This window comes from Prionailurus viverrinus, chromosome D1, assembly GCF_022837055.1.
Source record: "Prionailurus viverrinus isolate Anna chromosome D1, UM_Priviv_1.0, whole genome shotgun sequence".
Lineage (NCBI taxonomy): Eukaryota > Metazoa > Chordata > Mammalia > Carnivora > Felidae > Prionailurus > Prionailurus viverrinus.
Genome location: NC_062570.1, coordinates 94790803 through 95944235, shown reverse-complemented (window position 1 = coordinate 95944235; position 1153433 = coordinate 94790803). Strand labels below are relative to the sequence as shown.

General features: G+C 38.3%; 2 long non-coding RNA genes and 1 pseudogene across 2 annotated transcripts; 1 reads left to right on the top strand and 2 right to left on the bottom strand.

The window, feature by feature from the left end:
• Positions 1-181499: 181499 nt before the first annotated feature.
• Positions 181500-1144649, top strand: LOC125147045 (uncharacterized). The gene is made up of 8 exons (XR_007144977.1): positions 181500-181549; positions 202220-202355; positions 330287-330449; positions 422120-422183; positions 479409-479481; positions 904523-904666; positions 914427-914560; positions 1144492-1144649. It is a non-coding gene; the product is annotated as an uncharacterized LOC125147045 (long non-coding RNA).
• Positions 616892-618908, bottom strand: LOC125147046 (uncharacterized). The gene is made up of 3 exons (XR_007144978.1): positions 618791-618908; positions 618131-618316; positions 616892-617083 (listed from the first exon to the last, which is right to left on the bottom strand). It is a non-coding gene; the product is annotated as an uncharacterized LOC125147046 (long non-coding RNA).
• LOC125147044 (L-lactate dehydrogenase B chain-like) lies at positions 684031-685037 on the bottom strand (annotated as a pseudogene).
• Positions 1144650-1153433: the final 8784 nt, after the last annotated feature.

The following is a 1153433-nucleotide window of genomic DNA, read 5'->3' as shown; positions in this document are numbered from 1 at the left end:
AGCTCTTGGTGGTATTGGAGGTACTGATAGGCAATTTCTTATTTTCTCCTAGGGCACTCAGTCTGGTGAGGTAGAGAGATATGCAAACAAATAAGTGACAGGTGATTTTTAGAACTGCTTATAAATATGGAGGCTGCCTATTTCACTGGCTTCTAAAATGCTCTGGGCAGCACAGAGTTTGAGCGTTCCCTTAAGTGTATAAGAATTCCTTGAGAAAAGAGCCAGCACAAGTCCTGAACTGCCTGAGCACTGGGCTGGTTCAGTCAGCAGAGGTGTCACAGCCACAGAGACCTAACCCTTGAAGCCCTTTAAGTCCTTCATCTTTTTCTGAGTAGACTTTGTATCACCCCTGTAACGTTGCCCCACACCCTCCTGCTGAGGAACCTGGCACAGCTGGAAGCTCAGCTGAGCATCTGTTTCTGGAAACTCAAAATTATCTTTATGGCCAGAAAGTGCCAAGCATGGCTCAATGTGATTTCTATTTACTTTTGGGTATTTGACAATCCCAAATTCCGCTCAGCTGTCTTCTGTCACATTTGGAATAATATCTCTTATAAAGTCATGGTCTTTAAAAGGTAGTTTATTCCAGCTTGTTATGCAGTGTCTTTGATGTTTCTGTAAGTGAGAAAGGGTGGGCAGACACACAATGGGAGCTGCTTGAGGCTTCAGGCTATGACAGAGCCCTGACTGGCTGGCTCCAGTTCCACTTGTCACAGTTCCACTTGTTCCACTTGTCACTGCTTCCCTTCCACTATAAATGGAGGCAGAATCATGTGGTTAAGTATGTGAACTCTGACTAAGACTGGATCCAAATCCTGGCTCAACTACTTAGTGATGGGGTTAAATTGCTTAAGCATTTTGTGTTTTAATTTCTCAACTGGTACAGTGAAGGTAATGAAAGTAACAATTCATAGCGTTGTTGCTAAGATCATATGAGTTAATGTGTATAAGTGCTTACATGCATGTCATCCACACTCTAAGGCTAAGTAAATGTCACTGTAATTATTAATAACAACAAAAACTCTTATTACTAGTGGTACTATTACACTCAGCAACGGTTCTAAAACCTAACAGCTTCCCTGCATTACCTTATATTGCCATTTACCTGGAGATTCTGATTATGGGATGCCCAGGAATCCATAAATTTAATTAATTAATTATTTAATGATTTATTGTCAAATTGGTTTCCATACAACACCCAGTGCTCATCCCAACAGGTGCGCCTTCCTCAATGCCCATCATCCACTTTCCCCACCCCCACCCCCCATCAACCCTCGGTTTGTTCTCAATATTTAAGAGTCTCTTATGGTTTTCCTCCTCCCTCACTAACTTTTTTTTTCCCCTTCCCCTCCCCCATGGTCTTCTGTTAAGTTTCTCAGGATCCACATATGAGTGAAAACATATGATATCTGTCTTTCTCTGCCCGACTTATTTCACTTAGCGTAACACTCTCCAGTTCCATCCATGTGGCCACAAAAGGCCAGATTTCATTCTTTCTCATTGCCAAGTAGTATTCCATTGTATATATAAACCACATCTTCTTTATCCATTCACCAGTTAATGGACATTTAGGCTCTTTCCATAATTTGGCTATTGTTAAAACTACTGCTATAAACAAGTGCCCCTATGCATCAGAACTCCTGTATCCCTTGGGTAAATTCCTAGCAGTGCTATTGCTGGGTCATAGGGTAGATCTATTTTTAATTTTTTGAGGAACCTCCACACTGTTTTCCAGAGTGGCTGCACCAGTTTGCATTCCCACCAACAGTGCAAGAGGGTTCCTGTTTCTCCACATCCTCGCCAGCATCTATAGTCTCCTGATTGTTTATTTTAGGCACTCTGACCGGTGTGAGGTGATATCTCAGTGTGGTTTTGATTTGTATTTCCCTGATGAGGAGTGACGTTGAGCATCTTTTTATGTGCCTGTTGGCCATCTGGCCACTTCTTTAGAGAAGTGTCTGTTCATGTTTTCTGCCCATTTCTTCACTGGATTATTTGTTTTTTGGGTGTGGAGTTTGGTGAGTTCTTTATAGATTTTGGATACTAGCCCTTTATCTGATATGTCATTTGCAAATATCTTTTCCCATTCCATCGGTTGCCTTTTAGTTTTCCTGATTGTTTCCTTTGCAGTGCAGAAGATTTTTATTTTGATGAGGTCCCCATAGTTCATTTTTGCTTTTAATTCCCTTGCCTTTGGAGATGTGTCAAGTAAGAAATTGGTGCGGCTGAGGTCAGAGAGGTTTTTTCCTGCTTTCTCCTCTAGGGTTTTGATGGTTTCCTGTCTCACATTCAGGTCCTTCATCCATCCTGAGTTTATTTTTATGAATGGTGTAAGAAAGTGGTCTAGTTTCATTCTTCTGCATGTTGCTGTCCAGTTCTCCCAGCACCATTTGTTAAAGAGACTGTCTTTTTTCCATTGGATGTTCTTTCCTGCTTTGTCAAAGATGAGTTGGCCATACTTTTGTGGGTCCAATTCTGGAGTTTCTATTGTATTCCATTGGTCTCTGTGTCTGTTTTTGTGCCAATACCATGCTGTCTTGATGATTACAGCTTTGTAGTAGTGGCTAAAGTCTGGGATTGTGATGCCTCCTGCTTTGGTCTTCTTCTTCAATATTACTTTGGCTATTTGGGGTCTTCTGTGGTTCCATACAAACTTTAGGATTGCTTGTTCTAGCTTTGAGAAGAATGCTGGTGCAATTTTGATTGGGATTGCATTGAATGTGTAGATTGCTTTGGGTGGTATTGACATTTTGACAATATTTGTTCTTCCAATCCATGAGCATGGAATGTTTTTCCATTTCTTTGTATCTTCTTCAATTTCCTTCATGAGGTTTCTCTAGTTTTCAGCATACAGATCTTGTACATCTTTGGTTAAGTTTATTCCTAGGTATTTTATGCTTCTTGGTGCAATTGTGAATGGGATCAGTTTCTTTATTTGTCTTTCTGTTGCTTCATTGTTAGTGTATAAGAATGCAGCTGATTTCTGTACATTAATTTTGTATCCTGCGACTTTGCTGAATTCATATATCAGTTCTAGCAGACTTTTGGTGGAGTTTATTGGGTTTTCCATGTATAGTATCATGCCATCTGCACAAAGTGAAAGCCTGACTTCATCTTTGCCAATTTTGATGCCTTTGATTTCCTTTTGTTGTCTGATTGCTGATGCTAGAACTTCCAACACTATGTTAAACAACAGCGGTGAGAGTGGACATCCCTGTCTTGTTCCTGATCTCAGGGAGAAAGCTCTCAGTGTTTCCCCATTGAGGATGATATTAGCTGTGGGCTTTTCATAAATGGCTTTTATGATGTTTAAGTATGTTCCTTCTATCCCGACTTTCTTGAGGGTTTTTATTAAGAAAGGATGCTGAATTTTGTGAAATGCTTTTTCTGCATCGATTGACAGGATCATATGGTTCTTATCTTTTCTTTTGTTAATGTGATGTATCACGTTGATTGATTTGTGAATGTTGAACCAGCCCTGCAGCCCAGGAATGAATCCCACTTGATCATGGTGAATAATTCTTTTTATATGCTGTTGAATTCGATTTGCTAGTATCTTGTTGAGAATTTTTGCATCCATATTCATCAGGGATATTGGCCTGTCATTCTCTTTTTTGTTGGGTCTCTGTCTGGTTTAGGAATCAAAGTAATACTGGCTTCATAGAATGAGTCTGGATGTTTTCCTTCCCTTTCTATTTTTTGGAACAGCTTGAGAAGGATGGGTATTATCTCTACTTTAAATGTCTGGTAGAATTCCCCAGGAAAGCCATCTGGTCCTGGACTCTTCTTTGTTGGGAGACATTTGATAAGTGATTCAATTTCTTCACAGGTTATGGGTCTGTTCAAATTTTCTATTTCTTCCTGTTTGAGTTTTGGCAGTGTGTGGGTGCTGAAGAATTTGTTCATTTCTTCCAGGTTGTCCAATTTGTTGGCATATGATTTTTCATAGTATTCCCTGATAATTGCTTGTATTTCTGAGGGATTAGTTGTAATAATTCCATTTTAATTCATGATTTTATCTATTTGGGTCCTCTCCCTTTTCTTTTTGAGAAGCCTGGCTAGAGGTTTATCAATTTTGTTTATTTTTTCAAAAAACCAACTCTTGGTTTCATTGATTTTCTCTACTGTTTTTTAGATTCTATATTGTTTATTGCTGCTCTGATCTTTATGATTTCTCTTCTTCTGCTGGGTTTGGGGTGTCTTTGCTGTTCTGCTTCTATTTCCTTTAGGTGTGCTGTTAGATTTTGTATTTGGGATTTTTCTTTTTTTTTCAGATAGGCCAGGATTGCAAAGTATTTTCCTCTCTGGACTGCCTTTGCTGCATCCCAAAGCATTTGAATTGTATTTTCATTTTCATTTTCATTTGTTTCCATATATTTTTAAATTTCTAATTTCCTGGTTGACCCATTCATTCTTGAGTAGGGTGTTCTTTAACCTCCATGCTTTTGGAGGTTTTCCAGACTTTTTCCTGTGGTTGATTTCAAGTTTCATAGCATTGTGGTCTGATAGTGTGCATGGTATGATCTCAGTTCTTATATTCTTATTAAGCGCTGTTTTGTGGCCCAGTATGTGAGCTATCTTGGAGAATGTTCCATGTGCACTTGAGAAGAAAGTATATTCTGTCGCTTTGTGATGCAGAGTTCTAAATATATCTGTCAAGTCCATCTGATCCAATATATCATTCAGGGCCCTTGTTTCTTTATTCTCTGTCTAGATCCATTGTTGTAAGTGGATTATTAAAGTCTCCTGCAATTACCACATTCTCATCAATAAGGTTGCTTATGTTTGTGATTAATTGTTTTATATATTTGGGGGCTTCTGTATTCGGTGCATAGACATTTATAATTGTTAGCGCTTCCTGTTGGATAGACCCTATAATTATTATATAATGCCCTTCTTCATCTCTTGTTACAGACTTTATTTATTTATTTATTTATTTTTCAACGTTTTATTTTTATTTTTGGGACAGAGAGAGACAGAGCATGAACGGGGGAGGGGCAGAGAGAGAGGGAGACACAGAATCGGAAACAGGCTCCAGGCTCTGAGCCATCAGCCCAGAGCCCGATGTGGGGCTCGAACTCACGGACCGCGAGATCGTGACCTGGCTGAAGTCGGACGCTTAACCGACGGCGCCACCCAGGCGCCCCTCTTGTTACAGACTTTAATTTAAAGACTAGTTTGTCTGATATAAGTATGGCTACTCCAGCTTTCTTTTGATTTCCAGTAGCATGATAGATTTTTCTCCATCCCCTACTTTAAATCTGAAGATGTCCTCAGGTCTGAAATGAGTCTCTTATAGAAGGCAAATAGATGGGTCTTCTTTTTTTATCCATTCTGATACCCTATGTCTTTTGGTTGGAGCACTTAGTTCATTTACAGTCAGTGTTATTATAGAAAGATATGTGTTTAGAGTCATTGTGATGTCTGTAGATTTCATGCTTGTAGTGATGTCTCTGGTACTTTGTGGTCCTTCCAACATTTCATTCACTGAGTCCTCCTTAGGATCTCTTGTACGGCTTGTTTAGTGGTGATGAATTCCTTCAGTTTTTGTTTGTGTGGGAAGACCTTTATCTCTCCTTATTTTCTGAATGACAGACTTGCTGGGTAAAGGATTCTTGGCTGCATATTTTTTTCTGTTCATCACATTGAAGATTTCCTGTCATTCCTTTCTGGCCTGCCAAGTTTCATTAGATAGGTCTGCTGCTACCCTTGTTGTCTACCTTTATATGTTAAGGCCTGTTTATCCCTAACTATTTTCAGAATTTTCTCTTTTCCTTGTATTTTGCCAGTTTCACTACGATATGTCATGCAGAAGATCGATTCAGGTTACGTCTGAAGGGAGTTCTCTGTGCCTCTTGGATTTCAATGCCTGTTTCCTTCCCCAGATCAGGGAAGTTCTCAGCTATCGTTTTTTCAAGTACACCTTCAGCCCCTTCCTGTCTCTCTTCTTCTTCTGGAATTCCTACAACATGGATATTGTTCCATTTGATTGCATCACTTAGTTCTCTAATTCCCCCCTTGTACTCCTGGATATTTTCCCCTGTCTTTTTCTCAGCTTCCTTTTTTTCCATAATTTTACCTTCTAATTCACCTATTCTCTCTTCTGCTCTTCACTCCGTGCTGTGGCCTCCTTCATTTTATTTTGCACCTCATTTATAACATTTTTAAATTCATCATGACTATTTTTTAGTTCCTTGATCTCTGTAGCAATAGATTCTCTGCTGTCCTCTATGCTTTTTTCAAGCCCAGTGATTAGTTTTATGACCATTATTCTAAATTCTTGTTCCATTATTTTGCTTCAATTGGTTTTGATCAATTCGTTAGCTGTCACTACTTCCTGGAATTTCTTTTGAGGAGAATTCTTCTGTTTCATCATTTCGGCTAGTTTTCTGTCCCTTATGTGTTTTAAAAGCTTGTGTGCTCTGCACCTGAAAGCACTGCTATATTAAAGGAGGGTCATACACTGTCTAGGGCCTGGCCCTTCAGGAGGTGTTTTTTCGGGGATTGTTACTTCCTCTCTGTTGTTGTGACTTTGGTTATTTTATTACTCTACCCATAGTGATATTTTGGACCCTCCACCAGGTATGCTTTGATTTGTTCCTTGGAGTAGCCCCATAAAGGAAAACAGAAAGACAAACAGGAGACAAAACCATGCAAACACACAAATAAACAAAAACCAAACCTTAAGTCTAAAAACAACCCCAAAACTCTGACTACCAGGAAAGAAGAGGTTGGAGGCAGTGCTGACGGAAGAACACATACAAAGAGAGAAATGGCAGGAGTGGGGGGGGGGGGAGAAAAAATAAACATTGATTAGGCAGTGAGACTAAAAGGCTTAATCCAGAGAGAGAGAAAGGAAAATAAAGAAGGAGGCGGGGAAAACGAAACGAAGATAAAATTACCCGTACAGAGAAACTATATGGCTAGATTATTCCAGAGAGAGAGAAAGGAGTGTAAAGAAGGAGGTGTAGAACATGTATAAGACAGTGGATTAAATATGTCTGTTTAGACAGACCAATAACCAGAGTAATCAGCCTAGGGGAGGGAAGAGATAAGGAGGAGAAATTGGGGCGGGGGGAGAGAATATATCTATTTATCCAGAATTGACCTAGAGTTAATCCAGGCAATGCTGCATCGCTTGTCAGGAGGAGCTGTCCACAGGGTCTTTGCCAGTCCGGTGGATATGCAGTTATCCAGTGCAAAGGGGCATGGTTTGGTGTTATCTGGACCCACCTCCACTATGGGCCTGGGAGTGATCCCTGAGGCCCCTCCTTGGTGGTGGTGGTGGCAGGGGAGGGAAATGTTGATCCCCCAGTCTCTTCTCCATGGAGCCAGACCCAGTGGACTCAGTTTGAGTTGTCCTCACTGTGCAACGGGCGCAGACAGGGTGGTCCTTCTCACTCCACCAACTCCCCTGACCCTGCACTTGGCTAGGATTCAAAGTCCTGCTCCGTGTGCTCTGGCACTGGGGGAGGCATCTCTCAGTGCATTGATATGTGGTCCCAGCTGGCTTTGTCTGTGCCACAGCACTTCAGGGAGAACCGCCTTTTCCTCCTGTGGACTGAGAGCAGCTGCCCTCGCCAGTGCGAGCCCCAGTGTGACAGACACAGATAGCCTGTGTCTTTTTTCACAGCACTCCTGGGAAACGGTGGCCTTATCCTCCTGCAGACTGAGCCCTCGGCCCAGCCACTGCGCTGGGGGGTGGTGGACATAGGCAGGTTTTGTGCTATTGCACAGCCCTCCAGGGAGGGAACCACTTTCTCCAGCTGCAGACTGAGACCCTGACCTACCACCTAACCCAGGCCTAGCTCCCCTCCTCCCCAGCTGTGTGAACAGGGAGCCGGCTCCATTCTGAAGAAAGCCCTGCAGTTAGAGGTCGGATCCCACTCAGTCTGAGGTCTTTCTCCTGTCCAGATATGGTCCTGCACTTCCCTAGCCACTCTTTCTCTTCCCTTTGTCTCTCTGCAGAAGGAGGTCCCTCCCCTCCGTGCCCACGCAGCCTTTATCTCCCCTAGTTCACAGTTACCCATCTACCTTTTTTTCCAGCTTTCCCATTTTCTTCCTAGTTGATTCAGTCTCTTTTCCTCCCAGGCTCTCATGTTCAAAGTCCTTTGGCTTCTACACTTCTTTGTTTGAGAGACACGGGAAGTATTGATTCCCCCTACTTCTCCACCATGTTGGCTCCCCCATAAATTTTATTAAGAGATGATTTGAAAGCAGCCAGTGCCCAGAGCAGCATGTGGGAATCATTACTTACCCTAGAAAGCTCAGCACATTTCCTTTAACACTCAACACATGGAAATATTGACATCACTTAAAGTGACTATTTATAAAGGCATATGTGTAAAAACACTTTGTCCTGCACCTACACATTCTGCATACAAAATGTACTCACCCTTTCTCCACGAAATACTCCAAGACACCGTCCTTGTCCTTAAGGTTATATCCTTCCTGGAAAGATGCTCTAAAGAGGAACTGATGTTCCTAATGATTTTTACATTATTGAGTACTTACCAAGTGCCAAGAATTATGCTGAGAAACTTATCTGGATTAGAGCTTTTAATTCTTTCAATAATCTAATGAAATAGATACTATGGTATGAGGAAACTTCAGCGCAGTGAAAGGTCACCCGGTGAATTGCTAGTTAATCCAGCTACTTGATTGTAATTTCATGACACTTCAAAGCCTATGTCCTTAACTACTTTAAACAGCCTTTTTGGGGGCATCTGAGTGGCTCAGTTGGTTGAGCATCCAACTCTTGATTTGGATTCAGATCATGATCCCTGGATCATGGGAATGACCCCCACATCAGGCTCTATGCTGAGCATGGAGCCTGTTTAAGATTCTCTCTCTCTCTCTCTCTCTCTCTCTCTCTCTCTCTCTCCCCTCCATCTCTCTCAAATTAAAAAAAAAAAACTGCCTTTTTTGGTAGAGGTTGCTAGTTGTTTCTTATTATCTGTTCTCAATTTCCACAGTAACAGAAACCCAAGATGTAGCTGGGCAAATTGTCACCCAAAATAAAGAGACATTCCCAGCCTCCCTTTCAGGTAGGTGTACATGTGGCTAAGTTGGATATGAGTAGAAGTGATGTGTATAAATTCTGGGTCATGCCTTAGAAGGAGAAGAGTGTGTGCTCCTTCTCTGTGAACACTTTTGCTGGAATGAGGTACCATTATGGTGTGCCGTTTTGGAACTTAAAGTAATATTCTTGGGAATGCAGAGCAAAAACATAGAAAGAACTTGGGTCCTGAGACTGACAGCTCTTTAGCAACTGAACCCACACTTTGACTGAAACAGTCCTCTTTGCGCTCATTGTTTTAACAGGCTGCAGTAATGAGTGACCTGTGCCTATTTTGGATCTCAAGTAAAGTTTTAGAAAAAAAAGGTCCTTTCAGATGGGTTCCAAGCAATCTCACCTCCAGGATCCCCATAGTGGTAGATGCATTTAATGTGTGCAACAGTTTCCATGGGCCATTTCAGTGGGTTGATAAAGTATTGTTGTTATAAGAAGTTGCAACTCCATTGTTGAGTCTACTAATCAGGTTGCTGGACCTTCAGACTCCCCAAATCTACCCTTTTGTCAGGCTCAAAGGTGAAAAGGGAAGTTCTGGTGGTATCATACAAATTGTAGTCCTGGCTCTCAGGTGTGGGTTATCAACTTTCCATTAGTAATGTCCTATTCCTATCGATAGCAAATTCTGAGATGTCACAAGAGATACATTTGAAATAGGTAAGAGGTCCTTTCAATATCGTATATAGTCCACTGGTTATGTTGTTCATTAAATCCCAGTTGCTGCTTGGTTGAGATGCAAGTTACTGAGAACTGTTAACTCATGGTGAGTATTTGAATAAAATAATTACTTGATTTACATTTAATCAAAATAAAAACAATAACAATAATGGCTAAATATGAGTGCCCAGTAAGTACCAGTCACAAGGCCAGATGTTTTCCATACATTATGTCTTTTAATTCTCACTATAGCCCCACAAGGGAGGTAATGCTATTATCTCATTTTCCAGATATGAAAATTGACACAAGCTTTTCATCAGTCATACTACTGGGTTTCTGTCCAATTCACTATGGACAGAGGAGTCTGGCATAAACTCTATGACAATAGCTGCTATTTTTACAGGGCTTCCTATGCATGTATGTACCAAGTGCTTTGTATATTATTTTATTTAATCTTTGTAACAACCCCATGAAATAAATCTTACACCATAGAGATGAGGGAATTTGGGGCCCAGAAAATTCAAATAACTTGGTCTTGGTCACACAGCTTAGAAGAGTCATGGCTGATATTCATGTTCATGTCTATTTGTCCTCAAGTCCTAGACTCATTAAGTTAGCCACGGCATATCATTGTACTTACACCATGTAGATACTTCCAATTACCAGTATGGAATTCCTAATGTCATGGGATATTGATGGGGGGTTTGGTTTTCTTTTTTTTTTTTTCAGGGATTTATGAATCAGGATTTGTTTGTATAAAATGAAATTTTGGAGCACGTGGGTGGCTCATTTGGTTAACTGTCCAACTGTTGATTTCAGCTCAGATCTTGATCTCACAGTCATGAGATAGAGTCCTGCACTGTGCTTCATGCCCAGCATGAAGATTCTTTCCTTCTGCCCCTTAACGCTCACACACACACATTTGTGCTCTCTCCCTCTCTCATAAAACAAATGAAATTTGGTGAAGATACTTTTTTACACCATTGTATCTTTTGATTGCTCTGTATAAAAGGTCATATTTAGCTAAACATGGAAGATATTTAATGTGACCGAATTTTCTTAATCCATTCAGGGCTCAGAAGGTGCAACACACACACACACACACACACACACACACACACACACACACACACACAATCCAGTAAGAAAGAAGCAAATATCCTCAAAAGGAATAAATTAGGAGAATCATGTGGAATTCTACAAATGTGATAAAAACTTAGATAAAATGTAGACAGATGTGCCCTTAGACTAACTGAACAAAAGTCCTTGAAAAGCTCGGTAGTAGGCCTGGAAGAGGCAGCTGAAAGAATGAAAAAAAAATACACGAAAGGGAATATCCCAAATGCTTTGTATACAAAATGCTTTGCATCCATTAAACACTTAGGAGCCATATGATCTACATGTGAAAATGCCCTCAGATACATTGGTAAAAAAGGTCCTTGAACAATGCGGAAGAAGAAAAAGGATTCTAAAGAACATGTAAATAGGCTTGAAACTCTTACACTGGGTTTGAAATGCTAGTTTGTTATTAAGAATTTAGGCCAGCATATCATTAAGAAAATTGACTTCAGGCAAATTGGTCTTCTTCCCTCTTGCTTCTCATTCTCTCAAATTTGTCTTCTTTTCTCAATCCATGTTGCCATAATCCATGTAAAAATGTTCACTGTTCTTAGAGCAGTGGTCTGGGTGACTTCCTTACCCCTTATCTATTTTCCTTGTTATAAAAGAGTAAATTTTTTTGAAAAAAAAATTTTTAATGTTTATTTTTGAGAGAGACAGAGAGCGGGGGAGGGGCAGGGAGAGAAGGAGACACAGAATCTGAAGCAAGCTCCAGGCTCCCATCTGTCAGCACAGAGCCCCACAGGGGGCTTGAACTCATGAACTGTGAGATCATGACCTGACCTGAAATCAAATGCTCAGCTGACTGAGCCACCCAGGCACCATATAAAAGAGTATTTTTTTTTTTTTAATGCAAGATGGATAAGTTGCTACTTTTCTTAAACTCTTGTAGTGGTTTCCTATTACCTTCATGATAAAGTCTGCCTCCTTAGCTCAGTAAAAAAGGTTTTTGTGATTTGTTGGTGGCTCATTTTCTATTCTCCTGGCTTGCCTCTTTCACACATGCAAGTGCAACCAGAATGAACTGGTTAGGCCCATTTCTGGTTAGGCCCAGAATGAACTGGTTAGTGCAACCAGAATGAACTGGTTATGCAAAGAGATATTGCAGACTCTGGGGGAGGGGCTACCTAAAATACAACAGATCTTAGATAAATTACAACAAACGTATATTGTAAACACAATTCTGGGCTCTAAGGGTTGGGAAAAAAAGTGGGTTGAAATATGAACAGTGAATGTTTTCACATAATTATTATTTTTTTTGAGAGAGACAGAGAGAGAGAGAGAGAGTGAGTGAGCAGGGGAGGAGGAGAGAGGGTGGGGGAGAGAGAGAATTATAATCAGGCTCTGTTGTCAACTCAGGGCCCAACACAAGGCTCAAACTCACAAACCATGAGATCATAACCTGAGCCCAAACCAAGAGTCAGTCGTTTAAAGGACTGAGCCACCCAGGTGCCCCATCCTGACATAATTATTAATTGCATCTTATTTCATTCTCAAATGTGTTCTACTTTGGAAAATATAATTTGTTTTATTAATAGGCTGTAGTATAACCAGCCATTTCATAATCAGAAAAAAAGACCATCATATTCTCAGTTTGAGATCAATGGGTTCTCACTGCTTTTCTCTTTACCTTTTCTATCCAGGCAATTGCACATTTATAGGTTTATTACTTCCATTGCTCCAGTTTTGGAACCAAATTCTTTTTTTTTTTAGTATAATTTATTGTCAAGTTAGCTAGCATACAGTGTATACAGTGTGCTCTTGGCTTTGGGAGTAGATTCCGATGATTCATTGCTTACATACAACACCCAGTGCTCATCCCAACGAGTATCCTCCTTAATACCCAACCCCCATTTCCCTCCCCTTCCACACTCCACCATCCACCCTCAGTTCTCTGAATTAAGAGTATGTTATGGTTTGCCTCCCTCACTGTTTAAAATTAATTTTTCCCCTTCCCTTCACCCATGGTCTTCTGTTGTTTCTCAAGTTCCACATATGAGTGAAAACATATGATATCTGTCTTTCTCTGACTGACTTATTTCACTTAGCATAATACCCTCCAGTTCCATCCATGTTGCTGCAAATGGCAGGATTTCATTCTTTCTCATTGCCAAGTAGTATTCTGTTGTATATATAAACCACATCTTCTTTGTCCATTCATCAGTTGATGGACATTTGGGCTCTTTCCATAATTTGGCTATTGTTGAAAGCACTGCTATAATCATTGGGGTACATGTGCCCCTATGAATCAGCACTTCTGTATCCTTTGGATAAATTCCTAGCAGTGCTATTTCTGGGTTGTAGGGTAGTTCTCTTTTTATTTTTTTGAGGAACCTCTGCACAGTTTTCCAGAGTGGCCACACCAGTTTACATTCCTACCAACAGTGCAAGAGGGTTCCCTTTTTGCCACATCCTTGCTAATGTCTGTTGTTTCCTGAGTTGTTAATTTTAGCCATCCTGACTGGTATGAGTTGGTATCTTAATATGGTTTGATTTGTATTTCCCTGATGATGAGTGATGTTGAGCATTTTTCATGTGTCTGTTGCCCATCTGGATGTCTTCTTTGGAGAAGTGTCTATTCATGTCTGCTGCCCATTTCTTCACTGGATTATTTGTTTTTCAGGTGTTGAGTTTGGTAAGTTCTTTATAGATTTTGGATACGTCATTAGCAAATATCTTCTCTCATCCTGTCATTTGCCTTTTAGTTTTATTGATTGTTTCCTTTTCTGTGCAGAAGCTTTTTATCTTGATGAGGTCCCATTAGTTCGTTTTTTAATTTTATTTCTCTTGCCTTTGGAGATATGTCAATTAAGAAGTTGCTGTAGCTGAGGTCAAAGAGATTGTTACCTGTTTTCTCCTCCAGGATTTTGATGGTTTCCTGTCTCACATTTAGGTCTTTCATCTGTTTTGAGTTTATTTTTGTGTATCATGTAAGAAACTGCTCCAGTTTCATTCTTCTGCATGTCGCTGTCCAGTTTTCCCAAAACCTTTTGCTGAGGAGACTTGAAGAGACTTTTTTTTTTCATTGGATACTCTTTCCTGCTTTGTCGAAGATTAATTGGCCATACATTTGTGCATCCAATTCTGGGTTCTCTATTCTATTCCATTGGTGAATGTATCTGTTTTTGTGCCAATACCATCCTGTCTTGATGATTACAGCTTTGTAATACAGCTTGAAGTCTGGAATTGTGATGCCTCAATGTTTGGTTTTCTTTTTCAGGATTGCTTTGGCTATTCAGGGTCTTCTGTGGTTCCCTACAAATTTTAGGATTATTTGTTCTAGCTCTGAGAAGAATGCTGGTGCAATTTTGATTGGGATTGCATTGAATGTGTAGATCGCTTTGGGTGGTATTGACATTTTAACAATATTTCTTCTTCCAATCCATGAGTATGGAATGTTTTTCCATTTTTTTGTGTCTTCAATATCTTTCATAAGTTTTCTAGTTTTCAGCATACACATGTTTTACCTTCTTTGGTTAGGTTTATTCCTAGTATTTTATGGTTCTTGGTGCAATTGGAAATGAGATTGATTCCTGGATCTCTCTTTCTGTTGCTTCATTATTGGTGTTTAGAAATGTAACCAATTTCTGTACATTGATTGTATACCCTGCGACTTTGCTGAATTCATGGATCATTTCTAGCAGTTTTTTGGTGGAATCTTTTGGGTTTTCCATGTAGAGGAGTATCATGTCATCTGTGAAAAGTGAAAGTTTGGCTTCTTCTTTGCCAATTTGGATGACTTTGATTTCATTTTGTTATCTGATTTCTGAGGCTAGCACTTCCAACACTATGTTAAACCACAGTGGTGAGAGTGGACATGTCTGATGTGTTCCTGATCTCAGGGAAAAAGCTCTCAGTTTTTCCCCATTGAGTAGGATATTAGTTGTGGGCCTTTCCTATATGGCTTTTATGATGTTAAGGTATGTTCCTTCTATCCTGACTTTCTTGAGGGTTCTTATTAAGAAAGGATGTTGTATTTTGTCAAATGCTTTTTCTGCATCAATTGACAGGATCATATGGTTCTTATATTTTTTTATATTATTGTGATGCATCACAATGATTGATTTGCAAATATTGAACCAGCCCTGCAGCCCAGGAATGAATCGCACTTGATCATGGTGAATGATTCTTTTAATGTGCTGTCGAATTAGATTTGCTAGTATCTTGTTGAGAATTTTTGCATCCATGTTCCTTAGGGATATTGATCTATAATTCTCCCTTTTAGTGGGGTCTTTTTCTGGTTTGGGATTCAAGGTAATCCTGGCTTCATAGAATGAGTCTGGAAGCTTTCCTTCCATTTCTAGTTTTTGAAACATCTTGAGAAGAATAGGTATGAATTCTGCTTTAAATGTCTGGTAGAATTTCCCTGGGAAGGCATCTGGCATAGGACTCTTATTTATTGGGAGAATTTTGATAACTGATTCAATTTCTTCGCTGGTTATGGGTCTGTTCAAATTTTCTATTTCTTCCCATTTGAATTTTGGTAGTGTATGGGTGTCTAGGAATTTGTCCATTTCTTTCAGGTTGTTCAGTTTGTTGGCATATAATTTTTCATAATATTCTCTAATAATTGCTTGTTTCTGAGGGATTGGCTGTGATAAGTCCATTTTCATTCATGATTTTATCTATTTGGGTCTTTTTTCTTTTTGAGAAGTATGGCTAGGGGTTTATCAAATTTTTTTTTTTCAAAAAACCAACTCTTAGTTTCATTGATCTGTTTGTTTGCTTTGGATTCTATATTGTTTATTTCTGCTCTGATCTTTATTATTTCTCTTTTTCTGCTGGCCTTGGAGTTTCTTTGTTGTTTGCTTCTAGCTCCCTTAGGTGTGCTGTTAGATTTTGTATTTGGGATTTTTCTTGTTTCTTGAGATAGGCCAGGATTGCAATGTATTTTCCTCTTAGGACTGCCTTTGCTGCATCCCAAAGGATTTAGACTGTTGAGTTTTCATTTTCATTTGTTTCCATATATTTTTAAATTTCTTCTTTAATTTCCTGGTTGACCCATTCATTCTTTAGTAGGATGTTCTTCAACCTCCATGCATTTGGAGGCTTTCCAAATTTTTTCTTGTGGTTGATTTCAAATTTCATAGCGTTGCGATCTGAAAATATGCATGGTATGATCTCAATTCGTTTATATTTATTGAGTGCTATTTTGTGACCCAGTATGTGATCTATGTTGGAGAATGTTCTATGTGCACTAAAGGAGAATGTGTATTCTGCTGCTTTTGGATGAAAAGTTCTGAATATATCTGTCAAGTCCATCTGATCCAGTGTATAATTCAGGGCCATTGTTTCTTTATTGATTTTCTGTCCATTGTTGTGAGTGGAATATTAAAGTCATCTACAAATACCGTATTCTGACAAGAATTGACAAGATTGCTTATGTTTGTGATTAGTTGATTTATATATTTGGGGTTCTTCAAGTTAGGGACATAATCATTTACAATTATTAGCTCTTCTTGATGGGTAGATGCCTTAATTATGATATAATGCCCTTCTTCATCTCTTGTTACAGCCTTTAGTTTAAAATCTAGTTTGTCTGGTATAAGTATGGCTACTCCAGCTTTCTTTTGACTTCCAGTAGCATGATAGATGGTTCTCCATCCCCCTCACTTTCAATCTGCAGGTGTCCTCAGGTCTAAAAGGAGTCTCTTGTAGACAGCATATAAATGAGTCTTGTTTTTTTTTTTTCTAATCCATTCTTTTTTTTTTAAACATTTATTTATCATTGAGAGACAGTGAGAGATCGAGCATGAGCATGGGAGGGGCAGAGAGAGAGGGAGACACAGAATCTGAAGCAGGCTCCAGGCTTCGAGCTGTCAGCACAGAGCCCGATGTGGGGCGCGAACCCACAAACCGTGAGACCATGACCTGAGCCGAAGTCGGCTTTTTTAATCCATTCTGATACCCTATGTCTTTTGATTGGGGCATTTAGTCCATTTACATTCAGAGTGATTATTGAAAGATATGGATTTACTGTCATCATGTTATCTGTAGGTTTTGTGCTTGTGGTGATGTCTCTGGTCCTTTGTAGTCTTTGCAGAATTCCACTCACAGAGTACCCCTTAGGATCTCCTGCCAGGCTGGTTTAGTGGCCATGAACTCCTTCAGTTTTTGTTTATCTGGAAAAGCAAAAAAGTTTATTTCTCCTTCTATTTATCTCTCTTTCTATTTATCTCTCCTGTTCTGAATGACAGAATAAAAATTTGGCTGCAAATTTTTCCTGAAAATTTGCAAATTTCCCTAAAAATTTGCAAATTTTTCAGCACATTGAATATTTCCTGCCACTCCCTTCTGGACTGCCAAGTTTCAGTGGACAGGTCTGCTATTACCCTTAAACCTTGTAGGTTAAGGCCTGTTTGTCCCTACATACTTTTAGAATTCTCTATTTTTGTATTTTGCCACTTTCACTATGATATGCTGTGGTGATGGTCTGTTCTTGTTGAATCTGATGGGCGTTGTCTGTGCCTCCTGGAGTTGCATATCTGCTTACTTTCCCAGATTAGGGAAGTTATCAGCTATAATTTGTTCAAATAAACCTTTTGCCCCTTTATCTCTCTCTGCTTCTTCTGGAACTTCTATGATGTGGATATTATTGTGTTTCATGGAATAACTTATGTCTCTAATTCTCCTCTCGTGGTCTAGTATTTTCTTATCTCTCTTTTTCTTGGCTTCATAATTTTCTATAATTTTATCTTCTGTTTCACTTATTATCCCCTCTGCTTCTTCCTTCCTTGCTGTTGCTGAATCTAGTTTGTTTTGTATCTCATTTACAACATTTATTAATTCTTCATGACTATTTCTTAGGTCCTTGATCTCTGAAGCAATAGATTCTCTGCTGTCTTCTATGCTTTTTTTTTTAAGCCCAGCTATTAGTCTTATGACTTAGTCTACATTTTTGTTCAGATATATTTGTTTATCTGTTTTGAATAAAATTGAATTCTCTGTCATTTCTTCCTGTAATTTCTGTTGAAGAGAATTCTTCCATTTCATCATTTTGGCTAGTTTTATGTCTTTTACATGTATTAATAGCTTGTTATATGTCCCGCACCTTTGAGTACTACTACATTAAAAAGGGGTCATACACTGTCCATGGCCTGGCCCTTCAGGAGGTCTTTTGGAATGTATTGCATGCTCTCTGTTTTTGATAAAGCAACTCTGGTTGCTTTATTTCCCTACTCGTAGTGGTGATTTGGACCTTCCCCAGGGTGTGCTTTGATTTGTTCTTTGAAGTAACCCTGGAAAAATTTAAAAAGGGGTGATGGTAGTAGAAGAAGCCTTATCCCATACAAAGAGAGAAAAGACAGAAGCAGGGAAAAGAAAGAAAACATGACCAGGCAGAGTTACAGAGAAACTATACAGCTTAATGGAGAGAGAGAGAGAGAGAGAGAGAGAGAGAGAGAGAGAGAGGAAATTAAAAAAGAAGGAGATACAGAAGAGGTGTAAAAAGAGTAAAAATACCTGCTTAAATAAACCAACAACCAGAATAGAGAAGGGAAGAAAGAAGAAGAAAAGAAAAAAATATATATAAAATAAGAATTGAACAAGAATCAAATCACAGAATGCAAAACTGCCAGACTGATATCTGATGGTGCCTGGGAACCTTTTGCTGTGCTGCTCTGGAGGAGGGGCCCTCTGGTTTGGTCAGTGTCAATCTCACTCCCATAGATTCACAGTTGCCAGGCACAGAGGGGCAGGATTTGGTGTAAACCCCACCAGCCTCCACTGTGGGCCCCGCAGTTCTGTTCCCTGAAGCCCTATTGTGTTGGTGATAGGGAAAAAAAGGTCGACACCCCAATCTCTCCTCCCCAGATGGTTGTCCAAAACCACACTGTTCAGGTCGTCCTGACAGCGCTGTGCACGCATGAGCTGGCCAGTTTGTCCTGCTCCACATCTCCCATGCCTCCCAGGTGCTCAGCTGGAATTCAAACCCCAATGTCTTAAAGGATCCTGCTCTGCATGCCCCAGTTCTGGGGTAATGCCACTCTGCCCGGCTGACAAAGGGCCTCTGGCTGGTGCCTGCAGGGTCTTTTGTCCTTGGAGTGTCAGTATACCTTCTTGGCACAGCACTCAAAGGGGAGGGGACTGCTTTCTTCCAGGACACCTCTGAGCTTGCCAGGGCTGGCTTCCCTCCCCACCAGGCACAGGCAAAGGCACAGGGCAGGCCCCAGTCCAGAGAAAGTCACGCAACCCTGGATCATCACTCCTAAGGCTATTTGCAAGTTAGAGACTGACTCAGCTTTTTTCCATTCCTTGGTCTGTGGTCTGGAGAGGTTTTTCTCTTGTCCAAATACAATCCCACACTTCCTCAGCTTCCATCTTCCTTTTGTCTCTCTGTGGAAAGGGTTCCCCCTTTGGTATGTGCCTATGCCACCTGCTTTACCTCTCCCAATTCGCAAGCACACACCTCTGTCCCACCAACCTGTCTCCGTGGGCCCCTGGAAATGTTCCTGTTACTCTGTAGTCTGGATTCCTGGAATTCCAAGTCTTCTGATTTCAATACTGCTGTGTTTGAGGAACGAGAGAACTTTGGGTCTTCCTACTTCTCTGCCATGTTGACTCCTCCTCTCTTGGAACCAAATTCTGCATCAGTTAGGACACAGTGTCAAAATTCACACTGCTTAAATGATAATGAAGATTTACTGACTTCACAATAGGAAAATCCAAACGCAAGTGTGGAATATCTAGTAATTTAATGCTGCTATGAAAACCTAGTTTATTTCTCTCTCCTTATCTTTTTCCTTCCTTTCTCTCTCCCTCCCCTCTCTTTTCTTTCTTTCCTCCCTTCCTTCTGTCCTTTCTTTTTTTTTTTCATTCTGCCCTTTATTGTCAGAATAAATGTTTAGCCTCATCCTATACTGGGTTTTCTAAATGGCGGTAAAAAGGCTGTAACAGCTCTGGGCTTTGCATCTGCATACTGGGCCCTACTACCCTACTAACATTCCAACGAAGAAACCTGAAATTCACTTTCATAGGCTTGTTTAGGTCACATTCTCTCCCTAATCTAATCATTCTGGCCAGGATAGTGTAATGTGCTGATTGGCCTGAGTACATTAGGGTTTAGCCCTGGAGCTGGAAGGAGTCATACTTTCCTGACATACATGGGCTGCTTGGAGGCATAATTGGGAAGGGAAAAGGGAATGGATACTGGATCAACAACCAGCAAATTCTCAGTCCATAGTAGATGCCTTGGTGTGTCTACCAAGCAAACCCAGCCAAGTTATTAGAACTTGAAACCTGAGACTCACTGTAGAGGTTACACTAAAGAACTTTTGATTTACACCATTTGGGCCAACAGAGGAATTTGGGATACAAATTGGAGAGGGAGTATAGTGTTTATTCTGTTTCTGAAGTCTAACAGATCTGATTCTTGAACCTGGTTATGAACCTCTTAATTGGTTTTGAAGCTTGGGCGAGATTATTACTTTTTGATCCCCATTTTTTCTTATCTGCAACTTGGGGATAATTTCCCTATCTTATTCAGTTTTGTGAGAAATAAATTAGATTATGCATATAAAGTGCCCAGTATAGTGTGTGGCACAGAGTAGATAAGTTCCCGTTTAGTTTGTAGTCACTAAATTGAGTCTGAAGTCATCAGCATAATGATTTTTCCTTGGGTCATTTAATCTACCTGCCAAGCTGTGACTGCTTCTTTGTACCTTGTTATAAAGAAGGTGGAGGTACATTGTGAAATAACTAGTCTGTTATTCTCAATGTCAGTGGGAAAAATCTGATTTCTTTAAATTTCTAATAAATATAAATATATTTTAATCTCAGTAATAAACTCTGAGCAGCCCCCAAATCTTGCTGACCTGGAATAATTTTCCTCTTACTCTGGGATGCTTCAACCACTGTATTTAGCCCGCATGTGTATCCTTTCCTGATGCCTCAGGAAATTATGGCTGTTTCTCCATTTCTCACCAGTTTTGCTCCAGGGGAACCCATTAGCTCATTTGAATGAACTTTTCAGACTCTAAGCCCAAAATCTCAAGGTCAAAATGCCACAGAGCATCAGTAAGATATCTGACCCATTCTTGATTCTTGTTTCAATACCTGACCCTGACAGAATTTATGTTCACTGCTGCCCCTTTCCCCCAACCTAGCATAAGCTGATTGGCCACCTTAGACTTGTAGGAACTAGCAGCATGAACAATGCTTCAGTGAACCCCTCCAAGAAGCTAAGGCCATGAATAATTCATCAGCTTGCAGCTACCCTCTTTGCCCCTGGTGGTCTCACCATGAGTTACAAGTGACTAAGCTCAGGGGAAGCCCTCTCCCCAGGATAATTACTCTTCCTTCAGCTCCACTGAATTAGCACTCCTATTTTATTGTGCCCTTGGGTTACAGGGGTTATTAAGTTATATCACAAGCAAATTATTGCTGAAGGCCTACAGCAGATTATTCTGAAGTCTCTGTCACTATATGAATGGAACTTAGTCATCAAGGAAGTTTAACTCTGGCTTTATGATGTTGGGGATGTTTATTATATTTAGATTTTCAAAGATGAATGTGGATTTATATTTCTTTCTGATCATAAAGATTATAGAGATGGATGTTTGTATCTCAAAACAGAAAATTAGAATGAAGAAAGCAGCAATAATCCTAAATTCCAAACCCAGAGACCATCATTGGTAGCATTTTGCTGTATGTCATCCAGACCTCTTTTTCCCTTTCTGTTTCATTTTACACAAATGGGATGATATTATAAACTCAATTTAAATATCACTGAGTCTGTCTTTTATACCCAATAATTATAGATGGATTCTATCAGTTTTATGATGAAGTGGCATTGGGTTGCATTTGTACACCAGACTTTATCCGATCCCCTGTTGATGAGCACTATAGTTGCTTCCATGTTGCTTCTATTAGCAATAATACTACAGTGTATGACCTTAGTCACTTCTGCATACATATCAGCTTGTCTCCTTGAGATATATTTCTGATCGTGGAATTGCTAGGCACAGCAGAAAGCTTTGATTCATATGGGTGAACTGCTTCTCAAATGGTATCACAATTTACATGTTTCAGGTATCATTATACCTGAAAGCAGGCCAAAAAAGTCTGTTTAAAGAAACCATTGAGAGTATAGGCTTCAAGGCCCTAAAAGCAAGCAAACTAGCATGAGTTCTTGGCAACCTATTCCAAAATCAACCTTAGAGAATCTATAGAAAGAAGGATTCAAAATGGTGGCATTTTGGAACAAACAAACAAAATTTAAGAAGCCGTGGCAGACTGGAGCTATCTTGGATAGTGAGTGTAGAAGGTGGGTATCTGTGGCAAGAGGCCCAGGGAAGCTAGAGGCGGAAGATCATCTTTAGGGGTTCAGCTCTCACTGTTTTTCCCACTTGCCTTAGCACAAATCAATGCCTAATTCTTCTAGTGCTTGGCTGCTAGTACTGGCGACTGCCCTGTTGGGATGAAAGGTTGTTGGAGGTGTGTACTGACTGTTTTTGGGCATTAACTCTTTCACACCCCCCCCAGATCCTAAGGGCAAGAATTGAAAAGTAGGGATATGCCTCTTCCTCATGCGTGTCTTGGTAAAGGGGGGCTTGAGGGTGAAATCTTGGCCAGAGGAGTTGTCTGGTCTAGTGGCAGCAAACAGGAATGGTGGTTTCAGTGCCAAGGTTCTCTGCCCTGGGACTCACCATCTCCCCTTTCCTTAATCTTTGTGATAATGACAAAGATAGGTCCTGGCATTTTGGACCTTTCTCAATGTACATGAGAACACAAGCTGGCTGATAACCCTAGGGGAATATGAGGTTATAAGACAAAATAAGCAGACACCAGAGGAATACAATTTTCCCCCCAAATAGAACACTGTAGGGGAGGAAATTTTTTTCTCTCTTCCTTTCTAGGTTCTTGGTTAGTCTAATAATCAAATTGCCAGAAAACAGATTAATAGGGAGAAAGTAAATTTAATTTCATATGTATGGGAGCCACATATAGAAATGAGAGGGTCAAAGATAGTTTAGCAATTGAGGCTTATGTGCCATCCTGAGCTAAGGAGAAGGTGTAGGAGTCTGGGACTTCATCTGGGAGGATGACAGTTCACAGGAAGGTGAGGAAAGCAAATGTTTGGTAAATAAGTGTTTGCCGTGCTAGGCAGAGAAGTATTTCTTATGTAAAAATTTATCTCTGGTAATAGCTCTCTTCCTGGTATAGGCCCCCCATCTAAATTCTTTTCGGGCAGTGAAAGAGAAGGTACACAGTTCACACTCTGTCTCTCAAAAATAAATAAAAATTAAAAAAAAAACCAGAATAGTCGAAAAAAGAGAAGCTATCACTTCCTTTTACAGTAGAATATAAGTATGGATATATTCTAAAAAGACTAAGAAGTAAGGACTCAGTGAGAATCAGCATAGAGAACCCAGGCAATACAGAACCACTAGCCCTTTTGTTGCCTCCTTACCAGGCAACTTATGCACCCCGAGCTAGATGTATTCTTAAGTGAGTCAAATACATTCTGAGCTAAATTGGGAGACAAGTTGGTCTTCTTATTCTCTCCCCTCTAGTGAATTTCTTATTAATACCATATAGTTTCACCTTAATTAGATATATCTTTCACCTCATAATTGTTTTATATATGTTTAATTTCATTTAACTTATTGGTGAACAGAATAACACTTATCTTTCACAGGCACTGTTTATTTATTCCATCCAGCTTCCCAACATTTATCTGATGAGTGCTTGTCATAAAAGGAGCTGGTAAAGATTTAAAAGAAAATTAAACATTGTCTCTGCCCTTAAATAATTATAGTCTAGTGATGGAGATAAACACACACATGAATGAATATATCATGATGATGTAGTCAAGGTCACATATCTGGCTACTGACAAAGTTAGGACTCATATAGGGGATATTTTGATCATTAGACTATTTTTTCATTAGTGAGTGGTGTCTCACATGCATGTTTCATAGAAGATGTATACATTTATGTATATGTACAGTAATGTATAATTTAGGAGCAAAAGCTTAAACATGTTTATTGCCTATCTTACCAGTAGCAGCTCTCCATGAAGACTCATAAGCCCTGTTTTCAAAGTTACATGCACACATGGAAAGTTATTCCTCTGAGGAGTTTCAGAAACAATGGAGTGACTTTTGAATTGAGGACATGGACTCAATGTTCTAAAAAGTGCATGTATAGTAAAAATCAATTGAACCCAGGGCCATATACAATTTAGCTACAAAATCACAATGAACCCTTCTCATCATGGTAGCTGAATTTCTACAGATGGATGATTGCTACTCTTTGCAATCTGGAAGGGTTTACTTCTGATTGAGGAAAATACTTTCTTAGTTTGAGATTGGGGGAAAGTGAGGGATTATTGGTCCTTGCTATTTTCTTGTTGGTTCATTTTTATCTGTATCTGTGTATGTGTTTATTTATTTATTTTAATATACATCCAAGTTAGTTAGTATATAGTGCAATAATGATTTCAGGAGTGGAAACCCAGTGATTCATCCCCTGTGTAGAACACCAAGTGCTCATCCCAACAAGAGCCCTCCTCAATGCCCCTTGCCTATTTAGCCCATCCCTCCACCCAAACCCCTTCCAGCAACCCTCAGTTTGTTCTCTATATTCAAGGGTCTCTTAAGTTTTGTCTCCCTCCCTGGTTTTATATTATTTTTGCTTCCCTTCCCTTATGTTCATCTGTTTTGTATCTTAAATTCCTCATATGAGTAAAGTCATATGATATTTGTCTTTCTCAGACTGACTCATTTCACTTAGGATAATACATTCTCTTTCCATCCACGTTGTTGCAAATGGCAAGATTTCATTCTTTTTGATTGCCGACTAATATTCCATTTGTGTGTGTGTGTGTGTGTGTGTGTGTGTGTGTGTGTACCACATCTTCTTTATACATTTTCATTCAATGGACATTTAGGCTCCTTTCATACTTTGGCTATTGTCGATAGCACTGCTATAAACATTGGGGTGCATGTGCCCATTCAAAACAGCACGCTTGTATCCTTTGGATAAATACCTAGTAGTGTAGTTGCTGGGTCATAGGGTACTTCTATTTTTAATTTTTTGAGGAACCTTCGTACTGTTTTCCAGAGTCGCTGCACCAGTTTGCATTCCCACCAGCAGTGCAAAAGAGATCCTCTTTCTCTGCATCCTTGCCAACATCTATTGTTGCCTGAGTTGTTAATGTTAGCCATTCTAACAGGTGTCAGGTGGTATCTCATTGTGGTTTTGATTTGTATTTCCTTGATGATGAGTGATGTTGAGCATCTTTTCATGTGTCTGTTCACCATCTGGATGTCTTCTTTGGAAAAGTTCATGTCTTTTGCCCATTTCCTTGTTGGATCATTTGTTTTTTGGGTGTTGAGTTTGATAAGTTCTTTATAGATTTTGGATACTAACCCTTTATCTGATATGTCATTTGCAAACATCTTCTCCCATTCCATAGGTTGTCTTATAGTTTTGTTGATTGTTTCCTTTGCTGTGCAGAAGCTTTTTATCTTCATTTTTGCTTTTGTTTCCCTTGTCTCCAAAGACATGTTGAGTTAGAAGTTGCTGTGGCCAAGGTCAAAGATGTTTTTGCCTCCTTTCTCCTCTAGGATTTTGATCGCATTCTGTCTTACATTTAGGTCTTTAATCCATTTTGAGTTTATTTTTGTATATGGTGTAAGAAAGTGGTCCAAGTTCATTCTTCTGCATGTCACTATCCAAGTTTCTCAACACCATTTGCTGCAGAGACTGTCTTTATTCCACTGGATATTCTTTCCTGCTTTGTCAAAGATTAGTTGGCCATATGTTTGTGGGTCCATTTCTGGGTTCTCTATTCTGTTCCATTGATCTATGTGTCTGTGTTTGTGCCAGTACCATACTGTCTTGGTGATTACTGCTTTGTAATACATCTTGAAGTCTGGAGTTGTGATGCTTCCAGCTTTGGTTTTCTTTTTCATGATTGCTTTGGCTATTCGGGGTCTTTTGTGGTTCTGTACAAATTTTAGGATTATTTGTTTTAGCTCTGTGAAGAATACTGGTGTTATTTTGATAGGGATTGCATTGGATCTGTAGATTGCTTTGGGTAGTATCGATATTTTAACAGGATTTGTTTTTCCAATGCATGAGCATGAAATTTTTTCCATTTCTTTGTCTCTTCAATTTCTTTCATAAGCTTCCTATAGTTTTCAGTGTATAGATTTTTCATCTCTTTGTTTAGGTTTATTCCTAGGTATTTGATGTTTTTTGGTACAATTGTAAATGGGATTGATTCCTTGATTTCTCTTTCTGCTGCTTCATTATTAGTGTATAGATATGCAACCGATTTCTGTGCATTGATTTTATATACTGTGACTTTACTGAATTCGTGGATCAGTTCTAGCAGTTTTTTGGTGGAGTCTTTTGGGTTTTAGATAGAGTATCGTATCATCTGTGAAGTGTGAGAGTCTGACTTGTTCCTTGCCAATATGGATGCCTTTTATTTCTTTGTGTTGTCTGGTTGCTGAGGCTAGGACTTCCAACACTATGTTGAATAACAGTGGTGAGAATGAACATCCTTGTCATGTTACTGACCTTAGGGGGAAAGTTCTCAGTTTTTCCCCACTGAAGATGATATTAGTTGTGGGTTTTTCATATATGGCTTTTATGATCTTGAGGTATGTTCCTTCTATTCCTACTTTCCTGAGGGGTTCATTTTTATGTGAATTCCCTAAAGAAATTAGCTTTATTGCTAACCCTTTCTCAGCATATCCAAGAATATTTGAAACACAAGACAGTCTTACTCAATGCATGTTAAGCTTAATTAACATATGACACTGTGTAATACATATATTTCATAGCATGTCAGGTTCTTACTTTTTTCAAGCCTTCTGCACTTACTCTTCTCTGGCTGGAGTTGTCTTTCTTCCATTTATTGCTTTCATGGCTAGCCCCTCATCTCCTCCTTCAGCTCTCACTTGAGATGTTACCTCCCATTCCAACATTGTTTTCAGGCTTGATGCTCATTCATTTATTCATTCATCCTTTTATTTAACACATTTATGAACATCTCACTTGCTATATGCCAAGCACCATTAAGTGCTAGGTGTTAGGCAAGAGTGGAATTGCCTTCTTGGAGTTACTGTGATGAGAAGGGAGGAAGACCTTAAGCAAATGATCACAGAAGGAAATGTAAAATTCAACTGTAAAGGTACCATGAAGTACTGTAAAGGTACCCATGGTATGAGATTGAATTAGGTCTAATTTAGTCAGATTAGATAGGCAGGACTTCCAGGAAGAGGTGAGACAGGCATCCTGTTTTTCAACTTCATGGCTGTTATTGGTTGAATTGTGTTCGTTTCACCCCTTCTCCCCCTTTCATGTGTTGAAGTCTTCACCCTGAGGATCTCAGGATGTGACTGCGTTTGGAGATAGGGTCTTTAAAGGGGTAATTAAGGTAAAATGAGGTTATATGGGTGGGCCCTAATCTTGTATGGGGGGTGTTTTTACAAGAAGAGGAGATTAGGACACAGACAATACACAGAGGACACAGTGAGAATGCCATCTGCAAGCCAAGGACAGAGGCCTCAGAAGAAGCCAAACTTGTTGACACCTTGATCTTGAACTTATATCCTTCAGAATTGTGAGAATATAAATTTCTGTTCTATATTTACTCCGTCTGTAATATTTTGTTAAGGTGTCCCATAAAATGAATTCAGAGGCATTTAGAAGTTTTTACAGTAAAACCTTGGTTTGCAAGCATAATTTGTTCCAGAAATATACTTGTAATCTAAAGCACTTGTATATCAAAGTGAATTTCAAGAACCATTGGCTCAGTTGTGATTGTGTGATGTTCGGTGTCATGTATGACTCATATTGCAAGATATCACTTGTTTATCAAGTTAAAATTTATTAGAAATGTTTGCTCATCTTGAGGAACACTCACAGAACAAGTTACAATCCAAGGTTTTACTGTATTTTGACTAGTTTTATCTGTCTCCCCTTCTCACCTGTAAGGATTGGATCAAGCTTCTTCATTGTTGTATTACAACCTACATCATAGTGCCAAACATAGTGGGTGCTCTGTAAATATTTGTTGTGTGTTGACAAAAAACACTAAGTGTATTTAATATTGCCATGGAGAATTCCTGGTTGACACTGGCCTTTGAAAGCCCACTTATTTCCTACACCTACGTGGAGGCTCTGTTCTGCCTGTGAGATTTTGGGATAAGGGCTTTGATTGATTATGCTGCCCGAATTTCTTGAAACTCAAAAGTACTCACTTCATACTTTTTCTTGGAAAAGAAACATTTGGATGAATTTCTACAAGGGTGGGGGTTATTCATTCTTCCTCCAGTTTTTGCACACAGTGCATTCTGGATTTTCTGATTCAACAAATTCTTTGATTCATCTACCTTTCTGATAGGTCCCAGTGGAGGTGCTGTCTCCTCTGGTGCTAGCTCTATCCCCAGCTAGTGCTGTGGTCTGCTCCACTGTTCCACTCCCTGGGAGCCCACAGGCCACATAAGTGTCTCCAACTGTCACATTTGCTTTCAGTTCTGTGTTCTTTTCACAGAGAAGAAGGAAGATTATTTCTTTTCTCTAGAGAATACCATTCCTCATCGCCCACCCCCTTCCTCCTCCTGGATGTCTTGAACTGGTTAAAACTTTGGGTCCTGGAATCTGCCACTTATGAGGAATGTGAATTTGAAAAATGTATGTACTCTCTTTAAGCTTAGTACAAAGGAAGTAATAATTTTATGAGTTAAGAGACTGTTGCACCTAGCAAACTCTGAATATGTTTAACAAATGGTGATGACATAATGATAGTGATGATGATGATATTTTTGGCTTAAATTTTTTTTTAATGTTTATGCATTTTTGGGAGACAGTGTGAGCAGGGGAGGGGCAGAGAAGGAGAGAGACACATAATCCAAAGCAGGCTCCAGGCTCTGAGCTGTCAGCACAGAGCCTGATGCAGGGCTCAAATCCACAAACCATGAGGTCATGACCTGAGCTGAAGTTGGACACTTAACTGACTGAGCCACCCAGGCACTCCAATTTTTGGCTTTAAAAAAATGTTTTATTGGGGCACCTGGGTGTCTCAGTTGGTTAAGCATCCGACTCTTGATTTCGGCTCAGGTCATGATCTCATGGCTTGTGAGTTTGAGCCCTGCATCAGGTTCTGCAATGACAGTGCAGAGCCTGCTTGGGATTCTCATTCTCTCTCCTTCTCTCTCTGCCCCTGTTTCCCTACTCCTCTCAAAATAAATAAATAAACTTAAAAAAAAAGCTTTTGTTATGAAAAATTTCAAAATATCTATGCTATATATAGAGTGTCTAATCACAAGGCTAGTCTTTCTCTACATATACCCTCAGATGTATTTACTGTAGATAGACAATTGTTTTCAGCCTCCTTTAGAAACCTTTTTACCCTACCATTAATGTGAAAAAACCTTTGGCTATGATTCTCCAACAACATTTGGATTTGAGATTTCTGTGTCCTATTTACTTTACTCTTGCACTTGAGGCTTAAATACAATAAAACTTTGCTCATTAAGATAAATTGGAGGAGAGCGGTTGGAATCTAATTTAGTAAGAACTTGACAGCCATTTGAAGGCAATTATAGTTTTATTATGTTTAAAGTCTTACAGTCATTCAAATTAAACTAACTGTTGGGAAGTCAATGTCTTTTGGGATCTATTTTGATGACTATTAGAAAGATATTTAAAGGAATACCTTATTGTTTATAAATATGTGTTTGTAAAACTTTTTTTTCTTAAATGAGGAAGGTAAATACTTTCCTCAGAGTTTATGTAGTAAGGAAATGTTGCCAACTCACGTTGTCAGAAGTACTGAGCCAATGGTGGGTCAAGATAAAGTGGCCTTTCATTCGCTTAACAGTTATACAAATAATTATATCAATTTCCGCTGCCTATTGTATGCATTCACTGTGTGTCAGGTCTTGACATAATCTTATTGCAGTTAAATTTTCACAACAGTTTCTTATTGAATTACCTGGATTTTATCAATGAACTAAATTAAAATCATAGAGATTAATTTGCCCAATTTCTATGGCTTATAAGAGGAAGAACTGGAATTTGAACAAGTTTTCACTAACTTTAAAGCCCTTGGCCTTTCCTTTATGCTTTGCTTCAAGCTGATAGCAGAGGTAGACTCACAGGCAGCTGACTGTCATAGAATGTGGTGAAGGCTCTGAGAGGTACGTAGGAAGTGTTACGGGACCCTGGGGGAAGGCAGAGTAGGGTACCACTGCCTGAGCCCAGGGATGCTTGGAAAGGCTTCCCAGAGAGAACGCTGATGGGCCTTGAAGAGGTGGAGGGAAAAAAAAAAGACTCTGTATAGTTAAAAGCGGGAACATGTTTTTGTGGACCCAGAGGTGATTTGGAAAAAAGTGTATAGAAGTAGACAGAATGGAAGCCTGGGCCCTGGGACCTAACATGTCTGGGTTAAAATCCCAGCTTGGTCATATACAGGCTTGTCAAGTGCTTTAACATATTAAGTTTCCTCATATGTAAAATGAAAATAACAATAGTTCCTACCTTGTAGGTATTACAAGGATGAAGTTAGGGACATGCTGAAAGAATGCTTTTTTTTTTTTTTAAATGCTTATTTATTTATTTATTTATTTATTTTGAGAGAGAGAGAGAGAAGAGAGGGCATGGAGTGCATGCAGAGGAGGAGCAGAGAGAGAGGGAGAGAGAAAATCCCAAGCAGGCTCCACACTGTCAGCACTGAGCCAGAGGGATGTGGGGCTTGAGCTCAGGACAGCAGGATTATGACCCGACTTGCCCTGAGCATCAAGAGTTGGATGCTTGGGGATGCCTGGGTGGCTCAGTCAGTTAAGTGTCCAACTTCAGCTCAGGTCATGATCTCACAGTTCTTGTGTTTGAGTCCCATACTGGGATCTCCGCTCTCAGCACAGAGCCCACTTTGCATCCTGACTCCCTCTCTCTGCCCCTCCCCCCACTCATGCTCACTCTCACTTTCTGTCAAAAATAAATAAACGTTAAAAAAAAAAAAGAGTTGGACGCTCAACTGACTGAGCCATCCAGGTGTCCCTGGAAATAATGTTTTTAGCATACTGCTTGGTACATTTTGATTATTACTTCTCACTATAGAAAAAAGATTATTGCCCCCACCCTGCCCTTAAATCAATGATTGGGCAAATGATTTCTTTAAGGATTGGTCACAATCTTAAAATAGACTTTGTGCTTCTCTGTTTCATCTTAGCTCCTTAAAAATTCTATGGTCTTCCCACATAGACTTTTCTTGGGGCCAGTGAAAGTCCCAATGAACATGTTGTCTGTCTTTATTCTGGAATTTCTCCAGACCACTGCCTTTCTCCCAGCTCTGAAAAGATACTTCTTATTCTTGACTTCACTAGTCCCTTAGCCTCCTGTCCCATGCCATTCTTGGCATGCTTCTGTGATTCAGCCTTTGTGTCCCTCAGGCACAATGTCTCCTATGGCTGTGCACTCCTGTTTCCATCACAGCCTTCTATTAAAGAATGGGGGTTGGGGGTTGGTGGTCAGACCACCTCAAAGCAATGCTGGGAGGGAATACTGATCATAGATTTCCTCTGAGGACTTGCTCAATATGTTGTTCCCTTTCTTGTAAATTTTTTTAAACTTCTCTTTCTAATGTCCTTATCCATATCCATAAACATGATCCAGTTAGGTTTTAAAAACTTGCTTCTTGATCCTGCCTGCACTTGTAGGCATCTCTAATCTTTTTTTCCCTCTTTCCAATATAAGATCCATGAACGCAAGATCTACAATTACTGGCTCCACTTACTTTCACTTCTTAATCCTCTTAATGAGTTTCATCCCTTTTCAGCTACTAGAATACCTTATCCCCACCTCCTCTCTTCTCCCCTCAACTCTTAGATTTCTTATATTCATCTTGCAAGACCCTGTCAAGCACCAGCTCCTCTATGAATTATTTCCTAAACCTAAAGGCTTAGTCCATTTGGGCTACTCTAACAAAATACATGGATTGGGTGTCTTACAAACAGCAAACATAGATTTCTCTGAGGCTCAGAGATTTCTCATAGATTTCTTGGAGGCTGGGAATTCCAAGATCAAGGCGCTGGCTAATTCAGTGCCTGGTGAGACACCTTCCTGATTTGTTGTATCCTCACATGGCAGAAAGGGTGAGGGAGTTTTCTGGGGTCTCTTGTATAAGGGTACTAATTCCATTCATGAGGGCTCCCCCTTCAAAACCTAATCACCTCCCAAAGGCTTTATCCAAATACCATCTCATTAGGTTTCAACATATGAATTTTGGGAGGACAATTCAGTTGTCAGCACTTAAATAGAATTGTGACAATATTCCCATTAGAACTTGAATGAGTGATAGCTCTCAGATTTCAACGTGAACACTAACTTCAATCAATTGCTTGTGGCTTGGTGATAGAGTAACATGTTGAGAAGAACTCTGAATTCAAATCTGGGACCTGCTGGGAGGAGTTCTCTGATCAATTAGTAAAGTCTTTTCTGGAATGGGAGATGGGAGGATGGTATGTGAAGCACATGTGAACTATTTGTTTTCTATAAAGAGGTCTCTGTCATTGGAACTTTGTAGCATTAGCCGCACTCATTTCTTTTGCATGGTTATCTTGTTGTACTAGATGTGAGGCCCCTGAGTAGGTGTCTGGCTTGTCTTTCACCCAAGAAGCAAGCACAACCTTTCAGCATTTAGTAATCCTTGGCTTTCCTGAATGAAGGAAAATAAAGTTTTCACTTTCTTGCCTCTGAATTTCTTGGGGTAAAATACTCTTTCTTTGCCTTTAGTTTGCACTATCCCAAATGTTGATGTTGCCTAGAGAAGTGGTTTTCCAACCATTTTTAGTGGAGATACCTTAACCCAAATGCTCATCATGAAGCCGGATCTGTAAAATGGAGAGTTCCTGTTTTGGTAGAGGAGATGGAGGGTGGTCCCAAGATTGCCCTCTTGGGCTCCCCAGCGCTGTTTCTTCCCAGCTGCCAGGAATTGGAGCAGTGGTTCTGAGAGTGTACTCAGTAAACCAGCAGCATCAGTATCCCTGGGAACACGTTAGAAATGCAGTCTCCACTCTACCTTTAGATTACTGAATCAAAACCTCTGGGGATGGAGACAAAGCAGCTTGTTTTAATAAGCCCTCGGATAATTGTTAGGCATGCAAAAGTTTGAGAAGCATTGCATGAGAGAGTTCTTTTCTGGCTTAGTTAAAACATCACCATTCAGAAGAAGGCTACTCGCTTCCTATGAAGTGCTATTTTTCATTAGCCCACAGTAAAAACATTCTCAGAAGGGTCATCCAGTGCTATTAAACCACAGGGCTAGCACTTGCTGGATGACTATAAGACAAGCAACTAAATTGGCTGGCAGTTTAAATATTGGCCAGAGCCACAGATGCAGGAGCAGTGAGTGCTCTGTGGGGCGGGCTGGGGGTGGTGTCTCCAGGGCCGAGGCAGGAAATCTAGAAGCGTAAGCGTAAGTGGAAAAGTTTTATGTTGAGAGCTGATGCCACCGCTTTGGGACATGACTGAGGTGGCGTTGATTCTCAGTAAGCAGGGGTGCAGGTGAAGAAGGGGATTGCATGGGGAAAGGGAAGTTCCCAGCACAGTATTGAATTCTTTTCCTCCTAGCTCATCTGACTGTGAATTGCTATACGTACTTTGATATAAACAGTCATTGGCGAGGTCTCCTAACATGTCAGCATAGTGTCAAAAGTGATGAGCGTTCCATTTGAGTTCATAATACTCTCTTGGCTCACTGGAGATAAGAAATTTCAGGAAACGGTGGTGGAAGTGACCAAGTACATTCATTCCCTGTTTGGAAAGAGTGATGGGCTAGTGCCCATGTTCATTTCTACCAACAGTGGCTTCTTCATTCCAGTGGATCATCACTCTTGGAGCCGGAGCTCTGCTGAAGCACTGGATCCAAGGCACAAAGAAATTCAGTTACTACAAGACTGTGTTGAAGCCATAGAAGGAATAAAAAAAAATGCGTGTGCTTCAGCAGTCTGAGACTAACAAGCTGTTTCCTGGGGGAAGTTGTGGATGGAAAATTCAGACCCAAGATGCATCATTTAGTGTGTTTTTTTGCTTGTGACCCTGGCTCTGTGTACACACCACAGTCTGACCGATGGACACATGGAGCTAACTGAAGCTTTTATGGAGACCTATTAGCTGACGTATCATCAGTTTAGGACTGGGCTGAGCCCAGAAATTGTGTACTTCAGCATTAACCCCAAAGCTAGCCATAAGGACGTGGAAATCTAGCCTGAAGACATTATCAATCTGCTATGACTAGAGACAATGGAGAGCCTTTTCTGTATGTATTGGTTTGGTGGGGAAAAGAAATACAAGGATCCGAGATGGGAGATCCTACGGTGCTTCAGCAAGTATACTAGCATCCATGTAGGTGGCTTTTCTTCTATTGGTAATGTTCAGAATCCAATCACAAGAGACAAGATGGAAAGTTACTTTCTGGGAGATACTCTAAGTACATATATTCTCTGTTTTCTGATGACATGGGTTTCTTCAACCCTGATAAATATGTGTTAAATATAGAGGGCCATCCCCTGCCCATCTGGACTTATGCTTGAAATAACTTGAAATAACTCCCAATCATGAGACTTTTCTGGATTGAACATTGGGTATAGTAGAGCTTTTCTTTTCTGAAGATGGTAGGTTGGCAAGCCAATTGCTTATGCATTAAAATTAGGCATCCTTTGACTTTTAGCCCAGCTGGCTACTGTAAGTCAGTCAAGTTCCATCTCTGGGCTGAAAATGACAAGTTCGGTGGGACAGCTGGAGTCTAGGACACCTTGGAAGGTCAGGTCCCTATGGGTTTTTCAGGGAATATGCTCGTGTTTTTGAGTCCCTCCTCTTGAATTTCTTTAAGTGGTAATTCAGGTTGGCTTTGCAGTTTGTTTCTGTGTCTGTGCTTTCTAAAAAAGAACCACTGTGAGTAAGCCAAAAGAATAAAGTCAGCAAATTTTGATTTATAGGAAACAAAACAAAAAACTACCAGTAACACAAAATCCTTCCAAACAGCCTGATTTGTGTTTTCAGTTAGCTCTTTTGGGGAGAAGGTACACTGTTGTTGGGAGAAGAGAGAGGCTTTTAGCTGGTGACAGAGTTGTGGGACTCTGGTGATGGAAGCTAATGGGGAAGACAGGGACAGACTAAATACGCCCTGTGGAAGAACATGGTTCTTGTTGAATTTGGTCAGCTTGTGATTTAAAAAAGATATTAAGGAAAAAATAATTGGTCACGATGCCAGTGACACTTGCCAGTGTCATTCTCACTATTAACTGAGTTACCATACTGTGCCCAATAAAGTTTTAACAGAGCGAAGCATGGCAAATTTGTAGACCCAGCGGGTTGCTTATTGGGCTGCACAGTCTGGATTTTGCTATGAGCGACGAATGATGGACTATCAACTTTTCATTTACCCTCCAGCTGGGCTGTTTCAGCTGTTTTAAAGAGCCAAGCCAGGTGATATAGGCAGTACGTAAAAGGAACCTAAGATCCCATGCAGGTTAATACTGAAAAAGAGGCTTAATAATGATTTTTTGGTTAGAGAGGTACTGTTTTAGAGCAGCAGAGAGGCATTGTGGGAGACTGAGTTAGAGCTGAGATTCTGGAGGTGGTGAGATCTGGTGTGATTGTTTGAATTATTGTTCTGAAGATAGTCTCCCTCCTTTGCACTGTATACTTCCCTTCTACACTGTAGTTGGGCTTAGCCACGTGACCTGCTTTGGAATGTTAGCAGACGCGATGGGCTTGGAACATGCTTGTGCGGTTGGGCCTGCCCCTTCGTGCTTTGGTTATGTCTCACAGGAAGGACATGGCCCTGGTAGCCACAGTCCTTTCAGCCTGGGATCCGGAGTAAGCCAAGGGAGCAGACTTAGAATGTGCAGCCTGAAGCTAAGCCACTCAGCTGAGGTGGCTTATCAGCAGAATCACAGCTGACTACAAATGCTGGTTGCTGTAAGTCACCGAGGGTGGGAGTGATTCGTTATGTGGCTGGCAGGGACATGGGTGCAAAGACTCCCTGTGCTGGCTTCTAGTAGTATAATTCTGGCAACATACCATTCTCTTTAGGCCTTAATGGCCTTATCTGCAAAATGGGCAGTAGAGTAGTGACCACACAGGTAAGTGTTAAATGAAATAATACATATGTGTGTTTCATTATACTTTGTAGTCAATAAACATTTGCTAGATTTAGAGCTATATATAAAAATGATGATAGGGGCGCCTGGGTGGCGCAGTCGGTTAAGCGTCCGACTTCAGCCAGGTCACGATCTCGCGGTCCGGGAGTTCGAGCCCCGCGTCGGGCTCTGGGCTGATGGCTCGGAGCCTGGAGCCTGTTTCCGATTCTGTGTCTCCCTCTCTCTCTGCCCCTCCCCCGTTCATGCTCTGTCTCTCTCTGTCCCAAAAATAAATAAACGTTGAAAAAAAAAATGATGATAGTTACAATTTATTGAGCACTTACTACTCTGTGCCTGGAGCTAATGTAGATATTTTGCCTGTTTGGCATTTCATAAATATTCCTTATAACTCCAAGAGATAATTATTGATATTGTATTATTAATATCCCATATTAATATCACTAATATTATAATATTATTATAATTTTCTCATCTTACAAGTGAATGCTCAGAGAGGTTAAGTGACTTGCACAAAGTTGCACAGATATTAAGTGGCAGAACTGGATTCTTTTTCTAGTCTGCTTTGCTTTGTGGCGTATGTTTTTTACACTGCTAGAATTCAGTCATCTTTATGACTATAATAACGTCAGTATAGCGCACCATGCTTAAGGGAGCACTTTCACATGATCACATATGATCCTTCCAGTTACAAAGTTGGACATACAGCAGTGTGAGATTATTTTTTCTTTTTTTTTTTTTAATTTTTTTTTTCAACGTTTATTTATTTTTGGGACAGAGAGAGACAGAGCATGAACGGGGGAGGGGCAGAGAGAGAGGGAGACACAGAATCGGAAACAGGCTCCAGGCTCCGAGCCATCAGCCCAGAGCCTGACGCGGGGCTCGAACTCACGGACCGCGAGATCGTGACCTGGCTGAAGTCGGACACTTAACCGACTGCGCCACCCAGGCGCCCCTGAGATTATTTTTTCTATGGGTGCCAGGAAATCACCTTGGAATCATCTCAGGCAGATCCCCCTCATTCAGGAGAGTGGTGTGGTTACCTTAACATGACATCCCCTTTGAAGGGTAAATGTGTTTATTTATTTATTTATTTATTTTTATTTTTTTTAACATTTATTTATTTTTGAGACAGAGAGAGACAGAGCATGAATGCGGGAGGGTCAGAGAGAGAGGGAGACACAGAATCTGAAACAGGCTCCAGGCTCCGAGCTGTCAGCACAGAGCCCGTCGCGGGGCTTGAACTCACGGACATGAGATCATGACCTGGGCCGAAGTCAGACGCTCAACCGACTGAGCCACCCAGGCGCCCCAATGTGTTTAGAGCCACTGAGACTAGCTTTTCTTTGAATGGTCGAGTATGTCCTTCTCAAGTCCCTGGCTAGCTACTCTTAAAAGGGTATGCAAGTAGGCTCATATTCTGAAGGCAGAAGCTATGATTAGACTTTTGTAGTTTTGAGGTCATCAAAGAAAAGCAGTCTGTTTCCCCTAGTTTGGAAAGAAGGTGCAGAGGTGGTTTTGGATCCGAGAGGCAGAGGATCAAGAACCAAGAGTAATCCAGTACTCTAGAGCTAAATGGTTCCCTGGAAAGTGGCTGTCTAGGAGAACTCCATAGTGTTAGTGATCAGATCTATAGCAGAAGTCCAACTTTGAGGCTTTGTTGGCTGGGCATAGCTCTGAAGGAACTGAGATTCGCCTCTCTTGAAGAATGACTGTGCTAGAATCTGGAGCAGTGAAATATCACAGCAGTGGATCCACAGCGACTTTGGTAAGGAACCAGCTCCAGCAAGGAAGCACAAGCACATCTGTTGACTGCTCAGACTCTACTTTCCATACCCCTGGATAAGAAAAAAAAATATTTTTATGGGTCTCTAAATCCCTTGAGTTTCTTGGATAATTCATGGAAATGAGCTTCCAGAGGGAGATACTGGCTTTATTGCTGATAAAGTTACTAGAAGTGATGTGACTCTATTTGTATCACTAGTGTGTGTAACTGTTTGTTATGTACAGTTGGGGAAACAGAAGCTTGGAGCCTTGCCCAGGGATTTATAGTTAAAAAGTGATGACACCAGAACTCAGATACGGGTCTTTAGATTGTGATTGTTGCAGCTTCTGCCTGGTTCCCTCAATCTGCCAGGGTGGAAGAGTCTAGTACTGAGTACTAGACTCTTAAGTACTCATAAGTACTAGTACTTATGTTGCCCAGCATACATAAGACATATATAAAGCAATGAATAAGTTTAACAAGATTTATGCATTGAGGAAACATGAGAAGTTTAACAGAACACCTTCAAAAAGAATATTGAATATAAACCTTTTGTTTATAATAGGTTTTATTTTTCACCATGAAGAGCTTTTTCTCACTTGCCTCAGTTGGTCCTTTTAGCCACACTATTTCCATAGCTACTTTATCTATCTTATCTGTACCTTCTTTTGCCTCTCTGTTTCTCTCAAGAAACCCCCCCCCCCACAAATTCCTCTTAATATCTCATGGTTTTGTTTTTCTTCCCTTGGTTCCTATTTACATCCATGTACTTGAGGCTTCACCTTGTATCCCAAAGACTTATCGAGGTATTTTGCCAACAAAGTCAGTTGTCTTCTTTTTTTTTTTTTTTATTTTTTTTATTTTTATTTTTTATTAAAAAAAATTTTTTTTTTCAACATTTATTTATTTTTGGGGCAGAGAGAGACAGAGCATGAACGGGGGAGGGGCAGAGAGAGAGGGAGACACAGAATTGGAAACAGGCTCCAGGCTCTGAGCCATCAGCCCAGAGCCCGACGCGGGGCTCGAACTCCCGGACCGCGAGATCGTGACCTGGCTGAAGTCGGACGCTTAACCGACCGCGCCACCCAGGCGCCCCCAAAGTCAGTTGTCTTCTGAAGAGAAATTCTGTTGCCAGCTTTTAGGACCATTTACTCATGTATTGAGTAGTGCGTGAATCTTCCTCATTGAGGAATTACTATATTCCAGGAACTGTGCTAGGTGCTTGGAATATGCCAGAGAATGAAACAAAATTTATGCTTTCATGAAGGAAAATAAACAGGAGCACCTTGGTATATAAGATGGTGAAAATAACACAAAAGAAAAAATAAAGCATGGTAAGGGAGTAAGGAGACTTGAGGGACAGTAGTTGTATAGAATGTTTTTATATACAAAGTGACACATCAGAAGGGAGTGAGAAAGTGAGTCATATTGATAATTTAGAGAAGAGTATTCCAGAGAGAGGAAACATCAAGTGCAAAGGTCCTGAAGTCTGCTTAGCTGTTTCAGGGAAGACCAAAGAGACCAATGTGGCTGTAGCAAAGTGAATGAATGGGAGTTGGGTGGGGGTGTGACTGGATGTAATTCATATCATGAAGACCTAATGGGTTATTGGAAGGAACTTTTGTCTTCTGAGTGAAATAGGAAGCCACTGGAAGGTTTGGAATGGAGGAATGAGCTGATTTGATTTATGTTGCTAATAATCCGTCTGGTCACTATCTTGAGAACAGATGCAAAGGAAAAGGGCAGAACCAGGGAGAGTTACAGTAATCCAGATGAGAGTTGAAGGTGGCTTGGTCCAGGGACATGGTGATGGTGATAGTGCTAAGAAGCTGTTAGATTCTCTATATATTTTGAATGAATGAATGTGATGCTGGCAGAATTTGCTGACTGGTTACACGTGGTTACTTAAGAGAGAAGTGATACCCCAATCTTTATAGCAGCACTGTCAACAATAGCCAAATTATGGAAAGAGCCTAAATGTCCATCAACTGATGAATGGATAAAGAAATTGTGGTTTATATACACAATGGAGTACTACATGGCAATGGGAAAGAATGAAATATGGCCCTTTGTAGCAACGTGGATGGAACTGGAGAGTGTGATGCTAAGCGAAATAAGCCATACAGAGAAAGACAGATACCATATGTTTTCACTCTTATGTGGATCCTGAGAAACTTAACAGAAACCCATGGGGGAGGGGAAGGAAAAAAAAAAGGTTAGAGTGGGAGAGAGCCAAAGCATAAGAGACTCTTAAAAACTGAGAACAAACTGAGGGTTGATGGGGGGTGGGAGGGAGGAGAGGGTGGGTGATGGGTATTGAGGAGGGCACCTGTTGAGATGAGCACTGGTGTTGTATGGAAACCAATTTGACAATAAATTTCATATATTGAAAAAAAAAAGAGAGAAGTGATAAAGATGTCTCAGGCTTTGGGGATGAGCACCTTGAAGGACGTGGTTACCATTCATTAAATAGGAAAGCCTATGCAAGGTGCATGCTTGGTGGAGGAAGATCAGAAGCTTCACCTTGGGCATATGTAGCCTATAGACATAAGCATGTAGATGTCAGATGGGGAATGGAATATTCTAGGCTCAAGTTCAGTGGGGAGGTCTGAGTTAGAGATAGAAATTTGGCAGTGGCTTTTAAAACCATGAAAATGGGTGACATAACCGGGTAATGGGCCTGTTTAGAGAACGCATCTCAGGTTTGGAGCACTGCAGTTTAGAAGGTGTGGGAGATGAGAATTGACTTTTCTCTCCACCGTATACCTACTTTGCAAAAATTAGTCCTTCATATATATGCAAGATGAATGTATTATTCAGTCTATATATGATTTTTGCTACGTGTTTGGACTAACATAACTTTTGTAATAACTGTAGGCACATAGCAGACAGGTAATAAATATTAGTTGAATGAAGAGCAAATAAAAGAATGAATGAATCACTTCATCATCTTTTCCACACTTTCTGAGGCTCGCAGTAGGTCTTTTTAGCATATGATTTTGTGGTGTTTATTGCCCCTTTGTGTGCTGGAGTGCACCCCAAAACATGAGAGGAGAATACTGGCCCTGCCTATGTGCACTTCCTTATCCTACCTCCCTGTGGACATGGGATGATTTGTTCAGGCAGAGCCCTCTGTGCGTCATAAAGCCTACTTAGAACTAGTGAAATCACCACTTTGGGCAAATGCTGAGACATATCATTCAAACCATAAGTAGAGAAGGAATTTTCTTTCCAGGGGGGTGTTTAGGGAATTGAGCTCTTTTGCTGAGAGCCTGCAGGATGCCAGAGGCAGGGCACATAGGCAAGAGATCAGATTCTCTTCTGACCCTCCAAAGAAATGGCTTTCAATCTGCCCGTCCTTCAGGGGAGGCAGCAACTCTGAACACCTCCCTCGGGAACGCGCAGCTGGCCATGCTGATTGCTTACCTGTCTTCTGATTGATATCCTCTTGGTCTTGAAATTCACTTGGATTCCAGCTACCTCATTTTACAGATTTCAATTTAGAAGCAAAAAGAAAACACAATAGGATACTTATTATATAGCAGTTTTAACTATCACTGGACAGCCTCTCTCCTGCTCTGGGTCTGGCCCTGCTGTTTCTTTGGAAAGCAAGACTTTTATTTCTTTCTGGGTGCTGAAAGCTCATGGGAATCAAAGCCAGGGATCTCTGATCCGTAGTCCCTGGTGAATCAGTTGAGGGGATCCCTTCTCTTTTCTCAACCCCATGTCAGACTCTTCTCGTAGGAAAGGGAATGTATGCCAGCATTTCTACTTGTCCTGAAGGGTTGGAGACAGATCTTTTTACATCTTCTTTATTTCCTCATTTGGCCTTCTCCTTGGGAGGACAAATGGCTAATAATATTGTTTCAAGTTAATGGTGGGTCTCCCAAGAGTGTGCCAGAAGTAGACTCTCTCTTTTTCTTCTCTCTTGGAGAACTTCCCAATCTGGTCTACATTTGGTAACTCACCAGTAGGAGCCTCATTTACTTAGGCCTCTACTTTCTCTCTTCTAGGCTCTCTTTCTGTAATTGGGTGGGTAAGTTCAGAGCAGAGGTGGAAGGGGGGAAGCCCAGCCATGATTTCTAGCCTACATGGACCAGTAGTTAAGTGGGCACTCTAATTTGATGCTGATTTTATTCTTTGTGCTTGCCTCAGATGGTTACAACTTAGAAAAGGGGAGTGATTTGGTTCTCTGGAGTCCCAAATAATGCACATGAAGCTTCAGGGCCTCACCCCACAGACACAGTCAAAACAGCCAGGACTGGGAAACTCTTGGGGGAAACTAAGGAGATCTAAAACATAGCCAGTGACCCATGGTATTTATGGAATGACTTTTAAAATGATAAAGATTTCCTCTCTGGAAATTAGGACCAGAGGAGACTTACTAGTAGCATTTGTACTTAAAGGTCACATAATATTTGGGTTGGGATAGTCATTATGGGGATATATACCTACCAAACATTGAGAGAATGGAACTCAGGGAATGTAGTTGGGACAAAAGTGAAAAGTGAGACGATTCCACAAAAGGAAGGAAGCAGGAAGCTAAGGGAATGACAGGGAGAATAGCTCCCTGGAGTTGCTTCAGTTTCTGCTGTTGTTGAGATACGTTTGCTCAGCTTTTCTTGAGTACCCACGAGATGTGAATATTTACCTCAAACTACTCTTGGACTTGAGCTAGTGCAAGAGTGTTTTTTTTTTTCCTTTGTAACTTGAGTTTTTCTACAAAGAACCCTTACAAGTAAAATGGACTGGATGTTGTAGCAAAGGTAGGACAATTGGATTCACGCCTAAGCAGAAACGTCAGGAAGGAGCCAGCTAAGCGTTGTGAAGGATGAAATAAATAGTCCTCTCGTATCTCCACAGGGGCTCATAGATGCATCCAAAGATAGACAGAGTGTCTTCCTGGCTCTGACTCTTGCTCACTCAGCATTCCCTTCATTGCTTTCTCCATGCAGGTAAGAGCTCCATGAATATTTAACCTGCGGTAAGCTGAATTCTGATTATTAATTGTTAGTACTACACTTACAGAATGTTACCTGGGAGGACCCATTCTGGCCTGTGGGTCTCTTGAGGAATCTTGTGTCACACCCCATTTCAGATCCTCTTGGTCTCAATGCTGCAGCTACCAGTGAGGTGACCCCTGACTGACTTTATGCAAGCATCATGGGCAGCACCTCTCCTCATGCCCACATGACACACCTCTTGCCTTCCACCCCAGGGCTTCCCTGTTGATGTTGAGGTGCAACGTGATATATGGTGCCATGTGGCCCTAATCAGTTCACATGCATGTGTAATCTGAAAGCGTGCTGGAAGTTAATGTCTAGCAGGCATATCTTTTCCAGTGGGAGAAGGAAGCCAGTGAGTAAACTCTGCCACCTTTTCCCCCATGGATGGGGAGTCTTGAGACTCAGTTTATAATGCAGCTTTTTGAATGTTGATTCTGTAAGATAGAGCAATTAGTTGTACTCAGCAATGGCCAGTTTCAGTCAGCTTTTACCCTCCTTCCTTGTTTTCACTTCCCTCATCCCTCACCTCTGTTGCATGTGTTTGAACTCCAGATACAGTAGGATCACATAAGCCTTTGCTTCAGGCTCTGCTTTCCAAGGCTAAGGTTCCTAAGGAGCACGAGCTTCTCACCACTCCTGATGGTGCAGGTTACCAGCATTTGTAGTTACCAGAAACAAAGTTGATGAACATGGCCTTACTATCTTAAATCTAAAGAAGAGATTTAACAGGTTGACCAGAAAAGATATAATATGACTTGTGCAGCAGAATTCAAGGCGATTTCGTCCGTGAATGGGTTTTCTTTCTCAGCCACTCGTATGAGGTTGCTCGTCCTTCTGGAGTGCCCCCCAAGACTGTGGCTGGAGAAGGGATCCAAGATCAGGATGTATTGGTTGGTCGGCATTGGATGCTCACCTTGGCAACCCCCAGATTTTCTTTTCTTTTCGGTTTTCCCTAATAGTTCTGTTGAATTGGGACCTGGATGATGGAGGCGCTGCCTTAACCTGTTTTCCCAGTTAGTAAAATCTTCTTTGGGTGACTTTAGCCAGCATGAAGATTATAAAAATGTTGTTAGCCCTGGAAGTGCTGACACATCAGGAATTAGTGGTGAAAAAGTAGGGAGAAATGTGTAATTTGTGTTAGAGACTGACTCGTTGTTTGTGAAATCATTTTCCTTCTCTGGAGCAGGGGTAGATTCCATTCCCAGACTTCCTTGCTGTGAAGTAGGGTCATGTGACTGAGTGCTCCCAGTGGGATGTGGGCAGATTGTAGGCAGTTCTAGGTTTCATCCACCTCTTGCACATGATTCTCCATTCTTTGTCCCCAATTTATAGCTGAAGGATTTCCTTGGAAAAATTCTGAGGACCTAGGAGGCTGTGCAGGTTCAAGGTGGAAGGGTTCAAGGTAGTCAGCAAATGACCGATTCCTCCACAGTTAACCTATACTGGACATGATAGAATTCCTCTTTGTAAAGTTTTGGGGTGGTTTGTTGTGGCATTTAACCTCCTTTGACTGATATTTAAGTGTTAACAGGGATGGTTATTGTAAACAAAGTGTTTCCCTACTGATTGGTCTTCATGATAAACACACACGGGAATGTCCTCTTGGAATGGGTGCTGGCAGACAAGATTGTATTTAATGGGCCTTTTTATTTCCTACAACAATGCCCTCTCATCCCGGATGGGGAAGGTTGTTGAAAGCAGTTGATGGGGAAGGTTGCTAAAAGCAGTTTGCTCGGGCACAAGGGAATGTTTTAGGATTATACCAAAGGGCAATTGAGTATTGGTGTGCATGTATGTGTGTTTTTGTGTGTGTGAGTGTCTGTGTGTGATAAGCACTGAAACAAGCCTTTCCAACCATTATAAAACCTCAAACTTACCTTCCTTTCTCTCCTTTTCCCTTCCTCTCTTTCCCCTACTCCTTTCTTACCCCTCCCCCCTTCCATTTTACTCCTCCCTTGCCTCCCTTCCCTGCTCCCACCCACCTTCCTTCCTTGAACATTTATTGATGCTTAATCTGTGCTAGGTAGTAGAATCTACTGGCTTAGATTCTAGGTGTTTCAAGCACCAGGAGCCCTTCTTCTTCTTACCAGTAATTATAATCCATTTGAGTCATGAGATAAATAAGAGACTTTTTGGCAGATAGAATCTTAGGAGGTCTTACTGGTATAATTTCCTTAAAAGCTTGACTCAGAGAACAAGGCTTTCATAAGATTATATAAGCTTTAAAATTACAATAACTTCTCACTCTCTCATCCAAACACCATACCCATCCACATCCATATGTCAAGATGTGGGCGGAGGGAACATTATTTCTATCTTGTGAGAATAGCATCATCTCTGTTTTCGATATCCACAGAGGCTGGGATCAGACTGATACAGCCTTTTCACCTGCCTTGATCCCGCTATGTCAGAGTGAGTCTCAATTATCTGTATTTTGGAGAGAGAAATTAATTTTTATAAGGGACACCTTATATCTGTACACTTTATAGATCTTTAAAAAGTGAAGACTTGGGGCAGGGGAGTGACAGGGCTTTAATTTTACGAATGAGTGTGGTGACTCTCAGGTAAGCTGTGGAGAGGTACTGCAGCTCACATAGTGAGCAAGTTGCTATTCTGGGCCTAGAACTCTGATCCTTTGAACCAGATAGTAGTGGACTTACATTGTACCTTTATGTCCCTTTCCTTGTTTGTAAAAGCCAAAGCCAAAGACATCAACTATGCCATTTCCTTTCCCTGCTCAGAATCTTTTTTGCTTTCCTAGTATGTATGAAGTACATACACAGACCTTGAATAACTGCACGGAGCTGAGCTCCCCTTTGCCAACAAGGAGCATCCATTCTGAATCATGCTTGATCCCAAAGTAAACTTCTTTTATGCTAAGTTTCTGAGATTGCAGGGTTTGTATGGTACCCTGCCTTTGAACTCCTTGGGCATTGCCTTTAATAACAAAGCTGGGGGGAACCTGGGTGGCTGAGTTGGTTAAGCGTCCGACTTCAGCTCAGTTCCTAATCTTGTGGTTTGTGAGTTTGAACCCCGCGTCAGGCTCTGTACTGACAGCTCAGGGCTTGGAGCCTACTTTGGATTCTTTGCCTCCCTCTTTCTCTGCCCCTCCCCTGCTCGCTCTCTCTCTCTCTCTCTCTCTCTCTCAAAAATAAACTAAATGTTAGAAGAAATTTAAAGAAATAATAAAGCTGGGCAGGCTGGATTCTTTCTGACTGACCATAGAGATTGAGTCAAGGAATGGTCACATGTTTAAAGCATGAAACTCAGTATGATGCCTTTATTTTACAAAGGAGGGTGGGGATGCTCAGATAAGGTGAGAGCTAGGGTACTTTAATTTGGGGGAATCATAAGTAATAAAGATAATATAAGTTGGAACTGTGTGGTAATTCTTATTTCCTTAAGAACAGAATGAAGGCAACTGGAGGGAAAGGAGAGCTGAGTGATGGCAAAAGTGGTTTGTGATGATACTGTTTCAGTACCTGGAAACGTCAGTATCTGAAGTCCTAGGCTTTAAAGCCATGTGAATTAATTGCTTTCTGTGTAGTAAGCCATTTGAGTTGAGTTTCTGTCATTTGCAGCCGAAAGGGGTCTGGTTGATCTAATCAGAAGCCAAAGGGAGAGTCACCTGTAATTATAGTGTTTTATGAAATCTTGGAGTTCTACAGTTTTTACTGTGTGAGGATTTCTGTTTAACTAGCTGCAGTGTGAAAAAGGGAGTAACTGCTTATGGGGGAACTTTGATTTGGTGACCTCTGGGTTGATTTTCATGAATCCCTTTCAATTTCTAAATCCTTGAAGGTGTGTGTGTGGGGGGGAGGTGGGTGGGTGGGTGCCTTCTTCAGTAGTAACTTGATGTTGTGCCTTGGTAGTTTGAGAGAACAACACATTTCCATATTCCCTTAAAATGATCTGAGCCATATTACCACCCTTGCCATTTTCTTCTGAGCCTGCCTTCTCTTTTTGTCAAGCCCTTGAAACAGCAATAAATTAAACTAAGCATCAATAAACACATTTTTCCCTAAACTTACATTTCTAGTTGCCAGAAATCATTTCTCTTTGGTCTGCTGATAGGTAGCAGGCATGATTCCAGCATGGAGTACACTGTAGAGTTATTGATTTTTCTGTGATAATAGTAATAGAAATTGGTTAAACTATCACCCTGTGCTGGGACCTATGCCTTACTCACAAAGATTACTTTCCCTTAAGAAGCACTCCTAGGCTCCTTGTGAATGTCCATGCTAATTAAAATCTAAATCCCTTAGCTTGTTTGAAGTTAAAATTTTCCGCAATCTGACTTGCACCTTTCTTTCCAACCTTATTTCTGTCCCAGTCCTTTAGGCAGATTGAATTCCTTGTGTTTCCAGAACGTACGTCTTGCATTCCTGTTACTTTGCTTTTATTCATGATGTTTCTTTTCCCTGCGGTGTCCTTTTTCTGGTCTTCCTCCATATGTCCGAGTTACTCATCCTTCCAGGCCAAGCTGGCATGCCATGTTCCCCACAAGGCCTTCCTTGATAACCTCAATTGGAAGAAGTCCCTCTCTGCTTGGAACTTGGCAGCATAGTGTATGTGCTCCTCTCTTACCAACCACCACCTGCCACAGCACGCAGACAGCCCTAACCTCCACAGCCCCTGTGGCTCAGTCAGATAAATGTCTGACTTCTGCTCAGGTCACAATCTCACAGTCCCTGGGTTCAAGCCTGGCTTCGGGCTCTGTGCTGACAGTTTGGAGCCTGGATCCTGTTTCAGATTCTGTGTCTTTCTCTCTCTCTGCCCCTCCTCTGCTTGCGTTCTGTTCCCCCCCACCGCCGCAAATAAATAAACATTTAAAAAAAAGGAGGAAAGATGATGTGAGAGTATTTGAAACAGAGAATCTGTAACCTGGATATGTAGCTAATTGAGTAATTATGTGATCGTTTAAATTAATGTTTTAGAAGAGCAAATGATAAAATGATAGATCTTTCTTTCTTTCTTTCTTTCTTTCTTTCATCTTCCTTCCTCCCTTCCTCCCTCCCTTCTTTCCTTCCTTCCTTCCTTCCTTCCTTCCTTCCTTCCTTCCTTCCTTCCTGGTTCAGGGTAAAAATCCCTTACCTTTTACTTGCCCTCCCCACCCACCTCAAAGCTGCTGACCCAATAGTTGATCAGTAATTCTCAATCTAATTTTCTGGCATGAAATTTACATTGGATGACCCTTATGTAAACATTTCTAGTGGGAAGATCATAGTTTCACCATTTTCTCATTCAGCAAAATATATCAGAAAGCTAGCAATAAGGGTAATAATAATTTGGGGCATCTGGGTGGCTCAGTCGGTTAAGCGTCTGATACAGCTCAGGTCATGATCTCATGTTTCGTGAGTTTGAGCCCTGAGTCAGGCTCTGTGCGGACAGCTCAGAACCTGGAGCCTGCTTTGGATCCTGTGTCTGCCTCTCTCTCTGCCCCTCTCCTGCTCATGCTCTGTCTCTCTCTGTCTCAGAAATAAATAAAACATTAAAAAAATTAAAAAAAAAGTGATAATATTTTAATTGTTACAGTCATGTTCAAATTCATGAAAAAAAACATATTGATGATTTTGGCATTTCACCCATAACAAATGGGTTGTGCTTCTCTGTTCACAAGAATGGGGACACACTGCATTTCAGAACTCTTGCTATAAGCATTTTAAAGCACAAGCAAGATCCGTTTTATTCTAGGAGGATGCTTGACAGGATTGATGGTGCTGCCAGAAAGATGGGTACATTTCCACTGGTTGAGACTAAGTCTTAGGGCAGCATTTTGGAAGGTCTTTTTCTTCAGAGGTTAGAAACACATCAAAGGAGGGTTTTGTATAAGCTAAAAGCTTAAATGAAATGTTGCCGTGGGTCAAATCAGTACATCATTTATCCCAGAATTTTGTCCTGATGTGGATGTCAAGGCATGGCTAGTAAGGTTAGACTCTCCTCCCCATTATGAAGAGCAATGAAATTGATTGTAAACATTTTAAGGGCATAGGCTGGGCTTTATAATTCTTGAGTTTCATATTACTACCTACTGTAACTATACACAGTGGGAATTAACACTTATTAAAAATCCTTCCATGAGATAATCCCTGTATGGGACCATGATTTCATGTAATTCTCTCAACAACCCAATGAGGCAACCAGTGAGACAAGGACTTTTATATACACTGAAGATGAATCACTTGAGGCTCCATAGCAATTCCCTGAATTCCCGCATTTAGTAAGTACGTCAGAGAGAAGAAAGGGCTGTATGTGAAGGGTAGAGAGGAAGGAATCTATTTCTCTGGAAGTGCCAGGAGATCCCAGTCTTCTGTAACAAGGAACTTTTATTATGAAGAATAGATTTTAAAGTCAGACAGACTGGGATTCGAATCACTTATTACCTACATGTCCTTTTTGAGAATGTCAGTCAAATATTTATTATATTGCTTGGCACACACTAAACAGTAAATGCTAGCCATAGTAACAATTGTAATAATTATTACTAACTGGAAGGGCCAGGATGAGATCTTGGGTCTGTTTGGTATCAAGGTCTGTGTATTTTTGTATCATAATATGTGGGCTCCCGTGTATTTGTTACATGAATGGATTCTCCGTAATTTCCTTTTGAATTTATTTTGATTGCTTATCACGGTTGTCTTCTCTATGTATTTATCTGCAGCTAAAGCCCTGGTAGTAGCAGAGAGCCTCAACTGAGCCCTAGGCTTGGTGTTGATTTCTGCCACTGCAGATGGTCTCTATTCAGTTTTGTGATGGTTATATTTTATTGATTCCTATACAGATTGCATTTTAGATACTGGATTCTTGGCTGTCAGAAACTCAAAAGGGGTCTCCTTGATTACCTTTTGCCTCCATAAATGCAGAGACTTGCCAGTCACCATTAAGACCTCGTAATGAGTGAGATTGGAGGATCCATTACATACACTCTTAGTTGTCTTTTTGCTTTTTTGTTCCATGTCCGGAAAGTCTGTAGTTATTTGTCTCTGTGGTTAGTAAAACTTTGGTGCAATCCCATATAATCTTTTGGGCTTTTAAAACAAATACCAATTGGATTTATAGGCTATAAAGATCCCTGCTTCAATTCTTTTACAAAGCAAAGCTAAATTGATATTGGCTGATCTAGACCTAGATTTGGTAGCTTGGAGAATAATACTCTGGAGTTATATTCTGTATTTGAGTCTGTCAAAAGACATTTCTCAAACTTGGGAGAGGATATTTAATATATTTAATTCTTACTTATTGATGATTGGAATATCTGCTTGGTAGAGAGAGTACGCATGAGACAGTATGGTGTAATGATGAAGAGGAAGAATTTTGGAGGATGGCAGACCTAAGTTCTAATCCAAGCCGGGCTACTTTGGGAAATAAAAATAGAACTTATCTCATATGGCTATCATGAGGATTCAATGAGAAATTCTTGTAATGTGCTTATTTTATGCATGGCAGAAGGTAAGTTCTCAGAAGCTATTGTTAACAATCAGAAGAGACTACTGTCTATCAATTATAATTCATACCAGTGTTTCTTTTATTTTTCTTTATTTTTTAAAATGTTTATTTTGAGAGAGAGAGTGAGCGAGCACGAATGGGGGAGGGGAAGAGAGAGAGGAGAGGAGAATCCCAAGTAGGCTCTGTGCTCTGATCGAACAATGCGGGGCTCGATCTCACAAACTATGAGATTGTGGGGGTGGGGGTGGAAGATGGCGGCATAGGAGGAGGCTGGGCTCACTACGTCCTGCGGATCACTTAGATTCCACCCACACCTGCCTAGATAACACAGAAAACCACCAGAAGACTAACAGAACGGATTCTCCAGAGCCAAGCATAGACGAGAGGCCCACGGAAGAGGGTAGGAAGGGCAGAGAGGTGGTGAGCGCTACACGGACTGGTGGGAGGGAGCTGAGGTGGAGGGGCAGCCCACTGGCAAAGCATAGGCCCCGAATCTGGCTTGCACAAGTGGAGGGGCCAGACGGAGTGTGTTCTGACAGCAAGGGGGACTTGACATCTGGAAGGTTATAAGTTAACAGCTCTGCTTGGAGAGCAGTACGGCTGGAGGACAACGGGAGGGAGAGTTGTTGAGCCCTGGACAACAGAGCACAGCTTGGTGGGGAACAAAGGTGCTCGCCAGTGCCATCTCCCTCACCGATCCCCCAGCCGAAATCCCAAAGGGAACCAGTTCCTGTCAGGGAACTTGCTTGCACTGTACAAACCCCCAACGCTGTGCTTCTGCAGATCCATCCCTCTGGCAGCGGGTCTGACTCCCTCCCGGTGCCACAGGGCCCCTCCTGAAGCGGATCACCCAAGGAAAAGTGAGCTGAGCCTGCCCCTCCCGCCTCTGTGCACCTTGCCATTCCACCCCAGCTAATACGCCAGATCCTCAGCACCACAAGCCTGGCAGTGTGCAAGTAGCCCAGATGGGCCACGCCACCCCACAGTGAATCCCGCCCCTAGGAGAGGGGAAGAGAAAGTACACACCAGTCTGACTGTGGCCCCAGCGGTGGGCTGGGGGCAGACATCAGGTCTGCTTGTGGCCCCGCCCACCCACGCAAGTTATTCAAGACAGCACAGGGGAAGTGCCCCGCAGTTCCGCAACACTCCAGGGACTATCCGCAATGACGAAACAGAAGAATTCCCCTCAAAAAAACCTCCAAGAATAATGACAGCTAATGAACTGATCAAAAATGATTTAAACAATATAACAGAAAGTAAATTTAGAATAATAGTCATAAAATTAATCGCTGGGCTTGAAAACAGTATAAAGGACAGCAGAGAATCTCTTGCTACAGAGATCAAAGGACTAAGGAACAGCCAGGAGGAGCTAAAAAATGCTATTAATGAGCTGCAAAATAAAATGGAGATGACCACAGCTCGGATTGAAGAGGCAGAGGAGAGAATAGGTGAACTAGAAGATAAAATTATGGAAAAAGAAGAAGCTGAGAAAAAGAGAAATAAAAAAATCCAGGAGTATGAGGGGAAAATTAGAGAACTAAGTGATGCACTAAAGAGAAATAATCTATGGATAATTGGTATTCCAGAGGAGGAAGAGAGAGGGAAAGGTGCTGAAAGTGTACTTGAAGAAATCATAGCTGAGAACTTCCCTGATCTGGGGAAGGAAAAAGGCATTGAAATCCAAGAGGCACAGAGAACTCCCTTCAGACGTAACTTGAATTGATCTTCTGCACGACATATCATAGTGAAACTGGCAAAATACAAGGATAAAGAGAAAATTCTGAAAGCAGCTAGGGATAAATGTGCTCTAACATATAAAGGGAGACCGATAAGACTTGTGACGGATCTCTCTAGTGAAACTTGGCAGGCCAGAGAGGAATGGCAGGAAATCTGCAATGTGATGAACAGAAAAAATATGCAGCCAAGAATCCTCTATCCAGCAAATCTGTCATTTAGAGTAGAAGGAGAGATAAAGGTCTTGCCAAACAAACAAAAACTGAAGGAATTCATCACCACTAAACCAGCCCTACAAGAGATCCTAAGGGGGATCCTGTGAGACAAAATACCAGAGACATCACTACAGGCATGAAACCTACAGACATCACAATGACTCTAAACCCATATCTTTCTATAATAACACTGACTGTGAAATGGACTAAATGCGCCAACCAAAAGACATAGGGTATCAGAATGGATAAAAGAAACAAGACCCAGCTATTTGCTGTCTACAAGAGACTCATTTTAGACCTGAGGACACTTTCAGATGGAAAGTGAGGGAATGGAGAACTATCTATCATGCTGCTGGAAGTCAAAAGAAAGCTGGAGTAGCCATACTTATATCAGACAAACTAGACTTTAAATTAAAGGCTGTAACAAGAGATGAAGAAGGACATTATATAATAGTTACAGGGTCTATCCATCAGGAAGAGCTAACAATTGTAAATGTCTATGTGCCGAATATGGGAGGCCCAAATATATAAAAAAAGTCACAAACATAAGCCACCTTATTGACAAGAATGTGGTAATTTCAGGGGACTTTAATACCCCACTTACAACAATGGATCGATCATCTAGACACATGGTCAATAAAGAAACAAGGGCCCTGAATGATACATTGGATCAGATGGACTTGACAGATATATTTAGAACTCTGCATCCCAAAGCAACAGAAGATATTTTCTTCTTGAGTATACATGGAACATTCTCCAAGATAGATCACATACTGGGTGACAAAACAGCCCTTCATAAGTATACAAGAATTGAGATCATATCATGCATACTTTGAGACCACAATGCTATGAAGCTTGAAATCAACCACAGGAAAAAGTCTGGAAAGCCTCCAAAAGCATGGAGGTTAAAGAACACCCTACTCAAGAATGAATGGGTCAACCAGGCAATTAGAGAAGAAATTAAAAAATATATGGAAACAAATGAAAATGAAAATACAACAATCCAAACGCTTTGGGATGCAGCGAAGGCAGTCCCGAGAGGAAAATACATTGCAATCCAGGCCTATCTCAAGAAACAAGAATAATCACAAATGAAAAATCTAACAGCCCACCTAAAGAAATAGAAGCAGAACAGCAAAGACACCCCAAACCCAGCAGAAGAAGAGAAATAATAAAGATCAGAGCAGAAATAAACAATATAGAATCTACAAAAACTGTAGAGCAGATCAATGAAACCAAGAGTTGGTTTTTTGAAAAAATAAACAAAATTGATAAACCTCTAGCCAGGCTTCTCAAAAAGAAAAGGGAGATGATCCAAATAGATAAAAATCATGAATGAAAATGGAATTATTACAACCTATCCCTCAGAGACACAAGCAATTATCAGGGAATACTATGAAAAATGATCTGCCAACAAACTGAACAACCTGGAAGAAATGGACAAATTCCTAAACACCCACACACTTCCAAAACTCAAACTGGAGGAAATAGAAAGCTTGAACAGACCCATAAGCAGCGAAGAAATTGATCAGTTATCAAAAATCTCCCAACAAATAAGAGTCCAGGACCAGATGGCTTCCCTGGCGAATTCTACCAGACATTTAAAGCAGAGATAATACCTATCATTCTCAAGCTATTCCAAAAAATAGAAAGGGAAGGAAAACTTCCAGACTCATTCTATGAAGCCAGCATTACTTTGATTCCTAAACCAGACAGAGACCCAGTAAAAAAAGAGAACTACAGACCAATATCCCTGATGAATATGGATGCAAAAATTCTCAACAAGATACTAGCAAATCGAATTCAACAGCATATAAAAAGAATTATTCACCAAGACCAAGTAGGATTCATTCCTGGGCTGCAGGGCTGGTTCAACATTCACAAATCAATCAACGTGATACATCACATTAACAAAAGAAAAGATAAGAACCATATGATCCTGTCAATCGATGCAGAAAAAGCATTTCACAAAATTCAGCATCCTTTCTTAATAAAAACCCTCAAGAAAGTCGGGATAGAAGGAACATACTTAAACATCATAAAAGCCATTTATGAAAAGCCCACAGCTAATATCATCCTCAATGGGGAAACACTGAGAGCTTTCTCCCTGAGATCAGGAACAAGACAGGGATGTCCACTCTCACTGCTGTTGTTTAACATAGTGTTGGAAGTTCTAGCGTCAGCAATCAGACAACAAAAGGAAATCAAAGGCATCAAAATTGGCAAAGATGAAGTCTGGCTTTCACTTTGTACAGATGGCATGATACTATACATGGAAAACCCAATAAACTCCACCAAAAGTCTGCTAGAACTGATATATGAATTCAGCAAAGTCGCAGGATACAAAATCAATGTGCAGAAATAAGTTGCATTCTTATACACTAACAATGAAGCAACAGAGAGACAAATAAAGAAACTGATCCCATTCACAATTGCACCAAGAAGCATAGAATACCTAGGAATAAATCTAATCAAAGATATACAAAATCTGTATGTTGAAAAGTATAGAAAGCTTATGAAGGAAATTGAAGAAGATATGAAGAAATAGAAAAACATTCTGTGCTCATGGGTTGGAAGAATAAATATTGTTAAAATGTCAATACTACCCAAAGCTATCTACACATTCAATGCAATCCCAATCAAAATTGCACCAGCATTCTTCTCGAGGCTAGAACAAGCAATCCTAACATTCATATGGAACCACAAAAGACCTCAAATAGCCAAAGTAATATTGAAGAAGAAGACCAAAGCAGGAGGCATCACAATCCCAGACTTTAGCCTCTACTACAAAGCTGTAATCATCAAGACAGCATGGTATTGGCACAAAAACAGACACAGAGACCAATGGAATAGAATAGAAACCCCAGAACTAGACCCACAAAAGTATGGCCAACTAATCTTTGACAAAGCAGGAAAGAATATCCAATGGAAAAAAAGACAGTCTCTTTAACAAATGGTGCTGGGAGAACTGGACAGCAACCTGCAGAAGAAGGAAACTAGACCACTTCTTACACTATTCACAGAAATAAACTCAAAATGGATAAAGGACTTGAATGTGAGACAGGAAACCATCAAAACCCTAGAGGAGAAAGCAGGAAAAAACCTCTCTGACCTCAGCCGCATCAATTTCTTATTTGACACATCCCCAAAAGCATGGGAATTAAAAGCAAAAATGAACTGTTGGTACCTCATGAAGAGAAAAAGCTTCTGCACAGCAAAGGAAATAATCAACAAAACTAAAAGGCAACCAACGGAATGGGAAAAGATATTTGCAAATGACATATTGGACAAAGGGCTAGTATGCAAAATCTATAAAGAGCTCGCCAAACTCCATACCCGAAAAACAATCCAGTGAAGAAATGGGCAGAAAACATGAATAGACACTTCTCTAAAGAAGACTTCCAGATGGCCAACAGGCACATGAAAAGATGCTGAATGTCGCTCCTCATCAGGGAAATACAAATCAAAACCACACTCAGATATCACCTCACGCCAGTCAGAGTGGCCAAAATGAACAAATCAGGAGACTATACATGCTGGCAAGGATGTGGAGAAACGGGAACTCTCTTGCACTGTTGGTGGGAATGCAAACTGGTGCAGCCACTCTGGAAAACAGTGTGGAGGTTCCTCAAAAAATTAAAAATAGACCTACCCTATGACCCAGCAGTAGCACTGCTAGGAATTTACCCAAGGGATACATACTGATGCATAGGGGCACTTGTACCCCAATGTTTATAGCTGCACTCTCAACAACAGCTAAATTGTGGAAAGAGCCTAAATGTCCATCAACTGATGAATGGATAAAGAAATTGTGGTTTATATACACAATGAAGTACTATGTGGCAATGAGAAAGAATGAAATATGGCCTTTTGTAGCAATGTGGATGGAACTGGAGAGTATGATGCTAAGTGAAATAAGCCATACAGAGAAAGACAGATATCATATATTTTCACTCTATGTGGATCCTGAGAAACTTAACAGGAATCATGGGTGAGGGGAAGAAAAAAAAAAGGGGTTAGAGTGGGAGAGGGCCAAAGCATAAGAGACTCTTAAAAACTGAGACTAAACTGAGGGTTTATGGGGGGTGGGAGGGAGGGAAGGGTAGGTGATGGGTATTGAAGAAGGCATCTTTTGGGATGAGCACTGGGTGTTGTATGGAAACCAATTTGACAATATATTTCATACATTAAAAAAATTAAAAAAATAAAAAAGTAAATAAAAAAACAAAGGACAAAAAAAATAAAATAAAAACACAGAAAAGAATATGTCTGAATATTAACAATAATTGGCTTTGGATAGTGGTAAGGGTATAGATAAATTTTATGTTATTACTTCTGTTTATATTTTCTATATTTTGTTTAAGAAACTAGTTAACCTTCAGTTTAAGGAAATTAGTAACATAAATAAAATAAAGGAAGTGGAATCATAGAAACTAAAATAAAACGACAACAACAACAACAACAAAAAAACAAACTATGAGATCGTGACCTGAGCAGAAATCAAGAGTCAGACACTGAACTGACTGAACCACCCAGTATTCTTTTTAAAATGAACGAAATTATATCTTCAAGGTTGGAAGCTAGGCTTTCAGGTAAGTGCTAGATTAGTTTTGTTATAATCTATCTTCTGCCCTGTGTGTTTTTGACCTTGAGAGTGTTATCGTAGGTAGCAACCAACCATCCTGATTTGCCTAAGTCTATGTGTACATGTAATGCTAACTGGTTATTAGAGCTAATAAGTACTCAACACACTTATTAAAAAATTGTATAAAAATGATCACAGGATACTAAGCAATGAGCAGAATATAATAGAGGGCCAGGAATAGTGCTATTCTGTTGTAATCACAGTGGAAATTATATCATGCGGAGCTGATTAACTCCGATTTTGGGTAAATGCCATTCCTTTTGGCCCTTGGTATCACCTATAGAATGAAGATATTGGATTACATTATTTACAACAGTTACATTTTTTAAACAAAATGTTTATTTTCAGAGAGAGAGAGAGCAGGAGAGGAGCAGAGAGGGAGGGAGAGAGAGAATCCCAAGCAGGCTCCACACTGTCAGCACAGAGGCCAACATGGGGCTTGATCTCAAACTGTGAGTTCATGACCTGAGCTGAAGTCAAGAGTCGGACGCTTAACTGACTGTACCACCCATGCACCCCCCTACAGCAGTTATCTTAAAATTATTGTGTAGAACTCTAGTGTTCTGGGATGTGTCTTAGTGGCCAGTAAGAATGGCCATAGGGAAGTTGAACAGGAAAAACTGTCTCCCCTTCCCCCAGTCCAGGATTCACACAGGACCTTCACACTTTTAGTAAATTTATAAATTAAGATTATATTCAGGATTCTGTATGACAAAAGAGTTCTGTTGCTAAATAAGTTAATAAAACACCAAACTCATAATTTAATTCTTTTAGTTCTAAAATGTTACAGATTTATGTGACCCACACTGTGGTTGACAAAACACATGTTGGCCTCCAGCTACCCTTTCTGCTACAAATATGTCTTATGACTTTTTTTTTTTTTTTGTCTATTGGACATGGTTGATTTTTACCATTGCTTGGAATGGTAAAGTCAACAGAATTACAAAAGAATAACAATCCTTATAAACCCATCATGTTACTTAGCACAAATGGGCTTCACTATCCCATTTGTATGTCACACTGATGAAGGAAATTGACCAAATATTTCATGATTATTGTTATTTCCAGTACTAGATGAAGGCACTAAAAATAGAGAAGACTACTTTCCCACATTTATATTTCTAATGAGCTATGAAGCCTGAACAGCAGCACCATGTTGCAGTTCCTTATAGTGGGCCTTTGATATACCCATGGTGTTTGATCAAGAAGCCCTGTGTTTCTGTTTTTGCTGGAATTCAAGTGCCTGCCCATTGGTGATAATCAGGTTTTTTTTTTCTTCATTTCTTATCACTTCCATCCTTTCATTTCATGAGCCTGAACCAGCAAACTTCTTGAGATTTTCTGAAGCCTGTCATGCTGTTTAACTTCCCTGTGTTATCACACATACTGTATTTTCTGCTCTGAACTCCCTCTCACTCTATTGCTTCATCTGCCTGGAAAGCTCCTCTTCATCCTTCAAATACCTGTGCAATCATCTTGTCCTTGAGGGGACCACTACTGAGCTTGTACATGACAAAATGTACTGTACTTAATTGGTTATTTGTCTGTCTTTTCTGTTGTGCTGTGGCTGTTACCTATATTCTGAGGACTTGGCATTCAGTATGTGCTGAACAAATCTCTATTGGTAAATACTTCCTACTGAATATAAAATCCCATAGTGTTACACAATCTCATTGTCTTAAATACCATATATATGCTGGCAACCAAATTTATGTCTCTTGACTCTTAAATTCCAGATGCATATATTCATCTCTTTTCCCTTACATCTACACTTGGATGTCAAATAGACATTCCAAACTTAGCATGTCCTAAACTCAACATCCTCTGTTGGGATGACCAACTGTCCTAGGTTGCCTGGGACTGAGGAGTTTTATGGGTCACAGGACTTTCAGTGAGAACATCTCATGTAAACCAGGATGGTTGGTCAATCTAACTCCCCATGGCTATAACTTTTGCTATGTGCAATTATCTCCTTACAGCACCACTCATGGCCCTTCTTAACTGTTCGTTAATTGCTTAGTGTCATATGGTCATTCTTTTATGAAAAGAAAGTGTATTGAGTACTTATTACTTTCAATAACCAGGTAGTGGTACATGTGCACCTATAAACAGCTGTGTATATTTGACATTTTAATGCGTATGCACACCCTGTCATTTTACCTTCCTCTGTTATAAAATAGAGAAAGGGAGGTTTGTCACACCAGAACTTCTACTGAAGTGATATAGTGAAACATCATCAAGCTAAATAAAAGATCTGGATGTTTCCCTAACATTTTATTAAGACAATCACCATGTCTAGACACTGGTGGATAGAAGGTGGTGTAGCACACACAGACACTCAACACCCAACTGACAGCAACTCTATCCTTGTCAAAAGGCTTGGAGTCATCCTTAACTCCTTCCTTTCACTCACATCCCATATCCATACATGCACAGGCATTCGCCACACAATTCGCACCACTTCCAGTCTTTCCCATCTCTTTGGGCGGCAATTCTATCCTTGCAGTTACTCAGGCCAGAAACTTTGCAATCAACCTGAATTCCTCTCCTTTCTCTCATGTCCCACATCCAGTCCTTCAGTAAACCTTTTTGGTTCTGCCTTCAAAATGTAGAATCCATATTGGTTACCCTACTTAAAATTGCAAGCAGCAAACTCTGTCTCCACCCAATCCCCTTTTCCCATCTCCTGCATCCAGCTCTATTCTCTTACCTTTGGGGGGCAGTTACTACATACCTGTTTATGACATTTATTATTTATTGTCTCTTTTTCCAGGGAAGTCTGTGTTCTTTGATATATCCCATGTGTAGAACAGTGCCTGGTATATATTGAGTGGTCAATGCATATTTATTGAATGAATAATAATTCATTTACAAGTTTTAAAGTCATAGTTGAAGTTACTTTTTTCTCTGTGTATCAAATACTTACTATTTTTCAGCCATTGTTCTAGGCGTCTTTTATGTATTCTATCATTTAATCCTCAATAACTCTCACAGGTTGCCTTCATCACACTTCATGGAGATTAACTGATAGAGATGGTAAGTAGCTTTGAACCTAGGTCTGTTGTAACTTCTGAACATAATAGTTCAGCCACTATTATGCTGGCTAACACCTCAGCTAGCTTGATCTGACTGGACAGTTCTAGGATTCTTCTTTAGTAAATCACAATCTCTAATGTTGTTGCTCAAATCAACGTGTTCTAATTAGAGAGGAGATGGTATCACCAACAACATCTGTCTTTGTGAGGAGCTGTGGTGGATGGGAACCAATTAAAATGCCATAGAGCAAAGAGAATGTTTATTTGGAATAAGCTTCGAACTTACTAAAGAGTACTGCTAATGAAAAAATCACAATGAACAATTTTCACAGTAGTTTAAAACCTACTGAGCACAACAAGACAAGCATTGAGCTTTCTAGAGAGAAAGCTTGAGCAGTGTAGTGGAAAGAGAAACTATTTAAAAATATGACCATTTAAAAAATTTAGTTTATCTCTCCTTCTTTTTTACCATCCAAATAATTAAAGTTCTTGACTTGTTTGAAAATAGCTCAGATTTAATTTCATTTTGTTAAGCACCTCAATTTTTCAGTCCAGGAAAAAAAGGCCATTAGCAATTTGCATTATCCATTACAACCTCTTTTATAATATGAAATTTATATGGGAAATGCTAATTGGACGTTCATCATCGTAAAGATAATGATTTCTGTACTTTTGGTGGTGATAATTAAGATGAAAGATGAAAATGATATGGGGTGAAAGTCAGATGTTTTTTTCATTTTCCACTCGTTGGGGACTGGGGAAGGCATTCTGTTCGTTGCCTCAGATGAGTGACCGTGGAGGGCAGAGCCAGGGGGTCAAGGAAGGGTATGTAAATTGAAACTGCCTTGATGTCCAGAAGTTCCTCAATTGTCTAATCCCAGGGGATTAATCTGGTTCCAGATGAAAAAGGTGTGAAATGCTGTGTCTTTCAAAGACCGATGTATCTAAAAAGACCTCTTCCATTCTTGCCAGTGACTTTATGGATAAGAGTTCCACTGAAGTGCTCTCTCATCAATCCTTGTTCTTTCCTATGTGATGGAAATAGATGGTTGAAATTAAGAGTAATAGGTATGACTCCTGTAAGCTTTTCCATTGAGCATTGTTGCATCTCTTGGCTTGCTGATATACTCAAGATTAACCTTTTGGAATTGAATCCTGATGAACAAAGTGTGGTCATGGTGGATAAGTAACCTTGCTTTATTTTCCTATCACATTCCTAAAATGGTTTTAAGTGAAGCAGAAGTCAGTGACTTTTCTGTATGTAGGGAATTGGAAAGGAGTTTAATTTATTGGAACTTGAGGAAAAGGATGTAAGCATACTTTTAAACAGAGTTCTATTCATATGCTTTTCAACTAAATTGGAAAATATTTATTGGGCACCTAATATAGTCTAGACATCGATCTTTTGTAGGTATTATTGTACCTATTGTAGGTACTATTCCTACTGGATAATTTTACCCACCTAGGAAAGTATGATTGATCAGAATTAATTTTATTTATTTATTTATTTATTTATTTATTTATTTATTTATTTGAGAGAGAGAGAGAGAGAGCGCCACATGCACGGGCGGGGGGGGGGGGGGCGGGGAGCAGAAGGAGAGGGAGAGAGAATCCTAGCATGGAGTCAGACATGGGGCTTGATCTCACAACTGTGATAACATGACCTGTGCCAAAATCCAGAGGCAGACTCTTAACCAACTGAGCCACCAAGGTGCCCTGATCAAAATTCATTTTAAAGATGTATAGCCAAGTGTTGGTCTCACACCCACTTGTGTCACTTGGATTTCCTGAATTCTAGAAATAAACTATCAAGAAGAGATTCTATACTTATACTAATATAAGATAAACATCCCCAAGGGGGTTTTATATCTTCCTTTAGACTCTTTGTCTCCACAGTGTAGTTTGGGATTTTTTAAATTTATTCATTCTTCAACAGATAATTGCTGATTACCTACCATGTATTCCAGGCACTGAGATATGAATCTGGTTTATGCTTAAAATTTGGTAACAATCACAATTTTTGAAATTCTCAGATATTTTCTTCATTTACTAGAGTCCTTTTTTTTCATTAAAAAATTTCTTTTTTAATGTTTATTTATTTTTGAGAGATACAGAGACAGAATGCAAGTGGATTAGGGGCAGAGAGAAGAGGGAGACACAGAATCTGAAGCAGGCTCCAGGCTTTGAGCTGTCAGTACAGAGCCTGATGTGGGGCTCCAACTCACGAGCTGTGAGATCATGACTTGAGCCGAAGTCGGTTGCTCAACTGACTGAGCCACCCAGGAACTCCTTCATTTACTAGAGTCATTTTAAGTTGATACCATTTTAATATACAGATACGGATGGACTTTTACAGCTTTTCAACATTGAATATAATGTTCCTTAGGAGACATCTAAGTGGATCAGACCAGTGCTTTTATTTGGCCCCACATTCATCTCAGACAAGAGCACCAAGAAATGACAGGGGAGGCATATGGAAATTCTTTATGTTGTTTGCCTTGAAGTGGTTTTTTTTCTTCTAATGTCCTTTGATTGAATATTTGTTGTGTTGGCCAAAGTGTTAACTGCTTTACCTATATCAGTAGCGTCCAAACTACTTGCTCTGCTCTTCTTCCTGCTGCTCTGTCCACAGTAGCCAGAGACATCCTCCTAAAACATAAATCAGATCATGTTGTTTTCCTGTTCTTATCCTTGGTCAGACTTAAAATCCTGCTCCTTGGCTCACTTTCTGACCTCTTCTCCCGCCATGTGCCCCTTTGTTCATTGTTTTCCAGCAAGTCTAGCCTCAAAAACACCTAACATATTCCTGTCTCAGGATATTTGCATTTAGTGTTCGCTTTTCCTGGAACACCATTTCCCCAGATAATTACAGGGTTCACTCCTTCACTTCATTCATGTCTGTGCTCAAATGTCACCTCCCCAAGGGTGCTTCCCAGGAAACTCTAATAGCACTCTTTATCACTCTTCATTCTAAAACCTAGTCTGCTTTATCTTTCTTTTCGATGCTGATCACTCCCTGGCGTTCTGTGACATAATTACTCATTGATGTGTTTATTGTCTGTCTACTCTGTTCAGAGGGAACTCCAAAAGGAGTGAGGCTGTTTCCTTCACTCTTCTGTTCCCAGCCCTTCCCCTGTGGCCCACACTAGGCACTAAATCCGTGTTGTGGGTGTTATGCTGTCCACTTTACAGAAGCAAACTTGAGGTTGGGTGAAGCTAAACGATTTGCTGGCACAGTGTGAATCCTGACTTAAAACTCCAGTCTATCTGGAAAGTTTAAGGTTTTATCTTTTGTGCCAGGCCACTTCTTCTAACACTCCTTAAGGACGCCAGCAAGGTTTTACATTTTCTTGGATTGATAGATGAACATTATTTGCTGAATGGATTAGTGACAGTAGCATATATTTGTTGGGCATTTATTATGTGTCAGGTATCTATTAGACACTTTATATGTAGTATCTGATTTAATCACAGTATGTAAGAGATGGTACAATTATTATCTTTAATTTGTGGATGACAAAACTTAGGCACAGAAAGGCTGAGTAACCTAAGTATAAACTCACATATGTGTAAGAAACAAGCTGTTCTTGGAGGATCGAGAAGATGGCAGTGTAGGAGGACGCTGGGCTCACCGCATCCTGCTGATCACTTAGATTCCACCCACATCTGCCTAAATAACCCAGAAAACCGCCAGAAGACTAGCAGAATGGATTCTCAGAAGCCAAGCATAGACAAGAGGCCCATGGAAGAGGGTAGGAAGGGCGGAGAGGTGGTGTGTGCTACACGGACTGGAGGGAGGGAGCTGGGGCGGTGGAGGGGCAGCCAGCCCACCCGGCAAGGCAGAGCCCCTGAGTCTGGCTTGCAGAAGCGGAGGGGCCAGATGGAGTGTGTTCTGACAGCCAGCAGGACTTAACATCTGGAATGTTATAAGTTAATAGCTCTGCTCAGAGAGTGGGAGGGATAGAGGACAATGGGAGGGAGAGTTGTTGAGCCCCGGAGGACAGAGCTCAGCTAGGTGGGGAACAAAGGTGCTGGCAAATGCCATCTCCCTCACCCATCCCCCAGCCAAAATCCCAAAGGGAACCAGTTCCAATCACAGAACTTGCTTGCACTGTGCAAACACCCACTGCTGTGCTTCTGTGGATCCATCCCTCTGATGGGTCTGCCTGCCTCCCTCCCGGTGCTGCAGGGCCCTTTCCACAGGAGACCACCCACGGCAAAGCAAGCTAAGCCTGCCCCTCCACCCCTGTGCACCTTGCGCATCCACCCCGGCTAATACACCAGCTCCCATAGAAGCAGCACCACAAGCCTGGCAATGTGCAAGTAGCCCAGACAGGGGCCACACCACTCCACAGTGAGTCCTGCCTCTGGGAGAGGGGAAGATAAGGTACACACCAGTCTGACTGTGGACCCAGCAGTGGGCTGGGGGCAGACATCAGGTCTCACTGCAGCCCTTCTCACCAACACAAGTTACTCCAGACAGCACAGGGGAAGTGCCCTGCAGTTCTGCACCACTCCAGGGACTGTCTGAAATGATGAAATGGAAGAATTCTCCTCAGAAGAAACTCCAGGAAGTGGCAACAGCTAACGAATTGATCAAAACCGATTTAACCAATATAACGGAACATGAATTTAAAATAATAGTCATAAAATTAATCACTGGGCTTGAAAAAAGTATAGAGGACAGCAGAGAATCTATTGCTACAGAGATCAAGGGACTAAGAAACAGTCATGAGGAGCTAAAAAATGCTATAAATGAGGTACAAAATAAAATGGAGGCGACCACAGCTCCGATTGAAGAGGCAGAGGAGAAAATCGGTGAATTAGAAGATAAAATTATGGAAAAAGAGGAAGCTGAGAAAAAGAAAGATAAAAAAATCCAGGAATATGAGGGGAGAATTAGAGAACTAAGTGATACGATGAAATGCAACAATATCTGTATAATAAGAATTCCAGAAGAGGAAGAGAGAGAGAAAGGGGCTGAAGATGTACTTGAACAAATCATAGCTGAGAACTTCCCTGATCTGGGGAAGGCAGAAGGCACTGAAATCCAAGAGGCACAGAGAATTCCCTTCAGATGTAACTTGAATTGATCTTCTGCACAACATATCATAGTGAAACTGGCAAAAAAGAAGGATAAAGAGAAAATTCTGAAAGCAGCAATGAATAAACAGGCCCTAACATACAAAGGTAGACACTTAACAGCAGTAGCAGACCTATCTACTGAAACTTGGCAGGCCAGAAAGGAATGGCAGGAAATCTTCAATGTGATGAACAGAAAAAATATGCAGCCGAGAATCCTTTATCCAGCAAGTCTGTCATTCAGAAAAGAAGGAGAGATAAAGGTCTTGCCAAACAAACAAAAACTGAAGGAATTCATCACCACTAAACCAGCCCTACAAGAGATCCTAAGGGGGGTTTTGTGAGTGCAATGTTACAAATACCACAAAGTACCAGAGACATACTACAAGCATGAAACCTACAGGCATCACAATGACTCTAAACCCATATCTTTCTATAATAACACTGACTGTAAATGGACTAAATGCGCCAACCAAAAGACATAGGGTATCAGAATGGATAAAAAAACAAGACCTAGCGATTTGCTGTCTACAAGAGACTCATTTTAGACCTCAGGACACCTTCAGATGGAAAGTGAGGGAATGGAGAACTATCTATCATGCTGCTGGAGGTCAAAAGAAAGCTGGAGTAGCCATACTTATATCAGACAAACTAGACTTTAAATTAAAGGCTGTAACAAGAGATGAAGAAGGACATTATATAATAGTTACAGGGTCTATCCATCAGGAAGAGCTAACAATTATAAATGTCTATGTGCTGAATATGGGAGCCCCCAAATATATAAAACAATTAATCACAAACATAAGCCACCTTATTGACAAGAATGTGGTAATTTCAGGGGACTTTAATACCCCACTTACAACAATGGATCGATCATCTAGACACATGGTCAATAAAGAAACAAGGGCCCTGAATGATATATTGGATCAGATGGACTTGACAGATATATTCAGAACTCTGCATCCCAAATCAACAGAAGATACTTTCTTCTTGAGTACACATGGAACATTCTCCAAGATAGATCACATACTGGGTCACAAAACAGCCCTTCATAAGTATACAAGAATTGAGATCATACCATGCATACTTTGAGACCACAATGCTATGAAGCTTGAAATCAACCACAGGAAAAAGTCTGGAAAGCCTCCAAAAGCATGGAGGTTAAAGAACACCCTACTCAAGAATGAATGGGTCAACCAGGCAATTAGAGAAGAAATTAAAAAATATATGGAAACAAATGAAAATGAAAATACAACAATCCAAACGCTTTGGGATGCAGTGAAGGCAGTCCCGAGAGGAAAATACATTGCAATCCAGGCCTATCTCAAGAAACAAGAAAATCCCAAATACAAAATCTAACAGCACACCTAAAGGAAATAGAAGCAGAACACCAAAGACACCCCAAACCCAGCAGAAGAAGAGAAATAATAAAGATCAGAGCAGAAATAAACAATATAGAATCTACAAAAACTGTAGAGCAGATCAATGAAACCAAGAGTTGGTTTTTTGAAAAAATAAACAAAATTGATAAACCTCTAGCCAGGCTTCTCAAAAAGAAAATGGAGATGATCCAAATAGATAAATCATGAATGAAAATGGAATTATTACAACCAATCCCTCAGAAATACAAGAAATTATCAGGGAATACTATGAAAAATGATCTGCCAACAAACTGGACAACCTAGAAGAAATGGACAAATTCTCAGCACCCACACACTTCCAAAACTCAAACAGGAAGAAATAGAAAATTTGAACAGACCCATAACCTGTGAAGAAATTGAATCAGTTACCAAAAATCTCCCAACAAACAGGAGTCCAGGATCAGACGGTTTTCCTGGGGAATTCTACCAGAAACTTAAAATAGAGATAATACCCATCCTTCTCAAGCTGTTCCAAAAAAACAGAAAAAGAAGGAAAACTTCCAGACTCATTCTATGAAGCCAACATTACTTTGATTCCTAAACCAGACAGAGACCCAACAAAAAAGAGAATGACAGGCCAATATCCCTGATGAATATGGATGCAAAAATTCTCAACAAGATACTAGCAAATCGAATTCAACAGCATATAAAAAGAATTATTCACCAAGACCAAGTAGGATTCATTCCTGGGCTGCAGGGCTGGTTCAACATTCACAAATCAATCAACGTGATACATCACATTAACAAAAGAAAAGATAAGAACCATATGATCCTGTCAATCGATGCAGAAAAAGCATTTCACAAAATTCAGCATCCTTTCTTAATAAAAACCCTCAAGAAAGTCGGGATAGAAGGAACATACTTAAACATCATAAAAGCCATTTATGAAAAGCCCACAGCTAATATCATCCTCAATGGGGAAACACTGAGAGCTTTCTCCCTGAGATCAGGAACAAGACAGGGATGTCCACTCTCACTGCTGTTGTTTAACATAGTGTTGGAAGTTCTAGCATCAGCAATCAGACAACAAAAGGAAATCAAAGGCATCAAAATTGGCAAAGATGAAGTCTGGCTTTCACTTTGTACAGATGGCATGATACTATACATGGAAAACCCAATAAACTCCACCAAAAGTCTGCTAGAACTGATATATGAATTCAGCAAAGTCGCAGGATACAAAATTAATGTGCAGAAATCAGCTGCATTCTTATACGCTAATAATGAAGCAACAGAAAGACAAATAAAGAAACTGATCCCATTCACAATTGCACCAAGAAGCATAAAATACCTAGGAATAAACCCAACCAAAGGTGTAAAAGATCTGTATGCTGAAAACTATAGAAAGCTTATGAAGGAAATTTAAGAAGACACAAAGAAATGGAAAAACATTCCATGCTCATGGATTAGAAGAATAAATGTTGTTAAAATGTCAATACTACCCAAAGCAGTCTACGCATGCAATGCAATCCCATCAAAATTGCACCAGCATTCTTCTCGAAGCTAGAACAAGCAATCATAGAATTTGCATGGAACCACAAAAGACCCCGAATAGCCACAGTAATATTGAAGAAGAAGACCAAAGCAGGAGGCATCACAATCCCAGACTTTAGCCTCTACTACAAAGCTGTAATCATCAAGACAGCATGGTATTGACACAAAAACAGACACAGAGACCAATGGAATAGGATAGAATAGAATAGAAACCCAGAACTAGACCCACAAAAGTATGGCCAACTAATCTTTGACAAAGCAGGAAAGAATATCCAATGGAAAAAAAGACAGTCTCTTTAACAAATGGTGCTGGGAGAACTGGACAGCAACCTGCAGAAGAAGGAAACTAGACCACTTTGTTACACCATTCACAAAAATAACTCAAGATGGATGAAGGACCTGAATGTGAGACAGGAAACCATCAAAACCCTAGAGGAGAAAGCAGGAAAAAACCTCTCTGACCTCAGCCGCAGCAATTTCTTACTTGACACATCCCCAAAGGCAAGGGAATTAAAAGCAAAAATGAACTATTGGTACCTCATGAAGAGAAAAAGCTTCTGCACTGCAAAGGAAACAATCAACAAAACTAAAAGTCAACTGACGGAATGGGAAAAGATATTTGCAAATGACATATCGGACAAGGGCTAGTATCCAAAATCTATAAAGAGCTCACCAAACTCCATACCTGAAAAGCAAATAATCCAGTGAAGAAATAGGCAGAAAACATGAATAGACACTTTTCTAAAGAACACATCCAGATGGCCAACAGGCACATGAAAAGATGCTGAACATCGCTCCTCATCAGGGAAATACAATTCAAAACCACACTCAGATATCACCTCCCACCAGTCAGAGTGGCTAAAATGAACAAATCCGGAGACTATAGATGCTGACAAGTGTATGGAGAAATGGGAACCCTCTTGCACTGTTGGTGGGAATGCAAACTGGTGCAGCCTCTCTGGAAAACAGTGTGGAGGTTCCTCAAAAAATTAAAAACAGATCTACCCTATGACCCAGCAATAGCACTGCTGGGAATTTACCCAAAGGGTACAGGAGGACTGATGCATAGGGGCACTTGTACCCCAATGTTTATAGCAGCACTGTCAACAATAGCCAAATTATGGAAAGAGCCTAAATGTCCATCTACTAATGAATGGATAAAGAAGTTGTGGTTTATATACACAATGGAATACTACGGGGCAATGAGAAAGAATGAAATATGGCCTTTGTAGCAATGTGGATGGAACTGGAGAGTGTTATGCTAAGTGAAATAAGTCATACAGAGAAAGACAGATGCCATATGTTTTCACTCTTATATGGACCTGAGAAATTTAACAGAAGACCATGGGGAAGGGGAAGAGAAAAAAAAAAGAGGTTAGAGAGGGAGAGAGCCAAAACATAAGAGACTCTTAAAAAGCAAGAATAAACTGAGGGTTGATGGGGGTGGGTGATGGGTACTGAGGAGGGCACCTGTTGGGATGAGTACTGGGTGTTGTATGGAAACCAATTTGACAATAATTTCATATTTTAAAAAAAGAAGCTGTTCTTTTTAAAAATTTATTTATTTATTTATTTAGAGACCGTGTGTGTGTGTGTGTGTGTGTGTGTGTGTGTGTGTGTGTTCACGCGAGCGGGGGAGGGGCAGAGAAAGGTTGGAAAAGGGAAAATCCTAAACAGGCTCTATACAGTCTTCACAGAGCTTGACCCTGTCACCATGACCCTGAGATCGTGACCTGAGCTGAAATCAAGACCTGAGCTGAAATCAAGATTCAGATGCTTAACTTACTGAGCCACCCAGACACTGCAAGGACCTGTTCTATCCACTGAGCTCAATGTTTCTGAACCTTTTTGTCATTATCACCTGCTTAACGAATCCTTTTTAGGTCTTTTCTTTCCTAATTGTCTCACTTCCTAAGAGATTTTATTTCCACAGAAATGTGTATCTGTTTATATCTTGTATGTCTATCTGAACTTTGTACATAAAAAGGGTAAGATGTTTTTGCCTCCTCTCAAGAAAAAACTTTTACTCTATCGTCTAGGCTGATCTGCCCTTTGCTGCCTTCCCTCATCCACAGCAGAGGCCCGGCATAGAGTTCTATGATTAATTTTATGCACTGCATCATTATCATTGGTTTATTTCTGTCTCCTTTTAATATTTTGCTAATCCTTGAAGGGCAGGAGCTCTGTGTGTTTCAGCCTCACATTCCAGAACGAAGCACAGAGTAGGCTCACTTAATGACTTAAAAAAATTTTTTTTAACATTTATTTATTTTTGAGAGACTGAGAGAGTGAGCGGGAGAGGGGCAGAGAAAGAAGGAACCACGGGATCTGAAGCAGGCTCCAGGCTCCGAGCTGTCAGCACAGAGCCTGACGCAGGGCTCGAACTCCCGAACTGTGAGATCATGACCTGAGCTGAAGTCAGATGCCTAACCAACTGGGCCACCCAGGCACCCCTCACTTGATGATTGCACAGTACTATTCACTTTTCTTCAACAGCCTGCAGTGGATGTGTCCTGCAGGCATGGATCTAAGCTGCTGGAGCAGATCTGGCTTTCTTAATGGTAGGTGAGTGCTGTTCACTCTGCTCCAACCATAAGCATCAGCATCAGTTGATTGCTTCTTCCTGCATCATCTGGGGACAGCAGTGACAAGGGTACTCAGGCACTAGAGTCTGCAGCAGGTTTCCTGGCAACAGAGGTGAGGTCAGCATGTCTTGGAACACAATAGGCTTTTAAATATCATGGAGTGCCTGGAGAATGCACTCACGGAAGGTTCCTATCTGGAGGAGATGAACGAAATCATACCTGCCTCTCCCCATGGCATTCCACAGTTGTAGTGAGAAGAAGGAAGAGGCCAAGGGTTGGAATGAAGAAATAAATTCCTTCTTTCATCTTTGGATGTTCTATCTCTAGGCAGCCCTCAACCTAGGGTTTTGTTTTATTATTAGCAGGACATTTGCAGGTTCTCCCTGAAGCAGAAACAGCTCCAGGTTTTTCTGCTGTGGTTCCAGTCTTGATGTGGATGTGTTCTTACCATGTGATGTCTGCTCTTTCCCCTCCAGTTTCACTCCCCCCTCCCTTCTCCATCCTGCACTCTGCCTGGGCAGGCAGACCTGTGTGGACCACATCAATGGTTCCCCTTGCCATTTGTCTTTCAGCTGGATTTTGCTGATGGGGAGGCCTGACCAGAAATCAAAGGAGGGGAGGCGGGAGGTTGCCTTTGCTGAGGACCTTTTACACTGGGTCACTATGGGCTGACTACATCCTTTGGCTGGGCCGCAACTCCTTTCAAAGTGTCCGTCTTGCTGCGACTCTCTTTTTTTGGGCCCAGGTAACTACTTCCTTTCTTGTCCCTTTAGGCCTACAGGTGTTTATTAATCATGTCTTCTGCCTATTGTATTTATTATGATTTGACAACTTGGGACCTTGTGGATCTGAGGAGAGGATAGGACTGCCCTTCTTAGAATTAGCTAATTCTTAGAGATCATAAAAGACTTGCATGAGCCATGCCTTTTCTGTGTCCTTACCCCCAGCACCTTCTTGTATAAGACTCCTGTAGTCAGAGACACTGTCCATCTGCCCCAAATATCCCAGGACCAGGTACCAGGCAACTAGGACCTACTTCTACAGTGCAGAGCCCACCAAAAATTTTTAAACTGTCCAATCCTAAACTTGCTGAGCCTGCTTGCACTGCCTCACCTGTTCCTTCCTGAAGAAACCACAGTAAAGGCTCTTGCCCATGCTTTCCTCCTGCCCTCTCTGTGTCCTGACTGATGCTGGTGCTTCCCATGTGGCTCCCACATGAGCTGGCATACCCCTTCCTCTTGGGAACTGCGAATCACAGATTAGCTTTTCGGTGGTAGTCATTGGGTCTGTTGGTCTCCCCACAACTGTATACAAACAAAATCCTGGGTACATTTTAAAACGGGGTGGCCTCTTTAGTTTCTCTACACCCTTTGTACATTGTCCCTTTAGTAAACCTTCCTTCAGTTATCTTATTTGATGTGCTGTCTCTCTTCTGCTGTGACCCTGACTGAGACACTGTGCACGTTTACTGGACTCTGAGAGTCAGGGAAAGGCAGAGGGAAGAGATCCAGGTCCACACAGCCAGAGACTTATGTTTTGATATACCTGGACTTGATCCACTGTCCTTTTATTGACCCTGGCAAATACTTAGTGCCTAGCACAATGCATGGCACCCAATATGGTGCTTGTTGTAGACTGGAATTAATGTCTTCCTTTTGATGCCCCACTCTGTCCCATACTGTACTGAAATATATCATGCATAACCCAGTACAAGTCAAATCGGTCATCATATTTTAGTGCTGGAAGGAATTTTGGAGATAATTCAACTCTTCCTTATTTCCCTAGTTAATAAATAAATAAATATAAAGACACAGAAGGAAAAGGGCCTCAGTTTCGAGGTAGAGTCAGGACCAGAGCTCCAGTCTCCTGATCAGTATTTTTTACACTGTTCAGGGATAGCGACTGCAGTAATACTCCCCAAATTTTGTGCAGATAGACTGGTGCTAGGCCCTGTGTGAAGCAGGTCTTTATATTAACGCATTCAGTCCTCACCCAACTTTTTAAAATTCCTATTGGTATTAGCCTTGTCTTACATATGAAGCATAGAGAGGCTAATAAGTAACTTATTCAAGGTCATCCAGCTGGTAAATGGTAGACTAGGTTCTAAATCGGGCAGTCTGGCTCCAGAGCCTTTGTTTTGGCCCCGGTGCTCTATACATTTACATTTATACCCTTTTAATTTGGCCTCTCTCTGTCACGTAAGGGCTGGACACCAGTGTCCTTTTTTTATGCATAGGGGACTTACCATATTCCCTGGTAGACACCAGATGGTCAGCCATTACTGACCAGTTGCTTACACAAAAATCCTCTGAGCTTCTCTGTTGAACTCTTGGATTCAGTCAGCAATTGTTTGGTGGCTCTTGTTTGTTTTTCTGTATTATCCACTGGCCCCAAGTAACCTTCACTGACTGAACTGAGGAAGTCTCCCTGGAGCAGAGAAATCCAGCCAGCTGATTTCAGCATACACTTTCCCCCGGGCCCAAGGTCTGCCTTGGAGCCAAACATGGGCATGACTAGAAGGGGTGTTTTCCTCTTGTCAAAAAGGGAGACTGGCACTTTTTACATGCCTTGTATTACAAAATTTGTTGCAATAAGGCAATTTAATTAGCACAGCAGTTTGAGGTTTTAATAGTTACTGTATTTAAGCTATTTCTCTGCACCCCTGCTGTTTTATGAGGCTATAATTTGGCTCCCAAATGGAGAAACAACAAGGCCAAATAAAGCAAAAAGATGGCAGTGTTATTCTGGAGGTTAAGCTCCTGCTCAGCCCAAAGCAAGGTACCAGTGAAGCAGGGCAACCATTTCTGCTGGCTTCCTCCAAGGACACTCTAATTGTTCGGTGTGTTTCATTGGGTCATTTGCTAAGAATTACATTGCACAACTATTGCATCCAAAGCTCAGAGAGGATAAGGGACTTGCAAGGACTTGAATTTAGGTTGGTTTGTTTCTGTATAACCTAACAGGCAAAAGTGTCAGCAGTGATGCAATTGTGAGAACTATATGGTATCCATGTAGAAAAAGATGGTGCCCAGTTTTCACAGAGCAGAAGATGTGGGAACCATGTGGTATCCATACAGGAAGGATGGGACCCAGTTTTTTGTTTTGTTTTGTTTTGTTTTGTTTTTTGTTTTTGATGTAAAGGATGTGGAACCATACACTGTCTGTACAGGAAGAGGTAGAGAATGTGGAACCATATGATGCCCATGCAGGAAAGGGTATAGACCAGTTTTCCTGGTACAGAGGATGTGAAAACCATGTGTTATTTATGTGGAAAGAGTGGAGTCCAGTTTTTCTGGTGTAGAAGATGTGGAACCATAGTGTCTGTATGGGAATGGATAGGGTCCAGTTTTCCTGGAGCAGAGGATGTGGTGTCTGTGCAAAATGAGTGGGAACAGTTTTCTTGGAGCAAATGGTGTCTGTTTTAATAAACTTGGAATTAAGAATTGAGTGTTGGCATGAGGGTTTCACCAAGAAGAGACTGGATAAGGTAGGCCCTCAAAACCTGGAAGTTTATGGTATCATATAGGTAACATTGTATTTAGATTGGATGCAGTGTTTGTGGTTAAGATCAGAATCAGGGAAAAAGCATAATAGTAGTCATCTTTTGAGCTCCCAAGAAGGGCTAGGCCCTGTGCTAAGTGTTTGGATATTCATATAATCCTTGCATCAACCCTTGAGATAGGTGCCATTATTTAGCCTATTTTAAAGATAAAACTGAGGTTGATTAATCCACCGAAATGCTAAGCACCTGCTGGGCAGTCAGGACACAGTAGTTAACAATACAAAGAGATTACTTTCAAATAGTCACAGGGCAGATAAATGGTGGGGGGTGGGGAATGTAGACTTAAGTACTTTTTTGTCTAATTCTAATGTCTATGTTAATTAGAACTGTTATTTAGTAGCAGTGTGATTTCAGAACAGGAATCTAACCTTATTGTTCATCAATTCCCTTACCTATAAACTGGGGTAATAATACCCAATTTATAATAGTGAAGTGAAGATTGAAAGAAGATAAACTATCTGCCAAGTAATGGATGATAAAGGAATTTTGGTTCCCTCTCTTCTCTGCCGGTTTGAGGTTCTGAATGATTTTGCTCCAGTGTTCTAGATGATGATGGATTTGACAAAATGCAGCTTCCATGCCCCCAGCACTTTTCTGAGGTTCCACTTTATCCTTGTTTTCCAACCAAGACACCTCTACGAACTGTGTAGATTTCACTGAATCTGTGAAAAGGGCATTGTTTCTATTGGTGGTTTGTGTTGTGGTAGACAGATTTCTAAGATAACCTCCAGTAATCCCCACCTCCTGGTATTCACTTTATTCTATGATACTCTTCCCTGACTGTAGGATTGATACAGTGACTTGTTTAATCAATAGTATATGGCAAAGGTGATGAGAACACTTCTGTGGTTGATTACAGAAGACTGGCTTTCATCTTGTTAGCAAAACCCTATTGCCTTTTGTCTTTCAGGCTTCCAGAAATCAAGCTGCCATGCTGGAGAAGTCCACATGGCAAGGAACTGAGGGTGACCTTTGGCCAATAGCTCTCAAGGAACTGCATCCTACCAGCTGCTATGTGAATGATTTTGGAAGCGGGTCCTTCCCCAGTTGAACCTTGAGATTGCTATAGTTCATTGGGCACCTTAATTGCAGCGTATGAGACTCCAAACTAGAAGTCTAGCTATGTTGTGTCTAGATACCTGACTCATGTGAACTGTGGAATGATAAATGTGTGTTGTCTTAGCTGCTGTTTAGGGGTAACGTTTTATGCAGCAAAAGGTAAAAAAAAATGCACTTTTAAACTAGGGGATAAGAGATATGTGTTACATTAATTTCTGTTATATTTAAGTCTTTAGGCCTTGGCTGGCCATGCAAGAAAGTTGTTGTCTATTTGTTTCTTTTAAAAAAAAATTTTTTTTTAACGTTTATTTTTATTTTTGAGACACAGAGAGACAGAGCATAAACGGGGGAGGGTCAGAGAGAGAGGGAGACACAGAATCTGAAACAGGTTCCAGGCTCTGAGCTGTCAGCACAGAGACTGATGCGGGGCTCGAATTCACAGACCACGAGATCATGACCTGGGCCGAAGTCAGACGCTTAACCAACTGAGCCATCCAGGTGCCCCTATTTGTTTCTTTTTTTTTTTTTTTTTTTAACTGGAATGTGCTTTCAAAGAAACCATACAGTTTTGCTGCGAGCCTCAATTAAGATTCTATATTCCATAATTTGACTTTCTGCTTTTCTCATCTCTGCTTTTCTTTGAGTCAGGAGTGATAAGCCTCTGTGTGGATGATCAGTATAACTAAAAGATATGCAAGACAAATATATAACTTTAACTTATTAATACACATTAAGAAATTCAGGAAAATTCTTGATGTCCTTGATGGTCACGAGACCAGATTTTTCTTTTTCCTAGTGGCTAACCCACATCGTTATCAGATGGTCCATTCATCGATGCTCTGTCTTGACAAATATTTGCAGAATACTGAGCAAGGTAGTGGGTATACAGTAGTGAATTGAGCAGGTTGTATCCCAGCTGTCATGGAGCTTATATTAAAGTTTGCTTTGATAAGTTTGGGATCCAAGTACAAGTAATTGATAAACTCTTATGAATAGTCCTATAGATAGGGGATATCGAGGGAGTATTCTGCAATGAGAGTTGTTTTAACAGAGGGGCCACAATACTTGCTCCAGTATTCTAGAGGTCACCCTCTGTATTGTACTTGCTGAACCTCTGTATCGTTTTCCTTTTTGTATGTGCTTATCTTCTGTGGAAACTTGTATTTCTTCTGATGTGCTGTTACTGTCAATGCCATAGCTTGAATTTATTTGAGAAATATTCATTGAATACATACTAAGATCCAACACTGTTCTTGGTAGAGGGGGATGTAGTAACAAACAAGACAGACATTATACTTCTTTATGGAATTTACATTACAGTGGGTTAAATAAGCTTTAACTGGTAATTTTGGCCAATTTTGCACACAGACTTCTTATGTCAATAAGAGTCTAGGCAAGAAGGAGGTGGTATACTTGGGTTATTTGAGAAAAGTTTGGTGAAGGGACTATTAACAAAAGTGTAGAAAGGTTTAGATCAGTTGTCCCCAACTGGGGGTGATTTTGTGCTCTGGGGGACATTTGGAAATGTCTGAATATACTTTTGCCTGTCATAGCTTGAGGATAGGGTGGTACTTGTATCTACTGGGCAAAGGCTGAGCATACCGCTAAACATCCTATAATGCATGAGATAGCCTCCCACAACAATTATGTGTCCCAAATGTTAATAGTAACATTGACAACCTTGTAAATAGTAAAGTTGACAACTTTGATTTAGAAAAATAGGGATATTGCAATGCACCGAGGCTACCAACGAGGAATTACTGATCACTCTTAGGATGGAAGGGACAAGTAAAGGTAGGGATTCCCAAAAGCTGGAGAGGCCTGGGTTATTTGGTAGGAGCTGTGGCCTTCAGTAAAGGGGTGGTGAATCTGGCAGAGAGAAAAAGCCAGGATAATGAAAACCTTGACCTGACTCTCCTGCTGCCCTCGATCTCTTGTTAATCGATTCATCAAGGGACCTTAGGGATAGAGTTTCTTCAGGTTGACCTGGCAGGAAATAGGGTTAGGTAGAGAAAGGAAGAATAAATTGGGGGCAGGGGAGTGAGTGGTAGAAATCTAGCAGAGCTCCACTCAGGTGCCTGAATTTAGAAAATGCTTCTGTTTAAGTAAGAAATTGCTGCGGCTGAGGTCAGAGAGGTTTTTTCCTGCTTTCTCCTCTAGGGTTTTGATGGTTTCCTGTCTCACATTCAGGTCCTTCATCCATCTTGAGTTATTTTTGTGAATGGTGTAACAAAGTGGTCTAGTTTCCTTCTTCTGTAGGTTGCTGTCCAGTTCTCCCAGCACCATTTGTTAAAGAGACTGTCTTTTTTTCCATTGGATATTCTTTCCTGCTTTGTCAAAGATTAGTTGGCCATACTTTTGTGGGTCTAATTCTGGGGTTTCTATTCTATTCTATTCCATTGGTCTCTGTGTCTGTTTTTGTGCCAATACCATGCTGTCTTGATGATTACAGCTTTGTAGTAGAGGCTAAAGTCTGGGATTGTGATGCCTCCTGCTTTGGTCTTCTGCAATATTACTGTGGCCATTCGGGGTCTTTTGTGGTTCCATGCAAATTCTAGGATTGCTTGTTCTAGCTTCGAGAAGAACGCTGGTGCAATTTTGATTGGGATTGCATTGCATGCGTAGACTGCTTTGGGTAGTATTGAGATTTTAACAATATTTATTCTTCTAATCCATGAGCATGGAATGTTTTTCCATTTCTTTGTGTCTTCTTCAATTTCCTTCATAAGCTTTCTATAGTTTTCAGCATACAAATCTTTTACACCTTTGGTTGGGTTTATTCCTAGGTATTTTATGCTTCTTGGTGCAATTGTGAATGAGATCAGTTTCTTTATTTGTCTTTCTGTTGCTTCATTATTAGCGTGTAAGAATGCAGCTGATTTCTGTACATTAATTTTGTATCCTGCGACTTTGCTTAGATGGAGAATGATAACCACCCCCATGAAGGCTTAATTCTATAATATATATCTCATAAGCCACTTCTGTATATTTCTGAGTTCTTATTTCTAAATGCTGATGCTGGACTTTTAGATCATATCAAGTGTGGGTACAAGTGAGGGTTTGGAGTTTTAGGATCTAGTTAGAGAGGTGGTTAAGTTATGAGAAGATGCTGCAAAGACAGAAAAAGCAGTGGGAAAGAGCTTGCTTCAGAATTGAGCTCACGGCTAGACCTAGTCGTTCCCCTTATTAAAAGGGTAAAGTGAGCTAGTTTAACTCTTGTTGACCTGGGGTAGGAGAGAGGTGGGGTTGTTTGGGGTTAAATGAAACCAGACTCAAAGGATAGACCTGGTATCACCTGAGTATAGATGTTGGGCAGAGAGGTAGATTTATTTTTTACCTTGAATGTTTGCTTTGAGATCATCTTTCCTATCTTTCTTCCAAGACTGGATTAGCTTCTATGGCTGGGGAGAATGATGCAGGTCGCTTATCTCTTTGTTTTCTCACGGTGTGTGATTTGTCACTTTTTTGCCTCTCCAGCTTCTAGCCCCTTCTTCCTATTAGTATCTCTGTCTCTCTTCTGGGGCATTCCCCATTGTGTTCATTAAAGGGTTAGTCCTGACCTTGCCTGTCCTCTTGTCTTTGGAAGCAAAGGAGGGAGGTCAGATTTTCCTCTGTGCATGTCTGGGGACAGCCAGTGGGCATGTGCTCCAGGTGCTGTTGGATTTGGGGACATTGAGCCTTGAGTGAGGGACCTTTTGATGGAGGGAGATGGGAAGATCCAGTGTAGTGTCAGGAATGTCCTGTGCACCAGCTTGTGACTGTCATGTGACTCTTGCCAGTGAATTGTGCTGCCAACCTCTGTAGCATCCATGATTCCCACTTGATTTTCAGTTCTCGACCTCACAGCTTCCAACTGACCCTTGGAATAGATTTCTTAAGTGTTTAAAGGTTTGTTTTTGCTACATGCAACAAGAACCCTGCCTCATGTGTGTTGGGAAAAACTTGAAGATCCATGGACTATAGGAAGAATATTGAATATATAGTTTCCATTTTATGATAAGCATCGTATAACTGATCTAATTTCCTTCCACAGATTCTGGAAAAATTTATTGCTTACGCTGAATAGAAGAGGGGAGCTAGAGAATTGGGTGTCTTGTGTGTATCAGGTTCCACATAAAGGCTCTGCGGTGTCATGTCAGCCAATCCAACTCAGTAAGGTCTGATCTCCGTTTTACTGTTGGGAAAATTGAGACTCAGAGGCAAATATGTTACCCCAGTTCTCAGTGGTGTAACAGTGGGTTTCAAACCAGGAAATGTGTGCATGTTCCTCCCCTTATTATCAATCCAGGTGAACAGTCAGCTGTACCTCCCCCTCCTGTATCCAGCAAGGCCTGGGCAGGACTGGGAGCCCTTTCACTTCTTGCATATCTTCGCGTGCCCGCATACGATGGAACAGACTTAGTAGCAGACTCAGTAGTAGCTGACTTAGCCTCCTTTCCCTTGCTCTAACATGTGGCTTTTTAAAAGTTTTTTTCTGTGATACTGCTGTGTAGTTTTGCTGTGCGTCTTTCCACTGTTAGTGGTGGTTAGTAATCCCCACATAAATAGGTCACTTAGGACTTAAAGGACGTGTAAGTTCCAGTTATCAAAGGTGCTCCATGGTGATGTTAATGTTTCCTGGTTGAAATGTGCTTTCAGAGGAATGGAGTGTAACTGGGAGAAAACAGAATAATTTGATGCAGTATCTTGACACTTTATAACTGTGAGTTTTGTGCAGTTTTTCTCCTTGAGAAAACAAAGATTTCTGACCTTTGCCAATAATGTTTGGTGAAGGCTAATGGTACCAATTTCTATTTTTAGTACAGATAATAAATTGGGTTTTTTTTTGGGCGGGGGCAACAGTAGAGAATACATACTTTGTTATTCTACAGAAACCTCTGAAATTTCAACTTTGACAGCTGCCACGCGGTGTTTGCTGCCATCAGCAATATAACCACAATGTCGCGTTTGTTTTACTTAACAAACATTTGAATAGTGTTTGTTATGTGTCAGGTGCTATTCTCATATGTATTTACAATTATTGATTCCATTAATCCTCTCAACATCGTGTTGAGTTGGGTCCCGTTATTATCTCCATTTTAAAAAGGAGGAAATTGAGGCACGAAGAAATGCCCTGGGATTCCATACCTCATAAGTGGCAGAGCCAGGACTCACACCCAGGCGGGCTGTCCCCATGGCTTACACTCTTCACGATGTCCTAGATTGCCTCTCTGATGTGGCAAGAAATGGATACAACACACACCCCCTATAGCCAGAGGGTTCTTTCTTACAATACCACAATTAACCAACCAGAGCATTCTTTTCATGACTAGAATTTTCAACTCATGCTATCTGCCCTTCATTGGTATGTGTTTTTCAAAGTAAGCTGTAGTATATAGACAATTTGAATGAATGATCTTAGACACTGCAGGCATTCTCGAATGCAGGACTTGGTGTGCTAGTAAAGTTAACTAATCAGCCTCCCATAGATGTCAGAATTGATGGGAAATTGGTTATGACCTAACACAGGGCATGGAAAACGTGGTCATTATAAAAATCTTTCTCTGGTTTGATTGTTGCCTTGTCAGGACTGAAAGGCGAGCAAAAAATGTAATCATCACCAAGTCTATCGAGTTGCACTCAAAATGACTGGCATTAAAATGATTGACTCAAAAAGGTGATGTGTAAAATGTGCTGAGTCTAAGAGGGATATGATGAGTTGACAGTGAGTTTTGGTGGGATTCGAATGTAGATTGTGGACATGGGGGAAGAATGGCAAGAGACAGGCTGAAGAGGCGGAGGGTAAGTAAAGGTAGATTTGAGCTTTTGGGAAGTGGGGAGTCACTGGAGTATCTTAAGGGGAAAGAGACATAATTAAATATGAATTTTAAGGCATCCCTTCAGAACCAATGTTAGGGATGCCTGGAGACAGAAGATCAGTTGCTCTTTTCTACTCTCTGGTTTATTTTCTGAGTGTACCAGGCATGCTTTGCCCTTCAGGACCCTCTGGGTAAAGATGGCAGATCCTAACCAGCCCTGCCCTCCCCATTCCAGGATGCCCCAGGTAATGTTCTTTGGAAGAATTCAGTATCTGAACAATGGTCAATTTTTATTGATGTGATAATTTTTTGCCATTATGAAGCAATGTCTATAGACCTTTGGGATTCACACATGTGGTAAGTCAGATTTGTTTGGAATCCCAAAATGCCAGGAGCCTGCCAGGGAAATAATGAAGGGTCATTTATCCTGCTGAGAGTCTCCTTAAAGGGAATCAATAGCCTCATTGGAAAGAAAAATTGCATCATTTCTGTGAGGCCCCTTTCCAGGTGAGTAATGCTCTGTGGGTATTTTAGCTGCCATTTGTAGAGTGCTCCCTCTTGACAGGCCCTGACACATGTGGATAGACAGGAGCTCATTTCATTTAAGATAGGTTTTATTGCTCCCATTTTTGGATGAGGATACTGAGGTCTGTACATTTAACTAATTTGCTTGCCATCATTTGGTTAGTAAATGGTAAGGGATTTGAACCTGGGTTTATCAGATACAAAAGACCCAGCACTACACTCTGTGTGTGTGTGTGTGTGTGTGTGTGTGTGTGTGTGTGTGTGTGTAAGGGTCCATCTGCATATAGTCAGGGAAGGTTTCAGAGAGCAAGTCCTGAGGTAATACCAGATAATACCCTAAAAAGCTGTCATGCCCACTGGGAAACTGTCATGTTTAGGCTTTTGCAGAGTTGAAGAAGGTAAATAATTTGCTTTGGAGTGATCATTTAAAATAATACTTTTTAATGTTTATTCATTTTTGAGAGACAAAGAGAGACAGAGCATGAATGGGGGAGGGGCAGAGAGAGAGGGAGACACAGAATCTGAAACAGGCTCCAGGCTCAGAATTGTCAACACAGAGCCTGATGCGGGGCTCCAACTCAAAAACCGTGAGATCATGACCTGAGCCGAAGTCAGAGGCTTAACCAACTGAGCCACCCAGGCACCCCATCATTTTTTTTTAATTAAAAAAAAATTTTTTTTTAAATATCTATTTTTGAGAGAGAGAGAGAGAGAGAGAGTGTGTGTGTGTGTGTGTGTGAGTGAGTGGGGGAGGGGCAGAGAGCAAGGGAGACACAGAATGGAAGCAGCCTCTAGGCTCTGAGCTGTCAGCACAGATCCCAACACGGGGCTTGAGCTCATGAACCATGAGATCATGACCTGAAAGTCGAATGCTTAATGGACTGAGCCACCCAGGTGCCCCTGGAATGATTATTTGAATTGTGCATTAGAAGCAATCATCTGAAGAGTCCAATGTAATTAATTTAACTGGTTGTAAGACATGCTTTTGAAGCAGGTCAGGGTGATTGAGTTTCTCATGGCCCTCAGTCGTGACATGTAAAAGTACCTAATACTTAAATGGCACTTATTATGTGCCAGGCATTATTCTAAGCATTTGGCATATGTTAGTGAACTCTTTTAATCCTTAGGACATCCTAAGAGGTTAAGTGCTATTATTAACCATTCCTATTTTACTGATGAGAATACTGAGTCAAGAGATTAAATAACCTGCCCAAGGTCATGTGATTAAGTGGCAGAGCTAGGATTTAAACCAATGCAGTTTGTCCCTCAGATCCATGCTCTGTGCTGCTTCTGTTTATCAATCCTTCCAAAAACCCAGTTCATCTAAGGTGCCCCCATGTCCTCCCCAGAACAAGGTCATAACCTTGAACAGGTCCATAAAGACTAGTTACAGGTAGCTCTCTCTAAGATAACTCTTCTGCTTTTTCCTCCATAACCAGTAAGAGATTGGCCCCAACCCCTGAAGGCCAGGAGTGCCTAGGCACATAGTTGTTAGAGAGGATACCTGATCCTCAGGAGTGGGCCCAACTTTCCGTTTTCTTTGTTCTTTTTCACCAACCTACACGGGGCTGGATTTGAGAGCTGGGCTCATGGTATAAATTTGGAGTGGCTATTCCTTTGCTGTGACATATGTATTTAATGGGGCATCACTGGATGAGGAAGCAACTGTTGGTTGCTAGAATAGAGGCATGCAATGTCCACTGGGGGTTTCAGCTGTACTTAACCCACAGATCACAGGTGGAATTTGAAATGACCCTTGCATGCCTTATCTACTAGAATGTAAGTCACTTGAGAGCAGGGATGGCATCTGCCTTGCATTTGTGTGTCCCAGTCTCAAGCATAGTACTCAACTCATAGTAGATGTTTTACAAGTTGGTTGTTGATGCATCAGACTTCTGGTCCTTCAAAATCCAAAACATCATCATTCTCTGTAGGTCTTCCTGATCTCTCACACTTTCCCTCCATCTTTGCAAAACGAATTGCCCTTTCATCTCAGTTCTTACTAGCCAGACTTTTGGCAAGTTGTTTACTTATTTTTGTCTTAGTATCCTTACTTGTAAATTGGGGGATAAAGATACTATCCATCTTTCATAGTTGTGAACATTTTAATGAAATAATGTATATGAAAACATTTTGTTAACTTTAGCATGATACAGACATAATAATTTTATTTATTAAATAGAGAGTTTCCGTAAAGGATAGGGAACATTATTTTACATTTTGGTGTCTACATATTGTTGCCCTGAATAACTTTATAAGAGGTACAGTTGAAGGTATATGTAACTTGATTATTTAAGGGAAATAATGGCACAAAGACTCTGGTTCTGGGGATATTTTAGTTATTTCTCAGTAATCTCTCATCAGCTGAGAAGTATGAGTAGCCTAGGAGGACTCTGTAAAGGTTAATCATAAAGGAAAGTGCTTCTATTCTCACTTGGCTAAGTAAGATCAATATAAACTTTTTCTTAGATAATTCTGAGGGTTGGTTAATTTAGTGACACTAATGGTTTCTATGACAATCCTGAATTTGAGGTTCCCAGACTCCCTGTTGAGTAAGTCAGAGACCTAGAAATCATTTACCACTCCAGGGGAGACCTGTAAAATTATTGGCCATGCACTTAGGGAATTTGCATATTATTTCTCAAACCGGTGGAGTTTTGTAGGCTGCAGAAACGATGTCTGATCTGGAGGAAAGGGCCAGAAGCAGGATGAAGCTGTATGCCTGTTTCCTTTGTTGGTCGAATCTCTTAGAAATTGCCCTAAGGTTATTCTGAAGAAAGAAATACAGTGTTATCCTTCATGTCCTGACCTCTTTGCCTCACATTTAAGTAGCACACAGACACCAGTTTGGCAGAACAGCTTTTATTAATAATACCAATAATGGCTACCGTTATTTAGAACAACAACTGGGATCATTTAAAAATGCTTGCGTTAACCCTTGGCCTTGATCGCAGCATGGATGGCTGATCTTTCTGAATTCTGGTCTGGCTCTTCCCATCAGGGGAGATAGCAGGAAAAAGACTGGAGATGGGAAATCACCATCATGCTCATAGCTCTTAGTGCACAAGCCACATATGGTTTCTGCAGACTTTCAACTTGGGGCAGTTTTGTAAGCAATTTTTTTTGACAGTCCTTTAAGCAAATCAGCCCCAGTATAGCAAAGTAATACACTGGATGAGGAAGAAAATATTCTAACATTTTTTGAGTGCAACTGAGGTTGTAGACCTTTGGGGTTATCTTATCCTAGCATGACTTTAAACACAGAAGGAGGTATTCATCTTCATTCACAGGTGCACAGTTGTAACTCTGAGGGATTAGGAGGCTTGTCCAACGTTGCATAGCTAGCAAACCAGACTTGTAACACAGGTCCATCTCTGCTCTTTTCACTTAGGTTCTGTTGGGGGGTTGGAGTTGTAAGAGCTACTTCAAACTCCTCCTCCCTCACTAGGTCTCCTTCCAGCCTAGTGGATGTGGGAAGATAGACGGGAAGGGCTCAGAGTACAGAAATAGCAGAGCCACCCCAGGCAGCATCTATGTGCTCATGACCTGTAAGGCTGTATCACCTGTGGGTTCTTCCACCAGCAACAATTCAGATGAGATAATAGATGAAGTGTCAGTAGAGTAAGGAGTTTTTGCTCCTGGATCTTGCATGCTTCCAAGCATGGGTTCTGCCTCTGGGTTTGTAGTTGTCTTTCTTTCCTCACCACTACCGACCCCAATCAGGGGAGCTGGAGTGTGTAAACACTGCAGGCATCTCTTCACAGGCATGAGCTGTTTGTTTGGAGAATTAATTTATGTCCCTCTAAAGGAGTATTGATTTGAGTTAGGTGATTAAAGGCACTCGATAAAGGACCTGCTTAATCTATTCACCTGTGTTCCACTGATTATGGAAAGGGATATATCCATCTTTTCTCATCAAACAAGTCTTCCTTTGCCTCAACCCCTCTTCTGTTCTGATGCCCCAGGACTTTCAATTAGGCCAAGAGGCAGAATTCATTGGAGGGAGGGAGAGATGGAAAGAACGCCGTGGGAAGCAGAAAGAAGAATGTCTTACCCTTTGAACTAGTTGCATAAGCTTGGGAACCAGTACTTCCAGGCCTCCTGCTCTTCTCCGTCTCTCTCTCATCTAATTGTTCTCTGATTCTGCATCCAAAGGGGTTTTGAATGGCTTCTCTTTCCTTCCATGGTTCTGGTGCTGTCTTGGTTCAAGCCCTGATCATTCTGCCTCAACTACCGCTGTAGCCCCTTCGCTGACCTCTGTGCCACCAGAATATCCCTTGCCCACCCTGCCGCTGAGTGTCTTCAAAATCAAGTGCTGGTGACGTCACTGATATCTCTTGCTCTTCTGTTTCCCCTCTGCCAATAAGATGAATTCTGAACTTGTTTCTGTGATCCATAAGGCTTTTCAGAACCTGAACTTAGATTTCAGGACTGATTTTTTTCCTTAGCTATCTTATATGTACTGGGTTCTAGTCACACTGTATGACCTGTCATTTTTTTGAAGAGACCATTTACTCCACATTTCATCTTTACTTTATCTTTTTCCTTGGAAACTCCTATTTGTCTTCAGGTTTCACATCAGACACTCAAATGTAAAGCCTTTGCTTGTTCCCTCATCTCAGGAAGCATCAGACTCCCTCATTTGTCCCCTTCTCCTACACAGTATTTTGGATGTATCTTTACTTAGCAGTTTCAACATTACCCTTTTAGTACTTTTTTCCCTGAAATGTGAGTTCCTTGAGGACAGGAATCATGACTTATTCATCCTCAGATTTCCAGAGCCTGCTGGAGAGTCTAATGCATATTAAATGATGGATTGGAGTGCTTTTCAGTAGGAATTCTACCTTCATTTTTTTCCTTCTTGGGTGAATTGTACTTTTTTTTTTTCCCCACTAACTTTGAGCTTGGCAATATTTCTTCCCTAGTAGTCAGTGGAATGTGAACAGACATGATGTGAACAGAGGTTTTAAATGTGCATGGATGGCTTGTCTTGTCTCTTTGTGCTCTTATAATCCACTAGAGCCACTGGTCCAAGGCAATTGGGGATACGCATGTAGCAGAGTTGAGCCAAAATCAAAGGTTTAACCTGAATTCAGCCAACTTGTAGGTCTGTGAGCAAGAAATAAATGCTTGTTGCTTTAAGTCATTAGGTTTCAAGGTAGTTTGTTACTCTATATTATTACAGGAACAGCTCATGAATGCAGGTAGTAAAATGTTTGAACCAATACATGGATGAATAACCTAGAGTTAAATAGGATGATTCAGTGTTTTGAATATCTGTGTCTTCCACATAGTCGTATGTTGAAATCTGAACCCCTGAAGATGATGTTATCAGAAACTGGGGCCTTTGATTAAAAGCAAAAATGAACTACTGGGACCTTATGAAGATAAAAAGCTTCTGCACAGGAAAGGAAACAACCAACAAAACTAAAAGGCAACCAATGGAATGGGAAAAGATATTTGCAAATGACATATCGAACAAAGGGCTAGTTTCCAAAATCTATAAAGAGCACACCAAACTCCACACCCGAAAAACAAATAACCCAGTGAAGAAATGGGCAGAAAACATGAATAGACACTTCTCTAAAGAAGACATCCGGATGGCCAACAGGCACATGAAAAGATGTTCAACATCGCTCCTCATCAGGGAAATACAAATCAAAACCACACTCAGATATCACCTCACGCCAGTCAGAGTGGCCAAAATAAACAAATCGGGAGACTATAGATGCTGGAGAGGATGTGGAGAAACGGGAACCCTCTTTCACTGTTGGTGGGAATGCAAATTGGTGCAGCCACTGTGGAAAACAGTGTGGAGGTTCCTCAAAAAATTAAAAATAGATCTACCCTATGACCCAGCAATAGCACTGCTAGGAATTTACCCAAGGGATACAGGAGTTCTGATGCATAGGGGCACTTGTACCCCAATGTTTATAGCAGCACTGTCAACAATAGCCAAATTATGGAAAGAGCCTAAATGTCCATCAACTGATGAATGGATAAAGAAATTGTGGTTTATATACACAATGGAATACTACTTGACAGTGAGAAAGAATGAAATATGGCCCTTTGTAGCAACATGGATGGAACTGGAGAGTGTTATGCTAAGTGAAATAAGCCATACAGAGAAAGACAGATACCATATGTTTTCACTCTTATGTGGATCCTGAGAAACTTAGCAGAAACCCATGGGGGAGGGGAAGGAAAAAAAAGAGGTTAGAGTGGGAGAGAGCCAAAGCATAAGAGACTCTTAAAAACTGAGAACAAACCGAGGGTTGATGGGGGGTGGGAGGGAGGTGGGTGATGGGTATTGAGGAGGGCACCTTTTGGGATGAGCACTGGGTGTTGTATGGAAACCAATTTGACAATAAACTTCATATATTGAAAAAAAAAAAAAAGAAACTGGGGCCTTTGGGAGATGCTTCGTCATAAGCATCTCATAGTCACGAGGGTGGAGCCCTCATGAGTGAGATTAATGCTTTATCCAAGAACCCCATAGAGATTGCCAGCTCCTTTCCTATGTGAGGGCACAGTGAGAAGGCATTGACTATGGACTTGGAAGAGAGCTCCCATCAAGATGTGACCATGCTGGTGCTTTGATCTTGGGCTTGACAGCTTCGAGAACTATGAGAAATAAATGTCTGTTGTTATCCAGTCTGTGTGTTATTTTGTCATAGCAGCCCAAATGGACTAAGGCAGATGAGAGAGGAAGAGTCAGAAATTGTGAGCTAAATCCAAATGCATTTATTTCTTGGGAAAGCTTGACATTAGGACTTGGTGATAACTCATCACATATGGGAAGTTCAGGATGGGATTACATGACGTTATGGCAGTATCATAAACTTTAATGAGGGACTTTACATTTTAGTTCTGCAAGCCTGGCATGGAGGTTTGAGGCTTATAAATTTTAAAACTCTAAGACAGAAATTAAGTTTCTCACTTGAATATTCATCATGGAAAACATAATCAGAAGGTAAATCTTCTGGGAAGAAAGGCACATAATGAATTCCAAATCCTAATAGAAATTATTATTGGATTGTAAACTATTTTGGATTAACCATGCCACTGTTCCCCTTCATTAGTGTGGATAATTAAAAGTTAACTGTGTATCATTTTCTTGATATTTATGGATATTGCCATAGCAGCGATTGTGTGATTGGTATGGTCTATGACTATTTTCTTTAGTTAAGGCACTCAGTTAATGAGTTCAGTGTTGTAAGAGTGAGACTTGAATGAGTTTATGAACTTTGTCTTCAAAATCTCAAGTGCATGCCAGGAAGACCCAGTGAGAATGTGCCACTGAACAAATGTAACATTTTCTTTATTTCTAGCAATCACGTAGCATTTAACACATAGTAGGAATTGAGTATTTATATGAATGAGAGATTCACATTATGTAGAATAAGGGAAACGAAAGATGGAGAACTGAATCAGCACTTGCATGGGGGGGGCAGCTCCTGAGTTCACATGCCTTTGTTCCTGGGTGTGAGTGAGTCTGGCAGGAGAAATTAGGTCTGATCAGCCACCGTGGAGAATTGATGATGCAGTGAGGTCACTTATGAATCACAAACTGTCCTGCACTGTGTTTCCTGCCTCAAAGGACCCAGAGTTCTTGAACCCTGCAGAGCTGAGTTCCCAGAGGTTTGAAGTCAGGGTTAGAAATTAAGTTGCTTGCTTGAATATTAATCTCTCAAATGAAAAAAAAAAGTGCTACAAGTTGTTGTTTTGAGTTGGATTAATAGGGTCACGTTTGTTTTTTGAATAGAGAAAACCACAGGCTTGGAGGTGTAAATTTGTTCTGTCCGATCTTAGCTTATCAGAATATTGTGACATTTAGGGATTTGTGCTAGTGTGTCACTTGACCCGTTCATCAATTCTCAGTATGAGGCTGTTGCGTCTCCCCTAGAGTTGGCCTGCTGTTAATTTAGGATCCTAAAAAGATGTCCTATGCTGCTACTATGGTGTCTCCTCCATAGCACTTACTTCTGCAGCTCTTGGTTCTCTGTCCACCCAGCACTCTCTCCACTATCCTGAGTAGCTCTTTGCTCACTGCAGACGCCATTGGAAACTCCAAGAAAGCGTTGTTGAAGTGTGGGGAAGGTGGTGCTTGTGGTAAAACAGGATTTCTTCTACTTGAGAGGCTGATAGTTATACTATTCCATCAAGGTAACTCTCCCAAAGCATAATCCCCACAGAGAATTTAAATTTCTACTCCTCAACAGCTTTAGGATATGAACATTATTCACTCAAGTGTTGGACAAAGCTGAATTCACATATGACTTAGTAATTACCTAAAACATTGGCTGTAAGGCAGAGAAGATAATTATGTGGCAGCACAACTGGATTTCGTATCTGTAATGGAAACTGCTCCTCAACTGCTTTCATGGGTTACTGTAAATCAGGATAGACCTGGTACATGACACAGATTATAACAAAATTATTCCATTAAGGCATCATACAACGCACGTGTTCACATGCTCAATTGTAGAGGATGAGGCTGGAGAGACAATTCTGGACAGAAGTTAACTTTCGTCCTTGGGAAGTTAGCTAGGGAAAGAATATAAAGAAACCTGCATTGGTAGAAGAAAGTGTTGGCCTTATAAAGCAAATGAGCCAGTTATTTTACCAGCAAAATGAGTTTACGGTGGTCCCCCATTATCTGCTGGGGTTATGTTCCAAGGCCTCCAGTGGATGCCTGAAACTACAGATATAGTATATGCCACGCTGTATATGTTTTACACTCTCATACGTGCATAGCTACGTGGTATATATTATACTCTCTACAGTATATGGTATGCTTTTTCTATACATACATAGCTATGATAAAGTTTTACTTATAAATTAGGTACAGTAAAAGATTAGCAAGGATAGCTAATAATAAAAGAGAAAAATTATAACAACATACTATAATAAAAGTTACTGTAGATCTTAGTAACTTCATATGATTTTTTCCACTGTTTCTTATTCAGTTGAGAACTTTTACCTTTTCACTTAAAGGAAGCATTTTGCAGTTTCTCTTTGGCATATCTGAATTGCCAGCATCACTACTCTTGTGCTGTGGGGTCATCATTAAGTAAAATAAAGGTTACTTGAACACAAGCCTTATGATAGTGCCAGAGTCGGTCTGATAACTGAAGCATCTACTAAATTACTAATGGGCAGGTAACACATACAGCATGGATACACTGGACCAAGGGATGATTCACATCTGGGGTGGCATGACACAAGATTTCATCACACTGCATAGAACAATATGCAACTTAAAACTTATCGTTTATTTTTGGAATTTTCCACTTAGTATTTTGGACTGTGGTTGATCATGGGTAACTGAAATTGTGGAAAGCCAAACTGCAGATAAAGGGAGACTACTGTATTGGGTAGTAACAGAAGAATTGCAGTTTGAGACAAGCCAACCAAGGCAAACCATGGGCAAGTCCAGACAACAGAGGAGGGGGGCTTGCTTTTATAGGGGAAAGGAGGAAGCGGGGAAGGGCTGTTTGGCTGAGTTCTCATTGGCTGGGCCATTGCTGTGGAAGGAGAAATTCTTCCTCTTGTTGGGGTGTGTAAAGTAGGCTTCCTCCTGTGGGAGCTTGGGAGGTGTGCTTCTTTAAGCATGTGGTAATGTGTGAGAGCTCCCCCTACAGAATTCTTGACTTCATTAAAAATGAAGGTTTCTTTATATTCACAAGAGTTAACCCTCTGTCATCCCATTGCAGAAGTTCTTTTATTTTTTTCTCCTTTTTGGGCACTGTTAGGGACTGGATACCATTCTCCTAGCACATACAGAGCATCAAAAGGGAGTAAATAGCTTTTTTTCTTCTTTATTCTTTTAAAACTAGTTCAGGGTCTTTATAATAAGAGAGCTGGAGAAATGAACTAAAATAAATACCTATGCAGTTGTTATTGATGCGTTAAGACCACACATTCTTTTGTATTTTATTGCCAGTTTCAGCATATGTTATGGTTTATCCAAAACACCTTGATGTAGAGTTATTACTAACACCTATTCTGTTGCATTATCTCCCCCTTCCTGTTCCGGGCTTCATAAATTGGAGAATCACTGCCTACTGGTTGGAAGAGGGGATGGGCATTTCCATTTGAACCTGAGTGATAATAGTGATGTTAGTGCTGTCATTGCTTTTGAATTACCATTTTGATGCAGATCTCTTGCATCCAAATGGTATTTATATCCTGTTGGAGACTGGATATTCATTATATCTGTTCTTATAGTGTGATGGTTGAGAGCATATACTCTAAACCAGACTACTTGTGTTTGAATTCCACTTCTGACACTTAATAGAAACATGATCTCGGGTAAGTAATTCTGTGCATTAGTTGTTGCGTGTGTAATAAAAGAATGATAATAGAACCCAGCTCATAGGGTTGTTTTGAAGATTAAATGAGTGAATAGCAACAGTGTTTGACACATGTGTTGTGTGTTAGCTGTGATGATGATGTGCACAATCTGATGCTGCTGCTTGATGATGGAAGAGAGGTGACCACAAACTCCACTCACCTCTAGAGCTGTTGGTTACCTGCTTTACATCAAGTTCTTTTTGATCTGAGATTGAAGAGTTACAGTTTTTCTTGAAGGCAAAGGAATACATGAAATGTGTTATCAGGGACCTTTGAACTTAGTAGTAGAGTCAAAATTATGAATCATATGTGTTTTAATACTATCTTCTCTGTCACTGGAAATAGTATCCTTAAATAGATTTTAAGTTGTGATGTTTCCCCACAATTTGTGCCTTTCTTTTCATCTTTTCCTTTCTCTCAAGGCTGTTTCTAATACAGATGAAACTCAATATTGGCTCCCTAAATTGTCTCAAAGCATCACTGCAGAAGTTGCTCTTGGGATTGCTAAAATTTACAATGTGCATTGAAAATTGAGAGAGGACAAGAAAACTTCTAGGTTTTGGGGCATTTTTGTAAATGGAGTTAAAGAAATGTATTTTTTTTTTTTTTGAGGGGGAGAGTTTTGGAAATTGGTTCTATCAGTCTCAGTATAAATTTCAGTCTTCCAAGTAGAGACAGGTAGGCAGGGCAGTTTGGTGTCCTGGTTCGATTTCACCTGAATCTGGGTCTTCATGTCATCTGTCCTGAAATTTCTTAACTTTTCCATTGTGGCTTCTGGAACCATTACTCCTTTGAGAACAAGTTTCATCACACCACAAACTTTGACCTTGAATTATTGTCTTTCCTCTTTTGAATTGTCAAAAAACCAGTCTCTGTTTCTACCCCCATGTTTATGGCAACGCTACTCACAATAGCCAAAAGGTGGAAGCAATCCAAATGCCCGATGACAAATGAAGGTATAAAGAAAACATAGTATATACACACAATGGAATATTATGCAGCTAATATATGCTATATGCAGCTAATTCCTTCTAAAAAGAAGGAATTCTTGTCACATGCTATGGCATGAATGAACCTTGAGGGAATTGAGTGAAATAATCCAATCACGAAAGAACAAATACTATATGATTTTACTACTATGAAATATATAAAGTAGTAAAAAATTATAAAATGTGGTTGTCGGGGGGTGGGAAATGAGGGGGAATTAGCATTTAATGACTATAGAGTTTCAGGTTTGCAAGATGAAAAAGTTCTAGCAATCTATTGTACAGTGATGTAAATACATTTAACACTATTGAACATGAAAAAAGAGTTAAGATGGTAAACTTAATGTGTTTTTTACCATTAAAAAGTTTAGAGGATCTAAAAAACAAAAACAAATAAGCAAACAGTTTCTCCCCTGATGATATTTGAAATATCTCTCTTTCCCTGGATTTCCCTCCTGCATGTGGCTGAATTGGTACTGTCTTTGTTCATAACATGCTTCTGGGCCGTCACCCTTTCCTCTTTTGTGAATCTCAGGTCATTTAATTACTTCCAGCATTATTGATGGCAGGCTCTTTACCCCCAGGACACTCTTCTTTTTTTTCTCATGACTTCACTGGCTGCCTCAGTCTTCCCTTCCCACACCTTTACCCAGTTTCAAGGTTATTCTACCTCAACTAAAATACTACACTTGTCATTTGAGAAAAAGAAGCAACAAAAAGAAGAAAAATTTAAAAATCCATTTCTAGTTCAGAGGTAACCAGCTTTAGCATATATATCCACCTAACAAAAATGGATCACACTCCTTTCCGACCTTGTAATTACATATTTTTATTCAACAACTTTTCAGAACCGTCTTGTGTGGCTAACTTTTCGGCTGTGTCAGGTTTGGCCTTTTCCAGTGGGACCCCTCCACCTCAGCGTGACCATACCTTTGACGTCCTCCATGTCCTATCCCAGCTGGTGTCCTTTCTGCTAATGACATCCTTCTGTTTTTTCCTTGGTATCCTCATCCCACTCCTGCATGTTTCCCCGAATTTGACTCAACAGAAAGAGGGCTGGGCTTCTGATCAGGCTTCACTGGGTACAAGGTCTCTGTGGTTGCATGCGCATAAAAGTTCCCCTCTGCATTTCCAGACATGATGTTGTTGTTGTTGTTGTTATTATTATTATTATTTTTTTTTTGAGACTGTCACTAGTTTATTAGGGAGTCTCCCAACATTGGGTTATAAACATAACATGGTTTGATGTATTCTAATCATTGCCTCTCCCACTTGGCTCTGTTGAATCATCTGTCGTTTTATCATCCTCAACAGTATCTTAGGCAGATTCCATACTTTTCCAGTTCATTTCAGGTTTAAAAATAACTAGGCAATAAATGATGGCGCATTCAAATCCCTGGTCTCAATCTTGATTTAATCCCATGCCCTCCTCCTCTCTATGCAGAATTGAGGTGGAACCCTACATGTTGAAGGGTGGGATGAAGTCTGCTTCTTCCGTGCCCTCCCCCTGTCCTGGCTCAGCTCTGCCAGTTGATGAGGCACGGAGGAGGCACCAGAAGGGGACCCATGCTTATTCATTTAAGTGGCCACTTCTGGCCTCCTCTCTTGGGGGGATTCTTGCAGCTCTGCTGGCTCAGTGGCTTATGATATCTCTGAGAGGCAGCAATCCAAACACTGGATCTCTTGTAGGCCACGTGTCTGAGTTCTTAGAGAGCTCCAAGGGTGCTGTCATTCCCCCTTTCCTCCTCCACCTACCGCACAATTCCCTGATACAGAGTGTCTGGCTGTGGCTTGGCCTCTTTGACCCCTTCTCCACACTCCTTATACCAGGGGCAAATCCCACAGCCTGTTTTATTTATTTATTTTTAAATGTAAAAGACTCAAGTATAGTTGGCAAACAATGTGACATCAGTTTCAGGTGTACGACTTACTGATTTGACAGGTTTACACATTATGCCATGTTTACCACAAGTGTAGCTACCATCTGTCCCGTTATGTTGCTGTTGCGATCTCCAAACACGCTTCTAGTTCAAACCCCGGCGGTATGGGTAGTGCTTACGCATGTAGGCTCTGGATCACATACTCCAGACTGAGTTCCAGGTTTTCCACTCAACATGTACTTCAGTGCACTCGTCTGCTCTTCATGTGGTTGCTCCGAGTGACAGACACATTAGTACCCAGAAAGCTCTTGAAACAGGGCCCGGCACAAAGCAAGCACTTAGTAAAAAAGCGTTAGCTATTGATTTTTATTTAAATAGAGATATAGAGTTGAGTGTGATTTCTTAACACCACTCAGATATGTATGTTGCATCCTCCCTGAGATTACGTTAGTTCACATGCCTTGTGCCCACCACAGTCTCGTCACTGCTCCTGTCTATTTTATGTCTCTGATTCATTCTTCGTACCATCTCCAGACTGGGTGTTCTAAAATACAAATCTGATCAGGAGTCTCCTTTGGCTCAAATCCTTCAGGGTTCGCTCTGACTAGAAAGACCTTCCGCTCTTTCTCTGAGGCCTTGTGACCGGCGGACTTCTACCTGTCCTTCAAGAGGCAGAGGAAGTGGTCACTGTGTCCAGAAGGCCTCTCTGAACTTCCTTAACCCCCCAAGCTGGGATTAAGTGCCAGCCTAAGGGCCACATAACATCCTATGCTTACCTCTACTGTGGCATATTCTGCATTGCATTATGATACCCTCATCTGTTTTCCCCACTGATTTGCAAAGTTCTTGAGGGCAAAAGACGGTTGTTCTCTGTCCTTTATATATGGTATAGCAGGTGGACCATGATCATTTCTCAAAATGGTTTTTTTTTTCCAGATGGCCTATTTCAGTTATTACTTGTTGACTTTTGACAGTTTCTGTCTCAGAGAGTTAATTTTTGTTGTTTTTGTCCTCACCTTCTCACTCCATTGTACCTCTTTTCTGCTGGCAGTCTCCTGTCTCTGTGTTCAGAACCTTCCATTCTTTCACTTTTTCTCTTCTCTTAAAGTACTTGGTCTACTTCTCTATAATTAAACTTTTCACCTAAGGCCAAAATTAGCAAATTGTCCCAGTCTTTGCTTTCCCTTAGGATTGAGAACAATTTACAGGTAAGGAGCATTGCTCTTTCGGCCTCCAATCTTCTATGCTGTCTTGACTTAGAAGGATTTTTGCTGAGTAGTGGCAACATTAATCCAAAGCTGTGAGGAGGGAGGTCAAAGAAACACATTTGTAGCACACCCCTCTTTGGAAGCCTATGAATGCAATAGTGAAATTGGGCAACTGTAGGATAAATCTTATGTATAAATCTCATTCAGAGGTTGTCCTTTTGGGTAGGGCTGAAAGAAGAAATTTCCCATTTAGACATTTGTTTTAATTTTGAAAACTGTAAGTGTTCCGTGCGACTTTTTGTAGAAGAGAAGGTAGAAACTGAGCTGTGTTTATGGTCTAGGTGAAGCTCAAATATATAGTGAATGCTGAATACAAATTTTTTAGGTGTTATATGAGCTCCAGTTCTAGGTTATTTTGTAAAATGGGTATAATAATAGTATTTACCACATAAGGTTGTTGTGAGAGTTAAACATGTTAATTCTTATAAAGCATTTAAAGGTTCAGGTATCCTTTTATTATTTTTTTTTTGATGTTTGTTTATTTTTGAGAGAGAGAGAGAGAGAGAGAGCTGGGGAAGGGCAGAGAAAGAGGGAGACACAGAATCGGAAGCAGGCTCCAGGCTCTGAGCTTCAGCACAGAGCCTGATGTGGGGCTTGAACTCACAAACCACAAGATCATGACCTGAGCCAAAGTCTGATGCTTAACTGACTAGGCCACCCAGGCACCCCAATAAAGCATTTAGAGGAATGCCTGGCACATAGTTGGCATTTAAACAGAGAGCTATTATTACTTTGTGGCAGTTATTTTACATACAATATCTTATTTTATCCACATATTAACTCAAGGCTTTTCCCTTCAACTTTGTGAGGCTCATTGATGTGCAGTAACATGTTTAAGATCACAGAGCTATAAAGTGGCAAGGTCAGGGTTTGAACTCAGTTTTATGTGACTTCAAAGTCCATGCTTTTTTCACAGTGCTGCCCGTTTTAGAAGGATGACCTGGCCAAGGCTGGCATTGATGACACCTTGAATCTCTAGGTAAAATTGTTCAGGTTTCTCTGTGGTTCCTCCTGACATACGTTTGACTTTGTAATTTGCAAACCCATGTATAAGAACCTGTTGTGTTAGGAATCCAATTCTTACCTATCCAGAACAGTTTTGCAACCTCCACACTGCTGATATTCTGGGCTGGATAATTCTGTGTCTGTCCTGTGTGTCGTAGGATGCTTAGTGTGTATCGTGTCTATTGCATTAGATACCCATAGCATCTTCTCTCCCCAAGGTGTGACAAAAATGTCCCCAGGCATCGCCAAATGTCCCCTGTAGGGTCACAATTGCCCCTGGTTGAGAACCATTAATCTGGATTATAAATCTCCTATTTACTATGTCGTCTGTCCCCAGTGCATTTCTATTTGAGGGGAGACAAACCCCAAATGAAACAATCCTAAACAGCAACTTTTTCCAACTTTTACCAGTATTTGCAAGCTTAGCCATCTGCCACTGCTGTCTCCTTTGGTTCATAGGTTACATTTTCTTCCAAGTCAATAAGAAGCCACCCACCTTGTATCAGTTAGCTAGGGCTGCCATAACAAAATACTATAGACTGACCAGCTTAAGCAGCAGAAGTGAATTTCATTACAGTTAATGGAGGCTGGAAATCCAAGATCAGGGTGACTGGCAGAGTTAGTCTTCTTGGAGTCCTCCCTCCTTGGCTTATACATGTCTTCCTTCTTGCTGCCCCTTCACATGGCTATCCCTCTGGACATGCACATCCCTGGTGCCTCTTTTTATGTCCACATCTCCTTTCCTTCTAAGGACACCAGTTAGTTTGGATTAGGGCTCACCCTAATGGCCTCATTTAAACATAGTTACCTCTTTAAAGGCCCTATCTCCAAATCCAGTCACTCTCTGAAGTCTTGGGAGTTAGGGCTTCAACATAACAAATTCTGGGGACACAGTTCAGCCCATAACACACCCCAGATCACCCAACCCATCTATCCACCTTCTGAATGCACCCTTCCGGTCTCAGAGGATGAACCGTATGTTCTTCTGTTTATGGTCAAGACTTACTCCTGACTAAACTTCTGATCCCAATCTCCTTTGAGGTCATGCTCCAGCAATTACCTCCCACCATCCCCAAGCACTGTGTTCCCCCAACATTTTCATATTGTCTCACCACTGGATCTTTCTTTTTCTTTTATACTGACTCTTTTTTGTCTGTTAATATACTCAAGTGCCTTTCATTCTTGACCCTGTGTTGACCTGTGACTTTTGCTCTTCTCTCCCCTTGGCATAACTATATTTCTTTTTTGAGAAAGGCAGTTTCTAAGTAAGTTTAGCGAGTTTGTTGTTTCCGTCTCCTTCCTTTCTTTTCTTTCCTCACTTCATTCAATTTTTGTTTCTACCTCTACTATCCTTCTGGAATTGCTCTTGTCCTTGTCACCAAATAAATTCCTTTCAGCTAAATTTAGTGGGAACTTTTGGCTTCTATTTTATTTGACTTCTTTGCTACATCAATAAAGTCAAACATTCTTACTCATTTGGCATCTATCTATCTTCTCTATCGTCTATTTATATCAAAATTGTACATATTTTAAAATCAAATGATTTGATGTCACTGTTGAAAATGAACTGCAAGGCCTTTCAATTGAAATTAATATGTTAGCTTTTTGCTGTTTGATGAGTTTATAAATATGTATTTTAAAATGAAAAGCTTGTACAACTATTTCTTGATCTCTCCATTTTAAATATTATGTAATACCGGGGCCCCTGGGTGGCTCAGTCGGTTCAGCGTCTGACTTTGGCTTAGGTCAGGATCTCATGGTTTGTAGGTTCAAGACCCACATCGGGTTCTGTGCTGATAGCTTGGAGCCTGGAACCTGCTTCAGATTCTGTATCTCCCCCCCTCTGTCTGCCCCTCCCCAGCTCATACTCTGTCTCTGTCTCTCTCAAAAATAAACATTAAAAAAAATTATGTAATACCTTTTTACTAGGAAGATGGAGATTTAATCTCTTACATCCTGTTTTGTTCCACACAATACTTATCCTCCCCAACCCTCCATATCATACCATAATGTTTAATTAAGTTCATATTGGTTTCTTACATTATTATAATTATGTGTTAATTTTTTATGATCATATTTCCATTCTTGGATAATTTCTTATTTTTACTGGAGATAACAGTTTCCTTTATTTGCTTGGTTTTCTGTATAGCTATCGGTAATTTTTTTTTTTTTTTTACAAAACTTTGAATCAGAACTATAAAATTCTTAGCCATGTGGTCAAACATCAGTCTCACTAATTTTCCTTGGAAGCAGCCTTTCTAGAAACTCTGTCCTTCTGCAGTGTGGTTCCAGTATCCAGATGTCATCCTAGACTTTGTCCAGTATTATCCTAGGAATTCTCTTATCTCCTGTTTTCTATCTCCTCCTTCCTTCATCCTGTTTCCCTTTCTTGAGATACTCCTTCACTTTTCTGGAACATATATTCTAGAAATTTCCTGAGAATGAGTGCATAGAATATATTTTACTTATTCACACTGGATTTATGATTTGGCTGTATATGAAATTTTAGGTTGTAAATAATTTTTCTAAAGAATTCTGAGAGTTCCAGTGTTGTGGTTGAGACACCGAAGCCATCTTGATTCTGGATTGTTTATATGTGACATATATCTCTCTTTTTCCTTCCCTCCACTTCTGCCTTTCCCTCTCTCCTTCACTTTATTTGCACACCTCTGAACTTCATTTCCTGTCCTATTAGATGATGACTGTGCTTCCTCTTTCCCTGAAAAAAAAATGAAGAAATTAAAAGAGAATGTCCTCCCTTTCTAATACTTTGAATGGACTTTCTACATCTGTTTCTTTCTTCTTTTTTTGGTATTTCCATTATGTATGTGTTACACCTTTTGTAACTGTCCCACAGTTCTAGAATATTCTGTTCCATCTTTTTCATTATTTTTCTCTCTGCCTTTCAGTTTTAGAAGTTTCTGTTAACCTTTTCAAGCTCACTGATTCTGTCTTTATCCATGCCCAGTGTATTGATAAGCCTGTTAAAGGCATACTTCAGGGTGCCTGGGTGGCTCAGTCGGTTAAACCACCAACTTTAGCTCAGGTCATGATCTCCCTGTGCTGACAGCTCAGAGCCTGGAGCCTATTTAAGATTCTGTGTCTCCCTTTCTCTCTGCCCCTCCCCAGCTTGTACTTTGTGTCTCTTTCTCAAAAATAAATAAAACATTAAAAATTTTTTTTCAAAAGCCATATTTCATTTATCTTACAATGTTTTTGATTTCTCATATTTTCTTTTGATTCTTAGAGTTTTCATTTCTCTGCTTACATCCTCTGTCTGGCATGTTTTCCACTTTTTCCCATTATAGCCCCTAGTACATTAATCATAGTTGTTTTAAATTCTGTCTGGTAATCTCTGCAATGTCTGAGTTTGGTTCTGATGCTTGCTCTGTCTCTTTAAATTGTGTTTTTGTATCTTAGTATGCTCTGTAAATGTCAAAAGAAGGACATAAGTGGTGGATCAAGGGAATTGGGGTCAGTAGGTCTTCACTGGGATGTTGTATGTTTATCTGGCTGGGAGTTGGGCTATGTCTACTGTGTGCTGTTGCTACAGGTGTCACAGATAAAGTGTCCTTTCATGTCCTTGTTTTTGTCTTACTGTCTTTCAGTTTTCCTAGAACTTCTTTTTAAGTTTATTTATTTATTTATTGTGAGAGAGAGAGAGAGAGAGAGAGAGAGAGAGAGAGGGAGGGAGGGAGATGGGGGAGGAGCAGATGGACAGGAACAGAGAGAATTGCAAGCAGGCTCCATGCTGTCAGTGCAGAGCCTGACGCAGGGCTTGATCCCATGACCTGAGCCGAAATCAAGAGTCAGATGCTTAACTGACTGAGCCACCCAGGCGCCCTTCCTAGAAACTTATAAAATAATACCTGAGATACGTTATTCTTTCCTTTGTATTGTTTGTGTTATCTAGGACCTCTGAGCTCTGTTGGTATGATGGTAAGGTGTGAGGGGAAGAGAAGGATTCTGTAGTGGTGGTTAGCTCTCAATCTTTTAGTGAGCTTTGCCCCTTGGCTGTGATCTTCACATGTGCTTCTTAGGTTTCCTTTCCTCCTTTAGGTGAGACTGGAAGGGTAAAGTGGGCTAGAGTTGGATATTTATCTTCCCTTAGGTTGTTTAGGCTCTGGTAAAATAGTTACCCTTGAGGGGAAGCACTGTTAAGAACAGAATGTTCTGAGCATATTACAAAATAGTTACTTTTCCCCTCCTGTGGCCAGAAGCAGAGAACCTAGTAGGGGTTCTATAGATAAATCATATGAAAGTATGATGGCCCCATAAATTTGGGCTCCCTCTGGATGTTTGTACTCTCAACGATGTCCACACAGTGTCCAGCATTATGTTCTCACAACTTAATGTTAAGCTTTTATTTTATTTATTTTGGAGAGAGTGTGTGTTGTGGGGAGGGGCAGAGAGAGAAAGAGAGAGAAACCTAAGCAGGTTCCACGCCCAGTGCACAGCCTGACACAGGCTCGATCTCACGAACTGTGAGATCATAACCTGAGCCAAAACCAAGAGTTGGCCGCTTAACCAACTAAGTTACTTAGAATTGAAAATTTCCTACCTTGTTTCTGGTTCCAGGAGTGATATCTGATCCTGGGTTTATGCTCTGGTAAATTGTGATTCTCTGTGTCCACGTTTCTGGCTCCCCAGTTTTGGGGACAGTGGTTTGCCTTGTGACTTCAGTTCTCTGATGGATCCAATAAGAGTTGTTCGTTTTTAGTTTTTCCAGCTTTTTTCTTGTCATGAGGAGTGATGACTTCTATGCTCCTTATATGCTGGACTGGACACCACAAGTCCCTGCATGTGTACCATGCATGCTCTGCCTCCTCTTTTGCTTCTGTAACTCTCTCTGTTCCCATCTCAGCAAAACTTCCCTTTTGTGCTTCAGATCTCCTCCCCTTCCAGCTACCACAGGCTCTTGCTCAAGCAAGTGTCCCCTCTCTCTTGTGCATCATAATGTCTTCCTTTCCTCAGTCATTCCCATCAGCATTTAGAAATGGTGTAAGAGTTCATAGCTTCATAAAACCACTAAGAAAGGCACGCCCCCAACCCTACGTGCTCACACATCCTAATTCAGCTACCACCCCATTTATGGCCTCTTTTTTACCCAGAATTGTCTGAATTATTTATCCCTGCTCATGGTCTCCACCCCCTCCTCACCCAGCCTTTCTTCTTCCTCACTTACTGCAAAGCACTTTTGTCAAGTGCAGTGGTGACTTTCATATTGTTTAATTCCATGCTCAGTTTTCATTCTTCACCTTATAAATCTGACGTGTCAGCAGCATTTTGTAAGCGTTGATCTCCGTTTGCCTTGGAACGTGTCTTCACTTTGCTTACGAGAGCCCATACTTGCTTGTTTTCTTCCTAACTCAGGAAACCAGACTTAGGTCTGATTTTTAGATTTCTCCTTACCTTCCTGACCTTTAAATTCTGGAGTGCCTCAGGGTTCAGTCCTTAGCCGTCTTCTTAATCTACACTTATTCCCCTATGATCTCATGAGGTCTTCCGGTTTTAAATATCGATTTATATGCTGATTATTTCTGTGTCAGAGACTAGATAGCTGCTCTTACAACCAGCTCCTTTTCATCCGGGGAGCACAATTAGGTTGCATCCCATAGCCTTCTTTACATTTAGATATGGCCATTTGACTGAGGAGTGTGAGAAGGGACATATGCCATTTCCAGGCCAACCCATAAACGTCTCCCACACCTGTTCTTTAATGCTTTCCCCTTATCTGCTGGCTGGATGCACAGGGCTCCAAGGATGGAGCCACAAATGCGAAGAGCATGAATCTCCGAAGAATCAGGTGAAGGCTGCCCATCAATTAAGAGCAAAATTTGGACTTTGTGTGAAGCCACTGAGATTTGGAGACTTAGCTGTTACGATAGCTTGCATTACTTTAAGATAGAAATCAGTCTCTGGAATGGGTTCTGCCATAATAGAAACCTAAATTAGGTGGCATTCCTTAATGGTTGTGAAAGGAACAATCCAAATGACAGCCCTGCCTTAGTTTAAAGCTAGGTTCTCTTTTCTGCTTATTATGGATCTTTGATAAGAAATACAATTGCTGAGAAGTCTGTTTTGCTTGCTGTTTGCTACGAACATTGTGAGGCCTTTCCTGAATGTAACCCGCTGTGTAGTAGAATGGGTTGTAAACCTTCCTAAATGTGGTCCGATATGTGATGGAATGAGTGATTGTACATAGACTAACCGGCATTTCTCGCTTCTGTAAACCTGCTTGCTTAGCACATTCCTCACCTACCCTACCCCCTTCCCCCTTCCCCCTTTCTCCTCCCGCCACAAGTAACGGACAAAGCCTTCCCGCCAAAGGACAGACAAAGGACGCCCAATCAGAGAACAACAAATGTCCTTACTTTAAAATCAACTAATCAGGCCCCTCATAATTTGAAACCTCCCTTGTGCTATTTGTCTCTGTCTATAAAAACGCTGTACCAACCCTGATCGTGGCCTCTTGCGTCACCGGCGACGAGTGCGCGGGGGACCAGGTTTGAACCTGCAATAAACGACCCTTGCCGCTTGGCTTTGACTTACGACTCTGGTGGACTTTTGTGGGAGGTTTCAGAACTTCGGGCATTACAGTTGGATAGTACACAGCAAGGAAGCTGATGTCAGAGGTGTGAATGGTAGTTTCCATGTAATGGAGAGAAAAATATCTGGTTAAAATATTTCTCTGTGATAACCTGGGAAGCAGACTTATTAGTAAAGAACTTGTAGCTCTAGGGGAAGGACAGAGTAGAACTGCAGTACTGTTTGTTGGTTGTTATTGCCTGTGTTTGATATGGTGCTGGCCGAAAAAGGTGAGTTCCAGAAAGAGCCATCTGGTTTATAAGTAGAATAAAAGGCATAGGAAGAATTGAGAAATTCAGTTGGAAGATACAGCTATTTCTAGATCCCAAATGCTAACAGATGAAAGTAAACAACTGTTGGAGGGACATAGGCCCGTTATGGTTGAGCCTGGTAGCAATGATCTGATTAAGAAAGTAGCTTTTCTCCCCAAGCCTGTTATCCCAGCTGGTTTCAAGTTAGCTGTTGTTTGCTAGAGGTGGGAGGAGCAAAGAGGCAAGAAAGCCAACCATCAGCTTGAGGAAAGAACTTTTGGTGTCATAACTGACAGGTACAGGGTACGGACAGGTAGCAAAGAGAATTGTTGCCTACTAAGTTATGAGGAAACTATACTGCTAAGTAACTGTAAGCCCAGATAAAAGTGCCTGCAATTAGTCGAGCCTTTAACACAGTCTTTGGGAATTCAAAATGGTACCAGAAAGAACTGGGCGGAGAATGTTGAATAGCCACACAAAAGAGTACAGTCCGTAGCACCGATTCTGATCTCACCACAGAGAATAATGAAGAAGACAGTTCTTCCCAGAGAGCACAATGAGAGCATCATCAAGGAATTTTCTCACCTCTAGGGAAGGGGTCTTCATTGTGCCCATTCAGCAGGATTTGAGTGACTGCAGTATTGTAGTCTTCCGTTAAAAAAAAAAAGTTTATTTTTTTATTATTTTATCCCTGCTGTCACATCTGGGCCCACGATACTCTGATTCTGCACGTGGCTTATTCCGGTAGACTCCTGACGTGTCTCTGCTTTGACTTTTGCCTCCCCTATTGTCTCTTCTCAGTACTGCAGCAAGAGTAGATTTATTTTTATTTTATTTTTTTTTAACATTTATTCATTATTAAGAGAAAGAGAGACACAGAGCGCGAGCAGGGGAGGGGGAGAGAGAGAGGGAGACACAGAATCTGAAGCAGGCTCCAGGCTCCGAGCTGTCAGCACAGAGCCCGATTTGGGGCTCGAACTCAATGAACCATGAGATCACACCTGAGCTGAAGTCGGTCTCCCAACCGATGGAACCACCCAGGTGCCCCAAGAGTAGATTTTTTTAAAAAGAGTGAATCAGATTTATAATTCCTTTGCTCTGATATGTCCAGCCCATGTAGAGTAAAATTCAAAGTCCTAAGTTGCTATTGAATCTGCCCCAGCTTATTTCGCTGACCTCACCCTTCCTACTCTCCTCACTGATTGTATCATGCCCATACTGGCTTCCATGCTTTACATCAAGCATGCCAAGAACACTTCTACCTCAGGGCCTTTGCACTTGCTATTCTTCTGCCTTTAGATCTCTTTATATCTATAAAGCTCATTCCCAAATTTCCTTCTGGTCTGCAGTTTCAGTCCACTTTATAAACAAGTCCTACACATAATAGGCCCTTGATAAATGCTGAATAAATGGATAAATAGGTGACCTATTTCATCTCTCTGGGATATTTTAGGATATCTTCTGATATTCTGAAATTGCACAATAATATATTTTAGTGTGGTTATTCTTTTTTTTTTAATTTTTAAAAAGTTTATTTATTTATTGGGGGGGGGAGGGGCAGAGAATGAGGGAAAGAGAGAGAGGCAGGCTCTGTACTGTCAGTACAGAGCCTGATGCAGGGCTTGAACTCATGAACTGTGAGGTCATGACCTGAGCTGAAATCAAGAGTTGGATGCCCAACTGGCTGAGCCACCCAGGTGCCCCTGTTTTTTGTGTTTTTTTTTGTTTTTTTGTTTTGTTTTGTTTTAGTATGGTTGGCACACAACGTTAAGTTAGTTTCAGGTGTAGTACAACATAGTGATTTGACAAGTATATATGTTATACTATGTTCACCATAAGTGTAGTCACCATCTGTCCTGATACATCACTATCACAATATCATTGCATTCCTTATGCTGGGCCTTTTATTCCTGTGACTTATTCATTCCATAACTGGAAGCCTGTATCTCCCACTCCCCTTCACACATTTTGCCCACATCCCTCACCTCCCTCCCCTCTGGCAGTCATCAATTTGTTCTCTGTATTTATAGGTCTGATTCTGCTTTTTGTCTGTTTGTTTGTTTTATTAGATTCCACTTATGACTGAAATCATACAGTATTTGTCTTTCTCAATCTGACTTATTTCGCTTAGCGTAATAACCTGTAGGTCCATCCATGTTGTCCCAAATGGCACAATTTCATCCCTTTTTTATGGCTACGTAATGTTTCATTTTATAAACACCTCCTTCACCACCCCCCCCCCCCCACACACACATTCCTTATATGCTCTTATATTGATGGACACTTAGGTTGCTTCCATATCTGGGTTATTGTAAATAATGCTGCAATAAACATCGGGGTGTATTTATCTTTTTGGATTAGTGTTTTCGTTTTGTGTGGTTAAGTTGCCAGTAGTGGAATTACTGAATCATAATGGTTTTCTATTTTTAAATTTTGGAGGAACCACTGTACTCTTTTCCACAGTGGCTGTACCAATCTGCATTCCCGCCAATAATGCATGAGGGTTCGTTTTTCTCTACATCCTCGCCAACACTTGTTGTTTCTTGTGTTTTTAATTTTACCATTCTAACTATATAGGATGTTATCTCATTGTGGTTTTGATTGGAATTTCCCTAATGATGAGTGACGTTGAGCATCTTTTCATGTGTTGGTTAGCCATCTGGGTGTCTTCTTTGGAAAACAGGTCCTCTCCCCATTTTTAATGGGATTGTTTATTTTTTTGGTGTTGAGTTGTATAACTTCCTTATATAGTTTGGATGTTAACCCCTTATTGAATATCTTCTATTCAGTAGGTTGTCTTCTTGTTTTGTGGATGGTTTCCTTTTTTTGTGAAAAACCTTTTTATTTTGATGCAGTGTCAACAGTTCAGTTTTGCTTTGTTTCCCTTGCCTCAGGAGACAGATCTAGAAAAATGTTGCTACGTCTGATATTAGAAATTACTTCCTGTGTTCTGTTCTAGGATTTTTATGGTTTCAGGTCTCACATTTATATCTTTAATTCATTGAGAGTTTATTTTTGTTTATGGTGTAAGAAAGTGGCCCAGTTTCATTCTTTTGCACGTTGCTGTCCAGTTTTTCCAATCCCATTTAAGAGACTCCTGTTTCCTCATTGTATATGTATGTATGTGTGTGTGTGTGTGTGTGTGTGTGTGTGTGTGTATGTATATGTGTATGTGTATATACATATATATGTTTATTTATTTATTTTTGAGGGGGAGGGTGGAGGACAGAGAGAGGGGAACAGAAGATCTGAAGTGGGCTCTGCGCTGCCAGCAGAGAGCCCAATGCAGAGCTCAAACTCACAAATACGAGATCATGACCTGCACCAAAGTCCAATGCTTAACCAACTGAGCCACCCCAATGCCCCTATCCATTGTATTATCTTGCCACCTTTGTCATAGATTAATCGACCATATAATTTTGGGCTTATTTCTGGGCTCTCTATTCTGTTCCATCCATCTGTGTGTCTATTTTTGTGCTAATACCATACTGTTTTGATTACTGTGGCTTTGTAGTATATCTTGAAGTCTAGGATTGTGATACTTCCAGCTTTGACCTTCTCTCTCAAGATTTCTTTGACTATTCAGAGTCTTTTGTGGTTCCATAAGTATTTTAGTATTATTTGTTCTAGTTTTGTGAAAAATGATATTGGTGTCTTGATAGGAATTCAATTGATTCTGTAGATTGCTTTGGGTAGTACGGACATTTTAAAAATCTTAATTGTTCCAGTCTGTGAGCATGGAATGTCTTTCCATTTGTTTGTGTTATCTTCAATTTCTTTCATCAGTGTTTTATAGTTATCAGAGTACAGGTCTTTTATCCATTCGGTTAAGTATCTTCCTAGGTATTTTATTTTATTTTATTTTATTTATTTTATTTTATTTTATTTTTTAAAGTTTATTTTTCATAGAGGGAGAGAGAGACAGAGTATGAGTGGGGGAGGGGCAGAGAGAAGGAGACACAGAATCGGAAGCAGGCTCCAGGCTCCGAGCTGTCAGCGCAGAGCCCGATGCAGGGCTCAAACTCACGGACCACGAGATCATGACCTGAGGTGAAGCTGGATGCTCAACAGACTGAACCACCCAGGCGCTCCTCCCTATCCTGCCCCGCCCACCCCCCCCCCCAGGTATTTTTTTTTTTTTTTTTGGTGCAACTGTACAATTGTAAATGGTGTTTTCTTAATTTCTCTTTTTGCTACTTTGTTATTAGTATACAGAAATGCTACCAATTTCTTGGTATTAATTTTGTATCTTGCAACTGTACTCCATTCATTTATTTCCAGAAGTTTTTTGGTGGAGGCTTTAGGATTTTCTATGTATAGTATCATGTTGTCTGCAAATAGTGATTATTTAACTTCTTTACTAATACGGATACCTCTTATTTCTTTTTCTTGTCTGATTGCTGTGGCTAGGACATCCAGTAGTATGGTTATTCTTTATTTTTTGTGCTGGGCATTTGTTGGACCCTCTCATTCTAGAAGCTCATGTTATGAGCTTTCAGTTATGAAAGTTTCCTTGCATTATTTCCTTGGTAAGCTCTCTTGTGTTTTCTTAGTTCTCTGTGACTAGAACATTTTACTTTTTTTTTTCTTTTTCCACTGTCAGGAAAACTTTGTTTCACCTTCTAATCCTATTTATTGAATACATCTTGAAATTTCTGATATGCATACCATTTTCAGCCACCATTTCTGTTTTATTAATTTTCTTTTACAAAATACATATTTAATCATAGGTGCAATATCTTCTTTCATCTTCTGAAGATATTATATCATTTTAAAACTTTACTGCATTACATCTGTTTCCTCCAAGATCCACTTTTAAAAACATTGTTTATTTAGGCTCTGTTTCTCACATTAGATGATTTCCTCAAATGTGTGGTGATTATTCACTGAACATTTCAATTATGGAAAAGTGTTTGGAAGCGATTGGAAGCTCTTGTGGATGGCAGGACCTCAGTGAAGTCCGATCAGGTGATGACTAGGTTTTTTCACTGGTGCATCTCTAATAGTCAGTATGTATAATTCTTTTCTCCTGTGGAGGTCAGTTTTCCACAGAGGAAGAGTCTGCTATCTTCTGCTTGAGATGTGGGAGGTATGTATATAGAGGGTGGCAGTGAGGAGGGCTGCTAGTATTCTGGGAGCCAGAAAGAGGAGGAAGAAAGGAGTCTCCTGGTTCAATACCAAAGTTCTCTGGTTTCCTTCTCTTTTAAAATGGGTTGCCTTGCTCCCAGTCTCACTGGGACCCGCTGTCCTTCAGACCAGAACATCTCCTGTTTAAAGTCCAGTAGAGGCTTAAAGTCTGAGTTGGGCTTGGGGCTTGGGGTTCGGGTTGGGGCAAGGCAGGCACCAGCTGTGGGGCATCCGTTTGACTCTTCAAACTTTCAAGCTTTCAGTTTTCAGCCCAGTCCTACTGCAGCTGCAAAGAGTTGGGGTGGGGTTGGGGCAGGCACCAGCTGTGGGGCATCCATTTAACTCTTCAAACTTTCAAGCTTTCAGTTTTCAGCCCAGTCGTACTGCAGCTGCAAAGGTTCTTGCTCTTTGGTTTCTGAGCATGCTACAGAAATCCATGTTTTTCCTGTGTCTTTTGACTCCCACCCCAAAAGCTTTGTAGGCCTATGCTTTAGTTTTCTCCAGTCTGCTAAGTTCATAATACTTGGCTATCTCCGTAGCAATTTCTGAAACTTTATCAAAACGTCCAGTCTGCGGGTATCTCATATTCTGTATTCTTTGTGGGTTTATAAACCAAAAACATTCTTTATGGTCTTTGTTTTTGTTTTTGTTTTTTGAGGGGAAGGTGATAAATATAGACCTTGAATTTGCTTTGTTTTCCCGCAAATCCATTTTTCTTCCTGAAACTCTCAACCTCCCTGGTTTCTACTCTGTCACTCTCACCTGATTATCTTCCTTGAGCTCTGACTCTTCCTCCTCTCTGATTTTCATGGGCTGCTCTTAACTTGCTCTCTCCTTCAACAGTGGTCTTTCCCAGTCCTCTCTCATGGCTTCCAGTTCCATTCTTGTGTTACACATTTTGTCCAAGTGACCTGCATGTTGCCTCATGGTTTTAATAACCCCTGTAGGCAAATAACTCACACATCTGTATCTCCTACCCTTATCTCACTCCCCAGCTCCACATCCAACAGCCAGTTGTGATCTGGATGTATCCACTGACTTGTCCCATAAACATCTTTTAAAACTCAATAAGCACGAAGTAGAACACAGTTTCCATTCTCCTCCTCACACCACTTCCTTTTTCTATATTTGCGCTGATAGTCTCAGAAGTCACAAATGTGGGAGTCATCTTAATCTCCTACCTCTTTTTCACTCCATAGATCCAGATAATCACCAAATCCTGCCAGGTTTCCCTCCCACCTATTTCTTTGAATCCATCGCTTCCCTTTGTCTCCATGATAACTGCTCTCATAACTCCTTTCTGCCCTGTGGCCACAGCTTCCTAACTGCCACCTGCTTCTGTCTTTTCCCTCTTAAATTCTTCCTCTGCTCAGGTACCAGAGTGACCTATCCAAAGCATAAATCTCATCAGATAGCTCCCATGCTAAATCCCCTTCAACTGCTCCCCTGTGTGGAATAAAATCGATGTTCCCTGGCATGGTCTACAAGGCCTTCCACGACCTGGCCCTAGCTTGTCTCTTATGCTTCATCTCATTTCACTCCTGGCCTCACATGTTCAGTCTTGTAGCACAGACCTGCCAATTTCCCCCCTCCCCTTATGTCTTGCTTCTGCACCTTTGCTCCTGTGAGTTCCTCTCCCTTATTACTTTTTGTTCATTTGACTAAAAAGGATCTTACACATTAGTCAAGATATAACTCATGTGTATTCTTCCCCAGGAAGCAGCTTCTAATCTCTCTGGTTTTGTGAAGTGTCCCTTCTCTGTGCTCCTGTATACCCACATATACATACCAGCATCCTAGCGTTTAACATTTATATCATTGAAACAAATACATATATATATTAATATGAGGAGAGATAACTTGCTTCAGTGACTCTGGTGGACTGCATGTTCCCAGAGAAGGCATTTTTCCTTGTTTTGGGGACCTGGCACATAGTTGGTGTTCAATAGTTAGAGATTGAATGGAAATGAACCTGCTTATAAATTATTTCATAGCGACTTGGAATCAGCAGGAGCTCAGAACCCAGGAAGTGTGTGGCAGGAAGTGTTGGCATTATGGTTAGGATGGGAGCAGATTGTGATACAAAGGTGATCCTTTGGCCTGGATTTCTCTTGCTATTTTGAATGTTTCACATGGTGAATGTCAGCGAAGGGTATTTCCTGATCAGCGTGTGTTGAATGGCAGGAAAGAGAGTAAGCTGGAGACAGTTTTCATTCCTAGTTAATGAGTTGAATTGCACAAGGAAGAGCTGGATGTGACTTGGTAAGTTTTTATACTGTCAAGTGATTTAGAAGAGGGTTGGTGAAAGGTGGGTCCTATAAGTACCTGGCAAGTGGGGCTGGATTGGTGGAGAGGTGGGCAGGGTTGAAATAAATGAAAAGTGACATTTATTTTCACCTTCCTTACACATCAAAGTTGTCCTGGTCTGTTCCCAAATGTCTCTGGGCCACGTCCAGTTTGCAGATGGCAGTGGACATCCTAATGTTGCATGTAGGCTCTTGAAGACAAGCGCTCATAAATAGCTCCTGTGCCCTGGGAGGTGTGCCAAAACACATTTCTGTGATGACCGCGGAGATGCTTGCTAAAAAACAAACAGCACATTAGCGGCCTTCTGAGGTCTTGTGCAAATGGAGTGTGAAATTGTGGCTCGATGCTCCAAAGCTATACCTTTTTGTCTCCCTGATGGTGATTAAGAGAAGCCTGGCTTGATTTGATGAGAGGGTGTGCATGGGTGGAGGTGGGGGGGTCAGATGGGCAGTGAAAGAATGGCCGGTGAGAGGGAGAGCACTCACCACCCCTTCAACTAAGTGCTTTGTTTGACCTTCAGGAAATTGGAATAGAGATCACGTGACTTAACGTTTGCCTGGAAATTAACTGCCTCTGTTTGTTCCAGACCTTGGGACTGATGAAAGAGCCAAGAGATTCTGACTATAGAATTATAATAAAGGGAAATGTCTCAAGCAATTATTAAACATTTAAAGAACCATCTCAACACTAACTTGTCAGATGGGATGAATGAAATTGAAATGATTTTTAAACATTATTTCCAGTGGCATGGATAGAAATGCAGGAATAAAAATTACTCTGTGCCATAAAGAAAATATTTTCAGTTTGTTTTTGTGACACTGGTATTTCTGTATCACCTTTCATTCCAAATATTAATTAATGAACAGTGTGCCCAGGAAGTGGATCAAATGAGGGATCCAAAAGGACATGGTCAAGGTTTTCTTCTTTTTCCTTTGCCGTATTATTAAACCAAGGTGTTCAGAGGACAAGGGGACATTAATCCCCAGTGCACTTGAGATATTGTCTATCAAAACAGAGGGAAGCAAGAGCTTGGTGTATAGTTTTTTTTTTTTTTTTCTTGTCTAGATTGGGTACTGTGAAATGCATAGGTGGTTAAATAAAATTAGTTATCAGAGATGCTTTAGAGGGTTTTCTTCATTGAATATACAGTAAATATTGTGGATCATCTACCCAATCCTCGTTCCTCCTTTCTTTTGATCAACACCCTGTTCTGGTTCAAGGATCCACCTCTGCTCTCCAGTATCAGTTTTTACATACGCACAGAAATTTGATTGTGAGACGTGAAAACACCCAGCTAAGCAATTGTATTTTTCAGCTTCTCTTTAAAAAAAAAAAAAAGAAATATATTCAACATATAACATTGTACAAATTTGAGGCAAATTACATGTTGATTTGATACATTTATATGTTGTAATATGTTTGCCATGTAGCAATAGTTAGTGTCTCTATCAGGCCACATAATTATTTCTTTTTTTTTTTGTGGCGGGAATAATTAAGATCTAGTTTCTTAGCTTGTTTGGTGATTGTAATACAATATTGTTGTCTACATCGACTCTTCTGTGCATTAGTTCTCCAGGATTTGTCTAGTAGCTGCAAGTTTGTACCATTTATTTATTTATTTATTTATTTATTTATTTATTTATTTTACATTCATTCATCTTTGAGAGACAGAGAGAGACAGAGCACAAGTGGAGGAGGGGTAGAGAGAGAGGGAGACACAGAATCCAAAGCAGGCTCCGGGCTCCAGGCTCCGAGCTATCAGCACAGAGCCCGATGTGGGGCTCGAACTCACGAACTGTGAGATCATGACCTGAGCCGAAGTCGGATGCTCAAATGACTGAGACACCTAGGCACCCCACAAGATTGTACCTTTAAATGATACCTCTTCTGTTCTACAACCCCAGCCTCTGGTAAACATCATTTTACTCTTTTGTTACCAGTTGAGTTTTTTAAATTTCACATGTAAGTGATATCATAGTGTTTTCTGTCTGACTTATCTCACTCAGCATGATGTCGTCAAAGTTCATCCATATTGTCACAAATGGCAGGATTTCCTTTTTCACAGCTGAATAATCTCTCTCTCTTTTGCTGTGTATGTGTGTGTGTGTGTGTGTGTGTGTGTGTGCGCGTGTGTGTATGTGTGTGCGTATTACATCTTCTTTATTCATCTACCAACAGACACTTAGGTTGTTTCCATATTTTGACTATTATGAATAATGCTACAATAAATGTGGGACTGTATATATCTCAGTGTTACCTTGTTTTCATTTTTTTTGGGTGTATACCTGGAAGTGGAATTGCTGGATCATGGTAGTTCTGTTTTTAATCTTTTGAGGAACATCCACATTGTTTTCATAGTGGCTGAGCTAACTTACATTCCCACCAGCAGTATACAGCGGTTGCCTTTTATCTCCATAGACACCAGGACTTGTTTTGACTTCTTGATGACAGCCATTCTAATAGGCATGTAGTGATACCTTCTTGTGGTTTTGATTTGATGTGAGGATTAGTGATGTTGAGTATCATTTCATGTACCTATTGGCCATTTGGATGTCTTTTTTGGAAAAGTGTCTATTTAGTTCCTCTGCCCATTTTTAAATTGGATTGTTTTTTTGTTTTTGAGTCGTATGACTTCTTTATATAGTTTGGATGCTAACCCCTTATCTGATATATGATTTGCAAATATTTCCTCCCATTCTAGAGGTTGCCTTTCATTCAGCTGATTATTCCTTTTGCCATGCAGAAACTCTTAAGTTTAATGTAGTCTCCATTTGTTGATTTTGCTTTTGTTGCTTTGCTTTTATTTCATCTGGCTAACAAGATGAAAGGGGAACTTGATATGTAGGATTCTAGAAAAGCTCTTAAAAAGGGAGCATGGTCATTTGGTCTTCGTCCCCCTCCCCTTTTCATTCTTCCTCCATAAGATGTAGATATGATGTCTGGAGCTACAGCAACCATTTTGTGACTGATGGTCAGGTAAGGACTGAATGACAGGCAGAAATGTCTGTTGGGCATTGTATCAGTCCTGGATTTCTACTGGACTTCTTGTAAGATGAAAGAATAATGGGCCCCACTTTAGGTGACTGTAGTTTGGGTATTATATAAAACCAAGCCCAGTCCCTAAGAGATACTCTACTTCTCAGAGCATATCTCCGGCTCTAGCTCATTTGTAAACTGATTACGCTGAGCCTTAAGAAATATCACTTCCCTGAGTGATTGGTTTAGGCATGATCTTATGATGGCAGCTGATGAAATTTGACCAGGGAAATGTAAGGAGGAATATGCTTTTGTCTGGAGAGAAGAGCTGCCCCACTCCTAAAATAAAGCATATCAGAAGGGATGGTTTCTTCTTGTGTTAGACACTGTCTAGGTCAGAATGTGATGCTTGGAACCATGATAGCCATCTTGCAGTGGGGGGCTAGTCTGGGGATAAAGCTGGTGCAGTGAGGATGGTACAATGGGTATTTGGGAAGAACCAGATCTTTGATAACATCGTTGAGCTGTGAAATCAGCCAATCCTGGAATTGCCCATTTTTGGATGTGTTGTCGTTGTTTAAACCAGAAGTTGGCCAACTTTTTCTATAAAGGGCCACACAGCAAACACTTTAGGCTTTGTAGGCCGGTTTGGTCACTGTTGTGTGAAAGTAGCCATAGACAATACATAAACAAGCATGTCTATATTCTAGTAGAACTTTGTTTACAAAAACAAGTGGCCGGTGGTAGGGATCACTCAGATTGGTAGTGTGCTGAACCCTGGTTTAGACAGTGAGTTGAGGTTTTCTCCTTTCTTAACTGATCTACATCTTACTTGATACAGAGTTGGGAGGTTGGAATGCATAATATCTAAGGCCTCTTCCAACACAGAGATTGGATGATTTGAAGAATGACACAAGAAAAGGCCAGAAAAGAGAGAAATAAGTTAAAAGTAGAAATGATAAGAGGCACTCGAGCAACTAGAGGTAAAGCCGTTTGAATCTGTCTCCGCTGAATAGGGAAGAAGGAAATATCTAGCCCTTAGCAGAAAGTGTCTAGAAGAAAGTCCCAGAGAATGCAGATGCATTTAATTTTTAAAATTTTCATCATTTCTTAGCACACGAATAAAAAATTAGAAATATATTTTAAAAAATGTGCTTATTATTCCATTACCCACATATAAATCTTGTTGCCAAGATGTAAATATAAAGACTTTTTATTTAAAAAAAAAAAGGGAGAATTGCAGTATACATGTTGCTTTGTAGTCTGCCTTTTCCCCCTTAACCCCATGGATTCTGAAACAAATTACAAGATTTATAAATTTATACGACCATCATTTTGAAGGTTTCAGCTCATCGTTATAAAAGTAGCAGCTTTTTGAACTGGTTCCTTATTACTCTTCCATTTTGGCTGTCTCTCCCCTCCCCCCTGCAGTCTTTTGCGCTTATATAATAATCTTGAGATATTCTTTTCGTGGTTAGGAAGTTCTGTCCCATTTCCTCCCTAAATCCTTCTTGTTTCAGATGAGGCCTTTTCTTCTTCCCTGAGAATGCCAAGCAGCTGGTAAAGGCCAATTTAAAAATGTTTTAGCTTAGCAATCAGACACATCATCTTCTATGCCACTCTGAGTGAAATCCTAATGAGGTCATTTGTCCAGATGTGAAACTCCTGAGTCTTTGGGGATTTCGGCAGTGCTTTCTGCTGTTATGTTTCATCTTTTGGCTGTCTTCTCTGTCTTATATACAGTCCTTAAATCGTTGGGTAGAGCTGACTATTGATCAGGAGTACTAATATAAGCGGCCCCAGATCTGTGTCACTGCTCCCCGCCACCCCGTACCCCCCACCCCTGCACCTGAAGATGTCTGAATCAATCATTCTCAGCTTATAGTGTTTTAGTGTGGTATTTTCTAGTCAATTTGTATCTGTCAGTTCGTGAGTACCTCTGTTTACTGGACCAGATGGAACAGAAAAACCTTGTCCTTTATAATTGGAAGATACAGGGGCACCGGGGTGGCTCAGTCGGTTAAGTGTCCGACTTCAGTTCAGGTCATGATCTCACTGTTAGCGAGTTCGAGCTTTGCATTGGATTCTGTGCTCACAGGTCAGAGCCTGGAGCCTGCTTTAGATTCTGTGTCTCCCTCTCTCTCTGCCCCTCCCCTGTTCGCACTCACACACACACACACTCTCTCTCTCTCAAAAATAAATAAACGTGAAAAAAATTAAAAAAAATATAATTGAAGGATACATACTGTAGTTTTTGTATGTTATTAGGAGGGAGCACTTATAAAAATAATACAAATAGCATTCATATTTAATTTTAGAATGGAACCTGAGACCCAGAGAAGGAAAGAAACTTGCCAGTGATGCACAGCTGGAAGTGGGCCTGAAGGAGGAACCAGGTGTTCCTGGGGATGCTCTGCTGTACCCCAGTGGGTCAGAGCATACCCAGAGGGAAGTCTCTTTTAGGAAGTGCACATCGAATGTCCTAGACTTGTGGGTGGGCTGGGAAGTGGGTAGAATAAGCACAGAGCAGCAGAGGTAGTATGCAAAGAAGAAAGGTTCTGGGGAAAAAATGAGCAAATCTCATATACACATATTTTTAGTAAATATTTATTGACAGGAAAAGATAGCTATTATATATAAAGTGAAAAGTTTAGATTATAAATAGGTAACATGTGAAGCATGTCTCCATTTTTGTTAACAAACACATTAACCTCATATCCGTATCTCTTCTCTTCTCTTCTCTTCTCTTCTCTCTCTCTCTCTCTCTCTCTCTCTCTCTCCTCTCTCTCCTCTCTCTCTACCTATTTATCCACCATCTATCTATATTTCTATCTACCTACAAAGTTATATTTCTAGGTTTCAACAGTGGCTATTTTTGGGTATTAGAAACTGAAGTGTTATTATTTTTTCTTATTGATCAACAGTATTTTGTAATTCTTTTATAATGAACATGTATAGCCTTTTCTTTTTTCTTTTTTTTCTTCTTTCTTTCTTAATTTTATTTTAAATGTTTATTTATTTTTGAGAGAGAGAGTGAGACAGAGCATGAGCAGGGGAGGGGCAGAGAGAGAGGGAGACACAGAATTGGCAGCGGGCTCCAGGCTCTGAGCTGTCAGCACAGAGCCCAACATGGGGCTTGAACCACGAACTGTGAGATCATGACCTGAGCCAAAGTCAGACATTTAACCTGCTGAGCCACCCAGGTACCCTTTTGTTTTAAAAACTTTTTTTTACATTTATTTATTTTTGAGATGCAGAGTGAGACAGAGCACAAGGGGAAGAGGGGCAGAGAGAGGAGACACAGAATGTGAAGCAGGCTCCAGTCTCTGATTGAGCATTCAGCTCAGAGCCCAATGTGGGGCTTGAACCCCCGAACCATGAGATCATGACCTGAACCGAAGTCGGACATTTAACTGACTGAACCACCCAGGCTTAAGACAGAGCATATGCAGGGGAGGGGCAGAGAGAGAGGGATACACAGAATCCACAGCAGGCTCCAGGTGCTGAGCTGTCAGCACAGAGCCAGAGGTGGGGCTCAAACCCACTAACCGTGAGATCATGACCTGAGCGAAAGTCGGATGCTTAACTGACTGAGCCACCCAGGTACCCCTAGCCTTTCTACTACTAATAAAAAAAAAAGTTATAGAGAAAAAAGGTAATTACAGATGAAATTATGGGTTGTGTCTTGAAAGCTTATTTGTGTGTCACTAAGACGTATAAGGAACATTTCAGATATGCTTTTTTTTTTGAAATTTGAATCAAATTAGTTAACATATAGTGTAGCGTTGTTTCAGGAGTAGAGTTTAGTGATTTATCACTTACATGTAACACCCCGTGTTCATCCCGACAAGTGCCTTCCTTGATGCCCATCACCCATTTAACCCATATGACCTTCTGCCTCCTCTCTGGAAGCCCTCAGTTTGTTCTCTGTATTTAAGAGTCTCTTATGTTTTGCCTCCCTCTCTGTTTTTATCTTATTTTATTTTTCCTTCCCTCCCCCTGTATTCATCTGTTTTGTTTCTTAAATTCCACATGTGAGTGAAATCATATGGTATTCTACTTTCTCTGACTTATTTTGCTTAGCATAATACCCTCTAGTTACACCCATGTTGTTGCAAATGGCAAGGTTTCATTCCTTTTGACGGCTGAGTAATACTCCATTGTAGATATATGCCACATCTTCTTTACCCATGAAGATATTCTTTTGAATGAAGAATATTCCTTTCATTGAGAGCACTATTCACATGGGGCATTTTGCATATCATGCTTTCTTCATAATTTTTCAAGTCGCTCTTGAGGACAAGAGCATGTGTCTTGACTACATGGTGGTCAGTGGCCTCTTAATTTTTAATTTTTTGTTTTTGCTTTAAGTGAATTAATGAATAAAACTTCTAATACTTTATTTGAATGTCACAGAGGCTGAAATTAGTCAGTGAAAGGACATCAGTGAAGGGCATCAACTGGGACACTATGTATGATCCTTGAATCTTGGATCTGGGAGAGGATAAGGCAGGAGAGAAAAGAAACAGTGGAACCCTTCCCCCTGTATCATATATGAAGAGAAAGTAATCACCAATGTAATGTGGCTGAGAATCATCCAAATGTAGTTATGCTTCAGATGCTTTGCGATTTATGCTGAGAGACAGAAATGGAAATGTGGTGGTGATCCTGGTGCTTTCCTGGAGGATTCTGACTCTAGATGATAAGAGAGTGAGAGGGACTGTCTTCCAGAGAAGTGGCAAGATGGAGATATTGGGAAAATGGAAATGGCTCAAGGGAACTTTAAAAAATCCTTTGTCCTGGGTCATGTGTGAGAAAAAGGTTTCTGGTACGACTCAAGGAGGTCACTGACTCAAGGTTTAGTTATATATTCAGGGAACATGGAGAAATTAGAGAGAAAAGGCTTCCTTTGTCACCAGAAGTATAGCATGGGTTGGTAACCAAAAAGGATTGCAATCCCACTGTGTAGAAGATTACTGTGAGTCACTGGAGGGAAGGGTGACCTCTTACCTTCCCACAATCCTTGCTCCAAATAGCAAGTATTAGTGTTGTCGCCAATTTGAGACCCATCTGCTAAGCCTTCATGAATTTAAGAAAACTCCAGACCCCTTCCATTGGCCTCCCTACAAAGCTTTGTGTAATGTGTCACCACCCCATTGCTTTCCTTCTTTTGTTCTTTACACACCAGTTACAAGGCACTTCTTTCTGTTTTAGGAACAGGTCAGGGCTGTCCTGCTTTGAGGTATTGCACTGGCTGGAAAACCGGCCGATAAACTGCTGCCCTAGATCTTGGTATGTTTGCCTCTGCCTTGTTTTCTAAGTCTCAGTTTAATGTCACCTCCTCAGAGGTGAGAAGAGAGACCCGGTCTGTCTCCTTTAATATCTAGAATAATCCTCAGCACATGGTGGATTCTCAGTAATATTTTTAGAATGAATGAAGAAATCTAGCTTAAGATCTCCATATCCTTATTCTGGGAACACTTCTGTGTCCCCTTAGGCTGAAGTAGGTATCATTACATAAAGTGTTTGAATGTAATAAAGACTGAAAATGATGACAGACACAGTGTCTTTTACTTGCCAGGAACTATTTATTGAATGAGTGAGTGAGTAAGTGAATGAGTACATGAATGGCAGTGAATGAGTGAAGGAATGAATTGAATGAATGCTGTGCTACAGACATGGTCGATCCTGAGGCATAGCCTCTGTAGTAGAATATCCCATCTTGGTGGGCAGAAAGGGAAATAGGGAGGGACATTCAAGGTGACAGACAAATTTCATTTGAGCCTTGTCCTGAGTCACACTGAAGAAAATATATGACGGCAACAAAAGTAAGACTGAAAGGGCTATGAGAAAGTAAATGAGGTAACTTCCAGGACTGGAAATCTGGAATGTTGATTTTAGAAGACTGTCAGCTTAGACTCCCCCCTCCCCGCCCCCCCCCCCCCCCCCACCGCCCCAGTCTCTGACTTCTTTTTAATATGAAGACCATCATTCCTATTCAGCAGCCTTGGACATCTGATTAAATGTAAAATTTTTGGCTGAGAGAATAAAAGAGTGTAGAACCTCAAGACATCTCAAATGGGATATCTTTGGAATAGGAGAAGGAAGAAATATGAGAAAATATTCCCCTTTGGTGAAATGGTCCTCTCTTCCACCTTTGCATTTCTGTATATTTCTGTAGGTTTAATATTTAGCTGTTACTGAGCATATTAATGGCCCAGGGAAGGCAGGGGTTCACTTTTTTATGACAGTAACTTTTGAGTTTCACTAGATAGTTTCCACAGGATGAAATTCCTATTATTAAATTCTATGAAGAGTTAAGGGATTTGGGGGCTTACTGACATGCTACAGAGGAAAATGTCCCACAGGCTCTGCCCTCTTTCAGGTAACTGGTATTCTTCTCAGAGACCTAAGACCAGATAATTTCAGTTCAGCAGGTGTTTATTGAGATATGGGGTGATATAGCGCACTATTTATTAAAAATGTTCTATGGGACAGTGGTCCCATGAGATGCTGCATGAACAAAGGATTCTTTACAATAGTTTGGGGAAAGCCACTTAATCCCAGTATTTTCTTGGAGATGTACACTTCACATTAGCATGGAAAAGGCTCTGAGAAGATCTGTAGCAAAAAAAACCCTTAAGTTTCTTGAACTATTTTGACTGTGCAACTTTTGTGCATGCGTATGTGTGTGTGAATGCTACTAACCCGTTAGGGAAATATAGGGTGGAGGCAAGATGAACATTGGAGTCAGACAGACCTGGGTTCATATTTAACTCTTGCTACCCATGGCTCTGTGCAACTTAGAGCATCTGGTGTAACTGGTATAACTGAATTCTGTTTTCTCTTTGTAAATTGGCTGTAACACTTTTCCCAAAGAAGATTATTGTGACTGTTAAGTGAGACAATGCGTATTCTACTGTCTAATTCACAGCATGGAATATAAGTTTTGAGTAGGATTGCTGACCAGATGGGTGAACAATTACTGTACAAAAATACCATGGTAGGTGTGTGTGGGATACAAAACTGAATCAAGTAATGTACCTTATGTCAAAGAGGCTCAGTATATATCAGACATTTACAAAATATTTATAGATCTCTGAGCCAGCACCAGGCCGGGTGCTTGGGGTACAACATTATATGAGCCAGAGATGACCCTCAGCCCCATGGGGCTTACTGGTTGGCCAGGTGGCATTTGTGTTCTCATAGCCTAATTCACACTAGAACTTGTCCCCCAGCCTCATGCCTAGCTGACTTCAGCTTGACATTAAGAAATAATATTTTTTGGGGCACCTGGGTGGCTCAGTTGGTTGAGCTTCCGACTTCGGCTCAGGTCATGATCTCACGGTCCGTGAGTTTGAGCCCCGCGTCGGGCTCTTTGCTGACAGCTCAGAGCCTGGAGCCTTCTTCAGATTCTGTGTCTCCCTCTCTCTCTCTGACCCTCCCCTGTTCATGCTCTGTCTCTCTCTGTCTCAAAAATAAACATTAAAAAAATTCTTAAAAAAAAGAAATAACATTTTTTCCCCATATAATCTCTTCAGGTATAGGTTCTGGAGGGGAATATTTTGCTGCTGGAGTGGCTCTCCAAGTACTCCTTGTAAATTGAATCTATAAAAATTGAGGCAGATTTCACAGTGACAATCAAGTGCTTCTGAACTTGGTGGGGAGAGGATTTGAATGGCAGTGGGGACAGTACTTAGAGAGTGTCATGTGAACTATAAACTAGACATTAAACTTTGGTTTCCCCTTCTGTCAGGTAAAAAGAGAATCATCCTTCCTACATTTTGGGGAGAGCATTTATAACTGTAATTTCCAAGGATAATTTCTAGGAATGCTTAGTTATTGCTAGAAAAATGATTTCAGGATATAAAGGTTATGAAGATTATGAAAATAATAGTTAACTGTCCTTTGTACATCTCCCCTAGATTTGTTAGAGTGCTAGCATTTGCTTTTATGTGGAGAATAATGACAAATGCTCAGAATTCTCAATAAAATGTTTGAGAAGATTTTCAAGTTTTTCAAATGGTTTGAAAGAGGGAATATGATTTTTTATTCGTTATGAAACCTTTTTAGTTCCTTTATGTGTATGTTTAAAAAACAGGGATGTTTTATGAATCACTTGGAATAGAGAGAGTGCTTCCCTGAGCCCCAGGCATGCAGCAGTCAGTAACTTCTACCTGCGCACAATCTTTGAAGGCAGAAAGATTTCACTCAGCAGACTTCAGGGGCCTTGCAGGCAAAAGGAGGGACATGCCAGCTATGTGACTGCTGAGGGACAATTTCCTGTCCCAGGAAGTGACCTTGAAATGCTGTTCAGAGTGCCTGTGAGGGATGTGTGGCTCATTTTGGTTGGAGAACATGTGGGCTTGGAAATGAACTGCCCTCTTGGGTTGAGCCTGCCTTCTTGAATGGGGCACTAATGCATTTTAATGGTATTGCCCACACTTGGGTTAGTTGATAAGGAACAGCTGTTGCTTAGCTGTTTGCAGTCTTTTTGTCTTGCAAAATTATGTATTCTTTTCAGGCCTGGGGAAAGGATGTGGTTGAAAAAACCGAGTGAAATGGGACTGAGGTGAGGAATCAGATCATCTGTATTTAAGTGTGGCCTCATATTGGGCCTTCCCTCAGAGCCAGGGACAGTGCTAAATGCTTTCTATTAATTTTCTCATTTAATCTACCCAGCAACTCTATGACAGATATATGATTTCCTCCCATTTTTAGATTATCTCCAATTTACTGAGGTTTAGAGAGGTAAAGTGAATTGTCCAAAGTCACAGAGCTACTAAGAAATGAAACTGGAGTTTGAACCCAGGTCTCTTTATATTGAAACACTATTTTCCTTTTAATACGTATCATATGCCTGTAGAATATTCACTACTACCATTAATTACCACAACTACCAAAACCAACAACTCACATTTACTGACCTCTTACTGTGGAAGACACTGGGCTGGATTTTCATATTTAATCCTCAGAACTACTTTGAGGTATTATTCTGGTACAGTCTCTTTTTAGAGATGCAAACAACGAAGTGCAGAGGGACTAAGAAACGTAATTCAAGTCACACTAGAGTGTGGTGGAAGCAAGCTTTGAGACCTGGCAGGACTCCTGGCTCTGTCCTCAGCCAGTACAGTACCCTCCTGTGCAAGAAGTATCCTATGCACCCTGTAGACGTGACTTGAAGAGGGGAAGTTGGGGGCATGTGTTAATTTCCTAGGGCTGCCGTAACAAAGTTCCACAGACTGGATGGCTTTAATAACAGAAATTTATTATCTCAGCTCTGGAGATACCCAGTCCAAAGTCAAGTTGTTGGCAGAGTTGGTTCCTTCTAAGGGCTGTGAGGGGAGGATCTGTTCCAGACTTCCTTCCTTGGCTTGTAGATGTCTGTTTTCATGTTCGCATGGTGTTCTTCCTGTATGCCTGTCTGTCTCCAAATTCCACTTCTTGTATAAGTTACCTGACCAATGGAGTAGGGACCACCCTAACAACCCCATTTTAACGGGATTATCTCTGCAAAGGCTCATAACAGGGCAGGTCCAGAGTTGTAAGAAAGTTCTAGTATTTCTTAAAGTTCAAATGCTTAGAGAAGGGAAAGAGAGCTGGAGGAATCTCAGAAACCCTGCTGATGGGCAGAGATTGGGCTCATGGAAAGACAGTTAGGATTTCTGTCTAGGAGACAGCCTATCTGGTCTGGAATATCTCTCCTGCTCAGGAACCCAAGGGGACATAGCAGAAATGGGTGACTATCCCCAGTATAAAATGTGCGTGCCATGCCCTGGATGTCTCCTAGAAATACAGTGTGGGAATCCTGTGAGAATACTCCCAACACAGGCTGTGGGTTTTCAATGAAAAGTCAATAATAAGTCTGACGTTTAGTAATATAAAGGATGTCTGAGAAATACATGCCCTGTAATTATACTGAGAGAACAAAATAATTAAAGTATGAAACAAGCATCCACCAAGAATTGGGTTAGGTTTAAAATTATTCCAGGGTTGTCTAACTTTGAATTACTGCAAATATCACTCATATACTCATTCATTCATCCATCCATCCATCAAACATTCTAAGAGTGTATATTCTGAGTCCTGTGGTAACAGCTGGGGGAATAGGGAGATCATTGCCACTATTTCTGTCTTTAAGGCAAGCATATATTAAACAATAGCAACCTCAAAGGAGAAAATACACTATTTCAAAAATATTGTGCCCACTAATTTACATGACACAACCCCTAGACATGCAGAAAAATCTTTGGGGGGCATGAATAAATAACACCATTTATGAGACCTAAGTTGTATTAATTACTTTGTACCTATGGAGGCAATACTTGAAGAAAAATTTAGGACCTAGACTGAGACCTGTTTAGAACTGAGAGAATGTTGGTTCTGTTCTTCTCTGGGCGTCCTTTCCAAAAGGTGAGGGCTGTGTCTATCCTCTTCTCTTCTTTGGCTCTCTCTTTCTCTGTTCCCTCCCCATTTCCCCTACCCTGTCTCAGGGTCAACAGGGACATCTCAGAGTTTGACACAGATGTTCCACAGTCTTCTGTCCACATGCAGCTCTGAAGGCTCCCCCCAAAATCCTGAAGGGGTTGGCTGTGGATCAGTTGATTGGTCAGTAGAGGGCTCAGAATAGATGCTGACTGCCAGGAGCTATTCTCTGGATGTGATGTCAAGAGACAAATAAGTGAATGGTTGGCAGAAGGACCTAGAGGCTGTTTGATGATGTAGCAGGGGCTAAAACTTCATAGGAAAATCTGCAAGAGGACACTGAGAAAAGTGGGGTCATAGAGGAACTGGGGACATTCCGTTGGAGGGAAAGAACCCTTTGCCCCAGTAGTGGATGGTGTCGGGCTCTTCATAGAACTCCCTGGGGAGTAGGGCTGGAGATCTATAACTCTCAGTACATCCAGTTTCTCCTAAGCATGTGGATTCAACCTTCCCAAAGTGGGATCTAGTTCTTTGGTGGTATACTTCTTGTCTCTCTATCTTTAGCCACATTTCCCCCACCACCACTTTGCTTTCATATATGTTTAAATTACTACCAGCTAGTGGAGCCAAAGATCCACATACAAATCCTTGAAGGAAAGTGACACTATTTTTTCTTCCAGAGCTACAACACAAAATGAGAATTTACAAAGGGTCAAAGAGGATTTTTTGCATGTGAACACACAGATTTTGGTTAACTCTGTATCTGTTTAATACAAAGAATATGCTGTACCTGAAAACATCGTGGTCTATTTTTATGTAATAAATTTATCTATTTCGATCTTTTGAGAATAAACTTCAATGGCAAGGCTGGGTTTCATTTTTTTTTTTTTTTTTTTTTTTGAAGGCAGGATTTAATCTCCCTCCTTAGGGGATTGTATGAATGACAACTGTTCAGCAGTCGTGTGTGGTGTGGGTTTCTAGGAAAGAGTAGCAGTTTTGTCTTCTCTCTTTACAGGCTCTTCTTTTAAGAGAAGTGACTGACACTTTGTTTGCTGTGGAGAAGCAATTGCCCACAGACAGAGGTTTATAGGGAGGAGCAATCACCTGTAATTTCTCACTGTTTTCAAAACCCCATTTCAGCAGGAAGGCTGAGGTCTCTCCGTTTTGCTTGTGCCATGATTGAGCCTGGATGGCATTACACTTGGGGTGGGAGTAGGGGAGGTGGGCTCTTCTTCTGGCATTTGCCCCAGTGTTGCCTAGTTTGGGGTCAGGGAGGATGGTGTGCAGAACCCAGGAGCTGTCTTGGTGGACACAATTACAACCCAGATACTTCTGAGTCTCCCACTCGAACTGATTGTCTGCTCAAATACTGGTTAAGTGGTCTGGCTTTTGTGTGTGTGTGATGCTTGTACATTTGTGAGGCATAGCTGTTGCCCATCTTGGTATCACTACATGCAGTGGTGGGTGTTAATGAGCTTGGATCAAGTTCTTGACACTCCCAAGTCTGGAGTTGATGTCCCTAGAACATCCTATATTTCCTCTCTCACCATATTCATTGTACTTAACGCATGTTTAGAAGTTAACATTTCATTCTTAAAAACTAAACTCATCCACTTATTGATTCACTAAACAAGTCCTTATTTGTGACTACCATGTGCCAGGCAGTGTGCAAAAGACTGAAAATTCAGTGGTGGATGAAATATTCAAATAAAAAGGAAGCATATGGGGTAAAAGGGAGAATACTCTTTTAAATCGTCCATCCCTACCTCAAGTCTCCTCTGAAGAAACCGACTTTTCATATTCATAGCAAGGGTTAGCAGACTGCAACCTGAGGACCAAATCTGGCCTGCCTCCTGCTTTTGTTAATAAAGTTTTACTGGAACACAGACATGCTCACTTAAGTATTAAAGCTCTGTGTTTGCTTTCATTCTGTAACCACAGCTGAGTAGTTGCTGTAGCAACTGTATGGCCCACAAAGCTGAAAATATTCACAAGATAGCCCTTTACAAAAAATGTTTGCTCACCAATGATTTTTGGAATTTTTGACTCGAACTCTTCTTGCTGTATTTTATGTGTGCATATATGTTGATGTTTTGGTTTGTGCAATTTTTTGCAACAAGATTATGTTATATGTATTATTCTTTAGTCTGCCCTTTACCTCTAATTGATTGCATAATTGTCCTCAGAGAGAAGAGAGAACTGTTTGCTATATCTATTTCAACCCTTGGCATGGTCTCAGGTACAAGGGTGGTACTTCATAAGTATTTGTTGAATGACTGAATGAAAAGTATATTATTTAAAATTTTTTTTAAAAACATTTATTCATTTTTGAGAGAGAGAGAGAGAGAGAGAGCGAGCAGGGGAGGGGCAGAGAGGGAGGGAGACACAGAATCCAAAGCAGGCTCCAGGCTCTGAGCTGTCAGCACAGAGCCTGACGTGGGGCTCGAACTCATGAACCATGAGATTACAACCTGGGCCAAAGTCAGATGCTCAACCAACTGAGCCACCCAGGTGCCCTGAAAAGTGTATTATTTTAAATAAAGTTCTAAAGTTGTGTTTACTTAAAAAATAATTCAGAGCATACTCAAGTTATCCATATTATAATATTATTATAATCCATATTATATATACATATAATATATATTAATATACATATATTATTGTATTATCCATATTATAATAAATTATATATATAATAAATATATATTATATCCATAATATAATAAGGTTATCCATTTTATAATCTCCTTTTCCTTATATTCCATTGTGATTTCTTGGGTGAGAGAGAAAAAGGAACAGTATCCACCTATCTCTGGAGACTTGTGCAATGACATAAGTCTTACAGGTGTGAGGCACCTGTGGAATGGGTTGACATGGAAGACTGGTTGACAGCTGGCCACTCTAGGGAACACAAGGCTTTCCATATAGCTCAATAAGCTCTTTGCTGAAGCTTGAGTGGATACAGGCAGGCTTCTTCACTTGTTCATATTGTATTTCATGTTTTGAGTACACGGATTGCATTGGTCCAATGCCCATGGCATTTTAACATGTAGATACATTGCTCATAAGGTATCTCTCTTACTAATACTTTGTATCTTGTGCTTTTGCTGAGGGGTATTCTCAGCTAGGCAATTCGAGTCATGTATTTAGCTATTCATAGGGATCTTTAGTTTCACTAAAGGTGGGAAGGTCTGTTTTCTTATCAAGTATGTCATTTTACATAATTTTGGCAAATCCTCTCCTTGGATATCAAGGAGACAGTTTTAGTGGCTTTATTCTGTTTAAATGACTTTCTTTTCTTTTTGTGTCCTTCCCTGTCACACCTCCAATCTTCCTCCTGTAACCTTGGCAAAGCATGAGGTGCAAGTAGAGCAGGTGTGTTGCCAGGTGAGGTGAGGTGTATGGGCACATGGGAGTCTAGCTGCTGAAGCCTTTCCCAAATTTCCATGTGGGAAGAAAATGTGTGCATTTTCCACCGTCCGGCCAATACTTGATGTTGATCTTTCTTTCTCCGAGGTGTGTATTTGGTTTGGGGGCACAAAGTGGACCTCAGGGAGGAAACTGTGATTCCAGGCAGATTTTTCCTTAACACCTGGGACCCGGAGTGGGATCATGGCTTCCTGGTGAAGTCAGACTCTTCTTCCCTCTATCCACCCCCTACCTACCCACCCCCATGCCCCAGTCTGTGAGCACTCTTGGGTGGCACAGCACAAAATGAATGATTATAGTTACAGAGAGAGGGACCTTTCAAATCATCTCAGGAAAAACTATTATGAGGATACTGCTGAACTAGATTCAAAACTGGGAAGGTGGGAGATCCCAAGGCAGTTCTAGGGAACAGTAACTTCTCTCTCTTTATAGAGTTATCTTCTTCTCCTTGTCCCTGTCTTCAGCTTGCCATGCTCATCATACTTTTCTTACCAGCTTCTCTCATTTTCTGCTCTTTAAACCTGTTTTCTGTCCTACACACTGACAAATACAACATATCCTCATTGGTAGCAGTGATTCTTAGATAATGGAATCGCTGGGGGTCTGTAAGAATAGGTTGAGAAAATCCCTGAGTTTGTTCTGATGAATTCCCTTTAGGAGGAGCACACCTTCCTGGTTGAGAATCATTATTTTCCATGTTGGCTTTTTTAACTTCTTTCATAGAAATTCACAAAATTTTTCTCCTTTATTCCTCAAACCTTAATGTGCATACCAGTCATTTCATGATGTTGTTAAAGTGCTGATTCTGATTCATGAACTGGAAGTTGGGTGTTGTGTTGTGTTTCTGGCAAGGTTCTAGGTGATGCAGTTTGGTGGACCACACTTTGAGCAGCAAAGCTTTAGAGCCGTGGTGCCGACTGGTGTGTATCAGGATTATCTGGGGGGCTTATTCACATCAAGTTTGCTGGGCACTGCAGGGTCTCTAATCCAGTAGGCCTGGAGCAGGGCCTGAGAATCTGTATTTCTAGCAAGTTTCCAAGAGATGCTGTTGCTACTTTGGGATCATACTTCGAGAACCACTGCACTAAAACCATGGTGTTCACCCTTGGCTTCATATTAGAATCAACAGGAGAGCTTTGCAAAATATGTGTATCTGGCTCTCCTCCCCACCATCCTGATTTAACTAGTCTGAGATGGACCCTGGGACATGTGTGTTTGAGAAGGTCCCTAGCTAACTCTGCTTTGTAGCCTGGCCAGAGAAAACCTAGAGAATTTAATTGGCCAAGTCTGTGAGTTTGCTGCTGTAGATCAAGTTCTTGTCTGTGGTCTAAACATCTGTAGTCAGGAGGGGTTCATATGGATTACTTGTAGTCTCTTAGGTTGAAACAGCTGTGAGTGGGCCAGCTGCTATTAGAAGAAGCCATACCAGGAAGATGGTTGATGTTTGTAGCTCTCTGAAAATAACAATAACAATACCTCATTCAGGGGGTTCTCCTAGAGGGTTCAACGAAGCTGCTATAGGCTTGGTACAGAGTAGACATTTAAGTGCTGGTCATAAGCACTGGTAATTAGGCACCTCTGGTCACAGGAGTGTAGTGGTTGCCATTCGTTACTTAAACAAATGTTGGGGCTTATTAGAGACACCCCGAAGGGTGCCGCCATCATTTTTTTATGGCGCTGGTAGCAGAACAAATCTTTGCACTGCTCGACACCCCTAGTCTTTGCACTCACGAGTTACTTGACGTGATTCTGTCACTGGCCTGTGAGTCTCTTAGTTCTAGGGGGTCATATGTCACTCTTCCAAGCATTCTGTCCACCATGGCCTTCAGTTTTAGCACGTGGTAGTGGCGTTCCTGTCAGATGAAGGAATGAAAAGACACAAGGCAGGTAAAGTGGAAAGATGGAGTTACTGCTTGTGCAGCTCTAACGTGGGCTCAGCCCCCACCCCAGCTTGAAGGAGAGGATCTTTCAGGATTTGCTTGCATCCCTGAAGCATTGCTCAATAATATCTAGACAGTGCCTGTTGGAACTGAGAAGGCATCTATAAGCAATTTACTACAACCACCTCATTTTACAGACAGAAATGCTGAGGCCCAGTGAGTGAAGAAACCGTTATCTCTGGGTGTTGAGTTATACTAATTATCCAGTGACTTAATATTAAATGGAGCCAACAGTTTTATTACAGGGGACAAAAACTTGCAAATTTTGCTTCTTCTTTAATTTATAACTGTGGAGCTCTGCAAGGCGGGATAGCAGTTTTTACTCGTGGCAGGCATTGTGCTAAGCAGTTTATATGCATTATCTTATTTCCTTGTCACAGTAACCTTAGAGGTTGGTGCTTTTATTAACCTCAGTTCATGAAAAAGTAAAGTGAGGCTAAGAGAAGCTATGGTTTATCCAAGACCACACTGATAGTGAGCATCAGAGCCCAAGAATTCTGATTGCAGAGTCCATGTTCTTAACCCTGTGCTTAGAATGAGACTGTTCAGAGCATACCCAGCAAAAGAGTCTGGATGTGTGAAAAGTGGGCAAAATCCAGCCTTTCATCTCTTGCATAGCCTGGCTTCCTTGTACCTGGGTGGACAAGGGTCATAAAATCCTAACAATACCAAGACGAAATGGGATCTGTAACTGGTTAGGCTAGAGAGCAAAAGGATCAAGCTCCTTGCACATCTCTGTCATCCCACCTCTCTCTTGTTTGGACGTGGCTGGTTGTGGTGTTGTGCTTGGGAAAAGGTAAAATGGGAAAGAGCTGCTTGGTGAGTTATTGTAATTTCAGAGCTCATAAAATATTTGTGAAAGCTTTTCTCAGAGTCGGACTTGAAATATTTCTTAACTCCCATGGCCTGAATCACACCACGGGGCCAATAATATTTCTTGGAAGAAATAATATTTCTTCCAACCCAAGTGTCTTTGTCTTAATTTGTCTTAATTGATGCTACCCTAGGATCCTGAAAGGCACGAATGAAGACAATCTGGTTGGCTGTTAACGTGACATAATTTCAATTACTTATCAGAATCCCTGCCATTTCCTGTGGTCACTTAATAACAAATGAACTTTGTAGCATCTGTCTTCATAATAGTGCAAATTAAATTGGAATGTTGCTGGTGGGAAAAAATCGGTGAGAGGGAGTCACTTGGAAGGAACACAATGAGAGGAGAAAGACTACAACTATTCCAACCAACGTAAGTAAGTAGTCCTCTCTCTTAGGATAAATTTGGGAGTTTAAATAGAATGCAGAAAGATTTAGCCTTCAAATCGGACCTGGAGCCACACAACAGATTTATCATTTCTCCTTTTGATGTAGGGAGAAGGAGAGGAAAATGGAGGCATTCTCTCCTCTTGGTGATTAGCTGGCTGCCAGGAGAGTTGTCTGCAGAAAGGATTTCCAGTCCCGGGAGCCCCAGGAAGCTGCTTTCAATATCTTTTATGGTCTCAGTGCTTGAGACTTTAATTTATTTGACATTTGGTTGTTGAAGATGATTTATTTTCCCCGGCTTGTTTTCATTATCTCAGGCACTTGAGAAGGAAAATTTAGAGTCTAGGAAATGAGAAAGAAATTCTTTAGGTCCTGGCTACTCAAAGTGTGGTCTCTGAGCCAATGCATCACCCAGGACTTTGTTAGAAATGTAGGCTCTCCAGTCTCTGCTCAGACCTACTGAATCAGAATCTGTATTTTAACAGGATCCCCAAGTGATTCATTTGCACATGCCCGTTTGAGAAGCATTTCTCTAGGATGCCTCCTGCTAGCCTTTGGGTTGCTCAAGGAGGGTTGTAGGTTGTGCTGGCCTAGCGTGTGTTTGTTCAGGCTGGTGTAACTTCTGCATACTGTACCCAGCACAGCGCCTGGCATCCTTCTCCTTATCATTGCTATGTCATCACTTAGCAGCACTGATAATTGGGTGTTTCCTGTGTGCCCAAGGACAGTTCGGAGTGCTTTGCAAATGCCATCTTATTTTTTCTCCAGAAAAACTGAGGGAAAAACCCATTGTTATCTCTATTGTATAGAGGGGGAGATGGAGACCAGAGAGATTGAGCACTTTTTGTTGTTGTTGTTGTTGTTTGTTTTTCCCTCTGTGGAATTGAAATTGAATTGCTTAGAGGAGGCAGCATGAGAGTAATGGAAAGAGCTTGGTCTTTGAGGTTTGATAGACACTAGTTTAATTTTGATTTGTTCTGAATGCTAGCAAAGGAACCTTGGGGATATTATTAAATTCCTTTAGGTTGTTATGAGGGTAAAGTACAATAACATGTAGACTGGCTAGCAGAATTCCTAGAACATAGTGTTCAGTAAATAGTTTTCATCTTCTTTTTTTGATATTTCCTCCCTGCTCGTTTTCCCTCTCCTTCCCTTCCATTTCTCCATCCTGTGGTACCCTCCTGCTAGCTAACCTTGGTCCATCATTTAAGTCCTAAGCACATCTTCCTAGAAACCACTATGTGTGTGGGACTGAGGTTTTGTAATAAATGTATCTTCTTAAATGTACAGCTTGGAAAGGACTGAATATAAAGCCTTAAATCAGTTGTCAGTTGCTTTATAAGCATCCATGATTTAAATGCTTAGATTAGATGATTCCTTGGGTCCACGTCTATGCAGTGCAAGAGTTTATATTCTGATATGATTTGGAAGCAAGTGCCTTTGGATAAGTGTGTGAAAATGTGCATATTCAGTACCTCACCTGGAATCTGGCTGAGTTAGAATCCATTTTCCTGAACTGCTGTCTCCATGACCTGAGGCCATTCATCTGTAAAACAGAGAAGTGGTTAAGTGCACAGGCTCGGGGGCCAAATTCTGGATCTGATTCTTGGTTCTGGTGCTGACTAGCTGTATGAAACGGCAAAGCTGTCTAACCTCTCTGTGTCTTAGTATGTTCGTCTGTAGCATGAGGATCATTAAACCCACCTCATAGGCTATTGTGAGGATCAAATGAGTTGATGAATGCAAAGTACCTAGAATGGACCTGGCCCATGTTAAAGCTTCATGGAGATGGCAGTTTCCATCATACTTAGCCACTTGGAGCCTCCATTTCCTCACCTGTGTAAATAGGATGATACAGTCTCCTGTAGGGCCAGAGGCTTAAATGTGGTGGCATGATAGGTCTAGCACAGTTTGTGGCATGAGCAGGCAGGTACTCAGCTCACGAGTTTTCTCCTGCTGAATTAGACAGGCATGGTATCCATTGTTTTGAAGAGTTGTTCATGTACTTACGCTCTGCATTTACGTGCATAAGTTGGGGGTGTCAAGTTGGGAAGTTCTCTGACGTCCAATTTAAATTACTCCTTGATTTTTATTATATAAATCTTTAACAAGAAAGGTAGACTTCTTATGAGCTGAAAACTACCTAATGAAATAACAATAACAATAATAACAACAATAATGAAACAACTGAGATGTTTCCAGAATTTTCCTTGGAGAACTCACACTCCTTTCTAGGGGTTGGTGATAGGGCAGATGTTGACTGAAGTGTCATTTAGACAAGGGGATGCATCCATGGCAACTAATGAGACTGGAAATAAGCTGGGAAGACTCAACTGGCAGCAGGTCAGGTAAAAAAATGACAGAAATGGCACTCTTTAAATGCTCTCCTGCCAATCATTAGATAAACTTGGCATTCAAACTGCCCTAGGCGAGAGGTAATCATAGTGGATCAGTGCGGCTAATTTCTTCGTAGTCCTGGGACTCATCATGATGACATCAGTTGTAACCTTGCAAGCCTTCCAAGAAGTGGGAAGGCACAGCATGACATTGTTCTTATTTTGTGGATTGGCAGGGATGCTCTTAGGAAACATTGTGAGGTGTGGAACTTGGTGTCCCTCTTGGTGCTCAGCCCTCCATGGTTGCCTGCCCTTGCCACCTCTCTCCCTCTCCCTCTTTCTTTCTCCCTCTCTCTTATCCTGACACTCGCTCTTTTCGAGTCCTCCTCTTACCTGGTTATCAAGGTGAGGAGTTTAGATGATACGCTGTATAGCTTAAGGTGTTGTTTCTTACCTTTGAGAATACTGCATTTTACAGTTTCTTAAAGACTGAAAAATATGTAACAGGCAAAGCACAATTTGAGGACCTCCTGCTATGAGTTGCTTCAACATCCATAGAAGAAAGGTGTACGAGAAAGAACCATTTTCCTTAAAGTACATCATGTGTATCTTTAGAGCCTGCTGGGGCTTCCAGTTGTTGTCTTAGCCTTGAGAAAAGCAGACCTGGCTCCATGTGAACTACTCTCTGTCCTTGTTCTCTTGCTCCAGCAGCTCTTGAGTTTTAATTTAGTTTCTCCTCTCTGCTCAGTTCAGCCTGCCAGTGCCTTGTGCAGGCTGCATATAACTGAACAGTTGGGTCTCAAACCAAAGAGATCACCAAACGTTGCTGAAGTTAAATGACCTTAACAAATGCCTGATACTACCTCTTGTCTCAGAACATTTAGATAAAGTCAGTTAGTTAAAAATACACTTCTGCATTTTCCATTTTTAGTAAAATGTAAGTCTGTACCTTGGGTTTTCCCTTGTTTATCTGGATCTTCACATTTTACACCTGAAGGTAGTCTAAGCCAATGGTTCCTAAACCCAATCTCTTGGGGAGTTTAAAACATCTATACCTGCACCTTCATCCAGCCCCACTGAATCAAACTCTTTGGTGGTTGGAGCTCAGTAATCCTGGGACTCTGTGTTGGAACAAGAATAACAAAAAAAGCTCTGCATGTGATACTCATACAGCCAATTGGCTTCCAGTCCAAGCACCAGCACTTAGGAACCAGTCCAACACTTTTCAGTTTATAAATGTTGAAACTTAGGCCCAGGAAACTTGGCCAGTCACAGAGCAAGGCTGTAAGCAAATTGCCTTCATGACTTGCTTTATGATTATCTTTAGCCTTTCCATCGTGGTGACCATGTAGAAAGTGTTGACAGGCTGGCTGTGCTCTAAGTGAGAAGGTGCCAACATGTTTCTTCTTAACCAGCATAGTAGCAGCGTTTCGTGAGATTGTTAGTCACTAGCCCCATCCTGTTTTATCAGTAATGGCTTTTAGTTTTAAAATGCCCCACTGGGCCTACTTTTTATTTACAGGGCTTTCTATTATGGTTAAAGAATATTCCATTGTTGCTTAATTTCCAAACCAAGTGTGCATAAATAATTTATTGACGCAATGTTGCACTCAGACAATTTTTTGAAATTGCCCTGTGTAACTTTATTAAGTGCAGAACCGGGAATGCTAATTTGTCTGATTGGGAAGGGGTGGGGGGAAAGGATCTATATATTATTAAACCATTCAGGTGGTAAACAGCACTGCCCCCTCCTCCCCCAAGTCCTAATCACTGTTTTTAGTCATCAGATTTAAATTGTAAATGAAACAGGGTCGGTGCATTAGGAAAGCCCATGCCATGTTTTGTTAACATAATCAGAAAAATGGAGTTGCTACAAACCCTTTCCCCATCTGCCAGTCATTGTATTAAATGCTTCTGCGATTTTATTAGAATTCTCTGTCCCTGCAGATGCCAGTCAGCTGTGAAATTGAAATTGCAAACAGAAATATTACATTTTCATCCATAGTGGAAACTGAGAAAGTCCATTTTTTTGACAGGGAAAGAAATGGCATGGCCTTTTCAACTGGGTCACTCTCTGGGTTTGAAGGCAGTTTTGGGCTCCTGTTGTGAGAGGAAGAAAGAAGTGTGGCTCTACATTTCTGTTGGCTTTCTCTGGCAATCTGATCAACAAGTATCCTCCACAGTTCACAGAGAGCTTTTGAGCTTTTCTGAATACAACCCATTTTCTTTTCTCTTTCTCTGAGCGAATCGAGGTTGGGTTGGAGGGGCGTTGGTGCTTGGGAGGTGCAGACATTTCAACAAGATATTAGCTGTAACATTTCAAGGTTCTCTAGAGGGTGGGGGGATTAGTGATAGTTCTTGCTGAGCGGTTGTAACCCAGGTTGGGCCTGATGTGAACATCAAGCACGATAGTTGGATTGTTTCTGCTTGGAAGTCTTTCTTCTTTCCCTGGGTAATTCCTGACCACTCTTTTTGTCTTCCCTAAATGCTACTTTCTCTTGGAAGACAGCCTCCATCAGCCTTATCTACTCACTCAAGACCAGGTTATTTGTACCGGCTTTGAGATACTATTGCTCTCACCCTGGTTTACCATGGGTTTTACTAATAGTAAAGACTTGCCTCCCTTCCTAGATTGTAGACTTTCTTAGGGACAGAGACTTCTCTTCTATCTTGCTCATTATTGCCCCTCCAGGCTTAACATGATATAGGTCTCTAAGAGTTGGATGGGTCAATATTTGTTAAAAGAATGAATGACTGAATAAAGGTACTTCCAGAAACAGCTTAGGTAAGAGGTACTGGGAAAACAGGCTGACCAGAACCGGAGTATAGGATAGAATTCCATAGGGTGGAAAACAGAATGGGAACCAGAGAAATTACAGTAATCACACAATGAGAAAGTCTCCATGACAGCATTTATAAATTCTGGCCAAGGTTTTGAGGTGGAGGGAAAAAGTTGAGGTGGATCTTTTATCTTCAGTTTCAACTGTAAATAAATATTTTGTGGTTTGGAAAGGAAATGATGATGAAATGCTTTTTTAACATAGGAATGTTGTAGTACTGTACGTATCAACTTGAGTTAAAGAGACCTGGTCTAGCACTTTTTAAACTCAGCACAGAGCCTAGCACAGCTTAGTCACCACATATTCATGCTGTCATATGTCAGGGCCTGTGTTAGGTGCTTCTCGCACATTATCTCATTTAATCTTCAAAATATTCCTGTGGTTGTAGATACAGTTTTTATCCTCCTTTTGCAGGTATGGAGACTGCAGTGTGGAGAGACCCTCGGAGTTGCCCGAGGTCACATAGCTAATTCGTGGTGATGCTGTGGTTTGAATCTATGATTGTTGGATTCCAAAGCTCAATAAACTCCTAACCATGATGATGGGCTCCATCCCTACACAGACCAGAATAGGAGTTTGACAAATCTGTGTTTAATTACCTTGAAGAAGGACTATGGGGATATAGGCAGGACTGTCCACTGGATGTGCCAGATAGTTCTTTCATTGTTGCCTGGAAGTGAAGTAACTGGGAGGAGTGGTCCCCCTTCCGTTGGAGGGAGTGGCTGTGCCTCTAGTTCATACAAACTCTCTGTGGGCTGTGAGCCATGGTTGCCGGCACTGTTGGGCAGCTTCCCTTAGCAGCAGTGCCCAAGTTCACAATGTTTTTTCTAGACCTGGAAGGCTGCTTCCTTGAAAACCCTGTGAAAAGAGAAAGCAGCAGGGAAGGGGTTCATTTCCTGGAGCACAGCTGGTGATGCCCAGCTGTTCCTGATGCTGTCCTGTCTGTGGGATGCTGAGAGAATGGGTGGGCATGTGCATGGTCCCGCTGTAGAGTTCCTGCCTGAGAGTTCCAGCCTGCATGGTGTGGCAGTTACATGGTCTTTTTCCATACTCCTTGCTTGCTGGGACCAGATGGAAGGAGCAAGCATCTCTCAAATTTGAGGCAACGAAATCAAAGCCACAAAAACAGCTCTCAATCTGGCAGACCCTCCTGCCCTTTTTGTGAGTTTCTGTGTATGATGATGGCCTTCAGTGTTTGTTCTTGGTAGCTTGGTACATTATTCTGTCCATTTAATTATTATTATTTTAAAGAGTCTAACATTTATGGGACACTGTTACCATGTGCCTTTCCATGAACTAATTGCAGATACTTGTCATAGCATAACTAGTTCCTTACACTACTTCTCTGAAATATTATAATCTCTATTCACAGAAAAACTCAAAGCTTAGAGAGTCTTCGTAACTTCCCTAAGATCACATACTAATATAAGTTATGGAACTGGACAACCACTGAGGGCTATCTGACTCTGTACTCCAGTTCTAAAACCAGTATATCAGGCTGCCATTCAATACAATGCTGAAGAATTGGTTGGACCACATTAATGGGCATTGTCTTTGAAGTCATTTATCTGGTACAGCTTTGAGATGCACAATAGCTGGGAGGTGTATTGATGTAGGCAGGTGGGCAGTTATTTTTGCAGCCAGAACTGCTGCATATCTGTGACTACCTCCTCATCTACAAAGTCCATGCACAGCTGAATGACCCCAGAGGCAATTAAATTTAGTTAGGAGGCAGTACTTCCCCAGTGGATAAAAAAGGAGCACCAGCTCATTCTGGTCTCCTCTGTAGAGCTAGCTGGGTACTTAGCTCACCAGTGTTTTTATCCCCTAGGCTATAAGCCCGATGGCTTACAAAAGCCTCTCTGGCAAAAATCTCTAGGAGGCACCTGCTATTTTTGAATATTGTCTTCCTTTGCTGGCATAGTTCTGGAATTTAATTATGGAGACTGGATTAGTGTAAGGCCATGTTCCATCTGCTACTGTACTTAGCTCCTTTTCCCCTCAAGAGAAGATGCTGTTTCTCCCTCCCTCCTCCAATTTCTGTTTGGTGTCAGGCTTGTCAAAGGTCCTAACTGCTGTCTGGTGGGTGCCTTTGGGTTGGTGTATTGCTTCTAATATCTGCCCAAACTGGCCGCCACCAGCCTTGGGATTTGCCTTCTGCATTTTGTCAGAGCCTTACCCTGCACACACTTTTTATAAAGGCCACAGCAGACTTGATTATAAGAAAGGTCAGGGTAGACTGGCTTTTGAACACTGACAAAACTCTGCCATTTCTCCTGATCAAACGCAACCAGAGATCAGCAGCACATTTGAGGAACTGCAAATTGGCATCATGCGTAGTCCCCTGAAGTATTCTTGGAAGTCTGCTTCTACAGCGGCAGCTTGTGCCACAAAGTCTCAGTCTGTTCAGAAGGATGGCCTGCTTGAAGTGCATAGTCTGGGCTTAGCCCAGCAAAGTCTGGGCTGCTTGCTAGGAGTATGCAGGCCCTTAAGTCTGTGTAACGGGGTAGTGTATTCATGAAGTTGGCAAGTTTTGTGAAATCTGGATTCTGGAAAGGTGGACAGTTCCAGTGGCAGGAAAGGGCTCTTTTCTTTATAGGATCCTGGCACTGGATGATTTCGTCTAGCAGACACTTTTTTTTTGTATAGGTGTGATCTGCGGGGCTTCTTCAGATGGTGTCCATCTGCAAGGGGGAGCCATCAATGCCTGTGATAGGCCAAAAAAATGTCCCGCCCCTCCACTTCCTCCTCCCAAAGATCTCCATTTCAACCCCCTGGAACTTGTGACTTTCACCTCATTTGGAAAGAGAGTCTTGGCAGATGTGACTAAATTAAGGATTTGAAAGAGATCATCCTGGATTGATTATAAGGTAGGCCCTTACTGCCATTACAAGTATTTTTACAAGAGAGAAGGGGAGAGACAAACAGAAGAGAAGGAGGCAATGGCCCCACAGAGGCAGAGATTGGAGTGATGTGGTCACAAGTCAAGGAATGCTTGGAACCAGCAGAATCTGGGAGAAAGAAAGAACAGATTCTCCTCTAGATCCTCCAGAGGAAATGTGGCCATACACACCTTGATTTCAGGCTTCTGAGACCATTCATTTCTGTTTTTTGAGGCCACCCAGCTTGTAGGCATCTGTTACAGCAGCCAAAAGAAACTGATCCATTGCCTTCATCAGTGTCCAACAAGTTCTTACTCATATTTCCCTCCTTTCAAGAGAGTTTACGTATCTACTACCCATACTACCCACATGTATTACAAAAAATTCTTCTCTGCATGCATGTGTGTGAATAGCAGCTGACACTCTACAGTTTTAAAAATTCTTTGAGCAAATCTATGAAGGTGAACAGAGTTTATTTCCTTAGTTCACTTGGGGTTAAATGCTTTGCTTTGGAGTCTACCTGGCCCTAAATTGGCAACCTGGCTTAGTATTTAAGAAATAGTATCCTTTGCTCTTCTCTGAACATGCCTTCCTTCATTGGACTTTGTTCTTAAATATAATGAAGGAATTGAAACATTATGGAATAGTTAAGAAGAAGGTTGGTGCTCAAATCAGAATGGTTGGGTCTAAACTGTCTCCCTTTCTTATTAGCTGTGTGACTTTGAGCAAGGTACTTAACCTCTCTAGGCTTTAGTTTTCTTATCTGTGGAATGGGGGTAATAATGTCTACTTCATAGGGCTTTTGTGAAGCTTAAATGACTTAATTCATTTGACTCACTTGTTCACACAGTGGGAGGAGACCCTTAAATGACATGGTAGTCACTAAGCATTGTGAAGTTACTAGTATTTTTGTTAGTTTGGTGCCTAGCACCAGTGGAGGACAAATAGATGGTAGGCCCTGCTGTATCACAGGTGAGGAAACCAAGCTCAGAAAGGTGAAATAACAGGCCAGTGTTGACACAGCTAGTGAATGGCAGAACAGGGAGCACCCAGGCCACAAACATATGTGTAAATTCCCAGAGGAGAAAATCTTTCTAGACAAAATGTTCAATAGGGTGTGATTTTGAAGATAGGTGTTCTCTAACCCCCCTAGGTCCCTCAGTTTAGTTGGCATCCCAAGTGTGCCTTTAGATTTCTTGTTCCAGATCGTTCTCATCTGCCCACATCTGGTTTGTGTCCCTTCTTCTAGGGCCCTGTTTTTCTCCCGGGGGAAGCTATCTGCTCTGAGACGCTCTGATATTGAGTATTTGGGTATTAGTGTGTTGATACCCGTTCTTCCAGATAAAATACTTTGATTTTGTCAAGAATGTTGTTTATCATGCCTGAATATTGTTGGAGTTTTGGTGATAAATATCACCCCTTTTTGTGCCCTAGCGTAGATGCAAGTGAGTCAGTGATTACCTTTATTCCCCATAAGTTGTACTGTGGCATGCACATTTAGACCTGCAGGCACATGAGCTTGCTTGCTTCTCGCTTAGGAAGACAACAGAGTTATCTACCTACATTGTAGCACACTTGCACAGGGAAAATATACTTTTTAAAATTTCATGGCAGAGAACAGACTAGAAAACATGTTTTTGGCAAGATGCTGATTCCCCAAAGAGAACCCAGAAAGGGCTGAGCCTTGCTTTTTGTAACTATAAATTGAGAACATGGACCTAGCTAGCTTGTAAATGTCTCTTCCCTTCCTGTTAATATTCAGTACAATTACATTACGAAGATGTTCCATGTAACTTGCCCACATCCATGCCATGTCATGGCAGAGCTGAGACTAGAATCCGGGGTTCTTGACCTCAGTGCAGTTTCTTTTTACTCCACACTGCCCTGACCTTCCTACCCACACCCATTTTTATGCTAGAGTGAAAGTCCACTGACATTACCCTGAAATGATATATTCAAAGATGCCATATAATATTTATAATGCTTATTGGAAATGCACAATGTTTTGCCCAGAGATAGACTTCTGATCATTAGACTGATGTAAACAACTGTCCACTTGGGAGCGGTTTAATTACCAACTCCAGATGTCGGGAGAAGCTGGTTCCAGGACTCCAGCAACCTGGCTCTCTCTCTGCTAGCAGGCATCTTCCACCCCCCAATCAGACTTTCACACTGGACACCTCACATCTCTGCAGTAAGAGCAGATGTTCCAGACACTTAGAAATAAAGAGATGGCTGGCGATCAAAGATGCAGAGGTTCCTAGGCCACATGGTGCTTTGCAGATTTTCTCTCCCTCTTCTCTGGTTTCTGGGAAGGTTTCTGGTTTCTAAATGATACTTCTTTTTGAAGTGTTGAAAATATTGCAGTGTTTTGGCACATTGCTCTGTATAGCCCTATCCTTTGGTAACATACCTGTTTTTCTCATTTTTCTTTCAAAAGGAGTAATTGTGATAAAACCCAGTGAGTCTTTCACTCAGTTGCTAGACTCGTCAGGTGACTAGCATGGAATGAGTGTTCACTGCTCTACAGGGTTGTTGGCAGAAACAAAATCTGTGATTTAGATTACAGATGCAGCACAGGTGTCACTCATCATGTAAAATATGTTTATATGTACGTTTGTGGCTGCAAAATCATATGCCATCTACCTCTATGCACGCTCGGTAATTGCAGCTCCATAGCTTTAAATACCATCTCTGCTGACAATTTCCAAATTTATATCTCTAGCTTCAATCTCTTTCTTGAATTTCAAAATCAATTTTCAGTTGCGTACAATGTTGTACATGATTCATAACCTATTCTTTCTAGTGAGGACTTTGCTGCAGCTTCATAAACCTCTTAGCAGACATACAAACACTCCCTCCCACATAGCTGCATCTACTCAATTCACGTGGCTGCATGCCACGTCCACTCAATTTCGGCATGTCTGTTTGAAAATGTCAGTTTTTAAAAAAGTATTTGCAACTTTTATCATAAAGGATTCATATCTCTAATACAAGAAGAGCTTCTAAAAATGGAGAAAAAAAATGCCGACAACCCTATAGAAAATGGGATAAAGATATGAACAGAAAAATAATGGCAAAGAAATGCAAATGGCTTTTCACTATATAGAAGATGCTCATTCTGACCCACAACAAGAGAAATGCAGATTAAAACCATAGAGAGAGACGCTTTTGTTGACACAAACTCTTGGGAAAGCTGTGGGGAAATACGTGCCTTCATCCATTCATTGCTGCTGGGAGCTCAGTATGGTACAAGCACTGTGGAGGGGAATTTGGCAACAGTTAGCAGAATCATACAATTATTTATCTTTTGACTTGGAAATTCCATTGTTGGGAAGCCATCAAGACCTGCTGAGGTGATAGAGGAGGGTGAGGGATTCAGTGGAACATGGAGGCAGGAGAAGCTGAATATTAATTCTGGCCCCAGGATCAGCTGCAGCAATGGGCTATAGTTCATCCCTGACCTCCTCCTTCTAAGTTTCTCTTTAGGAAGAGAGTATCATGAGATCATAGCAGCTGTTCCCCAAAGCTGAACAGATAAATAGTTCTGTTCATCAAAAGGAATGGACTCTTGTTCCTCTATCTTTATTTTTCTTATTTATTACCGCCTATTCCTTTATGGAGTTATTTACTTATTATCCTCTTTTCTATGACAATGTAAGCTTCATGAGAAAAGCCTCCCTTCCCACTCTTCCTTGTTTCCAATTATCTACGCTGTTGATACAGTGCCTGGCTCATAATAGGTGTCAGTAATATTTTTACTGGATGAATTTTAAAAAAATGAATAAATGAGCAAGACTGAGACAGACTATGTTTCTTTTCTGTGGTTCTACATGTTATATGATACTTAAAAGAGTTGATAAATATTTGTAGAATTGAATATTGTGTATGTGATTTCTAGCCATCTGGAGAAAATGTAATATTAATTGCAGTTTCATAAATAAGAGATGAATAAAATATCCATACAACAATGAGTACCTTAACAGATAAGACCAGAATTGTCTTTGTCCACTGGCCCCGATTTCTTCTTAGATATTCTTGAATTTCGATATGTATCATTCTTAGACCTATCTAGTTACATCTGTTTTTAAACAAATCTCTATCTCTGTATCATTGCAGTAAACAATAATCTGTGCCATTCTTACTAAATACCGCAATTGTGAATGCATGTTGTGCATATGATAAATGGTATTAGAAAGTACATATTCTGCAACTTTCATTTTTCTTTAAAAATGTATCTATCTTGGTGCTGGTTCTCCCTTGCTCCCTGTTAATAGTCTTTATTTTTAAAAAAACACAATTTCATAATTTGGATACAGCATGAACCATTTTCTTATGGATAATTAGATAGTCTCTAATATTTTATATTACTGCAATGTGATACTAAATGTTTTTATATACCTCTTTTTTTTTGATGTGGATATGAGCATTTAAAATTCTAATCAGTACCGCTAAGGTGCTCTCTAAGGGAGCTGTACAGACTCACACTTCCATGTGCAATGTGTGAAGGAACCTCATCCTCACGAATGCTTAATATTATCACACTTTAAAATACTTTTTACCAATCTAATAGGTGAAAAAAGCATATTTCACCATTGTTTCAATTTGCATTTCACAAGTAAGGTTAAATATCTTTTTGTATTTCTGTTAGCCATTCGTAGTTTCTCTTCTATGAATTATCTGTTTGTATTTTTGGCTGTTTTTCGATCGAATTGTTTGTATTATTGATTTCTAGGAGTCATTTGGATAGCTGAGACATTAACTTCCCGTCATGAAATGTATATTATAAATATTTTCTCCCAGTTTATTTTGTACCTGTAAACCATGTTCATCTTGTGTTTTGTCATGCAGAAGTTTTAAATTTCAATCTAATCAGATAATAAATCATTGTTGTTGTTTTTTTCTTTTTTTTTAACGTTTTTTAATTTTTTTAATTTTTTTTATTTTTGAGACAGGGAGAGACAGAGCATGAACAGGGAAGGGTCAGAGAGAGGGAGACACAGAATCTGAAACAGGCTCCAGGCTCTGAGCTGTCAGCACAGACCCCGACACGGGGCTTGAGCTCATGGACCGCGAGATCATGACCTGAGCCGAAGTCGGCCGCCTAACCGACTGAGCCACCCAGGCGCCCCTGTTGTTGTTTTTTTCTAAAAGGCATCTTTGTCTTAAAGTTTTCAGCCTCAAGTATATATTCACCCATAATTTCTCTCATTGTTATTATGGGTTTTTTTTTTTTACATTTAGGTCTTTAATCTGCCTGAAGACTGTCAAATTTCCACATGCCATTCACTAAGTGATTTCATGTAGCTATTCTTTTACTATTATCATATATTGCATGCATCTTCTTTTATACAGTAGGCAGATTTCTGATCAGATATGCTCAAATCATTCCTGTCAGTCAAGTAACTTTTAAAATGTACAGAGAATTCAGGTGGTTTATTTTCTATCATGTGAAGATATTTTATAAAGTAAATACCCCCACCTCCAATTTCGTTTGCATAAATCTCCATTTGCACATACTGTGCTTGATTTCTTTTCTTTTAGGTCTGGCTGCAAGTCTGAGAGCCTTTAATAAATATTTACTGAGTTGACTTGAGTGTGCTCTGTTTCAGGCAGTATTTAAATCATTGACTCTTCTGTGTTTCTCTTTTTCTGCTTTCTCCTACCTAGTTCGCATGTCTAATTTCAAAAAGGAAAAAATCAGAAAGCAGGTTTTTCAAGGTGATAAAACACAGGGCTTGCCTTTCATGGAAGCAAAGTCCTAGACTGGAGAATCTCAGAATCAACTACTCATCATTACCGCTTCCAAATGTTGTGTCTGCTGATGCCAGGAATTCCTTTAACAGAAGGCAACATACTGCATTGCCCAGCTTGAGGGGCAGTTAAAGTGCATATCAGCTTGAGGGAGCCACTTGATCAAATGGAGTTCTTACTGAGGTGTTACTTCTCCTTTGCTGAAAATGGATATGATCTAGATGTGGAAGAGAGCAATGGCAACCTGAAAGAAGGGGAAACCATGGCAAAGGGGCCAATGTCTTGGTTTTCTCATCTTGAAAATGGAGATAATTAATAGAATCTACTGCCTGGGGTGATTGTGAGGACTAAGTAGGATAATGCTTGCCCAGCGCTTAGCACAGTGCCTGGGACATAACCAACTATCGAAGAAAAGCTAGTTACTATCATTTTTAAGAACTGTAGCAGATATCATTTGTGGGGTATGTATGTGTGTCCCTCCTACTGGGTAGTTCTGATGAGGCTGACCCAGGTGGGCACAAGTGACCTATACTTGGTCACAGTACGTTATTCCCTTAGACACAGTGTTGGGTCAGGGACCCAAGTTAGTCTTAAGAGCACCAGCTGTAGGACTTTAACTGGAACTTTTGGGAAGGAGGCACTCTCTTTGCCTGACATTGGTAATCTGGTAGAATGAAAGCCTGGAGTTGCTGGCTTGGCTTTGCTTAAGAAGAACCTGCTTTATAATAAACCAACACAGGAGGAAGCAGAGCTGAAATACACATTCCTGCGAGTACTGTGTGAGTCCTAGATCCAGGCATGCCTGAAGCAAGAAATCTCTCCTTTGTAACAGGAGACATGAAATATCCTCTTTTACTTAAGATAATCTGAGTTGAATTTTTGTCATAGTAAATGTTAAGGTTGATGTCCTTTGTTCATGTGAGAGTTCAAGTAAATTGATTTGAAGCAAGCATGGAACATTTTAAATGATGTCTGTATGCAAACTTGCTGACAAATACAAGCCTTACATTTTCCATTTCAGTAAGGGTGGCTTCTGGGCTTCTGGAGGGTTGGTTGAAAAAGAGGATGCTAAATGAAACTGGACTTCTGTGGCTTTCTAATATATGCTTTTAAAACTTAGAATATAAAAATCCTGTTTGTCAGGGAAATCACAAAGGTAGAAATGGCAGGGGTTTTCTTAAAGCATAGTAGTGTGTGGTTTCCAATTAATTCACTACCTACCCACCCACTGTCCATTTGGAAATGCTTTTATTAACATATAGCACCTCAGGACTTCTTGAAGGTGTCAGGCCTTCAGGGCTTAAAATTAATTCATGAAAAGAGAAATGAGGGAAAACCCTTCATACAAAAAAAGGTTAATTTAAAGTAGTCACATAGTGGGTTAGCATGGAACACCCAGGTTGCATTTAGAAAGCAGCTGTCTTTAAAATGAAGTTAGCTCCTTCCTGAAATCTTAAAGTATGCCACAGGAAGCTCAGTCTTTGCGAGAGTATAAATTGAAACCTTGATGTTGCTCCCAAGAATAAATTTTTGGGTTAAGAGCAGCTAATTCTGATGACTTTTGTGGTAACAGACCCCAAATACTCTAGAATACTCTAGAATTCCATTTATGTTTCCACTCTTCATTCTTGTCCTTAGGGCGACATGATGATTTCTGTATATTAGATGACTAGTGTTTTTCAGGTGTGTGTGTGTGTGTGTGTGTGTGTGTGTGTGTGTGTGTGTGTGAGAGAGAGAGAGAGAGAGAGAGAGAGAGAGGGAGAAAGTAAGAGACTGAGAAATAAATTTTCTAGATATTTGCCTATCTCCTTTGATGGGTAAGAATCATACCTTGTCTGTTTCTCAGTGCTTTGTGGATACCACATCATAAGATCATATTGTAATTTTCAATGATATTCACCCGATTTCAGTGGCTTTTGAGCAAAAATGCCCCTGGACTTTGTGCTCCATGAAGGTAGGGTTATATCTTTTCTACTTAACCGTGAGTCCCCAGATCTTGATACAGTGTTTGAATGAGAGTAAGGGTTTGGTAAACATGAGAGAGATTGTTGATGCCAGGTCTCATCCTTACCCTTCCAAGTCCTGCCCTGTGTTAGAGGGTGTAAGCCTGGACCCTGGACTTCCTGGTCTGCAGGGTTCTAGTTAGGTTCTGTCCATGAGAGGCCCTCATGTGACATTTGGAAGGTAGAAGGGAAGAGAAGCTGCTGTTCCTCTGGTGGGCAGGTGTGTGGGCACTGGAGATGGTGAGGTGATGTTTTGCCCATGACTTTTGAGTGTCCACTTAAGAGTCACCTACTTTGGTGCTGTAGGTAACACATGAGTACTGGTGATCTCTGCACTTTGTAATTTACTGAAAGCAGCCTTCCTGCCCTTTGTTCCTCAGTCTTCCAGTTGTTATGCAAGTCTCTATTTTTCTTTTTTTTTAATGTTCTGAGCATATTCTTTTTACTATTTTTTAATGTTTATTTATTTTGAGAGAGAGAGAGAGTGATCAGGTGAAGAGAGAGAGGAGAGAGAATCCCAATCAGGCTCTGCACTGTCAGCTTGGAGCCCAATGTGGGGCTCGATCTCACAAAGCATGAGATCATGACCTGAACCAAAATGATAAGTTGAATGCTTAACTGACCGAGCCACCCAGGTGCCCCAGCAAGTCTCTATTTTTCTATAGTAATGCTCTTTTTACTCTAAATAGCTTTGGTGATTATTTTTTGCCAGATTAAACTCTGATTGATAAAATAAGTTGACTGTTGACTGCCTGATGTTAAACTTTGTGACATGTAATTTAATCTTCTGATATGAATTATTCATATTGGAAAATGCATGTTGTACTAGATAGTGAATGCACCCCATGGACAGGCCAGTGTCCACATCTTGCATTGGCTTTGTTGTAAGCTGATGGTGGTCTTATACATGATAGTGATAGCTCTCACAAAGAGGTGAAACTTTGTTTCTTGGTCCCCAATTGAAAAGCAATAGCTCCTGCCTAAAAATGGAAGTTAAAGGAATATAAAGTTGTAAGAAAATGAGAGTTATGTATTGTGTAGTTTTGACCATACAGCAGTCTCAAAATCTGAGTGGCTTATAACAATAAACATTTGTTTTTTTGTTCACGGGTCTGTAGGTTGGCTATAACTCTGCTGGGCTCAGCTGGGAATTGGCTGGGCTTGGCTCCAAGTTGTGAGTTAGGTTCAGGTTGGTTCCACATGTTTCTTCATTCTCCTTGTACTAGCAGCTCTCCTAGGCAGGTTCTTTTCATGACAAATCATAGGAGCACTGCAGGGCAAAGCAAAACAGGACATTTGAGCTGCTGTTCACATCATGTTTGCTAACATTTGTTTGCTAACGCATGTCATATGACCAACCACACCATCAATAAAACAGGGTAGTTTACTCTCCCCACAGTTGGAGGTGTTACATAGGTTCCTGGCCAAAACAGAGAGCTTTTGGGATAAATTATAGTAGAATGCTCAGTCAGGTCATGGCTTCAATCTGTAATGTGGACTGAATCACCCAGTGCTTCATAGAGAAAAAAGAACAAGTAACTCATGAAACTGTTTCTGGGTAGAAAATACTTGTCAAGTGAGATATAACACTGCAATGAAAGTGGTATGTGAGGAGAATGACAGAAAAATTCTCAGTAAAAATGTGATATTTGGAAGGAATCCAGAAGGCAATGACCTCCTCATCTCTATATTCCTAGTGCCTAGGAATAGTATATATTAGATAACTATTTGTTGGGAAATGAATTACTGAACTAATGGTAGTGGTTGACCAGGAGGCTGTGTTGAGAAGCATTCTGATGCCAGGTAGAGGATTATGATTGATTAGTGATGTCTGCTTAGAGAGAGGTATGGAGGATGGCTCTGTATATACCATTTCTCCATTATTCTACTTTTCTTTAGTTCAGCTGGATCTTTTTTAGAAAGATTCTATGTCTCAATTATTGAAGTTTCCTGAAGGGAAAGATTCAAATTTATCTGAGTCGCCCACCGTACTTAACATAAGAAGATGAAAGCAGAATTTCTCAATGTTATGAGTGGTTCAGCCTATGCTTTTTGAAGTTAGATAGATCAGGATTGAGCTCCCAGGCAGACACTTGTGGGCCCCATCCATATACACTCAGCACTTTCCATTTCCTTGCACCTTGTAGGGTGCTGTATTAAATGAGATAATGCATACAAAGCTCTTGGCACAGTGCCTGGCACATTAAAAGGCTTGCTATTATTATTAATAACCGTTTTATGAATTTACCTGTTGTTTATTGCTAAAAAGTTGAAATGGGCTTACGGATCTACTGATAAGTGTAAAGAGAAGAAGAGCACTGCTCCACAATGAAATCTCAAGAGCTGCTACCAGTCCTCAGGCTTTGCTTTTGACATCCCTGATAACAATTCTTCATGGTGCAAGAGCAAAAAATAAAACAAAACAAAATCAGAACAATGTATTCCTGGGAACTAAGAACAGGCTCACTTAATCACTATGGAAACATTTTCTGGCCTTCTCTCTGTTTCTTGTTCCTTTTCTCCCTCTCCTCCCACTTGGAGTTGGCTGGAGACAAAAGAAGTGGAGCAATTTTCTTTCAAGTAATCAAACATGCCAATTAGAAAGGGAAGACTGCCAGATCCCAAGAGCTGGGTGGCAATTTGTAAGCACCAGTTGTATCAAGGCGCATGTGATGTCACTGGAAGCCTGGCATCTCAGAGAGGGCCAGTTTGATGTGTTAACCAGTTCATATGCATGAATGCCTGGCCTACTGAGTCTGGTTTTCCTCTGTAGACACTCAAGGAGAGCAAAGCACAGAAAGCTAAGTGCCTACCATGCTGATTTTAGCCAAATGTTTGCAGAGTGTTGTTTCCATTAATGGGAAGCCAATTGTGGCAGGAGGGGAATTTCTCAGGAATCCTCTTGGTGTAAACTATGATGCTGGGCAGGGTGAAGGACTTAAGCCTGATAGACCAGGATTCAAGTTTTTGCTGCCCTAATTAATAGCTATGTGGCATTGGTTAATTTTCTGAACTACACTGAGCCTTTGTTACCTCACTTTTGAAATGGAGACAACATTGCCTCTCATAAGGTTCTTGTAAGTCACATTATTTTCATTCTTAATATGCTCCAGTTTCACACAGAATTTAAAAGAAAATCTTAGTCTCTTATTTTGGATTAAGTCTTTTTCTGTGATTGGCCACTCCCTGCCTTTCTGACATCATTACCTACCACTTTTCCCTTGTCCATCATGATCTGAACACCCTACTCTTTAGTTTTCCCTTCCTGCAGCATGCCAAACTTCTTCCAGTTTATCACGGCCTTTCCCTCTGCCTGGAATGTTCTTGCCCCAAATTTTTGCATGCCACTTTCTTGTCAGATATGTGTCAGTTTTATTCACCACCACCACCATCATTATTATCACCACCATTATCATTATTAACATTTATTAAGCATTTATCAAGAGCCAAGAACTATTCTTTAGCACTGTGTGTATGCTAAGTTATTTCATCTCCACATCAACCTTATGAGGTGGGCTAAATTATTACCCCCTTTTCACATGAGGAGAATCAGGCACCGGAGGGTTCAGTAACTTGCCCAAGTTGAGCTGAAATATGAATCTAAACAAATACCAGAAGCTAGTATTTAATCATTGTGTCTCTTTGGCCACCCAGACTTAAGAAGCAAGCCATCTAGTCATCTTCTCTTACATCACCCAGTTTCAATTCTTTACATAGCAATAATCTCCGATATTTTTTCTTATGTAATTAACTTGGTGTGTTTATTATGTATCTGCATAACCATGACATGAGGGAACTGTTGATTTCTGTATTCCTAGTAGCTTGAAAAACACCTGGCACTTAACATGTGTCCAACATATAGTGGTTGAATGAATGAACAAATGAATGAATGTTATAAACTGAATACCAGTTCTCAACCTGACAAATAATAGGCTTTTAATACATGTTACTTTGTCTTATCTCCATGACCTCCATTATGACTGAAATGAGTCCATATTGACTATCATGGGACTCCCAATTTTCAGTACCCTTTTTGTCCCCATTCTTTTTTCTTTGGCTTATTAGGATTCTATATGGGGTTAGGCTATGGCCTTCAGCCATTGAATGCTTTCTTGGGTCCCCTTTCTCCCACCCTCAACATCAGTAGCTTTAATGTTTATTCTGTCTTTAGATTTAGGATCTGGAAGAATCTCAAGTAGTTCTCAATCAGGACAAGCTCAGAGATACTCCGTGTATTTCAACAAGTTCAAACTCCTCTGCCTGAATTTTAGCACCCTGAAAAAAGTGACCTGAATCAGCAAATAGAATTCTGATTTCTTTTGTACTTCAAGTATAGAGGGTTGAATTAAGCATGACCCTCATTTCATCGAATATCATTGTCATGATCCATCCAAGGCCTCTCCCATTTTTATTTAATTTATTCACTTCATCTTATCTTTTTCCCACTCTCATTTCTTTCCCTCCTCACAGACAACCATTCTTTTGTTTTTAATGTATATACTTTTGTATGTGATGTTGTAAAATGTGCTATCTTACTTTATATTTTTGTATTATTTATGTAAATGGTATATGATACATCATTCTGTTTCTGCCTTATTTTTTATTGCCCTTCTTTGCATTATGTTATAATGGAAATCTGTGCATCTAGTCCATTGCTTCTAACTGATGTATAGGGCTCAGCAGTATGAACCCACCAAATTCTAGAGACTCCTGGGGATAGTCATTTGTAGCCCAGGGTCTCCTCACAGTGCACTGGCTGATCAGAGGTTCCTTCATCTTGTCCTTGAAAGAGGTATATTTCTCTTTTGTCCTCTGTATCCTTCTTTTCTCCCCATCCTATCCCATCCCAATTCAGCTTTATCAATGCCATGCCCTGCTTAGTACTTCAATTTCCAGCACCTAGACTATAGTTTGCAACTAAATATTGATAGTGTGCTCATGTATGTATTCATTCAACAAACATTTATTAATTGCATCCTATGTGCCAGGGCACTATTCTAGGAAATAGAATTTAGCAGCAAACAGGATAGTCCAGTTTCCTTTCTCATGGAGCTTGGATTTTAGAGGGGAGAGACAGACAACAAAATGTATAAATAGATAAGCAATATCTTTTCAGAGAATACCCCTTCAATAGGTGGATTGGATTTGAGCTCCAAATGACAAGAAGTTGTCAGTCATGGAAATATCTGGTATCTGAAAGGATCTGGAAGCTGGAACATCAAGTGAAAATGCCACGTGGTGGGTAGAAACATGATCTACTCAAGAAGCAGCAGCAAGAATAGTGTGGCTAGAGTAGAATGGGTGGGAGAGAGAATGGGAAGAAGTGAGGCTGGGGAGGATGGGCAGGGTAAGACAAGACATGGTGAGAGGATGGATTTTATTCTAAGTTTAATGGGAAACCTATGGAAGATTTTAAGCATGTATTATTTAAGCATGTATTGATTCAGGTGGAGATGCATAGAAATCTGTGTAGTTCGTATTGTAATTATCTCAGCAATATCCCATTGTTTAGTTAGGCTGTTTCAAATCACTAGACAATCCACTAAATATTCTAAATACTTTCTTTTGGGGCTGACACCCTACTCCTATACCTGCTTTGAGCCTTGGCATTCACCTTTAATTGTCCCCCTCAGTGTCCTCCCTCCAGCCTGTTTCCCTGCTTTCAGCTGTCCCATGCCAGCGACTTAGGCCCCACACCTCCTTGTGGTCAGCCTTGGAGTAGGCAGTCCTCTCATTTGTTTCTCTGTACCATCAAGCTCAAGTGGTTAATGGGTCGTAAACAAGGAATGAGCTCTCAGTGTACATTTGAAGGAGTCCATGGTGAGTAATCCTTTGTGTTGTGAATAATCACCCAATAATTTATCTCCTTACAAGTATAGATTTGGAGTTTTTATTAAAGGGTGTCCTTGTAACAGTATTAAGGGGAATTAAAAGAGTGTTTTTGGAAACTGTTTGGCCATGGGGAGAGAAATAAAAAGGGTATTCAAGGTGAGCGAAGTGAGATCATGGGCTAAAAAAAAGTTTGTGGGTGAGTCTTTTGTCAGCTTAAGGGGATGAATGTCTTGAGGCAGTGTTTTGGGGAAAAAGAATGGGAGGGTAGATTTTTAACTGGAAAAACTCACACTACTCACCTACTTCATACACACATATAGCAGCCCCCACATTTGTGAAACAGAAACCCAGTTGTACGAAAGCATTAGTGCTGACTGTCAAAGGGTTTCACAGATAAGCACAGACAGAACCAGCCACACCATTAGCAGGGCCCAGTGCAAAAGGAAAAGGCAAGGCCTCATGTTTTCAAATTATGAAGAATTTCAAAGCAGTACCAGTGGAGCATTCAGCCAAGCATGAGTCCTCCTATGAGTGGGGTCCTGTATAGGTTACACCTAAGTTGGCCATTAGCTGAGAGTTGCTTTTTTCCTGGCAGCCTGTCACAGATGCAGTCAGTGTGAAGATATGAAAAGAATGTGAGCTTTTCAATGAGACAAACCTGGGGTATCTGCAGTTGAATAATTTAATGGCTAGTGGCAAGTCACATAACCCCACTGAATTTAATTTCATCATCTATAAAATGGAGATGTTACTCTTTAGTTTGCAGTATTCCTGAAAGGATTAGTAATACTTCACTTACAGTGTCTTGGGAGGAGAAAGTGTTCAGTAAATAGTAGCTATGGCAATGAATGAACAAGTGAGTTAAAAAGCTGGAACTCCTTGATGACTCTCATCTCTGTGTTCCAGTGCCTGTTCCTTCAACAGATCTTATGATGTTTAGAGACCTCAAGCTTCTGTAAGACCCATTCTAGGAATGCTTTAGAGCCCCTGCTACTTACAGGGAGTGGAAGTGGAGGACTAAAAAGCTGAACACGAGACGTTTCTCTTCTTCAGGTGCTTGTAATCTAGTGAATGGGATAAGACAAGAGTGTAAGTAGCTGTGCTCTAATGTGGAATAGGATAAGTGGTACAGGAGGGCTACTTGACCAAGTGCTGAAGAGATTTAAAGAAAAATGAAGCCAAATATGGTTCGAGAATAGCTACAACACTGAGGCAGTCCTTTATTGCTGTAGAAGATAAAATGATTCAAGTTGGAGGAACAAAGGCTGCTACAGATTGAAATAGGCCCCACTGTATTTGTATGGATCCTTAGTCTGTGGGCACACTGCTAGTTTGGTAGCCCCCATAAACCATGCTTCACCATTCATGCACTTAAGTAGATCACTCTCTTGAATCTGGATGACCCTATGACCTGCTTTCCTCAATAAAATGTGGCCCAGGTGACACTGCTAGTTCTATTCCAAGCCTTAAAGAAGTCTGGGAAGCTTTTACTTCTGTGCACTTGGGGGTCTTCAGCAACAATTCTGGAGAAATCATGTGGAGGGACCATAAAGGGAGCCTGAGAATACATGGAGAACCAAGGAATCCAGCTGACAACAAGAACTGTGTCCGATGTGTGATTGTAGTCAAGCTGTTCCAACTAGTCCCCCGACGTGTGAGCCATCCTAGCTGAGGTGCTAGACATGTGAGTCAAGAAGTCGTCCTAGTATATTCCAGCCTTGGCATATCCCGTGAGGCAGAGATGGGCAAACTCTGCTGCGACTTGTCAGAGTTCCCGAACCAAAGAATTGTGAAAAAGAAGAGAGTTCTTGTTTTAAGTCACAAATTTTGGATAGTTTGTTTTGTAGTAATACATAATTGAAACAGAAATTGGTACCTAGTAGTAGGCTCCTGCTATAATAAAATGTCTAAAACATGGAACACTGGCTTTGGATATAGGGGGTGCCAGGGACCAGAAGGGCCTACACAAGACTGGAGGCAGAAAGAGTTGTGAGAAATTGCTCCTGGAAGCTGGAAAAATGAGACTGATTTATATTGGCAGAATAATTAGCCAAACTGTTGTGTTGATCCCCTGAAAGACAGAATAAGTATCTAATGAATTTACGGATTTGGTAAGGAGATATCCAGGCAGAATATGGAAGATGACAATTGGCCTCATTTAGCGGGCATAAAGTAACAGGAAAATCCAGATGAACTAAGAAGGAACTTTCCAGTTTTCAAACAGAGTTTAGAGAAAATGCAGGAAGTTAGAACTTGCTGGATTTGAAAATAAAACCTTTTCTCATTCCTAGCTTCTGCAGCCCACAAAAGATTTGGAAAAAAAATTACATACCGTGTTTTATGTGTTCACATTCAATTTAAGACCACATATCATAAATAGATACTCAAAGTATGTTGAGTAGCTAAATCTAACATACTTTTATAATAAGCTCCTTTTTCCTGGTCAGCAAGAATTTATAATTCTTTTGTTTTCAAGTCTCCAGCACCTCCTTCTCCATCATTGATGCCTTCACTTCAGTCTTTGTAAAGAAGATTCAGCCAAATAAAAATTAATTCACTTACCCAACACAAATTCCATTAACTTCTATTGTCTGTATTCATCTTGTGTTTCTAACACAAGAATAAAAGTGTCCCTGTTCTTGTCTAAGGCCAACCCCTCCACTTTGGTTCACTCTCCTCTCATATTGAACTTAAGGATTTTGCTTCTGGAATAATCTCAGAAAAATTTCCCACTCTGTTATTTTCACTGGCATCCAAGCATATCTTGATGACCCCTCATTTCTTACATGTTTCACAGGTATTATTTTATTTATCTGTTCCTTCTTACAGAAAAACTTCTTGAATGAGTTATCAAAAGTTACTCTTTTTTTCTACTTTTCATTCTCCTCCTCTTTCTATTTTTTTTTTTTTTTTAATTTTTTTTCAACGTTTATTTATTTATTTTTAGGACAGAGAGAGACAGAGCATGAACGGGGGAGGGGCAGAGAGAGAGGGAGACACAGAATCGGAAACAGGCTCCAGGCTCCGAGCCATCAGCCCAGAGCCTGACGTGGGGCTCGAACTCACGGACCGCGAGATCGTGACCTGGCTGAAGTCGGACGCCTAACCGACTGCGCCACCCAGGCGCCCCTCTCCTCCTCTTTCTAAAGAACTTTGTGTTTACTCCATTGCAATGATTCTTACCAAGGTCCCCACTGACCCACATCTTGCCCAAGCCAATGATGACCTCCACCCTCATCTTATAGACTCTCTCTTAGAAGCTTTTGACACCTTGACTACTCCTTTGTTTAGACATTAGACATTGTCTTTTCTATGCTATGGTAGTGCAATATTTATCTAATTGTCCTCTTATCTGATGATTACTCTTTATCATCCTGTTTTACTGACTTATCCTCTTTAACCAAACTTCTAAATCTGGGAGAAGCTTTCCTACCTTTCCCCTAGCTTATGACTCTAATTGCCATCCATATACCGATGACTCTTAAAGTATAGACATTGTTTTGCATTGGGAGGGGAGTGCTTTTAGATTTATATTCTAGCAACTATCTTGAGGCCTCCACTTTGGTGTCTAATAATTACATCAAAAATATGGCCAGAAAAGTATGGCCAAAAGAGGAATATTGATTCTTACCTCTCCCATCTACTCTTTTGCATATCAGAAAATGGTATCACTATCTAAGAAATCAGATACTTACTGACACATGGTAGCATTCTTATCCAGAAATTTCTTGTGTTCTCTTCTTGTAATGATTCTCATTGGTCTAGTCTGCTTTTTTGATTGTTTAGGTTATGATCAATGTTAGTGACACATCACTATCTCTCATCTAGTAAATGTTTTGACTTTCATTGTCTTCCGTTTGGACTAGCTTAGAATGGAAAACCAAGAGTGATTTATATCATTGAAATGATAGGAATAATGTTTTGGGAGGACAGATGGTAGTACTGCTCTGAAATCAGGTCACTAAGTAATCCTTTTAGATGATTACCAGGACCATGAGCTCATTAGTGACCACATGGTGTCAAGACCTTTCTCCCCTCTATTAGAGGCTTGCAGACATCCAGGTTCAGTCACTGCAACACCAGCAAAGACTCAACTGTGGAGAGAGGTCATGATGATACTGATGTCAGTGTCCAAAGGAGAGCAGCTTAGTTCTGATGGTCTCTTCTCATTTCTAGAATCTGGGGACTGAGGAGGCTTGAGTGGATTGACTATATGCCTTTTAAGAAAATAGGCATGTTTGGTAGTTAACCATGTAGTTAACTTTTTTGTTTTTAACCAAATCCCACATGCAACAGAAATACTAGGTTTGTATGCAGTGTGCTGTGTTAATGTGTTACAAGGTGCTTTGGGCAGTCAGGGGCTTCCTGCATACACATGTGGACAGGATAGTACTTCAGGCACTGACGGGTACAAAGTGTCAACTTGGCAAGGGGAGGAACCCCTCTAATTAGCAGTTTGGAGGCTTCTAATTATTCTGAAGAATTGGTAAGAAATTCTTATGCCCATATTTCCAGCTTTACTAAAGTTCATGGAATGATTGCTTTTAGCTGTTGGTAAAAGCTTTGATTTGGTTATGCTTTTCCATTTTGGAGTCTACACTAATTACAGTTTACTTTTAACTACATGTCATTATAACCCCCAATACTAGTAGTTTAATCACAGGAGTTTATTTCCCCTGCTTATCAAAAATGGCTGAGGCAATTCAATAATTTCATAAATTCAGGGACTTAGACTCTTTCTTTATACTCCATCATATCTGTGGTGTGGTTTTCATTCTCCTATTCTGGGATTCTTAAAGCAGAGATGCCAGGGATTGAATCTGGGGCTTCATATATGCAAAGCATGTGCTCTACCACTGAGCTACATCCTGTGTTCATTATCAAGGTCACAAGATAGCACTTTGACTTCTAAGCATCACACTCACATTCCAGACAGGGAAGAGGGGATAGGGAAAAAGGAAAACAAAAAGCAGTAGAAACAATTGAAGTGACTGTCTTCCTTTTAAAAACTTAGTATCTCAATAGTCAGGAGAGTGCCACAGGGTCACCTCAATATGTCATAGAGTCTGGCACATTGATACTTCATATAAAATAGGGTTCTGTGATTAAGGAAGAACAGGAAGCAGATGTTGCATAGGTAAGAGTTGGCATTTGCCACAATCTCACTTTGGTTAAACAACATCCAGACACACCCTTCTTTTCAGACATTGATCAACACCCCTGAAGTCTCAACCAATTATAACATTCAATTCAAAGTCCCAAAGTATTTGTCAGGTTTTTGAATCCCCATAATGAATAAATGTAATGACAATTTTTGTTTGTCTCCTTCCTTTGTGGGAAAGGAAGAGGATAACAATAATAAAACTAGAATTGAGAAAACAGAATTGAAGAACTATCATTCTAGAGCAGTCATCAGATCTTCTGAGTAGTAAGAATGGTACCTTCTTGCCCTAGTGCACTTAGTGGGCTAAGTGCCTTGGTAGCCAATTGACAACCCCTGGCATTAATCTCTGGGATTATAGACTTGTCATTTATCCTGTAAAGCCAAATTTGTGGAGAGCACTGGGAAGGATGTCATTTGTAGGGGCTTCACTGCTTCCAAAGCCCATTTCTTGCTGATGGAAGCTAAGGACCTGGGGATTATTTTGGAGGTTAAGTAGCCACAGACCATTAGTTACCAAGAATGGAGCTTTTGGGGGCAAAACATCCCTCAAAATTCCTAACTGGCATCCAGCTGATTCATTACCTATGAGACTATCAGCAGCCCACACCTTGTATAGATGTTTTTAAGCCTGAAGATTCTTCTTCCATTTTGCCTGTTGCTCTTTGTGTTCTAACCATCATCCTTCCTCTTAACTTAATGGCTTCTGTCTGAAGCAATTCCTAACAGTAGGCTTTCATAGCAGGGTAACCTCCTAATCTCCTCATTGCAGCAGGTTAGCCTTCTCTCCCTTGCAGAGAACTTTTAATGAAAAGTGTTTGGGGAAGGCTTGCAGCTTTGTGGCTGCCCCCCCCCCCCCTCCTTTTTAATCAATTTTTGGGTTATTGAAAAGCCTGGGTTTTTCAGCCACAAGATTCTGTGAAGCCTAATTTAAATTACAAGCATCTGGCAGAGTCTTTTCCTTAACAAATTGTTATTTCCTTTCTTCTCTCTTTGTGGTCTTACTAGCTCTAGACTCATTTCATCTGTCTCTTTCAGAATGTTGCTGAATGTGGCAAGAGGGTCCCTCCACCCATTCATTTTATTGGATACATCTTGGGTGTTCATGGCCTGTTCCCCCTCCCAGACTCTCAGTTGCGAGCTTAACCCTAGCAACTTCCATGGCCCACCAGCCACATGCCAAGAGTCTCTGGCTCCTCCTGACACTTCTGTATTGACACTGAGGGTGTGGGATGTGACTTCTTGGGTGGCTGCTGAAGGGGTCATATGATGTATACTGGAAATATAGGTGAGTTAACTTTTCATGGGGAGCATTTTGTTCAGTGAGAAAGAGAAAAGTGGAGATAAAGGCACATAAATTCATCTTCTTCTTTCCAATGGCTATACCTCTGGGACACAGTTTTGTCATACAGCCGGACTAGGGCAGTCCCTATTCTGAGTGTGTATAACTTCCTGGATACCGGCTGTGTGTCTGTAACTTTTTACACTGCAGTCATTAACATGGTTAACTGAGGACCTTGCACTGCTCCCTGAGCTTCTTTCTCTTGCTTCTTCTTTCCTTCATTCTGTGCTGCTATTCTACATCTCAAATAAAGCAGCAGCATCGAATCCCTGTCTAGTTTTCTGTTTTCTAGGAAAGTTGAACTAATACCTCACATTCTGACTTTTTCTTACCATTTCCCATAAAACCAAAGATTTGGATGACAACTGGTATGCATCCTGAAGTGTAGCAGTCAGAAGTCTAAACGATTGGTTTGCCATTGCATGGAAGGATCATTACCTTTCCATTCAGCAAAATCTGGGTCCCTATTTCCCAAAGACATGTTAACTTTATCCTCAGCTGGGAAAAGGTGCTGTTAAAGTACTAAAATATAAAGCCTTTTCTTTTCTTCTACAGTTTTTGTCTTATGCAATGCCAGTTTTAAATACAAATATAAGAGCATTTAGTTTGTTATACAGAATTGTTGAAAGTACACATTTGTATTTCATTGCTTGTATGTGTATACATATATTTTCTTCTTGCCACAGCAGTGGAAATGCAGAACAGTAGTAACTCAACTGTTTTACTTGTAGTTCTTGATGCATCCAAATTCTACCAATGCTCTGTCCCTTTGTCTTACTGATAAGTAAGGAAGGACTAAAAGGAAAAGGAACTATGGGTTGCCTTATACTTCCTTTTGATTCTATGTATTAGTCAGCTTGGGATGCCATAGCAAAAGACCATAGGCTGTTGGCTTAGCAGACATTTATTTTCTCCCATTTCTGGAGGCTGGGGAGTCTGAAATGGTTGGGTTTTGGTGAAAGCTCTTGTTTTGGCTTGCAGATGGCTGCCTTCTTGCTGCATCCTCATGTGGCAAAGAGAGAGACAGTTTCTTTTCTTTTTTTTTTTTATTTTTTTTTTAATGTTTAGTTATTTTTGAGACAGAGAGACACAGAGCATGAACGGGGGAGGGTCAGAGAGAGGGAGACACAGAATCTGAAACAGGCTCCAGGCTCTGAGCAGTCAGCACAGAGCCCGACGCGGGGCTTGAACTCACGGACCGCGAGATCATGACCTGAGCCGAAGTCGGACGCTTAACTGACTGAGCCACCCAGGCGCCCCGACATTTTCTTTTTTTTATAAGGACACAGTCCTATCAGATTAGGGTTCCACCCTCATGTCCTCATCTAACTGTGATTACCTGCTAAAGACCTTAATTCCATATGCAATCACACTGAAGGTTAGGGCTTCAAGATATAAATTGGGGGAGTGGTGGTGGCACAATTTAATCCATAACATTCTTTTTTTTTTTTTAATTTTTTTTTTCAACGTTTATTTATTTTTGGGACAGAGAGAGACAGAGCATGAATGGGGGAGGGGCAGAGAGAGAGGGAGACACAGAATCAGAAACAGGCTCCAGGCTCTGAGCCATCAGCCCAGAGCCTGACGTGGGGCTCGAACTCACGGACCGCGAGATCATGACCTGGCTAAAGTCGGACACTTAACCGACTGCGCCACCCAGGCGCCCCTAATCCACAACATTCTATGTCATCATTTTCAGCATTACTGGTCAGCTGTTATACGGAAGTAACACATGTGAGAAAGATTTAATAAGTTTCCTTGGTCATTTGTTTTTCTTAGAATGCCATTGCTACCTTTATGCATTTAAAGTAAATTCTGGTTTAAATATAAAGAGTGGCCTTTTGGGGCTATGAGTGTCTCCCTCACAACCTGCTTTTATAGTCTTAGATGTAACACATTTACCTTTTACATCTTGTATATGTCCTTGAACTTCCATGGATTGTGGCTCTGCTGGAATCCTCTGCTCATGGGGCATCGTGAAAGGATGGCAAGAAACAACAGATTCACATAGTGTGTCTGCCTCTTCTGCTTACACGTATACTCCATTGTCTCAACAACTTGACTTGCAAAACCTAAGTTCAAATATCAATTTATTAAAAATTTCAAGTAAAAGATAGTAGAATATTAAACTAAATACTGGACCCTTCTGAGCCCCCTTGAAGCCAGTGCTTCAAAGCCACACTCAACAAAGCAAAAATTTAGGTTTTGTTACTTCCTGCAACATTTTTTTGCTACCAATTATGTTTGGCTGTGTATAAAAGAAAAATCTAATGAAAAGTTGCTTCATCATAGAGGAGTTTATTTCTTGTATATAACAAGAAGCCTGAGGTGGGAAATTCAGTCTAGTGTAATGGCTGTACAAAATCATGATGAAATCAGTGTATCATTTTGCACCACCATTTCTTATAGACTGTGGTTTTCATCTTGCCTGGTGGCAAGATGGTTCCTGTCCTTCCAGGTATCAAAATTGCATGCTAAGCAGGGATAATGAGGAATGCTTAAAACAAAACAAAACAAAACAAAAACGACAGGTAAAAGGCCAAAGAAACCAGCTATCTCATCTGTATCCTGAAAGAATTTTATTTATTTTTATTTTTTATTTTTTATTATTAAAAACATATTTTAATGTTTTATTTTATTTTTGACAGAGAGAGAGACAGAGCATGAGTCAGGGAGGGGCAGAGAGGGAGGAAGACACAGAATCTGAAGCAGGCTCCAGGCCCCGAGCTGTCAGCGCAGAGCACAACGTGGGGCTAGAACTCACAGACCATGAGATCATGACATCAGCCGAAGTCAGACAGACGTTCAACTGACTGAGCCACCCAGGCACTCCTAAAAGAATTTTATTTTATATTTATTTTTGGAAACAGTAACTAGCAACTTCATCTTACTTCTTATTGGCTAGGATTGTATTACTTGGCCATACTTTGCTGTAAGGAAAACTTGGAGATTTAATATTTTTAACAGAGCTCACCAAACAAAATTAGGGTTTTACTGCTAAGGAAAAAGGGCAGAATTAATAGTGGGTAGGACACAAGTACTATTGTCTGTCAAACCATCCAAAAATTTAGTAACATACTACAATAACCATTTCATAATGCTCATGGAATCTTGGGTCAGGAATTCAGACAGACACAGTGGATCTGGCTTGCTTTGGCTCTACCCTATCTGGGGCCTCAACTGGGAATACTCACATATCTGGGAGTTACTCAAATAGCTGGAAGCTGGAACTCTTAGGAGTTTCTGCTTAGGATGTGTATTGGTTAGGATACTCCAAGGACACAGAACCAATAGGCTTGGTAGGTAGGTAGATATATACATAGGTAGGTAAATAGGTAGATACGAATATAGACAGATATTTTATCTTTGTATCTATCTATTGAATGATATATTTTATAAGGAATTAGCTTATGTGATTATGGAAGCTGAGAAGTCCCATAATCTGTCATGTGCAAGTGGAGACTAAGGAAAGCCAGTGGTGTAGTTTGAAGGTCTGAGAACTGGGAACCCAATGGTGTAAATTCTGGTCTGAGGATCTGAAGGCTTGAAAACCAGGAGTGATAATGATAGGAGATGACGAGTGTCCCAGCTCAAACAGGCAGAGAGCGAATTCAACCTTCCTCCACCTTTTTGTTCTATTCAGGTCCTCGATGGGTCGGATGATGCCCACCCACATTGGGGAGGGCCATCTGCTTTAATCAGTCCACAAGTTCAAATGCTAATTTATTCTGGAAATGCCCAGAAATAATGTTGAACCAGATATCTGGGCACCCTGTGATCTAGTCAAGTTGACAAGTAAAAACAGCCATTACAGGGTGGGTTGACTATGGTTGGTTTCATTTGGGACTGTCAGCTGGATAGAAAGGCAGTCTGTGCCTTGGGCTTTCCTTACTATGAAGGCTAGATTTTGAAAGAAAATGCCCTATGAGATCATACAGCTTCTGCCCAAGTTATAAGTGAGTTATAAGTGAGTCATTAAGGTTAGACCAGATTCAAGGCAGAGGAACCCCACCTCTTGATGAGGGGCTGGCAAGGTCACATTGCAGAAGAGCATGTGGAGTGGGAGATGTTGTTGCAGCCACCAGCCATAGTCGGCTATAGGGTTCAAGGATCAGTGAGGGGGGTATAAAGGCACATTATTTCCTGTGCTTTCCTGTGATTCTGATCTCTGGAGGGAAAAGGAGAGCAAGGATGGAAATGTGGGTCTGATTTTTCACTTGGTCAGAAAGTTAAATGCTTAGTGTCTAACTCTATACTTAAACTTTAGAAAGATTTAAATTCAGTAATATCCATTGTTTAGGAAAATACATATCTATGGGTTTAACACTTGGGTAGATTCTTGTTACCACTACTACAAAACAGGGTAGAACAGTTCGGCATCCCAAAGAACGATCTTGTGTTGCATCCTTGTCCTTAGCCCCTCTCTCACTTCTAACCCCTGATAACCTATTATCTCCAGGTAAAAATTGTTTTTTTTTACTGGGCTTCAATATATGATATACATATCCTAGGAGGTGCACAAGATGATCCAAAGGGGGAAAAAAGAAAATAACAGAATTTCTATTTCTATCTCATCTGTTTACATTTCAATGTTTGTTTATGCTTTAATATGCACATAATACATTAGCACTGTGGTAAACACGTATAACTTATAAATAAATAAACATATTTGGAGGGTTGCTTAAAAATTGATTACTGATAAATATAAGTGACCAAAAAGTTTTTAGATTACTGGCTTTAGATTAGCACCAAAAGCAATTTCCTCTGGGGTGAAAGTGGAATGGTTGTTTATACATGGACTTTTTTCTTAGCCAAATGTAATAGTGAATGAAGGACAGGAGGCTACTTGGGGAAATGTATAGCTGTCTGAGTTGGGGCTCAGATTTCCCAAATGAGATTGTAAAAGGTTTTCCAATTACTTACTCAATTTTTGCCTTCCCTGATAGATTACAGGCTCCGTAGAAACAGGGGCCATTTATGTCATTCATTTAAATATATGCCTGGCATATTTTAAGATCTAAGGACACAGGAGAAAACACAGCAGTCAACATCTTGGCTCTTCTGAGGTGTACTTTTCCAGAGTAAGAAATAAATAGTAAATAAGCAAACAAATACAAATTCAGATAGTGGTAAGTTCTAGGAAGAAATAAGAGGGTAATGGGATAGAGGGGGCACAATGGTAGGTTAGATATTTATGGGGGACCTCTCTGAGAAGGTCCCATTTGAGGTATAACAAGAATGATAACAAGGAGTCAGCCACCTGAACATCAAATAGGTTTGGGAGTTTGACGGAAGATAGGAATAACATGCAAATTTTTGTTTTATTGATTGATTTCTAAAAATATATGAAGCCTGGAGTGGAGACAAATCTCATAGAAAGCCCCCATGCCTGGAAATCTGGGGTCAGTAGAGGACAGTGAGCAGTGACACAGTGTGTCTAGACAGAGAGGGTCTGAAACTTTATAGTAGCTTTTCTATGGCCCTTGGGTATGGTCGGGAAACTATCCAACAATTTTCCACCCCTTTTTAAAATGGGCCTGGAAGTAACTGATGGATCTAGAGAGGCCTTATGGTCACTGCATGTACGACTTGGTGACCTGGGTAGCTTGCTCACTGGGACCAGATGGGAATCCGTGTCTCGATGCCAGTGTCATCTCTATCCATTATTCTTCTCTGCAGACCGTGGCCCACGGATGGACACCCATTCATTCGACTGGGCACTGAGGATAAAACAGCAAATGAGTCAGCCTCTTATAGTCTTTCTGGTTCTCACCTCACTGGAGAGAGTCACCTTCTCCTTGTATGTCTGTTTGCAAGCTATACGAGGCAGATACTGAGATAAAACTGAAAATGCAAAGGAGTTTTTTGGTGACCAAGTCCATGAAAGGTAAAAGAGGAGAGGAGTAGGAGTAGGAAGGGAGAGTCTTAGACCATGATGTGGGCCTGACATCTGTGCATGGAGAGGGGACAAGAAGGAAGATTGGGTTGGAAGATCCTCAAACTTCAGTGCAATTCTGAGAAAGTCTCATCTAGCCAATGATTAGTTGTTTGAGGAGTCCCATACTGGGCTGAAACAGCCTGGTTCTAGAACCCCTATTATGTTCAGGGGGAATGTGGCCTTGGCCCAGATACTGTAGCAGATTCCAAAGGGGAATTCGCTAACTGCACTCCCCATGGCAGGCTCCCACTCGACGGGAGAACCAAGAGGTGCATCTCCATGGCTGCTGTACCTTGTCCTTGGCAAGCATTCCCCTATCCAGCTTCTGTGGGTATTTTTTTTAATTTTTATTTATTTATTTATTAAAAACATTTTTTTGATGTTTTTATTTATTTTTGAAGGAGAGAGAGATGGAGCATGAGTGGGAGAGGAGCAGAGAAAGTGGGAGACACAGAATTTGAAGCAGGCTCCAGGCTCTAAGCTGTCAGCACAGAGCCCAATGCTGGGCTTGAACTCATGAACTGTGAGATCATGACCGGAGCTGAAGTCAGACACCCAACCAACTGAGCCACCCAGGTGCCCCTGTGGGTATTTTTATATTGAAAATACTACCCACCCTCGCACTCCGCCCCCTGGGCCTCTGCTCCTGCTCCAAATTAATGTAATGAGCATCATAGAAAAGAACCACAGAGCAGTTTTATTCCTATTGATACTTGTCTCAAGGAATGTCATTAATTACCAAGACATAATTCTTGGCCCTTAACTTTTATTAATTAATTAGGATTTTTCTTTAGTGTGTATTTTGGAATCCAGGAGTGTGAGATTCTGACTCTGAACTCAAATCAGCAAATGCAGATGGTGGCTGATGTGAGTGGGTTGGAAACTTCTGTGATGGGACCTGAGGGCCAGAGATGGCAAAGGGACACAAACATAAGTGCTGTGGAGAACAGGGAAATGAAGACACCTGGGCTCACTTGTAGGATTGCAGCAGCACTTACACGATGTTTAAGTTCTGAGGAGCAAGTAAAGTGAATGGGAAGAGGGCTAGGGCTGGGTTAGTGTTGGAATCTTGGAGCTGGTCTCAGTCTGTGGCAGGGTGCGGTTGTGAGTCAGGAATACTGAAAGGCACGCCCCTTACCTCTCCCTGGAATCTATCACCCGTCCTGGGGTGGACATGCATCTCCTACAGGTCCATATAAACTCTCCCTGTTGCAGATGTTCCTTAAAGTTCCTGCTTACTTGACATGCGCTTTTAGTGGCCAGTTATCCAAGTTTGGCCCCTTTTTTTTCTGTCTTGTCTTTTTCTTGATATAGATGGTCAAGATATTATTCTTTTCTTTCTTTCCAGCTGCCATTAGTGATTCACTGAAGCAACACATGCTTGACCCACTGGTGACCAGGAGTCTCCAACCATCTTTCTGACCTTGCTTGAGAAAAACACGGTGTTTCAAACAGTGTGCAATAAGTCACCAGAGTGGCATTGGTGAGGGAAAGGGAAGGGTAGAAAATAATTTGAGTTTGAATGGCGGCAAAACAAATACCATGTTAACTCAGGCATTCAATATATAGAAGTTGTCTGATTCCTTTGTAATAAAACTTTAAAGAGAGGCTCATCTGGCCCAAGATCTGGTAATGATCTTTTGTCCACAATAAAATCGGTACATGGGATTTCTCATTGAGACTTTCAGTTTTAAGCTGTTGCTAAGTCCTGAGCGGGAAAATTTGGTTTCCTTAATCCTTTTTCCTTGGGTTGGAAGGGAGTGAGAGTGGAAGAGCGACTGTTCATGTCTTCAGTGATAAGAGAGGGGTCTGTGCCAGCCTGAGAAGGTTATAGAAGGAAAATAAATCACAGAATTCAAAGTGGTAGCAATCTTAGAATCTGTTCTAACTTGTATTTTAGCAGTTGTGGAAAGACAGACTGAGAGAAGTTAAGATGCTGAATGATGGAGCAGCAACAAGACAAGTCACAAGGGCTGAGTTCAAGTACCAGCTGTGCTGGCAGTGCTCTCATGACTTAGCTCTGATGCCAGCACCTTTCCCCTGTGACCTGCCCTTCCTAGGCTTTTGGAGGTAATGTGGAATACTCAAAGGCTAAACATGACCCCCAGAATCTTAGGCAAAATTCCTGATACTTGTTGGCATTTTGAATACAAATAATAGACAGAGGTTAGACCTTCTTTGTGTGTTGCTGTGTTCCTTGCAGTTCAGTCCACCCTTGTCCCCATAACAACCCTCATCTCTTAAACCAGGGTTCTAATGAGACCCTAGAAAACTCAGTATTCCTATTCCAAAAGTGTTTCTCATGATGGTCTTATTTGGTGATTCTTGGATGTTGATATTTATGCGTCAACTAACATTTGAAATCTTCCATCTGGATTTTTGGCTTTAAAATCATCAGTACTTACTCCACATCTAGCATCAATAGGTAGGTCTACATAACAAGTATAGGAATGGCAAAAAAGAAATCATATTGGACTATCTAACTTTAAAATTATAAAAGTTAGAGCTTAGGGGCACCTGGGTGGCTCAGTTGGTTGAATGTTGGACTCTTGATTTTGGCTCAGGTCATGATCTCATGGTTTGTGTCAGGCCCCATGTTGGGCTCCATGCTGACAATGTGGAGCCTGCTGGGGATTCTGTCTCTCTCCCTCTCTCTCTAACCCTCCTCTGCTCTCTCTCAAAATAAATAAATAAAATTTAAAAAATACATGACAGTTGGAACTTGGTATGAAAGAATTGAAATATATTAGAGTGATAACAGTATTGTGGGGAGAAAAGAAAAAGGGCCACAAGGCTAGTACAGGGTGACCACAGACCTCTGCTTTGTAAGGTGGACAATGACTCTTGCTCACCCCAGTGACATTACAAATCCCAGAGTTGTAAGCTTCCTACATATATAACCTCTTACAGCTAATATTTCTTCTCTTAAATGGCAATTGTATTCATCCTGGCTCTTTAGGCCATTGGGAGGACCAAATTAGACAATGGTTTCATAAAACCTGAAAGTGCTATTAAAAGATTTACTAGCTGGTTAGTTGCTCTGGACTAGAACTGAGGATTCCTGACAGCTAATTCAAGTCCTGATGGGTCTTCTTTTCATAGCTCTGGGGAGAAAGTTGTAATTAAGGGTGAATTGTAGGGAAGACTATCAATATTTGGAGACCAAAGAAAGCCAGCACCATAGCATCTTTTTTGGAAAGATAACTAATAATTTCAGTATATAGCATTATGCAAGTCATATTTAACTGTTTAGAAACCATATGAGTCTATACTCTGAAGGATAAAGACAATGACCAAACTGAGATGTTCCTTTTTTGTGGATGTTCACCGAATCCAAACACAGAGATAATTTTCTTCTCTTTATTCCAAGTGAAAGTGAGGCAGTGGGTGACCATGGAATAACTTAACACCTAGGGATATTAAAGCATGAATTCTCACTAATAAAACTCAAAGATTTCCTGAGACCAAAGAGCAGGAAAAAAACAAGAGTCTAGGAAATTGGTCTTTTTACCAATGCTTTTGTCCTAAGTAATATTTCTCCAACTATCATTCAGATAGTATCATATTTCATTTTTCTGCTTCAACCTCAAATTCTTTAGAGAGGACCCTAGAAATCCATTTGCGATTCTGTGAGATGGAATCCAGGACATGATGATGATCATTATTATTATCACTGAAGATAAAGAAATCTATCACTTTCACTATTTCCTGCTGCCTGCATAATAACTCAAGCTCTGTCTCTTGGTCATCTACTTTAAGGGACAATATAATGACATTGCTGGGAATTACATATATCTACTCATTACAAAACCAATAGCTCTTGGTTCAGCTTTAATGGATCAAATTCGATTAAAAAAAAGTCATGGGAACAGTTACTCTATTTCTTTTGAGAGCTTGGGAGTCTTATCTCTACAAGTGGGTCTAAAAAGTTCACTGCTCAGTGAATATCAGTTTGCTTCTGGGAAATGGCATGTGATTTCTGAATCATGTTCTATCTTATAAAACTTTAGCAAAGTATTTCCAATTGTTAAAACATGACCCAAGGCATGTCAACAATCGATTGGCTTCATGTCTGCTTGTTTCAGAAGACTAGGAGAGCACAGTTCATAGGAACATCATGACCCTTGAGGTCATCTCCAAAAGTTAATCCAGCCTACACTCAGTGAACACTTTGTTTATACAAAGCACCAGATCCAGTGCTGGGTGTGTGAAATGAAGAAGGCCTTGTCTGGGTACTTGAACATTCTCTAACAGATGAACAAATGTCAGTTTCTTCTCTTCTCTTTGTGGAGTGCAGTTTCTGTGAATGATGCTGAATTCTCAGAAGTCTTGTGTAAGGATTTGGCTACTTTTTCAATGCCATTATCTATGTGGTTTTAAGCCAAGTGTTCAGACAAAATTATCCTTTGTTGTGTCTGTGTGCCATCTGTATGCCATCTGAATCCAGACACCTGCAAGTCTATGTAATATTATATGGTGAATGCAATGAGAGTTACAGGTACAAAGACCAATGAAAGTGCAGAAGACCGTTTTCTAATAGAGGAAATAGTAGTTAAGCCTGGGCTTGAAAGTGAGTTAGAATTTTCTAGGTAAAAATGCAGATAATGGTATCCAGGGAGGAAACAGCCTATGTGAAGGTATAGAGGTGTGAGAGAGTATGATATATTTGGGAATTTTCATAGTACCTGTAACAGGATGGTGGTAGTTGCTAACACTAGATGAGCAGGCTGGGCCAGTGTGTGAAGGGGATGCTATTTTTTTTTTAAGTTTGTTTAGTTTGAGGGACAGAGCATGAGTGGGAGAGGGGCAAAGAGAGAGAGGGAAAGATAGAGAATCCCAAGGAGGCTCTGCATTGTCAGCTTGGAGCCCAACGCAGGGCCTGAACCCATGATGAGCCATGAGATCATGACCTGAGCTGGAACCAAGAGTCAGATGCTTAACCAACTGAATCACTCAGGCGCCCCCAGGATGCTATTTTTATATTAGGTTATCTCTGTCTTACTTAGTCTGTTCATATCTTCTGGTTGATGGAGAAACTGAGGAATTACTACCTTGTTCAACTCCTGGTATTGTAACTCAAGGTGAACATGTAGTTCTATCTATCAGTGTGTTTGGTTCCAGATGGAGCTCAATTTCACCGTTCTCTGCTCCTCCCTCATGCCACAGAAACCCCTTCTTCCATGCAGGCCACATGCCATTCAAAGTTGTTTTCATTTATGCACATGTGCTGCTTTTGTCAGAAATTGCATTTCCAACTGAAAAACAACCTATGACTTAAAGTATCAAAGCAGGAAAAAGTTAATAAATTTACCAAGTTCTCTTTCACAACTTTTTCTTTTTTTTTTAAGTTTTTTAAAAAAACTTTTTAATGTTTATTTATTTAGAGAGAGAGACAGGAAGCAAGAAGAGGAAAGGCAGAGAGAGAAGGAGACACAGAATCCGAAGCAGGCTCCAGGTTCAGAGCCCTATGTGGGGCTCAAACCCAGGAACTGTGAGATCATGACCTGAGCCGACGTTGGATGCTTAAGTGACTGAGCCATCCAGGCGCCCCTCTCACAACTTTTTCTAATTAGTGATTATATGTTGAAGTAATGGTTGTTAAAATATTGATAAAGAGAAGTTTGAGGAAGCTGATTGAAAGCAAGACTGTTGAGATAGGGAGAGCGGTTCTGCAAAGGGAAGTGATATTTCCCGACCAAGCTTGGTAAAGCCCTACCCCAGTGCTTGCTGGCCCTGATGCTAGAAGGTTGTTGTGTCTCTACTGTGGCTACAGTGTTTTCAGTTGTACGTGTTTGGCTTTTTTATGCATGTCTTTTTAGCCTTTCCCCGAATGTCAATCATATAAGGGACATTGATTAACAAATGTTATTGTGTTTATATCTCTGACTTAAGCACTTAAGCCATATGTAATATGAGTTCACTCAGATGGGCTTATCATCCTATGTGATACTTTTGTTGCTCAGTAATAGTGGAAAAGATGAAAGCTGAACTTCCAACTCTATTAAGTCTGTCTTCTGTCTGAAGACCGGCCTGAGACTGCCCTCTGTGAGCCTTGCATGTCAAGTCCTTGGCTGGATTTCTTTACTGTAATACATAATGTATAACACATAATATGTAATATTTGGTGTGTGATAGATAATAATATCCTATATATCATTTAATCCAATATTATGTTGTATTACATAAAACTATTGTATAATATAAATTATCTTAATCTTTTCCTTTGCTCAAATAATCAGTGCTATTGCTGATCCTGGAGGTGACAGCAGGTGGGGTTATGGACATCCTTGGCCATGTCTGGTTTTGGTCTTATTTAATAACTCCTTAAAAAAATGGAAGACTAGCTTCTCCTTTTTATTCCATGCCCCATTACACAACAATCTGAGAGTGGTTATGTGTTCTGGCTCAAAGTCCTTCACAACCTGGCTATGAATTTCTGTTTTGCCACTGCCTGAATAAATCTTGAGCACATTACTTTTGCAAACCTTTTTTTGCCTCTCCAGAAAATGAAGAATAATAACTAATTTAGGGTGGATTATCTAACCTCTGTTTAATTTGTATAATCATAATTCCTGTTTTTTTTTTTTTTTTAATTTTTTTTTCAACGTTTATTTATTTTTGGGACAGAGAGAGACAGAGCATGAACGGGGAGGTGGGGGGCAGAGAGAGAGGGAGACACAGAATCGGAAACAGGCTCCAGGCTCTGAGCCATCAGCCCAGAGCCTGACGCGGGGCTCGAACTCACGGGCCGCGAGATCGTGACCTGGCTGAAGTCGGACGCTTAACCGACTGCGCCACCCAGGCGCCCCCATAATTCCTGTTTAAAGGACTGTTGGAAAGTCCTTAATTGAGTCCTTAATTGAAACAGTTTTTATAGTGTACTTGGGTTCTGATGGAGACCCTCTTCCAACGTGAATACTGCTAGCTTCTTGCTGTGTCCTCCATGGTCAGTAAATACTGTTACTATCTTTTGTTACGATGTTTAGTGTGCAGCTGTTATGTCATTTGCAGACATGGTTGTTATATCATCTATCATAAAACATTACAGAACAAAGGGGGATTGAATGTAGGGTTTGCAACCCTGGGTATGGTTAATCCTCTGGGTGTGGTGATTACTCTTATGATTTGATCATCTCTGAGTTGGTGAACATGTTATTTATAAATTCATTAGTTTAATTCATTGTAGTAACTATATTATCTTACTATTGCCTTGGGTTTGGAAAGCAAACCCTTGTATGCTTCCTAAATTCTAACAAGTTAGCCTGGGTGGGGGAGGGGGAGGAGAGGGATAAATTAGTTTGTGATTAAGTTGTATACTAACAGGCTGGTCGTGGGGCTTGGTTATGAATTCAGTCCTGAACCTTAAGGAAAGCTAGATGTTCAATAACTTTCCAGGATTTTTCAGGGAACAGTCTGACTTTCTATGAATGATGCTAAATCCCCAGAAGTCTCCTGTTGGGATCTGGCTGCTTTCTCAATGTTTTCTCTTTATGCTTCCTAAAAAAGCACTAAGACAGAATTATTCTTGATGGTGTTTCTGCATGAATGTAGAAGGGAAAAAAGGAGAGAGAAAGCGGCAGAGAGAGAGAGAGAGAGAGAGAGAGAGAGATTGAATATAGCTGTTGAAGTCAGAAAAACTCTACACAGTAATCAAGTACCTTAAGTTTACAGCCTTTTGATTATGATAAATGTGGGGGTATGCTGTCACTAGAAGATGCTGGACGTACACACGCACACACGCACACACATTAATATGTAAAGCTTTGAATAGAAAATGAAAGGTTTTGGATGGATTCAACATTCTTAGTCCTAGCTAGGTCACAACTTTGGAAGAGAAGAAAGGTTATAGGGTATATACACCTTGTGTCTTAGTCTATTTGGGCTGCTATAACAAAATACCACAGCCTGGGAGACTTATAAACAACAGAAACAACAGATATGTTCCTGTGTCCTCCCATGGTGGGGAGCAGACAGGGGAAACAAGTTTTCTAGTGACTTTTACAAGGACACTAATCCCATTTATGAGGGTTCCACCCTCAAGACTTTATCTAATCCTTATAACCTCCCAGAGGCCCTGCCTCTTAGTATCATCATATTGAGGGATAGAGTTTCAACATTTGGATTTTGGACAGACACAAATGTTCAGTTCATAACTCATGGTAACATAGAGTATATTGAAGAACAGGATTTGTTTTCCTAGATTGTGATTTATAATATCATAATGGTGAACTTCTTGGGGAAAACAGTCACCTTACACACCCAAAAGACTTTATTTATTAGAATATTAGAACTTATTAGTAAGTATTTAGTGGCTTACAGAAAGAAGGAAGACAAATACTCAGAAATCTGATACTAAAGAAGGTGAACATATGAAGTAGAGAAACAATGTAATGTCTTATGTGACTATAGCATTTTCAGTGTTTTTGTGTGATTTCATGAAATTTTTAACAATAATACTCTGAAGTGTTCAAAAATATGAAGATCTGTATTTTCCAGAGGAAGAATATGAGTTCCAGAGAGATTCAGTAGTTTGTTTGAGGTCACATACATTAAGCAACATACATAAGACTAGAATCTAGACTTCTGAGTATAGTTCATTATTTCCATTATTGTAGAACATATTAGTATTTTTGTTGATAGTATTTTTTTCACCAAGTTTGAGCCTTGCTTGTGGTTTCACCAGTGTTCTTTTAAGCCGTAAGGAATGTAAAATTTTTTACATTTCTTCGTGGTTTCTTGTAACCTATTTGGCATTAAAATGGCTTCTCTAATATCAGATGAACTCTTGAATTGTTCTGTTAAGGATTTCATCTCTGGAAATATAAAACAATGAAGAGAGATTTCTAATCTTAGACTTATTTCTGCCAAGAGAATTGAAGTAGAAGTGAAGGACAACTTGGAAGAAAATTAACAGCAGTATTTATAACAGCAATGAAAGCATTTAGTGATCCAAGTCAGGCATTTATCTTAGACTCTAGGAGGGGATATATTTCAAATAGTCCAGATAAAATATGGTTAAGAGCAACAGGAGAAACTAGAAAAGAGAAAAGGCTGGCATTGAAGTTACATATTATTCCTTTGAAAAAGAAAAGTAGTGGTAGTGTGACTTCGTGGGCATCTCTGTGCTTGGATTTAATTTGTCACTAGAGGAATATATATTACTGCATAAATTTCTCTTCAACCTCAGCACCCCAACATATAATCTATTCAACTATCGAGAACTAGTGCAGCTAACATTTTGGTGTATATTCTTGCAGATCTATTCTCTATACACACACATAAATATATACTTACTTATATAGAAGAGTAATCAATCATTTCAGTTTTTCCAGGACTGAGGAGTTTCTTGATGTGTGGGTATGATATCGTGATTTATAATAAGAAATATATATTTGGTCTTCGACCAGTTCTTGGCACAGAGCTGCAAAAACCTTTGGAATTTTGTCATAAGAGCCAGAAAGGTGTCTTTTGTTAACAAGATGACTTTTGGAAAGTCCTTAGGTTACCTATGGATGGGGGCTGGTGGTCAGGGGAACCAACCACTTGATTATAGAGTGTTGGCATTTTCAATACCTCTAGTGAGGGGAGAGGGACTGGATGTCGAATCAGTTGTTGGTGGCCAAAGATTTAAATCATTTGTGACTCTCTAATGAAGCTTCCATAAAAACCCAAAGGATAGGGCTCAGAGAGCTTCCTGGCTGGTGAACACAGGGAAATTCTGGAAAAGTAGCATGTCTGGAGAAGCCGTGGAAGCTCTATACCTTTTCCCTATGCCTTGCCTTGTGAATCTCTTCCATATAGTTCTTCCTGAGTTGTATCTTTTTATAACAAATCAATAATAAGAAAAATGTTTCTCTAAGTTCTGTGAGCTGCTCTAGCAAAGTAATTGAACCTGAGGAAAGGTCTTGGGAACTTCTGATTTGTAGTCAGTAGGTCTTAAGTAAAGGCAACAGCCTAGAACTTGTGAATGGCATCCCGAGTTGGAGGATATTGTTGGAATCTCCAATTTATAACCAGTTGGTCTGAAGCACAGGTAACAACTTGGGCTTGCAACTGGTATCTATTGGTGTTGGGGGAAGTCTTGTAAGACTGAATCCTTCACCTGTCGAGTCCGATGCTATCTTTGGGTAAGTTAATGTCAGAATTAGTTGAGTTGTAGGACACCCACTGCTTGTTGTTTGTGCGTGAGCCCCCACCACCCACACACATTGGAATCAGGTCCAGGAAAATAGTTGGACTTCCAGTGCTAAAACCAGGACAATCCCAGGTGAACCAGGATGGTTGGTCACCCTATCCAAGTATGGCTGGGTGAGAGGGTGTCTGCTCTCACCCTCTCCCATACATCCTCACTAAAGTGGGACAAGAGGAGGAAAGTAGCTTACTTGACCTCACAGGAGGGAATGGATAAAGTTTTTCAAATATTTTTCTGGTATTTGAATGAATGTCACCTGTCTTCTTGGTTTCTAAAGTTGATAGCTTTTGTCACTCATGGTCTAGTCTTTTCAGGCCAAGCAATTTCTTTGTCCAGCTGGTATCTCCCTGGCTGTGAACATGTCATTCACACTTCCAAGTCTCTGCCACAGCCTCTGTCTAGACCTTGGGCCCAGTCTTTGCTGTAGAGTTACCTTTCATTACATTAGACCCCATGGCAGGCTCATGAGACCAACCTCTGTTCAGAGTGTCCCTGCATCATGAGAACTAGGGGAGACTCAGGAGTTGAAACTAAATCTTCCTCCCACCCTTCTTGCCCCTCTTTCTATATTTTTCTCCCCTCCCCTTCCCTCTCTCCCATTATATTATTCTACCCTCTTGACTATGCTGACCCCACTAGAGTGGCACAGGGTCTCGTGTACAGTGGTCTCCTCACAGAATACAAAATGGGCAGCATGGTAAGAAATCCCTAAACTTGGTGTTTCTCTTTGACTTTTAGAAGTCATCTTTTCTTCTCTAGGCGCAAGCTTTAGGATGAAAACTGAAACCCACTTGTCTGAGCTCTTACTTCCATCAGTTCAGTTGACCTTTGGATCTTTTCTTCTCATACTTCCTTAGTCCGGCATTGTTGGAATTTTCCCTTATCTTGTCTGGACCTTCCCTTCATGAAACACTATCTAGTGAGTAGTTCATCAAGTCTGGCTTTCCATCCTATTATTTTACTAAAGATACGAAGTACTGACCTCCTCCTTTACTGGCAGGAGGAATTTTATGAATGGCCTAGTATTGAGGGTACAAGGCTACAAGAGATCAATGTTTTAAGGAGGAAATTTTAAATTGAATAGTGTAATTTTTGTAAAATATTATCCGTAGTAACATAGGTTTTTCCTGCTGTCCAAAAGTAGAGCGTTCCTATAAAACTTTTGCAAGCCAAAATAGTGTAAAGCAAAGAAGCAATTACCATTAATTTACACGCAAAAAAATTTTGAGTGTTCCCCCAAAATAACCTCTTGCAGGATTTTTTTTGTTACCTTAGGATTCATCTTGCTAATGGATGCACAAAATAAATCGAGATAAAGCACAGATACTTCACAAACACAGTTCAAAACTGTGGTGGCTAATACTGAGATGCTGAGTGTAGTTACCTGAGAAGGAGCTTAGAAGTGCCATTCTCGATGCTTGGAGTGTGTGCTGCCTCTAGAGTGGTTGGCTGCAAAACCAGACACTGAATGCTATTTTCACTATCTACCTTTTTTGGGGGGGAGAAGTGAAAATCCTCTTCAGATTTCTTTCAGTTAGTGAAAACAGATACTAATGCGGGTCTTTTTTAAAAGCCAAGTGGCATAATGTGAACTGTTGAAAAGTAGAGGATGCTTGTATATCATTAAAAAGATTCAAACAGGACTGAACATGTATTGTTTTCTTTTTTTTTTATTATTTTTTTAATGTTTATTTATTTTTGACAGAGAGAGAGAGACAGTGCATGAGCAAGGGAGGGACAGAGAAAGAGGCAGACACAGAAGCCAAAGCAGGCTCCAGGCTCCAGGCTCCAAGCTGTCATTACAGAGCCTGATGCGGGGCTCAAACTCACGGACTGTGAGATCATGACCTGAGCCGAAGTCGGACGCTCAACTGACTGAGCCACCAAGGCGCCCCTGAACATGTATTGTTTTCTGACTTGTTTTCCTCATCCAACAAAATATCATAGATATTTTTCCATGTCACAACAGAGAGCTACCTCTTTTTAATGGTTGTAAATGATTTTATGTTATGGATGCACCATAATTAATTGAACCATTTCCTTCTAGTAATGGATATTTAGCTTCAAACTTTGGGAAAGAGTATATTTGTGGAAGAGAGGAGTAGTGATGCATTTTAAAGATGGATACCAAAGAGTGGAACAAACTTGCAAGGATAATATTGATGAAATCATGAAGAATCAGTGCAACTTAGTGAAATGTTTGTTACAGAAAACAGAGGGTTTTATTTATCCATATTTAAGGGGAAAAGAACAAGGAAGGCATGGGCTCACTGCTTGGGCAGTTGGTATATGGCTGACTGGCGAAAGGAAGGTGATTCGATGTCTATTTTGCTTCTGTCTTCTACAACCAAGGAAATGATCTTCAAGTTGGAAAGGGCAGAAAAGCATGGTTACCAACCTGGAATTTAATGTCTGCAAACACTTAGTACAGTGACTGCAACATAGTAAGTGCCCAAGGAATGTGTTACAAATTTCATTTTATTATTATTTTTTGTAGAATTTCCAGGAATGAAAAAAGTGCTGGATGATTGAAATGGGTAATCACCAGTTTTTCAAAAAGGCGAAGGGATGAATTCTGAAAAGAACACATCAGTGAAGGTGACATTAATCTCTGGTCAAATTCAGGAACAAAATATGTAGGGATGAATTGTGAGTGCTCTGGAAAGGAAGATGAAATTATTGAAAACAGTGAGTTCGAAATAATGAAATCTGGCTGGACTAATCTGATTTCCTTTGTTCAGGCTTGTTAATGAATGATTTGACTAGGGGAATGTACTAGATGGAAAATACCCACATTTTAGTAAGATATTGGAAAACTTGCCCATAAGCTGTGCTTTCTTGTGCCTTTTGCACATGGTGTACTGTCTGTTTATAAGCTGTTTCTTTCCTCATCTGTTGATGATTGCCTACTCATCTGAGGCAGGATAATACTTCTGGAATACTTAACCAACATTTCCTTTTTTCCTTTCTAACATTGGCCCTCCTTGAGTCAGCTAGGCTGTCTGCAGCATCACTTTAGATAAGTGATGACACATCAAAAAAGCAGCAGAAAAAATTGTTGTTGGATTTGGATTTGAAAAGTCTAAGTCTTCAGGGAAACAGAAAGGACTGTTGGCTGGAAAGAAAGTTTGGAAGAATACTTTGTTGTTTAAAAATAAAACCTCCCCTCATAGAGACTAGATACTAAAGAGTAGAGGCCTGGGACGAGGAGACCAGAGCTAGTGAGCATCCTACCTCACCTGCCACATGATAATTGTGTTGATACTTGACATTCACATTGACCCTTATGACCTCCCTTCAACAGTACCATTGTCCACTGATAGCCTGAATAATGTCTGTCCAGCATGAATAATGCCTGTCTGTGTCATGTATGCTTCATCCACTGTGGGCAACTCCCTCTTTAGGACCTCTGACACCAGCCGCAGAGCTGGAGGATGGGGAACCAAGAACCTAGAGGGGAAGATGTTGTATACATGGACCTGTACTCGCGTAGACCTAAATAGAATCAATCTTCTCTTCACCACCCTTGCTGTCAGGACAATGTAAAATTACACTCTCTACTTTTTCATACCCTTGAGACTTAAGTCAGAAAAAAAGGGAGGGGGAAGGAAAAAAGTCTTTTTTTATGGTTTCCTCAGCAACCTCAGGTATAGTCCATTACTCCTTCTTGAGCTCCTCTTGGGCTCCAAGTCCACTTGCGTGGTAGTACCCATCATAGGGAACTGCTGTATTGCCAGTATGATTATTTCCCTGTTAGACTGTGCACCTTTTAAGGGCAGAGAACAAATTCTATTATGTTTGTATTTCCTGGCACATAGTAGACATAATTCTAAGCAAGTATTTAATGGATTGAATTGAAGATGGCTAAGTGTGTGGAATTATCTGGGTTCACAAGTAATTAAATATATACTTAAAGAATATATTGTCTAATTTATTAGTGTCAGCTTTGAATTATTTCTCTGTGAGGTATTTCTAGGCTCAGACCTGTACTTTCTGGGTTTCTATCAATGACTGGAATGAGGATATAACTCATTGATTACATTTTGGAGTGATAGGAAGCCAGAAGGGAAAGTCAATACACTGGAGAGACAGAATACAAAGATAGAGGAATAAGTTGAAATGATAAATCAAATAAAATTTAATTGGCAGTAAATATAAAATACTATAGTTTGGTTTAAGAAAAAATTACTGCATTACAGATTAGGAGAAGGCATAGCTTAAAATAATGTATTTGTTAAAGATTTTGCCAAAGGTTTAGTTAATAAGCTTATTCTGAGCCAAATTATGTAGGTTTTACCATTTGTGTATTTAATGTGATTTTTGGATATTATTTGTAGAAATATAAGGGAGAGATGCATGAAGATGGGGTCCCACTGTATGTCTCAGTGATGAGACCATGGCTGAAATATTGGGTACAGTTCCACACATAATATTTAAAAAGGATAATGCTGGAGAATTTGGAAGAAAATGTTTGTGGAAACTACATTTTTATGAGTATTGAAAGGGGCTTGGGACTAGACCACAGGAGAGATGTCTTCACAAGGTAGATTATGGCTGTATTCTCTAACCTTTGAATGTTTGTAATATAGTTGACCCTTGAACAACACAGCTTTGAGTTGTGCAGGTCCACTTAAATGTGGATATTTTTGGAGATAAATACAGTACTCTAAAGGTATTTTCTCTTCCTTATGATGTTCTTAACAACAGTTTCCTTTCTCCAGTTTACTTTATTGTATGAATAAAGTATTTAATACATGTAACATACAAAATGTATGAATCAGACTGTTTGTTATTGGTAATAGCCCAGTAGGCTATTAGTAGTTCAGTTTTGGGGGAGTCAAAAATTATACATGGATTTTCTACTGCCTAAGGGGTTGGTGCCCTTAACCTCTGCCTTGTTGAGCGTCCACTTTATTACAGGATAATTCAGTTTATGTTTCATGGCCTAATGGGTTAAAGTTAAAAGGAAGCAGATGCTGGCTTACTATTTTGAGAAAATTTACAGTGATTGGCAGTTTTTATCAACAAAGTCACAGTTTTGGGATTGTCTCTACCTCACTTCACTGGAAGAATTTAAGCTGAGAACAGTATGATTATCATCACACCAGATCCCTGATAAGTCCAGGTGGTTGGATTTGGATGAGCTCTAAGGTGGCCTCCAATTCAAAGACAAGGTGTTCTTTCAATGTATGGTCTATGGCTTAGTTGGAGAGAACTCTATGGATATGGATGTACAGGAGGGACCTTTTGACCAAATGGCAGAAATGATGGCAAGAACTTCTTAGCTCAGAGCAAAGCTTCCTGGACTTTCTATACCTCTCACTTTGTATGCAGGCCACACAGAAGTCAAATATCTAGGCTGTCGGACAGTAAGTCATGTGAAAGAGAAGGAAATAACTCCTTGGTGGATGTGAACTGTGAGGAAGAATGATGATGCCACTCTATGTTCCATGACTCTGTACCCAGAGAAGTAACAGGACTTGATCAATGGAAATGTTTGGTGGGAGGGGGAAGGGATACTGGGGATAAACAATTAAGTGTGGGTCTCATCTGGGAGAATGATGATGTTTTAGCCCCATGGTCCATGGCTCTGAGCCCAGCAGGTGAGTCGGGGACAATTGATGGGTCCTGACACCCAGGCAGTTGCAGTAATTTTGAACTATGTGCCATGGCCAAGCAGCTCTCAGTGCTGCAGACAGCTTCATTACCGTGGGCCCATCCTTCACTTAGCAGCAGACCTTCTTCCATCAGCCAAAGATGAATGAGAAAATCACCCAGGCTCTACATGTTTTCAGTATTACCCTCTTTATTTTGTCCATACCAGGTTTGGTTTATGTGTTCTGTTGCCTCCCCTCTGAACTATGGTGCAGAAGGCCCCTGGCACCACCCTCCCCTCAAATGATATATAGAACGTGGACAAGAAGATCTCCTCAAAGGACTTGGCAGATGGGGGATCTCGGCAGTAATCAAAGAATGACAGAGTGTGCCCTGGCTTGTCCAGGAATAGGCAGAGGTTCATTACAACATTAATACATCAAAACCAGTTCCATTCCCATTGCTGAACACATAATGAATAGAACTCCCAAGAATCAGAGTGGGCAACTAGCAGAGCTTAATTTCCTGCCAGAAGAAGGTAAATATAATCCTCATGTTAGAGGTAACATGAAATGCTATAACACTAAGTAAAATTCAGTGTCATGTACCTTCAAATTGCTGAGAAGTATAGTCTCTGAATATCTAAGTCAAAAAATATTTTATTTTCTTCTTAGTGGATTCAAAGGAGAAAAAGTGGTAAGTGAATGTATAAATATAAACCTTTTACACTTTTGACTTATATTCTTTGTCCTGAAGCTGTCGACTGCCTCCCAGGGTGAGCTGCAGCTCCCATCTCTCCTAGCATCCTGGCCAAGCACCCTGTGCAAACGGGAGTCTGACCAGAAGCCCTAAGCCTCTAAGATGTATCTATACCAAGTCACCCCTTCACCTCTGTGAAGTTTTTTTACTTTTGTACCAGAATCAGACTAAGGCCAAAGCTGGAATCAAAAGGCTTCAAGTGCCCCCTTTTCCATGGACAGCCATCAGCAACTGCCTATCACTGCCTATACTTCCCTGTAGGGTTTTTGAGAATTGGAAGAAACAGTCAATTTTCCCACACTGTCTCATGCATCTAAATGAGAAGGGGACTGGAGTGAGGGCTACAACCATCAAGTGGTTAACCTCATGGTGATAGTCATATTTTTTAGAGGGAAGGTTTTTTTTCCTCTATCCTCTGGAAGTTCAGGGGAGCCAAGTGAAGCAGCTCCAAGAGAATCACCCATAAGAATCAGGAGTGCTTAAAAAGAAAGGCATCTGATTCCTTGGTGAAATACTTGCTGAGGTAGAAGTTCAGCTGGCCCACTCTGGTGCTGACTCCAAAACACATAGGGTGAAATTTTGGGAACGTGGGCATGGGTGTTAATAAACATACTGACTGATACCTGATTTTGCTGTGGGGATCTGGAAGTGGAAGACCATTGGTGTAGCAAAGATCCACAGGCTTGAAATGACTATGGTGAAGTCTATTTGAGAAGAATTTGGGGCTATCTGTACTACATTCCATTCATTTTTGCCCTCAGAGGATTTAGATCTAACAGTTCCTATGGGGAGTTCACATGTTGGAGAAGAAACAGCAGCTGAGGACTGCCAAGGTGGCTGCTGGACCCCGCCAGGAGACATCTAATCTAAAGAAGAGAGGAGAGTTGTCCAACTGGCAAGGTTTATGAGAACAACAGTTGCTCCATTGAACACGAGAGAGAGCCAGAGAGAAGATGAATACTATAGTAAAGAAAATTGTGCACTGATGAGAAGACCAACACATTAAAGGAGGTTAAAAACATCAGACAAAATCCAAAAGAACCAGAATGGGGCAAGGGACTCATACTCAGAAATTACAGGTGGACAGTAATTGAAGAAGACCCCACATCTCCACCCTTCCTCCTTGATTGCAATATGTGTCTTTACCTAGACAACCTAGGTGGGGCGGGGGTGGGTGGGAGGTGCAGCCATCCCCATGATCTTTCCCCACTCTGGGAAGCCAGAGCCACAGTAGTTTGTGCTGGGAAAGGGGTTGGGGAAAGTTTTGAATGCTGACATTTTAATCTGGATTGGACTATGTTTTAATAATTAAAAATAATCAGAAAGTTATAGAATCTACAAAAAATATTACCAAAGGAGGGAGGAGAATTTAACATAGCAGGATGAAATCCTGCTTTCAGCAGCTGAAAGATATAAAACCGTTTCCAAAAGTGATTTCAAGGGATCTAATTGACCAGAATCCAGTCCCATGATGTCAGCCTACACGTGTATGAGGTTCAGAAACTTGCCCCTGTATGTTCAGGAAGAACAGTGATTTGAACACATAGCATTGTCTCTGTCTCAGGCAGCCACTTTTTTTTTAAATTTTTTTTTTAACGTTTATTTATTTTTGAGACAGGAAGACACAGAGCATGAACAGGGGAGGGGCAGAGAGAGAGGGAGACACAGAATCTGAAACAGGCTCCAGGCTCTGAGCAGTCAGCACAGAGCCCGACGCCGGGCTCGAACTCACGGACCATGAAATCATGACCTGAGCCGAAGTCGGACGCTTAACCGACCGAGCCACCTAGGCGCCCCTCAGGCAGCCACTTTGAAATACAGAACATTGCATAACTTAGAAGACAGGAATTTAATGGTTTTGTAGTGATGATAGTACTAATGATAAACACCCGTGGTGTGACAGACGCTGTTCATGAGTTCTCACCTTGTTTTCTCAAACAACCAACAACGTGATACAGGTTGGGTCTCCAAGAGAATACATTTTGACTTGTCCGAGATTAAGATATGATTTTTAATCCTGGCAACTCTGTGATGTGGATGCTGTGACCCTCATTTTCCAGAAGAAACAAAAGAGCTAACAATTTAATGCCACAACTAATAGATGGCAAATTTATTGTTGATGTCTGGCTCTCTCTCACTTCAGTATTCCTGCTGTTTCTATTATACCCGTATCATCTGGTCATTTTGACTTCTTACAATCCAAGGCCTTTCTTCTTCTCTTTGTTCAGGATGAATTTCCTGAGACTCATTTTGATTATTCTATGATGACCCCCTATTGGTTTTCCACATGACATATATTCACTGTGCCAAGGATCATGCTGCCTACCATCAGAATTTGTGTTCCATCTGGCTATTATTATTCCATTTGTACAAAGATCCTGGTGTGTGTGGTTCTTTTTTGGTATAAGGTTGCTGTTTTAATGGTTTGATGATGTGCTGAGCTGCATTTGGTGTGCTGGGTAATTTCCTTAATTTGACTCTGATGTTTGTGAAGATTGAGTACTCACCAGTTCATGCAATTTTGATTTTTGACTCATAAAACTGGAGCAGATGGGCCTGGGACTCAATAATTCAGCTACTGCTGATCAGTTTTGTATCTTTGTTCATTTATTAATGGGATTGTTGCTAGTGAGTCTATAATTTTCTTTCTATCACCTCAAACAATTGTTTGATATTAATATACTGTCACTTTAATCTCAGATTTTGTGGAAGCTCCATAAAAACAGTTTAAAATAGTCTGTTTAGTTTTGTTAAATAAGCATCCCAATACCATAATTAGATGTTGGAGGCTTTGGAACCCACAATATAATTTCCTTTTTAATCAGTTTAAACAATAACATATTACATATCTTAGCATGTTCTGATTTGCCAGTTGGTTAGAGCCATCAGAAGAAGCTTAAATGAGGAAGGACACATAGGCAACATATTGGTGTGATTCTAGTTACTGGATTGAATTGTGAAATAGTATGTAAAAGCAGTTTTGTTTTTACCTTGGTTGTATTTAAAGAATGACCATAGGCAAGATCCCTTTAAAGTCATATACTCAACAAATATGCATCTGTAGTAACATACTATTTTTATGCCAGTCTTTGTGATCACAAATGATGAGTATTTGGACCTTTTGAAGTGCTCTCAGCAGATATATGTATCTCCAGAGTGATAAACACAATAATATAATATGTCTAATATAGAGCAATTGTGCAAAAGAGGGAGGATTAATCGACCAGAAATCAGGTTTTACAATGTTTAATTGATATTTAAGCTCTTAGAAAACTGTTTATATAACCATTTACTCTGCTTAAATAATGCATTAGGGCAATCAATCACTAGTTTTCTTTCTTTGATCCCTGAGTCTGTCTTTGTGAGGTTACAGGGCCGCATCTTAGGGCTTAGGTCTAGAGAGATCATTAGTATTTGAGAAGCGAGACTTGGCCTTGCTTTTCCTATCATACTACTTATTTTTTTTCCCTATTGGATGTTAACCATATGTATAGAATAACTTCTCTCCCATGTTTAGGAGAGTCTTCTTATTGAGTGTTGGTGCATGTACATCTCTGAATGGTCAGGAAACAGGAAATAGAGTTCCCTTCAGGGTAATTTGCCACTTCACAGGTTGTTTGTCAAAATTTGCAAGTAGATCAGTCCTTGCAAGTAGATCAGAGTGGAGTGTTTTTATTTTTATTTTTTATTTTTTTGTAATTAGGATACATTTTTTATTAAGAGCTGCTAGAAACCAACATTTTTCTACTCATAAATTTAGCATCTTCTGACGCAGTGAGAATTACAATGGTAGGGAAGAAAGGAGACTGTGCAAACAAAACAAAGACATAAAATGTAATGAGGGAAAAGCAGCCAGCTTGCTGCAACTGTAAAAAGGAAGAAAACTTCAGGGAGGTCTGATTTATAGGGAATAATTATTATTGGCTGATTTAGAAAACTGGGGCAGAGATAGGAAGCCGCTGAAATGACTGTTTTTGCAAACTGATTTGAAGACCTCTTCTCATCTATGCCATTATAAAATAATAATTCTTGGTGAATGTGTCCTCTTTCACTAAAGGATTTGCAAGGACTTGAAAAATACTGCTTGAATAGAATTATGATGCCTGAGAAGCACATTCAGACCACTATTTTAAATGTAAAAGCAAAGACCAGGAGCAGAACAGGGATTTGTGAAGAGTTGCCTAAGGGTACAGAATAAGAGAATATATCCAGTTAACAAATTTTGACTTCCTAAATTCAGAAACAGTTGGTTACCACAGTTAAACTTTAAATTCTCATTAGGGAACTTAATCTTCACAATAGCTTTCAGTCTAAGAGAGATCATTCATCTATTAATTCATCATTCAGTTATTCATCAGACATTTATTGAGCTCCTGCTATATGCCAGGTACAGGTTTCTGTGCTAAGAATACATGCATAAGTAAGACATCTCTTCTTTCAAAGAGTTCCTTTATTTAAAGAGATGAATTTAAATGAATGTGATGAACTAAGACGTACATTTTCCCAAATGGGAAATACTAATAAATAAAATGCTTAGACTCAGAAACCCAGATGTTATCTTTGCTGTCGATAACGTATTTTTTTCTTAAAACAAAATATTATTTGCCTTGTTATTCATATAGTTTTTATAAGGTACCACTTTAATAAGATATATCTCCTCAGACCCTAGGATGAGATTAAGTTGAAATCAAAGCATCAGAGGTGGCCCTTTATATTTGGAAAGAGCATTGAACTGAACATAGTCATCTGGCTTATAATTGTTTCTTTTATTAACCTATTGTGTGAATTAAGGCAAGAGATTGCACCTCTTTAGGATTTATATTACTCATTTCTAAACAGTGAGTTGGAGACTAGCTGGAGGACTCTTTAAGATTGTCAACAAATTAAAACAAATCAAACAAATATGTATTGATCACCTTCTATAAGCCTTAATCGTTCAAGGAACTGGGGATACAGACATGAACAAAATAGTAAGGCAGGAAAATCAAAGTGTGACATCCTGGAAGCAATGTAAAGAAAATGTTTCCAGGAATAGGGAGAGATTCATTTTCAAATGTTTTTGATAGATTAGATGAAATGAGGATAAAAACTGACCTTTGGCTTTAGCAAAATTAATCATTGGTAACCTTGACAAGAGCCGTTTCAGGAGATTGATGGCAATAAAGATGTGATTTTGGAATGAGTTCTAGGTGAGAGACTGAACATATAAATGGACAATGGACAGACTATATATAAAAATAGAATTCTGACCCATAGTAGGCAACAAACAGTTCAGGAAACCAACCCATTGTCTATACTAACCAACCCAGGAAGTCAACCTACTGTCTGTAAGTCAGAATTGTAGAAAGTCAGATGGCGATTTGTTCAGATAGCAAACAGTTCAGGAAACTAAAAAATAACCCTTGTAATAGTCAGCCACAAGTGGCCATGACTTTATTAATAACTGACAGCTTCCCTAACTTTTATCCTTGTTTCAAACTCAGGGCCAATTAGAGAAAGCCAAATATGCACCTCTAGCTGGTCATATGGGACATCCTGCTTCTAGTTAGCCTGCCTATGGCTTCCTCATGCCAACAGCCTCCATACATGGCACACCTGAAGCCTTCCCTTTTTTCCATAAAGCTTTCCCAATCTTCTGCCTGCCATTTGAATTTCTACTGAAGACAGGTGATAGTGGCTGAATCCTTTGTTATAGCAAGTTCTGAATCAATAGCCTGTGCTTGTTCTTATTTGGATGTTTTTTGTTTATTTCCACATAGAAAAAATTTGAGAAGAAAAATTGGAAAAAGAATATAGACAGTTTAAAAAGAGTTTTTTTATAAAGCTGAGCAGAAAAATGTGTCAATAACTGAAGTGAGACACATTTCTTTTGATATTGTACTGGCAAGGACCTCAAATACAGTGATTAATAGAAGCAGTGATAGTGGGCATCCTTGTTTCTTACTGATGTTAAAAATTTTTTTTTTAAAATCTTACCATTATGACATTTTCTGTGTCCTTTACTAGAGAGAGGACATTACCTTCTATTCCTAACTTGAGAAGAGTTTTAAAATTTGTTTTGAATGTTTTTTATGGTTTAAACACGAACGAGTGTTGATTTTTTTGGCAAATGCCCTTGCTGCATCTATTAAGACTATTACATGGCTATTCATCCTTTATGTTTGCAATGTCCTGAATTATGTTAGATTTTCTGTTGCTTAGCATTCTTCAATTCCTTGGTTAAATTCAGCTTGGACATGATTTTTAAAAATGCATTGCTGATTTGGTTTGCTAAGAGTGTTTAGCATTATATTATAAGTGAGTTTTTATTCCCCTCACCTGTGTTGTTTAATTCATTATGACATCAGAGTTTGATATCCATATTTTATATACCAAGCTTATAAAATGGGTGGCATTTCCTTTTTTCTCCTACTTTCTGGAAAAGTTTTTGTATATCAGAGTTATCTGTTCCTTGAATTTTGACAGCATTAACCTTGAAACGCATATAGGCCAAGTATTTCTGTGTATGTGGGTGTCAATTTATGTAGGTACTGATTTTATGTCTGTAACATAATCATTAAATGCATATGTTTAATTTCTTCTAGAGTCAGTTTTAGACCATTTCTCTACATTTCCACAATTGAATCATCATAAGAATTGTACAGTTTTATTTCATCTAGGTTTTAATTTGCATTCTCCTAATGTCTAATGATTTTGAGTGTGTGATATCATGTTCTTATTTGTATTCTATGTTATCTTCTTTTGCCCATTTAAAAAATTGGTTTGTTTTCTCATGATTGGGTTTTGAATGTTATTTATATATTCTGAACACAAGTCCATCAGGAAAATTATTTGCAAATACTTTATCCTAGTTTGTGTCTGTCTTATCTTTTCATTTTCTTAACAACATCTTTCAAAGAGCAGAAGTTTTTCATTTTGATGAAATCCAATTTAACAAGAATTTAATAGATTGTTCTTATATGTTTTATCTAATAAGTCTTTGCCTAACTTAAAGAATTTCTCCCATACTTTATTCTAGAAGCTTTTTAGCTTTAAAAAAAACCCATTTTGAGTTGAACTTTATGGTGTGAGATATGTATAGAAGTTCACTTTTTTTGTATTTTGATGTGTGGTTATTCTAGCACTATTTGTTGAAAGACTGTCCTTCTCTCACTGAATAATCTATCATTGATAATCTATCATTCATCTCTCACTGAATAATCTAGTCATTAAAAAAAAATCTATTGTCTCTGTATGTGTGGTTTTACTCCAAAACTCTGTCTTGTTCCAAAGATATTTTTGTCTATATCTGTATACCAGTACCATATTGTCTGGGTAAGCATGACTTTATAATAAGTTTTAATATCAGGTAGCACAAATCCTGTAACTTGGTTTCTTTTACAAAATTGTTTTGATTATTCTTAGTCCTTAGCATTTCTGTGTGACTTTTAGAATCAGCTTGTCAAATCCTACCAGAAATACGAGGAACTTGATTGGGATTGTATTACACCTATAAGATCAATTTGGAGAGAACCAACATCTTAAAAATACAGAGTTTCTAGTGTATGAACATGTTATATTTTTTCCATTTATTTAGATCTTTTAAAATTTGAGCACTGTTGGGATGCCTGGGTGGCTCAGTCAGTTAAGCGGCCAGCCTCAGCTCAGGTCATGATGTCACAACTCAAAGGCTCATGAGTTCGAGCCCTGCGTCGGGCTCTGTGCTGACAGCTCAGAGCCTGGAGCCTAATTCCGATTCTATGTCTCCCTCTCTCTCTGCCCCTCTCCTGCTCATACTCTGCCTGTCTGTCTCTCTCAAAAATAAATAAACATTAAAAAAATTTAAAAAAATATTTGAGCACTGTTTTGCTGTAGGTCTTACATATACTTTTCAGATTTATTACTAATATTTCACTTTTTAATTTTGTTATGGATATTGTTGCTTTTTCAGTTTCAATTTATTTTTTTCTTTAAAAATTTTTAATGTTTTGAAAAGATGTTCAGCGTCGCTCCTTATCAGGGAAATACAAATCAAAACCACACTCAGGTATCACCTCACGCCAGTCAGAGTGGCCAAAATGAACAAATCAGGAGACTATAGATGCTGGAGAGGATGTGGAGAAACGGGAACCCTCTTGCACTGTTGGTGGGAATGCAAATTGGTGCAGCCGCTCTGGAAAGCAGTGTGGAGGTTCCTCAGAAAATTAAAAATAGACCTACCCTATGACCCAGCAATAGCACTGCTAGGAATTTATCCAAGGGATACAGGAGCACTGATGCATAGGGCCACTTGTACCCCAATGTTCATAGCAGCACTCTCAACAATAGCCAAATTATGGAAAGAGCCTAAATGTCCACCAACTGATGAATGGATAAAGAAATTGTGGTTTATATACACAATGGAATATTACGTGGCAATGAGAAAAAATGAAATATGGCCTTTTGTAGCAACGTGGATGGAACTGGAGAGTGTGATGCTAAGTGAAATAAGCCACACAGAGAAAGACAGATACCATATGGTTTCACTCTTATGTGGATCCTGAGAAACTTCACAGGAACCCATGGGGGAGGGGAAGGAAAAAAAAAAAAAAGAGGTTAGAATGGGAGAGAGCCAAAGCATAAGAGACTTAAAAACTGAGAACAAACTGAGGGTTGATGGGGGGTGGGAGGGAGGAGAGGGTGGGTGATGGGTATTGAGGAGGGCACCTTTTGGGATGAGCACTGGGTGTTGTATGGAAACCAATTTGTCAATAAATGTCATAAAAAATAAATAAATAAATAAATAAAAAATTTTTAATGTTTATTCATTTTTGAGAGACATAGAATGTGAGCAGGAAAGAGGCAGAGAGAGAGAGGGAGACACAATCTGAAGCAAGCTTCAGTCTCTGAGCTGTCAGCACAGAGCCCGATGCCAGTCTCAAACCCATGAACCATGAGATCATGATCTGAGCCAAAGTTGGACTCTCGATGGACTGAGCCACCCAGGCACCCCTCAATTATAATTTCTGATCATCATGTCTATTATAAAGACATACTTTATATTTATGTATATTGGCCCTATATCCTGTAACCTTGCTGAATGTAACTACTAATTCTAAATAGTTTTTTTTTTAATACATTCCAGTGGATTTTCTATGTAGATGATCATGCTGTTTGGTAGTATAGACAGTTTTACTTCTTGTTTTACAAAATGGATATCTTTTATTTATTTTTCTGTGTTAATGGAGTAGCTAGTACCTCCAGTGAACATAAATGGTGAGAACTGCATTCTTATCTTTTTCCTAATATTAGTAGGAATATGTCCATCTTTCACGTTAAGTGTGAGATTAATTGTAGATTTTAATAGATACCCTTTAGCAGATTGAGGAAGTTCAATTTTGAGTGTACTGAGATTTTTCCAAGAATGGATATTAGATTTTGTCAAATGATTTTTCTGTATGTATTGAGAGCATCACCTGGTTTTATTGTTTTGATTGTAAATTACAATGATTGAATTCAAAATGTTAAATCAAGCTTGTATTTTTGGGATAATTTTCTGTTGGTTATAATATATATTCATTTTTATATGTTGCTATATTCAATTTGTTAAAATTTTGTTTAGATTTTTCACATCTCTGTTCAAGAGGGATATTGATCTTTAGTTTTCTTAAAATATTTTGGTCAGGTTTAATTATAAGGTTACTGCTAGAAGTGTTCGATTCTCTCCAATAGTCTAGAAAAGTTTGTGTGTAATTGATGTTGTTTTTTCCTTAAATGTATGGTAGAATTCCCTCCACTGAAGGTATATGTGCCTGTTTTCTTTTGTGTGTGTGTGAGGGGGAGGTTTTTAACTACAAATTTGGTATATTTAGTGTATGTAGGTATATTCAGTTATCTGCATTTACATTTCTTTCAAAAATATCAGACAGCTTCACAATATAGGATGCATATTCCCATCTGCCAGAATTGGGAGGCATTCAGGAGTAGCTGCCTCTAGTCTGACATTGTCTCTATAACTCTCTATTGGCTAACATTCTTTATTTATATTAACTTAATAGCTACTATACACTTTTGGGTTACTAACCTTTCATTAAAGTTTTAATGTGCATTCATTTGTTATAGATCCCAAAGATGATCTATTTCAACTATCTAATTTAGTAGGTGTTGAAAACTGTAGTTTCACAAAGGTCGCTCAGCAAGTTATGTGAGAATTAGAGTCTAGGTTTCTTGTCATATGCTCAAGTGCCTTTTCATTGTCCCTTCAGACTTTCCTGTATCTGTACATCATCTGCTTGCCTAGTAGTTGCTTCAGCTAGTATAATCCTGGGTACAGGAAGTGATGTGCACAAATAGATCTGTCTTCCTCCATAATATATTGAAAAGCATGTTTTCCAGTCATGCTTCTTAGTAAACATTTTCAGGGCCTTATTGCTCTGTATGTCTTTCTTGTTCTTCCCTTTCTTTTCTTCCAGTTCCTCACTCATTATAACGTGGAGAAAGGTATAAATTTAGTCAACTTTGTTTCGCTCCACCTTGGTGTTTCTTAATCTGGTCCTTATATTCTCCATATTTTCTTGCCTAATTCAAAACTTACCCTCATACCTGGACGTATGTATACTCTAGCAATAGAATTTCCTACTTCACATATCCTGCCTCCAAATATTTTGAGACATGTGCAGAATAATCTTACCACAAGATCTAACCTTCTGTTTAAAAATTTATTTTCCGGGGCGCCTGGGTGGCGCAGTCGGTTGAGCGTCCGACTTCAGCCAGGTCATGATCTCGCGGTCCGTGAGTTCGAGCCCCGCGTCAGGCTCTGGGCTGATGGCTCAGAGCCTGGAGCCTGTTTCCGATTCTGTGTCTCCCTCTCTCTCTGCCCCTCCCCCATTCATCCTCTGTCTCTCTCTGTCCCAAAAATAAATAAAAACATTGAAAAAAAAATTTAAAAAAAAAAAATTTATTTTCCTATGATCAAGTTTTTATGGCATGGGCCTAAAAGAGATTAGGAGAAGGTATCATGTGAGGACCTGTTTGTTTGTTTGTTTGTTTGCTTTCTATAATTTATTTTTTATAATTTACATTCAAGTTAGTTAGCACATGGTGCAACAATGATTTCAGGAGATTCTTTAAGCCCGTTACCCATGTAGCCATTTACCCACAACCCTCCAGCGACCCTCTGTTCTCTGTATTTAAGAGTCTCTTAGGTTTTGTCCCCCTCTGTGTTTTTATATTATTTTTGCTTCTCTTCCCTAATGTTCATCTGTTTTGTATCTTAAACCTCATATGAGTGAAGTCATATATTTGTCTTTCTTTGACTAATTTCACTTAGCATAATACCCTCTAGTTCCATCCACGTAGTTGCAAATGGTAAGATTTCATTCTTTTTGATTGCTGAGTAATACTCCATTGTATATATATACCACATCTTCTTTATCTGCTCATCCATCGATGGACATTTGGGCTCTTTCCATACTTTGGCTACTGTTGATGGTGCTGCTACAAACATTGGGGTGCATGTGTCCTTTTGAAACAGCATACCTGTATCCCTCGGATAAATACCTACTAGTGCAATTGCTGGATCATAGGGTAGTTCAATTTTACTTTTTTGAGGAACCTCCACACTGTTTTACAGAGTGGCTGCACCAGTTTGCATTCCCACCAGCAGTGCCAAAGAGGTCCTCTTTCTCCGCATCCTTGCCAACATCTGTTGTTGCCTGAGTTGTTAATGTTAGCCATTCTGCAATGTGTGAGGTGGTATCTCATTGTGGTTTTGATTTGTTATTTGTATTTCCCTGATGATGAGTGATATGGAGCATTTTTTAATGTTTCAGTTGGCCGTCTGGATGTCTTCTTTGGAGAAGTGTCAATGCATGTCTTTTGCCCATTTCTTCACTAGATTATTTATTTTTTGGGAGTTGAGTTTGATAAGTTCTTTATAGATTTTGGATACTAAACCTTTATCTGATATGTCATTTGCAAATGTCTTCTCCCATTCCATTGATTGCCTTTTAGTTTTGCTGATTGTTTCCTTCGCTGTGCAGAAGCTTTTTATTTTGATGAGAACCCAATAGTTTAGTTTTGCTTTGGGTTCCCTTGCTTCTGGAGATATGTTGAGAAAAGTTGCTGCAGCCAAGATCAAAGAGTTTTTGCCTACTTTCTCCTCCAAGATTTTGATGGCTTCCTGTCTTACATTTAGGTCTTTTATCCATTTTGAGTTTATTTTTGTGTATGGTGTAAGAAAGTGGTCCAGGTTCATTCTTCTGTATGTTGCTGTCCAGTTTTCCCAGCACCATTTGCTGAAGAGACTGTCTTTATTCCAGTGGATAGTCTTTTCCTGCTTTGTCAAAGATTAGTTGACCATATGTTTCTGGGCCCATTTCTGGATTCTCTATTCTGTTCCATTGATCTGAGTGTCTGTTTTTGTGCCAGTATCACACTGTCTTGATGATTATATTTGTAATACAGCTTGAAGTCTGGAATTGTGATGCCTCCAGCTTCGGTTTTCTTTTTCAAGATCGCTTTGGCTATTCAGGGTCTTTTCTGGTTCCATACTAATTTTAGGATTGTTTGTTCTAGGTCTGTGAAGAATGCTGGTGTTATTTTGATAGGGATTGTATTGAATATGTAGATTGCTTTGGGTAGTATTGACATTTTAACAATATTTGTTCTTCCTATCCAGGAGCATGGAATCTTTTTCCATTTTTTTTTTGTGTCTTCTTCATTTTTTTTTTCATAAGTTTTCTATAGTTTTCAGTGTATAGATTTTTTACCTCTTTGGTTAAATTTATTCCTGGGTAATTTATAGGTTTTGGTGCAATTGTAAATGGAATTGATTCCTTGATTTCTCTTTCTGTTGCTTCATTGTTGGTGTATAGGAATGCAGCCGAATTCTGTGCATTGGTTTTATATGCTGCCGTTTTGCTGAATTCATGGATCGGTTCTAGCAGTTTTTTGGTAGAATCTTTTGGGTTTTCCATATAGAGTATCATGTCATCTGTGAAGAGTGAAAGTTTGACCTCCTCCTGGCCAATTTGGATGCCTTTTATTTCTTTGTGTTGTCTGATTGCTGAGGCTAAGACTTCCAATATTATTCAATATGTTGAATAACAGTGGCGAGAGTGGACATCCCTGTCTTGTTCCTAACCTTAGGGGGAAAGCTCTCAGTTTTTCCCCATTGAGGACGATATTAGCGTTGGGTTGTTCATATATGGCTTTTATGATCTCGAGGTATGATCCTTCTATCCCTACTTTCTTGAAGGATATCCTTTTAACAAGAAAGGATGTGTATATTTTGTCAAATGCTTTCTCTGAATCTATTGAGAGGATCATGTAGTTCTTGTCTTTTCTTTTATTGATGTGATGTATCACATGGATTGTTCTGTAGATATTGAACCAGCCATGCATCCCAGGTATAAATCCCACTTGGTCGTGGTGCATAATTTTTTTAATGTATTGTTGGATCCGGTTGGCTAGTATCTTGTTGAGGATTTTTGCTTCCATGTTCATCAGGGAAATTGGTCTATAGTTCTCTTTTTTAGTGGGGTCTTTGTCTGGTTTTGGAATCAAGGTAATGCTGGCTTCATAAAAGAGTTTGGAAGTTTTTCTTCCATTTCTACATTTTTGGAATTCCCCTGGAAACCCATCCACCCCTGGATTCTTGTTTGGTGGGAGACTTTTGATTACTGATTTAATTTCTTTATTGGTTATGAGTCTGTTCAAAGTTTCTGTTCCTGTTGTTTCTACAACAGGGAAGAAATTTATCCATTTCTTCCAAATGCCCTATCTGTTGGCATATAATTGCTCCTAATATTATATTATTATTGTTTGCATTTCTGTGGTGTTAGTTGTGATCTCTTCTCTTTCATTCATGATTTTATTTATTTGGGGTGTTTCCTTTTTCTTTTTGATCAAACTGGCTAGTGGTTTATCAGTTTTGTTTATTCTTTTAAAGAACCAGCTTCTGGTTTCATTGATCTCTTCTGTGTTTTTGGTTTTTATAGCATTGATTTCTGTTCTAATCTTTATTATTTCCTATCTTCTGCTGTTTTTGTGTTTTATTTGCTGTTCTTTTTCCAGTTCTTTTTCCAGGTGTAAGGTTAGATTGTGTATATGGCACCTTTCTTCCTTCTTTAGGAAGGCCTGGATTGCTATATACTTTCGTCTTATTGCCGCCTTTCCTGCGTCCCAGAGGTTTTGGGCTGTGGTGTTATTTTCATGGGCTTCTATGAACTTTTTAATTTCCTCTTTAACTTCTTGGTTGGCCCATTCATTCCTTAGTAGGATGGTCTTTAGTCTCCAAGTATGTGTTATATTTCCATATTTTTGGGGGGGTTGATTTCAAATTTCATAGTGTTGTGGTCTGAAAATATGCATGGTATGATCTTGATCTTTTTGTACTTGTTGAGGGCTCATTTGTGTCCCAGTGTATGATCTATTTTGGAGAATGTTCCATGTGCACTGGAGAAGAATGTGTATTCTGCTGCTTTAGGATGAAATGTTCTGAATATATCTGTTAAGTTCATTCAGTCATTGTGTCATTCAAAACCATTCTTTCCTTGTTGATTTTCTGTTTAGATGATCTGTCCATTGTTATAAGTGGGGTGTTGAAGTCCCCTACTATTATGGTATTATTATCAATTAGTTTCTTTATGTTTGTCATTAATTGATGTATATATTTGGCTGCTTCCACATTTGCAGCATCAATGTTTACAATTGTTATATCTTCTTGGTGGATAGACCCCTTAATTATGATATAATACCCTTCTTCATCTCTTGTTACAGTCTTTCTTTTAAAGTCTAGATTGTCTGATGTAAGTATGGCTACTTGGGTTTCTTTTGGTGACCATTATCATGATAGATGGTTCTCCATCACCTACTTTCAATCTGAAGGTGTCTTTAGGTCTAACGTGAGTCTCTTATAAACAGCATATAGATGGATCTTGTTTTCTTATGCATTCTGTTACCCTGTGGCTTTTGATTAGAGCATTTAGTCCATTGATGTTTAGGGTGAGTACTGAAAGATACGCATTTATTGCTATTATGTTGCCTGTAGAGTTGGGGTTTCTGGTGGTGTTCTCTGGTCCTTTCTAGCCTTTGTTGCTTTTTTTTTTTCCTGTTTTTTTTCCCCCTCAGTCCCCCTTAAAATTTTTTTCAGGGCTGGTTTAGTGGTCACAAACTCCTTTAAATTTGTTTGTCTGGGAAACTTTTAATCTCTTCTTATATTTTGAATGACAGCCTTGCTGGATAAAGAATTCTTGGCTGCATATTTTTCCAATTCAACACTATATATATATATATATATATATATATATATATATATATATATATATAATCTGCCACTTCTTTCTGGCCTGCCGAGTTTCTGTGGCTAACCCCTTGTAGGTTAAGGACTTTTTTTCCCCTTGCTGCTTTCATGATTCTTTCCTTGCCTGAATATTTGCGACTTTGACTGTGATATGCCTTGTTGATAGTCGGTTTTTGTTGAATCTGATGGGAGTCCTCTGTGCTTCCTGGATTTTGATGTCTGTCTCTTTCCCCAGGTTGGGGAAGTTTTGTGCTATGATTTGCTCACATAACCCTTCTACCCCTTTTTCTCTCTTTTCATCTTCTGGGACCCCTATGATTCTGATGTTCCTTTTTAATGAGTCACTGATTTCTCTAATTCTTAAATTGTATTCTTTTGCCTCAGTCCCCTCTTTTTTTTTTTCTGCTTCATTGTTCTCCATAAGTTTGTCCTCTATGTCACTGATTCACTGCCCTGCTTCATCCATCCATGCCGCTGTGGCATTCATTCGAGATTGCAGCTCAGTTATAGCATTTTTTATTTCATCCCGACTAGCTTTTACTTCTTTTACCTCCACAGAAAGGGATTCTAATCTCTTTTTTGGCCCCAGCTAGTATTCTTATTATCGTGATTCTAAATTCTGTTTTGGACATTTTGCTTGTATCTGTGTTGATTAAGTCCCTGGCTGTTATTTCTTCATACTCTTTCTTTTAGGGTGAATTCCTTCGTTTTGTCATTTTTTTAAACAATTTTTTTAATGTTTATTTCTAAGACAGAGACAGAGCATGAGTGGTGGGGGGGGGGTGGAGAAGAGAGAGGGACACACAGAATCAGAATCAGGCTCCAGGCTCTGGGCTATTCGCAAAGAGCCTGACACAGGGCTGTAACTCACAAACCGTGAGATCATGACCTGAGCTGAAGTCGGTTGCTCAACTGACTGAGCCACTCAGGTGCCCCATGTTCGTTTTGTCATTTTGAAGGAAGAAAAGTAATTGATGAGGTAAAAAAATTAAAATTAAAAAATTAAAAACAACAAAAAATCAAATAAAAGATGCTAGATCCTAGGTGTGTTCTGGTCTGGTTGTTAAAAGGAGCTAGACAGATTAGAGAAAAAAGGGAAAGATAAGAAAAGAAAAAATAAAGGAAAATGGAGAATTTGAAAAAATGAATACAATTAAATAGAATAAAATGAAATTATGGAAGTAAAAAATTTTAATTTGAAAAATTTACAAAAATAAAAAATTTAGTAGCAAAAAACAAAGAAAAAAGTTTTTAATAGAAATGGAAAATAAAAATAAATTATTTCTCTTTCTGTATTCAAGAATAAGAAAAGAAAGGAAAAAAATTCACTAGATGGAGCAGCAAACAGGCTGAAGTGTGATTGAAACAGATTGGTTTCCCCTAGAAATCAAACTATGAAGCATTTTTCAGTCTGTAAACTAAGCAGGTGGAGGGACTTGTGTTCCTGACGAGTGAGGTTGGCCCAGTTGGGTGGGGCTTAGTGTAACAGCTCTGTTCTCCACTAGAGGGTGCTGCTTAACTTACTGGGGTGGATTGTTGTGGTGTCTGTAGGTGTGTATGGGCCTGTGTGGGAAGGATGAAAATGGCATCATGCATCTACCCCATCTCTAGTATCAGAACTCTGCTCTCCCTGATCAGCAGCCGTGCACTCCTTTATCTCCAGCTTCTGTCCACTCCCTGCTTTTACAATCTCAGGTTGCTGGGTGGCACCTCCCTCCTGAGTTTTATCTCAGATGAGGCTGTTTCCCAACCCCTCACTTCTGAGGTACTGCGGGTTTGGTCAGCTCAGACCTTCTGGGGGAGGGTGTCACTGAGCAATGGCTGGTTGATGGCCTGCCCTCAGGAATGTTTAGGAGATGCACTGCTGCTGATACCCAGAGATGGTGGCTGGGTGCCAGCCTGCCCCAGAAAAAGTTCATGTGATCGTGTAGCACTAGCGTTACAGGCATTATGGCAAATCACACACATCTGGCCCCAGGCTTCTCCCTTAATGTCCTTGTTCTAGCACCAGTGAATGTGGTTGTTCTCTGGAGTTCGCTGGGACCTTTGCTTGTGGGGAGGTTGCACAGCCTCTACCAAATGTCCTCCCAGCAGAGGAACTGCCTTTCTCCCTGTGGTCTCTGGACCCCAAGGACCTTGCTCTCTGCTCCTTGGGATTGCCCTTCCCACCAAAGCACCACCAGGTATCAAGCTGCGGAGTTTCAGACTCTGCACTCCCCCTGTTTATAGAGTCTTAATGGAATTTAAGCCCTCTCCTTTCTCTTTTCTCCATTATTTTGTTCACTCCCTTGAATACTCATTCTTTTCAGCTGCATTTGGGTGTTGGGGGAGGGGAATGTTTTCCATACTCTGTCCTCTGTCTGCAAGCAAAAGCAGGTCACTGCCCTCCATGGCTTTCTCCCCCAGTTCATCCCTCTGCACCGCATACCTGCTGAGTTCTTTGGTTCAAGTTGTGCATATTGTTGTGTTAATTCTCATAGCAGTTTTCTAGGTGTGCAGGATGGCTTAGTGTTGATCTGGCTGTATTTCAGAGATGAGAGACACAAAAAAACCTTCCATGCTGTTCCGCCATCTTGGCCCCCTCCAGGACCTGTTTATGAAGTTAGGAAGAGTCCTGTTTGGGCACCAGCGTGCTTCTTTCTTCATCAGCCCATTTATCAAATCAGTCTAGTGACTGGGAATAGCTCTTGGATTTACCTGGCTCAGGTACGTGGCCTGACAATACCTGCTGTAGTTCTTTTAATGGAGATTTTAGTAAGAAACACCAAAATACATTGGGAAGCATGGTCTCATTCTTAGAATGGGATATGTAAACTTTGCTAAAAGTTAATAACTCTAATGTACCTTTTATACAAACCCATGGTTGACTGCCAACACCTCCTAATCAGGTTACTGTAGGTGGTGAGGCAACATTTCTGGTATATTCTGTTCCTGCTCTTCCAGCCATGCCTTCTCCACTTTTGAGCTTCATCCTTGTCCAGAGTTCCATTATTATTCATCTTTAGGTTAATAACAGAGATCTATGTGTCTCTTATCAATATGTCTTCCAGATTCAGTTTTTCATGAACAGGTGTTCTATTTCAACTAGAACTTACAAATGTTGTTTGTATTGCTTCTGTGTTTTTTAAACTGTTAATTGCCAAATTTAGGGATTTTTGCTGCCTGAGAACTGTGGAAGCCAGGATCCCTATATTCTGCTTTAGAATGTCTTCTTGATGCCTGGGAAGAGTGTCTTCTTTGATGAAGATAAGAACCAAATAATGGTCATTGTGAAGTCCTTGTGTCCCAACACCCTGGAATGAATGTCTCCTTGATGTTGACAGGATTTAGGAGGCTAACTACAGAGTCAAAAATCATGGTGATGTTTGTAGACATGAAATTGAACATTCAGAATTTCTGGATATTTCCCTATACTGTTTTAATGATAGCTTTGACATTTACTATTTATTTTTGGTTTATGGGGCTATTTTTTATTCTTATTTCTTTCTAGACCACTAGGCTTCCCATTTGGATATCCATTTGGATATCTCTTTGGAAAGAAATATGCTCATGGGTCATATCTTTGTAATTTTACCATTGGTTCCCAAATGGTGATCTGTGAGCCAATACTAACTATACTACATCAAAATTCTTTGAGGGAATTTATTAAAAAGTATAATCCCTGAAAGCTTACCTAGAATTTCTCATAAGTTATATATGGGGTAACGCCTGTGTTTCTAAGGAAGTTCCTAGGATATTCTTATATGAAACTGGGTTGAGAAATGCTGATCTGAATGGTAGATATCCCATTTAGGTTAGATGGAGTTTTAGATTTTATAACAATAATAATTACTAATATGGTAATACTTATTGGACATTTATTATATATCAAACATTTTAAATGTCATGTGGAACATATATATTACTTTTAATGAAGATTACTATAATCATATGAGGTAAATATAATTATCACCCTCATATGGGGAAACAAAGCTAACTCAGAATCACATATCTAATGACTGAAATTTAAGCTTATACTCAAAACCATTCAATCCTAAATAGTATGCTACCTAAATGTAAGGAGCAAGCACTGGTTCTAACTCTTTCTCCAACAGAGTGACCTTGGAGAAGACGTTTAAATATTCAGGAAATCTGTGGTTTTTTTTTTTTTTTTTCATTTGTAAAATGAGAGTGTTAGGTTAGGTAATTTTCTAGTTCATTTTAGCTCAAAAACGATGCTTTTTGTATGAAAATGAATTATCTTTAAGAAGCATAACAATGAACTAATCTCTAATGTATGAAACATTTATACACAATTTACAGGAGTATTCATGGAAGTATAAACCTTCAGTACAATTTGGCACCTTTCACACTAATCTTTCATTTTACAAACACTTAATATATACACTTTCTGCTCTAAATATTGAACTGCAATTCTCTCTTTTGCTACAGTGTAGGTATCTAGTTATTGGGCTTATCTATGACTCAGCTCTGCGGTTCCCGGGATTAATGTACACTTTGACTTTTCTTTTGCCATTTCTAACTGTCCTATAGTGAAGAGACTTTGCCAAAAGTATTGTTGTCTTAACACTTGAATCACAAGAGCATTCCTAACTTTTTGTCTTCTGTATTCACTGTTCTGTGGGTCAGAAATGGAGTGGAACAATTGTATAATTTCTTGTGCACTACACTTCATAACATGGTGGCATTTTGTTGTGGTGGTGGTGGTTTTTTGTAAATGACTTGCTGTTTCCACCCAGCTTCCTTCCCACGGACTAGACAAAATAATGGTACTTACCAACACTTCTTTATTAACCTGGGAAGACTCTGTTGAAATTTAGTTCTCACTTTTTAAAAGGTGATTACCCTTTTTCTCAGGATTTAGTTTTTAAAGCATTTATTCAGGAAAATATACAGTAGCTTATAGGCTTTGCTTACATAATTTCATATTGAGTTTTATAATATGAACTATGTAATAAAAATGCAGATCATATTAGACAGCAGGGTAGGGGAGCATACAGAAATCAGACACACACACACACAGATTACATATGTGTATATATATAAATTATATTTTATGTATAATATACTATTTATATTGATTGGTAATGATTTTTATTTTCTGATAAGCTCATGGCACAAATTGTTCAGGAAAGTTTCCACTATCACAAATGTTTATTGGTGCTTTTTTTTTTTCTTCTGTTCCAGAAGACATGCTTGCACTATGGTTCCAGGTTCCATGAAGTGATATGTTACAAGACATATCGATCTGCAACAGAATCTGAGCATTTTTTTTCCAGTCAGTGCTCATGAAAAGGAAGTACAAAGAGTAAAGAGAATTAAGGTAGCATTTAAAATTCTTTTATGGCCTCTGACTAATTTTCTTAAAAAATGAAACAAACCCCCTTTTACTAATGTTAAATGTAACTCAGTCAAATAAGTAAAGTCTGATTATTTTAGAAGACTTTAAGATATAAGGTTTTACCAAATCATTCCTTTAAAATACTCCACGTAGTTATGGGTTTTGAAGGTATATTTGAAATCATCATTAACATAAAGAGTCATTGGGACCACCAAAGTTAACATTTATAAGTGACCAGAGAAGCTTTGTGAAAATTAATTTCTCCTCCAACCCACAGATAAACGTTTCCATCTGGCTAACTTGTGCACATTATCTAATGTAATGTTATTTTCTGATTGATTAAATAGAGGACTTGAGACAAAATTAGCATTGGAAAGAATATCTCATTTAAGATGCTATACTAGAGTATTATTATTTAATCTATTCTTTTACTACAAACAGGGCTTCATTCATATAAATTTTATGAATGTTGTGTTGAGTGTCATAGATGAACTCAAAGAGGAAGCCAGTTCCTATCCCTAAGGAGGTTGGAGTTCATATGTGTGCAGTGGCCTCATGTTCTTTTTATTTTTCTTTATTTTAATTTTTAAAATTTATTTTTTATTTTTAAATATAATTTATTGTCAAGTTTGCTAACATACAGGGTATATGGTGTGCTCTTGGCTTTGGGAGTAGATTCCTGTGATTCATCACTTACATAAAACACTCAGTGCTCTGGGTGCCTGGGTGGCTCAGTCATTTGAACGTCTGACTCTTGATTTCAGCTCAGGTCATGATCTCGCGGTTTGTGGGTTCAAGCCCCACATCGGGCTCTGCACGAACAGCACAGAGTCTGCTTGGGATTCTCTCTCCCTGTCTGTCTGCCCCTCCCCTGCTCATGCTCTGACTCTCTCAAAATAAATAAATAAATATGAAAAAAAGTGTAAAAAAACCCACCCAGTGATCATTCCAACAAATGCCCTCCTCAATGTTCATCACCCATTTTCCCCATCTCCCTCCCCTCCTAGTAGCCTCATGTTCTGATCTTTTTAAAATATAGTTCTGATTGCAAATAGTCTGTATAATATTCCCATGACAGATCAAAATATTTGAGAACCATGTATTTTCTATACCCAAACTACTTCTGAGATTTCCTTATACTGTTATCAAAGGCATGACTATTCTTTGGAAAACTTATTGCAGTTTTGGGTTTAAAAAATTTTGATCAAGGGTAGTGTAAAGTATACAGTAAAGTATAAGGTTATAAATATCTTTAGAGAGGTGCAAATGAAATACTGTTGCTTTTCAGAAATAACTTGTATCTTGCAGGATCAAGGAGGAACTTACAGAAGCAATGACATTTGAAATAGACCTCCGATAGTATTGATAGTGGCAATTGATGATTGCCTAGCAGGCATTGTTTGCTTAATTGTTTATATACATTATCTTAGTTTGTTCTTCAAATTCTGTGAAGTAGCTTCAATTATTTAATAAGGGAAGAAGAGAGACATCACAAAGATATGTCATATACCTAACTGGGGATGGAACTGAGGATTTAAACTATGTTTGACTCTGTTTTTTTTTTTTAAGTTTATTTATTTATTTTGATAGAGACAGAGACAGCACAAGCCATGAAATGGGTAGAAAAAGAGGGAGAGAGAATCACAAGGCAGGTTCAGCACTGCCAGCACAGAATTTGACACAGGGCTTGAACTCATGAACCATGAGATCATGACTGGAGCTGAAACCAAGAGTTAGATGCTCAACCAACTGAGCCACCCAGGTGCCCTTAAACTCTGTTTTTAAATTCACTATATCTATTGTATTTGTCTCAGTAGAATTAAATATGCAGAGGGGAGGGTATGAGGAAGAGTATTTGAGATAGTGGGAGCAGTATGTGCAAAGACACAGACTGGAAAGCACAGGAAACAGCAGAAAGAAGTTGATTTTTTTGGAGCTATTGGTGTATGGTTAATGAGAAACAAATTTGGAAACACCATGTGGGGCAAGTTGATGAAAAACCCTGCCTTGATTGCTAGACTCAAGATGCTGACTCCTATCTTAAGTGATACATTTATTGCTAGTTAGGGCTCACGAAAGGTAGTTAGGGCTAATGGGATCAGTATATAAGATGTTGGAGACTGAGAGATTCATCACAGGGTTAGAACTTTGATCCAGGAAAGCTCCAATGAGGATCTGAGCTGCAGAGATGGATGGAGGAGGCCAGGATATGGAAGGAAGTACCAAGGTGCAAAGATGAGACCATGTGACTTAGTAGATATAGGTTCTTTAGGAAGAGACCCCTGTTTAACATGGAACATCATGATTTTGTACACACTGATTCGGACGCCTAGGTGGACATTTTCAGGAGGCATTTGGAAGAGTTTGCTTGTAGGCCGCCACCCAACTGTCTTATTAGGAAAGGAGTGCTGTATGTAACAAGAATTTCGAGTGAAAGATGAAGAAGAAATAAATCAGCATTCTTTTGTTCTATGGGAGACACTGTTCTGCGTGCTTTACTACAATAATCCTATGAGATAAATACTATTAACTCCATTTTAAAGGTAAAGAAATGGCTTACGAGAATTTGCATTTTGCCCAAAGTCTCAAAGTATTAGTAAGTAGTAGAGCTAAGATTCAAACTTAAGTCGGCTTCACAGAGGGGCCTGAAATAATCAGTCTTTGAAATTATTGTTCATTTATTATTTATTTTATTTGGCATTTATTTTGCCCAAAGCATCACTCAATCTCCAGAAAAAATTATGTGGAAAAGGCAGTCCGATACAATGCTATTCACATATATTTTTAAAAGAAAAACCCACAAAATGCTGCATATTTTCTGTGGATACTTGTAAAAAGATTCTGGAAAAACACACAGCACATTGGTAACAATGCTTACATCTGAGAAAAGAATCAAGATAGGCAGAGAGGTTAAAGAAAATGTATGTCTAGTGTTTTAATTATATGGAAAATATATTCGTGTATTATTTGTGTAATTAAAATTTAATTAAAAAATGAATATTCCTGCCTGCAATATGGCTTCCCTTATGGGCATGATTATGATATAAGGAGTCTGAATCAAGTAAAGGAAGAAATAGGATCAATTTATGGAAATTATCTTGAACAACTTTTGTGTTAAGTGAGAGACTTGTTTTTTGTTGTTGTTGTTGTTATTGTTGTTTCCCATGAATGGCTGCTGATATCCTCTGAGGAAAGTCAGGCAAGCTTCCATTAGTTCCATGAGGCACAGCCAGATAGTTGGGCAGACCTCATTTTTCTGAGGAATGTGTCAGGCTATTCGTAGTAGCCTGAGTGGCAAATTTTCCAGTAGGAGTCTTGGTATAACTTGCTCGTTCATGTGGTTGGAATCACTGAAAGTCAGCTGAGTTCATTTGTAAGTGGGCTGACACCTGAGTGTGGCTCTGTCTTCTTTTGAGCTTCCCCACTGAGGGCCTCCTTTAGCCCCTTCAGCCTCACTCATGCCCCAGCCCTGGATCCACACTCCAGTTATAATTGGCTTCTGCCATATAGTCTGATTTCGGCCCCACGAGGTTCTCAAATGTGCTGTTTTCTTTACTGTGTTTCCTCTTAGCTCCTTAATCCTTCTCATCTTTCCAGTCTCAGCATAGATTCTATTGCCACCAACGAGTCATGTGCATCTCACTTCCCACACTAAACGGGGTATTTCCCTTTCTGTGCCCCCTCACCCCAGACCTCCTACACTGTTGCACTCCCTTCTCTTATCTAAGGCGTTTCTCAACTCTGGCTGGACAGCAAAATACAGTGAAGCTTTAAAAAAGATGAATGTTTGGGTCTCACCTCGGACCGATTGCATCTGAATCTTCAGGATTGTATATGGGTATTTACTTTGTAAATCATGCCCATCATATAACTGCAACTAGTACTTCTTGATATTAAGTACATTAAGAAAGAGGGGCTCTGGTTATCTGCAGTTGTTTGCTTTACTGATACTGAAGACTTTCTCACAGTCGTCAGTTGTGTGGCCTTACTGGAGTTACCAGGATGATGTCAAAAAGACAGAGATCTCTTCAGCTTGCTTAATTTAGAGAAACATTTTTTACATCATATATTTTCTGGAAGAAGATGAAGGGGCATTTAAAATGAGGCTCAAAAAGTAAATATACACGATAGCTTATGTAAAGCAGTCTCTCATTGCAGTATCTTTCACTATCCAGGCTAGTTCAGCCTCTTCCCATCACTATACCAACTCATCTCTGATGATAGCAGTAGGATGAGGTATTACCTACATGGAGAAAGGTATATAATACTCAGGTTTGTCCTCTAGAGTCTCATTCTTGATCTCATGGGCTCTTAGTGTGAAGAATCTACCAATCAGCCTTTAACTAGTTGTTGTTGGACTCAGACATTCCTGATACCCTGGGGCCGAGTATACTGCTCAAAATCTTGTGTGTCCTTTCAACAATCCATATCCACAAATCAAAGAGAAGAGCTTAGTGTATAAGAACCCTGGCTCTGGGTTGGGGGGCCAGCTCTGCCATTTCAATGAGCTATGTGCTTCCCTATGCTTCCTATCTATAAAATGTGGAAACCATAGTACTGTATCTACCTCATAAAGTATTAGCAGTGTTAAATGAGTTAATATACATGAATAACTTAGAAGATTTATACATAAGTAACTTAGAAGATTATCCAGTGTGTTGTAAATGCTTTAAAAATATTAGCTATTTTAAAACTCTCAAGGATTAGGTATTCATCTGGGGTACATACATGTTATAGAAAAGTATGGGGAGGATGAAGAATTAACTAATCATGGATAATATAAAACTGGGAAGGATAAAATGCAGTACAAATATCATTGCAGACATTGAAGAAGATTTAAAACAAATGCAGTTTGAGAAAGAAAACCTCAACAGGAGCAGATTTACCACTTTCACTGGCCCCTTACTGGATCCTGGGAAAGTCCTAGCAGTTTTGTATTTATAATTCTGTACTCTTTTTCTTAAAAAGTCTACCTTAAATTCTATAGAGTTTAGGATTTGTAAAACCTGCATCTTTTTTAAAATTCTTTCTTTTTTACATTTATTTATTTTTGAGAGACAGAGAGAGCACAAGTGGGGAGGGGCAGAGAGAGAAGGAGATAGAATCTGAAGCAGGCTCCAGGCTCTGAGCTGCCAGCACAGAGCCTGACACGGAGCTCGAACTCACACGAGCTCACAAACCGGGAGATCATGACCTGAGCTGAAGTTGGACACTCAACCAACTGAGGCACCCAGATGCCCCTGTAAAACCTACATCTTATAAGTCAAAATGAAAAACACCGTTCAGGAAAATAAAACAGTAGAGGAATTCAGGCCAAATTGGTGAGGTGGATGTATAAAATATCCATTGCCTACTGACTTCTGCCTTTTAAACTGGGGTTCAGAATAACCACAGTTCCATTTTCATATGTCTTTTTTTTTTTAAGCTTTTCTTTTTTTTTTTTTTTTCTTTTTTTTTTTTATGAAATTTATTGACAAATTGGTTTCCATACAACACCCAGTGCTCATCCCAAAAGGTGCCCTCCTCAATACCCATCACCCACCCTCCCCTCCCTCCCACCCCCATCAACCCTCAGTTTGTTCTCAGTTTTTAAGTCTCTTATGCTTTGGCTCTCTCCCATTCTAACCTCTTTTTTTTTTTTTCCTTCCCCTCCCCCATGGGTTCCTGTGAAGTTTCTCAGGATCCACATAAGAGTGAAACCATATGGTATCTGTCTTTCTCTGTATGGCTTATTTCACTTAGCATCACACTCTCCAGTTCCATCCACGTTGCTACGAAAGGCCATATTTCATTTTTTCTCATTGCCACGTAATATTCCATTGTGTATATAAACCACAATTTCTTTATCCATTCATCAGTTGATGGACATTTAGGCTCTTTCCATAATTTGGCTATTGTTGAGAGTGCTGCTATGAACATTGGGGTACACGTGGCCCTATGCATCAGCGCTCCTGTATCCCTTGGATAAATTCCTAGCAGTGCTATTGCTGGGTCATAGGGTAGGTCTATTTTTAATTTTCTGAGGAACCTCCACACTGCTTTCCAGAGCGGCTGCACCAATTTGCATTCCCACCAACAGTGCAAGAGGGTTCCCGTTTCTCCACATCCTCTCCAGCATCTATAGTCTCCGGATTTGTTCATTTTGGCCACTCTGACTGGCGTGAGGTGATACCTGAGTGTGGTTTTGATTTGTATTTCCCTGATAAGGAGCGACGCTGAACATCTTTTCATGTGCCTGTTGGCCATCCGGATGTCTTCTTTAGAGAAGTGTCTATTCATGTTTTCTGCCCATGTCTTCACTGGGTTATTTGTTTTTCGGGTGTGGAGTTTGGTGAGCTCTTTATAGATTTTGGATACTAGCCCTTTGTCCGATATGTCATTTGCGAATATCTTTTCCCATTCCGTTGGTTGCCTTTTAGTTTTGTTGGTTGTTTCCTTTGCTGTGCAGAAGCTTTTTATCTTCATAAGGTCCCAGTAATTCACTTTTGCTTTTAATTCCCTTGCCTTTGGGGATGTGTCGAGTAAGAGATTGCTACGGCTGAGGTCAGAGAGGTCTTTTCCTGCTTTCTCCTCTAAGGTTTTGATGGTGTCCTGTCTCACATTTAGGTCCTTTGTCCATTTTGAGTTTATTTTTGTGAATGGTGTGAGAAAGTGGTCTAGTTTCAACCTTCTGCATGTTGCTGTCCAGTTCTCCCAGCACCATTTGTTAAAGAGGCTGTCTTTTTTCCATTGGATGTTCTTTCCTGCTTTGTCAAAGATGAGTTGGCCATACGTTTGTGGGTCTAGTTCTGGGGTTTCTATTCTATTCCATTGGTCTATGTGTCTGTTTTTGTGCCAATACCATGCTGTCTTGATGATGACAGCTTTGTAGTAGAGGCTAAAGTCTGGGATTGTGATGCCTCCTGCTTTGGTCTTCTTCTTCAAAATTCCTTTGGCTATTCGGGGCCTTTTGTGGTTCCATATGAATTTTAGGATTGCTTGTTCTAGTTTCGAGAAGAATGCTGGTGCAATTTTGATTGGGATTGCATTGAATGTGTAGATAGCTTTGGGTAGTATTGACATTTTGACAATATTTATTTTTCCAATCCATGAGCAGGGAATGTCTTTCCATTTCTTTAAATCTTCTTCAATTTCCTTCATAAGCTTTCTATAGTTTTCAGCATACAGATCCTTTACATCTTTGGTTAGATTTATTCCTAGGTATTTTATGCTTCTTGGTGCAATTGTGAATGGGATCAGTTTCTTTATTTGTCTTTCTGTTGCTTCATTGTTAGTGTATAAGAATGCAACTGATTTCTGTACATTGATTTTGTATCCTGCAACTTTGCTGAATTCCTGTATCAGTTCTAGAGACTTTTGGTGGAGTCTATCGGATTTTCCATGTATAATATCATGTCATCTGCAAAAAGCGAAAGCTTGACTTCATCTTTGCCAATTTTGATGCCTTTGATTTCCTTTTGTTGTCTGATTGCTGATGCTAGAACTTCCAGCACTATGTTAAACAGCAGCGGTGAGAGTGGGCATCCTTGTCGTGTTCCTGATCTCAGGGAAAAAGCTCTCAGTTTTTCCCCGTTGAGGATGATGTTAGCTGTGGGCTTTTCATAAATGGCTTTTATGATGTTTAAGTATGTTCCTTCTATCCCGACTTTCTCAAGGGTTTTTATTAAGAAAGGGTGCTGGATTTTGTCGAAGGCCTTTTCTGCATCGATTGACAGGATCATATGGTTCTTCTCTTTTTTTTTGTTAATGTGATGTATCACGTTGATTGATTTGCGAATGTTGAACCAGCCCTGCATCCCAGGAATGAATCCCACTTGATCATGGTGAATAATTCTTTTTATATGCCATTGAATTCGATTTGCTAGTACCTTATTGAGAATTTTTGCATCCATATTCATCAGGGATATTGGCCTGTAGTTCTCTTTTTTTACTGGGTCTCTGTCTGGTTTAGGAATCAAAGTAATACTGGCTTCATAGAATGAGTCTGGAAGTTTTCCTTCCCTTTCTATTTCTTGGAATAGCTTGAGAAGGATAGGTATTATCTCTGCTTTAAACGTCTGGTAGAACTCCCCTGGGAAGCCATCTGGTCCTGGACTCTTATTTGTTGGGAGATTTTTGATAACCGATTCAATTTCTTCGCTGGTTATGGGTCTGTTCAAGCTTTCTATTTCCTCCTGATTGAGTTTTGGAAGAGTGTGGTTGTTCAGGAATTTGTCCATTTCTTCCAGGTTGTCCAGTTTGTTGGCATATAATTTTTCATAGTATTCCCTGATAATTGTTTGTATCTCTGAGGGATTGGTTGTAATAATTCCATTTTCATTCATGATTTTATCTATTTGGGTCATCTCCCTTTTCTTTTTGAGAAGCCTGGCTAGAGGTTTGTCAATTTTGTTTATTTTTTCAAAAAACCAACTCTTGGTTTCGTTGATCTGCTCTACAGTTTTTTTAGTTTCTATATTGTTTATTTCTGCCCTGATCTTTATTATTTCTCTTCTTCTGCTGGGCTTAGGCTGCCTTTGCTGTTCTGCTTCTAGTTCCTTTAGGTGTGCTGTTAGATTTTGTATTTGGGATTTTTCTTGTTTCTTGAGATAGGCCTGGATTGCAATGTATTTTCCTCTCAGGACCGCCTTTGCTGCGTCCCAAAGCGTTTGGATTGTTGTATTTTCATTTTCATTTGTTTCCATATATTTTTTAATTTCTTCTCTAATTGCCTGGTTGACCCACTCATTCGTTAGTAGGGTGTTCTTTAACCTCCATGCTTTTGGAGGTTTTCCAGACTTTTTTCTGTGGTTGATTTCAAGCTTCATAGCATTGTGGTCTGAAAGTAAGCATGGTATAATTTCAATTCTTGTAAACTTATGAAGGGCTGTTTTGTGACCCAGTATATGATCTATCTTGGAGAATGTTCCATGTGCACTCGAGAAGAAAGTATATTCTGTTGCTTTGGGATGCAGAGTTCTAAATATATCTGTCAAGTCCATCTGATCCAATGTCTCATTCAGGGCCCTTGTTTCTTTATTGACCGTGTGTCTAGATGATCTATCCATTTCTGTAAGTGGTGTATTAAAGTCCCCTGCAATTACCACATTCTTATCAATAAGGTTGCTTATGTTTATGAGTAATTGTTTTATATATTTGGGGGCTCCGGTATTCGGTGCATAGACATTTATAATTGTTAGCTCTTCCTGATGGATAGACCCTGTAACTATTATATAATGTCCTTCTTCATCTCTTGTTACAGCCTTTAATTTAAAGTCTAGTTTGTCTGATATAAGTATGGCTACTCCAGCTTTCTTTTGGCTTCCAGTCGCATGATAAATAGTTCTCCATCCCCTCACTCTCAATCTAAAGGTGTCCTCAGGTCTAAAATGAGTCTCTTGTAGACAGCAAATAGATGGGTCTTGTTTTTTTATCCATTCTGATACCCTATGTCTTTTGGTTGGCGCATTTAATCCATTTACATTCAGTGTTATTATAGAAAGATACGGGTTTAGAGTCATTGTGATGTCTGTATGTTTTATGCTTGTAGTGATGTCTCTGGGACTTTGTCTCACAGGGTCCCCCTTAGGATCTCTTGTAGGGCTGGTTTAGTGGTGACAAATTCCTTCAGTTTTTGTTTGTTTGGGAAGACCTTTATCTCTCCTTCTATTCTAAATGACAGACTTGCTGGATAAAGGATTCTCGGCTGCATATTTTTTCTGTCTAGCACCCTGAAAATCTCGTGCCAATTCTTTCTGGCCTGCCAAGTTTCAAAAGAGAGATCAGTCACGAGTCTTATAGGTCTCCCTTTATATGTGAGGGCACGTTTACCCCTTGCTGCTTTCAGAATTTTCTCTTTATCCTTGTATTTTGCCAGTTTCACTATGATATGTCGTGCAGAAGATCGATTCAAGTTACGTCTGAAGGGAGTTCTCTGTGCCTCTTGGATTTCAATGCCTTTTTCCTTCCCCAGTTCAGGGAAGTTCTCAGCAATTATTTCTTCAAGTACCCCTTCAGCACCTTTCCCTCTCTCTTCCTCCTCTGGGATACCAATTATGCGTATATTATTTCTTTTTAGTGTATCACTTAATTCTCTAATTTTCCCCTCATACTCCTGGATTTTTTTATCTCTCTTTTTCTCAGCTTCCTCTTTTTCCATAACTTTATCTTCTAGTTCACCTATTCTCTCCTCTGCCTCTTCAAGCCGAGCTGTGGTGGTTTCCATTTTGTTATGCATTTCGTTTAAAGCGTTTTTCAGCTCCTCGTGACTGTTCCTTAGTCCCTTGATCTCTGTAGCAAGAGATTCTCTGCTGTCCTGTATACTGTTTTCAAGCCCAGCGATTAATTTTATGACTATTATTCTAAATTCACTTTCTGTTATATTATTTAAATCCTTTTTGATCAGCTCATTAGCTGTTGTTATTTCCTGGAGATTCTTCTGAGGGGAGTTCTTCCGCTTGGTCATTTTGGATAGTCCCTGGAGTGGTGCGGACCTGCAGGGCACTTCCCCTGTGCTGTAGTGTATAACTGGAGTTGGTGGGCGGGGCCGCAGTCAGACCTGATGTCTGTCCCCAGCCCACTGCTGGGGCCACGGTCAGACTGGTGTGTGCCTTCTCTTCCCCTCTCCTAGGGGCGGGATTCACTGTGGGGTGGTGTGGCTCGTCTGGGCTACTTGCACCCTGCCAGGCTTGTGATGCTGGGGATCTGGCGTATTAGCTGGGGTGGGTAGGCAAGGTGCTCGGGGGCAGGAGGGGCAGGCTTAGATCGCTTCTCCTTAGGTGATCCACTTCAGGAGGGGCCCTATGGCAGCGGGAGGGAGTCAGATCCGCTGCCGGAGGTTTGGCTCCGCAGAAGCGCAGAGTTGGGTGTTTGCGCGGAGCGAGCAAGTTCCCCGGCAGGAACAGGTTCTCTTTGGGATTTCGGCTGGGGGATGGGCGGGGGAGATGGCGCTGGCGAGCGCCTTTGTTCCCCACCAAACTGAGCTCTGTTGTCAGGGGGCTCAGCAGCTCTCCCTCCCTTTGTCCTCCAGCCTTCCCGCTTTCCGAGCAGAGCTGTTAACTTATGACCTCCCAGACGCTAAGTCGCGCTTGTTGTGGGAACACAGTCCGTCAGGCCCCTCCGCTTTTGCAAGCCAGACTCGGTGGCTGTGCTTGGCCGGCGAGCCGCCCCTCCGCCCCGGCTCCCTCCCGCCAGTCCATGGAGCGCGCACCGCCTCGCCGCCCTTCCTACCCTCTTCCGTGGGCCTCTCGTCTGCGTTTGGCTCCGGCGACTCCGTTCTGCTAATCCTCTGGCGGTTTTCTGGGTTATTTAGGCAGATGTAGATGGAATCTAAGTGATCAGCAGGACGTGCGGTGAGCCCAGCGTCCTCCTAAGCCGCCATCTTGCCGCCGACTCTCTCTTTTTTAAGCTTTTCTAACAACTTCCTAAAGGAATCAGTTTGCCCTATGTGTGGACATGTTAACTCTTATTTTTTTCCCTCCTTAATTGCCTTCATCTTAAAATATGAGGAAGAATTAATTAACTATCCTGATGGGGGAAGAAAAGTTAATAGCAATTTTAATGAGTGTAACCTTAGCAGGATTTGTAATAACCCTGAAAAGATGGTGAAGTCACTTCTTTCTCCACTTGACTCTCTCACCTTCTGTGAATGTCTGTAAGTGCTGATTACAAGTGATTAATTACCTACTGGAAGGCTTGTCTCCATCTCATCTTCTTATCCCCAAACCAACTGCAGTCTGAAGAGTATACTGAGAACTCTACATGCAAAACAGACAAAATGGCCTTTTCTACAATATAAAGTGCTTACAAGACAGAATTTGATGAGGAGCATTTGGCTAGAGCTTTTATAACAGCACAGAAAAGGCAATGAGTTGTGTGAGGCTGGCCTTGAAAATTTCATCTGAAATGACAGAAAATATGGTAGCCATGCCATAGGGGTGAGACATTTGTTCTACCAAAAGGCAGTGAATTTTTTCCTGGAACCATTCTCCAGACTGTAGTGCTGGAAAGAAGAGCCCAAATAGAGCCTAGTGTTATTACTGAGTGTACCATTCAGAGTTCAGAGTTTGGAGCTCGTGAGGAAATTGGAATTTGTTGGGGGGAAGAGGAACAGAGGGGTAAGAATTATATAGGGAAGGAAGGTCAGAAATCTGCCTAGAGGTACACTTGATTCTTTGGCAAAATACTAATCGGTGCATGCACAGAGTGAGATTCCATATGGCTCAGTAAGGAACAACTACTGGAGAAAGAACAACTACTGGGAAGTGGTGAGCTGACCAACACTTTTACGGCGCTGGGAGACATTCATGTTTCATCCATTCAGAGCAGAAAGACCTTGTTGAACATCCTGTATGTCCAATAGAGAACCCAGATTGCCATGCTCCAGAAGCAGGACTAACTTAGAGTGAATGATATTCTAGAATCACTCTGACTTATCACAAAAGCAGGATTTAAATGGATTAAGCTATAAGTAAATGTGTGAAGGCATTCAGAACAAAACCAATATCATATTGAAGAAGACAACAAAAGCCACTTTGCATAACAGTGTAGCATCCGTTATATTCATAATACAACTAAAATATGTGAGACATGTGGAGAAGCAGAAAAAATATGTTCCATAACTAAAAGAATAATCATTTAGTAGAAATCTTTTCCTAAATTGTAGATATGATAGAATGGTCAGATAAGGACTTTAAAATACTTATTATAAATATGTTCAAGGATATATGGGAAATATATATACCTATAGTGAAGGAAAATAAGTATAATAGAGAAATGGAAGACGAAAAAGGATCCTAGTGGGATATATAGATGGAAAACCTAATATCTGAAAAAAAAACTAGATAAAATTAACAGCAGATTATTCACTACAGAACAAAATATTATTAAATTAGTAGAAAAGGGAAAAACAAACTATATACACTGAAGTCAAAAGAAGAAAAGCTGCAAATAAATAATACAACTTCAATGACTTGTCAGACTATACCAGACCATATATAATTGGTCCTTTGTATGTGTAATTTGGAGTTACAATGGGAGTGGAAGAAGAGATTTGGGGGCAAGAAAAAAAAACCTTTGAAGACATTAGGGCTGAAAAACTTCTAAATTTGATTAAAAAATATAGGGGTGCCTGGGTGGCTCAGTCGGTTGAATGTCCAACTTTGGCTCAGGTTATGATCTCACAGTTTGTGAGTTCGAGCCCTGCATCAGGCTCTGTGCTGACAGCTCAGAGCCTGGAGACTGCTTCTGATTCTGTGTCTCCCTCTCTCTCTGCTCCTCCCCTGCTCACACGCAGACTGTCTCTCTCAAAAATAAATAAAGGTTAAAAAAATTAAAAAATATAGAGAGCACATATTTATGAATATCAAAAAAGGCAAGAAAGATGCACTCAAGTAAAACCATATCCAAGCACATTAGGGTCAAACTGCTGAAAAAATTTGGTGAAGAAAAACATTAAAAGCAACCAGACAAAAATAGCACATATAGAAAAATAATAATAAGAATCATTTTATCTATTCATCATAAAAAAATGCAAGCCAGAAGACAATGAAATGACAACCTTAAGGTACCAAAAGAAGAAATTTTAATGTAGAATTCTGTATAGAGTGAAAATGTACTTAAAATATGATGGCTAATGAGAGATATTAAAGGCCAGTTTTTGAAAAATGAAAGTCAAAAGAATTTATCACCATAGATCTGCACTATATGAAATGTTAAACTTCTTCAGGTAGACGATAAATGATATCAGAAAGAGCAATGGAAGTGGTAAGTAGGTGGGTAAATGTTTTCTTATTTTAAAATTTATTTAAATGATACTTAAAGAATAATGATAAAAAAGTATTTATACATGCCTAGAATGCATGCAAAAGTAAAACTTATAAGAATAACAAGAATGGGAGAGTTGAAGATAGAAGTGAATCACTTTGTAAAGTTATAACAGAAGTGGTATAATGTTAAATAAAGTGGTATAATGTTATTTGAAGGTGGAATGTGATATAATAAAGACATAGATTTTAAACCCTGGAGAAACCACTAAAAAGCAATGTTAGAACTAATAAAACATTCCAAGACAAGGTAGGTTGCTAAATATTCCTTAATTAATAAAGAGAAAACCAGAGAAAGGAGAGAAATAAGGAATTAGGAGTAATGAGGACAAAAAAATTCCCAGGATATTAGACTTAAAATCAATTCTATAGGGGAGCCTTGGTGGCCCCGTCAGTTAAGCATCTGACTCTTGGTTTTGGCTCAAATCATGATCTCACAGTTCATGAGTTCAAGCCTTGCGTTGGGCTCTGTGCTGACCATGTGGAGTCTGCTTGGGATTTTCTATCTCTCCCTCTCTCTCTGCCCCTCCAATTCTCATGCTCTCTTTCTCTCTGTCTCTCTCTCCCTCCCTCCCTCCCTCCCTTCCTCCCCCTCACTCAAAATAAATAAGTAAACTAAAAGTCAGTTCTATAAATCACCATTTTAAATATCAAGAAAAAGTTTCAACTAAAAAGCAGAGTTTCTCACACTAGATAGAAAAGCAAAACCCAACTCTATGCTGTACTCAAGAAGTGCACATTGAATATAAAGGTACAGGTAGGTTAAAAGAATGATAAAACTTACACTGTGACAATACTAGGAAACCTGGTATGTCTGTGTTAATATTATAAAATACTTCTAGGATAAGAATTATTGTAAGAAATCAAGAGGAATATTTATAACGTTAAAGTGGTTAATTAATTAATATATAATATTCTTGGCGTGCCTGGGTGGCTCAGTTGGTTGAGTGTTCAACTCTTGATTTCTGCTCAGGTTATGATCCCAGAGTAATGGGATCGAGTCTTATATCAGGCTCTGTGCTGAGACCCTCCCCTGCTCGTTCTGTCTCCTGCACTCTGTCTAAAAACATAAAAATAATTAAAAAAGGATATGACATCCCAAAATGTGTCTGGATATAATAACAGTGTTTCAAATACATAAAGCTAAACTGATGGAAAGGAAGGAGAAATAAGCAGTTCTACAATTATGGATGTAGATTTTAATATTCTTTCACTAAGTGGTATAGTAAGGATATGGAATATTCGAACAGTATTATAAACCCTTTCACCTAATTGGTATTTATAGAACATTATACCTGACAACTGCAGAGTATACATTATATTCAAACTCATGTGGAACATTCACCAAGAAGTATCATATTCTGAGCATAAAACAAATTTAAATACATTTAAAAATATTAAAACTTCAGAGTATGTTAGCTAATCATAACTGAATGAACTTGAAAGTTAATAAAATAAAGTATCTGGAAAATCTCCAAATATTTGGAAATAAAAAAAACATACTTCTAAATAACTCATGGGTCAAAGAAACAGTCACATGGAAAATTAGAAAATGTTTTTAATGCAATGAAATTAAAACACAGCATATCAAAATTTTGGAGTTGTGCTCATATAGTTCCTTAAGGAGTTTTATAGCTCTAAATGATTATAGTAGGATGGAAAAAATATCAAAACCATTGATAAAATCTTTCTCCTTAAAAAAACTAAAAATCACATTAAAGAAAAAATTATAAGGAGCTAAGTAATGATAAGAGTAAATATTGATGGTGGCACCTGGGTGGCTCAGTTGGTTATGTGTCCTACTTCGGCTCAGGTCATGATCTTGCAGTTTGTGAGTTTGAGCCTTGCATTGGGCTCTGGGTTGCTGACAGCTCGGAGCCTGGAGCCTGCTTCACATTCTGTGTCTCCCTTTCTCTCTGACCCATCCCCCGCTCATGCTCTGTGTGTGTGTCTCTCTCAAAAATAAATAAACATTAAAAAAAATTTAAAAAGTGGACTGCTTTTAAAAAAAAAGAGTAAATATTGATGAAATAGAAAACCATCAGTTGAGGAAATCAATAAAAACACAAGTTTGTTCTTTGAAAAGATTATTAAAATTGATAACCCTATGGCTATACTGGTAAAGAAAATTGGAGCAAAGGAACAATGCACAAAACTAAAAGGCAACCAATGACATGGGAGAATATTTGAAAATGACACATCTGATGAAGGGTTAGTATCCAAAATTTATAAAGAATTTATCAAACTCAACACCCCCAAAACAAATAATCCAGTGAAGAAATGGAAAGAACACATGAATAGAGACTTTTCCAAAGAAGACATCCAAATAGCTAATAGACACATGAAAAGATGCTTTACATCACTCATCATCAGAGAAATACAAATCAAAACCACAATGAGATGCCATCCCACACGTGTTGGAATGGCTAAAATTAATTACTCAGGAAACAACAGATTTTGGTGAGGATGCAGACAAAGGGGAACCCTTTTGCACTGTTGGAGGGAATGCAAACTGGTGAAGCCACTGTGGAAAACAGTATGGATGTTCCTCAAAAAATTAAAAATAGAACTGCCTGACAACCCAGCAATTGAACTACCAAGTATGTATCCAAAGGATACAAAAATGCTGATTTGAAGGAGCACATGGACCCAAATATTTATAGCATCACTATCAACAATAGCCAAATTATGGGAAGAGCCCAAATTTCCATCAACTGATGAATGGATAAAGATGTGGCATATATACATACAATGGAATATTATTACTTGGTCAACAAAAAGAATGAAATCTTGCCATTTGCAACATGGATGGAATTAGAGTGTATTACACTAAGTGAAATAAGTTAGAGTAAGACAAACATATGATTTCACTCTGAGTGGAGGAAAAATAAAAAGAGACCAAAGCAACAAAGTCTACAAAGGACCAGAGAACATCACCGGAAATACCAACTCTACAGGTAACACAATGGCACCAAATTCATACCTTTCAACAATCACTTGGCATGTAATTGGACTAAATGAACCAGTCAAAAGACATCAGTTATCAGAATGGATTAAAAAAAAAAAAGATCCATCTATATGCTGCGTACAAGAGACTCATTTTAGACCTAAAGACACCTGCAGATTGAAAATGAGGGGATGGAGAACCAGCTATCATACTAACGGATGTCAAAGGAAAATTAGAGCAAAATGACGCATTGCAAATGTTATGAATAATAAAGGGATCATCACTAAGGACAAATAATTAAGAATAATATAAGAATATCGTGAACAACTTTATGCATTGGGAGGAAGTACACAAATTTCTTGAAATTGTAAATTACTAAAACTGACAAAAGAAATAGAAAATATGAGTAGTCTAATTTATTAAACTTATTGAATTTATAGTTCAAAATCCACAAAGAAACTTTCAAGTCTACATGACTCTACAAATAAAGAAGAAATAGTATCAGTTTTACATAAACTTATTATACGAGAGTAGGGTAGCACTGACACCCAAACAAAACAACACTACAAGAAAATGTTATAGGCCAATATCCTTCATACATTATAAATGTATAAACTCTTAGCAGTACATTAAGAAATCAAATATTTAAACATACAAAAAGTATAATATTACATAATGCTCAAGTGGGGTTGAGTTTGATAAATTCTTTATAGACTGAAGATACATGAAGAAAGGAGAAGCCGTGTACAAAGAAAAAAGTCATACTAATATTGATGTTTCCAATCACTCCATTCATAAGCTCTTTAATTTCTTTCAGCAATGTGTAGTAGTTTTTAAACTAAAGGTCTTTAACATGTTTTATTAAATTTTCCTTTAAATAATTATGTTTTAAAATAAATAAATAAATATGGTTTTTAGCTAATTTTAAATGGCATTTTAATTTCATTTTCCAATTGTTCACAATAGCATATAAAAATACATTTGATTATTGTATATAGATCTGGAATCATGACAACTTCCTAAATTCACTTACAGAATTTGTGAGAGAGAAGATACATTTATTTGTTCCTTATAATGGGCGGCAGGGGGCAAGGGAGGGGTTGAGATTTTCAAATCTAAGTGTGGTATATCTGTAGGTAATTTTGCTAAATAGCTTTTATGAGGTTGAGAGATTTCCCTTTAATTCCTAATTTGCTAAAAATGTTTATTATGAATGGACATAAAATTTTGTCAAATGATTTCTCTACATCTATTGAAATGATCATATGACTTATATTCATTATTCAGTTAATGTGGTGAATGGCACTGATTTTCAAATGTTAAACCAATCTTGTATTGATTGATTTTTTCCCCTTATGTATTTATGTATTTCCTGCTTTGTTGCATGCCGGGTAATTTTTGATTAGATGCCAGGCATTGTGTATTTGATTTTGTAGGGTGATGGAGTTTGTAGGGTGATGAAGTAGGAAAGTTTACCAGGCTTTATTAATGCCATTCAGAAAATTGGGGCAGTCTTAATGCCATCTTGTGTTGCTCACAAGATTATATGTGAAGCTCTAGTCCCTAATGTGACAGTATTCAGAGATAGGATCTTTATTAGGTAATTAGGTTTAGATGAGGTAAAGAAGGTGGGGCTCCCATGATGGGATTAGTGTCCTTGTAATTAGAGGAAGAAACCAGAGCACTGCATGCTCTTGTTCACATGCTCACTGTCTCCCTCACTCTCTTTCTCTCTCCTCCTACCCCCACCTGCTCTGTCTGTGCTATGTAAGAACACAGCAAGAAGGTAGCTATCTGCAAGCCACAAAATGGCCATAACCAGAACTTAATTATGCTGGCACCCTGATCTTTAACTTCCAGCCTCCAGAGATGTGAGAAATAAATTTCTTTTGTTTAAGCTACTCAGTCTATGGTATTACAGAAGCCCAAGATGACTAATACAGTTGGTCTCACCATATTTGTTTTCTTTATTGAGAGGATCAATGGCCATCTCGCCTGTTGTTTAATGTATGAAAACTGATGTTTCATACATTTTGTCTGTGTTTTTTAATTGTTTAATGCAGGAAGATAAATTTATTCCCTGTCACTCCTTCATGGATGGAAGCAGAAATCTCTTCCAGTTATATTTTGTTGAGCAAATACAAATTCATTGTAATAAAAACTTATGTTGAATTTTTATATACAGAAACCTGATATTAATTATGAAGAATTCTAAGAAGTTAGAAACTTTAAGATGTGACATTTTTCTCTCAATCTCTTCCTCAACTTTTACTGATTTGAATGGCATAAAGGTTTTGTCTTTTTTTTTTCATGTCAGCTAATTAAATTAAAATATTATTCGTGAATGAAATTCATTCTTCTTCCTATTTAGTATGCAAATGGAAAAATTTTGAAGATTCTTAGGATACAAGGTGATCTTGTTATGATCTGAGAAATTAGAGGGTAATAACACAGCCTTCCAAGATAAAGAGTAAAGATTGCTATGTATTTCATTAAGAGTTTTCTCAGACTTTAACGTCCCCCTCCTCCATTATAGATATAGGTAGAATAGTGCTCTTGAATTGAGAGTAAAATTGGTGATAAGGCATATTGGAAGTTATGTCCCTCATGAAATTGTTTTGAAAGCCTTTTTTCTCTGTAGGTCACTCTTGGTTCATCCCATTGCTTAACTCCCATGGATACTGTGAAGTTAATAAATTCTATTAACATTTTGACAAAGATTTCATTTGTTATTTTGTTTCTCATTGCATCCTATAGGCCAGAGTCATCATATTCTAAAATAAGTCTTGGCTGCATTCTTAATGAAAAATAATACATTCCCACACCAAACAATAATGACTGTACCACTTTCTCAATTTAAAATGATCCCTACCTATTTTTCTTTTCCCTGAAAGTGGAAAAACAAGAATTGTGTTTATTAAGTCTACTTTAAGCAAAGGTTCAACAGTGAAACATAAAGCCTGCAGAGCAATCCTTCCATTACAGATTGGAGAAGAAAGAAGAAAAAAAAATGAGAAGGCTTTTCCTGAAATTGGATTTTAATTTTTCACCTGCAGAGAAGACCTCTTTTAGACATTACTTTAGATCTCTGTGAATGATTTTGTATTAGGTCTTAAAATGTATGGTGTTTTTTTTTTTTAATTTTTTTTTTCAAAGTTTATTTATTTTGGGGACAGAGAGAGACAGAGCTGAACGGGGGAGGGGTAGAGAGAGAGGGAGACACAGAATCAGAAACAGGCTCCAGGCTCTGAGCCATCAGCCCAGAGCCTGACGCGGGGCTCGAACTCACGGACCGCGAGATCGTGACCTGGCTGAAGTCGGACGCTTAACCGACTGTGCCACCCAGGCACCCCATGTATGGTTTTTTTAAGACTCCCCTAAAGGGGTTTGGGTGAGAGTAAGCAATCTGATAGAATTCTTATGCATCCACATCCCAGATTTTGCCTAACTTTAGAAGTAGGCTGTCTTTCTGACACCTTTCACTGCAGTTAACAACTTATGCTCTGGGAGATGATGAAAAGAGGTAACTGTGCAGACAGAGACTTTGGGCTTCAGACATTGACTGGCTTCTTTCAACGTCCCCCTTTCAATTTTGCCATCTTTCAGGGTTTTGTTTGGTATTTGATAGAGCTTTTCAGAGACTTAACAGCCTTTCAATAACAAGTGTAAGGAAAGGAACATGACCAGGATTGACTGTGTGTGCGCTGTCTGGACTCAAAGGCACATGAAACCTCTTGCCTTTCTTAACACTTAACCCTTTGTAGTAAAAATACCATGATCTCTTGTTACAAATCAAACTAACCTTTATAACCAGTTCCCCACCCTGTTGAAGATAAAGGGAGAGAGATTTTCTTTCTTTCTTTCTTTCTTTTTTTTTAGCCCATTATGACCGTTGTCATGCTTCTCTCTGAACTTTAGTATTTAGAGATAGCTGAGGGAATCCAGAGGAATTGGAAATCAACGTGTGTGGTAAAATTAAGAAAGAGCTACCATTTCAGGAATTTATTTCATCCCACCTGGCTGAGTTCCCGGGTTCTTGATCTAGGCCTCATTTAGCCACAGTAATTCTTTGTCCTTCTCTCCAGCTGTCATGGATAGGACAGCCTTACTTTCTTAACAGCTCTGCCAATATTTTTTTCTCCGTCTCACTTGGAACACTAAATGATAAGTTGAGAGAGGCTAGCTAATTTTTCTCTTCATTTTCTACTTTGAGAAATGAAATACCAGCTACCTGGTATTGGTTGTAGTCTTTTCTCTGGTAGTAGTCTTTCATATGCCTTTATCTGTTCTAGATAATGAGATTTGATAGTTTGTTCTAATGTACCTGATTGGAGAAATCCATGTAGCTGCATTATATACTGAGTAACATTCCTTTGTTGGTGATAATTCTGTATGATACCCAGTAATGTGAAGCCCATATACATGGAACAGGGGTGTAAAGCCTCTGATTTCAGCAGAAAAACACAAAAACGCCTTAAAATAAAGAGAAGCCTTCACTGAGGTTTAGAAATAAATGCAAAGCATCAGGGAAGAAGATACTGTGTGGAAAGGGGAGATAAGTTTTCTTTTAGTGATTGTGCTGCTACACTTCACATTTCCCGTAAAATAGATTCTTGTGTTCAATGAGTACAGCAACGTATGGCTAATCTACTTCTTCAAGAGTGAAAATTAATAACAACACAGAGTATGGAGAAAATTTATGAAAACTCAACAACGTTAAGGAGATTAAAATACAGCATTAAAACAGGCTAATAGTCCTGTTTGAGAAGTTAGTCACTGTAAAGGACAGAAATAAAAATGTGAACTTATGTAGGGGCCTCTCAGTGTCTCCATGAAAAGAGAACTTGACTCTTTTTCTTCTAGGACGCTCTTCTTGGTGAATGATTAACTGTTTCACTTCACATATGTGAATTTATTCTCATGAATTTGTGTTGGCATCAAGAATATATACACATTACTGCTTAGATATATGAGAATGTTTAATTTTCTTTATTTTCTGAAATGAGTCAAATCTTTTTTTATGAACCCTATGTCACTGTGTAGTAGGGTACATGAGTTTTTGTGTCTATAGGGGTTTGGAGAGCTATATAATTAGTAAATATCTAGGGGAAACATCTGAAATTTACCAATTATTGATGGCATTTCAGTCTCTTTCAGTTTAAACAGTCTTTTGGATTTCTGATTTTTTTGGGTACAGTCACTCTTTTAGATTTTATTTCCTTTTCCCTGCTTCTCTCTGTCAGTGTCTAGAAATTAAGCCTCCCACGGATATTGTCTGACCTTTGGAGACATTATGGTGGCACATGCAAATGGAGTCTATGCACATGCAAATGTGTCCGCCTGCCTCCACTTATAATGATCCTGCTCATTATGGACACTGTTTCAACCCCAGGCCCTTGAATTTTCCTGCCTGTTCAACACTACTGTGTTTCCTCAGTGGGACACCTGGATATTTCTAGATCATCCTTGTATATTACACTTAGGCGTGAAACCCAAGGCTGGTTCCTTAAACTCATACACCTAGTATAATATACCTAGTATAATATAATAGTATAATGTACCTTAAAAACTACATCTTTCAGTATGTTGGACATGGTTGGGGCTTCTCCTAGAGACTTTCAGTCTCCCTCAATGCTGAACTGGTGAATCCTGCCATCATTCTTCCAGTGCTGACGATCTCCCACAAGAGCTATGATACTTTGACCTTCTCTTTCTAAGATTTTAGTTTAATGAGGAGAATATGAAGACCTGTGCATATCACCTCCTCAATTTCCCTCTCTGTGTCTTGTCATATTCCACAGGGCCAGTGGAGATTGTTTTTCTTCTTTTGTCTGTTAAGGACTAATTATATTTTCTACTTGTGCCTCTTTGCCTAGGTCCTCAATGGCAGAGGGATTCTCAAGGAGATGCTGGCTTACTAATAAAGAAATATCCAAAAATAAAGCTTTGTTACACACAGAAAATATTGCTTAGGAGCAAGAAAAATCTGGATTGGGAGTCCTTTCTGCAACAAAGCAGAGAATAAATAAATACTTACCCGGGGCGCCTGGGTGGCGCAGTCGGTTAAGCATCCGACTTCAGCCAGGTCATGATCTCGCGGTCCGTGAGTTCGAGCCCCGCGTCGGGCTCTGGGCTGATGGCTCAGAGCCTGGAGCCTGTTTCCGATTCTGTGTCTCCCTCTCTCTCTGCCCCTCCCCTGTTCATGCTCTGTCTCTCTCTGTCCCAAAAATAAATAAACGTTGAAAAAAAATAAATAAATAAATAAATAAATAAATAAATACTTACCCAATACGGGAATTTTTCCTACAGTATAACTGACAGGTAGTTATTCAGGTTTTACCTGTATTACTGTAGTGACCAACTGTTTCCTGCTCCAGGGATCAGTCCATTCCAGAGGTGAACAGGTGTATGTATTTTCATGCATTATGTGACCATAATAGGTTGTAAAGGACTCAAGAGCAGGGACTTTAATTAATTCTAGTTTGCATCCTTACAGGTCCAACATAGTGCTTTATACATAGAAAGCTCTCAGCAATTGTTTGCTGAGGTAATGAATGAATTCTGTCGAGGCACATTCTGCCGCTATAATTTTTATCTTTTGGTCCTGATTCTGCTTCTTAATGCTACAGTTTGACAGTCCTTCAGATATATGTAGGCAGATACTATATTTTTACTTAAACATTTTTGGGGCAGGACAAATATTTCTATTTCCTTCAGGTGCCCTGAAGATGATTTTCACACCATTCCGGTCACTTTCATTTGAATTCTTTAAACAGAAAAGCAGAGCATAGCTCTGTGGTCATATCTAATGGCATAATCTATTACCAGCAGAAAACATAGCAAGGAAGTTAAAAGAGAAAAGGAAGAATTTTACATATATATTAAAGAAAATGGCTTGGAAAAATGTTTGCTAGTAAATAAAGAAGGGCATGAGATTAATGTGTCTAGAATGTATATTTTAAGATTAATAAAGCATTTTGGTATAGCCTCTCCTGAAATTTTACTTGCAAATTTGAATGGAATTGGCTTGGGTAAAAACTGAATCCCACTGTCTCAAAAACCACTTAGAAGATTGTGAACAAAGGGTAATGAGAAATAGCCAGTATTTGGGGTTAGGGTAGTATCCAGAAACCACTGGATTGGTGCACAGCTTGTCCTGTGCACAGTTCTCTGAATGCTTGGAAGGATGAAGTAAAGAGCTAGCAAATACTTGGGTTATTGGCCTTTGAAAGTTCAGAGCTGCAAGCATGAGCAGAGACTGAGTGGAAACAGGAAGGATGCTAATAAGACAAAATAAAAGTAGATAGCCATAAATTCACATACATGAAATGATAATTTGGACTGCCTCAAGATGAAACCAAATGCCAGGATTCAGCACTTCCCACTCTGGTTTACATGTAGTTTAATGGAATATCTGTTCAATGAGGGGTATAAGTATGAGTGGTTCTGGCAGATCAGAACCTGCAAAGTGGTCAAATCCAGACACGTTTGTTTCAACTCACTTATGGTATCTGATTCAGTGCCTCCGGTAATCTCAGTACTTCTAAAAAGTTAAAAATCAATAGTAATAATTAAAAAATACTAGAGTTTTCTTCATAGAGCTTGATATGTTCCTTAGAGTCTCATAAAATCTTTGTGGCCTTGATTTACTTTGGCAGTGTGGACCTAAAGCTCTGAATACTGTTTTCAGCTCGTATTTATAATGCTTCCCAGTCTCAGCATCAACTGACAGTTGACTTCTTTATGCCTGTTTGTCCCTAGATGCACTATTGTACTTGAAACTTTCACATTTCTTTCTCAAAGTGCTTGCTTCCACTACTTACATATTATAGAACTGTTTCTTTGCAATAATAGTTACATAATTGTAAAGCTGGCTAAAAATTGGAAACAATTTTAGGCATTTAGCTGGTTGGAAGATTTGCGATGTTCTTTGTCTGAGATCACCATCTCATTTATTGTTCAGAGTAGGACATGTTTAAGAGCAGGAGGGGGTGCTATCATTGGAACACTGAGATACTTGGACAATAGGCCTAAATTGACATTTTCCTGGAAAAACTACCTTTGACTAATAAAATGGATTCCTCTAGGTGCTTTAGTGATTGTACCCGTGGCTATACAGGCCCTTATTTCTGAGGGGAGATAAATTTTTTGGAGTTATTTGTCTCTGCCTTTCAACCAAAATATATACAATGAACTATCTCTTATGTTTTGGAAAATTCTTTCCTAGCTTTGAACTCTCAAATATACCTTGCTTGCCGCAGAGCTTAGTTGTGTATTTACCCTGTGCATCATAGCAGACTGGGGTTGGAGTGAACTTCTACAAGTGAGCTGCCCAATTGAAGAAATACAGTGTTACAATGATATCTGGGAGATGGATTACTGAGATAAAGGTTACAGAGTAGGGTACATTTTGGGAAGTAAGATATAGGAAGTATAGCTTAATGGCAGGCCAGATCTGAACTGCCTGTGTACTGACACGAGAGGATCTTGCAATCAGAGTCTATGTACATGAACTCAATTAGTGTAAAAAAACCTATTTAATTCAAATCATAATTGAAAGCCTAAGGATAACCAACCAAATAGAGTAGGGACAATACGTTTTTATTTAATTTTTGAATAGATACAGCTTAAAAGCTGGCATTTACATTTTAATCCCTCCGAGTGTGCTACTAAAAATCTTAGTATCTTTGGTCATGAAAGTCATGGAGACAGTAAGACTGAGAATTACAAATTTGATGGTCTAATTCCTTAGAGTTAAACCTTTGACAAGTGAGAGGTTGAAGGGCAAAGGACGGTTGGAGATAGGGCTTATCATGATGTGGGGGCAAAGTTACGAGTATGTGACTTGGGCCTTTTGACTGTAAGAGAAACAAACAGGATCTTGAGGGAGATACAAGTCTACCAGATGCCTTAGAATTCCAAAGGGGACACAGTGATATTTGCTAATGTGTGAAGCGTATTGAGCATTAATTAAAGGGCCTGCTGTATGTACTTAGGCTAATGCAGATATCCTCACATTGCCGAAGAGAACATATGCTGTGCAGGGACCCTGGGGATACAGCCTGGGCCCATAGTCTCTGAAGACACAAAAGGACAGTCAATCTGCTCAGGCAGCTGCTTCCATCATAGTTATTATAGATAGGACTTGTGCTATTATTTGGATTTTGAGAAGCCCAGGAATTGATGAGAGAATAATTGAATCTCAAGTTTGGCACTCCCCCCCCCCCCCCCGCCCTTCCTTATGATGCTTGAAATCTTTCCAGAACACTGACCCTGTGTCCTCTCTCTTTTTACCTTATAGCTAAGCATGTTCAAAGAGTTTACTTTGTCTTTGTTTTCTCTTAGATTTTTAAATCTGCTTTCTGTCCCCACTGATTCTTTGAAAGGTCTCTTAGTGGACTTATTCAACTACTTGTTTATATTTGAGTTCTTTTCTAGACAGTAAGCTCCATGCAGGTAAGAGTCAGGGCTGTCTTGTTCATCACCATTTCCCCATCTGGCATAATATAAAGCACATTACTAAGCATAGTATAAATATTAGTTGAAGCAGTGAATGAATGAATGATCTAATGGGTCTAGCCAATGAATATTAAGTAGTCCTTAATCCATTCATAGAAAGATTTTCTTTCTGTCTATTTCAGTGGCCCTTAAAAGTTGGCATTTAGAGTGTTTGATTTTCTGTCTTTTTGTCTAACTCTGTGTACTTTTCTGGGTGACCTGTCCTTGGATAGATATTTGTAGATGGCTCCAAAATGCCATGTCTAGCTGCAAGCTAAGACCTTTGTCTTCCACATATTGGATCAATCTGTCCAACTATCTGCTGAACGTTTCCACATGAATAAGTGGTCCTCTAGCATATATTTGGAAATATCCTGTGGCAGAGGATTCTCCATAGATGCTTCAGGCTATGTATTTCAGTGAACTAAATGTATCTTACAGTACTATCTATTCTTCATCCTGGTTTTCCTTAAGATTATTCTAGATAAGTTTAATCTTTTGTCAATTTTTGCCACCACAATTTTCATATGTTCTAGTTATTAAATAAAGATTTAAGATTTGTATTTGTGAAAAATGCAGAAGAGAAGGTTGGAGCCTCTTATAAAACATGAACGCTGCAAGCTTAGTACTTTGGCTAAATAATACTTCTGAGCTCCTACTGTGTGTCAAGTCATGTGCTAAGCACTTCTACATAAATTATCTTTAATTCTCATAAAAGCTCTGCAAAATAAATGTTATTAGTCATATTTTACAAATGTAGAGACTAAAGCTTAGGAAAATTAAATATTTTGTGCCATTCATACAGCTAGAATGTGCCAATGCTCTACTAGGTCAGATTGGTTCAAGCCAAAGCTCTTATTTAATCTACTATATACACATTCACTGGACCTTTCTTGATTTAATGAAATCAGTGGTCTTGGCATGTTTCTTAGCAATATATATATATTTTCTTTTTTTTTCTCTTTCTTTCCTTCTTTCTTTCTTGCTTGCTTGCTTGCTTGCTTGCTGAAACTTCCTATACCTGTCTGTCTGATCCTCTCTGACTCTCTGACTGTACCTCTCTGATTCTTGCTTGCACATTAGCTCTGAATCTGATGAATCTCTTGTTTTTTTCTGTCTCTTTTTCTTGAGATGCTGGAATGACTAAATAGAATAACTCTGATTTAGAATCAGAAAACTTTTCCATTTCAGGGGTTTTATGATTCATCATCAAGGTGGTAAATGGGAATCCTTGGGCAAGAATATGAGCTCCTGGGGGTGGAGAGTGAATGAGTCTGTTCTGATATAGTCAGGTTGTGCTTTTCTGTTATGCTGGACTGCAAGGAAATGGAGAGGGTAAGGAGATAAGAGGTGTGAGAAATGACATCCCAGAGGGACACAAATTCAGGGAGAAAAGTGAATGTTCTTGAATTCATGGAAAGACACATCATTGCCCCAGTTTTTTGTTCATGGCCTGGGCCACTCTCATCAAGGAAGGGGGTGACTTCAGTGAAAAGAGGCAGTCAGGAGAAGAGAACAATAACGCTGAGTTTGAAGGGGGAAAGTCGCAGGAAGTGGTTCATATGCTTCCCAATTACTGGTCCTTTGAAGCTTCCTCTTAAAATTGAATCAGGGCATTTAAGAAGATGGGAGTCAGAAAAATACCACTGCTAACAATAGCCAATATTATTATCACTCTTGTTGTTGCTATTTTTGTTGTTACCAAGTGCTTTTGTCTTTGATAGCCACTGTGCTAAGACCATGATACCCATGCCTCATTGATCCTCACAACTCCTACACAAAATATATAGCTTTCTCTATTTTAAAGTTGAAGAAATTGAGGCTTGGGGATGTAAAATGCCTCACACAAAGAACAGCAAGAAAGTGGCAGAGTTGTAGAGAACTTCCACTATACTGTACATCTTTGGTATATTTCCTTGGAATATTCATTGACTTGGTTGCTCATATGCTTCATGAAACCTGGGAAGGATCTTTTAGATGTTCTTCTACCTTCTCTGGGTTTCATGCTAGAATCTCAGCAGCGCTGAAGGCCACAAGGCACGCGCCCACATTCACACACACAGACGTTACCTTGCTCTCCCTGGCCAATTAATAGTGAGGATACATTATCAGAGCTAATAGGACTCAAATGAAGAAAACTGGTCAAGTGAAACCCTGTAAATTGGTTTGTGTGTTTCCTCTGTCTCTTTTAATAGCTGATGCTAGGGATTTTCATCCTTGTCCAGCCAGGCTACAAGAGAAGGGATTAGTGTAAATAACTCCCAGGGCAGTGATAAGAGTGCAGCCAGCTGCTTCGATGGACCATTTATTAGCATGACAGGGATTCAGACCTGGAACAGGGAGATCTTTCCTCTGAAAACACCACTTTGCTTCAGAAAGATGACCAAACCCCATCTCCCCCTCCATGTCTTGTCTTCATTTTGTTTTCTTCCTTTCCTTCTGTTTCTTTCTGTCACTGTGAGTTTGCCAACCCCTCCCAGTGTGAAGCAAGCTTTTTGTCTTGCAATGAATGAGGTCTACAGTTCAAAGGGCAGACCTTCTTAGAATGCATGTTTCTTTGAGCAGCAGCAGCAGCAGCATAGTGTGGTGAAAACCTCAAGGCTTGATTCTCAGGCTGGCTTCTCCACTCAGTACATGGGTGATTTTGACTGTGTTGCTTAACTTCTCTGTACTGAATTCCTCTGACTCCCTGGCAAATGGGGATTATAAAACCACACATCTTGTAGGTAAATATAAAGGCATTGAGAGCAGTGCCTGGTACAGAGTTAAGTGGTTAATGCATGTCAACTGCTGTTACTAGTGGAGAGAGGGAATGAGCTTAAAGGAAGGAAGGGTGGGATATTCTGTTCTCTCTGTTCTGTTCACCAATTCTGTGCTTTTGTTTCCCATTGGATGCTATAGCAGCTCTGCTCTGGGTGCAATACCTGATTTTATATTTCAGTTCATGTTATATATATTATACATATTATATACATATAGTACATATGATACACATATAACATGTAAGTGATCAGGTGAGCAGGGCTTAAATGTCTTGGATACCTGTATCTTGTCCAGCATTAGTCTTTCCCTGGAGAAGTCCTCCAACAAAGGACAAAACTGAGTCAATGCACATTCTTTATGGCAGTCTTTGAAGATTTTGCTTTAGTCTTCCTCCATGTGGTGGTCTCCTGATGTTGGATTATAAGGAGGTTTCCTTTGTCTTAGCTAAGGGTAAATTTTCTTGGACCCTCATTGACTTAAGTATTGGGGGGTGGGGAGCAATCCTAGCTAACGATCTTTAAAGGAAGATCATATTGAAGAAGGAAAGATTTTGCCTTACTGCCCAGAGCAGAACAGGGGTAGGCCACCCAACTAACATCTTTTTTTTTTTAATTAAAAAAAAATGTTTATTTGTGTTTGAGACACACAGACACACACACACACACACACACACACACACACACACACACACACACAGTGTGAGCGGGGGAGGGTCAGAGAGAAAGGGAGACACAGAATCTGAAGCAGACTCCAGGCTCTGAGCTGTCAGCACAGAGCCCCATGCAGGACTCAAACTTTCAAACTGAGATCATGACCTGAGCCAAAGTTGGCCACTTAACTGACTGAACCACCCAGGCGCCCCACCAACTAAGGTCTTCTTAAGGGGTGGTGGTGACCTAGATAAGACTGGAAAGTATCTTTAGCCCAACTAATTTCTTAAATGTTGTGAATGAAAATAAGAAAATTTACTCATACATACCAAATAAAATCTTAAGAGGCACAGATCTTGGATATAAGTCAGGATTCTATCAAATGTCCTTAGCCTTGACAGATCACATCATTAACCCTCCTTGGGGATAAGTAAGTGGGGAAAAGTCCAGGGCAGAGAGGAGGAGTGCACAGGGCTTTGTGGAAAGGGAAGTTAATTACCTACAGAGCAAGAAAGGGGTGTAGCAGGCCAACTCCGGGATAGAGCAGTATTTCTCAAACTAAAGGATAAAGATACATTCTCAGAGGCCGATGGGTTCTTTTTAAGAGGTATCTAATTGTATGTGATAATCCAAAAAGAGCATATAGGCAAATTCTAGCCTATCTGTATAACCCTTTCAGGAGTCTCATTTGCATTTATGCTGCGTCTAGTAGTACTTTTCAAAAATCTTAAGTTATGATCGAGAACAGGAGTAGACATTATACAGGTGATACATTTGTTCCAAAGGAAGGCCAAATGATGCTGTGGCAGTTTGTGCAGTGGTTTGAATAAGGGGAAAAATGGAGAAATGAATAATCCCATGATATATCATGTTAAAAAAATAACAAAAAACAAAACTGGCAGACTCAAAAGAACCAGATGTGGAGCATTTTGAGCAGCTATAGTGAGCACTGGTTTCATTTATTAAAAAATACATAATCAAAACACTATATATTGACTATTTGAGTTAGTTGGATTTGTAGTTTAAATATAATGTATAAATTAATTTTGATTCTGAAGGTTTATAAGAGATGTAAGTATGAAGATATTTTACCTAGTTTTTTGTTTGTACATATTCAAGTAACAGTTTTATTTAGCCAACATTTAGATAGTACTTATACTGAGCCAAATGCTATTCCAAGAATTTTACATATTGTAATTCATTTCGCCCTCATAAATTACCCCATGAAGTTGGTATCATCATTATTCTCAAATGGAAAAAAAGACACAGAGGTGCCTATAGATGCATGAGGTTTGAACCCAGGTTTTCAGGATCTAGAGCCTATGCCTTTAATCACTACTTTATATGGCCCTTTTTAGGACTCATGTGATAATCCAGAATAATCTCCTCATTTCAGAGTTCTATTTCAGTATAAGGTAACATATTCATAGGTTCTGAGCATGAGGGCCTGGACATCTTGGGGAGGGGGGCATTATTCTGCATACTGTGTGGGGTGACAGAAGTAACTCCCAAAATGTTTGGCCTTAAAGCAGCAGGCCAACACATATGGATGATTCTATACATAAAAATAATTGGCTTGTCCTAATGAATTAATACTGCCAGTTAACATTAATTGAACAGTTACTATATAGCAGACACCTTTCTAAATGCTTTATGTTGATCAACTCTATGTAATTCTCATAACACCTCCATGATCTAGATGTGCTATTCCTTACTCTAATAACTAGAGATGAAGAGCCAGAGAGGTAAGTTAACTTGTTGACTAGTTAGTGGTAGACCTGGGATCCATCTGGGTAGGTCTGGGAACCAGACCTAAGCAGTTTGGTTCCGTGTTCTTAACCACTCTGCCATAATCTCTCTCAAAGTATTGGTCAGTGGAAGTTGTATTAAAATGTAGCTTATTGGGGCGCCTGGGTGGCTCAGTAGGTCGAGCGTCCGACTTCAGCTCAGGTCACGATCTCGCGGTCTGTGAGTTCACGCTCCGCATCGGGCTCTGTGCTGACAGCTCGGAGCCTGGAGCCTGCTTTGGATTCTGCGTCTCCCCCTCTCTCTGCCCTTCCCCTGCTCATGCTCTGTCTCTCTCTGTCTCAAAAATAAATAAAAAACATTAAAAAAATTTAAAAAATGTAGCTTACTGGTATGAATTATTTCCTACCAGCTAGAGCTCCTATTATGTAGTGGGAGTAAGACATTAAGGCAGTGTCTTTATGAAACCGATGACAACGAGCACTTTTCTCATAAGGTCTGTCTAGGGAGTCATATGGTTTGCGAAGAGATAACCCCTTTCGTAATTAGCCACAAGAGTGGGCTCATGGCTGATTCCACAGTGCTGGCTATCAGTACTCCTCTTCTTTAGCACTGCTGGATGTTCCTCAAGGAAAATCTCCCTAATTTCTAATAGAATTCAAATGTTTTTTTTTTGTTTGTTTTTTTGTTTTGTTTTTTTTTTTTTTTAGAATTCAAATGTTTGAAGGATCTGTTTGGCAAATAAACTTTGGGCTGGATCTATGTGTCTCTAAATAACTGATTATTTTGGTCAACTGGAGATAGGGTTTTTAGAAGGAAATTAAGATTAAATGAGATTATAAGAGCAGGGTCCTGATCCAATAGGATTCATAAGAAGAGTTTGAAAAAGAGATCTCTCCTAGTGCACACACTGAGGAAAGGCCATGTGAGGACACAGAGAGAAGGCAGCCATCTGCAAGCAAAGATGAGAATCTTCAACAGAAATGGAGCCAGCTGACACCTCGGTCTTGAAATTCCTAGCCTCTACAACTCTGAGAAATAAATGTCTACTGTTTAAGCCACCCAGTTTATGACATTTTGTTATGGCAGCCTGAGCAGACTAAGATGCAGCCAATCATTTGGTATCACAAAGGTAGTCTCTCGAGTCTGTGGAGAGAAATGAAGGTGGGGAAATTTTCATATAAACGTTTTTCTATTTCCATAATCCTTTCAGATTCTGATGGTCTGTGAAGGGTTGGTTTGAAATCTAAAACTGCTAGACTGGCTTCTGAGACTGAATAAATGGTTTCAAGCTAATTGTTAAAATCTCTGCTATGGCCATATTGTGTTCCTTGCTGTTTTTAGAACCCACTAGGGAAGCTCTTGCTTCAGGTCTTGGCACTAGATTTTCCCTTTGCTGAAGGATGCCACCTTAGAAAGGTGACATAAAGGTGAGGCTTTCCTCGTGCACTCTATTTAACCTCACAACAGCCCACCCTCAAATATTCTCCATTTTTCTCCTCCCTGAATTACTCATTTTCAATAGCTCTTACCTCTAACATGTTGTACATTTTCCTTATGTTGTTTATTATCTATTTTCCCCTCAAGAAGATGCACACTCCACAAGAGTGGGGCTTTTTGTATGTTTTGTCCACTATTACAGTCTTAGTACCTAGAAAAGGGTCTGATACATGGTGATGCGTTCAGTGTTCCTTGGACAAAGTGATGTGTTGAGTTCTAGGCTCATTTTTCCCCCACATGGATTGTCTTATTAAATTCTAACTCTTTGGAGTAGATTTATTTTTATTATTATCCCAGTTTTACCAATTAGGAAGTTGAGGCCTAGAGAAATGTAACTTGTCTAAAATACTATTGCTTGCAAAAGGCAGATCCAGCTTTCGCACCCAGGAAGTCTATTTCCAGAGCATGCACGTTTATCCACTCCTACTTCTCCCAATCTTTATTTTATTTTGTTATTTGCTGACAAATAACTAGCTTATTTTTTTTTAATTGGGGTTGCTTTGGCTGTATAAGTGAAACTTAACTATGGGGGCTTATTTGAATAGGGGTTTCTTTATTTGTTCAGAAAGTCTGGAGGGACATCTTTTAGGAAGAGCACAGTTGGTCAAGGAGGGCATCAACAATGCAGGGTCCTTCTGAATTACTCCCTTATCACCCTTAGCATGTTAGTTGCTCAACCTGTGAGCATGCTGTCCACATATGAGGTGGGAAGAGGCAGAAAAAAACAAAAGACAAAGGGCCTTGAGAACAATCTTTCCTTTTGAAACTTACTTTAATAAGAGAAAGAGTAGCTTTCTCATAAGCCCCAAGAATAGACATCCGTATATATTTCATTGTCTGGAAATGACTATGTATCTGCAACTGAGCTATATTAAATAGATTAGGGAATAATGTTAGTAAGGTACAGAGGGACAATAGACAGGGGGTGGTCACAGTAGTGTCCATCATGCCTTTTTATTCTCTTTAAGGCCTTTGTATCAGGATGCTTTGTCCTACAGTAATCAGAAAGTGCAACTCGAATTGACATAAACAGTTGGAAAACTGTCACACCAGGATGTCTGGAAGTAAGTCAGATTTCAGAGTTGGTTGATTCAGTTGTTCAAAGATGTCCTCAAGGAATTAGGCTCTTTTCTATCCTTAGCAGTGCCTTCATTCAGATGCTGGAAGCAAGGTGACTGCAGTAGGTCCATATGTTAGATCTATGCAGGGCAACATCTATGAGAAAAGGGACAAATCCTTCCCTCCTTCCCACCCTCCTTCCTTCCTCCCTTCCCTTCTTCCTTTTCAAGAATGACATTGCCTCATCTAGAAATCCTTTAATAGACATCTCAAGTCTTGGCCAGAATTTTGTCATGTGCCCACTCCTGCATCCAGTATGGCTAAGCAGGTTTGACTCAGACTATAGAGGCTCATCCACAACTTACATCTGGGGAGGAAGAGTCAGCCACCTTTGACCTTTGAAGCCTATGGGCATAAGGAGCTGGGCAGAGGCTGGAAAATAATTTCTTATTTTGTTAGAAGGAAAGAGAGGAGGCTAGAAGTTGGACAGATAACCAGTAGTACCTGCTAAAATATTTTAAAAACTATAATTTGGTTTATTATTTTCCAGCTGATTTTTGAGTTATGACTTCCTTGAAGATGAATTTGACAGGTAAATTTCTAAAAATGCCTAAACGATTAGATTAGTAAGAATCTGAGGCTTGAATCAATTGTAACTCCTAATCTTTGATCACATTTCTGCAGCAACTCTATACTTGCCTAGCATATTAGCTCTGGTGGTGATGATTATGGAGGGTGTAAGAAATTTAGGAACCTTTACTAAAAGGAGCAAGCCAGTTTCTACATATCTTCCTGTCTTACAATTCATGATTGCTTCTGTATTAGTCCTGTTGCAGTGTTCTCTTCTTGTGAGTGATGTCATAAAAACAATTCATCTTGCAGCCATTCAAGACAACTCCATATAACCTGCAATATTTTGCAGGGAAATTGATTTCCCAATTTAAACTTCATGGTTGACTGGTTGTGCTGTTTATAAACAAATAGCATGAATAATTTAGTTGAAGATTTACTATGCATTACAGATATCATTCTTTTTGTTTTTTCAAGTTGTCTACATATGCTGTTATCAAGAAAAAGAGATCTTTGAAATCAGAGAAGGTGTAATTGGAGTTTTGTGCAGATCTTGTTCAGGAGTTTGCCACATTTGGTAGAAGTTTATATTAAACCTAGGTCAATTTAAAATGAAGTGAAATTAACTTTAACAAGTGTGTTCTGTGAGCAGGGTATTATCCTAGACTTGTTGACATACCCTATCTTATACGCCATAATAACTCATTTTATATAGGTGAAGAAACTGAAACCCAGAAAGGCGTAAGCCATTTGACCTAGGATATAGGTAACAAAACAGAGGTTTAATAGGTCTTGCTGTGCCTATTTTAGTTGCCATACTACAGACTGAGCATATCCTTCCCTTCTCTGGGGGCTCATTGCTGCTTTGCTGCTGTTTTTACACATTTTTCTTTATAATGGATCTCTTTGTAGATATCCTGGTGATTCTGCTGACCGAATGGAAAATCTTGGTTCTCCCACTCAGCTGACCATTTCAAAGCAGTCACTGAATATTCCTGATACGTCTATTTGTACAAGCTCTGGATCATGGGAGCTAACATGCCTGTGGTGGGCAATAATGCTTCTTAGCAAACATTTCCATTTCTTCTCCTTTAGGACACAAGGAAGGATTGTACTTCTTGGCCCCTTTGAGACCATGTGATTAGTCCTGGTCATTGAGCTGTGAGCTGAAGTGTCATGTGTCACTTTCAGGCCAGGTATTTAATGGCGGGCATGAGACCCTCTGGAGAACTGGCAACATTTGAGTTGGCATTTGCTCCATCAGGCTGAGAGGCCCTGAGTGACATTGCTGAGCAAAACTCCCCTGCTCACATGATATAGACATGGAGTGTTATGAAGAAATAAGTTGTAATTACTCCCAGTCACTGAAGTTTTGGGGGTTGATTATTACAGTAGCTGAATATAGGTAGCCTTGACTGATAGGGGTATAGAGTGTTTATTATATACCAGGCTCAGTAAGTAAGTGTTTTATGTGCATTATCTTGTCAACAACCATCTGAAGTGGTATAATTATCCCCATTTTATACACCAGGAAATTGGGGCTTAGTGGGTTTTCATAACTTGTGAAGGTCATCAGATCATCCAAACCTGACTTTGAGTCCACCTCTCTTCTTTAATAGTTTATCCTGTTTTAAGTCACCAAAGATATTTGGCTTTTTTCCCCTCTTCTAACCTTCATCTGAGTCTGTACTAGTGGACACTTTTGGGTCAGTCTTGCATTCATACTGGGAAATAGGAGCATAGTATGGATTACCACTGTTGGCTAAATTAGAAGTTTATATCAGGACTAAGACAGCTGAAAGTGAAATGAAACTTGCACCCACTAGTGTGTTCTACTTATTCCAGAACTCTTAGACAAGTCATATCACCTCACTTTATTCAGATGAAGGAACTGAGGTTCAGGGAGGTGTAAGTCATTTGATCTAGGAAAAAGGTAACAAATTGAGATTCAAAGACAGTGCTGAGCGAAAATTTGCACTGTTTTAACAACATTGTATGCAGATTTCAAAAGCACAGAGAAAACCAGTCATGTTCATCTCATTGTGGAGTGGAGGGTTCTAGTGTGTCTTCTGTAGAACCAGTCCTACGGGATTCTTTGAGAATCTTGGGTTCCATGGCTGAGTTAATTTGAGAGCTAAAGCATACTATGTCACCACTTTTGATACCCATTAGTATAGTACTATCTCTGAGGAGTTCTTCAGTAAAGAAATATATTTGGGGCAACTGGGTGGCTTAGTCAGTTGAGTGCCTGACTCTTGATTTCAGCTTAGGTCATGATCCCAGGGTTGTGGGATTGAGCCCTGTATCTGGCTCTGCACTGAGCATGGAGGCTGCTTGAGATTCTCAATCTCTCTCTCTCTTCCCCTCTTTCCCGCTCATGCTCTCTCTGTCTCTCTCTCTCTCTCTTAAATAATAGATATATGTATGCGTGTGTGTGTGTATAAGAAACCTGTTAACCCACACCTTGCTGGACTTAATTGAACACTGAACACCCCACCATCCTAAAAAGTGAGCTCCTTGGGGCGCCTGGGTGGCTCAGTCGGTTGAGCATCTGACTTCGGCTCAGGTCACGATCTCGCGGTCCGTGAGTTCGAACCCCGCGTTGGGCTCTGTGCTGACAGCTCAGAGCCTGGAGCCTGTTTCAGATTCTGTGTCTCCCTCTTTCTCTGACCCTCCCCCATTCATGCTCTGTCTCTCTCTGTCTCAAAAATAAATAAAACGTTAAAAAAAAATTAAAAAAAAAAGTGAGCTCCTTTTTTGTTAATCCTCAAGAGATTCTAAGGTAGAAATTAAATGTAGAACTTGAAACTATTTTGGAATCAAACATAACCATTACATCCTAGAAAAGAGATGAGTGTATTTCCTTCTTGCTGACTTAACACAGAGAATATTTTCACTTGACCAAAATAGTCCTTGGTCAAGATCCATTTCCTCAGGATAGCCAGAAAGGTAGCTTTTTCTTTATTAGTAACTTAGGGGGCTCATGTTGTTTTTTATGTCATTTTGCTTTTATGTTAGCAGAATCCTTCTCTCCTGTGGTTCTTAGTTCATGAAGGGATTATGTGGCAATCTGGACCAGTGAGGATCCTCCCTGGGGCTTTTCCAGCAGCGCTGTTGGAGAAAAGCTGCTCTTTTCCTCTGGTATTGCTAAGGTCTGGAGTGTGAGTCTTGTGTTGCCAGTGATGATAATGTTTGTATTTATAACTGGAGCCTAAGAATTGATCCCTGTTGACAGTGTTGGAGTCCGTAGATCCTGCTGTGCCTGAAGTCATAAGGTTTATCCCCACATTTTTTGGTTATATGAGCAAATGCCCCCTCCCTCCCTCCTTCCTTCCCTCCCTTCCTTCTTCTTTCTTTTCTTCTTCCTTCTCCCCCTTTCTCCTTTACTTCCTTCCTTCCCTCTCTCTCCCTCTCTCTTGCTAGTAGTTACAGTAAGATTCTTCCTGCGATTGTGAACTGAAAGAGCGTTGATTAACATATCTACCTTCAATAAATTTAGGTAAAACAGTGTTTTATTCTCCAAAGCTGGGGATATTACTGAACTGCGGAATAATAGAGGATGTGCGAGCAAGTGCCGTAAAGTCTAGGAAATGTCTCCCAGTGCTGATAGAGCTGGGAGTTTCGGAATGTGTCATTGTTTTCACGGCTGGGTTTCCAGCAGCTAACACAGTCCCTGGCTATGATGAAAGGTGTTCAAGGAGTATTTGTTGACTGATTTAAAGAACACATATAGCTTCATCTTTTGGGAAAAATCAACTTCTTTCTTTTCCTTACGTACTGATTACCAACTATGTACTAGAGACTTGGAATCATGAAAGAACTCAGTTTTCAAGAAGCTTATACTATAATGGGATGGGCGTTTAGAAACAAACATAGAAATACTAAAAAATAAAATTTTGGGAGAAACCTGTTGTCTGAGAGGACAAAGAAATTCTGACTTTTAGTAGGTATGAGAGCTCAGAATACATACACCAGAGTTAAAAAAACTGGAAACCAGCAAACCAGGTTTCGCTCGATCATATATTTGAAAAATCGGAAAATTTTATACAAAATTGCATGTTGACATTGTGTCTCTCGGCACTGGCGAAACTAGCAACATGGGCTTGTGTGTCTCTGTGGGAACAGTGGACAGGAATGGGGGAACAGCTTACCCCTCTGTGGGAAACATGTCGGAAACATGTGCACACCAGTTAGGCACAGCTTGTACCACACCTTCGTCTTGCACCCTCTTGCACGTCTCTACATCACTCATTTGGGTCACATGCCTGTCTCATGCAGGCATCTGTGTTTGTCAGCCTGGTGTCCACTGTCATCTAGGTGGCTAGCAAGGAACATTCCAGGGGTTCAGGGATCTCATAATCCATCTGCTGATCCAAGTCCTTTTCGACGGTTATTAAGTATTGAGACAGGGAATGGAGAGTGAACTCTTTAGGATTAGGAACGCTCCCCCGACAGTTCAGAGGAGGCATATTAACCCTGCATTTTCTTTCATTAGCTTCGTTTGAGGCCCTGAAATGGGATCGTTAAATGCTATGCAAGAGGGGCACCTGGGTGGCTCAGTCGGTTAAGCGTCTGACTTCAGTTCAGGTCACGATCTTGCAGTCTGTGAGTTCGAGCCCCGCGTCGGGCTCTGGGCTGAAGGCTCGGAGCCTGGAGCCTACTTCGGGTTCTGTGTCTCCCTCTCTCTCTGCCCCTCCCCTGTTCATGCTCTGTCTCTCTCTGTCTCAAAAATAAATAAACGTTAAAAAAAATGCTATGCAAGACTTGTACTTTGGTAAGGCAGGGAATCTTCTGCAGGTGGGAAACTTGAACATCTCCTCTATCCTACAGGCTACACACGCTTATTTAATGTGCTTCCTTCAGGACAGACTTCATTACATACACTGGGACCCAGTGTTGCATAGTGGGAGAGCCCTGCCCAGAAGTCAGGAAGCCCAGATTTGAATCCTGGCTCTACTATTAAATAGTTGGGTGATATTAGGCATGCTACTTTGCATTCCTTGGTCTGTTTCCTCCTTTACATAATCAGGAATTTGGATTAGATAATAACTGAATTTTTGCCAGCCCTCAAAACATAGATATCGTACCACATCTTGCTGTGTCAGGAGAGAATGTGGTTTGGCGGTCTAACTAAGCCTCTGGAATCAGGGGTTTAGATTCCTCTACCATGTATTCCCCATATATCTTTGGGCGTATTCCCAACCTCTACAACTGTTGTCCCACCTGTCTCAGAAATGGGATCATTGCAATGTCCATGCCATAGGATAGAAGGGAAGAAGATTCAGTGTAGGATGCTCAACGCCATGCCTGGCATATGGTAAGCACTCAATAAGTGATAACTTCTTTAAAGTTACAAATCCCTGCTTTCTGGAAACATTTGTGTGCCCCCTCCCTTTATTTTTAGTTGTTCTTTGGCTTTTTAAATTTTCGTGCACATGCTTTACTTGCTAGCAAATCAGTATTGTGGAGTCTGGCTCAGGATACATACATCCTTCCTATGAAACTCTCATTGCCAAATTTGATGTTCCTGGTTAGTGAGCATGTAGATGGTGACAGCACAAGTAGGGGGCTTAACTTTGAGAGAATGCGGTCAGGTATACATCTGAAAGTGAGTGAGTTCCCTATAAGCTCCATTGTCAGCTGAGCTGTGTGAGGGAGCCATTTCTCTCTCTCACTCTCTCTCTCTGTTCTTACTCTATTCAGTAGTGTTTGGCTCTTAAGACAGCTAGTGGCTGGGGCTCCTGAGTGGCTCTGTTGGTTGAGCATCCAACTTCAGCTCAGGTCATGATCTCACGGTTTGTGGTTTTGAGCCCCGCATCAGGGTCTGTGCTGAAGGCTCAGAGCCTGGAGCTGCTTCGGATTCTGTGTCTCCCTCTCTCTCTGCCCCTCTCCTGCTTACACCATGTCTCTTTCTTTCTCTCTCTCAAAAATAATAAACAACAAAAAAAATTTAAAAAGACAGCTAGTGACTAATCTAGAAATGATCAAACGTGTGATTTTGGAAAATTGAGAGGAAGCAAAGACTCCCCTTATGCCATGATCTAACCTTTTTATTTTTTATCATATTTTTTAAAGTTTTTATTTATTTTTGAGACAGAGAGAGACAGAGCATGAGCAGGGGAGGGACAGAGAGAGAGGGAGACACAGAATCTGAAGCAAGCTCCAGGCTCTGAGCTGTCAGCACAGAGCCTGATGCGGGGCCCGAACCCACAGACCGTGAGATCATGACCTGAGCTGAAGTCGGATGCTTAACTGGCTGAGCCACCCAGGCGCCCCTGATCTAACCATTTTAAAAACAATATCTGACTGGGACATGACACGGTTTTCTCCCTATTTGCATTAGCTCGTGCCACAGAGATTCCCAATATGCCTGGCCGGGTTAAGGCTGCCCATTAGCTTCAGAGATCACTACCTTTTCCCTCTTTTCAACTATGTTTAATGAACAAGTATATCTTGTTTGTGTGACATTTAATTTTATACAATGTTAATTTAAGAAATGGATTAGTACAGTGTATATATTAATGGCTGTGTCTCTTCGATCTATTACTGAGCTGTCGGCTTATCCCTGAGAAAATATTACAGGGCTAGGACCATTGCTCAGTAAGAGTAATTTTGCATTGCCTATGGCTGTGCCCTTGTTTTGTCAAGACTACATTACAGACATTCTTTATTTTCTAGAAGTCCAGGGTGTATTGTTTTGGGGCTGCAGCTGATTCAGACTGGATATACCCCTACCCTTCCAACACAGGTCTCTTTACCATGATCATTCGTATTGTTTGGCTATCCTTTGGATGGGAGGCATCTGTTCTATTTTTTTTTTTCTTTTCTATTCTTTCTTCGATCTCAGTCTCAGTGGATTGAATAATGACATGTCTTAGTAAATGGTGCATGATCCATATTACTCCTTGCAAGACCCCTGCTGTTTTCTTTTTCTTCACTTCATTCCCTACTTTATACCTACTTTCTATGCCTTGCTATACCTCCTTTCTCTCCCTTCACCATAGCAACTGTTCTAGTTGTTTAATTGGTACTTCCTCTTTTTGTGTGTGTATGTCCTCCAAAATGTGCACTGCTGTTTTACATGCATGTACTTTTAAATTGTGTAAGTGGTATGATGTCAAATATCTGACCTGCTCACTTTTTAAAATGAATGTTGTGCTTTTAAGATCTACTCATGTTGGTATGGGGACATTGAATCCTTTGCCTGTAACTGCTTGCTATCTTCTTCCTGATACCTTGAAATGGATCGTCAGCATCTGTCATGCTGACCCACTGAGAGCATTCAGTTTGTTCATACGAGGTTGACATCAGAGTCAAGTGATGATTGATGATCCCAGAGGAGCTCCTGTGCAGTTTATGTAGGCTCTGATCTCATGACAGGAGCCATGGATATTTTAAAAATTGTTTGTCAGTTCTTGAAGGTACATTGATTTTTCGTGTGTGTGTGTGTGTGTGTGTGTGTGTGTGTGTGTGTGTGGTGGGGGGAGGAATGGAGACTGTGACAACACTACCCTATACTGTCATGGAGGCAGTGTGAAAAAACTTACTCTGAGGGCAAACCTCATTTTATTTATTAGTAATATAGACATGATCATAATGTATCATGAAGTTGCTGAGGTTAATATGAGATATTTTATGCAATCTGTATAGTACTGTGCCTGGCACATTGATAAATGGCTTGCAATTAGTATTGGAAGTCCAGTGTTGCATTCACACTACAGTGTACTTCCTTACAACAAGATGTGTTCTTTTATTAGTACAGACATTATATGGATTATCTGAAAAATGTGAGCGAAAACTAAGGATGGGGACTGGTGCTCTTTATCCTGAGATTTAATTGTAAGCAGACACACTCATGCTTCATGTGTAACAAACTGTGAAAGCTCAAAGCATGAACACAGCTCATTGTTGTAATCAAATACAACTTACAGCAAAGTTCCTACCTCCCAATCAGTGTTCATAGTTGTTATTGTGTTGCATGGTCTTAATGCATAAATGGTGAACGGTATATATACATACAGCTACTGTCATTAGCCTTACCAGCAGACCATGTTTTAATGTTTCCAGTTGTTCTTCCCATCTCGTTTTCTATTTCTCGTGTTACCAACCCTCATCCACATGAGGGAAAAGGCATGCGGGGAGAAGGGGAGCCTGACCCAGGTCATATGGTAAAAGGTGCAGAGGGCATTCTAGAAGGGAGTTAATGAATGGTAATGCTTGAGTGAAAGCACAGGGGCCCAGCAGTGAGAGAGGCTGATGAGTCTATTTTCTCTCTTCTCAGTGAAGAAGACGCATAGGAACTTCACTGGGCTCACCTTGATCACATCCTGCTTAGGAGAGCAGGAGAGTGGGAGCTTGTGATTGGGAGGTAGTGGCTGGAAAGGAGAAGCAGAAACTGTGTCTTCTGGGGCATGAAACCCCAAACAATGGAGGCAGGTTCACCATTAGTCTGAGCCTGCCAGCCTTTATCTGTTTGGCCTGACATTCCTCTGACTCAGGTATTTGCAACCATGGTCTGTAGGCTAAGTCTATCCCACTGCCTATTTCTGTAAACAAAGTTTTATGGGAACACAGCCAGCATACCCGCTCATTTTCCTGTCGCCTGTAGCTGCTTTCACACACAGCAGAGCTTAGTTGTCATGACAGAGACCTTATAGCAGGCAAAGTCTAAAATATTTACTGTCTGGACCTTTACAGAAAATGTTTTTCAGCAACTGCTTCTAACTCAGTGTAATACTTTCTTTTTCACAGATAAGTATTAGGAGGCAGTGCAGTAGAGTGGTGAAGAGTGTATGCTCTGAGGTCAGAGCAAAGCCTGCAACTTTCTGGCTGTATGGCTTTGGGTCGTCATTGCCTCCTCTGTAAAGCAGTAAAAAATATGCTGTGTCATAATGTTCTTATGAAGAATCAGTATGATGGTGCCTGGAATTTAGTAAGCACCGGAGGCATACTAGCCCTTTGTGAAAGTCAAAAGGTTGGCATATAATTGAACATGAAAAGTGGAACACTGTGGGTAAGATACAAAATGACTCTGGGTGTTTGCCTGTTGGGAAAGCATCTTGCATTTGGGTATAAGGGACCGGTTGAAGGGAGGCCTGGGTTACTGGGAGTGAATTATGCCCAAATATTTCCCAGGGTCTGGCCTGGTCACTTTCAGTGCATGAAGATGTAAGTAGAGGTTCTTTGCCATCAACCGTGGTGTCTGCTCATCCACGCAGGAGGCTGGAGGGCACAAGGGTTCCTTTCAGGCAACAGGTGTCTTCTGCCCTCGTGTACCATTCTGGGACAGGTCAGGTTATTTGCCCAGAAGTGCAACAGCTCAGGGAGCTAGAAGGGTTGTGAACTGCTACTCCATTTCAAATTAGTGGGTCTCTAGGGTCTTTCCCCTCAGGTGCTGGAAGCCTGATCTGGGAAGCATTCCACAAGACAGAGAATGAGAAATTAAAACTCCAAATTAGAAAATCTCCCTACTGTTGAGTGACAGTGATCATTTCCTGCTTGTCTTGCTCTGAGAGCCATGCTACCTGTACAGCTGCCATTGAGCAGATAAGACCAGCCAGGTTAGCTCAAATGGAAGGATATAACTAACTACTTCCTTCCCATCACACTTTTATCCCATCAATGTAATAGGCTGCTGCTACTATTATATGAAGTATTATTTTTAACACATGGTTGTTTTCCCTTTATGACTTGCTAACGTACCTGCGATTTACAATAGGCTTTAATTTTTTTTTCTTAATGTTTGATTATTTTTGAGAGAAAGGGAGATGAAGCATGAGTTGGGGAGAGGCAGAGAGAGAGAGGGAGGCCCCGAATCAAAATCAGGCTCCAGGCTCTGAGCTGTCAGGACAGAGCCCAATGTGGGACTCGAATTCAGGAACCATGAGATCACGACCTCACGTGAAGTCTGACACTAAACCAACTGAGCCACCCAGGAGCCCTTACAATAAGCTTGTAAAAGCAAGCCACTGATTGTAGCTGATGATGCTGCTGAGCAAAATGTTGTAAGCATGGCCTGTTCTAAACATTGGGTTAGGCACTGTATCCTCATTTGGAGACAGTCTGGAGCCTGGCATACATTAAGTGCTCAATAATTATTTATTGAACAAAGGTTGAATGATGGTAAAGCAACAAAGGTACTAGATGTAATTCCTACTTTATGGGTTTCCAGTGGGAAAGGTAGACATTAATCAATCCTATTATGTGTGGGATAATCAACTCTGTGAGGTACATGTTCACAGATGAGGTCAAAGATCAGTTGGGTTAAGTGACCTACTTAATGTCATACACCAATCAGTGGAAAGCTAAGATTTGATCCCTGGTCTAACCCTGCCTCCTTCATCTTTAAACCCTATTGCACCTCATAGATAAGTTATTCCTTGGAGAGAACATGTTTCTGGTGAGCCAAAAAATTTGAAGGTTATGATGAGCACACTTCCAGATAGGAATAAACTCTGTTTTGGCCACTGGCTTGCAAAGGGTGCTGTTTAATTGATTTGGCATCAGAATAAAAGAGATTGAGTGTGTAGGGCTCAGGGGTCCTCACTTTAATATTAAATCAGGGTTTCCTGGAGAGGACCTGTTCCACCTACATCAGAGTTACCTGGAATACTTGCTAAAAATGTGGCTTTCTAGGTTGATTCCAGCTCTGCTGAATCTGAATTTTTACACAAGTTATTTTTATGCACATTAAAGTTTGAGAACTGCTATTTAAAAAGAGGTGGTACTCAGGGTTCAGTGAAGACAACAGAAGCCACCTTAGATATTTTGAATAGGAAACCATTTAATAAAGGAGATTAAAGGGTTTGACCACTATTGAAAAGACTAGGGAGACATCCCCAAAGTGCAAACAAGTGCAGGTCAGTAGCTGTTGGTTATCTCATTTGGCTGTCACTTCTAAGTGGGTGACCTTCAGGGAGATTGCTGGAAGCCTGTAGCATACCCTTGTCTGCCACGTCTGCCCCTGCACGACTGCCTACATCTACTCTCTTGGTCCTGGCTCCCCCTTCGCTTCTCCCTCTGGATCTCACATGAGGGTGTCCGACTGGCTGCATCTTACTGGAACTGTGGTAGTAAGAAATTCTTAGCAGTGTAGTTTCCAAGCTTTCCACCATTTTGGTACAGGTGAAGGGATGGTTTGGAGAATCACCAAGTGATATCTGCTGTACGGGGATGTTTAAACTCCTCTTAAGTAAAACTGAAGAATTAGTTGAGAACTGAGTCTGTGAAAAAAATCCACAGGTGGTCTGTTAAGAGATACTAGTGATTTACCAAAAAACCAAAACCCAAAACACCTAAAATAATAATACCAAGTGAAAGAGGAGACTGTTTGTGGTATGTTATCTCTCCTCCACTTGGGACAGAGGTATGTACCTCATTTGCTTCTGGTCCAGACCCATTTCTTTCCCCCCTTTTTTGGGCATCCTGACTGTGTCTCCATCTTGTCCTCCTAAGTTTTTCTTGACTAATCTATGCTGGTTGTATTCCCCTTCCTTCCAGTTGATTCAGTTGGTGGGGGAGGGCGGGGGGGGGGTGGTGGGGAGATGGGGGATGAAAGCCCGGGACAAGGGTGTTCTCTCTCCTGGGAATTTGAAAGCAAAACCCAGAGATTGACGCAGCCAGGCAGAATTGGTCCTGTACTTCAACGTTATTTTGAGTTGTGGCTTAAAGATCTGGCAATCCAAAACCTTCTAAGCAGGAGTCAAAAGGAAGCAACACTTCATTAAATGAAAGTCACCTGTAAGTCTACCTCTCAGAAAGACAAAATTTGCCACTTATACTATGGCACAATGCCTTTTCATTATTTAGATTTTTTGTTTTCTGCTTATTGAAGAACTCTTTTAGATTAAAAATTTTTTTTTTTTAATGTTCACTTTTGAGAGAGAGACAGAGCATGAGCAGGGGAGGGGAAGAAAGATAGGGAGACAGAATCCAAAGCGGGCTCCAGGCTCTGGGCTGTCAGCACAGAGCTTGATGCGGGGCTTGAACTCACAAACCATGAGATCATGACCTGAGTTGAAGTTGGATGCTTAAACAAATGAACCACCCAGGTGCCCCACCTTTAGATTTTTTAATCATCGTGTTTTTTTTTTCTCATATATTATGCTTTTGAATTTTCTTATTTGTAGTGAACAGGAAAATATAAGTAAAATTGTTAAGGTATTCTTAAAACTTTATGTTCAAAGTCCACCTCTTTGGAGTCATTCTTTCTGTGCTGTTCCATCCACTTTGCCCCACCATGGTCTCCAAAATTTCCCTGTAAAGTAGTGATAGCATTCTCAACTCGGGGGCTGTGCTTTTCCACCCGGGTAAGCTCATGGCCCCAGCTGCATCGTATGGCACTGAAAGCTAAACAGTTTATGAGATATATAGGGGAAAATGTGAATCCTGGGGAACCCATGATTTTAGAGAGGAGTATGAGTTTCCGTGGGGTCGGAGGGCCAAAGCTCCAGGGCTTGGCAGGTAGGAAAACACAGAAGGTTGCAGGAAGAGAGACTGAGGACTTCCTACATCTGGTACTGACTGTCTCTACTCCCCAAGTTGTGGCATAGACCATACAACTGCGGGCTTAATAGAAATTGCTCTTAAGCTGCCTTTTTTTTTTTAAGTGGGCTTTTTTTTTCCCCCTCTTCTAATTAAACAATCCATGACTAAGGTATCCTGGAGAAGTTGGCGCCTAGTGGGGAATATGAACATGTAAACAGAAACAATTACAGGAGGGCATGGTTTGTGCAGTGAAGAAGATTATGTACAAAATCCTGTGGGAGACCACAGGGTGAGCAGATTCATATTTGAGAGGATTCGTATTTACCTTCCCGTCATTTCTGAGCCAGGGACCAGGCTCATTCAAATGTTTTACAAATGACGCTCATTAAGATACAGTGTTGCAGAAGTGAACTGACGATGTTGCACTGTGGAATTATAAACAGGTTATCAACTAAGGCGTATACAGGTTGGTCACTGCTGTTTTGGGATCTGAGCTCAGGTTCCTGTTTAGTGATTATATTGTTGCTTATTAAGGTCCTACATTTTTCTGGCCACACACAATCTGTCTTTACTGTTTTCCTCTCTTGATTAAGCTTACCCTCCCCCTGTGGAGATCTTTCTTCACGGTTACACAAAGCTGTGCACATTCCTTCCTCCTGTCTTTATTCCTCCCTGCCACCTATTCTTTCTCTGTGCAGTTAAAAATCACCCTTTAAAGCTGAATTCATTCCCGACTCTTTCAAGAAGCCTTCCCTGATTATACCAGTCCAACCCACAGCTCCTTCTCTTAGAATCCTTGTGTCAAAACCATCCTTAATAATTTTAATGTGGTTGGTGGTATTTCTCCCAACTAGGTTGTGCATTCTTGAAGGATGGGCATCGTATCTTAATACTTTTGTTCAGTAAATATATACTGAGCTGTGTGTTCAGTTCTAGACACTGAGCTCAGTAATGTGGTGAAATAGAGTCTAATAAATGAGAGAAGATACTTTCTAAAAATACATACATGGAAACATGGTAGAAAATGGAGAATATATTAAGACGAGTAGGGATCAAATTCTAGTGGGGATGTAAAAGGGGAAGACTGACTTCCATTTGGGGGTATAAGAAGCAGCATCCCTGATACAGTAGCAATTGTGTTGGAGCTTGAAAGATGGTTAGGATGTGGGCACACAGAAGATGGGGCGGAGGTAGGAACCCCCACTGCCCCACACAGTAGTACCTATCTAAAGTTCGGGTTGATCAACTTGTTTTGCAAGGATTTCGATAGTAAGCATTTTAGGCTTTCCAGACCATACAGTCTCTGTTTCAGCTACTCAGTTTTTGCCATTGTGATGCAGAAGCAAACATAGACCCTGGGGACATGAGTAGGCATGGCTGTATTATAGTAAAGTTTTATTTAGTCAGGGGTGCCTCAGTCGGTTAAATGTCCAGATCTTGATTTCGGCCCAGGTCATGATCTCGTGGTTCTGTGAGATCGAGCCCCTCGTTTGGGCTCTGTGCTGGCAATGTGGAGACCGCTTGAGATTCTTTTTCTCCCTCTCTTCTCTGCCCTTCTCCTGCTCACGTGCATACTGTGTGTGTCCCTCTCTTAAAATAAATAAATAAACATTTGAAAACAAAACAAAACAAAAAATAGAGGAATAGGCATGGTCCAGATTTTGCCTGTAGTCTGTAGCTTTCCAACTTCTCTTTTAGGGTGTAACATGATTGAATAAATAATGGGATGTATAATCACAGCTTCACAAATACTGAAAATTAATAAAAAATGCAAAGAATTTACTGAAATATTGACTTAGTTGTCTTTGATTACTGAAACTATGAATAAGGTTTTTTTCTTCTACTTTTTAATTTTTTCCCAGACATTTTATAAGGATCATGAATTCATTGTAGAGTGAGAAAAAACAAACTTTATTTACAGACTTACAGTATAGGCGGCAGGCAGTATACATAGCCCAGAGCTTGGCTCAGAGAGGTTCAGGGCACATCTGAGCTTGGCTGATTGGCACCATTTCCACAAGTATTGGCCCTGGTGCTAAGGAAACCACTGTCCTTGGAATGCCAGCTAAGATGCGAGGGACAAGCTTGCATCAAAAATGGGCTGTTTCGTCTGTTGCCCTCTGTCATCAGCTCCGCAGAGCCATTATGTTGTTTGAGAAACGTTATAGCAGAAGGCTGCCTAGATGGAAACTAAATTGATTTTCTGATCCACCCTTAACCTTCCTTTTGTGTGGTCTCTAAAGGAAGCCTAGGGTTTTTCAAGCATTCTCTGTGACGTGCTGTCAAGTCAGATAGGAGATGGAATAATTGTAGACTTAGCCTTCACCCCAGATCACAGCAATGTCAGTGAAATATGGTCAGACAACAACAGTTGTCTGATTATCAGTGAACTTAGGAAACAGACATTAGGCTTTGCATTCTAAGGCAGAAGTAGTACCAGCAATAAGGGCTATGACTTCTTAAACACCTTCTGTATACTCCTTGACTTCCAAAACAATGCTTCAAGATAGGTATGGCTCTCCCCATTTCACAGGTAGGAAAAGTGAGGTTGAAAGACTTAAAACCATGGTTCAAGGTTGTAAAGTGAGTCTGTGGTAAAGTCAGGATTTGAACCCACACCTGCCTGATTTCAGAGTCTGCTCTTTCTACTTTGCTATTCTACCTTCTGCTAGCTCAACTCCTTCTCCCACTGCAAGAGACATGTACCCACAGTCAAATCTCAAAGTGGCCTCAAAATGCTAGAGCAGTCTTCCCTATAGTCTCCCTGCATAGGGAAGTGGGTATATGGCAAGCTAAATAACTAGAGACAGTGAAATTTAAGAGTGATGACAGATCACACAGGTTGAGGGGAAGGATCCAAAGACATCTGATAGAGCTTAATTACATTTAGACTGTGGACAAGAGAAGGAAATTCTTAGAATACCTCTCATCCTCTTTGTCAGACCAGTGGTCCTGCCAGTTTTCAGACACGCTAGGGTCATGGCCCCATACAGAATGAGAATGGTTAAAGAGAATTTTATGAGGAGTTGAAAAAAAAGCTTGGGGTGGGCTTTATAATAAGGTTGTTTCAGTTTACATACAAACTTTTCCAGTTACTGTGTGTATCTGCATACTAGGTGGAGTTTTCCAGAGAAACAGGACCAATCGGCTGTATAGGTATATACCTACGTACAAGAGACTGTGACACAGAGAGAGAGATTTTAAGGAATTGGCTTACGTGAATGTGGGGCCTGGCAAATCTGAATTCTGCAGAGCAGGCTGAGGGGTTGGAGACCTTGGGAAGAGACGGGATTGCAGCTCAGGCCTAAAGGTGGTCAAGAGGCAGAATTCTTTCTTCCTCAGGGCATCTCAGTGTTTTTTCTCTTAAGGCCTTCAACTGATTAGAAGAGCCCCCCCCCCCATATTAGGGTGGGTAATTTACTCAGAGTCTATTGACTCTGTTTGAAATGTTAATATCATCTGAAAAAGTTTCGCAGCAATCCTAGATTGATGATGTTTGACCAACATTTGGGCACCGCAGCCAAGCCAAGTTGACACATAATATTAATCATCACACATCCACAAATAATTTGATCCCCCACCTCTTGTTTCCTCACCTGTTGAATGGGAATAATAGTAGTATCTGCAACGTAAGGTTGTTGTGAGGCTTGAATGGACTAACTCATACATTGTGGAGTGATGGGACATGATGAGCAGTCAGTAGATTTCAGTTAATATTATGGCAGTGAGATTACAAATTTCTCTTACATTTATGTCTAGCTAATATCTCCTAAGAAACACAGAATATTGTGAATTGCCATAAATTGCCTTAAAAACGCACTCCTATTGTGGGAGGACATTGGAAATTACCATTTATTAAATCAAAAATAAACAGAGCCCAGAGAGGTTAAGGGTGGAGTGATTGACTCTGGGTCAAACCACAGGTCAAGCAGAAATAGCTCAGGGTTTTCAGCCTTTGTAAGGTACTTCCCATTAGACTGTCATCATTTATCATGTTCCATTTACTTACAGATGGAGCTGTTTCCTCAGGGTATTTTCCAAGAAATTCACATGGAAATCTCAGAAGTGAAATGCGGCTCCTTTGACTAAGATCTGAAATGTCAAAGCAATTGGCATGTTCAAAAGGTCAAACATTCTCAAAGTTGAGAGTAATTTTGGTCTCCACTTTAATTTGGAGGCTATGTTGGTAGGAACTTAGTTAACAGACTTGTCATGGTGTGGAAGAATGCTATGGTGGTTTAGAGTGTGGGCTCTGGAGCCAGCGTGCTTGGTTCAAATCCTGGCTGGGTGACCTTTTAGTTCTGCCATCTTGGGTAAGTTACCTCAAGTGCCTCAGTTTCCTCAACTATAAAAATGGAGATATTATTCTAGTACTTACATCATAGATTCTGTGGTCGTGCTAAAGCAGTGTCTGCGGGTACAGTCAGCGTTCACTAGAGTTTATCAGTGTCCTCATTGCTGCTATGACCATATGCCACTCTTCAGATAGCATATTTCATATATAATGTCTTTCAAGCCCGGTTTTTACCCTCCCAGAGTTTACAGTTTAAAACAGCATAGGAATTAGCAAGACCTTCTTGTTAGGAAGCAGAAAATTCCAACTTAATCCAATTCAAATCTGCTTAAGGGGGGAAGGGGAATTCATAGGCTTGCCTGTAATCAGAACCCAAAATCCCTTCAGGACTCTCTCGTATCTTCCTTAATCTCCATTTGTTTCTGTGCACCAGTTTTATTTTCTTAGCCTGGCTGGTCCCTGGAGTGGGGGGTGTGCTCTCTGGAAGCTTTGGTTTCACGTACTTTACTTTCATAACCAAAGTGGAAAAGGCACTTTCATGCTTAGCTTCATTGTGAAAAATCCCAGGGAAGCACTTTGATTGGTAAGTCTCATGCCTACCCACTGGACCAGAGGGATGATTGGTCTAACCTGGGTCATGTGCAAATGCCCATAGAATGGGACAGGTACTATTTCCACTAAAGAATTACAGAAATTATTGAATGGAAAAGAGCCTTAGAAGTCATGTTTCCTCAGTGTTGTCCAAAACTCAAATTTTGTAGAATTGTTCAGTTTGGTCAGATGTCTGGATTGTAGAGTGATATAATTGTTACCTTACTTTATGTTGGATCCTGATCACATGTCCATTATACTCTTTAATGATCTATAGTGATTTTCTAGTAGGAGATAGTTGAAGGGTCTGCACAGGACTTGGAGGCAGGGCTATATATATGTATAATTTGAAAAGACCTCTTTGTAGGGCTTAAGTGTCCTGTTCTTGATCTTGGCTCAGGTCATGGTCTCACAGTTCAGAGATCTCACTGACCGTGCAGAGCCTGCTTGGGATTCTGTCTCTCTCTCTCTCTCTCTCTCTCTCTCTCTCTCTGCCCCTTGCCTGGTCATGCTCTCTCTCTCAAGATAGATAAATAGGGGCGCCTGGGTGGCACAGTCGGTTAAGCGTCCGACTTCAGCCAGGTCACGATCTCGCGGTCCGTGAGTTCGAGCCCCGCGTCAGGCTCTGGGCTGATGGCTCGGAGCCTGGATCCTGTTTCCGATTCTGTGTCTCCCCCTCTCTCTGCCCCTCCCCTGTTCATGCTCTGTCTCTTTCTGTCCCCCCAAAAAATAAGTAAAAAAACGTTGAAAAAAATTTAAAAAAAAAGAGAAACTAAAAAAAAACAAAAAACAAAAAAACAAAAACTTCTTTGGATTTCTGATTCATACCTTGGCTGGAGTTGTGGAGACAGTTGGGGTATAGATGGAATGCATCCTCCTTCACTGTTCCCAGATTGCTAAAGCAGTCTGAATTCGACTTCCCTAATACAGTGTCGTTAATGCAGATGGCCCAGAAAAGGACACAGGAGGCTCAGTGCAAAGTGTAAACTATGGACTGTATTCCAGGATAAGCCATTTTGCAGCTTAAGTATATAATTTACAAAAGTAATATCAAGTATAGTATTTCCAGGTAGACTTTCTGGAGAATCAGCACTAACAAAGCTATAAACCTTTACAAATATTATAAAAGTTGTTTGTAAACAATGCTATTAAATGATCAAAACACTTATTTTCTTGAGAAGGTTAAACATTCCCTCCGAGATCTTGTTTAAACTTGAAATTTGCCGAGAGGGGCGCCTGGGTGGCGCAGTCGGTTGGGCGCCGACTTCAGCTCAGGTCACGATCTCGCCGTCCGTGAGTTTGAGCCCCGCGCCGGGCTCTGTGCTGACAGCTCGGAGCCTGGAGCCTGCTTTGGATTCTGTGTCTCCCTCTCTCTCTGCCCCTCCCCTGTTCATGCTCTGTCTCTCTCTGTCTCAAAAATAAATAAAACGTTAAAAAAAATTTTTTTTAAAAAGAAATTTGCCGAGAAAAAGAAATTTGAAGAAACGAATGTGAGTGAAGCCATAGATAGACCAAGCTGGAAAGAACTGGAGACCTCAGCATTTTTAATTTTTTTTTAGTGTTTGTTTGTTTGTTTGTTTATTTATTTAAAAAAATTTTTTTTAACGTTTATTTATTTTTGAGACAGAGAGAGACAGAGCATGAACGGGGGAGGGTCAGAGAGAGGGAGACACAGAATCTGAAACAGGCTCCCGGCTCTGAGCTGTCAGCACAGAGCCCGACGCGGGGCTCAAACTCACGGAGCACGAGATCATGACCTGAGCCGAAGTTGGACGCTCAACCGACTGAGCCACCCAGGCGCCACTAGTGTTTATTTATTTTTGAGAGAGAGAGAGAGAGAGAGAGAGAGAGAGAGAGAGAGAGAGAGAACATGCAAGCAGGGGAGGGGCAGAGAGAGAGGGAGAGAGACACAGAATCTGAAACAGACTCCAGGCTCTGAACCGTCAGCACAGGGCCTGACACGGGGCTCGAACCCACGAACTGTGAGATCAAGACCTGAGCCGAAGTTGCACGCTTAACTGACTGAGCCACCCAGGCACCCCGGGACTTTAGCATTTTTAGAAGTGAGTGGGAAAGGGGGCTAGGAACTTCATGATTCAGTGTCCAGGTTTCACTGAACCCACATTTTTCATAAGGTATTCTAACCTCACTTGTGCCAAGTGACCCCAAGTCCAGAGACTTCAGAAAAAAATTTTTAAATGTTTATTCATTTTGAGAGAGAGTGAGACAGAGCACACTCAAAGGAGGTACAGAGAGAGATGGAGACACAGAATCCCAAGCAAGCTCCAGGCTCTGAGCTGTCAGCACAGAGCATGAGGTGGAACTCGAACCCACGAAACTGTGAGTTCATGACCTGAGCCAAAATGGGACGCTTAACCAACTGAGCCGCCCATGCACCCTTCCAGAGGCTTTTCGAATCTACCTCTTCAGAGAGTAAATCCCTAGTTTTCTACAGGAATAACAGCAGGGTTTGAGAGTTATCCTGTATTTAAATTCTTTGTTGTAAGGATTTTCAAACAAATGTTGCTTTCTCAACTGTAGGCACCTCCTCTTTCAGAGTTAGGTGGTGTTTCTTATTCTTGAACATTTCTGGGGTTTTGTACCACGTGTCATTGACTTCCAGGGCTTTCCAGGGCCAGCTTAGATTTTAGATTCATTTGGGTTACAAGAAAGCCTACCACGTGTTCATTTACTTTTCATCTTCCACAATTCTGTGTGTTCTCCTATTATCTCTGGCTCATTGGGTATTTGATTTAAAAATCATTTTATTGTCATTTTAGTGACAACAACTAGAAATTTTATGCAGCTTCTTTCATTTAATAATACATTTTGAAAATGTTTTCATGTATTTTCATATTTTTAGATAGTATAATTTTTAATAGCTATACAGAATGTTATAATTAGGATAAATTATAATTCATCTAGTTAGTATATGTTTACATGTATTTATGTTGTTCCTCATTTTTTGATTATGCAACAATGTGATGAAAATAATGGACATCTGATTATGCCCTTGGGATAAAATATGACACTTAAAAACATTTGGTATGTGTGTGGGAAAGAGTATATTTGTGCTCTTAGATCACCCAGGAACAGTCATTCTCATCTGCCAAATGAGGAATTTGGAGGAGAATTTGAGAACCATGACTCTATCAGACCATCATGAAATCAGTTTAGACTTATATATACTTATATTTTAAAAATAAACCTTTTTTTGAGGGATGAGAGAATTCACACATTTTCAGAAAACAAATCATGCTGTTTAAGTTTAGAGATGTAACTCCCAAGTATTTTTTTTTAGTCTTTTTGAGGTGAATTGATATATAAAAAATGCACATTTAATGTATATAATTTAATGATTTTGAACATATGCATGTCACCACATTAAAGGAAGGAACATATCTATCCTCTCCAGAAGTTTCCTTGTGGTCTCACCCTTTTAAGGTAAGAAAGCTTTATGCAAGATCTACCTTCTTGAAAAATTTTTGAGTGCACAATAACATGTTGTTAATTGTAGGTATTACGTTGCCTGAAATCTTTTTATGCTGAATTCTGATGCACTTTAGAAAATTGAAAAGCCTTAAAGAGACTTGTGATGGTCATGTTAATGAAGTAAGCAGGATGCATTGATCCTCAGTGTTAGTCTTATTCAGACTTTGTTGGCATGAACTCAAAGATCTATGCATTCATTCATTCATTCATTCAACCATTAAGCAGCATTTCTTACCAAGTGTTTACCGTGTGATAGGCTCTGTTCAAGAAGCAAGATCTGTGAATTTGAATTAAATGAGCCTGGTCCATAGTTGCGTGGAGTATCCTGTTTAATTGGAGAGAAGTTGGGAAGTGGAAGGAATTCTAGCAGATGCATAAGAATTCATCACATATGAGTAAGATTCCAACAAGAATTACCTCATCTTGTCACAGCATTCATTTGTTGAATGCTGCTGTGAGCAAAAGACTGCTAAGTGCTACTAAATTTAGTGGAACTCTTAAAGCTATGAACCAGGTACTATTACCGTCTTCGTTTTTAGAAGGAAAAGCAGACTTTGAGAGTTTAAGAACATTTTCTGAAGCCCTGTAATAGGTGGCATAGTCAGGTTCATTCTGACTGACTCTAAAACTGTGCTTAAACCTCTCCTTCCTCCACCAAACCCCAGGGTGTAAGAAATTAGAAAGGGTCCACATGTATGAAATCCACTGGAATAGTCGTGCCTCAAACAAATTTATTATGCAGGTGCCTGAAATTTATTATCCAGGTGCCTCTTGATTGTGGGAAGATTGCATAGTATAGACGCAACCTTCCAAATGAGACAAAAAAAAAAAAAAAAAGGAAGAAGGCTAGCCTGTATTGAATGTATACTCTGACAAAGGCATGTTGCTAGTCCTTTAAACAGCGTTTAAAGATTAGGCCCCTCTTACAGATGAGGAAACAGGCTGAGGGGCAAAAAAGGAAAAACTTTTTTTTTCCTCTCTCTTTTTTCCCCTAAGTCCCACAGAGTGGCAGAGATAGGATTTAGCCCCAAGTGCATTTGGCCCCAAACTCATCCTGCCTGCAAAAAAAATTAGGATTGGTGACTCAGGAAACACCTAAACATTCAAGGACCTTAGGAATAATAGAGGGGCGCCTTGGTGGCTCAGTTGGTTAAGCGTCCGACTTCAGCTCAGGTCATGATCTTGGGGTTCATGAATTTGAGCCCTGCGTCGGGCTCTGCACTGACAGGTTGGAGCCTGGAGCCTGCTTTGGATTCTGTGTCTCCTTCTCTCTCTGCCCCTCCCCCACTTGTGCTCTGTCTCTCTCTGTCTCTCAAAAATAAAGAAACATTAAAAAAAAATTAAAAAAGGGGCACCTGGGTGGCTCAGTTGCTTAAGAGTCTGACCTCAGTTCAGGTCATGTTCTCACAGTTCATGGGTTTCAGCCCTGCCTCGGGCTCTGTGCTTACAGCATGGACCCTGGAGCCTGCTATGGATTCTGTGTCTCCCCTCTCTCTCTGCCCTCCCCCTGCTGATTCTCTCTCTCTTTCTCTCTCTCTGTCTCTCTCGAAAATAAACATTAATAAATTTAAAAAATTAAAAAAATAATAGAAAAATCTGAAAGATTAGGTTTACTACCTGACAGAGTTGCTGTTCTTTATTTTGTCAGGTAGGGACAAATGGATATGTTTCAAACCTTTATTATGACTCCAGAAGCTTTTAAAATCCAGTCCCACGTGTCATATTCATCAAGAACCTAAGAAAATTGTTTAGCTCATTTTACTGTTAAGTACACAGCTGGCTCAAATTGAAAGTATTTGTCAACGGGTCATTGTGACTTGAAGGGAAGAGAGGACACAGTCTGAGAGAAGTTGTCTTGTGGTATCTAGACATTTAATCAAAGTTTTGGATAGTGGGATGAGTATTCTTAATAAATATCCCACTGACAGCAAGTTGGATGTGTTGGCTAAGGACTTGGAAACAGGATTGAAATGGAAAGTGACCTTAACAATTGGGAAAAGTGGGAAGATAGAAAAAGGGTGAAATTCAATAGCTAGGAGAATTGATGGTGAAGAGCAACGTCAATATTCTCCACTGTTTCATTCAGTTTATCAAATGGATGTCAAGGCTGTTGACCCATGGTGGTCTACCGATGATGCTAATTATTATTAAAAGTCACGTCCTGAGTTCAGAAGATAACAGTAGAAATCAATGGAGGAATAATTGATTTTCATGCCTGTGTGAAAGACTAGGTGATTTAAACATAGGAATAGGTTTGCCTTGAATGGCAACATGTGACTGAGCCATGTTTAACCAAGTCCTTCCAGCTGTGATACTTAAGTTGCATTCTCTACTTTTTCTTCCTCTAGAGGGCCCTCTTTCCAAAAACCGAGTAATGGGAGAATCCATTTTAAGACAGAACTTCATGGGAAACATAAGGTTGGGGTCCAGGGTAAGTAAAAAGCTTATGAGTAAGCTCCTTTTAAAACCTTGGGTGGCACCTAATCTTAGTGTGTGATAATCAGGCAAAAAGAAAATGGTAGTTCTTGGGGGGCAAAGATGAGCAAGGATGGATACCAGGGTATTTCTGAAAGTCTAAGTAATACTCTCCACTCATGAGCCTCTTTCCGTTTCTGTTTCTCTCCGTTGAGATGTAGAGCACATTCTGTTTTGTAACTGGTCTGAAGGAAAGAAGGTTTGCTTTGGGGAGGAGGTCAGGTTGGTAACAGAAGAGGACAGAGTGACATTTCACCATCTGCTTTGGGTCAGGGTAACTGGGTTCCCTTTGATATTCTCTAGTTAGGACAACTAGGACCAGAATGTGATCAGATTTTTGAAAGACCCTAAGCATCGGCAGGGCTTTATCAAGGCCTACTGACTAACCTGGCATAGAGTTGAGAAGGAAGCCCCTCTTCTTCACTTCTGCATGAAGCCCAGAAAGTCTGGCATTCCGAAGATGAGAAGCAGTGTTGTTCAGAAAGTGTTCAGTGTGATTACACCAAATTCAACACAAACCGTTAAAGCACAAAGGACATCTATTAACTCTCTTAATAGAAACATTCTGGGCTGGCTTTTCTAGGTTGAGGCATAACCAGATCCAGAGGCTCAAATTAGGTCATGACCACTTGGTATGCCTCTCTCTGTCCAACTTGGCTTTCCTCTACATTGGCTTCCTACTCAGATGTCTTAGTTTCAACTCCTTTGTGATGGCTGCCAGAAATTCTAGGCTTTCATTTTAACTCCTTATTTTCATCAGCAGTTGTTTTAAAGCTTTGGGCCTGGCTTACTGTTCTGAATGGGGTCACATGCTAGTGTTGGAGTCAAGGCCACCCCAGCTGCCCAGAGTGGCAGTGATAGATGCATGGTTCTCTAAGAGGACTGTGAGTTGCTATAACTAGAGGCAGAAAACTACAACACCAACAAACGAATGTTCACCACTGAAGCTAGCTCTGGACGTATATAGGGACACCACTCTTTCACATACAGGGTAGATATGAGACTTCACATGGCAGATATGGGTTCCAGGGACTAAGGCTTCTGTAAATGGCTTCTCACGCAGGAACATGGACTAAAAGGAGACAGAGCAGAAAGGGATACTGTGGTGAATGTGCCTCACAGACTAGGGTGTTGTTGTGTATCTCTTTAAGGTTTCCAGAGAAGAAGGGGATACTTTGAGGGGAAATTAATTTTTGACAATTAGGTCAAAGGGGGCTGGCACTTTAAGAAATTGATTACTAAATGAAAATGTGGCCTAAGTTTACAGTTAAAGACTGATGAGGTGCATAGAATTTGTATTATAACAGTTCCTTTTGTGGGATTTAGTGTGGAATAAATTGGTCATATATGGATTAGGTGAGTAGAAATAAGAGATTCAGAAAGCCATTTCCTCTCAAGAATTGTTGGTGAGACAATTGGACGGCTATATGAAATGATGCTAATTTTTGACACTCAGACCTGGGATGATATGCAATTTCCTCACACTCAGTCTTAAATTATTGCAATAAGAATAGCTCAAAATTTATTGCTGTGTGGTAGGCGCTGTTCTAAGCACTTTCTGTGAATTATCTCAATCTGATTCTCCGGGTAACTCCAGGAATACCGATATTATTACCATTTTATGATGGAGAAACTGGCATAATGGCAGGAGAAGTCCTGTATGGGACCAAGACCCACATGTGAGGTCAGTGACAGACCCAAGATAGAAACTCTGAACAGTCTGACTCTAGCCCCATGCTCTCTCTCTCTCTCTCTCTCTCTCTCTCTCTTAAAGTTTATTTTTTTATTTTGAGAGAGAGAGGGAAAGAGTTCAAGGGCTCACACACACAATTAGGGGAGGAGCAGAGAGAGAGAGGGAGAGAGAGAATCACAAGCAGGGATTCTGATAGCCTAGAGCCTGACACGGGGCTCAATCTCACAAACTGTGAGATCATGACCTGTGCCAAAATCGAGTCAGATGCTTAACTGACAGAGTCACCCAGGTGCTCCTAGCTCCCATGCTCTTAACTAGCCATGCGTTATGCTTGGGAGAACAAATGCTGTTTGCAGACATAATTCTGCTTATGCTAGAATGGGACATGGTTTCTCCCTCCCTCCCTCCCTCCCTTCCTTCCTTCCTTCCTTCCTTCCTTCCTTCCTTCCTTCCTTTCCTTCCTTCCTTCCTTCCTTCCTTCCTTCCTTCCTTCCTTCCTTCCATTCCTTCTCACTTATCATTCATTGACTTAAAAACTCTGGACAAGTTCCAAAACTGCAGGAATAATCCATCCCCCCAACCCCCCATTTTTGAAATAGATTTATTTGCTTGGACACCTACATATTTCAGAAGTCTGGATGGGAAGTATGAAGGCTCATTCCTATATAAAATTAGAGTGACGTATTAATGTAGCATGAAATGGGATCATCTTGTTCAACTCCTGCCTTTTGAACTCTTGATGTATTTTGCTATTTTTCATTTGGGGTAGTACGTGTTTTTCACTGTAACTCATTTTGGGGGGCATTTCAGGTTTGTAGACTAATGGGCACTTATAACAGCCTGTCTGTGTGTGTTCCAAACACAGATGCCTTTGGGAAATTGCTTCTGGAAAGAGGGGTTGGTGTACTTAAAGGCTTTAAGCTAGCACAGTGTGACAAGTTGAATGGAAACTTTAACCTCTTCAAAGTGTGAGTTTCTTGTGAGGCATGAACAGAAGGCCTTTTATAACTGCCTGGTCCTCTGTTGTTCAGAGCTACATCCTCTCCCTCAGTTTCAGAAGTGCATGAAACCTGTGTTTGCATTTGGGAGCAGAGGGGGCTATGGAAGAGTGAGGGGAGCAGATACCAGGGTTTGTGTGTGTTCGGAAGCATAAGTGGTACGGCGGTAAGAGAAAACCTGTGGGCACAAATTCTGCAAGAATAGTGTGTTCATACACCCTTAATCTAGATTCACCACTTGTTACCAGTTTCTGCTTTGCCTTCCTCCTCCTCCCCTCCCCTCCCCTCCCCTCCCCTCCCCTCCCCTCCCCTCCCCTCCCTGCTTGCTTCCTTCCTTCCTTCCTTCCTTCCTTCCTTCCTTCCTTCCTTCCTTCGTTCCTTCCTGCCATCTGTCCATCCATTCATCCGTCTGTCTGTCTGTCTGTCTTTTCCTTTCTCTCCACAGACAGCGCACACATATACAATACACACTTTGTGTGTGTGTGTGTGCGCGCGCGTGCGCGCGTGTGCTGAGCCATTTGAGAGTAAGTTATAGACATCATGACACTTTGTCAGTAAATGCTTCAGCAACTGTATCCTAAGGACAGGCATTCTCCTACGTAAGCACAATGCAATGATCACCCTCAAGAAATTCAGCAGTGATATAATTCTATTTCTAATACACAATCCATATTCAGATTTCTTAAATTGTCTCAATATTGTCTTTTATATTTTTCCTCTAATCCAGGATCCAATCAAGAATCACATATGGCATTTACTCATCACGTGTATGTAATTTTTTTCAATTGAGAACCATTCTCTGGCCTTTTATTGTCTTTTAGGATTATGACTTCTGGAAGAGCCAAGCCATGGCTGGTTGTTGGCCGACTGTCTTTTGATTTGAATGTGTCCAATTGTTTTCTTATGAGCTAATTGTGGTTAAACTGTTTTGACTTGAGTATTCCATGGTTGACATTATCTTCTCTGTGTCTGACATCTGATGGCTTACAAGATCTATTTGCCCTGTTAGTGGTGATATTAAGTTTGACAACTTGGTTAAGGTGGTGTCTGTCATATTTCTCCATTAAAATATACCTTTTCACTAGGAGCTCAGGCTTTGAAGTAGGAGATACCTGATTTTGCATTTTAGCTTTGCCACTCAGTAGTCATATAGAATATGTCAAATTATGTCATGATTGTCTATGTGCTCTTTGTTTTAAAGTTTATTTATTTTGAGAAAGAAAGAGAGAGAGAGAGACCAACCATGTGTGTGTGAGTGCATGCATGCATGGGGAGGAGCAGAGGGAGAGAAAGAGAAAATCCCAGACAGGCTCTGCACTATCAGCACAGAGCCCAACACGTGGCTCGAACCGGTGAACAGTGAGGTTATGACCTGAGCTGAAACAAAGTAGGTTTAAGTAGGATGCTTAAACAACTGAGCCTCCCAGGCATCCCATCTGTCTGCTGTTTATCTATATGCTGTGGATAATCATAGCCTCTTCTAGGGCTGTCATAAGGATTAGGCATTATGACATAAGTATGTACTCAATAAATGGCAGTTATTTTGCTGAGAGTGTAGTATGAGTTTTGAAATTATGTAGATATGAGTTCAAATCCTATCTCTAAGTTACTTAGGTTTTTAAAACTTTAGTTTTCTAATTGATATCAGGGAGATAACACTAGTGTCTACTTCAGAGCTCAGCAAACTTTCTGTAAAGGGTAGATAGTACATACGTTAGGCTTTGCAGGCCATATGGTCTGTGTTGCAAGTATTCACTTCTCTTGTAGTGTGAAAGCAGGCATAGATGGTATGCAAACAAATGGGCATGACTGTGTTCCAAATAAACTTTATTTATGGACAGAGGAATTTGAATTTTGTATAATTTTCATGTATTATGAAATGTTGTTTTTCTTTTGAATTTTCCCCCCAGCCACTTAAAAATGTAAAAAAATATTCTGAACCTGTGGGCTCTAAGAAAAACAGGTGCAGGCAACAGGCTGAATTTGGTCCATAGGCCATAATTTGCCAATTCCTTATCTATTTCACTGGGTAGGAATGAAATACTGTGCATTATATATAAAGGTTTAGTGCCTGGAACTAGTGTTTAAGAAATTGTAACAATTGTTTGCTATTTTTTTTTTACTGTTTTTAGTTGTGATTACAGCTTATCAGATTTTTTAAAAATTCAAATGTGTAATAAATTGCAAAAAATTTGCATTTCCTCCCACCAAGAGGTTGAGTCTGCTTTTTCCACTTCTTGAATCTGGGCTATCCTGTTGACTTCTTTTCACCAATAAAATGGCAGAAGAGATGTTGGGCAATTTTCAAGCCCAGGTCTTAGAAATTTTGCAGTACTCCTATTTATCAGAAATCCTGTGATCCTGTATATGAGCTTAGGCTACCTGGATGGACATGAGACTATGTGGAGGGAGAGCCCAAGTGTCCCAGCCATCCCAGCATTCCCACTTGAGGTTCTTAGGTATTTGAGTGAGCCAACTGACATCATAGGAAGCAGAGAGGAGTTGTACCATCTGAGTCCCACTAAAATCATCAACCCATAAAATCATAAGCAATTAAATAATTATTATTTTAAACAACTAAATTTTGGAGTGTTTTGTTATGCAGCAAAAGCTAACTGATACAAGATGCTAAACTATATCATAAAGGAAGCTATTGAAAGTTACATAAAGTCAGACACTTTAGCTGAGTCTTTTCCTACTTGATTTAGTTCAGAGAATGTCCTGAAAAGCACAATAAGGATAAGACAAAGGTGTACAGTAAGGGAACATGCTATCCAGGGCATGAGAAGCAGACAGAGGTACATGTTGGCCAGAGGAACAAGACTTTGTCACAAGTGTTTGTAAATTATAGGACTAATTGTGTAGTCAGCTAGTAAGAAAAGCATGGGTAAGCATTGATCATACATTTCAAATTGTGAAAGGCATTGATAACCCAAATAGCCATATTTAAGTTAATAAATTGAGTACCTTGTGCATATGGATCTTTTTTTCCATTGCGTTATAATTAAAAAGAATCACAGTGTACATATGTGGGGACTGGAGCTGATGATGAAGAGATGAGGATATGGTCAAAGCAGAAGCATCAGAGGTGCTGTCTGGGACTTAGAGTATGTACCTCTGGAGGGTAAGAAGGTATTGCAGTCTTTCGGGAGCCTGGTTGGCTCAGTCAGTTGAGCGTCTGACTTCGGCTCAGGTCATGATCTCCCAGTCAGTGAGTTCGAGTCCCACATTGGGCTCTGTGCTGACGGCTCAGAGCCTGGAGCCTGCTTTGGATTCTGTCTACTTCTCTGTGCCCCTCTCCAACTTGTGCTCGGTTTTCTCTGTCTCTCAAAAATGAATAAATGTTAAAAAAAAAAAAGTAAAAAAAAAACCAACAAACCAAGGGATTGCAGTTTTTACCAGAGAGATCAGGTCACAGAACTGAAGCTCCAGGGAGCATGATTAAGTAATAAGGTCATGGCCCAACATTGCTAACTCATGTTTACATGCATGGTATGGCTGCAGGCTGGAAGCTGGCGTCCTTGACTTTTCTCCTGAACTGGAAGCCAACTCCACATGGCCATCTCGCTCTTAAATATGCCTGCTGCCATCTTGTTCACATTGCTGAACTCTGGGGTTTCTGTTTCTCTCGTTTTAATGATTTATTATTTAGAACCATCCAAATCAATTCACTTATTTTTATCTTGATCTCTTGCGAAATGTCAAGAAAATATTGTTTGTCACCTTTTCGGATCAGATTCAGGGCTGACTAGAGTCTATATAATACCAGTGAATAGTTAGACATATTGCTGTTTATATCATCCATTTATGAAATAAATAATTCTTGCATAGTCACCGGGTACCAGGCACCCTACTGGTTGGAAGAGAGAGCAGTGATCACAGACTCCAAGGACTTTACAATTTGTTACTCATTGATTTAACAAATATTTAGTAGGCCACTTAGTTCTAGGTTTCAGTTCATGAACTGGAATTTCAAAATAGGTTAGATAGAGAGTTGGCAAAAGGGCATAACGGTTTATTTTCACCAGAGACTTTTCTTTTTTTATTAAGTTACAAGTAGTGATTTCTGTAAGCAAAGCCTAATTTGGAATCAGCCACATTGGCCTAAGTGCCAAGATTTCCTTGAAGTTTTTCTGTTTTGTTACTTTATCTTTTTTCTCTCTCATCCTTTACAAGTGTGTTTGGACAGCTCCCCTCCTACCGTGTCTGAAATGTAGGAGAGGAAGCCAGCCTAGCTCTATCTGTAATGTCATTTCCCTGCATTCCCCTCAGACTTTATGCAGCAATATAAATCTCCCACAATGTGCCCAGGTTAGCAGAGTTACTTAAAAGAGCGGACAGTCAGGGTGGCACATTTATTAACATCATATATAACAAGGCTGTAACTGTACAGTAACTTCTATTTAGTCAAAAAGGTGGAGAAAAAGTGCTGCTGAGGTTTATGGTGCTGGCTCTGGACCGGCGAGGTGAGTTATGTACCCAAGTAGCTCTTGTGTATCATAAACTGGAAGCTAATAAACCATCTTAAACTGTACACTGTCTCTCCGTTAGAGGAAATGGATCTATTATTTCCTGTCTTTGGAGTGGCATAATGATGACTGTACTGGCACACTTGCTCACACACACACACACACACACACACACACACACACACACAGTCCTGAGCAGCTTTATGACTGTTCCCAACCAAATTTTTCTGCCCACATGTGACATGAGGTAGGTCACTTAGTAAAGAGGAAATGCTTTTTCAGCTGGACAGGAGCTGGTGCCTTGTCTGCAACAAGGAAGTTGTGGATCACGAATTGTCATTTCCGTTCTCCAACAGTCAGAGTCCTTCGCTGGGTAACTTGTTAATTGAAGCCGTGGGTTTCAGTGAGGCGGTTAAGCACTTCCTACCACGCAGTACTGTACTGTAATTACCCGTTGGCATAACTGCCTCCCTCCCTGTGAAGGGACGGTGAAGCTTTTAGGGTATGCATTGTGTCTTATTCATCCTTGTGTTCCCAGTGACTCAAAACATTTACATATTTGGGAAAAAAAAACATTGTAATAACTCTTCTAGGTCTGCTTTTAGTTTTTTTCTTCTTCTATGTGGTGACATGTCTGTCCAATGCTCTACAAAATAGGAATTCTAAGGTGGAATGTCTTGCTTATAGGAGGGAAAATATAATTATGTTTTGACTAAAATGAAATGTATATATATCAGTAAATCTTTACAACAAAAGGGCCACTGTCCTTTCCTTTGAGGGTACCAAGAAAGGGGAAGCTGATCTTTCTTTTTGTAACAACATTAAGTACTAGTAATAAAAGCATCCCTACAAGTTGACTTATAAATGCCTTTGGTAGTTGACATTAATAGTGGAAACTCATGGAACCTCTGAATTCTAAGCTCTCAGATACATAGATAGACCTGTTCCCTGAGCCTGCCCTTTCTCCCTGGGTGCAAATTTTAGACACCCTGTTTTTTTCACTGCCTCAGTTGTACCAATGTGCACTGTGTCATGAAATGCTGATAGATGAAACAACAAAGCCTACAATATAATAAATAGGATTATTCATATCAAAGATGGACTCTTTGTACTATAAACATATTTCCAAGAAATCTCTATAAACAATTCCCATAGCATGTCTATAGTATTGCTTAATTTAACACAGTTAAGTTGACTTATAATTATCCCCAACTTACTAAGCAACTTTTAATATCTTCCATAGTATAATCCTAAAATAAATTATAACCATTTTTAATGGTTATAATAATGAAAAAAATAAAACCATAACTTAGAATCTGCTTTGCCGAGGCCACTGATTGAGTGACCTCTAGTTGAAGAATGTGCGTCATGTTGGACCTCAGTGACAGCTTCCCTCAGTGACAGCTTCCTTCTCTGCTTGTGCTCTCTCTTGCTTGTGCTGATACACATGTCTGAGATAATTTATGTGCATGATATCATGCATTCTCTAACATGCCCCAGAAATCATGAAAATGTGACCAGTATTTCTGCCAAAGTACACTGAAGCAGAGAGACCTCTTTGGACATAATTTCTGCGGCCTTAGAGGAGCAACAGAGGTGAAGCCTGTCTGAGAGCACCAGCCAGGAGAGCCTCGGCTTGCGTTGTCATTTGAGGGAGTTCTTGAGGATGTATTTGCTAGAGAAAAAATGATGGAGTCATTTTACTCAGAATTTTGTGTGTGTGTATGTGTGTGTTAAAGTTTTCTTTCCACTTGACACTCCTTTGCCCAATGCCCTATTTTTTCCCTTTTTCCTTTTTAAAATTTGTTAACAAGTTACTAAACAGCTGATAGGTAGGTAGGCATGTTACTTTCCAGGAACGTGGTGAAGACCCACAGTGAAGTTCTCAGGTTCAGGAATTATAGCTGAGTTTTCTACATTCAGAGCTCAGAAAGGAGGCTCCCATGAAATGAATTTATCAAGCCTTATTTAAAAATGACCTTCTCGAGGAGGCTGAGGACTGTTTTGGAGTGGGCATGTGATACAGCCATTCATGCATTGAAGAGAAGTTTATGTTAGATAAAGTTTCAAGTCCTTTTAAGCTTGGACTTAGGGCTTCACTCAGACGGAGATGCTAGACAGGTCAGCCCTTAAACAAACATCTGGGTGGTTTCTCCTTGTTAACTTAGAAACGCAGCCAGAGCTGACTCTTTAGTACATTAGGGGAAACACTGTCTTCTCTAATCAGAGGAGTCAAGAGTCAGCGGTAACAGCAGACATGAAAGGGAGAAACACAAATCAGAGTTGGTTTGGGGAACTTCTCAGACCTGGTAAAGGGTACAGAGAGACAAGTTCCCGGCGGGGATGGGTGGGAAGTGACAGCGCATTCTTGCAGCGCCCAGGGGCAGTCACACGGCTCATCTAAGGAGCTGTGTGATAGACTTAAGGATGGCACGATGGCTCTCAGCTTTCCTGGCTTTGACATGACTTCTCGGTCCAAGTTTGAAGCAAGAGTGCAAATGTCACCCACTTTAAGGAATGGTATAGGCATGAGCAGATAGCATGCTGGTAGTGGCTACTGTGGGTTAAAGACCACAGGCCCTTTTCATAGTCTGTAAAGTATAAGAGCTTCAAAATCTTATCTGTCACTAGGAAGATAAAGGATTCCTCCAGCACTCCCTTCCCGATGGAAACTGAGTTTTTTTTCTTCCAGCGTAGCAGATTCAACTAATTTAAGAGACATAAATGGGATATTTCTCGCTCTAGTATTATGAAGTAAAGGTTATGACTACTACAAATACGTTGTAAAGCATACAGTACAGTGCCTAAAAGATGAGTACTAAATAGATTTGTTTCATTATTCCTGATTAATAAGTAGGCTCTAATGAGTTTAAGTGTGTGATAAAATTAAGATAAAAATACTGCTTTACAAAGTTGCTACAAGATTTCAAAGAAAAGTGGATCACTATATTGTACACCTGAGACTAATGTAACCATGTATGTTAACTAACTGGACATTGAAATAAAAACTTAAAATTAAAAAGCAATGCAAAGAGGAAGAAAAAAAGGAAGTAAAAAATTAGAAATGTCTATCAAGGTGATTAATACGATGCTGACACATAAACAATACTCAGTAAAGTGGAGCTACTCTTCCATCGTTATGTGTATTTTTTGTATTTTTGTTTAGAGCTTGATTTATAAAGTTCTGGAAGAAAACCCTACAGCAAACTGTGTCCTGCAGCTTATTTTTTGCTTACAAAATTGTCAGTATGAAAAGCCACTGAACAGGGGAATATGAGTTTTCTTTTTCAGCTGGATTATTCACATGTGTTCTCTTCACAGATGTCCTCATTTCCTCTTAGTTAGGGTTTCTTTTTGTATTTGTGGTGAAATAAGATCTTGGCTCTTCGCTTTTTCTTAAGGCCCCTCGTGAATATGTCATGAGTATTATAATGATGCCTCACAAAATGATGCCTCACTAAGTCGTTTTCCTTAGTCTGAAGCTCTGGGCTTCTGTTTCTGTAGGCTGAGCTGATCAAACTGGGATTTGGGTCTTGCCAAGATGAGAGGTTTGGAATGGAAGATTCTGAGCTTCAGTAACACTCTGATTCTGGCTCTTTTTACAAAGAATGTCTGGACCTGAGCCATCTATTTGAGATGATGGGATATGGCGTTAACTGCTTCTAGAAAGCGTCCATAGTCTGGGATGCTACATTCCTGGACTATTGATGCTACTGAGTCCTTATTCCTGGGACATGGTTGCATGTGGCAACCATGTGGCTGGAGCTGTTTGGAATGTGTGTGAAAGACTGTGGAATTGTATGTGGCGGTGTTCACTAAGGCACTTTTGGTGATACAAATTTGAGCCAAGATATTATCAAAGATCTTAGGGGAAATCCTACATCTTGTTCAAAGTTAAGTCATCCAAATTGATAACCATCTTTTAAAAAAATAATTTATTTTTATTTTTAGAGAGAGAGAGAGAGAGAAAGAAAGAGAGTGCACACAAGTGGAGGAGAGGGGCAGAGGGATGGAGAGAGAGATAGAATCTTAAGTGGGCTCCGCGCTCAGCATGGAGCAGGTTGTGGGGCTCAATCCCATGACCCTGGGATCATAACCTGACCCAATAACCATCTTTAACCATTTTATAGTAAACTTGTGATTTATGATTTACTTTCTGATAAAAAGAGATGCAAACTATATCAATAAAATGACAGTTATTTTTGAATATCATTGGAAACCCCAGGCTCCTCCCCTAAGGCAACTATTATCATTTTGTTAATTACTTTTAGGATATTTTATTTCCTGTTTATTGTGCGTGTTGAAGGAACATACTCATTTTGTGAAATTTCCCCCTACAAATATATCATACTTTATTTTATTTTACAAATTTTAATTTCATTTAACACATTTAAAATTCTTAACACTCCAGGGAGCCTGGGTGGCTCAGTCGGTTAAGCGTCCGACTTCTGCTCAGGTCATGATCTCATAGTCCATGAGTTCGAGCCCTGTGTTGGGCTCTGTGCTGACAGCTCAGAGCCTGAAGCCCGCTTCAGATTCTGTGTCTCCCTCTCTCTGATCCTCCCTCATTCGTGCTCTCTGTTTCAAAAATAAATAAACATTAAAAAAATTTAAAAAATTCTTACATTCCAAATTCACATGTCCTGTAGTTTAATTATACCTCTGTTGGTGAACAGTTGGACCCTCTCTAATATTCTGCGATTATGGGTGTGAAGAGGCAGCTTTGTGTAGCTGTTAAAAACAGACTGTGGAGCCAGTCCTACTTCCTTCTGGCTGAGTTACTTTGGGCAAGTTACTTATCACTGTGCCTCAGTTTCTTGATATGAAAACAAGCCCTGCTTCTTTTGGTGTGAAATAAGTTAATGTAGTAAGGTGCTTAAAATCATGCTAGCCACATGACTTTTAGATTAGTAGTCACTATTTTTAATGCTACAGTGCTATCTTAGTATGTTCCACCTATTACACTGTATGGTTATCTTTGTTTCTTCCTTTCCCTCCGTCTCTCCCTCCCCCATGCTCCCTCCCTCTCTCTCTTCTTTCCTGGCTAGATACCAAGAAATGGTATAATTGTGTTCAAGTGTATGTTTACTTAATTTTTAAAATAGATGTTGCTAAAATGTACTCCAGAAAAACTGCCATACCAATTTATATTACTGCCAAAAGAGTATTATAGTAAATGCTTCCTTTTCTTTCTCTAACACTTGTTACGATCAACCTTTATAATTTCTGCCATCTGTTTTGGTTAAAAATGCTCTCCCGATATAGTTTTAATTTATGTATCCCTAAGTACTGTGGGGTTGTGTGTTGTGTGTCTTAAACTTTAGTTTTGAGATTATTGCAGATTCACATGCAGTCGTAAGAAATAACAGAGCATCTATCTATTTATCTTTAATCCAGTTTCCCCCAATGTTAACATCTTGCAAGACTACAGTACAATTTCACAAAACTAGGATATTGCTATTAATTCAGTCAAACTGTTGTATCAGTTCAAGGGTCCTTCGTGTTACCTTTTTAAAATCACTCTCAATTCTATCCCCACCCCCTCAATTTAGCTCCTGGCAACCACTAATCTGTTTTCCATTTCCATAATTTTGTCATTTTAAGATTGTTCTACAAATGGAATCATACAATATGTAAGCTTTTGGGGTTGTTTTTTTTTCCACATGGCATAATTATCTAGAGACTTGTGTGTCTTTTTAATATCTTTTAATTTCTTTAAGTTACTTGTTTAAAATATTTATATATTTTTTGTCATGATTTGTATTTTACTAACAGAGTTTTGAAGCTGTTTATGTATTTTGGATATTAATCCAAGTAATGCTTGCTTTTATATAAATACTATAAATACTTCTCAGTTGTGTCTTGTCATTTAATTCAGTTTATAGTCTTTTATGTTTAGAAAAATTAAATGTTGAGAGTCAAGCTTGTTAATGTATCCTTTTGTGACATTTTCATCTTATATCTTGAGACAGACCTTTTCTACCCCAAAGTTGGGTGTGTGTGTGTATGTGTACATACATAAGTATGAATAAATAAATACCTACATATATATATATGGATCATCTATATTTTATTCTAATGCTTTAAAATTTTTTTTTTCAACGCTTTTATTTATTTTTGGGACAGAGAGAGACAGAGCATGAACGGGGGAGGGGCAGAGAGAGAGGGAGACACAGAATCGGAAACAGGCTCCAGGCTCCGAGCCATCAGCCCAGAGCCTGATGCGGGGCTCGAACTCACGGACCGCGAGATCGTGACCTGGCTGAAGTCGGACGCTTAACCGACTGCGCCACCCAGGCGCCCCTATTCTAATGCTTTTATACTTCATTTCAGAGATCACAAAATATTTGGTTATGGTGTATTTGTTGTGATCGTAAATCACTTTTAAAGGCATGGTAACAATGGAAGGAGACGGTTATTATGATCAAGTGTAATATAAGCATTTTAGCACCTACTTTTTTTTTATACCAGGCTAATATCACAAGTCTCTGTGAAAGTCATACCCTTTGCAGGCATTTGAGTTTGGACCCCTGTGTTTTTTTTTTAATGGTTAGCTTTTAGTCTATCTCTAGTGTATTTATTTCCCCAAAATATAACCCATTTTCCCAACACTATTTAAAATATTTAATATACTTAGCTTTTAACTTTAGGAAATTCAAACTTAAGTAGCTCCCACTGTGTTTGAACTATTTCTTTCTGCTTTGGTGTCAACGCATATTGAAATATTTGAAATAATTTACATTTCTCCTTATAGCCTTATGGAAAGCTAGTGATTAGTTATAGTAGAACTATCTAGAGAATAAATGAAGCCAGAGAATGTTAGATTTAGGTGTATCTTCTAGATAATTTTGTGGAAAGTAAACCCGTGCAGTTTGGGGTTTTACTAGAAAATTACACCTACTCAGAGTCAAGATGAGACCTCAGTTCTTCTGATTTCAAATCCACGGTGTTATGTAATACTCCTATGGCTCCCAGCCACTTTTAGAAATTTGTATATTCCAACTCTAGAGGAATAAAACTGAGACTCACTCATAGAAAGGACAAGATAGCAAAAGTTACGTTTTCTTAAATGATTAAAACTTCTATGATTTCCAGAAGAATCCTAGAATTCGGATACCTTAATATCAAAATTCATTTTTCATGCGGTTTTTTAGAGGAATATGGGGCAGTGGTTAACAGCATGGACCTTGTATTTAATTCTGACACTTGTGGACTATGTGAAGTCAGATAATTCGCATTCCCTCTGCCTCAGTTTTCTCCTATCTGAATTGGGGATAATAGCAGTAGCCACCTCAGAAGGTGAATGTGGAGCCCGAGTTAATCTCTGTGAAACACTTAGAATTCTGCATAGAACACAAGAGAAGTCATAAAGAAGCAGTATCAGCTGTTTATCTTTTCTGTAGAATGCTTATTAGATAGCAGTGCAAAACTCTTCAGGTTCTGAAGGCAGGGTATTCCATACCTGTGTGTCGCTCTGGTCCCTGTAGTCGATGACGTAAAGACCTCAAGGGTTGAGTGGTGCCTGGGTGGGAAAGGTTCTGCAGAAGGCCTGGGCTGCGGACCCCAGGGTTTTGGAGGTATTGGTAAGAAAAGAAGCCATGTGGAGTATCTGGCAAGATCTTATAGGAGGATTGTGACGCAGGTCCCTGGGAGACCGGAGCCAACTGATGACTTTCTCAGTATCTGCCTATTTAGGAACAGTTTCCTGGTAAAGGGCCTCGTAACACTTGGCTGTGGGGCATGGCACGGTGACCAGGTGTCTAGAACTGAGTTTGATTCTGTTGGACATGCCAGGTCATAATTCAGAAGCGCTAGCAGCAGTCCTTCGTGAGAAGGAAGTGGTGATTCCAATTGAGCTGAAGCGGGACCAGAGAGCATAAGTAATTTATATCAGTGCCCCATTCTTTATTCATGACCATATAGGGTATCTCCTATGACCCGTGGAAGGAGGAGGATGAAAATCCCTGAGTTTGCTATTTGGATGGGATGGCTCAGTGTTTGGGTAAAAGCTGAAGATAGATGCAACTTCATTATACCATACTGAGGAATAAGAATTAGATGAGAACCCCCCTGCAGACCTGTGGTCCCCCCCCTTTTTTTTTAGCTCTCTGGAACTAATTCCCCACAAATTACAGCTGTTGACTCTGCTCCAAACTCTGAGTCCTGCTTCGTCAGCTCAGTGAGAAGCCCATGCTCTACTTTGTTTCTGCCTGTGGCCCTCTGGTTCTGAAAATGGCACAGACAGGAACTGGAGGAGTATCTTGCCTCCTGTGTTTCTTTGTCTCAGTGGTTACAGTATTGTTTGGACTGTAGTTCAACTCCTGAAAACAGGTGCCTCATATGGTTTTTTCGGTTTTGTTACTGATGGTGGAAAGGCAAGTTCCATACTGGCCGCTCCCTCACTGTGGGGTCTGGAAGCCCTGCTCTTCTGTGTGTCAGACTGAGTTAGTACAAGGTGAGGATCTGAGACAGTTCATGACAGTCAGGTCTCAAATTCGGATCTAATTCATAATCCGTTGCTACGTCTAATATGTCCAGGGTAGCAAATTTTTATATCTGATGTAAAACTTCTAGTTGATTATAAACACTTTTTAGGCTTGTAAGGCTTGTCTGGGCTCTGGGAAAAAAGGAGATGTACTTCAGTTTGGAGCTGTTTGTGGGAGGGGAATGTCATGGCCTGTGTGGTTTACACTCTGGGTGCTTTATTAAACCATTTTTTTAAAGTAACCTGTGGAGAAGTGGTGCATTCTGGTGAAAACCAGAATGAAAAGTCTTGATTCAGCAAGTGATTTGGGATTTCTCTGGGGGTTTCATTTCCCATCTTTCCAGTTTTGAACAGACAAATGGATATCTTCTGGATGACGATGGTTTGAGTTGATCGAGCATGTTGGTGGTGGATGTGGGCCCATTTATTATGTTGGTAAATCTTTGGTTGCCACATTCCTCCTTATCCTTGGCATTGAATACTGGTTCAAAGCAAGACAGCATGGGCATTCTTATGGTAGATGCCTGTAGTTTTCTGTGGGTCTGTTTTACTGAGGGCTTCTGTCCCTGAAATGGGGAACTGAAGACCCCAAATGGCTCAATTAACAATTATTTTAAGCATTTGTTTTTGGACCCAAGGATGTTTGGCTAATTTTACAGTTGGCTTTATCTAGATTCATTACTGAATGTCTCCTGTATAAATTATGCCATAGTCAAAATGTGAAAATTCTCATTTCAGCAGTAGCAACTCAAGTGGAAAACTGAAAATCCCCAAACAGAAAATTAGCAAACATTTTTTCTGTCTCAACTCAAGCACATGGCATTCTTTTCGGCCCCTGAACAAAATTATATTGGCCTCCTAGCCAATCCATGTAGCTGTTTTACCACATCCCAAAAGAATGGCATCCTGTGGTTACCAATGAGCTGATTATTTAATCATGAAAGACAAAGGTTTAAATAAGAGAGATTAAAAATGTCTTCAGGAGGGTCACTGGGGACACCAGGACTTAGAGACCTCTATGCAGAACTCAGCCCCAGTCAGTGTTCTGAATGGGAGTAATTTTGGTGTGGTGTGCTGGGGGGATGCAGATCGATGTATCTTGGCTGAGGCTCCGGATAAGAGAACTGTCTTCCCATCCAAGTATCCCATTTTGTTTAGTGCTCTGATATTCTGCAAGTTGAATCAGCCTATGGAGCAGAGGAAGCTTTGAAATAGCAGACCATTTTTGTTGTTCAGTATAATATTGACCTCCTCCACTCCTTTTTTTAAATAAGGAGGTACCTTGTAATGCCCTCCCCACCCCCCATCCCCCCACCTCACCTCTTGCCCTCTGGGTAGGGTTAATGCTTAATGTAGAGAGGAGGAAATAAATTAATGAGTTAATGCTTGTCTTTAAATTTAAAAATGGACTTTTGATACAGAGGACAGGACAGAGACAGGACAGAGACAATATATTTGAGAGTACAGTGCATGTGTGTGTGTGTGTGTGTGTGTGTGTGTGTGTTTCCAGAACCTAGTTTTTGTTTTTTTGTTCCCCTTCCTTCCTTCCTTCCTTCCTTCCTTCCTTCCTTCCTTCCTTCCACAAAAAGCCAAAGCCCATGTTCTAAATAATAGATTTGGGGGCTAATCCAGGAGAAGTAAGTAAGAAGTAAGACTACCTTATCCCTGGAAGGTAGCTAAGGGTCAGGGCTGGGGGTCGGAGGGCACACTCAAAAGAAATATAACCACTACTTATAATAGGGTTTTGGAGTAATGGTAGGGCCCACAGCTGATGGCCAAGAAAGAATTCTTGAGACATCTTCAGTGCAAAAAGTTGATATTTTTAAAGCATGGGGACAGGACCCATGGGCAGGAAGAGCAGCCTTGGGGTTGTGAAGAGTAACTGGTTATATACTATGGAGTTGTGGGAGGTCAAGGCAAAAAGGAGGTTTCCTGAAGGACTTTCATATGCTAAAGAAGACTCAGAACATACTGGAGGCCTTTCTATTATTGTCAAGCTAAGGTTGTTTTTTCTCTAGTAAGGCATTAACATTAAAACAGTAGGGAGTTCCTGAAGAAATGCTATACTCTGTATTTGCCCCAAGTATTTGTCAATGAGCTGCAGGTTATAAAGAAATTTAATTTTATCTACCATTTCCTTCTTGCCTTTGTCCCTCACATTACTATGGAGGGGAAGGTGATGTTGGGGCTCTAGGAAACTGAGTGTATAGGTTTATGGAGATTAGGCTATTGATAAGATTGCCTCTTTCTTATAATTAACCAAGATATATGTAAACTTATGGAGACTCATGTCCCCCTGCATGACTGTAATCTCTACCAATTAACCATTGTTTTTCCCCTTTCATTTGTTCTTGGGCAACCAGGAGTGCCCAAGCAATGTCACACGTTTCCCACCTGGCAGAGATGGTGGTGGGGAAGGTTTGCAGGGTGTCATCTTGCCTTATGCTCCTTCATCACTTAGGCTTTAGTGAGTCCCTGTTTTCTACTTACCACAGAATCTTCAATTATAGGCAAGAATTGATAGAAATCTCAGTGAGGCTTGGGGAGGAAATCAATGGACAGAACAGACCTGTGCTCATCCCTGGGTGAGGCCCAGGAGAGTGAACAAGGTTCTAAGATTTTTGTCATCTGAGATAGCAGCCATTCGTGGAAAGGACAGTATGCTGTGTCTGGGAGTTAAGGGACTGGGGAAACCCTGTGAGCTTTTCACAAGCCCCAATATTCCCATGGGGCAGGGGCAAGAAGCTAGCCAAGAGAGGGCTGGAAGGCCTGCAGGAGCCTGAGTGACCTCCAGCAGGGAGCTGTTGGCTAGAGATCACAACAGGACCATGGATGTTTGTACTGGTTGTAGCAGGGACTGCAGATCATGGGACACATTACATGTTCATGGAAGGCTATGGAAGTCTAAGGATGTCTATGGATCTGCCACCTCAAGGTACTGCTGCCTGATGTCCCATAAGCTCCTCCCTCTGTACAGCTCTTCAGAGACCTGAAAATCCTGAGTTACCCCATCTTAAATGTAGGTGGGCTGAATTTATCTAGAAAAGACTGAATACACTTGGACATACTAGATAAAATTTCAATTACTAGGTAGAAGAATAGATATTTGAGACAGAGCCTAAGTTCAATGGTAAGAAAAATATAAGAAAATTGAATTTTTATATTTGTATTTGTGGCTTTGCAATTCATCATCATTTCAACTAGGTTTAATATCCAGACTTTTTTGGTGGAAAACTCCAGCCTCATTCAAGTAGCTGAAATGGCTACAGTCTTCCAAAAGTCTTTCTCTGGTCTCTGCCCCAGGGAGGCAGTATAATTTCTTCCTCCCACTGAGGTCCCCCAAGATTCGATTTATCCTTTGTATGGTGCTTATCACTTTTCACCTTTTATTGTGATTATTTACATGCACTGTAAATACATTATTGATATGTTATACAGCAGGATACTTATTCAGAAAAGTTATTGATAAGTAGTGAACCCTGATTTGTGGTTTCTGATAGTCTACTTGCTTCCTTTCAGTGATTCTCAGTCCTGCTCTTATACTAGAACCACCTGGATTCTTACAAAAATTGCCAAATGCACTGGCCCAATCTGGAACCAAGGAAGTCAAGAAATTAATTCTGCTCTCCTTCCCTCCGTCCTCCCTCCCTCCCTCCTTCGGTTCTCAGTGTGCAGCCAGGGCTGAGGACAGTGACTCATACCAGACTGCCTCCTAGTCAGCTCTTTCCCTTTGTTCCTGTGACTGATGCACAGCAAGTTTCTCCCATCAGCTCTTCAGATATACTAAAGGCAATAGATAGCAAGTAATCCAACTGATAGCAAGTAATCCACTATCAATACTGGGTTCCATTTGATGCAAGAGCTTCTGGGTAATTGATTTTCAACTCTTTTTTTCCTTTATTCCATGAGGAAACCAAAGGCAGAGTGAGAACAGTGTTTGTACATAATGAATACAGATATTGGATGAGGGGGTAATTAGGCTGCAAGCTCATAATGATTGTCACCCTGGAGGCCTCAAGGAAGGGGGGCTGCTGTTTGTTTGTATTGACCCCAGTTGATGTACCAGAGAACTGTATTCCCCCAGCATCCTGTGCAGCAGTTGATAATTAATAATCATAACAACCATGACTGCTGGAAGGATTGTTTTATTGCCTGACTGTATTTCTAGTGAAAGGGTCAAGAACTGTATCGCTGGGAAGGAACATCAGCAAGGCCTCTTGTTTATCTCTGAGTAGGCAGAAAGCGGGTATTAGACTAGCTGGGTCTCTCTGAACACTGAACATTCATTTAGTCTTTATTGTATCCTGTTTTCTAACTTTCAGGGTTGACATCCAAGTGTGTGTGTGGGCGGGGCAGCACCTCTGGGAAGAGGAGGGGTTGCGGAGCAGCAAGGGAAGGGGGGAATGACAGCAGACAAATGGTCATTGTGTGATGAGGATGGGCTTTGTCCCCCCTGTTCATGTATTTTGATTTTAGCCACTCCTTTCCCCCACTTTGCTGGAACTCTGCATCTTGGGAATATAAAGCTAATTTGTTAGCACTTTGAAAATGGGTTCCCTTCTGGGCCCTGAAGCCTAGGTTGCTTTTCTAGGAAGAGTGGGGCAAGGTGTTGTTGCTTGATTTCAGGTCAGCTTTGTGCCTAGGACTAGTTAGTTGGTGGGAATAAATACATGCGTGGATATCATTCCTACCCTCAGAATTCAGAGCCTGCTTTTTGATTACATGACTGCCTGTGGGGACAACCTCTTTATTGCTTAGAGCAGAGCAGGGTGGCAGGTAGCCTGGCCTGGGATTGAATTTGACCCTGTTTTATCTTGCTCTCCTCTAAGCCATGTCCCCTCCTTCCCAACATACTGATGCCTCAGACTGTCATTGGGCTTCTCAGCCACAATGCAGCAACATGTCTCTTAAAAATTAGGTTCCAAAACAACTTATTTTACTATGACATATCCCAAATGATATGTCCCAAATGATATTGATTTCAGTAGCTTCGTCTAAGTAATGAGAAAATAATCCTGCTGAATAAATTCATCTTAAGAATGTTACTAAAGATGGGGCACCTGGATGGCTCAGTTGGTTAAGTGTCTGACTTGGCCTCAGGGCATGATCTCGAAAGTTCAAGCCCCACATCGGGCTCTGTGCTGACAGCTCAGAGTGTGGAGCCTGCTTTGGATTGTGTGTCTCCCTGTCTCTGCCCCTCCTGCCCCCACAAAAATAAATAAACATTACAAAAAAAATGAAAAAGAATGGTACTAAAGGGGCAGGAGGGGGAGATTACCCAATTTCTATATTCACTTCTTTCTTTGTTAGATTGATCCTGACAATAGACATACAGAAAAAGGAAGACAGAATAGTTCTTAGTTTTAAGGAATTTACATTTAAAAGTATAAATATGTATAAGTATAAAATATTTATATATTTATATATATAATATATATATAATATATATATATAAATATATATATATATTTAATTTTAATTTATATATATATATTTAATTTTACCTTAAACATCCATATAAAAGGCTTTCCTCTTTTCTGTGCCTTAAAAATCTTTGGAAACTCTTTGCCTTAAAGTATGGCCTATTCAGCTATATGTGCAATGAAAAATAATCCATGTTACCTAAAAACATCAAAATTTCAGGTAGAGTGAGGAAGGTATACTTGAGTATTCAGATGGGAGAATGATGGAAATAGAAGAAATTTTAGAGGAAAATCATGGTTAAGAGCACAAGCTTCAGAGTCACAAGTGAGGATTATATCCTGTTTGAATCATTGTGTGATCTCAGACAATTGACCTGACCTCTTTGACCTTCAAACTTGTGAAAAGGGGATATAAACCTAACTCAAAGTGTTGTCATAAGTGTTAAATATGAAATATTTGGGAAACATTTAGTATAATGCTCAGTATGTGAAGTGCCCAATAAATGTTTATTATCCCATTTTATGGATGAAGATATCAAGAATAAGAAAGAGGCTACTTAGCTGCTTGAGATCGTGCAGCAAGTCAATGGCATGATGTCCAAAGTCCGTCCATTTTGTACTGATAAACGCAGAGGCAGCTTCACTATATTTTTTAAGTGAAGAACTACCCCAGGGCTCTTGATCATATGGATCAAAAGTCCAAGGATCCCTTGGACTTTTAAGGCTACTTTGAACCTAGTTCCCTTCATGCTTGTGTATTTGGGTGTTTATGTGTATGTATGAGTGTGTTTGTGTCTGTGCTCACAGATACCCATGACTCTGGTTTCACCAGAAACAAAGGGGTCCTTTGTTCTGTATGAGCCTTTTGATGGAAATAGAGTCCTTATGTTTAAGGAAAAGAGCAAACAAATTTCGACTTGGCACTTTCTTAGTCATTTGAATTCAAAGGCTTAATGAATGTTTCTGTGTAGATCTTAGAGAGGGATGTCTCAGGGTCCGAGGGACTTATGGGAAGGTCTATGGGAATTCTTCCTGTAGGTCATTGATTCTCAAACTTCTTATGGCACAGAATCACCCAAAGGGCTTGTTAAATCACAGATCACTGGGCCTCACCTCCTGAGTTTGTGATTCGGCAGGTCTGAAGCAAATGTGCATTTCTAGTGTGTCTCCAGGTGATGCCGATGCTGCCTGGCTGGCGATCACACTTTCAGAACCATTGCTTAGACTAAGGAATTTTTCAAGAATGAGGAGACTGGGCAAGGAAGGCCCTGCAGATTGAGTGTTTTCAGAGTGAGTTTCGCCGTCCAGAAAGTGCCAGCAAAAACAAATACTTCTGTGCAGATGGGTTCATGTACTAGCACAAATCCTATGATGATATACTCCCTGTGACTACTAACACCTTTGTAGAAAAGAGAAGGGTTATTTACCAGTTGTAGGAAATTCTCATCCTGGTTTCAAAGGATAGGTTTTCTTTAGACAGATGAGAAGGACATGAACTTCAGCCTTCTGGGCTCAAATTGTGGTTTATTTGCTTCAAAACCTTGAGCAAAGTTAGTTGATTTCTGTAAGCTCAACTATAAAATGAAGATATTAGTCCCTAATTTTGAAAGGCTGTTGTGAGGGCTTAAGATAGCGCTTGACCAAAAGTACGAACTGAATAAAAAGTAGATATTTATGTTATTATTCCAGAAAGTGGTTGCTTTCCTGTTGTTTGACTTAGAGTGCTGAATTAGAGAACATGTGTCTATAAATGTCTCTAGAATAACCCCCACCCCCCATCATCTTTTCCCTCTAGTCAACCATTGCGACTAAAAGTCATATGATTCAACTTAAAAATATTCATTGATTTAATGTCAATTAAATGGGATTAGTGGTTCTATACTTCATTTAATTCAATGTGCTCATGTTGTAGGCACACAGGTCTGAAAAAGTTAAAACTCTAGAAAAAGTATTTTTGATTATTCAAAGATAAGAAATCCACTTTTTGGCCACTTATTGACATTTTTTCAAGGCTGCAACAGGAAAATGAAACAAACATAAAAAACTTACTGAGAGTTAGAAAATTTGATGAAAACCTTTTATAGGATTATATACAAATATTTCCTATACTTGGTAGACAATTTATGAAATTTTTAAGAGCACCTTTGCCTACATAGACTTCTTGTTTAATATGGTAACTTCTGTGCCTAATGCATATGAAAGAGGCAACTCTTCTCAACTTTATTGGCTCCCCAGTTTGCCATTTAAAACTGATTTTCCTGAATTGCCAGAAAATATGAATAGATAACTTTCTTGGTTGAGTAAATGCACACCTGACTGAAATGGTCAGTTCTGTCTCTGATTTCTATGATTTTGTTATTGTTGGTGTAGTGTCAGGGTCAGTGCCAAGGAATGGCATTGAACTTAGTTTTGTATTCCTAATTAGCAGCCCCTTGTGGATAATTATAACTTCGTGGGTTAATTGATTCTATTTGACAGCCATACAATGTGACTCTACTCTCGAGGAAATTATCTGTGGAGTAAGTAGGTTGCAGCAATAGTCATGGCATCAGAGTTGGAAAAGATAGTAGTGAGTTATCACTCTGATTAACTTGTAGAGGGAGCTCAAGACATCACTTTATCCCCCCCATTCACAAATGAGCAAGTTACAAGTGAATAAATGAATAAAAAGGCATTCTCATGGACACTTGAATGAACATGAGGTTTAAGAGAAGAGCTGTAGGTGGGAAGTCAAAGGGTTTTATCTAAAACATGAATGTGGCTCTTTCTTTTCTAAGTTTGCTGTAGGTAGGTAGTTTAGCATTTTCTTCAGGAGGACAGGATAGGGAATGAGTCTCTTAGACCCATCCATTTGAGGTATATCTAACTTGCTTATTTAGATTTGTTGTGTGTTCTCCTTTCACTGTCTGAGTGCTGAGATTCTAGAAGAACAAACCAGTGTGTGATTCTAGAGGAGAGAGGGCAAGAAAAAGGCAACACACGATACCACATGTGGTAAACTAAATAGAAAACCAGCTGGTGATTTGGGGTCAAGTTTTATCTAATAATAATAGTCATCCATTTGAGCACATTGCACTTGAGAAGCTTCTGTGGTTGCTCGTAACTTGACAGGGATTCTGTAGCCCAACAATGTCCTCCATTCCCTTTGTCTTATCAGAAGTAGGGCTCATCAATAAAAATACCACCTCACTGTTACATGGTGCATTTGCCAACTTTAAAAAGTGTTTTTTTTTTTAAGTTTATTTATTTTGAGAGAGAGAGAAAGAGAGTGTGAGCATGGGAGGGCAGAGAGAGAGGAAAGAGAGAATCCCAAGCAGGCTCCATGCTGTCAGAACAGAGCCTGATATGGGGCTTGAATTTGGGAATCACTAGATCATGACCTGAGCCAAAACCAAGAGTCAGACGCTTAACCAACTGAGCCACCCAGGCAGGCCTAAAAAGTGTTTTAAAATACATTTTAGTGACTCATAAAATATACAAATGTATACATAATATGTATACCTGCATAGTAAAATTTTGGAAGACTAAATGAGAAATTGTTGATATTTGTTGCCACTCAGTCACTTTGGGTTCTGGTTACTCCAGGACTTGGGGCAAAAGAAAGGCTTGTTGTTCATGGTACTACTCCTGTGTGTGTGTGTGTATGTGTGATTCTTCTCTTCCTTTTAAATAAACATTATACACTGAATAGCCATGATTGTTATTTCTAGGATGTAGGATTAGCAGTGATTTTTCTCTCTTTCTTTTTCTTTTGCAATGATTATCTATTACTCTAACACCAAGCAAAAATAATTGGATGAGAACTATCATTTAATCCTGAAAACAGCTCTATAATATGAATAATATTATTCTCTCTGTGTTTCAGTTTCTAATAGGATTAAACGATTTGCCTTAGATCTTATCTGGCAAAACTGAGGGTCAGATCTGGTTTTCTGACTCCTTCTACCACACTGAATAAGGCCTAATTGTGATAAGGAGAGCAAAGGCTTATGTTTTCTTAACATCCACTTCCCGTAGGGACTCCATCAGTCACAACACCATTCCATGATCTTTTCTTGTAATGCCTCATCAAGATGAGTTCATCTGGACCTTGTGGCTGCCTCAGTTGAAGACTGAGGAAAAAGTGCCTAAAAGAAGTGGGAGCAGGCACCATAGGGACTACCAAGGGACTGACCTTCTCTTGCCTATTTTATTCTTGATCTTTTAAAGTTATATTTCTTTGGGTACATGCACAGGGACCAGGAAGACTTATTTGAATTCAGTCCCCACTATCTGTAGAAAGGCAATTTACATGTGGTGCCAGCTCAGGCATGCTTCTTCTAATTCATTCGAAGGGCAGTGAGGGAGAGCAGCACAGTTTAATATTCTCCTGCAGCCTCACTGGTGCTCTTTAAGGTGGCTTTATGGTCTCATTTTGGCCTGGCTGCTCTCCGGAAGGATTTACCAGAGTTCTTGTGGAGAGGCCACCATGAGGCCGAGGTGAAGGGGATCCCATGGCCCAGGATTGAATTTCTTCTGGGCCAAGGATGGACCCGGGCAGGCAGTAATGCCAGCACCGAGGTTAAGTACCACCACTCCTGCCCCCTGGGCTACGGCAGTCACTTCAGGCTGATTTCTTGGCCAAGTTTGCATACTTAGTGCCCTCATCTTATTTCTCTAGGAAGTTACAACCAGTTGATCACACTTGTCATGTCACCAGTTGAAACCTATTTGCTGCCCCTGGAAATAAAGTGAGCATGGAATAGGCAAGGGCTTCGCTGAGACATTCTCTGTGTACCTGCTTAGAACACCACCGCTGCTGGATTGATTTCATTTCGTAGCTTCAAATTTATAACAATCCTACTCACTTTTCTTTGATTGTGCTCCAGTTTCTCTTGATCTCTTTAGCTTGTCGCAGGGGGAGCTGAGCACAGCACATCATTCCGAGAACAGTCTGCTGAGAGCAGAGGAGAAAGAGCAGGGTGATTACCTTCCTCCACCTCAGAACATTCTGTATCTGTTGGTGCAGCAAAATTTATCATTTCCTAGGATGCGTGTTGCCGTCTATCCCATCCTAGAGAAGAGTGTATAGAAGTTTAGAGTTTTGGGGACCAACATGTAGGGTTATCCACTGATTCCTTTTAAATTTTTTTTATAAGATTTGATCCATTGCTCAACATCTGGTGGTCACCGGGTGGAGAATTCTATCGTAAAACGTATTTTCTATTCCTCAAAGCTTTTCTTGCACACCGGTTTGATGAGCAATGTCCTCTATCTTCATTTATGAGCAATCCATGATATTTAGTGTCTCCACATCTGTACACAAGAGGAGAGTATAATAGATCCTTCTCCTTCTCCATTAATTTCCATTTATTCTTCAGTTCTTAGCTGTTCTCTTTTTCCTGGGAAGAAAGACTTTCTTAAACCCTGATTCTGTTACTTTTCCCTGGTTAGGTCAAGTGGCTCATCTGTGAACTGAAGGGTTGAACATTAATTTCTTTCAAAAGCCTCAGGATGCTACCCTGTTATTTGCAAACATCTTGGGTACATGTATCATCCTCTGTTTTAGTTCAAGGTGTTATTTTGACTTGTCAGAACTTTTCCTTTCAAATTACTACAAAAAGCATAGAACTTCTCTGGTTTTAAAAAGCAAAGCAAAACAAAACAAAAGAAAAACAAGCACCTCAAAAGCTCCTAAATCCTAGCATTCTTCATTGTTTAAATCCAAAGCAGATTAAATAATAACTGAGAAGAGGGAGTTGTTTCTTTATGGAGATTTTTCCCACTTACGGCAAATTGAACCTCAATTATTTTTCCCACTCCTTTCCCTTCTTGCCTTCATTGACTTTGGTGACTATTAAATAATTCCACATCTATATCTGTATCTATATAATCAGCTCAGCTACGAAATCAAGATAGAGGAGATCAGTACTTTGCTTCCCAGGGGATATATCAACCATCATTAAAGATGCAGACAGTGAAACAGCAATTTGAGCCTCAGAGAGCATGTTGGAGAAGATTAATTTACAGTTGTGTTTTCGCTACTGGCGTTACACTAAATCACACTGAGTCCCTTCATTTGTTAGGCATACTTTCAGTCTGGGATCAGAACATGTCTGTCAGGGTAGATTTCCGCCCCTCCCCCTCTTTTTTGCAAATAACATTTTATTTTTCAGAAATCTAGGCCAAGAAAAAGAGAGTTGCCTGCTTAGATACAAATGCCTTGTTTGTACTTGGACCTCAGACAGAGGAATTCAGGGAAGGCCGGATGTGAGAGCATGACTGATGGCAATTGGGGGGAGAACAAAAGTCTTTTTTCCCTTTTTGTTTCAGAAAGTCTCAGTCAATATTCCACTTGTAACTGCACCAAGGGGCACAGGAGCAGAGAATCCAATACAAATGCATTGAAACCTTTTAAATTTGACACAGTGCAAAGGCAGAAGTATTCTTGACATTGAATGTATTGCATCAGGACAATCATTTCAAATCAGCTGGCCAGGAGACCTTTTGGAATAGAAGGGGTTTGTGTTAATTTAGCATTACCCCTTGTCTTCTTAGGATTTAAAGATGTTTAAACAACTAATATCTTAGGATTTGGTAGAAATTCTCAACAATAATAATGTTGCTTTGGAAGTTCTATGAATCTTCCACATAGATGCAAAGAACTTGAAAATCAGCCAGACTAATATCCTCTATTTAAAAAAGAGAAATTGGAGGTTTAGACAGGAGAGTCCCTCACCAGTTAACGACAGAGCTAAATCTAACTAAGTTCTGCTGGGTCTCAGTCCAGATAGAGCCTCAGGGTAATTCCTTTTCAGTCTGACCAATGTTTGGGTGAGGTCATCAGCTGGATGTCACTCTAACTGGTATTCTATAGTTAGAGGCGTAGGAGCCCTGGAAGGCTGGGTAAGTTGTCCTAAGCACGAAATGGTATCTTTCACAGTTTAGACCTTCTTCATTCATGGGTCTACTCAGAATTGAACATTTTTTAGACAAAAATTCTCATGGCTTAAGAAAGCTAAAAAAGGAGAAGGAAAAAAACAAAACCAAAACGGTCTTGGCAAGAACCACTCATAGAAATAACGAGTATTTTGCTTTGATGATATGAAGGTCACTTTTAAGTGTGCAAAGTTCATTTATTGTGACCAATTAGATACTTTTTCTTTTGATGTTTATGCAAGTCCCATCTCTTCCGTATTGGTAATGTTGATTGATTGTTAGTCTGTGATCCAGTACAAGTATGAGTGAGATCACTCGCCACCTATAAGATTAACAGATCTCTAATTTCAGAAGAAGAAAGTGAATTCTCAATGATAAATTCCATTTAATCCATTTCTCTCCTTCCTAACACTGTTACGCTTTGCCAGATATATACATATATATGATCTATAATGCTGGTTTCCCTGTATATTAAAATTTTGTTCTTGGACCTACTTCAGGACTCAGGTGCTTGACTTTAGCTTCAGCAGCACTGTCTACAAACCAATGAAGCGCTCCTACTTGTTTTCCTTTTCTGTTTTCAATTTCGAGTGACCATTCTTGGTATCTGGTTGCCAATGAGGAAGAATGGCTGGCATGTCAGGACGGACAGAACAAACCCAAAGAGATTCACCGCCACCTCCTCTGAGTCAGGTGTGGCTTCCAAGATAAAAGTTGAGCCAGTTAAGAGCAGACTCACTGCTTTGTTGTTGACTGCTCTCTTCATGGACAGAGCGCACTGCAGATCAGTGAACTTCTTCTGTTACCACAGTCTTCACATCCCTCCCCTGCTCCCCTGTAGACTTTAGTGCTATGAAGCAAAGTTTTCCTAACAACAGGGAACTGACTTACTCCCTCTGAAGCTAGAATCCAAAGGAAGGAGAGGCTCAAACTGAGCCCCACAGAACCCCTCACAGTGGCATCGGCACCTCTGTGCTGTCCTTTTTTGGTATTCAAAGTAAGAGTACCAGTCTGTTGAAGTAAGTACAGGGAGTTGCTGAGAAGTCTGTTTCTGCCCAACTCCTTTTTTAGGGTACTGTGAATTCCCAGGCAGAGTCTCAGCAGGGCTTTCTAAAGACACAGACACATTCTCTACCTGGGTTTGGAAAAGCATGCCACCTTCCTTCAGACTCTTCCATCATCTACCCACACTTCTGTAATTATAGTTAATGATCATCTTATTGATAAGAAAGGCAAAATAGATTGCTCACCCCAACTGGAGTTGTTTTGGGATCTCCAGGACTGCCAAGACACCGTAAAAAGACAGTTTCCTTCTTAAAGATCAAGTTGGGTTTTTTTTGTTTTGTTTTGTTTTTTGTTGGTTTTTTTTTTTTTTTTTTTTTGGTATATGAAATTACTTTGTAAATTCTCCCCTGGCAATTTTCATGACAAGAGTCATTTTGTTAGGAAAATGAATGAAGTTCTTGTGCAAAGTTATCTTTTAAATGTCAGGCTTTAAAAAATATCAGAGATAAGTAGTTTGAGGGAAGGAGAAACTTAGGAAATTTAAAAAGCATGCAGAATGTTGAAATGGTTTTATTGCACATTAGAATTTTGTTTTCGTAAGCCTTGTGGTTGAGAGTCTGGCTTTGGAAATAAGGACTACTGTCACTGAAAGACAGATTGGGACATATGATGTTTACTGAAATTTGTTTTATCTATGCCCTTAGGAACACAGACAGCAGTTTTTTTAAATTGTATTTGGAAATAGATCAACTATTTAATACCTCCTTATTCTACATTTCCACATGGGCATGGACACACACACACACACACACACACACACACACACACACACCTTGACCATTCCAAGCAAACGTTTGAAGGAAAATATGACCTTGAAAATGAATAAAAAGAAAAATAAACAAATTGAAAGCAGGATATTGAATCTGAAAAGAAACAAGCCCAGGCAATAGACTGTATTCCTCAGAGTATGTTATTATCAGTTAATTCTCTTCTGAGATTATTCATTTCACAACTAAAACCAAAAATCAAACCAAAAAAAAATAATGTCATTTCATCATTGAATAAATCTAATGAATTTTTTTATGGAGAAGAGCTATGATCCATGGTAGTAGCTGTTGTCCATATGTAGTAATTATAAGTGTGTTATTTAGTATTTATTATACACCATAACAACAGACTGCTATAAAGTGAATGCTTTATATAGTTCTTCCTTCCTTTGAAGTTGCTGTTAAATGGGGGAAAAAAGTAGAGAGGGAAAAAAGGCAAATACCTTTGGAATATGCTAAAATAATTTTGCAAGGTTCAATAATACATAATACACTACAGTTGATTCTGGCTGTGTTGGAAGTAAGCATCTTGAGGATAAAGTGTCTTGATAGGAAGGATACATTTCTAGGAAATCATGAGTTTTAAGTCTGTACGATGAAGTAAAAACAGGTCTCAAAGTCAGATATACCAGGGGTTCGAATGTATTGACTCCTAACTCCTATGGCCCCATATTTACAGAGTAACCAGAATTCTTGATATTGTAGAAGTTCTGAGCAACTTTTAGTCACCACTTAGTCTGATATGGGTATCCAAGGGTGTTTCTCAGCTTCTGCCTCAGTGTACTGGACAATGCAACCTCTGTTCTTCCCATGAATACTTCATCTCTACGCCCAGCACACTACAATAAGATGGCCTAATTTTGTACTATCAGAACCCCCTAAACACATCTCACATTCCTCTCCTGTTCCCCACTTAGAATCACATTTCTCTTTAGAACTTCTTCTCTTCTAAGATTCCATGGCAGTTATCTAGTCCTCATTTGGCATCTTCTCTATCTTTTACACTTTCCAACTCCCAGAGATTCTCCTTGCTTTATAATTTCCTCATAGAATTGTGGCTTTTGTACTTCCTGGATGTATAATCTCAATTATCTTTTCTAAAACTCTGTAGTCTGGTTACACTGATGAATAGAACAATACTTGCTTCATCACAGTTGTGAATATGAAATGAGCATTGTGTTTGGCAGAGGATAGATGGTCAATAAATCTTAGCCTTTTCTCTTTTTCTCCCTATCATTTGATCCTAAAATATGGCCTAGGGAAGCCAGAGGGTTTGTAAGAGAAAAGGACTTAAGACACCTGTTTGTCAGTCCCAGGAATGTCCCTTCTCAGAATATTGCCATAATTTAGAATTATAAATATTCTTTTCAAATACTGATTTTTTCAGGGTGCCTGGGTGGCTCAGTCGGTTAAGCATCCGACTTTGACTTAGGTCATGATCTCATGGCTTGTGAGTTTGAGCCCTGTGTTGGGCTTCGTGCTGACAGCTCAGAGACTGGAGCCTGCTTCGGATTCTGTCTCCATCTCTCTGCCCATCCCCCCGCCCCTCGCACTCTGTGTGTGTGTATGTGTGTCTCTCTCAAATATAAATAAACATTAAAAAAATTAAAATACTGATTTTTTCATTTAAATTATTTGTACCATTGTATACATAAAACAGCAGACTAGGGGCTATAAAGAAAGATGACTCAGCATTACCCAGACTATTCCACCAAAAAAAACCCTGTGAGAACCAATAAATGAATTCAGCAGTGCTGCAAGATATAAAACCAACACATATGAATTAGTTGCATTTCTATACAACTAACAATGAGCAATCCCAGAAAGGAAAGTGAGAAAATGATGCCATTTACAATAACATTAAAAAATTACTTAGGAAGAAACTTAACCAAGGAGGCTAAAGACTTGTAATGGGAACTACAAAACGTTGCTGAAAGAAATTAAAGATGACACAAGTAATTTGAAAGATATCTCAGGTTCATGAATTGAAAGACTTAATATTGTTAAGATGTCAATTCCACCCAAAGCAATCTACATATTTAATGCAACCCCTATCAAAATGCTAACAGTATTTATTTTGCAGAAATAGAAAAATCTGTTTTAAAATCTATATGGAATCTCAAAAGACCCCAAATAGCTGAAGCAATCTTGAAAAAGGACAAACTGGGAGGATTCACATATGCTGGTTTTGTAACTTAATACAAAGCTATGGTAGTCAAAACAGTATGGTGCCAAGACCATTTGATGGGGAAAATAATCTACACCAAATTGTGCTTGGAAAGTGGATAGTCACATGCAAAAGAATGGAGTGAACCCTTATCTTATGCCATGTACAAAACTAAACTCAAAATAGATCGAAGATCTAAATATAACAGCAAAGCTAAAAAAAATACCCCCAAAAAACTCAGAAAAAAACATAGGGGAAAGCTTCATGACATTGAATTTGGTAATGATTTCTTGGATATGATATAAAAAAAAAAAAGGCAACAGAAGAAAAAAATAGACAAAATTGAACTTAATCAAAATTTAAAAAGTTTGTTTATTAAAGGACATCATCAACAGAGTGAAAAGGCAGCCCCAGAATGGAAGAAAATATTTTCAAATAATATACCTGATAAGATATTAATATCCTTAATATACAGATATCCCTTACAACTCAACACTAAGAAAACAACCCAATTCAAAATGGACAAAAGACATGAATAGACATTTCTCCAAAGAAAATATACAGATGATCAAAAAACACATGAAAACATGCTCAGCATCACTAATCATTAGACAAATACAAATCAAAATGATAATGGAAGAGCACTTCACACCCACTAGGTGGCTATTATCAAAGCAAACAAACAAAAACAGAAAATAATATGTGTGGATGAGGATATGGATAGAGTAGAGCCCTTGTGCATTGCTGATGGAAATGTAAGATGGTACAGCTACTGTGGAAAACAGTGTGATGGTTTCTTAAATATAGAATTAGCATATGATCCAGTAATTCCACTTCTGGGTATATACCCAAAAGAATGGAAAATAGGGGTTTGAACAGATATGTGTACAACCCACATTTGTAGCAACATTATTTACAATAACCAAAAGGTGGAAACAACCCAGATGTTCATTGATGGATGAATGGATAAACAAAATGTGGTATAACATATGATGGAATATTATTCAGCTTTAGAAAGGAATTAAATTCTGACACATGCTACAACACAGATGAACCTTGAAGACATTCTGCTCAACTACACAAATGACAAATATTGGATGATTCCACTGACATGCAGTCCCTATAGCAGTCAAATTCAGAGAGACAGAAAGTAGAGTTGTAGTGGCTGGGGCCATGGGGAAATGGGAATTTTTTTGTTTAATGGGTAAAGGATTTCAGTTTGGGATGATGAAAAGTTCTGGAAATGATCATTGTGATGGTTGCACAATAGTGTGAACATACTTAAAACCCTTGAACTGTACACCTAAAATGCAAATTTTATGTTTTATGCATTTTCCCACAATAAAATACAATATTAAAAAAATAAGCAATGTTCTGTGGGAATAAATGAGGCAGTAATTTTGACTGAGATTATCAGCAGTGCTTCTCAGAGGAGGCATTGTTTGAAGAGAATTTTGACAGGTTGCTGGTTTTTTTGATCAGTATAATTAGAGTTCAGAACTGTAAAAAGTTAGTGTAATTGTGCCATGACTTGTTCAGTATAAGGTGAGAGTTGACCACATTCATTCCTACATTCAACAAATATTTACTGAGCATCTTCTAAGTACCATACATTGTGTTAGGCATTGGAGACTCTGTAGAAAAAAAACCAGCCCCCAATCTCCATCATATATCATATATCTTATATTCTTTGGCATGATGGACTTAGTGGGAAGTAAGCCAGATTGAAGGGGAATGAATTAGAAATGGCTTTGAATGCAATCCTGAAGAATTTGGACTTCAGGGAAATACTAGAACCTTGTTTGTGGCTATAATGTAAAATATGAACTGGCCAGGTGAAATAAGAAGAGGGGAAGATCAGTTAGAAATGATACACTAAGAAGTGAGGAAGTTTTGGACTAAGGTAAGGGCAGTGGAGAATGGAAAGGAGGAATTTGAAAGATGAAATTGATCAGGACATCAAATGGATAGAGAGAGTGGGGTAAAGATGAAAATGACTCTGATACTTTTTTTTTTTTTAAGTCTGAATGCCTGGGGAGAATCAGGACTCTAACTTGTAAGTATGGCCTCCTCTTTGGAAGGCTGGTAAGGTCCTGAAAGAAAGCATGGCCATTTATCATTGACAAAAAGAAAGCGCTGTGGGGGCACCCGAGTGGCTCAGTTGGTTAAGCATCTGACCAGCTCAGGTCATGATCTCATGGCCCATGAGTTTGAGCTCTGCATTGGGCTCTGTGCTGACAGCTTAAAGCCTGGAGCCTGCTTTGGATTCTGTGTCTCCCTCTCTCTCTGCCCCTCCCCCACTCACACTCTGTCTCTCTCAAGAATAAACATAAAAAAAAAAGCACTGTGAAATCCTTTCTATGAAGTTCAGCATAGGCTACAGTGAAGATGTTCTCCAGAATTTCGTTTGTGGGGTTCTATCATTTAACTACCATTTACTGTGGTAAGAGATTATTTCCTTGATTCTCCTAGGCATTCTTTTTTACCTCTCTTATTATATTGTTTAAAATATTTTGAGATTTAAATAAAAAGTTTTGTTTGATGAAGATAATCTTACTTCATTTCAATTATTTGATGACTAACTCGACCAGTGTAGTGAGATCATATTCTCACCAAGATGATATATCAATCAGGGAATTGTGTCTGACTGTTGTGTGATAATTAGGTAATTTCTTTAATCCAACTCTGGGAAAATGTTTTAGAAAAGCAAATAGTGAATTCTGATCGGCTCTGTTTATGATATCATACAGTGTGCTTGCTTAATGATTTAACAGCCATGCTAAACAATTGAAGCTTTTAAAGAAGCTATGTAAGATGAATGTTAATATGGTCTTGTAATTGCCTTTCAAATGTTCGGGAAAATGCTGATTAAAGTTTATATTATGGCTCCTGGTAGAGATGGGTGGAAATTAAATATATATTTATAAATATTTTAATGTTGTAAACCAAATCCCAGTAATCAATTTGAGCAGCAGAATAAATATGGCTTCTCTTACTTTAAAGGTTCATTGTTCATTTAAAAAATGTCCTTGGAATGTCACCTGCTCAAATCCGCCTGCTCTTTTACAGTGAGTTTCCACAGTTAGTGGCTGACAGTGGTGCCCTAATGGGTAAGTATTAATTGATGGCGGTTGTTGCTTCGACAGATTCTGATTCAGTAAAACTGAGCACTGAAGTGGAAGTCAAGAGACCTGATTCTACTCTTGATTTGGCCTCTTTTTGACTTGGAGAAGTTGTAAAATCCCTCTGGGCCTCAATTTTCCAATTTGCAAAGTGGGGGAGTAGATGAGCTGTCCAACAGGGCCAAACCTGTGAGTATTGGCACTTCTAATAGACTAGCAGACATGGCCTGGCTGAGGAGGAGATTAACCCTTGAGAACCAACTTCACCTCTAAGGGATGTGGCTTCAAAGTTATATGTTTAGGACATTAGACTTCAGGAGCCTTGGTTTCATGGACTGAATTTCTTTTTCACTCTTGTATTCCCAGTGCCTGTCTCATAGTATGTACTTGTCTGATTTTTGTTCACCAGTTATTTATTGGGTATCTTCTTCATGCTCAGTAGTTTAGTCAGTGGTTAAGAAGACCCCAGGCTCTGGAATAACGCTGCATGGTTGCCTGATGTTGAATGCTGGCTTGTCACCTACTTGATGTGTGACATTGGGCAAGTTAACTTCTCTGTGTCGTGGTTTCCTCATGTGTGAAATGGAAGTAATAAAATACTTCTTATTCTGAGGTTTTTGTGAGAATCAAATGGCATTACTTGTGTAAAGCTTTTGATATAATATCTTATACAGAGTAATTGCTTAATTATTTTTGTTGTGATGAGGAAGAGGAGGAAGAGGAGGAAGAGGAGGGAAAGGAAGAGGAGGAGGAGACCTCCTGGGGGCACAGTAAATGTTTATTGAATAAATACAGGCCTTAGCTGTTTAACTGCATTCATACCCCAGATCTGCCCCAGTGTTACCTTGACTTTGTCATCTGAACCAACACTCATTGCTTTTTTCGTTTTTTATGGGGGCAGGTAAGTGCCCTTCTTGGTCTCTTTTGTCTTCCTTGGTTTCTATTTCTATTTCATTTTTTTTTAAATCAAAATTATACTTGCACAAAAAGAGGCAAATAGTCTTAGAGGTTTTTTTTTTTTTTTAATGAAAACAACATTACCTTCAATCCTTCTTGCATCTTCTGTTCTGCAAAGGCAACTGATTTCAACTCATTCAGCTGGTTCTTTTGACATACCTTCATATCTTTAAATAACATGCTTTTATTGCAACTTCTTGATATTTGATTTTTGGACATAATCTATTGATTTCTCTTAATGGAAGATGACAATTTGACACCCTCTGACCACTGCCACCCTATATGTACATGCACATCTCTTTATCTCTTCACCCTCCTCAGTAGCTGCCCTTAGAATTATACTCTGGTCACTATTTAGTGTTTACACGGCTATGGAAATGTTAGTGCTATTCACAGCCCAGCCAGGTTTGTGCCTCTTTTCTTTTCCTCTCATACCCAACATTTTTTTTTCCTTGGACTTAGTAATTGTTATTTTTTGGTTATGTTGTTTCATGGTTGCTTTATTTTTCTATGACTCTGTAGTTAACATTCTTCTATTGAGTAAATTTTCTCTGAATATGGTCAGGTCCTCTAGGAATTATTTTTAGTCATATTTCTTGAAATAATTTTCCCTAAACCTTCTAACTAGTCTGTTCCCCAGCTGTTGCATAAGGAATCTCCCTTCACCATTAGCCTGTTACTCCTTTACCTTCTCTTTTTATAATCCCACATGTTCCTTTCTCTTGATTTGTTTTGTAATTTTGGTGAAGTGTGGCCTTCAGTTGTTTCCTGGAGAGGAGCATTGGAAACAAATTTCTGAAACCTTGCATGTCTGAAAGTATCTTCATAATGTCCTCACACTTAATTGATAATTTGGCTAAATATGCAATCCTAGATTGGAAATTGCTTCTTCCTCAGAATTTGAAGCACTACTCCATTCTTTTAGCTTCCAGTGTTGCCATTGAGAAGTTGAGCGTCATTCTGATTCTAAAATCTTTGTATGAAAACATTCTTCTTTTCCCTCTCTCTAGAACCTTTTAGAATGTTTTCTTTATTCTAAGTGTTCTCAGACTTGGTGATGATATGTCTTGGAAGGGCTCTATTTACTATGTTAAATACATGATGGCTCATTTATTTATCTGTAAACTTACTTCTTTCAGTTCTGGAAATTTTTCTTTAATTATTCCTCTGATTATCTTCCTTTCTCCTCTTTTTTCTTTCTTTCTGGAACATCTGTTACTCTGACATTTTACATACTGGATGGGTTCTCTAGTTTTTAAATTTTTTTTCCCTCCTATTTTTCATTTTCTTGTTCTGCTCCATTAAAAAAAATCTTCCATTATTTTATTCTGCTTTTTTTTTTGCTGCAATGTTTTAATTTATAAAAACTTTTTTTCTCACCTTTCAAATGTTCTTGTATTTTATACCACACAATATCTGCTCTTGTAAACTCATGATTTAAGGGGTAGATTTTGGTTTAGTTTGTTTTGTTTTTCTCCCTCATTACTAATTCTTCCTTCACTTGTTCTCCCCCCCGCCCCAACATTCCCCTGTCTGTTTGTTTTGATTTCTATCTGTTATTTTAGAGGTATGCCAATAATAGCTGGTGATCAGTAGTTGTCTGCTTATATTTAAGAGTAGAACATTCAGAAGCTGGCTGGAAACTCTCTGTATGGACAAATGAAGCTTGTCATTTCTTGGTTTCAAGAGAGGGATATCTGGCTGGGATGTTTCCTTGGAAAATCTCCTGTGTCCCTATCTTAAGATCTTCCCTTTTGTCACATTCCTCAGAAAAGAGTCTTCCAGTCTTTTGCTTAGTGGGGATAGAGGTGGCTTCCAGCATCGTAGAAGAGGCAGATATAGGAAAAGACTGGATGCAGGAATAGTCAGTATGGATGCTTTTACTCATAATGGCCCCATTTCACTATGGTAGCCCTGACTTAACCATGCCTGGGAGCTCTGAGGCCATATACTCCCATGCTTTAGTATTTTCAGAGAATAAACCTCACTTCCATTTTTAAAAAATTTTAAAGATGTTTTATTTTTATTTTTGAGAGAGAGTGTGTGTGAGCAGGGGAGGGGTGGAGAGAGAGGGAGACACAGAATCTAAAACAGGTTCCAGACTCTGAGCTGTCAGCCCAGAGCCTGATGCGGGATTTGAACCCATGAACAGTGAGATCATGACCTGAGCTGAAGTTGGGCGCTTCACTGACTGAGCCATCAAGTTGCCCCTAAACCTCACTTTCATGTTGAGATAAGAGAGTCAATGTTGGGATTAAACTGCTATTTAAATACTTTGAACCAAATCATCTCTCTTGCTTTTTCTTATCCTATCCTCACTTTTATTTCAAAAGATACCTAGTGTCTGCTAATTGCTGAGCCTTCTGGAGGATCATGAGATATAAAATAACTTGTCTTTTCCTATTGCTGGTTAAACCTTTCTCCTGCCTCTCATTCTGTTAAATCAGTTGCCTCTTATCCATTTTCCACTTTGTAAAATTATAAAATTTTGTTGCTATTGTCTCTTCTTCAATATTATTTGTCCTTGTGGGCTATGTCTTTTAAATATCTCTTTGTTTTTGTTTTAATAGGGTTTAAGGAGTGAGTAGAGACTATTACTTGAGTTAAGACTGTTGTTTCAAGTGGAAAACCAAGTATGTATTCTTTCCTTATTGTTGAATTCAACCTATGAATCTCTTTAGAGCAGCCTCTGTTTGCTTAGTTCTCTTCTACGACATCAGAGCCTTGGAAACTACTCATTACAGGTCCCTTTTAGTTGTGAACATCATAACATTAAAATTTTCTTAACATCTAATGTGAGCCTTGGACCAGATATTAACATAGAATCTGTCTTCATTCATCACATGCATCTGCTTCAGACTTTTCTCCAGCTGGTGAATGTCAGTGACAGGGTCTATATTTCAAAACTGGCTAAAAGGAAAACCATGATTGGATTGTGTTTTATTTTAATCAATTTTATACAATTGGGGAGTAACTGCTTGTTTGACTGAATTCAGCTCTATCAATTTGGACTCATTCTGGGCTTTAAGAGAGAGAATATATAATTTAAACTGCTGTAAGTATTTGTTGGTTCACAGCCTTGAAAGGTTTATGGTAGTTCTGGCTTTAGTCTTGGTTGGGTTCAGGGACTCAGATGATATCAGAATATATTTCACCTTAAGTAAACTTATTTGAATGGGTTTTGAAATGATTGATTACTGTTTTTAAAGATTTTTTTTTTTAGTATTTATTTATTTTTGAGAGAGAGAGAGGGAGAGAATGCATGGGGGAGGGGCAGAGAGACGTGGGCACAGAGGATCTGAAGCGGGCTCTGCGCTGAGAGCCCGATGCGAGACTTGAACTCACGAACCATGAGATCATGACCTGAGCCGAAGTTGGATGCTTAACTGAGCCACCCACACGCCCCTGAGATAACTGACTCCTAACACAGAAATCTGTGAGAGCAAATGATAATCTTAAAAATATATGTTGTGTATTGATGTTATAGCTTTAAAAAGTAAGTGTAATAGCTAACACATAGTATGTACTCAATAAATTATCATTATCATCATTAATGCGAATCATTCTATTATTGCATTTCATCTTCTCAACAACCCTATGTGATATTGCTTCTATTAAATCCATTTTATAGTTCAGAAAACCAAGGTACAGGGGGTTTAATAACCATAGAGCAATAAAGTAACAAAACTGAGGTTTGAGCTGAGGCCGGCAAGCTGTTTTCAGGCACTGATGACTTTAAGAATGGCAGCCTTTTGATATATACTACACCTGATAAATGGGCTCACTTCATCTCATTTGACTGTCCTAATGTGTGCAGGCTGGTAATGTTGTCCCTCTCATGAGATGAGAAGATTGATTTTCCCAAGCTACTCAGCTCTCCATGAAAGAGCTAGGAGTTGGACCCAAGATGCATTTTTTCCTACCCTATACTGTGTTACCCTTATGCTTGTTTGATATTTTTAGCTTTTAGATGGGCATGTAATTGACACAGCATTTGAAACATTTTTAATCCTTAGTCATAGATGAACCCTGGTGCTGCATATTTTATTGTTATCTTCTTGACAAAATTAAGCAAACGGGAAACTAAGAAGAGATCACAGAACATGAATTGTCTTTCCAGCCTTTGTGAGTTGCTGTTACACCTGGCTCTGTCAGAAGATCCAAGGCAAGAAAAAGAAGGACTGATGGGGATGGGGCGGTTAGTAAGAGAGTTTACCTGATTTCAGGGGCTTTGGTGTCAGGAAGAGACACTGGCATTCTTCTGCAGGCATCTCTGATACCCAAATTAGATCCTAAAGAGACCCAGAGTAGGGAGGCTATGTGAATGAGCTTACACACTAGATAGGCTTGAGTCTGAATCCTTGTTTGCCATTTGCTAGATATGTGACCTTGAGCTTGTTTTTAAGAAGCCTGAATTTCATTTTTCTCATTATGAAATGGAGTTTTAAAAAAAGTATGTTGAGCTCACAGGTTATTGGGTGGATTAAATGTGAAATGGAGTTAGGCACTCAAGACTATGCCTGGCACTTAAAAGGGGTCAATAAAAGTTCGCTCTTGATAAGTAGTATTTAGATATAAATAATATGGATCTTGTCGAGCCTTAGAATCTCATGCCACAGATCTTTTCTAGGAAAGCAGATCCCAGTCTGCAAACTGAAGGGGCTTATTCTTTTCCCTTACTGTGAACCTCTTTCCTGTTTGTCTCCCCTCACTTCACACCCATCTTCAGCCTTGCTACCTGCATATCTTAGCCCCAAGTTCTCCACTTTGACGTTTTCTTTTTTTAAAAAATATTTTTAAATGTTTATTTATTCTTGAGAGAGTGACAGAGCATGAGCGGGGGAAGGGCAGAGAGAGAGGGAGACACAGAATCCAAAGCAGGCTCCAGGCTCTGAGCTGTCAGCAGAGAGCCCGATGTGGGGCTCCAGCCCATGAACCACAAGATCAGGACCTGAGCTGAAGTTGGACACTTAACCACCTAAGCCACCCAGGCGCCCCTGACATTTTCTTAGTAAGGTAATTCTATTCTTTGAATTAGCCTTTGGTATATGCTTAAGGTCAGTCTGAAATGAAAGTTTGATTGCAACCATTATCAATATACCCTAAATCACTTTTGAGCAATTATACACCCAGGAACCCAATGATTGCTGAGGTTTATCAAAAGGCTAAGGCTGGACAGAAACTGCTTTTGCTTTGTAGGCCTACCATGTCAGGTAGGAGGGAATGAGTGGTACATCCCTTTGAGGCTTCAGGATAAAATTCTGCCTAGTGTTGGGTGTCACAGAATCATGGAAGGTGAGAACTGGGAAGAGGAACCCTCAGTCAGGGTCATTGTTCCTGGCATCCTAGTGCTTTCTGGAAATGCTATGAGGGCAAGGGGTGGCTGGGTGGGGGGTGGGTTCTAAGGCTCTTGCTTTCACCCTCCACCTTTTCTGTTTCATATATTGGAAATCAGCATAAGTTTTGTTTGTTTGTTTGTTTGTTTGTTTTGGGTTTTTTTTTGTTTGGTTTTGTTTTGTTTTTAAATGAGTCTAGCTGGTAAATAAAATGTTGCAAAACCCTTAGCTACTCAATGTTTTTCAGTTATGAAAATTGAAGTCAGGAAGATAGAGTTGGCTGTGTTTTTTTAATCTAATGAATATTAATTGAACATCTTTTGAATGCCAGATACTGGTCCAGCTTCAGGGAACACAGTGACACGCTAAAAGTAGAACAGATTCTTATTAAGGGTCAGCTGTTGGAGGTACTGTTGACCTTGTCTATCCACTCTGGACAGCAGGATTTTATAAAGTCATGTATATTTCATAAACTATAAATCATGTCTTTCTGGTCACCCTTCTTGTCCTCTTTCTTAAGAATATTCATTGAGACTTGATATGATCAAGGGCTATTCAGATTTTCTTTTTTTGTTTCCTTTTGTTCTATTCCCTTAGCTTCTCAAGGATGGGTATGTGAGGAGAGGCGGAGCTAATAGTTATAAGGGTTTTAGTGAGTCTGGGAAATTTGAATTTTAAATTTGTGGGAAGTGATCTAGCAGAGACTAGAGGCAGTGTTGTAGGGAAGAGATGAAGGTTTTGGGTGACCTAACCCTAGGAGGAATTTTTATACCTGCCAAAACTATTCTTAATGATACTACATTAACTGTTTAAAGTTAATTTAAGAACACATAGGAATACCTCTATAATTATTCCATAATCACAAATGTGATTTTGCATTCAGATGGATTTGCTGAATTCTGATGAAATCCTCAGCCAGGTGTTGATAAGAGAAACTCTTTATCCTACCTGTAACCTAAATGGTTTTTTTTTCACCATTCTGATCCCAAGAGATCTCTTTTTGTGCCTGTTCTGTATCTTATCCAGATTAACGAAAATACTCATTGGGCTTGATTATTTTATTTTTAATAGGGGAGTTAAGGGGAACCAGGGTGGCTCAATTGGATAAGCCTCCAAATCTGGATTTAGGCCCAGGTTGTGATCTCATGCTTCATGAGACTGAGCCCCATGTAAGGCTCTGCACTGACAGCTGGAGACTGCTTGGGATTCTCTCTCTCCCTCTCTCTCTGCCTCTCCTGGTCTCTCTCTTAAGATAAATAAATAAACTTAAAAAAAAAAGGGTATTTAATAGAGTTGTAGAAGGTTATCAGTCTCATTTTGTAATTATTCAAAGTTTGGATTTTAAAAATATGACACCTTTGTTAATTGACTCTATTTGCTTTTTGTTCCCATCTTATGTGATGTCAGATCTCTAAGGATACAACTTACCTCCAGTTAAATGAGCATTCTAGCTGTAGCAGGCCAGCCAGAAGAAGACTGAGGACTGAGCCTTGCCATAAAGCTTTTTCTTCTTACTAAAAACATGTAACCATACTCTGTGATTACTTCTTGGGTCCTACTCTGAGATGTCACCCCTGTGAGAAGCAGCCTGGGAGTTTGTAGCTTGGCTGTCATGTACACACTAATGCGTGGGCTATAGAGAGAGAACTTAGATTTTTCTTAAAAGAGATGAAGGTCTAACTAAGTGTTACTTCATTTGTAGTCTGAAAGCTCTCCATTCCCTACTGTTAGATCCCAGATCAAAATCAAAGCAGCTGGAAGGTTCATCACATTATATATACAGTTTAAGGCCCCATACTACTATAGTCTTGTCTGTTTCAGATGGGATTGGCCTTCATTTATACAAAGGAAAACATCACAATGACAGCTGAACATTAAACCAGTTTTAAGACATTGTGATATGGAGAATCAAAAGGAGAGATGTGAGAGGCAGAATTTGTGGATGATAATAGCACTGAGGTCGTAGGGGCCAACTTTGCAAAGTAATTCTACAGTTACAGGGTGCTTACATCTGCAGTCCGATCAGTCAGTCGAAAGTCTGCAATTGCCCAGATTCTGAGGGAGTGGGGGTGGGCTTTGGTGCTCAAACTCCACTACTTTGTAAAAAGGAGGCATGTGTTTTCCCCACTACTCATTTTTTTGATAGTATTGATAAAAATATGTCTTTTCTGCTTTTGTCCATTATATCAAAGATGGATGATTAAATTATGGTCAAAAAACAGAGAGCTGATGTTTGATATCTTCTAATATACTGGATGGTTCTATATCTGTATCTATCTGAATTTGTGTCATCATCTATATCTATTTATATATCTATATCTCTTATCTGTATCACCTATAACTGTATGTATATCTATTTCTCCACCTATGTCTGTATCCATCTGTATCTATATATATCCTATGTCTATCATCTGTAACTATGTATCTCTTTTCAATATCATCTATAACTCTGTGTATACCTATATCTATATTTGTATATATCTCTTATCTACATCATCTGTATCTTCATCTTCTAAAACTGTACATATATCTATACCTAGACCTATATCTGCCTCTATTTGTTTATCTGTATCTCAAACACAAGGCAAAGAAGGAATGAGATAATCCAGATTTGCCATTTTAGTTGGGTCTTTCAATCTTGCCATTTTAGTAGTTGGACAGAAATGAAGTTATCTTTTGCTACAGTCTCGATCATTGAGTTGAATGTCTTCCACTGATTACATAAATATTAGAGTTTTCATCTTAATTGGGGAAGCAGTGAGGTAGAGTAAAATAGGACTCTGTCTTTAGGATCATCTGTATGTGGTGGGTTTGAACCCCGTGTTATTTCCCTCACTGGCTGTGTAACCTTCAGAAAGCTACTTTTCTGAGCCTCAGACTTCTGTGAAATGAGGATGTTGCTGACACTGTTGTAAGCTTTAGAAAGAAGTCAGAATATTCCAGAAGAGAGCCAGGAAGCTTACAGAACGGAGTTAAATGGCCCCTAGGAAGCTGATGCCTGGGTCTGGTGTTCAGATAAAAGGCTCAGGTGTTGCTTTCTCTTATTTATCTTATTTATTGGTTTTCCTTTTTTTTATTATTATTATTATTTCTGCCTTGCCAGCCACGTGTCCAGCATCACTAGTACATTACTTTTCACTGAGGCTTTGCATTTGAGAACATACTATCTTTTCTCAGATGGTTGGAGTTAATTTAAGACAAAACAGGTTCAACAGCTCAGCAAATAGCAGGCTGCTGAAGAAGACAATGTAGTTAGAAAAGTAAACATTAAGAGATAAGAAAACAGACCTTAGAAATCTTTAGCCTGAATCACAGTTTAGGTATGGAGAACAACTGTGAAAATAAACCAGAGGATAGCAGAATGCAAAGCTGCCGTAGTTGCTGGTCAGCATATTTTAGGTATTTGTTTGGAAATCTAATTAGATGGAAGGCAAGGATCTCTTTTGTGTCAACAGTTGAAACCTAAAATTTACTTCCTCCCTCCCTTTTTTGGAACAATGCCTGCACGTTCTGTATTCAGTTAATCATTATTAAAATGCTATCCCATCTGGAACAAATCCATTGCTCTAATAGATCTAGAGTCAGAAAGCAACCAGGAATAGGGCGTTCATTTGAAAGAGGGTAGTGATGTGTTCTTATTCTTTGAGAGAGGCCATCTGGTTGCTGTTAACCTGTGGAAGCAAATTAACATTCAGAATAACTCTTAAGTGGGCAGGTCAAGTAAAAAAAAAATCCAACTTAAGAAATTCTATCCAGTGCAAATATACCCAAACTTTGCGTTTATATGTAACATCTTTCATGCAGGACTCTGTTGGTGATTTTACTTATTTCCCCAAGATTCACTGCGGAAGGGAAGGCAACTGTGTGTCTTTAAATGTAGACCACTCTCCCCCCAAACATCTGTGCCTGCTATAGTTTCTTCAGTAAGAACCAAATAGCTCCATACTCACTTCTGTGTCTGTCATCGTCTGGATCATAAGAACGTTAATTTGGTACCAGTGTCTTTCCATTGCAATCCTTGTCCTGTGGACAGATTCATTATGAACCATTTTTAGTTCCTTTTTACTGTGTTTGTCAGAAACTGGAGATTGCACAATGAGGGTACAAAATGAAACTTTCATTAGGAGTCTGTGAAAACTTACTGGTTTCTATGACAGCTGTGATAATGACGTATTGTAACAAGGGATCAGGGCCCAGCTCTGGTGCACACCTTTGTGTGAATGGGCATGTGGGTGGGTGGGTGCCTGGGGGACTGAGGGACAGTGTCATGGGGGAGAAGAGTAGGGATATAGAGTGCAGAGGGTGCCTGAAAGTTCTCTCATGGATGGAGTTTGTCACTTATGTTCCACTTCCTAGAACTAGCACCTGCTTCCACTCATGAAAATTAACATTAGTTTTCTTTCAGAGGTAGTGATGCACAGGTAAAAGATGCAGGCTGCCCTTATTTGGAACACCAGCTCTGACTTAACTACCTTATTTCTCAGTTTCTTTATATATCTTAGAATCTCCTTCACTGGCTTATTATTAGAAGACCTGAGTTATGAAGGGAAAGCATCTGGAAAAGTACCAGGAACACAGTATGCATTTCTACTGTGCAAGTGGTTTTGAATCTTTGATCCTCAGGCTTAGGTAATAACTGCTTTTCAGGGTTGTTGTAAAGGTGAGCAATAATGAATATAGAAGACTGGCTCCTGCCTCACAATGAATTGAATTTAAGTGTAGGTATTAGCTTCTCACTAAGTGCACTATTTATGCATAGCCTGCATAAATAGTGCAGTTCCCTGACCATCTTCAACCTTGTAGTAACATAGGGATAATGGAGGCCCTCTGCTGTTAAACTCCCTTGGCTATTTCTCAGCTCTGGGCTAACTTCTGTGCTTCTCTTCTTTATCTCTGTGATGGGCCCTTCAGAGTCATTTTGACTCACCTACTGCTGACTGTCTCCCTTGATCTTGTCTTCTGCAAGCCTGACTGCAGGTAGATAATACATAGTACATAGAGTCCCAACTTTCATTGAACGTCCCCAAATCCCTGTTTATTGCCTGAAGACCCTTGTTGGCCTTCTGCTTCTTTGTTTTATTCCTGCTACTACAATTTAGCCTACTGAACCTCTTGATGCTAAGCCCTGGAGATGCTATTGAAGCACCCATGTAAGTGAATGCATGTCCTCTCAGGTTGCTTGTGGCCGCTAGGATATTTGCATTTCTGAGACCTGGGTGATGTTAACAATGATTGCTCCTTAAGTTCCCCCCATTCCACATTGTACAAATGTAGCTTCCTTTGGTTCTTGCTCTGACCCATTTGGGGAACTTGTTTTTCCCTCCCCTCCCCTCCCCTCCCCTCCCCTCTCTTCTCATTTGGAGTCAAAACAGCCCTCAGTGTTCAACCAGACATACCTGAATTATAATGCTTCTCCTTAACATTTTGGTTTTATCAATAAATATGGTATTTTACAGGCATTGTACCTACCCTGACCACCCCTTTTGCCAAATCCCAGCCAAATTCTAGCTCTGAAATCCTATTGGATTTAGCATTTGTTCATAATGGTTATTTTTATAGTAGTGAATCATTACATTGTGTCCTACTTTTTTTCTCAAAACTCATAACTGTGAGTTTATTTCATCTTCTTATCAAACAGGTGGGGAAGTTATTTTTATTTCTATATGACCTATAAAGAAACCAAGCCCCAAGGAATGTGTGTGTGTGTGTGTGTTGGGGGGAGGGGTGTAGTGAATAAATGACTTAAATAAGATCCCTGTAGCTAACCTGTGGTAATGCCGGGATTGAAATGCAAGACTTCTTTTCTTTACACCTGCACCTTACCCATGAGATCATCCTACCTTCTCATACCCTGTTGCACCCTTTAAGTTTTAATCTATGAGTATGATTATTTCCAAATTCCCCACCTCCCTACACTCAGACACAGCTGCAGGTGAAAGCTCTTATCAAAGATCTTTCAGATCTCATTACAATTAATATAAAAACTGTTGTGTCTTACTAATGAAAATCATGTTCAATATTAAACTGGTAATATCAGTAATATGCATGCATAATTATATGCAGTAGATAAATGTGAGATTCGTCATTGCCCTCACAAAATATAAGCTTTTCTGAAGTAGACAGAACTTGCTAGAGCTTCAGGAGCAGCCCTGGTTAGCTTGGCAGTTGATTAGAGACTGCAAATCAGGACAAGCTGGCGGAAGCATTCCAAGGGTATAGGAGCTGCATCTGCACACATTTTTTGAGGCAAAACACTGAATTTTTTGTGGAAATACAATATTTCAGTGTGAGAGCATGAAGAATTAACAGGACCAGGACCATGGACTGAGACCAGGAATATGACATGCCCTTCCTTTGTGAGAGCTTAACCAGACTCTTCCCTTATGTTACTCAAACCGTAGTAATCATGTATGATGTATACATTGTAAGGGGAAATGAAAAATTCTCCCTATTGATTATGGTGAATATTTCACAATGTATACATATATCAAATCATTAAGTTGTACATCTTAAAAATGTACAGTTTTTAAACTGTCAGTTATAATTTAGTGAAGTTTGGAAAAAAGGAAAAAAAATTCTTCCTGTTGAAAATTGGGAAGAGACTGACCCCACCTCCCTTTTCTTAGAGCGCTTACTTTAGGAAATTTGTCATTGTAGGTTCTTTCTCTGTCTCTTTGAAATTTGTGTAAATCTTTTTAAAAGTTAAATCAGCCTCTTGTCAGCCTCACAACCTAGGAATGTCTTTCTCAAGGATCTGGGATCAATCTCCTTGAAATGTAATCATCAAGGAAGATAGTATTCCTATTTCCCAGTTTCTGTGGGAGGGTAGAAACCTAGTGTGAGCAGATGCCTCAGTCCAAGTTGCAAAACTACTCTTGTCATAAACATATGAGTTTATATTTCCTTTGGATAAAGCCAACTAGCTAACACAGATGGTCACCACAATTACCCAGTGAATTTAGGATAAACTATGTATGACAAATGGCGCTGTCAAGTTTTCTTACTTGAGGACAAGTTATTGTTTATTTTGTGAGCATGTAATGAGTTGTATCTGTTTGGCTATATAAAAGGGTAAGATTTCTTCCTGTTTTTTGCAATCTCTTAGCAGATTGCCTGTGATCATATTTGGTTTCAGCTTATTCAATAATAAGCTTGTTTTCTTCCCCCTATTTTGTGGAGATGTTTTCTGGGTTGGGAAGAGATTTTTTAAAAAATATTTTTAGACGGGGCGCCTGGGTGGCTCAGTCGGTTAAGCGGCGGACTTCATTCAGCTCAGGTCACGATCTCGCAGTTCATGAGTTCGAGCCCCGCGTCGGGCTCTGTGCTGGCAGCTCAGAGCCTGGAGCCTGTTTCAGACTCTGTGTCTCCCTCTCTCTGACCCTCCCCCATTCATACTCTGTCTCTCTCTGTCTCAAAAAAAATTTTTTTGGGGGGGTGCCTGGGTGGCTCAATAGGTTGCGCATCCGACTTTGGCTCAGGTCATGATCTAACGGTCTGTGAGTTCCAGCCCCGCGTTGGGCTCTGTGCTGACAGCTCAGAGCCTGTAGCCTGCTTCCGATTCTGTGTCTCCCTCCCTCTCTGTCCCTCCCCCCACTCACATTCAGTGTCTCTCTCTCTCTTTCTCTCAAAATAAATAAACATTAAAAAAAATAAAAAAAATATTTTCAATAATGTGTACCCTTTGCTTGAGCAGAAACTTATAAGGGGAAACATTTCATGGCCTCAACCTACATATTAGTTCTTTAGGAGTTGTTTCTGTGTCTTTGATCCATGTTTTTGTATACTAAAAACATGTGATATTCTTGTTAAAACTTGTGTGGTCATCTGTGTTGTGTGTTCTCCAGAAGGACCTGGATAAATATTTCATCTAATTTGTTATGTGGTCAATCTTCTGTAAGTGCTTGAAACAAAATTATGCTACAAGAAGAACATAGGCACATGGAGCTAGTTGCTGGCATTTAAGCTAATGTTGGCATGCTCATGAAGGCTGGGAAATAGAGGCATTATGGTCAAACCTGGCCACTTGAACCTGTGTTGATGCAACTTGAGAAAGACTCCTCTGGGTTCAACCGTCCTCAGAGTTTTGAGATGTATTCCACAAGCTCTTACCTATCTTCAGTTATACATGGATTTATTTCTTTTTAGGAAGAGAGAAAGCCAAGCAATCAACTTGTTTTCCTTTCCCGGTGTTGTCATTTTATCTTCTCCCATACACAGACATCATTATTTCTTCTGTGGATATTTATTTTGGTATAGGGGTACCTTTGATCTTCCTTAAAGTCTTTTACTCCTTTGTAGACCCAGTGAATCCATCCTTCATCATTTAATACCAAAAGGGGTGGCAGAGAAAGCTTAGGCTGTGTACCTATTTGAATTGTTGACCAATTTTCTAGTGGGTAGCAGAAAAACATATCATATAAGGTTATAACTACATGCGGACCTAAGAGTCAAGGCTAATGTCCCAAGCTCTGGTGTTAAGGACATAGGACAGGCACAGCCTAAATTGGGGGAGTGAGTCTTCTGTGTAGGATGGGAAGGTGTGAAAAAGATTGTTGACAGTGGTTGCTCTAACTAACTTAGCAGAAATAGTAAACTCGGGGCTTGAAAATGCCTTGCACATCTACTCTGTACTTTGTTCAGGCCATAAAATGTGGGTTTAATTGAATTTCACAACCAAGGAGAAAATGAAATCAAACAAAATGGAACACATGCAGGTCAACACATTGCCTTCAGGACAACTGGACTAATAGGGGGTCGAGCCCATGTGGAGAATTTGCAAATGAGATGACACTGGTGAAATTTGGACACAATAACACTCTGATTAGTGAGCACAGCTGCTCAGCATCCAGAATTGTTCTGTGCCAGTCTCCCTTTCAAGCTTATTGTTGCCTTCCTGAAGCTTGGTGTCTCATCACTGAGCTCCTCAGTCCTGTTCAAAAGTAGCAAAGGAGCATCTCTAACATGTATATGTTCTCAAATGATCAGCTCACATTTGAAATTTTTTTTTTGAAAGGCTTAAGCAGCATTTCATCAGTTTCCTGATTGTACTGATTTCTCTTCTCCCCTTTGCCTCTGCTGCCTTCTCAATGATATTGTGAATATTGAAATGAGTTCGTAACAAGAGGAGCTGTATCCATGTTTAATTTTCAGAAGCACAGAGAAAGCAGATCTACTGGAGACTCCCCTGGGCTTAGAATTAGATAGGGGTGGCTCTAACTCCCAGTTCTGGCCCTCAGCAGTTGTGTGAACTTGGGCAAGCCATGTAAGCTTTGTATGCTGTTTCCTTACTAACGATGCAAAGTTTATGTTCTTGCCCACAGGAGTCTTTGCACAAGTGTTAGGTACATTTGATTCTGAAAAAGGAAGTGTGGGGATAAACCAAAAAAATTTTGAGATGGATTGGACTTTGTACTTTCAAATCAGTAGTCCCCAAGGGTGGAAATGCTCCCTGGGGATATATCTGGAAATGGAGAGAAGGAGTCTCTGCAGTTCTTTAAACATCTTTAAATTCCTTTTCTTTCCAAAAAATAAAACACCAAGGAAGACAGTTCCACAATATCTTAACTATTGGAAGATACTGAGAAGATAAAAAATAATGGAAAGAAGAGAAAAATAACCATAGAAAAGGGAAAATAGTACAAAATAACTAGGTCAGAATATAAAGTAGATAATTGTAAATGGTCTGGACTTGCCAGTTAAAGACAGAGTTTGTTGTGTTTAATTAAAACAGAAACTTGGTAATTAGCTGCTTATAAGAGATAGACCTAGGGGTGCCTGGGTGGTTTGGTTGGTTAAGCATCTGACTTCAGCTCAGGTCATGATCTCACTGTCCATGGGTTTGAGCCCTGCATCCAGCTCTTTGCTGACAGCTCAGAGCCTGGAGACAGCTTCAAATTCTATGTCTCCCTCTCTGCCCCTCCCCAACTCACACTCTGTCTCTCTCCATTTCTCAAAAATGGATAAATATTTTTTAAAAATTAAAAAAAAAGAGACAGACCTAGAATTTTAGTTTTAAAATTGGAAAAATTGTGCAAGTGGAAGGTTGGGAAAAGACACATCAAATGTTAACCTAAAGAAAAATTTGATATATATCACATATATATAATAAATCAAATATACATACTATATAACCTACATATTTATGTATTTCAAACATAGGCTTGAAAACCTAAACAGAATTATTATAAACAATTCATGGATCAGAGAATCAGAGGATAGAGCATAGTGGACATCAGAAGAATACATTTAAAATTATACTTTAAATGATAATAGTGCACATCAGACAAATGAGTCAATAGAGTAAGTCCCCAGTGATTATCTTGGAAAAGAATAAAGCCTGGAATTTAATGAACTAAACTTGCAACTCAAAGTTAGAAAGGCAGAGTAAACTCAAGGAATGTGGAAGTGTGAATATAATAGCAGATATTAATGGATAGGTAAAGGTACAATACAGAAACTCAATAATAAAATCAAGTTATTTGGAAAGCATAATAAAATTGATATATTTTTGGGGTGCCCAGGTGGCTCAGTAGGTTAAATGTCTGACGCTTGATTTGGGCTCAGGTCACGATCTCAGGGTTTCCTGCATGGGCTCTGTGCCACAGACAGCACGGAACCTACTTGAGATTCTCCCTCTTTCTCTGTTCCTCCACTGTTCACACTCTCTCTGTCTCTCTCAAAATAAATAAATTAATTAAAAAATTTTTAATTGGTATACTTTTGCAAGACTGATCAAGAATAAAAGAGAAAGCTCACAATAAAAATATTATATATAAGAAATGGAGCAGATTAAATTATAGTAGAAATTTAAAAATAATTTAAACTATTAAGAACTCCATAACAATAAATTTGAAGGTAGGCAAGTAGACAATTTGTTATACTTTCTTATATCTATAGATAATTCTCTATGCCTTACTAACACAAAGAAATAGAAAACTTTGATATTTATATTTATATTTAAAGAAAGAAAATGAGTAGTTAAAAAAATCTAAAAAATAAAAAGAGATGAAATCGTATTGCCCAGATGACTTTTTACAGAAAAGTTCTATCGAGCATTTTTACAAACTATTCTAGAGATCACGAGAAAATGCTTCTCAGATCGTTTAAGAATCAGGTATAATTTTGATACTGAAACCATATGTGGGAGAGAAGAATTAGAAACCGAATGCACTAATAAATCAAGATTAAGTAGTTCTAAAAAAAAAGCACGATGAATTCAGGCATGTTTAAGAAAACAATGGTATGAGTCATGTGAGTTTATTTCAAGAATTTATTAGAAAATTTATTAATGTAATTTACCTCATTAATAGATAAAATATATTAGATGTAGACAAATCAAACAGCAACAACTCGAAACTTCTTAGCAAACTAGCAATTATAATAGCAACTTCCTTAACTATGTGAAAGTATATAACAGAAACAGAGAAAAATGATGCCTGGGGAAAATATTAGATGTATTTCTTCTAACCTCCAGGATTCACCAATGGTACATCTGTCACAACTTCTATTTTATATTGTACATAATAAGACACAAAAATGAAGTAAAAAGTATAACAATGAAAAAGAAAGTAAAAAAGCCATCAGTATTTTCAGATTCTATTATTGTCTATATAGAAAATCCAAGAGAATCTTTAGATGAACAATAGAATTAATGAGTTCAATACAGTGACTGGATACAATACCAAAGATAAAAATCTTTAGTTTCTTTTTGTCAGCAACCAGTTAGCAAATATAATATAAAAAGATGATGTTTACAATGTCAAAATAAAAATATATAATATTTTTATGGATAAAATTTTAAATCTTTGTTGAAAGATGTTAAAGACCCAAATAAGTGGAGAAATATGATATGATTGTGTATGGGAAGTCTTAAATCATAAAGATCTTCATTATCTAAAGATTAATTCATAAATTCCTATCATTTCCATTTAAAGTCCCAGTAGGATTTTCCAGGACCTTGACAAACTCATTCTAAAATTTATGTAGAAAAACAAGGGATCAAAAATGGTCAGAGCAATTTTGAAGAAAATAAAATAGGATTCAAACTTACCAGATATAAAGAATCCATATAATGTTTTATGAAAACAGTGTGCTGTTTACACAGAAATAGACATATGGAACACAGTAGAAAGCTTATACAGAGATGTATATATATATAAATATGATAACAGAGTAGGGAGAAAGGAGAGAATATTTATGAAATGATTCTGGGACAATTAATCCATATGAAAAAAGTGAAATTGGATCCATTTCTTACATGATATTCTAGGATCAATCCTATTTGGATTAAAAATCTGTATGAAAAATAAACAACAGTTTTCAGAACATGGTGTTGGAAAATATCAGTAGGATTTTGGTATAGAGAAGTATTTCTTTAGAAAAAGAAAGCAAAACTATAAAGGCAAAGATTGATAAAATGCGCTATGTTAAATATTTAAATCTGTCTACATCAAGAGATATCAAAAACAGTGAGAAGGCATTTGTCACAGAATAACATTTTTTAAATGAAAATAACAGATATAAGATCATCCTACAGCATACTTAGAGAACTTCTAGAAGAGAGGAAGATACAAGCAATTCATTTTAATAATTGACCAAGAATATGATCAGATAAATTACCAAGTTAAAAACTCAAAAGGCCAACATATGTGCAAAACGCATAATATCAATAGTGTTCAGGAAAATGCAGTTTAGAAGTACAGTGAGCTGTCATTTAGTACCAATGAGACTGACAAAATTAAAATAATTATCAATTTCAGTTGTTGGAAGGAACGGAACCATAAGCATTTGCATACACCGCTGGGGGAAGTGTAAATTGATCCAGTGACTTGGGAGAGCAATTGACAGTAGCTAGCCAAGGAACACCTACGCTGTGACCTATGTATTGGAATGTTCATTGGAGCATTGCTTGTAATGGTGAAAAAATTGGAGACAACATAAATGTCTATTAAAAGCAGAAAGGATAAATCAATTCTACTATATTCATACAGCAGAATCCTTTAAAGTGGTTAAAATTAATGAACTAGAGATAAATGTATCCATATGAATAAATCACAAAAACATAATGCTAAATGAAGACAGCAAATTGCCAAAGAATACTGTGTTTGTTCAAGTCCTCTAAAATGCAGGTGCCAAGACAGAATTAGATGTGAAAGTAATTTATTGGGGAAAACAGCAGGGAGGGAAGGAGGGGACTGGAGAAGGTGGGGAGAGCTTTCAGACCCTGATGCAGGTCTAGGTCCTGTAAAAGGGCAAGCTCAGTACAGTTTAGGAGCCAAAGTTTCCTGTTAACATAGTCCTGCCTTTTGCAGGAACAGGTCTCGCGTTAGCAACCCTCTTGCCCCCAGTTACTGGCTAGGAGTAACCTATGGGAAGCCTAACACAAAGTGGGGTGGACTCAGAGAGCAGCAGCTGTGGCAGTCAGATAATTGCTCTACACTAAGAGCAAAGAAATCTGAGTGGCACATTTTTATGGCTTACCACAAGGACATACAGTATAATTCTGACTATATAACATTCAAATCTGCAATACAATTCTACATTGTGGATGTGTAGATATACAGAAACATTTTATTTTTATTATTATGTTTTAATGTTTATTTTGAGAGCGAGAGTACAGGTGCGAGTGGGGGGAGAGACAGACTGGAGGGAGAGAATCTCAAGCAGGCTCTAGGCTATCAGCCCAGAGCCTGACCTGGGGCTTGATCCCACAAACTGTGAGATCGTGACCTGAGGGGACATCAAGAGTACCGTGCTCAACTGATTGAGCTACCCTTGCACCCCTACAGGAAAAATTTCAGAACATGCCTTGGAATAATGGCCAAATTCAGAATAATGATTGATGACAAGGGCTGGGGATAAAGAAAAATGGGAACAGGCAGGGCACACAAGGGACTTTATTTCATAAATTTTTATTATTAAAAGTCTATGTGGTAATTACACTGGTATTTACCATATTCAACTCTAATGTTTCCATTATCCTAATGTATTTTGTAATAATGATACATTAAAGCTAATTCCTTAAGAAGTATTATAGTGGGTATGGGTTACAAAAAATAGTTGGAACATCTTGTTTTAATGGGAAAGAGAAGTCATCAAGATATGGGCAAAACCCAAAGTTTTTATTTAAGACCATTGATGTGAATCAGATTACATTAAACAAAGTAATCATCAAATGAAGAACAGTTTTATTACAAGGATTGATTGACATGCTTTCCACAAATTTTGATGTACTGTGTTTTCATTTTAATTCTGTTCAAAATATTTTCTCATTTCCCTTTTGATCTCTTTTGATTCATGGGTTATTTAGAAATATGTCTCCTCTGTTTATAAAAATGGAGGATTTTCCAAAAAATATTTTTGTTTCTGGATTTTTAAAAATAATGTTTATTTACTTATTTTTGAGATAGAGCACAAGCTGGGGAGGGGCATAGACAGAGAGGGAGAGGGAGAAGGGAGAGGGAGACAGAGAATCTCACACAGGCTCTGCACTGCCAGCACAGAGCCCAACACAGGGCTCCATCCAACAAACTGTGAGATTATGACCTGAGGCAAAATCCAAGAATCAGACACTCAACCAACTGTGTCACCAAGACACCCCTGTTTTTGACATTTAATTGTGTTGTATTCCAAGAACATAGGTTGCATGATTTGAACCATTTCAAATATACTTATTGTATGATTCAGAATAGAGTCTATTGTGGTGTTTTTTGTGCACTTGAAAATTATGTGTATTCAGATGTTTTGGATGGGTGTTCTATAAATGTTGATCGGGTCAATTGACATTTGTTTGATAGTGTTATTCAAATCTTTTATACCATTACTTATTTGCTGCCCACTTGGTCTATGACTTACTGAGAGAAGGGTGTTAAAATCTCCCACCGTAATTACAGATTTGTTTATTTTTTCCAGTCCTGTCAATTTTTTGCTTCATGCATTTTGAAGCTCTGTTATTAGGGGCATAAACATTTAGGATTGTTACCTTTTCTTACTGAATTGATCTTTTTAGCATTATAAAATGACACTCTTCATACCTGCTCATATTCTTTGTTTCAAAGTATCCTAGGTCTGAGAAAAATGTAGACCTTTCAGCTTTCCTTTTACTAGTGTTAACATGACATATCTTTTTCTTTTTACTTGTTTCTATAGGAAGCATATAATTTGTTATTATTATTTTTAAAATCCAATCTGACAGTCTCTATCTTTTAATTAGGATGTTTAGATCATTTACATGCAATGTGATTATTGATATGATTGAGCTTAAATCACTTCTATTTTTCCTACCTCCTCTTGGTTCTTTTTTCCTTTTTTTTTTTTTTTTACCTTCTTTTGGTTTAATTGAATAATTTTTATTAGCCCCTTTTATCCTTAGTTGCTTTGTTTAGGTGTTTCTTTAGGGTATATAGCTTTAACTTACTGCACTGTACTTTTCAGTAAAATACTGCTTCATGTATAGTTTAAGAATTTTATAAGAGTGTACTCCCATTTTCCTCCTCTCAGGCTTAGTGCCATTTTGGGCATACATTTTACTTCTACATATGTTATAAACCCCATAATATATTATTAAAATAAGAGAAAAAATCAGGGTGTCTGGGTGGCTCAGTGGGTTGAGTATCTGATGGCTCAGGTCATGATCTCACAATTTTTGGACCAAGCCCTGAGTCAGGCTCTACACTGACAACACATAGCCTGCTTGGGATTCTCTCTGTCCCTCCCCTGCTCATGCTCTCTCTCTCTCTCTCTCTCTCTCTCTCTCTCAAAACAAATAAATAAACATTTAAAATAAATAAGAGAAAAATCTTTAATATTTACCCACATTTTTACCATTTCCAGTTCTCTTCATGCCTTTGTGTTGATAAAGATTTCTATCTGCTGTCATTTTCCTCCTGTCCCAAGGGCTTTTTAAAAACATTTTTGTAGTACAGGTCTGCTGGTGATTAAGTCTCCTGGCTTTTATATGTCTAAACATTTTTCCTTTTCCTTTCTTTATGGAAGATTTTTTGTTGTTGTTGGGACACAATTAACAGTCGACATTTTTTTCTGTCAATAATTTAAAGATGTTGTTTTACTTTCTCATTATGGGTTCTATTTTTCTGTTTGGTATGCCTACTAACTTTTTAAAAAAATTGTTTATTTTTGAGAAAGAGGGAGAGTACACACATGTGCAAACGAGGGGGGGAAGGGGCAGCGAGAGGGGGGGACAGAAGATCTAAAGTGGGCTCTGCACTGACAGCAGAGAGCCTGATGTAGAGCTTGAGCTCACACACTGAGATCATGCCCTGAGCTGAAGTTGGACACTTAACCAACTGAGCCACTCAGACGCCCCTGCCTGCTAACTTTTTGATTGGATGATAGACATTGTGAATTTTACCTTGTTAAGTGCTGAATATTTTTGTGTTCCTATAAATATTTTTGAGTTTTCTTTGAGGTGTATTTAATTGACCTTCAAATAGTATGGTCCCTTCAAGGCTTTCTGTTAAGTTTTGCTAGGTAGGACCAGAACAGTCTTTATTCCAGAACTAGTTTAGTTTTATAATGAGCCAGTACCCTGTGGAATACTCTACCCCAAGCCTGGTTAATTATAAGGTTTTTCCTTCTGGGTTGTGGAAATAGAAATACTTATGGTTCTTTACGTTCTCTAGGATTGGTTCCTTCTGTTTATTTTAGGTATTCTTTATCTGGCCTTGAGTAGTTTCCTTACGTGGTCAATATTCAGGTGAAGACTTGAGTGGGATCTTCTGCAAATCTTGAGGTTTTCTCTCTGTGCACCTCTCCCTTCTTTAGTGCTTTGCCCATTGAATTCTATCCTTATTGCCAGCTTTAAACTTCCAAATCCCCCTTCTCAATCCAGTAGGATCACTGGGTTCTAGCTGATGCCTCCCTCCCTCTGCTGAGGACTAGAAGCTCTCTCAAAGCAGTAAGCTGGACAGTCATCGGGCATACCTCATTTCCCCTCTCAGGGATCACTTTCCCCTGCTATCTTATGTTCAATGTCTGAAAATAATTGGTTGTTTAATTACTTCAGACCAGAGGTAGAAGTGTTCTTTATTACTCCATCTTTGTCACAATAAGAAGTAATTACTTGGCTAATTCGTAGCCATAATTTTAGTCCCTGGTTTAATCTTGTGTAGGTACACCCTTCCTGATCAACTTATGTGAGATAGGCTCCCCTATTCTCATAAAATGTTGTTACCTTCCTTCAGGATCCTTACACGGTTTGAAAATTTGGGGCCATTTTTGGGTTTGTCTGTTCAGAGTCTGTGTCCACTACTAAAAGTAAGGCTTGGAGAAGAGACCAAGTCTGTCACATTCACCTTTGTATCCTTATTGCCTAACACAGTGCAAGGCATATGGTATAATTTCATATATTTGTTGAACAAATAAATGGCTGTAGGACAGGGACAGTGCACTTCTTGTGTCACACTGTGTTAATGTATTTTTATTTGCATTTCCCTTAAAATTATTTTGTTGGAATATTGCTGGAATGAAGGTGATATTGGAAATACAGACTGGTTATCTCAGAGTATTTTCATCTATTTAGCTAACACAGAACAACATTTATGTAAGTAGACATGTGAGGCTATCAACATTTTGTTCTTCAAATATGCTAAATTGTAGCTTGTGTGCGTTTCTACTTATCCTAACAGTGTGTGTGTGTGTGTGTGTGTGTGTGTGTGTGTGTGTGTGTTTAGAGAGTGGCTCACTTGGACTTGGTATCATCAAACCCCATCCTTTGATCTGTGTCACAGATATAGCCACTCTTGTGAGTAGAGTTGTTAGACTTCCATATTTTTCTGTGATTATATATATGTACAGTAAAACCTTGGATTGAGAGTAACTTGTTCTGTGAGTGTTCTGCAAGACAAGCAAACATTTCTAATAAATTTTAACTTGATAAATGAGCAATGTCTTACAACACAAGTAGTACATGATGCTGAACATCACATGATCACAACTGAGACAATGGTTCTTCTCTCTCTCTTTCTCTCTCTCTCACCGTCTCTTGCTGTGGGATTGTGAGTGATTGTCTCCCATGCTCGGATGCTTGGCCTCTGGCTGTGGTGTTTGGCAGAAATTAGTGATTTTTCAGAATGTTGGAAGGTGCCCACAACTGGCCCTACTGTATTTTTTGTCACTTCAAAGCACCTATGGGCAGACCTTTGCTTTTCTATACAAGAGTAAGCTTAGGAATGCTTTGCCTCATTCTAGGCCAGGCTGCCTGCGCGTATGGACCCTTTCCTCTGCTGCCTTATTGTCAATTACATATGACAAGAGTTTATTAATACTGCACTGTAGTCAACATCCATTAGTGATAGTGAAAGTCATCATACATAATAACCTTCCTCTCTCTTATCTCCAGCCACAAATCTTTTCAAAGGTAGTGCATGTTAATTTGTTTATTTTTCTTTATATTTAGAATTTTCTTTATTATTTTGTATTATATTACATTATTGTAATTATTCTTATATAAATATTTTTGGGTTGTGGAATGAATCACCTGAGTTTCCACTATTTCTTATGGGGAGATTCACTTTGATATATAAGTGCTTTGGATTACAAGTATATTTTGGGAACAAATTATGCTTGCAAACTAAGGTTTTACTGTATATATGTATAAAATTTGGCTTTGTGTATTTTAAAACTATGTTGCTAGGAGAATACACATTTATGTTTCTTATGACTTATATAATTATTCTTTTCACAATATGAAGTACCCATAATATTAGTATTATTATAGGATTTGTTTTGAGAGGATTTACCTGATATTTCTTTTTGCAATCCATTTGTTTTCAATCTTGTGATGTCTTTAATTTTTCTTATCCATTTAGTAGATGAATTTACCTGTTTTTATATTCATTGTGATTTTTGATGTGTTTGGACTTGTTCTGGTATCTAATTTTGTATTTTTATTTTCTCTGCTCTTGTGAGTTATCTGTTGCTATATATCTAATTACCCCAAAACTCAGTGGCTTAGAACAGTAATAATTATTTATTATCTCTCACAGTGCCTATCAGCAAGGAATTCAGATAGAGCAGAGCAGATATGGGTTTTCTCTGTTCTTTGATGTTCTCAGGTGGAATCATTTGAAAGCTCATTCATTCATATGTCTAGTAGTTCTTAATGTTGGCAAGGAATCTAGCTGGAGCTTTTTGAAGGATCTTCTCCACAGCCTCTCCCTATGTTGGACTTTCTTACTATAAGGTGCCTGGGTTTGAGGGCAAGGGTACTGAGAGAAAGGGCCAGGTAGAAGCCATTCATTCTATCTTTTATTCCTACCCTGAGAAGTTATTTAATATTACATCTGCTGAATTCTGTTATTTGAGGTGTTTATGAATTTCTGTCCAGGTTCAGAGGAAGGGAACATTGGACTCTATCCCTCAATGGAGATATGTCAACAACACATTTTAAGAAGAAGATATAGGATGGTATATATAGTGCTGTGGCCACCTTTGGAAAATACAATTTGTCACATCTGGTTTATATTTTATCAAATTGATATAATTTGCTTTGTTCTGTTCCCCCCACCTTACTGTCTTCAGAGTTATACATTTTACTTTTAGTTTACCCATGACTGATTAAAAATTTGCGATAAACATACGTAAACTTATATTTTGCTAACAAACTTCAGAGTTAATTCATATCCACTTCTATCAAACAAGGCAAACATAGCCTACTTTTCTTCCTTATGCCTACCAGCACTCTGCCAAAATACATGTTGCAACTGAATGGAATTTTAGTTTATGTTTGTTATGAAAATAAACTTTTAAAGTAATCAGCATTTAATTTATTTTCTAATTTCCGTTTGCTTGCTGAGAGAGGATAGAATGAAATACTTAATTTCACCAAGGGACCAGTCTGAATTTGTTAGAATCTTGGCTCCATCACTTACTGGTTGTGTGACTGGACAGTTAATTTATCTGATCTGAAGGTATTTTGTCTTTAAAATGGGAGATGGGTCTAAAATATTACCTACCTTCTAAACAGAACAAATAAATGAGATAATATGCATGTAGCGCTTGGCATAATGCCTGCCACTTAGAAAACTTTCAATATTATTTAAAACATTACCAATGATTTCTAAATACTTAAATATAAAAACTTCTTGTATTTTGTTTTGTTGTTAATGTCTTCTACTGCTAAAGATACTCTAATATTTTTTTTTATTAATTACTCTTGTCTTTATTTCCAGGTATGATATGACAAGTACATTAGGCACATGGCTTGAGTTTGTTGTGTAAACATTGACATTGACATTGATTACTCCTATGCAGTTAAGCAAGGACATTCTTAATAAAAGTAGAAGGGAATAAATAAATAAATGCATAAATAGCATTTAGGCATGTATTCTAAAGGGAACAGTGTGTGGGATGAAGGAATAGATTGTGAATGGGTGATGGTTGATCCTTCTCACTTGCCTGTGTTTCAGGGAAGATAATCACTAGCAAGTTGACTTATTTGTAGAAGGTCTCAGTCAGGGTTCGTTGGTACTTTGTAAATATACTAGCCATTTAGGAAGGTGATTGTTTAAACCCATAGGTTAGCCGGGGGTATAAATATAATCTCAATGGAGGGTAGGGGTTTGTAGAGGGAGACAAGGTATACATGCCACTCTACCACTTAGCCTTTGTCTCTGGAGAAAGGAATTATAATTGTCAAATACATGTTAGAGTTTTCAAAACTACTTGGGAGTAATTATCTGAATGTATTATAAATCATTATTCATGAGTATTTTTTTCTCTGACAATGTGATCAAAATCACAAAATATTAATCATTTTAATCAAGACAGAAAATAAAAGCAAGGAAGCCTATACGTACTCCATCCTAACTCAACTAATGATGACATCCATTTTAGGAAAAGCCCCATTGGAGTTTTGTTCCCTTGTTGGAATAAGTTTATATATTTATCTTGACATTTGCAGAGGTTAGCATGGCATGGTGCATCAGTTATAAATTGCATTCAGCTGTGAGAAATACAGCTTCTCAAAATGATGGCTTGAAAAATTAGTTTTATTTTTGTAGTGTAAGATAGGTGTGGTACCCATGGCTGATATGATAGCCTGTTTGTGTCAGAATATAGCCTCTTGTGTGTCGCCTCAGTCTTAAGATAGATGATTTACTCTTGGTTTCATGTCTAAATTCCATGGGAAAAAGAAAGGTATAGGATAAAGGAAAAGGGCATTCACCAAGGCAGTGAGCCATCTTTGGAGAATTTTTTTTTCCTAAAAACCTCCCCAGCAACCTCTGCTTGTATTTTATTGGCCAGAACTGTATCACATAACAAATAAATGCTATTTTCATAGGTGTCTGGGAAATGTAGTTTCCTCTCCAATTTCTTCTTCATCCTTTTTCTCTTTCTCTTCCTCCTCCTCTTCCTCCTTCTCCTCCTCCTCCTCTTCCTTGTATTTAGACATATTATGGCTCCCAACAAAATTTGGGTATTGGATAGGCAACCCACAGTCTCCATCATACTTGGATCAATAAAAAAATAAATTCTTCAATCATTGTACCTTTCAACCGTGGTTAGTTTCATTTTCTTTCTTGGCAGTTGTAATTATCCAAAAGTAGTATAAATAAAATTTTCCTTTTGTTCTCCTTGGATTCTTTTTTTACTGTCAGTTATTATGCCAGAAACTTGTCCTTTTTACTTTTTTTTTTAAATTTTAGAGAGACAGCACGAGTGAGGGAGAGGGGCAGGGGGAGACAGAGAGAGAATCCCAGGTAGGCACCACACCCAGCAGGGAGCCTAATGCAGAGTCCAATGTGGGGCTCGATCCCAGGACCTAAGCTGAAATCAGGAGTCAGATGCTAAACCGACTGAGCCACCCAGGCATTCCTGTCCCTTTTACTTCTTTTTAAATCTCTAACTTTTTCCTCCTGCTGATGTTTCTAATGACCCAAAATCAATTTGGGTGATGTCAGTTCCTTACCGGGTTAAGAATGCTCGGACAGAATTGAGTAACAGTCATTAGAGTTCAGGTTTAGAAGATTCAGAAACCCTGTAAGGTACAGTGATGATATAGGGCCACCTGTGCTTGGCAGTGATGGTAAGATACATGGTAAGGTAAGGGTTTGGAGGCTATAGAGGTAGGTGGCTGGATGGTGGCACTGTAGTGTAGATATACTAATGCAATTGGGCATCATGATTCACCATTATATCTCCGAAAATAAATCTGGAGTTTATTATCTAGATGACTTTTGCACCTGAGTCCAAAATCTTTTAATATTTTCTGTTTCCAAAATAACTTCTGGGACAAGTCAATGGTCCTCTGTAGTCAGTGACTCCAGTCCGATTGGTTATGATGGGGATGGATGGAAGTTTGAAGTTAGGGAGAGGAGAACTCTGTTTGAAAATCTACTTGTATGTGGGCTTGGGAGGGTTTGGAGGTAACCTGAGAAGACTGTGCGGATCCTCTAGAAGATGCATTGGTCCCTTGAGGCATGTGTTAAAAGAGGAACACACTGCTCAGCATATATGCGTATGTAAATATACATATATACATACATACATATACATACATATACATATACATATGTACATGTACACACACACACAAACCTCTTTTTGGGCACAAAACTGATTTTTTTAAGTTTATTTATTTTGAGAGAGCATGCGCATGTACAAGCAGGAGAGGGGCAGAGAGGGAGAGAGAGAGACAATCCCAAGCAGGCTCTCTGCTATCAGCATAGAGCCTGATATGGGGCTTCATCTCAAGACCATAAGATTATGACCTGAGCCAAAATCAAGAGTCAGATGCTTAGCCGAATGAGCCACCCAGGTGCCCCAAAACCTATTACTTGTGACACATCTATTCTGAAGAAATTTCTGGGGCAAAAAACAAGCAGAGCATAGCGGTTAAACAAGTGAGCCCATGGATAAAGACTGCCTGTGTATGAAATCTGACTCTAAAACCTACTAGTTATGCCCATATGAGCAAGTTATTTTAACTTTTCTCTGCCTCACTTTTCTCATACATAAAATGGAATTAATATTAGCTGCCTCATAAGGCTGTGACGAGGATTACATGAGGTAATATGCACACTTAACTGTAAAACACTTCTAGCACTGCTGCTCATATTCTAAACACCCAATAAGTATTGGCGATGATTCATAACACCTGAGAGGTTAGGAGTGGGGCTATGGAGAGTAAGCGTGGAGTATGTGGAATGTGTTCCCATACTCGTGATGACTTTTACTCATTCCTCAGGATGTCCTTACACAGAGCTGGCGGGGACACAGACTGTTAGAGGAATGACCTTATGCGGTTGAAAAAACACAGCTCAAGGCTTTCAGAGTTCTGACTCTGGGCTTGAAAAAGTCACCTTAACCATGTCAGCCTCAGTTTCTTTTTTTTTTTTTTTTCCTGACAAGTCTGCTTAATGTTTGGTCTTCCTCTCTCACAGGATTGTCACAAGATAGAATGCTTTGTAAATTTTAAAGTGCTGTATCTGTCTCACATTCTTTTTGGGAGCAGCTGTGTATAAATTATAAATAAAAGGAACCATGCAAATAGAAGGAATTATTGCTGTTGTATATTCTGGATGTGCCATTCTGATATATACATCCACTTAATATTAACATGTGTTTGCCAGCATAGGAAGTCCTCTAGTTCTAAATGACTGTGTGTGTGTGTGCATATGCGTGTGTGGGGGTGTATTTTGGGGAGAATGAAATGTGTATATGTTTAAAAATTGAATGCTTTATGAGAAATTAGTTGTTTCCTAGAAGGGAAAGGGGAAAGAAAATTCTTAAGCTGTCCTGAAAATCAAACCATTCCATAGTGACATTCACCAGAGTCCCCCTGCACAGCTGGTTGAAGACATAGCAACTGTTCATCAGTTAGTCCTGGGAGGCGGTGACCCAATGTGCACCTGTAGGGTGCTGGGAAGTGAAGTTTTTTGAGCGCAGAATGATCTTGGAAAATTTTTTTCAGGCTTATGTTTATCACTTAAACTGAAATGCTCTTTTTTAGGTAAACTTGGAGTAAGGTCATGGTGCACCAATCTTGAATGTTTGGAGACTGTATGCTAGTTGTCTTCTATTTTAGTTTGGATTTAAGAGGTAAAGAAGTGTAGACATATATGTAGTTTGATGTGGTGACAGAAGCTGAGCCTGTGAGGTCTCCATATTTTTGACATGAAGCCCATATTCTTACACTTGAAGAAAAAAAAATCTTGTCCTGTTTGGTTTTTGCTTATTTCTCTAAGGCTTATCTTTTTCTGCTCAGTGTTAGCAATTTGTACCCCAGCCCCATTGTGAACAATTTGTGGTTACCTGAACAATCATGTTCTCCCCTCCTTTGAATGTGCTATTCCTCCTGCCTGTAACTTTCATACCTTAACACCCATCTCTTCACTCGCCTCCAACAAGTAACTTCTCACTCGCCAAGGCTGGATCAGAGTCCCTCCTATGTGATCTCCCAAGGTAGCTGTTATGGTGTCTGTTATCTGGGTTATGATTTCTTGTTTACTGGTCTCTCTCCTAGTAGGCTGTATGCAGTTTGAGGGCAGGGAATTGGATACATTAAATTTCACTTTAACTTAGCTATGGTCTGTATGATCTTGATAAACACTGCCTCTCTAAAACTTATTTTCTTCATCTATAAAATTATTTGACTAATACTTGCCACTTTGTCAGTAATTTGCAAAATATGAAGATAAAATATAGATAAAAATGTAAAAACAAATTGAAAGCAAAGCTAACAAATGTAAAAGCTTTTTATAAAAAAGTGCCATAGAAATAAGGCATTTATAGTTTTTTATGTCTTTTTGATCTAAAAATTATACATTGGGTGTCTAGGTGGCTCAATCGGTAAAGCGTCCGTCCAACTCTTGGTTTTGGCTCAGGTCATGATCTCACGGTTTCATGGGTTCAAATCCCACCTCTGTCTGCTTGGAATTCTCTGTCTCTCTCTCTCTCTTCACTTCCCCCACTCACGCTGTCTCTATCTCTCTCAAAATAAATAAATAAACTTAAAAATAATTATACATTGATATCTGTCTCAGGAGATTTAATGACAAAGCTGGGGAACTGGATCTTGGGGTTAAGCTAGCTGGAAATCAGTGCTGCTTCCATGGTAAATAGCCTAACAAATGTAGAGACGCTAAGTTACTCTTCTAAAAAAATGCACATTTCGGGGCACCTGGGTGGCTCAGTCAGTTAAGCATCTGACTCTTGGTTTTGGCTCAGGTCATGATCTCATAGTTCATGAGTTTGAGCCCCACATTGGGCTCTGTGCCGACAGTGAAGAGTCTGCTTGGGATTCTCTCTCTCCCTCTCTCTTTCCCTCTTCCCTACTCGCTCTCTCTCTCTCTCAAAATAAATAAATAAACTTAAAAAAACGCACAGTCCTGGCTGGGAGAATTACTGTAATTAGGAACTTGGAAATGGTTTTTGTATAGTAAATGGGTGTGGTAATGAAGTCTTATTTGTGAAAACATATTGATGTTTGAGAGGACTCCCTCTCTGTGGTCTAAGTACTATATCAGTTGAGAATGAAGACACAAGAGCAAGGCAGATGAGAAGCAAAAACATCACCTTTATTATTCATAAAGCCAAAGGAGATTGTGGCATACAACTACAGGCAAGTGAGCTGGTTAACAGTAAACTCTAGAATTATATAGATGTTTTGTTTGTTTGTTTGTTTTTATTTTTATTTTTTTACCCAGTCACAGGAAGTATTGGACCCCTGTGAAGCTATCAAAAACTTAGAGGAGCAGAGCTGGACACACACACACATATTCTTTTTTGGGAGAGCTGACACCTAATGGGACAGAGAAGGAGAAGAGAATGGTCTATGGATGTTTAGTTATATTTTCCCAACTCACTAATCAGATTAAGCAGCTTTGCTTTTTCTAGAGAAGGCAAAGCCAGTATGTGGGATGATGGCAGGAATTTTATTCTGGTCAGCATCTTCCTCCTTCTGTGTGAGAATAGCAAACAAGGAAGCAGACAAAAACAGGAGCAGAAGCGGGAAAGAAGCTTTATCTACTTACCATGACTCTTTCAGCCAATTTGTTCCTTGTAGGGAGTGCCATTTGTAAAGTATTATTTATTCACAAGCCTTGGCTGAGTGAATGACTTATCAGGGAGCTACATCATGAGGCCATCACCTGTCTCAGACCTCAAGACCTGATATAATGGGAATAAAGAAGCACCTAGACTTGCTACTGCCCCTGGACTCACCTTTCTATAATAGAAAACTGAGCTCACAATTGTTAAAGCCATCTGATGATTGGTGATACTATACACTGACTTTGTGCCATGGATTTGGCATACCTCACAACAACCCAGAGATTGTTGGTATTATTCCTATTTTTTGGATATAGGAACCAAGGCTCAGAGTGGGAAAGTAACTTGCTCAAAATCATAAAGACAGTAAGTAGGATTTGAAGTTAGGATTGTCTAAATCTTAAGCTCATTCTATTTCCTCTTTCTTGTGAAAATGAAACAATATATAGTCAGAAAATGGAGAGCTCAGGTTCCTCTTACATCTGTTCTCAGACCCCAGATGGGTATGGGTAGTGTGATTTTATCTTAAAGCCAGGTGCATATTAAAGCTTTGTTCTTGGGCCCTGTTTTGCTTTTCTGGAAGTGTGTTGACCTCTCCAGTAGTCTGTGTGAGATGAATAACAGTCTGGGCATTTGGGTGAAGGTGGTGATGGGTTAGAGTGTAAAAATGTTGGCAGCCAGGAGAATTGGCTTACAGCTATAATTATGCCACTCTTGGCTGCCCAGATAACAAATGAAATGCATCTTTTAGAAAGGAAGTGAAAGAACTTCAACCCAGTTGGAGAGATCACTTAGAAAATTGGCATTCTGCTGCATTCATTCATCTTTCAGCAAGACAAATTTGAGTAACTTTGAAGAAGAATTCAGGGTACACGTGTGAATTAAAGTATAAACATCTGCTTTGTAGTTCACGCTCGGGCCCCCATATGTCCTGACCTAATGGCACCTTTTCTCCCATGATGCTATATATACCCAGCTTTAAATGAAAAACTTACTGTTATCCTGTGGGTTTTCCCCTTTACTTTCACACTACCGCCACACTGACAGTGCTTCACTTCTCACACTTCTGTCTGAAGGTTTTCCCCCACAACAAGCAATTCTCTGTGCCACCAGCCAGGTGTCCTACAGTTTTATTCAATTCTGACACTCTCTACCTGGAGATAGTGCCTGATCCCACAGGTGAAGGGCTCAGTCCCACAAGACTACTCTCACCCCATGTCAGATGCCAATTGCAAGTAGTAGATCCCCGGGTTACCCCACAACTTCTGTCTGATTTGCCAGCAAATCAAAGGTTTCTATACCCCCTCTTCAGGTTTGATTAATGCGTTAGAGTGGCTCTCAGAACCCAGGGAAGCACTTAATTATGTTTATCAGGTTAGTAAGAGGTATGATAAAGGACTTAGATGAAACACCCAGATGAAGAGATACATATGATGAGTTCTGGGAGATACATATGAAGAGATACATATGATGAGGTCCAGAGGCAGGAGCTTCTGTCCCTGTGGAGTTGGGGTACATTACCCTCCCAGTGTTGGATAGGTTTACCAATTTGGAAACTCTGCAAACCTTATACTATTGGGATTTTTATGGAGGAGTAATCATGCAGGCATGATTGGTCATAAACTCCATTTATAGCCCTTCTCCTTTCTCAGGAGAAGGGGGGAGGGGATAAAAGTTCCAGACTTCTAATCATGGTTTGTTCTTTCCAGTGACCATTGCTCATCCATAAGCCCACCCAAAGTTGCTTCATTAGGACAAAAGACACTCCTATCACCCAGGAAAATACAAGAGTTTCAAGAGCTCTGTGCCAGGAACCAGGGGCAGAGATCAATATATATTTTTTCTATTATCTCACGCCAGCTTAAAGGAAAACACTGCTGTATTGTTACTTAAATACTTTAGCCTCAAAATGATTTTTAGCTACTCTGCTTGATGATTCCTTAGCAATAGAGGCATAAAGATGGCATCCTGGTAAAATAGAAGACTTTGGGGATTTGGTGTCAAATATGGAGTTGAATCATACTTTTCTATTTACCAACAGAATAATTTTGAAAGGCTCAGTTTCCTTATTTGTGAAGTGAGAATTCTAACATGCATTGTTGGCTGTGCCTCTGGAGTATTAATAAGACAGATGCAAGCGCAGGGCACTAATATTTATTGACCCACCATCTCTGTGAGTGCTTTGAAAGATATCATTCAATATTCACAACAAGGCAGCCAGAGATTGGCCACATACACTAAAATTTAAACTGTAGAATATTTTCAGGATTTTTCTCCCCTTTTACTACCTGAAAAGTTAAGGAAGAGTTCCAATATGGGTCAAAGGTGAAATGGAGTTTAAGAAGAGCCAGATTCATTAATGTATAATCTACTTCACTATCTATAATGATTGTTGCACCTTTCAGTGCTATTGTCACTCACTTCCTTAAAGAAGGTGGGCAGGGAGGGAATTCCAGGGAAATACAGTACTAATTCTTAGCTAGAAATCTGGCTACAAATCCCTATATAATCTCCGATGGTGTTGAACATGAATATGAATGTAAACAGGTATGGAACACCAAGACTCGTTTGGCTTTTGTGATTCTGCGTCCAGAAACATAGTAACCTTAAGGTACTTGAATTCCCCATAGGAAGAGAGCCTACCCAGTGTGGAAGCCAATAGCATAAAGCACAGCCTGGGAAAGAAGATGACACAGGAGAGAAAGAAAGACTTAATCATAATGAAATGATGCAACTCATGAATCCAACCATGGCTGAAGACATAATTTTTCTGGAGGTTTCATTGATGAGCCAGTAAGTTTCTTTTATTGTTTCAGCCAATTTGAGCTGGTCTCTGCCATTTGTAATCAAAGATTCCTGCCTAATATAGATATGGACAAAGGCAATAGACATAGATATTAGGAGATGGATGTGATGGAAATGAGAGAGACAAAGTTGATATGATTTCAAAACTGAACGCTTTGGAGAGTAAAAGGAGAACATGGCTTTGTGGTTGATGTCCAGAGTGGTAGAATAATTGTAACAGATTGTTCCCCACTCGGCAGGATTTCTGCCTTTGTCCCTCATGATATACTCTCCTCCCTTTCCTACCTTGCTCTTTGCCCTAGAAGCCTGTGTGAGTTAAGTCTGAGGTGCCCTGGGGCTGGCTGTGTCTGTGAAAGATCTTTGCTCTTTTCAAGGTAACCCGGTCTTTGTAATTCTAGGTTCTTTAGGTAATCTCTCCCATCTGACATCCTTTCAGGCTTAGAAGAAATCATTGTCTTGATGCTGCTAGTCTCAAATTCCTGCACTATCTCTTGTGGTTTCTCTATCCCACCTACATTTTGTAATTGGTCTCTTGGTAAATCACCCCAACCTCGGAATTATTCTAATTTGACAGTTCCATCTGTTTCTGCTTGGAATGCCAAACAGATCCACCCACACTTGATAGTTCATAAAAGGACAGGTTTATGTTGAAACAGTTTCCTCATCTATATAGAGTGCTTTACAGTTTTCAAATTTTCATTCTCATGATCATGTGATAGGCAGGTCAAGTAGTGTTATTCCAATTTGGTAAAGAAAACCAAGACTTGGATAAGAAATAGGTGTCCTAGGTCACATAACCAGTAGGCCATCCTGGAACCGAGGGCTTCTGACTCCAGCTGCTGCGCATTCATTCTGTCACACCTTGATTTATCTGAAATGAATTAATTTGATTAATGAATTAATTACAATTTACTCTTTCTCATTTATCTCTAGCCAAATATCTAGGTCTTCTAGGAATAAGTATAAACAAGCATAGTTCTCCATTAACTAGATGCAACAGGCATTTGGTAACATGTACCCAGAGAAAGAAAAATTGCGTAAGTTGAGGGAATAATGAATCTACCTTCTGCATATGAGGAGCCACCTAAGATATACTGCAAAAATGGGGGGCAAAAATGATTATAGATATGTTTGCACATCTTGAAACAACAAACAGTTCAATATGATTTATGTAGTTGAGACAGGCTAAAGCCTCAGTAGTATAATAGCTGAGTCATTTGTCTTAGCAAGTATCTTGTTATTGGCAATCAATAATGCAGCCCAGATGACTGATGGCTTTGTTTTCTTGTGGTGCCTCAGCTGGTCTAAATTATTTATTTGACATATTGCCTCTTGGCAGATGTAAGGAAACCAATGATAATATGTTTGCATTGCCTGGATGTATATCTGAGAGGCAAAAATGGGTATTTTCTTTCTGTCACTGATCTTTGGACATACATAGGTAGTGTTGTTTTGTAGAATTGTCATGTCATCTGCTACATGTTTTGGGAGGAGTGAGGCCATAGGGTTTTGAAGTGCTATTTCTGGTTGTCCTAAAATGTAACAAACTTCATTACTGTCAAGAGTGCATTTGAGGGACAGACATCTGCCTTCTTCCCAGCCACAGTGAATACATGTGGGCCCAGGGCCCACACTTTATTGTGATTTATATGTTAAGATGTCCTTCCTTCCCAATAGATGGGCAGGTCCTTGAGGACAGGAACTGTGTCTTATTTATCTTTGTAATCTCGGTATCTGTCACAGAGTCTGACACACTAGTAGTCAGTTAATAAATGTTTGTTGATGAACCAAAGATAGGAATGAATGATCACACAGAGAATTTATAGCTTTTGCTTTAGGTTTACAAGTTATTAACCTTATTCGATAAAGTACTGCTTTGGAAGGCAGCATAAAATAAAAGGCAGATCTTTTTTCTTTTTGAATCTCAGTGACAATAGACAAGTTATTTAACTGTGGTAAGCTTCAGCTTTCTTTATACAAAATGAGGAACACGGTATTTTCTTCATAGTGTTATCATGGGAATTCAAGTGTAATAATGGACTTGAAAAATTTGTAAACTTGAAATGTCTATATAAATAAGAAATTTATGTGAGGGTAGTGGTTTACTGGTAAACTGGCCCTACCAATAAAACAGACCAAAACAAACTAGCTCTTATTTGTAGCATTTGCCGATTTCTGTGGTATAAATGCTCCCATCATGGCTGATTTCAAACTAAAGTTTTGAAAACCAGTTCCCAAAATTCCTGAATATTTAACAAGTTGCTCTTGTGAGCTGGCTTCTAGACACCGTTGGGTAAGAAGAAGGGATTTGGCTTAGATGAGGCAGAATTGTGATGTCCTTAGTGTTTGGTTGACATGTGGAAGGGAGTTCTGTATTTTGAGAGAGGAAAGACTACCAAAATGTTTTGACAGGGAGACTTTAGATCTGTCCTAAAGTTGAGCAATATGACATCATTACAATGACTTTCTTAGTGGCAGAGAGGTACCCAGAAATTCTTTCACCCTTAACTGAAAATTTTTGGCACTAATACTGAATGATTCATTCAACAAATATTTATTTATTTTGGGTAGGAGAGGGAAACTGCTGGAAAAGCACTAAAAATGGGGAATGTGTTCATTAGATGATCTGTGATTCATGGAATAGATTAACATTGACCTTTTTTTGGGGAAAGGGGGTTAATGGAAGGATAAACTGGACCTGACTAGGAGACATCAGAATCTGGGATGGCTCTACAGATGTCTTTCCTTCGGTCTTCCGGATCTGTTATGGTGTCTTTGTTTCTCTTTACTAGTCTCAGGCTTTTCACAATTTGATAATGCAGAAGATGTGGTTATATGTTATATTTCATAATTCTATCTAATGGCCTTCACTTAGCATAAGCTGTATTCATAGGGACATATCAAAAGTTCAGTGTGACTAAGTTAATGTGCATGTCAGGAAGTGATTCTTAATTTTTAGCATGCATTAGAATCACCTGGAGAGTTATTGAAAATTAGACTCTGGGAATGTAGCTAGAGTCACCATAACTCAATATCTTGGGGTGGAGCCCAGAAAAATAAGCACCGTTGATTACTCTGATGCAGGTGGTTGGAAAAACGTGTTTGGAAAAGAACCCTGCCAATTGTTTAAGTAATTTACCTTTCATGGTTGGACTTTATCTTCTAACTCAGTGGGTTCTCAACCTTGGCTGCACATTGGGATCCCTTGAGAGCTTTAAAAAAACCACTCGCTCTTGGTACCCCAAAAGTTCTGATTTAACTTATTTGGGATGTGGTCTGGTATTGGGATTTTTAAGAATCTCCTCAACTGACTCTATTATGTAGCCAAGTTTGAAAACCCTTATGCTATGGGAGCCTGTGAAGGGGTTTAAGCAGTATGCTGTTGAGGAGTGAAATGGTCAATTTTTCATTTGAATTACTCTACTAGCTGAGTGGAGAAAGGAACTGAGAGCTATGATACTCTTATGTTCAAACAGGAGGTGAAAGGCAGGAGGTTGGTGCAAGAAGGTAGGATACTCAAACTTAAGATTTCAAAGGTGGAACACAGGTTCCAGATGAATATACGAACTAAGAGTATGGCTGTGGAATGAGTGGTGGAAGAAAATAAGTGAAGATCATCAGAGTTAAGAGGGTCAATAACAGAGAAGCTGGGCACAGATAGTAGTCATGTAGAGGGATAGAAGGGATATAGTCATATGTGAGAACCTCAAAGAAAGGTGTTTTTTTTTTTACACAAGATAGAAGACTAATGGCCTGGACGTAGGGTATCATGACACTAAATGCTTCCTCCTACAAGAGAAGTAGGTGACTTTGTGGATGAGAGAGAAAGGAAGAAGAGAAAAGGAGAAATTTGGAGAGGGTTATGGGGTAGGGGGTGGAGGAATGGTTATCTAAGAGGGAGACAGATTTTAGTTAAGGCAGGAGGTGGAGAGAATACTCTTGGATTAGATACATTTATAAAGACTGAGAAAGAGTTTTAGAGGGTACATTCAGAATGTCAGAATGGAAGTTGTATTTGGGGTGGAGCTTGTATAGAGTTGGTAGTCACTAGGACTGACCACAAATATAGTTGTCTCTTCTTCAGGGCACATGGCACGATTGCATTTTTCTTCATCCTTTGATCAATGGTGGCCCTGTGGCTTTATTGGGCCAATGTGACAAGTGAGCAGAAATGATATGTGTTACTTCTACACGGAAGCTTTAAGAGCTAGGTCAGGATTTACCATATCCACTTTCCTCTGTCACGGCAACCACCAACATTTAAAATACTAAAGTCTATATCAGCCTAGCGTCCTGAATCAGGACCCTGCTGCTAATCTATGATAGACATGAATCAGGAACAGGGACTGAACCTTTGTGGTTTTTTAAGCCACAGAAATTTTTATTTGCTTTGTTACCTTAGCATAACCTATGGGAGGCAGACCACGTATGTATGAATGTATAGTCCAGGGCAAAAGCTCAGAGAACAAACCATTAGTATCAGGTGTTAGTTGCAGTTGGCTATATTTGGGGGAAAAAAGGCAGACATACAATCAAGAATGAAAGGAAATAAAATACATACACACAAAAAAATACTTCACAGTTGGAAGAGGAAGCCACCCCTCAATTCCAAACAGAAAAAAGACATAATTCCGAAAACTCTGGACTGGTAAAGAACAATTAAAACTTGGCATTGGAGCAAGCATCAAATTAAGAGTATGGCCATCATATCCATTGTAGATGGGGTTACCTCAAGGTCAAAGTCTAACTAAGCGTATACTGCGTGGTGATGTGGTACCATAGGCCACAGAGCTGTCGTGTGGATAGGATGACCACTGGCTCAAGTTTGCTGGTACTTTCAGTGCAAGAACTGTGAAATTCCAAGACACATAGAAAAGACACATAGGGGCTCCTACCTGTGGGCCCCATAATGGGCAATTTTGCCTGGATGAGAAATAAAACCTTTGTGGTTTTAAGCTACTGAACATTTTGGTATGGTTACTGCCACATAAACCTGGCCTATTTTGGCTACTCCAGGAGGAAAGGAACCATAGGAAGAGGAGAAGAGTGGAATTGGGGAGTGGACCAGAGCATTCTGTTTTGACTCCTTATGAAGTTAAGAGGCAGTGAAGCCAGTGGGGTTAGCTCACCTCAGAGTTCTAAGTGGTGCTCTAGGTCAAAGTGCGGCCAACGTATGCCACACGCTGGACACATGTGAAGGCAGAAGGCATGTTTACTTTGACATTTTTCGTTTGTTTTTCAAGTGAATTCCCTAAGGACCCTTAAAGTAACTTAATCACCTCAAAAATTGTCACACAAACATTTGGATACACATCTATTACATGGCCTGTGTTATTCTTTCCCTGTGAATTTTGGGGGGGGGTCTCAGCAATGTATATGGACTCATAGAGGTTTCCAGACCAGTTTGAACTGATAGGAGAAAGCATTAGTTGTTGCATTGCTAACATCCATTAGGAGGACAACCTTAGGCTCAGAATTACACTGATTGAATATGAATGAGATCTGGGACTTTTTATTTTTATTTACTTTTCCTGTTCCAATAAAATGAATATGCATTGTAATGGGAAGGCAGATAGGGCTATTACCAGTGCAGCTGAGAACAATTAGTTCTTATTTGCTTAACACCGTTTCTTAATGTGCAATTGTAAAACTTTTCACAGGATGTTTTAAATGTAATCAATTTTTCATTGCTGTTTCTAATAATTCAAAGAGCTGACATTTGCAATCAAGCCAACTATGGTCGATACCCATTTTCTCTTAGTTAAATAGGAATTGAACTCAGTGACACAATGGTGGCTTCTGGAACTGATTCTGTGTGCTTACTCTTTTGTGAGGGCTCCATCAGATTCATGAGTTTGCAGGACAGACTGTCAAGTATCACAGGGCCAGCTGGACTTCCTGCAGTGCAGGGGTCAGCAGCCCCATCGGGGCACGGAACCTAGCCTTACTACTTCCTAGAAGTGTGCACTTGGGCAACTTGCTTCTCTGCACCTCAGTTCCCTCACTTATAAAATCAGAAAGAATTTCTTTTACGGAGTTGTTTTAGGATTAAATGAAATAATGCATCAGTCATGTTAAATTACTCACTATTAGTGGCAAGTGACAAAAAATCCAACCCAAACTACCAAAAACTAAAAGGGAATTTAGGAACTTGATAGGGTTTGGGATGTGCTACCCCAAACTGGGGCACAATGGCGTATTGGCTATTTTAGGCTGGAGGAATTTGAGAAACAGTAGGTATAGGAAGGACTTCCTGACATTTCCTTGAAGCAGGTCGTAAGACCCTCATATGGGAGGTGTCCTCCCTGTATATGGAGGACAGCAGCATCCGATTGCCAAAGATGCAGGGATGCTAAAAGGAATTTGAATGAACAGGTTTTGGTAAGTTACCCCCAATTTACTACTTTTAGCTTGTACTCCTTTGTCCTATCGCATTTTTTCCATGCCTCTCTACTCTTCATCAAACCTAGTATAAAAACACTCAGATTGAAAGGGTTCTTTAGGTCTTCATTTCCTTATGAAGGCTCTTCTGTTATGTAAAACTTATATTAAATACATTTGTATGCTTTTCTCTTGTTAATCTGTCTTCTCTTCTAGAGACCCAGCTGAGAACCTAAGAAAGAATGGGAAGGTATCTCCCTTTGGGTTCCTATAGGAAGTATATCATGGGTTTTTCTGGTTTCAGGAATAGCTGGATCCTAGGTACTGAAATGATGTGAGGATCCTCTTTATGCCATTTGTATCAATATGTGTTGGTTTTATTCTCTTCTTTTCAGATCCAGGTTCTAAATCAGGGGCAACAGGTCTAGAGCTATGGGGGAAAAAGTTTTGGCAGGAATAAAGACAGAAGAAAATGGCAGCTTTAATGACTTTTTTAAACTAGTTTTCATGGGCTTGCCTCCACACTATTTCCTTGAGCATCTCTTCATCATATTCTAAGCCAAGGATCAGCGAATTACAGCTGGCCAGTAGGTAGGGCCATATCTAGCCTGCTGTCAATTTTTGCAAGTGGAGTTTTATTGGATTACAACCATGCTTCCTCATTCTTGTATTGTGCATGGCTGCTTTTATGCTACAGTGGCATTGTTGATAAGCTGTGACAGAGACCACATGGGCAACAAAGCTTAAAATGTTTACTCTCTGGCTATTTATGGAAAGTTTGCTGGCCTCTTCCAGAAAAAAGTTCAAACTAGTGGATTCAGAGTGGCTTGTTTACCAGGTAGTATGCAAGACAACCCATTGTGAAAACTGAGAAATATATTTCACCTTGTATTTTTTCTCATTCTCTTTTTTTAAAATTTCAGCTTTATTGAAATATAATTGACATATGAACTTGTAAAATATTTAAAGTGTACATATACCTGTACGTTGTAGAACAGATTGTCCTCATCTAGTTAACATTCATTGCCTCATTTATACCAATAAGTGAGCAAATACAATACAGTGTTATCAACTCTCATGTTTTACATGAGATCCTAAGCCTTACATCTTATAGCTCAAAGTTTGTACTTTTTAATCAACTTCTCCCCAACCGTCCTAGCCCCTGGCAACCACTTTTCTACCCTCTGTTTCTAGGACTTTGCCTTTTTTTTTTTAATTACCCATATAAATGATACCATTTGTATTTGCCTGTGTGGCATATTTCATTTAGCATGATGCCATCAAGGTCTATCCATGTTATTGCAAATGGTAGAATTTCCTTCTTTCTCATGGCTGAATAATATTCCCTAGTGTGTATATATATATATATATATATATATATATATCACACCTTTTTGTCTCATTTTTCTTTCTGAAATATTTAAAGAGTAAACTTTTCTAATACTTAATATACATCTTGACAGTATTTAATGAATGTATGTAACTAAAAATATATATTTAATATATATAATATTTATATATTTCATATGACAAATTAACATATTAAATATATAGATATGTATAATATTTATATTACATAAATATATTTAGAATATATATTAAATCTACACATTATAATAAATCTATAAATTTATTTATGATCTGTTTTATATTTATTTATTTATTTTTTCCTAAATTTCTGTATTTTATTTTATTTTATTTTTTCAATATATGAAATTTATTGTCAAATTGGTTTCCATACAACACCCAGTGCTCATCCCAAAAGGTGCCCTCCTCAATACCCATCACCCACCCTCCCCTCCCTCCCACCCCCCATCAACCCTCAGTTTGTTCTCAGTTTTTAACAGTCTCTTATGCTTTGGCTCTCTCCCACTCTAACCTCTTTTTTTTTTTCCTTCCCCTCCCCCATGGGTTTCTGTTAAGTTTCTCAAGATCCGCATAAGAGTGAAACCATATGGTATCTGTCTTTCTCTGTATGGCTTATTTCACTTAGCATCATACTCTCCAGTTCCATCCACGTTGCTACAAAAGGCCATATTTCATTCTTTCTCATTGCCCCATAGTATTCCATTGTGTATATAAACCACAATTTCTTTATCCATTCATCAGTTGATGGACATTTAGGCTCTTTCCACAATTTGGCTATTGTTGAGAGTGCTGCTATAAACATTGGGGTACAAGTGCCCCTATGCATCAGTACTCCTGTATCCCTTGGGTAAATTCCTAGCAGTGCTATTGCTGGGTCATAGGGTAGGTCTATTTTTAATTTTCTGAGGAACCTCCACACTTCTTTCCAGAGCGGCTGCACCAATTTGCATTCCCACCAACAGTGCAAGAGGGTTCCTGTTTCTCCACATCCTCTCCAGCATCTATAGTCTCCTGATTTGTTCATTTTGGCCACTCTGACTGGTGTGAGGTGATACCTGAGTGTGGTTTTGATTTGTATTTCCCTGATAAGGAGCAACATTGAACATCTTTTCATGTGCCTGTTGGCCATCCGGATGTCTTCTTTAGAGAAGTGTCGATTCATGTTTTCTGCCCATTTCTTCACTGGGTTATTTGTTTTTCGGGTGTGGAGTTTGGTGAGCTCTTTATAGATTTTGGAGACTAGCCCTTTGTCCAATATGTCATTTGCGAATATCTTTTCCCATTCCGTTGGTTGCCTTTGAGTTTTGTTGGTTGTTTCCTTTGCTGTGCAGAAGCTTTTTATCTTCATAAGGTCCCAGTAATTCACTTTTGCTTTTAATTCCCTTGCCTTTGGGGATGTGTCGAGTAAGAGATTGCTACGGCTGAGGTCAGAGAGGTCTTTTCCTGCTTTCTCCTCTAGGGTTTTGATGGTTTCCTGTCTCACATTCAGGTCCTTTATCCATTTTGAATTTATTTTTGTGAGTGGTGTGAGAAAGTGGTCTAGTTTCAACCTTCTGCATGTTGCTGTCCAGTTCTTCCAGCACCATTTGTTAAAGAGGCTGTCTTTTTTCCATTGGATGTTCTTTCCTGCTTTGTCAAAGATTAGTTGGCCATACATTTGTGGGTCTAGTTCTGGGGTTTCTATTCTATTCCATTGGTCTATGTGTCTGTTTTTGTGCCAATACCATGCTGTCTTGATGATGACAGCTTTGTAGTAGAGGCTAATGTCTGGGATTGTGATGCCTCCTGTTTTGGTCTTCTTCTTCAAAATTCCTTTGGCTATTCGGGGCCTTTTGTGGTTCAATATGAATTTTAGGATTGCTTGTTCTAGTTTCGAGAAGAATGCTGGTGCAATTTTGATTGGGATTGCATTGAATGTGTAGATAGCTTTGGGTAGTATTGACATTTTGACAATATTTATTCTTCCAATCCATGAGCAGGGAATGTCTTTCCATTTCTTTATATCTTCTTCAACTACCTACACATAATCTACACATTATATTAAATCTATAAATTTATTTATGATCTGTTTTATATTTAATATAATATACAAACTATATATTATATATAGAGAGAGACAGAAACAGACAACAGAGACAGAATTTAAAATTTTGTACTGTTTGTCCATCACTTTGGGACAATTTGCATGTACTTAATTCCATTCACCTTCCCATCTCAGCTGGCTAAGTGTATCTGCTCCTAGTGTAGCCCTGTGTTTCTTATCACTGCATGATGAGGATGGCATGCTAAATCTAACTGTTCATTTAGAGATAGATGTAAAATAATAAAAATTCAGTGGAAGGAAGAGTAAGGGAGGCAGGCTCCTGCCTGTGATTATTGAAACCAGGCACATTGTAGAAGCATCAAAAGAATAAACAATCTGATCTGTCTTATTTCTGAATTTTAAAAGAGAATGGTATTTCTATTCATCATTTATCTCACCCGGGATTTGAACAAATACAGGATTTCTGGCAGCAATTATTGATTTTTCAATATTTATAGAAAATGACACATGTTCTGCCAAATGTGATATTTAGTAAGTGAGGTGAGTTCTATAAATCCAGAGGATTGGGGATTGTGCTAGCAGGACAATTTGTAAAATATGTTAAAGCTGATTAATAAGAAATAGATATGTCAATGAGGTTTTAAAGTGAAACAATAAAGGGATGTTGGAACCCAGTGGGAATACCTTAGGCTTGACTCTACAAGCACTGGCTGGGCTCAAAGCGTGGAAACCTGGATCATCCTTTCATACTCATAGAAAAATTGGGTTGTGGGTCAAAGAAACCTTTTCTAGGAAGCAGCAGGTGTGTGAGAGGAGGACAGTTTTTTTTCCTGATGTACTTTCTGTCATTCTGTCCCCCCCCCCCGCCCCCCCCCGCCTTTGTTTTTTTTTTCTTTTCTGTGTGGCTTTCTGCTTGGATCTGTTGGATTTTTCCCTCATTTAAAAAATATATATTTGTGACTGAGAGTGAAAAGCTACTGTTATGGAGTGAAGATTGTTAAAGAAATGTGGAGCTGGGGCGCCTGGGTGGCTCAGTTCGTTAAGCCTCCGACTCTTGATTTTGCCTCAGGTCATGATCTCAAGGTTTGTGAGTTCGAGCCCCGCATTGGGCTTTGAGCTTACAGTGCAGAGCCTGCTTGGGATTCTGTCTCTCCCTCTCTCTCTGCCCTCCCCTACTCTCTCTCTCTCAAAATTAATTTTAAAAAATTAAAAAAAAAATGTAGAGCCGTTTACATAAGGGGTCCCATGGAGAAAGGATGGAGATCCTAAATCTTTATTCTTTTTTGTTTTTTAAATGTTTATTTATTTATTTTGAGATAGAGCGTGCACATGTGTGTGGGGTAGGGACAGGAGAGAGAGCGAGCGAGAGAATCCCACTCAGGCTCTGCACCGTTAGCACATAGCCCCATGCGGGGCTCCATGAGATAGTGACCTGAGCTGAAATCAAGAGTTGGACACTTAACTGACCGACCTACTCAGGCATCCCCTAAATTTTCATTCTTATATGGAAGGTTTCTGGAATTGCTTGAGGTAGGTAGCCTGGGTTAATTCTGACCAAATTCCCAGGGCAGACAGTGCCCCGAGGCTTCCAATGTAACCTCTCCACTGGAGAGAAGAGAGATGGCGTAAGCTAACTGGCTCCTGCACTGAATCCACTGAAAAGGGAAAGGGGAAGAGTAAGTCGATGTCTTTGACAAATGGTGGCTCAGGTTCTTCCCTCTCCCTGTCTATCTTCTTAGGGCAAATTTATGTCCTGCGGAAAATGGAGAGAGAAACCTGTTTCAGAATTGTGATACTGGAATCCTGCGTCACTTTTGGTGTGGATCGGGCATGACAGTTTTACAGGGGGGGGACATTTTTTTTTCTCATACTTTGAAGAACATTTACATTCTTGGAAAGGAGTTGTCCGAGTATCAGGGCAAAGAACAGGAGATCTGGCCTCAAAATCATTGCTTCACTTGAGATAGGCAGCCCACAACAATTAGCTGATGGCTCTTTTCCAAGTACTCAATTTTCTAGCTATTGTGGGATGTGCCAGACACAAGGGGGCACCACTGAGCTGTGGGTCCTGTACTGAGACCAAAGAAATTAGCCTTTTTTGAGATGGAGATTCTGGGATAAATAGAAGAAAGGAGAGCTTCATAGAGAAAGACTAGATTTCTTGCTCATGCAGTAGGCAAGGGGATGGGGCATGAATTGAAGCCATACTTGGAAGCCCTGTTCCCACCCCATTTGTAAGGACACTCTAATTATACTTGTATTACTCCTTGCTGTGTGCCATGCAGTCTGCCATGCTAGCTTTTATGGACAGGGAGGTTGAATTAGACGGGTGGGATGATAAGCTTACCCAGGTAGGCAATGAGAATTGATAAGATGGTCAAGAAAGTCTCCCTGGAATAGAATGTTAGAACTGATTCTTAGTGGGAAGGGACTGGAGTTGTCTAGGTACAAAGTCCACTTGTGACAAAGAGTAGACATATCACGAAGCACTGTGATCTGGTGCAAGCAGTTTGTTATGACTGGTTAGAGGGGTTCAGTGGGAGAGCAGCATCCAACTGGAGTCCTTGCAAGGTAGAAAAAGTTCAGGTCACCAGATGAAAGATCTGGAATTGTCAAGCCAAGAAGTTTGGATTTTAGACAAAATGCAGTGAGGAACCATTAAAAGATTTTGTAAAAGGGTAATATCATTGTGGTTTTTTTTTTTCAAAGTTAATTTTGTTATGAGTTGAAATATATCGAAGATGTAGAGGTGAGGTAACCCTGTGGGTAAGAATTGTAGCAACCAGGATTTATCACCAAACTATCATGCACACACTCTGTAGTACTCATGTGATCTGGGATTTGGGCAAATGATATACTTGTGCCAGCAGATAAATTTCTGCGTATCAATCTCAGACCAGAGAATTTAGATGTGAAATCTTATGTCTTTAACTTTTTGCCCAATTCAGTCCTAAGTGGTATCTTTTCTTCTCAGCCACTCAGTATGTCTGCTTTTGTCCCTTCAAGTGTTAACTTGAATATTGATCATTCACTGTATGTGCTGATTGTGTTCCAAGATTCAGGGTAAATCCTGTTTATGAATGTGCGGTAAACAATGTTGTCTTCTATTCATGTATAACATGATTTCTCCTTTTATGCTGCATGAGACTGTAATTGCAAATCTTATTTCTAACCCATGTAGAGTGTGCTCATTTCTTTCTGGTCAGTTTCTGAAAGCTATTTTCTATAGGACAGGCCAGAAGAGTCCATGCTTAAGACATGCTAGAGGCTCCGAAAAGTCCTGCAGGAAGAAATCTGCCTTTGCTTTTTAACTCAGGGTTTCTCAACTTATTGGATCACAGAATCCCTTATGTAAATAATCTATTATAGTCTGCAGAACCAGTGTTTCAGATAATGCACTTTGGGACTTTCTGTCTTACATGACCAGATTTATAATAAAAATATTAACATATTATATTATATTGTAATAATATAACAATATTAACAGAAGCGTTAGCTTAGCTCTATGGCACCTAGGAAATAGACAAATGATATTTCCAGTAATTGAAGTAATCTTCAGTCTTATAGAAATGCAAGTGATAATATTAAACCCTCATGACAAGAACCTGGGAGTTGATGACAAAAATAATGCTGATTTGTTGGTGGAGATGGGGAAGAGGCACAGAGTGTGAGGTTCAGGTTTTGTTTTCTGGTCTGAACACTCTGGACCAGGCTTATGCCTTGGCTATATGTACCCTAGATAGGGTTCCTGCTTTGTGGAAGCAAAGGTGAGAAATATTGCTGAGCCGAAAGGGTTTAAAACCTACAGCCATTTATTGATTTCAAAGGCAGAGTAATATAGGAATTAAAAGTCCAGACTCTGGACCCAGCCTGCCTGGGGCCCCCACTTATTAGCTATGTGACCCTGGGCATGTTGATTAGCTTTTGCGTGTCTCAGTTTCCTCCTCCATAAAATGAGGCAAATTACAGTGTCACCATCATAGAGTTGCTGAGAGGACTCAGTGACTTAATTTTCATGAAGTTCTGGAAGTAGCGTCTGGCACAGAGTAAGTGTATTGTACATGTTTGCTGCTACATTGTACTTGATACCGTGTGAGATGGGAGGGATGATAAGACAATTCTTGCCCTCGAGCTCACAGACTACTATGCATAAATTATAGTGATTTAGGGTGAGAAATTGATCTATATAAAGGCATGTAGGAGAGAGGTAGTAAAATGTTTGTTAAGAGAGCAATTTCCAGGGTCAAAGAGTCGAGGTTTCAAATGCTGGCTCAGCTCCTAGCAAGAGCTTAGACAAGGGACACTTTCTGGGCCTCATTTAATCACGTGAAAAGCAACCTCATGCTACAGTGAAGGTACAAATGCCGGCTGGTATCACTGAGCCGGCACAGAGGAGGGAAGAGGTGGAGAAGGTGTCTTCTGATTTGGCTTCACCTGCCCACTCTGGGGAGTTCTATCCAGAGGAGTCAATGTCTGCCTGCCTCCGTTCTTACACAGCGAAGAAGATGATTTCAGTGTGGAGGTTGTGTCAGAAGGGCCTTCCCGAGGTGCTTCCAACACCTCCCTCTAAAACAGGAGAGCTCAAGAGGCTTTGAGCCTGCCAAACCATTTCCTTCAGGTTCTGCATTTTTCAGGCACTCAGGGCTGAATTCAGTCCAGGAAATCACCCATGAATGACTTCATAGTTTCCTCTCCATCTCTCCGAGTCCTGCAACGCTCTCCTTGTCATAAGGTGGGCGGAGGTGGTCATCAGCACTGATGGAAGCTCAGGTTGACGATTCTGCATGAGTTGCCAAGGAGTTGTCTCCTGGTCTTCGTGAATCTCACTGTGGCGGATCCTCAACATCTGGGCTCCCTGGCTTGGAGCTTTGGTCTTGCCGGGTGGATGCCATCTGATTGAGCTCTTGCCAGGGCACATCTGGAAGAGCAGCCTGCAGCTTAGAAGGGGGCCAGGATATAGTAAGCAATGTTTTAGCCTTCCCAGTATGGAGCAGGAATAAATGGATGCCTGGCTACTGGGCTCTAGCTCTTCCCTTCTCTCACTGCATGAGAGGGACCCAGCCTTGCTTTCACTGCTGGAGATTGGACTTTGCCTCCATGGATGATGCTTCTGAAACAAAGCACTACCCCGGGCTGCTCACCAGAACAGAAATGTCACCGGAAGGGAAGCCAGGACCAGTGTGGGCAGAGCTCTCTTTGGAACTTTGTTGCCTCAGTCCTCCCTCCAGCCTGCACTTGGGAGCCTAGAGGTCTTCTCCTCACACATGAAGGAGGGAGTAAAGGCAGAAGCTATAAATGCAGGAATGCAGGAATGCAGGAGGGAGGGAGAGTGAAAGCATCTTTTTGTGAAAAGTCGTCATTGGCTCCCTTTGGAGAGAGAACACTTCCAGCCAGCCAGGAAGATCTTAGCTTTAGGGATATGATTATATGATCAGGTCTGGCTGAAGGAAGCCCCAGTGGCTCCCATGCCCTTGCACACCTTAGCCCTTTACTCCTTGGGCCCACCCCTGTCCTTTGGAGGTATAGGGACACTGGCAGATTCCTGATAGAAGTGAGAGCTGGTGCAGATAGATATTCAGGGAAGAAATTTGCTGGCTTTTAATCAAACGTCTGTATATATGTGCCTTATGATTCAGCAAGTCATTTCCTGAGTATACATGAAATTTTTACATGGACCTATAAGGGGAAATATATGGGGATATTTATTGTAGCATTGTTTATAAAGATTTGGAAGCAATCTGGATGATCTTGATATTCATCCTTGGAGAAATAAATAGGCACAATGTAATAGGCATAACCAAGAAGCACTACACAGTGTTTAGAAGCAATGGAATAGATATACACATAGCAATATGGGTAAATGTTACAAGTGCAATAGATTTTTTAAAAAATTAAGACACAACCAAAGATTTATAGCCTAACATTATATTAAAAATATTTGCAGAGAAAACAACCATACATGTTTTATAAGAACCCATACAAATAAAAGGGCTAATATCAGATATATTAGAATATTTGGGGAAAAATGAAAATAAATAATACAAGAAAAATCTTATGAAAACCAATTATGATGCTGTAGCAAGAAATGAAGAATGTTATTACCCCAGTCCTCTGAAATATGAGGTAAAAAAATTCGATTGGAATCAGTTAATGTTTGAGGTCACTTCATGTCAAATGAGTAAGAGCCAGTGTGTCATTCTTGTCTTTGACTAGTTTATCCCCAAACCTTGCCATTTTGAGCACTGAGGGACAGCTGAACTCCAAGTCAAAACTCTACTCCTCCTGGAACCCCTGGAACAACTACAATATTTGGCCTGTAACGTCTCAGTTACTTTCTAGATCATTCCAGGAACATTCTAGCCTTTTGTGGCAGCAAGTTTCTAGTCATTTTCACCTCTTTCTTCTCTTCATGCTCTTCAAGAAAAATAGTCACTCTCCCTGCATTGCTACTGGCCCCAGCTCATGTTAGAGTTCATCTCTGGATCATTCAAGGTTCCTTATGATAACACTCACACCTCTATCACTCCTATCTTTGGCTTACAATCTCCGTATTGCAGGATGGCATTTTTTCTTTCTTTTTTTAATGTTTATTTTTGAGAGAGAGAGAGAGCAAGGGAGGGGCAGAGAGAGAGAGAGGGAGACAAAATCTGAAGCAGGTTCTAGGCATTGAGCTGTCAGCACAGAGCCTGATGTGGGGCTCAAACCCACAAACCATGAGATCGTGACCTGGGCTGAGGTCAGACACTTAACTGACTGAGCCATCTAGGAACCCCAACTTTTTTCATGTAATAATTTTATTAAGTGAATGTGTATTTTGAGCAAGTTCTTGGGCTCCACGTTGGGAGGAAGTGGAGTCTGTATTAGTTTCACAATGCTTCTGTAAGAAATTGCCATCAATTTGGTAGGTTAAAACCACAGAAATTTATTATTTTACAGTTTGGGGGGTCAGAAGTCCAAAATCAACTGGGCCCAAAATTCTACTGGGCTACAATCAAGGCATCAGCAGGCCTGTGTTCCTTCTGGAGGCTGTAGGGGAAAATCTGTTTCCTTTGGTTTTACAGCTTCCAAGGTCACCTGCATTCTTTCTTTCATGGCCTCTTCCTCCATCTTCAAAGCCAGTATCTTCCCTGTTTTTGACCTCTGCTTCCGTTATTATGTCCTCTCTCTGGCTCTAATCTTCCTATCAACCTGTTATAACTACTCTTGTGATTACATTGGGCTCATCCAGACATTGCAGGATCATCTCCTAATCTTAAGGTCCTTAACTTAATTACGTCTACAAAGTCCCTTTTACTATATAAGATAATACATTGATAGATTCCAGGGAGTAGGACATGGGCATCTCTTGTAATTTTTCAGCCTACTGCAGAGCTGTAAGCCATTGCCCTTAAGCCCTTTCCCTTAAGCCATTGTAGCCTAGCAGGGGACACAAGCAACAGTTTGATAGGCAATTAGTATACAGTGATGAATGTTATGACCAGGGAAGTATGGAACAAAATAAAGACACAATCTAGTCTAGGGTTAGGAGTGGCTCCCCAGAATTATGTTCAAGAGAGGTATAAGCTATCAGGTTTGGTAACATGAAGGTAAATGGGCACCATGTACAGAGACCTAGAGATGAGAATGAGAATTAGCAAAATGAAAGCTGACCTACTTCTTTTTGTCTCTGTTCATCCTCCCAGTTCCCATCACACTTCCTTTGTTTATCTTCTCATTCTTGTTTGTAATGCCTCCGTCACCACTCTGCTTATCCACCAAGCTTTCCTGCAGACTCTGTATTCATACTCCACAGTTAGCATGACCACATCAAAGAATTCCTATAACTTTGTATGTGTACTTTGCTTATACTCATTTTTAATTTAGCATACACTGGTTAAACATATTTACTGGTGGTGCCTGGGTGGCCCAGTCAGTTAAGTGTCTGACTTAGGCTCAGGTCATGTTGTCACAGATTGGGCTCACTGCTGTCAGTGTGGCACCTGCTTTCGATCCTCTGTCTGCCTCTCTCTCTCTCTGCCCCTCCTCTGCTCATGCTCTCTTTCTCTCTCTCTCTCAAAAATAAATAAACATTAAAAAAAAGTATTTTCTGGGGGCACCTGGGTGACTCAGTCAATTAAGCATCCAACTCTTGATTTTGGCTCAGGTCATGATCTCGTGGTTCGTAAGTTCAAGCCCAGGTTTGGGATCTATGCTGACAGTGGGGAGCCTGCTTGGGATTCTCTCTCTCTCCTTGTTCTTCCCCTCCCCCACTTGTGTGCTCTCTCTCAAAATAAATAAAATAAAAATTGTAAAAAAAAGTGTTTTCTGTATATATCTTTTTTTCCCTTCTGAACTTGAGACAGGAATCAGTAGGAGACTGTAAATTCATCCTCCTCACACCCCCTTCCCCTTCCAAACTGTTTAGCACCAAGAACAGAACAATCAGGAAATACTGAATGATTAAATGAGCAACAGCACATCTATATTTGTGTATCTGTTCCTGTGACTCCAGCCAGACTAGGCATATCATGAGAAACACATGGTTTCTCACATTGAGGTTTTTCATTTAATTTTTCAAGATATGGTGAAGGCATACTGAGTCAAAATAGTCATCTATTCATTTAAAGTGACCATTGTAGGGGTGCCTGGGTGGCTCAGTTGGTTAAGCGTCAGACTTTGGCCCATGGTTTGTGGGTTTGAGCACCACGACGGGCTCTGTGATGACAGCTCGTCAGCCCTACTCATACTCTGTCTCTCTCTGTCTCTCAGAAATAAACTTTAAAAAAATAAAGTGACCATAATAATAAGTACATGGACCCAAAATAGTATCCTTTGTTGATAACGACTAATTATAGTAAAGGGTGACTCAATAATAACGTGAGGAAGTAGTGGTAGAATGTGTGTATTCACTGTTTTGGTGTAGTGATAAAGAGGGATAGATGGTGAAGAATTAGATGGGTGGAAGAGAACGAATTCATGGTTATCATTACTTCTCATTGTGTACCTATGATCCCTATATAAGAGTTAAATATCAAGTAAGGTTCGTGGAAAATATCTTGTGTGAAAAAGTTTACAATCTCCATTACCTACACCATGACACAATTCCCACCTAGATGAGATCACACTTTCATCCTCTAGAGACCAAATGTGTATTTGTTTCAGTCTTCCAAAGACATCTTTTTTAAGCAGAATGTTCCAGTATAGATAAAATTCACATCTCATCCAAAAATAAACTACATGTAATATTTAGGAAAGTTTTTAAAATAAAATAATTTTGGAGACAGTGTTTAACCACATCCCCCGTCATCCCTCCCTCTCCTGCCACCAAGTTTTCTTTGTTTTCAGAGGCTGTAATCAACATGTTTGTAGTACCTCCTTGTATATCTGGCTCTTAAAGCCTTTGAAACTAGACTCTTCACTGGGACCTTCCTATCACCTCCTTCTCCTCCAAGAGAGTATCCCCAGCTTACCTCTACCTTCGGAATCTGACTCCCAGGAGATTTTTCTTATCCCCCGATCTGGGGAACCAGGTGAACTCTTGTGCTCAACCTACTACTTATTAATAAGTTCACTGTCATCCCATTCATGTCCATTCCTTATTCACTGTGACCATTTTGCTACTTAAGATTTTTCCAGTGGTCCCATACTTTACAACAACAAAACTGGACTGTCATTACTTTCTTGCTTGAGACTACCAGGACAAATCCTATCATGATTGTTTTTCCTTTTTACCTTAGGCATCATCAGATGATCATGGCTTCCAGATTATATCACCTAAACAATTGAAATCGAGATTATGCACCTGATAAAACAAGTCTTAGGAAATAGAAAAAAAAAACGGAGGGTACCTCTTATTTACACAGTATGTTTTCAACCTCATTGCATGGATATCCAATTGTTTACTTGACTTCTCTTAGGTATTTCAAAGGTACTTACGTCCACAGTCATTCTATGACCTCCTCTCAAAGCCTGGTCCTTTACTGTTCCTTATTTTGTGACTAGCACCACCATCTATCCAGTTGCATAATCCAGAAATCTGGGGTGAATCCTTATCTTCCCTCTGTCTTACTCCCAACACCCAATACAGCACCCTTCATGTTGATTTTACCTCATAAATGTGTCTTGAATTTATCTTGAATAGTCTCACTTCACCCATTACCAGTCCAGCCACCCATCATCTGATTCTTTCTATTTATGGAAAGAATGATTATTTCCCTCTTCCAAGCTATTGTAATAGTTTCCTAAGGTCTGGCCCTTTATTCTGCCCCTTCTCCAATCCACTCATCAATCTTTAGTCAGAGTGCTCTTTAAACTGTGTAAGTCTAAGAGCTCTAAGATGGCAGAGCAGCATGGAGACCCTGAGCTTGTCTCATCCCTGAAGTGCAGCTTAATCAGCACCAAACCATTTTGAATACCTAGGAAATTGATCTGGGAATTAACACGACAGTTTGCATAGCTTGAGCCATAGAACTCGGCAGGTATGCAGTGTGGAAAGGTGAACTGGGGGAGAGAAAATCCACGGAGGGTAGGGAGCTGTTTTTGTGGAGAGAAGACAGAGAAAGAGAAAGGGGGAGAGTACAGTACATCAGGATTCTGCAAGAAAAGCACTATCCTGAAAGTAGCTACAGAGAAAGAGTGAAAATACTCACAGGGGACTGAACAAGAAATCTGTTCCCCAAAACCACTGACAGGAAGAAAGGAGAAGGTTTAAATAACCACTAGGTTGCTATAAACAGTGGGGTGCACAGTCTCAAGTTTCGGAGCCCAGTGCCTGGCAGTGCTCTGGTGAGGAAGCAGGGCAAATCCCCAGGAGCAGGCAGCGGGGTCTGAAGGGTCCATGTGCCACATGGGGAGAAGCCATTCCCCTGCTTGAAGAGCATTTGGTAGAGACCATATGGCCTCCCCACAGGCTAAGGTCCCAGCAGACCCTGGAGAGTAGCCACATTTGCTGGTATTAGGAGAAAGACACCAGAGTGTGGTAAAACCTGGCACCAGCTTTGTGTTGTGGTTTGCCATAATCTCTGAACCTCTGCTGCAGCACAATTGCTTGGATGTTTTCTGGGGAAAGCAGGCTCCTGGCTATTGCTCAGCAAGACCCTCCCTTAGAGAGTTTGCATGGGTCCAAGCTTCAGGGATCTCTGAAGTATGGGGTTTTCAAACACAACTCTATCTGAGATAAAACTTAGGAGGGGGTGCTTCCTGACTGGCAGACAGCTTGGACATGGACAAGGTAGACATGGGGAGGCCTGAGACAAAGAGGGGTACTTGACCAGAGATCCGTGAGAGCGCGAAGTTCCTGCACCAGAGAGTAGGGAGCTGGGTGAAGTCATTTCCACCTCTCCCGAGCTGGCATGGGCACTCTACCCTGATCCACCCCAGTGAGATAAGCAGCACCACCTAGTGGAGAATGGAAGCATTACACCAAGCCCCGCCCAAGTGCACCCTCTAAGCACATCCCCTAGAAGGCCAGCACAAATCACTCCACCAGCTTCATGTATGGACTATAGAAAGCTTCCTAGTTTCAGTTCCGGGGGAAACTAGATGTAACTTTCTTTGGGCTTCATTCTGTTTGCTGGTTCACTTATTTGTTTTTTTTGCTTCTGATTTTGCTTAAATTGTTTTTTTTTCCTTTCTTTCTTTTCTTACTCATTCTTAGATACAGAAAAAGAAAAAAAAATATTTTTATTTTTATTTATTTATTTATTTTTTAATTTTTTAATTTTAGCTTTCCCCCTAACGTCAGGAACACTATAGGGATGTCCACTCTCACCACTATTATTCAACATAGTGTTGGAAGTCCTTACCTCAGCAATCAGACAACACAAAGAAATAAAAGGCATCCAAGTTGGCAAGGAGGAATTCAAACTTTCACTCTTCACACACGACATTATACTCTGGAAAACCCAAAAGATTCCACTGGAAAACTGCTAGAACTGATCCATGAATTCAGCAAAGTCACAGGATATAAAATCAATGTACAGAAATCAGTTGCATTTCTATACACCAATAATGAAGCAGCATAAAGAGAAATCAAGGAATTGATCCCTTTTACAATTGTACCAACAACCATAAAATGCCTAGGAATAAACCTAACCAAAGAAGTGAAAAATTTATACACTGAAAAGTACAGAAGGCTTATGAAAGAAATTTAAGAAGACATAAAAAATAGAAAAATATTCCATGCTCATGGATTGGAAGAACAAATATTGTTAAAATGTCGATACTACCCGAAGCAATCTACATATTCAGTGCAATCCCTTTCAAAATAACACCAGCAATCTTCACAGAGATAGAACAAACAATCCTAAAATTTGTATGGAACTAGAAAAGACCCAAAATAGCCAAAGCAATCTTGAAAAAGAAAAAGCCGGAAGCATCACAATTTTGGACTTCAAGCTGTATTACAAAGCTGTAATCATCAAGACAGTATGCTACTGGCATAAGAACAGAGACTGAGATCAATGAAACAGAATAGAGAACCCAGAAACATATGGCCAACTAATTTTTGACAAAGCAGGAAAGAATATCGATGGAGAAAAGATAGTCTTTTCAGCAAATGGTGTTGGGAAAAAGTGGACAGCAACATGCAGAAGAATGAACCTGGACCACTTTCTTACACCATACACAAAAATAAACTCAAAATGGATAAAAGACCTAAATGTAAGACAGGAAGCCACCAAAATCCTTGAGGAGAAAGCAGGCAAAAACCTCTTTAACCTCAACCACAGCAACTTCTTACTCAACATGTCTCTGGAGGCAAGGGAAACAAAAGCAAAAGGGAACTATTGGGATCTCATCAAGATATAGTTTCTGCACGGCAAAGGAAACAATCAGCAAAACTAAAAGACAACCCAATGGAATGGAGAAGATATTTGCAACTGACATATCAGCTAAAGGGTTAATACCCAAAATCTATAAAGAACTTATGAAACTCAACACCAAAAAAATAATCCAGTGAAGAACACCAAATAATCTCAACACCAAATAATCCAGTGAACAAATGGGCAGAAGACATGAAAAGACCCTCTTCCAAAGAAGACATCTAGATGGCTAACAGACACATGGAAAAAATACTCAGCATCACTCATCATCAGGAAAATACAAATCAAAACCACAGATACCACCTCACACCTGTCAGAGTGGCTAAAATTAACAACTCAGACAATGACAGTATATTGGTGAGGATGGAGAGAAAGAGGAACTCTTTTGCACTGCTGGTGGGAATGCAAACTGGTCCAGCCACTGTGGAAAACAGTATGCAAATTCCTCAAGAATTAAAAATAGAACTACCCTATGACCTAGTAATTGCACTACTAGGTATTTATCCAAAGGATTCAGGAGTGCTGATTTGAAGGGGCACATGCACTCCAATGTTTATAGCAGCACTATTGACAATAGCCAAATTATGGAAAGAGCCCAAATGTCCATTGACTGATGAGTGGATAAAGAAGATGTGGGGTGTGTGTGTGTGTGTGTGTGTGTGTGTGTGTGTATGATGGAATAGTAATAGTACTTGGTGATGATAAAGAATAAAATCTTGCCATTTCCAACAGTGGATGGAATGAGAGGGTGTTATGCTGTGTGAAATTAGTCAGAGAAAGACAAATGTCATATGATTTCACTCATATGTGGAATGTAAGATACAAAACGGATGAACATAAGGGAAGGAAAACAAAAATAAAAACAGAGAGGGAGACAAACCATAAGAGATTCTAAAATATAGAGAATAAGCTGAGGGTTGCTGGCAGGGTATTGGGTGGGGGGAGGGGCTAAAGAGGTGTGGGGCATTAAGGAGAACACTTGTTGGGATGAGCACTGGGGGTTATATGTAAGTGATGAATCACTAAACTTTATTCCTGAATTTATTTTTTTAAAATTAATGACTCAAGCACCAAAGCAATTAAAAAAATTGTAATGTTTATTTATTTATTTATTTATTTATTTATTTATTTATTTGAGAGAGAGAGAGGGAAAGAGAAAGGGGAGGGGTAGAGAAAGAGAGAGAGAGAGAGAGAGAGAGAGAGAGAGAGAGTCCGAAGCAGGCTCTAGGCTCTGAGCTGTCAGCACAGAGCCTGACATGGGGCTTGAAACCATTGACCATGAGATCATGATCTGAGCTGAAGTTGGATGCTTAACTGACTGAGCCACCCAGGTGCCCCATTCAACTCAATTTTAAATGTACTTTTTTCAATAAAAATAAAATGTTGAACCAAGAAAAAAAATTTAAATATGTGAATTTCATCATGGAAGTATTCTTCCTAAAAGCATTCAGTGACTCTCTACTGCCTTTAGAATTAAAATACTGCCAGGCTTACACTGACTTGCCTGGTCTGGTAACTTCTTACCTCACACCATCAACATCTGCACTCTGCCCACCACCACCATCTTGCTCTAACAACATACACTGTAGTTCTTTCTACTTACCGTTCCCTGCACCCTGGCCTTCTACCAAAGTATATTACAGTTTCTGTACTTTCTGAAAGCCGTACCCTTGCCTCTGGTTTTACTTTCTAACATTTTCATTACTCAGGGAAATCCCTGAGGACTCCAAGTAGGCAAGCCTCCCTTTATGGACTGACAGAGCACAGTGAATTTCTTCCCAACACTTGCCAGAATTGAAATTTTACAGTTTTCTGTCTAACTCTTTAATTCATGTCAGTTTTTCCTAATAAATTGTAAGTTCCATGAGGGTAGGTCATGTCCCATTATTGCTTCCCCAGAATTTGGTAAAGAGTAGGAACTGAATAAATACTTGTTAAATGAATGACTTAAAGTCTCTTACAGCCAACACCTAATGACTGCTGTCTAAAATGAAATAGGATTTACTCGTGAAAATGGCAAAAGTGCCTGCATATTTTAAAAGAAGAGAGTGACTTATAACTACAAATGGGTAGAGAAAAAGAAGCTGAAGTGGCTTGTTTCAAAATGCGTTTCTGAGAGTAGCTGGAACAGGCTGGTTTGGTCAGAAAAACAGAACCACTACAAAGAGAAGTGAATGTTTTTTTTTTTTTTAATTTTTTTTTCAACGTTTATTTATTTTTGGGACAGAGAGAGACAGAGCATGAACAGGGGAGGGGCAGAGAGAGAAGGAGACACAGAATCGGAAACAGGCTCCAGGCTCTGAGCCATCAGCCCAGAGCCTGACGCGGGGCTCGAACTCACGGACCGCGAGATCGTGACCTGGCTGAAGTAGGACGCTTAACCGACTGCGCCACCCAGGCGCCCCGAGAAGTGAATGTTTTAATATGGAATGAGCATGTATGCAAATGTATGAGGAGCTGGGGAGTGAAGGTTATAGGAAGAGGACTGGAGAAGCTTCACTAACAACTTCACTCCAAAGCACTGGCATGGGGAAACTCATGGGAGCTTTTGAGGAAGTTTGACAAACAACTTGAGTCTGGCGACTATATGGAGGAGGGACTCCTGGCAAGTCCAGTTAAGCTGCTATGATTAGAGGGTAGGGGGCTTCTGGGAAGGTCTGGAAAACTGCTAAATCAGTGGAAGCTGCCTTGTCTGACCCTTATGGTCTTTTAAGATTAATGACCTCAGCTTTATTTGTACTTACCAAATCTTGTATTTGCAAACTCACTGGGAAACTCTGACTTAAAACCATACCATGAAAGGTTTCTAGGAAACACTTGAAAGTGATAGTGGTATGACAGTTTGATAGTAGATCACGTTGCCCAGGACGGCTGTCACTTGATTTTATTCCAGGGCTTTCTTTGAGTACATCATTTTGAACGAGGACTAGTAAAGGAAAACTCAGTTTTGACTCCAGAATTTCTTTTTGAGGTATCGAGGTTGTAGATTAAAAAAAAAAAGTTTTAACATGCCCTTATTAATCTTCATGTGGAATCCAGATTTGCTGGCCTTTGGAATGGTTTTCTTTTTTTTTTTAATTTTTTTAATTTTTTATTTTTTTAATGTTTTTATTTATTTTTTTTGGGACAGAGAGAGACAGAGCATGAACGGGGGAGGGGCAGAGAGAGAGGGAGACACAGAATCGGAAACAGGCTCCAGGCTCTGAGCCATCAGCCCAGAGCCTGACGTGGGGCTCGAACTCACGGACCGCGAGATCGTGACCTGGCTGAAGTCGGACGCTTAACCGACTGCGCCACCCAGGCGCCCCTGGAATGGTTTTCAAAAGAGCAAATAATAAATGTATAATCTGAGTGTAAAGGGTCATTAGATGGCATATGAGCCTGGCTGGTCTTAGAACTATATGCAACCATTTCTCTTCCTTGGTCTGGACTTTCTCATCTACAGAAGAAATGAAATCCCCCTTCCCTTATGGTACATTATGGTACTAATAGCTCCAGTGTTTGTTTGTGGTTTATGGAATGCTTATTATATATCATGTTCAGTGATATCTGTACATAGCTCTTATCCATATGATTGCCAAGGAAGAATGAAGGTGCAGAAGCAATAATGCATCTTTGGGTATTAGGAGGGCCAAATGAGCTATCTATAATGAATCTAGAATATTGCCTAATACAGAATGGGCATTTAAGTGACCTCTACTGTCATACTTCTGATAAATGACAGTGTAAAGACTTAATACTTTGTTTATTATGCAGATTTTTAAAAACTTAGACACCATTATTATATAGTCCTCATAAATAGGAGTTGCTAATTATAAAAAATTACAAATGATTTATTTAATCTTTAGTTTTCATCTATTCTTGGCATCTCATCTATTACTGGCATCTCTATATGTGTCAATAATGAGTAATAGGATAGCATACTGCCCTAATCTTTGTGGTTATTTTTCACTTTTCAAAGTACTTTTACATATGTAATCTCATTTTATCCCCTCAACAACCCTTTAAGATAGGTTGGCCAATAATTATTATGTTCATCTTATAGATGTGGAAACTAAAACCCTTGGCTGGTTAATGAAGAAAGAATTTCTATTTATTGGGTTCTTATAATATCTAGGGAATTTTAGTCTCTATTACAGTTCTTACAATGAGTTTCCCCTTTTGCAGATACAAAATAAACTCATAATTTACATAACTAACTAAACTTATACAACTGGTGAGGACATTCCAATCTGGTAACTCAAACCCAGGGCTGTGTGGCTTCAGAGATCTTCTTTACATAATGGCACTTGAAGTCTTATGATGAGTCAAGGGCACAGCCTGAACTAGGACCTTGGACTCTGGACCCTTTTCCAAATGGAAAAGCTAATCAATTACATATTTTTTCACCAAAAACTCTAGTTATAGTACATATTATAAAATTAACCATTAGAAAAAGAGTTGGAACTGTAATGGGATTTTTTTTAACACAGTGTTACAGTAAGGATGTTACTCAAATGGACCGGCCTATTCCTTTTTCTTCAGTGAAAGGTTTAGATATATAATTTTAGTTCTTTTCTATTCACTTTTATCTATTTTTTGTTTCTTCTTATCAGGGTTCTGTTGTGTATTTGTGTATGTGCACAAATACATATGCACACCATATATATGTAAAGTTAATTGGGCTCTATCTGAACAAAGAATCTCTATTTTGCATGCTGAGAGTTCTAGCTACAATAGATTATAAGGGATTAAGATGGTGATTACCTCTGCCTTCCATGTGGTAACTGAGACCATTAAAAAATCCCAGCCTCTGCAATGGATTCTGCAATCTCTCCTTATCTTAAAGGTTACTCATTAGCAACTTTCAACTTGCTGAGAAATTTCCTTCAATAATACCCCTTGGTTCAGAGCTCCATAGATTAAGTTTACATTTGTAAAGATCACTTTCCTTTGATCTAAACACTGTCATAGTCTTGTATTATGGGACAGGGTTAATCAGATCACACCGTTAGTTATATATATGATATATGTAATATATGATATATATATATATATATATATATATATATATATATATCTCAAAATCTCTTAAATCATATGGCACATGCAGAATGTATTTTAAAAGTTCTCTGAAAAGCTAAATTGCTCTGAGATTAGAAACTGGAATAAACACTATTAATGAGAACTTCTCCCATGCTATAAAGAAGTGTTCCTTAAACAAGGGCACACACATGATGAAAAGAGCTAAAAGTTACAACTGTAGTTAGGAACGATCTTAGAAGCCTGCTTTATATGGGAGTGGGTTCGAAAAATACTTTTGCGGTCAGATCCTCTTGACGACCTTCTCCAGCAATACCTCCGTCGTCATTCTCTCAGAGTCAAGATGGCAGCTTAGGAGGACGCTGGGCTCACCGCGCGTCCTGCTGATCACTTAGATTCCACCTACACCTGCCTAAATAACCCAGAAAACCGCGAGAGGATTAGTAGAACGGAGTTGACGGAGCCAAGCGCAGACGAGAGGCCCACGGAAGAGGGTAGGAAGGGCGGCGAGGCGGTGCGCGCTCCACGGACTGGCGGGAGGGAGCCGGGGCGGAGGGGCGGCTCGCCGGCCAAGCAGAGCCCCCGAGTCTGGCTTGCAAAAGCGGAGGGGCCGGACGGACTGTGTTCCGACAGCAAGCGCGACTTAGCGTCTGGGAGGTCATAAGTTAACAGCTATGCTCGGAAAGCGGGAAGGCTGGAGGACAAAGGGAGGGAGAGCTGCTGAGCCCCCGGACGACAGAGCTCAGATTGGCGGGGAACAAAGGCGCTCACCAGCGCCATCTCCCCCGCCCATCCCCCAGCCAAAATCCCAAAGAGAACCAGTTCCTGCCAGGGAACTTGCTCGCTCCGCGCAAACACCCAACTCTGCACTTCTGCGGAGCCAAACCTCCGGCAGCAGATCTGACTCCCTCCCGCTGCCACAGGGCCCCTCCTGAAGTGGATCCCCTAAAGAGAAGCGAGCTAAGCCTGCCCCTCCTGCCCCCATACACTTTGCCTACCCACCCCAGCTAATACGCCAGATCCCCAGCATCACAAGCCTGGCAGGGTGCAAGTAGCCCAGACGGGCCACGCCACCCCACAGTGAATCCTGCCCCTAGGAGAGGGGAAGAGAAGGCACACACCAGTCTGACTGTGGCCCCAGCGGTGGGCTGGGGGCAGACATCAGGTCTGACTGCGGCCCCGCCCACCAACTCCAGTTATACACCACAGCACAAGGGAAGTGCCCTGCAGGTCCTCACCATGCCAGGGACTATCCAAAATGACCAAGCGGAAGAATTCCCCTCAGAAGAATCTCCAGGAAATAACAACAGCTAATGAGCTGATCAAAAAGGATTTAAATAATATAACAGAAAGTGAATTTAAATAATAGTCATAAAATTAATCGCTGGGCTTGGAAACAGTATAGAGGACAGCAGAGAATCTCTTGCTACAGAGATCAAGGGACTAAGGAACAGTCACAAGGAGCTGAAAAATGCTTTAAACGAAATGCAAAACAAAATGGAAACCACCACGGCTCGGCTTGAAGAGGCAGAGGAGAGAATAGGTGAACTAGAAGATAAAGTTATGGAAAAAGAGGAAGCTGAGAAAAAGAGAGAGAGATAAAAAAATTCAGGAGTATGAGGGGAAAATTAGAGAACTAAGTGATACACTAAAAAGAAATAATATACGCATAATTGGTATCCCAGAGGAGGAAGAGAGAGGGAAAGGTGCTGAAGGGGTACTTGAAGAAATAATAGCTGAGAACTTCCCTGAACTGGGGAAGGAAAAAGGCATTGAAATCCAAGAGGCACAGAGAACTCCCTTCAGACGTAACTTGAATCGATCTTCTGCACGACATATCATAGTGAAACTGGCAAAATACAAGGATAAAGAGAAAATTCTGAAAGAAGCAAGGGGTAAACGTGCCCTCACATATAAAGGGAGACCTATAAGACTCGTGACTGATCTCTCTTTTGAAACTTGGCAGGCCAGAAAGAATTGGCATGAGATTTTCAGGGTGCTAGACAGAAAAAATATGCAGCCGAGAATCCTTTATCCAGCAAGTCTGTCATTTAGAATAGAAGGAGAGATAAAGTTCTTGCCAAACAAACAAAAACTGAAGGAATTTGTCACCACTAAACCAGCCCTACAAGAGATCCTAAGGGGGACCCTGTGAGACAAAGTACCAGAGGCATCACTACAAGCATAAAACATACAGACATCACAATGACTCTAAACCCGTATCTTTCTATAATAACACTGAATGTAAATGGATTAAATGCGCCAACCAAAAGACATAGGGTATCAGAATGGATAAAAAAACAAGACCCATCTATTTGCTTTCTACAAGAGACTCATTTTAGACCTGAGGACACCTTTAGATTGAGAGTGAGGGGATGGAGAACTATTTATCATGCGACTGGAAGCCAAAAGAAAGCTGGAGTAGCCATACTTATATCAGACAAACTAGACTTTAAATTAAAGGCTGTAACAAGAGATGAAGAAGGACATTATATAATAGTTACAGGGTCTATCCATCAGGAAGAGCTAACAATTATAAATGTCTATGCACCGAATACCGGAGCCCCCAAATATATCAAACAATTACTCATAAACATAAGCAACCTTATTGATATGAATGTGGTAATTGCAGGGGACTTTAACACCCCACTTACAGAAATGGATAGATCATCTAGGCACACGGTCAATAAAGAAACAAGGGCCCTGAATGAGACATTGGATCAGATGGACTTGACAGATCTATTTAGAACTCTGCATCCCAAAGCAACAGAATATACTTTCTTCTCGAGTGCACATGGAATATTCTCCAAGATAGATCATATACTGGGTCACAAAACAGCCCTTCATAAGTTTACAAGAATTGAAATTATACCATGCATACTTTCAGACCACAATGCTATGAAGCTTGAAATCAACCACAGAAAAAAGTCTGGAAAACCTCCAAAAGCATGGAGGTTAAAGAACACCCTACTAACGAATGAGTGGGTCAACCAGGCAATTAGAGAAGAAATTTAAAAATATATGGAAACAAACAAAAATGAAAATACAACAATCCAAACGCTTTGGGACGCAGTGAAGGCAGTCCTGAGAGGAAAATACATTGCAATCCAGGCCTATCTCAAGAAACAAGAAAAATCTCAAATACAAAATCTAACAGCACACCTAAAGGAACTAGAAGCAGAACAGCAAAGGCAGCCTAAACCCAGCAGAAGAAGAGAAATAATAAAGATCAGAGCAGAAATAAACAATATAGAATCTAAAAAAACTGTAGAGCAGATCAACGAAACCAAGAGTTGGTTTTTTGAAAAAATAAACAAAATTGACAAACCTCTAGCCAGGCTTCTCAAAAAGAAAAGGGAGATGACCCAAATAGATAAAATCATGAATGAAAATGGAATTATTACAACCAATCCCTCAGAGATACAAACAATTATCAGGGAATACTATGAAAACTTATATGCCAACAAATTGGACAACCTGGAAGAAATGGACAAATTCCTGAACACCCACACACTTCAAAAACTCAATCAGGAGGAAATAGAAAGCTTGAACAGACCCATAACCAGGGAAGAAATTGAATCGGTTATCAAAAATCTCCCAACAAATAAGAGTCCAGGACCAGATGGCTTCCCAGGGGAGTTCTACCAGACGTTTAAAGCAGAGATAATACCTATCCTTCTCAAGCTATTCCAAGAAATAGAAAGGGAAGGAAAACTTCCAGACTCATTCTATGACGCCAGTATTACTTTGATTCCCAAACCAGACAGAGACCCAGTAAAAAAAGAGAACTACAGGCCAATATCCCTGATGAATATGGATGCAAAAGTTCTCAATAAGATACTAGCAAATCGAATTCAACGGCATATAAAAAGAATTATTCACCATGATCAAGTGGGATTCATTCCTGGGATGCAGGGCTGGTTCAACATTCGCAAATCAATCAACGTGATACATCACATTAACAAAAAAAAGAGAAGAACCATATGATCCTGTCAATCGATGCAGAAAAGGCCTTCGACAAAATCCAGCACCGTTTCTTAATAAAAACCCTTGAGAAAGTCGGGATAGAAGGAACATACTTAAAGATCATAAAAGCCATTTATGAAAAGCCCACAGCTAACATCATCCTCAACGGGGAAAAACTGAGAGCTTTTTCCCTGAGATCAGGAACACGACAGGGATGCCCACTCTCACCGCTGTTGTTTAACATAGTGCTGGAAGTTCAGGCATCAGCAATCAGACAACAAAAGGAAATCAAAGGCATCAAAATTGGCAAAGATGAAGTCAAGCTTTCGCTTTTTGCAGATGACATGATATTATACATGGAAAATCCGATAGACTCCAGCAAAAGTCTGCTAGAACTGATACAGGAATTCAGCAAAGTTGCATCAATGTACAGATACAAATCAATGTACAGAAATCAGTTGCATTCTTATACACTAACAATGAAGCAACAGAAAGACAAATAAAGAAACTGATCCCATTCACAATTGCACCAAGAAGCATAAAATACCTAGGAATAAATCTAACCAAAGATGTAAAGGATCTGTATGCTGAAAACTATAGAAAGCTTATGAAGGTAATTGAAGAAGATTTAAAGAAATGGAAAGACATTCCCTGCTCATGGATTGGAAAAATAAATATTGTCAAAATGTCATTACTACCCAAAGCTATCTACACATTCAATGCAATCCCAATCAAAACTGCACCAGCATTCTTCTCGAAACTAGAACAAGCAATCCTAAAATTCATATGGAACCACAAAAGGCCCCGAATAGCCAAAGGAATTTTGAAGAAGAAGACCAAAACAGGAGGCATCACAATCCCAGACATTAGCTTCTACTACAAAGCTGTCATCATCAAGACAGCATGGTATTGGCACAAAAACAGACACATAGACCAATGGAATAGAATAGAAACCCCAGAACTAGACCCACAAACGTATGGCTAACTCATCTTTGACAAAGCAGGAAAGAACATCCAATGGAAAAAAGACAGCTTCTTTAACAAATGGTGCTGGGAGAACTGGACAGCAACATGCAGAAGGTTGAAACTAGACCACTTTCTCACACCATTCACAAAAATAAACTCAAAATGGATAAAGGACCTAAATGTGAGACAGGAAACCATCAAAACCTTAGAGGAGAAAGCAGGAAAAGACCTCTCTGACCTCAGCCGTAGCAATCTCTTACTCGACACATCCCCAAAGGCAAGGGAATTAAAAGCAAAAGTGAATTACTGGGACCTCATGAAGATAAAAAGCTTCTGCACAGCAAAGGAAACAACCAACAAAACTAAAAGGCAACCAACGGAATGGGAAAAGATATTCGCAAATGACATATCGGACAAAGGGCTAGTCTCCAAAATCTATAAAGAGCTCACCAAACTCCACACCCGAAAAACAAATAACCCAGTGAAGAAATGGGCAGAAAACATGAATAGACACTTCTCTAAAGAAGACATCCGGATGGCCAACAGGCACATGAAAAGATGTTCAGCGTCGCTCCTTATCAGGGAAATACAAATCAAAACCACACTCAGGTATCACCTCACACCAGTCAGAGTGGCCAAAATGAACAAATCAGGAGACTATAGATGCTGGAGAGGATGTGGAGAAACAGGAACCCTCTTGCACTGTTGGTGGGAATGCAAATTGGTGCAGCCGCTCTGGAAAGCAGTGTGGAGGTTCCTCAGAAAATTAAAAAAAGACCTACCCTATGACCCAGCAATAGCACTGCTAGGAATTTACCCAAGGGATACAGGAGTACTGATGCATAGGGCCACTTGTACCCCAATGTTCATAGCAGCACTCTCAACAATAGCCAAATTATGGAAAGAGCCTAAATGTCCATCAACTGATGAATGGATAAAGAAATTGTGGTTTATATACACAATGGAATTCTACGTGGCAATGAGAAGAAATGAAATATGGCCTTTTGTAGCAATGTGGATGGAACTGGAGTGTGTGATGCTAAGTGAAATAAGCCATACAGAGAAAGACAGATACCATATGGTTTCACTCTTATATGGATCCTGAGAAACTTAACAGGAACCCATGGGGAAGGAAGAAAAAAAGAGGTTAGAGTGGGAGAGAGCCAAAGCATAAGAGACTGTTAAAAACTGAGAACAAATTGAGGGTTGATGGGGGGTGGGAGGGAGGAGAGGGTGGGTGATGGGTATTGAGGAGGGCACCTTTTGGGATGAGCACTGGGTGTTGTATGGAAACCAATTTGTCAATAAATTTCATATAAAAAAAATAAAGATAAAATGTGATAGTAAAAAAAAATAAATAAAATTTGATTTTGGAAAAAAAAATACTTTTGCATGTGGAAATTAGAGTATCATTGTGTCCCATGAGAACAATTTTTGTAGAATCATGGAGCTGAAGGCTGAATCCCATGTGCTGAAAAGGATCAGTAGAAGTAAAAGTAGAGCTGGATGCTACATTATACTTTCAAAGTATTGAATAGGGAAGACTGGCAGCTTGTAGGAGAATTAGGGTTGACAGAAGGACCTTGAATGCATTAGAAGATAAATATGCTAACTCTTGAATAGACTGGCATTATTTATTGAATGGAATGTTTTCAGTATGGGTGTTTGCTTATTTACTGATTAGTCTAAATAAACTACTGAATACTTTTAAAATGCCATGCCTTTCCAACTCCATCCCTTCCTCCTCCTTTCCTCTCTCCCTCCCTCTTTTCTTCCTTCCTTCCTTCCTTGTTTCCTACCTTATCGCCTTCCCTTTCTTTCATTAATAATATTGTTGAGCACCTACCATGTCCTGCAGGGTGTTAGTCTCTGATAGTACATGATGAAGAAAACATAAGTCGTGTCCTCAGTGAGTAGAGAAACTGCAACAGAGCCATGACCTCTCAACCTAAAATCACCTGTCTAAAGAAGAGGCCAGGAAAGGGAACCATGACATGTTGTTAGTTAGTTCACTTGGTTCCACATGATCACTGGTCATTTCAAAATGCTTCAAGCCATGTCTTTAATAACCTATTTCATAATGTTGCTGGAATAAGTATCGGGTTTGGACTTTCCAAATCCACAGTGGGGTGGGAGAGTGGATTTCATCACCAGTAATCTGACATTTTTTCAATTTGCTGTGAATTTTCAGAGATTTCAGACTATATCTCTTTGAATGTATTTGGGTTTTAGTATTTTTTGTCTAGTTCATTCTGGCCCAGAGACTCTTACTGTCTTTTCATTTATCTTACCCTTTATTTCTCAATTCAATTCAAAGATCAGTCTCTACAAAACGAAAACAAAAACTGAAAGCAAAATAACAATAGCGTAATAATTGGGCTGTTTTTGCTATTTAAAAAAAATGCTTTCAAAGTTTCAGAAAGATTGCAAAAGTAGTTCAAAAACTTTTTTCTGAACCATTTGAGAGGAAGTTGCCCCCATGATGCCTCAACACCCTTTACTACTTTAGTGTGTAATTACTACAAGCAAGAACTTTCTCTTATCTAGCCTTAGTGCAATTATCAAAATCAGGAAATTGACGTGAATAATTACTACCTCCTAATCCACAGAACTCATTCAAGTTTGCCAGTTATCCCAATAATGTTCTTAGGATCCATTCCCAAACCATGTGTTTTATTTATTTGTCATAATTCTTTGATAGTCTCTTTTAATTTGGAAAAGAATCTTTAGTTTTCTTTTTCTTAGCTTTAATAACCTTGATGTTTAAAAAAATTACAAGCCAGTTATTTTGTATTTTTCTTTTTGATTTTTTTCTGATGCTTCCTCATGATTTTTAAATTTAATTAAATTTTTTATTTTTAAATGTTTATATATTATATATATAAACATATATATACATATATATATAAACATATACATATACATATATGTTTGTGTATATATATATATATATATATATATATATATATGGTCAAGTTAGCTAACATACAATGTATACATACAGTGTGGTCTTGGTTTTGGGGTGTATTCATTGCTTCTGTACAGTACCCAATGCTCATCCCAACAAATGCCCTCCTCAGTGCCCATTTCTCCACTCCCCCATCCCACCATCAACCCTCAGTTTGTTCTCTGCATTCAAGAGTCTCTTATGGTTTGCCTCCCTCTCTGTTTGAAACTATTTTTCCCCCTTCCCTTCCCCCATGGTCCTCTGTTAAGTTTCCCAAGTTCCACATAAGAGTGAAAACATGATATCTGTCTATCTCTGACTTATTTCACTTAGCCTAATACCCTCCAGTTCCGTCCACGTAGCTGCCAATGGCAGGATTTCATTCTTTCTCATTGCTAAGTAGTATTGCATTGTATATATAAAGCACACCTTTATCCATTTATCAGTTGGTGGACATTTGGGCTCTTTCCATAATTTGGCTATGATTGTGGCCATGCAATTTTGGCATGGATATCAATGTGATTTTTTCACTACATCCTATTTGGTTGCATACAATTTCAGTTTGTCTGGTTATAAGTGATATTAACTTTGATCACTTCCCTATTCTAAAGTGACTCTTCCCTTTGTGTTAGTATTTTTGGAAGGTACTATGAGACTATGTAAATATCCAAATTTTACCCATAAGCCATAGCATCTATTGGTGCTTTTGGCTAAATTATTACCATGTTGGTTGCCAAATGATGATTTTTAAATGTCATTCCTGAAAAATTTATTAGTTGCCATTCCACTGTAAATAAATAATTTCTTCCCTCATTCTTTAATTTGCTTACCTACACCAGTTTTGGCCCACATACTTCCATTTTATTTGATTGGTTATCATTTACCGTTATTGTTACCAAAAAGCTTGGCATTATTCTTCAGTTTTTTTTTTCTTTCCCTCACACCCCATAATCTAAACTATCATTTAGACCTGATGGAGGTATCTTCAAATCACTTGTAGAATCTGTTGAAATTTTTCATTTTTATCACTACCAAGGTAATTTAAACTATCTTTATCTTCTGATTTATTTTAGTGACCTCTTGACTTGGTCCACTTACCACAGCCTCACAGCCCCCCTGCAGTCAGTGTTTTGTGCAGCCATAGAAATGAAAATCTCTCTCCAAAATGGAAGTCAGGTCATGTCACTCACTTTCTTGCTTGAAATCACCTCGTGGCTTCCCATGCCTTTGGAATACATTTCAAATTCATTACTTTGGACAGTTCCATAAGAGCTAGCTCTACCTGGCTCTCAAACTTTATTTCATTTATTTCTACCCTATACTTACCATGCTCCAGCTGTTTATGGTATTAAACTGTTTTTAATACATGCCCAGTTTACTCCCTAGACTTTGTATTTGCTGATTACTCTTCTTCTTGTGATTTGTTTCTCTTCCCATTCAGGTATCAGTTGAAACTTTACTCATCAGAAAGATCTGTCTTGACCATCTATATTGAAATAGGTCCTCTTACTAGATTGTGACACACTGCATTTTCTGGTATCCCCTATTGCCATATCCCCTATTGCTATAACACCAAAGTGTCTGGCACAGAGCAGGTGTGAAATAAACATTTGTTGAACTTCTTTTATGTTGTCCATTACCATTACACCACCTTCCTCGAGTAGATGAGTAGTTATTATATTATTTATTTAAGTATATATACATATTAATGCAAAATAAATAATAAATATAAAAGTACTGTCTTTTGTCTTCAGCGTTTTTAATAGGCTCATATTTTTGAAAGCCATGTACAAAGATAGCAGGATGGTCTTTATTATTAATAGTGCCAAAATATTGACATAAAGTTTTATGTGCAAGACTAAAGCATATATATGCTATAGGTAGGACAATAAAATAAAAGGTTCAAGGAAAATTCTTGGGCTTTGACTTGAGCAAGTGACACTTTATGTGATCATCACCAGAAGCACTGTGTAGTTCTGAGATTATCAAAGAGTTCCCTGTACATCCATAACTACTGCAGAGCAAGATGTTCATTTTATATATTCTTTCATCTGAGAAATTCTTTCTTTTGAGGGTTTCTGACCATAGGATCAGATATTTTTGCTTTGAAACTTTAGAAATCTGCCTTCCTAAATTATAGGAAATATCTGATAATATCATGTCTTCTATTTCTTTGTTGGTTGGATAATTTAACTTATAAAATTGCATAATGACCTATTATCTTCCTGAATTCCTGTGATTTATAAATCATCAATGGTTTCCCTAAAACCCAATCCAGATAGTTTTATTACCTCCTTTGATTTCCAAAAATGGAATGCCCAACAAGGAAGAGAAACATTTATCAAGGCATTGCTTCTAGACGAATGAGACTTGTAGGTGTCAAGAGAATTGATTTTTTTCAATGTATTTTATACATTTGTAAACTGTGTCTATTGGTAAGGCCTCTGTAATCAGAAATGTATACAGATTATGCTATAAAAATTATTTTCTAATTCTTTCTTAGTTAACAAACTTTGCAAATTGGTGGGAATCCCAGATATGTGCCATGGCTTTGTAGGTTTGAGTTTTCTGAAATAGCAACACATTAGTGGCTTTGCTCAATTACTATTAGGTTGTGCATTCATTGTGTATAGATTTTGCTAAATTTCCTTTCATTTATAGTGTTTCAAAAAAATTTTTGGCATGCATTCCTGGATTCATGAACAATTCCATTCTATAAGATTTCTTACTAAATGTCTTATTTATTTTTATATGAACTATGCTAGGCATATAAATAAATAGATGGGTAACCTATTTTATAAAAGCATTAGGCCTTTCTCCTATTGTGCATTCTGGGAAGAATATAACTTCACTTCTTAAGTGAATTTTACAATTTTTTTAATGTTTATTTATTTTTGAGAGAGACAGAGACAGAATGTGAGTGGGTTAGGGGCAGAGAGAGAGGGAGACACAGAATCCAAAGCAGGCTCCAGGCTCCAAGCTGTCGCACCAGAGCCCGACACAGGGCTCGAACTCGCGAGCTGTGAGATCATGACCTGAGCCGAAGTTGGAGGCTCAACCGACTCAGGCATCCAGGCGCCCTAATCTTAAGTGAATTTTAAAGTGATATCTTGACATAAGTGCATAGCAGCCTCTGAATTAGAATAACAAAATATAGGGGAGCCTGGGTGGCTCAGTCGGTTGAGCGTCCAACTTCGGCTCAGGTCATGATCTCACGGTTCCTGGGTTCGAGACCCGCGTTGGGCTCTGTGCTCAAAGCATAGAGCCTGGAGCCTGCTTCGAATTCTGTGTCTCCCTTTCTCTCTGCTCCTCCCCCGCTCATGCTCTGTCTCTCTCTCTCTCTCCTTCAAAAAATAAATAAAAAACATTAAAAAAAATTAAAAAAACCCACAAAATATAGCTAAGGGAAATTTTGGAAAGACTTGGGCTATTGGGTAAAGGATAGATTGTGGTGGGGCACAAGAGGGGAAAGAAGCCAGTTAGGAGGCTATCTTTGCAGTGATCTTGGTGAAAGATGGTGGTGGCTTGAACTAGGATAATAGTCATGGAGTAGAGAATAGTGCAAAGTTTCACAATATGCTTTTGAAGTGCTACCAGTAGGTCTTCTTCACAGATTGAATGTAGGTGCTAGGGAAGAAGAGAACACACTTAAAGACATTGTTAAAAGTCATCTGCAAACCAAAACAGATGCATTTTTTCTCTTCTGAATATCATTCTGAATGGAACTGCCATTTTGCTCAGACATTTTATTTAGACATATAATCAAGCATTTTTAATAGGCAGGTCTCTTGGACAAGTAGGAGGCCAATGAATATTCTGAAATTGCACACAAAATTTTAAATTTATGCATGTGCTTTTCCTAGGAAGAAAGTTACAGCTTTCATCTCAAAGAAATCTTTGAACAAAAACAAGTTAAAAATGTCTATTAGTCCATTATCACACAAAATGCAGTATAACAAACAACAACAAAATTCGGTGGCTTAAATCACCATAATTTGTTTTCTCGCACATGCTTGTGTGCCAGCCAGAGTCGTTCTACTGATGTCTTTTGGGGGCACCTATACTCTGCTCCAGATCGTGGGTTCAGGTCAGATATGCTCCTTGTGCCAATAATCCTCTGGATCTGGTGACCCACCTGAGACATGCTTTCATGGTGGTAGCAGAGGTACAAGGGTGAAAGCCCACCCCTATGAGCACATTTCAAGCCTCTGCTTGTGTAGCATCTGCTAACTTTCCTTTAGTTAAAGCAAATTACATAAGAAATCCCAAAGACAAGGGTGGGGAAGATCACGGCACCTGTAAGTGGGAGGGACCACAAAATCATATGGCAAAGGGTCATGCAAAAGTCACAAGGTAAACTCATATTTTGTTTGTTTGTTCCTGGTTTTTTGTTTCCCTTTCCAAACGTGTACTACTGAAAATGTCAGCTTGGCATTTTGTGGAGAATGAATATACCAGCTTCTCCCATTCTTGAAGCACCTCCTGCCTGGGCTTTGTACTTGAAATCTTTTTCAACTAAAGTCCCGATCTTTGGATGTGCCTTGATGGGGACGTATGTGACATCCTGAAAGTTTATCTTTCTAAATGAGCTTAACTCAATGCGCAACCCCAGGACTTAGTAATATGACAGGTTTTTTTCCCTGCTTGACTTTATGCTTCATTCTGACAGTTTGTATTCATATATGAAAGAAACAAAAATTGAACGAAACTAACACACACACACATACACATACACACACACAATCTGTAAAGAGACATTTTTACTCCTTGTGATACCACTTCAGTTTTCCAGCAGCTAGGTATTCCCTGGAGCTATTAATAAAGGGTCTCAAAACTCAGAATATCTTCTATTTCCCTCAAAAATTCAGCTTGTTCCAAAAAGGAAATATACTGTAACTTTTAAATGAAAATGCAAGTAATGAGATGATCTACATATAAAATCAGCAAATGTATGCTCCCGTCTGCCTTGTCCAACAGGATTAAAACTCATTTCTGGAATTGTAAACTCCCTGTAATCACATCCAACCAGACTTCCAATCAGAGCTCTTGGTTTCAGATGTATTTAAAAAAAATTCCTTTTATTCTCTAGGTCTTTCTTGAAGAATAAACTTTGCAGTTTCTTGAAAGTGTCTCCTGTGGTGTGCACATGCGGTTTTTAATCTTTTCCTCTCACCAGGGCAAAGATTGAAAGGATCTGTAATTAATGACTTGAAAAATATTAAGCTGGATTTAAAGAAAGAGACCCAAACAGCAAAAAAGCTCCACATAACCACATGTCTTCTTTAATTGAAAGAATGCTAGAGAATTCTGCAAAAATTGCTAATATACTAAGGCAGTTCCACATTAACCCATATAAAGGATATGGAGGCCTGTGTATTGGTATTTTACTGGCTCTCCTGACACTGGTTATAGAGGCAAAATAGTCTAAAGATGATCAATAATTAATCTTGAGTGTTTAAGGTATGTTTTTATTTGGTGGCAGGGGGCTCACCTAGATGACCTCTTTGCATCCTTTCCAATTTAGACCAAACCAAGTTGACTTCATTAAATAGGATTCTCTTTCTCCTTCAAAGTTATCTGTGTTCAGGGAGAAAGGATGTAAGTCTATCTCTGCCTATCGATTTCTTTCCTTGTAGAATGTGTGAAGGAGAAACATCTTGCAAGATCTTTCTTTGGCACAGGAATAAGTAGACAATCTAATTTTAAAGGTGCCAACACATAAAGGGATACGTGTGAGTGTCTGGAGTCACAGTGGTTTACATTTGAATCCTGACTCCATGGCCTACTCTGTGGCCTTGGGATAGTGGGTAAACTGGTTTAAGTTCAGTTTTCCTCAAAGATTTTTGTAGGGATTATGGGTAGTCCTCAGTCCAATTCCTGCACAAAGTAAGCACTTTAACACATTGTTTAATAAATTGCTGTCTCTATTGGCTTTGTTTAAAACTTCAGAAATTAGTGGTAGTATAGGCTATGAAAATGAGTGAAATATAGTTTCAATTTGTTGATTAAAAATAACTTTGAGTGTACTATGCACAAAGGCTCATTCTACTTTTTGGGTGACTTGGAATATTGCTAATAAATGGCTTTCTAATGAAATGACATTCTCAGAGCAACTCGTCAATAACAGCTTGAGACCAGGGTCTAACCAAAATATGAAAATGGGGGCCACACCCTGACTTGAGGTGGGGGCCCTGCCAGGTGCACCACCACCTTTATCCTGAGACTATTAACTTGAGTGTTAGCATTTTAAAGAGACTTCTTGGGGGGGGGGGTGTGTCTAGCCGCTAACCAGCCCCTTCCTAGCTGGGACCGGTTGGCAAGACTGTACCTAGTGACGTTTGTACAACTAAAGACTCTATTTTGTGCTTTAAGAAGAATAAAACTGACTACATTTTTCCTCCAAAAAAGAAAAGAAAGGAAATGGAGTCCATACAGTCAAAAGGTGATCAGTTAGGTGAACTAGTCGTGTTTTAACTAGGTGAAAAGGAAATTAGAGGAATTCCCTTCTTTATCACTTATCTTTTGTTTACCTTTTATGTACTAGGCCCTATCCTAGGTGCAAGGGGGGAATCAAAGGAGAAAAGGCAAGGTCCCTGGGCAAGCAAAGCTCTGGCTTAATGTATGCTTGTGCCCAAACTTAGTGCTCTGTGGTAATGTCTGAAAATGGACTTTCTCCTGGTAGGGGAGATTTGAGTGGGGGAGTAAGAAATGATGTTGATGATGTGGGTGGAAGCATCTGGCGAAAGATTTCAAAGGACATCCTGATAAATTGAGAAAAATTTAGCAGAAAAAATAAGAGAGAACCCTAATAGGGTCTTGATTGATTATTTGTTTTTGGTAGGAAAAAGTGGAATGATGTAGATGGCATTGGAAAGTGCTTACTTTGGCAGCTATAAGTGCAATTGATTTTAGACAAGGGAGAGGATGGGGTTAAAAAGTTACATTTCTATAAAACCAGCTACGTAATTCTATATCTGTCCTCTAGGGAATAGGATTATTCCCCATCTGTAGAGAATAAGAGAAGAATTAGAGTGGAGGAGACCCAGAATGACCGCCAGCTCACCCAGTAGGTCACTATGGAAGCTGGTTCTGGTAATCTTGTTCACATGTTCCCCGCATCTGAACTTATTACTCAACATCTCTCTGTCCTTCAATTCTTAATTTAGTCCCAAAGCGTTACAAGAGGGAATGATGAGGATCCTACCTGTAGGAAGAGGTTGTCTGGTCAACTTACCTTCTTCTATGATGGTTCACAGTCAGGGTCCATCTGAGAGATGACATTCATGTGTCTCAGAAACTAAAAGTGATAGTGACTTTGCAGAAATAGAGATAGGGTGGGGCAAAAAAATGCTTCACTCTTTTTCAGAGACAGGCTAGACTTGAGTTTTAATTTTAAAGTGGTATTTAGAATATTGTATCAAACAGTATTTATAACACCTCTCTTATGGATGAAATTGTGTCCTCACAAATTCACATGTTGAAGCTGTAACCCTAACATATATTTATGTGGAGATAGGGCCTTGAAGGAGGTGGTTAAGGTTAAATGAGGTCCTAAAGGTGGGACCCTAATCCTGTGAAGACTGGTGGCTTTTGGGGCGCCTGGGTGGCTCAGTTGGTTGGGCGACCAACTTTGGCTCAGGTTAGTGGGTTCGAGCCCCATGTCGGGCTCTGTGCTGACAGCTCAGAATCTGGAGCCTGTTTTGGATTCTGTGTCTCCCTCTCTCTCTGTCCCTCCCCAACTTGTGCTCTGTCTCTGTCTGTCTCTGTCTCTGTCTGTCTCTCTCTCAAAAATAAACATTAAAAAAGAAAAAAAAAGACTGGTGGTTTTTACATGATGAGAAAGACACCAGAGCTACAAATGCAGAGAGGGGCGGCCATGTGAGGACACAGCAAGAAGATAGCGTCTGCAAGCCAAGGAGAGAGGCCTCAGGGAAAACCAAACCTTCTGGCAGCTTGCTTGAATTTCCAGCCTCCAGAACTGTGAGAAAATGAGTTTCTGTCATTTAAGCCACTCGTCTGTTGTATTTTGTTATGGGAGCCCCTGCAGACTAATACCTTCTCTCTATGCAAAACATAACTATGGTATTTAAACATAATATTACAATGCCCATTTCACATTTTTCTTCAGTGAATAACCTCTATTGAGCAGGTACTGTGCGGTACATTATTTTATTTAAGTGGCACCGTTTTGGTAGGTGATAGCTGTTCTTCTCACCTAACTTCAAATATCCAGGAAGACTTGAAGTCAGGATCCAAGCCCAAGTCTCAGTTTATGAGTATAATTATTTTTACATTATTCCATGGTATATTCCACCACGTGGAATCTAAAACTCACTGCATTTTTACTCATAACAATTATTGTGTGACCTCTGAAGATATAGACTTATCACACTGTCCTTTTTATTCTCTTCTGTGAGTTCACACATTGAACTACAACCCCATAGCAACGTTGATCAACTGAAAACAGAGCATCTGGTTTTGCTGTAGGCAACAAGCACATCACTTTCCACGAATACACGTATTATGAACTCATGGTTAGGAAAACCTTGTATCGTGTTTCAATTTAACGGCTATTACTTCTTGTTCAAAGGTCTTGCTGTGTGTTCCATTTTCCCTCCAAATGTCAGAGGGGAATGGGAAATTGAAGTGCCATAAAACACTTGGAGCCTTCATTTATTGCAGATTAATTAGAGAATCAAAGAAGAGTAAGGAGCAGGTCTTATGTTTCAATCCCTGGGGAACTAGTGTGTAGCAGAATGAACCAAATAGATACTAGGTATTGAGATTTTTTTCATGTGCAGGGTTCATAGGAATGGGACTGATGAGCGTGAAATTTATTGTATTGCTTATATTGTAGCTTAGGATAATGTAAAAACAGGGATTTGTTCACTACATCTGCAACCTCTAGAATGAGGATTTTATGAAACTCTCCAAATGATGTGCTGCCAGTTTGGGAGTTAAAACATCAGAGAAACAGCCTCATTATAATGACTGAGCATTTTTGTCTAAAAGATACCCCTCATTTCCAGATGATCCACATTTCAGTTGACCCAGTCCCTGACTACAGGATTGTGGCCTTCCTGTTAATACTGTTTCCATTTCTTCTCTCTTTTTTTCCTTCCTCTCTTTACTCAACACAACAATGACAGGGTGTCTGTAACAAGAGGTATACATTGACAGTAAGAGGGGAGATAGTTCTTCATATTGTTGCCTTTCTCAGCCATTGGATCGTAACTAAAAAAACCTGGGGTCCCATTTCTAAGTGAAGAGACCAAATGCATTACATGTGGAATTGCTTCTGTACCACTGAACCTTTCACACAATTAGCAATGCACAGATACCTTCCTAATGAACTTGGAACTTCTTAGCTTCCTGTTTATTTGGAAAGCTTAGCCTGTGCTACATGAGGAGTTGGAATCAGAGACTCCCAGACACTGATTCTTTGGCGGCCTTAAAGGAAACATTTGGAGAGATGGCAGGAGGGGTGTCTGATGTTAAGGGACGTGCCAGAAAGGGTGGGTTACAAAATCCTCTAGGTCTATCATCATTTGCCTTTGTGCTGTGCCTGCTGTGAGATTAGGTGGACATTCCAGCAACTTGTTTCCGGTCCAGAGTGTGTTTTTTTCTCTGTTCTATCTCCATGGATGTGATAGTTGGGAACCTGACAAATGGTTGCCTTTGGATTCATGAAAGAAAATTCTATCCAAAGAAAGGGCCAAAAAGCAGTCTATAAAGGGTGGCAAATTAGCATCTTGGGATGATTTGTTGGAAAGGAAAATAGCATTTTCATTTCTGATGAGCTGGATCTCTACAGCTCCAGGAAGTGTGTGTGTGTGTGTGTGTGTGTGTGTGTGTGTGTGTTTGCATGAATCCATACATGTAAAAGGCTTCTGATCAACCTATTACTTGCATAGGAATAGAAGTCTGAAGTTTATGCAGTGCTCTCCATGTAGATTATATAATTTGATTATCATAACATCTCTAAGATATAAATATTACCCTAAGTTAGCAAATGAAGAGTCTGAAAGGTTAAGCCCTTGGCTCAGCTGGTAGGTGGCAGAAATATGAATCTATTTCCAGGCAAACATCATCCTCTAACAGTGGGGTTACACTGAGCATTTATACAAGGTCTAACATAGTCTACTACATACAGCATGGAAGACAGTACCCTACCTTTAGGAATTTATTTTAAAAAATAAAAATCGTTAATTTTCTCCTCCTAAAAGTAGTTAAAATTGGGCTTAGTGGTTTTGTTAAACCAATGGTTGCAGTGAAAGTTTTTTCTTTTCTTTCTTTTAACATGTTTTCTATTTGTTTTTACAAAAGCAATGTACAGTAATCTGATTTCAGCTCTTACATGTAAAGAGCTCAGAAGTCATCACTCTTTTCTTTACAACAAGAAAAAGCTTAACAAACAGAAGTCAGTGACACCTATTGGGCCCATCAGAGAATGGAGATAGTAGGGCAAACCATCCCCCTGCAATCTAGAGAGACAGGTGAATAGAGAGAGTAACAGCTGAGGTCTACTTACCTAGAGCAGAGGTGTTAGAGCTCTGGCTGGTAGGAACTCTTCAATGGTAATTGATATCACCTAGTGAGAAACTCCCGGGAGGCCAGTTTGGGTGGAGGGTCCACACATCTGTGGGCTTTACCTCCAGGAACTTTATCAGGTTGTCCTGGCAAGATCTGAGAAAGGCTGTGGCAGGAGAAAGGATAAAGTAATCACAGTGAAATCTGTTTGGAATAACGAACGGATATATCCAAGGGAAAGGACTTTGCCAGAGTCCTATCCTAGCTGGGGGAAGGGCATCCCTCCCCCTTTATCACCCTCTAACTTTTCTGTCTCACCTTAAGTGGTGGTGGGGAATGGAAATGGTACCACTGTGAAGGTCACAACCCAGAACACAGGCCCAGTGAAGAGAAAGATTTAATCATGAGTTTATAGAATGCTTCTTTTTTCCAAAACCTCCCGCCCCTGTATCAACAGGGCTTTAGTGTAGTAACAGTGGATTCCAAATGAAAGAGCTGCAAGACACAGACACTCTCTGAGGAGGAGTACTAGGGAAGGCAAAGTCATGAGGAGAGACAAAAACAAGGACATTTGAAGAATTTGAAGTTTCTAGCACTTACAGCTTCAGAAAACATTAAATCTAGCCAACTCATAGCCAGATTTATATAAATCATCACACATAAAATGACTTAAATAAATCATTTACATAAAGCCATCACACCTATTTACCTCATTTCCTATTGCCTAGGTTAACATTGGATCCAACTTTTGGGAAAAAATTATAGGACTTAAAAAAACAGTCTGAAGAAACAAAGCAAGCATCATAACCAGACTCAGATAAGACATAGATGGTAGAATTATTAGGGAATTTAGAATAACTGTGATGAATATCTTAAGGGTTCTAATGGAATAAGTAGATAGCATACAAGAATAGATGGGTAATGCACACAAACAAATAGAAATCCTGAGAAATATTAAAAGGAAATGGTAGAAATCAATGAGTGTCACAGAAATGAAGGCCTTTGATTGGCTTATCAGGAGATGAGACATAGCCAAGGAAACAAGTATTGTGCTTGAATGAGTCAGTAGAAACTTCTCAAAAAAAAATGCAAAGTACAAAGGTGCCAAAAGAAATACTGAACAGACCATCCGAGAATTGTAAGACACTTACAAAGGTGTCTGTGCCAAAAGGAGAAGAGGAAGAAAGCAGAAGAACTATTTAAATAATGGCTGAAAATATTTCAAAACCACCCAAGCATACATTTAGGAAGCTCAGAGAATACTAAGTAGAATAAATATCAAGACAAAACAAGCCAACACATGCATATCATATTCAAACTTCCGAAAACCAAAGAAGAGGAGAATATCTTGAAGGAAGCTGGAGGAAAAAAAAACCTATAGAGAAACAAGGATACGAATTATAGTGGACTAATCAGAAAACATGTGAGCAAGAAGAGGATGGACTTAAAGTATTGAAAATAAACCACACCCACCTAGAATTCCATATCTAGTGAAATGATCCTTTGAAAGTGAAGGAGAAACAAAAAATTTTAAAGACAGGTGAGAGCTGAGAGAATTCATCAGTAGCAGACCTGCCCTGTAGGAAATGTTAATTAATGCTCTTTAGGAGGAAAGAAAATTATATAGGTCAGAATCATGCACCTACGTAAAGAAAGGAAAATTATCAGAGAAGTAAAAATGAGGGTAAAATGAAATATTTTTCTTAGTCTAAAGATAACTGTTCAAAGTAATAATAGTAATAATAAATTAGGTGATTATAGCATATGGATAAATGAATAAATGATAGCAATGTCATAAGGAATGAGAGAGAGGAATTAGGAATACTCTATTTCACAATACCTGCACTACACATGGAATCGTAGAGTGCTATTTCAAAGTGGAGTCAGATTAGTTAAAAACATGCATTGGAAACTGTAGTAACCAGTAAAAACTTTGAGATATGCTAAGAGAAGAGATCAAACGGAATCATATAAAGTGATTTATTAAACTCAGGGAAGGTGAAAGAAGAGGGCATGGAAAAAGAAAGAATAAATACAATATAGAAAACAGTTACAAATGTGTTAGATATTAAACCAACTATATCAATAATCACTTTAATACGAATGGCCTAAATATTCCAGTTAAAAGACAGAGACTGTTGGAGTGGATAAAATGACTGATTATAGGATTAAGGCAGGAAGACATGAGATTAATCTGGAGCATTTTTTAGTACCAAAAAGTAAAGAACTGATTTAAAAAACAAAATGAAATACCCACAATAACATAGTATGTCAGAGGCACAAGAGCCAACTAAAAAACTCCCAGCAGCCAAAGTAGAATAACTTGAGCAACAAAATTAAATACTATTGAATTACATATCCATGAGTGTCCATATTTACTGTATAAATATTCATGAGTGTGTATTGATACAAATAAATTATTCAATAAATGAATTAATTATGGAAAATAAATTTCTCATGCAGAATCCCAAATAGTTTATATAGATACTCTGCCCTCAAGGAAGTGGAACATAATTCCCACTCAGTAAGTACAGGCTGCTCACAGTGATTTCTTTGCAAAGAGAACTGCCTGGAAAGGGGATAGAAAGAGTAACTTTAGAGAAATCTGATAAACATTACCTCAAAATCAACAGTAATAAGTTACGTTGATAGTATGTATCTTGATAGGATGTGATAAAAGTTGCACTTTTATTCAGTGATCTTCCTCCCCAAACACATATCCCCCCTATCAGGAGAAAACACTGGCCAAATCTCCAATGAGGAACATTCTGCAAAATACTTGAACAATGCTAAAAACCATTAAACTCCTCAAAAACAAAGAAATGCAAGGAAAGTCTGAGAGAACTGTTACAGCCAAGAGGAGTCTAAGGACACATGACCACTAAATGTAATGTGCTATTCTAGATAGGTGCTAGGACAGAAAAAAAAAAAGACATTTAAATTAAAACTGAAGAGATCTGATTAATGTATGAATTTCAGTGAATAAAAAAGATAACACATAATTATTTAAATTTATAGAGGGGCACCTGGGTGTCTCAGTTGGTTAAGCATCTGACTTCAGCTTAGGTCGTGATCTCACGGTTCATGAGTTTGAGGCCCAGACTGTGATAGTGCAGAGCCTGCTTGGGATTCTTTCTCTCCCTCTCTCTCTGCCCCTCCCCTGCTCACTCACGTTCTCTCAAAAAAAACTTAAAAAAAATTTTTTAAGTAAAAGTTATATTTAAAAAAATAAGATTCTAGAAAACATTGAAAGTTTGAAGAGGAACCAATTTTTCCTACAAAATAAACATTTGGATATGTATTTTTTCCTAGTCTTCTATATGTTTGAATACATACTTACATATCCAAATGCATACCATAAAATCTGTCTTTTTCCTGAGATACTGTCTAATGTATATCCGACAAGTTTAATGAATATACTTATGTATATGTACAAATATATGTGTATGTATACATACACACATAATACACGAAAATGGAATCATACTTTTTGAAAGCTGTATGACACTCTTCCTATGAGTATGGAACAGGTGGTTGTAAGTTCTCCACAGTACTTGATTGATCATAGTTTACTTGATCAGACTGCTGTCTTCTCCTTGGTGGCCCCATGTGTGTTTCAGGTGAGCAGGCTCACTGTGCCAGGCTGAGTGTCCTCTGCACTTAAGCTTTCCTTGAAGGGACCTTGTGGGTCATACTAGGTGACTCTGCAGTCTGTGAGATCTGGGTTCTCATCTCTACTCCTTAATTGTGTGTTCTTAGGTAAGCCCCTTAATTTTTCAGAGCAGTTATCTCCTTCACAGAGTTTTTATAAGAATAAGGCAATGAGCATGGAGATTCTTATTTCAGTACCTGGTATTTAGAAGGTATCAATGAATGAAAGTTCTTTATCACACTTCTTAAATTAGATTAAAAAGGCCTCTATGTGTCCCAGGGTGGGCCCAGGTTTAATAGATTTCTGGTACCTGATGACTACAGTTTAGGCAGAAGATCAGAGCTTATGCTTTCTCAACATAGTCCCTTTGCTTGGAATGTCATTGGGAAGGTGTTGAGAGATAGCAATTACTATGTTCCTGCCAACATCCTCAACCCACAATATTCAATAAATATTGGGTATGATCTCAAGCTGTCCAAGCTATCACTATACATTGTCTGGGCTATAGCATTGCTCCTGTATGAGTCAGCTCAGGCTTCCATAACAAGATACCGGAGACTAAGGGTCTTAAATAACAGACATTTATTTTGTTAACAGTTCTGGAAGGCTGGAAGTCCAAGATCAATGTATCAGCAAAGTTGAATTCTGGAGATGCCTGTCCTCCTGGGTTGTAGATGGCCATCATCTCTCTGTGTCCTCACATGGCCTTTCTTCTCTGTTCACGTGGAGAGAAAAAGATCTCAAGTGCATCTTCCTTTTCTTATAATGACACCAGTTATGTCAGATTAGAGCACCATTCTTATGACCTCATTTAAGCTTAAATACCTCCTAAAAGACCCCATCTCTAAATAAAGTCACACTGGAGGTTAAGTCTTCAACATACTGATTTGGGGGGAATACATTCAGTCCATAATAGCTTCCTAGTGGTAGAGTCAGGGTTGAAACACATTTTCATATACAGTTTTAAAGCCACATCTGCCAAGTGGCATTGCTCATAATGGGAATGAAGACATGTTGTTGGTCAGCATCATGGATTGTCATTATCATCCTCATCATCGTTTTTCAGAACAATAAACTGCTCTGTAGCTACAGCCATCATTTTTTCTTTTTCAAAGTCTCTTTCCTTTCTTTGGGCTGTGATTAGATCCCTTTCCTGAAATGATGTCAAATGAATGTCAGAAGGAGCTAATGAATTGTGACAATAAACTGAAAGGGGCTGCCTGATAGTGGGAGGGTTTTGTCAGCCCCAGCTGTGCACATCTCTCCTAACGACACTAAACCTTTGATCCCAGAAACTTCCATACAGTCTGTTAGGATCCATGAATTCAATCTTGTGAATGTTGGGGTCACTTGGGAGCTGTTCTCAAGGCTAAGTTTTATTTCTCTTTATCCTCTTATGGCCTTTGGTCAGTCTAGGTCTCTATCTACTCTTCCCTGGGTTTTACATCATAATCCTTTCCCTGTCTTTTTCTGTATCAGGTGCAATTTGTAGTCTTGTCTGAAGCCACCAGTTCACTTCACAGATGGCGAATTGCAGTTGAGAGTAATGGGCCTATTCGGTTCAGCCCAGAGAGTATATTAGTGTCTGATAGCCTATAACTGCTGAACATTAGACATCATTCATGCTGCTCCAAGGTCATCTGTAGGGCCGCCTCTCACTCTCCTCCATTCCTCTCTCTACCTCCATTAGTTGTGAATTACACAGAAGTCATGAGGCCATTAGGAACTAGTTCTGGGACTGTGGAACAATGAGTCTTTGTTACCAGACTAGCTCAGTTTTGCTCCAACTAACTGAGAAGACTGCGCACTTGAAAGATAATGTAATGAAGTGATAAAGCTAAATGTAACTGCTAGGAATATGTGGGTTTTCTCTTAGAGGAAATATCAGCCCCATACTCTAGGAGGCATCATTTCAAATAGAAACCAAGCAGCTAATAGAGTGTGTTAATGGACCATTTGAAATATTAGTTACTATATGTAAATAAGATACTGGAAATTTCAGTGCTAAATTCTGGGCTTGAACTCAATTACATTAAATGAAGCAAGGTATGTGAATGTGCTTAGTGTAATTCTTGGTACCTAATGGTATAAATGTCTTCCGGGAGTACAAGCTCAACAGACACGTGGACATCATCTTATTCAGAGATTGAGATAAATTTTACCTTATTTGTTCTCATTTATTCTGAGTAGTGGCAGAATTTACAAAGGCAATACTGAGTTTACAACTCAGGTTTTCTGGTTTCTAGTCACAACAATTTTTTTTTTAAAGAAATACCCTACGTGAACTCTGTTGAGATGCCACTCTTTGGCCATAGTTTGAAAGTGTTCCAAACATTTTCTTCCATCCTTTCACCTACCCACAGTCAATATCCTATATTTAGTGGTAGAGGTTAAGGGGTCTAGATAAATAAAAATTTAAGCTAAATGAGAGATAAGACAAAAGAATAGCCAGACAGAAACCACTATCAATTTTATCATTAATAGAGTTGATATTGAAGAATAAGGTGTGGGAGGCAACAATGATCTTTCTAATATTGAATCCCTCTTCTATAAATCAGACCAAGTGTGTCTCTTTCTACCTCTAAGGAAGGAGCAAGGGAATTTGAAAAGAAGCCAAGAGAATTTAGGAAAAATCATTTTCATGGAAGATTGAGGAATAATTATCCTCTTTCACATTCTCCTCTCCTTCCGAAGCACGTAACATAACAATTGAATTCCAGGTCAGAATATAGTGTCTGATTGTAGAATGTGATATTTAAAACCTGGCTGAATCATAAAAATTCAAAGTAGTCACTATGTTTTCCTTTTGAAAGCTCCCAATTCTTATCCAATCCCAGAGCAGAATTTGTTCCTTATAAAATGAAAATAAACTAATATGATAAATTTAGTATGTGCTAATGATCACATTGGAGATGAGCAAGAGAGAAATAATACATGGTTATCAAGGGCTTACACTCCCCTTGAGTAACTTTAATAAAATAACAGCTTTCTGAAATAATCTCTCTACCTTTAGTGGTCTATCTCAGAGAGTCATCTTCTATACTATACTATACTATACTTCTATACTATAGATGGCTTCAACTGGAATTGGTAAACTTTTTGGACTCTTGGATAGCAGTGTCCTGGATTCAAAGTTTAACATTACTGTCTTATGTTCTTCAGACATCTGTATTTCTTTTTTAGAGTCACTGATGGAAAAACCTAGTACCTTCTGTCACAGAATACTTCTTTCATTTTCTCTGGTTGATTTATAGCATCTGCTTTTTTTGCCCTCAGTTTTTTGATGCTAACCACTGGGGATGTTTTCATGCACAAAGATGGCAAGATGAATAACACAGGATACTGCAAGCTGCTCACAAAGAGAACCTGGGAGAAGACTTCCCAGAACAAACATCTCCAAATTAGGGTAGAGCTCCAAGGAGCAAAGGCTGGGAAGGAAGTTTTTATTTCTAAAACAGGATTTGTTCAGAACGTCTATTTAAGAGGCGAGTGGGGTAGTGTGCTATCAATACCATCTCCCAAGGCTCTGTTAGTCACATTGATATTTGTACTTACTAAGTTTTATTAAGTTAATCAAGTATTAAGTATTTATTAAGTTATGACATCAAAGAGTCATAGAAAAGAAGTTATAGAAAGGGGAGACTTCACACCAATAACAAAATAATGGTAATTTTGGTTTCAGTCAGAGCAATGACAAAGCATGTGGTCAGATCTCGTTTGGGCAGAGGAGGGAATATGCACAGAGAGGAACCATATAACTCTACATCTTTGGGACTCTGTCTTCATAAATTTCAGGTCCTATTGAAGTTGAAAACCCAGTTGCTGTTGTACATTCCTTAGTCCCTGAGTTTCATGACCAGCTCAGCTCCTTGTTTGTAAACTTCATCTGTTCCTGCTATGGAGCTCTTGCAGGCTCTGCCCGAACTCATTGAATCGCCCTAGCAGGATGGGTGGTAGGTCCAGAGCTCTGGGGCCCAGCTTCTTAGCATCTGCTTACTCTACTCTGCCTTGCTTTCCCTTTCCAACAATCAGCTTCCTGCACAGGGCCAGCTGCCTCATGATGTAGCAGCTGTTCTTTCCTTTTTCTTCTTTGTTCTCCACCTGAGTCAGTGGCCTTGCTTAGGAACCCAGATCATTCGTGCCTGAGGCTATCACTTTCTTCTTCAGGTCTCTCAGGGATTGAAATCCTATCCTTGAAAGGCAGTCTTTAGTCTCATCATCTGTTGCCTGCTGGACATGAGGCCACCCATGATCCTGCATATATACTTATCATTTCTCCTTGTGTTTTTCCAACCATTTTCCTAGGAAGTCACGTGTTGGCCGTGGACTCACATATCTTGGCTTCATGTGGCTCTGGAGGTAGTACAGTCACAGATGAGATTTTTCCAGAGCAAACTCTAATTTCCGGATCTGCATGCAGTATGTTGATCAGAGAAGTCCTTTTGGGGACATGAAGGAAACAGGATCAGACAGAGTTGACTTGTTCTCCATTCTCAACAAAGGCCTCAGCTAATTCTACAGAAGCTTTGATGGTAGGAGGGCTTTTAAGAGTTGCAATGAAAGGAGGCAATGGGACCAGGCCTTTCTGTGTTTGCTTTTGCCAGTCACTGGACTGAGGCTTCTGCAGGGAGAATGTATGATCTTGGGGGAGGAGACACCCTTCATACGAGAGCCCCGCCTTGCTTGCTGTCTGCTGCCAACACTGTGAGCAGCAGGGGGATGTGTCTTAAAGGGAGGTCTAGCTCATCATCATCATCACCATCATCACCATCATCATTTGATTGTGCTACGAGCACATGAGATCCACCCTCTTAATAAATTTCTAAGTATGCAGTATATTATTGTTGACTTATAGGTACCAGGTTTTACAAAAAATCCCCAGAGCTTATTCATTTTCCTTAACTGAAACTTTATGCCCCCTGATTAATGACTTCCCAGCCACTCCTCCAAGCCACTGGCAACCACCATTCCACTCTAATTCTTTGAATTTGACTACTTTGTGCACCGCATAGAAGTGGAATCTTAAAGCACTTGTCTTTCTGTGACTGATTTATTTCATTTAGCATAGGATATTTCTTCAAAGCTCACTCACATTGTACCAGTATTACCTCTATTTTGGTAATGAAAAGACTTAGGGAGGTTACACTTAGGGGGAATTCTGTCTGTCTGAAACCCTTGTCCTGTGAAGATGACTGGGGACTCAGGGTTTTCTGTAGACTGTATAAAACTTCTGGGGACTCTGCAAAATAATGTGTGTATGGTTCATGATGCCCAAAAGATTAATTTACTTATTTATTAGAGAACCTGAATGATCTAGCTTAGAAATACAAAATCTGGTGGCCTGTTTTTTTTCTGTGGCAATATATACTAGACCACACTTTTAATAAAACTGCTCAGATCTAAATACAAATGAAAAGCATGGGTTCACAGTGTTTGTCACATTTTCTTGCTGTTATACAGAGAGAACAAACTGAATCATCCTTAGTTGATGTCACATGATCTGTGAGCAGCTGTCAAGTTGGAAGGATTTAGAATCTTTTGATGTTTTGACCCCCAGCTGAGGCAAGTTAGAAATTTCCTCTCATGTAGTTAGGAAACGAATCTTTTAGGGACTTCAGCTTGTGTTTTGGTGAGGCCAATAGCTGTCTGCCTCCTCATCCCCCTTCTTCCTCTTCCTTCTTTCTCTCTCTAATCACTTTAATTTCTCCCCCCTCCCCTTTTTTGTTCTCTCACAAGAGAGACTTCAAGTTGCTCTAGCTACAAGCTGCCTGGAGTTGTTAGAGACATTTAAACATTAGCAATGTCTGCAAAGAATTTGCCTCTTGACACTGACTGTCAGCTGAATAAGGCCTAGCAGGTAACCACATAAAACTACCTCTTTCTGCAAAGGAGAGTTGGGGAGGGTCACTATCTCCTTCATCAAGGTTTTGACTGATCAGCTTCAGTAATGTTGAAGTTGGAACAGGTTTATTTCATTCCATCTGTTTAAGTTTTGCTAGTATAGCAGAGAGTGGAAACAGAGGCCAGGGCTCAATCAACAGAGTTCAGACCTCTGTGAAGGGCATGGCACTAAGGGGTCTGTGCTTGGTTTAATACTCTGCTATTTATATCTTGTAATTCTTAATGATATTTGAACAGAAGGCCCACATTTTCAGTTTTCATTAGGCTTTACATAGTATGTAGCTGGTCCTGTTTAGTAATCCTGAATCATTCATTCACCCTGAATTCAGAACGTTTTGCATATAGTTTGAAATCCTAGGGACATCACTCTCTCATGAGAATACGATAGGTGTTTTTTTTCCTTCCAGCTTTATTGGGATATAATTGACATATAACGTCGCATAAGTTTAAGATATACAATGTGATGACTTGATACACATATACAATGGGGCATGTTTACAACAATAAGATTAGTTAATACATCCTTCACATACTTACTTTCTTATTGTTGTTATGGTGAGCACATTTAAGATCTACTTTCATAGCCACTTTGAGGTATACGATATAGTCTTGTTATCTATAGTCACCATGCTGTACATTAGATTCCCAGAACTCATACATGAAATCTTAAAAAAATCTCAACTCATAGAAACAGAGTAAAGCAGTGGTTTCCAGGGGATGGAATGCGGGGGAAATCAGGAGAATTTGGTCAAAGGGTAAAATCTTAAGAAGAATGAATAAGTGAGATCGTATAGCATAATGACCTCGAGGTCCATCCATGTTATGTCACAGATGGCAGGATTTCCTACTTTCTTATGGCTAAAAAGTTTTCCACTGTGTATATGTACTGTATTTTCTTTATCCGTTCAGCCATCAGTGAACGCTTATTTTGTTTCCATGTCTTGTATATTCTCAATAATGCTGCGGTGAACATGGAGTGCAGCTATTTTGTTGAGATACTGATTTTATTTTCTTTGGATATATACCCAGAAGTGGTATTGCTGGATCATATGGTAGCTCTATTTTTAATTTTTTAAAGGAAACTCCATACTGTTTCCATAATGATTGTGCCAATTGACATTCCCACCACCAGTGCACAAGGATTCCCTTTTTTTCAAATCCTCACCAGCCTTTGTTATCTCTTGTGTTTCTGATACTAGCCATTCTAAAAGGTGTGAGATGATATGTCATTGTGGTTTTGCTTTGGATTTGCTGATGACTAATGATGTTGAACTCCTTTTCATGTACTTATTGGCCATCTATATCACTTCTTTGGAAAAATGTCTATGCAGGTGGTTCGCCTATTTCGTAAAATAGATTATGTTTTTGTTTCCTGCTTTTTGTTTTTGAAGGGTGTATGAGTTTCTCATATGTTTTGGTTCTTAACTTTTTATCAGATATATGCTATATTTGCAGATATTTTCTCACATTCCATAGGTTGCCTTTTCATTTTGTTGACTGTTTTTTGTTTGTTGGTCTGTTTTTTCAGTGCAGAGGTTGTGAATTTGATATAGTCCCCCTTGCTTACTTTTGCTTTTGTGTCATATCCAAAATATCATTGCCAAGACTGAGGTCAAGAAACTTTTTCTCTATGTTTTCTTCTAGGAGTTTTAAAGTCTGGGGTCTTAGGTTTATTCATTAGCCCATTAATTTAATTTGGGGGAGTGGTGCAAGATAGGGGTTCAGTTTATTCCTTTTTCATGTAAATATCCAGTTTTCCTAACATCATTTTTTGAAGGGATAATCCTTTCCCCATTGAGTGTCCTTGGCTCCTTTGTCAAAAATTAGTTGACCATATATATGCATGGATTTACTCCTAGGCTCTCAATTCTGCTCAATTGTTCTATATTTCTGTTTTTATGCCAGTACCATACTGTTTTCACATCCACAGTTTTGTAATGTAGTTTGAAGTCAGGAAGTGTGATGCCTTCAGCTTTTTTCAAAAGATTGCTTTGGCAAAATCCTAGTTGATCATAGTGCATAATCCTTTTAATGTGCCGCTGAATTCAGTTTGCTAATATTTTGTTGAGGATTTTTGTGTGCATATTCATCAGGGATATTGGCCTGTAGTTGTAGTATCCTTTATCTGGCTTGGTTATCAGAGTAATGGTGACTTTGTAAATAAGTTTAGGAGTGTTCTCTCCTCTTCTTAAATTTTTTGGAAGAGTGTGTGAGGCTGATTGGATTTAATTCTTCTTTAAATGTTTGATATAATTCACCAGTGAAGCCATTTGGTCCTGAGTTTTTCTCTTTTGGGAGGCTTTTGATTGCTGATTCAATCTTATTTATTTAAAATTTTAAAAATGTTTATTTATTTTTGAGAGGAAGAGTGTGATCCAGGGAGGGGCAGAGAGAGGAGACACAGAATCAGAAGCAGGCTCCAGGCTCTGAGCTGTCAACACAGAGCCTGATGCGGGGCTCATCCTCATGAACTGTGAGATCGTGACCTGAACTGAAGTCAGAAGCTTAATTGACTAAGCCATCCAGGTTCCCCTCAATCTTCTTATTCATTATTGGTATCTTCATATTTTTCTATTTATTCCTGATTCAGTCTTGGTAGATTTTATGTCTCTAGGAATTTATCCAGTTCTTCTAGGTTGTTCAATTTATTTTGTGTATAATTGTTTGTAGTAGTCTTTTATCAACCTTCTTATTTCTTTGGTATTATTTACAATGCCTCCTTTTTCATTCCTAGTTTTATTTACTTGAATTCTCTTTTTTTTTCTAGGAAAGTCACTTAGAACTGCAATTTCTCCCACTATGTGGCCGATATTGGTTGCCCTTTCTCTTCTTCCTTATTCTTAGTCATCTCTGTACATCTTAGCTTTGCTGCCTGCTGGGTGAAGTGACATCAAGAAGGGTGCTCGTGCAGGGCCCCAAGAAGCTGAGGAAGCTTGTTGCCCACCTGTTTCTCTCTTTCTCCATGAGGGGAACTATTTTTATCTGGAGAATTCCCTTTTGGCACTGAGCAGTGCTGACTTGGGGAATGGGATAATGCAGACAAAATGAAGCTGTTTTTCCTCCACCCCCCCTTTTTTTGCAGTTATTCTCAGATTTTTTTTGTACCACCATGTTGCTAAAGTTTCTTAAATGAACTCCTGAGCTCTCCCAGAGCTGGTTTGTTCATGGATAGCTGTCAAATAGTTGATTTTTGTGGGGGTGTGGAAACTGGGGTCTCCTCCTTCATTTTGGTGACATTGCTCCCAAAAATAGTTTGTTGCTTTCTCATTGCTGTGGCGGAGGATGGCAAGGAAAAAGATGCTGGGATTATACTGGATTCTATACAGCAAAAAATGTTAATTAACAACTTGATGGAAAATTATGGGTAAAGGCAAGAGACCATAATATTTGTTGAGCCTCTACTACACAGTAGTACCTGGCATATTATAACTCCTATGTCATTTAATCATCACGGTAACTCCCTAAGGCAGGCATTCTACAAATGAGAGTCACTGAGGCTAAGTAACCGACTTACTATCACACAACCAATAAATGATATAGCCTGAAACTGATCTTAGATCAATAGTTGGCTATTTCATAGATCTATTTAGTATTGTGTTTAAGAGAGATGAAATTATTGGGTGGAAAAGACCTGTAGAGAACTGGGGAAAGAGCATGATTTTAGCATTTTAATTTTTTAAAGTTTATTTATTTATTTTGAGAGAGAGAGAGAGAGAGAGAGAGAGAGAGAGTGTGTGTGTGTGTGTGTGTGTGTGTGTGTGTGTGTGTGCATGAATGAGCAAGTAGGGGAGGGGCAGAGAGAGATGGGGAGAGAGAGAGAATCCCAAACAGGCTCTGCACTGGTGGCTTGGAGCCCAGCATGGGGATCAGTCTCATGAACCGTGAGATCATGACCTGAACCAAAATCAAGAGTCGGATTTTTAAATGACTGGACCACCCCCAGGTACCCCTTAGAATTTCACTTTTGAGAGAAAGCTGAAGAGGTCAGACCTGGAACTAAGAATTGGATGTGACAATGTGGTAGAGTGAAGTGCTGCAGAAGTGCTGAGTTACAGAGGGCACCATATTCCAAGTGCAGTGCAAGATGCAGATGCACTTCTCGATTTAGCCAAAGAGCTGATGAAGGAACTCTTGGAGCAAAGGGTTACCCACATTAGAGCTTATAAAACACATGGCACAAAAAGTGACAATGTAAAGAAACTTTGTAAAGAGGAATTCTGGACAAATATTTTGTTGTGCTGTGAATCCCATCACTCACTCCAGGCAAGACAGAAGGTCCCTGACTTGTTTCTCAAACCTAATGCCTGGCTTCAATGATCAGTACTTAACAGGCATCCTCTTTGGTTTGGGGGACACAGTGGCCTGTTTCTAAAAACAACTTGAGAAATCTAAAAGGCAATAGCGTGATCAGCCGCCTGCTTTGGAGTAAAGCAAAGGAGTGTTACCCTAGCATAGGGAACATCCTACATTCCTGGGACTTGGGGAAAAGAATGAGTGTGTGTTTCCCATGGGCCAGATGCAGGAAAGAGCTGGAATTTGATTCCCATCTGGGCTGCATGGATAACTGAACCTTCTTCAGCCAACAGGAACTGACATTACCACCAGATTCCTAGGGACTGACAAAGGAGTAAGTGACCAGCTAAAATAAGATTTATTTGTTAAGGTCAATAAAATTGCAGTTAAGAAAATTTCCCTGGTAAATTACATGCTTTTGGAAAAAAAAACCATGAAAGTAACTTTCAGAGAAAGAGTCAGCTCTTCTATTCAATGAGCCCGGAGAGTACAAAGAAACCCACTAGACTTACCCACTAGCCTTACCTTCTTACCCTCCCCTCCCTCCCCAGCACCAACCTGTGAAGAAAACCCAACCACATTCAATTCCCCAAATTTAGGGAGCCAAATGGAAGAAGGGGAGATTCTTGAACTGTAGAGCAAGTTTGTAATTTTGACTGTTGGCTTTTATGTTTTCATTTCTAATCTGCTTAACGAGGGTGAGAACAATTATAAAGTCCAGTTGAGTTTGCACTTAGAAGCAATTAAAAAGGTTTCCTCACTGAGCATATTTAAAGGGGAGAGGGCAAAAATAAAATTGTTTTGTGATTACCTCCCATGACTCATACTTGTATACCATGCTGGTTGATGAGACATGTTCTCTGTGGCAGAATCTAAAGACGGTTGATACCTGGTAGTACCGACATAGCCAGTGGGTGATGTTTGGGAAGTATGGTGAAGGTGGCATGTGGCAGTCTAGGAAGATAGCCAGCAGGGTAGTTGATAACTCGACTCAAGGGTTGAGTACGGTGATAGGTGTCTTGGCACTCATGTTTCCCAAAGTAGACTCTTGATGGCTCCTCTAGATACTCTTTCTAGGCTGGTGCACTTATTTTACAGTTGGCTGAAACTGAACGTGTTGGCTGATAGAAGCTCACATCTATATCCACCTGCTGAGAACTTTCCTTAGCTGACATGAGCCTCTTTACATAAAAATGTTTGGGAGATTATATCCATCCTCCTGAGGTGGTCCACAGCCAGTGCCTGATAAGTATGGGGTGCAAGAGTGTCAAAAGGGGACAACTTTGTAGGTGTATATATGTTCTAGAGCTCACCAAGAGATCAGTCTAATGCTTAGATTTCAGAAAAATCGTGTCCTGCTCTATCCTCTTTAAAGAATCTTAAATTCTTTCCCTGCTCTATCCTCTTTCTCTATCTTTTTTACAGTTTTCTTTTGTGAATATTCTCTTGATACGTCACTTACACAAAAACTCCATCTCGGACTCTGCTCTTGGGGAATCTGACATACGACCAGGAGTAATCCTAGAAAGATAACTTTGAAGAGTGGGATTTTGGAGTTGGATCAGATGATTAAATGGCAATGATAACCCCATCATAGTGGTGGTAGATGGATTATTGATGATCCCTGGAATAGTGCTGAAGAAATAAAATTGCTTAGGTTTTCACCTGTGAGGAACTGGGATGGATACAGTTAGAAGGGAATACATTAGCGTTTGCAGTCTCACTGGAATTTCATTGAATAATAATTATAGGGCTTGAGGAACTGGGTGGTAGTACAAATAACCACTGATGCATTGAAGAAAGAAAATTATAAGTTATTATATGTTAATAGCCAATTTTAAGCAACATATGGAAATTCAGATGGTCTCCTTGGCAACTTTTAAAGAGATATAATCTGTACTTGGAGGTCAGTCTGAGTGGATGACCAGGGTCCTTTGGGTTTTAGAAGAAACATGTTCCACCATTGTGAATACTGCTTTCACCCATTTATTAGGTGATGTTGAAGACTAATTATTTTGAATGAGGCTCAGAGTAAGAAAATACTTTGTAGCAGGTCTCGGCTGTTGCTTTGTTGCTTGAGCCATATGGCTCAGAGGATCCCATGTTACCAGAGGTATTTGTGCTGAGCAAAGATGCTTTGTGATATGTCTGCCAAGCCCCAATAGGAAAGTCACTGCACAGACCTCTAAGGTTCTGGAGCAAGGCCATACCATCTGCAAAAAATAACTCTATACTGTTCAAAAAGTAGTTGCTAGAAGATCCTGGGCCCTTGTAGAAACCAGTTATGTGACCATGGGGCACCAAATGAGTGTGAGGCCAGCAGTGTTCATCATGGAGTGCATGCTGTTAGGCCCACCAGATATAAGGTTTAGTAGACCCAGCAGCAATCCGTTGCAAGATAGTATAGTACTTCTAGAATTGGTTTCAGAAGTCACAGGTATGTTGCATGAACAGGTGGCCCTGACTCCAGTGTCATTCACTATTGTTGCACTGATGACCCTAACCTGCATTTATTACCTGTGGCCTCAGGGGGAGTTCCTTACAATCAGCTGATAGAGGAGGAAACAAACAACCAAACTTCTTGATTTATGCAGAAGTTGGCCCTAATATATTAGTGCAAACCCCAAATAGAATGTGGTTGTAGGATAGCCCTACTCATGAGTGGCCCTCTAAAATAGTAGTGAGTGGAAATCTTCCCAATGGCAGGGGTGGAAGAGCTTTAGTTTGCTTGGTCATCTACTCTGTGTGGACAAAGCAGTGGCCTGGGTTTCACAAACTGAGGTGCTGTAATGAATTGCTTTCCTGGTTGGTTAGGAACCTGAAAGGGGAAGATTGGAAGATCTGTGTCAAGGGAATAGATATAAATTATGGGAATCTTTGTATCACATAGAGTATCTATTGCAGAAGAATTTTTTTAAAAACTTAGTATACAGGATTACTTACCAGTAGATGTTAGTAGATGTTCTCAGTCACCCCTTGATTGCACAGTGGACTAGTGAAAGAAAAAGCCACGGTGGCAGAGGTAGAGGTTTTGCATAGGTGACAACTTGAGCTTCTTCTTACCAAAGCTGACCTAGTTACTGGCATTGCTGAATATCAACTTCCCAATAACAGAGACTGACACTGAGTCTTCAATACTGTACCTTCCTGGAGGAGAGCAGGATACCCACTGGTGCAAAGTTGATGACATTAAACTCCATGCCATTCTGGAAAAGGTAGAAATTCACCCACATTTGAACTGACATGTATTCAAGTGATGATTTTCCTTTTCTGGCTACAGTAATCGGTCAGTATCACTGTCTGAGAGCACTTCCACATGAGATTCTCTACAACTTCTCCTTGAACTAAAAGACCAACTTTATAGCAGTGAAGGTACATCACTGGGCACATCACCATGGGTCCAGACCCACTGGACCTATGATGGCACACCATCTAGAAACTATTAACCTTATAGAGCAGTAGAATGGTCCCTTGAAGATACATCTATGGTACAGCTTAGAGAGAGTACCTGTGAGAATGAGGCACTATCCTTCACATGTAATATACCCCCTTAAATTGACAGCCATTGTGTCACTCCCAATGACCTGCTTCAAGAATTTATTTTTCCCATCCTAACAACTTTAGGGTCTATAGTTTTATAGTACTAATTCCTAGTAGGGAGATGCTTCTAACATGAGGCTCGTTGAGAGTCTCAGTAAATTAAAGTTATGGCTATTGTCTGGTCACTTTGGGTTCTCATGCCACTATATCAGCAGGAATGGAAGAGGAAATTGACCCTGATAACTACGAGGAAATAAGGCTGCTACCATATTATCGGAGCAGGGAACATATTCTTGGCACCACCTTGCCAAGTTTTAATGGTAAATGGCAAGTATAGCAACCATGGTCAGATAAGGGCGTAATAAACGAGTGCTCGGATCCCCCAGGGATGAGGGTCTGGGTCTTTCATCCAGGCAAGCCACCAGCAGAGGTGAAAGGGTTCTCTGTGTGGTGGAAGATGATGGGTATTACTTAAACATTTCAGGACCAACTTCTGCTTATAAATTTATCCAGAAACCATGACCAACCAGAATCCTAGAGAGTCTGTATCTGGATGGAATAAACTTTATGTAAAGTAAAAGTGGCTCTGAATAGTTAAGAGAGGTGGAGTGTAGTAGATACTCTGGATGCCCTACCTACATCCCCTTTACTGAACTGGTATGGCCATTTCCCAGCAGTGGAAATACTGGCTGCTAATTGATCACACAGGCACCCTTAGACAAGATGACAGGAATCACCTCATCTGTAAATACGTAGGGAATTGTACCTCGGGCCTGGACTACAGTGACACAGAAGGGCATCTAGATACACACTTTAAAGGAGATACTCATTCTAAGGGCAATATAAGTTCAGATGCAGCTTCAGAGATGGTTTGTCTCCTTAAATTTTGTGTGCTGTGTCCGTTGATTGCCTTGTTCAAGTTCTAGTACTCATTGTATTCTCTCCCAGGGAAGAGAATGTCCTGTGTCCCTGCACTTACTGGTATAGTGGTACAATAGCCTGGCCCCCTTCCCTCAAAGTGAGACAACTCTAAGGGACATTCATGCTTCAGATCTCTCTACAAGATCAGGCTAAGGCCAGATTTCACCCGAAGCCATGTCTTTCTACAGTTTCTTCCCCAGCTCAATTCTTGTTTACCTCATTTACTTAACAGGTTTCCCCTGAGATGACCTACCCCCCGCCCCCAGAATCACTTACCATGGAAGATATATGTCAGTCCCTGCAGTTAATAATCATGACACATGAGACTCCATATCTGAAAGCCTCAACCAGCCTCTAGGAAAAGAGTAAATTTCATAATATTTTTGCAGAGAAAACTGTGTGCTGTTGAGTGAGATTCCATCTTTGAGTACATCTCTTAGTATCAGTTTTGTGTTCTGAAAAACAGGGTTAGTAATTAGTAATACTAATACCTTTCCTGGATGAATTTTCGTGTGTGTGTGTGTGTGTGTGTGTGTGTGTAAAATTCTTAGCAGTGTTCTGACATATAGTAAGTGTTCGATAAATGGTAGATGTTTTTATTAATTGTAATATAGTCTATCCTCAGCATTTTCCTGAACTTCTCTGTGTTTATTCACTCCTTAGAGTAATTTATTCAGTTTTAGGGAATAAAATCTTAGCTTTACTACTGATTAGAGATAATTTGGTGAATGTAACTTAGATATATATCTACAAATGAGTTTTCTATGACTTTTCCATGATCTAAAAGTACTCACAGTTAATAGGTAATGTTGTACCATTGCAGGACTTTCTGAGGAGTAGGACTTATGCATAATGAGATGACTCTTCTAAGTCCCTTGTATTATTTTCTCTGTCTCCAACTATGTCATAAAATGTATGATTTCTGCTTCTCTCCTGTGCACTAGTCATGTCTTTTGTTTTGGATGCTTGAAAACTAGAGATGTATCTCTTATATTGACTATATGTTTATCCTAGTGCCTGGCACTGATAGTATACCCAAGAGCTTGTAAAGTAGTAAATGTAATAATATTAAATCACTTCTTCCTGCCACTCATCAGGGGGTAATCTAACACAGGGTTGTCTGTGTGAGAAGTAACTCCATCAAAAATCACTGCCTGCAATCCAGAGTATTTTTCTTTAACAATGAGCTAATATTTGAAAGCATTCCTTATTTTCTCTAACCTTGGCAATCTCTCCCTCTTTCTGTCTCTTCTCTCATCTATCTCATCTTTTTTTCTCCAGTCTTCAGTCACACTGACATTTCTTTCTGCTTTTATGTCAGTTACCATGGACAATAAGTGACTACCCCATTTGAACTATCCCTATATGATTTTATGTGGGCCTATGATATATCAGACTATTCTAAACATACTCTAACTCTTGTTATATCCATTGAGTTACTTTTGTAAGATATTATGACAGATTTTCTCAAGGTCTCACAGCTAGTGATAGGAAGAGTAAAGATTCTAGTCCTGGTTTGGGTAGCCCCAAAGCCTGCAATACATTATTCAATAGTTGTACTCTATAATAAACAAATACATGGTTTGCTTTGGTCATTAGCTTTCTCATTTTATTCTAAGTTTTCTGGGCCAGATGATTGATATGGAAACACTTGTTCCTTATTTCTCATATTTCTAAAAAGGGACTCTGCTTCACTTCATAATCAAATGGTGTTTTAAATCAATATTTTAACTGGAATATTAGTCCACTTGCATGCCATATAATTATTGATACATTTCTATTTATAAATACCATTTTAACATTTGTCTACTGTGTATCCTATACCTTTTATGATCCCTTTCTTCTACCTTTTCTCCTGTTAAATTTATAGTTTATTTTGTTTTAAGTATTCTCCTCTACTGGTTTGTTAATAATACATTCTTTTGTATTTCTTTTAATGTTTGCCTTAGAAATATTACAACATGCATCTTTGATTCCTTAGACTTTAACATAAATTGGTACTTTTATTATTTCTTCTGGCTGGATCTTACAAACCTTTAATTATATTTGCTGTCTTCTATTTTATGTGCTGTTGTCATCTGTCATTTTAATTCTGTGTATATTGTAAATCCCACATGACATTGCTATTATTATTGTTGTATATTGTAAAGATCACATGTTTTTCTACATATTAATACTTAATGTTACTTTAATTTATTATATTCCCTTGCTTATAACTGAGGTAATTTTCCTTCTCTCTGAAAAATTACTGTATTCTTAGTATTGCTGTTGGTGAGGCACTGCTGGTGACTAAATTACTCAATCTTTGTTTTTCTGGAAATGTTTTTATTTTGTTCTTTTGAAGGATATTTTCAGTGGGTGTAGAATTCTAAGTTGACACTTTGAGTGTTTTAATAATGTCATTCCATTGTCTTTTTAATCTCACCATTTCTGTCTAGAAGTCATCTGTAATTCTTACTGTTGCTTCTGTGTATGCAGGTAATGTATTTTTTATCTCTGATCACCTTTTTAAAAGTTTATGTATTTACTGGGGGGGGGGGGGTGGGAGAGAGACAGGGAGAGAGAGAGAATCCCAAGTAGGCTTCACACTGTCAGCATGGAGCCCAACGCAGGGCTCGAACTCACTAACTGTGAGATCATGACCTGAGCTGAAATCTAGAGTTGGACACTTAACTGACTGAGCCTCCCTGGTGCCCTTATCTTTGATTGCTTTTAAGATATTCTTTTTGTTTCTACTTTTTAGCAATTGTGATATATCCTAATATGGTTTTATTATATTTATCCTGCTTATGTTTCATAATGGTTCTTTAAACTTTTTAAACTGTGAGTTGATGTTTTCAATGGATTTTACAAAATTCTTTACCATCATCTCTTCAAAAATCATTTCTTGCCCTCTCTTACAGTCCACTGCTTATCAAACTCTAATTACATGTGTGTTAAATTTTTTTGCTGTATCTGAATGTCTCTTTTTTCCCTTTTGTGCTCTTTTTTCTCTCTGTTTTAATCTGGGCATTTTCTTTGGACTTAAAAAAATACACAAAAAATACACATTTCAATTGTGCCAAGTTATTCTGAGCTCCTAATTTTAATTATAGTATTTCTTACTAATGTGATCTCATTTAAACTTTTAAAATAATTTTAACTTCTCTGCCAAAATTCTCCATTCGTTTCTCTTAAATATATTAATAAAAAATCTGAAAGGTAAGTTTTGATTAGGTCAAATATTGAATCATCTGAATGTTTGTGTTTCTCTTGATCCTTTTTCTTGGTATGGATGTGTGGAAACCAGAAACCTGCATAGACAAATCTCAAAAGCAAAATCATGCTGAGTGGAAGAAGCCAGACTACAAAGAGTACCTAGGCTGATGGCTCAGAGCCTGGAACCTGTTTCCGATTCTGTGTCTCCCTCTCTCTCTGCCCCTCCCCCGTTCATGCTCTGTCTCTCTCTGTCCCCAAAATAAATAAATGTTGAAAAAAAAAAAAGAGTACCTAATGTTTGATTCCATCTAAAATTCTAGAAAATGCAAATTAATCCATAGCAACAGAAAGCAACAAGCCATTGATTGTCTGGGAATGGGGCAGAAATCAGTCTGTAGACATTTGAAATGTCATAAAAAAATGTGGTGAATAATATGATTTGGGGAAGAAAGCCAGGATAACGTCACAAAAAGATTCTTGGGGAAGTTACACTTAATCTGAAGCCTAAAGTTAAAGACTGTGTTGGTATGCCTGGGTGGCTCAGTTGGTTAAGTGTCCAACTCATGTTTTGGCTCTGGGCACGATCTCATGGTTCATGGGATTGAGCCCTGCACTGGGCTCTGTGCTGACAGTGAGGAGCCTGTTTGGGATTCTGTGTCTCCCTCTTTCTCTGCCCCTCCGCCACACACACACATTCTCTCTCAAACGTTTTAAAAAAAGAACGTGTTAAATTTGAAAAGTAGAAGAAAGGAAGTATGTTTCTGATAGGAGGAGAAGAATGTGGTATGATCTGGCATGATGGAATAGAATAAGCAGGTTAGAATAATACTGGATCACAGGAGGTAAAGGGGTAATTATAGGAGATGAGATGGGAGACATAGAGACCAGATCATAGGAATTGGAATTGCAAATAAGGTGATTGGAAGTCTACCAAAGAGTTTTAAGTATTTGAGAGTATTTAAGTATTTGAGTTTTAAGTATTGAGTATTTAAATTAAGTATTTAAGTATTTGACGTGATTAGTTCTGTTTCTCAGAAATTAAGATAGTATGTAGACAGTTTTTGATGGTTATACAACTAGAGGCATGAAGGCTAAGTTTTCTGCTATAGTACATATGAGTTCTATTACTGGCTTGGGACAGTGCAGTGGAATAGATGTCAGGAAGAATTTTGACTGATTTGGTGACAGATTGAGTGCAAGAAATGAAGGCAAGAAAACAGTCAGAAGTGATACTGAGGTTTCTTTCTTGGTTAACTGTCTTGGTGCAATTTACTGAAGTAACAAAGGAATGGGAATAGGGTGTTTGTAGAGAAAGCATTGGGAATATTTTCAGGTATTTTGTGTTTGAGGTGTTTATGTTACATTTAAGCGAGCCTTTCCATTATACAATTGTACTTGTTGATTTGGAGCTCAGGAGAGAGACCTGGGACGCATAATCAAGGCAATGAAAGCCAAGGCGGAGTGTGTAGAGAAAAGACAGAAGGCTGAGGACCTTAGGAACACCAACAGTTAAGCCGAGAAAGAAGACACTAACAAGGTATGGTGGAAACCAAAAATATGGAGGTATATCAATCAGGTACTGTGTCATTAGAAGTGAAGAAATGGGTTAAATTATATGTAGCTTTTAAAATTTTCTATCCCATTTATATAATATTCCCTCTGCCTCCTATGCTATTCCCTGTTTCATTCCTTATTAACTACTATTCATCCTTCAAGCCACCTCAAGGGCCACCTCTTTTGAGAAATTCCCCCTGAGTCCCATAGGCAGACTTTGGAGCACACTTCTTTGGATTCCATTTGTTTTGATTCTCCTCGTCACACTGCATTTTAAGTACCAGTCTATAAGCCTATCTCCTTGCCAAACCATGACTTTTGATTTTACATTCCCAGCATCATTACATTTCAACCTTGGCTGAATCCCTAGAGCCTGGTGTAGTAATTTTATGGAAGATACTCAAAAGCTATTTGTTGAATGAATAAAAAGCTATTTAAAATGAGGGAATCTGAATTGCTAATGATGAAAAAAAAGGCAAATGATATTTCAGGGCATATCTTTCATAGGGATTGTGCCACAAACTAACTTAGGCAAGTCATTACAATTTCTAGGGAGTCAGATTCCTCATTAGTAAAATCAAGATGTTGGTTATTGGTGGTATTCTATGTTCTATGACTGGTTCTATTTGAGTAATTATTTTATTTCTTGATGTAAATACATATTTTGTTTGAAAAAGATTCTCTCTTTGCTTGTCTTAGTTCTTATTCTGGTTTTTATTTTTATTTTTTAATTTGTTTTTAAATTTTAGACATGGGGGAGAAGGGCTGAGGGAGAGAGAGAGAATATTAAGCAGGATCCTCACTTAGTGTGGAGCCTCAAATGGGGCTCATTCCCATGACCCTGGGATCATGACCTGAGCTTAAACCGAGAGTCAGATACTGAGATGACTGAACCCCCCAGGTGCCCCTCTTCCTCTGGTTTTTAAATGAGTGCGGTCTGAGTCTAGAAAGTTTTGGATCTCCGTCTCTTGTATACCTTTATTACTTGTATTTTCTGAACACAGCGTGCTTAAGACTCACAGACCCAGCCATGTTCTAAATACATGTCAGCAGGTGTTGAAAGGCCGTGGATGAGAAAGTGCCATCACTTCCTGGGTAATTGGAACAAGGAAGAGGACACCATGCACAGGGATTTGACAAAGGATTAACCTGTCTCTTCTACTGTAAAGCAGTAATAGGCTCATTTGTTACTCATGGTATTGCTTGTCACCACATAGGGGTAGCACAGTTTCTACCACGCTTGCCCAAGATCCCTGACCAAATAGTTGAAAGCAGAGATGTAAAAGATGGGATGTAGACATAGGTTTATTCCTAGCACATCCTTCAAAGTTCCCAGGGCTGTTGTGCTATAGCCATGGATTTGAGTACCAGCCTATGTTCCTAGTGGCTTATTAAATTCTAAGTAAATAAAGGAGATTAGATGACAGGCCTGAAATTCATGCTTCTCTTTTTATGTCCCCACCTTTTTTTTTTTGTATGATTTTCATGATGATTTGTGATTAGGAAAATCCTGAGGATATTTGCTTGTTGGGTATTGGTGAAGTAAGGCTATTCATATAGCCAAAAGGAATATATGCCATAGTTCATAGTAAAGTATCTGGTGCTATGAAAATATAGTCAGGACCTTATTATAACGAGTAATAATATACAAATGCTGACTGATTAAAAAAGAAAAAGTATTTTTATATGTTGGTGAGAAAGTGAACATTTTGCAGATTATAAATTCAGTTTTGTGTCATAATGAGTTGAAAATGTTTAGTGTGCCAAACATAACTGAAAATATATTTAAAATATATGCATAACATGTTTATTACAGCATTATTTATCATAGTAAACAGTTTGAAATAAATAAAATATCTTTCATTATGCAGTTGGCTAAGTAACTTCTGACATGATAATCCAAAGCAATATTATAAAGCCATTTAAAAAAATTGAAATAAGACTACCTAGTACAGTTATTACATGCATATGGTGACCATATGATCATATGCATATGAAGAAAGGCCCATATAAGTAACTGTGTGAAGATAGTGGTCTTGGGTCAATATTTTCCTTATATCAAAATTCCAAACTTCCAGGGATTAAATATCTCACATATTTTTAGTTGATTTAAAGGTTTCCCATTATGTCAAATGTTGCCATTTCACAGAGATAATACCTATGGCTAAATTTTTCTTGTGGGTGAGATCCAGGAGAATCAGAAGATCCTGATTACAGTTTTTTAACACATTGAAAGATAAAAAAAATAGTTATGGTTGATTTATGTGGTTTCCATCCCCTGGGAGCTCCAGGAAAGTGGGATTTGGGTAGTTGTCTTTGGATTGAGAAAGGGGTAGTCTTGAATCCTAGTGTCGGTCTCTGAGGAAATTATATAACCTCTCTGAGGCTTGGTTATGTTGTCTGTGACCTGGAGATAATAATATCTCTTTCACAGTGTTTGTGTAAAGAATGAATGAGTGGAATAATTTGTATGAAATGTTTAGCACAGTGCCACATTTCTAATGAATGCTTAGAAAATTGTAGCTATTTATGTTATTTGATGTAATGCACTCCTTGTTTCTTTCAGTGTTCTTGTGAAATAGAAAGGGGTAACCATTCATTATCTTTCCTTTGCAAGTGGGGAAATGGGATCCCTAGGGTGGGATGCACTAGTCCAAAGCCAGCACCAAGCCACCCAACAACAACAACAAAGAAACCAGTAAAAAATAAATCCACAACGCTAGCTTCTCTACTTATAACAAGTAGGGTGGGGCCTAGAATACATTCAAGAGCCAACTGATTCATTTTTCTCATAACAGGGATAAGTATATGGGAATAGGATGTTCCGTCTTAAAGTTTTCAGTGAGAATACACTCAGTTAACACGAAGTCTAGTTCTTTCCATGTTTTCTGCCTTTCTACTGACAAAACAATCTTTCAAAGTCTCACTCATGTACGAAGAACCATAATTGCTTCCTAATCTGTGATATAATCTTGAGACTAGAGAATTCTTCAACTATTTCATGAATAGTTGAATCTGAGCCTCCTCCTCCATTTACTTTGAACATCACCTGTGCTTTATTAATTTAAGGCACAACAGAAAGTTTATTTCTTGTCACACTCAGCCACGTGTGCCCTATTCCAAAATTATCATGGATTTTTGGTGTTAGAGCTGATCATATGAACTAATATCACCATTCCTGGGGAGTAGAAGTTGATAAGTAGGATGGCTTCCTCAGGACAGGCTCTGGTGTCTGACCCCTCATGAAGCCAGAATGGTCATTATCTTCCGCCTGCTAGTACCAACCTGCTCACAGTGCCATTGTCTTCTTCCTTCCTGCTGATTAATCATAGTAGGAGATGGATTGCCTTTCTGTGTTTTTGGGTCTAAATCATGGTCAAGCCAACACACTCAGATAAATTTTAATGACTTTGAATCTTAGGAACAATGGTTAAGGGTCTTAATCTTTTCCCCTGGAAAGATCTCTGGGTTTACTTACAGAGTTTCCAATTTCCCTCCGAAGAAACAAAACCCTGCATATTTATAGTATTTCTCATGCTCTCCCCCCAGAAACCCAAACTGTTACCTCAGATAAGACCCAGCATACTACACTTTGTTCCGTAGAGCCTACTTCATTTTAAGCCTTACAACCCATCACATATACTATTCTTTTAATTTACCTTTTTACATTTATAAGAGTCATTTGGCTACATAATTTTAAAAAGCCAAATAGTAATCATAAAAGTTAATGTTTATCAATTCTTTACTATGTACCAAATATTGTTCTGGGCATTTTACATATATTATCTTATTTAATTCTCACAATTGTTTTTGTGGAATAGGTAGTCTTGCTATTCCCATTATAAAGATGAGAAACTGAGACTGAGAGATTTAACTAATTCACCCAGGTCATATAGCTGTCCAGGTCAGAGTGATAAGTTAGATCCAGGCCATTTGATGCCAGACCCCATGCTCTTAACCCCAGCATTACACTGTTGGCAGAGCTTCCATAACAGAAAAATAGCAACCTCTTGTTCTTCTTTTATCCTTTGATAAATGGAGGAGGAGGCTCGGATTCAGGTACTTTGCTTTAGACATGACAGGTGACAACATCAAATAGAGGTCTTTTGAGGTCTTTGCTGTGGCCTCCACCACTTTGCAGAGACCCCAGGTGTCTGGATTGGGCAAGAGAAATAAAGATGAGGGACATTATTCTCAAGGTACCAGTTTCATGCAATAGTTGAAGAATCTCTCCAGTTATTTCAATTGTTCCTTCTTCGTTAGTTTTCAGTTTTAGATGTTATATATTGTCTTTCAACTATGGAAGATGATACCAGCATCACCACCCTCCCCAGTGTTTTCTACCTAATATAGTAATATCACATGGTAGAAATAACTACTCACTGTTTACATTACAATTATTATCAAGTAAGTATTGTTCACTGATGACATTTCCTTTTTGTGCATACTTATTTGTGTTACCTGGTAGTAATAAGTTCTTCATCATTCACTCTTTTAATTTTCTATCTGTATCACTAATTCTTTTATCCTGAGCCCAATTTTTACCCAAACTGTATAATTTCTATCAAGCACTGGAATATGTTGGTTCCTTTTCATTTTTAATTCAAACGCTACTTACTAGGATCCTCCTACTTCCTGCTTTATTCTGGGCTTGGTCTGCACAGCTCTTTTCTTGGGACTTCCCATTATTTCTAACCAGAGATAGAGTCACTGTTGTGAGGATCCTCTTTCGTCTTGCTGGAGCACATGTCTGAGGGTCTTCCTGGGAAAAGGTACGTGACCCATACATTTTGTACTCCATGGATATAATTTAGGGATTGTGTCATCCGTATTCACAGATTATGTACATTTCTTAAACTTAATTAATTAGTTTATTTTTAAGTAATCTCTACACTCAGAGTGGGGCTTGAACTCACAACTTGGAGATCAAGGGTCACATGCTCTTCCAACTAATCCAGCCAGGCTCCCTGTTGTACATTTCTTCTAAAGTCTGCATTCAGTGACATTATGTTAGTAATTTGCAATTGAACATAGAATATTTGCATCATGGAAATCAGCAAATGGTACAAGTCAGTGCTTTTGCTTGTTTGTTTGTTTATTTGTTTGTTTGTCTGTTTTAACAGGAGAGCCAGTTGCTAAACACTTACCAGTATGCCACTGCTGCTACCTGTTACTCATGAGCTTTTCAGGGGTGTTTATAGTACAAATTGCTGAATTGGTTGGTTCCTCATCAGCATTCTATTCTTTTGGCACTGACTAATTGGCCCTTTCTGATCTGCTTACTTTTCCAGCATGTTTCCATAATGTAGACTTTTGTGATTTCTTAGTCATACATCTTTATCTTTTGTCTCTCAGTTAAGAAGGGCTTGACAAGAGGAAGCAATGAACATGTTTTCAGTTCCACCATGCATATCTAGAAATCCCATATTTAAATAGAATAAAACTCCCTGAGTTCATTGTTGAGGACAATAGCCCAGGCAAGAGATGTTGTTGGCTTGGATCAGAAATGTGGCAGTAGAAGACAGGAGCAGTAGATTCCCCTGTGAGATTTCTAAGAATGAGAATAGAGGAGATTTCAAGAATGGCTCCCAAGTGATTGGGTGGGTTCATGAAGTGCCATTTGTCATTTAATAAGAAGATGAAATCTGAAGGAGGACCAGAGCAGGAGGGGATGACCAAGAAATTGTATTTGGATATGATAAGTTTTGAGATGCTTTTGCGACATTACAAGTAAAGATGTCAAGTTGGCAGTTGGCTATATGAGAATGGAGCATGCCTGTTGCATTTTTAACCCCCCAAAACTAATTTACTTTTCTCTTAGACAAATGGCTGGTTTAGTGTAGATGCAGACATGTATTCTCATGACCAAATGTGGGAAAGAGTCAGCTGTCCTGGGGATCCTTGGTAAATTTCATGGAGATGTCCTTTAATCCGTTTGGTCTTTGGGCTTCCTGATGGCATCTGGTGTTGAGGCCTGCTGCTAATGAAGCAAAATGTCTTTTTTCATGGCATTGTCAGGGCTCATACCTCTCCTCTTACCCCCATATCTGGCTGGCATAGCAGATAGTTTAGACCTTGGCAACACCTTCTATCTTATGCATGGATCCAGTTATCACCTTTCAACTTCCACTATAGGGTACTTCATGAGTTCCTCAGGTAGTTCTGTGATACTCCCTAGACTATTGACTCAGCCACCTTTTGTTTCTTCTAGTGAGTGTATGCAGGAATTTCTAGATAGCATCCATGCCGGTGGATGAAGAAGGAGACTCTAATGGCACTGTCTTTGCTTATTTCTCTTACAGAATTCTGTTAGCTATTTCTTAGCCTACTACCTAGATAGCATCTTATTGAACACAGTATTTCGTCAAAGGAAATTGAAATTTTCCCAGTCTGTGGCCAGAGAAGTAAGGAACAAGTTCTAATCTGCTCTGTGCCCAAATTTTATGGTTATTTTAATCAGCATCATTTACCCATGATTTTGACCCAGAATGGAGAGTTAGGGCACGTATGTTTTACTGCTTCGCCTGCTCCTGCATCCCCATCCCTATTATATCCAGAACCTCCTAGACTGGCTTTCATCTTCCACTGTCTATTAGGTGAGGAGGTAACGATTTTCTTACCTAATATCCTCCATCTCTCTAATCCATGGTTCCTGGTAAGACTACACTTTCAGACTATAAGCTTTATTTTCTATAGAGGTGGTTTCTGGAATTTTAAAATTCACTTTCTTTCTTGACCAATTCTGTCCTTCAAAACTAATCTGTGTTTATATACTCTAAAAATGTCGGCTTTGAAAATTGATACAAACAGTAGTTTCTTTTCTCTTGATTTTTTTGCTCTAACAGTATGAATGTTTCCCAAAGCAAAGTCTGACTTTGAAGAAGTGAAGAGAATGCCATAATGTAAGAGAGAAACATAAAGTACGTCTACCTATCATCTATCTATCTATCTATCTATCTATCTATCTATTCATCCATCCTTCCATCCATCCAGATTTTATGGGAATTGTAATTGAAGTAGTGGCTAAAGTGTGTGTTTGTGTGTGTGTGTGTGTGTGTGTGCGCGCATGTGCACAAGTTCTTTCAAGAAGATTAACAGAAATATCAGTACCTAGTAAGTGGCAGAGTAGGCTGACTCAATGGGTAGTTTTTTAAATAATAAGAAATAATAGAATGTTTGCTGCTAATGGGAATGATTAAGTAGAGAGAGGGAGACAAGATATAAGAAAGAGACAATGATTTAAGAACTGAGATTGCTGGAAGAGTCAAGGGAGAAGGGGACTCAAGGCGTCTAATAGAAGGTTGGGGAACTTCCTTAGTTAAAAACAAAAGGAAGGGTGAAGGTGTTGATGTGTTTGTGGATTTGGTAGTGAGAACTGTGGGAGTTCATGGTCAATAATTTCTACTTTCTCATCAAGTATGAGTCCAAGTCATTTATGTGAAAGAGAAGATAGAAGGAGGTAGAAAATATGAAGAGAATGGAGAAGGTGTGAAATCATAATTGCAAATAATAGGAAAGTGAAAAAAACAGAAAATACAAGATCCAGATTTGGTGATGTTTAGGGTCCCGTTGAGTTCTAGACCTTTGCAAGATTTTTACTGTTCCATTGGACATGTGAGGGTTTTCCTGATCAGTAAGAGTGAAAACAAGCATCTTCAGAATTTCTTGTACAAAATGACATCTCAAGTGCCAAATTCTGAAGTCTTGTCATTAGAGGCCATGAGACACTCTGCCTTTGGTCTTCTTGACTCAATGATATGGGGAATGGATTACTCTCCAAGATTCTTTCAGTCCATAATTCACTATTCTGTTCTATTTTGATCCCCATGTCCTCTTCAAATTTGCCTGTTCCCCTAAAATATGAACAGAAAATCAGAAAAAAACAATACAGTGATTTTTAATTTGTTTATTGTCAGAATCTTTGCCTGTTACAAAAAAATGTGCATGGAACCCAAAACTTAAAACAGATGAGAGAAAACCTGCTGTGGTTCAATGATGGGATGAGGTCCTGAAGCCACCAAAAATATGTTTCCCATCTTATCCCTCTGGTTATCTTCATGCTATTTAAGGCTTTGAAGTACACATTCTGTGGATCACTACTTCAAATGTTTTTGGCTTTGGCATAAAAATAAAATTTTGGTTCTTAAATCGTTTACGAAATTTAAATCATAGATTCTTAGAGCTTTTAGGCTGTGAACTAACCCCCTATTTTACACATGAGAAAACTGAGGACCAAAGAAATGATATGATTTATCTTAGATCATTTCGATGGCATTAGAGCCAGAACTGGAACTCTCATCCCTTAATAGCTCAACTGATGCATTTTCCACTACCCTGATATACGCTGAAGCTCATGGGGTCCTTGCAGAAAATCTATTCTTTGTGATCGTGTAGAGGAAGCTATGTTAGACTCTAGAAGAGGCATTATTTGTGCCAGCTTATCCCTTCACTAGCACTGACACATTGTTCGTTTAATTTGTTCAGTCTACTACTCCATTAGCCTTATCCTATGCTGGGGCCAGCCCATTTATCTGTGCTTAAAATTTAATCAGACATTTCACTGCTCATCAACACTTTAACGGGACCATTTAGAGCATTGAAACTCGACACATCTCTGCTTAATTACTGCTAGCCGACAGATGTCACTTTCACTGTCCTCTCTTTCCTTCTCTTCCAGTGGCACAGACCTGGAGAATAAGTTTATTCTTTAAATAAACCTTAAAGCAGAAACCCAACCAGAGATTAATGGAAAGACACGAATCCCATGTTTCTGCCCGATTGGAATCTAGTCATCTGGGGAAGTTAAAGGCTGTATCTGGTACCTCATCAGGACTTGAAGCCCACTTTCATTTTTTTTTTAATTGTACAAAGTGGAAGGGTTATGGGAAGGAGGAAAGATGCAGAATAAATGGCTAGGCTCCCCCATCTGCCATGCTTGTCATGCCTTTCTTAGGCTACTCTCTGCTCATGCTTGTTCCTTATTCAACTGTGAAATTGAAATCGCAAGAGGAATGTTGCATTTCTGTTGCCAAAACTCCTCTCATGATGGAGCACAAGGAAGAGGGACTGCTTTTGGAGCTGGAGAAAGAAATGTGGCAGGTGACAAGCACTCTTGGCATGTAACAATGGCCCAATTTATTTGATATTATCAAATCCTTGTTCTCTCCAACTATGTACACCCTCCTCTGTGCCCTAACACATATAAATGTTTTCAAGGACACTGTAAATATTATTGTAGGAAGCCTCTGAATATGAAAAATTCATTGAAACTAAGATGTTAATAGCTCATGCCCTTTTCTCTGAAACATTTGCAGAAATAACAGTGCTGTGTTTGATGCTTTGAGAATGTGGAAGAATTTCAGATGACTATTGGTATTCTTAGATTAAATCAAATAGGATTTACACAGGCTGATTCTAATCCACTGTATCAGTTAACTAGTGGCACAGTAAAGCTGCATAACAATTATAAAATTTCAGTGGCAAAGAACAATAAATGTATTTGTAAGCTTTTGCTTCTCTGGCATGGCTCAGGTAATCTCAGATGGGCTTCCTCATAAACCTGCAGTCAAATGGAGCTTGACTAGGTGGTTTGGCTGTTTTTGGCTGGGTTTACTCATATGTCTGGTGGTCACTGGATGATGGAATTGATCTATATATGATAGATGTGGCTGGGACTATTGGGTCAACTTGGTTCTGTTCCACATGTCTTTCATTTCTAGGAGGTCAGCTCAGACATCTTTTTATTGAAATAGGAGGGGGAAAGAGAATAAAATGGAAATGTATAAATGCTTTTTCCAACCTCATCTTGACCAACAGGATTTAAGTAAAAATGCTTCAAGAAAAATCACATGGTTAGGTACAGAGTCAAGAGTGGTAGGTTACTGGAAGATTATATTGGAAATGTTGTAGATAGAGGTATGGGGGAAGAATCAAGCAAAGAATGCAATAAGTCTATTCTACCTAAGGATGAAGGACTGAATGCTTCTTACCTAATCTCAGGAACAAGACAAGGAGATTCACTCTCTCCACTTTTATTTAAGACTGATGTAGAAAACCTTTTCAGTGCAATAAAGTAAGGGAAAAAGGCACATTTTTTGGAAAGGAAGAAGTAAATATGACTTTCTTCAAGATAACAGGGTCAAATTTCTTGAAAACATTAAGGAATAGACTAAAAATATTAGAACTGTTAAATGGATTTAGCAAGGTCACAGGGTACTAGATTAATATGCAGAAATGTATTTTATTTGTAGATGATAGCAACTAAAAATTTGAAAATTACATCAAACAAAAAAAAACTTAGGAATAAATTTTGATGTGTCAGATCTTACTACTTCAAACAATAAGATTATGCTGAGACCAAGATCTGAACAGATGGAGAGTTACATGATATTCTTAGGTTGAAAACATCAATGTTATTAATAGCAATTTTTCTAAAATTTGTCTCTAGATTTAATACAATCTATATCAAAATCTCAGTAATTTTTAAAAATATTTTGACATATTGATCCTAAAATGTATATGAAATTTCAAAACACCTAGACTACACAAAGCGAGTTTGAAAAATAGAAAGGGACTTATGCTGTCTGATTTTAAAGCTAATTAAAGCTACAGTAATGAAGACCATATGGTTTTGACACATCAGTGTAACAGAATTGAGCCTTCAAAAATGGACCTCTACTCATGTAGTCAATTGATTTCTAACAAAGGTGTTTTGTGGTGACATAATGGAAGGTGGATGGGCCACCTCCCAGTGAATAGTTGGGATGATGACACTACATACATAAAGAAGATTTGAGAGAAAAGGTTTTTGTTACATAAGGGACTCCTGGGGAGGGCACATCAGGCACAAGCAGGTACCTGCTGGGTTGAGTAAGACCTAGGGAATGCTTAGAACTTTATAGTGGCTGGGTGTGGCCCTGGCGAAAAGTGTCTGCATGCTGGCTGGGGCTTTGGAAAGTCTGAATTTCCTGCTGGTATCTACCAAGCTATTGGGCAGACTGGCAAGAGGCAGGTGTGGCTTGAAAGCTGTCTTAGTTAAACACCAAAAATGGAGTCAAACTCTTAATTACAGGTGCAGAGATACTTTAGTATCGAAAAAAATCATATTTTTAACAAATAGAACTGGAGTAGCTGTATATCCACATGGAAAGAAGAGAGCCTCAATCCTTTTTATCACACCTTACAGAAAAATTAATTAAAAATGGGCCATAGATTAAACATAAGGGTTGAAACCATAAACAGTCTAGAAGAAAACAGGATAAAATCTTTGTTACCCTGAGTTAGGCAAAGGTTTCTTACACAAAAAGTTTGGACGCAAAAAGCACCAATCCTAAAAGAAAAAAAAAGAATATGGATTCATCAAAATTAAAACTTACCTATTGAAAACTCCTGTTAAGAAAATGAAAAAGATAGCCACAAAATTGGAGAAAACATTTGCAGAAAACATCTGCCCCAAAAATTGTATCTAGAGTATATAGAGAAATTGTGTTACTCAAGAGTAAGTCATATAACCGCATTTTAAAAATGAGCAGAAGATTTGCATAGACACTTCACACACGTACGAAAGGAATGCAGATAGCAGGCAGCACATGCAGAGATGCTCCACGTAATTGGTCACTAGGGAAATGCAGATTAATACTGCAGTGAAGTACCATCAGATACCCACTGGAAAAAATGAAATTAAGAAGCCTGAAAATTCTCCGTATTTTCCAGGATATGGAAGGACTGGAACTTTCACATCCTGCTGGTGAGAATGAAGGACACCATGCCCACTTTGGAAAGCAGTTTGACAGGTTTTACAAAGTTAAATGTACACTAACCAAATGACCCATCCACTTTTTTTTTCTTTTTTGATGTCTACCCATGCAAAGTGAAAATATATGTCCACATACAGAATTTCACAATATTGTTCACAGCAGCATTATTCATAAGAGCCCCAAACTGGAAATAGACCAAATGTCCATCTATTGGCAAATTGCTAAATAAATTTTGGCACAGCCACACTATGAAATTATGTAGTGATAAAAGACATAAGAATATTAATACTCATAATATGAATTAATCTCAAAAACATGCTACATGAAAGAAGATTGATACAAAATTAAATACTGTATGATGATTCTACTTCTAGGAAATTCAAGAAAGGACAAAACCATATTGGCAGTGATCATAGGTTTTCTGGGGCTGGAGGGTGGGTATTGTCTGCAAAGGGACATAATGGAATTTTGGGGGTAATGGAAGTGTTCCATTATAAACTTGATTGTGGTGGTGGTGCACTACAGTATACATTTGTCAATACTTATCAATCTGTGTACTTACCATCAGCCAATTTGTAGGTCGTCCATTACCTTTCAATAAAATAGATAATATTTTTAAATTGATAAAATTATTTTTAGTCATGGGGCTAGAGGATCCAAAATCTTTTGTATGCCTTCTTACAGATCTCAATGTACCAGGAAATAATGCTGCTATGATATCCTTATTCTTAGACTTATGAAAGGGGGCATAAAAATGTTAATAGGCATCCCCATGGTCATAAATACACACAAGTTACCTCATCCCCGAACAGAGTACTTATCAGGGCACTCTGCCTCTTCCAGGAGGCTTGTGTTGGGCCTCATATGTCTTCTTGCAGGAGTATACAATCAAAATGGACTATAATTGTCTGGTGGTCAAATGGTCAAATAAAACCATCTAGTGCTTGCAAATGGATCTCTCTGAAGACTTAAAGGGCAAGGGATTATGTAGGTCAGATCAGTAATAGTAACAGTAACTTGAAACATGATGTATTCTCTTTTCTTGCTCTGCTTTCCTTGCCCTTCCTTGCCTTTTCTTTCTGAGATGAGGGTAAACATATTCATCTATTGATAAAATTGTCTCTGTTAATTTTTTTTGGGCGCAAAAATCTAACTGATACTTAAATATTCTTACCTGTGAGTTGGAAGTGCTGACCACATTAGGATCTGTACTTTGAGATTCAGGGTAGTAGTTATATATTAACACTTCCGTTGTGGATGGGAAGAAAAGAGAAATCTGTTTATTTTGCTTAAGATCTGGTTATTTTGCCCAGCAATTGGAGAATAACCCTATAGTAACTGTTAATTTGACTGAATTTAAGTGGCTACTTGTAAAGTCATATGTGGTCACAGTTAAAACTTTATGTTCTCACATAGATGTTGCTCAATTAATATATCTTGCTTTGGAAAGTGCTCACTAAAGCACATGTCCTGGCAGCACCTAGAATACATTACTCGGTAGTGGATATGGTGTGGAGAGGCAGGCTGGTGCCTGGACATTTGCATTGGTTGGTAAATACAGACTCAAATAATGTAGAACCTAAATAAAAGGATCTTGGAGGCTATTTCATCTAAACTCTCATTATTTATATTAAGAAAATGAGAAGAGAAGTTCAATGATGTTCAAGTTAACAAAGTATGTTAGTGATAGATGTGGGGCTAAAAAAGAAATTGTGTGACTCTTTAATACTCTTTCTACTATACCATGCTATATACTTCAAGGCTAATGAAACTTTAAATATCACATTCAGTAGAGGGGACTTTCCCTAAGCGAGAGTGGTGTGAGGGCATACGTTGTAATGCTATGTGTTGACTCTAGCCAATATGTGTGGTGTTCCAAGGAACTCATATTTGGAGGCTCATAGCATTATTTTATTTGGTAAGAGGAGAAAGTAACTGGGTAGAGATTTTAATAGCTCCTGGTAGTAAAACATAGTGACAGCCTCATAGAATTTGATTCTGTTTTCAATATTTTATAACAAGCTCACTTTACTCCAAATGAATGGTGGTTCATGTGGCTCCAGGATGAATTTCTTTTATAAGGGTTCTTACTCTTTAAGAAATATAGACATGGACATAAAAACAATTCAGTCTTTTACCTCATTGCCTCCTTTTTCAACTGGTAATAAATTGTTGGCTGAGTCTAGATAGGCACATAATAGGCAGTGTGAAAACCCTCCATCAATGAAGAGATTTATCTCTGAATAGTCTGAGAAACATTCCTTTATGCAATAAATACTAGAGGTGGGGGATATGGGCCAACAAGGAATGAATAGACTGTAAAGAAGCATTTATCAGGATGATGGTAAATACCAACCTCCAAAAAAGGAGAATTCTATAAACCATAGTCAGTGCCTAAATTTTTTATGTGCTGTTTTTGACAGGATCTGCCTTAAGCACATTGCCTTAAACAAATTTATTCTAAACTTCCGTAGAGATTTTGTCCATAACACTTTTCTCTGTCCTATATTGAAGACTTATTGCTATGTAAGATTAGCTATGTTTTTTGATAATTTGATTTTATTGGTTCAGCAGAGTTCAGTTTATTCTATTTCTTTTACCTGATACCTGTTCAGGTCATTACCCACATGGACAGAAAATTTTCAAGGTTATTCTTAGATAAGCCTTTGGAAAATGCTGAGTGCATAGAAGGTGCTCAATAATTAGCTATTGATTGCTTGTTGGAACTGGTTATTCTTCTTGCTCAAGACTGTTGGCTTATTTATTTTTCTTTTTTCTTTTTTTTAATGTTTATTTGTTTTGAGAGGCAAAGCGAGTGTGCAAATGAGCAGGGGAAGGGCAGAGAGAAAGAGAGAGAGATAGAGACAGAGAGAGATCAGGAGAAAGAGAAACCCAAGGAGACCCCTCACTGTCATCACAGAGCCCAATGTGGGCCTTGATCCCATGAACCCTGGGATTATGACCTGAGGCAAAGTCAAGAGTCAGACGCTTAACCAACTGAGCCATCCAGATGCTCCTGGCTTATTTTTTTCAAATGATTTCAAATTATTTTTAGATGTTATAATTTCTGTGAACTTTTCATTATAGATTCATATGATTTTCCTTTCTCCAGGAGTTATTATTTTTATAGTTCCTTTTGTCATGGAGGTGACACCTGGTAGACTAGCATCTTGTATATTTTTGTATTTATTTCTTTAAAAAATTTTTTTTAATGTTTTTATTTATTTTTGAGACAGAGAGAGAGCATGAGCAGGGGAGGGGCACAGAGAGAGGGCTCTGAAGCAGGCTCCAGGCTCTGAGCTGTCATCACAGAGCCTGACACGGGGCTTGAACTCATGGACTGTGAGATCATGACCTGAGCTGAAGTCAGATGTTCAACTGACTGAGCCACCCAGATGCCCCTTGTATTTATTTCTAAAAGCATGCTCATTTTACCATAAGGAGAAGGACTGAAGCTGGGCCTAGATAATGGAAGATGGAATCTGATGCGCCAAGAAGTATATTCTGATTCAGAATTCATGTTATATTTCATTTAACCAGAAATTGGAATTTTGGAATATAAGCAGTTTGCAGACTGCTTGTCGACCATCAAATTAACTTTATATGAATAGAAAGAGCAAGAGACTGGTGTTAATGTGAGAGATTTGGACTGCAGTACACCAGTCGTGTGCTCGTGTTCCCACCCACTTACCCCAATACCCGTTTAACTTTCCCAGCTTAGGTTGGAAATCCTCAATCTAATGTCTGATGTTGCATCATCTGATTGCATTGGGGGTAGAATATTTGGACTGGCTTTAGTCAATGAACATTTATTGGGAACCTTCTATGTTTTTAGCCTAGTGGGCTAATGTAAATGAGGCAGGATTAGAGTATATCTAGTAAGCACTCATCCAGTGCTTACTCTATACCTGACACTCTGATTAGCATTTTACCTGCAGTATTTCATGTAATGTTTACAAAAATCTTGAGGGAGGTACTGCTGAGAATTAAAACTGGGAATTAAAACTCAAATAGGTCAGGTAATTTGCCTGAGGTCACTCACTTTTTAGCAAAACTAAGACTTGAACTCAAACTTATGTGATTCTAGAGTCCCTGGCTGAAATATAAATGCTGTGTACCATCACAACTGGAGGCATTGATGGGTCTCATTCCCTTCTGCAATTTCACCCAGGTTTAGGATTAGGAAACATATTTTGTTGTCTTTCTTCCCTATAATTGACAACCTACTTGGCATTTTGTTTGTATTCAATAAATGTTTGTTGAATGAATGTGTGTATAGGAAGAGATGCTTCTCCTCAGGGTTTTTGTATTGACCTTGGATGGTTACTCATTTCATTTGTTAAAACACAGTTGATAATGCAGAGGCATTAAGAAGGACAAAGAGGATCAAATAACCAAGTTTTATGCCAAACAACGTAACACAGCATTGGAATCAAAGTGCTGAACATAACAGATTTCTTCCCCTACAAAGAGTATAATTATTCATGAAGTGAAGGACAAAGACATTTTGTACTGTTTTTATGAAAGAGAAACCTATATTAGAGGGTGTAATCAAATTTTTGATAATAGAGTTTTGCCCTTCTTTACCAAGCTTGTCTTGCAACATACATTCTTAATGAAGGAAAAGATCAACAAGCCACAAACAGATCTTTTCTGTTAAAGATAAAGCAATTAGGAAACACAAAAGAAAGGAAAGAAAAAAGCTCCAACAAACTGGAACAATTACAAACATTATAAGAAAATCAATAAAATCAAATCTACTCTTAAGGCAACAAGTCTATTCAAGCATTGTTACAGACTGTCTGATCATTACAAAGAAATCTCACTTTGGGAGATAACAATGGAATTAAGTGAAACCCAAAATGTTAAGACCAAGCAAATATGTGAGAGGCAGCTTTTATGCTTTGCAAGGATGTGCATGAAATATGTCCTTATACAGAAGGAGATCTGCAGAGGTCCTCGAATTAACTGAATCAGGGTGGAATAGACTAGAGTTGGGATTCACTTCATTTCAACCCAGTTACTGGTTAGTCATTTTCGTATCATTTCTCAGGCAATAATATTGAGTTACAGTTGAAAACTTAGGGCTGTGCTAGATAATACAGGAAAAAAACAAAACAAAACCTGCCTTTTTAAAGGCTCCTCCCTGTTGGTTTCAAAAACTTACTAATCCCTCAAGAGTCATGTCAACTGCCACCTCCTTTGGGACACTGTTCCTGATTCCATCAGGCAGAAGTGGATCACTTCCTTTTCTGGGCTGGGTAGCAATTTATTTGGTCCTACGCTCTCCCCTACATATCTTCTACAGCCATTACATTGTTATAATTTGCTTATAGCTTCCCCCTCAGATTAAGAACCATTTTAGTGACAGAGTCAGCATAGAGGAGGTGGTCAAAGAGTGCGTTTTAAGGGATGAATAAAGGAACTAATGTAGAAAACAGAAGAGTTTTCTTAACCTGTGCCCACTAACCTCCAGTGGTTTATATCATTCATTCATTCAACTTTTTTTTTTAAAGTTTATTTACTTCGAGAGAGAGAGAGAGTGAGTGAGATGGGGAAGGGCAGAGAGAGGGAGAGAGAGAATTCCAAGTAAGCTCCGTGCTGATAGTGCACAGCCTGACACAGGGCTGAAACTCACAAACTGAGATCATGACCTGAGCTGAAACCAAGAGTTGGACGCTTAACCAACTGAGCCACCCAGGCACCCCTAAACAATTATTAATACCCAATCATATTCCAGGTTTCTTGTTAGGCATGAGGGATATAGAAATAAGATGATACCTCAAATCAAGGAGATTTCAGTTTTGGAAATTGGTCAACTCATGAAAAATGCTTTCCCATACAGTGAATTTGATGTTATACATTTTTACCACAATTAAAAAAAAAAAAAAGAAAAAAAAAACTGGCCTGTTATCTTCAAAAGTGTCATTGACAAGAAAAGGCCGAGGCATTTGTTCCAGAGTGAAGGAGATGAAAAAGCCATGACAACAAAATGATTCTGCAACCACATCCTTTTACTAGAAAGGAATTTATTAGGACAGCTGGCTTGAATGGGGTCTGAGGTTTAGATGGTAGTAATATATATCAGCGGTCATATCCTGACTTTGAGAATTGTAGAATGCAATGTAAGGGAATGTTCTTCTCCCAGAAAGTCTTTTGGGCAGAAGAGAAATATTACCAGATGGAAATCTGAATCTTCATAATAGAAATAAACAGCACTGGAAATAATACATATTAAAACACGAACACATACACATACACCCCTTTTATATAGACTCTCACAGAGACATTTCTTTCTTTTTTGTAGAGTGTATTTATTTTGAGTGAGAGAAGGAGCACATACACAGGAGTGGTAGAGAGAGGGGGAGAGTGAGAATCCCAAAAAGACTTTGCGCTTTGAGCTCAGAGCCTGATGTCGGGCTTGAACCTGCAAACTGTGAGATCATGACCTGAACTGAAACCAAGAGTCGGTTGCTGAACTGACTGAGCCACCCAGGTGCATGCCCCTCACAGACACATTTCTAATTTTAGTAATTTCAGTGACTTGATGTTGCCAGTGAAGGGAAGAATTATTTGTTTTATTCTTGGAGAATCTTGTAGTCTTTGAACATCTAACAGAATCATTATGGATGCTAGAATAGACCATTGTTGGGAGTTGTTCTAGGCTGAAAAGTCTTTAGCAGCCAGAAAGTTTCCTAAATATCACAGCTTCTCTGGTTTCTCAAGGGCCAGAAAAAGGTAAAAAGTTGAACTTTGTTCTGAAGAGGGGCGAGGTCCATTGTTACCAAAAATAAAAATCCTTTTATCATTATCCGCATAGTCGAGGGTCGGAATGTGGACTTACTAACTTTTATTTTTAAAAGAATACTTATAAGAATATATATTATTTAAAAGAATATATATTATATGTATAATTGAAACAGTTGAATATTACTTATAATAACAGCAAACAGAGACAACAGCTTTAATGGTTCAGTGTAGTCTTATCTTTTGTTATACATAGGTGTATGAATTTTGTCTTACTACTATGTGGGCAGAAGCATGACACATTTTTATTTTTCCAAATCAAATTAAATGAGTCTTTACATCCTTTTTTCTGTCCTCCCTTCCTAGAGTTTTACAAGAAAATGCAGGATTTACATGGTACCCCCAAAATGAAGGGCCACAAGTCTTTAATCCATCACAGTCCCAGCTGAGATGTTCCCTGATGAGACTGTCTTGATCCCACTTCTCTAGCCCACTGTACTAGGGGCTTTTTTTTTCTAAGGCCTAGAAGCCCCAGGTCTCACACTAGGGGTCTCAGTGTTGAGGTTTCCAACATCTGCAAGCCATGTGATCAAAGGTCCTGTCTCTCTGGCATCCTTGTAAACCTCCTCCAAAGTCTTGCTTCATCTTAGGACATTCCCTTCTAGCTGTGTCTTCCATTTACATATCTCAGGGCTGTATCCTGCAGCCTATACATAGGCTTTAGCTCTTTGCCTCTGTAAACCTTGGCTTTTAAAAGCAAATCAGCTTAATTCTCTTGTGGAGATCTCTAAGTTTCAGAATACAAAGCCTAATATCTTCTCCCTAGGGTTGGGTGTTATATATTATCTATTTCTTTCTGGTTCTTCTGCAATAGGGAAGATGCATCATAGATTAATAACTTATCCTGCCATACATTTCATAATTTTGTATTTTATAGTATTTCACTTTTAATAACTCAGTTGAATAAGCATTTGTTGAGTATCTACTATGTTGAGTACAACAGTAGACACTTTCTATGAAAGACTTAGTTTGGTGAGGAGTATCGGTCCCCAAATGGATATTTATTCTATTACTGTATAGTTTTAGTCTAAGTGATTTCTGAGAACAAGTCTCTCTTTCCCTTGAAGTTCTTGTTTCTCTATTGTTTTTTTTTTCTCCCTTGTCTGTTTTTTCCCACCTAAGAACAGGTGCAAGTTACTAGCATCTGTGCTGCCTCATAAGGAAGCAATTCAACCATTCTTTAAGCTTAGGTAATGCCAAGAACCACAGGTGTTTCTGCTACCTTCACTTTCAGTTGATTTCAACTCTTTACTCCTGTGTCTTATGGTAGGAATGGGAGTCATTGGTGTCCACAGACACCCGCTAGGTGCAGAGATTAGCTGCAGATGCTGCTATAATGTGTAGTTCACCCAGGCAGAAATATCCCTCATTAAGACAAAATTCTGCCAGCGGAGATGCTTACCTGGCTTTTCCTACTGTGTGGTACTTGAATGTACTTCTTCCATTGGGTCCACCCAATCTTAACACTATAACAACCTGGAAGCAATTTTTTAATTGGGCCTTATTGAAGGCCACAAAACAATTTGCTTCAAGTGACAACATTTGGAATGAGAATTCTATCAATATAAGAATGAAAATATAATACATATAGATGACATTTTTGAACTCATTGTATATAGGTACTGTGTTGTGTTTTATGTTGAATTAATCCATTGAATTTTCATCACTCCATAAGGTAGATGTTATTACCTTTTTTTTTTGAACATATGAGGAAATATAAGCTTTGAGTGTTTATGCCCAAGGTCAACAGAATGAACAGCTAACAGAGTTAAATATCCTAGTCTCAGCACCTATGCTCCTAACCATGAAGTTTTACTGCCTGAGAATGTGTATAAAACCTGTAAATGATATTCAGTGCAGTTCTGATTTTATTAGTTGCCTTTCACTTCCAGAAAAAGTGCCCATATTCTAGTCTTTATATGGTCTGCATTAAAATTACTGGTATATATTTTAGGGTACTTTTTATAGTTTACAAAAAATTTTACTTGTTGCACATATATTTACTCCAAGTTACCTGTCATTGTAATTCTTATTAACTGATTTCTATGAAAATTTATTCCCACCCCGTTAAGTGCTTGTTGCTAATTAATTATCATGAAGTGTATTGGTTTCCTATTGCTGTAACAAATTATCTCAAACTGAGTGACTTAAACAGCACAAGTTTATTAACAGTTCTAGATGCTGAAAGTCTGAAATGGGCCTTGCTGGTCTAAAATCAAGCTGTCAACAGGGTTGTTTTCTTTTTGGAGGCTTTAGGGAAGAATCTGCTTTTTGCCATTTCCAGTTTCTAGGGGCTCCGGCATTCCTTGGTTCATGATCCCTCCACCTAAAGCCAACAATGGCTGGCCAGGTCTTCCTCATGCTGTATTACTCTGACATTGACTCTTCTGTTTCCCTCTTTCACTTGTGATTACATTGAGTTTATGTAATCCAGGGTAAGCTTTTTTTTTTTTTTTTTTTGAGAGAGAGTACACAAGTGGGGAAGGGGCAGAGAGGGAGACACAGAATCTGAAGCAGCCTCAAGGCTCTGAGCTGTCAGCACAGAGCCCCACGTGGGGTTCAAACTCATAAACCTGGAGATCATGACCTGAGCTGAAGTTGGTAGCTTAACCGACTGAGCCACCCAGGCACCTCCCTAAGTAATCTATTTTAAAATGAGTGGATTAGCAACCTTAATTTCATCTGCAACATTATTTCTCCCTTGCCTTGTAAGGTAACGTTTTCTCAAGTTCTGGGGACTAGCATGTGGTTATCTTTGAGGACCCATTTTTCTGCCACACACGGAGGGGTAGTTTTACTTCCCTTTGTCTGGAGCTTCTGCTTGCTTATCTCTGCCCTCTGCTTCAAACATCTTTCCCTCTGTTCGTTCTCTGCTGTCCTCTGATAATCTGTGAGAGTTTATCTACCATCGATTAGGGGAAAGAGATACTTTTTGATTGAGAGTGAGCTAAAATTAAGGTCTGAGTTGGGGAGAGCTAAGAGTACTCATAATATTTCCTCTGTAACCCTAATATACTCTCCTGTTTGCCAGAGCAAGCAGAAGTCATTCCTGCTTCCTGCTACCCATCCGGTGTGACATGAGTTTCTGAGAGGTCTTAACTAGGTAGAAGGTATGGCCTGGGGCGATAGAATTGAATAAGTAATTCAAAACTCTAATTTTCTTTTTCTTAAAAAAATTTTTTTAATATTTATTTAATTTTGAGAGAGACAAACAGAGCATGAGTGGGGGAAGGGCAGAGAGAGAGGGAGACGAAGAATCCGAAGCAGGCTCCGGGCTCTGTGCTGCACAGAGCCTGATGCTGGGCTTGAACCCACAAACCAGGAGATCATGACCGAGCTGAAGTCAGATGCTTAACCGACTGAGCCACTCAGGTGGCCCCAAAACTGCAATTTTCAGTGGATGTAGGACCATTCTTGCAAAAGTATTAGCTGTAATCATTGATATTCTTAGTTTATGGAACTTTAGATAATCAGGCCTGATCTACTCTTTTTACAGATGAAGAAACCAAATTCCAGAAAGATAAAATGATTTGTCCCAAGTTCTATTTCCCATAAATTACAAGGTTGGAACTGGAATTCAAATCATGAATTTTTCAGTTCACTACATTTCATACCATTAGGTAGCTCCCCTCTTTATGCTGGCTCTGACATGCTCAGTGGCTTGCTAAGGGCCACAGGGCTCTGAACTGTAAAGAATGCTGTGTTTCTTTTATGTTCCTATTTTTCTGTCCTCTAGATCAAAAAGATGGATCTTGGGATGTGGTATTCTTGGGGATGTGTTCTACCTCTCGGTGGGATGTTTCATGTGTGTTAGGGTAATAATGAGATGTGAATAACTCTAAAGGCAAGGGGACAAAGTTGATGACAAGGATCTTGAGTAATAATAGCTGCTATTTTTGGATGCTGACCATGTTATTGGTATTTTATCAGTTAATCCTTACAATAGCCCTATGCCTCCCTATAGTAAATGTCACTGAAGTTGGTCAGTATCTGTTTATCTACTTTTTTCTAGGCACAAAGGAGGCTGCTTTTCAGCCTGATTATTGGAGAGGGTGCGAGGTCCCAAGCCAGTTCATGTGAGTATGATACCTGAGTGCCAGGGACACAGTTCCCTTTCAGGCTGAGGCTGTGTGAGACCCAGGCAGTCCTTCATTCTTTCCCTGCTTTGCTTTTCCTCCCCTGTGGCAATGACTTAGCCCCTGGCTTCCTGGCTGCAGGTTGGGGAGTGATTATGAGTGGGAGAGCCCCCTGCTAACTGGTGTGAGACACACAGCTTGTGTGGCAAATACGCTTTGAAGTGTGCAGTCCCTGGACCTTTGAGATTACTAGCTGAACCTGGCCCACGCAAATATAAATAGACATTATTATCTGCAATTTCAGCTGATGCAACTTAGGAGTAGACTTAGTTAAGTAGTTGCTAGTAATGGACAGAGCAAGAATGCAACAAGTCTCCCCTTACCTAACCTCAGAGCCTGTTCTGTGATTCCACATCACCACACTTAATGTCTTCTAATAGAAGACAGGCGAGGGGGAAGGTGTCAGGTGGAAAGAGAAGTACTTTTGAGGAAGGGTCTGCACATTTGTACCACCAAGTCTGGTGTCTGGGTCTTTTTCATTCTGAGTCTTCAGAACTTCCTCTTTCCCTTTCCTCCCTTGTTCCTTTCTTTATTATGAACCTGTGCCCTCAAATAACTTCAAACACTTGAAGAAAAATTAAGCAGTTTCTAGTTTCCCCTCCATGCTTTAGGGCATTTTGCACGTGCCCTTGAATGCTTTTCAACTTCAAAGAAGTCCTGCATGTCTGTAGTTCCTGAGAAGAGTGTCTGCTTCCATCCCTTTCATGGAATAAAGCTTTGTTCTAAACAAACAACAAACAAAAACAGAGAGGAGTAATCGAGTATGGGAAAGGCAGGGAACAAAGACAGCTGCTGAGTGGAGACAGGGAACTGGGCAGACGGTTAAGCTCAGTGAAGAAAAAAGAGCAGTAACAACAGGGCACCTGGGGAGTCAGTGTTTTCCAACTTGCTTTCCCAGGGGCGCCCACTTGCGCTGTTCACCTTCAAGCCTGGGGAGGCTGTGGGGAGGGAGAAGGTCACTCTGCCTTCCACTTTGTCCCAGAGAATGACTGTACCTGAGAAAAGTTAATTGTTGAAAAACAAGTTTGGCTGTGTTCTTGTGCAGCCAGTCCCTTCTGGTTCCAGGACCAGACCCAGTGGCTTTGTATGAGTCTTATGCTTTCAGCCACAAAACAGCAAGAAGTGACTTCAGTTATTGATTGTGTGTGTGTGTGTGTGTGTGTGTGTGTGTGTGTGTGTAAGTGATTTTAAATATATTTCGTGGAAGAAGGATTTTGACTGTGAGAGAAGAAGCAAAGTGAGAGACGACTAGAATTTTCAATCCCCAGTCCCGCCCAGAAAGAGGAGTCTTGGAAAATGAATGCTAAAAAGGCTACCATACACTGTTGGGAGGAAATCTTGAGTATGGCCAAGGAAGGCAAAATTAAATCCTGGAGGGAAAGAGTTTCAGGGACAGATTTCCAGGAAAAATTATAAAGGCTGTTCCTAACAGACCTACAATAAAGGGAAAGTATCACAATGGTACTAAGCTTCCCCTAATTGGAATGCATTTAAACAAGAGAGGGAACTTCATAAAAAGGGACTCAGACAAGTGACAAGCAGAATTTCCTAAATTGTGCCCTGTAGTTGACCTCCTGCAGAAGCAGCCATGAGGCTTGTTAAAGATGCCTGTTTCCAGGCTTCACCTCAGCCAGCCTTTGAGGATGACTTCAGTGGCAGGGCTGGAGACTGAGGTGCCACAGACAAATCTCTGTACTCTACAGGCAACTCTTAGATAGTTATGCTAGACTTTCTAAGATATTTTTAATTCTGAGGATTTGTGACTCAGGTTCTGGAACTGTTTTTGCTGTTGACAAGATGGGTGACTTTTCAACAAATCATTTAATCCTTCCATTTCCTCATCCCTCCAGATGTCCCCAGATGCATTTGGGGGACTTAAAAATTAATATGTATTCCTGACTCCTGCCCCTGAAAATTCCAATTCAGTAAGTCTAAGGGTGATCTGTATGGTCAGCTAGGGTTGGGAACCAATGAAGTAAATGATCTCTAAGGATTTTCTTGCATCAAAATGTCTTATGCCCCATGTATCCATATCTTCTCCAGCCAGCATATTTTAGGAGGTGGCTCCCTTTTCTGGACCAAGGCTATCATTTATTTATTTATTTTCCCAAATTACAAAAAAAGTAGACATTATCTGGAAATATGTTCTCTCTCTTTTTTTTTTTTTTCACTCCTAGCAAATGGAGACTCAAACTACTATCCCACACCAACATATCCAGGTATGACCTACATTGTACCACCTTCTTCCAAGAGAAGGTTTTCTCTAATATACAGAGACGAGGCCCCAGAACTCATGTGACTCCTTGGGGGATGATGGAGGGTCACCTACTCTTTGTACCATATTCTGTGGACTACACTGAGGGATTATTAGGGAGCCAGGGGGTCTTCTGACCCTCTTTATTTTCTCTCTCAGAGCAGAAATTATGGGTCACAATGCATTTTAATCACAGTACTCCCTATCTGACTTAATACCAGAGGGTAAAAATCTCCCCAGTCTTTATAGAAACAGATAAGTCAGGCAAGCATGGCTTCTCAAAAGAGGGAAACTTTAAGGGAAAAAATTGTTAGATCACACATTTTTCTAAGTATTGTAGATATGTAGCTTATCTTTTAGGAAGAGTTCAGAGACTACAGCATATGTTACATAAAAAAATAACTACAGTTATTTAACACATCTATTCTTGGAAAAAAGGGAAAAAGAAACATTACTTGGTACTTCCAGGGCTCTCAGACCCCCCCACAGGGAAATTTCCCAAGGGTTTCCAATCACACAGAGTTGGAAGGTTTCTGACAGGATAGTCTCACCAATATTTAAGTGAATTATCAAGTGTAAAACCCATGCTGGTGGCTTTGTCCTAGACAAAGAGAAGATAGATGTTCAAAAATAACCCCTATGTTCTGAGCCTATAATTGAAACTGAGATTCTTTTATTATGTTGAGCATAATTTTAGAAGAGATTCCCAGGCCTGATGTTGGGACATTAAACAGCTTCTGACTTCACCTCCAGACTTCAGCTCTAGAATGGAATGTTTCTTTGTGATATCTTTGATTGACCAAAATAATTTTTCTTGTTTAGGGATTTTCCTGTTCTAGGAGAAGCAGATTTATTAACCACTAACTTTATCCCTAGGACCATAGTGAGTCCTTTGAAATTAGGGTGGGGCTCTGCTTACTTCTGTTTCTCAAGTCAAAGAAATTCACAGTGATTCTCATTCTTAACAAGCACAAAATTCACCTGGGGATGATTGGAGAAAGGGAGAGAGAGAGAGAAAGAGGGAATTTCTGACACCCACTGCCAGAGATCTGACTTGGTGGATGTAGGTGTGGGATGTAGCTAAGGAGTCAGCATTTTAGCAGGAATCCGATGCACTGTTCATTTTGGAGGTTGTAGTCTTCATCCTTTCTTGGCAGTGAGGATGGGTCTTGAGTTAGAATGGGGAAGCTTTTTGCCCCCAAGTTAAGCCCTGGGCATTGTGTCTGCACACCGATTGCCTTTTGAAAAACAGTGGAAATACACCCTGTGGGGTGGGGTGGGGGATGGCAATAAAAAAATTTACAGTGTAAGAAAAATCACATAACTCTTTAAAGATAAAAATGGAAAACAAGGGAGTTGGGGAAATTTGCTTGAGTTTGGAACAAATTCAGATGCAACCCAACCTTCCTCCACAGGTATCACTTTGGAGACTTACAAAGTAAAGAGGGTTATTTTAAACAAGTACCAAGAAGGGAAAAATAGAACCCAAGTAAACAGATGATAAGTTAGATTTGATAAAGTTTTATTTATACTATGACCTTACTTAAGCAATAATTATATGGTATTTGTTGTTTCATTTGATGTTTAATTCCTCCATTTATTCATTAAGTATTTATGAGAATCTGCTGCATATGAAGTTGTGTGCTAGGCATCACCAGGAATTTTAAAAACATCACACATAGTACTTTCTTGAGGAGTTTAGTGTGTAGGAGCGGATTCCAGGCTAGTTTACATGAAAGGCTATATAATAACACAAGATTTGGTATGAACAGAGTCACCAGGCAGTAGATGATTAAGTGCCAAGTAAGTAAAACAGATATGAGACAGGATGTATTTATCTCTCCTCCACCTGGTGCCTGACCCCTGCCAACTAACCAGGTAGAACCTGTTCTGTTCTGTTTGCCCTTTGGTGTTAGATCCAATCCCAACAAAACCATCTTCAGACAACACATGGTTAGTAGAAACCAGCTTGAGAATCAAGGCTACTTTTTCTGGCCCCTCAAACCTGATAACCTGTCCACTTTGCTTGACATTTCTGATGCTTGTACATCAATCCATGTTGGCAACACACTTGGTGTTTTGTCCCTGTAGACTTATCTTGAATATCTGTCAGGGATAGTTTTGTTGCTAGATACGGAAACCTAATTTTATTGGCATTCTCTCTCATTTCTCCGCTCTGCTTTCTTTTCATTTGCTTGAATCATTGATAAACTCTGGTCACATGGTCATAAAGAAGGCTCATGATGGCCCCAGGCTTATATTTCTTTGGTGCCATGATTTCAAAAGGAAAGTGTTTGTTTCCATTTCCAGCAAATATCATAGGGAGGGAGGTAACTAATACTAATAACTTCATTGCTGTATGCTTCAGTCTACTTGAAAACACAAATGCATTTTAATAAATACATGTTGGGCTATATACAACACTCCCCAAACAGTGCTCTAAAATGTGGCAAGAAAGATAGAGGAATGATAATTGATTTCGTCAGAATAACAGAAGAGAGCTTTACTTGAACACCCTAAATTCCTGTGATCATCAGGGCAAAGCGCCTGCCTTTTTTATTTCTTTTACATTAGTACAAACCACATTAACTCCATTATACAATGTAAAACTGGCACACGTTGTCTTTTTATTATTATTTACAACTGACAATGATTATTTACTACATCGGAAAATAAAATACTGTCAAGGGAATCCTGTAATAATTAGTTCCAAAGGTGTATGTGCACATGAATGGGGAAGGAAATCATTATAAGTAAATTCTCAGTTTGTCATCCACTAAATTTGCTTTAGGGTAAATATATTTATTTTTAAAATTCCTTTGAAAATATATAAAAGCCATATTTGCTCTTGTAATTGAGTTTACCAGCATGTATCCCTGAGAATATGCTCACAATACAGTGACTTTCAGGGTATTGTATTACTTGAAACTTAGCTCAGGAACCAAAATTGAGGTGATCAATTTGGAAAAGAGAAGAAAACTCTTCATAACTTAAGGGGTTTGAAAGAGAATTGATGATCTGGTAGGTCAAGAATAACTGGAAATATTCTCCGTTGATTTTCTTATCTCCTAATGGTATGTCCTTCAGATTTTCTCTGTGAATGGTCAGACGAAATATCTGAAAGAGCTGTGGTTATGGATTTAGGAAAACACAGAGTCAAATCCTGTTTCTACCACCAACTGGCCAATGGACTGTGTTAGTTTTCTTATCCATGCAATGAAACTCAAATAGATACTTCATAAAATCAGTAAGAGCATTAATTGAGATAATGTTCTTAAAGTGCTTGCTGAAGTACCTGGCAAAACATAAACTCTCAGTAAATGTTTGTTCCCTCTGCTTAACTTTTGGAAACACTAAGTTTTGCACCAGAGAGGATCTGAGACATGCACAGAGATTTAGATTTCTCTACTACATTCTATAGCTTCTTCTTTGAAATGCTTCCTTTCTTAGATGAAGTACTTAATGGTTATCAGGGAACATTTCAGGAAAGAGATAGGATTTCAAAATGATTTTGACTTTATTCTTTCCTGTTTGTTCTTGCAAGTAGTGAACATGGAAATTCCTGACCACCTCTGTTCAGGGAGAAAGCTGTGCCTGTAGGACCCTAATAAAAAGCAAATTTATTTTTTTATAAAAGTACAAAGGTAATTTAACAGAGAAAGTAAAATATTTTCAGTGAACTTGCTGAAACCACTGAATAGCCATCTAGAAAAGCAAAACGAATCATTAAACTCAATCCTTTCTTCTTACCATATATAAAAATTAATTTGAAATGATTAATATACCTAAAGAAAGCATAGAATAGTATATTTGCAACTGTAAAAGCACTAACTAAAAGAGAAAAATATGATGAATCTCATAAGAATAAAAATTAAAAAAAAACCCACTTCTTCCAAAATATCATTAAAAAATGGCAAGCCAGTATCTGAAGGAAATATTTGCAATGTGTATTTCTGACAAATGGTTGTATTTAGAACATAAGAAATCCCCACAAATTCTCAATAAAAAGACGAGCCAATAAAAGTAGATGAAAAGACCTTGAGTGGACATTTCACAGAGGAAGATTCATAAATGACGAAAAAGCAAACACATCCAACGTTATAAGATATATCTTTTCCCCTAGTATAATGGCTAAAATTTTTTTTTTTTTTTTTTTTTTTAAATTTTTTTTTTTCAACGTTTATTTATTTTTGGGACAGAGAGAGACAGAGCATGAACGGGGGAGGGGCAGAGAGAGAGGGAGACACAGAATCGGAAACAGGCTCCAGGCTCTGAGCCATCAGCCCAGGGCCTGACGCGGGGCTCGAACTCCCGGACCGTGAGATCGTGACCTGGCTGAAGTCGGACGCTTAACCGACTGTGCCACCCAGGCGCCCCAATATAATGGCTAAAATTAAGAAGACTGACAACCAATGTTTATAAAGATGGAGAGCAACTTGGAATTCTTTTACATTTCTGGTGGGAGTAGGAGCTCTAGTATAACCTCTTTGGAAAACAGTTTGGCAGTATCTTAAAGGTTCGACATCCATCTACCCTATGGCATAGCAATTTTATTTCTAAGTATTTGCTGAAAAGAAGTGAAGACCTATGTTCACAGAAAGACATGTACATAATTTTTCATAACAGTGATTTTTTTTTTGTAGTAGGTCGAACTGGAAAGTATCCATGGAGCCATAAACAGACAAATTGTGATATATTCAAGCAATGTAATACTAATCAGCAATAAAAAAGAGCAAACTATTGTTAATACATGCAACAACATGGATACATCCAAAAAATATGCTGAACAGAAAAAATCAGCAAAATAAAGAATACATACTGTGCATTAACATTTATACAAAGATCTTTAACAGGCAGAAATAAACTATGAGATAGATGTTAACTGCAGTGATTTCCTAGGGGAGTGTTGTGTTACCTGAAAGGAACACAAAAGAACTTTCTGGGCGATGGGAATGCTCTATATCCTGATTGTCGTGATGTTTATTCACTCAGGTATGTATACTTGTCAAACTCAACAAAGCATTAACTTACAAGGATGCATTTTGTTAATAAATTGTACTTTAAAAACATAGAAAAGGGAATGCAGAGGAGTATGTATAATTATACAGTTATTATGGCAATCCCTTCTTAAGAAAATAATACTCAGTTTCTTCAGAATGGTCTGAGATAGTCTTTAAAGTAGTTCCCAAGGCACAAAGAATCTATCATCCCCATTCTGTGTACTTGACAAGGAGAAGAAGGCAGGGTTCCAGCTGTGACCAGCCAGGCTCCTACTCCTAGAGTCACTGTGACTTCCATCACCACGCCCTTGCCCTCTGTTCTCCTATGCACTTCTCTCTCTCCCTCCTTCTCCTTCTTCCCTTTCCTTTTTGCCTGTTTTCCCTGTTCTCCTGTCACTTTTTATGTTCATTTTAACAATTATGGAAAACATGAATACATACTTGAAAAGCAGCAAGGAACAAACTCATTTATACCTCACAACTTATACCTCCAGATATTTCCATTATTCAGTTAATTCTTCTCCTACTTGAGGTGATTTTTCTCCTATTGGAGACGATGCTGATTGTATACTTTTGAAGCCTGATCCTCTATATTAACTTATCATGAGAATACATCCACTAAAACTCCTTCTAAAGATTATTTCATTTGTAGTACCTTCCATTCTATAGCATATAGTAGTTTAGTTATCCATTTTGTGAATATGGCTATTTAAACTTTAATTTTCTTATTTTTATAAACAACTCTGTGGTGGGAATCTTTATGTATACATTTTTACATTAATTTAAAAATTTTAATCAGTTATACATACACTTATTTTAAAGAGCTATGCACATATGTGTAAAAGCATATTAAAAAAACAGCACTATACTGTACCCCTCTGCCTCATCACTATGTTTTCTCTCCCTAGAGGCAACTACTTTCTTTTATTATAGCTATTCCTTTTGCTATTTACTTCTGTATTTCTAATTAATGTGCTTATGTTAGCACTTGTTAATTTCAAATTTTGAGCATGGTCTGTTGAATTTACACTATGGACAGTGAGAATGCATTATCATTTACAATGCCTCTTACCATGCAGCACACATATATCCACTTATGCATCATCTCATTAGAGTTGTGAAGGTCCATATCCATTAAATATTACTTTTTCTTGCTTTGAAAAGGCAGTGTGTAGGCTAAGAGTAGGATTTGAACATTCCTTGTTTCTCTGATGAAATATTATCATCATATAATCTTAATGACACCTCAGTCTCATTATGGCTTTTGACATGTATGGACATATTCAAAGCTATTAAATATTGGCAGATAAATAAGTTTTTTTATGGTTTTGTATGACTTCAGGCTTTCTAATTGCTAATTGGTTTTCTGGAAAAAAAAAAAAAGAAGAAGAAGAAGACAAAATACTGTCCTAAGGGTTTCTCATTGTTTAGACCTCCATGTTGATAACAACATGTGTCACTCAGGCTTCAGAGAAGCAAAACCATGAGCAAAAGTATATATACACTTGTCTCCTGGGTCCCCAGCTTACTGACTGCAGATCTTGGGACTTCTCAGCCTCCATAACCGTGTGAATTTATTCCTTATAATAATCCTTACTTATTTTAAAAATAATTATATGTTTATTATAAATAATACAATCAGGTGTTTCTATTTCTCTGAGCACACTGTTCTTTAGGAGACATTTTGACTCCATCATTTGCTCTAAGAGCACATGCTGGGATTGGCAGACACACACACACGTTTACTGTCAGCACATAGAGAATCATTTTCAGTTTCTCATAATGATGTGTGGGTGACTGTCCAGGACTTCACTGTTGTACTTCTCAGCTTTATATGTAGAGATCTATGAGGTCTACAAGAGCCCATGGAAAGGCTTTCTGCCTCTGAAATGGCAAGGTAAACACAATACTTTCAGAAATTCCTTTGAAACTCCTTTAATAAATGATAACATGCCATTGCACTTTGCCAATTAATACACCTTTTTTTGGAGACCCTAATTACAAGCTAAACTTTGTTGAGAATTTATGTCAGCTACTGTTCAAGGCACTGTTAAATATAACATCGTTTAGTCTTCAAAACACATGATGGATGGGTGGCATTAATTCCCTTTAAAATGGATAAATTGAGGCCTGTCTTGGCTAAAACACCTGTATCTAATACCTGTATCTAATATTAATAAGTATTAGAAACAGGATTTAAACAGTCTACCAGATTTTGCCTCATGGGATAAGTGCATGCTTTGTCCATGTGAATAAACAGATAAATCTTTCAATAAAAGAAGCATTTAATTCATTATGTAATTTTTCCAAATTGATTTTTGAGGTCATTAATTTAGCCATTTCTAGCTGGCAAGAGCTTTTAAAAGATTGCATATAGCTCATTTTTGTTTATGAACCAGAAGAGAATGTACATTTGCTTTAAGAGTATCATTAAATCCAAATTTTCCTTCTAATGTCTTAGCCAGTATTGGAAATGGAAATAGAGGTTGCTCTTGAAAGTTTCATAACATTTAATTTTGCTGGGCTTAGACCCAGATGGATGACTTTAAATGAATTATTTTTTGTTTCTGTCATTTTTAGAGAGGAACCTTGCCCTTACAACCCAAAGGATTTCAAAACAGTGATCATCTAGGTGCTTCTAAATGCCTCTTTTTCTTCATGGTAGCTATTAACAGGACCACCAAAGGGAGACTACACCTCTAGATGGGGCCAAGTACAACTGAAGCAGAGACTTGAGGGAGGCAATGTAGGGTAGAGGCCAAGATACTGGGTTCTAGAGTTAGGCAGATCTGTGTTAATAACGTGATTCTTGTTACTAATTAGTTATATGAACTCTTTCACACTGCTTAATCTTGCTAAGTCTTGTGTTCATTTGTAAGAAAGGATTAATAGTAGCTACCTGATAGATCTGCTGTGGGAATTAAATGACATAATGCAGAAGAAAGTCTTAGTGCAGTGACTAATGAATAGTAAACACTTAATGAATGTTAGCTAGTTCTGTCACATCATCATCATCATCGTCACCATCATTACTGACACAAGATGGCCAGAAAGCTGAGGTGAAGAAAATGGGAGGGCGCTATAGCTCTGAGGGAGTTGCAGATTATGAAACATCCTGTAGAGGGTCCATGTGGACTCATGCATGGAGAGCACCCAGAGTGAGAAACAGGGACATGAGTCTACCACAGATCTTAGGCTTCTTATCTGTGGAGGGAGAGGCATTGGACTAGATTGTTTTGAAGATCATGGTGCCTTATAGTTGTATGATCTGCAGTCATTAAGTAAATATTTCATGTTATTACATGGAATTAAGTATTAGTGTGGAATTCACTAATTCATTCATTCAGTATATATATTGGGTGCCTATTTTTGATCTGACACATACCGTTTTAGGAACTGGGAACAGCCTTGATTTAAAAAGATAAAAATCTCTGACTTCATGGAATTTGCATACATGGGAGAAGACAGACAATATATCAACAAGGATAAAATATATGGTATGCCAGATAATGACAAGTGTTAAGAAGAAAAATGCAAAAGCACAGAGAAGGATAGCTAATTCTGAGAGGGTGATACAATTTAAAATGGGATCATCAAAGAAGGTCTCATTGATAAGGTGAAATTTTAATCAGAGAACTGAAGGCGATAAGGGATGCAGGAAAGAACATTTTGGGCAAAGGAGGAGCAAGTCCAAAGCTTTGAAGCTTGACTGTCCTGTTCAGTGGAGAGTAAGAAGGGGCCATTGTGCCTGAGTGGAGTGAGCCAGTGAGAGAATCATAGGGGATGAGGTGAGAGAACTGGGTTTGGAGGAAGGCATATTGTTAAAATCCTTCTAAGTCATTGTAAAGACTTTGACTTTGACTTTGAGATAGAAGACCATTGGCAGGTGTTGAGTAGAAGACTAACATAACTTGACTTACTTTTAAAAGGTATCACTTTAGTTATGCTGAGCATAGACTATAGGGGAAAACTCAAAAGTAGGGAGGTGTGTTGGGCTAATCCACGTAAGCAGTTTAGTTGTTTGGATCACTAGGTGGGTGTGGTAATGAGTGATGGGTTTCTGGATATACTTTGAAGGGAAGTCCATCAAGATTTATTGCTGGGTTGGATTTGGAATGTAAGAGAAGGTGATGACATCCATTTATAGATATAGAGAGACAGAAATGGATATGCTGTTGACTTTTGAACAACATGGGGATGGGGCAAAGTCGAAAATCTTTGAATAGTTTTGAATTCTCCCAAATTTAACTACTAATAACCTACTTTTGACCAGAAGCCTTACCAATAACACAGTCACTTAACACATATTTTGTAAGTTATATCTATTATACACTGTATTCTTACAATAATACCTAACTTTTTGTTAAGTTTTTGCGTATTTCTAGGCTATGTGGTTCATCTGTGTTTTCAAATTTTCACAAATCTCTGAAATTTTTCCAATATATTTATTAAAAAAATCTGCATATAAGTGGACCCACACAGTTCAAACCCATGTAGTTCAAGAATTAACTGTATATGTGTGTGTGTGTATACTTCATATATTTAACATATATATTTAACACACATACATGTGTGTATAAATTTCATATGGCATCCAAATGAAGATGTTGATTAGGCGGTAGTCTAACTGAGCCTGGAGTCAGGAAATAGGAGATGAGAACTGGAGAAATACATTTGTGAATGTATTTAAATGACACTTAAGACCATGAAATTAGATAAGATCACTAAGGTAGTGAATGCAGATAGAAGAGATAGGAAGCTGAACAGATGAGACCTAAAATACTCCAAAATTTAGAGGGCAGTTTGATGAAGAAGGATCAGTAAAGAATTTTGAGACCCAGAATAGTAGGAGGAAAACCAAGAGAGTTTGGAATCCTGGGTGACAAGTGAAAAATATGTTTTAAGGACCAGGAACTTTCCATTGGAATGAAAATCATTGATGATCCTGACCCTAAATGAATAGAAAGCTGGTATTATTTGGATATTAGGCTTAGCTTGCCCCTGTTCAGTAATACAACTCCAGGTGGACACACTGAACTAAATGCTTGGCCACAGACAGATATAGGACATGGCACCAGAAAAAGTACCCAGCCATATTGGGTATAAAGTAATGAGAAATTTGCCCAGGGGAGCTCACTGATGAACAGGAGTGAAGAGAACTGCCGTGCTCATATTGCATTCCCTATCACATCCTGGAGAGGCAATGATAGCTAAAAATAAACTCACTCCCCACTTGGTTGATACTGAAGGATTTTTTTTTAAAAATTAACTACTCATATTCTCTTATTTAAAGGTATGGGCTATATGTATAATTCATATAGAATGCTTTTGAGTCTCATTTAAGGTTTTAAAATATCTCCCTTATGTCTTTTCAAAGTAGTTCTTTTACTACTCCCAGCATTAGACTGCTATCTTGGTTATTAGGTTTATTAAATGAATTAGTAAGTGGAGAAAAATATAGTCATTTATTTTTCCATTGGGGCAGTCTTAAACTTCAGTTTATTCTGCATATTCAACCTTGTTCAGCCTTACAGTCTGGGATATTTCAACAAGATTTGATATTAAAATGCTTTCTTTGGTACTATCTAAATGGCTGGGAGGTGCCTATGTAAAAGAAGGGTCAGCCCTCTTGCTATGCAGATTATACCTGAGATACAACTTCTTCCATTTCCTATTATGGCAAATGTCTGTGCTTAGTAATTACCTAAGGCCATTAAAATATCTCTTCTTAGCCTACCCCAGGGTCTCTGGCAATTTGCAACTGTGATGTATAGCTTTCATTATTAGTGAAACTAGAGCTAGAATTTCACCTTGGGTGTTCTCTGGAATTAGATTATCTGTGGGGGTATTGCTGGGATCAGACACCAAAGCGGAAGGGTATGATCATATAATTAGCAAAGGAATGAGGATTCCAAGGTATTAGTGGATCTGCAAAACGCTTCTGATTATAGCATGCAGGCTCATCAGAAGTTTTCTAAACAGCTCTGTGTCCTTTTCTCTTCTTTAAGGCAACATAATCACATCTCAATAAAAAAAATTAATTTGTGTGGTGCCTCGGTGGCTGAGTGGGTTAGGCCTCCAGCTTCAGCTCAGGTCATGATCTCATGGCTCATGAGTTTGAGCCCTGTGTTGGGCTGTGTGCTGACAGCTTGGAGCCTGGAGCTTGCTTCAGATTTTGTGTCTTCCTTTCTCTCGGCCCTTCCCCTGTCCATGCTGTCTCTCTCTCTCTCAAAAATAAATAAAAAAATTAAAAAAGATTAATTTGATTTAAAAAATACACATTTTGCCCCTACTATGAGCAGTATTACCTTACTATCTACAAAGGCATCATGGTGTACCTTTTTTTTTTTTTTTTAATAAATGATGTCTCTACTGCTTATTTACTCTTCAGAAGCAAGTTATCAACCAAATAAGAATAATATCACAATGTTTTGCAAGTCTAGTTGAAGATGAAAGTATGAGATATTTCTCTGCCATTACTAGCAGCATGACCCTGAGTTAGATGTTTGTTCTTTCAGAGACTCAGTTTACTTATAAAACAGGAACAACATTTACCTCCCATGATGTAGAGTAACAGTATCTTTCACTCAGTAGGCATTTTAATAAATGGTAGGATTCCACCCTAAAATATTTTATTCTTAATCCTACCTCAATATCAGACTCAATTGTAAATCATTGTCAGTATTTTCTATAAAATAAAATCCTCTTCCAGTGGGTTTTTAAAGTGAGCAATCATATGAAAAGTATGTGCCATGAACGCCTAATCTGTATTAACACTTGTTTATGTAACAGAATCCCACTTGGCAGACAAGGTTGTTGACTGCACTCCCTTTACGTATGGGTGTTGAAGCTTCCCCCTTTAATTCAACCTTGCCTCATAGTCCCTCCCTTATAATACCCTTTGGTCTTATAATTGTCCCTGGACAATTATAGGGAGGTATCCTTAAGGGACATCCAGATGGTGACAGAATTATCTACCGTATTGCTCATGGTGACAGCTTGGTGTGGCCACAAAGATGTTCATGCCCACATGACGTCTGCACACAGATTCAGTCCTTTTGGGTTGGCCATTAGGAATAATAAGTAGTGCTGGGGCACTTATAATGAGCCTTTTATGGACACCTATGGTCACATCCTCATCACATTTTTCCCTCTGGGATTACTTTTCCAGCTCTGGTCTCCTGGGACTTTTCTATATTGCTTGTCCCCTTCAAACTTTCTCACCTTTCCATCTCTTTTAACCCCCCACCTTCTCTTAATTTCTTATACACTCTTTCCCTCTCACAGTAGCCCTTAGTGGCCAATCAGGAAGTGCTTCAACTCAAATCGTTAACAAAGTGAAACTGTCAGCCTCAGAATAAAGAATCCTCTTTAGGGTTCATTTTGACTACCTTATTACCTTCCTGTTTTCTGAGAAGAGGCAATATTTCATCCCATCCCACAGAAGGTAGCCTTCTTCAACAGAATGTATCTAATGATTTCCTTTAATGTATCATAGACAAGCATGACCTTGGAGTTTTCATGTCAGAAAATAGGTTGAACTTTCATATCCTACTGCATTTACTATGATTTAGTGGCCACAATAGGAAAAAAAATTCTGCAGAATAAAATAGCTCTCGCGTATTATTCTGCCTCCATTGTGTACAGCAAAGTGTTTGATTCAGCATATTCTATAGCCTTAGTCTTATCCGAAGAATAAGACAATTAAGGATATTTTTTTCAATATTTGGTGAATAATTTCTGGAAGGAATAGGTTTCCCCACAGGGAAGTATCACTTCACATGTCTGAAACAAACATTATAAAATAATGTAAGATAGGAAATGACTCATTGTCCTGTTCTGGAGGTTCGTAAATCAAAGACTCGTACCTGAATTCTTTTTGTGTCACAGCTTTACTTGGATATAATTCACACACCATAAAGTCTGATGGCTTTTATTATATTCACAGAATTGTGCAAACATCACTACAGTCAATTCTAGAATATTTTCATCACCCCAAAAAGAAAATTCTTACTTACTGGAGTCACTTCTCATTTTTTATTTTTTCTAAACTCTAGGCAACTACTAATCTACTTTCTGTCTTTATGTATTTGTCTATTTTGTACATTTCATGTAGAGGGAATCATACAATATATCACATTTTATGACTATCTTGTTTCACTTTGAGTATGGTCTTAAGGGCTTATCCATGTTGTAGAGTGTACTCATACTGCTTTTTATTGCTGAGTAATATATTATTGTATGGGTATACAGTGTTTTATTCATTCATCAATTTATGAACATTGGTTTGTTTCCAATTTTTGGCTATTGTGAATAATGCTGTTATGGACATTTGTGTACAAGTTTTAGTGTGGACATGTACTTTCAGTTATGTTAGATATATACCTAAGAGTTGAATTGATGGATCATATGGTCTCTGTGTTTACTCTTTTGTAGAACAGCTAGAGTGTCTTACAAAGTGGCTGTACCATTTTACGGTACCACCACTAGTATATGAGTTCACATTTCTCTACATCCTCATCAACACTTGTTACTGTTTGTCTTTTTGATTATAGCCATCCTAGTGGGTGTGGTGTCATTGTGGTTTTTATTTGTGTTACCTGATAGCCTAATGATGCTGAGTGTCTTTTCATGTGTTAATTGGCAATTTATGCATCTACTTTGGGGAAATGTCCATTCAGATCCTTTGCCCATTTTAAAATTGTGTTGTCTTTTGTTGAGTTGTAAGAGTTCCTTATGTATTATAGATACAAGTACTTTAGCAGATTTGTGATTTGTAAATATTTTCTCCCACTTTCTGGGTTATCTTTTTATTTTATTTTATTTTTTTACTTTTATGTATGTATTGGATGTGTCCTTTGAATTGCAATTTTTTCTATTTTGATAGAGTCCATTTACCTAATTTTTTCTTTTTTCTTTTGTGATTTTGGTGTCATCTCTATGAAGGTGTTCATTAACCCAAGGTCCTACAGATTTACTCCTATAATTTCTACAAGTTTTAAGATTTAGTTCTTATAGTTAGGTATTTGTTACATTAAATAAATTTTTTTTAAGTGTTTATTCATTTTTGAGAGACAGAGAGAGACAGAGAATGAGCAGGGAATGGGCAAAGAGAGAGGGAGACACAGAATCTGAAACAGGCTCCAGACTCTTAGCTGTCAGCACAGAGCCCCATGCGGGGCTTGAACTCACAAACTGCGAGATCATGACCTGAGCCGAAGTTGGTCACTCAACCGACTGAGCCACCCAGGTGCCCCTTGTTACATTTTAAAAAATGTATTATTTTTAAAAATTTTAACTCCAGTATAATAAATATACAGTGCTATATTAGCTTCAGGTGTATAGTATAGTGAGTCAACTATTACATACATTTTGATGCAGTTAATTTTTGTGTATAGTATGAAGTAGAGGTCCAGCTTTATGCTTTTCATACGGATATATAGTTTTCCCAGTACCATTTTTTAAAAAGACTCTTCTTGCACCATTGGATTGTCTTAGAAATGTTGTCAAAATTAATTGACCATAATTGTTAGGGTCTATTTCTGGACTGTTGATTCTCTTCTGTTGGTCTACATGTCTACCCTTAAGCCACTACTATGTTGTCTTTATTACCATATACTTCTTGTAAGTTTTGAAATTGGAATGTATGTGGCCCCAACTTTTTTTTCCCCCAGAATTGCTTTGACCATTCTGAGTCTCTTGAATTTCCATATGAATCTGAGAATCAACTTGTCAGTTTCTGAAAACAAAAACCAAACCAAAACAAAACAAAAACAACACTCAGCTAAGATTTGGTAGGGATTACATTGAATCTGTAGATCCACATGGGAAATACTGACATCTTAATAATATTAAGTCCTTGGATTCATGAATACTAATGTGTTACTATTTATTTAAGTCTTCTTTAATGTCTTTCAGAAGATATTAACTCTTCTTAATGTCTTTCAGACCATAAGTTTTGTACTTCTGTTAAGTTTATTCCTGATTGTTTCTTCTTTTGGATGCTATTACAGGTGGAATTGTTTCCTTAACTTCATTTTGGGGTTTCTAGTGCATACATATATAATTGATTTTTGATTTCTATATATTTGTCTAACCCTTGCCACCTTGCAGAATGTTTTTGTTAGTTATAATTAATTTTTAGTAGATTTCTTAGGATTCTTGTTATATAAAATCATGTCATTTGTAAATAATGATAGTTTTACTTTTTCCTTCCAATTTGGATACCTTTCATTTCATTGTCTTTTCTGATTGCCCTGGGTAGAACATCTGGTATCGTGTTGAACAGAAGTGGTGAGAACAGACATCCTTGCCTTGGTCTTAAAGTTTAGGGGGAATAATTTTTCACCATTGAATATGATGTTAGTTGTGGGTTTTCCATAGAAACCGTTTATTGGGTTATAGGAGTGTTCTCTAGTCTTAGCTAATAATATTGTTGTTTTGTTGTTTACCATAAAGGAGTGTAGGATTTTTCAAAAGCTTTTTATGCATTTGTTGAGATGATTATGTGTGTTTTGTCGAATATTCTGTTGATAGTTTATTATATTAGTTGATTTTCAGATGTGAAAACAACCTTGCATCCTTGGTATAAATCTCACTTGGTCACTTGTATAATCCTTTTTATATATGTTGCTGGACTTAGTTTGCTTACATGTTATTAAGGACTCCTTAGAGTTTAATAAGAAGAAACCTGGAAGAAAAGTATTCACCTTTCATTATTTTCCTCATCTTTTTGTCAGGAAGGAAGATAAACAAGTGTGCATGTGCACAAACACATACACACTGCTAGCAAAACACATTCTTGGTGTTTTTCTTCAATTCTATGAAAATAATAATTTTCCCTTCCTGTTTGATGGTCTTGGCTCCATTATAAAATTTTTTTTTTCAACGTTTATTTATTTTTGGGACAGAGAGAGACAGACCATGAACGGGGGAGGGGCAGAGAGAGAGGGAGACACAGAATCGGAAACAGGCTCCAGGCTCTGAGCCATCAGCCCACAGCCTGACGCGGGGCTCGAACTCCCAGACCGCGAGATCGTGACCTGGCTGAAGTCGGACGCTTAACCGACTGCGCCACCCAGGCACCCCTTGGCTCCATTATAGATAGAGTCCCTTTGTGATATTATCAAATTCTTCTCCCAGAGATAGTTGATGGGGAGTAAGTGAGCAGAATTGGTTCCAGGAGCCAGGGACTGACACAGAAGAATGCAAATACTGAACTCATGCCCACGCAACCTTTCAAAAAAGGTATGTGGTAAAGTACATGGGTAAGTATCTTAAATGCTTCATACTTCCGTAGGGCTTTATAAGTTTTAAGGCTTAGTTCCTATTTGATTCAGTAATAGAGGAACGTGAGAAAGAGTGGATGCAGGAGGTGCTGAGAGTAGATGGTTAGTTTTGTTTGGGATCTTTTTTCCCCCTGTTGCATTCTAGATTCCTTGGTGTTGCTGCAGGGGTATCAGCAACTCTCTTTTCTGCCACAGAAGGAAACATTAGCCACATGGATAATTTTAGTTAACGTCTGGTATAATAAATCTTTTCAGACCTATGATAGAGTCACATGATCAGTCTGTTTCCTATCCATAAAATAAAATTGCTTTTATATTCCCCCAAACCAAGCCTGGAGTACCAAATGCCCTTGATTGTCTCCTCTTCAGGTGACTGTAGGTAAGGTTCATGTTTTGATGAACACTATCTTATTTTTTCCTCCAGAACATGATGTGATATCTTATGAGATATCATTATCCCTATTTTATAAATAATGAAACTAAAGCACAGTATGCACTTTGTCTAGAGTCACCCACCTAATAAGGCAAAACCTGACCCCGCCTGGCTCCAGGGGTAGTGTTTTTACTACTCTGCTATCATGGTCAGATATGTGAATCCCTTGTGCCTGGGAAGCTGATACGTGAACTAGTCAAACAAGTCAGTTTTATTATGGTGATTTGTCTTCTCAAACCAAAGTACATTTCATTTTGAACCCATCAGTCAGAGAAGAAAAAAAATGGCACTTACATCTGTATAATACCCAACATGGAGTTAAGTCTCTTGTTTCTTGGGTAGCACTCTTTCATCTTCCAATGGAATTTATTTATAGTCCCCTTTTGGTCCATCATGTGTCATGGCTGGGGGAGAAGAGACACTTCCCATCTCAGCTCTCACAAAATCCAGGACTGAAGACTTGAATTTCCATTTGATGTACAAACACTGGAGATGATTTTTCTATAATTTGTTCTGGTGTGGACACAACCTGAGAACTCAGGTTCAGATGCACACACATTAAAGTTTAATATTTGTCCTACCATCTTACAGTTACTTCACTATGAGGAACTGCTTATTGTCACAGAATCTAAAACCATACCACATATTACTATCTTTCTGGCACATGTTCTGGGTCTGATATTGGCTGCTGTGTTTATATTTGCAGTGACTTGGGTTTTCCCTTCCGTTGGCTTGTCTAACATAAAAAATGACCAAAATGAAGCCACAAAATGTGTTTCTAAGACCAGTTGGAATAGGTATTTAAAAACTCTGGCATGGTAATGCTTTGCTTTTTAGCAATTAAGTGAGGTTAGGAATGATTATAAAGAAGGTCACACAGTGTGATGGAAGTCACACTGGACCTGAAGCCAGGAGCCATAAGTTGCACAGCTGGACTTGGTTTTGAGAAATGACAAAATGTGGTGGTAACTCAAGGAGAGGGGGGCATGATGTTTTGGAGCAGAAGACCTCTGCTGATTGTACGACTTTCCCCCAAAGGGAGTTTTCCATAGTGGCTGCACCAATTTACCTTCTCACCAACAATGCACCAAGGTTCCGTTTTCTCTGCAGCCTCACCAACGCTTGTTTCTTGTCTTTTTTAGATCTTAAATGTTCTCATCATAAAAACAGAAATGGTAATTATGTGATGTGATGGAGGTGTTAGCTAATGCTACGGTGGTCATCACATTGCAGCATGTGAATGTATCAAATCAACATGTTGTACAACTTAAACTTACACAATGTCATACATCAATTATATCTCAATAAAAAATTAAAAAATAGTAAATTAAAAAATGCATCTTGTCATACAGAAAAAAGAAAGCTACTGAAGACTTCTAGGATCACATCAAAAGAACTCAGGAATCAACTTCAAGAAGCTCCCACTGGCCAAATTTAGGATAATTTGAGCATAAATAATTATCACAAGAATAGACTGTACAAATCAAAGATATTTAAATCCATGACACCATAATGATACTATAAATTAAAACTTCATTGACCATGTTTGGAGGATTTTAGGAACCAAATTATTGTTTTGAAAACTAGCAAATTAAAGAAAAGAATTAAGCATTTATCCTCATTTTCCTTTAGGCACCATACATGAGAGTAACCAAATAGTTACTGAAGAGTGATTTTTATTTATCAAAGCAGTCTAGCTAATAAATGAACAAGAGATTGTAGAATTAGAATACAATAATTCTGTAATCTGTGGTGAAGTAATATATGTGGCAATAATCATCAGTGCCACTAACATTACAAGAAGGAAGACAGTCTGCAGTATTTATCTTCTGATGGAAATACCCATGGCCTATAATATATACTTGTCAAAATATCAACTGATTCTGCTTGAGTCCCTAGATCCAGTTACCAGTCTGGAAAGAAAATAGAGAAGGAAGAGGAACATGTTAAAGGACATCACATTTATTCAGACAATGAAAATCTCTATAGCTCCTATAACTTAAGTTCTTCACAAAGGAAATAAAAGGTGGGGAGGAACTGTAGGTTAAAAGTGACTTGACATATCAACTGTTTAGATTTTATGTGAATTCTGATTTTAACAAAATAATTGTAGATTTCCTCTCTGAAATAGTCAAGTAACTTGGAACATGGATTCTCCATTTGATGGTATTAAGAAATAACTTTTAAATTTTATTAGGCAGGATAATGGTATTATAGTTGATTTTTAAGAAAATGTCTTTAACAGTTATATATCCACTCTGAAATATTTCCTTACATGATGTCTGGGATTTGTTTCACAGTCCTCCAGTGGGAGAGGGACAATGGGTGGGGGTGTTGATGGGATAAGATTGGTCAGAAGGGGATAATTGTTAAACTCAGAAGTTAGGTACATTGAGATTTATTGTAGGAGTCTTCTATGTTTTGTGTATAGTTGAAATTTTTTATAATAACTTTAAAATAATCAGTCTTAATGAGCAGTTAGGTTATATAAATTGGGGAGGAGGGGGTGAATTCTGGTTGTAGGGCTCAGAATCAAAGGTCACCAGGCTATAGAAATACTCAGGTGATGTTGGAGCCGTGCAGCAGGAGAACAACTGGTTTTTTCACTGTAACTGTCTTTGGGAATTAACTCCTTAGCAGCCCAGATCTCAGAAGAAACTGACCTCAGACACATCCCTTGGAAAGACTACTTACCCTAATATAAAATGTGTCCTAGGATAGAATGTCATATTCTCGAGGCCAATCTGGGCCTCAGTGACTGCTGTTAGTCCTAAGGCTGGTCTGCCAAGGGATGTTAGCCCTTAGCCACCTAATTTCCTGACTTCCACTTCCCACTTCCTCCTCCTCCTTTGTCTTGAAGGTAGAAATTTCTGGAAAGTGCTGTTAGTCCTGTCAAGGGCTGAGCTCACACCCATGAAATCAAACCATATTGGGGATTAAACTAATTGAAAACAAGTCCCTGAGTGTTGGTGAATTAACAACTCTTTGGCTGGCACAGGTGGCCTCTCTTTGTATAACATGTAGTCCCTCTGAAATTGTGCTACTTGAGATTGTAGAAATCTAATGATGTGTTAATAGTTCTTTGAAAGAAATTTAAAGTTAACCATCTTCTAACATATTTTTTAACACAATGAATCACATCACCCTCACTTTATTCCTTTGTAAATTCAGATGTGGGGTAAGGCATATCAGAAATGTGCAGATAGAGTTGGCTTTTCGAGAACAATATTGCAACAGTATCAAGTCACCTCCACCTGGACTTTCCTGGGTATTATAAAGTGAACTATAAGCATCATCTTGACTTTTAGGTAAAGCCTGAGGAGATAAGTGATATAGTAAATGATAGTGGGTACTTTAGAGCCAGAAAGACTTGGGTCTAATTTCCTATTCTACCCCCTATCAGCTAGGTAAGTGTAGAGGTTAACTAACTCCCTTCTGATGTGAAAACAACTGGATCCCAGTGTTCTTGTGTGTAAAGGGGTAAAATAATACTTACTTTGGAAAATTGTGGCAATTACTAAGAACATCTTAAATAGTCGGTGCCTGATAACTGGTAGACTTCAGGGTCTTTTGGTATTGTTTTAGTTGCTAGCAAAGTATGTTGGTAATGTAATTGTTAATGTAATGATAAAATGTTATCATTAATTGTTATCTCTGAGTAGAGAACTCATAGCTCTTGTGCTTCAATTCTCTGAGTTTGCCCAGTGTGACAGAGTTACTCCTGTAGAGTCATATAATGAGTTCAGATTTAGATTCAACCACCATTTACTGACCCAGCCACCGTTCTTTACATTCACAGAACAGTGCCAAGAGTAATAATAGACATTTATGACCGAACCAAGCACTAGATTCTATACTGTACTGATGTAAATATTCATGCCAGAACTCTTGGGAATATATTTTGTTATTATTTCCATTTTACATATTAGGAAAGTTGAGAATGTGAGCATTAGGCATTTTATTCAAGGTCATGATATACTAAGAGGTTAAAACATGGTGCTCTCTACCCACTAAGCCGTGTTCCTTGTGAGCTACTTCTCATTTGGAATACCTCCAAAGCTTTCCTGAAATGCCCCTCAGATTGAGGGGTGAGAGTAGTAAAAATATAGTATACATGGCAAAGTGAAAAAGCTTGCAGGCCCTGGACTCCCACTACTTTATTCCAGCATCATTCAGTTCATGTGTTCTGCAACTGCATGACTTTCAGTAATTAAGTGTCCATTTCTGTCCATGTTTGGGGATAATCATTACATCTTTTCTTGTCCTGGGAATTGAATGAGATGACATGTGAAATTTACCATAAAAGAGTACACGGTGGTAGGAGATAATCCATAAATGGGCCACAGCTCTAAACAGAACAGATGAGGACCTTGGAGCTCAGAGAGGTGGATGGCAGAGCTGTTTGAACTCAGGTCATCTCCTTCCAAGTCTGGCTTTCTCACCACGTGTAGCAAAATGCTTTTCTAACTGCTTAGTGCAGCTTTCAGTGCAGATTTGCTTTCTCATCTGCGAAGGAGTCTTAGGTCATTTTGTCTAGTAATATCCTAATCCAGTTTGAAAGCTCTTCCTGTCCCTTCCATTTTGGATGATCTTTCCAGACCTCTGAAATGGGAACCTCTTTTCTCACCTAATCTTGCCCAGCAGAGAATATGGCTTGTCCTACCTACTCTTTTCTCAAAACTGAGTCTGGGAAGCTGCTACTGTGGCAGCGGCGGCTTCTTCTTCTTCTTCTTCTTCTTCTTCTTCTTCTTCTTCTTCTTCTCAACAACTTTACTGACATAATTTAAATTTATATTTAGATCCTTCACCTGGTTTAACTATACTAGTCAATGGATTTTAATGTATTTATAAAATTATACAAGTATTACCACCATCTGATTTTAGAACATTTCCATCAACTAAAAAGAAACCTCTTGCACATTTATAATCACTCCCCATTTCCATTCCCAGCCCTAGACAACAACTATTTCTGTCTCTGGAGATTTGCCTTTTCTGGACATTTTGTATATGTGGATCATATGACATGTGCTATTTAATGTCTTGCCCTGAATAGCATTCCACTGAGTAGATAAACATTTTCTCTATTCATTCACCAATTGATGGACATTCAGGTTCTTCCCACTTTTTTGGCTGTTGTGAACTGCTGGAACATTAGTGTATAGATCTTTGTGTATACATATTTTTTATTTCTCCCGGGTAGATATCTGAGAGTGGAATTCTTGTGTCACTAGGTAATTCTGTATTTACATTAAAAAAAAATTGCCATGCAGTGTAATGGCATCATTTTTCATTTCCACCAGCAACATATGATGGGTGCAATTTTTCTATATCATTGCTGACCCTAGTATCGTCTGGTTCCTAGTGATCTCAGTAGGCAGTGATGAGATAGGCATTTTCATGAAGGCTCTGATCTAAACCAGGATATAGAGGGGTGTTAGAATCTTTATTTCTTCATTTTAACCTTTTTCCTGCTTTAGACACATGTGAGCATTCAGGACCCACCAAGACCAGTCATTCCCATTTTTTAAAATTAATTTTTTAAGTTTATTATTTATTTTGAGAGAGACAGAGACAGCATTAGTGGGGGCAGAGGCAGAGAGAGAGGAAGAGAGAATCCCAAGCAGGCTCCACACTGTCAGCACAGAGCCCGATATGGGGCTCAAACTCATGAAATCATGAGATCATGACCTAAGCTGAAACCAAGAGTCAGATGCTTAGCCTTGGGAGCCATCCAGATGCCTCAAGTCATTCTCATTTTTAAGCAGGATTCCAGTAATGTGCTTGTAAGTGTGCCCACTCATGCATGGATCCACGGTAAGTTGGGGGAGTGCTTTTCCTCTTTTGTTTTGTAGAGTATTTAATTAAATTCTTTAGTAAGTTCAAGTAAAGCATTAATTTTAGCTTGTGGAACTCACTTTCATAGTTTTTAATACTTGACTTCAATGCTCACTGGGAAAGAGCCTGAAAATTAATGGACAAATAAAAGTCTATGAGATTGTGCAGTACTTGTAAGAACTGAGGAGAAGGATGGGAGTTTGGTTCAGTTGGTGGCCCTTTCGTCTGGAAAATTGTTCACACTTTGAGAGTTACATCATTTTTCTCTAGCATAGCCTTACTAAAAGACATTAAAATTGTCAACATGAGGGTTTTTATTTTTTTTAACAAGAATTGCAAATTGAATGGCCCAGTTTCTCTCTTGATATTGTATACACCTATGCCACACAAACCTGGCCCTCCCACCCTTGAGAAGTCTCCTAACTCTTCTGTCAATTCATCAAAGTTGTTCAGTGCTGGGTACCATGGGACCCAGAAGACAAGTAAAAGTTTTGGCCCTATTATTAATGTATGAACATTTTAGGTGGGATGATGAGAATTAGGTCAGTAAATCAGAGTGATTTAATATCAATTGCCAAACTGAATATATTTTAGGAACACAATGGTAGCTCTAGGAGGTGAAGGTTAGATTTCTCAGGGACAGTTTCATGGTCTAAAGAGGAGACAATGCAGGCTTTTAAAGATTCTAGAATTCCTACTAATGTAGAATTGGAAGAAGTCTAAAATATCCTGATATCTCATTGAGCACACATCAGATTTTCTTTAATAGGTTGAAAAATTGCAAATCTCTCAGGAATGGCAGGAAAGAAAATTTGGATAGAGGAAGTAGGTAGGCATTATCATCTCTGACACTGTTATCTCTGTTTGTGATCTTTATGCCTGTCTCAGGGAAGAGAAAAAGAAGGGAGGAAAGAGTTTCATTCTAAGACACCTGCAGTTATGGGTTGCTTCTCTCTGTGGCTGAACATTGTTCCTTAAATGGGTCATTCAGCATGCTTCCTTGATTACCTGAGTCTTGTCATCCAGTCTCTACTTGATTTAAAGCAAATAAATATATCATTTTAGGACTATGACAGAAGTTGGAATAATCCTGAAAATTACATCATTTCATAATAAAACCAGCCAAACAATTTTTAAACGTAAAAATTCAACCTCTCATTCCTATAACTTGAATCTTTTGGATGATCAAAAATTTACAGACATATCCTCATTTATTTTTTTTTATTAAGTTTTATTTATTTATTTTGAGAGAGAGACTGAGCAGGCAATGAGCACAGAGAGGGAGAGAAAAATTCCCAAGTAGGCTCTATACTGTCAGCAGAGAGCCTGACATGGGGTTTGAAATCACCAACTGTGAGATCATGACCTGAGCCAAACCAAAAGTCAGATGCTCAGCTGACTTAGCCACCCAGGTGCCCCTCATTTGTTATTTTAAAAAAGATTTGATTACTAGTTGGTTTCAGTTCAGTTATACCTGAAAGTATGTTTTAAGAGAGAGTGAGAAACTTCTGTAGCAACTGAATCTAATATGTTCTATGCTGTCATTTTGATTCAATATAAAGTTATTTAAAATACATTTATTTTTCTCATTGACTGTTTAGGTCAAAGCATATACTTTAAAATTCTATCCACAGAATTGTCATAAGCTCACCATAAAATTTGAGCCAGACATTTATTAATTTCATAAAATAGCAAAAAGTTTATGTTGTTTTAGACACTGGTAATAACTAGATCATATATAGAATCTTAACTAAATTTGAAGATGAAAAGCCTGAACCTTAGAGAGGAGAAGTAAACTCTCCTAATATCACACAGCTAGTTAGAGGCATAGCCTGGTTTCAACATGAGATCCGTCTGCTTCAAATCATAATATTTTGCTTCATTTATTCCAAAATTGAAATATCTGTGTAATCTAAAAATTTGGCCCTACACCAATGTGCATACACCTAAAATATATAAAATTAGCAAAAAGTGTTTTCTAAATATTGTTTATGACATATTCACATAGAAAGCCCATCATTTATAGTTGATTTATTCCTTTTTAGCTTTAGCCTTATCTGAGGTATTATTGTTCAAGTGAATCAAAGCAAGGAATTATATAAAAATATTAAAATTGGTTATACATGGCCAGTAGGGTTATTCATGGCCAGAAAAAAATCTTTTTTTTTTCTATTTCCCAAATTTCTGCCTTTGTTCCATAAAAAATAACAGCTGTAATTCAGTTGTTTATTATAAACCTGTGTACCACGTATCTTCTCACTGGTGTGCCATTAGTAGCTGCATAGTTAGTACCCCGTGAACCCGTGTTGACAACATGAATGGATACAAACAGTGAGTACACTGAGCTAACTTTCTTGCATAAATTCTTTCTTTCTTTAAACATGAAAAAAATGATTATTATTACCATTTAACATGAAGAAACTGCAGTTCAGAATGGTTAAGTAATCCGTCTGAAATCCAGTGACTCATTAGTAAAGAAATGACATTTAAAACCGTTCTGCCCCATTATGATGATAACTGAGGTATTAATTTTACAACAGAAACTTAATATAATCTGAAAGTTTACCATGACTCTTCAGGAAGGTAGATAATATCGATAGGAACCAAATTGTGAGGGTTTCAGGTAAACTCTGAGGAGTAGTTTGCATGTTTTTACAGTGTATGCCCGAGCCAGGCCTCTCTCCCACCCTACCATGGGAACAACCTGTCAGATGAAAGGAGAGTGTTCCAGAAACTTCTGTGAAACTGGGAAGTGTGACTGTGAAACTGTACGAGTCCTAATGTCTCTGCTTACTCTCGTAGCTACTAAATGTATCCAGTTTTTGAAAATTAAAAAAGAAAGAAGAAAATAATTGATAGACTTTTCCTTTCTCCAAACCATCATTTTTCTATACCAGTGAAAGGCTGGCAGACCAGCAGGCCTCCAGCTACTGCCTTCCTAATTGACTGGGTTGTGTTCTGGGCTCTCACTGCTTTTTCACTAAGGCATAGGTACAAGCCCCAGATGGTTCTTGAAAACTAACCTTTGTGCTCCAGGCCTTGGCCAGTCCATCTGGCCTTTCATACCTATTAATAGATTTTTCACCTGAGCCTTACAAGTCAGGAATGGAAATTTGCTCCTTTTGTTGGTTCCAGTGTTGCCAAGAGATAAATCACTGGAGACCACTGGAAACCAACTGGTATCTTTTCCCAAAGATAGCAATTCCTGGCTGCTTAGGATTGTGCTAACCCCTTTAATCTTGCAGTGTTAAGCAGGACTTCAGAGATACATTTTATTTTATTTATTTTATTTTATTTTATTTTATTTTATTTTATTTTCATTAGACTATTTTAAATTCCTTCATTCTCATTCTTCATTCAGGCATTTCTTCTTTTCCTCTACTACTTCTTTTCCTAACCTTATTTTCACTATGATAATGCTAAATCTTTTGAGTTATTTGTTTTTTAGGATGCTTTCCAGATGTTACAGGAAATAAATATCATGTTATAATATTTATGATGATAGTTTCTATTTATTAAGTACCACCAATATTCTATAGATATGTGTAAAGTATCTCTGTTTTATAGATGATTATACTGTGTCTAGGAGAGAGTAACTGACTTGCTCATTTAACACATACAAATGGCAGATTCAGAATATGAGCCCTGTTCCCAAGATCAAACACAGTTTTTTAAAAACGGTGTCAAATCCTGTTATTAAAGTGTATAGTCATGACTATTGTTCTAGCCACGGACATGACTGTTAGTACTTTACTAATCTTTTGAACTTCACTGTCTTAGAGCAAGGAGAATCACCTTGTGTACCAGAAAGAGCAGGATAAGGGGACATTGTGTTTGTATGCATTTTAACACTTCCAGATGCTCATTAAAATGCTAGTGGAATAAATAAAAAAAATATGTGTATCAATATAGGAATTGCAGAAAGGTTACATTTAAAGGAAGAGCAAACAAAGAAAGGCCAACCAACCAAACACGGAACACACGTCCTAGCCAAATAAAATAATTTGGAAATTTGCTGTATTTCCCATGTTCTAAAACATTTTATTATAGAAGAATTACCCATTTCTTAAATATTTGGGCTTTTTCTTACAGTGTCAAGGAGAGGTTGTTGTTTTGTTTTGTTTTGTTTTGTTTTTTTACTATTAACTTAGCAATCTCTAAACTTTTTATCTCACATTTATAGTAAGGAATTTTGGAGCATTTATCCCAATATGTGAATATGTAGTATATGAATTTTGGATCAAATCTTCAGCTGTGAAGACCTGCTAATGAGAGGGGCATTCTAACTGTGCATGTATTAAATATTAGTAAGGCATACTTTATTCCTTGTCATTTTACATACAAATAAATATAATGGCAGTTCTGATATTTTCTTCCCACGTCCTTTTGACTTAACCTTGTGCAGTTTTATATTGATTGTATACTAATACTACCCTTAGGCTTAGGTAATCTGATTCACCCTCCCCCCTCATGATCATATCCCTGCCTGACCATTGTTTAGTTATACAAAGCCTGTGCCACATCAAGGAAGTTGAATAGCCAATCTCTGAGGGCCCTGATGCATTCAGAGGGTGTGATGTGGGGAAATGGTTTATGCGCAGTGACATTAACCTCCTCATAGGGCTTCCCCATTGCCCTCTAAGGACCAGTTATTAAAGGCCTTTTCCTTTCTCTCTGAGTTTCTTAAGGCTAAACAGAGACCCACTGACTTGAAAAGTAATCATCTGGTCTCCTAGTTTGTCTCAGGAATGTGTTGTAAACGATGCAATGAATAAACACACTAAAGAAAAGCATGATTTTTCTTTTTTTCTTTTTTTTGTAGGTTCATATAGCAGACCATAAAAAGTATATATACTTGGCTGGCAGTAAAATCTATCAAAGTTTTTCAACAGCCTCATATTTTTTACATTCCTTCGCTGCCACCAGCAGCTGCCTCTACATATGTTCCTTGATTTTATGGGTGCATTACAACAGCATCAAAGCTGCTGTAACATTGCAGGCACGTTTTTATGGGGAGTGATTTCAACACCATGCCGTCCGGCTGGCCCACCCCAGCCTTCTGTTGCTGGAACGGAATGGCAAAGCCATTTAATAAAGGGGATAAAGAGTAAGACAGAGAGTGGGTGGTCCAAAAATGAATATTGCCTTTTCTCCATGCTAGGGGAAGGGGCTTAGAGGTTACCTCCTATATCAGCTTATCAGGGCTACTAACTTCCCTAGAGATGACAGGATAACAAAGCATTGGAACATCTACATTTCTATGAGGAAATAGCCCATGAAGAAGCAATTTATAACCTCCATAATGACAGCATGATATGAGTGTATGGCTAAATGAAGGTGCTTATGTTCCACTGGGGTGGTCAGAATAACTATATTATTATTATCATTGCATGTAATATCTACATAATTATGTCATTAATATTGAACTTTTAGGCTGTATCTACAGAGGGATATAGCTCTAAGAATATTGCACCTGGGGGCCCATTTTTCTTTTTTCTTCTATCTAGAGAGCACATGAACAGATGGTATGTGGGTGGCCTTGTGTTCATGTCCTTAAGGCCTCCAAACACCATCCTCTTCCCTCCGACTCACTCCTGCTTTTGGCACAGGACACACACTTGAATGTATCTAGCCTGTGCCTCTCAGTAAAGAAGGTGCCAGGCACTGAGACTAGGGCAGAAGGATGTAGGGATGTGTGTGAAGGAAATGGAGACTTCCCTCTTGTCATAGAGGATAGTGGCTCATGTTAACAGTTTTAAGATTTTTTTCAAAGAAAGAGAACCATTTTAAAAGAAGAATTGAGGGAGAAGTTTACATTCTTGGGGAAGTTACACTTTGATGCAAGAGTTCCTAGATCTGGAGCGGGGGAGCACCTGGGTAGCTGAGTCGGTTGAGCGTCCGACTCTGGCTCAGGTCATGATCTCACAGTTCCTAGGTTCAAGCCCGTGTTGGGCTCTGTGCTGACAGCTCAGAGCCTAGAGCCTGCTTCGGATTCTGTGTCCCCCCCTCTCTATGCCCCTCCCTCACTCATGCTTTGTCTCTTCCTGTCCCTCAAAAGTGAATAAAGATTTTAAAAAAATTAAAAAAAAAAAAAGAATTTCTAGATCTGAGTTTCAGTCTGAACTGGTTCCAAAAAAGTGACAGCCAGTGTCCTCAAAGTCATCTCATGTTTCCATTAACTGGATGTTAACTAACCAGTTTGAGCATTAACTAGACATTCACTGGTGGATTCTAATTTTGAAGTAGTATACATCTAAGGCATATTTTCTTATTCCACTTCCACTCTTCCAGGCTCCATGCTAGGAGCCGCCTGGCAATTTGCTGACTTCTTGATGCTAATCAATCTTGAATACTTTTGACGAGAAAGACACACAGCATTTGTTAGTGCTGAAAGGGACCTTGGAAATCAGCCACTTCACCCCTCTTTATCTTACATCTTATGCTGAGAGGTAGGGACAGGGAGAAGTGATTTGTTCAGGGTACAAAGTGGAGTGTAGAACAGGTCAGAAGTGAAATCTTCTGATACTTTTTCCACTATATGTTTTCAGAGTTACTTTTAAATTTGGGCTTGAAAGTCATAGTGTCTTTATCCTGTAGGTTGTCATTTCTGATTTTCCTTTCATGCACTCAGTCCTTCTCAAAAGGATGTGGGCTTTGGGCATATTTTTCCAGGGACAGAGATGAATTGGCACTGAGCCCACTGTAATCATTTTTCTGTTACATCTGTTGAGCAAGACTGTACTTCTTTAAAGGTGTGCCCCTGGATAGAATCTATGTGCTCTTTCTTTTTTTGTGCCATCCAGAATGTTCGACATTCTTCCCAATGTTCCACACACTTTCTGTCTGGCTCTACTGTGAATTTCTCAGCTAACACTTTAAACTCAAAAACCACTAAGTCATGGGCATCCTGTTTGGCACAGTTATGACTCTTCTGGTCTCTTGTTGAACATTAGTATGTAAAAAAAAAACCCCTGAATATATAGTATGTTGGTATTATTCATTAATTTTTTGTAAATCTTTATGGGAGACTCTTCTGGAGGTTTTTACATTTCATAAATTCATGCTGGGCATATTCTTTTCATAACACCCATCCCACTCACTAGCATCTTGGTAAAAACCCCAAACCAGCAGATTATACTGATTTGTATCTTCTAATGAAACTTCATGGAAGTGAAAAGAAAAAGAAACTTTTTTTGGGGGGGGGGGGTGTAAAAATAAGGATAACTCAAGAAACAGGTTATGTGTTATGCACTTTAGAAATTATGTTTCTAATCATTACAGTAAATTCCCAAATACTGTGTTATTTGGCTTTTGCCCGATGAAGCTCAGAACACCTGAGTTACTCGAGCAAACTCTCACAGGGAAGCGTTAGCATGGCCAGGATTCTTACTCCTCCATCTGGCTTCACAGCACATGTTCTTTTTACAGCCTGTGGCCAGGCTGTACACTAAGGACACTCACATCATTTCTTCCACTGAATCCTCACAATAACCCTCTGGAACCAGTGTTTTAAGCCCATTTTACAGATAAGGAAACTAAAAGTGAGAGAGGTTAAGTAATCTGTCTAGGGTCACTCAGCAGAACTGAGATTCAAATTCAAGTTGGTCTGGCTCCAGAGCCCATCTTCTTCCTACATTACCATCTTCCTTTTAAGTAATGAATGTGTTCATGGACTCTATTTGAGTCTCACTCAATTATACTGCCCACTCTCAGTTATTTGTTTAGAAGTTAAACTGTACCTATTATTATTATTATTATTATTATTATTATTATTAATCTTAAGTTTATTTTGAGGGGAGCAAGGGCAGAGAGAGAGAGAGAGAGAGAGAGAGAGAGAATCTCACGCAGGCTCTGTGCAGTCAATGCAGAGCCCAATGCGGGACTCAAGCTCATGAACCATGAGATCATGACCTGAACCAAAATTAAGAGTTGGGTGTTTAACCAACTGAGTCACCCAGGGACCCCAATTATTTTTAATTTCAAAAGCAGTTAGCTATTTATATACTTTCAATTTATTTCTCTGATCTCCCCGAGTGGTGGGAAACCCATGAAGAACAAAGAAGCACTATAGAGTTGTCTAGTCAGAAGAAAGGGCAACCAAGAAAAGATGTGACTGAAGTTTCCAATTTTTTTCAAAGGTTGCCATATGGAGAAAAAGATTGACTTCTATTCTAAATGACTTAATAGATTAGAATTACGACAAATGAATGTAAACTACAGGGAAAATATTTTGGATGAAAATAAAGAAAAGCTCTCTAAAAGAGCTGTCTAAATATGGACTAGGCTATCTTGTCACATGGCAGTGTTCAGAAGCAGCACGACCACTTGGCCAGGTTGCTATAGCAGGGATCAGATGACATTTAAGGTTCTCGAGATTGGGAGACCGTCTGACACGGCTTTGCATTCCTATGTATTCGTCACTGGATGCTTGCCTGCTAATTCTGCAAAATCTGGAATGTGTTCCCTAACAGTTGGCACAAGTGGCTTAGAAAATTGAAGAGCCAGGAGGGCTGGATGTCTGTCTCAGTCTTCATCAACCCTGGGTGTGTCAGTCCACAAACCAAAGGAATGAGGTACATCAGTGCCAACTGTCATCAATGACCCTCTGTCAAAGTTCCAGACAGAGGGAGAAGGTGATACAATTTGCAGTGCTCCTTTTCATTCGTGTTTTCATGTGTCTTGGTGTCATAATAATCAGAAAAGCAGCAAACAAACAAACAAACAAACAAACAAATAAACAAAATACACTCCCTGAGTATTGGTTTGAAAGGGCACAGAGTAGCTAAAACCTTAAGTTTTGAGCAAGGTTACCATTTGCAGCATTGATCGTTTTCTTTTTCATCTGACTGGCAATCACAGAACTATTATATATAAGAATGATAATAATGATAATATTATAATGATAATTTATTGGGAATTCACTGTATTTTAGATATTATTCCTAGTATCTTATAGGTAAGCAAAATAAGGTATAAAAAGCTTGTACAGCAAGGTCACACAGCTCTAAAATAGTGGAACTAGGGTTCAAATCCAGGTCCATTTGATATCAGAGTATGTTTTCTTATTTTTGTTGCTGGTATTTCCATCACCTATGCTATTTCTTTAAAGAAGTTTTTTTTTTTTTAAATGTTTGCTTATATTTTAGAGAGAGAGAGAAAGAGAGAGAGAGAGAGACAAAGCATGAGCAGGGGAGGGCATAGAGAGGGGGAGACACGGAATCCAAAGAAGGCTCTAGACTCTGAGCTGTCATTACAGAACCCAATGTGGAGCTTGAACCCATGAAGTATGAGATCATGACCTGAGCTGAAGTTCGATGGTTAACCAACTGAGCCACCCAGGTGCCCCTTTCACCTATGTTACTTGAATAGGACTTAATGACTATTTCACTATTGCTAGATTATAGTTCTTTGCAACCACATGGACAGACCATCTATAAATAGGACAGTGGGAGGAATACTACCCTTGGTCTAGATACGTTGTTTTCTTTTCACCTTAATTTCTTTGTCTTTAAGCAGAAAGGGTATCTTAGTTAGTGTTCCCTGAAAGCAGAGCCTGAGATAAGTACTTGGGTAAAAGCCTTTTTTTTTTTTTGGAGGTGAATTTAGGAAGCAGATGTCGAGAAGCAAGGAAGGAAGAAAAGCCAGTGTAAGGAAACATTACTGAGGTCATTGCAGCAGGAGGCAGTGTTCAGTTCTCCTGAGCAGAATACCATATGTGGCCCAGTATCATCCACCTGAAAGATGGGAAACTAGTCCCATCCCCTGTTTGCTGACGGTGCCACCCAGGGACTCTCCTTGCATGTTCAGTGAGCTGACCCCAACGCAGAATGTGGAAAGGCAGGGCATATACTTCAGGTGACAAATTGGCAGTACAAAAGAAGCATAAACTTTCACAGAACCGTATATCATAGTTGCAGCAAAAATCACTTGGTAGGCTTAAGAGAGGTGATGTCTGTCACACAAAATTAGAATAGATGCTCTTTAAGGGGCTCCTGGGTAAGTGTCTGACCCTTGATTTCATCTCAGGTCATGATCTCACAGTTTGTGAGATTGAGCCCTGTGTTGGGCTCCATGCTGACAGCATGGAGCCTGCTTGGGATTCTTTCTCTCCCTCTCTCTGCCTCTCCCCTGTGCATGTGTGCACTCTCTCTCCCTCTCTCAAAATAAATAAATAAACTTAAAAAAATAGATGCTCTCAGGGCTCCTGGGTTGCTCCAACTTCGGCTCAGATCATGATCTCACTGTTGGTGAGTCCAAGCCCCACAATGAGCTCTGTGCTGACAGCTCAGAGCCGGGAGCCTGCTTCAGATTCTGTGTCTGTCTCTCTGCCCTTCCCATGCTCGCACTCTGTCTCTCTCAAATATAAAAAATAAAGCATAAAAATTTTAAATAAAAAAAGATGCTCTTTAAAATTTTTTTCAATATAAAATTTATAAATTCATGCAATTTTTGATCTAGAGTTATATGCAAACACCTAATATAACTCTATTTTTCAGTTAAGAGCCGTGGTCCAAAACATTTATCCAAATCCCGCCCTGAGTTAGTGGATGAACTGAGCCTCAACTTCACATCCCATGAATCCTGGTCGCTGCAGCTCTTGGCCCACTTCCTATCTGATACTAATTAATGCATAATTAATGATTGTTGCCTTGTAGTGGGTCTGGAAGTTCTGAATATGGTTATTTCCACTGGCTTTGTAGAGCCTTTTCAGAAGGTATCCCAGCAGGATTGCCTTATCCATGTTGGCTAATTCCTCCTGAGACTCCAAGGTAAGAGGGATCAGGATGGTAATTAGGGAGAGCAATGCAGCTCCTTCCCCAGAACCGTGCATCTCTCATATTGCCTGTCGCTACCCCTTGTAATCCTCTCAGCTGCCATTGCCGGTTGTATTTGCATACATCTATTGTACACAGCAAAGGCTGGGGAGTGATGAAGAGGGGTTGCCAGGATGTGAAATCCAATAAGGATACCGAGTTCCATCTTCTCAACTAAGGAGCATGGTAATTAAAACAGTATTTACAATGCAATAAAGGCAGAGCTAATTACTGGCAAATGAGATTGAGATGATGCTCTTTCCCAGTGAAACTAGACCGGGATCGGCCTTTACTATAAATCCTCCAACTGTCTCCTTTGTTAATTATGATCTTCATAATTCCCTTCTTGGCAATATTTCCCTAATTTATTGCTGCTCAATGGCAATGAATTAATGGAAACTGAGGTAGGAGTGATAGAGAGAGCTCAGGATAGCTGTTTGGGCCCTGGATCACTAACATGGACATAAAGACTTGGAGAACAGGGCTGTTGGTAATAATCATAAGGCAAAATGAGGGCATTCTTCTGAATAAGCAGCAAGACTTGATCCTTTGCTAAGTTGCGTGGGACTTTATATTTGATAACTGTTTCCAGACCACATACAGATGTGGCACATTAGCAGATGTCTATTCTTTACCTTAATTATTAAAAATATATCCTGAGTTGGGCCTTTTGGCACAGTGTTTGAGCAATCAGTGCTATAGAAGCAGAAGTGGAGTCACCATCCCTGTTCTAAGAGTGCTTAGTGTTCAAATTATTAATCTAGAGGTCAGCAGACTTTTTCTGTAAAAATATTTTTAGTAAATATTTTAGGTAGTAAATATTTTAGGCTTTGTGGGGCCACATACGATCTTTGTCACATATCCTTGTTCTCCTCCTCTTCTTCCTTTTTATTCTTAACAACTCTTTAAAGATATAAAACACATTCTCAGCCTCCAGGTCATATAAAAACAGGGCATGGCTGATTGTGAACTGGCAGGCCATAGTGTGTTGACCCTATAGTACATTACATACTCTTATCCTTAGCCAAAAACCCCTACAGGTGCAGAACTAGATAATCAAGTAGTGATATCCTATCCATATAGTCATGTAAAGGTTAAATTTGAGGATGAAGTAAGATGCAGAATTAAGGGAGGGTGAAAAAGAGTTAATTCTAGGACAGGGGTGAGCACTATTATCTTTTGTATGATGTTCCTTTCTAGGTTGACCCTTATTTTTTTTTGGTTGTATTTAAAATCAAGAAATGTGATATATGTACCTTTGATTAAGAATTCTCAGGGGCGCCTGGGTGGCGCAGTCAGTTAAGCCGTCCGACTTCAACCAGGTCATGATCTCGCAGTCCGTGAGTTCGAGCCCCGTGTCAGTCTCTGGGCTGATAGCTCGGAGCCTGGAGCCTGTTTCCGATTCTGTGTCTCCCTCTCTCTCTGCCCCTCCCCTGTTCATGCTCTGTCTCTCTCTGTCCCAAAAATAAATAAGCGTTGGAAAAACAAAAAGAATTCTCATATTATTTTCCCTATTTACTCTCTTTACCCTCATTATTTATTGTTTATGGATAAATTTTTAGAAAATACAAAACTTGTACTTATTTCAATACCTGAGGTGATGCTGGTTTTCCACAACACCTTTTGTGTCAGAGGAGTGTGATGGTTTGAGGGATTGAGGGGCAAAGAAATAATCTGAAATCAGCATTTAACCATAAGCTTGGGACCAAAGGACAGTTCTATGGCAGTATTTACCAATAAAGGAATTGGTATCTTCATTTTTTTGTGGGACCATCTCTTGAACCACCTTTTGATTTCTGATCTCTTTCCTGTAAAGGATAGACCTCCAATCCATATGATAAAAGCAACACTTCTCACACCCCACTCACATATCCAAATCCCATCACTACTACTACCTGGGTAATGGACATTGGGCAGTATCTCTCAATGCATGGTTGAGAACGAATGAATTCTTCAGTTCTTAGGTGCTGGGGATGCTATATGAAAGGTTCTCATAGGTCATTGAGAATGTGGCTGCAGTGAGAAGACTTGAAATTGGTGGATGCAAAGCTCTGTGCTAATGATTATTCCCCTTCTTTAATACCATTCTGTATTATGGCTAGAGGATAATATTCTTGCTGCCAACCTTAGGACAACAGTAGCATCCCTTTTCTTATGTCTGTGTGCCCTATCATCCACACTGTCGTATACTAGGTGAGCAAGGTTTGAAAAGTCACATCATTGGTGGCCTGTCCATAGCTTAGTCCAGTGTGGTCCCGGTGGTGTACAGGTGGGAGAACTGCCAGAATCCATGGATGGCTTTCTCAGTGTGTGCGAAGAATGAGCAGATTACATTATGCTGATTTATATATTTTCAGTTTTATATTTCTGAAAGGTGATTGCATACCCAGAACTAGGTGAGTCACAGGTGGCTATTCTAGGGCATTTGGAATTCTATTTGTGCTTTTGTGTCTCTTGTTCATTGGGAGAGAGCAAATGTGGCTGCGCAATGAGCCTTATATTCTCCATTAGTTATGGTTCAAGGATAAGTGCGAATAAGAGATGGCCATTATGATTCAGTGTCAACAATAGGTCCTTATTTGAAAGTGTTACAGCATGATATGTTGAAAGAGCATGTGTTTTAGAGTTAGAGAATTATACATTTGAATTCCTTACCTATCATTTGCTAGCAGAGGAACCCTAGGAAAATTACTCAACTTCCTTTAATCTCAGAGATTATAAAGCTTTCTTGCAAGGCACAGGAGAAGATGATTCACTATGAGTTAAATGTCCAGCGTGAGGCCCAGGCTCTAATAGTTATGCAACACTCCACTGCTGTTGTTAACAGTAAGTATAAATCAGATGACCGTATGCACAAGAGCAAGGCCTATTGATTACTCACTATTGACTGATGCTAACTAGTGATAAAATAGGCATTATGTACATAACTAGGAGTACAAAGTGAGGGTCACTCTCGTTTTCAGACTAGCATCCTTTTACATGTGACTTTCAGCACAGAGCTGTGTGAGGTGGTGTGGCATTGTAGGTGGGAGATACCTATCTGTGTTCTAATCCTAGGTTTGCCTCTTCCCAATTCTGGCTTTGGGGGGAAGTGTTTCAATCTTAATATAACTTTCCTCCTTCTCTGTAAAATAAACATATCTAAATAGATCTCCCTGGATAATTGTGAGGATTAAATGTGACAACTAATCATTGGCTGTGGCATCTAATTCATACCATATACTAATTACTCAGTACAAGTAGATTGTTTATACCTTCCTGTTTAGGGTTTGTCCTTGTGAGGATTTGCGATAGACATGTTTGTCTTTGACTCAATCCCTTGCTTCTCCATACTTTCTTCTTTCAGAGTATTGGATTTTTTGGTCTCTGAGGCACCCAGCAATAGTCCATTCACATTAAGGTGAAGGCAATTTCTTACTTTTCTCTTTCTTTCCATTTGCCACACAGCAGGTGAACCCTATCTCCGTTACTATTAAAGAGGTATTATACAGTTTATGACCACCAAAATAGTGACAACATATCAGGGTCAGGTATGAGAGGTCCCTTTAGCCATTTTGAGCCAATATTGAGCCCCTGGATAAGTCAGCCTCACATGGGGGGTTGGACTGGAGTTGGCCACATACTAGGGGAGTCAATGAACCAGGGCCACAGTAAGACAACACATCAACCCGCACTGAAGTTGGCATAAGACAGATCTTGAACAATAAGCCAGAAGGAGATAAAGAAGAAAGTTGATAAGATCTGTGAATTTTATCAGGCTTTTTATATTATTATAATTATATTATTTTACAAGTCTATAGTTTCTTATCTGAAACTCTGGGATAATTGTGTTTTGGAATTCAAAAATGCTCCCACTTTTAAAAGGTGCCACAGTACTTTTAGTGCATATTATATAAAACCCCCTGTGAGGGCTGGGGCAGCACCCCACTACTGAACACACTATTACTTTCTCAGCAGAAATATGGATATATATTCAAAACAAATTAGGGTAAATAAAGATTTAAAATAGCCTTATGTCAGTCCAGGTCAGGTTTTTTCACCAAATTAGATAGGCTATATTTTGACACCAAATGAATTAGGAAAATACTTCTGTTTTTCAGATGTTTTCGTGTTTTTGGCATTGCTAGTAATGAATGGATGGTGAAACTGAATTAGAAAGTAGATAGAAAATTGTGGTTAAATATGAGTTAAGATAACAAAATTTCTCACATCCTTGTACCTGAGTTCATCTATCTGCCCAATAAATACTTATCAGGTGATAGAAACAATATGCCAGGCCGTGGATAAGACAGCAAACAAGATGGATGAAACCTCTGCTTATATGCCTCTTTTACCTCTTCCCTTCCTCTTTCTTTTTCTTTCTCTTAGGTAAGGAAACTGATCTCCTTCATCTGCGTGTACCTTTTCTGTGTGATATCCTGGGCTTATCCAGGAAGAAAAAGCCAGGATACTTGGTACATATATTAATTGTGGCATGTAGCAGAGTGTGATCTTTTCCTTTCCCATCTGACTCACCAGGGAAAATGTAAACACTTGAGAAAAGGGGGTTTTAGAGCCTGGATGCCTAGTCCAGGGCCTTGTACACAGTAAGTGCTCAGCAAATACTTGGTATATAAATACCTGTTCCTCTGGATGATTGAAACACCTTCATATCTCAATTTTATTGAATTATATGGGGACAAAAAGATAATTTAGTCAATCCCCCTTTTTTTCTGGCTCTCTGATTGATTGGCTGTTTTTTCTTCTGAATTGTTAAGTTAGAACCAAGTAAAAATGTGTATTTTTAGCATCACTCACCAGCAGTGAGTTAATTTTATCTTTTTCACTTGTCTTAGCTCTACAACATTATTACCCTTTTGCACTATCAGATATTAAAATCATATTAATAATCAGGAACTGTATTAAACTGTCTAAAAGTTAAATAATATAGTAGCACATTTGAAGGTTAGTGGTACCCGTTGGGTGTAATTCACCAAGAACAAACTTAGCCCCTTGCTTCTCTGGAGATACAACAGACTGTATTGTTTTTAAGGAGATTAATTATCCTTATGATATCTTGGAATATGCAATAAAATCAATGTCATTTGGCTGACTAGGCTTTTTAAGTTACAAATTAAAAGCTAAGATCATGGAATTGCCTGAGGCCAGGTATAAGGGCTGCTTACTTTAGAGGGAATGTCTTCTTGCCTTCCACATTTCCCTCTTGTTCTCTGATGTGGTTAGGATTAAGAATCTGTGAAGAAGCTCGGATGCTAAGTCTTGAGGTCTCACTTATCTGTATCTGACTGGCTATGCATCTTTGAGCACTTACTTTGTATAGGACTTGATTTTTCTATTTATAATGGAGGAGAAATGTGTTTTCTCTTTTCCTCTCCTGATAATACTGTGAAATTGAATGTGGTTATTTCCTGAGGATTTCTTTTCAACTCTTGAAAGGATAGATATGTCCATTCAGATGCAGAGTGGAGAGAATTCAGGGTCTGCTCTGATGCTCATTCATTATGCTGTGTTAGGGGAGAGTCTTGATGTCTCTTTCCCCAGTTTAGGTAAGATTAATAAGGGAATAACAATTTTTATCCTCCATTTTGAGGGACTGTTATAACACACAACTGTCTGCAAAAGTATTTTGTAAAGTCAGTTAGTAAAAAAAAATAGTATCTATATTTTTTTACTGATAATAAGATGGATTTACTTATGTCACTGCTGTTTATGGTTCACCCTCATACACGCAGACTGAGTCTGTTGACTGGTAGAAGCTGACTTTTTCACAAGTGAGGTGACTCTCTGAGTTATCTTCAAATATGAAGACCACCTGGCTGGCCCCTATGAGAATTCAGATGGGCTTTAAGGGCATCGGGTACACACTGTGTTTCCAAGGACACCAATCACACGTGTACTTGAACAAAGACCTGGTTAGCACACTTTCTGGGACTGCTTCTTGCAGCATGAATTGTAATAGATGACACTAGGAACTGATGATCTAACTTTCCTTTTTGTGAGCTCAGAAGAGATTTTCCCATTAGGAGGCAGGGGTAGGATTGGCCTATGAGTGTCAGAAAGTAACTAAAGTTCTGAGACTTTGAAGTCAGTCTAACAGGTTGACTCAATAAAAAATAAATCAAGTAAAAAAAAATTAACAAGTCAAAATAAATTTGACTTGCATCAAGTCAAAATAAATTAACAAAATAAAGAAAGAAGATTTGGGGGAGAAGTCAAAGAGTCTTTCCAAAGATTTATTACTGTGAATCTTAGAATCATCTTGTATCTGTCTATAAAGCCCTAACTTACAGACTTGGATAAATTATCATACGCCTAGTCAGAAAGGAGCCTTTTTTTCTGTCAAGATCAAGGTGGATTAGCTTAAATCTTCTGTGGTTTGCCGAAGCTCAACACTCTTTGAGATGTTGGTGAATCTGGAGGAGGGAGTTCTGTTTCCGGGATTTTCCCTGCCTAGTGTCTTTTTCACACATGATATCTGTGCTGTCTTATTTCACTCCAGGAAACTATTTGTGAACCTGGACTTTATCAAAGATTTGGAGTTCCTTTGTGCATATTTTATAGGCTCCACTGGAATATGTTGTGTCCACTGGGCTAAGACTGAGATACCCTTACTCTAACCATTATTGGCTCACTAAAAAACAAACGAACAAAAAACAAAACAAAACAAAACACCTTTTTTGGTCACTCAGCAAAGCAAAAGAAAGTAACAGGAAATAAGAGTTTGTCAAAAGAAAAATTACATGGGATTTAGAAGGTGGAAGTGAAGTGGAAACCACTGCTCTCAGAAAGTTGTTATGGTTAGACAGTGACATATAGATAAAGGGGTGCCCTGAGCATCCCAGCTTGTCTTTCTAACTGCTGGCTCTGTTGGTAACTGTGGCCCCAGGCCCATCACCAGGCCACTGTCCGTGGGCCAAGAGCTTCTCCCAGAAGTGATAATGTTCATCAATTCCAGCCATTCACTTTCTCAGCTTCTGCCACAATTGTCTAAAATCGAATTCCTGTACTACATCTTTGTTCTTGTATTCTTTAGAGTATCTTGATGGATACACAGCCTTGACTGTAATCTTGGCTTCTCTCTCTCCCCTAACTCCACTCATCTATCACTTCTGTCTCATCTTCCATTCCTTTTCTGGAGCATCGAAAACAATGTTTCCTCTTTGTTATGCCTAAAGAGCTTGTTGCTGCCTCAGACCTTCAGGGACTCTGTTTTTACTCCAAACCCATATCAAAGTATTGCTAAAATTTAATTGATTTCTTTCTTTAGAGAAATATGAACCTTAGATATTTATATTTCAGCATTTTACCTGTGGTTCCATGTATTTGGGGCATGCATTGCCTTATGACTTTTCTCCATTTGTTTGCCTATGGATATTCCTGCTAGATTAGCATACAAGGCATTTCATAAGACTTATATGGTAGGTTGAAAATGACTCCCCCCAAAGGTATGTCCACATTCTGTTCCCTTGAAACTGTAGATGCTACTGCATTTGGGGGTGAAAAGGGTCTTTGCAGATATGATTAAGTGGAGGATCTTGGGGTGAGGAGATCATCCTGGATTATCCAGGCGGGCCTTAAATATCATCACATATAGCCTCATAAGAGAAAAGCGGAGTGAGATTAGACCATCATATGAAGATGAGGGCTTGTGACAACTGAGGCAAACATTGGAATGATGTGGACACAAGACTAAGAATGACAACAACCACCGGAATCTGGAAGAAGCAAGGTATAGCTTAGATTCTCCCCTAGAGCCTCAAGAGGGAATATGGTCCTGCTGACACCTTGATTTCAGTTCAGTGAACTGGTTTCCAAGTTCTGGCCTCAAGAATTGTGAGAAAATAAATTTATTCTGTTTTAAGGCACCAAGTTTGTAGTAATTTGTTACAAAAGCCATAGGAAACGAACGCACTCTAGTGTTGTTTTCTGTGAGTCAACTGCTTGTAAATCCTAAAGCCCGTCCTGCTCACCCACGCCTCTGTGCTCTCACATATGCAGTTCTTCTCCTCACTGGGCTGCCTTCTTCAAACGTGTTCATTTATATAACTTCCCTTTTCCCTTAACAATTCAGCAGAGATACTGCTGTCTCGGCGAAATCGTCACTGAATTTTGATTTGGCTTAGGTGCCCCTCCTTTGCCTTCCAAGGCCATCCGTATTTCTCTGTTAGACACCGCGTCATACTCTACCGTAATTATGATAGTTGACCTTTTCAATCATCCCCATTGAAAGCCCTTGAAGACAGGAACTATGTTCTCTGTGATTCTAGAATCTAACATTAGGCCTGGAATACATTAAAAACACAGCAAATGCTAGCTGAATGAAATAATATAAGAATAAATGAGACTGTGTATAGAGTGAAGGAAGCAACTCCTGTTGAGTTTTTTGCTACTTGTAAATTGCTTCAGGAAAAAAAGATTTGCTAGAGCGGTGTATACTGTGAAGTTGAGGGATTTGTTTGAGATTGTAATCATCTCTGATTAAGCCAATCTTTCATTCACATGGATTATGAGAGATGACTGAGAATGAGCTTGCTCCAAGGATTGATTCACTCTTCAGTGTATTATTCCACTTACCAAACATACAGTGTACATCTAATGTGTGAAAGACACTGTTGGAAAAAAAAAGTGAGTGAAAAAATGATTATCATTCACGAGTTTATATGGTAAGGAAATATACAGTCTCTTTTGAGGTAACTATGGTAAAATGCTATTTGTTACATGTGATATAGTAGTTCATTGAAAAGAATGAGAATTCATTGTAAAGGAAATAGTTTTATAGCTGATTTTGAAGAATGAACTAATAGAGAAATAGAAACCAACCAGTAGGCAAAACACATATGGAAGGGCATGCAAATGAACAATGCCAAGCATTTTCTGGAAATGGCAAGTAGCACAGTCTTCTGGATTATATTTTTCAAAATAGGAGACTGGCTGAGGACAATGTTGCAAAGATGGCCTGGGTTAGGTTATGGGAGACACTGAATATTAAATTAAAGAATTTGGATTTTACACTATAAGGTTATAGGACTTATCAAAAGCCCTTGATGAAAGAAGTAACATTAGCAGAATCATGCTTTAAGGTTCTTTGATCTATTAGAAGGGGCAGAAATTGTGTCAGATGGCAAGAATGGGAGGCTAGGAGGTCTGTAAAGAGATCTTTACAGAGAAGTGCAGGTAAAAAAGGATAAATGAACAGAAAGGATAGGGGACGAGGGAAAGGAATGGAGAAAGGTTATAGGATTTGCTGTTTTGACAGTGAGCATGAAGGAGATGCTGTAAGATAAATGTGGTATTTTGATTGTATGAGATTGGTGATTGTTCAAGTCCTGAGGAGAAATAAAGAAGCAAAAGATAAAGATGAGTATAAAAGATAATATTGTATACAATATTGATAAAAGATCAGTCAAACCCAATAAAATTCAGTGCAGTGGACCTGAAGTGACAATTAAAGCCACAGTTTCAGACTCATATATTGATCAGCCTTCTTATGCTATTTTCCAGAGGATCCCTGACTGAGCTCTGCAATGGCAGCAGAAGCCTGCACTGTATCATAATACTCATTCTTCTTGACTAGGAAGCCTTAAAACCAGGCTTAGTGTCTTCCCAGCTGTGTTGTAAAGAAGCATTGGTTGTAGCCTTTCTACTAACCACTATTAGTGGCTCCTCCACTGGGAATAACACAATTTTAAAGCCCAGGATGGATCCTTCTCAAACTCAGAATATCCTCCCCATCCACTCATCTTGGGTTTGCCATGGAAATCCTCTTTTGCATAAGTCTCGTCCCCTTTGGTCCATGAAGTTTTAACTCTTCACTCTTGACATTAACTGGAGCACCTCCCTAAGTCTCCCACTGCCTTACACTTAGTTAACTGCCCTATGCATTATTCGACTTATGAGATGTTATCATTTGGATCCTCTGGTCCTCTTGTTGTACCAGGGTTGGATTTTTGCGGTTCCATTGTTTCTTTTCTTGCATTAATCTCTGACTACAGTCTCTTTTGGAATGATTCTTATATATTCAGTATCCAGCTTACAATTGTATTGTGACAATCAGGAGAGAAACAAAAGCTAAAAGCACAAGGTGACTAAATTGCTTAAGAAGGGCGAGTCAACACACTTATTTTGCATGCTAGCTTTAGTAAAATGGAAGTGGCATTTTGGAGCATTGGGTTGAGAAGCATTTCTGAACTCAGTGGAAAAGAGTACCATAATTGATTAACTATGTGTTCCTTGTGAACATGAAGACAGAAAGATAACATTCATGTAGAAACATGGCATTCTTGTCTTAGAAAGCTAAGGGTGGACAGAAGTCTGAAAGAACCTTGGGAGGCTTCTTTGTTAATAGGTATGATGGTTAAATTGTATGTCAACTTGGCTAAGCTCTGGTGCCCGGTTGTTTGGTCAAAACTTTGTCCAGATATTTGTCAAAACCTTGTCCAGATATTGGTGTGAGTATGTTTTATAAATGTCATTAACATCTATAATAAGTTGAATTTGAGTAGATTGCTCTCAGTAATGTGAGTTGGTTTCATCCAATCAGTTGAAGACCTTAAGAGCAAACATTAGGTTCTCTCAGAGAAGAAATTTTGTGTTAAATCAGAACATAAAAATCCTGCGTGAATTTCCAGCCTGCTAGCCTGACCTACAAAATTCAAGACTTAAACAGCAACTCCTTGTCTGACTTTTTAGCCTGATGGCCTACCCTATGGGTTTCAGATTTGCTAGTTTTCACATTTGCATGAGTCAGTTCCTTAATAATTTTTTTATCACACACACACACACACACACACACACACACACACAGATATACCGCATTGGTTCTGTTTCTCTGGAGAACCCTGAGTAATAGAAGAGGGGTCCATCCTTAAAGAGGAAATCAGGCTAGAGTATGATATGTCTAATACCAGTTATTCCTTTAATAAACTAAAATGTTATATCTGCTACTAGTTTGGACAATGCAAGAAAATTAGCACTTACCATCTAAGAAGCACCTACATTAAGGGATAAAAGTTCTCCTTCAGATCCCTTGAAACTCAGATGATACCCTGTTTTGGGGAAATAGAATTTATTGAGCCACAGTGGACCTTGGTTCTGCAAAGTACTTCTTGCTGGTGTCCATGCATCCCGCACCAGTAATGCTAGTGATAAAGTTCAGAGGTGTTGATTAGATAAAATATGACAGATAGCAGACTTCCTTGCCCTCCACATCATGCATTCCAAAAGACTTAAATGCCACTTGGATTTCCCAGCCAAGTTTGTCAGTTTCTGTTACTCAACCATATTGTTTCCATGTGACCTGCAACAGCTGTTCTTTCACCAATTATACCATTTCTTCCTGATAAATTAAAAACAGTTCTAATTAAATGGTATAATGAAACTATCAATCTATGTTACTGAGGCAGAACTGTAATGTAATTAGTTATTGATACCACGAAGCATAGCTTTGTTAGGGAGAGTATAGGATGGGTAGCTGGCTCTAGCATTCTCACAAGGCACGTAGTCATTGTTGGAGATATATAAGTGATTCAACTGGTTGTTTTCCCAAAGAACATTTGCTATGTTAATGTGGTCCATGGGAGCGGTATAATAATGCTTTTAAATAGGATGCAATAGTTCTCAGTCCTCCCAATGAGTCCTACAGGGACAGAATAGTTATTTTCCTTGGATAGCCTTAGTAATAAATAATTTTCAAGGAAATAACAATTGATTTGAGGGATGAATAGAAATTATGGAAGTACAATGAGAACTTCTCATTTGGATACAATTTTTATTCTAGGGAAATGGCAATCGTGTGAGCTACTCGATAACTGGGACTATCTCCTATTACTCATTTTGTGCATTTCATCTTTGCTACCCACTGTACATGGAAAGTCATCAGTAATTACTCACACAATGTGTGCCTTTAGTGTTTAGAGTAATTATATTAGGCAGCCCCATTTCGTCTTCCTTAGAACTGTATTAAAATGAATCACCAGCAATAAAGACTACCTGTAAACACTCCTTCTTTTAATAACTCAAAAATAGATGCACCAAAAGTATAAACATGAAAAAAAGAAGTGAAAAATCTATTATCCAACTAATATTGGGTCACCATGTTGCCTGGACTATGTGGCAAATGCTAGTGTTTTAAATATTTGCTTTTTGACTCCCCCTCTTAGAATCTTAGTAACAGTGTTAACGTGTCAACATAAATGAGATTAACTTTTTTTTACATACACGTGTAATATTGTATGATTATTTATTTGTTCAGCAACTATAAAAGTGTTTTGCACTACAAACAACATGTAGTTTAGCCAGAAAAGGAACTTATAAAAGGTTACTTGTAACTTATGACTTTCCAGGAGGGTATGAGAACTAGTTTCTTGAATCACCAACCAATTGAGGGACTAAGAACTCTTAGTCCCACTAAAGGACCTTTAGCAGGGAAAATGCCACCTCATCATCACTCAGCCTATGATGCTCTATGATTGGATGCCAGGAGCTCTGCCACTGTTATCTGTAAGGAACCAAGTGTCTCTCTGACCACAGTTGCCAGAATATCAATTCCTACGTGCTCGGAAGTGTGTCATCTCCCTTGGAACCCAGCTGTGCTCAGGTACATGTGAGTGGCAGAATCCACGTCACATATCTGTACCCTAGTAGCAGTGAAATCTGGTAATGCAAGTTCCCTAGCTCTACCTTGGAATGGCAAGACTCCTGAAAGTAGAAAATGACCAAAATATAAGGAAAGTGCACAAGCCATGTTGCCGATCCGCAAATGATGCATGGTCACTGCACAAAGGCAGTCCAGATGGATGATTTGTACACACTGTTAGAGGCTTATGGGCTGTTGAAATGTTTGAACTATTTTCAAATAAAAGGCAACATTCACTAATCTATAAATCATAGCTTCATCGAACTATTTATAGTCGTCCCAGATGAATGCAAGTTTGGATTTTTATTGTAATGAATGTGGGACAAAATGACCAAATCAATAAGAAATTTCTGACATTGCACGATACAAGAGACACACGTAGACATTGTCTGACTTTTAGTGACACTTTCTTTGTGAAACAATTTATAAACTCTAAAGAAAAATAGCTGAATATATGACATTGGTTTGGAAGGGATTAATTTATTAAGGAGCTTGAAAAGAACTTTATCTGTATGACTTAGAAAGACTTCCAAGACTATAGATGCTGGAGAGGATGTGGAGAAACGGGAACCCTCTTACACTGTTGGTGGGAATGCAAACTGGTGCAGCCGCTCTGGAAAACAGTGTGGAGTTTCCTCAAAAAATTAAAAATAGACCTACCCTATGACCCAGCAATAGCACTGCTAGGAATTTACCCAGGGGATACAGGAGTGCTGATGCATAGGGACACTTGTACCCCAATGTTTATAGCAGCGCTCTCAACAATACCCAAATTATGGAAAGAGCCTAAATGTCCATCAACTGATGAATGGATAAAGAAATTGTGGTTTATATACACAATGGAATATGACGTGGCAATGAGAAAGAATGAAATATGGCCCTTTGTAGCAACGTGGATGGAACTGGAGAGTGTTATGTTAAGTGAAATAAGTCATACAGCGAAAGACAGATACCATATGTTTTCACTCTTATGTGGATCCTGAGATACTTAACAGAAGTCCATGGGGGAGGGGAAGGAAAAAAAAGAGGTTAGAGAGGGAGACAGCCAAAGCATAAGAGACTCTTAAAAACTGAGAACAAAGTGAGGGTTGATGGGGGGTGGGAGGGAGGGGAGGGTGGGTGATGGGTATTAAGGAGGGCACCTTTTGGGATGAGCATTGGGGGTTGTATGGAAACCAATTTGACAATAAATTTCCATTAAAAAAAAAGAAAGACTTCCAAGGGCAAGGCAAGGATGACCAGTTGTTGATCTTGGATATATTTCATAGAGAGAAAAGTTCAATTTCTAATAGTGAGATCTATTGAAGAAAACAAAGATTTACCCCTAAAGATATTTCAGGGTATATCATGAAGTCTATAGAAGAATATGGTATAGGATAGAAAGCTTTTGTTGCAAGTTTTTCTATTTGAAAGAGTTTCAAAGTTCAGTTCTAGAAGATTGCTTGGAGGCAGAGAGATCAGCAAAATCAGAGTGCTTTATTCTAATTTATGCTAATTTCTTCCACCTGACCTCAACTTTATGCTAATTTTCTTCCATATAACCTCAAAGACATTTTTCCTATTTCCTGGGAAAGTTTGAAATATTAAACAATTTTTTTTCCCTCCCCCTTCTGATAATTCCATCCTTCTGAACTTTCTTCTTATTCAAACAGCTAGGGCGTCCTAGGCCATTGCCTCTGGAGAAGGATGTAGCAAGCCAGAAAGAAAAAAAAATAGCCTGCCAATCTCTTCTTGGCATTGGTTTACAGCCGAAAGCACTTAAGAGAATTGAGAGGGCTCCAAGCCCACAAAAAAATGTTTGGAGAAACATAATGAGACAGAGGAAAAGTGCTCTACCTCCCCTGCTGACTCTGCACATTCCATAGTCCCATCCTTCCTATTACTGTGACCATCTTTTCTAGAATAGAAACTAAGCTGAACTCTTTGAAGCAGCAGATGCCCAGATGCTTGTTGAGTCAAACCCAATGGGGTCTTTCCAAAGCCTCAGAGAGTACCCCAAAGTGAACTAGAAGCTGAATGGTTTCTCTAACACCAAGCATTGCACTAAAGCAGCAAAGACTGTACCTACAGGGTTCCTGTAAATGGAAGAGAGGCATATCTCTCTGTAGCTACTTGTGTGGACCTACAACCAAAGACAAAAAGGATGATGGATTTATCAATCAATGCGTACATGGAGAAATGACAGCAAGGGACAGAATCCATCACCTTGACTCATGCAGCCTATATAAACCCTATCTGGAACTTGAAAGCTTCCCCAGGGAGAAAAAAGAAGAAACATCAAATTGACTGAGGATTTCAAGATATTATCCAGTTCTTGAAAGATAAATTATGTTAATGTAGAAAAACAGAGAGTTTCTTTTGTATGCCTGGACTGTGGACTGGGATACCACCTAAACAGAAAAATAGAAGAAGTTTTGTTTATTTTTTATTAGAATGAATTTAAAATGCAGTCATTTCGTTGAACAGAAATGTATCTACCTGCCATTTATAGAGCTGAAGATTCTGCTTGGATAATATTATGTATTTATTCCTTTACTCTTTATATTTTACTGGGGGATATGTGATTTTATATTTATTTATATGAATGGGAGAAAACTCAAAGGAAATTTTTTTAACATTTTTTTAATAATTGTATTAGAAAAACCCCCAAAACTTTTGTGTAGGTTTTATTTTTATTTATTATTTATTTATTTATTTATTTATTTATTTATTTATTTATTTATTTGAGGTATAGCTGGCAGGAAAGTATTCTTTATAACTAATTACTCATTGACTAACATTTTAGGATCTCCTATTTGTCTAGCGCTATTATTAGCCTCTTGTTTTATACTTTATTTGAATAATTCCATTATACCTGGATCTAATAATTTCTTTTTGAATGTGAGCAAGGTAAAATAATAAATACTGCCACATTTTCTAGTAGAAAAGTATAGACTTGAAGATATCTATGTATTAAACTATGTATTTTAGAACTAGGTTTGAATGAAACCAATGAACAAGGTACAACATGTTCCTCACTTCCCACTAATTTTGACTATTTTAATCTAGGATAAATACTAGATTTGAAAGGAATACTTCTTTTGTCCACATGATGTCTTTTGATCCCATGTCAGAAGTCTTTCCAGGACTCACTCTTAATTCTGTCTTTCGCTCTTTGAAAATTTAGAGAACTTTTACTAATCTCTCTCTCTTCTTTCTCTCCCTTCAGCCTTTTCTCTTCTTCTTTTAGGTTTTCTTCTGTCTAGATTTCAATTTTCCTACCACAAAAACAAACAAACCAGAAACTCTTTGATTTCCTTTTACAACTTGCTGGGGAAAAACCACTTTTTATTTGAAAATTGTCTACTCTTATCCTCCTACCTTTCTCTTACGTCCTAATTAAGCAAGAAGAGTGATAAAATAAATTCTACGATGTCACCGACTGCATAAAGCACTGAGGTCTGGGAAAGCAGACCAATTTTCCATCTTTCCATAGAAGTAATCTGCTCTAATTTTCCTTCTATTCTTAACTTTATCAGAAGCTTTTATAGATATTAGTTCAGTTGATGAATGAGGTTATATGTATGAATGAATGATTGAGTATCTATGGAGAACCAATTTCTTCACTGAAATCTGAGTTGAGCTACAATTCTTTATTTACTTTTATGAGTTCCTTATAACACAGTCTCCTTTAACAAGTGAAAAAAAGCTTTCTGTTTCCATCCAGGTTTATTCTGCTTTTAAAAAATACACTTAAACATTTTTTTTCATGTTTCTAATATTTATGGAAGGCTCAGTATCTACAAGCTACCAAGTTATGTCATGTCTGAGATATAAGGATAAAGAAGATCCCTCCCCTCAAGGAGTCTGCATTCTTGTAGAAGAGATAAGACTTATACACATGTAATGGTACTAAAAGTAGCAAATGATAAATTCCACAAGAGAGGTGCAGATAAATTGCTATGGGTGTGACAGGCTATGGAGATTACAGAACATAACAAGGTTTTAAAAATAGATATAGTGTTCCCTTCAAAACATAAATGCTTTGGGGCGCCTGGGTGGCGCAGTCGGTTAAGGGTCTGACTTCAGCCAGGTCACGATCTCGCGGTCCGGGAGTTCGAGCCCCGCGTCAGGCTCTGGGCTGATGGCTCAGAGCCTGGAGCCTGTTTCCGATTCTGTGTCTCCCTCTCTCTCTGCCCCTCCCCCGTTCATGCTCTGTCTCTCTCTGTCCCAAAAATAAATAAACGTTGAAAAAAAATTTTTTTTAAAAAACAAAACATAAATGCTTTAAAACAGTGTGTATGATCAGTATGCCTCTTGAATATATCTGACTACATTGTTATTAATTTTTTTGCTCTAGTTTTCAAAGATAGTCTCCTACTTCCTTTGATACAAAGTTTTTTTTTTTTGTTTTTTTGTTTTTTTGTTTTTTTTTTCATTTGGGAAGGGCTCTGCCATATTTGCCCATGGCAATGATGCCTGGAAATATCATTGTACTCTGCCTGGGGATGGGGGGTACCATTTTGATGTGCTGGAGGAGTCTGATCTCCACCAGAACATGGAATGCAGTAATAAAAAGGGGTGTTTTATGTGTAAGGTATTCATTAAGCTTGATGAGGACAGGTGGGGAAATAACTTTTTATTGTATTGAACCACAAATCTCTTTTCCAAGGGCAACCACCTCATGAGAGAACTTTTATAATCCAGGTGTAAGGTTTTCTTTTCTGATGTTCACCAAAATTTTAGTTTCTATTTGCTTGTTGAACTTGAGGAATTTGAACAACTTTGGCATTTAGAAACTCATGGCACAGAAAGGTATTTGAAACATACAGAAGGAAGGGCTTTTCTAACAGGAGACAAATGGGATGATTTGTTGTAATACACCATGTGTTCTTGGTTGGCCTAATAAGTCCGAGTATGTTGACTCCCTTTGGTTTATACCAAAAAGGAATTTATTTTGAAGAAAAAGAAACAAAAGGAGGGCATTGGGACTAAAACTCAAATTTGGTTTCTATGATTTGTGCTTGTAATAGTTAAGATGATTTCTCTTGCCCATAAGCAAAACTTTGCTCACATCAGCTAAATTAAGAACAGGAATTTATTTCCTTATGTAATTGAGGAGGCCAGAGTTTACATTGCTCAGATATTTATCTAGGGGTTCAGAAATTACCATCATTCTTAAGATTTTCACCAACTCTCATCATAACTGCCCTTGTGTTGGTTTCTTTTGTACACACTCAATATGGTGGCCTCAAGTCAGAGTGAAGAGGTTAACTCTTAAACTAGTCCTGAGCTTCACTCTGATTGTACTTATGTGGGTCATACGTCCAGTCTTCCTGAACCAGTCATAGTGGCAAGGGAATTCCTTTTGCTGATTGGCTGAGACTGGCTAATGTGCTCCCTGTCAGGAAATAGGAGTGATGCCTTACCTGAAGCTCACAGACTAAGAATGGGGAAAGGTTAGTGAGTGGTCAGAAAAATAAATGTTTCCTATAGTGTTCTGAAAGCCTTGCTACTTTTTATTCTGGATCAGATGCTTGCTAATAGCAAGGAGGTCTAAGGATCTATATACACAAGAGTTATTAAGAACCATGAAAGCAGGCAGCTCTAAAATAGAGTATATGGGTATGTTTGTGTGTATGTATATGTATACAGAGAGGGAATACAGAAATATGCATACATATTTGATAGGAAAATTCTGAAAAAAATGTGAATATATATAAAAGTGATATCTATATCTATATCTAAAAGTGATATATATATCTATAAAATATAGATATCTTTTATATATATGGCCCCTAAATTATTCAAATAATAGTTTAGTAATACTAAATATAACTGACTACTAAATAGTTTAGTAATACTGAATGCTAAATTGTGACACCAAACTATATATAGATCTTCCTTGACTTAATGATGGGATTATATCCCAATAAACTCATAAGTTGAAAATATCTTAAGTCAAAAATGCATTTAATACACCTAACTTACCACACATCATAGCTTAGCCTAGCCTGTTTTATACATGCTCAGAGCATTTGTAGTAGCCTACAGTCAAGCAAAATCATCTAACACAAGTGACTATCTTGTGTAATGTATTAAATACTGTATTGAAACTGAAAAACAGAATGGTTGTCTGGGTACCAAATGGTTGTAAGTGCAATGCTTGTTTACCCTCCTGATTGTGTGGCTGATGGGGAGCTGCCACTCACTGCCAGTGCCCAGCATCACGAGAGGGGATCCTACCACTTAATTGCTAGCCTGGGAAAAGATCAAAATCAAAACTGGAAGTATGCTTTCTGCTGACTGCATATTGTTTCTTCAACATCATGAAGGTGAAAAATCTTAAGTCTAACCATTGTAAGTCAGGGACCATCTTTGTATGTATATGTATATGTGTATGTGTATGTGTATGTGTGTGTATGTGTATGTATACATGCATATACATATGAAAACATCATTCATATGTGATTTTAATTTTTTTCACTTTATCTGAATTTTCTGAAATTTCTTTTTTTTAAATTTTCTGAAATTTCTATAATCATCTATTGTAACTAAAATAATAACTAGGGCAGTGGAATTAAACCAAATAATAGTTTACTGAACTATTATTTGAAGTAAATCATTTTTTTCAGTGGACTTGCATGTATAAAACCAATCTAAATCTTATAATGAGTCTTACACACACCTGGGAGACACTGAATTACAGCTATATGCCATGCTAAATTGTAGTCATCCCTTCCTAAGTCTTTTAGTCACTCTCTTAGGAGGCAGGAAAATGATCTCCCTTTTTTCCTCTATGAATTCTTTCCAATGAGTGGGCTTGCTTTTGGGGCTTTACTGTGTATCTATGTTTTCTCTGTCCCTTAATAATTAGCAATAGCCAAAACCAAAAATGATGTACTAGCAATGAGAATAGTAGTAGCACAGCCGCTACGATTTATCGAGCAGTCTCTATATTCTAGGTACGGACCTAAGTGTTCTGTAGGCTTTATCTAATTTGATCCATTCAACAACTTTAGCATTCATTTAATCCTTAATCAAGAGATACTTACTGAGCAATACCACCTTCCAACAAATGATCTGCAAGGTGGATATTTCCTTACAAAGCTGAATTGGTCAAAAAGGGAAGTCACTAAGTAATGGAGGGTGGTCCATTCCCAGAACAAGATGGGTTCAGGTGCTAAGAACAGTAGTGACCTACACCCAACTGCTTATAGCCCCTTAGAGGTAGGTAGCTGGAATTCTGATGGAGGAGAGGGGTTATTCATGTTTAGGGACTGAAACATTAGTTCCACGCTGGACTTTTTCCATAGGAGCCTAAGAGAGATTGGCATTTGCTTTTAAGAGTAAGGTCATGTGTCTTTTAGTTAAAGCTTTGATCTAAGTTCTGTGCCTTCTTTTTCTTGTAACTTTGTTTTCTCTCTGTGAATCTTGCAGGTTATGATTCTTGCTTAATATTTAAGAGTGAGGGTACTGGTATTTAAGAGACGTGAGTTCAAAATACAGATCTGCCAGTCACTATCTGAGTGACCTTGGTGAAATATCATAACTCTTCTAAGGCTCATTTTCCTAGATTGTAAAATTGGCTTAGTGTAATTAATAACATTTGGAAAATAGCCAGCAGAGTGCTATGCAGAAGCAATATAGTTCAGTGGTAAACCGCACGGATTGGAGTCAGATTGCTTGGTTCAAACCTTGGATCTACCTCATAGTAATCGTGTGAACTTGGACAATCTACTTAAATTTTCATTGCCTCAGTTTCTTCATCTGTGAAATGAGGATAATAAAATGAAGAGTTTCTTTCTCAAAGTATTGTTGTGTGAGTTACATGAGTTTGTGATGTGCTTAGAACAGGCATGGACTTACTACATTCATGTTTATTCTTAATATGTTAGCGCTTTCTTGTAGGGTAGTTGAGAGGACTCAAAAGAGTGACTGTTGATCAAATGGCACTTAGCATAATGCTTCCACACACTAAGTGCTGCGTTTTATATTGAGACTAAGGAACCATAATATTAAACAGGTTGATACAACCATTTGAGGCTAACAAGCACACTCCAGGATTCACCCTCATTTCTGTTTTCAAATTAGGGATTTTATAGTTCTTTTAAGACAGTATTGTTTCCATGATGAGATCCTGCATAAACACTTTCTTTTGTAACCTCTTGAAATCTGGCAGTTTGTTCCAGGGCATCCCGATCTTCCTATCCAGTATTTGTTTCTGCCACCCTTCCATTCCTTCTCAATATCCATCCCTGGTTCTTCCTCTCCATCTTCCTCTACTTTGTGGGATAAAAATTGCATGATTTAGGAAATGAGAGTCATCAAAATCCCTACCTCTACTGCACTTTGGCTATATGTGAGCAATATAAGTTCAGGACAAAACATTCACCTTTGAAAAAGCTTTCCTCTCTTATGAAGGCAGTTTGCATGGTGGTTATGCTTAAGCACTTCAATACCAGACTGCCTTTGTTCAAGTTTCCCTTTACCATTTCATAGCTAGGTGATCTTCTACTACTTCCTAAACTTCCTGCCTCAGTTTCTCATTTATAAAATGGAGGCAGTAATTAAAATATCTTCCCTGTGGAGTTGTTCTGAGAATTATATGAGTTAATACACCTGAAGAACTTACAACAGAGCTTGGCACTCAATAAATACCACATGTGTTATGTCTCATTACATGTGAAAAGAAACTGGTTCTACCTCTTGGTATCTAGGGGCTCCTCAGGGAACCTTGGCTACTTGGGGGAGATCTCTCTGATGAAAATCAATCATTGTGCAAAAGAGTGAGCTGGGATTGGGATGGTATTTGCATATATACCAGTCATCATCATAAAAACAATAACAAGATGATGATGATGATGATGATGATGATGATGATGGGATTCTCAGTGAACAATCTCCCTTCGACTTCTTTTGACTATAGGTCTCAGGTGAGAAAATGGAATACCAGCTGTCACAGGACCAACTTGGAGTCAGAGAATTGAATACACAAAAAAGTGAGTTATGAATTGAAAGCCTTGCATGCCCATCTGCCATTACATCTAAGGGGTATGCAGTGCTCCCACTCCTTTGGTGCTCCTCTGGTCTCACCTTCTTCTGTTGAAATTCCTCTTCCTTCTCTGCCTCTTGGCAGATGGTGAAAATCAATAGGAAATAATAGGTGGGAAATGGCTGTGTTCCTTGGAGGAATTTCTGAGATAAGCAGGAGGCCATGTAGTTATTATATGACTAATGAATGCTGTTTTCCCTCACTGCACTCAAATGTGGGCAGTATTATTGAACCTGGCCTTGGTCAACTGTGGTATTGATTTTCTTTTGTGATTTCAGATTCTCTTTTCAAGTAACCTTAACTAAAGACTTGAAAGAGGAAAACCAATTCAAATTAGACAAAGTGTGTACTGAAATTCAGGCCTAAATTTTAATTGGTAATTTTTGATAAAATCTTAGGTTGACTTCTCTCATATATTTATGTATTTATGTATGTTTATTTTTAATGCTTTTTGATTACTCTTTTTACTATAAAGTGCCCTTTATCAATATCTATATGTAGCAAATCATCTTTCTTTTTTAACAACTTTTATCCAGATATAATTTATATACCATAAAATTCATCTATTTAAAGTGTATACTTTGATGTTTTGAGTATTTATAAAAGGTCATGCAGCCATCACCATAATATAATTTTAGAATATTTGACACCTTAAAAAGTAACCTTGTGCTCCTTAGCAGTTATTCCTTATCCCCCCACCATACCCTCGGCAAACACTCATTGACTTTCTGGCTCTACAGATTTGCTTATTCTGGAAATTTCCTATAAACTGAGTGACATTTATGTAGTCTTTTGTGTCTGGATTCTTTTACATAGCCTATCATAAGTCAGCTTTATTAGGATCTCAGCTTTTAAATTGATCATGGCAAAACCCTGAAATCATGACTGATTTTCCATTCCATTTGGGTCACCAGCACTTTGAATTGCTATTTGAAAAAATTTTTTTTCAACGTTTTTTATTTATTTTTGGGACAGAGAGAGACAGAGCATGAACGGGGGAGGGGCAGAGAGAGAGGGAGACACAGAATCGGAAACAGGCTCCAGGCTCTGAGCCATCAGCCCAGAGCCCGACATGGGGCTCGAACTCACGGACCGCGAGATCTTGACCTGGCTGAAGTCGGATGCTTAACCGACTGCGCCACCCAGGCGCCCCTGAATTGCTATTTGAAGTGACTTTTCTGATGCCTCATCCTGGTGAATGTTGGAAGAGACTACTATATATGAATATTATTTCCCCTAGATCTCTTCTCAGGTTCTGGTGGAGATTTGTATGTATTTGGAGTCACTCAGAGGAGTTATATTTGGGTTCCAAGGACTCTGGTAACCTGCTAAAAGGTTCAGTAGGTATTAACAACGTTGCCTTGAACTTTTCCTCTTCCCTCTTCTACAGAACTTTCATAGATGTTTGTGAGTATCACAATGGTTCTGTGCAGTAAAGATCATATTCCTTGTGAATCCTGGGGTCTTTCTAGGGACCCTTGGGTGTCTGCTTATAGAGGCTGTCAAGTTGACTTCAATCTGGAGGAGAGGACATGGATCATTAAAATCTGGTTTATTGCTAAAAGAGGAGAGTCTTCTGACATTAATCTGCTTATATAGCAGTTAGTGAAGACAATATCTGATGACTTCTATAGATTATAGACATGTCTAAACATTCCCGGTGACTTCTCTGAGCTCTCTATTTCCTTACCAAGGAGACCATGAGACAGAGTGTAAGGGATACAGGCTCAGAGAACAGTCAGACCTAGGACTGAATCCTGGCATGGTGACTTAGCTCACTGATTTTTGTCAAGTTTTCTTAGCCTCATTTTTTCATGTGGGAAAATTAGGCAATAATGTCATGGAGTTGCTGTAAACGTTCGGTTAGGTAATATATGTAAAGAACTCTACACTTGGCAGGTACTGAATAACCACTTACTGTTTTGTTTTTTTTAAAGTTTGTTTATTTATTTATTTATTTATTTATTTATTTATTTATTTATTTATTTTTGTGAGAAAGAGACAGAGAGAGTGAGTGGGGGAGGGGCAGAGAGAGAGGGAGAGAGAGAATGTCAAGCAGGCTCCACACTGCCAGTGTGGAGCCCGATGTGGGGCTCAAACTCACAAACCATGAGATCATGACCTGAGCTGAAACCAAGGGGCAGACGCTTAACCTAGTGAGCCACCCAGGAACCTCAACCACTTCCTGTTTTTAATGACAGTGTGATCTAGGAGAAAGAACTAAGGTTGAGGAATCAGATGAATAGTATTTGAACATTAGCTTTCAATTTACCAGCTATGTGACCATGAACAAGATGTTTTGTCTTTATTGTCCTCCGCTTACTCATCTACAAAAGGGAATAATATATTTTTTGAAGAGTTGATGTAAGAATTAAAGACAATATTAATAAATTGCTCATTCCTGTACCTGCCATTATAGAAAGTTGTCAATAATTAATAACTATGATAATTTTTATTATCAAGCTGGCCATGGCCAGTGAGCATCTCTCTAAATCAGTGTCATAAAACACCTTCAATAAGGTGCCTCCCTAGGTTGCAGTGATATTAGTAATGGTATCCAAACACATTCAATCCTTAGGGTTGGGGCACTACTCATGCGTCCACTCTTCTAGCATTCTGGCTGATGGAACATACGTACAAGGGTGCCAGAGAGCAAAGTGCAAAATATATATATATAGCTAACTCCATTGTGGGACTTTCTCATAAAAGCTGGCTAAGACAAGATAATGGACCCATTGCCAAAGTGGGGCTTTTTATCTTCCATTTTGAATTTACACTTAGGGATCTGCAAAGTCAGGCATGTCCAGGAAGAGAGAGCAAGAATGAGAGTGAGACACATTCGGTGATAAGGCTGAGACATAGTAGCATGAATGAATGTGAGCATGCGGGGCATCCTGAGTCTACTCACCGCCCCCCCTCCCCCTTATTGTATGGTGGGTATTGCCTCATCTGCCAAGTTAGAGCCATAATCAGGAAAAAATGGCAGGGTGGGCCCAACCCTGTATGCTTATTGCATGGGGACAGAATACAAAGCAGAGTAGGTCATACCTGAGCCCAGAAAGTGAAAAGAAGGAGTGAGTGGGAACCAGCATCTTTGCCTATAGGTGACCACACACATGGGCTGGTGTGGGTTATAAAGGCTAAGCCCACTTGCTCCCATTTGAAACAACTCTGAAGGGCCATCCCAGTTCCAAAACTCCCCATGAGGTCTTTGAAGCCATTTGTTATAACTACGGGTTGGTTCAGCATCACTTCTCAGTCCTGCTTCTTTCACTGCCCCAAACTGTTGATCCTGAGAGCATCCTTAATAAGCCCTCTGCATGTAAACCTCCATCTAAGAGAGTGCTCCTCAGATAAGGGGAACTAGGAAACCTTCACAAAGCCTTTCCTCACCCATTCCCAGTGAACCTGGGTTTTCCTTTCTTTAAAATCTTCTAAACCGTTTTAGATACCCCTCTTATAGTGTTGGTATATTTCTGCCTTGAAATTTCTAAAGCTTATTTATTTACTTTTGAGAGAGAGAGAGAGAGAGAGAGAGAGAGAGAGAGAGAGAGAAAGCACAAGCATGGGAGGGACAGAGAGGGGTTGGGGGGACACAGAATCCAAAGCAAGCTCCAGGCTCTAAGCTGTCAGCACAGAGCCCGACACGGGGCTCAAACCCACAAACCATGAGATCATGACCTGAGCTGAAGTGGGACACCTAACCAACTGAGCCACCCAGGCACCCATTGAAATTTCTATCCAAGTTTTGTCTTCCTCATTAGATCAGTAGCTTTCCAAAGATGGGATTTATATCTGATCTATTTCTATATATTCACCAGACCCAGCCTTTTGCCTTGCATATATAACAAATATTTGCTGAAATAATTAAGTAAGTCCAGATTGCAATATGAGTTGTCATCCCAGGGTTATCTCAATAACTAAATTTTAAAGTGTGATTAGGAAGCATGAGGAGAAAAGCAACCTATTTAAAGAGGTAGGATGTCTTCCCAGGTTAAAATTAAGGTTTCAAGCTTGATTACCTCCAAGGTGAGCAGCTAAAGCAAATAGCGGAAGTGTAGCAAGTGTAGGAAAAAGAAGTCACTGGTGAACTCTGTATCCTCTGACTGATAAAGAAGCTACAACTGGGGAGCCTGGGTGGCGCGGTCTTAATCTTGGCTCAGGTCATGATCTCACATTTCGTGAGTTCGAGCCTTGCATCAGGCTCTGCACTAGGAGTACAGAGCCTGCTTGAAATTCTCTCCCTCACTTTATCTCTCTCTATTCCTCTCTCCTCCCCTCCTTGCTCTCTGTTTCAAAATAAATAAATTTAAAAAAATTAAATTTTAAAAAAATTAAAAAAAAAAGAAGCTACAACTGCCATAGGGGTTATGGGCTCAGTGTTGTCAAATTCCTCAAGTCTTTCAAGAGAAGATAGGAAGCCAGACTTTATGTGACATTATTTAATCTTTCAAACATGTGCAGGCCAAGCAAATAATATCTATGAATTGGATTTGGTCCTGGAGGGCAACAGGTCTGAAATTCCTAGGAAGGACCTCTTAGGTTTTATATACCTTTGTTTTTCTCAATTGTGTGTATCTGTCCAAAATCGTTGTATTTCATGAGAGAATGATGAACTGTATTTACTGGAGGGCCATTTTTATCCACTGTTATGTACTGTTTTTCTCACTGAGAGGACCAGAGGAGGATGGTTATGTGCTGAGCACAGGATTTGGACCATAATTTCCAGAATGTTTTAAGAGTCTCAGAGGAAAGGTGCAATACAGCTGTAAGATAATTGTTGTGTTTTTTAATGCCTCTTTTTTTCACCTTTAAGATAAGCTTGTGAAATGGGTTGGCTAACAGTCCTGCTGTTTATTGAAAAAAGCAGCCAGGTCATTTCGTGCTAGCATTATTGCATTTGTATTGCAAGGATACATAAATAGAAAATCCAGTCCCAAATCTAAGTCCTTTCTTCTGCAATACAGGGAAATATATCTCCTTTGTCTTCCATCTGATCACTTCTGACATCTGTGCAGTAAATATGGATTAGATAAAGACGCAAGTACTAAATTTCTTTTGTTGCTTTTAACTCATAAAATCAGATTATTAGTGTGAGTAAGGAAAGATCCTTGTCTGTGAACACATGGCAACTTAAGGGTGATCCTGTAAATGAAGGAGGCACGCGCGTGTGTGTGTGTGTGTGTGTGTGTGTGTGTGCGCGCCTGTGTATGCGTGTGTGTGAATTATCAACCTCAGGATATGTGGGGTGGGGATACGGTACTCTTATGGTGCAAGTGATGGGAAATTCAATAGCATACTGTGCGAAAAGGCAGGAAATCCTAGTATCTAACTGGTGGGGAATTCAGATCAAAGAGTTACATTTTGTTTGCTAAGGAGAGAATTACTAGGTTAGAATCTGATTTACTTAATTTGGGATATTAGAGTGGGGCTAAGAAAAAAACCTAATAAATAAATATCAACACTTATGATTTACTGTGCTAAAATGGTCAGTGAAAAATGCACAGAAAATTCCTTATTTAAGGTACATTCTTATTTTGTGCAAAGGGAAACAAATGACACATATTATGAACTGTTGCTATTTATATGGACTTAAAGTCTGACTTATGAACATCAGTCTCAGGTACACAATAAAGATCAGAAGTATAGGACAAGAAAGCCTTGTTTAATTGATTGTGATCATATCCTTGTTTGGATTAAGATGTCTTACTTCCAGTAGAGCAAAATTCAGTGGACAAATTAAATTTAATATAATATTATCCAAAGGTGTTCTTAAGCTTTACATTTTGTTTTACAACATGTGGATTTGGTCTCAGTCGATATTCTTTAAAAATCATTCTTTATAAGTAAAGGCATTAATTCAAGTAACAGAATTTTAACTTGCATGGTAAAGCTATTGATTTTATTGTAGTGACCATGCTAAATGTCCTTACTTGTTTCATTCACAATTTCATTGATTTTGGGGAAGAGATATATAAATGTCTATGAAATAAATCTATGAAGGTTATTTTAAAGTTGCCTTTTGGAAAGCACCAACCATTTTATCTCAATGGGGTTTTGTTGAATCATAGCCTGCATTTTAGGAAGTGGGGTAACAGGCAGAAAGAGAATGAAACCAGTGTTTTAGAGTTGAGGAGGTAAGAGCCCCTTGGGTTTCTGTGACCCTCCATTGACGCTGGTCAACATCCTTTTTTCCCAGATGATGTTTCCAAGCAGCATGGCTGACTGAGTAGTATTCTTATGGAAGGAAAGTCTGTCTCCTTTGAATAAAAATTTTTTTCAGCCAGTAGGAGGTGAAGAGTGGGTTGGAACTAGGTCAGTTTATCTCTTGTCAGACCCCTTTATCCGGTCCTCTGAGGTTTGTAGCTATTATAAAGGGAAAGTCGAGGCATTTGGATTTAGTTCTCCAGGTCCCTTCCAGACTAGCCTGTTGCCTTAAAGATGTGACTCTGTCTGAAGACCCTGACAATAAGGTATACCAGAGAGAGACCAACAGAAGCCTTTCAACTTCTGAAGGTATTGCCAATTGATGTCTACACTTTCTGTATTCAGTGTCAGTAGAAACATGCCAGAAGCGATTACTGTCCCGGATCTCTGTTTAGAGGTTCCTGAATTCAAGGATCTTTGAAGCATGACTACTTACTTAGTAGTCCCTTACTTAAGTGAGTCCTCATGGCTCCTTTAAACAACCTGGACATTTGTTCAGACCTTCCCATGAGGAACTATAGGTCTTAGCTGTCACCTGCTAAGAACATGTCTGACTTATGCTAAGTAACCATGCTTTATCCTAATCCTAATTCTGAAATACCTTTCCCTCTAACATAATCCTCCTCAAATTTTCTCACCAAAGTATCCTTCAATAAAGAGAGTGAATATATATTTTTAAGTAGCATGGGGAAAGGAAATGGAAGAAATTTTGAGTCCAACATAAAAGGTGATGCTAATGATACCTGAAGGTACATCCCAAAGGTTGATTTTTTACCAGTTGTTGCAATTTGTCTTACAAATTCCTGCCACAGTTTAACATTCTATCCCACAATATACAATGTCAAACTATAAAATACAGTATATAATTTTAATATTTGGCACTATTTAACAATGTGTTAATAAAGAATACATTAATGTTTAAAATAATGAGTCTTACTGGTTTGATATAAAATATTTCCTCTAAATACATGAGTAAAACTGATTATCCAGGATGTTGTGTTAACTTCATCCAGTGTTTTCATCCAAAGGGTTTTCCTACTTTTACTGCAGATTCCTCCCCAGCCTGTACCCACCTTTACCTAGAGGTATAAGGGATATGTGATGAGAAATATATTTCATCAGGTATGCTGGCTGGCTAACTAAATATTGTGTTAAATATTTATCCAGAGGTCTGGGATTTTATATTTTGTGTGGTTTTTACTTTTAATGTAGCACATCCCTTACCTCTTGAAATAGGTCTAAAAGGAGCATCCGAGTAAAGTCACAATTAGGATTGTTGTTAAATGTAATTATCCCAGAACTGGCAGCCAGCAAAAAGGCAGGACCTTCAGAAGGACCTCAGAAAGGGGTTTTGGAAGTGAGCTACTTTATCTTTTTATAAACTGTATGGAGATTAGAACTTCATGTAAAATAAGAAAGTAAATCTAAAAAATAATAGGATATAGTTAAATCGATATCGATATTTAGAGCGAAAATGCTTTATGGGAGGCAGTAAAATCTTTTAGGATCCTGGAGGAAAAATATGGGTGTAAGAATGGAATAAATTACTACAGTTTAATCACTTAGTAAATAACTAAAATACTGTTGCTGGATTTATGGTGTCAGAGAGCAACTTCCTATTAAATAGAGAGCACGTTAGTGATTCAATGGAGCTAGATTTTAGAGAAATCGTGGAGGGGCCATGGCTGTCTTCACAGCTTACCTTCAGTATTCCTCTTCATTATTCTTCCCTGCATGTGGGTCCATTTTAAAATGTCTTGTGTTGGTAAAACCATAAATTCTCATTTAAAGGGAGTCTGTCAGATTCTGAAACATCCATTTAAGAGCCTTACTTACCTGTGCTACTCACACTGCTGATCATTTTCATCAAAACCGTTTATGACTTCAGTTTACTCTTCTCCATTACAACCAGGGTCAGCCTTTTGGCTTCAACCCTGTGGCTGTATTTGACTCCAAAGTGTTTTGTGATGACTGCTAGCATTACAATTTTGTGCAAACAATGGGTCTTCAGATATTTACCATTTTCTGGGTCCCACTAGCATTATGATGGTAAAGCATTGATCTGAAGAAGCACAGAAACTGGGCTAGTAATAGCACCTCTTATCAAAACTTTGGTAAAGCTAGACATGGCCTCCAACAACACGCAAGGCAACACATTTCCATTATCCCTCTCCCCAACATACTTTGCCGACGTCTCTCTTTCCTGAGCAATTCTGAAAACTTTTCTTTTTTTTCTTAAAATTTTTTTTAACATTTATTTATTTTTGAGAGACAGAGAGAGGCAGAGTATGAGCGGGGAAGGGCAGAGAGAGAGGGAGACACCGAATTTGAAGCAGGCTGCAGGCTCCGAGCTGTCAGCACAGAGCCTGACATGGGGCCTGAACTCACAAACCATGAGATCATGACCTGAGCCAAAGTCAGACGCTCAACTGACTAAGCCACCCAGGTGCCCCTGAAAACGTTTCTTAACCTTAAGGATATTAATGTATCCTTTGTCCCATTTTTTAATTAATTGGCTAGAAAATAGTGACAGATTAAGTCTCACTGAATAATAATAAAATAATGACATTTTAATTATATTTTATATTATGCATATTCAGGTATTTATAACAAAGTAACAAATATAAGGAAGTACAAAATGTTAACATAATGTCCAGAGGAGGTATATTCAATTAAGTATAGCTGTTTTCTCATACCCATTTAAAAATAATTTTCTGATTTTCAGCAAATTGTATATTTTTTCTTAAATATGATGTTTCTTTGGGCAAATGACCTTATATCACACTGAATCACAGAGATTGCCGAAATTTGAGTTCACTAATTGGGGTTCAACCCAGAGAAAGAGAACCTATGGGAAGCATAAATTAGGAGATATACTGCAAAAAAAAATAGACATATGATTGTGTGGACAAGCTAGGAAAGTTTCAAACCCTGGGGCTGGCAACCAGGAAGAGCTGGCTGGAACCCTCAGCACAGCCTGAAGCTGCTATCCAAAGGCAAAATTTCTTCATCAGGGAAGCTTTATCCCTGTTCTGAAAGCCTTTCAACTGACTGAATGAGGCCTGCCCTGATAACCTAGGATAATCTCCCTTTCTTAAAACCAACTGATGAGAGGCCCTTGGGTAGTTCTGTTGGTTAAGTGTCCGACTTCAGCTCAGGCCATGATCTTGTGGCTCGTGAGTTCGAACCCTGCATCAGGCTCTGTGCTCACAGCTCAGAGCCTGGAGCCTGCTTCAGATTCTGCGTCTTCCTCTCTCTCTGTCCCTCTGCAGCTCATGCTTTGTCCCTCTCTCTTAAAAATAGGCAAACATTAAACATTTAAAAAAAAATCAACTGATGATGGACTTTATTCATATACACCAGATATCTTCCCGGTAACACTTACCTTATTGTTTGATGAAATTACACAGGTGCTGTAACCTAGCCAGGTTGACCCATCAAAGGACCTCTATGTGGACCCTTTCTGACTATAGGAAAGGTAACTAAATGTGGTTTGACCTAATATAACAGTGAAACAGTTTCCCAAGTTCTTCCTGTATCTGTATGACTTAGCTATTTTAGGACGTCAGAAAATCACTCTCAAATTACTATAAACTCATCAATGGGAAAACATTTGATACCTTCTTAGATTTTCTCAAGCCCCCTGAATCATATTAGAATGTTGTTGTTGTTATTATCATTATCATTCCACATGAAAACCCTCTTATTATTTGAAGGCCTGCTTTTAATGTTCCGTTTTTTTCTGGAAATGACTAGCTTCATTAATTGGGCTTTTTTTTTCTATTTAATTCATGATAAAATAATGAAACAGTGTCTGTTATATGCTTTACAGAATGTACAGTGCATTTTTACTATAGAATTTCTTTGTACTCAGCATAGGAGCACAATAATAAACAAAGCAATAATTCCAATTATATTCTAATCTTGAACCAACCAGATATCATACTGTGTTCACATACACTGAAGGACCGGGGACATGTTTCTCTTTTTAAATAAACAATATGCTGACTTGGCAGTGCTCAGAAAAAGAAATTGCAAACCAGATCCTTGACCCAACTTCTGAGAATAGCCTTCCCACAACAGGACAGCTCCCTACTTCTTCCTCAGGGAGGGGGTGAAATAAGAGTATTGTATATTGGGGCACCTGGATGGCTCAGTCGGTTAAGTGTCTGACTGTTGGTTTCGTCTCAGGGCATGATCTCTCATGGTTGGTGGGTTCAAGCCCTACATTGGGCTCATGCTGACAAGGCAGAGCCTACTTGGGATTCTTTTTCCCTCCCTCTTTGTCTCTCCCACACATGTTGCCTCTCTCTCTTGGTCTCTCTCTCAAAATAAATAAACTTTAAAAAAGAGTACTGTATATTGCTCTCTCTACTGTACCCAGAAGCTTTTAAGACCTAGCTGTGCTTTTTGGATCAAATAAGCCAAGGTACCAGTTTAGCGAAGGAGAGCTTGGTAAAAGTGTCATTACGGTCAGTGAGAAATAGCGGTTTTAAACTTCAGACTCTTAAAAAGAGATGTTAGAAAAATGTCAACCCTGTGAACAGTTGACTGCCAGGATAGTTTTGCCTTATACGTTTGAGTCAGTTATGTTTCCAGCATGGTTGTAGTTATGAAATTTGGAGTCAGCAAATCTGCATTATTTATGGTGAACGGCACTATATATCCTCACTTTGGTATTCTCTGTTTGCTTTGGTCTCTTAGTGACTTTTGCTAATTGCATAACATGGAGTTAGATGAGCATACAAATTAGTTTTTTGATGATGCTGAACCACAGGCCAAAGAATTTATCAAAGAATTCTCTTTGCTTCTCCATTTCAACTTCTAGTGAAGGCTTTCATGCTTTTATCTTGGCTACTATATATTCTTCTTACCACTGACCTTTCCCGTTTCTTGAGGCTGCCACTGCTAATTCAGCATGAAGGTACAACCCCAATGAATTAGTGTAACAAATCAGACATCTTTATACTGTATAAACTTAGTTAGCATTTATTAATCAATTCATTACTCCAATCAGAGGTGCTGATGCTACAACCCTTGCTGCCACTGCTGCTGAGCCAGCAACATCCTGGGGGCCCCGGGGGAAGGCGGGACGGGTTGCTCCATGGAAACTTGGGACATTTTTCAGGGAAGGTCTTTAGCCAGAAACTCTCAATGGATTAATGCTATGCCATGAAACATCAGATAGCAAGAGCTGTTATTATATATTATGCCTCTGCTTTTAATATAATGTCTTGTTTTACATTTTTATTGCCTTTTCCCTGATTGGGAATTGTTCTTAGAGTTGAAGATGCTCTTCATGAAATTTCATGATAAATATAGAAAAAATATACCCGTAGTCTATAAACACATAAATATCTAAGTACATAAATACATAACACAGATGAAACGGGTTAAAGTTTTTTAGTGTTTCTTTATTTTTGAGAGAGAGATAAAGATAGAGTGCAAGAGGAGGAGGGGGAGACACACACACACACACACACACACACACACACACACACAGAATCTGAAGTAGGCTGCAGGCTCCATGCTGTCAGCACAGAGCCTGATGGGGGGCTCAAACTCACAAACTGTGAGATCATGACCTGAGCTGAAGTTGGACACATAATCGACTGAGCCACCCAAGCACCCAGAAACAAGTTAACTTAAAACCTTCATTGATTTAATGATATTTATAAACTGCATCTAAGATTTTTTTCCTGTGATTGTCAAAACACTTTCATGCAATCTGGTATTTTTTTTTTCAGCATCCAGGGAGTGTTCAGGTTTTAGATGTGCAATTACCATACTGAAGAGCAGGGAAAAACATCTGGAGTAAGGAAAGGGGCAATGGTGCACAGAAATAGAAGCTCATTTATCTTCAAGCTGGAAGGTGGGAAAAGGAAAGTATACCATTCACACCTGGGTGTATAAATCAGTATCTATTACATTCCATTAAAAACGCGAGCAGCCCCTATTATAAGGCTGGTTTGAATGTATAAGGTAGATCTGCTGTCAGTTTTTGGTGTAATTTAATAGCTGTATTATGGAGTGCACCTAGTATCTAGGGCAGATAAGACGGGGGTATAGTGAAGCACTTTTAACAGGATTTTACTATATATGTTTTGAGTCAACTAATAAAATATGATTTCATATCATCCAATCATCATTTCTACTACTGAAAGGATAGCTTCTGCCATGGGAAACACATTCCCAGAATCCACTTCTGGTCTGGTATTTAGGGACCAATGATTGAATTGGGCTTATATTACAGGTAACTATAATTTACAGGTAACTAGATAAAAGTGTTAGTAATGACGCTCATTTGGGACACACATTGCTAAAGGTTGGGGACTTCTGCTGGGAAAAGGAACTGCCAAGCCGCTTGTGTAGTTTTATTAAAAAGTAGTTGTCCAGCACTGAAGGACATCTTTCCTTCCTTTTGTCAAAATAAGGTTGGTTCTTTCATGATCAATGCTGTACTTGTGTCTCTAGATTTGGCTGTTGTTTAATTATGTATTACCTACATATTATCTTGGCAGCATAAATAATATATAGGCAATTGGTCTGGGATATTTATAAAGTCTGGAAAGATAATATTGATCAATGTTTCCTAGACATGACTGAGTCTCCATGGTTCAGAGCTGGGGAACACGGTACAAGTTTTATTACTTGATGAATTCCGGAATAGGAATTGACTTTCTTCTCACTGCTTTCTTGCTAGACTCCTGTATACATCTGTGTGTGTGTGTGTGTGTGTGTGTGTGTGTGTGTGTGCCTTGATTATAAGCAAATATGTTTATTGAAAAAAGTTAGAAAATATGGAAAGTTACACGAAGAAATTTAAACTACCCATAAACTCACTACCCAAATACAAACATGTTATAACTACCACTGAACATACATTCATTCATCAAATATTTACTAAGCCATCATACTACACACAGGTAGACTTCTAGGTGCTGGGAATACATTAGTGGCCAGAACAGAGAAAAAAGCCCTATCCTCTCAGAAATTACATTTTACTGGGGGGAGTCAATATACAAACAAATAAGTAAACTTTGCAGTTGTTGGATACTTTCCACCTTGGTACTTCCACACTGCTCTGTGGAAGGATGGACTTTAAGGACCACATCAACCAGCTCCTTTGTCCTCTGCATGCTGGTTGGCTTCAGGAGGTGGGAGGCACTGGCAGGAGATCAGAAAGTGGAAGGCAAGAGATGCCAGAGTATTTATTCCTGCTGAGCCATGGATTCACAGTGGCTTTGTTCCCGCTCAAAGGCCATAGCTCCTGCCCCGCATCCTCTTGTGCAGGTACCACTTTGTCTCCAGGTTCTGATAACTGCACTCCCCTCCTGCTCCTTCATTTACAGAGATGGCATTGCCCCTACCCTCTCCCCACCCCAACTGTTCCTCATCCTGGGATATTTTGCAGTATCTTGCTGATTTTCCTTAACTCTGCTTACACCCTTATAAATACTCCCTGTACTTTTTTTTTCCCCAATTATTATACTCTGTGTGCCATCTGCTTCTTTCCAGGACCTTGACAGATACATTTAGTATGCTACAGAGCTATAAATACTAAGGTGGACAAATAAACATGGGTATGGGGATTGAAGTACTTGAGAAGAGTGTGGGTGTGAGAAGGGTATGGGGATTGAGAAGAATTTGGTCTTTTAGGTGTAGTGTGTGCAGGGAAGGCTTCAATGAGAAAGTGATTTTAAGTGAGATCTGTAAGGAAAGAGTGAGCACCTTCTACAAACACACAGAAAGAAAGAGAAGTGGGGAGGGAGAGAGGGAAATTTCTAGGAATATACACATTCCTATATTGCAAGAATAGAATTGTATTATTGCACACAGTGTTCTGTAACTTAACACTGCAGGAGCGGTTCCCTATACCATCAAATATGCTTTTATTATTCGATTGTAATGATTATATGGAACGTCGTTTTAAAGTTATAGCATACTTTATTTAATTGATCCCCAGCTTTTAGACAATTAGGCTGATTTTACAACTCCATTACTATAAATGAACCTTGTTGACAGTCCTAACTTCCTGAAAGCATTTTAACGGATTTCCAGAGCCTACTGGGTCATCTTGAAGGAATCGCTGTTTTGCTCTTTTGTAAAATGGCAGACTGGGCTCAGTCCTGGGAGCTGTTATCGTGGAGCTGTTGGCATCAGTCTTTGGGAGAGATTCATCATTGGTGCCCAAGGGTAATTTGCAAATGGGTGTGGGGTGTGTAATTACCATATTGAACAACAAGAAGCACCATCTAGAATAAGGGGCAAGATTACAAAGGGAGTGATAGTTCTTTCTTTTCCTTAAACTGGGAGCTTGTGTGGTGACATGTAAGTTCAGTATTCATAACTGCAGCCCTCTTTAACCTGAAGAAACTTCTCATCACCCACGTGGTCACTCTTCCTCAAGCTGATCGAGAAATGAAGAAGTCCTGGAAGAGCTAAGTGGTTTGTTGGGTAAGCTTCTCTCTTTGGATGAGCTGAGCGTACATAGATTGTGTCGGCAGGCATGCGTGTTCATTTGATTGAGTTTGAGGACAGGAGGGTTTTGCTGCTGGCTGTGTCTAGAGTCCTTGGTGAAAGATGAGAACGTGAGAATGGTCCCCTTTGATTGGCTCCATCCCACTGGCTCTGTTGTGCTGCCCCATTCCCCAAGGATATATGTCATCCACAGAATCAGGTTCTCATAAAAGCATAGTTTTGTTAAGACCCTGTATCTTTTGCCTCAATTGTTGTCTGTGGGTAAATTGTACTCTTCACTGGTCTATTTCTGAAAAATAAAAATAATAATCTCAGAAAATAACTTTTTGCACACATCTCATAAATATTCACTGAAATTATATCTGAATATAGTTCATGTTCTTTAAATTTTTTCTTCCTCTCTCTATTTCTCAGCCAAGATCCCTCTCCTTAGTGAGATGATGTGGAAAGACACCTCAAAAAGTTATTTAGAAGTCAACCCAGAGTGAAAAGGCAAACTCCCGCACTTCTTCTGGCTTTCAAAAAGTTCTGTTTTCTCTTGTCTTTTTTCATATCTCAGGCACACCTCCTGAGACTCCGAATGCCAGTATAAATATAAACACAAGTCACTAAGTTTCTCAGGTGCCAACACAAAATGAATCAACAATGGCAGCCCTGCACTGCTCAGACTGAAGGAGCATTCATTGTGAAGCCAAGTTTGGATCAGAGGTTTTTCTCTCCGAGGAGATTTGTTGCCTCTTTCCAGCTTTGGAGTGGGTTATAATGACAGCTCTGGGGTATAGAACACAGTAAGAGTCGGTGTAATCCAAGGAATCCCACATTCTCATAAGTGATATCTTTGCAAATATTATTATTGCCTATTCACAAGTGAAGAAACTGGGGCCCAAAGAAACTTAAGACTACGGGGCTAAACCATCAATCTGAGTATGACAGAGCATTCACCATGATGAGCAGTGTGTAGGTGTTCCATGTTGTATTGTGATGACTCCAGAGAAAATTAGAGAATTGAACTCATCTTAAAAGTCCCACAGGAGATCCAGTAGGCTTGTGTTAGGACTCCCAATTGATCATGAAAAGATTCCAGAACATTCCCAATTTAATATCTCTAGGTCTGGCTTTTGTACACCATAAAACTGAAAAAAAAAAAGAAAAAAAAAACGTTTCTCAATATACAGTTTACTTACTTTACTCATAACATTGGATGTTTTTGCCTTTTCATGTTATTTTAGAGCAGCTCTTCAGAGACATATTCTGTCATTACACTAAATTATTGAAGTACTTTCAGTTTCCTGAATATTCTAATTCTCTCTTTGCTGCTGGACTTTTCATGTGTTTTCTTTTTATTTATTTTTGAGACAGAGAGAGACAGAGCATGAATGGGGGAGGGGCAGAGAGAGAGGGAGGCACAGAATCAGAAGCAGGCTCCAGGCTCTGAGCCATCAGCCCAGAGCCCGACGCGGGGCTCGAACTCGCGGACTGCGAGATCGTGACCTGGCTGAAGTCGGACGCTTAACCGACTGAGCCACCCAGGCGCCCCACATGTGTTTTCTTTTTGAACTGTTCTCCATGCCTCTGATTGCTTTTCCATAACACTCTCTTTTGTATATATGCTTATTCATTTTGCTTGACGAATTCGTATTCATCTATCAATTCTCACTTCAGGTTACCATATTTAAGTTGGGCAGATATTCCTCCTTGGTGTTCTGTTCCCACCACTCCCCAAATTTTATCCGTTGTATTGTGTATCACTTAGTAATATATAGTTCTCTGTATTTTTCTCTATTTCCCATATAATGGGATAGGTAGGGATATTGTATGTCATGTGTGCTGCTGTATCCCTAGCACTTAACAACAGATGTTCAATACATCCTTTTAGAATGAATGGATAGATGAACTCATGAATGGGTGGACATAATAAGCAGATTAATCCTTCCAGTAGTTAAAAAAGTTCTTTTTATACCCTTTGCATTTAGAGCCACTATGTTTGGGCCACTCAGTTCTTGAAATATTTACTTGATCCAGTTGAACAGCCATCCTTTAAAAAGCTTTTAGGTCCCTGTTTATATTACCAGTAACCATGTTTGGCCATCCGGACTTTAGGGTGTTCCCCATGCTGCCTCCTTGAGATAACTGCCTTTGTAGCCACCACACAGAACGGAATGGACCTCCACCCAAAATTTGGTTCAGATGTTGAGATCAGTGACACACATATACCATATTACTCACAAAATGAGGCTCTCTGGGGAGGCCAAGGTGGATCCTGAGAAGGTCTGAAATGGCTTGAGGTTTCTATGGTGTTTTGGGTGGGGGGGTCTGGAGTGAGGGTTCTTATGTGTGGCCTTGGGCTTGTGTGGTTTGAACTTCCTGCCAGTGTCAAATGAGGGAGCACCCAGGGGCTTGCCCAGATATGGGGCAGAAGGGAAAGAGTAAGGGGTGAGGCATAAATGTTGTCAGGAAACATAAAAAAAAAAAAGAATTATTAGGGGAAACTGGCTAGAACCATAAAATCTGGGGGCAAATTAATTTTCTCTCAGGGAAAACTAATGCTAAGTTAGCCTGGGCTGGAGGTCTATTTGTTAAGTAGCATTAATGTAGGAAGGTAATGTAGATCTCCTTTTGTGTCTCTGGGAAGCAGTACATCTCTTTGTTTATCCCTTGTATAATTCATGCAGGCCTTAATTGTATTAGGTAAGGGGTAGAGAATTTAAAACTAAAAAGGTTTCAATGATTCTGGGAACGTGCATTTATTACTGTGATGAAAGAGCTGGCTCTCCCAGTCTCTATTTGCTGCAGTGTTTCAGTGCTTCTCATCTCCAATAAATCAGAGGCTGGGATCTGGTCCCTTGGCTGAGAACAGTGCCTGAAATGGATGCTGTAGGTTGCCTAGTAAAGCGTTCAGCTCGGGGCTTCCATTTTTGATCATGACCTGGAATGTTTATCTTCCTGTGGACTGATATCCCTTTTCTGGCCTTGGTCTATATAGCTTCTACCTTGAACTCAAGAATATATAGGTTTTCCCCAGTATTCTTGGAAATGAGGCATATAAAAGAAGGATGTCATTCTCATCCTAATAAAAGGTAATGATGATGATAATAACAATGAGAGGAATGCCATTAGAGCAAACACTGCCTAGGATCGCCTTCTGTTTGTTCACACATTCACCCCTTCAGGCTCCCCTCCTGCCCCCCCATCTTGTCATGTCACTCTGCCCTCAGGGTACTCCAGCTGCTTTGCCTGCAGATGTATACAGAGCCAGAAGGGCCTGTGAGTTTGCGTCCCATCTTTCCTCACCACCCCAGCCATGACTTTTATTCAATGACTGGACGGGGCAGGAGTATGAAGGCCCATCTTCCTTCTTTGCAAAGGAAAGTGGGGAGCATGGAAAACTCTGAGGTATACGTTTTATACTCTAGGCTTCTGCAGGATTAGGCTAGAGCTGGGACTTTTCCTGAGAATGTACCTTTGCTTGACTCGTTTCCCTTCCCTGCCTTGCATCGCCCACCCCCTTCTGATATTCTCTTGGGAGCACACATCTTCACTTCGTGGTCTGCTTCTGAAGAACCCCACCTCCAGCAATCACCAACTTTTAATTGACGGTTTATTGTCACATTAAGTTTTTTAATTCTCAGAAATCTGTTTGCAGTAAATGTCACTAACCCTGAACTACAGAAGAACACATGAACCTACTTTCCCAAGTAGCTAATAAGTGTTGCAGCCCAGATTTGAACACAGATTCATGCAACTCAAAGGCCTATTCTTTGAATGTGTGACATGTCCCTCTCAATAGAAGAAGTCTGATGTTAAGAGTCAATAGTTTATTGATCAACTGATTAGTACATAAAGACAATGGCTCCACACACACACTGGAATATTATTCACCATCAAAAAAAGAGTGAAATCTTGCCACTTGTGATGACATGGATGGAACTAGCATGTATTATGCTAAGTGAAATAAATCTGTCAAAGAAAGACTAATACCATATGATTCCACTCATGTGGAATTTAAGAAACACAACAGATCAACATAGGGGAAGGGAAGGAAAAATAAGATAAAAACAGAGAGGGAGGCAAACCATAAGAGACTCTTAAATACAGAGAACAAACTGAGGGTTGCTGGAGGGGAAGTGGGGGGGGGATGAGCTAAATGGGTGATGGGCATTAAGGAGGGGACTTTTGATGACCTCTGGGTGTTGTACATAAGTGATGAATCACTAAATTCTACTCCTGAAATCAACGCTACAGTATATGTTAACTAACTTGAATCTAAATAAAATCTTGGAAGAAAAAAAAGAGCCAATAGTTTCATCATAAAATAGTAGCTGAGGAACTGATTTACCAGTCAGAACATCTGGATTCGTATCACCCTTTTAATGATGTGTGAACTTAAGCAACTTGCTTCATTTTTCTAAGCATTAGGAAAGAACATAATCTTTTGATGTGGCTTTGATGCTTGATTTAACAACTAATTAGCAGAGTGGTCTTGGACTAAATAGTCATCTCTGTGAGCAGTGTCTGCTTCTGTAAAATGGGGATAAGCATGCCTTCTTCATGGAGGTGCTTAGAAGGGTGAAGCCGTTTTTTAAATTCTGCTTTGAAAGGTGGCTCTGTCCAGTGTCTGGCACTGGGTAGTTCCTCAATAAATGGTAGCCATGCTCACTCTGTCTTTTATTTCACTTCTTCAAGTAGGTACTTGGACTCAGAAATAACCTAGAATTGTCACTTTTTCCCCTGCCCCTTGCTCACAGAGGGAGATTCTCTTTGTGTGTGTGTCTGTGTGTGTATGTGTGTGTGTGTATACACAGAGGCATATTTTGATTAAGCTTTTCTTTGCTTTTATCAGTTGGTACACTCTCAGTTTTGCTGTCTTTTCATGTATATTTTATTCCCAATCAATGTCAGAAACCTTATGCAAATACCTTGTTTGTTTCTATATTATTCCTTTACCCAGCTCTGTGCTTTTATGAAGATTATTGTTCTCTCACTGACTTCTTTTAATTTTAATGTGTTTTAAATCAGGCACTATGGGGGGTAGGTGGAAATGTGTGTTCAATGCATGCGTGTGTGTGTAGGGAGGGGAGGGGGCACATCCTTCCTGGTGACAGGGCTATGCTCATGCAAGTGGAATCCTGAATATTTGGCTATCAGTCCCCAGTGACCAAGACTTGCTTCCTGGGAAGTATCGTAAACATTCAGAGAGAATGACTTAAAAGACTATTTGAGTTTCTCAATTACAAATAGAAAAATTGAGAGGAGGGGAATGGCTTGTTCAAGACCAGAGTCCAGAACCTCTTACTTCAGATCCAAAGCTTTTTTGCCACACTTGCCTTTGAGACATGTAAGAGGTATAAAGTACCTAGAGAAAGGATTTAGAAAATAGTGATGGTTGTTACTCAGAGTATATTTGTAAAATTTCTTCCTTCTGTTCTCTTGCCAGCTGTTCAGGCTTTCTGACAATACGGTTTTGGTTCAGTTAAAATTCAATCCTTTTGTAGTCCCTAATATCGCCAACTTTGTTAAGGATTAGGCAGACTCCAGGAGAGTTGGACTGGCTTTGAATTGTAGCTCTCTGCCTGTTCCTCGTTGCACAAACTCGGCAGCTTATTTCATCTCCCAGTTTCTTCATCGGTAAATTCATAATGATAATATGTGTTGAAGGGTTGTTGAGAGGCTGAGATTTTATAATGTAGACAAATTGTCCAATTTAGAGGCACGCACATTAATTACTGATAAACGGATCCAAGAACACTACGAACAGCAGACGTTCCTTTCAATTACAGAATAGGTTTGGTTCTCCGTGGAAGTAAGGCTGCATACAGTACATTTTGTTGTAAGACGAGTTGTTGGGGGGAAGTTTAAAAAAGTTCCAGTACCCTAGACAGATGCAAAATTGCTGTTTACCTCTTTCTTAGGTAAATAAAGAATGTCAAAAATGGGCTGGTTTACCTTATAGCAGCAATATCAAGATAATGAAGGGCCTCTCCCTGATCTCCTCACTTTCTGCAGGACATTAAGGTTGTTCATTTTATTTCCTTTGTTCTTTTTAGTCTGGGAGCCGCACGTGGGCAACTTTGCTCCCTGAAGAGTTATATATGTGGCATTGAATTTGTGTATCCCTGTGCCTCCGTACTCCAGCCACCTGAATGCATCCCAGTGCAAAATAACTGGAGAAAAGGAACCCACTCCTTAGTGAGGATGTTGCATGTTTGGAATTGCCCTGGATGCTATTTATTCAATATTTTATTCAGTTTTCACCACAATTTTATGTTAGTCAGAACTCCTGTGTTGAAAAAATGAACTGAAGAGGCACAATATTTTCTGGAAGAGGCCAGATGATAAAGATTTATGGTTTTGCAGGGGCGCCTGGGTGGCTCAGTCGGTTAAGCATCTGACTTTGGCTCAGGTCATAATTTTGTAGTTTGTGAGTTTGAATCCCACGTCAGACTCTGTATTGACAGCTCAGAGCCTGGAGCCTGCTTGGGATTCTCTGTCTCCCTCTCTCTCTCTACCCCTCCCCAACTTGTGTTCTCTCTCTCTCCCCCCTCTCTCTCAAAAATAAATACACATCAAAAAAATAAATGAATAAAAAAGATTTATGGTTTTGCAGGCCACATGCGTCCTACCCAGCTCTACTGTTGTACTGTGTGCAGTGGCCATGGATGATATGTAAACAAATGGATGAGGCCATGTTTCAATACAGCTTTATTTTCAAAAACAGATAGTGGGATGGATTTAGTCCATAGGTTGAAATGTGCCAACCTCTGCTCTACAGTGATTATGAGGTAAAACCAGTATTTGAAATGAGTTTTGTTTGCCTTCAGAGCCCATGTACTTTGTGCTAATCTCTACTCTCTTCTTAACTGATTTTGAGATTAGAAAGGAACTCAAACATATCCTGGTGGTTCTCAGTTTCCAAGGTTTAAGGACAGTCCATAGCTTATAAACTGGCAAAACACCTTGCTCAGGGTAAGTTCCTTGAATTAGAGGCTTTGTATCTGAAAAGAAATACCTGTGTCTCTGAGGTAGGTCTTGAATATTTGGCCCTACTGAGTGAGGACAAGCATGATACCAAGAGGCCAGATGCACTCTGATTGTGCCTTGACACTCTGTAGCCTGGACAAATGATCCTGTCAGTGCTTGGGGTTTATGCTGAGGTTTCCAGAAGGGCTTCTCTCTGAATTACTCTAAATTTACCTCCAAGCAGTTAATGAGTCTGACATTATTCAAAGGTGAAAGAACCTAAAGTAACACCCAGAGCAAGTAAAGAAGAATCTGGATGTGGCCAATGCTTCTCAATAAAGTCACACTCCATTGACTTTGAAAAATAGCCCAATTATCCTCAGTTTCAGCATGCAGACAGGTGATGTGGCAGAGTGACCTCATACCATACATCCCACACACACAAACGCTGCCTATGCAATGGGTTGTTGCTCTAAATTGCTCTCCTCTAAGGGAAAGGAATAGTCACTTCTATCTATCACCCTGGGGAGACTTCAGTGAAGCAGTCACAGAGTCAGACCATTCTCTGCTGTCTCAGTTGTCAAAGAAGAGAAAGGTTAGATTTCTACTTTAGTGAATGTGCTAGCTATCAGAGCACCTGTAATAAAGCACAGCATAGTAATGGAAAGAACACAGCCATTTGTAGTTCATCAACATGCTTTTACCAGCCAGAAAGGGTGGGAGGAAGGATCCTGGAATTAAAGATCAGGACACCTGGTTTCTGTTTTTATGTGAGATCTTGGGCAACTGTAGAGGGAAGAGTTCTGAATCTGGAGTCAGATTATTTGCTTTAAAGTCATAGCTCTCACAGTTATCAGCTGGTGGGCCTGGGCAAAGTCCCCTCATGTGGCACAGATGGCTCTTTGTTCGTGCAAAGTCATTCTCTGCTCTTCCTAAGCACACACGTAGGCTGCTTTTCCTAGGCTTCTTCAAGTTGCTTTGGCCATATGGCTGCATTCTGGTTAATGGGATGTGTGTGCAAGGAAGGAAGGCCAGTTCCAAGCCTAGACTGTAAAAACCTTTCTTCATTCTCTCCCTTTCCTCATCTGTAGGCCAGGTACAGAGTGTCCTTCCAGGGGACCCCAAAGCCCTAGAGGCTGAATGAAGACCCTGCTTCCTTTTTTTTAAATATGAAATTTATTGTCAAATTGGTTTCCATACAACACCCAGTGCTCATCCCAAAATGTGCCCTCCTCAATGCCCATCACCCACCCTCCCCTCTCTCCCACTCCCCATCAACCCTCAGTTTATTCTCAGTTTTTAAGAGTCTCTTATGGTTTGGCTCCCTCCCCTCTCTAACCTTTTTGTTTTTTTTTCCTTCCCCTCCCCCATGCTCTTCTGTTAAGTTTCTCAGGATCCACATAAAAGTTGAAACATATGGTACTGTCTTTCTCTGTATGACTTATTTCACTTAGCATAACACTCTCCAGTTCCATCCACGTTGCTACAAAAGGCCATATTTCATTCTTTCTTATTGCCACATAGTACTCCATTGTGTATATAAACCACAATTTCTTTCTCCATTCATCCGTTGATGGACATTTAGGCTCTTTCCATAATTTGGCTATTGTTGAGAGTGCTGCTATAAACATTGGGGTACAAGTGCTCCTATGCATCAGCACTCCTGTATCCCTTGGGTAAATTCCTAGCAGTACTATTGCTGGGTCATAGGGTAGATCTATTTTTAATATTTTGAGGCACTGTTGGTGGGAATGCAAACTGGTGCAGCCGCTGTGGAAGACCCTGCTTCCTAAGCGGAGCAAAGCCCATTTAGATCTCTCTACTCCCCCTACCCCCTCAGCCCAACATCTGCACTTTATATAAGTGCATTAAGCCCCTGAACTCCCAGAATTATCTGTGACAGTAGTTAGTGTTAACCTCTTAGTCACAATGGTGATAGTAACTGCTGATCTTTTTGAGCCTTTACACTAAGATAGGCATTGGGTCCCCATGAACTATCTTTTATGATCTTTAAAACAGTAACTTTATAAGTTCTATGAATGTTCCTATTTCAAAGTTAAGCTGAGACACACAGAGGTAAGATGCATTGTCTAATCTCACACAATTAATTTGTGGTGGAGCTGTGACTGCTTGAAAACTCAGTTCCTCTGCATAATGAAGATGGTAATATCTGCTCCATCTACCCCAAATGTTGTCATATGTGTCACATGAGTTAAGATATAGAAAGGCACTTGGTGAACTAAAAACATCATATGTATGCTAGATATTATTATTATTTATTATTATTATTATTATTATTGATCTTCCTGCCCCTCAGTTCTTATAACATTGTTCTACTTTACCGCTATTTTAAACACAGTAACATGAAACATTTATGTGGTCCATAGAGGCAGGTGATGGTGACATTCTAACATTCCTTGCCACATGAATGGCATTTAGTGGTGATAAGTGTAAGAAGGAGGAGGGAGCATGAGAATAAGTAGAAAGATGAAGTAGAAAGAAGCACTTACAAGGATTCTTACCTCATTCTCCTCTCCTCTATTCCTTCCAACTAAATATTTCCTCCGGTCTGTAATTAGGAATGCTATTACTAACTATAAGATGGCATCGTAAATGACCCCAAATGACCTTATTATTTACCAAGTGGCTTATATAAGGGAAGGAAGACCAGGCTTTAGGATATAGGAGAATGGAAAAAAAAATCAGCTTTTATGGGTTTTCTTTTTTCTTTTTTTAGAGAGAGAGAGAGTACATGTGCATGAGTGAGGAAGAGGGGCAGAGAGAGAGAGAGGCAGAGAAAGAATCTTAAGTAGGCTCTATACTCAGCATGGAGCCCCACGCAGGGCTCAATCCCATGACCCTGGGATGGTGACCTAAACTGAAATCAAGAGACAGATGCTCAACCAAGTGAGCCACCCAGGCACCCCTATGGGTTTTCTTTTAAAGAAAAGATAGAAAATTATTATAACACATGCTAGTTGATACTGATATTCAATTCTGGTGTAATTCTCAGTCCAGACCAGATCTTAGGACATAAAGAAACGGGGAAGATCAGGTTTTATGGTTTTTCCTTTAGAAAGGTCAGTTATTATGCCATATACCAATTGATTCTGAAATTTAATTCAAACTGAGAAGGGAAAAATTCACAACAGATTATTGAAGTACATTTTTAGCATGTCTGTCATCTAGGTTTTAATTCAAAGATCACAAGTTATAGGGCTCTGCTAAGTCTGTGACTCACAGGAATATTTTGTTTAACTCAGAGTGAAATTCATAGACTATTAAATTGGGATCAGGAAATTTCTTACATGCACACAATCTGGGTCTACTTGGCAATGAGAAAGATCTAGAAATTTTGAAGCTATGTTCCTGCATGACAGTTGTCTGGAACAGCAGACTGCTGTACATCTAGATAGACTGTACTCTGCTTTGCACAGTCTTTACCACCCTAATGCCTCTCAACATGGGAGCCAAGTGTTCATTCCCATTTAACCCCTTCCATCTTGACTGTTTGTCTCCTTTACAGTGATTTTCTGCTTGCTATCCTAAATAACTACCTTTGCTTTAGAATAGAGCTTCTCTGGAAAGACAATATTTAGTGTTAATCAAATCAGACCCATCTTCTCCCCATTGCTTCTGGTGCAGAGAGAATATATTACTCACTCTGGTTATTGCCAGTGTCTTTTCAGGTACTGCGCATTTTGCATAAAAATCCTCCCTCACCATCTCTTCTCTCTTTGAATATCCTGTGTTTATCATTCACACTCACCTTTGGTGTCACCTGCTCCAGAAGTCTTCCATAACCTCAACCACCTTAACAGGCTGGGTTGGTTTTTCTTTATATGTTTTCATATGAAATGAGCACCATATGCTCATTTCTGTGAAAGGACTTATCATTGCAGTTGTTGATTTACTTGTTTACCTCTCCCACTAACACATAAACTTGGAGGAATCATTATCCTTCCTAAATACATCATGTTGTATCCAGTCACCATGACTTTGCATATGCTGTTTCTTCTCCCTAGAATGTTTGCTCCTGTCTGCAAGACTCTCCTCGGCATGAGTAAATGCTTCTCATCTTTTAGGGCTTCTCAAGAATTGCCTTTTCAGGGAAACGTTTTATGGAACTTTTAACACTAGCTTGGTTCCCGTAACCTACACTCGTATAATGTGATTCTAGACCACAGTACCACCTATCACAATGCACTCCACCTCTCACATCACACTGCCATCCTCTTAACATGAGGAAGATCCTTGAAGGAAAGAGAGAGTTTCTACTCTCCATAACTTTAGCATTAAGTAGTATGCCTAGGACATAATAGGTTATATATACAAATATATGGAAGGAAAGAAGGAAGCAGGAGAGGGGAGGGAGGAAAGAAATAATTTATTTGTGACATAATAGACTCTTAACCATGTTCTTAGTGTTTTCTTCTACTCTCTTCCACTTTGGTTCCAGAAGGGCTTTTGCTCAGTGCTCATTGAATACCACTGATATGACCTGGGCTGGTTTCCTTCCTCTGTTGTCTAATAATTTCTCATGAAACTATTATGCAGCATCTTATTTGGTCAGACAACCTCTCAATGGCTTTCTTTATTGCTTGAGTCTCCCTGTCTTGCCTTTGGAAAGATCCCAGGTAAATATCTATAGTTTTGTAATTTAGTGATTTTTATCACTTTGTTGTGTAATTTAGTGATTTTTATCCCTCCTTGTTCTCCAGGCTCTATCATCTCCTGTATCTTTTATCAGAATGGTCTTTGCAATAATTAAAACTCTTTTGGAAAAAGAGTGACAAAAATCCATTTTGAGCAAGCTTAAGAAAAAAGGGAAAGATAGGGACAGGTTTGCAACCTAACCTAAAAACTTTGGGGTTATCATGACAATCTCTTTACATTAATTATTTTAATAGCTCTAGCTAATCAACTTGATTCACTGAGTCCCAAGCCCAAAAATCCTAGGAAAGATCTATGATTAGCAGTTTGATTATGGTTTCTTTCCCTTGGACCCATCAACTCCAGTTAGGAGAAAGTGACACATCTTATAAAGTGGCTACCTCTGCATTTGCCCCGTGGGAAGTGGAAGAAGGCCAGGAAAGCAGGGGCAGGTCGGACAAAGCAGTATGTGCATTACATTCCCTGTCTAAATATTTGGGAATCTATATCCATTTAATTGACAGTCATTTACTGAGTACCTACTAGGTCTAGATACAAAAACAAACAAACAAAAAAAAGGCAGCAATGAATAAATTAGATTCGATCATTCCTATTATGAAATTGACAGTTTTTCCATTCACCAAATATTTACTGGGCACCTACTCTATACACAGACTCTACTGGGAACTCTGGTGAAGTGAAAATGAAAGATGCAAAGATATATATGTAAGTAAATGGCAAATAGTATGTTTGAGCAAGTAAATGTTACGAGACTGGACAATTAATTTTAGCAGACATTCACTGAGTACACTGTGCGTGCCATTGTGTGAGACACTGAGGATATAAAGATGAATGAGAAACTGTTGTGGTTAATAAGATGTTCATAGTCTAGAACAGGACTTTGGCATATAAACTGTTAATTCCAACCCAGGAAAATTGGGTATTTTCTGACAAAGCCATATAAAAAAGGAGATACCTATATGAAGCAAAATGTTTTAAAAGAACCAAGGAAAAAGAGATCATAGAATTGTCAGAAAAGCCAAAATAGAAAGAATACACCTAAACCCAAATGGAAGTAGCTGAACAAAACTGCAGAAGCAGGAAGGCACAGGATAGATTTAGAAAATGGTGACAACCAGTCAGGAAATCTTAGGGATGTAGAAGATATATCTGGAAATGTAGATGGGGCCAGATTATAACATGTTAATAAGTTCAGAGTTTTCTGTTTAATAATGAGAAGTCACTGGATGATTTTGAACGGGCAGTACCTTGATCAAAATACATTTTTTAATGTTTATTTTCGAGAGACAGAGAGAGACAGAGAGTGAGTGTGAGCAGGGGAAGAACAGAGAAAGAGGAAGACAGAATCTGAAGCAGACTCCAGACTCCAACCTGTCAGCACAGAGCCTGGCATGGGGCTCAAACTCAGGAACCGTGAGATCATGACCTAACTCAACTGACTGAGACACTCAAATGCCTGGACATTTCTAAGTGATTAAAAGATAGGCTACTTTTTGGTGTTCCTGCTGGTGGAGGGAGTGGGGTACTATTTGGGGGATGGAAAAAGGCAAAGGCTCTGCTTAAAAACTACTGTAAAGGAAATTATTTTTCTCCTTTAATTTCTATTACATTTCACATCCCTTGAGGGACTCACCTTATTACAGCTCTGTGTTATCATTTTTCCGAATAAACTGAATGCTCTTTGGAAATAAGAGGTGTTGTTCATTTTCACATCCCCTGGAGCCTTACACAGAGCCCTGTTTAAAACAGGTTCTAAATAAATACTTATTGAATGGATGCAAAAACTGATGGATGGATGAATGGGTAAAAAAAAATGAATGTCTCCAGTAGAGGAATTTAAATATCCTCTATCCTGAGTGTCCCTAGTATTTGTTCAAACCTTGAACATCATAGGGAGACAGCACATGATGATGCTAGTCTTGACTGTTACTTTCTCAAAGTGTGAACTTATGTAAGTGTCTCTACTCCCCGAGCCTCTAATTATGATTATTATGATTATTATGGTGACGATGACTGAGATGAGGCTAATAATTCACTATTTCACAGTGGTCGTGTGAAGAGGGAAAGGAACACTGTGTATAAGGCACTTAGCTTGTTACTAGCACAAAGTGATAACTCATGCAATAGTATAGCTTAATTGTTTTTCAGTAACCTACTAGTGCTAGGGCCAGAAATGGCCCATGGCCTTTTCCCATTTCTTCATTTCTTCATTCATGCATTTAGCATTCAGTGAAAAATATTAATAAATGCCTGTTATCAGGACTGAAGGTACAAGAGTGAAAAAGACCCAGCACGTCAGGCTCAAAGAACTCACCATGGAAGGCGAATACAGGTGAGTAAACAGGCGTTTACAATACGATGGACCAAGTACAACTAACGGGGAATGCAGATTTTGAGCAAACCTGTGAGATGGGCCTGGCTAGTTCAACGAACTGGGAGTACACTTGAACCCCTGTGGTTTTGCTTTCTGCCTTCCATGCTTTCCCCTCCCTGTGGTCCACTGCAGCCTGGAAGCAGATGATCCTCCTTCTGAAAAATGATCGGGTCAGTAGTAGCCTCAGGCTATGTCGCACCGCCTATGTCACTCACCTCACTTCCTCTCATCACGTAAGCATTTTATCATCTCAGATCATCACAAGAGGAAGCGTGAGTATAGTATAATAAGATATTTTGAGACACCCACATTCACATAACTTTTATTGCAGTATTTTATGTCAGCCTAAAATTGTCAGAAGGCAACAATTAAGCGAAAGTGTTTATTTAGGCTCAAAGAATTGCAACTCAGGGTACACAGATTTGGGCACCAACCCAAATCGTGTCCCACTAGGGAGCAGACGTCGGGGGGGGGGGGGTTTCAAAGCAAAGAAAGGGAATGCCTGTGTAGGTTGTTTACAAAGAATTTTGATTGGTGTTGGCAGCAGAAAGCTAATCTTTGCTAAACCTAATTGGTTGCTAAGGCTGTCACTAAGCAAAAGTCTGTTACTGTAACAAGTTGCAGGTGTTCTTGCAGAATTCTTGGAATTTTTGCAATTTGGCCCAGTTCAAAAGTTCATGGTTCCACCTGGCGAGGATGAGGACGTGCCTGAGGCTCATCTTCTTAATAGACTCTATTAAGTTCTATTTTAAAACTCCTTGACATAAGTGACTCCATTTTATTTCAGTTTTCACAATAGATATGCTTGTTCTGTTTTATTAGTTACTGCTGTTAATCTCTTACTGTGCCTACTTTATAAATTAAATTTTATCATAGGTATGCATGTAGAGGGGGAAAAAACATAATATAGAGAGAGGTCTGTATTATCTGAAATGCAGTTCCTGGCATTCACTGGGGGTGTTGGAACACATCCCCTGTGGATAAATGGGAACTACTGTAATCCATTTGGCTGGAGCTTCAAGGCTACGGAAGTGTCATGAGGCTGGAGAAGTGAGCTAAGTCACGTCATGGTTTTTGTGTCAAAGACTTGTTCATTTTTCATAATGTTGAGAAGAGAATCCTAAATTCCCTCTGGTTTATTTACTTCAACCCCAAATATCTTTTACTTAGGTCTAGCTCTCAGATCCCTTTCTGAACACAGACTAACCTATGTCTTAGGAGGTATAGAGGATTCTCAAAAAGCTCCACCGTACTGGATGGTGGATTGCTCTTTGCTGGAATCCAGCTGCCTCTTGGGGCCTGATTTTTCAGCAGAAGAAAGAATCCAGCTGGGACTGACTTGAGTCAACTTGCGGAACTCATTCTACACACATGTGTTCTCTGAGAGCTGACTAAGGAGTCCTTAGCTGGGGGTGTTAAAAATCAATATTTGTCAATCTGTTTGAATATGAGAGGTCTGGTGCTGGCTGTGCATGGAGAATCCGAATACAGCAAAAGAATCAGAGGCATCAATCGGTTTCACTGAGCACTGAGAGTCTTTAAAAATTAAAGTTGTGTTTTCTCTCCCCCGGGGTTTTTAGTTCCCGAACAAAACCATCATTCTGTGTTAATTAAACACAGGAAAGACAGGGCTGTGTTACTGTGTTTTACCATCCAACCTTTTACCCTCCCAGATGTTATAGTACAACCAGTTTGACCTTATAGGGTTCTTTTGTTCATGCTTTCTTCCTTTGGAATGCTAGCTGGGAAATTGATTTATTTTTTTCTTTTTCTGGGTGAGTGAGGTAAGCAAAACATGATTGGACCGGGGTTGGGGGGGACGGGGAATGACTTCACCAGACTCACCTTCCAACTCTGCTAGAAAGATGAAAAATGAAGTCCAGATTAGGATATATCCATTCTGATACTTACTCTGAGAAATAGGCACCATCATCTGGTTGGTCACACGGATTCTGCTCTGTCCACACTAGTGGTCTTTGCCGAGTGGCATTATTTTCAGAATTGATGTGTCATTCGCCTGTGGCCACCCAGCTTCAGGATTTTGGAATATGCGTGAAATAAGGTTGGGTAAACAAATGCTCAGGTGTTTTTATTCTGGATTATCCACAGCCAAGAGGACAACCCCCCGGCAGCTTGTGATCTGGCTGAGATGTGCCAAATGTGTGTCTTCCAAGGTGGTAACTAGCTAATCTGATAAAAGCTGCTGACATATGTGTTTGGCACTTGACCTGTTCCGGGGCCTTTACCTATGTGAGGCTATTTGGTCCTCACTGCCATCCGCTGAGGCATGTGATATTATTATTCTTTTACCAGATGATAAAAATGGCTCGGGCCAGTGATCTGTCAATGATTACGAGTCCGTACTAGGGGAGTTTGATTTAAATCTGAATTTATTTGATTCCTCAGCTTGTGTTCATTCTACTGCACCCTGAGTGCAAAAGGTAGAGAATTTGGTGTGCATTCTCACTCGTACCTTTTTGAGACTGTTGCCCCTCTCTTTGTGTGTCTGTAGGAGTGAAAATTTTAATCTTGAAGAGAAAGGCAATATACTGGTAGGCTGCTGAGTGGGGACCTTGCGCCGGCTAGAACTCCAGGCTGCTCTCTGTCACAAATATTTTTGGAAAGAATCTAGGTTCAAATAAACCAGTAATTTCTCCTCAGTGTTCACAGACACAGTATGAAGATCCTAGAATCTAATAGCAGCTTGAGACAATTGGAATTAGGATTTTTGGATATAAGAATGAGCTGTAGGGCACAGATTCAGGTTCCATTTCTAGATAAACATTTTACTTGCTGTATTTTCATGAGCAAGTTACTGCATGTCTCTGAGACTCAGATTCCTCACCTAATATAATGGTGCTATGATATTACTTTTTTCTCAGTTATTTTAATGATTTAATGTGCCAATTAACATAAGTACTTAGCACATAACAGGTTGTCCATAAGTGGTAACTATTATTGTTAGCTTAAAGTCAGAATATTTGGGATCTGATTCTGGTTCTGTTAAACCTTTGCTTAGTTACTTAATATTTATGTGGCTAATGTTTTTATGTTTTGCAAAAACAATGCAAAAAAAAAAAGACAAAAACTCAAAAGAAAAACAACAAATAAAAAATATCCCATAAAATAAGGGGTTTGAATTAGTTCCCAATATTTTCACAACCACGTATTCCTTAATCTCCATCTACCACTTGAACTGCATTTATTAATACTTAATTTGTTTTCCTATCATCAATTAATCAAAAGTTTATATATACATACATATATGTATGTATGTGTATCTATCTATCTATTTATCTATCTATCGATCGATCGATAGATATATGAGCATGCAGCATAAACAGTAACTATTAAGCCAATAAAAAGACTAAAGAGAAACAAAGCAATGATAAATCTTATTAATGGATCCATGTTTTCATTAGCACATGAAGCCTTGTGTAAATACTCAATTTCTAACAGTTATTCTTTGAATATCTAAAAAAATTCAGAGATCCCCATTGATGCTTTCTTAGATCCCTGGAAATACGAGAACTCCAGATTCAGCACTATTGGTCTTGCTTAACATCCCTTTAGCTATATGAGGTCTTCAAAATCCTGGGCCGGTTCCTTAAATGTCCCTAATTTTCTACCTTTTTCCCTTCTAATTTCTGTGAAACTAATTCACCGTTGCTAGCATCCATGTTCTCTTGTTCCCCCCCCCCCCCCCTTTTTTTTTTTGCTATTAGGGCACTGTGGTCTCTCTGGATCCTTACTGCACAAAGCAAGGTCTGTGGACCAGCAGCATCAGTATCACCTGGCAGCTTGTCAGAAATGCTAAATCTCAGATCCTACTCCAGACATACTAAACCTGAGTCTGTTATTGAACAAGATCCCCAGGTGTTTTATATACACATTAAATTTGAGAAGCACTGGATTAGAATCTAGATTAGAACTGAGCATGGAACTGAGCATGATTTCTCTAGTAGATCAAATTCCTGACTTACTGCCTTGCACAAGCCATTCAACCTTTGTGAGCTTCAGTAAAATAAGGATAATTATGTGCCCCCTTTATCTTACCTGGAGGTGTTGTTGTTACTGTTAAGAAAATTATCAATAATAAAATATTTCATAAGCCTGTTAACTGATCTACAAACTCAAAGTGCATATTGTTTCTTAATTATTATGTAACATTCCCCCCACCTAAGAATTAAGATGAAAAACATACTTAAAAAATTCCTTTTTTCATTCAGAATTACATCACCACTCCTCTGTATTTCTCTTGGAGATTGTGAACCTCCTTCTCAGATGTAGTTAATCTGTTTACCCATCTGCCTCCTCCTGAGATTTAGTAATTCCTTAAAAACATTGATATGGAGGCCATATTTGACTCACCTCTGCACTCTCCTTCTCTGTGTTCCTCCACCTCCTGCCTTTGCCTAGAACAGAGTTGGCTCTCCATACCCGCTTGTTGAATGAACAGTATATACATTGCTACCTGACAGCATCTTTGTGAAAAGCAAAATGCGGCCAGTTCAAGTGGGTACCCGCACCACCTGTTTAATAGGGTTGTTAAGAGAATCAAATGAGACTGTGCATGCAGTGGCCCTAGTGAGCTGTAAAACACTGGATAAAAATAAGAGAGTATTACTAAGCATATGCGGTCTGGCAGGGTCTTACAGATGGCAGTCACCTGTCATTATGAAAGCTGTCTTTAACCAAAGCTGAAATGGTAGTGACTTCAGTAGCTCTTGAGGCAGTGAATTATAAGCTGCTGCCTCTGCTCCATCCTTAGCTGGAGATTTCATTTGCCACGTGTATTTGCTTTCAGGCTTTGTGTCTGCTGGTGTGCTGGGATAGCATAGCCACCTTGTTAAGCTGGCGTGCACACCCTGCTTTTGGGAGCTGTGGGTGGCCTTCTGGGGTGCCACATTTGGTTGACAAGGGCTCTGCTGTGCCATGTGCTTGCTGTGTTTATGTGCTGTGTTGTTTCATTAGGGAGACTTGCTCAGATTGTTTCGCTAAAAAACAACGTCTGCACTGGGATAGAGCAGAGTCGAGTAGACATTTATCTTTTTACAGGACAAATCAAAGAGTAATTTTCTGGTTTGAATGCTATATTTAATACTCTGGGGAAATGCTGCCAACCATGTCCTACTTCAAGGTGGATTTATTAAAAAGATTATAAAAAATTTTATTTAAGATTCCTAGAATATTCTTTTGCTTAAACATTTCCAGGGTGTAGTTGCTTTCCACACCCTGATCCTGATGTGCATTTCTCTTAGAAGTATGCCATGTACTGACAGCATGCAGGTAAGCTTTCTTTGAATGCCATGAAGCAGGAAGGCGGACAGGCTCTTTACTTCATCAAATTCAAAAGTCAAGCTCTCTCCTCTACTGCATGTCAAAGACAAGGATGGAAAGCCACTTCTACCTGTCAGTAATTGGCCTACTGCCCAAAGCAACGGAGAGGAGAAGAGGGTTGGGGGGAGGTCCACGGATGACCAGTGCCTTGTGTTATGAATGGTTGAATCGTCCACTTGTGGCTTGAATTCCTTTTAGTAACTGCATTACTTCCAATTTGTGACCTAAGTGGCCTCAAGCTTCAGTGTCTTTTTAAAATGTTCAACTTCTATTCCAGCATCCCAAAGCTGAATCCTTTTGATGAGGGAAACAAAGGCAAGAGAAATGTAACATAAATTAAATCTCCTTACAGCTTTCAGCCCACTGATAGACCCCTGAGCATGCAGAGTGTGACCTTGCTCAAGGAACTCATGGCTGCCTTACTTCTTTAATGTTTTTGTTTTATTAAAGACTAAAAGTAACCTTATCTTAACAGTAGCTAGCCCCTCATAGTTCTGAAAGCCTTGCTTTCAAATTCCTTAGAGACTTAGGCTATCCCTAACCCCCACTAACTTAAAAGTATATAATGAGTCACTCCTCACACCCCAGTGCAGCTTTTTCTGCCCCCAGGTCCTGTCCCCGTGTTTTAATAAAATCACCTTTTTGCACCAAAGACGTCTCAAGAATTCTTTCTTGGCCATTTGCTCCAGAACCCCATTACTTTCACCTAACCCCATCAGTTACAGAGAACAACAACAACAAAAAGGAGGCTTAGAGAGGTCACGTGACTTGTTCAGTCACACAGCTAACATAAAGCTGGGACACCATCCTCTGCTGGTAAATTGGCCTCATTGTCCTCACAGAGGAATAGCCAGGTGCACAGAAGCTGGGAGGACAATTATTTTCGCTGATAGAACCAAAGTTTGAAAAGTAGTTGTAGCTGTGGGAGAGCTACTTTTGAATTATTCTAAATCAGAGCTACATCTAAATTATTCTAATCTGTAAAATGAGATACCAGTAGTAACTGCTCCAAAGTTTGTGTGCAAATAAGCTCATGTTTGTAAATTTCTTATGATGCTATAGGAATATTGTACAGGTATAGAGACTCCAAACAGTTCCTTCCATTTCTGACACATTAGAATTAGAGGCTATACAAATACAGAGTTGTCATTCATCATGTATTAGAAAGTATGCCGACGTTACAAGTAACGCAACTTGGAGAGTGTGATCATATAACATTAAAACAAATTTCCTTACATTTAGTATGGCAACATAAAGAGATTTCAGCGCTTATTTTAGAAACTCTTTAATACTGTTTTCCAAGAAAGGTCCAACAGCAGTGCAGCGGCCCTCTTTGACTTGGTAAATTTCAAATATGGGAACTGTTTGTTTTTCTTTAGGTAAAAAGGGGTCATTCATATGATTTAATCGGATTCCATTCTTTGTGCCATAGTCACATTGGTACTGACGTAGCCTGATGCAGGATGACGTGCTGTAGGACCAAACACCAAGGAAGGCAGACTGTGCCATGGAAACCAATGTCGTCCTACCTCCTTGGCCAGTGCACTTCCTAAAGCTCCTGGATTTGCAAGTGATCGGATTTCTATGCACTTTGTGGAGCTCAGGGACTCCGTGGGAGCAGTTCTTACAGTCAGCTGTAGATGGCGATGTTGCACCAAGAACTTCCTCCACGAAGGCAGTGGCAGGCGGAGGAGCGAGCATCCAGCTGTGGCCTGCTGAGGCTCAACTCTGAATCCTGTTTCAAGTTCCTCTGGTTGGTCATAAAGCAGCAGTTTCCCTCTTGAGCCCCCTGCTGACCCATCATTCTCAACCCCACTACAAGCCGGGAAGAGGCGCTCTGTCTCCCGTACCTCCTCCCCGCTTTCCTTTCCTTTACGGAAGTCTGTGATTAATGGCAGCGCCCGGGAACAATTGAGAGGGAGAAGGGACTTGCGTAATGGAACAGCAGATAGATTAAATGCAACCGGGTGCCGAACCTCTTTAGCAAGAGCATCCTTGCAAATTTGTTTTCCCTTCCCTCCCACAGCGGCCCCCTCCTCAGAGCAGAGGCAGGCACAGCCACTTCATTAATCAAAGAGCTTTGCAGGGGCCGATGAATTTTAACAGCAAATTGTCACTTACAATCCTTTGCTGTCTCATGTATCCCTGAGCACTGGTTATTTCATCGTCACCCATTAATCACGGCAGCCACAGAAGCCACCTTGGAGTTCATTAGCAGAAAACAGGTTGTATCTTCCCCAGGGACAAGCTTTTTCTGTTATTTTAAACGTGAAGAATACTTTTGCTTTAGTTTTTTGGTTGACAGACACACCCCGGTTGCATCTTATGTTCCTATCTTTCTAAGTTGATCATTTATCAGACTTTTCCCAAATCTTACCACATTTCCTTGCTGTAAGAACTGGAGCACCTTGAATGCAAGGTTGACAGAAACCAACCCAAGGCAAGCAACCTTTTTACCAATGATGATCCTCAAGCCTGGCCACATCTGAGAATTATGTAGCGAGCTTTCCAAAAATACCCAGGCCCTTAGGCCACATCAGAGGCAAATTATGACTGAATTTCTGGAGCCATGATCTGGTGGGCATGGTTATTTTAAAGTTGTCTCATGTGATTTGTAGACTGGATTGAGGACTGTTGTATAACCGGTCCTTGCTTACCTGTAATAGGTGTGCTCATTTACAAAGTGAGGGATTTAGATTAGTGATTTTCACAGTAATAGCATAATCCTCTTTAATTCCCAAAATAAATATTTTGAGGTGCTACATTGGCAGAAGCACTAACGTGTGTATGTGTGTGGGGGGGGGGGTAGGTAGGTTCAGAGCTGCTTTAGTGACATCTCCTGTCCCTTTCCTCATCACCTTTTCCCAAGACAGAACAGCTTTTGTGGCCAGATATTTGCATAATGCATTCCTTCTCTTCTGTTCATTCATTCCTTTCAACAAATATCTTTTGAACATTTTCCTCTGAGCCAGATAAAATCTCCACCATCATGGATCTTAAAATTCAACAAATACACAAACTACATTTCGTTACAATTAGAATAAGCACAATGAAGTAAAATTCAGGGTGTTCTGAGAGCATTTGCTGGAGAGACTGAAGGTAGCCTGTGAGTCAGAGAAGGCTCTCCCAGGAAGTGATATTTATAGGGAGACTTGAGAATTGATAGAAATTAGCCTAGTGGGGGTGGAATGAAGATAGGATAAGGGTTATAAGGGAAGGAATAGTCTGTGCAAAAGGTCAGGGGAAGGTGGTTTATTGTAGGTATTAAAAGGAAGTCTGGGGGAGAATATGGAGTTTGAGGCTAAGAGGGAGGGAGGGACCAGATTACAGACAGCTTTGTAGGTCATTTTGGGGACTTTATCTGAAAGTTCAAGGGAAACGATTGCATAATTTTAAGAAGAGGAGTTAAATAATTAGACTGGTGCTTTTAAAAATATTACTTTAGGAGAAGAGTTTCCAGAACAATGGCTAAGAAAGAACCACAAAAACTCTCTCCTTCACAAAAGCAACTGTGGCAAGAATTGTTAACACCAACTTTTTCAGAACTCTGGAAATTAAGCAAAGCCTTGCAAAAACTTGTGGGCTGTTGAAGAAAAATGGTTGACGCTCAGTAAGAACCATGAGTGTGTGGTGTTTTAACTTGCCCTATTCCAATCTTCTACTTTCTAGCTCTCCAATGGTCTTAAAAACTAGTAGCTTTGTCAGCATGGTAGCTAGGAAGCCCAGAAGGCCTAACAGCTATGAAGGGGACAGAGAGTTTGGAGCCTCTCAAAAAGCCCTATCCCCAGAAAATTGTCACTATTTGACCTGCCTGGCAGCTCCCTGGAGAAAACCGCATCCACAAAGCTTGTTTTTATTTCATCCGACTCAGAGATCACTCAATGGGAAGAGCCCTCTCCCCAGGGTATTTGCTAATAATCATTGGTGATTGTTTAACATCACAACTTCTAAGGCAGTGATGCCAGTTGAGGCAAACAAGAGACTGACCAAAAATTTTAAAGGAAAATCTGAGGAATAAGATGTATCTAGGGGGCTTTGAAAAACTATGGGGATTTTGTAATCTAAGCTCATGTTTAGGGCTGTTCATGTACTCAGAATAGATCAAGGAAGGCCCTAATTTTTCATCTCTGGCTGACTGTTAGGGTCTGTCTAAACAGGAGCAAAGGCTAAGGCACATTTGTAAACTTTTGGAGTGCTGAAGATATGCCCCACTGATGCAGATCTGAAGTGATGGTGGGGGTCTGGAGTTGATGGCCAAGAAAGAATTCTTGAAAGAATACTTGAATTATTACAGTATAAGATTAGAAAGGAAGTATAGTAGGAAAGCTCTCTTTACAGAGAGTGGACATTCAAAAGTGAATGCCCAAGGACTATAGGCAAGGGTTCCTGTTTTATAAGGTTCTGGTCAGCCCTCCACCTCCCCTTCCCTTACCCCTTGTTTCTTCTCAGGCTCTAACCTTAATTGGCTGGATAACTCTGGGTTCTGGGTTGTCCACTCCTGATCGACTCGTTTCCTTTGTATGAGGGGTGGTCTATGGCCATACCATTCCTCGTGGGTCATAGGTTTTATGGTCTACTTATTTTTAGTCAGGTATTTTGTCAAATTCCTGAGGGAACCTGATGGGGAGTAGGTGGTGTCTGTTACATTCTTAAGAGGAACCTTTACGTTTGGGGGGGTTTGCTGTGGTCAGATACTCTCGGCATTGTTCCAAAATATGTCTTTCCCCGCCCAGGGACCTCAGGTCCTAATCCTTTCCCTCTCTGCCTACTTTATCCTTTTTTTTCCTATCATATTTGGTGTAAAATTTGATTTTATGAAATCAGGGGGTTAGGACCCTTGGGCAGAAAGAGCTGCACTGGGGTAGTGAGGAGTGACTAATTATTTACTATGGAATTGGGGAAGTAAAGGCAAAGGGAGGGTTCCAAAAGGACTTTCATATGCTGAAGAGGACTCCTAAGATACTGGAGGCCTAGCTACTGTCAAGCTTAGGTTCCTCTAGCAAAGCATTAACGTTAAGAAAGTAGGGAGTTTCCGGGGGAATGTTTTACTCTGCCTCAAGTATTTGTCAATGGGCTGCAGGTTACGGAGAAATTTAATTTTGTCTACATTTTCTTTTTGCCTTTCTTCCCCACATCACTCTGGAGGGGAGGGTGATGTTAGGGCTCCCAGAAACTGAGTCTGTCAGTTTCTGGAGATTGCCTTTTTTCTTGTAAATCATTAAAATAGTTACAAACTGTTGGAGACTCACACCCTGCATGACTGTGCCCTCTATCAGCTAACCATTTGTTTTTCCCTTTCCTTTGTTCTTGGGAAGGGAGGAGAGCCTGAGGAATGTCACATATAACCCCCCCCCCCATGGGGGAGGGGAGGTGCTGGCTTGTGCCTTGGCCTCCACTTGCCTTTGGCTCCCTCATCACAACTACACATACAGAGCCTCACAGCAAAGGATAACAGACTTATTGGTTCAAGATATTTACAAAAATCTGTCCAATCCTTGGCTAACCACTGGGATGCAAGCGGATATGCCAATCAGTGGTTAGACATAACAAAGAATACAGACTTTACAGAATTAGACCAAGAAATTCACTAAATAGGGGGAACGAGAAGAACAACAAAAATGCTACAGGGTGTAAGGGTTCTGATTTCTAGAGTTGCCACAGTGTATTATTTGTAATGTGCAGTTTCAAAAAATAAAGTAGGAGACATGCAAAGAAACAGGAAAGTGTGGCTACACACAGGGGAAAAAAGAAAAGCAATCAAAAGAAGTTGTCCTTAAGAGTGTCCAGAAGTTAGACTTACCACAAAGACTTTAAATTAGCTACTTATGAATATGTTCAAAGAACCAAAGGAAACCATGTCTAGGGAATTAAGGAAAGGTTAAGAACAATGCCTTTCCAGATAGAGAATATCAATAAAATGGAAAAAAAAAAAAGGAATATACTAAAAATTTTGGAGTTGAAAATCACAGTAACTGAAGTGAAAAAAAAAATCACTAATAGGTTTCACTAGCAGATTTGACCTGGTAGGAGAAAGAATCAGTTAACTTAATGGGGTATCTGGGTGGCTCAGTCGGTTAAGCATCTGACTTCTTTAGCTCAGGTCATGATCTCATGGTTAGTGAGTTTGAGACCCCACACCAGGCTCCTTGCTTACAGCGCAGGGCCTGCTTGGGATTCTCTCTCTCTCTCTCTCTCTCTCTCTCTCTCTCTCTGCACCTCTTCTGCTCTTGCTCTCTCTCTCTCAAAATAAATAAACTTAAAAAATAAAATTGCAAAATGATGTAGTTTTTAAAAATAAAGAATCGGGACACCTGGGTGGCTCAGTCAGTTAAGTGTCCAACTCCAGCTCAGGTCATGATCTCACAGTTTGTGAGTTCAAGCCCCATGTCAGGCTCTGTGCTGACAGCTCAGAGCCTGAAGACTGCTTTGGATTCTGCATCTTCCCCCTCTGTCTGCCCCTCCCCTGTTCATGCTCTGTCTCTCTCTCAAAAATACACAAACATTAAAATAATAATAAAATAAGATAAAAGAATCAATTAAAGGTTAATTGAGATTATGCATTCTGAAGATCAAAGAGAAAAAAGAATGGAGATAGAATCCCAGAGATGTGTGAGACACAGTCCAATAAAGAAACATGCATAATAGTAGTTGAACAAGAAAAGAGAGACAAAGGGGTCGGTACAAAGGCTAATTGAAGAAATAATTGACAAAACCTTCCTCAATTTGATGAAAAACTTAATTTAGACATCCAAGAAATTCAATGCTCCAAGTAGGGTATGCTCAAAGAGTTGTGCCCTAGGCACATCATATTCAAATTGCTAAAAGCCAAAGACAAGGAGAGAATCTTGAAGCAGCAAAACAGAAAAATAACATCACTTAAAAAAGGATCCTCAGCAACATTAATAGCGGGCTTCTCATCAGAAACTGAAGGCCAAAAAGCAATAGAATGACATATTCAAAGTGCTGAAAGAAAAACATTGTCAACCGAAATGCTGTGGGGGATAAGTTTAGGAATCCCCCGGGCTTACACCAATGGGTTAACAAGGCATAAAGAAATACAAAGCCATAAAATGCTCACACCCAAGTGTGGATAAACCAGATTGCACCCCAAGAATAGGGGGATGCAAAGACACCCCGAGAATAGTGAGGCACAAAGGTGCCAGGAATAGGAAGGTGCAGAGCCCCTAAAATAGAGAGGGAGAGGCAAAGGCTTAAAATAGAAACGGCACAAAGGTGCCCAATACATAGGTACATGAAATAAAGAAGATTAGATATTCAGGGTGGAAGCACCACCAATTTTGTACTATAGCAGAAAAGCTGCTTTCACAGGAAAATAGGGCCAGGTTAGGTAAATTGGTGAATTGGACTGTGGACCGCTGTGCTGCAGGCAAAGCAGCCAGGAGATGGTTAACAAAAGAAAAGGTGCCTTGTCAACCCTGAGGTTATTTCCCCCCCCCCCCCCTTCTCATCCCCTAGGCTGGCTGAGATAAACAGAGGTGCTGCCTCCTATCCGCTGTAAACAACCTTCCTCCCCACCGCCCAGTGCCCGGATTTTGTTTTGTATTAACCCAAACGCCTAACCACAAGTATCTTCAAGACCCCCTTTCCCTCATGTCCACAAGTTAATGATCCCAGATTCATTGTCCCTTTGTGTATGTCCATTGCCATGTTTGTAAGCCTTCTGATCCCAATAAAAACGGGGCAAGGACCCTTATTTGGGGCTCTTATCTTTTCCTAGACATTAGTTGCTTTCAATCGTGCATCCTGCTTTATGCTAGACGAGAGAACTTTAAACTTTGAGTTCATGACAAATTTCCACATCTAGGAAAACTATGCTTCAAAATGAAAGTGAAGTGAAAGGTGAAGACAGGCCCAGATAAATAAAAAGTGAATTTGATGTCAGTAGATCTGCCCTAGAACAAATACAAAAGAAAGTCCTTCAGGTTAAAATAAAAAGATATTAGGGGCGCCTGGGTGGCCCAGTAGGTTAAGCATCCGATTTCAGCTCAGGTCATGATCTTGTGGTTCATTGGTTTGAGCCCTGTGTCGGGCTCTGTGTTGACACCTCAGAGCCTGGAGCCTTCTTCAGATTCTGTGTCTCATTTGCTCTCTTCCCCTGTTCCACTTGTGCTCTGTCTCTCTCTGCCTCTCAAAAATAAATAACGTTAATAAATAAATAGATAGATAGATAGATAGATAGATACTAGGCAATAATTCAAATCCATGTAAATAAATGTATAATACACTGATAATAGTAGTAAGTATACATGACAGTGAATGTATGTTTTTTAAAAATATTTTCTTATCATATTTAATTTGAGTTATAATGTCATAAAGCAATAATTGATGCTCTAGCAATATACATTAAACACAAAATGCAGTGAAGGATTTGAGGAATAAAAAAATACATAAGACATATAGAAGATAATGAAGAAAATGTTAGACATTTTTAAGTTTTAAATCATCAGAAATTACATTAATGAAAATAGATAGATACTCCAACCAAAAGGCAGAGATTGAAAGATAGATTAAAGAAATGATCCAGCTGTATGGTTTCTACAAGAGACATTTGAAATTTGAAGACACAAATAGGTTGAATGTAACATGGTGGTAAAAGATGTTATTACAGTGACAAAGAGAGCTAAGTGCAATAATAATATTAGACAAAATACACAAATGTTGACAAATGATCAAATGTCCACCTGAAGCAAAGTGGACAGAATTGAAAGACAAAAGTTTTTTTTTTTTAATTAAAAAAAATTGTTTATTGAGAGAGAGAGAGAGAGAACGAGTTGGGGAGGGGCAGAGAGAGAGAGAGAGAGAGAGAGAGAGAGAGAGAAACCCAAGCAGATGCCATGCTCTCAGCCCAGAGCCCAGCATAGGGCTTGCCCTCATGAGCTGCAAGATCATGACCTGAGCCAAAATCAAGAGTCAGATGCTTAACCGACTGAGCCAGCCACATGCCCCAAATGTTGGTTTTTAGTTTTTAAAGTATTTAAAAAATGTTTATTTATTTATCTTTGAGAGAGGGAGAGAGCAAGTGGGGAAGGGGAAGAGAGAGAGGAAGACAGAATCCCAAGGAGGCTCAGTGCTGTCAGTGCACCACCACTGTGGGGCTCAAACTCACAAACTGTGAGATTATGACCTGAGCTGAAATCAATAGTTGGATGCTTAACCAACTGAGTCATCCAGGTGCCCCCAAAAGTTAATTTTTATAAAAGACCAATAAATTTGACAAAATTGTACCTAAACTGACCAGGGAAAAATGAGGAAATAATAATTGAAGACTCAAATACCACATTTTTTTTTTGAGAGAGAGAGTGTAGATGCATGCAGGTGGAGCAGTGGCAGAGAGAGAGATGGAGGGAGAGAATCTTAAGGGGCCTGAGTCCAGGACAGTGAGATCATGACCTGAGCTGAAATCAAGATGTGAAAGCTTAACTGACTAAGCCACCCAGGCACCCCAAACACCACACTTTTGATAATGGATATAATAAATAGGCAAAAGATCAACAAGGAAATAGAAGACTTGTAAAACTCTGTAACCTGAATATACCTACTAGATTATAGAGCATTCCACCCAAGAACAGTAGAATACACATTCTTCTCAAGTGCATGAGTGAAATTCTCCAGGATACACTGTATATTGGAACATAACACAAGTATTAGTAAATTTAAAAGGACTGAAAGTATACAAATTATGTTCTAAAACCACAAAGGAATGAAATAAAATACAAACAGAAACTTGGAAAATTCAAAGTATGTGAAAATTTTAAAATAGACTCCTAAATTATCAGAGGAGAAATCACAAGGAAAGTTAGAACCCTGAGATTAATGAAAATGAAGATACAACATACCAAAATTTACAGGATGCAACTCAAGTAGTTCTTAGAGGAGAATCTATACCTGTAAATGATTAAAGAATGATCCCAAATCAATACCCAAATTTCCAGATACCATTGAGAAAGTGAAAACATAACCCACAGAATGGTAGAAAATACTTACAAATAATATATCTGATAAGGTACATTGACCTAGAATGTATATAGAATATTTACAAATAACAATAAAGACAACTAACCAAATTACAAAAATGGGCAATGATTTGAATAGACATTTCTCTAAAGAAGATAGATGAATGGCCAATAAATTCATAAAAAGATGGTTGATATCATTAGTTATTAAGGGACTAGAACTCAAATCCACAATGAAATATCACTTCACATTCACTGAGATGACTAAATTTAAAAAGTCAGTAATTAGAAGTGTTGACAAAAATGTAGGAAAATTAGAACACTCATACATTTTTGATGGGATTGGAAAATGGCGGTGCCACATTGGAAACCAGTTTGACAGTACCTCAAAATGTTAAACCGAATTATATCACTGTGAAATTCTACTTTTAACTATATACCTAAGATGAATGAAACCATATGCTCACATAAAAACTTGTAGATGAATGTCATAGCATCATTATATCTACTAGCCAAAAAAGTGGTAACAACTTAAATATCTGTCAACTGATTAATAAACAAACATGATTTATCCATATAAGAGAATGTTATTCCAACAATAAAAAGGACTAAAGTATTGATACATTCTAAAATATGGATGAATCTTGAAAGCAATATTTTAAGTAAGGAAGCCAGTTAAAAAAGAACACATATTGTACGATTCCATTCAGTCTGGAATAAGCAAATCTATAGAGATAAAAAGTGGGTTAATAGTTGCCAGGGGCTGCGTGGAGGGACAATGGGAATGACTATCAACTGGTATAGGGTTTCTTTTTGGGAATGATGAAAATGCTCTAAAATTATATAATAGTGATAGTTGCACAGCTCCATGAATATACTAAATATATATATTTAGTACAATATATACTAATATACACTAATTTAATTAGTACTAAGATGTACTAATTTAGTACAATATATACTGAATCGTACAATTTAAAACAGTGGATTTTATGTCATTTGGATTATATTTCAAAAATACTACTTTAGGGGCGCCTGGGTGGCTAGTCGGTTGAGTGTCCAACTTCGGCTCAAGTCATGATCTCACATCTAGTGAGTTCAAACCCCACATCGGGCTCTGTGCTGACAGCTCGGAGCCTGGAGCCCACTTCGGATTCTGTATCTCCCTCTGTCTCTACCCCTAACCCACTCTCATTCTGTCTCTGTCTCTCTCAAAAATAAACATTAAAAACAAACAAACAAACAAACAAATACTACTTTATATGCTTCATGGACATGTTTGGAAAGGCAAGAGCGTATGTACAGACAGCCAATTTAGAGACCATTACAGCAGTTCAGGTGAGTGATAGTGGTGGTCAGGATTAGGGTAGGAGCATAGAAGTTGATAGAATTGGAAAACTAGCAGATATGAAAACTATTTTAGTAGCATATATAATATAAACAACACTAACCTTGGTTTATTTCTTTTATTTCTTTTAATGTGGTACATTCTCTGTAAATAGCAATTCATAATCCATCCAGCCTTTGTGGTAGGTGCTGTTTTAACTAACATTCTCCTCATGGGGACACTGATACACACAGAGAGATGAAGTCAGTGTGTGCTCAGAGTCTCTCTGTGTAAGGAACTTAATAAAATGTTGGTATTATCTCTTAACGGAGCAGAGTTTTAGGAAATGTCAGATGACCCTGATTCCAATTTGGAGGCTGCTTTGCTAGTTATGTTCATATTGTTTCACCTTAGTACTTTAGCACCTCTAAATATATACTCCTAGATTATCTCTTTCCTGGATTTATGCCCCTTCCTTCATGGTCAGTCTGCTGCCTCCCTCCTCTTCCTCATTGAAAAGATTGAGAGAAAAGCCCACCTAGACACCCAGAGCTTTGCTTTCACAGTACCCCCACCCTAACACCATCATCTGCTTTCATTTGACCAGCACTGATCTCATTATACACCTTATCCCTTGTTATGTCAGTAATAAAAAGAAGCCATAGACAACCTAATTACTCCTTACCTGTGTTTTTACACCGTAAGGTTCTGCAAATCCTCTGTTCTCCTTTCTCTCCTCCTGCCCTAACTGCTGAACCTTTTCCCTCTGTCTTCTAAAATTGGTGTCTGTCATCAGCAAAAGCCTTGAGTTTTAAAATCTCTTCTTTGAGCATTTTCTTCATCTTCTTGCTTTGACTAAAACATTGTTTCTCATTTCTTGCCTTTTCTTCCTTCTTCACTTTCCCTCTTCTCTCTCTAATGATTTCATCTAGACTTGTAGCAACAATTCTATACTCATGACTCCTGAATGTATATAGTTACCTAAGAACTCGCTTCCAAAGTCCAGATGTGTGTATCTTTCTGTCCCCCTCTTTGTCTCTCTGTCAGTCTCCTCTGCTTTCAGCATGCTCGGAGATGATCTCTGTGTTGCATACTAGTATCATTACATCTTTGCTATGTCACCTGCAGTCTATTCCCATCACAGACAAAGAGATCTTTTAAAAACCTAAGTGAAATCTTGTCATTCCTCTGTTCAAAGTCCTGCATTGACTCTCCATTTCAACTGAAGCAAAGGCTAAAGTGCTTGTAATGGCTTTCTACTCATTTATTACCTTTCTGACTTCACCTGTTACTCTTCCCCTTGGTCATTACCCTCTATGTAAAATCTCGAAGTGTGACCCTGTCCCATGACACGTACTGCCTAGAACTATCTTCCCTTAGATATCTGCATGGCTCATTTATATACTGTCTTCAGGGCCTTCCTCAAAGGCCGCATTATCAGTGAGGTCTACTGTAAGAATCTTATTTAAAATTGGACGTTTCGGGGCATCTGGGTGGCTCAGTTGGTTAAGCATCCCACTTCGGCTCAGGTCATGATCTTGCGGTTTGTGAGTTCGGGCCCCGTGTTGGGCTCTGTGCTGACAGCTCGGAGCCTGCAGCCTGCTTCGAATTCTGTGTGTCCCTCTCTCTCTGCCCCTCCCCTGCTCATACTCTGCCTCTCTCTGTCTCTTAAAAATAAATAAATGTTTAAAAAAATTAAAAAAAAATTGGATGTTTCTTGGCTCCACACATCTGACTCTTGATTCTCTTTACTTTGTTCAATTATTTTCTTTTTTTGTCCAATATGCTCATAATCATTGAATATGCTATTTACTCCAGTCATATACTACCTTTATTGCTTGTTTTTCATCTCTCTCTGCTAGATAATAAGTTCTCTTAGGAAAGAAATTTTTGTGAGGTGTGGTTTGTTCTCCAATGTATCCCAAGTAACAAAAAGAACAGTACCTGGCACAGAGCAGGTGCTTAATATTTTTGAGTGGATATATAAATAATTCTATGTTCAAATATTATTATTTATTGGAGAGTGCAATGAAATGTTTTTTATCCCTTCGAGAACATCCAACTAAACTCGGATTCCAACACATTATGGTTAAAGAAGAAGGAAAATTGGACTTTTTTTTTTTTTTAACAGACAAGAAATAGCATCCATAAAACTAGCCAGGTAAACCTCAGGATAGACTGTATCAGACCTAGCATAACTGAACTCTCCAAAATATTTGCCTTCTTTATGCTTTATTAAATTAGGCCACCTTAGTGAGAAGTTTAGTCTCAATTATCTTTTTAACATGTTTCTTTTCTTATTTTTGTGTGGAATATCATGTTTCCTTGTCGTAATTTTCTTCTTTGTGTTATAGATGCTCTTCATCTTATGGCTTTTTTAAAGTTCTCCTGTTCTGTTAAGTTTCATATTGAAACTTATCTGTGCCCTGTTGGAGTTCCTTCCTCTGATAGTATTAGGTCTTCTGGACTCTGCTTTTCTCCCTGCCTATCACAGAACAATCTAGGATAATAAATCAGATACTTATGGTTTAGATACCTTGTGTGTATCTACGTCTATCTTAGGTTCTGGGAGACATCCCAAAGGAAATTAAACATGCGATCCATATTTGCTAGGGCTCTCTTAACTGCAAATGGTTGTAACCCAATTTGTGTTGATCATCAAACCCAAAGGAAGGTTGAATAATCTGTTGATTGTATAAGGCAGTGCTGGGACTCTGAAATATCTTAAGCAAGGGACTCAAGTTCCATTGGGGTCCTCGGCCCCTCTTTTACTTTTACCTTTTTTGGGAATTTTGCGTTATTCTCTTCCTCTGCAATTGTACGCTTTTCGCATGGCAGGAAACCTAGTTTTTGACAACTCACAAATTTTATGTTTTAGGGTTTGATCACTGAATGGGGAATACTCTGATATTCTCTCCTGCCCAAATACTGTATACTTGGAGGAAGGGTCTCATCATCCTAGTCAGGATCTGCTGCTTACCTCTGTGAAAAATGTGGTAGGATGATATTGTACGAAATAGCTGCTTCCATGGAAGCCAGTGTCTGCGAGCCTGCATTTCACCTAAAAGCAGTGCTGTTTCGATGAATCAGTATATCTTCTACCTGAAACCTATAACCACAGACTTTGTGTTTGCAGAGAAAGACTGAATGATAATTGAGAGAAGTATGCATTTAGAGGAAAGTTTATAATCAATCAAACTGCAATGAAGGGTTGCTGAAAGAATGGAGCAAATATTGGCTGATGGCATCAATTTGAAGAATTTTGAGAAGTTAACATTAAACTAGTCTCATGTAAAGTTGAATTTTAGAAAGAGAAAGGGACACAGGATTACTTACTCCAGTGATTCCCATATTAGAGTGTCTGGGCCCTTCAGAATCCTGAAACAGAGAGTTTTCTATGAACTATTTTCTTTCTTTTTTCTTTTCAAACAGATTTCTTTTTTATTAAATTTCTCTTCCACAGTACAAAACAACATCAACAACAAACCTCTATTTAAGTGAAACTGTAGTTTTACTCTGTAAATAAACAAAATTCATAACCTTCCCCCCTCACCTCATTTTCACTGCTTTCCTTGATCATAGAAAGATATGTAAATATGTAGAGACTCATGGGAATTCTTTCTTTTCACAGAACAGTATCATATTTTACATATTACTTTGAAACTTGATTTCATTCCTTAATAATATGGTATGACTATCCTTTCAAGTTAGTAATTGTAACTCTAAAGCATTATTTCAAGTAGCTGCATAATTTTTCACAGCAGTGAAATATCACACTTTATTTAATCATTCATTTATTGATGTTCAGATTCTTTACCTTTTTTCACCTTTTCAAACAATTATCCAATAAGACTTCCCTTAATACTTTGGTTTGGCAATATGTAGTTTTATTTTAATAAGATAGAGTCCTAAAACTGTTACTTCTCAATCAAAGGTTCTATCTGTTTGAAATTTTAATGGATATTACTAGATACTTTACAAAGAGTTTGCAGGAATTCATTTTCATACCAGCAGTATATATATGAATAGCCACTTCTCCACATTCCTAAAGATGTAGTATTTTTTTATTTTAAGTGTCAGAATGTAATTTCATTATTGACATAGTTTGTTCTGATGACTATTGAAGTTGAATATATGCTAATATGTTTATTGCCATCTGAAAGTTTTGCTTTCATGAATTTCAAATTCATATTCTTTTCTCATCTGTTAATTAATTTGTCTTTTTTTCTGGTCAATTTGGAAGAGCTATTTGTATTTTATGGAATAATTATCTCTTTGTTATATATGTTGCTAATTTTCTCTGGTCATGTGTATGTGGATATGAGTTTTTGTTATTTTTCTGTACACACAGTTATTTTGTTGAGATATATATATATACACACACACACACACACACACTTTTCCTTTATAATATTTGAGTTTTTACATTTTGAAAAATTTAGCAAGAAAAGAACTCCATGTAGCTTATTAGAAGTTCTCATTTTGAGAGTACAATTTTGATGAATAAAAATGGTAAAGTGAGATAATTGTGTAATAAAATAGAATTTTCTTAGCAATTTCATCTTTTAAATATGGAGATTATGGTGACTTCAACAAAAGTCAACCTTGTCTGGAAAGTGTTGAGAGGATTCTGGTCTCATATAAGTGACTCATTTTATGGTAGAAACAAAAAAAACACTATAGTGAAATGGCTTATATCTGTCTCTGCTGTTGAAGATGAGAAAATTTAATGAATCTGTGAAGTAAAATGTTATCTGAAAATACACTTAATGAGGGCAAGATGAAATTGGCTACATACTTTTTCCCACTGACTTCAGTCTTGCTACGTGCTTCTCACTAACTCCAACATTGTAGAAAAGAACTAGCCTAACAAAGTAGTAGCAGGGGAGAGTTAATCCTTTTCAGGTTTTTAAGGGAATACTTGGGGGTGAAATTACCCTAACCAGATATGGCCAACCTTAAGAACTGATAAGATTTCTCTTAATCTACACTATTTACTGTTATTACCAGAACGATATAGTCCCATTATAAGACAATGGCATTACAATAAAGAGAAAGAGTGCATAAAGTGAACTGATGAGCTAACTTGAAAATACATGCAAGATTTCTGGCAACAGGATGGTCCAGAAAAAGGGAAGACAACTTATGAATGGTAGAAGTTGAGAAGGACCACCTACAAATCCTGTTGCTTAAGGATCATGGTTCTTAGCTATAAAAGTCATGTGTTAACAGCATAACAGTACTAATAAACAGAATATTTTTGAAACTTTATTGCTCCTGTCATGTTTGACAAAGCATATCACTATGAAAAAAATCAACACGGTCTATTCCCATGCCAGCATCCTGAATTTTGAATCAAGCTTCTGTGAGTTCCGCATCTATCAGTTGCACATGTTGGGACAACTCTGCATGTTCCAGAGGAAGTCTTAAGTTTTGAGATCAATAGGAAGCAGAGCTTGAAATAGGATCTAAGAATCTCAAATATTAGTTAAGCCCTGATGACCAACTCAGAAGAATCTAGAGCCTGCTCAGAATTATATCTGAATTATGAATTACTTTTCTATAACACATCCCTTCCTTGACATGATCTACTTGATGTATTCATATAATCTTCAGAGATTCCATTTTTTTAAATGTTTATTTTTGACAGAGAGAGAGAGAGAGAGAGAGAGAGAGAGACAGAGAGACAGAGCATGAGTGGAGGAGGGGTAGCGAGAGAGGGAGACACAGAATCCGAAGCAGGCTCCAGGCTCTGAGCTGTCAGCACAGAGCCCTACGCAGGGCTCAAACTCACAGACTGCAATATCATGACCTGGGCCGAAGTCAGACGCTCCACCGACTGAGCCACCCAGGCGCCCCTCAGAGACTCCATTTTTAAAAGTGGTCCACAGGGGTCAGTATTTTGCATGTTGAGAGGCCATTTCATCTTAAGCTACTTATTGAACTTGCTGTGATTGTTTTGCCAGAATCCAAATCGGTTATGATGTTGAGGCAATGTAATCTAATAATATTTTTTTTCCTACAAAGGTGATCTGTCTCTCAAGTTTGTCCCTATATCTCTACACTGTCCCTTCAGAGCCTCCAAGAATTTGTATTCTGGGGCTTCCAATCTCCCTCAGGTCATTGCAGTAGCCAAAATGTCCTCCTCATCTCCTGTCTCATCCCAATGTTACTTTCTCCAGAGTGCAGCCATGTTAATAGTTCTGAAATATAAATCTCATCATTCTTAAAATACTTCAAGAATCTTCCATGAACACCTTTTTATATAGTTTATACACTTTGGGGTATCATTTTTTTTTTAATTTTTTTTCAATGTTTTTTATTTATTTTTGGGACAGAGAGAGACAGAGCATGAACAGGGGAGGGGCAGAGAGAGAGGGAAACACAGAATCGGAAACAGGCTCCAGGCTCCGAGCCATCAGCCCAGAGCCTGATGCGGGGCTCGAACTCACGGACTGCGAGATCGTGACCTGGCTGAAGTTGGAAGCTTAACCGACTGCACCACCCAGGCGCCCCGGGGTATCATTCTTTAATAGACTCTGATTTCATTTTTTGATGTTGGACTACTAACAACTTTTAGCCTCATCTTTCCCTCTTCCCCTTTTGTCCATATCTGGGCAAGCTTATAAGAAAGCCTATATACTACTTCTTTCAGCAACGTGAGATTCAATCCATGTAAGTCCCTTTCCATGTGAAAGAATCCTTACCCCAGCCCCATATCCTAACCACAATAAAACCCTCAAGTTCATCTCTTTACCTTAGCCTCTCAAGACAGTTTTTGGGCCAGGTTGGGAAGCCTTCCCTGTTCTTCCCCAAAAGTCTCATTATATAATTAATAAACATTTTCATACCCACTTGGTGTGTATGTGGCATCATCAGTCTTGTCATCTCAACCATATTTTATTTTATTTTATTTTATTTTATTTTATTTTATTTTATTTTATTATTTTATTATTTTTTAAATTTTTTCACATTGATTTATTTTTGAGAGACAGAAACAGAGCGCAAGTGGTGGAGGGGCAGAGAGAGAGGGAGACACAGAAGCAGAAGCAGGCTCCAGGCTCTGAACTGTTAGCGCAGGGCCGGACGCGGGGCTCGAACTCACAAACTGCGAAATCATGACCTGAGCCGGAGTCGGTGCTTAACTGACTGAGCCACCCAGGCGCCCCTCAGCCATATTTTAATGAGGGGTCCATTTTATTTATCAGCATAGCTACAACGTATACCAGGTTTTTCTCTCCAGTGCTTGCCAACTTCTACATTCTTGTTCAGCCAGCAAATACTTATGGAAGACCTACTATAGGCCATGTACTTTCTAGGCATTTGGGAAATGGTGGGAAACAACATAAATCAGATCTTGTATTCTACCTCAGTGAAATGGTAGGTAACAAACTAATGAACTTGTATGGTGATAATTGCCCTTAAAAAAAAAAAAAAGAACTGGATGACATGACATAATGTGACATCCATGGCAGACAGGATTAGACTGGATTGTTAGAGAAGGATTCATTGAGAAGATGATGTGTGACTTGAATATTATAAGCAAGAGGTAAGGAAGGACTGGAGAGCTGGGCAAGGGCTAGATCATAGGATCTGGTAGGTTTTGTCAAGGAATGTGAATTTTATTCCAAGTTCAGTGAAAAGCAAATGAAGTATTTAAGCATGATCTGATTTGCTTTTTAACCAATAATCCAGGCTGCTAGGAGGAGAATGAATTGCACTAAGCAAGAAGGTAAACACAGGGAACAATTAATATGCAGAAGAAAATAATTTAGGTGAGAGAAGATGGAGGCTCAGACAACAGTGGTAGGTGTTGGAGAAGAGAAGTAGATAGGTTTTGAGTATATTTAGGAAGTAGACTAAAGAGGATTTACTGGGTTTTTTTGTTTTTTATTTTTTGACTGAGGGTGGGCAAGCACCCTTTCCTGTTTGTATGGAACATCATACAGTTCCTGAACACTGCTCTATGATTTATAGTTGATGTGCCCTGTAAATGTCATACTCCTCTGCTGAGAATCCTTTCTTGCCTAGCTCTATCACGTTGGACTCACAGAAAGTCCCTTGAATACTGTTATCACAGCATTTATCACAACATAGAGTAATTGTTGTTTTTCTCCTTAAGTAGGAACTTAACCCAATAATGAACACAGGGAGTGGCAGTGTTGGCCTTTAATAAATCTCTGTCAAATGAAAAAAGTGAGAGGTGCTTGATGAGACCCTGCAGTGAAGGGTGTTACTAAGGGCTTTGGGCCTTGCAACAGTTGCAGCATTTGATGAGTACTGCCAAAGGTCAGGGACCCATTCAGAGGATTTCTTTTAATTACTTCAGGAACTCTCAAGAAGAATGATCAGAACATCTTAAATGGTAATGATCTGGAAAATGGAAAGGGGCTTACAAATTGGAAAATGAAAATCGGTAACCTTAGATGCTACAAAATTAACTTAAAAGGCAAGCTAACTGGAGGGAGGAAAGTAAGTCACCCTGAGAGAGAAAATTAAATCCACCTGAGCACAGGTCAAGTCCTATTATCTAATACATTAATCTTGCAGGATTTTCCCCCCCATTTCCAAAAATTACTTTTTAAGCTCTGACTGATGTCCTATTATTTCAAGGTATATTTTGTACAACAAGAGCCCCATGGGAAAAAAAAAACAGATTTTTGGATAGTATGGTAGTGGAAGTCACATAAAACTAGGATTTCTGATTCAGGTCTTGTCTTTACCTTGCCCTACTGAGTAAGTGGGTCTCTGGGACTCAGTCCTTTCGTATATTAAAGAAAAATCACAATACAGAAGTCATATTCTACATTCTTTCCAACTCCAATATCCTATTAGTTCTATGGAATTCATTGCTCTGGCATTTGTCTTATTGATTTGGCAATGATGTGATAAGGAGCAGAGAACCATAATTCCTCCTAAGAATATAAAAAATGTCGGTGTAAGTATAGTAAGTATACAGATGTAATCATTGAAATTCTGATGAGAACATAGACATTGAGATGTGTGTCAGCTGAATGGTCACTGGGCTTTGCTTGAATAAGTTACTTTGAATTTATGGTTAACACTTAAAGTTTAAAAAGTGCTTCCACTTTCATCATTTAAATATAGTATCAAAACCATTGTCTACTGAACAAAGTTGATGCTGTCAGTTGCATTTTAAAGAAGAGTACACTGGGGGCGCCTGGGTGGCGCAGTCGGTTAAGCGTCCGACTTCAGCCAGGTCACGATCTCGCGGTCCGTGAGTTCGAGCCCCGCGTCGGGCTCTGGGCTGATGGCTCAGAGCCTGGAGCCTGTTTCCGATTCTGTGTCTCCCTCTCTCTCTGCCCCTCCCCCGTTCATGCTCTGTCTCTCTCTGTCCCAAAAATAAATAAACGTTGAAAAAAAAAAAAATTAAAAAATTAAAAAATAAAAAAAAAAAATAAAAAAAAAAGAAGAGTACACTGAAGCTAACAGATGTTCTATCATGAAACTAAATAACTTGGATAAAGCATAACCAAGGCTTGAAACCAGATCTTCTGACTCTTAGTCTAGAGATCTGTCCTTAACTCCAGAAAATTTCTGTGGCCAAGATTTTACATGTAGTACATTATGAAATCCCTGACCAGTTCTTTGATGTAAGTCTTAATCGTTCCTATTGTCCAATAAGACAGCCATACATCTGGGAAGTAGCTTGCTCAAGATCCCAGAGATATAAAGTGACTGAGTTGAGATTCCATCCAAGATCTAACTCTAAAGACCATCGTAAAGAACTGTCTTCCCCATTGATGTGGGAAACAAGTGTCAAACTCTTTTAAGGAATTATAAAAAACACTGAGTGGGTCAGGTAGGGGCAAAAGAGCAAAAAATTGTAAGGTAAATTGTAAACTCATTATTTTTCATGGGATGGTTTAGATGAGGCCATTTGGGCATGAATTTGACATGGAATCACATCTATTTATCTCAGCATGTCTGTAGAGCAGAGAGATCTAAACCTAATTTAGTGATACATAAAAGTAATGGCTGTGACATAAGGATCCATAATATTTTATAGTTAGAGAATGCATCATTCCTCCTAGGAAAAATCTGTAGGTATGTATGATTATGAAATATGATGATGTTCCTCAGTCTAATGTTTCTTATATCCTATTGCTGTACTTTTAATGGTCTATCATATTCTTATGAATAGTCCTTGAACTATATCCCTCAACTATGTAGATGTTCTTATATCCCATTTCCCCCTTTGCCATGTATCAAAATACCTTTTTATAATTAATTGCTAGTGTTTTGCTAAGTACATTAATTAAGTTCTTAAAGACTCAACGGGGGCACCTGGTGGTTCAGTTAGTTAAGCATCTGACTTCAGTTCAGGTTATGATCTTAAGGTTCGTGAGTTTGAACCCTGTGTCTGGCTTTGTGCTGACAGCTCACAGCCTGGAGCCTTCTTTGGATTCTGTGTCTCCCTCTCTCTCTGCCCCTCCCCCACTCATGCTTGCTCACACTCTCTCTCTCACAAAAATAAACATTAATTTTTTTTTTTTAAAGACTCAGGATCATGTCCTCCAAACCAAGTGGCTTCTAAATTCTATACAGTTTAGTCTTGACATATACAAGCCTAGTCTTCAGTGCTGGCACTGAATTTCAAGGTTTATTATTCTAAACTATCTTTACTATTGTTGTTTTCTTATAAGAAAACAGTTTAGAAACAGCTTTTATCTTAGTAACCTTTCCTTTTGTGGGGTGGCAGGGACTTCTTTACCTTTTTATGTTTTGATTCCTTCTTCAGCCTTTCCAACCATGTTGTCTCTTTGCTTTTGCTGCTTTTCTAGACCTTTTGTCTTCCTTTTAGTCTCTAATGGATTCAGGTTATAGAGTCATTTTCCTTGTATACTTAGTAACCTCTTTCATCATATCCCAGAATATCCTAGAACAAAAAATGGCATTGCATAGAGTGAAAAATAATTCTCTACTTTTGCTTTTGGGTTATATTTACACATTTATTTTATACCTGAAGAGATCACCTAAAGAATGCATGACATTGAGCAATCAAATAGTATATACCCTGAACTTTAGCTAATAAGGAAGAAACTTACAAAGTAGTTTTTTTGTGCTTCCAAGAAATGAAAATTCTAAAAGGAAATATGAGTCATATATATGAAACTTAAGAAACACACCTCATTTTGTGCAATTTTGGGAAAATTATAGGTTTTGGAGTTAGTCTTACCTGGGTTCACATCATGAGTTGATCAAAGGATGTCCTTGTAACCTTGGACAAATACGTTCTTTGCAACTCAGTTGCCTCCTAATCATGTTCATCACAAAGGGATGAAATAAAATGTGAGGGTAAAATAAAATGTGTATGTTAAAAAATGTCAACTACCATAGTCCTTATGAGGGACTGTTGATGTTTTTGGTTTTCTGGCTATTCAGTAACTAACCTTTGGTCTTAGCTACCTGATGTCCTTTCTGGAAGACTTTCTCTTCATGTGCTTTCTTATTGGGAAAGGACATTCTAGTCACTGCCTCCTCCTGATGACTCACTCTGTGGAAATGGTGGGAAGCTTAATCTTTCTGCTGTGTATTTTACATATTCTATCCAGGGAATGAGAAAAGGACCTAAACTTGGCAAAACAGACTCTTGCTTCAAGGACATTAAACACTGAGTTAGTGAACTTAATGGGAAAAATGTTTGGAGTTTAGATTGAATACAGAGGTCATAATACTCTGTCACAATTTTTCTGTGGCCTGGTGGCAGTTGTGTCTTATTCTAGAAAAAAAAAAATCAGTATTAGGGAAATTTCCCAAAAGATGGAAGTTAAATGTCTTCCAAAAGCTTGAATTTAAAAGTCTAGTTTATAATTTTGAAAAAGACTAGTATAGCAAGCAGTGGCTCTGATACCTTGGCAAATCACTTAACTTATATTTTCTCTTCGAAAGGGGAAATAATAATACATGTCATGTTGGTGTTGTAAAATTCAAATAAGAAAAACAGGGATGGATGTGTTTGATATATGCCTGACAGATGTGACCTAGTGCTTAGTTTGGTGGTATGGAAATGAGGGTCTAAGCGTTGAGAGGAGTAATGGAGTTTGTCCTATGCGGTTGTAGGAGGTTTATGGAACATGGCAAACCTAAAAATAAGGATCGTACCTGAAATAATGGAAAGAAGTAATTGCTTTTTTGTCTTAGGATGTGAGAAATATATGCAGAAAGAGTAAAAGCATAATGGTATATTTCCCATTACAAGTATAAATAACAGATGCAAGTAAAAAGGTAGGTTTTGGATTTTGATAACATCAATTAATACCATGTGGTTAGCATGTTAATTTCAGTATTTCTCCTTTCCTCCTGGTTGAAGAACCACATGTCCTCTTTCCAATGTCTTGGCTCATCTCTCCAAGCCGACCTCAGTGTTTATTCCTAGTGGAATTCCTCACTACATGTATGTTTGCATACTGATTTATGCCATGTTCTGTTCTCTCTCACTGGCAAACTTATTGATCAGTGAAATACCACATTCACACCAAATAAGAAAGAGACAACAACAAAAAATTCCTACCTGGTTTTCTTCTCAGGAATTAGGAACAACAGTAATGAGATATTTTTCAAGGGTAACAATGAGCTGACAAAAAAATCTGCTTTATGTCTCACTAGGCACAATGTGGCTCCCTGTCCTCAGAAGAATGACACTCGGTTCTGTATAGATGGTGGAGTCTGAAGTCACAACTCTTGAAAGGCTTGGGGGAAATTAGAAGCTTCTAAACCGATTTCACTTTGCAGGCCCCAAATAGAAGCCAGATGGAAGAGGGTGAATGAAATCTTCAGAGGTAGAAAAGTTGTTCCATAAATTAGGGTGAGATTAGCCATTTGCCAACAATAACTTTCATTTCCACCCTCAAATACATGTGCAAAAATAAACTTTTATTCCAACGGCAGTCAGCAGTGGCATTTGCACATATGACCTGCTCCTGTGGATATTCCTGAGGAGTTAACTGCATATGCTTGAATATATACACACCCAAGTTATGTGTGGGAATTTGTGCTTTTTTTTTGGTGAGAAGATTCACAGCCTCTATTAGATTCTCAAAGGGTCGTCACCCATATAAAATTAAGAGCTGTTACTCTTCCTTGTTTTTCTTCCACTTAATAAAATGTATCAAAATTCAAGTGGTAGTTCTCATGATGAATGAGATAAGTTTGAATAAATTGTAAATATTTTACTCACAGGATGCTTTACTAATCCTAATAAAAGACTTTAAAATTGTTAGCCAATGGTGGGAACTACCAAAATTGAGATTTACTGCTCTACTGAACTACATGTGTAGAATCAGAGAAGTACAGACTTTGAGATTTGGTTTTGAGAGTTTACTTACAACAGATAATTTCCAAATCAGTTTTGTGTAAAAAAAAGAAAAAATACTGCACACAATGCAACCATTTTCTCAAAGTGTCATGCACAAATCCCAATATATAAAACACACATGGACAAAAACTGCCATGATCAAATTTGTCTGTGACCTTAGATTGTTCCTGCTGAAACTCTTTCTCACTTACTCCACAGCACAGATAGCCACCCAAATTTTATCTCCTTTATAATAAGTTATTTTCTGCATTATCTGTTGTGGTTATTTCAATGTTTTGTTAGTGAATTTCTAAAGTATGAATTATGTCATGGAGTTTCTTATGAGAGAGTTAGAAACTAAAGGTCTTGTCTGACCCCCTGTCAAGTTTTGCTCACCTTGATTGGAATGCTCTCACTATTGATCTTTGAGTCAAATAGATTAGAGATGGAATCATGGCTCTGTAATTTAGCTGTGTGATCTTAGACAAGTCCCAGAACTGCTTTATGCTTCAGTTTTCTTGTCTGGGAATTGGGATAAAAATTAAAATAATTATGGTGATGATGATAATAATAGCAATAATGATAATAATAATAGTGATGCATGCCCACAGGGTTACTATGAGGTTTAAATGAAAGAGTGTTCATGACAGGTCATTTTCTTAATAACCTAAATTCATTTCTGATAACCCTGCCTCTAGCTAAAAACTATTAAATATAAATATAGTTCTATTAATTTTAATGGGAAAATTATGATGCTTTTATTCCAATTCGAGGCATGGATTTTCAAATTTTCGAATAAGACAGAAAAAAATATATCAATTACATGATGAAAAAAGTTCATATAAGTAATGGGCAACTATTTGAAAGTAAATTAACATGATTGGTATGTAAAATTGATGTAGCAAAGGCCTGCTTACTCACCAAAGGAGTAAAGGATAGATGAATAATGGAGAGTTGTAAAAGAGGGTGCAAAGAGGTGTTCTTTAGAAGTGCGTTTCATTTATTTGTTTATTTTTCAACTTTACTGAGGTATGATTGGCATACAATATGATATTTAAAGTGTACATTATGATTTGATATACATGTACATTGTGAAAGGAGTCTCCTACCTAGTTAATTATTACATCCACCACCTCACATATTTGTTGTTGTTGTTGTTGTTGTTTTTTGGCAAGAACATTTAACTTATACTCTCTTATCAAATTTTAATTCTATAGTACAGTGTTATCAACTATAGTCATCCTGTTATACATGACATCCTCTGACCTTCTTCATCTTGTAGCTGACCTTTTACTAGACCTCTCCCTATATCCCCCACCCCCCAGTCTACGAATATGACTTTAAAAAAAAAAAGATTCACAGATAAGTTATACCATGTAGTATATGTCTTTGTCTGGCTTGTGTCATTTAATTAATGCTCTCAAGTATCCATCTATGTTGTTGCAAATGTCAGGAGTTCCTTGTTCTCATATATATACATATATGTATATATATAATTTCTGAGTTCTGATATATGTATATGTGTGTGTGCACACGCATATTTATGAAATCTCTCATCTTCTTTATCTATTCATCATTGATGCACACTTAGGTTATTTCCATATCTTGGCCACTGTGAATAATGTGGTGAACACGGGGGTCCAGATAATCTCTTCTAATCCTATTTTCATTTCTTTTGGATAGACCTATATATCCAAGTGCATTTTTTTAAGTTTATTTAATATTTTCGAGAGAGAGAGAGAGGGGGGCAGAGACAGAGACAGACAGAGAATCCCAAGTAGGCCCTGCACGGTCACCACAAAGCCTGATACGCGGCTCAAACTCACGAACTGTGAGATCATGACCTGAGCTGAAATTAAGAGTCAGATGTTTAATCAACTGAGCCACCAAGGCTCCCCTTTCCAAATGCATTATTTTTAAACTGTTTTCTTCAACAAACCTTCAGCCTTTGGGTGCTGTTGGTGATATTACCCTCTAACTATGCTTAATAATTTTATAGCACAGAAGAAATTCTTATACCAAAATAAAAACTACAAAAATGGTACTCTGAAACACACGGAAACAAAATACATGCAAAGCGAACTGGAGAGTCTTAGATAGTGCTGCCCTGTCATCACACTTGCTTGGCATCTATATGCAAAGCAAACTCATTTAAATTCATTCAAAATGTAACTCATTCAAATTTATTCTTTATGATATTTTCTAACTGGAAACTTTGGTGTCAAGTAAATTGGTGAATATGTCATTGCCTGAAACCATAATGTTGAAATATTACCTTCTATACTGTATTTATTTAATGTGTTTTAAGAAGAAAAAAGTCATCATGCTGAAGGCAAGATAGTCAATGTCCAAAAAGCAGTATGACTTTTCAAGATGATACTTACTCTTTCATTGAACAGTCATCATGTGTGGTTAAGTGTATTCTGCACAGAGTAAGAGATTAACGAATGTAATGATCTCCTTTCAGCACCTGTTCCCTTCCTCTTCCCATTTTTTTTCCATCTCTAGATAGTACATTTAAAACTTCAACTTCACAGAATAACTCAAAAAGGGCTCACAGTTTCTGTGAACTGCGAAACCATGCCCCAAAACCATACAAAACAATGTCTCTCCTTTATCTCTGCAAAATGTCAAACTGACTTCAAATCTGCATCTAGACTGTGTCTTTTTCCTAAGAATATTGAAATATTTCATAGGCATGTCATGTTTCCAACATCCCTGTGAGGTATAGTGATAAAAATGTACCATTTTTCAGGACGAAGAAACTCAGGGAGGCAAAATGAGCTGTCCAGGTTTACAAAAGCTGGATTCCAACAATGTCACTACCTGTCTCTATTACCTTGTTTGCTCATTTATGCTTTTCTCAGTGTGAGCACATAGAATAGAGACAGCAGAGGTTCAAACAAACATCTCTTTCCCCATTGGTATTTCCAGCCTCAAAAGTTAAAATTACTAGAAGCAGCTATTTGATATTCTCCCATTAGAAACTCACAATTTATCGCTCATTCTGCATTCTAGTCATTGCATATTCACAGACTCACGTAAGCAAGTCTCCACACCTAGGCCCCTTCTACTTTTTGTCAACCCTGTACATTTGAGAGCACCCCAATCTCTAGTAGTGGTTTGTTGCTGCTGCTGTACTGGATGTGGTAGATGGAGGAATCCTGAAAGGCTAGGGAGCTCTAGTTTGAAACATGCTGTAGTGTTGTAAGCATGTGATTTGTAGACTTCAACTTCAGGGAGCATAATTGACTCATAAGGGTCCCAGTTGTGCATGCTGAAATCCATTAATGTGTCTGAATATGCTTTCCTTGGGCTACTCCCAGCCAGTGATAGAGCACAGCATGGTTCCAAAGCAAAGAAGGTTGTCCCTGGGACACAGAGCCTGATGGCAGACTTTCCTTAGACTGTAGGAAGGTGTGGGATGCTCCCACCCATTCTTCCTCCCCTCCCTTTCTTCTTCACTTTGGGACAGACTTCCATCCAGGTGTGATGGTTCTCAAAGTCTTACTGTGTCAAATAGGAAATAAATTCAGATTTAGGTAAGGAGAGACTTTGTTCACAAAGACTATTGCAATGAGGGGAATCACTTCTCGGCCTTTTGGCCAAGATCAAGTGCAATGAGGGGGGAAGACTATTGGATTAAAGAGAGTTCTCTGACCATGAGGGTTGCAAGGTCAGGCAGAAAAAGGCTTTTCTTTTATGGGGAAGAGTAAAGCTAGAAAAAATCAGGTGCAGTCAAGTGGGATGAATGAGTGGTATGATCTGACAATTAATCAGGGAATGTTGTCCTCTGAAGTTAGCTGATTCTTGGAGGGGGGTACTTTTAAGAAGGATTGTTGTGTGCTCCAATTCTCAAGGGTGGTCCAAAGTTCAGGGGCTTTGGGGTAGGTAGTGAAGCCTGACTCACATTTGGTGAAGTTAATGGACAATTACCCAGTTGGAGAGTGGTGATATTAATTTATGAGACAAAAATGGGAGCATGTAGTCTGTGTCTGGCTTTGTCATAAGCAAGGGTTTCATCCACTAGTTTTGTCTGAGTCAAGGGAGAAGGGTGGTTCTTTATAGTAAGCCATTTCTTGGAACACAAAATTGGGGTGGGTTTCTTGACCACCACATTTTCCAGAAGCACAGAGCTCAGGTAAAGTACAACATCATCATTTGGCTTCTCCATTTTGGCTGATAGGCTTTCACCGAGTAAAACCTTTTCTACACTGAATCCTTTCTCACTGTCTGCTGCTTAGAGGACCTGAACTAACACACATTTCTTATATGCCCCCTCTTTTTTTGCCTTCTCCATTAGAATAACACTCTTTATGCCAGTGGTTCTCAAATTTTAATATGCATAGAAATGATTTGTAGAGCTTGCTACACACAGACTCCTAGGGACCAGTTTAAAGATTTCAGAGATCTGGGGTAGAGCCAGGAATTAAGCATTGAAGTCAGTTATGAGAGGTCTTCAAACCACACACTGAATGACACTGCTGAAAGCAGTCCCTGCAACATAGGAAGGGTTTATGCAATTATATATGAATATATATATATATATGTATATATATATATATGTTGATAAAGCTTTGCAGTAATTTTCATCTCTCATAGGAATGTCTATTTGATACAAGAAATTCTCTGATTTTCCTTGACTGCGTCTATTTTGGCCTTACTGCTACAAGTGTTATATTTTGGAGCCCAGGCTCTGGACTTTGAGTGCTGGGATTTGAATTCTACTCCATCCTTCCTAATTTTGTAACCTTAGACACATTGTTTAACTTCTCTGTAAGATACCTATGTCAAAGAATTCTTATGAAGATGAAATTAGTATATGTAAAGTACTTACTATTCTGTCTAGCACTATCATGAGGTTTCAATAAAAGTTCATTGTATCTGCTACAATTATTAACCACAAATTTCACTAGTTAGCATTTATTGAGTACTCTATGGGTCAGGCACTATGCCAAGTAATTTGCATGAATTGATTCACTGTAGGATAGAGTTTTGGTCCTGTAACAAAGAGGCTCTTCAACAAAAAATGTTCTCTTTTCCTTACCCCTAGTGGTACTTGTTATCATGCTTTGTATTCATATATATACAGATCTATTTCTTCTATCAGTTATGAGGTAGAGAGGCCAGGAAGTAGATACAATGTACTGTTCACAGATCAGTCTATTTCGGTCACTCCCAAGTTCTATGTCTTAAATTGGTAAAAAAAATAAACTAAAAGAAAACTACAGGTCATTAAGAATGTGAAAACCTTAGAAAAATGTTTTACAAGAAGATGCCTTTTATTCATCCTCTCTCTTCCTGCTGTCTCCAGTTCTTAAATGCTTCTCATTGTACACTTTGGAACTCATAGTCCTTCATCAGCCTTAAACTTACCCAGAGCTTATTTCTAAGAGCTAATTTTAATGGCTATTTACCTAAACAATACAGTGTTTACACTTCTGTACACAATAGAGAAGTTTACACTTCTCATTTTTGTTTGTTTATTTGAGAGAGAGAGAGACAGACAGAGAATATTAAGCATACTGACTCCACACTCAGCATAGAGCCTGACTTGGGGCTCTGTCCCATGACCCTGGGATCATGACCTGAGCTAAAATCAAGAGTCAGACTCTCAACTGACTGAGCCACCCAGGTGCCCTCTCGTTTTTTGGTTGTAAACATTTTACCTTAAACATCAAGGAGCTGAGAACTTAATTTTTCTTTTTTTTCCCAGAAATTAAGAGTTTTAGTTTATGTGTCAGCTTGCAGCAACAGATAAAACGAGAAAAATAGCAGCATACCTCTCTTTTTTATTGTTGTAGGAATGTTATTGCAAATATAGGCCATGATTCAACATGTACATTAGGAGAGTCCAGAGGAAAAATGTGACCCAGCAAAACTCAGGAGAGGTACAAGGGGTGATAAGGAAGCAAAGACCACTGCTTTGTCTGAAGGACATACTTGTTTTTAGTTTATGTTATGTTTTTAATATGTGTTTTTGATTTTATTTATTCTACGTTCTAGAAATTTACATTATGATTAGTTTAGCTAATGATGGTGAGGAACTTAGTAGTTATATACCAAATTTGATGAATTTGCTGTGTAGAAATATTTCTCTTTCTGGGTTAGGTAAATCTGTTAGATGCTAATTCAAGAAATCCCAGCATTCAGATTAAGGTCTAAATCTCAGGAGCAAGAAGAAATGCGCACACATTAATCATAAGTTTGGGAAGGCATTAGACTAAGAGCCAAAGACATTAAGTCTAGAAGGGCAGCTACTCCACACACACATACACACACACACACACACACACGCACACACACACACACGCACAATCAAATAAGGAAAGTAATAATCACAATTTATGAGTAAAGGTAGTTATGCTATGTAGCACTTACCATCAAAGCTAGAATGATGTAAATAATGACTGGGCTTCTCAAAACTTTTGCCCTTCCAGACTGCAGTATCCACTGTAGCCTTGGATACTGAAGGAAAAAGTACAATGCTAAAATCAAACAAAATTAAATATAAATAATTAAACAAATATACATGTATACATTTACATACATGTGTAAAACCATTAACCTGGATCCTCTATAAAATTTTGGAGAAATTAATTAATGATCTATTTCTCATTGCTCCTCCTATTAAAATTCACCTCTGATATAATTGTATATGTTAAATAATACCTAATATCAAATCTGTACACTTGAAAATCAGAACGAATGACATGGGTTATTAAGATAGGGCCAGTCTGTCTTTTCTTGATTTCCTCTGACAACCTAAAGTTTACCAGAAGTGCCAACTCGTACCAGCCATCAGTGGAGCTCACCGTTTGAAACTTGACTATAAAAATAGTTCAAAATAGGGGCACCTGTGTGACTCAGTTGGTTAAGTGTCTGACTTCGGCTCAGGTAATGATCTCACAATTCGTGGGTTTGAGCCCAGTGTCAGGCTCTGTGCTGAATGCTTGCTCGGAGCCTGGAGCCTGCTTCAGATTCTGTCTCCTTCTCTCTCTACCCCTGCCCTGCTCACGCTCTGTCTCTCAAAAATAAATAAGTGTAAAAAAAAATTTTTTTTTAAAGTTCAAATTAAATTCCTAAATAGGTCTTTTGTTTTAGATTGGTCATTTCTGAGGTTCTTAACCTATTCTTGGTGGTATCCATCTAAATAAAAGGGGGTGGGAGTGTAGGACTTCCTGACTTAGGTAATTTCTTCTCAAATGTTTGGCCCATCCTAGGAATGCCCACAAGCCACCCAACGACCCTATACCTCTTGACATGAAGTTAAAGAGAATAGAGTAGATCAAAGCTCCTCCTAGATGGAATTGAGGAATTGGCTTCCTGTGTTTGTTTCAGGAATGGGACATGTCTCACATCCCCATTGAAACTCCTGGAAACAGAGTTGTTATTGTTGTCGTTGTTTTTGGATAGTCTCATCTGCCATTTGCGAAAATCATAGATATTCCAGTTTTATATTTTACTCATCTCCCCACAATTATCTTGATAGCCTTTCATCTGTATTGAAACTGAAAAAAAAAAAGTAATGGTTGAATCTCAAGTGAAAATCTTACCTTTGTCTGGTATTGATCTTTGAAATCCACACTTATCACAGAAGGAGCCATTGGATGCCTAACATTCCATCTTGAGTAGCATTGCCCTGAGAGTCTTTCCTGACAGCAGGCCATCACCATTATTCCAATATGACAGCGTTTCCCTATTTTGTAAAGCTCCTGGGTAGGACTGTTGCTTTAATTTTTTTCCTTTGAAATCTTGACTTCTTGGAGTAATGCATGCACAGACCTCCACATAATGTTAGGGAATGTTATCTGATAATCTTATGTTAGCTACAGTTTTAATTTTGTGAAAAGGATAATGGGTGATTTCCACTCCTAGGAATTCCTCCTTTAGTAGAATCATCTTCCTTGACATATAAATTTATCTCAGGGATTACCATACAACCCAGAGTGATTATATTGTGTCAGCTTTGTCTCTCTGACATTCTTAACCATTATAGGAGTGCCCCATGACTATGCTTTATCATCTCATTTAAGTTTCATTAGAGAAATGGGTAATATTTTACCCTGAGGATGACTTTCTTATGTAAGTTATCTCTTGGGATAGCCTTGCCCATTACGGGAGTGACCATCAGCAGTACAACCCCTAAAGGTCATTCTACTTTAATCTCATTGCAGGAAGAATTGTGAGAGGACATAACAGGTTTTTATGCCTGATTCCCTAATTTGTAAAATTATCAAAAGAAGTTTGTAAAATACAGTGATCACAGCTGCATGCTGAATTAATGTTCTCAAGGATGAAATACGTGGAAGTCAGATTGAGGGAAGAATAAAAACATATATTCCATGCAAAAACTAGCCCATAGCTCTTCTCTCTTGTGAATCTTGACTTGATTTTTATCTTAGGGACATTATTTCTTCCCCTGCATTATGATTTTGACCATGTCCATTCCCCTCATAGGTGTAATTTGAATTCAAAGGGAGCGAGGCTGATGTCTCTTATTTCCGAATTTCCACACATGCCCTGGACTCCATGCTTACTTTTGACTATCCCTTTCTTTGCCAGCTTCTAGGGCTCCATCTCCAACATTTTTCTCAGCTCAGTCAAAATAAGATTTCTATTTTATGGGACACTCCCTTACTTTGGATTTGTATTATCATCTTTTTCAAAAGACTATCAGGACCATGTAGGACACTAGAGCTGTATTCTCCATAGTACCAAAGTGGGAACCTGAAGACAAAACCAATTATGTTTAGGAGTTTTCAACTTTTCCACTTTTATCAACTTTTCCACTTTTTTCATGTTATGTAAAAGCGAATAAATGGCACTTTAATTATGCTTTCAGATGTTACTAAATTGGGAATGTTGCAAACTACAGGAAAGAGAGAGGAATGGCACCACAGGGGCAAATGGGGTTCAGCTCTCTGGGTAGATAAAACGAAGAGAACAAAATCATCCCAGAACAAGTTCTAAGTAATTCAAAACTGTGCTGCATTTATGTGCATATATATATGTGTGTGTTTCTGTGTGCATCTGTTTTATACTATTTAAGTTTCAATGTATAATGCTTCATGGGGGAAAAGAAAGCCAGGTCTGGCCATCATGAGCTAGAATACCTAGTGCTTCCTCTCTGCATTGGTTTGACCTTGGGATTGGCTTGTATCAAATAAGAAGATCTCTTTTCTTATTTATAAAATGAAGGGACTGCATAAAATTTATGATCACTCCAGTCTTGAAAAGTAAGTGAATAAATATTTGAGACATGGTTTTTATGGAAAGCACAGTATGGGACATGTAGCCATTTGAAGATAACTAGAAAATTAACTAAATTTTCTCTGCTGATGCTCTTATTTTTCAAGTGAGTGTCCCTTATGACTTAACTACATTGTCCCACTTTTCATCAGAAATTAACTTTGTTCAGACTCAAGCTATACTGATGACTTCAGCCAAAAGGCTCACATATATTTTGGCCTCATGATACCTATGGGATGGAGGGCATTCTTGGGCATTATTTAAAAAAAAATGAGCACCAAAACTAATATCCACAAGTTAACCTAAGGATAATCTGCCTAATTGTACAAAATTTAGCTGAACCCTGGGGAAATTTAATCATTATAAATGTAGGAAGTAGGAAGTACCAGGAGACCAATTACTTGAAACTGATGAGAGCCAAGTATTTAGAAATAAGCAGAGTTTCTAGGACAGTAAGTAAGTTTCCTGATAGAATGATTCACCTGCCCCAGGAGGGTGCTACCCACAATATAGTCTGTCTTTTATCTCCCTCTGAGTTATAGCCTAATAAGGTTAGGCCAGATTATTTAGGAGTTCTAAAGTTCTAATCCCAAACCTGTAGTTACAAACAATAACATCATAGACAGTCATTCCTTCCCATCATCTCCTTTACCCCAATTTCAGCTTCCTTATCTAAACAGAAGGAAGTTAGTCAAGAGTAGTAGTGATCTGTAACCTCCATGGGACCATGGTGTTATATAGGAAGGGACTTTAAATTCTGACATTAATGAAGATGCTTGAGGTTTTGCCATTGGGTGAGTAGGAAAATAGCTGTGCCTTTAATAGATATAGGGCTGTCAAGAGGAGGAATGAATTCAAGGTTTAAGAGTGGTAGAGGAGGAAAGAGAACTCAATAGGGAAAGAATACTTGAATTTGCATGCTTCCTTAGTACTTTACCACTTATTAGTACTATGATGTATTTGAACCAATGTTTTCTCAAGTGTTATATAAGAATTTTACTGTTAGAGGTGCTTGGGGGGCTCACTTGGTTAAATGTCTGACTCTTGTTATCAGGGTCATGAGTTCAAGCCCATGTTGGGCTCTGGGCTGGGCATAAGCCTACTTTAAAAAAAAAGAGAATTTTACTATTAATTTTGTTATAAAGGTGAGATTGGAAAAAAAGCCATCATATATCCAAGTGTTATATTTTAGGCAGTTTGAAAATAGGCTAGTAGTGTCTAACAGTACAGAAAAAAGGAAGAAGGTACATAAGGAAAGGCCATTAGAGTGGGTGCTTAGAAGATTGTTGGTGACTTTCAAGTGTACGTGTGTGTATGTGTGTGTTTAATGGCTCAGAATCTCAGCTGATTTTAATGCAACATTATACACAATGGCATTACCTTTTCTTTAAATAAATAGGTTATTTTTTAGCACTTTAGGTTTACAGAAAAATTGAGTATTAAGTATGGATATTTTTAATATATTTCTCCTACCATCCCCCTAATTTCTCCTCTTACTAACGTCTTTCATTGTACAGTCTGAACTAGGTAACACAATTCAGATCTTAAGAAAGTGAGCAGTGAGAGTGGGTACAAAGAGACGTAACAGAGAACAGACTGCTCTTTAAGACTATTGGTGGTTATCAGAAGAACAGAGAGGAAATAGTAGTCAAAAAGAATAATAAGCTTCAAAGTTTTTCTGTTACTGGTAGCAATTGTTTTGACTTTTTCTTCCTTTTTTATTCTGGTTGTGGAGTAGGAGATTTGTGAATCTGTTTGAAATCTGAAGAGAAATAGCCCTGGAATGGAGCCAGGGCAAAGAAATAAGAGAAAACAAGAAAATAAGAAAGAACACTGGAGAGGTGATCCGAGTTGATACTGGAATTTGGGGAGAGGAAGTCTTCTCAAAGCTGAACAATATACTTGAAACACTTCCACTGACACTTTTACTTAGAGCAAAAGTGAAAAAAAAAGTAGAGTGGGGAGAGAAGGAGAGTTGAAGGTGTTTAACTCTGTTAGCCTCTATTTTTTCAGCACCATGTGGTTGAGGAGGTGAAGCTGAGGAAGGGGTGTTACATGGGAAGTGTTTGGCTGAGGGGAGGAAGCACGAAGGGGATATGCAGGTGGACTGTTGTATTAAAAGATAAGGGGGTGAGAGATTCTGAGACTGCAGAAAATGAAAGCTTTCTACCAGAGCTGTGTGTGCAGATGGGGACCTGTCTACCAAAGGTACAAGGGTCTTTTAGAAAGAGTATGGGTTTTGGCCTTTGTCTTAGTAAGTGGTCTACAGAAAAGCTTACTCAGAACTCAGAAGGAGCTACCAATTTCCTCTAGTGCAGGGGATGACAATCAGTTATTGCTGCCTCCTTGGGGCTGAAGAACCTCCACATCTATCATTAGGGCTGGCAGGGGTCTTCAGGATTGAGGGCTTCACAGGTCTCCAAGCCCATTGCCTTCAGTAGGTAGCATTTTGTATTTTTCACAGGCTGAGAGGATGAGGAATGGAACCAGATAGAAGTAGGCTTCTCTTTGTATACTTTTTGCCTTTCTCCCCCAAGTGGGCGCTTGTTGTTAACTCTGTGGGTTTACTCCATCATCTTAGGAATTATTGGTTCTTTTAATCCCTTCTTAGTATTCTAGCACATTTTGAGGTTGGCCTAACTTCTAAAGGTTTGGGGGCACATCAGACCCCTCTGTTCCCATTTTCTTACCATACTTTTGAATATTGCTATAGAATTCCACCCCACCCCTGTGTTTGTCTGTGACTGATAGAGACAGGAGTGAAAAAAAATGTGTTTATTCGTTTATCTATCTGAAGTAGGCTCCAGGCTCTGAGCTGTCAGCACAGAGCCTGATGCTGGGCTTGAACTCACAAACTGTGAGATCATGGCCTGAGCTGGAGTTGGACGCTTAACTGACTGAGCCACCCACGTGCCCCCAAGATCACACTTTCTTATTTGCAAGTGGTGATGCCCATCTCAAACAAGCCTAAACTATGGGAGTGTATTGGCTCACATTACTAAAATATCTATTGGTGGTCCTATCTACAGCCCAAGAGGAACTCAGAGGCATAAATAGTGTAATCAGAATGTACTTTCCTTCTCTATCTTGATCTGATTTCCTCTGTGTTGGCTTATTTTAGCATAGACTCCTTCAATAATTTGTCAGTAATGGCCAGTTTCGCTGTAAGTTTGTATTGCACTATTTCAGCATGTACTCATGAGAAAAGACAGAGTGCCTCAATCTCTACAGCTTCAGTAAGGCCTTGGGGATAACTCTGATTGGCCAGGCTTAGGTCATGTGCCCATCCATGATCCAATCACTGTGGTACAAGTGGGGTAGGACTTTGATTTAGTAGGTCATATTTATACACACAACTCTGAAGTACAAGCCTGGGGAAGAATCACCTTCACATGAACTACATGGAATATACTGCCTACCAAAAAAGGACTGTTCACAGAGGAAGGGGTAGAGAGAGAGAGAATGCATGTAGGCAGTCAAAAATTTATATATTTCAATAAGATGGATTTGGATATAGTTAATCTGTCCCCACATCCAACACTATCCTGAGAAGTCCTTGGCTAGTTGATTTGTGGAACTGATCTAATACTCATCATAACCCCTGGAAGAAAATATTATTATTCCCACATTGTAGGTAAGGAGCTGCAGTGTAGTGACATAAAGTGACTTGCCTGATTCTATAGAATTTCTATGTGACCAAGCCAGGAACTAAATTTAAGACTATTTGACTTGGGTTTTCGATTCCTGTCACCCAGCTATGGACATCATAACTAGCATCATCTGAGTGGTTTTGAATGTCAGCAGGAGACAGGGGATGTGTCGATATTAATTGATTTTACTATTTAACAAACAACCACTATATCTCAGTGGCCTTCAATATAAATATTTATTTTTATCGTTCATGGTCTGTTGGTCAGCTGGGGCAGCTCTGGTTCAGGCTGGTGGTGAAGTTCAAGTCTGTTCCATCTGTTGCATTCTTGAGCCCAAACTAGAGTAGCAGAAGCTATCCAGAGTAAGCTTTTTTTCATGGTGGATCCTTGAAATGTCAGAAAGCATCACCCATCCCTTGCGAGCACATTTAAAGTCTCTGCTTGCATCTTATCTACTAACATTCCATTGCTTAAAGGAAGATACTTGGTCCAGCTCTGCATTGGTGAGCTGGAGAAGCACGCTGTATCCACAGTGGAGCAGGGAAGTGAATAGTCTCTGAATAATCTCAACTCTCATAAGTAGTTTGAAGAAGCTAAAGTGAGGATCCTTATTTCAGAATTGTGCTATTTGTTGTTGTTTTTCAAAATGCAACTGATTTGAAAAGTATTATCCACTGGTAAGCCTAGAAACATGGAGGTCACAAGTTTAATTTAGAAGGTGTTGGTAGTGGAACTGGTACCATATAATGGTGAAACTGTGAGATAATATTATTTCTACCTGTCTTGGAAACCTGGCTGTTTTTTTCCATATTACTCGTTTTCATATTACTTTTCATATCTTTTCATATTACTCTCTGGCATGGATATGATAATCACAATACTCTTTTATGTATTGGAGGGGGGCAATATACTAAACCTTGGGGCAATATTTTAAACTGAAATTGAAGAGGTGCAACTCTTCAGTCATTGTAAAATGACTGTGACCATTGACATTTGGGGAGCTGTATGCACCTGTTTGTTGAGGTGCCAAATAGTAGCTATCAAAGTATTTTTTAAACAATGTTCAGGACACTGGAACTTCATAGATAGATTATATTCTACTGGTTGTATTCATACTAGCTTAATAAATAGTAAATTTATTAAATAAATTAGTCACACTAAATAGACTGATAGCATAAATTCATTCCATTCCAAAGTGTTCTCTACTCATGAAGGACTACAACTTGATTTTCCTACAAGTAATATTTCCCCAAAGCCATAGAAAGCCAGTAGGGATAGTTCTGACATTATCTGTGCTCCAGAAAAGGTAATACTATTCCCATAATTGAAACTGCAAACATTATTATTAAGAGGAAAAATGTCAAAATTTCAGGTAGAATTGAAGTTGGTGAACCAGTTTTATTATCGAGGAGAGACATTGAATATTTTGATTTTTGTCCAATAAGAAGTAAACACTTCAGTTTACATACTATGGTTATAGGTACTGTGGAGGAGAAAAAAATAGACAAAATAGAAGATATGCTTTGTAACCACAGTGGCATTAAGAATCAGAAATCTTTGATTTTACCATTAACAAGCTTTGGATTTTGAAGGAATAATAAAAACTTTCTAGGATTTTATCTCCTTATCTTGAAAATAAGATGGTTTATTTAGATTTATTCCAGTGGCAGCTTGAATTTGCTACCTAATTGGAAAGGCACAAAAAATATGAACATCTCATATGTTTAATAATTGTGTGTTGAGTGTCTACTACTTTGTGGTAGGTTTTGCTTTTAGTGTTGGGAATGTAGTCACAGTGGAGGGGAAAAACATCTGGCTCTAGAAAGCTTACATTCTGGTGGGAAACAAATAATTATATGATTTAATTTTCGGTATTAATAAATGTTGTGAAAAATTAAAACAGGTCAAAGAGAGAAAGAAAGTGATGGCAGGAGAGTTTGTTTTAGATAATTAGGAAAGTTCTGTCTGAGGAGATAGCCCTGGAGACTTGAATTAAATTATTGGATTAGTAATTATTTGAGGAAAAAATGACCTCTCTACAAAATGCAATGAGCCTGAGGTCAGAAGGTGTTTTGGTATGTTTAAGGAATAGCAAACACCATAGCTTAATTATACAGTAAAATCTTCATATGACAAAATAAGAGTATAAACTGTATTCTGTGGCATGACATAAAGGTGTGTTGAACTAATCAAAAGAGGAGATTAGCTGAGGAATTTCTGTGATCAGGTACTTTGCTTTATTTCTCTTGCTTCATTGGTCACCCAGTTCTGAGTTTTTATCTTCTTACCTTCTTATGTCTGCTCCTCATTTTCATTTTAGTGCCCTGACTCAGACCCAGGTGGACAGTTGCATTGACTTTAAGGCATGTTCTACTAAAAAGTCAACCTGATCACATAATTCACTTCTAAAAAATAGATGTTTTTTATATACCTTCTAGTCAACTTCAAAAAAAATAGTAAATTCAAACTACTTACCATAAGAGTACTTTTATGACTTCTTCCTACTAACTCCTTTAGCCTCTTCAATTTCCAGACTTCCCTTTTTACTGTAGTTCTACAGCCACACTAAACTACTTGCTATTTTCCAGAATTCTGTGCTGTCCCATATCTTCATTCATTACCTTTACGCTGTTGTCTAACTTCCTTCATGTGTTGTAAGAACCAGTTAGGGGCTATCTGTGCTAGGAATTTTCCCTTAACCTCAAGTCTGTTTCTATAGCACCAGCTTGCTATAGTAGAATTGTCTTCTTCATTACCTCTTTGCCCCACTAGACTATGAGTTCCCCAAGGATCTGGACAATGTCATTAATCTCTGTATTTCTGGCATTTAGTTCAATGTCTGACTCCAAGTTCAGTAAATGTTTCTAAGAAATAATGTATGTGGGACATAACATAGGGATTATTTAAGATCTAGGCTGCATATTTTAACCAATTATTTTACTCCATTTGTTTTTCTTTCCCTTCTACCTTACATATCTAAGTTTGTGTTTAAACATTAATTCAAGTCACCGTTCCAAAAACTAGTATTTTATGCTAAAGGGAGAGAAAACATACCATATGATAGACTGGTCTTTGCTAAGTAAGGACTGATAACAAATTATTTTTATTTAAACTCTACTCCTGGATATTCCATTGGCCATTATTATTGCATTAGCAGCTCTTTTAGTTATTGCCACTTCATTTGCTTCCAAGAACATGAAGCTTTTTCTTTAGTGTTTTTATCTGCAGTCAGGGTCTGATGCAAGCATCAGGGTTATTTTTTTTCCCCTAAAGTAAATAACCCTTAGATTAAGTTAGATTAAGAAACATCTCATTTACTGGTAATCTTTTTAGATTGGTTCCCCGTGTCCTTTGATCAGTGAATAGTGTTTTATTCCTTTCCAAGAAGTGAGAAAGAAGGGAATTAAGAGACAGATTGTTGTAGGTCTTTTCTACTGCTTTTCACAACCAGTGAGGTGGGTGGCATTATGTCCATTTTTTGAGCTGACAAACATGAGATTCAAAGAAGTTAAGTAATTCATCTGGACAGCTAACTGGCAGAAGAGTTAAAATTCAATCTAAAACAATTCTCTTTTTACTCTGCCATGTCCCCTCATTAAGGGATGATCTAAGCAAAAGATCTGTATGTTTTTTTTAATATGAAATTTATTGTCAAATTGGTTTCCATACAACACCCAGTGCTCATCCTAACAGGTGCCCTCCTCAGTGCGCATCACCCCCCCCCTCCCCCCATCAACCCTCAGTTTATTCTCAGTTTTTAAGAGTCTCTTATGCTTTGGCTCTCTTGCTCTCTAACTTTTTTTTTCCTTCCCCTCCCCCATGGTCTTCTGTTAAGTTTCTCAGGATCCACATAAGAGTGAAAACATATGGTATCTGTCTTTCTCTGTATGACTTATTTCACTTAGCATAACACTCTCCAGTTCCATCCATGTGTATGTTCTTTTTTTTAATGTTTATTTTTGAGAGAGAGAAAGAGACAGAGTGTGAGTGGGGAGGGGCAGAGAAAGAGGGAGACACAGAATAAGAGGCAATCTCCAGGCTCTGAGCTGTCAGCACAGAGCCCAACGTAGGGCTTAAACTCAGGAACCATGAGATCATGACCTGAGCTGAAGTTGAACGTTTAACCGACTGAGCCCCCCAGGTGCCGCAAGATCTATATGTTCTGATGTATAGTACCACATGAAAATGAACGCACATACAGCAATTAGCTATATCCCCTAAATGGTAGAAATAGCTTATTGGAAAAGTTTGGAAGACAATTAAGTGGATATCCTAGTATAAGAGTAGAGGCAAAGTTTCCAAGAACTCCTTCACTAGACATCTTTGATTCTTCTGACCCAAGTAGAATTCATATTTATAACAGAAAGCATATTTAGAAGCATGATGTGTGTAGTATCTACAGCTGGAAGGATGAGATTAATGATTTATTTTGAAATAATCTTTCCTGATTCATTACTCATAATAAGAAATGCACGTGACAATCCTTGTTCCTTACAGATTCATGGTAGTCAGTGGCATTGTCATTAAGATTTCATTCTTGAATATGAAGTTGTTAATGAATATTCTAATATCTAACAATTACTGAGTCCTACAATGTTCCAGGTAGTGTGTTAAGGTCTTTATTTCTAGTTGTTATTAGTCATGGCCCTTAAAATAGGTGCCATTTTCTAACAAAATAACTAAGGGTTAAAAAAGTTAAATGACTAGCCCAAGGTTATATCTACTGGAAAATGGCTACCAGAAGATTCAAATCCAGTTCACCTGACTAGGAAGTCTGTGCTGTAATTTTTGATTCTGTGTTGTAGTTCTTGAGAATGTGTTGGCCTGGAGTCAGGAAAAGTAGCTTTAGTCCCAGGTTTGGTACTAACAAACTATGTGAGTTGAGGCAAGTTAGTTTCCTTTTCTGAATCTGTTTTCTCATTTGATGAAGGGAATGGATGATGAAAACGATGATTTCTGATGTATCTTGCAACTGAGAAATAAAATGATTGAAATGCCAAAAGGAGACACTGATTAACCCACAACAGGATATAGTAATTCTCTAAGATCATCCTGACATAAATTATCAGTACCTGCTGCACCACAATAGTTTTAAAGTTAAATTTTATTTTTGTTTAATATTTAGACTCTGCTCTTTATTGTAATTTCCCAAAGAATTCCATCAGAGTGCTGAGCATATTATATTAACCCCAAAGTAGTATACACAACATAGAGTGTGGGGTTGTATTTATTGGAAGCCACAGGACAGGATGTTTAAAATGAGAACTGCTCTGGTGAAGCAGGCTTTCTATTCCGTATTTTTCCAATGAAGAGACTACATTTTCAAAAGCTCAAAAGATTGCATATGACATCTATCAAAGGATAATTTGACCACTTACACTGATTCCCCAACTGGACTTGCCATGTTCTAGGAGTATGTTTATTTCTCTGGAGCTTCAGATTCAGCAGCACCTTCTTCTGTGATTTAGGAAAAGAGATTAGCATCTTGTGATGTTTTGTAAGTCTAAGGAGATGAAGTTTGGCAATGGTCATAAGGTTTGGGTGTGCTGAGGTGAGATTTTTTTTTTTTAAATGTCAATGTCACGATCTCAGTTCCAGTTTCTTGAACCTTATTTTTGCACAATTATAATGCACAATTACATTCATGGGCACTGCATTTGTCACCTGCATTATTCTGTGTTTCCAATTTGGACCAAAATTAATGAAAACATGAAAAGGAGTTTCAGAGGGTGTGGGTACAGATAAGGGTTTCTTTAGTAACAGAGTTCACCTGATTACATATTTAGATGAACTGAAATATCCTCAGCATCTCATCCTTCTTTTCTCCCTCTTCCTCTCCATCATCTTAATGACAATGTGAAAAGGATTGCTTGTGTAATCATTGACTTGTCCTAATCTTTGTTGAGTCCCTCTGTAGGTATTATTTCACTAATTCTTCACCGAACACAGACAGGTAAATATGATTTTCTCCATTTCCCTGCTGAGGAAGCTGATTCTGAGAGAGATTAAGGAATTACCTAAGAACAGATGGCTAGGTAGGCAGTAAAAAATAGACCATTCCTTTTGACTTACAAACTTATAATCTTTCTCTGACACTGTATATTCTGGGAACTGAAACTTTTTGCATCAACATAATAATCTTGCTCTGTTAGGGAAGTCTTTTTTTCCTAGGCACCCCCAGATTGTATGTCTATCACATATTTAAATATTTTTTTGAAGTAATACCTGTCAACCTACTTACCTACCTATCTACCTACCTATCATGTATCATTTGTCATAATGCACATCAAATACATTATATCAGCAGCTCAGTAAAATTTTATAAACTCAACACATACATGTAAGTAACATTCACATCAATATGTGGAAAGTTACCAGCATCCCTCATAGTCATTACCCTCCCAAAGTTTAGTGTTACCTGTTTTTAAACTTGAAATTCATGGAAACATGGATCCTTATGTACGTGATTTCCTCATTTAGGTCCTTAGATAAGTGCTTAGCTTCCTTCTGGTACCACATCCTACTTGCCTGGAGAAATCTCTTCTCTCTGTGTATATGTTGTAACACAGGTGCATTGGGGGTCATTAAGACCATACACAATTTCAATGATGTGCTAGAAAAACTCGCAGAACTCAGAAAAACTGTTAGAAAATACTTATGGTTACAGTTTGTTACACTGAAGAGATATAAATTAAAATCAACAAAGGTGAAAGGCACCCAGCACAAAGTCTAAGAGAGACCAGGTGCAGAGTTCCAGTTGTTCCCACCCAGCAAAGTCATATTGACAGTGATTAATTCTCCCAGCAATGATATGGGCCAATATCTACAGAATATTGCCAACCAAGGAAGCTCACCCAATCCCTAGTGGTCTAGGGGTTTTATTGGAGATGAGTCACTAGGCATGGGAGTACTCATGGGACTGGCTTCTGATGCTCAATCTCCAGCCCTGCCAGAGATCAAACTAATACAATGTGGCCCAAAGCCCCCACCATAAATCACATTGTTACAATAAAGCCTCTGGTGTGGCTTAAGATCCTGGGTATACAAAGACACTCTAGTTAGATAGAGTATTGTAAGGACTTAGATGTTGTCTTCTGGGAGACAGTCCTTTCTTTGACATGTGCAGGATTTGATCATCCAAGCCCACTGAATTAACTGTTGTTGCACAGCGAACACCCACCCCAGACCTGCTGAATTAACCCTTTGCTGCATACCAGGTCTTCTAACAATGAACTTTCTCAGTTTCTATTTATCTGAAAAGTCCTACTTTGTTTTAGCTTTTTGTTTGTTTGTTTTTGTTTTTGTTTTTTGTTTTCTTAAGTATCTTTTCACTGGATACAGAATTCTGGGCCGATGATGTTTTTCTCTCTGTACTCCAAACACATCACCCCTTTGTCTTGCAGAGTTTCTAATGAGAAATCTTCTATAATTCTTATCATTCTCCTTCTGTAGTTAATATTTCTTTTTTTTTCTGGGTGTTTTCAAGTTTAAAAAAATCTTGCAGCATGACAGTGATGTGTGTGTGTGTGCGTTTGCATATGCACACGCACACACACATATGCATGCATGTTACTTATTTTGCTTGGAATTTTCTGAAATTCTGAACTAATATTTCTATTCCTAACCTCCACACTTGATTGCTTTTAAGATTTTCTCTTAAAATATGTCTAAATGTCTTTTGATATGTATTTATACTCTTTCTGGTACACAATACATCTTACATCTGTGGTTTTATCACTACATAGGCATAGTTCAAAGATATTAAGGATTTGGATCCAGACCACCTGAAGTAAAGCAAAGACTTTAATAATGTGAGTCACATAAATTTCTTTGGTTTCCCCATGCATATAAAAATTATGTTTACACTATACTGTAGTCTGTTAAGTATGCAATACCATTATGTCTACAAAATGTAAATACTTTATTTAAATAATACTTTTTTGCAAAAAATGCTGGCCATAATAATTAAAAAGTTTGAAATATTGCAAAACTTACAAAAATAGGACTCAGAGACACAAAGTGAACAAATGCTATTGGAAAAATCTTGCTTGATGCAAGATCCCTACAAATCTTCGGTTTGCTAAAAAAAAAAAAAAAAAAAAATCTCTGGACTCCAAAACTCAGTATCTGTGAAGCTCAAAGTGAAATGCAGTAAAACAAGATATGCCTGTATTTTGTTGCATTTTCATCATGGTGTGCCTTATTGTCTTCTTAGTATTTATCCAAATTAGAGTGTGTTGAGCTTTTTGTAACAGGAGCTCTGTAGGTTGTATCAAAGGTTATAAGTCTTAGTATATTAGTATCAAATATTATTCGCCCATGCCTCTCTTTTGTCTCCTCTACTTCTTGGACTTTCATATTTCAGACTACTTTATACAGGTCATCGAGACTCCTAATTTTTTAGGTTACTGATCTTTCTTCTGCAGAGCCTGTTCTGCCATTAAGCCCATCTGATGAGTTTTCAGTTAACCTAAACAGACAGAAAATATGAAACCTATCATGTTTTTAATTTACATCTTTGCACATATTTACGATAGCTGTTTTAACATTCTTGTCTGCTACCTCCATCGTTTCTGGCATTTGGGGGCCTATTTCTGACAGATTGCTCTTTGTTTATTGTTCATATTTTTTTGGATTCTTTTCACCTTATTTTTTTTTTAATTTTTTATGCTTATTTAATTTTGAGAGAGACAGAAACGGTGCAATGTGGGGCTTGAACTCACAAAACCACAGTATGGTGACCTGAGCCAAAACCGAGTCAAAACGCTTGACTGACTGAGCCACCCAGGTGTCCCACATCACATTTTTTTTTTAATTGAATACTTGACATGGTACATAGGTGTTGGAGTTTGGATATTTTTGGCGTCCCTTATAGATTGTGGGAGTTTGTTTTGACAAGCAGCTTAATTTAACTGCAGTTCAACTTCATATTTTCAAATGCTTCTTTTTGAGCCTTCTGAGTTTGTGCATAAAGTAAGTATGCCATGTCCCATAAGAACTTTCATGATCTGGTTTATACCTGTGCCTTTGTATTCAAATCCCATATTCATTTGCCTTTGCTTCATCTGTTTCAGGAACATTTGTCTTTTTGCTGTTTTAAAAACACGCCAGCCTTGCTTCAGATAACGGGTCTTTATTCGTGCTTCTCCCCTGCCTAGAATGCTCTTGTTCAGTTTGTTTATGATACTTGTTTCCTCACTTCAAGATTTGTGTGTTGTCACATCTTCAGACAGTGCTTCCACGACTGCCATTTTAAGAATGAGATACCTTTTCACTTCTCCACCTAATCACTCTTTCCTTACCTCACTTATGTTTTCTTCACAGGTACTATCGGATATAATAAATGCATTTATTGAAAGCACTCTGGCAGCAGTAGGCACTCCCGAATTTTGTCTTTTTCACAAGCATCACAAGTGACTGACGGGAGCCTGGGCACATTCAAAAATTGTTTAAGAAATGAGTTAATGGGGCGCCTGGGTGGTGCAGTCGGTTAAGCGTCCGACTTCAGCCAGGTCACGATCTCGCGGTCCGTGAGTTCGAGCCCCGCGTCGGGCTCTGGGCTGATGGCTCAGAGCCTGGAGCCTGTTTCCGATTCTGTGTCTCCCTCTCTCTCTGCCCCTCCCCCGTTCATGCTCTGTCTCTCTCTGTCCCAAAAATAAATAAACGTTAAAAAAAATTAAAAAAAAAAAAGAAATGAGTTAATAAATGATTCCTAGTTCCTTATGCATCAGATAGTTATGACAATACCCGCCCTGGAAATCTCATGTTTATTTTTCCCGAGAATTAAATGAAATATTATCCGTGTTGTACATGTCTGTCATTTTTTAAAATGCTCTTGCTATACTTGGGGAAATCTTTGATTTACGTACTGCAGAGGTATACAAAGACCTACTTACTGCTCTTATGCAAAAGAATCAGATGTTTATTTTTCCATCTCCTTTAGGTGGGGTGGTAGTTTGATTTTGGTTTGATTGGGAGTAGTTTCTCAGAGTTGTGGGATTTTAGTGCATGTTTCCTATGCTTGGCAAACCTTATACTACCACCTTAGAGTTTGTGTATTCAGTGATGCAAGAAAGTCAGTGGAGAATTCATTCTAGCCACAGCAGGGATATTCAGGGTTCAAGTGCTGCAGTGGCAGCAGCCATGGTGTCTGGTGTTCAGATAAAGCTCATCCTATATCACATTTTCTTTCTATAAATTAAGTCATCTGGCCCCCTAATATTCCTTCCCAAACCTTTGTTTTGGGTTAATTTAGTAAAGGGAAGTTTCTCTTGCTTGTAGACAAGAATCCTAGCTGATACACTTTTGAAACAATTTAGAAGAGGGCATATTGTTTAAAAATATAAAAACATTCTTTATTGTTTTTTTTTATTAGTGCAGCACAGAACTCAGCTGAACATCTAGACAGCCAGTAGGAAGCACCTGCAAATATAAAAGGTTTTGCTGAAATGGGTATTGCATGTGTTTTAAGCAGCTTGATTATAGGGAATCTCAGGCTGAATAGGAAAATTACTTTATTTTCTAGTTATTATACCTGTTGTGTTATATTCAAATATGCTTCCGTGGTATAATAGGTGGAAATGAATTTAGTTCCCTTAATACATAAAGGTTGTTTAGTCCCCTTAAACCATCCAGTAGTAGCTGATCATGCATGAGCCAGTAGAGAAGAAAGTCAACTATATCATAAATGACAAAGGAGCCAGGAACACGAGAGTTAGAGTTTACTCATCAGGTATCTATCTATAGGGTAGAAAAAAGCTCATCATAAAATTTCCCATAAATTGGGGAAACTTCCTGTTACGCAGTTTTCTTGTTACTGCTTTGTCATAAAGAAAAACTTGAAGAACATTGTAGAGGGAGTTTAAAAGGGTGTGATTATCAGTTGGCTTTTGATGTATAATGAGCAGCCACATAAGCTCAGTGGTATGTAACAAAGTGTGCATTGCACATGTATATGTTCTCAGCCTGGATGGAATACCTGTTCCTGTTGATTTGGGCTGGTTTCTGCTGGAATGACTTGAGTGACAGTGTTCTGTTCCATGTGTCTCTCATCCTCCAACAACAGACTAGCCTGGGGATATTCTCATGGTGATGGCAGAAATGTAGGAAAGCAAAAAGAAACAGGCATGTCTTCTTGAACCCCAAGTTTGAAACTGGCACATTGTGAATAATACTGCTGTTAACATGGCTGTACAAATATCTCTTTGAGACACTGCTTTAAGGCTGTTGGGTATATACCCAGAAGGAGAATTGCTGCTTTGTATGGTGACTCTATATACTAACACCAATATGGAATCCTCCACAATTATATTCTTGTGTAGGATAGAAATCACTTTGCTAATCTTGAGAAACTATTGACCAAAATGGTAGAGGACTTATTCTATAGAGTTTAATGGTATTAAGAGGATGTTTGATTTTAAAAGCATCCATGAAAATAAATGAGGCTATACTTGGGATTAACTTAAGGAATGCATGTTTCACATAGATGTTAAAAAGAAGAGACTCTTATTTTTTAATGATGAAAGTAAGAAATGCATACTTTGGACTCTGGAAAATTCATCTTATTTCTTCATATTAATGATTCAAAGCACTTTGATATAAAATGGTCAGCTCTGCTTTCCAAAGTAGCAATGTTACGGATGGCTTGTATGGGGGTTACTTTCCCTTAATCTTCATAGCCCTTTATCTATCCATTATATGAAAAAATGTTTACTCCATTGTAGGTTGCTATACAAACGGAGCAATACATTTCCTTTACCAACCATAGCACCCTGTCTGTACCCTCCTCTTATATAGATATATGTCCATGCATTTTAGTTGTAAATAGTAGGAGGAGTTGGGAAAACTACATATTTTCTATTATGTTGGAAGTGTAAGTTCCAGAGTTATTTTTTAAAAATAGGTTTTAATGGTTACCCACCATTATGTGATTTACCACAGTTAAATACACCATTCTTTATTTGCCATGCATTTTGGATGTTTCCAGTTATGCCTATTGATTAAGAGCTTCCTTTTGGGGCGCCTGGGTGGCTCAGTCAGTTAAGCATCCGACTTTGGCTCAGGTCATGATCTCATGGTTCATGAGTTTGAGCCCTGCATTGGGCTCTTTACTGATGTCTCAGAGCCTGGAACCTGCTTTGGATTCTCTGTCTCCCTCTCTCTCTGCTCCTCCCCCTCTTGTACTCTGTCTCTCTCAAAAATACATAAACATTTAAAAAATTTTTTAAAAAGATCTTCCTATTACAGATATCAATGGGCAACATATGGTTTAGAGTGCTATTCTTAGCTTCTCTCTAATGATAACTGGTGATTTTCCTTAGTTTGATTAAACAATGACAAGATAGTGCTGTTTGTGGGATCCTGGAAAGTCCATAAAATATTTTACTCAAATGCTTTGGAATTTCACTGAGTTTTATTGGTGCCTGGCATACCAATAAATGCCTGAGTTTAACAGGCATTGGTACCTGTTAAAAAGCACTTATCTTCAGAGCACCTGGTGGCTCAGTCAGTTGAGCAGCCAACTCTGGCTCAGTTCATGATCTCATGGTTTGTGAGTTTGAGCCCTGCGTTGAGCTCTGTGCTGATGACTCAGAGCCTGGAGCCTGCTTCTGATTCTGTGTCTCCCTTTCTCTCTGCCCCCTGCCCCTGCTCACATTCTGTCTCTCAAAAATAAATAAAAAGTTAAAAAATTAAAAAAGGCGGGGGGCTTGCCCTAACAAGCACTTATCTTCTTGAGGGGTAAATCTCAGAACATTACTGGCATTTTCATTTTTATGGAAGCAGGTTTTGATATGTCTAGACTAGCTCTATCCAAGAGAACTTTCTATGGTAATGGGAATATTCTTCTGCTTTGTCTAATATTCAATAGCCATTAGTGACATGTGGCTATTGATCATTTCAAATGTGGTGAGTGATAACTGAATTTAAATTCAAATAGGCACTAATTCCCAGTGGCTACCATAATGGACAGCAGAGGCGTAACATGTAAGGACATCAAACATCGGAGAAACAAAAAGATTGAGATGGAAGGGGGTGCTGCTGTCCTTTTCCACAATTTTGACTTTGGTACATCTCAGGTATCTACATTTCTTTCTGGAGATAGCCCTGTCATTGAGGAGTGTTCAAGACAATGGAGATATTAAGAAATTATTCTTGTGAGCCAGTGTTTTAAAAGAAGTCTCAGTTTAAAGCCTAAAATTACTTTCAGGCCTCAAAAACCACTCTTGCTCTGCATTGAAGGCATCTTTTCTTTACAGAGCCCAAGTCCTGCAGGATCTCAATAGGAGTTTCATTATCGCCATTATATGAATAATAACAGCAACCACAGCGTGAGTGATTATGGCAGTAAACATTTATTTAGTGAGGGCCATGTGCCATGTTCTCTCTCATTTTCTTGTTTAATGCAAGAATCTTGTGAGGTTGGTGCCATTATTAACTTAAGAGTATATGAAATAAAGGTTCAAAATAATTAGGCCACTTAAACAAATTCATGTAGCCATTAAAAGTGAGGGGATTGGGATCCACAGCCAGGCAACTGGGCTCTTTTCTTACTCCTACACACTCCTGCTTCTCTGGTCCTGCCCATCATAGAGGGGCCATCATCATCATTCAGACTCTGTCTGAGGGAAAAATCAAACCCCAGGGCCAGGGGATGATCTGAGCAAGCATGCTATTTAGAGACAGGCAGGCCTTGGACTCCCACTGTGATTGCATTACCATCTAAGTTTGCATTCACTATTTAATTTCCCTGGGCCTCAACTGTATCATCTTTAAAACAGGCATAAAAATCCCTACGTGGCAGTACATTTGGGAGGGCTGCACAAGACATTGAATAAGATGACATAAATGGAAGTGGTTTGTGTAACATAAAGAAAAATGCATATTTTGTCTTAGCTATCATTACTATTATTAGGTTCAATACATAGGCAGCTACACAGATTATATAGTTATCTACACTGTCATTACCCAAAGTAACATCTTGGGTTTTGCTGGTTTGGTTTTAACCTTAATCTGTCTGTGGTACTCACTAAATACAGAGCTAACAGTCTGCTTTGGTTTCTCTGGTGTCTTAGCCTCCAACCTTCACACTATACTCTGGAGTATCCACCTACTGGTTCTTGTTGTCTCACTGTCTTATCATCTGCAGGCAGAAGGTGGGCAAGCAGAGATGGCTGGAGACAAGAAAATGGAGAATATGTTTTATTTGGGGCAGTTTGAGTCAGAAACATGGGAAGGGGGGCTTCACTTGAGGTCAAGAGGTAGCATTGAAGATGTGCTATTCAGGAAGACTAGAGAGGCAGGGAGTATGGGAGCTAAGGAAGTAGGAGGATTCGCAGCAGGATGTCAGGTGGTCCTACCAGAGTTGTAGGGAGTGAAGGGTGAAGGTAACCGCTATGGGAGCTGCATCCCCGTTTCATTGCGTGGTGTGTGGTGCCAGGATGGAAGAATTATACTTAGTGTGGCTGTAAATGGATTTTGCTTGGCTTTACTGTTCCTGACAGCAGCTTAAAAAGGGGACATTTGAATTTTAAGAGAAAACAAACCTCAAGATAAAGCCACGAAGTGTGAGGATTTCACTTCAGCAACAGGAAGCTCATGTCACTAGGGACGGTCTTCTCACCAGTCCTGAAATCTCAGCCCTGGGTTGGCCACCCTGCCCGTGGGCGCCAGCTCTTTGCTTTGCAGGGGCTTCCTGAAGTTCTGAGTAAACACTGAGTGTACCTGGATGTTTGGGCAGAAAATTGAAATACCTCTGGGTCTAGTTAGAACTGTTCCTACTCTCAGCTCTTACTTTTGCTAAAGCAAACTCAGGATCTTAGAGAGCTAGCCCATCTGCTCAGTTGTATTCAAGCTAAAGACCTTTGAATCTGATTCAGGAGCTGAACCTGTCCTTCCAAATCAGCTGGAATGTGAGAGCTGAGAGCATCCTGGAATGCAAATGGGATTCCTCACTTTTGTTATGTTCATTAGAAGTTTCTATGAGCCATTGGGGCATCCAAATTAGTTTTTAATGATAAACTCCAATGACAAAACCTACAAGAGTGGGTGGAAGGGGAATGGAATAAAACCACCTGGATTCCTGCCTGACATCTAGTCGGTCATTTCCTGGAGCTTGAAGCAGGAAGAGATCTATGTGGGAACAAAGTAGAGGGTGGGTGGGTAGAGCAGGAGTGCATATGCTGAGGTCAGATGATTTGGTTTGCATCCTATGCACATTCTGTGTGACCTTGGGCAATTACTTAATTTTCTTTGACCCTATTACTTTAGGTATAACATGGGAATTATAATATGATAGCATGTTTGGAAACTATTAGCTGTGTTAAATGTATAAAGTGTTTAGCCCATTTTCTGGCATTTAATATGTATTTAATACATATTATTGATTATTGTTCTTCCTGACTTCTGTTTTTTTTCCAAGTTTATACTAAATTATAAACTTGATACCCCCCCCTTCTCCCCTCCCATTCCCCTCCACTACCATATCATATCTAATCATAGCAAATGGAAACTGTATCCTTATCCATTATGAGAGATATTTCAGTACTGAGGGTCTAATCAGCATATTTTAGGATATGATAGAAATCCTAGCTAATTCCTCACTCTGATTAAGATTCATATTTTGGGGCTGGAAGTGTGACCTACATCTGTGAAATGTGGATTATGGCTTTAACAGTAGAAGGGATTTGTATAAACCATGCCAAGATAACAGACTCCTCATCACCAAATTGCATGATACACCTCCTTCATTTCTCTAGACATGTTGTTCTCTGAGAAATTAAGGCAAACATTTTTGTTAAATTCTTTTATTCCTTTTCAATGGCAACTGTCTTTTCTGCTGTCGTTATTTTACTTATGCTCTTTGGTTAACATAAGATAAAACTGTCAGAAAGACAAAAGTCACCTTAACATTTTTTCCAAGGTGGTTCACAAAAGGCCTAAAAGACAGCAGTCATTCAAAAATATCTGCCCTCTTGCTTTCTTTTGGTGAGGCACTGTGGGGCTCATGAGGGTTTGAAGTCAGAGAGAACTAGCTTCTAGTTGTTGGGGAGGAAGAAGTTCCTCTGCCCTTCAAGGTCCTTCTAACTGGACTAAGAATCAAATTGATATGAAACAGACTACCTGGAGAAAATCAAATTTCATAGCATGTGTAAGGGAATTCATACAGACATGGAAATTCCAAAGACAGTGAAACAACATTAGGCTTATATGCCCTAAGGAGAAGGGTTGGGGTCTGAGGAAACAAAAAGGAGAAAGACCATTAGCAGGAAAGTGAGAGGAGATATTTGGAAAATAAAAGTTGCCCTCTTATGCAGATAAGTTTCTTAGGTAAAGAGGGATCTCTGTTAATAGTTCTTTTCCTGCTACCACTGGCAGTTGAGGGGGAGCTAAAGAGCTTTTTCTGAATCTGCTAAATTTTGTTTGCCTTTTTGTTTTAAAAAACTTTTTTAAATTTTTTAAATTTATTTTGAGAGAGAGAGAGAGAGAGGGAGGGAGAGGGAGAGAGAGGCGGAGGGAAGGGAGGGACAGAGAGAGGAAAAGAGAGAATCCTAAGCAGCCTCTATGCCATCAGCACAGAACCCAATGCAGGGCTCCATCTCACAAACTGTGAGGTCATGACCTGAGCCAAAAATCAAGAGTTGGACACTTAAACAACTGAAACACCCAACTGAAAACAATATTCATGTCAGAGTGGCCCATTATCAGGCTGCCTGTCTTTTGCTCCTACATAGTCTTACCACTCAGAAATCATATGACCTTGAGCAAATTGTGTAAATTTTTGTTTAGTGTTTTCATCTGTAAGTGCACAATAATACACCTATGACTAAGAGTTGAACCCAGGAGAACCTGGCACAAAGTAAAGCAATGATTCTTATCTCCCATGAGCCTAAGTATTTCCTGTAAGTTCTATAAGTGGTTCTGTTTTTTTACTCAGGGTTGGTAAACTGTGTATTAGATGTAAATAATATTAACTCCTTTTACTTTATTCCCATGTAGGCTAAAAAAAGATCTAATGTTGTATTTCACTCTAAGGGATAATTTATTTAAATAGCATCATATAATTTCAGAATTAGAGTATAACTTAAAGGTCACTGATTTAGAATTCTTCTTGATTTATGATTTGTTTTTACAACTTTCCTGACAAGTGATCTTTAAACTTTTCTTTAAATGCCTTCAGTGATTAAAAAATCTACTGTTCTGTTAGAAATATTTTTATTCTTTTCTGTTTTGTAATTTTGTCAGAGCTCCCTTTTCAGCTACTCAGAAAAAGTTGAATCTCATTTCTACAGGTAAACTTTTATGTGTTTCAAGATGGTTATAATGTATTTATGTATTTGAAGATGGCTGTATTGTCCTTGGAGTCATTTCTTGTCCATGAACTAGTAACCAAGAACTGGGTGAGCATCAGACCTGTAAGGAACTTTTAAAATAATACAGCTTTCTGTTCTTATTGAATCAGAATCATCACAGTGGATCACTGGAGTCAAACATGTTCTTCAGGTGATTCTGTGAATATAGGAATCTTGCTTTCCAGGGGTTTTCAACTGGGGGCAGTTTTGCATTTCAGGGGACATTTGACAGTATCTGGAGACATTTTTGGTTATTACAACCAGTGGACTGTACTACTGGTATCTAGTGAGTAGAAGCTAGGCATGCTGCTACACATTAAGAAATGCACAGTAAAGAATTATCCAGTCCAAAATGGCAATGGTACCGAGGTTAAGAAGCTTTTATTCCATTCTAATATGGCATAGATTTGACTCTCCTCAGTACCATGATTGACCTCTTACCTATGGTGTAAATGTATCCTAAACCTACTAAATGGTAAGGACTGAACACAATAAAGTGCTGACATTTAAAAAAGAGGATGTGAAGAAGCGATGCATCCTATTGCAGGATGATTCATTAACAGTAGATTTCAGGAACAATACTAGAAACTGAGATTCCTCAAGATGCCACTGAATATCATATGATTTTAATTCAGCAAATATGTTCATGGCCTAGGATGCCCATGGAAATTGGAGGAGCTCATTGAATCATCCTGGCACAAAGCTGTCTCCCTGCCACCACCACCACCTTCTCCTTTTTCTCCTCCTCTTCCTTCTTCTCCTTTCCTCCTCTTGGAGAAAACTGCAAAAGGACTTTTCATCCTCGGATACGAGGATTTCCTTGTTCTAAGTAATTTAGGATCACGACTTGATGTGAAGAGGTCTTTTAGAACATAGATATCTTTTTTCTCTCTTTATGGAAGCTAGAATCTAGAGACTATTGTCTCTCAATGAACTTAAAAGAAAAAAATAATTTAAAAAGGAAAGTTGAGCATTGGCCTCATTATTCCAGCCTATATCCACTGTCTCCCTGAAACATTGAAATAGGCTGTGAGATTTGGTGCAGGAGGTCCAGGTAATCCTTTAAAGAAAAATGAAAACTGTAGAAAATTGTAGACAGAATATGCAAACAGACAATGGCCAGATCATATATAAAAATAGAACTCTGACTCACGGTCAGCAGCTAGCCTAGGAAATTTATGCATTATCTATTGTAACCAGCCTAGGAAGCCAGCCTGCTATGCGCCAGACTTGTAGGAAATCAAACTATCTCTAGCAACAAGCCCAGGGAACCAAACAATAATCCCTGTGACAACTGGCCTAAAATGGCCAGGACTAGATTAACAACTGACAGCTTCCCTAACTTTTGTCCCTGCTCCCAACTTAGGAACAACTAGAAATAACCAGATATATATCCCTAACTATTCATATAGGATACCCTGCTTCTAGTTAGCCTGCCTATAACTTCCCCATGCCAAGAGCCTCCAATCATAGCACACCTGAAGCCTTCCCTTTTTTTCCATAAACCTTTCCCACCCCTCTGACAGTCGTTCAGTCTCTTCCAAATGCAGGTGATGGTAGCTGACTCCCTTGATAGAGCAAGCTCTAAATAAATAACTTGTTGTCATTTGGTTGGTCTTCATTTATTTCTACAGGAGTTTAATATTTTAAGTAATATTCTCCCCAATAAGAACCCATTATTTTACTTAATGCTCATCACGACATTAGAGGAAGGTAACACTGAACCCAGTTAAATGATGAAGAAGTAGAGGTTTATCACAGTTAGGAAAATTACATGAAGTCCAATAGTTAGTAGCTGTGCTGAGATTTGAATTCCCAACGTATGAACTCCTCCCTCCCCCAAGTACCTGTCTCACACACTTGATTCACCCAGCTTGCAACTTTGGGTTCCGTATCATGTGTGTGACTCCATTCTTATGGCTAAGATTTGAGGCTTGGCTTTATATACTCTCTAATGATCTTGGATTCTATGCCTCAACCCTATTCTCACCATGACAAAAGTTATGCTATAGCCCAGGCTTGCTTCTTATTATAACAACAGCCTGGATAGTAAGTAACTGTCTATCCTCTAGGACAGGCGTGGCAGGGGAGACATGGAACATGTGTGTGTGTGTGTGTTCTTTGGTTACTTGAGGCCATGTAGGAAGAGGTAAAACAGTTACCATAGTCCTGAAATTATGGTAGAAGCCATGTAGAGCACGCATTTCACAATTTCACTTCAATCACTCTCCATCCACAACAGTTTTGTTGAGGTCTTTTTCCTGTCACATTAAAATTCCTAAATGAAATGTGCATTTGGGAAGCTCTGTATGGGACACAGAGGAAACGAGCAGAATTGAGTTCACAAAGGAAGGGCGAGAGACCTTGCCAGCCAGCACAGAATGTGAATCCATCCAGGTGGAAGTCAAAACCAAGAAGTGTCTTGGAATGTCAAAGAAGCAGGCAGTGGGGCCCAAGAAGATGGGAAGGACTTTAACAGAATGACTTCAGACTGGATCTTGAGAGGATTTTTTTTTTCATGCTCTATGCCAATATGGAAATGGATCTGTTTAGTTAGGCTCATGCTGGAGAAGAGAAATGAAATGGGGAACTTTCTGCAAGAAAGTCCTTCTGCTTATAGTCAGTCCTAAGGTGCTCCCCAAACTCATTACAATGCAGCATTCTTGCCCTTTAAGATTTTTTTCAGCGCTGATGGCTAAACCTGACCTTTCATGTAAGCATATGTGAAACTGCCAGGACTCTGCCGCTGTTGACTACAGGAATGACAGAGATGGGATTAAAAAAAATAGATGTACCTTTAATCATTCTGCATTTTACAAGCTCACACAATAAAAACTGTGATCAATCTTCAGAGGAAGCACACTCTGGAAAAAAGGACTGCATTAAGGAGTAAATATCACTGGTTTTATTGGACTCCAGCTCTTGTTACAACCTGGTTCTAGAATCAGCCTCAAAGACAAGACTTTGTGAAGTACCAGCTAGTAGTGTCTGCAAAAGAAACTCAGCTGCTCTGACGGAATTGAAATGCTGTGGTGCTGTCTGAAGGAATTTTCTTTCACACTGGATCAGCAGAATTGAGAGGGAAAGGTAACCTTAGGGCATTTAAAAGAGAAATTCAGAGACACAGCAACTGCCCTGCTGTTGAAGATTTGCCTTCTCTGTTTTGACCCTAGACCCATGCTTTTTACCATTTAATGAATGGGTCTGTCAAGGCTTACTGTCATATAGAAAGGTTATGGGGTCAAGATCTCATCTAGGAGAGTATTTTGAGACCATTGAATGCTTGCTTTGAATACTACAAATGACTATCTTGCAACACAAGACAAAGGAAAAATCAACTTAAAAGAAATAATAGAGAGTTCCTTGTGGTATTCAGCATAGTAATAACTGCCATTTATTGAATACTCACTGTAGGCCAGGTGCCAGGCCAAACACCTTCCATACATTATTAGATTGGTGTCTCTGTGAGTTTATCTAGTAAATCACCATTTAGGAGCATATGTCTATGGCTTCTAAATCTCAGTCATGAGCAGGGAGAAGTGAGCTGGCTGGTATAACCAAGAGAATAAGCTATATAAAGGGAAAAGAATACAATTTAAAAACAAGAGACTCAAATTCTAAACAGTTCCAACAATTCCACAAATCACATTTTTCCTTGCTTGACTGGTTTACTTTAGAGAAGTAAGGAGAGGATATGAATGAGCACATGTAAAAATGCTTTGAAAGCTAAAAAGCTAAACAAATATAAGGTTGGATATTACATTACTAGACATTAATTTAACAAGCCTCCATGCCAACTTATTCTTTTCTTTATCTATTGATTATTTCTGAGTTCTAGGTCTCCAACTATGTCTATGGATTTGTTATTTCCTTCTTGAATTTCCATTGGTGTTTGCTTAATGTATTTTGAAGTTATATCCTTCATGCCTAATGATACCTGATTTTTGTATCCTTGTAGTTATTGACATTTTACTGTAATATTTATGGGTAACTCCATGATGGTACCAATCTCTGTATGTATTAGGGTTTTTGGTTTTATTTTGAGAAAATAGAAAACTGGCTATTTTAAGCTGCAATAACAACAACAACAACAAAAACAAAAATGGAAAACTTGAAGGTGGCTCACAGAATCAAAGGAAAGCCGTAAAGGACAATGTTTGGGAAAGCTTAAAATAAAGGTGCTTGAGAAGGTGTAACTGTTGATGTTGCAGGGTACCAACCTCAGGAGGGATGAAGACCAAATCTCATCCCTGCGTCACTCTTCTCATGATTTAAATTCTGGGGGAAACCATTTCATTGGTCTAGATCAAGTAAAATATCCACCTCTTGGCCAAAAATAGCAAAGGGGTTTTTGGTTGGCAGTCCCAGAATACTGCGTACAAAGGGAGAAGGATGAGTTCCTAAAGAAAAATCAGTTTGCTATTAACTGAAGGAGAAATGGATACTGAAGAGACCCAAATCACCAGAACTCCTCAACTATGAAACATGATTTACCTGCCAAAAATTATGATGTTATATGTAATCATATAAAATCCCAAAAGTGATATATTAGCTTGGGCTGCTATAAGAAAACACCCAAGACTGGAAGGATTAAAAAATAGAAATATGTTTTCTCACAATTCTAGAGTCCAAGATCAAAGTGCCAGCCGATTTGGCTTATAGTAAGGGCTCTCTTCTGGCTTGTAGAAGGCTGCCTGTCCTCATATGGTCTTTCCTCTGTGTGTGTAGAGACAACAATCTCTCTTCTTCTTCTTCTTTTTTTAATGTTTATTTTAGAGAGAGAGGGAGTGCACAAGCTGGGGAGGGGCAGAGAGAAGGGGGAGAGAGGATCTGAAGCAGGCTCCATGCTGACAGCAGAGAGCCTGATGATGGGCTCCAACTCACAAATCATGAGATCATGACTTGAGCCAAAATGAAGAGTCAGACACTTTACTGACTGAGCCACCCAGGCACCCCTCTTTCTTCTTCTTATAAAGACTAGTCCTATGGGATTAGGACCCCACCCTTAATTACCTCATTTAAACATTACCTCCTAAAGATCCTATTTCTAAATACAGTCACATTGGGAGTTAGAGCTTCATTATATGAGTTTTGGGGGTGCATAACACATGAATTTTAGCTTTTGAAGGGAAAAACAGCAGGCAACAGTACTAAGCAAGGACATTATTAAGATTTTCCATGAATGTCTTTGCATGTTAAGTCATTTTATTTTATTGTTATCTTGCATATAAACTGTAAGTACTGCAGTAGAATAAAGATGGAAGCAAAATTCATAGCTTCTCCTTCCTTGTAAGAAAGTATCATTCCCCTGTCCTTGAATCTGGCTGACCTTAATAGCTTGTTTGAACAATGGAATTTGGGAGAAGGACATCTTGGAACTTCTAAGATGCACCTTCTACCAGTCTTTTGGAATACCTGCTCTTGGAGTTTCTATGAAAGAAGTTTATCTACACAGAGGCCATCATGCTCTGAAAAGCCCAAACTAGATGAACAGACTCTGAAGGACAAGTCACTGTGTGAAGTAAGACAAGGTGAATAGCCTTAAGTTGCCATAAATGTGCATCAAGAGACCCATACGGAAGCATATCCTTACCTTTCTGGCTGCCCCCACTATTGGCACATGCCTCACCCATGCCCCAGTCAAGCTGTCCCCCAAATTCTTACCAAATCACTAGTGAAAACGATGTTTTATTTTTGAAACAAATCAATTTTGGAGTAGTCTCTTATGTGACAATAAATAAATAAAGCAGGAACCAAAAACTTAGGAGAAATATGTGTGTGGAAAAAACAAACAAACCCTTAACATTGTTAATATTCAATTCCTAACCTTTTTTTTTTTTTAAGAAAAATGAGGTTAATCTAGAAGAGCTCTTAAAACAGTAGTGTAATGTTAGACTCTCATTGGAGAATTATTAAATCTTCATGATTCTTCAGGTTCCTTGTGTTTATGACTGAACAAAAAATGGGGGTAAATTTCCCAAGGATATCCAATGACACAGTGGATTGGAAAACCAATAGCCTATGGCTGATGAGATAATTCCCTCAAGGGAGAGTTTTACTTCCACATGAGTAGAAGAACAATGAAAAGAAGCTGGAGGAAAAAAACCAGAACGATTCTATATTCTCTTGATTAAAGGCTGTTTCCTCCCTCTTTATGATGAATTTCTTCACAGAGGTAAAACAAATGATGCCTCTTAGCACTCATTAATGAAGGTTCTACCTGCCTTTCAGACTCTTCCTTGGAACTATAACTACCCATGCATTTCCATTCAGTGAGACAGCAGAGCTAAAAGTTAACAGTTCCATTTTATTAAGAAGTAAGTAGGAATTACCGCTATTCTCCAAAACGGATAACAAACAAATGCATTTGCTTCAAACTGCAGAAAATACAGGGGCTATAAATGTTCTCTTTATTAGGCCTTTCAAATGGAATATTTTGAGGAAAACAAACAGCAATTGTAAGATTGTAAAGAGAAATTAGCATTTTGCTTGAAAGAAATGGCAATTAACAATGATGACAATGTGATTTATACTAATTGAGATTAAGTCAGACAAAATGGCAACATTAGTAATCATTTGAAGTGCTGTATTACTCATTATACTGTGCTTTGTAAACATCTCTCTTGAAATTAAAAAGTAATTAGTAGCATTTTAGTCATTTAATTCAGTCTAATTAGGATTTTCAAAAATCTACAGACCTGCTATTGAAATCCTTTTCCATTTTGAATTGAGAAAACACATTCCTTTTTTAAAAAATCAACTTCTAGTGCTCTTTATTTCTTGATCTCTAGTCTTCACTACAAAAAAAAAAAGAGGAACATGGTATAAGCAATAGGTAGGAATTTACTTGAATTGCGCTAAATTTAAAAATTCAACTCATAATTCATGGAAGATGCATTTTAATCTTTATTTTTTGCTTTGGGTTGAAAGCATGTTTTGTCAGTTGCTAAAAGGAAAGAAGTACTTATTATTCTTTTACTGGTCTAGTTCAGCCACATGCTCAGAATATGTCTTTAAAGAAAAAAAAAGCTTTAGTCAGAGTTGTTATTTGGATGGCAGTTGGAATATAGAAAATTAAGTTTCTCACCAGGACTTTACGACTGGTGATAACGTTTGCTGTATGTACTTGATGAAAGAGAAGCACTCGAACTTCTCCCTTCCGGGCAGATGTAAGTTGAATGGCAGGGCCAAGAATGATTGCCTTTTTCTCTATCAGATGTTGTAGCAGGACTGTGCACTTTCAGGCTGGATTTTCTTTTGTCCTTTGATGGTGGTGCTAATGATGGAGGTATTTGTTAGAAATCAGTAAGTGTAATGGTTTCCGATTGCCACTCTCACAAATTACCATCAAATAGGTGGTGTGAAACAACACAGATTTATTATCTTACACATCTGGGGTTCAGAAGTCTGGAATGGGTCTCACTGGGCTAAAGTCAAGAGATGAGCAGGGCTGTGTTCCTTCTGGAGACTCTAGAGGAGAATCGGATTTCTTTTCTTCTCAGGTCTGTAGAGGCCACTGGCAGTCCTTGGTCCATGGCCTCTTTCTTTCTTCAAAGCCAGCATGTGCATTACTCTGATCTCTATTGGCATAGCTTTATCACTTTCTCTGATTCTGACCCTTCCATTATTATGTCTCTTTCTCTACCTCCAATGCTCCTCCTTTCCTCTTTCACTTGTAAGGACTCTTGTAATACCATTGACTCCACCTAGATTCAAATCCAGGGCAGTCTCTCACATCTCAAGTTAATTAGGAATCTTAATTCCATCTGCAACCTGAATTTCTCCTTGCCATATATCACAACATATTCACAGGTTTCAGAGATTAAGATGTGGCCCTGTTAGGGGACTATTGTTCTGTCTACCACAGTAGAATATGAAGACTATTGGATAGCATGGAGGCTAGGAAAAGTGGGAATTCTTGGATCCTGCCCAGATAAAATCTATGCCTTTCTAGGGGCACATGGGTGGCTCTGTTGGTTAAGCATCCAACTTTGGCTCAGATCATGATCTCACAGTTTGGGAGTTCAAGCCCCACATGGGGCTCTGTGCTGACAGCTCAGAGTCTGGAACTTGCTTCAGATTCTGTGTCTCTTTCTCTCTCTGCCCCTCCTTCACTCATGCAATGTCTCTCTCTCAAAAAGAAATAAACATTTAAAAAAATTAAAAGTATGCCTTTCTGTCTCATAGTTCTCTGAAGATGTGGCACATTCTTTAATTTTTTTTTAATTAGAGAGAGAGGGGACAAAGGATCCCAAGTGGGCTCCTAGCTGACAGCAGAGAGCCCAATCTGGGAATGGAGGACTTGAACTCATCAACTGTGAGATCATGACCTGAGCCAAAGTTGGCCACTTAACTGACTGAGACACCCAGGCATCCCAACAATGATTTTTATAGGTGGACTTGAGTCTCAACAACCAGTGCTGTGTGCTGTGGTAAAGTGGTCTGAGCCATGGGGAAACATCCCTTTTTCTTTGTTAACTAGTCTAAAATAGTTTTAGATAAAAGTGTTCCTATTTATTCAGTTACCACCTGACCTATGCCTAAGTGTGCAGCCAATATTACCACACTCATGTATTCATTTATTCCCACTACAAATACTCATTGAATACCTGTGATGTGTCAGGCACTGTTCTAGATTCTAGAGATGTCACATTGAGTAAAACAGACCAACAAATAAATCCTGTTCTCAAAAGCTACTTTCTAGTGTGGTAGGGATGGCAGGAGATACACAGTGTATGAATAGAGAATGTAAATACAAAATTTGTTGTCTGGTGATAAATGAAGCAAGAATGGGGACAGAAACTGCAGAGAGAGGGCATTTACCATTTTTAATGCTGTGTTCAAGGAAACATGTCCTCAAGAACCTGACTCATGAGCAAAGACAATAAGGAAGTGTAGAAGTTGGTCATATGGATAATTAGGGCAACAACAGTCCAGCAGAGAGAAAATATAAATGCTCTTATAATGGCTCTTGCATGGTATATTTTTTAAAAAAAATTTTTAACATTTATTTATTTTTGAGACAGAGAGAGACAGAGCATGAACAGGGGAGGGGCAGAGAGAGAGGGAGACACAGAATCTGAAACAGGCTCCAGGCTCTGAGCTGTCAGCACAGAGCCCGACGTGGGGCTCGAACTCACGGACCGTGAGATCATGATCTGAGCCGAAGTCAGACGCTTAACTGACCAAGCCACCCAGGCGCCCCTCTTGCATGGTATATTTAAAAGAGAAGTTAGCATGGGTAGAGTGAGCTAGGGGAAGACTTAAAGGACATGAGATCAAAGAGATGCCCAGACTACATCAGACATTGTCAGGACTTTGACTTTTATGATGAATGAAATGGATTAGAAGGTAGAGGAGTGATGACATCATCTGACCTAGATGTCAAAAGGTTTACTCTGCCTGGTATGTTGAGAAAAGGCTGAGGGATATGAGAGCAAAGCACGGAGATAAATTAGGGGCTATCGTCTAATCCAGGAGAGAGACAGTGGTGGCTGGAACCAGTCTGATAGAAGAGGACATGAAGAGAAGTAGTCACGAAGGAAAGACCAGACAGAAGAAAAGAAAGAGAGGTTAGCCTCATGGGCTGAAAGACAAAGCACTGAGCTGGAGGTACACATAGTTATTTATGTAGTCATCAAAGATGTCCAATCAATGCTCTGGAATCTGACCCATTTTGATTAGTATTTTTCCCTGAGGGTTGATTAAAAGAGGAGATAATATGGAAGTCATGGGGGGAGAAGATTAACATAGTAAATTCCCACTACAGGTTTGTAGAGTTTATTTAGATGCTTTCCCAGTGCAGTCAATCTGCTTGCCCTCAGTTGTATCTCTGTAGGGCCAGACCTTCAGATGTACATGCCAGTGCATGTGCAAGATTAATTGACATTATTTACAAATGACAGAGGTCTGGGAGGCCAGTGAAAGAACAGAAGTTTACAAATCAAAGCTGTGCATTTATCTTCTAGTATATTCACTTTTTCTAAAGGTTTTGGCAAATCCTGTCTTCCTATGTGTAGTACCTTGCATCTTCCAAAGATGATTGCAACAATATTTGCCATCCCCCATGTTTTTCCAAAAACCTCTACTTCTCCACTGAGAGGTGAGGTCTAATTTCCTTCTCATTGCTTCGGGCAGTCTTGTGATTTGCTGCAACCGGTAGAATGTATCTGTATGACTTTCAAGAATAGGTCACAAAAGGTGATACAGCTTCTACTCAGATCTGTGGTACTCTGAGCTGCTGTATGAGAAGTCCCAGTATCCTGAGACTGCCCTGCTGCAGAGGAAGCCCAGGCTACACAGAGAGAGAACACATATAGGTGTTCTAGCCCTCAGCCCAGCTTGGGTCCCAGGCGGTAGCCAACATCAATCCCCAGATATGTGAATGAAGGTGCTGCCAGATCCCATTCTCCACCCTTGGAGTCTCCCTGGTTAAGGCTGTAGACCATGTCGAGAAAAGAGACTTCTCTGCTGTCCTTTGTCCCAAATCCTTATCCAAACAATCTGTGGGTATTACCAAATGGCATTTATTATGTATATGGTACTACTTTTTGAGGTTGGTTAATGCAGAAATAGTAACTTGACATCTCAGTTTCCTCATACATAAAATAAGGATGTGAGCGCCTGGGTGGCTCAGTGGGTTAAGCATCCAATTCTTGATTTTGGCCCAGGTCACGATCCCAGGGCTGTGAGATAGAGCCCCATGTTGGCCTCTGCACTGAATGTAGAGCTTTGTTAAGATTCTCTCTCTCCCTCTCTCTTTGCCCCTCCATGGCTTGTGCTCATTCTCTAAATAAATAAATAAATAAATAAATAAATAAATAAATAAACAAACAAACAAATAAGGATAATTCCACTCACTTCCTTATAAACAGTAAGCTTATATGGATATGTTGATTTTTTTTTACTTTATATCAGTAAAGCTTAAAAACCAGAAAACTTCAGGTTTTTTGAGTGTTCATAAGGAACACATTAGAAATGCTTTAAAGCATTTTGCATGTTAATTCCTAATCCTCACCACAGTTCTAGGAGGTAAGTGCTATTATTCAATCCATGTTACAGATGAGCAAACTGAGACACAAAGAAAAGTTACTTGTCTCATACCTAGCAATTGGATATGCTGGGATTTGAACCCAGGTAATGTGGCTCCAGAGTCTGTGCCCTTAATGTGTAGATTATATTGTTTTTCCAGGAGAAACAGGAATGGCTTTTAAAAGTAATAGATTGAGTTATAGTTTTACCCATGCCCTTAGCATGTGATCTAGAGTCACTATACTCTGAGTTTTCATTTCTGAATTTGTTGAATTGGGAAGGGTGATTGCTTGACCTCCTGATGTCTGGGTTTTAGTAAGGATCATAGGAGACAATGCATGTGAGAGCTCTCTGAAGTTTATCTAAGTAGGTAGCTATCCTTAGATAATCACTCCTATTAGAGAACCTGGCATTTGGTCTACCTGCAAATAGAACTTGGATCTTTGAAATGCAGCTTTTAATCTGAAGGAATGCTATTCCCACTCTTCTGATGAATAAACTCTGTCTTGATGAAAATCCAGGGTCTCACCATTTCTTTTAGTTTCTGTTTGTTTTTTTTTTTTATTTTGTTTCATTTTGTTTTATATTGTACCAGAGATGGCTTTAGCAACATGCCCTCCAAGATGTACACAGAAGAGGTGGTTCTTTTCTGATTCCCTCCCACACTTCGGATCTCTGTTACTCAGCTCTGATCTTACACTTGAAACACAAACCAAGACATCCATTCAACACTTAGACTATGAGAAAGAGGCCTCAGCAGCACAGACCTGCTCACAGCCGAAGTCCTCGTTCTTCTCACCCACTTCTCCAAGCTTGCCCCACAATTTCTGCCTGGCTCTTGCCTTTCTGTCCTTGTTCTCCAGTGACACCTCTTTCACAGGGCTCCTCCTCTTTTTGATACTGACGGCATATTTTAGGATTGTCACTTGGTTTTAACCATTCTATGAAGTTCCAGGTGTCTTTCCTGGCCCTTGGAACCCAGCTGTGAACAGGCCAGTGTGGCTGGTTCTACCCATCCATTCAGATCAGGATCCTCAGGCAGGGGCACCGAACGATGGCCTGGGTAGAAGCTAGTCATTCTTATAAGAGTGTGTAGGATGGGTAATGTAATCTCCACTGCTTTCTTTATGGTTTTAGTTTAATAAGACCACACTTGTTAGTTGTAATTAGATGTCAGTTTTATTAACTTCACTGTTGTAACAGCATAGCAAAAAGTGAGTATATTCTATAGATGCTAACTTCTATGGTGTGTTGTTTAGATTCCCAAAATAAATTAAGGCTAATATATTGACTTCAATTAGTGAACAGTAGAAATGAGGGAAGGGACAGAGTCAGAGTGAGAGAATTAGAGGGACCTGAAGTTATAGAGGACTGGAGGAGTATAAAGGCAATTTAACCCAGTTAAATAAGATTTTAAGGACCATAAGGAGACAGACTGGGGCCTTGGGGAGCAAAGGAATATAGTCATTGCAACAGCGAGGAACACGAGCACTCTGGATACACAAGGAAAAGGGCTTGGGGGTGCTGTGGCAAAGGAGTGATAGAATTTGAATGGTGAGCACGGAGCATGAAAATTGAGGCTTGTAGTGGTTGAGGAGAGGATGGGAAGATTTCTAAGGAATTCTTAGATTGTGTCTTTATGTGCTGTCAGAATGTGTCCTGTAAGTTCCAATGAACTATCTCAGGACATGAGATACTGGATTGAGGGAATGAAAGAATCCAGCAGGATTTTTCAGTGTTGGCACTGTTGCCATTTTGGGCCATCTGAAAAGTCCTTGTTGTGGGGACTGTCCTATGCATTGTGGATATTTAGAGGCATCCCTGACCTCTACCCACTAGATGCCAGCATTATATCCTCCACCAATTGTCATAACCAGGAATGTGTCCAGACATTACCTAGAATCCCCCGGGGGACAAAATTGCCCCTGGTAGAGAACCACTTGGACAAAGGAAAAAACATTATAAATGTTATTGATATTTTGGGTGCCTACTTTGTGTCAGTTACTGCTCTAAGCACTTCACTTACCTTAAACTTTTTAATGCTTAAGTGAAAAATAGGTATTATTGCCACTGTGTTGGAAATAAGGAAATGCAGTTTGAGAAGTTAAGTAACTCAGAGCATATATGCTATTTTAATTGACTGCATTTATTTATGTAACTGCAGAAGATGATTTGGATACTAATTTTTTCTTGTCAACTAGATTGTGCTGTTGACATTCTGTTTACCAAGATATCTGCTCTTTTTCCTACTGTTTCTCCTCATTTCCCCCCATGCTGCCCACCTACAATGCAGTGGCCATGGACAATAAACTTGATAATAACAATAATCAGTCTGAATAAGGAAAGGGGCTCAGTCTGAAGCATCAACGGTTCTTACTGTAAATGAATATCAAGGCTGCGTGGCTGAAACAGTGATTATCTTGTGGCTCAATCACTTTTCTGATTAATGGGCCACTGTGGAATATGCAAAAAAAAATTCCAATCAGTTCAATTCAGTTAGACAGAAGCTGAGTGTTTATTGTCTATTGGGTGTGGTACAAAGCTGAAAAAACAAGACAAAGGAAAAAAACAAGTACAAAAACTACAAAGCTGAAAAAACACGACAAAAAACAAGACAGATAAGACAAAAAGTCTCTGTTTTCTGGAGCCTTACAGTTTAGTGGACGAACTATTTACAATATTGTAAAATAAGCTGGTTAGCCCCTTCATTTTGCAATTTTGTTGCCCTGCATAGTTTTCTTTCAGAATATTCATCACTGTTTTTAAGTGTATATTTTTGGGGGGTGCCTGGGTGACTCAGTTGGTTAAGCGTCCGACTTTGTCTCAGGTCATGATTTCATAGCTCATGAGTTCAAGCCCTATGTTGGGCTCTGTGCTGACAGCTCAGACCTGCTTCAGATTCTGTGTCTCTTCTCTCTCTCCCCCTCCCCTGCTCTCTCTCTCTCCCCAAAATAATAAACATTAAAAAAAACCTTTATGAGTGTATATTTTTAAATTTGATTAGTGTTGGCTTCCACTACTGAACTGTAAGCTTCTAGAAGGCCAGGGCATCTTGTATTACTTACCATTGTATCTCAAGAACCTCTTTAAGAGTGTGTGGTGAAAGTATGTTAAAGGAATGAAAGTCTGCCTAATGAAATGAAAAAATGAATAGGAAAGACCTATACAGAGTTTGGAAAGTGCATATTAAGTGGCATCTCATCCAGCTTGGAGTGAGATAGATGGGTGGGTTGGAGGAAAATCAGAAATACTCCCTAGAGGTAGAGATAATGCATCTAAGTCTTGGTGGCTGAATGAAAGTTAATGATGCACTCAAATAAGTCATAATTATTTATATTAGTCAACATTCAATCCTGAATAATTGGAAACTTGGGTATATTTACTAGTTTTCTGCTCAGTTCCAAGTGCTTTAATGTTTTTGTAGTACTGGCTTTTAGGACAAGTCAAGGCATTGTTTCCAATTCACCCTTAAATTGCACAAATGTAGTGAGAGGCTAATGTTATCACTATGATCTTGAAAAAGGAAGCTTGGGTCTAGAGAGATAAGAAGATACCCCTGGGTCACCCAAAACTCTTCAGTCATGGTGGCCAGCACAGTGCAGAGATTCAGCTTTAGAACAATATTTATGGTCACATTTTTATATTTTCTGGTGTTGAATGATACGGTAAAATAAAAATAAAATAAGATGCTGTAAAGAGTGTATAACTATACTTACAAATTATGGTAAAATCCCACCATAATTCCACTTTCAGAGTTAACTACTGATAATAGATCTCCATAGAGATTTTCAGAGTATTAATTTTGGATATTTAATGTTATTTCAAATATTACATTGTTATAAATCCTGTTCCATAACCTGCTCACATGTTCTTGCTTTGACTTTATTTGTATCTTTTATTGATTTTAAAAACCACACGTTTCTAATAAAAAAATTGAACAAAAATAACCCTAAAATACACAAAGAATGCTGCCATCCTGTACCCCAAAGGTTACCACTAGTAACATTTTAGTTTGCATCTTTTCTTTTTTTTTTTTTTTAATTTTTTTAACGTTTATTTATTTTTGAGACAGAGAGAGACAGAGCATGAACGGGGGAGGGTCAGAGAGATGGAGACACAGAATCTGAAACAGGCTCCAGGCTCTGAGCTGTCAGCACAGAGCCGGACGCGGGGCTCGAACTCACGGACCGCGAGATCATGACCTGAGCCGAAGTCGGTTGCTTAACCGACTGAGCCACCCAGGCGCCCCTGGTTTGCATCTTTTCAAATGTGTGTGTGTGTGTATACACACACACACACACACACACACACACACATATATACGTATATATACACACATATATACGTATATATACACATATATACATGTGTATATATACGTATATATGTGTGTGTGTGTATATATATATATATATATATATAAATGTGCACACACACAACATACCACACACACACACACACACACACACACACACACACACAGGTGTGTGTATTTGTTTTTTTCAAAAATGGGATTCAACCTTATTTTAAATTTTCAAGTCATTTATGTACATATATCTCTGCATCATTTCTAATTGATAATAATAAACATTAAAGAGATTTCCAGTTTTTCTTTACTATCAACATTGCTCCAATAAGTAAGTTTTCTCCTATTCAAATATACTTGTGCTGATATATCTTTGGAATAGATTTCTAGAATTGAAGATGCTATATGAAACTACAGACCCATGTAAACTTTGATATTGGAAAACTACCTGGAAAAACATTGCACCAGTTTGTGTCCCTACCAACTTTATGTGAATGCCTTTTGCTCTGTATTTCCATTAACACTCTTCAAAAATGATGCCTCACTGTTTTAATATATAGAGAGTTGTTTATTAATGATGTGAAGGATCTTGTGTTTTTGTTATACTTCATCTTCTACCTCTCTTTTGTCCATTTTTTTTCCCTTAGGTTTTTATAATGTTCCCTGTTATCTTATAGGCATGTTTTACCTTTAATGATGATAACCTTTTGTTTTTCATTTAAATTACAAAAATTTTCTCTTTTGTTACTTATTTTACCTTCACATTTTGATGGCCTATGGTTTTATTATGTTATGTAATAATATTAAAAAAAATTATATATCATCCCTAGATTTAATGTCACACTAAAATTAACAACACCCACACTGAGATCACACAATAATTCTCTGATATTTTCTTCCAGGATTTTAAAGCCTTTTTCCCACCCTTTTAAATCTTACATCTCTTTTGGGGTACCTGGGTGGCTCAGTTGGTTGAGGGTCTGTCTTTGGCTCAGGTCATGATCTCACGACTTGCGGGTTTGAGCCCCAGGTCGGGCTTTGTGCTGACAAGAATAAATAAAATAAAACATTATTTATTCTCTCTCTCTCTCTCTCTCTCTCTCTCTCTCAAGAATAAATAAAACATTAAAAATTCAAATCTTACATCTCTGTGGATTTATCTTTGCTGTAGACTATAAGGTAAATATCTAGTTTTTTCCTCAAATATTGTCATGCCCAAATGTAATATACAGTAACCCCATTTTTTTAAATTTCATTTTCCCAAACTTTAAAAATTACTATATGTTAGCAGATTTGTTTTTAAAACTGGTAGAGATACTACCAATCCATTATGACTGTTGTTCAACATTTCAAGTGTGTTTTTGAAATTTCTTTGTGGTGTAAGTATGGGAAGGCAGGCTTAGTGAGGCAGATGGAATCATGAGCCTAAAGTTAAAACTTTAATATTTTTCTTTGGCTGTACAGGATAGGACACATCTGGCTGCAAACATTTGTCTTACTCCCACTTGATAGGATGCATATGATGTAGTGCTATTTCTGTACGATGGTTGATAGTAGAAGCCCTGACTGCAGGTCCCCTCAGTGCCTAGTCTGAACCTTCATGCAGTAAATGAATATCAGTGAGCAGTCCCAAAGAGTCACATGATGGAGAGTCAAATTCCAGAGTCATGGCTTTAGGCTGAAATGAAGAGGGAAGTATGGCCAAGGTTTGGTTAAGAGATTCTTTGTAATAGATAAGGCAGAATTAGTGGACTCTCAAGAGTTCAGCTGAAACTAGGTGAATAGTGCATATAGGGCAGCTTGGGTTCAAGGCTGATGTACCTTAAATTGGTTTTTGCTATAACAGAGTGCTTTGGAGGGATTTGCTTTGAAGGACTGGGGACATGTGTGCATATTTTCAGGCTTTTGTTTGTTTAGTTTGGATTGTCTTAAAGGCACAACTTGTTATATGGAGGGTAGACTTTCAATATATGGCCAGGAAACCCTAAGGGAATTTCATATTGAGCCATACCTCATCCTCGTTTAGTCTAGAATTTGACCTGCTGGTTTCTCTTATTGACTTGTGATTTTCCACATAATTTTGAGTGTCTGAGCCAGTGTCTGCCTCCTGTTCTGCTCAGTGAACTGACCCCTACAGTACTTGGTATCTCAAAGCACCTTTTGAATCAATTTCAGTGCTTTTTATGCCCCTGGTAGAACCATTGGGTTTTGATCACTAGAGGCTCTAAAGAATCAATGGTTATATGTGCAGTGACTGCTTCATCTCAGATGTTACTGAATGATTCTTATTTGCGCTTCAAGTTTTGCAAACCATTTCAGGATCCCTCTGGGGTGAGAAGGGCTAGAGTAATATAAGATATCACTAGCAATGGTAATAACCTTTTATTTATCAAACACCTTGCTTCCAAGGGCTCAAAGTGCCTTATGGATGTTATCTCATGAATCCTCCTGACATCCCTTTGAGGCCAGAAGCAAATACTTTGCTATTCTGGAGTGGAAGGAGAGAAAATGGTAAAGCAGGGAACTAGAACATACAGCTGTCTTCAGTGAGGAATGAGGAGGGTAACTCCTGATTGAGCAGTGATATGTCTTGATAGGCAATGCAAAAGCTCTCTTCCCAGCAATATAACTTCTATGGATGATGATGCTAGCTAATACTTACTGAGTGCTTATTACATGCCAACTAATTATTTAAGTACTTTTCTTATATAAACAAATTAAATCCTCTCAACATTCCAGAGAGATTATTAGCATTGTTATACCCATTTTACAGATAAGTAAATTTAAAGAGGAGTTAAATGACTTGCTTGGGGTCACAGAAATAGGATGTTGGAGCCAATAATTGAACCAAGGTAGTTTAACACTAAATCTCAAACTCTTACCTGTTCATTGTCTATGGCAATTATACTATACCAGCATCTGAGGTAAATACAGTTAGAAATAGATTCTTTTGTGTTATGTATGTTCTCTTGTGTATGTATAAGTCTTCTTTCAAAGCACAGTCTTAAGAAAATGAAATTTTCTGTAAACACATTACTTATTGAGACCTATTCCTCTTGAAATAATCAAGTAGAAAAGGCATCAACTATGATTTTGAATACCTTCCACATTAAGTGGTAGAATTTGCAGAAGATTTTAAGGCAGGTATGCACAGAGGAGGGAAGTAAAATGTGTTACACACTTGATGTGTGTAAGCACAGTGTTAGTTACTGCATATAGATTTTATCATTTAATATTTCCAGTGAATCTTTGAATCCTGATTTGCTAATGAAGAAATGGTGAATTAGGCTGTACAGGAGTAAGTAGCAGAAGTCAGATCAAGATCGAGAACTCCCTGGCTGTGAAATATCTGCTATTACCTCTGCATCTGTCTCACAAGGGAGAGGTATAGTTTTAGAAGACAGTCCAGGCTAGATCTTGGCAAAGTCAGCACTAAGTACATGAGAAGAAGAAAGAGGAGGAGCTAAGGGTGCCTAGGTGGCTCAGTTGGTTAATGTTAAGGTTAAGGTTAAGGTTAAGGTTAAGGTTAAGGTTAAGGTTCCGACTTTGGCTCAGGTCATGATCTCACTGCTCGTGAGTTCGGGCCCTGCACTGGGCTCTGTGCTGACAGCGTGGAGCTTGGAGCCTGCTTCAGGTTTTGTCTCCATCTCTCTGCCCCTCTTCTGCTCACACACTGTCTTTCTGTCTCTTAAATATAAAATAAAACATAAAAAAATTATTTAAAAAAAAAGAAAGGAGGATCTGGAAAGGAAGCAGTTGGTAAAGTTTAAAGGCACAGCATAAGCCTTGGAGGAAGAGGAAAGACTTTCAGCATGGAAATGATCAGTGGTGGTGAATGTGACATCAAGTAGGCTAAGTTCTAAGTAATGTCCTTTTGGCAAGTAAGTAGTCTATGAGCTTAAACAGAGCAGTAGAATGGTAGGGAAAAGTCGCATTGCAATGTATATTATACAGAATTGGAATAGAGAAATAGATCAAGCAATTCAAGGTAAAACCTAAAATAGATTAAACAATTCTGTGGATTAGACACTGCTTTACATATATTGTCTCTGATTTGCACAGTGGTTCTTTGAGACTATTATTATCACTCTATTTCTGATAAGGAAACACAAGGCTAAAAATTAGAAATAATTAGTCTAACATAATCTAGTTATTACGTAGTAAAGCCAGAATCAAAAACTAGGTCTTACTGATTCCGGAGCCCATATGTTTTTTCAACTTCTGCCTCCAGAATGCGTAGATTGCTCCTTGGTGAAACTGGCCTGCACTATACTCTTCTATTTCTCACAGATGTTTACTATGCCTTCTTGTAAAAGGATTATACTTCCCTGCCCCATCGGTGTCAGTCCCGCCCATGTAATTTCTTTTGGCCAATTAATGTGAGTGAGAGTGACATGTGTTACTCTGAGTAACACAGAGGTCAGAGTCAAGTCATAGGTCTCTGTGCTCTTTTTCCCTCTGGTGTAAGACCAAGAATATTCCAGATGAAAGCTGCTTAGTCAACTTGGATTCCAGAGTGAAAATAATGGGAAGTGAGTGGGAAATAAACTGTCAGTGTAAGCTACTTATAATTTGGGGGTATTTGTTACTACAGCATAACTTTGCCTATCCTGGCTGATTTATTGTCCAAGACTGGAAAGAGAGGAAAGAGTGGAAGCCAGAAGTAAAGGCAATTATAATGCAAAGAATGTACACCTGTCACCTAATCATTGTCAAATCAACTAGACAGAATATCAGGAGATCAAAACTAACATCCCAATAAAAAACTCACTAGCTTGGTAAAATACCCAACAAGAGAAAAATGTAGCTGAGAATACCCCCAGGATAATTCTAGACTTAAAAAAAATTATTACTCTGATGAGTAGGACAGATACCCTCATCTCATATTAAATATGCTGTTGAAAGTGATTTATTCTGAAAAGAAATAGTCCCTAAGCAATCTCAGAAACTCAACAGCAAATGCATATTTAATGGGACCATTTTTAAAACAGTACACTTGTAGAGAAGGCATTTGCAACCCAGACCTTGGAGGTTGGGAATAGGGAGAAAGCAGTTCATCCTGATTATAAGATGAAACAAAGTGAAAAAAAATAAAACCCTAACCTGCATGTGTGTGCATGCTCTGTGTGTATGTGTGTGTGTGTGTATGTGTGTGTGCGCGCGGGTGCACACACATGCATTTGCATGTATGTGGGAGAAAGCGAGGAGGTGCAGGGTTGTGAGATGTTAACTTGAGCATTATAATCCCTCTCTCAGGATTTTTTTCTTTCTGAAAATGATAACCTTTAACTAGAAAGGTCACTAATTATTTTGGTAAAAATTCTCTAGAGCCCTTAACAAGCCAAGATTCGCTCCAAATAGAGACCAACCACCTCTTCAGAGGATTGTGCCAGTTCTCATCTCTTGTTATCTATTTGCTGTCTTCTTGGGGTTATTGGTGAAGAGGTGGTCGTGACCTTAATAATTTACATGTATTGAGCACTCCTCATGCGCTAGCCCCCTCCTTGATGTGGTTTCACGTACATTTTCTCAGTTAACTCTCATGATGTCTTTAGCAGACATCCCACAAAAGCTCTGCATGCTTGTGTCCTTGACTGTATCTCCAAATTTATTTTATGTTACTATCTTTCCTACTCACTACATTGCAATCTTCTTTCATCCCCCTGAGTCTTTTCCCTAGACTCAAGACATTTGCCTATATGGTTTCATTTGCTTAGAATTCTTTGTCCCATAGATCCTTCTTGACTTTATGTCTCAGTTTCAAGTTACATTCATCAGAGATGGCTTTCCTCATCACTCTGTCTAATGCGGGTACCCCTGGCTAGGCTTTATCTCAGCCCCTGTGTATATGCTTCATCATGCTTATCATAATTGATTTTGTCTATTTACTTGTGTCTTGTCTGTTTCCCCAGTGAGGACATAAGTTCAATGAGTGTATGAGTTATTTCTAAATTTTAACCACTGAATTCCCAGCTGCAAACAGTACTAGAAAGGTGGGCATATTGAATTGTTACTTATTGGGTAAATACATTAATTATTAATTATTTTTAACAATTATTCTTCATTGAATGAAGAAGCAGAGAAGAGTTATCAAATTGACTTCTATCTATTTGACTTGTATTCTAGAAACTAAAGGGATACACAAAACTAAATAAAAACAAAAATACCACTTTATTTTACTAATTGCTTTTATTTTGGAAAATATAGTTATTTTTCACAAATATGTTTTTCATATTGACATATAATGAGTTTGTTATTGGTTTATAGTGGATTTATATATAAATATTAAGTGGATTTATATATAAATATTTTTTAAATGTCCTAACTTTAGTATAGATAGATAGATAGATAGATAGATATTATATAGATAGGTATTTTATACAATTTCATATATAGATAGGTACAATTCACACAAATTAAAGCCTTTTGGGGGTCCTCAGTAATTTTTAGGAATACAACAGAGTCCTGAGGCCAAAAGTTTGAAAACTATAGACAGTAAAAATTACTACCCTGACACAAGAGACCATGAGAAATATCTAATTTGATGGAGGAACTTTACTAACAGCTAAAAGAAAAGTTAATATTTAATCTTCCGTCACTAAGAGCCAGTCAAGGGTGTTTGATTAATTCAGGGCATGTCTCTAGCCAAAGTGGGTTCTTGCAGAAGCAAAGAATTACATGGTAGTGACTAAATGAATATATTTGTTTGTACCCTGTCTTAATGCCCAAAAGATGAATTGGAGATACTGAGTGCAGTTTTGGTACATGAAACTGTACCAGAGGCAGTGGCTAAATTCATAACTTACATATAAAATGATCTGGAGATGTATTTCTTGAATGAAAAAAATAACTTCATGAATACTATAAAAGATATAATTTAGAAAGCTACAATATTGGGTTAATATGAGAAAGTACATGAAGCACGATGATGGGAGGCTTTGTAAATTTACCACAAGGGTATCAGAGCCTCCTGTGTATGTAGTGTAAGTAAGAGCTGATTCAGACAAAGCTCAGTCGTCAAAAATAAAGTGTGTATCATGATCTTTTTATAGTTACAATAAAGGCAAGGGTTTATCTTGACTTTAGTTTCTTGATAATTTTTAAGGAAAAAAGTATTCGTATTTATGTACAACTATACACAAATATACAGCTTCAGGACTATTTATTTTTCTTCTCCAGTCTTCTGGAATTATTGAAATACTGTTATACTTAGCTTTAACTCCTAGTGTAGGAATTAGGTAGGATTGCTTGGTTGTAGTTTTCATCTTCTGTAAGCCAGAGAGAAATGAAGAAAAATGACAATTAATGGAAGAGGTATGGTGGGAATAGATATTTAAGGACCAAAGACAAGTTCTCTGAAGTGTGGGGTGGTATCATAGGACTAAGGAAAAGTGCTAACATGTCCTTGAAAAGAATTGCTTGTCTCTTTTATTCTTCATGTGTCATTATAGATCCTCCATGAATGTCTGATGATTTCATATATGATCTCCATGCCTCTCCTCACACTCTTTGCTCTTGCTATTAGGGCCCATCATTCACTTGCTACCCCAATCTACTCATATTTCAACACCTGTCTCTTATATCACATCTATGCTAGGAAGGCTTTTTTATTTTTAATTCTCCAACTTCTTGAATTGACCATTCCTTGCTTAGGGTTTCTGCTGTTCTCTGTACTTGTTCATGTGTCCATTGCTTAAAGTATTCTTTCATTCTGTTATACACATGCTATATTACAACATGCTGTCTTAAGCAATTCTCAACATGTTGATTTTAATGCTACCCATTCTTCCACTCAAGAAATTCCACCAGAATATAAATTGGTAAAAGCAATGCAATTTTAGATATAAGCTTGTATCTCCAGTACTGAAGTGGTAGCAAAAATTTAATAGGTGGTCAGTTGTGGTGTTTGTTTGTTTGCTTATTTAATTTTTTATGAGAGAGAGAGAGAGAGAGAGAGAGAGAGAGAGAGAGAGAGAGAGGAGGGGAATATCTTAGGCAGGCTCCATGCTCAGCATGGAGCCACACACATGGGGCTCAATCCCATGACCCTGGGATCATGTGCTGAGTCAAAATATAGAGTTGGACGCTCAGTTGACTGAGCCACCCAGGCACCCCTCAGTTGTGGTTTATTAAATAAATGAACACTTGAGTACCTTCTGGAGATGTTAGCTTAAATCCTGGCTCTGTTACTTGGTTACTTGGTTACTTTATGGCTTGAGTAAGTAAGGCATACCTCCCTGTATTTCAGATTTCACACCCATAAAATAGATACAATATCTTTCTTCTTATCTACATCTCAGGGCTCTTTTCATATTTAATGTCTCTGAAGATCCCTGAATTTTTAATACTAAAATACAAAGTGATTGTAAGACTTTTTTTTTTTAAAGGATTCCTTCCTTCTTATTTTTACATAAACAGTGAATAACCAGGTGCTTCCCTTTTAAGAGTTGATTACTGCTTGAACACTTTTCCACTCTAGGGACTCTGTTGAGAGAACTGATTCTCTGAGCCATTCTGCAGGGATATGGAAATAGCTGCATTGCCCAGAAACTTTTGTAATAAGGGGGCCTCATCTATAACTTGGTGCCGCTCTCCTTTCCCCAAAGAAGTGCCTCAGATGAAATGTCAGTGACCAAGAGAGATTTTGTTCACTTGCCACTGGCCTTCTACCGAAGCAATGGGACATGACTGAAGGCAGGTGATTTCCATAAATTGCCTCTGGGAGAGTTTTAAGATACAGACTGGTAAGGGATGTGCTGGGATTCTTTCTTTTTTTCTTTATGTAATCATGATTAAAACAATAAGAACAGCTCCTGGGCACAGCAGCGCTGACAGTGGACACCCAAGCCATCCAGTACACAGTGTCATCCAGTAAGAGAAATGCTGAGGGCAAATGGGGAAAACTTGCATGTAGCGTTGTTTTATGGGAAGCAGGTTTCTCTCCCCTTTCTCACTTTGCTCTCAATTTCTAGAATTGTCAGACTTTGTACAATCCTGATTAACTAGCTCTCCACAAACTTTCACTGTTACCCATGAACATACATATGACACAAATGGATTCACTTACTCCTTGTTTGAATTAATCATTTCTTATTCTTTGCGGCAGTGTTGTTGTTGTTAGATATTATTTTTCTTGTATCTTTCTTATGTACTTTCCATCCATTTCTGTACTTTTTTTCTGAGACATTTCTTGCACGTATAGGCTCTCATAGTTTACTGGGTAGCAATTTCAGAGGCTTGGCTGGGAGTGCTTTCTCTTGAGATGTGTCTTGAGTGTGTCATTTGAGGAAATAATACAGTCAGTTCTTGATCAAGCAGGTTAATGCGTGCAGGATAGATGAGGTAGTTACCAATATCCCAAAGCCATGATATATTTGTTAGAAATCATTTGTTGCAAGAGATGGAAACACAATTGAAACTGCATTAGGCGTTAAAGGGGATTTATTGGCTCACATAGCTAGAAAGTCCACTGGCACATAAGCTTCAGCCAGGATTGGATCCAGGGACTTAAATGATATGATCAGGGCACTCTTCTTTCTCTCAACAAGCTCTCTCACAAGTAAAGGGCAATATGGCTCTAGATTCCTCAGACTCACATCTTACCAGATTAGTAACCCAATGGGAAAGGACAATTGTTTTCATTAAATACTGCAGAGAACTCCTAGAGAGGACTAGCTTTGCATAAGTTGGATCCTAGATCTACTCCCGAACCAATTAAGGGAATGGGACATTCTGATTAGCCAAGCCTCGGTTTTGTGCTCACTCCTACGGGGTTCATCTCTATTCCAACACTAGAGAATGAATTTCCCGCTGGAAGTAGAGAGAACAGAAAACAGGATGAATGCTGAATCAGTAAAAGCAACAGGTGTTCTTAACATATGGTAAAAGCAAAATATGATGTAAATATATATGGTAATTATAGCTAATATTTAAAAACACATTTACAGGTCTTTAGTCAGATATCTTATAAAAATGTCATAATGTCAGGATAATTATTTAGGAATAAAGAACATCACATAACTTTATTGTAAAAATTATGGCAAAAGAGTACATCTTTGAAATAGTCTTCTCCTGAGTTAGGTGCCCTTGCACTTCTCCATTTGAGAATGGGATATTAATAGGGCAAAACTCAGCCACTGTGGTACTAGGGCTCTCCCTCTCACCCCTCCTTTCCTACTGCCTTCACCCTGGCATCCTTACACCCTACTGTTATTATCTGTAGCTACAAAATCTGTTCCAGTCTTGTCCTTCTGAAAAGACCATTGGGAGAGGAAATGACTGGTCCGGGATGGTTTGGCTGAGTTAACTTTCCTGTACTCTACGTTTTTGCCAGCTTCCAGCCAGCTAGCTTTGGCACAGGTGGAACCCAGAAGGTGTTGTGCAAGTCCTCTTGAAGTCTACTCTTGCACTATCACATCTTCATTTTGTCATATCAATGGCTAAAGCAAGCAATAAACCCAACCCAGATTAAGAGACAAAGAAATACAACCAACATTTTTTATGAGAGGCGCTTCAAGGTCTTATTGAAAGGGTAAGGATACACTGAAATGTAGAGAATTACCACACATTCTCCAAAATGAATGCCTTCCCCATGTGTTTTCTTTATGATGGTTTCTTCAAATAAACCATTATGTATTTTTTTTTAAAAGTGTATTGTTGGAGGAAATTCTGGTTTCTGCATGTAAGTCACCCTTCTTTCCTAACAAGAAAGAAGAAGCAGAACAGACTTGAAAGTCAGTATCTCCTTTTGGATCCTTAAGAGAAGGGAGGACACAGGGCAGGCCAAGATTGGAGAGACATGTGAATACAGGGAGTTGCTGCTTATCACAACATAGACTCACAGGCGGAAAGTGCTGTAGAAATAACCATGGGATCCAGTGCCATGATAGGGAAACCAGACCAGTAATTGGTGAACTGCTGGAAGCTCAGTGTGGACATCTTTGAGAGTTAAAAACTCCAGGAGGACACAGTCATAGAAAGGCCCCACAATATTATGTGATTTACCTCTGAGAGCTCAACCAGAATCCTATCTTAGATATCTGAGAAAAATTCCCTGGTGCTTTTGGCCAAAGGAGGGGGAAAGGAACCATTTTGAAATAAGCCAGAACTCTCTGTTCTTCTTAACAAGGCTTGCCTTCAGGAAAACTATTCAACCAGATTTTAACTGATCTAGAGAAGGGAAATACCCAACTTCAACTCACTCTAGCCATCTTGTCCCACTTAAGAAGGGAGAAAAATATCTGAGAAACACTTATGAAGTTCACAGACAGGGACAGGGCTACTAGAAGACCTACTTATAGGACATAGGACACTTCTTTTTCCTTATACCTCACCACCACATTACTGAAGGCCGATTTACTGCAATTCCTTTTACTCAGTACATCATGTTTGGCCATCAAGAAAAAAAAATATATGGCATACCAAAAGCGAAAAACACAATTTGAAGAGAGCAGGCATCAGAACTGAACATGGTAGGGATGTTGGAATTATCAGGCACATAATTTAAAACCACTGTGTTTATAGTTAAGCATTCTAATAGATAAAGTTAGACATCGTGAAAAACAGATGGGCAGTGCAAGCAGAGAGAAATCCTAAGAAAGAACTGAAAAGAATTTCTAGAGATTAAAAAAAAATGAATGTAACAGAACTGAAAAAACGAATATCTTTGATGGGCTTATTAGGAGACTAGAGATGGTTGGAGAAACTCTGAACTAGAGATATATCAATAGAATCCTCAACCACCAAAAAGTAAAGAGAAAAAAAAAGACTGTAAAAATTAAAGAACATCCCAGAACAGAATATTCAATGACTATGGAACAACTACAAAAGGTGTAACATACACAAAACGGGAATATCAGAAGAAAGAAAATGAAACAGAAGAGGTATTTGACACAATAATGCCTGAGAATTTACCCCAAATAAATGTCAGACACAAAACAATAGATCTGGGAAACTCAGAGAATACAAAGCAGGATAAATGTCAAACAGAACAACATGCCTAGGTATATCATTTTCAAACTACAGAAAATCAAAGATAAAAAAATCCTGAAAGGTGGCAGAAAATTAGTGAAAGACAAAAATAGAAACAAAGCAGAAGAGTGGCAAATATAAAACAGTAATGAATATGGTAGATATTAATTCAACTATATCAATAATTACTTTCAATGTCATTGGTCTAAATGCATGAATTAAAAGACAGATTATCAGAGTGGATCAAAAAACATGACCTAACTATATGCTGCCTACACAAAACCCACGATAAATATTAAGACACATATGGATTAAAAGTAAATAGATGAAGGAAAATGTATCATACTAACATTGATCAAAAGAAAACAGGTGTAGCTATATTAATTTCAGAAACAGCAGACTTCAAAGTAAGGAAAGATATCAAGGAAAAAGAAGGGAATTACATAATGATGAAGGGGTTACTTCTTCAAGAAGATATAACAATTCTTTTTTTGAGTTTATTTATTTTTTAAACTAATTTTTTTAAAGTTTATTTATTTGAAGAGAGAAGGTGCAAGCATGGGAGGGGCAGAGGGAAAGGGAAAGAGAGAGAGAATCCCAAGCAGGCTCCACACTGTCAGCGTGGAGCCCAATGCAGGGCTTGAATTCGTGAGCTATGAGATCATGACCTGAGCCAACATTGAGAGTCACACAGTCAACCGACTGACATACATAACAGTTCTTAACATGTATGCATTTAACAACAGAGCGTCAAACTGCATGGGGCAAAAACTGAAAGAACTACAAGGGGAAATAGAAGAATTTACTATCATAGTTGGGAACTTCACCACCCCTCTATGAGAAGTGGAAGGGTTTAACAGGCAGAAAATCAGCAAGGACATATTTGAACTCCATACCATCAGTCAACTGGATATAACTGACATCTATTGAGTACTTCATTCAACAATAGCAGAATACATATCTTTCTCAAGTTAGGGAGACAGAATATATTTTGAGCCATAAAATTCACCTTAACACATTCTCAAGAATAGAAATCATATGATATCTGCTCTCAGACCACAAAGGCATTAAGCTAGAAATTAATAGCAGAAAGATAACTAGAATCTCAACATATGCAAAGATTAAACAACACACTTCTAAATAACACTTGGGTCAAAGAAGAAATCCCAAGAGAAATTAAGAAAAAAATTGAATGAAATGAAAATGAAAACACACCTTATAAAAATATGTGGGATGCAGCAAAAAGCAGGTCTTAGAGGGAAATTTATAGCACTGAATGCATATACTAGAAAAGAGGAAAGATCTGGGGCACCTAGGTGGCTCACTTGGTTGAGTAGCTGACTCTTGATTTTGGGTCACATCATGACCTCGCAGTTGTGAGATCAAGCCTGGCGTTGGACTCTGTACTGAGTTGGAGCCTGCTTGGGAGTCTCTCTCTACCCCCCCCCCCCACCCCAAAATACATAAACTTTAGGAAAAGAGAAAAGAGGAAGGATCTAAAATCAAAAATCTAAATTTCCACTTTAGGAAACTGGGAAAAAAAGAGCAAATAAAATTGAAGTAAGCAGAAGAAAAGTAAAAATAAGAGACAACAATGAAATTTAAAACAGAAAATCAATAGAGAAAATCAATGAAACCAATAGCTAGCTTACTGAAAAAATCAAAAGATAAAATTGACAAGCCTCTAACCATACTAAGAAAAAAAGAGAGAAGATGCAAATTATTAGCATCTGAAAAAAAGAGGGGACATCATTATAAATCCTATTGTCATTAAAATAATAATAAAAGAATACTATAAACATCTTTACATCAACAAATTTAATGACTTAGAGGAAATGGACCCATTCCTTGAAAGACACGAGCTTCCAAAATTCATACAAGAAGAAATAGAGAATTCAAAGAGGCTTATATCTTTTAAAGAAATTGAGTAATAATTAATAACCTTTCCAAACAGAAAGCACCAGGTTTAGGTAGGTTCACCAATGAATTATACCAAAAATTTAAGGGAAAATTTTTACCAATTCTCTACAATCTCTTTCAGAAGATAAAAGCAGAAGGGATATTTCCTAACTCATTCTCTGAAGTCAGCCCTACCATAATATCAAAACTGGACAAAAACAAAAAAGAAAAAATGAAAGACTGATTGGTCTCATGAACATAGATGCAAAAATACTCAAGAAAATTGTAGTAAATTGAATCCAACAGTGTATAAAAAGAATTACACACCACAACTTAGTGGGATTCATTTCAGATATGCGTCCATCACATTAATAGGATAAAAAAGAAAATATCACAGAAAAAAAGCAATTTTACAAAATCTAATACCATTCATGATCAAAAACTTGCAGTCTATAGAGGGGAACTTCCTCAAATTGATAAGGAATATTTACAAAAAATCTATAGCTATTATAATACTTAGTAGTGAGAAACTTAAAGTTATCCTACTAAGATCAGGTACAAGACAAGGGTATCCCCTCTTACCACTCCTTTACAATATTGTACTAGAAGTTCTAGCTTATGTGATAAGACAAGAAAATGAAAAAGTATACATATGGGGAAGGGAGGAATAAAACTATCTTTGTTTACAGATGACATGATCACCCATGTAGAAAACCCAAAAGAGTTGACAAAAAACTCCTGGAGCTACTAAGTGATTAGAGCAATATGGCAGGATACAAGGTTAATATACAAAAGTCAATGGGTTTCCTGTATACCAGCAATGAGTATATTGAATTTGAGTTAAATGTATGGAACACCATGTCAAAAGAGGAAATACTTAGGTATAAATCTAACAGATATGTAGATCTATATGAGGAAAGCTACAAATCTCTGGTGAATAAACTCAAACAAGAAGTAAATAAATGGAGAGATAATCCATGTTCGTGAACAGGAAGACTCAATATTGTAAAGATACCAGTTCTTCCAAACTTGATTTATAAATTCAATGCAATATCAATCAGAATCATAGGAAATTATTTTATGGATATCAAAAAACTGATTCTAAAGTTTAGATGGAGAAGCAAAAGATTCAGTATAGTCAACACAATATTGAAAGAAAAGAACAAAGTTGGAGGATGGATACTATGGAACTGACAGAGGAACAAAGACAATACACGGAAACAAAGAATGTCTTTTTCCACAAATGATGCTGGAACGAGAGGATATCTACACACAAAAGTCAGTCTAGACACAGATCTTACACCCTTCACAAAAATTAACTAAAAAGTGCAACAGACCTAAGTATAAAATGCAAAACTCTAAAACTTCTGAAATATAGGAGAAAACCTAAATAACCTTGGATATGGATCTGACTTTTGGATATAAAGCCAAAGGTATGATGCATGAAAGAAATAATTGATAAGGTTGATTTAATTAAAACTTCTGATCTATGGGTGTCTGGGTGGCTCAGTCAGTTAAGCGTCTGACTCTTGGTTTCAGATCAGGTCATGATCTTGCAGTTTTGTGAGTTTGAGCCCAACATTGGTCTCTTTGCTGGCGGCACAGATCCTGCTTGGGATTCTCTCTCTGCCCCTCCCCTAATCATACTGTCTCTGTCTCTCCCAAAATAAATAAACTTTTAAAAATTAAAAAAAAATAAAACTTCTTATCTGCAAAAGATAATATCAAGAGACCAAGAAAGCAAGCTACAGACTGGGAGAAAATATTTGCAGAAGACACATCTGATAAATGACTGTTATCCAAAATATATAAAGAAGTCTTAAAACTCAACATTAAGAAAACAATCTGATTTAAAAATGGGCCAAAGACTTTAACAGACACCTCACCAAAGAAGACAAATGGATCACAAAAGTCATATGAAAAGATGTTCCAGAGGTGCCTAGGTGGCTCAGTTGGTTAAGTGTCCTACTTCGGCTCAGGTCATGATCTCACAGTTCATGAGTTCAAGTTTGAGCCCTGCGTCAGACTCTGTGCTGACAGCTCAGAGCCTGGAGCCTACTTCAGATTCTGTCTCCCTCTCTCTCTCCCCCTCCCCTGCTCGTGCTCTCTCTTTCTCTCAAAAATAAATAAACATTAAAAAAAAAAGGAAAGATGTTCCACATCATATGTCATCAGGGAAATACAAATTAGAACAACAATGAAGTACAAGTACACCTATTAGAATGCCCCAAATCCATAATATGATCCATGAGAATACTAAATGCTGTTGAGGATCTGGAGCAACAGGAACTCATACCATGCTGGGAGAAATGCAAAATGACACAGCCACGTTGGTAGACGGTTTGGAGATCTTTTATAAAACTGAACATGCTCTTAACATTTGATACAGCAGTCATGCTCCTTGGTATTTACCCACAGTAGCTGAAAACTTACGTCCACATAAAAACCCACACACAGATGTTTGTAGCAGGTTTATTCATAATAGGCAGTCCTTGAAAGCAACCAAGATGTCTTTAGTAGATTAATGGATAAATAAATAATGGTACATCCAGACAATGCAATATAATTTAGAGCTAAATAGAAATGAGCTATCAAGCCACAAGAAACATGAAGGAAACTTACATGTATATTAAAAAAGTGAAGAGGCTGATCTGAAATGTTATGTATGTATGATTTCAATGATAGGAAGTTCTGAAAGAGGCAAAATTATGGAGACAGCAAAAAATCAGTGGTTGTTGGGGTGCCTGGGTGGCTCAGTCGGTTAAGCGTCTGACTTCAGCTCAGGTCATGATCTCACAGTTTGTGAGTTCAAGCCCCACGACAGGCTTTGGGCTGACAGCTCAGAGCCTGGAGCCTGCTTTGGATTCTGTGTCTCCCTCTCTCTCTGTTCCTTCCCCCTTGCACTCTGTCTCTCTCTCTCTCTCTCTCTCTCAAAAATAACTAAAGATTAAGAAAAAGTTTTTTAAATCAGTGGTTGTCGGGATTGGGGTGGGGAGTGGGATGGGAGAGATGAATAGGCAGAGTACAGAGGATTTTTAGGGTAGTGAAAATACTCTGTATAATAGTGTAATGATAAATACGTGTCATTATACATTTTCTAAACACAGAGAACATACAATACTAAGGGTGAAAACTGAAGTATGGACTTTGGGTGATTATGATGTGTCAGTGTGGGAACATCTTTAGTAAAAAATTTACCATTCTGGTGAATGATGTTGATAATAGGAAAGGCTATACATATTTTGGGGCAGACGGTGTCTGGGAAAATTTCTGCATCTTCCTCTGAAGTTTATTGTGAACCTAAAACTGCTCTAAAAAATAAAGTCTTTACTTTTAAAAAGAGCATAATTGCATTAGTAATTTTACCACAGTTACATGCAAATGAGGAGTGAAAAAAACTAAATGTTTAAGATGGACTCAATTCTAATTTTTTCATAACATAACTGCCTTAAGAGAAGAAATCAATTATTCAATATTCAATTATTCACTTGTAAGGAACTGATTTTCAATGGCTTGTTTTATTGAATTCCTTCAAGTATTTATAAAATTATTGTTGTTAAAGTTCAATCTTCAATTTGATTTCTTTGTTAAAACATATTTGTCATCTATCTCATGTCGGTGTCTTTTCCTGGTAGTCTCCCACTGCACTACCATGGGGAAACAGTAAGTAATCCAATGCAGTGGTTTATCATTTCAGTGCCTGTATACCTCTGACCAAGCACTATTTGAAAAAATAAAATCATGCAGATAGATACCATTGGGAAATTATGGCATCTGGTCTCTTCTGTACCATCCATGTTGCCAAGTGATCCTTCTAGATTTCCTTAATCATTCACTCAGTAGTGTTTTCTGAGGGCCTACACTCTTACATGCCCTCTGCTAGAATGCTAGGGGGAGCACAGAAGTTCACAAAAATAGAATAATCTTTCCTTCCCTAGAGAGTGTCATGTGAAAAAGCTGTAAAACAAATAATCACACAGATCCATGTAAAGTATATATCTAGTGATGTATGTTATGAAGGCATGGTAGAAGATGATATAATAACTTGTAGAAAAGGGATTTGTCATCTTCATGGAAATCAGGGAAGATTCCCCTGAAGAAACACCACCATTGTATCCATCGTCCATAGGGTTTATCTCACAACCTTATTCCTATAATTTCCATGATCTCTCTTAGACCTCACACTTTACTGAGAAAATTTAAAACACAAGAAGAAAACTCTATTAGTTATGTACTAAAAAACCCAAAAGCTTGTGTTTGCTATGTTCTCTTTTCTGCCTGTGATACCAGGAGGGAAAAATGTCCTCTTTAATGTAAATCTAGTCTTGTCTAATTCCCCTTACCCATATCACATTTTTCTTATAATTTTTTTCTCCATTAAAAAATTAAGTTTAATTGACATATTAAATTGAACATTTAAAGAGTACAGTTTGATGTTTTGACCTGTGAAGTCTTTACCACAGTCAAGGTAGAGAGCAAGTCTATCACCTGCAATCCTTTCCTTGAACCCCTTTGTCCTCTCTCCTTTCCTCCTTTTCCAGGATTACACATCTCCTCTGTGTTGATACCCCCAGGTGACCATTAATGTGTTTTCTATCACTATAGATTAGTTTACATTTTGTTGAATTTTATGTAAATTGAAACACACAGTTTTAACTCTTCTTAGTTGACTTCTTTCACTGAGCATCATTAATTGGAGATTCACTGATGTTGCCAGGAACAATTGTGTATAAGTTTTTATGTAATTATGGTTTTTTTTCCCCTTTTGGGAAAATACCTAGGGTTCGAATGGCTAGATTATATTAATAGGGATATGTTTAATTTTTAAAGAAACTACCAAACTGTTTCCCAAAATAGTTGAACAATTTTATATTCTCACCAATAATAAGTGAGAGTTCTTATGTCTACATCTTTGTTAACACTTGGTATGGTAATGTTTTCAATATTGATTTTTCTTGTAATTTTTATTTTTCTAATGATTAATGATGTTGAGCATCTTTTCTTGAATTTATTTGTCATCCATGTATCTTCTTGGATGAAGTTTTTGTTCAAATATTTTTGCCACTTTTTATTGGGTTGTTTGATTTCTTACTGAGTTTTGAGATTTTATATATTTATATTTATATTTATATTTATATATATTTGCAAATATTTTCTCCCAATATATACCTTATTTGCCGGAGTCCAACTCCAGCAGGTCCAGGGGTTCCCAAAGGATGAACGGTGCCGGTGAAAAAGTGAAAATAAAACAAAACAAAAATAAAAATAAAAACAAAAAAACTAAAATAAAAAGCTAAAATAAAAAAATAAAATAAAAATGGACACAGACAACAGTAGTGTGTTGAACTGGCTGATTTATTGCAGTAAACGTGGCATTAGATACGCTAGTGTTTTCCTTGTAGCATACATCATCTATGTTTTCCTAACATTACCTAATTTTGAAAATGTTCCTATGTATAAATGACCTTTAAGAAGTAACATGGTGATTTTCCCCTAACTTTCCCGCATACCCTTTGATTATAGATTAATTTCTTACATTATTCCATTATGCATCTGCGTTTTATCTATAATCTACAAAGCAATTTGTTTTGCTGTTCTCGTGAAAGGCCCTCCATTTCTCAACACCTCAAGTGGAACAGTTACAGGGACATGACCTTCTAACCACATGAGGCCAGGAGAACAATGTGTTTGCCTCGGTCCGAGGTGTCAGAAAGGGGCTGAAAAGGCCCTAGAAACCCATGCCTCATACATTCTGAGAGAGACAATGCACCTAGGAACCAATGAACCATTCTGTAGCTTAACTGACTAGGCTCAGTCATCATCTGGAATGCCTCCGGGGGGCCAGGTGGGTCTAGGGGTTGAAGTTACCTGTGCCCAGAGATACACTCCTTAGTTGCCGGAGTGAGGCTTTCAAAATCCATATGTCTCTCCTTTACAGGCCCTCTTTGCTGGCAAATGTATGAGGCTATCCTTCCTGTAAGTAGAGGAGTCTCCAAGGGGAATGGCGAGGGCTAAACGTAAGGCCGTAAGGCCGCACAATTCCTTGCGGAACTTAGATTCTTCCCTAATGGTTTTTTCCCAGGGGGCCTGCCGAGGGCAATTCCCCAACAGACAACACCCCGGGTACTTTTAAGGCCGAATTACCTAAAAACGGGAGGACAAGAAGCTTCACTGTCGGCGGGCCGCCCTGCAGTCACCAGTCCGTCCACAGCCCAGGCCCTGCCACTCAGGCTGGGTAGCTCGGCTTCCAGCACTTATTATTTTATTCTCTTACCAGTGTGTTTTGTACAGTAGGAGCTTTTAATTTTGATGAATACCACTTGGTCATTTTTTCTTTTTGGACCATGTGTTTGATGCTGTATCTTAGAAATCTTTAATACAAAGCAACAAAGATATTTGCTTATGTTCTTATCTAGAATCTTTGCAGTTTTAGATACTATGTTTAACTCAAATTCATTTGAGTTAATTTTTGCATGAAGTAAGAGGTTTGGAGATTCCCTTCCCTTCCCTTGCCTTCTTCCCTTCCTTCTCCTTTTTCTTGTATGTGAATATCCAGTTGCTGAAGCACAGTTTTTGGCAAAGATTAGCCTTTTTCCATTGAATTGCTTTTGCATTAAATTTTAGAAATGCTTACTTTGTAATGCCTATGTGATATTCGAGGGGTATGGCCAGTCAGTAGTTGAGTTTACATTTTCAAGAGAAAAGAGAGAACATGTCTGGGGAACTTTATTATGTAAATGGTAATTGAATATGTGAGAACAGATGATGTAATCAAAGAGGAAAACGTGCAATGAGAAAAGAAGAGAGAAGTGAGAAGAGTAGACAGAGAGAAAGGAGGGAGAATTAAGAAAGCTTAATTTTTTTCAACTTGCAATTTATTTGTTATTGTGCAATAGATAGACTATTGGGACCTTTTTTCTATTTTTTAGTTAAACTTTGTGTGTTGGAATAATTGTAGACTCACATGCTGTCATAAGTAATGATATGGAGATGCCATGTATCTTTTATCCAGTTTCTGCCAATAATAATATAATCTATAGTACAGTGTCATAAGCAGGATATGGGTATTGATATAGAACACTTCCATCAGTGTAAAGAAACTTAATATTGTTTTTTTATAGTCATACCCACTTTCTGCCATCCCTGCCCACTTCTTAACCCCTGGCAACCACTAATCTGTTTCCATTTCCAAAATGTTGACATTTCAAGACATTTATGTAAATGGGATTATACAGTATCCCATTGGTAGCAGTATCTCTTGGTATTGGCTTTTTTTTTTTTTAATTTTATTTTTGGGACAGAGAGAGACAGAGCATGAACGGGGGAGGGGTAGAGAGAGAGGGAGACACAGAATCGGAAACAGGTTCCAGGCTCCGAGCCATCAGCCCAGAGCCTGACGCGGGGCTCGAACTCACAGACCGTGAGATCGTGACCTGGCTGAAGTCGGACGCTTAACCGACTGCGCCACCCAGGCGCCCCGGTATTGGCTTTTTATACTCAGCATAATTCTCTGGAGATTCATCCAGATTGTTGCATGTATCAATAATTGCTTCATCTTTATTACTAAATAATATTCCATAGTACGGATGTATTACAGCTTGTTCAACCAGTCACCGATTGAAGGGTGCCAGGGTTGTTTCTGCTACGGGGCTGTTACAAATAAAGCTGTTATAAACTTTCATGTATAGGTTTTTATGTGAACATAAGTTGTTGTTGTTGCTGTTGTTGTTGTTGTTGTTGTTGTTGTTGTTGTTTTATTCTTTCTGGGATAAATATTCAGGAGTACATTTGCTGGGTCGTATGATAGTTGCAAGTTCAGTTTCTTAGGAATCCAGAAATCTTGATATTTTCTTTTAAAGAGAAGAGATTGGAGGAGGTTTTAAGAGGGTAGATGGTGGTTATTGTGATCATGCTGATGGAAAAATACCTCCTTAGATTTTTGTGCTACTTACAATATATAGTTTATAGATAAGACAAAATTCAAGTTTAATTTTTATTAATAATATTTTCCATCATTTAAATATAGATAATTAACAAAACAATAAATAATAAATCAAACTCTGATTTGTAGCATTTGCCAATCTTCATGACGTAGATCCTCCTGCTGTAACTATATCAAGCTGTGATTTGATCTCCCTGAGCATGGAATTGGGAAAAGATACTTATTAGCATACAATTATGTAGTGTTTTCAACATACAAATGCAGTAGACAACCTCAAGAGCATAGATGATAGTCCAATACAGTAAGATAATTGGGAAGTGATTATTTTGAGTATTTGTTGCCTTTAACTGTAAGTTTATATAATTTAATTTTTAATAATTGCTGTGCTTTACACACAACTTTGCAAAGTTCCAAAACAAAAAATTAGCAATCAGCTCTCAAATACTGGTATGTGTTGGCTTCAGAAAACCACTTAATATTTTTCTCCTCTTGGACCTCACTAATTTTCTTCCATATTTTCTATGTGTTATATACTATACTTAATTTTTCTACCAGCTTAGCTCCTAAAATGATCTAGTTCTCTTACCCAGGCAATATTTTTATTGGGAATAGTTTCTTTCAAAATATTATAATGTTTGGGTTTTTTCTTGATTATATGACTAATGTGTATTCACTATTGATAATTTGGAAATATGAAGATGAATATAAAAATCACGAATAATTTTATCACCTCTCTAATAATAATTTCTGAAGAACATTGAAATTTTATTCTATGTCTAGTCTTAGCTACAGAGAACTAAATAACAATTTGATCTTTGATCACTTCTTTCTCAGCCTAAAACTATTCCCCACGTATTTCTTTCCAACAGTACTGAGATTAAATTTGCAGCAGCAACATGCCTGTCTCGAGGTGTTGGAATACTTCGTCTGAACAAGTTATGACCATTCTGTTTTGTTAGTCTCCTTTGTGACTGGCGATGGCCGAGTGACCCAAATCAGTCCAATAAGCAAATGGGCAGGGATGGAGATGTAATTCTGGGAAAGCTTTTCTTTCCTGATAAAAGTTGATTGATGTATACAATAAATGCAATTTCTCCATTTTCCTATCTTAAACATGAGTGTCTGGAATTGCCCCAGTTGCCTAGAGTGGACGAAATGACAAACACAGAGGAAAAGGCAAATAGCATTTCAGAAATGCCAACTGTGACAGCTTTGAGCTCCTGAACTGAAGCTGAAAGCTTCCTGCCTCTAGAATTATTTTTAGGAGAGAAGAAAAATACTTTATGCATTTAATCCACTATTGATAAAATATTCCTACCTGATATGCCAAGCCTCCTTCATTGCCCGCTTTTTCTTTTATTGCCTGAACTTCAGTGGTACTGAGCTACACCCTTTTGTACTTTCATGCTTTTGCTTACATTGGCCTCTCAGACTAGGATGTGCTTTTTCTTCTTGATTTCTTAGCTTTCAGAATAAGATAAAGTATCATTTTCTACATTACTATTTTGACTCTTCATTCAGTCCCATCCCAGTAGGATTGAAAATGCTTTCCCTTTCAATCCTTATTGTACCTTGTCTATATCTTTATCACAGTGCCTGCTGCATTCACATTTATATCTGCACTCCAAATTTCCTTTAGCAAAGTGTTTCTCAATCTTTTTCTTTTTTTTTAATTATTGCCTTTGTTAGAGCCTTTTGGGACAGATTTCCCTCCTAATTGTCCCCATCCCCTGTGAAATTATAATAACACCAATATACTCTGTTTATACACTGTATGTATAACTGTGTTTTACACTTTAAAAAAAGACTAAGAATTTCTTCACCCCTAGAAGAAGCAATTTCCCTTTTGAGGCAATAACACCCCTGTTGAGAATGTATGCCATGATACAATACCTGATTCTATTAGGCATTTTATAGACATTTGTTGAACTAATGAAGTAAGTGATCTTGACTTTTAGAAACTTAACACAAACACCATATCTACACAGGGTGAACAGATGAAAGCAAAAGGAAACTTTCCTAATTTATTCTCACAGCCTGCTCCTGAGCTCTACTACTCCCTTTCATCTATATGAAACTGTTGTTTCAGATAGAATTACAGGTAGCCAGACCCCAAAAGGCTAAAGCAAAATGGAAATTATTGTGATGGGAAAGATTGGGTATAATTTTAACTTCAGACAGAGTTTGATCCAGAACCTCAAAAATGTCACCAACACCATCTTTTCTCAGTCTTTCAGGTCCGCTCTGTTGTCTAACTTTATTTGACTTATGCTCAGAGCCGTCCCTCTTGGTTGCAAAATGATTTCTACTAGCCCCCTGGGTTGCATCATTCTAGATTTATCTTCAAGAGCCAAGAGAAAGAGGCTTTGTTCTACCAGGGAAAATTATATTGCATTTTATTTTATTGCTTGGGGCATATGCTAGTCATTGGATCAACCCCTGTAGCCTGGGAATAAAAGACAGCACTGGGCTTCATTGCTATATTCTGGGGAGAGATTGGATTTAGAATTTAGGAAGAAGGACTGGTGAATGGCAAGAATAGACTGTTGAATAAGAACTGAAATTTTTGGAGGCACAGGGATAGAGCAATACCAAATGGGGATCATTTCAGTTGGGCTGTGTTGCGGGCTGAGTCGCATACTTCACAAGACTCATGTGTTGAAGTCTTAACCCTAGCACTTGAGAATAGGATGGCATTTGGAGATAGAACCTTTGAGGAGATGATTAAAGTGAAATTAAATCATACAGATGGACCCTAATTATATATGACCTTATTTTAAAAAGGAGATTAGGTTACAAACACACTCAGAAGAAAGACCATATAAGGATACAGCGGGGAGACAATCATCAACAAGCCAAAGAAAAAAGGTCTTAGAAGAAACTAACCTTGCCAACACCTTGCTATCAGACTTCTTGCCTCCAGGATCATGAGAAAATAAACTTGCATTGCTGGAGCCACCCCAGTCTGTAGCACTTTGTTATGGTGCCCTAGCAAACCGATACAGGATGAGTATCTTCAGAAAGGGGGACAGCGTGCTCACTGACTGCAGAATTAATTCTGCTTTTTAGTGTCTGTGAAATGAGAAGACGTTAGCAGTGGTTCAGAGGTGCTCTTGGCTAAGGGAGGTATTATACTGGGAAATGTTCTCAGTTTTTGCTCCAAGGTACTCTCACTGCAAAGGTAAATTGACATTTAAGGCCTTTTCTGAGGTAAATTGTAATGATGAATTTTGACATCTCAATCCACTTAAATTGGGTCCCTTTAATGCTGCCAGAGTGGAGATTATTTTTGGTCAGTTTTTCTTTTATAATCCTCCAAGGGTCAAACTTGGTGCTTTGAGTAGTAGGTACAACTACCAAGTTTAAGGGCAAAGTCAATAAATAGTCTAGTGGCTGAGAAGGGGTGAAGGCATTCTGTCTTCCTTGAAACTCTGAGCAAAGGCAGAACATAGAGTATCTTCAAAAATGCTAAAAGTTGTCTTTTATGGTAGCTTTCTTTATTTTGCATGTTTAATTAAAATCTGCATTTGTAAGCTTCTTTTTTGGATACAGATTTCTTTAGGCATTGTGTCTGGTGGTTAAATGCTCTTAGGATGCATAGATCCTATATAGGATCCATAGGATCCATAGGATCCATAGGATCCATAGTCCTCTTAGGATCCATATAGGATCCATAGTCCTCTTAGGACTGCTCTTAGGATGAAATAGACCTTGGTTTATGACCTCCTTTGACACTAGTCAGTTGTGAAAGTGGTGAAGAAAGTTGTTTAAACTCTATTCCTCTTATTTCTAAAATCGAGATCCTAATAGGACGCCCCCCACAGAACTTCTGTCAGATTTGAATGTGATAATGCTTGCAAACCATCTGGCATGATACTGGGTTTATATTAAGGGCTCTGTAATGCTTGTGTACAATAACAAGAGTAGCACAGAATACCATAGACATTTTGGTCATAGAGGTGAAAGAAAATGACCTTTTTTTTTTTTTTTGCAAGCACCATTCAAGGAACACAGAGAAGGATGCTTATCAAGCATGTATTTACAGCCAGGAGTATGTCCAACTCTCTTATGTGTAAAACAATCAACTTTTATTATTTCAAGGATAGAGCCAAATGATGCTGAAATAGGCCCATGCTTGACACGTCTTTGGTTGGTTTGGGTTTGTTTGCTCTCTTTATTGGTAGCTGATTATCTTTTTCTGGAATATTAGTTTCTTAATTAGTTTCCTTGAAATTCAGGGAGGTTCCTTCTGGGCTCTCCTGCCTGCCTTATACCCCGCTTCAATCTCTTCTGCAGTGGCGTCTTTTGGTGAAGGTTTCAGCCTTCTCTCCTTCCAGTTTTGAGGTCTGCAGCAACTTGCTGCTGTACTTTCTGGCCTTTTCTTGCTTTTTAAAGCTCATAGGGAAACCAATTGAATTTCATTGTCTTTTGGTCTTGAATAATAAATAAAAGCAAGATAAGAAATTGATTGTAGTAATTGTAGTCCAAGTAAGCAAAACTTTGGTGTATATAAAAGATGATTGAGTTGGACAAAACTGTCGATTCTCATTGTCATAAATATTTTATGTCAGCTATTTCAGATTAAGGCTTTTTACATATTAATTTTATGTAGTTTTTTTAAATTAAGGGATCATATGACATGATATGGGCATATAAAGATATATATTTGTATTTTTAAATTATTATATAGGTATACATCTCTTTCTATATGTTCATGTCCATATACATACATGTATATATGTATGTATCAGTATATATACACATGCATGTGTACATATATATAGTATCCCAGCTACACAGCAGGTACTCAATGCATGTTTAGAAAATGTGGTATAAATCCTGAGGTACATGTCACTACTGTGTGGTTGGTAGCTAACAAATATTGAATGGTCTTAAATCTGGAGCCAGTAAATTTGATCGAGAATACTTGTAGTGCTAAAGAGTGGAGAGACAGCCATGGCAGATTAGAGATAGCACTGAGTTTGGAGTGATTAGATCTGGGATTCTAATGATCCTAAGTTAGAAAAAAATAAGCATAATGTGTTTCTCATGAGACTTTCTGGGCATTCAATGTGAAAATTTAAGGTGGGGGATTATCCACATATGATCCAACACATGTCATTGGTGATGAATGGTTTAATACATGTAAAAGTGAATATCCAGGATGATGTATTAGATTGGAAAGAAACTGTGGTAGGAAGTGGAAGAAGTTAGCTCCCAATTAGCTACCATATAAATATGAGTTTGTGACAAATGTTTTGTTTTCCTAGGCCTCGGTCCTCTCATCTATATAAAACAAGTCTGGACAACAAAGGATTTTCTGGGTCATATCTAAGGACATTACTCCTCTGAGGTTCTAAGATTCTGTCTTTGCCTTGTGGTGAGCGTGTTGATGTGTGCTGACAGGCCATGTGGTTGGGAGATGGCAGGAGAATGGAGCAGAGGAGGAGGCCTTAAAATCAGCTGTGTAAGTTAGTGTGGCAATATAGAAAGCATATAGGTCCAAGAGTTTAAAGTATCCAGGTTCTAATCCTACCTGTACAGATTTGGAGGAATCACCTGATTTCTTCAGCCTCACTTTTCCTATCTATAATTAGACCATTTCCATTGACACGATTCTTACCTCATTCTAAACTCAGTAGTCATGGCACCCCTCAATAATTGAAGTAGCCAGGTAATGTGGTAAAGACAGCTACATTTGGGATGCTTATTTTTCATCTGAGATACGTTTTTCTATAGTTTTGTTGTTTTATTTCCAAAACTTTCCATAGTTTCATTGCCTTGTATAAAACAGCATGGTGGTTCAGAGTGAGGGGTCTGGAGACAGTCTGCCTGGGTTTGAATTTCACTTTCATTACTTATAAGCATATGATGTGACTAGACATTTTACTTAGGCAATCTTTGCCTCATTTCCCTCATGTTTAAAGTGTCCACGATTATAGTATCACCTTTCAGGATTGTCATGAGGAGTAAATGAGTTAAAAAATGAAGAGCTTGGAATGGTTCCTGGTACATCATATGTGCTTAATAAATGTTAGTTATTACTATCTCCATTTCTGTATCCATTCTGTTACCATACTATGTCCATTTCTAACTTGAAAGCCTAATTAAAAAAAAATTGATGTTTCTATTTATTTTTGATACAGAGAGAGACAGAGCATGAGCAAGGGAGGGGCAGAGAGAGGGGGAGACACAGAATCTGAAGTGGGCTCCAGGCTCTGAGCTGTCAGCACAGAGCCCGTCACAGGGCTCAAACTCACGGAGTGTGAGATTACGACCTCAGCTGAACTCAGATGCTCAACCAACTGAGCCACCCAGGTGCCCCTTGAAAGCCTAGTTTTTAAACCAAGATGGTTCAATATTTCCTTTTTAACTATGAGAAGAAACATCATGCAATGCTACCTTTCTCCCTCTCTCTCTTCCTCCCTGTCCCCTTCCCCTCCCTCCACTCCTTCCTTCCTTCCTTCCTTCTTTCCTTCCTTCATTCCTTCTTTCCTTTCTTCCTTCCTTCCTTCCTTCCTTCCTTCCTTCCTTCCTTCCTTCCTCTCTTCTTTCCTTCCTTTGCCTGAGCCTAGTGTGTCTTTTCTTCTTATTGGTGAAAAGCTGGTGGGAATTTTTGAAGGCTTTGCAGGAAAGAAGCTTATCTTCTGTGGGATCAGAATTTAAACCAACATCCAACTAGTTTGGTCAGTGCTATGATTTTGCCTCAGATTCCCAAAACATTTCTACCTGATATTTTGTGAATTTTCATGCCCCTATTACCCAAAGGGAGACTAAAATATTTGGAAGAGGCATATGTGCCATTGTCTTTGGTCTTAAGATGGAACACTGCTATTTCACACCCTTCTGGGTTTCTCTTTAATCTCTTTAATTTCTGATCCAGGTGAGGAAAGAGGAGAGTGAAACACAATGAGCTAGAGATACAGATGAGAGGGAGACATGGATAAAATACCGACATGGGGAGTCTCTAAAACTACCTGGAAGAAAACAATAGCAGCAACAACAACACAATAATAGGAAGCACCTGACTATATAGTTAATTTTATATTTGGCAATTCCATTATGTTTCTGGCAATCACTAATTTTTCCTGAGGACAATAAGGAGGTCTGGGGCTTGCTTCTCCCATTATCCCTTCTCTTGATGCTACAATTCTTTAATTTATTACATCATCTTTTGTACTAGGGGCAGGTAGGACACATGTTATATAATATTCTTTACACTTGCCTTTGGGAAGATCAAATGTGTATCTCATATGTTTAAAAATCCTGAGCATAGTGACATTGTATATAAAGATGCTCAGTACATGTTTATTGAGTAATCCATTGGATAAAAAGTATGTACAGGGCTCATAAAACCCTAGATAAGCATATTTTTATACCAGATTAAGTAGAGATTATTTTCCATTCTTATTATTTCCACAGTGTCAAACATTCAGAAGTTTAAGGGGATTTTTTTTTGCATTTATGCAACAGACATAATAGTTTGACTGCTTCTGTTCTCTACACAGAAATTTTCAAAGCATTCTAATAAATCCTGTGAAAGGTTTTGACCATAATGGTTTTTCAAAGCTTACACACAAAGAAACTCAGTTAAGACCAGGCCATAAATAAGACCTCAGTGCTGAAGCAGGGGAAGGTCCTCTATATCTAAACCCATTAAATGAATCATTTATTTTGCTACTCATATGTCATGTTTTGAAGGTCATATAACAATGCTTATTTCTTATGGCCCATCAGCAAGCTATAGAATCAGAGGATGAACCAAGTCCTTGAGTCAAGTACTTGAGATGGGTAATTGTATTTCCAGGACTAATACCTGCGTTTATGTTCACCAGGTAAAATCAGATCTCATGCCCTGGGAGGGCACAGCATGCTGCCAGGCGCAGGAAAGGGGTTTCTCCATATTGCATGCAGCCTCTGAATAGTTATGTCATATTTAAATATTTTTGGAATATGGTCCGCTTTTTTGTCTCCCTCAGTACATGATCAGGAGAATTTTGCAAGTAGAGGTGGCATAATAGTTTTGAAAGGATGTGTCTATAAAACAGATGGATCTGGGTTTGAGACTCCATTTGGCCATTCACATACCGTCTATTATTAGACAAGTTACTTAACTTTTCTGGAACGCTTTTCCTCCTATAAATTGAGGCTAATGCTATCTGACAAGATTGCTGTACAGATTTTTTTAAATTAATGTTTATTTATTTTTGAGAGAGTGACAGAGTGTGAGCAAGGAGGGGCAGAGAGAGGTGGAGTCACAGAATCCTAAGCAGACCCGAGGCTCTGAGCTGTCAGCACAGAGCCCATCGTGAGGCTCAAACTCTGGAGCTGTGAGATCATGACCTGAGCCGAAGTTGGACGCTCAACCGACTGAGCCACCTAGGCTTCCCTACTGTGCAGATTTAATGATTTAGCACATGTAAAGTGATTTCCACAATGCCTGACACACAGTAGATGCTTAGTGTATGTTAACAGTCATCACTCCCCTGCTCCTTCTTACAGCTAGAGTCACTTATGGTTGGAATTCTCCCCAGAGTTATGCACCAGAGCCTCTGGCAATTCTGGTGAATTTGTTCTTCATGCTGCTGTATGTTCTATTTATTCTTTCACATTTTTATTAAAGTTTAATCTAAGTTATAACTTACATGCAGTAAAATGTACAAATCTTATATCTATAGCTCAATAGACATGTGTGTATACCTGTGTAACTACAATCCTGTTCCAGCACCCAGGAGGCTCCCTTATGCCCTTTTCTAGGCAAGTGAACCAAGGACCAGGTGCATAACACACAGCTCAAAGTCCAAAATGAAAAAGTGGGGCCCAGGGGCGCCTGGGTGGCTCAGTCGGTTAAGCACCTGACTTGGGCTCAGGTCATGATCTCACGGTCCGTGAGTTTGAGCCCCGCGTCGGGCTCTGTGCTGACTGCTCAGAGCCTGGAGCTTGTTTCGGATTCTGTGTCTCCCTCTCTCTGACCCTCCCCCATTCATGCTCTGTCTCTCTCTGTCTGAAAAATAAATAAACGTTAAAAAAAAATTAAAAAAAAAGTGGGGCCCCTTGTTCAAAAAATATTATGAATTTAAAAATAGTGATAATGGAGCATTAAACCAAGCACAGGACCTTCCTAAGTGTGGAACCTTATAAGACACGCATCCATGAAGCCTGCCCTGATTACATTCCCCACCACCAGAGTTAACTACTATTCCAACTTCTGTCTCTACTTGTTATGGTTGGGAACTTAATATAAATGGAATTATACTGTGGATACTCATTTGTGCCTGTTTTTTTTTTAAATCCCTCAATGTAGTATCTGTGAGATTAACCCATGATGTTGCATATTTTAGTAGTTTTTATTTTCCTCTCTATGTATTCCATTATATATATACTCTCAATTTATTTATCTGTTTTCTTGTTGATGGAGATTTAGGTTATTTCTAGCTATACATAAAGCTGCATACATATGCCTTTTGGTGCACATATGCATTCTTGGGCCTAGGCTTAGGAGTGAAATTGATGAGTTACAAGTAAAACACTGTAATAGATACTTCATGTGAAATGATTATGCCTTACGAAATGCACATTAAAACCACAACAAGATCCCATTAAACACTAACTGAAATGGCTAAATTAAAAAAAACTGAAAGGCCATATTTTGATGAAGATATGGAAGAATTGGAACACTCATGTATGCTGGGGGGAGTATAAATTGGTTGAATTACTTTAGGAAAGTTTGGGAAATATTTATTTGAGCTAAACATATATACTTGACTTATAACCTAGTAATTGTACTAGGATATAGTAGGATTACTAGGGTGTGTATATATATATATATATATATATATATATATATATATACACACACACACACACACACACACACACACACACACACACACATATATAACCAGGATATATGAGCTAGTAATTGTACCCTGGATATATTTATTTTTTACCATATGAAGTGCTTTGAAACTTCTGGAATAAATTTCAGTCCAATTGTTGCTTTATTAATAGGCTGCAGAGGCCATTTGCAGTGGAAGTCAGTCATACCTAACTTGCTGGTCATGATAACTCGGTGTTTTATATATCTGCTTAAAAGCTCCTGCTATATTCTGTTTTCCCACCTGTAGGCAAGAAATGGGTCAAGGAGGAGGCCTGATGGGATAGAAAAAAAGTCTCCATTAAGAACCAATCTTTTATTTCCCATTTTCTTATAGCTTATTAGTGGAGGAAAGCAGGAATAGGGCACATAGGCACTTGGTGTTTTATGAAGTGAATGTTAATGGGCCTCAGATATATCCCTCTTGAGACATGAGTGCAAGGTGGCTTGTAGAATGTATTCAGAAAGGTCCTCATCACAAATGTGATATTGCAGTGGGCTCAGTTTCATGCACTTGCTTAGCACATAGGTTTCCAAACTCTAGCCCAGAGAATATGTCCCGGTGTCCTGTGGAAATTTTAGAAAAGGCATATTCCTTGGTATTATCTCTTGGAGATTCTGATTCAGCAGCTCTGGATTAGGACCCAGAATCTGCATTTTTGAGATGCTCTTCTTGTGATCAGCAGCCACAGCTGGCCAAGGCAGAGCACGTGACAACAACAGTCTGTACAACAGCCTGTACAACCTTTGCTAATCTCTACCTGTTCAACTAGCCCACAAATATGCACATAGCTGCTCTCACCAACTCTTCCCCCACAAAGTGACTGGAAAATCTCTGTGAATGCCAAAATTAAAACTCTAAAAATTGACCGATGTCATCACTCACCTAACTAGAATATAATCCATATCCTTGGGAAGAACTTACTTGTTGGATGGATCTTTCTTGAACAACCAGTGCCTAAATTCTTAAGCTAATCACTTTACCCTTGGATCTTTCAGGTGTCTCTGACAGAGCCAGTCTCTATAACAAAGCCAGGTAATAGTTATTAACCATCTTTTGAACATTGTGTCTGATCTAGTCTCTTTGCACATATAGCATCTCATTTAATCCTTAAAGCAACTTTTGCAAGCTTGACACTATGATTATGCTTATTCTGTAAGTTAAAAAACAAAAACAAAGACCTAAAACAGTGAGTTTAATTTACCTGATTAATGTTCAGGCAAATAGTGAGAGGGTCATAGTACTACAAAACTTGCAGCCTGGGGGAGGGTGTTTTTGGGTTACTAAAGAGAAACCAGGGTTCAAACACAAGTCTTTCTGGTTTTCTAGATGACACTTGGTGTCTAGGCCCAGCCTCCTTTCCTTCTTTGCCCAAACACATTGTTTATGTAACATGTATTGCATTAGAACATAGCTTTTATTTGTCATATCGTAAATGTTTGACTTGGAGTTCTGGGACTCCAAGGAAAAAGGTCTTCATTCTCTGTTGTAAAGCTGATCTTCTATCAGGCATTCAGAAGTACAGGGATCAGGGGTTGTGTTGTAATGAGGCCCCACCGCAGGCTGTGCATAAATCGGATTGCTCTTAGTTATGTTTTCCTGATGCCCACAGTAGTTTGACCTAAATGAATAGATAATTACTCAGGCTGTTACAAACATTCCGATCCATTTGGTGATCCCTTTATTAAATGAAACAGGCCCTTTTATTCCTTTTCTGATTCTGCCTGTTAATAGAATAATCTCAAAGCTATTAGCATTTAAAGAGGAATTAGACAAAGATGTCCAGAATTGTCCCTTCTCCTGGCTCGTGGTTGCTCATGGGACCCTTGCTTTAGCTAATTAGCCTGAAATGAATATTAAGTGCATTGATCTCTATCAAACACATCCTGGAAGGAAAGCTTTTGTGAAAGTCATTTCAGTTGCAGACTTAGGTTGCCCGTAGCTAAGTATCTAACCCCAAACAATAGGCGCTGGGAACATTCCAGAATTCAAACAAAACGAAAGAAAACAATCCATAGAAGGCGGCACAAGAAGGGCTCTTACACTTCTTGAAATGCCCTTGTTTAAGTCCTAACCCCACCTGGTTTAGCTTTATTTTCATGGGAACCAGCTAGGGAAAGGTATACAACATCTCTTTCCTTTTTTGTCTTCATACCTAGGAAAGCTTGTAAGACCTTTGCCTCATAGCATAGCACAGCACAGAGAGTAAGTGTTCTGCTCCTGGGTTCACGTCCTGGCTAGACCTATCTATAGCTGCTGTGGGACCTTGGGCAGATAATCTCAAGTCCAAATTTGCACACCATCAATAAATCTTTAACATATTTCCTATGCGATAGGGGTATGAAATGGACACAGTAAAAATTAGTCAGCAAATGTTGGTTATTAATAATAAAGACTGGGATAAGAGCCCTGACACATGGCATCAAAAAAGCCATACAATCTCTACCTCTTACCAGTTAAATATTAAAATTACCAGAGGAAAGAAGAGAGTTGTTTTTTCTTCTTTTTGAGGGACATTGCAATGTGGCATTGTAGTAGGAAAAAAACAACCCTGAAGTTGGGTGACAATAAAGACCTAAATATGAATCTATGCTCTCTTATTTAGGCCATACTGCTTTAAGCTTTTTGAAGTGCTATATCTGTTAAGTGGAGATATGGTTGTGCTTACCTCTGAGTGCTACATCGTCTGGATTTAATGAAACAATGTTTACCAAACACCGAGCACACTAATTGTGCTCAGTCTTTTGTGGTTCTGTTTTCCTTGACCTTTTCCGGGAAATGTGTATTAATTCCTCTCATTAATATTCATGTTGCTGCCATTGATAGAGCTGGAGAGAGGAGGGTAGAGTCGGAACTGTGAGGGGCAAACGGATTGGCAGCTCAGCACACAGGAGGGCTGCAGAGAAGCCATGAGCCGTGGGATGCAAAAGTGGGGCGCCATTTAACCACCCTGCAAACCACCCTGAAACCCAACTGAAATGAGAACTCCTCAAAGTTGGAAAACTCGAACCTGTTTTTCAAAGGAGAAACCCAGCACACACACACACACACACACACACACACACACACACACACACACACTCACTCACACACTGGAAAACATGCTTGCTGTTTTCAAGCCCTTTTCCTATTTTTTTTGCCACGTCACTTTGATTTCATAGAGCAAGACTGAGTTAATTTGGTTCTGTCTTCTAGCTCATTCCTAAGCTTCTGCTGCAAAGGGAAGGGTTGGTCGGAGAGGAAGGGAGTGAGTAGAACAACATAGGTGCTTCTCCTGAGGTTGGGAAGGCACCTCTTCTAATGGACCCTACAAATCTGGGGCCTGCACCTGCAGCTTCCATCCAGCCAAAGCCACGTGGGGTGGGGGCGGGGCCCTCTCTCAGCCCTGGACTTCCTCAGCCTTCTCAATTCTCAGCCGGCGGCTTAAAGCACCACGGGACTCAGAGCCCTCCTGCTGGAGCTGCCGGGCAGGCTGCAGATCCTCTTTAATTCTTCCCGTCATTTGAGTCACACGTGTCTCAGTCACAATAAGGCACCTGCACGCTTTGCCCTTGTCACCATGACAACCAGCTCCAGAGGGGGATTAGGCAGGCAGCACAGAAGGAGGTCTGTGTTCCTGCTCTCCTGCTGGTGGCGCTGCCGACACACAGTCCTTCCCGCAGCCAGGGTGACGCGGTCTTCGTGGCCTTTCACCTCCATTTCTGGGGCCAAGGGAGAGGTGGGGGCGGGGCTGAAAGCCGAGTTCCAGAAGCTGTGCGGCTGTTGAAGATGTTCCCAGGCTCCAGGGAATAGAGAGCCACCTTTTCTCTCCTGTCAGCACTGTCTGAGCTTCAGTCTTTTAACAGATGAGAATCTTTCCTCAAGAGCAGGAAGAAAAGAGGTGGGGGGGGGGGGAGGGAAGGAGTTCAATCAATTATTTATCGGGGCTTCCTGATGCTTAACAAGCCACTTGTCTCCCATGCCGCCACCTCCCACCACCACCATCAAATGAACTGGTCTCAGCAGTAAGGCAGAATGAAAAGTACCGCGTCTCTGGAATAACAGGGGCAGGTTTGAATCCCAGCTTTGCATCTTGTATTTATGCGCGCTGTGTCAACTCCTGACCTGTCTGAGACTCTCGAATTGAGCACCAATTACTGATCAACAAATCTATTATTGATTTGTTGTGAGGGTGAAGAGACAGTGATAAATGTAATTTGCCAGCACGTTTGTGGCCATAAAGACAAAGAACTGTGGCTTTTCTTATCTTACCATGGACATAACGGTGCCAACAGGTCAAGATTACAATTTTGAACTTCTTCTTTTCTGGAAATCGTGGGAATTAACAAAGTATTTCCCCAGGATCCTGAAACAGCTAGTACTTGACTACTCTAACAGAGTCATTTTTGAAGTGTGCTCCTGGGACCTGTAGCACCAGCATCACCTGGGGGCTTGCTGGTGATGCAAATTCTTTGGTACCCCCCTCCCCCCCCCCCCCCCCCCCCGCCCAAACACCTCCCTTCCCCACCCCCCCACCCCCCGCCCCCGATCTACAGAGTCAGAATTCTGGAGGTGGGACTCAGCAATCTGTGTTTTAAGAAGCCCCTGTTTAAGTTTGAGAACCAATTTCTCCAACAGAAGTAGAAAGCACTTGACTAAGTTTCTTGCAGACACAGAGGGCATCTTGCCTCTCTCTTTAGGTTTCTGGCACTTAGTAGAATGACTGATGCTGTATGTGCTCTGCAAACGTTTGCTGAGTGAATGGATCTCCTACTATACTGTTGCCGTTGGTCCAGCACTGTCCCACCATTAGTTTGTTTGTTTTCTAGCCCCCATGCAACCATGAGCAGCAGGAGAAACTTGCCCCCCCCCGCCCCTACAGTCTTTAAACTTAATATCCCCATTCTAAAGTAAAAGATATGGGGAATACTATTAAATACATTTAAACAGGAAACTCTGCCTCTGACTTGACCGCTCAGAGCCTTTGATTTTTAATAAGCCTGGGCACTATGGCTCTCCAAAAGGATACAGGCACTGCTCAAGCATCATGCCACCTCCAACACTCCTTAGCTGTGTGACTGTGGGCAAATTTAGGGCTTCTTAGCCTCAGGTTTTTTGTTTTTGTTTTTTAAATCTTTCTATATTTTTCATATTCACAGCATTGCATGCTTTGGTATGCAGATTATAACAAAGTTAATGAAAATTTATTAACTAATAATACATTCAACAAATAGATTCTCTTTCTTATTTTTATTAAAGTCAGTATTGATAGGAGGGACTTGTTAGCCTTATTAGTATGTGGATAATAACATTTTTTTAAAAATCTTAGTTTCCCTGGTTGCCAGTGGCTGGTTTTCCAGCGACTGCAGTGAAGACGTTGATTATTTTGGGAGGGGACGACACAGACCAGAACCCAGCCCTGAACTTTGGATTCTAGTTTCTAAGTTCACAAGGAGACTGAGCAAGTGCTTTTGATGTGGATAAACAAAAATAAAAACTGGGTTTAGTGAGAGAGAAAGAAAGGGATTTTTCTGTGAATGCCCACAGTTGGGTTTACAGGATAATCACCAAGGCTACAAAAAAAAAAAAAAAAAAAAAAAAAACAACAACAGGGCATAAAGATGTTACAAAAAGGAGGCCATAAAGACAGAGAAGGTGAAGGAGGGAGGGAGAGAGGGGAAAGAGAAAGAGAAAAAAAATAGAAGAGAGCAAAGAAAGACAAACAGAATGAGAGAATGATTCTGGGAATTCTGAACACAGGGGGTAAGCACTCCATCTCTGAGCATAGACAGTAGATTGGAAGACTCAGACACACTGCAAATGGCACCATGAGAAAATAGAGTGTCCAAGGGAAGTCCTTAAGTGGAGGGACTTGAGGTTAGCCTCATATTGTTCCACATCTTGCAGCCAGTTTTGGAGAGAGTAGTCAAGATTTCCTTGTTGCCTCTGGGGATAGAGAAGTGCTCGGAACACTAAGGAGATCAGAGCAGCCATCATCATCCCCATCATCATGGGTTAGCATCATGTCCAAAAGACCAGACAGATCTTGCCACACTTCAGTAAATACCATTGCAGAATGCCCGTTGACCAGGCAGACCAACTATGTCCAAGGATGACAGTCAGACAGAGACCTATACCCAAGAAATAATTTTCTCAAATCAAGACAATATGAAAACTATCTGGGAACATAAATCTCTTTCTTGCAGTTCATCCTTGATCCGTTGTACAGAGAGATGAGAAGGAGGAGGAAGAGAAAGAAATACTGAAAACCAGAGTACTTATACGAAACGATCAGATAGCAAATGAAATAATGATGCTTGAGCTTGGTGAAAAAAAAATAAACAGTAAGCTTAAGGTCATTTAAGCTTGACTTAAATAACTTAAGTTGAAGGAGGGGGGGGGGGTAATTTGTCTTCTCTAAGCAGATGGTTGAATTTGGTCAGAGTTCCAGTTAGAAGCCAATGAGGCTTATTCTTTTTACATATGAGCATAGAATATAAATGTCACCCTCTCTACCATTGCTTACACATGGCATGTTTGACTGAACTTTACAGGAGGAAAGATGAGATACTCTGTCACACTGAAACGCTCATATAAAGGAGGTTTTCCCAAATAGGAGACAATTCTGAATGCTGGAGAGGCAAAATATGACAAGATACTACTCATTTTGTATTTCTGTCTCTTACAAGAATGCTGATATTCAGTAAAGGTGGTAAAATACATGAATGGGTTAGAAGTGCCATGGTGAGACAGCTCCTTTGAGATGGCAGTACCAGGCACGGCTTCTAGAAGATACAGGACTTGATAATATCCCATCCTGCACCCAGAGTGATCCTTTTAACACAGAAGTCAGATAATGTGGCTCCTCTGCCCAGACTCTTTGGTGGCTCCCCACCTGCTTAGAGTGAAAACCAGAACCCTAACAGTGACCTCATGGCACTACTGACCTGTCTCACCTCCTGTCCTGTCACTTTCCTCCTCATCCATGTGTGCTTCAGATATGCTAGCTGGTGTTTTCTTTGTTCTTGCATCAAGCACGCTTTCCTTTTTAGGCCTTTGCACTGGTTGTCCTCTTGGCTCAGCTATTCTACTGAACACCTGCAATCCTAACATGTTATATTATTTATGGGTTTTTATGTTTTTTCGTTATTTTCTGTTTCCTTCTTCTGGAGTGAAGGCTTCATAAAGGCAGGGATTATCTTTTGCCAGTTTTGTTTAAAAACGTTTTTGGAGCACCTGGGGGGGCTCAGTTGGTTAAGCCTCCAACTTTAGCTCAAGTCTTGATTTCACAGTTCATGAGTTTTAGCCCTGCATTGGGCTCTGTGCTGACAGCTTGGAGCCTGGAGCCTGCTTTGGATTCTGTATCTCCCTCTCTCTACCTCTCTCCCTGTTCACACTCTGTTTCTCTCTCTCAAAAATAAACAAACATTAAGAAAATTTTCTTAAATAAAAGAAAATAAAAATATTTTTGATTCATTAATACCTGGCACAGAGTAGACACTCGGTAAATATATGCTGAATGAATGAATGAATGAATGAATGAATGAATGAAATGTGGAGAGGATAACCACTCCATGAATCTCTTTTAGGCATCTTTTGAAATGGAGGTAGTAATTGGTTCATATAGGGCTGTGCATACTTCTTAAATGAATTGTTCATTGAAGGTAGGTAACTCAGAATGTGAATATTTGAAATTCCCATTATGGAAAAAAGTTTTCTACTTACTAACCATAGTTCTCGACTGGAGGAAATTCTGATTTGAGTTCACATCCGCTTCTCAAAATTGTTGCAAGCTTTCATGGGGATTCAGGGAAAGATGTACCCATAAAAGCCACTTAATAAAGAAATTTCCCAATGAAATGCTCACTGGAGACCAAAGTCACCAAGATCTCATTAAAGTGTTATGCACACAATAATGCTTCTTCACTGCCTGGGTCACTTTGCTGCCAAGGTACATCATGAAGGGAAGGTGATAAATCTCATAGATTTTTCCTGTTTCACCCCCAGTTTCAAGTCAGAAAGATTGTCCTCCACCCAATGGGCTGAGAGGCAACAATGAAATGTTCAAAAGAAACTACAGTGGCTTGGCTCACATGGAGTCTTTCCGAGATGTGAACACTGAGGACCTTGAGTCCTTGGGATACTTTTGTTGCTAAAGAAACTGAATTCCTTTTAAGTGTGGTTACATTGAAAAGAGGAACAATGTTGGGAAGCCATTGTTATGTCTTCCTAGAGCAAATGTGCACAGCTTTCAAGTTAAAACTGGACATTGAAAATCTAAAAGCTATCTCTGTGGACTTTTATATTAGAAGCTCTCTATAATATGTGGATCAGTAGGATCCTTTGGAACCTACATTCATTGTGCCCACATGAAATAGGCCAGACCCCACTGGGAATCAAAAAAAGAGTAAACTGCTCATTCATTTGGTGGTACTGGGTGGGAATGGGGAGGGGGAAGATTAACTCTTTCAGGAGGTTGAGTATAGACACAGACGTAGGTATGAGATATGAGATGGGGAAGAGAAGAAGAGTTGTTTATAATATTTCAGCTATTCAGATATTTTATTCCTATAAAAAAGTGATACACTTGATGTAATTTCTGAGTGCTTCCCTTCGAATGTAGATATGGATATAGTTTAATTTGTAAAAGCATTTCTTTTCCAATAACCTTGTGTACTTCAAAATTCTAAGTACCTGAAAGAAAATGGGGGAAAATTTGATTAAAAAAATGTTGTGATGGTAAGGTCCAAAATGATATAGTTTTATGAGATATATTCCTGATAGGTTTTTCTTGTTGTTTCTGTTTGTTTAGACATTCTGAAATTAAAATACTTACTGGATAATTTTTTTGTGACCTAAAAATGATTGCTGCCAAAATATGAAAACCTAAACCAAAACAAAACGGTTGTTTCTTGAACACTTAGGATAGGTCAGAAACCTTGTTCGATGATAAAGACTTTATTTCAGCGAATCTTCATAGCTATGAGAAACAATGATCTTCATCTTGCATAAGAAGAAACTGGCACTCAGGGAGTGTAAATTATTTTTCCAAAGTCTCACAGCTTCCAAAGGAAGGGAATCCACAAACTCAGCTGTTCTACTGACTTCTAAACCTATTGTCTTCAGTGTCTATGTACACACCCTCTACAATGAAAAAAATAATTTTATTTCCAGCCCATAGAATCTAACTCAGTTTATTTGTTCCCATTTTAATGAGGAAAATCACATAATAATAAAAATTAAAAGACATTCCTCATGCCAGTTGCTTAAAATAATTAAAGGACACTATGTTTACATACAAATTTAGTCAAATATGTTTTTGCATGATTGTAATCACTATGAATGTAGAATTTTGTAGTTTCCTTTTTTAATTTTATGTCATACACATTTGACATGATGTTGACAATTCAAAAAAAATTTAAAAATATTTGTGTAACATTTCAATGAGTAGACACACCATAATGTTGGACATTTTAGTTATTTCTCATCTTTAGGTATTATGGTTAATATTGTAGTCAGCATCTCAATTGAAAGGGAAAAAAAGCTAAATGAATGGTTTTTCCAGAATAATTTCTGAGAATGGGATTACTGAGATACCTTTATTTCCATTTTTTTAATTTTATTTTTTTTATTTTTAAAAATTTACAACCAAATTAGTTAGCATATAGTGCAACAATGATTTCAGGAGTATATTCCTTAGTGCCCTTTACCATTTATCCCACCCCCCCTCCCATAACCCTCAGTTTGTTCTCCATATTTATGAGTCTCTTCTGTTTTGTCCCCCTCTGTTTTTATATTATTTTTGTTTCCCTTCCCTTATGTTCATCTGTTTTGTCTCTTAAAGTCCTCATATGAGTGAAGTCATATGATTTTTGTCTTTCTCTGACTGACTAATTTCACTTAGCATAATACCCTCCAGTTCCATCCACGTAGTTGCAAATGGCAAGATTTCATTATTTTTGGTTGCCGAGTAGTACTCCATTGTATATATATCCACCACATATCCTTTATCCATTCATCCATCAATGGACATTTGGGCTCTTTCCATACTTAGGCTATTGTTGATAGTGTTGTTATAAACATGGGGGTGCACGTGTCCCTTCAAAACAGCACCCCTGTATCCCGTGGATAAATGCCTAGTAGTGCGATTGGTGAGTCGTAGTTTTTTGAGGAACCTCCATACTGTTTTCAGAGTGGCTGCACCAGCTTGCATTGCCACCAACAATGCAAAAGAGATCCTCTTTCTCCGCATCCTTGCCAACATCTGTTGTTGCCTGAGTTGTTAATGTAAGCCATTCTGACAAGTGTAAGATGATATCTCCTTGTGGTTTTGATTTGTATTTCCCTGATGATGAGTGCTGTTGAGCATTTATTCATGTGTCAGTTGGCCATCTGGATGTCTTCCTTGGAGAAGTGTCTATTCATGTCTTTTGCCCATTTCTTCACTGGATTATTATTTTTTTGGATGTTGAATTTGATAAGTTCTTTGTAGATTTTGGATACTAACACTTTATCTGATATGTCATTTGCAAAAATCTTCTCCCATTCTGTCAGTTGCCTTTTAGTTTTTCTGATTGTTTCCTTCCTGTGCAGAAGTTTTTTATTTTGATGAGGTTCCAGTAGTTCATTTTTGCTTTTGTTTCCCTTGCCTCCAGAGACGTGTTGAATAAGAAGTTGCTGTGGCCAAGATCAAAGAGATCTTGCCTGGTTTCTCCTTGAGGATTTTGATAGCTTCCTGTCTTACACTGAGGTCTTTCATCCATTTTGAGTTTATTTTTGTGTATGGTGTAAGAAAGTGATCAGGTTCATTGCATTTCGCTGTCCAGTTTTCCCAGCACCACTTGCTGAAGAGACTGTCTTTATTGCATTAGTTATTCTTTCCTGCTTTGTCAAAGATTAGTTGGCCATATGTTTATGGGTCCATTTCTGGGTTCTCTATTCTGTTCCATTGATCTGAGTGTCTGTTCTTGTGCCAGTACCATACTGTCTTGATGATTACAGCTTTGTAGTATAGCTTGAAGTCTGGTATTGTGATGCCTCCTGCTTTGGTTTTCTTTTTCAAGATCACTTCAGTGATTTGGGGTCTTTTCTGGTTCCATACAAATTGTAGGATTATTTGTTCTAGCTCTGTGAAGAATGCTGGTGTTATTTTGATAGGGATTGCATTGAATATGCAGATTGCTTTAGGTAGTATTGACATTTTAACAATATTTGCTCTTCCTATCCAGGAGCATGGAATCTTTTTCCATTTTTTTGTGTCTTCTACAATTTCTTCACAAGATTTCTATAGTTTTCAGTGTATAGATTTTTCACCTCTTTGGTTAGATTTATTCCTAAGTGTTTTATGTTTTTTTGTGCAACTGTAAATGGGATCAATTCCTTGATTTCTCTTTCTGTCCCTTCATTGTTGGTTATAGGAATGCAACCGATTTCTGTGCATTGGTTTTATATCATGCTGCTTTGCTGAATTCATGGATCAATTCTAGCAGTTTTTTGGTAGAATCTTTTGGGTTTTCTATATAGAGTATCATGTCATCTGTGAAGAGCGAAAGTTTGACCTCCTCCTGGCCATTTTGGATGCCTTTTATTTCTTTGTGTTGCAGAGGCTAAGACTTCCAATACTATGTTGAATAGCAGTGGTGGAAGTGGACATCCCTGTCTCATTCCTGACCTTAGGGTGAAGCTCTCAGTTTTTCCCCATTGAGGATGATATTAGCGTTGGGTTGTTCATATATGGCTTTTATGATCTCGAGGTATGCTCTTTCTATTCCTATTTTCTTGGGGGTTTTTATCAAGAAACACTGCTGTATTTTGTCAAATGCTTTCTCTGCATGTATTGAGAGGATCATATGGTTATTGTCCTTTCTTTTATTGATATGATGAATCACGTTAATTGTTTTGCAGATATTGAACCAGCCCTGAATCCCAGGGATTTATACCTGACACCACTTGGTTATGGTGAATAATTTTTTTAATGTATTGTTGGATCCAGTTGGCTAATATCTTGTTGAGGATTTTTATCCATGTTCATCAGGGAAATTGGTCTATAGTTCTCCTTTTTAGTGGGGTCTCTGTCTGGTTTTGGAATCAAGGTAATGCTGGCTTCATGGAAAGAGTTTGGAAGTTTTCCTTCCATTTCTATTTTTTGGTACAGCTTCAAGAGAATAGGTATTAACTCATCCTTAAATGTTCGGTAGAATTCCCCTGGAAAGCCACCTGGCCCTGGACTCTTGCTTTTTGGGAGATTTTTGATCACTAATTCGATTTCTTTACTGGTTATGTGTCTGTTCAAATTTTTTTTCTTCCTGTTTCAGTTTTGGTAGTTTATATGTTTCTAGGAATTTGTCCATTTCTTCCAGATTGCCCATTTTACTGGCATATAATTGCTCAGAATATTCTCTTATTATTGTTTTTATTTCTACTGTGTTCTTTGTGATCTCTCCTTTTTCATTCTGGATTTTATTTATTTGGGTCCTTTCCTTTTTCTTTTTGATCTAACTGACTAGTGGTTTATCAATTTTGTTAATTCTTTCAAAGAACCAGCTTTTGGTTTCATTGATCTGTTCTGTTTTTTTTGGTTTCAGTAGCATTAATTTCTGCTCTAATCTTTATTATTTCCTGTGTTCTGCTGGTTTTGGGTTTTATTTGCTGTTCTTTTTCTGGCTCCTTAAGGCATAATGTTAGGTGTATCTGAGATCTTTCTCCCTTCTTTAGGAAGGCCTGGATTGCTATATACATTCCTCTTATGACCGCGTTTGCTGTGTCCCAGAGGTTTTAGGTTGTGGTGTTATAATTTTCTTTGACTTCCATATACTTTTTAATTTCCTCTTTAACTGCTTGGTTAGCCCATTCATTCTTTAGTAGGATGTTCTTTGGTCTCTAAGTAGTTGTTACCTTTCCAAATTTTTCCTTGTGGTTGATTTCGAGTTTCATAGTGCTGTGGTCTGAAAATATGCACGGTATAATCTCAAACTTTTTTGGACTTACTTAGCGCTGATTTGTGTCCCAGTACATTGTCTACTCTGGAGAACGTTCCATGTGTACCGGAGAAGAATGTGTATTCTGCTACTTTAGGATGAAATGTTCTGAATATATCTGTTAAGTCCATCTGTTCCTGTGTGTCATTCAAACCCATTGTTTCCTTGTTGATTTTTTGATTAGATGATCTGTCCATTGCTATGAGTGGGGTGTTGAAGTCTGTTACTATTATAGTATTACTATCAGTGAGTTTCTTTATGTTTGTGATTAATTTATTTATATATTTGGGTGCTTTCAACATTTGGTGCATAAACGTTTACAATTGTCATGTCTTCTTGGTGGATAGTTCCCTTGATTATGATATAATGCCCTTCTGCATCTCTTGATACAGTCTTCATTTTAAAGTCTAGATTGTCTGATATAAGTATGGCTACTCTGGCTTTCTTTTGTTGACCATTAGCATGATAGATGGTTCTCCATCCCCTTATTTTTAATCTGAAGGTGTCTTTAGGTCTAAAGTGGGTATCTTGTAAACAGCATATAGATTGATCTTGTTTTCTTATCCATTCTGTTACCCTACGTCTTTTGATTGGTGCATTGAGTACATTGATGTTCAGAGTGAGTACTGAAAGATATGAATTTATTGCCCTTATGTTGCTTGTAGCGTTGGAGTTTCTGGTGGTGTTCTCTGGTCCTTTCTAATCTTTGTTGCTTTGATATATATATATATATATATATATATATATATATATATATATATATATATAATTTTTAATCTTTCTGGCTATTTTTTTTACTTCTTTTATCTCTGCATAAAGGGATTCTAATTTATTTTCGACTCCAGCTAGTATTCTTATTATCGTGATTCTAAATTCTGGTTCAGACATCTTGCTTGTATCTGTGTTGGTTAAATCGCCGGCTGTTGTTTCTTTGTGCTCTTTTTTCGGGGTGAATTCCTGCTGATCTGTGGTTCAGGTTGTGCAGATCCTTCAGTCAGTTTTCTAGGTGTAGGATGATTTTGTGTTGGTCTGGCTATATTTCATGAATGCGAGACACAAAAACTTCCATGTTGTTCTGCCATCTTGGCTCCCTCTCCTAGTTACCTTTATTTCCATTGGTATGCATTAGATATATTGCTTTTCAAAATGGTAGACTCACATTGCAGTTGTGTCCCAAATTTCTTGATCTTATACATTTTACCACATCTTTACTATCTTTGGCAGTTGTGATTTATTTTAAAATTTCATCTGTGCAATAGCCATGAAATATAGCCTCATTATTTTAACTTACATTAACTTGATTATTTGTAAGATAGAACATTCCCCCACATATTCCTTGAGAATGCTAATTTTCTCTTTTTATCATTCAAATGAGTACTATTGCATAAATACATTATTTTCTCATTTCTCATATTCACAAAGAATATATGCATATATCTTAATCTAAGTAAATATATATTTTATATATCTGTAGATATATAAATATGTATGTTTTTTCACTTTACTCTGATAAACCCATTGCAGGACATATAACATATCAAATGATTCTTTTCTCTGAGAGGATATCAAAAGGTCTAGTGTTTTTATCATGTACTACTGAGAAATTTATTTTATTTATTTATTTTTAAACATTTTTTATGTTTATTTTTTTTTTGAAAGAGAGAGAAAGACATGGAGCACAAGTGGGGGATGGGCAAAGAAAGGGAGACACAGAATCCCAAGCAGGCTCTAGGCTCTCTGAGCTGTCAACACAGGGCCTGATGCGGAGCTCAAACCCCCTGAATGCGAGATCACTGCCTGAACCAAAGTTGGATGCTCAATAGACTGAGCCACCCAGGTGCCCCAAACTTTATTTATTTTAATGAGATAATCCATATTACCTTTACTTGACTCGTAAGCTTCCAGTACGTCAATGAAATCGTCGCTCCAGTCTAATTAAGGGATTGTCATAAGAATCCTATCATTTGTAGGCTGGTGACCCTGCTGGGTATGAAGGATGTGGCCAAGGGGATGACAGATGCAAGGTTTTGAGAGCCAATGGTGCCTGCACTCTGTGCCATGTTTGGGACCCTGAGAGAGGGCACTTGGATCAAGCCCAAGATTTTAGTGCAGACTTTTAGCCCAGCACACAACATGAAAAATAAGCTCTGAGTGTCACATGTGGCAGCTGCCATCTAGAGACCCACTACTTAGTTGTAGGCAATTTTTGGTCTCATAAATTTTCATGGAACTGTGGCTATAGAAAGGACTTAAAACTATAAAACTTATCCTTGAAGTAAAAACAAGAGAGTCTGTCTACTTGTTTGAATTGTTTCAGCCATAGAAGTGCATTTGGATGACTCCAGAGAGGGTAAAGGGCTTGCACCAAGACAGACAAAACTTGTTCTCACTTAATGCTTGGTAAGCACAATCATGTTGGGCCATATTTCAGAGGCTCTTTGACCTGCAAATGGGCAATAAAATGCCATGACATTGGGTGAAAAGTAATGAGAGCATGTGGCCCTCATTCTACGTTTTTTCCTTCCTGGTTAAAACCTTCTTTAAAAAAAAAAACCTTCTTTGACATTAATCAGAAACAGGACACCTACTCAGCACTAGGCATTCCCTAAAGGTTAGAAGGTCTGAGAAGTGACATCATTTATTTAAAAACAGTAAGTTCATTTATCTTATCATTCACTCACCAATCAGGGAGTGGATTGCAACATAGTACAACTGAAAATTCAAACTTCAGTGTTTTAACTTCTAAGTTCTCTGCCAACTATTTAGCAGTGTCCCTGGGCTAGATGGATAGCATATCTGAGACTACGTTTCTTATTTCTGAAATGAGAGGCGGGACCAGATTACCAAGTTTTCTTCCGGCTGTCACATTTTGTGATTCTTTAGTAACATATGCATCAAGAATGTACTTCTGGCACAAGGCCCTCCTGGCTTAGGAGCAAAGTATGAAAGAAATGTAAGATATATCCCCTGTTGTGCCAGATTTTTTAATCTTGTGACCCTCCCACAAACATAACAGGCAAGTGATGATGCATGCACCCAAAAAAGCGGGGCATACAAGAGTAGTGTTTCGAGGTTGTCTTGACAATAGATGAGACAATACCCAGTGTGTGAAGGCTGGAGAGATAATATCATGGATTGGATGCTCTGCAGACCTGTATTCCCAGTTGGACTTACAGTACCTGCTTCCTGGGCTGTGTGGTTTAAGTATTTGGACTTCTAGGATTTAGTTTGCTAAAATCAGAAGGTAGTAATTTCCTAGCTTCATTTATTATTCTAAGAGTTAAGGGATAGTATGTGTAGCATATTGCTAGTTCCCTGATATGTTGTAGACACTTAAAAAATGGCAGACAGGATATGGAGAAGGGTGGAGATACAGGAAGAGGAGAAATGTGGGCAGTATAGACCAAGGCTTTGGGTCAGATCTTAAGAGTATTTGTTTTTTGTACTTTCTTTTTTTTTTTTTTTTTTAATTTTTTTTTCAACGTTTATTTATTTTTGGGACAGAGAGAGACAGAGCATGAACGGGGGAGGGGCAGAGAGAGAGGGAGACACAGAATCGGAAACAGGCTCCAGGCTCCGAGCCATCAGCCCAGAGCTTGACGCGGGGCTCGAACTCACGGACCGCGAGATCGTGACCTGGCTGAAGTCGGACGCTTAACCGACTGCGCCACCCAGGCGCCCCCTGTTTTTTGTACTTTCAAATGAATAAAGGGATTTGCCAAATGTGGCATACGTGTATATCATTTACATCATGGAGCTTCAAGTTTTAGTGGGTCGACCCCCCACCAAAGAGGAGGAATGTAAATCTCCATTACCGTGATGCATGCTTTTAGTGTCTAGTGTACATTGAGAACTTATAGCAAGATGACCTGATTTAATCTGATGTTTTAGAAAGACGATTCTTCAAGGAGGTGAACTCTGAGCTGAAATCTGAAGGATACTAAACAGGAAATGATGAATTGAGGGGAGGCACACACATAAAGCCCTGACATGAGAAGGAGGATGGTACGTCTGATTAATAGAACTGGAGCAAGGAATAAGGTACAAGTGGTGCCCTAGAGTCCAGTGGATGGAAAATCACTAAGGGAAAACATCAAGGGTAAGGGTGGGGGGAATTGTTGCTAAACATATCTGACAGGATTCTTGCTTAAGGCAGTCCAGGAGATCAAATTTCAGCTGAGGGATGATGAAGGATGAGGAATTTGATCAGATATGGGGGTGGAGATGGAGTGGGGAATTCTCGATGCAAGTCTCTTAGCAAGACTCTTGCTACAATGAATATCACGGTCCAGGCTTAGAGGGCTTAGAGAAACCTGCCTAGAGTCTGGAAAAGGAGATATCTTTGTCAGATCTAATTGTAATTTATTTTCAATTAATATATGTGATTAGATAAGGAAAAACTGAATAACTTCTTTCTAAAAGTATATATTACTTTTGTACATCAAGTCATAACATCTTCTAAAATGATTTTTTCCTATTACTCACATACTATGCTAAGTTCAAAATAATCAACATCTATAAAGAAGTTTCATTAAAGTGTAGGTATTTTTTATGTGTGCTAAACTTTTAAGGATAATGATGTCACCACATTTACAGGGCTTAAAATAGGTATTGTCTACAGGTATTCTTTCCTTTGATAGGTGTTGGGTTATGTATCATCCTTTCAACCAATACATATAATAAAACAGCATTATGCATTATGGAACCCAGGATAGAGCAGTGAACAAAAGAAATATCTTTTGTTCTCTAATGGAGCACTTTCTTTTCTTCTTTAAATCACTACCAAAAGCCTTTAGTTCTGACTATAAAGTCCTGGATCTATCTTGGCAGACTCTACAATTTATATTTATATTTCCCTTCATAAGTTTATTCTTGCATTCATATGTGATCTTCATGACAATTCTCTATGAAGTAGGGGCAATAGAGGGTAATGATTAAGAACATGAGTTTTGTAGTCAGACCAACTGGGGTTGAAATCCTGGCTCTACTATTTACTAGCACTTTTTTGCTAAGTACATTATGTGGGTTGTTTTAAACTCAAAAATACCTCTAAGTGAGAGGTTGAGAAGTGTTGTTATTTCCATTTGTAGATGAGAAAATTGAAGCTCAGAGAGGTAAAGATGTTTTTCCAACGGCACACACCTAGCTCTAAAATGTAAGATGATGCTGCTTGCTGAAGGTTAGCAACTTTCTCTTCTATAATAATTAAAAATGTTTCATATTTTCCTGACTCTGAAATTCTATAAACCTCTTGAGGTGGACAAATCTCTGGGCCCCTAAATACTTTGCCTTATTAAAAACCAACAAAGTCTCCTGTTGAAAGAGTTGCCTGGCCAGGGAAAACATTTTTTCTTGTTTCTTAATGGAAAATCAAGCCTGCTGATTAAAACAGAGTAATAGTTTTGAAAGCTTCCTCTTGACAGAGCGTTTGCTTTCTCATTTCCTAATGAATTACTCCCCAAAGAAACTCATTATATTTCAGGGCACAAGACTCTCTGGAGACCTCCCTGCCTCCACCATTCACTTACTAAAATGTTCATCATTTAGAAACCTATAAGCCTTGCCACATTCAGAGTCCTCCAAATCCTTTGCTTATCAATAACTCTTTGTTCTAAGTTATGATCAAAAGCAGCTTTGCCCTCAGATAAATAGGAAAGGAAATCTTTTACAGATAAGGAACATTTTGCTGATGAGGTAAAAAGATGTGATTATTATATTACATTTTATTATTATAGTATATTATTGTTTTATTATTATTAATGTATTATAATTATAGCTTAGTTAAGAGTGTTGGATCATTGGGGTGTACACATAAAATAGTTTTATCATGTCCATTTTTTTTAAGTTTATTTATTTATTTTGAGAGAGGGAGAGAGAGCATGAGCAGGGTAGAGGCAGAGAGAGAGAGAGAGAGGGAGAGAGAGAATCTCAAGCAGGATCCACACTGTCAGTGCAGAGCCCAATGTGGGGCTCGAACTCACGAATCGTGAGATCATGACCTGAGCCAAAATTGAGAGTTGGACACTTAACTGACTGAGCCACTCACTTGCCCCAGTTTTATCCTTGCTAATAAGAATTCCCAGTAAGGCTTAATTGAGCCCTTTCTTGCCCACAGGGGAGCAGGTGCCTTTTGTGGTATCTAATTCTGTAACATTTTTGTCTCTTTAGGTTATTAAAATAATTTCTTTTTAGTTCTTAAGATTCAGAACTTTTAATTATAATACTTCAAATCCATGTCTGAGAGAAAACTCTCCTATTCCTTTCCTGCTCTGTACCAGCTCCCCAACATGCTGTGGTACCTATACAACACTAGTAAGCTGGTGGGGTTGAGGTATAGGGGTCTGTTCTCATTTACATATCCCTCCCTTCACTATGGGGACCTCTTGGGCATTGGGGTGAGAACAAAGGGTGGCGAAAATATGTAAGTTTTTTCTTTTTCCTGGACAGCTTGGGACTACTTTCTTGCCTTATTGATTCTGAGCTTGAGGTGGACTGCTGGTGGTTTTAAGAGCCCTCATACTGATGGAGGCTCAAATCCAAGCAGCCCCACTGGACACTGAGGGCCCTTTGTGAGGCTCAGCCCTTGAGTCATGCTGATGGTGTCATGCTGTTCTCCTAGGCTGTGCAATTTCCTTGTCCCACTTCTTCTAAAAGACTGGGTACTAATTTCATCTACCGAATGTGGCATCACCTGTGATATGTGCGGACACTGCTAGGATCCATCATCCACACCTGTCCATCCCACCATGCCATTTCTCCCCAAAGCTCTTTGCCCTGACCTGGAAGCATTGGGCAGGTTAGTCCAACTGGTAGCCATCCCTTTGAGACTGAATAGAACGCTTCTCTGCTTTATCCTAACTTCTTATGGTGGCCATTGTTCTCTGGCACTTTTTGTCTTGCGTCACTCCAGTCTCTGCCTCCATTGTCATGTGGCATTCTCCTCATCTTATTAAGGTCTTCTTTATAAGGACTTATTGGATTTTGGCCCAGTCTACTTCAGTATAATCTTATCACAGTTAACTAATCACATCTATAACTTTTATCTCCAAATAAGTTCACATTCTGAGGTACTCAGGGTCAGGAATTCAAAATATCTTTTTGGGGACATGATTAAACCCATAATACCCTTCTTTCTAGACACTCCCAAATTTGACAAATGATTCCCTTGGCTTTAAGAGTCAGAACTAGTCATATGATCTCTTTCTGCCCCAACTGGAATGTAAAGAAAAGAGGTAGGATTTCTTCATAAATATTGCAGTATTCAAAACAATAAACTTGTCTCCCCTTCCAGTCTTTTATTTTTTTAAATTTTTTAAATTTTTTATTTTTTTTAAATATGAAATTTATTGTCAAATTGGTTTCCATACAACACCCAGTGCTCATCCCAAAAGGTGCCCTCCTCAATACCCATCACCCACCCTCCCCTCCCTCCCATCCCCCACCAACCCTCAGTTTGTTCTCAGTTTTTAAGAATCTCTTATGCTTTGGCTCTCTCCCTCTCTAACCTTTTTTTTTCTTCCCCTCCCCTGTGGACTTCTGTTAAGTTTCTCAGGATCCACATAAGAGTGAAAACATATGGTATCTGTCTTTCTCTGTATGACTTATTTCACTTAACATAACACTCTCCAGTTCCATCCACGTTGCTACAAAAGGCCATATTTCATTCTTTCTCATTGCTACATAGTATTCCATTGTGTATATAAACCACAATTTCTTTATCCATTTGTCAGTTGACCTTCCAGTCTTTTAAAAACCATCTTGAGGTAAGGGGAGGGGATAACTAGGTCTTTTGAAATGTTGCTCCTCTGCAAGGCAGGAGGTGAAGTGGTTTGCCAGAGAGGTAGCAGGTCTGAACCTAGAATGTTTTAAACTTAATCACCTTTATCCTCACCTCTGGGCTTTTGTTGTCAGCTCAGGTAAACAACAAAAAAATTATATGTAGTATCTAGTATCATTTTATTATATGACTAATATTGATAATGATGATAATAATGATGTTCACAAATTTTTGGTGTGCACAGTTATGCCAGGTACTGCCATAAACACTCATATTTAATTTTAAAAATTTAATGTTTTTATTTATTTTTGAGAGAGAAACAGAGAGATAGAGTATGAACAGGTGAGGGGCAAAGAGAGAGGGAGACACAGAATCGAAAGCAGGCTCCAGGATCTGAGCTGTCAGAACAGAGCCCGATGTAGGGCCAAAGCTCATGAACTGTGAGATCATGACCTGAGCTGAAGTCAGTTGCTTAACTGACTGAGCCACCCAGGCGCCCCTCTTTTTTAATTTTCTTAATTCTTAATTTTAAACTAGTGTTAGTTTTACAAGCAATTTACAAAAATACAGAATTTTTGTATCTATCCTTCATCTCACTTCCCCTAATATTAATGTTATGTGATTTTAATACAGTTATCAAGATCTAGAATTCAATCCTATATAACACTATTAACTAAATTATAAAATTTATTTATATTTTGCCAGTGTTTCCACTGGTGGGCTTTTTCTATTCCAGAGTCTTATCTAGGATCCCAAATTGCATTAAATTTTTATTTCTTCATAGCATCTTGTAGTCTGTAATATTTGTCAGTCTTTCCTTGGTTTTTACAGTCTAAACACTTTTGAGGAATATTGATCAGTTACTTTGTGAAATGTCTTTCAGTCCAGGTTTGTCTGTTGTTTTCTCCTGATTGGACAAGCTGCAGATATGCATTTTTGGCAAAGTATTCTACTGAAATGCTTCCATATCCTTCTCAGTGCAGGCTGTCATAGGATTCGTGATATTATATGTTATCGCTGAGATACTGTGCTGAGTCACTTCATGAAAGTTGTTTTGGCAGGTTTCTCCATTGTAAGGTAGTATCTTTTCTCTTTATGGCAAGAAATATCATGAGGGGGATACTTTGAGGCTATGCTAATCCGGTTTCTCTTCTAACTTGCACCTACAAATGTTGGCATCCATCATGGACCTTGTCTGCAGCAATTCTTGCTGTAGGGTAATGGTTATTTTCTATCTCCCTCTTTCCTTTTACATTTATTAACTGGAATTCAACTGTAAGGAAGTGCTGCCTTTCTTCCCCATTTATTTAATTATTTATTAAGTCAGGATAGGTTCAGGAATTAATATATTTTAAAAAATTTTTAAACATTTATTTATTTTTGAGAGAGAGAGAGAAAGACAGAGAGAGTGCAAACAGGGGAGGGGCAGAGAGAGAGGGGGACACAGAATCTGAAGCAGACTCCAGGCTCTGAGCTGTCAGCACAGAGCCCAATGCGGGGCTTGAACTCAAGAAGAACCAGGTCATGACCTGATCTGAACCCAGATGCCTAACCAACAGAGCCACCCAAGCGCGCCAGGAATCGATATTTTTAATGTCTGAGCTATAATTTAATATTGTCATTATTTATGTTGTTCAAATCATTCCTGCTTTGATATCAATGCATGTGCATATATGATTTAGTAAATACACATGTATTTCCTAAGTATTTACATTGAGAGGGCCTAGAAATAAGGTAATGCCAGAAGCAAAGTGTATACATCTAGCTCCTAGTTCTTGGTTTCTCACCACTATTTCCCAATAGAAGGAATTCAGAATCTTTGGAGAAGTAGTAGATAAAAAGGCTAAGACAGAAATATGAGATAAGTCTGAATAGGAAGTGTTCAGGAAAGTTTGGGGCTTATTGAAAGAACACATGAACCTACCTGAAGGAGCTCCTAATGGCCGCATGTAAGGCAGACTTAATCATCCCCTTTATACAGATGAAGAAAATGAGATACAGAACCATTAAGTAACTTTTTTGAGATCACACAATTAATAAGAATCAGAACAAAACACTAACACAGAAGAATTTTTTTTGTTGTTTTTACCCCAAGGCCCATCCTCTTTACCAGCCTACAAAACTTTCTCTCCCAAGCAGACTTAGGTCAGTGCCAATTAGCCTTTATTTGGTGTATTGATAATTTTCCCCTCAGGGCAAAGAACGAGTTTCTGTCTCCCATCGACAAGGTTGAATTTTAAATTAATCGTACATTTAGTTTTGTAGAGAATTCCAGCAAGTTCAATGCTAGTTTTAGAATGGAAATATTTATTGAATGACCGGATTTTTCATAAAATTAAAGCCATACTCCTGATCAGTGACTTCAGATTTGAAGGAGATTCTTTCTTTAGCTTTGACTTCATCTTCAAAATTATTTCCTGTAGCTATGATAGTCAAGAACAGATTAATTAGCATGATATAATATCTTCGATTTTCACTTTTTTTTAATTGCAGATTGTCTTGCTTTATACATTTTATTTTAAATCAGTATCAGTCTAATTCTATTGCCTGTTTCTCCTCCTCCTCCTCTTCCTCCTTCTTCATAACAAGGACTTTTTTTTTTTCTACCTTTAAAATCTAACAGTTTTAGTGGGTTATGTTTCAGAATTGATCATTCTGAGTCATTTTTACCCAGCATCTGGGTAAATACTTTTTAATGAAAAGATACAGGTCTTATTTTATTTTTGGAAAGTTTCCTTGGGCTATAGTTTTAAATATTGATTTTGTTTCATGTTTTTATTTTTGTCCTTATGTCATCAATCATACCTATTTTGACTTCCTTTGTCTTTTATTTCATCCACTTTCTCTCTATTTTTAGATCTTCATCTAATTTTTATTCTTGGTTGTCTGTTTTGCTTAAAATTTTTTAATTAAATATATTTTTAAAAAATTTTTAATGTTTATTTTTGAGAGAGAGAGAGAAAGAGCATGAGCAGGGGAGGGTCAGAAGAGGGAGACACAGAACCTGAAGCAGGCTTCAGGCTCTGAGCTGTCAGCACAGAGCCCCATGTGGGGGCTCGAACCCATGGATTACGAGATCATGACCTGAGCTGAAATCAGATGCTCAACTGTCTGAGCCATGCAGGCGCCCCTTTAATTAAATATTTGTAATTATTTAAATCAACTCTACTTTTTTTCACAAGTTTTAGTTTACAGAGAAAGGGAAAACATTTAGTTTGCAGAGAAATGGAAAACATTGCACAGAAATCCCTTATAGTTCAATCCAGTTTTCTCCATTGTTAATATCTTACATTAGTATGGTATATTTATTATATAATCATTATATATTATATAATTATTATATTATTGTATAATTAATGAACCAGTAATAACAGACACATTATTATTAACTAATATTCATACTTCATTCAGATTTCCTTAGTTTATGCCTTATATCGTTTTTCTGTTCTGGGACCCCAAACAAGAAAAATATATTACATTTAGTTGTCATGTCTCCTAGGCATCTCTGGGCTATGAGACTTTCTCATATTTTTATTGTTTTTGATAATGGTACTTTTGAGGGGTATGGGTCAGGTGTTTTGTAGAATGACACTCTATTGGAATTGGTCTGGTGTTTTTTTCATGGGTGGCTGGGTTTGTCAGTTTGGGGGAGGAAGACCATAGATGCAAAAACGCCATTTTTAAAAATCATTTTAAGGCTACGTATAATCAACATGTTTTATCTCAGTTGATTTTGACCTTGCGCACTGAGATAATGTTTGTCAGATTTCTCTACCATGAAGCTATTCTTCCCCCCCCCCCCATTCTTACTGTAGTCTCTGGAAGGAAGTCACTGTGCTTCCCACACTGAAGTTTGGGATTTGATTCCAGTCCTGGAGGGTACAGTAAGTCCACAAATTATTTGGAATTCTAATGCACACATTTATCTCTTCCGTTGATTTAATTATTCCAGTATTTATCTATATCAGTATGGGCCCATATATATTTATTTTATACTATAGGTATAGTCCATTGCTTCTTGATCTTTTATGTTGTTGCTCAAATTTTTTTAGCTTTCGCCATTGGGAGCTTTCACTTGGCTTCTGTGTGCCTTTGATATACCACCATTAAATTGGGGAAGATTTTTTTAAGCACTTAATTATGGACACCACAACATGCTCCAGACTCATCTTATGTATTTTTACCTCAGTCCTTGGATCAATCATTTCTCCAAGTAGCTCTGGTCCCTTTTATTGGAGAACAATATTAGAAGCCAACATCAGGGTGCTAGGTATCCTTGTTGTTACTGGAGTGTCATTGATTCTAGGCCATCTCAGCTGACAAAGGGAATATATATTTGTATATACACACATATTATCTGTAACCTTCTATCTTCACTATATTAAGCTACATGTGAGTTCTTATTGATGTTTCCTGCTCTCATCAATTACATGTCTATCATTCCAGCAGGCTCCCCTGGCATATAAGTAAACTCTTATTCCAACTCTTATATTCAAGAAATCTGGGTTTTGCCATCTGCCATCCATTTACTTAATTGTTCAATTCAAGTATACATGCATAGCACTATGAATATTGCTAATCCATACCCCCATGGGAAACAACATTGCCAATTAGAACATAGTGCTTATGTTCAGTTACAGGCTCCCCTCACTTCCAGAGTTACTTAGGTCATCAACTTCCCCATCCACTCCCAACACTGAGGTTGTTTCATATATTTGTAATATGGTTAAATTATTTTGAACCATGCTGCATTTTATCCGGTGATCCCCAGGTGTCCTAATTTTTTTTTTATTTAATTTATATGTTTTAAGTTTCCATCTTTGTGCTGCAAAGTTCTATGGGTTTTGACAAATGCATAATGTATTTTGACAAATAGATAATGTAATATCTATTACAGTATCACACAGAATAGTTTCTCCATCATATAAATATACAGTGTGTTTGACCTATTAAATCTTCCTTCCTTCTCTTGGCCTTTGGGCAACTGTTAGAGGAGGTCATCAAGAGGACATGACCCCCAGTTGAATCACGAACTCACCCTCTCCCTTGTCCTTGGAATGTGTGTTCCACCTACCAATCCCACAGCTGGAGCTGTTAGAAGGATGTAACCTTGAGAGAGTAAGGTGTTGAGACCAGATGGACTGAATATGTGCCTGAACCCAGCTGAGGTCTCTGTTTAAACTTTTAAGATGCTAGCAGGCAGCTGGGGAGACAGCAACAAGTGATCTTTTTTACTGTTTTCATAGTTTGCCATTCCTCAGAATATCATATAATTGGAATTAGAAAATAGGTAGCCTTTTCAGACGGACTTCCTTAGAAATGTCTATTTAAGTTCATCAATGTCTTTTATAGCTTGATAGCTCATTTTTTTATCAATAAATATTATTACATTATATGGGTGTACCAGTTTATTAATTCATTCCCTTATTGAAAGATATCTTGGTTGCTTCCAGCTTAGGCAATTATGAATAGTTATTACAAATATTTACATGCAGGTTTTTGTATAAACATAAATTTTAAAAGTTGGGTAAATAACCTAGGAGTAAGATTGCTGGACGATATGGTAAGACTCTATTTAGCTTTGTAATAAGTAGCCAAACGAACTAGCTGTGCCATTTTGTATTCCCACCAGCAATGGATGAGTTTCTATTGCTCCTTATCTTTTCCAGAGTTGGTATTGTCAGTTTTCTGAATTTTAGCCACTTTAATGGGTGTTTAATGGTATGTAAATATTATTTTAATTTGCAATTCTCTAATGACAAATGAAGTTGAGCATCTTTTGATGTACCTATTTGCTACCTGTATATCTCCTTTGGTGAGACATCTGTTCAGATAATTGCCTATGTTTTTAATAAACTTCAATTTCAGAGTAATTTTAGGTCTATAGAAAAATTAGGCAGAAAGTGTGGAGGGTTCCTATAGATGCCCTATCCTTCCCACCAGTTTCTCCTATTTTTAACATGTTGCATTATTGTGGAACAATGGTTTCAACTGATGAACCGATATTGATACATTATTATTAACTACAGTCCATAGATTATATTAGAGTTCTTTCTGTGTTATACAGTTCTGTGAGTTTTGATAAATGCATGATGTCATGTATCTACCATTATAACATGTAGAATGGTTTCATTACTATAAATATTCCTAAATATCCACCTATAATTCTTCCTCTCTGCTCCCTGAAAAACAAGTAACCACTTATATTTTTATTGTTTTGCATATTTTACATAGTTTTATGTATTTTACAAATATATTTTTACATAGTTCTGCATCTTCCAGAATTTCATGTTTTTGGAATCATGCATTATATGGCCTTTTCAGATTGGCTCCTTTCTTTTTTTTTTTTTTTTTTTTTTTTTGAGGGAATAGCTGAATTTATTTATTTATTTATTTACTTACTTACTTATTATTTTTTAAATTTTATTTTATTTTTAAATATATGAAGTTTATTGTCAAATTGGTTTCCATACAACACCCAGTGCTCATCCCAAAAGGTGCCCTCCTCAATACCCTCCACTCCCTCCCACCCCCCATCAACCCTCAGTTTGTTCTCAGGTTTTAAGAGTCTCTTATGCTTTGGCTCTCTCCCTCTTTAACCTCTTTTTTTTCTTCCCCTCCCCTGTGGGTTCCTGTTAAGTTTCTCAGGATCCACATAAGAGTGAACACATATGGTATCTGTCTTTCTCTGTATGGCTTATTTCACTTAGCATCACACTCTCCACTTCCATCCAAGTTGCTACAAAGGCAGATTGTCTCCTTTCACTTAGCAGTATGTGTTTAAGGCTCCCTTCCATGTACTTTTGTGACTTTATAGCTCATTTGTTTTTACTGCTGTAAAATATTTCATTTTATGGATACCGATTGAGGGGCATCTTGAATTCTTACAGAAATTGGCAATTTTGAATAAAACTGCTGTAAATATTCTTACTAAGGTTTTTGTGAGGACATAAGTTTTTCACTCCTTTGGGTACATACGTGACTGTGATGGTTGAATTGTGTAGTAAGTCTAGCTTTGTATGTTCAGCTTTGGAAGAAACTGCCAGACTTTCTCTCCAAGTGGCTCTAGCATTTTGCATTCCAACCAGCAATGGATGAAAGTTCCTGCTGCCCCACATCCTTTACCAGCACTTGGTGCTAGTGTATTTCCAAATTAAAGTTCTGCCCTCCAATTTCCAAATGTTTTTATGACGATCTTTATTGCATTTTTTGAGTATAATATAGTTTTCTCAGCATCAAGTGGTCTTTTTGGGGAGGAAGGGAGACATTTCACCAGCTGGAATGCTTTGATTCATCTTTCCTGTTTCTATTTCTGTAGTTTATGTGGATATGGTCAGATTATTTTGCTGTTTCTATTTATTTTTTAAACGTTGTTCCTAGTTTGGGAATTCTGTGTCTTCTCTTTTGTCCTCTCCTCTGCTACTTCTTCTATGAATGGGGCTGGTGTGGTAGTGGGAAGGAGGGGTTGATCAGCTTTCGTTTTCTTTTTTTGTACAATCCTTAATTCCACCCCCCCCCACTTTGTTCCTTATTTCCTCTCACTACCTCATTGCTAAACAAGAGTACTCATCTTCTATATATCTGAACATCACCCCAAAGCAGTACTTCTACATGGTCACCACTACCTGCTAAGTTCCTTCACTGTAGCCAGTGCTGTGAACCCCCAAGTTCTAACTTGTGTTCACGATACTGGCATTTCATATTGAACTTTCACTTTCTCAGGTGATTTTGTGCTTTTTGTGTGTCCTTCACCCTCTTATTTTCTTCATTACATCCCTAAAGCCTCTTGTATCCTGTTCTCTACATCTACAGGCTTACATTAAAGGGGAAAAGCTCGTCTGGAAGTTTTAAATCTACTTACCCTTAATTTAAAGGTGGTGCTACTTTTTATCTTCTGGTTCTGGTAAACGCATATTATTTTCATTGCTGTTATGAGTTTTACAGGAGGCTGTTGGGAAGATTTGAGATCTGGCAGTTCCTATTGTCTTCAAACCACTAGTTTTGAATTAAAAGTAGAAATTTCAAAACTTCAGAAATGATTTGTCCTGGATACAGCTCTGTGAGAAGGTAATATCCTGAGCTTTCAAAGACTGAGGCTGTGAGCTCCATATTGCCGTACAACAGATGGAAAAGTGAAACATTTGAGATAAGAAAAAATAGATAGGTGAATGGATGGGTAAAGAGAAGCATTTGGATAGATAGACATACATTGTGAATGTATATATTAGAGGCAGAGGGATGGTGGAGAACTTTTCCTGCTTTGTGAAGGATTACTTGTGGTCCCGTCTATTAACCATAGAGTAGGGGGTTTAAAGAGGAGAAAATTTCCTGTCAAAGAGAAACTGATTCATGGTGTCTCTCTGTCTGCATGTTGCAGCAAGCCAAATATGATTGGCAACTATTTCCAACAAAAGGAAAACAATTAGCAGAAAGTCTAAGAAAGAAGTTATTTTCTTAGGGAAAGAAAAACATTTTAGAGCATTTGTCCCTCTATGGGTGGTATGTCGTAAGTAAGGGGGTAAAGGTCTTAGATCTGACCTGTGCCCTAGCTCTGGAGGACATTCATACCTTGTCTAAAAGTTTCTGGGCAACTAAATTGGTAGACTTCCCTGGCATTGCTGGTGATTGGCGATAAGTGCATCAGGGGTAGGTGGGGAGAGCCAGAGAGAGGGAAAGAGAAGTATAAATAAGGCAAAAGGGGGGGCGCCTGGGTGGCTCAGTTGGTTAAGCACCGGACTTCAGCTCAGGTCATGATCTCACAGTTCCTGGGTTTGAGCCCCGCATTGGGCTCTGTGTTGACAGCTCAGAGCCTGGAGCCTGCTTTGGATTCTGTGTCTCCCTCTTTCTGCCCCTCCCCTACTCTCACTCTGTCTGTCTGTCTCTCTCTCTCAAAAATAAATAAACATTAAAAAATTAAAAAAAAAATAAGGCAAAAGGAACTGGGACAGTCTGCATTTCCACTACTTGTCAAAGACACAGGAATTTTCCCTGAATGGAAAGGACACTGTGAAAGGCAGCAGAGCTGAAGGCACCTCGTGAGTCCCCTAAATGAGCATCCATACCAGAACAGGAGAATTTAGGCAAAAAATGGAGCAGACCTTCTGTGGCATGGAGAGAAAGAGGAATCATTTCTTTTTTGGTCACCAAAGTTAGGGATCTACTCTAAGAGAAGCTTCCATGAACCCCTAAATAGTCCAAATATGTGTTCCCAAAGATTCCAGCATTTTTTTTGCCAGCAGCTTAGAGAGTCAGAAGGCAGCTAATGCTAGATGAGGAATTTGGGTGGGGAGGATGGAGAAGCAAACAATAAATTTGTCAACTTGTCTGGGTTGTTAATCTCAAGAGCAGACATTGTTTCCACAGGACAAGGGAAAGAGTTCAGGGCCCATCTCTCCATTTGCCATCTCTGTAACATGCACACACACACACACACACACACACACACACACAGAGGCACACATGCACACATGCATGCACACACACTCCTGCAGGTAAGTCTTTGGAAAGTTCTGGTAGTAGACAATTGGAGTATAAAAGGTAACAAGGATATCCAAGGTTGACTACCCAAAATAAAACCATTTTAAACAAGAAGGGAAGAGTTGGAATTGATAATTATCTGAAGAGACCAATGTCCAGTCAGTGCTTTTCTTTCCCACTCTCTTCCCATGTAGTTTGTAGACAACAGAGGCAAAAAAAGGAGTTAATACCTATTATTAATAGATAAATAAAGTTCCTTGTTATTAAACCTAAAATCCTGCCACTGAAAATTCATTTCCTTTAGATCGTAAAATTGACTAAAATCTGTCCTGTGTACCCTCCCATGTTTGTTGAGAAGGATGAAGACAATTGATGTGATTACCATCGTAAGCTGTAAAACACCGGTATCACTATCAAATAATAATAATAGAAATAAATTATAGTGTGTAATTATCAACTAAACCCTGATGTCTGTGTTAAGAGATGTCTTATATAGATTTCTACAAGACATTTTCCTTTCTGTTTTAGCTACTTGGTTTCTAACCCCTCTGACAAATGTGGAACTAATGTGGAGGTCTTAGAGCCAGAGGATGAGGAGAAAAAATAAATTTGATTAAGGCTGGATTAAAGGTTGAGGAACATTTCAAAGCATATATGTGACACGAGTAACAAAGAAACCCTATGGCCATTGGAAAAGCAAAACAAAACAACTGATATCTTTCCATTTTAATCCAACAAGAAACAAATCCTTTATTATCTGTCCCTATGGCTATGATCCTTCCTGAAACCAGTTTGCCTACCTATGTTGGGTATATTTGAGGGGTCCTTAAACTTCTTTGCACTAAATTTTTTTGGGTTTTTTGAATACTTAGTGTGTGCTAGGCACTATTTTAAGAATTTCTTGTGTGTCATATTATTTTAATACCTACAGTGAGTAGGTACAATTTTTTTTAACTTTAGGGAAAAGAAACTGAGGCACAGAGGGATTAAATAACTTGTTTGTCACAGCTAATAAGTAGTACATGTAAGATTTAAAGTCAAGAAGAAGTCTGACTCCAGGCAATGCTCAATTACTGACTTAAACTGCTATTTTGGGGGTCCACTTTCCTGTTTCTGCGAGAGGCATTTGCAAACCATCATATTTAGGTGATAATCCAATTGCCTCTAAAATGAAAATTTGTTTTTGTTCTTGCTTACCTGTTTACCCACATACATACTCACTCACTCACTTAAGCATTACCAAGTTCTTTTGATTTTAAAAATGACTAGGTCTTTTGTTGCTTTAATCCTTCTGTGCTTAGTGAATTATGTGTGTTATAACCCTGGGTTTATTTTATCTTTAGAAATTACACAACTAGGGGCGCCTGGGTGGCTCAGTTGGTTAAGCATCCGACTTCGGCTCAGGTCATGATCTCATGGTTTGTGAGTTTGAGCCCCTCATCGGGCTCTGTGCTGACAGCTGAGAGCCTGGGGCCTGCTTCGGATTCTGTGTCTCATTCTCTCTCTGCCCCTTCCCCACTTGTGCTCTGTCTGTCTCTGTCTCTCAAAAATAAATAAAAATGTAAAAAAAATTTTTTTTAATTACACAACTAAAAGACTCTGATTGTGATCCATCTGAGAGCACTGTAAAGTAGAATTAGTCCATGCAAGGCCACCATTTACTAGCTCTGTGTGTCCTTAGTTTTGTGCAAACTTTCTAAGCTACAATTTCCTTTTCCTTAAGGAAAGAGAATTCTACCCACTTCACAGGTGTTTATGAAGGTTATATAAGATGCTCTATATAAGTTCTAAAGACTTTTATAAATGGATGGCTCATCTGATAACTAATTTGTCTTCTATTCTCTGTATCATCTCTTCATATCTCCTTGAAAAATGAAACTTCCCTTGATCTCTCCTACCCTGTCAATACTCTAGAGTTTAAGTAGGTAACCTAAGTTTCTCACATAGTAACTTCATCAGAGAAGTAAGAAATATGTATTTGAAAGTGGATAAAAATGAGGCCAACGTGTCACACAGGGGAATTGGAACCAGAAGCAGTTCTAACTCATAGTTTAGAATATGAGTTCATTTTCTTTAGATTATAATGTTCTCTTTTTCTCATCTCTGCTTTTTCTTTCATTTCATCATACTGTATTTTCATCTCTTTTCAGATCTAGAGAAGGAAAAAAATGAAAACAAAAATTAATTCAGATCTCAATTGAGCAAGATCTTTTTTCATCAGTTTTCAGGGTTCCAACTTCTATGTTTATAGAGGAAGTATAAATTGGTAAGAATTTAAATTTGAGTACGACTTCATTGTTATGTGTCTTTACATGCTTTGCTATATATGTTTTAGAACACTCATTACATTCACTATTCAGTAGAACTCTCAATAATTTGTTTTAAGATGCAGAAAGTAGATGGATTCATTCCCATTTTATAGATAAGGATACGGAAGCTCAAGGAAATTGGACAGGATACACTGCTGGCTGAAGTTTCACAGCTGGTTCAAGGAAAAGACAAGTGAGAAGAGAAGGATCCTTAAAGATAAATCAGAATTCAACTCCTTTTCACCTCAAGTATTACTATTTACTGCTTGATCAAAACTATCCAATTAAGACTATCTAGTCTTTGACCAGGGAATTTGTAATACATCACACCCAACTGATTGTTGCACTGAAGTACATAGCACTCAAATGGCCAGTGATTTCTGGCCCTGGCTAGGATTTTGAGGTCAATTTCTAAAAAAGAGAAAGAAAAAAGATTAGAGTGGGAGAGAGCCAAAGCATAAGAGACTCTTAAAAACTGAGAACAAACTGAGGGTTGATGGGGGAGGGTGGGTGATGAGTATTGAGGAGGGCACCTTTTGGGATGAGCACTTGGTGTTATATGGAAACCAATTTGACAATACATTTCATATATTGAAAAAAAAAGGATGATCCTCTCTCTGGTAAGTGGTAGGTGTGGGCTCCATGAAACTGCTGGAAATACCCTGGGAAGAAGAGAATTCTGTAGACAGGAAGTGATTTTGAGTATGTGATAGATAATCATCACACTCACATACATTTGAGCTTGTACATACATTATTTGGTAATTAGCATATCTAATTGCTTTCTGACATTAGGAATTAGTTTGCCTGTTTGCTTTGCTTTTCTGCTTATTGCCATTACCAAATGTGTCAGTAGGGTCCACTGGTCCCCAAAGAGCTATGCCTGTGGTCTGGGTCTCCTTTAACTCACAAAGGGCTCATCATATGAGAGAGATGATTTCAGGATTTGCGAATCATCTGTGACCTGTGAAATACTTGAAGAGAGAGCACATTCCATTTTGGTAATTTCCAGTGAGATTATAAATCATGGTGATTATAGTGCATGGTAAGAGAAAATAATTAGAGTTTATGCTTAATGAATATGTATGCTGTGTTGCTATTACATAATCCAAAAAATGATCATCATTACATGGCAACAATTCATACTTTTTTGCTGGTGTATACAAACAATGTTCTAGCCCCAAATGGTGATGAGCCACAAAATAAAGTACTATGGGATGGACTAGGGTCAGTAACAAAGAACTTCAGGAGGAGTGATGAATCTTAAATACTTCTGATAGGATAAGGTAGTGATTGAGGTGTTGGAATATTTCCAGGGGAAGTTGCTTGATTGGTCTTCAAGCAATCTGATAGGCAGGTAGTACCTTAGAAGTCGAAGTCTTATGGAATAGGAGAAGCTTCTGTAAGTGTGAATGATTAATTTATGTGGCAACATGACTGGCCCATGGGATTCCCAGATATCTGGTTAAACATTATTTCTGGGTATGTCTGTGTGGGTGTTTCTAGAAGAGATTAGCATTTGAACTGGTGGGCTGGGTAGAGCAGATTGTCCTCACCAGTGTGGGTGAGCATCATCCAACCCATTGAGGGCCTCAACAGAACACAAAGGCAGAGGAAGGTTAAAGTTGCGTTTGCCTGTCTCCTTGAGCTAAAACATCAGTCTTCTTTCTTCAGGGACCCTGGTTCCCAGGATTTCAGATTATGACTGGAATCTATACAATTGGCTCATCAACTCTCAGGCCTTTGAACTACACCATCAGCTTTCCTGGGTCTCCAGTTTTGCAGATGATAGCAGATCATGGGACTTCTCAGACTCTGTAATCATGTGAGCCAATACCTTATAATAAATCTCTTTCAAGATATGTTAGATAGATAGATAGATAGATAGAGATGCATAGATCTAAGGAATTAGATAGGAGATTATCTATCTATATCTTCTACTGGTTCTGTTTCTCTGGAAACCCTGGATAAGGCACTAATATGCCAAGGTTCCTCAGCTTTGCACATCCAGAAACTTGAACTTGAACTCAGTAGAGCTGAGTTGGGTTAATCTAGGAAGACTAGGTCATGCTAAATAAGTTCACAGTAGACTCAAGAATGTATACCAAAATGAAGTTGACTAGTTAATTTTTTAGATAAATAAGACATGGTCACCTTGTTGTAAAGTAATAATCAGAGGCTAGCTTGATGAGTATAGATTCATAATAAAAATTAGTCATAAGACTGGATAATTTAATGTTATTATTGTGATATACTGTCCCTGAGGAATAGGATATTACTTTAGAACCCTTCCTTTTGATCAGTATTTGAGTCCATATTTGTAAAACATGGATAAGAATTTATTTTTAAATGTGGGACATTTTATATATACTCAACACCTTTGGTTTGGTTAGTGTCAAGTCTTGATTTGGTCTGAGAATTTTTCTTTCCATTTAAGGTAATTGGGTATTACTACTGTGATGCACCTTGGGTTGATTTTATAGTTTCCCTCTGAGAAGTTACACTTCTTTTCTCTTAAAAAATACTTTAGTAACATCTCATTTTTCCTCATTGCAACACCCAGAAATATTTAGGAACAGTTGGAATCAACAGAGGTAGATGGAAAAGTTGAGAATATAACCATTATAATGTAAGTCCCTAAGAAGCTTGATGGCATAAATGAGGACTTATAGGTAATAATGAACCATGAGGGTAAAGAGTTTAAGAAGACCAGTGTGGTCTGAACACATTAAAATATAGTCAAGAGTTATGAGATCACTTGGATGGATGCTGGGGAAAGATACATTGGAGGTAGGCAGTTGTAATAGTAAGGTAAAATTCAATCTGCAAAGTAAAAGTGTTATAGGACCTTCATAGGGAGGAATGAGGCACTCTGAGGTCAGTCATGGAATGAACATTCACTGATTGAGAACCACTCTGTCTTTTAGCCCTCTTCTGTTTCCTGGGGACACAGAACTGAATGGCATAAGGAAGCTTCCTGCTATACAGTGTAGAGGAGGAGGCAGACATTAAGCAACTATTTAAAAAATCTGTTAAAGAGTCATCAGTGGCAAAGTGCTACAAAATAAAAGTTTAGAATTCCATGGCAGGCTATCACAGTGGAATTAAACAGAGTCTGGGCCACGGAGAGGGAGGGTGTCTGGGCTCTGAAGTGACTTTCTGGAATAATAGAATAATAGATTCATTTACTTATAATTATGAATCTGCAATTACCAGCAGGGGGTTAGAATACCTAAAAAGTGAGGTGAGATATTGTTACGTACTGTGTTACTTACTATGGGCTCAGAGGATCTGAGAATCTTCCGTTCATTTTCATTTTTTAATATTAGTAGCATAAGCCAGTGTCCTTGAGCAAATGTTTGAGACTCAGTGAATGTTCTGAGATGTCTGGGTGATAATTGGCCTCCCTGGGATTCCAAGCTATATCTAACTTGAGTGCATTTACTTAGTGACCCTATGCATATGACAAATTCCAAATGCCTATTTATAAGTGTAGGTGTGTGTCCTAGACGGGAATGTGGAAGATTGAACATTAATAAACCATACTTGGAAATGGAGTAAAACTGAGGGAGAACACATAGTAGGTTGTGCTTGGTCCTCATTCATTCATTCTGCAAATTGTCATCCATGCCAAAACGTGCAGCCAAGGTTGCAGTGAGATTCCAGAGAGCACAGTGTTAATAAACTATTTTCTCTCTCTTCTCCTGGGTTTGAAATGTCACCAGAGTCCTGAGATGCAATAGAGGATTTTAATGTACATTCAGGTGTATGATTCTTTCTATTATCATTCTGATTATTATTATCATCATTATTCACATCCTATTAGCTTTTCACCTCGAGCTAATGTGACATTTCAGTGCTATGGAAAATCAATGAGGCAAAAATTTCTCATGCTACCACAAACAATTACTGTGGATTTAAGTACAAAGACTAAATACCACATGGACAATATGGATAAAGAGATTAAAATGCACACACATACATGCCATCCATTATTGAGAATCTTTTAAGTGTTTTTCAAAATTAGTGTTTTCTACTGGGAAGAAAAGATTCCCTTATTGAATGACTATAGCCTGAACTGAAACTTGCTTTCAGCATAATTAGCTATGTCCTCACTTCTGATAATGATACCAAACTTCGGGTTTAATTAGACTCTAATTGCTGTTTTAAATTGTCTCCTGCCTCACACTTTGCTTTCTTGCCATCTCATTCTGTTTTCTTTTTAAATTTTTTTTTCTATTTTCTATTTTTGTTCCTGTATTGACACCACAATACTTAACAAGTTAGTCACAAAACTTCTATCAAAGAGGCTGGTCCTACCAAGAATACATGATGTTTTCCAAGAAGCTTCTCGAACAATGATTTTATGTGACAAAGAGTGGCTGTTTGTCAAGCACATTTTCAGTTTCTTCTGGGAAACAAGTAGCTCATGTTTCCTTACATGTAGGAATGGCCATATGACCAAGTCCTGGCCAATGGAATGTGTGTAGAAGTGATCCTAGTTCATCAGATCTTTCACAGGATCCTCCACTTTCTTTCTTCTCTGGTCTCCTGGCTGGATGTTGATGTCCAAGTGACTATGGAGGTCACATAGGCTTCAAGCCCTGCTATCCTGGGTCTGTCTCCTTCACCCCTACCTACTGGTTCTCATTATGTAAGTGAGAAATAATCTTTCAGTGAGTTAAGCTGCAGAGATTCACCAAATACCTGTTTTAGCACCTAGCATTACCTGACTTAAAACATTTGGTAATGTCTCTCATGAACCATTGGCTAATGTTTTGCTTTACTCCTCTATAAGTCAGGGTTTTCCAGAGAAACAGACCCTTCAAAAGAGATTTATTTCAAGGACTTGGCTTATGTAATTGTGAGAGCTGGAAAGACTTAAGCCCTGAAATCTGGAGACTCAGGCAGGAGATGATGCTTTAGTCTTGAGGCAGAATTTCTCCTTCCCCTCCTCCTCCTCCTCCTCCTCCTCCTCCTCCTCCTCCTCCTTCTTTTCTTCTTCATGAAAACCTCAGTTTTGCTGTTAATCCCTTTCCACTGATTGGATGAGGCCTTCCCATGCAATTAAGATAACCTCCTTTACTTTAACTGATTGTAGATGTGGTTAACATACTTTTACAGCAACACCCAGATTACTGTTTATAACTCTGGCCAGGAGGACATATTAAACTAGGGGAAGGAAACACTCTTTGCTTAAATCCAGATGTTTAAACTCTTAGAAATTATATGAGCTTCCTATTAATGTAATAGAAATGCCTAAATAGAAAACTTTATTGCAAGTACAAAGTTTTTCTATTAGCAAAGGCAGATACATACTAGGAGTCACTAAATACAATCGACAGTGGCCAGCCTGACACATACTTGTGTGAATAAAGCCGAGCCTAAGAATAGGAATGGTGTAGCATATAAAAGATTAGAGTAGATCATTGAATTCAAAGGTTTACAGCATTGTGTGTGGGAAAAACAAAACCATCTGTGGGTTGGTTACAATATTTTCTAACCTCTAAATAACATTTTTTTCCCAAAAAATATTGTAACTGTTGGTATTGAGTGATTCCACTGGGGTTGGTGATTCAGGAGATCCACAGCAGTTTTGACCTGGAGACATGGAAAATACGGAGAAGTAGGAGATAGAATCTACTCCACACAAATGTAATCCAGATGGGGATAGTGCAGTGTGAGCTGGTGGATGAGGGGAACTGAATGAAATTTCCATTGTCTTGGTCTTATAAGACAATGATTTCAAATCAGGTGAACAAACCAACAAACACTGTTTGACTAGACAGTCATGGAATGAGAGACAGCATAGCCTTCAAGTGCCTGCCTGGTCCCTTACTACCTTTGTAACTTTGAACAAAAACATTTTAGGCTCAGTTTCCCTATCTGTCAATTAAAAGGATTGTGTACAACGATCTCCGGAGTACCTTTGAGCTGTAACATCTGTTAATTCTCTGATGTGTCTCCTCTGGGGAGAGGTATGTGGTTCTACTCACTTCCTGATTGTAGCAAAGTAATGAAAAGTCATTTAGGACTTACCCATCCTTAAAAAATATCAATCGGGAATAGTAATAGCACCTACTAATATTTACCAAGTGCACCTAGGTGCCTGGCACTTTATATGCAACATCATGTAATCATCACAATATTCCAATAAGGTGTGGAAGATTAAAGCCAAGATGCAACAGGTTAATTAATCGCTGAGGTCACACACACACACTGAAAAGTGGCAGTGCACGTGTTCACTCCCAGGCTTCACAGTGCCAGGAATCTTAACCATGATGCTGCACCATCCCAGGTAGTCCTCTCAGCCTTTATCCTGATTCTGTGCCAGATGTGTCCAAAGCACTGCTGCCTGCATTTCTTTCTATTCATCTCAGCTCCCTTCTCAGCAAGCAGTGTCCACACCTGCTCCTTATTGTGTTCGCTTGTCTATTTCCCTCCCCATACCCTTGCATAAGTCCCATCTGCCTTTGGCTCCAGTTAATAATGACAGCTAGGATGCTTCCTGCTTGCAAATAGCTTTTCACTTTGGCCATTTCCCAGCTGGTCGATGTGAAGCTTGTAGTTTGTAAAAGCAGCAAAGGGGCAGCTCATGGGTGGAAGCTAGAGAACAGGCTGCCATCCATTCTCCCCTTTCCTTGAAACATGTTTGCAATTGGCTACACAATTTAGAGAAAAAGAGAAAAGTTGAAATGAAACAGTAAAATAGAAAAGCAGAGAGATTGCTTCTGAAAGGTGGTTAAATTGCCTGGGTCAGTGTCCCCTCTGAAAAAGCTAATGGCATCTTCCCTGAAAAAGGCTCTTCCCTCTCTTGCAATAAGAAAAGCTCTTTCAGGACCATAAACAACCCTCTTCTGCCCAGGGTCAAACCCCCCACCCCATGCATTCTTCATTTATTGTCAGATGTCCCCCTTCCCCCAACCAGGGATCATATAGCTATGTGCTACACTGATGGAGCGATGCCTTCATCTGTTTTCTTTTATCAAATGCTTTTACAAATGGACTCTTCAGGCTAGTTCCTTATGCCTAAGATCTCCGTTCTGGAACTCCAGTGCTTACCACATGACAAACTCTTGTCTCAGAGGCTCACTGTGAATTCCAAGTATAAAAGGTTACTAATAAAACCCATATATCTAGATTTTGCAAGTCTGCATGGTAATTCTTTTTCCTCCAATTCATAATGCTCTACACCTGTATCTCAACTGATTGTGAGGCATAAAATATATTTACCATGTCTGAGAATTTGGGAGAGTGTCTAAATATTGCAAAACTCTGTCCTGATTGTCACGATTCTGATTGTCAGCTCAGCCACCATAGGGCTTGTGCGTTTCTGTCTCCACAGTCGAATGTGTGTGCCTCTTGTCTTTGCACGTAGATTAGTTTTCTGTTGTCGCTAGAACAAAGTACCCCGGGTTCATGGCATAAAACAGCACATGTTTATTATAGTTCTGTAGGTCAGAAGTCAAGTACAAATCTGACCAAACTAGAATCAAGCTGTCTGCAGGGCTTCATTCTTTTCTGGAGGCTCTAGGGGAGAATCCACTTCCTGTTCATTAGGGTTGGTGGCAGTCCAGTTCCTTGTGACTATAGGGCTCAGGTCCCTGCTTTCCTCCTGGTGGTCAGCTGAGGCCCTTCCCAGCTCCTAGAAGCTGTTAACATTCCTTGGCTTATGGCCTCTTTCCTCCATCTTCAAAACTGTCAACAGCAGGTCGAGTCCTCACTTCACATCCATCTCACCCACTCTTCTGCCTTCCTCTTCTGTGTTTAAACTTCGTGACTACATTGGGTCCACATGTATCATCCAGTATCATCTATCCACATCAAAGTCCTTAACTCTAATCACATCTGCAAATTCTCTTTTGCCATGTAAGGTCACATTATACACAGATTCTGAGCATAATGGTGTGGACATCTTTGTTAGGGCCATTAGTCTGCCTCTTCCTGTTATTCAGACATCAGCTCTGATGTCGTTCTCAGAGGGGCCTCCCTTGGTCACAGAAAATATTATTTACATAGTAGTGATCATTACCTGCATTTAATTTGCTTATTTGTTGGTTTTACTTGTTTACTACTTATATCTCCAACCAGAGGTAAAGCTCCTTAAGAGGGGACTTGTTCACTGCTATATTCCAAATACCTGAATAGTTGTTGGTACATGTTGCTACTCAGTAAATGTTTATTGAATGGACAAAAGTGTGCATAAATGGAAATGCTCTTGAACCCATCTGGTGTAGAAGATTCTGCTTTTGAATCTACCAAAATGTTTCCCTTGTCCACGATGGTTGCCAAAATGTTCACTGTCTTCATCAAAACAACTCCTTCTGCCCCCCTCAAATGTCTTTGGCCAGGGCATTAGAACATCATATTCCCAGTGCGGGACATTTCCCAAAGTCTGAGTTATTCAGTCCAGAAGAATAACTCATGGAAGACTTCAGTAGACGATATAGACAGGACTTCAGTCTTCCCTGCCAGATTTCTTTATACATCATGAGGTAAGGATGTACCTTTCAGCACTTCCTCTGTCAGCAGGTAACAATAGCTGGGTCATGCAGATCTCTCAAGAAATTACATGTATTCATGGAGAGAGTGCAGGTTTACCCTTATTTAGGAAAGGTGCATTTTCTTTCTTTCATGAAAAAAAGAAATACACTGTGCAGTGTAGTTTAGCTGGCCATTATCTCAAAATTCTGTCTTTTCCTTTCCTTTTTGCTTTGCTTTATTATTGAATAAACAAAATATTTTTTATAAAAGATAAAGGAAGTCTTGTGCAAAAGTTGAAATCAGGATCTTGTAAAAAAGCAGGAGAAATATGTCTAGGTATAAAATGGAAGTCCATCCCTAAACACACCCAAACACACACACACGCACACACACACACACACACACACACACTTCTAGCAAGAATTTATAAATCTCGGATCCAGTCTCACGAGGACAGGTCTTTACAGTAACATTTATGGAGCACCAGACAAGAAGTGTAGCCTGTGCTAAGGTGCCACATTATTTATATGTATATATAATATATATATATATATAAATTACATTATATATATTAATTATGTATATTATTATATATCAATATATTATATAATATATATATATTTAATATCTCTGGGTAAATGCTGTTACCCTATGTTAAACACAAGGACATTATCTTGGAAAGAGAATTTACAAGAGATATTTTGGACTTCAAACCTGGTTGCTTGATGCCAAAAGTGTTCTTTTCAGGATTTTTTATTGCTCTAAACTTGTCATCCTTTCTTTTTATTTTTAGGTTACTCTGATTGTCTTCTTTATACCTGCACACATATTACCCTTATGCTGTCCATGGAAGCATCTTTTTCTAGATCTGCCCTTCCAGTGCTCAAAAAATACTTCTTTTCTGTGTCTCAAAACACTGTTTCCTTAAAAAGCTTGATCTCACCAAAGAATCTCTGGGATGAATACCAAGTAGAAAGCCACTATGGCCTGGTCAGAAAGATTTAGAACTTGAATTTGAGCCATGACTCTACAAATTTTGGTAGTAAAGTTTTGGGCTGGGAATGTTGTAGTAAAATCCTTGGGAAATGGTGATATCTTCCTGAGACTAATATTTATCATACCTCTCCTCTAACCTCTGGATCTGGTCCAACACGCTTCCATTTGTTATCTCATTTTGCTTTATTAACATTCCCTAAGTAGGGGCACCTGGGTGGCTCAGTCGGTTGAGCTTCCCACTTCGGCTCAGGTCACGATCTCACCGTCTGTGAGTTCGAGCCCCGCGTCAGGCTCTGTGCTGACAGCTCAGAGCCTGGAGCCTGCTTCTGATTCTGTGTCTCCCTCTCTTTCTAACCCTCCCCCGCTCATGCTCTGTCTCTGTCTCAAAAAGAAAACATTAAAAAAAATTAAACAAACAAACAAAAACATTCCCTAAGCCTCAGTTTCTTTATCTCTAAAATAGCATCCAGAACCTTAGTACCTTTCTCACTGGTGTAGGGCCATCAGTGTTGTATGTTGTAAGTGTGAAAACAGTTTTCTAAATTCAAATCCTCGTAGAAGTGATTACAAAAATCCAAAGTGAAATGGTAAAAAAAGAACCTTGACCTGTGTTAAGTAACAAGAACATTTAAATCTTGCATAAATGCAAGTCCAGCTGGGTAAGCTCCAGGTGTTGAATGGAATAGAGGCTTTAGAATGTCATCAAAGGGCCTGGGTTCTTATTGTCTTTCCAATCTTCTGTCCTCAGTATTGGCTTCCTCTAAAGCTGGTTTCTTTTATGATGTTAAAATACTTTGCAGATGAAATCATGACCAAAGGAATTCTTTTTCCTGTCCAGCAGGGGCAAAAGAGAGAGAGACCTCCTGCCAAGAAGAATTTTATGTAGTATGCACTTTCCTTTAGTGTGATTGGGCCAATTTATGTCTCAAACCAGGACTAGATAAGAATTACCATAAGAAGGCCATTCACTGATTAACTCAGAATAACGAGTGGTGAGGTCATTTCCCTGATTCTCATGGGGACAGGGGGTCATTTGCATAAAATTGGAGCACTGTGGAAGAAAACAGTTGAGTTTGAGGCTTAGGCAGCAAATAAATCCACTTTCATAGGGAACCTCTGCCCCCTTTTCCATATGTCTTCTGTGTTTCCTCCTCCAAAAGGCAGACTAGTTGCTAGTATGATTGACTAGTGCCCAGGATATTTATTACTTGCATTTGCTGATGAGTTGCTTTATTGTACCCTTTTCAGACAGAAGGACAAGTCAGGTCTTGAGAACAGATAACTCTCATGCCTATCTTTGTAGGCATGTTCCATACAGTGTATCTTTGCCACTCCTCCTGTCAAGAGGTAAAATTTTTTCTGTACCTTGTGAATCTAGAGTTGTCTTGGAAGTTGCTTAAACCAAAAAACTGCGGTAGATATTGTAAGCCTTTTCAGCCTAAATCTCAAAAGGCATTATAGCTTCTAATCTTGCTTGCTATCATGAGACTGCTGTGTATAAAAGCCTGGGTTAACCTCTTTGAGGATGAGACATCACATGGAAAGAGAGGTCAAACTGACAACTGACATGAACAAACGCATGATTACTATTTAAAGCCACTGTATTTGGAGTGGTTTGTTATACAGTAACAGATAACTGGTATACAATCTATGGGTCTGGTTATTTAAGAATGAGGGGCATTATATGTATACTTATAATAGAGTATATTATGCTTAATATGTATGTTTAAATTTAAAACAAGGTAAACAATATATTTGAAATGTTTATAGGGAAAGAAAGAATAGAATGAAGGGGAAAGGTATAGAGTTGTTTATTGATTTGAATTTGGAATCATGTAAATATACATAATTATACATCAAAATAAAAATTAAAAAAAAATTTTTTTTAACGTTTATTTATTTTGAGACAGAGACAGAGCATGAACGGGGGAGGGGCAGAGAGAGAGGGAGACACAGAACCGGAAGCAGGCTCCAGGCTCTGAGCCATCAGCCCAGAGCCCGACGCAGGGCTTGAACTCACGGAACATGAGATCGTGACCTGAGCTGAAGTCGGACGCTTAACCGACTGAGCCACCCAGGCGCCCCAAAATAAAAATTTTAAATGTAATCCTAAAAATCAAAAGTAAGAGCAAATTAGCTTAAATTTCTATCTAGTGGTAGAACTTTTCATAGTAAATTAAAAACACAGTTGTTTGTCTATCCATCCCTACAGGAAAAAAATAATTGCAAACAAACAAACAAAAAACCCAAAGACAATGAGCAAAAGCAACTTTAAACTTTGTTATTCTAGGAAAAAATATCCATCCCTATTTACTATTTGGGTCCACTGTATCCTTTTCATTCTTCATAATTTCAGGTTATTTTATAAACAGAAGAGTTCAATAGACCCATATGGTAATTGCAAGATAAAATTAATTTTATTCTATATATTAAAGTAAATTTTCTCTTTAATGTTTTTCTTTAGTAGATTATTCCAAGAAACCTGTTGATTGAATGAATTCCTGGATGGATAATAAAAATCTGGGTCTTTATTGCTCCATTTAAGACCTATTTTCCCCTTTGTTTATAATTAACTATATTTTACAAAGGGGAGATTTGACAGAGAAATATGTTAAGGATTTCAAATGTCCAGCAACGGACTTTTTCATAGACTGCATCTGCCTTCAAATCAGAATGACTTCAGGGGAAGCAGTTGGAACGCTAAATAGTAAATGTTCTATCTGGAATACTCCCAGGAGTTTCCTTAAAAAAATGTAACCTTCACCCTTATGAAGAAGGTGAATTAAGAACTCTGAGTTCTCTTTCCTTTTATTCAAGTACTGAGGCAGTACAGCTATGCATTTAGCAGTGACAGACTCAGTTTTATGAGACTAATTGTAAAAAAAAACACATTTATTTATTTTTTCTTCGTAAAAAGTATAAATATATGTGAATAGTGTCCCTGAAGACTAGAGAGTTTCTAAATTTTTTTTTAGGATTTCTTTCTTTCTTTTTTTTTTTTTTTTAATGAAAAGAGGTAGAGTTTAATTTCTTAGAGCAGCTATTCCAGATTGGTTTTGTGTTTAATGGAATGAGCTGATCGAGTGCAAGTGGAGAACTGAGTATCTCTAGCCCAAGAGTCATTATGGACATATTGGAATAGAGACCTTGGTAAATTAGGTATCAAGCTAAAAGCAAACTTAAAATGAATTCTAATCCCATTCAATATAGAAGGTACACTCATGTTTGGCCAGGCACTGATGCAGAAAAAAACATGAAATAAAAATCTCTTTCCTTAAGAGATGGCTTCCCAATGAGGAAAAGAAACATTTATGAAAATAAAATTGACACGTTGTGACAGTGACTAATGGGTACAACATATACTGTTATATTCCAAGTGTTGAATGAGTCCTCTTGAACTAGGTGAATAGAGCACAGATTTAGAGAAGATATTTGTGCTGAGATTTTAAGGGAAAGAAGGAGTTGGCCAGGCACACCCAAAACATTTCTAGACAGAAAAAATAGCAGGATGGAAAGGCTTGAAAATGCAATTGCATTTTGGTAAAGGTAGGAAGTCTAGAATGGTTTAAGCATGAGATGTATGAGACAAATGGGACCATTTAGTGGGGGTGAGGATTATGTGTAGTTCATATACATTCCCCACAACTCTTCTGAGCCAATGTATTTTGCAGGGAAGCCAGAGGGCAAAATTGGCAGATATTGTCATGAATTCAGATTTGGGGAAGAATAGAGGGCATGGGTGGTAGAGGTCTTAATAGAATCCAATTAGCACTCATTCCAGTATTTGGAAAGGAACCCCATTACTTCCTATTTTGCTTGCTCTTTCATAAACAAAATAATGATTAGGAGTCATTCTAAAAAGTTTGTACTTACTAATAAGATATCTAGGGGAGCAATGGCACAAAGACTTCTTAGACAAACTTGGCACTCTATAAAATCCTCATAAGGAGAATGAACGTGGGGGAATATGATGCCCTTTTGCTGATACTGGCAGATTGCCTATGTAGACCTGTGCAATTGGAATAGGAGAAGGAGGGCACAAAAGCATGGTCCCAACACCAATTTTGTCAGATACCCAAAAGTGTGGGGTCAAGACATTGTTTTTAATTTATGGGTTGGCAATAGTGTTAATAGCAGGAAAGGAAGGAGATATGATTACTACCATTATCATATATATATATATATATATATATATATATATATGTATGTGTATATATATATATATATATCTTCCCATAGTTGACGTGTGGGTTTTTATATCTTGGTTATAAGGAGTTTACTTTCTGACTGATGATGTCTGACTACAACTAGAGATAAAGCAGCAGGTCTGTAATGAATGCATATTTCTATGTATTTTGTATTGTGACTAACTACTATGGCTTATTGTATCCCAAGCATTCAATGCCCATACTCAGTACATCGGTGTTAAATGAATGAATGAATTCTGTACCTTATATTATACAGGATTTTTGCACAGCAGGATGTACGTTCTATGAACTACAGAATTTTTTTATAGTAGATTGCAAAAACTGGCTTCAAGTTCCTCCAACCCAGGATGTGCTCCTATTTGAAATATGATTTCCTTGCTCTTTCCAGGAAAAGGTAGAGTGTGTGTCTTCGTCTCCTTGGATCTCAGCTGGACTTCTCACTTCCCTTGACAGATGGAATGTAGTAGACATAACATTTTAAAAGTTCTGAGTGTAGGGCTCAGGACCTTATAGTTTCTACTCTCACTCTCTTGAAACTAAGGCCACCATGTGAAGAAGCCAAGTTAGCTTCCTTGGGGTTGAATAACCATATGGGGAAGAGGTCAGCAGCAATATCCAGCATGTAGATGAGACCATCTTAGGCTATGCAGCCTCAGTCCAGCTACCAGCTGACTGCCATCACAATGAGTAATTACAGGTGGAGTCAGTTGAAAATCATCCAGGTGTATCAAGCCCAAATTGTTGGCCCACAAATTCATGAGTAAGTAAAATGGTTATTTCAAGCTGTGGAATTTTGAGGATGGTTTGTTACATAGCAATATATAAATGATATGCTTTATCTATATTATTCACTGCTGGATTTCTAGAGCCTAGCTAATTTCCCGACACATAAATAGCCCTTGTTAATCTATTATCGACAATAAATTTTGATTCTTACAAGAATCATACAAGGTAAACATTATTTACCCATTTTGTAAGTGAGAAAAAAGAAGTTCAGAGAGATAAAGTAACTGGTCTGTTTTAGTCAAAATTTCAATAGGAAACATAACACACACACCGGAATTAAATTGAGAAGAATTTAGTTTAGGGACTATTTACAAAGACACGAATCAGGAGTTCCAATTATCTGAGAGTTGTAACATGGAATCTCATTGTTACTACCCCAGGCCTGAAAGGCAGAGAAGAAAGAGCAATTGCTGGAACCCAGAAAAAGAGTGGCCATGTAAGTGGCTGCTTGACAGGAACTAAAAGCTGTGGTAGAATGATCACGATGGGAAGGAAGATGCAAAATAATGCTATAATCTCATTGTCCTCCGATCCTCTGGTTTCTTGCTGATACCTTTCACTGGATAAACCTAAACAGAAGCAGAGGTCTGAAGAACCTGTTGGTCAATCCATATAGGCAGCCTCCCAGGCACAGAGTGGGGAGAAGTATGGAAAGTATATTTGGAGAGGCAAGTAAATGGCGGATATGCAGCATGGTGCCTAAGACCATTGTCTATCAGGAATCCCGGTCTGATGATATCCAGGACTCTATGCAACTTGCATTTTACTGTTTTAGTTGAGACATCAGATTCCTAGAATATGAGAACTGGTCTCCAACATCTCTTTCATAAACATTTTGTAGGAATAATTGCCTAAAACTTGCCTACGTGGCACAGAGGTCATTCCTTGCACATTAGCAATTTAATTACTCCCAGAGTGGGGCAGAAGGGTGGAGGATACCCGTCAAGAAAAGGAAGCCATCCTATTCATATACACATATTTTATGGTATTTGCACTCCTGGTACCCTTAGGAAGATTATTTCTTATGGTTGGAGAATATTGTCCTTTATAACCTGATCCTATTTTGAGTCTCATGAAAAGATGGAAAAGTAGTAACTAAAAGGTTGCAGAGAAAAACAAAGGGAGAGAAGTAATTCTGACACTGTATACTTCCTTCTGGATTGTTAGTTTCATTTCATAAAATGAAAGTAAATGAAGAATGGGTTTCAGCTAAAAAAAGACCTTGGCCATACGGCGTAGTGTAGTGAAAAGACCTCTGGATTTGGGATTCTAGACCTAGCCTCCCTATTGAAAGTTGTAACATGGTGATTCAATTATTTATACTGTCAATGATTCGATTTTCTCATCTATCAAAATACCAAAATACCAAAATTATACCTGATCTGTCTATGTCAGAGGGTAGGGTACAATAACAGAGTGACATTTTTCTCCATAGCACACTGAAGAATTACAGAATTCTATGTTTGTAAGGTATTCTTCTCAACAAATGCAAATATTTTGCAACCCCCTGGGAAAAAGCAAATGTGTGGTTGTGTTTCTTTGAACAAATTCAGTTACCCTTGATGGCCTCCTTCCTGAACTCTTTGAAAGCTGTGCTTTGTAGGAAAAAGTGATGAGTTGGCTACAAAGGGCCTTGACCCCATGTGGCCTTCTTTTGTGCTTGCTGTCCTAGAAAGCAAAGGACTTAGCCATGGGTAGCCCTCAGGGATCCAACCCTGAGCAAGTGATGTTTGATTCATAGAGTTCTTGAAAAATCAGAGGGGACAATTGAAGCCTGGCCTGGTTTACAAGATTTATGAAAGACAAAATTCCCGAGTGGCCTCGGTCTCCTCTTTCTATTCTGGAGATGGGCTAAGAGCTCAGGTTAGAGAAAATAGAGAAGAAAGCAATAGGCAGGTTAGGCAGTGATTAATCATTCTTCTGGTCTGAATCCAGATGGATGTGTGTACATAGCTCCATGTTTGCAGGAAGAAGGGAAGCCATATAGGAAGGAGTAGGGACAAGTGCTAGAGTAGGGCCAGCCACTGTGATGGAGACTGCACAATTAGACATCTCAAAGATCCATTTGGGGGTGAATAAAGTGACTTTATTTTCCTTGCCCACTTTCTCTTATGCTTCTTATACTGTTCAGATAAATGGATAGAGGTAAGCTGCCCCAATCTCATCACTGGAGAAAGGAGAAAGATTTTTTTTCTCTAGGGGTTTGATGTCAGATATATTAAGGGAATATTTTTTATTTTGCTTTTATTCTGTCCAAATGAGCTGTCTAAACTTAGTACACATGCTTCAAACAACCCAGTGAAATAAGTTGTAACACTAATTTATAGTCCTGGAATACACTTCACTTACTTGCTGATTACTTATCCCCCCTCCTCCCCCCCCCCCCCCCGCCTTATATCCTATCCATCCTAGTTCTAAATACTTGGAATTTATGTGGATATAGTTATATAGAGTGATCAATAGGTATATGTATATCTATACGTCTGTGTGTTTACACATAGGTATGTGTGTATGTGGTTTTTGGCATGTGGTTTCTTGGTATTTGGAGGCGGATTCCCTATAGGAACATTGGACTATCTCAGCCTCCCACCCTCAGCTTCCTGTGCAGTTTCAGAATAGATTCCTGACTTTTTCTCTGGTTCTGTGGATGCCAACCTCAGATCAAAGCAAATTCAATGGTCTGACACAATTCTGACTCCACTTAGGCAGTACAAATGAGGCACATTCAATCTATGAAACTATGATGACCTATTTTCTTATGGATGGTTCTATGTTTATTTATCTTATTTGGGAAAATAGTTCAAAGCACATAACCATCACTTTCGTGAGAAAAAAAATAATGCAGCTGCGATATACTTGCTTGGGATATTACTGTAGTACAGTTTCAACAAATTGACCTTCTGGCTATTTTGCTTAAGACTTCATAGATCTTGGCCTCAGCAAGATGTTTGCTGTTTCTTCAGTGAATGGATTATACAGGGATAACAAAAGAACAAAAGCAACAGCTACTTGTTCAATCATACCCGCTAAGTAGGCCAGAGACTTAGTGTATGTATGTATGTGTATATATATGTATATATACACATATGTGTATATATATATATATATATATATATACACACACACACACAATAAAATATATACTATACATATATAATATATAAGCGTATGTAATACATATATATGTATATATTGTATACGTATGTAATAAGTATATATGTAAATCCTTCGATAACTCATAGACATTTATTTAGAACATAGCAAAAAATTGATGCCAATAGGAGGGAGATCAATTATGTATAGATTGTCTCCACAGTCAAAGCAAAGGTAGGACTTATAAATATTTCAACTCTAAGTGTACATGATGTACGTATATCTGTGCAATGATAATTAGTAGATAATCCAGGTTTTGCACCAATTCCTTCATTATGATTTTTGTTCTCTCTTTGGTTAACTTAGCTAGCAGAGGAACCTATTCATCAACAAGACTTCAATCTCTTCTTGATACAGTAGTATCAGCTGAATGTTGGCTCAAGGTAATGACTTGAATGGCTAAGAATGCCATTCCTCATCTGGGATGGAATCAATTAAAAGATATTTATTGAGGGGCGCCTGGGTGGCGCAGTCGGTTAAGCGTCCGACTTCAGCCAGGTCACGATCTCGCGGTCCGTGAGTTCGAGCCCCATGTCGGGCTCTGGGCTGATGGCTCAGAGCCTGGAGCCTATTTCCGATTCTGTGTCTCCCTCTCTCTCTGCCCCTCCCCCGTTCATGCTCTGTCTCTCTCTGCCCCAAAAATAAATAAAAAACGTTGAAAAAAAAATTTAAAAAAAAAATTAAAAAAAAGATATTTATTGATTGTCAATCAGATGTCGAGACTGTGCAAGGTCATATAAGAAGTATGCAGGAGAAGATCTTCCTTTGAAGATTGTATAGGAAAACATGGTTGGGATTATGATTTAGTCTCAGTTTAAGTGCCAATAATGTCTCAGCAGCTTTTTGTCCTAGCCACCAACATGGAATATTAGGATTTTTCTTTTCATCAGAGTAGGTACATCCCTGTATCCCACTTGTATTGTATTCAAACTTTAGTCCTGAGAAATGGTATTTACAAAGAGAGGGAGAGGGAGAGACAGAAAAGAAGGAGTCTAAAGGAATAAAGGAATAGACTTTACAGTATCACTTACATTTATGTTTTATCATTTTTCAAATGAGTCCATATCATATTAACCATTCACTAAATTGTCATCAGGAAACTGTGCTTTAGCAGCATATTCTTGGCTATTTATGTGGGTCTTTACCATTAAAAGTCATATCCATATCATGTCCATATTTTTTTGTAAATCAGCTCCTATAAAAAGATCATATGAAATATAACATTTAAAATTTGTATTTGGAATGTTCTTTTTCTGTTCCAAAATTTTACTTCATTATTTTTCATATTAGGAAAGTGAAATATAGGTGATGATCCTACCTTGGCCTTCATGTTTGGCATGCTTATCTTCTTGATATTTCTAGGATTTTCATTTTTATGTTATAATTTTAATTTTATGGTATCTTATGTTTTCTGTGTTATGAGCCACCTCAGGTTATTTTTGTTAAGATGAGAAGGATAGGTAGATAGATAGATAGATACTTAATTACTGCCATCAGTAATTCATTCCAGAAAATTAGACTTTCAGCATGCAAACAGCTCCTGGGAGTCACTTTCCCTTTATTTTATGATAATATTTTGTTTCATTTTATTTTATTTTATTTTAAAGTTTATTTATTTATTTTGAGACAGAGAGTTTGCATGTGAGTGGGGAAGGGACAGAGGGAGAAGAAGAGAGAGAATCCCAAGCAGCCTCCATGCTGTCAGCACAGAGCCCAATATGGGGCTCAGTCTCAAACTATAAGATCGTGACCTGAGCCCAAATCAAGATTCGGACGCTTAACCAAATGAGCCACCCAGGAGCCCCAATTTCCCCATATTTTAAATGGGATCAATTGTAATGGGATCAATCCAAAATCTATTACAAACTTCTTAAAATGTAACTAAAACAAACGACCTTTTTAAGGCTCAAACTGTGTTGTTTGAATAGAAGATGCTTAAAACATCACTTTCCAGGGGCGCCTGGGTGGCTCAGTCGGTCAAGTGTCTGACTTTAGCTCAGGTCATGATCTCATGGTTCATGAGCCCGAGCCCCGCGTTGGGCTCTGTGCTGACAACTCATTGGAGCCCACTTCGGATTCTGTGTCTCCCTGGCTCTCTGCCCCTCCCCCACTCATCTTCTATCTCTGTCTGTCAAAAATAAACGTTAAAAAAAAATTAAAACATCACTTTCTTATCACCAGTGTATTAATTATGTTAAAAGTTGCTTTTTTATGGAATAACACCTCTTCTATTTTTCTCCTTCACTTTAATTCTTTCTTTAATTTTTCTGCTAATTTTTCCTTAGCAAAATATTCATTGTGTGTGGGTGGGGAGTCACTGAACAGTTTTTGTCAAAACAAGTGCTAAGCATAAAAGATTCTGTGGAAATCTACTCAGGACAAGCTCAGGATGGCAGAAAATGGCTCACACTGGGTGTGAATGACACTGTGATGCCTCTCAGCACCAGCAACTTTGAGACCCACATCTCCTTTGTTGATGCTCAGAATGATTTTCAAAAGGCCCACTGTGATTCTGATTTTCCATCAATTGTATCTGCAGTGTAACTCATAGCTGTTACCGCGCATTGTCTTTTCACTACGCATTGTAAATGTTGCATTTAAAACTGGGAATGTATCATAAATTTTTCCTAGGTATATTGGCTGACAAATGTTATATCTACAGATAAGTGCATTCTTATCAAGTTAGGCATTGAAAACTAACAAATGTTTTAGAAGGAAACAATTCAATGGAGAGATTTCACAGACTATGCCTTTATAATATGTTACAGTTTTCAGAACTGTGGTAGCCATGATTTTAATGGCATGCTCCATGGTGGGGATGAGAATGTAAATGAAAGTTGTACTCAGTTTTGAGCAGCTCAGCTGAAGCAAAATGGCAGTTGGAGGAATGGGAGCAGCTAATGCCTGAAGCAAGAAGAAAAGTCTTTTAGAATTACCTCATATCATTAGAATGTAGAGGTCATTAGCCTTTAGATGTATCAGAGATCAATTGTCTTATATAAACTTTTATGGTCGTTCTCTGTTTATAGCATGGGTATGGGGTTTTTCCTTTATTGTGTATATATTTATTTGAATTGGATAAAATAACCTAAATGGCATGTGAAGGAGGCAATCTTATGAAGATATTATGTGAAGAACTAAAGATTTGTAGCCATTAGAATGGTCTTCCATTAACTACTGTGTGATCTTGGTCAGGTTCTTTAACTTTTTTGAGTCTTATTTACCTGTCCATAAAATGTAATTGCACTCAGCTGCTGATAGCTTTTAGTAATTTTTTTAATGTTTATTTTTCAGAGAGAAAGAGGGAGAGAGAGACAGTATGAGCAGGGGACAGAATATGCTCAGAGACAGAATATGAAGCAGTTTCAGGCTCTGAGCTGTCAGCACAGAGCCCAACACAGGGCTCAAACTCACGAATTGTGAGATCATGACCTGAGCTGAAGTCTGTCACTTAATCAACTGAGGTACCCAGGTGCACCCCCCTTTTTTTAAAATAATTTTTTTAAAGGTTTACTTGTGATAGCTTTTAAAGAGAAGTATATTGATTAAATTTTCTTCAAATACAGACCACAGGACAAGGACTTGAGTGTGATCATTGGAAATAAAAGTAAGGAGATGTTAAAAGTGACCTGGAGAGCTAAAAAACAATTGGCCAATGGAGTACGGTTGCTCAGGGCCTCTTGAAGAACCTGCGTGAAACCTACCTCAGAAAGGTCCCCATAGGGAATGGAGATTAGGGCCCTTTTGTACATTTTCCTCCTCCCCAGACACTTAAACTCCCCCTTACTTTGACTTTGTACTTTCCTACATCTGAGCATACTCCTCATGATGCCATTAAACACTCAGGCAAAAGATGCATACAGATGCATGCACTTGAGATAGGACACTGTCAACATTCTAGATATAATTTATTGCAAAGGTAAATAAACCCAGAAGTAAGGTAGTACATCAATAGTATCTGATACAGATACGTCTCTTTGATATTCTTATGCCCCATATTAAGTCCACACTTTCACTGAAGCTTCAGTGTGGTGGCCAGACACAAAATCTAAAAAAGATTTTAAATATGGATAGCTGTCATAAAAGCTACACTTCTCACCTCTGCACCTGGTCCCAAGGCCATTGTTTATGTTCATCAACTAACTCTCTCTATTACTCCCTATTCTAGATTCCCCTCACCTTTGGCCAGTGTTTATACTAGTTTGACTTGCTTTTTCTGGTGGGGTGGCTTATACATTCACCTTTGAATACCTGAATTCCTGCTGACAGTGTTTTTCTCAGGCTATGGTTGCTACCTTCCCATTTGCAGCTGTCACTGGACCTGGATAATCAAGAGGCACTGCAGAGAATGCTCTTAATTCCAATCTTATTCTTCCATGCCCTCACTATGTATCAGATATTTGAATTATTCATGATAATGAAGTTTGGTTATCTCTTGCAAATATATTAACTCCTTTCTTTTCTGCTTTATTACGTGAGTAGTCCAAAACAACCAAGAGGCAGTAGTAAGTTTTGGCTCAGTAGACCCATACTGTATCTCCCAATGGAAATATCCCTGGCCTGATTTAACTATTTCTAATCCAGCAAAGACTACCACTGTGGGTGTCTTAATGTTCTAGGGCTGCCATGACAAAGTACCACAAATTGGATGACTTTAGACAAAATAAATTTATTCTCTTACAGTTATTGAGACTAAATTTAGCCTCTCACAGACTAAAATTTGTAGCCAAGGGGTTGGCAGGTCTATGCTGTCTTGTAGGATCTAGAGGAGAATCTGTTACATTTCTTTCTCTCAGTTTCTGGTATCACTGGTGGTCAACATTTTTTTTTTTTTACTTAGAGCTATATAACTCCAATTTCTGCCTCCCTGTCACATGGTATTCTTCTTTTATGTGACTATCTTCTCCTCCTAAGGACACTAGTCATATTGGATTAGACCCCATCCCAATGACCTCTCTTAACTGGATTACATCTGCAAAGACTCTATTTCCAGATGAAGTCACATTTACAGGGACTGGAGATTAAGACGTCAACATACCCTTTTGGTGGATACAATTCAACCAATAATAGTGAGTAAAGAAGGTAAAATTTCTCCAAGTTAGGCACTGGGAGTGACAATGAAAGAAGCCAATGCTACTTCTATCTAATGTAATTGGGTCAAAGTACATGCCACTCCTAGAGGACAGTGTTGCAACCGTTTGGGTTATTGTCTTCAAGATGGTTCCTCAGCTGAATCTTTAAAAGGCCTTTTAAAAGTTCAGTCAGCATAGTAGTATTTCAGTGATGGTGTATGTGGTAGGATCTGTAAATTCCATAGTCATGTTTTTTTTTTTAAGTTTATTTATTTATTTTGAGAAACAGAGAGAATACGAGCAGGGCAGGGGCAGAGAGAGAGGGGGAGAGAGAGAGAATCCCAAGCAGGCCCTTCACTGTCAGTGTGGAACGTGATGGGGGGCTCAAACCCACAAACTATAAGTTTATGACATGAGCTGAAACCAAGAGACGGGCACTTAACCGACTGAGCCACCCGGGTGCCCCTACCTTCTTAATCATAAAATGGTTGCCTTGGTCTGAGGCAATTGTAGGTGGTACTTTATGTCAGCCATTCAAATATTCTCTGAGTCTTTGGAGGTGGTGATGGCCTAGGAAACGTGGACAAGGAAGAGAAGGTCATACCCCAAATAAATAATAATCCCTGTGGGGAGGAATGGCTGAACCTCCAGAATTGATGGGACTCAAAAGTGAACAAGTTTGCCAAGTGAATGGTTTAGTCTTGGTAAGGGATCCTACTTATTCGAGATCAGTATGTTTTTGCTACTGACATGCCAGCAGCTGCATTTGCTAGATCAGCCTCACTGGGAGGGAATTCATACTATTGGATCTAAAAATGGCCTGTCTCTGCTACCATGTCTACTTTGTTTTGGAGCCCTTTGTGCAAGCATTAGAGTATTCACAGAAAGTGTTTGGTTAACCACCTCTGGATAGATTTATCCATCTCTTATTCAGTGCTCTATCCAAGGTACATGCTTCTTAATGGCTGTAAAGTGAGATAGCATGACCTGAACAATCTGTACTTATTCTCATAAGTCTATCTATATACTTCTTGTTCAAAATATTCTTGTCTCCAATTGTCAGATCTTGCTCTTTCAGAATCCTCCTTGCCATCTGAGCCATTTCCCACTACCCAATACTGTATGTATGCATGTATCTTAGATCACTTCTGGTATATCAGGGGTTAGGCTAGATAATAAACATTTAAGTGTCTGACTTTGTAGGCCCCGTAGTCTTTGTTGCAACTCTGTTTCAATTCTGTCATTATAGTGTGAAAGTAGATATAGATAATATGGAAAAAATTGATATGGCTATGTTTCAATAAAACTTCATTTGTAAGATCAGGCAGTTGACTATATTTGGCCCATGAGCCATTATTTGTTGACCTCTATTCTATAGAAGGATTCTATACCTCTCAATATCCTCACTATGGGAAGGGTTTTCCTTTCATCAGAGCTCCTGCAGTCCCTTTTTGCTCACATCAGTGTTTTGAGCTATTCCATCCATGAACCAAGCCTGATTTTCATCCTCATATGTCCAGGGTCTTAGGAGACTACCAGAAGTCCATATTGTGAGTTGAGGGGGAAGTGTTGGTATAGCATAGGTATGTGACATTGGCATGTACAATATCTGACATGTAATTTCCTTTTGCCTTTTAGACATGCTCAGCTTGATTTGCTGTTAATCATATGATAGATTGCTTCTGCACCCTTGTAACTGTTGAGTCTTTGAATACCTAGCACATTGTAGGCAGCTACATTTTTATAGCTATTTTATTTCCCATGGTGTAGTATTTTGTCTCTACCAAGGCCCAGTAGCATATTTTCAAATGGTGAGTAGTGCAGAAGACATGGCTTTGCCCTGGAACACTAGGGATCTTTATTGTAATTTTTCTATTATATTTACTAGAGATTCCACATGCCATCCTTATCTACCATAGATCCTTTAGCATCAATGGGTCTATAGTGGCCTGAGCTGAAGGGCAAGTTTTACTAAAGCCAATATCTAATGCAGAATCCTTTTTTTTTTTTTTTTTGCTTTAAAAATCACTCTCTGCCTCCAAAATCCAAATTGGCTCACCAAACACTATGCATCTTCCTTAATGATGAAGATACGAAATATAGTAATTTTTGTATTACTTCAGAACAGTGTTCCAGCATATCTTAGAATGTGGTAGTTCTTTGAATCCCTATAAGGTTTATATTCTACACTCTCACATGCATGTGTTTTGACAGGACATCTAAAGTATTTGCCATCTTTTTCTTTTCTAGGCTCAACAAATACTTTGATGTTTCAAATTGAATTTCTAAGGAAGGAAATTCTGAGACTTAAAATAGTGTGCAGGAGGTTTGTTAGGGAGGACTCTTAAAGAGACACCATAGAAGGTAAATGAAGAAGGCTGATTGGTCAGAAAGTGATAGGCTATGATGCAATTTTAATAGAAACTCTGAAGCTACAATAAATTTTTTTCTTTAGACTTTTCCCCAGGTGGCATGAGTCAGTCAGGCCTTCATACCCCCATGCTGATCAGTCATAGGAGTTAGGCCACTCCAGGAAGAGAGCAATGGACCAGGCGAAGGTGGCTCTCTCTAGCAGGGGCAATTCCCAAGAGGACTAAGAGCTGAGGGCTCTTTCTTGGCAGCACTCCCAGGAGCTAGATGTCTTTCACTCATCAATGGAGATTTGGGTCATTCTTTATATTATCCTCTCTACTAATATAGAGGACCAAGGGTTATGATATTCTTGAGACTATCAGGGAAGTCTTAGTCCCTTGGATATTAGTGTAAGTGAGAGCTGGAATTTTAACATAGCCATTATGAAAGTAAGTAAATTTGAAATGCTATCTTTTCCAAGTGAATGAAAGCTGCTTTGATTCTCTTTGCTGTTGGAGATGGAAGAGAACACATTTGTCAGATCCATGACCCCATATGTACTTCCAAGCCTATGTTGATCTGTTCTTTTAAAGATATATTCAGTAGAGTAGATGTGATTGGGAATATCATTTAGTCATGTTTAAATGCTGTTAGCCTTAATCTGCCATGATTCATCTGTTTCTTGAAGTGGCCATTCCAATGAATCAAATGGGGATATGCTGAGTACACTAATCCCTATCCAAACATTTTAAGGTAGCAATTCAAATCCACCTGGGGATGTATATTGCTTCTGATATATTTATTTGGCCAGTGGATCATTTTTAGATGCTTTCATTTAGCCCTTCCCACCAACTTATAAATCCAGGTAGAAGACCAAAAAAATGAGACACAGGATAGTTCTATGTGATATAGACCTGACTCAGTATTTTATTTGTCACCTGGAATCTGCATACATTCACTGCACCAACAGGGAGTCATCTTAGCATTTCAGGTATCCTGGTTATCTTATCAACCCCTTTACTGACAATTCTAAAATGGTGAAAAGTATTTCCTTTACCCAGTGTACCTCCATACTAAGAATGGCTGTATAACCTTTGGGGGAAGGTTTTGGAGAATATTTTATATATATGCTTATGGACTGTAAGACCCTTCTTCAAGAAAAGATCTTTGATAGATTGGTTCTGGGTTTCAAAATGGCACAAATCTGGAAGCCAGGTGAGAGATCATGGTTTTCCATTGCTGTGACTGAATTCACCAGCTTTCAAAATAAGTAGTTCTTTGTTGCCTGTCCATCTGTTTCATCTCCAAAAATACCATGGCTTATCAGCTATTGCAACAATTCCCTGAGTGTCAAGGCCCTCTTGTTTCCATTCCAGGTTTATTGCCTGTTACAGTGATCTATCGACCTTACTTCATAAGGTTAAGTGCCACCATCTTGCCTCTGTTCTCTGGAGTTCTACAATCCTCGTTGATACTAGGGAACCCAGATCCATTGCAGCATCGTTTATTATATTGATCTTGATCTATAGAGGACAGACACCACTATACTTTTCAAATAAGCCATTGTCCCTCTCCCTTACTGGTGTAGCCTTCTTGTTTTCATAAACGTAGTTAATTCTGGACTGTCCTAGGGAGTAATCAGCTGTTGGGTTCACTAGTTTCACATAATAAATCTATTCTAATGCTCACTTCTTGATTACTTATTACCTTTTTTTATACCAAGGCATTACAGACACAAAAACCTCATTTATTGTAGGTTATTGTCCTGTTCAAACTGTGGGAGCCATACCATTTTAATGTTTGGACCATGTCCAAGCATCCTTGCCAGGATATTAAATTCTGGTCATGGGAGAGAGCTGCTATGTCAATAAATTCCTCCATGCAGTCTCATATTCCATACTTCCTAGGCAACCCAGTATTGTCTCACTAGTCATTGTTGGTACATAGTAACTAGTTCTGTAATTCTTGGCTAAATAAATTTTCTACCAAAGTAAGACTGTGATTCTCTGTGTTATTCTGAGATCTGATTCTAGTTGTTAGTCTAGAGGCAATGAGGAGAAATAGAAGTAGATACTGAGGAAGTCAAGCATCACTTTGTGAGACATACACCTCATATGAGGCTATTACCTGTCCTTAATAAGGCTTTCACTTCAGATAGGAAAGCTTCCACTGTTGTAAGTCTTTATAGCTCTACTACCTTTATGATCAAGTACTTGACTTGACACTCCTGCTGCAGGGAATGGGATTTTCTTTAAAATCTGATGGGAATGGCTCCTGATTTTCAGAAAATACTTAGAGTGAATAACTGATTGAGTTATTCTTGCCATTATTTCTTTTCAAGTCTTCTAGGACAGTTAATGAAAGCCAGTTGACTCCACTATGGTATGCATGTGTGTGTGTGTGTGTGTGTGTGTGTGTGTGTGTGTGTGTGTATAGTATATATATAACATTTTCTTGGTATGTTCAAGAATTAGAGGTATTACATAGCCAATATATCCCGTTCCACTTGTATCTAACCCTTAATCAACCCAAAATGAGAGTTTTAGTAATAATGGCATCACAGATTTCCAGATACCATCATACCACTTAGCAGCAGAAATGGGATCCATTGACCATTGAGTGATCAATCCCAGGATCTCATCGTAAGAGTTTGCTTTCAGGAGACTTTTCAGTACCAAGAGTTAAAGTTTGAATTCCCCTAAAGGCAGATCCTGAAATAAGGATACAGACATATATATAGTTTACTTTTGAGATGATTCTATGAAGTATACATGTGAGAGTAAAAAAAGTGAGATAGATAGGAGTAAAGCCAAAGAAATCTGTGTTAGTGTTTGGATACATTAGTTACCTATTGACATGTAACAAATTACCCCAACAGTAAGTGAATTAAAATAGCAATAAATGTTTATCACATCATATAAGTTTCTGTTGGTCAGAAATTTGAATAGCTTTGTTGGGTAATTCTGCTTCAGAGGCTCTCATGAGCTTGAATCAAGATGATTGTTAGGGGTGCAGTCATTTTGAAGGACTGACTGGGGCTGGTGGGTTTGCTTCCATGATGGTTTACCCACATGGCTAGTATGTTACTGCTGGCTATTAGAAGGAGGTCTCAGTTCCTCATAACATGTACCTCTGTAGAGGGCTGCTTGAATATTTTTAATACATGGCAGCTGTCTTCCCCCCAGAGTAAGTAAACCAAAGGAGGCCAAAGCTAAAGCCTCAGTATGACATATCCTCAGAAGTCAGAAAATCTAACTTCCTTAATATCCTACTTATTATACAGATTAGCCTTCATCCATATGGAAAGGGAATATAGAGGACAGGTTAACCTGGAAGAAAAGACCATTGGGGGCCATCTTGGAAGCTGGCCACCATGGTTGACTGTTTCTACAGGAAAGTTTTCCTAAATTCCATGGAGAAATTATGAGATGTAATATGCCTCAAAATTGTCCCACAGGATTGCTGGGATGCTGGAGTATGTACCTATAATCTCCTATTCCTCATTGGTTAGCTGAGCGCAGGACTTGTACTTGCTCATATTTGTAAGGTGCACTCACGTGTAACCGAGAGACCTCATAGACAGAATCAGAGAAGTTCATTTTCTTCGGGCAGAAAGCTATCAGCATACTAAAAACTACCTGCCACCACTTCAGGCAAATGCAGCAGTGGTTTGAGAGTATTTGAGATGGGACAGCCACTCTGTCCCATGAGAATAAATGTGAAATACCGAGGCTCAAGAAATAGTACATTATTGTTTTGTTATTATTTTATTGTTATGATTTTATTATTATTATAATTGATTGTTATTTGTGATAATTATGTTATATAAAGTTACCATTAACACTAAATTAGCAAATACTGAACAATTCTTTCTGGCGGAAATACAGATTTAGAGTCCTGTGAGCCTTTGCTTGTAATATTGTTGTCAACCAATGAATACATAACCTTGCTTTATGTCTGTCTCTGCTGAAAGATACCTCATTTCATAATACTACTGATTCATTAACATTGGGCTCAGAGCCAATAGCACTGTAACTCATATCTAAATGAAGCTTATCTAACATGCATATTTTCTTCATGAGGCATAGCATAGCCTTATTGCATTTAGGAACACTAGAAGCATTTCAGCACTACATTTAGGGGAACATTTTAAACAGCAAAATCACTAACAAAAAGCACAAAAATGTGAAAAATGTGGAATTTAGTAGACCACAAAAAGACACTGGTTACAGTATGAGAGCTGAAACAAGAGGGTAGAGCATCACCTTTTTGGACCTCAGCTGGAAATATGTACATTCATTCTATTCTGTGTCTTTTTGCCTACTCTGTATATGTCCTTGAATAACACCCCAAATATTGATTTGGAAGTTACTAATATATTTTAGCATAAAGATGACTTTTCAAATATGGATTCTAAAAATAAATGAAGATCAGCTGTATTATTAGATACTTCACTATGTTAACCATACTTAGAAAACCCTGAATATAAAGATTAATTATTACTGATATTTATTAATTGCTTACTATAAGCTAGGCACTGTTTTAATTGATCTATATTTTATTTTATTTATTTATTATTTTTTTAATGTTTATTTATTTTGAGAGAGAGAGAGAGAGAATGTGTGCATGTGAAGAGGAGAGAGTCAGAGAGAGAGGGAGAAAGAGACTATCCCAAGCAGGCTCCGTGCTATCAATGCAGAGCCAAATGCAGGGCTTGATCCAATGAACTGAACTGTGAGATCATGACCTGAGCCAAAACCAAGAGTCAGACACTCAACCAACTGAGTCACCCAGGTGCCCTGAGAGAGAGAGCTCTGCATTGGACTTCTCCACCATGATTTCGGCAGTGGAAAACCAAACTCAACATTCCAAGCAAAAGCTCTTTGAGTGAAAAAGCTTCCCCTGCTCTGCCACTGATAGGAACTGGCCCACCATTTAGAGAAGTTGTTTAGGACCTGGGAAATGACCTACATGATATACATTTAAAAGAAATGTTAGCCCAGACAAGTCCATAACTACCATAGTTTTCATTTGCATAACTCCCAACAGGATGATGCCCCAGAAACTATCTTGTCTCCTGAAGGCCTGATTTTGGGACATTTTCTGATCATTTCCTCAGCTCCCATTCTCAGGGGCTTATACTTATTCATCAGAACCTAACTGGTGAAGACTTTCTTATTAACCACCCCTGGAGAATGAAGATTGTTCTTGCCTTGAGGTCAGTTGACACTTTAAAATTTCGACTTCTGCTACAGGAAGATTCCTGCTCTCTGCTTCCTTCTCTTTTTGGTCATAAAATAGCAGTTGCTCTCTTTAGTAAGTCTCCCATTTCACATACCCTAATGTACCTTTATTAGTTTAAGCAAGTGCTGCATTATTATTCCAAGTTTTACGATGCACCAAAAGTATTTCTTTCTAATGATCTAGCTCTATTAGCAGCTACTGATTTAGGAATATCTCTGTTTAATATAGGCAGCTATTTTTAGAGATAAACTCTTTCTAAGCTGTATGAACAATTTCTATCTTTCATCTATATTTCATTTACTACCTCTCTTAACCTTTTGTGCTTCATGTTCTGGGATAACATCCAGATCCACCAAAGGGAAAACAAATCAGGACAAGTTTTATTTTCATGCATGCCACTCACATGCATGCCAAACATTGTAGGAAATAATTGAAAATCCAATGGGAAAATTGATAGTATATTCATATTAATTTTTTTACAGGAACATTAAATTTGGATAAAGTATGTCTTTTTAGAATATCAAGCATTAGGAGAACTAAGTGAGCTAACAACAAGAAACCAGAGAAGGGTTTGATGTTTTATTTATTTGATTTCTATTTGTGTGTGCATGTGTGTTTTCTCACTGTTTAGGATTTTATATTTGACCCTGAAATGTGATTAGGTTTTTCCATATGAATTCAGAATTTCTCATTATGATTATTATTGGCACATAACAAAGACATTTATTTAAGAGTCTTAGAAGTCTAGATGTGAAAGACACTTTATAAATTCACCTTCATATGTTAAATGGTACAAAACTGAGTTTCAGAAACTTTAAACAATGTACAGAATGTCATACTGTGGCAAAGCCAGGACTGGAAACAGATTTTTAGTTTCCAATCAAGAGTTTATCCTGCTGGATCACCATTTTATGTAAAGAGAGAAACAGAGAGTGGGGAGTTCAAAACCATGAAGGAGGAAGGGGAGTGTTTTATAGTCCAGAAAGATGTGAGGTTATTTGGGCCAAGGTGGTGGTAATGGAAATAGAAGTATTCAAGGTATGTTTAGATGTAGCATTCAGAATTTGTTAATGGAAGTGGAAAAGGAGAGGGAGCCATCAAATATAACTCCTAGGCACTTGATATGCAGAAAAGGATAAACATAGAACCATTCATTGAGAGAGGAAGAAACAGAAAACGATTTTAGAGTATAGAATAGCTAGTGATTCCAGTTTTGGATGTGTTCAGTTCAACATGTTTGTAAATTGTCAAGAGGGTAGATGGAGATAATGTGGATCGAAGCCCCGAGAAGGATTAGCAGTCATCAGATTGAAGCTGTGGCTATAAATGAGAATGTTTTAATTTATTTACTGTATTTTCAGATAAGACAGATAAGAGGAATGAAATGTAATTGAGAAAAGTGCGGTATTAATGGTGAGATAAATAATATATGGGGAGGAATAGGTTATTTCCTATGAAGTTCGATAAGAATGGAGACTGAAGCATAGTTGAGCCATCTACAAGAGAAGCACACAGCTTCGTTATAGTAAGAAAGAGGTAAAGGGGCTCAGGGCAAGAAGAAGGTAGTCATATGAACTGGTAGTGAGCTATGAAGGATTCCTATCTTATGTCAGACACTTCTCTTCATATCAGGCAATGAGAGTGAGGTGAGGACCTACAGAGAGTTTTGTGGGAAGCACAAAATTTTAACATAATTGTTGTGGAAAGTAGAAAATATTTGTTGTCTAGAGAAGCGACTTATTTCAAGCACACAGTAGGGCCTTTTGCAATTTGAAGATCATGGAAAAACTGTAGCAGCAACTTGTTCTTCTGTGTAGTTTTCTTAAGCTTTGTTCAGTTGCTTGGGTGAAAGCAGAAGGAAAGGGAATGCTTAGTTTCATTTAGGGCTGATATTCTTCAAAGTGGGTTTATAATAGAGAGGAAAAAGTGTTTAGCAAGACTATTTTTGAAATGGTGAACCAAAGAACCTAAACTGGATAATGAGAGCATTCGTAAAAAGGCAAGATTATTGGATTGGGAAAAAGTAAAGGGAGTTATTATTAGTCTAGGTATAAAGAGGTCAGTTGAGTAAACAAGCTGGAATAGGGAGCTGTGAGCAGAGGGGCTGGAGTAAAGGGTTAAGAGTGGATTCTAAATGATAAATTAGGAAGGAAATTTTGTAGTTAGAAATATAAAGTTGATGTTATTTGAGCCATAGTGTTGGGTGGAGTGGGGAAGATAGGAACAAGTGAGGTTAATGATTTTGGAAATGAAGCTGTTTCAGGTGATGGTAAGCTCTAGTATGTGACTTTGAGATTGGGTGGTTGAGGTATCATGTTGGAGAAGATCATCAGAGTTGAGGAGCTCAAGAATGTTGAGGCCAGTGGTCTGAGTGGGTTGACCACATGAATGGACAATAAAGTTATAAGGAAGAATTTTCAAAATGGTAAGGTATCTGTTTTAGGAGAGGCAAGAGGAGGGCTACTGAGAATGATGATACTAGGAGAGAGGAAATGTTCGAGCGAAATAGCTATCACTGTCAAGGAGAAGATGTTTTATAAGACACCATGGGGGCACCTGGGTGGCTCAGTCGGTTGAGTTTCTGACTTTGGTTCAGGTCATGATCTCATGGTTTGTGAGTTCAAGCCCCACATGGGCTCCCTGCTGTCAGCATTGAGCCCACTTTGGATCCTCTATCTCCCTCTCTCTCTGCCCCTCCTCCACTCACACTTTCTCCCTCTCCCAAATTAAATAAAACATTCATTAAAAAAAAGGCACTGGGGAAAAGTTTCAGAGACTGACTAACCAATCCCATTTCTCCTTCTTGATCACTTATAGTGACCCCAGTCCTCATCCTCTCTTGCAATTAGATGGGACCATGTGACTGAGTTCTGCCCATAGGTAGACAAAAAGAAATGATGTTTTCAGTCTTTTAATGAGATGATTAAGTAGCCAGTGTATCTTCCCTTTGATTTCTTTTCTCCATAGGTCAGTTGAACGTTTTCAGAATTAACTTAAACTCTAAAACATAAAGACCAAAAGATAGAAAAAGACTGATTTTCAAGTCACTTTTCAGAAAATAAATGTTCAAACTGCATTTGTTGGACAGGGCAGTGGTGTGATTAAGAATAAAAAGCCTCCTGGGGCACCTGGGTGGCTAAGTAGGTTAAGCGTCCAACTTCGGATCAGCTCATGATCTCATGGTTCTTGGTTTGAGCCCCACATTGGGTTCTGTGCTTACAGCTCATATCATGGAGCCTGCTTCTGATTCTGTTTACCCCACCCCATCTGTCCCTCCCCTGCTCACACTCTCTGTCTCTGTCTCTGTCTCTTTCTCTCTCTCTGAAAAGTAAATAAACATTAAATTAAAAAAAAAAGAATAAAAAGACTCCCAAAGGGAGGAGCCTGAAGCCCATGGAGACCAATGGGCAAGAAGTGTGTCCCGAGAGCAAGAATCATAAACCCTAGGGTAGAGATTTTTACTATGTATGCCCAGCAACAATGCAGAATTGTAAGAGTGGTAAGAGTGGTGACTTTTTCATTCTTTACCTTTGTAAATGGGAGTATTTTTTGCTGACATCCTATCCCTGTTTCACTTCCAGATGTGGTGTGTATGTGGGTGGGGAGAAGATAACTTATCCTTTTAGTCAAAAGTTTATAGGATCATCATAAACCACATCTGAAGATGACAGAGGTGGCTGGACCTCATGCACTGATTCTAGAAAGCCGGATTCCATGATTCCATTTAGCCAGAGGCAATGGCTGAATGGAGACTGGGTACTGGAGTGAGAATTTCTTATGTGTGGAAGGAATATTGAGACAGATATTTATTGACCAGAAGGTTGTATTGTAACAGACACTGGCTGAATCTCTCATCAATTTTATGTCCTCTTCCTAGGCATGGAGAAACTAGATTTCCCAATTTTCTTTGCCTTTAGTTAGGAGTCATAAGATTAGTTGTGATCAAGTGAATGTGAGCAGATATTATATAGACTCTTCCTAGGTCTGAATTCTCAAAACACTGAAAACTCTTTGACCCTTCATCTCTCTTCCCAGTTTTGTGGATGGAAACAGGATTTTGTAATAGAAGACAATAGGATCTGAGTCACCACTTAGTGGAAGCTGCCAGGAAATCTTAATTCTCACCATTGAATATGGCAGGAGAGAGAACTAAACTTATATTAAGTCACTGAGAGTGTGAATACTTGTTCAGCAGCTGGTATCTTTGATCTTAAGCAGAAGTGAATCGATACCACAAAAAATTCTTCACAAATATATGGCCCTGGCTTAGTGGTAGAAAGCAAACAGGGAAGACATGATATTGGAAGAAGGTACCTCATGTTATGCTGGGAGAAAACATTTGGAAGCTTGTCACTTTTGGTAACATTTCGGAGGCGGATCATTCACCTAACAGACCTGCTAAGTCTGCTGGATGAAATTTGAAAAAAATCATATAATTCATGTGAGTGGGCTGTTATGGATGACATTTGGCAAAGTATTATAAAAAAGGGAGGACATAATGAAAATTTGGATAGTTTTTTGAAAAAAATGAAATGGAATAGATGGAGTAAAAAAACTGGAGAACTGGTAGGGTCAAAAAAACTTCTTTCTGACTCCAAATAGTAAGAAACGGGATTTTTTATTGAGTGTCAACATCTAATTCAGCTTGTCATTTTATCAGAATGTTTCAGGGTGAGGATGAGACAGATTATATGATCTGTATTTATATTTATTTCAAGAGACCAAGGTAATAGTAATTAAACATAGGGAAATTCACAGCTCAAGCATTATATCTAGAAAGAACTTTGGATATGGCTGTTGGACCATGGATGGACTAGAAAAGGACAAAACCCAAGCCTAACAAGTTTTTTTTTTTTTTTGGAAATATATTGCCAGAGAAACCTCAAGACCAGACTGAAAATCTCTAATGCTGTCCAAGCTATTAAAACAGCTTCTAGGGGCGCCTGGGTGGCTCAGTCGGTTAAGCGTCCGACTTCAGCCAGGTCACGATCTCGCGGTCCGGGAGTTCGAGCCCCACGTCAGGCTCTGGGCTGATGGCTCAGAGCCTGGAGCCTGTTTCTGATTCTGTGTCTCCCTCTCTCTGTGCCCCTCCCCCGTTCATGCTCTGTCTCTCTCTGTCCCAAAAATAAATAAACGTTGAAAAAAAATTTAAAAAAAAATAAAAAAAACCAGCTTCTAGTCTCCTAATTTCTCATAATCAAGAGGCAGCCTTTAAGTCTGCATTGCCTCAAGGAGGTCACATTAATCCCTATGTAAGATGTGGCCAAGTATGGTAATGGGAAGGAGAATACTTACCAAGAGAAGAGCTTGAAGTCATGAAGAGCCATGACCAAAATAGATCTTTCTAAAAAATAGACCCAGTTCATGGAATCTCCACTACCTCTCAAACAAGGACAATTTCCATTGTCTGGTCTCCTAAATTTCAAAATTACTATGGACCCATGACTGCTATGGGTTTCCCCTTGTCTCCCTACCTCTTCCTTCCTTCCTTCCTTCTTTCTTTCTTTCTTTCTTTCTTTCTTTCTTTCTTTCTTTCTTTCTTTCCCTTTCTTTCAGAAGCACACTATGATAGTTAATTTTATTTGTTCAGTGCTCATTTGTAAGCACTAAGCATGGGCTTCAATTCTGTGAGCCCAGATTCATATATTTAGGAAGATATAAGCAAACTGATCAATGTATATGGATGAAAAACTGAAGAAAGGCTCATAGTTAATCACATTGTAGTTTTAAATTTCTACAGCCAAGAAGCCAGAAGTCATAGGTCTTTTAGGTCTTTCTGGATGTCCCACAAGATATCTGCACTTTTCTTGAGCTGAGTAACCTCATCATCCTTCAGCTTCTGGTTGATAACACTGGTTAACCCCTGAACTTTTAGGATACATGGAAGGCTCAGGAAGATTTCATTCTCAGTGCCATACATTCCCTTCACCATTGTTGACACTGGATGAATCCTGGATTGATTTTTCAACACTCAACGAGATCAGCCATACTTAATCCAGTAGTCCAGTTGGTATATCCTTTTAGTTTGATGACTCCATATGCACTTTCAAACACCATCTTATGTACTTCCTTCTAATTTTCACTGTCATTGTCTGTTCCCATTTCTGGGTTCAGTTCCTGGAGAGAAACACCTGCCACATTCACTCTGCTCCACGTAGCCACACTTGAGTTGCCTTGTTCTCTCAAAATGCATCCATGGCAGCTGCTGGGATGAATGCCAAGTTTTTCAGCCATAAAATAGTGAAATATAGCAAAATTCAGATTACACCCACTTCCAATCACTTAGCTTGGGTAGTCCACTTAGCTTCCATGTAAAGTATGTGAGAATATCCACTGGGTTGGAAACCACCATTATGACACAATCAGGACTGTACTTGACTATCTGACGAATAATGCATTTGAAGACATTAACATTCCTCTGGACCAGGTTGAGCCACTGTCTGCCTCCTGCTGGCAGACTCCTGCAGTTACCACCACAATCTTAGAATTGGCAGTCATGGAGTAATCTTTATCTGTCACAAAATTATCAATTTTAGATGTCTAAAGAATTAAGCTCCTATGTTGCAGATCCATCATTTCTCCTTTGTGTTTATCTTCCAAAACATCCACCAGGGTAAGTTCATCAGCCAGGGACTTTCCCAGAATGCTGATGGCACATGCCATGCCAACTTGTCCAACACCCACTATAGTACTCTTATTGTTTGGGACGGTTGACTCTTCTTCTGTGACTGACACAATCAGTTTTTCCTTAAGAGTTGCCATTGTGCCTAGTGAGAAACAGCTGTAAGAGTCATGTAAAGAAGATAATGCCAGCTGCGTCTCCTCCTTACCTCTTTTTTTTTTTTTTGTATGGAAGTGTCTGATGTGCATATCATCATTGTATATTGAAGTGAGACATATATTTTATCTTTATGGAAAGGAGCCACATGTGGACTTGATGTAGAGGAGTGGAAATCACCTGGAGAATCTGATTTTGAGGTGAAAACAGTGGCAAGATGGTAATTTAGCCAGTCTGTTTTAGGAATAAAGAGTGTATTCTATGTATTGGAAAAAGGATAAAAATAGATATTTGTTGACCAGAATATTGAGTTGTCACAGATACTGACCAGTATTAATTTCTCTTCTTGGGAACTCTAGGAGTCTATATTTGAGAGCCGCTTTTTCATTTAGGTTGGTGCCATATTCTTGAGTATGGCTGTTGGAATGTAAGCAGAAATAACATGTCGCATTCTGACTGGGATGAGTAAATATATAGCATGTATTCCCTCAGTTTTATCTCTATTTGTTGGCTGAATGATGCCAAGATGATCTTAATGTCAGAAAAGGGTGGAACAACACAAAGAAACAGATGATTTGAGGGAAGTACTTTGACCTTCTCATCAGACTGTGTTTTGAGTGAGGAATGAATATTTGTGTCACACTATGCCATTTCAGAATTTCTTTGTTACTGTGGCTTATTATAGCCTATCCTGACTGATACAGGGGAGTAACACTCTGTGAATATCATGGCTTAATGGACAGGGAAAAACTGTCTCCTCAAATTTATAATACATAGTCATCATGGGAAATTCTATCTGTAGGAAAAAGCAATGTTTTCATTAAAGCAAAGAAGGAAAGAGATAAGGAAGAGTTTAAAGATGAAAATGAGTTTATATCTTATAGAGTCATGTTTTAAGATAGGAGAGTGAAAAGTTTAGAAAGGTAAGCATAGAGTGCAGCTGGTTAGATTCAGGGAAATATAGAACATCTTGATGGTAGCAGCTCTAAAGATTGCAGGGCCAGGGTGACAGAGATGGGTGACAGTGCCTATACAATGGTGATGAACAGATAGGCCCAGTGTATACTGTTGGTATAATCAAACTGTGACTACCAGGCTTAATTGCTGGAGGCATTGTGTGACTCCATTTGGGGTGGACTGCTGCCAGCCCTTTTTTTCTTGGTGTCCCTGAAGCCCAGAGTGGTGGCAGGCCCTGAAGCTGTCATGCTTGGACAACATGATGACAGCAGCAATGATTTTGATTCCTGTATTTTGTTTCCCTCAATTCTTGGACTGACTGCCCTAACCCTTCTCTAGAGGCTATTCAAAGGTCAATGTGTCATTGAGATGGTCAGTGGTTTCTTGAAGCATCTTCAGGTCAATTATCAACTTTGCCATGATGCCATTAGAAATCCCTGGTTGTGACAACTGTTTCCTGAAGGTATTGTTTTTCATAATTTGAAGATGGAGAATAGTTTTCAAAAGGGACATGATTCCTTTCAGGCTTGTTTTTCTCTGAAGGCCTCAAGTTCGATTTGAGCTTTTTGAACCTTCTATTTCTCTAGGGAGTTTGAAAATGACATTGTTTACCACGTTGCATAGTGCTCCCTTTATCGAGGGCTTGATGTAGAAATTTTCCATGATCTTGGTATTAATAAAAAGTGCTTTTCCTGGAAAACTGGATTGTTTAATTCTTCTCTAGATTATCATGTTTACCGATGGTGTTGGTGGCTAGTGTTCCTGTGAATCTGTGGCTTATCCCTTGAATGGAAAGTATTTTGAGTAATAATACCACCTTGGGTCCATCTGCTTTTTTTTTTAACTTTTATTTTTCCAATTGTCTTGATTTCTTCAGTTTTGCTTTATTTTTTAAATGCTCCTGGATATATTAAGGTGAATTTAAAGACTTTTATGGTGGCTGTGGTGTCAGAAAAAATGAAAGAGACATAAGGAAATGAGGCAAAGAAAATAAGGACTAGAGTAAGAATGAAAGAATAATTACTGTCAGCATTTTGTTTATATTCCTTCAGACCTGCTATTTTAGTGGGGCTCGGCTGACTTCCAGCTGCTAGTATCTGTATCTGTGCTGAGGCCATTTTCTGGAACTGCTAAAGTCCATGATGCATATGTGTGTGGAAGGCTAGAAGTGCCAGAGAATTAGCTTTCCCTGTGAAAATGTTTATCAGTGTCTCTCAGGTTAGTATATAAATACCCCACCTCCCTCACCCCTTGGTTGGGTTATATATGAGTTGTTTTGCATCATTTCCCAATTTGCCCACTGGATTGAGCTCTGGTCACTCATTGTGTTATTGAGCTGCTTTTTCTTCCATGTGTCTCTTCTCCATTCTGCTATCACTCTTCCTTTTAATTCTCAGAGACATCCTTGCATGCCATTCATGTGTCAGAGCTACTTTTAGGGAGACCCAACTAACAGAGGAAAAAGAGGAAGAGGGAAAGAGGGAGAAAAGAAGAAAGGAAGGGAAAGAGGGAAAGAAATAGAGAGAGACATAGGAGAGGAAGGAGAAAGGAGAAAGGGAGACAGAGGGAGAAACATAGAGAAAACACAGTATATTAATGATATATGGGGCGCCTGGGTGGTTCAGTTGGTTAAGTAAGTGTCTTACTTCGGCTCAGGTCATGATCTCACAGTTCATGAGTGTGAGCCCCACACTGGGCTCTGTGCTGACAACTCAGAGTCTGGAACCTGCTTCGGATTCTGTGTCTCCCTCTCTCTCTGACCTTCCCCTGCTCATGCTCTCTCTCTCTCTCTCTCTCTCTCAAAAATAAACATTAAAAAAATAAAAAAATAATAATATATGTTCACTTTGCTACTTGAAGGAACCTCACTCTTTGAGCAAGGTGTTTTTATAGCCATAAGTATGTAATTTTCTCTGTTAATGAAGGAATAAAACTAAAACAATTTGACTCACCTGTTTAGACGTTTAAGATAGTAAATAAATGCTTATATAAGAGGTTTCTCTATTTTATTAATTAATATATAACTCTAAAGGCTTATCTGATTATGAATGCTGATTTCATTGTTTTTATTCATACTCTTTTTCAGAACCTTAATAAGAACTAACTTCATACCCAGTCCCTCTCTTGTGCACTCTCATAAAATGTGATAAGCCAGATTCTGCCACTCCCTAAAAACCTCATCATATTTAGCTCTCTCTTGGGTACAGGTAAAATTTAGAAACATATTCCTTTAGAATTTCACAAATTCTAGGTAATAAAAGATCTTACCTCATGACATACACCTTCAAGTATTAAATTTATCTATCTATCTATATCTCCAATTTTTGTTATATGTGTATTCTGAACACAGCATTGATGCATCAGGATGCAAAAATGCATGGGCCATGGGCAATTTAAAATCATTTTAAGAGAAAGGACATAGCATATATATTTTTCATTTGTTCATTTTTTCCAAGCAGAGCACTGAATTAGATGCTGTGAAGAATACAAAAATACATCAGACACTATCTAGCCAATAGAAATGCACTATATATGTACAACTGAAGACTGACTCAAGAAGGGACCACTATTTGTAATATCCCACAACTGGAAACGAGCCAATTGTACATCTACAGAAAGATGGATAAACAAAGTGGGATACATTTATGCAATGAAACAATACAGTAATGAGACTGTATAAATTACAAGGACATGAAATAACATGGATGAATCTTGAAAATATAAACTTGAGCTCCTCAGCCCCCCCAAAAAAACCAGATACAAAATAGTACATTCATTTGATCCTGTTGATACAAAGTTTAAAATTAGGCTATATTATATTGATATAAATCAGGATTTTAGATTTCCTTGAGGCTAAGGGTAGAGACTGAATGGGAATATGAGGTGACTTCTGGTATTCTACTAATTTATTTCTTGATCTTGATCTTACCATTTATTTCTTGATTTATTTCTTGGGTGTGCTAGCTTTGTGAATATTTACTTATCCATGTGTACACTTGTGATTTATATACTTTTTCATATCTATGATATTGAAATATGTATATATGTATATATATATACACATATACATATATATATACATATATATGTATATATAAATCAGACATATTTTTTCTTTGAGTTTACATCTGCTAGGAGAGATGTGGTATGTAAACACATACATTTAATTTTATAACCCATAAGTACAATATAGCAAAAGGTCCTAGAATTAAAGATGAGAAAGAACTGCTCTTTGACCTGCAAAGAATCAGAAATGCTTAAAGGAAGTAATGAACACATTTTGAGATTATCCTGGAAGGGTGAGTAGGGGCTGCCAAGTATGTGGAGAGTGGAAGGACCTAAGTGGAATAAGAAGGACCTAAGCAGATTAAGAAGAAATGTGCTGGAATATTCTACAAATAAGTTTCCTGTGAGGTCTGGACCTTAAGAACTGTGGAAGATAAACCAGATGAGAAGTTGGTGCTGGATGACAGAAAGAATTCAACAGTAGACTGAGGAATTTGAGTATGTTTTGTGGAGTGCCAATGTTTTTAAGCATAGTTGATATGATCAGAACCATAGCTGGAAAGAATATAAGGACACTGCGAAATATAAAATAGGTTGATGTGATGGAATCCTGGATGAGGGAGGCCAGAAAGGACATATGGAAAGAATACCAACTCATTAGACTTGACGATTGATTTAGGTGACAACAAGGACCCAAATTGAATGTATATTTTCATGGTTGAGTGACTGTCATTTGGAGGGAAGGAAATTATATGACTCCATTTGAGGTAGATTGTGTTTGAGGAATCAGCAGGTTATTTAGAGGTTGAGCATGTACTTTGTAAACACAGGACTGGAGCTCAGGAGAGAGGGTGAGATTTGAATTTGGGTCGCATCTGCATAATGTGATTGAAGTAGTCAAAGGCCAAAGTGAATAAAAGAAAATAAACACTGTGCTGTATAATTTTGACTTTATATCTAATAACATAGAGGATTAAAGCAAAAGTATTGGAAATATAACTAATAGTACACACAACAATAGCAACTACAATGATACTATACAAGTATTTTGAGCATAGGGAATGTGTCTTGTTAACCATCGTATCTACAGTCCCTTCACAGCTCCCAGGACATGATAAATATGTTTTTTTAAGTTTTATAAATTTTATATGCATTGTACTTTACCATTTTTAAGTTCCATTATCCTCACTGTCTCAACAGGTTTGTAATTAATACTATAGAGATATGATGGAACAGTTACATTTCTATACTTAGGAAGAATGTATTTGTCCCTATATATTAAAATGGAATCATTATTGTCATCTCATATTTTCCTATAGCTAATGAGCAAACTTTTCCCATTTATCTTGGCCCTAGTATCAGTCAGATATATTTCACAGTGACCATGATGGGAGAAAGTCTGAGAAGGGGAAGCGTAACTGGCCTCGCTTCAGAGAATGTGTGTTTTGTCACACTGCAGATCAACATCTATCAAAAGCTAGTGCTGAAATGCAGTTTGCAGTTCTATGCTTGTGATATAGAGGTTCCTACATGGTGTTATAGTGCAGTTTTTGCAGAAAAATAGTTTTAATTATATGAACTTCACAGGGGTATTGTGAGGGGGCAGTCGGGTAAAGCTTGTAAATACAAAGTGCAAACTCTCCAATACCCAGAAGAGGTGACACAAATGTTAGTTTGCTTATCACTATTAGAAAGTTCACCAGTCATCTGGGTAACAGCAGTATTCTCTTCCAAGAATATTCAGGGTAAATCCCCTAATAGAGTAGCATAAATTTACTGGCAGCCCAGGAACACAGGTCCTAATTAGATCATTGCTCTGGTGGCAAAATTCTTGACTTACCTTGTGTTTGGATTGTATAGGCTATAGATTATTACAGCTGTCACTTGTTAGGATTTTAATGACAAACATGATTTCTAAACAGAAGTCTATTATTCTCTTAAATGCCAAACCCACAACATGAGTGGTAATAGCATGCATTTGATAATCTGATGACAAAAATATCTACAGTAAACACTGGTCATAATCTAATCCCCTATTAGGGGCATTATTGCAGTCTTGTCCTATTTTATTTTTAAATATTTCCCCTTACAATCTCTTTGTATTACAACATATCAACCGGAGTAAATATCATGGGACTGTATTCCAATTTCCACATTCATCCAGATGAATTAGAACGATAGCAATGAAGACACAATTTTGGTGTTAGGAATTATCCTCATATCTTCCATTCATCCCTTTGACATTCCCTTAACCATCACTGGCAGTCTCATTGCTTTGCCTTTGGGCTTCCACTTATTTTTCTCTTTATCCTAACTAATAAAGATAGATGGATAGATGACTAGATAGATAGAAATACATATATGTATGTGATGTGCAATATGGTTTATACACAAATGTTATTTTCTTCATGTTTTTACTTTGCAAAAGCAGAACACATAGAATGTATTATTCTTAGATCTTTTAATTTCATGTAGAATATTATTTGCAAAACACAGACAACTTACAATCTCCTTTACTGTCCAGATTCTGTGAGACTTAAAGGACACATATATTCACGTTTTTCAGGTGAAAGGCTGAAGTTTATAGATTCTAAGTGACTTGCTGAATTTCACAGTCAGTAACATACAACTAGGTCTTGTATCAATTAGGGTTTTGTTTTTGTTTTTGTTTTTTGTTTTTGTTTTGTTTGGGGTTTTTTTTGTAGAGAGCAAAACAAACCCACCTAAAGGCAAAAATGAATTTGTCAGACAGACTTGGAGGTGTCACAGAAATCAGAAAAGCTGAAGAATCAAGTTCATAAATAACATAGACTCAGTTTCATGACCACTTCACTCACCTCAAGAGCATTGCTGGAGTAAATTATTTCTTAATATTATAAGTCTGCTTTGTCTGCCAAGATTCAGATTCTAAGAAGGAGGGTCTGGTTGGTCTTGTTTGGGCAATGTGTCTGCTTTTTCAACAGAAATGTGCTTGGCAACTTGATTAATAGACCCACCTGACTGTGTCTTATGGGAAGACACAAAGAGGTAGAATAAAATGCTAGATAACCACAAAGCCACAAATGTCCCTATAGCCCTATATTCTTGGCTTTCTGTTCCTAATTTTAATGACTTTACTGTGATAGGAATAGATTTTTGCTCATTGGAGTCAACATCTCTGATAGCTACAGACATATTGGCAGTCAATTTCACAATTTGAGACATGAGCTAGAGAGTTAGAACTCTTTTATGTAAGATGCATGTACCCTGTTGTTAACACACACCTCACCACCAATTCCTGACTACCCTTTCATGTTTGTGAGGACCAATCAGATTGCTCTGGGTGGTCCCATTCTAAGAAATACAATATAATTGGTAAAAGGAATAATATCATAGTTCCAGCTTAGGGTAAGTTATATATAAATGATAAGTTGTATTGTAACAAGGTATTATGTTCTCCAGATTTAATTAGCTTGGAATATGAGTTATAACTTCTTGTGAGGGAGAGGATTAATTAAATTCTTGCAGGAGGGGGAAAAGCAGTCTGCATATTTTCAACACAAATAGGTAATATTTTTTCCATATTAATTGCCAGTTCTCATGATTTAAACATCAGGGTCATGATTACTACCCTTTATTTTTCCAAGTAGAGGACAAGGCAAATGAAAACAGGAAACAAGATAGAAGAAGAAACAAAAAGACAAAAAAAAATACAGAGTACTCAACAAACTTTAACTCTTCTGGCAGTGATCTCTATAGCCCACCATTTATCCAATTATAAGTGCTAATATTAGGAAGGAAAATAATTTTTCCACCATCCTTCTGGGTTCTTGGCCAAAGACACCCTCTGTAATAAAAGACAAATTAACAGAAGGAAAACAAACAGAAGTTTAATAACAGGTATACCTCCAGTGTACATGGGAGATACCCGGGAAAATTGAGTAACTCCCCCCAATGCCCAAGCCACTGTCTTAAATAACATCTCCAGCTAAAAACAAAAGAAGACGGTGGGGGTTGGTAGAACCAGTTATTACATAAGGCTATCAAAAAGGCATGGTAAACAAGGGTATGGTTGTTAAGCAGATTTATGTCTGTGCTTTCTTCATTGATAAAATTTTCTAGATTTGGTTATCCTCTTCTTCCTGGTACAGAGAAGGAGACACACTTAGAAATGGAGATTTCCAATTTAAATGTGTGTCTTACAAAAGGGTAATTTTTATGCAGTTTTCAGAACTTCTCTGATGTCTTTAGTTTATTAAAAACTAAAAAAAAATCAGCTAAAATAATGAATATGCTAAGGAGACATAAATTGGGATGCCACATTCTTTCACCAATTCACAAGTTTTCTAAGGGAGCTGAGATATCAGTGGTAAATACATGTCTCTGAAGCTATCCAATCATTTTACTTACTAAATTTATTAAATAACAGGTTCATATGTTTCCAATTGGTAGTCAGTATAAACACACTAAATTTAGGTATTGAGAACCTCACCAGTTACCCAGACCCAAATCCAAAGAAGTTATGAGTAGAATGATAAAATAGCATGGCTTCAAAGTAACATATCTGGGTTATTTGGTCCCTGATACTTACATAAGCTTGGAAAAGTTTTTTAACCTCTGAGCCTTAATTAAATCACCAGTAAAATAGTGATAATAATACACATCTCATAGGCTTATGGAAAAATTAAATGAATATGTGAAATTTCTCATACATATAAGGTAATTGCAGACATTTGTTCAAATCTGATCAAATTTGCCATAGAGAATACAAAGATATTTAAGACCACAACAGTAATTTAAGTTCTAATTAGAAAGTAAAATAATACAAAGAATTACTCAAACCAGATTCATATAAATCAGGAATCTTATACAATGTAAAGCTTTAGTAATAACTTTAAGGACAAAAGTAATTATATTACACAAGAAAAACCAGAAAATTTCTAGGGCCATAGTTTCCCAGACCCCAGTTTGTCCCTTCAGAGGCACAATAACCCAGTTTAACATGAGATTCTTAAACAATATGTATTGTTTGCGTCACTTACTCAGAAGACGGCTATCTCAGACATGAAACATTTCTGTGTTATACTGTTAAATCGCCTACATGACATTTTCCAGGAAGACATGTTTTCTTTCATGGTTGTGAAAGAAAAGTTGATAATTTAGAATTTATTAAAATTAAAAACTTCTGAAAAAGATAGTGTTAAGAGAATGAAAAGGCAAGCCACAGATGTGGAGAAAATATTTTCAAAACATATATCTGATACAAGACACATATCCAAAATATACAAAGAAGTCTTAAAACTCAACAATAAGAAAACAACCCAACTAAATATGGGCCAAAGATCAGAACAGACACATCACAAAAGGTGAAGTGTCACACATACATAAGAAAAGATATTCAATATATATGTCATTAGGCCATTACAAATTTAAGCAATAATGAGATATCACTATACATCTATTAGAATAGCTAAAAACTGAAACACTGAAGATACCAAATGCTGATGAGGATGTGGAGCAACAGGAACTCTCATTTCTTGTTGGTGGAAATAAAAAATGGCACATCCACTTTGAAAAACACTTTGACAGTGTGTTACAAAGCTGAATATACTGTTATCATACGGGTTATCATTTGTGCTCTTAGGTACTGATGTACTTGAGTTGAAAACTTATAGCCAGCAAAAAATGTGCATGTGAATATTTATAGTAGGTTTTTATATAATTGCCCCAAACTGGACACAACTAAGGTGTCCTTCAATAGGTGAATTAATGTACAAGCTGTGGTGTATGCACAGAATGGAATATTTTTCAACATTTAAAAGAAATGAGCTATCAAGCCAAAAAAACATGTTTAGGAATATTGAGTACACATTTGTACATGAAAGAACCCAGTCTGAAAAGGCTACATATTATATAATTCCAATTAAATGTCATTCTAGAAAAAGGCAAAACTATGGATGGAAACAGTAAAAAAAAAATTTTTAAAAACCCAGTGGTTTCCAGGGTTTCAGGATTCAGGGGAGAGTTAAATAGGTGAAGTACAGGGGATTTTTATGTCAGCAAAACTATTCTCTGTGATACTCTAATGTATCATACATGACACTATGTATTTTGAAAAATGCAGAATTTTACTGCACAAATAGTTTACCTTAATATATGCAAATATAAAAAATCATTTAGAAGCTTAGGGTATCACAGGCAAAACTATACGGTGTGTCAAGAATATCTATCTGTATTGTAAATGTATGAAAAAATCTCAATGAAGAAGGTGGCGGTGGGTGGGGAATGCTGACCTAAGTAACCAGAAATTAGTGGATTTTGCAATACTGAAGGCCAAAGGAACTGTGCCTGCTCATTGTATTTTGGTTGCTAAAGTTGTTTCCCTTGAGGGAAAGAGTAACAATTCTGATACTTCTATGCATGTATACTGGAATTGAACAGCTAAGTAATGCATGGTGGATGGTGGGAGCCAGGTTTCTCACTGTTGGAGTGGGAATTTGCAGAAAAATAAGAATAGGAGGGTAGAATAATTCATGTGGCAATGGCTTAAAGCTGGAGATATTGGTAAGATCTCATGTTTAACTTAAAATAGATGTGTATGTGGTTACATGTGGAAATAATACACAGATTTATTTCTTTTTTGCTGTCTGCTGAGAGGACCTAAAAGAAGTAATACCACAGTAGCAATGAGCACACTCAAGACCCAGATCTTGGTTTCTAATACCACGTACTAGTAAAAAGAACCAGCCCTCCCTGGAGAAATGACTGATTCTGGGCAATATATGAGATGAACCTGAAGAATCTTACAGTATCAGAAAATATACAAGTGCTCAAACAAAGAAAACCACATTATGTCAAAGGGGCACAGAACCCAACTGAAAGAGCTTCCAGTGGCCAAAGCTGGAACATTTTGAGGAAAACAATACATGAAATAATATTAGATTATAACCCAGAGTACAAAATGAATATCTGTGAATCCATGCTGATATAAATCTCAACTAAATTAATAAATAGGAGAGAAGAGACAAATCTAAATAAATTATGCAGATTCTCTGTTCTCAAAGAGAGGGATTATAAATCCTCACTTTTTTTTTTAAATTTTTTAATGTTTTTATTTATTTTTTAGAGAGACAGAGCAAGTGAGAGAGGGGCAGAGAGAGAGAGGGAGAAACCGAATCTGAAGCAGAGTCCAGGCTCTGAGCTGTCAGCACAGAGACCAATGCGGGGCTCAAACTCACAAGCTGTGAGATCATGACCTGAACTGAAGTCAGATGCTCAACCGACTGAGTGACCCAGGTGCCCCTAAATCCTCACTCTTTAAATGTGGAGTGTGCACAGCAACTTCCTTAAAAAGAGTATAACATGGAAAAGGGAGAAACTAGAATCATTTTGTGGCGCTGAAATCTGACAAACACTACTTCAGCCAGCTAATCAAAGTCAACATCAACAGTCATAAAACATGTTGATAGAATGTACCTTTGGTATGATAAGAATGCACAAATGAAAATGTATACAGTATTTCAGTCCCCGATAGTGCTGGAGAGCCAGCTGGAGTTGCTTTCATTTGTGTACCTTATAACTTCTTTTTCTTTCCTTCCTTCCTTCCTTCCTTCCCTCTTTCTTTCTTTCTTTCTTTCTTTCTTTCTTTCTTTCTTTCCTTTCTTTTCTTTCTTTCTTTCTTTCTTTCTTTCTTTCTTTCTTTCTTTCTTTCTTTCTTTCTTTCACATAAGATGAAATCACCACTGCTTTGAACAAAGTCACTTTTCATTAAGTTTCCTTTTAGTTGCATCTTTACACCATACTATATAAAGTCCAACATTTTTCTGTTCTGAAAATGGTTGTGAAAAGTGTAAACTGAAATGGATATTTTTGGGGCTTTTGGATATTTTTGGGGCACGATTCTAATAATGGACTTCATTTGCCATAAAGAAAGTATTCTTTACCATTCTTTTGTTTTGTTCTGTTTTTTAATAAAAATTTACAGATTAAGAGGGTCATTTCCCCCTTATCACAAGAAATAGGGTTCTATGAGGATATGAGTTTCTGTCCTCTTTTTTTTTTTTGCTGCTGCAGTATTTCCATCACCTAGAGAAGCACCTATTAAAGAGAAGATGGTCAATAAATATTTGATAAACCAGTGCATCATTGCACTATCTGCATTTGCCTTTTAAATACTTCGCTGTACCTGGGGAGATGCTAATTGAAGTCATGGAAGTGGCTGAGATTGTTATGTTAAAACAGATTCTTGGCATATGTACTATACTTTGGGTTAAATGAGGAAGAAACAGTGATAAAATAGACAGAGATAGTATCAAAGAGATGGAGGAGAACTCATGATGTAGTGTCATGGCATCCAAGGGAAGCCAGCATTTCCAAAATGAGGTTCTCAATAATAAATATTTCAGAGAATAATTGAGAGCAAGCTGTTAGTTAGATTTGTTTATTTGTAAGATAGTGACAAATTTTGAAAGATCTCTTGAATGATGGGAATAAATCAAATAGATCCCAAGATGTTAGTAAATAAGAATAGTTGGAAATTGAGGCATTAGTAAAGGAGTTTCTTATTAACCTCAGGATTGTGTGTTAATCTGTAAGGTCATATATGTTATGCTTCAAGTATTTCTCAGCACACAATAAGTGTTGTTGCTGTTCTTTATTTAATAATTACTATTTCAAAATGTCTTTCTCCTAGTTTCAGCTTAAAAGTGAGATAATGTAGGGGCACCTGGGTGTCTCAATTTGGCTCAAGTCTGATTTTGACTCAGGTCATGATGTTGAGGTTCATGAGTTCAGGCCCCGCGTTGGGCTCTGTGCTGACAGCTCAGAGCCTGGAACTTGCTTCAGATTCTGTGTCTCCGTCTCTCTCTGCCTCTCCTTCAGTCACGCTCTGTCTGTCTCTCTTTCAAAAATAAACATTTATGGGGTGCCTGAGTGGCTCAGTCAAACATTCCACCTTTGCTCAGGTCTAATCTCACCATTTGTGAGTTTGAGCCTTGCATCAGGCACCATGCTGACAACTCCTGAGGCCTGCTTTGGATTCTGTGTCTCCTTCTCTGACACTCTCCCGCTCACACTCTGTGTGTCTCTCTCAAAAATAAATAAACATTAAAAAAATTTTTTTAATAAAAAATAAACATTTTTTAAAAAGTGAGGAAATGAATATTGTATATTGTTCAGATAGTAGTTGTAATCTTTCATAGCCTTAAGCATAATCCTTAATGCATAATAAACTTTTAATAAATACCATTTCACTTGTCATATTAATGATTCTATATCCCATTTTCCTTTTTCTTGAAATCCATGACAGTCCTCTATTGCAAAATAATGGATAAATTCTATTTAATACATATACAGATAACAAATTGACACCTCTAGTAAACAGACAAAAATGTTACTATAGTTTGGGAATAGTATGCAATAATACAAAATTCACATGTGAGGATCTTGAGAAACTTAACAGAAACCCATGGGGGAGGGGAAGGAAAAAAAAAAAGAGGTTAGAGTGGGAGAGAGCCAAAGCATAAGAGACTGTTAAAAACTGAGAACAAACTGAGGGTTGATGGGGGGTGGGAGGGAGGGGAGGGTGGGGGATGGGTATCGAGGCGGGCACCTTTTGGGATGAGCACTGGGTGTTGTATGGAAACCAATTTGACAATAAATTTCATATATTGAAAAAAAACCACAAAATTCACATGTGAGTCCTTGAATAATTGCCAGACCACCTTAACTTTCATTGTTTCAATGAATTTTATAGAAACCCTATGAAGAACAGGGTATGAGGGTATTATTTTGAGAAAAAGTAGTAACGTTTATGATTAGGTTGGGGTTTAGATTACTTCCAGTGCCATTTATCACTTATGATCTTTGTCAATTTACTCAACATTTCTAGCTTCACTTTCTTCTCTTCTGAAAGAGTTCCCTCCATAGACATATTGAGACAATTGGACAATCAAGTACACAAAATCTTACCTTTCCATTGCCATGCCACATACAGGCAGAGAGAAATAAACCAATTTCTAATTGATTTAAAGTGAATATGGGCAAAACAAATAGAATATGTACTTGGCAAATATAATAGCTGAAATTAAACTCAATCCTTTGGATTCTCAAAGGCTTTTTCTTATACCTTCAGTCACTGATATTTGGAAGTGCTAGCATGTTGGTATATTCTTTACTTATTACATATTGCACTTGAGTTTTAGGTCCTGAAATTTATTCAAGAATATTTTAATAATCATTCTGCTGAAAAATCTAATGTGAAGTTTGGCTCTCCAAAGGTATATTTCCACTCTCTTAATAATAGCTAGAGAAATTACTCAGAAGTTCCTTTCATTCCACAATATCTCAGAAATTGAGAGCAGATAATGAGAATGTATTTGCAGTCTTAATGTTGTAATTCCCAGTGGAGATCTTCACATTTTTAATTATTTAACGATGTCATTTAAATATTATCTGTCCTCTATGAATATTTCATGTTCATCAAAAATTCCCTGAAAAAGTAAAAATAACCTGTACATTTGTTAAAGAGGACAGTATCAATAATAGCATCCAAATGGTACTTTACTGCCTTTGGCTTGGGGAATAGTTTTTAATCCAGTGGTTCCAATCAGTCATCTAACATTTTTGTAAGAGTACACAGACTGAGGGCATGTTAACAAAGAGACTCCTGGAAATAGGGTTTGAATAATACAGTAGAACTGGAAATAAGCTCTGTCTCAAGATGAGGTGTTCTTCAGGAATATGTAGAAAGTCTCTAAAAGTCAAAGCTGAACCACCTGCATTGATTTGATCATTTCCAATCACATGTGTTATGGACTGAATTGTGTTCACTCCAAATCTATACATTGAAACCCTAACCCTGCAACGTAACTGTATATTTGGAGATAGGGAATTTGAAGAGGTAATTAAGGTTAAATGAGGTTGGAGCCTTAATCCAATATGGCTTGTGTCTTTGTAAGAAAAAGAAGAGACAGAGGGGTGTGTGCACACAGAGAAAAGGCCATGTGAGGATACAGCAAAACGTGGCTATCTGCAAGCCAAGGAGGGAAGCCTCAGAAAAGGCCGGTGTCTTTATCTTGGACTTTTAGCCTTCAGAATCATAAGAAAGTAAATTTCTGTTGTTTAAGCCAGTCAGTTCAGCATGTGGGATTTTGTTAAGGCAGCCCTTAATAGGGCTGACACAGCAGACTGACACAACCTATTTCCTTTAGGAGGTACCATGGTCTGTGGAATATTAAAAGCAGAGGTATGAAGTTAAATAATTATAGGAAGTATAGTTAAATAATATGAGTTACCATATATAAAACATCTAATTTGTTTTGAGTGATTGAAACAGATATCTTTTATTTCCAAATAAAACCTATAATGTTAGCATATTTATTCTCAGTATATAGATGAGAAAACTGAGGGTTTGAAGAATTAAATAACTTTCTCAAATCAAAGAGATAAAAATTAATTGAATGAAGATTAGAACTTAGATTATTTTTTTATTTTAAAGTGATGACCTTGCCAGTATGCCATATGCCCCCATGTCTGCATCTTTCTGCGACTGGTTTTCACTCCATCGTCTTGTACTTTTCTTAGTCCTCCACGCCCCCCCGCCAGTGTGTGTGTGTGTGTGTGTGTGTGTGTGTGTGTGTGTGTGTCTGCCTCTGTCTTTCCCTCCCTTTCACTCCTCTCTGTCTCTGTCTCTCTCGCTCTCTCTCTCTCTCTCTCTCTCTCACACACACACACACACACACACACACACACACAATCTCTCTTGTCTCTTCTGTTCTGCTATCATTCTTGCCCATACATTGTCTATGCTTGGTAAATACGGTGACCTACACTAAATACACCAAATCTCCTTCAGGTTATGGAGTACGAGAAACCAAGAGGTAGATAATAGAGTCAGGAATAGCTTTGTTGTGGCTCTTCTTATTACTTACTGAGGAAAACTTGCTGTCAGCTCAACCTTCAACCTATTTTGCCCGCTCCTAACCATTTTGTTTTCAATTACTATTTTACCTTGGCAACAAAGTCAGAAACTTTAAGTGCATTAGTCTCATTGTTAATTCAATTAAAATACAGCTTCTAATTACATCCTCTCCAAGGAACTAAGAAGCAAGTTGGAAACCACTGAAAAGTGGACTATTGGAGAGCTTTTGAAGGTTATCAGAAAAGTTAAGAGGTTGGGAAACTCTGCTTTATGAACCAAAAACAAAATAATTGATAGTAGGCATAGGTCTTTCTTCCTATTCTATTCTTCCTCCATTAACCTTTATCACCTTTCCTCTACCCTCCTCCTGCCCCCTCACCTTCTTCTCTCCCATTACAGTTTCTTTGTTTGGAAACCTCTTTAGTTTGTTTCTAAAAATTCTTCAGGGATGAATGAAATTGAGCAATTGCATGTGTGCATTATTGGAAAATTTTCCAAAGTCTTATGTTGTTTTGAACTAAGGAATTTTGATGGGAATGATTCGAGATGCTTCCACTCATTAATACAGTGCTTAAATGTATTATCTCTTTTACTATTGCTAATGACCCAAAAGAATGGTTGCATGGATTATTCCCATTTGTCAGATGTAGAAATTGTGTCATGAAGACATTTAGTTACTTGTCAGAGACACATAGCCTGTAAGGGTAGAACTTAGTAGCCTAAATCTATAGATTGTACTTGTCAAACTTCTTTATACAACATAATGAGTGTCTGTATATTATGCAATTTATAATAGTTACTTTAGAAAATAAGAAAATTACAGCCCTCTTCTTAAATTTGCAATAAGCAGTATATTTTTACATGGTAGGCTATTCAAAATGGAATTTATGTGTTTACTTTTTAAATCTGATGATCCAAATTTTTTATTTTTGTGTAAATGAGTTTCTTAAATTTACTCCTGTTCTTATCTTATTATCATATTTTATAGTCAGATGTACATGTACATATGTGTCTCCTTTTTTGAGGGTTGAAGAAAGGAGAGATTATAGCTAACAGGTCCACCAGCTTTGGAGTAAAAAAGTCTGAGTTAATCCAGTAGTAAACATGTCATTTTAGACAGTCTACTTATCCATTTAGGTCTCAAGTTCTTAATTTGAAAATGGGGAGAATCATAGTATGTGCCATACTGTGTTCTATGAAATTAAATGATAAGGAACATATGTAAAACATATAATCCTTATCACACAGCAATTACTCATTAAGATAGCTATGTTTCTTCCCATAGCACTTTATTTCTGGATTATTTATTCTGTGAGAAGGATGGCTTACAAGATAAATTCTCATGCAATAAAAGACTGTCATTTAAAGTGTATATATTCTTCAGATGAAACTGAAAATAATAATGGTAATGATATCTTTTGATTATCAGCAATTGGTTGCCAGAAATTAGCAGTTCTAAGGAAAGAGCATACTAAATCTTGGATGCCAAGAGTTGGAAGATAATCAGAGTTCCTTCAGTACTTCAGAGAACCTCGAATTTTGCAGGTGTAGACATGATATGGGTGTAGATGTCCTGTTTGTGTAAACATCTTCCATGAATGACATCATGCACTTATGGATGAAGAAATCATATGTTAATTCATTTGTCTTTGACCCATAAAATCATAGAGAGTCATTACACACACAAAAAAATATCCAAGTATAAAATGTGTAATGCTCAAAGTTAAACAAGGGTTTGGAAAAATGAAAGTAATTCTGTATTGCACACTAAAGTAATTAGCTGTCTGAAGTCTTTAATTAGTATATATTTGAATTTAGAATTAATATTGTAGCTATTAAATTACTGCTTATTTTGGATAATTCTAGTGGCTAAATCAAATGCAGTTGAATGCAGTTGGATGTTCTCAGTGCATTATGTTGTTTTTATTAATGAAAATTAATTTCAGTTTAGATTGCATAATTTTCCTGTGTATACAAAGTTAACTTTATAATTGCTAATAGATACCAATTCAAGAAATATCATGAATTCAAAATTTTAAATGAATTTCATTTCTATAGCCCCTAATAAAATTCTCACATATGTTAAATATGTACAAATATTTCTAGCATTTATGATCTTTATATGTGAAGATCATTCAAATTTATTTTTGGTGATTGATGACATCAGGTCCCTGAAACTTTATTATTTCAGCATAAAAGTGAACTGAAAAAGCAGTGTATCCTGAATTGACTTGTTTTGTAATTTCTGTAATGTTAAAGTGAATTTTTCTCCAATAAGATACTGTATTTTTTGTGTTTGTTTTTGAGACACAGAGAGAGAACATGCATGTGAGTAGGGTGGAGAGAGGGAGAAAGAGAATCTTAAACAGGCTGCACATTCAGCATGCAGCCTAATGTGGGGCTCAATCCCATGACCCTGGGATCATGACCTGAGTAGAAATCATGAGTCAGAATTGTTCCATGGATTGAGCCACCCAGGCATCCCCCATAAGATAATATATTAAAACTAAATTCTGAATGTCTATATGTGCACACTCACACAAATGGTTGTATATATTTAGTTTATATTTTATGCTGGTATGATCCTTTTTCACTATAGAAGATATAGTTTCAGGATATATTAACAAAGGCTGTTTCTTAACTTTGGAACAAGTCTTGAAACCAAGATTTAGTATATTTTGCTGGATTTTCTATCCTTAACAAACTAAGAGGAATTTTTTTTTTTTGATTTTTGACTCTCTTGAAGAGTTATATATATATATGTATATTTGCTGAGAAGAATCTAATTTAAATATATAGAATAAAAATCCATTAAATAGTTTAGTTGCAAATATATTATTATTTTCTCAACAAACTGACACTAATATTCAGACAGAAGCCACTTGTGCTTTCCTGCTACTGTCAAAATCTTTTTGTTAAGGTAATGTGGTGAACCTCTTAGCCTGGAATGGTTTATGATTATGAGTTTGACCTAGTCCTAATTTCTCATTCTTTTAAACTGTCCTGGTTCTCAAACATCTTTTGATTTTTCTTGGCATTCCTTCCCAGTTCCAGATAGCCACTTGTTTATATCAGTGTTAAAACTTTAATTTCCCATTATTCTTTGTGTCTACCTGGGCTCTTTCAAAGTTAATACATTTTGGTACAGAACCCATTACCTACATTGTTATTAGTTAGTTTACTGTTTCCATCCTTATTTGTTATTATACTGATTTGTGTAACTGTTAAAAATTCCTCCAGTTGTTAATATTTGCTTTCTAGTAGCTTTTGCTACTGCCTAGGGTAGGGATTCTTTGTTTCTCTGAGCCACTGCAGTAAATGGCCATCACATTGTAGCCACGTACTTTCTAAAACCAGTTTCTTTTTTTTTTATGAATATAATTTATTGTCAAATTGGCTTACATACAACACCCAGTGCTCTCCCCAACAAATGCCCTCCTCAATGCCCATCACCCATTTTCCCTCTCCCCCACCACCCCCCCATCCACCGTTAGTTTGTTCTCTGTATTTAATAGTCTCTTGTGGTTTGCCTCCCTCCCTCTCTGTTTGTCTCTATTTTTTCCCTCCTTCCCTTCCCCCATGGTCTTCTGTTCAGTTTCACAATATCCACAAAAGAGTGAAAACATATGATATCTGTCCTTCTCTGACTGACTTATTTCACTCAGCATAATTAATACCTTCCAGTTCCATCCACATTGCTGTAAATGGCATGATTTCATTCTTTCTCATTGCCAAGTAGTATTCCATTGTATATATAAACCACATCTTCTTTATCCATTCCTCAGTTGATGGACATTTAAGCTCTTTCCATAATTTGGCTATTGTTGAAAGTGCTGCTATAAACATTGGGGTACCCGTACCCCTATGCATTAGCATTCCTGTATACGTTGGGTAAATTCCTAGTATTGCTATTGCTTGGTCATAGGGTAGCTCTACTTTTCATTTTTTGAGGAACTTCACACTGTTTTCCAGAGTGGCTGCTCCAGTTTTCATTCCCACCAACAATGCAAGAGGGTCCCCGTTTCTCCACATCCTCACCAGCATCTGTAGTTTCCTGATTTGTACATTATAGCCATTCTGACCAGTGTGAGATTGTATCTCAGTGTGATTTTGATTTGTATTTCCCTCATGATGAGTGATGTTGAGCATCTTTTCGTGTGTCTGTTGGTCATCTGGATGTCTTCTTTGGAAAAGCGTCTATTCATGTCTTCTGCCCATTTCTTCACTGGACTGTTTGTTTTTCAGGTGTGGAGTTTGGTGAGTTCTTTATAGATTTTGGATACTAGCCCTTTATCCGATATGTCATTTGCAAATATTTTTTTCCATTCAATTGGTTGTCTTTTACTTTTGTTGATTGTTTCCTTTGCACTGCAGAAGCTTTTAATCTTGATGAGGTCCCAATATTTCGTTTTTGCTTTTAATTCCCTTGCCTTTGGAGATGTGTCAAGTAACAAATTGCTGTGGCTGAGGTCAAAGAGGTTGTTGCCTGCTTTCTCCTCTAGGGTTTTGATGGTTTCCTGCCTCACATTTAGGTCTTTCATCAATTTTTAGTTTATTTTTGTGAATTGCATAAAAAGTGGTCTAGTTTCATTCTTCTGCATGTTGCTGTCCAGTTCTCCCAGCACGATTTGCCAAAGAAACTGCCTTTGTTTCCATTGGATGCTCTCTCCTAGTTTGTCAAAGATTAGTTGGCCATACATTTGTGGGTCCAATTCTGGGTTCTCTATTCTATTCCACTGGTCTGTGTTGCGGTTTTTATGCCAATACCATACTATCTTAGTGATTACAGCTTTGTACTAGAGGCTAAAGTCTGAGATTGTGATGCCTCCCGCTTTGGTTTTATTCTTCAATATTACTTTGCCTATTCGGGCTCTTTTGTATTCCATACAAATTTTAGAATTGTTTTTTCTAGCTTTGAGAAGAATGCCAGTGCAATTTTGATTGAGATTGCATTGAATGTGTAGATTGTTTGGGGTAGTATTGATTTTTCAACAATGTCTATTCTTCCAATCCATGAACATGGAATGTTTTTCTATTTCTTTGTGTCTTATTTAATTTCCTTCATAAGCTTTCTATACTTTTCAGCATACAGGTCTTTTACATCTTTGGTTATGTTTATTCCTAGGCATTTTATGGTTCTTGGTGCAATTATAAATGGGATCATTTGCTTTATTTCTCTTTCTGTTGCTTCATTATTTGTGTATAAAAATGCAACCAATTTCTGTACAATGATTTTGTACCCTGAAGCTTTACTGAATTCATGTATCAGTTCTAGGAGTCTTTTGGTTTAGTCTTTTGGGTGTTCCATTTAGAGTATCATGTGGTCTGCAAAAAGTGAAAGTTTCACTTCTTCTTCGCCAATTTTGGTGCCTTTGATTTCCTTTAGTTGTCTGATTGCTGATGCTAGGCCTTCCAAAACTAATTTAACAACAGTGGTGAGAATGGACATCCCTGTCATGTTCCTGATCGCAAGGGGAAAGCTCTCATTTTTTCCCCATTGAGGATGATATTAGCTGTGGGCTTTTCATGTATGACTTTTATAATGTTTAAGTATGTTCCTTTTATCCCAACCTTCTTGATGGTTTTTATTAAGAAAGGATGCTGTATTTTGTCAGATGCTGTTTCTGCATCTATTGACAGGATCATATGGTTCTTATCCTTTCTTTTATTAATGTTATGTATCACATTGATTGATTTGAGAATATTGAACCAGTCCTGCAGCCCAGGAATGAATCCCACTTGATCCTGGTGAATAATTCTTTTTATATGCTGTTGAATTCGATTTGCTTGTATCTTGTTGAGAATTTTTGCATCCATGTTCATCAGAGATATTGGCCTGTAGTTCTCCTTTTTTGGGGGGGTCTCTGTCTGGTTTAGGAATCAAGGTAACGCTGGCTTCATAGAATGAGTCTGGAAGTTTTCCTTGCATTTCTATTTTTTGGAACAGCTTGAGAAGGATAGGTATTAACTCTGCTTTAAGTGTCTGGTAGAATTCCCCAGGGAAGCCATCTGGTCCAGGACTCTTATTTTTTGGGAGATTTTTGATAACTAATTCAATTTCTTCACAGGTTATGGGTCTGTTCAAGCTTTCCATTTCTCCCCGTTTGAGTTTTGGTAGTGTGTTGGTGTCTAGAAATTTGTCCATTTCTTCCAGGTTGTCCTGTTTGTTGGCATAAAATTTTTCGTAGTATTCTCTGATAATTGCTTGTATATCTGAGGGATTGGTTGTGATAAATCCATTTTCGTTTGTGATTTTATCTGTTTGGGTCCTCTCTCTTTTCTGTTTAGAAGTCTGGCTAGGAGGTTATCAATTTTGTTTATTTTTTCAAAAAAAACAACTCTTAGTTTCATTGATCTGGTCTACTGATTTTTTTGTTTTTTTGGGGGGTTTGTTTTTTTGGATTCTATATTGTTTATTTCTGCTATGATCTTTATTATTTCTCTTCTGCTGGGTTTGGGATTTCTTTGTTGTTCTGCTTCTGTTTCCTTTAGGTGTGTTATTATATTTCGTATTTGGGATTTTTCTTGTTTCTTGATATAGGCCTGGATTGCAATGTATTTTCCTCTTATGACTGCCTTTGCTGCATCCCAAAGTGTTTGAATTGTTGTATTTTCATTTTCATTTGTTTCTATATGTTTTCAATTACTTCTTTAATTGTTTGGTTGACCTATTCATTCATTAATATGATGTTCTTTAACCTTCATGCATTTGGAGATTTTCCAAACTTTTTCCTGTGGTTGATTACAAGGTTAATAGCATTGTGATCTGTGCATGGTATGATCTCAATTGTTTTGTATTTATTGAGGTCTATTTTATGGCACAGTATGTGATCTATCTTGGAGAATGTTCCATGTGCACTTGAGAAAAATGTATATCCTGCTACTTTTGGATGAAAAGTTCTAAATATATCTGTCAAATCCATCTGGTCCATTGTATCATTCAGGGCCACTGTTTCTTTATTGATTTTCTGTCTAGATGATCTGTCCATTGTTGTAAATGAATATTAAAGTCCCCTGAAATTACCACATTCTTACCAATAAGATTGCATTAATTGTTTTATATATTTGGGTGCTTCCAAATTCAGAACATAAACATTTATAATTGTTAGCTCTTCTTGATGGATAGACCCAATAATTATTACATATGCCCTTATTCATCTCCTGTTACAGTATTTAGATTAAAATCTAGTTTGTCTGATATAAATAAGGCTACTTCAGCCTTCTTTTGACTTTAATAGCATGATTGATGGTTCTTCATACCCTCATTTTTAATCTGAAGGTGACCTCAGCCTTAAAATGGGTCTCTTGTAGACAGAAAATATATGGGTCTTCTTTTTTGATCCATTCTGATACCCTATAGCTTTTGATTAGAGCATTTAGTCCATTTACATTCAGTGTTATTATTGAATGATATGGGTTTAGGGTGAATTCCTTTGTTTCCTAACTTTGAAGGAAGAAAGGAATTGATAAGGTAAAAAAAATTAAAATTAAAAAATTAAAAACAACACACATACAAAAAAATCAAATAAATAATGCTATATTCTAGGTGTTTTTTGGTCTGGTTATTGAAAGGAGCTTGATAAATTAGAGAAAAAGGGAGGAAAAAAGGAAAACGTTTGAAAATTTGAGAAAATGAATACAATGAAATAGAATAAAATGAAATGATGGAAGTAAAATAGAATTTGAAAAATTTACAAAAAAGTAAAAAATAGTAGAAAAATAATATTTTTAATAAAAATTGAAAATAAAAATAAATTTTTCTTTCTGTGTTCAAGAAAAAAAAATGAAAAAGAAAAAAGAAAATTGAATAGACAGACCAGCAAACAGACTGAAATACGATTGAGATTACATTGGTTTCCCCTAGAAGTCAAACTATGAAGCACTTTATAGTCCATAAACTAAGCAGGCAGAGAGATTTGTGGTGTTCCTGAAGAGTGAAGTTGGCCCGGTTGTGTGGGGCTTAGTGTAATGGCACCATTCTCTACTAGATGGAGCTGCTTAGCTTACTGGGGTGGATTGTTGTGGCACTTGTAGGTGTGTATGCGCATGTACAGGAGGGGTTAAAATGACATCACCCAGCCAGCCAGACTCTAGTATCGGAAATCTGTTCTCCCCTACTAGCAATTGCACATGCATCCTTTATCTCAGGCTCTGTCCACTCCCCACTTCTACACTGTCTGTGACCAAACCGTCAGGCTGCCAGGCAGCACCTCCTTCCTGAGTTTTATCTCAGATGTGGCTGTGTTTCCTGACCCCTCACTTCTGAGAGTCTGAGGCTTTGACCCACTCAGATCCTCTGAGGGAGGGTCTCACTGAGCAATGGCTCAGTGCTGGTCACACCCAGGAATGTTCACAGGCCTGTGCTGCTGCCAATGCCCAGAGACTGTGGCTTGGCACCAGCCCACCCCCAGAAAAAGTTCACGTGATCATATAGCAGCAGCGTTTCAGGGATTATTGAAAATCACAACACACATCTGGCACCAGGCTTCACCCTTAATGACCTTATTCCAACACCAACGATTGTTGTTCTCTGGGGTCTGCTGGGATCGGGTGGCCGCACAGCCTCTACCAAATGTCCTTCCACCAGTGGAACTGCTTCTCCTCATGTGGCCTGAGAACTTCCCAGACCCCACTCTGCTCCTGGGGATTCACTTTTCCCACCAAAGCACTGCCGGGTATTGAACTGTGGAGTTTCAGACTCTCCTCTCCCCTGTTTATAGAGTCTTAATGAATTTAAACCCTCTCTCCTTTCTCCCTTTTTAGTTCAGTCCCTGTGGCTGCTTCCAATTTTCCACTTTCTCTGCAGCTGCTTTTTGGGGAGTGCTTTTCCCAAACTCTCCCCCTGTTCTGTCCTCTCTCTGCAAGCAAAAACAGCTCCCTTCCCTCAGCAGCATCTCTCTCCCCCAGTTCACCTCTCCACATGCGCGCACCTGCTGAGTTCTGTGGTTCAGGTTGTGCAGATTGTTGTGTTAATCTTCACATCAGTTTTCTGGGTGTGCAGGATGGTTTAGTGTCAATCTGGCTGTATTTCATGGACACGATGTGCAAAAAAAAGTTCAATGCTGTTCCGCCATCTTGGCTCCTCCTCCGAAAGATATGGGTGTTATCTGTAGGTTTCATGCTTGTAGTGGTGTCTCTGGTCCTTTGTGGTCTTTATAATACTCACAGAGTCCCCTTAGGATCTCTTATAGGACTGGTTTAGTGGTGATGAATTCCTTCAGTTTTTGTTTGTTTGGGAAAACCTTTATCTCTCTTTCTATTCTGAATGACATACTTTCTGGGTGAAGGATTCTTGGCTGCATATATTTCCTATTCATCACATTGAAAATTTCCTGCCATTCCTTTCTGGCCTGCCATGTTTCAGTAGATAAGTCTGCTACTACCCTTATGTGTCTACCCTTGTAGGTTAAGGCCCATTTATCCCTGGCTGCTTTCAGAATTCTCTCGTTATCTTTGTATTTTCCCAGTTTCACTATGATATGTGGTGTAGAAAATCGATTCAAGTTATGTCTGAAGGCAGTTCTCTGTGCCTCCTGGATTTCAATGTCTGTTTCTTTCCCCAGATTGGGGAAGTTCTCAGCTGTGATTTGTTCAAGCACACCTTCAGCCCCTTTCTCTCTCTCTTCTTCTGGAACTCCCATGGTATGGATATTATTATGCTTCATTGAATCACTTAGTTCTCTAATTCTCCCCTCATGACTGAGAATTTTTTTATCTCTCTTTTTCTCAGCTTCATTTTTTCCCATAATTTTATCTTCGATTTCACCTATTCCCCTCTGCCTGTTCAATTCTGGCTGTCACTGCCTCTAGTTAATTCTGTACCTCATTTACAACATTTTTTAATTCATCATGACTATTTTTTAGTTCCTTGGTCTCTGCAGCAATAGATTCTCTGCTGTCTTCTATGCTTTTTTCAAGTGCAGCAATTAATCCTATGACTATTATTCTAATTCTTGTTCAGTTATATTGTTTATATCTGTTTTGAGAAATTCTTTAGCTGTCATTTCTTCCTGGAGTTTCTTTTGAGGGGAATTCTTCAATTTCATCATTTTGGCTAGTTTTCTGTCCCTTATGTGTTTTAAAAGCTTGTTATGTGTCCTGGACCTGTGAGCACTGCTATATTAAAGGGGAGTCATACACTGTCCAGGGCCTGGCCCTTCAGGAGGTGATTTTTGGAGAGTGTTACTTGCTCTCTGTTGTGAGTTTGGTTACTTTATCTCCCTACTCGTAGTGATGCTTTGACCCCTCCACTAGATGTGCTTTGATTTGTTCGTTGAAGTAGCCCTATGGCCCGTCAGGTTGTCCCAGTGGGTCCCTGGAAGTGCGACTGTCTCTTTTCTTCCCGGACTCTCAGAGTTCAAAGTCCTTTAGCTTCAACACTGCTTTGTTTGTGAGATGAGGGAACTTCAGATCCCCCTATTTCTCCACCATGTTGGCCCCCTACTAAAACCAGTTTCTGATGTAAATGGTAGTAAAATTTTTATTACTAATTTTAATACTCTTATAAGCTATGGATTATCAGATCATTGCCAACCCTAGAGTTGACATCTGGAATTTACTTTTCTTGGAATTACCTTACTGAGCTTTGTGGTATAGTACTTTCATACATATATTTATGCATATTCATAAATTCATACAAGTTAAATGGCTGTTTTCTACTGAAATACTTGTAGAATGATCTGATTTTATTAAGAGTTAAGTTAGAAGAAAGGCGACTAATATTTGTTGAGTGTTTATGGTTCTTCAGATGCTGCATTCACCTACACATATCTACATTTTCTTAGAATAAACCTATAAAATTACTGTCATCAGAACCAATTTTCACATGAAGAAACTGAAGCTCAAAGAGGTTAAAATTGATCAAGATTACTGAGCTATATATTATAGAGCTTAAGTTAATATCCCAATCTGTCCCCAAAGCTTACAGTTTTTTTTTTTTTTACAAAATATTACATTATGCATAAGGTCAAGATTTCCAGTCTTCTTATGCCACAAATACCTTGAAAGGAAGGGAAATGGAGGTTTAAGAAAACAGATCCCAGAGGCATCATGTCGTAGGCTTAGAAGGGATCTTTGGAGGTCATTCCTTTCATTTTAAGTAGGACCACAGTAACTCACCTGAACTGGTTGAGGTTAAATCCTATTTATAAACATCTCTTTGAAAGCAGATTTGATCCTCTTGGCACCATATTACATTGTTGGAAAATCCCCATTTTATCAATCTGCAGTTAATCTGTCAACAGGATTTTGTTAAGTGCTTACTGTATTCCAGGCTCTGTAAATGCAACATCGGTAAGATGCAATGTCTCCTTGCAGAGATAATTTAGTGCAGTTGTGATGAGAAGGCAAATAAATGAAGTGAGAACTGGTTATTCAGTATAAATATTGAGTTGCAACTAAGCAATAAAGGATTTCAGAAGATGAAGAAATACCTGTGGATTATATGGGTGTGACAGGATTTTGGAAATGATAGTTTAAAATGGAATTTGAAAAAGAGAAATGAATCCCCTTCTTCCAATTCAAAGTAATTCCTTTGGATATAAGACACAGCCAGCCACAGCACTACCTTTTGTTTCTATAGTAATCACTCAGTACTGGAATGTATTCTCCAAGGGCTCTGGTACCTTGCCTGGGTTCAACTCCAGGCTTTGATGTTAATTTTCCAGAAATGTGGGCAAATTATATAAGTCCCCTGTACTTCACGTCCTCTTCTGTAAAATATGTCCTGTATAATACCTTTTTCACATGGCTACTGTGAAAATTAAGTGAGATATTACATTTAAATTATTTACAACAGTTTCAGGCACATGGTAAGATCTCAATATATGTTCTTGCTGCTGCTGTTAATCAGAATGAAGGAGAAGGAAGAGAAGGGGGAAGAGAGAAAATAAGGAAGAAGAGGAGAAGAAGGAGAAGGAGCAAAATAAGGAGATGAAGAAAAGGAGGAAGAAGAGGAGGAATGAGAAGCAACCGTTAATGATGATGATCCTACCCATTAGAATGATGTACAGCTGGGTACTACCACCCCCACTTCATGAGCAGTAGGATCTGTAAATACTATCAAAACTCTCTACCCCTAACACCTCTTACCTGGATGAAAGCAGAGAGGAGTTCACTATACCACCCCCTAAAATGAAATATTATAACTTCAGTCTGTTGACTAACTTTACTGTGTGCCAAATTAGTCAACAATCCATGGGTGTCTGCTGCCTTATTTATATTTCACAATCTGGAAGCTAGTTCTGAATCTGAACCCCCTTCCTTGATTCATGCTAGCTTCCTTTCCAGATACTCAGAGCCTTGTTATAGTCACTCTTACACTAATCGTTATCATTTGAAAATTTTGATTCTTATTCAATGCCAAGAATTGCTGCTTAAATTCCCACTATGGCACTCTATAGAACATCCTGATTCTACTTAAACCAAACTCTTCTGAATAATAGTTCCCTATTGGGATGGGATGTGATTTTATGTCATGTGTATCCTGAAGATTACAATATATGACTTCAATTTTATCATGTGCTTCCACCTGCTGGATGGTGTCGGCCCCAGTGGTCATGTTTGATCTTTCTTGGCCCTTACCCATGATTTCTATTTAGTCCCTTGAGCACAGGATCAATATTATTAGCTAAGTGTATGGCTTGTAATATAATTGATACTTATTCTTAACCCTAATACGATTTTTCTATATTTTAATAATATATATTATATATAAATATATATAATTTGTACACATATATAATTTGGCTCATCTGAATGCTTGAGCTCTCATATAGCTTGCACCTAAGATGACTGTGAACATTATAAAGTCACTATTACTTCTCACAGTTTTTGTACCTGATGGATCTCTTCTCTGCATTGTGTCAGCACCCTGGGGAAATTTGAATGTAGCTAGGAAGTTAAATGATAGATTGGGAGGTTAAAGCAGTGCTCCGTCTTATGATTATCTGTTAATAGGACACTTCTCTTTCTCAACAAAGCTATTGATACCCTTTGCCTTCAAGTTAGTTCTTGAGAAGCAGATCCTGAGTGAGGACTTTTGGACAGTTGATTTATTAAAGACATGCACCCAGGAAAATGCTTTAATATAGTGTGGGAATTTGGGCAGGAAAGCAGAAGATCTGAAGTCTTGGATCAGGTGGATTGTGAAGGGCAATTCTGTAATTAAATGTAAATTACACTTAATCTGTCCCAATTCCAAGAGAGGGAGCTATGCTTTCATAAGCCTGTACCCATCGGTCATGAGCTACGGGTCATCCAAGGGAGACATAATCTCCAAGCCACATTCTGCAAATGGCTCAGTAGTGCAAAGGCAGATTTCTGTTGCAGAGGATGATAGCACAGGCCAGCAGGCTCAAAGCACATACAAGCCAGGGAAGGGAGGTCCGTGGACAGTGACGGTAACTGAGGTCATCCTTGTAGGCTTGCATGTTTCTCTGCTGTCAGTATATAGAATCAGGGAGTTGGCCACAGTATCTGAGAGGCATGAATGCAACAGTAAATGAAAGTTTAGGAATAGGAAGGATTCTAGGCTCTGGGCTCTTTCATCACTACATGGCATTGGCATCTATTGGTCTCAGAGACTACCACTGATAAATATAACATCAGGAAAGAAGAATATTCTTTTGTCTCACTAGTGGGTAAAACAGGTACTCGGCTCAACAATCTTCCTGCAAAAATAACTCTTTAAATCAGTTCCAGATTGTAATTCAACTTCTTTATGTAATTTCCACAGGCCTCATTCTTTGTAATAAATGAACAGTTTAGGTCTGCTTGCCTATGTGAACACTGACTGTTCTCAGGAGGAACTGGATAAAGACAGGAGAAATGCACTTAGAAGAATGTCTCTCTCTCTCTGCTCTCCATCTATGGTTCTCGTAATCTCTTCATTAAGCAAACATTCATTGTCATATATTAATGCCAGGACCAGTGCTTAGAGCAGGAAAGGCAATGACAAACAAGACATAGCATTTGGCTTAAGGGAGATTAGTGGAGGAAACAGACATTTCAAGAAATAGTTAACAACAGGGTTTGCTCATCTGCAATGTGGGAATATTAGTTGCCCATTTCATTACTCTATTAATTATCTATTTCTGCATAACGAATTAGGATAAAGAGCAGCAGGTGTGCTTGTTTTCGCTCCATTGTTTCTAGGACCTCAGCTGAAGACTTAAGGCCTGAGAGGCCAGTAGTAGCTGAAGGCCTATTTGTACGCATGCCTGACAGTGGATGCTCATTGCTTGCTGTGGGCTTAGTTGGAGTTGTTGGCTGGAATAGTCACATGATCTGGGTTTTCTCACGACATAGTAGCTGGGTTCTGAGTAAGATCATCCCAAGTGAGAGCAAAGTTCCTCATAGTACCACTGTGAAAATTAAATTAATCAATATAAAATGCTAACATAATTATTTGGCATATAGTCCTTAATGAGAGTTAGCTATTATTAATAATAATAATAATAATAATAATAATAACAGTAAGTGTGCATATAAAGTATGTTAGAGGTAATATTTTACATAGATCCAAGGTATATTAATTACAATGCATCAAGGGGGGTTGGTTATCACCTTTTTGGTTACTATCCAAACAAATCAGTTATTTATTTGGAAGCTGTGTGTCTGTTCTTTGCTAGTGGTCCATGGGCTTCAGTGAGAGATCTTAGCTGATGGTGAAAGAGCTGAGCAATGCAATCCAAAAGGATTATGATAACTTTTGACTTCCAGTGAAAGAAAGCTGTCAAGAAAGATGATCAAGAGTGCAATCACAATCAGAAACATAAGATAATTTGAGAATCCTTGAAACTGTGTCTCCAAAGTCTCAGTGTGATGATTGGGTCACAGTCTTCACTCGTTAGCAATTTCACTTTCATTTGTGATAATCATTCCATTCAACTTTGAAATGAAATTTGTTCCATTATATAAAGACATATAAACAATAATTTTCTTCAATTAGAGGTTATGCATGTAGTACTAAAGAAAAGAGTAGAGACAGGAAAGGAAAATTAGAAAGGATACTATTTGGCACGTAACATAGGGCTGTTTTCATCTAATAAACATCAGGTGTGTATCACATCAATTTGAATGATCCCTTTCCAAAGAACTCCACAGTGACTGCGTCTCTCTCCATTATTACTTGCTAAGGAAGGCAGTATAACCTGTAGTGATGCTGATTGAGTAAATACTTTTCCCATTTTTCTGCAAAAATCTGAAGCCATCAGGATTGTCTTCTTGATCTTTGGTTAAGTGTTATGCTACTATTCATTTTAGTGACTGTCTTCTTTCAGCCTACAGATTAGCCCACACTTCTTTAAAATGCCATTCACCTCATCCTTCATTATTTCTCATCACCCCTCTTGTCTTTGATACTCAAACCACATCTGACTTCATTCAGCCTCTGAATAAGACATAATTGAACACTTCTGTACTTTTATACATGTTGTTCTTTTTTTTATGTGAAAGTTTCCCTCCTTATTTTCCACCTTTCAAAAAACACGCAACCCTTGTGTTTTGAAAATCTCTTTCTTGTCTCTATCACTCCCTCCTTGCTCCCATAATTTTGAGTCAATGGCACGCACCATTTTATTACTGCTTGCTGTATATAGACAGTGTCTCTCTTTCTTAAATTGTGACTTCCTCTGGAGCAGGAACTACTTTATACTCATGTTTATCTCTAGTGTCTGTGACCTGGCCTTGTGCCCATTGGATGAAATGCTTAGTGAGTGGATTACTCAAATATATAAACAACTGTATCCTGGTCTGGCCTGGTGCCATTATGCAGCCTTTCTTCTAGTCTGTGCTTATGTGTTTGTTTTTTCATGTATCTACTACTGTATAACAGAGCACCCCAAAACCCAATGGCTTAAAATAATAATGGTTCTTTCTTTATTTATTTCTCATGATTCTTAGGATAGACTGAGTTCACTCAGATGGTTCTTTATCAGTTTTATGCAGTTACCATTTAGGTGAGGGACTGGAATCACCATGAAAACTTCACTCACACACTTAGCAGTTAGTTGATGCTGGGTGTCAGCTGAGACCTGAGGACCCTTGCTGAAATGCCTATAGAGAATTGGTTTTATATATAATGTAAGGAGTTAGTAAAAACTAGATGAAAATTACCTACTCATTCTTAGTTCATGCCTGTGAGGGCTGCTTCTTGTACATTTAGTGTGCATACCCATTTTTCTTTTACCTTTCAAAATGTAAATCCATCCATCTTTTACTTTTAGTCTTCCTGGTCAACCTAGCCATAAGTTACTTTTATTGTCTCTCATTCTTCATAACTCTTTTAATCTACCCTTCTTTTCTACTCACAATCTTATTTATGAGAAAAATCACTTGACAAAAACCAACACATTTTCATGATGAAATCACTCAAAAACTGGGGAATTTCTTCAACCTGATAAACAGCATTTATGAAAACCCAAAGGTACCATCATACTCAACTGTGAAAGACCAAAAGCTTTCCCTCAAGATCAGGAATAAGAAAAGAATATCGACTTTATCACTTCTATTCAATATCGTCCTGGAAGTTTTAGGCAGAGAAACTAGGTGATGACAAATAAATAATTTAAATAAATAGCATCTAAATTAAAAAGGAAGAAATAAAATTTATATCTATTCCTTGATGACATAATCCCATATACAGAAAATCTATATTGAGATACTGTTTCACATGCACTAGGGTGACTGTAATAAAAAAAAATTTGAAAATAACTGTTGGTGAGAATAGGGAGAAATCGTAACTCTCATACATTGCTAGTGGGATGACTCTCATACATTGCTAATTGTGGAACATGGTTTGGCAGTATCTCTGATCCAGTGATTCAAGTCAAACTAAAACACATATTCAAACAAATACTTGTACATGAATGTTCATAGCAGCATATTCACAATAGCCACGAGGTGGAAACAATTCATATATATATATATATGCATATATATATATATATATATTTAACATTTATTCATTTTTTTTTGAGAGACAGAGCGTGAGTGGGGGAGGGGCAGAGAGAGAGACACACACACAGAATCTGAAGCAGGCTCCAGGCTATGAGCTGTCAGCACAGAGCCCGACGTGGGGCTCGAACTCACGGACTGTGAGATTGTGACCTGAGCTGAAATCGGTCTCCCAACCGACTGAGCCACCCAGGTGCCCCCAAGGTGGAAAAATTCAAATGTCTACCAGTGGATGAATGGATAAATAAAACATGTTATGTACATAAATGGAATATTATTCAAAATAGGAATGAAGTACTATAAGGAAAGAGATAAGAAGTCAGACATAAACGATCATATTTGTTTCCATTTATATGGAAAATCAAAAATAGGAAAATCCATAGAAACAGAAAACAGATTAGTAGTTGCCAGGGGTGATGGTGGGGGAATAAGGAGTGACTGATTAATGGGTACAGGTCTCCTTTATGGGTGATACAAATATTTCAGAATTACATAGAAGTTACGGTTGGCACAGCACTTTGAATGTACACTGAATGACACACTTTACAATGGTTAGTTTTATGTTACTTGAATTTCACCTCAATAAAAACAATTGCGATAGTTATGTGACTCCAAGTAGTCGTATATTTGCTTTATCAACTCAAATCAGTTTGTCAGTTTTCTGAATGTGCTAATGTGGTAGAAAGAAGAAAGGAGGTGGAATCAAAGCAGACTTGAATCTTTTTAAGCTTTTATTTGAGATCTTTTGGGGTCCTCTTATTGATGGTTGGCTGAAAGGAGTGTGGGTACCACAATGTCCCTGAGATATAGAATCTCAGAAGAACATCAGACCTACCAACCTGGATTTTTGTTTTCAGAGGATAGGAATTGTATACTTATTCCCAAGTTATCTCTCCCTTCCACTGCAGCAGGTAGGTCATTTTGACTGAAAAAGTTCCTAAACATGGCAACCTGTTATTTTTCCAGAGAAAACAGTTCTATTAGATGACAATGACAGAAAATAGGTTTTATCCTGTTTTGTCCTAGAGTCCTTCCCCTCTGGCACTCCACTGATAATTCCATCAGCCTCACCGGGTGAGAAGGTCTATCAACTCTGTACTACTACAATGACCTGCCATGCTTGCATTGTCTCTTTCTAAAGAGCATGACCGTGTAATTTACTGCAGTGACACAGTTTGAGAGGGAAAGGGGACTTTATTATGAATTACACTGGGGCAACAAACGTGAACTTGCACGGTTCTAGGAAAACCAGGGCATGTGATCCCCTGGTTATGAGGATATGAACAAGTGCAGTGGCCTGAACTCCATTGATAGGATTTTACAGAAGCCGGTAGTCCTAATGTGTGACTCCCACATAGAGGCAGCATTGGTTAGGTTTTAACACTTGCATCCTAGGCTTTGGTGTGAAAGACCTTTGGTTCTAGCTTCGTTGTCAGGAGTGTGTGCTGGTCTGTAGGGTTTGCCACTGGTCAAAACTAGGCGTAGGGTCCAGGCTGCTGGCGGCCGGCATCAAGGGCCCCCTGGGATAGTGTTGGGTACTGAATACATATGTTCCTTTACTCCTCTCGAGACATTCACATCCAGCTTGCCTACTCTTATGTCCAAGGGGTGGGGGAAAGGTAAAATACCAGTACAGTCAATGAAAGGCATGTACTGCTTTGGGGATGAGGGGCCTATAAAAGTGTATGTCACAGCCGCCAGGTAGCTCAGTAGATTGAGCATCCGATTTCAGCTCAGGTCATGATCTCGTTGCTTGTGGGTTCAAGCCTCACGTCAGGCTCTGTGCTGACAGCTCAGAACCCAGGGCCTGCTTTGGATTCTGTGTCTCCCTCTCGTCTGTGTCTGCTCCTCCCCCACTTGTGCTCTCTCTCTCAAAAATAAACACTAAGAAAATTTAAAAAAGAAAGCATATGTTATTCATGAAAGTTTATATTGTATAAATATAAAGGAATGTTCCTGAAAATGACATTCGTAGTCTTGGCCACATTAGCTCCCCTTCCCCTAGTCTCACTTCCTCACTTGTAGGAATTGAAAATTCTAGCTGCCAGGCTATGGAGGAGGCCTGTGCGGAGTCAGGGTGAGGCGGTGCCAAGGGTTTTTCAGTCAGATAGGCTGGGATCAAATGTTCCCTCTGACATTTATGAGTCACTCCTATGTTATAAAATGAATGATCAGTGAGGGGTACTTGTCCTCTAGATAAGATGTCAAGTCTTTTTGCTGTTGGCAATAGACCGACAGATAACGGAAACTGGCAAGATAATTCAGAGCATAGCTCTGTGTGTATAAGAAGGCTGTGTATGTAAAGTTGAGATTTCGGTTAAATAAGCAGGAAAGGATGTAATATTTAATGAATAGTGATGACACAACTGGGTAAAAGTAAAATGTAACTTCTATTGCAAATACACGCAAAACAAATTTCAAATGGAAAAAGGTCCTGCAACAAAATCTAACAGAATTTAACCAAATTTGGATATCCTGGAGCCATAAGATACATGATAAAGGTACAAAATTAAGATGGGGCACCTGGGTGGCTCAGTTGGTAAAGTGTCCAACTTTGGCTCAGTTCATGATCTTGTGGTCTGTGGGTTTGAGCCCCATGTCAGGTCCTGTGCTAACAGCTCAGAGCCTGGATCCTGCTTCAGAGTCTGTGTCTCCTTCATTCTGCCCCTCTCCTGCTCACACTCTATCAAAAATAAACATTAAAATTTTTTTAAAAAGGTAAAAATTAAGATAATTGTGAGAAAAAATTATCGTATATAAAGTCAGCAAATATATGGAAAATGTGTGTCCTTGATGACAAAAATGTTCTATCTATTGTATGCAAATAACTCTTTAAGAAGAAGACAAAAAAGGTAACAAAACAGAAAAATGGGCAGAATGAATAGAGAAATTCTAAATAAATCCTAATGACTTATGAACATATGGAAAGGTATCAAAAATCACTGATATTTTGGGAAATGCTAACTAATAATGATTAACATGTTAAGATATGGCTGACTCCCATAAAGAAGAATAATATATTTTTTGCATGATTGCATGAGAAAGAGTATTCTTGTACATTGCTATGTTAGATTTGTTTCATCCCTTTAGGAAAGTAAACTAGCAATATCTATTAAATTTTATGCACGATATAAATAATATTAAATAAAATTAAATACATAAAATTAAATAAAATTCCACTCCTGGAACTTTATCCCAAATAAGTATATCTATTAGTATGTGAATACATATTTATAAGGATATTTATTATAGCATTAAAACAAAGCAATAATAAAATGAATGCCTATCAGTAGAAGAATAAAGGCATGAAATCACATTGTAATATTATTTAGCCAATAAGATAAATGATTTGAAATGTATTTCTTGGATTTGGAAGAATTTCCATAAGATATCACTGAATGAGACAAACTATATAAAATATGATTCTATTTTCACAAAAAAATGAAAAACTTTATAAGTATGTATGCATTTAAGTATTATGCTTTATTCAACCTAAAATACCACTGATTGTAAAACACACTGATTGTAAAACATTATTTCATATAAAGGAAAAACTGCTGAGATTAAACTATGGCAGAAGGCTTTTTTATCATTAAAAAATTAACTTTCATTTGAAGAACTCTTTTAGATGTAACTGCATATCAGTGGTTGCCTTATATAAGTTTTTTCATATGGAAAAGGAACATGTAAGCAAAATAAACTGTTCAAGGTTTTATTAAATCCTCTTCATATCCTTTTCAAATTGAGGTCATAGATATTTTGGGTTTCGGCAGAATGTCTTCCTCTGCAATCAAGATCATTAACATTTATAAAGTGAGAATTCCAGCATTGTCTACAGACTTTTTTTCCCAGGCCCTGAATTCCCATTCTTTAGATACTGACATGCCTGCAATAGAGAATAGCAACTAAGTCACCACTTGGGTGTTTCACAGCAATTATTATTGTATCTTAATTCCAAAGACATTAAACTATGACAAATATACAATGTAGAATGGATTCAATCTGAATCTGCCTGTGTAAGTAATTATGTGATGTTGGAAGAAGCTATGGTAGAAAACATATTAGGCTCTTAGCTCAACATGAAGCATCTTGTGGGAGCAAGCACATGATGTGGGTAAGGGGGAAAGGAAATAACATCAGAAATGGGAAAAATAATACTGGACTAAAAACATAGTCACCTGACACAATATTGAAGGACAAAGTTGTAGGACTGACACTACCTGAATTCAAGACTTGCTATAAAGCTGCAGTAATCAAGACACTGTATTGGAAAAATAGTAACAAGATCAATAGAACAGAAGAAAGAACCTAAAAAAAGACTCAAATAAATATAGTCAATTGATGTTTGACAAAGGAGCAAAAGCAATACAATGAAGAAAAGACAGTCTTTTCAACAAATTGTACAGGAATAACTGGATATCCAACCAAAAAAAAAAAATCTAGACACCAACCTTAACACCCTTCACAAAAATTAACTCAAAATGGATCATAGACCTAATTGTAAAACACAAAACTACAAAACTCCTAGAAAGTATCACAGAAGAAAAAGTCCCAGATGACCTTGGATATGGTGATGCCTTTTTAGATACAACATCGAAGGCACAATCCATGAAATAAATAATTGATCAGCAGGATTTTATCAAAATTAAAAGCTTGTGGTCTGTGAAACACAATATCAAGAGAATAGTAAGACAAGCCACACACCGGGAGAAAATACTTGGGAAAGACATCTGATACAGCACTATTGTCCAAAATATACAAAGAACGCTTAAAACTCAGCAATAAGAGGGGTGCCTGTGTGGCTCAGTTGGTTGAGCGTCCGACTTCGGCTCAGGTCATGATCTCACAGTTCGTGGCTTTGAGACCCGTGTTGGGCTGTGTGCTGACAGCTCAGAGCCTGGAGCCTGCTTCAGATTCTGTGTCTCCCTCTCTCTCTACCCCTCCCCTGCTCACGCTCTCTCTCTCTCTGTCTCTCAAAAAAGAAAATAAAATGTTAAAAAATTAAAAAAAACAACAACTCAGCAGTAAGAAAACAAACAATCTTCATAAAAAAAAGGGCCAAAAACCTTAACAGACACCTCACCAAGGAAGATATATAGGTGGCAGATAAACATATGAAAAGATGCTCATGGATGCTCATAGCAGTTTTATTCATAACTGCCAAAACTCTGAAGCATCAAGATTTCCTTTGGTAGGTGAATGGATAAGTAAACTGAGGTATATCCCAACAGTGGAATATTATTCAGCACTAAAAATAAAATGAGCTATCCAGCCATGAAAAGATGTGGAGGAAAGTTATGTGTGTATTACTAAGTGAAAGAAGCCAATCCGAACAGGCTATAATACTGTATGATTCCAACTATATGGCATTCTGAAAAAGGCAGAGCTATGGAGACAATAAAAAGATCAGTGGTTGGTTGCTGGATTTGGGAGATGGGGTGCAGAATGAATAGGCAGAGCACACAGGATTTTTAGGGCAGTGAAACTACACTGTGTGATACTTTAATGATGGATACGTGTCCTTATAAATTTTTTAAACACATAGAATACACAACACCAAGAGTGAACTCTAGTGTCAACTATGGACTTTAGGTGATTATGATGTGTCAGTATCATGTTTATATGATCAAATACAACGAAGGTTCCATTCTAGTGGGAGATGTCAATAATGGAGGAGGCTTTACATGTGTAGGGACAGGGATTACAGGGGAAATATTTGTACTTTCCTCTCAATTTTTCTGTGAACTTAAAACTGCTGTAAAAATATAGTCTGAAAAATATAAATACACACACATACATAAATAAGTCTTAAAACACAGTTGTAATACATATGGTATGATTATACTTTTGCATTACTATAATACTATATTTGCATATTCATAGGTAAAAATTATTAAAACTTTTTTTAAATGCAAAGGAAGAGGGTTGGTGAAGGATTTCACAATGTGCTATCTATATGCTCTGCCCAGTTTGGGAGTTCAGGAAGCATTTAAAGGGATTAAATGAGAAATCACATGAGGTAGTTATAACAGTTATTAAAGTTATTGTATCATTGTGTGTGACAAGTAAGAAAATGTTATTTGCTTTTTTCCCCTTTAATTCCTAGATGTTTCTCCATTCCTACCCTATTTCCTTGAAGAGTGCAAAGAACAGGGGTGCCTGGGTGGCTCAGTCGGTTAAGTGTCTGGCTTTAGCTCAGGTCATGATCTCTCAGTCCATGAGTTCGAGCCCTGTGTCGGGCTCTGTGCTGACAGCTCAGAGCCTGGGGCCTGTTTCAGATTCTGTGTCTCTCTCTCTCTCTCTGACCCTCCCCTGTTCAAGCTCTGTCTCTTTCTGTTTCAAAAATAAATACTGTTAAAAAACATTAAAAAAAAGAGCGCCAAGAACAGTGCTGAAATTCAATGATATTTGTTGATAGAATGATCAATAACAGAAGTTGGCTTGAACCAGCATTTTCTGTGGTGAGTTTTGTAGAATGCCAATCATTTAAGATATTCTGTGGAAAAATGGCTCCACGATTTTAGCTTGAGAAAAACTCTAATACTCTATCTTCTTTGGAAGATTCACAGTTTCTTTGTAGAACTTGCAGTAAATTATTTTATTATACTGGTAATTTTCTGAAACACTTGATTATAGAAACTATTTGGCATGTGTAAAACATCACTGGAATTTGTGTTGTATGAAGTAGAGATAAAGGGGTTTATAGAAACTGGTTTAGGTAATAGGAACTGGAAAAGTGATGTGGGCATATCACTTCACACATTTGTAGTGCAGAGAGCTATAGTTTCCCTTGATGTTTCAGGGCAATGATTTAGGAAGGAATTGGTATACATTCTTAGAAAATAACTTTTTCTAAAAATAACTATTTCACTGTGACATAGGGAGCATGGTAATTGGGAAAAAATAATGGTAATGATGTCAATAATAATGTGTAGGGGTGCCTGAGTGGCTCAGTCAGCTGAGTGTCCAACTCTTGGTTTCTCACATTTCATGAGTTCAAGCACCATATCAGGCTCTGCACTGACAGCCTGGAGCCTGCTTGAGATTCTCTCTCTCCCACTCTCTCCCTCCCTTCCTCCCTTCCTCTCTCTCTCTCAAAATAAAATAAAACTTAAATTAAAAAAAGAATGTATGCAGCTGACCCTTGGACAATATGGGTTTGAACTGCATGGGTCCACTTGTACATGGATTTTTTTTTTCAGTAAATATATTGGAAATTTTTTTTGAGATTTGTGACATTTCTAAAAAAAACTCACAGATAAACTCTAGCTAAGAAATACAAATAATAATAATAATAATAATAATAATAATAAGGTGTGTCTGCGTGGCTCAGTTGGCTGAGCATTCGACTTTGGCTCAGGTCATGATCTCGGGGTTTGTGATTTTGAGCCCTGCATTGGGCTCTGTGCTGACAGCTTGGAGCCTGGAGCCTGCTTCAGATTCTGTGTCTCCCTCTCTTTCCCCTTCCCTCTCTCCCTCTCTCTCTCTCTCTCTCAAAAATGAATAAACATTAAAAAATTTATTTTAATTTTTTTTTTCAACGTTTATTTATTTTTGGGACAGAGAGAGACAGAGCATGAACGGGGGAGGGGCAGAGAGAGAGGGAGACACAGAATCGGAAACAGGCTCCAGGCTCTGAGCCATCAGCCCAGAGGCTGACGCGGGGCTCGAACTCCCAGACCGCGAGATCGTGACCTGGCTGAAGTCGGACGCTTAACCGACTGCGCCACCCAGGCGCCCCTAAAAAATTTATTTTAAAAAAAATACCAAAAAAATAAGAAAAAGTTATTATGGTAAGAATACAGTAATATATACTATATATATGTATGTAGCATATAATACATATAACACACAAAATATGTGTGAATCAACTGTTCATATTATTGATAAGATGTCCAATTATTAGTAATTAAGTTTTGGTGTAGTTAAAAGTTTTTCATGGATTTTCAACTGTGTGTGTGTGTTGGGGGGGGGTGCCCCTAACCCCTGTTATTCAAGGGTCATCTGTATTTATAACAAGGTTATAAAGCTTCAGCATTAATTTCTGTTTCAGTTTTGTTGTTTTTAATAAGACTCAGATCCATTTGGTGGTCCTAGGAAGAATGAATTGCATTTGAGACCCTGAATGACTGCTTCCCTCAGGGATCTTTTTGTTTTTGCTTTAAAAAAAAAAAAGCCAATCAAGCTCTATTGGCAAGGGAGGGAGTATAATCAGCCTTGTGTGGTAAGGATAAAGAGTGAAAAGTTTCCAGAAACAGCACAGAGTAGAGTGGCTGGAAACTTCTCACAAATACGTCTTTCTTGGTCCAAGGTTTTCTGACCCACTGGAAGTAGTCAAGCTGTCTTCCCTGAGAAAAGGAGTAGAGGTACTCTTTCACTTTGGAATTGAGGGGAGAACCTGGAGACAACTCTAATAAACTCCTGGGAAGCCTTAGGGGAGTGCTGAATTAGAATTCAAATGAGAGTCGGAGCTCGGAGTAGTGTTCTGTGAGCTCAGTGTCAGAAGATTGAAGTCACCTTTCCTGGGCATAAGGTTCAGGACACCTTATGTCAAAACACCCACTTTCAATGCAACAGTGTGTTACGGAGAGAAACAGAGCAATGGAATGGATGACCCAATTATAGTCTAGAACTTGCCCTGGTTAGTCTTATAGTAGAATCAATTGTTTGCATTAAGCCTTTGTTTATATTGTTCAACAATGGCTATGGGGACTCCATTCCCCTCTTACAGAAGGTACTGGACTTGCTACTATTCTAGATGAGGTTTTGATCTTTTAATAATTCCAATATTAACAATAAAAGATGTAAGATGTGAGATTATGCTCCTCCAACTAGAGTGGAGTAGTTCATACCTACAGAAGTAGATCCTACACTTATTATAGATGGAAATGACCTAGGCAGATGGTTTAAAATACAGATTCCCCAAGTGTTTTTTTCCCCCCTTCTAGAGATGCTGAGTCAATAGAGTGTGGAATCTATGTTTTTTAAATAAGCCTCCCAGGTGATGGTGAGGTTGTGAACCAGAGTACTGAAATTTGGAAAGGACAGTTCTGGGCCATTTATCATGTGAAATCGGGGTGTAAATGGAACATGTTCTTTCCTTATAATTACTTTTGTCAGCCTAATGGTGATATGTCTAAGTATTGTTCTGAAAATTTAGATGGAGTCCTGTGGTTTGTGAAAATTCCACTCACTCTTAGGTTTAATGAGTGATTACCATAACCATATGTATGTTATAATATATTCAAAATTAGAATCATCATCAATTTTCCAGAGAGTATAAATGTATCTATGAAACCAGTCTATGCTGAAAAAAAAATGAGGTGCAACTAGTGAATTGATTAGTTCTGTATTATCAATATATCCGGTGTGGGTGGCAGCCCAGTGTAGTGGAGATAACTGGAGTTTGGAGTCAAAAGAGACTTGCCTTTAGAGTCTGGCTCTGACACTTCTACCTGTAGGCAAGTGACTTCCGAAACTTGGTTTGCACATTCATAAAATTTATAAAATTTATAAGACATACCCAAAGCAGCTGGTGTGAGGACCACATGAAACTAAAGCTGTAAATTCTAAGAGGTTGAATAAATCTTTCTTGTTAATCACCACCTCTCACCCCCCACCCCAAACACCAAGCCAGGCACATATTAGGGGCAGAAAACACTAACTTTTATTAGCACGATCATTATATGTAGAGAGAATATTGTACTCTCAGCTATCAAAACAGCAGCAGTAATTAAGTGCCTCCCTCTTGTCTCGTTTTAATGTGCCGTCCCATTTTTTTTCAATCCTATATGCACTCTGTTAACCATGCACCCATTCATCCATAAAGCTATAAATACAGCCAAGTAAATATTAAACTGGGAACCCCTGTAGCACTAATGAGAATCCTGTCACTCATTTTCTCAGCTCAGTGTGAGCATTTACCACTAAAGAGTCAAAGGGAATTGAAACGAAAATCACCAAAACAAAATCAATGCCTCTCTTCTTCCTCTACTTTCCCACTCCCTATAAACCACCCCTAAATTTAAAGTTTAATTAACTAATTAATTAATTCATGGTAATACCAAACGTTAGTAATTGGGATTAGGAAATTAAAGGGGGAGAAAAAGCACTACTTGCTTTGCCTTTCCCCTGCCTTAGAAATGGGCACATTAATATAATTAAGACATTGGAGAAATCCCAGGGTATGAATAGGAGACCTGATACCTTATGGATGGATACCTAGATCTGTGTGTGTATCTATGGCTCTATGTTATTTGTATCTGGAGCATCTCTATCCACATTTCAAGTTAGAGGTTAAAATAGTCTACTGATAATAATACGTAATACACTTACCTAATATTGAATAATAGTAGGGACAATTGTGAGCCTTGAAAATCTAAGCAAATCAGTATTTTTGTGTGTAAGTGGAATAGCATTATTAAAAAGTAAGGTTTTCCTTGATTCTTTAACCTTGACTTAAGTTAGAGCTTTAATTTTCACCTCTCCTTCAACCACTGACATGTAATTAATGGTCTGAAACCAAAATTTTTATAGTATGGGGGAAAGGAAGTTAATTGCTATATTTTGTTTTTAATGGGTCTCAAGAAAATTATTCAGCTTGGACCAACTGAAGCACAGAAGCTATGAGGAGGGCTGCCACTTTTAATATAAGTCCCAAAATAGGACAGAAAATATCCCTTTCTTTTGGCTCCAGTACAGTGAAACTGTGTCTCTCCGTCTCTCTCTCACTTTCTCTCTGTCTCTGTCATACCCTCACACACACATGGACACACACACACGCATGCACATACACACATATTCAATTTGAAGCTTCTGATAGGTAGAGTATTTCTTATCCACATATTTGTCTCACATAGTTTAGTGCTTAACACGAATTCAAGGTCAGTTAAAAATCTGTTGATTTTAGGTGAACTGGGTTAATAGTAGTTAACACAGATATTATTTAATATAAATATAAATAGAAAAGGGAACTAAGTCCCAAAGAGATTAGGCAATTAAATAATTTCCCAAAATGACACAGCATGGATGGGGGTGGGGAACTAGATGTGAGGGTAGTGTTATCTTTACTTGAAATTTATTGGAAGGGAGGAGATAGTCATAATCTCTCTCCACTTTTTACCTTGAGATACCTTTCACTTATTTGTATTTGGTTTTTAAACAATAAAATAATGGCTAATAAAAAATCTCCATTTGCCTTCAAAAGTCTAGTGAACTTTAAAGGGGTGATAAATATATACACCTATAGATTGAAATGAGGTTATATAAGAGGGCTTACTTCCAAACCATTGTCACCTTTCTGAATGATTGTGTATTCTATATAGTAGAAAATAAACACAGACATAATATTTTGATATAATCTCTTCTTCTAAAAATTTGACATAAATCATAGGGAACATATACCTGCCCATGGTACCGCTATATATGGCTATAATAATAGCTATCACTGATGAAATGTTTCTTATGTGCAAGAGGCTTTATGTCAGTTTGTTCTCAATAACTACAAGGTACTTACTATTATTTACTTTCTTTTTTAAATTTTTATTTATTTTTAATTTTTTTAATGTTTATTTATTTTTTGAGAGACAGAGAGAGACAGAGCATGATCAGGAGAAGGGCAGAGAGAGAGAGGGAGTCAGATTCTGAAGCAGACTCCAGGCTCTGAGCTGTCAGCACAGGGCCTGACATGGGGCTCAAACTCACGAACTGTGAGATCATGGCCTGAGCTGAAGTCAGATGCTTAACAGACTGAGCCACCCAGGTGCCCCTTACTTACTTAATTTTGATGATGAGCCTGTTGGGGGTAAGTTAACCACTGAAGGTCACATAACTACTGAATAGGGAACAAGGATACACTAAGCATCTCAAGCTGAACCCTCTAGACTCACGTGGTGGCCACCTAAGGGGGCTATTTCTCAGAAAGAGGCTCTGGCTTACAGAACAAAAAGCTTGGATTTTAGAGCCAATTAAACCTGGGTCCCAGGCCTAACAACACTAACTGTCTGTAGAATATTGTGTAAGTATCTTAGCCAGTTTGATCCCTGGCTTCCCCAACTGGTAAATGGGGATAACAATACCTTCTAGTTTTGTGGGGAAGTGAACTGGTGAATGTGCTTTTCTATTTTTCTGGAACATAGCGGGTTTGCACAAAACAAAACAAAGCAAAAAACAAAAACAAACAAAAACCAAGAAACAAAACCAAGACATTTCTAAATTTAAAGTACTTGAGGCTTAATTAAACCACACCACTTACTAACAACTAACAAATTATTCCAATTAGGTTCACTGAGAAGCCTAAAGCTGGAGTGCTACAGTCCATCTATCCTGAAAGAGAAAAGTGCTTCCATCTCCAAAGGATAGGCAATTCCTTACTCCCAAACATCTGTCTAATTGTCCATTCTCTGCCATGAAGAGACTCTGGGGGTCTAAGGCTATCTGATCTTTTCTGTTTCACTGCTGTTCATGCCCTTGATTCCCAAAGGGTGCCACCCCAAACTCATAGGGGCACAGTGAGATGTCTTTAATTGATAGGACAACAGAGTGATAATTTGACTTTTGTGAGAGACTGTAGGAATTATTGGCTCCAAGTAGTTCACGTTTTCCACAATCACTTTATATTCCTGTCAGTGGTGCCACATCTTTGGGAAGCTGGGTTTTCAGCAGTTGCTATGATACAAAGCAAGCCCCATATGAAAATCAGTGTGAACAGGAAGTGAGGGTGGCAGTGTCTGATCTGATTCCAAGCTTTGAGAAGTTGTGCAGTGCCCAACAGGTATGCACATCCCATTAGCAGCACCTCACTTGTGGTAATTTAAGAAGGGAGAAAGTTAATTTTTCTTTCAATTTATATGCATCACTTTTTCAAAGAACTACTAAGTTGTCAGGACATAAATACTTCTTAAATTGCTTGGCTCCAGTTACCTAACAAATGGAACTGTTCGGTATTTAACAATGATTCTTCAAGTATGATTTGTGACCCACCTGCACCAGCATGATCTGGGGAAACTTGTAATGAATACTCCCGAAACAGAATTTCTGGAATCTGCATTTCTGGGGCACCTGGGTGACTCAGTCGGTTGAGCGTCTGACTTAGGCTCAGGTCATGATCTTAGAGCCGCATGTAGGGCTCACTGCTTCAGTGCAGAGCCTGCTTGAGATCTTCTGTCCCCTTCTCTCTCTGCCCTTTCCTGGCTCACGTGCTTGCATGCATCCTCTCTCTCTCTCTCTCAAAAATAAATTAAAAAAAAAAGAATTTCTGGAACTTGCATTTCTAATGAGTTCTCTTGTTAATTTTTATGGTTTCTGGTTTTTTCACGTTTTTCTGGTCCATCCTCTCAGATTGTAACTTATTTCATTATTTTTTGCCCAAACCTCTTTGCCTTGGAAGATCTGTTTGCATCTTCAGCCTTCCCTACCACCTACAGTTCAAGAAAACCATCCACCTGTCTTTCACCTTTCTATCTTTAAAGCAACAGGAGCCACAGAAAAATAACCAGGAAGCTTTGGGCTAGAAGGCTCGGTTCTCCCTGTTATCATTGTTTATGGGAACAGCCAGGTAGTATTGATTTGTCACCTGGTGATGTTAATTACCAGCCAAGCTTACAGATTGTTTCTTTTTTCTCAGCTCTCAGCTTGATCCCCGAAGTTTCAGCATGGAGTCGGGAGGCATTTAATGGAAAGTTAATCAGCCAAATTTTCCCAGTTCAGAAGTTACTCCCTGCCCCCCAGCCCGTGTTTGGAACACCAGGGTATCTATGTAATGTGGGGAAGCAATTATTTGCCGAATGCTTCCCAGAGGGCCTGAAAGAGGTAATGACCCTCAACAGGGACCTTCTGGAGTCCCTTGGAGCCACTTATACACCACAGAGAGAATGGCCTGACTCATTATATTTTTAAAAGATTTGTTTATTCTTGTCAAAGAAAGAAGCAAATTAAGCAAAGGGGTGCTTGTTTCTGAGATGCCAACAAGGAGGCTTTTTTTTGGTTTTGGTTTTGGTTTTGGTTTTGTTTTTAACAGCAGCATCTTATCTATGTCAGTGAAAGATGATGTTATGTGTGTTAGAGACACAGGTAATCTAGATTTGATTTGCACGTTAACTTTTCTGCTTTCAATCAATAGCTGCTTAACAACATTTCTGGCTAAGCATCCTGAAATTGATTTTCAAAGAGAATTTGCATTTGATAATTTGAAGTGTTTTGCACAACAGCTGGTATTTGGGGGAAGAAACAGAACGTAGTATGAAAGCCATACAAAGAGGACTTGAGTTGCTGGGGATATGGGCTGTCTCTCTTAGAGACCACAGCTTCAAATGTCTGGAACATCATGCTTTGGGGAGATGATGTCATGTGAACAGAGTAAGGCTGTGGGGCGCATCTGGATTTGAGCTCCTGCTCTGCTCTTGGACAAATTATTTTTCATCTATTAACCTTAGGATCCTTCCTCTGTAAATTAGACACAATGGTACCTACCACACGAGATGCTGATTCTCTCCTGAATGTCTCATAACGTATCATATCCCTCATCCCGAGCCTCATGCACCGTCTTTAGCACAGGCCACTGTCATCCCTTACTACCTGGCCCTCTCGCCCTTTCTTTCAGCTGTGCCCTGCCTCAAGCCATTTTCTAGACTGTAACTAAATTCTGTGAAAATTTAAAAAAATCTTTACATCTCCAGTGACCTGTAGGCGTGTGATGGTTCCCCTGGGCCTCAGGTCTGGCCTCCATTCCCCCTGTCTCGTTTCTCACAGGTCCTCTACCTAAGCCTACCTTGCAGCCACCTGTATCCGGGGGGTTTCTGCAGGTATGCTAAGTACACGTTTACAACACGGCTTCATATTAGCTATTTCTTTTTTCTGGAAATGTCATCCATTGCTCAATGTCTGGGTCCCTATTTCTCATTCCTTCAGTATCAGAATAAAGTCATGCATTTTCTGAAATTTCCCCTTATCTGAAGATTTTAGGTATCATTTCATGTGCTCCTATATCACCTTCTATCTGGAATTTCTAGACACAAATTCTACATTAGAACTTACCTATGCAGAGGCTCCTGGGTGGCTCAGTCAGTTGAGCATCTGACTTTGGCTCAGGTCGCGATCTCATGGTTCGTGGGTTTGAGCCCACGTTGGGCTCTGTGCTGAGAGCTCAGACCCTGGAGCCTGCTTGGGATTGTGCGTCTCCCCCTCTCTCTGCCCCTTCCCTGCTCATGCTCTTTCTCTCTCTCTCCCTCAAAAATAAACATTTTGGTCTTTCTTACACTCCAGAGTCAGTACTGCAAAGTTCTGTACAAGCTCTGTGCCGTGATGAGTAAAAGGTAGATTTTCTGAGTGCTATTATCTGTAAATAGAGGATACTTCTCAACAAGATTGTTATATGAATTAAATAAGGTATGCGATAAAATATTGGAACACTCAAAAAATCTGTTTCCCATTATAATTGCAAAATAGGTTACCAGCTTATGTTTGAGTGATCCATTCATCCATTCATCCATTCAAAAAATGTATAAAATACCACCATGTACTGGGTATTCTTTCAGAAACAATAGAACCTAGCCATTCGTTCAGGGATTCATATAATAGTGGAAAGTTTATTGCAGCATGGGTATGACTCTTCAGGGTTGACTTTGTCATGTTCTGTGTAGTACCTTTTTGTATTGGGGAAGCTAAGAGTCACTTTTAAATACAGCTTGAAGTTCAAATATCCACTCTAGAATATATCCATATTATCAAGCACATTGAATCATCCTGGAGTCCCTTTTGACATGTTTTTACCAAACCAACGAGCCCAGTCAAAATTCGAGCTGAGAAAACACAAGTGTTCTATTGGAAAACTGGCCTATCCCTAAAGGACCCATATATCATCTTTACACCCCTCTGGACACTCTCATGCTTTGGATACATTTCAGGAAAGCAGGAGAAAGGAAAAGGACAGTGAACAAGTTGCTGCCTTTTTAGGGGGACCATGACCACTTGTGTGGACCCAAATAATATTTCCCATTTGCTTTACAGACATCATACTTCAAACTGGGTAATGTTCACTGGTTTTCTTCCCATGACCCACCACAGGGAATACAACTATAATCTACAAAGAATAACTCCTGGGTACAGTTACTGTGGCCAGGGCTGGAGGTAATTGGTGAATAAGACAGGAAGTTTTATGTTTGTTTGTTTTTTTCTTCAATAAAGCTTTCAGTTCTTTGTGAGAGACTAACATTTAAAAATATAGTTTATAGGGCTGCCTGGGTGGCTCAGTCAGTTGAGCGACTGACTTCGGCTCAGGTCATGATCTCACGGTTTGTGAGTTCGAGCCCTGTGTCGGGCTCTGTGCTGACAGCTCAGAGCCTGGAGCCTGCTTCAGATTCTGTGTCCCCCCCCCACCTCTACCCCTACCCCACTCACGCTCTGTCTCTCTCCCTCTCTCAAAAATAAATAAACATTAAAAAAATTAATAAGAAGATAGTTTATAAAATATATATTTAACCACAGCTGTAGTTAAGTAGAGTGGCAGATAACTGCAAGGTGCTAAGAAAAGCAAAATAAAATGTACATATGAAATCTCACCTGTTTTGTGGATAAGGCAGACTAATGTCCTTGTTTGACAAGTCCCGTTTAAAAGGTGAAAGCTTGACATTGGAAAACATTACCCAGGCAAAAGAAGAGCTGGAAACAGGGAGAACCTTCTAGGCAGTGGAAACATCACAAAGACCTCAGTGATAGGAAAAAGACTGGGGGGTCTGAGAGATGAAAATAAGGCCAGGGTGAGGGGTGCCTGGATGGCTCAGTTAAGCGTCTGACTCTTGAGATGCTTTTGATTATGATCTCATGGTTTGTGGGTTTGAGCCCCACATCAGGCTCCGTACTGGCAGTGCAGGGCCTGCATGGGATTCTGTCTATCTCCCTCTTTCTCTGCCCCTCCCCTGTTCAGTCTGTCTCTCAAAGTAAATAAATAAAATCAGGCCAGGGTGTCATAGGGGTAGAGGTAGACTATCAAACTGGTCCAAAATGAGGCTGGCAGGAAAGGTGAGTCAGCTCATGGGCTAGGTCATGTTCATTTTTGAGTCACAGTGCCAAGTGCATTACAGATTCTACCCAGTTTAATTGTCTTAACACCTTGTACCCATTAATATCATCCTTTGGCAGTTGAAGGAACCAAAATTCAGGCAGCTGATGTGACTAGTCTGAGGTCTTTTAGCTGGGAAGTGAGGGACTGAGATTTAAATCAAAGTCTGTTTGATTGCAACATACATCATCATCATCATCATTGTTATTATTATGTACCTATAACACACTGCCCTGTTCATAGAAGACATCGATGGTTTGCACTTGTTTTCAACATTAGCTTCTAGGGACCAAGGAATGAAAATTCTCTGTTTACCAATCTTACATTATATCTTATTTCTCTTCCTTTACTTCATGTGGCCCATTAGAATGGCCCTGTTCTGGAAACACACAGAGAAACATGTATTCTCTGCCAGGCATAAAAGCATCTAGGGCTCCTGGATATGGGGGCAGGGAGGGTCCAGGGATAGGATGGACACTACAAGGACAGCAGCCTCTCCCACACCAGAGACTTTGCCACCATTTGGGGATTGTGAATTCATATATATGTCTCCCTGAAGTGCAATGACTATGTTTTAACACCTCACTCAGGACATTGCATTTGCATTCCTTTTATTTTTTCAAATAGTTTTCTTTTTTCAGAGTCCAAGACTCTGGCAGAAAGCACATCTCACTAAATAAAAATCATGCCTTCTGCCATCACTCTGTGCCACACCCAACCCCTAGCACAGTCACTTTTTTCTTTTCTTCTGTAAGTACAGGATCCAACATTTACACAAATTAAAAGAGCTGTGTCCAGAAAAATAATTTCTGTAGGCTCAGTAATGCTATTCTTCACTGCATTTGTGTTTGAAATTGCAGTCAAACTGAGTGAATGTCCTCCTTCCCTCTGACACAGCCCCTGCAGATTGTGAATTATGGCTAAATACCCAAGTGTTATTTAATGCAGCCGGGAAGGAGTGATGTGAATGATAGCCCATTACCATTTTACACCCAGAGATCAGTCTCCAAGTTCAAGGCTATTCTCTTCGCCATGCCAGAAAAATTACACAGGCTACTACTAGTTTTTATAACCCCCTTAGGCAATGCTGGAGTGATAAACATGATGGGAATGAAGTCTTGCCATGTGTATCTAACAGCACCAAAGAGAGTGGCTAGTTCAGTGCTGACACAGCACTCAGCTTATGTTACAGGTTTAACACATTACTTAGCTCTCTCTTTGGTATCTCATTCTGAGCTGTAGCAGACTGTGTGTCCATGGTCACCAGTCTCCACATATATTCTGGTACACAACTGAGCTTCTGCTATCATTCTAAGAGGGGAGGAAAGCTTTGTACTGAGCTCAAAGTGCAGCGATATGGGGCTGATTTCCATGGTCTCTGAGCAAGTAGGTTCCCTGGATAGGGCAAGACTTAACCATCTGCCCACCTCCAACTCCTTACTAATAGTTTTCAACCACATATGATGTCCAGTTAGTTATATGTGAACCCAACATCCATAGCTGACTGGCTCATTAGTGGACATTTGTCCCAAAGGAAGTCAATCTGCAAGTCTAGGGGGTGAACTGTAATTAAGAATTCTGCAGGCCAGGTCCATTGGAGACATACTAGATTGATCAGACCTTCCCAGAGGAATTATAAAGCTAATGGGAAGATTGGCACAAGAACCAAAAGTGGACATGACAAGATATGCAGTGGATGATAATGACATAAAACCAGATGGAGATCAATACATTCTTGCTATGGAGATATGGAAGAGTCAATGAGGTCAGAAGATACAAATTAATTATGGACCAACCTTTCAGTCGCTCAACTAGGTTTTCATCTCTGTAAGGTGTGACTATCTAGCTTTTCCTATCTTTTACAGTTTTTTTAATGTTTTATTTATTTTAAGAGAGAGAGAGCACGTGAGCAGGGGAGGGGCAGAGAGAGAGGGAGAGAGAGAATCCCAAGCAGGCTTTGCCCTGCCAGCACAGATCCCAGTGCAGGGCTCGAACTCACGAGCCATGAGATCGTGACCTAAGCTGAAATCAAGAGTCAGCCGCTCAACCAACTGAGCCACCCAATTTTATAAAATTATAAAATATAATTTTATTCTTTTTATTATGCATCTTTTCTTGTAATCCTGTAAGCTTATAGCTGTGTGGTTGTCCTCAGTTTTTATGGGCGTGGAGATACAGCTGAGGTTCTATCTTAATTATTTTGCTGGATGCCTGCAATAATTTTGCTGTAAAGTATTTGTTGCCATTCAATAAATATCCATTGTTTGAGTAGCTTGAATAACTCTCAGGTTTTTGCAAACAAAACCATTTATTAACCCCAGAAAAAATATGTGAGAGCATATAGCTGAACATAACATATCTAGCACTGTGGTTCCTCCAGAGGATCCACTGTGTGGAGTTTTGAGGTGAGGTTTGCCATTCAGGAGTCATTTTTTCTTTGTAATATCACTCCACTTTGGAAGAGGGGGGTGATATCTCTCTAATATGAGATGGTAAATAATCCTATGGACAAATACGATTTCTCTACTTTCATATATTTCTGATGAATTAGTACAGTGAGCAAAGCCTGAAAGTGGGAAGGACAAACACACATGTATTAGGGTTCTTCAGAGGAACAGAACTGATAAGATATATATGAAGAGATTTATAATAGGAATTGGCTCAAGCAATTATGGAGGCCAAATAGTCCCATGATCTGCTGTCTGCAAGCTGGTGAACAAGGAGAGTTTATGGGAGTCCAAAGGCCTGAGAACTGGGAGCTACTGGTATAAGACCCAAAGCCCGAAGGCTTGAGAACCAGAACCTCTGATATCCAGGGGTGAGAGAAGATGAATGTCCCAACTCAAGAAGACAGAAAGGAAATTTGCCCTTCCTTTACCCTTTTGTTCTGTATGAGTCTCCAATGGAATGGATGATGCCCACTCACATTAATGAGAGCAAATCTCTTTATCCAGTCTACTGAATCAAACACTAACTTCTTCTAGAAACTACTTATAGACACACTCAGAAATAATGTTTTACCAGCTATCTGGACATCTCTTAGCCAAACTGACATATAATATTAACCATCATAACATACCTGTTAGAAAATCATTATGTGTGAATAAAGATTATAGCAGAATGGGCCATGACTTAGAAGTAGGACCTGAATGGGATTTATGATTTTGGAACAGCTTGAATCCCATGGTAATTCTGCAACTGACCTCGCAGAGTATATGGACAGGACTCTGGAATAAAGGAAAAAGCCTTCTAATTAAAAGGCCAGCATCTCTTCCCTGGGAACTCCTTGTAAGAAAGATGGAAATGAGAAGCAAAATCATTTCCCTACTAATGGGGGATGAGAAGAGCTCCAGAGGCCTTGCAAGGTCAGAGGCCTAGAGATTTTTGCAATATATAATTACAAACTTGTATCTCTGAACTGTAGAGCAATAGATCGATGTGGGAAGAGGTACACAGAAAAATGCCCCCCCCCCCAAAGATATCAGGTGTAACTACTGGAAACTGAAAATGCTACCTTATTTATAGAAGTGGTCTTTGCAGATGTGATTAAATTCAGGATTTTCAGATGGGGATATTATCCTGGATTATCTGAGTGGCCCTAAAATGGAGTCACAAGAATAGAGAGGCAGAGAGAGATGTGACAAAGAAGAGAAGGCAACTTGACCACAAGGCAGAGACTGGAGTGATGTAACCACAGTCAAGGAACGACAGCAGCACTAGAAGCTGGAAGAGGCAAAGAACCAATTCTCCTTTGGAGACTAAGGACTCAGGGTACTTTTGTACCTTGATTTGTCCCATAAAAACTGACTTTGGACTTCTGGCCTCCAGAACTGTGAGAAAAGAAATTTCTTTTGTTTTAGGCTACCAAGTTTATAATTTGTTACAGAAGCCACAGGAAACTAAAACAGAACAAAACACCAGAAATAAGGATCAGAAGTATAGTAGACAGTGAAGCAGAAGGCAGCTGTCCATCCAGGGGACTCTAAGAAGAAAAGGGACCTTACCTCTGATGGCCAGGCTGGTATACACCTCCTAATTCTTGGTAGCATTTGGCAAGGAAAATCTGAAGAGAGACTGGACTTTTTGTTAACCAAGAAAATGTAACTTTGAGCATAAGTATTTGGGGAATTTCTGTGTGAGTTTGCAGATAAAGCAGTTTGAGCCATACTGAACATTGGGCCACCATTACTGTTATGTTTCCTTCATAGATTTGCTATAGCAGGTATCTTTCTTTCCTTCTTTGCTTCTTTCCTTCTTTCTCTGAATAATAAGCTCATGGCTACACAAAAGCTTTCTAAATTAAGAGATGGTTGAAAAAAATTTATTATGGCTTCCTTAGTAGTACCTGGCATTTCCCAAGTTGGTTAAAGGGGATTCTGGAGGTGGAGACACCTCCAGTGTGTCAAATTCTCTCATGCCCTGGCTTCTTCCATCCGTGTTACTCTTTAGGCCTGCTAGTTCCTTCTCCCAACTCTGAGGTGGACACCTCACCCTTCCTGACCCAGCTTAAAACTACTTCTTCGGATTGACTGCCCAGCTGCCCAGTTTCAATTCACTGATGGAAACTCTCTGGTGCGTTGGAATACTAAAAGTGTATAAAGGAGGCCCAAGGTTTTTGCACACTCAGGAGCCTTCACATTTTGGTTGGTTATCTTTCAAAATAACTCATTTATAATCTGGCTGATTATGGAAATAGAATAGGGTGTTATGAAAGGCAGGGACTATCATTTTTTTGTACCCTATAGGACCTTATACAACTTCAGCCCTCAGCCTGCTGCTGGATTGTAGGAGCCAGCTCATGATCCCAATGATAGGACTCTCCTACAGGTTGTTCTTTAAACTCTCACTCCAAGTCAAAACACCTGAAAGACTCTGTGTTGGCCCTACCATGTAGTGGGGAAAAAGGCTTTATTTAATCACATGATCTGTAGAAATATCCCCTGCCCACAATGAAGCCTGCCTCCTACATTGTTAAGCAAAGCACTTTAGCATTCTTGGTGCCTGTAATAGGGGCTGGAATGAGTTAGGAGATCCGTGAATTTTTGTAAAAGAAATCAGATCTCACATTTATATAGAACTCCCCAGTTTCCAAAGGACTTCTGAAACTCTTTTCTCATAAATTTTATAAGAGGCAGCACACAGTATTATTCTTAGAGTTGGAAAGGAACCCTAGAAATCAGTGCAATTCCCTCTTTTTACACAAAGGATAATAAGTGGCTTGAAGAATAATGATTTAGTTAATAGCAGAAAAGTCTGGGGCCTCATTCCTGTCATCCTATGCTGCCTCTCTAAGATCCTCCTTTTCTGCCCATAATAATGTGTTATGGATATTTGTCAGTAACTATTGGTGGAGACAATGATGGCTTCTATCCACCTGGGTCCTAGACCTGTCAAGAGAATTTGTACCCTTTTTATCTGACCAGACCATCTCTTCAGGCTATTATCTTAAATGTTGTCATCTGCCCTCTTATCCACTCCTCTCCTCTCCTTGGTAACTTGAAGTCATTGAGGTTGTACCCTTAATTAAAGAATGTTTTCTCCATTGTGTACAGAGAATGAGTCTAAAGAGACACATAAGTTGGGGTGAGAGAGAAAAAGGACACAGCCTCACCAGTATGACCAGAAGAATAAACTGTGACAAGCACTGGCATGACCAATGTCAAAAACATATCACTTATCTTCTGCTCGTGGTGAGGAGACTTAATTAAAATATATGGAACCAGGTTGTAAAATACTTTCCAGTTTACAAAATGAATGTCTTTCCATTGCCCTTTTAAAAGGGTGACCTATTATGATATATCTTCCAGAACTATAACTTTCTGAGCTGGAAACCCTTGAAAAAATTTAACAGAGGTTGCGTAAGCCTAGAATAAATAGGATGGTTATGAGGTATCAGGGAGTGTACCTAAGAATAGCCAGGGTAAACCATATTACTGTTTATTCTGAGGCTATACATTGGGCTCAAAATAAAAAGTAAAATGTTTTAATTTGATCTCCCTTTGACTTATTTGACCTATATATCTCGTTTTCTTTATCTGCAAAATGGACTTGATCATACTTATCTTGGAGATCTGCTAGGAGCATTAAATGAGATTACTAAAAAGATTGTAGCATACAGTATGGAATATAGTGAATGATGAAGAAAAGTTGCTCACTCCCCTTACCCCTGGTATATTTCCTTTGCTTCCTCTCTCTCCCTTCTGTGAGTTTGATCAAATGGACTGGAAAACGGTAATGCATCTGCCTGGGGAGGACTCCCAGCATGACTGCTGGGATGCAGAAAGAATCAGAATCACCAAACTGCCACATACATAGCAGAGGGAGGAAAAGGCCATAGGGAAGCTGATGCAGCCTTTTGGCTTCTGGTTAAATTTGCAAACACATCTACTCCCCAGTGAGCCCAGGAGCGATATTCACTGAGGTGAGTTTCTCCTTATGCCCACTCTAATTTACTGACAGGTTCTTAATACCTAGAATACATAGTCTCAGCAGGTAAACAAAGATTTTCCTTCATTTCAATAACAGAAATAAATAGATATCCAAAACTCGCTTATGTGTGAGGAAGACCAAGTCCAAAGAAGACACACAACAATCAGAAAAAACAGTGTTCAGTGAAACAGTTAAGAGAGTAAACAATGGAAAACTTTACATGTTCATCCTATATTCAAGGGCATATGAAACAAGAGCAGACTTCTATGAATAAGAAATAGTAGAAATATTATAAATTAAAAATGATTGTTATATCTGATTAAGAACAGTTTAGAAAAATATACAATGAGCTCTTAAAATTCAACAATGAATTATGAGTCAAAAGTATTAACAAACACATCACCAAAGAAGATGCCCAGGTGGCAAATAAGCATCAGGAAAGATCCTCTACATTATATGTTATCAAGAAAATGCAAATTAAAACAACATTGGGATGCCACTAAATGCCTATTAGAATGATCAAAACCTGGGGGCGCCTGGATGGCTCAGTAAGTTAAGTGTCTGACTCTTGATTTTGGCTGGGGTCACAATCTTGCAGTTCATTGGATAGAGCCTCATGTTGGGCTTTGTGCTGACAGCATGGAGCCTGCTTGGGATTCTCTCTCTCCCTTGTTCTCTGCCCCTTCCCCACTTGTGCGTGCTCTCTCTCTCTCTCTCCGAAACTACATAAATAAACTTCAAAAAAGAAAAGAGTGACTGAAATCCAGAGTAGTGATACACCAAATTCTGGCAAGGATGTGAAGCAACAGGAAGTCTCGTTCATTGCTTGTGGGAACGAAAAATGATACAGCCACTTTGGAAGATAGTCTGGCAATTTCCTATGAAGCTAAACATATTCTTACCATATGACTCAGTAATCATGCTCCTTAGTATTTACCAAGAAGAGTTGAAAAGTTATCTCCATACAAAGACCTGTACATGTATGTTTATCCTGTCTTCATTCATAATTGCCCAAAGTTGAAAGTAACCAAGATGTCCTTCAGAGGGTGAATGGATAAACTGTGGTATATCCAGATAATGAAATATTATTTAGTGCTAAAAAGAAATGAGCTATCAAGCCATGAAAAGATATGGAATAATCTTACACACGTGTTACTAAGTGAAAGAAGACAATCTGAAAAGGCTACATACTGTGTGATTCCAACTATATGACATTCTGGAAAAGGCAAAACTGTGGAGATAGTAAAAAGATCATACTTTTTACTTTACAAAAGTAATTTCCAGGAGTTGGGAAGTGGGATGGGGGAAAGAATGAATAAGCAGAGCATGCAGGATTTTTAGGGCAATGAAGCTACTCTATATGACACTATAATAGTGCATACATGTCCTTATAAATTTGTCCAAGCCTATAGAATGTACAACACCAAGAGTGAACCCTAATGTAAAGTATGGATTCTTATGAGTGATTACAGTATGTCAGTGTAGGTTCATCAGTTGTAACAAATGTCCCACTCCCTGGGAAGAATGTGGAACATGGGAGAGGCTATATGGATATGGGGGGTAGGTGGTATATGGGAAATTTCTGTATCTTCCTCTCAATTTTGCTTCTCTAAAAAATAAAGGCCATTAAAAACAAACAAGAAAATAAAGTTGTCAACGTTAAAAAAAAAAAGAAAAATACTAAATAGGCAGCAGAATGAGCACAACTGAAGCGCACTAGGAAATGATAAATTATAGGTCAGACCATTTGAAGAATGTCCAGAACAGAAAGCAGAAGGAACCAGGCTAATGGAGAAAGCATTAAAGAAGCCACATCTGATCTCATCTATGGAGAGAGAAAAGAAGCTTTTTTTTCTAAATAACTCCTTGAGAACTATGGTGGCACTTAACCTCAAGTTTAAAATGAGAGACTAGCTTTCTAAGCAGAATGAAAGGCTCTGTAGTGGATTGTTCTTAAAGTGAGTTTCTCTGAAGAGGAAGAGTGCCCAGCCTGAGGTAAATCCCTGGACACTCAAAACAAAGCCAGCAAAGGGAGGAAAATGGAAGTGGGCAACTTCCTGAGCCACCTTGCTTACATGTCTCTAACGTGAGAGTTCTAAACAACTTCAGGGTAGATTTAGGTAGATATTTGCAATAACAGTTAAACTCCATATCTTAATACATGTTCAGTACTCCTTTCCTTGAACTAACTGGGCATCAATATAGGCCAAATATAGGAGCAAATGTAAATACATTGCAAGATAAAGGTGATTTACCAGTCATTGGAAATTTATGAAAGAAAATAGCCAAAAATTCCACCAATTTGGGAGTTATTTGCATTTTTGTTGGTTGCAGTATAAATGAATAAGGCTGTTTTTTTGAAGATGAACAGAAAAAATATATAGTAAATCAAAGATATGTGCAAAGGATATGCCTTGCAAGATTAATGCATACTATTTGAATACAATCTATTAACTCTTCTGTTTAGAGAATAGTTGAAATGAAAATAAACAAGGAGATAAGCAGTGGTGGTTTTGCCCTTTTGCAGATTGTAGGGAAATTTCCACTTAGTTAAAGTCAGATCCATTGTGATCAGGGAATAATATTCTCTATTTTCTCCCTTGTTCCCTACTCTAAGATGTACAAGTTTCTCATCCTTCCATTCAGGGAGTCTCACAATTATCCAGTCTCACAATTGTTCACAGGTTAGGAGTTATGAGCAGTTCACAACTCATTTTGTTTCTAGTCATCTGAATCTTTCTGCCTACCTTTTGCCTCTGTGGCCTCTTGGGTCTTTTTCTTGGCTGATATACATGGAGAAGAAAAGGGGCCCTCAAATAACCACTGAAAAATCAGGAGGCAGGAAGTTGCAAAGAACCAATATTTCAAAGCATAGCTCAGCCATGACACTAAATGCAGATATTAAGAAGGTGGTAATTGTCTATTTTATCTTCAAGGAATAATTGGTTGTATCTGCAAGTGCCACTGAGGTTTATACATGTAGCCTCTATCCAGACACTTTAGTGAATTGCTATTAATTGGAAGTTTCTCAGATTTGGAGGTACAGCCATTTCATCTGAAAATATAATTTTATCCATTTATTTCTTTCCAACTGCCTTAAATTGTGGTCATTCTTCTATGGGATTCAAAATCCCTATAGTTTCACAACTCTGTGATTTTTAGATCTTAGTTCATAATGTTTTCTTCCTCCTTAAGCTTCCCACAGACACCCTTCTTCTTTATTCCCTGATGATCTCCTTTCATACTTCAACACAATACAGACCATCTTACTGGTATTCCCTGATTTTACTTCCACCAAATCTATAAATGCACCTACATCTGTGTCCATGTCTTCTCATTAAAATACACCTCTGTTTGTATTGAAGGTTGATGCTGCCTTTAATTCACTGAATCCCAATGTGTTTTCTTTGCTTCAGTTTTTGTCTCTGTGGCAAATGTGTTTATTCATATTGTCTTGTACTTTCTTCTCTTTGCCTTCCTCTTCCTGTCTACTATCAGCAAAAGAACATGATGTAGAATCACTCATCTTAAAAACAAAGCAAAACATTCTTTGAAAACTTATATTTCCCTAATCATTGCCTTCTTTTCTGCCTTTCACAGTAAAACATCTTGGAATAGTTGCCTACTCTGTAAGTTGTACCCACTCCTTTCCCTCTCATTCACTCAGCCCATTCTGTTCTGGCCCCCATCCATTCATTCTATTGAAATTTTTCATGTCATGGTCACCAGTGACTTCGATGTTATCAAAACCAAGGAACACTGGTCAGACCTACACTTACTTAATCCATCAGCATATTCCGCATAGTGGACTTTTTCTGGAAAGAATCTCGAGTTTGGTTTTATTAACCCTTTTCTTGCAACTCTTACTTTATTTTCCTGCCTTCTCCAAACCATCTACTCAGTATCTTAAATGTTTGAGTACACCAGGGCTGAATTTGGGATCTTCCCCTTCTCTTTCTTTATACTATCTAAGAATTCAGATCTTCTCCCATGGTTCTAAATACCACTCATTTGTTGGTGATGTGCAAATGCATTTTCTCAATTAATGACTTCTCTTGGAGCTCATAGGACAGATCCGTGTTCATATATCCAACTGTCTCCCTGCCATCATTGAAACCTTGATCTCTGACTCTGACTTCTCCCAGAAAACACACGCAGTCCTCCCCAGTCTTCTTCATGTCCACAAATGATATAATACGACTTTTTCTCCAATTGCTTAAGCCAAATATGTAAAAGATGGCCCTAATTTTTTTTTTCTTTCCCTAGTAGCCTCATCTGGATGATATGCAAATTCTATCAGTTCTGCCTTCAAAATGTCTCAAATCTGACCACTTGCCCCTGATTCCATCACCACTCCTCTGTTCAAGGCACAAACATGTTATGTAAAAACTGCTATACTAGCCTTCTAAATACTGATTTTTCTGTTTCTACCCTTAACCTCTGTTCTATTCCATTTACTTTGCAGCAGAGGCATCTTTTCAAAATGGAAATCCTAGTCCACCATCCTCCTGCTTGAAACCTTGCCACTGCACTTAGAATAAAATCCAAACTTCTCACCAAGCCCTGGTTTCTGTTTGTTCCTCTAATCTCTTTGTGTTTCATCTTTCCTTTGCTGACACACTTATCACCCTGATTTCTTTTGTTGTTGTTCTATGTTCTTTTCAACTTGAATTTTTCAGCCTTTTTGTGGCTAGTGCTTTTTTAGCCCTCAGATCTTACCTAAAATGGTACCCTGCCTCAAGACTCATTCTTGACCACTCTGTGGTAGCTTTCCTTAACCTCACATTTTTAATCATCTTGTATATTTCTTTATTTTCCTCATTCCAAATACACATCTAGAATGAAAGCCCCTTGGTAAGATAGTCTGGTCACTCAACATTTATTAAATTAATGCATGTATCAAAATAGATCATTTTAACATATTTCAAATATATCTTAGTATGTTTTATTTTTTTATATATATGTATCTTTTCATTAGGAATAATTTTTGAGCTTAAATGCCTTTCTGGAAGGAATGGAGATATTATTAAGTCCTTTTATTTTTATGTGATCTACCAAACACTTCATGTCTTATATAAACAGATTTCTTGATATTAAACTATTTTTCATTTTTAGTGTCCACTCTAGTTGTCTTGGGTTTTGTTGTATTTTAATGCCTTAGTGTATTCTATTTGGTGGTATTTTATCTAAGGTTTTCATATGGAGATAATGAGATCAATTATAGCCAATACAGTTACTTCTGGTTTCTTTTTATTGCTCACTGGGCCATTTCCTACATCATTAGAGCAGTGGTTCTCAACCAGGTGAGAGTGTGCCTCCCAAGTGACATTTGACAATACTGAAATCGAGAGGGTAGAGACCAGAGATGCTGCTAAATATCTCACAATGCACAGGACAAACCCCCAAAATAAAGGATTATCTGGCCCAAGTGTCAATAGTACCAAAGTTGAGATACCTTGCTCAGAATTACCTCTTTCTTCTTCTGTAGGCCTGGGCAGGGTATAAATGCCTCTGGCCCTGGTAGACACCCAGCATCAGCCCATAAGGAGGCTGCTTGTATAATAGAGTTCTTGACAGAAACTATAATTGGGATAAATAGCTTTAATTGGAAAGATGGAGTAAAACCCATCAGTTGATTTGAGAGTGTTTCAAATTATTGTGACTTCTGGTCTCTAGATCTGCATTTGGGTTGATTGAATACACTTCACATGTTCATACCCAGGTGATACGTTCTTATTAGAACTTGGTGTACTTGTTGAAATGACATAGGATTGATACGACTGAAGGCTGTAGCCTCTAATCCCTCCTTTCTTCCCAACCTTTCCTGCTTAAAGGTCTCAATTTCACTTGGGCAACACAGCACAGAAAATCCTAATTATCTTCTAGGATATTAATTCCATTGTATTCATTTGTTGTGCTTGGTTATTTATGACTAGGCTCTGTTGTACGTTCTTCAAGAATATTGACTAATAAATTATTAAAAACTCCTAGAGATACTACAATAATCTTTAACTATGAGGAACCCAAGACAATGATTAGATGATTTGTCCAAGGTCATAAGGTCATAAAGCTAATAGAAAATCAAGGCAGTTTGGCTCAAGAACCTATACCTTTCATCACTGCTTTTTTGCTTTTTCTAGCAAAAAGGGTAATTAAATTAATAAGATTAAAAAACCCACTAATGTGGATGGTTAAGAGAAGAAATTGATTGGATTATGATTTCTTTGCCTTGTTCATTTATATATTTTGTTACCATATTCTAATACACACTTGATATGTGCCTGAGATACCAGGCACTTAATGTTTCAGGAAAATAAACAAAATAATCAGGGATAAGAAGGTTAAAATGTAGAAAATATATTTACTTATATTTTAAACATGAAACATAAATAAATGTTGTCTTTCTTTTTTATTTTTTTTATTTTTTATTTTTTGGATTTGGCGATCAGTTTTTATTTTTTATTTATTTTATCTTTTTTTCAGTATATGAAATTTATGGTCAAATTGGTTTCCATACAACACCCAGTGCTCATCCCAAAAGGTGCCCTCCTCAATACCCATCACCCACCCTCCCCTCCCTCCCACCCCCCATCAACCCTCAGCTTGTTCTCAGTTTTTAAGAGTCTCTTATGCTTTGGCTCTCTCCCACTCTAACCTCTTTTTTTTTTCCTTCCCCTCCCCCATGGGTTTCTGTTAAGTTTCTCAGGATCCACATAAGAGTGAAACCATATGGTATCTGTCTTTCTCTGTATCGCTTATTTCACTTAGCCTCACACTCTCCAGTTCCATCCACGTTGCTACAAAGGGCCATATTTCGTTCTTTCTCATTTCCACGTAGTACTCCATTGTGTATATAAACCACAATTTCTTTCTCCATTCATCAGTTGATGGACATTTAGGCTCTTTCTACAATTTGGCTATTGTTGAGAGTGCTGCTATAAACATTGGGGTACAAGTGCCCCTATGCATCAGTACTCCTGTATCCCTTGGGTAAATTCCTAGCAGTGCTATTGCTGGGTCATAGGGTAGGTCTATTTTTAATTTTCTGAGGAACCTCCACCCTGTTTTCCAGAGTGGCTGCACCAGTTTGCATTCCCACCAACAGTGCAAGAGGGTTCCCGTTTCTCCACATCCTCTCCAGCATCTATAGTCTCCTGATGTGTTCATTTTGGCCACTCTGACTGGCGTGAGGTGATATCTGAGTGTGGTTTTGATTTGTATTTCCCTGATGAGGAGCGATGTTGAGCATCTTTTCATGTGCCTGTTGGCCATCCGGATGTCTTCTTTGGAGAAGTGTCTATTCATGTTTTCTGCCCGTTTCTTCACTGGGTTATTTGTTTTTCGGGTGTGGAGTTTGGTGAGCTCTTTATAGATTTTGGATACTAGCCCTTTGTCCGAATTGTCATTTGCAAATATATTTTCCCATTCTGTTGGTTGCCTTTTAGTTTTGTTGGTTGTTTCCTTTGCTGTGCAGAAGCTTTTCATCTTCATGAGGTCCCAATAGTTCATTTTTGATTTTAATTCCCTTGCCTTTGGGGATGTGTCAAGTAAGAAATTGCTACGACTGAGGTCAGAGAGGTCTTTTCCTGCTTTCTCCTCTAGGGTTTTGATGGTTTCCTGTCTCACATTCAGGTCCTTTATCCTTGAGTTTATTTTTGTGAATGGTGTGAAAAAATGGTCTAGCTTCAATCTTCTGCATGTTGCTGTCCAGTTCTCCCAGCACCATTTGTTAAAGAGACTGTCTTTTTTCCATTGGCTCTTCCTCCTCTGGAATACCAATTATGTGTAGATTATTTCTCTTTAGTGTATCACTTAGTTCTCTAATTTTCCCCTCATACTCCTGGATTTTTTTTATCTCTCTTTCTCTCAGCTTCCTCTTTTTCCATAATTTTATCTTGTAGTTCACCTATTCTCTCCTCTGCCTCTTCAATCTGAGCTATGGTCATTTCCATTTTATTTTGCAGCTCGTTTATAGCATTTTTAACTCCTCCTGACTGTTCCTTAGTCCCTTGATCTCTGTAGCAATAGATTCTCTGCTGTCCTCTATACTGTTTTCAAGCCCAGCGATTAATTTTATGACTATTATTCTAAATTTGCTTTCTGTTATATTGTTTAAATCATTTTGATCAGTTCGTTAGCTGTTGCTATTTCCTGGAGATTCTTTTGAGGGGAATTCTTCCATTTCATCATTTTGGAAAGAACTGCAGGGCACTTCCCCTGTGCTGTCTTGAATAACTTGTGTTGGTGGGCAGGGCCGCAGTCAGACCTGATGTCTGACCCCAGCCCACCGCTGGGGCCACAGAAAGACTGGTGTGTACCTTCTTTTCCCCTCTCCTAGGGGCAGGGTTCACTGTGGGGTGGGGTGGCCCGTCTGGGCTACTTGCACACTGCCAGGCTTGTGGTGCTGGGGATCTTGTGTATTAGCTGGGGTGGATTGGCAAGGTGCACAGGGGCGGGAGGGGCAGGCTCAGCTCGCTTTTCCTTCGGAGATGCGCCTTGGGAGGAGCCCTGCGGCACCCGGAGGGAGTCAGACCCACCACTGGAGGGATGGATCTGCAGAAGCATGGCGTTGGGTGTTTGCGAGGTGCAAGCAAGTTCCCTGGCAGGAACTTGTTCCCTTTGGGATTTTGGCTAGGGGATGGGGGAGGGAGATGGCGCTGGTGAGTGCCTTTGTTCCCCGCCAAGCTGCGCTCTGTCCTCCCCGGCTCAACAACTCTCCCTCCCATTGTCCTCCAGCCCTCCCGCTCTCTGAGCAGAGCTGTTAGCTTGTAACCTTCCAGATGTTAAGTCCCGCTTGCTGTCCAAACACACTCCGTCCGGCCCCTCCGCTTTTGCCAGCCAGACTCAGGGGCTCTGCTTGGCTGGCAGGCCGCCCCTCTGCCCCAGCTCCTTCCCGCCAGTCTGTGTAGCATGCCTCTCCGCCCTTCCTACCCTCTTCCGTGGGCCTCTCGTCTATGCTTGGCTCTGGAGAATCCATTCTGCTAGTCTTCTGGTGGTTTTCTGGGTTATTTAGGCAGGTGTAGGTGGAATCTAAGTGATCAGCAGGATGCGGTGAGCCCAGTGTTCTCCTACGCCACCATCTTCAGGATCAAAAGCCCCATCTTTCTTTTTTTTAGTTGCAAAACAGCTTAGTTGCAGAGCCAACACCATAAGTTAATAACAGTGACAATAATAGTTATTTTACCACTTTAAAGACCTACTATGTGTCATCTGTCAGCCATATTATATACATTCATTTAAGTTGCACATTGAAACCTAAATATGTGAAATAGAAACCATTATTCTCTCCATTTTAGTGATGAGGAATCTAAGATCATAAGAGGTAAATTGACTTGTCTAAGATTGTCCACCTTGTAAAAATGGTAAAGAAAGATTTAGAGTCCCCCTTCCCCTACTAAGCCCCTCATGCTTTTGGCAACAGCAGCCTTCATCAAAATTTTGCATTCTGAACATTCTGGTTTGTGATAACTAAATTAACTTTGCTAAGGTAAGAATCCCACCTCTCTGCCCCAGAACCCTTGACTAACCAGAAGAAATAATTAGAATAAAGGCAATGCTAGGTGATGCTATTCTCCAACAGCAATGTAATGGGACGTGAGTAGGTGGTGGTTTTGTTAGAGAAAGACCACATTCTGAAGGCATCCTCTCCTGGAGTAATTGCAAGGGCTTTATTTCTATTTTTTTTTCAATGCTTATTTACTTTTGAGAGAGAGAGAGAGAGAGAGAGAGAGCACACGCATGAGCAGAAAATGAGCAGAGAGAGAGGGAAATACAGAATCAGAAGCAGGCTCCAGGCTCTGAACTGTAAGTACAGAGCATGACGCGGGGCTCAAATTCACTACCTGTAAGATCATGACCTGAGCGGAAGCCTTATGCTTAATCAACTGAGCCACTCAGGCACCCCCATCTTTATTTCTCTATCCATTCCTATATCCATTTCTATATCCATTCCTGGGATTGAATGGAGCCTATATAAAATCTTAATTTTATATAATTGCTGTTAGTATTTATTAAGCATCCTAGCTAGGGGGAACCCAATTCATTGTTGAATACCCACACACCTGTCAAAAAAGACAAAGGAGGGCTAACATCTATTTCTCATGGTGTTTGGTATTAGTTTACAAACCTTAATTGATTTCAGATGTCCTAATTTCTGTTAATGATTATTGGTGGAAAAATAAAAATGAAAAATAGATAAGCGTTCACAGATTTGCATGCTGAACTTCTGGGACTTTGGGACTTGGTGTAAAATTAGATGAGATTTAAAAGAAAAATAAAAAGAGTGACCCCTTTTATATAAGTTTATTTATATAAATTTGGCTAGTTTATCTTTGGTGCCCATCTTTTGAAGGGTCAGAAAGTCCTAGAGGAGGTTCAGATTCATGCCCAAAGTGAGATCTTCGAAGTTGGGGATTGTTTGGGTTCGAAGGCCAAGTTCCAAGAGTAAGTTCTAAGATAGAGAAATAAAAAGATGGTGAGGAAGAAAGGGGGCTGTGAAATACAAGGAACCAGCACATTTGCCACAAACAGAGGTGGGATCAGCAAGCATTCTTCCTTTGGAAATTGGGAGGCAGGTGAATGATTTGGCTGTGCTGCAATACAGAACTGAGGCAGGCACTTTTTAAAGAGGTCCAGTTTAAGAATAAGATTTTCAAACTCCACCTCCATTAAAGTACAACCACCCCCAAATCCCAACTCATCTACCACCACCTCTGAAAAAAAGAAAAAAAAATCTTTATAAAGAAGCATTAGCCTTGGAAGGGACCTAATCTTGCAAATGAGAGGAACAAAGTTGTTAAGTGTATAGAGACAGTAAGCTCCTTGCAACAATATTTTCTCACATCATGAAAATCTAGTATAAGATGTTATTTTCTTGTTGTTTATTATGTACTTCATGCTCCTGCGAGATTAGTTTTGGATTTTTTCTTCAACTTTGGTGCCTTAAATTTGGAAATGTAACTTTGTATTAAAGGAGGTTTTCCATTTAATTAAAGAATGCATTCTAGAGCTTGACTACTAATTAAAATCCAACATTTGCTTAACGTGGATGGGTTAATAATTATAGGGAAATCTTATTATTTTTTGTACTTCATGATTTACTTGCTGTTTAATTTTGTACTCAATATTGTAATTAATATATGTTGCTATATTTGATTTTCTGTTTCATTTTTGAAAGTAAGAAAGTAAAAAGGGTTCCATTGTTTTTTTGATTTTTTTTTTAAGAAAATTTACCAGCATAACTCTTTGCTTGATCATCTCATGGTCACATCTAAATTTTCCACCAAACTGATGTTGGCACCCGAAATATCATCTGCTCTTTTTTTCTAAGCAGGTTATTGTACACCATTGTTATAGATCAGTATTAAATTTATTTGATAGCTTAAATTTATCAAGTGTGTCTTTGATTCTTAGGTTAAGTCATGCAGATATAGAAATTTGAAAAAAATGGTCCTTGAGAAGCTCACTGTCTACTATGAGAGACAGACAAGTGAAAAAGACTTTAGAAAATCAGTAATAAGTTACAATAAAGGCATGAGTTAGGGGTGCCTGGGTGGCTCAGTTGGTTGAGTGTCCAACTCTCGATTTCTGCTCAGGTCATGATCTCACAGCTCTTGAGTTCAAGCCCCTCATGGGACTCGCTGCTATCACCGCAGAGCCCGCCTTGGATCCTCTGTCCCTCCCCCACTCATGCATACTCTCAAAAATAAATAAAACATTAAAAAGAGAATCATGAGTTATGTATTTAAGAAGAAGATGAGTAGTGGGTTTAGAAATTATATCATAACCAAGTTTTCTCAGTTTGCATCCTACCCTTTCATGTGACTTATTAGCCTGTTGCCTTAGATTTATAACATAATCTTTACTCCATTTCTTATAACTTTTCTTCTACCTACCAGTCAATTTATATTAAAATAGTAAAATTTGTTAACAATATATATATTTGTAATTTCACCAAGTAACAGATAAATTAGCTTTTAACTAATCCAACATATTTAAATGCAGCTGCTTTGTGCCTTTGATTTGGGGTTCAGATATTAAGCCAATATTTGGTTAAGATCAAATAGTCATAGTAACAGGTGCTTCAATTTGAATCAGGTGCTTTCCATGATCAGCTCACAAAGTAAGGAGGTGTTTCTATACTGGACAGTGGTTATTGTGTACAGTGAAGATCTGGGATTAAGTTAGAATAACTCTTTCAAATATCCTTTGGAGAAATTGAATGTTTTGAAACATTAGTTGAACTGGGGTGATGTCCAAGCTTTATTCCTTGCTTAGCAAATTAACACACTGTTGCACATATAAAATATGCCAACTAGAATAATGCCTGCCTTCTACCTTTTCTCTCACCTGGTCAAGTAATTTTCTTTCCAAAAGGCAGCCAGGCATATGGGCTATTTTTCCAAATTTCAACCTTATGGCAGCATCCAGATCATGCAAATGGCCTCAAAACACTGTTATGTAATACAATGTGTTATGTGTTAAGCATGCAAAAACAGTAGAATATTTTCTTCCAAACACACACACACACACACACACACACACACACACACACACAAATAAACAAATAAAATGTTCCTTTGGGCAAAATCTAAGCCTTCAATATTTTCCACCAAAAGAAAACTTTGAGAATTTTAAGACAAGGTCTTTGTAGGTAGGGTGCAATGCATGTATTTGAGAGGAGAAAAAAGTCCTCCATATTATTATACTACATATTAACTATGATATTTGTGGTTATTAATAAATATATTCCTGGTAATGCTATTTATAATAAGCAATAATAGAAAGCATCTTCAAAGACCAAAGAGAGAATACTGGTGAGCTAAATGATCAATCTCTCCATGGAATATCGTATAACTATTTAAACTCTTATTTTGTAAGAATATATAATGACATATTAATTTTTCACTTAATAGTAAGTGAATGAAGCAATAGTATATACATAGTATAATTGAAATTATGTAAAAAAATTAACAGGAAAATCACTATTATCCAGAAAACATAGTATGGAACAAAATTCACCAAAATATTAACTCATTCCTGTATAATTCATTCATAATTTTATTTACTTCTCTGCTTACTTACATGATATTTACAAAGGGCCTTTATGCTATAACAAATAGATATTGAGACTATAATAAAGAGAATAAGAAAACCTTGCAATTATGGAACACACTTTTTCCATATTTCTGATTGTGAGGTTTTGATACTCTTTTCTTTGAATTTCTATGTTTTCTATAAAACATGTAGAGTTTTTAATAATGGGAAAAAAAACTAAGACATAAACAAAACTAGAAATATTTTCACTATATCACAGATTTTCCTAAACCTGGATTTTGAGCATGGCTAACAGATACTCTATAGATACAGCTGAGTTTCAGTAGCGTTGGAAGGGACAGTAAATTTTGTTGTCACATGAAATCCCAGAGGAAAGTCCTTGGCAACATCTAATGATCTAACCTGAAATGGGTCCAAGGTGATTGCAAATCAATAGCTTAGGTCTTATGAAAAACATATCAGAAACTTAAAAAATCCAAAGTGGTAGTAGCTAGTTAGCCACACAGACCACACTGACTGACTGACATGGATTTTGTCTCAATGATAGCAGACCTCAAACAACAACAGCAACAACAACAACAACAACAACAACAACACCTTTCAAAAAAAGTCTCAATCAGTAAACATCAAAACACTATTTTACCAATTTGCTCTGTTGAGCCCACATATTTTCTACCATCTGATGAATAACATTCACCAGTTTTTTTTATCATATCACAATCTTCTGTCTTAGTCCTATTCTATCTCAATCCTAGTCATTTGTACAGAATGCCCAGACTCCTGCTAACTACTGTGATACCTGCTCATCCTCCTTTCCCATGAATATCTCCAACCTAGAAACACTGAATTCCCTCCTAGAGAATGTACACTTCATTTTTCCTATTTGGCAGAGAGGATTAAAAATTGTCTTTCTCACTTCACAGAGCAAAATGGTGATGATAGAGCATCATCAGGCCCCCTAAAAACCTCCCTACCACCCTCTTTTCTTTGTACCTAGGAAACTGGCATTCCTTCCCTTTTACTTCATGTTCCCTGAGTTCAAACCCCAGTTCTTTAAGATGCCATTATTCTCTGGATGCCTGGATGGCCTAGTTGGTTAAGTGTCTAGTGCTTGATTTAGGCTCAAGTCAGGATCTCACCATTTGTAAGATCAAGCCCCGCTTGGAGCTCTGCACTGACAGCTCAGAGCCTGTTTGGGATTCTTTTTCTCCCACTCTCTCACTCCCTCCCCATTCTCACCCTGTCTCTCTCTCTCTCTCAAAAATAAATAAAAAATAAACATAAAAAAGATGCTGTTATCTCAGCCTGCAATCTTAAGTCACAAACTCTAATACTCATACCTCATAAAATATGAGTCAGAAGTCTGTTCTTATCTTTACCTAAAATGTTTCTATATATTTCTTCTCTCTTATCTGGGACCTCTTGCCTATTTGAATTTCCATCTTGGTAAGTTCTTCTTAAATTTACTTTATATGTGTTAAGCCAGCTGCCAACCACCCAGCTCAGATCAAATAAATAAAAAACAAGCTATATATTTCTATTCCCATTAGGAATTGACTTTGCTCTACATTCTGCAGCATGGCAGGGGGTAGGATTTTTTCCCACAGAGTGAGCTTCACATCAGGTCAAATAATGACAGTGCCCTATGTGTGGGGCTCTACCAGGAAGCTATGGGATATGTCAAATTATAATAGTACCCTGGAGATAGAGCTTTTTGAGGAGAGCCAAACCCAGTCTGCCCCTTCTGTGGTTGCAAAACTAGGACTACTGGGTTTCCAAGACTACCATGGAGCTGGGGAGAGGTGGATGGAAGGAAGCCAAGTTAAATGTCCCAAACATCCACTGTTCTTGATGGAGGTTCAGTGGGTTTTCTTACGTAAATGATCTTTATACTGTTGGAATCCTTTGGTTCATTTCCTGAGTTATGAAAAAGTTGACTTGGACAATTTTGCCCACAGTTTTGTTGCCTCTATGGAGGAACAAATGCACAGGGGTCCTCATTCTGTCATTCCCAAATTCCCTCCCTCTAGTAGTAAAAGCTTTCTGGGTTCTGAAAAGAAGCAAAACCTCGAGCTGGGAATTAAACTTGCTCTAGGAACCTTGCAAGTAACCAAATAGCTTCATAGAGTTTTTACTTTTTATTTCTACTGAATTGTTTTAAGTTCTCTCAAAGTCTTATCTTTCTTAGACATTTGATTCCAGATAACTACAGGTGAATAATTCAGTTTTGACACCACTTGCTATAAACTACCAGCACTCTAGGGGCACCTGGGTGCCTCAGTTGGTTGATCATCTGACTTCAGCTGAGGTAATGAGTTCGAGCCCTGCGTCAGGCTCTGTGTGGACAGCTCCGAACCTGGAGCTTGCTTTAGATTCTGTGTCTCCCTCCCTCTCTCTGCCCCTCCCCTGCTTGTGCTCTATCAGTCCCTCTCTCAAAAATAAATAAACATTAAAAAAAAATTTAAACTACCAGCACTCCATTTATTGCTAGCACCCATGTTATTAGTGCCTTTAAAATTTAACCCATCAGAGAACCAATTATGGGTCCCATCCTTAAGATTTTGTTCCTCTAGCTCTACTTGTAGGATCAATATGAGTATCTAACAGAGAAACAGAGGCACTACTAGTGTTATGAGATAAAATATTTTTAAAAGAATTAGAAATTATACAATTACAGGAAGAAATAGGAAAATGAAGGTCTAGAAATGAGTGGAAAGATCACAAAAATGTCCCCTAAGTATAACATAGGCACAGTTGAATGTATCAGAGTTTGCGGGGGAGTCTAAGACATCAAGTACATCCAATAACCAGGTGAGCTCACCAAGGGGAAGTTAGTGGAGGTGTCCATGGGAATCACTGCTTATCTCTGTGGTGGTAGCCTGGGATGCTGTTGGTACACAAGGCCAGCAATCAGGAGAACAGCAGGACTTGGACAGGAGAAGAGGCAGAGAGGACGCCTTCCACATTTGCCCATTGTACTTTGTAGATGACCTTCAGTATTGTAATGGTAGCTGCTTTACTGCTGCCATTGAAGCCTCAAACACGTTTCTTTTAACCAACGGTATCTCAGAATCACATAGGGAAGGGGATTTTAGGATATAATGTTCCTGGATTAACCATGCTAACAGTGTAAAATATAAGCACAAGTCTCTACTGCAGAAGTGCAGGCTTTGAACTGGTCTAGGACTACAGACTTGAGGTGAGCCATAGCTAGTTTCTGGTTCAAGTTGGTTTTGCTTGTGTTCAGTAAGTGTTTTATTAAAGCGTGCATCTCAACTTGCACTTCTTTGCAGTGGTCTTCTAAGACTACCCAATCAATAGGAACCTCAATACCCAACTGCATACTGTCTAACCCAATACATCTAATTTAATTAGATTTTTTTTTCATAGTAACTTTTAGTAGGTACAATTATTTATTTGTTTGCTCTTTAAATTTCTTTAGTTTGTTGTATGTTTCCCCAACAGGAATATAAGTTTCTCAAAGCAAATAACTTTCTCTGTTTCATTTATTGTTGTATCTCTAGCATTTTTTTTTAATTTTTTTTTCAACGTTTATTTATTTTGGGGACAGAGAGAGACAGAGCATGAACAGGGGAGGGGCAGAGAGAGAGGGAGACACAGAATTGGAAACAGGCTCCAGGCTCTGAGCCATCAGCCCAGAGCCCGATGCGGGGCTCAAACTCACGGACCGTGAGATCGTGACCTGGCTGAAGTCGGTCGCTTAACCGACTGCGCCACCCAGGCGCCCCATGTTGTATCTCTAGCATTTTTAACAGTAAATGGTACTTAGTGGGAATATTGTCAATGTCTGTTACATGAATTAAATTAGAGCAGAATTTATCCTGGCAATAAAATAAAACTTTATTTTAATATAATTTTCAAATAATTAAGTATGAATAAGAACTACAGCTGATCGTGTAGTTGATTTCATAACTAAATTCTCAATGAATATTTGTTGAAATAATGAATGAATAATGAGTAAATGTTTTCACTGCTTTGTGAACAAAAATAAAGTGAGGCTCTGAATGCATACTTGGTACAAAGTAGGTAAGTATGCTCTTACTACAAAATAGCAACAGTATAAATTTGAAGGTGGATAATGGTCTGGAAACACTGGAAACAAATCATTCACTGCCAGGGGAAGCGGGGACCATGGTAATCCTGGAAATAGTGATGCTGGAGTAGAATTATAGGCTGTGATCTGAATTCAGAAGGGAGGTGACATGAGACAAAAACTCAAACTTACCTCCCTCCCACAAGTTTACCAGATTTTATAGAATCTAGATAATTGGAAGATAGGTCTAGCTATATTGCCTCTGCAGGCATCAAACCAGGAGACATTTGGCTTATATAGCTATTGGGCTGTTTACTTCCATTCAAATTAACCCCTGGAAGTTAATCATGGATAATGTCATATTCAGCTTTGTTAGAGGTTGAGCATGTAGCATACAGTAGCTTTCCAATAGACACCCTAATAAATATTTGCTAAATGGTAACTGCCCACTCCTTTCTCCTAAAGTCAAAGAAGATCTAACCACCTGTAAGACAGTGTCTTTCACACAACCTTGTGTTTTGGCTCCAAGAATCATGAGATCTCTGCCCAAGCCACACATTGCATTGCTGGGAGTGAAGGCTGTTTCCCTCTGGTGTCATGTCACTTCCACTTAAACACCACTCCAGAGCTAACCCATCTTGCTTGGACTTTAATTAAATAACCTTCAAGGATGAAGTACCACAGGGGGCAAGGTCGCAGGGATAGCTACAATTATTTCCTGCAGCTATTGATTTTTACACTAATGATCTTAAATGACGCATAGCTCTGGATCCAGCAATCTCACTCAGGATGGCAGGTGGGGACTTGCGCTTTGGCTCCCACAAGGGAACAGACCAATTTGGACAGATTTAAACTTGTTGATGCTATTTCTAAGTGTGAAGGAGGGTGGAAGTCTGAAATACAGAGGTTATACAAATATAAAAGAAGGTATAACATTAATGTGGGAGGCTATGGAGCCAAAAAGAACTGAGTTCAAATTACAGTTTTTCCATAATTGTTGAGGGCCACAAGCAAGTAGTCCAATGCCTCTGAGTTTTGGTTTTCTCATCATTAAAATAGAGATAATGATGTGTATTTTATATTTTTTAAAGTATAGGAGAAGGCAATTTAAAATCATTATGCATTGTGCTACAGTAATTGCTCTTTCCTTTTCTGCATTTATCTAAGGCATTAGATACATATTCCCTCCTAGAGATATTTATCTTGTAATACATGGAGCACCAAAAGCCTTTAAGTATCAAATAAGTATATAACTGATGATGTGATTGGAGACAGCGTATTAAGGCTCACATCCCAGCTATGGTAAAATAGGAAGAATACTTGACTTGGATTTCAATTAAGTGGGTTTAGAACCAGGTTTTACCCTGATGTGTGATGGTAAGCAACTTTTTGGCCTCTCTGAGACTTTTGTCCTTTCTGGTTAGTATGTGTATCCCACACTGTGTTGTTTAAATGATAAAAGAGATTTAAAATGTGAAAGCATTTGATTGAAACATAAGTGCTACCAACTATCAATAGACATTATCTCACAAATATGCCTTAGTAGTCAGAATATCTAAAGGACCAGAAATAGAAACATTTTTCACAGCTTTTCAGAGAGTATTGATTTAAAAACTACTACTGCTAATTCAAGACATGGTATATACATGGAAGAAGACATTTTTTCCCCATTTCTTTGACTTCTGAAGGCAAAAGTGAGCAACCATCAACAGGGTTGAAGAAATCACATCTCACAGTAGAAGATTACACTAAGAAACAGAGTTATGAAAACAATCATGAGTCATAGATAGCTTATTCCCTCTCTTCCCCCCCTACCCACCCCCCGCCAGCGATCTGTGATGGTAGCAGTACTCCTTCACTTTATGGCAGAGAATTTCATGATGAAGAAATACTCCTGTGTCAAACTGGTATTTTCTCATACTAGTTCTAATGGTACTTTTTTTTATGTTCATTTTATTTTTTTTATTTATTTTTATTTTTTTACTTTTATTTTTTTAAATTCACATCCAAATTAGTTAGCATATAGTGCAACAATGATTTCAGGAGTAGATTCCTTAATGCTTCTTACCCATTTAGCCCATCTCCCCTCCCACAACCCCTAGTAACCTTCTGTTTGTTCTCCATATTTATGAGTCTCTTATGCTTTGTCCCCCTCCCTGTTTTTATATTATTTTTGCTTCCTTTCCCTTATGTTCATCTGTTTTGTCTCTTAAAGTCCTCATATGAGTGAAGTCATATGATATTTGTCTTTCTCTGACTGACCAATTTCACTTAGCATAATACCCTCCAGTTCCATCCACATAGTTGCAAATGGCAGGATTTCATTCTTTTTGATTGCCGAGTAATACTCCACTGTGTATACATATATATACCACATCTTCTTTATCCATTCATCCATTGATGGACATTTCGGCCTTTCTATACTTTGGCTATTGTCGATAGTGCTGCTATAAACATGGGAGTGCATGTGTCCCTTCAAAACAGCACACCTGTATCCCTTGGATAAATACCTAGTAGTGAAATTGCTGGGTCGTGGGATAGTTCTATTTTTAGCTTTTTGAGGAACCTCCATACTGTTTTCCAGAGTGGCTGCACCAGCTTGCATTCCCACCAGCAATGCAAAAGAGATCCTCTTTCTCCACATCCTCGCCAACATCTGTTGTTGCCTGAGTTGGTAATGTAAGCCATTCTGACAGGTGTAAGGTGATATCTCCTTGTGGTTTTGATTTGTATTTCCCTGATGATGAGTGATGTGGAGCAGTTTTTCATGCGTCGGTTGGCCATCTGGATGTCTTCCTTGGAGAAGTGTCTATTCATGTCTTTTGCCCATTTCTTCACTGGATTATTATTTTTTTGGATGTTGAATTTGATAAGTTCTTTGTAGATTTTGGATACTAACACTTTATCTGAGATGTCATTTGCAAAAATCTCCCATTCTGTCGGTTGCCTTTTAGTTTTGCTGATTGTTTCCTTCCTGTGCAGAAGTTTTTTTTTATTTTCATGAGGTCCCAGTAGTTCATTTTTGCTTTTGTTTTCCTTGCCCCCAGAGACTTATTGGGTTAGAAGTTGCTGCGGCCAAGATCAAAAAGGTTTTTGCCTGCTTTCTCCTTGAGGATTTTGATGGCTTCCTGTCTTACGTTAAGGTCTTTCATCCATTTTGAGTTTATTTTTGTGTATGGTGTAAGAAAGTGGTCCAGGTTCATTGTTCTGCATTTCGCTGTCCAGTTTTCCCAGCACCACTTGCTGAAGAGACTGTCTTTATTCCATTGGATATTCTTTCCTGCTTTGTCAAAGATTAGTTGGCCATATGTTTGTGGGTCCATTTCTAGGTTCTCTATTCTATTCCATTGATCTGAGTGTCTGTTCTTGTGCCAGTACCATACTGTCTTGATGATTACAGCTTTGTAGTATAGCTTGAAGTCTGGGATTGTGATGCCTCCTGCTTTGGTTTTCTTTTCCAAGATTGTTTTGGCTATTCAGGGTCTTTTCTGGTTCCATACAAATTTTGGGATTATTTGTTCTAGCTCTGTGAAGAATGCTGGTGTTATTTTGATAGGGATTGCATTGAATATGTAGATTGTTTTGGGTAGTATCAACATTTTAACAATATTTGTTCTTCCTATCCAGGAGCATGGAATCTTTTTCCTTTTTTGTGTGTGCCTTCTTCAGTTTCTTCAAAAGCTTTCTATAGTTTTCAGTGTATAGATTTTTCATCTCTTTGGTTACATTTATTCCTAAGTATTTTATGGTTTTTTGTGCAACTGCAAATGGGATTGATTCCTTGATTTCTCTTTCTGTTGCTTCCTTGTTAGTGTATAGGAATGCAACCGTTTTTTGTGCGTTGATTTTATATCCTGAAACTTTGCTGAATTCATTAATCAATTCTAGCAGGTTTGGGGTAGAATCTTTTGGGTTTTCCATATAGAGTATCATGTCATCTGCGAAGAGTGAAAGTTTGACCTCCTCCTGGCTGATTTGGATGCCTTTTATTTCTTTGTGTTGTCTGATTGAAGAGGCTAAGACTTCCAATACTATGTTGAATAACAGTGGTGAGAGTGGACATCCCTGTCTTGTTCCTGACCTTAGGGTGAAGCTCTCAGTTTTTCTGCATTGAGGATGATATTAGCGTTGGGTCATTCATATATGGCTTTTATGAACCCAAGGTATGATTCTTCTATCCCTACTTTCTTGAGGGTTTTTATGAAGCAAGCCTGCTGTATTTTGTCAAATGCTTTCTCTGCGTCTATTGAGAGGATCATATGGTTCTTGTCCTTTCTTTTATTGATGTGATGAATCATGTTAATTGTTTTGTGGATATTGAACCAGCCCTGCATCCCAGGTATAAATCCCACTTGGTCGTGGTGAATAATTTTTTTAATGTATTGTTGGAGCCAGTTGGCTAATATCTTGTTGAGTATTTTTGCATCCATGTTCATCAGGGAAATTGGTCTATAGTTCTCCTTTTTTGTGGGGTTTCTGTCTGGTTTTGGAATCAAGGTACTGCTTGCTTCATAAAAAGAGTTTGGAAGTTTTCCTTCCATTTCTATTTTTTGGTACAGCTTCAAGAGAATAGATGTTAACTCGTCCTTAAATGTTTGGTAGAATTCCCCTGGAAAACCATCTGGCCCTGGACTCTTGCTTTTTGGGAGATTTTTGATCACTAATTCGATTTCCTTACTGGTTATGGGTCTGTTCAAATTTTCTATTTCTTCCTGTTTCAGTTTTGGTAGTGCATATTTTTCTAGGAATTTGACCATTTCTTCCAGATTGCCCATTTTATTGGCATATAATTGCTCAGAATATTCTCTTATTATTATTTTTATTTCTGCTGTGTTGATTGTGATCTTTCCTCTTTCATTCTTGATTTTATTTATTTGGGTCCTTTCCTTTTTATTTTTGATCAAACTGGCTAGTGGTTTATCAATTTTGTTAATTCTTTCATAGAACAAGCTTCTGGTTTCATTGATCTGTTCTACTGTTTTGTTTTGTTTTGGTTTGGTTTCAGTAGCATTAATTTCTGCTCTAATCTTTATAATTTCCCATCTTCTGCTGGTTTTTGGATTTTATTTGCTGTTCTTTTTCCAGCTTTTTAAGGTGTAAGGATAGATCGTGTATATGAGATCTTTCTTCCTACTTCAGGAAGGCCTGGATTGCTCTATACTTTCCTCTTATGACCGCCTTTGCTGCATCCCAGAGGTTTTGGGTTGTGGTGTTATCATTTTCATTGGCTTCATGTACTTTTTAATTTACTCTTTAACTTTTTGGTTAGCCCGTTCATTCTTTAGTAGGATGTTCTTCAGTCTCCAAGTATTTGTTACCTTTCCAAATTTTTTCTTGTGGTTGATTTCGAGTTTCATAGCATTGTAGTCTGAAAATATGCATGGTATAATCTCAATATTTTTGTACTTGCTGAGGGATAATTTGTGTCCTAGTTTGTGGTGTATTCTGGAGAATGTTCCATGTGCACTGGCGAAGAATGTATATTCTGCTGCTTTAGGATGAATTGTTCTGAATATATCTGCTAAGTACATCTGGTCCAGTGTGTCATTCAAAGCCATTGTTTCCTTGTTGATTTTTTGATTAGATGATCTGTCCATTGTTGTGAGTGGGGTGTTGAAGTCTCCTACTATTATGGTTTTACTATCAGTGAGTTTCTTTTTGTTTGTGATTAATTGGTTTATATATTTGGGTGCTCTCACATTTTGTGCATAAGTGTTTACAATTGTTAGGTCTTCTTGGTGGATAGACCCCTTAATTATGATATAGTGCCCTTCTTCATCTCTTGATACAATCTTTATTTTAAAATCTAGATTGTGTGATATAAGTATGGCTACTCTGGCTTTCTTTTGCTGACCATTAGCATGGTAGATGGTTCTCCATCCCCTTACTTTCAATCTGAAAGTGTTTTTAGGTCTAAAGTGGGTCTCTGGTAAACAGCATATAGATAGCTCTTGTTTCTTATCCATTCTGTTACCCTATGTCTTTTAATTGGAGCATTGAGTACATTGACGTTCAGAGTGAGTACTGAAAGATATGAATTTATTGCCATTATGTTGTTTGTAGAGTTGGAGTTTCTGGTGGTGTTCTCTGGTCCTTTCTAATCTTTGCTGCTTTTGGTCTTTATTAATTGATTGATTGATTGATATTTTCATCTTTTCTCCCTTCAGAGAGTCCCCCTTAAAACTTCTCACAAGGCTGGTTTAGTGGTCACGAACTCCTTTAATTTTTGTTTGTCTGGGAAACTTTTTATCTCTCCTTCTATTCTGAAGGACAGCCTTGCTGGATAAAAAATTCTTGGCTGCATATTTTTCTGATTCAGCACATTGAATATATCATGCCACTCCTTTCTGGCCTGCCAAGTTTCTGTGGATAGGTCTGCTGCGAACCTGATATGTCTTCCCTTGTAGGCTAAGGAATTTTTTCCCTTGCTGCTTTCATGATTCTCTCCTTGCCCAAGTATTTTGTGAATTTGACTATGATATGCCTTGTTGATGGTCAGTTTTTGTTGAATCTAATGGGAGTCCAATGTGCTTCCTGGATCTTGATGTCTGTGTCTTTCCCCAGGTTAGGAAAGTTTTCCACTATGATTTGCTCACATAACCCTTCTACCCTATTTCTCTCTCCTCTTCTGGGACCCCCTATGATTTTGATGTTGTTCCTTTTTATGAGTCACTGATTTTTCTAATTCTTAAATTGTGCTCTTTTCACTTAATCTCCCTCTTTTTTTCTGCTTCGTTATTCTCCATACGTTTGTCCTCTATATCGCTGATTCTCTGTTCTGCCTCATCCATCATTGCTGCCATGGCATCCATTCGTGATTGCAGCTCAGTTATAGCATTCTTTATTTCATTTTGACTAGTTTTTACTTCTTGTATCTCCACAGAGGGGGATTCTAATGTATTTTCGACTCCAGCTAGTATTCTTATTATCGTGATTCCAAATTCTGGTTCATACATCTTGCTTGTGTCTGTATTGGTTAAATCCCTGGCTGTCGTTTCTTCCTGCTCTTTCTTTTGGGTTGAATTCCTCCATTTTGTTATTTTGAAGGGAGAAAAGGAATTCATGAGGTAGAAAAAATTAAAATTAAAAAATATTAAAATTAAAAAATTAAAAACACACACACAAAATCAAATAAATGATGCTAGATCCTAGGTGTGTTTTGGTCTCAGTGTTGAAAGGGGCTTGATAGATTAGAGAAAAAATGGAAAAGAAGAAAAAAATGGAAAGCGTTTGAAAATTTGAAAATATTAATACACTGAAGTAGACTAAAATGAAATGTTGGAAGTAAACTAGAATTTGAAAAAAATTGACACAAAAGTAAAAAATATAGAAGAAAAAATTAAGGAAAATATTTTTAATAAAAAATAAAAATAAAAATGAATGTTTTCTCTTTCTGTATTCAAGAAAAGGAAAGAGAAAAAAAGAAAGAAAAAGAAAAGTGAATAGATGGACCTGCTAACAGACTGAAGTACAACTGAAATTACTTCGTTTTCCCCTAGAAGTCAGACTATGAAGTGCCTCATAGTCCATAGACTAAGCAGGCGGTTAGACTTCTGTTCTTGAAGAGCAAGGTTGGCCCGATTGGGCGGGGCTTTGTGTAACGGCTCTGTTCTCCACTAGATGGCGCTGCTAGCCTACTGGGGTGGATTGTTATGGTGCTTGTAAGTGTGTATGCGCATGCATGGGAGCGGTGAATATGGCGTCACCCAGCTACCCAGTCTCTAGTATCCAAACTCTGTTTTCCCCGATCAGTAATCGTGCGCCCATCCTTCGTCTTCAGCTTTGGTCCACTCCCCGCTTTTACACTGTCCGTGACCAAGCCCCAGGTAGTACCTCTCTTCTGAGTTCCATCTAAGATGTGGCTATTTTCCCCAGCCCCTTACTTCTGAGGGACTGTGGCTTTGACCCATTCCACCCCTCTGCAGAGGGTCTCACCAAGCAATGGCTGAATGCCGGCTGCACCCAGGAAAGTTCGCTGGACCGTGCTGCTGCCAATGCCCAGAGACTGTGGCTAGGTGCCAGCCTGCCCCAGAAAAAGTTCACAAGATAGTGTAGCAGCAGCATTTCAGGGATTATGGAAAATCACAACACACATCTGGCACCAGGCTTCACCCTTAACGACCTTGTTCCAGCGCCACTGAATATGGCCATTTTATGCATTCTGCTGGGCCCAGGTTCCTCACAGCCTCGACCAAATGTCATTCCAGCAGTGGAACCTCTTTTCTCCATGTGGCCCAAGATCCTCCTGGGCCCCACTCTACTCCTGGGGATTCACCCTTCCTACCAAAGCACCGCCAGGTATTGAGCTGCAGAGTTGCAGACTTTGCGCTTCCCTTGTTTACAGTCTTAATGGAATTTAAACCCTCTCCTTTCTCCTTTCTCCTTTCTCCTTTCTCCCTTTGTAGTTCAGTCCCTGTGGCTGTTTCCAATTTTCCACTTTCTCTCCAGCTGCTTTTGGGGGGGGGTGCTTTTCCTGTATTCTCCCCAACATCTCTATCCTCTCTCTGCATGTAAAAGCACCTCCCTGCCCTCTGTGGCTTCTCTCTCCCCAAGTTTACCTCTCTGTGCCCCGTACCTGCTGAATTCTGTGATTCAGGTTGTGCAGATTGTTGTGTTAATTCTCAGATCAGTTTTGTAGGTGTGCAGGATGGTTTAGTGTTGGTCTGGCTGTATTTCATGGATGTGAGACACACAAAAACCTTCCATGCCATCTTGGCTCCCTCCCTCATGGTACTTTTTATGTTCTAATTTTTTGAGACTATTTCCCCAATCCTTTGGGTTGAAATACTCACACTCTGACTCTAATTTAGTGTCTCTGAAATTAACATATTTACTTACTTATCTTTTTCTCCAACAAATATACATTCAGTACCTACTATACATACTCCCTATGTGCTAGATATTAGAAGTCCCATTAAACAGCTTCAAATTGCTTACAGTTAGAAGGCAAGTCAGATGCATGACTAATGTCCCAATAGTGAACACAAGTAAGGGACTCTGCCTAAATTCAGGATGCAATGGAGTGCATTTGGAAAGAAATGATGGCTAAGTTGAGAACACAGGGGTGAGTGGATTAGGGTAGTGGTGCTAGGGATAGAGAATATGCTTCCAGGGAAAGCTTGAGAATATGTAAATAATTTCATATAGGTGGAGCAGAGTTAGGATAAGGTAGGAAAGGTAGTACATAAATGAGATGGACAGGTTATATGACTAATCACATCCTACATTTTGGTGGACACTGTGATGCCCACCCACACCTCCCTCCAAGCATTTCTTTTCTTGTCTATTGGGAGTGCTATTGACCAATAGCCTTCATTGTTAGGGAAGCAACACTTTGCCATTCAGGGATTGCTCAAAATCATAACCTTTCTTGGGATAGCCCATACATAATGGTTACTCATTATGTGAGGGAGAGGATAAAAATCTGACCATGTCCACCCAACTTGGGACTACTTTGTAAGGCCACTCTAGCCCCATAGCACCCCATGAAGTGGCTAGTACTTTCCTTGGCCCTGAATCACAGTTCAACAACTATTTCTGCCTACTCTTGCTCCCTTCACCTTCACTCCAAACGTTTTGATATTGAAGGCAGTAACGAATAACTGTCTCAAAATCCACTTCCCAGGGATTTCAGCCTACTATAGACATCATCACATATCTAGGATTAGCTCATCATGCTGTACAGCAACCCTCATTTTACAAATAGAAAATTGAGACCCAGAAAAGAAATTTGTCAAAGAACCACTGTTTGTCATTGGCTGAATAGCTTCTAGAATGCAGGTATCTGGGCCTCTAATTCAGTCCTCTTTCCCTATAATGGAAACATTCCCATTTGTTTGTAACCTTTGTGAACTGGAAAGAGAGGATTTTGCAAGTTGACCGTATATCCCCTTGCCATTGTCCTCTCTCATTACTATATCCTCACATTCTGTGCTATAGCCACAAGAACTTATTTTCAGTTCTCCCAGTGTGGATGATGAGTTAATTCAGTCTTCATTATCTCTGTATAATTCTTCAGATAGAGTCCTGTCTCCTGGCCATTGGCTGCACATCTGAAACAAGAGTTTATCCATGGAGTCTCTTGCCTCCCCTGGGAAGAATTAGACAAATTTGCCAGCTCCTTCATACCCTCGTAATGTACATAACTCATACTCAATCTTTTCTTACGTTTTCCCATGCTAGGATTAAAGGTTCTTAAAGCTGTGACAATTTCCCTCCTCATTTCTATATCTGCATCACTTAGGACAATAAATGGAAAAAAATAAATAGAAGAAATTATGAATTTACAAAGACTTCTAGGTTTCAAATCTAATTCTCTTGACTTCAGCACTTGTATGTGCATATAAGAATCGTGGATATGTTTGGGAATGTATCAGATGGTAGGAAGCTAGTTCCCAGAAGAGAGGTAGGTGTTAGAGTGTTGAAAATATATGATACTGACTGTGTTGTTTTGCCAGTTGTTGGCCCCAATAAATAATCTAAGAAACATTTGAAGACCACATTCTTTCCATTGTCTATAAATTTTAACACCATTGTGTTTGTGCTGAAATTTAACAATTTTTCTACACTCATTTTAATAAGGAATCCTGGCATGTATGAATGTAAGTAGAAGAGTAAGAAAAGAAAGAGAAGCAGAGAAGAAAATCTGTGATCTTCCTCATATACTAATATTTTATATCTATTGTTCTGTTTTCCCTGAGGAACATTCCTATAAATGACACAGAAAACAAGGCAGGTTATTGTAAATGAGATTTGTGGGTGATGGGCAAGACAGATAGATCTTAAACCAGTGAAGCATCATTTTTTATGATAAATGATACCTTTATGAGATTTGTCCTGTCCCTCGAGAAGAAAAACAAATCTTCGTAATTTTTTTATTATATCTTTGATCTGAGTGACAACATTTATGCTTATTCAACCTATTCACCAGGGATGAATTTCAGAGTAGAATGAAGATCTATGACATTCATGTAATTAATACTAGATAAATGTCATGGGTCCTTAGAAATGTGGAAATAGCTTTTCAGCCTAAGCAGCTCAACATCATTTCACATGCATTTAATTAGTATCCACCATCCAAAAAGGTGTTACAGGGAACATCAGTTCCTTTCCTTGTGCCTTAGGAAGTGTCTTGAACATGTGTATTTCATGTAACTGTAGAATTATCATGATATAGTGGGAGTAATTCATTTGAACAATGATAAAATTGAGGGACAGAATTATTTAAGCACCTTATGCATAATTATAAAACTAGGAAGTGATTACACTGACATATATATACCAGCTACCACGCTCAGGAAAACCCACTTCTTCCTCTGTTGAGAATTGGGAGGGAAACCATTGAGAGGTGAAGAAGGAAAGCATCATCCTAACAACTCATATCTGCTGAAGTGACCTAATGCCTCAACATGGTAAAAAGGTGTGTATCCTGATATGTCTCAAACCAAAACTTGGTTCTTTCTGTGTATTAACATGATTAACATGATTATTATGTATTTCCTCTCTCATCATGCATAGTTCAAATGTTCAATATGTACCAGGCAATGTGAAATAATACAAGTTGCATAGAATAAATTCTATGAAATAGTACAAGAGTAATTTGGTAGAACACATTGGAAACAATGTAACCCAAATGTATTAAAAATAAAGATTTAGCAAAACCACATTCAGATATCACCTACGCCAGTCAGAGTGGCCAAAATGAACAAATCAGGAGACTATAGATGCTGGAGAGGATGTGGAGAAACGGGAACCCTCTTGCACTGTTGGTGGGAATGCAAACTGGTGCAGCCACTCTGGAAAACAGTGTGGAGGTTCCTCAAAAAATTAAAAATAGACCTACCCTATGACCCAGCAATAGCACTGCTAGGAATTTACCCAAGGGATACAGGAGCACTGATGCATAGAGGCACTTGTACCCCAATGTTTATAGCAGCACTCTCAACAATAGCCAAATTGTGGAAAAAGCCTAAATGTCCATCAACTGATGAATGGAGAAAGAAATTGTGGTTTATATACACAATGGAGTACTACGTGGCAATGAGAAAGAATGAATTATGGCCCTTCGTATGGCCCTTTGTATGGGCCCTTTGGATGGAACTGGAGAGTGTGATGCTAAGTGAAATAAGCCATACAGAGAAAGACAGATACCATATGTTTTCACTCTTATGTGGATCCTGAGAAACTTAACAAACCCATGGGAGAGGGGAAGGGAAAAAAAAAGATGTTAGAGTGGGAGAGAGCCAAAGCATAAGAGACTCTTAAAAACTGAGAACAAAGTGAGGGTTGATGGGGGGTGGGAGGGAGGGGAGGGTAGGTGATGGGCATTGAAGAGGGCATCTTTTGGGATGAGCACTGGGTGTTGTATGGAAACCAATTTGACAATAAATTTCATATATTAAAAAAAAAATAAAAAATAAAGATTTAGAGAAAAATATGCCAGGAAACATATAACCAAAACCAATATTATAACAATATTAATAACAGATAAAATAATAAGTAAAAATTCAAGGGAAATTTATTATGTACAAGGAACAGTATTTTACACTGAAAAAAATAATGAATACTCCACCATGAAAATGTATGTATGTGTATAACCTTAACAGTATAAGATAAGATAAATATGAAGAAACAAGTAATGGATATATAAGGGTAAATTGACAGATATGAGGAGGGATTAAATAAACACTTTTTGGAAACCTCATTAAGCAGAAAACATATTATTAAACATACATATGATTTTAAATACATAAATAATAATTTGACATGACATGGAGAATGTGCCTCAAACCAAAAAGAATTGCTAATATATGTGATTTAAGTCAATATAGGACTGATACAGTAATAGAAATCTATTGAAGCAGAGGAGAGAACCATGCATACATGGAAATTTGAAGTGATACAGCATATCAATGGTGAACAGGTAGATTTAAATACTGGAAAATTTGACTTTCTATTTAAGAAAAATAAGTAAATTGGTACTTATTTTACATACAAGCCAAATATACATTTCAGATGGATTAAAAACTAAAGCATGGAAAGTGAACCAAACAAAAAAAAAAAGCCAGAACCTTAAAACTTGCAGAAAGATTTAGAACAGAACATCTGTTTGACCTCAATATAGAAGTATTTATAAAATTATGCACAAAAAGCATGAAACATGAAAGAAAGGATCGACAAATTTGAATACTCGATTTTTAAAGACACATTTACAATCCTTTAGCAGAAGCAGACAAAGCATTAGCATCTAGAATATGCAATGCAAATAAATAATGACAAACAGCCCAACAGAAAAGTACACGGTATTTGAACAAGACATTCATAGAGGGACTAAAAAAGTATTCAATGCATTCACATCAAAAGATGTCCTTATCCTGTTCCCAGAACCTGTGAATATTGCCTTATATGGCACAAGGGACTTGCACGTGTGATTATTTCAAAGATTTTGAGATGGAGAAATTATTCTGGATCAGCCAAGTGGGCCCACTGTAATCACGTCTTTATAATCCTATAAATGTTTCAGTTTTACAGATTATTTCCCTAAAATTCTAGAGGCTAGAAGCCCAAAATCAGTTTCACTGGGCTGAAGTGTCGACAGGGTTGATTCCTTCCTGTAGTCTCTATGGGGAAATCTGTTTCCTTGCCTTTTCTAGTTTCTGCAGGCCACCTGCATTCTTTGGCTCATGATCCCTTCTTCAGATCATTCCCACTTCTTGCTTCCGTTGTCACTTCCACTTTCTCCTTTGATCCTTTTGCCTCCTTCTTACTGAGAAAAATCAAGGAGATGATGTATGCAATTTATCTTTGGCACATAGTGGGAAATTAATAAATATTGCCATTAGTATTTCTGTTAGCATTTCCACTATGACAAGGATGGATGAAAAACACTTGCTAATTCATACACTAAAAAAAGATAGAAATGAGGGATAAAGTGGAAGGAAGTACTGTATCTGAAGTGAGCAAATTTTTAATGGAATTTAAAAATTGTAGGTGTGTATCAGAAGACAAAGGGGATGGAGGTTCTTAAGCATTCCACTCTCCCCTTTGCACCCATCCCAAGAAGAAGAATTTATAATCTAGTTAAATCTTAGATACATTATTAGCCAGATGGGTGGTTGTCTATGTTAAAATCTTCTGTGCTCTTTCTACTCTTCCATACACGTGTGGAGTATTAAGATGATCTATAGAGTATCTATATAGTTACCATCTAAACCAGGAGACCTTTAAAAAGAAAAGAAGCATTGGGGTGGCTCAGTCGGTGAAGCGTCTGACTCTTGATTTTGGCTCAGATCATGATTTCACAGTTTGTGAGTTTGAGCCCTGTGTCAGGCTCTGCTCTGACAGTGTGGAGCCTGCTTAGGATTCTCTCTCTCCCTCTGTCTCTGCCATTCCCTCACTCGTTCTCTCTCACGAAATAAATTTTAAAAAACTTAAAAAATAAAATAAAAAGGAAAGAAGCATTATTAAAAATTATACTGGGCCAACAGTTTATACTGGGGTTATCTCTTGCATAGCAGAGTGTATAGCCACCCTACAGGTATGGAGATATTTGTCTTTTCTTGCATGTGCCCAACTTGTAGTACATCTGGTGTTCTCTATGGTACATTTTTCACCAAAGCTACAAAAGTAGTAAAAAAGAACATGAACCTGACCTAGTCATTTTTCTCTTCATTCCAGTCTCATGTAGATGACACTCTGCATTACTCAAAGTTTGAAATAAGTCTGGCCAGCTTTCTTTCTCTTTCCTGACTTCCGTTCACCATGATTGTTCTAATCTACTGAGATCTGTGAATGCGCATAGAGGGAAAAACAGCACCCCTCTGCTCTATATTAAACAATGTAGCTAATGACAAAGTGTTTCTTTTGCCTTTGTCCCTGTATATTCCTATTTTGGGGACAGAAATAATTTATACTATGTTGCATATAATAAACGTAAACATCTTTTGTTCCCCTGAGCACAAATACCATCTTAATACTACTGAAAAAAGCATTAATTTCAAACCGTCAAGTGTTAAGCTTTCACACTAAATATTAGGATGTCTCACTTAGGTCCAAATATTGACCTGTGTTTCTGCTTTCTTGTGTGCACGGATGTATGTGTGCATATATGCGTATTTTACATATAAAACTTACAAGTAATATTAAAACATAATATTTTCCTTATATTATTATTTATATTTCAATATTATATATTCTCTATATAAATTTTATATAAAATATTATACATTGTGTATGCATCCATGCATGTATTCATGTATATGTGCATGTGTGTACATACATATAAATTAATGTGTGTGTGATCTATTTATTGTAGGGTTTTTTTTTCTCTGTCCTGCCAGCATATTCTCACTGGTTTATTTATCCATCTTGCCACTACCCATTCACCCATTTTTTTGTATAATAAATGTTGTCTTTTTTCCTACTACTTTGACACTGATGATATTGTAAACACCTACCTTGGTAAATGTATTTGTAAACAAAACACAAGCACTGGCCTACAGATTTATCATTTAGAGGGATATTATTTGTGATCACTTTAGGAAAATGGTATAACGAACACAAGAAAGTAGAGGCAGTAACTGCTCAAAATATCTGACTGAATTTTGACATTTGAAAATCTGATCTATGTTATCTGATTCCCTTTTTACGATGGTACTAGTAACTTGTTTTCTTGTTTTGGATTGTTTTTGATAGGAGTATGTATCTATCTAACAGCATCCTATTCTCTGATCTATAACATAGTAAAATCACATGTCTAAGGACTTAAAGACTGGTACTTCTTTCTAACAGATTCCTATCCACTATTAAGTCTTCCAGCGTTTTACTGAATGCTTTATATTTGCCCTGCAGGATAATAGGCATTGTGATAACAATGGGAATTGAATGGATTCTCCTGTGCCCTGTGCCCCCAATGAGCTAGTAGTCTAGTGGGGATGAGAGGCAGATTAATAGAAAAAAATACCTAAACCAGGGTAGGTTGGAGATGGGGGAGATCAGGAAAAGCTTTCTTGACAATTTGTTTTTTTGGAGGCAAGGTACCTGTTGCTTGGTAGACAGGAATACAAAAAACATTCTGTGGGCATGGTACCTGATATTCTGCCTTCACCAAAGGGTTAGAAAATCAGCTCCAATAATATGTGTTTTCCTCACTGAATCTTTTATCCCTACACGAAATTACCCTATTAAAATCAGGGTTGGATCATAGGTCCTGCATTATGTTTTTCTCTAGAGGAGACCCCAAAGACACAGCTATAGTCTCAAAGTCTTTATTTTCATTGCCTTTCCAGCACCAGAATGCTCTGGAAGGGATGAGAGGTTAAATTATTCCATTCCATATTCAATTTTCCTTGGGGGAGGTGAAAAAGTTGTGACTTCTATTTTCATTCTGTTCAGATCTTTGATCTCTAAAGGGGTAATATGCAGTTGGATTTCCTATATAAATCTTGAGCCTGGCCTTTTCCCAGACTATTTTAGGGTATGTTGAAGATCCGTATGTCCCTGACAGGACTAAAACTTATTGGCGTGAGCTCTAGGAAACAATTATGGAAAAATTAATGTTCAAGCAGTGGAGGGACTCAATATGTACTAGTTTTCTGTAAAAATATTATTATTGTTATTATATATATACATATAAAATTGTATAATATACCATAGTATTTTATACTCTAATTTACAGCGTACCCAAAGCTTTTACCTAAGTGATTTCATGTTATATTCATAGCAAACCTAGGAGCAAGTACTTGCTACCCATTTCCAAATGAGGAGACTGGAGTTTGTGGAAAATCATCATGGAGTTCAATGCCACATAGCAAATTTGTGTTTAACATCTTGGATATAAAACCTGGGTTTCTTTAAATCTGCACTCCTCTGCAGTCACATATTTATTTAAAGTAATCTATGCAAAGCTAAACAGTAATGAGAATTTTATTAGATAAATTTAATTTATCCTTGAGAGATACTCAAATAAATTTCAGAAAATGTATGATTCTTTTTTTTTTCTTATGATTTCCATTGTGTAAACATGGCCACTGATAGCACATCTTCAGTATTTGCAAACAGTTCTTTGGAAGGCATAATCTGTTTTGCTTTATTATTTTGGCATATCTTGTCCCAGCACCAAAGCTCCCATACAGTTGGTATATATACATATAGACAGTGATGTTATTGTCTGTACAGCAGTAGGATTCTCAATGAGAAAGGAAATTAAAAAGCAACAGGTGATGAAAACAGAATGATTACATCTTCTCTGGGTATAAACACTAGCAACACCTGATAATCTTGAAAGACATTTAGTTCAGTCCAATAAATATTTGTATCTGTCCAATGGAACCATTTTTCATTACTTCTGAAGTAGTCGTGACCAGATTTTACATTTACGTTTAATGCTTGTTAAGAAAATGAATTTGAAAGCCCTGGAAATGTTACACAAAACTGCCTTAAATGGCCTTGTTTAAGCTCTTCTTAAAGTGGTAGGACACTATTGTGCAGCTTCCCTTTGAAAATGTGGCCATTGCAGCTCTTAAGGCTACTCCCTTGTACACCCAAAGAAACACTAGCCACTTGGTTCCATGTAAAGAAGGCTTTAGCCACTGAAAACATGATGGGTGTGTTATCTGAACACCATAATTCATAATTCTAGGAATCGGACAGACTAGTATGCGGGTTCTCTTGGTCCTCAAAAACAAGCCACTCAGTGTCTTTATGTAGTATGTTCCTATTAACCTCTCTAGATGGGCAGGAGGTCTGATTTCAGGATCAAATGTGGTGAAATTTATAGTCCTTTGCTTTGCCTTATTATATCATATCCCCCCCCCCCCATTGGCTATAATGAAGTGGCCTCTCTCTCTCTTTATGATTTGCCAGTAGGAGATGGTGGAAGTTCACAAAACAGAAGCATGTTACTAGGTCATGTTTGTCCTTTAAGCAAGTACTCAGTGATCAAGGTCCCTCTTTCTTATCCTCCACTTGCTGTAGAAACATAGAGACCTACTGTGTTCCAGGTCCTTTCTGTATCCATTTTTCACTTACTAGTCATAGAAAGTTGAAATTTAGGTATAAGACCGCCATTTTAGAGCTAAGGACACTGAAGTTTAGAAAAAGTAGATTATGTGACTAATGCCACCCAGCTTGAGAGGGGGCATGACTTTGAACTACAGTTTTTCTAATCCTTAAATCCATGGCTCTCTCTAATGCAGGGATCCAAGTGTATGAAGTCTATGTTTGTACAGTGAACCATTTTGACAAATGTGTACTTTGGTGTAGTTTAGATGGGAAATGTGTGTGTGCCCTGTATCAGTTATTTCTGTTGGGGGAGGTGGTAAACATAATCAGTTTGACTGTTAAAATGAAATTCAAGTAGCCAGGAAAACCAAGACTTGGCCAGTAGTTGGGGGCAGGGGTGGTTAAGGAAGAAAGTTAAAATCATTTATAAGTGTAGCTATAGCCTGAGTGTACTTATGTTTACAATAAAAGGGCTTTCTGGACTTCCCACTATACTTAAAATAAAACCTGAAACTCTTTCTGATGCCCATAAAGCCTGGCTTCTCTACTCAACTCCATTCTTAGCCCCTCATATTATCCTTTCTTTCTCTTGTACTCCAAACTCACGACCCTCTAGAATACACAGGGAGCCTTCTTGACTGCCTACCTGTATTCCTTCCTTCCTTCTCTGCCTTTTCTTTTCATTCCTTCCTCCCTTTCCTCCTTCTTCTCTCCCTCTTTCCTTTCCTTCTTCTGTATTCCTTCCATTTTCCTTCCTCATCTCCTTCCTTCAACAAATATTTGAACTTTTATGTTCCAGACAGAGATGCTAAAGATTGCAGAGTGGAGAAAATAGCACATGCTGTCTTTATTTATTTTACATTCTAGTGCAAAGGACAGAACAGTTTTAGCATGTTTAGAGAACAACAAGAAGTCAGGGTCAGTAGAGCAAAGAAAGAAAGCGGTTGGTAAGACAACAGGTATAAAGGGAGTAAGGGGTTGCCAATGGTAAAGACTGGATTTTATTCTAAGTGAAGTAGGGAGGTAAAGGGTATTTTGGACAGAAAATAGATGCAAACTCACTGGCTGCTGTGCAAAGAATAAAATGTAGCAATGCAAGAATAGACCAAATTTAATGTTGTTCATCATCAGGAGATGATGATAGTGTGGTTTGGGAGAGATGAAGATAATAACAAGTAGTTAGATTTGGAACATATTTTGAAGGTAAAGCTAATAAGTTTTTTTCTGTACATTAAAAAGAATGATTCAAACTTTTTAGCTATAGCAAGTATGTAACTGTAGTCTTGTTTGCCAATAGTGGGGAAGAAACATGTTTTCGGGGAAAATCAAGAATTTATTGAAGTTGAGGGGTGTCTGGGTGGTTCAGCCTTTTGAGTGTCCCTGACTCTTGACTCAGCTCAGCACATGATTTCACGGTTTGTGAGCTCGTGTCAGCCTCTGTGCTGACACTGAAAAGCCTGCTTGGGTTTCTCTCTCACCTCTGTCTGTACTGCACCCCCTCAAAATAAATAGATAAACTTTAAAAAATAATTTATTAAAGTTAAAATTTATATTAGACATCCAAGTGCTAATGTCAATATGCCTTTTGGAATTTGGGGGGAATTGAGAGCTGTAATTATATTTGGGACTTGTCAGAATATATCTGACCTTGCCACCTTAAGGTACTTCCCACTGCCTGGAATGTTCTCCTTCTGGTTTTTGTCAATTCAGCTGTTTTCCATCCTTCGGGTCTTAGTTTAAATGTCTCTTCTGACTACACATCAAAAGTAGATACTTCTGTCTCTCACATACTCTGCCTAATAGGTCTGTCTGTCTATCTATGATTTTATTGTGTTGCTTTTGTGATTGGTGTTGACTTCTCTTCAAAGAATTACTTCAAAGTCACATTTGTTTGTTATGATAGTTGGCTTCGTAGTTTATTATCTCTCTTTTCACTATGGTATAAACTCTATAAAGTCACAAGCCATGCCTATCTTATTTTTTGTTGCACCCCTAGTTCCTAGCACAACTCATGCATGTAGTAGACATACAAATATGCATGCCATAATTGAACATTTTTGTGTCCTTGTCATGTCTCACTCTTAAAGTCTGTCACTGCCAGTTGTGCTCATACCCTGAGCCTATTCACAAAGGCAGGCACTTGTGTGAGCCGCCTGACACTGACTTGCTGCCGAAATCTGGGATGGTCCATTTACTCTGAGGCTAATATCCTTTGTGTCTGGCCAGGGGCAAGGGCAACTCTGTGCAAATCCTAGCCTTCAAAGGCTGATCAGAGCCACTCCATTTGCCTAGGCTTACTTCAAAGGATCTGCAGTCTGTCTATGAAACAGTCATGTTACAGTTACACAGTTACAATAGAATGTGCTAACTGGCTTTTACTCAGTGGTCTTTGAGAATAGAGAACACACCTACTTCTAACTAAGGATGTCTACAATGCTTCACACGACAGATAATCCTTTAGCTGAGCCCAGGATATTGAGAAGTTTAGTAGATTAAAGTGGTCTAATGTAGTTCAAAACAGAGGAGTCCTGTGCCCAAAAGATTACTTTCCAAATCCCAGATCTTCCATTTATAATTTGTATCCTAGTTCAGGTTACTTGAATTCTTTAAGTCTCAGTTTCCTCATCTATAACATGAAGGCAAAAAAGAAGAACTTTTCAGGGTTTAGGTAAACATTAATATGGTATACTGGCCCTCACACTTTGGCTGGAGTATATGCACTAAATACAATATCAGTGTGGTTATCGTCAATGAAAACATGCAAAGAAAATGGAAGGAAAGGAAGTACAGAAGTGCAAAGGGAAGGAATTCATACCATGTGAGGAAGATGATGTTACTCATGCTTTATTTTTAAATACAGAGACCTAAGAAAATATATTTGTGTTTTGCATATAGGTTGATTATCTAATAAAATAGGTTCTTTAAGAGAGAGAGAGATGCTTCATGCTTCTGCTTACCACATGTAAGTTTTATCTAATTTACTTTGCTTTATATTTCCAGCTGGTTTTCTAGGTTTAGAGGAAGGCAATATTTCATGGTCAAAAAAGAAAATGCTTTGAAGGTGCACAAAGAATCCATCACTTCTTATCTGTGGACCTTGAACAAGATGCTAAACTTTCTGAACTTCAGGTTTCTTATTTATGGACTGGGAACAATACTGACTTCACAGAGTTATTTTTATGGAGTTAGATATATAAAAGTTGCTCACATATTCTTGGCACATAGTACATGCTCTCTATATGATATAATAGTAATATAGCAATAGTGGAAATAGTAGTAGGGGTAGTTGCATTGCACTGGAACACCTAGTAGTACCTAGTTATCTTATATCATTATCGGTACAACAGGATGTCTGTACAGATTCATTGTGGTGGAGACTTCTAGCACTTACCCAGATCTTGTTCCTTTTCCTCCTGTGCTCCTGGAGTAGTAGTACATATCCCCAACTTCTTGCAATTAGGTAGGGCAAAGTGCCACTTTTTGCCAAGAAACTATGTACAGAATTTATGTGTTTCACATCTAGGCAAATTACAAAAGAGCCAGCAGGTAAACCAACAATTCCCTGTCCTTGCTATAGTCATCATGAAGGCCCTTTTCTAGATAGAATAACTACAGGATAATGGAGCCTCCCTCAGCTTAGATCCTAGGTACCACAGAACCCTAAACAACCTGGGTAGATATTATGTGAGAAATAAATATATTTGTAAGGTGTAAGCCAATGACGTTTCAGAATGTTTATCACTGCAGCATTACTTAATTTATACTGACTGATACACTTAAGTAATAGTTAATGCTGAGTTCCAGAACAAGAACCATTTTAATCATTTCTTCTCTTAAAAGGCCTTTGTGGACAATAACTCCTTGGTGACTAACATAAAAGGCAATAATTTACGTCAAAAACAATAAAAATGAAATAGTTCTTGTTCTGTGAACTCTAGAAACCTAAGACAGACAATATAATTTTAAGACCTGATAAAGAGTTCAGGTATTTTGAATAGATTATAACAGTTAAAATTCAGTTCCACTTGTCTCTTGTTGAAAAACGACCAAGTACTTCAGATTTAAAGGAATTAATTTACTTTTCACTTTGTGCTTAATTGTTGAAGCATTGTCTTTGTTGGCCTTTCCGAATGGTGAAAAGTAGATAAATAAACAAAAAACCCCGACAACCTAGGAAAGGTTGGAATTGAAGTTACTTCCTCTTTAACAGGCACTTAAATACATAGCGGGGTGGGTGGTATGTGGTGACCACCACTGCTCTGCATCTGGCCCACTTGCTTCCAGTCCTTTGTTTGTCACTACTTTCTTGACGTGTGTCCTTAGATAAGTAATCTACATTGAAAGACAGTATCGCCTAGTGGGTAAAAGCATGAATCTTGGAGCCAGACTGCCTAATTCACATTATATCTCTGTGGCTTATTAGCTGTGTGACCTTAGGCCATTGACTTAAAATCTCTATCCCTCAGTTCCATTATTGGTAACATGGAGATACTACTAGTAAATATGCTGTAGACTTTTTTTTTGTAAATATAATGAGTTAAAACATCTAAAGCACTTATAAAAGTACCAGGCGTATGCATAATAACATTTCGGTAACTATCAGCTTTTTCTATTATCTATGTCTCCCTGGGACTCTGTTTTACTATCTACAAAATAAAATGATTGGACTAAATGATCCATTAAAGTTCTGTTATTTTTTTCCCCCAAGAACGAAGGTCCCATGAGTTTAGGACCTATGACTATATTTGTGCCATTATAGTGAAAATAACGTAATGAATTCCAGCACAAAAGACACTCCATAACTATTTATTAAAAACATGTATCACTGAATTTATGATAACAGCTACCACTTATTGAGTATTTAAACATGCTTCACACTGTTCTAAGTGCTGTTTTCTTAAATTCTCACAATGAACCAATAAAATAACTATGTTATTACCTCATATTACGGATGAAGAAATGATGTAAAAAGATGTTACATAACTATTTCAAGGTCATACAGTTTAATGAGTGGAGAGCACTGGAAGAATAGGACTTGGATTTGGGGCCTATTTGACTTCTAATTTAAGTGAAACCATTTTTTCTTTAAGTGTTTTCTATGAAGGCAATTTATAATATAGCTGTGGAGTTGATCTAGAAAGCCAACGTCAAGTCTTTAAATAGTGCTTCCATTATACACTGCTCTACAAAATGGCAGTCATCTTTGTACTTGTCTGTGCCACCCATCACGGGTTGAATTTTCTGGAGAACTAAGAATGTGTTTATCTTGTCTTAGCACAATGCTTGACACATTACAGGTACTCAGTATGTGTTAATGGAAGAAGGAATGAGTAGTAATTAGGAACCTGGTGGTTGCTGAGGGAGGCTTTGATAGATTAATAGATTTCAAATGTTGTTTTGTATCAAATTACCAATGTAATGATTAGATTTGACTCTGTGCTGGATGTCTTATCTATTTTATTTGCTCAATCATCACACAGGTATGCAAGGTGAGGCTATTAATGTAGTTTTACAGATGAGGGTATAAGTATTGAGAAACTAACTTGCCAAGAGTTCAACAGTGATGGTAAGTTTTTTGAATCCTATCTCCTAGCTTTTCTACCACATCCTGTTAGCATGCAACTTTTTTTTAATTTAAAGGAATATTTAGAATAGTTTTATGTTTCCCCATTATTATTATTTCCCTCTTCTGAGAGCTGTACACTTCTCGGGGACATGAGGGCAGAGAGTTGTAGTACTAAGAGTAAACAAGTGCCAACATGTACCTTCATATTATTTTTATTTCCTCCATTCTGTTGTCGAGCAACTCTTAGGTAAATAATTTTTGAAAAATATTACGTTCTTTGAAGTAGGCACACATTTCAGTGCCTTAATTTACCAGCATTTTGGATCCATTAGCATTTTGTGGAAAGCAAAGTATTTGCAGTTCTTCTTATAGAGTAATTAGGGAGAGACTGTGTAAGCTTTGTGACAAGGTTTGGGGTGCCTTGCAAGAGGCATTCAGGATTACCTGTCAGATGGGTGAGGTGGTAGCCATGATCTGTGGTGCCTTCCACATTTTACCCCAGCAGTTCAGCTCAGCATAGTGACACCTGGCAGGGGTTCAATATCTCATTGTTATAGACAGGGTGTTCTAAACTGAATGGATCAATGCCTTGATTAAAAGCTAGAGATGCAAGCCAGTCAGGGTGGTCAAAATGTTTGGTCCATTGACATTTTCTTGTAAACCATTGAATCATTTGGTCAATAGACCAGACTTATGGATTAGAGAATAATAATGGCTGGCCAATTGGTAATGGATTCTCTCAACCAACTCCCCAGGAACTTGTGGTGCTATTTTAAAGCAGCACAATTGGAAAGCTCCACTCCAGTGCCTCACAAAAATCATTCTCGGAGTGTGAGACAATTTGGCTTAACATCAAACAGAAATGGCACGTTAATGTGGAACCATTTTCTTGGCACTGAATGCACTTTGCCAGAAGAAAAATGGCAAATGATTTTGAGAAAAGAGTTACAGACCTATAGATGAGTAACTGTCTTGCTTTTTTAATTCTTTTCAAACAAAACACTGAGTAATTAAGGGAGAATATAAATACTGAATTACATTTTAAAATAGTTTTGCTGTACTATTCCTTTCCTTACAATCTGTTGAAAGGAAATAGCATTTCTGCTTCTTGAGATGATATGTTTCTAAACAAATCATAAAGCCAGGACTTGGTTTATGTATAAAGCTAACAAATGCCAGCACCAGTCCCATTGACTAGATATCAGTGTAATGTATGTTTCTGCAGGGATTTTTAGTTTCTAATATTACTCTCTTCCTTGTTTAAGTGGAAAACATTCACTGAAGCTGGATATCAGTTCTTTAATATGATTTGAGAATATCTCTGACATGGGCATAAAGGGCCCCTCTCCTCTCCCTATCTGGCCATTCAAGAGTAAAAAGATGTTACTCAGATTCTGGAACTATGTATTTCTTTATATCAATCTCATTTGAATTTCAAAGTATCTTTCTATGGTTTACCTAATACTTCAAAGAATAAATGTGCTTTTATATGGGATGATTCACTAATCATATTAACCAGGTTATCAATCTTGATGTCATTAATAGTAGAAAGATCTTACCATCTATGTCTCCTCACATGATGCAAAAAGGAGTAATCATCTCTATATCGTATTCCCACCATGACTGTTTAACTGGACTCTAATGATGAGGAAACACAAATTCCAGAATGTGACAAGATCTGATTTCCTAGTTTTAAGTACCCCTATGTCAAGAAGAACACTTCCTATTATGATTCATTCCACCCACAACAAATGCTTGTGATTCAACAATTTTAAACCAAGCTTCAAGGGTACCTATTACTTTGACATTAGCTTCAATCCTAGATGCTTTTTCCTTCCTGAGGCTGTGAAAGTCACCTCTCTGTCTATTCAGTTGATAAAGTGCACAGAATGCCATAAGGTGGCAAATTAGGTTGCTTTATTTTTTTCTTAAATAATTATTTTAATGGGTTCCAATGTGAATTTTGGAATTGACATGGGAATCACCAGTGCCCAGGTAGCATTACTCAAGAAAAATTGATATGTCTCAGGGATCTGTAGGAGTGTGTTATTGGGATGTATCCCAAAGGCACATCTGCTATAGAAAATAATAAGTCTTACGAGAATGGATTGTGTCAATTCTGAATGTTCATAGAGCTAAACAATGTCTCTTGGCAATTATTTTTGTGACCTGACCTTATTTTCCCCAAATGGGCAATTACTTGTAGTCAGAAATTTTCTAACTTTTTTTGTACTTTCATTTCCATGAAAAAGGGAGCTAAGTAGTCTTGTTGAATTAATAGATCAAGAGTGGAGGATGAGACCATGAATGTGGCTAAGGGCATGTCCCACAGTTTTCCAGTCACTGTCTGTTGAAAAGTTTCCATTACTTTAATCAGATTTCTTCATTTGGTAGGGATCATTTACGAGAGACACCAAATAAAAAACATACCCATTAGATTTCCCCTGGGGAGACAATTTTGGAAGTTGTAATTTTCCACTCTAAGTATGAACAGCTTCACCATGAAAAGAAGACTTCACATGGATAATGACAATAATGCAGTTTAATTTTTAAGATGCCCAGCCTGAAGGCCTCCTAAATGGGAAACAGATGTGCTGTGCATCTTCACTTTTTCTCCAGGAGTACAGCCAGTTTATAGATATCTAGGGCATCAGGTGAGGCTGGAAGAAGACCCTGTCTAATGACATGGGCCATAATACTCAGCTGAGAAAAAATCACATCAGGAATATTTACTGAACCCTTAGGATATACAAAGCAGTAGGCAGTTTACTACATTGTTTTACTCAAACTTCCCATCACTAAAAACTTAGTCCTATTGTTACCTTCATTTTGTAGTGGAGAAAAATGGGACTTAAAGAGATTAAGAGAATCTGATGTCACAAATGTTAAATGCCTAACAAGCAATCCCACCTATAGACCATATTGTTACGTGAAGGAAACTGCCAAACTGTATGAGGGCTTACTGAGTTTTCCCAGGATGATTTTCAGACATCAGTCTAAGCCGTTAGGACAGCCCTCAAGGTAAACATTATAATCAGCATAGACTTGTGGAAACTGAGATTCAGAGACATGAGAGACCTTGCCTGCAGTTATTGTTCTGGTAATTAATGCTTGCACACTCCGTGTCACTTCCAAAACAATGTCCTTTAAAGTATATCACCCTGCCTCTTTGTCTGGCTTCCTCTTATGCTTCTAATTTATATAAAATGCCATGCATTTGTGCAAAATATTTTGGCCTAAATTTGTATCCTAGATAACCCTAGCGTGATCAGGAAATATGACCAAAGTAAATGGAATTTATGTCAAACTTGGGGAAAAAGTAATCCCAGTTTCCAGTGATAATTATAACAAATTGAGCTAATCTTAAACTTTTAAATCAGAATATTGCACAAGTGACAGGGACTGTGACTTATACTATTCTCTGTCTAAAATATTGCTGTAAACCACTGTGACAGGGATTACAACTCCTCTTTCTTCCTTTTAGTAATAGAAGTCCACCACTCATGGGGTTGTTCACATGGCAGGGGACATGATCCCTGAATAGACACATTTCTAAGCTCCTCTTGCATATGATATGACCATGTCAGCAAGTTAATTCCATGGAATGAAAACAGAAGTGGAGGGCTTAATTCCAATGCCACATCCATAATAGAAAACTGCGTTTTCCACATTTCTTCTCTGCCTCTTTCTTTGTTGTGCTAAAAGAGAAAGTTGTGCTAGGAAGGTAGATTCAACTATGCAGACATGAGAAAACCACCGTAGTGGAATAGCAGAGTGACAAGATGGAAGGGAACTGGATTTCTGAACAAACTCCTGGAGCATAACTGCTGACCTACTGAATTCTCCATATAATTCTGGGCTGAGAGAGAACTAAACATTTATTCTGCTTAAGTTACTGTATTTAGAGGCATCTTTGTTACATGAGCTTAGCATATATCCGATTTCATCAGTGTTTACTGAAATAAAAAAAATCAACATCCGTTGTCTGAATCAAGAAAGTTTTAAAAATTAAAAGTTGCTTTATATGGTAACCTCTAATTTCCTATAAGATTTTGGGGATGTATTACGTGGTACTATGGGCTGAATTGTGTCCCTCCAAAATTCATATGTGGAGGTATTTACTTCAGAATACGACTATATTTGGAGATAGGACATTTAAAGAGATAATTAAAGTTAAATAGAGTCATTAGGATCTAATCTATTGTGACTGGTACTCCTATAAGAAGAAGATATTAGGACACAGAAACACACACAAGTGCAGAGGAAGACCTTATGATGACAGATGGAGAAGACAGCCATCTCCAAGCCAAGGAGAGAAGCCTTGGAAGAAACCAATACTGCCGACACCTTGATCTTAGACCTCTATCCTTTAGAATTGTGAGAAAATAAATTTCTGTTATTTGAGCCAATTAGCCTGTGGCACTTTCTCATGGCAGCCATAGCAAACTCAAAAGAAGTTTGGAATCTCCCAAGAGCTCCAAAAATATGGGCAATAAAGTATACTTGAGAGAGTTGCATTAAAAAAAATCAACATATAAGGGATGAGAGATGAGAAATCAATCATGAAAGGAAGATTAAAGAGAACCTACTGTGTACTGGGACTGCTCTGTGAGTTGGTTCACGTCCAAGACAGATTGAATCCAGCAACCAATTATTTCCTGGTGCTCAAATTTTTATTTAAGAGTGAAACAATCAGGATAAAGAGTGATATGTTGGGGAAGAGTAATCTTTAGTTTGGACATTTAAAGGGGGCCTTTTTGGGCAGAGTTCTTATACTGAGACCTAAATGGCAAAAACAAAACCAAACCAAACAAAAAGTTAACCATGTAAATAGGGTGGGGGTGGCTGAGACATTCAGACAGGAAGAGATAGCATGTGTAAAGGTACCAAGACAAAACTGAGATTGGCTTGTCCAAGGAATAGGCTCCAGGTAGTCCCTCTCCCAAGGCTTACAGAAGAAGCGATACGGTCTTGACACTGAGGCAATGCCCTGCCCCAAGCTTTTGGAACTGAGGAGGTAATGATTTCTGTGTCTGGTTCAAGGTCATTAGTCCTTTGTGTGAATTCTTAAAGAATTTTACATGTTCATAGCCAAAGAGCTCAACGGTCCAGTCCTGTAAAATTCAAGAAGTCTGAGAGCTTTTCTTCATTTCATTCTGTCTCCATTCCCTTCAGTCCAAACTGACAGTGTTCCCACTGAGCTGGCTGATTAGGTTCACGCCTATGGTTCACACCTACACTAACCTCCTTATCAAATGGTTGGTTCCCCATTCTCTTAGTGTTCTCTTCTGAACAAGTTTTTCTCTCTCTCTCTTTTTTTTTTTTTTTTTTTTGGCAATATGGAAGGTTGAGAATTTTCTAAATCTTTAAGTTCCACTTGTCTTTTGATTAACAATTTTTTGTTTGATTTATTTCTCTGTTCTCACATTTTACAACAAGCAGTCAGGGGGAACGAAGCATGACTTCAACACTTTGCTTAGAAATTATCTCAGTTGAATATCCAGTTTCATTGCTTGAAAGTTCTGTCTTCCACAAAACACTAGAACACAAACACAATTCAGCCAAGTTCTTTGCCATCTGATGAAGATCACCTTTCTTCCATTGTCCAATACCGTGTTTCCCATTTATCTCTGAGACCTCACCTAAATGGCCTTTACCATCCATCTTTCTATCAACAGCCTATTCACGATTATGTCTGTATTCTCTAAGATAGAAAGTTTTTCTGAGGCTCTCGTCTCTTCTTTCTAAGCTCTCACCAGAATCACCTTTAAAATTCTGTTCAGGGCAATCTAGGCTCTTTCTAGCATGCACCTCGAAGTTCTTCACTTCTACCCATTGCCAAGCTCCAAAGCCACTTCCACATTTTTAGATATTTCTTATAGCAGCACCCCATTTCTTGGGATCAACTTCTGTTTTAGTCTACTCCCATTATGACCTAGTCTGCTCAGTAACACATGCCGTAGACTGAGTGGCTCAAACAAACATTTATTACTCAAACTTATGGAGGCAGGCATCATGAATGCCAGAAGATTTGGTGTCTTGTGATGATCCTCCTCCTGATTTACAAACAGTCACCTTCTTGCTGTATGTTCACATGAAGGAGGATTTCTCTTGTCTCTTGTTATAGGACTCTAATTCCTTTCTGGAGCCTCCAGTTTCATGACCTTATCTAAATGGACTTCCCTTCCAAAGGCCCTATCCCTTAAAAAAAATCATTTTTAATGTTTATTTGTTTTAGATAGACAGAGCACAAGCAGAGGAGGGGCAGAGAGAGAGGTAGTCACAGAATCTGAAGCAGGCTCCAGGCTCTGAGCTGTCAGCCCAGAGCTGGACACAGGGCTCAAACCTGTGAACCATGAGATCATTACCTGAGCCAAAGTTGTACAGTCAACCAACTAAGCCACCCAGGAGCCCCAAGGACCCCATCTCTTAATACCATCACATTGGTGATTAGGCTTCAACAAATGAATATGGGAAGGGGGGCACAAACATTGAGTCCATGTACCACTCTTCTTCTGTTTCAATTCTCAGCTAAATGTTAAACATCTACCTCTGGATGTTTCCCTGCAGTCACGGGCAAAACTTAATTGCTGCTTCCTTTGGGGTTTCTCAGCATGTAGTCCTACCTTCAATATGACATTGGCGAATTGACACTACATTTTTCTGCTCTGGAGTCTGCTTCCCCCAAAGAACAGAGAATATTAGTGAATTTGTGACTATCTTACTTATCTATGTAATCTCTATGCCTATCATAGGCTCTGACATCTAGTAGATTCTCTGGCATCTTGTAGGTAAATATTGGTTGAGTGAATATATTTAAGGACTATTTGTATTTGTTAAGTTATACAGCATTTGTGTTCAAAGATATGTTCATAGTAAGAGATAGAGAGGACAGGATTAGAAGGGTTTCAGATCCCACCATAAGTGAAGATGTCCTAATGCAATTCTGAGGATAATCAGGAAATTAAAAGATTTCCCTGCTTATTTCCAATTGCTTTTTATAAATGGAAAGCTTGTGCCAAAACACTTTCTGAAAAAGAGACTTTATTCCTGCTTCTTTCATAATAAAAACCAAGCTGCCCTTGTCTATAATGTTCCTCATATGTCCTTCCAGCCTTCCCTAGCTACAAAGGCTGTGATCATGCTACTAAATACTGTCTACAATGATCCCAGCACCTCTGGCATCTCGTTAAGCAAAACTTGGTGTTGTACTTGAGGGAATAACTTGTCAAAGTCAACAAATTGTGCTGAAGGGCAGATTCAGTTGCCTCTAATGTAAGAAGCCAGTCCTTTGGGAATCTTCAGAGAAGAAACTAAAGTCACATCTTAGATTTAATTGTATAACTCTGAAGCACAAATTCTTATAATAACACAGAATAAAATTCATTAACCATTATGATACAGCAAATATTTAATCAGTAACTAATATGTGCCCAGCATTGTGCTAGACATTGTAGATTTGATGATGAATCATACATACTCTGCTTTCATGGTATGCATGATATATTAAGGTGAGATAAACAGTTTATAAAAAGAAACTATTTTGGCAAAACCACAAGAGCAGGGACTGCATTTGATTTGTTCACTGTGTAAGAGCCTGGAATAAGTCCTGAGACAGACAACTCTAAAAATTTTGGTAAGCATATTAAAAATAATATTGGATAGTTTACTACAAATGGGACAATATTCAATGCATCATACTCTGGTAAACTATGTTGTAAAAGAGTGAGAAGGCCTTGGGGGAGTCTTCACGGAGAGACTTTTTGCAGGAAGAGTCAGTATTCTGAAGGGTGAAGAGATGCTGTGTGGGAAGGTGTGGAATAGGAAACAGGGACTAGGATTGGGAGAATGAAACCTTCCAGGCACAGGCAATGTGTGCAAATGCATATAGGACTGTGAAACACGATGGTAAGTGTTGAAAAGTGGCTTACAGAAGACGCAGGAACACGATGTAAAAGCAATCTACCTTAAAAGAGCAGAAGGAAGAGGTCACCATACACGGTGAAGGAGAATGTCTTGTATTGCAGAGAACTAATGAAAATGGCAGCTTCTTCAGCTTGTAAAGATCAGCTCCAGCTAATACAAATATAACCTTATGACAAGGGCTTCCAGAGCCGGTTCCACCATTCTTCAAGGAATTCAGAGACCTGGCATATCCCTACAACAGAGAAATTGTGCTTTACCACTCTTGAGACCCGGACCATCTTCCTTCAGAAATGAGAAGTGGACCAAGGATACTGCTTAGAAGTCTCTTTTGCTCTTGGCCATTACAGAATTTCTTCCTTTGCTGAGTAAATGTAGACTTACCGTGGTTGTAACTGAGGGAACGTATCTGAGTTGTACTGGTGCTGCTTATAGAAGGACTCCTTTGCTTTTATCCTCTAGTGAGGCCAGAGACAGATAATAGATTCATCTTCTTCACCATGCCAGAGACTTTAAATAAAACCCCAAATCAGAAGTGACACAGTGTGATGGAAAGAGTAAGGCTATTGACATGAGAAAACCTGAGGTCGAGATCCTATTTTCTAGCTTCTACCTAAGTGAATGTTTAGTTTCTCTGAGTGTCAGGATCCTGATACATATGATAGTGCTAATAAAATTTGCTAAAACTACCAAAAAGTTAATCTTAATGTTTAGAATAAAAATTAATAAAAGTTAATCCTAACATATAATAATGGCAACATTAATGCCCATTTACTGAGTGTTTGCCACATCTCCTCCCTGCCAAGTTTCTTTTATATTTGTTATATCGTTCATTCATCTTAATTACCCCCATAGATTGGTGTCTCTAATTTGCAAATAATGAAACTAAGTTTCAAAGAGATAAACTCTTCATAACTCACACAAATGTAAATGCTAGCAATATTTTTACTTATTATTAAATCTTTAGTTTTAATCATGTTTCTTTTGGGTAGGAATAATGTATGTAGGAATAAATCCTCATTTTGACTTGGTTTCTATTAGACACTGAAAATAGATATTGATAACTAGAATTCCTAGAGTAATGCATGCAGTAATGATGATAATATTCATAGAAACCACAATTTATCGAGAGCTTACTGTCTGTATCAGACATAGGCTGTAAGTCCTTTCCATGGGTTATAACATTAGTTCTCATACCAAAATGTATGTTTTATGCTTGATATCATACTGCTATAGGAACAATATCATTACCATTCTCACCATGAGAAAACTGAGACTCAGAAGGACAAAGAAATTTTCCCAATTTCTCAAGCAGAAAGTGAAGGGTCCAGAATTTTATACAGCCTAATCACAGTGTTATGCTGATCTGAGATTTTTCAATTGTGTGTTACCACATATTGTTGATACACTACAATATCATTTACCAAAATGCCATATCAACCCAACTTTCTATTCTCATGTATACCACCAGTCATTCCATAGCAATCATCAATTTCTGTTAGATGTTTGACTGTACTCTTCCTCAGTCCTGCATGTGTGGTGCAGTGGGGTGGAGGACTCGTTTGCACTAGAAATATGGGAATCTGGAGGTAGGTTAGCAATAGTCATTTTGTGGCCATTCCTGAACTGCTTAATATGTCTGTTAAGAACAACAGTAGTTTCCAATGTTAGCATAAATAATTATGTTTCTATCCTGTTGACTTCCATTGTTCACTTTCCATACTTGATCAGAAAACAAAACAAAAAACTTGACAAACCTGTTTTATACATCATTAAATATACTTCTATCTGTTTTCATTTCTAAAATTTTCTTTACAATTTTATTTACAAATTTTATTTACAATAATATATTTATAAATATGTAGATTTGTAGGGCATGAAGAGATCCCCAAATGTCCTTCCCTCTAAAATTTGAAATCTATCATTCCTTCTGAGTAAGAAGGGGCTAATTACTTTCAGTTACTTCATTACCATGGTTATTCATTCAATGAATATTTACTGTGACAGGAACAATATGAATAAATGAATATTCTCTCTCTTACGAGATAATCTGGTAGGAGAGAAAAAAATAACAAGATAATTTTCAAAAAATATAATCCTATAAAAGGACCATAAAATGAAATAAAAAAAAAGTGAGGGGCATAAGATGGTCTCAGCTAAAAGGTGACATTTAGGCTGAGACCTGAATGAACAAGGAAACAGCCTGTGAAGATGGGGGAAAGAGTATTTCAAGTAAAGGTTAGCAGCTACTTGTAATATCCCTGAGGAGAAAACAAGTTTAATATGTTTCAGAAACTTAAGTATATCAATGAAGCTGTGGTGTAGAGAGAAGAGGATATCCTTGCATGAAATGAAATCATGGAGGAAGGAACCAAATTTAGTTGGGTTTCCATGCTAAGATCTTAGGGCTTTATTCTGAGAGTGTGTTATTTTTAATAATAATTAAATACAAGCACACTTAAGTGAAAATTGAGAGAATTTTCCTAACCCCATTTCCAAACACAAAATGTTTTGCAAGTGGAAGTAGTGATCTAATTATGGCATGCTGGTTGTACAGAGACCCCGAGATAAAAGGAAAATGAAAGGTGGGTCTGGGGCCTGGGTAAAGAGGATAGAGTGAGCTACAAGAGAGGAACATACAACCTTTTTCTAGACTCAGCCTTCATGTCAACTAAGTAAATTCATTTTATTAGTGCATTCATGATTTATAATCACCAGTATCCTCTTTTCCTTCCTTTGTAATTAGTACACAGAAAATACTCCTGGGAACCATCAGTTTCAGTGGAAGAACTTTGACTGTTGTTGACTCCACCCTGTGGGCTAATGAGTACTACTTCAAGATTTTCTGTTCAAATATCTCAGAAAGAAAACTTTTTAAAAATTTATTTATTTATTTTGAGAGAGAGAAAAAGTGCATGCATGCAGGGGAGGGGCAGAGAGAGAGGACGAGAGAAAGAATCCCATGGGTGCAGAGCCCCACCCAGGGCTTGCTCCCATGGAGATCATGACCTGAGTCAAAACCGAGAGCCAGGGGTGCCTGGGTGGCACAGTCGGTCAAGCGTCCGACTTCAGCCAGGTCACGATCTCGCGGTCCGTGGGTTCGAGCCCCGCGTCGGGCTCTGGGCTGATGGCTCAGAGCCTGGAGCCTGTTTCCGATTCTGTGTCTCCCTCTCTCTCTGCCCCTCCCCCGTTCATGCTCTGTCTCTCTCTGTCCCAAAAATAAATAAACGTTGAAAAAAAAAATTAAAAAAAAAACCGAGAGCCAGACTGAGCCATCCAGGCACCCTTAAAGAAAACTCTTTTTTAAGGACCGCGACATGGAAAGCTGTAAGTCCAGAGTTATTAGTAACCATCATGCTTCCACATGAAACCTAAAAATGTACCAAGGTGAAGGAGCATAAAGCAGAGAAATAGAGAGAGTAGGTCTTAATAACACGGTTTGAGTTCTAGATCAAACAGCCCTTCGCTTGTGTCAGTCAGGTTCTAGAGGAAGCAGAATTCACTCCAGATGGTTGATATGAAAATATTTTAATGAAACAACCATTTACAGAGCAGTAGGCAAAATTAAAAGAATAAGTGAGGAAGGATGAGGCACTAAACATCTAGGAAAAGTGGAAAATTGTTACCATCTCTGGAACTGAGGAGGCAAGGGGAAGACCCAGTGTTATTCCAGCTCAGTAAAAGCTGGAATATTGAAGTGCCTTGTGGGGATATTAGTAGTAAAGGGAAGGAAACTCACCCCTGAAGGATGGAGTGAGTAGAACTGAAATGCTGTGGTATTTTTCTCAGCTAGCCCTCCAGTCTCTTCCTAGTAACTCCCTTGTCATCACCCAATTGAAAGAGAGCTAGCAAGAAAGTCAATGAAGCAGTTAAAAAAAATCAGCCTCTAGTGGCATAGAAAAGGCTGAAGAACGGTGGGTAATGCATGGGAAGTGGGGCACAAAGAGAATGATTTACACAAAGTCAAATTACATATCATGTAACTCTTCATATATATGAGCTTAAACATTTATGCATCTCCACTTTGTTTTTTGTTTTGTTTTGTTTTGTTTTGTTTTGTTTTGTTTTTGAGGCAATTGGAAATCAGTGTTTTGTCTCTTGCAATTAAGAAGATCCTAACTATAAATCCTTTGGATCTTGAAAGATTACGGTAGTCTCTGCCACACAGAAATATTTTACTGTAGAGTATCTTGCTCTGCAGAGGGTCAGAGTGAACTTGAAACATCCAGTTATGCAATTAGTAAGTGAAATGTATGTATGTACACACTGTTCCACTTCTCTCTGCAGAGACCAGCTGGGAAAGTGATCACGAGTCAGTGCTTCTTCCATATCTATTAGACTGAAATATTAATAGAATGAAGTGGAGTACTTGGAATATTTTCATGTCTAGTTTAATGTGGATGGGTAAATATTCATATGATGGCAGTTTCTTTTCACACAGAGCTCAGTGGGAACACTCCTTCAAATTAAATGAGTCCAGTGGGGCATTTAAAGTTGGAAAAAGAGAGACAGGAATGTTTCTGCAAGACATAGGTAACTGATTGCATGAGCCTTAAGTCTCTAGACCCCAGAAAGGGTCTCCTCTGATTACTCAGATTGGAATTCTATACCATAGGTAGAGGTAATGAAAAGGTAGCAAATGAATCCTAAACTTTGTCATCTGGAAGAGAGGTCACAAAGTCCATTTCCTTCATTTTACAGGTGAGGAAAATGTGGCGCCAGAGAGGTGAAATGACATGCTCAGTGTCACCCAGCTTATTAGTGGCAGAGCAAGAATTAGAGCTTCAGCTTCCTAAATCTTAGCCTTACTGCATTTCATTGTACTATGTCATATTATATAGTTTAGAATGCAAAGAAAGGAGAGATGGGCTTCAATTCTAGCTCCAAAGCTTTGTTACTGCATCTGTAGGCAAGGTGCTTACCTTTTTCACAATGAAATATGTCTAGCACAGTGTTTGATACCTATTGGTTTTCAGCCTTTGTCACTCACCTCTCTGGAGTTCAAGACATAATTTTATTGACAAATGTGTAGTTAGCTTTTTCAGAAGCTTCGTATAGTCTGGCCTAACCTAGCCATTTCTTTCGTGACCCTAGAGTGGTGGTGTTTGTCATGATACTATCTATACATGAAAGTATTAGAACTCAGAAGTTCCTCTATTCTTCAAATTACCACTAGGTCAAAATGGTTCCTCTCTGTGCTATCTGAAAATGTCAGCATGTAAAGAGTTAAGTATGAAGTGGCCATGTTTGCTAATCATTGAGCTTTTGTGTGTAAGGTAACTAGAATCTGAGTGTTATGGCAAACACTTAAAACTTCTTTGTCCAGAGTTAATAAGGAGACATTGATTTTTCTCTTTGTTAACTGCAAACTGTCCTGGGTAATCCAATTGAAAAGCTGCCAGTATCTAGGGCCTCCCACATTTTAAGATGAGCTTTCGGAAAGGCTTAGTTCAGCCTTTTTTTTCCTCTGGTTTACCCCAAAGAAGCAATAAGGGCTTGACTGCACTTGCCATTTTTAGTGGTTTGGTCTCTCCTGATGTGACAGCAACATTGGGCCAGCGGGTTAGGTTTGATTTACTCTGTAATGAGGCTTTAGGGACAGTTTTCTCTACTAATCTCATACTCTACTTGAGTAGCAGCAACTGTGGCTTATAAATGTTGCCATTCTGTAACTCCCTGAAAGACTTGCTGATCAGTGTGAAATGTCAATGTCACTGTTATTTCTTTGAACTTGAGTTATTTTAGTCTTGTACCTCAAGCCCTAAATGAAGTTCCTAAACCATAAATAAATGTAGTAATTGGCCCAAACCACAGTGACACTGGCAAGTCTTTGATATATTGCTAAACAGTCATATGCTCCTCTTAGAATCAAAGCATTTTGGAGTTGGATGAGGCCTAAAAGGTCATTTACTCCTACTCTTTATTCTACCCTCTAGTTATACTGCAACTCGGGTATCAAAGGTCATGCAGGCCTTTGATATTTAAAGAAAATTGGTTTGAACTGCTTTACCCCTCTTTCAGTGAAAGGAGTGCTCTCCACAAAGACTTTTGCAAATTTTTCACATGCTTATATTCACCCATTGCCTCTCTTTTCAATGACACTTAAATCCAGTGTTTCTTTCTCTTCTCTCTGGCTCACCATATTCTGCCCTGTTCTCTTGATTTTCTCCAGCTCTTATTTGTAAAGGACATTTGTGAGTATATGAAATTTTACTGAAGACCCCATGCAACCTGTGTTGCAACACAGCAAACAATTTAAAACTGAAAATAAGGTTGCCCGACTTTCGAATTCTGTGTGGCTGAGATGCCACTAGGAACTTCACAGAATTCCTGCTCACCCTTCAGCCTTCTTTGTAGTGCCTCGGTTATGCTTCCGATTTGATTCTGCTTCATCATCAGTCTTTAACTTCTTTCAGTGTAACAAAGTCTTTTCTAGTCCTATCTGAAAAATAATACCACAGGGGGCTTCATCTGAATGAATAAACATACCCATTACAGCAGGTTCCTAAATATGTACCATTTTTTCCCTGAGAAGAAGTCTGCTGTTGACAAATTTTCTCCTGCCAACCCCCTTCCTTCTTCCTTCTGTCTTTTTTTACCTTCCTCTCTCCCTCTGTCTCCTTCCCCTCCCCTCTCCTCCTCTTTTCCCCTCTCTTCCCCCTCCCCTCATCACCAGGTTGCAGGGGTGCAAGAGCACCTAGCTCCAGGAGCCCAAACAAACCATGTTTGGTCACTCACCGCTAACAAAATCAGAAAGCAGAGAAAGTGGAGGTGAAACAAGAAAAAACTTTATTTCAGTGAAGCCAACACCAGGAAGACAGTGAACTAATGTCTCAAAGACTACCTCCAAAGTGCTGAAAATGCTTCTAGGTTTATATAAGGAAAATGTGGGACAAAGGTCAGTGGGTACATGCAGGTGGGCAGTAAAAGTCAGGTTGATCATTGTCTTGAGGTCAGTCATAGGGTCTTGCTGGTGCAGGGCGGTCCTTATTGTTTAAGGGGATAGTTTTTGTACCCATCATGAGATGCTTTGCCTGCTAGGTCTTTTGTCTGAGTAAAGAGACAAACTAGAAAGAAGGGCTTAATTAGGAAGTACAGACTAAGGTCAAAATGGAGGTAGTTTAAGTCCTCTTTCATCCCTACCTCCCTCACATCCCCACTTCTTTCTCTCCTTTCTTTTTCAAGACTTTGTAGGGGAGGAAAATAATTTTCCCTCTACCCTTCTAGGTTCTTGGCTGAGACTCCTCTGTAGTAAAAAACAGATTAACAGGAGAAAAACAAACAGAAGTTTAATAACATGTATATGTCCTGTGTATACATGGAAGATGACCATAAAATTGAGAAGATCCCCAAAATGGCCCAAGCCATCACTTTAAATGTCATCTTCAGCTACTGACAAAAGAAAGGTTTTGTGGGCATGGGTTAGGGAAAGGGGGGTGACCTGTTAATGGAAGGTTACCAGGAAAAGCAGTAACAAGTAACAACAGTAGATTGTCCTGCAAATCTAAGCCTTTGCCTTCTCCATTGATAAAAGTTTCTGGAGATTTGGTCATTCTTCTTTTCCTGGTACAGAAAGGAAGACATACTTACAAATGAATATTTCCCTTATAAATATAAATTTCTTGGAAAAAAGTAACCTCTACTGGATTTTCAGAGCTTCTGTGTTCTGTTTCTTCTTCAAAATAACCAGTTCAAGATAATCCTTGTGTCATAGGGATATATTTTGGGGTGGCAAATTATGTTCCCCTTCAACTACAAAGCAATTAAACCTAGGAGCTACAAAACAAAAACTATATGCTCTTTCTTCTGAAATTTTAATATCTTAATAATACTAACCATTCTAAGTTTAAAGATATTGCTCAGGGATATACACATCATTTTATTGTTAAAAATCATACAAATATTAATATGTTAAAAACAAGTCTTTTTTTTTAAGGGCAGTTTTATGTTCACAGCAATGTTGAAAAGAAGGTGAAGAGATATCCCATATACCCCCTGCTCCTATACATGCATAGTCTCCCCAATTATCCCCATGCCCCACCAGAGTGGAACATTTGTTACAATTGATAAACCTATATTGACACATCATTATCACCCAGAGTCCATAGTTCAAATTGGGTTTCATGCATGGTGTTGTACATTCTATGAGTTTGGACAAATATATAATGACATGTATTCATTATTACAGTATCATAAAGAGTAGTTTCACTGCCCTAAAAATCCTCTATGGTCTGCCTATTCATCTCTCCCACTCAGTTCCAACCCTAGCAATGACTGATCTTTTTACTGTCTCTACAGTTTTGCCTTTTCCAGAATGCCATGTAGTCGGAGTCATACAGGATGTAGTCTTTTGAGATTGGCTTCTTTCACTTAGTAATATTCATGTAAAGTTCTTCTATATTTTTCCATGGCTTAGCCCATTTCTTTTTAGGACTGGATATTCTTCCATTGTCTGGATGTACTACAGTTTATTTATCCATTTACCTCCTGAAGAAAATCTCTGTTGCTTCCAACTTTTGCCAATTATGAATAAAGATGCTACAAATAACCATGTGCAGTTTTTGTGTGGACATAAGTTTCAACACTGTTGGGCAATGCCAAGGAGCATGATTGCTGCATTACATGGTAAAATATGTTTAGTTTTGTAAGAAACCATCAAACTGTCTTCCTAACAGGCTATATCATTTTGTATCCCTGACAGTGAATGAGACTTCCTCCTGTTCCACATTCTCATCAGCATTTAATGTTGTGAGTTTTCCAGATTTTGGCCATTCTAATAGGTGTTTATTGGTATCTTACCATTGTTTTAATTTGCATTTTCCTGAAAACATATGGTATGGAACATCTTTTTATATGCTTATTTACCATCTGTATATCTTCTTTGGTGAGGTATCTGTTAAGGTCTTTGGCCGTCTTTTAATCAAGTTGTTTGCTTTCTTACTGTTGGGTTTTAAGGGTTCTTTGTGTATTTTGGATAACGAATGTTATCCAAATCCTTTATCAGATGTGTCTTTCGCAAATATTTTCTTCCAGTCTGTGACTTCTTCTGTCATTCTTTTGACATTGTCTTTTGCAGAAGTTTTAAATTTTAATGAAGTCTGTCTTATCAATTATTTCTTTCATGGATTGTGTCTTTGGTGTTGCTAAATATCTTTTAATTCCTATTTTCTGAGTTTCAATCTTGGACCATTTAGTCAAGGCACCATTTTCCATGTTATACTTAAAAGTTATATGTAGTAAGTGTGGATTATGAGAAATTTAAATTGAATGTGAATACTCGCATTTTCTTAGTGGTTATGGATGTTTGGAAAAAACAAGAATTAACGTATTTCTTTGAATTTTTCCAAGTATTTTTCTATTTTATTACTCTTTTAAAAAGCTTCCAGCTCTATTTCATGGCATATTGCATCCCCTAATTTATACTCTATTCCATACGGGATGAATTTTTGTTTGTCTTGTGAAGTAAGGGTCAAAGCTCCTTTTGTAATATGATATCAAATTAGGCAAGCAGCTCTCATTAAAGGACTATCTTTTATGCTGAATTTCACTGGCAATTTGGTTGAAAACTTATTTGTGTATGCATGTCTGTTTCTGGGCTGTGTATTCTGTTCTATTGGATTCTTTGCCTATTCTTGCATGGATATCACACTGTCTTAATACATTAGCTTCACAGTATTTCTTGATGTTTAGTACTATAAGTCATTTAACTTTACTCTTTTTTTTTACAAGATTATGTTGACTATTATAGATAATATTCATTGCCATTTAATTTTTAAAATGAGCTTACAAATTTTTTCTAAAGATCCTTATTGATTTGACTGGGATTGCATTACATTTTTAAATAAAATTGGGGAAAATTTATTCTTCATAATAGTTAACCCTTAAATCATGGACACAGTGTGTTCCTTCATTTATTTGCATTCTGTATTGTATTCTGTGATGTTTCTAAAAATTCTTGTAGTTTTCTATGTATATGTTGTACACATCTTTCATTAGGTTTATCCTGAGTTTTTTGATGCTTTAAATATTATTGTGGGGGCACCTGGGTGGCTCAGTTGGTTAAGCGTCCGACTTTGGCTCAGGTCATGAACTCACCGTTTTTGAGTTCCATCCCTGCATCAGGCTCTGTTCTGACAGCTCAGAGCCTGGAGTCTGCTTTGGATTCTCTGTCTCCTTCTGTCTCTCTGCCCCTCCCCAACTTGTGCTCTGTCCCTCCCTCTCTGTCAAAAATAAATAAATGTAAAAAAATTAAATATTATTGTAAATAATACCTGTAAAATTTATTTACAGTTGTCTTCTACTAATCTCTAGAAATATAATTGATTTCTACCTATGTTGAAATTTTATTTAGAATCCTTGATAAATTCTTTTGTTATTTCTGACATCTTTTTTCAGAATCATTTTGATTTTTTAATTGCATGATTATCATCTGTAAATGATGAGAGTTTTAATCTCTTTTTTTCTGATTTTTGTGGCAACTATTTTATTTTCTCGCCTATCACACTAACCTTGACTGCCTTGTCACTGTATTATGTTTAATAGAATTGGAAGCAATGGATATTATTGACTTGTCTCTAGCCTCCAAAGGAAAATGCTCAATATTCCACTGCATTTTTCTGACAGTTTTTGTTTCCTGTTTGTCTATTGTTTCCTTGTCTGTAGATAGCTTTTAGTAGGCTAAACAATATCTCTTCTATTTCTGGTTTCCTGGGAGTATCTTTGTTCCTATTTAATGAATAGATATTAAAATTTATCAAGTGATTTTTCTACATTTATTGAGATAGTGATATGTTATTTCATTTTATTCTGTTTATGTGGTGCACTCCACTGATGGGTTTTCAGATTATAATTCCAGTTTTATGTACCTGGAATAAACCCCATTTGTAAAGATGAAAAATCATTTTTATTTAACACTGGATTACAATAGCTTAAATAATGCTTGGATTTTTTTGGTGTATTTGTCCTTGGGAGATATTGACCTATAAATTTTCTCTTGCATACGATTCTTGTCAGGTTTTAAATACCAAAGTTATACTAGCTCATAAAATGAGTTTTGACGTGTCTTCACTTTTTCTATTCTCTGAAAACGTGTGTATTTCTTCCTTAAACATTTGAAAAATTTACTGGTGAAACCATCCTCTCCTGTAGTTTTCTCACTAGGAAGATTTTAATGTACATGTTTATTAGTAAAAATATAGGTATTCAAATTTTCTTTTTTCATATCAACTTTGATTACTTGGTTTTCAAATTGTCAAATTTATAGTGTAGACTTGCTAATTATGTACTTTTGTTACTCTTGTAATTTATGTACAATCTGAAATAATGTTAACATTTTTATCCCTGATATTTCTATTTGTCTTTAATTTTTATTTCTTTTTTTTTAAATTTTTTTTTTCAATGTTTATTTATTTTTTGGGGGGGACAGAGAGAGACAGAGCATGAACGGGGGAGGGGCAGAGAGAGAGGGAGACACAGAATCTGAAACAGGCTCCAGGCTCCGAGCCATCAGCCCAGAGCCCGACGCGGGCTCGAACTCAGGGACCGCAAGATCGTGACCTGGCTGAAGTCGGACGCTTAACCAACTGTGCCATCCAGGCGCCCCTTTAATTTTTATTTCTAATTAGTTTAGCTAGAAGATCATAACCTAGGATGAAACCAGGAGTTGGATGCTTAACTGACTGAGCCACCCAGGCATCCCTATGTTTTCTATTGTTAATTACATTCTTCTTTTACTGTCTTTGGATTTAACTGGATATTCTTTTGCTAGCTTCTTGAAAAGAAAGTTTAGATCCCTGATTTTTAAACTTTCTTGTTTTATACTACATACATTTTCCTTTGAACACTGAAATTGCTGAATTTCACACATTTTATCTTGCCATAATATTACTATAATTCAGTGGAAAATATTTCCAAATTTTTATTTGATATTTCTTCTTGCCCATTGGATATTTGGAAGTTAGTTTCATCATGTCCAGACATTCAAGATTTATCAAGTTATAATGTCTTCATAGAGTTTCATTGTAATTGAAGTGTTCATAGAACATACTCTGCATAGTTTCATTCTTAGATAATTATTGGAAGTTATTTTTTAGATCAATGTATAGTTGTGGTAGGTGTTTCATAACATTTAAGAAGAATGTTATTGTGAAATTTTATAGATCTATTTCTTGCTAATTATAAATTAATTTTCTCTATCAACTTCTCATAAAGCTATGTTAAAATACCCAAATATAATTGTAGATCATTATGTTATCACTTTTAGCTCTGTTAGCTTGACATAAAATTTAAAGCATATTATAGCACCAATAAATTCAGGATTATTATTTTTCTCTGTTTAATTGATCCTTTAGCTCAAAATATTATGGGATACTTTTATTTATCTCTACTAATATTTCTCACCTTAAAATATTCTTGGCCTCATATGAATATAGCTAGGTGAATATTCCTTTAATTAGTGTTTACATTGTATGTTCTTATTCTCTTACTTTCAAGATATTTTGGTTATTATTTTAAACTGTATACTTTATAAAATATATATATATAGTTTATTTTACAGTTTTGATTTTTAATAAATGTTTTAGTAACTTTATTTAAGGATACACACACATATATATGTGTGTGTGTCCATATATACTTAAAATACACAATTTGTTGAATTTTAACACACACACACACACACACACACACACACCCATGAAACCAACACCATGGTCGGAAAGTGAACATAATAATTATGCCCTCAAATTTCCTTGTGACCTTTTGAATTCCATTCCAGGCAGTTTTATTTTTCTGCATTCTATCCCTATAAGCTAGTTTATATTTTCAAGAAATTTATATGGAAATTGAATCATAAAAGCTATACTTTTCTATAGTCTGGCTTCTTTCACTCAGCATAATTATTCTGATATTCATCCATATTGTGCATATCACTAGTTAATTCTTTTCATTGCTAAGAAGAAGTTTATTTTATGGATATAATACAATTTGTTTATAAATTGTTGGGTAAATGTTGATGGACATTTGGGTTGTTTCTGCTTTTGCAAAAAAAAAAAGTGCTATGAACATTTACATACACACCTTTACATGAACATTTACTTGCATTTTCCTTGGTTAGAAGCAAGGAATTGAATAACTGGATTGTCATATGGTACTTTACATTTAACTTTTAAGGAAACTCCCAAAATGTTTTCAAATGTGTTTTCTATTTTGCATTACTGACAGAGTATTTTTTATACAAATGGAATATTAGCAATTCATTTATTCTCATGAGACTTAATCAAGTCATCCTTTTAAATTTAATTTAAAGTCATTCTAGTTGGTAAGTAGTGGTATATCATTGTGGTTTTAATTGTATTTGCCTAATAAAAAATGATGTTAAGCACATTTCTGTGGCCCTATTTACTATCTGTATATCCTTTTTAAAGTGTTATTTGTTTTGTGAATTATAACTGACCTATAATATTATATTAGTTTCAGGTATAAAACATAATGATTTCATATTTGTACATATTGTGAAATGATCACAATGATAAGTCTAGATAACATCCATCGCTACACATGGTTGCAATTTTTTTCTAATAATGAGAATTTTTAAGATTTACTCTCCTAGCAACTTCCCAATATACAATACAATGCTATTAACCACAGTTACTATGCTGTATATTACATTTTTGTAGTATTTATTTTATAACTGCAAGTTTGTACCTTTTGACCACCTTTACCCATTTTGGCCACCCTCCAGCACCCACTTTGGCAACCACCAATCTTTTCTCTGTTATGTATGAACTCAGTTTTTCTGTTCTTTGGGTTTTATTTTTAGACTCCATGTATCAGTGAGATCATACAGTATTTGTTTTTCTCTGTCTGATCTATTTCACTTAGCATAGTAATGTCTTCAAGATCCATTCATATTGTGTCAAATGTCAAGATCTTCTTTTCATGGCTGAATAATACTATATCATGGATCTATACCATATTATTTTTATCTATTCATTTGTTGAAGGATACTTAAGTTGCTTCGATATCTTGGCTGTTGTAAATATTGATGCAGTGAACATAAGGGTACAGATATCCTTTCCAGTTAGTGTTTTTATTTTTATTTTGGATAAATATCTGGGAGTGGAATTGCAGGATCATATGGTAGTTGTAGTTTTAATGTTTTGAGGAGACTCCATACTGTTTTCCATAGTGGCTGCACCAGTTTACATTCCCGCCAACAGTGCACAAGAGTTCCCTTTTCTCCACATCCTTGCCAACACTTGTTATTTCTGTCTTTTTGATGATAACCATTGTAACAACTGTTTTTTGATTTGTATTTCCCTTATAGTTAGTGATGTTGAGCACCTTTTCATGTACCTGGTGGCCATTTGTAGGTCTTTGGAAAATGTCTTTTCAGATACTCTTCTTTCTTTCTTTCTTTCTTTCTTTCTTTCTTTCTTTCTTCTTTCTAATTCCAATGTTGTTAATATATAGTGTTATATTAGTTTCAGGTGTACAATATATTGATTCAGCAATTCCATACATCACCCAGAGCTCATCATTACAAGTGCCCTCCTTAATCCCCATCTTCTATTTCACTCATCCCCACATTCATCTCCCCTCTCATAACCATCAGTTGTTCTCTATAGTTGAGTCCATTCCTTGGTTTCTCTCTCCCTCTCTTTCCCCTTCCCTTTGCTCATTTCTTTTGTTTCTTAAGTTCACATATGAGTGAAATTATGTTATTTCTTTCTCTGACTGACTTATTTCACTTAGCTTTATATTCTCTGACTCCATCCATGTCATTGCAAATGGCAAGATTCATTTTTTATGGCTGAATTATATTCCATTGTGTATATATACCACTTCTTCTTTATCTGTTCATCTATGGATGGACACTTGGGTTGCTTCCATAATTTGGCTACTGTAAATAATCATAAACATAGAGGTGCCCATATCCCTTTGAACTAGTGTTTTTGTATTTTGGGGTAAATACCCAGTAGCATGATTACTGGATCATAGGGGAGTTCTATTTTTAACTTTTTGAGGAACCATACTCTTTTCCACAGTGGCTGCACCAGTTTGTGTTCCCACCACCAAAGGTTCCTATTTCTCCACACCCTGGCCAACACTTTTTTCTTGGTTTTTTTTTTTTTTTTTAATTTTAGACATTCTGACAGGTGTGAGGTGGTATCTCACTGTAGTTTTTCTCTGTGCATTTTTTTAATTGGATTGTTTGTTTGCTATTGCTATTTAGTTTTTACTTTAATTTTATGTTTTACATTTATAGAAGTTTATTTGACTAAAATAAAACTTGTAGTTGATAATTTTTCATAGATGCCAATCTTTTAATTTATGCTTTTGCTCCTGCATTAGATTTCCTTAACACATAATAAATATTGATTTTCATTTTATGCACCCAGTAATTCTAGTATCTGATTCTGGCTTCTGTTTGTTAGTTTCCAATTACTTTCTGATAAATTCTATGAATTTTATTAACAGCTATTGCTATTTAAAGTTACTTGTAGGAACTCTACAGTTCACAGTATCTGGGCATACTACCAAACTGTGGTGATTCAGATATATGCCCTGTGCCTCAGATATATGTTTCATCCATAGTATAGTGTGTTTGCTACATTATTTCAGAATTGTCTTTGCTGATTTTAAGGAAAAGAATAACAAATGGGTTAGATGAAACTCAAAGGAAATATTAACTATAGATAATAAGTGCATTATTAACCTATAGGACATGTTAAATATGGATAGAATAAATAGGCGTTTATGTGTTAAATATAGATTAAAAGGGTGAAGTAAATGACAGTATTACTTGTAGATAGAAAGAAATGAAAAGCAAAATAAATCTTAATTATTCATAAAGCACATATCAGCTTTATCTACTTTAAATTGACTACCCATGGGGAAAAATCAAATTTTCTGCTTGCCTCCTTTTTAATTTACAAAGATAGCCTTAACTTAGGCCCAAATACTAGCCTTTTTTGCAGATATTAAATTTGAAGAAATTTTATTTCTATATTTTCCTCCTTATATGCAGCCCAGAGTAAGTCAATCAGATTTTTCCCCATCTTTCTTTAGTGGGAAGATTTTTCTTCCTTGTTTAAACTTTACATGAGATTGTAATTCATTGGTTCTCTGATTTATGCATGTGTCGTCTATCCTATTCTCCTTCTTTCATGAATTTAGTATTTTGTCTCTTGACCACTCTATGTAACCTTTTATACTAAAGCACCTGGTTACCCAATTTGATAACAGACAACATCAGAAAACTTTAATTTTAGCACTTCCTTAGTCTGTACTTTTTTAGCCTATATACTTTTTATTCTTTTGGCAAATATTTTATTATTTATATAGTGGGTTTTTTTGGATATTTTGTAACAGGACAGTTTCAGAAAACCTGAAATAAAATAAAGATACAATATTTATTACATATTATGGGATATATTATATGTAAATAATACATATTTATTATGTATTATATATATATTTATTATTTACATTAATATATTGTATAATCAACCACATTTTAAGGATTGTCCCTAAATCACACTCTTGAGGAAGTTTCACCATTGAATCATTTTCCCTGTCAATTTTACATAACTTTTATGTTTTTAAATAATCATTAAATATATGATCACTAAAAACAAATATATTTCTAAATTTTCATAGGGAGAAATAAATGATTATAGTAACTCACCATTCTTTGGTGAAATGCTTATTGAAGTGAATATTGTGCTATACAAATATCTGTTAGTTAATAAGAAAGACAATACAGTTTACACGTGGTTAATAAGAAAGACAAATGCAATTTACAATTTACTGGGTTTTTTTCTCAAAATGATGCCACTCAACACTTTTTTTTGTCATTGTTAAGTCCTAGTAATCTTTCTATAACTCTGCTCTCAATTATGTTAATGCACTAAATAAAAATGAAAAATGGAGGAAAGTAATTTAAAGCTACCTTTAAAAAAATGAGGGGCACCTGGGTGGCTCAGTTGGTTAAGCAGCCAACTTTGGCTAGGGTCATGGGGTCTCACGGTTCATGAATTCAAGACGCGCCTCAGACTCTGTGCTGACAGCTCAGAGCCTGGAGCCTGCTTTGGATTCTGTGTCTGCCTCTCTCTGCCTCTCCCCTGCACTCTCTCTCTCTCTCCCTCTCTCTCTCTCAAAAATAAATCAACATTTTTAAAAAGTTAAAAAATGAAAAATTATGATTATTTATTTTGGAAGGATATCAAAGAAAGATCTGAGGAATTGCCACATATCCCCTTTTGTTATAATTTGTCAAATAAATCATTCAATGTTTACTCACATTTTATACTGTCTTCAGTATATTTCCAATACTTCTAATGTACTTGTTTCTTACAGTATCCACATAAACGTTTGCTGTTATCATGATATTTCACTTCACCGATAGGAAACTAACATTTACAAAGGATGCATGACATGTAAAGTGTATCAGAATGAAACCCAGACTCAAATCTTAATCTTAACTCTTCAACATACATTTTTTTGTATTGGTTTAAAACCCCTGAGGAAATAAGTTCAATCTTCATAAACTTCTTAAACTACTCTTCTCCCTTCCACCAGACAGGTCTTGCCAGTTATCCCTCTTTAGCAGTTTCAAGGTTTGGTAGGGGAGGGTTGGGCAGATGACAAGTAAAACAAGCTGGGGTAAACAAATGGTATCTAATGAATCTGGTATATAGTAATGCAAAGAGAGTTGCATATACACATATGAAAATAGGAAGACTGGATCTTCACAGTTGTGTTACTGATGCCAGTGTTTCTGTCTAGCAAGTAGATGCAAAACCATGGCATTTACTTTGTGATTTTGTGAATGTGTATTCCTAATTCAGGACACACATAACCTAAACTATGAATTTTTCAATCTCTCCATGTGAAGTAACAAACTTTCGTCATGGGATTGATCCCAGAGCACTTTTGTAAGACATCCGTCTTTAAGAAAGACAATTTTTTTTGCACTGCTTTAAATGCCAATGATATGGATGTTTTTCCAGGGATGAAGAGGATCCAAGATTGTGTTTTGATTGGAAATTAAAAAAATCAACACCCAGTCTCTGAACCAACATGGTTTTCAACCATGAGAGGAAAATTTAAGAAAGAATGATAGAGCAGTCTGTCCATTTTGACTACTGTATAATATTTCCATTGTTCCTGTGTCTGGGAATATGTTCAATATCTTTGAAGCATGAGATATTGTAGAAAAGAAGATATTATATAATTCATGGCATATAGCTGAGAGAACAGGGAGAAATCCAGTTTAAAGTCGGTAGCACAATAGGAATGTGAGGAAAGACGTAGGTATTGAGGAAATAGAAAATGAGTCTGCCATGAAGGTTGTCATGCTCAAGTGCACATCTATAAGATCTGTGATTGGATGATCATTGGTGGTTTGCCTCTTTCCTTGCAAATGTCTCATAAAAACTAAGCTAAGGAGAGGATTTGAAGTATCTTTATGACTACTGACAGAATATTCACCTAATATTTCCCATTAGAAAAAAAGGGCAGTCAAATGACCTAATCTATTTTTGCTCCAGGTGATTAATTATATTTTGAACATATTTTTATAAAGGAGAGCATACATATAGGAAAATATACAGGTCAAGTCTCAATGGATTTTACACAAACTTGAAAACACCTGTGTAGCCAGCAGCAGATTAAGAAACAGCATTTCCAGGATCCAGAAGCCCTATAGTGCTCCCCTCCATAACTATTCTTCTCAAAAATTAGCAATATCCTCACTTTGATGTCATGAGTTTGCCTGTTTATGAACTATTTTAAATGGAGTCATTTGGTAGAATTTTGTCTTAGTCTGTTTTATTTTTCACTCAATATCATGTTTATGTTTTAATTCACTCACACTTGTCTGCTAACCAGATATTTGTTAGAGAATAGCTTTTCAGTAACTTATTCACATATTCATTCAATATGTGGTTATTGGAAGCCAAGCATAATAGTTGGAGGGCAAAATATGGCAAAGAAAGAAGTCATGGTATTTTGTTCTGGGACTTTCAGGCTACAAACTGGATATATAGTAATAAGTTTAAAAATCTAATAAATAATGCCAAACTATGCAAAAGCTATGAAAGTAGCAGATGAAGTAAAATATTTTTTAAAAGTAGATTTTTACTTGAACACTGGGTTAAAGATGGAAAGCATTTATCTCAGGCAAATACTTGGGTAAATACCTTTAGGCTTTATAGTGATAAAGCCAGATATGTTTTCCATGTTTACTTTTCAATAGCTAACAAAGTAAAAGCTAATTTATGCCCCATGAATTCTTACACTAATCACTAAAGTCTTTAATGTTGGCCATTGGATCAAACCAGGGACTTGACAGCTTCTCTGACTGATTTACAAAATGTTTGGGGAATTTTACATGATAAATAATTTTCATTTGAATAGATTTATTTTATGTTACTGATAATTTTGGAGTTTTAAGAAATCAGATTTAAATGAACTTTTTGTCCCTAAAGAAATTTCTTTCCATTCTTATTTTCTATTAAACTATTCCTCCATATTTTCCCCACTTTTGCTATAAAATTGTTTTTTGACTAGAGCATTTAAGACTAGTAATTATTCACATATTTAATGCAATTCCTATCAAAATACTAGCAGAATTTTTTCACAGAATGGCATAGATAATCTTAAAATTTGTATGGAACCACAAAAAACCCAAAGAGCCAAGCCTATCTTGGAAAACAAAACAAAACAAGACAAAACTGGAGGTATCACAATCCCAGATATCAGGTTATACTGAAAAACTATAATCATCAAAACAGTATGGTACTGGCACACAAAAAAAGTAGACACATAGATCAATAGAACAGATTAAAGAGCCCAGAAGCAAACCAATGATTATATGTCAATTAATCTGTAACATAGAGGCAAGAATATGCAATGGGAAAAAGTCTCTTCAACAAATGGTGTTGGAAAACTGGACGATTACATGCAGAAGAATGAAACTGGACCAATTTTTTCACACCATACACAAAAATAAACTCAAAATGGATTAAAGACATAAATATGAGACCTGAAACCATAAAAATCCTCGAACAGAGCCCAAGCAGTAATTTCTTTGACATCCGACATAGCAACATTTTTCTAGATATTTTCCTAAGGCAAGGGAAACAAAAGTATTAAACTATTAGTACTACATCAAAATGACAAGGTTTTGCACAGCAAACAAAACCATCAACAAAACTAAAAGACAACCTACTGAATGGGAGAAGATGTTTGCAAATGATATATCTGATAAAGAGGTAGTATCCAAAATGTATAAAGAATTTATACAATTCAACACCAAAAACCAAATAATCCAATTAAAAATGGAAATGAGACATAAACAGACATTTCCCCAAAGAAGACACAGATGGCCAACAAGACACATGTAAACAATGCTCATTATCACTCATCATCAAGGAAATGCAGATCAAAACCACAGTGAGATATCACCTCACATCTGTCAGAAAAGCTAAAATCAAAAACACAAGAAACAACAAGTGTTGGTGAGGATATAGAGAAAAAGGAGCCCTCATGCACTTTTGGTGGGAATGCAAAGTGGTGCAGCCACTGTGGAAAACAGTATGGAGGTTCCTCAAAAAATTGAAAATAGAATTCCCATATGATCCAGTATTTACCCAAAGAATATGAAAACATTAATTTGAAAAGATATATGCACCCAAACGTATTATTGCAGCATTATTTCAAATAGCCAAATTGTGGAAGCAACCCAAGTTTCATGGATATATAAATGTATTAAAAAAGTAGTATAATGGAACATTAGCAATGTAAAAGAATGAAATCTTGCTATTTGCAACAACATGGATGGATCTGTAGGGTACAATGCTAAGTGAAATAGGAAGTCAGAAAAAGATCAGTACCATATGATTTCACTTATATGTGGAATTTAAGAAACAAACAAAAAGAACGAAGAAAGAAAGAGACAAACAAAAAAAAAATAGACTCTTAACTGTAGAGAACAAACTGATGGTTACCAGAGAAGAGGTGGGTGGGGGTATGGGTGAAATAGGTGAAGGGGACTAAGAGTACACTTACCATGATGATAAGCACTAAGTAATGTATAGAATTATGGAATCACTATATTGTACACCTGAAACTAATACAGCACTATATATTAGCTATTCTGGAATTAAAAAAAAAATAGTAATGATTCAATCAATTAAGCAGGCAGTTCCATACAGAGTGCACATCTGTATATTAACTCTTACAGATTTCATTTCACTATCTGGTCCTTATCTTTTGTTGCATCTGATTTTAGTTTCATTTTTTATATATGAAAATAATTTATTTTTAAGACTGTCTGACATATGTTTTTGCAACAAGGCCATGATATATAACAACATATATAATATATTCTATGTATGTATAACAACTATATACATATAACAATTATCCTAAACTTTCATAGCATTTTAATGTCAAAAAAAGTCACTACCAACAAATGAGCACTTATTACTTAAGCTTTGCATTCTTTACCATTTTAACTCTGTGAGGCAGATGGAGGCATGATTTCTTTTTCTTTTTTATGGTATAGAAATCTGAAGGTTAACTTGCCCAAAGTTACATGGCTAGTCATTAGCAGATCTGCTATTTGAATATATATTTTTTTTCTCAAAAATAAACAAACATTAATATATTCATATTCATGTTTATATTCATAATATAGTCATATTAATGTTTGTTTATTTTTGAGACAGAGACAGAGAGAGTGCAAGTGAGGGAGGGGCAGAGAGAGAAGGAGACACAGAATCTGAAGCAGGCTCCAGGCTCTGAGCTGTCAGCACAGAGCCTGATGAGGGGCCCGAAGTCAGGAACCATGAGATCAAGACCTGAGCCAATGTCAGATGCCCAACCAACAGCCACCCAGGCACCCCAGCAGATCTGCTATTCGAATTCAGATTTCTTAAGTCAAATTGAGCATGCGTTCCAGTACCTAAGAAACAAATTAATGTAGATTTATTATTTCCATCTTTCTTCCATTGGTATTAGTGCATTGTGGGAGCATGGTCCATCTAGCAAAATAGGAGCAAAAAGAACATTGAGGGAAAATAAAGAAAAAAGAAGTAAAAAATTCTAAATTTTAACTTCATCTAGATTTCATTTATACCGAATGCCTGTATGATCATTCCAATTCCTGTTTCTCAAATTATATTGCAGTTTTTTGAATGTTAATAGTAATGGTAAATAAAAGTAACACTCATAAAAATATAGACAGCCAAAGTATTATTCCACCAACACTAAAATATTCAAAAGTAAACATATTTCTTTGCTCTAAAACATTTCTGTGCTTTTAATGTGGTGGTGTAAGGGATGGTAACTTAACTGACCATGAAATCTTATTGATTTTTCTTATGAGGCATGTCATAGTGTCTCACAGTACACACCTCAGAATGCATTAAGAAATTATCCACCTGTTAGGGAGCTAGCCTACATAAGGATTTACACAGGAAAAATTAAGAAAAATATATCTATAATTTTATCCCAAAGAGAATTATGTAGTACAACCAGAATAGTATATCACTTAGTGTTCTAATTATAAAGACTGTGCCCATATTCCCAGACAGAAAACCCATTCGATAACCTTACCTTCCATCAAAAGGGGGCCACACACTCTAAAGAACAGAACTATGTGATAGACTATCTTCTAAACTTTCAGTCTCTGTGTTGTCAGGAACAAGAATTTCCTGTCCCTTTCAAAAGTCCTTCTAGCTGGACTAAGAACCACATTGACATGAGACAGGAGGAAATCAAATTTAATTTTGTACATACAGGAAAAATACTCAGACATGGAAATTTCAAAGACAGGCAAAATGAAATATATATGTCATCCTGAACTAAGAAGAGAGAGGGTGTCTGGAACTTCAGAGGAAAGGAATGCAATTCATTGGGTAATAAGAATGGGAGATGTTTGGTAATTGTGGGTCACTCACATAAAATTTATCTTTGCTAATAACCCTTATACTGGGAAAGAGCCCCAGTTTAGATTCTTCAGGTAGTTAAGGGAGGGGCAAAAGTTTCTCTCGAACCCACAAAGTTTCAATTGCTTTCAGCTGGAAATAATCTTCATGCCAAACTGGTCCATCTTGGTGTGGCCTGCCTTTGGCCCCTTCAGTGTGATTAATGCTCAACAAGGAATTATTATTGGACTATATACATACATATTTAGGGTAGTAAAATACAATTTATTAAGAAAAAGTAAGATTTATATTTGAATAGCCTTTTAAGACGGTCTCTTCCTTTAGAATCAGTGGTTCTAAAAAGTTGGCAATGGGGGTCATGATCCATTAAGAAACTTAACTTTAGTTTCTCCCACGTCAGTCCAAATGGGCCAACAGATTCTTTTTAACCCCCAATTATTAAACAGATAATGTTGTTCAATAAAACATGGGACCTATGCCTTGACCTCTCTTTTGGTTTACCAACTGTTGTTTGAGGACACCACACTGTTTGGATTTTGTCTTCAATGGAGTGGTAATGTTTCTGGGTTTATTTGTCTTTTTTCCCCATCATATAAGTATCTTCTGTAGGAAGATAGAGACAATCTGTGTCTTAGGTAATTAAATTTTAGTATTCCAGATCTTTTGACAGCCTGTTTATAGTGAAGATTATTCCTGGGTGGTTCCCAGGAGGATTAAATGTAGAAGCAATGTGCCATTTAAGAATTAGAAACATTAATAGAATGTTATGTGTGTCCTACCCAGTTCCCTGATATCCCTGTCACCAAGTCTGTTGTAGCATTCATCCCCCAGCTGTGAGGAGTATTTTACTGATGGCTCCCACTGGCATATTTTCCCTGAAGATTGTCCTTGAGAGATTAAAGCTTCCTTACCTAGAAAGGCTTGGCAGTTATGTCACTCTACTCCCCTTGCTTCTAGAAAGGACAGCATCTGATAGAATACAGACTCCAGACATTCCTGAGGGATCATGCTGAATTTAAATTTCATTGATTGACACCTTATTCCTATCCTGTTTCTCTCAGCCTTAGTAGCTTCTCCAGAGAAATTTCTCACAGTAAACCACGTGCATACAAACGTCAACATCAGGCTCTGTTTCTAGAGAACCTATCCTAAATGGATATCAAATATGATACAGTGAGGAATTGAAGAACAAAGATGTGCAACCCCAAAAGTTTATCTAGGAATTTAGGAACTAAAGAAAATCCAGTGCTCTGGTTTTGTAGCATATTGATTAAAACAAACAAATGAACAGAGGTGAGATTAGTCAGATGCTTTTAAATAATTAGTAAATGCATCAGACTAGAGACTAGACTGAACCATTAACTAACAACAAATGGGAACATTCCAGAGAACAGTCTAGGAGTGGATAAAAGTTCCATTTCAAGATAGGACATAAAAGGATTTTCACATAAAAAAAAAAAAGTCTAGTTTAATTGAAATTGTATGTGAGACTGTTAAAGAATGGTGAAATCAATGGGCACCTGGGTGGCTCAGTTGGTTAAACGTCTGACATTGGCTCATGTCATGATCTCATGGTTCGTGAGTGCTATCCCTGCGTGGGGCTCCATGCTGACAGCTCAGAGCCTGGAGCCTGCTTCAGATTCTCTGTCTCGCTCTCTCTCTCTGCCCCTGCCCCCCCCCCCCAACTTGTGCTCTGTCTCTCTCTTTCTCAAAAATAAATAATAAACATTAAAAAAAAAGAATGGTAAATTCAAGAAAGTTCAGAAGCACTAATTTCAGAAGAGGGGAGCCCTTCGCAAGTGAGGTGAGAGTCCTGGCTCTTTCCTGGAGAGAAACACCAAGTCTGGGGTGTGGGCAATAGAAGAATTTCTTCTAGATAATTTTCAGGGTTGAGGAGAGACTAATAACAAGGTCAAGCTATTGGCAATGATAGGGAAGGTAAGAAGGTTTGGAGTTTCAAGTACAATAAAAGTAAAAGTAATAATTTTAGATTGGCAATTCATAATTACGCCCAATTTGTCAAAGTAAGTGACAGTGAAGGCAGGGCTACAGAGTATAATTTCTGCCGTCTTGAGCATTTTCACTGTGCTTGGAAAAAAAGTGATCCCTGCCCCTGATTCTGAAGGTGAAAGCATGAGCCAACTGCCTCTTGGATCAAACCTAATAAAATAAAAGAGATTAGCCCCTCATAAGAGGAGCCACAGTAACACACTGGTTGGTGGGTGAGCTAACCACAAATGCATTAATCTTATTAAATCTGAAGTTCAGTTGTAGATCAACTCGGCACTTCAACTCAGGTGCCAGACATAGGAAAAGAGCTCAGTATTTCTAGGAAAACCAGAAAAAATAGTATATTTCAAACATCACTGTTCTTCTACATGCAACGTCTTGTTTATAATTAAAAATGTGAAATGTACAATAAATGTCAGAATTTGTAGGCAGGAACTTGACAATAGTTACTTTAAATGTGTCAAGGACTTACAGGAAAAGATGAATAAGTGAACAGATGAAAATTCTCAGCAAAGAATGGGAATCTACAAAAACAAGTCAAAATTCTATAGGTAAAAACAGTTAATACTTGAAAAAAGAAACAAAAACCAAAAAAGAAAACAATGAACACTAGACAGACTTAATAGATGATTGAATACTACAAAAGCAAGGATTAGTGACCTTGAAAACAAGTCAGTAAGAATTAACTAAACAGAAGTTCATAGAAAAAAATTTAAAAATTAAAAAAAAACCTGATTATAAATAACCAGTGGAACATTGTTACAGTCTAATGAATATATAATTGAGTTCCAGAAGGACTAAAATAGGTATGAATATTTTGCTCAGATGTGAATTGATCTCTAGGACTTTACCTAAGTAGGATCTGTTTTAAAATTTTTTTTTTTCCAACGTTTATTTATTTTTGGGACAGAGAGAGACAAAGCATGAATGGGGGAGGGGCAGAGAGAGAGGGAGACACAGAATTGGAAACAAGCTCCAGGCTCTGAGCCATCAGCCCAGATCCCCACGCGGGGCTGGAACTCACGGACCGCGAGATCGTGACCTGGCTGAAGTTGGACGCTTAACCGACTGCGCCACCCAGGTGCCCCAAGTAGGATCTGTTTTAAAAGATCACCCATGAAGTAGGCAAACCCCACAGAATTAAAACTTCATTTCCCATTTGAAGAAAGGTGTTTTGTTTGGTTTTGTTTTGTTTTTTGAAAAAAGAGGTTTTCCATTTGTTTTCATTACATGAAGGTACCAAAATGCTTCATCTGAAAAGTCTACAAATTATTTATTCCTTTAGCCAAGGAAAGAAATGTGAACATTCAGAATTGGCATAAAAGAGAAACTTCTATTTGTGATTTGCCACACAGTTTTACCATAGGAGGGTATTGAATTTTGTTCATTTTGAAACGATCCTATGGATGTTCTCCTTTATGTTGTTAATGTGCTTAAATTCATTTGTTAGTTTAAAAATTTCACTGGTGATATATTATTCTGTTTATATATTTCTGGATTTGATTTTTTGATAGTTTTCTTTGGGATGTTTGTGTCTATGTTCATAAGGGATATTGATTTGTTTCTTTTTTATAGTATGGTTATAAGATTTTGGTGGTAGGATTATGTTGCTTTCCTAAAATAAGTCAGGGAGGTATTTGTCCTCCATTATTTGGTGAAAGAGTCAGAATTTAGGATTATATTCTCTTTAAATTTTTAATGGAACTCCCTGAAAAAATATCAAGTTAGGAATGTTCTTTATGGAAGGGTGTTGGATTATGAATATTGCTTCTTTCTTGTTTATAAACTTATTCAGATATGTTTATTCTTATATCAGTTTTGAAAAATTCTGTTTTTCAGTTACATTCCTTCTAAATTGTTAACTTTTTTGGCATACTTTTTGTGATATTACCTACTATATTTTTAATACGTGTAAGATGTCTAGTCATATCTCTTCCTTTTTTCCTAATCAATCAATTTTATTAATCTGTTCAAGTAATCAGTTTTTAGTATTATATATTTTGTTTCTCTTTTATTCATTAATTTTTTTTCACTGATTTTTACTCTGACCATTATTTGCCTCCTTCCAATTAATGCGGTTTATTTACTTTTCTTCTGCCAGGTTTTTAAGGTGGAAATTAGATATTAATTTTGAGCCTTTCTTCTTTACTGATATGAAGATATAAAGCTACACATGTCTCTATAGGCACTGTTTTAGCTCATCCCATAAATTTTGATATGCTGTCATCTTATTGTCATTCAGTTGAAATTATGGTTTTAATTTCCCATTTAGTTTTTTTCTTGACATATAAGTTATATACAATTGTGTTGTTTATTTTTCAAATATTTGTGGATTTTCTAGATACTGCTATTGATTTCTAATTTAATTCTGTTGTGATAAGAAATACTCTATAAAATTTTAGTCATTTGAAATTCATTGAGACATTTTATTATCAATTATATAGTATATTTTTGTTATCATTACATATGTACTTAAAGAATATGTACTCTTCAGTTACTGGATGTGGTGCTCTATAAATTTTAATTAGATCAAGCTGATTAATAGTATTTTTCAAATATTCTATAACTCACTGACTTCTTTGGTTCTTCTACTAATTACTTAGAGAAGGATATTATAATCTCCAGTTATGACTTGGCATTTTCTTCTTCACCTGAGGCCATATATAGACTCTCTTTCAGTCCTTCAAACATACTAAGCTCTTTACTACCTCAATGTCACGATACTTCCTCTCTCTCTCTCTTTCTCTGCTAACTATTGGTGATTTCTTTATTTTTATTTTTATTTTTGTTTTTATTTTTATTTTTATTTTTTAATATGAAATTTATTGTCAAATTGGTTTCCATACAACACCCAGTGCTCATCCCAACAGGTGCCCTGCTCAATGCCCATCACCCACCCTCCCCTCCCTTCACCCCTCAGCAACCCTCAGTTTATTCTCAGTTTTTAAGAGTTTCTTATGGTTTGCCTCCTTCCCTCTCTGTAACTTTTTTTTTCGTCCCCTTCCCCTGCCCCATGGTCTTCTGTTAAGTTTCTCAGGATCCACATAAGAGTGAAAACATATGGTATCTGTATTTCTCTGTATGATTTATTTCACTTAGCATCACACACTCCAGTTCCATCCACGTTGCTACAAAGGGCCATATTTCATTCTTTCTCATTGCCACGTAGTACTCCATTGTGTATATAAACCACAATTTCTTTATCCACTCATCAGCTGATGGACATTTAGGTTCTTTCCATAATTTGGCTATTGTTGAAAGTGCTGCCATAAACATTGGGGTACAAGTGCCCCTATGCATCAGCACTCCTGTATCCCTTGGGTAAATTCCTAGCAGTGCTATTGCTGGGTCATAGGGTAGATCTTTTTTTAATTTTTTGAGGAATCTCCACACTGTTTTCCAGAGTGGCTGCACAGTTTGCATTCCCACCAACAGTGCAAGAGGGTTCCCGTTTCTCCACATCCTCACCAGTATCTATAGTCTCCTGATTTGTTCATTTTAGCCACTCTGACTGGCATGAGGTGGTATCTCAGTGTGGTTTTGATTTGTGTTTCCCTGATGAGGAGTGACGTTGAGCATCTTTTCATGTGCCTATTGGCCATCTGGATGTCTTCTTTGGAGAAGTGTCTATTCATGTTTTCTGCCCATTTTTTCACTTGATTATTTGTTTTTTGGGTGTGGAGTTTGGTGAGTTTTTTATAGATTTTGGATACTAGCCCTTTGTCCAATATGTCATTTGCAAATATCTTTTCCCATTCCGTTGGTTGCCTTTTAGTTTTGTTGATTGTTTCCTTTGCTGTGCAGAAGCTTTTTATCTTGATGAGGCCCCAATAGTTCTCTTCTGCTTTTAATTCCCCTGCCTTTAGAGATGTGTCAAGTAAGCAATTGCTGCAGCTGAGATCAGAGAGGTTTTTTCCTGCTTTCTCCTCTAGGGTTTTGATGGTTTCCTGTCTCACATTCAGGTCCTTTATCCATTTTGAGTTTATTTTTGTGAATGGTGTAAAAAAGTGGTCTAGTTTCATTCGTCTGCATGTGGCTGTCCAGTTCTCCCAGCATCATTTGTTAAAAAGACTGTCTTTTTTCCATTGGATGTTCTTTCCTGCTTTGTCAAAGATTAGTTGGCCATACTTTTGTGGGTCCAATTCTGGAGTCTCTATCTATTCCATTGGTCTATGTGTCTGTTTTTGTCCCAATACCATGCTGTCTTGATGATTACAGCTTCGTAGTAGAGGCTAAAGTCTGGGATTGTGATGCCTCCCACTTTGGTTTTCTTCTTCAATATTACTTTGGCTATTTGGGGTCTTTTGTGGTTCCATGAAAATTTTAGGATTTCTTGTTCTAGCTTATAGAAGAATGCTGGTGCAATTTTGATTGGGATCGCGTTGAATGTGTAGATACCTTTGGGTAGTATTGACATTTTAACAATATTTATTCTTCCAACCCATAAGCATGCAATGTTTTTCCATTTCTTTGTAACTTCTTCAATTTCCTTCATGAGCCTTCTATGGTGATTTCTTTTCATTATTCTAGTTTCAGATTTTCACCTTCACAGAAGTGTTATGACCATTTCATTGTAGTTTATGCCCCTCCAATGTTTTTCTCCATCATTGTATTCCTTTTCCTCTTTCCTAGCACTTTTCCTAACTTGTAATTATTCATTTGTGCTTTATCTATCTGGGACTATGTTTGCCTTTTATTCCTCAATGCTTTCCATGTCTGACACACGATATACACTCAATAAATATGTGCCAAATACATAAGCAAATAAATATGAAGTGAATAGTAAATATATGATGGTATGAATGAATCCATCTGGTACTATATATATTGCTTTCTTGCTTCCATAGGCTTCTTAGAATCTTCTCTGCAGTTCCTTGTTACATGGCCCTCTTTATTGTGAGATTCCCTCATAATATGGAAGCTGGCTTCTTCCCAGATAACAAATGAGAAAGAGAGAGTGAGTCAGTTCTACATTTATAGTCTAATCTAGGCAGGAGGACAGGGAGCCACTCGCTCAAGACATGACCCTCAATATCCATAAAAGTCCTCATGTAGGATTAAGCAATAATGTTCTAAATGTAGAATGACTTTAAAGGCTCCTTTATTTCAGTCAGCTGATTTTCTTGTAATTCTTTTTTTTTTAATGTTTATTTTTGAGATAGATAGAGTGCAAGCAGGGGAAGGTCAGAGAGAAAAGGGCACAGAATCCGAAGCAGGCTCCAAGCTCTGAGCTGTCAGCACAGAGCCCGATGTGGGGCTTGAATCCATGAACTGACAGATCATAATATGAGCCGAAGTAGGAAGCTTAACTGACTGAGCCACCCAGGTGCCCCTCTTATAATTCTTGAAATAATTTTGGTCACTCAGGATAATGATTCAGGTACCCAATTTTGTCATTTAACCAAACTGTTATTCATACATCAGCTGTTTTCTGATCATTAGAAATATGACTAATAATCTTAATTACAGTATTGTTTTAAACATAGCTTTAAATAGCCTGAACAGTTTGAATGCAAATATTGCAAACGGGGGGAACTGAGTCTGTGAGAACATCTCTACCCCTGAAGTCAGCAGCTGGCTGGGCTAAGACTATAAACAATAATGACCAAAGATAATCAGTACATGCTTAGAAATTTCAAAATGGCTCCTTTTCATTTGTCATTTTTGGGAAATGGGAAAAACTGAACTCTTGCAAATGTCTTTCATTTGACTTAAAATCTGACTATAACAAAAGGTTTACTCAGGTTCTAAATGGATCCAATAACCCTTTCTTCTTACGACTATCACCAGAGATTATTTTTCTAGTACTTATCCAATTTCAAAAAATAAACAAATAAATAAAAGCAACCTCAAACACTCTGGTAGGCTTCCAGCTTCTTTCACTAAAAATTTCACATTTTTGTCTTGTTCTGTGAAGAAGAAAATGTGTTAAGATGCCACAATGAAGTAGAGGGAAAGGGAAAATATAATAACAACCAAGTTCTCATCATCTATTTCTTTTTTTTTAATTTTTTAATGAAATTTATTGACAAATTGGTTTCCATACAACACCCAGTGCTCATCCCAAAAGGTGCCCTCCTCAATACCCATCACCCACCCTCTCCTCCCTCCCACCCCCCATCAACCCTCAGTTTGTTCTCAGTTTTTAACAGTCTCTTATGCTTTGGCTCTCTCCCATTCTAACCTCTTTTTTTTTTTCCTTCCCCTCCCCCATGGGTTCCTGTTAAGTTTCTCAGGATCCACATAAGAGTGAAACCATATGGTATCTGTCTTTCTCTGTATGGCTTATTTCACTTAGCATCACACTCTCCAGTTCCATCCACGTTGCTACAAAAGGCCATATTTCATTTTTTCTCATTGCCACGTAATATTCCATTGTGTATATAAACCACAATTTCTTTATCCATTCATCAGTTGATGGACATTTAGGCTCTTTCCATAATTTGGCTATTGTTGAGAGTGCTGCTATGAACATTGGGGTACAAGTGGCCCTATGCATCAGTACTCCTGTATCCCTTGGATAAATTCCTAGCAGTGCTATTGCTGGGTCATAGGGTAGGTCTATTTTTAATTTTCTGAGGAACCTCCACACTGCTTTCCAGAGCGGCTGCACCAATTTGCATTCCCACCAACAGTGCAAGAGGGTTCCCGTTTCTCCACATCCTCGCCAGCATCTATAGTCTCCTGATTTGTTCATTTTGGCCACTCTGACTGGCGTGAGGTGATATCTGAGTGTGGTTTTGATTTGTATTTCCCTGATAAGGAGCGACGCTGAACATCTTTTCATGTGCCTGTTGGCCATCCGGATGTCTTCTTTAGAGAAGTGTCTATTCATGTTTTCTGCCCATTTCTTCACTGGGTTATTTGTTTTTCGGGTGTGGAGTTTGGTGAGCTCTTTATAGATTTTGGATACTAGCCCTTTGTCCGATATGTCATTTGCGAATATCTTTTCCCATTCTGTTGGTTGCCTTTTAGTTTTGTTGGTTGTTTCCTTTGCTGTGCAGAAGCTTTTTATCTTCATAAGGTCCCAGTAATTCACTTTTGCTTTTAATTCCCTTGCCTTTGCGAATGTGTCGAGTAAGAGATTGCTACGGCTGAGGTCAGAGAGGTCTTTTCCTGCTTTCTCCTCTAAGGTTTTGATGGTTTCCTGTCTCACATTCAAGTCCTTTATCCATTTTGAGTTTATTTTTGTGAATGGTGTGAGAAAGTGGTCTAGTTTCAACCTTCTGCATGTTGCTGTCCAGTTCTCCCAGCACCATTTGTTAAAGAGGCTGTCTTTTTTCCATTGGATGTTCTTTCCTGCTTTGTCAAAGATGAGTTGGCCATACGATTGTGGGTCTAGTTCTGGGGTTTCGATTCTATTCCATTGGTCTATGTGTCTGTTTTTGTGCCAATACCATGCTGTCTTGATGATGACAGCTTTGTAGTAGAGGCTAGAGTCTGGGATTGTGATGCCTCCTGCTTTGGTCTTCTTCTTCAAAATTCCTTTGGCTATTCGGGGCCTTTTGTGGTTCCATATGAATTTTAGGATTGCTTGTTCTAGTTTCGAGAAGAATGCTGGTGCAATTTTGATTGGGATTGCATTGAATGTGTAGATAGCTTTGGGTAGTATTGACATTTTGACAATATTTATTTTTCCAATCCATGAGCAGGGAATGTCTTTCCATTTCTTTAAATCTTCTTCAATAGTTTTCTATTTCTATAGTTTTCAGCATACAGATCCTTTACATCTTTGGTTAGATTTATTCCTAGGTATTTTATGCTTCTTGGTGCAATTGTGAATGGGATCAGTTTCTTTATTTGTCTTTCTGTTGCTTCATTGTTAGTGTATAAGAATGCAACTGATTTCTGTACATTGATTTTGTATCCTGCAACTTTGCTGAATTCATGTATCAGTTCTAGCAGACTTTTGGTGGAGTCTATCGGATTTTCCATGTGTAATATCATGTCATCTGCAAAAAGCGAAAGCTTGACTTCATCTTTGCCAATTTTGATGCCTTTGATTTCCTTTTGTTGTCTGATTGCTGATGCTAGAACTTCCAGCACTATGTTAAACAGCAGCGGTGAGAGTGGGCATCCTTGTCGTGTTCCTGATCTCAGGGAAAAAGCTCTCAGTTTTTCCCGTTGAGGATGATGTTAGCTGTGGGCTTTTCATAAATGGCTTTTATGATCTTTAAGTATGTTCCTTCTATCCCGTCATCATCTATTTCTAAAGTGCCTTGAGAGGTACCTGGGTGGCTCAATCAGTTAAGCCTCCGACTCTTGATTTTGGCTCAGGCCATGATCTCACAGTTTGTGAGTTTGAGTCCTGCATTAGGTTCCGCACAGACATCATGGAATATGTTTGGGATTCGCCCTCTCCCTGTTTCTCTGCCCCTCCACTGTGTGCACACATTCTCTCTCTCTCTGTCTCTCTCTCTCTCTGTCTCTCTCTGTCTCTCTCTCAAAATAAATAAAACCCAAAAAAAGTGCTTTGAGAACCAGGTTTTGTAGTCTGGAAGACATATACTTTATTAATTTATTTTATTTCATTCTGTTCCTATAATAAACATATTCTTCCAGCTGCTGCTTTTAAAAAGAGAATATCAGATTTTTTTCATTATCTCAGATATTTATTTTGGACCCTGTAATTGATAACAAATGAATATTAAAGCTTGTACTACAGATAACCTTTCTTGCTAGTTGTTTACCAGTTATTTTGCTGCCTGCAGAGATATTTTTAGCATTTTCGCTATATGAGCTGACAGTGACAAATTTTATAAATACTTCCCTCTGCCATTTGAAGTTATTTGCATTTATATGTGTGAAACTATTAGTTTGTTATTAAAATGTACTTTATTTTTAAAATTTTTTAAATGTTTATTTATTTATTTATTTTGAGAGAGAGCATGCACAAGTGGGGGAGGAGCAAAGAGAGTGGGAGAGAGAGAGGATCCCAAGCAGGCTCCACACTGACAGCACAGAGCCCAACACAAGACTTGAACTCATGAACCACCAGATCATGACCTGAGCCAAAGTCAGACGCTTAACCGACTGAGCCACCCAGGTGCCCCATGTTATTAAAATATACTTTAGAACTCCCTTATATTGATACAATCTTTTCAATAGTAACAAAGATCCAGATTTTTCAAGGCAAACAATCAAATTAGACATGGTGTACTTAAAAAAAAAAAACAAAATATTATTTGTGTTTTTAGTTTCTAAAAACAATGTAAACTTTTAGGAGAAAGAATGTTTCCTTGATCATTCCCATTAAATGGACCAGGAGTAGTATTCTTTCAAAGTTTGTAAGTATGTTACATATAAAATACTGGAGTCAACCATGTTATTTACAGATAGAGGATTGTTCAACTCCATTATGGTATGGCCATACAATAAAATATGACACTGAACCATTTGGAATTGCCATTTTATAAATCAAAAATATTGAATATCAGCAATTCCATGTGGTTCACCTAACATCTAACATCACCTAATATCTAGCAGTATAAAAGAAAGAAATTTGATGTGTTATGTTTTTACAAAAGAAAAGTTCTCAAAATCTGCTTACCTAAATAAAAAGGTAAATTTTAGAAGAAAATGCACTCTATGACTCCACTTATTTTAAAAAATATTTTTAATGTTTATTTTTGAGAGAGAAAGAGACAAGGTACAAGCTGGGAAGGGACAGAAAGAGAGGAAGACAGAGGATCTGAAGCAGGGTCCAGACTGTGAGCTGTTAGCCCAGAGCCTGATGGGCTTGAACTCACGGACTGTGAGATCATGACCTAAGCCAAATTCAGACGTTCAACTGACTGAGGTACCCAGGTGCCTCATCCACTTATTTTTTTCATATAGAATAAATATGCTTCCAAACATATGGAAGTTTCTAGAAAAATGTACAAACTCTTAAAACTGAGACTAGGGAATAGGAAAAATGGGACTCTGGTTTTTCTATTTACACGCTTCTACTTTTTGATTCTTCAGTGTAAGCACAAATTAATGGCATAATGTTATTGTTATATTTATGATGTTAAAAAAAAGTCAGGCTCTCTCCTCAGTGCTACTCAAAGTGCAATTCATAGATGACATCAGTTTGTAAAATTTACTAGTCTGTAAGGAGATAGGTACAGAAATTGAAAGAAGCGTTTACAAACTTTTACAGCAGTTTGGTGAATAATTTATGTTTATTGAATCTAATAAGGAAAACTAGGGCTTGTATTTTGTATCTCCATTTTCATTTTACTTGTCTACTAATTGATTTCATTTTATTTTATCAAAGAATCTATCTGTGACTTATTGGAATAAAAAAGAAAGAAATGGTCATTTACCATCATAATTTGAACCCAGGTTTACCTTTATTTTTCCAGAATCCAGGACAGGTTCTAGCACAAAGAGGCACTGAGTTAATGCAAGATGAATAAATAAATGAATGCAGCTGACAGATCTGAAGGGCTCCAAGAAAAGAAACTGAATTTGGTGCTGCATTGTATTGATGCTGGGGAAGAGACTGTTGGGAGGGGGTGGTGTCATAGAAAACTCCCAGGTGTTTGTTTACATTGAGTTCCTGGAAGTTTGCTGATGCCATTTCCTAATATAGGAAACACCAGAAGAGTAGCAGATTCGTGTTGTCTTTATAGCTCATGAATTCATTTTTAAAAAAATTTTTTTTAACATTTATTTATTTTTGAGACAGAGAGAGACAGAGCATGAACGGGAGAGGGTCAGAGAGAGAAGGAGACACAGAATCTGAAACAGGCTCCAGGCTCTGAGCTGTCAGCACAGAGCCCGATGTGGGGCTCGAACTCACGGACAGCGAGTCCATGACCTGAGCTGAAGTCAGACGCTTAACTGACTGAGCCACCCAGGCGCCCCTGATGAATTCATTTTTAAATAGTTTAACTTTGAGATTATCTATGAACTATCCAAATGGGGACGTCAGTAAGCAGATGCATGGATTAGAAGCTCAGGAAGCAAAGTCTGGGCTGAGGTATAGACTTCAGATTTGTAGCCTTTAGAGTAGATTAGACCACATGAATGTAGAATGGGAAAAAAAAGAGGCTAAGGAGAAACCTCTGGGTGGTTAGCACAGTGTCTGGCACATGGTACATGATTAGTGACTCTGTCAAATAAAGAGGTCAGCAGATATAAACCTAAGTCTATTGCTTTCCAAGCCCCAGCTTTCCTTACTAACCCCATTCCTCTAAACTGCATAGCATTCTAAAAGACACTGCTTAGGGGTTAGGGGTAGGGTGAGGAAAAAAAATCAGAAACACACAGAAAGACAGACGGGGCCCAGCTGTGTTGAATGTTGCTAAAAGATCGGGATGGCAAGAAAAAAACATGTACTGGATTTATCAACATAAAGGTCATTGGTAACATTAACATGTATTCTTTCTGTGGAGATAGGGGTATGACCTATTTTAAGCTGGTTGAAAGTAAGTGGAAAGCACAAAACTGTAGGCAATATGTCCATTCTTTATCTAGAAGCTTAGCTATAAGACAAATCGAGAAATCTTGGAGTTCCTTTAATAAGTTATTATGGGTGTGGGCAATAGAAACTGTACCTCCATATAAAATGGTTCATTAGAATCTGACTTGAACTTCATGAATAATAATGGAATTAAAAATAATGCCAATAATAAATATATAATTTATTAAGTTATCCTTAGGTTCTAGGTATTGGACTTATATAAATTGTTATTATTAATTTTTTCATGTAGTCTTAATAAACTCATAAAGTCAGTTTCATTATCTTCTTAGATATGAGAAAACTTGCATTTCAGGTGATTAAGTGACTTGTCCAAGGTTGTTAAATATTAAATAGCGGAACCCGGGGCACCTGGGTGGTTCATTTGGTTACATGTTTGAATCTTGGTTTAGGCTCAGATCATGATCTCACGGTTCCTGAGTTCAAGACCCCTCAGTGTGAAGCCTGCTTGGGATTCTCTCTCTCTCCGTCTCGCTGTCTGCCCCTCCCCTATGTGTGCTCACTCTCTCTGTGTTTCAAAATAAATAAATAAGCTTCAAAATAAACAAACAAATAAGTATTGGAACTCCAATGTGAACCTAGAATTGTTTCATTCCAGATCCTAACCCTTGTTCTTAATTGATACATCTACCTTAATTTTTAAGTATTAGGAAAAAATACACACACATTATAACAATGTATCTACCTTCAACAGTTCACATATATTCCATTTATAAGTTCCTTGAAGGCAAGAAACAGAAATTCAAAAGAGCCTTTAACTAGAAGTTAGCAGTCCTGGGTACCTTGTCTGATATTTTCAAAACTCGGCTGCATTTCCTGGAACAAGTCAATTTTCCACAGTAGACCTGAGTTACATCATTGTAAATTTAGGATTTTAGGCTAAATAGATCTTGATACATTTTTCAGCTCTGGTATTCTATCATTTCTTATTACATTCTTTTATTTCCATTTTAATACATTAATATATTTTAAAAAGGTCTGAAGAGTCCTATTAGAAAGAAGCCTTTTTACATTTACTACAAGTTTATAAATTGGTTTGAGAATGAGACACTTTTCTAATGTTTATTAACCTTGCAAAAAGCGCATGTACCAAGGTACAAGTTGTACCAATGTACCAATGTAGGTGTTGTTGTTATTATCATTATCATCATTACTAATTACATAGACGTATGGAGACCAACATCTTGAGGATTGAAACCTTGGTGGAGCAGCTTGGTGGAGCTTGGTGGAGAGCCAAGCAGCTTGGTGGAGAGCCAGCTCAGGAAGAAACCACTCACTGATGACAAGTTTGGATGGTATGGCCTTAGGTGAAGAATATTGGAGCTCTGGAACAGTGCAATACTGCCTCCCCTACAAAACTCTTTTGAAATCTTCAGTGTTTAGAGCTTCTGTTGTATCAGTGTTGGTGAGAGATGCCTGTTTCAAGGCCACCCTGATTTGTTTTTTGAGAATTCTAGCAGCTAGGGCTCAAGAATATATTTAGGTTCTGTCATTTTGATGCTTGGGAGTGAGTGACAAAAATAAGCAAGGGACATTTCTACCTTACAGAGTGAACTGGACACCATTGTTATGTCTGAAACCTGGTAGAAAGCAGTAAACTGTAACTCCCAAGGACACAAATAAAAGGAGAGGAGATGAGAGCAGTAATGTATGGTGATTAGCAATGGGCTTAGCAGGCCAGATAACAAAGAAACCTAAACTGGTATGGTAGAAGTTCCAGAGTGAGAGGATTACCATCACATAAAAAGCATAAAAAGCATCAAGAATTAAGAATAAAAATAACTGAAAAAGTCCTGAATGTGTGGCTGAAGCCGTGAGATTGGTTGGAAGCCTGTAGAGGAATCATATAGACACCATATTCAAAAAGGAAACTGGAAGATGATTCCTTGGAGAGAGTGAGACGCACTGCTCTTGGTGACAGGGTACACAGCTCTGGGCAGGGCTGTCGTAATTAACACAGGGTGGTTGAGTGAAAAGTGAGACTACTTGCCCTCTTTCTCTGCTAAGCTTCCAGAATGCTGGTAGCCAGACTTAAATCATTCAGGCAGAAGGATAGATATTTCTTTTGTAGGCATACTGGCTAGCTCAAAAAAAAAAAAAAAAAAAAAAACCTATAAAAATAAATAGGTAGATGTCCTTCCTATGAAACAGCTCAACAAGATCATCTTATAGTGAAGTCCACCATTTGACAAACTCAGGCTATGCATAAAACATTCCTCATTAACCTTTCCTGTTTCAGTCTTAAATAGGAGCAGAGTCCTAAAGATCACCAACATTTGAGAGCATCCTGTAACATTAGACACACACACACACACACACACCAAATAAAAACAACAACAAAAAAGAAATGAGAGGAAACAGTGCAGGGATCAGAGCAGATTATAACCCTATTGTCTCTTTCCAAGTTCCTTAATATATAGTCGGTGCATACTGGGAGCCTAGTAGCGTTCCTGGAGTGATGTCCTAACCCATAGAGTGGCAATTACTATGGCAGGAAAAGCAAAGGAAGGAGCACTAGTGCTAATCCTTCCCACCAAAATAGCACATTTGCATTAATAACTCATCTCTGAAAAACCTGACCGTTTATGCCATCACCAGAAAATTTACAGGTAGAGAGGGAATGGTTTCCATTTTAAAAATTCCCTTCAAGACTAGTTCGGGTGCAGACGATAGGCAGTTTGTAAAAAAAAAGACAGGAAATTAATGCAAACTTAGTGCTTGCACTAAGATTCGTTAGGAAACAGGCTGAGATGGAGTTAAGAGCACAAAAGTTTTATTGGTCTGTAACATCTGTGAACAGAAAGTCGGAGAAAGCAGGGTTGCACAAGGGAATCCATAAAACCATGATGCAGATCTGAGAAAATCTCTGTCAGCCCAAAGGAGAGCTCTAGGGCAAAGATGGCCCATTAGAGAAGTCTCACATTGAACAAAAATGGCCAGGCTGTTTTGCCACCCATCACCTTGCTACGCCATTGGCTAGGGCTGCTCTGAAAACAGTAATGACCTCAGCTGAGTGGAAATGGGAATTTGGAAGGTGCTACCAGCTGGAAGCTGTCTGCTACACCCATTCCTTGCAGCTGGGCAGCAGAGCCTTCCTTGAAGAGGGACCTAAGTGGAGCATCCCACTTCTCAAAGCTTCCACACTTCTCAAAAGTGGACTGAAGGAAGCTGATGGCTTGGTTCCAGATATAGTCTCCTCATTTGAGAAAGTCAGATTAATCATTGTGTCTTTGTACAGCTATTGATCTGATATTTTTCCTTTATCCTAATAAACTGAAAATACTAGCTATTCTATAGTTATTTGGCTCAAATGGCAATACACCTTTGCTATGAAATATCAGAATTATGCCATCCTTTTAGCTCTGTATCACAATTTAGTTTACTAATGCCTTGAGTGTCTTATCAACCCATAGGTCATTATACAGACTGATTTCAGTGATAACTTTATATTGATAGAACCTATAAAGCAGGAAGTAGCAGATATCCTAGATGTTTCAGCATGGTATATGCACATAATAAGGTTAGAGATAAACTTCAGTATATTTATATGCCACATCAGTGGAGTTTCTGTGCTTTCAATAACTTGAAACATGTTGGAATATCACCTGCAGTGCCTACAACATTGCCCACTCCTATACCAAGAAATATATCCAATGATTCCTGTGTATCTTTGAGTTTTGAGAGCAGAATAAACCACATAAACCACACTCTGACCAATTTGCCAGATGACCTGAAACACTTCTAGTTTCGGGTTAGGAAACTAGGATATGAAAAGATACTCCAGTAAGTACATGAACAAGTAGTACTGCCAGTTGGTTCTTATAGATGGAGACACCCAGGGGTGCTTGGAATGTCTGGGGAAGATGGATATGTTACATCATACCTGTGATGCTCCCTTCAGTGGTTAATTTCTAGTGAAGGTCTTTATGATTTGGGGACAAAACTGTGCCATCATATAAATTTAACTTACCATCATTTAACAAAGCAGACTTTCTCTCCCTTGACACACTAAGATAGAATAAATACCTAGTATGAGATACCATTGACCATGTAGCTCAAGCTACCTATCATAAAATGTTTATTATTTGATCCACTGATTTTTCAGATTGGTCGTGCCCAACAACCTTTAATAATCGTGTGAAAGTGATAGATCCAAGTTGAAAAGGTATTAAAGACATAGCATACATATATTTTCAATGGGTTACTTCAAATTCAATGTCATGCCTCCTTGAACCTGTAATTATAGCCTCATGGGTAGTGACCTGTGACCAGTCATCTAAGGAAGAAAAAAAGAAGTCAATAATGTTATATATATATATATATATATATATATATATATATATATATATAATAAATTGATATCCAATGGAAAATGACTGCTAATACATTCTTAGCCAATAAGACATTGATAAACAGCTGGGGGAAGGGGGAATCCTCTCAGTGATTTATGAATGGTGAGATAATGATTTTGATGGATGGTCAAAGTCTTGGGAGGAGCTAGAGTTCATGGCAAAGTTACCTGTGGAGACTTATAAGGGTGAATTTCTTGAAATGGGCCTAGCATTTAGGTAATACTGGTTTCTCAAGTGAAATTTTACTAAATACCCTTTTCATAAAGAAGGTTTTTAAGGAGAAGACAGGTAACTTAACTTTCTTCCTCAGCTCTCCAAAGATTGCTCACTAGGCTTGTGAACTAAGTAGTCATGAAAACTATGCATGTGCTCAGTAATATGGACTTCCCTCCACAAGGTTGATTTCTCTCTTTCTACTCTTCAGCTTGCAAACAATAGAAATTGAACTTCAGCCCCCAAACAATATGACTTTAAAAAAAAAAAAGCCACAGGTGAACTCCCATCCATCAGGTAGGAAATAGTCATTTATGCTAACTTGAAACACATCTGAGTTGTTACTTGCTTCCTCTAGCTTATCATTCTTTTTTTTTTTTTTTTTTTTTTTGCCTGAACTGTCACCTGAAACTGAGTATCTTACCATGTTGGGCCATGCAAAGTAAACTCACTTTTCAGAGAAAGAATGAAGCAATCATATCTATAGGAATCACTGGTCTCACCATATCCATATCACCCAAGGAAACAGACTTGCATAATGGTAGAATGGCTAGAGAGACTCATGTAAGCTCTAGCTTTGAGATAGTGCTTCATAATGTTGGGATGCTCTGGTATATGATGTGTAGAATACAGTCAAGTATGTATACATGGTTCTAGGAACCAAAGGACAGAAACAAAGGTCATTCCATGTATTATTATCCCTAATTACCTACTAGTTTAATTTAGTTTTTAAGCTCTGTAACTCTGGATCCTGTAAACACAGACATCTTAATGCTCAAAATATGAATGCGTCCACCAGGGAACCCAACACTGTTCCTGAACACAGATTCTACTAAATTAAAGCTAAGTATTCTACTTGGCCATGTCAGTCTTCTCTTGTCAGTGGATAAACTGAGAGAATAGGAAATTGTGAGGTAGTTTGGCTTATCTATTAAGGGAAAATGAGATTGTTGATAAGCAAAGGGACATTAAGTAGTCCAGAAACAATCCAGATCATCCTTATTGATGCTACCTTATGCTACTCCATTTCATGTTAAAAGTTAATGTAAGGGTGCAGCAGGCACATATGGGAAACATCAATATAGATTTATTTAGATCACTTGTAAATGAAGTTATGGGCCCTCAACAAGACAATGTCTAAAAATTAGCACCTGTGTAAGGTTACTTGACTCTTTTTTACTGGGCGATGTGGCCAAGTGGTGTTTGTGGCTTTGCACATAAATAGGCCTCTATCCATCTGTGGTATACACTTGTTCAGGGAAAACAGCTCTTTTGGAAAGCCTTGGCCATTTTACTTCTTGGAAATGATAATAGGGTCATTTCTTACCTGCCACCTGATATGGTGTGTTCCAGAGATAGAGGCAGTCTTTGACGCCAGAAACATTCTCTCACCCTTTCTTTTATATGACTTGTCAAAAGGCTAAGGTAATATGAAAAATAGATCAGCCAGCAACAGGGTGAAAAATGAGCTTGGGGGTTATGAGTTTCAATGGACTCTGATGATGTCCGGGAGACATTTTCATTATGTGATACCTGAATGCAGGACAAGTGGGTGCCTTTTCCTTTTGAAAAAATAAATGGCTTGTAATATTTCTTTTTCTTTTCCCTAGATAAGAATCTAAGGCTCTTTTAGTATTTGGGTACTACCTTTGAAACCCCTGGGGATTATTATTACTCCATAGAAATACATCACACAAGTTTATTTTTCAGGCAGATAGTTTCTGTCCTGTGGTGCCTCCAGAAAAGAAGAGTCTAGGGTTTCACTCAACATTCAATGTTGGGTAAAGCAAGAACCCAGTTGTAAGTCAATCTATCCCTTCTACCAAATGCTAAGAAGAAATGAAAGACTTCCAAATAGCTAGTTTATACAGATATCCTTTTGTTATTTCATCCATTCATCTTAATGTCCAGCTATCCAACCACTACTATGAAATCCACTTATTTATTAAGAAATAACAATGCATACAGAATTATATGAACTTTTGTTGGAAATATGAGAAACAGAATAATAAATCATATAAAAATCTGAGCTGTCAAAGAAAATAGATTCATCTACTCTATCTTTGTGAAGATACACTTTGTGAAGATACATGAGCAAGCCTCAAAGCAGGTTAATATCAGAGTCAGGGCTAAGAACCAGGCCATCCCTTAGAGAATGTACCTGCTCTTTTTGAAATTATAATCTAACTGTGGAAGAAGAACCAATATCTCTGAGATAATTCAAAACAATGATGTGATACATACATATATATATATATATATATATATATATATATATATATATAAAATCAGTATCACACATGGTATCACTTGTTTTGAATTGTATGTACTTATATAAATATAGTTAGATGTATTATATGTGTAAAATAAGAGAGAATTGGGTGTGGAATTGTTTTGGCATAGTCAAGAAATCTTCTAAGGAGGTATGAATATGGAAATATGTAGTTTGAATCATGGCGGTGAGTAGGATTTAGATAATGGAGAGACAGATGGAGGGATGTTAGGTGGAGGGCCTTTAATAAAATGAATGTGATGTTGTGATGGTGGAGCTTTGGTAGAGGGTGGATGCAACAGACCTTTCTTGTGGTATCAGAAGGTCAGAACTGGAGACAGTGATAAAGTGTATATTCATTCATTCTATTTTGACAAACTTAACAACATTGATCCTTGGGTAATTATTAGGTGTTTGGTTTTTCTTTTCTTTTTTCCTTTCTTTTCTTTTCTTTCCTTTCTACCTCTCTTGTTTTTTTGTTTTGTCTTTGTTTTTGTTTTTGGTCCAGTTGTTTTCTCTTGGTTTGAATCTCCCTTTTTTTGTTCATTTGCTTTCTTTTGGTTTGAAACCTTTCATTTTCCTGAGCTGCAGGAAATCAAGGTATCCTTGCACTAATTTTCCACCTTAGGATCTTCCTCTAAGAGAGCACAGTAATGTCTCAGGGCAGGGCAGGAAGAGTTCAAACTCTACATGGAAAGCAGAATCAGTCCTTCAGGTGTTGGTGTATAGTTTCTTCCAGTGAAATTGGCTTGCTGTTTCTCACTCAGCTTTCTTCAAAATGTATTGGCAAATCTTAACAGCTTTTACCCTTGTTGATCTGCATGGCAGACCTCTATAAATTCCTAAGCTGCAAATTAAATGCTTGAGGATGAACAGAGATCAGATTAAAAACTTCACACTTCACAGAGACCAGCTCAGCAGGAGTAGTCAGATTCTTTAAGCCGTCACGAAGGAGAGGAAACAAGGCTGCTTTTGCCTGGAAGCCCATTAAAGCAGGAGCTAGAAGAGCAGTAATGTGATATTAAAGCTAATTTCCTACAGGCTGAGAGGTGCCTTGGACACAATAAATAATAATAATAACACTGTACTGTCTTGTCAAAACATGCTTTATACACGCATTGATATGACTTATTATTTAAAAAGAATAGTGTTGGTTATAATCTCATTGACATCTACCAAAGCTTTATGAAATGGAATTAATATTACAATAGGATCATTTCCTAAGGGGCTTTAATGCCATAAGAGACTGTATGCCAGAGTATAAATTGTCTTGAGATATAATTACTCATAATGCACTTCTGAGCTGGTCTTGTGATACATCTTGTTAGTGAAATCATCTGTCTTAGAAAATATAAAATAGGTTAAAATTAGCAGCTGGAGAGTCCAAAAATTACTTTTTTTTTAACTTACTAATTTGTTAATTAAATAATACATTTTTAGAAGAAGCCAGAAAATAACGTAGCTATTTTAATTGAACATATGTGGAGTTGGGAGCTCCTGTTCTCTATGCCTCACAGACCTACCCATGTATTGAAATGATAAGACAAGATGTGGTAGTAGCTAGAATGGGTTAATAATATCAAGAAAAATGAAGATAAGTGAATGGAAATCAGTATTTTAGTAGGGAAAAGCACCACAACTTAGAACATGACCAAAGGGGTTAACAATGAAAAAGCAGGAAATCGTGCAAATTGATGACTCAAGAAAATAACATAGAAAAAAAGAAAAATGAATTTTGTAAATAACCCTGAGTAACTAAAATTTATGTTTCAGGTAGAAAAGGAGGAAACTATAAAGGGATTGATGAGTATCCAGAGAAGGCCACAATAAATTGTGAAGTATGTGTTGGCACAAAATTAAGGGAAGAGATTGTTTCAAGTCGATGGGAATTCTCAACACTAATAAATGTTCAGGAGAGGTCAAGAGATACAATTTTTAAGACTGCCTAAAAGATTCAGTAATAAAGAGGCTTTTGCTGCTCTTGATAAGAATAGTTCCTATAGGGATCCAGTCCTAAGAGTGATGAGAAACATTCAGGGCCAAATCTCTTTTTTTGCAGATATCCTTCAATTTTCCATGGCCACTCAACCTAAAAGGGGCATCCATTCAAAATACTGGATTCCAGCTCTGGTGTTTAGGGTTTGCCCTAAAAGCATGGGGACTGCCTTTGAAACATTAGATGCTGATGCTCCTTGATAGTCAATAGCCATGTGAATGAGACCAGAACTGAGATGTCCAATGGTCATGGGCTGAGGAGAAGCCATGGGCTTGGCATCTAATGGCAATTCAGAATAGCTGGTTTTGTTTGTTTGTTTGTTTTTCCAGAACCAAAAACAGCAGTGAGACTTAGAGAATCAGGCAGATATTTGCAACAATTTTTCATGTCATTCCTTGATCCTTTCCTTGGATCATTTCATCATCATATGTGATTTTAATAATTATTTATGGCTATGACTCCCAGGCTTATATTCATCCCACCTGTATTTTTGCCTTTGAAGTTCACATTCCTATATCTAACTGTGTAGAGGACATCTCCTCTTAAATATTACATAAACCTCAAAATTTCAACCTGCAAAACTGAGGTCATAATCTGTTTCCTTCAAACCTGCTTCTCCTTCCCCCGCATATTAATTGATGTTATTTTAATTCATCTCATTGGCCAAACAAGTAACCTAAAGGTCATTTGTCTTTCTCTTGTTTTACCAATTTTTAATCATAGACCAAGTCTTGTTGATTTTATTTGCTAAGTACCACTCAATTACATTCACTTATTTTCATTTCTTTCTTGACATTATCCCATTGTAGGCCATGATTACCTGTTGTCTGATATTTGCAGCAACTACTTAGTTGTTTGCCCAGCACCAAACCTGGTTCATGACAGTTTGCTCTGCCTAACATAGGTGGAATGGTAATTTTAACATGCATTATTAATTTTGTCATTCTCCTTATTACACCTCTTCAAAGTCTTTGCAGTGTCTTTAAAATTACATCCAATTGTATTAATCCAATTTGAAGATTTATAATCTGGACTTTGCTTATCTCTGCAGTATTACTTCACACTGTTCTTCCCCTTGCTTCTCACTCTAGCCTCATTAGCCTTCTTTCAGTTCCTCAAATGTAACCATGTTCCTTCCTACCTCCGGGTCTTTGGATATAGTTTCCTCTCTGCCTGGAGTATTCTTACTGGTTTTGAACCATGCTCTTATTTTTTTCTTGGATAACTTCCATTCTTTTTTTTTTTTTTAAGAAAATTTTTATGGTTTTATTGTATCATGAGGCATTGAAACATCCAAACAAATCAATATCTGGGCAGTGAGGCAGCTGCTTTCTCCTTCACTTCTTCGGGTTACTAGGGCAACTTGTAGTAGATTAAAAAAAAAAAAAAAGGACAACCTTTTGCATTACTTAAGTCATCCATTCTTTATTTTTTTAGCTCAGAAATTCCTTTTTTGGGGGTAAACTTTGTCATTTTTTTCTTGATAGCCAGGCATGACATACACGGTATAAGGAGCTGCTATAAATAGCCCTTTAGTAATGTGGTTGTGAGGTGTAGGGGGAGGGGAAGTATTCTATGGTCCTATGCATAGGACTCAGTCTTTCAATGAGACTATGCCTCTGAACTGTGAATTTCACAAGAGTTTTTCCATGTTCTTCCTGCTTAGGTAGAACAGGATGGCTACAGCAGCCTGGAGTTGGGTATTTCTCTTCCCTGAGGTATTTTAGGAGTTGATAATACCAAAGCTTGTTTGGTTCTGGTTAACTAGTTTTCCCTTAGGACAGACCTTGTAAAAGAACAATGCTCCGGCATAATGCAAAATGGTTCCTTCTCCCCTCCCTGTGCTGGAACCACGAGGGGATTTTCTCAGGTATTTACTGTGAGAACTTGGTGAAGCCTTTGGAATTAAGTCTCACAATATTGTTTGGGAGGGAGTGGCTCTGGAGATTTTAACCCTAATAATTGCCCACACTGAGCTACCAACATTCTGCTTTCCCACCCAGCACTGGCTCCCATTAGTTTCTGTTCCAACAAACCATCACTTCCAGTATTTGCCTTTCTCTCCAATCTTGAGGGCAGTGATTTGCCCTGAGTCCTCCTCTCTCTTACAGATCTGAGAAGAGTTGTTGATTATTCAGTGTGTTTATCTTTTTACTTGTTAGGACAGAGTGGCAACTTCTAAGCTCCTAATATGCAGAATGGAAAACTGGAAGTGACTGGTTCTTTGTTTCCCCCAAGTCTGATTTAAGTACCTCATTATAGGTGTTCCTACTGCACCCTAAACTTTCCCGAAGAAGTTCCCTTTGCATTGCATTATAATTAGACTTATTTGCTTTATTTCTGTAGACTGTAAGCAGACATGAAGAATCCAAATTCATTCATCAATGTATTTTCAGGATATACCACAATAATCAAAGAAGTTCTTAATAAATGGTACTGAATAACTGGGTAACTGAAAGATTAAAAAAACATATTTTGGGATTTAGCAAAAGTCTAATAATACCATAATCCATATTTGACATTTCATAGCATTCATGCCACCATCCATTACTATAAATCCAAGGTAGACATCCCTAACTCATGATGTTACTCTTCCATTCTGAATCCAACTAAGATGTTAAAATCCATTTATATATGCAGCCACTACCAACCACCAGGAGTTGCTATGTGGCATAAAACTTATTTTTCTTCCATGTCCTGGACTAAATCTAAATCTAAACCTCTTATGTTCATTCATGGTTTTTGTGCTATGTTGACATCTCCATACCATTTTTGGAAGCATAAAAAAACTGCTGCTTACAAAAGTGTGTAATCTAGATTCCAAAATAATAATAATAATTCTAAAAAAGACCAAAATCCTTCCAGTGAGGTTGCACGACAAATCTTAATATACATGCTTGGTCTTGGTTGCTGAGACTGTTGGAAAAAATTGGAATGGAAACAGGTTATGAAAAACATCCACTTGTCAAACATGTTCATGCCAAAAAGATTTAGTAGTATTTACTGTACATTAAAAGCTGTGCTTTGGTTACTCTGGTAAATCAAGCATCACCCTTGCCTTTGAAGAGCTCACAGTCTGCCCAGGGAGAAACCCATGTGAGAGACTAATTACAATAACACAGGATACATACCATAAAAGAGTGATGTGCAAAGTCCCATGGGACTAAATAGGAAGAGCCATTTAATAGTGTCAGGAGTCACATTTCCAAGAATGAGATCTTAGTGCTTTTTTGCAGTCCTGTACAACATCCTGGCCATTCATTCAGGCTCCTCCTCCATTCAAAGACTCCTGCCCCCTTTCTTAAATCTCCAAAAGTTTTCCTTTAACTCTCTGCTTTCAAATGATGACTTTATTTTTTTTTATTAACTAAGAAAATGAAAGTATGTAGAAAAGAACTTCTAGAAGTTTTATCTCCCTACTGCTCAAATGCCCTATGATTTCCTGAGACCTATCCCATCCCATTCCCTTCCACTGCCCCCTGCCATATTACTCACACAGGCCTCCTCAGTATTTCTCCAACTAACCAGGTGTATATTCCTGCTTCAGGGCTTTTGCACTTGCTGTTTCCTCTGCCTGAAACTCTTTCCCTAGACATCTGAAGAACTTGTTCTCTCACATTGCTAAGGTCACAGCTACCTTATGTCTGGTCTTCCCCAGCTACTCTGTATAATACTGTATTTTCTCCCCACACCTCAACACTGCTTTATCTTTCTCTGTACCTCTTACCCCTAAACACACCTGACATTATCTATTTTGTTTATTGTCTCTGTCCTTCCATTAAAAATAACCTTCATGGGGACAAAAACATTGACAGTCTTATTCACTGATATCTTCCCAAACATGAACAGTCTCCTTTACTGATATCTTGTCATTGCTTAGAACAGAGCCTTTCAAATATTTACACTCAGTAAATGTTTTTGAGTAAAATGCTGGGTTTAAGGAATGGGGGTTAGCACATAAAGTATGTTCAATGGATAATATTTACTGGAGAAATTAATACCAGACAAAGAAATAAGTTCACACAAGATAATTCCATACAATGAAGACAGAATATCCAAAGGTCATAATATAACCTTTAAGAGTAGGTCCTATGCGTCATCATCTTTGTAGCTCTAGTATCTACCATAGTGTCTGGTAAACAGTAGATATGCACTGAATAAATAAATGAAAAATAGATACTACCCATTAAATCTATTAAGTCTGTTCAAATCTGTTAACTCACACTTGAATATTTAATAGTATGGGGCAATGTTTTAATAAATATTTTGTGAAAGAGACATGTTACAGAATTTTCTGCATAGTATGATTCCCACATATAAAAGAATATATTTATAATGACTTTAGGCATAAAATACTAGAAGGATAAATTTCAGAAACTGTAACACTGTTTATCCCTAGGTTATGACAGAAAGATGAGCTATCTTATATTTTGTGCATTTCATATTCCCTCTAATTGTTGTTTTTAAATCAAAGTAAAAAACGTTATAAAATCACATGATGTTACTAAAATAGGAATGGGAAAAGTAAGGAAAAAAGCAACAATTGCTTATCTGGTGTCTAAGATTACCTTTGCACATTAGTGCAGCTTTATGAGCCATTCAGATGGTTGGTATTTATGTGTAGTGCACAAAGGCTGAGCTGCCATCAGCAGTTTTCAGAATGTCACTTGAACTTTTGTCAGGTAACTGGATATTCATTCATCTTCATCAGCTATAAATTTGGAATCCCAATTCAATTTAAAAATATTTATTGAGCTCTTAATATGTGCCAGGCACTCTGCCAAGGCATTGCAGCCACAAAGGCAAACAAGACATAGTCCATGACCTCAAAGTTTTTCATTTAGACGGAAGAAAGACATGTTTAAAACCAAAGGCAAAACAAACACAAGCAAACAAACAAAACCCACCAAATTCAGTGTGATTATCATAAGGAAATCTCTGTGGGGGCAGGGACCATATCTGTTTTATCCACTTTGTATCCTTTGCCCAAAATGCAGATAGTAACCAACACCTATTTATTCAATTTTAAGTTTAGGAATGAAAAGTGAAACTCTAGAAATATTCTCAGATTATGTGATATTTTCAACCAGAATGCCTTCTTCAGGGGTACCTGGGTGGCTTAGTCTCTGCTAAGCATCTGACTCTTGATTTTGGCTCAGGTCATAATCTCAGGGTTGTGGGATTGAGCCCTGCATTCGGGCTCTGCACTGAGTGTGGAGCCTGCTTAAGATTCTCTCTCTCTCTCTCTCTCTCTCTCTCTCACCCCCCCCTTCTCTCTCTCTGCCCTCCCCCCTCCAAAATTAAAAAGAAAAGAAAAGAAAGAAAAGAAAAGAAAAGAAAAGAAAAGAAAAGAAAAGAAAAAAGAATGTCTTCTTCAAATGAAATATTGGTTTCTAGTCTTTTCTTTCTTAGAAGCAATTCCATGAATATGAAATTATGTCTGGCTTAAATGGGCTGTCCTTATATGTATTTGAAGTAAAGTCTCACTAAATGCACACCTTATTTAGCAGGAATAGGAGAGTAACTATAGGTGGAGAACTTCTTTGAAGCCTTGTGGATAGCCTAGACATGCCCTTCTTTTCCATCCTATTTCACTACCCATTACATCATAGAGCCATTGGGCTAGAGGAGTAAACATATAGATGAGCAACATGTAAAGGAAAAGGAGCATAGATTTTGAGTCAGAAAAACCTAGATTTTAACCACAGCAATCTAGCATTTAGCTGGATGACCTAGAGAAATTGCTTAATGTCTCTGAGTCTCTTTATCTTTAAGAATGAAGGTGGTAGACACATCTCAGGATTATTGCACAAATGAAATGTGTGAAGGTTTCAGCGAAAATTAGAAATAAAAAATATGGTGAATTAATTAGTTGGGGATGCTATAACAAAATACTACAGATTGGGTGGCTTAAACAAAGAAAAATTTATTTTCTCACAATTTGGAGGATACAAGTCCAAAATCAAGGTGTTGGCGGTGTTGGTTTATTCTGAGTCCTCTCTCTTTGGCTTGTAGACAGGTGCCTTCTCCCTGTTTCTTCACCTAATCTTCCCTCTGTGTGTCTGTGTCCTAATCTCATTTTTTCTCATAAGGACACCAGTCATATTGCATTAGGGCTGACTCATTTTAACTTAAGTACTTCTTTAAAAATTCTATCTCCAAATAGAGTTGCAATCTGAGATAATGGGTGTTAAGACTTCTACATATGAAATTTGGTAGGGACAAAATTCGGCACATAATATATGAGTTTCTTTTTTTTGTTTGTTTTTTTGTTTTTCCATCACTTTTTTTTGAGTAGTTTTGATATTCTAACTTACTGAAAACTTCTTGTAAATGAATCCCCTCCCACCACCACCAGCAAAGATTAGCAAAGGATATAGGCGTGGCTTGGCAGGATGAAGGCTTTTCTTTGGGATCAGTTTTTATTCTCAGATATAACCTGGGTTTAATGTAGCTATATCATGACATTTTATACCTGATAGGGGATGGGAAACCTTAAGAGCTACTGAAAAATATTTTGTATGTTTGTAGACAGACAAACTTTTAAATGGAAAGAAATTGGAGTTCACAGGCTAGTTTCAGCTCATTTGACTACTCTTAAAACTTGATTTCCACTAACATGCTGTATAAACCAGAAACAGATGTAATAAAACTAAGTATATACATGCTCTATGTCGCAGGACTTACTGATTGTCCTGGCCAAGCTCAGATAGGTGCAATACTACCAGCATCATTTTCTGTGCATAGTAAAATTGATAGAAAGAGCAGCTCAATAGAAGAGATACAGTCTGCAGTGAAGAGTTTATAACACTTGTCATAATGGATCTGTCAGAAAAAAAAATGTTTACAGTTCATTGCAGAATATAAAATGTTTGCTAAATCAGCAGTAAAAGTCGAAGCTCAGATAAATTTGCAGCAAGGGTGGCAACACAACACAGCATAACATAAATACACCCAGCAGGAGAGTAGGAGAGAAAAAAAAGCAACAACTTAGTTCTGAGCAAGATTTGATTTATGTCATAAATAAATATAAGGGGTATTAGGAAGATTAGTGCATTAGAATGTTAACACAAATCAAGATGTCCTGTGCCAAGCGAGATTGCTTGCACAACAATAAACTGTGCCAATGCCAGGTAAGTTGCCGCAGCTTCTTACTGAGCTTTTCATTTCAAGCTGGGAAGTTTCTGTATGTGGGGTAACTGTGTAATTATGGATAATGGTGTTAGGATGTCCAACTGGAACTCAACCATGTGGACCATTGCCTGACCATTGACTCAGCTCTTCCTAGATAAGCAGAGAATTGGCTGGTTTAAAATTTTGAAAAGGGAAAAAAGACTATAGAAGAAAGGTTAATGCTATTTTGGGAAGCAATTCTTTCTTAGTAGGAAGAAGTTAGGAAATATATTTAATAGTTCTGTCCCTATCTACAAGGTAACAGGAGAAGGCCCTTAGTCCCTCATGACTGCTCCCAGGGATGTCATCAACAAAGCCAAGTTGGACAAATATGACTTGATGTGGGAAACAAAGGCAGAAGAAAATGGCAGGCTTAGCTGGACAATAGCTAGGCTTCCAGTGTGCTGTGAGTCTTCTTTAGCCTATGAAAATTCCTTTGAAAAATTCCCCTTGCCGGGACACCTGGGTGGCTCAGTCAGTTAAGCGTCCGACTTCGGCTCAGGTCATGATCTCACAGTGTAGGTCAAGCCCCTCTTTGGGCTCTGTGCTGATAGCTCATTGCCTGGACCCTGCTTTGGATTCTGTATCTCCCTCTCTCTCCACTCTTCCCCCACTCATGCTCTGTCTCTCTCTCTCAAAAATAAATAAACATAAAAAAAAATTTAGAAATTTCCCCTTGCCTTTATCTCCTCTAACTGCCAAGTACTGTATATAATCAGTCACTCCTCACAATCGCAGGGCAGCTCTTCCTGCCCATGGGTTCTGTCCCAGTGCCTTAATAAAATCACCTTTTTGTATGGAAGATGTCTCAAGAATTCTTTCTTGGCCATAGGCTTCGGATCTCCACCATCACTCCAAAACCACGTCAAGACTCTTTCTGCCAGGGGGCACCTGGGTGGCTCAGTCAGTTAAGCATCCAACTTCAGCTTAGATCTCACAGTTCCTGGCCCTTTGTCAGGCTCTGTGCGGACAACTCAGAGCCTGGAGCCTGCTTTGCATTCTGTATGTGTGTCTCTGCTCCTCCCCCATTCATGCTCTGTCTCTCCCTGTGTCTCAAAAATAAGTAAACGTTAAAAAATTTTTTAGGGGCGCCTGGGTGGCGTAGTCGGTTAAGCGTCCGACTTCAGCCAGGTCACGGTCTCGCGGTCCGGGAGTTCAAGCCCCGCGTCAGGCTCTGGGCTGATGGCTCAGAGCCTGGAGCCTGTTTCCGATTCTCTGTCTCCCTCTCTCTCTGCCCCTCCCCTGTTCATGCTCTGTCTCTCTCTGTCCCAAAAATAAATAAACGTTGAAAAAAAATTTAAAAAACAATTTTTTTTAAAGACTCTTTCTCCCAGAATTTGGAATTGCTTATGAATGAGGTAGTCTGTGTGCCATTACATGTATCATACGCATGCTCTCCTGTGACACGGCATACCATGCAGCCCACCATTGGGCTGCAAGTGTATGGACTCTCTGTCCCTCTGTTTCCAATTGCTGCTTTCTGACTATTCTTCCTCCTATCTTCATACAAGTCCCTGCCATCCAGCCTTGATGTGCTCACTTACGTATTCTTGGATAATTCCCTAATTCCTTGAATATTTTAACCTTTGGTTCACAGTTTCATTATCCCACCTTACCTCCATCATAACTACTGGTGATTTTAGTGCCAATCTAGGTGAGAGTTCCATTATATTGGACTTTAAATTCTTAGCATTCTCTGATTCATTGTGTCCTCTATCCTACATTAACTACTTATTGCAAGAGTCATAGGCTCGGTACAGTTATGACCTGTAAATGCGTGTCCTCTGTATTCTAAATTTTAGGAAATCCACATTTAGACCATAACCTTTAATCCATCTTTCCAAGTTACTCCTTGTAGCAGTTGACTCTAACAAATATTCCACCTTGCCAGGACCTTCAGTCTTTTCAATTTTATCTCCTTTTTAATGTCCTTCATTCCCCCTACCTTCTGGGTCTTCACTTGGATTCTTGAACAGCTTGGGTTTCATGGCCTATCATTGTAATAACTCCCTTGCATGTACATACTTTCAATATTTTGCTCATTTCTCACATTATATACTCACCTGACAAAAATCTATCCTTGATGATCTCTAATTCTGTCCCCATGCCTTGACTAAACCTCACCACTGAATTGGACATGGCTGGAGAAAAATGTATAACCATCCTGCTTTGTCTTGCTGTAAAACCCTGGCCACTCTTCATAGGTGGACTTTTGCATCCAATAATCCTAACTATTTTTCCCATTCACTCTCCCACATAACCTGTTTGCAGCCTTTTTTTTTTTTTTTTAACATCCAGCACCTCCTCTTCCCTCCTCCTTCTCAAATGTTTGCTTTGTGTTCTGGTTCACAGAAAATAGAAACTGAGGAAAGAACATCTTCCAGTTTCCACCCACTGACCTGCATCTTTGCCAATGCATTTCTTCCTCCCCTCCTATTAAAATGGAAGAACTTTTGCACTCCCTTCTGGATCCATACCTCCACTTGTCCATTAGTCCCATCCTCTCTTGCCCACTTAAGAACATTATTCCAATAATTCTCCTTCTCTGCTTCATTATTAGTTTCATTATTTATCTAACAGATCATTCTCCCAAGCCCACAATAGCTCCCATCTTAAACAATAGCAGCAGCAACAGCAAAGACCATCTCTCCTATTGCTAATGTTGCAATTCTGTGATCCTATTCTTCTTACAGCAAGTTTACCAATAACTGCTGTTCTAATTCTTTTCCTCCCATTTTCTCTTGAGTCATCTCTAATCAGTTTTTCTACACCACTCCACAAAACCACTTCTGTAAATGTCAGCATTGACATTCTTGTGACTAAATCCAACAGTCCTCATTCTAATGATCTGGTTATTAGAATTTGATGCAGTTGATTTCTGTGTCCTTAATTTTTAAATCTTTCTTCCATTGGCATATAGAGTATCAGATACTTTTGATTCTCTCTTATTTTACTGGCCTCTTGATCTCAGTGTCCTTTGCTAGTCCTTTTTTTTAATCTCTCCAACAACTAAAATTCTCAATTCTTATACTTCTCTGTCAATATTCACTCTCTCTGGATCTCCTTGTCCCATCTAAACTCATGGCTTTTATACCATTTATTTGCTGTTAACTCTCAAATATATATATATATATATATATATATATATATATATATATATATATATCTGTATCCCAAACCTTCTCTGCTGAAATTTAGGGTCATGTATCCAATTTTGTACTCATCTTCTCTACTGGATGTATAAAATATACCTCAAATTTAATGTGTCCAAAGTTGAATTCTTGATATTCTTCCTCCTATGCCTTCCAAAGCCACAACTCCCATAGGATGACAACTCCATCCTTCCAATTGCTGTGGCCAAAATATTTATGGAAAGAAAGTGCCAATGGCTGATTAGTGGCGTCTCTTATTCTCAGGGACAACTGATGAATCAAATCTTGATCAAATCTTCCTGTACTACACTAACTCATGAAACTTATGGGAGTATAACAGATCCAAGCTGGGTGAGATTCTGGCCAAGGTTATTATGTACAGGACCAAGCACCTGTATCTCATTGTTGAGATTGTTTATCAAGTAATGACTAACCAATATTTATGAGATACAGCTGCACCAGTAAATGGGCACAAAGTATAAAAGTTGAAGGGACTACGGAACTGATGTGCTTAACTGAGCTGGTGTCAACCTCTCTCACTCAGCTTCTCTTATGAACTTGTGCATGCCAAATGCAAAGTGTTTGGGGGTTTTAAAAGTTGTTCATGTGAGTCACAAGATCTCTGTTATGCCATTGGCATGAGTTCTACATGGGTTCCTCTCCTACATCCTTTCCTAAAGCTCAGTAAGCATGATGCATAGTGAAACACTATATCCAGTGAGTTTGACTATGGGTCTGAAACCAAGATCAATGTTGTTGGTCAATTGTTATGAGTGTTGCAGTTTAGAACCACATTCGATTTGTTTCCTGCTCTCATTCCCCATATTCAGTCAACAAGTTCTGTTGGCTGTATTTTCAAAATGTATTCAGAATCTGGAAAAAATTCTCACTCACCTGCACTGCTCTAATCCTGACCCTAGTCACAGATAGCTCTCTTCTAGATACTGTTATAGCCTTCTAATGGGTGTCTGTGTTCTTTCCCTGTCCACCCACCTCTTTTCAAAACTGCAGGTAAAGTGTTTCTTTTAAGATGTGAGTCAGGTCATGTCACTCTTCTGAGAATCCTCCTAGTGATTTTCTATCATACTTAAAGCAAAATCAAGTATGTGCAGTGACCTATAAGGTTCTACCTGGCCTTGCTGCTGGTCTTTCCCAGATCCCATCTCTTTTGCTGTCCCCACAGATCTCTCTATTCCAGTCACACTGGCATCTTGTCTTTCTAAAATGACCGGCACTCCCACTTTAAGGAATTTGTACCAGGAGTTCTTCCTACTAGAAGGTTCTTTCTCAGAACATCTGCATGACTTATTCACTCACCTCCTCTAGGTCCTTGCCCCAACATCTTCTCAATGAAGCTTTCCTTGATCATGCTATCTAAAATTGTAGTCCCTCCTCTATTTCTCCTCATACTTCTTAACTTCTGATACATTAAATCAATAATTTATTTATTACTGATCTATTACTTCTTTGTCTATTACCTATCTCTCTCTACTAGAATGTAAACTCCAATAGAGCAAGATTTTTTGTTTGTTTTATTTATTTCTATATTTCTAGTGCCTAAGATGAGCCCAGATTTGGTAAGTGGTCAATAAATACTAATTGAACAAAGTAGACCATAGGCTATTAAAAATACCTAATGTAGTGTATATTATGGTGCCTTTCACATGTCTTCTTTTTTGAGCAGTGCACTTATCCCCGGCTGCTGTTGAGTTCTTTGTTAATGGCATACAATGGTTCCTTCTCTGAAGATTCATCTCTGCCTACCAGGTGCTACCTGGTTGGTTACCTGTCCGTATGGAGATAGCCTATAGCTAATGTCTGGTTACACAGTTGTATAAAAGGCTGCAACCTAGCCTCACAGGACTGGCTCTGTGGTGCATTAATTGTCCAGACGTGGAGATCAGATTACAAGTAGTCTTCAGCTGAGAACATAACCTGGCTTAGCATTTTTCCTCTTTCCACCTGGTTTCTTCACTTCCCTCTCCTCAGTTTCCTCTTCCAATAAATCACTTGAATAAGAGTTCTCATCTCAAGCTCTACTTCTAGGGAACCCACCTAAGATTCCCTAAAAGAGGATGAAGATTTACAAGAAACAAATTTGGACACCTTCTCTTCTAACTATTTTTTGAAGAAAGATAGAGAAGGCAGTGAAATGGAAAAGGTTATTTTGCAGAGCATTTCTTCCTTTCTCTTTCTTTCTTTCTTTCTTTCTTTCTTTCTTTCTTTCTTTCTTGTCTACTGAACATTTCAATGAATGCCTGTTAAAAGAGGCATGTTATGCAAGCCCATAGTCTCTTGGCATGTAGGGAAGATAATATAAAATCTCTCAGACTTCAAATTTAGTTCTTGCCTTTTTTATATTATTTTGGGATCAAGGGAAATTTAACTACTACCTTTAAAATGAGCAGTAATATCTCAGACATTTTTGTTAGGCTCTCTAAGCCACATATATAAAATTTGGAATTAAAACAAAAATCCTAGTTTTCAAAGCTAATGTGAGAATTATATAAAATCATGTAGGTGAAACTACATAATATAGTTCATGGCATGTGATCTATAAATCAGCATTGATGACCACTAGAGGTTTTAAGGTTGGAGGTAAGACACTAAAGCAGATTCATACAACTTTTGCTTAAATGTGTTTCTTTAAACTTGCTGCAGGTTGAGTTCTTTAGGAACTAAGACGTAGACTAACTTGAAATATATTTATTAAGGAGTTGCCTTGAAATAAACACTCATAGAAGGGAATAAAACAGGATTGGGTATGGGGAAAAGTTATACTGATATGTAAATCCAATTGCAGCCTTCACCAACCCTAAGGAAACTCTGGAGTTTGAATGACTCCACATATCTGCTCCCTGTTTGGCCTAGGTGGCCAAGCCTTTATAGTCCCTCACTGATCATGACCCACTATGAGAATGAGTGTGACCTCGAGCTAAATAGCTCTTTGCAGCAGAGGCAGTCCCTGAAGGTGCTGATAACTGAAGGCAGGCTGATGACAACATTCCCATGAGCTGGGGTGAAAGGTTGAAGATAGCATATAACATTGGTTCCCACAAATCCTAATACATTAGAAGAAAATGGAGATCTCTGTTCTTTCATTCAATCATTCACTCAAGAAATATCTATTGAGCTTTTATTATGTATATGGCACTGTGCTAGGTACTAGAGAGGAAAGAGATAATGAGGATTAAGACTTGTCCTTGACCATGAACAGTTAATGGTCAAATGTGGCAAACGATTTATATGTGAACAAATAAGTACAAGCTGGTGAGTGCTATTTCAGAAGTAAGAAAAAAGTGCTGTAGGAGCATAAAGGACAGAACACACAACTCAGCATGGGAATTTGGGGAACACTTCACCTTGGCTTCACCACTCATTTATGTCTAAGTAGCTGAGCTGTTTCTACACATAACTACAAAGAAATTGCTTGCATAATACATCACTTTCAATAGGTGCTCACTGAAACATTTTGAACTGTTGTTTAGAGCAAGACTTTGTCTCCAGACGAATGTGTGCCCCAAACTATCCATTTAGCTTATGGCATATAGCAAATCAAGTTCTTGCTTAAAAATTACAAAGATTTAGGTGTCTCCATCAAGGGATGTGTATTCTTTGACTTGGGGAAATTTTTAATGGCTGAATACAAGTATTCGTAGAAAAAAATAATAAAAGATTTATTTAGGGGAAGGAAAAGGAACCAGCACAACTTACTGTCAAACAGATTCAGCATTGTGGTCAGACATCAGTACTCAACAAAGCTGGTTGTTGTTTAGCAATACAAATTGCTAATTCACTCAATAACCAAATGCATATTGAGTCCCTAAAATGATCAAGAACTAAAGAAATTATATATCTTTATGTTCATTAAAAGCATAAGTCAGACACTAATAATGTGAGTCTTGAGACTATGATTTGATCACTCTCTTAACAACATATATTTCATTTTATTTTTTTGAACAACATATATTTTAATTACTAATGTCAATATATATTTCAGGACTTTTAGAGATGCCCTAAAATAAAAATCTGAAGAACACGCATGCTAAAAGTTCAAAGAAACAGAAGAAAACTAGAGGCTGCCTTTGAAACTGGCCATGGAAAGTACTGGGAGGTACCATAAAACAGAGGCTTTTGAATAATAGGGACCTGAAATTTGTTTCTTAACCTATCTGCACCTGAATTTTTTCATCTACTAGAAAGGGAAAATAATATCCTTCCAAAAATGTAATGTTTAAATAAGATAATACATATTAAGTGCTTGGCTCGTAGTAAGTACTCACAAATGTTAGTCCCTTTGCCTTTCCATCCCCTGAAAATACTTCCTAAGAAAATTACAATGGGAGATTATAATGTTTAATAGGACCAGCTTCATCAGTGAATGAAAATAGCACTTTCAATTCAGGGTTCAGAAAGGTTAATGTCAATAGTTATTATAAATAACAATTTCATCAGTAATGACCCATACTGTCATTTACACAAATGCTTGAGAGTAAAAATGCTTTGTGTACATAGAAAACTTTGGGAGGCTTTATAAAACATTAGAAAGACAATGGGCATTGCTGCATGTAAACTTGAATTTTAATTTCAGCATCCCTGCAAACTCGCTGTGTGACCTTGTAGCAGTGATTACTTAACCTCTCTGAGGCTCAGTCATTCACATAAAATTGGGGATTAAATATTCCAGTTCCATAAGGGTTTTGTAAGGATTACCTAAGATAATATGCTTTAACCATTGGGTGTAGTCGTAGGTTTTAGTAAATCAATAAAGGAGCATAGAAGCTTGTGGAACCTTCAAGAATCTCACACCTGTCCTGCCCTTAAAAGGGCCTATTCCACCCCTAATCTCTATAATTGTTGGGCTCCTTCCTACTTTATGTTATAAAAGTTTTGAAAATACTTTCTCTAATGGCACTGACCTCCTTCACAGTTGGCAGTAAGCCCTTCCGCTAAATTTTGTTCCAATTTATCAAACAGCATCCAATACTGTGGCTAATAATATAGGAATGGAGTTGCAGAACATAAACATTCAGAGGATTACAGATTATTAGATCAGGACGGGGCCTTAGAGATATCTATTCTCCTCAACTCATTTTACAGATGAGGAGACTGGGCTGATAGAGTTTCTCTCTACTGGGTCTTAGAATATCCTTCAGGCAAGTCATTGGCCATAGACAAGGTACAACTGACATCAGGTCATGGTGTGTTTAGAATTACCTTCAACCCTATAGGTAATGCTTATTTTTTCTTTGATTATTAATTACTTTAATGTTATAAGAGTTTTCTGTAATCTTTGACTTCAAATACATCTGTCTTTGGTTATTTGAATTCAACCATGTGGTCTTGACCACATTCTTCCACTTTTCTGACACTTGTTGCAAAATGGAGACAATAATTACTATTATGAACTGTTATATAGTATTCATTCCACACTGTAAATCAACTTTATAATTTCCCCCTCCTTTTTTTCTAGCATATATTAATTTCTTTGATGTTAGAGACTATGCTTATTTGTTACTGATGTCCCAGATAACTTTGTGAATGTTTGTGGACTTAAAATCTTTTTTAACAGTTAGCAAAATTTTAGTAACTGGTTGCCATAATGATTACTGAATAATAACCAGCATTTGTTGAGTATGAATGTCCTGCTAAGCACTCTTCTTTGTACATCACATTTATGAATTCACTTGCTCTTCATTTTAATCTCTGAAGTAGGTACTATTATTATGACCATTTTATAGAAAAGGGAATGGAGTCACAGACATTGAATAATTTTCCAAAATTCACATGTGCAACAAGTGGGAATATGAGAATTTGAACTTAGGCAGAGTGCCCTCTGAACTGAATGAATGTTTCACTCACACGACTGTTTTTTGAGAATCAGGAGTAAAATAATCTGGATGTATTCTCTTCAGTGTTGTTGTTGTCATTGTGTTGTTGTTGTTGTTGTTGTTTCTAACCCTTCCTTATTCTTGGATCTCTGTTTTGTATGCCACATTATTGGAAATTGTGATGATGTAAATAGATGATATCATATGACTCATGTACAATATTCAAAGGAAAAGTTCCTGCCCTGAACTTGCTAGATCTCATAACATTTTACTCAAAGTCCTTCCTGCCCTTGTCAGCAGCAGAATCAGCAGCTGTAGCCAGGAGTGTCAGTAAAGAGGCTTGATTAAATATAAATACATCTATGGAGTCATATTTAAGGCAAACTTTTTAGGTCACTGCAGTTGGGAATAGAAAATGATTTTGGATTTTGAGTGTGAGATTAATTTCTAAATAAATGAGGCTGAAAAAATAGAGTACATTGCACCTATGGGTACCCTGAATCCAGTGACAGAGAAAAAACATTAAGAACAGTTTTAAAAACCTAGCACATGGAGTGGGGCTGTAATATCTTTTGTTTATCTTCCCTTACATTAAAAAAAAGCCAGCTAGGAACATCATAAGTGAAAAATGTATAATAACTTGCACAAGTGGCACCACTTAAAATGAAATAGAAATTTCTTTTTCCACTCATCTAACTCCCTAACTATAGAGGAAAATGAATAATATAAATAGAAAATGTGTTAAACTCAGAATTTATGAAGTTTTCTATAAGCATTTGGGCTTTAAAGATAATTTGAGATTTCTGGTTCTGGCCAAAATGTAGTAGCCCATTCCTCCCGGTTCTCCACCTTACAAGTAAAAAACCCTGGACATAACCCAACAAACAAGCACAGGAAGGTGAAAAGGTAGGAAGAAGGTGGGTTGCCTAGAGGTCTTGGAACTTGAGGAGCAACATAGCCATTGAGTTTCCTGATTGGCTCCCGTTTATTACAGGCAGGACTCTATAGAAGGCTTCAGTTCAGTGCAGTCAAGAGATCAAAAGAAACTTTGAGAAAGTCTGTTATCCATAGTCAAGTGACTGAGGAAGTGATGGCCTAAGAGCAAAAGAACTTTCTTGGCAATACCCATCCTACTCAAGCCAAACACCCACACAGAAACTGCTATCCCCTCCCTCATGGTTCCAGGAGGGTTGATTAAGTTGTTGATGTTCTAGTCCACCAAGCCAACCCTAGGAAGCACATTTCCCCACCTTGTGAGAACAAGTGCCTCTTCCATCCCAGCTCAACATAAGCAGACAGTACTCAATTTCTCTAGCCAACCAAGGTAGTATAAGGGGTCTGAGCTGGGAGTTGGTCCTCCATCCCCCACCCAGCAGAAGCAAACTGTGGATGTCATGTCAGTAGGATCCAGTGGCTAGCTGAATCTCCACCCCCACCCACCCCATAGCAATGAGACTCCACTAGTGGTTAAAGTAAGAGGAAATCAGTACCCAACTTTTCTCTACCCTGATGTCAGTGGGACCTGGTGGGGAGATGAACCTCCACTAACCCACCTGGCACCACCGAGAATGACCAAGGCAGTGTCATACACATCTCCCTACCTCTGAGACAGGGGTACAGTGGGAAGCTGAGTTTCCACCCCTATCTGGCCTCAGTGAAGCAAAATGAGGTGGTACCCAGTGGTGCTAGTTGGGACTCCATATCATATCTTCTATTAACTGCATTTCCCCCCTTTTTCAATTCCCCACTCCTCTGCAGATGATTTGTTCAGTTCCCAAATAAAATACTTATCCTAAATCCTTGCCTCAGGGTCAAGTTCAAGATAAGACATCATTCAACTAATATTTACTGAGCTTTTTCCAAGTTAAGAGCATTGTAGGAGTTGCTGCATTTCTGAAAAAGCAGTATAAAGTAAATTGCCTATTGTCATGGAGTCAACATTTCAATGGAGACAGATTCGTCATGTTAGAAAGAAATTAAAATAGTTTAAGTGCTATAAGGAGACATGAGATGAGATAGGGACAATCTAGTGCTAATAAAATATATCAGGCCCCTTGTGTTCATCATAATTTCATGTCATTATCCAGGTTTGAACCCAGCCTTACAAACGATCCTTCACCATTCCAACTCTTTCTAGAAGGCTTGTCAAATAGGGTGAAAGCAGTACACATTCATTCATTCATTCATTTGCCAAATAAAACTTTATTAAGAACTAATATGCATCAGTCTTTGTATTACACAACTGACATTATGCTGGTACCATGAAGTATTGAATCAAATAGAACATAGCATCAGAGAATGAAATGTTGACTTAAATGGAAGAGAGCAGCAGAAGAAAGAAAACTCCTTCATAACTAGAGGAATAGAAAGTTTTAGCATTGAGGTAATCAGAACCCCTTTCCCTGACCCCCCAGAATAAGAAAGAAAATATCAGTCTGCAAAGATAGGTTATTCTATTCTGAATTTTCAACACCACATTTGAAAAAAACTGAAAGGTTCATAAGGAAGAAAAAAAGGATAAAAGCTATAAAAATGTACTTGGAAAGTACATTTCAATTTATTTCAGCTCATTATTCTTTATCTATCTCATCTAAATAGTTCCTTTAAGTTGAAAGGATGAAATTGTGAAGTAGTCAATAGGGACCACAGAAGCAGGGACTGTACCTTGTTCAATGATGGAATCAAATGTCTATCCCATTATGTCTTTGCATAGGCCCTGTCCTAATCTTCAGGTCTTAGCATCCTGAGATTTCTGCTATGATTAGTAAATGACAAATCAATTAAGAATCATTGCACTGGACAGTAAAGAGTTAAATCATCCCTTGGAGACTGAGAATAGATTCTGATATTGGTTTTATTAAATCACTTAAATTCTATTTAAGGAGAGAGAGAAGCCTAACTGTGGGAAATGTCTGGAAGCCAGTCGGACCATTCCACACAGACCTCCACTTCTTGGATTTGTCATCTATGAAAGGTCATTCCCTGGGTTACACACCAGCATCAATTGAAGTGTTTTATGTGTGTGTGTGTGTGTGTGTGTGTGTGTGTGGCTTTTGTCTAATAGTTTGTACTTTTTCATATATATCATCGCAATGCCAAGATATACCAAAGACATCATTTGTTTCAATCGTATGTTTTCAAATACCTCAAAATATTTCTTGGTCTGTTTTTAACATATTGACCACAATTGTAATGAAATCATTAATTGAGGAAATTATTGTTTAATATTTTTCTTCACTGCTAACATGTATTCAGCTTCATAAGGGCAGACTCATGTTTGTCTTGCTTATCTGAATCTCCAGTTTTCAGAAAAGTGCTTTGCACAAAGTAAATACTTTTGGGATAAATAGTGGAATGATAAGAAAGCCATATTTATACAAATGCATTCTAACTTTAGCATATTTAAAAATTCTTATCTCTCTCCCATGCCCACCCCCCCTTTTGATTCATGGAATTAGGACAGGGCTTATGCATTTCATTTCTAATAAGCCCAAGACTGATGGTTAAGCTGCGGGTTTGGGTACAACACTTTGGATAGCATTTGTCTACATGATGTTGGATCACTGTATGCCCTAAGTAAAGAAAGCAATGGTAAGGTTCCAGATCTGCACTTAAATGGACTCTGTAGCCCATTTGAGATACTGAGCACAGTGGTTTCTGGTGTCCCCATATATAGAATGAAACTCTGTAGAAGATCACTGTATCCTATGTTATGATATGATCACTATCTCCTTAGGCCAAGAACAGACTCATATAGCTCATGGGATTATGAATTCCCTGGATATTGTTACTCTGGACCATTTAGAGCACATACCCCACTCTTTAACCCTGAGGGTGAGAGTACACTTGTCATGATTTTATATTTCTTACTTTTGCACCAGTTTTGATCAAGCTCTTAACCACCATTGTCTTCCTCCCTTCCTGGTCACTGATTTGTTCCTGAGTTTTGGAGGACAATTTTTAAGGAACATGAAGTTCATATTCACCTGCCTTTTCCCACCATCTATAGATTGATTGCCAAATACCACGTGTTAATTCATATCTAAGAGTATGGGCAATGCTGTATCTCTTACTGGCATGACAACTGGCTCATCTGTCTGCTGCCACTTCTCTTGTTGTAATCTTCAGTTTCAAAGAAAGTAAAATTCAACTGAACTGCAACATTTCTGCAGTGACTGACATGTGAGTAGCTGTTTGGAACCGAATGAATTACAAGTTATTTTACCCACTGCTGTGTTGAGAAATGGTTGTCTTAAGTTTTGAGGGAGGGAAAAAAAAGTAAGTCAAGGAAGTTAGGGGAAAGAAGGTAATAATGCATACACAGGAACCATTACAATTGCTATATGTTCCTGTTTCCATTCTGAGGAGGCAAAGTAGGCTGCAATTCTTGCACTTTGATTATTATAGAATCTCTTCTGTATCCTTACCTTAAGTATCCCTTTTCTGGAGCTGGACTGTGAATGGTTGTCTGTTTCAGAAATCAAGGAAGACAATGGAATAACCATCTGTTCTCACACTAATCTTCAGCTCTTTGGTTTCATGTATTTGGAGTTCTATGATCTGCCACGCCTCCACATGAGGACTAAGGCTTTATGATCAGTGCTTTTTTTCTAGTCATCAACTGATTTTCCCAGTCTATACAGGGCATGTTTCCTCCAAATCATCTCCAAGTTTTTAACCTCCTTTAAAAAAGAAGAAAGAAAGCAAAAAAGTGCATACTTTTTTTTTTAGCCAATATGATATTTGGCAAATAGACAACTGTGAGAAAGTAGATTTGGATTTTTCCTACAAGGTTCTAGTTTGACTCTTGGTATCACACTTTGCTCTTAGAATCACAAATTTCTCAGCCCGTCGATGGAACTGAAGAAGTCTCTACATATGAAAGATTATTGTGAATCCCAAACCCATGTCAATGAGAATTTATTACTCAGAGTTCTGAACTGAGAATGTACCTCCTCTCTCTTTTTTATACCTCATACTAGAAGTGATTGTCTCTGCTTGTTACTCCTCTAGCTCATTTTGTTCTAAAGTTCCAGACTCCTGTCTTTTAGTAGATTGTGTTGGCTCTTTACACAAACTTTGGTAAGTGGGATTTTCCTACATCAATCTCCTCTTCACTTACTACATTAATCTTCTCATCTCTTTCTCTTTTGGACGTTGACAAATTGTTGTCTCTCCCCACCCTTAGTTCCTTTAAATACACACATCCACCTTCCTCAGCTAAATAGAGCCAGGATGTCACCAGCTCCAAACCACTGAACTTGAAACAAATGACTCTGACTTCCTAGCAGCTTTGGATTGAATAAATAGCTTAGATTTCTATTTCACCGTGTAATTCCCAGTCTCTGAGAAATGTTTTAGAAAGTAGGTGTAAGGAGAGCAGTAACAACCATACTTGCTATCTGTAAAGAGTCCTTGCTAACCAACACCATTACCAATGTAAAGCTTTTGAATGTAGTTTTCAGTAAACATTTCTTAGCGGAGGTACATAAGTACCTAGCAAAAGACAGCCTGTGATGAAGAATATAAAAGGACTTGGTTGAAAAAGACCTGGAATAGAGAGTGTTACATTGCATATAGATGTTCAAAAAATATGTATTGAACTGAATGACACAGCAAGTAAGTTAAGTTCCTTAGAAAAGTATATGGAGATACAGTTCAATGTTTCTATTCAAAAGTTCCCACTTTGTGCATGTATTGTAGCACAGAGTGCAGTCGTAGAGGGGGTGGGGGCTGAGATGCCTTTATTTCTTCATCCTCACTCCATATAAGCAAGGATAACTGTCCTCCTTTGTCTAATACAGTTGTATGATAATTTGAAAAATAATACAAAGAAGGTTGCTCCTTGAGGTAAGAGAATATATCATATTGAACTCTATGGCCACAGTGCCTAGCAATATGCCTGCATTATAGTAGGTATATGATGGATACTTGCTGGATGAGAGGGAGACTCTAGGGAAAATAAAAAGCAAAGCCATGAAGGAACTCTACGAATCACACCCTCTTCATTCAAATATTCATGAACTGATGAGGCGGAGAAATTGTTCTGCTCCGTTACAATGTCTGTCCCCGTTCCCTCTTCCACACATGTAAGCAGCAAGCACTTACTGTCAGATTGTGACCCTGGGGAAGTCATTCATTTCCACTTGAACCAGCTGTTTCAAATAACTTGTGCATGTTGCGTTTACCAAAGGAAAATTATACCTTTTTTTTTTCCTTTGATTTACTGCGGGATTTTTATTTGGAAAACATTTACTTGTATCTTTCTGCTGCTGTGATAGATTTCACAGCAGGCTTCTCACTATGAAAGAGGAGCCCCCACAAACTCTTACCCTTTTTCAAGGCCCCTTAGGGTGCCAGGCAAAGGGGAACATGAAGGATGTGTTAGGGGAGCAGAGTGTTCTCCTGAAATCAGAAGTCACAAGGGGCAACTTCTGAGCATGTGTATTGAGAAGCAGCCTGCAGGAAGGGCGAGGTAGGGTTCAAATATTAGATTCAAAATTGTAAGATTGGATCTTTCTGTTCCACCTTTGTGAGAACAAATGAGAATAAAAATAAGATATACCTCTGTACAGTGTATATAATGTTTCTAATACATAAGAGGTGCTCAAAAATTGTAGCTACTGTTTTAATCATTCAGGGGGAAAAAAAACCCTTCCCTTTTAAGTAAAGAAACAATAAAACTTACATATCACTAGGGGTATCATAGGGGGGTACCTCAGATTGCTTTTCCGATAGAGGTGATAGAATTGCACGAGACAGTCCATATTATTTTGCTAGATCGAACTTGTAACAAATAATTTGCGTTTCTAGGAGGCAGGTACTTTGTCTGTGGTACCAAGAAATAGTCCTAGCATACAATAGATGTTCAATAAGCATGTGTTTAATAATAAAATGCATAGATTAGGAAAACAGACTGTGATGCATGATAAGCAATAATGTAACATTCATATAGTAAGAACAGACTAGAAGGAGAGCTTTAGGCGCTATAGAATATAAAAAAAAATGAATGATGGAGACACTGCCTTTGCCCTCCAGTGTGATTTGGTAGTCAAGACATATAGGGCATGTTCCAGGAAGAGTGAGTCATCTTGTGACTGGAGCATCAGATTTGGGGAGATTTGAGATTTAATGTTAAACAAATTGAGAAAATGTGGAATGATATAATAAATGACTTTGAATTCTCAGAAACCCAGCAAGAATGTTTGATCCAAAGGAAATCCTGATCAGATGTGAGCAGTTAGGAGAATATTGAAATAGTCTGGTTTGCTGGTTTTTGAACTCTCAAATGCAGGACGTAGAAATGAGTGGCGGTTGTTAAACAATTTCACTTTGTTTGGCGAGTCATTTTAGGGTTGAAAAAGAAGGAAGATCAAATGAGATGCCCAGGCTGGAATAGAGATAAAGTTAATCCAGGGAAACATGGGAGAAAAAAATAAGCTTAGATGAAAAGATGAACAATTCTATATATGAAAGTGGAACCACTGAATTTGCGAGGAAGAGGACAAATGACTTCATAAGCAAACTACTGAAATGCAGGGATTCTCCAAAGGTCATCCACAGACTTCTGCCAAATTAGATTGATCAGAATTGACTTGGAAGCTTTAAAAAATTATAGATTCTTGGGCCTTGCCTTTTGAGATTCTACTCTAGTAGATCTGGGGTAGGGCAAGGAAAGCCATATTTGTTCTAAAGGTGCTGCTGCTTTCTAATGGGCAGCCATTGGGCAAAATCACTGATCTACCCCAGTAGACCCTAGATTTGGGTCTAATTTGGGGCCTTGGAATAAACAGTAAACAGATAACTAAAAGAAGAAAAAATAAAAATGCTATCCATCAGGTTTTTTCCCCCCATTGATGCTTTTTTGTTAGTCACTCCTAATAATGAAACAAAAAAAAGATTCCAACCCTGACAAGCTGAAGTTTTGTTTTGGTTATTGTGGTCCTTTCAAGGAAAGGATCCATGTTCCATTTCCTTCAAGGAAAACGTTTCCTCCCCTGCTGAAGCCAAGATATAACCTTCTTCTTATAAAGGAAATTTAAATGTAAAAATTAAGTACACTCTCACCATGTTAGCATTTGAGGTAACTTTAAATATCATGTGATCCAACTGTCTCATTTAGGAAACTGAAAATGTCAAAGGAATTTTCTGATTTGTCACTTAGAGGCCAGGGTAATTTCTTATTTACTTTTGCATTCTCTGTACCTATTACATTTCGGGTTCATAGTAAATGTATATTGGTTTTATGTGCTATAATGACTTACCCAAGATATTTATTTCTTTTTTCCCTCTCTCTCCTACTGCACATATATGCACACATGCTCCTAGACACACATATATCACATATCAGCCATGGGCTATTGTTGGCATCCCATCGGCATAATGTCAGGATTCATCATCTTCCAAAATGTGGCTTCACTGGACAGAGCAATCATCTATTTTTCTTCAATAGACTACTTAAAAAATTTTGTAACATAGGTAATGAGGGATTCTTAACTAATTTGCTATTTTCAGAGAACATTTTCATATTTCAGTTCTTTCTCAATATAAGATGGGATGAAAATCCCAAGGTTATAGTATTTCACATAAGGTTGTCTATAAATTATGTTAATGACTATGTTGAAATTACAACTTAAATAACTATCAGGACAATAGTTGAGCAATTTCATACCCCAGGTGGAATTAAAAGGACAAAAAGGATCAAAGGGAATTTAAAAACAGTGAGGAATGTTTCAGATTTTCCTTTGTTGGAGATATATCCAGAGTTTGATTGAATGATGGTAACCAATCTAATAATCCATACATTTATAGAGAAATTTCCAATTTTCAAAGCACCCTCACAAATATTATATCATTTAATTTTCAAAACAACACAATGTGGTGATTCCAAGAGGTATTGGTTTCTTCCACTTATAGATGAGGAACCGAGACACCAAGGATTAATCAGAGGCATTTGGGAAGTTTTTATATTCCCCTTGGTTACATAAAAATCAATATGGGAGGAAGACAGAAGGGACGCTGTGCCACTTTTTGAAATGGCCAGTAAAGACCATCTTTGAGAGGAGACCATGTGATGGTATTACAAGCAACACACTGAGCCGTGCCATTGAAAGTGAATCTGGATGGGCTAATAACTGACTTCAAGCAACTCCATTTTGCTTTTGAACTACATTTTTATCTTAGCCAAGACTAAGAACACAGCATTTTCAGTCTGCTTTAGCAGCTTTTAGATCCATAATAGCCCAATCCAATTAAAGGCCTATTCACTTCCACTATTACCATTACACTAGTTTGCTCTGGAAAGATAAAAGTAAGTTGAGCAAGGCAAATCCCATCTGAAGATGAACAATTCTTCCTATTTATTGACATCATCCTTGTCTTCTGTAGATTGGCTTGGCATTCATTTCATGGGGCTTTCAGGAGTGATTGTTTGCTAAGTGAATGAAAGAAAAATTGAAAGCATCAGTGTTTACCTGACCTAAGACTTACATGGCAAAAGCTATGACCAAAGAACAAATTAATGGATACATTGGTCACAAACCATAGAGGCAAATGTTTGGAATGTCTTCAAAGTTTAACACATATTTTATACTCCGCTGAAAACATTTAAAAGCTTTGACCTTAGCCTATAACAATCTGAGAAGAGGGGAAGGGAAGTGAAGTTTGAGCTACATATCTAACAAACTGAATTTATGTCTGCTAATGTGAAATATTTATTTAATCCAGCACAACAGAATATGATAATCCATGGACTAAGAAATAGGAGATATGGGTTCTAGATGTTACCAGTAGTTATCAGTGTGCTCATCCTAAATCATTTGAGCACTGGGGTTTGCTATAAAAGACCATGGCAAAATAATTGTTCTGTAGTCAGAAAACCTAGGCTAGTATTCTAAAATCACTCACCCTCACCCTGCTGAATGTAGCTAAATTATTCATAGACCCAAACATTGATATTGTGCCTGTGACCTAAAGCTTAAACCACAAACTTCAATATTAGCCCTTTCTCCAGAGACTTCCCAGACCAAGCCAATTCCTAATTGAGAGATAAGCTTAAATCTCATTTATCATAGAGATTCTGGCAATATGTGAAACCCAGGCTCTCAGGGAGGCCAGGAAAAGTGCAAATTCTAAGTTCAAAATCCTTCATCATGTCAGAGTTCTGGCTTCAGTGCATTACCTTGTTCTTAATCTTAATCCACCCTCTGGAGACAGATGAAGAGGGAATGGGAGTAGGGTGGAGTGCATGTAATAAAGATCAGTATTTTGCAAAAATATCTGACAAAATGCCAGGCATATAAAAATGTTAAAGTTTAGTTAGTATTATTTTTATTGTTATCTCTATTATTGTTATTATCATTCTTGTTGTTGTTGTTGTTGTCGTCGTTGTTAATTATTATCAGCAGCCCCAGAAAAAAACATCTTAAAGGCTATAAGGTAATTTCATCAAACAGTCCCTGTGTTAGGAACTTTGAATGTAGTCTCTGTTCTCAAGTGACCCAGTATGAACTTTGTATCTATAAGGAAATAAATTAAAGGCACAGTGTCTTCTTCAGCTGGATAATCCAGTGCATATGATCCCATCAATGGGTATGCCTCCTCCATACAAAATATCTATCAAAACATCCAGATAGCTGTCTGTCCCCATTACTGTAACAGACATGCAGTCTTTCTGGAATACAGATGAATGCCACCCAGGTGTTGGTGTGAACAAACAGAACAGGTTAAACTGGCTGTCCTCAAATGATTCCCTCAAAAAGAAAGATGGGACTCAATTATTCAAACTGAACTAGGTACCCATTGCCACCAGTCACCTTCCAAGGTGTAACCTCCAGCTCATATATGTCCTACTTGGGGAGAGGGCATCAATGGTAAAAAAACAAAAACTCTTTTCAGGGGCACCATGTGTGCCCTTGAAAATGCAATTTTTGTGTCCAAGTCAGATATTAACTTGCCTTCCTTTTTAAAAATATGGTGACTGCCTGTTAGGAGTCATAGAAACCCTCAAGTATTTAAGGAAACAGCACAGTTAGGTCAGGTAGCTCTCAGATGACTACAGATATCTCTTTCAAGTAAGATTACTCTGGTTTACTAAGGGAGCTTCTTGGAGGGAAAACCAAGGTTTTGTTATTTTTGTGTAAACTGCAGACAGTTATCTTGATGGTAAGACCATCCACTCAGAAAAACTGGTCAAAATGTATCCCTGAAAGATATGAAAGTCAGACTCAACTCACTGGCCAGGGTTGCTATAGATGATCAAATTACCCCAGACTTACTCCTTGCAAGCCAGTTTAATGCAATCACTAAGACATCTCTCTCTACCTGGATTAATGCCATGGACCAAATGTAAAGATCAATACAGACTCTTAAAGAGAAAATCACCTGACTTTCTAAGTTAGGAAGTGATAATTTTGTGATTTGTTCAACTTGTTGGGTCCAGGACCTGAGGAGCATAGTTGAGGTCATCACTGTAGGTTGACCTCATCCTCCTGCTTGGAATTCGGTTGATAGAAGCCTTTATTCAATCCTTTATGAGACCAATTGAACCGATTTATTTCTAGCCAAAGTTTTTTGGGTTAATTGGAGTGGCTGTTGGCTTATCATATTCACGGGAACACTTTATAGAAGCCAAGACAATGTAGGGATAAGATATAAATATGTTGGGGAGGTAATTTTCCATGTGCTCTCCATACTTCCACATGTCTTACAAGCAGAGCCACTGACTCCTTTTGTCCTGTAGTATCTTTTCAAGGATGTTTGTAGAGCAAACGGCTTTGGAAGATAGAGATAATGTCTCCCTCTAGAGAAAAGTGCAGGTTTGTTTGCTGTACCATATAATAAAGATTATATCTCTGTCCCGGGCAAAAAATTAAGTAGCTTAATTGCCTATTATCAAAAATTTGGGTTCTTTAGGCTGGATTCCTGTGGTGTAAACACACCCTGCATATGCAGATGTCACATAGCTTTTTTTTTTTTTATCATTCTATGACATTTGAGGCTCTGAGAACAGCACAAATGCTGATACCCTAGATGCTGCTATTGCTGTTAAAGTTCTTCCTGTCTGATCCAGGAGTTTTGTGTCTTGCTGCCTTCCATGAAATTGTGGCAGGCTAACTTTTTAGTTTTCAAGTAAGGTTAAAGTCTCAAGCTCTCCAGACTTCTTGACAGAGGGTGGGCAGGGTGGTAGAATTATGGTGATAATTGTTCTTATGTTTTTAGATTTTTGCATTTTATTTCAATTTGTGATAGCTAATATGTTTGTAATGATAATTCTTTTTAATGTTTACTTATTTTTGAGAGACGGAGAGAGACAGATCATGAGTGGGGGAAGGGCAGAGAGAGAGGGAGACACAGAATCCAAAGCAAGCTCCAGGTTCTGAGCTTTCAGCGCAGAGCCCAATGTGGGGCTCAAACTCACAGACCCTGAGATCATGACCTGAGCTGAAGCTGGACACTTAAACCAACTGAGCCACCCAGGCGCCCCTGTTTGTAATGATAGTTAACAGATTCTCAAAAGATTCAATCTCCAATGTGAAGGCTGATTTACCCTGAGATCACCAAGCACAGCTTTTCTTTCTCATTAGGAAAATAATTGCATTAAAAAATTGTGACAGTTTTCTACTAGTCTTAAATAAATTAAGATCATATGCTACTTATTAGAGGCAGATTCATAAGAAAACATGTAATATCTGTAAATATTCTACTACAAATCCTTTGTGTATAAAACATGTGTACTTGTAAGGATGGTGTAGGCTTATGCTGAGGCCACAAATAACCCTCAAGATGTTAGTGACATAACACATAACATTTGTTTCTCACTCACACAAATTTTGCTAATAACCCTTTAGGCACATTCCCTTATGCAGTGAATTTAGCCTTCCAGGTTGCTAGATGTAGGCTCTCTCTGAAGGGAAAGAGAGTGTTGGAATATTGCACAGAGGCTTCTCACTGCCTCAACATGAAAGTGACACATGCCAATTCCATCAAAATCCATCGGCTAGAATTAGTCATATAACCCCAGTGAAACTAACAGGGAACTGAGAAGTATAATTTTTCATATTAGAAGAAAGACAGTGATTTCTATTTTGTATACAAAATTAGAAAAAAATGTTACCTTTGTATCCCATTAGCAAAAGACATTCATGATTGGGTCATTATTGGTTCCCACATCTGCACAGCAAAAATAAACAAACATAACCCCAAATCACCTTCCCTGTAGCTAGAACGGTCAGCTGGTTGTCTCTGAAGGGGATGAGCTTCAGATGTTTTGTAAAACTCCTCTTACATCTTTCTATGAGGTAATCTAACAAATAATGCCAACTCTCAGCCTCAGAAATATCTGGATAAATATTTCAGAGACTGTTTTGAGTATATTTCATATACATTATCTCATTATTCTCACAAAACCCCACAAGTAAAGTTTGATTATTATTTTCATTTTGAAACTGAGGAAAAGTAGTTAAGGAGAAGCCAAGTAACTTGCCCATGAATTTAAAGCCAGTGAGGAATGCTAGCAGTTTACTTCTTTAGTCCAGACTCTTTACCACCTGGATGTACTGCCCCTTGTAATATCCACATATTACTAAGAAATGCATATGACAGGAACTACCAAGTGACCACTGTCTCTTAGAATCCTACAAGGTCTGTCTCATTTTTAAAAAAGAATTGAGCTAAAGCTGGGTCTGGTTCCAAATGTATGGACAAACTTTAGCAAAACCTAGAATATGAGGGTAATTTTGAGAGTGAAGGGAATTGAAGACTTTGTGGTCAATTTGAGCTAGTCTTTTGCTCCATTTTGCTTTATAATTTGCATCATGAAGACTGATGAGTCACTTTGGGATCTTGGTTATTGGCTGATATTTGCCTTATTTCCAGAGTACATAGGAATCCTATCCATATTTTAAAACCATCTTTCAAAATATAATTGTGTCAAGGATAATTATATTTGGGGTAGTATTCATAAACTAGTGAATTATACTGGCAATAATGTTTAAATTTTACTAATTTTAAAAATACAGGGTAATATATTGGCCATATGCTAAATAATAATGATTTTTTATAGCACATAATATAATTTCAAAAGAGTTTTATGTCTATTATCCGACTTAGATTTTCAAACATCTGGTTAGTGAGGTAAAATATATATTGTTATCACCATAGTAGAGATGGAGACATTATGGCAGAAGTTAAATGGCTTTATTTATTTTTAACACAAATTAACCATATGCCCTGTGAGCCAGGTAGGGTGACAAAAATGAAATGAGATCTTTCTTAGATGTCAAAGAATGTGCAGTCTCCAAAAGGTACAACAGTGAGTCACTGATGGGATTAGACTGAATCAAATATAACTTGGTTAAGGTCCCATTAGGATAATATTTTGATGCTCTGATTCCGACCTAGTTCAATGAAATAAGAACAGAGAGAGATGTTACAATTTCATCTGGTTTCGTTCCTGGTTCAATTAACTGTTAATATTTTTAGACATTTAAGTACATTTGTGATTTTTTCCCCAGTTTTAGACTCATGGCTTGGTTGTAAGCAAGTTGCTAGTTATGCTGAAACACATTTAGGAATGAAATGGAAGGAAACAGTGGCTATTTTTTACGAGGTTATTATGTGTATACCTCTATGTCACTTCATCTTTATTAGCTCTGTGAGATATCTGTCATTATTGCCATTATAGATAAGAAAACTTAAAGCATTAAGTTGGTTATATCACCCAATTAGAATGGGTGAAAAGGAGGATTGTTCTAATTTGTTCATAATTTGTATGACTTTAGTGTTCGTATGACTTTATTGTACGGTGTATGACTTCTGCATGTGTGAAAGTATGTCCATTCTATATGGGCCACTAGTTCTGATTAATTTTCTATTTATTTTCGTTTAACGAGAGCATTCTCTATGCATGTCATGTTTCATATACCCAAAGACAGAGTGAAGACTTAGTCAAGAAACTTTAAAAAAAAATATAGCTTAGCACACTAAACTTTTTTCTGTTTTGTTTTGTTTTGTTTTTTCTGACAATGCTCACATCTGTATACTCTGGTAATTTCTTTCCAATCACATCTGTTTACTGTCATACAAATATGGCCCAGATATTATGGAAGATGCCTGAAGTCCCCAGGGAAAATCAATTCAAATTCATGGAAAAGTGATTTAGAATAAGAAAGGAGTATAGAATTCATAATTCTACATCTGGATTTGAGAGAATTACCATTTAGATTCAGTGAGGACCCAGACTCAGGAGATTTGTCTTGATATTAAGAAAGTTTTTTGTATTACCATCATCCCTTCAAGCTAGGGTGTTATTGCATCTTTCAAAAAATTGCAAACTAATAAAATCTGGGGGAATTCATCAGGTTTCTAGAGAGTTTGAATTCCACACGTGCAAACTGTCAGCTTTAAGTAAGTCATGCAAAACTCTATTTAAATGATTCAGCCTTTCCCTGAATATGGGAAATGGGAAATGTTATTCAGTAGTTAGAATAGAATGGTTTGAATAGCGAGGAATAGATTAAACCTGCCCACAGTCACTGAGCAGAGATAATAAGAGATGATTTGAAAGTGGAAATAGTCATTTGTGATGGGCCTTGCTGTTAACACACTAGCATGTGTGAAAGCATTAGAGAGCATGGGTGACACCAGTGAGCATTCCTCTGTTTCTGTAAATCAAGCATTCATCAGAGGCTTCTTCCTGCTAGAATTTCTCATACCTGCCCCGACTTCCATTCCCCCAGCCAGCCCACAGGGGGCACAGAGTAGAAAGAATAGAAATACATCAGTGAATGCAAATCAGGGAACCCTATGGAAAAGGTCCCCTGAAGAGATCCTAGCAGGGTGATTCCTAACCAACAACCAAGATTCAAGCTTGAATCTGCTAAGGGCAGGTTACTTTAAATATGTGTGGCAGACAGGTTTGGCGTGCAGTTTGGGATTTATGCACAGCTGGATTACAGCCCTGCTCCTGTCCCTTTCTATCCTTTGTGTTAGCCTGATTGGACAAGTTGCTTAATTTCTTTGAGTCTTGGTTTTCTCATTTGTGACTAAATGATAATAAGGCAAGTATATATCTCACCATGAATTGCTATAGGCCATAAATACAAATATGCAGCACACTGTCTGGTCCATAGGAAGCACTTAGTAAATGTTCTTTAAAATTCAAGATCAAAAACCCCTAACAAACTTAAATACTTTTTGAACTATTTGTATACAAAAGCAATATGTTTACCAGTATTCTAAAGAGTTCATTAATTCATATTAGTTAAAATCTTACCTAGTGCTGTCCTTCTATAGCTGAAGCCCTAAAGTCCCCAGACAATGAAGATAAGGTATACTTCCCTAGAAAACATCTAATTTTCCCCATGCCATAAAACCAATTAAGTTTCCACACCTGCAGGCTCTTATATCTTACCACTTGCAAAATGTGGGGCTTCTTTGACAGTTCTCCATGTCATAGGCCCCTCCGTCTGCTCTACACAGGGGGAAAAAACACTTTGCAATTGACTTTTTGTAATTCTCCTTACCTCTTTGAGACTACCTTTTAGTGTTAAATGCTTCCTGTGACTGATAAATGTTCTTGTCTGTATGCACTGGTTAATTACTTTCCAAAGCATCTGCTGCTTGTCAGGCAAACATGTTCCACATTTTTGTAAAAATGGCTTTTCTTTCTGGAAAATTCATTTAAGACATTCTGTAATACAAGGAATAGGAAGATAAAGTCCCTCTCATTCATTAGGCATGTATTACTTGTCAGCCACTTGTCTAATAATTTCTTCTAATCCTCTCAGCACCCTGTGAAACAGGTAGTACTATACCCATTTTATAAGCAAAATAAAGAATTGTAGAAATCAAATAACTTGCCATATAAATTGAACTTGAATCTAGGTCTATATTTCTTGAAAGTTCTTGGGGTAATGTTTTCTGATTTGATATTTTGCTTTTTTGTTTGGTTTTCGTTTGGTTGTTTTTTGGTTTTTAAAATTTTAAATTATTTTTTATGTTTTACTTATTTTTGAGAGAGCATGCACAGGGAAGGGATAGAGAGAGAGAGGGACAGAGGATCCAAAGCAGGCTCTGCGCTGACAGCAGCGAGCCCAAAGTGGGGCTTGAACTCATGAACTGTGAGATCATGACCTGAGCCGAATTTGGATGCTCAACTGACTAAGCCACCTAGGCGCCACTTTTGTGTCTGTTAAGTATTTATTTATTTATTTATTTATTTATCTATTTTGGGAGAAAGAGAACATGAGCACATGCATGTACTTAAGCAGGGGAGGGGCAGAGAGAGAGGAAGAGAGAATCCCAAGCAGGATCTGCACTGTTAGCACAGAGCCCTACATGGGGCTTGTTCTCACAAACTATGAGATCGTGACCTGAGCCGATATCAAGAGTCCCACTCTTAACCAACTGAGCCACCCAGGCACTCCTGATTTGATATTTGGATTGTGGAAATCACATAATGGAGACATATGGTTTCCTTTTATAAAATGACAGTAATAGCTATGAGCACAATCACCATCACAACCACCCCTTAAAATCCATAATGATTTTACATCATAGAACATCACTCTCAAGCAAAAAGTTCTGTGTGCAAGAAGTATATGGGGTAAAAGAAGTGTGGTAGGCAAGCCAGTGGTCTCCAAGATTCCCACCTTCCTGCTATATATCCCCTGTAGGAACCCCTCCCCTTGTGTGAGTGAGAGGGAGGAAGGGTTTGTGAATATGATGAGTCATCACAATGTGACCATGTTACATTATATATCAGAAGGCATATTTCAGATGTTATTTAGGTCCCCAATCAATTGACATTGGGTTCATAAAAAGAGATTATCCTGGGTGGGCCTGACTTATTTAGATGAGTCTTTAGAAGAGATCATATAAATCCAAAGTGCCAGAGACTGCTCCTGCTTGCATTGAAGAAGTAAGCAAACATGTGAAATGAATATGGAGAGAGCCATATGGCAAGGACACAAGGTCAGTCTCTAGAACCTGAGGGCATTCCCTGGCCAATAGGCAACAAGAAATGGGGACTATTCCAATAAACGCAAAAAAACTAAATTCTGCCAACAAACACACACTTTGGAAGAGGACCCTGAGCTGTAGGTGAGATCAGAGTCCTGGCTGACACTTTGATTTCAGCCTGATGAAATGGTGAGCAGAGGTTGCAGCTAACCTATGCCTAGACTTTTTACTTACATAAATTGTAAGATTTATCTATCTATCTATATCTATATCAATATATATCAATAGATAGATATAGATAGATATTTAAACTGCTAAGTTTTTGGTAATTTGTTACACAGTAATAGAAAACTAATACATTAAATTAAATGCCAAATGAATAATAGATGGTAGGCACTACAGATGGTAAGTTCAATAAAATGGAAATAAATCAATTTCTGCGGAAGAGACAATAATATTGCTACAGAAAAATCTTCAACTCAGTGGGGATTGATGCTGTATACCAAACTTTTCCATTCCACTTTCCTCTGTAATACATCATTTTCTTAGGTTGGCTTTTCCAGAAGTAGACTCTCAGACAAAAAAACAAAACAAAACAAAAAACAAACAAACATGTGCACAAGATTCCAAGGAAAACCCTAATAGAGAAAGAGAAGATAAACAGGTGTCAGTTTCTGGCAAAATCCCAGCTGTACCTGAATTTCACACAGACAAGTTGGAGTATAATTGTACTTTGAAGTTTTTCCTTACCTGGGACAGGAAGTTTAAGCTTTCATATTTGGCAATTGCCAGTCATTGACTAATTGCACCATGATGCTGGCATTGCCAGATCACTACAAGTATGAGAAAAATAAAAAGCAACTCTAGTAATTAAATGGCATTTCTTGAAAGAGAGACATGAAATAGAATAGTTAAAAGAACAACAAAAGGAGATGGACTTCTGGCTTCCAATTGAGTATGTAAGAAGCTTGGAAGTCACCATTCTATCTTAACAGAATGTGAAATCTGAACAAATGTAAAAGTCAGCAACTCTTTTTGGATCTGTAAGAGACATGAGGTCATAGGGCAAATTAATGCCTTCAAAAATGCAGAGAATGGAAATACAGAGAATCAAAATTCACCAGAGCAGAAACTTCTGTGGGGACTACTAATGTCAAAGTAAGAAAACCCTGAACTATAATGGATCAATTTCTGCCTACATCTGTTAAAGAAATTGAATCAATAATAAATAATCTTTCTTTTTTTTCAATATATGAAATTTATTGTCAAACTGGTTTCCATACAACACCCAGTGCTCATCCCAAAAGGTGCCCTCCTCAATACCCATCACGCACCCTCCCCACCCTCCCACCTCCCATCAACCCTCAGTTTGTTCTCAGTTTTTAAGAGTCTCTTATGCTTTGGCTCTCTCCCACTCTAACCTCTTTTTTTTCCCTTCCCCTCCCCCATGGGTTTCTGTTAAGTTTCTCAGGATCCACATAAGAGTGAAACCATATGGTATCTGTCTTTCTCTGTATGGCTTATTTCACTTAGCATAACACTCTCCAGTTCCATTCACGTTGCTACAAAGGGCCATATTTCATTCTTTCTCATTGCCACATAGTACTCCATTGTGTAAATAATCTTTCAAAATAGAAAGCACTAGGCCCAGATGGATTCCCTGGTGAATTCTGTCAAATATACAAGGAAGAAATTATAACAATTTCCTATAATATGTCCAAACACTCTCTCTCTCTCTCTCTCTCTCTCTCTATATATATATATATATATATATATATATAAATGTGCATTTTATATATTAATTATAACTCAACAAAGCTTTTAAAAAGATTATATACTAGTTGCCTTAAAAAAAGAAACACAGGAAATACTTCCTCACTCATTTTATGAGGACAGTGTTATCATAATACCAAAATCAGACAAAGACATTACAAGAAAAGAAAACTACAGACCAACATCTCTCATGAACATATATGCAGAAGTCCTCTGCAAAATACTAGCAAGTCAAATCTAGTGATGCATAGAAAGAATTATATATTACAACCAAGTGAGATTTATCCCAGTTATGCAAGGCTAGTTCAACATTAGAAATCAGTTAATGTAATACATCACATCAGGAGGCTAAAAAAGAAAAATCACATGATCATATCAATAGATGCTGAAAAAGCATTTGACAAAATCCAACTTGCATTCATGATTAAAAAAAAAATCCAACACCCACTTATTATAAAATTTCACAGAAAACTAGGAACATAGGGGAACTTCTTCAACTTGATAAAGAATGTGTATAAAACCTCCACAACTGATATCATACTTACTGATGAGACCTTCAAAGTTTTCCATGAAGATTAGGAACAAAGCAAGGTTTTAGGATACAAGGTTAATATATAAGAATCAATCACTTTCTTATATACTAGCAAAATCAAGTAGAATTTGAAATTAAAACAATACCATTTACATTAGCACTTGGCCAAAAGAACAATACTTAGATACAAATCTAACAAAATATGTACAAAATCTATAGAATGAAATGTACAAAACTGATGAAATAAATCAAAGGAGAACTAAACATATGGATAGATATTCCATGTTCATGGATAGGAAGACTCAATAATGTGAAGATGCTGGTTCTTCCTAACTCCGTCTATAGATTCAGTGCAATCTCAATCAAAATCCCAGTAAGTTATTTTGTGGGTATCATCAAAATCGATTCCAGAGTTTGTATGGAAAGCAATGATCCAGAATAGCCAACATAATATTGAAGAACAAAGTTGAAGGACTGATACTACCCAATTCAAGACTTACTGTGATTCTATAGTAATCAATACAGTTTGAGACTGACAAAAACATAGACAAATAGATCAATAAAACAGAATAGAAAGTCCACAAATAGACTCACATAGTCAATTTATCTTTATCAAGGGAACAGAGGGAATACAATGGAGACAAATTGGTGCTGAAATAACGGGTCATGCACATGAAAAAAATATATAGTCTAGAAACAGATCTTACATTCTTCCCCAAAACTATCTCTAAATGGATTAAAGATCTAAAAAAAACCACAAAGCAATAAAACTGCTGGAAGATAACATAGGAAATCTAGATGATCTGGGGTCTGTCAATGACTGTTTAGATACCACATCATAGACATGATTCATGAAAGACATAACTGATCAGCTGGAATTCATTAAAATTAAAAACTTCTGCTTTGTGAAAGACAATGTCAAGAGAATGAACAGATAAGCCACAGATTGGGAGAAAATTTTACAAAAAAACGTATGTGATAAGGAACTGCTACCCAATTATACAAAGAAGTCTTAAAACTCAACAATAAGAAAATAAACAAGCCAATTAAAAAAAATGGGCCAAAGACCTTAACCTTAACCAAGGAAAATATACAGATGATAAATAATCACAGGAAAAGAAAAGATGTTCCACATCATATGTCGTCAGAGAAATGCAAATTAAAACACTGCCACTGGGGCTCCTGGGTGGCTCAGTTGGTTAAGCATCCAACTCCTGGTTTCAGCTCAGGTCATGATCTCACGGTTCTGTGAGTTTGAGCCCCGCATCGAGGTCCGCGCTGACAGTGCAAAGCCTTCTTGGTATTCTCTCTCTCTTCGCCTCTCTCTGCTCCCCCTGAAATAAATAAATTAATTTAAAAAATAAACAAACACTACCACTTCACATCTATTAGAATAGTCAAAATCTGGAGCTCTGAGAACACCAAATGCTAGTGACAATGTAGAACAACAGGAACTGTCATTTATTGCTGGTGGGAATGAAAAATGGTGCAGCCACTTTGGAAGACAGTTTGACCATTCCTTACAAAAGTAAACATACTCTTACTGTATGATCCAGCAATCATGTTCCTTGGTATTTATCCAAAGGTGTTGAAAACTTATGTACACATAAACATTTGCCCATGGATGTTTATAACAGCTTTATTCATAATTGCCAAAACCTGGAAGCAAATATGATGCCTTTCAGCAGGTGAATGGATGAACTGTGGTATATAGTTGTTTGTAAACAACTATTATTCAGTGCCAAAAAATAAATGAGTTGTAAAACCATGGGGAAAAAAAACATGCAGAGAAAACTTAAATGCATATTACTAAGTGAAATAAGCCAGTCTGAAAAAGCTATAAACTGTACACTCCAATTACGTGACCTTCAAAACTATGGAGATACTAAAGAGGTCATTGGTTGTTAGGGATTGGGTGGAGGGAAGGATAAATAGGCTGAGCACAGAATATTTTTTAGGGCAGTGAAACTGTTTTATATGGTACTACAATGGTGGATGTATGTTATATATTCATCCAAACCTATAGAATGCACAAGAACGAACCCTCGTGTAAACTATGGACTTTAAATGATAATGGTGTGTTGGTGTAGGTTCATCAGTTGTAACAAGTATACCACTCTGGTGGGTTAATAATGGGATGTTAATAATGAGGGAGGGAGGCTATGCCCATGTGGTCGCAGAGGTATATGGAAAATTTCTGTACTTTTTCTCAATTTGGCTATGAATCTAAAACTGTTATAAAAATAAAGTCTATTAAAAAAAAGAAACAGAGGGGGGTGTAATTCCCTGGAAATTTGTCAAAGGATTCAAGTGAATCATGGATGATGTACTAGCAATGTCTATTACAATTATGAACCATTGCAAAGATTACAGTTAACAGCTTAATAACTCTAGAGTACTCCTTGTAAAAATTAAAAAATAGTAAACTGATTAAGAAAATCTGTCTTTTAACTCTACTACAACTGCCATTTATTAAATGACTCCTTAATAATTAGCACAGCCTTATTACATTAGTTCTACTGTAATCCTCATTGTACACATGAGGAAGTTTTGATTACAAGAGTCAAAATAATTTGGCTAAGTGTGCCTTTTAAGTGGGTGAGCTGAGATTTGAATTCTCTGAGTGAAATTGTGTGCCCATTCCAGTACCCCAAGCCATTACCACTTTGAGTCAGTTTGATGTAGGATGTTGGCAAACTGTCTCACAAGATAGCCATAGAAAGTGTTAATATGTGCCAGTCAGTCTTTATATAGATTAGCACATTTAACACATATTTTGAAAGAGTACATGCCTTTATCATCCTGGGAGATCAAGTATGTCACCATGGTCTTTCAATATACCACGATAAGAGCTGTTTTAATACATTAGAAACATTGTGTTTATAATTTCTCTTTTTCCCTTCCATTTTCCTTTCCTTAATTTCTCTTCGTTCCTTCCTTTCTTGATTTATTCTTTGACAAACTTGCATTGGACATGACATGTATGAGAAAATCATTGTAGCATTAGTGATTTACAAAAGATTAATTACATATGAAACTTGCCCTCTAGAACAAAAAAATCAGGTGGATACATACATGCTTGCAACATAAGCTTGAAAGGGTAGCTCAGAGAGACTACTCCATAGATTTTTTAAGGAGGAGAAAAATGAATTCATTTGAAAGTGTTCACAGTGGGAACTAAGTGGGATTCAAACTTATTGCAATGGAAAGACAAACCACCACAGGTGGAAGGAAAAGTATGAAGGAATTCATTAACACAAAAAAGAGCATCTTCTCTGGTACCTAGGTAGTTCAATTTGGTTTTAGTAAAGATGTTAGGGAGGGTAGCATGTAAGTCAGGACTAGTCTGTACTCCAAATGCCAGTTAAGAAGTTTAGGCTTTAATTTTTCCTCTAAGTTCAAAGTTACACTTTCTAAAACTCAGTTGACTGAGAAAGCTATCCAATTTTGGACAAGCTTAAATGTGTGTTTTTACTCAAGAAAATTATCCATCCCTTGATGCAAAAACCAAAGGGATATTTTAAGAGTTTGTTTATTTTGCTATTTCACTGGATACCAAAGAAGATAATGTGAGTTGGAGCTTCTCTAAAATATTTTCTTATGACCAACAAACACCTGCTGTGAGATTGTCTTTATTTTTTATGTCTTTTCAGTCTGTTTACCAGTTTGCAGTTAGAAAACATAGCAACTAAAGCCATGTTGAGTCTGGAAGCACCGTAATCCTCACCTCCCTTTTAGATCAATATTGCTTCTACTGAACACACATATTTGCTTTGTTTTTGTTTTTGTTTTTGTTTTTATCCCATTCAAGAAAGGGATAAAAACCTTATTTATAAAACTTTCGTTAATGATCTGAAATACCACTACAGAGACTGTTTTTTTTGTTTTTTGTTTTTTGGTTTTTTTACACTTATTGAGACAATCAATTTTTACTTGCAATGTAGGTATGTGGAATTGAGAATAGAAAATAATGGACATGTACTATTAACAGTTACATTGTGAGCCAGTAGATGTTAAAGCTCAAACTGAATCTCATCATATCAAACTAGAAAGTACCTGAAAGGGTGGATTTTTGACTGCCTTCCAGAACTGAAATAATCAAAGTAAAATCTCTTCACTGAGAAGTTCTAACACTACAAAGTGTTACCCACTCTATGCCTGAATGCTTATATGAAGAGTGAACATGTAATTTATTAGGCAAAGAGGCATGGTTTTAACAGGAAAAGAAGGGGTATATTAATAATGATGGCAGGACAACCACTGTACACATGAACCAAACAATCTGGAATATACTGTCACCTGATATATGTGGAGAACCAAAGAAGCTAGGGAATCAAGTGTACATACCTGACCCATTGTCAACTTTAGCAGGGAGTGTGGCTTCTAACTTCTTCCAATTCCCTAGACTCTGATAAAACATCCTGGGTAGGGCTTGCTGACGGCAAAGTAGTTTGTGAGCTCCCCAAATTCTTATTCTGGTCACAACTTACACTGGTCTAGGGAGATATTTGAATTTCATGGATAGATACCTTTTCCTTAGAACTCAAACTCAAGGATAATATGATATTATTGTTCCAGATAATGAAAGACAGCAAGAAAGAAGGAATTTTATAAAATTCCCTATCTTGAACACTTTGTTTAAGAAATATGTTGATTTTGACTTCAAATATGGAAGTGACTCATCTCCACTCCTGCTTTAGGGTATTTATATGATTTATGAGGAACATGTTTTTGCTAATAATAGAGGAAAGATACTTCTTAGGAAATGCATCAGTGGTTGGTATCTCTCTGCCCCTTAATATTTGGAATCTCAGGATGGAAGCACAGTATGATGGAAAGATGTTTTGGATAGGCAAATTGTATTTCAATTCTCGTGCTGCACTTACTAGCCAAGTGATTCTGAATTAAATACTTGAACTATCTGGATCTTAATTTTTTCTTCACCTCATAACATGCCCTGTGAGTCAAGCATTCTGACAAGCACTTTATATGATTCATCACATTCTAACTTGTCATAGCAGCTCTTTGAGGTAGGCATTATTAATAATCCATTTGCAGGTAATAAAACTGGCTACTCTCTAACCTCTTTCCATACTTTATTTGTTTTTATTGTTTATAGCATTTTCATTTATGTGTTTATATTTTTAAGTGGTGTGTAATTTCTAAGGGACAGAAATTGTGCCATTTTTGATCACCCAAGAAACATAATTTGACGCTCGATAAATATATGTTGAAAGAAAAAAAAATAGGAAGAAAGAAAAAGAAGGAACAGGGGAGGGAATGACAGAGGGAAGAAGGAAGGAAGGAAGGAAGGAAGGAATGAAAGGAAGAAGCTAAAGATGATGTAAATATTCAGATGTGAATTAGGAGTTGAACCCAAATAATCTGAACCCACACTCCAGGTGCTTCACTACTCTATACTGTCTTCCCAGCTCATAGTGCCACTGTGAAAATTAAATGAGAAATTTCCTATAGTAGGAGTTCAATGAGTATGAATTCACTCCCTTTTCTTCATCTTAGATCTGTGATTCTTAGGTATACTAGATAATCACGTGTTAGAAAATAGAGATACATTGCCTTGCCCAACTCTCAAGGGACTCATTCTTAACAGAGAGCTCATTTAATGATTTAGAATGGATGAATATCTTTTTCCTTGGCAGAAAATCTATTTAAAAAAAATTAAGATCAGTTACTTGATGCATTTATGGGACCCGATCCAGGAAAGCCCATAAAAGAATTGCTTTGTCAGAGTCACTCTCCTTCAACAGTCTAAGGTACTTTTTCAATCTTTCTGATTAGAGCAGACCCTTGATGTATATTGATACTATTATCATTATCATTACTATTAATGAAAATAACATTAGCACTTTCAGAGAAGCATAAATGAGTAATGATATATAATTTGTAATATTTCCAAAGTGTGAATTTGAATCTTGCATGACAGGAGACTGGTATTCATGGTAAGAGTTTTAGCTATTAAAAAATGAGCAACATGAAAATGTGGAGAAATGGGAACCCTGTACGTTGCCGGTAGGAATGTAAAATGGTAAAACTACTGTGGAAACCATTTGAAAGTGCCATAAAAAGCTAAACACAGACCCCACAATATGACCCAACAATTCCAGTCCTAGGTATATATAACCAAAAGAATTAAAAACCAGGACTGAAACAGATGCTTGTATGCCAATGTTCATTGAAGCATTATTCAGTATGTTACTGAGTGTCTGCTTCGGGTCATGAAAAAGTTTTGGAAATAGATAATGGTGATGTTGCACAATATTGTGAATGTAATTGATTTCACTTAATTGTACATTTAAAAGTGGTTAAAATGGTATATTTTATGTTTTACGTATTTTTACCACAGTAAAATATAGAAAAAAACAGGAATGTGACTTTTCACTATCTTTTCATGCCAAATGTATTAATTCTCATAAAGTACCAACTTTATCTCAGAAGGAACCAGAACTTAAATTTTAGACAGTAAGGTCATCTGAAACTAGGCTCATCCTGGAACATCTGTTCCCACCTACTCTTTTTTTTTTTTTTGTTCCATTCACAAAGTAGAAAATGCTTGTGCTTATCCCCTGAGTGTGTATATTACATTTCTAGTACATTCAGAAGCTGCCTCTTAACACTATTCACTATTTCCAAGGAAAGATAATCCGATTGGTCCATTTTGGGTCAGGTAGCATCCATCCCTGACTGAAGTATGGAGGGGATGTTTGGGCTCACACAGTGAAATGTATGGAGAGGGAAGATTTCAAAGATGTCAAATTAACAGATATAATTGTTTCAGGCTAATTTCTCTTCCCAAATTTGGTTACATGAACCAATAAATTATCCAATCCTTAACCAACCATTTAAAAAAATTGCTTATATTTGCATTATTTATCCATTACTAAAAAAGGGAACTTTATTAGACATGGTAGGTCAGAAAAAGTAAAGAAGTTTCCTTAGCTATAGGGCTTGAAAGAGGTTTTTTATGTACTAATACGTGTTTTCTTTCTTCAGGAGGGGTTATATCAGATACAGATATTCCCTGACTTATTTTTGTTACAGAATTCATCTCTGATTAATGCTTTGTAAAACACGGTTTGGAATAGTCTGCCCTCTACGTAGCTTATGGCTTTTGTGTGTCTTCTGTCATGGGGGGTGGGACTGCAGCTCCATGCAACCCAAATCAATGTTGACACATGAATTCAAAATACTAAACAGAGATGTGTGTTCTGACCATTCTAAGTGACTTCATGAGGACATAATTTACCAATATTCATTTTCATTATTTGGAGAAGTCATGAAAGATAATGAAATTCTAACAGGAACATATGAGATTAGTGACCAGAAGGCTGATCCCATAGTTCTCTGAAGCTCCAGACGTGTACCTTACCTACTCTGCTCTTAACATCCACATGAAAAATGGTGTTTTCAAGGATTTGTGTAACTTCACAAATGTATTAGTATATTTAGATGGAATCTTTTATTTTTATTTTTATTTTACTTTTTTTAATGTTTATTTTTGAGAAGGAGAGATAGAATGCAATAGGGGAGGGGCAGAGAGAGAGGAAGACACAGAATCTGAAGCAGACTCCAGGCTCTGAGATGTCAGCACAGAGCCCGATGCAGGGCTCGAAATCTCACACCATGAGCTCAAGACCCGAGCTGAAGTCGGACACTTAACAGACTGAGCCATCCAGGTGTCCCATAAGGGATATCTTCTGTAATATGAGTCTATAATCCACCCAGAAATTCTCTGAAATCTTCCCTCTCCATACATTTCACTGTGTGAGCCCAAACATCCCCTCCTTACTTCAGTCAGAGATGGATCCTACCTGACCCAAAATGGACCAATCGGATTATCTTTCCTTGGAAATAGTGAATAGTGGTAAGAGGCAGCTTCTGAATGTACTAGAAATGTAATATACACACTCAGAGGATAAACACAAGCATTTTCTACTTTGTGAATGGAAAAAAAAAAAAAGAGTAGGTGGGAACAGATGTTCCAGGATGAGCCTAGTTTCAGATGACCTTACTGTCTAAAATTTTAAGTTCTGGTTCCTTCTGAGATAAAGTTGTATCAATTGACACTAGAAAAAATAAAACACAAATAGAGCCTTACAATTTTTTCTTCTTGTTTTTTCAGCTAGCATAAATGGGTTTCTAGCATTTCAAAGCACCTAAATGAAAACACTGAGAAAGCTCTAGAGAAGAAGTTGAATTTCTGAAAACATACAGAAATACAGTTGAAAATACTGATTTTGTTGCTTTTTGAAAAATATATTAATTATTTAAAATACAAAAATAGCAATCATTTGGTATGCATACTTCGGTACATTACTGAACCTCAATTTTCATCAATTTCCTCATCTATAAAAAAGTAGGAGTGATGAGATTAGTATCTACATCACAAAATTATACTGAGGATTAAATAAGTTGATACATATGAAGTACTTAGATAAGTATAAGGGATATACTAAATTTTCAGTATGTGTATTATTAATCGTATTTTCCGCAGGTCTGTGGAAAGCTTGAATATCATTTGTTTTATTCTCTGGAAGATATTGAAATTTTGTCGTTATCAATGCTTTTAAGTAATTTTTTTGAGCTATGGCTTGTTTGTGTGTGTATATGTGCACTCATGTGTGTATGCTTGGGGATTATCTGTCTTGGGGTTTATTGAGTTTTCCATTCTGTGAGTTTAAAATTTTCATTAAATTTGGGAACATTTTGGCCATTAAACTTCAAATATACCATCCACTTGTTCTACATTATTTTTCTTCTTGGGCTTTCATTACAGGCATGTTGAACCAATTGATATTTTCCAATAGATACTAAGGTTTTCTTCATATTTTTCAATCTTTTTCTTGTTTCTCTTTGTACTTCAGTTTTGATAGCTACTATTTTTCTATTTTCAGGTTCACTAATTTTTTTTTTCTACAGTCTCTCACTTGAGGTTAATCTCATCCAATGACTTTTCCATTTCAGATATTGCATTTTTACTTCTAGAATTTCCTTCAGTTCTGTCACCTTTATATTTATGATGTCCTCTATATTATTGAACATATTATTATAGCTCTTTTGATATCCTACTCTGTCAAATCCACTACCACAAACATTTCTGGATCTATTTTTATTTACTATTTATTCTTCTGGATTGGGTCACATTTTCCTGCTGCTTGAAATGCTTAGTAATTTTTTATTCATGGCAGGAAGAATCATCCCATTCCAATGCATTACATCATTGTTTTATAGCATTGTTCTAAAGAATGTTGAGCTTTGTTCTATCAGGTAGTTAAGTTACTTACCTATTGGCTCAATGCTTTCTGAACTTGTTTTTAAGTTTTTAAAGGTATTCTAGTCCAGTCTTTACTTTAGACTTAGCCACAGCACTAAGACATGGTATTACTAGGCTCTCTCCCAAACCCTCTCCATATTCAACAAGGATTGTCCATTTTGGGAGGTTGGAAGTCAGATATTTTCAAGTTCTGTTTGAGCTCTCAGAATTGTTTGGTTTACTATTTTTTGATTATTTTTTGCCCAGCCTCATGGAGATTTACAGTCAAAGCTCCAAGAAACTCCTGTATAGGTTGTTTTCTGCATAAGTCCTCATTTTCTAAAGATCTTTTCTATAAATTCCAGCTAGGTCATATTCTCTGAACTCTTATCTCTGTCTCTGCAACTCACAGAGACTGTCATTTTCCACTTACAAGCTCTCTCATGGAATCATGGTCCAGAAATTGCTTCCAGGCAAAATTCTGTTGCAAATTTATGGCTCTTGTTTACTTTTCCACTCTCAGGGAGTACAATTTGTGCTGACATCCACTGTCTGAAATTTTTTTTAATATATAATATTTTCTGTTTTTAGAATTTTTTACAGTCAATCCAGCTTATTGAATCAATGCTGGGAATTCCAGCATTTTTTATTGCTGCTTTTATAAGTGACAAGAATGGAAATACACTTTGTTCTGGTTGTTTTAACAGTCAACCCCACCAATATTGTTTCTGATACTGTCCTACTGCTGTTACTACTCTTGGAATACTAAGTAGTTTAGTGATTCCATTATCTTTTCTGGACAAAACTTTGTGTTTATCAGTAAATTACCTTTGTCATAAATTAAATCAGAGATACATGGGCTCAAAATAAACTTTCCTTCATAGACTCATATTGATATTAGTTACTTTGTTAGGTGCCTACTCTGTGCCACATTTTATATAAATGATCTTTAATTTATCTGATAGAGTGTATATAAAGTAGGTGTTATTTTTCCCCTGTAGATATGGAAAATTTTTATTTAAAACATTTGACGTACATAGCTTACATAGCTAATAAGGTTAAGGGCTTTCTATCTACTTATTCTACATTAGTTTTCTGCATCATTATCTAGTGCAAGAGAAAGAAGAGAAGCCAAGGAACTAAAGGTCCCACTCATGTGTCTTCAAATGATACTCAAAATGTGGTCTGTAAAGTGCTTCTCTTTGAAGCTGTTAATCCTCCATTATGAAATGAGACTCTAGCTTCTAACGTGAACAAATTAAGCCACTAAGCAAAGTGTTACAGTACTACTGATTGTTTCCGTAGCAAAACTCTCTCAAGGAAGGAAGCTATGAATTATTATTTTTTAACATTCTGTTGCAAGCTTATATAATCATAAAATAGTAAACTGTTCATGTGCTGGCAAATGGAACAGCGCAGTATTTCACCCTCTGGCTTCATAGCATTGTATGACTCATGTAACTTTTCCCAACTGATAATAAGAGATTTGAACAAGAATAACTTGAACATCTTTTCTTGCTCTTAGCATCATTTAATGATGACAGACTATTTAGGAATAAACATATATAAGCAAATTAGTAAATGTGCCTTTTATTTTTCACATTAAGGCACTGAGAAGTATCTGAAAAAATATTTAATATTTCTTATGGATATTTGAAGCAGTAGACAACTGAATCTCTAGATAGCACGGTGTTTAAAACACAGGTTCTTTTACCAGATCAATCTAACTTCACACCCTCTTTGCCATTTACTATCTATGTGGTCTTGAGCAATTTCTTTAATCTCTGATATTTAGTTTAAATTATTTGAAAAAGGGAGATATTGATGCCCAGGTGAAAGAATTTTTGTGACTATTAAATAAGTACGTGAATATAAAGGGGTTAGTTCAGTGCCTGTTATGGTATAACTGATGAACAAATGTTATTGATCATTAAATAAATTAGCTGTATGTATATTCTGCTGGAATTATGTGACCCTTTTACTTTGCCTATCTTTCATTGCTCACATATCTTCAGCTTATGTACACTTATTTAGTTATGTTTAGCCTTAGGTTATATTATAAACTCCTTCAGACCAGGTAATATGGCTTAGACATATATATGCTAATAGATGATGTACAATTATTATGATTGAATAAATAAATAAATTAGTCAACACCCTAAATTTATAACCGTATACTAAGTTTTGCTGAGCTGCACAATAGTGTCACTCTTGAGGTAATTGCTTATCACCTAAGCACAGCACATTGACTTAGAGAATAATTGGAACACTTGATACAAAAACCTCGGGGTTTTTTTTTTTACTTTTTTTCCACCTGTATTAGTTTGCTAGGCCTGCCATAACAAAATCCCCCATACAGGATGGCTTACACAGCAGAAATGCATTTTCCCATAGTTCTGGAGGCTGGAAGTACACGATCAAGGTGTTGGCAGGTTTGATTTTTCCTGAGGCCTTGCTCCTTGGTTTGGAGATAGCCATCTTGTGGTGTTCTCATGGTTTTTCTTCTCTGTGTGTACCCTTGGTATCTCTCTGTATGTCCAAACTTTCTCTTCTTATAAGGACACCCATCATATTGAATAAGGCCCACCCTACCAACTGATTTTAATTTCATTGCCCCATTAATGACCTTATCTTCAAATATAGGTATATTCTGAAGTACTAAGAGTTAGGACTTCAACATATGAATTTCAGTGCGGAGATACAATTCAGCTCATAATATTGCCTTTTCCCCCTCTGCCTTGATTAAGTTTCTTAATTAACTTTAGCAATCTGAATGAATAACTTGCTGGCCATATCTTTCTGTGTTGTGTGCTTGTATGTGCACCTGTGGGAGTGAGCATGTGTAAAACAAACACCTAAGGACAGGTGACATAAAAAATTGAAAAATGAGGAAGATATGCAAGACTATTACATTTTCATCAAGTCACTAGAATATTCCTTCAGACTTCTGACAAGCTGCATGCATGGGAAGGGGATTTGCACTGAAGGTACCACAAAATCAGTATTCAATGGGGAATGCTTACAAACTTTAGGATGGTATCCATTTTACACTTGAAAATTTATGTCAAGAAATTTAGCTTCTCTCGAAGGAGCAAATCTCAAGTGATAGTTACAGTTAAGGTACCTCCAATCCTTTAGTTTTTTGCCTTGAGGGTGCACTGTCTTTCCAGCTGACAGACCTTTATGTCTCTTCTTTGGAATTGGATTTCACACAACCCCCTGAATCACCACAGAGAATCACCATGATTAATCAATGAAGGCCAAAGAAATGAGAGAATAACCACTTATCTGTGCTCAGCTTCCTTTGATGCAATACATACAGTGAGCTTGAGTTTTATGGGTTTGAAAGCTAAATTTGATTATAAGCTGAACTTTTTTATATTAGGAGCTGCTTTATCTTTGCATTTAGAGCTCTAGTTACAAAGAAATTTGTTTAAAGTATATGGTAAGAACTAATCAGAATTAATGATGGAACTATAAAAATTTATTTTTAGAGGGACATGTGGTATTAGTACAGATACTCACTTATTTTATGGAGTGTTTAGTGATTGGAAATATTGACTAACATTTTGAAGGTACCAGAATATGGTATCCCAGAATATATCTTTTTGGCTTATGGATTTTTTTGAGCTAGGCCTTTGAGAACCAGCAGATGCAGGAAAAGCTTTAAAAATAGGTCACATGTTTTCCTTTTGTAAAGGGAAATTTACATTTATTAAGGAAATTTACATTTGTAAAGATGTATCCTCTCACACCAGAAAGAAGAGGGCTCTTAATAACTTAATCGGTGGAGAAGACACCAATTGAAATCTGCATAACAAACCTATTAAAAAACCCTTCTTTACCATACTTTTCTTGGTCATTCTCCCACAACCTACCTCCTCTCTGCAGAAGCTCCAAAACCCTGTTTCCTTTGTTTAGCCCAAAATGATATATAAGCCTAAATTCTAACCACCATTTTGCGTTACTCATTTCCAGGTGTTCCAGGGTATACATGCATGATGCACATGTTAATAAATTTAGGTTTGCTTCTCTTGTTAATCTGTCTTTTGTTAGTCTAATTTACAGTCTAATCTCCAGCTGGAGAACTTAAGATGGGTAGAGGAAAAGGATTTTTTTTCCCCTCCCTTACAATGTTATGACCATCTCAGTGACAGAAGCTCAACTATTGGTGCTTTGGGATTTTAGCAAATTAAATAACATGCTTGCTGACTTCTGAAATGTTCAAACATATTTCTCATCCCAGTAAATGGAGTCTTTATGACATAGCAATACTTAAAATTCTCTTTCTGAATTTCCCAGAATAACTGGAAGAGCTTTCAGCAGTCACAGGGGAGAGAGAAAGAGACACCGAAAGACCGAGAGAGACAGAGACATACCATTAGAAGGGGTTCAGAAAGAGCCTCCACAAAATGTACCACTTTGTTATATGGATTATTTTGAGCTGAAGACAAGGCACAAAAGAGTCAGGAAAAACTTTTTACCTCCCTCCTTAATTGCTTCTAAAACTATAGATAGAGGACCTGGTCCAAGAAGAGCACTGTCATCAGAGATCAGTAAAAAGAATGGGCCATGTGTGGTAAACTGGGAGTAGAGGGAAGCTCATCAGGGTCTGTTTATTCAGATTTCTCTCTTTGTCCTTACTGTCTTTGCATGACATGATAAGCATTTATTTAACAAGCATTTGCTCTTCCTATCTTCCTTTTGAAGCCCTGGAACCCTACTCCCTTCTTAGCTCAGAGTGGCATACAAGCCTCAATTACCTGTCATTGACCCTTTCATGTCTTTGTGGGGCTCCTGTATGTTTGAAATTAAATTTGTTTTTCTCTTGTTAATCTGTTTAATGACAGTGTAATTAATAGACTGGCTAATAGAATCTAGAAGGGTAGAGGAAGGGTAGAGGAAAAAATTTTCTCCCCTACACACTGTACATAGTTTATTTGTGATGGTCTTTTATATAGTTGTTACCCATCTTTAGATGCTATCTGAATCCCTCTACGTAAGTAATAGTAGTAGCTTTTCTAGAGTACTTATCAGAGTTTTATTAATAGATTTTGATGAAATCTGAGGAAAAAAAAATTTTTAAACCTTTTACTTCATCAAAGGTGTCCTACCATTACCAAGTTTGAGTACAGCTTGAACTGTAATCTTTCAGCTTCTTTGGGTCAAGTGTTCCTCCATACTTGTTTCAAGATTGTGTCCTCCATTAACTTCTCAAATTGTGATACAATGCAATTCCGTAGAAATGTTGAAATAGGATTTCTTCAGTTTTAACTGAGTGAGAAACCATTTGGAGAACCCTAAAATCTTGTGACACTCTCTGGGGAAATGCATATAGGTATTTACATGCATGCTTTTGCACACAAGTTAAGGGTAATGATTGTTTGATACCCTTTCAATGATTTCACATTTCAAAAAAATGCTTCATGATAAATTAATTTGGCCCTAAGAATTTCCTGGAATCACTTCTTAGGTGTGGTTTGTGAAATTCCAATGGATAGATATATCTCTGTTTAGTTTTTGTTAAAAAGTAACAACATCTACCCATAATGCTGGACAAACTAATCTATGTTTTAAGCCTAGTACAAAGTATTTTTGTTTGAAATCATTGATATAAAAGCCCTAGACTCAGATCATCAGGTCTAGTGTCATCAAGGATGTGGATTGTAAAAATAAGCACATGAAAAACTGAGTACTGTCAGCATGCACTCAGAATAAAGGTATATAACTTTCCATTTAGATCCTTATATTCTGGCAAGTTGTGATCCATAGACTGACACACCTTACGGCATGGCAGTAATGGTAATTAGATAATTATTTATCACCATATATCAAATGCCTATTTTATATCAAGGGCTGATCCCGTTATTGGCAAAAGTAAATATGTATTTGACATGATCTAAGGATTTATGGGTATTACATCAAGGCCATAAATAAATTAGAGAATAATTACATATATCAAGTTGTGGAGTAATTAGAATAATCTTTTTGAAAAGGGAAGTCATAGGTAGAATATTTTTGTAGAGATTACATTTGGATAAGTAAAGAGAAGAAAGCATTTTCTGGTTTGGGTTATCATAATATCTCACTGAAACAGATGAGGGGCCAAATTAAATGTGTTAATCATTCAAAAACCACCACGTCTGCAGCCTGGATGGCATACACGTGAAAGAAACTTGTTTGCTCACATTCCAAGATCAAGGTGCCAGCAGGTTTGGTTTTGTTAAAATCCCACCACTTGGTGGTGTGCCCACTACTTTATGCCCACATTAAGAGAATGAACTTGGGCACCAATCATATCAGATCACGACCCTACCCTTAAGACCTCTGTTAACCTTAATTACTTCCTTAGAGGTCCCATATCTAAATACAGCCACACTGTGAGTTAGTGCTTCAACATAAGAGTTTTGCAGGGGGTTAAGAACACTCTGTCTATAAAGCTGCTTTTAAGTAAGTGAAGCCATAAGAGATAAAGAAAAGAAAGAGATTTAAAAAAATGTATAGAAACATTCAAAGACCTAGAGAATAGTAGATGTGTAAAACTTTTCTTTCCCCAAAAGTAGAGAAGCAAAATGCTACTTGGAGGGAGGTACTATTTAAAGGAACAATGCCTGAGAATATTCCTGAATTATTTTTTACAGGTAAAACGCCAGGCCCCCGGGTGTCTCAGTGGGTTAAACATCTGACTCTTGATTTCAGCTCAGGTCATGATTCTCCCTCTCTCTGCCCCTCTCCCTGCTCAGGCTCTCTCTTTCTCAAAATAAATAAATAAACTTATAAAATAAATAAATAAAAAATAAAAGTAAAACACAAAATTTGTACATTCTCAGTGAATATCATATGGAATAGGTTAAAAACACATCATCAAATGAGAGCAGAACTAGATAAAGTAAAAATCTTAATAAAATACATAAACAATAAGTGAACATTTGAAAAAACTCCAGGAAGAAGAAGCAGACTAGATATCCAAAAACAGGCAAAAGGCTAACATCAGCTTTATCATCAGCTACAGAACTGCAAGAAGAAAATGAAGTAAAAATTTTCAACTATTGAAAAAAAAAACAAAGAAATTTGAACACAGAATTATATATCCACCTAAATTAGCATTTTGATGTGCAAATGAAATATTAAATATTATCAAACATACAGGTCTTCAAAATTTTGCCATATAGAAATGTTCTTTGAAATTATTCTCAGATGAAGTAATCCAGGCATCTGTAAACATTTTCTATAAAGTACAAGATACTAAATATTTTCAGCTTTGTAGGTCACTAAGTTCTCGGTGCATATTCTTCTTTGTTTATTCATTTTTTGCAACACTTAAATTATATAAAAATTATATTCTTTTTTTTTTAATGTTTATTTTTGAGAGACAGAGACTGAGAGAGACAGAGCATGAGTTGGGGAGAGGCAGAGAGAGAGGGAGGCACAGAATCCACACCAGGCTCCAGGCTCTGAGCTGTCAGAATAGAGTCTGATGTGGGGCTTGAACTCGTGAATGGCAAGATTATGACCTGAGCCGAATTTGGACACTTAACTGACTGAGCCACTCAGGCGCCACTAAGAAATATATTCTTAACTTGGATGTATACCAAAATAGGCTACAAACTGAATTTGGCCCATGGAATAGTATAGTTTGAAGACTCCTGAAGGAATCAAATGAAAAGAGAAAAACAACCTAGGAAATATGAAAATATCAAATATCAAATAACTTAATAAAAAATTACCATAGAAACTTAGAACATAGAACTGAAATGATCCAAACTTCCTCGCATTATGGCACATGTTAGAAATAATTTAAATGTCTTTGAATGACATGCAAGGATAAATGGATGGATATTGGTAGGCTGTCCCAATCACCAGAAGAATTTAATATTAAATATATACATTTTGTATCATTAAATTAAGAAATAAATCTTTATAAAGAAAGATAGAAAGGGAAAAAGGAAAATGTGGTAAAGAGAAGATGTGAAATAAGATGGGAAAATGTCCTGACATTATACATTTGTGATTAAAAAGATCAACATGATAAGTAACTATTACCATATATGTTAGTAATAATGTAGTCTCCTAATGTGTATTACAGTGACTAATAAACCTGGGATGTAGGTAAGAAATTGAAAAATCAATTTCTTAGTAAGCTGTTTTAGCAAATTCTCTCAGAAACGAATAAAGCACTAAGAAAATAAAATCCAGACTGTTTGAATAATGTGATTAATAAGATTTCCTTCTGTCTTTACCAAATAGTCCACAAACACTGTCTTAAAACAGGGAATAGAATCAACACAATGACTTTATGATCTCTGACAAAATGAAATATATATTATATTTGGAAATGCTAAAAATCTAAAACTAAATAACTTTTGGATTAAGGAAGAAATCATAACTAAAATATAAAACATTTGGAATTGAGAGGAATTTAAATAGTAACCAACAATGTTCAACCTAAGTAGTAAACAGAGAGATGCCAAAAATATAGAAATTTATAAATCTGAAGCTTCAACATGTAGGTGATACTCACAATGGTTATCCATGATGCTTTGGATATGCAAAACATTGGCATGGCCCCCAAGCCTTCTCAACATAAAATATAACTTTATGCTTATATAACAGGTCAAAATTAGAAAGTTACATAATTCTAAGTGCAAGAACATAGGTAAATAGAAAAGTAAAAATTGGTACAAAAATTCGGTAGATCAATAGGGTGAAACTTTATGTACCCAATGGCAAGGAAATTGCCACTTGTGAAAATATATCCACTCCCATCACACAGATTATAAAAGATAGGTAGAAGCTAGAGCATCTTGGTGTTGAGTTTGATGGTGGACATTGTAGGTACCTCACATATTTTTTTGAAAAGGAAACAAATAAGTAAAATGAGATGGATACATACCATGGGTATTTATATAAAAGTCATGAGCAACAAATTAGGTGTGCATTAATCGATATAAATATACCTTTAAAACATGAGACCTATATAACATAACATTTCTATGTAAATCAAAAACATGTGCATAAATGAATAACTTATTTCTTAAAAGACACATATTAAGCATATTATAATAAATGCTGGTGGATAGGAGAAGGAATGATATATAGAGGAAAAAAAAGATATATATAATAGAACAGACCAAAACATCTCTGAACTCTAGGTCTAAGAATTTTAAAAGGAAATGAAATTGTAGGCTTATAATTAATTTTAGAAGAATTAAATTTGCTTTCTGACAAATAAAAATATTGAAGACTAGCTAAAGGAATAATGATCTGAAATACAGAGGTGAAAAAGCAGATACCTGGGAAATAGTTTGAAGTTTTGCCTTAAAGTTACTTCTGAGAGTAAATTTTGGTAAACAGGGCAGAATTAGGGGTTTTAAGAATGGAAAGACAATAAGCAAATAGAAAAACATCCAACATTATAATTTACTTGACAGAAAGAATGCATAATTAGTTAGGTATATAAGATTTTGTGCCTTTCTCCAGTACAACTCTACAGCCCCATGACAGGAGCAGAAAAAACAGATAGGTGAGATAATTCAGAGACATAGGTAAGATTTCTAAAATATTCATAAGGTAAAATGTTCTTAGTTCTAGAGATATAAGTCATAGGTGAGGAGGAAGGCCTGTATTGCAGAGTAGATTAAGAGTTGTAGAGAAATAGGAGGGAAAGAAATGATTTAAAAATTTGCTAATACTTCCAATTAAACAGTTTTAAAATATCTTTCTGAAAATCAATTTAAAAACTATTCCATATTTTAAGTGTGATTTGTGATTTTGTCAGTCAGGTTTTGCTAAGTTATGCAGCAGTAACACTGTTAAAATCTCATTGGCTTACAAAAAAAAAAAAAAACAGTCTATTTCTTGTTCTTGTTACATGGCAGTTGCTCCAGATCAGCTGTAGCTCTTCTCTCCTGCATGGGTTGTCTTTATTCCAAGATTCAGACTGAAGAAGCAGCCCCTATTTAAGACATGAATTTTTTGTAGCAGAAAGAAAGAGCAAAATGGCTGTCTCTTAAATCGTCACTGGTTCTTAAAGCTTGTGCTCAGTCATGCCTATGCTGTATCCAATCACATGCCAGTGTCAAACTAAGACACATAGATCAAGTCCAACATCAGTAGGATGGGGGACGTATATTCCTCCCAGTGGAGTCCAGTAAATCTCACAGCATCAGGGGAAAGTTCTTCAAGCCCAGAATCATCTTTTATAAAGAAAAGGTGGGAAGACAAAGCAAGACCTTTGATTCAACTTTTATTAAAAAGAAGGCTCTCTCCTTGGTATCTGTGATGATGTCTACTTATCAATTATGAATCCTTTCCCCTTTCTTCTCTGGGAATCTATTAGAAACTAGGAATGACAGACCAAGTAAGTAGCAGCATGCTGGTAAATTCACAAATAATTCATGAATGAATATAGCTAAACACAGGAAGCAAAGTGGTGGGAAATAGTAGGGGCTGGATGGTTATTGCAAAAGTACAGAAATAAAAGAATCTGGCATGTTCTTCACTGGTAGCTGTGTTGGCCCTGTTAAGCAAGACACCAATCTCATTGAATTATGAAGGATTCTACCTCAGTCTGGCAGTTGATATGATCTGACTTTTTTCTTTCAATTTTCGGTTGGCATACAGAACATTATATTACCAAGACTTCATTTCATTGTATTGCTACCAATGACAATAATGCTATTAACAACAATAACAAAATTAAGATTGGTATATTATCTCATTTAAAAACACTCTCCTATAATCCAATTTTTTTCTCAAATGAATCCTGTGTGATAGAATTGTTGGTTATTCTTATTTTACTCTTCTAGGCCATCCACTGTTCCCCTTTCTGTGCCAGTCTGTGCTTTGCCTACCATGATATAGGCTGATTTATATAGATTGTTTTATCTGGACTCTGTGGCCTCAGATTAATAGTTGTGTTTGGCCAAAGAGAGAAGAGGGAGGTCACATGGCCATGGAAAAAAGTTTGACCTTTATCAAGGGAGGTTTGCTTTTTGGTTTTTTTTTTTTTTTAATTCCACAAACATCACAAGAAGTGGGCAGAGGGCAGAGCACTTTTCCATACATCAAAAAGAGGACCTGTAAGAGAGGAGTTATAATCTAACGCCCTCCTTGAGCCAGACAGGGAAAAAAAAATCATTGGCATAAATAAGAAGGATTCTTCTGCCTCTCCCCTTCAGAGATTGTGCATTCTCTATTGAGAAAGAAAGAAACACCTAAACAAGTATTTTATGAGGCCTCAAATGATAAAATCTCTATTCCCAGTTGCTTTGGGTAGGATTTTTTCCCTACATTCTTGCTGTACTGTCACCATCACTATCATTATCAATGTCATCGGCATGTGGCATGCTCTAAAGGGATGTTGTGAATTGTTTCAGTTTATTGCAACATAAAAACTTATAAATCTGAAACCTCAACATGTAGGTGATACTCACAATGGTTATCCATGATGCTTTGGATATACAACACATTGGCATGAGCCCCAAACCTTCTCCACATACCCCAGCTGCCTTTTTAACTTTTTAACCGTCTTATAGATGACCATGTCAGAGTCCTAGGGTGGCTCTGTTCAGGTCAGCCAAGGTCTACCCAGATCATTGCTTGGCTTTATCTTAAATTAATATCCTAATAGAACCCATGCTGTGGAATTTGCAACAACTTATTGGGGGAGGGAAGAGGAGGGTTACTTATGACAGTCTTCTACTCTTTTATGCCAACCAAAACATTGCAATATAAATTAGCCTGTCCAAACTGCTTACCCCCCGTAATTATCTCTGCTCTAGGAATAGCTGTTTTATAACTGTTGCAAATCAAAGTACTATGCCACTGAAGTATTCACTTGCCAGGAGACCGTGACATCTCATCCATTAAAGGGATGATGTTTAGGATGATGTTTAAAAGCACCCTCTTCTTTTCTTTTTGAAAGATTGTTTCACTGAATGGACCTTGCCTTGAGTTGTATGGAGAGAAATGGGAGTTGAATCAGCAGCACTGGTACAATGTACATAACTCCCCTGTTGCTCTCCTCCCAGGTGCTTTGGAATTTGCCTGGCTTAGCAGGCTGGAGGCTGCATTGATAGAACTCAGAGTGGGCTGACAGCACTGGAACGTCTAAGATTGTACTCGGCTCATAGTCTCCATTTTTCAGAATTTACCTCTTAAGAGGCAGACAGTGCTTTTGAGGACAAGGCTAATAGTTCCTAATTCCTTGGGTGTTCATTGTGAAATGCTATTATCCATGCTAAGGTAATTTGCTATTAATATGGATGTAATACACAATGCTATCAAAATTTTCACTGTAATGCAGTCTTCATAAATGTCTATTACCGTTTCAACAGCTCCTGATTCCACAGTTTGAATTAACCCCCTTGAAGAAGAGTGAAAGTTATTCTGCACAGTGCAGCAGTATATATAGTTAGTTGCAAATGGCGTGGGGGCCGAGAGCAGGGAGCATCGGTTACTCACATAGACTGCAACTTCCTCCCATGGGTGTATGATTCATGCCTGGACAGTATGCATCACACAAAATATATCTCCTCATTATGATAAATTCAATAGCAGAATAAAACTCATGCCTCTAAAAACTTGCTCATTATTTACTTCAAGTTAATGCTATCAATGTCATGTGTTGAGTATATCGGTTAGATGTTTCTGCTTTTTATGCCTGTAATGAGAGTAGCTTTATTTTGTCCCATCAGTCGTTACAATCAGGAGTTAAGAAATTTTCTGTACTTGAGACACAAGATAATGTTAATGATAAATTACCGTTAACAAATTTGAGGGATTTTAACATGGGGATTTGGAAGAGAAGAATTAATCTTTGAATAAACACAATTTCAAAATGCAGATAATTAAAATTTTATCTTTGATTTTGCAAATAGCTTTGCAGAAGCAGGAGGTCCATGAAAAAAAAGCAATCACTCTTGGCAAATGGCTCTTTTCCCCCCATTTCTTACTTGTTCAAATCCCATTCTTCATATTCATCCTGCACAGCTGATTTTTGTTCTTGCTATACAGGGGTCCATGATCAACTCCCTTATTGGACTGTGAGCTCAAGGTAAGAAAGTAAGTTCCATTCAACTCTATACCCCCTTCAGTGCTTAGCATATTTTGCAGAGTAAGTATTTAAAAGCTGTTTGTTGAATGGAAATACGATGTAAGTGGTGGTGGTTTGCCTTGGCTCAATATAATCCACAGTCTTCAAACAAACCAGTAAACATATTCTGATTTTTTTTTCTTAACAGATCCCCTACTCTATTTACTTTGGACCTCTCCTAATTTCTTTTTTTTTTTTTTTTAAGTTTTTTTTTTTTTTCAACGTTTATTTATTTTTGGGACAGAGAGAGACAGAGCATGAACGGGGGAGGGGCAGAGAGAGAGGGAGACTCAGAATAGGAAACAGGCTCCAGGCTCTGAGCCATCAGCCCAGAGCCTGACGCGGGGCTCGAACTCACAGACCGCGAGATCGTGACCTGGCTGAAGTCGGACGCTTAACCGACTGCGCCACCCAGGCGCCCCATCTCCTCTCCTAATTTCTTAATGTGCATTTTCACCAGTGTTAGGATGCCTGCCCATATTAGGTAGCTCTGGTGCCTCTTTGCCTCATATTTATCATTCAAAGAAGGTTGCATAAAATTTCCTGTGCCAACCAAGCCTGCAAAAGTTGGTTAATAAACCAGATGATACTTTGCACACATAAATCCAATATACCAGCATCATGCAGTTTTCAATATGCAGAATATACTCACACCCCATTTTTTTTTGAGAAAAAAAATAATTCTTGGCCTGCAAAGCAATGCAAATAGATGTCCTAAATTTGCAAATATTTGCCTGGCACTGACACTAGATTTATTTAATGCCATGACTTAAACATATTTTAATAGATTCTCAACATAAAAAAGACAGTGAAAGAGTTTGGCCTGCTCAAATAAAATGATGAATAAATAAATATAGCAGCTAATAATAGAAAGAAATATGACACAAATTACGGTAAGCTGGAAAGTAATTGTAGAAGTTTATGGTTATTGGGCTGAATCTAATATGATGTTAAATTTCTACTGGCATTTCAAGAGCTGTCCTAATTAATCAATTGGTAATTGCAGCTATGATTACTGGCTGTGATGATGATTAATTGCCAATTTTGATTGATCCTCCAATAATTCTGGCATGTTCTTCAATATAGAATCTCTGCTGCATTAAGTAGGATTTTGGAGGCAGAGTTATTAAAAGCAAATAATCAAACCCTTCACTCTCATTATGGATCTGTCCTCAGGGGACAAGATTTGTGATGGTAGAATCATGGATAGATTCACAGTAGGGGAAAGCCAAGAGAGGACAACATTATGCCAGAGATTATTTTAATAAAATAGACTCATTGTGGAGATGGAGTGTACATTTTATAATGATTCATTCACTTTAGGCTTACATTCATTACACCCCCTACTAGTTGAGCCTCCTTCATTATAACAGTATGATCTCTTCAGCCCAGTCCAATCACTGCTACCTTTTTCAATCCTATGGGGAGTGGAAATAAATATCTCTGTGCTTTTCCAACTGTCACATAAAAAATGGTTCATTATCCAGTTCTTTAGGCAAGTACCATGAACCTAAAGTCACAAACAGAGGAAATATTTCCAGGATTACATCATAAATAAGAAAGTCTTGAAAGTCATCTTTTCTAATATGTTATTAACCTGGTGCAGGAGGGGCTCCGCAACCATTTTAACAGGGAGCAGTCTAAAAAAGCAGCTTGGTACCGGGAGAGTCACCCCCCCCCCGCCCCAAAACCATAAATACAATTTCTCTTTGAAGAGCCTCATACTTCAGGCTAAAGCAGGGACTTCAGAAAGGTGAATTCGGGCGCCTGGGTGGCTCAGTCGATTAAATGTCCAATTTCCATTCAGGTCAGGATCTCATGGTCTGTGAATTCAAGACCACATCAGGCTCTGTGCTGACAACTCAGAGCCTGGAGCCTGCTTTGGATTCTCTCTCTCTCTCTCTCTCTCTCTCTCTGTCCCTCCCCTGCTTGCACTCTGTCTCTCTCAAAAATAAATAAACATTTAAAAAGCATTTTAAAAAAGGGTGAGTTCATTGAAAATACTGAAAATCAGACTCATTTCCAATGAATAAGGAAAAGAAATCAGAATACATGTGCCACAAGGGCAGAGTACATATTTTTTATGCTCTGCCGCAAACTGAGTACTTTTAAAGTACCCATACCAGGTAGAAATCCAAAAAATAACTAATGAATAAATGAAAAAATGAGCATTTGTACATACTCCCAAGGGTAGAGACTTGCCATGTATTGAGAATTGACTCAATATACACATTTATATATTGTTTACATATATTTTACAGGTAACATGTATTGAACACACATATATTACATAATATATTACATTGCCTTACATACGTTTAATCCTCCTAACAACCCTTTGAAGGAGGTATTATTACTCTTATTTAGAACTGTGAAAACTTAACATTAGAAAGGTAAATAACACAGTTAAATCCATATAATGAATAGTTGGCAGTTGAACAAAGGACTTGAACTAAGCTCACTACAGCTCCAAAGCTCATGCTTTTAACTATTATGCTATTTGGCCCAATTTTCAGAAAAATCTAGAGGGCCAATTGCTTTGTCCCCGTGTTATAAAACAATGGTTAGCAGAGTTTATAGAAGAGTTTGGACTTGAATCCAGCAGTCTGTTGATGCAACACTGTCCTCCACCCACTGTCTCCCCCTCATCTTTACTTTCTGTGTGTTTGCTTCCCCCAAGGAGCTGTGCTCAGAGGGGCTGATCTTCCAGCTCTGAATGAAGCCACCCTCATTCCTAATTCTGTGGTTGGTATATGGACTTGTACCAGTTTCCTATTGCTACTGGGACAACTTACCACAAACTCAGTGACTTAAAACACCACACATTTATTGTTTTACCTTTCTAGACGTTCTAAGTCCAAAATCAGTCTCACTTAGCTAAAGTAAATATATCAACAGGGTGGGCTCCATCTGAGGGTCTTGGGAAGGGTCTGTTTCCTTGCCTTTCCCTTCTAGGGGCCGTGTACATTCTCTGGCTTATGTCTCTTTACTCCATCTCAAAGCCAGCAGCATAGTGTTCTTACATCCTGTCTTCTTTATCGACTTGCGTCTGTCTTCACATCATCTTCTCTGATTCTGACTCCCTCGCCTCCCTTTTATACAGAGATTTATGATTATTATGTTGAGGCCACCCAGGCATCCAGGATAATCTAAAATAATCTTCCCATCTCAATATCTTTAATTTAATCACATCTTCATAGTCTGTTTGGCCATGTAGGCTAACATTTTGAGGATCTAAGGATTAGGGCACAGACGTCTTTGGGGAGTTGTTACTCATCCGCTGTAGACCTATATGTGAACGCATCTAGAATGTCTTGCCCTTCAATTTACCCAAAGCACACCAATTTTCCTGCTCCTGGGTTTGGATTAATAATATATCCATCATCTAAAAAAGACTGAGAACCACAGTTCAGATGTGACCATGACAGTATTAGTTATTCTTGGCAAATCTTGGAAGCCATATCACTATCATTTTTTTTTTTAATTTTTTTTTCAACGTTTATTTATTTTTGGGACAGAGAGAGACAGAGCATGAACGGGGGAGGGGCAGAGAGAGAGGGAGACACAGAATCGGAAACAGGCTCCAGGCTCTGAGCCATCAGCCCAGAGCCTGACGCGGGGCTCGAACTCATGGACCGTGAGATCGTGGCCTGGCTGAAGTCGGACGCTTAACCGACTGCGCCACCCAGGCACCCCTCACTATCATTTATTAATGACTATTAGGTCTTGAAATAATGATGAACACAGTGCTGGAAGATGAAGACTTGTTTATATTGTAATTTAAAGAGGCACGATACAAGATAGTGTCAGCCTTGTAACATTTATGTATTCAAATAAGTCTAGAAGAAAATATAGGAATTTGAGTTTAATTTATGGGAAATTATTTTATTTACCTTTCTGTAGCATTGTTATCTTATTTTCAGAGTGTCATCTCCTCCATGTTATTTCCATTACACACCAGCCTTCACTGACTTTCTATCTTTCCTAAATTATGCCTTATAAAGTGCCCCTGAAAATGCAGTTTACGTATAGTATTGTATGCTACAATCATTTCTACCCAGCTTGATTGTATGTTTTGGATTCCCAAATCACTTACATGTAACTGAACATTCAATAAAATATCTATAAATTATGTCAAACTCAACAATTTGTGTTTTAAATGTATGTTACCAGGTGTCCTACTTTGGACTAGAACAATTTATGTTGGTCTTCCTGTAGTAATTAGTAAGACGGCCTCTTTCATTCACAAAAGTATCCTGATTTGAATGATAGATTATGTAATTACCCTAAATAAATAGCAAGTGTTATGAGTTGGTCTTAGTAATAACAGTAAACTCCTAATCTCAACAAATGCGCCCTCGGCAACTTGAGACAGCATAGCGGGTAGAATAATGGTCCCTCCCCAAATGCCTACATCTTAGTCCTGTGAGCCTGTGAACATGTTACACTATATAGCATAGAGGAATTAAGGTTGCAGATACGATTAAAGTTGCTGTTCAGTTGACCTTAGAATAAGGGGATTATCCTGGATTATCTGGATGTGCTGAATACAATCACAAGGATCCTTAAATGGGGAAGACAGGGGTGGAAAAGAATAAGAGGGAGACGTGACTATGGAGGAAAGACACAGAAAGATGAAACATTGCTAACTTTGAAGGTGGAGGAAGGGTACCATAATCCAAGTAATACAGGCCACCTCTAGAAACTGGAGAAGACAAGGGAGCAGATTCCCCCCTAGAGCCTCTGTAGGAAATGCAGCCCTTGCCATCATCACTTTAATTTTAGCCCAGTGATACCCAGGATAGACTTCTAGAATTGCAGGATAATACATTTGTGCTGTTTTAAGCCACTAAATTAGTTAGAATTTGTTATAGCAGCAATAGAAAATTAGTACATTTTTACAATTCTGCCTAGACTGGAGTAGAGGGGTGAAAAAGTGCGGTAGTCCTGGGGAGAGCAACCAGCCTGTGTTGAGGAGTGGGCTTATGAACAGCTCCTGACGTGCTGAGGGTGAGCCTGGGGCACAGTGGATGGTGAAGCTGCAGGCCGGCGGCAAGGCTGAACAAGCAGGCTGGGTCAATATGCCAGGTTCACTGACCACAGGGTAGATTCCTTGTCTTTGCCTATTCCTTCATTGCTTTAAAATGACAAAATGGTTGAGACGCCTGGGTAGCTCAGTGAGTTAAACGCCTGACTTTGGCTCAGGTCATGATCTTAATGGTTCGTGAGTTTGAGCCCCATGTCTGGCTCTGTGCTGACAGCTCAGAGCCTGGAGCCTGCTTCAGATTCTGTGTCTCCTTCTCTGTCCCTCTCCTGTTTGCTCTCTATCTCTCTGTCAAAAATAAATATTAAAAAAAAAGTTTTTTAATGATAAAATGGTCAATCAATTTTTTAAAAATTCTCCCTATTTCCTTTCTCAACAAGATAACTGGCACTAATGGGGACCAACTCTCCTGGTCTACCCAGGACTAAGGGATTCCCTGGGATGAGACACTTTCAGTGCTAAAATGAGGACAGTCCCAGGGAGACTAGAATTGTCATTCACCTTAAATATGGCACTATATTCCATTCACTCCAAAAAGATCTTTAGGTGAGAATGTTTAGCATAAAAAGCCATAAAAAGAAAATAGAAATAAGCAAAAGCAGCCTTTGACTATTACAGTTTTAAAACTTTGGTTCATGACTTCAAAGTATACAAAGGAATACTCTTAGATGTTCCTCTAAAAACAGAAACTATATAAACTCAATCTGGACAAATACTGCCACATTTAAAATTTTGTGGGCTGTCTTAATCTAATAGAAGACACAGAAGGAAATGAGCCAAATTGGCTTAAAAATTTTTTTTTTAAATCATGGAGTCATGGAACTGTATATTTGAAGGGACTATAAATTTGTCAAAATGTGTTTCTGATAGGTCCTAGTGGCTGTGGGATACTTCAGAGACTATAGTCAGGAACAGGAAGAGGACCAAATGAGGCTTTCCCCCTCCACTCCTGCCTAGACTAGAGCTAACTACAGTCTTTATTTCACATTATCATTTGCAAAAGCATTCTTTGATTGGAATATGAGAGAGGCCACTGTTTTCTTCCAAACCTGTTTTTTGTCCCAAGTGAGGAAACGAAATCCCAGAGAAATTATTAGTCCAAAGTCATATAAGTTCAACTTAAGGCTCCTGACCCGACCCTATTTCCTTGCTACAGGCACCTAGAATTGTCTTAGGAATACATGTAAATGTGGTTCTTTTTTGAAAATATCTTGCCTGATCATAAGACAGATATCAACTACCTAATGATCTAGAAGGTCAGAACTTTTATAATGTTTTTTATTGTATGAAATCATAACATCATTAAATGTTAGAGCCAAAAGAAATCATTTTCCAGTTCTCTCCTTTTAGTTAGGATCCAAGGAGGTTAAGTGAGACTTTCTGAGGTCATTTCAACTAATGGATGGCAGCATCAGTACTGAAATTCCCAGGAAGTTTCATGATACCACACTTCTTTTGGTGTCAGTCGTCGCTACTGTTCTTTTATTTGCTTACATGAACATCTGTGTATTCAAGTCCAGCCTTTTCTTTTGAAAATAACTATAATAAATATTGCCAGGATAAAATATTCAAGTAGTAAAGCTTTAATTGCTGACTAAGAACTGAAAAAGGGAAAATAAGGACTAAATTTACTTATCAAGTCAAGTCAATCTGCAAGAGTCCTCAGACATATGATGATTTCATAAAGAACTGGTCTAATCCAAAGGCTGCTTTGACTTAGTCCAGCCATTTCTCTGAATAGAAACAGCACTGAGTGTAGTTTACTTCCTGAATAAATAAAAGCTATGCTATTCGGGATTCCAGGAGAGATGTTGTATGTACCACGTGTCTGATCAAAGTGCTGAACTCAGGTACAATTGTGGCTGAAAATTAAACTTGAGATTGCTGCTTCTTGAGGTGACAGAAGTGAAAGTGGAGGAAGGAACTCCCACTCTGTATAGCCTCTTCTTGAAACGTTTCCAGATTTGACAACAGCCTTCTCCTTGAGTGAAGGGTTCTGGAGTCTTTGATCTCCATCCGAGATAGGTCACCCGCTTTCTCAGTGAAATTGTTCAGTAGTGAGAAGGAATGAGTGCTTCAAATAAGGAAAAGAAAGAGAGGAACATTTGGAAGGTCATGGGCTAGATACATGATATATCATATCTCAGTCAACACACAACACCCTAAGGGATATTTTTGCATTAGAATTCTTTCTATTGCAGTGAAAGAGTCAATGCAAACCATGTTAAGCATATATGGGATTTGAGGGTCTCATGCAGCTGAGAATTCTAGGAGCTTTGGACCTTAAGAAATGGGAGCCTCAGATACTTTCCTTTCTCTCTCTTTCTACTTCTTTCTTCTCTCTTTCTCTTCCTAGTAGAGCATTATGCCATGCACAGTAGGATGGACTAAGCAATTGGGACTTCTGGGTTTAAATCACTTGAGTAACTCAGAGGATTCTGGTTAGACTTGCATGGGTCATGCGACCATCCTTGAGCCAATCTTCATAGCTAACGAGATGGATATTAAGACTGGTCAAATCTACATTACATGAGCAACCCTGTAACAAAGGAGGGGGTAGAAATGACTGAAATGGACAGACCCACAGAGGCCATGTTAAATGGGGGGAGGGGCAGTTTCCCAAAAAAAGAAGACTTATGCTAACAGAAGAGGGCGACTGAATTAGCAAATGTGAAGAAGTGTTGATTAGAGTGTACTCTTCCTGATGTAGAAATGAGTAAACAAAGTATCAGAAAGGTTTCATTGTTCTTTTAAAGTTTGTAGGACTAATTCATACATGATAGATGAGAACCGGACCATTTTATTGGACCCTGAAGTCTGTACTATGTCTGCTGTGCCCTGTGCCACTGCAATATTCATAGACGTTGAAAGGGATAGCTTTTTTAAACATTAAAATCACCATATTCAATTTAATAATAGAACTGAAAATTGTGCTATTGAGTTGTAAAAATGATTATTTGGGGGGAATATAAATGTTTCTCTGGAAATTGTTTAGCAAGGAGCTGGGCTTTCACTGTGTTCTAAAATGTTTTAAATGGGACATCATGATCTCTTAAGACCTCATTAGAGGAGTCTTTTAGTGGCTTAAAATGGTTTTTTACATGATTCAAAGACTTTCCTCACCCATACAGCTCATCATCAAAAAATTACTATCTTAACTGTTCAAATGGGGTAAGACAAATCTTTCATTCCTAGACAATGCTAATAGGATTTCAAATTGGTCCACTTTTTTTGGCATGGGGAAATTTGGCCACAGAAATCAAAATCCTAAAAAAAAAGATTTTTAAATTAATTAAAAAAAAAGAAAAAGGATCCTGCACTTTGGAATTCACTTTAAATGATTTCTCCTACAGAGGTACCTGGGTGGCTCAGTCGGTTAAGTGTCCGACTTTGGCTCAGGTCACGATTTCACTGTCTGTGGGTTCAAGCCCCCACGTCAGGCTCTGTGCCAACAGCTCACAGCCTGAAGCCTGCTTCGGATTCTGTGTCTCAGTCTCTGCCCCTCCCACGCTCTTCCTTTGTCTCTGTCTCTCTCTCAAAAAATTAAAATGAAAACATACAAAAAATTTAAATGATTTATCCTACAGAAATAATCAGACAAGTACATAAGTTTGATTTCACAAGGAAACTCCAAAGTGTTAAACTCCATGTTAGAGAACATGGAAACAACCCAAACATGTAGAGAACTAGCTAAGTAAATCATGCAATAATGTCCAGTGTTTACTGAACCCAAGCAATGTGCTAAATATCGTATATAATATTCAAGTCATTTATTTCATTTCATTTCTGACAATCAATGGTTTACAAATTAGATATTATCTCCCTTTTCTTCTTCAGTTAAAATAATAGAACAAACAAACTATGATTTGGAGAGAGCAAATTAAATGTCAAGAATACTTATTTTTTAATTAGCTGAGAGCCTGGACTCAAGTTCAGGTTTATCTGACTCTAAAACCCTTGCTCTTAATTATTATACAATATTCTTATTTATCTATTCAATGGAAAAATATCCTGTGATTTAAAAAAAATAGTATATTTATCTATGTAAACATGAGAAGGTATTTATGAATATTATTAGGTTAAAAAAAGCAGGTAACAACTGAGAATACATATTGGGTCCCAGTAGTTATTTAAATTCATATTTACTTTATGCATGTAGATACACTAACTTGTTAAGCATGATTATCTTTGGGTAATGAATACAGGCCATTTTTACATTCCTGATTTTATTTTTCTATAATGAATTAATTATTTATAATAAGCATGAGATACTTTCCTAATTATAAGAGTATATTAATTACTTCTATTTTGGAAAAGAAAAAAAGTATTTTGCCCATCATTTCTCAGCTCATTCCATCTAACTTGGTAATTCACCTTGTCAGATACTCTAGTCAGTGTGATTTAGATAATTTGCTATTTGTATCCAAACCTTCCCAACAGCAAAGTTTTGATATGTAGGATACTGAGTACCTGATTAACAGCATAACAAAATTGAATTCCTAGGGCAGAAGACTCCAGCTTATAACTGAATCTTTATGCTTCTACTTGGGAAACATCAGCAAGGGCTAAAAATAATTTTTAAAAAATGAGTTCATCAAATATTTTCAACCTCCAGAAAGATTCAGGACTCATTCGACTCTGGGAAATGATTAGGCTTTCTGTTTAATCCCCTGCTGAATTCATATCTTGCTAATCCTGTGCTGTTCTGTGAATGATTACAAAGCTCTGACTCACTAATGCTCCAATATAAAAAAAAATAATCATTATTATTCCCTTGACCAAAAGGACTTTTGAAAACTGCAAAATATTCCTCTGCATTTGAAAAATGGAGCAAAAACTATAAAACTAAAGTTGTTTAAAAAATAAGACATGGCTTTAATTGAATAATTTACTTAATGATGAGACAATTTTGAAGGGTTTCCTGTCTTTTGTGTTTCTGAAATTGTAAGCAGAAGTTCTGAATTGTTTCTGGCCTCCTTTCTTTCAATTGCAGTAATACTAGGAAGACAAAACAAGGCTTAGAATCACATCCAAATTCAACACCTTCCATTGACAGACAACTAATGGATAGGAAACATGTTTTTTTCATGATGTAAGAAAGCTTTCAAACAGGATGTCAAAATGAAGATGGGTCTTGGATTTCACAGTGACATACCACAACACCAGTCCCTTATGACCTCAGTCCATTTTTCTCCTTCTGATATTACAAGTCCACAGGGATTCTTGCCCCAAATCTGTGAATAACAAAATAGCTTTTAAAATACTCTTGAAGTTTTTGGCCTAATTGTTAAATCTGCTGCCATCATATGGTGACAAGTGAAAAGAATAAGGGCACTCATAGCTCTTAACGCTAAGGTCCTAATTATATTTATGAAGGGACAGAAAAACCCCCTCTGCTTTTTCTCTAACATTGGTACAATTCCCCAATACCAGTAAACAGAATATACATCGTTTCTTTTACAGAAATATAAGTGCTCCCACCAGAAAACCAACAGAACAAATCCTATTCTACTCTGAGCTTCACAGTCAAATTCAAGATATGTTGAGAAAAGCGATGCAGGATAGACTGAACTGACAACTTCTGATAAGACAGAGGTAAGGATGGAGGTGAGTATCAATATATGACAGGTTTCAAACCTGACAGGTTTGCAAGCACTCTCTGTACATGTGATTTCCTGTCCACCAAAATTCTCCCTGACTCTTGACTTTCCTACCATAGACATTTCTTTGCTATCTAGAAATTTCCTCACCTCACACATGTAACACTGGGAAAATAGTTCCTTTGCATCAGGGTATTTGTAATAGAACTAGATCATAAGCAAATCACTGAACATCAAATCTGAAGGAAACTTCTGTGATTACCCCATTTTAAGGATGTAAAAACCAGTAAGTACAACTACTTTCTCCCAATCATTGATAAATTCGGGACTACAAACAGCATCTCCTGATCGTCAGTCCTGCCACCCTCTTTTGTCTACTCCTTGTCCAGCTGTGGCTAACCGTTGATATAATGATATGTGTTATATATCGGTTTAACGATTTGCAAATCAAAACTAAATACAACTAGCACCCAGTTAAGTCCAATCTTTGTGTAGAGTCAATCCAAAGGAAAAAGAATCCAGCAGAAAACTATTACCAAAACAATTTTAATGTTTACTTCATCTCTGGAGAAAATGGTAAAAGGTAGATGGCTGTGGGGGTTGGGGGTAGGGACAGTAATGAGCAGGGAAAAGGGAAGAAGACATTTCAATTTAAGCAGTGGTTCTCCATTTGGCCCCTCAGAGAATATTTAGCATTAACTGTAGACACTTTTGTTTGTTACAACTGAGGGCTGCTACTGGCTTCTAGTATAGGAAGTAGAGGATGCTTCCAGGCATCCTTACAATGCATATGACATTCCTCCACAGCAAAGAATTATCTAGTCCAAAATGTAAACAATGCAGAATTTGAGAAAATCTGTTCTTAGGTATATCTTTGAAAACTTATATCCATCCGTATCAACTGTTGGGCTACCCACCTTTTCTTCCCTTCACTTTCAATTTCGGTCACTGATTCTCCTAATGCTGAAAAGAACTCTTTTGTCTTATAGCTCTTTCTTTTAGCTTTCTATGCATTTTGATTTGAATCTTTGTCTTCATGTTCCATATCTGCAATTTCCTTCCTTTCTCAATATAACCCCTCCTTAACCATAGTACAAAATGCAGAAATCCTCTTGGAAAGACAAAGATAGGATTCTTGTCAGTAGGCAAAAGGGAGATTTACACACATCATCATACACATCTTAAATGATCAGACTGTGAGAAATCTCTATATTTTTATATTTCAACTTGTGTAATTGCAGACTAATTCCAGAATTTCCCAGCATAGAAGAAAGGAGTTTTCTCTTTGTATGTGGCAGAAACCAGAATGTGAAGAAAAGCAAGTGTGGGAGGCAGGGATTTACAGGAGACTTCAGACTGAGTGTAAGGACAAGCTGTCCAAGACTGTAAACTGTGGGAAATTCCATTGGTTCATAAGGTGACCTTCACTGAGCTAGTTCCATTCCCAGCTCCATTTGGATTAGGATCAAAAGTTATCATCGGCAGGAATGATAAACTCCTTGATCCTATATTCTCATATAATATGAGAATAGATAAAGGGAATTTTATGAATTGATGCAAATGGACAATTGGAGAGAGAAATAAAAATTTGTTTGTAGAAGACAGGTATGTATTCTTTGCTTTTATCAATTGCAATACAAAACACTATGACACAAAGATCTTAAAATGTTTATGAACCATATGGGCCTACCAATAGGCAAGCGTTTTATGTGACCATTTTGCTATTTTATGAAAAATATGCTAGAGAAAATTTCATTTACCCAGAAAAATGATAGTCCAGGGAGAAGAAAAAAAGTAAGCCCATTTTCAAACCTGCTAACTTTTTGATATGTAGAAGATTCCAAAATGTATATTCATGTTATATCTATACAATTCTAGATGTCAGGGCTTCTTGTTTTCTCTTCTTCTTTTTTTTTTAAATGTTTGTTTATTTATTTATTTTGAGAGAGACAGAGACAGCGAGCAGGGTTGGGGCAGAGAGACAGGGAAAGAGAGAAACTCCCAATCAGGCTCCAGCTGGCTGTCAGCGCGGAGCCCAATGCGGGACTCGAACTCACAAACCACGAGATCATGGCCTGAACAGAAACCAAGAGTCGGATGCTCAAACGACTGAGCCACCCAGGTGCCCTACCTCTTATTAATCTTAATGGAAACTTTGTAATCAAGAATTTTAGAATAAATTATGGATTATTTGAATGTGAATATATAAGTACAGAAACTTACTTTTAACGAGCCCTTCATAAAGAAACTACAGATTAGATTATACCAAAATGTTTAATAAGCCATTACACATATATTTAACTGATTATTTTGCAGACACTAAAAACTAACATTTTTAAGTATTTTAAAGAACATAGGAAAAAAGGCATATACAAATTATCTCATTCTTATTTTATTAAAAATAAACTTACATTTTTTTTTAGAAAGAGAACTTCTGTAAAAATTCCAAAATGGTGATTTTATCATTACTTCCATGATTGTGAACAATTTTTACTTTTTTCTTTATTTCTATGCTTCCAAAATTTGTTTCTGCAGTGAAAAGATTTTACTCTTTATAAATAAGGGGAGAAAATGAATGCTATTTTTAAATGGGTCCTACAGGGAAATTTTTCTTTTTCTTTATCTAATGTATTGCTAAAACCATTTCCATATCAGTTCCATCCACTGATCTTGGAAAACATGGAAGAAAATGCATCGGTAATAAACGAAGGCAGCAAACAACAAAATGTGGCCAAATCTATAAATCCCTTTGCTTAGCAAAGCAATTTTTTGCGGCTGCAACAGTTGGAATCTATTACTGTAGGCTTTAATATCATAATGTTGAGAGTCTTAACTTCTGGAGTTGGAGCATGAGAAAGAATCTCTTGCACTGGGCAGAGGGGCTAAGAAAAAAAGACCAATTTGATCAAAAATGACTTCATTTCACGAATCGTTATGCTATTACCCTGTGCTTGAAGATAAGCTGTTTAGGTGGGGTCATGATTTAGCAGTCTCTTGAGACCCTGCTGTCTAATTAGCACGGCTCTGGAAAAACTGAGCTCAGTTCATTTCTCATTGGGCCGGTAGGAAAGGAAGGCGTGTTTTTCTCTACAGTCAGCATTATGCTAGTTTATTAGTCCTGGGTTATATGTGTTACAAATGGGAATTTATTTTTGACTCAGTAAAACTCAATGGGCAGAATTCAGCCAAGACAATATCTCCAAAAGAGTCAAGAAAAGCACAACTTTCTAATGCTCAGGACCCACGAACAGACCATGTCTGCTGCTTTAGTTTTGCAAACCTTGATTTGCGTTGCTTTTGCAAAGCCTGTCAGCAAATCCTCAGAATCGTCATTGCAAAGGTCACCTGGTCATTTGAACTTTGAGAAATGTTGCTTCTAATAGTGATTGTCATATCATTCTTTGGGCCTAGGTAAAATTAGGCCAAAAAGCCTACAAAAAACTGATTATAATGAACCAATCCATGTATGTGACCAGGACAGCAGTGCAGAGGTCTCTTTTAATCTAAAAGCTCTTATGTGGCGGCCTACTAGAAATCTCCATTTGAATGCTTCATGCACAAGTCAAATTAACATGCTAAACATTGAACACTGTTTTTCTTCTTTGTTCTTTCTCTTTTTCATTTTATTGTGGTAGAACACTTAACATAAGATCTATCTTCTCAACAAAATTTTAAGAGCCCTTTACAGTCTTGTTAACTACAAGCACAATGTTGTACAATAGATCTTGAGAATTTACTCATCTTGCATAACTAAAACTCTATGCCCTTTGGCAAGCAACTCCTTATTGAACTCTGGATCTCCTCATCTGGTATTTCACCCATCCCAGTGAAAGTTCTTTATTATTCCTGAAGCAAGAAACTTTATAATTCTTGACAACTTCCCTTTTGTTAGCACCACATCTCACTTACCAGCAAGTCTTTTTGATTCTATCTCCTAGATTCTACCTCTGAGATTACACCTTCTTTGATTCTGATCTAGTGGCTGTGCACTTCTGTCTCCACTTTCATTTCTTGGTTTGTGCCACTATTCTAGCCTTTCTAGGCACATAGGTGGACCTTCATTCTTCCCCCCTTCTACTCATTCCTCATACAGCAGCCAAAATGCTTCTGACACTTCCTAGAAAAGATTCAAGCACTCCTTTGGCCACAACCTATCAACATGTCCTCATCATAGGTCGATTAAAACTCAGCTCTTGAATACATGGCCTATCGTCACTTGCTTTTGGTCCTTTAAAAGTTTCCCTGCTGCTACTTCCCTGTCTTACATGTCACACTCCAGTCACCATCAAATACAGCAATGTTTTCCAGCATTAAGGCTCTTCTCCATGTAAGTTTACACCACTTAGTTTTTCCTGGCTAAATATCTGCCTGTTCTTTAAATCACAGCCAAAATGTTGCTTTCTAGACACAGCCCAGCCTGAGTGCATAAGTGAATACTTCTCCGAGTTGCACACTGTGGAGCGCTAACTTGGCATGGGGCTGCAGAGGAGATTCCTCATAGATCTGCAGGAGCAAAATCAGGGGCTGAAACTCACACTTGAAGACTCTCTTTTTTTTTTTTTTATTCAACGTTTATTTATTTTTGGGACAGAGAGAGACAGAGCATGAACGGGGGAGGGGCACAGAGAGAGAGAGAGAGAGAGAGAGAGAGAGACAGAATCGGAAACAGGCTCCAGGCTCTGAGCCATCAGCCCAGAGCCTGACGCGGGGCTCGAACTCACGGACAGCGAGATCGTGACCTGGCTGAAGTCGGACGCTTAACCGACTGCGCCACCCAGGCGCCCCTTGAAGACTCTCTTGAGTGCCTGCGTGAGCTCACCCAGCTTCCTCTACTGCAACACCAGAGGTTTGTCCCTGATGAGTTCTTGGACTCATTTACCCTACCAGTATAGTTCCAATATGACTCCTCTTGCAGTTAGTAATAATTGAAAGCTCTTAATACACCATAAATCAAATCTGGATGCTCAAGAAAAGTATAAACTTTGGATACAAAGTATGGGTTATTTTTATAGGGTCCTTATTTTTTTCAAAATTGGGGCAGAGTGTTGTTTAATGGCTCAGCTCCTACATTTAACCATAGGAATAAATATAAATTCTGCCTTAGCACCTGCTAAAATCCAGGCCATGATGTTACCTAATATTTGATTCACCATCATTAGTCGTCCTCATCAAAGAAGCTGCTTTGAGTTATACAACCTGCAGAGACTTATGCAGGCAGTGCTATAGACACAAACATATTTTTATAGTGTGTTTCCCTTCTGTATTATTTCAACTCCTACACTACTTACATATTTATAGAAGCCTCTGGTGATTCTTAATGATGTTGTTCAGTTTAGTTTCTTAATAATTTCCTTGGTTTTATGCTAACATTCCTGCTGTTGATTGTTCTTTTATTTTAATTATGCCGCATTCTAAGCAGTGCTTCTGGGAGTGGGTTGGGGTTTACGCTGCAGTACATTACAGGTGAAAATAACTTTTAAAATCCCATTAGGATGAAATCCCCTCACACTTTGGCAGGGGTAGGTGGGTAGGGCCCTATCAATGCTAAAAAGTTATACTGCTTGACTGTAAGGGGTGACAGGCAGCTCTAGTAAGTTAGCAACTACAAATGATGGTAGTTAACACATATTGGACACATATTACCTGCGGAGCATGGGTTAGGTGCTCTATGTTCATTCTATCCTTTAATCCTCACCACAACCCTATAAGGCATATGTTAATACGCCCATTTGCCTCCCATGGAACAGAAGCCTAGAGAATCTCAGCACTTTGTCCAAAGACACACAGAGCCAAGTAGTGGTAAGAAAGGAAGCCTTATCTGACTCCACAGCCCCTGCTTTCAACCACTCTGCTGCCCTACTGTTCAAGTAAAAAGTAAACCTTAGCCCATCATAAAAGTTGGAAGGAAAAAACACACCTCTTAATCCAAACTTTTCCTTGCTTACAAGCACCAAGGATTTTAAAAACTGGGACACCTGGGTGACTCAGTCGGTTAAGCATCTGACTTGGTTCAGATGCATGAGATCATGGTTCGTGGGTTCGAACCCCGCATCGGGCTCTGTGCTGACAGCTCAGGGCCTGGAGCCTGCTTCAGATTCTGTCTGTCTGTCTGTCTCTCTCTCTCTCTCTCTCTGTACCTCCCTGCTTGTCCTCTGTCTCTCTCTCTCTCTCTCTCAAAAATAAACATTAAAAAAAACATTGTCTTACTGTGAGGGGTTAATCATTTAAGAAGAGGTAGTTGCAGTGTTCAAGGCTGAAGAGAAATCAAGTCATTTTTATTCAAACTTGGATCAAATATCATGTTCAAAAGAATGTAACGTTGGAATCACAGAGTACTGATTTTGCATGCTGTATTGCTGTATACTCTCAATAACGTTGGGCAGTGACTTAAACTGTCAAGTCCTACCTCTGCAGGTAGAAATAATAATAATAATAATTACATAGATAATTTTGTAGGAGTGCTAACAGCACTGACCCCATCTTTGGCCCTCCATCTTGTTTATGCCTGTGCCATGACCTCCCTGAGGCTTTGATTTCTAGGCCCCTTGGAGGTTAATGTATGTCCCGACCAGAATGTAGGAAGGCTTGTTTTGATCTTCTCTAAAGTGGCCTACAGAATGCGCCACTATAGATGACAAGTAGTGCTACCTGATGTACAGGTGGGATCACTTTAGAGAACTAGTAGCAATGACTGCCACACAGGTGGCACCACTTTAGGTAACTACCCTTTGACCTCACCGCACCGCCTCTCACTCTATAAAAGCTGTGGGTTGAGGTCCCAGGTTGAGTTGGGGTACAGTTGCGTAGTACCTAGATTGTTCATCTGCCTGATCCCCCCCATCAGTAAGTTACCCTAAATACATCTCTGTAAACAGTATGGAGGGGCTTGATTTGTCTTTGCCTCAATATGCCTTGTCAGTTTGGGGGATCCTTTACCCTCTCTCCTCCACCTTCTGACATAGCTGATGGGTAGATATCTAGAACCAAATGAGGTAATCTATAGAGGATGCCACACATAGTGTCTGTCACGTATTTGCCTAATCAATATGATTCTCCCTTGTCCTCTATTTCATCTATAGAGCAATAAATAATTCCATATTTTTGTCTTATAGATGTCACTTAGGAGGAATAGATGCCCAGGGGGTGGTCTGCCAATCACTTTACTGGCCCTTCAGGGCCTTTACAGGGTCTTCAGCTCTGCTGTCCCCGTTGCCACTTCTTTACCACATCAGGCACATCTCACTGTTGGGCCCCTTGCACTGGCTCTTTCTTCTGCCTGGAATGGTCTTCCCTAGACATCCACCTGAGTTACTGCCTCATTGTCTCCAAGTCATAGCTTAAAGATGGCCTTCTCAGTGGAGGCTTTTCTGACCATTTTATTTAAAATTGCACATATATACCTCTCCACCTTATTGCCTTCTGGGCTTGATTCCCTTAAACATATAATTTATGTTTTGTATTTATTATATGTGTCCTCTACCCCCTGTAATGTAAACTACATAAGGATAGGAATGTTTGCCCTTTTCCCCCCTACTGGCTTATTTTTATTATCTAGGACAATATGTGGTTTATAGTAGAAGCCTGTTAAATATGTGTTGAATAAATTAATGAATAAATGGATGGTTTTCAAAATGAATGCTTTCAATAGAAAATTCAAAGAAGGTAAATATCACTGTGGAATGTGTTGAACTGAACATTCCATGGGATTGGATGGAAGATTGAAATATTACTATGAGTAGTGGTATCCTATTAGGATAGCTTAGTTTTCTGGACGGCAGTGGGAAAGCAGTGTAGCATGATTTTAAAAAAGCAAAACAAAACAAAACAAAAAAAACCCAATTATACCCATGATAGATAAATCGAAATGAATTTCAAAAGAAAAGGACTTGGACATCCAGTGATGTATCTACTCGTTGAAATCCCATAGCATTTTCTGTGACTACACTTAAAAAAGTGTAATGACTTACGCCTTGTTTTTTCCCCATTTCTATTTGTGTCGCATACAAACATATGGTATTGATTTAAGAACTTGAGCTCAGAATTCAAATAAAACTCAATTAGACTGAATCCAAATCTTGGCACCTCCATTTTCTTAAGTCCTGAAGCTTGGAAAAGTTAGCAAACTTCATAGGTTCCTCTTTTGTAAATAGGGATAATGTCAGTACCTACCTCATAGAGTCATCGTGATGGATTAAAGTGGTAAACCTGTGTGAAGGGTTTAGAACAGGCACCTGCCCCACAATATGTGCTCAGCTGGTGAGCTATTACAAATTTTATTGTTCTTACTCCCTGGTAGACTATAAGCTGCAGGAAAAAAAATATATATATATATACACATACATACACACACATGCATGCGTCTCTATGTATACATATAGTATTAAATACATATATTTGATTTCTCTGTTCACAGATATTTTCCCATTGTGAAACTTGTTTGAGAGGGATTGAAAAGGGGTAGAATCTTCCTAGAGGATTCATCCATGGTCTTAACACATAACATGAAGTGAAATGGATTTCTTAGATTACAATAATAAGGACTACTTTTCATTTGACAGCCTTGCAGGGCATGAATGAAAACTGCTGTTTTAAAGTGGTTATGTTCTATGGATGAAACTGGTCTTATTGAATGCACTGATGAATGTTTTATGGTTTTATTACAGATTTAATCATAAATCGTTTTTATGATTTAATGAAAAATAGTATTTGTAAAGGTTAATAAATTTCTTGACAAAAAATGTGTGTATATATATATATATATATATATATATATATATATATTATTGAATAAATGAATATAGCAGACACTACAATGGGAGGTAAGCCAGAAAAAACAAGGAGATGTTGTCAGTACTCAAGGAAATTAACAATATCACAAGGTAGAGAGGAAGTGATATGAAGAGGTAGGGAACATCTCAGTTTAAGGAGAGTCATTAAAAGTGGCATTCTAAGGGGCACCTGAGTGGCTCAATTGGTTGAGCATCTGCCTCTTGATTTCGTCTCAGGTCATGATCTCACGGTTAGGGAGTTTGAGCTACAAGTTGGGCTATGTGCTGACAGCATGGAGCCTGCTTGAGACTCTCTTTCTCTCTCTCTGCCCCTCGCTTGCATGCTCTCTCTCTCTCCTCTCTCTCTCTCTCTCTCTCACACACACAAATAAATAAATAAGCATTAAGAAAAGTGGTGTCATAAAACAAAGAGTGATGAGATGAAATGGCTTTAGATCTCCAAAAAATCATCTAAGGATTCCTCCCGATCTACTTACCTATAAATTAGCATTTATAGGTATGGTGATTTTAAAATATGTACACAAATTCTTTGATATCTCCATTTGAAGAAGCAGAACATATTCTCTCTTGGATCTAGTGAGTTGCTTTTGATAAATAGAATAAAGTGGAAGTGATGATTTCCAGCTACTGAGACAAGGTCATAAAAGGCATTGGGACAAAAAACAAAACAAAAAACAAAAAACAAAAAACAAAAAAAAAACTACTGTTCTCAATCTAATCTTTAAAAACAAAATGATCCTACTTTTCACATATTGATGTTTTTTTTCACCTTCTAAACCCTAAATTCCTTGAAATGATAGCCCTTGCCCAGATCTTCTGTGTATGCCTTAGAATCTAGCGCATAGGTTAACCTGGCTGACTAAGCCCTCAGTCAGAGGATATTTGATTGGCTATCATCTCCATATTTTTATGAGGCTCTTCTTGATTAGAAAAATAACTTCGTTATTTGAAATAATTATTTTTTTAATCATTGTGCAGAATTTTACCGGGCTAAAAATAGAGATCCGAAGAAGAATGGCAGAGAACTCCTATGGGATTCTGAAGGCTCCATCTCTAGATGTGACCATGTTCTGATCAGTTCGACATTGAAAGAATCATCCAGCTGGTTCATGGTAAGTCCATGAGCTTGGTGGTACTGATCATATGATCTGAATCTCAGTTTCTTTTCCTGTTATGTGTGAATGATAAAAATAGGGTTATCTTGAGGAAACAGTAAGATAATCTCTGTAGAGTCCTTAATAAGTGTCAACAACTATTTTTATTTTTACTTTTCCCTTTTGTCCCATTTCCTCCACTAAAGGACATGTATTGACTTAGATGTTGCTTTAGACTTTTTTTAGTATTTCTTAACCATGGAAGACCTTTTGATACATGGAGAGGGCCTTAAATATATGCTACGTAAGGAAGAAAAGAACAGGGATAAAGGTATTCATATCAGCCCTACATAAAATCTGCAACAATGCAACCAGGAAGATGATATTTAATGTATTTCAAAGCCATAGCCAGTGACTGGAACAGACCAAGATGAGACCAAGAGAAGACATGATAACACATGGAGAGAAATTTCAGAGGAAAAAAAAAATCTTGCCCAAGGTTCTTATTCATGCAAAGTTGTAATCCCCTAGTCACCAGCATCTCGGAGGGATACAAGTAAACATGCAGCATACTATAGGGATATTTGCATTTTTGTATGAACAATGTTTTAATGATGTCACTGAGAAATGTTAACTAATTGCATTTTTAATTAGTTTTAGGGTATAGAAGAATTAAAAGTGGTTATATTTAGAACTTATTTAATTAAAATGGATAAACTATATTTCACGTGCATAATATAGATAATCTCACTAGGTTCTACTCCTGGCTATACTACTGATTTAATTAATTGGGAGAACTGCAGCATATTAATGAGAAGAAAATAGAAACCATTGCCTTCTTCCTTTATTGTGATTGCAAACCGTTCCAGGTTCTGGATAAGTGGATAGTTGATATTGAAGGCAGGAAATGTTTATTATTCAGTGCAGCAGGCTGTGGTGACATTTCTTATCATTTCAGCATAACTGTGCCGGAGGGTCTGTAAATAGTATTTGCCAAAGGCAATTTTACACATTCATAATATTCTTTGATGTCTGGGCTGGGCCCAACTGACAGAGCCCCCGAGGCTATCTTTCTCCTCCTCCTCCTGCAGGCTGATAAACCAGTGTGTGGGTTTACAGAGAAACAAAACAAACTCAAGAAATTTCATTTAGTAATTTCTGAAATAAATTCACCTTAAGGAAGCCAATGCCTAGCAGATAGTGGCCGTTTAATAAGTAGTTATTGAGTGAGGGGTGGTCCACTTGCATCCAGGTTATGGAGAATCATTTCAAGAGGGAAAATTTACCTGCAGGAAACATTCTGGGTAAATTTGATTTTATGCTGCTTCTGCGTAGGAAAGAGAAGATGAGAAAATGTGAAACCCTCATTCTCAGCAATATGAATAATAGTTAATAATGAATTAACATTTATTGCATTCTTACTCTGTTCACCAGTTGAGGAAACTTTTGTACATTTACTCATTTATCATAGCAGTAGACTTATATAAGAATGATGAGAAAACTGAGTCACAGATTAGCCAAGAGCACACAGCTAGTAAGTAATAGCACATTAAAAAAATAAAACACTAGGGGCACCTGGGTGACTGAGTTGGTCAAGCATCCAACTCTTGGTTTCGGCTTAGGTCATGATCTCTTGGTTCCTGAGTCAAGCCCCACATAGGGCTCTGCCCTGACAGGGTAGAGCCCACTTGGGATTCTCTCTCCCTCTCTCTCTGGCCCTCCCCTGCTCCTGCTCTTTCACTCTCTCTCTCTCAAAATAAATAAATAAACTTAAAAAAAATCATAGTCTATTAAAAAAACATTAAATAGGGCTCCTAGGTGTCTCAGTTGGTTAAGCTTCTGACTTTGGCTCAGGTCATGATCTTCCAGTTTGTGAGTTCCAGCCCCATGTGGGACTCTGTGCTGACATCTCAGAGCCTGCTTCAGATTCTGTGTCTCTTTCTCTCTCTCCCCACCCCCTGCTCACATTCTGTCTGTCTCTCTCTCTCTCTCAAAAATAAAGGTTTAATAAATAAATAAATAAGACACTAGACATATTTCCTATCATTTACAATACCACTATTTGTTCAGGCTCCAAATAACCCTATCTACCACCTCTGACCCAGGAAGTACCCATAAAATTACCCTGTACATTTTCTTTCTAAAACATACAGTTTTCTGAAATTATTATATTCATTTAATTATGTTTTTTGTTGTTTTTCCATTTATGTTTATTATTTGTCTCTATCAATTAGAATATAGGTGATTTGCATTCTCATCTTTTGCACTTATTTATTCCATATCCCTCTGCGAGTTTAATTTTTAAATCTGACATCCATAATGAGATAATAGTTCTGCTTTTTTTTTTTTTTTGAATGATGTCCAGTCTCTTCAACCTGGCACTCAAGGCAAGCTGTCATGTGATACCTTTTTATCTTTTCAAATCTGCCTCCTTCTAGTGCAAAACATCCTTGCTGTCTCCCTGTTGATTAGTATATCCTCTGCCTCCTTCATCCATGGTGTGCACAGTCTTCTCTCTTTTGGCACCAACAGCCCTATTCCCACCTGCATGTTTGAACATAATTCTGCTTTCAAAGATGCAACCATAGCTAAGCTCTCATTCCTGTTGATTTCATTAATATTCGTCACCATCTTCTCCCTGAGCCTGTGGTTCCAAGTTTCTTTCCCTTCAGCCATCACTTTGTAGCTTCATGCCTTGTACTTTGGTAGTGACACATGAGTAAATTTAAGTCTCAAACAAAATATCCTGTACCAGTTAGGTTTTCGCTCCACTGTATCTATTGCAGTGTTGGACATAGACTATGTTACAAGTAAATAATAGACTGATAGCTACCTATACTGCTCATGCAGTCCATTGCTAGGTAATGAAAAATGATTATTCCAATTAATATAAAGGATGTTGTGCTGTCCTGCCTGGACTTCGCGTCAGGAATGATGATCTTTTTCTCCCAGCTGCTAAGAATGCAGTGGGAAGAGAACTTTGACTATTGGCCCATTTCAGAGATTGCCTCTACTGAAGAGACCCCACCCTGCCTGATCCTCTGTGCCCCTTCCTGGGATGCCAATATCCATGACTGCTTTACATGGGAGTATAAAAGCCTGACACCATCGCTCCACTGAGAACAACTCTGAAGCGTCATTCATGCTTCAGAGCTCCCCATAGAGTGACCTACAGCTGCCACTGAGGCTGCATGGCAGCCCAAGTTCTTCTGTCAAATTCTGCTTCTTCCCCTTCTGCAGATTTTCCCAAGCCCGTTCCTGAAAGAACTTCCTACATTTTAAACCTCTCAGAGTCCAGGGGGGCACGTGGGTGGCTCAATTAGTTGAGCATCTGACTTTGGCTCAGGTTATGATCTCATAGTTTGAGTTCAAGCCCTATGCTCACAGAGCCCACTTCAGATCCTCTGTCCCCTGTCTGTGCCCCTCCCCTGTTTTCACTCTCAGAAAAAAAAATTATACACACACACACACACACACACACACACACACACATATATATATATGTATGTATGTATATATATGGCTCTTCAGAGTCTGTTTTGCAGAGAACCCAAGTATTAATACTCACTAATCATACATTCCATGATGACACATTTTTTTTTCTAATAAAGATTAGGGGATATAGATGAAAAGTAGTAAGAGAGAGAATCAAAAAAGACAATGAGGGGGAATCAGTGAACTTCTCTTTGCATATCGTGGAGAGTTTCTGTTTCATTTTCCTTACTCATTGGATCGTTTGCCTTAGACAATTTTGCTCTGCTTTTTAAAAATTATTATCCCTATATGTGTAGATGATGAACACTGTCTTTAGAAAATGATGCATAGGAATATATGAGAGGAAGAAAATTAAAACGACAATTTAGGTTGAACTGCACAGTTGTGGTGAATGAAATGGGGACACAGTGCCAGGCCACTCAATCTCTAGCCTCAAGGAGAGCTGATTCTGTCTTTTATTTTATCCAAGAAAAAGTAGGGAACATACTAGAATCGCCTGAGAATGCTCCCTTTATTTATGTATTTTCAAAAGCCCAAGGTTGAACACTCAGAATGCCCTAAAATAGGAAGAGTATGTCATTCCTTTATCTGAGACCCAAATACTAGCCGTTTAGAAGGCTCCAGCAGCATACATCATCATGCATTTGCCCCCTCAGTGAAATCAGCTGTGTGCAGTCACTCTCACAGCCCCGACTAATTGGCTCCATCCTGCCAATAAGGGCCTTTGCCAATGGTGCCACTCTTCAATTTTATAAACATTCAAAAATATTAAGTCAAGTTGGCCAGCTTCTTAGCAACCATCCCTGCAAAAATGAACAACTTTGATGGTGAGAACAAGCATTTCAACCCCTTGAAAATAACAGTGAGGTGTTTTTTTTTTTCCTACTCTCCCTCCCCAATGAATATTAAGCCTCTTTTTCTTGAAAAGAAAGAACAAATCAAGCACAGAATTTTCATTCCTCAACTTCATGTCAGTGACAATGGCGCGTTGGTGTGTCTTTGGGGGCTGCCTTGATGCTTATTTTTTCCTTCTGAGCAAAACTGCATTAGACCAAAAAAAATGCCCCTGAGATTTAATTATCTTTCTATATTATTTTTCACTACAAAGACACTCTTTTATTGTGTTGCTATGTTGGAAAAAAAAAAGTCTTTAATAGATGCAATTTTTTTTCTAATGGTAAAGGCAGTATCACTTCAAAGATGGAGAGCTTGCCTTTTTTGTGTTTGACAAAAGGAGCTTAGTGCTTTGAATAATTTCAAGGTGACATGAAAGTTGGTGGTCAAGATGGCTATAGAAAATAAAGGAGTCAGGAATTTGGGGTATTGTCCCTTCAGATGCCTCATAATTTTGCCTGTTTTTAGGTCTATAATGATTGCTGGTAACACAAACTGTATGTATTTAAGTTATTCAAAAGAGCTCTTTTCTATAAAAGTAATAAATTGTTTTCATGGACCTACAGGACAGGGATAACAATGGACATCAGAAAGAGATAGAAGCCAAGGACTGTAACATGACAGGGACCCGAGGAAATCCTCTTCTGGATCTTTGATCTCTGCTTCTCTTTGTACATCTCTTGTTGTTTTCATTTCTCTTTCTTACCAGGTTTCCCAGTGCACCTGGTGGGGTATAACTGCCATCAAACAAGGCTAGGTTTATGATTTCACCACTCAGCCAGACTGATACTCTCCTATTCCTTCAGTTTTAAATTTTCAGGGAAGACTTTTGCTTGATCCAATCTAGAGTGTCTATTGTCTCCCTGTTGTCCAGAAATTATATCAGAGTCTGTCATGCTGGAAAATCATGGCTGGTCCCTTCTCAATCATGTGGATAAAGAGAAGGGGACATATTCAAACAAGTAACCAGGACAGTTACCTGAAAAGTAGCGGTTGTATTCGTATTACTGTTTGTAGCATGATGGTCAACTATGAATCTGAAAATAGGAAAGACATAGGAAGAAATGTTTGAGGCAAAGGCTAAATGGCTCAATTTTTTAGTTTGAGCAATATATGTTTGAATTTGGCATTAGCCTATCAGGGGAAGCATCTGGATACTTAATTGTTAATTAATTCACTTTGTGTCCCCCTGTTTATTCATTCATGTATCTATTCACATGCTGAAAGTCCTTTTGTGTGTTTATTGAAGGGATACAGAATTAAAAGTGTATCGGAGCATTTACGTAAGAAATACATCCAGAAAAAATCTCAAGGATAGTGGGTATGTTGGGCAGAGTATGCTGGCTACTAACGCAGACACATACGCACACACAGTCACAATGGCTCAACACAAAAACTCTTTATTAAAGATGGGGAGGCGTTTTCTTTATGCTGATACTTAGAGACTCAGGCTCCTTCTCATGAGTAGGCCATTCCTTAGACTGCCAGAATGTTCTGCTGGTCCTCTGCATCTGATCAGCTGATGAATGAAGACAGACAATGGGAGGATTTCATGAATATCTTTAAGGACCAGACCTAGAAATGGCATGCTTTACCCCTTGCCGCATTCCTTAAATAGCTGAACCTAAGTCCTAAGGGGTCTTTGATATGGAATCACACAGGAAGAAAAAAGATGAGTTCTGCATTTAGTCCCTGAGCAAGGGAGTCTCCTGCTCTGGGCCAGGCCTTTTATTCTTCTTCTTATTTTTTAAATATTTGTTTATTTATTTTTGAGGCAGAGAGAATGAGCAAGGGGGGGGGGGGTGGCGTGGAGGGGTGGAGAGAGAGGGAAAGAGAATCCCAAGGAGGCTCTGCTCTGTCAGCACAGAGCCCAACATGGGTCTTGAACTCAAGAATTGTGAGATATGACCTGAGCCAAAACCAAGAGTCAGAGGCTTAACCAACTGAGCCACCCAAGTGCTCCTGGGCCAGGCCTTTTAGACAGATAGTCTCGGGATTTCCTCCAGTTGCACCACCCGCTCTGGTAAATGGGACTAAAGGGCCAAGATCCATGGGTGCCTGGGAAGTCAGAGTTCTTAGGAAACAAATCCTTGTAATTATTTCCAGGTGCAGCTTGGTTGCTCTTCTCTGGGTTCACCTTCCAAAGGTCCCATCTACACATCCTTAGGTGTCAGGCATAGCCAAGTACTGGCCATTTGTGAGGCATTTGGACAAAACTTGCATGAGCAGAAATGGGTGTGCATGATGCCTCTTGTAGTGCAGGATGAAGCTTGGGCCGGCTGGAAAGGGGGAGGCCATGGTAGAGGGATGAGGGCCTGGGCCTAGGTCTTCCCTTGTGTTTCTAGCATGAAACTCTGAGGAATTCCAGAAGTCTAAATTCAAACCTACCTTTCCATGTTTTTATGAGTGTACTTGATAATGCAGGAAGCTAGAATATATTTTACTTGGCAGGTTGTCAGCTTGGTTTATAACGTTTAAACACTGAGATGTGTGGTATGTGGGCCTCCACTATGTTCTTGTCCCCAGCCTGGACAGTATTAAGGATGCTCCTTGTGGTGAACTGTGGCAGCCTCTGACACCGTGCACGACCAGGGTGATTTTATGCTCCGCTTTGTATGTTTCTCAAAGGAAGGAGAAACTTAAAATAGTTCACTTCTATTAGACAAAAATAAAAATTTAATTGCTGTGTTTCACCAAGTTTTATTCAATGGACCATTTCTGCCTGTATTACCCTAAGCACTAATAAACTCTAGAAAATTACTAATAAGCACTCTGGTTTCATTTAATAATAGCTACCCTTTTTTTCCCCTCAACTCCTGGTATGTGCTGGACACTGCTATTAATGTGTTATCTCATTTTATTCTAACAGCTTTTTTAGTTATTATCTCTATTTGACAGATCAGGAAACATAAGCTGAGAAAGGACCTCACAGATTTAAAATTCAAATCAGGTTGGCTTTCATGAAAAGTTTGCCTTCTTGGGGTACTTGGGTGGCTCAGTTGGTTGAGCGCCCGACTTCAGCTCTGGTCATGATCTCACAGTCTGTGGGTTTGAGCCCCACGTTGGGCTCTATGCTGACAGCATGGAGTCTGTTTCAGATTCTGTGTCTCCCTCTCTCTCTGCCCCTCCCCTGCTCATTCTCTCTCTCTCTCTCTCTCTCTCTCTCTCTCTCTCTCTCTCTCTCTCTTTCTCTCAAAGATAAACATTAAAGAAAATGTTAAAAAAAAAAAAGTTTGCCTTCTTTCCAGCAATGGCACACAAATGTTTCAAATTAGAATGCATCGCAGGTATGAGAAAGGCCAGTCCCCTCCATGCCCATTTTGATTCTTGGATCGTCTCTGTCACAGTCCAAAAATACTTGACCTGTCTGGATAGAGACACTTCCGGTGACATGTTTCTTTATATATTAATAATTAATTAAATAAACACTAGGACCATTAGCATAGTAAAGCAATTTTTATTTTTATTTTTTTTATTTTAATCTTTTTATTTATTTTTGAGAGAGAGAGAGAGACAGAGAGACAGAGCATGAGCAGGGGAGGGCCAAAGAGAGAGGGAGACACAGAATCTGAAGGAGGCTCCAGGCTCTAAGCTGTCAGCACAGAGCCAGATGCAGGGCTGGAACTTAGAAACCGTGAGATCATGACCTGAGCTGAAGTGGGCCACTTAACTGACTGAGCCATCCAGGTGTCCCTAAAGCAGTTTTTAACTTACAAGTTGGGATGCATTTATGTGTTTTTTTATAGTAAGAAAAAAAAATGCAGCCAAACCAATGGGACTTCTATGTAAATCACAGTTCATCTTATTTTTATTCCATGTAAAATTTTGAATATTCCAAGGCCAGTGGGTCATGCACATGAATGTCCATTTGGGAAAAATAACTGTATTCAAAATTTAAAGATCTAAACTTGGTAAATTGTGTTTGTGTTTCCTTTGTTTTCCTGGGTGAGTAGAGAGATTGAGGAGACAGTTGGGCAGAACATGGAGATTTTTTTTTTCCCATATGCAGCCTTAAACCAGTCCTCTCTGGAAACGGGTGTGTGTGTATATGTGTGTGTTTGTGTGTGTGTTGTTACTATAAGTAGCAGAATCTTTTAATTTATTATCCAGACTAGGACACTTTTGAGAATGAAATGGGGTGCTATTGATAATTATGCATAAACTGAAATAATCCCGGGAAAATGGAGTCCTGGTCCATCCTAGTCATAAATAAAAATGAATGGGCCAGGTTGCTTATTTATAGGACATTCTCAAGAAGCCCAAATAAAGGGAGACACACAGATGAATAGCTGGCAGAGACAGAAGGTGGAGTGAATGGACACAAAGGAATGTTTGGAGATGATGGGGATTGTTCTATATCTTGATTGTGATCATGTGTTCATAACTGTATGTACTTTTCAGAACTCACAGAACTATGCACCAAAAGGGGGATTTTACTCTCTGTATAATTATACCTCAGTTACAAAAAGATAGCAGAGTGGGGCAGCTGGGTGGCTTATTCGGATGAGCATCCGACTTCAGTTCAGGTCATGATCTCACAGTTTGTGAGTTCGAGCCCCACATTGGGCTGGCTTCTGTAGCCTGTCAGCACAGAGCCTGCTTTGGATCCCCTGTCCCCTCTCTCTGACCCTTCCCTGCTTGCACTGTCTCATAAATAAACACTAAACAAAAAGTAGAGTTAAGAGATCCTATAAAAAGAATGGCAGAAACCTGAATTTAGAAAGATCCTTTCTTTTTTACTTTTGACTATAAAATGAAAAAGAAAAAGAGCATATGCCCTCTCAAGAAGAAACAAAATAAATGTAATAGTTATAAGCTCTGCTTTATGGCAAAGTTAAAGAATTACACCACTCAAATCATTCTACAAGAGTAAAATCTGAAAAAAACAAAAACAAAAAACAAAAGAGGTTTCTTCCTCTATGACCACACACCACCACGTGGTGGCCAGGGGACATCATGGACTAACAGTCACCCTTGCGCTGTTGTACTCTGTGATGGGACAGAAGTGAAGTGGTCCTAGAGAGATAGGACCGAGGCATATCTGAGAAACGTGGCAGGTGGATATGGTGAAACTCAAGAATAAATAGTGGGAAAGAGTGCTCAGTGAACTATCTGGACAATTCTGATTTGTCCATGAGAAATATTTCAGACATCCCCTGAGTAAAAGCGTGAATAGTTGGGAGGACTGTTTTTACAGATGACTAAAGAAGCAGGATAAGAGTAGTTCAACACAGGCTCTTTACATTAACGTGAAGGCATTGATATCCACAGATTGGTGAAGTCAGCAATGCTTGACTTCTATAACACAGTACGTCAGGGAAGAGCATTTTAATTGTAGGACATCTTTCTAATAGCAGATATCATTTTCATGTTGGCAATAACACCACTACTCAATTTAAATAACAATAAGCTCCCTGATCCTTAAAAGAATGCTGTGTGTAATTAGCATTAGTTCAATTGTGACCCACAATTGCTTTATGCTATATTTTGTCCTATTTTTCTACTTCAAAAGAACCATGTCATTAATTTTCCTGTGGTGCACTGAGATCTCTGAGACCCATTACAGCTCTAAAATTCAAAGATGCTACAACTGAATTTGTATTTAAAAGTCCAAACCAACTTGGTGCCACCTACTGACATTAATGGAAGGCAGCACACATGGTATTAGAAGAGCTTTAAGTTCTAGCCCTACCTCTTACTATGGGAACTTAAGCCCCATTTCCACATGTGGAAATCCCTGGTGTTTGCTTACTCTCCACATCTATTTTTTTAAAAAGAGGAAATCCCTGGTATTTTCCTACATGCGTAGGGGTGTTGTAGAGATAAAATGCAGAGATGAAATACTTATACTAGCCTTGGGTACATGGTGGATATTTAGTTGGTGTTGACTATATGGTGTAAGGCCAGAAATAAAGATTCAGTATTATATGTGGCCTTGATATCTGAAACCACGAGGGTATGTATGACTAATCAACTGCTGTTGACCACATCTTTCCAGCTTTAGGTGTTGGGTGTATGGTAAAGAAGAGGCAGTCAAATCAAACTTGTTACGGTTAAGTAACTGTACAGACTACAACAGGATACTGATCAATATAACTCCCTCTGGACTTGTGCTTCAAAACTTTACACTTTGATGATTTAGATTTCTACCTAAGAGGTTAGCTAAACATTATGGTTTACACGGAACTGCTTACGCCATAAGAACAAACTTTAACAGATTCACTGTGGGATACATTGGTCATTCCCAAAGATTATTTTGGGGAGCCTAACATACAGCTGCAGCTTCTCCCTAAATTTTGAGGACTTTGGGAATATTTGAGGATTTTAGTAAGTTTATAGAAACTACTTAGGGATTTTTGCACATCCACTACCCAGACGAAACTGAGTGGAGATTGAAACGATAATCTCTGGAGATCAATAAAGATGGGGGGAGATTGCTGTGCCCCCAATGACTTACACAAAATCCAGATATCCCCAAGCCACATCAGCTATGAGTGCTAATAATGTTCTGTACTCACACACGTAAATCATTGTACACTGTTGTGGCCCCCACCTGATTAACTCAGGTCCATCACAAAATCCCCAGTGAATTGATGGCTTAAGGATTCTCTGGGATTATGTGACATGATTTTATCCTTCTCTGCTATCATATCGTAACTTTTCTTGGCCATTTAACATGTGATTGCTGCCACTGCTATTTCTGTCATTTTTTGCCTTGTTAATGCAAATTTCAAGGTTAGTAACTTCCAGTGTTTCAAACCCTTATTGTATGGAGTCGAAACAGCCCTCCTTTCCCTTCTTTCTCTGGTGAAGTCCTACTAACTTGTGCAGGAAGACAATTTTGTTTTTTCCTCCCCCTCACTTTTTGCTTGTGTCCATCAGGCAAAAAGCACCTCAACAGCTCTCTGAGGCCCTTCCGACCACAGGCCTGGGCACCATCATGCTCTGCCCTTCGTTGTTTCTCCTTTCTTGGCAAGAATTGATAGTCATTTTCTTGTCACACTGACAAAAGTGTCCTAAGAAAACCAAATCCTCGATGTCAATCTATGCATTTTACCAAATACACATAGACATGTCTGAAATTTCAATTAGTCTCAGGCCAGGATCTTTAATTTATAAGATTGGGGTGGGGAAGAGAGAGAGAGAGAGCTCTGCAGCCTATGTGTTCATTCCAATATTCATTTCATTCATTCATTCATTCATTCATTCCATCAGTAAATACATATTGAGACCCTTCTTTGTAAATTCTTTGTTAGGCACTAGAACATATTGGTAAACACAAATAGATCCCTATGTAATTTATGGTCCAGGGCAGTGGTTCTGGAATGAACCAGTGAATGGCTGCAACAGGGTCAAGTAAAGTATTGGCCAAAAGTATGTATTCCTGGACCAACCCCTGACATACTGAATAAAAATCTCTCTCGTATGGGCAGGACAGGATCTGGGAAGTAGGGTTTCCTTATTGAAAACAGAAGACTAATTAGAAAAATATCACAATTAGACTGTCTCAAAAATAAATAAACGTTAAAAAAAATTAAAAAAAAAAAAAAAGGGGGGCGCCTGGGTGGCTCAGTCGGTTAAGCGGCAGACTTCGGCTCAGGTCACGATCTCGCGGTCCGTGAGTTCGAGCCCCGTGTCGGGCTCTGTGCTGACCGCTCAGAGCCTGGAGCCTGTTTCAGAGTCTGTGTCTCCCGTTCTCTCTGACCCTCCCCCATTCATGCTCTGTCTCTCTCTGTCTCAAAAATAAATAAACGTTAAAAAAAAATTAAAAAAAAAAGAAAAAAAAGAAAAATATCACAATTAGAATAGTTATGGAGCTCTTGGACAGGAAAGCTAAGAAGATTAGAATAAATAGCAGAAGTGAGGAGTTAAAGAGGAGATTTGAATCAGCCAAGCATGTTAACCACAGGAGGCTAATGAATAAATGGGGTCCTTCAGAAATTTCCCAGCAGAATCTGAGATATTCACTGATCTCAAGGTGGAGCAGGCCTTGCTGAGGCTTGGCAGTTTTAGTCCAATAATCTGGTGCCTGCATCCTAAGAAGTGGGCTTCGGGAAGAGGTCTTGAGATCAGGCTTGTTAAAGCACAGAGCATCGCCTGCCGTAGTGACTCTATCAGATCTATGACCTTCCTGTTTAGGCCAAAGGAAGGAATAGAAGTTCTAGGGAATGTATTCTGAGAGCCATCACTGATGCTTCTCCCCTCACCAGCTTGCAGCCCTGGCTGCCTCTCAGGCAAGACACTTGACTGATTTTTCTATCACTCTTTAATAGTTAATCCCCACCTTGTCAGTTAAAATATTTCAGTAACTCCCTTAGGCCAGATAAATCCAACTAAGTTTAAATTAGATGCCTCAGCAACATCAGTCATTGAAAAAGCTTCCAGATAGAGTAAGCCACACCATCTCCCTCATTATAGACAGAGGGTCTTGAATGAAACCCCTTAATGGGCCTTCATCATGGCTCTGGGGCAGAATGGGATACATTTGTATTACACTTCAGTCAGGATTTTTTTGATAACCCTTGGGAAGGATACATTTTACATTAACATGAAGCCTCAACATTTCTCAACACAGCTGTAAAATTCTGCTTTTAGCAGAATGCTGTTAGCAATGCAGAAATCTGATCATGTCACGCCTCTGCTAAAACACTTTCAAGGACTCTCACCACCTACTGAATTGTGTCCTACCTCCTCTGGCTAGAATAGAAAACCTACTGTAATTTAGTAAGACACTACTTTGCCAGTGTCACCTCCCCTTCACACCCCAAGCACTTTTACACCTGCAGCCAAACAGCTCCGTGTACTACTTTCGAGGACCTGCTTTCCTGAATCCTCTTCCCTGCTGGGCTCCAGTCTGCCTTCTGTTCTTCCAATTCTGTTTACCCACCCTTCCGAATCTTTTTCAAGTACCAGCTTCTCCATTTTGCCTTTCCATACCTGAATGTCTCCAACCTATAAATTCTCATAATATCCTTTACTTCCATTATCTGATCGTAAGCACACAAATTGCAATTTAACAAAACCTTCCTTCTTGGTCCTGATCATATTCATCTTTGTATCGATCAGCTATGTCTAGATCAATGCCTTTCATTTACTGTCTTCTCAATAATACACTCTCATTTCATTGGATTTAATTTGCCTTGTTCTTGCCTTTTTTGTCTCTTTCATATAGTGACTATTAAGTCCACTTGAGGTCCAATGAGAAAAGTGATCTTCAAACAAACGCCAAACCCTACTGTAAACTTTAGGGGAATAAAGTTTGCTTTCGGCTAGGAGGATTAGAGAATATTTGTAAAGCACTTGGGAAGGGAAAATCTCTATGCTCCTGTTAATTGCCGTTATTATTAGTGATTTCCAAGTTGCAGGAAGTCTTAGAGGCTTAACTAACACTCACAAGGGAGTCTGCATGGTGCACTCACAAATTTAGCTCGTGGGAACTGGTGAGGAAGTTTTAAATGGCAGAGTCTACTTGAGTTCTGAGCTTAACCCTAAGGATAATGAATTTCCATTGTGGAAACCTGGTCAATGGCAGTGGCATCTGCTTTGAGGAAGAGGAAAACTTGTTATTACTAGTTCCTACCTGGGCTCAATTTTTGCTTGCTTTCACAAAAATTAAAGCATTTAACTATGCTTTATGTTAGTGGATTTTCTGTTTCCAAGTTTAACCACCTTTTGGTGCTTAATAGACACTTTATGTTTGCTAAAGCCAGTTTTCAAAACTGCATGATGATAAATGCATGATGTGAAAATCTTACCTCTACCTTGAGACCTATTTGTAAGTGGCCTCAGGGGGCCATTTTCTGAAATTGTGCAGTGAGTGTTGATTTGCAAACTGCATAGCTGCCCTTCCAAGGGAGTCCGTGCTAAAAAAGGGTTGAAGGCCCTTATTTATCTTCTACAAAGATAGTTAAACAGTAGGCATCAAGTTGTAGAAAATGAGACTGAAGTGAACCATGAAAACGTGCTTTCAATTCCTTTAGTCTAACTCAGGAGATTTCAACAGTTGAAAACATAGTAATAATTTTTCTCAAAATGTAATTTCTGTCAGCATCTATTTTGCAGAAACTTAAGAGTGTACACAAGTAAAATCATAACACTTTGGGGACAACGGGAATCCAAACAGTGGAAAAAGTTATAAAGAAATTCATATGTACACTTGTATGAGTGCCTGCATCCAAAATATTTTTGTAATTATTTTTAATTTTGTTTAAGGGTGGAGAATTTTAAGTAGGCTCTATGTGCAGCGTAGAGACCAATGTGGGGTTCAATCCCACAACCCTGGAATCACGACCTGAGTCAAAACCAAGTGTCGGACACTCAACTGACTGAGCCACACAGGTGCCCCTAAAATACTTTGGTTTGTGATTAAACAGGGCCCAAAAATATATTTTTTATAATTAGGACTTTTTTGTAGTAAATGTGTCTAGAATATTAGGTAATTATGAATCTCTTTAAGCAGAAATTTCCCCTTCCCAATTTCTAAAACTGTATCAATTTTTATAGAGTACATTGCACTTAAAGTACAAAAATACATTTCAGATGAGAGCGAATTTAATAAGCTGCATTTTACATTTAAAGAGCTCAACCTAAATTAGTTTGTATATTAACTTATGTATTTAATTATGTTAATTCATTAACTTATTTAACAAACACACTGTAAGCAATGTGCTGGGTACTCAGATTGCCAAAAGAAAGAAAAAACGTACTATATCTTGACCTCAAAGGATTCATCCTATCTCTAATCTTAAATCCAACCCTTCCTCTACACATACCCTATCACACACAAACTGTAAGTCACATGTCACCACAATAATGTTCATGGTAGAAGGAAAAATGAGATATAAAATGACACAAAGGAATGAATGCCTTATGGGAGTTTGTATATTATCTACTAAAACAGTGGAGGAGTCCAAAGTGGAGTGAGCCAGCCACAGAGGTGCTGAAGACAATTCATTGAGACAATAACTAAAGCAGAATAAGGAATATCTATTTACATTTATTTTTATCTTGTATTTATTTTATGTGTGTGATTTCTGATATGCACATTTTATGTGATACAGAAATATATAATTTATAAGTAAATAGACATAGTCTGAGAGTGTTTGCTCTTTTTGCCTTTGACTTACAGTATGCACAATATAAAAATTCCAGGCTACTTGGAATTGTCAAGCCACTGGATGATTTTAAGATGGCAAGAATATAGACTGGCTTATATTTTAGGAAGACTACTTGGTGACCATGAGGAGAGTAAATGCAGGGAACTGAAAAACGGACAAAGATGTAGCTGAAAGATGATGCATTTCTGAGCTGAAGTAGAAGATTGACATGAAATGCGTTGGGGAGAATGAATGAGTAGGAATTAACATAATATGAGGCATGAGGGAAGAAGATGTCTGGAGAGACTCTGCCTCCCAGTTTCAAAGTTGGGTGCTAGAATAAATGATACATCATTAATGGAGATACTTAATACAAGAAAGGATTGGAGCTGATTTAAAATAAGAAGAAGCAGGAGTTCAGTTTAGCATTTGAGTTGGAGATGTGTGGGGGACATCTTTCTAAGTAGAAATGTTCAGGTAGCAGCTGAATAATTAGGTATTTTACTGAAGAGGGACCAGATGGTGACCAGATTTATGAGTGCTTTTAAACATAGATGCTAGTAGAGTTGTTTATCTTTTATAGGAGGAGGCCAATTTTAGATTTCTTGGAAGTACTTAAAACCTTTTGCATGGATAGAATAAATAGTTCCATAGTATCCTTTCTTCGTGCCAGAAGTTAGGTTTTTTTTTTTTTTCTGAAACAAATTATTTGTTGTATAGGCCTATATGCTGTTTTAAAATCTTAAAGGTAGGAATCTTGGGGTATACACATTTGAAAGAATGAACAAGATGGCCTAGCCATTGGGATGGCTGCAGCAATCCAAACAGAGCCAAACATAATTGCAAGATTACAGCCAGGCCCAGGGATAGAACAGCATTATGAAGGGTCTGCATTGAACTGGGATCATGATAAAGATTTAAGGCCAAGAAAAATCTGAGAGATACATCTAAACAAGGAGAGAAAAGGGACAGGCTTTGAACTTACGTGTCCTATCCTCTCTGTACTGCCCACAGTTTGCTATGGCATGGGTTTTGATTACTGTTGATGTAATGAAAGCTGAAAGAATTACACACAGGAGAAAATGACATAATACCAAACGAGAAGCCAGTTTGTTGTGAACATTATTAATTGATGGTCATTGGATTTTGAATCACAGTCATGTCTGTTACATCCTTCCCCTCTTGTAACTAAATGTTACATTGAGGGAGTACTATAGCAGATTCCAGTAGCTTTTAAAAACTTTTTCAAACAATTAATCTCCCAGGGCTGATGAGTATCAGTGTATTTGTATGGCACATCCTGGGCCTGTGGGTATGCATGTATGTGTCTGTAGTGGTAAACATTTTGAGAATGCGTAAATATGTGTGTGTTTATATGTGTGTGTGTGTGTGTGTGTGTGTGTGTGTGTGTATACATATGTGTGTACACATATATTTTAATGGGATCACACAAATTTAAACTAACAAGTAGAATTTAAACTAACATGTAGTCGTAATGTATCGTTCGCCAATTTTTTCAATATATTTCTCATTTTTAAAAGGTGCATAGTATTCCACACTAAGGGTATTGTAATTTGCAAAACAGAGGCCCTTTATGTATATCTCCAGTTCATTCACTATGATAAACAATGTTTTAGTGACCCAAGAGGTAGTGTTAAAATTATAACTTCCCAAGAGGTAAAGTCTATTATATGAAAAATACTTATTTAAATTTATAACCATCAACATAAAATACTTCTAGTATGAGAAGAATACACATACTAAAATCATCTGGGGGAAGAGAATATTATAACTGCCATCTCATGTTCATTCTGGGCAGGCAGAATCACCTGAAAATTTTATATTTTATTTATAAAATGTGTATGTGCATAAGCATGTGTCTCTGGGTGTATGTATGTCTATGTGCCAATAATTGGATTTGTAGAAGTCAAATACATGGATGCATGTCTGATATGACTGCTAAGCCTTAATTACCCAGAACTATGAGTTGGGGTAAGATACAATCATGTTGTCTGAACAACACCTAAGCTCAAGAAACTTAAGTTTGGAAAATACTTGATATTTTTCAGATGTTTTCTTTGCTGCCATTAACAACTAAACAAACTATCTTAAGCTATAAATATAGACTATAGACTTTAGAAATGACTTTTAGTGAGAGCCAGATTCTGATATTTAAGTAATGTTATCAGGCTTTGATTTTCTTTTAGTTTTCATCTCAGGGAGACTTTCCTTGTGAGGGATGCAGAGCTTGGTTGCAAGTATTCTTTGGAAAAGTGAGTGGTGGTGAACTGTATTATACTCAGAAATAAAGAAGACCATTCTTTTTGCCAACATTGTAGAAAAATCCCATAATTGAGCCCCATAGCTTGAGTGTCGGTCACTGATCTATCATTGCACCAACTTTGTGATCAAGAGTAGAAAATGCACAGACGGGCCAGGTATCAGTCTCTGAGATATACAGAGAAGGATACAATTTGGCCAAACACATCTGTATTGTAAAGCACAGATTTATGACTGGTAGTCTACTAGATGTTCTAAAAGATCTCAAGATGTGTATTATATCTTCTCTGTCTTAGAAGAATTCAACACCTAGTAAAGAAAGTAACAACTCAGACATGGACTGGTAAATTTGATATTATCTATCCCTTCTATTTCAAGAAACTTCTAACTCGTACACATCATATAATCTGCAAATGAAACCATATAACTCTGTCAAAATACTTTATCAAATTATTATTATAAAAAATAAAATGGCATTCAACAGTAAAGTGTTTTTATAATAAGTTCATGCATTTTGTTTTCTAGATTAAAAAAATTATTTATTTTTTGAGAGAGAGAGCGGGACAGAGTGTGAGTAGGGGAGGGGCAGAGAGAGAGGGAGACACAGAATCTGAAGCAGCCTCCAGGCTCTGAGTTGTCAGCGCAGAGCCCGACACGGGGCTCGAACTCATGAACCATGAGCCAAAGTCGGCTGCTTAACCAACTGAGCCAACCCGGCACCCCTGTTTTCTAGATTAATCATTACTACATTTCTGTAAACTTCTCCAAAGGAAATTTATCCCAAAAATCTAGTATTGTTTATTTATCCAGAAGAAAATACAAACTTTAAAAAGTCTTTTTTTTTTTTGAAGGATGTAAAAATAACACTGCAATGAGATACTTGAGTCAAAGCTGTGATCATGCACAGAGAGCCATGTTATAGTTTATTCTTCATGGTGAGGCCATATGTTCTGACTTTACTAAGAGTTACAAGTTATAACTCACTCTTGAGGCCAAATGCACGCAGTTACTTGGAAAGCCAAATGGAACTTGGTTGCTTATCCTATCAACTTTTCCATCAGTTAAGGTCTTGGCTTAGGACGTTTTACTGATGATGCAAGAAGAATGTAGCATGGTTTGTCAGCAACTGGAATGAATGGAAATGATGTTTTGTCTATCATCAGAGTTTTTGTACTGAGAGGATTAAAGTTTCTAAATTGACCCATATGAAATTTCCCTTTTTTAAGCTCAAAACTGCCAAATATTGGGGCACCTGGGTGGCTCAGTCAGTTAAGCATCTGACTTCAGTTCAGGTCATGATCTCATAGTTTGTGGGTTCGAGCCCTGCGTCGGGATCTGTGCTGACAGCTCAGAGCCTGGAGCCTGCTTCAGATTTGCTTCTCTCTGACCCTCCCCCTCTCAAAAATAAACATTAAAAAAATTTCTGAATGCCAAATATCAACATATGATTCCATCTACTATGTCCATGAATAGAAAGGACATGGTAAAAACACATTCAACTCATTTCCCCTTTGTTGTTTATACTTCTGTGTAGGTTAGCCAACCCTTCACTGACAGTTCAAGCACAGCTATAGTATCACAAATATTTAATTAGTGTGGCCTAAATTAATGAGATTGAGGTTCTGCTGTATTGCCTTGTTAAACTCACATACATTGACTTCTTACGGGAGGGGAGCCTCACACAAGTATTTCTCCACCTCCACCCAGTACTCCAAATTCCAATAATACTGGCTTTAGCATCTCATCATGGGAAATTGACATAATTAAGCACTCTTCAAAGAAAAATAGACTCTGCTGCCTCTAATGCTATTAAATATTTACTATGCACATCATTGCAGTAAATTTCCTGACAGAAAGTGATTCTACCAAAGTAGATCAAATGAGAACATCACATCGCCTTGTAGCAACTGTATCCAGCTTTATAAATTATTAAACAATATATATCTATATGCATAAAATATAAATGTGGTAGCCGCATAGTGTGAGGCTGAAGAGTCTATAAAAGTATGTCTGGAATATGTTTCCCTGTACACCCAATTCTTAGTTCAGTCATGAGGCTTACTTTGCTTATGTCTGCAGGCAGGGATTCCCTCATACTGAATGTTGGCCCCAAGCTGCAATTAGAATCAAAGAGAAAATAGTAACAATTGTAATAGTGCAGTTTCTTGTGAAAAAAAAAATAATAGGAATAAAGGAATGAAAAAAAGCTTACTGAATTAGAAAACCCACCCAAGTTATGTCGGGTCCAAAATGGGCCTTTTCTGATGTGAAAATCAAATAGGCAAAGAAGAGAAAAATATCTGGCTGATGTGTGTTAATATGTTTTCACACTGTCCAGAAAGACTGGGGTCATCAGGAAGACAGACCTAATGAAAATGGCAAAGCTATCTTTTGTTACAATGCCATTAAATTGTAACCTTTGAGTGTCTCTGGATTCCAGATGGGAGAACAGAGGTGCTAGACATTTTTCACAGTGACTTGATTAAAACAATAATTTGAAAAACCTAAGACATTTGGTGAAGACTAAAAGGAGAATTTGTAGTAAGTTAGTTTGAACACCTATAAACTATATTCTAATTACTTAACTGGATAAATATTACCCCAGCCATTCTCAAAGAAAACATACTGGTTATAAAGTTAATTAGTCACTGGCATCACATTTCAAAAAGAATTTCTTCAAAACACCAGATAAATACAAACAGACGTGGAAGGGAGAATTGAAATATGTTTATTGACCAAACATGAACCGGATACAATCATAGTGCTTGCCTGCCTTACAATTTTTAATCATCAAGAGGAATTTGAAGTAAGTAATAATACAATCACTTTCTAAATGAGCAACTGAAGTTTATACAGGGAGAATATTTCAGGCCTTGAATTCAAACCCAGATCTGATTCAAAGATTCATGCTCTCATTCATACATAACATTGCTTCTCTAAAAATAAATTGAGACAGAATATAATTAAGTGACAAAATGGTGTATTGCAGAGTTCAGATAGAGAGATACAAAAATAAAATAATAAAAGCAGGAGTTTGTAGGATTTTTTTCCAAGAGATCTCTTACTAGGATATACCATACCTTTCTTTTCCAACTATCAGCTCCGTTACGTGAAGCAGGCAGAATTAGAGGTAAAACCGAGTCAATAAAGTCAAGATACTCTGTTTCGTTTGTTTATTGTTTCATTTTGTTTGTTTTTTTTTACTTCTTGAACTCTAATTTCAAAATAGACCGAGCATTTTCTACTGATTATGGTAGATCGGCTCTGTTGTATTTTTTTTCAATATAATCATGATATGACTGGTTCTATAAATTTCACTCTTAATAAATAGAAAGCACTGAATAATAATGATTCTTAAACATTCTAAGAAATCTCCAGGGATCTGAAAGCTTTATGAAATTCTTTATGAGATAGCTATATTTTTCTTTAGCTTACTCCTTAACTTTTATGATAAACTTTTTTTTTAATTTCAAAAAGAAAAATTCCAAAAAATTTCAAAAAAATATTTAAAATATGGTTTACAGACAGAAGATAATTCCCTAAACCAGTTAAAAATCATTTGCTTAGATAATTGTTTACTCCTTTACTAGTTATCAAATAAATGAGTGTAAGCATGTATACATATTAGATAGAACAAGAAAATCACCCATAAAATAATTGTTAGCATTTTGGTATGCTTATTTCTTATTCTTTCTATATTTACCTTTGTAAACTTAATGTTATATATATCCATATATAGATAGATAGATACACACACAAATTGTTTATCTAGCATTTTAATTAAATGGTTTAAGAATTTTTCCCACATCACTATAAATTCTTCATAAGCATAATAATTCAAGTTTCATTAATGTTTAAATTCTCAAGCTGCAAATTATCACCCAACAGTCAGATGGGTTTTGTTTGTTTGTTTCTTTGTTTACCTACTAAATAATACTTTGATCAATATCTTTTGACAAAATTATTTGTCCACACTTTTAATGATTGCTATACTGTTGCTTCCCAGAAGGGAACTAGTTAAAGGATGTGAAATTTATTTTATTTTATTTAACTTTTAAAGTTAAACTAACTTAACAGCAGTTTAATTTTTTTAAATTTTATGTATTTATTTTCAAGAGTGAGAGAGAGAAAGGAGGGGCAGAGAGAGAGGGAGAGAGAGGGAGAGAGAGAGAATCCCAGGCAAGCCCCCCCACCAACCTCCCTGTCAGCAAAGAGCCTGACCTGGGGCTGTGAGATCATAACCTGAGTCAAAATCAAGAGTTGGTCGTTTGACTGAGTCACCCATGTGCCCCAGATTGTGAAATTTAAAAAGAAATCATACTTTCATTCTGAAATTTTTCAAAAAGATGTAAGGGTAAAGAGCATAACGTAACAAACCATCGACCATCCCCTCATCCGTACACCACAGTTAACAATATTTTTCCCCTTAGGTTTGATCTATTTCTTTTCTCTCTCTCTCTCTCTTTTTTTTTGTTATCTTTTAATCAGTTTTGCAGAAGCATTTTAAATCCCAAACGATCATTATATTTCACCACCAAGTTTTTCATTATGCATTTCTAAAACATAAAAAAGAAAAGAACACTTTACATAATGGCTGAATCATTATTGTACCTAAAAATTCATAACTAGTTTTTGAAAATTAACAATGATTGCTTTATGTCATCAAGTACTTAATCCATATTCAAGTTAAAAAAGAAAAAAAAAGAGGCCTGTTATCCAGTTGGTCAGTTGAAACCATGATCCAAGTCTCATCGATTGCACTTGTCATCCTCTATTGTTTCTTACATCTCATAATTTATGAGTGTCTGCTTTTCCATTTTACTTTCTGTGCCAGTAATTGTTTTAAGGAAACAAGTTGGTTTCTGAGTAGAGCTTCCCACATTTAGGATTCATTTGATTGCTTATTCGTGGGTCCTTCAACTTACCTTTGTATCTTTTGTTCTTGTAAACTGGAGGTTGGACGCCCAAATCTTGGCAAGGTTAGTCTCTAAATGCTGTTTTGTCCTTCATATTACATCACATCAGAAACCATACAAGGCCCTGCTTTTAGTGATGGTAAGATGATCGATTTCCTAGTGTCATCCTGACGCTACTGTAAAGTTGCAAGTTTCCCTATACCATCAGTAAGTCATTCATGGATTCATATTTTATTCTCTGTAATAAGCTCTTTGTTTTTTTTAAATATGTGAAATTTATTTTCAAATTGGTTTCCATAGAACACCCAGTGCTCATCCCAAAAGATGACCTCTTCAATACCCATCACCCACCCTCCCCTCCCTCCTACCCCCCGTCAGCCCTCAGTTTGTTCTCATTTTTTAAGAGTGTCTTATGCTTTGGCTCTCTCCCACTCTAACCTCTCTTTTATTTTTTTCCCTTCCCTTCCCCCATGGGTTCCTGTTAAGTTTCTCAGGATCCACATAAGAGTGAAACCATATGGTATCTATCTTTCTCTGTATGGCTTATTTCACTTAGCATAACACTCTCCAGTTCCGTCCACATTGCTACAAGGGGCCATATTTCATTCTTTCTCATTGCCACATAGTACTCCATTGTGTATATAAACCACAATATCTCTATCCATTCCATCAGTTGATGGCTCTTTCCATAATTTGGCTATTGTTGAGAGTGCTTGTAATAAGCTCTTTGTTTACTTTTCCTCTAGAGGCATTAGCAACCGTAGATGAACTTTACTTAAATCAATTATTTGGTTAGGGATTGCAAAATGAAAATACAAGCTTTTAATTTATGTTGCTTAATTGTTTTCCTGAAAGATTTTTATCAAATTAAACACTCATATCAATATATAATTATATCTTTACCAACATGCCTTTGCTGCAGTATTGTTTTAAGGAAAGTATTTATTTACTTGATAAATAAATATATATATATACATATATAAATAAATATATATATATAATTATATGGACTTATTCATCACAATTTAATAAATTTAAACTGTACTAATAGACACACCTTATGAGAGACTTTTATTTGTTCATTATCTATCAAACATCTTTCTTGATTTGTGTTTGTTTTTGCATTCAATCTTCTAACTATAGTTAGATTATTTATACCAAACTGCATATTGATTACTGTGTTTCATGCTCTTAAAAGATTTTTATGTAATTTATAACCATAAAAATTGAGACGTTTTTATTATTCTTTTCCCTCTTAATAATAGCTAATATGCTGAGAATATACTTTGTGCCACACAGTTCCAAGAACCTTATATTAATTACATAGTTTAATACTCAAGGCATCTTCACTCTCAGCCACATTTTGAACATGAGGACATCAAGGTACCATAAAACCAATGGTGTAATCTTCACCTCAAAGCCAGACTGTCTCTAGAACCTGTATATGTAGTCAAGATACTGCACTGTTCCTTAGCTATGACACACCTTCGAGTTGTTTTCCTTAAGGGCTATTTAAATAATCAGAAACACTGGGGCACCTGGGTGGCTCAGTTGGTTAAGAGTCTGACTTGGGCTCAGATCATGATCTCACAGTTTGTGAGTTTGAGCTCCACATAGGGTCTGTGCTGACAGTGGGCTCTCTGCTGACAGCTCGGATCCTGGAGCCTGCTTCAGATTCTCTGTCTCTCTCTCTGCCCCTTTCCCACTTGCATTCTGTCTCTCTGTCTCTCTCAAAATAAATAAACGTTTAAAATTTTTTTTTTAATTTTTTTTTCAACGTTTATTTGTTTTTTGGGGGACAGAGAGAGACAGAGCATGAACGGGGGAGGGGCAGAGAGAGAGGGAGACACAGAATCAGAAACAGGCTCCAGGCTCTGAGCCATCAGCCCAGAGCCCGACGTGGGGCTCAAACTCACGGACCGCGAGATGGTGACCTGGCTGAAGTCGGACGCTTAACCGACTGCGCCACCCAGGCGCCCCTAAACGTTTAAAATTTTTAAAAAATAATCAGAGACATAAAATACCAAGTGATGACTTATTGTCACCTTTACATATAAATGAAAACTTATCTGGGTATAAATTTCTTAAATCACAACATTTTCCCCCTCAAAACTCTGGAGAAAAGTACTTTTAAGTAATTTGCTTCTTGGAATAACATGTGTTAACATAAAATAATATATTTTATGATCAAACAAGGCAGGGAGTTAATAAATAAGTTATTTGATTTTGTTTCATTCAAGAATCAGTGAAATTTTCCTGAAAAGGGCCAGATTAAATATTCATTGCTATGTAGTCTCTGTTGAAACTACTTTATTATAGTGCAAAAGCATTCATAGGCAATCCATTACCTAATGAGTGTGGCTGTGTTCCAATAAAGTTGTATTTACTAAACAGGCAGTGAGCCATATTTGGCTTATACGTCATAGTTTGCAGATTCCTGATTTTATTCTTAACTCTTGGGTATTCAGAGTATTTATTCTGTTACCATACATTACTAATTTATTTATTTACTTATCTTTATTTTTAAATATTTATTTATTTATTTATTTATTTATTGAGAGACAGAGAGAGACAGAGAGAGAGTGGGCACGCATGGGCTCACACGCAGAAGGAGTAGAGAGACAAGAAGAGAGGGAATCCCAAACAGACTCCTTGCTGCTGTCAGCATGGAGCCTGATGCAGGGCTCATCACGAACCACAAGATCATGACCTGAGCCAAAATCAAGAGTTGGACGCTCAACTGACTGAGCCACCTAGACACCCCACATTATTATTTTTAAGATAGCTCTGAGAGGCCACTTTTACACATTGTATAACATTTAGTTGAAAGGAGAAAGGAATACAGGTCAACAGAAGTCATTTTCCCAATTTTCATTATCAGTTCTCTACTCAATACCTAATCTTGAAGCCACTGTCACATATTTTGGGTGTTATTATTATTTTTTTGTATCTATCTATGTGGGGTTTATACCCCATATCTAGGTACAAACTTCTATCTAGTCACTTGTGCCTTATTGGCAAATAAGGCAAATCTCAGGGGCATAGAAAGAAAAAGACTGTGTAATCGTCACATTACAAAATGTCAGTTGAGAGTCAGTACTGAATTCATTCCTACTCAATTCTTGCTCTTTTCCGTTGCCAAAATAATATCGTTCTCCATATTGTAGCTGCTTCTTCAGCATAATCCTAGTATAAAGAAAATCTTTAGAACACAGCTGAATTAAAAAGAGCTGTATCTGAGCCATCATCGACTTGCAACTGGCATGTAACATATGTGAGAAATAAATCTTTGTTTGTTATAAACCACTGGGATTATGTGGTTATTTGTTACTATAGCAAAGCTTACAAATGCCCAGTCTTTTAATAAATGTACCTGGTAAGAAAGGAGCCTATGGGAAATGGGAAAGGTAGTCTGGGGCAAATGGCAGAAGGGCATACATTTGGCTGTTGAGTTAATTTCCATGTAGTAGAACAATAAATATATATGGGTTTATGTGTGTTTGTTTGCATATATGCATTTGTGTGTACATGTGTGTATATAGAGAGAAGGAAGGAAGGAATGGTGGGAGGGAGAGAAGAAAAAAGAAAGAATTATTTTAGGGAAGCTCCCTTACCTCAGATTTAGGAACAGAATTATGGGAGGAGGTCAATGAACCAAACACTTTTTAGCTTCCTGTGGCCATGTGGGCTATTCTGGTTCAGAAAAAAAAATTACATGTGTAGTATAAAAATATTCTTCTCAATCCATCTTTAGTGGTTGTGTTGTTATTAGAGATTTCCCCTCACACCTTGCTTTATGGTCTTATTTTTCATTTGTAATCTGGTCGTTAGCTTTTGCCTTTTTATATCTTTGTAAGTATTTTTAAGGAAATTTATTGAAGAACATATCGAGAATTATTAGTGTTCTTCAATATTAAACTAGGTTTATTTTTCTAATAGTTTTGAGCTGGTGTTTTCTCTCTCTGTTTTTTTAACAATATAAATAGGACATTGCATATTTTTCCTAATGTGATTTGCTTACTTAGAAATAGAATTAACCTCTTGGAAGTAAGGAGATAGTAGTTTGGTTAGATTTCTTTGTGGCCATGATCATCTCAATTGTTGGCATGTTTTGGAACTATAACAGGAAAGACTAATTTTGGGGTTAGGGACAGATCAGAGCCTTGGTATTATAACTTTCCCTTTCTATCCTCAACACATGTTCCATTCATGGTAGAGAAGTGCTGTTTCCTTAGCCTTCTCTTCTATCAGAAGATAGTATCATACTGTATGTCAGTGAAGATTTATAGCCTGTTGAATTCACTTTTTTTTTCTTCTCTAAGAGTTAATATAAGCAATAAAGAACACAAGCCCATGAAAAGACATAACTCTTTTTGTCAGTTGTGTCACTACGATTCAATACATCTACATACTAGAAGACAGTAGTGGTACAGCTTTACACACTCTTACCCTTCCCCCAGCCCACCTTCCCAGAGAAATAACAGGAAAAATAGTACTTTGTCATATTAAAATTTTACCACAGCAGAGGACATATTTGCTGAGAAGCTAAATCTCCCACAAAATCCAACGCTGTCATTAGTTGATTTATAGTCTTATTTCAGTATCAAGCTCTTTTTTTCCTGCAGGTTGGGGAGAAAAGTTGGACTAGTCTTTTAAATTATTATTCTTTATTTTTTATTTTTTAATGTGGTTTTTTTTGGAGTAGCCTTTTTAAAATTCACTCTTTTTAACTTGTTTCTATTTGCCACTCAGAACAAATGGTGATTTCAATAGATGAAAAACACAAATTATTTTCTTTTTCTTCCAGCAGGTACCTAGAAAAATCACTTTCTTACTGAGAGAGAAGTATATTTATTGCTGCCCTCACCTCCCCACCCTCCTTCTCGCAAATAGAATTTTTTCTATTAAACAGACTTTTTAACTATTCTTACAATAGTTGTTTGGGTCAGTATTTCCCCTCTCATTGGTAGTGTAGAAAACATACCAATAAGGATCTGGCATTTATAGAGAAAGAACTATATGATTTCCCCAAAGTTGAACAAATTTCTTCTCTGCTATAATCATTAGGCTTCTGTGCATAAGATCTCACAGTGATATTTTTAAAATTAAATTTCAAAATTTATAATAAAAATAAGTATATTTGGCTGGTTTTTTTCCTTAATGTCTTGTAGAATAAGGAATAGGCAGTCAACTATTGACAGTAAAGGCTGAAATTGGGAAATTCATAGAAATATTATATACTAACGATAAAGAAAAGAAAGGAGAAAGAGAAAGTGAAGAAATTATACAGAAATGAGGCTGACCAAGAATTTCTGGTATTTAAAGAAGCACTTATAAATCTCATAGTACAGAGTATGGCACATAGTAAGTGGTCTGTAAGTGTGTGCTAAATAAACATAAAACCTCTCCTCCTCTGTACCTCTGAGCTGAGTGGTTAATGAAATTAAATCAAATAGCAAAATCTAATTGATATTGGGAACATTATTCTTCCCTTCACTCTCAGACAGCAGTATCATTAGCACATTGGAAGGAGTTTTCAATTTTTGTTCCCCTTTTCACTTCATCTTGACAGGTCCTATTGATGATGATGAATCATTTGTGCATCTGTTTCCCTTTTGGACCCTCATTGCATGCTGACACTGGCACATTTTTCACTGCCTCTTTTTTTTAATTTGGTGGCAATGAGTGAAGCCCTTGGTGTTAGCACAATTGCTTCGATTTTGAAAAACCAAATCAGATAATGAGACCCCAAGAGTCACTGATGGAGAAGAGAGTAGATCAGATGGGGTGATGACTTTGTCTCCAGAGATTCTCAGTAGCTAAGAAGCTGCTTAAATGTTCATTCCATAATGAGTCTGATTTCCCTGGGTTTAAGCTGTGGACCAAGAGCAAATTTGGTGCTTGATAAAGTTTTTTAAAAGTCAGGGTACACGCTTACAGTCAAAGAAACTAACTTGATCTCTATAAGTAGAAACTGGCCAACAATGAGTACCTGGTGGGATGACAAAAACCATAGAGAAAGACATGTGCAGTTTTACCAGAGTAGAATGGACAGTCAAGATACTGGCATGTAATTATGTCTCTTACCAGTTACTAAATACAACAGGCCTTTTCAAAATTTGAGACCATTGCACAAAAGAATAAGTACCCTGGATGGTTGTTAATCTGTCATTTTAGAGTCTCCATTCAGTGCCTCCGATGCTCAGTTAATGCTGAAATATCCTTGTTCTAACATAGTAAAGGTGAAAGATGTGCATTGCTAATGTCTGAAAATGTACCCAGGCCCTTATTCCACACAGTTGTTTTTGGATACCTAGAAAATGTTTCTAACATGCACGGACCTTCAGCCATTACATGTGTATGAGATACGATGAATAGCTTTAACTGGGATTAGTCTGGGATACAGACTGACAGAGTTACAGATTAGCTCAGGGAGTGAGTATTGCAAGGACATGTGCAGCAAATGTGGCATATGATCTTGGCAAGATATAATGTGATTTAGTATTTACATCTTCGTTTTGTCACTTTTAATTACATGGCTTTAGCCCGCTGCTTACCCTCTCTGAGGGTAACACGGGTACAATAACATGTCTTTAACATGGGTACAATAAGAAAAAGATGATGATAAATGAATTGCCAGCTGTGAAGTAGTGGATATACAAATATTAGTCTTTATGATGCACTAATTTAATCATTCTGTATTAAATCAGTATAAAGCATCAAGTTTTGTAATAAGAGCTAGAAATGCAAAGCTCACTAAGACTCAATGTCTGACCTCAAGGATAAATACATAATTATTAGTACAATACTCCAAATTCAAAGCTAGTCTTAGAAACTTCACTTCCTAGTTTCATAAACACTAAGAAGGATGAAAGCGTGTTTAATACTTTGAGAGACAGGCCTATTTCAGAGATCTTGCAGGTTTGGTTCCAGACCACTGTGATAAAGTGAATATTTCAATAAAGTGAGTCAAATGAATCCTTTGGTTTTCCAGTGCATATAAAAGTTATGTTTAGGGGCGCCTGGGTGGCGCAGTCGGTTAAGCGTCCGACTTCAGCCAGGTCACGATCTCGCGGTCCGTGGGTTCGAGCCCCGCGTCGGGCTCTGGGCTGATGGCTCAGAGCCTGGAGCCTGTTTCCGATTCTGTGTCTCCCTCTCTCTGTGCCCCTCCCCCGTTCATGCTCTGTCTCTCTCTGTCCCAAAAATAAATAAGCGTTGAAAAAAAAAATTAAAAAAAAAATAAATAAAAGTTATGTTTACACTATACTGTGGTTCATTAAGTGTGCAACCTGTGGTTTATTAAATGTGCAATGGCATTAAGCCTAAAAAAAATGTGGATATCTTAATTAAAAGTGCTTCATTGCTATAAAATACTAACCATCATCTGAGCTGTCCGTGAGTTATAATCAACTGATCGCAGATCACCATGGCACATTAACAATAATGAAAAAGTTTGGGATATTGTGAGAATTACCAAAACGTGCCCCAGGAGACACAAAGTGAGCAAATGCTGTTGGAAAGATGGGGCCGATAGACTTGCTTAATGAAAGGTTGCCACAAACCTTCAATCTGCAAAAATGCGGTATCTGCCGATGGCCATCAAGCAAGCACAATAAGGCGAGGTATGCCTCTATTTATATTTCTGATAGAGTAAGTGCTCAAAAGGAGTGGCTACTACTTCCTAAGGTATAAATTTCCCCATCCGTTTCATTTCTATGTGCAGACCCTGCCAGTGTAGACAGTATTCCCACCATTGCTGTAAAGTGGGCAGAGACCAAAAGACACTGTTCACCCTCCTCTTGTAAAACAACAAACACGAAGAACTCTTAGAGTTTCAGACCACATCTCTCCACTTCTCAAAGCCTCCACTGACTGCCGATTGTACTTAGAACAAACCCACCATATTTGCTGTGACAATGCCTTAGGGCTCATCTCCAGTCCTTCGCCATGTCCACCTTGTCTCAGTCACACTGCCCCTTTCTGTTTGTGACACAAGCGCACCTCTCCTCCCTCTGTCAGCGATGAAATCCTGGAGATATCCATCTGCACAAGACTCTATTTTCCACTTTCCTAGGTCTCTTCAGAGGCCCCATCCACACAGAGGCCTTCCCTGTCACAATACTTTCTCCCTTTTTATAGTTACACTCACTGGGGTACGTGGGTGGCTCAGTCAGTTAAGCATCTGACTTCAGCTCGGGTCATGATCTCACAGTCCATGAGTTTGAGCCCCACGTTGGGCTTTGTGCTGACAGTTCAGAGCCTGGACCCTGTTTTGGATTCTGTGTCTCCCTCTCCCTCAGCCCCTCCCCCACTTGTACTCTGTCTCTGTCTCTCTCTCTCAAAAATAAATAAACATTAAAAAATTATCATTACATTCACTTATCAATTCTTGATATCTTATTTTTGCATTTTCCTTCTTCCATGCAGTTCCCTCTACCTATAACTTGCTATTGTCACTTAGTCTGCATCTGGCATCTGAGGCTGGTGGAAGTGAGTTAATTACCCATCACCTGTGCACAAGTACCACTGGAAAGTTATCTCTGGAAAAATAATCTAACCTCATTATATAGTTAGCTATGATTTTGCAAAGGGTAGAAAAAGGAAAGTGGATTTGAATGGCCTCTGTTGTTTTCTAGATTGTTTAAGGACTAAGTATATGTGCCATAGAGCTGAAGCAGACTTGATTTCAATGTTATCTTCCCCTTTGTGGTCCATAGAAAGTTTTTCCTCCTACAGCCAGTAGCCCTCCATCTAAAGATCAGATGCTTAATTTACATATGCCTTTCAACTGTGTACCAGTCCCAGGCTATTCGTAGGAGGATCTCAATTGTACTGATGAGGAATCTGAGTTTCGGGAATGTCCCGTAACTTGTATAAGGCAAATGGAGGTGGGGGGCAGGGAATCAAGGTTTGGCATCCACTTCTCTATCATCTCAAAACTGCTACTCTCTAAATTATGTAATACTTTTTCTCCCTTCTTCATACTTCAAAATCATCACATTGTTCTGGTGACTCTCAAGGAAAGTACTAAAAACCACCAACAAGATAATGTACTCTTTTTATTGTCGTTAAATTGCTAGGCCTTTTATAAAAATTAACCAGTTATGCCCAGCCCTTCTACAGTATTTAATGTATTTAGTAACTTGGTAAACTGAGGCAACTTGGAAAATGACAAGATATACTCATGCACGTATATCCCCCCAAAGCAAAATCAATGCTTCTCAGTAAATGCTGACGTTGCCCATATAGCACTAAGCAGATCTGCTCCAGCAGGAAAGCACTTTTCTCCCCTCTACAATCATGACTGTAGAGGCAATAAACATGAAGAAAGATTATAGGACCGTAAGCATGTACTTTAATTAGCCGTTATCTGCTATCCCAACAGAAAACAAACTTCAACTACAACAGTCACAACAGAAGGCTGAACATGGAGCTCCCTTGATGAACGCAAACCAGAATTGTTATTTCTATTTAAGACAAGTGGAGGTCAGCACAAGTGATTAGCAAGATGATCAGAACTGCTTTCTCCAGTGAGTCTGAGTTAGAATATATAGGCTTTGGGAATGTGCAATAGATGGGGACCCTCACACTGTGTGTTGTGCAGGAGTGATTCACCACCCACTCCTGTTAGTTGCTATACTTCCCAGTTTAGGAAGGTGTATCATCAATGGAATGAGAGAAGATAAAATAAAAAGGCAGAGAAATAATAACTCATTAAGTAAAAATATTAACCATCAAGTGCAGTTTGGGGAATGATTTTTTAAAAATCTTTGTACCCTAAAATCAAGGAAATTCTGTATCAGTGACTACTTAAAACTTCTTACAAAGATCCTTAGTAAAAATTCTTACAGAACTGACAATTGTCTTTAATTATTCCTGAATTGTATTACCTCTATGAGGAGTCATTTTATTTTTGATATACATATTAGCCTGCAACATTTATTGAGTATTTACTAAATGCCTGATGACATACAAATACCATTTAATTTAACCCCTATACCAACTCTATTTTGTAAATTCTTTTATCTCCATTTTGTGGGTGCAGAAATTGGGGCTTAAGTAGAGCGAAGAATGTACTAAATATCTTGTGATCAGTAAATGATAGAAAAATATATAAATTTATGGGGCGCCTGGGTGGCGCAGTCCCTTAAGCGTCCGACTTCAGCCAGGTCACGATCTCGCGGTCCGTGAGTTCGAGCCCCGCATCAGGCTCTGGGCTGATGGCTCAGAGCCTGGAGCCTGTTTCCGATTCTGTGTCTCCCTCTCTCTCTGCCCCTCCCCCGTTCATGCTCTGTCTCTGTCTGTCCCAAAAATAAATAAACGTTGAAAAAAAAATTTAAATAAAAAATATATATATATATAAATTTAGATATAGAGATTCTAAAGTCCTCACCTGAGCTCTGCATCAGTTAAGATCTCTTGGTTGTAGGCAATAGAAACTGGCTATGACTAATATAAGTAGAAAATGAATTCCTGGAAAGATACGGGGATGAATATAAAGGAAGACTTGAGAACCAGTGAAGCTCTGGGCATCCAAGTTGCAGAAATTATTGGACAGCATCTTTGGTTTCTATCATTATTATGAATCCACTCCAAACATTTTACATTTTTTGGTCACTGTTGACAAATTTCAAAGAAAGAGCACACAGTTGTTTAATCTTGGGCCACCTTCCCGCATTTCAACTATTGGTGGGCAGTGTGCCATACTTAATAGTACAGAGATAGAGCACGCAGTTGTCCAATGTTGGGCCACCTTCCTACATTTTAACTATTGATGAACAGTGTCCCATACTTACTAGTCCTCCCTAATTGAATTTAATGGTGGGTTGCAAGTGATACCCAAAGCAAACAGTATGTTGTTACTATAAGAAGAGAGAATAGGTGGTAGACATTAAAGATCAAATGACCATTCAAAAAGGTTTTGTTGATGGGGCGTCTGGGTGGCTCAGTCGTTCAGCGTCCGACTTCGGCTCAAGTCATGATTTCACAGTTCATGAGTACCAGCCCCGTGTTGGGCTCTGTGCTAACAGCTCAGAGCTTGGAGCCCGCTTCAGATCCTGTGTCTCCCTCTCTCCCTGCCCCTCCCCCACTTGTACTCTGTCTTTCTCTCACTCTCTGTGTCTCAAAAACAAAATAAATGTAAAAAAAAATTTTTGAAATGGTTTTGTTGGAAGGGATCTCTTTTATGACAACAGAATTATATTTTTTCATAATAGGAGGATATGGATTTAAATTTGAATAAACAAAGATGAGGCACATTTTAATCTTAACTCTTTATTTACATAATGTCAATTTACAACACAGCAGGAAGCCAGCCCTCCTGCCACAGTCCTGACATTCTTCCTCTTCACCTAATGCTCTAGTTCTGCCATCTTGTTTGTGCTTGGACCTCAAGGCAGGAATGACTACCTTAATAAAATATCCAATCTGTCCTTTACTTTCTCTCCTGGAATTCATTTTTATCTGTTAATTATTGATGATCTCATAGGTGGTAAGCAATGTACTCGGTTGTGAACGCATTTAATCCCTATGCTTATGGAGTTTGTATTCTAATGACCTTGGATAAGAAAACCCCAAGTAAACATGTAATTTTGAATTAAAATATTACAATGACTGATAGCTAAATTAATATCATCAGAATATATAATTCTATCCTTAAGTAGTTTGAATATTAATTTTTTTTCTTGAATCATATATTTCCATTTTTTTTAACATTTATTTTTTTTTTAATTTTTTTTTCAACGTTTTTATTTTATTTTTGGGACAGAGAGAGACAGAGCATGAACGGGGAAGGGGCAGAGAGAGAGGGAGACACAGAATCCAAAACAGGCTCCAGGCTCTGAGCTGTCAGCACAAACCCCGATGCGGGCTCGAACCCATGAACTGCCAGATCATGACCTGAGCCAAAGTCGGCTGCTTAACCAACTGAGCCACCCAGGAGACCCTTTTCCATTTCTTTACTAGCCTATTGACCTTAATTTTAACCTCTGGAGCATGTTATGTGTATGTTTATGTGTATATGTAACGTATCCTTTATCGAGATAAAGACCTGCAGATGGTAAAGACAATTAGCAAGCTGCAGGTACTTCCAGAGTCATACTTTATAAATACACATATTTTTAAAGCAAGCTGTATGTAGCACCAAACTGTTCCCTGAACCAAACCATTGGCATTTAATTCAGCTCCAGTGCATAAAATGTATTACCATCTTTCATGATGTGTTTTGTCAGACTTTTGACTGGATGACCTGCTGAGGGCCCCTGAAATGCTAAAATGATACTACAAATTGGAAAATCAGGATATTGAATCAGTTGACCTTTAAGATCCCTTCAAGTTTCAGAATTTCATGTTTCATTATCATTATTTATGCAATAGAGTGACTTAGCAAACTAAGTTCCAGTGAGACCACATATACAAGCAGATTCCTTAATCTCACAAGTCAAGGCAATGGAATGGAAAAACACTCTAAGTAAATGAATTAATCCATCTATCCATTCAGAAGCTGTTTATTGAGTCCTGTTTGCACAGTTTCCAGGACACACAGTGTGAGTGGACTCACACATAATTCCAAGAGAGGACAATTCTGAAGGAGTGAAGACAATTCATTAGCTAATTTCCAAATACAAGGTATCAGGAGAGATTTATATTCACTGCGGTGTGTGTACAAAGTCTGGAAATGCGTGCTCTCTATTTGTTAAAGTGATTTTGGTTAACGTTGCTAATTGTTTTTTGGCTCCTATCTGATAGAGGCTGTTCAGGAGGTCATAAACACCTTAGGGATGAAAGTCCCCTCCCTTTCTTTAAGGGACACTAAAAATGGAAAGATTAGATTGTATTTTTTTTTAATGTTCCTGACTTAAGTCTGATAACCAGTGAGGGAAAAAACAAGTGCTATCAATTATTACATAGGAGAAGAACGGGAATTTCTAGTAAAGATGTCTTCAGAAAAAAAATAATGACTTTTCTTCTACCTGAGTGAGACGTTTAGCCATAGTATCCAACACTTTGTGGTTTCTCTAATAACAATTTAAAGGAAGGTAGTTTACCTTCTCCTAGAGTTTAAAACAAAAACTGGCCCCCGTGTGCAGTATTATTTCTCCTTGAAAAAATTATTACATATTTCATTGAAAACTTCTTAGCCTTAATTACATATTAGCTAGGGTGGTAATAAACAAGCTGACCATTAATAAAAACCTTTATTTAGCACTGGATATTGACTGCTGCTTATGCTAGTATCAGGGCCAGAGATGGAATCCTGGGGTCCTGGAGTCTAGCCATTCTCTCTCTTCTTGTTAAATCATACTTGGCTCTGATGTGAGTGTAAGATGTTGGGCAGATGTTATCAAATATGCTTCAATGAGAGGGGATCATAAAGCTCTTAAGTCATTTATCCTTCTAAATGTCAAGTAACTAAATTGATATTCCCATCTGCTTAAAACCTTACTGGGAAGAAAGGAAAATGAGGAATGGAAATTCTAATTTTCTTTCAAAATGACTTCAGTGTGTTATCATGCCAGGGACATCTATTTTTGATGTTTCAAGTTTAGAAAAGAGGGATAGATAACTTTAGCGACTCTTTCAAATTTTATTTCTTTGAAATGCCAAATAATTATGTGCATTCTCTATGCCCATGATTGAGAGCAACAGCATTGTCCTTTAAAGAAAAAAGTGATAAAATGTTAGGTTAAAAATGGCAACCGTTCTGCCATTGTTGTGATTTCTTTACATAGTTGCCTTTCTTTCTTTTTCATTATCACAGCTGAGAGACCCTCTTTTTTCTTGCCTCTGCCTTCCCTACCAGCATGACCTCAATTTTCATAGCTGGGTGTGAATTCTAAAGTCTGTCAACCATCCTCCAAGTTTATGCAACAAATAATTAAGAAATGTAGATGTGCCCAGCATTTTACGTTTACATATTTATATATTGCATCTTTTGTAAATAAGATGTAATATGTAAATACGTGTTTATCTATGTATATACTGCATTTAATTACAAATTATATATTGCGTATTTTCAGTGTTAAAAGGATAGAGACCAAATCACTGAGACAATTATTGCTGGCATCCAAGAAAGTGCTTAGAGCTAATGCATATTAAGTAATTGCCATAAGCTAAACACTACTCTAAGTGATTAAGCTTTGCGTTAACTCTTTTAGTACCCTAACACTATGAGGTTGTTAGTATCATTATTCCCATTTCACAGATGAGGAAAAATGAGACATGGGGTGTTTTAGAGAGCTAAGATAACAGACCTAGCCAGTGGCAGAACAGGAATTAGAATTCAGGTCTACTGGCTCTTAGGTTTTATGTTGCTGTTGCTATATATAACAAATTAGTACAACTTCAGTGGATTAAACAATACAATTATATTACAGTTTGGAAGTCAGAATTCCATGGGTTGGGGAGTATGGGTGGCTCCATGGGTTGCGTGTCTGACTCTTGATTTTGACTCAGGTCATGATCTCACAGTTCATGGGATTGAGCCCCACATTGGGCTCTGTGCTGGCAGCACAATGTCTGCTTGGGGTTCTCTCTTTCCTTTGCACTCTGCCCCTCTCACTCACATGCTCTCTCTCTCAAAATAATAAACTTCAAAAAATTTTTTTAAAAATCTGAAGTGGGTCTTCCTGGGCTAAGATCACAGTGGTAACAAAGCTGTGTTCCTTCTCAAGGCTTTAATGGATAATTCATTCCCGTTCCAGCTTCCAGAGGCCATTGCCTTCCTTGGTTCATGTTCTTTTCCTCTCTTTACAGCCAGCAACAGCAATGTCAAGTTGAGTTGTTCTTATGTTACCAGCTTTCTGGTTTTCTCTGCGTATTCCTTCTTCCACTTTATAGGATCCATGTGATTATATTGGGTCCACACAAACAACCTAGGATAACCTGACTATGTTAAAGTCAGCTCATTAGAACCTTCATTCCATCTTCAATTTTAATTCTCTTTTGTCATGTAATATAATATTCACAGGTCCCAGAGATGAGGATGTGAACCCATTTGGGGTGCCATTATTCTACCTACCATAGTGCTATGGAATGAAGATGTGTGTGCCCTCAAAATTCATGAGTTGAAACTTAATCCTCAGTGTGAGGGTATTTTGGAGTTGGGGACTTTTAGAGGTGGTAAGGGCTCTACATTAGTGCCCATAGAAAAGAGACCCCAGAGTGCTCTGTTGTTCCTTCTGCTGTATGATGACACAATGAAAAGATAGCTGTCTATAAGCCAGGAAAAGAGTCACACCAGACCTTGAACTCCCCATCCTCCAGAACTAACAAATGCTTGTTGTCCATAAGCTACCAGTCTATAGCATTCTATTATAGCAGCCAAAATGGACTAAGACTTATAGCTTTTGCCATTACACTACATTACCTTCCTAAAGATTGCCTTAATAATATTAGCTACCTTTTATAGACCAGATTAGGTTTTATTACATACATTTACACTTGGTCCTCCCTGAAAGTAGGCAGGCTTCTCTCCTATTAACAGGTGACAAAATGGTTTCAGAGAATTGAGTCCCTTATGTATAATAAATATGAGATGTGAGCTGGGGTTTGAATCTATATCTATCTACTATTAAGTTCTTGTTCTTTCTATACTGTGCAATTTCAGCTAACTTGTCTGTTCTTGTGTTAGGATTTTTAGATAATAAAGTTATGACCCTTTTAAAAAGTATAGTTTTAGCCAGTCTTTCTAAAATTCAAGACCCTATTCCTTGCTTTGGTAAGAATACTTGGCTGAAATTGCTATGAAATATTCTAGTGCAAAGTCTAGTATATTAAAAGTGGTAAGTGGCACTAGGTGGAGCAGATGGTTGAGTTTCCAACTCTTGATTTCAGCTTAGGTCATGATCCCAGGGTCATGGGATCTGTCCTTGTGTTGAGCTGTGTGCTGAGCATGGAGCCTGCTTGGGATACCCATCCCCCCCCCTTCTCTCTCCCTCCCTCTGCACCTCTATTCCTCTCTCTCTCTCTCAAATAAAAATAATTAGGGGTGCTTGGATGGCTCAGATGGTTGAGCATATGACTTTGGCTCAGGTTGTGATCTCATAGTTCGTGAGTTCGAGCCCCTCGTAGGGCTCACTGCTGTTAGCACAGAGCCTGATTCAGATCTTCTGTCCCACTCTCTCTCTGCCCCTCTACCACTTGCACTTTCTTAAATTAAATAAACATTTTTTTTAATGAAAAAAAATTTTTGGAGGCGACTGGGTGGCTCAGTCAGTTAAGCGTCTGACTTCACCTCAGGTCATGATCTCACACTCCGTGAGTTCGAGCCTCATGTCAGGCTGTGCTGACAGCTCAGAGCCTGGAGACTGCTTTGGATTCTCTGTCTCCCTCTCTCTCTGCCCCTCCCCTGCTCATGCTCTGTCTCTCTCTTTCTCAAAAATAAATAAAAACATTAAAGAAATTTTTTTTTTAAGTCATAGATAATATTGGACTTTTCCCTGATGATGGAGGAAACAACACCATGTTAGGACTGCTGTCATGGTCCTTAATGATTATTGTACAGTAATGTAGAAATAGCTCTGAAGGCTTGAATACATTAGGCCATCCTTGTGCATCTTGCATATTTTGTGTTTCCTTATCTGTAAAATGGGTATGATAACATCTACCTTGAAGGTTTGTAAGAATTACAAATGATAGATTTAAAGGAAGCTGCCTGTTGAAAGTTTGACTCTTAATAAATGGTAGCAATTAGTGGAATTTCAAAAAATATGTCTCTGGTTGTCTTGGCTTTTTGTGATTACATATACCTCCTAATAGTATAATAATAAACACCAAAATGTTTGAAAAGATGGAATTTATCAGGTTTGGGTTAAATTGTTTTGTTTTGTTTTGTTTTTAGAGAATGAGAAAGAGAGCACAAGTGTGAGTGAGGGGGAGAGGGAGAGAGAGAGAGAGAGAGAGAGAGAGAGAGAGAGAGAGAGACAGGGCTCACCTGAAGCAAGGATCCTGCTTACCTGAAGCAGGGTTTGAGTTTACCTGATGCAGGACTCGAACTCACAAAACATGAGATCATGACCTGAACTCAAGTCAGATGCTTAACTGACTGAGTCACCCAGGCGCGTGTGGGTTAAATTCATTATGAATAATTAACCATCCAGAAGGCTCAGAGGAGGGATCCAAGAAAACCATGCCAGAGACTGTCTTACTCAAGGGTTTGTGGGAAAGGCAGAGAACAGTATTCCAGAAGACCTGTGGCTCAAAACTGCTGTTTGAAGTTAAAACCCTCAGAATTATGACACCCTGTAAGACATTCCCTACTAAAGTCTAATAGCTCCTTTGATCACTGTCATTAAGCATGCAAATACCATATTGTACCAACTAAATCTTTTACCAAATCAACTCAACTCTATCATTTCTTACCCTGGAAAGGAGTCTTTTAGGTATTAAAGCATATCTGTAGGGGTGGTATATTCACTCATAACAAACACTGTAGCATTATATTTGACCAACTGCCTATGTCAACCTCATCCCATCTGTCCCCTGACTCTATAGGCAAATCTTAAAAAATTCCACCTTAAAGGACCTGAATGTGAGACAGGAAACCATCAAAACCCTAGAGGAGAAAGCAGGAAAAGACCTCTCTGACCTCAGCCGCAGCAATCTCTTACTTGACACATCCCCAAAGGCAAGGGAATTAAAAGCAAAAATGAATTACTGGGACCTTATGAAGATAAAAAGCTTCTGCACAGCAAAGGAAACAACCAACAAAACTAAAAGGCAACCAACGGAATGGGAAAAGATATTTGCAAATGACAATTTGGACAAAGGGCTAGTATCCAAAATGTATAAAGAGCTCACCAAACTCCACACCCGAAAAACAAATAACCCAGTGAAGAAATGGGCAGAATACATGAATAGACACTTCTCTAAAGACATCCGGGTGGCCAACAGGCACATGAAAGATGTTCAACATCGCTCCTTATCAGGGAAATACAAATCAAAACCACACTCAGATATCACCTCACGCCAGTCTGAGTGGCCAAAATGAACAAATCAGAAGACTATAGATGCTGGAGAGGATGTGGAGAAACGGGAACCCTCTTGCACTGTTGGTGGGAATGCAATTGGTGCAGCCACTCTGGAAAGCAGTGTGGAGATTCCTCAGAAAATTAAAATAGACCTACCCTATGACCCAGCAATAGCACTGCTAGGAATTTACCCAAGGGATACAGGAGTGCTGATGCATAGGGGCACTTGTACCCCAATGTTTATAGCAGCACTCTCAACAATAGCCAAATTGTGGAAAGAGCCTAAATGTCCATCAACTGATGAATGGAGAAAGAAATTGTGGTTTATATACACAATGGAGTACTACATGGCAATGAGAAAGAACAAAATATGGCCCTTTGTAGCAACGTGGATGGAACTGGAGAGTGTGATGCTAAGTGAAATAAGTCATACAGAGAAAGACAGATACCATATGTTTTCACTCTTATGTGGATCCTGAGAAACTTAACGGAGACCCATGAGGGAGGGGAAGGAAAAAAAAAAAGAGGTTAGAGTGGGAGAGAGCCAAAGCGTAAGAGACTCTTAAAAACTGAGAACAAGCTGAGGGTTGATGGGGGGTGGGAGGGAGGGGAGGGTGGGTGATGGGTATTGAGGAGGTCACCTTTTGGGATGAGCACTGGGTGTTGTATGGAAACCAATTTGACAATAAATTTCATATATTGAAAAAAAATTCCACCTTTAAAATACACCAAAATTCAACCCCTTCTACCACCACAGCACTCCTTGGATATACACCCTTTGTTTGTTTTTTAATGTTTATTTATTGATGTTGAGAGAAAGAGAGCACAAATGGGCAAGGGACAGAGAGAGAGAGCAGGAGAGAGAATCCCAAGGAGCTCTGCATTGTCAGCACAGAGCCTGACACAGGGCCCGATCTCATGAACCTCGAGATCATGACCTGATACTAAGAGTCAGACCCATTACCGACTGAGCCATCCAGGGGCTCCTATACCCTTTGATAGAGTCAGTTTCATTCATAAGACCAACTGAAGTCCCTATGGTCATTTACAAGTCTACACAGGATGTGGTCCCAGGTCACTGCTCTGGGACCTCAGGTCATATTCTTCCCACTTTCTCACTGTGCCCCAGCCACACTTATCTCCTTGCTGCTTCTCAAATATACAGGTCACAGCTGCCTCAGGGCCTTTACATTTGCTAGTCCATATATCTATAATGATCTTCTCTGTATATTTGCATGGTCGGGTCCTTCACATCCTTCTGGTTTTTGCACAAACATCACATTTCCAAAAAGCCTTCACCCTATTTAAATTTATCCTTTCCAGAATTATAACTCTTTCCTGTATTTTGCCCCCATGGTACACTGTATATTATCAAGTCTTAGACACCAATGTTATGAGATACAGCATTTGTATATATACTGCAATAAAATAAAAAAAAATTAAATTAACATGTACTTGAATGTAAGATGTACCCTAATTTCAGAGGTATTAGAAATATACAAAACAATGTGCATTTTAGGATTAACAAAATACAACTGTATGCATTTTCTTTTCTAGGATGCATATCTGTTTATTTTATTTTTTTTTTTTGAGTCAAATTCTATAATTTATTTATTTTTTATAATTTACATCCAACTTAGTTAGCACATGGTGCAACAATGATTTCAGGAGTAGATTCCTTAAGCCCCTTACCCTTTAGCCCATCCCCCCTCCCACACCCCTCTAGCAACCCTCTGTCTGCTCTCTATATTTAAAAGTCTCTTATGTTTTGTCCCCTTCTCTGTTTTTATATTATTTTAGCTTCCCTTCCCTTATGTTCATCTGTTTTGTTTCTTAAAGTCCTCATATGAGTGAAGTCATATAATATTTGTCTTTCTCTGACTAATTTCACTTAGCATAATACCCTCCAGTTCCATCCACGTAGTTACAAATGGCAAGATTTCATTCTTTTTGATTGACGAGTAATACTCCATTGTCTATATATACCACATCTTCTTTATCCATTCATCCACTGATGGACATTTGGGGTCTTTCCATACTTTGGCTATTGTTGATACTGCTGCTATAAACATGGGGGTGCATGTGTCCCTTTGAAACAGCACACCTGTATCCCTTGGATAAATACCTAGTAATGCAATTGGTGGGTCATAGATTAGTTCTATTTTTAATTTTTTGAGGAAACGCCATACTGTTTTCCAGAGTGGCTGCACCAGCTTGCATGGCCACTAACAATGCAAAAGGGATCCTGTTTCTCCACATCCTCGCCAACATCTGTTGTTGCCTGAGTTGTTAATGTTAGCCATTCTGACTGGTGTAAAGTGGTATCTCATTGTGGTTTTGATTTGTATTTACCTGATGATGAATGATGTTGAGCATTTTTTTCATGTGTTGTTTGGCCATCTGAATGTCTTCTTTGGAGAAGTGTCTATTCATGTCTTTTGCCCATTTCTTCACTGGATTATTTATTTTTTTGGGTGTTGAGTTTGAGAAGTTCTCTGTAGAGTTTGGATACTAACCCTTTATCTGCTATGTCTTTTGCAATTATCTTCTCCCATTCTGTTGGTTGCCTTTTAGTTTTGCTGATTGTTTCCTTCGCTGTGTAGAAGCTTTTTATTTTCATGAGGTCCTAATAGTTCATTTTTGCTTTGGTTTCCCTTGCCTCTGGAGATGTGTTGAGTAAGAAGTTGCTGCGGCCAAGGTCAAAGAGATTTTTGCCTGCTTTCTTCTCTAGGATTTTGATGGCTTCCTGTCTTACATTTAAACTTTCATCCACTTTGTGTTTATTTTTGTGTATGGTGTAAGAAAGTGGTCCAGGTTCATTTTTCTGCATGTTGCTGCCCAGTTTTCCCAGCACCACTTGCTGAAGAGACTGTCTTTATTCCATTGGATATTCTTTCCTGCTTTGTCAAAGATTAGTTGGCCTTACATTTCTGGGTCCATTTCTGGGATCTCTATTCTGTTCCATTGATCTCAGTGTCTGTTTTTATGCCAGTACCATGCTGTCTTGATGATTACAGCTTTGTAATACATCTTGAAGTCCCAGATTGTGATGCCTCCAGCTTTGGTTTTCTTTTTCAAGATTGCTTTGGCTATTTGGGGTCTTTTCTGGTTCCATACAAATTTTAGGATTGTTTGTTACAACTGTACATATTTTAATTATTTATTTTGCTTGTGGTGTGTCTCCTTCCACTAGGAGATAAACTTCATTAGGGAAGGATGTCTTTATTTATTTATTTATTTATAGAAAAAGAGAGTGAGAGTGGGGGGGGGGCGGCAGGGGCAGAGAGAGAGGGAGAGAGTGTCCTAAGCAGACTCCACACTGTCAGCACAGAGTTCAACATGGGGCTTGAACTCACAAACTGTAAGATCACAACCTGAGCCAAAACTAAGAGTTAGATGTTCAACTGATTGTGCTACCCAGGAGCCCCTTCTTTATGACTTTATACTGTTATTTCCCCCAGCATCTAAATCATTGCCTGAAACACAGTTAATGCTTAATAAATATTTGTTGAATCAATGAATGAGGGTGATTTCTAAGGGCATTAATCCTAATCTTTCCCTATGAGAATTCCCTGTATAGTATCAAGTGACAAAATAGGGTACATATAATAATAAAAATTTCCTTGCATATAACTTGTCATTTTCTCAAAGTAGCTCAACATACGTTTTTTTTTTTTCTTTTGCATATTACCTCCATGTGTAACATGGTGTAGAAAAGAAAAGTACCTTGCCCAGGCATGGCCATGGTCAGACAAGGACTCTTAGTTTGACTCAGAGACTATCTTTTTTCCCCCCTATATTATACATTATTGAAAGTAAAAGAAGTAAACTGAATGAATTATATTTATGAATTGATTGCTGTATTGATTTACCTGGGTCAGTCTGCCAAAGTGGGCTGATACTGGTGGATTCAAGATCATGATTTACTGTGGTTGGTTGCTATAAAGTTTAACCTTTGGGCCTATCACATAAAATTGGCCAGAGAATTGATGAGATATGGTAATCATGAAGATCATCACAGGGCCAAGAAAAACTAAAGCCAGGACAGGCCTATAGGAAATGTTGGAAGCAGATTAGAAAGCAAAAGACTTATAAGAAAAATTAGATGATAGATAGATAGATAGATAGATAGATAGATAACATATGTCTATGGGTGTATATAAAACAAAAATACATATAAATATATGTTATGGTGTAACATGTGTAAGGAAATAATATTTTCTATACTTAAACATTTTTAAAAGGATTTTGTAAAAAATAAAAATAGAAAAATTTAGATAGCTAAGTTCCCTACAACTTTTCCCATGCCCCTATATCTCCAGCAATAACAATGATCATTAACAATTGGTTATTACATTTTTAGACACATGTTCTAAATGAACTCACATATGTATATACACAATATGTAACAAAAATGGTATCCTACCATGCATACATTTTCATAAATTGTCTTAATCACTGAACTGGATCTTCTTCAAGAACATAACTTATACTTCTTTTTAAAAACTGTTGCTTATTAAATAGTATGGTTGTATTATGATTAGTTTAGCTAGCCTGCATTATTTCATATGTGTGTTTCTCTCACTGCGTATAATACACAACTGTGCATAAATATTCTTTAAATGTATATTGTTTCCCTCTTTTCAGTGTTTTCTTATGAAGTTCTCTTTCATATGTATTTTTAGTTGTGCACTGTATATTCATTCATGTCCTGAGATGAAGGACAGGATGTACAAAAGGGAACGTAGTCAGCGGCAGTAAATGTATGTTGAACTGAGAGCAAGCTTTTTTGTTTTTTTTTAACTATCATTTATATATTTGTTGGTTTTTACATCGATAAAACCTGTTTCAAAAAATTGAACAGTTAAAACTTAGATTTGGGAAACTCTGACATGTTATCCAGCTTGACCACCCCACTTTATGAAGAACCCTTCCCAGTAGACCTTTGAATCTTATAAGCTTCTCTCACTGTGTGACAGCCTTTGGCTCCTTCATCTAAATATCTGTACCCTTTAAAAGTCAGCTTCTGACACTGCCTCCAAGAATCATCCTCTGATTGTCCCAAGGAATTAAGATGTCCCTCTAGTACTCAAAAATCACCCTCTGTTTGTATTTATCAGTACATTTTCCAATCACTGTTGTAATTGTAGATATGTTTACCTGTTTTTTTCTGCTAGATTATAAGTGGCCTCATTGGCAGGAAATCTGTCTTCTTCACTCACTTCTCTGTTTCTAAAGGCACAAAATGATGTCTAAAGGCACAACACTTCACTTCTTTTCTTTTTAGTAGAATAACCAAATGAGTGAATACATATATGATCATTTTTTTCCTTTTCTTGGCTAATATGTGTGTTTGATATTTTAATAAATGTATATGGTGCATCAGTTTGAGGAATAGAATGCTGGTTGGAAAGATGGTACTTACCTTTATTTTTTTTTAATTTTTATTTATTTTGAGAGAGGCAGAGACAGTGGGAGTAGAGGAGGGGCAGAGAGAGAGAGAAAGAGAGAGGGAGAGAGAGAGAGAATCCCAAGCAGGCTCCACACAATCAGTGCAGAGCCTGCCATGGGGCAGGAACTCACAAACTTTGAGATCATGACCTGAGCTGAAACCAAGAGTCGGAGGCTTAACCAGCTGAGCCACCCAGATGTCCCTTGGTACTTAACTTTAGATAACCCTATCCAATAAGTAACTGTGTTGTGAAAGAAGGAAGAAAGAGGTGGTTACTTTTGCAAGGAGAACTCATTTGCATCAGCTTATTGATGGAGAAGGGTAACATAGGTTTCATTCTGTTTGCTATTTCTATGTGAAACCATGCAGCTCATCTTTGCAGTATCTGTCTCTCATTGAAGAGTTGTCTTAAGGAAACAACTCAGCAGCTGTCAGGAGAGTGTCAAAATGACTCATTGATTTGAAGTCAGGGTGACCAATGCTAATGGATTCACCAGTTTTTCAGGGCCTCTCAGAGCTCACTTTCTTGTCACATCATGGTGGCTAACTTTGAAGTGAGGAATGTCCTGTCACTGGGACCCAAGCGGTCTGCCCCTCTGTCAACAGGTTTTAGCTTCTAGGATAAGTTTGTACTTTTCACGCCAATGTGTGTTACTAGAGCTAAGGGTTAAGAAGTTCTTCTTGATGTTTTCTCCAGATAAACTGTGATGGTAAAGACATTCTCATGTAAGCAGTTGAGGCTCCATTTATGTGGGAGAATGAACCCATTCAACCAAATTCCCAGTAGTTCAACATAATCTGCAATGTTAATTATTTCTTGATTATGAAATAGCCAAGGGACCTGAAAAACCAACCAATCTTACTTCAGTGGAAATTGAAGCCCAAAGGGCTAAGAGTTTCTGTGGTCTCTCATCCAAAATTGGGTGAATCAAGGTTCAGATCTGAGACTGATACCCTTCTCACTTTGCTAGAAACAAATCCTTTCTTCTTCTTCTTCTTCTTCTTCTTCTTCTTCTTCTTCTTCTTCATCATCATCATCAATAAGAAGTCCTGGAGATTAATATGACTGGTTGGTGAACAATTAGAATATTCAGTGGCTGGTGCAGTTCTTAAGAAAGCCATCCTAGATCTTTTTTCCCTCTTCTCCTATTTTCAGAAGCAACATAGTACAGCCTTTAAGTGTAGCAGCTCTGCAGCTAGACTATACAGGTTAGAATCAAGGATTCATCTCTTACTAACTAGAGGAATTGAGCATGTCGCTTAATATCTCTGTGCTCCAGTATCCTCAAAAAAAAATAGTATAGTCATAGCACCTACCTCATATGGTCATTGAGAAATTTAAAAGAGTTAGTCAGGGACACCTGGGTGGCTCAGTTGGTTGAGCATCCAACTCTTGGTCTTGGCTCAGGTCATGATCTCATGGTTTGTGGGTTCAAGCCCCACACTGGGCTCTGTACTGACAGCATGGAGACTGCTTGGAATTCTCTCTCTCCCTCTCTTTCTCACCTTCTCTTCCTTTCTCTTTCAAAATAAATAAACTTTAAAAAAAGTTAGTCAAAGTTATGTACATAGAATAGTGGCTGACACATGTTAAGCTTTCACTAAATATTTGCCTGTGCTTATCATAGGAGTGTGTGGAAATGAAATGGGAACTTCAGGTTTCTTATGTCTTCCTTCATATTTAGAGTGGGAGTGAACTCTCATTTTACTGTATATTTCTCACATTTTCATCTCCATCTCCTTTGTTCCAGGAAAATCTTAGGTCCTTTGATAATATATTAGTTATAAAGGGATTAAAAACAATTTTAATTTTTTGAGAGAGAGAGAGAGAGAGGCAGAGAGAGAGGGAGATACAGAATTCAAAGCAGGCTTCAGGCTCTGAGCTGTCAGCACAGCTCTAAGGGCTTAACAGAATGTTTTCTGTATCAACATATTCATCGTGATGTCACAGAGGACTAAGGGACCCACTTTATAGCAAAGGTGGTGTGAAAGTGTATAAAATGTGTATGAATTCACTTGTACTTTCATATATCACACCACCCAGAAACTGCTGGCCTAATAGAGCAACAGACTGAGCTGTTGAAGAGACAAATGAGGAACCAAGGTGAAGATAATACCCTGTGAAGATGGAGTGTGGTCCTCTAAAACATCACATACGACTTATACCAACATCCATTATACTATTCTGTGTCTCAAGTAGGTAGAATAGATGGATCCAAGAAACAATAGGTGGGGGCTAGAAGGACTGTACTTTCCATTATTTCCAGTGATCCATTTCAGAAATTTGTGATTGACACTCTGTGGACTCTGTGCTGTTCAGGGCTAGATGTTATGCTTCCCAAAGAGGGAAATGCTTCCCCAGCAAAAGATCCAGTGAACTTTGAGCTAAGACTGCCACTCAAGTATTGTGTTCCCTTCTTGCCAAGAGACCAACAGGGAAGAGTAAATTTCACAATCCTGGTAGGGACACTTGACCTGGATCATGAAGAGGAACACTGTCACACAATGGAAGCAGGCAGAAATATGTTACATATTTCCACTTGGATATCTCTAAGTTCTCCCTAGCCCAATATTGATGTTACATGAATAAGTTTAGTGGCCAGCTTGGGAAGTGGAAATACAGACTACTCAAGAGTGAGGGCCTTTATTCACCCCACATAGTGAGCCACCAAGACCAGCTATGAGTGAGGGAATCTATAATGGGTAGAAATGGATGAAGATAATTATCATCATTTGCAGCTTCAGGACCAGTTATAACAATGGGAACTGCAGTTCACTGTTTTTTTTTTTTTCCCAGCAGAAGAGGCCCACGAAAGCTTTGCATTGATATGGTCCAAGTGGATTTAAGAGACAAAAAAGCAAAACTGTCATAAATTCTGTGTCATGTTGCATTGATATCTCTTTTAGGACTGATAGAGTCACCCAACTGCAATTAGGTTGCTGGCTGAAAACTTTCAGTTCAGTTGAAGAAAGTTGACTAACTCAAAAATCATACCCCTTTGCAGGGTAATCTCATACCCAATTACTGATTGTTGCTGTGGTATGAAGCCTGGACCTCTCAACCTATTTTGTGATAACTCTAAAGGACTATCCTAGCTCCAGAGCTTCTGGTAGGATTGGCCAAGGCCTTAGTTAATACTGTAATGTAGTCTGATTTCTCCTATTCAGTCATGCTTATTTTTTTTTCCTTCCAGGGTTTCAGACTAAGTGCTTTTCCAATATACCTCCTGCATGCTAATCTTTGTCTCAGAGTTCCTGGGGATTTGTACCAATAATAATTCCTGTATAGGTGTGTATACACCTATATAAGCAGGAAACAAGATAGGCATAAGTCATTCATTTCAGTAGTAATCAAAAGAATAACATTTCATTACAAAGCTGATCTGCTCATTGAATATCCAACTATGGCACCCTCACAGTGCAGTACCATGTAACTATCAAAAAGAATAAAGATGTCTGTAAAGTATATGGAGATACTTCATATTTGTTTAATGTTTATTTCTGAGAGAGACAGACTACAAGTGGGGGTGGGGCAGACAGAGAGGGAGACACAGAATCCAAAGTAGACTCCATGCTCCAAGTTGTCAGCACAGAGCCCAACACAGACCTCAAACCCACAAACCATGAGATCATGACCTGAGCCGAAGTTGGATGCTCAAGTGATTTAGGTACCCAGGCGCCCCTGAGATACTTCATATTTTAAATAGAGAAAGAAAATAAAGCTGAAGAACAATGTATATAATATATAATCATTTCTTATGGAAGAAAAGGAAATTAAAATATGAAAATCATTTTCCAATTTTGACATAATAGATAATAAATAATAAATGAAAATGGCTACATATAGCAGATTGGTATGAATAAAAAGGAAAGGAAAGAGTTAACGGGACTAAAATTTTCTGAATTTTAAAATATCACCCTTAAATACATGTAAACATTTCACAATGAAACAACAAAGATAAATTTGTAAAGAAAATGCCATGAATCTTAAAATTGAATTCAAATACCAAGATATAAAGCATTTTAAATTGATGACATAAACTCATAAGGACAGTAATTGTTTCAAGGAACTGTGGAACGCAGTACTGTATGTCTAATAGAATGTATTCTCAGGGGAAAAGAAAAGAAAACAATTTAGATTTTACTTAGTAGAATTATTAATCATAATTTTGATATTGAAACTGTTATATGTGGGGCACCTGAGTGGCTCAGTTGGTTAAGCATCTGACTCTTGGTTTCAACTCAGGTCATGATCTCAAGGTTCATGGGACTGCACCCCGCATTGGGCTCTGTGCTGACAGTGTCGACCCTGCTTAGGATTTTCTCTCTCTCTCTCTCTCTCTCTCTCCTCTCTCTCCCCCTCCCCATCTTGTGCTGTCTCTGTCTCTCTCTTAAAAAAAGAAACTGTTATGTTTATATAGGAAAATAGAGCAAATAGTTAACTGTTTTGATATCATTAGTAACAGTGGAAAAGAATATCCAAAAATAAAATAATAAAAGATATTTTGAAAAGCTCTGTAATGTTAACTTTGAATTAGAGATATCTATGAGTTTATTTGAATATAATTTGAATATATATAAATATCAAATAAATATATACATGAGATTTATTTTAATTCTGTATATTTAAATAATACATAGTCTAAATATATTTTAGAGACATAAAATTAGTATAAATATGTAAATAATATATATTAAACAATGTCTATAGAATTCAAATATTCCCAATTTAAAATTAACATTAATTTAATAATGACTATTTTAAAATTAATATGTTAAATTATTCAAATGGTGTCAAGGTATCACCCCACAGAGTGTTTATTCATTACTAATTGGAAAGTATACCTTTACAATGGAAAGATGTGGCCGTTACCTTGTCGGGGAAGATTCTAAGGTGACCCCCATGATCCTTGCTTCTGGGTGTTCATGACCTTATGTAATTCTCTCTCCTTGAGTGTGGGCAGGATTTGTGACTTGCTTCCTAATAAGCAGAATATGGCAAAGGTGAAAGAATGTGCGTGATTAGGTGTATGTGATAACATTACATAATACTATAATACCTGTTCTACTGAGAACTTCTTTTCTTTCATGGCTTTGAAGTAGCAAATTGCCATGGTTTGAGCTGGCCTATGGAGAAAGCCACATGGCGAGTAACTGAAGGCTACCTCTAGCCAAAAGCATCCAAGACACTAAAGGCCTTCAGTCTGGCAGCCTGAAAGAAGCTTAATGCTTACTACAATCATATGAGCTTGGAAGTAGATCCTGTCCCAGGTGAGCATCAGGTGTGACCATGTCCATGGACTTTGTCTTGATTGCCCCATGTGAGACTCTGAGGAAGACCAAGCTAAGCCATGCCCAGACTCCTGATCCAGAGAAAATATGAGATGATAAATATGAATTGTTTTCTTTCTTAACATTTATTTATTATTGAGAAACAGAGAGAGACAGAGCATGAGCATGGGAGGGGCAGAGAGAGAGGAGGAGACACAGAATCGGAAGCAGTTTCCAGACTCTGAGCTGTCAGCACAGAGCCCGACTCGGGGCTGGAACTCACAACCTGCGAGGTCATGACCTGAGCCAAAGTCAGACGTTTAACTGACTGAGCCACCCAGGCACCCCAATATGCATTGTTTTAATCTATATTTGTGGTAATATTGTTCAGCAGTACTACTATGTAACCAATCAATATATCTCTCAACAAAGTGATAAAAATTAACATCACTAATATTAGCACATTTTAACAATATTTATACCCTGTCTTGATTTCATGTGACATTTCCAACATCACCTATAAAGTGAATATTCTCGCCAAAAATATTTAACTCAAAACTCATCAAGTCCTGAGGTGCCTGGGTGATTCAGTCAGTTGAGTGTCCAACTTCAGCTCAGGTCATGATTTCACGATTCGTGGGTTTGAGACCCATGTTGGGCTCTGTGCTAACTGTTCAGAGCCTGAAGCTTGCTTCAGATTCTGTGTCTCCTTCTCTCTCTCTCTCTCTCTCTCTGCCCCTCCCCCACTTGTTCACACTTTCTCTCTCTCTCTCTCTCTCTCTGTGTCTCTCTCTCCCTCAAAAATAAATAAGTAAACTTACAAAAAAACTCAAGTTCTTAGATCTAATTTCTGGATTGTAGAAAATACGGATGACAGAATGAGAAGGTTAAGTGAAACTGTAAGGAAACAAGAGTCTAGAATGTTGTACATTCTTTATGTCAGCAGACCTGGAAATGGAGGTGGGGAGGTGGCAGAAAGGTAATCTACATTATAGAAGCTGTTAGAGGCAAAGGGGTCAAAATAGAATGTGTAAACTTTCTTTTGCTCCTGGATCAATACAATAGAAATAAAAAATAAACTGTAGAAAACACTTGTTGACAATTGGAGAAATATAGACAGTAACTAGAGGTCAGATGATACTAGGAGATGCTTGGAAATCATCTTAGTTGTGACAACATTGTTGTAATTACATGATAAAATGTTCTTATGTGAAGGAAAAAATCTCCTCCTATCATCAGTACTTCACTTTGGTCACCAAATATGGGGGTTTTCCCCACACACCAAGCAATTCTGCTACACGAGATGGGTGTCCCACAATTTAACTCGATTGTTACACTATCTACTGGGAACAAAGTCAACTCCCACAGGTTAAGGACTGAATCCTACAAAACTGTTTCCCTGCCCTCCACTTCAGATGCCAATTACAGATTCAGGTTGTTACCTGTTCTTCCGATTGGCTGGCTATAAATTACAGTTTCCTACAACCTCCCCCCGCCCCAAGTTTTGTTTAATTTGTGAGAGCAGCTCACAGAACTCAGGAAAATACCCTGTAACTTAGGAACAGCCATCTGGAAGGGATGCATGTGGCAAGGTATATGGGGAGGGGCATGGAGTTTCTGTGCCCTCTCTGGGCATGCAACCTTTTCAACATTTCTTCATGTTTACCAACAACACAGACTTTTGTTTAGGGCTTTATGGAGTCTCCATTATATAGGCATGGTTGATTAAATCCCTGGCAGCTGGTGGTTAATCCTAGCTCCAATCCCTGTCCTCATGCTGGAGACTGGAGGGGGCCACTGAAAATTCCAACCCTCTAATCACCTGAGTGGCTTCCCTGGCAACCAGTCCACACCCTTAGGGGCTTCCTAGAAGTAACCTCATTAACATAAATTCAAGTGTTTTTAAAAGATCATAATGAAAAACTGGAACTATTTGAATGCAAAAGACCAAATAACAAAAGATTCTCACATTGTTCCTATCATTTAGGGAATTACAAAGGTTTTAGGAGCTGTGGGCCTGGAATAGTAGGGACAAAGACTCAATAGTATTTCTTATATGTCGTAATATTACACCTTGTTATTAGAAATTGGAAGTTGGAAGGAGCCTGGGTGGCTCAGTCAGTTAAGCGTCTTGACTTTGGCTCAGGTCATGGTCTCACTGTCCATGAGTTTGAGTCCACATAGGGCTCTGTGGTGACAGTTGAGAGCCTGGAGCTGCTTCAGATTCTGTGTCTCCGTCTCTGCCCTTCCTCTGCTTGCACTCTGTCTCCTTCTCTCAAAAATAAATAAACATTAGAAATTGGAAGTTAGTAGGCTTGAAGTGTCATGATGATTGAACTTTTTTTTAAAGGTTCATCAAAGTATATGTGTGCATGTGTATGGAAAGATACACACACAGAATGTTAGCCATTGTTGAATATAGATGAGTACATGTTTTGCTATACTTTCAACTTTTCAGTAATTTGCTAGAGCAGCTCCCAGAACTCAGGAAAATAGAATGTAACTCAAGAACAGCTAAATGGAAGGGATGCATATGTATTAGAAATGCTTGAAACAAAAGTTTGGGAAAAACATAAATTATTGGTGTTTAAGCATGATGTCAGAAGACCAGTTTGGCACAGCATGCTGTTAACAAGAGGCACTCAGTGAAACTGTAAAAAAAAAAAAAAAAGGTCCAGTACAGCCAGAGGTTTGGACCTACTTCCTTCTTCTCTGTAACTTATTACCATGGATCAGTTCACAGACTTTGTAAAGTTATTTTATCTATCTAACTCTTCCAGAATAGTTTTTGTTTTTAATGCTTACCAATCATTTTGACATATTGATTGTATGTAATTATCAGGGTCCATCTTGTCTTGAAGGGTGAAATACTTAACTGCTTTGTTAAAGTTCCCAAACTGCCATCAAATCTAGCAATAGCATTTATTTTACTTTGGGCATTTGTGTACAAGGAAACACAAATGGGGGGCTAATACCACTTGTTTAGAGCATTTGTTTTGTGTAGGTAGGATCTTCTTATAACACACCTGGGGATAATACCTGCCAATCTCTTCTGATAAGTAGATTTATGGAAATTTGCAGAAAGCAAATGACTGTATTAATAAAATGTAAGAAATTCAGGTATGTTTGAAAATGGGGGTCTGGTGATCTAATGACACGGATGTGAGCATATAAAAAATTTTAAAGGTACTATGTGCTACTAACACATGGAGTTTATCATTCGCACCCATGAAATAAAAGTACATTTTCTTTTGTTTTCTGTCTGTACATCTTTCTCTTTCTGTCTCTCCTTTCCCTCCCTTCCTTTTCTCTTCTCTCCCTCCTTTCCTCCACAAACTGGCCTCAGGTTAACATTCTTATCTCAACTGTTGATGCCTTTTCCAGAGAAAGTGAAGAAAAGGGATACTTCTTTTGTTCTATTTTGTTTGGGAGAGGAAACCTGACCTTCTCAATTTATTAGTTGGGCTTTGCAGATTGAGAACTGATTATAAAAATCGTTTAAAACTGGGCCAATGTAAGTTTTATAAACAAAAAGAATATTTGTTAATGATAATAAATAATGATCAGATAGTTAAATGTAATGATTTTCTCAAAACTGGATTTTTTAAAGTGGACGTTCAAAAGTTGAGTGGCCCAGAAGGAGAATGTAAGTAATTATAAATTTTTGATTTTGGAACGGAAATTATTGAAGTAGGATTGTGCGACACGTCTTGGGATGGTGATACATCTATTTGGGAGAAAGGAAATAGGAATGGACTTCCTTTAATGGCTCTAAAAGAGAATTAATGTAGTATTAACTTGGCCGGATTCTAGCCCCAGAGTAGTAATAGTTTAGTTCTGTCACTACTTATTCTTCATTCCCCCCGCTGTGATACCCTCTGACTCTTACAAATGTAGGTGTTTCTGCTTTAAAGAGGCACATGCCCAGGCAGGCAGGCAAGGCTGAGACACATTGATTAAAGTGCTTGGCATCTGTTAATAGAATTGCAGATGGGGACAGAAGTGTTTTGACTCAATTATGCCTCAACACCTAAGGAAGTGGCTTGTATTGATTCTCCCACCTGACACTTAAGGCTTCAGCAAATGGAAAAAAAAAAAAGCAAAGAAAAAGCAAAACAAATAGGACAATAACAATAACAAAAACAACAACGACAAAAACACACCTTTTTTCTCCATTGCTGGATTCTTTCATGATTATTGTTTATTGAAAGATTGCCTGCTATGTGTCAAACACTTTGTGTTTATTTTCATAATGGGCAATATTATTGTATATTACATATATAATTGTAATATAGGTAATAGATTGCTAATAATATAGATACTATATTTCCCATTTGACAAATCGGAGAAATGGAAGAGATTACCAATAAATTAACTCAGTCCTTCAGCACAGCAAATTGTAGAGTATATATAAGAACATGCCCTAACCCAAAGCTACCTGGCTACCTCAGGAGAATGCTTTTAACTCTATCTACCTCAGCTATGATACAGGGTTGGTTGTATAAACACTTCACATGTGACATATACAGGTGACAGATGACATGATTGCTCTGAAGTGTAATAATCATGACAAGAAGCAAATAAATACTGCGAATGAAACTTGGAGTAGAGTAGATAAATTAAGGGATTAGAGTAATCTCTTTGGAATTTGGTATTTTTCTTTGCAAGGCTCTCAAAGAATTCAAGTAAGTAACTAAATTTGTGAAATTACAGCATTTTAGAATTAAAAGGACATTGAAGAGACTAGTTTAGTGGCTCAAAACCTGGTAGAGTATGATGATTCTTTGTTACAGTCAACCCACCAACTCAATAGAAATTGCACTCTTGCTGTATAGTCCTGTGAAAGTGTAAATTAGGGGGAACTGACCTAATCTAAGAGGTCATGGAAGACTAGAAAGGGAAATGTCATTGAACTGACATCTCTAAGAATGTTGAGAGGCAACCAGTCAAAGGGAGAGTAGAGATTGGGAAGAGAATTCCAGGCAGATGAAGAGAAGGTCCCCATGATAAGAGTGAGTAAGGAACAGCCAAAACAGAGAAAGTACCAAACAGCTAATGTACAGAGCTACCAATGTAAAACTGAAAAGCAATTGGAGCCTGAACACCCAGAGCCTGTGGACCAGGTAAAGAATTCAATGCTTAATCCTAAATGCAATGACAACCCTTCAAAATGTTGTAAGTATGGATGGGACAGGTCTAATCTGCATTTCAAAATTATCACTCTAGTTAAGGTTAATAATGAGTGGATGGCAGGTGCACCTATGGGAACTGCAAAGAGGTAAAAATATACCAATCATACTGAGGAAAATAACTGAAAATTTCAACAATTTTGAGATGTAATTTATACAAACTAAAACTCACCTATCTTGAATGCTGTGACAATGTAGCCACTACTATAATCAATTAATATACAGATAATTTCCATCACTCCAGAATTTTCCTTATGATCTTTGTCAATCCATTTTTGTCACATTGGCTTTGTCACCTTCCTTTTATCAATGTTTTGTAGTTTTCAATGTTCAGATCTTTTACCTCTTTGGTTAAATTTATTCCTAAATGATTTATTATTTTTCATGCTGTCATAAATGGGATTGTTTTCTTGATTTCCTTTTTGGATAGATCATTGTTTATGTAAAGAAATGCAACCGATGTTCAAACATTTATTTTGTATCCTGCAACTTTACTGAATTTGTTTATTGCTTCTAACAGTGTGTGTGTGTGTGTGTGTGTGTGTGTGTGTGTGTGTGTAATCTTGAGGGTTTTCTGCATACAAGATTGTATCATGTGCAAACACAGATAATTTTACTTCTTCCTTTCCAATTTAGATGCCTTTTATTTCTCTTCTTGTCTACTTGCTCTTTCTTATACTTCAATACTACGTTGAATATTGAATAGAAATAATGAAAGTGGACATCCTTGCCTTTTAGCAGATCTTAGAAGTTTTCAATTTTTTCCCCATTGATTATGATGTTAGCCCTGGGCTTTTCATAAGTGGCCTTTATGTGTTATCTGATTTATTTCCATATAATTGTTTATAATAGTTCCTTTTAATGGCTTTTTTTTCCTTTTAATTTCTGAGGCATCTATAACAATGCCTCATCATTCATTTCTGATTTTATTCATTTGAAGTTGTCTTTCTCTTTTTTTCATTTTTCAGCTAAAGGTTTCTTGATTTTGTGTTTTTTCAAAAAAAAACAACTCTTAGTTTTTTTAAGAAAAAAAAGTTTTCTCCATTTTTCTATTTTCTTTTTGATTATTTCTGTTCTGAACTTTTATCATTTCTTTTTTTTCTGCTAATTTTGGATCTAGTTTATTCTTTTTTTTTTCTAGTTCCTTGAGGTTAACTCAAGATCTCTTTTCTCTTATAACATAGGTGTTTATTGTTATAAACTTCCCGTTTAATACTGCTTTTGCAGCATCTCATAAATTTGGGTAAGTTATGTTTTGCTTTTATTTGTCTTGATATATTTTTTACTTATTTGTAAAAAAAAAATTAAGTTTACTTCTTTTGAAAGAGAGATCCGGTGGGGGAGGGGCACAGAAAGAGGGACACAGGACCCAGAGTGAGGTCTGTGCTGAGAGCAGAGAGCGGATGCAGGGCTCAAACTCATGAATCACAAGATCATGACCTGAGCTGAAGTTGGACACTTAACCAACTGAGCCACCCAGGCTCCCCTGTCTTGATATATTTTTTAATTCCCTTTTAATATTCTATTTGACACAGTAGTTGTTAAAGACTATGTTATTCAGTTTCCAGGTATTTGCCCAACTCCATTTGTTGAAGAGACTGTCCTTCCCCTGTTGAGTATTTGTGGTACTTTGTTGATTATCAGTTGACAATATATGCATGGATTTATTTCTGGGTTATTTGTTCCATTTGTCTATATGTCTGTCTTTATGCCAGTACAATACTGTTTTGACTGCAGCTTTGTCATATATTTTGAAATCAGAAAATGTGATACCTGCAGCTTTACTCTTTCTCAGGAATCATTTGGCTATTCATTAATGGTATGTGTGGGTGTGTGGGTAGTTGTGTGGGTGTGTGGTTCCCTACGAATTTTAGAATTGGTTTTTCCATTTCTGTAAAAAAAAAAATAATAATAACATGCCATTGGGATTTTGAAAGGCACTGCACTGAGTCTGTAAATGGTTTGGGGTAATATGGGTATTTTAACAATATTGTCTTCCAATCCATGAACACAGTATATCTTTCCATTTGTTTGTGTCTTGTTTAATTTTTTCATCAGTGTTGTATAGTTTTCAATATAGTAGTATTTATCACCTCCTTAATTAAGTTTATTCCTAAATATTTTATTCTTTTTGGTGCTATTGTTGATAGGAAGGTTTTCCTAATTTCCTTTTAGAATCGTTTGTTGGTAATATACACAAATGCAACTCATTTTTGAACATAGATTTTATATCCTGCAATTTTAATGAATTTATTAGTTCTAATAATTTTTAACGGAGTCTTTAAAGCTTTCTATGTATAACATCATATCATCTGCAAACAGCGAGGTTTTACTTCTTTCTTTCCAATATGGATGGCTTTTAGTGCTGTTTCTAGTCTAATTGTATTTTTCTAGTCTAACTGGAATTTCAAGTACTATGTTGAATAGATGTCAACAGTGGGTGTCTTTGTCTTGCTCATGAATTTAGAGGAAAATGTGGTAGTTTTCCACCATTGAGTATAATGTTTGCTGTGGGCTTGTCATATGTGGGCTTTATTATGTTTATTTTACATAGAAGGAGATATACTCCTTCTACACCTAGATTATTGCTTGTTGAGAGTTTTTATCATTAAAGGATATTCAATCTTGCCACATGATTTTTTTTGCATCTGTTGAGGTAATCGTATAATTTTTATCCTTCTTTCTGTTAATGCACTGTAGCACAATAATTGATTTTTGTATGTTGAGCCATCCTTGTATCCCAGGGGGTAAATCTGGCTTGATCATGATGTATGATCCTGCTAATTGCTGTTGGATTCAGTTTGTCAGTATTTTCTTGAGGATTTTGCATCTATGTGCATCAGGGATTTTGATCTGTAGTTTTCTTTATCTGGCTTAGTATCATAGTAATGCTTCCCTTATAAAATGAATTTGGAAGTGTTTCCTCTGCTTAAATTTTCTCAAAGATTGAAAGAGATTAATGTTGTTATTTTTTCTTTGAATATTTGGTAGAATTAACCAGTGAACTCATTTGGTCCTGGGCTTCTCTAAGTTGAGAGGGTTTGATTACTGATTCAATCTCCATACTACTTATAGGTCTGTTCAGACTATTTCTTACTAGTTTAGTCTTGGTAGGTTGTATATTTCTAGGAGTTTATAAATTGGCATTATCTAGTAAGCTTTAAATTATGTATAGCCTGGAGTTCCACACCAATACGTATAACTTACAAAAATGTTTGCCTGTTGGCAACAGGGGTTAAGTTCCAAAGTACTTAATTAGCATCCTTTACAGTAGCCCCCAAATGGAAACAATCCAAATGTCCATCAGAAATAGTATGGACAAATTCATGTTTATACAACTGAATCCCAAGTAGCAACCAAAATGAATTAAACATAGCTCACATGGCAATGTGGATGAATTTCCCAAGCAATGCTCATCAAAAATTCAGACATGCAACAATTCCCACTGGCCATTTTTTAATATAAAGTCCAATGAGGAAGAACTAATCTATAGTCTTTAAGGATACATATACAGGTGGTTTAACAATAAAAAAAAAGCAAGAAATCAATTACTTTAGATGTCTAGATAGTAGTTATAGCTGAATGGGTGGCAAGGAGCTCTGACTGGATTGAGCTGAGAGAGAAGCTGCTGATGGAATGCTTTTGTTGGTTTCCTGACCTGAGTATTGGCTCTAAGTGCATTCCATGTATAAGAATATGGTTTGATGTAGATTTTTATGTTTTTCTGTGTGTATGTGATGTTTTATAGTTGCCATTTTAATTTCATATTAAAAAACAAATTAAAGGTAGGAAGGGCAGTTAGGAGGCGACTGCCCAATTCTCTAAGGGAGAGAAGATGGTACATTGAAGAAGAAAAGACGTAAAAAAAGTTTAAGGGATCTCAAGAGGCATTTAGAGGGGGTTAGAGCTAGGGGAAGTAAATTAAATTCTTGTGTTTCACAGTCGAAGTAGCTAACACTACTGGGTCAGTTTTCATTCTTTTCTATATGGATACCAATTAGCCTAGCATCATTTATTAAAAAGAATTTAAACTTCACATCAGTCCCATGTAGTAGGATTTATTACAGTCCTGATTTTATGGGTGAACAAACTGAGACAAAGAGTAGTTAAACACCTTTCAAAAGAGCAGCATAACATAATATAGCAACCTCTACTTTCATTTGAAACTAAGGACTATTCACTTATTGAATAGCAATGTTTTCAGGCATGAGGTAAGTGCCTTAAATGCATATTCACGTTTATTTATTTTAAATGTTTATTGAGAGAGAGAGAGAATGCGAGCAGGAGGAGAGAAAGAGAGAGGGGAGAGAGAGGGAGAGGGAGAGAGAGAGAGAGAGAGAGAGAGAGAGAGAGAGAGAGAATTCCAAGTAGGCTCCATGCTGACAATTCAGAGTCCGACATGGGGCTCAATTTCACAATTTGTAAGATCATGACCTGAGCCGAAATCAAAAGTCAAATGCTTAACAGACTGAGCCACCCAGGTGCCCTTATATTCTCTGAGAAACCTGTGAAGCTAGTCCTACACTATGTCCATTTACACCAAAAGAAACTGTCTTAAAGAGATGAAAAGCAAAATATTTGTAAGGGTGGAACCAGGTCTCAAGCAGAGATCTATTACTCTTTAAAATTTAGGCTCCAAATTATTAATGTGTACTGCTTTGGAAATAAGCTAAAAGTGATTCTAGATTTGAAATTATAATTTCTACTTTTCTATTATAAAGCATTCACAGGTTTTATTTGAGGATTTCAACATAAATAATCCTTGCTCCATATTTCTTCTAAATCACAGAGGAAAGAGGTTGAAAACAATCAAAAAGCCCCAAATTTGTACTATTTCTTTTTAGACATCACCTGTTCATACACTATCTGTAAATATAACAGTTAACACCATACTGTGGATAGTTAATATTAAATTTATCTAAATTCTTTTGATTCTGATTTTTCTCTTTGCTGAAAAATTCTCTTATCATGGCTCAAGATGCAAATTCAGATTTAGCAGTTACTGAGAGTTCACTGTATGCTTCAGCTACAAAATGTTAATATGCACAATTAGACTTTACTGTTTCCTATCTCCTATTTCATTGGTTTTATTCTATAACTCTGCTTCTCTGCCTGTTTTTCTCACAAAGTAAATACCTGGCATTCTGATAACTTGCCTATCGTAATTCTTTACCATTAAATACATTTTATTTCCCAAGTGATGTTTCTCCTTCTGGAACTTTGTGACCTTTGAGACCCTGCTGAGCTCATTATTATTGCCAGTAGCAGATACCCAGCCCTCATCAGAATGCTCTGATAGACACTTCCTTTTTTGCTTGACATCAGACATTTCACTTCCTGACATCTACAATTTTGTAAGAATTTCAGTGGCTGCTGCCAGCTGGCATTTCATCCCCACTGATAGCATCAATGCTAAACATGCAAGAACCCCTCTCTCTGTATCATTAATGCATTACTGTGTCTGTTAAATACATCTTTGTTGGCAATGTTTGATGAGCCAACTTAATTTCACATAATTACTTAGGCTACAATATTAGATTATTTTCTGGCAATATTAAATTATTTTTCCAAGGTGTCCATTTATATACAATATTTGCATTGCATATGTCCCTTTAATTTATGTCTATTTTTTGCTTCCGCAAATGCTTATTGAGCACTATTGTGATATAGCATGAAAATTACAAAAATGTAATTATCAACAAGAATAACATAGTAGGTGCTATAAAAACATTTGTTGAATGAATAAATTCATGAACAAATACAATAATGACATAGATATTGAATAATTGCATACCTTGTCAAGAGTTTGTTTGATCTTCTCGTGGGAGGAATCCAGAAATCTATCAGTTTAGGGACATTGGTTACTGGCACTGATAAGGGAATGGGTATCACTTAGCTCTGGTTCTGGGCTAAGGAGCAAAGGGAATTATTATCTGAACCCCTGTTGAGAGTGAATTTCAATATCTAAGACTGAAGAAGTGGAAAGAGAATAAGACAATGAGTTACTTGAAAAATCACCAAAATTTAACAGAAAAAAAAAAGAGGAAAAGAAAAAGTTCGGGAATTATCTCATGATGGCAAGGTGTGCAGAGAAGGTGTTAGTAGCTGAGCTGGTAGAAGAATAAGAACTGCTAATGTTGAAACTAGTTTAGAAGAAAGAAGCAAATTCCACAGGCCTTGTAGTTTCTCAGTATCCTTTATATGATGTATAGCTCTCTTTTTTTTTTTTTTTTTGTTTTGTGTTATTACAGAGAGAATGAGCCATTACCAAGATGGCTGAAGCTTTAAAGTTTAAAAGGGGATTAGAATCAAATAAAGGCACACAAAGCATAGTTGATTAGTTCATAATAAGGTGGTAGACATTACTCATAGTTAAAACACTAGATGTCCATTCCCATCAATGATTCTTTCCAAAGAGAGCATGTGCATAGCAATCACTTCTGGACAATAGGGCCAACTGTGTGTGGGTTAATGAAAATGAATATGGTATCCTCCCATTCTAGAATTTAATCAATAGTCATGGAGAATATATATTCATGATTTATGATACTTCCTCTGATTGCATTCACTTCTAAACCTGCACCCTCCCAACACTGTTGAATCAGTTCTCATAATGGTTTTCAATAACTCCCTATTTGCAAAATTCAAAAACATCATTTCAGTTGTCATTTGCTTTGGCCTCTCCACAGTCGTCGACACAACTGACCATTTCATTTTTCTTAAAACATTTGCTATGTTTGGCTTCCAAGGCGCCAGTGATATTCATCATTCTTTTTGGCTTCTTAGTATCTGAATCCCCTTCTTCTGTCTGGAGAAGTCTCACTTTTTTGAGGTTGTGCCTTTCTTCCATTTTGGAAGCTGAAAATGCCAGTCAGCTCCCATGGCAGCAAGGAAGCAACAGCTTGCCCAATTCCTAAATTCTCACATATATCAGCCCTAGATTTTGAATCAGAATCAGTGATGCAAACCAGCGAAGAGTACACAGAGTCCATCTAGGTGACCAAGGACAGTAGGAGCAGCCTCTATGTGAAGGTTCCAGATGCAGTAATTGTAGATTTTCTAGTGGTGGAATCCAATATCCTGTGCTGAGATTTTGTTGGTGCAAGCTGAGATGCCTGTGAAGGATTTCAATTAGGTCATCACTATAAGTGTGGTATAATTTCAACCGTTGTTCATTTTTTTCTCCCAAGGTATGCGCTGCATGTCACACAAGTTATCTTAATGGACTCCAGGCAAAAGAATGCCAAAGTATTATAGAACATTAAAATGGCTGCTTCTGAAAATCTATACAAAGAGAGTGACATTTCTCCTCTTTTCTGTATTCTTCTACCCTCCTCTCTCTTTCATTACACATTTTAACAATTTTTTTGTTAAGAATTAGATGATAAATGAGAAATGGTCAAGTATGCCTTAGTAACTCATTAAAGAAAAGGTTAAGAATCTAGTTTGGGTTAAGCGCATTGAATCCTACAGTTAGAAAAAAATATCCAAGTAAATTTAATTCCACCTCACATTTGGTGGTTAAGTCTCTTGTAATACCTCTAACACTCAGCAGTCCACCTTCTGTGCAAACACCTCAATTGTTATAATTAAAATCTTAGATCATGGAGTAAGCCTAAAAAACTACACCAACACTACACTTTTTCAGGAGAAGAAAACCAAGGCCAGGGGAGAATAAATGAGGACCCAATGGCTACATATTCATTAGTGGTTGATCCCTGTCTTTGGGTTCACTGGTTTCTTCTCTGTACCTCTGTCCTTACTCTTGAGGCATCTATAGCTGACCCTGACTATTAGAACATTTTTCCTTATAATGAGCCCAAATTTATCTCTCTGAAACCTTCTTGGTCCATTGATTCCTAAACATGTAGAGACATAAAGAATGAGGTTAATCCCTCTTTGAGAAGACTGCTATTTACTTTGCTCAGAGTTTCTGATAAGTGTTCTCCAGGGTAAAGATTTCCCTAATTCCTACAACTTGGTCCTCACATATTGGCACTCTCTGAGTCACCCTCACCATTCCTGGCAGACTTCTGGGCATACTCCAGTTTAATTTATAGGGTAGTAGCTAGAACTATGCATGCTATTTCTGTTGTACTTTCACCAGCTTACTATTTGTCTTATTCGTGCTCATGAGTAGTAAAACATCTGAGTCTGAAGTGACTCATAAAGTCTTGGAAGGAATCTTGATATGTTGGAGGTGGTTTGGTAAACATGGTGTTTGGAGAACTGTCTCAGATGGAGGATAGTGGAAGCAGACCTGTAAAATACCAGCTGCCTGAGGCATGCCAGAAATCCTCTTCTAACAACTTACAGACTTTAGGGGAAGTCATTTAAACCCTTTGGGTCTGTGTTTGAACATGTGTAAAATAAGCCCTATGACTTCAGTGATCGCTAAGGAGTCAGCAAACTTGGTGGAGTGGAAAGAGCAAGAAGGTTTGGTTCTGAGGGTCACACCATTCATGACTGAGCTCTATTATTCCCTAGCTGTGTGAATTTGGGCCAGGAGCTCATGTATCTGGCCTCAGTTTCTTCCTCTTTAAAATGAATGTGTGAATAGGGGAAACTGAAGAGAAGAAAGTTATTGGAATTTTATAGTGCTGAAGAATATATCTCAACCAGCAGACAAACAGAAAACATCTTCCTGTTACTATGCAATCCACATCCCTTACTCAGCTATGGTACTTTCAAAGTCAGAGCCACCACCTTGTGTAGAATAACTGAGGTCCTGATTTTATGAAAAGGTATCATTTATTTCACAGGTATTCTGCTCTTCCTTGGCTTAATTAGTCTTTCACTGGAACTGATGGAATTGTATATTATGTAGTATTTCAACAAGCTTAGGAAGAGATTCCCTTGAGCTGCTGTCATAAAGAGCCGGAATCCAAGACTTCTCAACATGACCTCTTCCAGTAATGAGCTGTTTCTAACTTTATCCACTTCACAGGCACTCAGACCATTAGCTGGTTTTGAAGAGCAGGTTGGGATACCAAAGACCATTATATGTGATTATTGATTTTTCTAAAAGCTGCATCTGGGGATTATCAACCAAGCAAGTAGGAAGCAGACAACACTGATGTCTTTCTTTAGTTGAGCATCAAGATGACCCAGCTTGTAGCAAATTCAGTCAGCTGAAAGAGGGTGTTTTTGTATTTTTTTTTAACAACTCAAAGCAACCTCCTCCCAACCAGCTCAAATTAGCTGTAGCACAGGGGAATGGTCCATGTATTATTTACAAAAAAAAGCACATGCAACCCACTCATCTTTTTTTTCAGCTGTGACTTGTCATGCTCCTTCCTAGAAGAAGCAGAGGAGGAGCAGTTTCAATAATATTGTGTAGTAATATCCTCCAGGGATGGCCTTTGTTTTTTTTATTTTTTATTTTTTATTTTTTGCTTTGAGAAAATTGACCAGAGAGCTGAATCTTGAGCAAATATTGCCTTACTAACCTGTAGCTCCAAGAAGATCTTTCACAAGGCATTTGTTGGATGGCTGGTACAATTAAGTTTCTTTGAGCCAAAAATTAAAATTAAAAAAGAAATCTCTCATGGAGATTAAGGTATGGGACACATTCTAAAACACTGATTCTTCAGTAATCACAATTAATTCAAAATGAGAACTGATATTAATTCAGCGAAGACCATGTGCCTGTCACCATGCTGGATGCTAGGTATGTTACATGTTACAATACATCCAATCTCCATAACCCTGACCTCACAACCGAGCACTTTTTATTCCCACCTTAAAGATGATGGAATTAGATCAGAGACGTTTGCTAGCATTTCAATAGGGCCTGGTGTTTTACAAATTACTTTAATACAAATGATTATCTACAATTCTTTTGCATAGTCTATAATGCAGGCTTAAATGGCCTCATTTTATAAATAAGCAAACAAACTAGGAGAAATTTGGCCTTGGGTAGCAAGACTGTGCCTAGGCATCTGTGATGCAACAACTTCAATGGCCATTTGTTGAGAAAGTTATTTCCCAAAACTTTTCTAAGGACCTTACCTATCTGACTCTATTGACCTTTCAACCAGTTGTGCCAAAGAGATACTTTCATTTTATAGATGAGGCAAGATGAAATATTTTGTGTAATGTTATTCAACTAATATGTGGCAGAACTAGGATTCCAGTTCAGGTTAGCTGGACTCACTGTCTGTGGTCTTCCTCTAAAAATACCCTGTGCCCCATTGTAGGTAATGACATACTCCTTGGCTCCAACCATGACTTAATCTTCTTGGAATTAATGACACATTCATGGTGGTGGTATAACACATTCTCATTCTTCTGAAGTATAAGAGCAGATAATAATATTATCTACTGCATAGGGCTGTTGTGAGAATCAAATGAAATAATATACCTAAAACACTTAGAACAGAGGCTAGCAGATAGAATTATAGAATGCAGGCTAGCTATTGTTTTTGCCAGTGCTATTGTTCTTCTTTGCGTCTAAAGGAACATAGACTATGCTAAAAGTCTCATTTTCTAAAACCCTCCTTGAATCAGGTAAGGACTTCTTTGGGATCAAAACTCATTACATTCCTGTGGACAAATGCTAGAAATACAACCCACATCCTCCAACTTTCCTTCCTGGTATTCCCAGGTGGTCCAAACAGAGAAGTTCTCAAGGTGGCCTTGTTATCTGCAGCTCTTCTTTTTCACAGCTCCTTCCTGAGTGTCCAGTTGTCACAGTGACACTGACAAGCACTGACAGGCTTGTAGGCTTCCCTCAGGAGTCTCTCTGTAGCCAGCCTGGCCCCACCATTAGCAATCACCGTGTGAGTGCTGTGTGTTGGCTCTCGCCTGCTGGTTACAAGTCAGACAGGCCCTTGCCTCGCAGCCAGCATTCCCTGCAGTCTGCAAATTGACACAACAGAATAGAATACCTCTCTCTTGCCACAGCCTAATCAAGCCAAAGGCCCTAACTATCAAATTAGGATTCTTCAGGCCTTCAGCAGAAGAACTTATTTTTCTCTGCTCACTCTAGGGCATTAACCTGCTTGTCACATTCATCTGCATATGATATTTTCACTTAAGTGTCAGGGAGATTCTTTGGGAAGAGCTGAGTCAAACTGAAGGGAAAGAGGGTGAGTGTTTGGGATAGAAGTAGTCAAGACAGAATGTCGTTTACTCAGGGAGGTAGTAGGTTTTGCTCTTAAAATCATGGAGAATCCTGTCTAAACTGGTCATCGTTGATGCCATCTAGAACTTGATGCATTGCAGGGGCTCAACTGGTTAAGCCCCTTAACCAGCCACCTGGGTGGCTCAACTGGTTAAGCACCTGACTCTTGGTTTCGGCTCACGTTGTGATCTCATGGTTTGTGAGTTCAAGCCCCGCTTTGGGCTCTGTGCTGACAGTGCAGAGCCTGCTTGGGATTCCTCTCTCCCCCCTGTCTCTGCCCCTACCCTGTATGCACACATGCTCTCTCCCTCTCAAAATAGATAAACTTAAAAAAAATTAGAACTTGATGCATTATGACCTAGGTAATATGAAGTGCCAAATTATGTAGGTCTAAAGAGAAAATCTAGTATCTTCACTAGGGATAGTTGGAAAAGCTTTTTGTGACATCTCAGTCTATGCTATGCAATAGCATAGACTTTTTACCTGCACATCACGTAGAAAAAGTTTGAAATTTAACATAAATTACGTGAAGTTGAATCCTCTTTCTAACTCCTATAAGATGGTAAACTTGGGTCAGATATTTTAGCCCCATAAGCCTTTGTAAAATATATATATCTCATATTAGCTTGAAGGGTTGTTTTGAGAATAAAAAAATGATGATGATGATGATTTCAAAGAAGTTAGAAAATGCTATATCCTCACATGATTGGCTCAAATAACCTCACTCATTACAGCCTTCTCTGATCCCACCTCATGTTGCCCCTTTTCCTTTATCCTGTTATTTATGATTTCTCTGTTTATGTAGTTCAGGGAAATGATCACTATGTGAAACACTCTTGTTTTAGCTATGTGTTTGTTTTAGCTTGCTTATTATTCTTTCCACTTGGCATCTCAGTTTTTCCTGGCATTCAGAGAGATGCCTGATAATGATCAGCAATAAAGAAAAATTGTGAATGACTAAATGATTGTATTGGTTTCTAATGGCTGCTGTAACAAATTACCACAGACTTGATGGTCTACAACAACACAAATGGATTCTACTAGAGTTCTGTAGGCCAGATGACCGAAATCCATATCACTAACCCCAAATCAAGTATAGGCAGGGCCATGCTTCATCTGGGCTTTTAGGGAAAAAAAAATTATTCTTTGTTCTTTTCATCCTCTTATGGTTGCTTGCCTTCTTTGCTTGCAGCCACATCATTCTAATCTCTGCCTCCATGGTCACATTGCTTTCTCCTACCCCTCTGTGCCAAATTCCCCCATATCTCCATGTACTAACGATACATGTGATTGCATTTGGGGCCCAAGTGGATATTCCACAATAATTTCGCCATCTCAAAAACCTTACCATAATATATTTCGGCAAAGACCTTTTTAGTCATATAAAGCAGCACTTATGGGTTCCAAGGAGTAAAGATGTAGATATCTTTTAGGGGAGGAGATCTCTTATTTTACCATATGACTATTTTTTATTAATTTTTTGACAACCCTTCCTTTTATCCTTTCAACCCTTACCTTTGGACTTTGTGCTATCACTACTTATCATCTCTGCTCTTCCCTAACCCTGTTTCCCCCCTCTTTGTCTCTCTTTTCTTGTTTCTTAGCTTTCTCTCTTTCTTCATTTGTTTCCCCTTCTTTCCTAAAGGAACCATTAAAATTTAAATAATCAGCTTAAGCCCTTATTTGGTCTCAGTACTTTCCCACATGCAGTATAAAATGAAACAATACACAATATATCCCAGTCAAAGCCCTCACTAAATTTTGGGGCAGTTAGGTGGACTTTCTTTTATTTCTTTTGATTTTAGGGCTATGATTACCATTCAATTTACCTTTAAAGACCTCTTGTTAATAATGTTCAGTGAATCCATAAGTAATTATCAAGGACAATCCGTGTTTTGGTAAAGAGGGCCAAAATAATTATGGCACTAATCTAAGATACCAATTGCTAGGTAATTATTGAGCTACCACCTGATAATTAATGTGTGTAACTTGTATGATCAACCAGCTAACATTTCAATTAGAACCTGATGTAGGTCGCTTAGTGTCCTTGAAAGCTAGAGCAAAATGCAAAAACCCAACTACCCCAAAGAGTCTTTATTGATATTTAATTGATTAATCATGTTAGACTTGACTCATAAGACTCCAGGTCATTTGGATGGCAGGTATCTCAGCTGATTTCAATTAATTAGCACCTTTTTAACCTTGAGTAAACACAACACAGAGTAAAATATAATCAGCATTATAAGAAATATGCCAAAATCAAGACTATCTTTTGCATTTAGCATGCTGAAGCATTTTCCTCATATAGAATGGTGGCAAGGAACTCCTACGTAAAAATCTGATTGGTCCCAATATAAATGTTGATCACCAGTTTGTGTGTCCTCTGGCCAGGATTTCTGGAAGGTGGCATCATTTGATGGCATATAATTAAGCCCACAAAAGTTTCTGAAAGGCAGCTTAATATCACTCAACAAGGCTAAGCTGAATTGGATTTGTCTGTCTAAACACGGGGCTTAAAATGAAAGTGCTAATCAAGCATCTTTTAGGTAAGCACCTCTTTCTCCTGTTTATTTTTGTCTGTGGGGAAATAGAGCTGCAGAAAGCAAAACCGAAGAACTGTTGTTGCTTGATGAAATGTCAGGGGCCCTGAAGCTGCTCTCTTGTTAATCCAGTGTACTTATTTCCATTATAAGGGACTTACTTGGGAATGGTAGGCAGTGAGAGTGGGCAGCATGGAAAATAAACTTTAGCCTAAGGCAGTTGCATTGAACATAGAAGAAATGGAGGCTTTGGGTTTGCTGAAACAGAACTCTGAGAAGGATGGGGCAGCCATCGTTTAGTTAGTTCCTGACTATTGCCTTTGATCAAAAGGACAAGAGGAAATGCATTGTTAAGGTCACAGAGGGTTCTAAGGGAAATAGGAACCTAAGGTTATTATCCAGGCAATTCAGGCCAATTTTCTTCTTGAGTAATATAAATTAAAGCTGTTTAATTCTATTTCTCTCTCACCTCTCTTTTTAAATAATATCTAGCATGGCAAGCAGAAAATAATAGTATCTATCATGGTAAGCAGAAAAGCAAAACAAACGACACCAATAACAAAGTTTATAAGACTATAAACATATCTGAATTCTAAACACAGAATTCTAGATCAAGAAAGGTGATTGTGTGCATTTTACACAACATCTCTGAGCCTCAATTTCCCAAGCATGGGTTCTGGTGCTGGAACACAAGTTTCAGATTCCAGCCTTACCTCTTACCAACTGTGTGACCTCAGATAAATTATTCAACCTTGTGGCTTCCTCATTTGTAAAATGTAGACGACACTAATACCTATCTCACCCATTACTGTGAGGAGTAAATTAGTTAATGTGTAGAAAGTTAATACATAAGACCCACTTAAAAAGAGTATAAATAAAAGTGCTCAATAAATGTTACCAGCTATTGTCATCCTTGCCGTTATTGTCATTATTTCCTCATCTGTCAAAGAAGGAACAATTTCTACCTCCCTGAATTGTGACATACATGAAATATTGATCTGAGTATCATAGAGCAATAATTTAATCCATGACATGTACTGAAAAATGTATACAATCATCCCTCCCCATGTATGTACTTTCTCCTGGCTTTGTGCCCTCAAAGAAGTCAATATTCAGAGAAACTATGAATCACTTTATGGCCAGAAGTACATGTATAGCTGTACATCTTTTCTAGTTCTCTTCACCTTTCTTGAAAGAGTGTTTCCATATAAACTTCCCAGAGAAGGTCAATTGATACAGTGATCTGGACTCACCTTAAGTTGCCTGGAAGCCATAAGGCTATATATTACAAAATATATGCCCACATTTTAAGTTGAGATTGGAGAGGACGAAGAGTTGAATAAAGACTTCAAGTTCCTCCTCCCAGTAGCTATAACTCAAAGTATATACTGCAACTCCCATTTGCCTGCAAGAAAGAGTTGCTGATGGATTGGAAAAGCAAATTGAAGAGCAAAGCAAGACAGTGGTGATCTATCCCTCCATGTTTGCTTAGTCTAGAAAACGTGATGACTTTTCCAGTCCTCTGGACTAGTTCCAAAAGAAGCACAGCTATTTAGCTGTGGAGACCCAGAAGAAATTCCAGCTAAGTCCATTTGGGAAAAAAATGACGATGTTTCAACTAGTCTTGAATAAAACCAAGTTAAGAAGAGAGGGAGGATATAATGTTTAGTAGTGACAACAACATAGTCTAAGAATGGAGGGCACAATGATGCCTGCCTTTATTCCATCTTCATCTTGGAGAACTAGTTATTATATTTTTAAATAAAGTGTGAAGGAGGGATAGAGACAGATGTTCCTAAAGGAAGCCTGGCTGGATTAGAAAGCTGCCATTGGATTATGTGGACACCATGGAAAACAATTTCCACAATCGCCACTCTCAAGGAGTTTATAGTCTAACATTGAGTACAGATAGGCAAAAAAGGAAGAATGAAAATAGATTATGGGTGTTAAGAGAAAGCAAATACAGCATAACAAGAGAACCAAACTTGGCCTATGAGTCAGGCAAAACCTTTATGAAATAATTCATTTAAATTAAAGCTTTATTAAAAAGAACAGGTAAATAAAACCTTGGTCTCCCATTGATCATCTTGGATGATATCTCTATTTAGTCATACATTAGGCATTATGTATGAAAATCATGTAGGTGTATATATACACACTTTTTTTAAATTAGAGAAATGAATTCCTCATGATAAATCCGAGGGGTAAGCAAAACTCTAAAAAGCTGGTGTCCTTAGATAAGTAAAAAACTAAAAGTGAACTTTGCTGATGGGCTCATTGGAAATAGCTGATATAAACAGTCTCTAAAGTTTCTTCAAACATTAAAATTCTATGATTCCTTAATTAGTGCATAAAACATGACAATCATTTATGGGCATTTGCATATCATTTTATAGGAAATATATCTATTCTTTTTGCTTGATTATTTCTTGAAATCCTCTCACCATTAGTACACTTACAAATTCCTGTGAGTTTTAGGGAATGGCCAACAATTGTTCAGTTAAATGGAGATGATATAGCAGAATGATTCAGCATCTCTCTCTAGAGTCAAGCTGTAGAGCTAGCATATAGATAGCAACTATTATTCAGTCCCCCTACCAGCTCTGAGCAAAGTGCATCTGTCTCCTCTACAGATGAGGAAACTGAAGGTCTTGGGTTGTTCAAGTTCAGCAACTCATTCAAAGTCATGGAGTACAGGAAAAGAGGGTTGCAGAATTGCAGAATCAGGTCTTCTGCATCCAAGTGCATTGCTCCTTCCTTAGAAGAACAGCTGTGCCTATCACAGAGTTATGATGATGTCTGGTAAGATCAGGCATGCAGAAGCCCCCCCACCCCCAGCCTGGTACTTGTTGCATGCTCCTCACTGTGTAGTGTTTTACTGAATTGAATGGGAAAAAGAAGAACCTCTTCTCTTGTTCTGAAACATTAAAACCCCCAAAGTACTCTGTCACGATGTCACAATACAAGAAAATGCCTTGATCTACTGGGAAATGTGTCCAAATAATTCATTACTGATAATAGCCAGAGTGGTAAAATTTATGACTATCACGCATTATTTTAAAGGAAGCAGATTCAAGGTTATCTACATACCAACCTCTCTCTCCCTCATTTGCATTCATATATACTTTCTTGAGTAGTTGCAAAGGGGTGGTGTTTGAGCTAATTTGGGAACTTGCAAATGAGCACCACACATACAGACATCATTTGTCAGGTGTGTCCGATGGAGAAAAAGAATGAAGCATTGCTACTCTAAATGGTGGCAAGTGATGTCAACCTCAGTTCTCAGCCTACCACCCAACAAGTACTTTTCACTGCTTTTCTTCACTTTTTGGGATGAGTGCCCCCACTTTCATCTTTGCTGGGTTATGTGAACCCTCAGAAAAGCTATGGCCTGGGGCTCCTTACTCTGATCAAGCTGCTGCTGCAGTCTACCAGAATGATGTCCTTGTCAAAGCTCAGCAAGATGGGCACTCCCTGAAGACTCATAAGCCTGGCACCCCTCAGCTCCCTGCAAGCCTGACCTGCAATGGCAGAAGCCTCTGGAAAAACAGCAGGGGCAGGGGGGAAAAGGGGAGGGGAAAACAGAGTGTTACACAATATGCACCAACTCAACTCCTTGAAATCCCGCTCACAGGTTTCTAGAACGAGATTGAAGTGACAAGGAGGAGGCTGCTCTGACATGTATCCAGGAGGTGCCTTGATGGTGACTGACAACTTGTTATGCAGAAGCTTAATTGAACCCGATGGCCTCATAAATGAAAGCCAAGTGCTCCAAGCCAAGGGGAAAGGAAATGGCTGTTGGGCTTACTGTCTTCATTTCCCCAACAGTGGCCAAAAAACTGCCATTTTACAGGGGCACCTCCTGCCAACTAGTTTCCTGGGCTTTGCTATTCCTATAATTAATTCTTGACCCTGGAGCCTCTGGCATTTACTATGCAAGGTTCTCTGCAAGAGGTATATTATGTTAAATAAAGTTGTAAGGCCAGGGGCCTTGACTGCAGCTGCTTTAAGGGACTATGCATGAAGAATAACCCAGATCAGAAAGACATTCCAGATTCCTGAACCAGAGCCTTTCTGTAGAGGAAGGTTTTGGAAATTAGAGGCCAGCAGGAAAATCTTAGAGTAATCCTTTCCTCTCTAACAATAGCCACCTAGCATTTATTAAATAATTGCTGGAATTATGTTAGGTTGCTTTACATAAGTGATCTCCATCACAAAGCTGGAATCTGATCATTCTCACCCCCATTTTAGAGTTGAGGAAACTCAGACCTAGCATAGATGCCGAGGATATTTACCCAAGGATAGTGAACAGTGGGATGAGGACTTGAACCCCTATCTGTTTGATTTCCAAAGCTGTGTGATTTGTTCTAAAATAAACTGACAACACTTATAAAGTATTTGTTCTGGGCTGAGGATTCTGAGAAAAACTGTTAACAAGGACTCAAAGATTCCATTGATCATGTTGATATTAGTAACTGTAAGGATGAGGATAAAAAGATGAGTATAATAATAACCACGATAATAGTAGCATAATATTTTGAGATAGTAACTCACGTTTGCTTTACTCATTTTGAATTTCTCGTTCCTTTACCCCTCTTCCAGCAGCAACTACCTCTTGTGCTTTTTCCAAACGTGCTGAAAACAGAAATCTTTACACCTTTCATTTTAAAAACTAAGAACCAGAGAGGGGAGAGGATTTAGGATACAGATAAAAATGTTCTAGATAGAAACAGGAAACACAAAATTGCTCCACTGTATTAAGTAAGGGAGAGAACAGAGAAAGCAGAGTCACTGCTTTAGTGTGTGCCAGTGAGACCCCAGAGAGGCAATAGCCACCTAGGGTATGGAGGATGGGAAAAGCAGCCTTGAAAAGAGTTCCCTAGTTTTATGGAAACCAATTTGACAATACATTTCATATATTAAAAAAAAAGAGTTCCCTACACTCAAGAGTGACATGGACATTGCAGAGAGTAGAGAGTCATAGTACATGTCCTGGTGACAAATGAGTAACCAATGACCTGGGACCAGAGAGGACACCTCCCTGACTCACTCCAGCTACTTGTTAGCAATCAAAGTTTAGAGCCACGGCCCAACCATGGAAGAGGTTTGTGAACACAAAGTCAGCTTCAGCTCTGAAGGTGGAATCTAAAAAATAGAATTCCACTATGTTAATATTTTTTAGCAAAAAAAAAGGAAAATGGTATTTGCATGTTTTGCACATTTGCATATATAGACTCATACTAGCTTTAAAAATAGCTGTAATTGCATTATTATTATTGATCACTTAAAGGTGTATGACTACCCTCTGAACCCTACATTAAGTACTTTAAAAATATCCCCTTGCTTACCTTCCACAAGTCTATAGAATATATGCTTTTATTAACCCCATTTTATGAAGGAGGAATCTAAGGCTTAGTAACTTGCCTAATGTTATACTGATGCGACATGCACTTATGGTGGCAACATTTGCCCCTTGCCATGGCCTAGTGATTTTTCTTTCTTGACTAATTCTTTCAATACAGGCAATGCCATCTTTACTGCACCATCATAGTTTTCCTGATTGTATCTGTAAGACACATGTGAAGCTATTTGTCATGTGAACCTGAAGAGTAAATAGTGAGATAGAAGTAAATGTGTTGGAAACAAGTCGAAGTGGAATGCTAGAAGGGGCAGAAGCATGATTAAACTCTAGAGCAGTCCATCTTTGATCTGAAGAAAGTAAACGAAAGATTTTAACTCCACACTTAATTTTCAGCCTAATCCTTGAAAGAAAGGAAACAAGATTACATAAATATGATGATATGATTAGGATAGATCAGATCATCTTCAGCAAGTAGTCTCTCTCCTTCCCTCCCATCTTTACGAGAGGAATACACTTCCCTGTTTATTGATCAATTGATATTGGGCTTGGTCATGTGTCTTTCTCTAGCCAATGAGATAAAAGCAGGCATGCTGCAAGCTTGTGGAGTTGGTTTCACTATCTTGGACTTGAGTGATTATCCCTGAGAAAAAAATTACCCCTTCCCACATCTCACGGTGGCCACTACCCCTTGAGCTGTGTCCAGAGTGAACAAAAAAGAGAATGAATCAATCTCTATCCTAAACCAAGCCTGGATTAAACCTTTAACCTAAAAGTAACACCACCCAACATGATCCATAGATACAGGAGCAAGAAGTGAATGTTTATTCTTGTATATTACTGAGATTTTGTGGTTCTCTTTTATAGAGCAAAAACTGATGACAATGATCAATATGAAAGATTGTCCAGATGGTCATCTCTTCATTTTTAGTTTGTCTCTCTGGAGTCAAAGTTTGGTGAAGAGAATCATGAGATTGATGGCCTCCAATTTTCTGATATAGCTAATTTTTTAGAGTGCAATGTACCTCATGAACTGGAAGGTAGAAGAGAAAAGCTTGACTTAGGAGCCTGAAACTATATGGAAATCTATATCTTCTTAGTAAGTCCCAGAGAAGAAAGCAAAGATATCTTCACTGAGCAATGAATGTTAGCATTAATTTCATATAGTGGGTGAACTTTCAGAATAGGAAGAATTTGGAGAAAAGTGTTAGTGCAAACATTTGTGGGGGAAATGTTTAAGATACTCTTTAGGCTTCAATGTCTTCATCCAAAAAATGTAAAAAATGTCTACTTTATGGGAGTGTTCCTTGTTCATTCATTTTACAAATATTTATTAAGCATTTTTATTGATTCACAATTTGCTATGGTATGTGTGGAAGATAGGAAAAATGGGAAAAAGGAAAGTAGGAAATTAAGAAAAAGAAATTTCTCATCCCATGGTGTATATTGTCTAGTGAGCTAGATGATGTTCATAAAACCAAATAATCACAAGAGTTAAATAATGTATAATTAAAAACTTCAAAACATATTATAAAATACTAAAATACATATAGTAAAGTATTTAGTGCTAAATTATTGGTTTTTTACACAGTAATGCTCAACAAATGGTGGTGGTAGTCAGGGCAATGTGGCAGTTCTGATTGTCAGAGTAAAATTCTTATATAGGTCCAAGTTCTCATGAGACTTGGGATTTTTTCTTTTGGTTTGTCTCTCTCTTTCCATCTCTTTCACTCTGAGTTTGATTCAGATAAACATAATAGCAGCAACCAGTTTTTTAACTGCTGGTGTGTTAATGATGAACTACATGGTCTTAGCTCTCTGGGTTTGTCTTTCTTTCTTTCTTTTAAATTTTTTTAATGTTTATTTTTAAGAACAGAGAGACATAGCATGAGTGGCAGAGGGGCAGGGGCAGAGAGGGAGACACGTAATCTGAAACAGGCTCCAGGCTCTGAGCTATCAGCACAGAGCCCAACGCTGGGTTCAAACTCATGAACCATGAGATCATGACCTGAGCTAAAGTCAGACGCTTAACCGACTGAGCCACCCAGGTGCTCCTGGGTTTGTCTTTCTTTTCTTTTTTTAACTTTTTTTTTTTACACTTATTTATTTTTAAGAGACAGAGAGAGACAGAGCACAAGTAGGGGAGGGGCAGAGAGAGAAGGAGACACAGAATCCAAAGCAGGCTCCAGGCTCTGAGCTGACAGCACAAAGCCTTTCTTAATACTTCACCCAGAGCTTCTGTACCAAATAAGGTGATGGTCTTCATGGAAGAAGGCATCTATGTAAAAACTTCGAAGCCTGCCATTTCATTTTGAGCTTAAGAACCAGTAAGGAAGGGGATCACCATAGGAGCAGTTGTCTACCATGTCTCTGACATTTCCTTGCCAGTGGTGTTTAATGGAAACCATAGGGCTTACAGCAGATGCCCCAGCAGTCTCATGGAACATAGATTATGCTCAACTGTCTTGGGACTGATAAATTAATATAATCAGGGAACAATGAAAAGGAGCAGTAGAATGCCTACATTTGAAGGTACTGTTTCTATTCTTACTTTTTATACATAGGCCACTATCTTTAGTTAAGTCAGTTAGTAGTGCTGAGTTTATTTGTTCTCATCTATAAAATAATGGGATTTAAGTCGAGATGAACAGTTAGGTCCCCCTCTCTCCAACCATCTATGACTATATGACTCTATTTCAATAACATCTAAACTGGCCATATAAATACCAGAGACACATACTTTAGAAAAAATTTAAGATAGGCAGAAGTCTAAAGATTCACACACCATGTCTTCCTAATGTATTTTTGCCATGAAAACCTTGATTTCCATGATGACATTGATACTGAAATTTCCCAAGGAGAAGAACTTTCAGTTAGAATGCTATTTTAAGTTTAAGACTACATCTACATCCATTATAGAAAGTATATTTCTGTGTCAGCTGAACTTCTAAGTCTAAAAATCAATGAGGCAAAGATGCTTTTATTGAGTTATTCTAATAATACCTATTTACTTTTTAAAAATTTTTTTTAATGTTTTATTTATTTTTGAGACAGAGAGAGACAGAGCATGAGCAGGGGAGGGGCAGAGAGACAGGGAGACACAGAATCCGAAGCAGGCTCCAGGCTCTGAGATATCAGCACAGAACCTGACGCGGGGCTTGAACTCATGGACCATGAGATCATGACCTGAGCTGAAGTCGGACGCTTAACTGACTGAGCCACCCAGGCACCCTCCTATTTGCTTTTAAAGGGGCCTTTGTCTAATGATAGAATAGTATAGCTGAGAAGAGTAATAGACTTCATCAGATTTAAGCCATTATTTCACAAATGGGAGCATTCGTATCTCTTTTTATCCTGTGCCAGCTTGGATTTGGTTTAACTTGAGATTATATTACTATATTGCTGTCACTATTGTTACAGGATGAAGGGAATGAGCATTTATTGACCACATACTATGTTAAATACTGTGACAGACAATTCCATATCATCACATTTTGTACCTCACAGTTTCAAAGCAAATTAAGTATTAATATCACCATTTACAGAGGAGGGAACTGAGATTCAAAGTAAGTTGAATAAGCAAACTTTCTTTGTTGGTAGCAGAGCCAGAGTTTGAAGGTGTCCATATTTATTGTACCTATTTGCTCTCCAAAACCTGTGTGTGTGTGTGTGTGTGTGTGTGTGTGTGTGTGTGTGTGTGTTAGTAATTATTATTTTCCCTCTGGAGAGAAGAGCTTTTAGCTTTGATCAAATTTTCAATGGGGTTAATGGCACACTTAATATTCAAGACCCTTGAACACTCGTTCATATTATTATACTTGTTAATATCATTATTAACAACTACCTTATTGCAAAAATAATTTGGAAAAAATTTACTGCATGTATCAGTTAAGCTAGGCTGTATGATGCCTTCCATAGCCCAGTAACTTAAAATAACAAAGGTTCATTTCACGCTCAGTCTCCATGACCATGTGAAGAAGGTGATAGCTTCTGGGTGGCCTGCATTCAATAAGCCAGAGTGGCTGAGTCTCTGCTATCTGGAATATCACTGGCTAGGAAGACTGAGAGAATGGAGAATCACTTAATTGGCTCCTACATGAACCCATAATCTCTGTTCATGTTTGGTTAGCCAACATTAGCAATATGACCATACCTAACTATGGGAGGCATGAGGCCATAATGTTTCTGGATGCCCAAACTAGAATGGCAGTGATGTATACCCCACTAGAGTGTAAATACAAAGAAAAAAGAAAGAAATACAAAGGAAAATTTAATATAGAAAAGAGGAATGTGTGTAACAAGCTTCTCAACCATTGTTAGTGTTGACAAGAATATTTGACTGAGTTTCCTTGCAACTAAAGCACAAAAAATATATAATCATTTAAAAATTTGTATTGTCTTTGGTGGTTGGCAAACTCTTTCTGTAAAAGCCGAGAGAGTAGTTTTTGGCAGCTTTATGGGCCATTTTTCTCTGTCAAACTACTTGCCTCTGCTGTTGTGGCAGCCATAGACAAGAGATAAATGAATGAAAATGATAGTTTCATTTGGCCTAAGGGCTATAGTTTGTGGGCTCCTCACCTATAGGATCAGCATGCATTGGTTGCTTAAAAATATCAAAGCTTTTTCTAGGTTAATGTCAAAGACAAATTTGTCCATTGGCTGTGCATAATGGAACTTTAGTGATGAACTGGGCATCTTCAATGAAATTCCCATAACCAACACATTATTGCATCCTAAAAAGTCATATGGCTCTTTCTAAATGAAAGCTAAGGCATATCATAATTCTATGAGGTGAAAAAAAGTGCATAAGTTCACAAGCTTCTGGTAGTCTTGCTTAATCTAGGGAAAACATCGGGAATAAATAGAGGATGCATAGAATATCCTTAACACAAATTGATACATCAATATTATTTCTTGCAATTTAGCACTTGAATAAAAACCAAAAGAGGGCAGCTGATGTCTAGCAAGAGTGTGGAGTACAGATAGTCCGAGTTGTAACAATATCACAAACTTAAAGAAAAATTAGCATTTCCTGGGAAGAGCGAGCTGACCTGCTTTGAAGATCCTCTCCTGAGCTGACAGTAACTGAAGTGATGCATATATTTCATTAGAAAGATTGTTGATCTAGAACCTAGGTGTTCCTCCTCCCATGTTAGGTCTCTTCTACTCAGCCCATGAACTTCCCCATAACTGCATGGGATGACATGTAAGAGAGTTTCAAAACTGCGCCTCTGGAAACAGGCATACCTGTTATGCTTAGTTTTGTGTTTATCTTATCTCCCTCGCTTACTTGCCCTGTGAACTTGGGAAAATTATTACAATTTTACAAATCCCGGTTCCCTTATTAGATGAAATTAGGGTAATAATACAACCTCCTATGTAGAGTTGTTCTTAGTATTCAAAATGGTAAGGCACATAAAATGTTTAGTCCAATTTCTGACATATAGTAACTGCCCAACAAAGTAGAGCTACTATATTTTACTGTTACCATTAGACTCATCTTCTTTCTCCTTATAAAATAGCATATGTTTGAATGCAATCAATCTGCAAGCTCTCTGCTCCTCACGCAAATAAGCGACTCCTTCGCATAAACAAATACTTCACTGCCTGGAGTTTGAGTGAACACAGTTTTGGGGGGATAGTGAGGATTTACTTTTAAATCACTTTATCTCTCTGGACATAGACAGCAGAGCAAACCAGAGCATTCACTTCAGCACTTTTCATGGATAAATAAGTAACAATAACAGGAGTGTTAACTTTTAAGTTTTCAACTCAGCATCTGTTACCAGCTTTAATTTGTTCAGAGAAAACAGGTGTGCACTCACATGCTCAAAAGCTCACATGTACACACACACACACACACACACAGAGCACTGAGGTCAGAGAAAAGGTCTCAAAACTTTAAGTCCATTCAGCTACACAGTGGGACATCCCTGCCTTAGCTTTAAACATCTTTTGAACAGTTAAGGGGCACTGTCAATTTTTTGTGTGGGCCACCCACTAGGTTAGACAGACTTTCCACTTATTATGCCTAATGCTTGGCTTTGTGTGTGTGTGTGTGTGTGTGTGTGTGTATTTATATATACATACATATATATACATATGTATATATACATATATATGTATATACACACACACATATATATTTTTATATATAATATATATATATATATATTTGTGTGTTATATATACTGTGTGTGTGTTATATTATATATACTGTAAAATCTTTGTGAGCATAATTTGTTCTGGAAACATGCTTGTAACCGGAAGCACTTGTATATCAAAACGAATTTTAAGAACCATTGGCTCAGTTGTGGTCATGTGACATTCGGTTTCATATACTACTCGTATTACAAGGCATTGCTCGTTTACGAAGTTAAAATTTATTAGAAATGTTTGCTCATCTTGGGGAACATTTACAGAACAAGTTACTTGCTATCCAAGGTTTTGTGAAAATGTTAAATGGAAAGGAAACAAAATACTCCTGTATTTTACATAGAAATTGATGGTAAGATTTTTCTTTCCTCTAACAATGGTTTAATCACTTTCCTGATGCAAAATGTAACTGGACACACAAAAAAACAAACTTAGGGGCGCCTGGGTGGCGCAGTCGGTTAAGCGTCCGACTTCAGCCAGGTCACGATCTCGCGGTCCCTGAGTTCGAGCCTCACGTCAGGCTCTGGGCTGATGGCTCGGAGCCTGGAGCCAGTTTCCGATTCTGTGTCTCCCTCTCTCTCTGCCCCTCCCCCGTTCATGCTCTGTCTCTCTCTGTCCCAAAAATAAATAAACATTGAAAAAAAAATTAAAAAAAAAAAAAAACTTAAAAGTTGTCTTTGCCAAATACCATTTGCCTTTGGACAAGGTGAAGACAGGTTTCCTTCCTTCGTTCTTCCCTTCCTCCCTCCCTCCTTTCTTTCATTTTAGGAAAATAAGATGAAATATTTATACTGATCCTCCTCCCATGTTTCCAAATCCTCTGTAATATGGTCTCTGCCTGCTTTTTAACATTATTACCCATTTCTCTTTCTCATGAAGTTGCCCCTCTTTTCACACTGAACTATTTCTTACTTTGTTTTGTCGCTAAGGTCTCTTCTTCGTGTATTACTCCTCCTCTTGCCCTGTCACCAACTGAATAGATCTTATGCATTTAAATTTTTTTTAACATTTGTTCATTTTTGAGAGTGAGAGAGACAGAGTATGAGCAGGGGAGGGGCAGAGAGAGAGGGAGACATAGAATCCCAAGCAGGCTCCAGGCTCCGAGCTGTCAGCACAGGGCCCAACGCCGGGCTCGAACTCATGGACTACGAGATCATGACCTGAGCTGAAGTTGGACACTTAACTGACTGAGCCACCCAGGTGCCCTGTACAGATCCTGTGAATTTACAACAGTGAGTTACAACTGTACAAAATAGTCACTAAGCAACTACAAGCTGGATATGTGGAAATGGGATAAATGAGTTATTTTCTCTTCTTGAAGGAAAGGATCTCATCCTTTCACTGTAAACTCCATACTTTTTAATATAAAGTACTTAATAATGGTTGGAGGATGTAAAATAGCTGCCCTAAAGAGTTCAACAGTGAAAGAGTTCAGAAAGTGGGGGCCTCTGATTTGTGTCTCAACTTTAGGGACCACCATTCTTGCACCTTCCCTAGGAGGCAGGAGAGGAGGAGTCAGTTGGGCTGAGGAGAATATTCACCCAAGTCACACTCCAAACTGCCTTAAACCCACCACCTCAGTGACCTCTTTGCTAAGTCTGTCCTCCTCAGGGTGGGCTTCACTGTCAGTGTGTGTAGCCTGGGTTCAAGGGATGGGATGGATGGAGAGTGGACATGGGTGGAGGCAGTGTTGTCTCCACAGGTACATGTAAGGCCCTTCTTGCCACAAGTTGGAACCAGGGATAAGAAGAAAAGGAGCATGAAGCTCCAGGAATCAACCATTCTAAATTAAATCATTACTTTCCATGTTGTGGCAAAAGTATATTTGTCAAGGTAGATACAACATGGTTTATTCAAATTTGTTAGTCTGAGGTAGACATGTGTGGCTCTCCTTTTGTGTTCTTACCCCAGGCCTACAAATGTTAGGCCTGGGAGGGATCAAGTGCTCTCTCCACTCTCCAAGAAGTCTTTCTCGATCTTCTCAGCCACCTCGGAACTCCCCTTTCTGTAGCTTGCTCACTCCAGATGCCACTTTTAGTTGTGAATTGGGGATACTTATGAACAGACATTTCCATACCAGATTATAAGGTTTTCAAAGCAAGCTCCACATTCCAGATTCATCTTTGCATCTTCTCTACACCCATGGCAGTCTGTCTTACAAATTATAGATAATAAATGTGTTGAATTCATAGAAAAATAAATATCTCAGAAAATGTGTCAATTTTGCCTTCTTCTAGAATGTACCAGGCACATAATAATTGCTCTCATCAAAGCCATTTGGCTGCAACACACACACTCAAGTTAATACAATAAAGAATTCAATGAGACACCCAAGATCTCAAGGGGATGGACGAGGACTGGGACTCACAGCCACTGAAACTGAGGGTTTGGGGATGTGAGAGTGGGTTTTCTCTAGAGCTAAATGACTGCTCTTCTCGCTGCTGCTGCTGCTCTACAAAGACTGACTTCTCCTGCTCCCCAGGTTTGTACTCTACTTATAGCTCTATCCTTGGTCCTTTTGTTTGCCTTTATCGGACAGAGTTCAACCAGAGAAACAGAGCCACTAAGAGATACATATCAAGAGATGTATTGCAAGGGATTGGTTTCTGTGGTTGTGGGGGCTGGGCAGGCAAGTCAGAAATCTGTAGACCAGGCCATCAGGAGGGGCAGGCTGAGGCTGCAGTCCACAGGGACATTTCTTCTCCATAGGGAGCCTGAGTTCACCTCTGAAGGCCTTTCAGCTGATTGGATCAGGCCTGCCCAGATTCTCCAGGATAATCTCCATTATTTAAAGTCTACTGATTTTTGGACTTTAATCACATCTACCAAATACCTTTACAGCGACAACTAGATTAATTTCATTGAGTAATTTGGCCTGTAGCTTAGCCAAGTTGACACACAAAGTAGGCCATTACGCTGCCTCTGGCCCTTAACTAGCCAGACCCTTTGCTTAACTTCCCACATTGAGACAGTTCCATTTTTATAGTTAAAATGATCAAAAGGATTATATTAAGTTCTAGAAATTAATGGTGTCATCCCTGGTGAGATAAAAGAGGCAAGAAAATATGAGTGCATGGATCTGCTCCTTCCAGATGCTGGCATGGAAGGGTTCTTTTTTTTACATTTATTTATTTTTGAGAAACAGAGTGAGACAAAGGATGAGAAGGGGAGGGGCAGAGAGAGAAGGAGACACAGAATCTGAAGCAGGCTTCAGGCTCTGAGCAAGTGGTCAGCACACAGCCTGATGCGGGGCACAAACCCACGAACTGTGAGATCATGACCTGAACTGAAGTCAGATGTTCAACTGACTGAGCCACCCAGATGCCCCTGGAAGGGTTCTTTAAAAGCTGTGTGTGCATGGCTAACAAGAAACCTGTCTTCTAAAATGTCTACCTTTCCTTGGCTTTTTCCTTAATACCATGGAAGTCAGGGGCAGACTATGAGAGGCAAGGCATACTCACAGTTTCTGAAACATCCTTCCCCCAAACAAGAGTTTTATATTGATGAAATAAATTTGAACCATACATCAGAAACAAAAACCAAACCTCATTCATTACAAGTATTAAATATAAAGGCAAACCAATAGAATGTAGCATGGTCATAAAATTTCTAATTTGCTTCATACATCATCATCATCATCATCATCATAGTAATAACAATAATAAAATATGTGAGTGAATCTTGGCTATTTTTCCCTGTGTGTCACTAATACAGCTTAATTTTATCATTTTTTTTCACTCAGAATTATATTTATTTGCAGGGTAAACACCAACTTGGCTTCATAATTCTGCAAGTATATAACTTTGATAGAGATGATAAAATTTTACTCACCAATGGCAGGTTTTCCCCTCAATATATCCAATTAAGTTTTCATCCTAAAGCAAAGTCATACAGATCACAGTGGAAACAAACAGTTGTTATGGGCTGTGGCTGAACTGAATGCTAATCATGGCTGGCTTCCTTCTCCATGAAATGCATTATTTTACAGTGACATTCAGAATAATATAAATGAGTCGTAAATTGCATTTTCATTCTCTAGGCTCCATTTTGCAAATTCTGTAAATGAGTCATGCACCTATTGGTTTGCTTTTGATGCCACAGATTGCTGTGTTCTGTGGTTTTAGATACCCAGTCTCTCTTGCTAATAAGCCTCCTTGTCCTAAGTGGAAGACAGAAAGGTCAGAGGTACAAAGGAGTGATTCTAAAAACAAAGAGGAATCATAAGAAAGAATATTTAAGGTGTGTGTTCAGTGTCACTCATTTATGACTGATTTGTAAGGAACCCCTATTTCATTTTCTTTTATTTCATTTTATTTTTTTAACGTTTATTCTTTTTTGAGAGACAGAGTGTGAGCGGCGGAGGGGCAGAGAGCGAAGGGAGACAGAATCTGAAGCAGGCTCTGGACTCTGAGCTGTCAGCACAGAGCTCTATGCCGGGCTCGAACCTACAAACCACAAGATCATGACCTGAGCCAAAGTCGGACACTTAACCGACTAAGCCACCCAGGCACCCCAGGAGCCCCTATTTTGTAAAAGATACTATGTTAGGTACTCTGAGTCCTATATATAAAATACAGATCAAGTTCTAAAAATCCACTATCCAATCTTAGGATAAGACATGTTACAGAGAGTATGACAATATTTAAAGCACGAATAGAGAAAAAGCATGCATTGTTTTATGGATGTCCAGTGGAGGACCAGATTGCATCCAGTGGAGAGAAAGCATGACATCATGGAAGAGTTTTGAAGGACACTGAAGATGGGACAGCCAAAGCAGTGCAGAGCTATGAACAGCTTAGGCAGTGGCAAAATGTGGGAAAGCAGGTGTGTGTGGGCACAAGAAGTCATCCTGTGTGAATAGAGGAGGGCACAGCCAAAATAATATAGCAGGACCCAGATTATGAAAGACCCTGGATGCTAGGATAATGTGTGTTTTTATTTCCAAGGAATGCAGCATATAATCTGTGAACAAGTATGATGAAGAGTTGATGGCAGAAACACATGCACTCAGGGGCTTTGCTGCTTACATATCACCTTCCACCCTTAGACTGTGGTCCATGGACCTCTGCTGGTTCTGTTTGCTACTGGTTCATACTGACATAAATACAGAAAATGAAATTATGTATTTAAGATTTTTTTTAAAGAATAATCTCTGAAATACATGATATTGTATTTTCTAATACATAATGGATTGAAAAAGGATTGATTCTCCACCAGAGGTAATCTGAGAGATATCCCAGTGCTTCCCCTACAGGATGCTGAGCCTACAGATATATTCACTTTACAATTGCAGTCAAAATTTTGTGTCTGTTTTTCTCTTGTTCCTAAATTCCCTCATCTCATTGGACATTTTTCTTAACTTCACTTTGATCTTGACATTTTAATACTGCATCTTAATCATGACCTGTTAAAAGGGAAGATTTCAGAGCACAGAAATTCACCCCACGTAATCTAAAGTAGGGGTTTAAAACCTCACGCCAGTCAGAGTGGCTAAAATGAACAAATCAGGAGACTATAGATGATGGCAAGGATGTGGAGAAATGGGAACCCTCTTGCACTGTTGGTGGGAATGCAGACTGGTGCAGCCGCTCTGGAAAACAGTGTGGAGGTTCCTCAAAAAATCAAAAATAGATCTAGCCTATGACCCAGCGATAGCACTGCTAGGAATTTACCCAAGGGATACAGGAGTGCTGATGCATAGGGGCACTTGTACCCCAATGTTTATAGCAGTACTTTCAACAATAGCCAAATTATGGAAAGAGCCCAAATGTCCATCAACTGATGAATGGATAAAGAAATGTGGTTTATATACACAATGGAATATTACGTGGCAATGAGAAAAAATGAAATATGGCCTTTTGTAGCAACGTGGATGGAACTGGAGAGTGTGATGCTAAGTGAAATAAGCCATACAGAGAAAGACAGATACCATATGTTTTCACTCTTATGTGGATCCTGAGAAACTTAACAGAAGACCATGGTGGGTGGGGGAGGAAAAAAAAAAAGGTTAGAGAGGGAAGGAGCCAAAACATAAGAGACTCTTAAAAACTGAGAACAAGCTGAGGGTTGATGGGGGGTGGGAGGGAAGGGAGGTTGGGTGATGGGCATTGAGGAGGGCACCTGTTGGGATGAGCACTGGGTGTTGTATGGAAACCAATTTGACAACAAATTTCATATTAAAAAAATAAAAATAAAATAAAGTAGAGGTTTAAAAACTATATCCCCTGGACTAAATCTTGTTCTTTATTTTGTAAATGAAATTTTTATTTGAACACAGACATGCTTATTTATTTCCCTTTTATTTAGATGTTTTTGTGCTACCACAGACTAGATGCTATGATGACTGTGTAGCCTTCCAATCCTAAAATATTTACTAAATCGTCTTTATAGTAAAAGTTTATATGGAAATTGATTGAGTCTTGGAATGGAGATTATTCACTAGATACCCCAAATTCTTCCTTTCCTCAATGACTAGCCAGGAACAAGTTTGGGACTATGCTGAGTTTTCGAAAGGCATTGAGAAACAAGAAGGCTCCCAAATACAGATTTGCACACCTGCCTGGGACAGGTGTGAAAGGAAGCTCAGAGGACAGGCTGCATCAAGTAATCTCTTATGCTGATTTTTCAGTTTAGCACAGATAAGGATGTGAGCTAATGAAATTTTATGGGACAGATGTCATCCCTTTTACCGAGTTTAAAAGATCATATCAGGTATATATGCCAGAGATTATAATGCCCACATAAACACACAGGAGAAGTTGAGATCATTTCAGCTAAGAATTTCTTCAGGGAATGTATTTTAGTTTTTGCTTAGGCTTCTAAAAGCATCAGGACAATCAGTAGAGGAATTTGACCTGAAGAGTAGGTTCTTATATTTGCATAACTGGAATTATATAAAAAGGGAAAGATGTTAAGTAAAACTATGTTATTTTCTTCTCTCTATATTTCTTGCTACATATTTGTGTAGTTGCCATTGTGCAGCAGATCCACTGCCATATAATCTGCTACACGGCACATTTTTTCATACTCAGCTATATTCTCAGAAGCAAAATCACTCTGCAACTAAGAATAAGAAGAGAACTAAGTCTTCGTGTAAATCCTTTGTAAAACAAGAAAGGGTATGCTGTTAATCTGCAACATAAACCTAAGTGGTAGGAAGTCTTACCCCCCACGGTATGAGTGAAGATGCTGAGATGAGAGAAGTTACATAACTTGCCAATGTCCCATAGGTAGGAAGTGAAGGAAACTGTATTTAAATCTCATATGTTCTTCCACATTCTCCTGGGTACAGTTTGATAAAAATAAATACTGTGTCAGAATACAAATTCAAGTGGAAGAAAAGAAAAATGAGCAAGATTGGGGTCCATAGGGGTTAAAAATTCCTCCACTCAATATAGACAAGATCAGGTGGGAAAAGAATGGAAGCAAGTTGATTATATAGATGTGAAGAAAAGGTAGGAGTAAAAAGAGTGATGTTGGGTAGAGACAAGGGTTAGAGGAATATTGAATATATTTTGAATAATAAAGCAGGTTCCAAATTTTCAAGTCTCTGCATACATATATATTTATGAATACCTATTATGAACAGTGAAACAGAACATCTGTATCCCACACATAGAGGAATACAAGGAGGTGGAATTAGTCCTGTGGCTCACTAGGATCTACTGGCATTCAGAAACAAATTCATATTTAAATGTGTTGTGGCTCATAAATCCAGCCGCAGGTGAACAATGTTTGCAAATCACTAATAAGTTACAAATGTATACTTACTGTGTCAGTACCTAGACTATTCAAAGTCATTGCAAGGGTATATTTCATTCAACTAATTTTTAGGAAAATGAATCTTTTTCTCTATTCAACTGTCTTAGGAAAAGGAATCTCTCCTCCCCCACCCCACCCCACCCCAATACTTCTTTTCACACCAATCTTAAACCTTAATACCCATTTCTGTGTGTGAGTAAAACAGCAAAATTTGTATAATGATTCTATAGTTCGTGATTTTTAGAGAAGTTTTTGACTTAGAATACCTTTAAAAGATGGGTTGTGTTTCCTTATATGTTTCTGTATTATATTAACAACTGCTTCTTATGCTCTGTAGGCCAATTTCAATATGAAAAGAAACAGACTGCCAAGCTTAGAGGTGAGTCATCCAGGAACTAATCTGCTCCTGAACATCTTCCCAGGTACTACAGAATTCAGACACTAGCCCAGTGTCCCATAAGAATGTGAAACTGTAAGAATTCCAGAGCTATGGAGGCCTGCCAGTCACCTGCTGGCATTCTAGTCCGCCTAGATATTCTTCAGATTCTACCACAAGAACATAAATCCCCCACTGTGTGTGTTCCTCTGTTCCAGAGAAAGAGCCTCCCATCCACTCAGTTTTTGAATCTATACAACAGGATTTCATCCTTACCTCTCCCTCTTCATCACCATTAACACGTAGTTGCATGTTTTTAGCCAGTTCCTAATGACTACCTTTCTTAACACATCTATTCTGCCTATTTCGGATGCCCTGGCCTTGTGCGGGTGACCATTTTCCCAGAAACTGCTGCAATTGCCTCAGACTGATCTCTCCACTTCTATTTTTGTCTCTCTCTAATCTATTCTTCATGGAAAAGCCTGGGTGACGGAGTCAGTTAAGCATCTGACTCTTGGTTTCTGCTCAGATCATAACCTCACGGTTTGTGAGTTTAAGCCCTACATTGGGCTCTGCACTGACAGTATGGAGCCTGCTTGGGATTCTCTTTCTCTCTCCCTCTGTCTCTGGCTCTCCCCTGCTCTCACACTCTCTCTCAAAATAAATAAATAAACTTTAAAAAAAAAGCATTCAGCTCTAGAGGAAAGGCAAATATCTCAGTGGCAAGATGACTGTGACTTCTCCATAGCATGTTGTCCAATTTGATTAAAATGAATAGTTTTATTTTCCTTTGTTAAAATACAGATGTTGATGATTATGGTGTAGTCTTATTCTGTGAAGTTGAGAGGGGCACGATCTGACTAGGCCCCCTTGTCAGTGTTGGATCTTTACCTGAGTTATGACGTCTTAAGGTTTCTTTCTAATACCTATGAATAAAAGTTTGAGACTCTTATACAGTGTGATGAAATAAAACGGTGACCCATATTTCACATAGAGCTGATTTTTGTCTACTGTCATATACTGCATGGATTCTCAACATTGGCCCTGCTAATATTTTGGACTAGATGAGTTTTTATTAGAGAAAAACTGTTCCAAACCTTGTAGAATGTTCAGCAAGATCCATAGCCTTTACCCCCTAGATGCCAGTAACAGCTCCTGAGTTGTGACAGCCAGTAATATCTTCAGATGTTGTCAAAATGGTCCCAGGGGGTAGGAGATAAAACCATCACCAGTTGAGAAATACTGATACAATGAATTATATCATATTTAAGACCGTTGCATCATTTTTCCCTTGAAGGCTCTTGGATATTATGGGAGGGAGAAGCTTTGATAATGTGTGTGTGTGTGTGTGTGTGTGTGTGTGTGTGTGTGTGTGTGAATGTGTGGGTATGTTTTACATTGTGACGTAGAGGTGTCATAATTTCTGAGCCCCCTGCTCGAGGGTACTTTGGCTGACCATAACAAGCATCCAAACTAGAGAATTCTGCCTCTTGTTCCTTTTTTCACTCTTTTTCAAGAATTAGAATTCTTTTATTTCTCACTAACCCTTCTCAGTTCTTATAACTATTATTTGCCTGTGCTTATTATGGCATAGAAGTCATTATGACAGATTTATAGACAGAGCTCTTCTCCTCTTTTCCCCCTTTTCTTTCAGTGTGCTAGTGAGGGAATTTTGATAGCCTCTTAAATGAACACATTTATGTGCATGTATCATGTGAAATAACAGCTGCTTTTAAAACATGACCCAGAAGAGCCAATCCTGTCCTGGGTGGTTCCTCCTATTCACCGCACTTCCTGTGCTAGGAGAAACAAGTGATTGATTCTGGACCATGTTATTTGCTTATGCTGATCATCTGAAGAGCAACACAACTGCCCAGTAATTGGTTTTATTGGCTTTTCCAGAGTTCTGCATGGAATGTAAGCATCAAAGAGTGTCTCTCTGTTTCCAGTGAAAATTGCTTTTAATTTTTTGGTTGCCTGATAAGCTAGTGAGAGAGAAATGTTTTAAGCACATAATCCTGGGGTCTATTGTTAGGAGTGATTTTATTTTCTTATCTGTTGACATCCGTTCCCAAGCAGTTTGTGCCTTTAATCAATAGTTTATCATTCCATAGCAAAGAAAAATCAGGACAATTTTTGTTTGTTCGTTTATTTGGATCTACTTCCATTTCTTTGCAAGATAAGCTTGTTGGCTTGGTCTTTGATGTACATAATTTCTGGGAACTACAAAGAAAATTTGACCCCATCTTGCCCCCAATGTTTTTCTAATATTCAACTTAGAAATTTATTTCTTTGACAAAAGTTTTGGAATATTAATCAAATCTGGATAATCTGCCTTGACTTAATAACAATTTTGTACAGCAATGTGTAATCAATAGGAGTAAGAAAAGAGCATAGATCAATTACTGGTAGGAATAGGGAAGAAAGTTCTGGAGAGTACTAAAGATCATTATTGCCTATGTACCAGTTTGTCCCCAGTGAGTCCCAAGTATTATCGTACCTTTCATTAGGCTAAATTAAGTAAGTGTGAGTACATCTTTCTGTAGCTTTCATAGGTACATTTGAGTAGTGACCATATACTTTTAACGGATGGGTTTCTTGTTTTGTTTACATATGAGAATTATATCCAATCACTCTTACTAGGAGATAGAAAAGTTCTCCATAAAAGTAGGTTATTTGTCTGTTTTTTCTCACTATTTTGTATTTAAAGTTCTTAGTAAGTTTATAATGAATGAATAAATTCATGAATGAATAAATGAGTGATAAGAAAAAAGAGATGTGGTAATTGTTCCTCCCTATTATCTTTAAATTGCTGTTAAATTTGGGAAACCCCTGGCCAGGAGGGTTGTCCATCAAAGTCCCATTTCAGATATACAGTGCACCCGTAAGACTTTACTGGTGTTCACAGTAGTTGTACTCCAGGGATCTGCATTGTGTTTGATGTCCTGGGCCTATAGGCGTAAAAGGCTGTTTGGAAAGTGGAAAGTGTCTAGGCTTTTGTGTCCTTTGATATTACTCTGTATCCTACATGTACCTCTCACTAGCTTCAGGACCTTAGACTCCCTGAGCCTCCATTGCCTCCTGAAAATACAGAAAACTAGCATAAGCTGTTGATTCCCTCTTCCAAACAACCTCAGAGAAACAACAGATAAGGGAAGGTTTGGATCTAAGGTTTTTTGTGAAAACTTCCCTGGGGATACCAAACACTTATATGAACTGACGTGTGGCAAGTGGCAACCTTGCAGCCCTAATGGTGGGATACCAGGAGCAGAGAGGTTACAGAGAGCATTGAAGGTCTTTTATGCCTCCTCACCACTTGGCTTGAAGGATTTCTGACTGCGCTGATGCCCCAGGGAGTCAATGGTTAGTAGCAATTTCTTGGTCTTTCTGGTGTCAGTGGAGCTGAAGTCCAGCTCAACCTGATGGGAATGTGTGGATGGCTTTACCCCCCTCTAACATTCATTCTTCCATCTCTTCCCCTTTCGAAGTCCCCAGCCATGGTACATTACAATCTAAAGAGAATGTTTCTGGGGCACCTGAATGGCTCAGTTCGTCGAGTGCCTGACTTCAGCTCAGGTCATAACTTCACACTTCTTGAGTTCAAGCCCCGTGTGGGGCTCTGTGCTGACAGCTCAGAGCCTGGAGCCTGCTTCAGATTCTGTGTCTCCCTCTCTCTCTGCCCCTCCCCCACTCATGCTCACTCTCTCTCTTTCTTTCTCTCTCTCAAAACCAAATAAACATTAATTTTAAAAAGTAATAATAATAAAGAATGTTTTCTCCCTCTGCTAGCTTGATGTTCAAAGGGTTTAAAGGAGAATCCATGGTCATATTATTTGTCTAGTGGAAAGGCAGCAAAGGAGGTTGCTGACAATAGTTCTGAGGCACATTCCTTCTGACCCCCTTAAATTCACAGGAAGAATACAGACTACTAGGACCTTGGGTTCAGCTGCTTCTCTATACCTAATAACACCCAGATTTTTCTGAAACCTTCTGGGTGACAGGAGTTCCTCACCAAAATAACCAGATGGCTTGGGGAATACAACCATTAAAAGAAAACATTAGAGAGAGAGCAACAGTTACTACATAGATTTGAAAAAAAAAAGATTTAAATTAATTAAATTTAAATTAATTAAAAAGTATATGCAGTGACATAAGGGAGAATGTTCATAAAATTAAGAAAATTATGAACAAATTAGTCATCAAAAGTATAGTAGTTATTGTCATAGTCAAGAGAACTCTAAAGAGAATTGATGATTAAATGTAATGTGGTATTCTGGATGGGATTCTGGAACAGAGAAAGGAGATCAGGTAAAAACTAAGGGAATCTAAAGTATGGATTTTATTTTTTAAAATTTTTGTTAATGTTTATTTATTCTTGGTGGGGGAGAGAATTACTTTCCCCTCTCCCTGTAAAAAGCACAAGGGGATTTTTTTTTCTCCAATATTACTGTAAAATCTGATCAGGCTCCTGGAAATAAAATTCACAAAAGTGTGGGGGCCCTCCTAGGACTGGTGTGAGTGTCAGCAGGGGAGGGGCAGAGAGAGAGAGGGAGACAGAATACAAAGCAGGCTCCCGGCTTCTTGCTGTTAGCACAGAGCCCAACGTGGGGCTTGAACTCATGAACCACGAGATCATGACCTGAACCAAAGTTGGATGCTTAATCGACTGAGCCACCCAGGTCCCCCAAATATGGACTTAAATAATGTGTCTATATTGGCTCATTAATTTTGACTAACATACATTACTAATGTAAGATGTTAGTGATAGGGAAACTGGACGTGAAGTATATGAGAATTCTATATGCTATCTTTGCAACAATTCTATAAATCTAAATCTATTTTAAACTAAAATATTTATTAAAAATAAGTAAGGACTTACGGTTTTCAGTCCAACATGCAAGGAGCTCAGAACCAGACATCCTAACAATAAGCAAAAAGCTGAACAAACTGAAAAATCAACAACTCTTCTTATATCTTCCAGAAAAATAAGATTGCAAGGCAAACCACTGACTCTAAAATTGGAGAGACAAAAAGAAAAACGCAAGTAGTCACAATTTACCAGAACAGAAACCCAAGAGCACAAATCTGCGTGAGAACCAGTACCAGGGTAAAAAAAAAACAAAAACAAAAACATAAACTGTAACATATTTCTTGAGGCTCAGTGTGGACAAATCTGGGAGTTAAAAACTCCAGAGCAAACCAGTCCTGGGAGGGCCCCATACTTTTGTAAATTTTATCTCCAGGAGCTTGATCAGATTTTACAGCAAATATTGGAGGGAAAAAAAAATCCCCTTGTGCTTTTTACAGGGTGAGGGGGAAAGTAACCATTTATAAATATATCAGATTGTTTTGTTTTGTTTTGCTTTAAGATTCACTCTCGGAAGAAACTATTTTATCATAGCCTAAACTATCAGAGTTTCATCAAAGCCTAACTGATCTGGGGGAAGGGAAATATCCAGCCCCACTCCAGCTATCCTGTCCCATCAAAGGGAGAGAGGGGTGGAAAAGCCCTTGTCAAGTTCACAACCCAAGGGCACAGACTGATTAAAAACTAAGACCTAATCATAAGACCATAGAATGCATCCCTTCCCCCCATATCTTACCATCACATTACTAAGGATCTATTTATAGCAAGTTTTTAACGCAGTATATAATATCAAGCCATCAAGAAAATATTACAAAGCATACTAAAAGCCAAAATTACAGTTTGAAGAGACAAAGCAAACTTAAGAACCAGACTCAGATATGTCAGGGATGCTAGAATTACCAGACCAGTAATTTAAACCAACTGTGATTTAATATACTGAAGGCTCTAATGGATAAGTAAACAACATGTAAGTATATATGGGCAATGTAACCAGGAAGATCAAAATTCTAAGAAAGAACTTAAAAAATTGAGATAAAAAACACTGTAATGCATTTGAAGAATATGCTTAATGGGCTCATTAGACTAGATGTGGCTGAGAAAAGAATCTCCAAGCTTGAGGATAGCTTAATAGAAAGTTCCAGAACAAAATAGCAAAGACTAAAAAAAGCAAAAGAATATCCAAAAAGTGCAGGCCATATATGTAATAGGAAACTAGAGGAGAAGAAAGATAAATAGAAGAAATATCTGAAATAGCAATTACTGAGAATTCCCCCCAAATTAATATCATACTGCAGATCCAGGAAGTTCAGAGAATACCACGCAGGATAAGTGCCCCCACAAAACCACACCTAGCCATCATATTCAAACTGCAGTAAATAAAAGATAAGTATCCTGAAAGAAGCCATAAGGAAACAATATCTTACCTACAGACACAGAAAGAATTTCTGACCTCCCCTCAGAAATTATGTATGCAGGAAGAGTGGAATGAAATATTTAAAATGTTGAGAAAAAAAATCCAACAACCTAGAACTCTGTACCCTGTGATATTGCCCTTACAAAATGAAGGGGAAACTAAGACTTTCTCAGGCAAATAAAAATTGAGGGACTTTGTTGCCAGTAGACATTCCCTGAAAGAAATGTTAAACATTTTTCAGAGATAAGGAAAGTGATTCAGGTCAGGAAACTCAAATATACATTAAAAAGAGAGCATCAAGGAAGGAATAAGTAAAAGTAAAATAACAATCCTTTATTTTTCTTAATAAGAAAAATAATATTCAAAATAATAATAGCTTCAGTATATTTATATATATACACATATATATGTGTGTATATTTGTACATACATGCATATATGTGTGTATATGCTTAAGTATGCTTATTCATTTATTTTTGTTTTTTAAATTTTTTAATGTTTATTTATTTTTGAGAGAGAGAGAGACAGAGTGGAAGCAGAAGAGGGGCAGAGGGAGACAGAGACACAGAATCTGAAGCAGGCTCCAGGACAGAGCCTCATGCAGGGCTCAAACTCACCAATTGCAAGATCATTACCTGAGCTGAAGTGGGACATTTTACTGACTGAGCCACCCAGGAGCCCCAGGTATGCTTATTTATTAGTGAAATAAATGACAGCAAGAGAAGGAAAAGAAGGGACAAATTAGAATTATTTTATTATTATAAGGTACTTGCACTACTCCTGAAGTGGTATGTTAATTAAAGTTGGATTTGGATTAATATTGTCAATGTATATCGCAAAATTTAGGGCAATCACTAAAAAACAAAAGAAGTATAACTGACATACTAAGAAAAGAGTGAAAATGCAATCTATAAAATGCTCAGTTAAGACCAAAAAAGGCAGAAGAAGAGTAGAAAACACAAATAAGAACAAAGAACAAGGGTAACAAATAGAAATCATTGATAAATATACATTAATTCAACTATATCAATAATCATTTTATTTTATTTTTTTTTTTATTTTTATTTTTTAAATTTACATCCAAGTTAGTTAGCGTATAGTGCAACAATGATTTCAGGGGTAGATTCCTTAATGTCCCTTACCCATTTAGCCCATCCCCCCTCACAACCCTTCCAGTAACCCTCTGTTTGTTCTCCATATTTAAGAGTCTCTTCTGTTTTGTCCCCCTCCCGGTTTTTATATTATTTTTGCTTCCCTTCCCTTGTGTTCATCTGTTCTGTATCTTAAAGTCCTCATATGAGTGAAGTCATATGATTTCTGTCTTTCTCTGACTGACTAATTTCACTTAGCATAATACCCTCTAGTTCCTTCCATGTAGTTGCAAATGGCAAGATTTCATTCTTTTTGATTGCCGAGTAATACTCCATTGTGTATGTGTGTGTATATACATATATATATATATATGTATGTATATATGTGTGTGTGTGTGTATGTGTACACACACACACACATATATATACCACATCTTTATCCATTCATCCATCTATAGACATTGGGCTCTTCCCATACTTTGGCTCTTGTTGATAGTGCTGCTATAAACATAGGGGTGTATGTGCCCCTTTGAAACAGCATACCTATATCCCTTGGATAAATACCTAGTAGTGCAATTGCTGGGTTATAGCGTAGTTCTATTTTTAATTTTTTGAGGAACCTCCATACTGTTTTCCAGAGTGGCTGCACAAGCTTGCATTCCCACCAACAATGCAACAGAGATCCTCTTTCTCCGCATCCTTGTCAACATCTGTTGTTGCCTCAGTTGTTATTGTCAGCCATTCTGAAAGGTGTGAGGTGGTATCTCATTGTGGTTTTGATTTGTATTTCCCTGATGATGAGTGATGTTGAGTATTTTTTCATGTGTCAGTTGGCCATTTGGATATCTTCTTTGGAGAAATGTCTATTCATGTTTTTGCCCTATCAATAATCATTTTAAATGTCAGTGGTCCATCAGCACTTAGGTGGCTCAGTCAGTTGAGTGTGCAACTTTTGGTTTCACCTAAGGTCAATATCTCACCGTTAATGGATTCGAGCCCTGCACTGGGCTCTGCATTGACAATGTGAAACCTGCTTGGGATTCTCTCCCTCCCCGTCTTTCTCTGCCCCTCCCCCACTCATGCACTTGTGTGCTGTCTCAAAAAAAAATAAAATAAATTAAAAAAAAATTTAAATGTCAATGCTCTAATTATAACATTATGACACAGAGATTGTCAGAGTGAATCAAAAACAAGACCCAATTATATGTTGTTTACAAGAAATCCCCTTTGAATATAAAGATGTAAAATACAAAGATGTGAAATATAAAGATGTGAATATAAAGTATAGAAAGTATACTTTATAAAGATGTGAATATAAAGTATATAAAGTATATGTTGTTTATAAGAAATATAAAGTATATAAAGTATACGTTGTTTATAAGAAATCCCCTTCGAATATAAAGATGTGAAATATAAAGATGTGAATATAAAGATGTGAAAGGATAGAGAAAGATATACATGCTAATTAACACTAATCAAAAGAAAGTGAGAGTAGCTATATTAACTTCAGAGAGTGCAGAACAGTGGAAGTTATCAGGAATAAAAAGGGACATTATGTAATGATGAACAAGTTAGTTCACCAAGAAACCCTAACAGTTATTAATGTGAATATGCCTAACAGCAGAGTGTCATAATATGTGAGGCATAACTGATGGAACCACAAGGGAGATACATGAATCCACCATTATAACTGGAGAATTCAGCAGTCCTCCATCAGAAATGGTAGAAAATAGTAAGTACATAGCAGAACTCTGTAACACCATCAATCAATTGTTCATAATTGACATCTCTAAACTACTTCATCCAACAACAGCAGCTCAAGCTTACATGGAACATTTGTCAGTATAGATTAGATTGTATACCCTAAGACATAACAAATTTATTTATTTATTTTTTATTTTTTCAATATATGAAGTTTATTGTCAAATTGGTTTCCATACAACACCCAGTGCTCATCCCAAAAGGTGCCCTCCTCAATACCCATCACCCACCCTCCCCTCCCTCCCACCCCCCATCAACCCTCAGTTTGTTCTCAGTTTTTAAGAGTCTCTTACGCTTTGGCTCTCTTCCACTCTAACCTCTTTTTTTTTCCTTCCCCTCCCCCATGGATTTCTGTTAAGTTTCTCAGGATCCACATAAGAGTGAAAACATATGGTATCTGTCTTTCTCTGTATGACTTATTTCACTTAGCATAACACTCTCCAGTTCCATCCACGTTGCTACAAAGGGCCATATTTCATTCTTTATCATTGCCACGTAGTACTCCATTGTGTATATAAACCACAATTTCTTTATCCATTTATCAGTTGATGGACATTTAGGCTCTTTCCACAATTTGGCTATTGTTGAGAGTGCTGCTATAAACATTGGGGTACAAGTGCCGCTATGCATCAGTACTCCTGTATCCCTTGGGTAAATTCCTAGCAGTGCTATTGCTGGGTCATAGGGTAGGTCTATTTTTAATTTTTTGAGGAAGCTCCACACTGTTTTCCAGAGTGGCTGCACCAATTTGCATTCCCATCAACAGTGCAAGAGGGTTCCCGTTTCTCCACATCCTCTCCAGCATCTATATAGTCTCCTGATTTGTTCATTTTGGCCACTTTGACTGGCGTGAGGTGATATCTGAGTGTGGTTTTGATTTGTATTTCCCTGATGTGGAGCGACGTTGAGCATCATTTCATGTGCCTGTTGGCCATCTGGATGTCTTCTTTAGAGAAGTGTCTATTCATGTTTTCTGCCCATTTCTTCACTGGATTATTTGTTTTTCGGGTGTGGAGTTTGGTGAGCTCTTTATACATTTTGGATACTAGCCCTTTGTAAGACATAACAAATTTGAAAGAATAAAACTTGTACAATGTCTGCTGTTAGATCACAATGGAATTAAAGTAGAAATCATCAACAGAAAGAGAGCTGGAAGATTCCAAAATATTTGGAGATTAAATAACACACTTTTCAATAACATATGGGTCCAAAAAAAATCACATGAGAAATATAAAAAATATATTTGGAACTACATAAATATTAAAATAAAATATCAAATTGTGTGGGATGAAGCAAAGGCAGTGCTTAGAGGGAAATTTATAGTATTGAATGCCGACATTAGAAAGGAGAAAAAATCTAAAATCAATAGTATAATCATCCACCTTAGGAAACTAGAAAAAGAAGAGCAAATTAAATCTAAAATAAGCAGAAGAAAAATAATTAAAGCAGAAAGCAATAAAATTGAAAATAAGAAATCAATAAGGTAAATCAATACAACCAAAAGCTTTTATTGTTTGTTTGTTTAAAGATCAATGAAATTGATAAACCTAGAGCCAAGCTAAGAAAAAAGGAGAGAGTATACAGATTACTAATATCAGGGGAAAAAAATAGGATAATTCACTGCAGATCCCATGGACATAGAAAGGATGATAAAGGTATATTATGAACAGATCTATGTCCACAAATGTTATAACTTGGATGAAATGGGCATTTCCCAGAAAAACATAGTCTGGCAAAACTCACACAAGAAATAGACAATTTGAATAGGCTCATACCTATTTTGAAAATTGAATAAATAATTAATAATCTCAAAACAGAAAGCATGAGACCCAGATGCATTCACTGGTGAATTCTACCAAATATTTAAGAAAAAATTATACTAATTCTTTAAAATATCTTTCATAGACTGGAAGGAAAAGGAATGCTTTCTAACTCATCCTTTTAAGCCAGTATTACTCACTACCAAAACCAGACAGACATTATAAGAAAACCATAGACCAATATCTCTCCTGAACTTAAATATAAAAAAATCATCAACAAATTACTAGCAAAATAAAACCCAAAACTGAATAAAAAGAATTATATACCACAATCAAGTGGGATTTATCCCAAGTATGCAAAGCTGGTTCAACATTTGAAAATCAATTAATATAATCCATCACATCAACAGACTAAAGAAACAAAAAACATATAATCATATCAATAGATACAGAAAAAGTATTTGACAAAAACCAACACCCATTCATAATAAAACTTCCAGTAAACTAGGAAAACAAGGGAAGTTCCTCAACCTGATAAATAAAATCTACAAAAACCCTGTAGCTAACATCATACTTAAATGGTAAAAAATCTCAAAGTTTCCTGCAGAGATCAGAAACAAGGAAAGTTTGAAGGATACAAGTTTAATATTAAAAAGTCAGTCATTTTTCTATATATCTGCAATGAATGATTGGAATTGGCAATAAAAACACATTACCATTTACCAGTCTTTTCAACAAATGGTTCAGGAACAACTGAACGTCCACCAAAAAATGAATCTAGACACAGACATTACACCTTTCACAAAAATTAGCTCAAAATGGATCAAATACCTAGATGTAGAATGCAGAACTATAAAATTATTAGACAATAACAGGACAAAACCCTAGATGGCCTTGGGTATCATGAGGATTCTTTAGATACAATACCAAAGAAACAATCCATGAAGGATGTAATTGACAAGCTGAACTTCATTAAAATTAAATGCTTCTACTCTGCAAAAAACACGACAACAAAGCCACAGACTGGGAGAAAACATTTGCAAAAGAAACATCTGATAAAGGATTATTGGGGCGCCTGGGTGGCGCAGTCGGTTAAGCGTCCGACTTCAGCCAGGTCACGATCTCGCGGTCCGTGAGTTCGAGCCCCGCGTCCGGCTCTGGGCTGATGGCTCGGAGCCTGGAGCCTGTTTCCGATTCTGTGTCTCCCTCTCTCTCTGCCCCTCCCCCATTCATGCTCTGTCTCTCTCTGTCCCAAAAATAAATAAAAACGTTGAAAAAAATTAAAAAAAAAAAGGATTATTATCCAAAGTATGCAAAGAACTCTTAAACTCAGTAAGAATAAAACTAGCAGCCTGGTTAAAAAGCGCACAAAAGACCTGAATAGACATCTCATCAAAGAAGATATACAGATGGCAAACGGGTATATGAAGAGATGCTCAACATCATATGTCATCAGGGAACTGCAATTTAAAACAACAATGAGATACCACTACACAACTATTAGAATGGCCAAACTCTGAAACACTACAAACAGCAAATGCTTATTAGGATGTGGGACAACAAGAGCTCAAGAGCTCTCACTCATTGCTGGTGGGTATGCAAAGTAGGACAGCCACTTTTGGAAGAAAATAGATACAAAAATAAACTATAATATATTAAAACCAATGCAATCCAGTCATATTTAACTGAAGCTTATGTTTTGTTTTGTTTTCTTTTGTTTTTATTCATCAGAAAATGAGGAGCATGTGTTTATGATCTAACTTTGGGAAAGGCTTTTTGTAATAATAATAGTACAGAAGAGCAAACTATGCCAAAATATCTTATTCATTTGATTATACCAAAAATTAGGAATTTAATTATGTTAGGGAAATGTGAAGAAAGTTAAAAGATAATAGATTGGGAGAAAAGATGAAATAAAACTTATAAACATTTATATCTAGAATATATTAAGAACGTATGTAAAAGAAAATGCAGAAAACTCAACAAATACACAGTAGTATAGTATCTACTGATACCAATTAATGTATGTAGATAGAATATGTAAAGATTTTCATTTATTTGGCAGAAATAGCATGGGCTTCAGTATCAGACGTGGTTGATATTCTGACTCTGGGTGGATCAAATGCCTTAACCTAACTATGCTTCAGTTTTCTCACAAGTAACAGGTACAATAAAATCCACCATTGCATGGTTTTGTTTATTTGTTCTGGTGAGGATTGGAGAGCATCATCTAAAATGTCTAGCCCAGTAAATGCCATTTATGAAGAGCTCAGTAAAAAAGAGTTCAATACATGCTATTATTACATTAAAGAGCCTTGATATGTTAAATCTTTTATCCAGAGAGTCTGTAAAATTATCTTTGCATGTTTTAAAGCCTCTACCTGTGATAGTGAGGTCCTCTGATTTATCTGATGTTGAATCGTTTAACAGAAGGCATGTATTGTAGTCATAAATTTTGAAGTTGTAAATGTTCCAAGGAGAAAAAAAAAGCTGTAGTTATTTTCACTTTATACACTCTTTGCAATTGAGATGCAGAGTTCTTCACAATTTCAACTCTGTTAATTACAGAGAAGTCTCGAACTCTGATGTTTTTGCCCTCTAGTGTTATGTTCGTTCTGTAATATTTATTGTCATTACTTCAGTTTTGTTTAGGCTTTTTTTTTCATACAGTTTATGCAAGGCATTGCAAGTGCATCAGACAGAATTAGACAAAGTCTCCTCCCCAAAACAGCATGTTAAAAGTGTAGAAGGGTTAGAAAGGTAAGCATACAAATAATTGTAAAATAACAAAGCCTTTGGTAATGCCGTAAGAGAGAGGTTCACAAGTTGCTTACAGACTCAAGTGTTTGCTAAAGGCTTAGTGGCGGGGTAAACATATCAAATGGCTTTAGAATAGGGGCTACTCATGCTTGTCATAAAAAAAATGGGAGGAAGAGAGTGTTTGGGGTAGAAAAAATGTGAGCAAGGGCACAGAGGATGAAAGATATGACTAGAATAAGAAAAATGGTCCAGTTGAGTTTAGGAAGAATGTTTTAGACACCAATAAATGTTTTATTTATTTTTTTAATGTTTGTTTATGTTTATGTATGTATTTTGACAGAGAGAGCACGCACGTGATCAGGGGAGGGGCAGAGAGAGAGGGAGACACAGAATCTGAAGCAGGCTCCAGGCTCTGAGTTGTCAGCATAGAGTCCAACGTGGGGCTTGAACTCACGAACTGTGAGATCATGACCTGAGCAGAAGCCGAATGCTTAACCAACTGAGCCACCCAGGTGCCCCAAGGCACCAACAAATGTTTTATTAAGGAAGGGAAAGATGGAAGGGAGGAAGGAGCCACAGAAAGGATAAAAGGATAGTGGAAGGGAGGGAGGGAAACCATAAACAAATGAAGGTCTTAAATAAGAGGCTGAAGGTTTAACATTAATTCACCAGACAGATGGATTTAATTAATGCTTTTTCCTTTTCAAGATTTTATGCTGGCTTCTTTCTAGCAAACTTAGTTCAGAATGGGTGGTCATGGTATATAGGGCTTGATGCCCCCGCTATCAGGCTTAAACTTATGATTCTTGCTGTTCCTTCCTTGGGATGATAATCTGAAAGAACCAAAGCAAAAGCAGTGTGTGAGGAGAGCAAATACATTGTAAGTCCAGTCGGAACCCAAGCAAAATAAGCAATGTTTCCGAAACACAGTTGTGACCGAAAAGAATGGATGAATTATTACTCTGGCATTTCCTTTGTTATTTATGTCTAGAAATCAATCAATAGCTGAAGGAACTGAGTAATTTATAAGTCAGGTGCTGTCACATGCTTGTTGGTCTCAACTGGTATAACCTGTCCATGAATTCCTATGAAACTTGATGACAAAAGAAAACAATCTTATGACAAGCCTGACATTCATAATCCGGTGCATATTATTCTAACATGTTATAAAAACATAAATTAAAAATACAGTAGCTGCTGAAAATAGAATTGCCCACTGACTGTATAAAATCTTTCCTCCGTCCTCACCACACCTTGTTTAATAAAAATAGATGTAGGTGATGAAACATTTATTATGGAAACAAGTTAACCAAAAAGACCTGTCAATTTGATGGAGGAGGTTATTTGTCCAACAAAATATCCAAGCACATGAAGCGATCTGGAAATCCAATAGGGAAGGCAGGGACAGCCCTGTTTTTAGTTTTTCCTACCTGCCTTCTCAACCAGAAATAAATGGCTGAAGGGCACTGATTAAAAGTGTAGATATAGTTTTATGAATGTATTTTGCCTCATCCGATTCAGAAGGACTAAGGGGTGGTTGGTCATCTCATGAGAACAGAATTTAAACAAGAATCTTCTCTGAAATAGCCAGAGAATTTCTTTCCCAGTCCCTGTCCTTTTATCTCCCTCTCCTCCCCCCACCCTCCCTTTTTTGTCTCCCTCATCTCAGAAGCAGTTGTGTGGCTCTGCAAACCCACTTTAGCCAATGGACCTATGCTCATGTGGTCAGTCTGTCAGGGCTAGAGCTATATTAACCAAACGAACAGAAATCTGATGAATAATTTGGAGTGCCAGGTAATTAGTTCAACAGTGAAGAAATATAAATGACAGGCAAAGCAGATGTTTCATATCAGCCGACTAGAGTACCACATTCCTCCAGCCTACCTGGTAAGAAAAGTTCTAGTGGAAGGTATTTTGGTAAGGCATAATCAGATAAAGATGAGTTAATTAGGCAACATATGAGGCTCATGGCACCAGATGATTACAGATGAAATCATTTCCATTCCTCAGGTTGACTCAGAATCCTCCGCCGTAAATAGCATCAGATTGGTTTGCTTTTTTTCAGGATAAGCTCTTTATGATAAAGTTCAAGCCATGTCCAAATCTCAGTAGTTTAAAACAACACGGGTTTATTTCTCATTTGTACCACGTGGACCCAGGCTGATGAAAGCCTCTAACATCAAGAACCTTACCAGTCATTGTGGCAATAAGCCAAATTGCACACTAACTCTTAACTGGTTTGGCTCTCCAAAGTGTAACACAAAGCTTTCTTTCAGATTCTGTTGGCAAAAGAAAGACGAAGGGTTGTGCCTGACTTCAAAGAACAGGATTCGCCAAACATATTCCATACCTGCACAAATGAGAATTGGAATATTGTAAATAGTCTCCCACAACACATTAACAAATTCATCCTTTTGAGTTCAGCTTTTCTAGATACGTTATTCCATCTGCATAGTAAGCTTTGCCAGTTGTCTGTAACCTGGTTTTGTATCTGATAATGATATACATTCACGTTCTCTTAAGTTTTGTTACTTTAACTGATACATTTGGCCTCTAAACCCAGCAATATATTCACTGTATAGTGTGGACTACTTCTATAGAGAACTGAACTCAATCATTATTTGTTGACTTTTTCTAGTTTCTATTCTTTGAGGGTCATTGGTCTGCATGCTGATATTCCTGTGTGCAGACATCAAGAATTATCCCCTGAACTATACTGGATTAGAAACCAGGTAGATCCAAGTGTCATTGTTCTGGAAATTGAAATCCACTAAGCTTCTGTGATGAGTATTTATTTATCATTTATGCAAAGTTCTGGCTAATTTCTCAAGAAAAAAAAATTGTTACCTAGCCATAGATAATACCTCCATTTAATAAGAGGCCATATGATGTGGTAGGGTAAGGTCAGAGACTTTCTAGCCAGACGGATCTGGATGGGAGTATGGGCTCTTTCATCTACTGTCTGGGCTACTTTGGGTGTCAGCTTCTCTTGGCTGCTTCTTCCTTATATATAAAATGGAACAATAATAATCACCTTGAAATTTTGTCATGAGGTGCGTTACATTTGAAATGTGATCAGCCAGAACCTGGCATAATAAACCCTACTTCAGTTTTAGATAATGTTTGCCGAAGCCACTTTCTGCATATAGTGCCAGAAGACAGAATTTGAACTAGAGACTCTTCTAGGTATGTGTTTATTCACCTCTGCTTAGTACAGTACCCAGCACAGTGCCTAGCAGAGTAAATGCTAAGCAAATGTTTGTCAGGAAAGCAGACAAGTTGTTCTAAGTAGGAAGCCTGCACTTACCCGATTTGCCACTAGATGGTGAGTTGAGGTAAAGCAAAATACCGGCTCAGACTATTATTTTTTTCTATGTCCTACCTGGAAATAATCCACAAAGTAAAGTACAGGTGTTTATTGTTGTTTGTTGGTTTTTACACTAGGTGAGCAAATTAGGTGAATCAACAGTATCAATATGAGGGTTTCCGTAGTACCTTCTCACCTAACAATCAACAATGGAGCGTAAGATCCATGTTTGTTAACGAACTGATCGCGAATCAACAAGGTTTGATTCACGGCTGGTGCTGATTGAACTATCTCAGTTCTCTCTGGTTTTTTGTTTGCTTGTTTGGGGGACTTTATTTTGTGTGATTTTTTTTTGTTCATTGTTTGTTTTGCTCGTCAGTAAATTGTTAATCAACTAAAGTGAACCAAAATCAAATAAACAACTCTTAGAACTTCTTTTCTTTGTCATCACCACACAGCCGTAAATATACATTTTTTTCTTTCAGTGGGGGAAAGTTTTTTTGGTCTGAACTTTCTCAGAAATTGGAGCTTTACCTGTACTTTCTTGATACGTTAAAGCTCTTCATTTCTTCCTCTTGGGTAATAAATTTATGAAAGAAGATAATCTCTGAACTGCTTTTTTTTTTTTAATTTAAAACCTATCTTCTTTCTTCTCTTTTTTTCTTTCTTTCATTTCCACTCCCTCCTTCCTTTCTTCCCTCTTCCCTCCCTTTCTTCCTCCTTTATTTCTTGATCAAGTATTTTTTGAATGTCTTTTATGCATCAGAAAGTGTTCTAAGCCTTAGAAATACAGCACTAATATTCTGCCCTCAAAGGAATGGCAAGATAGATTGTAAACTGAATGCAGAAAGTGAGAAAAGCTGCAAAAAGAAACCAAGCAAGTGGCAACCAGGATGTCTCTGTTATAGATCTGTTGTTCCCAGAAGTTGACATCTGAGAAGAAATTTGAGTTCAGTCATAGAGAAAGCCCTTGGAGTCTTAGAAAGAGATTTCTAGGAATAGGCAAAAAGAAGCATTGAGACTCTGAGCAAGAACTTGTTTATAGGCAGAAGCCCAGTTTAACCAAATATAGTGATTGAGGTAAGAAATGAAAGCAGAGGAGTGACTAAGAGCTGGAAGCCAGGTTGGGTAGAACCTTGTGGACCAGGCAAAATTCTGCATTTTATTTTGAATATGAAGTGAAGTCATAGAGGGTTTTGAGTAGATGAGCGATATGATCTGGTTCGCTCTCTAAAAGAACCACCTTAGCTGCTGTACAGAAAAAAGACTTTAGGGAAAGCAAGAAAGAAAACAGTGAGACCAATCAAGTCACGACTGCTTTCATCCAGCTATGATGATGACGTGCACTGGAGTGATGGCCAGGGACAGAGTAAGAAAACATTGGATCATGGGATCCATTTTTCTAGTTGAATTAAGATATCCCATAGGACCTGAGAAAGGGGAGCATGGTCCTACATAATTTTGTGGTGCGATCTCCCTTGACAGATTGAGTGGTATAAGAACTCCATTGATCAATGGTCAATCCAAAAGGAACCCCTTAACTTTTCTTCTACATTTCTCTCTGCCTATTGAGAGTATATGTTAAGCAGAGTTTTGAGTTTTGAAGATCTGACAGCTTAATACAGGTTCCCTCAATCATCACAGAAGATGGAATTTGCTAGTATGAAAGATAGTTTTATCTCCAAATGGGAAAGGGTAGTAACCTCCAATACATTTCACTCACAGTTAGCAACTAATGATAATTATTAGGATGTCCATTATGCAGAATCAGAGGCTTGACATATATAGCATTGTCTAGAGGTTTTGAAATTATGGACAAATAGTAGCCACTGGTCTAGTTAATGTGAATCTTCACATTGCTGATTTTCCAGAGATAAAACCCCACCGTCTTGAGGGAGGTAGAAATTAAATCTTGTTATAAATTATGTGCTATCTGAGACTGTACTCTGCTATGATCCCACCCAGGCTGCCAATAAATAAATAGTTATAAAACACACTCTGTCAGACACCCAGAATTCTATTGCCTACATCCACTCTCTGTTCGTTCCTTTCCATTTTATTTTTCTCTTGAGTTCTTTAAAAGGGAACAATCCCTGTTGAGTTATTTTTATCGCCATCCATTTCTTTTTAGAAGTTAACAATTCATGCAAAATAGGCTGTAATTTTTTTTCCCTAAGTATTTAGCAGGACAACTTATCTTGATTTCAGAAAGCTATCTAGAGTGTTTTTCCCTTTCCCATCAGTCTGGACAGATTTAATTAGTAACTGTAACATAAAAATGCCAAATTTTCCTTGCCTCCAGATTGGTGTGCATATGAAAGGCATTTCCCAGCCCTTGGGATCACCTCTGAAGTCCTAAAATTGAATGGTCAGTAGATTTATACATGAGGGGATTAAATCCCAGGTATTTTTCTAAGGACCTTCTCTAGGACTGATTCCCTCTATTCCTCTCTGAGATTCCCATCCACTGATTTCTCTCTCATTCCTGTTCTTTCTCACTTGTATAAGACCAGTGATAGTTGCCTCAGCCACCCTCACTACTCTGACTTGTCATCAGCTTGGGTGTTTTTTGTTTACATGTTTAATGCTTCCAGCACCCTAACCTCTTAGTTTTTAAACTTTTAGTGCCTCATGTTGGAAAAAAAAAATGCTACCTATGAAACATCATTGAGGATGCTAAGAATCTATGTGCTAGAATTCCTAAAATGGAGAACTTCATTAGGCAGACATTATTTACATTTTACAAGGAAAAAAAAAATGGGAGATTCTGATATGTTCTCTAGATGATAAAAGCTAATGTACATTCCCAATGAGAATTATAATTTGAATTCAGCTCAAGGTTGCTGTGACTTCACTTTACTACTGAAGTAAGACAAAGTACAAAGGAAATCCATGACTTAAGCACAGGAATGGATGTGGTGTTCCCCAATGCCTCCCTGGTTCCTCACAGAGATCCATCTGAAAATCATTGGTCAAGGCAGCCTCCCAGAAGGGGGAAAAATGCTTCTTCAGGAGGTCAGAGCCTTGGATTTACTGCCTTTTGCACATTTGGTTGTCTTGGAGGCTATGTCAGTACACAAGAGTCCACTCTAATACCATAAAACGCATTCCTCATGAGGCAGTTAACAAACATCTGCATAGGCCTGGCTATAGACTTCTACATTGGGCCATAAGCTTCCAAACTTTTGTAGACATTAGGCAATGATCCATGATAAATTATCAAACTGCTCATAAGCTGTCAGTGTTTTTGGATGCATTGTGAAAATTTGTTCCATAAAAGCCTGATTTCATTTGTTTACCATTGAAGCCATAACACTTGGCAGTGCCTGGTTCATAGGTGGTACTTACTAATATTTTTAATAAAATTAGAGAAGATTAGGCCAAAATAGAGTTCATTACCATTTCTGAAAAAACTTGCTACGTTGATCATAGAGTCATAAAGTTTTAATATCTCATAAGGCATTTAGAACAAACCTTCCAGATATCCATGGGGTGAAGATAGAGAAATGCACATCATAGAGTAATAGGTAGGCTTTCAATCTGACACCTTCCAAAGTATATTTATAAAGTATGCTTCAAAAACATGCTCCAAAAAAAAAAAAAGAAAAAGAAAAAGAAAAAGTGAATACAAACAAGTTTTTATTTCCTTAACAATTGTTTCAATTTTCAGTTTTTAATCATTTTTTATTGTTTAGGTGTTTTGTGTGTTTTTTTTTTCTTTTTTCATTTTTCTGTCCTTCTCCCCACTCTAGAATATAGCTCTATGAGGTCAGAGGTCATGTCAGTTTTGTTCACTGTTTATTGCTAGTTCCTAACACTCCACATAGTTTATAGAAGGTAGTCAACAAAATGGTTGTTTAAATGGATGAGTAAATTCTGGTTTAGACAAAGTATGAGAGAAGGAAATTCTCAATTTAATATGCTAATGTGTTTGGGGAATCTAGAAAAATGAGTATAATAGGTAGAATCTGATGTAATCTACTTATAAATAGGAAGAAGAGATGAAAAAGATTTTTACTTTTGTAATATCCAGAGGCTCCAGGGAATGAAATCCATTATTGAGGCCATGAAGAAGAATGAAAATTGAAGGGAATAGATGGAGTTTTGCAGAAGAAAAACACAGTGAATGGCTGCCATGATGTTCCAGGCATCATGAAAAGGCAGAAACAAGATGGATCTATTCATGCAACGACTATTTATCAAATCCCTGCTATGGCTCTCATTTCTCTAGGATCTGGAACCACCTAGATAAAACCTAGAATTTCTACTCTCAAGAAACATATAGTTCAATTAAGGAAACAAATGGATAAAATTTGTTTACACAAGTAAGAAAATTGCTCTTTAAATAGTGACTTCTATGAAGATATATGCAATTAAAAATCTACAAAAATCCCAAAACCACTTTCACTTATTTATCAACAGGTAAAGCCAAGAGAAAGATCGTTATGAACAAAAATGTATGGGGAAAGTTGGAAACTTTATAATCTTTTTAAAGGAAATAAGAGGTCAAGAATACATATAGGAAGAGAAAGTTATAGTTCTGGTCTAATTATACTATTTTGGATAAATTACTTCATCTGTAAAATTAGGCATTAGGCTAAATAATTTGCTAAAATTTCTTAGATTTCCTACCATTTTTATTATAACTATTACTATATTTAAATTTATTTATTTATTTCAAAGAGAGAGAGTGTGCACAAACAGGGGAGGGGAAGAGAAAGAGAGAGAGAGAGAGAGAGAGAGAGAGAGAGAGAATTCCAAGCAGGCTCCGCCCTGTCAGCACAGAGCCCGACATGGGGCTTGAACTCATGAACCTTGAGATCATGACCTGAGCCAAAACCAAGAGCCAGATGCTTAACTTATGGAGCCATCCAGGAGCCCCTATAACCATTACTTTTATAAACCTGTGTGGAAAACCCAACTAATAAACTAAGGTCAATTTATGATTAAATTTACTCTTTTCTTCCCCCTAAGTTTTACCCTAATAAACAAGAAATACCTAATCTTTCAGTCGATTGATTTGTGTGTTTGGGAAATCTGACAATTTAATTCAGTTACTGAATGCTTTATTACATATCAGATTGGCAAATAGAAATGAAAATACAACTGCCTGCTGTCTTCAAGTCCTCCTTTCCTGACATCTCCTATTAATATAGGTGGAAATGACCATGACTTCAAAACTGAGAAAGAGAACACAAGGGGCAGAACTTAAGTGCTTACTGTCAAGATCCTATGAAAATCCCTTAAAATATGTTAATTTTCCAGGAGAAAACTTCAAGGCAGTTTGGAAAGTTACATGCATCTCCCCATAAAAGAAGGATAGCTGTTATAATTGAATATGGACAAGGCGTCTGGGCAGAATGGCCAACTTTCTGATGAAATATTTAATGGGATGATTACTTAATAGGAAGGATTGCTGATCTAAAGGTACAAACTCCAGGGGTGCCTGGGTAGCTCAGTCAGTTAAGCGTCTGACTTTGGCTCAGGTCATGTTCTCGCTGGGTTTGTGAGTTCGAGCCCCGCGTCAGGCTCTGTGCTAACAGCTCAGAGCCTGGAGCCTCCTTCAGATTCTGTCTCCTCCTCTCTCTGCCCCTCCCATGCTCATTCTCTGTTCTCTCAATAATAAATAAATGTTAATAAATAAATAAATAAATAAATGAAGATACAAACTCCACTGAGGAGGAGTAGCGTGTGCTCTGAGGTGAAATAGAGGGGACTCAGAAGATTGTCTCTTCCACAAATTAAGAGGGAAAATGTAATATTTCATTTAGAAGAACAAAATTTTAACCCTTCTCCCTTTTTCTATCTAGAATTCTTTTGTTGTTGTTGTTCCCCTCCCGTCTTACATTCAAGAGAAATGTTTAAATCACAATAAAAAGAAGTGGAAATCCTTCACGTAGCCAGTGATCAGGATAATTTTAAGTATGCCTTCAACTCTTGTTAAATGCTAAATTATACTGAATGTTGATTCTAGGAGAAACTAATAAGTGGGTTTCATTCCATTCCCCTTCTGTATCACTCCTTTCCTATTTAATTTTCTTTTCTTAAAAAAAAAGCTCTTTGGACTTTTCCCCCAAGTGTACAGAACTATTCTGTTGCTTCTTGCTCTGAGTCATCCTTATCCTTATCCTCCATCAGTTTGTCTATTCCTGTCTATTCTGGGATCCATTCTCTCCAACAGAAGTCACCCTTCTCAAAGGCATGTCAGCTCCCCACCCTGCACTCATCACCAAACCTGGAGTTTTCAGTCATTATCACCTGTAGATGTCTAACATGAGCTGCTTTAAGATTGATGGTCTTCAGAATAAGTAGGATGTTGGGGATAATGGGTGTTTTTGAGTCGGAGCAGGCTGCCTTTGACATAGAGCATGCTCATTCATTCCTTGCTATTTCCATCATACATTCATTATGCCGTCATACCTGTCTTGCACTTATTTGGCTCTCTTGGCTGCAGCATTATATGGTAGAAAGGGTAGACTCCTTCCAACAACATATTAATGATATGAAAATTGGTGTGGTTGCAAGATAATGGGGTCAAAATAGAAGAAGCAATCAAATACAGAGTGTTACAGTGGAATTCACTCAGAATTAGGTAAATGTTGTGTCCATGCTCTCTTCTTAAGAATCAGGGGACGGGGCGCCTGGGTGGCTCAGTCGGTTAAGCGTCTGACTTTGGCTCAGGTCATGATCTCGCAGTCCGTGGGTTTGAGCCCCGCTTCAGGCTCTGTGCTGACAGCTCAGAGCCTGGAGCCTGTTTCAGATTCTGTGTCTCCCTCTTTCTCTGACCCTCCCCTGTTCATGCTCTCTCTCAGTATCAAAAAAAAAAAAATGTTAAAAAAAATTTAAAAAAAAAGAATCAGGGGACTATAGGGGTGATGGGTAGCTCAGTCAGTTAAACATCCAACTCTTGATTTCAGATAAGGTCATGATCTCAGGTTTGTGAGATTGAGTCCCATGTTGAACTCTGTGCTGATACAGGGAGACCTGCTTGGGATTCTTTCTCTCCACCCCCCCCCCCCTCTCTCTCTCTAAAAAAAAAAAAAAAGAAAAGAAAAGAAAGAAAAAAAGAAGGAATCAGAGGACTAGAAGGATGGCTGGGTCGTTCAGTCAGTTAAGCATCTGACCCTTGATTTCAGCTTAGGTCATGATCCCAGGATTCTGGGATCAAGTCCTGCTTAAGATTCTCTCCCTCTCTCTGCTCCTCTACCCCCTCTTAAAAAAAAAATCAGGGGACTGCAGTTACAAGTCCTTCTAATTAGGCAATATTAGTGTCTTCTATTTTACATTTTCTTTATAATTATCCCTGTGTATATGTGTGTATGGTATGGGCACTTAAGATCTACTCTTTCAGCAAATTTCCATTGGTGAGAATGGAAATTGGTATGGCCATTATGAAAAACCATATGCAAATTCCTTGAAAAACTTAGAACTACCATATGATCCAGCAATCTCACTTCTGGGTAAACACCCAAAGGAAATGAAATCAGTATCTTAAAGAGATATCTTCACTCCCACATTAACTGCAACCTTATTCACAGTAGCCAAAATATGGAAACAACTTAAGTATCCAGTGACAATGAATAGGTAAAGAAAATGTGCTATCAATTGATCAATGGGTCAATGTAGATATATGTTATGATATTACATTTTCTTTAATGATAAGTAGATCTATCTATTTACGTGCATAAGATACGACTCTTCCACTTGTATGTGACAGAAACTGAGTCCAAACTGGTGTGCCAAAAAAGAAAAAAAGAAAGAAAGAAAGAAAAGACTTTAGGATATTTCTGGATTCTGGGGCTTGAGCTGGATTCTGATTTCCTGGCTTGTTTTCGTTTTTAGGTACATTCTTCCAAAATGTTAGTCAAGTCACTTAACCAGGAGCTCAAGTTTATGACCTAGCTTTTAACAAATATCTTATTATTGACAGCAATTTCTCCCTGTTTGGGTCCCATGCCAGGCAGTGCATTTCACATAGATTACGATATCCTGGGCACAACTTGGAGCTGTGTAGTGTCGTGTTCTGTTCCCTCATATCTTTCAGGTCTTTAGTCAAAAATCAAGAGTTCAGGAAAGGCTTCCCATGCACTTTGTAAGCTTCCAACACCACGCCTTCCTTGCTGCTCTGTTCTCCATAGCACATATCACAATGTGATATGCTACATATTTTACACGTCTTAGTCTGTGATGTTCTGCCACCCACCCCTGGAATGTAAATTATATGAGGAGCCTGTTGGGTGTTTTGTTTTGTTTTGTTTTGTTTTGTTTTGTATCCAAGCCTCTAGAATAGTGCTTGACACTAATATGCTCCAAATTAATGAAATAGTAGTTGGATTGATATTTCTTAAGAGATAATTTGGGGCTATTTCCAAATGAAGGAAAAATGAATGATAAGCTGTAACAGTACTTGTATGCTCCAGATCTTTATTCTTTTCATCTTAGAATTTCATGAGTAGAATCCATATAATTCTATGTATTTCTCAAGCAAACTATTAATGCTGAACGTGACATACCCTTTGATCTCATGTGAAAAGTGTCACGAGACATCAGTCTCTTAACAAGGAAAATATATACATATTTCTGCATTCTGGCAAAATTGGCAAGGCAAGCTGATTCATCTCATCCTTTAAGATGATGCCTGTCTCCATCCAATACAATGTGAAGGTTCACCATGCCATCTTAGAGGAGGACAAATATCTGAAAATCATTTATTCATTTTTTTGGTAGTAAGAGATATGTATGTGTGCACACACAGGTGTGCATACCTGTGGAATACATATTAATTATGCCATTGTCTGTGTGGGTAGCTCTCTGACTTCTCTCATTATTTTCGACCACACTGATCTTTGTTTTCTTTTAAAATGAGGGGCATGAACTGGGGACATGAATTATAGATGTAGATCCTTGCCCTGGGGACATCAGATGTAGATGTCAGATCACAAACCTGATTGCCTTCGCCTGGCAATCTGGTTTCATTCTGTCCTGCTTCCTCTCACCTAAAAGCTGATTTTCTTCCTGTACCAATCTGGCCCACTTTACACTAGTCTAGAGAACAGTTCATCAGGGGCAGCCTGAGTTGGTTCTCACTGTGGTATTTTATATGCAAAGTATTTTATTCCAGCACCTAAGGACTCTTGACTTCAGGAGAGATACACATCGGCAACTTGTTTTCCAGTAAAAATCAGAGTTAACTTTAAAAAAGGAATTAACTTGGGACGCCTGGGTGGCTCAATGGGTTAAGCACGTGTCTTCGGCTCAGGTCATGATCTCACGGTTGGTGGTTTCAAGCCCCACATCAGGCTCTGTGCTGACAGCTCAGAGCCTGGAGCCTGGCTTTAGATTCTGTGTTTCCCTCTCTCTCTGTCCCTCCCCTGCTCACACTCTGTCTCTCTCAAGTCTCTCAAAAATAAATAAATGTTAAAAAAATTTTTAATAAAAAAGATAATTAATTTAAAATCATTTTTAAGCTATCTCCAAAATTCCAAAGTATTAATCTGAAGTATTAATCAGTGAATAAATCACCTGACCAAATTTACACATCTAAATGAGCCATCCCATTACCTTGTACTCATCTTTGGAGGTAAGGCTGTTTTTCTGTCCCCCTCACCCACTTTCCCTCTTTTCACCAATGTCTTAGAAGAAAGGGGGGAAGAAGAAGAAGAATGTAAAAATAACAAAGGAAAGCAATTACTGAGAATTTGCTAAACATCTGCTATTTTTTAAATGTTTGAAACAAATTAACTCCTATAGTCTTCATAAAGTAAATGCAGTAAATGCCATTATAATTTCTACTTCACAGATTAAAAAAATGGAACAATAATGGTTTTAAATAACATGCCAAAGGTTACACAGTTAGTAAGAGGAAGGGCTTACTTACTTAATCAATATTTACTTAAACTGTGTGGGGGCCAAATCTAATCCTCAAAACCATATTCCCATTTATATTCATTCATTTATTCTTTTAACATTTATTTAGATTCTACTATATATTAAATACTCTGTTGGGTACCTGGATTCTGACATGAATAAAACATTTTGATCCTAGCCAAATGGATATTTACTTATGGATACTGTCATCTAACATGAAATATTTTAGGTGTTCAAAATGTCCATCTAGTTTCTCCTTATATTTAGTTGATTTTTGAAAAACAATCACCATTTCATGATCTTTCTAAGTGCCTGTAGAGAATAGTCCTTCCATTCACTAAAAAGCCTTTGTTCCCCTCAACTTCCTTCTGTATTATGTATGCATGTGGTTAGAAATCAGTGATATCGTGTATATACTTATGTATATGTATGTGGCACATATGAGATAGTATATGTAGGTGGTTAGAAACCAATCAAGTATAAAAAATATGTGGTATATATTTCTCTGTCAGACTTTTCTCCTGGTCTCCCTCTCAGCAAACATACCTACTAAACTTTAGTTCTCTTGTTACTGAAAAAACTGCATCTATATATGGTATTATATCTTACTTGTTCTAATGAGTTTTTCTTGTACATCTTTCTTTTCTCCAAGCATATTTAATTGTGGTCTTGTTCAATGAAATAAGTAGGTCCAAATAAGCCAGATGGAATGGGGATGTTAATTTATTTCAGAGAGGATGTGTCAGTCACACTCAAAAATATGTGTTGTCTATTTGGCAAACGATTCACATCCACCTCCCCATTTAATACAATTAGAGGGTTCTTAGACTTTAATCTGTATACACAGAAAACATATGAATTTTGTTTGTTTGTTTTAATCTTTAGAATTATGACTCTGATTAAATTAAAAACAACTTCTGCATGTGGATTCAACCTCATATCTGATCTCATGAAGCATGAGCTCTTACTGTGTGCATCATGTCCCTCCCCAGGATTAGCAATGTGTTAGGCACACAACAGAAAATAAATGCTTTTCTGAAAAGGTAATAGCTAATAACAGAATGTTAGTGAAATATTACAACACATGCATTATGAAGCATACATGGAATGGAGAATATTGCACTCATGTGTCACAGTATTTAAGATTGATGCTTGTGATGAAGGACATTCATTACTAGTAGTTACATTTATTGCTAGATGCTTACATCTTATTCCTCATGACAACAAATGAAGGCTGCCTTTTGCTTTGTGGCAGTGAAATTTAAAGAATGAATATGCACAATCTAACCACTGAGTCCAGCAGACTTTAGGCCTAGGTAGGTTTACTAGCAGCCTGAGGAAGTGAATGCAGCCTGAGATACAAAGTGCAGAAAAGAGGCATAGCTATGAGAGAAAATTCCCCTCTTCTTCCCCTCCTGTCCCTTCCCTTCTCTTCCTTTTCCTCCCCTTCCCTTCCTTTCCCTTCTTTTCCATTCCTTAGAATGATCCAATGGCTCTTGAAGTGTTAATGGCAGATAAAGATACTACTTGGAGTCTTGGACAAGCTCCTGTAGATGAACCATAGCAATGCCCTGCCATCATCTAGAGATAACTATTCTTTTGAGAATCAACTGTTGGCCTGCTATTGGGTTTTAGTAGAAACTGGAATGCTTACTATGGGCCACCAAGTTACCATGTGTCCTGAATAGCCTATCATGAACAGACTGTTATCTGTCCCACCAAACCATAAACTTGGACATTCACAGCAACACACTATCATCAGATAAAAGTGCCATATACTTAATTGGGCCACATCCAGCTCTGAAAGCACAAGATAAGTTACATGAAAAAAATGTCCTACATGCCCATTGTCCCCACTCCTGCTACCCTGTTTTCTTTCTTTCAGACTGAGTCTATGGCCTTATGGGATGTTTTCTATGATCAGGATACAGGGGAAGAGAAGACTTGGGCCTGGTTTACAGATGGTTCTGCATGATAGGTAGGTACCTCCTGAAAATGAACAGCTACTGCACTATAGACCCTTTTGGGGACATCACTGAAGGATGATAGAGAAGGGAAATTCTCCTAATGGTCATAACATCATACAGTGCCCCTACTTGTTCTTTTTACTTGGAGGGAAAATTGGCCAGACATATGGTTATCACATGAGCCAACTCCTTATGGTAAATATCTTTTTACATTCAATTGGTTCTATTTCTCTGGAGAACCCAGACTAATACACCTTTTTTCCCCATTTCCTCTTGTTCTTTTTTCTTGACTTTAAGAAGTATGTCCAGGATGGAAAAATTGCTAGTTGTGACTCTTGTTGTTTTAATCAGTAATATATTCCCTATATGAAGAGATGGACTCTATTGCCTACCCTTAGATATTATTAGATAGTTATAATCTCTTTATTAGATAATGTTGAAACATTAACATAAGTACTATATAAGTAATTCATTCTATAAATTATTTTAAAAGATTATATAAATGTTATGATATTAGGTTATAATTTCTTTGTTAGATATAATGATTCTAAAACTATTTCTGATCCTAAAATTGCTGTCCTGATCAGCTTTTGTCCAACCTTATTTGGGCAACTTTAGATTCCAAATTCTGCCTTCTCTTTAATTTTCTAATGTACACAATGGAAGCCCCACTGCTACTGCTGAATTATAACAGGCAAAAGACTGACAAGATTTAGTATTTGTTGGGGGGGGGGGGCGGATGTGGACATAATTATCTTTCCACTTTTCAGGAGCCAGTTGACCTTACAGAAGAGCAATAGGGCAGTCTTTGTTCCTTGTATCAGAGTCTGGAACAAAACAAAAGGACCAGGACTCTTTTCTAACACCAATGACTAGCACAGTGCCTAGCACATAACGCCCAAGGAACGACTCACTGACAGCGTGACTGGTAGTATTCACAACCACATGTCTGGCTGAATAACTGGGTGAAGCAAGGAAGGAAATAGCTCAGTGCCTGCTTGCATTTCTTTCTTTTTTCTTCCTTCTATTAAGAGAATGGGAGGGAGATGGGCAAGAGACTTGGCTGCATGCCAGAGTAGCGTTGGGTAGACTCTTACCACTTGCAGACATGTCATCTGTGCAGCCGTTAGGTCAGCAGATCTTTTCAAGGAGTTGTCGTCTGAGATCATCTTGGGCACAATGCTCCTTGCATATACAGGTGTTGGTATTTGTTTGATTTATGGCAGGGTAGAGACTATGAGTTCATAAAGTCTGGCATCCACTGGAAAACTACTTTTCCTAATCTCCCCTACAATTATATGGGGACTTTACACTGAATTGTAGTTGGTTGGAATATGGATAAAAGTGATGGAACTTTTTTTGAGCTTGGTCACTTAAAAGCTAACAAACAAACAAAATCCTACATTATAGCTTCTCTCTTGTCCTTTACTTCCTGGCAAGTGGTAGACTTTGGCACAAGCACTGTAGAAGGAGCTTTTGTCCCAAAAGGACTCTGTGAGGAAGAAACAGCATCCCCTGTATTGTCCAATATAGCACAATAACGTGAACAGGGTATAAGTTTTCACTATTAAGCCACTGATATTTTGAGGTTGTTTGTTACAGCACATAGCTTATTCTGACTAATGAGAATCAAAGATGAGTCTGAAAATCATCCCTACTCATAAATATGCCTTCCATCTCCTCCTATATATATTGTTCTTAGGACCTGAGGTATCAGTCTTGGTGTCATTTCTTGAAGACTCTGTAGCAAGTTTATTGACACATTATCAGTGACCGGTTTACATTACTAGAACACTGGATAACTGTGTTATCAGTTACCACGAGGGACAGTTAGCACGAGGTTCATGGCCTGTGCATCAGTAAAAAGGAAGTATAGTTAGTGTACAAATGTAAAAACAGAGGAACACTAAAGACAAGCTTTGTTATTTATACTTTCATTCATCCATGTATTCATTCAAAGAATTCTTCATAACCTTGTAGTGTACTCCTCCCAGATTTGTCTAGAAAGATTGCTCAGAACTCTATGGCCCAGGGATGGCTGCCTGCCTTTCATTCTTCCTCTGTCTAACCAGAAATCTGTGTTGTCCCTAATCTGTCAATACTCACACTCTGTATGTTGGGTAGGAGGGAATGGATCAATTTGTTGTTGTTCAAAAAGTCTCATGATCAAGAGATAGGATGTATAAGCCTTAGTAGGTCATGATATCTGGACTTTAAGCTTGATGCCATGATTATGTGTACATTGTAAAATATCCTCCTTGGGGATAGGATATCAGTTTTCTGTTGCTATATAACATCATCCCCAAACACTTGCAGTTTAGACAATAATCAACATGTATTATCTCACACATTTTGTACGGGTTATAGAGTTGAGGGTGGCTGAGCTGAATGGTTCTGGCTTACAGTGTTCCTTAGAGCCACAGACAAAAGGTCAACTAGATCAGCAGTCATCTGAAGGCTTGACTGAAGCTGGAGGATCCAGCTCTAATATGGCTCACACGCTGGGCTGGCAAATTGATCTTGGCTTTGTCAGGAGGCCTCCATTCTCACTGCATGGACTTCTCTGAAGAGCTTCTTAAGCTTTTTCATGATGTAACAGCTGGCTTCCTCTAGAACAAATTCTCCAAGAGGAAAAATTTGCAGTCTGTGTTTCTCATGGCCCAGCCTCAAATGACATACACTGTCAATTATTCAACTTCTTAACTGTTTATAGAGGCCAGCCCCATTTATCTGGGATAGAGGATACTATACAAGGAAACAAATGGCAGAAGGTAGGGATCATGGAGAACCATTCTGAAGGGTGGGTAAGGAAGGGTTTGGGATATTTTGAGTTTAGGATGGAAATATATATCTGTGGGAAAAAGGAGAGACTGGTAGATTGTATTATTTTTCCCTTAAAATCACTCTTTCTGGACCTGTATTTACCAGGTATGCTGTAAACAACCCCCAAATATCAGTGGAACAAGAACTTATTTTCTTATGTTCCTTATCAGCGGCTATGGGTGAGCCTACTTTCTATACTTTGTTCTGTTCTGCTCTCCTCCATGTATTTCCTTACATTTCATATGCCAACAAAGTCACGTGTCCAGGCCTAATACTAGGGTATGGTAGGATATTCTGTCTACAGAAGATGGAAAGTAAAGGAACGCAGTCTTCCTTACTACCTCTAGTAGGCAGAATACTGACTTCCCAAAGGTGTTCTGCCCCAATTCCTGGAACATGTATTTGAGTATTAAGTTATGTTACATGAAAAGGAGAATTAAGGTTGCATATGGAAATGGTGTTGCTAATCATTTGACTTTAAAACAGAGGTGCAATGAGCGTGAATTATCCAAGTGGGCCCATTGTAATGAAAGGGTCCTTATTAAAAGTGGAAAAGGCAAACCAAAAGGAGATTCAGGGAGATAACAGAATGAGAAAGACTACGCCCAAATTTACTGGTTTTGAAGATAGAGGATGGATGAGTGAGTCAAGGAATGCAGGTGGCATCTTGAAACAGGAAAAAAAAAAAAAGGTGGCATCAAGATATTGATTCTTCCCTAAAACCCCAGGAATAATATAGACTTGATTCTAGTTAAGAGTCATTTCCAACTTCTGACTTCCGGGGCTTTTGAAATATTTTAAAAAATAAATAAATAAGATAAACACCGTCAAATTAAAAAAAAACAAATCTGGACTTAATAAGAAGAGACATTATTCAAAAGGATTATGGAAGAGGAGGTGAAAGAAGTTATTGCAGCAGAGAGAACACTATGATGGGGAGAACACTCTGAGTGTAAACTCTGCAAGCCTCCTAAGGGTGAGGCAAGAAAGTTTTTCTTTTCTAGGGAAAAATAAGCAAGGCTTAAAGGAAGTGGGTGTGGGGAAGTGTAATGAAAGAGTGTGACCTGAAAGGATAGTAGGTTACAGAATGCTTTACTACTCACGCTGAGGGTGTGTCCAAGTTTGAAGAGTGAATCTTAAACAAACTTTGGTTAATAAGCATTTTATTCTAATTTATCAGTGAGGACAGTCCATGTAATCTTACTGTGGAGCTGAGAATGGAAATTTGCAGGGTCCCTATGGGGCTTTGTCCTAGGAGGTGGGGGCTGGGGCGTGGTGGACATCCCTGAGTCTTATCTAAGTCTTATAGGGAAGGATGTTCAGTAAATCCATTCCCAGAACACAAAAGTAGGGGGAGGGAGTTCTTTCCCTTCACTTTTTTCCGGATCACAGGGCTCAGACAAAATTTAATATCTTTGAGACTAAATTTGTATTATTTAAGCTATTACATTTATGGTACTTTTTTGTGGCAGCAATAGGAAAGTAATATACTACCCTTTGCCATGTGACTTGCAGTGCTTTCTTGTATCATAGCCACAGGTGACCTATAATTATCAACATTTAACATATATAGGAAATGAATATTGTTGTAAGCCAGTCTGATTTCTTTTTTTTTTTTTTTACTCTAGCCTTATGTTAAGGGTTGACAAAGTAGTCTCATATAATATCACAAAGCACTGTGCCACATGCTCACCCACACATACATATATGACATATAGGACATTTCCTGGAATATAGTACGTACTAAATGTAAGCAGTTCTTAATTTTGTAAAATATTATTACTTTTGTTGTTATTAGACACTCAAGTGGAGATGCCAAGTCATTGGTTAGATTCATATGTCATAGTTCAGGGGTGGAAAAATATGAGTCCACAACATATAGACATACCACGATATCACCTTAAGTGTTAAAGTAGATGAAGAAAATTTCTTCCTTTTTTTTTTTAAGTTGATTTATTTATTTTGAGAGAGAGAGAGAGAGCACATGTGCAAGCAGGGTAGGGGCAGTGAGAGGAGAGAGAGAGAACCCCAAGCAGGCTCCACATTGCCAGCTTAGAGCCCAACTCAGGGCTGAAACCCATGAACTGCAAAATCATGACCTGAGATGAAACCAAGAGTTAGTCTCTTAACCGGCTGAGCCACCCAGGTGCCCCAATAAAGAAAATTTCTGAAGCAAAAGAAGAAGATCAAAGAGTATAAAGATATGGACCAGTTGAGTAAAAGGAGAAAAAAGAGAAAATAATGATCCAAAAGCCAGAAAAAAAAAAAAAGGCAAAGAGAGAATGATAAATCATTTTAAATGTTGCTAGTGGGCAAGTAATACAAGGACTAAAAAGGTGCCATTGCATTCAGCAAAGTAGAGACCATTGGTGATTCTTGACAAGAGATGTTCACTGGAGTGTTAATGTCATAGTCTAACTGGAGTGCTTACAAGAGAGAATGACAAAATAACCAGAAAAGTAATATAAGATCTCTTGTAATGATCTTTACTAAGAAGGAGGAGAGAAGTGAAGTGGGAATGGGATAGGTTTGTAGAGTCAAACAAGTTTTTGTATCTGTTTTGTTGTTTTGTTATTTTCTATGGAAGATATATAATGCATGTTTATATTCAGACAGAAATGATCTGGTAAAGTGGGAGGTTTTGAGAATGTAGAGAAAAAGGTGGAGAATTGCTGGAAAAGTATTCTTGAATGGGTCAGAAGGATACCCCTCCATAGTAACAAGAGGGAAACAGGAGTATCTGAATGCAGATGCAAATATAGCAAACAATTTGTGGCAGCACATGGCCATTTCCTTGTAACTGTGTTTATTTGCTCAGTAAAGAATGAAAATGGAGGAAGGAGTGTAGTTGTGCATCAAGTCAAAGGCAGAGACTGGTCACTCAGGAAGGTGGACTACTCAGGGAAATAGGGAATTGTAATAACATTACTGAGAAGCCCTAAGGAACCACGTGGTGTTGTTGGCCATTAATTTCAAATGATCCCAATCATTCTTGTTGTTTTTCTCCGCTCACGTGCATCTTGGTAAATGTGTAGACAGAGTAAGGATTGGATATGACCAGGGTTGGGGTTTTGTCAGGTAAGTGGTCAAAAGAGGAAAAAAGAAAGGAAGTATATGATAGTGGTTACAATGGAACATGGTATATAAGCAGGAGAGAGAGTTAAAACTTGAGATGAGCAATGGAGTATAGCCTTCAAAACAGTATAACGAGTATGCTAGTTATGATACTAGAAAGAATGTATTAGAAAGTTGTGAGTGGTACTCAGAGTGGAAAACTTAAAAGTGAGATTATGGAGAAAGGCAGTCATTGGGAATAACAAGGGAGTGAATGTCTGCAGCAAACTTTATGCAAGACTTTTGGAAAAGGAGGTCAGGGCATGAGAGGCCAGGACTTTGAAAGAATCATTCATTTGAATATTAAGCTCTTTAAGAATTATGACAGGAATATTATTGGAGAGAGTAAGAACGAAATATATCGGTTGAGATCTTCCTTTATTCCATGTATTGAGAGAAAGAGAGGAAGTTAGAACAAAAGAAACAAAGATAAAATGTCTGTCCTCCTGGACTTCCCAGTCTTGTCCTCAGCTGACTCTTCTTAAGGAAAAACAGGCAGGTGTGTCTCAGCTGTGATGGGAACAGGCTTTTGCCAAAAGAATTTCTGTCCGTGGCTCTTCCTACAATCTAGGTGACTGTTGGGCACCTTAATCTATTAAACTTTTTGTTCTCTGCTTTATTCATTCCTTCTGGTTAATTAACAGTTATAAGCATTCTTTACTTTTCATTTATATAAAGATTTTATTTTTGGAGATCAAATTGCAAAGCATACTGTAGTCAGAGTTTCATTAGATGTCCTGTTCAAAACTGAGGTAGGAAGGGAGGAAAGAAGTGGTCTGCAAAGGACTAAAATGTTTGTACCCTCCTCTCCCCTCTGATTCCTATGTTGAAATCCTAACCCTCAATGTGATGGGATTAGGAGGTGAGGCCTTTGGGAGGTAATTATGTCCTGAGGGTGGAGATCTCATAAATGGGATCAGTGTCCTTGGAAAGAGACCCTCCAGACAGTTCTCCTTTTTCTTCCATGTGAGGAGAGGATGAGAAGCTGACAGTCTGCAACCCAGAAGAGGGCTTTGACCAGAACCCGACTATGCTGGCACCCTAATCTCAGGCTTCCAGCCTCCAGAACTATGAAAGATAACTATCTATTGTGTATAGGCCACCCATTCTACGGTACTTTGTTACAGTGGCCCAACTGAATGAAGACATCACCCTGTTGTCAAAAACCTCACCTGAATTAGGTCAGTAGTCTCTAATCCTTTGTAGGTCACAGAGTACTATAGGCAATGAATGCAGATAATCCATTTACATGAGGGATTTAAAAAATGTAGCCTTCCCCCAAGTCTTTTATCTAGATAAAGTGTTCTCTTGGTGAAAGAACAATTTACAGGAAAGACTCTTACTGGGTGGTCTGTGCTTAAGGCATAGCTCTAGGTGATGCAAGTAAAGTTGAAGCACACATTGGAAGAAAAAAAAAATAACATCCAGGTAAAATACTTAAAAAAATCAACAAGAAACATCTGTCAAAACAAAATAAAGAAAAATAGATGCCCAGGGCATATAGGCTCCATCCAATTGAGGGAAACAAAAACAAAACAAGCAGCTAACCTCAGATAGGTGTTTCCCTGAACAACTTCACTATAAGTCTCTGCAAGGGGCAAGAACTACCACTCACTCCCCCACCCCCACACACTCTTAATTCATTCAAACTAGTAGTAGAGCCCAGGGGAGAAAAATAGCAATGAGGTTTTATGATTTGATTTCCCTTCAGCCCCTGTGTGCTGGTAAATGTGCAAAACAGTAATGTGTTCATATCCCAGTATCAATAGCTTTTGAAAAACAGAGGCTTCCAGATGACCAAATGAAGTGGTCCCTCTTGTCTTCTATTGGTAGAGATACCACTCTGATATCTTTATTTTTAAGTTTATTTATTTGAGAGAGAGAGAGAGAGAGAGAGAGAGAGAATGAGTGGGGGAGGGCCAGAGAGGGAGAGAGAGAATCCCAAGCAGGATCCGCGTTGCCAGCACAGAGCCCAATGAGGGGCTCCAACTCACAAACCATGAAATCGTGACCTGAGCCCAAACCAAGAGTTTGTCACTTAACTGACTGAGCCACCCAGGTGCTCCATGATATTAATTTCTAACATTATTTAAAGGGTTGGGTACCTCATACCAAAAGTGACAAGTGAACTAAATTAACTTGCTTGATTAGAAAACCAAAAATTACTTTCTCCTGGAGAACTTCATGGTCTTTTCCTACAAAAGCACAGAAGTTAAGTGGAAGGAAGAAGACAAAGTTAAACAACACTACCTTCTCAACAATAAAATAAGTCATAAGAAGAAATTACATGCAGGGCACCTGGGTGGCTCAGTGGGTTGAGCGTCCGACTTCACTCAGGTCATGCTCTCACGATCTGTGGGTTCAAGCTCTGCATTGGGCTCACTGCAGTTAGCATGGAACCTGCTTCAGATCCTCTGTCTCCCACTCTCTCTTCCCCTTCCCCACTTCGTCTCTCTCTCAGAATAAATGAGTAAACATTAAAAAATAAATTACATGCGGAACGCCTAGGTGGCTCAGTCGGATAAGCATCTGACTTCGGCTCAGGTTGTAATCTCACGGTTCACGGTTTCAAGCCCCACGTCGGGCTCTGTGCTGACAGCTCAGAGTCTGGATCCTGCTTCAGAGTCTGTGTCTCCCTCTCTCTCTCTGCCACTCCCCTGCTCATGCTCTGTCTCTTGCTCTCAAAAATAAATAAACATTAAAAAAATTTTAATAAAAAAAATAAAATAACTTACATGCAAATTCACCAAAACTAATGTTCTACCCAACATAGCTAACTCAGTTTCCCAAATTAACTTTTTAATAGTATGGAAATCCATATCAAGGTTTTGGTTGGGATGGGTCTGGTATACACAGGCAAAAGGGGAAAGAAGATTGTGAGAAAGCATAGTCTCAAGAAAAGGTTTATTAGAATCACTGCTTGGTGAAGAAATAAAAAACCATCATTTATTTTTCTCAGTCTTGCTTTACCCAAGGCATAGAGACATGTGTGTGTATATGTGTGTGTGTACCCAGACCCATTTAGTATCTATTGTGTGTGTGAATATCTGTATTTCACATACACATACATGCATATTCACCTGTGTACATGTGTATATTTCTTCTGGTTATGTGAATGTTTTTGTGGTGCTTGAGTTTTTTGAGGTTTTGTGTGTGTGTGTGTGTGTGTGGTGCTTGAGTTTTGTTTGTGTGTGTGTGTGTGTGTGTGTGTGTGTGTGGCCTTGTGTAAATAAAATCTCATCATGTTCCTGATGAAGCCTACTACATACCTAAGTCACATATCTGACTCTGGGCCCCTGATTGATTAGTTTACATTGATGGATATGGTCTCCCATCGAGAAAGGCAGTATTATCAATGTAAAACAATTAGGGTGTAGACTTAGAATTGCTATCCTAAAAGATTTTGCATGCTTGTACAAGTTGATATATTTAACTTAATGGTTAAAGTTAAGTTCAACTCCAAAACGACCAAACCCACATGATAACAATAGGTAACGTTTTTCAGACAATATTCCATGTATTATGCCAAGTACTTCAATTTGATTACTTTATGTGATTCTCCCAAAAACTCTGTGAAGGAGCCTTTATTATTATCTCAATCTTGTAGACAAGAAAACGCAGAGAGCTTAAACAGCTCCCTAGGATGACACACCTGGGTAGAGTATGGTGGAGGTGTATGTAAGTGCCCCATCTGATGCCAGAGCCAATTAGCCAATTACTAACCATGAAGCTCTACTCAAGATGACCTTGGGCCTAGTGCTTACTGTGATTAACCTCCGTTAAAAACCTCAGGTACATTCCCTAACTTATACAGACCAGGATAAACAGTTCATAAACCTACTATTCAGACAAGAGTAAAAAGAAGGTTTATTATAAATACTTATATATATAATCATGCAGCATTCATGGCAATGCAATGACATTGCCCAGGGGAAAAAAATAAATGGAAAAGCTTCATTAGCATTCACAAATTTCCTAAATATAATATAAAAACACATTCCTGTCATACTTAATGACTATCTGCTGCCACTTGCGGTGACTGGAGGTTCATTTACAGAATTTTGTTGTTGTTGAGAACTGCTCTCTCTCTCCCTTTTTTTCTTTTGTCCAACCCAAGAGAGTCCACAAACAGCACTAGGTTCAAAGGCCCGGTGTGGAGTCAAAGCATGATTGAAGAACAGTGGCAAAGTAGCAAAGGCAGAGATTCCACCCCCCACTGAAAGAACATGGAGACACACGTTGGAAAGTAGGCATGCTCTCATAAGACGTAGATTTTGGAAAAACCTGGCCCACTGCTCCAGGAAATAAAACAGTTTTTTGAATCATATGTATGAACCCAATGCCCTCTGAGCCACTATTTGTGAATACGTTATAAAATATTGCTAAATCTTGACTGCAATGATTTATTTAACACTGAATTAGAAAGCCTGGTTTTGTAACCTCATAAGACTGTGCCTTAACTCTTTTCCTAACTCTAGTGGGCATCTCTCAGGCCACATCTGCAGTGGGCGTTATTTCTTTTATAGCTACCCAACTGTCATCACCTTTTTTCTGCACTGTGTGCATGTGTGTGTGCGTATGGATATATGTGCCTAACTATCTATCTATGGGTAACAATGCTTTAGAATAACAGAGATGCACTGACTCTGCCATTTCCCTTTATACATGTATATTTCTTGGTTCATAGCTCTGTAGTCACACTTGAATTTGTAACTGTAACTTTATGTATTTCTCAAGTCATTTCAATTGTACATATTTTGCATCCTTAACCAGATAAGTTCAGGATAGCACTCTCTCTTATTTTCTTCAGAGCACAGGTACATCAACTCTTGAGTTTGAAAGCATATTTTGTGTGCCTATACATTTTTAGAGAATGTATCAGATCTTCAAAGGAGTCCATTATCCAAGGAAATGTTAAAGGTCCAATAAAAATCTCCAAGTTCACATCCATTATTTTATAACCTCCATTAATTAATTAATAGCTAAGAGACAAGGAAAGTGTTTTAGTCAGGATCTATACTATAGTACATACTGCACCAGTTAATGCTGAGTTGAATGAAAATGAGGTCATGGGACTGACATGAAAAATGCCATTTTCACTACATCAATCTATGTTTAGCTTCTTCATCAATATTTTCTTCAATCTTTTGTACCTTATAGTTTTGGGGAAAGACCAGATTAAAAAAAAATGAATCGGAAAACATAGTCTCCTATTTCAAAAAGATGCAAATTTGAATAATTTCTTTTGAACCCCATCAGAATACTGAGATTGCATGATTCTGTTCTGGATACATTGATCTGGTATCATAGAATAAATCTTCAGTGGTGATGATGACAAACATCCCAAGGAAATGATTCTAGTTTTTAGGAAGAGTGATGCTAGGAAGAGTGTACTTACTGCTAGTGTTTGGCTTAGGAATGCCATTCTTCCTCCAAGTTACAGTGGCCAGTCTCATCCTAACTTTTCCATAAATAAAAATACAATTCGGGCAAAATGGGAGTGTAGGAAAAAGAATGAGGATCGCTGTCCATTTTAGAGACCATCTGATGCAAACCCAGATGCCATCAAATCTGTTGACTTAGACTTTTTACTTCAAGTGTAGTTTATTTTCCCCCCCTATAATTCTTTTCCTAAGTTCCACTTCATTCACCTTAGACTGCATGTACATTGGATTGTTCCATGTGCTAAGGCAGTATTTTCAGGAAGTAGTTCTTTTTCAGCACTTTTAAATCCCAAGATGAAATAAACTCCACTTCAATAAGCTTCAATCTTTAAGGCACCAGATAGTTTCCTGATTACAAAACCTTCTTTTCTAAGCTCTTCCTCCCACTTAAGAAAGTAGTTGTGGTTCCACAAACTCCTCCCATCTATTGTGTTTCCTTGAAAAGCACCAAGAATACAAAGAAGTAGAAATCTCTTGACAAAACTATGAGTTTGTAATCTATTTCCTGCTTAAAATTACTTGAAAAGTAAATTTGAGTCGATTTTGAAAAGCAAAGAAAAATCCCTCTGTTCCTTCTCAGTCAATATTACTTGTGACTTACCATCTCTTATCTTATGCATTTCTTACTTTTCTTTTTTCTTCCACACTCTGCCAACCTCGGGGATCAAACGCCAATCAGTCAAAAGCTATTAGGGACAGATACTTGACATTTCTAAAAGAAAAAAAAAAAAATATATATATATAGTAAGAGTACTTAGAGGATAGATAGAAGACCAGATGAAGCACAATTTGAAAGAACACAAAGATGATATTTTGCATATTAGCAAAGAAATTAAAGTCTCAAATGTATTTCATTTAAAAAAAAAAGTAAGTGTGGCAATTTTAAAGTACTCAAGGGTTTTACTGAGTATCTACTATGATCAATGCTGTGTAAATATATCCCGAGGAAAAATGCACGGGAACATAAACTAGACTAAGTTCAACCATTTACAGGTAAGAAATAAAACATGGATTTTTGAAAAATAAACTGACAACAAAATGGTAAGTGATTGATGTAGACAAGAAAATTTAAAGGGGATTCCAGGAACACCCCTGCTTGACAAGTGTGCAGTATTTTTTAGTATTGATAATCAAAATTTTTCACTTATATAAACTTTAAAGTTACAGGAGTTCTTCACAAGTATTATCACCTATTGTCCCTAGATGAACATTTTAAAGTAGGTAAGTCTCATTTCATACATGGGTAAAATGGGGCTCAGATGTTTTAAGTGACTTTCCCAATGTCATATGGCTAGAAGGTGTTACAACCATGACTTGAACTCCTGTCTGTGACTCACGCTCATAAACTGATACATACAGGATGATCATAGTAAATAAAATGCTAGAACTTCAAAGAGGCATTATATATTAATTACTTATTTCACCAATTATGTACAGAATGATCAGTATTTCAGCCAGCTTTTCCAGGCATTGGGCCTATATACATGAATAAAATATAGCCTCTACATTCTCAGCGAAGGCTAGGTAAAGACAAGTAACAATACCTATCAAATGCGATAGATGAAATGATTAAAGGGACAATGATCAAATAGCGTTTGCTGAGAACCTTCAAAGTCTTGGATTGTTGGACTGGAGCTCCCTTAAAGCAGGCCCATGTGTAACAGAGTCATAAAAAGTGATTTAGAACCATCACATATTTGAGATCCTGGGAAGAAACAAGTATCTTGCCCTTAAAAGGGTTGCCATCTGAGAAGAGAGAAACTTACTAATTGACCAAAAAAGAGACAGTGCCATAGTCTGGTTAGGAACCCAGTCTTCAAGAGGGAAAATTTGCTTTTATTTATTTGTTTTTTTGGTCTCATATATATTTTTTCAATATATGTAATTTATTGTCAAATTGGTTTCCATACAACACCCAGTGCTCATCCCAAAAGGTGCCCTCCTCAGTACCCATCACCCACCCTCCCCTCCCTCTCACCCCCCATCAACCCTCAGTTTGTTCTCAGTTTTTAAGAGTCTCTTATGCTTTGGCTCTCTCCCACTCTAACCTTTTTTTTTTTCTTCCCCTTCCCCTGCCCCATGGTCTTCTGTTAAGTTTCTCAGGATCCACATAAGAGTGAAAACATATGGTATCTGTCTTTTTCTGTATGGCTTATTTCACTTAGCATCACACTCTCCAGTTCCATCCACGTTGCTACAAAGGGCCATATTTCGTTCTTTCTCATTGCCATGTAGTACTCCATTGTGTATATAAACCATAATTTCTTTATCCATTCAGTTGATGGATTTTAGGCTCTTTCCATAATTTGGCTATTGTTGAGAGTGCTGCTATAAACATTGGGGTACAAGTGCCCCTATGCATCAGCACTCCTGTATCCCTTGGGTAAATTCCTAGCAGTGCTATTGCTGGGTCATAGGATAGGTCTATTTTTAATTTTCTGAGGAACCTCCACACTGTTTTCCAGAGTGGCTGCACCAATTTGCATTCCCACCAACAGTGCAAGAGGGTTCCCGTTTCTCCACATCCTCTCCAGCATCTATAGTCTCCTGATTCGTTCATTTTGGCCACTCTGGCATGAGGTGATATCTGAGTGTGGTTTTTATTTGTATTTCCCTGACGAGGAGTGACATTGAGCATCTTTTCATGTGCCTGTTGGCCATCCGGATGTCTTCTTTCAAAAGTTTCTATTCATGTTTTCTGCCCATTTCTTCACTGGGTTATTTGTTTCTCGGGTGTGGAGTTTGGTGTGCTCTTTATAGATTTTGGATACTAGCCCTTTGTCCGATATGTCATTTGCAAATATCTTTTCCCATTCCGTTGGTTGCCTTTTAGTTTTGTTGATTGTTTCCTTTGCTGTGTAGAAGCTTTTTATCTTCATGAGGTCCCAATAGTTCATTTTTGCTTTTAATTCCCTTGCCTTTGGGGATGTGTCAAGTAAGAAATTGCTGCGGCTGAGGTCAGAGAGGTCTTTTCCTGCTTTCTCCTCTAGGGTTTTGATGGTTTCCTGTCTCACATTCAGGTCCTTTATCCATTTTGAGTTTATTTTTGTGAATGGTGTGAGACAGTGGTCTAGTTTCAACCTTTTGCATGTTGCTGTCCAGTTCTCCCAGCACCATTTGTTAAAGAGACTGTCTTTTTCCCATTGCATGTTCTTTCCTGCTTTGTCAAAGACTAGTTGGCCAAAAGTTTGTGAGTCTAGTTCTGGGGTTTCTATTCTATTCCATTGGTCTATGTGTCTGTTTTTGTGCCAATACCATGCTGTCTTGATTACAGCTTTGTAGTAGATGCTAAAGTCTGGGATTGTGATGCCTCCTGCTTTGGTCTTCTTCTTCAAAATTCCTTTGGCTATTCGGGGCCCTTTGTGGTTCCATATGAAATTTAGGATTGCTTCTTCTAGCTCTAGAAGAATGCTGGTGCAATTTCGATTGGGACTGCATTGAATGTGTAGACTGCTTTGGGTAGTATTGACATTTTGACAATATTCATTCTTCCAATCCATGAGCATGGAATGTTTTTCCATTTCTTTATATCTTCTTCAATTTCCTTCATAAGTTTCTATAGTTTTCAGCATACAGATCTTTTACATCTTTGGTTAGATTTATCCCTAGGTATTTTATGCTTCTTGGTGCAATTATGAATGGGATCAGTTTCTTTATTTGTCTTTCTGTTGCTTCATTATTAGTGTATAAGAATGCAACTGATTTCTGTACATTCATTTTGTATCCTGCAACTTTGCTAATTCATGTGTCAGTTCTAGCAGACTTTTAGTGGAATCTATCGTATTTTCCATGTATAATATCATGTCATCTGCAGAAAGGGAAAGCTTGACTTCATCTTTGCCAATTTTGATGCCTTTATTTCCTTTTGTTGTCTCATTGCTGATGCTAGAACTTCCAACACTATGTTAAACAACCGCGGTGAGAGTGGACATCCCCATTGTGTTCCTGATCTCAGGAGGAAAGCTCTCAGTTTTTCCCCATTGAGGATGATGTTAGCTGTGGGCTTTTCATAAATGGCTTTTATGATCTTTAAGTATGTTCTTCCTATCCCGACTTTCTCGAGGGTTTTTATTAAGAAAGGATGCTGAATTTTGTCAAATGCCTTTTCTGCATTTGCATCGATTGACAGGATCATATGGTTCTTATCTTTTCTTTTATTAATGTGATGTATCAGGTTGATTGATTTGCGAATGTTGAACCAGCCCTGCAGCCCAGGAATGAATCCCACTTGATCATGGTGAATAATTCTTTTTATATGCCGTTGAATTCGATTTGCTAGTATCTTATTGAGAATTTTTGCATCCATATTCATCAGGGATATTGGTCTGTCATTCTCTTTTTTTACTGGGTGTCTGTCTGGTTTAGGAATCAAAGTAATACTGGCTTCATAGAATGAGTCTGGAAGTTTTCCTTCCCTTTCTATTTTTTGGAATAGCTTGAGAAAGATAGATATTATCTCTGCTTTAAACATCTGGTAGAACTCCCCTGGGAAGCCATCTGGTCCTGGACTCTTATTTGTTGGGAGGTTTTTGATAACTGATTCAATTTCTTCGCTGGTTATGGCTCTGTTCAAACTTTCTATTTCCTCCTGATTGAGTTTTGGAAGTGTGTGGGTGTTTAGGAATTTGTCCATTTCTTCCAGGTTGTCCAGTTTGTTGGCATATAATTTTGCATAGTATTCCCTGATAATTGCTTGTATCTCTGAGGGATTGGTTGTAATAATTCCATTTTCATTCATGATTTTATCTATTTGGATCATCTCCCTTTTCTTTTTGAGAAGCCTGGCTAGAGGTTTATCAATTTTGTTTATTTTTTCAAAAACCAACTCTTGGTTTTGTTGATCTGCTCTACAGTTTTTTTAGATTCTGTATTGTTTATTTCTGCTCTGATATTTATTATTTCTCTTCTTCTGCTGGGTTTTGGGTGTTTTTGCTGTTCTGTTTCTATTTCCTTTAGGTGTCCTGTTAGATTTTGCATTTGGGGATTTTTCTTGTTTCTTGAGATAGGCCTGGATTGCAATGTATTTTCCTCTCAGGACTGCCTTTGCTGCATCCCAAAGGGTTTGAATTGTTGTATTTTCATTTTCATTTGTTTCCATATATTTTTTAATTCCTTCTCTAATTGCCTGGTTGACCCACTCATTCTTTAGTAGGGTGTTCTTTAACCTCCATGCTTTTGGAGGTTTTCCAGACTTTTTCCTGTGGTTGATTTCAAGTTTCATAGCATTGTGGTCTTAAAGTATGCATGGTATGATCTCAATTCTTGTATACTTATGAAGGGCTGTTTTGTGACCCAGTATGTGATCTATCTTGGAGAATGTTCCATGTGCACTCGAGAAGAAAGTATATTCTGTTGCTTTGGGATGCAGAGTCTAAATATATCTGTCAAGTCCATCTGATCCAATGTATCATTCAGGGCCCTTGTTTCTTTATTGACTGTGTGTCTTGATGATCTATCCATTTCTGTAGGTGGAGTGTTAAAGTCCCCTGCCATAACCACATTCTGATCAATAAGGTTGCCTATGTTTGTGAGTAATTGTTTTATATATTTGGGGGCTCCCGTATTTGGCGCATGGACATTTATAATTGTTAGCTCTTCCTGATGGATAGACCCTGTAATTATTACATAATGCCCTTCTTTATCTCTTGTTACAGCCTTTAATTTAAAGTCTAGTTTGTCTGATATAAGTATGGCTACTCCAGCTTTCTTTTGACTTCCAGCAGCATGATAGATACTTCTCCATCCCCTCACTTTCCATCTGAAGGTGTCCTTAGGTCTAAAATGAGTCTCTTGTAGACAGCAAATAGACGGGTCTTGTTTTTTTATCCATTCTGATACCCTATGTCTTTTGATTGGTGCATTTAGTCTATTTACATTCACTGTTATAGAAAGATATGGGTTTAGAGTCATTGTGATGTGCATAGATTTCATGCTTGTAGCGATGTCTCTGGTACTTTGTCTCACAGGATCCCCCTTAGGATCTCTTGTAGGGCTGGTTTAGTGGTGATGAATTCCTTCAGTTTTTGTTTGTTTGGAAAGACCTTTATCTCTCCTTCTATTCTAAATGACAGACTTGCTGGATAATGGAATCTTGGCTGCATATTTTTTCTGTTCATCACATTGAAGATTTCCTGCCATTCCTTTCTGGACTGCCAAGTTTCAGTAGAGAGATCGGTCAGGAGTCTTATAGGTCTCCCTTTATATGTTAGAGGACGTTTATCCCTAGCTGCTTTCAGAATTTTCTCTTTATCCTTGTATTTTGCCAGTTTCACTATGATATGTCATTCAGAAGATCGATTCAAGTTACGTCTGAAGGGAGTTCTCTGTGCCTCTTGGATTTCAATGCCTTTTTCCTTCCCCAGATCTGGGAAGTTCTCAGCTATGATTTCTTCAAGTACACCTTCAGCACCTTTCCCTCTCTCTTCCTCCTCTGGAGTACCAATTATGTGTATTTCTCTTTAGTGCATCACTTAGTTCTCTAATTTTCCCCTCATACTCCTGGATTTTTTTATTTCTCTTTTTCTCAGCTTCCTCTTTTTCCATAATTTTATCTTCTAGTTCACCTATTCTCTCCTCTGCCTCTTCAATCCAAGCCGTGGTCATTTCCATTTTATTTTGCAGCTCGTTTATAGCATTTTTTAGCTCCTCCTGACTATTCCTTAGTCCCTTGATCTCTGTAGCAATAGATTCTCTGCTGTCCTCTATACTGTTTTCAAGCACAGTGATTAATTTTATGACCATTATTCTAAGTTCACTTTCTGTTAAATTGTTTAAATCATTTTTTATCAGTTCATTAGCTGTTGTTATTTCCTGGAGATTCACTTGAGGGGAATTCTTCTGTTTCATCATTTTGGATAGTCCCTGGAGTAGTACAGAACTGCACCCTGTGCTGTACTTCCCCTGTGCTGTCTTGAATAACTTGCGTTGGTGGGCGGGGCCACAGTCAGACCTGAAGTCTGACCCTAGCCCACCACTGGGGCCACAGTCAGACTGGTATGTGCCTTCTCTTTCCCTCTTGTAGGGGCGGGATTCACTGTGGGGTGGCGTGGCCCATCTGGGCTACTTGCACACTGCCAGGCTTGTGGTGCTGGGGATCTGGTTTATTAGCTGGGGTGGATAAGCAAGGTGCACAGGGGCGGGAGGGGTAGGCTCAGCTCACTTTTCCTTTGGAGATCCACTTCGGGAGGGGCCCTGGGGCACCGGGAGGGAGTCAGACCCGCTGGACGGATGGATCCACAGAAGCACAGTGTTGGGTGTTTTCGAGGTGCAAGCAAGTTCCCTGGCAGGAACCGGTTCCCTTTGGGATTTTGGCTGGGGTATGGGCGAGGGAGATGGTGCTGGCGAGCGCCTTTGTTCCCTGCCAAGCTGAGCTCTGTCCTCCAGGGTTCAACAACTCTCCTTCTCATTGTCCTCCAGCCCTCCTGCTCTCTGAGAAGAGCTGTTAACTTATAACCTTCCAGGTGTTAAGTCCCACTTGCCATCAGAACACACTCCGTCCGGCCCCTCCGCTTTTGCAAGCCAGATTCGGGGTCTCTGCTTGGCCAATGGGCTGCCCCTCTGCCCCAGCTCCCTCCCGCCAGTCCATGTAGCATGCACCGCCTCTCCGCCCTTCCTACCCTCTTCTGTGGGCCTCTCGTCTGTGCTTGGCTTCAGAGAATCCATTCTGCTACTCTTCTGGCAGTTTTCTGGGTTATTTAGGCAGGTGTAGGTGGAATGTAAGTGATCAGCAGGATGCGGTGAGCCCAGCATCTTCCTACGCCACCATCTTCCCTTGTCTCATATTTTTAATATCGAAAATTTGCTTTTAAATCCCAGTGCTATAACATTTTATCTGTGGAACTTTGAGCAAGTCTCTGTACATTAGTAATGAACTATTGGGAAGATAAATAAAGAAAACAATCCCATTTACGATAGCATCAAAAAGAATAAAATACATAGGAATAAATCTAACCAAGGAGGTGAAAGATCTGTACCACTGAAAAAAAGAAATTGAATAAAACACAAATAAATAGAAAGGTATTTCATATTCATAGATTAGAAGAAATAATATTGTCAGAACATCACATTACCCACAGTGATTTACAGACTAAATGCAGTTTCCATAACAGTCCAGTGATATTTATCACAGAAATGAGAAAAACTATTAGTAAGGAACCACAAAAGACCTCAAATAACCAAAGCAATCTAGAGAAAGAAGAGTAAAACTAAAGGATCACTCTTCTTGATTTCAGACTATTTTACAAGGCTACAATAACCAAAACATTATGGAATTGATTAAAAAAAAATAGGACTCCTGGGCCAAATGGAACATAATAGACAGCTCAGAAATACACCCATGCTTGTGGTCGATTTATTTCTACAAAGTCGCCAAGAATGAACAATGCAGAAAGGATGGTGTCTTTAATAAAAGATGTTGGGATGACTGGATATTCACTTGGGATAGAATGAAACTGGACCCCTATCTTACACCCACACAAAAATCAACTCAAGATTCATTATGGACTTACACATAAGACCTGAAACCACAAAAATCCTAGAAGGAAACATGAAGAGTAAGCTCCTTGACATTGGTCTTGACGATAATTATTTTGGATTTGACACCAAAAACAAAAGCAACAAAGGCAAAAATAAACAAGTGAGACCACATCAAAATAAAAATCTTCTGCATAGCAAAAGAAACCATCAACAAAATGAAAAGGAAACCTACAGAATGGGAGAAAATATTTGTAAACCGTATATTCAATAGGGAGTTAATATGTAAAATATACAAGGAACTCAGAGACACAGATAAGTTGCACAGACAGGTAAGTTGCACAGACAGTTGGCCCAGATCCCCAAGACATCCTCATTGTTGCACTGTTGCTGTTCCCTCAGCTCAAACCCATGGCCACATGGGGTTCTCTTTTGACCACATGAGAGGAGGAAGAAAAATGTTGGTCTTCATCCACATATGGATAGTACTGATGTATTATATGAGCCTAAAATGGATGGTGGCTCCATTAGTTTCATTTAGGAATGGTCCATAAAGACAGCAGAGATGGGAAATCCTCCCAATGGGTGGAGCTTCCTGCAGTATACCTTCTTATCTCCTTTGTATAGAAAAAGAAGTGTCCAATCGTAAGAATAAATATGAATTCATGACCAGTGGCAAATGCGTTGGCTGGTTGGTCTGAAAGGAGTAATAATAGGAACAAGAAAGTCTGGGAAAAAAACATGTGAATGGACTATAGAAGTGAGTATCAAATGTGAAGATCTTTATTTCATATATTAACCTCTAGTAGAGAGCACCCACCATAGAGGAAGCTTTAAATGACTAAGAAGTTAGGAAATCAGAGTGATTCAACAAGATGACTACAGTCAGTGTCTGCCATTGTCCATCCCACTGCTGGTACAATGTGCATATTAATGAAGTAAACATAAAACCGGGAAAGGAAACCATCCATAGACCCAACAGCATGGGCTCCCGGTGTTCACACGTAATGAAGCCACCTCTGCCACTGAATGTCCCACCTGCCAAACACAGAAATGATCACTGAACTCCTGATATGCATCATATATTGAGTCACTCTATCCACACTATTTAGGGAGCAGTGATTTATCTTTATTGAAATAAATACACACCTGGGATAGGAGCTTATCTTTCCTACCTGCTGAGCCTGAGCTAGCACCACTATCCGAGGGCTTACAGCTGTGAGCTAGGGATTAGTTAGCTTGGCCTTGATGGCTGTACATTTTTGGCAAAGAGAAAGAATGCAGTATGAGATAAACTCTAATATAGAAGCATCAGAAGCTTAAGTGGGAGTCACTTCTATATTAATATATATGTTTCCATTATAGCCAATGAATTTTGGATAAATGAATGGGTATCCTGTTTAAATTATTTTTGCTTTTGAAAAACTATAGAAGGAAAAGTTTAAGATTGTGTCCTCACAGATGAAAGATAATCAAATATTGTCTTTACCCTATTCTCTTAGAGTAGGTAAAATATGAGAGGAAAGATATAATCCATTGAATAAAAACCCTTTTGGGGGCACCAAGTGATAGTCACTCTAATCATTTTCTGAGTCATGCTGACTGGGGCATGGCACTTGTATCATATATGGTTTGGACTTAAAGGTGGTCTTGGGTCTCATACATGTATTCATTTATCGGTAATAGCTAAAACATAGATAGCATTTATTATGTACCTGGAACTATTCGGTTTCCTTTACATGTATTAACTGTTTAAGCTTTACCTATAGTAATTGAACTATTATTAAATAAACTTTATAGTGTGGGAAACTGAGACATGGAGAGGTTACATAATTTATTCAACTAGAAATATAGACACCTAGGGCACTTGTTAGCGGTAGTTTAAAATCTTCAGAGTTCTTGTGCAGACTTAAGTTATAGGGAGAGATCACTGCATGTTCTTCAGGAGTTGGATGAGAAAAAAGAGCAATATATTTTGTATAACACAGCTAACATCAATTTATATAAGGTTCTACACCTGGTATAAATAGCCACAAGTTGAAAGCTGAAATATCAGAATACCGAAATCTGAAATATCAGAATATTGTTTAGTGTCCTGTCTCAAGCCAGGCCTTCAGAAAGGAGCTTTATATATGCTTTTTCTAACTCGCTTCATTTCCTTATCCAACTTGTGTCTGCACTCTTGCTTTATGATTCTTCCCCAAAGTCTGCTTCTCCTTCTCTTCAAACTCCTCAAACTCATACTTTCTCATTCATTAGCTCTGGGATACATGCATGATAGAATTTATAAACCTTAGCCAGACATTCAGGATGTTTATGTCTTTACCAAATTCGTTTCCCAGTCTCCTAAACCTACCTCACATTTTTGGCTTCTACACTTTTATCTAGGCAAAACCAATAGGCGAGGAAACTTTGATTTTGGTTTTGTTTTCTTCTATATAAGCTGATACAAATTATACCCACCTTTCAAAATACAGCTAAAATTATACTTCTATAAAGTTTTCCCTTATCATTAAAGCATAATGTGACCTCTACCTCTTCAAAAAGACTGGATAGTTTATTTGGCAATATTAATGTTTTTCTTAATTGGTTGTGTGTGTGTGTGTGTGTGTATACATACTTGTATCCAGCAATTATATCCTAAGTTTCTTTTGAACTATACTCTTACATTTGACATTTTGTATCTTGTTTGTGATAAATATCTAGTTTCTCTATAGTATTGTGTTATATTTGCTGTTTTAATAATGTATGGACTTTGTTATTCCTTTTATATTTCTCCATTACAAAAGCCTAACAGCATATTTGGTGACTCGATTTAAAATGGAATACATGAATAATGTTTATTAGCAGGTTCATTACTCAATTGAACGTGCAGCCCTTTCTCAAGGTGAGGAACAGACTCGTATTTGGTAAGCCCAAGACTCACTTAGTATTTCCTGAGAGAAACTGAGTCAGTTCTTTGGCTTTCTTTCAAGAAGAGAAACTTATTTCTACAGAGAAGAAATAATCATTTTCCAAGCAATAAGCTTATTGAACTACTTTGGCTGAATAAATAGCTCTGTTTTCTCCATGGCACATCCAGAGGAATTCTAATTCTTGTCATGGATTGCCAGGGGTATTCTCTTCCCGATAAAACAACAGAAAAGGTATATTAGGAATTTTAAGCAGTTTCCAGTGTGGAAGTATCCATCGTGTTGATTTTCCCCAGACTCCTGCTGGGTAACCTCATCTACCTTCTTCATTGTTTGAGGGCGATGAACTATATAAAATAATTTATTTAATTCCTTTTCTCTTTTCTCATTTTTACGCTGCCCTTTCACAACTTTGTCAACTTCAGGACCATTCTGTGGCAAATTAAACTAAAACAGTGAAGTCTCTCCTGAGCTACACAGTCTTGCATTAATGTCTGCTCAAGGGACACATGTAACAAGATACCTTGTCAACACTTTGAAATAGAACTGTTTACTTTCATTCCAAATCAGTGTGTCCCCTTTCCATCCATCTATCTCATCCTCTGTGCATTCCCTCACTGATTCTTCCTTTGCCCTTAGTCTAGTATTGCAAATTATTGTCTCTTTCCTGGAGCAATGGAACGGTCTTCTAAGCAACCCTTATCTTCAGCTTTCTCTTTATTCTTGGGAAATCCCTGAACTCTTTTCCCAAACTATCACTACTTTTAGAATGTCTCTCCTCATTTTATCACCATGAGAATGTAAACCTCAGAAGTTTTGTTTATTGCACCCCTTCATTACCTGTTTCTAGAACAGTGCCTGCCACATGGCAAGCACATGATAAATATCTGTTCAGGAAATTAATGCATCTATGCTCAAACACCTTCAGTGGCTCCTTACTATTTAAAAAGTTTAAGTTGTCATTCAAAATTTTTATGATGTTTATAATTACATGATGGCAATAGGTGGAAACTATGACTCTAGTAAAATGAGGGTTGGATAATACTTGACATACATTATTACCAAAAACAAAATAAAATAAATAATCTGTACCTGAGACACACAGAAAATATTTGTATTTGTATCTTTTCATTAGATTCCATAGTTTATATAATTTTTATTTTTTTTAGCTTTTTTCTTTCTTCTTTTCAAATTTTTATTTAAATTCTAGTCAGTTAAGTGGTGCCTTGGTGGCTCAGTCAGTTATGCGTCCAACTTTGGCTCAGGTCATGATCTCCTGGTTCACGGGTTTGAGCCCACATCGGGCTTTGTGCTGACAGCTCAGAGCCTGGAGTCTGCTTCAGATTCTCTGTCTCCTCTCTCTGCCCCTCTCCCACTTACGCTCTCTCTCTTTCTCTCTCTCAAAAATAAATAAAATATCTAAAAAATTTTAGAAACATAAATAAATAAATCCTAGGCACTTAACATAAAATGCAGCATTGGTTTCAGGAGTAGAATTCAGCGATTCATCCCTTAGGTAGAACACCCAGTGCTCATCACAAGGGCCCTCCTCTTGTAATGATGAGCACTGGGTGTTGTATGAAAGTGATGAATCACTGGAATCTAGTCCTGAAACAAACAAAACAAAAACAAAAACAGAAACAAGTGCCCTACTTAATATCCCTCACCTATCTAACCAACCCCAACCCCATCAACCCTGTTTGTTCTGTATCTTTAAGAGTCTCTCATGGTTTGTTTCTCTCTCTCTCTCTCTCTCTCTCTCTCTCTCTCTTTTCTCCCTTCTATATTTTCATCTGTTTTGTTTCTGAAATTCCACATATGAGTGAAATCATTAGGTTCCAATATTTAATGCCACACTATTGCACTATGGAGTGATTTGAATTCTGTTAATAAGAAAATTAAATAAGTCATGTTCTAGGTAATTTGTTCAACTCTTTACCAGTGTGCAGTCCCACAATGTTAGTGTTGTTGGAAATATTTTGCAGATGAAGAAACAGAATTAGATGAAGTGATTTGGCCATGATCACCCAGCTAGTAAGAGAGCCAGGATTCGAAACATGTTTAGTGGATCATTGTTGTTTTTTACTATATGTTTTTCTCATTTTCTTTATATAGAAGAGAATTAATATGCTTAGTTTTAAAAAGTTAACATTTCTTGGAATCCTTTTGATAACAACAGTCTACTTGCAAATAGGCAGCTTTCTCTCTTTGGGCATAAAGATTTCCATCTACCTCAGGAGATCTGAAGGACCCTGGGGGACCCAGAACAATGCCCCATCTGGAGGTGTGAATTGAAGGCTGGTAGATGGGGCTGTGCCTGTGAACCCCAGAACAAACAAAACACAGTCCTCTGTCCCTTGGAGTCATAGAAATGAGGAAGTGTTTGATGGAGTTTAGAAATATCTAGAAATACTCCCATTCACATAATTGCTACACCTACCCAGGGACCCTTTCTTAAACCAAACTGGGCTACCAAGTTAGCAAGGAACTCCCACATACCCTGGCATTTCATCTCCTCAATACCTTTCACCTCTTCCTGCTTCTTTCACAGACTGATCAAGAAAACTGCTGGGGCTTGAGGGGCCTGGAAAAGCCACTCCCTCCTTGACCCCACTGCTACTTTGTGCACTGCTTGATCTCTTGGAAATTGCCAACTCTGGAGAGAAGCAGTTTTGACTTCCCTTCTGTACTGGACAAACCACAAAGGGAACTTAAGGCAAGAAATATTTTAATGTATTTTCCCCTTTCTTTCAGTCTCCATGATAGCTATCTAATCCACAGACTGAGGGCTAATGCACATGGAAGGGGAGAGAAATCATCTCTGCGTGTGAGCTCCTCTGACATTTTGATAAGAGCACAGAGATGGGACGGCAGCACATCCCCTAAGCTACCTTTCTAAAGGCACACCTTTGCAGTGCTTCTCACTCTCAGTGTCCTTTTCAGTTGGCAGGGAAGTTAACAAAGGCTTGCAAGAAACAGAAACATATTTGTCAGGCATGGCTATAACATCTCTATAATTTAATATATTCTTACATTTTACTTTAAAGTAATTCTGTCCATTTCCATTGAAAGAAAATACTTTTTTACTTCAAATTCTTATTGTAGGATATTTATCTTAGTTCATTTGCTTGTTTATAGAATTAGAATTTGTTTTAGACTTGCAAATGAATCTAAAGATTATGAATATATTGTCACTTTTTAATTAATACTTATTAATAACAGTAATATATTTACAGAAACCTCTCTTTTTTAAATTATTTTAATTAAATATTAAATTATTTTTTAATTATGTATTTTGAGAGAGTTGGAGAGAGAGAGAGGAGCAGAGAGAGGGGGAGAGAGAGAATCCTAAGCAGGCTCTGCACTGTCAGTACAGAGCCTGATGCAGGGCTCAAATTCATGAACCATGAGATCATGACCTGAGCCGAAACCAAGAGTCGGATGCTTAACTGACTGAGCCACCCAGGCTCCCCTGGAAACCTTTCTTTGAATGGAAGCTTATTCAAACTTCCACATGGGAACATAAATTGTCAGGACTACTTTAGATGAAGCATGGTCAGAGGGTCTGGTTCTTTCCCTATCTCACCAGTGCTGGGAGGCCCCTGAAGTTACTCTGCAAAACCTACTTTGAGTACTGATGTATTTATCTGAATTAATCTGGTGCAAGGCATGAGGGAATGAAGTAGTTCATAAGTGCACACCATTAGCTTGTGGCAGACCTAACTCTAAACTATAGATTCTTGATCCCTTTTATGGTCTTTGAGGTTGGGTTAATTCTTTTGATCTAGGAGAAAGAAAAAAAAAAGAATTACTTAAAATGGAGAAGGTGGAGAACAAAATGAATAGTGGCTGGGCTCTAAACAACTATCTTGTGACAGAAGAAGGCTTTTCATTTATGAATAGGAACGTATTCAACCATACAAAGTCCTGCCAATGACAAGCATCTGTCTTGCTTCAGTGGATTTGTTGCTGACTTCTATGTTGTCCCCATCCCGTGAACACACCTCATACCCATCCTGACAGGCAGGCACCTGACATGCACCGTGATGGTCCAGTTGGTAACTGCTTACTTAACCTGCTGCTGCTTTGCAGCCCACCCAGTGCTTCTCACACTCACAGCTCTTGGGGAACAACCGGAGATCCCCAGGCACACACAGCTCTGGGGAAGCCTGCAGTACTGTGGGCAGCCAGCAACTCAGTCCTCTGAGAGATAAGACTTTCTCACTACCGTCCAGCATGTGCCCTTCGATGCTCATTCGGGCATCATAACCAGACATGAGGGAATATATTTCTGCGTTGTCGAAGAGAAGCAGGACAGTAATTTCAGTTTATTTAGAAAACTGGTTTTTCGACATCCTCTTTGTCTCCCTGCCATCAACTAAGGCCATGCTTTTTCTATTCAAAATCACTACTCTTCCCCTCCCCCCCCAACCCTTTTTTTAAACTAAAATCCTTCCTTCTTTCTTTTCTTGCTTGCCCCCTTGTGTCTTCCTCCTTATTTTCTTGTTCTCCTTTCAGTGTTAGGTTTTACTTCTTCCTTCCCTCCTTTCTGCCCATCTTGCATCTTTCCTCCCCTGCAGCCTTCTTTTCCTCTCTTCTTCCTTTTTCTTTTTTGTCTTCTTTCCTTCTATCTTTGTTGTCTCTCTTTCCTCCTTCCCTTCTTTTTTCTCCATTTCTCCCTTTTGCTCTTTTTCTTTCTTTTTTTCCTAATTTACTGTTTCATTTTTTTTCATTTCTTTCTTCCATGATATCAACCTTTCTAATAATATGAATACTAGACTACATTTAGTTTTGAAATGCTGACATAGGCAAAACCACAGGCAACATAGCTGGTGGCTATTTTATTAGTAGACATAATGGTTAAAAGCCCAGATGTTAAAGAAAATATGGAAGTCAGGAACAAGTATAGCTTTTCTCTTGCCAGTTGGATGGCCTTGGGCAGCTTTATTAAACTTTCCGTGACCTGAGGTATCCTCACCAACATTACCTAACACACAGAGATATTGCTGGAACTTAATCTGAGAGGGCATTCGGCACAGATTCAACACAGTTAACAGTCTATACATGAAACTGACTATTATTATTATAATGATATCATTTTTATTGTTGTATTAGCCATTGTTACTATGGTTTTATTATTGTAATTAATTTAAGTTGTAGCCGTGGCAGGAAGCAGCAACTTACAAATACTGGAACTTGAATAAGAGCCTGCTAGCAGGTCAAATGAGAGAGTGAGGGCTCAGCTTTCCTAGAGCTTATGGTCATACACAAGTAGATATCCTAACACTGTTTCCAACCCAGTATCTAATGGGCCTAGACATACATTGCCTTAGGGTCCTACAGTGCTGAAACCCCACAAAGCTGGTGCTGAGCAGACAGCAGGATGAATTGCCTCTGGCACAGCATGCAGTAATAGAGAGCACTGGTAGGTGGAGAGGAGGGGCGGGCACAGCAAGGATGTATTAATGATGAACCTCCTGCAAGAAGGGGAGAGATCAGGGAGAGATTAGCTGAACTGCTGATTGTGCATAGGGAGGCCAGCTGGGAGAGGTTAATGGAACATTAGGAGAAGAGAGAAATCCAAAGACAGCGAGCTGCTACCTGGGATGGTGGCTTTGAGTCATCAGATTCCAAACCACCACGCAACAGACAGCCACAGCTGGAGGTGGAGTTATGACCTCAGCCCTGCAGGGTTTGCTGAGAGGGCAGTTAACACAGGCGTGCGGGGACTAGACTCCAAGAGACAATGTGCTAATGCATCAGGTACTGTGATGTTTCACCTCTTTCCCTTTCCTGAGTGGCAGGCACTCCCCAGGAGGGAAAGCGGTCCAAAGAACTTGCATTAAAGGAAAGGTTTGTGGGTGTTCTGATCAGTGTAGTCACATCCCCCATGCAAGTCCTAAAGTCTTCAACGTTGATGTAGAAGGAAAATGAGGAAGATTCTATGGTCCCTGAAATCGAGTTATCATAGGCTTCTCAATAATTTAAAGACATGATTCTCAAACTTTTGCTTGCCCCTCTGCAACTGACTAATAAAGATGCTTCAATCCCGGGCCTGGCAACCTCCATCAGACAGAATAAACAGACCTTTGCCACTTATTGGCTGCCAGCATCCATTTCTTCCTCCCCTTGAGACATACATGCCTTTTGAAGAAGTAGTTAGTTGCTTATGGATCTAGTTCATAGAGACCATATCCAGTTCCAGCCCTCACCTGGGTGAGAACCAGTATGTGATCTAAGGCAGGCTATTTTGAGTGACTGCTATCTGGAAATAAAAACTGAATTAGAGAGGCACAAATACTCATAATGTTTGTGATTTCATTGTGTCCCAGTGGAGACCAGACTATACCTACGAATAAACCACTGTTGTACTTTTTGCTTCATTGTCTTTTTAGCTGCCTCTGTTTCTACAAGTTTTAAAGGCTGGCTCTCCAGTCTCTCAGGAAATTGTGAGGTGCCAATATCCTTCCAAGGCTATTTTGGCCTGCAGCCAAAGATACCTAGGATAACAAATAATTCTCAAGACACTAGATACAATTCCACATTGCTTTCTCCTGTAAGAAAATATATCTAAATTCGAGTGAGGAACAATTTCAGGTATGACTTTGAGTCCACTGTTATTCTTTTTGAGAGGACTTTTCTAAGTTTCATTACTTGATTATCAGGACAAAAATAGATTTTTAGAAAGCTCACAATTGATTGTAATAAATCTGTGGTACCCTGATTTCAAAGAGGGTTACAATAATTCCTCTCACCCTTGTATAAAGATGACTTTGCAATTGGGCTTTGGCACCCTTCTCATCAAGAGAAAATTTATTTCTCCAAACTTTGAATCTGTGCTTAGTCATGCGACGTGTTGGCCAATGGGGTATTAGCAAACGTTCCATAAACAGAAGTTTGAATGTTGTTTGCCAACCCCAATGGGCTTAACCTCTTTTGTTTGTAGTGGGAATGCTAAGACTAAGATAGCAATGAGCCTGATTTAGCCAGCTGGAAATTAAGAGAACAGAGATGCCCTAGATAACAACATGAGGAAGGTCAGGCACGTGGGTGTGGTCATTGTAGATTATCCTGTTAAAATTAAGTCAGCAAATAAGTACAGCTTCATAAATTACCCAGCCAAATAAACCAGCCAAAAAACCACCTGGATGAACACAACCCATACTGCTAACCCAGGGAACTGTAAGTGAATATAATAGCTGTTGTTTTATCTTTTGTTTCTGGGCTGGTTTTCCACGTAGCAATAAATAATTGATACAGAAATTAGTAACCAAAAAGTTATGTGGTGGGTAACAAAAACTTAAAACATATTTCATTGGCTTTGAGACTGGTTGGCAAGAAGAAGCCGAAGTGGGGGGAACACTATTAGCAAAGGGGGGAAGAATTTCAAACTGCTGTTGGAAGCAGTGAAACTGATAATCCATCATCTGTACACGTGAACCCATTGGTAAAACTGCTACCTGTGGTAATCTTGGAGCTACCTGTTGTAGACAGTTTGCAAATATGGATGCCATCAATTCCACCCATCTCTTACACCCATGGTCCTCTTTACATCAAAAACTGGAGTCGAACTCCTTTCCCTTTGCACCTTCTAGCTCTGTGTGTTAAGCTCTAGGAAGAGAGAGACGAATGCTAAAGGAAGTACTATTCAATTTACAAGCAGAGATTAGAGAAAATGTTAGGAGCCAGGATGTGTTGAGTTGGAAAATTAAACTGTTCACAAGTCTCTTCTCCCTAGCTAGAGAAAGGTTCTAAGAGTAAGATGTCATTTGAAGACTAAAAACCAAGTCAGTGCTGTGGCTATGAAATCTTTTCAGGATAAACACATTTGTTGCAGGTATATATTATCATTCCCGGTTTGGAGATGATGGACGCCAGACTCTGAAAGACAAAATCAGTGGTTTTCAAACTTTGTTCCACATAGCTTTTCTTTCCTGGGCCCAATGGGAGACCAAGTGGTGGGTTAGGCAGGATAAAAAGGAAGAACAAAATGGGCTGATATCTGGGTCTTCTGCCTTGCTTGAGGAGAAAATTCTATCCATGTCTATCATAAATATTTGATTTCCATGTGAGATTTTGATTGAATAGTGATTTTCAAAGGCAACAAGAGTATTGGAAAACCTTAAGTAACGAATAGAATGAGGATTTGAACCTAGGTCCCTTATATTCCAAAGAACATAGTCCTTGTTTCATGTCATGTTGCTTAAAGTACTAGGGGTGAGTGGCAGGTCTTGATGTTACAGTTTTCTCTATGAGTTGTATGAGGTTTACACACTATGCTTATATTTCTAAAGCCAGAAACTGAGACATATTTTCTAATATTTGATATAACAATGATATAGAACATTCAAAATCTGAACTGCTATGAAAAAAATAAGGTGTATGATTGCCATATTATCTGATTCCTTAAGAAATGCTAATAAAAGATCTAAGCATATGATCTAAGCAGAAACTGTTCAGGAGAGATTTCAGAACATTTTAAATCAATTAATTAAATGATTAATGAATAATTTCATTAATCTAGGGGCACCTGGGTGGCTCACTTGGTTAACATCCAAATTCAGCTCAGGTCATGATCTTACAGTTTGTGGGCTCAAGTCCCTCATCAGGCTCTGTGCTTACAGTTCAGAGCCTGGATCCTGCTTCAGACTCTGTGTTCCCTCTCTCTCTGCCTCTCCCCTGCTTGTGCTCTGTCTCTGTCTCTCTCTGTCTCTAAAAAATAAATAATAAAGATTTTAAAAAGTTTAAAAAATAATAATATAATTAATCTGTTAAAATTAAGCACCCATGCTACCAACTGGAAAAAAAAAAAAGGAGTAAAACAAACAGCCAAACCTGGTCTTTGGCTTTCAGGAACTCACAGTTTAGAAGGGGAAACAGAGCAAGTTTATACCCATTCATAAGGACAGCTGAAAGGAAAGGCTTGAACAGAAAAAGGGCAAAGCCCATGCTTTTCTGAACCAAGATATCTCTTAACTAACTGGGGTTCCTATTGCAGGAGTTATAAGTTAAATAATGCCAAATAAATTCTATTTTTATTATGACAAAAAGGAGATATCTTTTCTCTCAACTCCAGAGGAAGGAAATTAATCATTTATGGATGGATGAAGTCTGAAATAATTACTATTGCTATTATATTTTCAAATATGAGACAGATCATGGACATTTCTTCTGCCCCAAGTATCCTGACTCATGATTCAGTCATGGTTTAATTTGGTCAAATATCGAAAAGCTAAACTAATGTGAAAATGCTATAGCCATGTGATATAAGACCAAATATGTGAAATGCCCAGAGAGGATTCCTGAACATAGGTGTCAGTGCAAGTTAGCTTCTCTTTCTTTTGTCCTTCCAATCTTTCAGGTCACTTCCAGCCTTAAAAATAATGGCAAATACTGAGTTTTTCAAAATGAGTACCTTTATTGTTAGCACAGCTTGATAGTTTTCCCGAAAGATGGCCACATAGGCCGTTCTGTCTGTTGCTGTTGTTGTGAATGCATCCAGGGGACTTGGATTTGGCTGGTAGCAAGAAAAAAAGAGTCTGGGACACCAGACAAGTTGATGGAATGTTACCCACAAGAGTATTCAACCACATTCACCATCGTAGGGGCGAGCACCATTGTTTCAAAGAGAAGCAGCTGATGAATTTCATTATTTGTAAAAGAATGTGGTTATCATGACCATGGTGTAGATGCTCTGGAGTAGGGAGGGGAATAGGCAGCCATATTTATAGGTGTATATATCAGGAATGGAAAAGGCAGTCATCTTTCAGATGTATATAGCTTTATACAAAGCAGATGATAACTATGCAACTACTCTCCATTTTCTTTCTTAGGACTGGTTTCTTCCTAGTCATACTCAGGAAATTGATTATATTTATGTGATTTCTTGTAGGAAACACTTTAACAGAATGCATCCCATCAGACATCAATCACTCATGATGACAGATTGTCAAACATTGATGGGTAGTGATTATATGCTCTGTTCTATGAATTCCCTCTATCTGCACTCATTTAACTTATAAAATCACATACTCATAATCTCTGTTTTATGATTAGAAAACCAAATTTTAGAAAGATTAAATAATTTGATTAAGGTCGCACAGTGAGAAAGGGCTTTAAACTCAGGATGCCTGGAAATACTGTTTATTGATGTGGTCTTTAGGCAAGTCATTTTTAATTTATTTTATTCTTATCAACCTCAAAGGAAAACCAAAAAAAAAATCTTTTTATTCTTTCTCATTTATGTTGATAACATCTGTGACAAAATTTCTCATTCATCTTGAAATCATTTGAAAGAGAGGAAGCAGTTATAGTATATGACATTATAGTGTGGTTTAGGAAAATCATTCTATGAAAGAAAGCACAAAAGGTGAATTTGCACTACAATCTGCTGGTCTGTTAAATAAATATATAAAATGAGGTTTAAAATATGAGCCTAAAGTCAAAAACCTTATGTTGCAAACAAACTTGTCGCATCAGTGAAAACGCCCAGCTGCTCTCCCTTTTTCACTCCTGACATGACCCGTCTGTTCCTTCTAGCCAGGGGTTTTCATCTTGCTGTCTTAGGGAGTGTTTCTTCAAGACCCTGAGGTATCAATAAGCCAAAGCAGTGATTAAGGGAAGAGATATTTGGCCTTTAGAAAAGATTTTTATGTTTTTTTCTCTCCATTCTCTTGTCCTTCAGCTCCCAACCCCTTACTCCATATTCAGCTATTTCCTTTCACCCTGGTTGAGTGGACAAAATATATTTAACTGTAGCTAAAACCACATTCAGGATTTACTTCTCTTTTAGGCACTTTCTATACATTGGCTCATTTATTTCTCACAAAAACTTAGGAGGTACATTGTATTAGTCTCGCAATCCTTTTACAGATGACAAAACTGAAATAAAAAGAGGTTAAGTTTACAACATTGAAAAAACAACAAATAGGGACTTGAGCACAGGAAGTGAGACTCCAGCTTTCATATCCCAAACCATTCTCTAACAGTTCCGTGGAACAGCAAATCTCTCATCTAAGTAGGAAAAAAAAAAACCCTATTGAGTCAAAATTTTAAAGTTTCTAAAAAGATGAACATTGTTCTAATGATATGGCCATGGACTCACATGAATTTTATTTGTCTATATGCAAAAAAATGATTTGTGAAGGTATCTTGTGCTTATTTTTTGGTGCAGTTTTATTTGAATCTGAAGTTTACTGTATTGATTCCATTTCTTTCCTTGTGAAATGTGATTCTCAATGAAGCCTGGTTCTGGTCAGTTAGCAGCCCTGTGCTAAATATAGCAACCCCAACACTAAGATCCATCCATACATCTGGACTCCAAATACTCTGTCCACTTACACCAAAACTTCACTTAGGTTCAGCACTCCAGAGTTTAGTTCATAAAGTACGTTTGCAACATTCATACTCCTCGTAATTTCAAACCTTTATCATAGTGGTCTTCAGTTTTTCTTTTAGAAGTAGAAATCCTCACTTAAGCCAAAACTTATATATATGACATGCATTTCATTTGTAATAAAGTACTTTATTTCAGGCAAAAATTTAAATTATGGTTGCTACATCATCAGAAAATGTATTCTACCCAGTTAGCCTTGGGCAGCAAGTGTGTGTCACATTCTGGAGTAATATTTGTTTATTAATCGACTAATTATGTTATAATGAGATAGCATTTGATTGTGTAAAACAATAAATATACATCCATTGCCTGTCTCATAAACAGTAAGACAAAACATATTCCCACGTTATCCCTCGGAGACAGGCTCAAGTAATCAAGTGCGTTCAGCAACACTGCTTATACACCTGAGAATAATTATGACGTGGCTCTAATTATATAGACAACATGTGGCACTAGACTCATGAGGGTTATTGAGTTGCCACTCCCTCAAATGAGCCCCAGGTGCCTGAGGAGGAAAAAAAAAGAAAGCCAAGAATGAGGAACATAAGTGAAAAGGTAGAAACATTTTTGGAAAAAATTCTTCCCTCCCCTAGTTCCTCTATGGAACTTTGTTCCTTCTTTCCTCCTTTCCTTCCTTCCATCTACTTTGAAAATTTGAAAATAAGGCAAAAGTAGGAAGGAAAGAATGACCTAAAAAGCTCTTCTTTTGCTTTTTAAACTAACCAGACCTTCTTTTGCTTTTTAAACTAACCAGTGCTTGGTTTTGCTTTGTTTGTTTAACCAGACTCTTATTATTCTAGAACTGGTTTTGTCATTCCCCTTCTTTAGAATTCATAAATAGTAAGTTATTATCATATATATAAGAAGGACCAAAAATATACTGCCTTTCATTTACAGGAATTAATTTATCAGTTTAGCTTTTCTGTTCCTTTGTAGGACAAACAGGGATCTGATACGATGGATAAAAGAAAAGGCTAATTTTTTTTGAGTATATTACTATGGCAACAACTTTTGCAGAGTGTCCCATTTTTTCCTAATTTTATTGTTTATTTTTGAGAGAGAGACAGCAAGCAAGGGAGGCCGAGAGAGAGAGAGACAGACAGACAGACAGACAGACAGACAGACACAGAATCCGAAGCAGGCTCCAGGCTCCGAGCTGTCAGCACAGAGCCCAACGCGGGGCTTGAACTCACAAACTGTGAGATCATGACCTGAGCTGAAGTCAGTCGTTTAACTGACTGAGCCACCCAGGGGCCCCAAGGCTAATTTTTCTTTAATTTTTAATGTTTATTTATTTGAGAAAGAGAGAGAGCAAGCAGGGGAGGGGCAGAGGGAGAGAGAGACACAGAATCCGAAGCAGGCTCCAGACTCTGAGCTGTCAGCACAGAGCCTGATGCGGGGCTCGAACCCACAAACCTCGAGATCATGACCTGAGCCAAAGTTGAATACTGACTGACTGAGCCACCCAGGAACCCCCAAAAGGCTAATTTAGAGTGGAGATGGGGAAAGGGAGAGAAAATATTTGAAGCATAACAGAAAGATGAGGGATAGCCCAGTCCTATTCCTCTAGAAAGACACACATTTTTCTGAATATGAAAATAAGTGATTATTTCATATATTACCTTTAAAACAACTAGTAAAATTATTTACATAGAATTTGGAAATCAAATAAATGGCAAAATTAGACATTATTCTTGTTTTGGACACAGTTTTGGACACTCTTTGAGTCACCTACAAATTCTGAACAGGAAATTTGTTTCCTTCTTAACAGTTCAATTTTTTAGTTCCTAGATTTTTTTTTTTGTCCTGAACTTTTTGTATCGAGATATTTGGGTCATTCCACAAGAAATAGTAAATTAAAGAGGACTTTACCAAAACCACAATGAACACTTTTAATCAATTTTATAATTTGCTCATTTTTCCATTAAGTCTATTCAAAAAGTAGATTGTCTACATACTGCCGATACTTTTGACAGCTTTCTTTCATGAAAACATTTTGGGGGCACAGTCTGAGTTATGTGATTTCATATTTTTAAGCTATAATAAAGAACATGTGTCTGCTAGTATTGCAAAAGGGCATTTTGGAAAAATGAGGTAACAATTACATTTTGCTCTATTATGCAATCAATAGACAACTCAGCTCAGGAGTTAGAATGCCTGGGTCCCGATCCAGGCTATATTTACAGTGAAGGAAAACAAGCAAGTTGCATCAACTCCTTGTGCTTGTTTTGTGTCACCTCTTTATTTATTATAATTATTATATATTTATCATATTAATTTATAATAATAATACCTAGGCTTGTTGTTAACTGATGACCGCAGTTCCTGGCATAAGAAAGCACTCAAGAAAAGTTAGCTATTATTCTTTTGCATCTGGTTATAATTAACAGAGATTAGATTTTGTAAACAGTCTTATGAATTATGTCAAAGACTGGACACAACTTACTAATAGCTGGCTTATTTAGATAGCAGTTTGGTTTGTTGCTGCTGTTGTTGTTTGAATAATGATTCTTCAAAGAAATCCATTGTATTAAATAGCAGCGAATGATGCTGGAACTTTACTGGATGACCTGAGGTTGCAACAGGAATTTATACTTGGTCGGGACCTCATGATGGTTTCATTACCCAGTTGAGAAACTGAAGAATTCCGTGCTAATAGAGTCTGTTCTGGTATCACTATTTTCTGATCGAGGATTTCTTTTACAGTGTTTTGGAATAAAAAATGGGAGCCCTCTGTCTCTTTTAATAGCTCGCATTCTCCTAGCTCTGAAAAAGAAAGTTTAAGTTGAATAAAAAAGATCAAGGTAATTAGGTATGGATCTGAAAGCAATACTTTCTGATTAAACAAAGAAAAGATATTCATGTATTTTTGGAGTATATTTTCATATTTTCAGGTCTAGCTGGCCAAACCTCTGATAAGCCCACCCACAATCTTTAAAACAAGTTGTTCTCACTGGCATTTGTCTTGTGCTATTGGTGGGCAGCTGGGGGCCCCAGAGGCCTTAAGCATTGCACAACTAAACTGTGGACTCACCAACTGAATCATCTTCCTAGCGTTCAGGAAGCCTATTAGGTGGTTTCACTTCCATTTCATCTAATCCTCATACCAAATTTTACTGTGTGCATTTTATAGATAGAGAAATTTTTGCATTCGAATGTTAAATACACCACCTATAGCCAATTAGAATTGATGGTCTTCAGAGTTGCAAACAGCAATTTTCTTAGCACCAAGATCCATCCATGACAACAGGCAATGTCCCTGGCTATCAAAAGGAGAATGGAAGCATGTAATGGGAGAAAGAGTTACCTGACCATTTGGTGATCATAGGCCCCCTATACATACTCAGGCATAAGATTTCATTTCACAGAACTTTACTATTACTTCATTTCTAACAGATCGTGAATGCAGCAATGTTTTTCAGCAATATTAGGGCAAACAAGAGCATGTGTATTTTGTTGTTATCTGTTGGGATTCAGAGTCCTCTTGGCTCCATATACTAAAATTTCCTGAAGCCCTGACTCCACAATCAATACTTTGTTGTGGGAACTGACAAAAGAAGTTATGAACGGCCTCACAGTGCTTAGGATCTCAGTTTCAGGGTGTCTATTCTCTTTTGGCAGCCCTCCTTATTTTAAAAATAAATAGGTACATTACCGTTTGTGAGAAAGCCCAGGGTGTGTAAGTACACACACACATACACATATATAGGTATTTTTTTGCAAATATAGTAAAGCCTGTGTTAGTGATGCCTGATATATAAAGTAGCTGCTGCTCAAATATGATTTTTTATAGTTCACACTTTGTTGATTTCGCATTTAGTTGAAAATTGAACTTTTTGGAATCCAAAAGCATAATGATTATAACTAGACCACAGCAATCTTTGGAATATTTGTTTCTCTGGTTAGCAATTTGTATAGCTTCTCTCAGCTTTGTCTGATGTTAGACTGGCTACCATGCAGGCAAAGCTTGGAGCTTATCGTCCCTATGTGAGGCTAGTGTATAATGTTATTACACTACTAGGCGCAGGAGAGCAACATAATGCTATAAATTCACAGTGGAATTGTTAGGAGAGATCAGTATTTCCAGCAGACTCTCTAAGGCAGGGAAGATGCAGTATCACTCCCTATCACGGCTTTGGTGTCACCATACCTGATGTGGGAGGTGACTACCCTGCAACTATTAATGATTATGCTACTATAAAAAGAATATTTGCAGCTGAACCCAAGAAGGCTTTTTAAAAAAATGTTTATTTATTTTTGAGGGAAAGAGAGTGTGAACAGGGAAGGGCCAGAGAGAAGAGGACAGAGGATCTGAAGTGGGCTCTGTGCTGACAGCAGTGAGCCTCATGTGGGGCTCAAACTCACCAACCTTAAGATCATGACCTGAGCCGAAGTCCAACGCTCAACCGGCTGAGCCACCCAGGCGCCCCTTATGAGTATCACTAGGTGTATTTCCTATTCTGTGAGAGAAGATGTTGCCTTTCTAATTTGTATGATACTAGATTCATTTTCCATAAGACCCATTAGGATTTTAGGGGTTGCTAGACGAGGTATGCGTTTCCCTGAGGACATACACTATTGTCGGGTTCTCTATACAGGTTTAAGTAACAGAAAATCCGATCCGAATCAGCAGCAGTTACGTGGAATTTATTGGCTCACAAAACTGAAATAGTTTAAAGATAGGGCTGGTCTCTAGTAAGACTTGTAAAGGCAGTTTAATGTCACCTCACCAGGTCTTGGCAGGGTCTATTTCATTTTCAGTCTCAGAATGTTACCCACACCTACCCATGCAGAGCCAAGGGAAGAGAGAAGAGAGCCCCAGCAGGCTTCTGCCCAGCAGAGCACCTTAGCAATACGAAAGGGCCTTGAAGATGGGAACTATGGTACTATTTTTGTCATGAATCCATGACAAGTTTCTGTTTTTCTGGAAAAGGGTTCTTTTGAGCAGAGTTCAGCGAAGCTCTGATTATTTAACTTTGTGTCATTGCCTGACCACCTATTTTGGCTTTCCTCAGAGATGGAGACTGGCAGGCAAAAATGAAGGAGGTAGAAACACATTCTGTCCACTATTCCAAATAATGGACTAACCTAGATTATGAGTATGGTGAATATGCCAGGGGTTTATAGAATATCATCAGAGCAAATATTAAGACACTGGAGCAAGGTTATGTAGTAGAAAGACCCAGGCTTTGAGGTTAGACAGACTTAAATTCTAATGTTAGTTTCATATATAATTAAAGTGTGACTTTCCTCAGGCTCAGTTTCCCAATTTATAAATGGGAATTATATTACAAACATTTTGGAGGTAGAGGGTTAAATGTGGTGTATATATATAAATATGTATGGATTGGGGCAATATCCATTGTATAGGAAATGAGAGTACTCATTTCTTAATCTTCCTTTGTCCTTTCCTTCTCAGCTGCTAGGAAATATTTTGACATCATCCTCATTTACCATCTCTGACTTAACTGGTAACAGTAAAAAATAACACCTAATATGTGTTGAATATAGTCAGTACAATGGTTAAGACTACAAACTATGAAGCCAGAAAGCCTGAGCTTAAATGGAAACTCTTCCCTTGACTTGTTGGTGACAGTGAGAAAGTTGCTTAACTTCTCTGGGCCGCAGTTTTCTCATCTATAACGTAGCGATTAAAAAAAAATGACATTTATTGAAAGCTGACCCTATGCCAGGAATTGCTATAAACCTTACTATCTGTGAACTCTGCCATCTTCACAATAACACCATGTAGTGGTGTCATTACCCCTGCTATCTGACAGATGAGGAAACAAACCTGAACCACAGAAAGGTTAAGTAACTTACCCAAGTGACCCGTCTGGATAAGAATCCAGTCAGGAAGCTTCTGAAGTCAGAAGCTAATTCTGACTAATTCCACTAATTCTATTATTCTGTAGCTTCACTTCAAAACCCTTCTCATATGCTGTCGCGTTGAATTCACCCAACAGTAAGACAACCCAAGACATTGCTTCTGTAGTACTTCTCAGAAAAGGACTAAGGAACAGGGAGCTGACATATACAGTTCTTATGCACAAAGCTGCTTATGCATTTCTGCCTGGTTTTGAAATCTATATTCTTCTTTTAAATTTTTTTTAATGTTTATTTATTTTTGAGACAGAGACAGAGCATGAACGGGGGAGGGTCAGAGAGAGGGAGACACAGAATCTGAAGCAGACTGCAGCCTCCAGAATCTGAAGCAGACTGCAGACTCCGAGCTGTCAGCACAGAGCCGGATGTGGGGCTCGAACTCACGGACTGTGAGATCATGACCTGAGCTGAGGTCAGACGCTCAACCTACTGAGCCATCCTGGCGCCCCTGAAATCTATATTCTTAAAACCTAAGCCACAGAGTCTCTATTTTAATGATACCCAGGGACTAAGAATTTTGCACAAATACAGAGTCCCCTGGTCTAATTGGAGCATTTGGTGTTCAGCAGAATTCTCTTCTCTCCCACACAACTCCCCTAACATGCCTTGTTACCTCATATGCATTTGGGGCTTTTGTTACTGGATTCTCCCTTCACACCCCCACATCTCTACTTTGGCTGGCCCCTGGTCTCAGAGAGCTATTTATGCAGCCTGATTAGAGTGATTGGCAGAGGGTGGTTTAGCAGTGATAACTCCCAAAGTTTTCCTGTGTCAAGACTTGCCTGGCAGCAAGAAGTTTTAAGTGGTTTCAAAAAGAAAATATATATAGTTTTTTTTTCTTCTTAACTTATCCATGAACTATACCTTTGGTAGTCTCCCACTCACATTTTTTATAGTATTTTTTTCACTTCCTTTAAAATGCATATATATACATATGTGTGTGTGTGTATACACACACACACACACACATACATACATACATATCATGGAATGTTGGAATATACAAAAAACTTAATCGAATATATTAAACAGTATTTATGGGTCTTAGCACCTAAAGATAGCTGTGACAAACATTTAATGTTGCTTATTGTTTGTCTAGCCTCTTTGATGTATATTAAATGGCATATTCTATGTTCTGAATCAGTTCAGACACAAACATGAATTGCTAGATTTTCAGTGAGTGATTATTCCAATTGAATTATGTTGATTCTTTTTTCCTAGAAGATAACACATCCTTTAATAGTACCTTGGACAGTATTCATGTTTGAAATATTTACTGAAGGTCTGTTTAGTTTAAAAACTCTAATCTCATATTCTGAGCCTTTGGCCCAGGAAGGGGAGGAAGAGGGAGAGGGTAAAAGATAAAAGTCTCAGGGTACCTGTGTGGCTCAGTCCATTAAGCAGCCAACTCTTGATCTCAGGTCATGATCTCAGGGTTCGTGGGTTGGAAATTCACTTCACATCTGTACCGATGGCATAGAGCCTGCTTGGGATTCTGTCTCTTCCCCTCTCTACCCCTCCCATTCATTCTCTCTCTCTCAAAATAAATAAATTTTTTTAAAAAAGATAAAAGTCTCTGAATTACCTGGCTGTTGTAGTTCTCTGATGAGTATCAACTGTTTACAGCTCTTTGTTTATGAAGGATAATAATAATTTGCTAAATAAAATGAATACATCTTTTTCAGTTTGTCATTTGCCTTTTAAAGTTGTTATAATTATTTTATAATATTTTAAATAATTTGTAAATGTTATATATAAACTAATCTAGCAAAATTTTCCTGAAAATTCTTCCTTCCCCATCCTAAAATGAGAAAGTATGGCTCTAAAGTCACATCCTTAACGATTAAGTCTATCATTCTCTATTTCTCTACGTCTCATTTAAACCACTTAAAATTACACAACATAAATCAATACTTCTATTAGTACTTCTAAAAATCTTCCAAGTTTTTCTTTTGTTTTATTTTAAGACATTTTATTTTACATTTAGCTCCTTAATACATTTGGGATTCACAGTGTGTATGATAAGAGAGGTGGATCTCAATTTTTCTTGTTTTGTTTTCTTCCTTTAGTAATCAATTCTCCCAAAAATTGTTATTGAAAAAGCCTTTCTTTCTCCATGAGATTAAAGTGTCAACTGTACCTTCACTAAAGTTTTATGAGCTTTGTATTTTCTTTCTTTCATCTGTTTGTTCCTAAGAAATATAACAACTTTAAATTACTGTAGAATACACATGTATAGTTATTAAATACAAATAGCTCTGTTAGTTAATTTAGAATTATTTGTTGCCTCTCAGTTTTTTTTTAAATATAGGGGCGCCTGGGTGGTGCAGTCGGTTAAGCGTCCGACTTCAGCCAGGTCACGATCTCGCGGTCCGTGAGTTCGAGCCCCGCGTCAGGCTCTGGGCTGATGGCTCAGAGCCTGGAGCCTGTTTCCGATTCTGTGTCTCCCTCTCTCTCTGACCCTCCCCCGTTCATGCTCTGTCTCTCTCTGTCCCAAAAATAAATAAACATTGAAAAAAAAATTTAAATATAATTTATTGTCAAATTGGCTTCCATACAACACCCAGTGCTCATCCCATCTAGTGTCCTCCTCAATGTCCATCACCCACTTTCCCCTCTCCCCCACCCCCCACATCAACCCTCAGTTTGTTCTCTGTATTTAAGAGTCTCTTATGGTTTGCCTCCCTCCCTCTCTGTAACTATTTTTTTCCCTTTCCCTTCCCCCATGGTCTTCTGTTAAGTTTCTCAAGATCCTCATATGAGTGAAAACGTATGATATCTTGCCTCACATTAGTGTTTTTTAAAAAAATCTTAGTAATTATTACTTTTATTCTTTCACATTTTCTTTAAGACAACTTTGTCAATATTTTAAAAATTACATGAGATTTGATTTCAGATGGTATAATTTCTATAAGGTCATTAACAGGTAATTGAATATCAATTATTTAAGAAGTAATTAAAATATTGAGGCTGCTGTAGAGAAAGTGGTTATGTTTTTCCCCTCATTTATTTAAATTGAAAGTTTTATCATCCCATAAATTATGTTTTAATAATATGTACACTGTTTATGTTCTATGATGTTGATGGTGGGGATCTTTGTCTAATTCCTGACTTTAAGGGAATAACATTTAAGTTCTTCTTTCTGTGTGCTATTGGTTCCTTGAGTGAAAATATCTGTCTTATCCTTTTTACTCTACTTTTCATTTGTAAACAATAGCTATTTCATTATGTCAAAGGATTTCATTTAGGAGAAATACATTCAATTCTAGAATTTATTTTATGTAAACTTTTGATATTAATTTCTTTGTTATATTATAGATCACTTATTCTTGTTGATACTTTTATGGAGAGGCTTAGCATTTGGTCCATTTGTCAAAATAAAATTGGCTGTAGGGTACATTGTCAATGCATAGTAATAAGAGCACTAATGATAGTAATAATTAAAATATATTGCACTCCTTCTATGTATCAAACTGGGCTAAACATCTTTTCTTGCATCTATCACTTAATATCGCATAACCCAGAAATCTATTTATTAGTTTCCATGTTGTTTTCTTGAAGCCGCTGAGTATTCCAGAGACAGACTAACCTGACCAAGGTACTTCTATTAAAATTTATACATATTGAGCCGAAAGCTGGGATTTAACTGTATTTTTTGTCCATTTCTTTTTATTTATTTGTTATTGTTTTAATGTTATAAAGTTTATTTATTTTTCAGAGAGAGAGAGAGAGAGAAAGAGAGCATGAGCAGGGGAGGAACAGAGAGAGAGGGAATCACAGAATTTGAAGCAGGTTCCAGGCTCTGAGCTGTCAGCACAGAGCCTGATATGGGGCTTGAACTCATGATCCATGAGATCATGACCTCAGCTGAAGTCAAACGCTTAACTGACTAAGCCACCCAGACGTCCCATTTTTTTTGGTCTATTTCTAAAGCTTAAACCTCTTAGCTAATGTATTATTGATTCAAGGTTTGTGTCATTTTAATAATGTTCCTTGATCCGGTAGAAAAGATTATCAGGGTCTTACAATAACTTTCTGTATATGAAACTCTATTTTCTTTACTTTTGTTGATACTATATTCCTAGGTAAGTCATGATTCATGAGTTTATATCTTATTTCCATTTAGCGCTTTTATTTCTATCTGAAATATCACATTATATGAATTTAATATTTGCTTTTCTCTTCAAAATCTGTCCAAAATGTTACTTGTTAAACTTTCTGTCTCATTTGTCTTAGATCTTATCTTTTAAATAGCATTTATATGATTGATATTTCATGAACTGAAAAAAGAGTATTTGTGTTTAGAAATTTTTCTATGTGTTTAAAAATTAATCTATGATTCCATCATATAAAGGTAAACTTATATATTTTTTATTTATGTAATTTTTTTCCAAGTTTGACCTCATGGGTTGACATTTTTGTCTCATAGCTTTACATCCTGCTTAAAAATTTTACTAGTAATTATATTTACTTCAAAAAGTATACTTAATCATATATTAGCCTTCATTAGGAGTAATAATAATAGCACTTCCTTCTTATATATGGGGATTTAGTATTCCATTATCCCTTCTTCCTACTGTGTCCTAAAGCGTACTCATATATTTTAGGATTAAAGCCCCAGATAAGGATGTTTTATTTTGTTTTGTTTTCCTTTGGCATGCTTTATTGCAAAAAAATTGGATTTTGTAAGTATCTAGAATATGCGTTTACCTGATATAACAATTATCACAGTCCTTTTGGTGCCTCACTACTCAAATCACAAGTTCTTACTCCATCCCTGATTGATTCAAGTAGCTCTTTGAATATGAACAGTAAGTTTCTGAACTCTTGCACAACTGAGAGTATCTTTACAAATGAACCTCTGCTCTATACAGAAGCTGTATTGAAGCCAATGTCACTTAGGGGTACCTGGGTGGCTCAAGTCAGATAAGTGTCCCACTCTTGGTTTCGGCTCAGGTCATGATCTCAGGGCTTCGCGGTTCGAGCTCCGTGTCAGGTTCTGCGTGGAACCGGCTTTGAATTCTCTCTCGCTCCCTCTCTCTCTACCCCTCCCCCATCTCGTGCTGGGTCTTTCTCAAAATAAAAAAATAGTAAATAAACTTTAAAAACAAACAAACAAACAAACAAACAAAACCATGTGCTCATCCCCTCCACGGGAATTTGTCAGCTGTCCGTGGAAGAGAACTATGTTACCAGCTTGATATGAGCTTTGTTAATGAACTTGTCTCTCTTTTATAATATTTACAGAATGTTTTATTCACTTCTTATGTGACAGGAGACTACTCACTAGGTGATATGATCCAACTTAATAAGGTGAGTGTGGATGCTTTAATATATTATTAATTTCATATCTCTTAATATAAAATTTTCTAAATCTTACTATAAAACAAAATATAAAGAAGTATATTAGAAAAACAAACGTTAGGACCAGAAAACAAAGGAAATGTAATAAAACAAAAATAAGGCATTCACATCCAGCAAACATCCATAGCCAGATATGAAAAAAGATGAAAAAAAAAAAACTGCGCTAAAAAGTGGATTCAACTGTTAGGAAGTGAAGGAGGTGAACTTCCTTAAAGTGCAAAATGAGGGAAGGAAGTGGAATAGAGGAATTTGCCACTACTTAGGAAAAAGATATAGCAAAAGCAAAAACTGCTCTGTGTGTAGAACATCCAAAAGTTGAAAAGTGACAGAGTCTGAAGAGCATAAGCAGAAATGTTGGTCCTCAGGAAGCCTCTAGCTGTCAAAGCATCAGCAGCATCTTGGGAACCCCTAGGATACATGTCTTAGGCTTTAGCAATTATATAGAAAGAGGCAAAAACTACTGGCACAGGTATAAAATGCCCACTCACAAGAGAATCAGTTTACCACGAAGGTGCCAGAGATATGGGGACCAAAGAAAAATTGAAAACCAAGAGATTTTTAATATTCTGGGTGAAAATAAATGATAGCTCAATAAGGAGCTGCCACTTCTGCAAATATTAACAGTTAATAAATTACAATTATCTTGAAGGTCATTGTACGTGAAGAGATACTATATATAGCTGCAGTTTTCCCCAGGAAAAATAGGAAAATAAATGGAAATCACCTGCTGATGGAAAAGTCTTTCCAACTGAGAATAAACTCACAGTGGTGGTCTCCAAAGAGACCTACAATGACTGACATTCTGGCAAAGCTACTATGAGGAAGGGTTTCCCTGCCCACCTCCTCTCAGACACCACTGAGTCACTGCAGTAGACTTTGGTACATTAAATGCTTGATTTAAGGAATAAAGATTCCTGGATACACTATTGTAGGTGCTAGAGATTGACTTTTTCTTTTATTCTGGGAATTAGAGCAGAGTTTTGATTATCTCGTTTGTCCTGGGATGACCTTGGATCCATAAGAGAGTTGGCTTGGAATTAAACTTCTATAATCCCGAAGGATTATGATATTATAGGCTAAATTGTGTTCCCCCCAAATTAACATGTTGACATCTTAACCCCTAGTACCTCTCAGAATGTATGTGTTTGGAGATAAGGTCTTAAGGATGTGATTAAATTAAAATAAGTCCTTAGGGTAGACCCTAATCCAATATGACTGGTATTTGTATAAGAGGAAATTTGGCCCCGCAGAGAGACATCAGACATGTGCACACAAGAAGAAGAAAGGCCTCAGAAGAAATCATATCTACTAACACCTTGATCTTGGACTTCCAGCCACCAGAATCGTGAGAAAATAAATTCTGTTGTTTAAAACATTGAGTCTGGTATTTTGTTATGACAAACCTAGCAAACTGATAGATATACTATTCCCATGGAAGACAGGGACAGGACTGGTGTTAGCCAATGTTCAACTCTTCCCAGGCATAAGGAAGCCATCTAGCTAAAAGAAAGCAGAATTTAAACACTGGAATTTAATTTCTTTGGGCAACTAAAGAATGCTGAATTAATGTTGAACTTTAACTTATAAAAGCAAGATAATTTCCTTTGGACTTGAATTTACAACAGCAAAGAGACTTAATCTTGAATTTATTTATTCCCAGTAATTTGATTTGGGGAAGGGATTTAGTTTCCACTTTAGGAGAATCTCTGTGTTGTTGGCATTTTATAATAAGAATATCTTCTTTTATCAGTTAATCCTAATTGTATAATCTCTGAAAGACTTTGAGATGGATATGGCTGGACTTAACTGGGGACAGGAAATAAATAGGATATACATTTTCATCTTTGAATATAGTGTTAAGTTGTGGGTGATTTAATTAATATCTGGAATAAGCCATTCTATAGCTTTCTGGAGGCTATAAACTGTACTCTTCCTACCAGTAGTCCCAGAGGATACCTAAAGGGATGGTGATCAGATTGGTACACACACACACACACACACACACACACACACACATACACACACACGCGTACAAATAAATATTGGAAATATAACATGATGGACCTCTTAAGATTACTTTCAAGGGACGCCTGGTTGGCTCAGTCGGTTAAGCGGCCGACTTCGGCTCAGGTCATGATTTCACGGTCCGTGAGTTCGAGCCCTGCGTTGGGCTCTGTGGTAATAGCTCAGAGCCTGGAGCCTGTTTCAGATTCTGTGTCTCCCTCTCTCTGACCCTCCCCCGTTCATGCTCTGTCTCTCTCTGTCTCAAAAATAAATAAACGTGAAAAAAAATTAAAAAAAAAGAATACTTTCAAATGGTTGGAAGGTCTACTTTAGTAAACCACTTATTTGGGGTGGGGAGCATTGGTAACTTCCAAGTTGTCTACTGAGAATAAAGACTTTCTTCTGAGGAGACTAGATGTGGTTAACTGTAGGGTTTTTGATTGGTTAGTGAGTTTGCATCTTTGGGAACTGGGTTGAATTTCTCAGTTTAATAAAAGAGCCTGAAAGCTTTGAATAATGATCCTTCTTTGCCACCTTCTTTTCTTATTCTACATAGCATTTTTCTTTCTCTATAAATAAGTACTAAAAACATTAATGGAGTATAATTTTAAAGGAATACCAGACTGCTAGCCTGCCTGGATACCAATATAGACTGGACTTTCCCTGACCCTAAGACTGCATCAAATGAGGAGAGCTGGTAGAGGTCTTTAGATATTAAAAGTCAATTTTTCCCTAAATACGACTCATGCAGACTATTTAGAGATAGGTACCCAATGTTTACTGAGTTTGAATGCTGAATGTAAGGACTGTTCTTTTTTTTTTTTTTTATTATTAATTTCCAGATAGGGGATCCAGTGTAACACAGAGCCTAAGCCTCTGAGGGAGGATTATGGAGATGAAATGGGGTAGGTTATTTAAATCCAAGAAACCCAAACCTTTTCTGAAGTACTAGAAAAGCCAAAAGTGCTAATGTTGGGTGATTTCTAGTCTTATCACACAGGTAGGTCCTGGGCTGTATGGAAGCAGTTTGTGTAACAGAAGACCCCATTTTACTCATGTGGGATTTATGAGGCCCAGCTCCCTTTAGGCCCTATCTGAGAATCTCCACTCAGAATTAATGTACCAAAGTTAAATCTGCACTCGACAGCCAGGTAAGGGCTCAAGCAACTGATATGTTGAGGCCCTGCTTGGTTAGTCTCCATATCAACACTGTAAAATGAACTAATCTAATACCCCATAGTATATAGATGAGAAACATGTTTAAGGAAGCTAACAAACATATGATTCCTATAATTAAGAAAGGTATAGCGTGCAAAGGGCAAAGCATCAAAATGTAAGCACAACCTTGTCTCATCCTTAAATGCATCGCTTAGAAGACACTGCTGAAACTTCTACTAAAATAATTCAGAAAAACATGTTCGCATTGAGTATTAGCTAATCTGGAAGGATAGTCCCAGAAAGGACTTTTTTTTTAGTGTTTATTAAATGAATGAATTATAAACTTCATCATGTTTTAAGAGAGAGGAAGAAGCAGAGAGATAAAGGAAATACCTATAACACTCAAGTGTGGATATAGTTTTATTCTATACTTGGGGAAAAAATGGCATTGATTCATGATCTATCTTGAGAAAGACTTATTCAGTAAAACTTTGAGGGCACAACCTTAAGCTCTTCACTCCAGCAGTATTTATTTAGCAATTCCACTGAGTTTCTCTCTTGCTTTTCCTATGGAAAGCTCAAGGTGCAGTTCAAGGATCCTTTTTCTTTCTCTAAAACAAAAAGTATGTCTCAAACATTATAATGAAGAGGAAAGATCAGGGGAATAGCACACTAAAGAATATAGGAAAATGGCAAAGGGAGGTTAGTAGAGGTCATTTTGATTGAAAATGGTAAATGCCAGTGAGATTATATCTAATCTGTTTCTCTTACGTACAATCTAATACTGTGGCCACACATTAATTGAGGATTTTAATTTCAATGTGTACTGTGTCCCTACGCTATCTGATAACTCGCCCTTTTCTCTTTCCTTTTCTCTTTCCTTCCTTCTGTTTCTCTTCCTTAATTTTCTCTCTCTCCAGGGAGAACTGGTGCTACTGTTGGAAGGGTGTGAGATTGCCTTCATGATCTATTTGATTTAATAACTCCAAGGTAACCTCTTAATTTGGTGTCTGGACCTAAAGCCTATAATCCCTTTTCTAGCATTTTAAATGTTCTTCAGTTATTTATTACAGTGTGAGTGAATCTCAGATCCTTTTGTGAGAACAAATTTTAGCAAAGACTAGTCACATGCCGTACATCATATTAAATTCTTGGGCTGCTGTGCACTCTGGGATAGAAGCTGCTAATAGGAATGTTTGTCATCCCCCTATATCAGGACTCAGTTCCTTTCCTGAAATACTGGCTTTGGTATGTCTGGGATGGACTAATTCCACCTTGGCATCTCCTGGGATCTTGCTGTTCAATGTTGATAAAATACCTTTGCATTTTACAAACTTATGTGATAACTTCTGTAGCAAGTATAGAATGACGCAATGACAGCCTAACATAACCTACTGTAACAGAGAATAAAAGGAGAGAGAGAATAAAAACAAGAACAAGAGAATGAGAGAGGAGGGAATGATAAAGAAAGAAAGAAAGGGAGGGAGGAAGGAAGGAAGAGAAAGAAAGAAAGAAAGAGAAGAAAAGGAAAGAGAAAGACTTGGAGGAGGGTACACTTAAGCAGAGTGAATGAAGCAGCGAAATGATCTCGTCTTTTTTCCCAAAGCCTTTTGAATTCACACATTGCAATCTGTGTTCCCTGCTTTGTAAAATATTCTGAAACACTCTTTCTGCTTATGTATCATTAATAACACTGAATGATCATACATGCTGATCTCAGTTGCATGTAATTCCTTAGAAAATTCCTTTTGCTTTATTTCTTGTCTGTTTTCTGCCCTAAAGGGAGAATGCAAAAAAATTCGGTGTTTCTCCTTTTTTTCTCTCTGTATTTTATAATGCTGGTTATATTATTGAGACAATAATGGGTTAAAAGCTAGTAAGGTTTGAAAAATGTCAAAATGTCAAAAATATTAAAAAGTAGCCATAAGTGACAGAAAATATTTTTCTGTAACATTGTTACTACTACAAATGACAGAAACTGGGGTACTTTGCATTTAGATATTTTGTTTTCTGGATTCCATTTTTGTGCTATGTTCTACTCAAATATCAACAAACAAATTATTTTTGGAATAAGTGCATTGTGGACAGGGAGAAGGCAAGTATAATGAAAGAGAGACAGAGATAGAAGAGGAAGAGAGAAAAAAAAAGAGGAGGAAAAAAGAAATGCATGAAAAGCAAGAACTAAATTTGCATATCTGGTCAGTGATTGTTACTGATGTCACCTATTTGGAAGCAAGCACATTTTCTATTTTTACCAAGGCTAAAGTTCATAAATAATCTTCCTGGGCCTAGTTCTCCCATTTTAAAAAACTATGGGTCAGACTGAAATATTATTCAAATGAGCTTTGTGCCAGGTTTCTGCTGTAATGGATTTTGTGTAGCTACTATCCTTGTAGAGCAAGAATTGTTAGTACATAAAATGGTATGGTTGAACTTGACCATGGGATAAATTAGGACTTGGTTTAATGTTTCTATGGCTGTTTGAGTGTTGTTGTTATGTGTAAGATGTGCTAAAAGGCTCTAACGAGTCCAGTTTAAATATGTTGCTATTAAAATGTCAGTAGGCAAAATCGTGGAGAGTTACTATTTATCACGTAGCATTTAGATTTAACTGTGTTGTTTCTCCATATACTTCCTTTAAAAAAATAGCTGCATTACTTTTCTTTATTCATCTGTCAGTACCACCACTGAGTTGATAAGCAATGTCTATACATGACAATTAGTAAGTCCCCCAGGACATTACTCAAAAGCCATGAAGGATCACTGATGCCTTTGTCATGAGCAAATCATCTTGCAGATGTGCAGCTGGCTTCGGCAACAGTACTTGATGATAGCTTAGAATGGTTGCCATTTTCGTCTTGAGAAATGTGAATCTTGTAGGAAATATTTCCCATAGCTGAGGGAAGCGGACATACAGATTTAGCAACAGTTCTCTGTGGCCCACATAGAAATAATGATGGTGGATCTTAGCAAGTTGCTGGCACATAATAGAGTCTTAGTGAATAATTGTTGACAAGTGAATGAATAACCTCTCCACACCCTCCTTTAATTTTCTTGGAGTATACATAAACTTTAAAAAATAATAACAATACTTCTATGATCTCTTTTCTAAAGACTGGAAAACTGAAATCAGAACCCAGATCAATTCAATTAGGAGTTAGTCTCAGGCTCTACTCAATAGGATATTGCCCTGTCTGGAAATCACTGCTGGAGGAAACAGATGTCTTACTGTATCATTTGATAAAATTCTACTTTTTCGGAAGAAACTGCAGATTCATGAAAAAAGTTGAGCACTTTTGTGGGTTATTCTCCAGTGATGCCATCCATCACTGTGGCTGGAATGGAACTGCTTTGCCAGAGCACATCATTAGCAGCCTCAGCCAGCTCTCCATACCTTACGCCTCCACAGTGCTCAGCTGCTGTTCCCACCTGGCACCAGAAATGCAACTCAAGGAGAGAAACAGCAGAAGGAAATAAAACAAGAACGAGAAATTGGGATTGAAGCCAGTTGAGGTGGAATGAGCACAGGGGCTGGGAGAAATAGAATCTAAACTCTAATTTACCCATTGTCACAACCCCTCTCTGAGAATGTGTTGGCCTCATCTCTTTCATCGTTTTCCTGCCTCTCAAAAGGCTTCTAAGATGGAGGAAAAGAGAGAACAGGAGAGATGATGTGGGTGCTACAGAAATATCAATTAGGCCAACTGTTGACTTGAAAGGAAATCGAATTAGCATGAGGAAGACATTTTGAAGAGGTGAAAGACCATCCGACCCAGGAATAGATCATGACAACAATCCTGCCACTTTCCCCCTTGCTGAGTGAGGGAACCTTTGGATGGGAGATAGAATTTCAGAGTTTAGAAAGGAAGAGGAAATTCAGGAACTTTCTGACTTCAAGCCTTGTTGTCCTGTAGCTTTACATGTCCAACATGCCTTAAGGTTTCTGTGACTCCGGAACTCAGAATTTTAATTATTTAGAACTTGATGGACCACCCTGAGCCAAGCAAAGCAGAAACTACAGCCAGGTATCATAAGATATGTTTTCTCCATATATGGGAAAAGGAGAAAAATCATTGAATATTCTTGAGATAGACCAGAGGTGTCAAAAAGAAAAGACTCATGATGTGACTAACATGGTATTATAGACATGATCATTATCCAGATTTGTGGTAACAATTTTATGGGAATATATGTATGTGTTATTTAATAAAACTATATATATATTCAATAAAACTGTGTATACTGATATACACATATATATGCTATATATATTCAGAACTGTTCAAAATTATGTACCTTTTCATAGGTGTATATTATTAATAATGCTTTTATATATAGCAAAACCAGAAATAAGTATATCTGCACATCAGAATGAAACATTTAGAAACTTTTTAATCAACTTTATTGAGATATAATGTACATACAATAAAATTCACACAGTTTAAGTATATAGGTCAATGACTTTTGAAAGTGCAAATACCCATGTAACTAGCACCCTACTCAAGGTTTAAAGAATTGTCATCTCCCAGGTAGTTTTCTGTCACTACCTTGCAGTCCGTCTTCTCTATGCCACCTTCTGAACACAGAGACCATGGAGGATTTTTGATCAGCATAAATATTTTTCCTAGTTTTGAGCTTGTTATAACTGGAATCTCATGCGATCAGCTTCTTTGTTCTAGCAAAATATCTGAGATTCATCCGTGTTGTTCTGTTTATAGTATTATCTTCTTTTTTATTTCTGCATAATTTTTTATTGTATGGATATACTCCAATCTGTTTGATGGACATTTAGAAGCCTGCAGAATCTCAAGAAAATCTATGTATATATAGTGCACCCCTTCTAAAAAGGTACAGGTAGATTCCACCAAAAGTAGAGAAGAAATTAATAAACACAAAGATGTGGGGTCGAGCAACAGAGGAGATGGTTAGAAATACTTCTCAAGATGGAGCCACTACAAAGCTTCGGGAGGGATTCTAAAACAGTTTCTTTCCCCCATTCAGTTGTTTTAGCATCTTTGTTGAAAATAAGTGGAATTAACACGTGCGGGTCTATTTCTGGGCTATCTTCTCTGAGATGCTGATCTATAAGTTTTTCATTATGTTACTACCAAATGTCTTGTTTACCATAGCTTTTTGAGGTAAGCCTCAGAACCAAGTTCCATAAGTCCTCCAACTTTGTTCTTCTTCAAAGTTGCTTCACTTATTCTGGATTCTTTATATATCTTCTTTAAATTTACTTTATTCTGGATTCCTTGCATTCTGGGTTCTTTACGAATTTTAGAATCAGGATAGCAATTGCTATAAAAATTCCCAATGGATTGGAGATTGGGAGTTTTGGGGAGGTCTTCCAATTCATGATCATGTTGTAACTCTCTATTTAGTTAGATCTTCTTTAATTTCAATAACATTTTGTAATTTTTAGTATAGTGATCTCAGACATCTTTCAGAGATTTATTCATAGGTGTTTTACATGTTTTTAAAATGTGCTTTCCAATAGTTTATTACTTGCATATTAGAATACAATTGCTTTTTTTGTTTTTTTGTTTTTTTTTTTTCAATGTTTATTTATTTTTGGGACAGAGAGAGACAGAGCATGAATGGGGGAGGGGCAGAGAGAGAGGGAGACACAGAATCGGAAACAGGCTCCAAGCTCTGAGCCATCAGCCCAGAGCCTGACGCGGGGCTCGAACTCACGGACCGCGAGATCGTGACCTGGCTGAAGTCGGACGCTTAACCGACTGCGCCACCCAGGCGCCCCATACAATTGCTTTTTTTGTATATTAACTTTTTATCTTGAAAACTTGCTCAATGTTCTTATTAGTTCCAATAGTTATTTTGTAGGTTCTCTGAGACTTTTTATGCAAGAAATTATATCATTTTTGAAAATAAGGAGAGTTTTTCTACCTTTCTTTCTCACCTATTTTTTAAGTGGTGAAAACAGGCTCATTGTATTCGCAATTTCAGGGAATGTAACGACTCCAACAATTCAGTTTTTTATTATTAAATATAATGTAGATGGTAATGTTGTTGTTTTAGATGGCTTTTATCAGTTTGAGGAATTTCCCTACTATTACTGGCATGCGTCGTGTTTTTTTATCATAATATTTTTTGTATTTTGCCAATGATTTGTATACATTTATTGAGTTGGTAATATGCTTTTTTTCTTCTTTATTCCATTGATATGATACATTACTGATTGCTGAATGTTTAACTGTCTTGCATTTCTGGAATAAATCCTATTTGGTTATGGCATATTATCCTATATATTCTTAGATTCAATATTAATGTTTTAGATTTAGATTTTTAGATATAAATTCATGAAGACTATGGGTTTTTAATTTTTAAAATGTCTTTAGCATGTTTTGATATTAGGATCATGATGAGCAATAATCATTGCATCTCCTTTTTATGGAAAATGTTGATATAAGAGTAGTATAATCTCCTTGTGAATATTTGGTGGAACTCACTAGTGAAACCATATGAGCCTGCTGTTTTGGTGGGGGAAGGTTTTTGATAGAAACTTCAATTTCTTTAATACATATAGCACTATTCAGATGGTTTTCTATTCATTTAAAATAAATGAGGATTTTATTTACCTAATGAGGCATAGTTAAAGTAACTTTAAAGGTTTCGTCAGATAGTTTGTACATCTAAATATCTTGAAGTCAACACTGGTTGGTTGTCTACCCTTAGACAATCAGATCCCTGGTTCTTTGCATGCTGAGTTATTACAGATTATACCTTGTACTTTATGAAGTTTGTGATGTATAGGTCCTGGATCCTATTAGTATTTTCTGGAGAATGTGGATGTTTTTCTTTTTCAACTTCATTAGGTTTAGACTGAAAGTTATGTCTTGCACCCTAACATGATAATTTGGTTCTTATTTCTAAGCCTTTGCTGCAGTGGTTTGGATCCATCCCATAGATGGGTAGCTCAAGAGTTAAATTAGATGTTGTACCTCTAAGAGTTCTATTTATTCATTCCTCTAAGTCAGAAATATGGGGTTTTACTAGACCTTCGAGATGCCAGGCTCTGGAATGGGATTTATATTTAGGACAAAATCTGGATACAAAATAATAATAATAACAAAAACAAAAATGTAGGGAACTTAAATACTCTGGGTTGCATGTACAGTGCTTCTTTAATTTCAATTCTCCTTCACAATCCACCTTCTTGTGTTTATTTTCATAATACTATGTAGTTGCTGCTGTTGCTATTTTTGATTGCATATTTTTTGTTCAGAATTTTTAGTTGGGAGAGATAGGTGGTAATGGGCTTACACTGCCATTGCAGATCTGGAACTCCCCCTCTAGCCGCTATTGTGTTTTGAATATGGATTTTATTTATATCTTGCAACCTTGGTGAAAACTCTTACTACATCTATTTGAATGTTTATTGATATTCTTTTTTCATAACTACATTTTCTTTTTTTTTTTAATGTTTTTTAATGTTTACTTATTTTTTGAGAGAGAGAGACAGAGTGTGAGCAGGGGAGGGACAAAGAGAGAGAGAGAGGGAGACACAGAACCCGAAGCAGGCTCCAGTCTCCAAGCTGTCAGCACAGAGCCTGACTCGGGGCTGGAACCCACAAACCATAAGATCATGACCTGAGCTAAAGTCAGATGCTTAACTGACTGAGCCACCCAGGCACCCCTCATAACTACATTTTCATATATTCTGAGTGGAATGATATTTTTTTCCCTTGGGTTTCAATTCTTATAACTTTGATGTTTACACCCCTGGATAAGATTGTCAGCACAGAGTTGACTAGAGACCATGAAAATAACATCTTTGACTGATTCCACAATCAAGAGGCAATGCTTTAAAATTTTTATTCATAAATATTATGTTTTGCAGTGATATAGGGTAATTATGAAAGTTGTTTTGCATTATTTGCTTATTAAGATCAATTTTCTTTTAAACCATAAATTAGTATTGACTACTGTTCAGAATCTATGTGATGAAATGATCTGACTCTTTTAAACTGATACTTTGTGAATGACATTAATATAATTTCTAATTCAAAGCCATGTTTTTTTCACAGATCTAAATACAAATGTAGTTATCGGTATAATTTTATTTTGTAGCTGGATTTGGTTGGGTAATATTTATGATTTTTGCATCTATATTTTTAGTGGATGTTGATCTTTAATTGTCCTTTATCATATAGTTCTTATCTTACATTGGAATGAAGGTTATGGTAGTATCATGAAAGAATTTTGAGAATATTGTTTCTTTTTCAACTATTAGAAGTCTTCATACAAAATTAAAAATACTTATTTTTTAAATGTTTTCTAAAGAAATCACCAGTAACAATCTGGGGCCTTTTATTGAATTTCTTTTTTCTTTTTTCTCTAAACTGATTAATTATATATATATTTTTAATTTTTAATGTTCAGTTATTCTTGGGAGAGAGAGACAGAGCTCAAGCAGGGGAGGGGCAAAGACAAGAAGAAACAGATCCGAAGCAGACTCCAGGCTCTGAGCTGTCAACACAGAGCCGGAAGCAGGGTTCAAACCCATGAATCGTGAGATCATGACCTGAGCCAAAGTCGGACACTTAACTGACTGAGCCACCCAGGCACCCATGATTAATTATATTTTAGATTTGCAGGCAGGTATAAACCTTTAAAATTTTTTGAAATGATATATTTTGTTTAGCTACTATAGATTTCATCCAAGTTTCCAAAGTTATTGGCATAAAGTTTCTTATCAGAATCTTTTGTGACTATTTAAAATCATACCATATCTGTCTTTAATTTTACATCTTTTCATTTTTATTATTACCTACACTGTGTTCTCTATTTTTCTCTTGATCAGTGTTAGCAGAGATTTGTTTATTTTACTAATCTCTCAAATAATCAACATTGAAAATATTATACTTTTTTACATCTATTTTTTTGTATCTGCCAGTTTCTTCTTTCTGTCTCCTTTGGTTGTTTCTGTTTTTCTTTTTCTTTTTCTTTTTCTTTTTTTTTTTTGCTTGTGATGATGAATGCTTGTCTCAATAATAGCTGTGTAATTCAGTTGAACATAATCTCACATATTTGAAATGAAGGAATTTTTAATTTTTCATTATAGTTTCCAGGATAATATCATTTTTAACTTCCATTATTTAATAATGTATACTTTTACTTAAGTTTCTTGGTTCACATTTTTTCCTCTACTTATATTTCTGAAACAATACTAATTAACTACATTATGATTAGAGGATATAGTGTACAAAATAATCGTTTAGGGGCTATAATATTCAATTTTTGTTTGAGAAGGATATTTTCATTCTTTTTTTAATGTTTATTTGTTTTTGAGAGAGACAGAGCACAAGCCGGGCAGGCGCAGAGAGAGACAGGGAGACACAGAATCTGAAGCAGGCTCCAGGCTCCTAGCTGTCAGCACAGAGCCCAATGTGAGGTTTGAACCCATGAACGGTGAGATTATGACCTGAGCTGAAATTGGATGCTTAATGGACTGAGCCACTTAGGCACCCCCTGCAAAGTACTTTGTAAAGATTAAATAAAATAATGTTTTTAGAGCAGTGAGTATTGTACCTGGCACATTGAAAATAGCAATCAATGGAAACAAATTGGGGATTATAATAACAAAAATAATAGTGGAAAATATACCTGGAGATGCAGGTGAAAGATTCATGTGAGAAAGTTGAGGAGGAGCTTCCTGGAGAAGCAGAGCAGTCAGAGGAGGAGAGAATACCGTTCTAAAGGGAGAGAACTGGTAGCTCATAAACTCATAAAGAGTTTACATTTCTTGAGCATTTATTATATGCCAGACACTATACCAAAGGTCAGTAAACTTTAGCACCTGGGTCAATTCCAGCCTGCTGGCTATTTTTGTAAACAAGGCTTTATAGCAACACATTAGCCATGATCATTTGTTTGCAAATTGCCTAAGGCTGGTTTTCCATTAGAGCAGCAGAATTCAGTTGTTGCAACAGTGACCATTGGTCCCTTATTATAGACGGAAATGTTTACTCTCTGACTCATTGCAGTAAAAGTTTGCTGACCCCTGGACTAGACTAACAACTCAGGACTAAAGAGTGAATTGCTTCATTTAATTATCACAGTATTTAACATCTCAGGGATGTTACAGAAAAGCAATTGCTCCAAATTGGCTCCAGTGTAATATCCAGTTGTGCAGAGTATGTGAAGGATAGGTGTTGAGGTAGGAAAGTCAAATTACAGCCAGTTTTTAAATATTTCACTTATAAACATTTAAAAATAATGTCAAGGAAAATGGGAGACTTGCTGATCAAATAGAGTATATGTTTGTAGGGTCACCTGGGTGGCTGTCGGTGAAGAGACTGACTCTTGGTTTCCGCTCAGGTCATGATCTCACAGTTAGTGCGGAGCCTGCCTGGGATTCTCTCTCCCTCTCTCTCTCTGCCCCTACCCATTGAGTTCTCTCTCTTGCTCTCTCCCAAAATAAATAAACTTAAAAAAAAATAAAAATAGGTGCATAGCTACCTGCTTAGGTGGTCAAGAACAGAACCTTATCTATTATTTTTTCCCATCGTAAATTATTCTCTCCTCACCTATTTGCCGCTTGTGTCTCACACGTTTTACTCTGCTTCATCAATATGTGTCTGTCATTCCTAAGAATTTAGCTACAGAAAGACTTGCTCATCTTTACCAATGCTTTCCTCAACAACCCTTCCTTCCTCCCCACCCCACCCATCTTCAGAATATTTGTGTGTGGCCTTTTTCGTTTTGTTTTTCCTGTTGCCTGATTACATCTTACCTGTGCATCTTGATTTTCAAACTGCCACAATTTATGCGGACTAGAAAATTAACCCAAGGTTGTTGGTTTCTAGAACTGACTGTATGTTCTTCTGTACTTCATGTTTCCCCTCATGGAAATTACAACAGGAAAAACATATTCAAGGAAGTAAGTTAGCATAGGGGAAGAAGTGACCAGCAATGGGTGTTGCAATATTTAGGAATATATTTAGCACTATCCCTCAAAAGCTCACAGTTGGGTTGAAGAGAAAAACACCTTGTGCATGATCACTTAAAGAATGGGCCTTTCTCTCATTGTGGGATATTCTGAAACTGTTATCTAGAATTAGGGGCTCTTTAAGCAAATGCTGTTTCCACTGGTGTTGAATCCTGGATTAGTTCTTTTTACCATCTAATAGAAAGTCTGCCCAGAGAGGTCTCTGGGCATGATTTCCTAGTGCCTTAGATTGGGGTTAATATGAGGTAACTGAATTTGCCTGCATTCAATTGGAAGAGCCCAGGGAGATTTACATTTGAATATTTTCCAATCTGAATTCCAGGCAGGCAAAAAGATTTCCTCCTCTTCTCTTTGAGTTCTGCCACACAAGTAGCAAAGGCTCCTGAGAATAAGTTTAGTATCAAAATGAATTGAAGTTAGGGATTTAGGTGTGCAATGGCGTTTTTCTTTGTAAGCTGAAGCTCTGACTAGATGTTGGATTGACAAAGCATGAATGTGGGTTGTACCTGGTTTTCTAGCCATTTTACTTACTTTTTGTCTTGAGATATGTATTAGGGTTTTCCAAAGAAATAGAATCAGTTTATATTATTATTATAACCAGTATTTTACACACACACACACACACACACACACACACAAACACACATATGGAGATTTATTATGGGGACCTGGCTTATGTACTAATGGAGACTAAGAAGCACAGCCTATCGTCTCCAAGGTGAAGACCCAGGAAACTGCTGGTGCCATTCCAGACTAAGTCTGAAGGCCTGAGAAACAGGGGAGCCAATGGTGTAAATCTCCACCCAAGGGCAGGAGATGAATGTTCCAGCTTAACAGTCAGGCAGGGATAGGTGATCTACTTTAGGGAGTCTACCAATTCAAATGCTAATCTCACCAAGAAATACCCTCGGTGCACCTGGGTGGCTCAGTTGGTTAAGCACCCGACTTCAGCTCAGGTCATGATCTTGCAGTTTGTGAGTTTGAGCCCCACGTCGGGCGCTGTGCTGACAGCTCAGAGCCTGGAGCCTGCTTCAGATTCTGTGTCTCCTTGTCTCTCTGCCCCGCCCCCACTTGTGCTCTGTCTCCCTCTATCAAAAATAAATAAAATATTTATTTTATTATTTTTTTTAATTTTTTTTTCAACGTTTATTTATTTTTGGGACAGAGAGAGACAGAGCATGAACGGGGGAGGGGCAGAGAGAGAGGGAGACACAGAATTGGAAACAGGCTCCAGGCTCTGAGCCATCAGCCCAGAGCCTGACGCGGGGCTCGAACTCACGGACCGCAAGATCGTGACCTGGCTGAAGTCGGACGCTTAACCGACTGCGCCACCCAGGCGCCCCAAAAATAAATAAGATATTTTAAAAAAACACCCTCACAGACACACCCAGAAATAATGTTTAATCTGGGCACGCCATGGTCTAGTCAATTTGACATGTGAAATCACCTATCCTAGGATATTTAAGAAACAAAGTAAAAATCGAGTAACACATGGAAAATATCAAGTGTGAGGGTAATAGGTTCTTAAAAACAGGTTTTATTATATTTTAGGGTGCCATGAGGGAATACAAAGCTGGCTAAGGAATACTTGATCTTCTTGACAGTGTTTTCTCACTATCCTGTGGTGAGAACTGGTTTTTCTCCCGTTCTCTATCAGACCAATAGTTCATATAATACAATAAAAATGAATACACACAGATATACAAAGTTTAAAATACAGGCTTAAAAATTTAGATTCAGGGGTTGCCTGGGTGGCTTAGTCTGTTAAGTGTCTGACTCTTGATTTCAGCTCAGGTCATGATCTCATGCACGGTTCATGAGTTTGAGCCCCACATGGGGCTCTGTGCTGAGAGCACAGAGCCTGCTTGGGATTCTCTGTCTCTCTCTCTCAAAATAAATAAACATTAAACACACACACACACACACACACACACACACACGAAATATAAATTCAAATGACATACAATATATGTTATATTTATATGAAATTTCCCTGTGTTAGCTCTCAATTTCTATAATTACCTCCTCTTAGACTTCTCTAATATGTAGACCCCATGTTGAGCAGCATGGCTGTAGAGATGAATAGTTCATTCTGATACATGAGTTAATTGGTCACAGGGTTCCATGGGATGGGGCACCATGCTCCACATGCCCTAACCACTCACCAACAACCTGTTAATTGCTCGCTGATGATTCTGGATCCTTCTTAGAGGAGTTTAATGTTTTCATATTCTATCTTTCCTTCCTATTTACATTCCTTCAGTGTGCTCCCATTGGCCTTTTGTTTAAAAACAAAATGCATCTTAAACAGCCTCATTGTTACTGAATTCAAGACAAATATTAGGTGAAACTTAGCTGTTCTTGTGGGGGTAGCCACAGTAAAAAGATTGCTGTTTTAGTAGAGTTTGACAGCTTCAGAGGAGAGTTGTCTGGTGGTGACTGAGTTAGGAAGTTTCTTTTTATTTTTGTTTTTCGTTTGTTTTTTTTTTTTTTGATCATGAATTGAAATAAATACACTTAAGTGACATGGGAGTAGGAATGTAATGATTCCAGTGACTCCATGAGGTCATTGAAATACTGTTAAAATAATTAGTCGCAATAGAACCTATGCCCTGCTTCTCAATATTAGAGAAATAAAAGACAAAAAGGTTATAGCGAGTGCAAGATGAGTGAAAGATGAGGGCACATTTTAATCTAGGATGGATAGGAGAGATTACATGCCACTGCTGATGGTATTACCTCATCCGTTGTGAGAGAAGTGTAGGCAAGGTATAGAGACTGTATGTGCGTCTGATGTTACAGCATAGCTGTAGTACTCAAACCCATTATCAAAATCAGGAGGAGGCAGGAAATTAAGAGCAGTAGACTGGAGATGGTTCTCAAGAGGTCATCTTTGTAAAATGTGTTAAGTGGAAAAGGTATAAACATGCCTGCTGGTTTAGACATTTGCCTCCAAAATGCCCATGTTTCAACGTATAAAACTTTCTTACTGTGAGCCCCTTCTCCTCAGTTGAAATAAAGCCTGAAATATTTGACTTCTTAAAATATTTAATTAACATCTAATTATCTCTTCTTAACCAGCCCACCTGCATTATTATATGAGATGGGAATAAAGAAACATTTTCCTTTACAGCTGCAGAGAGTTTTGCCCACAAGGGTGATAGAAACTATCTGGAGCTTGTTTTTTTCACAGCCCTGTTTCGTTTTCTTTCAAACTTTGAGAAAAGTGAATTTGTCATAATTTAGACAATTGAATAACATATTATGCTAAGAGGATTCTTCAGGTACTTCCAAGACATAAAAGATGAAGGCATCATCAAGGCACATAGACTAGCTTTGGGTATTCTGTTCTTACCGAAAATGGGGCCGTTTCATTCAGATTTCTGGGTTTTCTTGGGATCTTACGCTGATGTCTGTTAGTGTTCTTTTTCAAACAACCGTAAATAAATGTCTTTGTTCTTGGTTAGATTTTAAATAGTATCTATGCACTCTGGTAAGTTTATTGATAAATTTTCATTAGACAGCTAATAGGCATTTCAACTTCTTTTTGGCATTCTCCTCTGTTGCCAGTTAAGAGATGCACAAATACTAAGAAAGGGATTGCAAAGTTGGGAGTATCTGTTTTCCGTAATATTTTCACTTAACAATAACTGTTTGGGGATCTCAGGCTCCATTAATTTATGATAAGACAATTTGAAAAATGAAAACACTTCTTAGAATGACCTGTGTACCATTTTATGTGTAGAAAATTAAATATGGATATATGTACGTATTTATATAGTGTATCCTTGTGCTGGGTAGATGACAAGGTTGAAAGTATGAGAGTTTGTCAAATTCTGGCTCCAACATTTCCCAGCCATGAGACCTTGGGAACACTGCTTCACTTCTCTGAGCTTTAGTTTTCCCATCCTCAAAATGATTATAATGAATATACTTGCCTCACAGTTTTCCTGAGCACGAATAATGACAGTGTTTGTCAAATTCTTAGCACAGAGTCTGAAATATAATAAAGGCTCAAGAAATAGTAGCAACTATTTCTGAACATATATGGAAATAGTTTAGAATTAAAGGGAATTTCCAGAACTCTTACAAAGTAGATTGCATTAATTCTTTTTCCACTATAAGGAAATAGGCCCAGAAAGATAATTTATATATCACACAGCAGATTAATGCAAAGAGGAAACCAAATCCAGGTCTTCTCTCTACCCTGTTTCATTCAGTAAGTAATCCCTCCTTTGCAATGTAGTTGGGTACATTTTGTAACCAGCAGTGGCTTTAGACCTGAATATTGCCTATTCTTCTTATTCTCTTGTTTGTATTCTAGTCACAGGACTATTTGTTAATATACTTGCACAGGAAAAACACACTCTTACATTTCTTCTTTACTCTCACAGTGCTGCCACACAACACTTGTAACACCAAATGCGTAGGTTTTCCCACACATCAAGCGATTCTCTGACACCAGCCAAGTGTTCTACAATTTAATTCAGTTCTGACATTAGATGCCAGATCCCACAGTTTAAGTAAGGGCCCAATCCCACAAGACTGCCCCCATTTCAGGCACCAATCACAAATTCCAGGTTGTCAGCTGTACTTCTGACATACCAGCTATAAATCAGTATTTCCATGACTCCTTTCTTGGGTTTGGTAATTTGTTGGAATGGCTCTCAGGACTCAGGGAAACACTTACATTCACCAGTTTACTATAAAGGATATAATAAAGGATAATATACAGCCAGATGAAGAAATCCATAGTGTCAGGATCTAGGAAGTTCCTGAGCACAGTGGCTTCTGTCCTTCTAGAGATGGGGTGTGCCACCCTCATGACAGATAGACGTGTTCCACCCCAGAAGCTTTCTTGGAGTAATGATACCCAGAAATAAGGATAAATAAGAGAACTTAAGGGGACCTGATAGTAAGAGTCATTAATTTTTCCAACAATTCTCTCCTAAGGTTAGGTTGTTGGCAACAATTAGAAATAATTGACCATATAGCGGCTAAAAGGCCAAACAGTGGCATTTGACAATATTGCCAAAGCCCAAATGTCACCAGAAGCTTCAAATTTGGAAATCAAGGACTGAAACAGAGCTAAGAGGAGTTGTGATTTCCATTACTTAGAAATAAGCCCTAATCTGAGTGGAAGGGCATTTGTTCAATTAGAACCAGAGTAAAGCAATACAGACAGTTCAAGACCAAAACAATAGAAAACATAAAATGCCTACTGAACTTCCTTCTAGGGCAGCATTCATTTGATAATGACTTGCTCTTTTATGATTCCTCTTGAGTTTAGACAGTAGTGGATTGACTCTTGAAAGTATAAACAAAGCTGTTTTATTGCTGTCATATACATATATATATATGACATATACATATATATGTGTGTGTTATATACATACATATGTGTATATATATTTAAATATACAAAGTTACATAGGGGCATCTGGGTGGCTCAGTTGGTTAAGCATCTGACTTCAGCTCAGGTCATGATCTCACGTGGGTCAAGCCCCATGTCGGGTTCTGTGCTGACAGCTCAGAACCTGGAGCTTGCTTCAGATTCTGTGTCTCCCTCTCTCTCTGCCTCTCTCTTTCTCTCTCTCTCAAAAATGAATAAACATTAAATAAATAAATAAATAAATAAGTAAAGTTACATATACAGTAGCACTGGAACAGGGGACCCATGACTATATATTTAACAAACTGATAGACGCTGGGTCTTAGTAAATTCTCTCTCCCAAAATCCATCCCTGGACCAATTCACCAAGGAGACCTGGGAAATCCCTGTTGTCCTTGTCTACAGTGAAGAGTAGATGTCTTTCTCAATCCTCTCTGAATGATGACAATTTTAAGTATCTACTGGAAGTCAACATTGTTCCAAGCAGTAGTGCTTAGAAGTGTATAGGCTCTAGTCCATATGTCCCGAGTTCAGTCCACAATGTATGAAGTAGACTCTGCAACCTACTAACTCTGGCCCTGAGCAGATTACTTAACCAAGTAATGTTAACCATTGCTTAACCCACTTCACACATTTATCCAGGGAATTGCAAGACCACCTGCCTCAGATGATTGTTTTGAGAGAATAAAATGAGATAAAGCACATGAAGTATTTAAAATATTGTCATCATTGATATTATGGGAGAAAAACGAAGTATTCAAAACAGATAAAGGCATCCAAAATTGGCAGACAAGTCTGGAGCTAGGTAGTCTGAGGTGTTTGTTTTCTGAGAATTCCCCATGGGAATGAAACATTTTTCTGAAGCCTATAAGGCAATCTCACACGAAATGGGTAAATGGTGCAGTGATCCTCTCTGTAAAGTGAATTCACCCTAAGAAAGACACTAAGTTATAAAAGAATCAAAAGTACTCATTTTTTTATCCAAAGTGAAAAGTTGGCAAGATTTGGAAGCAAAACATGAGAAGGAAGAGAGCTAATGGCCCTTGACCAGCAATAAGCAAAGAACCAGTTTAAAATTTTTGCTAAAACACTCTAATGAAATAATCCCATTGTCTCTGAATATTCATTTTTTTGGACGAAACTTGGAAATAAAATTATTTAGAGGTTAAGAAATAACATTGTTCTGTTGAGAGGAAGTTTCATGCCTTTAGTAAGACTGGGTATTCAACCTATAAATCGCCTTTGTGAAAAATGTGTGCTGCTCATGCAATATTTCCAAAAATCTTCATTTGGGAAATTCATTCTATAGAAATAGGGACACTAGCACAAGATTTATATATAAAGAAATTTATTTAAGGATGCCTGGGTGGCTCAGTCAGTTAAGCATCCAACTCGATTTCAGCTCAGTTCATAATCTCCCAGTTCATGAGTTCCAGCCCCATGTCAGGCTCTATGCTGGTAGTGCAGAGTTTGCTTGGGATTCTTTCTCTCCCTCTCTCAGCGCCTCACCCCCCTCTCAAAATGAATAAAAACTTTTAAAAAAAAAGGGGGAAAAAGAAATTTCAGTATCTGTATTGTAGAAAAAATGATACTATGCAAAATAGGGAAAAGGTAATTAAATTGTATATTAATTTATAATAATATAAGATATTGTGCAACCATTAAAAGCAATAAATAAGACAGTACTCATTGATGAGGAAAGGAAGAAGGAACTAAAAAAGGGAATGAGAGAGAGAAGAAGAAATTGATAGCCCTAAATTTCTAAACGTGATAAATCAGCTCACTTTAACAAATTGAGGAGATCATCAAAAGTTTTCCCCAAGGTTTTTGAAAAATATCCCAAGTTATTTGTCTCTTAGAACACACAACATGCATAACATGATTTAATGCTAAGCACATACTTGATTCCCTACCCACCTTATACTGACTGGTAATTGAATGAGAAGCAGCATGCTTACAAGATAAGTGTGAAACTTATTTCTTTAATATCAGTGCAATCTCTCTCTCATTTCATACACAGTCTCCGTCTTTAGATCTGCAGCCCTTAGACTTTTGAATAATGAAGGCCTCCTTTGAGAATATGATAAAACAAAGAACATAGTACAAATACCCAAGTGTAACACAGAGTGAGACTGAGGAATGAGCCCTGATGATATTGTTGGATAGGATTGTAATGAAAGTCAGCTCAGTCCTCAGATAAATAAGCCAATGTACTCTGCTTTGAGCATGACTGAGTTGGGCTTCTGAGACTTCAGATAGATACCTTCTGTATCTAATGGGAGACAAAGAAGAAAAGATAGGTGAAGATATGGTGAGATGTAGATTAGATGGCAGAAAGTTGAAATAGTACCAGTTTGATGACATTAATGTTCTTAATTATTTCCCAAAGAAGAAGGGGTAGCGGGTAAATGTAGAATATTTAAAAGTAGTCGAGAAAGTGAATTTAACTACCTATAGAAATACTGTGTAAGTCCTGGTTCAATTAACTACTCAAATTCTAGTATCAAAAAGTACATTTTAAAAATTTCATTCAAAAAGATATTAAAAACCTAACGCTTAGCAACAATTTAACAAAATCCTACAACCTTGAGACCCTTCTCTTTTGGGATGTTATCAGTCAATGTCTTCCCACATGCAGATGTTTCTATGTTGCAGAGACTATCATTTTGTGGTCCTCCTGTTTTTCACTTAATTAGAAATCATGTCGCACATTTACTATTGTCCTTCTAGATAGATAAATTAAAAAAAAAATTAAAAACTCTCATGATTCTTTGATTTTAATTACTATGAAAAGATGAATAATGTTTTCTTGGGTATATTATTATACTTTTCTAAATGTATGTTTTACTTTTTTGAGTAGATGATACAATAATGGACATTTTTATAGAAAATGGCAAATAAAGAAGGAATTTCACTTGTTTTCCTTTCTTAAGCTCTTAGTTACTCCAAATATATTTTCAATATATTTAGACACTTTCTTCCTAAACCACTTCTTCAAAAGATGCCACCAACAACTTGGCTTCTCTCTCCTAGTTCTGTGAGTCATTCTTATGCATGTCATGAAATTATGATAACAGAAAGACATTTGACAAGAAGGAAATCAAGTACCCTTTTTTCACCAGATCCCAAAACTTAACTTATGACACTATGGTTATCTTAAAATATATATGGTATTTTTAGAAAAATTTCCTAGATTCCTGTTAAAAAAAATAATGTGAAAAGTGTTTATCAGTAACCAATACAATACAACCAGGGAAGCAATTCTATTTTCCACTTGGGTTCTTTATAAACACGGCTGCAAATATTGGTACATGCTGAGACAACTTACCCATAATCTCTAAATAAGATCTACGTCCTGTTCTCTGCTTTTATGGGGAAAATGATGACAAGCATTTGTACAGCCCATTACACTTTCCAATACACTGTTAACCTCCATTTTCTGTGTTCTTCCTTACAACCATCCTGGGAAGTAGATATGATTATTAACCTGCTTCAGATGTGAAACTGAGGTACAAAGAATTGAGTTCAGGGGCTCCTGTGTGGCTCAGTTGGTTAAGTGTCCAACTTCAGCTCAGGTCATGATCTCATGGTTTATGGGTTTGAGCCCCATGTGGGACTCTGTGCTGACGGTGCAGAGCCTGCTTGGGATTCTCTCTCTGTCTCTGCCTCTCTCTGACTCATGCTTTCTCCCCCCTGCCTCTAAATAAATAAACTTAAATTAAAGAAAAAAAAAGAATTGAGTTGATATATTCAAGGTCACACAGGTAGGAGGTGGCAGAATCCAAACTCTACTCTTGCGATTGTACTATATTGCTTAGAGATAGTGAGACAGATTATGCATATTCTTGCTTAGTACCTCTGATTTTTTGAACAAATTTGTATTTTCTTTTGCTTTTTTCTGACATTTTATTCATTTTTTAATCTTTATTTATTTTTAAGACAGAGAAAGAGGCAGTGCACGAGTAGGGGAGGGACAGAGAGAGAGGGAGACACAGAATCCAAAGCAGGCTCTAGGCTCCAAACTGTCGACACAGAGCTGACTCAGGGCTCCAACTCACAGACCACAAGATCATGCATGACCTGAGTCAAAGTCGGATGTTCAACCAACCGAGCCACCCAGGCGCCCTGTTCTCTGACATTTTAGATACCATTCTCTATACGTCAAGTCTGTAAGGGTTTTGTGTTGTCACTCTGTTGAAGTCTCTTTATGTAAAGTCAACCACCATATTATTGACAAATTTTAATGCGTGCTTTTCTTTTTTTTTTTTTTTTAATGGGTTTTTAAATTTTTTTTTCAACTTTTTTTATTTATTTTTGGGGCAGAGAGAGACAGAGCATGAACGGGGGAGGGGCAGAGAGAGAGGGAGACACAGAATCGGAAACAGGCTCCAGGCTCTGAGCCATCAGCCCAGAGCCCGACGCGGGGCTCGAACTCACGGACCGCGAGATCGTGACCTGGCTGAAGTCGGACGCTTAACCGACTGCGCCACCCAGGCGCCCCTAATGCGTGCTTTTCAAAACCCTGCTGTGTGTCATTGTTTTCTTCCCCTTTCTTGTGAAAATGTTCTGTTCCTTAGAGTTTTGTGACACCTTAGTCAGGTGAACCGTTTGCCTCAGTCTTTTTAAATATTGCTATTTCCCTCAAGTCTCCATTCTTGACTCCATCCCTGAATAATCTATACCCATTCATATTATCTCAGTTATTGCATGCCTTGCCATCTGTATGTTGACATTCCACACTCTTGCTGGCTGAATTGTACCCTTCAATATGATATAGCCCTAAATAACACTGATTATTCACCTACAGCAAACCACTGCCAGCTACAAAAACACATCATGCTCAGTTCTGAATCATGTCTGTCTGAAATGTTCTTTCTCCTCCTCTTAGATTGGTAATGTCTACCATCTTTTACATCTCATCCCAAAAATTATTTTCCTGAGAGAGACTTTTGTATCCCCCCCCCCCCAGACTAAGTCAGGCTCACCTATTATATATTCTACTAGCATTTTTTCTCTTTATCTCATGTAAGTCTTTACAGAACTGACATTTGTTTATGTACTGATTAGATTCATATGAGTCTAATCCTCTAGACTATGGGAGTGTGCCTGTCTTCCCTATTGTGTTCTTAGTGTGTCACAATAGTCCTGGCGAAAGGAGGAGCTAAATAATTTTTCAGTAAGTGCTTCTGAATGAGTATGCTAAATTTCCTGTTTGGTGTGTGTATGCAGCCATGAGCACATAGGTCACTGTCTCTGCTATATAGAGCTTTGGTTTATAGGGATACTTGAAGAAAAACAACTTCTGTTTCAGAGCTGGGAATTGGGAAGTTGATTCAGGCAAAAGAATCTTGGTGAAGGGTGGGAGAATGAGGCAAACAACCTGAACTCCAGTTTGCTGTTATTCAGCCCCAGTCTGCTTCGCTGCCATGGAGGGTACCAGGAAACTGAGTCTTTCCATGGCAACACTACTGACTTATGGAAATGTCGAAGACCCAGGACTCCTGGTGTATTTCTACCAGAGAGATATTTATTACTGTTGGTGAAGGGAAATGCATTAAAAACAATTATTCAAAAACCAATTTCCCTGGCCAGTTCTATGTCACATGATGCTGCTACTGCCACAGATATTTGTGCTTTAAATAAGAGCTTTTTCACTCTCAACACCTTGTGATGCTGCACCATGATTTCAAAGCTGAGAAAATCACGGGTACCTGGCTATATTGATGAACAGGTCCAATATATCTTCTTGGGAGCTTTTATTTCCAGTGTGGTAGAGTACCACTAGTTTATGAAACAAAGTCCCATACTCCTGTTGATAGTATATTCTCTTTCAGAAGATAAAGGGGCATTTAATTGTGAGCAGAAAGTGAAGTTAGGCATCTGATTAAAATGGGTTATAAAGGGGATCCTGGGTGGCACAGCTGGTTAAGCGTTTGACTCTTGGTTTCATCTCAGGTCATGATCTCACAGTGCATGAGTTCAAGCCATACATCAGGCTCTGCACTGACAGTGTGGAGCCTGCTTGGGATTCTCTCTCTCTCTCTCTCTCTCTCTCTCTCTCTCTGCCACTTCACCCCCCTCAAAATAAATAAACAAAAATAATGGGTTGTAAAATGTATTTTCCTAGAGAAAGAGTTTTATAATTCAATCATGCCTGAAAATGAGTAAGCCAATTTCTTCATATGGTTTTGTTGAATTATCATGGTGAATAGCATTCAAATTCTGACTCTGAGTTCTAACGGACATTTTTCAGCTATCAAGTCTTGCCTAGTCTCACTCTCCTTAACTTCTTTTCTCTCAGATCTCTCATGGGACAATAATCCCAAACCTAACTTTCTCTCAAGGGGGTTAAACATCTCTAATTTGATAATAAATGTAAAGATATGGTATAAATTATCAAACAGTATACATGTCAGTGATACGGAAATCTAGGTAAAACTCACCCTTTTATCTACCCAATTCCTATGCATACATTACATCTCCCTTAAATATTTTCCCCCCTGGGAAGTTTTTCTTGTCTCTGATCTATATTTAACCACATCCACAGCATCCTATTCCTCTGACATAAAATCATTAATGTGTAATGTTGCTCCTTTCATTTCTGTCTTCTCTATGAGACAGCCCCTTAAATACAAAGAACTTTCCTATCTTACTTCCATCAGTGTCCAGAAGAATACTAGTATATATACAGCACTCAATACACATTTTTGGATGAATGCATGAATACATAAAACAATAGAAACTTTAAATCTGTAAAAGACACTATCTAATAGAATGACATCCAATAGCATGGCTAGGAGAGTTATTTGTGTGTGTGTGTGTAATGTATGAAAGAGAAAGGGTTTTAAATTTGGCAAACCATTAACATGGATTAATGAGTCTCACTCTTAAATAGCTGTATCTGTAGAGCTAATGACCTGTTAGTACCAAATCAGTCCTCTTTCCTCTTCCATATTAACTCATACACTGTTTCTCCAAATACAGTCATTTTCACCAAGGGATTCAAGGAATATCACCACTGTTCAAATGATAACACGGTTGATTTGTAATCATGTGTAACATAACCTTGGGGAGCCCTCTCTCAAAAGATCCACATCCTGTTGCAATGTCCCTCTTCATAGTTTTGTGAGTAGATGTATTGGTATTGCTTCTTCATTTCAGTTGTCTATTCCATGAGTGGGATGGAGCAGTGCTTCTCTCCAAAATACAGAAGCTTACACGGAGAGGGAAAGCTTTACAAAAATAACTTGAAAATAACTTTCTTTGAAACAGGTAAAACTCTGAGAGTGGCCATGGCTAAATAAAAAGGTGACTGTCACTCTAAGTCAGGAACATAATTCCCTTCTACTGCCCTACGGAACTAGGAGAAAATAAGCACAGCCACTCTAAAGCTTTGGGCTAAGACCAAGGGGAGTTCATTTCCTTTTCTTATGAAGACTCTATCTCATTGCTTGTTATGAGAGCTCTTTGCTTTGATTTCAAGCAAATCCTCACTTGTTGCAACCAGGATGTGTATCCCTAGAGCTGAAGCAAAGCAGTGAAATGACAGAGCAGTCATGAGTGCCTCATCTGCAACCTTTCCTCCTTCCTTTCTTCTTGATTCTCAGTATCCTGTTCTTCCTTTCAAAAGTACTGCTGAGTTCCTACTAATTGTCAGGAACTATCCTAGGTAGAGACTTCAGAGAGAATCTATTAGAGAAAGGGGCTTTTTTCTTCCTGGGTACCCATGCACTCCTCTCGATGTCCAGGGCTCTCCTAAATGTATGTACTTCTTTTTCAGGTTGCATCATGGATTCATGAAGACTTACTATATTTTGACCTAAAAGAAATTTCGGAGAACCTTATTTAACTGTTAAGGAAACTGAGGTATCCATACGGGGGTATTATTACCAGTACCAGTAATGATGATGATGATGATGATGATGGTGATGATGATGATATAAAATTCTATTTACCAGAGGCCTAGATTTGGAGTAGGCATCCTTGTTTCATAATTCTATATTAAGAAAGCTTTTCTCCTTCTAAGGGAAAATATAGCTCTTCTGGAATACATACCACCAGATTATATCATCTAGTAGTCCTCTTTCATGAAGTTGTCTATAGACCTCTTGACCATTCTTTAATCACAAAGTTTTAGCACTTGGTCACTGTCCTCCTTGCTACTTGAACATATGTAGAGATGATCCTTCTAGCAAGTTAGTGTCTCAGTTTTTGATTGCCTCAATTCAAGCTCTATTTTCTTCTCTACTGCCTTAGCTACTTTTTTCAATATTATAGACTAGATCTTATTACCATCTATAGGTATACCACCTCCCAAATCTTGGTTTCAGACATCAACACTTATGATAAAACCTCCAAGTTCCAAGTCCCCCATGCCAGCAATTTTAGTAATTATCCAATGCCATCTTTAATTCATTGACCTTACTACTTATTTTAATTACCATGAACTCCATCAGGCTTTCAACTTTCTCATTCAACGATTTACATTCTATCATCCATCCTGAAAATCACTCCCTTACATACACACCCAACTCCCACACTTCAGCTTCTTTGTCTTCCTTTCCTTCCCTTCCTTTATCTTATTCACCCGGCAAAATCTAACTTTCTACCAATTCTTCTTCTATCACAAAGCATAATTGAAGAAAAAGACATAACCATGCCATGCAGTTGAAATCTCAGTACTCCCTGGAATCCTACTGCTTCTTCCTTCTTACTTCTTAGTTTCTTCCCAGGGTTGACTGATTGTCTTACCTCTTATTTCACTGAGAAAATAGAAACAATCATAAGTGAACTATTTTATCTCCCAGGCCCCCAGATCTATCAATGATCCTGCATTTGTGCCAGTGCATTTTTCTTCCTTCCAGTTACAACGAATGAACTGTACATTCTTATCAAGGGTTTTCCTACACTTGTCCCTTGATCTTATGTTGTCACCTATGCAAAAACTTTTAACTGAAATTAATTGTCCCCTTTCCTATGTCATCATTTTACCCTTGTCTACTGGATTATGTCTTTCAGAATGCAAGCCTACCATAATATGTTTTATCAAAAATAAAACAAAATGCCTAGAACCATCGTTCCATGAAACGTCCACAAATATATGATTGTGTATCTTCTCCATTTTATAGCAAAACTGCTCAAAAGTATAGCCTATGCTGATTGTCTTCTCCTCTTCATCTCATGTTTTCTCATGAACCCACTCTTTGAATGCTTTCTTTCCTACAACTTCACTGAAATTATGCTGTCACAAGAGAGTGCCACTTTGCCAAACTCAAAGATGAAGTCTTAATCTCCATTGACCTTTTAATAGACTTTTGCACAGTGAGTATCCTTGAAACGTTTTCTTTATTTGGCTTCTGAGACACAGAATTCTCCTGATTTTCTTTCTACTTTATGCACAGTTTCTTCTCCCTATGCTTACCTACCCTCACTTTTCTTCAATGATAATTGTTAGATGTTCCAGGATCCAATCTTGGAACTCATCTTTTCTTTATCTTTCATAGTCCCTGAAGTGACCTTACCTAATTTTGTGGCTTTAAATGTCATCTATATGCTGAACATACAGTTCTAGCTGTGTACTCTCTCTCAAGTTTCAGGCTTATATGTATAACTGCCCACCCTTTAGCCCCTTGCGAGTGTAATGGACCTCTCGAATATATCACTTCCAAAAAAAGAGCACTTGATTTCCACCCCATTTTTTTCCATTCTCAATGAAGCACTAACATGTACTTAGCTACTTAGACCAAGAACCTTGATGCCATTTTTAATTATACTCATTCCCTAAATATATCTAGTCACTCTGAAAATTCTGTCATGTTTATCTTCAAAATATACTCTGAATCTGTTTTTCCCACCATAAAACAAGAAGCTACCTTTGTCTATCACCAACAGTGGTATGAAAGCCTCGGAACTGGCTTCTCTCTCTTTATGTTTTCCTGATCCAGTCAACTATAGTCAAAGCAGCCAAAGTTAACATTTAAAATTTATGATAGTTGGGACACCTGGGTGGCTCATTTGGTTAAGCATCCGACTTTGGCTCAGGTCATGATCTCACAGTTCCTGGGTTTGAGCCCCGCATTGGGCTGTATGCTGACAGCTCAGAGCCTGGATTTCTCTCTCCCCTGCTCACGCTTTGTCTGTCTCTCTCTCTCAAAAATAAACATTTATAAAAAATTAAAAATAGATCTACCCTATGACCCAGCAATAGCACTGCTAGGAATTTACCCAAGGGATGCAGGAGTGCTGATGCATAGGGTCACTTGTACCCCAATGTTTATAGCAGCACTTTCAACAATAGCCAAATTATGGAAAGAGCCTAAATGTCCATCAACTGATGAATGGATAAAGAAATTGTGGTTTATGTACACAATGGAATACTATGTGGCAATGAGAAAGAATGAAATATGGCCCTTTGTAGCAACGTGGATGGAACTGGAGAGTGTTACGCTAAGTGAAATAAGTCATACAGAGAAAGACAGACACCATCTGTTTTCACTCTTCTGTGGATCCTGAGAAACTTAACAGAAGACCATGGGGGAGGGGAAGGGGGAAAAAAAGTTAGAGAAGGAGGGAGGCAAACCATAAGAGACTCTTAAAAACTGAGAACAAACTGAGGGTTGATGGAGGGTAGGAGGGAGGGGAAGGTGGGTGATGGATATTGAGGAGGGCACCTGTTGGGATGAGCACCGGGTTTTGTATGGAAACCAATTTGAAAATAAATTTCATATTAAAAATAAATAAATAAATATTAAAGAAATTTAAAAAATAAAAATAAAATAAAATTTATGATAGTTCATGCCCCTCCTCTCCTCAAAATCCTACAATAGTCTTCCAGTACTGTTCTGAAAATTAAATATATTTCTATATGCTTGGAATGTCTTGTACCATATGGCTTCTGTGTGTGTTTCCAGCTTTATCTCCTAGTGCTTTAGACCATTGGCCTTCTTGTTGTTCTCCCAGCACACCAGGCTCATTCTTGCCTCAAGGATTTTGCATTGTTTTTCCCCCTGTTTCATTATTGTTTGCTAGATCAGTCTTATATGCCTCTTGCCTCTTTCCCGTGTTTAATTCAGGTCTTTTCTCAAAAGTCATCACCTTTGGAAATGCTACTATGAGTACCCTATCTAAAAACATGCCTCTTCTAGTGATTCTCCATTGTCTCATGAGGCTATATTTTTCTTCCTAGTATTTATTGTGAACCCTTGTTATATTTTAGACTTATTTGTTATTATCAACTTTCTTACCAGACATAAGGCCCATGATGGAGGAACTTACTTATTTATACTTTATGTTCATTTCTACATCCACCTAGAATAGTACCTGGAATGTAGTGTACTCTCAACTAATTCATGAATCTTAGCATTTGGTCCATCAGTTGCACTAATTTGAGAATAACTTCTCTGGATTTCCAAAGATCAAAGTGAATTATCAAATATGCCCTCTTATTAGGTCCTTTCAGTACTTTAAGCTTTTTAGAGCAGGTTTTATAATGTTACTTTTTTTTATTGGAGGTTACAACCTATTTAGAGGATCATAATATCCATTTGGTGACTGTGACCAGTGTTTTTGAAAAATGAAATAAAATAGCAAATACTATGAGATATCTCACATAGAAATGTTTCATGAAACATTTGATTTCTTGAAATATTTGCTTTAGTTATACAGATATGTATATGTGTATAGAATAATGATGTAAAAATATTTTTATCGTGGGTTGAAGTCAACAAGTTTGAGAGCTACTCTACTGAGATTTCCTTGTAGCAAGAAATAGAGTCTTTTCCTTTCTCTAAGGTTACAATGAACCCAGCCAGCAGGGAGAATCAGTCTTTATGAATACAGTGTGACAGTCAGCAGTAGAGATTCTGACGTTAAATGACTTTTTTAATTGGTGCCTTTTTGTTTTCTGTCCAAAGATTCAAAGGCTTCAAACCCACTGAACTTGTCTTGAGACTCCTACATGCTACCTTCAATACTTTCCCCACATCACCTTTTGAACTCATCCTTTAGATAGAAGGAAAAGAATCTCTGTCACCTTTCTCATCATTCTGCCTGTGTTTTGAAAAACTGATAACGAGCAGCCTGGTCTTGTCCATTCAGATCTTTCTGATATGTGTTCACTGAGATCTCAAGAAAAAGACAAAACCACTCAGCCCAGCCATGGCATCCATGTTGGAGCTCTTTGATGGACAACAAAATTGCTCTACTTCCCTAAAATTCACTTTCGTTTTGGTGCTTTTCTTTGTTTCTCAGAAATTTGCAGAAGTTGACTCCCTTTCCACATTTCTCAATCTCAGCTCTCTCGAGTGTCTTTTAGTATCAGCTTCAAATTGAAAGGACAGGAAAGGAAGATAACAAAGCAAGTGTAAGTGGTTTCTATTCCCAGACCTCCAGGAGAGCTCTCCTATATAAATGACTACATTTCTGTCAATGCCACAAATTTTTACTATTGCCTGAGAGGCAAGGAACAGTAACATTTGTTAAACAATCATTATGCACTAAGACCTCCATTATGCAAAGTAAGTTAACCATATATGCAATGTAAATGTCATTTATTTTATCTGCAGTTTTGTCTTGTAGTGTTCTAAATAAATCTGATTTAGTTGCCAAGATTTAAAAATCAGATTTTACATAAAATCCAGATTTCTGACTTCTCTGAAACAATCTACAGATGTAGTAAGAAGATACGTGATGGCCCTGGTATGTTTGCTAGGGCTGCCGTAACAAGATACCACAGACTGGGGGATTTAAACAACAGAAATTGATTTTTTGCACAGTTCTGTAGGCTAGCAGTCCACGACCAAGGTGTCAGCAGACTTGGTTTCTTCTGAGAGGCCTCTTCTTCACCTACAGATGGTCACTTTCTCGTTGTGTTCTCACACGGTCATCTTTCCTACTGTGTCTGTATCCGAATCTCTCTATATTATATATCCTATATATTATTATTTCAGTTATCTTGCATTAGAGCCCACCTTAATTACCTGTTTAAATGTCCTTACTCCAAATATAGTCCCGTCTTGAGGTGCTGATGGGATTAGGACTTCAACATATGAAATTGGGGAGAACACAGTTCAGTTGATAACAGTCCCCATAATAACAATTGACAAGTTCTGAGGTATAGAGGTTTGCTATCAATTACACCATAATGATCACTGCTCCCTATTATCTACCTGAATGTGGGGCTCAGTATCAGTAGGTGTTTATCATTGAAATGGCTTATTTATATACATTCAATGCATTTTCTTAGAAAACATTTGAATTTTGCAACACAGTTTTAGAATCCCATTTGCCTCTTTTTGAATTCTAGCTTTATCCCTTCCTTTGAGAAAGCCTTGAGAAAGTTGTTAACACATCTGAACCTTAATTTGAAACCTCCCAAAACAAGACAAACATACCTATTATTGTGAGAACAAAGTGATTCAGAGAAATTTTTCAGTAAATAGTCTTCCTTTTCCTTGCTCATAGTACTTTAAAATGCTTTAATATGCCTAACAGGATGGTTTAGAATAACTGTTTTCATTGTGAGATCCCCTGAGAAGCAACATCAACATCACCTGGGAATCTTCTAGAAATGCAAATTCTAAAGTCCCACCCCAGACCTACAGGACAAGGGACCCAGGAATCAATGTTTTAACAAAACTTCCAGGTGACTTGAGGCATATCAGATTCTGAGAACTACTGATTTCATTTTTTTAAATATGAAATTTATTGTCAAATTGGTTTCCATACAAAACCCAGTGCTCATCCCAGAACTACTGATTTCAAATGTAAATTCCTTTAGTGTAGTCCCTGTGACTTCTCATTGGTTTCTACATTTATATGGGAATCAAAAAATAATGGGTGCAAACACTCAGATTCTATTTCCACATCTGCAAAATGGTTGCATTATAATGACGTGTATCATAAATATTTTTCTAAATATTCATCATGGTGTTTATCTTGTTGGTATTGAGAAACATTAACTGAAATTAGTGATGAAAGACAACACAAGTGAACATTGTAATGAAAATAATTATTTACACATATTTTAAGTTGGAAATGAGGAGCATTTATTCACTCTACTTGGTTTTTCTTGTTAAATGATTCATCAAGAATCCAAGCAGCTGCCATACCTTGGAGAGAGAGAGATTTTCCATCTAAATGACTTATCAAAATTGACAGCAAATGACATTTTCATTTACATTTGAAAATAGAACAATTCCAGAAATGCAGCCAAACTTAATCTCTGTCCAATACTGGAGCAGAGGGGAGAAATTTTTAACAAGCGATAATGAAATGATTCGGAAATTTCAGTAGATGGAGGCAAAGCCTTGTTCTGAAGCATTCACACTAGTACCAAGTGCAGAGCACCCTCCTCTGAGCTCACTTTCTGTTGCAGAGAAGGATGAATCTGACCAGGGAAGACCTAGTCCAGTTTCCTGTCACTTCCTGTAAGCCCAGCTATGCACCCTCACTTACTAGCACAGGGCCAAGAACAAGGACTTGAAGCAACTCCTTCCCAACTACACATACCATCCATTTTCATGTGGGTTTTCATGACTGGAAAGTATTAAGGATTCACTGCTTATAACGTTAGAGGATGTGTTCTGGAAGCTCCCTTTTCTCTTTTCTGAGAATTTTTAATTTCGAAGATGAAAAAGGAAGCATGTAAATGATGTGAAATTTGGAGGCGGCCCAAATGTAAATTTACTTTAAAAACAATTGTAATTTCTAAATGTATTCAATGTTTACTTCCAGAAAGGCTCAGAGAGGATTTCTAGGTATCACTTTGTTTATTCTTAAAATATTCTCTGATGAGCTTTTATAGATAATGAAACAAATTGAGGGAGGTTACATCCAAGGTCACTCACTTTCTGATTTCAAATCCTGTGATGCTTCCATGATATCTCCTGTCTCTCCACATTCTTAGAGTTTCATAATGTATAAGGCAACTTCCCCACATTACCCCAACTAAACTTGTAAGATATATATGTCTTACATCAGATATAAATATATCTATAGCCGCCTTCTATGAAACACGGTTTCATTAGTAAACACACTACATATGTTTATATAGCGTGCTTAGGGAACATAGTCATCCCTGTTATGGGGAAACTAAGACCTGAAGCTAAATTTGCCTAAGTACAGGAAATGTATCCATGGCATTACCACTCCCAATTCACTAGAGGAAATTTTTTTAAAGTACATTGAATTTTAGGGGCGCCTGGGTGACTCAGTCGGTTAAGCGTCCAGCTTCACTCAGGTCATGATCTCGTGGTTTGTGGTTTAAAGCCCCGCGTTGGACTCTGTGCTGACAGCTCGGAGCCTGGACCCTGCTTCAGATTCTGTGTCTCCCACTCTCTCTGCCCCTCCCCAGCTCACACTCTGTCTCTCTCTCAAAATTAAAACCTTTAAAAAAAATTTAAAAATAATAAAGTACAATTTTTAAAAATTCTTACTAGATTAGGTTTTTATAAACAAATATGCTTGCTCCTTTTTCATTCAATCACAGCATTGTTAGTATTCTAATGATGATGAGGAGGTTACCTCTATCTTTAAGATCTTTGCTTCCAAAGTGAGCAAAATTTCACCACTAGTTTCAACCAGGGCTTAGGCATCTCTTCCCCTGGTAATGAAACTCCATGACCTGCACCTAAATAGTACACGTTACTTTCTCTGAAATGGAGCTAGCTTAAAATATGAAAGCATACAGGAAGTGACTAGTATTGAAATGCAACAGAAGGATGGACTTATAATTGGGACAGGAGATATCCAACAATGGCAGAATGAGCATTCGTGAATAGGGGTCTGGCTTTTTAATAGTCTCCACCTGAATAGATGGAACCCTGGACCATCAGCTTAATTAGACACTGACATTTATAGACTTATCAGATATCAGCCTTAAGAATATGAATATGTGAATATTTGCCTGACAAATATTTATATATGTTTACAGTATATGATGTGTTGTTTTTTTTTTTTTTTGCTATGGATCACATAGAAATTATAACTGCCTTGTGAGATGAGTCACATCTGGCTTTTAAGAGACCTAGGTTCAAGTTTTGACACTCTAACTGTGGGCAAGTTTCTTTTTCTGTGACTCATTTTGGGTATTTATAAAATTATGTTTAAAATAATAATTATGATAGCCACATATACTGCACTTAAAATTGTGTAGGCACTACACTAAGTATTTCACATACGTCATCTCTTTTATGTCCTATGGCCTCCTTTAACTAGATATTTGTGTATTCATTTTATTTATTTATTTTAATGTTTTAATGTTTATTTTTGAGAGAGAGAATGGGGGAGGGGCAGACAGCGAGAGAGGGATACAGAATCCAAAGCAGGCTCCAGACTCTGATCTATAAGCACAGAGTCCAAAGGGAGGAAGCTGGGAATCACGAATTGTGAGATCATGAGCTTAGCCCAAGTCAGACGCTTAACCGACTGAGCCACCCAGGCACCCCAAGTGTATTCATTTTATACAGGAGGAAACAAGGCTCAGAGAAATGTGATGCTTTGGTCAGGGTCACACAGATATCAAAGGGCAGTTATGGATTTAAACAAGTTATGATTGAATCCAAAAATGATTCTTTTAGCCTTGATGTACTTCCAGCCTTGGCAAGAAATTGAATGAGTTGTCTTTGGAGTCAGATGGCTCCTGGCAAAGTCCTTACTGTGCTATTTGTTAGTTAACCTATCTGTGCCTCAGTTTCCTCTTCTATAAATGAGGATACATACAGCATCTCTGACATAGGATTATTTATATGATAGAATAATGTGTTTCTTAAGTTCTTTAGCACAGTCCCTGCATTCCATAAATATTATTGTCATTGTTGCTTCATTATTAATGTTAGGTTTCCATCCAGCTCTCAACATCTATGATATGGGGGGTGGGGGGAAGCAAAGCTTACAGGAATAACCCTGAAGAGTGTGCTGCTTTATGTATTATTATTATTATTATTATTTTAGTTTTTAAAGTTTATTTTCAGAGAGGCAGAGAGAGTGCATGCATAGGCACACGCTGGAATGAGGGGGAGAGGGGGAGAGGAGCAGGGGGAGGGTGGGGCAGAGCCCAGCCACAGGGCTCGAACTCTTGAACAGAACCATGAGATCAGGACCTGAACCAAAATTAAGAGTGGGGTGCTTCACCAAGTGAGCCACCCAAGCGCTCCCTGCAAAGTGTGCTTTCAAAAGACAGCATGAAAGGAATCTTTGTAGTGGCTTCCTAGCTACCCAGATGGGAATTAAATCCATGAAGTCATGAGCTCTATCTTAACCATCTCTGTACCACAGAATCTTGCAGAGATTCTATATGACAGTGGGCACTTAGAAAAAAAGAGTTACTTGAGTTGAATTGAATTCAATGCTTTAGTTGCAGAGAAATGACTGGATTTTACTAAAATTTCCAGCATGCATTTTGGATTAAAAATGCAACCACAAAACACAAGAGCATTTGGTCTTAAACTACAACAATACAAACTTAGACTTCCAGACAAAAGCAATACTGAAGTGAAAATCACTCAGTATAGAGTGATTTTCTTTCTTTGCTAAAATACCATCTGCCTTCATTAATATTCAAATGTAGATAAAGAGTATTTTTCATAGACTCCTTGAAATCTCAAGTATCAATAACTACTCCAGTGAAGGAATCAAAAGCAAATCCCCTGGTTTTGAAGTGTTGGCTTTTTTAATGTTTTATGTAAATGTTTTCATTGGACTCAGTCTAAAACGTGATTTAAATACTGTTAAAAATCTATGGTTTTCAGTGGATGCCAAATTTTGCTTGTCTTCAAGTAATTACCCTATTTGTAGAAGAATTCTCTCGTAAATATCTAAGCCATCTTACACTGTCATTAAAAGAATGGAAATGGCAAATAAAATATGAGTCTTTCCCAGCTATCACTCAAACCTTAGGGGTGCCTGGATGGCTCAGTCAGTTAAGCATCAGACTTGGGCTCAGGTCACAATCTTGCGGTCCGTGAGTTCGAGTCCCACATCAGGCTCTGTGCTGACAGCTCACAGGTTGGAGCCTGCTTGGGATTCTGTGTCTCCTTCTCTCTTTGCCCCTCCCCCACTCACGCTCTATCTCTCTCTCTCTTAAAAATAAACATTAAATTTTTTTCTTTGAAAAACCTCAAAGCAAACCTGGGTCTTTTTAGAGGTCAAGAAAAGCTCACCAACATTATTTTACAAGAAAAAGAGAATCACAATATTAAGATTTGGGGCTACTCTAAATATCCTTCCTTATTTTAGGTATCAAATTACATTTCTTATATTGTCTATTGTCTAAAATAATTTTATTTTATAATTATAAAAATATATTTGTATTTAAATAAGTGAAATTTACAAATGTACGGTTTAAAAAGTAAAAGTTCCATATACTTGTACTCCCACAAATCTATTTTTTGTTCAAAATATATTTGTAAAGATCTCACACTGCCTGAACATTTATGGTTTTTTTATTTATTACTTTTATAGAGTTTTATTTTAATTATGTGTATATATACACATATATATGATATAGTAAAAAAATCCATCTTTTCTTTGTAAAGTTTATTACACTATTTTAGAATTATTCCTCCCCGATATGAAAAATATCCTTCCATTTATATTGTTTTTTCTATTATTTGATCAGTTTAGTTAGTTCTTTTGTCTACTCTTATTTTATTTGGATATGATATATGCTTAAACTTTCCTTAATTGCTACCCTTTTATAGCTCCATGAATTATTAAACGATTCTTTAACATGACTCCTTTAAAACCTGTTTTAGGACACATCTACACCTTATCAAAGGCCATCTAATTCCATAGGAAAAAAAACCAGATTATTCTTCATAAATGATACTTTGAGGTGTAAATGTCAAAAATAGCACCTCTTAATAAGGCAACATATTATTTCTGTTAACAGCATCACAAATAATTTACTGATTTTTTTTTCCCTTCAAACAACACAGAAACACATATTAATTGAACTACAAGTCAAGCGATCTGGTCATAATTAGGAGGTACAAACACGTTTTCTGATGAGCCTTGTCTAACTTAGGGAGACAAATACGCCTTCTCCACATTCAACCTGATTCCTCTGTATTAAAGCCCCATTCATGGGGCACCTGGGTGGCTCATTCCATTAAGTGACAGGTTCTTGATTTCTGTTCAGGTCATGATCTCTGGGTTTGTGTGCTCGTGCCTCGTGTTGGCCTCCCTACTGAGTGTGGAGACTGCTTGGGATACTCTCCCTCCTCTCTCTGCCCCTTCCCTGCTCGGGCTTTCTATCTCAAAATAAATAAATAAATAAACTTTAAAAAAAAAGCCATCACCACAACAATTTATTGATTTACAGAAGAAAAATTAAAAGAAACATGACCAACTAAAATAAGTGATGGAATCTGGGCAATGGTTTCAGCAGAACTTTTCCGTGCAAAATATGAAAACATAAAGACCACAATCTATCTTAATTTGAAAAGTCATTTTTCAGGCAGCTGCTTAACTATTTCAAGTGAAATTGAACTCTTTTCCTTGTGGACTTTGAAGTGGTTCTCACAATCTGGAATTTGCAACTTGGTCTCCATGCATATATATGAATGGCTTCTGTGGTCTCAAGAGGATCTTAGTTATCCCTTAGACTTTCCTGGTTTTCTATGGTGCAAATATTGGCCAGATGATGGTTACTCATTCCCTTTTCCTCTGAGTTTTGAGATTTGACACCAAGGAGCAGGTATGAACAGAGAGGAATAGTCTAATGAGAAATAAACCAGAAATGAAATTAGTAAATTTCCTGTACTCCCTGATAAACTAGTTCTCTTGGAATATCCTCAGTCTTCCCAAAAGATACAAAGTGACCACTTCTTGGCTTTACAAATGTAAAGTCATGACCTCAATTAATCCTTGCCCATGGTTGCCCGGTTTCATCTACATTGCTGGCTTGAACTAAGCAAGCAAGAGATCCAACATAACACTAACTCTGTTAAGGAATCAGAGGTTTTTGGGTTGTTTTTTTTTTCCTCTTGTGTAAAGAGATGGCCAAATTCATTTGGAATTCTAGGCATATAAGGATTCATAAGAATAAATTGGAGAACATTTCAGAAAAAAAGTTAAAACTTCTTCTACCAGAATTTCTTAGAAGAATGTCTCCAATTTCAATGTGTTTCATTGTTTTTCCAAAAAAAAGAAAACATTTTATTGTGATATGACTGACATAAAAAGCCCTATATATTTAATATATACAATTTGATGCATTTGGAGACAATAATACATCCATGAAATTGTTGCTTACTGGGAATATGCAAAGTGTATATAGGAATGGAAACATTTTAAATCATGTCTCTTTTCAACCTAGGCACTGAAACAGTTTCCATTTTTATAGGGTTTCTATGTTTCATATGTGAATCAGGACAGGAGAGTGTTTTTGTTTATCCTGAAATCTGTTCCTAATTCCTATTTCGCCAAGACCATAGAGATGTTTTCAAACAGGGAGTCCCTTTGCATATGTTGTTTTTAGATAAACATCAATAATCAAATCTGGTTTATAGTAAATTAACATTGATCATAGTAATCACAGATGTGCAATTAACAGTTGGTTTCTACCTTTGCCCATAAATGCAAAGAACTTTAAATCAGTGAGGAATTCATACTTTCTCTGCTTGTTCAGTTACTTGGGGGAATGGGTTGCTGATATGCATTTAGAAATAAAATTCTGGCCTCTCTATAAACATCAGTGTTTTGGTTTCCAGTCATCACTTTTTAAATCTGTGGCTAATATGCAAATCCATAATTTAGCTACTTGGGGAGGTAATCTTGTATCAAGAAATGCCAGGAAAGGTTTCTGAGCCTCTACTGATTTTTCTTCAAGGCAAATGTGAGACACAGGACAAGTTCCTGTGGACAAACATTTATTCATATTGTTTCATTTAATTTTTAACAATTCTGTAACATTTGTTATTTTATTTATAATGAGGAAATAAGGGTCCAGAAAGATTCAATAAATTCTTTGAGGTTACTAGCAAATGGCAGTCAGGATTTGAACTTCAAAGGCTACTATTGACTCATTGTATCTAGGATGCCTCTTTGCCCAAGCTTCTATTAAGGAATATAATGGGAATTTATTAAGGAATAGAATATTCCTTAAGAACAAATTCCTTAATTTATATGTTAAATATATACATATACATACATACATACATACACACATACATATATAGTCTCTCTCGAGAGAGAGAGGGAGAGAGAATAGTATCGAATAGAATATATAGTATACAGACAGAGAATAGAATAGTAGTTGGCTGGGATTTGGGTCCTGACCACTCCCAGTGGTCTCCTTCACCTAAATAGCCCTAAGCTTACTACAAGTTAGATCCTATCCCTCCTTTGTATAAAAGACCCTAATATTTCAACACACAGAAAACCACCCTAGGACGCCTCCTCTTGGGGGAATCCAACATTACCCTGGAGAAATAAAAGTGGAAACCCAAATCAGACCATCCTATAAGCCAAGACTCTTGATTAAAGAAACAAATAGCTTTATACTCCCATTTACAATCGCTAGTGATGTTTGGATTATTGTCATTACGGTTCTGACCTGTGCTCAAATTACACCTGCTGCTCTTTCAAAGTAAACTTGAACTGCTAAAAGTAGACTTATGTTCTGGGTTATTTGTGACTTCTAAATTATGGATATGCTCTATGCTGCCAGTGCTAGGCTAGAGATCTGAAAACCTCTGCAGTCTACCCTCTCAGCACTGACCACTCCCCATTCCAGCTCCCTGGATTCACTGCATTCTGCTGGTGAGGCCACTTCATTTGCTTGAGGACCTAAGACTTCTGATTTGGCTACTGTTCTCATGTCCCCCTTCTCAAAGAGGCCAACGTCAGGATTTTCACAGCTTTTATCAGCTGCAGCTTCCTGCTCAAAATTTGTTTCAACTTGCAATGCCACATGCAACTGTAACATATTAGCAGAACTGGTAGCCTGCAAGCTGAGAAGCTGGATGTCTTCTTGAGCCCTGAAAGACCAAACACGGCAGTGCTGTCTTCCTAGTTGTTGATGGTGCAGACATCTGATTTAAGGTCGTCTACAATTTTTGAGAATCTGGGGGAAAGATCTCCCAAGAATGAACTCGCTTGGCTCACTCTGGTTGAATATGTGAAATGGCAGGTGCATCCATGGTGAACTGGGGGTTCTGTCTGGCTCTCTTCTCCACAGACTGTGCCTGTGAAAGCATCTAATGGGAAGGGTGCATGCCAGTCCAAGTCACTGCACACTGATGAGTTCGCTGAGCCCCTGGCAATTGGCTGCTGCTTGACATCCTGGATGGAGTTGAGGGCTGCACTTTGATGCTTGTCCAAGCTGCTACACCCTAAATGAGTTCTGCACAAGGATAATATGTATGCTCCTGGTCCTACTCACTGGGAAAGACATGGGCAGAGTTCTGGCCATGATGCCTCAACAACAGAGTTCAGATGCAGGTAAGAAGATGCCAGAATACATCCATAGTATCTCTTCCCACCAGCCTGATGGGTACAGTTTACATCATGTGATTTATATCCTATGATTCAGTGAAGCGAAGGTACTGGCAACACTTTGCTGCCAGGGGAATCACGTCCACGATAGTATCTTCCTCTGCCACTGAGAGCAGGGCTCAGGATTGTGTTCTGCATGCTGTCAACACGGAGCAGAATCAAAATGGCAGAGTGGTGGAGCTGACCATTGAAGTCCCCACTAGTTCAGTTGCTTGGTGATCTGTTCAAAGTGTCCAAGAGAATCACACTCTCTTCTTTCTTTACTGGAGGAAGCCTCGACCCCACTTGCAACCAGATACACCAGTATGAGAGGAAGTGAAAATGTCCATGATGGATTTTCTTCCTCTTCCTCCAACTACACTACCTCACCCCTTATTCTCTGTCCCCCAGATAGCTTATGGAGGGACTCTCATCCTTTCACTTTTGGAAAGATATTTTCAAAGGATATAGTATTGTATTTATTTAATTATATATGGATGTCTCCCATGTTTGTCTTTTATCATGGATAGTTTCTTATGAGACGTCTGCTTTCCTTCTTAACTTTGCTCTCCTGTTGCCTTCCTTTTACAGTGACTTTAATGTACTTGTTCATCTGTTGTTTGTTTGTTTTATCACTGATGTTCAGTGACTTGATTATTCTCTGCCCTAGGTTCTTTTCTTTATGTTCATTCAGTTTGTGTTTCTTCGATCTCCTTGTCTTTGTGGTTGCATAATTTTCATGAAATTTTGAAAGATTTTGACTATTATTTCATCAAATACACACACACACACACATATACACACACACACACACACACACACACACACACATATATACATATATTCTGTCCTTTTTCCTCGCTTCTTGGACCGTAGTTCCACATATATTTAGCCACCTGATATTATGGCTTTTATGGTTTTTATTTTCAATAATGTAGTTTTTTTTTCAGTCTTTTATTTTTTTTTTACTCTGTGCTGCATTTTTAATACTTCTATTGCTATGTCTTTAAGTTCATTTACATTTTCCTCTATAGCATTCAAATTTATCATTACAACTCCTTTGGAGTGTTTTTCCTTTCAGATATTTATTTTTCAATTTCAGAAATTCCACATGGATCTTTAATTAAATCTTACATTCTTTTCATTGTCATTTTTATATTTTATACTACCTGTTTGAACATATGTAGATATATATAATAAATGTTTTAACATACTTGTCTGTAAATCCATATCTATTCTTTCCAAGTCTCTTTCTATTAATTTTTTTCCTTGTTAAATTTAGAATTATTCTATTTATTTGGATGCCTGATTATTTTTAATTGAATGCCAAACAGTGCAAGTTTTATGTTAGTGGGTAATAGATTTTGCTTTATTCTTTTAAATAGTGGAGGAAACGTTTTTGTTTGTTTGTTTGTTTTGTTGTTTTTGGCACATATTTAATTTGTTTGGAATCAACTATATGTTTTTGAGTCTTAAACTTTGTTAGAGTAGGCACAAAGGATGCTTTATTGTAGGATTGATTTAACATTCTTATGAAAGTGATACCCATCTGAGGTTTTTACCCCCTGTGTCATGAACTAGAATGACTTCCCTCTCAGGCAGAAAGAAATATGAACTATTCAGCTATGTTAGCGTTTGGAATTATTTAGACTACTGTTTTCTGGTTATTCTCCCACTGCCTTGGGTAGTTTCTGGTGCTTATAAAAATCAGTACTCAAAGACTTGAGGAGACCCCATGAAGTTCTCCAGGCTTCCCTCTCAGTCTTCCTTATCTCCCATCCTCTGTCCCACAGTCTAACCATCTTGTCCTGTGGATACTCCACATGCGGAGTGCTCAGTGCAGCAACATATCTTGATCTGTTTGAATTCTTCCTTTCTGTACCATGGCCTGGAAACTACTTCCATACATTAAGTTTGACCAACAATAGAGCTAACCTTGTTTAATGCTCTCTCAGGTGTCACAGTTTTATGCTGCTTGTTTTCCAATGTTTGAAAACTCTTGTTTCATATATTTTGTTCCTGGTTTTCTGAGGATTTTTGGTTTTTGGTTTGTTTGTTTGTTTTTTCTTAGTAGGACGACAAATCCAGTCCCTATTACTCCATTAGGGACTAAAATAGAAATGTCGAATTTACTCATTTATTTTCTATATTTTTTATCTTACAATGAAATGTGAACTTTACAAGGGAACAGATATCCTTGACTTATTCACTAAGGTACATCAATCAATCTAGAATAGTTTCGGGCATATAGTAAATGTGAAAAACTATTTGTTGAATGAATTAATAAATAATGCATAAGGCAATATCATGTCATCATCTGAGCTCTCACCTTTTTTTTTTTTTTTTTAGATAGAGAATGCACAGGAACGAGGGAGGGGCAGAAGGAGAGGGGAGAGAGAATCCCAAGCAGGCTTCATGCCCAGTGTGTCACCCAACTTGGGTCTCAATCTCACAACAGTGAGATCATGACCTGAGCTGTAATCAAGAGTCAGACGCTTAACTGACTGAGCCAGCCAGGCACCCCTCATCTTTTATCGTACCTTATTTTTGTCTTTCAGAGGAATCACTGATCCAACTGAAGGTTTGGATCTCTATAACAGCTCACAGTTTCACTGTTTATCAAAATCATATAAATTATACCCAGGAGGCCCAAAAAATTGTTAGACCTTGATGGTATTTATGATGAGGAGCAGGAAAGAAGACACTGCAAAAGCTTCCAAGTGTTTCATAATACCTCAATTGGGAAATGTGACGTTTGAGGTCAATTTTCTAGTACTAAGTGATAGACTTGAATATTTATGCTCAGGTAATTTTGAAAGCTCCCCTCCCTTCACTCACTGCATTCCCCATCCACTTACAGCTGGTATTCTGCAGTCAGGAATCTCTATTGATATGAAAACTCAGCTGGAAGAAACTTAATCAAACAGTCGGTCAATTTTTAAATTAAAAAAAATAATAAAACACCTCTAGCCTTAAAAATTACTGTCATTAATCAGTACTAGGAACAGCAGCAAATAATAAATGAATCCAGAGCACCAATTGCAAAGAAAAAACTTTATGACCCTGTTCAGGAGGATTTGTCCTGGAAAGGCCTCCACTAACAGAGGAAGAATGTGCCATTTGCCTCAGGACTTGAAAAGAAAAAAAAAAAAAAAAGGAAAGAAACAGAGAGCATGAGGGGGAGAAATTACCATCTTAAATACATTCCTCCACATGTCAGAAATGAACTGACTTTCAAAAGCTATTACCTGTTAATTGGAAAATCACAGAGCAGATGGAACCAATTAATCTACAATTACAGAATCACCACAATCCAAACAAAAATAATTAACTCGTTTGCAAGATATGATTTTTTTAAGGAAACGCTTCCTAATATCTCTAAAATTAGGTAAAGACACACAGCATTTTATTGTCATAAGGGAATTTAAACCATTCCTGGGGGCTAAATTTCCCTTCAGGATAAAAGGTCTTAATGTGAAATGTGCAGTCCTAACTTCCCAAGAAAGAATACAGAGGTGAAGTATGTTAAGATCATTCATTTAAGAATGCTTATTTGATATCTACTACACATGGGGAACTGTGTCAGTTGCTGATTATAAAGTAGTGATCAAAACCAGATAGGGATTCTATCCCCATGCAGCTCATAGTCTAGAGTGTGGCAAATTCCAAATCACTACCCAGTTGCCAGGATGCAATTATGGTTGATGCTGTGAAGAAGGCCTACATGGTATATAGTCTATGTCACAGACTGAATGTTGATATCACCCCAAAATTCCTATGTTGAAACCTAGTTTCCAGGGCAATGGTATTTGGAGGCTTTTGAGGCGTGTTTAGCTCATGAAGGAGGGGCTCTCTTGAATAGGATTAGTAGCCTTATAAAAGAGACCCCAGAGGACTCTGGCTCCTTCTGTCATATGAGGACAATGTAACACAATCAGTAGATGACAGAACTCAGATTCAAACATTTATTTACTGAACAAAAAATAATGACTTCCTAGTACACTCTAATGACTATTCTAGGTTTTAAGAGTATATCAATAAATAAAATAGAAAAGACAAAAAATAAGTCCTGTCCCACTGGGACTCTGATCTAACAAAGAATACTTGATTTTATTACTATTTCCTATGGTTTCTCCATCAAAAAGAGTTGAAATCTTCCCTTTCTAATTTCCCATCAAACATAACTTCAAGAGTATATTTAAAATACTCCTGAAACAAAATCATTCTGAATGAACAATCATGAATGATACTCAAAAAATCTACTGGAGGGACACCTGGGTGGCTCATTTGGTTAAGCATCCAATTTCGGCTCAGGTCATGATCTCACAGTTCGTGGGTTCGAGCCCCACGTCGGGCTCTGTCCTCTCGGTTCAGAGCCTGGAGCCTGCTTTGGATTCTGTGTCTCCCTCTCTCTCCGCCCTCCCCACCCCTCACGCTCTGTGTCTCTCTGTCTCTCAAAAATGAATAAACGTTAAAAATTCTTTTTTAAAAGGCTACTGGAGGGGTGCCTGGGTGGCTCAGTCAGTTAAGCGTCCAACTTCAGCTCAGGTCATGATCTCACAGTTTGTGAGTTCGAACCGCACATTGGGTTCTGTGCTGACAGCTCAGAGTTTGGAGTCTGCTTCAGATTCTATGTTTCCCTCTCTCTCTACCCCTCCCCTGCTTGTGCTCTCTCTCTCTCTCTCTCTCTCTCAAAAATAAATAAACATTAAACAAGTCTACTGGAATAGTGAAAAGTCATGTGGTCCCAGGATTAAAATGGAGCCTGACCTGCCAGCACAGTGAGTGAGAGGCTGTATGATGTGCTGTGCCCAGTGTTTGTCATCACTCCTGGGAAAAGATGCCTGAAATGCTACCACGAGGAAAATTTAATATTAATTGATTTTTTTACCGTTGATTTTTTTTTTAATTAAGAGCTCATTGGTGAGGATTCCTATATCTGTCATAAAATGGGATAATCCTGGAGCAATATATAGCTAAACCAAAATGAGGAAAAGGAGCTCAGGAAAGGGACGTTGAAGGTACAGCAAAAATACTGAATCTGTGTATTAGGTGAACATCTTCTGAGTACAACCCCCAGGAATCCAATTCCAAGCATTTCAGATACAAAAAAATTACATTTCAGGCCAGGCTTGTTTCAGGTACTCTTACAATGTTAGTCACATCTTGTTCTGCATTTGTCCTGGGTCAGCTTTCTTCTCTCTGGCTTCATTCTGCATATAACTCTGTCCATTTGATAAAATATGGCCACTGCTAACTAGGCTTATGCAGTACGTACAGCTCTTACTCTCCAGGGAGAGCATGCTAAAATTTAGATTTTATAAAGGAGAATTTAAACTGAATATAATTATATATTTTGTTATTGATGTAAATATTAAAAATAGAGTTGAAAATCTTAACCATTTTATAGAATATTTCAAGAGATTGGTTTTCCTTTCTTTTTATTATAGTTTGTTTTGATTGCTCTTATTTATTTTTTTAGATATTATTTTATTTTACAGAGATAGAGAGAGACAGAGAGAGAGAGAGAGAGAGAGAGAGAGAGAGAGAGTGGAGGAGGAGCAGAGGGAGGGGGAGAGACAGAATCCAAAGCAGGCTCCATGCCTAGTGCAGAGCCTGATGCAGGGCTCCATCTCATAACAGTGAGTTCATGACCTGAGCCAAAATCAAGAGCTGGACACTTAACTGACTAAGCCACCCAGGTGCCCCAATTGTCTTATTTATTTATCTATCTATCTATCTATCAATCATCTATCATCTACTTACTGAATTACTTAGCACCAGGGCATTGGAGGCAGTAATACTTACTGGTATTTCCTTTGTGTAAGGAACTGTGATAAGCATTTACCTGAATTGATCACATTGAATTGTCACAACAGCCCTGTAAGAAAAGTCTTATCATTAGAACCATGTAAAATCTAAGTAAGGTGAGTCTTGATTAACATTACAGTGCTTCTCAACGTTGAATCCTAAGATCTTTAATTCTTACAAAATACTGTATTTAAGAAACAATGTGGTATAACAGGAGATACCAAACCCTAATAATAGCATGACTTCAAATCCCAATTCCACCACTGACTAGCTGTAAAAATTTAGGCACTGAGCTCAACTTCTATATACATGGGTTTCATCAAATGGAAAAGATGGAATAATACTATGTACAACAGTATATTTTATGAATATTACATAAAATCACCCATTGCTTATATGGTGGGCAGATCGTACAGTAACCAATAAATAGCATGATAGCCAGGTAAAATCTAAAAAGTGTTTATTCAAATGTATTAGAGGGCTTCTGAACCAAGACAGAACTTTTGCATTCTACTGGAATGTTAAATAGTATAACCGCTTAGGAAAACTTGATGATTTCTTGAAAAAGGTACCCAGAGATTCTACTTCTAAGTATTTACCTATAAGAAATGAGTATATGTTCATTCAAAGAGTAGTACATGAATATTTATAACAACTTATCCATGGTATCCATTTGGAAACAACCAAGGTTTCTGTTAACAAGTGAATGGTGAACAAATTATGATATATCTATACAACGAAGTAATGCACATCAATATAAGGGAACTAACTGTTGATACCCACAACATAGATGAATCTCAAAATCACTATCCTTATTGAAAGAAGCTAGATACAATGGAATATATACTGTATGATTCTACTTATGTAAAATTGTGATAAATGCACAAGAATTTCTAGTGACAAGAAACAAATCAGTTATTGCCTGAGGCTGGGAGCAGAGGCAGGAATGGACTGCAAGGGGATGTTGAGGATCCTTAGAAGGAGACAAAGCATTTTATGCATCTTGATTATGGTGGTGGCTCCATGGGTACATACATCTGTCAAATTTAGTGAGTTGTACACTTCAAATGGATGAAGTTTGTTGTATGAAATTAGAGCACAATAAAGTTAACTTAAAAATGGGGAGATATTCCATATACATGGATTGGAGGACTCAATATTTTATAGATGTAAAATTTTCCCCAGCTGATCTGTAGATTAAATACATTTCAAATAAAATTATCAGTAGGGTTTTGTGTGTGTGTACATGATTCGTGTATGTGCAAGTGCATTTTGTAAAAATTAAGAAACTAAGTCTAAAACTTCTACAGAAATGCAAAGAACACAGAATAACTAAGACACTGTCGAAGAATAACAAAGTAGATGACTATCATATTGAGGCCTATTATATGTAACACTCTAGTAATTAAAACAATGTGTAACTGGCATAAAGACAGGTGAATTGACCAGTTGAAGCCTAGAGAAAATCCAGAAATAGACTCACACATGCATGGTTACCTAAATTTTTACAAAGTAACTCCACAATTCAATGGGGAAAGGATGGTCTTTTTGATAAACTGAGTAGATATTCATATAGAAAAATAATAAATCTTATCCTATTTCTTTCAGTGTATATGAGAATCATTTCTAGATGATTTGAAGATCTAAATGTGTAAGACAAACTATAAGACTTTTAGAAAAAAATATTGAAAGTGTCATTATTACCTTAAGGTAGCCAAAGATTTCTGAAACAAGAACAGAAATTATTCATTATAAGAGAAAACTTGATAAAGAAGTTGCATTAAAATTAGGGGTGCCTGGATGACTCAGTTGGGTAAGTGTATGACTCTTGGTCTCAAATCAGGTCTTGATCTCAGGGTCGTGAGTTCAAGCCCCACACCAGGCTCCTCGCTGGGTGTAAAGCCTACTTTAAAAACAACAACAACAAAAGAACTGACATTAAAATTAAGATTAATTCAAAGATATTAATAGGGGTGTGAAAAGCAAATTCAAATGGGAGAAAATATTTCTAATGCAAATATCAAAAGAATAATATTGCAAATGTATAAAGAACATTATAAATAAATAAGAAAAAAGGAAAATCAGTAGAAAAAATGGACAATATTCTTGAACAGACATTTTTTGTTCATTTAAATTTATTTTATTGTGGTAAGAACACATGAGATTTACACTCTTTACAAATTTTTGAGCGTACAATACAATATTGTTGGTACAGGTGCAATGTTGTACAGCAGATCTCTACAACTTACTCATTTTGCTTAAATGAAATAATGCTCGTTGATTAGTAACTCTCCACTTACCCCAGCCCTGGAAACCACCATTCCATTCTGATTCTATGAGTTTGACTCTCTTAGATACCTCATGAAAGCGGAATAATGCAGTACTTATGCACATCTTTCTGCGACTGGCTTATTTCACTTAACCTAGTATCCTCAAGATTCCTTGATTTTGTCAAATATTACAGAATTGTGTTCTTTTTTAAGGTTGAATGATATACCGTTGTATCTGTAGGTGGACATTAGGGTTGCTTCCACATTTGGACAACTGTTAACAGTATTGCGATGAACACAGGAGTTCTAATATATATTTTCAATTATTTTTGGTAAATACCCAGAAGTAGGATTGCTGGGCCATGTGGTAGTTCTATTTTTAACTTTTTGAGGAACATTCATACTGTTTTCCATAGCAGCTGCACCATTTTGCATTCTTACCAACAGTGCAAAAAAGTTTGAATAGACATTTCATTTTAAAAAACCCAAATGGCCAATAAACTTCGGAAAATGTGCTTAACTTTATATACCATCATGGAAATGCAAATTAAAACCACTGGAATGACTGAAATGAATAAAAAAGTTTTATAATTACAAATGTTAAGTGAGGATGTGAAGCAAATGGGATGTTCTTACTTTTCTGGTGAGAATATACATTGAGATAGCCACTTTAGAAAACACTTTGTCAGTGGATACTAAAACGAAACTAGTTCATAACTAGGGATCCAGCAACTCCATTCCCTAATGTTCACTCAACAGAACTGCACACTATGTTCCCAAAAACTATTATACAAGTATGTTCAAAGCAACATTATTTGTAATCAAATGATAATGGAAACAACCATTAATCACAGAAAGGGTGAGTAAAAGAAATATTATAGAGTAATGACAATAAATGAACTGCAATCGTATAAAGCAACACGGATGAAATCTTGTAAACACCATCTTGGGCCAAAGAAGTCAGACACAAAAATAGTATATGCTATTTTTAGTATACTATGTAGTATACTATATACTATAAATATACTATTTTTGTGTCTGTACAAATGATTCCATTCACATGAAATTTAAAAACAGGAATATTATTTTTAGTGTTGAAGTAGGAGAGCAGTTACTCTTGTGTGGCTGGTAACAGAAAGGGGACCTGAAAGTGACTCTTGAATGCAGTTGATTCCCTGTTTCTTGATTCGGGCTCTGATTACATGAATGTGTTTACTTTGTGAAAATCCATTGTGCCGCATACTTAGGATAGGTATCCTCTCTGGTACATATATTTCAATAAAACGGGAGAGGGGAAGGACCAAAAAAAAAAAAAAAACACATAAACCTCAGGAATCTACTTTATTAAAAAAAATCACATACCATTTCATGAATGATTTAAACTAATTCCAGAAATTATCTGTACAAGTTAGGAGAATTTGGAGTACTTAAAACTATTTTGTATTTGAGCGTTTAACATAAGAAAGAAAAGACACTGGGAAAAAAGGAGGAAGTCAAAGAATGGGTAGAAATAAATACCCACATAAAAAAGAAGCATTTCTGTCTCCAAGTTCTTTAGAAGTTGTTTAGAACTAAATTAGTGCCACATTCTAGAGTGCTACCAACATAACTTTCTATCTTGGAGAAAGATAAATTGGGATCCAAGAAGATAAGTACAAAATTTCATTTCTGTCATCATAAATACATATTCACATGTGTATCCTTAAACATGCTTAAACATTTTTTTCTTTGCTTACTTGTTTCCTTTGTTCCTTTGTTCTTCCCTTCTTCCCTTCTTCCTCTCTCCTTCCCTCTCCCTCTTTTTTCTTTCCTTCTTTTTTTCCCCTTTTTTGTGATTATAAAAACCCAGCAACACCATAGTTGAGTGCCAACATATCTTGTTCACAGGAACATCATTATCTTTTAGCTATCATCCTCGTTTCCCACTGGTCAAGGCAACTTTATTTTCACTGTGGTTTGTAGTCTGTTGTGTGCTGTCTGCTTGTCCGTCATCCTGGGATCTTATCATGCCCATTAGATTAGTGACACCAGTTATCTGGCAGCATCTCTTGCTATGAATCCCAGCCTTCAGAGAATGGCCAACACCAAGCTTCTCAAACATGCTGGTGTCCCATGCACCACTGTATTGCTAAAGGCTTAGTAAAAGGAGTGTCTGGTAAGCCCTTGGTACTACTATAGTTCTAGTACTATAGTTCTCACCCCAGAAGCACAATCTCATGGCCCAAACCAGGTATATAGAATCAGAATTTGCATTTTAACAAAATCCCTGAGTACTTTGGATACACTGGCATTTCCTGGGGAACATGTTGAATTGGTAGGTTCTCAAGTTTTATATTAAGAAGTATCATTTCTTTTTTTTTTAACGTTTATTTATTTTTGAGACAGAGACAGAGCATGAATGGGGGAGGGTCAGAGAATCTGAAACAGGCTCCAGGCTCTGAGCTGTCAGCACAGAGCCTGACGTGGGGTTTGAACTCATGAGATCATGACCTGAGCCGAAGTCAGACGTTTAACCGACTGAGCCACCCAGGCGCCCCAGAAGTATCATTTCTAACAGCTTCACCCTCTTGATCTTCTGACCCTCTTCCATACTCATCCAAAAGAGTGGGTACCTCCACCTTATTAACTATATAAACCATTATCATATTCAAGTGTAAAAAAAAACAAAAAAAAAAAGCAAAAACAAAAAAAACTGTTCTAATAAACATTAAAAGCTCTGGTGGTTCTTGACATAAATTAAATCCTAAATTCTAATTGATTTAAAAGGTTTCCATAAATGCTCCCCTATCCATGATCCAACCCTCCCTTCCCCCCAGTGCAACATCTCCAACACTTCACCTTGGTTCATTCTGGGACACATCTGTCAGGTCCTGTAAGTCCTTTAGTAGTGGGAGATTTCTACCTGGAGCAAAGTTCACATTTCCCTGCTTAGGTTGTAGTAAGAGCGACTTTGGCTTTGGTTCTAGAGGCAATGAGAAATATTGAAAGAGGAACTTGAGGAAGGCCAACATTTTGAGAAGCATATACTCCAGATATAGGACTGCCAGATAAAATACAGGCCACCCAGTTAAATTTGAAATTTAGATAAAAAACAAATTTGTTTTAGTCTAAGTGTGTTCTAAATATTGCATGGGGCATACTCGGACTAAAAGCATTTGTTGTTTATCTGAAATTCAAATTTAACTACTGTTTTATTTTATTTTAAGTAAGCTTTAACTTTAGAATAGGTCTAGCTTTACAGAAAAATTGCAAAGATAATACAGAGTTTCCATAAGCTCCATTCAGTTTCCCTTATAGTTATCATCTTGTATTAGTATAGTACATTTGTTACAATCAATGAACCAATATTGAGACATCATTATTAACTGAAGTCACACGTTATTCATATTTCCTTACTTTGGGCCAAAAATGCTTTTTCTGTTCCAGCATACCATCCAGTATATTCCATTTACTTTTACATTTACTTGTATCTTCTCAGGCACTTCTTAGCTGTGACAGTTTCTCAGACTTCCCTTGTACTGGTAAGGTATTTTGTAAACTGTCTCAATTGGAATTTGTCTTATGTTTTCATCATGATTAAACTGGGGTTATATGTTTTTAGGAGGAAAGCCACAGAGATAAAGGGCCATTTTCATCACATCATATCGAAGGTATACTCTATCAAAATGGCTCAACTTTGAACCTTATTTTTTAAGTTGTGTATTTGGAATCACAGATTTCTGAAAATGCCAAAAAAATGCATTTTGATCTCATTCCATTAGACCCTGAAGTACCTCATTCATCTCAGTTTGTCCTAGAACCCTAAATTTGTTTGGGAAATGGATCATCAATGGACTATCTCTGAATTATACTATAGAAAGTACACATCTGAGAATATATTATTTATTCAGCTAATATTCATGAATGTTTCATTCAACGGAAACATTAAAAAAATGAATATTCTATGAACTTTCTATTCATAAGTTTAAGTGTTTTGACAATTCCTTTCTTTCTTTCTGTCTGTCTGTCTTCCCTCCTTTCTTCTTATAGCTGAGGAATAAAGAAGGAATTGTACCTGGACAATGGCTGGCAGATTTTCCCATGTAACATCAAGCAATAAACACCTATAAAACCATGATTATGGAGAGTATCTATAGTGAGTTTCCCAGACAGAGTAAAATCCACTTTGTGCAGGTTGTATTCATCCAGGTCAACAGCCTAGGTGGGTCTCCTTGGGAAATTGCTGAGTCTGGGGAGATATCTTGAATGCTAATCATGTTGCCATTTGGCCATACAGTGAATGCAACTATATCCTTTATCAGTTTAGCAAATATGTATTTTCACAAATACAATCATTTGAATGTTATCCAAGAGCACAAAACCCCATAATATTTTATGCGTATTTGCCAATCATTTAGAAGACATGGTATTTTTTACTCAAGACACTTTTCTCAGTTTGTCACAACTTTTCAGAATTTCATAGGTTTTCCTTGTTCTTTTGTAGCCTCTGACTGTCTGTTGTCATCATTAAAATACTCTGTGCCCACTGTTTGAACTTGGAATTATTTAAAAAAAAAACAAACTCAAAATAATTAAAACAATAGTTGTTAAAACCCTACCATATGCTAGGCAAAATGGTAGGCTGTCAGATAACAAAAATAAGAAAGAACAAGCAGTGAATTTTATAAAAGTGTGAAAGAAGACCATGGTGTACCTCAGGAATGATAAGAAGTTTAATTAGATTGAAATGCAATGTACAGAGAAGGAAAGGTAAAAGATAAAATTGTAAACTTAATATCAGGTTAGATCGTAAAAGGCCTTGTTCATCTCCCAAATGTCATGAACTTTATTTTAAGCACCAGTGTGCTAAGATTGAATCTCAACTTTTTTTTTTTTTGAAGACTTCACTGGTGGCTGTATGCAGAAGAAATAAATAAAAGGTAAATGACCTACTCTGGGATAGATGAAAATCTATTTGAGAAGGCAAGAGTCATGAACATGAAGAAAGGAATAATCAAAAATGGAGGATGGTCAAGTGGAAAATCCTGGTCTAGAAAATATATGATCTGTATCTACTGGTATTCCATTAATCCATTTTCCTCATTTTTCCAGGTTGTCTTGTGAAAACATAAACCCAATAATTTCAACCTCTGCATTTCATGGCTCCTGAAAGTCTTCACAGATTTTCTAGTGCTTACAAAAAAATTAACTTTCCTTAAAAGTCTGAAACATCTCTATCCCATATTTATAATCACAGTGAAAGTAAATATTGCTGTATGGGACCTACAACAGCCAGTGTGGTTGAAATGGAAAGTGTATTTTCCCAAATAAAAAACTAATAAACCTCCTTGACCCTATTTTATCTTCCAATATGACCATTTTCCCACTTTCTGTTACAGAACAATTCCTCAGAAGAGTTTCTACTCATTGTATGTAGTTTTCCTCTTCTCACTCTTCATTGAATCCTCTTCAGCCAGGCCATCGACAAACTCAGTCATCATTTGTACATAAACAAACACATGGACAAAAGTCGATCATCATTTGTACCTGACAGGTCACCAGCAATTAGGATGTGGTGCCCATTCTTTCCTCCATGACACAATTTCTTCCCTTGATTTTTAGAGTACTACAGTTGAATAGTTTCTTATTTTATTGATAGTAGTTTTCTCAGTCTTGTTTGCTGTCTCCTCTTCCTCTCTCTGAGCTAATGTGGGATTGCCCAAAGACAGCCTTTAAACCTCTCCTGAATTCCATCTGTACTCCCTTGTGATGTCATCCAAACCCATCCCCTAAATACTACCTGTATACTTATCACTCCAAGGTTTATACTCTGAGCCCAGAAATGACCTCTAAACTCTTGGATCATATATCTAACTCAAAATTCAATATATTTACTTGTATTTCTAATAGAAATCTCAAACTTAAAAATGAGCTTCTGATCTCTCAACTCAAAACATTCTCTTCTTTCAGTCTTATTAACTACAGAATCATCCCCTCAGTTACATGGCCCTCAAACTCTGGGGGTATACTTAACTCTTGTCTCTTATACTATTATGCCACACCTTCAGTCAATTAGCAAAGTTAGCTGACTTTACTTTTAAAACATATCCAGAATCTGACCAATTTAATCATGCCCCTTGTTATCAGTTTGGACAAACCCATCATCATCTTTTCAAATTATTGTTATTGACTTGTAACTGATCTCTATGTTTGATTCTTTGCCCTATTTAATCTTGTAAACATAACAGCTGGAATGATCCTATTAAAAGTAAGATGAAGTTATGTTTGCAGAGATAGTCCTTCCATGGCTTCTCCTTGCTCTAAGAGTAAAGATAAAGTGGTTATCACCTGTGAGGCCCTGCACCCTCTGGCCCTAAGCTGACTCTGATCTAATTTCTTGATTTTTCTTGTTCTTTGATTCTGCATCAGTCACACTGTTCCTCTTGCTGTGATTTTTTTTTTCTTTTTAAACTAGGCACTCTCTCAGTGTGGGAGTTCTTGGCACAAACAAAATTAGCTGCCAGGACCCAGTTAATTAACTGAAAGAAGGCTTCTATTCTGGTTGGTGTCTGAATAGTTATGGGTCTGGGAATGGGGTGCCTGTAAGCCTATGCCTTGTTCATAAAGTAGACCAATATAAAAGAGGGCACATAGATGGGCACAAAAAATTCCCATGAGCCTTTCCACTGCCTTGCTGTTGCATTCCCCGAATGAGGATAATATGTCTTAAGCTGACCAATCTGAAATTGATGATATACCAATATCTGTGCTTAATAATGATACAGGGACTGGGAAGTGCTGGTAGGTAGAAGTTATATTGTGTTTTGGAAAATACTGATTCTCTATCTTGCTCCAATCTTATAGAATAAGAATGTCTACATGATGGGGCTAATGAATCAGTGTTTTAAAGAAGCTAGAAGTTATTATATAATTTGGAAGCTTATTAAGGTGCAATCCTAGCTGCAAAAAAAAATTCCCTAGCGGTCTTTTAAAAAATGCTAATAGGCTTAGCCAGGAAATGTGCTTTAATAAGCAGCAGGGCTGAGAATCCATGGTCAAACAGAGTTAGAGATCAGTATTTATTGAATGAATAAAATGAGTGACTGATTAAAATGTGAACTATTATATATTCACACTCCTTGACAATTCAGATGAGTTCTTGTTCTACTTTTTACTGTCTTTAGCTCCTCACTGTGAAGGAAAGATTAAAAAATAAATCCCTCACTTCTACATCATGGCTAGGACAGTTCTCATGATCTCTTGCCCATAATTTCTGTCCTTGTTTTGCCTTTTCCTCCATATTAAAGCTAGAGCTATCTAAAAAGAATCCAGCCAATCATATTATGTGTGTATATAAAAATTTGTTGGTGCTTTCTTTCATTAGTCCAGAATTTTTTTTGTTGTAAGTGACAGAAACTGAACTCAAAACAGTTTAAATGCGGAAAAAAATGATTTATCAGCTAACTAAACACAACAGAGCTGAATCTAGGATTCCATAGGATTCTATTCATTTCCATTTTTCAGTCTAATTTCTCTCTTTGGCTTAATTCTCTGTCACATTTGGCAGGCACAATCTATCTCTGCTTAACACAGTGTTAGCCCCAGCAGTTCAAAGAGCTGGAGGCTGGCAGGAAGAGGTCCACTCAGGTCATATATCTTACGCATCAATCCATTCTCACTGTCAACTGAGTGCTCAGCTGGAACCACTCACAAGGGGATCTTCCTTCCCCTCCATATGGTTTGGGCTTCTCATAGCATGGCAGCTAGTCTCCAAGGGGGAGAAGTGAATGCTGCCTGTCCTCTGACAGCTTCAGGTAACACTGCTGCATTCTCTTACTCGAAGACCAGATTCACAAGTAGGGGAAGTAAACTCTCTTCTTCATATGAGGAGTATGTGAAGAATAACATGCACATTTAAGAGGCGGTGGTAGTGGGGTGGGGGGTCATATAGCTCTTCTTTGAATACCACCTTCTGCAGCATAAGTCCAGCTTAATTATTTCCATTTTCTCCTACATTGTCACAATGTCTGAATGACCCCAGGTGAACTTAATAATTTTCTTGTCTCTCTTCAAGAACAGTGTTTCTGATAGTGTGTTTTACAGATGTGTTGGGAAGCAAATGTGCCGTCTATGGAAAATGAAAAAAAAAAGAAATTTTCTTTTGACATATAAGTTTGTGAAGGATTAAACCACCAAACAAATTTTCTCACTGCAGGAATTTTTAGAGTTTGTCATACACTGATATGCATTGTAAACCTTCAAAATGACAGGAGTAAGGAAGTTGGGTAGAGGATGGGGAAGGTTACACAGTAGAGTGTTTCTTAACACATAGGACTTGGAATTCTTTATGTGGAGCAATTTTTTTAAACATTTTTTTAATGTTTATTCTTGAGAGAGAGAGAGCACGAGCAGGGGAGGGTCAGAGAGAGGGAGACACAGAATCTGAAGCAGGCTCCAGTCTCTGAGCTGTAAGCACAGAGCCAGATGTGGGGCTTGAACCCACAAAACCATGAGATCATGACCTGAACCGAAGTGGGACACTAACCAACTGAGCCCCCCAGGTGTCCTGGAGCAATTTCTCAGATGGATATTCCATAATATAAGCTTCAGAAAACTCTGCCTCAATATTTTTTACATACCTCTAATGGTTCACTTGTCAGACTTTACTGTAATTCTTTGATTGTCAATTCATACATTACATTGTGAATTCTTAAATCTTGAAAATTTTGTTGTCTTGTTATTTTATCTCCAGCTCTCCCAGGGTCTAGCACATCATAGACATTTATAAAACATTTCAGGAAGAAGAGATTTAGAAAAGAGAAAGAAAATGGAAGGCAGGGAGAATGAAAGCTTTAGAACTTTTCATTATGTAAGCCCAGCTTTGATATATGCAATCTGGCCATTTATGTCATGCCTGATTCAGCTGTTAGAATTCAGTTCTTCTGTGAAGATTCTTACAGGAGATTTATCATGATTTCAGATCGGCTAAAACCATGTTGCTGCTGCACATTTCTGTTATAGTAGGAAGACTGATACCCTGAATGATGTTCACATCCTAATATTGAGAACCTGCGATAGTTAGGTTACCTGGCAAAGAGAATTAAGTTTGCAGAAGGAATTAAGATTGCTAATCGGCTGACCTTAAAATAGACTACTTTGCATTACATGGATGGGCCCAATATAATCACAAGAAACCTTAAAATTGGAAGAGGGAGGCAGAAAAGAGAACCAGAGTAATGCAAGGTGACAATAATTCAGTCAGATGTTGCTAGCTTTGAAGATAGAGGAAGGAGGCAATGAGTCAAGGAATGTAGGTGATTTCTAGAAAAAGCTGGAAAAGACATGGGAATGGACTTTCCCCCTCAACCTTCCAGAAAGAACAGAGCTCTACTATACCTTAATGTAAACCTGAGACCCATTTTGGATTTCTGAACTCCAGAACTGTAAGATAATAATTATCTGTGTCGCTTTAAGTGCCTAAGTGTGTAGTAATTTGTTACAGCTGCCATGGATGATTGCCATATTTTCTAGTTGACTAGTAAATAAAAAGAAATTATATAGGAGCAAGAATAGTGCAGCCCTGGCTGCACTTAATTTATTTTAATAGATTTAGTTTTAATTACCTTGATGCAACTCTGCAGTGTGTTAGTAAATACACCATAGTCCATTTTGTAAAATTGACTAATCTATATTAATAGATGCTCTCAGTATGGTGTTTGGTCCTGGGCTAATTCCACTATAGCAAAATATGCATGAGTATTTGTAGAATATGGAAATGGTTATTCTTTAGGTTATATAGTTCTGAGAAACTTTGTATTTTGAGGACAATTTGCAGTTTACAGAGGCAAAACAGACAACATTTTGTAAGGGAGAAAACAAGATAAGCATTTCAAAATAGGAACATTTTAATAAAGTATAAATAATTCACCCAAAGGATGTTCAATTATTTAAACTCCCTTTCCTGTGATGTTCAGTAAGTCAGGAGTATTACATGCATTTTTGACTTACGATATTTTAAACTTACGATGAGTTTATTGGACATAACCCCAACATAAGTTGAGGAAGATCTGTACTCTTCTTTTCTTAGGTAGCATAATAAAGAACACATATACATCATTTATCACAGTTTAGATTCCTTTTGATGACAATAATAGAAGATGCAAATCAAACTAATTGTAAAAGATAAGGAAATATAGTCTCACCTATCTAAAACAGGATAAGAACTTTGAAGAAGCTTAATATAGTGAGTCAAATAAATGATTCCCAAAATGTTATATCCCCTTTCAACTCTGCTTCTGTTGTCTTCAACAAATGTTTTTATATGACAATGCCTATTAAAAATGTGTCTCAGGGAGCCTTGGTGGCTCTTGCTCAGGACATGATCTCATGTTTCATGAGTTCAAGCCCTACGTCCAGCTCTGTACTGACAGCACAGAGCTTGCTTAGGATTCTCTCTCTCCTCTCTCTGCTCTTCCCCTGCTTGCTTTCTCTCTCTCTCTCTCTCTCAGAAATAAACTTAAAAATGCATCTCAGTGATTGTTTTGATTATTGCACTAGGTTTATTTTTATTTTTGAATTGTTTTTATATTTACTAGATTGAGATGAAAAATATTATAGGTCTTCTCAATTCCATTCCTTTTCAGAAACAGAAAATAAATGGTTATAATGAAAAGTAAGATTTCCCTGAATATACACCTTCTAAAGTTGAAATATTATAAAGTTAACAATAGAGTTTTAATATTAAATCCTGCATTCTATTTTACCTCTCACAATTAATTTTCTCAAATCTTCAATTACTTTTGTGGGAGTAATTTCAATGTTTTCCTGTTTGTAAGCTTTATTTTTAATAATTGCCACTCATTAAATCTTAGGAAGCTGACAGTTTCTATTTTTGTTTCATTTCTTGAATAATTTGAATAAAGATTTTCAATTGATTTGGAACAGAATGCAACCAAAATTTGAAGATCTTGTTCAAAATTTGAAGATCTTGTTTTCAAAACAAGTCCAATACCACTGTGGAAATCTTAAGTTGCTTTTCAAAGTAATTCTTGAAATTTAAACCATTGCTAAAATCCAGCTGATGGTGGGCAGAAAAGAGAAAGCACAAACTCATACTGAAAAGTTTTTTTAATGCAACATCAACTTAATTATACACACACACAAACTGAGTCTTTTTTAATCTCTGTACATAAAGTAATTATACATTTTGACTATAATTATTTCAACACAATCATTAATTTGTGTGCTATAAGAAATTCCAAGTGTATTTCTGGTCAATAGTTATTTGTTGTTGTTGTTTATTTGTTTGTTTAATTTCAATAAGACCAATGATTTTACCATAATACTGTGCTCTAACAAATTAGTATTTCATATTTTTTATCATTGCAAAAACTAAATATTTTAGCTCTGATACTATTTTAATAGCATTTACACTGGTGTTATGTATTTAAAGAAAATGAATTTGTATAACTTTACTTGAATCCCATGAATTGGATGATAAAACTGAATCCATTTCTGGAATTAACTGATTTTCTACTGAAGCATCTGATAACATTGATATACTACTTGTATCATTTAACTGTGCAGTTCTGCTAATGGAATCAATGGTGCTAATGGAATCAGTAGATCTAAATGAAAAGTCATATTTTATGGTATATTATATTAATGTCTTTTCTGAAGCTGGACATATCTGTCATTTATGGCTCACTTTATTTTATTTTTCAAAATTAAAACATTTTTTTCAATGTTTATTTATTTTCGAGAGAGTGCGATCAGGGGAGGGGCAGAGAGAAAGGGAGACACAGAATCTGAAGCAGGCTCCAGGCTCCAAGCTGTCAGCACAGAGCTGGATGCTGACACCTAACCCATGAATGGTGAGATCATGACCTGAGGCAAAGTTGGACGCTTAACTGACTGAGCCACCCAGACGTCCCTATTTTTCAAAATTTTAATTTAAATTCTAATTAACATATAGTGTAATACTGGTTTCAGGAGTAGAGTTTAGTGATTCATCACTTTCATATAACACCCAGAGCTCAATACAACTGCCCTCCTTCATACCCATCACCCATTTAGCAAATTCCCCACCCACTGCCCCTTCATCAACCTTCAGTTTATTCTCTAGTTAAGAATCTCTTATGGTTTGCTTCCCTCTTCTCCGCCCTTCCTCTATGTTCATCTGTTTTGTTAAATTTTTGTGGTTTGTTTAAATGGCTAACACTTTTGAAATAAATACTGATGCTGTTTCTGCAGATTTATGTTCTCTAGCTTTCCTTTCCTGATAATAAATGGTAAGAAACATCAAGCCAATATTTTATTCAACTTAAACATTTACCAACTTTTGAGAAATAGAAATTCTGGAAATAATTTTTTAAATTTATTTATTTTGAGAGAGAGAGAATGTGAGCAGAGAAGGGGCAGAGAGAGAGGGAGAGAGAGAGAGAGAATTCCCAGCAGGCTCTGCACTGCCAGCTGCAGAGCCAGACGCAAGGCTTGGACTCATGAACCGTGTCATCTTAACCTGAGCTGAAACCAAGGATCAGTCACTTAACTGACTGAGCCACCCAGGTGCCCCTGGAAATAATTTTTTAATTGTCCAGCTATTGCTACCAAAAGAGTTTATTGCAATAATAAAATAAAATAAAATACCATCAAACAATAAATTAGTTAAGTATCTGTAGATTTACAACATTCAATAAATATAAAAAACACAGCAGGAATGGTAAGACTATTCTATTGATTAGACTATACAGTTATTGATTAGACTATTGATTAGACTATACAATTACTATTTTTTGCACATTTCTCAGGTACACATCAACCTACAATTTCACATTGACTTGACTAACTGAAGATCTCATGGATTCCATCAAAAGTCATGGCACTAATCCTGTCATAAATGGCTGTATTCAAGTGGCCAGTAGGGGGCAGCTGATCAAAGACTTCTCCCACTACAGCTCTCAACCTGAAAAGTGTAGCTGTTTGCTAGTTGTCCTATCATAATCATTCGATTTTACCAGAAAATATTATGCATTCTTCTCTTGCAAGGGACATGTTATATTATCTGGAAAAGGAGAGAGGAAAAAGGCTGGTAATCTGATAGCCATGTGTTAAAGTTAGAACAGCGTTCAGTGCACATGAGTGTTATCCATTATTGTACAAGATCATGGCAGGAACTGGAAGCAAAATTTTAATGCAACTATTATTAATAATGCATTACCAAAAAATGAAAAACCTAAGACAAATGTTGAACTGAACAGGACTTGAGACAATATGCATATATTTCAGACAAACTTGGGTAAATATTCACCTATATATTATGTTTGTTGTGATTATCAATTTAAACTATGTAAACAAATTGTAAAGGTTGAAAAAATAAAACACAAAACACTAAACCTCACATTTATGTTAACGATGCCTACTTTTACTATTTCTACTGTGCTAACATGGTTCAGATTTCAAATTTCCAGATCAGTCTGAAGCAGGTATAAAGGCAAAAGCATATCAGTGAGTCTTGTGGAATGGAATCAAATCTGACTCTGCCAACCCTTTGCTCTGTGACCACTGTCACAGAAACTGTTTCTCTGAAATGCAGCAATATGGGGATGATAGTGCTGCCATTAAAGAGGTTTCATAAGAATAGCATAAGTGAGGGGTGCCTGGGTGGCTCAGTCGGTTAAGCATCCGACTTTGGCTCATGATCTCACGGTCCGTGAGTTTGAGCTCCGCGTCAGGCTCTGTGCTGACAGCTCAGAGCCTGGAGCCTGTTTCAGATTCTGTGCCTCCCTCTCTCTCTGATCCTCTCCCGTTCATGCTGTCTCTCTCTGTCTCAAAAATAAATAATAAATAAATATTTAGAATAGCATAAGTGAATGATAATGAAATTTTAATATTATTGTATTAGTTTAATAATTTATTTTTCCTCTGTATGCCCATCTTCCTTCACTTTTATGTCAAGCGTGTGATGCTACCCATCCAACTGCATTAGAAAGACTAAAAATCCCCACGTGAGGCTCCGTGCTGACAGTGTAGAGCCTGCTTAGAATTCTCTCTCCTTCTCTCTGCCCATGCCCCACTCAGTCACTCCGTCTCCCTATCAAAATAAATAAACTTAAAAAACTTTAAAAAAAGAAGAAAGACTAAATTGGAGGTAGTGGCTACCTATATGAAATCTCTCTTCTCTAATTTTTCCTGGAATGGGAACCTACATAAGTGCTGGCAAAAGTATCTATAATCAGTCTATACTGAACATAACAGTTGGTAGATTTGTGGAAGAAATGACACTGTTTAAAGGTCTAATGGTACATTTTGGATTCTGGGACTCCCAGTGTAGTCTCAGCAATGTCTGGGACTCTTTTTTTTTTTTTTTTCAATTGTGGGCATGAAGAATTAGGAGGCCAGTTTAGGGAAGGAAAATTGTGTATGTCAAAATGTCATAGTTTTTTTTTAAGACACTAGGATTCAAAAAAGCGCAAAGTAACAGTTCCTTTGTGTTTCTCCAGAGATTGACTTTTGTTGAATCTAAATACCTTGTAACACGTAAAACAAGTGAATTACCAGATATAGAAAGATTTCGCAAGAATCATTAAATAAAATAAAATAACTTGATGCAAAAGCAAGGGTTATAAATGTGTCATTTATGGAAGAACCCTGAAATGTTATTACATATGTGAAAAATTTCTCAACCCTGCTGATCTAGGAATGGCAAACATGAGACAAACAAAAATGAAATACACAAATATGACATACCATTTCACGCTCATCAGAGAAGCAAAAATAAAGTTTAACAGTAGCAAGTGTTGGCAAAGATGTGGGGAAATGGAATCACAAAGTGATGTTAACACATTGGAAAGCTATTTGACAATGCTTAGTAAAATTGATAATGTGCAAACCCTATGAGTAAGATTTGTATTTCTGGGCTTATATCCCATAGAAATTCTCTGACATGTATAATAGAATATCTGTGCAAGAATATTTGCGGCAACATTGTTAATAATAGTAAAACACTAAAACTTACCAAAATCTGATACTGAAAGGATGAAAAAATGAAACAGGATACATTGCACAATTCAATACTTGACATTCATTAAAAGGAATGAATTAGGCTTTATAACGTATGTCATCTCAACAACAAGTTTTGAGAGAAATAGCAATTTGAAGAATGATGCATCAAATAAGTATATCTGCCAAGTTAAAACCATATATAACACTATAAACTAACTCACGTAAGTGGGTGTTGCCTATCTATATATCAGTATATATCTATCAGGAATCTTTATGCAGTCATAAATCTATCCATCTTTCTATCAGTCAGTCCACAGATATATCCATCTGTATTTTTTAACAAACTAGAATTATACCCATCAAATTTGTAAACATAGTTGCCCGGGGATGAGAAGGAAGTTGCCTGGAATGGGATGAAACAATAAAGGAAAACACACTTTAACTTTATCCATAATATATATATATTTGCAGTTAGAAAAATAGACACAGCAAATTTCACAAAAATAACTAGTGTCTATTTTAGGTGCACATACAATTATAAGTTACACCATTCTTCTTTTTATTTTAATCTTCTTTCTTATTTTCTAAAAACAATGCTTTAAATGAAAGAAATCAATATATACAATGCTGGAATTTTAGCCCTTGAAATCTGAATATATTTTTATTGACTAGAGATGGCAAACATGGTCATGTGTTTGCAACATCTGCAATGAGCTAATGGAGCAACTCATAAGGGAATGGAATTTGGCATTTGTCCAGAGGACCCAGATCTACACAAATCTTGTCCTGTTAATTCTGTCTGCAGTGAGAGAAGTGGCTCTAAGAAATAAAGTAATTATGGCAGATCAGAGGTAGAGGAGAACTCAAGAAACCATCCAGGATGATCCTGTCATTTGAGTGATGAAGAAACTGAGGTCCAGGCAACAGAAGGAACTTGGAAAAAATGACATTGGCAATCAGTTCTCCGGACTTCCAGGTAAGCACACCACACAGAATTATAGGTGTTGTCTTCTGGGGACCCAAATTACTTGTTCCTATTCCAGTGACTTTTGCTTCTGGGCAAAAGCAATGAAGTCAGTATCAATACTAATTAACCATTTCTGTATTCTGCCCTGAGCCAAATAGCCAGGGTGCGGACATCAGCAAGGATCTACCTCAAGGTCTGAGCTTCTATCAGCTGCCAGTTCAGCTCATGGGAGCCCTCCCCCAGCTCTGCCCCCAGTCCCTACATCCCCATGCTAGCTGTGTCTCTTATGGCTTTGGCTTCACTCTCATTGATTTTGGGAAAGCTCGAAGGGCAAAGTTTCTTCTTGAGAGATGCAATGTTGCAGGGCTTGGGAGGCTTGGAATGGGCTTATTAATAAAGGCTGGTATTAATTAAGAGAAGGTCAAGGGGGTTTAAACACCTATTGCTCTGGAAGGACAACTTGGCATGAAGTGAGTGACTGTTATTGATTGAGCATTTTGATTGCCTGCTTGGATAGTCAATCAATAGTAAAGAGTCAGATTCTTCAAAATATTAAACAGATGAAGACAAGGATTTTAGCTTGGGGCTTGAATTCCTAATGTTTTGGTAAAAAGTTAGGAAGAAAGCTCTTTGCATCCAGGTGAATTACAGGAGAGTAAGTGGAGGCGGAGTGATGGATTATTGAACTACTTGAAAAGCAATAGTTGCTGCCTGTGGCTTTTGTAATTCACTCTGTGAACATGTGTCCTGAGGCTTGTGGTAAGAGTACATCAGATGTAATGGGTACTTTTTCAGCATCAGAATGTAAGGGAGATTTTTCTTCCAATTAAGGATAGGAAAGCAGCTCCTTAATGAGGAATCTATTTCAAACGTTAAAGGAAGGTAGCAACAATTTATCGTTCTCATTTTATAACTGAAAATAGCCCAACAATCCTAAAAATAGTGCTTCTAAGCTCTAAAAGAGAGGCTTTGTCAGGACTGAAGGATTGCGCCATTTCTACCTCCGGAGGTGAGAGTTTGCATTTATATGGTGCTTAGTAGGGACTAGGCAATGTTGACTCATTTATTTCTCACAATAAACCTCTGAGGCAGGTACTAATACATCTTCATTTTATAGATGAGGAAAATATCATATAAAGATTATTTCGCCTAATGTCACTCAGCTGTCAATAGCAGAATTATGGTTTGAATTGAGGAAGTCTGTATTCCTAACCACTCAGCTAGTAATTTTTAAATTTTAACTCACATGGGAATCACCCTGAGGCCTTGTTAAAACGTAAAATACTGGACTTCATTTCCAGATTTAGTAGGTCTGGGGCGGGACCCAAGAATTGAATTTCCAACAAGATCCAAGTTAATGCCAATACTGATAGTTTAAGATTTAGGCTTTGAGGACCACTGCACTAGACTCTGTGTGCCATTTCTTTGCTCCCTAAGCTTCTACAAGTATTCACCCTGCAAATAGTACACATGACTCTCAGCAGTTCCTTTCAGGTGTGGGGTCAAAATTAAATCACCCAAACAGGGGCACCTGGGTGGCTCAGTGGGTTAAGTTTCTGACTTTGGCCCAGGGCATGATCTCACAGTTCGTGGGTTCGAGCTCTACATTGGGCTCTGTGCTGACAGCTCAGAGCCTGGAGCCTGCTTTGGATTCTGTGTCTCCCTCTCTTTCTGCCCCTCCCCTGCTCGTGCTCTGTCTCTTTCCCTCTCTTTCAAAAATAAATAAATGTCCAAAAAAAAATAAATCACCCAAACATAGCACCATGGATTTTGAAAACATTTTGATCAGTAAAATAGATCAAAAAGAAATACAAAAGCATCAATCAAAGGGTAAGTGTACCAGGTATACTATTATACTTGAGGTCTAGAAATGACATGTGTTGTGACTAAGGCTTATCATTTGTGAATTGAACATAGCCATGAACATAGCTGGGTGTCATTTTCTATTATTTGATGGTAATTGCCCTATACTCAATTATTTGCAGATGGCCCATAATGTGTATTTTTATACCCTTGGGCTGCTTCCTTTTTTTTTTTTTATTTTTTTTTAATGTTTATTTTTGACAGAGAGAGAGAGAGAGACAGAGAATGAACAGGGGAGGGGCAGAGAGAGAGGGAGACACAGAATCTGAAGCAGGCTCCAGGCTCTGAGCTGTCAGCCCAGAGCCTGACACGGGGCTCGAACTCACAGACCCTGAGATCATGACCTGAGCCGAAGTCAGACGCTCAACCGACAGAGCCACCCAGGCACCTCGTTTGGGCTGCTTCCTTTGACTGAAATGCTCCTTCACTGCTTAATGACAGACATCCTATTTACACTTCAAGACCCCACTAACCTTCTGTTGTGAAGTGTAAAGTTTCTCATGAATGAGAAACTTTCAGGTTGAAAATGACCTGAAGTGATAACTGTTCTCTAGATCAGTTTGTGGCCAAAAAAGAAAAAAAAAAAATAGATGAACAAGTGAGTAACTTGAGATCATCCCTTAGTTTTCTTATTCATCCCTCTTGGCTGCCATATCAAGATGTCCCTATCTTAATCATTGCATTTTTCCTGTTTACTCGCTTCTCTTTGGCCTTGGGTATTGAGTGCCTCCAGTTCAGACACCAGAAGAATGTAAAGAATATGTGGCTGAGGACTTTGTTTAACTTTGTCCATTGTGAGGTTCCAGGAAACAGCCGCATCAGCTCATCCAACAACTCTAAATTTCCATGAACTTCTCTAGAAAGTTCAACTAATGATGGGAGGTCTCAATTACCTTTGAAGTTCAAAAACCTTCAAATGTCTGGCAAAATCAAAGCTATTGAAATGCATAGAACCTCCTAATAGAGCCTGCTTTATCCTTGAATCTTCCATGGCCCCATTTTTGTGGCCTTACAGAAACACTACCTAGCTTTGGAAGTTGATATCAAAAGAACATGAAGATGACTCCTAAACCTTCTGCAAAAGAATGAAGGTTGACAATGTTGCTGTTTGACTCTGATTCAGACAATGGTCAGAGAGAAGTGACTGGCTTGAGATTGTAGGGAAGAAAGGCATTTCCCCTTTTCTCTTTTAGGTTCTTTCGTTTAATAAGCAAATTGACATAAGACAGATTAACAGGGATAAAAAATAACAAATTTAATTTTGCTCATGTGGGAGCCCCAGAAATATGAGGCTTTCCACTAATCAGGCAATTGAGACTTATATGCCATCCTGAGCTACGGAGAAGGGATAGGGGTCTGGGACTTCAAAGGGAGAGAGACAATTTATAGGAGGATGAGAGGAGCAAATGTCTGCCAAACAAATATTTACCATGTCATACAAATAAATTATTCCAGGTAAAAGCCCTCTTCCTGGTACAAGCCTCTTATCTAAATTATTTTAGATAGTTAAGGGAGAAGTAATAAGCTCTTCTTAAGTCTGTTGAGTATTGGTTGTCTTCTTCTCAAAATAATACACATGCCAAAGTAGCAATTTTGAGGTGGCCTGCCCTGCACCTCATCCGAATCTACCACTCTCCTTCTTCCTAAGGTGCATATGCTGCTTTGGATTTGATAGACATTAAGGTCAAAATCGGAAGGAAATTAGCCACTTCCACATCCCCTGGATGGAAGCCAGGCTTCCTTGTGTTCTGCAAGTAATTAGAAAGTTGGTAATAGACTATCCTGGAATTCAGAGGCAGGAGACTTCATAGAAGGAGGTCTTGTCCTGTTAAGTATCAACCATGGCAAACCTCAAATGTTGGTTTTACAGATAAGGACATCTGAGGCTGAGATGTGGTTGAGAAAGCAGAGAAGTCCCAGAGCTAGGATTCCAAGTTAAGTACTTCAGATTCCAGACTCTATACATGCAGTTTCCATTTGAAAAAACAAAACAGAACAGAACAAAACAATAACATTAAAACAACAACAACAACACCCATACAGCACAAACAGTGCAGATTGTCCTGAAACACTGCATGAATCTCAGAGCATTACCTAGACTTTTAAAGATGACGCTTTTACTGAGATGATTTTTTTTTGCAAAATTGTGTGATCTCCAGGGACTTCTTTCTTAAACGCTTGCTAATCCATTAAGAAATGTGCATCTCTGAAATCTTTTTGGCCTTACAGACATTTATTGTGTGACTTCTAGAAGTCCTACACTGTGGAGAATTTAGAAGGAGGTAAAGTAGTGAAAATAACAGGAGCTATGGGGCCATACAAACCTGTTTCAGTCTTCCACCTGCCTCTTCAAACAGCTTTGTGCAAAATACTTTCTCTCTCTGATCATTAGTTTCCCCTATTGATATTGTGATGTTGAAATAAGATAATATATATGAAGTATTTCACAGATCCTAAAAAAAATGTGAATTCTAGTTTATAAGGGCAACTGCTATTATTATTCCTAATGGAAAAAGAGAAGCCTCTTTCACATTAGGCATTTTGTTTGAAGATGTAACTAGAGTATTGATAGAGGAGGAAGTGAGCAACTTCTTTAGGCCAGTTCCCTAGAGGGTGCAATTACTGAGAACAGTTAAGCAGAGTTTTTACCGCAATGGCCAGAGAGCTCTGACTCACAGCTGTTCACTATCTCAGACATGGATTCCACTGACAGGCTTTAGAGAGAGAAGGATTACCTGACAGAGTCTCCACCAGGGACTAGGTTATCAAAAGCTGCAGCTTTTGCAATAATGCTATTAAAACCTTGAGCCACAGCTCTCTCTGGCCTGTGCTGGGCTCAGACCGTTGGCTTTATTTGCTTCTCACAAATCATGAGACCCTGCATGTTTGGGCCACCATTAGCATTCTTAGTGAGCCGAGAAACTTTAACATTCCAGTCATGGGAAAAATAATCACTAGAACTTGGTTTCTAAATACAAGTCCCAGGAGTTGAGTACCTACAGTGTGCTACCCATGACATATCACACTTGACTTTTGGAATTTTCTATCCCCTTAAGGCTCTAGTGCAAAGTTGATTTATTGTTTATGGCTTTATTGTTTTCTTATTGTTTATTATTGTTCATGGCTCCCCATTATGGCTCCCCATGTCATGGCTCCTTTCACTTGGTGAAAACATAGCCTACCACTAAAGAAGTGAAGAGGCCCAGATACTCCTTTTTTTCCATCACCTCAAGGTACAGTACAGGCATATGAGCTAGGCTTGGCCAATTGGATATTTCTGTCACTTTGAAGTGGAGCCAGTGGTACAATAAAACATGTTCAGTGCTAGCAGCAAAGATGCATCCAGCATCTGTGGTGCCTGTGGCATCTGGACTGGTGGTATCTCCCGCTATTAACCATGTTGTTCCTATTCTGATGTGACTATAACTGTAGTACTAATCCCTTTAGCTTCCTTGACGTTCCGCCTATTTTGACTCTCTAACAACTGAAGTGCTTTCCTTCATTCCTGACCATTCTTCATTTTATGAACTATCCATTATGCTTTCAATACATTATCTTTCTACCCACACAAAGCAGATTTGTTCTCATTATTTACAATCAAGATTGATACAAATATAGTAATATTGAAATAAGTAATCCCAAATTTAAAAAAAAAGAGAAAAGAATGTTATGAAGGAAAATTAAAGGATGCTACCAAGGATATAAGCCTGACAAATGAAATACATAGGTGCTTTGTCTTCTTTTAACTATAGATTCTGCATTTTCAACAAAAATATCTCACAGGTTCATGGAATTGATAGAGCAAAAGAAAAAGGTCATCTTGTCCAAACAGCCCATTTTAAGGAAGGGTGTTCTGCCCTGGAGAGGGTGACTATAGCAAATCTATGGCAAAGCCAACTCTAGAAAATACAAAACTCCTTTTCCCTAACTATGTGCTCCTTCTGATGCAAACCTAGTTTCTTAAATTTGAGAGTGAAGAGATACATTTTAATAGAATGAAAGGTTGATGTGGAATGGAGCATTTTTTTCTGACCTTATAAAACCCAGCCCCATTCCAGGGTAATGGGATGAACATTGAGATTATAAATAGAAACAGTCTGGAAAGTTTGGACTTTAGAGTATAGGCAGTGGTGATTCATGAGGGAACAGGTGAATGAATAATCTCTTAATAGTGTTATTCCACTTCACATTTATATGATACCTTACAGCCTATTAACAATAGTACTAGGAGGAACAAAACATTGCTTAACTGCCTCCATTTCCCCTTTCTGACTCTCCAGTAGAGTTTGTGAGCCCCTCTTCTGTTCCAGGGCCATGCCATGCACCTAAGAGAACGTACTGCAGTGTGTTGTACTCTTCCAGTTACTGCAGGGCCAGCTATGAGCTCCTTGAATCCACAGTTCTTCTCCCCTTGTTTCAGACCCCACTGATGATCTCCAAACTAATATTCTACCGTCACGTGAGAGGCATGTGTTAGCTATGTACTCAGCAAATGAATACAGGATGAGTGAATGTTAGGGGACAGATGGTCAGTTAAGTTGACACATAAAACTAATCATCATAGCCATGATCAGCAAACATGCACGTTTCTGATCATAGTGATAACATCTGGCTATCTCTCAATCCTGATTTTTTCTTCTTTTATGTGCTCCCTTCCAAACTTCAGGTCTGTTCCCATTGTCCTAAGTATCTAAGATCATGCGCCTTTGTATGCCCGTCTTCTGCCCCTTCCCAGCCCAGTCAACCTTCATTAGCTTTCCTTGGCATAATTAATTCTTCATTTTCTTTTTCAATCTATTGTTAAGGCGTCTGCTCTATATCTTTCTTCCTGTAGGGATTTCCTTTGTCTTTTTCAATAGACTTTCTAGGTGTTTTATCAGAAACACCTGCCTCATGCTAATCAAATCTGTGGACTTCCAAAGCTATTGTTTTTATAGGGCTTTTGACAGCCTATATTAAAAATCAAACGCTGAATCTATTTCCCTTTGCATTACTGATGTAATGATCTAATTCTCCTTGACTTTTATCATAGTGTCTAGTATATAAATAAATATCTAACAAACGTGAGCTGTAATAAACTCTTACTATCATTATTATTACTAGTATTTCTAGCATTACTGATGAAGGAGGATGTGGCAAGTATTTAAGAATAGAGGAAAAACACAAACTCAGATGTATTGGTTCTAAAGTCTGGCAGTCATTCAAAGAGAAAGAGCTTGTTTTGAAAGGATTAATTTGTCCCAGGGATGCTACATGGACAAGAGGAAATAAAGAATGTAAGAAGCATCTTCATATGGTACCTGACATTATAGCAGGATTCTTGCGCAGAGAAACAGGACACTGAGGCTTTTCTGTCCAGGAAGCAACTTTATTCGTTATGCCAGGAAGGGCTCAGTGGGTCCATACCTGAAAAACTGAGTCCCAAGTGCAGCTGGGTGTGGCCTGTTGCACAGTTTTTTCTCCTTTGTCTCCCATATATAGTAACATACAGTCTGAATGGGTGGTCTATGTTACAGAGTCGCGAGGAATGTTGTGCATATCCACATAGCCAGGTTGCCTTCCCTCGTCTTGAGGTTTTCACCACATTCCTTAAGGAGGGGATCTACCACAATATAACAGATGCTCTGTAAATGTGGAATGAATAAATGACTATGTGCTAATGAAAGAGAAATACTAAAATAATGTCCAATGGGGATATATGTGAGATATGAGAATAGTCTGAATATTTTAGACTAGCATGACAGAAAAGTCAAGTTTCACTTACAGATTATCATAGAGTTACATGCACACACACACATACACACACACACACACACACACAAATGGCTTTAGCACAATAGCTCTTACTCTCAAAAATATGTGAACAAAAAATGAAGAATGAGAAATTGGAACTACTGAAAGATAGGAGAAAAAAATAACAGGAAAGAAGGAAAGGAGGATGGTAGAAGGAAAGAACTAGAGGAAACGATGTGATTAAACGGTTGCCTAGCAAACTCACAAAAACAAAATCTCAGTTCTGGGTGTTGGAACCTTCTAAATCACACTGATTATCTATTTATAGGAGTGTCTCCTCCTCTCTCCTAGACCACAAGCTCCTTAAAGGTAAGCAGTAGCTTTTTAGGCTGATCTTTGTAACTTCCTTAATGTATTGCATATACCATGCCTTTAATAAATTGAGAGAGAGAATGAATATAAGAATAATTGATTAATAAATGAAGACATGAAAAGAAGCAACCAACTAGAAAATATAAAGGATCAATTTTTTAAAAAGAAATTATTACCAAGCAGGTATAGCTACATGAGTAGGGCCAGAGGCCTTTTAGGTATGATCTGACTGCTTACAGCCAAGTTCTCCAGCTCAAGAAATAACTACTCCACTGCCTATCAAAAAGCTTAAAGTTTTCTAATAGAATTCATTGCTTTGGCCTCAAGGGCTTTTCTGCCTTTAAGGGTTGTCTGCTAAATTACAGATATCTCTGGGATATATAAAATGTGAAGCTATTATCAGCTTGAACCTCAGGGGGGATTAGTTGATGGCTGGTTGTTGGGAAGGTATGTGCCTAGGAAGAAAAAGAAGAGATGAGGAAGGGACCTAGATTACCTGAAAGTTTCATATGTCAGTTGTTTTACATATATTATCTCCTTTCATCCTTGAAAAACAAAACAATATCCAAACAAAATAGTGCATAGTACCTATTATTATTATCTCCATTTTTACAGAGAGGAGTCAAGTTTATAGAAGGCGAATTGCCAGTCTGATTAACTCTGCCAGAAGGGAGCAGAGTTGGAATTTGAATGGAGATTTGTCAGGCTTCTTCCTTTCACTAGGCAGAGCTCTCTCCCAAAGGTCAGGAGGAAACTCCAGGTCCTGAAACATAATAATTTTATTTAGTACTGGAAATATTTTGACATTTCCC